Genomic DNA, 1153433 nt, shown 5'->3' with positions numbered 1-1153433 from the left:
AAAACAGGTATTTGGAAATGTTTCCTTTGTTATGCTGTTTGGTTGTTGGTAATGACATATGTGTACAACCCATGGAAAAAATCATATCTTTACACTTAAAAAACAGACAGGAGCTTTGAAATAGAAGTTCCTAACTTGTTAAAAAATCTTCCAGAAACTATCAGTAGTCCACTGAAACCACTTGTAAAAAATATACAAATGCAAGATGTTGTGATTCGTTTGAGAGAACAAGTGATTTGTAACCAGAAATACATAAAGTTTTCAATAGAACTAAAAGAAAAATTCTTGTGAAATTTCAACTAAAATAAATCTTAGTGAATGTAATTTGAAAATGACTCAAGATAAAATATGAGCAACCACTGAAATAATTCTTCCATTTAATGTTTCTATTTTGAGTTATTTTTTCAGCATTGAGAAATATTCAAAAAAGAATTTTTAAAAACTGAAATGAAAATCATTTTTTTTTAAAATAATGAAGCCTAGGGACACCCGGATGACTTAGTCAGTTAAGCGTCCCACTCTTGATTTCAGCTCAGGTCATGATCTTAGGATCATGGGATCAAGCGGGGAATATCCGGCTCCTAGCAGGGTGGGGAGTTGACTTGATCTTCTCTCTCCATCTCCCTCTGCCCTTCCCCCCAACTTGCACTCCCTCTTTCTCTTTCCAAAATAAATAAATAAATCTTTAAAATAAAATAAAATTGGGATGCCTGGGTGGCTCACTCAGTTAAGTGTCTGCCTATAGCTTAGGTCATGATCCCAGCCAGGGTCCTGGGATTGAGTTCTGCCTCTGGCTCCTTGCAAAGCAGGGAGCCTGTTTCTCTCTCTGCCTGCTGCTGCCCTGCTTGCTCAGTCTCCCTCTCTCTGTCTCTTTCTCTGAGAAATAAATAAATATAATCTTTTAAAAAATAATAAAGTAATGAAGCCATTATTTAGAGTGATTCAGCCATTTATTTTATAAATAAATTTATTTATATTTATATTATATTATATTTATATTATGTATATAAATATATATAATTTATATTAAGGAGGCATGTTCTTTTTTTTATAGGAGGCATGTTCTATTTTAAATGTTCCCCATCATTGAAAGACAGACTAATCTTCATAATACTGAGATTATTAAACAAGATTTTTGAAAGAAAGGGCAAATAGGACGGTAGGTTAAGAGAAAGTCCAATTTTAGCAGAGCAGAAACTAAAGCAGAGTCCAAAAGTTCAGTAATTTTAATGAAAATAAACAAATGGAATACAGGTTGAAATTAGAAACTGAATAGAAGAAAGTTTCACAAAAATAGGACATCAATGTTAACTAAAGCCTTGTTTCATTTAATTCTAATGACTCAGTAGCTGTGTAGCCTAATAGCATTATCTCCATGTTACATTTAAGGAAATAGAAGTGTCTAGGGAGCACAGGTAAATTATATAAAACCACCAGGAAAAAAGCTTTCATTAGAAAATTGATGTCCTAGATATGAACATTTTCCCTCAGAAAAATAGTCAATTAACTACATAAGGTTTAAACTTCAATCATTTTATGTAAATAGAACTACACAAAATGTACCACCCAGTAAGCACTCAGTGTTAAATTAAGTGTTAAGATACAAAACTAAATATAATGCCCACTAAATGGGATTAAACATAAATAAATAAAATGAAAAGATAAATTATAAAAGTTAAATAATCTGTTGTGGTCATTTCTGGTATACTCAAGAATTTTTTGAAATATTTTTCTGAAATGTCTGCTAATAACTTTTGTACACATACCTTAGTGAGAATCACTTTAGAGTAAAAATGGCCTGCCCTCTTTTAGTGTCATATTTATTGTTTTTAATACAAAGAAAAACAACATACAAAAGATCTCCACCTTTAGAAATCCATAGTGATTACATTTTATTAATAATTGGTTTCCATACAAATAGACCAAAGAAGTCTAAGATCATTTATTTTTAATTAAAAAGCAAATTGGCAGAACATAATTGAACTTTGAAAATACACTTAAACCTGATTTTGACTAGTGAAATCTTTCTCATCAATAATTTAACTACTAAATTGATAAATCCTAAAGCATTTCTTTAAAAATCTCATTAGCATGCCTACATCTTCTTTCCCCTGTAACTCCTGTTTAATTATAACTAAGTCTTTATGCAGACTCAACCCCAGAGAAAATTTTTAAAAAGTAGTTTCCTAGCAGAGATGAGATCTAACTAAAGGTCACATGAAATTGTACAGGAAGCCTAGGGGATGTTAGCGGTGGCTTAACACAGAGCAGTTGTTGGGGAAGTGGTCCTTCTCAGATTTATGAGTGCACTGAATCCATCATGCTAGTTCAACTTGCATATGCTTGCTTTAGGAAATAATTTGAAGATTAACTGCCAATCAACTAATGCCTTCTTTCCTCATTTACTCTGTCAATTTGCAATTTTAATTGCTTTTTATAATTCATTATATAGAAAAATAATTTACCCTATTGTAGTCTTATACATTTTTCCTAAGGATCATCATTTTTATTAAAACTTTGATACACTTCCTGAAATCTGGTAAGGAAACATTTCAAAGAAAATAAAAGAAACTGTGAGATAAATGCTCCAGCACTTCTTGAGCTCCAACACAACTGTAAATATCAAATCTTTATCTGACACATCTTGGGTCTTCCTGCCATTGACCTCTGTCTTCAAACTTCAGCCTTCTACTTCTTTTCGGAGAAGTAATAGCCTGGTGTCTGATCAGTGAATGCAATCACCTTTATTCTTGGATTTGGTCTTTGTTGAGCTGCTGAGTTGTATATAATCAGCCCAACTTCCCTTATTTTAGTCTGACTAGCCCAGGAACTCTAACGTAATTTGTTAGGCCACTCCTAAATTCTGTCTCTGGGATCCCACATCCCACTGCAACCTAATCTCTGCTCATTTTTTTAAATAAAGTGATTGACTCCTGGCATTAACTCTATATTTTCTTCATTCATATATTAACTTTCTTCATGTCTCCTTGAAAAATATTTACATGTTTTTACATGTAACATTCTGAAAAGTATAATTTCTACATTTATTCACTTTTATCTTATAACTTTACCTACTTTTTCATAGTAAGCAAGGAGTAAAAATTACCTTATAGAAACAGAATTGTTTACTTTTCCTATGACATTTGTTTTTCCAGTGTGATAGTTATCATTTAATGGCTTCAATAGGTTTGCAAAAAAAGCTTATATTCAAATTCACTGCTATATATTCAAACTGTTTCCAATATCTGTCCATTAAAATATTAAAATAAAATAAAATGAAATAAAACAATGACTTAAAGAGTGCTGATTACTTGCTTTGCAGCTCAAATAATTATCAAAGAAAGGAGGTGAAACAATATTAATTAGTATAAACAACATAAAGATGCATGCATTTCAAAATAAAATTCCCAAATGCAATCACTTTTTAAACAAAACTATGTTTCTTTTATTTAAGCTATTGAAATATCACAGGTACAGTCTCCCTTAAACAACTCTTAAATTTCCCTCTGTTGGCCATATTTGGAACAGATTATTTACCTTTATTTCTTGAATTCATACCTTGATATCCTTTTGCTGAAGCAAAAATCCAAATTCATTCTTCTTTTACTGTTGTTAGTGAAGCTGAAGAAACTTTATAAATTCCTTCTTACTGCCAAACCCGTAGATATTGCCTTGTTTTTACATTATATAAGCTAACAAATTCATCATTACCTCTTTTTACAAAGACTGAACTACTCTGAACTTTTTCTTTCTTTTTTTTCCACACAAAGAATAGAATACTGAGTAAAGGTAAATATCAAATTGTTGAAGTATTTCACACTTCAGGTCCTTATATGATGTCTGAGCATGAATTTTCTTAGAAAAATATAGTCTCATATAGAATACATACAAGACAGAATTCTATTATCATTCAGTAATGCCTTGTACAGTAGTACCATGGTATGTCAGAGTATGATCTGAATAAGGGTTTGATGTTTGGTTTTGGTCTAGTATTTTTCTAAAGACCATATTACATTAAAATGCTACATTTCATTCATTGCCTAGTCATAAATCTAAATAGAATAGCAGAATATTAGATGTGGGGAAGACCATGTGGATGGTCTTATACTATTTCCAATGCAAGTAAGATATTATAATGTTTAATGTGATATGATATGATATGATAGTATAATATTCCTTAAGAAGATCTACTCTCTACTTAGGAAACCCAAGTCATTGGGTATAAACGTTTCCAAGAGTAGATAATGACTTTCTGCAAGTTAAAATTATTTGAGAGTGATCTATCTATTGAACAGATAGCATTTCTTTAAAACATTCAAACCTTGGTTCTCTAATCTCTCTGGAAGTGCTTTTTCTACCTGTTTCAACATGTGGTTCAGTCATATACCTTCACAATCTGCACATTTTCTGGGATTCCCTTGAGCTCCTGCTTCACATGATAAAGTCCTTTAACTCATTCTTCAAATTCCAGTGGGTCCAAATATGTAGTCTTTTGCCCAGGACTCCTTCCATGGCCATTTTCTTCAAGGTCCCTAGAATTTCTATGGCATCCATTATTCCTTCTTATTCAGAAATAATAATAAAACAAAAATTGTAGTCTTTAACTACTGAAATGGATCACAACCTAAGAAAATATTTTGTGGGAACATTTATTTCCTGATTTATTAGGTTTTTTCAGGAAGTAGAAAGGAGAATTAGCAAATGGTCTCATATGATTGGTGTTTATTGCAAGGTTAACCAAAAATTTTAGAACAGGAAATCATCTCTACACTTTCTCCATTAGTTAGGCTTCAAAGATATCAAGAGATCTCTTTTTGGAAATTCAGCAATTTTAAGAACTTACGGCAGTTTTTCATACCTTCGGAAGAAGGCATTCTTTGCTTCGTTCTCAAATTCCCCATACTGATGAATTTATTCATCTCTATTTTCTCCTTGCTTTCTATTCCTTCCCAACTTTCTGTGCTTGTTATAGTTAAAAAAAAAAGGAATATGATTGATTTAGTTAATCACTATTGATCTACTCAATATATAGTTCACTGGCAGGCAGAGTTCTCATATCAGGCTACCGAATAAATCACAGCTGTCAATTTTCAGAATGTATATTGTGGTTTTGGAAGGGTCTCAATTCCTGTTTGGGCAACTAGAAGTGAATCATGTGACGCAAAGCTATATACGCAATGATATTGGCAGCTTTCTTCTGGAGAGTGATGGGGTGGTCGTGGCACACCAAGTTTCATGTGCTGTCTAACAAAACTTTTACAACTTTTCTGTTTCTCTTCTGTTATAGACAAAATTAAATAATTATTAACCAATTTAAATTTTTTCCAGCCACCACAGTGGTTACCTTAATTAAACCTTTTAAGATTGGCCATAATTAGTGTAATGGAAGTTTAATATTTAAGACAAAGGCAGAAATAGCCACAATTGCCCATCTCCCCTGTTCTCCATCCTAAGATTCAGAATAAGAGGCTATTCAGTCTTAGTATGCTTACTTTGGATGTATTTGACTACGACATAATAGTAATGGTTCTTTTGATATCTTGGCTCATTATAAGGATGTCCATTCTTCCCCATTGTTCCTAGGCGGGGGAGAAGAAGAATAGAGCTGCATCTCAAGACTTTGTTATGATGGTATGGATATCATGTTAACCACAGTTGTGCCAGTCAGGAGTATAGCAATATTAATACCTACTTCTCTTCTTCAAGGACCAGAAATTGAGTTCTTATATAAATTGGCATTTTTGCCCCCTCATAGCACTAACAACAGAGCAGGGGGTTAACTAAAGTCAGTCTAACAAATTTATCTTACTTGGGGAAACAATTTTTTAAAAAGTGAAAATTTTATTCCATCTAGGTTCTGCTGCTGAAGTAGTCTGATCTTTTGACATATGATTGAGAGACCCAACTATGTAAGGGGAGAAAAACATTAACAGAGAAAACTTGCCTGCACTTCCTTCACTTTTTTCATCTCAGGTGTCAAAATTATTAATCTCACATGGAATTATAAGGTATATACACAATGCTCCATTACTTGATTATGTGCTTTCTCTTCTTAATATTGACATGAGGAAGATAGATTTTTATAGTAGACATTGATTTAGTCACAGGTAACCTCTTGATCATGGTATGTCAATCCATGGTTAATCCCTTCTTTAATTATTCTGCAATCTTTTTGTTGATTCTGGGGTTTGTTTATTTTGCTTTTAATGTTTAATTTGTAAAGGGGTATAGAAAGCAAAAAAACAAAGTGATGGACATAAACACAGTGCATAATGCAAGAAGGTGAACTTTCCTCTCTGCACAAAACCTGTTTATACATCATTATGTCCTCTATTACTGCTATTTGCTGGAAACATGTGATCTTAAGTTTAGTCAGATGGGAAAGTCCATCTCAAGTTTAGTCTAGTTTAAATTCCTCACTCAGTTAATGTGGGAGAATCACATAAAAATTACTATTACCGAAATATGTAATATATCAAAATGACCCATGGAGAATGTCTGGAACAATGCATGTTGTTTCTTGGTTGCCAGGGAAGCATTCCAAAATCAGGAGGAATAAAAATTGCATAAAAGATATTACTCAACACCATCATCTTCATTGTCATTATCATCATGATAATAAAATTTCCTCCCTCTCACAGGCACAGTTTACACAGTAACAAATAATAGTTTGTCCAACTGACATTATGTAATCACCATGGTTTTTAAATGGTAAAAGGGAAAAAAATCACATAAGATAATTGAACAAATAAAGAGAATTTAGAAAATTGTTGGGAGGGGGTATCAAGAAAAGATAATTTTCTGATAATCTCTACCTACTACCTAGAATTTAGGCCAAAGAATGCAGTTTGGAAATCATCAACAAATACTTTATATATAAAATGCCAAAACTTCTTTGATTGACTTTGTTGGTTTGTTTGTTGTTTGTTTGACTTAACTGACAGATTGTGCCATATTTTTTTTTCCTGTCAATTTAATGCACTTGTAAAGAGGCTCTAAATTGGAGAGTGCTTGCCTTGTTGAATTTTTGCTCACTCCTACAAAATGACACAATATGACAGTCTGGCCATAAATATAGTGGTGAATAAATCTAAGAATATATGTGTTCCATATGAACTCAGCTTTAAAAAAACAGATAGTGGGCACTTAAACTCCAACCAGTGCTCATATTAATATTCCTATCAGAGTTCTTTGACTAAATAAAATCTAAAATCTACTTCCACACAATCCCTGAAAGTAAAGTTATTTGTTGACATGCCATAGTCTCTTTATGATGATCTGAATATGAAAATTATTTACTAAAATAAATGAAAATCTGAAAGTACTATAACATTGAATATTCCTCAAAGGCTACATTGTAATTATTATCTAATAACCCTAAGTTTATGGCAGAAAATATTTGAGAACCAGCAAATAGAAGCATAAGTATGAGTTGGTACTGTAGTTAAATTTTTGTAAAGTATTTATTAAGCTAAAACTTGCGGTCATGGTACTTACTTCTGTAGTATGTAATGACAAATGATATATACCCATGCACATAAAATGGAAAAAAAAAACTTTCTGATTTAATAACTCATGAACTTTGCTCAATCAGGTTTTAATTATATATATGATTTTATAAATTAAAGTGGTTACTTCAAAAAATGTTGGACTGAAGTTCCCTTGAGTTTGAAAATTTTTATCTTTAATAATACACATATCAATGTAATAGCTGTAGTTTTAAATACAGACCTAAGTCGAAGGGTAAAATTAATTTAGTTTGTTATGAAATAAAAATGTGAAATTCAATGAATTTCTCTGTTTTAAAGCTGAGAATTCGTTTGTGTAGACATGTAAGTCATTAACTCCTTTGACACTTTCTTCAGGTTCTCTCAAACCACCCACTGACATTAGATAGCTCTGTGCATACAAAATCATGTTAATATAACTTTTGTTAAAAGAATGAGATGCTTTTCTGGAATAATAAATTTTTTCTAAATAAACGGACAGTCATTCCAGGCATGTGGTAATATGACCTTCTTAAGGGGGAAGAAATCCTTCTGGACTCTATAGTGCCTAAGCTTGTGTCATACACTGCCCTGATGATCTCAAAAAGAGAGTTGTGTTTCCGTTTAAAGACACTTTGGGACAAATATCTGGAGTTCTGGTCACATTGCCTTCACCAAAACGCTTGACTTTCTTTCTTTCAATTGCTCATTATGTGCCCTGAGTTTCCTCATCAGCTAATCGGTGTATATTTTGCATGTTTCTAGACTTTAAGAATGTTCTTTGTATGTATGTATTATTAATTTTTTCAATCCATTGAGAATATCTCTGAAGAAGATATTGCATAATTATTTGTTTATCCATTGGAGCAAGTGATAGTCTAGCTTTATGTTTTGTTTGGGTACTGACATAAGAAGGATAAAACCTGCACAAAGATTTTACTAAAATAATACCTTGAACATCTCCATAAAGTACCTCTGATTCTTTCTCATGTAGTTGCTGCTGCTTTTGTAGTTTCTGCTTTTGTTAAAGAATTCCATGATTTCAGAATGCCTGGGTGGCTCACTTGACTAAGTAAGTGTCTGCCTTCAGCTCAGGTCATGATCTCAGAATCCTGGGATCCAGTTGGCCTGGAGGTCCTTTCTCAGCAGGGATCCTGCTTCTCCCTCTGCCTGCAGCTCCCCCTGCTTCTGCTCTCTCTGCAAATAAATAAATAAAATCTTAAAAAAAAAAAGACTTCCATTGATTTCCTTGTATTATGCCTTTCTGTTATTTACCCCAAAATAAATTTAATTGTTGCACATTTTTAAATTAAATTATAATAAATTCTTCAGTATTTTCTTGTAGCATTTATCTTTTGTCTTTAAGAATACACATACATGAGATCCTAAGCAAATGATAAAGCTGATTTTATCATTTTTAAATTTTTATCATATTTTCTATATTGGTTATTAAATAAAACCATATTTTATATCATTAAGCTGAGATTAGTGCTCAATGATCTATGTTTGTGGGATTGGTTGCCAAAATTCTGTTTAAATCAATATTCGTACTTACTGCTCAGAATTTAATAGTGTACCTAAGAGTGAACGCTAAATTTTTCAGTCATGCGCACGAGAACACAGATGTTTCCATCTAAAACTTTGAGAATACTTTTGGTTTACTTGTCTTACTTCATATATAATGTAATGAGATGATCTGATTATTTGTAAACTTCCATTGTGAATTTAATTTATTTCAGTATGAAAGGCATATACTTTAATATTGCTTTTTAATATAATCACTTTTTATTGCATCTTTGAGTCTAAAGAGTATGTGTGTGTGAGAGGTGAATGGGGGCCCAATATGTACGTCACATTTAAGGGACAGGAACTGGACAGGGAGCGCTTATTAATAGATGACTCTTCGTTGGTGGGCTAGAAATTAACAATAAATGTAATAATTCTGGAACTGTTTGCACCTGTAACTCCAGAAGTTCCTTTAGAAACAACCTTGGCCTTGAATAGACCGCGCTCAAGAGGAGAAGCGATGGTGGAGCCACGTACTCCCCTACCAAGTCAACTGTGTTTGGGAGGAGAATGCAGAATCAGTTGTATTGTAGCAAAGCAAGAAGACTTCAGCAATTTTAAATGACACTTGACCTGAATAATAATAATCTTGATGATTTTTTTAAATCTCACAACAGCAACTCCTAAGTTTATTTTTTTTTCTTCTTTTCTTAAACATTCGCCTCTATGGGAGTAGACTGACTTAGTCAACTGAAATATTTCTAACTGTGTAAACATAAGCACTTTATATAAACTGTCTTCTGGTGAATAGTATGCCTAGATCTCTAGCAAGGTGGGGAGAGACAAATGTGTCTGAAAATTGCTATCCTCCTTTATCTCTTGAAACCATATTCTTTATCTGACATAGTATGAAGTCTAAGTCAGATACGACAGCAAAGCTCAATAAATTGAAGAGAATCTGGAGAGTTGAGACAACTTGCTATGGTTGCAGTGCCCTGACAGTATTACCATTGCCTTTTTAGGCATCTACACAAAGAGGAACATCAGAAAAATCATAAAAAATGATGATGAGGTTATAGCATCTGAAGACCGTACAATACATATGCCAATCCTATAAGAGTTGTTTGAGTGGGATGTCATAACCTACAAAATACACTATTTTATTAACAAATAATCAAATTTCTTATGAAAAAATAAGACAGTTATTGTCATAAGTCAGAGCTTGCAATCATCATAATAACTACATGTTAGAGCGTTTGAATTCGATAAAAAGCAAAGACACTTGGAATTTAACTGTTATGTGCAGCTTTATCACAGGCACAGAAAACAATCCAACTGACACTTTATTTATATGTATTTATTTATTTATGTATTTATTTACTTGACAGAGAGCACGAATAGGCAGAGAGAGGGGGAAGCAGGCTCCCTGCTGAGCAGAGAGCCTGATGCGGGGCTCGATCCCAGAACCCTGAGATCATGACTTGAGCTGAAGGCAGAGTCTTTAACCCACTGAGCCACCCAGGCACCCCTCCAATTGACACTTTAATACTGAGTTTTAGGTGACAGTCTTTCATTTGTACTTTTCCAATCTACATTGAGAATTGAGGCCAGAAATTAGGAATTTGGAAGCCACCTTCACAGATGATTACCAATATACATAGTGTTTATTTTTAAGAAGTCATTTTTATTCCTTTCTTCACAACTAAGTAATCAAGCTAGAAAAAAATTTTAATAATCAAAATGATTATATCATGATACACTAATATATTTTAATGGGGTGAGATAAGTTAACATATTTTTGACCTCATGTGTCAAATCTTTGACCAATTATAAACTATGTAATGACCATACCTCTGGAGGTAATTTTAAAAACTAAAGAGAATATTAGTGCATCTTTATACGTTCCAAAAATAAAATTAATATGTAATGTATGCTATAATAAGTCAAGGGTTTTTTTGTTCTACTGCAACATTTTAATTTTCTTGTTATGCTGAATGTGTGAAAGAGGCTATACTTTAGAAATACAAAGTCTCTAAATCTGTCCTTAAATTCCAGTTATAAAATATAGTGTGCACTTTTTCAACTTTAAACACTTCTCTTGTTTTGTTTATTGCAGAAACCTAAATTTCAGCTTATGTTACAGGAATTGCACACATATCACTTCACAAGTGCTTATTGCTAGTCCTCTAAAACAAATTGTAGGTATGATAGATAAGTTGTGGTAACTACTAGTTAATGCTTAATGGTACCCACACCATAAGCCATCTGTATCTAATGGTTTGTATCACTGAATCACTCCTAGCTTACCTAAAGTTAAAATATAACTGATTATATATTAGTATCATACTTTGAGCATCAGAACTACTATTATCATTTTACTAATTTGAAAACATTTATAAAGATACAAGATACTTCTATTTTTATCATTTCATTAATTTGTGAAATATTTACCAAAAATTAATTAAGCACTACTATACTACAATGAAGTTGCATGGACTTAATGATTGGTAATAATGGCGAGGAAATTGCAGTGCAAAGAATTCATGAATAAGCATACAAAAACAGTGGTCACTACTCATTTATGCCTCCCTTATTCCTGATGGAAGCCTGCCAAGACACCCTTCTTCAATATATCTCATGAAGAGTGAGGTATCTACAGGACACAGTTACCAAGAAACTAAGGGTTTTCTTCCTTTTATACTAGATGTTGGCAAACTACAGTCCACAGGTGGAAACTGGCCTACAACCTGTTATTGTAAATAAAGTTTTATTGGAACACGCCATGCCTGTTCATTTCCATATTGTATATGGCTGCTTTCACTTTACAACAACACAGCTTAGCAGATTCAGTAGAGGCCATATGGTCCACACCTAAAATATTTATTATTTAGCTCTTTGAACAAAAAGTTTGCTGACACGTATTTTATATCATTAGACTGAGGAAAGGAATATAATAATGCTTAGTGGTCTACATAATACCATCTAAGAGAAGCACTTACTATGTTACAGTTGCATTACTCTATTTCATTCTCTGTCATCAGGCCCAGAGCATGCTGGGTGATGGCCCCCCAAAATCCATTCCTGTGGTTGGATCATGGGTATCCATCCCTCATTCCTCACCATTTCTGAGTCTCAATGATACATAAAGATGTCACCTTAATGTAGCAACAGCACACCCCCCCCAAAAGAAAACCCTACAAAATGAAAACAGGTGATATTAATTATTATGGCAATCTTGTTTGGGAAAACCAACAAACTTGACTGAGTTTTGCAGCTCTGGAAGCAGTTGAAGAGCTTAATTACTCACTACGTAATTTTAAGACTAGAACTGTGTGACCTGTGCCAGTCAGGCATTTCTCTCATTTTTAATTCAAAATTTCTTCTTTAAATGAAGCTCAGCATCAAGGATGATCCATCTGGATATCTACCAAGTTGAAAAGGGTATAGTGAGTATCAAGACAATGATAGTCTATGTACGATCAAGAACATCATCCTCAGGCAACAGTCTCAGTGCCAGATTGAGCCGAAGAATATGTTTGTAACTTAGATTTCCACCTGGCTATCTGTTATAGCCCCTGTGCCCAGCTTCACTAGTAAACAGAAAAAAGTAGCAAGCAGAGCTTGCCAATAAGATATGATAAACAGAGGCTCAGATACCTCAGTATTGAGCATCTGGGTTATACCAACAGACAAGTCATATGGACCAGCAAATGTTCTCATCACGGGTGAGAGGAATATAGAACGTTGATATAGGAGAGCGGTGATGAGTATCACCTCTGTCCTTGAGATCAACTCCATATCAGCGCTATGGTCTTTCTAAACCTTTCTTTATAAGTTTCCCAGGGTACAAGACCAGTAAGATTCCTGGAGCATCTGTTTCTCAATGGGACAAATTTACATTAAGAAGTAGGTTGGTCTTAGCTACATTCACTATAACAGATAATATGGTGCTATCTCACATCCTCTGCAGAATGCATCTGTATTAGTGTGATAGATACTAGAGCTGGAGCTGGGAAGCAAGGACGCTTAAGCAATTTAAAATACACCAAATATTTAGAACAGCATCTAGCACCTAATAAGCCCTACATACATGTAATTTATGACTGTTATTGAATGGAGGATGAAGTATAAGCAAATACATTAGCTTCATGGAAATGTTGATTTTTACAAAGAGGTTGGGGGAAATGACAATCTTGAAGCAGCAAAGGCAAATGAGAATGCTAACCTATTTTCCCACAATGAGGTATATGATGTGTGAGGAAGTCAATACTTTAAAGGCCTGTAAGTGAGGAAATATGTTCAGCGAGAGTCTCTGAGAAGGTGATATGACAATAGGGAAGCCTGGTGATAATGAAGAGGGCTTAGTAGATATGTTGGGGAGGGTAAAGAGTGGAGAATTGGGAAGAATAGACCATAATCAGGATGATGGTGTGGAAGTGAATTAGGAGCCTGAACACATATACTTAGAAATGATAAGAATAAAAATAGAAATGATAGGTTTAATCCAAATTGTTTCTTTGAGGAGGGAGGCCATGGGCCTCAGGGAGTAGAGCATTTAGGCACACACATGGGTCCATGGAATGGTAGCACCTCCCCTTTGGCTCATTAGGACTGGGATGAGTTGACGTAGCAAGTGATTGCTGTGTCTGTATCCTGATGGCCTCTGGGACTACCAATGCCAGTGACTGCAAATTCTGCACTAAACGGGAAAATTCCCCAGTCATTCACGCAGGGCAAAAATTTAGGTTAAGGATAAGGAAAAGGCCTTTTGGAAAAATGAGAATCTGAATTTTATCTGCCTGTTTTATTTATGGTATTTACAGATCTCTTTTACTTCTTTTGTCTCCACAATCTTTATTTCCTAGAATTACACAATCTTTTCTCCCAATGTAAGAAGAGTAAGAAGGAAGATTTCCCTAATGACAAATGAGAAGGTAGTTGCTTATCTTCTTTGAAATTTCTTAATTTATCAAATTCATAAAATAACAACACTTTGAAAACAATGTACCCAGTGGTTTTCAGAAATGATCCATTCACTTTAAATTGTTACATCACCATGAGTGACAGTGATTAGAACTTTTTATTTTTTTAACACACAAGAAAACTGAGACAAAACACAGTGCAAAATGTCTAATATAACAATGGTTGTTTCTCCCCCCCCCCCCTTGGCTTCCCCTCTTATAAATCCTATATGACACATCAATAATGTTCTCTGGAAAGTTCCATCAACGTTATTTCTCAAATGGCCTTAACCATTGCTATATTATTAACCAGCACTAGTATCTGGATTTCCTGCTAATGTATATCCCATTGCACATTTTTATACTTCAAAAATTCAAAACCCATTTGATCCAACCTCTAACAGTTATCTTATTCTCCCTGAGCTCTTTGTGAGGACAAATTTCAATTCTTTGGACATATTCATTGTCATGTTTCACTTCCAAAATGCTGCATAAGCATACTCCATTTAACTCTTAATAAACTACGTCTTCCAAATCTGATTTTACCTAATATTTAAATATGAGTGGGATGACAATTCCTGCTTTCCCATTTCATTTCCATTCCAGTAATAATTGACTCCCTTACTAGCCTGAAGTCCTTTGTCAACTAATTTATTCTTGGCCTTCTTTTCAAGGCAAGAAATCTAAAGCAAGGCAAATGTACCTTTTGATCCAAAAAATATCACACAGTATTTAAGAATGTAGTCAAATGATCTATACTTGAATTCAAAATTATGTAGCCACTCTGTTTTTGAATTCTCTTATCTATAAAGTGGAGAGATCTACTGCATAAACTTGTGGTAAAAGTGAATAATGAGTGTCAAGCACCTTGGAGAACCCAGTACACATGAACCCCCTTTAAGACTCAAGGACTAAATGAGATAATTCTTATGAAGTAATTTTCCAGTGTTGCCACACAGCATTCAACAAATGCTATAATCAAAATAATAATAATAGTATAGTAATAATAATCTGTCTTAAGGGCACAATAACATTTGTCTTACAAAGAGTTCTCAAGGTTGGTGATAAGTTCTCAGAAGCAGCCATCATGGTGCTTGGTTCCTAGTAGGTGCTCAATAGTTAGCCACCATTATTAGCACCCTGGACTCTCTTGCCTCTAATTATTTTGTTCACTGATCGATATAGTCCTCATACACACACACACACACAAACACATACACCAAAAAAACAAAAAAACACTTCCTTAAGTTTTATTTGGGAATTATAAAAGTGAAAAAAGATACAGAACCCACTCCAAAATAATGTTGTCATAACTTTATTATTTTTATTATTATTTATTTTTTTTTTAAAAGATTGATTTCTTACCCCCCACATCAGGCTCTCTGCTCAGCAGGGAGCCTGCTTCCCCCTCTCTCTCTGCCTACTTGTGATCTCTGTCTGTCAAATAAATAAGTAAAATCTTAAAAAAAAAAAGATTTACTTACTTATTTGACAGACAGAGATCACAAGTAGGCAGAGAGGCAGGCAGGAGTGGGGGAAGCAGGCTCTCCACTGAGCAGACAGCTTGATGCGGAGCTCCATCCCAGGACTCTGAGATCATGACCTGAGCCGAAGGCAGAGGTTTAACCCACTGAGTCACCCAGGCACTCCTGTTGTCATAACTTTAATTGGGGCTTTATTTTAGAATCCTTTTATAAGCCCCAAGACTGAGTCCTTATAATGTTAATGATGATAGCTCCTCAGAAGACTCCTTTCCTTCAAACCCTCACTACTATTTAGCCATGTCTTAAAACACTCAGAGAAATGGCATAAGAAAAGGCACAAAAACAGGAAAGCATCTATATCTTCAGGCGACACATCCATATCTAGTCCCTAAAGTTACAGAAACCAGAAAAAGGAGAAAAGGGACATGTGGAGAAGAAGAACAAACACAAAATCAAAATCAGTTAGAGTTACAAAAAGGAGATTCTACCATGAGATGTCACTGTCTAAATACTTACTGTGTACAAAGCAAGGGATCAAGCTTCCATTTAACCTGGTTATGTGTGTATGTGTGAAATTGGCATAATTAGCTCAAATCAACAAAGAGTCGACAGTCATTACCAGGCTGGCTGTTTTTCCTCTCTGTGACTTCAATATTATTGATTAAAATAACAAATTAAAATGAATGTGAAGAGGAGAGTGAAAGAGGCTCAGCACAGCTGGAAACACGACAGCAATGAGTCATCAGAAGAACAAAACCTTTAAATACTGTTCTTGGAAATATGACTGCATCAAATTATCCTTGGCAATAATTGGTTACTACCAATTGAGAATTGTTAATACCATATAAAATCATCCACCGTTAGTGCGTGATTTGGGAAGTTCTTGTCAGATTTATATAGAACTAGAATAGTATGCGTAAGGATGGATTTCAGTAAAATAAGCAGAGGTTTCTGAGTTAAAGACAAAAAACTCTTGCATCAAATATCAGTCTTCACATGCTGAACGTAAATACGACCTTTCCTCAGACAGAACATGGAAGAAATGTGCTCTGTAAATTCTTACAGAATTTAGTCATACAGAAGTCTTTTTTTAAACACAGGATTTTGAGACCTTTCTAGGCACTGTACAATGTAAGCTAAATAAAGATGTTCTTTACTGTTTGAGAGAGAAGACTTCAGGAAAATAAGCATTAGCTGTAGAACAGTTTACTTCCTTTATTTTCCCAAAAAGTTGACTGGAAATTCATCCCAAGCAAAATTTAAAGAAACATAAAATAGGCAGTTTAATTTCAAGGAATATTAAACCATTAGCAAAGGATTCTGTGCACTTGCATCAGTGACTATAATAATGATTATTTGCATCTCTTTTTTAAAAAGTGGAATTTAAAATAAAAATAAAGAAAATAAAAGGACAATTTGGAAATTGAATAATGAAATTGTTAATAATTGAGTTGTTATTTTTGCATCATCATCATAATTTGTCTATTTTTTTCTGATTAAAATTTACTAATACTAATATTGCTTGATATTTGTAAAATAGGCCTTGAATGCATTCCCATTTATTTTAATATGAAGCCAAAATTCACATGAAGTTATGGTTTTGATGTACACCTATACTTTTCCTAATATATATTAAGGGAACATATGGCTATGAATTTTTTAAAAGTATACAATACCTAAAAATGATCTCCTATACCAAATAGTTGTGAGAGGAGAGGTAAACAATTCTTTAGAAACTGATCATCTTAGCTTGGGCTGCTGAAACAAAATACCACAGATTGGGTGGCGTGAATAGACATTTGTTTCTCATAGTTCTGGAGGCTGGAAAATTCCAGATCAAACTGTTGGCAGATTCGGTTTTTGGTAACAACCCTCTTCCTGGTTTGAAAGACCCAGTGCTGGTCTCCCTTCCTTTTCTTAGAAGAATGTTAATCCCAGCATGAGGGCTCACCCTCTGACCTCTTCTAAACTTAATTATCTTCCAAAGCCCCACCTAAAAATACTATCATATTGGAGGTTAGGGCTTCAATGGGGGATACAAACACTGAGTCCATAACTCTCTCTATGTACTTGAAGAAATGTTCAGTTGAGAGTTTAATTGCAATGAAAACTAGCATTTTCTCATTATAGCATCAAAGATGATGTTATATTGTAATTTTAAAATTTATGCCCAATTCTACCTTATTATTTTTGTGCCAGGTGGGGTTTGGTGTACTACCCAATTTTCCAATTATTTGTGCCTCACCTTTCATTTTAAACTGGGTTTAACATGCTAATCTCTGTCATCACTCAACAGCATAATACTATTGAACTTACAAATGAATCTTAACATTGGGGTGCCTGGGTGGCTCGGAGGGTTAAAGCCTCTGCCTTCAGCTCGGGTCATGATCCCAGGGTCCTGGGATCGAGCCCCACATTGGGATCTCTCCTTGGTGGGGAGCCTGTTTCCTGCCTGCCTCTCTGCCTACTTGTGATCTCTCTCTGTCGAATAAATAAATAAAATCTTTTAAAAAAAAATGAATGTTAACATCTAGTAATGGAATAAAGTCGAAAGGTTCTCCCTGCTTTATGTGATTATCCCAGTAATATTATCAACTGAAAAGTTCTCCCTACGTGGCTCAACTTGTCATTAATGAGTGGTGGTGGAGGGGTGTGAAATGAATCTGCAAAAGTGAATAATATTAAGCTGTGGAAGTGACTGAGAACGAATGATGATCTTTAAACTCTTCATATACAACCAAAAGTGTTTCATAAAATGAAATTTTATTTTCAAGTCATCTTATTTTGATATAATTTGAGCACAATAAAACTGACCCATTTTAAGTGGAGGTTTTATAAGTTCAAACAGATACACGGTAACTGCACCTCCAATCATGAAGTATAACTTTTTACCATCCTGAAGTTGTCCCTTCATCCCTTCTTAGTAAACCTCTTACTCTTTACTCTAGATTCTAGATTTTTTTTTTTGCCTATCCGAGAAGTTCATATAAATGGAATTATATAATATGTACATTTTTATGTCTACTTCTTATTTTCAGCATAATGTTTTTGGTATTCATCCACAGTGCTTTTATAACAGTTCTTTAAAAAAAAATTTATTTATTTGAGAGAAAGAGAGCGAGAGAGAGCATGAGTGGGGAGAAGAGGCAGAAGGAGAAGGAGAAGCAGACTCCCCGCTGAGCAAGGAACTCAACATGGGCTCTATCTCTAGAGCCTGGGACCATGACCTGAGCCGAAGTTAGGTGTTTAAGTGAGTTACCCAGGTGCTCTATCAGTTGTTATTTTTTTTAAATTGATAATTAGCATTCCTTTTTATAAGTAACACAATTTGTTTAAGAATTCACTTTTGGGGGGCACCTGGCTGGGTCAGTTGGTTAAGAATCTGTCTCTTGATTTTGGCTCAGGTCATGATCTTGGGGTCATAGTATTGAGCCCCAAATGGGGCTCCACACTCAATGGGGAGTCTGCTTGAGATGGTTTCCCTCTTCCTCCACCCCTCCCGCTGCTCATCTGCGCACTCTCTCTCTCTCTTTAAAATAGATAAATAAATCTTTAAAAATAAAATTCTTTTTAAAAAGATTTTATTGATTTTTTGATTGATTGATTGTGAGAGAGAGTGAGCAGGGGCAGGGGTGGGTTGAGGGTGGAAGGAGAGGGAGAGAACTGACTTGAGCTGAGTGTGGAGCCCCACATGTGCCTGATCTCATGACCCTGAGATCCTGACCTGAGTCAAAATCAACAGTCCTACTCTTAACTGACGGAGCCAGCCAGGTGCCCCAAGAATTCACTTTTTGTTAGACAGTTTGGACTTTTCCAATTCTGAGCTGTTATGAATAAACCAATTCTGAAGCATCATCCTCAAGTTTTTGTGAGAAGGTATGATTTACTTTCCTTGGAAGAATACCCAGAATGGGATTGGTGACCCATATAATGGTTACACTAAATTTGTAAGAAACTGTCTAACCGTTTTCCAAAGTGTTTGTGCCACATTATGCATCAGCAATGTATGAGACAAAGATCCATTTATATCCTAACCTCACTAATATTTGAAGTCTCTTTTTACAATTTTAACCATTGCAGTAATCGTGTGGTAGTATCTCACTGTAGTATTAATTTACATTTCCTTGATCTCTAATAGTGTTGAACAGCTTTTGAAGAGTTTCCTTCATTTTATCTCCTTAATGTCCTTTGCACACTTTTTATTTTCTTCTTATTGGTTCATAAGAGTTTTTATATATTCCAGATGTAGGTCCTTTTTCAGATACATGAACTGCAGATATTTTTGGTCAATCTTTGTTTTGCATTTTCATTTTGTTAATGAAATGGTGAATTTAGAAGAGCAAAGTATTTTTTTTAATTTTGACAAAGTTTACTTATAAGTTATTTCCTTCAAATTTGTTGCTTTTAAGTGTACTGTTTGAGCCATTTTTGCCTACCCAAACACTTTCTTGTGTTTTCTTCTACAAGTTTTATCATTGTTGCTTTGATTCATTTTGAGTTAATTTTTTTGTATTGCGTGATGTAGGGACTGAGATAAATATATGTAGTATTAAAATCATATCACATTGATTCAAAGTTATTTCTCGAAATGACTATTCTTCCCCTACTTAATTATCTTGGCACCTTTTGGAAAATCAATGCATCATATAGGTGTGGCTGTATTTCTCTAATCTCTAACTTTATGCCCATCCTATTGTCAACACCATAATTTCTTGTTTATTTTGATTTTATGGTAAATTTTAAAACTGAGATATTTAAATTCTTCACTTCTGTCCTTTGCATTTAAAATTCTGTTTGCTGTACTCTCGCACTTTCAAATGCTTACAGATTTTAGAAGAAGCTTATAAATTTCTGCACAAAAATGAAAATAAAAAAGCCTGCAGGGATTTCTCTTAGGATTGTACTGAATCTTTAGATCAATTTGGGAGTAGTGATCATGTTTACAATATTGAGTTTTCCAATTTATCAACATGGTATATGTCTTTCTGTGATGGTTTAAATATATATGTGAACTTGACTAGGCTATAGTACCCAGTTGTTTAGTTAAACTTTAATTTGGATGTTACCATGAAGGTATTTTCAAAATGCTAGTAAAGCAAAATATCCTCTATAATAAGAGTGTAATTTATCTAATCAATTGAAAGTCTTAAGAAAAAAAACCTGAGATCCCCTGAAAAGGAAGTATTCAAGAGTGCCCTCAGACTCAATACTGCAACATTAACTCCTGCCAGAAGTTCCAGTATGCTAGCCTGTCCTGCAAATTTTGGATTTACCAGCCCCCACAAATGAGTGAGCCGGTTCCTTAAAATAAATTTCTCTCTTTATTTACATACATCTATTGGTTCTGTGTTGCTGGAGGACCCTGCCTGATAAATTTTTTTCTTCCCTTTTTTGGGGATTTAATTTTTTTCAGAAATTGTTTAAAAATTTCACCATAAAAATACTGCACATAGGATTCAAAATTTATCCCAAGGCCTCCAAAGTATTATATGTTTTGATTCTACTGTAAATCTGTACTCTTAATTTTGGTTGTTTCTTGCTAGTATAAAGAAATGCAACTAATTTGTGTTATTTTCAAATTGGATTATTCAACTTTTCTAAATTCACTTGTTTCTAGTGAATTCTAGAAAATTCTAGTCCATTTTAGTAGATGATTTAGGATTATCTCTATGTATGATTATTTTTCTACAAAAGAGGACAAATTCCTTTTTTTTTTTTTTTAAGCCTTTACCTGCACCTTTATTTTTCTGCAAGGTATTTCTCCTTCTTACAATTTACCTTCGATAAGTTTCATTGAAATACAGCCACATCCACTTCTTTAAATGTTGTCTATGCCTGCTTTCATTACCACCAGGATGGACTTAACTCCTTGGGACAGAAACTACGTGACCTACACTATTTGCTCATTGGTGCTTTACAAAAAAGTTTGCTACCCCTATTTTACAATGTCTAAGAGTTCTTTTATATGGGTTCCAAGTCACTATTTAAATTCTCCACCTCTTCATTTTGATCATGGACAAATTACTTCTTTATGCCCAGACTGTATACCCTTTATTGCTTTTATTTGTCTAATCCGAAAAGTAAAACAAGCCTTAGAAAAAATTATCAGTTCCTTATTGTGCTGTGAGAAATGACTCATAAGAATTAAAATAGGGTTGATACTGAGAAGAGAGAGAACTGTATTAAAGAAAAACTTATGGCCATATTTGATTCTACAAACAACTCAAACTTTTTCATGTATCTTTGCATACCTAAAATATAATAGATGAATTCAATAAAACATTCTTACAATAATTTCAAACTACCTGATTATATTTTTACATATCTTGAAGATGTATTTTTATTCATATTGGAAATAAAATATTTACCAAATATAGACAGCCATTCAAAAAAGACTGTGTGCTCTTTTAACTTCTGAGAACTTTCTAAAAATAATGTATCAGTTCGATAAAAGGCAGGAAGAAAGCAACATTTTTTCAGGTGTGATTTATTTTCAAAGTCAATCAGTAATCATCATCATGCAAAAAAAAAAAAAAAAAAAGGCAGAATACAGTGACACAAATGGGCCAAGATAAAAAGGAAAGAAATAGTGACTGTACAGCATGATTTATTTTGGTCCAGGTGCTGGGCGGTTTAAGTGTCTTGGCATTGGCCACCTTATCATTGGAGTCAGTATTATGAACCCAGGAATCAAATCTTTAGGTTCACACTCTTTGTTCAGTCTGTGATCACTCTTGATTTCTGTATTTCAGGTTTCTTCATACGTAAAATGGAGATAATTGTTTTAGCAACCTAATAGAGTTCTTATAAGGACTGAAGGACACCTTATTTGTAAATGATTTAGAAGAGTGCCAGATACATACTGAAGTGTGTGTGTGTGTGTGTGTGTGTGTTAAGTATGATTTTAAGTGCATTTTACTTTGGGAAGAAGACATATTATCCATATGCCTTAGGCCAAAAGTATAACAGTTGTCCCAAGAATTATTTCCATTATTATCTCAAGAAGTTATATATTTAATTATAGAAAGATCACAAATTTTACTACACAGAAAAATTTCTTAGTCCATTTTACAGGGTATTAACACAAAGGAAAAAATGTTACTAATATTTTTCATGTATTACCAAAGAGCTAAGATTCTCCATCAGCACCCTGTGTCCCTTCTTCCCCTCACTCTCTCTTCATTACCTCACAATTTCCTGGTCCTCAGACAGCAGCTTGAATGTGATTTCTCAGAGAATTCTCTGACACAGTCTTGATGGATCCTACGTTTTTGCCTTTACCATACTTATCACAACTGTAATTAAGTAATTGTTTTTGTAGTTAATCTTTTTATGTCTTTTTCACAATAGAATTATAAGATGCTCCAATACAGGAATCATTCCTTTTTTTTTTAAGATTTTATTTATTTATTTGACAGAGATCACAAGTAGGCAGAGAGACAGGCAGAGAGAGAGAGAGAGGAGGAAGCAGGCTATCTGCTAAGCAGAGAGCCTGATGCAGAGCTCCATGGGATCATGACCTGAGCCGAAGGCAGAGGCTTTAACCCACTGAGCCACCCAGGCGCCCCCAGGAATCATTCTTTTTCCCAACTCCATCTCCTGTTTCTATGAGTGTCTGACACAAAATATATACAAGTTCCCTGAGAGAATGGATCTAGCATGCGCTTTTTGTCTGTAGCTATTGAGTGTATTAAGGGATGCAATAAATATCTGTTGCATGAATAAAGAACTTATCATAAAAATGAAAAATTATTGTTTTTGATAAATCAAAGATTTTCTGAAAAGTTACAATGTAAATTTTTGGTGCCACTCTTTGAAAACATTGCTTTATTTCTCTGTCTAGTTATATAATTCCAGTCAAGTTCTCTGGCATTTACTTGATGTTTTGAGTATGTGTTTGTATTAAGGACCAAGTGAGAGGCAGATGTTTGTGATAGTTCCCAAGAGTTTGACCTCTAGTGCACATATATGTTCTTCCAGGATCCGATAAAACACTAATCTCGGTGCTGCTATACAGGTGTTTTGCAGATGTAATTAAGATTCCAGATCAGCTGACTTTACAATGGGAAAGCTTTCTACTGAAGGGTTTTGTGACCCTTCAAATCTAGGCCTAGAGGTTGGAGACTGGGGTTAGGGAGAAGTTGTAGAGATATTTGAGCGTGAGAGGAATTCCATGCAGGAGAGATTCTGCATCGCCAGCTTTCAAGAGGGTAAGAGACAAGTGGAAAGGAATATAGGAAGCCTCCAGGAGTTGAGAGTGACTCTCAGCTGACAGCCAGCTAAGAAATAGGAACCTCTGTCTTTCAGCTGCAAGGAACTGTATGTTACCAACAACCTGAATGAGCCGGGCAACAAATTCTTTGCCAGATCCTCAAGAAAACAGGTCAGGCAGAATCTTGAATTTTAGCCGCTGAGACCCTAAGAAAACCCAACTATATTGTTCCCACACTGCTGACCCACAACTTCTGAGCTAAAAAACAGGTGGTCTCTAAAGCTACCAACTTTATAGTACTTTATAATGTAGCAATAGAAAAAGATTGCATCTATTTATAGAAGCAAGTAGATTTGCTACAAATGTAGAGAAAAGTTGCCCAGGGCTCAGATGAATTAAATTTTTCTGACCATAACTTTCTCAGACTCAATTTGAACTGTTTAATAATAAAATTCGAAAATACTCGATTTTAACTGTGTAATAATAACATTTATTTTAATAAATGAATAAAATGAAACTGTTATGGTTGAGTCTTCAAACAGATGAAAGAAGCAGTTTATTAAATTGCTTTGTTACAAACATCTTATAAATTAGCTCCAGTCAACATGACAATGTTAACGGAAATGAAGAAGGGTTTTTAAACAATATTTTAAAAACAAACACTGAGTATTTGGCAGGGATTTTGCTATTTATGCTCTGGTATAAAACACATGCTGACTTCTTTGTATATGCTAGAGAGATAATCCAGATTTACAGATCTCAAAAGTTTGTTTCCTTCAATACCCATTGGCTTTCGTCATTTCTGTTTTATGTGTTTGTTTGAACCCTGGCACTTCATGTGGAAATCACGAAGGACAGAGAACAATTACAACCCCCATTGTGCTCGAAATCAGATCTGTGCCATTTTTTCTGTGTCCTTCTATAGAAGAGGTGACTCTGCAACCTCTAGACCATGAGGACAATAATTCCTCTGTGTAAAAGAAACAATCCATATATTCTGAGTCAGGAAACTGCAGGCGGAAGAATCAAGCAGAAGGGCAAGGTGAAGAGGAACTTCTGATTTTCTTCAGCCTGTGACAGCTGCTACACTAGATTAAGTACAATTCCCAGCCCTTCTTACTTGTTCTTCATCATGTTTTTGGAGAAATACTGAGCATCTCTTGTCTATTTGAGTCCCTAGCATTATTGTCTCATGTTGCTTTATTACCATAATAAGCTTGTGAATCATAGTAACTAACTCAGTAGGGCTCCTATGGTGAATTCATTTTCATAACCTCTTTTGTTGTCACAAATGTGATCCAAAAGGATGCCAAGTCAGCAGTTCCTCGCTGCTTATTAATATAGCACATTACAGAGATTCATTTAAAACTTCAACAGATGTAATATAATGAAATACTCTACTTATAATTATGCTAACACTTAATAATAATTGGGCCTCTGTGCCTATACTTCATTTTGCTCCAAAGACAATTGGATCTTTTCAAAAGTAGCTAACCCGTCAGCAGGTGTTCTGCTTAAAAAGCCTGCATAATTAAGTAAAGAAGGGAAAGTGGTTATGGCATAAGCAATAAGTACGCAACTGAAAGGTAGAAATGAGAGCGAATTGGGGGATCTAAGTTGTTCTTAAAGAGAAAGCTAGGTTGCAAAATGAAAATCAGGAGGCTTAATGACACTATATAAACACATGGAAGTAAGAAGTAGTAAAAATGTGTCTCTTGATTAGCACAGCTTGTTGCCATTAAATTAATACGTAGAATTATATGTCAAGTGTAAACAAGCTCTTCATAAACAGCTCATCCCATCAAACTCTGTTATGAAACCTCAGTAATAGCAGAGACTCTAAGTAGCCATTCTAGCGATGAACATAATACCTATTTTTCAATCATACCCTATTTGCCTCTGCTATAACATCTATCTCCTCTCACAAATAGAGTTGCAATATAGATTAAAACACTGAATACCAAAGAACCACTGCATGCAAATTATCAACAATCTTTTCCAAATGCAAAATATATATTTCGGATCTTTAATGATTCAACAATTCCGTATAATGTGACCTCACTGTGGTATCTCAGTGAAACTTGCCGTTTTAAATGGAATTCACTGTATGATGCTATCACATCCACACGCTTAATTTTAAGTAAATAACTGAATAAATATCACTGAGTTTTAAATTGGTGGTGAAACACAGTGATAAATAAGAAGATATTTATAATCTATGTTTTAGGAAAATGTATTTGTAAGTACCCACAATTATGCTTTAATGACCCAAGCTAAGTGAATGCTCGAATAGCTGCTGGATATCAGACATTCTTCCTTCCTCTGGGGAATTTATAGTCTAGAAAAAGACATCCAGTAAACATAATGATAAATTGTGACAACTGCTGTGATTACAATTAAAGTAGGATTTTGTAAGAGAATAGCCCTACGGATCAGTTTAGAACAGATGATCTAGAATGGGAGTTTTCACAAGGAGTCACTATAACTGAGACAAGGTTGTACAGAGGATAGTTTGGGTTGATGTGAAGGAGAGGAAGTAGTTCCGGACTGAGAATAGGCACCTAAAGCACTGAGAAGCAGCCTCAGCAATCAGACAACAAAAAGAAATTAAAGGCATCCAAATTGGTAAAGAAGAAGTCAAACTATCACTCTTCGCAGATGATATGATACCATATGTGGAAAACCCAAAAGACTCCACTCCAAAACTGCTAGAACTTGTACAGGAATTCAGTAAAATGTCAGGATATAAAATCAATGCACAGAAATCAGTTGCATTTCTGTACACCAACAACAAGACTGAAGAAAGAGAAATTAAGGAGTCAATCCCATTCACAATTGTACCCAAAACTATAAGATACCTAGGAATAAACGTAACCAAAGAGACTAAGAATCTATACACAGAAAATTATAAAGTACTCATGAAAGAAATTGAGGAAGACACAAAAAAATGGAAAAATGTTCCATGCTCCTGGATTGGAAGAATAAATATTGTGAAAATGTCTATGCTACCTAAAGCAATCTACACATTTAATGCAATCCCTATCAAAATACCATCCATTTTTTTCAAAGAAATGGAACAAATAATCCTAAAATTTATATGGAACCAGAAAAGACCTCGAATAGCCAAAGGAATATTGAAGAACAAAGCCAAAGTTGGTGGCATCCCAATTCCGGACTTCAAGCTCTATTACAAAGCTGTCATCATCAAGACAGCATGGTACTGGCACAAAAACAGACACATAGATCAGTGGAACAGAATAGAGAGCCCAGAAATCGACCCTCAACTCTATGGCCAACTCATCTTCGACAAAGCAGGAAAGAATGTCCAATGGAAAAAAGAGAAGCAGATCAAAGTAAATTGTTCCTGGTCTAGGATAGAGTTGGAGATACGGAGTGAGTTTGGTTGATCAAGAATATCTTAGAGCAGGTTGAGGAATTTGGGATTTTATTTTAACTACATTGCAAGGTCATGAAAATATTTTATGCACATAGAAGATGGTGACAAATTAATGTTAATCTTTGAAATCTCACTTTGGATGCTCTGAGGAAAGGTACTATGAGATCAATTCAAAAGCTACTGCAAATAATCTAGGTGAGTGATGCTGGTTTAAATTAAGCATTAGACGTTCGGTCTTTGGGAAGTATAACTATGCCTGAGTCTCTAACGTTTGACAAGATACAAGAAAAATTATCCTGTTAGTGATACAAGATTGTATTTATTTATGTACGTAGGAGTCTTTATTGCCTTGTCTTGTTCTATAAGGTTCTAATGTGTAGTTTTATTAAAGATACTGTTAATTGGGTCCCTGAGTGGCTCAATGAGTAAAGCCTCTGCCTTAGGCTCAGGTCATGACCCAGGGTCCTGGGATCCAGCCCCACTTCAGGCTCTCTGCTCAGCGGGGAGCCTGCTTCCTCCTCTCTCTCTGCCTGTCTCTCTGCCTACTTGTGATCTGTCTGTTAAATAAATAAAATCTTTTTTTTAAATGCTGTTAATTAAAAATAAATGTGTGGCAAATCATGGTGAAGTAAACATCGAGCAAAAAGACAAAAGGTAAAAACCAAAAATGAGGAAAATTGATAAAGTTGTAAGCTATACTATTTTGTATATTAGCTAGAATGAGAGCACAATTTGCTTACAAAATTTCTAGGAACTAATAAAAGTATGAAAACACATTTCTGTTTATGAAATATAAATATTTTGAAAAATCCTAAAAAAATTAAAACTGTTTCTCTGATACAGAATTTCTGATACTGATATTCAATGTGAAATGTTTCCATATGAAATTCTGAAATAAAAATCCTATGTCTAGAGAAAAATGACTGCCACAATTCATAGTACTTATATGGATGTACTATGGCCAGGCTTATTATTTCTTCTCCAGAATTAATCTTGGGCTTGTCCTGGTTGCTGTTTCAAATAAACAGTCTCTAAATCTCAGCACAGACTTAAGTCCAGGGTCTGCGTAAACCATTACAAATTCAAAAGAATGGTCCAATACTGAGGAAAGGTCAGAAAAAGTATGAACAGAATCCTTATTTCTAACAGTGGTCTCCAAGGGGTGCTGAAGAATGTAGGTACTAATCTGTAAGGGAAAAACTCAGTCCAAACCCAGACCTGAATGTCGGGAAGGAGGAACACAGTGGTGAATGGCAGCTGGACAGTAAGGACTGTGCTCTCAAAGGGCCTGGCTTTGCATACTGGCTCTACATTCAGCAATGTTTTAAGCTCTCTGAGCCTCACTTACCTGGTTGTAAAATGCTGATAAGACTGGCTGAACATCGCTGTTGTGAGGATTAGAGATGACGCATTTGCATGATCATTAGAGTGTCTGATGCATGATAAGCACTTAATGCATCGTGACTATTTTTCTATACTTACTTTAAACAAAAAATAAGGCTTATTTAATGTTGCCTCCAAAAACCTAATGCTTGCAAAAATAATGCCAATAAAATTGCTGATCTAATGAAATTGGCAAGTGGCAGCACATTTTGTTTTACTGTAAGACACCAGGGACTAGGGAGGTATTTTATACGGTAAATTACCATAGTATATAAATACACACTGATCATTCCACCAATTTCTGAGAAGTTGCTCTTGAGACGGGAACAATCGTGTTTTTACTACTCAGGGGAAATTTGGCATTATCAGGGTTTTGGGGGATGGTGTGGAAGACTAAAACAGGGAAGTGGTAAGGATGGAACCCAGATATAAAATAATGTACCCACTGTACCATAAAGTACACCCTTAGTTTCGTGTGCTGATCTTTCAGCCAAAGAACAAAGAGAATATTACAAATTCATCTTATGGCTTCTTTTTCTTTCTCTGTGCTATTTTAATATTGGTTCATTAGTTTTAGAAATTTTGTATGCTTATGAAATCACATATTAAACACATGATTAAGCACTGTACAAGAAAACAACCATGTTATCTCAAAAAATATCTTCTGTGCACATTCTCAATGATCTTGGGTCATGTCTGTTTAGTTCTGAAGGACTCAACTGTTTCTGTCCCAAGAGCTGAAGTTCAACTCTGTTTCTACCACCATCTAGAATAACTGACAGCAGATTTTGCAAGTAGTTTTCACCCTTCAGCTACTCTTCAGGATTTATTTATAAATATAAAGACATTAAGGATAATGCAGTATGGAATTCTTAAACTATCTTTCAACATGCTTTCCTGAAATAGCACGAATTTGGAAAATATATAAGCTAGTAGGTATAAGTGCATTTGTGTGCAATGCTCTGCCACTTTTTATCATTCTCTTAGCTATTATGAACATTAAAATATATGTTGCATAATGTTCAGAGGTAAATGTATTCTCAGTTCTTTGGACTCATTTTTCTAGCCACAATGAGTCAGAGAGATATCAAAGGTAATAATAGATCTTTAAAAGTATAAATTGCAATGTTTGTGTTTATAGTAATCTTGTAAGAGAAGACTGGGAGCAAGTGTTTCTAAGTAGACACTGTGATAATAAACGGAGTCTGGCTAGCAATTATTGGTGCAATATTTTGAATTTTTAACAAAATACTCATGGAAAGCCAAAAATAAGAGAGAGTTTGAGTGCAGAACAGTAAAGCTGACAGTCGAATGGTTATGGTGATCTGGGATAAATTTTCACAAAATATAAGAACTGTAGGACTGGATTAAAGAATGTAACTTTGGTCAGAGGTTATTTTGCCTGGTCCCCCATCAGTCCTTTGGTTAAGAAGCACAAAGTGAAAAGTAACCAAGAAATTAGGCATCTCTTCTTTGAGGCAATGGTGGTGCTTTCGTTTGCTCAAATCCTGTTCCAAAATTGTCATTGTCATATACAATCTGCCAGGACACTCCAGTAGTTGGGAAATGATAGAGGTACATTGAATTTGAAAGTTTTCTTTTTCAAAAGTAATCTGTTGTTGGCAGTCAGAGTAAGAGCCTTGTTATATCTACACCAGGATCAAAGGGGCAAGAAAATGGACAGATGGAAGGAATCGCAGTGTATCAGAGTATTATGCATAAAGTTCTCAGATAGACATTAAGCCATATGCTGGGGCACACTGGCCTACTGTCCAAGTCTGGTCCAGAGAAAAGGCTTCAAGAGGCTGAGATCCAGTGAACACCGAACATTCATTTGGTAAATAGTGGATTTTGACAGATGACTCTTCATTCAAGAATCAGTAAGTCAAGGATAATTGAGCGTTGAAAAACAACTCCCCTTTTTCTTCTGCTACATTTCACAGTATCCTGCTGGAAGGAGTCAATATCTTTGCTGTATTGTCACATTCTCACAGTGCCCTCTACTGCCTTTCTGCCAGGCTTGGGGACAACAGGTTGGTTGACAGCTAAAGAATGAGCTTTCAGGTATAAGAGACCAATAAGAAGAAGGAAAAATAATGAGTAGTTGTCCTTTTCACATGTTCTTGATTACTAGGATACATTTTAAAGCCACCCTGGTGCTCATAAGCAGTATTTCTCCAGGGTGAAGCTCCCTCGTGAATCTCTCTCAGAATATTCTATCCAAGTAAATTAAAAAATTATAATTTCATTGGATGATTATTAATTTATTAACTAAAAGTGTTTTTTAACAAGTTAAAATGGCCTTTTAATTGATGATGAGTTAACAATTTGTTGCTTTAAACTCTCAGCTAGGTAAAAATAAAATACTTATACTGCAGATTATGAACCCAAAAAAGCAATATTCCCTTCCACTAATTGTTGGAACTATCATTTTGCAAACCAATAAACGATACTAGAATGCCTTTACTGAGAAAGTCCGATTTGATGTAAGAGATTAAGAATTATCTTATTTAATCCAAATGTTTGGAAAGAGAAGAAATTACACAAAAGAAAACTTCCAGAAAACAGCGAAGACAAATAAAGAGATGAGAAAGGATTTAGAACAAAACTCATAAGGTGGTAGCAGAACTTTCTTATTACTACACTTAACACCTTTAAAACTCAACTGGCAGGTCTTAGGGGAATCTATAACGATTTAGCAAAAACGGTTTAGTGCACAAAATAAAAAAGTTATTCTGCACAAATTAAAAGGGCATAAAGTTTTTAAGTTTATTTCTTTTAAAGAAATTCTATAGTAAGTTAATATGGAGTTTAAAAGATATCAACATGTAAATAAAAAATTGTATCCACAATCACACTCAGTATCACAAGCCAGTTTCATAAAACACAAACACAGACACAGATAGTTTGATTCTGAAGTTTGTTTCTTGTCAAATCACATCTTGGTATTTCTTTTTATAGTAAGTAAATACAAAAACACATGTCAAAATGAAAAATAATGGATTTTATACCTGGTTTGGGTTAATAGTGCAAATTTATCAATGAATATTGAAACTAAAAGTAGGAAAAAAAAACTACAATTTGTTCTCTTTCCAAAACAGAAACAGTAAATCACACAAACACATAATTTGTTCTGTTATATATTATAAAGGTTATGTTTATACTACGAACTGTGTATGAGATTAATGAGTTTTCTCAGCACAGTAAACCTCCTCCACAGAAACAGAAGCTAAATTGCAATAAATCATGGGTTTATGTTCACGTATTTATGGGATGAGAAAGATTTAGAGTTCCTCTGTACAGAAAGCCATCCCAAAGTAAAAGAGAAAATTATGGCGTCCGTAACATAAAGGTAGACAAACCAGGGCAAGCTGAAAGTTGTGCATTCATGCACTTTAAAAATGTCAGTAATTTATTAAAAGTAATTATCATGGCACAGTTTCATGGTTATACTTCACCAGAAGTGACAAAATGCTAGTTCAATATGTTAGTTACCTTCGCATGATTATGCATCAAGACAAATGAAATTAAAGCTGTCATTTTTCTACATTTCCCTTAAAACTAAATACATCTTTTTTTTTCCCAAAAATGTGTCAGCAATATTACAGGTGACATGGTGGGATTCATCCACTATACAACATCTCATATTATTCTTTATGCTGAAAACTCAGTCTCATATCACTTTCTATTGATAAGGCTTTGTTCTTTGCTTATAAGCAAAGAAAAAAAAACTGCTAATCATATTTGGTTATCTGGTAAGAATGTACTCTATGAAATTTATTTACATAGAAAGAAGTTTGGGGAATGAATTTTGTGGACAAACATCTTAAAGGAAATCTAATATCATTTTTAAGTGAATAGTATCTCTGTAATTTGTAGCATACTCCTGGAAAAATTAACTGAAGCAGAGTGCTAAAATACAATTATAGAAATCCTAACATAGATGCCAGGATCCTGGTAAGTTTCACTTTGCCCATATCTCTAAATGAAAGATTCACTATTGGAAACAGTAGAGTGACCTTTCTACTCAATATCTTGAAAAGAAAAAACAAAAACAAAAACAAAAAAACAACAACAGTAGAATCTGATATATTCTGCTTCTGGGAATGTCATTCAATCTGGTTCAAATGTGATACAATGCTAAGAAAAGAGGAAATCATGTTTCAAAATATATTAAGATTATTTCAAGTGAAAGATTGATAAATAACAAAATTCTTAGGAGAGGATCAATAAAATAATTTCAATGTTTCCAGTTAATGATGCAGTAATCAATTTGAATAAAATATTGTAAGGCCTCGAATGTCATATTTTAGACATTTTAAATGGGCTCCTTTTGTCTCATCTGTCTTCAGAAAGAAATCAGACAAAGCACAAAACTAAACTTAGATCTTCTGTTCTCACAAGTGAGTAAATAATCTTTGTTAAAATGTATGCAGCCTTAATTTAATCATGGAATAGGGACTTTCTAATGGAGGAACCAGAAGTTACTCAGATTTGGGGGCAATGTAACTTTTCTAACATAGATTATTTAGGTCTTTTGAGACCTAAATTGAATCAAGTTCAAATATTTCCAAATAATGTATATAATAAACACAACTTCAGAGAGAGCCAAAGTACAAAAATCTATGGTGCACAATACTATGTCTAAAGTGGTGAAAAATCCAAGAGCGAAGATAAAATTTATATAATATGAAAGATTTTGATACTTGCTGAAATGAAAACTTTTTTCTTTAAGCAACATACAATCTCAAAAGAAAGCATACTCTGTATCGATTTCTAGGCAACAATAAATAGCAATTGACGAAAGGTAAACTCTTTCTGATTTGGCACCCTCTGACACCATATTATTAGCCAGCATCTCAGTCTATATTGTACATAAAGTGTTATATGTCACATTGTCACATACTATCTACTTTTACATATTTTTTAATTCTTCTAGTGCATGCTATTTCTTAACAATAATTGGGAAGTGAGATAAGTGCATCATTTTTATTACAGAAACCTTCAAAAGATCCACCTTATTTCCAGCAAAATTGTTCCTTTTCTATCTGAACACAGAAAATGATAAAAAAGTGTTAGTAGCATATTTTAGTAGTGTGTTCACACTTATTCAGCACTTTTATATCGACTTGGTAGGGACCATATTATTAACTAATTATAAAACATCAGACTCAAAAAATAAGCTAATCAGTACACTTATTCTTGTCTTAAAAGTCATACTATAATAAGATGAGGTCAGACATAAGAGCATCTTGGCTTTAGCTCTTTCTTAAAACTCAACTCATTCACAGTCATTTTTATTGAGAAACATTCTATGTCTTCTCATTTCTAAGAACACTATTATGTTAGATTAAAGGCATACAAAATTTAGTTAATAAATTTAATGAATGAAATTTCATAAAAAAGAATAATGTTATGACTACGGGGAAAGAACATCAAATCTTTCCCCCATTTTCACATGACATTACTATGCTTTATTAGGAATTACTTCCAGAACACAAAAGCTAAGATTAATTAAAATGCTGTTAATGAAGATTTGGAGTCCAGTGAAGGAATGTTTCACAGATTCAAGGTGAGTTTGAATCTGCACAACATTCAAAGTAAGTAGTTATAACAAGCTTAAAATAAACAAGCAGATAGACCAAATTAAAGTAGATCTGATGGCAGAGGCATTTATTTTCATTCATTCATTCTCAATTGAATTCAATTCTTCATACAACAAAAACTTTAAGCACAAATAACTTTACTGATGAAATCTATCAAGAAGTAAAGAAGAAACACAATCAAATTTACCCAAATCCTTTTAGGAGGAGAAAGTGGATATATGTCCTAGCTTATTTTCTGATACCTTAATACTTTAATGCCGTAACTTTAATAACAGAACCTAATGAAAAGTTATCAAAAAAGTACAAATACCCATCTTAAGTATAGATGAAAAAATCTTTGAAAATAAAAGAAAGTAAAATTCACCAATATATAATAAAATATAATACAACATGTCCAAGTTATATTTAACCCAAGAAGGCAGAAATGGTTTACTCATAAAAATTAATCAATCATTACATTAACAGAAAAAAATAAACACAATTATATGGTCATCTAATTAGATTTTAAAAATTGAATGACAAAATTAAGCAAATTTTTTGTTTTAAAAAAACTCAGCAAATTAGAAATGAATAACAAAAAATCTTAAAAAATCTATGTCTAGGGCACCTGGGTGGCTCAGTGGGTTAAGCCTCTGCCTTCTGCTCAGGTCATGATCTCAGGGTCCCGGGATAGATTCCCACATTGGGCTCTCTGCTCAGTGGGGAGCCTGCTTCCTCCTCCTCTCTCTCTCTGCCTCCCTCTCTGCCTACTTGTGATCTCTCTCTGTCAAATAAATAAATAAATAAATTCTTTAAAAAAATAAAATCTATGTCTAACATAGTTAATCCTAAAGAATTTAGTGCCTTTCTCCCAAATATCATAATCAAGGAAAGGAAATACTTTCTCAACACTTCTGTTTAAAATTTTACAAGTAAGCACAATAAAAGATGAGAAAAATAAATTTTAATAAATAAAGAGAGTAGAGATTAAAGTGAAAGAAATATAACTGTCTCTATTCACAGGCAAGATAATTTATACCAAATCCAAATACATAAAACCCCAAGAGATCTACAAAACAACAACTAAACTAAAAGCAAATCCTGAAAGTTCATGGGATACAAAATCAATATATGAGAATCAATTTAATTTCTATAATTTAGAGCAGAATAGAAAAATATAACAAAAATAATCTTAAAATAGTGTTAAAAGATAAATATATTAGAAAAGTTAGGCTGTGGATGAACAAGTTTTCTGTATTAAAATCTAGAAAATATTGTTGAGGAATTAAAAAGATCCAAAAAGATGAAGAGATATAACAGGTTCATGGATGAGAGAACTCAAAATGTTTAAAATGTCACTTTCTCCAAATTGGTAAGTCTTGATACTAATATCAATGAGGTTTTTGTGTTTGTTTGATTTAATAGCCAATGACACAGATCCTAAAATTCATACAGAAATATTGAGGATCTAGAAGATACAGATAAATCTTTAAGAATAAGTTTGGAGGACTTGAAATCAAGATTCAATATAAAGCTAAAATAAAACCCAATAAGAACAATGCAATACATAAATGAAACAGAATACAGAGCCCAGAAATAGACTCAACGTTGTTTTTCTACAGTGACACCAAAGCAATTCAGTAAATAAAGGCAAATATTTTTTAACAAATGGGGTAGTAAAAAAAAACTGAGTGTACATATGGCGGAAAAATTCAGACTGCTATCTCATTCCCCACACAAAATTATTTTAATAACATTGCAACCTTGGGTTAAGCAAAGTATTCTTAGATTAGACAGAGAAAAAATAAGAAAAGAAAAAAGAATTAATTAGACCTTACTTCTGTTCGCTAAAAAAAAATACTTTCAAGAAAATAGGCAAACCATAGACTGAGAAACATGGAAAAAATGGAAAGAGTCCCAGCGGTTTGTTAGAAAATTATGTATAAGACATTTGAGAACAGGAAAAACAAATATATTGTGGGAAAAAAATAATGATTATTGTCTTTTGAGGGTGGATAGAAGTGGCCCACTGTGAAGTAGAATGAAAATATTTTAGAGTTAAGGACTTGTTCTTTATCTTGATCTGGACATAAAATACAACACTCTATGCATAGCCTGGATCTAATCATCAGAAAATATCTTTACCTCAGTTGAGGCACACTCTACAAAATCACAGACCTATAGCCTAAAAATGTGAGTATCAGTAAAGACAAAGTCAGCATATGCTCCAGATTTCAAGAGCCTAAAAAAACAGGGCAACTAAATACAATGAATACATCATCTTGAATAGGTTTTTGGAACAGGGTAAATAGTTATAATACATTATTAGAGTGATTGAAATAAATTGAGTATGGATTGGGATAATGTAATAATGACAGCTCTCCAGATTTTGATAATGTCCTGTGGTTATATCAGGGAATTTCTGAGGAAATGTACATTGAAATATTAGAGAAATATTAGAGAAAAAAAGAAAATATTAGAGAAATATTAGAAAAGTTAGTAACATCTCCAGCTTACTTAAATGGTCAAAAAAAATGTGTGTGTATATAAGAGAGAATAATAAAGGATGATTTCTGAATTGCATGAAAGATAGACCATAATTTCTTGTACTACTTCTACAAACTTTCTCTAAATTTAATCAATAAAAATAAAAGTCACAAACACTCAAATCTAGGAGAAATATGAGACAAATTAAAAAAGAGGGTGTTGGAGTGATAGAAAGCTGAGAGATAATACAGTAGAAATTTGGAATTCTCAGCTGTGAGAACACATGATTCCTTTTGTTTGAAAAGATGCAATTGTTATCCAGATGAAGGAGAGTTGAGGCAAGCCTTGGAGAATATAGAGAGGAAAAAATAACTTGCCATCTGGAGGATAACTGTACTTAGAAGAAGGTGCATTTGCTTATGAATGTTATTTAACAGAACCATATCTACTACAAGGGCAAAAACTAAAGAGAATCTCAAAGTTTCAGCTTAGATAGGATTTTCCCTAATGTTACATGACTTGCTCAATATACATTGACCAAGATAGGTATTAGTCCTCAATCTATTAATTAGTAGTTGAATATATAATTTAAATTTTATGTGCATGGATTTTCTTATTTTAAGTAAAGCAACAAGGATATCTGATTCATGAAATCGTTATGAAAATATAGTAATTCATGTAAAAATTATAAAACATTACGCATGTTACTCACTCAGTAACAAATAATTAACAATTAAATACTATATGAGGTATCATCATGCATCTGTATAAATATAAAATTAGAGCATCTTCTGATATTAATAGATACAAATAGGTAATAAATATCATTAGAGTCCACGTTATATGTAAACACTTACAAAAAGTAAACATTAATTTGCTAAAGCAAATTTTTATTTAGAGCTTTTGACATAGGGGTGTCTGGGGACCATAGGGGTGTCTGGGGTTAAGTGGCCAACTCTTGATTTCAGCTCAGGTCATAATCTCACAGTCCTGAGATCCAGCCCTGTGTCAGGCTCCATGCTCTGGCAGGGAGTGTGCTTGAAGATTCTCTCTCTCCCTCTCCCTCTGTCCCTTCCCCTGCTGGCTCTCTCAACCTCTAAATATATAAATAAATAAATAAATCTTCAAAGCTTTTAACATAAAGTATGACCTTTGAATATAACACGCAATCATGAAGACATGTTATCTTAATTTTCCTCCTGCCTTTTAGGGCTATGTTCTGTTTTGAATAATTTGATCTGTGTTCCACTGGCAAACAAAATTTTTAAGACGCAAGCCCCTTTGCAGATGTTTCTCAGTTATAGAATATATTTGAGCTGCTGTCTTGGGATCCAGACCATTTTTTATACAATGAGTTGCTGCATATACTTTAAATGTCAAAACATGTTCTCAAGACTATCTAGGCTTTTCATGAAGTCTAACTTAAAACACTGTCACATTTTTAATTCTACACACTGATTTATGAACAATCACAGTAGATTTTCTTGACACTATTTTCTGAGTTTTGAAGCTTGATGTAGGATTTCTAGTTAGGTACATTTTCTATTGGCTTCTATGGGATGCTAACAGTTCTAAAACTTTAATAAAAATCTCAGTCATTATATATATATATATGCAAAAATCATTCTATGTAAAAATACTAAAATTCAATCGTGACATTGAATATGATAAGCACATCTTTGTATGTATAATTCGACATGCATATATAATGAGATCCACAAATCTCATAAAATTTGGGTGGGTTAAGAAAGTCACATTGAATGCTCCATAAATCAGTGATGACAATATATGTAGTTACAATATGGGAAAGATCTTTGAAATAAATCCCATACATATGTAAGCTATGAAAATATTTATGAAAACAAATGTAATATTCTCTATAATTGTGATAAAAATAGTGAGCTATAATTTCTGGTTTTAAGTAACCTTGTATAACTTAAGAATTTAGGATGTGACTCTATAACAGTCTTTTATATTGTATATTACAATTTCATGGTCTTCTCTTTAGAGCCACAGTGCGTATTGATTTTGGTAGTGAATATGATGATACAACACAAAAATTTACTACAGTTTGTCAAAATTTAAACAGCACATGAAAAATACTTTGACATATTCCTAGAAATTTGTACATCTATCTAATTTTAACGACTAATTAAGTTATTAATCATCCAACCATGACTTTCTCTACTTCCCCTTGTTCAAAAAAACACAGTCAAACAAAGGATAAAAGGCTGATTCCAAATCTATACACTCTGCACACTCTACAGCTTTGCATTACACAGTGTAACATGTTCAAATATAAGAAAGAAAGGTAAGACAAGGAGAAAAGAAGGCACCGAAATTAAAAATCATCAATGATATGGAGAGTGCACGTAAGGGGATGCATAGGATTCCTCACATTTTTACTTGCAGTCCAGGAAGCCACACAGTTATCAGTAATGTGATCCATAATCATCCATCAAATAAATACAAACTATTTGCTTGGCAGACATTTGACTCTTCCTAGTATTTAAACCAGATATCATCATTGTTTTCTGAAGACATTTTAAAAAGAACTTTGTTGTTCTCCAAAGAGGTCAAGCTGCTAGTCTGTGAAGACATGTTAAAAAGAGTCTATCTGTTTGCTCTCTTGCTCCTGGACATTCTCTCTTTCTGCCTGTCAGAGAGATCTTCCTAAGATGTAAATCAAATTCTTTCTTCTCCAAATCCTCCAATGGTATTTTGCTGCATGTGGAATAAAGTCCGACTTCCTCTCTAGGTTCTACAAGGGCCCATATGACCTGGTCCTTGCCTGAGTCTTATGTACCGTCTTAAAGCTGGCATCCGCTCTGTTCCTCTCGCTCGCCTTAAGTGCTGCCCTTCTTTCTGATTTTCAAATAAGCCCAACTCAGTAGAGTTTAGTGTTGTTGCACTTGCCTTCCCCTCTTCACAGAAGGCTTCCTTCCAGATCTTCCGCTGCCCAACTAACCCCGTTAATTTGGGCCACTCTCGGAACATTACCTCCCCTGAGAGAACTTCCTCACTGACCCTGTCCAAAGTGATCCCCTCTGTAGCCCATACCCTCTATTGAAATACCTCATTTTTATTATCTTCACAGAATTTACAGAAATTATAAATGTGATATGTGTATGTGATAATGATTAGTATAATTTTGTTTTTACTTATTTGTTATTTCTCTCCTCTCCTCCCAAATATAATACAGCACAGCCCAAGAAACTGTTGTATCACTGCAGCCCCCAGCACCAAGAATAATGTCTGGCTCAGAGCAGGCATTTAATAATGATTGTTGAGTGATTCAAAGAATAGGAAACTAATATAACATAAGCTGAGTACACAGCTCTCTGACTTCCTGGATAATACAAGAGCAGAAACGAACTTTCTGAAGGAGTAGGTTTCAATCCTCAAAATCAGAGGATTCTGCAAAAGGGCCAAAAGGGTTGATGAATGCCTCTGTGTATGTGGTGGTCCTCAAATGCTTCAAACTGAGCAAAGTCTTAAAAATCTGTTTCATCTCGAGTTCTGTGTAAGATCTCCTTGAAGAATAATAGTTTTGCCTGTTGAAACGACAACTATGACAACAACGCAACAATGTTTAAGAACCAGTGATCTATGCTAAAGGGTGCAATGTTCATAACCTTATCTCAAGCCTCCATCATTTTTTTTTAAGTTTCAACTAAAATTTAATGGCTATTGATCAATATTGGGCTCAATATCCCTGACAAATTCTCTCTTTTTTTGAAGATTTTATTTATTCATTGGAGAGAGAGCTCACACACATAGGGGGAGAGGCAGAGTGAGAGGGAGAAGCAGACTTCCCACTGAGCCGGGAACCTGACATGGGGCTTGATCCCAGGACCTGGAGATCATGACCTGAGCCCAAAGGCAGATAGTCAACCATCTGAGCCAGATGTTTCTTAAAAACAGTTTCTTAAAAACAGTTTTAACCAAGATAAATGAAGGAGGAAAATTTCTTAGTAATTAATAACTATAAAGCTATTAAAAGTTGGGACAGTAGTTTCTTCAAAAAGCATCTTTAACTCCAATATAGACAAATCACATCTTATATATGAAATTTATTAGTAGGAATATTCACTCAATCCAACTGCTATAGTTAAGTGAGTCACAATATTGACATATGGACATGGATATGTACATACAATATTGTTTTTCAGGACAGACAACATAGACATGGTTCTCAGTGTGTTATTTCAAGTCACCAAGAAACACATTAAGAAGGTCATCAGACTCATAAGTATTTATGAAAAAACTCATCAACAGAGAACTCTATAGGATCTCCTTCTCTTGGCAGCAAAGGAGAACATGATTCCAAAAAAGTCAATAGCTGGAGACCCGTACCACATGTATGGCTGTTGAAGGGTGTCTTTATGAATATCTGCTCATAAAAACAGGCTGAAAAAGGTCAGTCTAAAGTGTATTCATGGGGTGCCGGGGCAACAAGGTCAATTAAGTGTTTGCCTTTTCCTCAGGTCATGATTCCAGGGTCCTGGAGTCCAGCCCCACATCAAGCCCCTTATCCAGCACCCTGCTCAGTGGGGAGTCTGCTTCTTTCTCTCCCTCTGCTGCTCCCCCTGTTTGTGCTGCTTCCCTCTCTCTCTCTCAAGTAAGTGAATAAAATATTAAAAAAATAAAATAAAGTGTATTCCTGACCAATCTCTCCTGTTAAATACTAGTTATAAGAGACTCAGGGTTTTCTTAAGACCCTAGGCTACATTTATAAAGACACGGTATCATGAAGAAAATGTGTATTTATAGAATACTTGATAATTCCAGTATAACCAATGCATAAGAAGCATGATAGTGAGTGACATGAGATAAATTGGAAAGGAACCTGGTTGTAAGACAGGTCCAATCATCAATGACATCAGATCAGGAACTCCAGACTGTTTAAGTCTAAACAAGCAAGTAGCATTCCCCTATTGATCAAGCTGCCTATGTTCTGATCTTCATCCAAAGCACTTCTATTCTTTCACAGGTGTGAGCTTCCTAAAATATAGATGTATTAATAACAGGCACATTTACTTTGTATTTTATTACTTTTGGACATAAACCATTCTAAAACTCCTTATCACCCAAGAGACTAGTTAAGTCCCCTTTAGACAGTCCTAAGACACTTCACAAACTGGCTAGGTCAACTTCTCTCACTGATATCTCACTTTTCCTCACACTATACTCTACCCTGAGGGAATTGGCCGTTCTTGTCCGTGTTTCATCTCAGTCCAATTATCACTTCCTCATTTCAACTCTTCCCTGGTGCCTTTTGGTGGTCAGTCAACCCCTCTGTCTGCTCCCAGGAAAAAAGGTAATTGGCTGCCAGCCACAGAGCTTATGGAGTTTATTCCAGTACTGAGACAGATGCTCGATTAAATAACCACAAAGGTCATTTCCAACTTTTTATCACTTGTCTACAGGCTATTATGTTTGCATAAACATTAGCCACATCAATCAACAAGCCCAAACAACTGAAGGTTTTGCATTTACGTTACATGAATAAAATAAAACTATGTCTCACTTCACTGCATTTTTATCTTAGAATTTTTCGTATCTTTCAAAATGATGGCACTATATTTTGTATCAGATAAGTGATATGTATTACTGTAGATATACTAGTATATTAGATAGATACGTTTTCCATATTATGTAGCATAGTATATTAGCTTGCTAAGGCCCTTGTAACAAAGTATCTCACACTGGGTGGCTTAAACAAGAGAAATATATTGTCTCACAGTTCTGGAGGCTAATTGTACAAGATCAAAGTGTCCGCAGTGTTGGTTTCTCCCCAGGGCTGTGAGAGGAAATCTGTTCCATGCTTCTTGTGGTTAATTGGAAATCTTTGGCATTACTTGGCTTGTAGAAACATCACTAATCTCTGTCTTCATCTACACATGGCATTTTCCTTGTGTGCATATTTGGGTGCAAATTCCCTCTTTTTTTTAAGATTTTAGTTATTTATTTGACAGAGAGAGAGGGATCACAAGTAGGCAGAGAGGCAGGCAGAGAGAGAGAGGGAGAAGCAGGCTCCCCACCAAGCAGAGAGCCCAATATGGGGTTCGATTCCAGGACCCTGAGATCATGACCTGAGCGGAAGGCAGAGGCTTAATCCACTGAGCCACCCAGGTGCCCCTCCCATTTTTATAAAGTCACCAGTCATATGAGATTAGGGGCCTATCTTACTCCAATACACTTCATCTTAAATAATTACATCTGCAATGACCCTATTTCCGTACAAGATCACACATAAGATTTAGAATATCAACATATGAATTTTAAGGGGACACAATTCAACCCATAAACCATAATATAAATATATTATTATTAATACAAGAGTATTTATACCATTAATACGTTACTATCTTGGGTAATACCATCTATACAACTACAATGATATATAGATACTGATATAACACATAATATGTATCTATACTACTAGCATATTATATTAGAAAATATATTAGTAAATTTTATAGTTTGTAGGTAGATAATAGATGATTGACAGATGATCTATAAGAAACACATTTAATTGGCCTATCAGCCTATTCAAACATAATCTAAAGCTGACTTATTTATGGGGGTATCCCCAAAAGACTATCCAAAACTATTTTTCCTGCAATTTTCCCTTAATATACTAATTCTTTATAGGAGAAAATGCAAAATATTATTAATAATTGTAAAATATTAATAATGGAGGAAGGTGGAGGGATAGAGTAACTGGGTGATGGACATTGGGGAGGGTGTATATTGTAATGAACACAGGGTATTATATGACTGATGAATCATAGACCTGTACCCCTGAGACAAATAATATATTATGTTAATTAATTGAATTTAAATTGAAAAACAAAAATAAATGAAAATTGGGGGAAAATAGTCTATGTGAATAGCTATAAGAAAATGTACAAATTGGAAACACTTGCTAATACATAGTTAGATTGTGCTCTCTCCTTTTATACTGGTAAAGTGATTAAATTTTTAAAAAAGATTTTTATTTATTTATTTATTTGACAGAGAAAGACAGCCAGAGAGGGAACACAAGCAGTAGGAGTGGTAGAGGGAAAAGTAGTCTCCCGCTGAGCAGAGAGCCCAATGCAGGACTCGATCATGGAACACCAGGATCATGACCTGAGCCAAAGGCAGAGGCTTAACAACTGAGCCACCCAGATGCCCTGCTTAATGTTTTAATGGCAGTTTAAAATACAAGCAACATGAAGTATTTGATCCTGTATATAAATGTGTGTGTGTGTATTTGCCGTTTGCAAATGCAAAACCTATTTTAGTTAGAAGTCCAAAATAACTAGTTACATGGTATTTAGTGAAGTACTTAGCACTATTTAAAACCAATCAAGTGTTACAAAGTGACAATTTTTTTTGTGAACAGTTCTTTTGTTTTCGCTTTTTCATTCAGAGCCTGGCCCACTCCTCTACTAACATACCCAAATTGTCCCTGGGATCCCATTAAGAGTTTAGAGAAGTATCTAAGTGCAGAATCCATGTTGTTTTTAAAATTACTACTTTCATACAAAAACAAAGCCTTAGGTTAGGGTGTTTCATGGACATTTCAATGAGTAGGCATGTTTAATTCAGTGGCTCTAATTCAGGGGATTAATTCAACCTCAACTCCCTCACGTGGGGTGGGGTAGTGGGAATGAACCTTCCAATACTTTAATCACATGATCAATTGCCCTGCTATTCAGCCCCTCCCATCCTAAGAGGCCAACAGTCACTTCATTAACCTAAACTCAGAAGTGGTTCAAAGAGGCTTTTTATAAATGACAAAAGATCCGTCCTTTTATCTTTATCACTCCAGAGCTGGTTTTTTGTTTTGTTTTGTTTTGTTTTTACTCCAGAGCTGTTTTGAGAGCTAAGAACAAAACCCAAATAAGCTCTAAGGAGCTCTTATTACTTATTACTTAGGAAGCTATAAGAATTTTAGGGGGTTTGGCCAAGACCTGGAAAAAAGACTAAAATACATATTTATTATTATATCACAAAATCACACACAACTGTGTGTGTGTGTGTGAATGTACATGCATATGTATGTTATGTATGTATGTATGTATGCCCGTGATCGTATACTTCTGGTAAGGTGGCTTTAATTCAACAAACCTGTAGTTATTTCTATATTCCGGTGCAGCTTCTAAATGGGAGCCATATTATATCTGATTGAATTGTTTCTATTCCTGGTTCTGCTTCTTATTAACTTCTCCATGCCTGTATAATAGGGATAATAATATCATATATTAAAAAATAGAATAGGTATAAAGTAGTCAAATAATCTTTGACATAGTAAGAACTCGGTGAGTCAGTTAAAATCATCATCGTCTTTTTTTGAAAGAATACAAACCGAAATATTCACCAAGTTTATCTTTATATGTTTGAATTAAAACTTATTTTATGTATTTTTAAATATTATCTTTTCCAGGTCTTTAGAAGGATTATGAATTACATTAGCAATACATAAAATAGTGTTTTGAAACAAAATGAAAAGACTCCAATGTATTAATCCAATAATATTAATAAACTAAAATCTTTATTAAATAAACTAATGTAATATTAACTATCTCAAACCGAACTGCATAAAGTAATTATTGAATCCATTAAATATATTTATTGACAACCCTGAGAAACTGAAAGTGACACAAACATTAGTTGCCACTTGTTTTCTTCTATTTGTTGACAATGGCTTAAGGGCCATATAATAGTTTTCAACTGGTATTTCTCTTTGGCTTTTATTTTTGAACAATTTACTCTTCTTGAGAAAATACTTGCAAAGGACTCCCTTCCTCCCTTTTTAAACTATTTACCTTGCATTCTCATTTATCTGAGGTTAACTTAGCTGTACCAGGATTTATGGAATAGCACTTAACTTGTGTATATTTTTTTATCCCTTTATAGTCAATTCTTCTGTGTCCTCTGATTTAGGATTTCTCTAAAAGGAGAATATATCTGAATTTCAGCTTTTACCTGATGAGAGATTTTTTTATCATATAATATGAATTAGGACTTTTAACATTTGTTTCAATTAACTAACAATTTGAACTATTTTGCCCCATTTTCTTTTGACAGGATTTGCTATGCTTTTACTGTCTTCTGACTTTTGTTAGATTCATTAGTTTTGTACTTCCCACACTTTTTATCTTCAGAGTAGCTTATTGTAGATTTCCTTCCTAGTTTTTCCTTTAGTTGTTAACATTTATTTTTAAATCTACATTTTCCCTAATAAATGCTTATTTATTAATGCCTTAATATTAATGTCTTTCAGTCTCCATTAATGCCTTGCTCTTTATCCAGAACAAGGCAGGTTAAATGGCACACTTTAGTTTCTTATGAACTTGTCCCCTCCAAATTCTCATGTCTCTTTTGCACACTTAGTTCAAATATATTAACCATAAAATTCTATTAACCTTATCCTATTTTCTTTGTATTTTCTTTATTTTTTATTATTAGTACTTAGTAAGTATATTACTATGTTTTACCAATATATGTTCTCTTTGATTTCTTGTCTTTTTTTTCCTTCAGCATTCACTTCTTCTTTATTTGCCGAAATGCATCTTTCAGAGTTCTTTTATCAATAGTCTCTGGGAGTAACACTTCTAAGTAATCATATAGTTTTCTTTTCTCAGCTATTATAGTTGAAGAACACTTTGCTGTCCTGATACCATTCTTCTGTAGATAATCAGAGTTTGTCCTCCCTGGTGGACTCTAGGATTTTCTCTCTATCCTGACAAATCAATTTCACTACAATGTGTCTATTCCACACTCAGGGGGCTTTTCCACCTAATGGTTCATACATTTGCTCATTCTGGAATAATCTCAGATTTTATTGTTTCAAACATTTCCTCTCTACCATTCACTTTATTTTTCCTGCTTATTCTTCTTTTAGAAGTATTCTTATTAACTTCTTACTTCTTATAACTTCTTACTTCTTTATAACTTACTTCTTATAACTTAGAAATATGTTACAGAATTACATGATAATCTCTTTTTCTCCCTATTCCTCTTTCCTGTCCACCATCTTTTAACTCTCCATATTGGTTTTTGGGACATTCTTTTGCTCTGTCTTCAAATTCACTAAGTATCTCCACAAAGATTTCAATATCAGTGTTTCCCAGCTTCCATCTCGTCATGGAACTTACAGAAAATACTAATATTGTAAGGCACACTTGAGTAAAAGACAAGTCTGCTCTTTCTAGTAATTTGCTTTAAATATTTAATGTAACAATTGAGAGTCTTTCAGTCTCCAAGATTTATAACTGTTGTTATTCACCAAGCAGAGTCACTAATATCTTAAGGTACTCAAATTGTAGTATAAATATTTTTTGACTTAATAATCAGGTTTTGTGGTTTATACCAATTGATAGGTCATTATTATGAGTATTAATCATGTTCTTCAGAAACTAGACCTTTCTATTTTTCTGTTTTATTAAAATCAAATGTCGATAACTGTCATGCAAGCTAATTAAGAGAATTGTTCTGTAACACGTGTGCCATTTGGACTTCAGTTATTAACTGTAAGACATTACAACTAGTGCTGAAATGAATATTCTTGTGATGCCCTCATAAAAGAAGTTTAAAAAGTTCAAATCTCTTCCTGCCTATGATGGGTTTTTTTGTAGTAATTTACTAGCATAATTACATAAGGCTTGGCACTCTTGCTGGTATAACTACACAATACAAGGCATCATTGCTTCATTTGATCAACTTCCGATAAACCATTTAGCTTGAAAGTGAAAAGAATTAGAGTCACACTGAGATACATTTGTGTATTTTAATTTTTGTTACTTCTTACCTCCCTTTTGCTTCCTTTCTCTCTTCTGTCTCTTTCTTCCTCCTCCCCGGCCCTCTCCTTTCCTCCTTCCTTCCCTCCTTCCCTCTCCTTCCCTGTCTCAATTCTCCCTCTCTCTGTCTCTCCCTTTTTCTTTCTCATTTCTTTGTGTCTTTTTCTTTGATTACTACATTTACTTGTGAATTTGATGATTGAAACTAAAATGTTCATTATGCTTGAAATATAAAGATATGTAAAAATTAAATTGCTTAAATATAAAATACTTCGGTGGAAGAATTTTATCTTCAGAAATCAATTTTTAAAAGATAATGTTTTAAAAAATTAGAAAGAATATGTTGAAAAATCTAGTATAGTTTAAACAAATTTAAAAATATTAAGAGTAATTTTGTTTAATTCAGTAAGTGTAATTTTATAAAATCACAAAAAGGACAGGTATATTTGTATATGACAAAGTACTTAGAAAAATCAATTTTAAGATCATTTTATTTTTTCGACATAGCTAGCCTTAGAAATAAACATTCTTTTCATTCTAAAAAAACAGTTGTGAAATTCTACCAAATATCAAGCTTTGGCTGATTTGTGGCTAATTTTTAGTTTCAAAAATTAAGAATGATAGAGAAGGATCAAATAGAAAACCAGGAAATGAATGTAATTGAGCATGTTCTATTTTGGAATAATTAAGGTCAGATGATAAGAATAATAATTGTTAGAGCAATTCAACAAAAATTCTAGAATAGGAAAAACGTTAGGATTGAAGAATATATGATTTAAAATATAATACAAAAGAAGAAATGCTGGTAATAAAAATTAGAATAAGTAATTATCAAACTAAGTAATATCTGTAATGGGAAGGTAAAGAATGAGACCATGCAGGTTGGCCAATACAGAATACTCTCAAGTGGCAGGGACTGGACACAGAGTCACATGGACAAAAATTTAAACTATGTATTCAAGAATTTTATAGAGGAAGGCACAAACATGTTCTAACATAATTCAGGGTTGTGAAAGTATTTTAAAATTAAAATTTATGATTATTTATATCTCATAGTAAACTATAATTTACTCAGAAAACTGCACTGGTAGGAAACTCTGGGTTTGTTCATTCTTTAACTGTATGTTGATTTTGTTTTTTTAAACTAAAAAAAACTCTGTTTTTAAAAAATAACTCTGCTTTTTATTTCCAGATTTTTACAATGTTTTATGCATGTTCAATGGGAGCTTTCTTATCCCAAAACTCTCTGAAAATTACAAATCACTGCCAGTACCATCAACTTAAAATCTTAGATTCAACAAAAACCTCTGATCATGGGGTCTGGGTATCTCTTATTGTCAAACATTCTGAGAAAGATTAGGGTTGAAAACCACAATTCTTAATACAGACTTTTCAGTCCTTTAATCCTGTTCTGCTTTCTTTAAACTCTGTTGTGAATCTTCCTGAATCTGTGGACAACCTTTCATATAGTAATAGTCCCCATATATTCTATAGTTTTTGTTTGTGAGCTCATCTTCAGCAGTAATCTTTCACTGTGTCTTTGCAGGGAGCTGCTACTATTACATTTTTCCCAGTAAATACTATAACACTGCTTGCAGTTGTTGGTTTACTAAAGGTTTAAATGTCATTATCAGTTTAGTTGCTATCAACTTTAAATTTTATTTCCATTTTGTTCTTTCTAAAACTGACAGCAAGTGAGATTTATGTTTTTCTTCCTTTAGTATTTGATTCTCCTATATTTCAGCCTAGATGGAAAACTGTCTTCACCTGAGATTTTAGGATAGCAGATAGATATGTTCCAGCCCCTATTTATAGGCAGCACAGCACCACTCTGGCTCTGGCTTTATTCAGACCAGTTTTAACCAGGGGTCCCCTCTGGATTTTAAATCTTTTACCTAATATCCATATTTACTCCTTGTCCTCTGTGGACCATGTGATTTTAACTCCCATTCACATTCTGGAAATCCATTTTCTTTCTGGTCACTTAGGGATTTTCTTTTCTTATTTTTGAACATGGTTATCGAGTAAAATTAAACAAATATTTGTTTGAAAGAGAATATTCTGACATATCATTAATCAGTTATCTTGACTGGAAATCTTGAATACTAATTCTTTAAATATAATGACCCTTTGTGTTCTAAAACAATTTTGTTCAGATTAGAAAAATAATTTTCTTGTTTTGTTCTTGAAAGTCATGGTTTTGCTGGACATATAAAATAAGACCCAATGTTATCCTAAAATTGACAAATGATGGTTTTAAAGAAGTTGGCAATAAATTCGCTTAACACATTAGCCTATTCATTCGCTTAAAAATATGTTAATACATTGCTGGAAAATTTAGAACACTATAATATTTTCCTGATGTGATCTAACATTTATCTAAAATCCAAAATATAAAGTCACCATTCACATTTTAAGTGTCACTATTTAGTGGTTTAATAAAGCAATAAAAATTTACTAAGCTTTCAGTACTCTTCTGCATTTAAATATTTAAGTTTATTTTTATAGTACAAATCAGATCCTCAGGTTGTTATAATAATGTTAAACAACAACTACAGATGATATTTTTGAGGTAGGATAACAAAAAAGACTTAATTTGCTCACAATGATTATATTTCCCCCTTTGTGCTGGTTAGAAGTAAAATCCTAACTACCTTATTCTTTTTTAGGAAATATTAGAATATATTTAGTAATTCTAAATTACATATTCCCTAAAGATTATTAAGAAAACCTTATCTATTGGAAATTTTGTTATCAATCTTAATTCCCATTTTCTTATTGCTAAATAATTCTATGTGGTTTAGATACTTGAATTTATAAAAAATATAGAATAGTTTAGTCTGTTATTTGAATGCTTGTGTTTTATATACATTCCTTACAAAAGTTTTTTGATATTAGCTTTTCTTTCAAAAAGAACTATTGTTTGCTAATATGATTGTCCTTAATTTACAAATCATTTTTTTCCATTGCTTAGCCTTGCTTCTTTACCTTCTATATATAAATTTATTACAAAGTTATTATTTTTCTCTAACACTACACCTTACTTCTGCCTTCAGTCTTTTGGATTCCCAATAACAGAAAGCAGACTTTGTGAACAATAAAGCACTAACAATTTTTAAAAGCAAGGGTAGTGGTTCAAAAGCCAACACTTAACTTGAGGAGTTAAAATTTGGCAAGCATGCTTTGTAAGTTCTGATATTCTATCAAATTTTAATAGTTTTAATTGCCTAATTATCTGCTCCAGTGCAATAATAAAGGCTTTTAATATTTCATTTTCTAGTACAGGAAAAGGTATTCCAGTCTGTGCAAGAGAACCTCCTAACCCTCTGTTGAATGTTAAGTTGAAGTTCTTTCGTATAATCTTGCACTTTTGTAAGCCAGCTCCATCTGTCATCTTACTTTTGTCCCCTCCACCTCCCTCCTTACCCAAATGTTACTTGTTTATTCAAGGAACACCTCGTTTTCTTTCCTTTATCTTTGTGTCATTGGCAGTTCTGCTTTTTATATCCATTTTTATACTCTTCAATAAATTCCTCTGTGTGTGTGTGTGTGTGTGTGTGTGTGTGTGTGTTCTTTAATGCTGGCAATAACTTCCTTTCTAAAAGGTCTATGTCTCCCCGTGCCTCTGAAAATTTTGTGCTCAACCCCCTATCTTGCCATAACACTTCTCTTAATCTGCAGGTCTGTGCTGTACTGAATAGTTAGGAGAGAATCAATGCTTTTCTTCAGGCACTGACAGGAAGAAGAAGTGCTTTGAGCACATTCAGCAGAACAAGGGACCATAAGGTCAACAACAATAAGAGGATTTAGAGGCAACTCATCTCGCGGAATCTCTCCTCAGAAAATTCTGTGATCCATTTTGGGTCTCCTTAATTGAACTGATCAATCTATGAGAAATACATAATAATTAAGAAAAATTATTTTATTTACTTACAATCTTGAAAATCTCTTCCTCATATCATAAGTGCACAAGAAATTCCAGAGAAATACTGTCAAGAATTCAAAATATTACTATTTTTGTACCCGAGATCAGTACTCTCATTTTCTATTTCCCACACTGGGATCAGCCGATCAAGTTATTCAGCCTCATTCTTTATTTAGATACTACCTGCTAACTCTAAAATTTTTGACACTTTACAAATGAAAATGAAAATGTTTACTTTCAGTTTCATTATAAGATAGCAAAAGAACTAATCAACAGTAATTAGGGCTTTAAATATTCTTCAGTGATGATGTTCCCATTATAATCAGCTTGAGGAACTATGTAAAAATCATTTTCTTTTCCTGAGAAAAAGGTAATGTTCGATTGAGAAAATTTGTAAGAAACCAAAGCAGTCACATTTTTTTGAAAATCATTTATCTCTAACACTATTTTTTCTTTAGAAAAAAAGCTAATGTATTGCAATTCACAGGGAAATATTAAATCAAGTGAGAGAGTCTTATGAGTAATACAACTACTCACATCATTAAAGCATTTCAATGACACATCTCATTATTAGCTATATTACTATCTCGACTTAGTCAAAATTCCTTTTACGACTTAGGGCAGATGAAAATCAGAGAGTAAGACCCACAACTTAAACCCATAACTGGTCTCAAAATTTCATTTGGTTTTACTTATACTGGGAATAAAAAATAGGGGTTATCTGTCTCTTCATGTAATACACTTTACAAATAAGCAACTGAAGAACCTTCACAAGAAAGGATATTTATATGCTAAAAATACGCTACACCAAGCTTAGCTGTTTTTGCACCATACCTGGATCATTATGTTACACATATGTTGAAAACAACTAAGAATATGTTTCATTTGTTTTTGAAAAAGCCTTTAATGATAATTTTTTGTGACAGGAATGTGAAAATTGCTAGCACAAATGCTCCAGAATGGAACACCAATCAAAGGGATTTGGTTAAAAATTAAAGTACAGCATTTGACAAGAAATTATCACTATTATGGTTTCAGTGATCACAACACTTGTTAATCACATGGAACTCAAGATCTAACAAAATAAAGCATTCACACTACAAAAGAATATATATTTTAGATTATAGCTTATAAAGTGCTTTACATTTTCTTTGAAAATATTTTAAGTCGGTAATCTTAACACAAACAAAATGTTCATCCTTTATTCATTTCCAAACCACCACTCTTCAAAAAAAATCTGAATTAAAATATTTACTTATTTAGCTTGTTTATCAAAGTTTTTAAAAGTCATCTTATATACATCATATTCCTTAAGCTGAACTTCTTTAAAACAGTGAAGATGAGTCTTTTAAAAAAAAAAACAAAACTGTTAAATAAACAAGTTATCCGTTCTAGAATTATGCCTACTTAGCTGCATTAGAAATCAAATTTATAAGAAAGAAAATAGAGCTGATATCTTACAGGAGTTTAACCTGATCAAAGAAGTACCGCATGATTTTTGCAGTTTTGTTGTTTTATATTTGTATATTTGCTTGCATTCCTGTAAGTGTTGCAATAGTTAACTTTACACCTAACACACAGTGTGAGCTGCAGGGTGGAGTGGTCGCTAAGCAACCTAACCAGAAGAACATTAAGTACCAGATTCTCCTCATTTAAATCTGTGTGAGAGCTAGAGAAGTGAGAGATTTTTATGGGCAGAACTTTTCAAGTTGATTTGGCTAAACTAAGCAGCTTGCAATTTGTATGCCTGAAATCTTGTCAGGTTGGCAAAGGCCAAAACAACAGAAATTGCTTTAGAATTATTACTGTGAAGAGACTTTTTCTTTAAAGGATAGACTAAGTTTTATTCTGAAGTAAATATATATATATATTATATATATATATTTATATTTATATATATATAATATATATATATTTTTTTCTTTAAAGATAGACTGTTTTATTCTGAAGTAAATATATATAATATATATATATTTATATATATATTATATATATTTACTTCAGAATAAAACTTAGTCTATCTTTAAAGAAAAAGTCTAATATATATATATAATATATATATATAAAACATATATATATATATATATACTGTAGAAATTTCCTATTTGAGGTATTTTTACTCCTGTACCACTTGATATTCTGAAAATAATTATTTTTTTAAGATTTTTTAATTTTTATTTTTAAGTAATCTCTACACCCAACATGAGACTCAAACTCACAACCCTGAGATCAAGAGTTGCATGCTCTACTGACCAAGTCAGCCAGGTGTCCCTGAAAATAATTCTTTTGAAGGCAATTATTATGCCGTTAAAATTAACCCAAACTGATCTTAGATATAATTAAATGGAAAATCTTTACTCTTTTTTATAGATTTAAGCACAGAAAATATCTATTCTTATTAGGTTCCACACATTAATAACCTAAGTTAAACGGGTGGATAGCTCTTATTTGAAAAATCTCCAAAATATTTTTATTTTTTAATCCCTATATGAGTTTTAAAAAAACAATTACTTCTGGGGTGCCTGAGTGACTCTGTCGATTAAACAACTGCCTTTGGCTCAGGTCATGATCTTTGTCGGTTCCCTGCTCAGAGGGGAGCCTCCCCCTCCCTCCGTCTCTGCTGCTCCCCACTGCTTGTGCATACTCACATGCTCTCTCTCTCTCTGGCAACTAAACACAATCTTTAAAAAGTTGCAATTTTCAGTTTTTCCCTCCCTTGTCTTATAATCCTTTGTACTGTTTCTTATGTTCCACATATGACGGAACCATATAATTGTTTTTCTCTAAAAGACTTATTTCACTTAGCATAATACTCTCTAGTTGCATCCATGTCGATGTAAATGATAAGTGTTCATCCTTTCTGATGATTGAGTAATATTTCACTGTGAATGTATGCCATATCTTCTTTACCCATTCATCTGTCCATGTATATCTCAGCTCCTTCCACAGTTTGGGTATGTGGACATTGCTGCTGCAAACATTGGGGGGCAGGTGCCCTTTCACTTCACTGCATCTGTATCTTCAGGTTAGATACCTAGTAGTGCAATTGCTGGTTCACAAGGTAGCTCTATTTTTAACTTACTGAGGAACTGCCATCCTGTTTTCAAGAGTGGCTGCACCAGTTTGCATTCCCACCAACAGTGTAAGAGGGTTCCCCTTTCTCCACATCCTTGCTAACATTTGTTGTTTCCTGTCTTGTTAATTTTGACTGATGTGAGGTGGTATCTCATTGTGGTTTGGTATGTATTTCCCTGATGCCAAGTGATATGGAGCATTTTTTCATGTGTCTGTTGGCCATTTGCATGTCTTCTCTGGAGAAATGTCTGTTCATATCTTCTGCCCATTTCTTGACTGGTTTATTTGTTTTTTGGGTCTTGAGTTTGGTAAGTTATTTATAGATCCTGGATACTAGCCCTTAATCTGTAGGGTCATTTACAAATATCTCTCCCATTCAGTAATTTCCCTCTTAGTTTTGTTGACTATTTCCTTTGCTGTGCAGAAACTTTTTATCTTGATGAAGTCCCAGTAGTTCATGTTTCCTTTCATTTCCTTTGCCTTTGAAAACATGTCTAGCAAAAATTTGCTGTAGCCAAGCTCAAAGAGGTTGCTGCCTGTGTTCTCCTCTAGGATTTTGATGGATTCCTATCCTACATTTAGGTCTTTCATCCATTTTGAGTTTATCTTTATGTATGGTATAAGAGAATGGTCCAGTTTCATTCTTCTGCATGTGGCTATCCAATTTTCCCAACACCATTTGTTGAAGAGACTGTTCTTATTACCATCAGACTTTTAAAAATATTTTTGCCAGCCTGACAAGTCATCTTCATGACTGATCATAAGAATGTCATTTAATATACTTCTCATTTGTGACCTGCCCCATGAGAGATTATATGAACATTTAAATCTTCTCCATTCTGAAGATGGCGGGGAAGTAGGAGGAGGCACCGTTTCAACCTGTACCCTAAAGTGAGCTGATTACCTATCAAAGAACTCCGACCACCCATGAAATCAGCCTGAGATCAGAATTATAAATCTTCTCCATTCTTACCTGAGTTAGACTTCCCAGTGGTACTCATCCTTGTAGCAGGATTAAAGAGCTCTGTCCTATTGAATTAGAAGTGAACACAGGGGCGCCTGGGTGGCTCAGTGGGTTAGGCCACTGCCTTCGGCTCAGGTCATGATCTCATGGTCCTGGGATCGAGTCCCGCATCGGGCTCTCTGCTCGGCAGGGAGCCTGCTTCCCCCTCTCTCTCTGCCTGCCTCTCTATCTACTTGTGATCTCTCTCTGTCAAATAAATAAATAAAATCTTAAAAAAAAAAAAAAAGAAGTGAACACAGGGTTGGTGAAAACTGTGTGTCACTTCTTTGCCCAGTATTTTAAAAGCCACATGTGATTTCCATAATTTTATTTATCTTCTGTCTTGAGGCCAGTAATATTCTAAATGAGTTTGCTCCAAAAGCAGGGTCCCTAAGTAAGACCGCAGAGGTGGGTCAAAGCCTATCTGAAATGGACATATAGTGTTAAGAAATTAAGGTTTGCTGTTCTAAACCACCAATGATTCTTTGGAGTTTAAAAATGTATATTCTGGACACCAGTCCTTGTTAAATTTAAGCATTGAAAACATTATTTCCCATATTCTTTGTTTTTAATTCTGTGGTGAAAAATAATCTTAAATAGAGTTTTTTGATGAAAAAGTCTTAAATGGAATTTAAGTGAATATATCATTATTTACCCTTCTAGTAAGCCTAGCTTAAAAATCCTTCCCTTTCCTGAGATAATTATATTTTAAAATGATTTATGTTTATCATTCACATACCAGTAAAACCTCCCTGCAAATATATTAAGCCTTGAGGTTTGTTTGTTTGGATTTGCTTGTTTGTTTTGAGAAATGTTTGACTACTATTTTTTTAATGACTATAGAACTGGTTATAGTTTCTACATTTCTTTAAGTTTAAAAGTTCTATTCTTCTGGGAATTTATTAAATTCATTCACATCTTCAAATTTATATGCATAAAGTTTTTCATAATATCATTCAGTTCTTGTGCATGAAATGCCTGTAATGTTCAAATGTATTTTTGCCCTCTAATTTTATATGACTTTAAGTATGTTTTTCACTTTTATTAGATTTTTGTATAACCAACTGTGCTTTGTTAATCTTTTCTTTTGAATGCTTATTTACTTTTAATTAATTTCTGCTTTTATATTATCATGTCCTCCACTTTAAATTTTGTTTCAATTGATATTTTTTCTAATATCTTGAAATGGATGCTAACTCATTAACTTTTCAACTTTCTTCTCTATTTCAGTAGTTAGGTCTCTAATCACAAGTTTTATGAGTAACGTTTTCATTATCATAATGTTCAAAATAAGTTTCATTTTCAACTCTCAGTTCTTTAATTCTTGGGGTATTTAGAGGTGGGTTTAATTTCTAGCATTCTTTTCTTTTCAGTATTATTTTCTAGCTTAACTACATTTGGTCGCAAAATTTGAGACATTTTGTGTGGACAAGTATATGATCAAATTTTATAAACATTCAAAGTGTGCCTAGGTAAGTATTTATTTCATATTTCTGTGCACGGATAATATAGATGGAAAGAGATTTTTGTTAGGTAAATTTTTGTGAGATTTATTTTAGTTTGTTTTATCTTTAAAACTCTTATTTATTTATGACAGAGAGAGAGAGTGAGAGCATGAAAGGTGGGAGGAGCAGAGGGAGCAGGAGAAGAAGCTCCCCCCTGAACAGGAAGCCCAACATGGGGTTCCATCCCAGGACCCTGGGACTATGACCTGAGCTGAAGGCAGACATTTAACTGACTGAACCATTCAGGGGCCCCAATTTTTGTGAAATATCTCTAACCTTTCTGGTATTTTTGCTTGTTTATCAATTTATCAATTACTGATAGTGGTACCCATAGTGCTATAATAAATTTCTAACTATGAATTTCTATTTCTCCTTAAATTTCTCTATGAATTTCTATTTCTCCCTCTATTTTTTTCACTTTTCATTTCACTTATATCATTTTTTAAAAAGATTTTATTTATTTCAGAGAAAGAGAGTGAGCGCAGCAGGAAGGCCAGAGATTGAAAGCAGACTCCCTGCTGAGCAGAGATTCCCAATGTGGTTCTAGATCCCAGGACCCTGAGATTATGACCAGAGCTGAAAGCAGATGCTTAACCATTTGAGCCACCCAGGTCCCCTCATTTCATTTATTTCAAAGCTATGTTATTAGCTATGTGGAATTATAAAGTATTTTATCTTACTGGCTAATTATGCTGTCACTTAATGTTCTGCCTTAAAATAAAAAGTTTTGTCAATATCATGGTCCTAATAAGTTATAAAACAATGAAAATTAGTGTAGCAGCAGACTTACCAACAGTAATGAAATAACATTTCCAAAGTACAAAAGGGTAAAATTATCAACCTAAAATTAAAAGACATGGCAAAATTCTTAAGCATGAATATCAACCCAAAGCTATGAAAATTTACCATGAAGAGACCCTCAATAAAGGAATTATTATGGCTTTAATTCAGGAATTAGGAAAATAATCTGACAAGTTAGATAGTAGGTACAAAAAGTGAATAGGTAATAATAAATAACAAGTGTGTAGACCAACTTTATAAATTAGCAATCTCTATCTAATTCATAAAGTTAAACCACAATACTTTTGTTTAAAGTCCAATTGTTATACATATCCCATGTATTTATTATCTCCTACCAACTCACACATAGTAAGAGATCAAAGACTATTGCCTAAATCTATTCAGTAAGAAGGCAACAAATCATTTTTTTCAGCACAAATTTGCTTGTAATAATAATACTTTGTAAGTCTTGCAAGCTCTTGAAAAAACTATTTTTTACTTGTTTTATCTTTTTAATTTTTTTAATTGCTTATTTTTACTCTTTGTATTCCCTATGACTAGACTTTGCCTAACACATAATATTTTCAATGGCTGCTATTTGAATAAATGAGTGATTTAATAAATGAATTTTATAACCCAATTGATCTTTCAACATCAGACTCCAAACTGTTAGATTCCCTTCTGTTTTCTAGTGAAGTGAGTGACATTTCATGAGTCATACTCATGAAGTGTGACTGTATGCATTGCCTGCCCAAAACTTGCAGTATATTCCCTCCAAAATGTCCTTGTTTATAATATGTTTCCTATAACAACCCAGGTAGCATGAAACAGGGCTAGAACAGAGTAGTGAGGCTGGAAACCAGAGAATTCACATCATTCAAATAGATAGAAGCTGACGGCATAAGATCACCAAGTGTAAGTTCTTGATCATAATAGCATTAGAATCAAGTGTCCCTCCCAAAGAACAAACAATCCAATCAAGAAATGGGCAGAGGGGAGGAGTCAAGATGGTGGAGAAGTAGCACCCTGAGACTACATCAGGTAGCAGGATATCAGCTCGATAGCTTATCTAAACATTGCAAACACCTACAAATCCAATGGGAGATCGAAGAGAAGAACAGCAATTCTAGAAACAGAAAATCAACCACTTTCTGAAAGTTTATCTAAATATATATATATATTCTTTCTTTTTTATGTTTTTTCTTTATTTGTTTTATTTTTTAAATTTTTTCTTTTTTTTTCTGAACCTCTTTTTATCCCCTTTCTCCCCCCCCACAATTTGGGGTCTCTTCTGATTTGGTTACAGCATATTTTTCTGGGGTCTTTGCCACCCTTTTAGTATTTTATTGGATCCTTCATATCCTCTTATCTGGACAAAATGACAAGGTGGAAAAAATCACCACAAACAAAAGAACAAGAGACAGTACTGAAGGCTAGGGACCTAATCAACACTGACATTGGTAATATGTCAGATCAAGTGTTCAGAATGATGATTCTGAACGTTCTAGCTGGGCTCGAAAAAGGCATGGAAGATATTAGAGAAACCCTCTCTGGAGATATAAAAGCCCTTTCTGGAGAAATTAAAGAACTAAAATCTAACCAAGTAGAACTCAAAAAAGCTATTAATGAGGTGCAATCAAAAATGGAGGCTCTCGGGGCGCCTGGGTGGCTCAGTGGATTAAGCCGCTGCCTTCGGCTCAGGTCATGATCTCAGGGTCCTGGGATCGAGTCCCGCATCGGGCTCTCTGCTCCACAGGGAGCCTGCTTCCTCCTCTCTCTCTGCCTGCTTCTCTGCCTACTAGTGATCTCTCTCTGTCAAATAAATAAATAAAATCTTTAAAAAAAAAAAAAAATGGAGGCTCTCACTGCTAGGATAAATGAGGCAGAAGAAAGAATTAGTGATATAGAAGACCAAATGACAGAGATAAAGAAGCCGAACAAAAGAGGGACAAACAGCTACTGGACCATGAGGGGAGAATTCGAGAGATAAGTGACACCATAAGACAAAACAACATTAGAATAATTGGGATTCCAGAAGAAGAAGAAACAGAGAGGGGAGCAGAAGGTCTATTGGAGAGAATTATTGGAGAGAATTTCCCTAATATGGCAAAGGGAACAAGCATCAAAATCCAGGAGATGCAGAGAACCCACTTCAAAGTCAACAAGAATAGGTCCACACCCCGTCACCTAATAGTAAAATTTACAAGTCTTAGTGACAAAGAGAAAATCCTGAAAGCAGCCCGAGAAAAGAAGTCTGTAACATGCAATGGTAAAAATATGAGATTGGCAGCAGACGTCTCCACAGAGACCTGGCAGGCCAGGAAGAGCTAGCATGATATATTCAGAGCAATAAACGAGAAAAACATGCAGCTAAGAATACTCTATCCACCTAGGCTATCATTGAAAATAGAAGGAGAGATAAAAATCTTCCAGGACAAACAAAAACTGAAAGAATTTGCAAACACCAAACCAGCTCTACAGGAAATATTGAAAGGGGTCCTCTAAGCAAAGAGAGAGCCTAAAAGTAGTAGATCAGAAAGGTACAGAGACAATATACAGTAACAGTCATCTTACAGACTAATAATGGCACTAAATTCATATCTCTCAATAGTTACCCTGAATGTTAATGGGCTAAATGCCCCAATCAAAAGACACAGGGTATCAGAATGGATAAAAAAACAAAACCCATCAGTATGTTGCCTACAAGAAACTCATTTTAGACGCGAAGACACCTCCAGATTTAAAGTGAGGGGGTGGAAAAAAATTTACCATGCTAATGGGCATCAGAAGAAAGCTGAGGTGGCAATCTGTATATCAGATCAATTAGATTTTAAGCCAAAGACTATCATAAGAGATGAGGAAGGACACTATATCCTACTCAAAGGGTCTGTCCAACAAGAAGATCTAACAATTTTAAATATCTATGCCCCTAACGTGGGAGCAGCCAACTATATCAACCAATTAATAACAAAATCAAAGAAACACATCAATAATAATACAATAATAGTAGGGGACTTGAACACTCCCCTCACTGAAATGGACAGATCATCCAAGCCAAAGATCAACAAGGAAATAAAGGCCTTAAATGACACACTGGACCAGATGGACATCACAGATATATTCAGAACATTTCATCCCAAAGCAACAGAATACACATTCTTCTCTAGTGCACATGGAACCTTCTCCAGAATAGATCACATCCTGGGTCACAAATCAGGTCTCAACCGGTATCAAAAGATTAGGATCATTCCCTGCATATTTTCAGACCACAATGCTCTGAAGCTAGAACTCAATCACAAGAGGAAAGCTGGAAAGAACCCAAATACATGGAGACTAAACAGCATCCTTCTAAAGAATGAATGGGTCAACCAGGAAATTAAAGAAGAATTGAAAAAATTCATGGAAACAAATGATAATGAAAACACAACAGTTCAAAATCTGTGGGACACAGCAAAGGCAGTCCTGAGAGGAAAATATATAGCGGTACAAGCCTTTCTCAAGAAACAAGAAAGGTCTCAAGTACACAACCTAACCCTACACGTAAAGGAGCTGGAGAAAGAACAAGAAAGAAACCCTAAACCCAGCAGGAGAAGAGAAATCACAAAGATCAGAGCAGAAATCAATGAAATAGAAACCAAAAAAACAATAGAAAAAATCAATGAAACTAGGAGCTGGTTCTTTGAAAGAATCAATAAGATTGATAAACCCCTGGCCAGACTCATCAAAAAGAAAAGAGAAAGGACACAAATAAATAAAATCATGAATGAAAGAGATCACAGCTAACACCAAAGAAATACAGACAATTATAAGAACATACTATGAGCAACTCTACGCCAACAAATTTGACAATCTGGAAGAAATGGATGCATTCCTAGAGACATATAAACTACCACAACTGAACCAGGAAGAAATAGAAAACCTGAACAGGCCCATAACCAGTAAGGAGATTGAAACAGTTATCAAAAATCTCCAAACAAACAAAAGCCCAGGGCCAGACGGCTTCCCAGGGGAATTCTACCAAACATTTAAAGAAGAACTAATTCCTATTCTCCTGAAACTGTTCCAAAAAATAGAAATGGAAGGAAAACTTCCAAACTCATTTTATGAGGCCAGCATCACCTTGATCCCAAAACCAGACAAGGATCCCACCAAAAAAGAGAACTACAGACCAATATCCTTGATGAACACAGACGCAAAAATTCTCGCCAAAATACTAGCCAATAGGATTCAACAGTACATTAAAAGGATTATTCACCACGATCAAGTGGGATTTATTCCAGGGCTGCAGGGTTGGTTCAACATCCGCAAATCAATCAATGTGATAGAACACATTAATAAAAGAAAGAACAAGAACCATATGATACTCTCAATAGATGCTGAAAAAGCATTTGACAAAGTACAGCATCCCTTCCTGATCAAAACTCTTCAAAGTGTAGGGACAGAGGGCACATACCTCAATATTATCAAAGCCATCTATGAAAAACCCACCGCAAATATCATTCTCAATGGAGAAAAACTGAAGCTTTTCCGCTAAGGTCAGGAACACGGCAGGGATGTCCATTATCACCACTGCTATTCAACATAGTACTAGAAGTCCTAGCCTCAGCAATCAGACAACAAAAAGAAATTAAAGGCATCCAAATTGGTAAAGAATAAGTCAAACTATCACTCTTCACAGATGATATGATACTATATGTGGAAAACCCAAAAGACTCCACACCAAAACTGCTAGAACTTGTACATGAATTCAGTAAAGTGTCAGGATATAAAATCAATGCACAGAAATCAGTTGCTTTTCTGTACACCAACAACAAGACAGAAGAAAGAGAAATTAAGGAGTCAATCCCATTTACAATTGCACCCAAAACTATAAGATACCTAGGAATAAACCTAACCAAAGAGGCTATGAATCTATACACAGAAAATTATAAAGTACTCATGAAAGAAATTGAGGAAGACACAAAGAAATGGAAAAATGTTCCATGCTCCTGGATTGGAAGAATAAATATTGTGAAAATGTCCATGCTACCTAAAGCAATCTACACATTTAATGCAATCCCTATCAAAATACCATCCATTTTTTTTCAAAGAAATGGAACAAATAATCCTAAAATTTATATGGAACCAGAAAAGACCTCGAATAGCCAAAGGAATATTGAAAAAGAAAGCCAAAGTTGATGGCATCACAATTCCAGACTTCAAGCTCTATTACAAAACTGTCATCATCAAGACAGCATGGTACTGGCACAAAAACAGACACATAGATCAGTGGAACAGAATAGAGAGCCCAGAAATAGACCCTCAACTCCATGGTCAACTAATCTTCGACAAAGCAGGAAAGAATGTCCAATGGAAAAAAGACAGCCTCTTCAATAAATGGTACTGGGAAAATTGGACAGTCACATGCAGAAAAATGAAATTGGACCATTTCCTTACATCACACATGAAAATAGACTCAAAATGGATGAAGGACCTCAATGTGAGAAAGGAATCCATCAAAATCCTTGAGGAGAACGCAGGCAGCAACCTCTTCGACCTCAGCCGCAGCAACATCTTCCTAGGAACAACGGCAAAGGCAAGGAAGCAAGGGCAAAAATGAACTATTGGGATTTCATCAAGGTCAAAAGCTTTTGCACAGCAAAGGAAACAGTTAACAAAACCAAAAGACAACTGACAGAATGGGAGAAGATATTTGCAAACGACACATCAGATAAAGGGCTAGTATCCAAAATCTGTAAGGAACTTAGCAAACTCAACACCCAAAGAACAAACAATCCAATCAAGAACTGGGCAGAGGACATGAACAGACATTTCTGCAAAGAAGACATCCAGATGGCCAATAGACACATGAAAAAGTGCTCCACTTCACTCGGCATCAGGGAAATACAAATCAAAACCACAATGAGATATCACCTCACACCAGTCAGAATGGCTAAAATTAACAAGTCAGGAAATGACAGATGCTGGCGAGGATGTGGAGAAAGGGGAACCCTCCTCCACCGTTGGTGGGAATGCAAGCTGGTGCAACCACTCTGGAAAACAGCATGGAGGTTCCTCAAAATGTTGAAAATAGAACTACCCTATGACCCAGCAATTGCACTACTGGGTATTTACCCTAAAGATACAAACATAGTGATCTGAAGGTGTACTTGTGTACCCGAATGTTTATAGCAGCAATGTCTACAATAGCCAAACTATGGAAAGAACCTAGATGTCCATCAACAGATGAATGGATAAAGAAGAGGTGGTGTATATACACAATGGAATACTATGCAGCCATCAAAAGAAATGAAATCTTGCCATTTGCGACGACGTGGATGGAACTAGAGGGTATCATGCTTAGTGAAATAAGTCAATCGGAGAAAGACAACTATCATATGATCTCCCTGATATCAGGACATGGAGAAGCAACATGTGGAGTTAGGGGGATAGGAGAAGAATAAATGAAACAAGATGGGATTGGGAGGGAGACAAACCATAAGTGACTCTTAATTGCACAAAACAAACTGGGGATTGCTGGGGGGAGGTAGGATTGGGAGAGGGGGAGGAAGGTTATGGACATTGGGGAGGATATGTGCTATGGTGAGTGCTGTGAAGTGTGTAAACCTGGCGATTCACAGACCTGTACCCCTGGGGATAAAAATACATTATATGTTTATAAAAAATAAGAAATTAAAAAAAAAGTTACTAGTTAAAAAAAAAAATCATGTGTCCCTACTCCCCGAAAAAAGATACAGAATTGGAAAATACTGAGAGAAATGGTAATAGCACTTATCAGTAATTTGTATAATTATTGTCAGGATTAATGATGAATTGAGCTGTAGTAATGGAATTTTCAGCACTGAAGATTTCATTATCATGATATCTTCATAAGAACCTATGTTGGATTATTATTTAGAACATATTTTTCAAAATATGTTAAGTTGTTAATATTAAGAGAGAAGGTCATATTTATTCTCTTCATTTTGGTATGCATCAATCCACTTATCAATAAAGGAATAAAGGAATTTTATTACATAAGTGCAACAAGTGTTTGATACTGCCCCAGAGAAAATAAGCAACAGTTTTAGTGTTCTTGGCTGACAGTTGTTCTGAGTTTTCAGATTCTAGCCTGGAATAAGGTCACATTTTTGCACTAAGTTCCAACATACATTTTTAAAAAGGTGATGAAAATCTGTAATGTTTCCTGAGTAAATATATCCATAGGCAGGAACTTTGCCAGCTACATCCATTTTTACTGTGACTTAATTCTGTAATTCTTTAAAAGTCGTCTAGTCACGCTGGCCAGGAAAAACTAGTTATCTAGTTATCTAAAGTGACCCTTCCAAATGAAGAGTCAAGGCCAAACTTTAGATATGTGCTATGCTAGGTGCACAGTACCCAGCCTTGAAAGTACAATGTGAAAGAACTAAGAATTGGATAGAGGTTGAGACTAGAGTTTGAAAGAAACTGATTACAAAGCAAGAGGTAACAAAGTCTTGAATGTAATTGGTGGTGACTCTTGCCATGGAGATAAAGAAAGGGGTTGGATACCATAGAATGAATCTGAAGATTTCAAAAACTGACCTAAGAAGAGTGGAGAGAAAAGTGCAAAGATATTATCTGTAGTTCAAGTCTAAAGTTCTAAGAAGAAGGGAACTGGAGCATGAAGAAGAAAAATTAGCAGTAGGGAAAGATCATGAGCAGAAAGTGGACATGAGGACACCTGGGTTAAGCTGCTGACTTCGTCTCAGGTCATGATCTCAGGGTCCTGGGATCGAGTCCCGCATCTGGCTCTCTGCTCAGCAGGGAGCCTGCTTCCCTCTCTCTCTCGCTCTCTCTCTCTCCCTACCTCTCTGCCTACTTGTGATCTCTCTCTGTCAAATAAATAAATAAAAATCTTAAAAAAAAAAAATAGTGGACATGAACATTCTTCCTGTTGGCAAAACTCAAGTACATAGAGACTTAATACCTAAAAAAGATCAAAATTTCTTCAGATTGAATGAGAATATGAGAAACAATGAAACTGGAATAAAACCCCTTTTGGTTACAAAATAATGTGTCACTATCCAGTAATAAAAGTAGTCTTTTTTAAAAGTTTTTATTTTATTCCAGTGGGTTAGCATATTGTTATATTAGTTTCAAATGTATAATATAACAATTATATTATACAGTGGGTTAACATATTGTTATATTAGTTTCAAATGTATAATATAACAATTATATTATACAGTGGGTTAACATATTGTTATATTAGTTTCAAATGTATAATATAACAATAGTGATTAACAATTCCGTTAACAATTTCAGTGCTCATCATAAGTGCCATCCTTAATCTCCATCACCTATCTAACCCATCTCCCCACCACATTACCCTCTGGTAACCATCAGTTAGTTTCTCTATAATTAAGATTCTGTTTCTTGATTTGTCTTTCTTTCTCTTTTTTTTCTGCTTTGTTTGTTTTGTTTCTTAAATTCCAAATATGAGTGAAATCATACAGTACCTATCTTACTCTCACTGACTTATTTCCACTTAGAATTGCACCCTCCAGCTCCATCCATGCCATTGCAAATGACAAGGTCTCCTTTTTTTTTAATGGTTGAATAATATAGATACATACCACATCTTCTTTATCCATTCATCTATTGATGGACAAGGGGTGCTTCTATAATTTGGCTATTATAATAATTCTTATATAAATGTAAGGGCACATGTATCCCTTTGAATTAGTGTTTTTATATTCTTTGGGTAAATAACCAGTAGTGTGATTGCTAGATCACAGGGTAGTTCTATTTTTAACTTTTTGTGGAACCTCCATACTGTATTCCAGAGTGGCTGCACCAGTTTGTAGTCCCACCAAGAGTGCACAAATGTTCCTTTTTCTCCACATCCTCACCAGCACCAGTTGTTTCTTGTGTTTTTTTATTTTAGCCATTCTGACAGGTTTGAGGTGATATCTCATAGTTTTGATTTGTATTTCCGTGATGGTAAGTAATGATAAACATCTTTTTAAGTGTCTTTTGGTGAAAACAGTCATCTTGTAAAACATCTGCAATCATTTAGAAGATTAATAAGAAATGTTCCACAAAAGTCTTAACCTTTGATAGTGATACTAAGTAAGTGACAACCTTCCAAAATTATTATTTTGAAGAATTATCATGCAGATGCAGCAGTGGTAGTGTATACATTAGAAAAGTAAACTGATTTTTTTTTTGCCAATCTTCATATACTATATATGTCTGTATATCTTAAAAAAATGGATATTTTTAGGAGCTCCTGGGTGGCTCAGCCGGTTCAGCATCTGACTTTTGATTTAGGCTTGGGTCATGATCTTCACATTGTGAGATCAAGCCATGCATTGGGTTCTGCACTCAGTGTGGAGTCTTCTTAAGATTCTCTTCCTTTATTCCCCCTCATACACACACATGTGCTTGTTCTCTCTCAAAAAAAAAAAAAAAGAGGATATTTTTAAGAGCATTCTCAAACTTTAGTGGGTTTTTTTTAATGACAGTAGATATCACTAAAAGTAATGGTAGTATAATGTTAGAAATAATTCATGAAGTGAAGAGGGAGTAATAGATAAAGAAATATATTTAATTAAATATATTCAATGCTCAAATTTCTCAGATACTACTGGTATACAAATCTCTAGTAAATCTGGGTGCAAACAATTACGTTTGGGAAAATAAATGAAGAGAGCAACAGTGTTTACATTTGGAGAGCAATGTAATCTAGAAGAAGAGAGAGCTAAAAGAAAGCCATGCCCTATCAATGGGTTGTGAAAAGAGGGTTAACCAGACTAGATAAATAAATAGAAGTAACATCATCTTCAAATTCTCAAATAATATTCATCATGAGATAGAAACAGTACACAGCATGGAAAGACCTCCTAGGTTGACTGTTACAGTGAAAACATAAAAGTTTTTCAAAAGCAATTACAGTAATTTCATGCTCACAAAGTGGATCGGGGAAAAAAACAGAAATTCAACCTTCGCACGCTAGCTACACAGGGAAGAGCAAGTTACCCTGTCACCCATGATCGCAGGTTTTACTCTATTACTGCCTGATATATTCGAGCGTACCAAATAGGTATAAAATGATGGTAGATGACCTCCTGTGGGATTCTGTGCACAGAAATTGGAGGATGAATCAGTCTGAATTGAACTGTGTTTCTCTCTCCCACAGATAAATATTGCATACTAAATCAGTTTCAGTGTACTCATGTTGCCTTCCATTTAGCTTAATATATGCAGTGTCAAGTTATTTCAAACTGAATACAGTTTGACTCCATGTACATCGTTTGTCTAAGGTAAAATTTGAAACAGTTAAAACAAAGTATAATGACATTCTTTTCCTACTCCCATAATTTTTCAGGAAGTAGTGAGAAAAATCCTAGAACTGGAAGACCAACTTAACTGGTATTTCTAATACCACTTGAAGGCATGAAAAAAACCATTTTCTTCAAATTCTATGAGAACCCACTATATTATTTCATTCAGAGATTTCTGCAAACTAAGATGTTCTTTAGTGACCGTCTCAGTTGTGATAAATCAAGTTAGGTCATATTTTCCAACAAGAAGTTTTCAATAGGCTACCATATTCCTGAAAATGTTGCCATCCACACCCTTATATCAGAGACACACTTTTTGTGAAAAACTGTTTCCCTCTCTCCAAAGACTTACAGTAGTAAAAATGTGTATGTCCATGTGTGTGTATGTGTGTGCATGTAATAGGTATGCAGTGTAGTTTATAAACAAGTAATGGGTACTAGATATAAAGTTCTCAAACAAACTCTTAGTGAACATATAATACCACCTGCTCTGCTTGTTTTTCTCCAGCAGGTATTTTAACCAACACCTAAAGAAAAGGAGAGGGACAAGCAGGAGGGAAATTGGTGATAACTAATACAAAACTACACAGTCAATTCAACTCACTTGTATTGGTTAGAACATTGTTTGTACTGCTCTAACAGAGACATAGAATAATAATGGTTTAATACAAAACAAAACAGTGGTTTCAGAAAATTGGAGTTTCTTTCTTTTTTAATATAGATAAGGTTGAGAAGGAGACTGTGAGACATGAATTTATCTATGATTGAGGTGTTTTCTCTTTTCTTGTATCATCCCTCTCTGGGTGACCTGACTTTATAGCTTAATACGACTCAACATATGTGTGCAAGCTACATATAGGGATAGGGGAAAGGAGAGAGGTCCTGTATGATACGGTCAAATTTTTTTAAGGGCAAAACCCTAAAGATTAAAAACAAAAACAAAAACAAAACAAAACAAAAAAACCACTTATGTTTGCATCACTTTGGCCAGAAATTAGGCACAGGGCAGAGTTCAAGAATTCTGGGAAGTAAAGTCTTCATTCCAGGTAACCTTTGTGCTTGGCTAAAAACAGTGTTTTATGATTATAGATAAATTGAATACTAAGACTCATAGTAATCAAAGCTATTAATCTAATAAAAAATTCTTATGTCACAGTTTTTTATTGTCCTCATTCTACTAAGACTTATATATCTGATGAGAAGTAATATGATACGATTTTTTAAAAAATCATCTCTGAAAACATATGCCTATAGATTGTATTCTGGTTCTGCTACTTTCTTTTTTTTTTTTTTTTTTAAGATTTTATTTATTTATTTGACAGAGAGATCACAAGTAGGCAGAGAGGCAGGCAGAGAGAGAGGAGGAAGCAGGCTCCCTGCAGAGCAGAGAGCCCGATGCGGGGCTCGATCCCAGGACCCTGAGATCATGACCTGAGCCGAAGGCAGCGGCTTAATCCACTGAGCCACCCAGGCGCCCCTGGTTCTGCTATTTTCTTGCTGAAAGATTTCTTTGTGCCTTAGTTTTCTCATCTCTAAAAAAATGGAAATATAGCTCATTAGGTTACTATCAGTATTAAATGTGTTTTTGGATGTTCATACTTAATTCTGGACCATAAGAACTCAATAAATTCAGCATGTAAAATTATGTACCTGTTTTTCTCTAGAATGTTTTTAGAAAAAAACAAGCTTATCAGTCTTTTATAATTTTTCACTTTTAATGCCTAATTATAGATTTCTATTTTATTTTCTTAAAAAGCATGTTGTTTAATAATGCCAACCATAAAGCCAAATTGAGACTTTAGAATCACGGGTAGTTTTTTTTTTTCTTCTTACGTTGGGGTCAGGGTTTTTATTAACAATTGCTAACAAAGACATTTTATTTTATTTTATTTTAAAGATTTTATTTATTTGACAGAGAGAGAGAAATCACAAGTAGGAAGAGAGGCAGGCAGAGAGAGAGGGGGAAAGCAGGCTTCCCACTGAGCAGAGAGCCTGATGCAGGGCTTGATCCCAGAACCCTGAAATCATGACCTGAGCTGAAGGCAGACGCTTAACCCACTGAGCCACCCAGGCACCCCAACAAAGGCACTTTTAAAAAAAACTTTTTTTTTTAATCCAAATCTATAAATACTGCATTAATGGACAAAATAAGCTTACCAATTAGCTTATTCTTATTTTTAAATGCCTAAAAAATAATATTAACATTACAAAACTCTGATTATGTTTTAAAAAACAAACAGACTCTTAGGCAATGAGAAACTAATAACTCTTTAATCTTCCTTTCCAAACATACGGCAATAATAAAGATTTGTGAGTATTTACCAGAGCGCAACACAGCTTGAGGAATACAGCTCAGAATGCTGAAGCCATCCTGCTGAAAGAGAGTCAGATAAAATTTAAGAAATTATGTGGAGTATAAATTATAAGCAAGTTTTAAACACAACAAACCCGTGGCAAATAGCTGCTGTTCCGCATCAGTGCAGGGTTAGGCTGTGGAATAGAGTGCAGGGTTCGTGGTTGGGCATGTGGATATACTAATAGCAAAGGGAAAAAAGCATTATTGCCCCACTATGGATCAACAGTGACTGAATTTCTTGTGGCAAAATGAAAGAATCAGAGAAAAGATGTACATTGCAAGAGCAAAGAGAAGGAAAAGAAAGAGACAGTGTAAAATGATACAGGTGATGAATCACATTTGATACAAAAATTGTTGCTATGAAGAGCAAAACAGGACTAGAGACAGAAAATCAGAGAAAGGGGTTTCCTGGGTGGCTCAGTCGGTTAAAGGTCTGCCCTTGTTCAGGTCATGATCCCAGGGTTCTGGAATTGAGTCCTGCACCGTGCTCCCTGCTCAGCGGAAAGCCTGCCTCTCCCTCTCCCCCTGCCTCCTGTTTGTGCTTTCTTGCTCTCTCTCAAATAAATAAATAAAATTTAAAAAAGAAAGAAAGAAAGAAAATGGGAGAGAGAAATGGAAAAGAGGACAGACAGAGAGAGAGAGAGAGAACCAGAGAGCCAGAGAAATAAGGTGATGATGTCAACAAGAAAAAGCAAAATAGGAGATCTCACTCTCAAAATTCAGGTCTGAAAACAGAAGCCAGAATGCAAAGCAGATCTCACAGACAGACAACTTACCCTCTGGCTCAGGCCTCGGCGGCCAGTCTAACAGTAAATAGGTCTTTTCGAAGTTCCTTCTCATCTGTCTCTCACAAAGTGAGGTCTATGCCTCTTGCCTCACTTTCCATGCACACATCAGTACTTGCGTGACTACTGCTGCTCGAGAAGCGGATAAACCTTGGGTCATAGCACCTTGGACACATTTGTGTGTCCATGGCAAGCAGATCTAAACTGAAGTGAGGTTACTTCAAAAACATTGGCATCGGTAGTCTAGAACTTCACTGGCATTTATAATGTAGATCTATGCTTTCGAGGATGTCAGCCTCCAGTCACATTTGTCTGTTAACCCCTCATCCAAATTGAGATGTGTTGTAAGTACAAAACACATACTGGACTTAGTACCAAAAATATGTAAAACATTTCATTAATATCTTATATGGATTACATGTTGAAATAATATAGTTTGTTAATATAGGGATTAAAACATTAAAATTCATTTGTTTCTTTTTTTTTAAAGTGTGGGTACTAGAAAATGTTGTTACATATGTAGCTAAAATTATATTTCTATTGGATCGCATTGACCTAGAACTGTACTGACCACAAGGCAAAATTATTTGCCTTTTTATAAACTAAAAAAAGGGGGGTGCAGGCTTTGTCCTAAGTAGCGTTAAAAACCTTGTAAGTGCGCAGGCTAGCACAGGGTCCACAGTGCAATGACACATGGTGGCATTGGCCAAACAGATCACCCGTGCCTCCCCTTTGTCTAAGGACTTAGGATACATGCAACCCAATCTTGTAAAGTCAATTAAACCAATCAGTACTCCTCACACACTTCCAGTCACATTTTACATATTCTTCCTTACCAGTAATAAATAACATAATGGGCAGAAGGGAAATTATAATTTATGCTATATGTATGCTGAGAATCAGAGTAAAGAAATTTTTAAAATATTCATTGAAAACGTTAAATGGTTGACATGTATTGAAATGAGGCATAGGAACTAATGCATCCTCGTCAACATTAAGTATCTGAGAAGCCAGGGCTTGATGGCCATGTCAGTCAGTGGCAGGGAAGTCCTATAGTAGATAAAGTATTACATTTCATCCATTATAACTTACTTTTTTTTTTTCATATTTTAACATCTTTGAAATCAAGATGCATCCTCTGATTGATGGCATCCTATAATTTTTGTCAGGCAGACAGCGTTCACAACAAACTCATCACTGCTGGTGCATGGCACGCATCATTGTTACTTGTGGCATGATAATACAACTCAAATGTCGACATTTTCATCTCCAACTATTTAAGAATCATCTGGGGAAGGAGTTCTGTTTATATTTTGAAAACCTTCCACAGACACATTCTAATAAGATAAATAAAGCAGCAACCACAAGTCTTGATAATATCGGGATCCATAGCTTGTAGAAGAAAATTCCGGAGACCATGCAGAAGAAATTTCCAGAGTCTGGAAAAGCTATCATCAACTATCTTGATGGTCCAGGGGACAAATATTTTTGGAGAAAGAAAAGGGACATTAATAAAGCTGAGATGAACAGTGATTCACACTCTTCATGGAAAGAACTTTGAAAATACTTTAACTAATTTATTGCACTTTTATTTCTCATTCATTTATTCAGCAAGGTGATAGGGGATAAAAATCTATATGTAAGTCTGACAGACCTCTTTCAAAAAGCATAAAATTATAATTCTAAATTATACTTTAATTTATAACTTTTTCTTAAGGTTTTAAAAAATAATGATACTTTTGATTGGTATCACCATAACTTTAATGAAGTAGGGTACCTTAATTGTAAGATTGAAAGGAGGCCATTCTCAGTAATAAAATATCTAAAGTCTTTCTGAGTTCACCAACTTTAACAACTTACATTTTTAGGTCATTTTGTGGTTCTCAAGAAAATACCAAAATATAATGCTTGTATTTCATCTTCTTATTTGATTGTCTTTAGACAGTATTTATTCATTCCCTAACACAAGGAAGGAAAATTTTTTTTTAAAGATTTTGTTTATTTTTATTTATTTGACAGAGAGAGATCACAAGTAGGCAGAGAAGCAGGCAGAAAGAGTGAGAGGGAAGCAGGCTCCCTGCTGAGCAGAGAGCCAGATGCGGGACTCGATCCCAGGACCCTGAGATCATGACCTGAGCCGAAGGCAGCGTCTTAAACCACTGAGCCACCCAGGTGCCCAAGGAAGGAAAATATTAAAGAATTTGTTTGTCTTTTAAAGAATTTCTTTGCTATTAGTCTCCCAGTTTTTGTTAGTGTTCATTAGTTTTCGTCCTTTACTTGAGTATACCTACATAAAGTTAACTCTTGATCTATTAATTAGAGGCAGTTTTTATTGAAACTCCATAACTTGTCTGTTTATTTAGACTCAATAAATAACTCACCTCTCCTCCTATGGCCTCTTTTTTTTTTTTTTTTTTTCCAATTTGAGAAAGAAAGTAGAATGTGCAGGAAAGTTGCAAAGCAGAGGGCGATGGAGAGAATCTTAAGCAGACTGTGCTGATCATGCTGAGCCTGGAGTCCAGAGCAGGACAACTGACTAAGCTACCCAGGTGCCCCTTCCACTGTCTCCTCTTGATTTCTGTTCATTATGTGTTTCTTTTACATTATCCATGTTTACAATATTTACATTCCTAAACTACAATTCAGTTTTCTGTCTTTTATTGATTGAACAAACTAGAAAACAATATACAAAATTGTAATATCATGTTTAAGTAACTGCTTTTTTCTTCAGGATCAAATATGATGAATGAACCCATTTAAGAAAAAAAACATAAAACTGTATCAGTAAAATGTCTGTTGATTGCTTAAAAATCATACTACATTTTTTTCTGCAGGCATAGATGGAAAAGGCTTTTTTTTAAAATAGTTTTTTCTTTTTGTTAGAATTATAGATTAATTTTTCAGCTTGTTTAGAGGGGAAAAAGTGTCCTCATAAAATTTTAACTTTCCTTGAATTGCAGTTCAACAACTTTTTGGAGATTTTTTTTATAGATTTCTCTTATTTCTTGCTACCTCTTTAAATTCAGCACTTTAAAAAATATTTTACTCCTGGGTTTAGTGTACTGTTTCTTTAATTTCATGGCTTCCTGCTTTGGATATATTTTGGATATACTAAAAAAAAGTTTGAACATCTAGATAGATAAATAGATAGATACAAATTCATATACATTATAAATGTATATATATTCAAACTTTTTTTAGTGCATATGCTTATCATTAAGTAATTTTTTTTCTAGAAGAGCCTATGGAAATTTGATTTTATGAGTTTTTTGGTGTGTCAAAATATTTTTAATAATTTTGTCCTTAAACTTAATTTGTTTGGTGTTCCAGAGAGTGTAATTGGCTTATTAACACCCTTTTCCAGTTCCAAGATCCCTTCTTGTCTTCTATTATAAGGCTTAAGAGAATGAAAATCAGTACTCAATTCTCAGCTTCCTGGCAGTGACGGATGGCCAAGAAATAGTTACATTTGGTGAACCTAAGTGAAATCTGGTCAGCAGAGGGACTTATCTAAAAAAAACTGTTGTTTTCTGAAAACACGGAAAAATCCAGCTGATGTGTGACTTCATCCCTTTCCTCCTCATTTTCTTGCTTGCATATAGTTAGGAAGAATGGTCAAGAAGGATGACAATTATCTGGCCAGATAGTCATCATTTATCTGAAATTGAAATTGAGCTAGATGTTCTGTTTGTTTCTGTACTTGCTAAATATGACAACTCTAAGGCCACCCTAAGATTAAACACAAACACACACACATTCACATCTGGAAGAGACATCTAGAGAGAAGAGTACCATTGTGTTCCTGATGCCAACTGGCACTGACAGACAATGCCTTTTAGTCGTGTAAAATTAGAAGGGATGGACTAAGGAGCTGTGAATGTTCATGTCTATGGTGCGTCAGTTCCAAGAAGCTCTTAAATGCTTGAACTTTAGGAGAAACTGAAGAAAGAGTGTGGGTGAAGAGGAATGGAGAGAATCAAATGATCCACTGATATTCAGTCTTTTAGTTCATCAGTGCGTGGTTCAGAAAAGAAGTGAAAGTTCTCCCCAGGTAAACTTTCTGGATTAGAAATACATAATATATCCAAAAGGAAATAATCCCTGTGTCCTACACTTTTTTTCAGGTCCTCAATATAAAGAGAAAGGTTGTTATATGCTTGATAAAATAAGGAACATAGGGAATAGTAGGAATCAGTGATACTGAACACAATGAATAAGAGAATATTCATTTTCCAGAAAAGTAAAAACAAGAACACTAACTCACAAGGTATTTCTGCGCATAGAGAGAAGCCACATCTAGTTCATTAGCCAATCCATTGTTACTGAGTTTGTGAGGTCCAGTCAGAGAAAAGGGAACCATTAAACTAGTCTTTTCCTCCAGCCAGGTTTAGGGTTTTGTGTATGTATGTATGAGGGTGTGTATGGAAGGGTAACATTGTTCCCAAGCACCTGCATGTTTCAGATGGGATAAATGTTTGTTCTATATGGGACAATAAACTATCTGTATATATACACTGTATATGCCCAAATTATAGATACCTTGAGTTAGGGTTTTTAAAGAAAGAAAATTTCATTTAACCATATGTTTATCACTTTAAGCTACAGAATCTTTTCCTCTTCTAAACAACATTTAAAAACCAGTATATATGAAACATCTTCAGAAGAATGACCCTTTGTTTTGCAGTGAAAGAAAATCTTCTGGGTTACCACCCTTGCTGCAAAATATCACAGAGTCTGTGAAATAAGAAAGTCAATATGTATTAGACAAAGAGGAGAAACAAGTGTATAGAGAGTGAACAGGAAACCAGTGATGAGGAAAACAGCAGGGGGCTGCTTGTTGAGCCCAGTGACCTTTTTCTATTCTTAATACCCTGAAGATTGTGTAGATCACACACACACACACACACACACACACACACACACACACACGCACACACACACAAAGATTTCTTTAATTTCTTTAGTTTTCAGTAATGCAGATAAGGATTTTTCTCTTCTATTTTCTATTTAACTTTCCCCCATTGAGGTTATTATGCTTGTTATTTCAATTCAGTGTAAGCTAAATAGGAGAAAATAATAAATATCTTGAAGTTTTTCCCACTACTATTTATAAAACTCTCCAAGAACTAAAAGTATTCTTCCCCTAACACGTAATACTATATTCACCAAGGGAAATGAAACAAAGCTTAGAGTGAATCTTGCAGCCTATTAAACATTTAATAAGTAATAAGAACCCATCAAAGTATGGACTTTTTTTTTTTTTTTTACATTATGACTGCAGACAATCACTTCCCAATTTGATCCGTAGAAGCAAGGAGGAAAGCTATTGTGACGGAAGAATCAAATATAAAGTGACCAAGAATAGTTGATTTATTGTATTTGACATTTGTTAATATGAACTTTCAAGGACTGGGTCATGAATGCAGACAGTTTTGTACCATTGTCTATGTATGTGTCTCTAGCTCAATATCTCAAAATACTGAGATCCTATTTCATTTCCAATGTCTTAATAACCACTTTAATACATTCATTAATCAGATCTCTGGATTGCAATTTGTCTTGTCTTGTGATATCAGAGACTAAAACCAATAGAGGAGACATTAAACATAATTTGATAATTCAGAATGCTTTTCATATTCTGCTTGTCAAGACTGACTAATTTCACTGAACCATAGTAGAATATTTCAGTGATAGCAGGCTTAGAGTCCACTTCTACTGGAAGCCTATCACTTGCTTCTTCATTCCACATTCCAAGTCCAGACTACCTTTATGACCTTCTGAAAGTAAGGCACATTTGTCAACATCCTCTACTGTACAGATCAAATTATCCTCACACGTTGTGACAGGTAGGCAGGATTCTAAGATGGCCCCAAATTCCTACTCCCCCCCAGCTGTCATGCCCTGTATAATTTCTTCTCTTTGAGTGTGGCTGGGACCCATGACCATGATGAACTATCACTGCCGTAATCATGTGATATTTCATGACAGAGATAAAGGGACTTGGTCTAGGTAGGCCTGTCCTAATGAAAGAAGTCTTTAAATGTAGTCTAGATTTCTCCTGATCTCAAGGATTCTTTTCATGACTTTGAAGTAAGCTGCCATGTTGTGAGTGGGCAACATGGTTAAGTATTGATGTGGCCTGTAGTGGCAGAGAGGGATCCTCAGCTGACAACCAGCAAATAAACAGGGAACTCAGAAACACAATCACCAAAAATCTAATTCTGCCAACAACCTGAATGAACTAGGAAGTGGATTCTTCCCTAGTCAAGCTTTCAGATGAGAACATAGCCACTGGGGTGCCTGGGTGGCTCAGTGGGTTAAGCCACTGCCTTCGGCTCAGGTCATGATCTCAGGTCCTGGGATCGAGTCCCGCATTGGGTTCTCTGCTCAGCAGGGAGCCTGCTTCTCTCTCTCTCTCTCTCTCTCTCTCTCTCTCTCTCCCTGCCTCTCTGTCTACTTGTGATCTCGCTCTGTCAAATAAATAAAATAAAAAATCTTTAAAAAAAAAAAAAAAAAAAGAACATAGCCACTGACGTCTTCATTTCTGCCTTGTTAGACTCTGAGCAGAGGACCCAGTGGAGCCATGACCAGATTTCTTACCTACAGAAACTATGAATTAATAAATGGGTGTTGTTTTTAACTGCTAAGTCTGCATCTGTAATACAGAAATAGCAAACTAATGCACATGGCTTCTAGGCTAGGGGCATCATAATATAAACTGAGGTTGGCTGATACTGTTTTAAGGGTTCTAAAAGACTTTGAATGCATGATGGGGTTTATATAAGGTCCTAACCCAGTGCTGAACACATAATACATACTGAATAAAAGTTGTGCATGTTTACTAAACAAATGGTTAACTTATAATAAATACTTTACACTGCAGATTAAAAAGCACTTTGAGATATATTGATTTTTCAATTGATAGAAATGTTAATATTAATACACATTTTAGAAGTGTATTTCACCAAATGTAGTTCACCAAAAGGTGAGGGACTTCACTGATATTAGTAAGTAACAAAATTTTCTATTATAATCTCTCTACCTCTTTTGAACAGAAGTATTGAGAAAATAAGCAGATGGAAACACGTTTGAAAAATAAATAGAATTCTGATTAATTCATGAAAGCAAGTAGAAATAGCATCAAGAAAATCATTATTAGGGCATGTTATCTAAAATCTTTGAGTTTCAATTCCTTCATCTATAAAATGGAATTAAAATAGTACCAGATTCATAGAGGGCAGAGCATTCACATAAGCATGTCTCTTGCAGACTGATAAAAAGAAAATGAAAAATGTGGAGTTTTGACATATAACAGCTTTTATAACCTTGAAACATGTCATCTTTATAGATATCTTCGTATATGTAAAAATAATAAAGAAAATTAAATCTCTTGTGAATATAATTTTTTAAATAAATTTACACACTTAGAAGAAAACAATTTTAGAGGCCGTGGGTTAGATGTTTTCTTTTGTTTTTAAATATTTTAATCAAATGTTTAGTAGGGGGGTTATGTTACTTACAAAAGTGTTTATTAGCTCCAAATTTTTCTATCCACCCCCAAAAAGAACATTAAAAAGTGGGGTTCATTTAGAATGACAGTAAAAGCATAGCACAGTTAGGACTGGGTGATTTCTCAAAAGATCTTTAATTTTCTGAAAGGAGGTCGGATATAACTTTTCATTAAATATTGGAAAGAAAGCCTTTTAGCAAAGGGCTTCTTCCTTAAGAATAAAAGAAAGAACATCATCATATTTGTACCATTTCAAGAAAAATATTAAAATACCTTCACAGAATTTTTCTACCTTTAAATAATTTGATAATTGACAATATAGTTTGAAAATTTACTTATGTTTTCCAAACTGCACATACATTTTCAAAAGCTAGTAATTACTTTTGATAATTCCAAAAGAATCCATTTCAGTTGTTTGCCCGGAATAATTCCACTGGATCTTGAATAGAACTTCCTGACGGATATGCTTAGATACGAAACACCTTGCAACATGACTGACAGATTATATATATACTAGAGCTACAATTAGTATATATCATTTTCTGAAGCTGCAAAAAATTGAGTTTAAAATATCTATTATTAAATTTAACCACCTATTTTCTTTATAATCCCATAAAACTAATAAACTGATATATTGATTCATAAATGACCACTAACATTGCATTCTATTTAGAGGAGAAAAATAAAGGTAAACTTTATTGATGTATGCTTATTGTTTTGTTCCATGAACTGGGAGTATTAATGAAAATTTTTCACTTTTTAAAGCATTTGGGCGTGTCCCTTTTCAGTAACCATGTTCAAAATATAAAATATTTGAAGAGAATTAAAAAATCAAATTCATGTTCTTCTACTATAGTTTTATGATTTATTCTATCTAACTTCTAGCAGTATTTATCTTATATATGAATATAACAAAATGAGTTCTCTACCATCACAGACATTAAATTCTCATGAGATGACTTGACATAAGTTTTCACACAAAGCCATAGTCATTATTCTTCCTATGATTATGGTATCTTCAAACACAAGAAAACTCCTAACTGTACCTACCCTTACTAAATAACAAAGAAATTATTATTTTTATCGCCTATGTTTTTTTATTTGGTAACACAAATATAAAATTAATTATATCAAGAATTAGAGGCAAGGAAATAAAGGCATATATGCAAAGTAGGAAAGCTTTAATTTTCAGAAAAGATTTGGAAAGAGACTGGAAATGAAGAAGCAGCTACATGCTTTCTGTGCCTCCAGACAAAAGAATAGCTATGTGTACTCATGGTGCCTTGAAAATAGTAAGTGTTGACTAGTATATCTTGACAGACAGCAGAGAACTGTAACATTGTTATAAATTACATTAGCAACTATAAGTGATCAATCATGTTTACAGATACATATACATACATCAATAACTAAGCAGACAGCAATAACACAATACTTCAGTATTTTCATTAGGTGGCTTTTTAAATGTTGCTGTAACTGCAACACACAGGTGAAGATTTCCCATAAATAAAGTTCTAGAAACTCAAAAGAATGCGTTTTTATTCTAGCACATGTAAGCATATCATAAAAAAGCAATAGCTATAATAAATATTGCTGAGAAGATGAAACATCAGAAAAAAAACAGAGCCTTCTATATAAAACTAAGATCTATTACTTAAAAAAAAAAAAAAGCAGTTTCCTACAATTAGCAGATCATTTTTACTGACAAATTGTGACTTTTTAAAAATCTTTTTATCTCTGGGAGAAATTCAATTAGGTGTTTGTAAGTCCCCATTGCCTGAAGAGCAGTTTCATACACCTTGTCCCTGTCATAGTGCTTGATATTATCTAGAGGTGAGTGACAGAAAAGTCCAGCACTAACAAAGGCTCACTCTGTTCCTGTCAGCAAGCTCTGGTACATCTTTCTTATTGCAAGTACCCAGGAGCTTTCTTTGCACAAGTGGAGTCCTCCAGTAGGTAATAGCTGTCTCTTGTTTTTAACCATTAATCTTCCTGGATAGAAGCACATCTCTGCCTTTATCATGGAAATGCCTGCCCCCTTTTGGCCAAAAACCAGCAATTTAATTTACATTGAGAAAACACAAACCAGAACATCCTCTCTTCCCCCTATCTGCTTCTGTCTTGAATAACAGAGTGAGCAGTTCTCAGATTAAAGAAGAAACTATCATGATGCAGAATTTGAGTTCAGAGCAGACTCCTATCTTTTGTTGTTTTGCAGTAGCAGTTTGGAAGGAGCACAAGATTTTAGTTTTAGTTTCTGGGTAAAAGAGGAGAAAAGCCTTGTGTGTATAGAAGTTCAAGTTTAAATCTACATGTCTATAGGCATCATATATTTAATACTTTTCCTTGGATTCATATAATTATAATAATAACTAGTAGCTGGAAACATGGATTTCATAAGTTGGCAAGTTGAATGTCAAACTTAAAATGTTTTTTCATTTTAAAACTAATTTTATGTAAAGGCGTCACAAACTACAGCTGCCTAAAAGACAAAGAAAAATACTAAGTTTGTATCAGCTGTTAATTTATTGCTTGATTCTGAAACTGTGATCGGGAATACTGTTTCATGAAAAATATAGTATAGAATGTGAAGAGAAAGAAATACCCAAACACAAAAATAGCTGATTCAATCATGAATGTGAATAATCAAGGAAGTAAAAAGAGCTTAAGTTTTGGAAGAAAAAGAGAAGGATTTAAAGTGTCAGATTGGTCAAAAGTTAACCTTTGATTCTGTGATTAAGAATGAGAATTAGGTTGCAGTTCCTATTGTAGAAAGAAGAATAAACAACTAGCATGTCTTGTTTTTGTACTGGGAAGGTGATTAGTGGTTTTTTTTTGTTTTTTTTTTTTAAAGATTTTATTTATTTTATTTGAGAGAGCGAGCAAGCATGGGGGAGTGCAGAGGGAGAGGGAGAAACAGGCTTGCTGCTGAGCAGGGAGTAATGGACCCTGAGTTCATGACCTGAGCTGAAGTTAAATGCTTAACTGACTAAGCCACCCAGGTGCTCTGAAAGATGATTATTTAATCAAGAATGATGTTGGATTTACTTGCTTCTTTGTGGTATACTCAGTACCTACATTGAGATTGGATGGGATACCATTTCTTTTGGAGACAAAATGAAAAAAGAAATGGTAGGTTTTTCAAAAAGGTTGTTGGAAAAACCCATACCTACTGAAAAAACCGTAATATTTTATTTTTTGTTTAATCAGATGTAGTAAATGTAAAGCAATGCTTCCTGGAATCTCTCAGCATATGAAGAAACTCATCATTTCAATGGCTCCTTGTTTTAATTTGCTGTTATAAACATTCTGATTTGTGTTTATTTGGAAGTAGTGTCCATTAGACCAAAATAACTCTCTCTCTCTCTCACTCTCTCCTCCACACATATACCCTTATACTCAGAAATAGTCTATTTTGTAGGAACATAAACTTGATTCTCTCTCCCTCATTCTACCTTGAAGGAGTGATACTGTTATGAGCTACTCAAGATGGAAAGGTGGCCTTCAGGTTTCTCTCAGTTTGACTAGTCTTTAGACAGGCTTATTCCTGACTCTAGGCCCTGAGCTCCCTTTTCTTAGAACATTTACATTAGAAAACTTGTAATTGTCAATTCTTTATCTTCTTTTTTGAGATGTAAATCTTTTTTAAAGCCTCTTGCAAATTTTACAACCCCAGAATGTTTTTCTTCAGGACTTGGATCGGTAACTTTGAAAAATATTCATCAAAGAAGATGGCTCCCTTATCTCCCAGTTTCTGTAGCAAGGAAGGGCCTAACTTCAGTAGGCAGCCTTACTCCAGGTTGGAAAACTACCTCTTGTCAGGAAGGTAAGAGAAAGTTTGCTTTTCTCCTTTTGATAAGGCCAATAAAAAAATATAGGTGGCCTAGGAGTCCCCGTCAGCTCTTAAACACTTCCCCAGCCTTTGTTTCCATGGAGTCCTCTTTCTGTCTGCCCTGTTAAAACAGTCTGAATGATACTTGTTTAACTTTCAGGCAGTTCAATGTTTGCTTTGTCAAAGCCAAATTCATGGTATTAGGACACAATGTTTCTTTGTGTGATGTGGGATGATACTGCAATCTTTTGTTCAAATTCTGTGTCGACAACCTCTTGCTGAAACCCTCTTTCAAATTGTATCTAGAGATTTTTCTTAATCCCTATCCCTTTTGGGGTTTATTCTCTCACATGACTCGTGTCCCAACATACAGCTGATATGTCTCTTATTTTGAAGGTGTGCAAATTTTCAGAGATTCTTAGGTAAAGGTTATAAAGACCTAAAAAGGAGTAATTAGTTCCGTGCTTCCTTTCACGTTAATCTTTTCTCAGATTAATCTTTCCTTGTCTTTGATCCTTGGCAGTAGCAAGGCCATGAGGACCAAAATTAGGATGTAGGCACAGGACAAGAGTATTGAAATTTCTTGAGATCATGAACCTCTTCAAGGGTCTGGTGAAGCCTACGAACCTTATATTCCATTTACATTCATAAAATAAAATACTTAGAATTAAAATTAAAGCCAATTAGTTTAAAATACAGTTATCAAAATGTTTAAAAAATTGTTATATAGTAATAAAGATGACTTTTCAACACATTAAATAGTAAAATATATAGCTGGTCTATCATCAACCATAAACTTAAAGCGGTGACAAATGGTATTTCAAGATATCCACAACTAGGTAACAAGAAAAAAAAAAAAAGATTTAATTTCATTGGTAAATATCAACAGATTAGCTGATTCTACTGTGTATGTGGGGTCTTTTTCCATCTGTATATTCATAACTGAAGGACGTATCAAATTTCAGCTCATGGTTAGTGAAAAAAAAAAGTTGTATTTTTTTTCCCCCTATTCAACTATATGGATAGCCTGGCTTGCAGTAAGGGCCATGTTTTGCCTCCAAATTAGGACTACAAATGAAAACTTATGGCCATACCAGCCCATTGTGACTTTTTGCTATTAGTGACTATGTGTAGGAGATTGTAGCTGAGTCCCTACAGAACTAAACTATAAATCCCTTCCAAGTATCTTCCTTATAAAACTGAAGCGGTGCTAGAATGAAAATTCAAAAGGTTGGAATTCCAACACAATTTCATCACATCTTATTTTTATTAACCTCTAACTGTGTGAGCGTAAAATGTACTCACTCATCTGACTATGCTAAGTTCCCTGCCTTCGGGACAAGCTGTTCACTTTCAGTGGATATTTTTGTAGTGAGAGATAGGAAAGAACCCTCTGAGAAAGATTTTTTGAGTAATGGCAGAGATAGAGATCATTCACTTAAAGTATTCTTTAACCTTTTAAATACATGGAGTTTTAGAAAAACTCCTCCCATAACAGCTGTATAAAACTGGATTTGTTTAAATATTAGAATGGCATGCATTTCTCTTAAATGCTGGTTTCCTTGCAACTCCCATGTGTGTAGATTTTTGCAATTATAATTTCGAATAGACTTCAAAAAAAAAATAAACAGAAATATAGCTAATGAAATTTGTAAGAAAGAAGTACTATATTTAATAACCACTGCTAGCTGACTGGTTAATACCAATTTATATTTCATTCTGATACCAAGAACTGTGAACCTTATTAAAAGCAAGAGGTCTGGGAATTTTTAAAAAGATTTATTTATTTATTTATTTATTTATTTATTTTGGAGAGAGAGGATGCAAGGGTGGGTAGATGGAGGGAGGAGCAGAAGGAGAGGCAGAGAGGGACTCTCAAGCAGACTTCTAGCTAAGTTTGGAGCCGGATGCAGGGCTCCATCTCACCACCCCGAGATCATGACTTGAGCAGAAACCAAGAGTCAGATGCTTAAACAACTGAGCCACCCAGGTGCCCCTAGGAAATTTTTAAAAAGGATTTTTTAAAAAGAATTCTAGAATCCTCAAACAACTTTAGGATAGAAATGCTAATTCTTGAATAGAGGCTTAATCAATATTAAAGGTAAGGGTGAAATGGCAATTAACATTAAACCTAATACATTTAATCTTATGTGATATAAACTCCGCCAAAATTTACTATTGTGAGACTGAATTATTTTTTCTCTGCAGTATGTTTAGTGTCTCCCTGCTAATTCTTTTGTGTTTTATAAAATGCCAAAGTTTTAAAATTTTCCCTTTGAAATTTAATAAGGAGATATATAGAAACAGAAATAATTCAGTCTGCAATTGTGTTTATCAGAGAAATCAGGTAAGCCCACGCCACTCTTTCCCATCAGATAATACTTAGATTGTTTCCTGAAAATAGAGCCATCCGAAAAAGGAAGACTGTCAAGTTCAGTCATTGATTATTTTCCTGCATCACACCAGCCAACAATAAAAGGGTTTGGCCAACAGACTACCGGTTTGCCATCTCTTGTTGATTTACATAACGCCCACCAGACTTAGAAAGAAAGGAAAATTGAGATGACATTTTTGGTTCTGCATCCAGCTCATTGACATAGAACACTTCAGTCCTTGATGTGGAGAGAGAAAAGACCACTGTGTGCATTTTGATTTGATAGCCTCTCAGATTATCTCTAGACCTAACTCCACTCAATCAAATGCCAGGATGTGAGAGAAAGGGAAGCTGTTATAAAGAAAAAGGCAAATCAAAGCTGCATCACTGTACTTTCTGTAGACAAGAGGCAGTTCCACCTTGTGACTTTAGTACAACAATAAGAGCTTAATAAAGGGGAAATATTTGAGAAGTGACAACAAGACAGATGCACTGCGCAGTATTCTTTTGGTGGAATCATTTACCTGGGTGCAGCATTGGTCAGGTGCTGTCAGCTTCTAAGACACCTGAAGACATCAATCAGAAGCAGATATATTGGCAATATGTAAGCCAGGAAGCCATGTAAAAATAGGAAAAAAAGACAGAGTTGTGAGACCTTCCAGGATTTATCAATTGAGTGAGTAAAAAACATGTAAATAGGTGCCAGTTCCGGCAATATAGCTGGTGAGCAGAAGAGCTGGTGGGAGCTGACAGAGTCCTCTTTTTTTTATGTTGTTTGTCCCTTGATCTGTTATCACCGCCAGGTCACTGGGTTAGGTGAGACCAATTACAACTATGATTAACAGGCCTTTAAGTACTTCTAGTTAAGTGTTCAGCCTCAACAATTTAGATAGACCTAAATAATATATCTTCTGCATGTCAAATTATTTATTCAGAAACTAGCATTCATTTTTTGCTTAAGATATCAGTGTGGCTCACCAGTCCATGGATGGAGCAATTTTTGAGTTAATGGTCTATGCAGTATCCACTAGTAGAACTAGGAATTTTTGAAATATATTAAAACAGTATCTTCCTTCTGAGATATTTAACTTCTGGATATAATAATTGTAATTCCAATGACTTAGAGAGAAAATTAAAACAAAGTATCTATGTTCTTGATCTGAGAGATAAAATGTAATAATTTATCATCAAAGGAAATAAATGAACTTACCATTCAAGGTTAGAAATCTCCTTATTCATGTTGCCCTATTTGCTCAATCAGGAGAAGATGCATGTTTTTCTACCTATCAGCCTCTTGCACAGTGCCTGGAACACAATCTGTCATCACTAATACAATAACAAAAGGGAAAGGTCAACTCTTAACAGATTTTCCTTATCAGAGATACAAGAAGAAAACTAAAATAAACGTATTTGTGATACTCAAATATAACCAGGATAATTAGCATCATATCCCTACAATAGTTTCCTAAATGAAGTGTTTATAAATTAAAATGTACGCTAACAATTTTTTAAGATTTATTTATTTATTTGAGATAGAGCCAGCGGGGGGCAGGGAGACAGAGGGAGAAGGAAAGAGAATCCTCAAGCAGACTCCCCACTGAGTACAGAGCCACACGTGGAGCTCAACCCCAGAACCCTGAGATCATGACCTGAGCCAAAATTGAGAGTCAGATGCTTAACTGACTATACGACCCAAGCATCCCATAAGCTAACAGTTTCTAAATGTATCTCAAAATTTTTCATCGGACAGTGTAGTACCATTTTTCACTCTGAGAAGAAGCTTACTTCTAGCCTTGGACTGTTTTTGTGGTAATGACATTTGTTCAGGTCACTGAAATCTTACTTTAGAGGTATGCTCCAATGCAAAATAAGTAGACTTTTGCCTATTAAGAAACTCAGAAAATTCAATTGATATTATTTGCTGTGGAAAGACAGAAAAAAGAGGAAAAAAAGAAAATAGAGAACTGAGAAAGGCTTCTCATCCAAGTTCATTTGTTTAGTTCAGTGACACTATTAAAACATTAAAATTCTTTAGTGCCATTTTTCAGCTATTGTCTGTCATATACTAACATAGTATTGTTTTCATATTCTTGTGCCTTTTTTCTAACTAAAGCATATTGTCATCCAAAGAGGAAAATATATCTCACATTTTATTTTAAATTACCTATAGCATCTTTCTTACACACGGTATCTAGTTAATAATTATCAACTTAAATGTATGCCAAGTCTTTTATGCCATTGACTGAAATATCTTTCTCCTCCAATCCCAATCCAACCGGAAACCCATCTGGATACACTTCTTTTATCTTTCAGTGTCACATTTGGATAAATATACCATAAAGATACCTTTTTCCCCCACCGTAATCCAAAGACTCTTCTTTTATTTCAATTTTTTTTTTTTTTTTTTTTTTTTTTTAGACCTGGACCTATCTTTGTGCCCAGTGGAAATTGAAAGTTTTGAGAGAGTCTGCAACTCCCCTATCACCAGAGGTGGGGCTGTTTCCAACAAATATTGAGAGCCTTGGGAACTAACTAATCCTTTAGTTCCCTAGTCAAGTTTTGATTCCATTATCCATTGCTGCTTTTTCAAACATGAGCAATCTCTTGAAAACATCCACAGACCTTCCATTTCATGGACAAAATAAAGTGAAGATATCAAAGAGAACTCTCAGCAACTCTTAGCATTTCTTTTTCAAAAAAAAATCTTCCACTGGATCTGCTAGGTCACATCTTTCCGAGACCTTTCTCAATGTCTCTTTCAAAATCCAAAATAATTTCTCTCCAAAATCCACAACATCGAAGGTCTTTTTATTTGTTACTAAGTCATGGACTATAGCTTAGTTCCTACCTTCCTAGAATCTTTGACAGTGATTCTATATTTAATGCTCTCTTCCTTTTGCTCCTGTGACAATGATCTCTTCTTCTTCCTTTCTCTCTCTCTCTCTCTTTTTTTTTAGAGATTTTATTTATTTATTTGACTGAGCGCTATCACAAATAGGCAGAGAGGCAGGCAGAGAGGGGGGAAGCAGGCTCCTGCTGAACAGAGAGTTCGATGCAGGGTTTGATCCCAGGACCCTGAGATCATGACCTGAGCTGAAGGCAGAGTCTTAACCCACTGAGCCAACCTGGTGCCCAGACAATGATCTCTTCTGTTTCTTTTTTTCTCCCATTTCGACTCTTGCTTTTCAGTTTCTATCCATTTCTTTTATTTCATAAACATTGGTTTTCCTCAATCAAAAGAAAAGTGATGAACTGCAAAAATATTCACCACATATTTTCCTTCTAATTAGTAGTCATGCTTAGAACCAATGAGAAGCTCCCACAAGTGGTGAATTCTCAAATTCTATAATTTAATTTATCTGTGTTTTATATGTACCCCCAAAGTTCTCCATCACCATCATCATCAGAATTATTAGCCCAAACTGTCTCCCATCTTACTTGGAATCTTAAGAACTTCCTTTCTATTTTCCCTGGATCCTCTGTGGACACCTCTAATCGATTTTATACACAGAACCCAGAGTGATAGTGGTAAAATACAATCTACATGTACCTTACACACACACACACACACACACATACACACACACACCCAGCACTTCAAATTCTATTTTTCTAAGGATAAAGACCACCATTCTAAACCTGGCCAGCAGAGTGCTATATGGTTTTCTTTAACTTCTGCCACTGCCTCACTTCACACGAGTTCCCTGGCTGCTCTCTGGACTCTAGTTACTAGCCTGCATTCAGCTCCTTTAATGAGCCCAACTTTTTTCCAGTCACTGCGAGATTTGGCAATTACTGTTCTACTTCTAGCTATGTGTTCTCCTCCCCTTTGACCTACTTAATTCTTATTTTTCATTCAAATTTGGCTGACTCATCACTTCTTCAAGGCAGCTCTCCTACCCGGACTTCTGACCAACTTGGATTCCTTTACTTACATTGTTTTAGCACCATCTACCTTTCCTTCATTGCATCATTATAGTTTGTAACCATGATTTAGTTTTATGGCATCATTTACTTTATTTGCTCATGCCAGAAACTGAATATCCAAAAAGCTATTCCTGACTCTTCTGCTCACTTAATTTCCCTCAAAGCTTGCCAATTCTTTCTATGCCTACCATGAAATTTTACCCAGAGTACCTCTACAAATTAGCAAATAGTTACCCTGTTTCCAGTCACAGATCATTTAATCTAATCTCTACTCCAAAATCAAAAATAATCTTTCAAAAACATGATCTGATCTTGTTCCTCTCCTACTTAAATCATTTCAAAGAGCCCCATGTTCTCAGCAATGAAGTGCAAATTGTTTCATGTGGTTTATAAATCCATTGTAGGAGAAGTCCTTTTAATTTGTTCCCTACCTATCACTTGATATCAAATGTGTAAGGGGCTCCCCTGCTCCCCTGCCTCTGATTCCATTCATTCTGTAGCCTTATCTGCCTATCATTAAGGCTGTTCCAAGGGGAATGCCCTCCTTAATTGCATAGGAGTAGTGTAGCCATTCTTAGTCTGATTTCTCATAGAAGCTGAGCTTTGTTGCTTTTAGTTTGATTCCTTATAATACTGGATCTTTTATAGCACATCTGTCTTTCTATGTATCTTTATATCTATGTATCTATCAATCATTTATTTAAACACATATAAGTATGTACATGCATGTGTATGTATACATATGTATGTCTACTTTAAAAAATTAATTTATAGGGGCGCCTGGGTGGCTGAGTGGGTTAAGCTGCTGCCTTCGGCTCAGGTCATGATCTCGGGGTCCTGGGATCGAGTCCCGCATCAGACTCTCTGCTCAGCAGGGAGCCTGCTTCCCTCTCTCTGCCTGCCTCTCTATCTACTTGTGATCTCTCTCTGTCAAATAAATAAATAAAATCTTTTTAAAAAATTAATTTATATAGCTTTCCTACATCCTACAGAGCCATAAACTCCCAGAGGGCAGGGTATACTTTATTCACTTTTGTTTCCCCAGGGCATATATTATGAACTTCTTAGATATTTACTAATATCTAAGTTTTTTAAGATGATAAGATTCTTAAAAATTGAGATTTTAAGATAATAAATCTAAGGGATCTGAACACCCAGTTCTACTGTTTGGTGGGCAGTTTCCCCAAACTACAAAGTAATTTTCAGTTACCAGCTGGATGACCTATAGTTAACTAAGTTTCAACACTAAGATAGTGTTTGATTCCACAGGTTAAAGGCTCATTCCCACAGGGATGTCTGCCCCCTGCCTCAGATGCCAATTGCAAGTTTAGTTTGTGCTTTTGAATGATCAGCTACAGATTTGAAGTTCCCTCAAACCCTTCCTTGGGCTCAACTAATTTGCTAGAATGGCTCATAGAAATCAGCAAAACCTTACTGGATCACCAGTTTATTTTAAAAGTAACAGCCAGAGGGAAGTGATACATAAAGAAAGGTATGGGGAAGGAGTTGGTTTCCCACACCCTCTCTGAGTGTGTTACTCTCCCATTCAGCAACCTGGAAGCTCTCCAAACCCCAAACTTATGGGTTTATGGAGGCTTCATTATGTAGGCATAATTGATGAGATCATTGGTCATTGGAGATTGATTCAACCTCCAGCTCTTCTCCTGTCTCCTGAGATCAGGAGTTTGAACTGAACAGTCCACCTGCGTCATCACATAATTGGTTTTCCTGGCAACCTGCGCAATCTTAGGTGTGGTCCAAAAGTCAGATCGTTAACATAACAAGAGACAGCTTTATCTCTCTCTTGATTTAGGAAATTCCAAGAGTTTTAAATGCTTCCTGCTACAAATGGTGGTGAAGGCCAAGTACCTATCTCTTATTGTAAATCACAATGTCATAAAATTAATGCCTTTTATTGTGATAATGTATATACTTGTCTAACCTTCCATAATGCATTATGAACTTCTTGAAAAATATTGTAATATTAATATTTGTAAACCTTTATCAAATGCAAGAATAATTTCATTTCCAGTATCTCATTTGCATATCAATATCGCTATCCCCATTTTTAGGAATGTATAATTGAGACTCAAAATGATAAAATAACTTTTTCAAGTCCATACTCTATTAAATTGAAAATCCCCATGCAGTCAAAAATCTGTGGATCACTTTAGACTCCCAGAAAACTTAACTACTAATAGACTACTGTTGACCAGAAGCCTTACCCATAACATAACCCAGTCAATAGCACATATTTTATATGTTATATGTATTATATACTGTATTCTTAAAATAAGCTAGCAAAAAGAAAATATTGTTGAAAAATCATCTGGAAGAGAAAATACATTTATAGTACTGAACTCTATTTCTTAAAAAAAATCCCCATATAAGTGGACCCACATGGTTCAAACTCATGTTGTTCAAGGGTCAGCTGTATAAGCTGTTTACATTTGTTGTAACCTTGTTTTTATAGCAGTGGGAGATCACCATAACCTGTCACCCCTGGTGACCAGAAATGCACAGAGCATCATAAAGGGCTCCCCCAACAAAGAGCTTCTCTTCAAACTTAATGAGAGAATAAAAAGGACAATACAATCAACTTTAAACTGTCTCCAGCAACATGACAAGAATTGTTCACTTTAAAGATGAAACCACCATTATTAACACTTATCTGTCTGCATGGTTATTGTTGAAATAAAAAGGAGAAGGATGGGGGGGGAGGGAATAAAGGGGAAGGGGGCGGAAGAAAAGGAGAAGGAGAAGGAAAACAGAACAAACAAAAAAATCGAAGTCTTTCTCATTCTTAAATTATCCGGAGACAGACTCAGTGTAGTCACATTTTTTAAAAAGTAAATGTTCTTGATTCAAATGAAAGGGAGGAAGAAAGAACAACAACAACAAAAGCAAGAATTGCTGTGCGTCATTAGTTTACAAAGACGTCTTAGTCTTTTATTTTAAATTGATTTGGTTTAACAGGATGGGACACTTATTTTAAATGCTTTACCCTACAGATTACATATCTTGGAAAAGCAAAAAACTTCTGATTGTCAGGCATAAGAGTTTTTATTTTGTGCTCTATTATACAAATGTCTTACAGGATTTGTAATAATTATTTAAAATTACATTATTTAATATAATTGAATCTACCTCTCAAGAAGTAAGTATCCATTTTATTAAGCTGTGTACAATGGTTTTCACACAATCAGTTTGAGGACAAGTATATAGGATAAAATGGTTATACATACATAAGCATTTCAAAAGATAGTAACTCTAAAATAAACAGTTAACAATAGCCCTTAAAATATACTCTGAAGACTTGCATCCCATTGCAAAAACTGTAAATGAAAAGCTTTTCATTCTAAGGCTTAAAGTCCATATTGTGCAGAAAAGTTGCAAATTAGTTAACAGTTATAATGTAGCCAAATATACATTAAGTGAGTTTATGAACAGGGGACTCTGGAAACATGCATACACTGTGCTGTTAAATAGTGGAATTTCTATTCCTTTGCTTAGTTCACCCAAGAGGTCACTGAACAGAATTTTTCTTTGTTGTCTATTTCCTGTGGTAAACAAGACCACACGGAGGAAGTATGTAAATATTCCCAAATGCTATCGGTTAATATGTTTGGCTTATTATTCCATTATTTGATGTTAATAACGGGTAACTTTGTAGAGTATTCTATTTCGTGCCTTTAGGAAGTCTACTTCTGCGATAGACTGAACTCTGAAGGATCCACACATTCCTAGTGGGACTGCATCAATTTTATGCCAAGTTAGCTTCTTTATACTGACACCTGTCCCATTATATGTAATGCCTATGTACTGATGATTCTTTGTTTTAACACCAAGCACAATTAAAAATAAAAAAATCAATGATTTGAAAGTTTGTTATCTATAGGTTCCAGTTCAAAAATCCATCCTGTAGGACTCAAGCCTTCTAGACATTCACCCATCAGCCTACATGACAGTCCTAACTTGACTTTGAGTTTACTATTTCTACCTATATTTACTCAAATCATACCTAAGAATCCAATTTATAATATTTACTCATACAATATCTTTTTCTAGTCCTGCAAAGCCAAAATTGTTTGGGCAGGAATACAGTTAAGGATTAACAGGCACTGGGGGCACCTGGGTGGTGTCTGCCTTTGGCTCAGACCATGATCCCAAGGGAATGAAAAGCTTTTCTGGGATTGAGTTTCCCGTGAGGCTCCCTGTTCAGTGAGGAGTCTGCTTCTCCCTTGGCATCCCCCCATCCCACCCCACTCATGCTCTCTCCCTCACTCCTTTCTTTCTCAAATAAATAAATAAAATCTTTTAAAAAAATAGAATTACTAGGCATTAACTATAGTTAAATAGCTAAAAACCTTGGAAAAAATACATACTCTGGTTCACACAGACTTTTGCTAGAGTAAATCCCAGTGGAACAATAATAACTACAAGTGACCCATTATTCCTCTTGACCTGCAGTAATTCATAAATACCACTCTGCATCTTACATATGTAGTTATTCCCAGGTTTGCTGATTATTAACCAACTTACCCTGAACTGGACTTTCTTCACTACTTGCCAAACTACTTGCAACTTTTGGTCAACTATTTAATCTCATTCCCTCTAATTTGTTTCTGGGTTCAAAACTCCTGCTAGACAAAATCACAAGACTCTGCTGAATGGGTCACCTATAATTTTTGCTATCAAACTATAATTGATCCTTTATTTTTCCTCATTAATCATTTTCATTCTTTTTGGGTTCCTTGGAGGCTTATTTATAGTGGCTCTTTTCATGTTTCTAGAATTCCTCCTGTTTTCAATTTTATCCCTGCTTGACTCACTCAGCAGATGATGTTATTATTCATTCTCTAGTAACACTAATATCTTTGAACATAATTTTCACAACATCCTTTCTCTAGACAAAGCCAACAACTATCAACACATACTTATTTGTACCTTAATATATTGTTCTTCTTAGGCCAGAGGTAGTCCTTGACCCCAGACCTCTTCCTTTCTGTTCTAAGAAATATTCTCTCTCTATTCCTCTTCATTCAACAGTAAAAGTATTCTGTGATCCCACATAGGAATTAAAATGTTATATCAAAGAGGGAGCTACAAAGAACTTATTAAGATCATGATTTCTGCTCTGATAACATCTAGTCTAAGATTTTTTCATCATTTAGAGGTCAACATGTACTACAGGTAATCCATTCTGGCATTTCCCATGAACTGCCAAACAAGAATACCTAGCTGGGAAAGTCTGTTACTGAGAATACATAAACTGAAAAAAAAAAAAAAAAATGCATCTTACAATTCAAATTTTGTTGCAAAGGCAAATGTTTGAAGTTCAATTTGCTATAAATGGCTAATTGAATCTATGAATCTTAATAAATGGTTCTTAAGAAGCTCTTATTATGCACTTTTAATTTTGGTAATGCTATTTTTTTTTGAAAAACAGTTACAAATACACTATTACCACTTGAAATTTCCAAGATCTCACTTCTGATTGGATATAAAATTCAGACTTTGCCCTCTCTTCATGTTAACTCTTCATATTAACTCTTAATGTCCTTTATTCTTTGTCCCTATTCTGATAGCAGTTCTTTCCCTCTCCCCAGCCATTATCACAAATTTCTAACATAAATCTAAAGTAATTTTTTATTTTAAACATTCCAAATCCATAATGTATTCAAACTAACAGATATCACCCTCTGAGCATCTTTTATGCACATTTACTAATGGCTAGACCTGAATAAACCCATTATCTCCTTTATTTAATTCTAGCTTTGCTAGAGAAAGTATGGTAATTGCATTAATCGGTCTCTGTACATTTTCAATTTCATTTAGTTCAACAAATACTTATTCATTGCCTGTATTGCTCAGTGCCTATCACATGGTTGGGCACTGGGAAATGAAAGCAAAATGAGACAATTCCTCTTTTTGAGAAACATTCCTTGTGCTAGGTGTTAGAGCATGAGCTCAAGTAGATATCAATAACATTGGACAAATGCTAAGAAAGGAAGGAAAAAACCTGTGCCTGGTCTGATAGGAGCATAGATGAGGACCACTTGAGCCAGCTTGGAGGGGGCATGAGGAGTGCCAGGAGAATAAAAGGGTTCCAGGTAGAAAGACGACTGCAACCAGGAGAAATAAACTAGTGCATTTAAGGAAGTATAAAAACCTTCAACGTAGTGTAAGGGTCCAGGCTGTGCAGGTAAGAAAAAGTTTGGTTTAGGATTTGTCCATATCAATTTAAGGAAAGCAGTAAAGTGTCAACATTCTTGCTCAAGGGAAGGGGAGGGATTGGGACTTAAGCATGAGAGTTTGATTAGAAACTTCCTAAGTAGGTGCAGGGCCTGCAATAAAATATGCAGTTTTAAAACATAGGTAGAAAAAACATATCAGAGAAAGCTTTTATGTAAGTAATAAATGCATGCATGGTTGTAAATGAGATCACTCGTCTGGCAGAGGTGAAATAAGGATAGTTCAAAGATAGAACCCCAAGGAATAGCAGCAGAACGTTTAGGAACAGAATGAGGAGGAGAAATTTTGAAGCATCTTAGCAAAGGGCTTGAGAATAAGAATAAAATCAAAAGCTGATTATGCCACAGAAGGCAAGAATGAGATTTCAAGAAGGCTGTGTAGATGACTTTGTTAAAAAACAGAGAACAAATGACACTGAATATCCATATGATCTCGACATAGAAAGATGTTTTCTAAACATAAAAGAAAGTATGTATATTTCTAAGAAAGATATAAATTTAACTACAAAAAGTTAGAAGAAACATGTACCTCAAAAGAATAAATACATTAACAGTAATCATCAAATCAGGAAAAAAAAATTAGGAACCAATATAGTAGGTTAAAATTATTACTGTATTAGAACTCAATATAAATAAAGGGGGGGGGGGAATCATTCCAGTAGAAAAATAGGCAAAAAGCATGAAGAGAAATTTTGTAGAAGATGAAGTACTAAAATGAAAAGTATACTAAAATGCTCCGAATTACCAATAACCAAATAAATTCAAATTGAACTAGGAATAAGGTAGCATTTTTGCCTATAGAATTTCTTAGACTACTTCGTTACTGGCTAATGTGTGGTACGATAGGAAATCTCAAACATCGATAATGGAGAGCAAATTGATTCAAAAACTTTTTTAAAAAGCCATCTGACAAAATCTGTCAAGAGCATTAAAAATATCCATATCCTCTTATTTATATCAGCTTGTAGGGTCACATAATTCCAAATGGTAATAAACAATTAGGAATAAATACATCCATTTCTGGTTTGATAAAATAAAGATTATAAGTAATATGAAATATAAATTAAATGAAGGAAATATCACTTCATAATGTCATAATCCCACTGGCAATCATAGAGAAATTTCTATATAACCTATTCTATGTTCACTTATTCTGTCTGTGGTTTATTATATATTCACTAGTTCTCTAGGATTTTTGTTGTCTTCCAGAAATAACAGTTTAGAACCCTTCTAAAATGAGAAATACCCATGTTAGAATACTTCTCGGGGTATTGTTATTTATAACTATCTATTCCTGATGAACTTGTACAAAAAGAGTTAAAATGTTGATCCCCAGTGTGCACGGTAGTAGTACTTACTAAATAAGAGTACCATAACAGAAGTTATTATATCAGGATATACTACATATTCATTAAGTGTATCTCCATGTCTTGGGCACCCTCTCAGAGATGTAGTGTTTCTAAAAATGCATAGACATTAAAATGTTATTAGCAAACCACAATAATATGTTTTTATTTAAGCCAACAGATGATTAAAGTTAATAAAAAATATAAATATTTCCTTAGATTAAGAAAATATCTCTCCTCTCTATATAGATCAAAACCAGATTATAAATTACCTCTACATTATGACTACAAGCCTGTCTATATATGGATATGCAGTAGAATTATGAATAGTCTTATTTTCAGTATTATGATAGGTGGAATAGTATGCTATATTCTAATATAATTTCATATTTGATTTATTTAATTACTTCAATTGAATAATGTTAATGGGTTGGTAGATCTTTAAAAAAATCCTAGCTATAGTCAGAAATATTTTTATCAAATACTAAAAATATAAACTGTATAGCATAAGATGTAATTATTTAATAATATTGTCACATGCACCGTTTGGATATGCCCTTATTCATTTTCTTCCAAAGAAGCTCAAGTGAGATTTTCATCTGTTTGCATCATGGATAAGAGATACTGCTTAAACAGAAAAAAATGTGTAAACTGTTTGGAAAAGGAAGATGCTTATGGCAGAAAGGGTAGCATGCATTCTGGGCAGGTGAATGGGTTTGCATATTTAAATATTTATATCATTATTAAAGCCCATAGAGATATAAAAATAATTTCTACTTAATTGGCTATGTATCTCTAAATAAATACTCAGACGTGTTATAATGCCTTCTACCTTACATAAAAAGTTAATCAATATCTTTATACAAAATTGGTTAAATTACTCCCCTGCCTGAAGACCTTTGTATTTTATCTAACATAGCACTTAAATTAACAATCATTAAATCAACAGGAGAATGCACCAAGATTATTGCATTACACCTTTATGTGCTAGGGTACATTGTGGGATATTTCACTGCAAAATCAGCAAATCAACTCAATTCTATTCGGTAAAAATGAATGAACAAGATCACAAAGTTTTCTTCAATACCAATATTCCAAAAGTGTGTGGTTTTTTTGCACTGACAACAGTATATTGTGATGTTAATTACTTAAAAGAAATCAGAGAACAAATAAAAACATTGAATCATTTTAATTCTTACAGAATTCTCATCTTCAATTTCCAGGATGTTATTTATTTATTCATTTGTAACACTCAAATACTCAAATTAATACAAATCATTGCCCAAAGTAATAATTATCATATCCCAATTTCTTTGATACAAATATGTGTATTGCCATGATTCACACCCAGAAGTATTAGAGCTATGGAACCATAATTATAAAATCATAGTGTGTATTACTTATGTCACTGGCTTACTTATCAGCTCACTACCCCTTTCCTCACATCTTCTGAGCTGACTTTTGCATTTTAATAATTGATTTTAGAATAGCTAAAGTTAAAAGGAATAAAGCTAACCAAAAATCCAATGGCAGAATATTGTTGAATAATGTGATTCTTGTGCTTTTTAGCTTTCAGTGTGTCTGCATGATTCCCCTAACTCTGTGTATGAAACAAGGGTTTTCTGTAGTCCAAGCTCTATATATCCTCCCGCATTAGACCCTGCAAGAAGGAGGTTCAGAGAAACATTGAACAGGGCCACAGTCAAAATGCAAGTGTCATACATTAATGCTGGTGTTATTTCCTCCTAGTTGAATAATTATGCCAAAAGAAATTGCAACTGTTTTTCATTTGGCTAATTACAGTTACCTAGGATTTTTTAGAACCAAGTGATGAAGAGAAAAGTAAGAATAAATCATTGTAAATCCAATCAGCACCGAAAAATTATAAATTAGAATTAAATTTTGACCACATGCCTGAAAAGATGGATTTCTACCTCATGTAAAAGTGCTCTTTGACTATCTATTTTCCATTGAAGTCTGCAGTAGCAGAATTGTTAAAGATTCACACAGTGGTCTACTATGTGGTGCTAGGCATGTACCCAATGGGTGTTCAATAAATACTAATTATTGCTGCTATTTCAGTACTCTAAGGCAGCCTCGGAACATTGTATAATCAATGGAAAAAGAGTACAAATTACATTAGTGGGTTTTAAAATTATTATCTGAGGGCAAAGATGGCAAGGAGTAAATAGAGCAGATATCTACTGTCCCGGCATCATTAAGGGGTACTTTCAGGACAGCACGGACAATAGGTCCACCATAGGCTCTAGATATTGCAATCCTTCCCTGCCCAGCTTTGTCAGAAATATTCTTGACCAATCTGCAGGGGGCCTAGGCAAATTCAAGTTCTTATTTTATTTTCTCTGATAACATGCAAGGTAATTAAAATTAAAATAACAATGAATGAAATATGTAATGTTAACTGAAGAGAAAGGAAAAGTTAGATGGATTAAAGGAAGGAAGGAAATGGAGAAGGAGAAAAAAGTGGTTGAAATATCCTTTGGAACCTCAATATCTTTTGGGGAGAGGTCCTCTCCTGGCTGTGGATGAGGGGCAATGGCTTTCACCTGTGGAGAGACTGTTTATGTCCCTGGTTCCCTGTGTTACTATGTAAAACAAAACTGTACGTAAACATTTCCCAATATACCTCGGTGGATGATACCTCCTGGCTTGGGAACCACTGCAGGACTTAATAATTTGTGTGTTTGGGGGTGCCTGGGTGGCTCAGTGGGTTAAGCCTCTGCCTTCGGCTCAGGTCATGGTCTCAGGATCCTGGGATCGAGCCTTTCTGCTCAGCAGGGAGCCTGCTTTCCTCTCTCTCTCTCTGCCTGCCTCTCTGCCTACTTGTGATCTCTGTCTCTCAAATGAATGAATAAAATCTTTAAAAAAAATAATTTGTGTGTTTGTTTGTTTGTTTGTTTTAGAGAGAGAGCACATGTGCGTGCATGGGCGGGGGTGGGGGAGCAGACAGAGAATCTCAAGCAGGATCCATGCTCAACATGGAGTCCCATGCAGGGCTCGATCTCATGACCCTGAGATCATGACCTGATGCCCACCACAAGAGTCAGATGCTCAACACACTGAGCCACCCAGGTGCCCCACCACTGCAAAACTTTGAAACTCATGAAGCTCCTATTAAGGTAAAAATATACCAGCACACTACACCAGTGATTCTCAACTTTGCATAATAGAATCATACAGAGAGTTTTTAAAATTCCCAAAGCCAAGGCCACAATACAGCTCAATTATTTCAGAGTCTGTGGAGGAAGGACTTACACATCAAATAGTTTTTAAACTTCCCCTTCTTCAGGCTAGTGGTTTTAATGTTTTAAATCATTGCAGTGACCCACCCTTCTGCCTAAAACTTTAAAATTGATAAGTTGACTTAATAACCAAGTCAACACCGTAGCACCCTTCCCACCCCTAAGTCTGGGACTAGGATGTTAATGAGTGTCGCAAAAGGCATTAACCATTTACTGATAGCCTACTATGTATCAGAATCCTGCCAACTTCTGTAAAACTTGCATATATATATATAAAAATCTCAGTCCTCCAAACCAATCTGCAAAGCACAAGATATGATTCTGGTTTTGGTTTTTGTTTTTTGTTTGTTTGTTTGTTTTTAAGAGGAAACAAGTTGTGATGATTGACTCACTGAACATCATGTGAGTAAAAGATTCCAGTTACAAACCCAAGGCTGTCTACCTCTTTCTCTTTCAGAACATAACGTGATACTAGGGGAGTATCACATTGAGGGGAGTATCAATTCCACAGGATAGACCCCAGTTGGGGCCACAACCAGAACCTAGGGAGGCTGGGCCCCTAAAGAGAGAGAGGAGGAAAGGAGGTGGCTGGCATAGCCAGCTTCTGTCTTTGGATCAACAATTCCTACAGTTAAACTTGGGTTTGCATAGCCAAATTTCAGCAGTCAAGGACTAATAGCAGGTGAAACATAAAAATAATGGAACATGAACATGAGCTCTACAGAGTTCATGAAAGGCAAAAGTTGGGAGTAGGTAGGGGTAGGGAGAAAGGCAGTATGATCAAAGCGTACAATTTTAATTTTTAGCGCTTTTTGTTTAGATTCGGGGGTATAATATACAAAACATAACTCAAACCCAGAGAGAATTCCTAAATAAATAATCATGAGACTTCTAATTTTCTTATCTCAAAGTGAGAGAGACACTTACAGGATGTAAATGTAATGGGTACAGTGGTCAATAAGACGAGTTGTTAAGGGAATAGCATCACCACAGAAATAAAGTCTCTGGGGAGTGTATAATTCTAAGTACTATAAATATACTTTTCATTTTTTCTTTTCATCCATTTTATTAAAGCAAAAGAGGAAATGATGAACAGAGAGGAGAAATAAAGTCTTGTAACATTCACCTGCATAAAAGAAAGTAAAAATCTGCAGAAAACATTTCATTATAAAACCTCACAAAAGGTAATGTGTTCTGCTTCTTTTAATTATAAGAGAAAATTAATGCCATATTTTGTTTTTTAAATTATATGTGTTCTAGATTTAAAGGTTGTTTTATTTTTTCCAAACTATATATAATAATTATGGTATACCCCCACAAGTGCAGCATATTCATACCAATCTGTTTGGAATTCATGCATTTTAAGAAGAATGTGATTAAAAATTAAAGTTATTCATATTTTCTAAAGCATAAATCAGAAAAATTGTATTTCACTATTTAGCTCCTTTCCTCCTTGTTTTGTTTCCTTTCCTAAAAATTATTTGGAGAGTATTATAAACAAAGTATAAAGAGGAATTATGAGTTTAAAGTTTATTTTTGTAAATAACATTTATTCAGTATTTTCTTTTTATCATATTATGTAAGAGTTGGAGTGATTAAGAGTTTAAAATTTCTAGTTACAAGAGTATTTTTGCTTAAATTAAAATATTTTCAAATATTTTAAACAGTATATTCTAAATATCTACAAAAAGGGACTTGGGAAAATAAATGACCTACAAGAACCAGCTACAGGGTTGGTAATCAAATCCGTAATATCGTGCCTTGAAAAGGAATCATGGGGCTGCATACTAAACACCTGGCATGATTTTTCCTACTCCCAAAGAGAGTATGACTTTCCCCTGCAAAACATTCAAATTGTAGTTTGTATCCAATGCTCTCAGACTTTCAAATTGTTTAAGACTTTAAAATTTAATCAAGGGATTTCTTAATGGAAGCTAGGAAGAGCAACATCAGAAATACATTTGACAAAAGGGTAACAAATTTCTACTTAATTATTTACAATGGCCATATACGGCTACAGAGAGACAGAAAAGTATCAGACTCATGTGCATCAAACTCAGCTGTCTGCAAGAACAAGGGCATCAATTCGTCCTCACACCATGCAAACAGTTTTCAAGATTGCATCTTGTTGATCTTGATGAAATTACAGGACTAGGATCCGAAGCTTCGTGCTGGTAATTTATGGCTACAGGTCACTCGGAATTGAATGTTTTCAGGGTACAGGGAGCCTACTTGTCATTTGCATGCATTTCATTTTGCCACCTAAAACATGTTTTTCATCATTGCTACAAGCCACTACTTTTTAACTTTTTTTCCTTCTCTCTGTTTTTCTCTCCCTTTGTCTTTTTCTCTTTCTCTCTGCCTCTGTCTCTATCGATACCTCTCTTTCTAGAATAAAATAGATATATTCTGCACTGAGTCCAACATTATAATAAACATCCACAAGAAATGATAGATTAAAGCAATTTAATTTAGTAAGTTTAAGTCAGAGATTTTCTTTTGATGCCACTGACTGAGCTATAATCAAAGTGTGAATCAAGTATTTCAGTTGTTTTATTGACAGGGAAACGCTGGGGCTTTCATACTTTGGATTATGCATTTATTAACATTCTCCCACAAATAATTGCCCGAGTTTTCTGTTACTAGGACACATAGATACATTTTCAGACCAATATTTGTTGTCTTTGAAACTTTAGTATGTATTTGTTAGCCTTGACATTTTTAAGTTTGAAGTTATTCATTAGATCTTTTTAAAACTTAATTTAAAAAAATGAAGAAGGGGGGTGCCTGGGTGGCACAGTTGGTTAAACCTCTGACTCAGTTTTGGCTCAGGTCATGATCTCAGGGTCCTGATCTCAGGGTCTTGAGATTGAGCCCTGCTTGGAGCTCAAGGCTCTCAGCATGGAGTCTGCTTAAGACTCTCTTTTCCTCTCCCTCTGCCCCTCCCCACCTCTCTCTCTGCTTCTTTCTAAAATAAATAAATAAATCTTTTAAAAAATGAAGTTGGTTGTTTCTTCAAGGAATGTCATTATAAATAAACCCATAGTGCTCTGAAAAACTCTATTTCTTGAAAAGGAGATATCAACTTAGTTTTTACAATTAAAAGACACAAAGATCAATTAAAAGTATATACATTTCTGAGTTATAGGCTTTATTTGCATGCATTATGTTTTCTGAATGCACAAGTTTTTAGGAATTTATATAAAACCAAATATGTATAATACATCAAACATCCCAGTATATCTTAAAATTTACTTTATTTTTAGCATATGTGAGGGATAAAACTGGAGAGTCTTGCGGCACATTAAATACAAGATGATTCCACTAATAGAATTAATCTAGTCATGTGTAAAATGTAAACTTGCAATTAGATTGTTAGAAAAAAAACCATATAATTAGAAATACTTCTGTGGATTTTTAAAAATTTCTAAAAGTTGTAAAGCCATTGACTCTTAGAGTTATAAGTAATCTTATGAACATAATATGCTGTCTATTGGAAATCCATTTTACAACACCCTGCATAAACATCCAGTCACTTGACTGGATGAGAGACTAAATAGAAAATATAACTTGTATCCATAAATAAACCTCCTTTATTGGATATTATATAGCTTGGATTATTTATAATTTTTAAGAATTTTTATGTGTTTCTTACTAAAGCAAAAGTAAGAGATCTCCCTGGGATCTCTTTATCTCTTGGTTAGGGTATACATGTATATGAAGTAGAAATCTCACATTTCTCACAATTAATCTCAAATATTTTAGTATTTATCTTGGTCCATCATAAGTTTTATACTAGATTCAACATCCTGTGTACAAAGATGTAAATAATAACTTTGTTGACTGAAGTTGACTGCAGTTAGTTCTAATGGCCATGTTGCAATTCTCTTTATCATACCAGCCATCTTAGAAAATTCTATTCTTTGGTTTTAAAGATTTACCATAATAACAAATTTGAAAGAAACTGGTATAAGATAACTGAGAAATGTTCACACTCAGGATAAATTTTTCTCTAGTTCACAAGAATTCCCAAGCCATTCTATGATTGGAGGAACAATCAAGAGATTCCATAAGAATGAGTAGTAGTGTAGACATAGCATTTACCAAGAAATGATGATTAAAAAGAGCATCATTTTATACTCCAGGAACTGTGGCAGATCTAAAGTATTACTTTTGCAAACTAACACATTATTAGCCTACCAATCTTTCATAGATGCTGACAGAAGACATGAGACTCCTGGGTCAGAGATAAAGGGTATTATTACTTTATTACCCACGAATAAGAGATAGTGCACAAGTTCCCCCTACCCCTGTCCCCAGGTTCCACAAAGTTGAAGCAGAGCTGGGCTCAGCTGGATGTTGTACACAGTGTGTTAGTGTCACAGTTAAGGAACCCTGAATTTAGGAAACCCCAATCTCTTAAAAGGAGCCACTGGCAAACTTGTCCACACTTTTCTAGGAAGGAGACATCTTTTTTTAAACTGGTATTCAAACAAACCTGTTTACAACCCTGAAGGGGTACACTATTTCTATCTTCCAAGCCTGTTTGCTGTAGGAACATCCCAAGTTTAGTTCAGGACAAAAGTTGATACATGTGCAGAAGTGTCATGGAGAATTGTCTTCCAACACTGATATGTGACCTCTTCTAAAACACACAGTATACCACTTCATTTTGACTGTGGGATTTCAAAACTTATACAAGCAGCTAAAATTGACAAAATTGTTACCATAATCCTAAGAAACCTAAATATCTCAAATGCATTTGTCACCAAGGGTTGTGAAAGCCTTCCATTGAATTTATCTGAAATTTTGTTATTATAATTTACAATTATTTTTCCTGACTTAATATTCTTGGGACGATAACAGGATCAGCATAATTCTTAGGTAAATATTCTAATTGAAACATTCATCCATTTTGCATGAAATTCAGCCTTGTTATAATTAAATTTGTTCTAACAGTTTTAGAAATTGGTAGACGGTTTTAGTCTTCAAATGCCCCTGTCTTTCTCTCTTTCTTTTACTCTTGAGTGTAATAATTTCTACAATAGTAATATAATATAAATAATTCGAATCCATCTAAAGGGTTTTTCCCCTTCTGCTGAATCTCAGGAATAGTTGCTATAACCTGAAGTTTAGATCTTTGATCTTTGTGTCCTTCCCCATATCCTGTGGTGCTCAAGTGATCACCACAAAGTGAGGACAAGGTCTTTCATAGTCATGTAAGTTAAGCTGTTCAGTAATCTACTGACTTGTGTTGCTTTGAACTGTCAAAGCCTTTCAGGAATTTTAAGGAAAAAAACTTTATTTACTTATTTGTAGTTTATGTGATCAAGACTTCTTATATATATATTTTACTTTTTTTTTCTTTCTTTTCTTTTCTTTTCTTTTCTTCTCTTTATTTTTTTAAGTAAGCTCTGTGTCCAGTGTGGGGTTTGAACTCATGACCCAAGATCAAGAGTTGCATGCTCTTACCAACTTAGCCAGCCAGGCAACCCCTTTCAGGACTTATTTTAAAAGTAAGTGCAGGTACCGTAAAGAAGGAAAATAATAATCCATGAGTTAGGAGAAAGTATTTCCTTCACATCTAATCAACAAAGAATGAGTTGACAGAAAAAAGATACCAAAAACTACTAAGAGAAATACAACCTGATAGAGAAATGGGCAAGAGTTAAAAATAAATACATCATAATACAAATGGTCAATAAATAGTGAAACTATGCTCAACCTTAGGTAACACAAAATTTATAATTCAAACTACAATGAAATTATATCTTGTACCATTAATTTGGCAAGAATTCAGATTTGTGGGAATATGAAATGCTGACATATTAGTGCTTAGAAACTCTCATATACTTATTGCCTGTGGGTCAAAACCATTATAATCACCCTAGAAGATAATTTAGTGACATCTTATGAACAAGTAAACCTTGTATCTTTGTCCCAGGAAGCATGAAAAATAACACCATAGAAGTGTTGTTTTTAACATTGTACAACTGAAAACATTGCATTATAACTATGGGCATCAAAATGTAAAAATAAAAATATATATACATTATGAAAACATTTTATAAGACAAAGCAAAAATTTTAATTTTTTTAAAAATGTGGTACATATATAAATAATAAATACATTACAAAAATAAAGAGCATGATAAAACGAACTAATCTGGGAATTGTGTGTTTCCTTTTTCTGAAATAAAAGCAAAAAGATAGACTGGTAAAAACCCCTAAAAGAATTGGAAATGTTCCCTTTCTTTAAATGATTTCTTTAATGACTTACTATTATACTTCATAATTTACCCATGTATCTAACACTTTTCATTTGCCAACTATTTCATAATAAAAAGTGAGGTGAAAGTCAGCCTGAATATGCAAGGGTAGTAAAGGAAAGAAAGATGTCTGACCTCCACCCCCCAACACACATGCAAGAAAGAGAGAGCAAGCCAGGGGGAGATGAGGTAAAAAGAGACAGAGAGAGAGAGAAAGGGAGAGAGATTTTGGTTTACTTTGGTTTTGGTGATAAGGGTAGGTACATTCCATTTGTTGATGTTGTAAATGTTTAAGCAAATTTTCCATATTTAATCTTTATTCCAAAATCCTATGGGGTTTTTAAGATTAATTTTCCTTGACTTTTGAGTCTTAATTCTCTCAAGACGTATTCCCCCCCATCCTTTTGAAATTAAAACTTAATACTATGAACACTCTTTAGTTTTGTCTGAATTCTAGGGAGAAAAAAATGCAAAATTCAGGTTGGCTTGTGGATTTGAAGATAATTTTTTAGATATTGACTTTAGTGACCATAGAACTACCTTTGAAGCAATTGGCTAGCTGGAAAGTTGGCTTTGATTCCCTCTCCTGTGTGTTTTATTGCATCATTGTATATTTACCAGTTAAAGATGACTTTTTATTTTGGATTTATCACATCTTTCCCTTATTTTTCTCTAAGATGTCTCCATGCTGCATTAAGTTTTAATAAAGAAATAGGAAAATGAGCAGAGAGAACGTAGGTTTCAGAACACATGGGTAAAAGAAGGAGTACTTTACTTATTCTTCCCTTTTCTGTAAAGAAAAAAAAAGGTGGGCGATTAGGTCAAATTTAACTTTTCAAGTAAATTTAATATAGTGTTGATGTTGTTGTGCAATACATCTGTTTTATAGACTAATCAATTATTGATCACTGAATTTTAAAATGACTTGCAAAACTACATTAATATTTCATAAAACTCCTGAATTTTGTGGTATCTAAATACATGTGTTAGACATTCTGTGGGTTCCATTGATGACTGTTTAAAGAAAAACTCCATATGCTCTTGCTTGTATGTATGTTAATATTGGATAATACTACATTAGATAATTTGGGACTTAAGTATTCATGTTAGTGACAATTTTCTAAATTGTGGAATTCAATAAACCATTATTACAGACTTTCTTAAGACCAAGAGAATATGTAAATCTTATCTGTGAAAATGACATTCTCAACATCATGATAAATAATATAAAATACAGAGAATTTTCATTCTGATTTACTCTTTTATCTCCAGTTTTTAAAATAGAGTAAAAAACTAGATTGGTTTTGATGAGACTAGATTTTACATTAACACTATTTTATACAAGTAATTTATGGCTATAGCCTAAATATAAGTCAAAATTATATTTTAAAAGCCATTTGACGAGTAAATATGCATGTGTTTGCCAAAAGTGTATTTAAAGAACCTCATAATGAAAATATTTTTTTTTCTGGTAATAAAATGTGTAACATTTGTATTTTCCAGGTAAAATACATATGTGTGTATTTATTAACGATTCATTAAGTAGTAAAATTGTATTTATTCTCTTTTGCTTTTTTTCCAGAATTGGAAAAACAAGAAGTAAATTTGAGTACAGAAAAAAATCACTGACATTTTTCTTTGTTTTTATTGAAAGATACATATATATTTCACTGAATTTTATCATACATATATAGTGGGTTTTTTTTTTAAGATTTTATTTATTTATTTGTCAGAGAGAGAGAACACAAGCAGAGGGAGAAACAGCCAGAGCAGACAGAGGGAGAAGCAAGCTTCCTGCTGGGCAAGGAGCCCGACGCGGCACTGGACCAAAGACCCTGGGATCATGACCTGAGCCAAAGGCAGCTGCTTAACTGACTGAGCCACCCAAGCATCCCATGTAATATATATAGTGTTTATTGTTTTCGTCTAGCACACTAGACAGTACTTACGATACAAAGAAAATATAAACTGTGTATTTTACACTCAGTATGTGTGTAAATATCTGCATGTTTTGTATGTATGGGCATATATAAATATATGCATAAACATGTATATATGTATGTCTATATGTTTATGTATGTGAATAGATAGTAACATATATGTCAAGGTTTGCATATAATTAACATAATCTAAAGCAGAGATTCCTGAAATAAATTGTTGTTGCATAAAACATGAATATTCTTATAATTAATTAAGCTCACTTTTTAAAAATCCCTGCAAGAGGTTTCACTTATTTGTGGAGCATAACAAATGACATGGAGGACATTGGGAGATGGAGAGGAGAAGGAAGTTGAGGGAAATTGGAAGGGGAGGCAAACCATAAGAGACTATGGACTCTGAAAAACAACCTGAGGGTTTTGAAGGGGCGGGGGGTGGGAGGTTGGGGGAACCAGGTGGTGGGTAATAGGGAGGGCATGTATTGCATGGAGCACTGGGTGTTGTGCAAAAACAATGAATACTGTTATGCTGAAAAAAAAATCAATAATTAAATATAAAAAAAACCTCTTAAAAAAAAAATCCCTGCAAGAATTCTGTAAAGACTACTATCAATAGGAAAATAAACTGTCTTCCATAATCTCTGAAAGACACAAATACAGAGAATAAAGTGTAAAAACATTGACTTTTATTATGTTTCTTTGTAAGGCCAAACACTATTACACTCAAATTTTCCCTCTTTTTCAATTATAGCAAATCCTTTTTAAAGTATAGGAATGGCTTCTTGTATCTCTGCAACAGGACAGAACCCCTCAGTATTAGGCTCCAAGTTTTCCAATGAACCCACTATGGTCCCTAGTCATACATCCTGTAGTCCACAAGTACAACTAGCTCTTTCGTTTAAACAAGATGATCCCAAGGTTTCCTGTAGCTTTAAATTTCCATGGGTCTCTGATACAGTCAATTTAATCATTGTGTTTTCTATCAAGCTTTTATATTACCTATATATTTTGTGCATGATCACTTATTTTCATTCTGAAGACCTATGTGTTTTTTTCAATTTGGATTGGGCCTGCTTTTATATATCAACTAAGTTCATTGTATTATAGAATTGTAAAAATCGTGAAAAGATTCCTCTCTTCACCCCCATGATTACTACAATCCTTCAAGCCCCCGCTTTTTGTTTTCTGAAGTATTAAATGGTCTCTGCCTCCAGTTTCATCATACTGTCACTTAATTGATTTTTTTCTAAAACACGGGTCTGATCATATTAGTCTTCTTAAAATCCTGCAATGGTTCCATTGCCTACAAGCTAATATCCACATATTTCAACATGATTTAAAGGCACTTCATTGATCAGGTACAAACCTCCCTGCACCTTCCTTTCCAATTATTTCCCAATTACACTCTCCACCTCTGAAGTACATTACACCTCTCTACATTTGTTCATGCTGTTCCCTCCGAATAGAACACCTAACCCAATTTGTTCCTCTTATTTCTTCCAAGCTTTAGCTCAAGCATTACTTCTACAAAATAGCTCTCTGACCTACTGAGAGGCAGAAGAGACATCCCCCTTCTTGTTTTTCTCTAAAACCTCAAATTTATAATATCCATTCAGCCACCACTATGCTATGTTTATTTGTTAATTTGTCAAACTTCAATATCCACATTTGTTAAATTATGTGTCTTTATTATTAGATTCAAAATCGCTTTAGGGGAAGTTCTGCATCATAGTATTATCAGACTTAGTACAGGGCTGAAACATGGTAGACTCTCAGTTGATATCTACTGAAAAAAAATGAAGCATCTACACCAAAATAAAATAGTTGGATTATGCAAATGACTTTATACATTTATGTTAATTTACATATACATTTATATGAAAACCAGAGACTGTATAGTGAGTAACAGCAAAATTTTCTGAAGTGCTTATTAAGATACAGATTTCTGGGTCCCGAGAACTAGAAATTTTTATTTCTTAGATCTGTGTGGGACCCAGAAATCTGTGTTTTGGCTAACCCCCAAGTTGATTTTTTTGCATACTAAAGTATGAAAATAAATCCTTATGAAATAGTGCAAGAAAAAGTGGGGTAATTTTTTAATAGACTGGTTGACATGAAGCAAAGTCTCATCTTTGTTTTCATAACGAGCAGAGTTGAATTATGGAATTCTAAATCCCTGTGTTTTGATCATGGACAATTTTCCTCATAAGTCAATTTAGCTGTCTCCAAATATCTCAAGATGACATATATAATATTTTTTCTTACAAAAACAAAGTTGCTTAATACTTTTTGCAGTCATAGTTGCTTGATGATTTAAGCTTTAAATATGCTCAAATGAAATGTCGATTTAAATTAAATCTCTGTTAGCAGAATTTACTGAAGAACAATCAAAAGTTTACATAATATATGCATTTCTCAAATGTATGTGTACAAGTTTATTAATATGTTTCAGTAATCAGAAGATAAGTGATGAAGTTAAAATCTCTCTGAAACTTAAAATATAGTATATGAAACATAGAGTTACTTCTTCAGACATATTTACTGAAATATTTATATCTGATCTGTGTTCTTAAATGCAATTATTATACAATTAATGTAGTAGGATAATATAAACAAGTATTATTTTTTTCTGAATATTTAGACCTTTCTTCTCAGGGACATATATGACTTGCAGAGAAGTTTGTATTTCTGTATGGACACACACACACACACACACACAATAGATTGCCACATACAATCTCTTGTCTTAAGTGCCATATGGTCTCTTTTTAAATCTTTTGTCTTCCAGATTGTATAGAATTTTACTATTGATTTGGCTTATCTAACTCATTTTCAGAAATGAAATGAGTTTTCTGATTAACTTGACTCATTCTTAAATGTATAGATTAAATGCCCCTTAATGTGTTTGCTCACATCTGGTATTCCAGATGTTTGCTATAATAATCATATAAAAATCGACACAGCATTTCCAGGGCCATGAAAAACACTGAAGAATGAATAAAGGCAGAATTGTATCTCTTCCTGTGCATGATTCCCTGGAAATTGGGTATTCTGTACTGCACGACTAAAATCAACTCAAAACCCCAAAACCGAAACAGTTTTAACCCAGACTTGAACAAACTGGAGTCCTAAATAGCATGAAATAAATTTCCCATTCAAAGATTCTTCTGAGTGTGGAAATCTTACCATAATAATACCCTAAAAGGAAGCATCTTGAAATATTTTCTTTATTATGATGAATTAAAAAAAAAAAAGAAAAAAAAAAAGAACTGGTGTTTGGTGGGGTATGGTGCCTTCTGGGCCAGATAGACACAGCTAGGAGTTAGCCACATGGAAGTGAATTTTAAGGGAAGGTTACAGATATTAGGAGAGAAGGTAGGGGCAATAGATATCACTTCAGTGGTGGTGCCATCAGACAATAGGTTGGGACACCAAGGGATTGGGCAACATGAATGTTTCTGGGTAAGTAGCAGTTACATGTTTCAGAATGGGAATGTAGTACAGGGATTCAGAGTGTATCCTGTACTTCAAGAAAGGTAGCTGAGGCACAGAAATTTATCTTCAACTTAACCCAAATTAATAATTAAGATTCCCAATATGAATGCTAGCAAGAATTTCTGAGTTCATACCTCTACACTGGGAGATTTCAATGAATACTGCTAGACAATTTTAAATACTTATTCTTCATTCAATAATGGTCCTTTGCACTAAAGAGTACATAGATAGGTTGAAATTTTTTAATTTAAGTACACTCTGACATACTGAAATGATAGGCATAAATAATCAAGATAAAACGAATAATGAATAATGCATACTTCAATTGTAATTAAAACAATTTCAGGGAGATAAGTATAGAATGGGGAAGGCAAAATCTAGCAAAAATGTCTGTGGAAATAATTCTCTGTCTATACCAACATAATATCATTTCATGTTTCAAATTCTAATGCAATAAATAATCGATTAAAAAAATTTATGGTTTGGGGCACCTGGGTGACTCAGTGAGTTAAAGTCTCTGCCTTCGGCTCATGTCATGATCCCAGGGTCCTGGGATCGAGCCCCACATCAGGCTCTCTGCTCAGCGGGGAGCCTGCTTCCTCCTCTCTCTCCCTCTCTGCCTGCCTCTCTGCCTGCTTGTGATCTCTGTCTGTCAAAAAAAAAAATAAAATCTTTAAAAAAAAAAAGAATCATTTATATTAAAAAAAAATTATGGTTTCTGTGGGCACCTGGATGACTCAGTTGGTTAAGCATCTGCCTTCTGCTCAGGTCTTGATATCAGGGTCCTGGGATGGAGCCCCACGTCATTGGGGCAGGGAGCCTGCTTCTCCTCCCTTTGCCCCCCCCCCACCCATGTGTGCGCACGCACAGGTGTGTGCACACACATTCTCTCTCAAGTAAATAATCTTTTAAAAAATAAAAGAATTACAGCTTTTAGATTAAGTGGAGCAATATTCCACTATGTTCTACATACCTAGTGTTCCATTCTATGCATTTTTGTTACAAAGAACATTAGCAAACAATTACATGTGGAAGAGAGCAGTAAGTTTAATTTCAGTTTATCATGTATCAGCATGTTGATACATTGCCAAACACTTTGCTAGATATTATAGAGGTTTGAGAAAGCATTATAGGAAATATAACTTGTTCAAGTGAGACTATACGTACCTGGAAAAGCAAAGACTTTGTATGAAGTGGAGTGAGGTTAGAAGGAACACATTATATCTCTTTTGAATGTATAGAAGACCCTGTGCCCAGGAAAATGATACTCACTAAAAATAATTTCCTAGAAAGGATACTGAATGGAGTATCTTATAAGGTTCTGATTTTCTTATTGATTTCCATGTTCAAGCAGAAGACTGGTGACAATGTTTAGGTACTCTGAAATAAAGATGGGGTTACCTGTTATATTTAGTGGAAAACTGCTTGCAATTCAAAAATATTTTCCCCCAGATATTGTATGGCATGTGCAGAAACAGAACCTAGGTATACTGTCTTTTATTCTTTTCAATATATTTTGACTTATCTGGGTGATATTCACCAACTTGCCTCATTTCCTTCAGCAAGCAGGTAATTCATCATGGCCACTTCATATCACACACACACAAAAAAAAAAAACGGCTGTGAAATGTTGTTCCAACTATGTATACTATATCCTGGAGAATAGCAATACAATAGCTTGCCTTTTCAAGAAGGATGGAAAATGACATATCTAATGTGTATGAACATGAGGAACTTGGAGAAGGAGGTATTATTTGAAACCTAACTAAAGTAGACATTATTTTATTTGTTATTTTTAAAAAATGTTTATGGTTATTTTGTTTCCGATGTCTTTAGGTATCATAAATTAGATTATACCTCTGTTTTCTTACTTATATTGTACTATAAATGTAATTTATTCTTTTATTCCTACTGTGATGGGAAGACAGTTTGGGATGAGAATTTAATAAAATGTGTATCCTATTTGCTTCTCAATTGGCTTGAGAACAATGCAGGGTATAATAACACAAGCAACTCGTGATATACTTATTTCCTTTTGAATAAAATGGGGGCTTACTATGTGCCAGATAAGATTCATAATACACAATATGTATTTTCTCATTTAAGCAAGCTTCAATCACATAATATGACAGCACTCCCATTGATATTGAAGGAAAAGTTCATTTTCACCTAACATACATACCATACCAAGCTAATTAGCCATGGTTTACAATCCTAGCAATTTGCAAGGTAGTATAGTGTTTCAAAATAACGATTGTTCTTGACACAAGTAGTTTAATATTTTCCCAAGAGACAGATGTTATATCTACAAAGTCGTGTTAACCTTGAAGTATCCTCGAAAGTGACCAAGGTAAAGCAATCTTTTCACTAATTTTCATATAATTACAGAAGACATGGTTTTTGTTTTTGTTTTTTTAACAAATATCTGGATAATAAAAACAATTTTGAATGTGAAATATTTCAACCATACTTGAATGCTGCATTTTCCTTCTACACCAGTTTTCTCTACTTCAGCAGATGTTTTATATGACAGCTTAGCTAACCGGTAAAGTCTTTGTGGAGGAAAGATGTCCTGGCTAGCATCGTTAACTATTTTGTCACAGTACCAAGATGTGAAAATAGCTGCAAAAGAATTCCAAGCAGGTCAAACCTAAGGATACTGTGAAAAGATGCTCATGTAGCAGAAGTAGTTGGAAGGTTCTGTGCCTCTGCCCACTACCCACCACTTAGGGCATAATCAGTTTCGTAAACGGAAATGGCGTACCATACGTGGCACACTGCTAATCTGGACAGTTTTCAAGCAGCTTTTCTTTTCTTCTGAACTAACTACACGTAAGTCGTGGGCTTGGCTCACAGATTATAAAGTGGAAAACTATAGAAACCCAAGCTTAAAAAAGTTAAGATGATCAATGTACAATCAGTTCAAGTCTTGGTGTATGTCATATTTAAAACTAACTTTAAGAAATATTTTTAAAAAATAAAGGCCAAAATCAGCTAATTTATTTTGCTCTAGAATTCATTCTGAAATGGGTAAAAAAAAATATGAAAAAAAAAAAACCTGTTGGTAATTAGCTAAACTGAACTTCAAAGAAGACAGTTTTCATTAGCGATTTTGAATGCTGACCACAATAGGCATTTTAGGAAATAATTCACACTGACTAAACATATGTCCCCAAGTCACATTATGTATTTTTCATTCTTTCTATGAGTAGTATTTGTTAACATATAACAAATTGAAATACACCAACTTTATTAGTTAAGATAATTATAGCATCTTGTCCAACAAGATTACTTAAAAGGTAAGCAAGTCAGAAAGAAAAATATAGAAATACACCTATGATTTAAATATAGTAGAAAGAACATTGAAACTTGGTCAAAGACTGAGTTTTAACCACACAAGCAAGTTAAACATTAGATATTATTACCTTTGTCTGTAATACAGAAAATCAATTATACGTACCATACATAACTCACAATATTATTGCATGTTGAAAAGTGATTATAAAAATGAAGTTGTTAGAAACCATAGGAAAGCATGTAACTAAGTGATTAATAAATGAACAGAGAAAGGTTGATAAGGTTGGTTTGCTTGAAGTTTATATATTTGCAGTTATCTTAGTTCTGTTTGAAGTGGATGTGCTTCTTTTTTTTTTTTTCATTTTATTTATTTTTTCAGTGTAACAGTATTCATTCTTTTTGCACAACACCCAGTGCTCCATGCAAAACGTGCCCTCCCCATTACCCACCACCTGTTCCCCCAACCTCCCACCCCTGACCCTTCAAAACCCTCAGGTTGCCCCAACCTCCCACCCCTGACCCTTCAAAACCCTCAGGTTGTTTTTCAGAGTACATAGTCTCTCATGGTTCGCCTCCCCTCCCCAATGTCCATAGCCCGCTCCCCCTCTCCCAATCCCACCTCCCCCCAGCAACCCCCAGTTTGTTTGTGCTTCTTAAGGGAGGCTGGTTCCCACAAACTGGTGTCCCCTGGCTTTGGCTCATCTGATCAAGTTCTCCAACCTTCTGGTGGCTTCCAAGACCTACCATTCTTCCAAAATGTGTTATTTTCTGCATAAGAGAGTCAGAGTTGGTTTTTCCTGCTTGCAGTCAAAAACCTGATGGTCATGCAATGAATTCGTCAAGTTTGTTCTGATCCATAACATGACTAAGTAATATGATTGATACTCTTTTAGAGATTTAAAATATGATTATTGATTTCAGGAGTTCCTCTTTATTCCTAGAAAATACACTCTTTTTTTTTGAAGTTTTTATTTGAATTCCAGTTAGTTAACATACACTGTAATATTCGTATCAGGTACAATGTAATGATTCAACACTCCCGTGCATCACTTGGTGTTCATCACAAGTGCACTGCTTAATCCCCATCACCCGTTTCACACATTCACTCCACCCATGCCCCCTCTGGAAACTATTAGTTTTGTTCTCTGTAGTTAAGAATCTGTTTCTTGGTTTGCCTCCCTCTTTCTCTTTTCTTCTCTTTCTTTGTTTCTTAAATTCCATATATGGCAAATATTCATTTTTTTCCTAGCTCTCTGATATTTTAGATATCTGAATACAATAATACTATACTTAATATGATAATATGATATATATATTAATATGATAATACTATACTATACTATACTGGATAATAAAATACTATACTATACAGATATCTTATATGATAAGACCTCTTCTATGGTGTCTTATTACCTGAACTGGATATGCATATGGAAACATTCCATATCCCTATCAGAGCTTAAATTATATTATGGTAATTACTATCCTGAAAAGACCCAGTTAGAAGTGGTATATACCAAAATAAGAGGATTGATATATTAGTAATGCATATTTTAGTGTCTATGGTTCTACTTTTCACTGAAATACAGTGTTTCTACCCTTCACTTGTATAATGGAATTGATAGCATATTTCTGAGGACTGATTTATTTGGCCCAGTTTGTATGAATTGATTCATTTTGGAGCATTTGACAGAATAGTTGGTATCAAAATAATGCTGTATACAGAGCACATAAACACATTATTGAATGAAGAATGAACTGAAAGATCGTAAGTTCTCAAATATGATGCTCACAGCAAGAGGATTAAATTGCATAAAAATCAAGTCACTACTCTGAAATACACGGTGTAATAAAAGCTTGAAAGAAAAATGTGAGATGAACTCAATTTCTCAGCCATTGCCATGAGTGTAGATGTGCTTCCTGCTGTTATGTGAACAATTACCATGCCTGGAGGGAACTGAATGAATGCTGGCACCTATTGGTAGACAGTATAAAAGCCTAAGCTTATTCTCCTATCATGAGGCTCACATGCCATATGCTACGAACTAATACATTAACTTGGCATAATGAGGAAGAGAACACATTTTACCATTGCTTGCTTACACTGCAAAATCTGGAACTCCATTATATAAATTGCCTGTAAGTCACTGAATTTCTTTTTTCTTGTGATTCTTAGAAATTTAGAAGAATACAAGTCATGTAGAAAATATTCCAGTTAATGTACTTGGTTAAGAGCATAAGGTACTTGGAACTTTGTCCCAAATAGTATTATTTCCATTTACTCTGGAATCTTCCAAGCTATATATATTATATAGTTAACATTGATTATATATTCCCTATGTATCTTTTTTTATAAAATACAAGAAGGCATAGAAAATACACAGAAATGATACTGAGAATCTTATTTTCATTTGGTGGATTATTCTTATAAATATAATTTAATTGTGTAATTTAATTTAATTGCTTATGTTTCCTGTATATTAGAGATGTAAAATGTCTAGCATAGTTTAGGCTTTGAAGCAAGAGGTCAGTGAATGCTTGACTATTGACTGACAATTGATACATGGAATACTTGAAATTCTGAAATTTGTATAACCAAATATTAATATTTCTGAGTATCAAAGTGAGGAGGATGTATGATGGGAAAATGAGCAATTACCTCAAACAAAGGGGAAACAGGGGCACTTGGGTGGCTCAGTCAGTTAAGTGGTTGGCTCTTAATTTTGGCTCAGGTCATGATCTCGGGGCCATGAGACTGATCCCCGCACAGGGCTATATGCTCAACGCAGAGTCTGCAGATTCTCTCCCTCTCCATCTGCCCTTCTCCCACGACTTGCACTCCCTCTTCCTCTCTAAAATAAATAAATACAGGTTTAAAAAAATAAAGAGAAAACAAATTTAATCCTTCTTTCCAATTATTCCTGAAAGAAACCACATGAATTTCTTTGAACAAACAAACAAAAAAGGCAGCATAAGTTGAAGCTACTAAGAGTGAAGAGGAATAACATACACATTATTATCATGTCCCTAGACCGCTCATCAAATCAGGCAGTCGACAATGTTTTTGCATTTGACCATGCACTGTGGAATATTCAAGGAAGTTAGGACACACTTTTTCTTCTCAGGGATTTCAAATTTCAAATAGTGTACCAACACATACAGAGAAAAAAGGTTAACAATAAATACTCAATAGAGAAAAATATATAACATAAACGGAATAGACCAAACTACTGTAGGACTCCTGAGAAGTTAAAAGTTTAGTGCAGAAGATTGGAGTTGACTGATTTATGAAGGATCTGAAAGGTATGGATAAGTAAGAAAAGGTGTTCGAGAATGCCATAGAAAGACAAGCCAGAATAAGCAAAGCCATTACAGTAGCAAGGAAGTAGCATGTTTTGTCTTTAGGAGAAAGGAGTAGTACTGTTGATGAAATGTCACAGAATAATTTGATATATGTTTGGTTAGGAAGGAGCAGATACCTCATGGAAAATATTGAAGAAGAGCAGATATTTAGCCCCGATCTGCTGGATAATAAGGAAATACTGAAGAAAACACAATTTCACTCAGAACTAATACATATTAATGTAATTCCCAGCTACTGCCTGGCCATTGTGCAGGATGTTATCTTGCTAAAATAATTTCCCTTGCTTTATAGTTTCAAAGGAAGGGGAAGAGTCCAGGAGTTCTAGCATCTAGGATAGCCTCGCTATTATTAATGTCATTTATTGGGTAGGTATTCTAGGTGTATCAGCTAGTATCGGTGTGTGGTTTCTTCATCTTGAAAATGTTTTCTGCCTTACTTAAAAGTTTATTTTTGACTTCAAAAAGAAGAAAAATAAAATATGGAATTTCTGCTTAAGATGACTCTGTACATTGACACGTTTAAACATTGATTTCTCTGATACCCTACCTCCTACATCAAAATGTGTAGCAATGGTATACAAATACATGAAGAGAGATTTTAAAAGCCCAGCAAAATAAGCATTTCCAAGTATCAGATTTAGAATGTAAATGTAAAGCAGTGAGAGAGGTTAAAGCCACGTGCTTCCCGGGTTTGGGGTATCAGTGTAAGCTGGAAAAACCTGAAGTTCCGTCTGTTGAAGTAATAAAAATGGAAACCATTTAACTGGGTGGGGGGTGTCCACAGACAGGCTTATCTCTTGAAATCAGAGCTGAAGAGGATTTCCACTGATAGTGAAAGGAGCCAAAATAAGTTAAGGCCAAATTGAGCCTAAAATTATGGCTTACTAGAAATGACAAATCTGGGAAGTAGAGGAACAAAAAGCCAACTAAAGAGGAGGAAAATAGGCTACTTCTGGTGTGGTGTTTGAATTTACCATATCCCCCGTGTCATTCGAGGATAGGAGCCCCAAAATGACAGTTTCAGAATGGACTCTGGATTATGGGACTTGGGGGTTAATTGGAGGCATTTAAATCCAATATACAGGATGGGTTATGAGGAAAAGATAGAGAAAGATAGGGAAAGAATTACTGCTATAATCACTGCCACATACCACATAAGATGAACCTGAAAAATCAAAATTCTAACAAACACAAAGAATGAAAAGCTAGCAAATTACTCTAAATGAATTTACACTAAATTAAGTAAGAATAATGTGATAATATGTAAAAACTTTTACATACTTTGATTTAATATCATTAAAGAGATAAGTGAGGGATTAAGGCTCAAAAAGGTATTTCTGCAAAAACAGTGCAGAAATGAAACAATATGAGACAACTGTAAAAAGTCCATTGGAAATATTTGAAAAAAATATGAATATTGAAAACAAAAACTCAGGATAAATTCCAGTATGTCTAGAGTTGAGGTCCACCAGGTTAATTGGACCTTGTGGTAGACAAGTATTCTGGATGCTTTGGAGATGAGAGATAAAACCTTTTCGTTTTGGAGTTGAGGTCCACCATGTTAATTGGACCTTGCAGTAGACAAGTATTCTGGATGCTTTGGAGATGAGAGATAAAACCTTCAAAAACTTGGAGGTTGCCACGTCAGTGAAGCACTTAGGGTTTCAGTAATCATTGGTCTGCCAGGATATCCTTGTAAGTCAGTGGTTCTTAAACTTCATTGTTAATTACTATCACCCTCAGAATGTCTGATTAGTAGGTCTGGGTTGGAGCTTAAGAATCTATATATCTAACAAGTTCCCTAGCAATGCAAACTCATGTCATCTACAGCAGGATGCAAGATACTATTTAAGAAGCATATCCTTGTAGTCCATTGGGCACCAGCTGAGGCTAGGTGCCTGACAATGTGACATCAATGAATAGATATTATTATACTCAGAGACTCATAATGTTGAGTGCGTCGGGCAGCAATTCATCATGCAGTAGAAATGGTATACTTAGGATGGAGGCCTTGAATTTCCAAAAAACTTAAATTACAGAAACAGTCCAGACTCTCATGTAACCTACCTCTGTCTTGCTGCTACCTCTCCTTCAGCTTTACACCTATAGTCTCCTAAAGGGTTCCCTGAGGCTCACTGACAAAAGTAGATACTAATCCAGCTCTAATTTACAGGTGAATTGTTACTAGAGGAAAATGGACTCCTTCCAAACCACAATCCCTTTTCCCTTTTCAGGGATGGCCCTAGTGGTCAGTGGGAATAAACATCCTCCCAATGGGAAGAATGGTATGCTGATCACATTGGTCATTTTGGGGGAAAATGGCATTAAGTACAAATATACATTGACTCTTAGGCAAGCATGAGTGGCCTACCAGTTTGCTCCAGATATTTGCAAGACAAATTTGGGAAAATTAAAGTCAAAGAGAGTGATGATGAGTTGGACAGGATATTTTTCGTCTGTGTACTAGTCTCTCTCCTCATTATCTCTAACTCTTGCACAGTGGGTCCAAGAAGAGAGTTCACATGGTAGCACGGCTTTAAACTGTATATGGGCTCAAGGACATATGTTCGCTATCGCCACCTATAAACCTGCCAACAGAAGAAAACAACTCTGAGCCCTTTATCTTATCACCATTCCTCAAAGAGACCTCTGGTGCCAGGTTGAATATATTGGAACCTTTCCACCCTGGGACATGCAGCAATTCATTCTTACTGGTATTGACATCTAGCTCAGATAGAAGTTTGTCTTCCTTGCTTGCTGTAGGGCCTCTGAGAACATTATCATCTTAAGGCAAAGAGAAAACCTGACTTATTGGTGTGGGATCCTGTACCACATTACCTCATACCAAAGGCCCAATTTTATGGCAGAAGAGACTGAACAATGAACTCTTAATCATAGCCCCCACTGCTTCTACAGCATGTTACATCATAGAGACATAACTTGACTAACAGAATAATGGGATGGTCATAAAAGTCACCACTAAGAAACAGCTCAGATTAACATATCTTATAAGTTTGAGTTACAATTTTCCAATTTGTTTTGAACTCCCAGGTTACACAGTGATAGGTCCTCAGAAGCTGGAATGTTTGGATCTAGGAAACATGGCTGGAAGTAGGATCGGCCCCTCACAACATTACTACAGAACACCTAGTTGGGAAACAGAAGGGCAAGAGGAGTGAAGTAGATTTTGAAGAACAAATATGGGAAGACATACTCTACCACGTATTAATGCAGTGTATCATTAGTATAGATTGACAAAATGGAATGACATCTTAGTGACATGTGAAATGACAGATTTGACTTTACAAAAGCAGTAAAGAATGAACTTTCTGTGTAGTGGACTTGGGTGATTGTTTACACAGAAAATATAAATCTGGACTCTTTCCTCCTATCATGTGACAAAAATCCATTCCAGGTAGATTATAATTTAAATGAGAAAAGCAAACTATTCAAATTTTAAAAGAAAATGTAAGAAAACATGACCTTTTTTAGATTCCACATATACATGATATCACACAATACTTGTCTTTCTCTGTCTGACTTATTTCACTTAGAAGTTAATTTATTCATGCATAAGAAGATATGACCTCACAACAGGGAAAGGTATCTTAAAGAAGAAACGAAGAGCACAAAATGTACAGGAAAACATTTATAAATTTGACCATGATTAATTTGCATTTTGTCAAATAGAGACACCAAAAACAAAGTGTAAAGAAAAACTACAATCTGAAATTAGATACTTAACAAGCATACATAAGAAAACAAAAGTTGAGGGGCACCTGGGTGGCTCAGTAGTTAAGCATCTCCCTTTCACTCAGGTCATGATCCAGGGTCCTGGGATGGAACCCTGCATCTGGCTCCCTGCTCAGTGGGAAGCCTGCTTCTCCCTCTCCCAGTCCCCCTGCTTGTGTTTTCCTCTCTCGCTGTCTGTCTCTCTCTTTCTGTCAAATAAATAAAATCTTAAAAAAAAAAAGTTGATTTACTTATTGTTAGGAACTTCCCCAGTAATAGTAAATCAGTAATAAGATGGCAAATAACCCAATAGGAAAATTGACAACAATAAAAATTCTCACAGAAGGAAATCTGAAGGTGCAATGACGCAAAAAATTTAATGCCACTAGAGTCCACAGAAATGAAAATTTAACACAATTTGATGCCACTCTCATCATTATCATACAGGAAAGAAATTCTAAATACTTGATAATGTCAAGAACTATCAGAGATGTGGAAAAATAAAATTGGGAATTGTCTCATATTCCTGACTGAAGTGTCAAGTAACAGCAGCATTTTGAAAAGTAATTTGTCAATATCTAGAAAAGTTTAAGAGGCACTGTGTCATTTAGCGTGATGTTCACTTAGAAGTGACCGTAAACCAGATCACAGTGGTTTAATCAAGGAAGAGGTTTGTCTCAAACATTAAAATAAAAATTATCTGGACAGGCATCCCTGGGCTGGAGCAATGGCTAACAATGCCCTGAAGGAACCAGACCTATTTTGTCACTCTGCTTTGCTTAATGTGTGGCTGCTGCACCTCTGGAGACACCATAGTCCCAGGCAAGGGACAGGATAGAGATGACTGAGTGTGCGCAGGCAACTTAGCCTTATGTTGCATTGGCTGGATCTAGCTGGTAGCATACTGGACCTAGCTGCAATCTAGCTGCAAAAGAGATGGGGGTCCAGAATGCTTTGCTTTTTATAACTCTAAAGGTGAGGTAGCCAAATGTAAAAGGGGTTTGAGTAATGTTGAATGAGCCAGTTTACAATACCCGCTTCATGGGTGTGCACACACACACGTATACATATACAGGATATATATATATAGGATATAGGAATATGTATATATAGAGAGGAGATACATGTATATAAATATATATCCTAGTGCCTTGCTACTCAATGTGTTCTGTTCTATTCTCCATGAACAAGCAGCAGAGGCATCGCTTTGGAATTTGTTAGAAATTTATAATCTCAGGATTCCACCCCGGATCTACTGAATCAGTATATGCATTTTAACAGAAGTCCCAAGTGGATCCACATGCAAATCAACATTTGAGAAGCACCACTCTAGAGAAACCCCTGCCTGTGTAATTGTACACATTGCATCTCACGGGGGGAAGATGGAAATAAACTAAATGCCTATCAATAACAGAATATTGAATATATCTAGAATATAGAATATAAAAACAAATATTGAGCATAAATTTATTTTCAATAGGATAATTTAGAAGGCAGTTGACATGAATAACAAGATTGATTGGTATTAATCTGGACAAATACCAAAAGTGTAGTATCAATTTTAAAAGACAGGATGAAAAATTGAATCAATAGCGTGGTGTAATTTGTGTGTGTGTATGTGCGTGTATGTATATATATACATACATATGTTATATATATTTTTTTAAGATTTTATTTATTTATTTATTTATTTATCAGAGAGAGAGCAAGCACAATAGGGGGAGCAGCAGGCAGAGCAGGCAGAGGGAGAAGCAAACTCCCCTCCCAACTAAGTAGGGAACCCAGTGTGGGACTCGATCCCGGGACCCTGGGATCATGACCTGAGCTGAAGGCAGTATCTTAACTAACTGAGGTACTCAGTATCCTTGTGTATATAGTTTTTAAAGATTTATTCATTCATTTTAGAGAGTGAGAGCAAGCATGAGGGGCAGGGAGAGAAGGAGAGAATTCCAAGCAAACCCCCTATCAAGAGCAGAGTCCTACGTGGGGTTCATTCTCAGGACCCTGAGATCATGACCTAAGCCAAAATCAAGAGTCTGTTGCTCACCAACCGAACTATTCAGGTACTCCATTTTTTAAAGTGTAAAACAATATTTTATATGGATACATTCATAATTATTTAAAATATTTTGAAATGCATGGATACAGTTTGCTTAGCAATTTCATGATCCTGATTAACTTGAGGTAAGGATGGAAGAAATTTTGATTGAAAAAGAGTACAAAGTGGTTTCGATTGAATCTGTTGTTTATTTCTTTAAAAAACTGAAGCAGTTGTTGCAAAATGTTAGAAATGTATGTGTATGCTTGCACTAGTGTCTGCAGAATTAGTCTCTAAACTTTTTTATATGTTGAAAATATTTCATAAAATATTTTTAGGGATAAAATGAATGTGGGTAATTTTTTGAAAGGATAGTAATGGTGTAACTCTTTTCACACTGGCAATTTGTTCTTAAATGATTTAGCAATAGCTGGGTAAAATGAATACATTATTTATGAAGATTAAGTAAGTCAGCATTAGAGCAACATTTTTAACTGATTTTTATGATAGTGAGTCCAGAATATTTCAAGGAATTTGCAGCTCTCTCCTGGTAATAACACAGTTAGGGAACTCAAGACTGTATCTAAATACATGCACACATATTTATAACAAGCATGCTTCAAAACTGCTAAAGATGAATAGGAAGAAAAATGTAGTGAAGTTGAACATTATGCCTGTTTTTGAAAGGAATCTGAATACTCTTGGAACCTATATGCCATTCTCCCAGCCTCTCATAGTCTACCTCTCTACCAAGTGCTTTGACTTTGACAGTGATGTTTATTATATGCTTGTTCTTGTTGAAAGCAATGTATCTGCTTGAAAAATTTGCATCCCAGTTCTTGTCATTATGTTTGCTTCATTTTTAGTACACAACTTCCCCTGTGTTTTTGGTCTTTAACATTAACTCTAGAAATAGCATATTGTTTTACACTGTAGAAACCAATTGCTTTGCACATAATACTCCCAGGTAGAAAGAAGCCTTATTAATAAAAGGATCGTTCACCTAGTTTCTGCCATGTATGCCACTTTCATGTTTATTAACCATAAGTAAAATAAAAGAAACAACACAAGTGACATACCTTGAGGACACACAAAAGAAAGTAAAACGGGCAGAATCTGAAACAATCCCATGCAATTTCCACTCTCTTCTTTCGGAGCCTTTTACTATCTTCCCAATATCCTGAAATTAAAATGCAGAGACTTGTAGCATCCTACTAAAATATAAGATTTTTAATTTATTCTGATGTTGGCCCCGGGTACTTACTATTCCCCATCCTCTCTCCATAGTAGATGTCAAAATAGCTGATTATTATAAGAAGGTGATCCATGGCTACTTGGCCATCCTTACCTGCAAACACAAGTGCCGGAAGCTGGAGCATCCAGAGGGTAATTAGAGAGAGAAAGCTGGCAAACTTTTAAATTGGTGAACAAAGGAGGAAAAAACTAAATTGGCATTAGTTGCACATAATATATTTCTATTCCTGGTAAATGCAAAAGGACCACTTAAAAACTAATAAAACTAATGAGTATTCAGTGAAAATAGCCAGATACAAGGAAACATACCAAAATAATAGCTTTCTCAAATGCCAGCAGTAATCAGTTAGGAACTCACACACACACACACACACACACACACACACACACAATTTAAGAGAAGAAAAACGTCTATTACATACTTAAGGAATCAACTTCAGAAATTAGAGAAAGATTTAAATAAACAAAATAAGAAGTCTTAATTTAAAAGGCCTAATAAAAGGTACTATTTTGCTGGTAAGGGAAAATCAATAATACAAAAATGTCAAGTATCCTAAAATAAACGTGTGATTTCAATGTAATCTCCTTCCAAAATGTAAGAAGTAGATAGAGGCACTGACATGGAAATACATTACATGTATATTATTAGTTGAGAAAAAGCAAGATGTAGATAATATCTGATCCTTTCTCAGTCATCTGAGGTTGTATATATGTAGAATACATAGGATGTGCATGCATTTTTCTTCCTCTCTCTGTCAGCATTTACACAGGACTGGAATAATCCACACCAAACTCTTAATATTGGTGATTGCTGAGAAACGGGAGCCAGAAAACCTTGTGTGTATTCTGTTCTTTTATGTTGCTTGAGATTCGTATGATGACCACACTGTATTTGAAAAAAAAAAAATCAGCAAAGGAACCAAATGGAAATATGTCATATTAAGGGACATAAAGGAATCATTTTTGGATACCTCTGGTTGCTTACAAATCTGTTTCAAGAAAGGCAATAAAGCATGCTGAAATGACTTCCCCAATGATGTCAACATTTGAATCCCTGGAACCTGCAATATATTTCCTCACATAGTAAAAGGGACAGGCAAATGTGATTCATTTTAGGATTTTGAGATGGAAGAGGGGTTATTCTTGAGTATCCAGATGGACCCAGTGTAATCACAATGGCCCATACAAGAAGGAGGCAGAGAAAGTTTTGACTACAGAGAGAAGGCTGTGTGAAGACAGAAGCCATGAGCCAAAGAATGTCAGTAATCTCTAAAAGCTGCAAAAGCCAAGGACACGTTCTCTCTTGGAGGCTCAGAAGGAATTAGCAAGGCCAATATGTTGATTCTAGCCCTATAAGACTTATCTTGAACTTATAGCCTTCAGAACTGATACAATATATTTGTATTGTTTTGAAGCCACTAAGCATGTGGTATTTTGTTATAGCAGTGACAAGAAAATGAATGCAAGAAAACCATGGTACATGGTTTGAGTAACCAGGTAACTTGCATAGCCAAAAACCTATAAAATTGATGAGATTGAGTAAATTTGGCAATGCTGAGCAAGAGGAAAAAAAGAATGAAAATGAGAATCACCATGGTAAGGGTAGAGCCAGCATTTAAATCACAAGCAGAAAAGTTAAATGAAAATCTGGGAAAACACAGTCAAAGTGAAAGACCAAGATGGTTGTCAGGTCAATCAGTCAGTGGATTGACAAACAAATACTGAGTGTGTATTATGCACAAGACTTGGGATGGAAATGTGGTGAGAAATATACTGTGCCTTTATGGAGTTTGCAGTTAGGGAAAGACAAACCACTGAATGATTTTAGACAGATGTGTGATATGATCACTCACTTTGTAGAATGAATACTTTGGCACCATTGAGAGAGACTGGATTGGAAAAACAATATCAACCACAAGAAGAACAGAAGTCTATGCCCCATATGGAAAAGCCTAGACCAGAAGTGGAAAAAATCAGGTCAGAGCATCCGTAGCAGTTAAAGGTTAAGGAATGAACTGTGCCTATCATTTCTTGTCTGGACCCCAGAGGTCTCTCAAGAGATATCCTGAGTTTTGCCCTGGGAACGGAGATCTGGTGTTGCTGGTATACACCAAAAGAACGACACTTTTAGTTTTCTAAATAGAGCATTATACCAAATGAGAGGAAAAAAAACCTCACAAAAATCATACTGAGCGCATCAAAGTCAGACTAGAATTCTCTGGCAAACGAATACCAGTTCACTTGGGATCATTCTCGTAACAGTGTCACTGATCTACTTCTAACCCTCATAACAGAGAGATGAGGAAAATGCACACACGCACACGCATGTACGCTTGTACGCATGTTTGTCTTGTACAATACGAGGTATTCTATTAAGGTTTAAAAAAATATATCTACTTGTTCAAGGTCTACATTTGTTTTTGTCCTGTAATACTGGTTTTAAAATACAAACTTTTGTGATGAGGGTGGTATGGTCTTGTTAATCTGTTCCAAAGCCATTTCAGTGTCAGGCACACTTTATACACTAATTGGATTCCTGATGCATCTTTAAAAGCTAATTTCAAAACACTAAGTAATCAGAGGCTTTGTCTTCAATACAAGACATTGCATCAGCAAAAAGTGTTTATTACTCAGCCACCTGTGTTCTGCACAAAGCAATTTAAGCAGACACAGTCCCTGCCCTGAGGAACTGTCTAAAGCCAGTGCCATTTTAACATTCAAAGACATCAGACAACTATACTAATGACAAACACAAGCTACTAATGTTATAAAATATAAAAGAACCCACTTCATAATGTTATTTGAATCAAAGAATGAGCTAGTGTTTTATTTGGAGAAAAGTGACATGGGAACTTACTAAATACTCAATAAATATTTGTTGAATTAAATAGTGCATACAACAATCTTATTTAGATTCAAGAGATGGAAAAATTAAAATGCAAAATTGTTCCTTGATTAGACCATATTATAAATGGCACAGTCTATATGAAGTAGCTTTTAGATAGTTTATTTATCTGAGAATGCGGTTCTTATATACCTTTCCGCAAATTCTACAAGTTGGTTCAAGATCAAGAAATACTACCATTCATGTTTCAGTTTTCACCATAGTGTCTGGCATACAATATAGACCTTACAGAAATGTGGAGGATGACTAACAATGAACAGCATACAATGATATTGGGTCCAGTTTTCTACAAGCAGAGAAGTTTCTGTTTATTCCTTTCTACTAGCCCTGCTATTTGATACTTGTGGAGGATTAGTAATACCCTTCAATGGATACAATTGTTAGATCACCCTGGCTTTCTTTATAACTTTCCCATAATACAGATTACCCCTCTTTGCTTCATATGTGCCACTATCAGATGTTTTTTCAGTACCAAAAAGAGGGATTAAATGAATTTCCAGTTAAGTTCATTTTGTGAGCCCATCATATATGGACAGACCATACAATTCTAGGGGAACAACATTTACATGGAAAAAGGAATATAATTGGAAATTCTATTCCTGAGTTTCACATCATGGTGACCCTGAGTGAGGGAAGATGCATATATCACTTTCAGTGTAGACAAAGCCTTTTCTCACAATCTGATGTGTGTAGGCATCCTACCCCATTAAAGTAATCTCCTCATTGGAACACTCAATCTCTCTTCCACTCTCCAAGTGTTCTTTCAAAATACAATCCTTTTCCAGGGTAGAAGAAGCAGATTAACAAATAAAAAACAACAATAAATTATTTATGTTATCCTCATGCATCTATTCTAGGGAAAAGGATTTACTTCCATCAAGCCATGGAATAACTTTATTCTACAAAGTTCTGAGGCCAGAACTCATTGAATTAAATTCACTTGCTCTAATCAATTTTAAAATATTGATAATCTATAATTGTATTTTCTCTTTGATACATACAAGGTTTAGAAAAATATCCTGAGCATAGTTTCTACCTTAAAGAGTTTTCTGGGAAAATAAGAATTCAAAGTACACAGAGTAAATTTCATTGTTAGATCTTTCACTATCAAGAGACTTGGGGAAATTCTCATAGGACATGTAAAATAGAATTTTGCATAATCAATTATATCATCTTACATTTATGTCATATATTTTTCAAGTATATTAGAGATATATGAAATAAAGTGATGGATGGATAGGTAGCTAGCTAGATAGATAGAGAGAAAGATAGATAGATAGATAGACTGATCCATACACTTTGCAGAAAGACAGGGAAACAGAATCAATACAACTAACTACAAATAAATAAATCAGAATCAATAAAAGTTTCACTTAACACCTCCTGTAGTATGCTGAATAATCGTTCCCAAAGCTATGGAGTCATAATCCTTAGAACCTGTAAATATTACCTTATTTGGAAAAAGTATCTTTGCAGATGCAATTGAATTAAGGATCTTGAAATGGGGGAGATTATTCTGGCTTATTAGAATGGGATCTAAGTATAATCATATGCATCCTTATAAGAAGAAGACAGAGGGAGAGAGGAATGAGAGGAAAATAGCATGTGAAGGAAAAACAGACACTGGAAGATGCTATGTTGCTAACTTGAAAGATGGCAAAAGAGGCATGAGTCAAGGGGTACAGCCCCAGAAGCTGGAAAAGGCAAGGAAACACATTCTCCCCTAAACTCTCTGGAGGGAGCACCGCCCTGCTGACACCTAGGTTTTTACCTAGTGAAACATAGTTTGGACTTCCAACCAGAAAGATAAGAGATAACAAGTGTTGGTGGGGGTTGTGGAAATTTGGGTGACAGTGAGCAGCCACTATGGAAAATAATATGAAAATTCCTGAAAAAAGTAAAACTAGAACTACCATATGATTCAGCAACCTCACTTCTAGGCATATAGCCAAAGGAAAGGATTTCCTTTGCAACATTATTCACAATGGCCAAGTTATGAAAACAATCCAAGTGCTTGTCAATGGATGAATGGATAAGAAGATGTGGAGGGTATATAACATGGAATATTATTTAGCAATGGGAAAGAAGGAAATCCTGCCATTTGTGAAGACATAGATGAACTTTAAGGGCATTAGATTAGGTGAAATAAACCAGAAAAAGTCAGATACTGTATGATATTCACTTATACATGGGATCTAAAAGAGCTGAACTCACAGAAACAGTACAGTAGTGGCTTTTAGGGGCTGGTGGGTGGGAAAGTAGGAAGATGTGGGTCAAAGCATATAAATTTCTAGTTGAAAGATGAGTAAATTCTAGGGATCTAAGTGCAGCATGATGATTATAGTTAACAATAGTATATTGTATACTTGAGTTGCTAAGAGAGTAGATCTTAAATGTATTCACCACAAAAAAGAAATAGTAATTAAATGAGTGATGGAGATATTAACAACTCTACTGTGATAATTATTTCACAATATATGACTGGATCAAATCATTACATTGTATACCTTAAACTCTCACAATATTATATGTAAATTATATCTAAATAAAGCTGGGGAAAAAATAGAGATTCTAAACAGGTTTGAGTATACTTCCATGTGGGAAGATAAAGATGGTTCCAGTCTCATGAAGACAAAGCTGAAGGAATGAAGAAAAGTAGTGGGTTTTAAGATAAAGATGAGTTAACTTAAAACTTGTGGGCTATTTATGGCAGTTTTAAGGGGTAGGCTGGACTTTTAAGTGTCTCTCTGTTACTCAAATTTAATCACCATAACACCCCTCAAAATCACCAGACACAAACAAATTTCTTATCCTTGCCATGCAATGAATCTTCAAGACCAGTATTCACTCCAAAATGGATGGCCCTTTAAACAATTTCTAAATAGGTTTTCTTGAATTGTCAGTGAAGTTATAATACCTAATAGAATAAGACTACCTGTGTTAATTTTCTCTCCTTACATCCAAGCATTACTTTTAAAGCCACTTTCCCCCCACATTCTAAACTATAATTTCTGGCATTTGTATGTGACTTGAGAAATGTGCCAGATGACAGATTCTGAGATTGAGATTTACCAGCAGTTTAACTGTCTGCCCAGATGCAAACCTAGTAATAGATTTTATCTGTTCATTTTTGTTGTTGTTATTGTTGTTTTGTTTTGTTTTGTCAACCTATTGTTTATTTGCCTGTATGACACAGCAGAGACTTGAGTTTTAACTTACATTCAGATCCCTAAAAATGTTTTTAAAATGATAGCACTAACAATCCAGCATTGGGGGGGAAAAATCATACGTAGAAAATTGCCTGTCACACACCAGGCAATGTAATCAAAGTTGGTAGATATTGCCAAATTTCTCAGTATAGAATAAATCTTTTCAAAATCTGGACTTCACAGGGAATAGATTCATACATATGAAGAACTGTGACACAGATGCCAACAGCTATTAAAAATATGTATTTTGGCAGACGAAGAGAAGGGCTATTTCATTTTCAACAATATATTGGGCACCTGGGTGGCTCCGTGGGTTAAGCCTCTGCCTTTGGTCATGATTCCAGGGTCCTGGGATCGAGCCCCACATTGGGCTCTCTTCTCAGCAGGGAGCCTGCTTCCCCCCTCTCTCTCTGCCTGCCTCTCTGCCTACTTATGATCTCTCTCTGCCTATCAAATAAATAAATAAAAAATCTTCAAAAAATTTTCAACAATATTTAAATTAATTATAATTAAAAAACAAAACAAGAATTTAGTCAAATAGGAAATGCAGACAGAATCATTGCTATTATTTCGTATTATCAGAAATCATGCATTAAAGATTAAGGATACTTATATAATGAGGTTTACAAATTTTATTATTAGTAGAAATTTTGTCACATTTCTATAATGATTGTCAGTTGTCTGAGGTGATTCACAAAAATCTTTGTGCCCTGAAACTGAATTAGGTATAAACACAAATTTTAATTGTGCCATTTAAGAGGGAAAATAGGAATCTGAAAGGATAGCATTATTTATTTTTGATTCATTAAAAATTCTTTTTTCTTTTAAGATTTTATTTATTTATTTGAGAGAGAGAGAAAGAGACTGCAAGAGCAGGAACACAGCAGGGGGAGTGGGAGAGAGAGAAGCAGGCTTTCCACTAAGCAGGAAGCCCGATGCGGCTCGATCCCAGGTTCCTGAGATCATGACCTGAGCTGAAGGCAGACACTTAATGACTGAGCAACCCAGGCACCCCCAAAGTTTTGTCTTTAACATAGTACATTATTCAAAAAAGGACTGTGTGTCTTATAACCTGATGATGTATTGGTTCATTAAAATATGACAGCAAAATCCAGCTAGATCTCATCATTGCTTCGAGGATTTAGGACCCATACCTCATTGGGGTCATTCTAATGTTAGAAAAATTAGTGAAAGCTTGTCAGGAGAATAAAGGTGAAAGGAGTCAGGAGTATGACGTTCAACTATTGCTCTTTATATTGGCAATCTTTAGAAATTAAGTTTTAATTTATTAAAGAATAATGAATTTCCGCTAGAGTTATCAATTGATAGCGGCGGTCTTGTGATTCTGAAGGCTGCCCTCACACCCTGTAGAATATTGAATTTGAGAGTTCCTGGTTTAACTCTTTCAGCATCGTACTTGAAGATAATTCTGTTAGAAAGTTGAGCATATCTACTAAACTATGTACCTTTTCAGAAAATTGTACATTAATGTGGCTTTCCTACTCTAGGCATTGGAAAATTAAACATCGTCCTTAGATTGTATCCATTCTATCTGTTTATTTATGTATCCCAAAAGGAACACTTTTAAACTTTGTATTTTATAAGCACATAAAATATTTAGTTGTGAAAGAATCCACATTATTGCAATGATATCTATTTGGGCCCATCCAAGACTATTTCAAATAATCTGCAGTAGAGGTTTTATATTAGTAACCATTAACTCTTAAATAAAACATTGTTGGAGCATCAAGACAAGTGTGACTAAGAACAAATGATTCAGTTGGTTTTCCATCAGGAAAGAACAGAACATCACCCTTTGTTTGTCTACTTTGTGTCTCATGCTGTTTTATCTTAGCAAGAATGTTTCTTTAAAGCTGAGTATTTAATACTTGCTGTTGTCCAATTTCCCATTATCATCAAAAACAAGTACCCAGGCATGAGGCAACTGAGATAAGCATCAGCATTCACAATCTGTATTCCCAATCTGTAAAACCCAAAGTTCAACTGATGCAAAATATATGGGCAGCTATGCCAGCAGTTCTTTGTTAGGACACAAGAACACTGATCAAATGTCTAGTGTTAGAGTCCAGGCTGGTATTTCTTGTCCATGAGAACCTTGTCATCTCTCCCAGCTCTTCCTCTCCATCCTCTCTATAATAATAACTTCCAAAATCTGTTTTTTCCTAAGTAGCCTGAAAAATATCTATAATCTTCAGCAATCTTATAATCCTGTTTTTATACCCTGTGAAGCTATAGGAGCCTCTTGCTTTCCCTGGCAAATGATTCTTCTACCAAAGACTACCATGTACTACCCTGCAGAGCCCTGGCCTTTTCTTCTTCTTTTTCCTGTTTTTGTAAAAATGTTTTCTTTTTATCAAAGTAGTAAATATCCCATAGGCTTAATAACAGAGATCTAGTAAACCTGTTATAAAAAAACAAATTTGTAGTTCACGTTCCTTATGTCATGCCTGTTCCCTGAGAGGTAGCAATTTCATATTTACTTTTTGTTCACATTTTTTATTTTTTAGTCTTAGATAATATTTACCTAATACCTTAAGATTTTTTTTAGATATCATTATTTATTAAATTCTATCTACAGGTGTTTGGTGTTTTATATCTCTTAAATTCAAACCCCACAATAAAACTCATCCTCTCAATATAAGTATAACAAAAATGTTAGTTATTCTGTTATCTATAATGGCCATTGGCATTATCCTTTAATTGTTGGTTATTATTTATAGCTGAGCTATGTTACTTATTAGTATTATATTTCTTTCTTATATAATTACTTTTTCCTTCATAATTAATAGTATGGTTATTTTTCATCAGTGAGGATTTTTTATACTTTTCCTTGATTCATCCCCAAACTCTCCCAAAGAAATAAATATCTCCTTTAATACAGTCAAACACATCAAAATTTCTGTTCCTTTCCTTTCCTTTTCTCTTTTTTTCATGGAGAAAGTTTCATTGAAATCCTCCTGTGAGTCATTTCCTTTATGCACCTGCTACATGACTGTCATTTTGGGCATTTCATTTGTGCCGGTCTCCACTTCTCAAATTAACAGTTCTCCACAAATATTTCACATCCCTTGACTCTCAGTTCCTATTTAAGACTGGAACACAAATAATTCTATGCTTGGAGGTTCATTAACAGGTGATTGTTACCCTATAATGATCAGGCAAGCGTCCATCAGCCTTGTTGAGGATGTGTCGGTCTTCCTCCTGAGTTTCTAGGTTTTCATTCCTCAGAGAGAAATTACCCACCTCAAAATAACTGCCTTCAGTATGGAAGCAGGTCAAGAAAGAGGCTATGGGGTCCCCTGTTAGGTATGTAGACTTCCACTTAGCCCTCTTTTTACTGTGCACAGTGCTCTGTCCCAACATCTCCAGAGAGGGAATTTACAGAGTTCTCACAGATGTTGCCTGACTTTCAAACAATGGTCTGACTCTGAACCACACAGCAACCCTTTGTTATAACCCACTCTCATTCCTGAGCCTTTACCTGGTGAAAACCACATCATGACTCTCCTCCCGAAAGCTCTGGTGTCTGTTTTCTCATTTCTGCTGAGCTTTATCCATATTCCAGGTTCAAAACTTCGGTTGACGTCTATTATCTTCTTAACTCCATTTCTTGGTAGCTTATGTGTTTATGACTTTTAAAAATCTTTAGTTGTCATATTGCCAGAGTTTCCAGAGAACATGGAAATAAAAGCATGTGCTCAGCACACCAGTTTAACGGGCTCTCTGCTGCTTTTTAAATCAAGTTCTCATTAGTGAAAATTTCCCTTTAACTGTTGTCCTCGGTACATAGCAATGCTCTTCATTTCTTTCTTATTATAAAGCTGTGGAGGATCCATCTCCTAGGAGATGGGCAGCACCTCTGTGCAGTTTCACCACCTTCAGTACCAATCCCTTAGTTGACTGTAGGTAATCAGAGATTAGCAGTGTTTCTGCCTCCAGCCATCAAAACAGGAACTTTAAGTAATGCAGAAATCATCCTTATATGTGCATCCACTAAAAACAATTCTTCCTCTGAGTCTACAATGACTTAAAGTTGAATCTTTAAATATATAGAATTCATAGGCTATTTTTTATGGAACTTCTGCTTGCCTAACCATGCTCTGTTGAGTCTCTGTTGACACTTATGTTCTTTTAGTAGGCACAAATTCGCACCTCTCTTTTTCTATCTGAGAATCCTAAGTGTTGATGCTTTTTAAGAATCAGAAGATACTCATAGTCCTATAGTGAGCTGCTCAAATGTATTAATCAAAAACATGGCATCAGAGTCCCTCCTAGAAAAATAATGATCATTGCTGAGCAAATCACAGTCTTGAAACTATATGGGGAAAGTAGAAATTTCAAGCTCAGGTTGTGGAGAAGACCAAATGCTTGGCTTGAGCCAAAGAGAGGAATTTCTTGGGCACCTGACTAATGAAGGAATTGGAATTATAGAAGATGAGAGGAGTTTGGGGAAGGAGTCAACAAGGTTTTTGTTCTTTTGTATTAACTTGAACATAAAGATCGTGAACTCTATCCCTGCATTCTTTTGGAAGAAAAGCAGAATAAGGAAAAAGTACAAACAGGATTTAAATTCTATCTTTAGTGTTCTATTTTTTAAAAAATATTTTATTTATTTACTTTTTTTTTTTCTCATTTTATTTATTTTTTCAGCGTAACAGTATTCATTCTTTTTGCACAACACCCAGTGCTCCATGCAAAACGTGCCCTCTCCATTACCCACCACCTGTTCCCCCAACCTCCCACCCCTGACCCTTCAAAACCCTCAGGTTGCCCCAACCTCCCACCCCTGACCCTTCAAAACCCTCAGGTTGTTTTTCAGAGTCCATAGTCTCTTATGGTTCGCTTCCCCTCCCCAATGTCCATAGCCCGCTCCCCCTCCCCCAATCCCACCTCCCCGCAGCAACCCCCAGTTTGTTTTGTGAAATTAAGAGTCATTTATGGTTTGTCTCCCTCCCAATCCCATCTTGTTTCATTTATTCTTCTCCTATCTCCTACCCCCCCATGTTGCTTCTCCATGTCCTCATATCAGGGAGATCATATGATAGTTGTCTTTCTCCGATTGACTTATTTATTTACTTTGAGAGAGAGATCGATCACAAGCAGAGGGAAGAGGCTGAGGCAGAAAGAGAAACAGTCTCCTTACTGAGCAAGGGGGCTGATGCGGGACTCAATCCCAGGACATTGGATCATGACCTAAGCCGAAGGCAAAGGCTTAACTGACTGAGCCACCCAGGTGCCCTAGTGTTCTATTTCTTAAGAAGAAATGTGAATTAAATATGGGGAAAGGGTAGGCGATATTCGATTACATGGTAAGCATATAAGGATTCATTATGTGGGTTTTTTTGTGTCTTTCCGTATGCTTGAACTTCCTCATAATTTAAGAAGAGGCAACAACAAAAGAATATGGCTAGTAACCCTGAATTGGTAAATCATACCCATTTTCAACTTAGGGAACCAGACTTGTGGTTGAACGTTTATAAGTATCAGCCTGATCCCGAATTTTCCCAGATCATGAGACCTGGGTCTAGGACCCATTCCAACATCTGTCCAAAATTTGACCTTCTATCTGAAAGTCAAAGTAAGGGGAAAAAGAAATTAGGAAAGTAGAAAAGAAGTAGCAATTATCTTCCATTACAAAATAAAAAACAGCAGAATTATCAAAAGTGAAATAGATATTAAAGGACTAACAAAAAATTGTAATGTTCCTTCCTTTGTGCCCTGTTACTGTATGCAGGCAGATTTCCAGACTCTGCTGCACTTACTCCAGCCCCTACTAGAGGGTCTACTTTTTTGCTGTTTTGTTTTCTATGTCATGCCTTATTTCCTCATCTATTTATTTTTACATGTCTTATTTACTCATTAAGACTATTAAGTTAAAACATTATCATTTATTATCAGTTCTGATGTCTTCCTTAACACAGAATTCTCTATACTTAATTGGGGTTCAAGGACTTTTTATTGTTTTTATTATTTTTTTAAACATGACATCCTTCCCATCATCCCGCAGTTCTTGTATCTCATGGAACACACCTTAAAAATGATGGATTAGATAATTCCCTATGGCACATCCAAGGGCTAATATTAGATGATTCCATCATTTCCTTGAAATATTGCCCCTTCCTGTGCTGATGGTGGATGTTCTGCTGTAGCTTATTAAACAGCAGATGCTTAGGTATCCTGCTGTCATCCAGGGAGCAGGTTTATTTTGTAGCAAGTGACACTTCCAGATGGTGAACTGGATGCAATCTAGCAAGCTGTTGATGAAAAAGCTCAGGAAGTAGTGTAGGGCATTTGTGGGCAGTCCAAATTTCATTCAAAATTAGATATGAACACCATGTTTTACACATTCAAATGGTTTGGAACTTAATGTCAGGGTTTAGCTTTGTCCGTTAAGCTCATAGAGGTCATGCTTCATCATTAAACTCAATCCATTTTCTTCCATTAGTGTATTATCTTAGTAGCAGATTTTGTAAAGAGTTGTCACTTCTGTCTTTGAAATAAAAAATTGCTGTATCTAGTATATTAATAGACATATGACCTTCTCTTTTAGCTTATCCAATACAGCATTTTATCTACTCTGCCAACCAAGTTGAATTTTTTTTTTGCATTTCTTACTTTTATTTTTGTATATTTTCAAGTAAAATGAATTATTGTTTATTAACTTTTTCTCAGCTGATTTTTCATTTTAAAACAATCATTTGAGGATGATCATAGGTCAAGGGCATATTAAATTATATAATTTAGGTGTAAGTGTTAAGTTGTAGGCCTAGAACAATAGAGAACAGCAAAGCATAAAAACTCCTGGTTAAAGGAAACACTGAATAAGTGAGATCAATACATCGTACATGAAAACACATAAGGGCAAATTTTAGAACTTATTTGAGTTATTCTGAAATAAATTCTCTGGCATTAGTATAGTTGGTGTTTTTGTGTGTGTGTGTTGTTTTTGTTGTTGTTTTTTCTTACTTTTTCCCTTCTTGCTTCACAGAAAAAGTATTCTCTAGTTGTCTCATAGAAATAACTTTTCTAAATGATTTATATTGGTTTATGCCCAGTTATATTTTTCTAGCTTTTATAAATCCAACAAGGTCCAGATAAAAGAAAGTAGCTAATCTGATCTGAGGATTTGGCTTAAGAATTTACCTTTGTAATATCATTATCCAGGTATACAGTTAATCCACATGCAAAGTGGCTTAGTTCCAGATAAGTAAGCCATGAAAAATGAGCTCTGAGTCTACACAGAAGTAAGAAAAAAATGTACGAAATTACTAGAACCTCTGTATTAGTTGTATATCATCATATAACAATTTACTTCAAATATAGCTGCTAAGTAACAAATATTTCATTATTTCACAGTTTTTGCTGGTCAGGATTCTGGCCATGGTGTGGCCTTCTGATCTTCTGATCAGAAGTGTGATCTTCTGACTTAGAGTCTTACTAAGCTGAAGTATTACTAGGTTGAGTGACTGCAGCCTCCTCTTAAGGTTCATGTGATTGTTGTCAGAACTTGGTTTCTCTCTATTGAGTTGCCTCCAGACAAGGCAGTTGGCTTCTCCTAGGATTAGTGATCCAAGAGAGAGCAAGAGAGAGTAACCAATAGAAAAACCAGAGGCTTTTTTATAACCTAATCTTGGAAGTGACATCCCATAACTTCAGCCATATTGTGCTCCTTAGAAGAGTCTTCAAATCCTGATGGCACTCAAGAAGAATGGATTACACCAGAGCATGAATACCAAAAAGTAATGGCCATTGAGGGCCACCTTACAGGGTGATTACCATAATACATTTTATATCTTAAATGACTGAAGGAAATACTATTTTTGAGTGACTTTAAGAGTTTTTAATACATAAGGTCAGGAGGATGAAATTGAGGCATACAGGTCTTAAGAACAGGAGTTAATACCCAAGGAAGTCTAAAAAACCAAAAGTCTCTTGGGGTAATTTTTCATTCTTTGAGTAAACAAACCTAACTTTAATGCCAATAAAGAATTAGCTTCACATAATTCTACACTGGGAAGAGTAGATTGTTCTATCTGTGAAGAGATTTACCTGACTCCAAAGGGAAACATTTATGTATATGGACATTATATATGGACATATAACTTTATGGTAAAATATAAAAATCCTATTTGATAAAGTGCCTTTGTAATTGTCCACTACTTTTTTTTTAAAGATTTTATTTATTTATTTATTTGACAGAGAGAGAGAGATCATAAGTAGGCAGAGAGGCAGGCAGAGAGAGAGAGAGGGAAGCAGGCTCTCTGCCGAGCAGAGAGTCCTATGTGGGACTCGATCCCAGGACCCCTGAGATCATGACCTGAGCCGAAGGCAGTGGCTTAACCCACTGAGCCACCCAGGCTCCCAATTGTCCACTACTTTTAATGCACAGAAGCAAAATAAACAGTGTAAGAGGTTAAAGCCTTTTTTTGAACAGATGTTTTATATTTCATTATAGAGTGTATCATTTCTAACAATTTAAAGATGAATATCAGTATTATCTTATTATAATTAATAGTTTCATTTATGGTATAAGAAAATATTTTTGTTCCTATGAACAAGGAATGCGATGAAATAGGGAATTTTAACCTACCTCTGATACATAAAATATCAACAGTAAGCTGACAATCAGAAAGAAGCCTCTCTTTTTCTCCCTTCAATCATATTTTCTCTATTCATTTTAAAATCTACACTGAAAGCATAACTTATATTTTATACTATTCAAAGGGATTAATATAAAGCCATTCACATACAAGAGAAACTGCAGGTCATTTATTAATTATCATACTTCAGTTAATAAACTCTATGCTATGAAAGAATTCAAAATACTAATTCATAAGAAATGCATAGAAAATATTTGTTGCTTTACAAAGTCATTTTCTCCAAAATCAATACAGCCTCCCATATTACATGAGTGACACTCACCCTTTTTCAAATAATCCTAATTACCATCGCATATCTAAACATTGAAAAAGTAACCTATTTCAGATCAATATTTCATGATAGATACTTTTAATGATAACTATCCATATCGCACAGCTTTTGTTTGTTAAGCTGACACAGAAAATTAGCTCTGCTTTTTCTTGCTTATGATTTGCACTTGCACATGAACCAGATGGCAGTAAGAATCAGATAAAGGAATAATAAACTTAAGCTAGAGAAATTGAGATTGTTTGAAACAACATATCATTTCAAAGATATAAAAACCCCGATGGTTAAATCCTTTTCCTTTTGCTCCTTGCATGAGCCATCTAATGCATTTATTTCCATCTACCTTTATTGGAGAATCTGTCCATTAAATTAAACCACGGAAATGCAGGGCAGATGAGTGTTCTTTCGGAGAACTAATAAGCCCACTAAGTCATGAACAGTACATCAGATGAGCTGTAGTTTTTCACCTTTCTTACACACCTGGGAGGCATTATACAATTTTTCCTCTGAAGGGGACTTTTTTCCTTGTCCAGAGGAAATACTTCTCTTACACAGGCTCTAAATAATGAGCCACTTTAAGATAACTCTGTGTGGAGGGACTTACATAGCAGAAGTACATCACAGGATGTGTGCTGTATGAAACCCAAGCTTATTACTTTCGTGTACCAAATGATGCCACAACTCAAAAATTCCTAAAGCTCTATCTGTTTGGCATGCAATGAAGTAAGTGACAAATAAAGATGTTCTAATATAGCCTTGCTGTCTCCATGTCAAGGCCTGCCTGAAACAGAAACCTGCTTCTCATAAAATCATCTTGTGAGATATTTGTATGAATGTGGTTCCTAGTGAGCTTATAAATATGTCTTTACTGCAGGAGAGGTTAGCTTTAATAGCACATTAAATATAGTTAATAAGAAAGCAATTCTGACAGTGGATAAAAAGAATATAATAGGTTGAACTAGTGAAAAAAGAGGAGCAAGAGATGAAAATTTAAGAGAACACCAGTTATTTCAAGTAAAATAATAGTGAAACAAATTGAGATTTCTTTTTCTTAAAGATTGGATTTTTAAGTAATCTCTATACCCAATTTGGGTATTGAAAACTCACAACCCCAAGATCAAGAGTCATGTGTTCTACTGATTGAGCCAGCCAGGTGCCCCAATAAGCAGGGATATTTACATATGTATGATACAACCTATCTATCTGCATTAATCAAATACTCATACAAGAAAAATAGAAAAATTATGCAGAAATCTTTTAAAGTATTGTTTTATTATTTTCAAATTGTTCAAATGTATATTCTGATAAATCACCTATTTCAAATGAAAAAGTCGTCCCACAATTCTGGGAGTCTGAGGCAATGTGTATGTGTGTTAAAGAAATAAACATTTTCAGGAAAGAACTAAGAAATTAGAATTGCTAAAATGTCATTTTCTAACAAAACCTGATTTTTTTGATACTATTTGAATTGATGACATCACATAATTACATGTGAAACACTACTAATATTTTTCAGTAAATTGAAATGAATAAATAAAGCAAGTTGAAATAGCTAAAGGGATAGGATAAGTTATGCATGAATATTTTATAAGCAAGATATTGTTGATATTTTTTGTGTAAATTGTAGGTTAAATCTGACAGACTGGAGAAAGAAAGCCAATAGGAAATTGAACACATGCAAATTCAGTCTCTATATTTTCAACTTCAGATAACATTTCTTATATAATTGACATCTACTTATACTTTTAATAATGATCATTTTAACCTATAAAAAGGTAATATTGATGATATCATCCTGAGCTGAGAGAAAAGGATTGAATTGAGTCAACATACACTTGACAGAATTAAGGATCTATATTTGTCCAAAAGTAATTAGCTTAAAACCAAATTTCAAAATTCTGTTAATGAAAATGGATTAAAAATTGAAATTTGAGAGTGCCTGTGTGGCTCAGTTAGTTAAGCACCTGCCTTAGGCTCGGGTCATGAGCTGATCGAGCACCACACTGGGCTCCCTGCTCTGCAGGGAGCTTGCTTCTCCCTCTCCCTTTGTCCCTGCCCCTGCTCTTGTTCTCTCACTTGCTATCTCAAACAAATAAATAAAATCTTTCTTAAAAAATTGAAATTTGTTCACCAGAAATAAATTGAATTCAATGATCCTTAGGATCCTGAGTTTAGTGCAAAGAAGGTAAAAATAAAAACCTCTGTTATTAATTTTTTAGTGTTTCTGAAAGCACAGTTTTAATAATGAAAATTTTGGAAGTGTCATTTTACCTTCCAGTTTATAAACCAAAATTGGATGGTGTTTGGATTATATTAATAGCTGGCCCAGTCTGACTTAATAATCCATTCACCTTCTGCACTTTCTACATTTTGGTCAATATGACATACAGGTGTAATGTCCTTGGGGGGAAAAAGCACCAAAATGGGGAAGAAGGAACCACCTGAATAGCATTCCAGGTCTTTCAGTAAATTACCACATGCAGAGAAAGAGACTGGTATAGAAGTTTAATCACTGGCTGCTGAAGAGGGAGCCATATATGTACTTATTCACCAATTCTACTTGCAAAGAACATTTGGGGTATGTTTGGGTACATGGATCACCTGTCAGTGTGTCTCAGACAATAGATGGGCTGGTGGGGAGTTATGAATTGAAAGCACAACAAAGAACAGATCTAACCAACTGCTTTCATGGAATTTAAATCTTCTATTTCAATGAAGAGATTTTGAACTTCTTAAAGCTCACAATGTCATTTAAGAGTTTTTGTTTTTCATTTAAAAAAAAAGTGAAGTAGTCACATGGCCATAGGTATAGCCTCAATTTTTAAGGACTCAAGAATGTATCCAATAAGTGAGACAGAGGAATTGATTGTTGATTGTATTTATCGATATTCCAAAATCACTTAGAACAGAGTTTAGCAACTGCAGCAAAGTCGTTCTGAAGTTCAAAACTTCTATACAACTGATATTCCTTTTTCTTCTGATAATGTTTGTATATATTAACTATGTCTAACACATTTCATTGAAAACTACCATATTATTTGGAATTCTTTTGTCACATTGAGAGAAAACAAATCTCTGAACAAAGCTCTCCATTGTTATTTTGTTCTAATAAAAATCATGACAAAGGATGTCCAGTATAAAACCTCTTAGCATCTGAAAAAGTAAAAGACAAATAATAACATTTGTACAAAAATTAAACTGCTAACATCTTAATTGCAGTACAGGCTCAGCTAAAAAAAAATATCAAATTGCAAAATACAAAATACAGTGATATAAATGAAGAGAGTGTATATAGTTTCTCTCTCATCAGTCTAGAGATCAGTGGCAGGTTCAGATGATTCTGCTCCAGGAAGCAAACAGGGTTCCAGTTTCATTTCACATTTTTGCTTTGCCATTGCCAGTGTGTTATTCTCTTCTGCATTGTTGAATGTAAGTCAATGCTCTTCTACACTGTAGCCTCTGGAGAGAGAAAAGGCAATTCAAATAAATCTCATTTAACAAGTGAGTTGGATGTTCATTCATTCTCACATTCTACTGAAGGAAAAATGTCATAACTAACTGCAAGGGAGGTAGGAAAATGCCTCAACAGTCATGTGCTCAGCAAAAATCTACTGTAATGGAAGAATGGATTTGGAGCAGCAGTTAATAAATGGATCCAAAGGCACGGGTCCTTCTTTATTCCCATATGCAGTTCATTCTACAATTTATTGCATCTGGCTCAGCTTAGGATGTCTTAGTGAATTCTAGTGGTCACCATTGAGCTTAAATATGACTCTTTGCAACCTGATAACCTATAAATGAACAATTTTTATGACTGTCACCCAAAATGTAAGCATGATCTATCAGCCCACCATATGCAAATAACTGGCTTTGGTAATTCAGACATCTGGTTTGGTTTCATTAACAATAAAATTCTCTCAAAAAAACTTGAGATTGTCATTTTATTCTAGTCAGTTGTCGTTGTTGTTAAGTAGTCATTCCCAAAGATTTCTTCTAGACATAGACCTCAAGTCTACCAATTCTTATGTTTACTGGTTCCAGGCTAGACTCCCACTCTCCAGTGATATGAAGGCATCTAAATGGAAGATATCTTGAAACAATGCAACTGGATGATAAGGCAAAACCTTCTTCTGAGTTTTACCACAGATTGGATTCCTATTTTGCCTAAAAAGTTTAATTTAGAGGCTGTGGAGATAGGTTTCAAGTGACAATCTCATCTTTTGCAATTTAGGATAAAAAAGCAGTTGGTATTTTAATATTTTTAGGGCCCAAAATAATGCCTGCTCAGTCAATATGATTGCTGATTGTAGGCAGAGATTGCCTCTCTTAGCAGTGCTATATTTTCTTCTATGTAGAATTGCAGAACTTATCATTTCTTGTCTGATCTCAGCTCTCTTTACCAGTAATTTTGCTAAAACAACAAAGAGCAGCCGAACAGATCAGTCATCTGAAATTTTTTAAACAAATTCCAGTAAAGCTACAGACTTGTAAGCATATGGTCTGCCATTGAAATTATCACAGGTGATAACTTTACAAGATTTGCTGTGTCCCAATATAAGTTGTTATCTTTCCAGTCAGAACACTCATGCCATTCCTTTTCACCTTCTTATAGCAATGCCTTGTCACATGATTCGGTTTTCGTTTAAGAGCATCTCACTTCCAGATATCCTTATTGTACTTTGAAGGACAAAGTTGATTACAAATAAACCACAGAATACATTAGTTTGAATAGGAGTTATTGCTCTCACATGTGCAGCCTGGGAGTGGTTTGGACTGAAAAGCATCACGCCTCTGCGAAGTCCTTTTTTAAGGAAATCTAAGTTCTTTCCATTTGTTGCCCTTTCTTCCCCTTCAGAACTGATTTCAACTACGATGTCCAAAAGAAGTTCTTTTTAAGCTATGTTTCACTTCATCGAAATAGGAACAGCTCATTGGGGGCAGGAGACTTCCTTTTGAGCAATACAATTAAATGTTACACTGATTACATCTACTATCCATATTCCATTAGAAAGGACTTGTTCTCTTAGCCACAGTTACCTGCAGAGAACCCTCCAGACAGATTACTTGCCAATGAGGGACTTGTAAAGAGGACTTTTTAGAGTGTTGTCAGCAGATGTATTTCTGCTGTCTGGTTTTTCAAATATTGCCTGTTGCAACGAGTTATTTTGTCTAAGGACAAGTCCCATACAGGATAAGCTATACACAATGACTAGTCCATGTGGGGAGACAGAGTGTGGGTCCTTCACCAAAACTGAAGACAACAACATGGAAAGCTTAGTCAATTTTTAAAGCCATCCATGAGCTCAGGCAAAGCTGGGCTGAAGCATGGCTTCTCTCTCTGCCCACTGTTTTTCCTTCCCTGCTTCCACAGGTATCGATCCTGAGAACCCTCCTCAACAAACACCCTGAGCACTAAACTCCATCTCAGAGTCAGCTTCCTGAGGAACCCAATAATCAACAATCATAAGGTATTTCATTTAGTTAATGACATATATAAATTTGTATTTCTATAATTTAGCTAGCCACACCAAGGCAAATATAATAGATATCCCTATGCATACCTTCCACCTGAATCAAACTTTCCATCAATATGGAAGTTTTTCTAAAAAAAGGAAGTTATCCTCTATCCTTGTCCTTGTGAATACAGTATCAAATGAATAAGGAGAATGAAGAAAATATATTACTTTTATTATTTTAGTGTATATTACCATGGCTTCTAGCAAAGTATTTATTGTATCTGTGCTCAAAAGCTACTACCCGATAGGAATAACTAGACTGTCTCTCATCACTTCATTGCAAATTCAAGTCACTTTAGTAGACAATGGTAATACTCTGACCCTTTCTGCTTCTATTTGTAAGTATTAGTTTTCGTTTAAATGGTTCATGCCAAAGCCAATATATCATATATCACTAGAGACTAAATAAGGAAGCTTTTCGTCAACCTCATAAGTGACGCTTGTAAAAGAACAAAATGCATGCAGTGGAAAGACCATGAGGTCTACAAGGGTTCACAAGACAAGGAGGATTTACCTTGCTCCTCCCCCTTCTTAAGGACAAATGAAGAGGGAAGAACTAGAGAGAGGTTGCCAGTGGGCACAGGAGTGACTCTCCCTTTGACCAGGGGAAGGATGTTCCCAGAGCAAGGGAACAAACAAAGGAGAGTAAATCCCTGTTAGTTGGGAGATAAGACTTCATTCTAAATCGCCTATGCCATATCTATCCTGCCATTACATTTTTTTTTAAGGCAAATGAAGGCCAAAATTTTAATACATTCTACATTACATAAATTACCATAGTGTGTTTTGCTGTTTTGACCTTTTCAGCATTCCTTCTATAATTTGATTGGGCAGCTATTATACTTGCTTTCTGTTTACAACATTTAACCTGAAAGGAAGATAGATATTGAGCCAAACAAGGAAAATACTAAAATAACACAGAGACTTAATTAGAGGTATAATGTGCTACAAGTCAGGGGACCAAAATGCCAGCAAGTCTGGAACTGCCTTGTGAATTTCTTGATTGACAGAGGCACTGAGAGAAGTGAAAGTGATAAGAAAAGTGAGGACAACCAAAACCAATTATTGGTATTATTCAAAGGTCATTTACATTAAAATTTTCTCTAATATAGTAGATGCAATAATAAAAAATGTTTTAAAAATAAATTCACAATTGAGGAACATGGAAAGTGCTGAGTTTACAATACAATACCTTTGGATAAATAAGATTTGGCAGAACAAATCCAATCTGTCAGGTGGTATTTCTTAAGTGCCTAGAATGTATAATGCATTGGGTTAGGAACTGAGCACAAATAAATATAATACATATTTCAAATACCTTACAATCTCTAGCTGAAGTTGCAGACAATGAATGTGTACTGACACAAATCCATACATCTGAGTGATTTTCCCCAAGAGCATTCAGCAACCTGAATGAAGTAGTCACGATGGACATTCGGATTGATTGAGGGTTGAACTTTGCCAGTCAGTGTAACAGAAAGATTAAGGAACAAGGAAGTTGAAGTTGTTTGTAAGATGGTGGTTTTAGTGAGTTCTAGGAGTACAATGAATGGAATACAGCATGTGAAGTAGGGGAAAGGAGACACAGTGGATACTAAGAGAATATACAGTGTTGTAAAAGAGGAGGCAGAGATTAGTTTGGAAATAAGTGTAATAGAAATGCTGTGAAACTATTACCTACATTTCTGATGCTGAAAAGAAAGACAGGGATTTGAAGTATGGTAGCAATAGCTGATTTTTACTTTTGTGAGTATAACAGAGAAAGAATTATGAGAAAAGTAATTACATCAGAGTATGTGAATCTTAATTTTTTGAAAGATAATTTAAATAAACCAATAAAAAAGCTATCTTTAACCCAACCAAAAGCCCTAATTATATTCTATATTTTAATTGGTTAATTTATGCTTTTAATTTATTATAATCCACTAGATGTACAATGCCTGCCATTGTGAAATTACTCTAGAAATAGAAAAATGATTATAAAACTAGTTCCCAAAAATATACCAATGCCCATGTATTCAAACTAATACTAATTTTCAAAGTAGCCTGAATCTATATCCAAAAAAATGGTACATGACTGAGTGACTTTAGATTTCGTTGGTTGATGATGTTTCTAAATCATTGATTAACGATTCTCATACAAATCAATATAGACACATTCTTTAAAAATAAGACATAAACCTAAATAACTAATCTTGTCTAGATTTGCCTGCCAGAAATTTCAATTTTCTAAACTTATAAAAATAATACAAAATATATTTTAGTATTTTATATCATTGCATGCTAGTAGTGCAAATACTCTGGAAAGATTTCTACAAAAACAAAAACACAAAACCCCAAATTTCCAGCTAAAACTTACAGTATCTTGAGCTAGCACGCTTTCAAGAGGATAAAGGCAGTCTCAAATCCTGCTCTTAAAAGAGGGGACATGAGATTCCATTTCTGAGAAGATGGAATAGATATACTTTTCCACATTCCCCTCTCTAATTATATCTAAATTCCTTGACATTGCATATAAAACAAACATAAAGATGTAGCTCCTTGGTGGCTCAGTTGGTTAAGCATCTGACTTTTGATTTTGGCTTCGGTCATGATCTTGGGGTAGTGAGACTGAGCCTCACATGGGGCTCCACACTTAACATGGAGCTCATTTGAGATTCTCTGTCTCTTCCTCTGCCCCTTACCCTGCTCACGTATTCAGTCTCTCTCTATCCCTCAAATAAATAAAAAAATTCATGCAGTAAAGCAAACATAAGGATAATCTGAAAATGTAGAAAGAAAAAGGCAAACTAGAGACCAGGGGACCCAAGGAACAGCAAGGCTGTAAAGTCCTAGGGTTCATTTTTGCCTCATATACCGAGGATTTAGAAGTGAAAGAAACCAGCATCCCAAAATGCCAATAGGTGCAGATAGAAAAAAAAAAAAAGGTTTTTCTTTTTAGCCAAAAGAGTAGGGGAAAAATGCAACATAGCAAGACAATATTGTTAAATATTAACTGTTCTACATCAACTAATACCACAGGAAACACAATAAAACTGTGTTCCCATCCTTAAGAGCAAAGACTTAGGAGTGTAGACTTTCACTTTTGCCAGGAACTAACAAGGCACTAACTTCTTGCCAGGGTGGTGTCAGAGAAAGCTAAGTGGTAGGCCAGAACTTAGTCTTTCTAGTTCTAATTCACCACCTGACCCCACTACTCCATCCCACTTCTACCTCTGTGTGGCAGTGTTAAGGTCTCACTCCTCTTCACTGCTAGGAGAGTCAAATGAGAATTTTAGAGCTAACATATAACATGCAAGATAAACAATGCAATGCATGAACATAACAGCAGAATAGAGATTATAGAGGGAAAATCAGTGAATTTGAAGACAGAAGAGTATAAATTATCCAATCTGAAAAACAGAGAGAAAATGAGAGGGAAAAAAGAAAGAGTATCAGTGACCTGGTACTTATAACAACTTATAATTATATAAGTACTTATAATAGTATAACAAACTATTTAACATTTATGTCATCAGAATTCCAGAAGGCAAGGAGAAGGAAGCTAAAAAGCAGCATTCAGGGCTAAAAAGAAACTTGAAGAAATAATGGCTGAAAAGTTCTCAAATTTGACTAAAGACTTAGACCTACAGATTTAAGAAACTGAGTGAAACACACACACACATGCACACACACACATATCCACACCAAGACACATGGCAATCCAATTTTGAAAATTAAGGATAAAGAAAAATCTTGAAAACAGCAAGAGTGTAGTAATACCTTATCTATAGATGTAAAACAATTAGAATGATATCAGGTTTTTATCAGAAATCATGTAGGTCAGGAGGGGGTGGAGCTACATTTTTCAAGAGATGGTAGAAAAGAAATGTCAACCCAAAATTCTACATCCAGAGAAAATCCTAGAGAATTTATCATCAGACTTACCCTAAAAGACAGGCTAAAGAAGATTCTCTTAATAGAAAAGAAATGAGGGTGCCTGGGTGTCTCAGTGGGTTAAAGCCTCTGGCTCCAGCTCAGGTCATGATCTCAGGGTCCTGGGATCAAGCCCTGCATCAGGCTCTCTGCTCAGCAGGGAGCCTGCTTCCCTCTCTCTCTCTGCCTGCCTCTCTGCCTACTTGTGATCTCTTTCTGTCAAATAAATAAATAAGATCTTTAAAAAAAATAAAAGAAAAGATACATGAACTCTTAGAACATTGGAAAGAAATAGCAGAAAGAATAAAATTGACACAAATGTAATACTTTTGCCTTCTTCTCTTTTGAGTGTTACAAATTTTGCTTGATGGTGAAGCAAAAATTTAATATTGCCTGTTTTGGTTTTAAATATATGTAGGAAAGAAATTTAAGACAATCATGTTATTAACAAGTGAAGCAAAAGAGCAGAACGATAGGTTTCTACATTTCATTCTAGCTGGTAAAATGTCAACATGAATCTACTATGATAGGCTCTGTAGATATTATGGGATACTACTGAGACACACTCAGAGCAATCCCACCAACAGTAGTTGTTTCACATTAGCTCTAGTTGTTTCACATTCTTTTTATCTACTAGTGTATGTCAATCTCTTTAATTTTAGTCATTCTAGTAGGTGTGAAATTGTTCTCATGATTTTAATTTATATTTCTCTAGCAAGTTTACATCTTCTTGCCTTTTTGTTTTCTATATTATATGTCTCAATAAATAGAGATATTTAATTCTGATGAAATTCAATTTATCATTTTACTATTTTTACTATCATTTTTGGCTTTTGGTTCCTTGTAAGAATCATTCACTGCCTGATCCAAGATCACAAAGATATTCTCCTATATTTTCTTCCACAGGCTTTGTAGTTTCAGCTTTTAGATCTATGACTATAAACATATTTGAATTAGTTACATGTGGTGTGAAATAGAGATCAAGATTAATTTTTAATAGATTTTTCAAATTCTTCAAGCAACATTTGTTAAAAAAATCTTTCTTTTCTCCTTTGTATTGTTTGGCTCCTTTGTTCAACACCAATTAAATCTACTCATCAACTTTCTATTCTATTTCCTATATCTATTTTCTCTCCTGTAACAATACTTTATACTTTAAACACCTAATTTTTACAGTAAATTTTGAAATAAGTTAGCATGAGTCTTTCAGCTTCTGTTAAAGTCAATATTGTTTACTTCTCTAACACCTTTACATTTTCATAAATGTCACTTTGCAATTTCTCCAGAGTCTTGTTGGGATCTGATTAAAACTGTATTCATCTATAGAACACTACATCTGAAACTATTGCTGTACTCTATGTTGGCTAACTGATATTAAATAAGAAAAAAGAAAATGTGTTCATTTAAAAGTCATTTTAGATTGAGTTCTCCTCTTAACAATTCAGTGTCTTCCAATCCATGAATATTGTATATTTCTCCATTTACTTAGATATCCTTAATTTCTCAAATTTTTTTGTTTAGTTGATTTTACTTTTTAGCTTTCATTGAGATGATCCTGCACATTTTTTATTTTTTCTCTAATATTTTAAGATTAATGATGCTATTGTGTCTTAGTCAATTATTAATGTAATAACAACATCAACCCAAGAATAATAATAATAATAAAATACTAATAGGTAGTTAGGCATTCAGTTTAGGCATTTGCTATAGAAATATTTTTTGATAATGGATTATGTTATTTTCCCCCTCCATGAGGATAGAGCATATGAAAAAATTGAGAATAAAACATTTCATTTGCAAATAATGCAATTGAATAAACCATGACGAATACTTCTAGGAGAATGTTGCTTTAGGAGAGCAAAAAATAATAAAATGTATAGCAACAGAAAAAAATTGTATTATGAAAAGGAACTGGTCTATTTAATGATCAAAAGGCTAGTGTTCTGGCCTATGATGTTCTACTAATTAGCTATATGACCTTGGGCAATTTATGTAATCTCTCGTCTCTCTCTCTCTCTCTCTCTTTTTTTTCTTTTTTTAGGTTTTTATTTATTTATTTGACAGAGAGAGACACAGTGAGAGAGGGAACACAGCACCAGGAGCAGGAGAGGGAGAAGCAGGATTTCTGCCAAGCAAGGAGCCTGATGTGGGGCTCAATCCCAGGACCCTGGGGTCATGACCTGAGCTGAAGCCACCCAGACACCCCATCTCTTTTGTTTCTTGACTGCAATTTTCCCCATCTGCAAAATAAAAAGCCTAAGATAAATGATCCATGAACTCTTATTAGTTTTAAAGACACTCTCTTTTCAAAGATCACTCAACCAAAAAGTAAATATTGCTATTTAGAAGTTAAGGGAAATTATTGTGTATGTTCCTTCTGTAGAGGTGGAGTGGCATGGTGGAAATATTTATGCTTGGTGACATAGTTTATGGTTTTGGGGGTTTTTTTTTAACATTTTATTTGTTTGTTTGACAGAGATTACAAATAGGCAGAGAGGCAGAGAGAGAGAGAAGGAAGCAGGCCCCCACTGAGCAGAGAGCCCGATGCTGGGCTCGATCCCAGGACCCCGAGATCACGACCTGAGCCGAAGGCAGAGGCTCTTAACCCACTGAGACACCCAGGGGCCCCGACATAGTTTATGGTTTGAATCGTGTTTCCCCATAAAAGACATGTTGAAGTCCTAGCCCCCAGTACCTCAGAATATGACCTTATTTGGAAATAGTGCATTACAGATGTAGTTAGCTTGGTTAAGATGAGATAACACTAGAGTAGGATGGGGCCCTGATCCAATAAGTCTCTTTTCCTTATAAGAAGACGGTCACAGGGAGAATGCCAAGTGATGACCGAGGCAGAGATTGGAATTATGTAGTTGCAAACCAGGGAACATGAAGATCATCAGCAAACCAACAGCTAGGAAGAGGCAAGGAAGAATTCCACTAGAGATTTCAGACAGAGCATAGCCAAACTGGCACAATGATTTTGGACTTTTAGGCTCCAGAACTTCTAGTCTTCAGAACTCTGAGAAAATCAAGCCAACCAGTTTGTGTTAGTTATGGAAGCTCTAGAAAACTAATACAAATGGAATACAGATTTTTATACAAGCTTTTCCCAGTGTATATGACTGTGGTACTTAATCTGTTTGATCTGGTGTAAATTACAGATCGTGAAATCTACTTCACAGTTTTGTCTTGTGAATGAAATTAGAGAACATGTAAAAGTGACTCAAATACTCTCTCACCATAGCAAACATGCAACATTTTCATTTCTTATAATTTATATCACTGGTAAAGTTTTGGATAAGTTTTCTAAAATGTAATTTCTTAGCCCCACCCAATTTTGTGAACTAAAATTTCTGGAAGTGTGTTTCATGACTGTGTATTATTTTAACCTATTTATAACGTGACCATTATCTACTTTAGCCAGCCTACTAGTAGATCTATTTTGGGGAGCCATTTATTTGAATAAGAATGGTTTCATTGCTGATCTAAAAAATGTCTTATATCTATAATATAGAGTTATTCCTTTCAAACTTAAAGCACTCTTCATAGCTAGAATTGGTCTCTGGAATTTATTATTTCTTTAAAAGAAAATCTATCTTCCCTTTAGGAAAGTAGTTTGTATACATATATTGTAAATTTCAAAATTTTTTGTAAATTTAGTTTTCAACCAAAATTCTAAAGTTTGCCTATCAAATCATAACCTAAAAAAAAGTGTTTCAGAGTCTCTAATGGTCTCTCAAGAGAACCACATAGTCTTATTCAAAGACTATGAAGTAATTTTGGTTACATGCTTTTCACAAATTTGAATGTGTAACTTCATTGATATTCTCTCAGAAATATTGTCGTTGTCATAATAATCTTTATATTTTTAAAGGTTTTTATTATACTCTAGATTTTTCTGTGTGTGTCTTATTTAACTTTCATTATAAGATTAGTAACTAGTTCCATCTCAAGTGATGGTGGACAGGGTAAGTTCATCGTGTCTGTTATAAATTGTATTTTTAGAATTTGTATTTTTATTCAATTATGGAAAAGCATGTAACAACATGGACCCAAAAGCAATTTTTGAAAAGATAAAAGTTAGTGATAAAAACAGTCATATAAATATTACAGTCAAGACTTGTCATAAATAAGTAGTGAGAAGGATGCCAATACTGATGTAGATTATGAATCTGTGTGAGCAGGAGAAAATAAAACTGAGTATGATAATTTTATACAAATAGACCAAAATGATTTAAAAGTCATGGGATTGGAAAATGGATTATATGTTACTAGAAACTTATTAACTCAAGTATTCAGTATATCATAATTTATGAAAATTACAAATTTTCAAAGCAATTTTCATTTTGGTAGATAAATCACATTTTTTTTCTAGAATGAATACTCAATATTAATTCCACTGTATTTTCATAAATTTATCATGATTTAGGTACCAAAATTACAGACATATTAAGGTGTTATTCCTGTAGGAAATCATAAATAATCATACTAGAACACATTATTAATATAATTAATAATTATTATATATTATTTTATTATATTGTGTAATTATATATAATTATATTATACAACTAATAATAAACATTATCCTTGGAGAGAACCAGAATGGAGAATTAGCAAAACTCCTTTATCAATGGAAATATAAATGGTAGCAGAAATAGCATTTTACATTTTAATTAGACCACTCCTGTAGGACATGAATCATCTCTTGGCATATATGATTATTAGGTAGAAGTGTTCAAAAATTTATGGTCAATTCTCATTATTCTCAGATCAGATTCTATATTTGTGAATTCATCTACTTCCTAAAGTTTATTTGTAACTTCAAAATTAATACTTGTGGCACTTTCATTTGAGAACATGCTCATGGCATCAAAAAATTTGAGGCACCTGGCATCTACATTCCCGGCTGAGATAATATGAGTAGCAGCTTTTTTTTTTTTTCACTTTTTTAAAATTTCTTTTCACCGTAACAGTATTCATTGTTTTTGCACCACACCCAGTGCTCCATGCAATACGTGCCCTCCCTATTACCCACCACCTGGTTCCCCAATCTCCCACCCCCCCACCCCTCCAAAACCCTCAGGTTGTTTTTCAGAGTTCATAGTCTCTCATGGTTCATCTCTCCTTCCAATTTCCCTCAACTCCCTTCTCCTCTCCATCTCCCCATGTCCTCCATGTTCTTTGTTATGCTCCACAAATAAGTGAAACCATATGATACTTGACTCTCTCTGCTTGACTTATTTCACTCAGCATAATCTCTTCCAGTCCCGTCCATGTTGCTACAAAAAAAATTCATCCTTTCTGATGGAGGCATAATACTCCATCATGTATATGGACCACATCTTCCTTATCCATTCGTCCGTTGAAGGGCATCTTGGTTCTTTCCACAGTTTGGCGACTGTGGTCATTGCTGCTATAAACATTGGGGTACAGATGGCCCTTCTTTTCACTACATCTGTATCTTTGGGGGAAATATCCAGTAGTGCAATTGCAGGGTCATAGGGAACCTCTATTTTTAATTTCTTGAGGAATCTCCACACTGTTCTCCAAAGTGGCTGCATCAACTTGCATTCTCACCAACAGTGTAAGAGGCTTCCCCTTTCTCCACATCTTCTCCAACACACGTTGTTTCCTGTCTTGCTAATTTTGGCCATTCTAACTGGTGTCAGGTGGTATCTCAATGTTGTTTTAATTTGAATCTCTCTGATGCTTAGTGATGATGAGCATTTTTTCATGTGTCTGACAGCCATTTGTATGTCTTCATTGGAGAAGTGTCTGTTCATATCTTCTGCCCATTTTTTGATATGAGTATCTGTTTTATGTGTGTTGAGTTTGAGGAGTTCTTTATAGATCCTGGATATCAACCTTTTGTCTGTACTGTCATTTGCAAATATCTTCTCCCATTCCGTGGGTTGCCTTTTTGTTTTGTTGACTGTTTCCTTTGCTGTGCAGAAGCTTTTGATCTTGATGAAGTCCCAAAAGTTCATTTTTGCTTTTGTTTCCTTTGCCTTTGGAGACATATCGTGAAAGAAGTTGCTGTGGCTAATATCGAAGAGATTACTGCTTATGTTCTCCTCTAGGATTCTGATGGATTCCTGTCTCACATTGAGGTCTTTCATCCATTTTGAGTTTATCTTTGTGTATGGTGTAAGAGAATGGTCGAGTTTCATTCTTCTACATATAGGTGTCCAGTTTTCCCAGCACCATTTATTGAAGAGACTGTCTTTTTTCCACTGTATATTTTTCCCTGTTTTGTCGAAGATTATTTGACCATAGAGTTGAGGGTCCATATCTGGGCTCTCTCCTCTGTTCCCCTGGTCTATGTGTCTGTTTTTATGCCAGTACCATGCTGTCTTTGTGATCACAGCTTTGTAGTAAAGCTTGAAATCAGGTAACGTGATGCTCCCAGTTTTGTTTTTCTTTTTCAACATTTCCTTAGCAATTTGGGGTCTCTTCTGATTCCATACAAATTTTAGGATTATTTGCTCCAGCTCTTTGAAAAATACTGGTGGAATTTTGGTCGGAATGGCATTAAAAGTATAGATTGCTTTAGGCAGTATAGACATTTTAAAATGTTTATTCTTCCAATCCAAGAGAATGGAATGGTCTTCCATCTTATGTGTCTTCTTCAGTTTCTTTCCTGAGTGTTCCGTAGTTCCTCGAGTATAGGTCCTTTACCTCTTTGGTTAGGTTTATTCCCAGGTATCTTATGGTTCTTGGTGCTATAGTAAATGGAATCGCTTCTCTAATTTCCCTTTCTGTATTTTCATTGTTAGTGTATAAGAAAGCCACTGATTTCTGTACATTGACTTTGTATCCTGCCACGTTACTGAATTGCTGTATGAGTTCTAGTAGTTTGGGGGTGGAGTCTTTGGGGTTTTCCATTTAAAGAATCATGTCATCTGCGAAGAAAGAGAGTTTGACTTCTTCATTGCCAATTTCGATACATTTTATTTCTCTTTGTTGTCTGATTGCCATTGCTAGGACTTCTAATACTATGTTGAACAAGAGTGGTGAGAGTGGGCATCCTTGTCATGTTCCTGATCTCAGCGGGAAGGCTGCAAGCTTTTTCCCATTGAGGATGATATTTGGTGTGGGTCTTTCATAGATAGATTTTATGAAGTTCAGGAATGTTCCCTCTATCCCTATACTTTGAAGTGTTTTAACCAGGAACAGATGCTGGATTTTGTCAAATGCTTTTTCTGCATCAATTGAGAGAACCATGTGGTTATTCTCTCTTCTCTTGTTGATTTGTTCTATCACATTGATTGATTTGCGAATGTTGAACCATCCTTGTAACCCAGGGATGAATCCCACCTGGTCATGGTGGATAATCTTTTTAATGTGCTGCTGGTTCCTGTTTGCAAGGACCTTGTTGAGATTCTTAGCATCCATATTCATCAGTGACATTGGTCTGAAATTCTCCTTTTTGGTAGGTTCTTTGTCTGGTTTGTGGATCAGGGTAATGCTGGCTTCATAAAAAGATCTGGAAGTTTTCCTTCTGCTTCAATTTTTTGAAAGAGCTTAGGAGAATTGGTGTTATTTCTTCTTGGAAAGTTTGGTAGAATTCCACAGGGAATCCATCAGGTCCTGGGCTCTTGTTTTTTGGGAGGTTTTTATCACTGCTTCAATCTCGTTACTAGATATCGGTCTATTCAGGTTTTCAATTTCTTCCTGGTTCAATTTTGGGAGTTTATAGTTTTCCAAGAATGCATCCATTTCATCTAGGTTGCTTAGCTTATTTTTATATAACTGTTGGTAATAATTTCTGATGATTGTTTCTATTTCCTTGGCATTAGTTGTGATCTCTCCCTTTTCATTCATAATTTTATTAATTTGGGCTTTCTCTCTTTTCTTTTGTATTAGTGTGGCCAATGGTTTATCGATCTTATTGATTCTTTCAAAAAACCAGCTTCTAGTTTAATTGATACGTTCTACTGTATCTCTGGTTTTTACCTCATTGATCTCTGCTCTAATCTTGCTTATTTCCATTCTTGTGTGTGGAGTTGGTTTGATTTGTTGTTGATTCTCCAGTTCTTTAAGGTGTAGAGATAGCTGGTGCATTCTGGATTTTTCAATTTTTTTGAGGGAGGCTTGGATGGCTATGTATTTCCCCCTTAGAATCGCCTTTGTTATACCCCATAGGTTTTGGACTGAAGTGTCTTCATTCTCATTGGTTTCCATGAATTGTTTAAGTTCTTCTTTGATCTCCTGGTTGACCCAAGCATTCTTAAGCAAGGTGGTCTTTAGCTTCCAGGTGTTTGAGTTCCTTCTGAACTTTTCCTTGTGATTGAGCTCCAGTTTCAAAGCATTGTGATCGGAGAATATGCAGGGAATAATGTCAGTCTTTTGGTATCGGTTGAGTCCTGCTTTGTGACCCAGTATGTGGTCTATTCTGGAGAAGGTTCCATGTGCACTTGAGAAGAATGAGTATTCTGTTGTTTTAGGGTGGAATGTTCTGTATATATCTATGAGGTCCATCTTGTCCAATGTTTCATTCAATGCTCTTATTTCTTTATTGATTTTCTGCTTCAATGATGTGTCTATTACTGAGAGAGACATGTTAAGATCTCCTACTATTAATGTATTCAAATCAATATGACTCTTTATCTTGATTAATAGTTTTCTTATGTAATTGGCTGCTCCCATATTGGGGGCATAGATATTCACAATTGTTAGATCATCTTGGTGGATAGTCCCTTTAACAATTATGTAGTATCCTTCTGTATCTCTGTCTACAGTCTTTAGTTTAAAATCTAATTTATCTGATTTGAAAATCACTACCCCGGCCTTCTTTTGAGGCCCATTGGCATGAAAGATGCTGCTCCATCCCTTCACTTTCATCCTGGGTGTATCTTTAGGTTCAACATGGGTCTCTTGTAGACAACATAAGGATGGGTCCTGTCGTTTTATCCAATCTGCAACCCTGTGTAATTTTATGGGCACATTTAAGCCATTCACATTGAGAGTGATTATTGATAGATACGTTTTTATTGACATCGTGTTACCTTTGAAGTCTTTCTGTCTGTAGATTGTCTCTATATTTCTGTTATAAATATAATATAATAATTTCTGATATTCTTAGGATTTTTCTCTTTTATAGAACCCCCTTAATATTTCCTGCAGTGTCAGCTTGGTGGTTGCATAGTCTTTTAAGCCTTGCTGGTCTTGGAAACTCTTTATCTCTCCATCCACTTTGAATGTCAGTCTTGCTGGGTAAAGTATTCTTGGCTGCATGTTCTTCTCATTTATTGCCCTGAATATATTTTGCCAGCCCTTCCTGGCTTGCCAGGCTCTGTGGACAGGTCTGACGTTATTCTAATGGGCTTTTCTCTGTATGTAAGGAGCTTCTTTGTCCTAGCTGCTTTCAAGAGGGTCTGCCTACAGTTATAATTCTTCATTCTTACTATCAGGTGTCACGAGAACTTTCAAGAATCTATAATCATGGGGGGAAACCGTTCTGCCTCTAGTACATGAACGTTGTTTCCATTCGTGAGATTGGGAAAATTTTCATAGACAACTTGTTCCACTATATCTTCTAGACTTCTTTCTTTCTCCTTCCCTTCAGGGATTCCAATAATTCTGACATTGGAATGTTTCATGGCATCATTTATTTCCCTGATTTTGTTTTCATGGCTTCTGGGCTGTTTGTTCCAGGCTACCTCCTGATCCTTTCTCTCTATCTGTTTGTCCTCCAGATCACTAATTCTATCTTCTGTCTCAGTTACCCTAGCTTTTAGAGAATTTAGATTAGATTGGAACTCATTGAGAGCAGCATTGTGAACATCATCCCTGGTGGCTTTCAGTTCTGCCTTAATCAATTCTGCTTGGTCATCCATGGCCTTCTCCAACCTAGCTATTGCCTGGATAATTGTTAGCCTGAATTCCTTTTCTGACATATTGTCTAAGTCGATAGTCATTAGCTCTGTTGCAGAAGGTCCATCCTCTGCATTTTTCTTCTGTTGGGCATTCCTCCTCCCAGTCATTTTGGTGAGAGATGACTGAACGGATGTAGCTGGATGTATCAACTGTGGTGCAGTCAAGGTGCACCCTGGAACGCTTCTGAGCAATCAGGATTCCCCACCCAAACAAGAGAAAAAAGAAAAGAAAAAGAAAAAGAAAAAAGAGAGAGCGAGAGAGGGAAAAAAAGGGGAAGATAAAAGAGAAGGCTCAGCCCAAATGGGCCCCAAGGTAAGATTTATGAAGTATAAAAACAAAAACAGACAAAGAAAAAGACTGATAAAAGTATATGACAAGAGAAAAAAAAAAATATATATATATATAAAAGCACAAAAAATAAGAACTTCATCAAAAAGAACCCCAAGTATAAGATTTATATACTATCAGGAAAAACACAAATACACAGAAACAGTGGCAGAACAAAAAGATGGGAGAGTTGTTATAAATTCTCAGTGTGGGCGAGGAAGATTATTTTGATTCTTCCTGAATGTATTTTGATATCTTTGTTAAAGGACTCAACTTTCCTAAGATAAAGGGGGATTAAAAATTGGTTTACCTATAGGGGTAGCATTGACTGGGGAAAGGGGATTACCTTGAAATTTAACTCTATATATATATTAGAAAATAAAAATTAAAAAAGAATAAACTAGACTAAACTAAACTAAAATTTAAAAAAATTTTAAATAGAAAAGCAAAAGAAAAACACGGGTGTATGTATCAAAAAGTTCAGGTTAGAAGGTTATTAAGGAATTTGATGTACCGCACATCTCACTGTGATGGTAAATAGGTTAAAAAATTATCTATATGTATAAAAAAAATGAACCATAATAGTGGTAATGAGTTAAAAATAAAAGTTGTATCTATGAAGTAGTGGTGGTTATTCTCTTGTTGTCTTTTTTTTTTTTTTTTCCTTTCCTGGTTGGTTTTCTGGGGAAGGGGCCTGCCACATGGGTTTTCAGTCAATGATGTTCCCTGAGTTAAGTCCTCCCACCCCCCCCCCCAAGGGGGTGGGCTCTGAGGAAACCGTTTTTTTCAGGCTTTTGTTCTCTGGAGGTTTTTATGTTTGTTCATCTGTTTTCTCTCGCCTTGACAGCTTTTGATGGTTTTTGGAGGGTTGGAGGACAGCAAACTGCACCCAGACCTCCCTCTCAGAGAGAAGCCTCAGAATGCTCTGCAGAGCTGCTGGCAGAGTCGGTTCAGAGTCACAGTCCCGGGGGATGCAGGATCTCCTCCTTGTACCCAGAACCACGGCCGTGGTGGCTGTCTGGGCAGCTCCAGACCGCCAGAGAGGTTCCAAGCAGCAATCGCACACTGAGATTTTCCCACTGGCCCGGGCTGGGAGTGCCTGGTTTTTCCGGGTGCCAGAGCTCCCGGCTAGCGCCTGTGAGCACCTCTCCCAGGGGAGGGTGTGGGGCGCGCACATCTCAGGCTCTGGATCCCTCGGCGTGGGTCTAAGAGCGCCAGGCTAATGCCTGCCCGCACCGCTCTCTGGGAGGGTGTGGGGCGCGCACGTCTCAGGAACGCCGTCTGACGAGGCTCCCAGCCCCTCACGGGAGCCGGACCCCACATGTTCTCGGGCGCGCTGGCAGCTCCTGCGTGCTGGCGGCTCAGGGACCAAGACCTGGTTTCTCCGCGGCACTCTCTCTGGCTCAGCACCAGGGGAGGCTGTCCTGGGTCCGGGGACTTAAGCCCCTGTCCCTAACCACCCCGATTCCCACAATTTCCCCCACGATCCTTTGCTCTTTTTTGAGTGCTTTCAACCAGACTCCAAGTTAATGTTGGTCCCCAGACGCAGGGCACTCTCGTATTGGGGTATTACTTTCCAATCGGTTGCCTCTGGTGGCTCCCTCCCCCTTTGGTTTATCTTCTGATATCAGTCTGATGTTCCCCCTCCACTTTACCTGCCCACTGGCGTCTTCTGCTCCTGTAGAGATCCAGACGTGTATAATTCTGATCTCAGGCTGATTTCATGGGTGATCAGAGTTTTTTGGTAGGTAATCAGTTCACTCTAGGGTACAGGTTGAAACGGCACCTCCTCCTACTTCCCCACCATCTTGACTCCCCATGAGTAGCAGCTTTACCTTCTTATTTCATCTGTCATGCAGAGATGACTGGGAAATGGAAACAGTAGCAGGTAGTGAAGTCAAGTGCAAGAAGCTCCAGCTCTGGGATGAGGACTGAATCCTAACTGGCAACTGTTAGTGGGGAAGTCTCAGGCAACTCACTTGCCACTCCTGAACCTCATTTTCTCTTTTATACACACACAAAGAAAAATCAATCAGGAGAGTTGTTTTTGGGGTTCAAGATTATAATTTATATTAATTATGTATATTTATATGTACATATTTCCCCTGGGGAATGGTTCAGTATTTATAAATTCAGCTTTTGGTAACTTTATAGAACATAACTACTGTGCATGATAATAATTAACTGTACATTGTCTCTCACTGCAAGTTGTAAGAAGGGAGAAAAATTTACATACACGCTATTTTATGAACAATTATAAAGATTGTAAAGGTGTGTTATCTGGAGCAAGTATCTTCCAATTTAAATGGAATGTTGAGCACAGGAGTTTCTACTAGTTCCCCAAACACACTAAAATAACAACTAAGAGATAAAATGTAGATACTCGAAGAAAAAGGAGGGAGTAGACAAGTTACATGAACAACTTTTGGGAGACTGAATGTGTATAATTCAAGGTAATGGTTTAGAGACTAGAAAGCTGAAAGTATCCGGAGAAGTAAAGGCAAATGGTCTTCTTCTTCCTTTCAGTAATAAGTCCCTTCTCTTCTCTCAACAAGATAGAGTCCCTGGGCAGCCTCTAGGAGTAAAGTTACTATTCATTTTGGACAATCTTCCAGTTTGCTGGCTGCTATGAAGGACAGGGGAAGAGTTAGCTGAAACTGGTAGTACCTCTAGGTCCTTTTTTCCATTCTGGCAGGACACAGGAAGTTGATTCTCTTGAGAGACTGGATCAAAATTACTCTGAATAGGAGGAAACAGGGTTTAGCTGAGGGCAACAGTAAAACACCACACCAAAATAATAGATATGAACTAAACATCTTAAACTGAAAACTGTAAAATCCTCGTCTTTCCCTAGCTCTGTAGCAGTCTTCCCACCTAAAAAATTGGAAGACTCCTCTCTGAGGAAATGATAAGCCAAAGAGTAATATAGACAAAGATTGATAGGTAGGTGTCCCTTAAAAAGTAAAGTCAAGTCTACAATTTTTTTTTAAAGATTTTATTTGCTTATTTGACAGAGAGAGAGCAAGCACAAGCAGGGCAACCAGCAGGCAGTGGGAGAGGGAGAAATAGGATTCCTACTCAGCAAGAAGCCAGATGTGGGGTAGATTCCAGGACCCTGGGATCAAGACCTGAGCTGAAGGCAGATGCCCAACTGACTGAGCCACCCTACAATTTTATAAGAACCCTGAGAACACAAGCTTTTAGTTAACTTTTTAATATTTTACTCCTAAAAATAAACTGGCAGTCAAGGAAAAAAATGCCCTAAACAGAGGATAACAAAGCAAACAAACAAAATAGGAAGAGGAACTTATAAAATAATAGAAAAATGCATAGAAAAGCAATTTCTTAATCTGAAATTAATAATATCCATATTAGTTATCTAATGATGATTAATAGATTATCTTAAAATTTAGTGGTTCAAAATACAATAAATGAGTGAGAAAATCAAGAGGTACAAACTTCCAGCTATAAGATAAATAAGTCATTGGGACATCATGGCAACTATAGTTAATAATACTATATTACATGTTTGAAAGTTGGTAGAGAGTAAATCTTTAAAGTTCTCACCACAAGAAAAAAAAAATTCTGTAATGAAGCATGAGACAATGTTAACTAAACTTATTGTGATGATCATTTCCCAATATATGTAAATATTAAATCATTATGCTGTACACCTGAAACTAATACAATGGTTTATGTCAACTATATCTCAATTAAAAGATATAGGTTCCAGATGATTTCTAGTTCAAAATGGTAGAAATATCACACATCTGTCCCTACCTTTTCTCCCTAAATACTAATGAAGTAGCTCTCAAAGAGTGTTGAGAACAGGAAGGAATTCTCCAATATAACAGAGAATCTGAAAAAAAAAAATTTGTTATCTCCCACAGTTTTTTTGGACTTAGGAGTTTGGGAGAAATTTAGCAATGTGGTTCTGGCTTAGGATTTCTCATGGTGTAACAGTTAAGATGTCTGAAACTTTTGTCACTCAAAGGTTTGAATGAGGCTGGGGGACTCCTTCACAAGATCAGTAGGTTGGTGTTAATTATTGACAAGAAGCCTCGTTTTCTCCCCTGTAGGCTCTCTCTCAGAGCTACTCCAATGTCCTTATGTCTCTGGTGACTGATGTTGCAAATGATCCAAGAGAAGTCAACACAGCAGCTACAATATCTCTTATGGCATAGCCTCAAAAGTCATAAAGTCACTTTCTCAGTATTCTATTGTCATACTGGCTGATCATTATTCATTGTGGGAAGGGTCTACACAAGGTGTGGAAACCAGAAAACAAGGATCATCAGAGTTCATTTTGGAGAATGTTTATTGCATCATCTGTAAGGAAAGAGTAAGTATTGAGTTGGAGGGAAAAAAAGACAGATATTCCAAAAAGGAACTTTTTAAAAATAAAAATAATCCTTGGAAACTTAAATTTTGATGTCAAATATTAAGGATCCAATGGAAATTTTAAAATAACTTCCAGAAATTGAATTTTTTTTAAAATGTCTAGATGTTAGAGCTGAAAGACAAAGAATCAGAAAATTTAAAAGACATGAGTATTGTGACAAATTGCCTAGAAAGCTGCTTACCAAGAATTCCTCCGATCACTGTATATTCATGAAATTCCTCCTGTCATGTTTTCTACTCATTTTGAATCGAGGCTGGCTCTGGGATTTTCTTTGACAAAGAGAATTGGGAACAGGAAAATTGAACATAGTAAGGAGGGGGTGGAGACCCATTTCCATGCTGGCCACTGATTTTCAATGAATAACATTCAGTTGTTTGTTTACATGAGACAATCTGGAAGATGGTATGAAACTACCACATAGGCATATGAAAACATCCCATGGTGTGCAATATTGGGAAAAGTAAGAGCAAATATTTATCTGCTAACTCCCTTTCACATCCTATATTTCAGGGCCTGAAGTTCACCTCAAAATTATGAACTTTCCTACCATTCAGGGCCTGAAGTTCACCTCAAAAGTATGAACTTTCCTACCATTCTTATTGATGTCAGTGGACATTACTTACTGGGGAACTAATTACCCACCACCAGCACTGCCATTCATGAGAGAAGTTCTTTATTTGACTCTGGAAATGATGAGCTGTGAGAATATCTAGGTGTTCCCTAAGACAAGAGTTGGCTGCTATAGATGCTCTGCTGTTTCCACAGCAGGTGCAGTGGAGGTTAGGTCATCATTTCAAGGATCCCCCAAGACAGCTACTTGTAGGAGATTAGGGGGCAACAGTGACAGCTAAGAACATCCATTGTGTAAGCATCTCAATTTGAGAGTCAAATGGGATTTAACAAATTTGTTGGGAGAGCACATAAATCGGGTTTTGTGTAGTCCATCCCTTGTACTACTCATATTTTGTTCACATTCTCTATTAACAGTATGAAAGTAAGATTTCCACACTACCAAGAATGGAGGTACAAATCCAATCATTCAGTAACTGGTTGCTGAACTCTAAAAAGTATCTCCGAGGTTAGGCAAACCATGCCATAGTCCTATCGCTGCAGCTGCTCCCAAGATGTAGTTGACAGCCCTCTTCCAAATTCTAGATTCATCACCTCCTTCTGCCTTGACCAATATTTCACCTTGCCTAGTGAAGTAATGAAATGACTGAGATCTTCATGTCTGTGAGTTCTGAATGTAGCTTCTCACTCATGTCTGGCTGAATTTGCTGCATATATGCAACTGGCAATGTCATCTTGGAATTCATTCATTCCATACATCTTCCTCCCCACACCTGTTGTGCAGAAGTACCCCCAGCTTCTTTGGATATTCAGGGTTAACTATACTGGTCAATACAGTAATTCTTTCTTTACCTGCTAATCCTAGAATAAGGAACCTAATATGGCCTAGTGTTACTTGAAACTTCCATTTCAGTGGAACTCTTATAGTTTCCTCTGGAGGAAATTACTCCCATAGTAAACAGAACCTCTATTTCAGCAACTGTTACTCTATTTCAGGGAAAGCTTGTACAAATTCTACAAGTTGATCACTGGAAGCTTTGATGAGGCAATCAATTCTATTTCTTCCTGTTGTTGCCTGAAACTTTTGGGAATATAGCTCCTATATCAGCCACTGGATCAGCTCATATGCCATCTCCAATAAGACAATGCATTCAAAGTCATAGTCTCCAAAATGGCCACAATACTATCTTCTATTCCTTATGGTCTTCCACAATGTAACTTTGCCAGGCCCACATCAGAGGTGGGAACCCAACTCCTTCAATTCTATGAAACTGAGCCAGCCTTAGTGAGTGTCAATGGTGTTATTATAGTCTGAATCATAAGAAGTTTTACAGTTCCCACGTGTCCCTTTTAGAACACCTGGTATGAGAATGCTCCCTTCCCAAACCTAGACATCAAGCCCATGCTGCATGGCAAGGCCATGTCTAGATACTGAAGTTAACAGCCCCAGCTGAGCTCCTGACAGTAACTGCTAGTCATGTGAATGAGATAGTAGTCCCATCAAACTTTCTGCAGTCCCAACTACAGATCAGCCCCAGTAATAGAGCTAAGTTTTCTGTAAACATCCAGTGAGCCCATTCCATCTGAGCCTAGTCAATAAATAAAAGACTGAGAGATAATTAATTTTAGCCATTTATTTAAGGGTGATTAGTTGTACAGCAACAGATGACCACAATAGTGCCCCAAACACTTCAAGGTGATAACCCCAAGTTGATACCTTAACATACCTTAAAGACTTGTCATAAGTCATTCCCATTATATAGCCCCTCTTAGAGAGAGGCTGTGTGGGATATCTTGTTATCAGATTAGGCATTCTAAAGGCCATGGTCATCAATGGTGAAGTTGGCAGGAATAGAGAAGGCAAACCCATATCCATGATATGTATCCATTTCAGTGAAAGGAATCTCTGTACCCTCCAAAGTAGAAGGTGTCTGTATAATCTGCCAAAACTAGCTGGTTTCCCTGATAATACTTAGGAGACAGCACTGTTCTTTACTTCAGTGGTTGGATATTCTGCTATAGGTAATTCAGCCTTTGCAATAGGCAACCTACAATTTTTGACAAATACATAGCTTCCAGCCATGCCACCATAGCTATTCTGTTCATAGGGCCATTTTGCAGGTATTGGGATGACTGGGGAAAGAAACTTGCTAACATTGATAGTATAAGTGATATGTTACCCAGTTTTTGAAAGCTTGTTCTTCACTAAACGCACACGGGTAGGTGTGGGTATGAGACAAAAAATTCTCAGACTTTGCACAGTCTTCCGTTGAGTCCATCCATGTAATTCTCCAGACATCCTTACCCTCAGTCTTCAATTCTTATTTCTTTCCAGTCATTATCTACTAAACAGCATTATATGGATCTACACATTAGATGATATCATACAAAATGCATGACTGAGTCTTTTGCTCACAGGTTTGTCTCCTGGCATGATTTAATTTTACCAGTTATCTTTAAGGGCCACCTGTAAATGGGGTTATAACATGGCAGCAGCTTTTTTCCAGGTGGTTATGACATAGTGTGGTGGCTCTTCAGTGAGCCAGGCCTAAATCTTTTCTTCCTCTGTCAATTGGTCAAAGTTATCCTCATAAGACATAGTTGTGAGTAGAAGAATAAACATCAGAAAAACAGAAGTAAGTGACATGGGAGACTGGACCATCTGTTCACTTAATTTACTTGTGCTTTCTGAATCTGCTTCAGCCGACTCTTAAATGTGTCACTTCCATTAAATATTTGATTGCTATAGCACCTGCCTAACCTAGGACTAGCTAAATTCAAAACAAGTTGCTTCATCATGGAAAGTTCTGGTTACATAATCTCTTGGTGTTCTTTGGTCCTGTTCACAGACAACAGTTGCTTAGATAAAAGCAGTTTCCAGCATTTGCAGACAAACTGTGCTTTTCAAGCAGAGAGTAGTTCTCCGCCATGGTGTGTGTGACTTTGGTCCAGGGCCCTTTGTGATTATTCCATACCCAGAAACACAATACAACATCTATATCTATCATGATTCCTCTAGCATAAATTGGTCAGTGGATGACATGGCTACAACAATAGGACAGTCTGCACTGACAACTGGATCTCTGAACCTCATTCACTACTGACAGCATTCAGAATCTCCTGATCAATGGTTTGGAGCTATATTCTCAAATTCTGTGCCTGTTGCATTGATAATGTAAAGAGACATGTCAAGTACAATGGCTCTTTCTTAATGTATGTAGTTCTGTGAGCTGCAGCAACTTGTTTTTAATTTAATGCAGGATATCCTGAATGTCCCAAATCTCTGAACCCCTAAACATTTCCCTAATCTAACATATCTCTGGTTTATATGGGTTTATTTTTACCTCCTGACATTATTTTGCTGTCATGACTCTCACTTGGATGTAAGAAACCTGTTGAAGCTTTAAAAACAAAACCAAAAATTTTCATGCGGTTCTGCCAATCCCATAATTAGATCTTTGGTCTGATTTTCAACAGAGTCTGTGTAAGGACTGCAGAAGATAAAGGTCTTTTTAAAATCTACCACAGAAACTCTTTGGCTTTGACAGCCTAACTTAAGTTGGCTATTTACTTTTTATAAAGTCTGCAAGCCATTAAAAAGGACACACCACATTATTTAATGCTCATTACTGTCTGTGTACCAATCAACTGCTCCTGTCATACAATTATACCTTATATGAAAATATGACTGTGATAAGATTGGGTGCAAAAGCTATCAATATCTCACTAATCACAAGAAGCATGGTCTTATTTTATTCAAGTGTTGGGCCTATAGCCTAAAGTCCCCTCTTGCAGACTGACTTTTTAGGGCAAGTGCCAGTCAATTATTTCAGCCCAAGTTCTTTTGAAACTGTGACTTTAACTAAGGCTTGTGTACTAATGCTTTGTTGGTGGATAAAACCCCAGATAACGAGAGGTAAGTAAAAATGAATATGGGGCAATGATGGGAGAAAGCAAACGCAAGATTTGTTACTAAGCTGGTCTAGTTTCACAAGTTATCCTATGCGGGTGAACCTGGACATCAGAGCTACTCCAGCTCCCACTGCAGTGGAAATAATGGAGACTACCTAGTCCTTAACCCAGAAGAGATATGGGACAGCCAGCAGTGGTTAGAGGTTTAGTGATGAGGCAATGGAGGCTGATACTTGATTGGTTACACAACAGAGAAGGAAAGTAAGAATTAGTGAATATAGGTAGGTATATGAATTGGTCCCAATAACATAAAGTCAAAACATAAATTCTGAACATTGCTCTTGGAATCATATTTTGTTTTTAGATTATTCATGTGGATTAATGTTAGTAATTAGTATCATATTCTTCATGTATTCTATATACCAGACATTTGTAAACATTTTCTTTTAATCTTTTCTGTAAGTATCGTAAAACTCTCTAGTTTAGAGATGCCATAACTGAAACTAAGAGAGATGAAATAATGTCCCATTACCAGATAATTAGTGTTTGTGATTCCAACCTAGTTCTGAATCAAAATCCCACCTTTGTTTTTACTATACCTTGACAACTGTTTGTCTGTTGTTTAATAGCAATAAAATAAATAAATAAAGTCAGGAATATAGATATGTTGTCCCCTTTGAAACTTATAAAATAAGAATGGTATAAATTATTACTCTTATTTTACAATCAAGAAAACCGAAACTCAAAGAAGGTAGACACAGTACCTAAGTTCACATTCCTGGAGAGCACAAGGTTACGGAAATTCTTCTATCACCAATCTGAAAATTCAGTAAACTGCTACAAGGACTCCGGGAAACACAGAAACATTTTTAAAATTCAGCTCAACTTTACATTATGTGTCACATTTGTCAATGCCCATTCCATTCTGCTGCACGCCTGCCTGCTAATTTGGTTATTTTTTCCCTTTGAAAAAGGAAGACAAAATTACGAAGAACTGCCATAATATGGCCTTCACTCAGAAAGCATTTCTACTAATGGAAAAGCACAGAAAAGAACAATAACTCATGTTTGACAAGAGAGAATTTCTGTACATTTTTTGCAGTGATTAGTTTTCTTTTGCTGCATTAATGAAACATTCTAAAAGTGATAGGATGGTCTGCACCAATAATGTAGGTGCTTTTAGGGTTTGTGGTGAAGTTCTGAAGTATGAGTATCTACTGCAGAAGCAGACGGAACTGGGATCTAAAACTTTGTACAGCCTCATGATAACGAGGAGACTTCTGATAGGCAAAATGGAGATTTCTAATTGGTGTGCAATTTCTAATTGAAATGAGCTTCATAGATGCCTCGTTCTGGATGCCTTAATATCTGTCAGCCCTGTGGTGTAACTTCACCACTTTAAATTCCGATTTTTTGTTTATATATTTCAGAAAAGGTAGGGTGTTTATTCATTTTACTATCACTCTTAGTTGGTCCCACAAATTTGGACACTAATGAAGTAAACTCTCAGTTGCTAACTAATTAATCTGAAAATGCTAAATACCCACATGAATTAAATCCTTGCTTTCATGAGTCACTCACTAAAAATGAAGAGCTATTTAAGGTTGTATAAAACACTGATTAATTATCAAAAATAAGAGTTCAGGGATACTTAAATTCTTTGCATTTTAACTGCAGACAGTGTTTGGCTTTTATCACTAAACTAAGTCATTTTGGGATTGAGGATGCAAAAAATGAGCTCTCAACTATGAGAAAGGGGTAACAGGACACAAGAGAATGACCCTATTCCCCATTTTTGTGACAGCATGCAAAGTGTGTTGCTGTGAAGTGAGCAAACAAAATCACATATGGGGAGAGGCAACAGCTGTCTCCATAAAGTCTTTGGCCTCCTGCTGCCCTCCATCCTAGAGGCAGACGAGGTAGTTGATGGCTGCCCACCATGCTATACTTTATTGCTTCATTGACTGTGTTGCAAATGCTGACAACAGTTTACCAGCCGCAAAGAAATTATTTGATTTACTTAAGTTCTTTTGCTACCATTCCAGAGTCTTGCATGTCCTCAGTTAAATGGTGCCCTTGTAAAATTGCAAGGCAAAAATAAACTGTTTTCCCCTTAACCAAATAGATATAGTGCTGTGATGTGAAATTACTGAAAAAAAATGTGATTTGGGGAAATTATAGTTCCTTGTTTAGTATGTATTTTGCATGCCCTACAGCCTTCCCTAACCAGTAGCTCCCAATTTCATTTAAATTGTAATGATTTCCTTTAAGGACAATTAAGTTGCCTAAGAGCATTGCATGCATACTAATGCGGCAGAGGAAAAGCTCAGTGTAGAAGAGAGTAATAACTGTTTATTAATATGATAATTAAGTGTTAATGCTTAGCAACCTAATGATATCTGTTAAATAACTTACATTTTGGAACCAAATCATGGCAAATGGAATTCTATTAAAAAATAACAAAATGCAGTGAATATAAAAATAAATGATGCTAATCTGCCATTAAATCACATATATTTTCTGATTTGCATCTCATATGAGAGAAGTCCCCTATTCTCTCTTTTCTACCAAATATGTGAAACCAGTGTAATTATCCATGCCCATTTTAGAGTTTTTTGGCTTGTGAATGTTTATATATATTCAAAAGGAAGGAGAAATAATAAAAAGTAAGGATGAAGATGAATACCATTTTAGAATATTCCAAACTATCCTCTTAAAAGTATGCATTTAGATTTTTAAGAAATTCCCAAATAAGAAAACGAAACATCCAAAATGTGATATTCAAAATTTTAACACTTCTATGGGTCTTATTTCTCCAGTCTCAAATTATCTTTCATTTTTTCATAGACTATTTCATAAATAATGAATATTTCCAATATCTCCCAGCGTTATCTGAAGTATTTTCTCTTTTTAAAACTCACTTTTAAATTTTAAAATGCCTGTCTTTAATTCTTCATTATCATTACATTACACTTTTAGTGACATACACATTTGAGAGTGTAATTAGTTATCCATTCTTATATTAATAGTTTTAATCAATGTGATATATTGGGAGAACAAGTAGAAATTGCCATTGTACTTGCAAAATGGGTAACAGGGAATATTTGTTCTACAAGTGTAGATCACTCTTCTATATAAATGAAATGAACAAACCTCTTATAAGTTGCTTCGTTTTGGAGATGTCAAACTACTTCCTAGGTAGAAATGAGACACAACGATATCTTACCCATTGAGTGATTTTTGGTCTTTGATCTACAGTCTGAACCCAACAATCAAAGAAGGAAAATATCCCATCCAACAGCACAGTCCTGAAATTCCATTTTTTCTTGCACCTGCCACCCACCCCTGCCCCAAGGTGCACTCTCTTCTTTTCACCTCTGTCCATGAGTTAAAGTATACACCAACTGATGTGTAAGGGCCTTTGAAAGAAGACAAAAAGCCTGGGGCACCTGGGTGGCTCAGTTGGTTAAGCATCTGCGTTTGGCTCAGGTCATCATCTCGGGGTCCTCAGATGGAGTCCCACATGGGGTCCCTGCTTGGTGGGAGTCTGCTGCTCCCTCTCCTCCCCACTTATGCTCTCTCTCACTATCTCTGTCTCTCTCCCTCTCAAATAAATAAATAAAATCTTTAAGAAAAGAAAAAAAGAGAGAGAGAGAAGAAGAAGACGACAAAAAGCCTGGTGAGTTTCTTTCCAAAGAATGACATGTATGAATGTTTAGAGAAGTAAGAAGAAGTCAAATGCTCTAGTGGATCAAATAAAAATGAGAATTAGGAACACTCAGTGGATTTAATCACCAGGAACTCCTTGATGGCCTTTAAAAGGGTAGTAATCTCACAATATTAAGAGCTAGGTCAGACTGCAGTGATCTGAAGTGTGACTGGATTAAATTAAATTGCATAAAAATTAAAACAAAAAACAATTTTCAGATGGTAGCTACACTTGAGGGCTAACATTAATGTATAGAGTTGTCGAATCACTATGTTATACACCTGAAACTAATGTAACACTCTGGCAACTATAGTTCAATTAAAAAATATAGTTTTCACAAAGCGTGGCTATAAAGGGAGGAATATAAAGGACATTAGCTAGAGAAAGAATGTAAAATTGAGGACTATTTTTAAAGATAGAGCATATTTTTAAAGATAGAGCAATGTGTTTAGATGTTAAAGAAATATTCTGGAGAGATTGGTTGAAGATTAACAGGAAAGGAGTAAAAAATAATTTAACAAGTTCCCTGAAAAAATAGGAGGAGATGAGTCTCAGGGCACAAAGTTAGTGGCCTTGAATCCTACCCAGGAGAACCTAGGTCTCTCAAACTGCAAAAAAGGAGGATGAAGTGATTGTATTAGTATTGTGAAGGCAAGAATCTCTTACCAAGTCACCTTGAATTTCTCAGTGAAATAAATTAAAGTGAAAAGCACTGCTATCTAATATTTTCTTTACTACAAGTAGTTTTATGTTTGGAGTATCTCTCTTCACAGTATTAAGCAGTGGAGTTTTCAAAATCCAGACTTTCAAGGCACATCTGTCATTATTTTCCTTTCGTCTGTAAGACCTCTCAACCTCAAAGGTTGTAGTGGATCTAGTTAGTCTTACCTATTTCCAACTCCCAGCTCAAGTTATTGTCTTATGTCTCTCTTTGGTGGGGTAGCGAGGAATTCTTTCCTATCTGGCCCCATGTTTGCTCCTTTGGCTTCTGGTCAAAATTAGACAGGCATACTGTCTACCTCCCTGCAAAGTTGGCTGATAGCCACAATGCTATCAGGAGAGGGCCTCTGTCTCTTGGCTAACTCTTCTATTCAGAGCAGGACTTAAGTTCCACTCTCTCCATTAAAGCATGCTAGATATGCTGTTTTTCTACTTTTTCTGCCTGACTGTGACTATTTGTATCCTATTTTTTGTAAAATATAAAAAAGGAAAAAATACAAACAGAATAAGAAGATTGCTTTTGTTGTGAGCACCAGTCACTATTTATGTTGAGAAGTTTGGACTTTCATTAATATTGCAAGAGCTTGGAGGTCTCTTGTCATGTCTCCTGAGCAACAAGTAAGAGAATAGGATCCACGGCTCTAGAAGAAGAGAGTAATAGTTTGATGAATTTGGAGTTAAAATAACTTCTTATTTGATTTTATGATTTAATAGAGTAGAACTTACATATAAGGGCTAGCCATGTAAAAGTAGCGAAAATTAAACTTACCAATGAACATGTTTCCAAGGAAAGTTGTAGACGGGGGAGGATCAAACTCAGGTCAGGAAAAGCTAGAATATTTAGAGGTCTGAATGGAAATACAGCACATTTCTAAATTTTCTTTGTTAACCTAGTGAACAAATACATGTCAATGGTTTGGGGATAGGTAAATTGGTATCTAACAGTGAGTTTACTAAGACATTCTAAGTGTGCACAAGAAATTTATCCCTTGATGCCAGATGTTTACATTTATTGTATTTTTGCTTGATCAGATTTGTTAATGCAACTGTCAGAGCACTAATAAGAAATCACATGCACTGCCTAGTCCAATAGGTAGAGCTAAACTTATAAAACAGATCCTAAGATTTATTTAGATAGATCTAAAATTATAAAGGAGATCATAAGATAAAAAACCAAAAAGATTCACACTAGTTAAGGCATTATGAATGCTTTATTTTTATGAGAAAAACAAAACAAAACAATAAACTTGATTTCAAGATGTCAAATTGTGCTCATGTATTTATATTTCTTCCCTTCAGGTATAACAGAAATTATCCAGTAAACACAATAAATGTTAAAACGTGGTTAAGAAAAAAAAAAAAAAAAAACAGTGCTATCAATAGACCAAAACTTGGATTAATTTTATAATAGGGGAATCAAATGGAATTGGATTAAGAAAAAAGCCAACTAGCTTCAAAAAGCCTTTGATTAAACATATCAGAAGAGAGACAAACACAAACCAGTGTACTAGTTTCCGCCCTCCAGAAAAATCACCAGTTTGAATTATAGAGTCAGTGTTAGATGTGAGCATACACTTTTCACCTATCTCCATGTGTGTGTGCAGCTGTGTGTGCTTCGTGGTTGGTGGGGAATGAAGGAGTATGAAAACTTCATCAGGACCAAAACTGATCCTGTCTTACAGTTGTAGGGGTCACTTGGTGGCAAGTCAAGTAGATAGTCCAAGATGGAGCATTAGTACAAAAAGTTAGGGAGGGATGCACTTCTCCAAGTGAGCGTTGGATTGAGGCTGCCCCCATAAATACCGAAGACAAAAACCTTCAAACCTGAAGTAGTAAAATCTCCAAATGAGACAAGTTTCCTCATTACCTCCTTCCCTATGTCCTACTCATAACTGCACTTAGATTGAAAGGCATTCTCAACACCTCACAAAAGATGAAAGTCTAGCAGTTGAGTAGTAGATAGAGATTTGATCAAAGATGGAAGGAACCCCTTTAGCCTCCTTCACTGAGAGCGGGCACAGACTGCATGCAGCTCCAGAGGAAGTGCAGACTGAGTTTTGCCCACAGGCTTCCATCATCAGAGGGTTCTGTCCTGCCCTACAACCCATGTGGAGGGGAATTCTCCAAGTATAAGAAGACAATTGAAGTGATGACCAGCCAAAGAATTCACTATATTGCTCATGTTCTTGATATCAAAACCAAAACCAAACAAAACAAGACTTAATATAGTGCCACAATCCAAATTCATAAATGGCACATTTTCTCAGCATAATAAAACTAGAAATTAGCAACAAAAAGCAAACCAAACAGCTTACTAATCAGAAACTTCTTAATAAATCTGGGATCAAAAGCTAATTCAAAATTAAACTGCAGAAGTACTCTACAAGAGGACTACAGCAGAAATGAGAGCTAATCCGCCCTCCCAAATCCGGGAGAGGCACTGAGCTGAAGTCAGCGCCTACCGTGAGGGCTGGAGTAAGAAGCAGTGCTGAAAACCAGAGGTCTAGTTGAAAGTCTATAAAAAGGAACAACTCTGCCCAATGTCTATCACCATCTCACCAATACACAGGCCTACATGCACACACACACACACACACACACACACACAGAGAGAGCATAACTCCTGGCAAAAGGACAAGTGGTTCTGCTATAAAGAAATTGAAATAGTAATAAGGTGAGAAAGATGAGAGCAAAGGTTTTGTTTGTTTGTTTGTTTTGCTTTTAAAGATTTTCTATATTTATTTATTTGAGAGAGGGAGAGAATGGGAGAGAGGAGAGGAGCAGAGGGAGAGGGACAAGCCAGCTTCTTGCTGAGCACTGAGCCCAGTACGGGGTTTGATCTCATGACCTTGACACCATGACCTGAGCCGAAATCAAAAGCTGGAAACTGAACCAACTGAGCCACCCAGGTACCCTGAAAGCAGAGGTTTTTAATGGAGTGTTAAAGTCTCACTGTTCTGGGGACTTGGAGTCCCTGCCTGACGGCCAGCTACTTGTCTGCAACCTAGCACTTGGGAAGGGAAGACTGCCAGTCAACTCCGACATTTCCCCATACATCAGGGTCCCTGCAGACTTGCTAGTCAGGGAAGGTGAGAAATCATTCTGTATATACTATAGAAGAAGAAACCCATACCACCCTCCCAGGACTTAATTACTGAATAAAACGGACAATCAGAAATGACCAGATAGATACATAATGAACACTGGTAGCATGAAAGAAAAAGTAGATTCTCAGAAAAATGTATAATTCAAAAAACATATTTTATATTACTTAGTATATCCAGAGAGATTAAGGGCAAAAATTTACATGTTTAACACAAAAATAGAATGCCAAGGGAGAGAAAAAGGAAAGACCAGGGAACAAACAAAAGCCATTATGAGAATATGGATTTTGTGTGCAAAACATGAGATTTATTATTTTGTCCATTCAACAATTATTTATGGAATGTCTGCCATGTATATATGTCAGGCACTTTATCCCCATGCTCTCACATTTGGAACTTGTTTGGCAGGAGAATCTTGCCAAAAATTCAGGTTTAAAATGCCATTATCACTGAGAAATAAAAGAAAAATTTTTAAATGACCAGTAATACACAAATAAAATAAAGTAAATTTAAAAAAATAAAAATTTTAGATGAGAGAAGCTGGACACTAGAGGGAGTAGACTGGGCAAAATCCTGAGACAAAAATGACAGAAATGAAATAAAAAAAGATACTGGATGTTGAAGAAATTTGCCTACTTGGCTTATGGCAAAGCTGTGAATGATTAGTTGTCTGGCAAGTGAGTAGGTGCTTCTGGTAAATTTCCTCACATCTGGAGAGTGTTCCCTAAATACTGACTCCAGGTCTCCAAGGAGGTTGTACTGAACCAGAATTTCCAGGGGCAGGGCACTGGTAACAATGAGCCTCCAGTGAGGAACTGAGCAAAGGAAAGGAAGCGGAAGTGGATGGGCGGGTTTGCAGGTGCTAGAGACAGACAGATTTTGAGAAGTGAGCTTGCGTCCCTGGGATCTCCGAGGGCTTCAGGCATCATTGCTTCCTCCGTGACATTAGTAGCGTCCTTTGTGTCTGTCCTACTTCTTTTGTCTTGTTTTATAGTATTTCTCTAAAGTTGAATGCAAAGTCTCTGAAAGGAAAGAAATGATTGGTGTGATGGCCAAGTGCTTGGCTTATTTTTCTAACCCTCAGTCTTACTGAAATGGAGACACCAACTCCTATTACACAGAGCTGCCATTAATATTTACTAAAAAGGTCATATAAAGAAGACCTGCCATGATGCATCATGCATACTGAGAACTCACGAAAAGAGAACTGTTAATGTTGGTGAATTTGTAGCTGCTAATGACAAATATTTTCGTTGTTTTCATGCCTTTTCTCCACAAATATTAATCACTTAAATATTTTTCCTGAAAATATTTAAGAATGTGATTATCTGTATAACTGCTACAGCTACTGTTTTTACTATTACTCTTAAAACTCTTCAGACAGTTGTCAGTGTGGCTGAATTTTATAGGACGAAATGCTTAAGATAGTACATAAGTGTAATTGAGGAACTCTTTTTTTAATCTACAGGAGAAACTTTAAGGAAGCGTTGACAAAACCTAGAATGTACCAAAAACCACCAGGAAAATTTGTTAAAGAACACAGGTCCCTCTCTCAAGAGTTTCTGATTTGGGCATTGGAGTAATTTCTGCAGAACCCACAGTTCCCCAATTCAGTACTTGGAAAATCAGTCCTTGCTTATGAATTGTTGAGAAATTAAAATATCTTTCTCTGTCTGAGTCAGCTATTTCTGGTTGAGCCATTTATTACATCTTAAACTATTAATAGAGTTTAATATCCCCATCTTTACTCTTATTTTAATTCAAAAGGAAGAGAGTTCTGCTGTAGGGAAGTCAATTAAACTACTCATTACTATAAATATGATGAAGGTAGAAAAATTTTATATTACCATAATCCTGTAAGGTACTTGCAGGCAGATTTAAGAGAAAGCTTAGCAGAATATTTATGGTGTGTTCAACTTCACAGATGTAAACTGTGAGTAAATCTGTGGTTGGGTGTATTTGATTAGTGCTCCTGCTTTGGCTGTGATGGCTCAATACCCAAAAAATGGGCTAGAATAAATTGAGGTGAGAAAAGAGTTGAATGCAGTCAAATGGCCAGTTCAGGCTCTTGTTTAGGGCTCTCTAAAAACAAAGTTATTTACTTTAAATTTCAGTCAGTTGTTTTTCTATCCAGAAACCATTAGTTCATTTGTTTATGCAATAAATAACTAGTGTAAGTGCCTGCCATGTACCAATGGATATATGAAATTAATTTATCTTATTCTTACAAAAGGGCTTTTAGTGAAAAATCTACAGAGTTCAATACTGTCCTGACCTAAAAGAATAACATTGTTATCAGAAGGCGAAACACTCAGGAAGGACTACTTCCTTCCTTTTAAAACCTATTTGAAATTCTCTTTGAAAGACTGTCTTCCAGGGGAAGCAGGTGAGTAGGACTGGTTCTAGAATTTTGCATTTAGGAACCTCATTCATTTACATTTATATCACCCATTCATCAGCACATAGAGCCACACAGATGACTTCATTCTGTAGTTTGATTTGCTTATCAAAGGATCCACCCCGATTTTAAAGCCTAAGCATTCTTGTAGCCCTCCACAGGTCATTCTTTAGAGGGCTTCACAAAAACTAAATCTCCTCAAACATGTCCATTTTATTACTTACCAAAAGAAAAAAGCATTTCAGAACACTTTGACCTAGGAAATATTTATTTACTCTTTATTTTTCCAAACTATGTCTGGAATTACTAAAATAAGATTTAACTTTGGCAAAAATATGATAACTCAGTATTAAGTAATACATTAAATAAAATTATATATGATTGGTAAGCTTATTCCACTAACACATTTGAAAAGATTTCGTATTCTGATCTTTAAAAATTATTCATACTGGATTAAATATAAAATATATGGACATTTGTTTTAAAAAATTCAGTGGTATGCCTCTGTCAGAAATATTTTACTATTATTTCTGTAGGAAAATCAGGTTTGATTTATATCATTTTTACTTAAACTGCCTTTTATGGGTCTGTAACACACCTTATGTGTCAAGAGTCTTCTTGCCTAGACTCCCCCCCCCAACTTTTGGTAAATCAAATTCAGATTGACATTTCTTTTCCTAAGGATATCAACATCATAAGAACTACATCTGTGGAAAACAAAGGAAACTTGGAAATAACCTGAAAAGATGACAATAGCTGTCTGAATGCAGTGAGGTACAAGTAATCAAGTAATAAGCCTGGTAGAAAGAAATAAAACTGATGGGATATATAGATAGTAATCTGTTAATGAAAAAATAAGCTCAAGGAAGATCTAGGAGAGATGATGGAAAATAGAGTGAATAAGTCTTTCTAGACAGAAAACCATTTTGATGACAGGTTGATTCTAGTAATTAGAAATTTTGGTACTGAAAAAAGCAATCAGATACAAACAAGGAAGTGATGGTGGCTTGAGGGTTAGGACTTGCTTGTGGAGTAAATGCTGTGGTCCCTACAAGATCACCTTCTTGATACAGAATAGTCTAAATAACTACTCCATTTTAGTGAGTCTAGGATTAAAAACATGAAAACGCTCATGGGAAGAATGGGAAGAATATATAAATTTTATAGATAGCCAAATGGGTAAGAACTGTTCCAAGAAGAGAAATTCTCCAAACCAAAAGAATAGATGACAGCAGGGTAAAGGGCATAATAAAAATACTGTAATATGCGCAGCACCTTAGAAAGCTGTACATTATCCAGTCTTTCTTATTTGATCCCCACAGTCACCAAACAGGAGAGATGAAGATAATCTCAAGCAGATGAAAAGTTTTATACTCAGGCTAAATTTTCTAGACCACCTTTGTATTTTTCTCTGATAGAACCCATAACTTCCAGCATCTCTTGTTTCTTTCCTTTGATTTCTTCTCCTATGTCTTTTTTTTTTAAGCTAGGAATTATAACAATAAGTATTATGATCTTATTCTCTAGGATTCTGTTTTGTTTTGTTTTGTCTAGTCTTGTTTTGGGAAGGGAAGGAGGGAAGGAGGGAGGGAGAATGAACAAGTGGGAGGAGGGTCAGAGAGAGAGAGAGGGAGAAGCAGACTGCTGAGCAGGGAGCCTTATGTGGGGCTCTATCCCAGGACCCTGAGATCACTACCTGAGCTAAAGGCAGACACTCAACCAACTGAGCCGCCAGGCACTGCTTATTCTCTGGGATTCTTGTGCTTTTTCTCAGCAGAGGAAAACTGAACGGTATTAGCAGGTCTTGTGTTTTCTTTTTTTTATTATTTTTTTTTATTTTATTTTATTTATTTGACAGAGAGAAATCACAAGTAGGCAGAGAGGAAGGCAGGGAGAGAGGAGGAAGCAGGCTCCCTGTGGAGCAGAGAGCCCGATGCGGGGCTCGATCCCAGGACCCTGGGATCATGACCTGAGTCGAAGGCAGAGGCTTAACCCATTGAGCCACCCAGGCGCCCCGGTCTTGTGTTTTCTAATGACACACGGTGGTGCAGCGGGGCTGTATACTGGTTATGTGCCATATCTTTGTCTGAGCTCCCTTCTAGATTTTTAAAAAAATTTTATTTATTTCATTATTTTCTTTTTCTTACAAGTTTTTGTTTAAATTCAAGTTAGTTAATATATAATATAGTATTGGTTCAGGAGTAGAATTTAGCATTGCATCAGTTGCATATAACACCCAGTGGTCATCCTAACAGATGCCTTCCTTAATGCTCATCACTCATTTAGTCCATTCCCCCATCCACCTCCCCTCTTAAGCAACCCTTAGTTGTTCTCTAGAATGAAGAATCTCTTATGGTTTGCCTCCCTCTCTGTTTTTATCTTTCTTAATTTTTCCTTCCCTTCTTCTGTGTTCCTCTCTTTTGTTTCTTAAATTCCATATATAAGTGAAATCCTGTGGCATTTGTCTTTCTCTGACTTATATCACTTAGCATGATATACTCTAGTTCCATCCACATTGTTGCAAATGGCAAGATTTCATTCTTTTTAATGGCTGAGTAATTCCCTTCTAGATTTTGAGGTGAAGATGTTTTCTCCATTTATATATCTATTGGTCGTTAAGACTGTTAATAAATTACTGCCTCTCCTTCTGCTTCTGCACTAATGAAGAGACCTGAAAGTGTGGTATTCAAAGTGAACAAGCTGTCACGAACAGAAGTGCTGGAGAAAGCAATCAGGGTGAACCCGAGCCACCTGACTCACAGTCCTGGAACAGTCCTCTTGAAACATGAGCTGGTAGAGCAGAAATGTTGTATAATCCACTGCCTGTCTTGGACTGGAGAAGAGGGGAGGAAGGCAGAACTTTCCACTCTGGAACTTCTAGAAAGCTAGATTGATAGAAACAAACTAGAATGGTGGTTATTAGGGGTAGGGGAAAGGGGATGATGCTGGGCAAATCACATAAACTTCCAGTAGAACATAAGTTCTGGAAATCCAATATACAGCATGGTGATTATAGTTAATAGTATATATACTTATAAGTTGCTAAAAGTAAAAAGTAGATTTTAAACATTTTCACACAAAAAAAGAAATGGTACTGATGTGATTGGTTGTTAGCCAATGCCATGGTAGCGATCATTTTGCAATATATGAATCAAATCAGCAGTTGTATGCCCTAAACTCATACCACATTATATGTTAATTAGATCTTGATGAGGCTGGGGCAAAGCTTAGCAAACTTTTTTTTAATATTTTATTTATTTAGAGAGAGAGCAAGTACATCATTTGTGGGTGGGGATGGGCAGAGAAAAGACGAGAACAGAGAGAACCTCAAGCATATTCAGCACTGAGCACAGAGACCAGCACAGGGTTTGATCTTACCACCCTGAGACCATGGCCTGTGCCAAACATCAAGAGTGAGGCGTTTAACCAACTGAGCCATCCAGGCACCCCAAGAAACATTTTGCTTCTATAGCACATACTTGCAAAACTATGGATTATTTCTTTTTCTTTATACAAGTATTTAACATGAACTTTTTCTCAAGAGTGTAGTTCTCTTATTCCTGCCAGTGAAACAAAATATCACCATGTCCATCTCTAGATCTACCACAGACATAGTAATCTGCGTGAATTAGAGCGAGTAGATGCATAAAGGGGAATAGATAGGTGCGGTGGGCGAGAGTGACTTGCTTGCCTTTTAGCCAGTACCTTTTACTGTGGTAACAGCACCTCAATTTTTCCTTCCCCTACTTTCCATTCATAGGATTTAGACTTCTACTCCTGTCCCCCTCCCCCAGATTCCACGAGTGGGAAGGTGACTCAGGACTGGACAGTTGGGAGCAGTTTCATTCCCCCTAGCTGTAGGGATGAGCATGGAGCACGAGACAGATCAATAGAATCCATTCAGAACTATTCAGAAAGCAGTCACGTGTCAGGAGCACAACAGAATCCTGATGGACCTACAGTCAGGACAACCTTGAGGCTGAGACTTTTTGTTAAATAAATTACCTTTCTTTCTTTTTTGACAAAGCCAGTTTGAGTTGATTTTTCTATAATTTTTTCCTTAAACTCTAAGCAAGGTGGAGGTCAGACTGTTGGAATCGTATTTCTTTTACTGTAATCAAACAATAGCATTTGATAGGAATGTGGTACGTAACCTGAGGATGGAGGTAATAATTCTGGTCTCTTAGTATTCGCAGGCTGGTATAATCCCTCCTGAGTGTCGGCTGACCCAGGGACACTCTTATAATGAACAGAAGGCAAGAGTGATGGACTATCTCTCCCAGAATGAACTTATGAAGGTTTTTGTCCTGCATACCCTCCCATAATCTGTATCTTGGCTCCCTTTCTCTGAGACAGACTAGCTGCAGTGTTTGAGCTACTCAAGGGGGAGGTCCAGATGGGGAAAAATGCCTCCCACCCATAGCCAGCAAGGACCTAAGAATCTAGTCACATAAGTGAGCATGGAAGGGGCTCCTCCTGGAGTCCAGCCTTTAGAGGATTATAGTCCCAGCTTGTACCTTGATCTCGGACTTAAGAGACACAATGAGTCCAAGGAGCCAGCTAAACAGCACCGAGATTTCTCAACCTGTGGAACTATCAAGGAACTCTGGTATAACAGATTTTTTTTTAAGATTTTATTTATTTATTTGTCAGAGTGCACAGGCAGGGGGAGCGGCAGGCAGAGGGAGAGGGAGAAACAGACTCCCCACTGAACAGGGAGCCAAAAGTGGGGCTTGATTCCTGGGATCAGACCTGAGCTGAAGGCAGATACTTAACCTACTGAGCCATCCAGAGGTCCCAACACATGTCTTTTTTAAGCTGCTAAATTTGGGAATGATTTGCCATGAAGCAATAGGTAAGTAATAGAATGAAGTTAACCCCCAAATAGATTAATAAAATACCCTTCTGAGGAACTGTAAATAATAATTTATTAGTGGAACCTAAATTATTAAATTTATGTATCCTTTCTGGTATAATATAAATACCTTGAACATATTTTTTTAAAAGAAAGGGAGACTAGATAGGAGAGATAGCCAACAATTTCTACCCCCCTTGCCTTCAACTTCTTGCGCACCAACATGCTTCTACTGGTGGACAGAGTAACATTCATGTAATCATAGCTTTTCCATCTCTGGCCAATAAGTTTCCAACTGTCTCATGAGTGTTTACCCTTAGTTTGAATGCTGGTGTGTTTTGTTTTGTTTTGTTTTTGCTACTTTTACTTTTTATCCCTTTCTTTGTTCTCTTTATTAGGTGTGGAGAATGGAAATGTTATGATACAGTTTATATTTTGTCATTTTTCTGTGTCAGCTTTATTTGATTTATGCTGTTGTACTCAGGGTACTTTCTAGTCTTTGAGGTTAAGCTTCTGCCTTCAGCTCAGGTTATGATCTCAGGGTCCTGGGATGGAGCCCCACATTGGGATCCTTGCTCCCACTCCCCTTGCTTGTGTTCCTGTTCTCACTGTCTCTCTCTGTCAAATAAATAAATAAAATCTTTTAAAAAATATATTATCCTAGCTGTGGTGGAACTTATGAAAAGCACATATCCGGATTACTGTCAGCAGATTGTCAATTAACTTTTAAAGTTCATGTATCTTTTCTCTTACTGGGTTAAAAGCTTCTTGTGGGCAGAGATCATGTATTGTTTTTAAGTTCAGATGTACTTAGCTATATAAATATAAATAATCAAGAATTGAAGAAAAGAGAGATGGGAAAGTGGGTTCAGGTGAAAAGGAGAAAGGAACATGGGTGAATAACTTATTCTAAATTTTATGAAATAGAAATATTTGGTACATAAGAACAGGCTAGACTACCATGGGAAACAATTGAAGGGAAAAAAGGACACTCAGTGTAAAGCATCTACCTTCATTACATGTCAATTCAGTATTATTCAAATATATAAATATGACTAAACATGTAAATTATAGTAAGGTAGATAAGAAAACAAATAGCACATTTTATTAACTTCCATCAGTGATGCATAAAAATAATTGAATAATTATCCTTGTGGATGTTTTCTTTAAATAATTCAACTCCCATACTTTCATGAAAAGAACAAACTAAATGCTAATGAAAATATTATACCTTAACACCAAAAGCTAAACCTCTAGCCAATGTTACTATTTGATACACATTATTTATGATGGATATAGTTTAATTAACTCTAAGGCTCAATGATCAACATTGTGTGGTTTGTTTTACCAAACCAAGCATACCCAAAATAACAAACATAGATTTATCAAAACAAATATTTTATTAATGTTGTCATGACTTCCTTGGGATTGCTTTTTCTCCATAAAACTAAAGATACTAGGAAATTTTAAAAAAAGAGGTATGTTCTTGTCCATCCATTAGTGGTGGATAAGCCAGGAAATGTGTCAGGAAGTTTAAAAACTTCTCCTTGCACCTAACTGAATCATTCAGTAGGGTTATAGTCAACTTTATGGAATAGGACAGAGAATGTTAAATAATTCCTGTGGAAAGTAGTAGCAGGTCAGTGAGTTTTACTGAAACTACTTTCTCCATCTTCTTATTCTAAACTAATGAATTTCTCTTTTCTCTTTACATGAATGTAATTCTCCATCGTTATGTGTTAGGAACTTATATTACTAGCATATTTAAGCGCAACTTGAGAAAGGATAACTGAGATACCATTCTTGGTCTCTAAGATCTTTGCTACGAGGAAGGAGTAATCGTCTACAAAGGCATAGTAAACTTACCACTATTAAACCTTACGAAGTTAGTATGTATGCAAGTGTGTATACATACACAAATACACTCTACACCAAAAAGCAGGTATGTAGCGTTGCACTTTCACTCATTTTTGATACCCCCTACCATACCTACAGTGGAGTTTCCAGAATCCATGAGATAGGCTCTAGTACCTGGGTACATTTTAAATTCTGCTTAGTGAAAACTAGATCCCTTTGTGCTTGAGATTAGGTGAGCTTTTTCAGAATTAGAGTGCTAGGGAAGACGCAAGCAGTGTGATTGGCAGTCTAATAGAAGATACATGTTATAGTCCTTGTTTCATGTTATAGTCCTTGGCATGTTATTAGAAATTCAGGCTTGTGGCTCAATTGTCTTAGTAATGTCAAAACTTTATATAAAATTTTTCTGGTCATAAAATACACTGAAAACTGATATTTGTAAACACTAGTTCCAGATATATATCAAGGCAGACTAGAAACAGGCCATATGATTTGGCCAGATCCATGTGATTTCAGACGATGTTAAGTAATGTTTTCTATGACTGGCAAGTTCAGTATCCCAAGTTCAGACAGAACCCCAGTGCTATAGGATTAAGGGGTAAGAGAGAAGCTTCAACCAGGCAACACACTTCAGGACTGATTATTTCTTGAAATGAAACTAGAATTCTAGGACAAAATCCAGTTATGCTCATAAGCCACCACCACAAAGGAAGTAGAAAACTGACTTGGGAGCAAATTGACCCCTACATGTTCGTTCCTGGGGTTCTAACTAGCTCTGCGGTGGGCCAGGAAGACTAAAGGATCCTTGAGGAATGCTGCAGTCAGACGGCAGAGTCAGAGCAGCACTAGTCCCAGATGAGGGAGTTTTAGGAAGGTATGACCAGAAGAAGCAAGGTTGAAAAGCTGAAAAGTGTGTGTATGTTGGGGATTGGTGGGGGGGGAGACTAATACTTATCATTTGCATTTGCATAGACTAAGGGCAGCCAACATAAAGAGCTGAAAACAAGAGAAATGGAAGTAGTGTACACATTTAATAAAGGCTTAAAGGAAAATATATAGAACAACTATTTTAAATGACTTTCAAATTAAGTCTATGAAACTTGACATGTATTTAAACCAAAAATACATTTAAAATGGAAGGGCCAATGGGACACCTGAGTGGCTCAGTCGTTAAGCATCTGCCTTCCACTCAGGTCATGATCCCAGGGCTCTAGGATCCAGTCCTGCATCGGGTTGCCCCCTGCACAGGAAGCTTGCTTCTCCCTCTCTCATTCCCCCTGCTTGTGTTCCCTCTCTTGCTGGCTGTCTGTTTGTCAAAAAATAAACAAAATCTTAAAAACAAAATAAAATAAAATGGAAGAGCCAAAAATCATAATGTACTTTGTAGTTGTTACAGACTTGGAGAGAATATGCTAATTGTGACTTAGGGGCAGGAACTGGTGATGCACAAGAGGAGACCCTGTGACCTGACAGTGTCAGTGGATTTAGGGCTGCCTCTAACATTTAAGTTGCAGTTAGAAGAAAGATTGATGGAGATTTAACATAGGGATACAAGACTTTTTCGTAAGCAGTAGCTGGCCTAGAACTATTGAGCAACTATAGGTTTTATTCTAATTTTCATTACAAATTAGCCATCTAAATATCTTTTTTCTACCCCAGTAAGAAGGCTAATCTTCAGTATTTATCACTAATACCAGCCTTGCTCATCTTTAGCTATATTCACTTTCTTAAGGAAATCTCAGCTTTGTAGTCATTAGTGATCATTATCCTTAAATGAAAATGTACTGGAAATAACTTTTATATCATTCTTATTGGGTAATTTAGGGGAGAAAATGGGAATATTAATGTCAAAAATGTACAGTATAATAGCTAAAAAGCCTATTGAAGAGAATAACAAGGATTACCAGGAAAGAAGTATCCTTGTCTGATGCTTCACATAAGGTCTCTATTATTTCATTCCATTACCAGAGAAAACGCCTTGCCTTTGGAAGCAAAGAGAAAGAACGCCAGCCACTGCAACCTAACACCAAACTGGTGCTCTTAGCTCCCAATACTTGAAGTACCAGCTTTCTTTCATTGCCAGAATTATTCGTGAAAACCCCAATTCATGCTTTAATTCTCTATCTTAAAAGATCTGATAATATAACTTTTACTTAACCGTATGCTTCCTCTACTTATCAGAGAAAACAAAGTACCCAAAGTTACTCTCCCTTTGTAGTAACTGTGAGACCTGTGCTTGGGATGGGACTCAGCAAGTCTAAGTCCAAACAGTAGTGGAAGACCACTGGCCAGCCCTGAAGATGGGAAGCAGGACAAGGCCCAGGGACAGGGTATATAGTGCACTTAGACTGAGTTTATGCAGCACCTTTTGAGATTATTCCACATGCCAAGGTGGGCTCCCCACATCAGCTCACCGGTACCCTCTGATGTTCCCCTGAATGTCCCTATTCATGGTATACTCCATCCATACCTCTCGTAGTTGCAATTCCTGAAGCTGTATTACCCTTCCACTTACCCATGCCTCTCGTTCTCTTACTCCTGTTCAGCTTTCCACTCTCGTTGCAAAATCCAGCTTCATTGAACTTCAGAAATTCTCTGTAATTATAGTCTCTTTACAAGGCACCTTCCTTATAGGGTGCCTTACTTATAGGGTGGCTCAGTGCGTTAAGCCTCTGCGTTCGGCTCAGGTCATGATCTCAGGGTCCTGGGATGGAGTCTTGCATCCGGTTCTCTGCTCAGGAGGGAGCCTGCGTCTGCCTGTCTCTCTGCCTACTTGTGATCGCTCTCTGTCAAATAAATAAATAAAATCTTTAAAAAAAAAAAAAAGAACCTTACTTATACTTTCCTTCTTAAACTGAAACCTGGATTTCCACTAGAAACTTCTGCTTTTTCTGCAGCCACCATGCATGAAAATCAGTTATTTGCCCTTACCTCATGTTAATTAACTATGAAGCCAGGAAGCAAAGTCCCCATTTTTCGAGACATGCTTTTCCAGGCTTAATTGTTACTCTTTTACCCTCCTAAAGAATCCACTCTTTCAAATTCCTACCCTCTTGCCCTCCTTTTCATTAATCTATTTTGAAGAGTCACTTATCATTCCGGAATTAAGCTGAACCGAAGGCTCTCTGGTCATTGCACCTCTTGCCCCAAGAGTGAGAAATACGCATATAACAATTTGGATATCGATTAGACAACCACATCTCTTTCTTTTCTTCACTCAGTGACCTCTGTTGTCCTTCAATTTCTGTAGCTGACCCCCCAAGAGCATACCTTAAATTTCTAAAAGCTTAATTCTCATCCTAATCTTTCACTACAACTTTCTATTCCTTTCGTAACTTCATTTCTTAAAAATAGAATATGTGATATATAGATCACTTAAAATACTTGACTTTGCAAGGGAGGGAGAAGATGAGAAACCTCTTAAACTTTGAGGATTCTATAAAGGTCAGAGGGAATTTTTAAAGGTATAGAAAATAAAAACAATTTAAATTTTAAAGATTTAATAGAGAAAAAAAGAAATGTCAAAAGTTATTTGTAAAGTTGAATAAAATACAAACACTGAGTTTAAAGAAAAACACACACGGCACAATTAAAAGATAAAATTCCACACTACATTTTTGTAAATAAAGGAGAATGTCCTAAATACCAGCAAATCAAAGTCTTAGATAAATGAGCAATTTCTTAAGTAGTTTATAGAAATGGACTCAAGAAGAAATAGAGAACTTGAAAAGCTTATAATTATAGAAATTGAATTTATAACTGGATTTATGTCCTGCACACAAATACATGAGGCCCAGATACTTACGTTCTTTATCCTCTTGTTGATTTTCAAACTTTTAAGCAAGATTTTCTAAAATAAAATTTTAAGGCTATGTATTTCCCCCTGAATACAGTGTTATCTTCAATGAAAAATGTTTCTGGAAAGGTAAAATCCCCACGTTTCACAAATGAAGAACCTGGAAGCTGGGAAGATGAGCTTTACATGGTCAAAGGGATGTCATTGCCATTAAGTGTTCCAGTTACTATGACTGCAAAAACAAAAACAAAAACAAAACAAAAAATCCCAAAACTAGTCCACCATGCTTGTGTTCCCTCCCTCGCTGTCTCTTTCTTTGTCAAATAAACAAATAAAATCTAAAAAAAAAAAAAAAAAGAAAGAAAAAAGAAAAAAAGAAAGAAAGAAAAAAAACTTTAATTTGGCACATGAATCTACTATCTGGGGGAAATTTCAAAAGAATTTGCAGATCTGTTTTAAAGACATCCCAGTAACTAAGAAGCAGAGTTTTTAAAAGATGGGAGTGGATAGAAGTAAGATGGACACCTAGAACCGATAATGTCTCAAATGACGAGGATCTGAAGAGCTTCAGAACATAGGATTTTCACCCTCAGTGAAGTGGTAGTAGGAAAGACCAACCCACTAGGAGAGAGAACAAAAACATGTCTGTTTGCCAGGATTCTAGAGAGAGCAAGTCCCATTCTCCCCACTTCAAGATTTGAATTAGAGATCCAGCCCTAACCTCAGTTTGGCTCTTGGGGAGCCGAAGATTATAGTGCAACATTGTCAACATATATTGAAAAATATCTGAAATATCTTGAAAGCAAGACTTGCCCCCAAATTTCCAAGAGAATAGTAGAAAAAAATACACCCACCTCATTCATGAGCTTAATATTGCAATGATAAAGCAGCTTTCTCTCCCCCTTCCTATTATGGCTGAAAACCGACTTCTGTGCTTCAGAGCCAAAATACACAAAGCAGAATTTGGGATAAAGAGAAATAATAGCTTTATTGCTTTCCTGGACAGAGGAGGCTGCAGCAGGTTATGGTCTTAAAACTATTGCATGCCTGACCTGAGGAAAGGGCTGGGGGGGTTTCATAGGGAAATACAACATCTGATTTTGACTAGATCATGTCCTTGAAGCCAGACTCCTTTGTCATGTGTTAGGGTACTACTAGGTTCCTGAAACAAAAGGCTAAGAAGGAGAGAAGGGAAGTTTGCAGAAGAGAGAAAAAGTTTACTTTAAAATCCCAGCTTCACCGAAGCATTAGGGCAGCCATTTTGATTTTTCTATTACCAGCAGAAAGCCTGAATTGCTGGAGTGGTGCTGTACCAAGGCAAAGCGATACCCTCCCCAGCTCCTTGTTAGAAGAGGTGTGGGCATGTGACTATTTTGGTCCAAATACGGTTACTGAATCAGGAGTCTGAGAAGACTTTTTAAAAGAGGCCCCAACTCAACTTCACGTCCCCTTTTATTTTTTCATCTCCTACCTGGACTGCATATGTCATGACTCTTGAAGTCATTTCTTAAGCATGAAGATAAGGTTCACAATTACTGTCTGCATTAAAAATCTTTTGTGTCCTCTTTTTAAACAACATGGATTTATTGTCTTCCCCCACCCCTTTCTCCTTGTTCTTCTTTGTGTTTAAAAGTATAGAAGAAACATTGCAAAAGTGATTGATGTTCCTCCTGTAACAGGAGCCCATAACTAGGGCAGCAGCCCTACGATGTCATCAATGCCTCAGGCACCATCTACCTATGGGGCCTGCGGGTTTTGAAAAGTGACTTTTATCCTCAATTGCAACAGGGCTCTGCACTCCCATGCATCACAAAGACATTCCAGAAGATAAAAGAGGAGGCGGAAACTAAAAGTAAAAGGGGAATGACAGCTAAATCTGTTTCATTTAATCCAAGAATAAAGCACTCCCCTTGAGGTTCTGCCCAGTATTATGCCATTTACATTTTATTGGCCAGAAGCATATCCCTTAGACCACACCTAGGTGGGCAGCAGCCTGGAAAATCCTGTATTTAGCTGGAAATATTATTAAACCAAATAGAACTGGGCTTCCATTCCTTTAAATAAAAAAAAAAAAAAGGAGGCGGGATGGGGGGTGCGGGGGGGAAGGAGTGGACAGCAAGTACTGTCTAGTTACATCCTCTTTCTCCTCAACATTCTGATCTTGTTTGATTATATGTAGCAAACCAAAGTCCTGGGGATATCTAATATCTAGCCCAAATTAGACAAATGGATATTTTTCAAGTTACGGAAAAAGTCATAGAATTTCGGTAATGATTTTAACTATTAATACATACAGACCGTTTGTCCAGTCTTTTTAAAGAGATTACATTAGTGTATGTGGTAGCATTCAGATTATTATAGTTGATATTGGCAGTCAGCCCCAATGTATTAAAATAAAAAAAAAAAAAAACTAGGATAACTTTGTCTAACTTCCCAGTGAAAGCTTTTGGATATTATATTCTTAACCCAAATGTCCTTATTATATTTTCCTCAGGCGTTTAGCCATTTTGTTACAACTTACAGCAGCAATAATTCTCTATTCCATAAAAAATGGAATTTTACAAGCAGGACAAACGGTTCCATAAATTAAGAGGAATACCTGCCTGTGCTGGAACAACGCATTTCTTTCTTATTCACACTTTTGTGATGTATTTGTCTTGGAATCACACTCTCATTTTTCTTAAATTTACAACTTCTTTTTATGGGTTGAAAATCCGGTGAAAAATTGGTTGACACCTAGAATATCAAGAAGCAAGGAATTTGTAAGTTAAATGCATATTTCAGATACGAATGTTTTCTCAAAACCTAGCTCTTCCTAGAGCATTCCTGAATGTATTTAGTAAGGCTTTTCTCCCAACCCACTTTCATTAGGTGAGGTGTGTGTAAATGCATTGTACACGTATGTAGTTAGCCATGTAGTTGAGAATTTTTTATTGTTTTTCTAAAGCACAATCTCATTGGTGTATTTTTTCCCTTGGAAATTTATTATTAATCCATATATTTATCTATACATGACAACTGCTAAAGGAAACTAATCCTGTAGAAACGGTAGCACAGCAGCAATGATTTGCATCATGCCTTTCAGTTCATACTGCATTGGATCACTTTCTCACAGGTTACTAGTAAGACTACTTTATCAGAATGGGTAAGCCTTTTCGTATTTTCACATTTGAATTATGCGGTTCTAGATCAAGTTAAGAACATGGAACCCAAGTGCTTTGTGCCAGCCAGACACCTCAAAGCCATGCAAATACGGAAAATAGCATTTATAGAAGTAGGACTTTCCAGCATTGTTACCAGCCCAGTATGTAAGTACCTACTAAATTCCAAGGAAAAAAGTATAAGATGTTAAAAATAACTAAACTTTTTCGAAATATATGAGGCTCAAGAATTTCAACTTAAGGGATGCCTGGGTGGCTCTGTCGGTTAAGCCTTCAGTGCTGGTCATGATCCCAGAGTCTTGGAATCAAGTCCCACATTTTGCTCCTTGCTCAGATACCACACCTTGCTCAGCAGGCAGTCTGCTTCTCCCTCTGACTGCTCTGCCTGCTGCTCCCCCTGCTTGTGCTCTCTTCCGACAAATAAATAAATAAAATCTTTAAAAAAAAAAAGCAGGGGGGATTTCAACCCAGGCAGGGGCACCTGCCTGGCTCAGTCGGTAGAACATGTGACTCCACATCTCAAAGTTGTGAGTTCGAGCCTCACACTAGATGTGGAAATTACTTAATATCTTAAAGAATTTCATCTTAAAGTTTCTGAAATATTTTTCTTCTGATATTCTTAGGATAACTCTTCTTAAGAGTCAATACTAATTTATTTTTTATAGATATATTATATCTCCGAACTCTTACAGATTTTCTGCAGATGGCTCAGACTTCATTCATAAATATGTATTAAGCTATTACTGTATCCCACATCCCGTGCTTTGGGAAAAAAGTTCGTTGATCCATAAACTTGAAAGAAAAAATCCAGGTTTGCCTGGGAGAAAAGTTAAAGTTAAACTTAGTTATGCATTTATACTTCATGTGAGTTTTGAAAAATAAAATGTCTAATGCTTTATTTCTAAGTCAGTTTCAGATTAAATAGATCTAGGATTACAAAGAACTCTTAGCAAGTCATTTCTGTATTGGAGAATCATGAGTCCTCTCCAAGTATTTAAAAATGTCCAGTGGAAACTATGCTAGGTGCTTGAAGCTAAGGCAGGACAAGAATGAACAAGGCACATGCTGTGATCCTCCAACACTTAAAATCTAGCAAGCAAAAAAATAATACTAATACAAGGCAAAATGAAAGGTGGAATGTTACAGGTGTTTAGGAGAGAAGGGAAAGAAGGAGAAAGAGGGAGTGAATGTTCTCTTTGGACTTCAGAAGTGCTTTATGTATTATCCTCAAAAGTAGACATTCCCCATTTTATTGATGAGAAAATGTAAAGAGACAATAACTTGCAGGGTCTGCATCAGTCTGGCTCTCTGAAAGACTTTATAGAACAAAATACTCCCTCTGCTTTCCTCCCCCATCATGCCATATATAGAAATATTTTCATAGTTAACAAGAAATAAATTTCTCTTGGGTTATATCACTTAGATTTGGGGCTGTTTGTTACTGCAATATCACCTATAATGTACTCTAAATGAGAGGCATTCTGGGTAGAGGAAACAGTAAATACAAATGTTTAAAAGAGTACATGAAGAGTGTAAAATGAAAAAAAAAAGTTTAAAATGGTAACAAATTTAGTTTGGCTAGAGTATGTCACCTGTGTAAGGTAATAATGCGGGAGGAGGTCGTGAAGGCCAGTTAGGCCTGTGGTTTGGAAGTCCTCAAGTCGGTAGGTGTGATTCAGTGTTTAGACAGAAGGCTTAATGTGGCCTATGAAGATTGCATCAACATGCAATGCGTAGAATAAAAGTGCTTTCTAAACTAATGAATTTTTATCCTAGATTTTGAATCTGTTCTCTATATTAAGTGGATATAAACAATCCTTCTCTAAAATAGTTTTTATAAAAGCTACACAATAGGATAAACTGAACATAGTCACTTTTGGAATAACATTTAAAATAATCATGTTCGCTCTGTTAGACAATTAATGATGATAATATGAAGAACATAAATATGCTAAGACATAGCATCTATTCAACCAACAGATAACTTGAAGAAATACCAAAAGCTGTTTTGGTAAAGATATGGGTTATTATGGGTTATTCCCCATAGATCATTGCTAGGATTGTTAATATAGGGGGAAAAGGCTTTCCCATAGCATGGATCCAATCAGCAGTGGCTGGTTAGCATCTGCAGTGTAATAGATACTAAATACATCTCTCAAGCTGGAGCAACACATGGTGTAAGTATTGGGCTAGGAGAAATTCACACTACTGCAAATAAAAACTGAAGATGGGAAGCCTGGAGGGGAAAACAAAGATGGTGTCAATGGACTAGTGAATATGTGGGCTGGTAAGGAAATGTTCAAACAGGGGTAGCAAATAGCAATGAGGGCATTTTGAAACTCATGTAGGCCAATAGAGCTCAGCCAGGGGAAAAAAGGTAGCCAGTCCCTGCCCCAGGTCTCCATATTCTGGGATTGTAGACAAAACTAATCAGTTACTAAAAAAGAGAAAATAAAGGTTTCCGGAAATGCTATATAAGTGACCAGAAGAAGACCTTGTGGAAAGAAGATAATAGCAGAACTAGGAAAAGTAGAAGCCAATGCAATGTGTAACCTGTGTTTTCCTTAGCTCTAGCTCCTCCCCTTTGCAAATGAAATAGACAATCTCTTTGCAGATTTGAAGTTCTAGATACGCTATAGATTATTCCAAGACCTCAATAATTAAGATCTTTGTTGAAACAGTCTAAATGATAAAAGATGCATATTTTTAATACTTACAATTGATTTTGTTATAAATGAGGAAGATGAACTGTAAAGCTGATTTTTAAAAAGTGTACTTATCTGCACACTTTCCAAAACTCAATCTTAAGAAACCTTAGGCTCAGAAGATATTAATTTTCTAAGAACAGATCTTTGTTCACATGCTCTTTAGAATTACTAAAGCATTAACTTTTCTCTTGTAGCTTCGTAATTAAGATATCAAAGTTCCCAAGGTGTCCCATAGTAAAGAAACATCTTTTAACTTTGAGTTAAGGAAGGCTATTTCCACAGTAATTTTTTATTTATTTCTATGAAAACAAACCTAGCAATATCCTTTTAGTGCTAGACTAGAGTGCGTAAACTATGATTTCTCAATCTTGGTGCTATTGAAATGTTGGGCCTGTATTTATTTTGTTTTTTATTGTTACACAACAAATGACAAATTAGGCAACTTAAAAACACCCATTTATTAACCCGCAGTTCTGTAGGTCCAAAGCCCAATACAACACGCATGGGTTTTCTACTTGCTTGGGCAGAGTTCTTGTCTGGAGGCTCCACGTCCTTTTCCAAGCTCATTCCTGTTATGGGAAGAATGCAGTTTGCTGTGGTTCTAAGAATGAATACACTGTTGTCTTGCTAGATGTCAGCCAGGAACTGCTTTTAGCTCCGGGAGGCTGCTAGATCCTTGCCCACAGGCACCTGAGTCTCAGCAAAACAAAGAACATCCCCCATGTCTGCTTTCCCCTTTCTGACCATCAGGAGAAAACACTCTGCTTTTAAAGGGTTCATATGATTCCTGTACTTGAATATCTCCCTATCTGAAAGTCCGCTGTGCTATATAACATCACAGGCACAAAATCTCATTATATTCAGAGTTCAGGGTATATGTACTTGGGTGGGACAATAAATCTCAAGGGACATCTTAGGATCCTGCCCATCACAGGGTGGGATAACTTTTTGTTGTGGGTGCTCTTCTGTGCATTGTGGAATATTCACTAGATAAGTTACACCCTTGACCCCATTTTTCTCAATCAAAAATGCCTACAGACCTGCCAAATGTACCCTAGGAGGCAAAATTGTCCCCGGTTACCAACCACTGGCAAAAACCTCATTATGGAATTCAGGGCAAAAATATGCGTAGTCCTATTTTCTTTAAGTCCAGTGAAATACAGATTTTGTTAACACAATGTATTGGTGCTGATTTTTAAGTGCCTTTCCTAGCCAACACCTGTATAATAAGTATTTTCCTCATAGGGAACCACAGCATTTGTTTAGCTATCAGAACCACAACAAACTGGTTTTGAAAACTTAGGCAGACAGAAGGCAGAGCAATGGGAACTTCAAATATTGAGAGAACTCATTAATGAAAGTAATAGCTTAGAGAGTATTGGCTTTCAAGTGCTAGTTTCCCTTTAATCTGATATGAACTTGCCACCTTTGGAAATTTCTCTACCCTCTTCATATTTATTTATATCTTCAACATGGGGCATTTTCAGGGTTTTAAGTTTCACAGTTTTACAACTAACTCTGTAAAATGGAAGTTATCTTTTATTACTTCTAAAAAGTATCTTTTGTGAGTTTCTGGGGACAGCCTCTTCAAATGTTCTCAGATTGCTAAAAACTTTCATGTCCATTCTCTCATAATATTTTGAATTTATGGATTTTATAATATTCCTTCTTGACTTTTATTTCTCCAGGTTGAAGAATTCCAATTTTTCAAAATGTCTACTTACTGAGTACCATTTTTTGGCTCCATAATTCATGAGTCCTCAAGCTTTTGTGAAGAGAGGAGAGGAGAGAAGATAGGTTGCCTTTTTTTTTTTTTTTTTTTTAAGGCTTGCTACTACTGGTAGTATGGAGAGCAGGGTTATGGACTAATACTGCCCAAGCAGATACTAACTCATTGTGTGACTTTAGACTACTTAAATTTGATAAACCTTACTATCCTTCTACTAATCTTGGGAGTTATATTTCTCTAGGATTGTTTATTTTGGATACTAACCTTTTTTTTTCCATTTTATTTATTTTTTCAGCGTAACAGTATTCATTGTTTTTGCACAACACCCAGTGCTCCATGCAAAACGTGCCCTCCCTATTACCCACCACCTGTTCCCCCAACCTCCCACCCCTGACCCTTCAAAACCCTCAGGTTGTTTTTCAGAGTCCATAGTCTCTTATGGTTCGCCTCCCCTTCCAAATTTTTTTTTTTTAATAAACATATAATGTATTTTTATCTCCAGGGGTACAAGTCTGTGAATCGCCAGGTTTACACACTTCACAGCACTCACGATAGCACATACCCTCCCCAATGTCCATAGCCCCCTCCCCCTCTCCCAATCCCACCTCCCCCCAGCAACCCCCAGTTTGTTTTGTGAGATTAAGAGTCATTTATGGTTTGTCTCCCTCCCAATCCCATCTTGTTTCATTTATTCTTCTCCTATCCCCCTAACCCCCCATGTTGCTTCTCCATGTCCTCATATCAGGGAGATCAAATGATAGTTGTCTTTCTCCGATTGACTTATTTCACTAAGCATGATACGCTCTAGTTCCATCCACGTCGTCGCAAATGGCAAGATTTCATTTCTTTTGATGGCTGCATAGTATTCCATTGTGTATATGTACCACCTCTTCTTTATCCATTCATCTGTTGATGGACATCTAGGTTCTTTCCATAGCTTGGCTATTGTAGACATTGCTGCTATAAACATTCGGGTACACGTGCCCCTTCGGATCACTACGTCTGTATCTTTAGGGTAAATACCCAGTAGTGCAATTGCTGGGTCATAGGGTAGTTCTATTTTCAACATTTTGAGGAACCTCCATGCTGTTTTCCAGAGTGGTTGCACCAGCTTGCATTCCCACCAACAGTGGAGGAGGGTTCCCCTTTCTCCGCATCCTCGCCAGCATCTGTCATTTCCTGACTTGTTAATTTTAGCCATTCTGACTGGTGTGAGGTGATATCTCATTGTGGTTTTGATTTGTATTTCCCTGATGCCGAGTGACGTGGAGCACTTTTTCATGTGTCTGTTGGCCATCTGGATGTCTTCTTTGCAGAAATGTCTGTTCATGTCCTCTGCCCATTTCTTGATTGGATTGTTTGTTCTTTGGGTGTTGAGTTTGCTAAGTTCCTTATAGATTTTGGATACTAGCCCTTTATCTGATATGTCGTTTGCAAATATCTTCTCCCATTCTGTCAGTTGTCTTTTGGTTTTGTTAACTGTTTCCTTTGCTGTGCAAAAGCTTTTGATCTTGATGAAATCCCAATAGTTCATTTTTGCCCTTGCTTCCCTTGCCTTTGCCGTTGTTCCTAGGAAGATGTTGCTGCGGCTGAGGTCGAAGAGGTTGCTGCCTGCATTCTCCTCAAGGATTTTGATGGATTCCTTTCTCACATTGAGGTCCTTCATCCATTTTGAATCTATTTTCGTGTGTGGTGTAAGGAAGTGGTCCAATTTCTCTCTAGGATTGTTTAAAAAAACAAAAAAAAACAAAAAAAACCCTGCAACTTATGCAAGTAACTTACTGTTACTTAGTACTTAGCTCATAGAAGTCCCTAATAAACATATTCATTCATTTAAGAAATAATGTGTTGGAATCTAGTTTGTCGTAATCTTGAGTAGGAGTTGAAAACACACACACACACACACACACACACACAAAGTCTGGCCCTGGTCCTCATTGGTCTAGTCAGTTTTATGCTCATATGAAGATGAGAGAAAGAAAGACAAAGATGTTAATTGATGTTCTTGCCCTACTAGTAGGAAAACTGAAATTTTAGAAGCCACCCCACAGGACTAGATACAATGATAATTTCCAAAACTGTCTTTTCAAGGTTTAACAAGAACTAGTAAGCAATTGATGAGTAGTTTATAACCTATGATCATCTTCTGCGGGTGACTTTACAAAATATAGGCATCTAGACCATACCCCAAGATCATATGATCCATTAAATTTCTAGTGTGGAATACCATCTGAATGTCCAGAAAGGATCACAGGTAAGTCTGAAGCGTAATTCAAGTCCGGAAGGTATGACTGTGTGGCCAATGAATTATGGCTGTGGATAGCATCATTCACTGACCAGTTGTGTATCACTGCCTTAATTTTATTACATTATATGGACTTTTCTCACTGTTCTAATTTCTTGCCTGAAGTGGTTTCCAGAAATGCAAATACTATTTCATGTCTGAATGTATCATTATTTTACAGAAGAGTACAATATTATTCTATTTTGTGTTCACCATTGCTCAAAGATTCTCACCTTCCCAGCATGTTGTGCTATCTTCAAGGCAAAGCTCACAGTAATTAATCTTGGAATATGGCTGATTACTGGAGAATCAAATTAAAAATGAAGTAATTTTTTTATATCTAATACTGGTACTATGTACTCTATACTGTGAAATTCATGTTTCTCCTCCCTCTAGTATATAACTTCTCCTGCTCATCTTTCGATTTTGTTATTCATGTGCCATTTCATTCTCCACAATCTTAGTGATATCTACAAATCTAGCAGATTTACTGATTACTTTAGAAATCCTATTAAATGGTTATGGCTGAGTAAGTTATTATGGCCTCAAGCAATTTTTAGAAACTCCTCTATTCACAGCTTTGCATCTATTTTTAATCTATGTTCATTACTTTATGGACAAATAATTTAAAAAATCTATTTCCTCCTTTCCCCAATCCTTTAATTTTCCAACATTGCATTTAACTTTTTCAAAAAAATTTGTATGCTATTGGTCTCCTCTTCCAATTGTAAAAATAATCCAAAATATTCTTCAATTAACCAAAATGATCTTCACTCACAGTTTTGTATCTCTTTCTTAATATATGCAATTCCATAAATATCCCCTAACCTACATTTTATTGTATCCTAAGTAGGAATAAGTACATAATAAATTAGACTAATTGGGCTATAATTCATAGTTACCAGGAGCCCCTCTCAGGAATAAAGTCAACTGGTTTTCTTGAAGGAACTATTTAATTACATGGTACCATACTTTCATAATTTTACCTGACATTTTTTTCTCCAAATTCTTGGTAATTTCTTATTTAATAGTTTATCTCTGTTTCCTTAAAATTCTGGCTTTCAAGTGTTTACCACAGCTGAGAATAGGTAATTATCTATTAGATCTGTTTTACATGGTGACCAAAGAATATCCAGCACAGCGGCTGATGACCAGAGACATCTTCCCAGTCCAGCCTACATACTTCCTTCTAATTTTCTTGGATGGTAGTAGCCCCAGACTGAGATGGCACCCAGTGTGTATAGCGTGTGTGTATGTCATTGAGCTTTTTGCTGGCCTTTGCAGTTGGACATCCAGAAATTGATGGGCATCCAGGATTTGATTTGCTTGGCAAAAGTGAAGAAATGTCACAGTTTTTCCATGTCCAGTGTTCTGGAGCAGTTTATACCCATTGCAGATGTAATTCTTACAGTTTCTTTGCTGCCTTCTAATATTGTTTCATACAAATTCTAAAATTCACCATGTTTTATAGAGACTAGAGATCAGGCTCTATAATTGAACAGAAACTGGTTGTGATTTGAACTTTTGTAGTCTTCTAGAAGAGATGAATGTGATGCCTTCATTATAATGATGGACAGAGTCCTAGAAAGTTAAGAATTCTTAGGTTGGTAAACTTTGCATTTTTTTAAGAAGAGAAGTAAGGCCGTTTGCCTGTGACTATTTGCCAAAGGCACTGAAAATCATTTGTTTTACAAAGGTTATTCAAGGCAAGAATAGTTTAGAATTTTCTCTTTTAAATATACAAAGTATCTGCTATATTTTCTGGGATGATGATGAATCATTTCCAAAAATATATACATTTGAACTGAAATGTATTCTACTTGAAAGAAGCCTAAAGGCAAGTAAAGTTTAGATATTGGAAATTACCAAGTTTCATATGGTAACATATCAACTGATATATATTTTTATATCTATATTTTTATTCATATATATATATGAATGACAGCAAAGATTCTTACTTTTTCATACAGAGGTTCTCTCTGAGCTTCTAGGAATATTGTATTTACTTTGACAGTTAGAATCAGGACTCATAAAATTAAGTTTACTAGCACAGAAGATAAGACTGATAAAATTAATTTGTAGGGATGAGAGTCACAGAAGGTGGAAATGTCACTGTCCAAATATTAAATATTTGAATTCTGTCATTAAGCCAAATATAGTAAAGACTTCAATGTCTTTTTAATTTACTTATGCTATTTCATCACAGGATACCATATTTGAATAGCAGATATAATGAAAACATATTGAGAAAGAACAAAGGGGTCATTAAAATACATGTAAAAATAGGTAGTAGGCTACAAAAATTTATTTAAATATTTATATTCAGAACTGGGAGCTTCTCTTTTATGTAATATCTTGGTCTACACAGCTATTTTTATTTGACCAACTTTTTAAATTCAGAAATGTATATGTCATAGGTATGGTATAGACAGGTTTTGTTTTTTTTTTTTTAGATGGGATAACTAGGAAGTTAAAAATTTAGAGAGGAACTGACTTGTAAAGTAACAAATACAATATATTGAGTTGATTGTTATAGATTTGGAAGGAAATCTGTCTTAAAAGAAATAGCCTGAGCTTTGCAGTGAGAACAAAACAATTTTGAATCCCTGCTCTGCCACCAACATGTGGTATGAACTTGTCATGGCACTTAAACGAGAGTGTTTTGTAACAGATCATTTTTTCTCAAGGTGAAGGAGTGGAAAGGACTATTAAAAAGGCTGTGATCATCATTATGGTGATACCATTCTGATGATAATGTTATATAATGATAAAATACTATTGGAACTTAACCTCAGAGGATGGATTTTGTACGCTGTCTGCCATCAGTAATATTAATTTGCTCTAAAGTTGTATTTGTCCCTGGCCCTTAACTTTTATACAAAGGGGTACAGCATAAAGAAAACAAAAATGTGTCATTATGTTCATTTAAAAATTTTGGTTAAATAATGGATATCAAAATAGGGTAAACCAGAACAGCTTATTCAGAATACAAAGAGTGACACTGAATTAACTACTTTTAACAGATCTAAGTCCTATCAACCTGGAACCTCACAAGCTTTCAGATAAACCAATATTGACTTGGTAAATTTCTAGGGGTCAGGACAATTTCAACTATGTTTAGCAGCTTTCCTGAAAGTATCCCTTGATATATCCAATAAGTTGCCAGAAAGAGATCACAGAGGTTGAAGATAGGAAAATATAGTTGATTTCCAGGTTGAAAATAGGATAGTTGAATGACTTCAGACCTGCCACTTTGAATACCTCCAGTCCTATCAACCCTCTTTCATGCTAGGATTTTATTTTATCCTTTTCCATAATAGAGAGAAACATTTGGAATAAGGATTGTGGTGGTTATTGCTGTTTTTGAGGAGAGGTTGAAAATAGTGAAACTGTGAAGCGCTGAGTATCATAAAATTATGACTAGTTCCTGACGCTTAGTTTCATTTTGTAATATAAGTTTGCTGTGGGAGTACTTGGGTATGTTTACATTATTTACAGTCATTTGTCAAATACATAATAACTAAGTGTCTATTAGATACCCACGACTAAGACAGGAGATACAAAGCAACCAGAAAAATGTGGAATGCTCTCCTCACCTTTAGTAAATTAGTTTATTGGGTCCGAGGAAATGTGTATTATGTATTGATGAATAGGAATAGAGGGCATTCAGTGGAGTGGAAGACCTAAAAATGAGAAGAGCACATGACTAAAAACACTGGTAGGAGCTGGTTCTATAAGGGAAAAAGGGACGTTACTCTGGGAAGGCTGAAGTCTTTCTGGAACAAGAGCTGCCTTAGTTGAGAGTTCTTGCTAGGGACGAGTTAAGGAAATGAAGGGAGAAAATGCAGTCTTAGAGTGGAAGAGTGATAGCTCTGATAGAGAGTTGAACTTTGAACTAAGTAAATATTTAAAATGTACATCCGTAAATAAGGAAAGACAGGTGTTCAATTAGCAACTACCCATCACTATCCAGTATAGAACAGTGGGTGTTAGAAGACTGAGTTTGGATCGAACATAATTTATTCGACTGAAAGTACTGAGTGAATTTGTGCCAGAGACACATCAAATGTAAATGTTGGGCTCCTGCACCTTACACAACCTTTCTGTCGCTCTAGGTAGACAGAGTGATTTCGAGTGTTCTGCATTCTTGGAAAGAGAAGTTTGTCCCCCTGGCATAGTTCAGATGAGCTGAGCAAAGATTCAGACTCAAAAGGCATCAACTCCACTGAACTTTCAGAGGAATATATGCTAATATCAAAGCCAAGTCCTTGCAGGACAGAAGTGGGAAGTACAAGTAATCCTTGGCCACGTGGTTGTGGGTAGAATTCATTCACATAGTGAAAGAGTGGTTATTTGTTGGGTTTCCATGCAACTGCCTGGCACTGATGAGACGTGGTGCTTGATCTCCTGAAACTGGTATAGACTTTTAAATGATTGCCCTGGAACTCTTCTCTCAGATGCCACAGACTTGGAGGACTTAGTTCTCAAACCCAAGCTTTTGGAAGTCAGTTTTTGTTTCTCTCAAATTAATGCCTTTGAGATGAATATCAAGTGTGTTTTGAAATTCAGCAGATACGCATTGTCTTTCTAGTTATCTAAACTTTTCCTTTCCCAGAGGCTATGTGGAAAACCAGAATTTCCCAGACTAGAAGATTATTCAAGTTAATGCTTGTAAGTATAAAAACAAACACTTTTTATTTATGTGTCTAGACACAAATACAAAACATATTTATTTTATATCATAAATACACTACATCTTCTGTTTTCTGAAACAACATTTTTTTTTGTTTAACTTTATTTTTTTAAAGATTTATTTATTTTAGAGAGCATGTTCCTGCGAGTGGTGGGAGAGGCAGAAGGAAAGAACCTTTAAGCAGACTCCACATTGAGTGTGGAGCCCAATCCCACAACCCATGAGATCAGACCTAAGCCAAAACCTTGAGTCTGACACTCAACAGACTGAGCCACTGAGGCACCTTCTGAAATACTATTTTTGATTGCTCCTTTAGAAGTAAAAATGTTCAGTCAATTTAGAAATGCATTATTTCTTTTACTAAGTGATAGCATTTCATATGATAATGTATTTTATGTGGAGCCCTAAAATATATTTAAGTAGAACATTCCAAACTTATTCTCTCATAGAACACATTTTTCTCCAGATCTGTTTTATTTTTTCATCAGGGCTGAGAAACACCTTATAGGAAACGTTGCTGGATGACATAGAAATCAGCTTTTTATGGGAGCCTTTTCTTCTTTCTCCCATTTTCTTACTCTATCTAAGCTCTGAGAGGGCAGACACACTCTTATTCATCCTGTATTCTCAACATCTGACATGTTATATAAATTATAGTTGGGCTCAAACCTGTTTTGTTCAAATTTTCTTCATAAATTGGGTCTTTTTCCTGGTAAATGCATCAACATGCATTCCTTGCTAAGATAGTGTACCAGTTTGAAATTTGGCTTTTCTTGTCATTGCCATGTTATTATAGCTTTCAATAAAGATAAAGAATAATAAAGATAATTTAATTTCAATAAAGATAAAGATAAAGAAAACATGTTTTAAAAGTCTGTAACTGCTTAATACTTTTCATGATCTTGGGATGGGTAAAATTCTTGTAGCTATGATGTAAAACTCAGAATTGAAAAGGAGAACATAACAGATTTAATTACATTTAGACTTAAATTCTCTAATAAAAAATCATAAAATTGAAAGGCAAATAGATAAAAATAATTTGAGAATCTTTTCAAAATGTATTAGCTTCTATATTTCCATAAGAAATATACAATTTGTTAGAAAACAATGGCAAGAACACGGAACTACTAAAAGAAATAAAAACATATATCATGAAAAGTTAATTCATTTTTGCCTATGGGATTATGATCAATCTTGTTCATTTTTATCAATGTTAAAAAGGATTCAGTATATACTACTGGTACATCTTTAAGTTGATAGCTATCAGGAAGGCAATTTGGAAATATTTAGCATTTGCATCTCCTCCGACCCAGCATTCTTAGTTCTAGATATTTATAGGAAGACAAAAGAAACAAGGATATATGTATTGTGATGACCAGTATGGCAATGAGTTTTAGAGAAAAAGTATATGGGAGTGGTTAAATTTCAAGAACCTTCTTACCAATCCTGATAAAAGTGATCTCTGTATTTCCATACCCCCCCAAAAAAAATATTGAATTCCTACTTGTGCGCATGAGTATTGTCGGGGCGAGGGAAAAGCCTGAGAGTCTAGAGTTGTGCACGAATCTGTTGGTAGCTGAAGTGGGAGAGGAGACATTCACATTCTATATCACACTCGTCTTCAAAAATTTCTTTCTCCCTAAGGAGTTTATATAGCATTGTAATTTCAGGAGCTATTTCAACTGAATCATTTTTATATGTGAATGCCACATTTTGGTGGGAGGAGAGTATTAAAAGTAAGATTAAGTTAGGGGCGCCTGGGTGGCTCACCTCTGCCTTCAGCTCAGGTCATGATCCCAGGGTCCTGGGATCGAGCCCCACATCGGGCTCTCTGCTCAGCAGGGAGCCTACTTCTTCCTCTCTCTCTCTGCCTGCCTCTCTGCCTACTTGTGATCTGTCTGTCAAATAGATAAATAAAATCTTTAAAAAAAAAAGTAAGATTAAGTTAAACATGGAATTTAATCACTAATGTGAATAGGTAACCATTCTTTTTGTATCATGCTAAATTAAGTAATCCTGTTACTAACGTGAACTTGTTAAAATGTTTACAACACTTGCTTGTTACATGGGGAAACACTATTTCTCAGCTATTGAAAGCCTTGTAGGAGAGGTTTGAATTTAAATAGATTAATTGTATAAATTTAAGATACAGAGTGGTAAAGACAGTGCAGTTTACAGATTATCAGTATTACAAACAGCAAGTAGAATTCATACTGATATTTAAAATATAAAATATTGTTGAAACAAAAACAATAAAGAAGTTAAATTGGGAAACAGAAAAATCCACGTAATTACTCAGTATATGTGTCTTTTTTTTAAAGAGTAAATGAGAGACTTGATAAAATGTCTATGAATCTCATAAAGTCTTAGTAATAAAGCATTTTAAAAAGATAAGATATTACGTATTTTTTCAGTTCTATGCAATTTTCTGGATTCTTTTTCAAGTCTTTAAAAAGCTATTCAGAGAAAAATAAACCATTTCCATGTTGCATGGTCCAGACCTCATAAAAAATTAACAGAATTCTGGAAACCTGATCAGTGCATGTATTTGTTTCACTGTTGGTAGCTGAGTTTTACTAAGTATGTGATTCTGTTGAAAGAGCTATGTATGCGGCATGCGGCCTTGCTGGCTACTTTATGGCAATGTCACATATGTCTGGAGTTGGGGTTCAACCCAGAAGCCTGAGAAAAATAATCCAGACATTACAGTAGGCAGAGGCTAGTTCTTCATATTGTGAGTAAGTGGTCTATAATGCACTGTGGTATTTTATATTCGTTTAAAGTACAAATGATTATCTTTTTTTTTTTTAACTTATGAAATTACGGGGGTGGGGGGTAAAACCTGACTTAAAGAGAAAACATTCTGAGAAGTATTTCTGCAATAAGTTTAGTTTCCATTCAGATGGAAATGCCCTTGCATTGATTTGAAAACCACTGCAACCCCAATAGAATGTGCGAGGGAGAGAAGAGAAACAGGGGAAGAACAGAGGGAGGGGCAGGGTGTTGAGGCAAGCACCTATGACAGCAGACAACGGGAAGATCCCGTTAGTTCTTAGGTTTAATTTAAGTTGGAGTGCTCCCCATGAAGTACAGAAGGAGGATGGGAATGAAGAAGGTAAGCATTACAAATGTTAATTTCCCAAGACAAATTGATGAATGAGTCCAAAGCGGGTCCATATTTGGTGACCGGAGTCCATACCACAGTGAGGTTCAGAATCCTGCCAGTGACAGTATTTGACTCCTTTGTTGCTCTATGAATTGAGGCCCGTTCCGCACAAGGAGGTGTAGCAATAAGAAGAGACCCCAACACATTAAGAGGAGAGAGTTCAGGATGCCTGCAGGTCAGGACTTTGCACAGGCCTCAGACCTTGTGGGGAATGAAGAGGAGAACTAGGAACACGGCAGGCAGAGGTGGCACCTCAGGGGAGGCTGGGGCTCTAGGGAATTCATGCTCTGGCCTTACATTGTCATTGAGGATTCCTGGTGAACTCTCCAACCGGTGGGAGGCCCCACACATTGGTGGAGTGCTCTCACAGTCTACTCCAGGTAATGCTCTAAGAACATATATATAGATTAATTGTAATATATATTATTATATATATTATTATATAATATATATAATATATATATAATATATAATATAAAATATTATATATTATATATATTTTATATATAATATATAATTATATATAATATAATATATATAATATATAATAAAATATATTGTATAATATAATAATAATATATTATATAATATATATAATATATAATATAATATATATTATATATAATATAATATAATATATATATAATTATATATATATTGTATATTATATTGTATATATTGTATATATACAATATATATTGTATATATATATTGTATATTATATTGTATATTATATATATAGTATATTATATATATATTATATATATATTGTATATATATGTATATTGTATGGTCTTATATATATTAATATATATATTATATATAATATATTATATATATTATATATATTATATTATATATGATATATATTATATTATATATTATATATTATATATATTATATTATATATTATATATATTATATAATATATTATTATTATATTATATAATATATTATATTATATATAAATTATAATATATATAGTTATATATAATATAATATATATATTATATATAAATTATAATATATATAGTTATATATAATATAATATATATATTATATATAATAAATATATTAATATATATAAGACCATACAATATACATATATATATACAATATATATATAATTGTATAAATACAATATAATATATATAAGACCATACAAAAGCCCTGGAAACTAAAATGGCTGAACAGAGATTCTATCTTAAGGCTCTTCCTCAAATGGTTTTGCATATGTAGAAACCTACTTAGCTGTGGATTCATTTGTTCAGTTACCAGTGCTGTTCTTAATGTTTAGTATCTGCTGAATGGTAGAGCAAGGAAAACCATCTTTATACTCAGATAGTGTGACTAAGGACTTATTTTTCTCTACCAAGCAACAAGCTGGATATCCTTCATCCTGGAGAAGTAGCATCCCTGACAGCTAGGAAGAGAGAGCAAGGAGCCATGACAAAGCCATGAGAGGTGACATTTTTAAAGTGTTTTCTCAGGATTATGCATTCTACATGCAAAATGGCAAAAATTAGATGGAATTTATCCTCTTAAAGCAGAAATAATCAGGTGCCTGGAGGTACTCTAATTGCAACCAATATATTTGATTCTGTGTTCACATTAATGGGAATTAACTCATTTCTGGGATGGATTTCTAAATCTAATATATAGTGTATATGTATTTATACATACATCTGTAATAAGTATACATAAATGCATAATTAATATGTAAATATATGTAGTTGGTTTTTTTTCCTAGATACGAGAATGATTGCATGTTTAACTCCTTCAAATAACCTCTCACTGTGACAGTAAAGAAATAAGATGGGGCAAAAGCCACAAGGGTGAAGAGCACAGAAGGTTTTAAGCAGAAATGAAGTTTCAATAAATTTATGGAAGATCAAAAAACAAAGGAAGTACTTGTTCAAAGTGAAGAGACATTTAGTTCAGGAAACAGGAACTTTAGATCTGAACCTAGAAAAATCTCAGCTCACAAGAAGTTTCGAAATAATATAGACTGCTGTGTGACTTTACTTTTTCCTAGGTGATCTGTGAGAGAACCCCGGAATCTCAGTCTTAACCCATTCCTCATTCTTAACCTATTTCAGATTCATTCTTTCATGGGTACTACTGGTCAGGGGTTGGGTCTCCAAGGTCTGAGTCCTGGGTCTTTGCTACTTTTATCTTGGGGCTTGGCCATCTTCACAGTCAAACCCAGAACTCTCAACTACACAGAACAATTGGCAGAAAAACCTGCATTCAGGAGACAAGAACAGGATATTATGAAAAAGGATCTCTCACAGAATGTGGAGCAACGTTGGAGTTTGAAAATATGATTGGGAGTTTTTTTTAAATGGCACTAAAAGACAACAAGAAGGAAAGCTCTTTACTGAAAAATGACATCCAATAAAAGAAGAAAGGATAATAGCATTAGAAAATCTGTTTTGTAACATGTCCTTACTGATTGAGGTAAAGATCATCAGCGCATGCCAGAATCATTTGGTGCCAGTTTGGCTGTCTTTGAATATTTTGTTACTTGAGAGTGTATCATCCCACAGATCATTTATTGATTGAAAAGAGGGAAAAGTTCCCTGCAGTAGAGAGGATTACAGTTACTTCCTATAAAATGACCAAATTTGACATTGTGAAAAATGAAACAGTTTGAAATTGAGTCTCCTGATGTAAGTGAATATGAAGAACACAGGCTCACCTGTGAAATATTGTTGCTCTGAATGCTTGGCTTTAAGACTCTGGTTCTAATCCTATGACCTCCGGTATAGTAGCCACTAGACCTGTGTGGCTATTGGAAACATGAATTGTGCTCTAAATATACAGTGTCCACTGGATTTCATAGATACAGTACTCTAATAGCTAATAAATTTTTTACAAAATTTTATATTGATTACATGGTGAAATGTGTTTTAGATACACTGGGTTGAACAAACTATCTTATTAAAATAATTTTACCTCATTTTTTTCTTAAGGGTGGCTACTAGAATAGTTAAAATTATTTATATATATATATATGGCCCAAATTGTATTTTTATTGGCCAGCACTGTTTAGCTCTAACTCCCAGTTTACAAAAAAATCAGGTCACAGAGAATCAGGTTAATGACCCAAGAGGAAGCAATTAAGAAAATCTGGATTGTGGAATAGTCTATCCTACAACTGTCCTAAACTGTCAAGAAAAAAAAAAAATTAAGAATGCTTTAAGACTAAAGAGCTAGAACAAAGGCATTGCTAAAAAGATTGGATTGGGTCCAGAAAGGAGGACACGTAAACGGCTATAAACTCTCTGAGAATGAGAAGAAAACTTTGAGTATCAACGAGATAATAGATGTTTTGTGATTGTTACTCCTGCAGCATGGTATTGTGGTTTTGTAGGAGATTGTTCTTGGCTGCGTTCTGAATGATTTTGTGGTGATAGGTCTGTATCTTTGGAATGACTGAGCAAATTATGTGATGAAGAGAACAAGGACACTGGATACGGTATTTAAAATTGCCAAATCTAGATAAAGAATTGTATTTCTACATGTAGGTTTTCTTATTAAAAGGCAAGGGTTAGGGTGCCTAGGTGCCTCAGTCCTTGGGTTTCTGCCTTTGGCTCAGGTCATGATCCCGGGGTCCTGCGATTGAGCACCGCATCAGGCTCCCCACTCAGCGGGAGGCCTGCTTCTCCCTCTCCCACTCTACCTGCTTGTGTTCCCTCTCTTGCTATCTCTATCGGTGTCAAATAAATAAAATCTTAAAAAAAAAAAAAAAAAGCAAGGGTCCACAGTTTTAATTGCAAAAGGATGGCCAAAATTTTACATTTTCTATTTCTCTGTCTTACACAGTTTTCCTCCATGTGTATTTCTTAGTGATTAAAAAAAAAAAAATTGCAGGGGTGCCTGGGAGGTACAGGCAATTAAGTGTCCAACTCTTGGTTTGGGCTCAGGTTGTGATCTCAGGATCATGAGATTAAGCCCTGCATCCAGCTCAGCTCCCCACTCTGCATGGAGTCTGCTTGAGAGTCTCTCTCCTGTCTCTCCCACTCATGCTCTCTCCTCTCAAATAAATAAATCTTTAAAAAAATATATAATACGTAACTGTATAATGTCAAATAATATGAAAATATTAGCAGTTTCCACTGTAAAAGTAATCTTCTGTCCATTGATATTGATTCAATTCCTTCCTTTTTCATCAGTGATCATTTATAATTGAAACACCAGATGCAAAATGGTGATGGTTTTACCAGTCAGCATTCCATCACTATCATTAACCCTGTAATTCTTACTCATGTAAATGTAAAATAATAGAATAAAATTGGAATCTACCATGGGTATTAACTGTAATTAAAACATCAAATTATGAAAAGAAAAATTACTTGTATAGTAACTTGTCATAGATTTCTCCTCCAACTAGGCATCTGAACAGCTTTATGGGGACTTTGCAGAACTGCATTTTAATGCTATGTATCTGTCTTGTTTGACTTGATTTGAAATTTATGCTCTCCTTTGTCTTCCTAGTAACAGAATAATCTCTAGCAGTTTACATCCAGATCTAATGTGAAGATACTAAAATAGAATATCAGCCATCTAAAAAATTGTAAATAAGCCTAACATTAATTATAAGTGATACAAAGTAGACTGTTCACAAATCTCATTAATAATCTGAAATTCAAGGAGCATACAAAATGTTTCAGTAACTTTTGTATAATTTTTAATTAAATGCATATATTTGATAGCCATTTAACTTTAAAATGGATGCTATTGGTAAGTTGGAAACATTGTCATAGAAAATACATGTTTTTCTTTTTTTGTTTTTACTATTCACTGATTTTTGATGATGGAAACTTCCCAAGGGTTAAGGTGTTAGTATTTCTGTTTAAATAGGCAACACAGCAAGTTACCTCTCTCTACATCTTTTTAGGTCCTGAGTACCCTTGAGTCTCAGCCACCATTGATTGATGAGTAAGTCCTCAAATAGCAGACTTAGAAATCAGCACATTGTAAATTAGTGAAAAACGTTCATTAAAACACAAAAGAGGAAAGAAAGAACTAACAAGACTAGCACAGGCAATTTTGTTTTTTCTGAAAGAAATTTTGTTTTTCCTGAAACATTTTTTAAAGTACATATATTCATAATTGACATCATTGTATTGCTGTTTTTTCTAGTTCTTGATTCTAATGTATCTTTTATAAGAATCTGACTATAATTCTATTATAATTTATTAAATATCAGAATTAAATTATTATGTGACCAATCTGAATAAACAACTTAAAAACATGATCAATGAAATTCAAAAGAATTTCTTTGACAGTATTGATACTTGAAATCACAGCAAAATTTATCTAATGGTTTAATGTTGCTCTTAATTCATAAGATAAGAATTTTGTTAAATTAATGAAATTTATAAAAATTATAGCATAAATACATATGTTTAATACATTTGGGCATTTTAGTTTTGATATGCATTACCAAAAAATTCCTCTAGATGGCAGTGTTTACCACAGTTAGAAAATATTTTAGCCTACTTTAACTTAAAATTCTTCTCAAATGAGTCAAATTGTGCATAGTGAAAACTTCAGTCTGCTAGTATTCAGAATTTCTCCAGAATTTTTATTTTGCTCTGAGTGAATATTTAACCTAATTCAACAAGAGTTTGCTCATTTATTAGGTTATTATTGCAATTTAATTTGCAAATTTCCAGGAACAGTTATATTGACCCAAAATTTTAAGAATAAACAAATGTGATCTGTATCCTTTAAAGGAATTAAAATGAATTCTTGAGACTATGATAACCAGAATGAAAGAAATTTTAGCAACTTTTTTTTTTTCCTCCAGGCTTGTATATACTCATAGATTTGAATAGAGTTATAGATGCTTTACTGGGAATTATAATCTTATACTTAAGGGAGGTTTTCATCTTCTATTTGAAATAATCATAGTTTAATTTTTTGCCCTGATGAAAACCCAAAGGAGCCAGATATATAACAAAATCTAGGGCAATAATGTTTCGTCAGAGAACTTGTGGGTGGGAGATTTTTTAGAACTATGAAATAATAGAAACGATAATGGCATATAAAATTAAATTATACTAGATATATTATGCACTAGCATAAAGTTAGTAAAAATGCCTCACATATACATGAATCTTAAATTTTCTGAAAACAAGAATGGACAAGAAATGGCCAAGTTCAGGTCATTGGAGTTGAAAGAGATTTCTTCAGATTTCAACTAGAATTTCAGAGCTATAATTTGTAACCTATTTAGGTTATCAAATGAACTCCAGTGCTGTTTTAACCTTTTAATTTTAACTGTTTGAACTTTTGCTCTGGTGATTTAGAAAATGTAAATATAGATTCGATCACAACACATGAAAAACACAAATGCTCTTCATCTAGAAGCATTCTTCCTCAACTTTGGCGCCACTGCCAGATTGGGCCAGGTAGTTTTTTTTTGGGGGGGGGGGGGTAGACAGCGGGTTAGGGAAGTTGGGGAAGCTGGTCTGTACACTAGAGAAGTCAACATCATCCCTGGCCTACTAGATAGCAGTACAAACAGTAACAACCTTTCCCATGAACTCTTTCTTCTCCCACAAACGCTTCTTCCCATGCTCCAGTTGTGATCATTTAAATGTCTCCAGACACAGTCTGAGTTGAAAACCATGGATACAAAGGTTTAATTTTTCTTTTCTCTTCATGTATATTCTCTCACAATTAAAAAATGCCAATCACGTTAGTACAGTTCATTAGTCCTTCAGTGGGCAAGTTAGGAATGGGGTCAAGGGAAATTACCAAGTTGCTATGGTGAATTCTTACATTAGGACTCTTGTTTGCAAGTAATAGTTACCATAAAGGCTACTATTAGGTGTCGCTCTTACACCGTGGAAGGGATATGACTGGAGACCAGCAATGAAGTGGAACCATGTAATTCTCTACCATAGGGGATCCTCATCTCTTGATTCTTTCAAAGCATCATCTTTTTTCTTCTCTCCTTCAAAACTTCCTTTGGTTTTCTGGCCTATGTAATGAAAAACTGTTTCTAATTCCTCCTGTGTACATAGCTCAGAGTGATTACCTCTCAGAATATCACCGTTACAGACTCACGTTCTTTAGTGAAAGGGATTGTGGGTCAGTCTTGAATTTAATATCTTCATAAATCAAGAGTTGGCAGATGGGGTTGGATCCATATACTTCTGGCAGGGCGGGGGAAGTCCACACCATGTGAAGATGGCTGTTTTACTGACCATATAGCTGGAACATGGGGGAAAACATTTCCAAAAAAGGAAGTCTGGGAAGTTTTGAAGATGACCCATAGGTGTGCACACGTGTATTTTATCACCTCCTTGCTGATAGCTTCTAGATGAGCACCTTGGTGCCCTCATATTGCTCAGACAGTGTCTGAGCCCTCCCGTTCTGCCCTGAGAGAATGCCAGACTCTCCGAATTAGCTTCTTTCTCCTACCAGTCCAAAGTAAAATAAAACTTAGCCCAAGATACCGAATCTCTGAGGGGAAAAAACTAAATATGTGTAATGTGTAAATTCTTCAAGTGTCTGAGCATTATTTCCATCAAAAGAATGCTTGGTAACAGAAGTAATCCCTGTGTGGTAAAATGGTAGGTGTAATCTTTTCTCCAAGATTTAATCTTTTCTCCAAGATTTTTTCTCCAAGATTTGTCTCTCTCTTTCTTTTTTTTTTTTCCTGTGGGTCATGACACTTCTTAAGATTCCTCTTAGGTCCTTCCTACTTAAGGTGTGGTCCACACCCCAATATCAGGATCACCTGGAAATTTGGTAGAAATGCACAACTTCAACTCCCACCCCCAAACTAATGTATCAAAAGCTGCATTTTAATTTAACAAGATATATGGGTAATTCATATCCATATTAAAGTTTGAGAACAACAGAGTTTGAATCGAAAACAGAACCTGGTATTACTTGAAACATCATTCTAGTAACTCATTCTATAGTTAAGCCCAATATTTATGTTAGTTATAATTAAGCCTAATATTGGGCTTAAAATAATAAACTCAGTAGGCCTTTTGGACTAATATGAAGATCAAAAACAATTCAATTGCTGATATTTATTTATGAATATTAACAAGAACTTGCTGCCAAGCATTTGAACTGTTGAGATTAATGTCACAAGCAAAATTTTTAAAATCTAAAATATAAAGGAGAGATACTGTGAAGAGTTAGCAAAGTAGAAAGGACTCACAGGCTAGTATGCCTCAGCTGAATTACACTTGAGATAGACATTTGCATATTTCTGTGCTGAGCATATAGGAGGTTTTAAAAAGTATAGTAGATATTCTTTTTATATAGTGTGGTTCTTAAATAGATTTTTGAGTGAGCTAGTAAAGATTAATGGCACTAAGTTTGTCCCATATGAGTTTAATAATTGCACATAATTCTCATTTATATTTTCTTAATTGTGATATTTACTTGAAGTGTCATTTGGCCATTAGGATCTTCTTATCTGTTGTAATATACCAAAAAAGTTCTGTCCAGTTCCATGGTGAGAAACAGACATTACTAAAAAATAGTCCCGTTACACCTCTTCACCATAGCTGTTAAAGACACCTCTATTGGTATTCCCAGAAATTAATAAATAAATTTGCAATTAGGTCAGAGATACACTAACATTGCTCTCAACCATGGTGCTCTTTACTCTCCAAAGTCTCAATACGTTGCTTGAATATTTTTGTGACTCATTAAATGTTTATGATCTTTTTGAAATTATTATAAGAGGGATTTATTGCTTTTTGTTAAATTTTACAAGTGATATTTTTCCAAAGAAAATTTTCCTAATTAGGTTTTCTTATAAATTCCATGTAATGCACCTTGTAACATTTCATTTTTAAAAATAAATCACTTATGATGTGTCCTGGATTACTTTAAAGCAGATCAACTCCTTTCTGTACAGTCAAGAAGTTTCTTTGGTGAATTTTCAACAAGGATTAAAAGAACCTCAATCTTTTATGGCTGGAGCACAGTAAATTCACAGGCGTAAGATTGAAAAGATGATGTGCATTTTAGAACCCTTTGAAGGAGTATATTAGTATACCCTACATAATCCATTTTCATTTAAGAAAAAATTAAAGAATTATGTGTATACACACAATTTTTGTAGGCAGAATGGTATTGACTTAAGTCCCAGTCAAAGCACAGCAGTATCTTTCAAGGGCTGAGCAATCCTTATATCCATTACTTGGGTCTTATCAGTGATACCGCGTTAAGCCAGGGCTGATGGAGTCCATGGAATGTGCATAGTCTCCCTGACTCATCCTAATTCAATTAGAGGGAACGGTGGGTTGAATTCGGTTCCTGAGAGGAGATTATAAGAGAAAAATGAGGCTTATCCATCCTGCCCTATATTAAGTCTATTTATGTGCACATTATGTAACAAATTGGGCTCTTAGAAGAATATCATATGAATTTGTCCTGAAAAAGACAGGAAAAAATTATAGACATGAAGAAGTTTGGGGGAGGGTACAGAATGAGTTACTAGAATGATTTGTCAAGTAATACAAAGTTCTGTTTTCAACAACATACTCTTATTGAGGAAGTACTGAAAGAATAAAAAACTTGCACTATATTTTAACTTGACAAAGTCCTAATATTTAAGAAAATCATTTCTGCATTTATCTCTGGGCAGATGCTATTGTGCTTGAAACATGTTTTTGTCTTGAACATTTTTCTATCTCTATTTTTAAGTGTAAATAGAGGTGCTTCCAAATGTGCATTTTTTTTTTCATCTTTGGACATTTATATAAATATGAATTGAATAGATCATACTTGATATTCTAACAGTTTTTATCCACAAAAATGTCATACACGGGAAAGAAGTTTCATATGTTCTATTTCACTTGGAATAACATGACTTTAAAGTGATCAAATTAGAGTTAAACATATATGTTCTCTTTACAGTCTTAAAACCCATTTTTCATGTTTTCCTGAGTGATTACCTGTACACCACCGATGACAGTTTGCTATGTCTGTATATAACCCTAAGTCTTACATACCCAATAACGAATTTGAAAATTCAATATTTCCTTTATATAGTAATCATGATAAAATAGTTGCACTGGAAAATGTCATTTAATACTGTAATAACGTTAGAGCTACAAACCTGACATCTGTAATCGTTGTCAGTCATAAAAATATAGCAAATTTGGATAAATTTAGTTCAGTCATTCAAACAGACTGAAGCTTCTTGTCACCTGCTTTCCTTTGTGATTTGATTACCTTGGACTAGGTTTTCCTTAAAGAAAAAAAGAAATGTATTCAAAGGAAAGAGCTAATAGTGAAGCAAAGGAATTATTCAAGAAACTTACTACTTTCCCAGTTTGCACAGCCTTAAAAGGTGTTAATTTTCTTTCTGTGGTGTTAAAATTCTGCATTGTCATTTTCTAAACAGTGATAATGCAAATAACCTTTAGCATTCTTCACACAGTTTTCCCCCTAGAAGTATGCTACAGTAGTGTAGCCTCTTTTGTGAAATGGGGACAGTACTACCTGCTGGGACATTAGAGCCCCGGTGATTGATTAACGTCTGTTAGACACAATAAGCTATATGGATTAAAGGAACTTCAGAAGTACAGGGCATGGGAAGTATATTTTTAATTTAGTTTTCAACTTTGATTACAATATAGAACCAGTATAGAAGAGATGAAAATTTTAATCTTGAAATCCTTGAGGTCATTTGATCATTCCAAATACCACAGTCTGTCTCTTATATACAATGTTTCTTAAAAAGCCTTTGCAACCCATGTGAAGAGTAATTTTAAAATGTTGGATGATAACTAGAAAACTCAAATGAAAATCCAATTAAACAGGTCATAATTTAAGTTATTAAATGTTATTACATGGACACTATTGTTCAATACATATAAGCAGAGCAGCATTAAATTTTGGAAATTTAAAAATTTTAACTTGACATCTGTTTCTATAGAAATCTGTAATAGCATTTTAGCTTTCAGTCAGCTGGCTGAAGGTGACTTAGCTTCACAAGTGTCCCATGACTTACATAACACGCAGAAAACACCAAAGGCAATTTGACTACAGCCCAGATGATGTAATTCCTAAAGTCCTAATCAGGTACAACAGAGGTGAGAACATCTTAATTCCTGGCGATAGAACCCCACATGCACTGACAAAGATGAATAAGGGTTAAAGAGATCTAATTAGAAGTCTAGAATACATATTGAAAGCTCTGAATTAAAAGTCATAATTGGAAATCTAATACTTTTTTAAGTTCACTAAGGAAAAATATCTAAAATGCAGAAAAACAACATATTTCCCTAGGAAAACTAAAATTACTGTTTCCCAAATCATAAATCCACAGACCTAACTTTTGAAATAGAGGTGGATTGTGAGCAGCTCTCATTATGAACATGTTCTACATACTGTTTAAGGCAGAAGCCTCAAGTTATTTTTTTCCTGGAATATTAATGAGATCTCTAATCGTAGTTCTCATTCTGTAATTTACAAGTTGGAATATAATAGGGCAAACAATGAGCTTCAGTCGTTCTGGCTTTAAGAGCTGGTACGGTTAAAGAAGCTCAATAATTTAGAAATGCTAAATAAACACAAAATAGGATGCACTGAAGTCAGCTCTATTTCTGTATTCAATTCCTTCGCAAAGAATCTAGAGGTACTTACTTTTGGGGGCTTTGACCTGTAGGTTCCATTAATTGGAGTCTCATGGTCATAAATTTAATCATGAGATGATTTTTTCTCTTCCCTAACCTTCATCTGTGGTCTAAGATTTCATCTATGAGCATAGGATAATAATGGGTTCTGACTACAAGTCAAGCTATCCTTTAGCAAACAGAAACAATTACACTTGGTAATAAGGTTAAACAATTATTGCTAAGCTATGTGTTGCGATTACAACAGAACTTTGAAATGACTACAGTATGATTAGAATAGGAATGTGAGATAGCATGATACTTCTGAATTGAACTGGAAAGTTGCTGTGCTGCTGTGTTTATTATAAATGTATCAGGATGATGGTTCATTTATTTTAAACTAATCCAAAGCATAAAGTAGGTGACGGAACAACGTACTAGCTTTAACTTTAGATTTTGTGAATGGCAAAATCATCATCACCGGTAAGATAAAAGAATTCCTTTAATTCACATTGTATCAGGTATTTTTTTATTTTTAGATGCTTAAGCAGCTCTTTTTATTAAATTTATGTATTCTAATCCTATAAAATACTGTTATATAGGCCATTTAAAAACAATATCAACCTATTTGCAAGAAACCAGTTTTATATTTTACATGTAATGGATCAGTGTATTTTACAGTGAGCTTTTAGGCACTGCACTTTTACTGTGAATATTCACTGGAGAAGTGTGAATAGGAGGAGCTCACATTTTCATAGATGAGGGAAAATTGTAATGCCACACGAGTTGGTGAAAATAAAAGGAATTATATACAACATCTAAGTTTGGTAGGCATAGTGACTGTTTTGTTTTTGTTTGCCTTTTAATATCTAAAAATAAGTTGCTCCTATTGAAAAAAAATTTCACTAAAAAAAGGCACTAAAAAACAAAAGATATACCCTAAATTTGCCATCATAGTACCTAACTATGTGAAGAGCCTTTAATGCATCTATAGCCCAGTACAGAATACAGAACACAGAGGTTTAAAATAAATGCTCTTTACCCTCGTGTAGAGGATAGAGTTAAGAGTTAGAACAAGTTACTCCATCATGCATTAAGACCTTCTCAGACAACCTTTATAGGTCATTCAAAAATACTTTTTGGTGTGTTCCAAGCGAACTGTTATTAATGTCTCAAACTCGGGTATCTGCCATTATGGGTATAGCCCCTTACACAAATTTTCGTGGTTTAGTAATTTTAAAATATCAATAAAAAACAGTGGTTTGGGTTCTAATATTTACAGAACAAAGCTAATCCTTTCGGGAGTCATTCTATTTAGCTCTTGTATGAAAATGAGAAACGTGTGAGGATATGCTACAGAGCAGGTCAGAGAGGCACGGGGAAGACAAATATTACAATTAAAGTTGGAATCAGAAGTGCAAAGGGAAAGGAAATGTTCTACAGTTGAGGGAGCAGCAGGACGAACTCCTAGCAGCCTTTCGCTAGCAAAGTTTGCAGTTAGGTGAGCTGGAAGCGGGTTTTGCTGCCGCCGCCGCGCGCCCGGGCGAGCTCGGGTTCTCTGGCCACCGCGGGAGCCGAAGTGCAAGGACACCTAGGATCGGCCGCGGTGGCCCGCGCTGTTCTCCGAGCTGCGACTTCACACCGAACGCCAGACTGGCCTAGGGCTGATCAAGGGAGTTCCCCGAGGCTGCCACTTTCTCTTCCGCCCCCACCCCCTCCCCCGGCAGCTTCCGTCACCCTGCTTCTAGGAAGTGCTCAAATTAATTTTCTTTCCGGTCTTGATTGAGATTCAAACATCCTGTCCCGACCTTTCGCTGTCTGCCCTCTCTGCCCTTCTTGCCGGCGTTCCTGCCAGCAAAAGCCTCTAGTTGCAGTACTGGGCATGTTGTCTGTTGAACGCTCTCCGGAGAGCTGTTGGCCGGTGCTCCCTCCCGAGGGGGGTGACCGTGCGTATCGTGCCCCGTACCCCGGGTTGACTCTTTCCCTTCTTTGCATTTTGGTCCCTCCATTTAGTAAAGACGAGTGCGAAATGTGCGCCCGGAGATGAGCCCTCTTGGCGTCCTTCGTCCGCCCGCTGCGGTGCGGGAGGCTCCCCGGATCCTTGCCTGCGCCCCCCCGCCAGCCTCCCGCGCCGCCCCGGGCCGTCCCACCACCGGTGCTCCGCCGTCCTCCGCCCAGCGCGGCGCAGAGCAAGCCCTCAGCCCGGTTCGCGCGTCACGAGAGCAGCAACCGCGCCGGCCTGGGGAGCCTGAGCGCTTCCCTCCCGGGCCGGACCCTGCTGGGCATGCTCAGTGCGCCTCCTGGAACCCGGCTCTCCCGGGGCCAGGATCAGTTCTCCGGGTTTTCGCGGCTGCCGAGGGGGCGCTAAGGGGAGGCTGGGAGACAGTCAGTGCCTTGTTCCTCGCCCCCTCCCTCGCGCGGGGCTGCGGCCGCCCGCACCGCAAGATGCGGACCAATCGGGGCTGGGGGCGGGGCTCGGCCAGGCACGCCCTCCCTCTGGGCTTATTGAGAGTTATATCAAGAAATTCAGTTCAGAGAGGAGAGAGGAGAGGGAGAAGGAGAGAGGGGCAGAGGAGAAGGGAGAGAAGGAAAGCATGCAAGACAGGAAGGAGCGCCTTAGAGTCTCTGAAGCACGAAAGAGATAACCGATTAGGAATTATTCAGGCAACTGTCATCCCGGAGAGCAGCCGGAGACTAACCATCACCCCAACTCTGACGTTTCCTACAAGAAGTTAGAGACTTAAGCAGTATTGACATCGGAGAGAAATGGTATGCTTGATGCTGTGGAAAATACCCCAGAGCTGAAGAAGTGCAACTGGATGTTGTGTGTGTGTTAAATACCAGAAGAGCCCAGACCCCGTGGGTAATAGAGACGAAATGTGGAGAGAATGACTAACGACAAATCTGTGAATTTGTTCTCTGGAGTTGCTAATTTGCCAGCCCGAAGCAACACATTTTACAAGGAAGAAACGTTTTGCTGCTTCTGATTTCTCCCCAAACTGGTGCTACCAGATGCATGGCTTTCTATGTGTTGGAACAAATCATTCCTAACTGCAGCATACCGGGAAAGGGGAAAGGTTGAGGCAACTAACGTAAGTGTAAAGTTTCGCATGCACAATTGTAAATTTTGTGTTTAGATATGTCCTCAGTGTGGACGAGGGATGTTTGTAATTGGGTAGATGGTTGGGGCAGAGCTCACCCTCTAAGCTGTATCTGCATCCCTACCTGCATCACTCTGCTGGAACTAATCGCGGGCATCAGCTACCGTGCAGCCTAATGCAGATAAGATTAGAGCCTGGGAACTGACCAGTTCTACTCAAGTAGGTAACTGCCTGGAGGCTTGCGCCCATTTAAATTGCAGTTAGGGGAGCATCTAAGCAGAAGCCTTTTTACCTGTGTTATTGGATTGCAGTATTTATGTGTGGCAGATGTTACTAATATTATAACCAGGGATCAGGGTTAAGAAACTGCATTTTTTCCCCTCTATGCTCAGTAGAAAATATTGTGCTGTTACATGGAAATGTTAGCTGCGTTTCACTTACATCTCGGCACTCTCTTCCACATCTAGGATAAGGAATCCTGTTTTATACATTTTTAAAAGTTTTAGTGTGCTTCTTAATCCAAATGGGGAGAATTTGGCAATATGGAGAAATGAGAGCAAGGTCTGGGCAGGAAATTTGAAGTCTTGGTATTGTGCTTTTAGGCAATAAGGATATGTAGTGGTTGGTGACTATTGCTTCTGATGCTGCAGCAGCATGTCCGGATGCTTGTTTCCCAGTAAGACTGGATTAGAAGGCAGCTGAAGAACTGGGAGGAAAGAAAAAGATAGTCATTTTAGACGAAAGAGATGACTCAGTGTAGCAGAGAAGAAAACATCACATTCGACATGTGACAAAGCAATTAGCAGGAACCATAGCTAAATACTTAGTGTTTTTCACTTGCACCTAAAAAAACTAAGGGAGCTGGGTTAGAAGCCAGGAGGCGGGTAAGACAGGGGGAGGGGAAGAAGAGAACATAGGAATGCATGTTTTGAATTAAACAGTGTCCTGAAAAACAGTCTGGGTGAGTACAGGTAAAAATAGCAGCTGTCCTTAATTCAAAAGTAGATGAATTTCATTTTCTCTGGGCAAACGCAACAAGCAGTGGCTATTTAGTGTTTTCATCCACAGAGTTAACTTGCAAACAGTGGCAGAGCAAACTGCCATGTTTACTAATATACAGTGGAAAATGTGTTGTGATATTTCATGACTGTGTGTTTTTGTTTACTGAAGAATAATATTGTCTATACGATTGTGTTGACAGTGGCTGTCTCCAAATAAGCGATGAGATGTAATGCATCCTCCAGTCCATGCACGCTTCCTCTTGCAAATCGTGCATCATTCCTCAGTGGAAACCTTTAAACCCTAAAATCCGGGAAAAGAAAATAAATACATTATCATGGACCTGAGGGATTTTTACCTGTTGGCTGCTCTGATTGCCTGTTTAAGGCTGGATTCCGCAATAGCTCAAGAACTTATTTACACTATTAGAGAGGAATTGCCTGAAAATGTGCCCATAGGAAACATACCAAAGGATCTGAACATTTCTCACATCAATGCTGCCACAGGGACCAGTGCCAGCCTTGTCTACAGACTGGTTTCTAAAGCTGGGGATGCCCCTTTGGTGAAAGTATCCAGTAGCACTGGGGAGATTTTCACAACCTCCAACAGAATAGACAGAGAAAAACTCTGTGCTGGAGCCTCTTATGCCGAGGAGAATGAGTGTTTCTTTGAACTTGAGGTAGTGATCCTCCCCAATGATTTTTTCAGGCTGATCAAAATAAAAATAATTGTCAAGGATACCAATGATAATGCCCCCATGTTTCCATCTCCTGTCATCAATATTTCCATTCCAGAAAACACTTTGATCAACAGCCGCTTTCCAATTCCATCAGCAACAGATCCTGACACAGGCTTCAATGGTGTTCAGCATTATGAATTGTTAAATGGGCAGAGTGTTTTTGGACTGGATATCGTGGAAACTCCGGAGGGAGAGAAGTGGCCACAATTGATTGTTCAGCAAAACTTGGACAGAGAACAGAAAGACACCTATGTGATGAAAATCAAAGTAGAGGACGGAGGCACTCCACAGAAATCCAGCACGGCCATACTGCAGGTCACAGTAAGTGATGTAAATGACAACAGGCCAGTGTTTAAAGAGGGTCAAGTGGAGGTGCACATTCCAGAGAATGCTCCGGTAGGCACCTCTGTAATTCAGCTCCATGCCACTGATGCAGATATAGGCAGTAATGCTGAAATACGGTACATTTTTGGTGCCCAGGTCGCCCCTGCAACCAAAAGACTCTTTGCTTTAAATAATACTACTGGGCTGATAACAGTTCAGAGGTCCTTAGATCGGGAGGAGACGGCCATTCACAAAGTGACAGTGCTGGCTAGCGATGGCAGCTCCACACCCGCTCGAGCAACGGTTACCATCAATGTCACTGATGTAAATGATAACCCTCCTAACATAGACCTCAGGTACATTATAAGTCCCATCAATGGCACGGTGTATTTATCTGAGAAAGATCCTGTCAATACAAAGATTGCCCTAATTACAGTTTCAGATAAGGACACAGATGTGAATGGCAAAGTGATCTGTTTCATTGAGAGAGAGGTCCCATTTCATTTGAAGGCAGTGTACGACAACCAATATTTGTTAGAGACCTCCTCTTTGTTGGACTATGAGGGCACCAAAGAATTCAGCTTTAAAATTGTTGCCTCTGATTCCGGGAAGCCCAGTTTAAATCAGACTGCCCTGGTAAGGGTTAAGCTTGAGGACGAAAATGACAACCCACCAATTTTCAACCAGCCTGTAATTGAGCTGTCAGTTTCTGAAAACAACCGACGTGGGTTATACTTAACAACTATCAGTGCCACAGATGAAGACAGTGGGAAAAATGCGGACATTGTTTATCAGCTTGGGCCGAATGCCTCCTTCTTTGATCTGGACCGAAAGACAGGAGTTTTGACAGCCTCCAGAGTCTTTGACAGAGAAGAACAAGAACGTTTCATTTTTACAGTAACTGCCAGGGACAATGGGACCCCTCCCCTCCAAAGCCAGGCGGCTGTGATAGTTACTGTTCTGGACGAGAATGACAATAGCCCCAAGTTTACTCATAATCATTTTCAGTTTTTTGTGTCTGAGAATCTGCCAAAGTATAGTACTGTGGGGGTAATCACAGTGACAGATGCAGATGCTGGGGAGAATAAAGCTGTGACTCTTTCCATTCTAAATGACAATGATAATTTTGTGTTGGATCCCTATTCTGGAGTCATAAAGTCAAATGTCTCATTTGATAGAGAGCAGCAGAGTTCCTACACTTTCGATGTCAAAGCCACTGATGGAGGACAACCACCCCGCTCCTCTACTGCAAAAGTCACTATCAATGTCATGGATGTCAATGACAATAGCCCAGTTGTCATTTCTCCACCTTCCAACACTTCTTTTAAGTTGGTGCCCCTCTCGGCCATTCCTGGCTCTGTGGTAGCAGAAGTTTTTGCCGTGGATATTGACACGGGGATGAATGCGGAACTCAAGTATACAATTGTGAGTGGGAACAACAAAGGCTTGTTTCGGATTGATCCAGTAACAGGTAACATTACTCTGGAAGAGAAACCGGCGCCTACTGACGTGGGCTTGCACCGTTTGGTGGTCAACATAAGTGACCTGGGATACCCAAAGTCTTTGCACACACTCGTGCTTGTTTTTCTCTACGTTAATGACACTGCTGGGAATGCCTCCTATATCTATGACTTGATTCGCAGGACTATGGAGACCCCACTGGACAGGAACATAGGGGACAGTAGCCAGCCCTATCAAAACGAGGACTATCTCACCATCATGATCGCCATCGTCGCAGGTGCCATGGTGGTCATAGTTGTGATCTTTGTCACTGTCCTGGTGCGCTGTCGCCATGCATCCAGATTCAAAGCGGCTCAGAGGAGCAAGCAGGGTGCTGAATGGATGTCCCCGAACCAGGAGAACAAACAAAACAAGAAAAAGAAAAGGAAGAAAAGAAAGTCTCCCAAGAGCTCTCTTTTGAACTTTGTTACAATCGAAGAGTCCAAACCCGACGATGCAGTCCACGAACCTATCAACGGGACCATAAGTCTGCCAGCTGAGCTGGAGGAGCAAAGCATAGGAAGGTTTGACTGGGGCCCGGCCCCTCCCACCACCTTCAAGCCTAACAGCCCTGACCTGGCAAAGCACTACAAATCTGCTTCTCCACAGCCTGCTTTCCATCTTAAACCAGACACTCCAGTCTCTGTGAAAAAGCATCATGTGATTCAGGAACTCCCTTTGGACAACACCTTTGTTGGGGGTTGTGACACCCTTTCCAAACGCTCTTCCACTAGTTCAGATCACTTCAGTGCCTCAGAGTGCAGTTCCCAAGGAGGCTTCAAGACAAAGGGCCCCTTACACACCAGACAGGTAAACGAGCACTTTTACTGGTCTATAAGTACTGCATACAAGTGCCCAGTCAACCAGTATTAACGTGCCAGTGTGTCTCTTGTTTTGGTCTAACTTTAGCTTAGTTTGAAAGAGGGAAAAAAAAACTTGACCCCTTTTCTGTTCCTCTGGGGCTGTCAAGAATTTTTAGAACAGCTTTGAAATTTCTGAGTTCTGAGAATTATTTAACCTCCCAGTTTCCTTCAAATGGCAAAAGATGAAAAGAGGAAACGATTCCAAAAATGTCCCAAGATAATGTTTGCTGAAGAAGAAAACCTGTCCTGATATGCCAAATTCTGCTCCTGGGGTTTCCAAATTGACTGCTTCGAGATTTTCCACATTACCTTTTGATCTAAAAAGTCACCTTCAAATCCCAAGTTTTAAATGACGTTTTGAAGGTCTGACCGTAATTATTTTGGAGCTGTGGTTGCTAAAGGGGTTAATTTTTTTTTAGTCTCTAAACAAGATAATAGATTATTAAATGTACATCAGCTGTGAAGCACATGATTGTCGATAGATTGCAACGAAGCCATATAGGAAGCCTTCTCTTTGATTTTAGATGATTTCATTGTAATATAGTAAATTGGGTATTGAATAGAAAGGTTGGCAAATTGTCCATAATGGCCAAAGTACTCTTTCAAGGAAAAAAAAAAAATAGAAGGAATGCTTTCTCCCTGAGATAACCAATTTATACAGAAAAGAATGAATCCATTGTAAATAGTCTCCCATCTTAGTAATGCATAAGTGATCTGTCATAACTCATTTTAAATTGTGAAATATGCCATATGAAGAGGGATTAAGAGGCTGAGAAACTCATATTTCAACCAAATCCAGAATTAGTTTTTCTTAGGTCTAATAACTCCTTGTTAATAAAGATTTAAATGCAGCGCTGTCTAATTTATTTCACTGGTGCTTGTCTGTTGCCATGAAAGTTGAGTGTCAGTAATAGCCTGTAGATGGCACTAGGGTATCATGTCGCTTGTGCTGGCCAGGTGCCAATCCCGCAGTAGCAAGAACGGGGGGTAGGGAAGGATCAAGCTGGTGCTACAGCCAAAGATACCTTTTATTTAATGATAGTTGCTCTGGAGCAGCTAGCATTTAAATTCATTTGCTTGCTCTTTTGCGATCAGCTCTCACCACACCAACTTTCTAGGATTTCGTAATCCAAGTGCTATCCTTGTTGGTATGGAGTCCACCCATGGCGATGGCCCATCTGAGTTTGTTGAAAATAAGGAACATACAGATTTCAGGAAATTCAGGAAAACAAAATAAATTTGCAGGATAGTACTGACAGTTGTTGCCTAGTGTTTGAAAACTTAAGAGTTTTTCCTTTGTTATGTATGTGGGGGTGGGTTGAGATAGAATGTTTTATTGCAACTCTAGTTTCCTCTTACACTCTAGTGTTTATTGCTCTGGAATGACTTTAAGGTTTGATAGTAATAAGATACTTACAAAAACAATTTTGTCAATGAATCACATAGATACTTCCAGAACAGTAAGCATAATGCCTATGGATTATTCAACTATAATCTCCACTTTTCAAAGTGGAAGATTAAATACCTAGAGCATTTTAAAAGTCCACATAGTTGGAGCTTAAATGTACAGAAAGAAAGGAATTAAAATAAGTCCATATAGAAATTTTAGAGAAGAATATGAAGTTTCTCGATAGAAGTTCAAGTTGGAAGGAGGTATTTTTATGTTAACTCCCTCAGCTTTTTAAGAGAGGTTGGTGTTGTAAAATTTAGAAAATTTCAGAGCTTAGTAAAGGTTTATAAAAGTTGGTAAATAGTTAATCATGTAATTTATGAAGCTAAATATGAAGTTGCTATTAAAAGAAAGAAAATGGCTTTTCTAAAGTTTACTTTTAATGTGAAGGTCACTCACAATATACTGAGATTTTATGATTTGCATAATAATCTTGAAAAAAGCTAACATGATGGAAACTTTTCACATAAATTCTGAAATTTGTTTCCCAAAGGAAGAGACTGACATTCTTCCAACATCATCTTTCTTTTGATGCAAACGTGGTGTGCATTAGCACTGACGTACAGGCCCACTTTTTCTGACTTCTCTGCAAGAGTTGAAACTATATGTAGTTCAGAGACATAAATGTTAAGTGCATTTCAGTGAATTATGGAAAAGATACTTTGTTGAGGCTTAGTCATAAGAATATTTGTATGATGTAATCTTTAAAATAGGATGCTGACTAATTCTCTAACTGGAACTAAAGTGCATTTTAGACATTCCTTGAGACCATGTGTCACTGTAGGCATTTTGATGTTCAGACATAGCTATAATTCATGATTATGATAAAGAGCTATTGAAATGGCTTTGGTTTTTACCTTTTAGAAGTTTTCATGCTGAGAAAGAAAAATTGCAGTGTTGGAGAAAAGGAATATTGGAAGTAGGGAGAAGTGATGGTGATAGCAAGATGAATAATTTTAGTATAAAAGAGGCATATTTTCTATGAATGAAGAACACAAATTATATACTATCCTTTAGTTTTCCTTTTTTAACTGAACCACATGAGTGTTATCTGAAGATGTTCTAGTTAAGCTAAAATAAAAATTCTTTTTTTAGCTCCTTCACTTCAACTGGTGGCTTTTATACAAAATGTGCTCCTGAAGCTACATGATCTTGAAAAAGTAGGGTTTATTACAACAAAAGCTTTCAAAGGAATTTATAAACATAGACTCCGTGAAGATTTTTAGTTGAGTGGGCACAGATTGCTGTTAACAGGAATACCTTTTCACTTAATGGTGCTAGGTGATGTGTGAGTAAAATCCAAGACTCTTGAGTAAAGGGTTACCGAATTTAAATATTATTAATTTGTATCATCTATACAATGAGAACATAATGTCTGACTCTTGTACCATGAGTTTGCTTAGAGTGCATTGGTTCTTACTTTGTCTCCTGTTCCCCTGCTGTTTTGCCTTGTGTGACCCTGCAGAGAACATTGGAAACCAGATTCCTCATCCCCTCTCTTTCACTGAGCTTTTGTTTTCTTCAAATATACCAAATCGGCCACTGGATTTTCCATGAATTATTTCACATGAATCTTTGGAGGTATCCTTAGCACTCACAGATTGAGTGAAATGTCCCTTAAAAAAAAAAAAAAAAAAAAAAAGCAAGGTCATGTCTTGATATTTATTCACAAAGAAGCAGAGTTCACTGTTACAGGGTTAAGAGGATGACAACATAATCAATTCCAGTAGGACTTTATGGGATAAAGCTCATTGGTGTATTTTTCTAAAAGGAAAATATATTCTTCGTGGATGTTATTTTTATAATGTGTGATGTTAAGTTTTCAAATTTTAGAGTGTCTCAGAATCTCCTGGAGGGTTTCTTAAAATGCGGGTTAGCGGGGGCCTCTCCCAGAGGTTCTGTGTCAGTGCCATTGGGTTGGCCCCAGTGGCCCTGAAAATTTACACTGCTGGCGAGATACTCGGCCATGTTGGTGCTGCTAGTCCAGGGACGATACTTTGAGAACCACTGCCTCAGCATGCTGAAATCAGACACGTCAGCTCCTTTCCCTTTCAGATGATCATTTCCAGAGTACCTGCTTGTGCACAGCCCAGCTCTCAGTCCGCTTCTTGACAGCCGGTTTATTGTAGCTGGAGGGGCTTTACAGTAAGCTGTTTATTGCTATTTCCCAACCCGGTTGACAGCATTCGGGGAATTAATTTTCTTGGCCCCAGTGTGCTTTTTTTTGGGGGGGGGGGAATGAATGAAAATGTTTTTAGTATTTTGTTTGTTTTTTTTTTTAAGTGACCTATTTACATTTGAAGACTTCTTCCAGCAATAAAACAATCTGTGAGAGTTGTAGTAGAGTTTGGTTCTGGGTAAGCAGTCATGTTTAATTTTCTAAATGAAATGCGTATTTTAGAGTTTAAACATCCTGACTTTAACTGTGCACAATTGAGAGTACTGGCTCGTATATCCATCTGGGTATATATTGAAGAAATTATACATTGGGAATGTGTATGCATGCTATACTCAAGTGTATACATGTACTTGGACGGTGTAAAGGGAGTTGCTGCTATTCCCAATCATTTAGAGATACTATACTACATTTAGGATTACTTTTCATTTTTGAGGAATCCCCCTGCAGCCACTAAATGCTATCTCCTGTAAAATGCGTGAGGCAGTTGTAGAATTGCTCTGGAGGAGCATGAAAAAAAATGCAATTGAGAGTGAAGGGAGCAAATCTTAACTAATGTAAAGTTAGTAAAAAACTTTAAGATACTTTACTAAGTTTTGCAGAATATAGTTGTCCTTTGAACGCAAGAGGCACATGGAGAAAAATTGCTCCCCCAAATGCAAGTTTTTTTTAAAGCGTCAGTTGTGATTTTTATTTCTACTCCTTCCCTTTGGCTGAGTGCCCTATGACCATGAAATCAGTATGAGGCAAAGGACACCCAGAGCCCTTGGATTGACTTAGGAATTTGAAGTGAGGATAGGCCATCTATTCAAACTGGCTACTTTTCCTCTTGGATTTGTGAGACAAATACTTGATTTTTTTTCAGCTTGACACAGCCAAGCTATGAAATTCAAGGTGCATTTTAGTATTCATTGCTAATAACCTTAAGGAGAATAAAAATAAAAGTTGCCACTGTATTAAGCATAGGCGTGTCTTCTGATTACTGAATATGTGTTAACATAGAGAATATAATTTCTGTAGTTAAAATACTATCTCCTAAATATTGCAATTATTTCTATATATAGAAACACTCTAAACTGATGTTCCCTTAGTTTCAGATGAGTCATCCCTATGGTGTCACAGAACATCATTAAAATTACCTTGCAAGTATTGTACTTGTGATAATGTGTTATATTTTTATGGTATATGTGTAGTCTTATTAAATGTTTCAAGCTATAATGCATCTTCTCATAATAGCATAAATTAAAATATATGTGAAATAGTAAGAGAGAATTTAGATTTAACTAAAAACCTCAAACCTAAAATCACATCTCCTCATAACTAATTGTGAATTAGTTTGACTCTTGAACTTTCATTTTTCATGTTGACACACATGAGATGTGTGTAAACTGCGCCCCAAATATTTGAAATGGCCTCTTACTGAATGATTTTTCATATTACATTATCTTATCTGACAGTACTGAGGTATGAAAGTGAGACCTGTAAATTATTTTCTCAGAAGCTCTATTTCCCCAGTTTTACTTTGTTATTCAGATTTTTTGATTTCCAATTGTTTATTGCTTGGGTGGGAATGCAGAAGTCCCCCAGATGCTAAAAACGTCAGTGTTTGTGTTGGGCTAGCGGTACCAGATTAAGCGCTTATAGGATCCAGGGCCATGTCAACTGTACTGCCCTCGTTTAGTACTTCCTCGGTTTGACTCTGTCAGAGTTGAACTCTTAGCTTATGCATTGTTACAGACCAAAACAAAACTGAGTTTGGTGGATTATTTATCACTTTCATTTAAAAATCCCTGCAATAAGTATTCTCTGAGTTTAGAGTGGTGTCTTCTCTGAATTTAGGGTGGTTTTTCTTGATGGAGATCCTTTATACGAACTAGTCTCTCGCTAATATTAACAAATCAGTTACTATCTTGCATAGTCAACATAATTGGGAACTAAGAATTATTTAACACAGATTTTAAAATTTTGTCTTTCTTGATGATTGACTTTATGGTTAATATATTTTCCAGAATTTCACATACCAGGGCCCTAAATTTGCCGGTTTTGTTTTGTTTTGTAGTCACAGGTCAGATGTTTGTGAGAATTTGGGACTGCAAGTCACCGAGATTACTCTGAAGTTTTCAGTATCTCGAGGCATAGGAGTTCAATAGCCAATGTTGCTAAGGTGATACATCCTTCATAATAGTTAGGACCCCCCAAATCTGCATCGGATCACAGAGGAAAATCCAAATCTAGAAAGAAGATCTCTCATGTAAAGACTCTGCTGTTTAAGATTTCATCGGTTATTTCAGATAGCTGTTCAATCTGTCAAACATTTCATTTGGAAAGGAACACATGCTTTTTACCTTTGTTTGATACAAACCTATTGGGCTGTCAGTCATCAGAAACATAGAACAAGAAAGACATATTACTATGATTGACATTTTGGTTTTGATTTATATTCTTTTTTTCCGAAGCCAAGATTGATTAAAATGGAGATTCCTAAGTAAAACAACTAACCTTTCTTAATGGTAAAGAGTGATGGCAGGAACAGGCTGGGAAAACAACCCATATTTAATCTCTCACTCACATGTTTGTCCTCTAGACAGTTTATATTCTATAGTCAAGAACAGTAACAGAATTAGTAGGATGTTCCGAGCCATAATATGACTTTAAGGCGTTCAGAACTTGAAGTCGTTCATTAGGGGTGTGTTTTTACATACTTATCCATTATTTAAATGGCATGTGAAAATATTTCCCCTGATCATTAACAGTCTGATTGATTACAGCGCCATCAGCCCATATCACATTTAAAATGATGGACTTGGGACCACCTGTACAGCTGTGGGTAGTGGAGTTATAAGCACCAACTTTGAGGTGCTTGATTAATTCTTCCTGGTCACTTCATGCTCATTATTCTGGAATCCTTGAGAAAACAAGTGAAATTAACTTACCTTTTCTTAGAAGGAGCCCCCTACAGCCTCACCACTGGTTACTTTATACAGATTCTTAAACTGTGTGTGCTGCAGGAAGATGGAAATTTGGTCAATTTTACCATGCTTGTATAATATCTTATATTTTAACATTCTTCCATTGCTTGTCTTTCTATCTGACCATCTCTGCCTCTTAGTATTACACTGCTTGCGAATATCCAGTCTCTGGCCTTTTTCAGTCTGTTAGCAGTTGATTAAGAAATACTCTAATCCCTTCCAGGATATTGAGAAACTAATGGATTGCAGAGTATTTGGATCTTTAAGCTTCAATTGTAAATGGTATGAAGAATTGTCATTGAGCTGATATTTGCATATATCTCTCCCAGTGCTAGTTACTTTGCCTCCTTTTTGTCCTCCTAATCTTCAGCTTTCATTCTAAGAATATTTATTTTGGTCGGAAATAAGCATGCCAGTGATAGAAATTTGGGATTCACCTCCAAATGAATGCCATCACAGACAGGGAAGTTCTGGCACATTTTGCATAGATCTGTATGAACACAGTGAACCCTTCATAAGCTCTTAGATTGCAGGAAATCAGTGCTGAAAATTAAGTGGGGTTTTAAAGATTTGCAGAGTAGAGAGCTTTGTATAATGCTGGTATTGCAGGTGCCTATTAAATATGAAGTAAAGGCTTTGTAATACAACTAGCTAACACATTTCCCTCCACATTAGAGTGATTTATTGCCCAGAGAATTAGTCTTGCCTATTTTTTTCCCCAAATGCAGAAACATTGGAAGTGTCTGAAAGAATTAAAATCCCAAATGTATGCCTTAGAATAGACAGATTTGCTTTTTGATGAATCTAAGTGATTCCAAGTGGACAGTGCAGGCCTACTCACACTTACCTTTGGGACCTCCAAGGCCCGTGATCTGGCTTGCAACTCTGCCTGAGAAGAAACTCTCAATTGTATGTGTAGATTCTCCTCTAAACGTAAATCAGATTAAAACCCTAGGTATCTATGCAACTATAACATTACCATAATGAAGAGGGCTGGCTACTAAGTGAGTGCTTTGATCCTCATAGGAATTGATATTGAAACATTTCTCAAGCTGTATTTTTAGAATTCATCTTTGTTCCATTTGTAAATAGTGTATATTTGTAGCACAGCATCTCATTCCAGACATATGTGCATTTCAATATATTTACCTTCACGACAGTATTCAGTAAAATGCCTTGCAGTTCTTTAATACTTAATGTCTTTGGCCCTGTTAGCTATAAATCAGTGGAAATAGCCATGCATATTTTTCAAAGACTCTACAAATCCTATATTTTTGCCTACTAGAAAGAGCACATAATCCATGCATAGTCCACTAGGTACAGTGGACTTGCTGAGAATCATCATAGATGATTGATTTTTAAAACAAAACAGTTTTGGTGCAAGACAATAGCAACTGCAATTCAGCAAATGAGGTTTTTTTCCTCATTAAACAAACCTCAATATGGAGAAGAATGGAAACACAGAAGGATGTATAAAATGAAACCATATCTTTTATAGGAAGAAAATGTCTTCTGCTGACAGTAGTTTCATAGTAGATCTTTTCTTTGGGAAAAAAAAATTACTGGTGCTTTTTTGGATTCGTAAGATGCAACCAATCTGTGCCTCTGTGTGATAGCAGCTGCATGCTGAGGGCTTTCAAATACCCAGCTACATAGGATTCTGCAGGAAACTTTTCGTAGAAGGTGCAAGTGACAAATGGAGACAAAATGGAGTGAGTTCTGAGTTGTGAGTTGATGCCCTCCTGTGTCATATATTCATGTCATTGAACCAATTTTCACATTGAGAGCCTAGAATCACAATAGCCTTCCTTCTGTTTGTCAGCTGTGAACACACCTGCACTGGCGACTTTCCTTTGCTCCGTTTCTTGTCATTCACTGGGTGGATTATATTCACTTCTGTTATTTGATATGCATCTGTTTTCTTAAGTTTCTAGATAGATTTCAAAATGACACAAAACTATTTCTGCCTGTCTATTCTGCATGTCTGTATATTTTGCTCAGGAACATCCATAAAGTATCAACACACCCACCATGTGTTCTTTCTTCCTAGAAATAGAAAATCTCTATAGTTTTCCTTTGCAATTTTCTAAATCGAGTTTTTCTTACTGATAACTGTTTTCAAGGTGAAGAAATGATGTCAAGTTTAACTGTATGGATTAATGTTTCAATGTATCCCCAATCTTCAAACTTCCAACACAAAAAAGATGTTAGAATTTTTATAAAAATAAATCCTCTTTTTGCTGCAGAATTGAAATGAGTATCAAAATTACATTAAGTTGTAGTAAAAACAGACACAGTCTTTAGGATATTTTAGTTTGACATGAGCTCATTCTTGGTCTTGACAGCAAAATCTTCTGCCAAGTACTGATGGCAAAATATGTTGAATTCATTGATTGATTTTTAAACATGGTAATAATTAAGCAAAATCATTTTGACACCTCAAGTCTCTGTTTTAGACAATTAAATTCTGCTTTCGCTAAGGTTATTGACTTCTGGATGATACTGGAAGCAACACTCCTTGGGGTTTAAACTATTCCTGTAGGACCATCTGTTATTGGCAAGGCTGTGCATCCTCTCCAGCCAATGCAGTATCAACCCCAGGCACAGGATTGTTCAAAACACGGCCCTGATTCCTCACAGTCCTTCAGTTCCAAGTGGTAACTCAGTTAAGTCAAATACTGGTATATCGTAATTTAAGGCTAAGAATTAGGGTGACTGTAAGAAAGTTCCCTAAAGTAAGAGATTGTGTATTTCCAAGATCAAATCTACAAAAATTCCTAGGAGTGAACTAGTAGGCCTTCAGTAAATGTTGACCGAACTGGAGAGATAAGTTGATATTGGAATCATAACTTTATATATGTGTAACAGTTCCATTGATTGAGTCCCCATAACCATATAAAGAAGATATTCCATTCTTAGTCAGCTAATGTAGAAACTGAGATTCAGAAAATATGTTGTTGTGTTTTTTTTTTTCAAGTCACATGGCTAAAACCAATGGCTTTTATTTCCAGTCTAGAACCTACCTTTACACTGGTATTTCTTCCTTATGTGTGGTCTACTTTTATTTGTAAAACCCTATTTTTAGGCTATATATAAGTTTGAAACATTTTCCTCATTAGGGACATATTTTTGTTGGAAAGGATTGCAACCCATTTATATATTAAAAAATATATATATTACAAGGCAACTCAGTGCACCCACAATTATTTTTCACAAGTTACCTCCCAGTAAGCTAACTTTAGATAGCATTAAAATGTGGTAAGCATATGACACACAAAATCTCATGTGTACCCATTGTCTCTGTGAGAGAGGCAAAAGTGAATACAGTACCTATGGAGAGAGTGAACGTTTGGTTTCAGCTACCATCCGTATTTTCCTCTATAACGGCTGTGGCCTGATGACAGAAGCTCTAATTAGTTTAAAGAATTGTTTGTGGCTGAGGGCTCATCATGCTCTCCAATCTAAGAAATTATGTTCTCTCTGGCACCCCCCCCTTCACATTTCTGGAGGTCTAACTTAACCATCCTATAGATGAACTAGTATGGACTGTCTTAGACTCTGCATCTTACCATTTTGATTTTTTAACAGTGAAGTATAGTTAACACCTTTGTATCATTTATCAGTGTCTTGATTTAGTGGTTCCTGCATGTAGATCAGAGAGAAGCAGAAAATTAGAAAACTGCCAAACTGCTGATTCTCATAGACATAAATACTCTCCTGTCATATAATCAGGTATCTCTGCTTTTCCTCTTCCCGCTAATTTCTTCCACACTGCTATGTCTGTCCATCAAAATACCCTTTTTTTAAAAAATTGGGATATAATGGGAAAAGAAAGGATGAACTAAATAAACAAGATCAGATTTCTTTTTTTGTTTTTTTTTTTTTAAGATTTTGTTCGAGAGAGAGAGAGAGAAAAAACACCCGAGTGGGGGAGGGGCAGAGGAGCAGAGGGAGAAAGAATCTGAGGCAGACTCCACACTGAGTGGGGAGCCCAGTACAGGGCTAGATTCCACCACTGTGAGAACATGACCTGAGACAAAACCAAGAGTTAGACACCTAATGACTGAGCCACCCAGGTGCCCCAGATTCCTTTTAGTCTAAGCCTCCTCATCAAAAATTTTTACTTAAACCTTTAAATACTTGGATTATTGAGTAAGTAAGTCTAAACATAATGATCAATAGATTTACTACTTGGTTACTTGCTGGATAAGCACAGGTGTTTTAGAGGTTAAAAAAAAGAAAAAAAGAAAAAAAAGTTATTACATTAAAGTTCCCTTAATAGACTTTTGAGTCAAACCAGACATCACCCTAGAATCACATATGAATTCTATAAAAAGAAGGAAAATAATAATTGAGTAGTGACTAGAGCAGTGTCTAGCTACTATATTAATTTTAGAAAGATAAATTTGGTATCTAAAAGAACTCACAGAATAGTTTCTCAAGACTCAAATGGGCCTTCGAGACTCTTTGGCCTATTTAATTCTTTTTCCAGATTAAAAAAAAGGAGACCCGAGAAATAATTTGATATTTGGAGTAGGAAAAATGACTCCATGAACTGCTACTAGAAACTGTGACATTGGGCACATCATTTAAATGTATCTGTCCTAGCTTTCCTCGTCTGTAAAATGCATGTAATCATGCCTAGTCCATAATGTTATCATGAGATGGAGACATGGGCCTCTGTAAATGTCTGCCCCATGGTAGGCAGACACTCAAAAACAAAACAAAACACCCCCAAACACAACCTACCTGCCCTTCTCTTTGTTCTGTCCAAGGATGCTGGCTTGCCTCTGACAGAGGGGCCGATGTCACTTAATGCATGTTCTCTTAGTTTTGCTCTTGGTGGTTTTTTGGAATCTGAGTTTTATATCTTTTCAATAAGAACTTATCTCTGTTAATCTGCCTTCGGTTTAAAACTTTTTTTTTTTTTTTGGATGCTTAGGATTTCTGAAAAGTTGACCTTGAAATGGCATCAGAATAGTGCCGACAGGATCTTATGCTTTCTTTTGATGTTAGTCCCTATTGTTTCACATTTATATAATTGCTTCATCTCTCATTTTGAGTATTTCACCATTTTCATTCGCATGTTGTATTTAAAATTATTCTGCTTTTAGCATTTGCTATTAATTTACTTCCCTGTTGATTACCCATAGGAACTCCACCCGTCTGGGGATTTTCACCTTATACATCACTCCTATTACAAAACAACATATAAGAGAGTGAATCTGTTTCACAGTCAGTACTTAACACAGCTGGAGCCATTTGAAACCTGCTGGTTTTTGCTTCCAATTATTCTACAGACTAGAAAGCATCTCTGTTGAAGTAATGACATCCATGGTGTAATCAAACTAGTTAAAATGCCTTGGAGTGTATGGATCATATTTCTGGGATTCATCCTACGTAAGTCAGAAGCATAATAACAATAGGGTTTTTTTTCTATCTTTCTCATTTTAAAGTAATATACATTCACTTATTAGTACTTTTTTAATGTATGAATATGCAAGTTTATAATGTTCAAATATGTGGATGACATAATAACATAAACGGGATCCAACAAATAAAAATACAACATAATATGATAGTATCTGAAAAACACCTTTTCTTAATATCCTGAGGTCAAAATCATTGCCTTATGTTAGACTAGCTGAAGTCATCAAGATAAAGTTATTGATTTGGATTTGGAACAGAATGTAGTGGGGATTTGTTACTAATTCAATTAACTTTATCAACTAAATAAGTAGATTTGGCCAACTTTTAGTTGGCGTCATTGTGACTTGGATTGTAGAAATTAAATTTTTTTTTTTTTTATTTGAGAGAGAGAGAGGGCATGAGAAGAGGAAGGGTCAGGGAGAAGCAGACTCCCCACTGAGCAGGGAGCCTGATGCAGGACTCCAGGACTCCTGGGACTCCAGGATCATGACCCGAGCCAAAGGCAGTTGCCTAACCAACTGAGCCACCCAGGAGTCCCAGAAATTAAAATTTTAACTTCTTATTCACCTTTCCTACCTACTCAGTATGATAAAATTGTTTTTGTATTGGCATTTTGGTTTAGTTCTAATTTTATATATAGACAGTTGCTAAGTAAGAAAAAAGGATTTTAGAACAAAAACAATATGAAAACTTATTCCTTGTGCTCAGGAAATTTGAATCAAATAAATACAACATAGCACATTGGCATGATCTCCTTTTAGACTACTGCTTGTTTTGTGCTAAGACGCCCTATCTTACAGTAGTTGGAAGTGAGCAGAACAGTGACAGACATAGATTACCTTGAGTTCTCAGACTTCATGGAGTTGTAAGGATTATAGCATGGCATTTAGTAGCTGTTCAGTGAATTTTGCTTAATTCCATCACAAGGGCAAACATGGAGATAATCAGAGAAAACGAAGATGTTAAATACAATCTTAAATGCCAAGAATCAGGCTTTAAGTATTTAGATTTTTTTTAAGATTCATTGTTTTTTATAAAAAAAAATTTAGTCTTCTCATGGCATCAATTACAAGTAAATGTCTATGATATATTGCCAAATGTAAGTTAAGACGACCACCATTTTTTGTTGTCCATTTCAATGAAAACTTCTGTTAACTCTTAGAGAAGTGATTGTGCATCCCAGGAAGTATATGTAAATTCCAGTTCAGATGATGACCAAACACTTATTTTATGAAGAGAGTTATATTTCTTATACTGCAATTCTCATAACTCTCCTTCTACGAACATTTTCTCCCATAGAAATGTGAAGGACCTTTACTGCCTATTGAATTCTTATTTGGCCGTAAGCCTGACAACTAGACAATATCCATCCTTATCACTAGACTGCTAAACCATGTTACATTTTCCTTAATGGATACTAAAACTTATTTCAGAATTATATCCTGTAGTTTTAAATGTTTATTCTTTTCTGAGAATATTTTTTTATCTTTTAAAAAATACATAAACTATGATTTTTTTTTCTGCCAAAGACCTGTACTTTGATCTACTGGTATATCATCTACCTATATATGTTGTATATATATGTGTTAATCTTTATTTTTTATGAATTCGGTTATTTAGTAGATATCTATTGAGTAACTGCAGTGATCCAGAAACAGTGTTAGACTGTGGGATTTTTAAGAAAATGAGACACCTGTATTTGCTCTAAAAGATTCCACCGGGTTTTAAACACAATACTTTTTTTCTTGGAATTCCCTTACTTAGAATATGAGTTCTCTCTGTTTTAAATTGATGTCATCATTTCCCTGAAATATATTTTTGAGGTCTTTTTTTTAACTAGAGCTGGAGACTTGATCTTTCAGTAGGGTAATAAAATTCTAAGATCTATTACTCTAATTATAAGAATGCCACACTTAAATTTATCCTTTGGTTAATTTAGAGGGAAATACACTTTTTCATCCTTAAAATCACACTTCTTCTACAGGCAAAGGTGTTAATAAAATATAGTTGCAAGAAAACTTCATTTTTGTAACTGTGAGATTAACATATTTGCTATATTAAAAATCATTTTAAAAACATGGCACACATTGATAATATTGAGTAATAACCCGAGTTGAAGAAGACAGTTTCTCTACAAATGGAGTTTCACTTATGCATGGATCCCTTTTTAAAGGGACATTTTGAATCATGGTATTCTGCAAAACAGCCTTCACCCTTTGAAAAGACATAAGTTTAAATGGAACATAGATGTTAAACTCTGGCTAGAATAAATGTTTGGCTTAATTGGCTTTTACCTCCAGATGGTTATGAGTTGGGCGAGTCCATTTTCTTATGAATATTTATCACAGTATTTCAAGGAATGGATGCAATGAAGTAATGTAGAAAAATAGAGACCTCTATTGTACATATTTTTTTTCTTAAATTGAGAAAAATTCATATCCTGAAAATTTGGTTTCCTTTAATCACAGAAGAAAATGTCATAAGTGAGCTTTACATTTCAGGCAAGACAGACTATGATTTTTTTTTTAACTTTAATCATTTCTAAAACACTAATTTACATATGGATGATGTTTATATGAGCAGGTCATTTCAAAATTTTAACACAGTATTCAAACAGAATTTTTTAAAATAATGCATTTAATGCCTCACCTGTACTTTTCTTGTGCAGACATTTTTTAAGATAAATTTTTACTGCCAGAAAATGTACTATTTTAATTGCAGTTAGGCTTCAGTGATAACCATCAAGCTGGTGCCTAACTCCAAAAAGATCTTTCCAACTGTTCTGTGGATACTCAGGCAACTATCTCTCAGTAATTGCTCTAACGTAAATGAGTTACAAAATTGAAACCTTAGGAATATGTACACCTTAGGAATAAAATGTGTAGTGACATTTAAATACACTGTTTAAAATATAAACAATTTGGGGGGAAGTGATAAACTTATTGATAGGACTAACGACCTAAATAACCTAATCCACTTTTCAGTGTGAATATATGGACAGTTAGGTAAGCTAATTTAGTACCAAGATACAGAATAGATTAAATTTAGTAAAATAGATACATTTAAATAAAGGTTGGATATGGAAATCACATGAATGTTATTCTGTCTGCAGTAACCATTTCTACATACAATCATAACTGTGATTGTTAACTTGGTGTTTTTGTATAGTTTTAATTCTTTGCTTATTATGATTTCTGTAAGTGACTATGCATTGCTTTACCAAAGAGAATGAATCCATAGGGGTTAGTAAAATATATAGATTTTCCAGTTTTTAAAACTTTGGTACTTCTTGCTTTCTAATTTTTGGCAACAGTCCTATCAAAAAATACTTACACTTCACTAAAGTTTCACTTAGCATCTTGAGAATAAATTTTCTCATCTGAAAATTAGATCATGGGGCTCAGCCATTTTTTCATTTCTATTAAAAATTGAACTATGGCTTTAATTAATACTTAGGCATCCTCTTTGGTAGATATCCTCATACCACCCAACATCTGTCTGGCCTACTTCTTTCTATCATTTGATAAATGTTCAAACAGTGCAAATCAGTGTTGACATTGACTCATGAAAAACAATTACAAAATAAACACTATGGTTCAGTCTCCCTGACAATGGACGATTTGCAGTATTCCCATTGTTTGTATGATCTCTGTTTTCACTCTCTTGCCTTAGTGTTGATAACAGAGCATTGCCTTTATTTCTTTGAGGTCTCTGCCTGATTAATTTTTTCCCTTCTGAACTAGAAAATTAACTTTTTTTCCTCCTGCATCAGAAATCACAAAACAGAAGAACTCTAAAATCTCAAGCAGATTATTGGTGTTTATAGATTAATTAGAAAATTATCCACTTAAAACAGAATGTAGCTACCCTATTTTTATCAGTAATACTACTCTGAATTTTGTTTTCTATAATAAAGCATGAAAATGAATTTTAGTATTTTAATTTTTGTGAATATGGAGACACACAGTTTTGGGATAATGTGTAAATAGAATTTTTGAAAAGTCAAAGGGGTCATTTGGATTGATTGTGGTGTTTATGATCAGGGTATGTCTTAGAAAAGCTAATTAAACCTAGTGCTTGTTGATTTTATTGGCAGGCTGTTCATTCAAAGACAAAATTGGGTTAAAATGAAAAAAATAATGTAAATAATCAGAACTGTCAGTCTATTGCTGAAGGAAAATCAAGTTTGGGATTAAAGAGATTGAATTGAAAATTAGCTGACATAGTCCCCAAATATGCCACCTGAGTGTCAGAGGACAAGTGCTGTTTGCTTACAGGACTATACTAGAACTGTGTTTTGCCACAACAGAGCAGCATACCATATTCTCTCCAGAACAGTGCAGAAGCAGGGCCTTTCAGGGTGGTTCTGAAACCTGAAGGCTAGGTAGCCCAGGAATGCTTATGCTCATATCTAATCCCTCAATGATTTCTGGCCCTCAAATATGCTTGCATTTATTCTAACTGCACTGTGTTCTGTCATCTTATAAAAACTTGAGAAAGAGCAGTTATATCAGTGTTTTTGCTGGAGGTATTACAAAAAGACTGTTTTACACTGTAGGTGGGTGTGTTTCTGAGTTGACAAAGATGGAGGAGGTGTAGTTCTAGAAATGCCACATGTTGGCCACAAGACACTTTTTTTTTGTTTTGTTGTTTTGTTTTATATTAAGCAACCTCATCTAATGCTCACATCTTGAATGTGCAGCAGTAGAGATGCCTTTCTTGACCATATGGCTGCATGGACTTGATATTTAATTTATTTTTTTTAAATATTTTATTTATTTATTTGACAGACAGAGATCACAAGTAGGCAGAGAGGCAGGCAGAGAGAGAGGAGGAAGCAGGCTCCCTGCTGAGCAGAGAGCCCGATGTGGGGCTCGATCCCAGGACCCTGGGATCATGACCTGAGCCGAAGGCAGAGGCTTTAACCCACTGAGCCACCCAGGCGCCCCCTTATATTTTAAAATTTTTCTTCCATGGATATAAGATCATTTGAAGGTTATTCAAAATAAAATCCCCATTCTGTTTAGTGTTACTAATCCAGGCAACAACAAATCATAAAGAATCTGAAAGAACCTAAAAGTAATATAAAACAAAACAATAAACCACAAAGATCAGGTGTCAAATGAATACACTATGATTTTTGCCTAAGAGGCATCTTTGCTATTTTGAGCAGGAACTGGTGGAATGAGATGTAAGCAGTTACTGGCAAGGTGAGCAGCTGGACAGGCCAAGTCTTAAAATCCTGAGTTTATGGAGCATTGTCAGTGTGAGCCATTCTGGGGACAATACAGTGAATCACAGCTATATGATTAATCAAATCAGTTCTCTATTGTAAAAGTACAAAGAGAATGATGTCCATTGGCATCTGATTTGGAGTTGGGTATTTGTATATTAATGAGTTTGTGTAGACTGTGCCTTCCAATGTTTTGCCTGGAAAAGAAATTCATTAGGAATTTGGACGAAAGCAATATTAGATAACCATAATAGAGTTAGAGTAGCCTATACAGAGGAAAAGCTAACATTAAGAAGAATAAACTCATTAATTCTAATGGTATGTTATCGAGGTTGAAACTAATTATCGAGTACTTTAACATGATTCGTCATTACTTTATTACTAAAAGATGTAAACATGCTTTAAACATATATAATAGTAACTGGCCAAAATAAACCACAGTAATTTCAGCTAAATAGCAAACAGTTTCACAGGAAAAATGAGGGATATTTGGGGCTCTGAAAGAGAAGATCACAGTATTCACTTTGGCACCATTGTCTCTTTATTTCTAAAACATGGTGAAACTAGATTTCCAACAGCAGATAAGGATGATAGCCAACATTTACTTGAGTGTTCACTGTATGCCTGGCCTTCTCAACCATTTACACGTATTAACTCCTTAAATAGGAACTGTGACCTTGTGAGTCAGGAACTATTATTAATATCCCTCTTTTATATCTGAGAAGAAATTAAATGATTTACTTAAGGTCACAGTTCTTGTAAGGGAAGAGTAGTTCAGGACTCGAACCCTCCCAGTATTCTACCAGAGGCTTTGCTCATGGTTGCTAGGCAATACTGTCTCTTCACTGAACTTTAAGTTAAAAAAGTAAAATAAAATTGTGGTGCATCACCAGGAGTCAGTTGTGCCAAAAATAAATGCTTTGTGTGATGGTATGAAGAAAAGGGGATAAAGTCTAATGTGTTTTGTTTGTGATTCCTTTTGTGCACACGTTCTTCTGGTAAGCACTTGGCACAACGATGCTGCCCTCCCTGAGGCACGTGTGGTTCTTTCCCGTTTACAGAGAACCTTTTTCACAGACAGTATTCAGCAAGAGTAGGAATAGCATTTGTATCTTTTCAGCAGTAGGATTCTGAATAGTTTTCACCAACAGTAGATCTTAGCAGTGAATTTAAAACATTCTGCTAATCTCAAAATAGAACAAGAGTTTTTTGATTATCCTTTTTTTAAACTACTCATATCCGATAAGAAGGGAAATAGAAGAGGGGGAAGGTCAAACTAGAATGATAACAAAAAGATCTCTCTTCTGCCCTAAACTAGAATGATGCTGTCTGACTTTTTAGGCAATTTTTATTCTAATCCCTGTTTCTGAATGGGTCAGCAGTGCCAAGCACCACCCACCTCTGCATAAACTTGCCAGCTCAGATCAGCCTATTTGTAGTGCACAGGGAGAACACATCTTCACGTCTATTAGAAACATGCATATAAGTATTGTTTATTAAATTTTAGCCCTTTACTCGGGTTTTTCAGTTTTATCACCCACAACCACAAAAATTAGCCATTGATTTTATGCAGTTCTATAAATATATCATATGTTATTACTGGCTTAATACCTCCTTGCTTAAAACTCTTCACAGTAGGTGGTAAACACTTGTCAACCACGTGTTCGGCTTTCAATATCCCCCTCCAGTCTGAGAACGGGAGAGAATGATTTCAGCCCCATAGTCAAATAAAATTTCCTTATCATTGATTCTTATAATGGATGCATTATGGTAAAACTTCTAGGTGAGAAAGTTGCAGTTTTGATCTCAGGTACATTTGAACGTTAAAAAGAAATAGCTAGCGGGGCACCTGGGTGGCTCAGTGGGTTAAGCCGCTGCCTTCGGCTCAGGTCATGATCTCAGGGTCCTGGGATCGAGTCCCGCATCGGGTTCTCCACTCAGCAGGGGGCCTGCTTCCCTCTCTCTCTGCCTGCCTCTCTGCCTACTTGTGATCTCTTTCTGTCAAGTAAATAAAATCTTAAAAAAAAAAAAAAGAAATAGCTAGGAGTTATGCACACACAGCGTTCCTTCTCCCATTTGGCAAAGGAGAATGCTTCTTGGAACAACATGCTAAGCTTTCTGTCAATGTGTCTAGTGCATGTGGGTCATTGAATAACTTTCATGAATGCTATTCTTATTTAGAACATAAATTCTGTTGCATTCCTAAACAAACAAACAAAAAAAAAATGGGCCCTTTGAAAAACTTTTCTCTTATAAGACAAGCAGATTGACTTATACTTTTAAAAACTTATAGTTTGGGAGCTAAAGTCACATTTTGATTGTGTGGACTCAGTAATTATTGAAGCTTGGTTTGATTTGGGGGCAGCAGCTTTTTCTTGATGACCCTGACTAATAAGCTTTGATTGGCAGAAAAATTTCAATTATTCTAATTAAAGAGCAGAATTGAACATGTTGACCAAAATAGACTTCTGTTTCCAATTAAACAACAAGAATTTGGTAAGGGCATACTTTTAGATCAACCATTGTTGTAAGAAACCAAAGTTTACCTGTTAATTTATCAGTGAACTAGAGTGGCAAGAGTTCTTTAGTTTAAATTATTAAGGTAAGACTTTAGAAAAGCACAATTCTCAGATATGAGTTCAAAGATATACAGGCAAGTTTACTTTGAACTCAATAACATATGTAAGAATAGAAATCAATTTGTGGTAGGGATCTGAGGAATGATTTTGTATATTTGTTTAAAGAGTCATTTTTAGAGAAGTGATCTTTTTTAAAATTATACTTTTTAAATGTAACTCATGTTTAATGAGACCAAACATAAAAGCAAACATTTTTAGTAATCTCTGTTTATCAGGTTCAGGTAAAAGACTGCCAAACTGTTTTGGTTTTACAATAAGTTATGGTCTTATGATGGAGTCCCCAGTTGGGGTTTGGAAACTAGAACCCTGGCATATATACATGGTAGTTTAACATGATGTGTTCTTCAGATTTCCAGATGACTTAAAATATGGCTGGAGTTCTCCTTTATTTAGAAACTAAACAGATAAGGGGTCGTGAGGAACTAAATTAATTTTGCATCGACGTTCTGGGTGTTGGTGATAATTTGTAGTGACATTATGTCTATTGGTTATGATTGTGATAGGCAAGTTCCATCCAAATGGAAATTACAAGAGCAGATTTAATAGTCTTAGTATTAGAAATTCCTGCCTTGAGGAGAGCATAGGCTCTCCAGCATATACTTTGCTTTCTACCTCCACAATTAGATATTAATATACATCAATTCTTAGAAGTTGAGGAAGGATATGAGAGGATAAATGGAACTGGACATATTAAAGGAGTAGAGTGAAAGTTTTGTGGTGGTTTTTCTGTAAGGATATGGTAGAAAAGGTACACAGACACCAATTTCTGGCCATTGAAATCAAGAAAATGAATTAACTTTCCAGAAAATGAATAAAAAGGGAAGTGGAAAACAGCTATGTAACTTAAGCTGGTACGTTTCTTCTCATCAAATAAATAATCTTTCACAAATATCAAGAATTGATTCAACAAAGAGACCCAATATTGTATGGAGTGTATGATTTTGTCCATTTAATCATAATCACTTTTAGCTCTTAAAAATATTCACAGGAAAGGTATGCTTTGCCTGACCACAATAAGGAAATTAGATACAATGAATATATACAACAAATCTATTCAACTGTATACAAATAGCTGTATGAAATGTCTGAAGTGAAAAGATTTTTCCACACCTTACCAAAAGGTTTAATAAAAATATTTTAATTATGACATAATGAAGCCTTCCTTAATTTCAGATCCTTTTCCTGCTATAAAACTTATCTATAGCAGTAGAATTATGGCAATATACAGTTGACCCTTGAACAACCTGGGTTTGAACTGTGCAGATTCACTTACATGTGGATTTTTTTTTTGTTAAATACAGTACAATACTGTCAACTTACTTTCTCTTACGATTTTCTTAACATTTTCTTTTCTTTGCTTTATTGTAAGAATACAGTGCATAATATATATAACATACAACTTATGTGTGAATCAACTGTTTATGTTATCAGTAAGGCTTCCAGTCAGCAGAAAGCTATCAAGTTTGGGGGGAGTCAAAATTAACACAGATTTTCAACTGTGCCCCTAACTCCCATGTTGTTCAAGCATTAACTCCCTACACCGCCTAAGGCTACGTATTTTTTCAAGTTATCTGAGAACTTTTTAACCATCTTTATTGCAAATTGATAACATTACAGTTTTAAAATTACTCTATTAGTTTGGCAAGCTCCAGAACATGTTTTTACACAGATTTCTGATGGGGGTGCTAATCTTTAGATTTTTGCCCGTATGACTTTTTTGAAAGGATTAATGCAACTGCACAACATTACAGTAGTAGGGTAAAAATTCTATAGTCGTTTCTCTGCAGTGAGGTGATAGAAGAGGCAAATGGACACCCATTCCTAATTTGAAATATCTACTCAGTAGATTATTTCTTTCCCTTGATTGCACACATTTGATTTTTTTTTTTAACCCATAAAATGTATTTGAATGCTGTGCACAGATTGGCAGAAGTGAACTGTAGCAACATGAAAATAACTTAACTTGGTATCACTTTTATGGATCAGGCAGTGGATTCTAGCAATTCATGGTATATATATATATTTTTTTTTTTAAAGATTTTATTTATTTATTTGACAGAGAGATCACAAGTAGGCAGAGAGGCAGGCAGAGGGAGAGATGGGGAAGCAAGCTCCCTGCTGAGCAGAGAGCCTGATGCGGGGCTCCATCCCAGGACCCTGAGATCATGACCTGAGCCAGAAGACAGAGGCTTAACCCAGGCGCCCCTTCATGGTATATTTTAAAGCTTTTAATAATTACCTCTTACAACTGTAATTATTAAAACCGAAAGGGTCAGGAATATGCCAAATATAAGATCATTTGTAAAAAGTAATTCACAAACTTGATAATCATACGACATTTGAGGTGATTGTAGGTGAGTTTTTGACATTCAGAATGGCATTAAAATAGAAGTATAAAGTCAACCATAATGATGGAGTTTTAGACGTAGACAAATAAGGTAATTGTTTTTAAACTTTCAGTAAATTTTTACCTAATTTGTGGAAATTCATAGCTTGCAAACCCTTATTTATTCAACTTAAAAAATTAAGACTTAAATAATATTTGAAGTTATTATTTAGTTTCTCGCATTCTGAGAGAGTGGTCAAGAGAATGGAAATGTCTTCACTTAGTGTGAATGTAGTTAAACGAATCATTGCTATGCTACTCTCCAGGTCTTAAAGGGCAAAATGTTGAGAAGACATAGCAATTTGCCTAATTAACCCCTGTTCATTTTATAGGGCAAGAAATAAGATTACTCTTTGGCAATCACATGTTACTTGAATTATATCTAATTTTTATTAACCTGAAAACATACCAACACACTCACACACACAAAACCCCTAATGCAAATATGGACAGAAGGAATCCCCCACTCATACATCAATGTTTTTCTTTCTTAACATACAACAATATGAAAAAAAAATAGCTCTGATGAAAAAAAAAATATGGTGCCATAGTTAGTACGGCAAAGCTCATGTTTTACAGTTTATGGCCTGATTAAAAGTAGATGAAGTCTGTATTTGTGTGTTTCCTCTACATTGCCTCCCAGATAATATCGACTGACTTCTTGGAGAAAATGTATATGCTTTCCATTCTGACCAATAAAAGGCAACTTGGTGAGTTATAGAGATTGACTGGGTGCTTGACATGTGGTGCTGCTCCATTAAAACGGTGGGCAATTGGTACTGGGGAGGTTTAGGAGAATTTAACTTGCTTGCTTGTTCTTAGCTGTGTTGATATCCTAATACTCTAAAAATATAAAAATGCAAGTTTAGTTCACATACAGTAGGTTTCCTTATATTGCTTTAGTAGTTCATATGTAAAAAAAAGAAAATGCGCTCCTAGTCATTCTATAATTGTGTTCTGATATTACCAGGCAGTTTTTGTAGACATAGTCATTGTTCATTATTTAAATGCAAAATGCATCTTTTCGATCATTATTGCCTAAGTAACTTTCAGAGAATGATCATTGAGTGGTCCCTCCTTCCACTTCACCACTTCAAGATAGGTGGATGTGTTTGATTCCTTTTCCATTCTTTTATTATTAAAAGAACCCTAGGGAAAATAAAACATTTGTTTTCAATTAAAACAACAACAAAAGCACCCTGGTAATTATATTGTTTAACTTCTGCAGGATAGCCACGTTTTTATATACTCCAAATAAATTGTTACATGTAACTATAGGATGAAAACGATGAAATGTGGCTGAAAATAATTTCCCTTGTTGTACTACGATGTATGAATGATTATAGATGTAAACACTTAACGTCACATTTTCCTGTAATACCATTATTCCATAGGTACCATTCACAATACAGTATATTCTAATGCTACTTTGTGAAATGAGTTCTTGAGATTCACAGTAAGGCACTACACAAAGCATTATTATTAAAGAATTACAGGGAAAATTTTCCCAATTGAAAACTGATAACCGAAAGTATTATTTAAAATGAATAAACTGCAGAGTAGATAAGTTCAATGTAGCAATATCTTTCTATTTTGGTTTCAGATTAAGTTTTTATATACACAAAAAAAATTGCCTCAAGAATTAGGTGATATATTTTAGAAGATTTAAAATAACCAAAATAATGTTACAGCGTGTTACATTAGGAATTTATCAATAAAAATTATTACTGTTAATTATTGGTAGAATTTTTTTCTCCCTGTGCTAGTGATTTAAATTGATGGGGATTTAGTAACATGTATAGGGATGCATCTTAATATCTATATTTGCTGAACAGTGTTAAAAATACAAAACTGTCCTCATTAAAATGGACTTTTGTACACTATAATTTGAATTAAGTAATGAATATATAAAGTATTTAAAAAGTTGTATATCCAAATGTATAACATTCCATTTTTGGCTATATTTTGTAAAACATTTTTGGTGTAATCAGTATGACTCTCACATATGTCAAATCAAGTATTTTACTATTTATTTAAACAGATATATACCTAATGTATTTGGAAGCTTATTGCACTCATATAATTGTATATATTGTGGCTTCAAAAGTCTGTACTTATCCTTGCTTTAAAAAAGTAGTATGTGCATTTCTTTCCAATTTATTTTAATTAATTATATTAAGGAAAGCATCCTTTTACTAAATGTATCTTAAAATTCACAATAAAGTTTCAGAAATTGTTTTGTACAATGTTGAGATTTTGTGTTGAATTTGTTTGTGAGCATTTTTCGACATTGGTCTCTGGTTCTCTAATAAGGGTTCCCTGAACTTAACCGTATTGATAAAATGATGAGTGGCAACACGTGGTGTGGTGGCTAGCTAGACCCTGTTGAATTGGGAGGCTATTCTCCAAGTGGTGAAGTGCTAACACCTGTGGAACCTTGGCTAAAAGACACCAAATGGGCTTCCCACTCCAGTTTCTAGTAACTAAACATGTCCAGGGTTCTGCATTGGGATGTCAAGGAATCTGGGCTCTGAGTGCCGTAGAATGCAGAGAAGCAGTTACATGGAGGTAATGTGGAGAAAATACACGCGGGTCTATTTATCCAACTCGTAAATGCTCTATTTACAGAAGTTAAGTAGATATTTAAGAGTTCAAGTTTGGCGTGTTACCTTTGACATCCCATTAAAAAGATAAAGCTAGACCCCAAATATGGTAAATATAAATAAGCATATTTGGTTCAGGTTAGTTGACCGAGGGACAGACTCACTTATTTTGCTAAGAAAATTCAGGTTTCTCAAGTGAGGAAGAGCTCTGCTCCGTTGTGAGTTCACCACAGTATTTTAGGTCACCCTTGAAGCCTGTGGGACACACCCAATCAGCTATTTCCACATGAAACAAATGTTCTTCTATCCTGCTGGAGGGGGATAAATATGTGTTTCATGTTTAGATTTCCTACGATCGGAAGTAGGGGGTGGCGCTAAATTTTCTTAACCACCTTCCCAGTTGCACATTGATTATTTTCCACATACTTGTTAAAGACAAGCAAAAAATCATGGATGTCCTTAAAAGGTCCCAGGATTTTTCATGTGCAAGGATTCCATTTTGTAATGATACTCACTTGAAACAGCAGAGATGAAAACTTACTAATCATAAATACGGAATGTGTATTAGAAAATTGCTGTTGCTCTTAAATTTATGGTTTAGCCCAGAGAGATTTAGCCCATCTGCCCTACTTGCCGGTTTTGTTTGTGCAGATGTTTTCCCCTTAAAATGAGTAAGTTGGTCAGGTCCATTCATCAAATGTAGTTGAATGAAAATATTTTTGCCTGCGCTGAAGTTCTGATGCTACCCCTAAGACAGAACACTTTCTTACTTTCCATTCATGCCATGAAAAATCTTTTGAATACTGAAGTAGTCCAATGTGAGGACCAACAGGAACTGGGCAAGTGGCTTGTTGGCATCTTAAATATTAAACAACCAGGGATAACAGGGTGCTTTTTCCATACAAGAGGTGAAGTGATTCCAAATATGCATTTTCCCTTTCGGATAAGTTCTTTGTAATTATTTCCTCATCTAATGCTATCTAGCAGTTATATCCATTTCTCCTTTTATATTTTTTCATGAGATACAATTTCTTATGAAGATCTTACTTGCTTTTTAATTCATCAATAGTGCAGGTTCTGTTAGTATATTAAAACACATTAATACAGTACATTATCCCAAGCCATTTTCACCACTTAATTTCACCTCAAACATGCATTCTGATATTAACTTGCAGGATTAATTAAGAATTATTGGTCATATTTTAGAAGATGCAAGTCATTTTTCACAAGAATCAGTGGGGAAAAAGGAATGAATATTATTCCTGGCACCAAGACATTCTGATCAACAATACCAGCTAATGTAGTCTATATATTTAAGTATTCAATGGCTAGAAATAAAGTGCTTAATCTTCGAGATGTATATGCATATATGTTCATATATTTTATATAAATAATTTATGCATATATGTGTGGAAGACTATATATCTTTTTATTTATTTTTAAAATTTTTAAAATTTAGCTAGATTGAGGATGATCGGAACATTAATTCTTCTATACTATAAAACCTAATTTTTGTTATTTATTAAATGTTATCAGCTACTTATCTATTATACAATCAGATTTTGATATTTAAACATATTTCATTTAAAAAAGCACAACAGCCACTTAGTTTTTGAAACTATACAAGTCACTGTTTATTCATGAATACATAAATAAGTTCAGAATTCTCCAGTTAGTGTAAATGAATCCTTATTCTAACTTTTTTTTTTTTTGGTGACTTTAAAGTACTATGTCACCAAGGATGATTCCATACTTTATTTACTAAATATCTACTGATCACCTATATGATGGTGTATGCTTTTGCCAAGTGAGTCTTTACGCATAATTTGATGTGTCTCACATGCTGCACTTAACAGCCTTCATTTGTACAGTGACTAGGTTTTGGGGGAGGTGATGGGGATAAAACAGAGTTTTGTATAGCAAGTGGAACTGAATAATATGCTGCAAATTCAAAAGAAATCTGTCAGAGTTCCCGATTTATAGTAGGAACTCAAATACTTTGTGGATAGATGAATGACAGAAGACTCCTAAAGATGGAGTTGTTGTTTTTATTAATGTATATTAGCAATTGTAATTTATACCTTTTTCAAATAAAATTTCAGTTAATCTTGTTAGATAGCAAGATGCATGTTAAGATAATTTTACTTCATTTCTTTTCCCCAATATACTTGAAGATAGAAAAAGTTTTGTTCCCTCTACAGTGGGAAAAATAACTTTTTTGTTTTGTTATACACAGTGCACATCAGTATTTAAAATAAGTATTGTCCTTATAGCCCAGAAAATTATCATCCAACTCTTTTCCATGTTGAATATGTCTATATTTAATTAAGTGGTACTCTATTTTTTTTAAATATTGAAAACAAATACCGGTAAACTTTTGATAAGCATGTGTTATTTGCATTATTACTTCAGGTATTATATAGAAGAAAATGGGTGTTCAAATTAATCCATTTATGAATCATAACTATTAATTGGTACAGTTAAGGGATTATTCTTAAATATATGGATTAAATGCATACATGCGATATTGTGCCTTTTAGCAATTACTTATTTTAGTCATTTCAGAAATATTCAGTAGCCTCAAGCATATAAATGGTTATTAATATAACAAATACATTTGTTACTATAAGTCTTTCATTTTATAACCAGCAGCGCCTAAGCTTTCTGTGTTCTGACTCCACTGAGTATCATTTAAAAGCTGTAGGCTCACTCTCCAGAAAAAGTCATATACTTGCAAATATATATATATATATATATATATTTTTTAATTGCAAATTATTCAGAGTTTCCACAGACCCTGTGAAGCCTATCTATGGAATCTGCCAGGGACCTACGGTCCTGGGTAATAACAAAATACATGTAAATTACTGGGCTCTCTATACAGCTCCTACTAAATATTCTTTGAAAATAGTTTGGAGTATTTCAAATAAAAGAAATTTAATATTCTTTTTTCAGCATTATTTTTTAGAAAATGAACTTTTGGGGGGAACAATTACTCCTATAATAATGGATAGAGCCTAGAAATAGTTTTCCTTCCTTGTACAAAAAAATAAGATTAAACATTAAAAACATACATTTTGCCATAGAATTGAATACATTGATCATATTAATAAAATGCTCTTCATTGCATATATAATTGATGCTGTTAGCAGACATGCAAATAAGCAGCTCAACAGCCAGCAAAATGGAATAGGGCAGCTTTAAGTTCCCTTTGATGTATGCAGTCCTCCCTATTTCTTAAATTTGATTTCTTTTTTATATTTTATCCATTGTCCTTTTGCTGCTGTAAGGTGCACAGAAAATCCCTACAGAGTGACATCACACAGGTGTAATTTCCTGTTCATCCTCACATTTCTAGATTTTGCCTGTCATTTTCTTTCTTCTTATAGAGAGAATAATAAAAACAATACTTTTCTTTGCCTATGGCCATATAAATTTATAATTTCACATAAAATAGTATGTTCGAAACCCACCAAAAATGTGTGAATTTGATTTTTATCCCCATTTCTGAGAAAATTAAAGCTCAGTGTCTGAGTCTTTTTCAAGGCTACACAACTCCTATGTGGCTCAGCTAGGATTTTTTTTTAATCTTTCAACATTCATGCCAAGAATCAGGATTGATTTGAAAAAGAGACAAAAGTATGTTAATGACTGATATGAAACATGGCATAAATATACATCAAAATGTATTTACCCAGAATTTATCTTTGAAAATATGTTCAAAACTTTAAGGAATTTATTATAATATTTTAATAGTATTTGTCACACGTGCAGAGAGACTTTTCACAGTACATTTTCACTGTAGTTTTCTCTAACTCCTGATCAGAGACATTTCAAACTTGAAGTTGTAAAGATTTCTGTCTTCCTCTCTGTGTGTCTTTCTCTGTCCCTCATCCTCCCCTTCTTCCTCCCTTTCTTCCTTCTTTTCTTCCTTGAAGTGTGTCTTCTGCCAGAATTAAGAGATAAATGTAGTTTCTCATCTCTCAGGGGTAAGAGGTCCTGAGTGAGAATTCTAACGAGTACAAATTTACTTCCATGTTCTGAGTACGAATCTTTACTAGTCCGTTTTTCAAGAATGGATTTCTTTCTTTATTCACCTCCTGTTATGATTCCCTTTAGTTTTGGCCAATTGATATTAGTACCAGACCTGCTATATGTAATAATTATTATGCATTAAATACATTCCATTCAGGGATTTTTTTAAACCCTCAAACAGCCCTGTGAAATAAATGTTGCTCATATCCTCATTCCATTGATGAGGAAACTTGAGTCTCATAGGCATTAAGTAATGTATCTAAAAAATTTGTTTCAACTTCATAACAAACTGTCACAAGATTAAATAGTAAATCACTTCAACTTTTCCTTTAAAAGTTAGTGATCCCTTTGTTTACTTTATTGAGGCATATTATACATATTATTCACCATTTATATTGTACAATTCCACAGTTTTTGGTAAATATAGCAACTTGTGCAACCATCACTATAAGTCACTTTTAGAACATTTTTATCGGTCCATCGAAGTCTCTTGTGTCTATTCACTGTTGGTTTCTTCTCCCCAACTCCCAAACCCTGGCCCTAAGTAACCATTAAGTCACTACCTGTCTTTATAGATTTGCCTTATAGATTTGACTCTTCTGGACATTTAGTATACATGAAATAGTATCATATGTGTGATTTTTCTCTTACATTTTGCTTTTTAGTGATGATTTTTGAGACTTTTAAAATAAGTACATCTTTATTACAATTATTAATCCTGTACAAATATAATAACATCTACCTATATTCCCGTGAACATGAATCACTCCCCACAACTGGCCTCAATCCTTATATTTCGCAGAAAGAACTGATAAAATCAAATAACAAATTATCATTATTGCCCCCCAAACTGGTATTTACATCCTTCATTACCTACTAAATAAATAACAGACTACCTATTAAAAAATTCATTAAAGGATCTCAAAATGTATGAAATTAACAATAGCCACGTGAGGCTTTTTTGGGCATTCTTATAAGCATTTTTTGAGTAGTGCTTTGTATGGGGCTCTGCTGACCTCCTGTTCTGGAGATTCCTCAGTTGATACAAAAGATCCACCTTCACTGAAACTGGCGATTCTTCCCTGACACCGATCACAGCATTGTAATGATAGTCGGCTCATGATAGACATTCCCTCTTTTATATTAAATGTGTCTCTTCCTTATGTTTTTGAGACATGTTTGTTTTTACCATATTGCTGCAAGTATTCGAACTGCAGAGTGGTTCCAATGATGCCACTCTTTTAAAAAATTTATAGAACCGTAAAAACTATCAGTTCTCCCTCAGGAAGTTACATGAGTAGAAACAAACAACTTGCTATGTTTTTGCAATTATTTATAGAGATCGTTAGAAGAAAAAACTTCAAATTTAAAGGACAATAAATCTAACAAAATAATAAACAGGAATATTAATATATTTGAGAAGTAATGATAATATTACAAAACAGCAAATAATCTAATTATATGTGTTTTTATCTGAAGATGGCATTCCTGGGTTTTGGTAGCAAATTTAATTCCTCGCTTGTAATTTTTAAGCAAATATTTCAATGATTGTATTCTCAGCAATGATTAAACAGGTGGTAATATGAGGAGATGACCAGAGATAGTCACTAACAGATAAATAGCTCACTGAAGATTCATCATGCCTATGAAGAATGAAGTACATAAAAATAATGGAGAGGAAAGTGAAATTACAAAGCTTACTTTTATCTTCCATGCTCACTACTGAATTTTTGTCTCGGTCCCTTGTTTTAATTTGGAAACAGTGATTTTTGTGAGTGTCTCAAAATTTGTGAAACAGAGAAATATTAAATGTGTTAACATTTCTATAATGCTTATATGAGTGCAATAATCAATAAATTAATATTTGAAAGGCTTAGAAGAGTGCCTGGGACATGGTGAACATCATACAGCACTTAACAAATAATATTGCTAAGAGAAACAAAGCTCCTCTCTATTTAACTTTAACAACTATTTTTGTTTTAACGGTATTCTGTCCAATCAGATTTTTAAAAAAGATTCATCTTGAATCTTGTGGGAGAAAGGAATAAAATAATCTAAATGTATAAAATTTGTAGGTTACATTGTTTCTCATTCCTGTGTGTGTATGTGTAACTTAGGTATCAGTGATACTGGCGTTAAATGCTAACCCTGTCTATATAGTAATATCTGAAACAGAAGTATTTAAAACTAGCTTCACTTCCATATAAATGTGGACAGGATTAGTAGAAAGTTGTTGCTATGGGGATTGTAGGAGACAATCAAATTGAAAAATTAAAAAGCCTCTTTTTGAAACTTCCATAAACTAAGGTATAGGCTTTATCTTTCATCATTACCTGTGATTAATTTTTTTCTTTTCTCACTTATATGGAAGTGAACTGAGAATATATATCCAAGGTGATCTACAGCAATATAGGCTTTGCATGAGAGGTTATTTATCTTTACGATGGATTTCTTTTGAAAAAAATCCCGTTTTGGACTTTAACAGATAAGTAATAGAGTTGGTATTCGTCCTAACTTCATTCAAGGTCAGATCGGATTTGAGATATTGTGATTTTCTGCATTTACTTATATCAAATATAATGAAATGTTAATAGAGGAAAAATTGATAAGTGGCTATGCAAAAGGAGTTATGTGAATGGAAGGAATGAAGTCATAAGGGAAGTGTGACAGAGACTTTCTGTTTTCTTCTGTGTGTGCATGTGTGTGTGTGTGTGTGTGTGCGCACGCGCATGTATTTCATTATCCTGCAGCACACAGCAGTACACCTTATGTATAGTTGACCAAGAACTAAAGCTCCAAGGAAAGGGAAGTTCTTATGATACTAACCACTCTGGTATGGGATTGACTGGTCAGATAGCTCTATTCCACCCCACTGAAGAATTTATCCTAGATACAGTTTGAATCTGACGTGTCACTGGATATATGCTTGATTATAAACAAATGTGAATTTAAGCAAGCATATATGAGTGCAGTAATAATGTCTCCTCTGTAATTCGGTTTCATGTGCATATTTTCAGTTTATCTCTCTAGTTTTTACGAAGTTAAACTGGACGCTAACGAATTAAGAAAAGAACAATAGGAGGAAGGAGCCCACAACAGAACTGGGCAAAGATGGTTCCTGCTAGAGAGTCTGCCCTTCTGGCTATTTGATGGAAGATATTAGAGTTTTGCATAAACTTCCTTACAAACACATGGAAGTCATATATACTTCCAGTAATAAATAATTCAATGATCAAGGTATTTAAATTGAGTGGTTGTAAAAGTCACATCTTAAAAAAAAGTTGCTGCTTTGCACACAAAAGTAGGGTAAGAACTCTCCCTCTTATAGAATATGTTTATGTTATATATGTTATGTTACGTTATATTATGTTATGTTACGTTACGTTACGTTATTTTTATTTTATTTTATTTATTTATTGGTGGTCAGCAAAGCAAAGTTTATTGAGTGATAGTTATTGGACAATAGTACAAAAGTCCCAAAGAGGGAGGGGACCCAATCTGTACTATTTCAAATGGCATCTCCTGGAGAATCTGCTTTCCTCACGATGATGTCTACTTTTCTGAGTTTAGCCATTAATGCTTAGTTTAAGTTTGGCTTTCCATTTCATGAGAAATCCCAGGACCCTTCTGATACATTTCTAACTCTACCCCTCTAGTTTTTAATTCATTTTCATTAAGTCATACTGGGTGTGTTGTTTTCATTTGGAGTCCAAGGATCCTAAAAATATTTTATAAAAGCCCTTATAAATTTATGGATTTTATAAGATTCGGCAATATATATATAGACAAAAGGCTCTATAGCCAACAGGTTCTGAAGTCTCTCAGAAGAGACTGATACTTAAGAAGTTTCTTAAAGTTTAGGTGGGTAGTAACATATTTGTTTGGTTTTTAGTTTTTTCGTATCACTTCAATATTTATTCTCTTGGTTATACTTAATGCATGGGTTTTGGAATGTCAGGTATTTTTTCCTCACATCTTATCATTGACAAAATTCAGGTCTCTTAACATGTGCTAAGAACTATGTTAATCTCTTTTAAGTTTTCCAGCAATCCTTTTAATCATGGTTTGATTTGATCTGATTTTTACTAGTAAGAAATTAAGGAAGTGACTTGCCTAGGGTCTCATGGAAAGTAGACAGTTCAATTCCAGTAAGATCCCTTCTTTCTGATTTGATTCAGATTTTTTTTCTTTTCATATAGTTTTTAGAAGGAGAATTAGCAGAGAAAAAGAGAGAGAGGATACTCTTGGGAGATGCCTGAGGCAGGACCAGTAGAGGAGAGAGAGTGCAGAAGTGTATTAACAGTCTGGGTGTGGGTGCTGCTGATTTGGTCAAGCAGAGATTTGTGCAGAAAGTGGTAGAGGTGCACCTGAAGTAGCAGGCTGGAGTCAAATTATAGGGAGCAGCAGAAACTCTATAGGTGTTTCCAGGGTTTTCAAACTGAAGTGTGGGGATATGCTCCTAACATGTAAAATTAGATATTGTTTTCTTCAAAAACATTGGAAATAGTTTTCGCCGATAGAAAGCAATTCAGGATTGTGAGCAGAAGATGTGGACAGAGGAGTAGACTGTGGAGATGAACTCTTCAAATTCATTCAAACACTTTTAGTATTAATTGAGAGCCCGTTATATGCTCAAATATGAGACAACAAAATGAGTAAGACATCCTCCCTGTGTTCAAGGAATTTCTGTTTCTCAGGAAACATACATTTTCCCAGGAATTTACATTCTAGACAGAGCAATATAGTGGTTGTATAATGTACATATTAGGTATACATAGGTATATGTTTATTTTACTTATGGAATTATGACTTAGCTACTAATACAGATTAAAACCTCCAAGAGTGGATTATTTTCCCAAAAGAAGTGTTTTCAGAACGTTCACCAAGTATTAGTGGTTATTAAAACATCAAAACCTTATTCAGTCTTCAGAGATCACGTATGACTGGAATAGAAGCTAAGGCCTTGAGAACTTCTTGTGCAATCATTTTGCAATATTTTTCAGTAGGATAGAAAATAGAAATTACCAGTGTGGCATTTCTACCCCCCCCCCCCCCAATTTCTTACTTATTTATAAGAAGGCCAAATGAAAAATTAGCTTTCATTTGACATTTTTAAATATTACGGAGAAGAATCAAGAAGTTAAGGGATAGACATCGAATGCTAAAAAAGCAATGTGTATTCTAACTGAAAGAGAAAAATTAAGTTTTCTGCTATGTTTCAAAATACATCATTAAAAATACAGAAATGTTTGAATTATAAATAGTAAAAAACTATTCATATTTTAAAAACTTTGTTGTCAGGTCTATATTAGTTAATGCATTTGAGCACTTCTCCTATCTACAATTACTAATTTTACATGAACAGCTTTTTACTTGATTCTGACCACTCAGTATGCAGGATTGAGCATTTTCAGAGTAGAAATCCAAAGTTCTGTCTGGAAACTAAGTATTCAACTTGTTAGATCATCTTTCTCAGAAAGATACATTAATTACTCAATTTCCTCTAGATATTGAATTCATTATATATACAACAAAATAGAACCTTTTTTCCTGATTTGTTATTAAAGTCTTAATGAACTTACCATAAAGAAATCTAGTAGTTTCAAATTTGGGAAAAGTAAAAATTAGCCCTACTACCATTCATCCATTAACTCATTAGACATTGGTATTTTGTTCACTGGTAGTGTCTCTGCCTGTCTTATTTGCTGCTTATCTAATGTCTGATGTATTAAAAATACCAGGCTTAGCGCCATCATTGTAATAAGCGGAGGTCAAAGGCCCTAGTGACAGGAACAACGTACTATCTCTACTCCTCAGGGTCTTTATCCGTATAATCAGAAGATTCTTTGGTTATTAAAATTCAACGAGGACCTCTCCAAAATAGCGTAAGCCTTTTGAATAGCACAAGCCTTACAAAACAAAACTGGCAAATAAGCTATTTTTTTTTTTTTAAAGATCTTATTTATTTATTTGACACAGAGAGAGAGAGGGAGAGATCACAAGCAGGCAGAGAGGCAGGCAGAGACAGAAGGGGAAGCAGGCTCCCCGAGGAGCAGAGAGCCTGATGCAGGGCTCGATCTCAGGATCCTGAGACCATGACCTGAGCGGAAGGAAGTGGCTCTGGCAAATAAGCTTTTAGTTGATAAATATAAATCTCAAGAATGGCATAAATGTTTGGTGTGCCTTTGTGACAGTATCTAAAGTTGTATCAGTTTTGATCATGTTATTTTAAGAATATTTGTTTCATTCTTATTTTAGGAATATTAATTTCAGTGGATTAGTTTACATCCACTAATTGCATTTATAGAGATAAATTAAAATCTCATGCTTTTCTTTTGAAGCTAAGTTACTTTTTCCTTGCAGTATTAGTGTAGTAACCTCTTTTTCTCTTCGTAAGTTCTTTCTCTCTACCTGAAACTTTTTGTTTCCCCCAGGTCGTCATGTGGCTTTCTCCCTAACTCGGTTCACATCTCTGTTCAGGACTCACCCAATGCTGTCTGTCCTTTAAAATTATTATCTTTCATAACATTGTACATTTTTTTTTAACTGTCTGTATTTTTGTGACTAAGGAGAAATAAGCATTATGAGGCTGGTTTCTTCTTAATAGCAAAGTAATACCCCTATTTGCTTGGATTTGCTTTGTTGTCCAATAAAGTTAAATTATTTAAAAATAAATAATATGAGAAAATTGTTTCCTCAGTCACTGTAGTCACATATCTGCTACTCACTAGTCAGATGTGGCTCATGGCTACAATTCTGGAGAATGTAGATTTAGAACCTTTCCATCAGCCCAGGACTTGTTATGCTCTGCACCACAGTGATTGATATATAAAAGATGCATGATAAATGCATGGTCAAAACCCAAATCTGAAATTTTAATGTTTTGAATTAAAACCTATCATGTTTCGCTGTCTTTAGATGGAATTATTCCTAGGCAGTGAAAGATACTATAAAAGTGAGAAGGTGAAACCTTTATATCCCAGACCCTTGTTTCCCAGCAAAGTCAAGATTTCCAGGCCACTTCACTAGCTTTTTCTCTTCAAGTGTGGTTACAAGTAGTTCATTAAAAGAAAAAATATATATTTCTTTATAGATAAATAACGTGCTAAGATTAGCAGAAAATTAATTTGTTAGAAGAATAGAATTAGTGTTAACAGAAGTGATCATATGAGGAATCATACCTCCCTTGCCAATTAGAAAATACTTTAAATAAAATTATTTATTTTATAAAAACCAGCATTATCAAAATAAAAATCCCCAAACCTTTATCTTTAAAAAACTACATTTACTTGACATTAGTAAGTTTAATAAAGATTTAGACAAAATTAAGATCGGGATGGGAGTGCTGAGTATTTATGACAGCAAATAGCCTCTTTTATAACAATACTAGTATAGGTTTGGTGACATAATAAAGTAATGACTAAAGGCAGTAAATTATTATCAACCAAAATTATTATCACAAAAGCAGTAATCTCACATGGATGCATGGAAATTGGTATGATAAATATAATGCACAGTTTTTTTTTCCAATTCTGTTTAAAATTCAACTTTATTAGTAAATCATAACATATAAACTGGCTTGTTAGTTTTAATACCAAAAATTCCTTACAGCTTTTTACAATGAGATTTTACTCTTTAAATTGACTTGCTCATCTGAAGAACATAGGCTTTGAAATTGCTGAATTGTGGATACAGCTGCATTTTCCCTTAGCTTATATCAATAATATAAAATGGATGTGATTTCAAAATTTTACTATAATTTACAGACATACACATGTGATCACATGATGATGATACGTATTTATATATGAAGTATTATACAAGCTATGATGCAGCTCAACAATGTTTTTGATCAGTTATCCATTAGAAAAACAAAATTTTATAGATATACCATTTAAAGATGTTAGAAGGTTGTCTGCTGGAAGCAGAAACTTTACCTAAGAAAACCCATTATCTAATCTTCACAGGTTATAGCAGACCATACTGTGTAAATCAAATGCATCCGTGGACCCTTTGGTGTACATTTCTATACACTGCCTTTCCTCTATTCCCAGAGGTTCAACAAGATTCGGGGAAAGACAGTTATGATTGTTTTCCGTTACTGAAGGAAGCAGCTTTTATATTTACTGGGAGGATCAGAGAGGCATTGTGCAACCTGGAGAGCTCCCTTGGCTCCAAGTTTTAAGTTGCTGGGGTGTGTTTGTTCTTTTGTTTGTCTTTCAGGGCTGCATGGAACAGCATGACCATCATGTTCAGCTTTGATGCCTGTGGGAGGGATAGGTTAGATATAAAACACAGTACAGAGGAAGACAGATGCTTGCTGCATTTGTATCGAAAAGTTTAGAGGAAAAAATGTTAAAAGCATTTGGGTCCACTAAATTGAAACAAACAAATGAACAAACAAATGTACCTTTAAATTGCTAGTCAAACTATCAGTAGTTCCTCTCTTTTAATTAGAACATATGCTATAGAAAATGGCCTTAATATTTCAGATTTTGCTTTGCAATACCATTTTTTCATGTAGGCTTAAAATCAGCCTGAAAATTTACTGTGTCTGAAGCTGAAAGTGTGTGTTGATTTGGGGGATTGTACCAAACCCATATGGTAAGAAAGAAACAGTACTATATCTAACTATTGTTACACATTAATTAATGTTATTATCCAGTTGATCTTTGACCAGATCTTTCACTTTCCCTTCCTTTTTTTCATTCTACTCTTTTCCCTTTGAGATAGATCATTAAAACTTAACTAATTCTATTTAAGGTCTTGCTACTAAAAATGTAGTCCACCCATGGACCAGAAACATCTGCATTACCTCCGAGCTTGTATGAAATGCAAAATCCCCTTTCCTACTGAACCAGAATCTGCATTTCAGCAGGATTTCCAGATGGTCTGAATGCATATTAAAGTTTGAGAAGCAATACTTAATGTGTACATTATGTTGCAATAGACATTTCCTAATCCCATATAAAGTTTGGATTCCTGAAATGAAGAAATTATGCTTTTCTATTATATAAAATCATCAAGATATGAATTTTTAACTTCACTGTTACTCAACATACTCAAAGGTTAAGTCAACATAAATTATTTTAATAATATACTTATCTGTCAGGATACAGATTCTTAAGTATATGCTTTTAGGATTCAAGAGAGTGTGAAGTATAATTCATTCCAACAGCAGATTATTTCATATCTATTGGTAGCTTAATTATGTTTTTATATACTAGAAAAAATTTTAGCTTTTGAAATACTTATTAAAAATACTTCCAACTAGTTAAAGAATATCAATGGTAGAGTGTCCCCATGATACTAAGAATTTTTTCCAGAAGATTTGAGATCTGTGGTCTCAGTGTCATGTCTTTGAAAAGGCTTAAATATAGTAGATTAAATATCCAAGCCAATAAAATATTTCAAATGATTGATTTTTGGATTATTAAGTGCAGCTTGTTAGCCTCATGTATAAATATTTCTTGGCCTATTGATGAAGTACACTGTTTTAATGTATACTTATTTCATATATTGCAACCACTTTTTTTATACCATATGTTACATATTTATATATTAACATATTTTGCATGGATAGCTATAATCCTGATTCATGACATCATGACTGTCCTCTCACACCCAGGATACAAACTTTGGACCTATATACATCCTCTTCTCTTTGTTCTATTTTAGCCATCTTATAAAATTTAATTGAATAATACTTACTCCTCTCATTTTTAGCTAATTATTTTTTACTTTGAAGTCATTTACACATTCAACTACTTTTAATCTCTGAAAACAGTTTGGAAAGAAATACCATTTTAACTTGTTTATCAAAGACCTCATCATTATTTGTAAAGCATAATGCACTTAATAAACATTTGAGTTTAACAAATCATTTACTTCTTTCTATGCTATATGTCTTCAACTAGAAATCAGAGATATGTTGGATTCTCAGAATACAATATGAAATTGCATAGACATTTTCAGAATGTCATAAAGCTCTTTTTAAAAACTATTCTGTGTGTTATATAAAGTAAAACATAGTTCTATATTTTAAGAACTTAATTATAAGTAGCTTCTAATTATAATAGTAGCTAAACATTAATATAGTTTATTTAGTTATGTGCAAAGTAAAAAAAACCAATTTTTAAGTTGTTATTTTATATTTTTCATATAAAGTTGGTGATAGATTTTCACTATTCCCCACTAAACACATAAAATACACAGAATTAGGCAATGAGGTGAGGCACCTGGGTGGCTCCGTCATTAAGCCTCTGCCTTCCGCTCAGGTCTCATTGAGCCCCTGCATCGGGCTCCTTGCTCAGCTGAGCCTGCTTCCCCCTCTCCTCTTCACTTTCCTTGCTTGTGTTCTCTCTCAAGCCGTCTCCTTCTCTGTCAAATAAATAAATAAAATCTTAAACAAAAATTAGGCAATGAGGGGCGCCTGGGTGGCTCAGTGGGTTGGGTCGCTGCCTTCGGCTTGGGTCATGATCTCAGGGTCCTGGAATCGAGTCCCGCATGGGGCTCTCTGCTCAGCGGGGAGCCTGCTTCCCTCTCTCTCTCTCTCTCTGCCTGCCTCTCTATCTACTTGTGATCTCTGTCAAATAAATAAATAAATAAAAATCCAAAAACAAATTAGGCAATGAGAGTAGAAATCTTTATGGCTAGAAATATCATTAAAGAAAATGTCACAAAATTGTCCTTGGTGGTGGTGGTGGTTGTGGTGTTTCCTTACTGTGTGTGTGTGTGTGTGTGTGTGTGTGTGTGTGTAATGCTAAGGACACTTAACATGAGATCTACTCTCTTATTGTGCATTTTTAAGTGCCAAATACTTTTGTGTTGTGTTCTTTTTAAAAAACAAATTACAAACAATACATTTATTTTAGTTGACATTCTAATAGATCAAGAAATTAGTATAACATTCATTCACTGCCCTCAAGGACATTGGCAGGTACAGGGGATAGAGAAAATGAATGAACAAGTAATTACTGTAAAAGGTAGTATATGACAACCCCAGAAGGGAAGTCTTGATTATGTCATATGGACATTCTGTGGAAGGAGTTATTGCAGTCAGTTGAGAACACCAAAAAGAAATGCATTAGGATAAGGCTTGAAAGATGAATCACCTCTTGACAGGTCAGAAAAGGTCACCCTAAATGAATGGAAAATAGTGAAAAACTGTTCTATTTCTACAATTCATGGTTTTATTTACCAAGGTAATAAAATTACTTTCCCTGATAACACCAGGCATGAATTTTACAGGGTAGAGTTGTCATTTACAATTTACGAACACCCCTCACCCTCCCATGCCTTAGTTTTAAAATCCTGTACCTCCACAAATTCAGAGATCTAAATGGGGATCAAATTAGATTATCACATGAACAAAAGGCATAATTTGTTCAGAATTAGCATAGAATCTATTGCATGAAAAGGACCTCGGCCTCCTCTTCCATTATAACCTTCATCTTTTTTGCTGTTTTGCTGGTAAAGAAGCTATGTGATTTTTATTTCCAGTTTGTTCCCTATGTCGCGGCGTAATAATATGTTCAGACACCAAACACCTGAAGGAAACTTGATCATGCGTTTTCCACGGATCAGGTGGTTGTGAAGTACCGGCTAAAGAAAGAGACACTGTTCTCTTCTTCACTTGAGCATGAAACATAGACGATTTAGCTACACATGCAGATTACATGTTTTTAAAAGAGGCAAATACAGCTCTGGGGCACTCGTTTTCTCACCGGGCATTTAAGTAAGAAAATTATCATTGCATCGTAGAATGATTGGCAAATATACATGAAAAGATTCTGCAGATCTGTATCTTCCATCTTAATTTTAACCACTTAATGTTGCTATTTTTTATGTTACTCAAATTATTATTTTATTTTTTTAAGACTTTATTTATTTATTTGTGAGAGAGAGAGAGAGGGAGCACAAGCAGGCAGAGTGGCAGCCAGAGGCAGAGAGAGAAGCAGGCTCCCTGCTGAGCAAGGAGCCTGATGTAGGACTCCATCCCAGGATCCTGGGATCATGACCTGAGCTGAAGGCAGCGGCTAACCAACTGAACCACCCAGGCATCCCTCAAATTATTATTTTAAAATATAATAATAGCCTTCATTATAATGTTAAAATTAGTCAGACTGCCTAGACTCTCTCTCTTTTACCTCAAACTCAGTCATAACTTTTTTTTCTTTTTGACTTTTGAAAAATAAAATACATAATGTATGGGAAGTTTTGTAATTAAAATTGATTGCCTTTATTCTCTGAGGCACCCTGCTTTAACAATATCCCAAAGACTTAAGAGAAACATAATAAAAATAGCAACTAAGATATTTGGAGTGATGTTTGGATTCTTAAAAAAAAAAAAAAGAAGGAAGAAAGAAGAAGAAGAAAACAGGCTGTGGATGTATCTAGTTCATAGCAAGACTTTTCAAAAATATATTAATCTACAGGGCCCAAAATTTCACCTGACATGCTAACTTTGTATTTTTTTTCTTAGTAATCAGGAATTTAGGCTTAGAGTTCATAGAACTGGATTTCATTCCTGTCAGTTGCTTGCTTTCTGGTTTTAGGCAAAATTTTAGCTCCCCTAGTATTTTCTAAAATGCATTGCAGTAAGGCTCAAATGTACTTAAAAGAGTTAGGCACTCAATACATAGTACTTATTTTTATTATCATTGATTTCGGCTATAGTAGTAGTAACAACAGTTGTCACCATCATTCACATCTGTAGATAAATTAATTGAATACAATTCAACATCTAGCTAAGAAAGCTGCACTGAGGAAGTAGAGACATTCTTTTTGTTCATTTTCCTTTTTCAAGAGATTGAAGGGAGAGTCATTTTAGAATTTAGATCCTTCCTGCAATGGCACCTACCAAATATTCTACAGAAGTTGGGGGTAGTCGTGAGGAGCTTAGGTATGAGGAGAAGACTTCAAAATAAATTTTCTCTATTTTCTCACTTCTCCAGGAAGGACTAATAAACACTTTGACTTCCTTCAACTAATGGTTCTTTAGTCTGAATGGTGAAAACTTTCTCTCCAAGTATTGTGGGATGCTGACAAGTGAGGACTAGGCAGAAATCGGTTCATCTCAGGCCAAACAGCAAAAATTGAGATTGTATTCTGAGTGGGAAGAGGAGTGATTGGACATTTTCAGCTTGATCTGACCCATGATTTTTAAAAAAAATCATTCCAATTGCTATGCAAGAACTGACTTCAGTGGGTAAAGAATGAAAACAAAGCTAGAGATAATGGTAGCTTGGACCTGGGTACACAGCCAAGGAAGTGGTGACGAATGGCAAGATTTGGGATATTTACTACCTAGATAGTAGAGCTGACATGACATGTTGACAGATTAAATATAGAAGTTGGAGGAAAGAGATGATTTGTGTCTAACCTTTTGATTCCTTGGTTTTTGGCCTGAATGAAAGAGGGAATGGGGAATCCTGGCTGACGTAGATTGAGAATGGAAACTAAGAGTCCTGTTTTAGTTAGAAGAAGTTTAAGATGCCTATTTGGCATCTAAATATCAATACCAGGAAGGTAATTTAATTAATGGGTCCTGAAAGGGAGGGTGGTTATATCTAGAGATATACATTGGGAATCCATCATTGTGTAGTTTAATGCTCTGAAATCTAGGTAGCATCTGGGAGAAGAGATTCAAGGGCAGGGCTCTGAGACATTCAGAAGTGGGCGGACATTCAGAAGTGGGAGGAGGGGAGCCACCAAAGTATACAGAGAATAAGGTGAAGGGCAAATCAGAAACAGTGGTGTCCTAGAAACCAAGTACAGAAAGTGTGTCTGGAGAAGAGGGTAATTAACAGGTAAAATTCTGCTATCGGTGCATGAGTGCATTAAAAGACAGAATGGGCCGTTGGAGGAGAGGTGGTGACCTTGAGACGAACAGGTCTATAACCTGTTACGCTGCAGTTTTTTCATGTCTTGCATTTTCCGTCAGTTCCCTTTGATGACTTTAAAAGAAATAGCTCAGTTACAGTATCCCTCCATTTCTCCATGATTGACCCTCATTAGTCTGATTCCACACTCACTTAGAGAGCTGGCACACTCTTACTCTCACCATTTGTAGGCTATTCATGTAGAATGTTTATACTGCCTCCATTACACTATTACCTGCGAAGATTCAAATGCCGTCCCATTTTAACGAGTTAAAAAAATCACCTTAACTGCCAAATGCTTTTCAGTTGTTTTCATATTCATTTTGCAAACATTTTCTGAGAATGCTCTGTATTCTTTTTCGACTATTTCCTCTCTATTCTCTCTCTCTCAAACCTCTTGTGATATGAATTTCCACTACAGCTCTCCTGAAATTACTCTGCTTAATGACACCAATGATTTCTGAAACACTGAAACCAGTGGCTTTTTATGATTGTTCTCTCTATGCAGCTACTTTAAGTAGGAAATTGAAAAAAAAATTATTTGTACTATTTGCAAGTTTGATTTACCATGACTTAAATTTCAACAATAAATCCCCAGGAACTCCGTTTTGACTTTAGCTTTTCATAGACCCTAGTTTGAAAGCCACTGATCTAGAAAACAAGCATTATGCTAATGTCTTTTACAGAGGACAACACCTAAGGTAAAGGCCAAGCTGATTGTCTCTGGGTTCCAACACATCTCCCACGGTTAAATTTCACATTAATTTGAAATTGATTTTTAGTAATTAAAATCACAGTTATATTAGCCTCTTGACACAAATTTAAAATGAAGAGCTTTAACTTTATAAACGATAATGCTTATTGCAGTTGATGGTACTAAAAGGTAACAATAGAACTCTGTAAACACATTTGGAGTTGCTATCCCTGAACATGAGCCAGCATCATAATCTGCTTATCAGTGAGAAATGTTCAGGGAGTGTGAAATTCAACAAGACAAGCCAAAGAAAATTAATTCAGACTTGCCTTAGAAATGCCAATTGACCTAATCTTCTCAATCTATTAATTCTGAAGGTAGAAGGAGCAATAGATGGAAAAGCCTAGGGGGTAATCATAATGACACGAGACCTAGGGGCAGCTCACAGAGTCAGCCCCGCTCCTGAAGACCAACCAGGGAATTTTGAATAGTTACTTTAAATGTGCATAGGCCATTCAGAGTCTTACAGGTCAAAAGCGAAATCCAAAAATCAATAACAAAAAGTGAATTAGGAAACTTGGAGACATAAATAATGTGATGGGGTTGATTTGATACAAGTGACTCTCAGAGTTGAAGGCATCCTGTACTAAGAGCAGTGAGCCATGCAGAAACCCAACAGTGAGCTCCAGAGTGAGCTTCACTAGCAGATTCCTAGATAATGAAAACTTTGTATCATAATACTTACAAAATGGCATAACTACCAAAAAAAAAAAAAAAAAAAAATCCTACGAAGTAGTGCCAGTTACAAAGCATGCACAGTGTGCTTGAGTTAAAGTTAGTAGGTTTGGGGCACCTGGGTGGCTCAGTGGGTTAAAGCCTCTGCCTTCGGCTCAGGTCACGATCTCGGGGTCCTGGGATAGAGCCCCGCATTGGGCTCTCGGCTTGGTAGGGAGCCTGTTTCCTCCTCTCTATCTGCCTGCCTCTCTGCCTACTTGTGATCTCTCTGTCTGTCAAATAAATAAATAAAATCTTAAAAAAAAAAATAAAGTTAGTAGGTTTCACATTCTATAGCCTGGCCATTCTTTAATTTTACATTACAAATAATAAAACAGAAAGCATCTGTAATTAAGAGATGAAACTGATCTTCGAGGAAATATTATAGATTGTTAAAAAGCATCTCAATATATCATACTAAAATCAAATATTCATTACCTGTTTCATCTAAACTCCAAGGAATCAAGTTTTGTAGGAAGAATTTCAAAGAAATAATATCAGTGGGTTGTTTGGAAATTTAGAAGTAATTCTATTCAAAGTGTAGATATAGACCATAACTACATAATAGACCATAACTACACGCACTGACAGATATATTTTGGTTTGGAGTTTTCTTGGATGCCTGAAATATAGCCATGGATTTCTTAGCAAACCATAGTTTTTAAGTCTGCATCGCAATCAATATTTGCTTTCCTGTTCTATTTCTCTTTTCCCTTCCCCTTAACCTTGACTTTGAAATAGATTTTAAAAAGATGATAGAAACAGATTCCCAAGAGAAGTAATGAGAGCACATTTAAGAAACGGGAAGAAATGTTGTAGCCTAGCTTAATTTTTTATCATTTTTCTCCAAAATAACAACTCATGGTTAAAGAAGATCTACGAAATATTTGCTTCATAAATGATGACCTCAAAATAAATTCTGGTGTTTTTTAGCTTTAGTTCTAATAGAGTATGACAGGCATAAAAACTAGATTTCATACTTATTATAATTATTATCAATTAAGTAAACAGCAGTTAACACTAGAAATCTGTTTTTGCTTAACTTGGTTTGTTGGGGTGTAGTCCCTGTAGTTGTTATTTGACCTATAACCTAGTTACTTTAATGGTCCACTTAATCGTCAGCGGTTGTGCACCACACAGGCTTCGTTGCATGGCCTGTGGCTAGACTGCCCTGGGTCTATCACAGCCACTGCCTTAAGCCTCAGCGATCCCCTTACAAGGACTACTTATGCAGATACTTTTTTTTTTCTTTCTTTCTTTTTTTTTTTTCGTGCAAATATTTAAATAAAGAAAATAAAATTTCTATATGAACTTTTGTGTCTGGCAATTTAGAGTGAGTGCTGGCTCTGACAATTACTATGGGCATTTGGCAATGATTGTTTGCCTCCGTTTTCTTTTCCATAGTATAGGGATTTTATTACCTCACTCACAGTAATTAAAGAATGCAAACTCAGGACAGGGCCTGGGATGTAGTGATACGTTCCCTTATGTCTTCACTACTCAACAGTGTTTTTTGTGCATTACTGTGTACCACAGCTCTGTGTGATTGGGGATATGGGCATAAGTGCGTAAGCTGATATTTAAAGTGTCTGTCCTTGTGGACTTCAGAGTAGAACTGGGAAGAAATGTAAGTAATTTTGTAATAATTTTAATAATTTGCCCTGTGTTCTCTGTGGTCAGTATAGAGTACCAGTGGGTTTTATAGCCAGGGGATATCTTCGTCACTCTATTGGAGCTCAGGAAAGTCTTTCTCTGTCACGGGATTGTTTTGAAAAATTTAAAGATGAAATTGCTTGTATAAATCTTTATTCGGCATCTAACATAAAATAAGTACGCAGCCAATGTTACCTGCATTAATATGTTTAAGACGGACCTAACTGGCAAAGACAGAGGGGTGGATGATTCAGGAAGACGCAACAGCAGGTATAGAGACCTGGAGTGAATGGGACTGGAGGTTAGAGGAGGGTAGGTGGGGAGGAAGGCTAACGGCACACAGTAACGAGTTCAGACTAAAAGAGATGAAGTACTCAAGGCTAGAGTCATGAAAAGGCCAATAATAAACTAAGTTAAAAAGTGTAGACGTTAAAGTGTAGTGGAAACTCGTCAAAGTTTTTAATATGAAGAACTGACATAATCAAATATAGACAAAGCAATGATAAGGAACGGTTACTGCATATTAGAATGATGGTGATTACATGCCAAATATATCACTTAATCCTCCCAATATAAGATTCATTATCCTTATTTTACAACTGAAGAGATCAAAACATAATGAAGTAAGTTATTGGCTCAAGATCACACCACGACACTGGTGAACACAGAATTCCCACCTATTTTAGTGTCGCTTTTAACTTCTATGATACATTTTTTCCCATCTTAATCTCTTTCCACGCCAGAGAGGTAAGAGAGGAGTTGGCAGTAGTAAGAATTGAGGAAATAATGTCATGCTGGACTAAGAGAGTAACAGCGAATAAAAAAGGAAAGGACAGGCTTGAGAGATAAAGTCAACAGCATTTGATACCTGAGTGTTTCTATTGTGTTTGAATGAGAAAGAAGACTCAAGGATGAGCTGAAGGTCTGGTTTTGGCACTGGGTTGATATTGCTTCCATTGAGTGAACTAAGGAAAACATGAAGAGGACTGGTTTGAGGAGTGGAGGTTAAACATCGTGGGTTCACCTTTGGACATACTGAGGTTGAATCATCTGGGACATATCCAAGTTGAGAGGTCCACTGGAGTAAAAACATGTCTTCCTATCTGAAGGCTGATACTTGAGGACCATCTCTAGTAAAAGGTAATTAACAGTAGCTGAAGTCTTGCTCTACAAGAGGCTGTAAGAGAGAAGAGGACAAAAGGAGGAAACATCAACACAGGGATAAACACCAATACTTAAGGGTTTTACATAGAGACAAGATTGTGGACTTGTGTTTTCAGACATAGACAGAGGTATGGAGTGGGAGGGGGAGGGCCAAAGAAAGAGGGTCAAGGTGTCAAATGCTGCCAAGATACTAAATGAGATAATGCCTGGGAAATCAACTGGGTTGGATGCAAGAACTCCTCTGAGAAATTTTGACATTGTGGTAAATTCCAGACGGCAGTCAGGCAATTGAGCAAGTGGTGGTGATAAAATGGAGAGGAAATGGAGATAATTTTTTTGTTCAAGAAGTTTGAATCCAAAGAGTGGAGAAAATATAGGAGTTTGGGGCCGTGACAGGTGGCAGAAGATTTTATTTGAAGACAGAGAGTGTTAATTATTTAATAACAATAAATGATTGATACTCTCAATTTTAATTTAAAAAAGCAAACCTAAAAATAAAATTAAAAAGCAAACCTAGGTTTTGAAAGTAGTTTCAATATCTGAAACTTTTATGATTTATAAGTAATAAATCATAATAATTCAAAGGAGTAATAAAATAATACAGCAATAATAAAGGCACTTAATCAAATGCTTGGTATGTACTAGACACAATATTCCTTATTAACAATAGACTTTAATTCTTACATCGGCCTATTAAGAATGTGTTATTCTTGTTCCCATTTTTAGAAATGGAAACACTATGGCTAAGAGAAATTATAGTTAGCAGTCCAAAAATTCCACTGTCTTTCCAATAGCAAATTGGTGTGTCATATTTTTCTTTAATTTTTTTTTTTTTTGCGAAAGGAGCACAGGAATAAGGTCTTATGAGGGTAAAAAAAGGATCTTCACATGCTCTCAAAAAAGGGAATGCCTATGTCACCGCAAAAAAAAAAAAAAAAAAAAGTCCCACAAACGAACTAGGTGTGTAGTGAAGAGACAAAGCTAGATAAAGGATAAAAATAATCTATTCTTTCTTCATGTTGTAATGTATATATATATATATGTATATATATATATATACATATATATATTCATTTTTGCTTAGTCTTAGTCACTTGCAGGAATAAATGAAAAGTGAAGCTGGGTAGCATTGTCAGTTGAAGCCTCTCCTAACAGACTTGTATTTTTGCTTTTTGTTTTTATTTCTGGAAACCATTCAGGAGACACTTTAACAATAGTGCTTTGACGGTAGAGTGATTTTAGTCAAAAACTTTTTAACATTGAATGGAAAGTGCCTTTTAGCTGAAGAGAAAATAAATGAAGAGAGTAGGGCAAGATACATGTGCAAGGATCTAGGCAGATCATCTGGTTAAGCATTGGGGACTGAACCTGAAAAGATTTACAGGACCCTAAGCAATCTGCTTCAGGCTGGTAATAATTGTGACGCGGCTTCCTCCCCATTTCCCTTATTCACTTTCTCTGCATCGCCGCTCTTTTTGAGTCCATCCATCTTAATGAAATATCCATCCTCCGTCTTTCTTTCCTGCTTTACATTTTAGACCTTATGGGGGATTGAAAGTCGTTTTCTCAGCTGGACTCGCTCACTAGCCAGAGGCCAACTTTGCTTCCAAGTAAGACTCCATGCAATTTCCCCCATTAGGCATTTGTTTCATTGTCTACATGAGAGCAATAAAACTTATCAGCTAGCTCAATCAAACACATCAGCTGGAAATGTCTTCTCACTGTGAATGAACAGATCAGTTTAAAAAATTAAAAAAAAAAAAAAGGTTTCCCTGAATTTTGTTGTTAGAACAGTATGGATGTATTATTTGAATATTAGTCATGGTTTCTATGTCTACATATTTGTGCATTTATAAATCCGGTGCTGGTATTTTAAAGTAAGTACTATCATGATTTGCTTTATAATTAGTTAAGAGGTGGGACTAGAGGTATAACTTTTAGGTGAGTTTTGAGAGTTATAGAAATAGGTACTTTATTCTATCTGTAATGAATTTGAACAAATAACCCCCTCCAGCAACAATTAAGTTTCCATTCTCGCTTATAATAAGGGAAAATATATTTATGAGACCTTTTTCACTTATCTAGGATGCTCCCTGAGCTTTGAATGAGACGACCATTGGTGTGGGTGGTAGCAAGTGAGGGCTTAAGGGAAATAGTTGTGGAAGCAGGAAGCTGGGTTTCACCAGAAACAACCGTGTGTGTGTGTGTATGTGTGTGTGTGTGTGTGTAAAAGAGATTTTATTTTCTCACAATAAATATTCTTGTTATTTTAATGAGTGTTTTATCTTGCAACTTCTATGGTCTATGGAATATTGAAATATTGAATATTTATTCTCCCCCCCCCCATTTTGTAGCCTATTTGGTCCAGGCCTTGCATATGGTAGTGTCACAGATACTTAGGGCAGTTTATATGTGAGCGTTCACATCAGATAGCTTATGTATCAAGATGATTTATTTATAATGAATCTTGGGTTGTAGTAAATAGAAACCAACTAAGACCCCTTTATTTCTGGGGTTATGAAAATTACTTGTCTGTAATAGTAATAATTATTCTTCAACATTAAAAATCTAGTTTCTCTGAAGAATATCATTAATGTCTCATGCATAAGCACCATACTGTCCAAGCTGAGAGGATCATTAAAGATGTATTGAGTCAAATAACAAAGGATGTTTGCTTCTACTCATATGTGGATATAGATGCAAAAATGTTCAAAAACAAACTTCCAGGGCACCTGGTGTCTCAGTAGGTTAAGTGCCTGACTTCTGCTCAGGTCATGATTCCTGTGTCCTGGGATAGAGTCCTGCATTGGAGACGCCCAGAGAACTGTCTCCCTCTGCCTGCCACTCCCCCTGCTTGTGCTCTCTCTCTCTGTGTGTCAGATAAATAAATAAAATCTTAAAAAAAAAAAAAAAAAAGCAAACTTCCACTCAACCTTTCAATAAGTGGGCATGCTTCTTTATGAAAAAGAGTATTTACCTTTATTTAAAAGTCGATGAATAAGTATTTTTCTGATATAAGATATGCTTAATTTGTTTTTAAATGTATAGTAATTTATAACACATAAATTTGACATTGACACAAGATAAATAAATGAAAGACCAGTTTAAGATGGAAATAAGAAATCTAGGATGGACACATCAGCTAGTGCCGTGGGATCTTCCTCACACAGACCCAGCCCCTCTTACCTTCTGCTTACCTGAAGGAATGTAGCTTTAGCTATTAATTCAATGAACAGATAAATTTAGTATTAACAATTTTATAATCCATAATAAAAGGGACATTCGTAGCTGGGCTTTCTGCAGGTAGTACCACCATAATAATAAATTTCTTTCCTCCTTCCATACAGTTCATGTATGCATGTATGTACATATGTATGTATGTATTATCTACTGTCTGCAACAGTGGTATATTTCAAAATGAATCTTTTATGTACAAGTACACAAGAACTTATGCAAGTTATACAACTTATATAACTTACACAACTTATACAAGAACACATAGAAGTATAATGTATATTTGGAGTGTGTGCAAGGGTGTGTGTGAAAAAGATATTTAATTTTTCTACAAATATATATTCTTGTTAATCAATGTTTTGTCATGTAGACCATATGGTCTATGGGATATTAAAGATGCTTTTTTCCCTCCACTTTAAAATAGAAAATAAGGGCGCCTGGGTGGCTCAGTGGGTTAAGCCGCTGCCTTTGGCTCAGGTCATGATCTCAGGTTCCTGGGATCGAGTCCCACATAGGGCTCTCTGCTCAGCAGGAAGCCTGCTTCCTCCTCTCTCTCTGCCTGCCTCTCTATCCACTTGTGATCTCTCTCTGTCAAATAAATAAATAAATAAATCTTAAAAAAAAATAAAATAAAATAGAAAATAATATGAATTAATTATAAACTTAAATGTCTATAAATTGTACGGATTATTAACCATTTGTCCTCTTTAATGGATAGTTTCATTTGACAAGGAAAACCTGCCATCTAAGTTGTAGGGATAAAGTTAGCTTTTGTTTCTGTACAAAGTGATTTTTTTTTTAAAGCACAAATAATTCACGCATACAACTCAACAGATCAAGCCTCTTCGGAAGAAGTTTATGGTTTGATAAGAGAGTGGGGGGGTTCTGTTTTATTTTTGTCTTATAGCTGGAGGCATAAAACAGCATTTTCTGGCTGTAAAGAGTACTTAGAATTCAAAATTCAAAACATATCGAGGCGCACACACTTCCTGCTGCCTTGCTAACCTATTTTCCAGGGTCATTTTCTTTCAAGTGCAGTTAAATTTTTTCTCTGTCGAACTGAAGTCTGTACCAGAGGCTCTTGGGATTTGAGTTCACCATTCCAGACTTTTATCTAGAGCAGGTAGCCTAAGTGAATTTTCCATCTTGCGAAACTCCTGCAGTGAGGCCGCGGAGGGGAAAATGGAGCTAAGTACTGACAGATGTGCCACGAGGCCCCAGATTGTGAATCAGGGTTGCAGTTGGAAAAAACATATATAATTTGCTGATCTTACAGGATATATCTTTCAAAGGGCTAAGCTCTTCACCCTTACATTTTCTGCTTTAATATCTTTCACCGGAAGGTTGATTTAGTGCCTACCCTTCTCAGCTGACATAGTTCTCCACCCTCCAGTCCTTTCTCTCCTTGTTTTCATAAGCAAATTGTAAATTCTCTTTATTCAAGAAGAGTGCTGTGGGGGAAATGGGAACTAAAAAAAAAACCCTTCATGCGGATAACTTTCAGTGCTCCCAAACCCTGCTCCAACTTTTTGGTCTCTCTGTATAAGGTAACGACAGTGATCTCAAATTCCTCTCTCTGATTCTTCCTTAAAGATGTTATTATTATTCTTATTTTGAGTGTTTCAAGCTGTAAGAAACAGAGTTTCAGAGAGCTGAGTGCCTCTTTGCTATTTAGATTTTAGCTGCTGTGGCTGCAAAGGTATGAGTTTCTACTTGAGGTCTAAATCCAGCCCATAGATTCATTTTACTCAGTCTTACAAGTGTTCTACATTTGAATTAGCTGCCAATATTTAAGAATTAAGAAACATTAGCTTTCCTTGAATGCTTCCATGAACCAGCAACACCACTCTACTCTTGAATGGCCACAAAACCCTTTAAGAGTTGATCCCCAGCTACCACTTTAGAAAGCACAGCCTGCCTCAGATTTGTGGGTCCTATAGTGCCCATTATTCCCTCTACTTGAGGCCACATCCCTGTCGCCATTTTTCTCTTTCTCTCCATTTTAGCTTCACCTATTTACTTTAACTGCCTGTTCATTGAAGTCATTTGAGTTTTCTGCTCATTCTACCGGGAAGGCAATGATGTTACAAATTTTCTACCAACTCTTATGAATTAGTATGTGCTGGGAGAGATGTATTAAGAATAATTCTGGGACTCTGGCCTAGCAGCAAAGTATGCCTCCCAGAATTACACTACCTGTCAGGGAAAGCCAGGAGAGCAATCACGCCAGACAAAGCTGACACACACTTGAGATGAAGGACAGCAGGGTTGCCTGAAATTGTTCCATTACAGCAACTGGAAGAGAGACTGGCGCTTACTGAACATTTTTCTTCAGACAGACGAACACACAGTCACAGATCTTGGCTGCATAATAATCTTGCTAGGACCAGTTTACAGATGAGAAGCTGAAGTCCAAGGTCTCATCTGATGTGATAAAACCAGTAAGTGGCAGTCTTAAGTTTTTTTTTTTAATGGTAATTTTTTTAAAAGATTTTATTTATTTATTTGACAGACAGAGATTAGGCAGGGGTGGGAGAAGCAGGCTCCCCGCTGAGCAGAGAGCCCGATGTGGGACTCCATCCCAGGACCCTGAGATCATGACCTGAGCTAAAGGCAGAGGCTTAACCACTGAGCCACCCAGGTGCCCCTTAAGTTTTGAATGTACATCTCTGTTTATTATACTCCCTTAGTGTTTGAAAAGTTTAACTTTTTTTTTTTTTACAGCAGCCAATGAATCCCACATACCTGTAAGCAAAGAATTAGATGCTAAGAGTAAGGCTTTTTAGAGAAATCAATTGTACTGTTCTCATTTATTGAGGGCTTATGACGTGTCCATCACGCCACTAGGTACTTTATAAAGGTTATCTCATTTACCTCCACAATTTCTCAGTTTGTAGGAAAGTATAATCATCACTTTATAGAAGAGGAAATGTAGGTTCAGTGGCCTCAGGCAATATATCTAAGATCACAAAACTAGTAAGTCACTGAGGCAGGATTTATATCCGGAGGGATAATTTCTTCAATGCCTAGTTTCTATGCATTATACCATTAAAGGTCTTTGTTGAAATGTATAATAAAATGAGGACATAACTACATTACCAAAGGTAAATCACTGCCATCGCCATTTTGCTCATGTTTAGTCCTTGAGATTTGGGATGAGATCTCAGCAGCTCAGTATCTTGGTTCAAGGTTTTCAGTTTCACTTCTGACAAATAGGGAAGAAGTATGTCAACTTGATACAGGATTGAATGAATAAAGTTAAGTTTTAAATGATTGATGACAATCTCGTACCCACAAAATCTTCTGTTACAATGGGAATAGAACCTCAAGACATACCTTGAGCTAAAAAGTCAACCGTTATCCTCATTTTAAAGTTTTACCGCAATTTGTAAGTATTTATGCTGGCCATTACTTAATGTAGTTGCCCTATCTTCATTTTTATCTTCTAAATATTATTTGGGCTAGAGTGCATACAGATAATTAAAAAAAAATCATTCCCTGTAGAAAAATTTACTTGGCGAAATTAAAAATGACAAAAATCACTTTTTTAAAAATATGGAACCAGTTCATGGTAGATGGATTTGGGTATGCTATATTTAATGTAGGAGAGATAAGTTGCTTGTGCCAGGAGTTGTCAAACTTTATGACATCACTCCTTGATAGCTCCAGGGATATGGTGGCCGTATTTCTCCCTCACCCATGATTATATCTGACTTTTAAATTACCTCCCTGGTTCTCATTTCTTACCTCTGGTAAGTATATTCCAATATGGATCTTCATTGTTATTATAACATTCTAATATTCTAATGTTAGATTGCAAAAGTTTGATTCTTAAGGGAGGACCTCTTATAGAGTTTCCTTTGCTATCTCAAGTCAAAATGGTATTACTCACTTTAGACTTCTTGTCCTTTCTGGACAGCCACTCTCAGTATCTGATATAGAAATAATCCTTTTGCCACAGATTTTACTCAATTTTAAAATAACTTTTAGCAAATGGTTTTTGAAAACACTTATGTGAAATGTAGTCTTCTGTGTTGGAATTATGTTCTCCCTTTATAAGCAAATCGTTATTATGTAGAGCAGTGTTATATGTGTTGCCATTTCTTTCCAGTGGACACTGGGACACATGATCACGTTAGTTTTAAACTTTCTTAATGAAGCATCAAATTCAAATAGGAATACCAGAAAACTTTGCAAAAGAATGTGAATAAAAGTAAGCTGATACTTTTATAATACCATAACACAGATAACTGAATAACATGAAACGATTCTCATCCTTAAAGAATGTAGCATCTAGAAGGAGAGACCAGCCTATAGATAGGCTGATACCTATTATCTAATAAATGATATAAAAGAGGAACAGGATGATAACAGGATGCCCTATAAGCATATAGTGGTGCACCTAATCTAATTCCTGAGATCTGGGGAGCTGGGTGTGTTGCTAGCATTATAATTCAACATAATGAAACACAGCAGAAAATGAAGCAGAGACGCATGTGAGACATTCAGCAATGAACTAACTGGACAAAAATATGTAGAGAGGAAAACAAGTGCTAAAAAGATTAATTTACTCGTTCAAGTGCACTTACATGGTTATTAGAAGTTTTTGTTAATCATAAAAAATGCCATTTTATGTATCTTGTTAGGAAAATACATAGATACTTTGTTTTCGTTTCTCAGTAGCATCGGGTTGCTAAGATTCTGAGTTGACATTGACATGACAGTTTCAACAACTACAGGATAAGTCTAAAGTATCATTTAACTTACAAAATAATCTTAGTCCATTTAGAGCTTTGATGGTGACAATAATTAAAAAACGAACACTTCACAATCTGCTATACGATTCTATTTTAAAGAAGCCAAAAGAAGTGTAAACAGCAATAATGTTATGAGTAAAATCTGTCAGAGCTTTCCTTAACAACAAAAACAACAAAATGGAAGGACTTTTCTATAGTAGAGCATTGGAACACATCAGCGTGTAAGTTTTTAATTTTCTTAATGAAGCAAAGATTTAAATACAAATGCCACAATGAGTATTGCAAAATATATATATAAATAATCGGAACTGATTATTTTAGAATGTTATAGCTTTGATTTCCTTAAAGTGTGAATTTTCAATAGTTGCATAATTTTTGCCTCATATTTACATTCTTGGTTTTTATGTTAAATGCAATAATCTGTGCAAAAATGTAGGGGCACATGGGTAGCTCAGTGGGTTGAACTTCTGCCTTCAGCTCAGTTCATGATCCCAGGGTCCTGGGATTGAGGCCTGCATGGGCTCTCTGCTCAGCAGGGAGCCTGATTCCCTCCCACTCTCTCTCTGCCTGCCTCTCTGTCTACTTGTGATCCCTGTCTGTCAAATAAATAAATAAAATCTTAAAAAAAAAAAAGGAAAATGTAACTATGATTTTCATTTATAAACAAGCATTGATTTTCTACAATAATTCTGATGACAGCAAATGTCAACAATATGAATAGAATAATATCTATATGGTCGAGTTTGCAATGTCTTATGAATGTGTGTGAGGAGTAGAGAGGAATAGATAAAACATATAAGAACCTGCTTAATGAACATTTATTTATTTATTTATTTAAAAGATTTATTTATTTGATAGAGAGAGAAAGGGAGCACAAGTAGGAGGGGTAGGGGTAGAGAAGAATCTCAACCAGACTCTATCCTGAGCACAGAGCCCAATGTGGGGCTCACCTCATGACCCCAAGATCATAACCTGAGCCAAAATCAAGAGTCAGATGCTCAACTGTGCTCCTCCAGGAACATTTATTAAACATCTACTGGAACTAGTGCAGAAATACTAACATGGTCCAGACTTGCTGATGAAAGATGCTCTAAAAGTCATTTTCAAAAGTGTTGTATAGATTCAGGGGAAGTTGAGCTCATTCAAGTTAGAGATAACAAAAGTTTAAGGATTGAGATAGCATTTTATATAAATCTTGACCAATGGTTGACAACTGGTAGTCCTTTTTTAATATTTTTCTTCTGTAGTATTAACACTCATTTTTATAGTCACTGAAGAACTTTTTAGTATTCTTGGTATAGATCTGTTTCTTTCCTCATATTTCCTCCTTTTCCCTGTTTATTTCCCCATGGTTATGAACATTCTGTATCAGCCTTTAGAATCAATGTTCTTGAACTATAGCAATATAAGATGGTGATGTGATGCCAAGACTTAGCTGAGAGATTATATATTGAAATCATTTTCAAATCAGATATTTTACATTAGAAGGCTGCAAGAATAAAGGTTTTGTCACAACTTGTCAGAAATGTGAATACAGATTGCCACCTGCTTTGGATAACAAGTGATTTTCTGGAGGAGTTGTCTACAACATGGCTGCCTTTATCAGTATGTTTTCTTCTCTCCCGGCATTGTATTTGTCATTTTTAATATGGGCTTTTGTTATCTATTGCTGTAAAGCAAACAATTTGTTTCTGCATGAAATAGTAAGGATGTGACCTCAAGTTCCTGAAGACAGCTCTGCCTTTTATTTTTCCTTGGGTGTATTAGAAGAAGCTTCATTTCTGACTATTTCATGTAAATCTAAATCCTTCTATACGTTAATTTTAATACATTTGCTAACAAATTTGATTATGAATATAACTCCAGACAGCTATCTGTTCTAAGTTTGGTCATAGCATAATAACTATTATTATGGCATAGTCATAAAAGGAAAAAAAAAAAGAAATGCCCCACTCTTTTTTTTTCTCTCACATTTTTCAAGTTTTTTTTTTTTTTTTAAGTGATCTCTGCATACAACGTGGGTCTTGAACTCATGACCCCAAGATCAAGGGTCATACACTCTTCTGACTGGGCCAGCCAGGTGCCCCAAAATGGTCCAATATTTACATGGAATAGAGCTTAAAAATATTTAAAAGGCTTTTGAAAATGAATAGGAAACGGATAGATGCCAAAGCTGGGCCTGAGTCTGTTATTTAAAGCAAGTGACTCAAAATGTTGATTTTCCTGCTACAGGGGAACGTCAATGCTTATAAAGAAAAAGATATTGACTTAAAGCATATGAGTTAGAAGGGTACATCAAAAGCTTTTCCATGGTTAAGTTAAAGTTTGATGAAGAGTGGCTTTTCTCCTTATGAAACAGTAAATTTGACTTTATGTACTCTAGAGTTATATGATTCAGTACTTAGCAAACTCTGGTACTGTCCTTATTGTTTTTATATTAACATCTTAAATCCTCACAATCACACTATTAAGTAAATATAGTTATTATCCTTATCATTTTATAAAAGGTGAAATAGAGCCCCAAAGGGCTTAAGTAATTTGCTGAAAGCTATGCGGTTATTAAGTAGTAGAAGCAGATTAAAACTTACATAGTCTGGCCACAGATTCTCTCTGCTCTTAGCCATTTCATTATTCTCTCTAATGATACACATGGTCCTTTTTAAAGTTAAATAACGTAACCTAAATGTTTTATACTTTGGTAGGACAAAGCCTTAAAAAACCATAATGAATTCTTATGGATTTATTATTAGAATAAGGAGTGTATTGTTCTAAGGCAAGAAACTTGTATTAATCACTAATGACACAGTGTTAAGAACCCTTGTTTTTCAGTGACCATTTTATAAAATATGTGATTATTAATGTTATAAGCAAAGATCTTTTCTAGTTAACCAAAGAAGAGATATTTTCCCAATAATGGAAATAAGGGTAAAGTTGTGGTCTCTTGGACAGAAATGTAGTCAGAGATAAACATGGACTTGGAGCACTCATTGCAACAATATGTATTTTTTTATCCTGATAGAGAAAAGGAACTTTATTTCTCCTATTACTATTATAATAAGATAGTACAGAATTAAAAACACAACAAAACAATCAAAACAAAACAAACAAAATCCTTAAAAGTTCTTATTGGGCATACTTCCTATATAAGACTAACAAAATAAATAGACATTTGCCAAAAAATATCAATTATGTTGTGTTACAAAACTTCAGTTTGCTTAAACAATGTACTAACCAAACAATTTATGTAAACTCATTACACTTGTAGTTTAGGTACATACCTGAATAGCTACGTTTTGTATAATAAATAATTAAATTTTCAAAGAGGTTAAGTGACTTGTTCAAGATTATGCAGTAGAGAGAAAGTGGGCTTTCAATTCAAAGGCATGCCATGAATCCTGTGAGTCACTCTTAGCTTCCTGCGCTAGGCAGTCATCTTTCGGATGCCTTATCCCTGTGTATCACAGGTTGGGAGGTACACAGCTAACAAACTAAGACTCTGTACTCATGGCACTTATCTATATCTGATAGAGGAGAAAAATAATTTATTGTAGGTCCTGTGCTCATAAAGATCAAAGGTGAATTAATGAAGTATAAAGGGCCAGGGAGTTATGGCGAATGTGAAAATTATTATACAGAGAGTGTTCAGTAGAGGCTGTGCTGGTAGGAAAATCCAGAGGAAGCCATTTCAAAGCCCTCAATCTTGGGGCACCTGGGTGGCTCAGTGGGTTAAAGCCTCTGCCTTCGGCTCAGGTCATGATCCCAGGGTCCTGGGATAGAGCCCCACATTGGGCTCTCTGCTCAGCAGGGAGCCTGCTTCCTCCTCTCTCTCTGCCTGATTCTCTGCCTACTTGTGATCTCTGTCTCTCTAGTAAATAAATAAAATCTTTAAAAAGAAAAAGTTGAGGTTCAAAGCCCTCAATCTTAACCATTCAGACAAACTGACCCCAACCTACAGCATTTTGCACTTAAGAAGAAACTGATTCAGAGAGCCTAATTAATCATATTGGCGTATGTGTGGTTAAGCCATTACTTACTATATATATATAATATATATTTACATATATTATACATAATATATATTAAGTCTGCAAAATGGGTAGAATTATGGCACTTCTATGAACAGAATGCAATAAGCTGTTAAGAAGTAATCACAAATCAATAAATCAGGCCTTCAAGTAAGATTTATTATACTAATGAAAAAATTCAAATGCCAAAACACCTTGGAGAATCACTCAAATTTACTAAGAAATAAAATTATACTAAAAAGCTAATAATTAATGCCTATCCACTTGCCACAAATACAAAATGAAGTATCCAAAATTGACTTAGGTTCCAAAAAACAGACATTCACCAAAAGAGGTGATGGCAATGTAAATTAGAAAAACTTTCCTTTTTCCTGGAAGGGATGGCTACATGGATGGATGGCTAGATAGATAGATAGATAGACAGATAGATGGAAAAATAGAATAAAATGTTCTCTTTGAACAGGGCTCAATCTCAATTCTACCATTTAATTCTAAGGTAGTCTTGACAATTCATAAAACAGAACAGTATCAGACTTACTGAGAATATAGGTGAAGTAATTAACGTAAGTTTTTTAACCCAGAACATAGTGCAATAAGCACCCATGAAATATTAACTATTACTATTATAAAATACATAATGGTATATTCTATAGCCATAAAATCAGCTATGAATTTATGGCATGCTGAAATATTTATTAATGTATTTGGGTAAATAAAAATTGTAGGTTATAAAATGATATTTAGGGTATGATTTTACTTTGTAAAAATAATTATTTTTATCACGTATGACATTTATGTTTCACTATTTAACTAGACCAAACTGTTTTATTTATTATCATGGTTACCTAATGAAACAAATGGAATGAGAGAAATAAATAATACCAAAAGAATTATCAGAGTTTATTTCTGAGTGATAGAATTTCATGTGATTTTTCTTTTTTTTTTTTCATTTATTCCCTCACATATTGCTTCTCAACTCACATTGTCAAGCACCTACACTTTCGAGGGCTCTGTTTCAGATGCTGTATATCTGTGGTCGGAGGGTCAAGGTCTCTGCCCAATGGGGCTTTCACTGAGGGGGATAGTTGACAGGTAAATAAATTCATTTGTAAGATAATTTTTACAGGGTTAGTGTCACAGGACCATGAAACAGAGTAAGGAGGTAGAAAGTGACTGGGTAGCGTGAGGGAGGCAGAAGTTCTTACGTATAAAGCACGGTAAGAGATCTGAGGAGTTAAGAAATAAACTGAGACAAGTTGAGGAAACGAAGACACAGGTGAAGAGCAATCTGGCCAAGGTCCTGAAGGGGAACAAGGGCCTTTGCCCATGTGACAATGGGACAAAAGGACCTCCAGAGAAGAGGGCCCATCTTGGAGGGTAGTGGAAATTAGACAGCTGGAGTCAAATGCTAGTTCTTCTTAATACTCCTGTTGATTTTAGTATTTTTCTATATAGACATGTTACACATTTCCAGGTATTTTAACTCATAGTATTTAGAGATCTGTGCTGCTGTAAGGAACAGACATAACAAGTATAAAAATGTTATCGACGAAATGAGAATAGCAGAAAATTAACTTGGAGATGTATTATAATTGCATGATGTGCAAATGCACATGCATTTGGGCAATGACTAGAAGATATCAAAGCACATAATTATGTTGGAGTGGATTAATAACTTTTTAAAAACTAAATCCTTTAAGCTTTTAGCTAATTAATTTTTTACAGTAAGGTAAGGGGAAAATCATGTCATTTATTCCCTTCACAAACTTCAGGAACCCCTTTTATCTTTTTACTTCAAAATTCCTGTAGGCTGTCATACTTCTCTTTATTATAATGGCCCGGTTTCAGATTACTAATAAATAAATTTGGACTTATTTATTGATAGTTCTCCTGACTATGTATAAAAAAAAAAATGACAATGTAAGCCCCCGATTATTCCTTAAAGAATTGTATGGTTTGGCTACCTCAATATAAGTGACGATAGGGTGCCTGGGTGGCTCAGTTGGTTAAGCATCTGCCTTTGGCTCAGGTCATGATCGTGGAGTCCCAGGATGGAGTCTTGCATCGGGCCCCTGCTCAGTGGGGAGCCTGTTTCTCCCTCTGCTCTTCACCCCACTCTCTTTTGCTTGTACTCTCTCTCTCTCACAAATAAATAAATAAAATCTAAAAAAAAAAAAATGTGATGATACATCTTTCCAAAATATTATGCAGGGTTTAAATTCAGTTAACTGGACACAGCAAGTTTTGGGATAAAAATAAACTTTTTTGGGTCCTCTTTGACATATTAATAACTAAAACCAGAAATTATAATCACTGCCTGAATATCTTCCTACAAGATAAAATGAAATGTTACATGATTTGAAGTTAGGGAGTTTAATGTTTTCGATGTGACCTTGTTACAGAAAACCTGCACTGAAATTTTAAATGGCTGGAATATAATGACAGAAGCAAATTTAACATAGAAAAGTTAGAGCACACATAGAGGATAATTTTAATAATCGTGTTTGACAAATGAGACTAAAGTACCTGATTTATCTTCTGGAAGCACTAGTCAAAATCCTATATATTACATATTTTTAAAATACGGGTTTTAGATATTTTTAATACACATTATACTTGAGAGTAGCTTGATTCCTATCTGCTGAGGACGATACATTTCTGAACAACTGTCGTATAGAGATTTCTATAACTTTGTGCCTATAGGTAACAGTACTATACTGTACCCTTAAAAATCTGTCAAGAGAGTAGATATGTTAAGTGTTCCTACCACAATCCCATTTTTAAAAAGAATATGGATGGATTTTTATGCTACCATGATACTGAAATAAGAAAAGAGATTGATTCAAAAAAGAAATTATCAGCAATTAATGCAATTTTCATGGAGAGTTGTGGTTGTCCCCATTTTTATTTATCAGGGCTCAGATCTATGTGCGTTTCTTTATATTTGATTCCTTTTGATTCTCATTCATGCACATGGAGTTGCTACAGTAACGAAACATTTGAAAGCTCAGAGTTGGTTACTTCTCTGATTTCATATGCAGGAACTTAAAAGTGTTACTATTTATATATGGTAACTAATTAATTGTCCTGGCTACTGTGCATCATGATCTGAATGTGGAAGAAATGGATGGCAATAAAAGACTGCAAAAATACACATACAGGATCTTTCCTGTATTTCCTCGTTAATTTCTACATTTCCATACTAAATTTAATGACATACTTAAAAAATACTTTCTCTTTTAGTGGCCTCAAACCAGAGTGCCATCTCCTCAGTTTAGAATAGCGCAGGTAGTTGTATATTGGACAGTTACCTTTTTTCCCGAATACATCAGGACCGAATACAGTCATGTCTGGGGGGTGCTTGATCAGTTTTCCTTTCTCTCTGACATGAAAAAAGATGTGAAAGACTGAAGCAACTTATCTTCTCCCCTCACTTGGGAGTTTTAGAAGAGGGCATTGAAGTCTGGCCGATTTTATTTTCTGTTGCAGAGTCCTGCAGGCCAGGAACTAGGTCAAAAACTGCTGACCTTCTGTGAACAATTTCTTCTGGTGATCAGATAGGAAAGGCTTTTGATGCTTGTTCTGTGAGTTAGGAGTCCAGCAAGTGGAAGCTAATGCTGCTTGTGGTCTTTGGCATGTGAACTTGAATAAAAATATTTCACAGAGAAATTCCCGAGAGAATCTATCTGGTCCACTTTAATCAGCCGAAATTTTGAGACTAAAGTTCTGGAGAGAAGCTTTCAGACAGTCAGATGCTTTCAAAGTTAACATGTATTTTGAAATTGTTGTATTTTAGGAGAACTCCAAGATATAATTTAATTTGAGAAAGTGACTGGAGTATCTTTCTACTTTATCAAAAGTAAAAATTTACAAATGTTCATTTTGTGCAAATGCATACGACTGAGGGTAGCCAGTAAGTATTAACAAATGGAAGGAATAGAGCCAAGGAAAATTTAGCCTGAATATGAAAAATTAATAACACTAAAAATTATTGGCTATATAATTGCTTCCCAGAAGATGTGGCAAAATCTCTACTCCTAGGTCATTTAAGAAGGCTGACTTGAACAAAACGCTTACACTGTGGGCTAGGCCAGCTAATAGGTTTTGGCTCTTTCCAATTCCCAAACACTGTTGACTGTACATAGACTATCACAGTTATCGCTTTAGGAAGTCCCAAGAAGGGCAAAACTCTCTGTAATCCTTGGAGGAATTGTGGTGTTGCTATTATTACAACATCTTCTCTAGTTGTGAAACTAATGGAAGAGGCACAAATTACAGACATTTGGCAAGGGGAATAGTTTCATTTTCTATTATTCTTCCCTATTAGCTACCAATTCCCGTTCCCTACTCACATTAACCCTGCCTGACAGTCCCTAGAAATTTAAGTGTTTATTAGGTCCCAGGCTTCTATACACTGTGAGGGGTACTTTCTCCAGTCAACAGTTCCCCACCACAAATAAGAGCCCTGCATGTGGGGCTGTGACCTGTGGAACGTGACTTATTCCTCTTGGAGTTCAGTGGCTCTCTTTGGAGTTTACCCTCAGATAAGCTGCAAAAGCCTTGGGCTCTGTGGATAAATTATATTGAGAACAAGAAGGAAGAAAGAGATGTAGCTATTCAGAGGCTGGAGTCAGCCAGTCCTTAGCCAGGTGTTTCTGTCGCTGAAGAGCTCTGAGCATGGAAATAGCAGCATGGCAGCGAAGCAAGACCTCCTGAATAATTCATCACTGCCCTACGCTCTTTCGAGGCTGTATTCTTATTTATGAACATAGATTATACTGTTATTGATTGCAATCCTCACGGAGGCATTTCATTAACTAGGAGGTCTGTTTGCATATGCTTTGTTTCCAAGAGAGTTTCCTTGTATTCGAACAGAAATTTATAGCTGAAGTAAAATTAAAGAGAATTGTCTAACAATTCTGGTTCATTCTGCAATCAGGAAGGGGATTGGAGATGGTTTCCTCTCAATACCCAGAGTGTTAAATCATTTTATTCCATTAATTGTACTGTGATCTGAAAGTGTGATGAAAAGACCCCCAAAAATTACTCTCTCCAACAATCTCTCTACCTACGTCATTTATTATCTGAAATTTCAAATAAACTTTCCCATGGCATTTGGATTTCAGAAATGCTTAAGATATCTAAGTGACTAGACAAATTGCTGGAATGCTCCACAAACTAGCTCCTAACCACAGTAATTCAAAGGGTGTGAGAATTCAATTGTACTCAGCATGGCATGAATGTTCAGAGGGAATCCAGAATCTGCCTCAGTAGGACAAATTGTTCTCTTAGGTGCCTATGAGCAGAAGCATCCCTTCTTAAGAGGAATCCCGAATGACGCTTGTGGCCCATGATATTGTAGTAGCTGATTAAAGTGAAATGCTCATTTATATCCAATAAAAGTGTGGTAGTGTAAAGGGTGCTACAGCCTGAATTTTGTCTTGAGTCAAGATATTCAAAACATGAACCCCAAGAATAGCATTAGACTATGTGTGACTGAAATCAAAACAGAAATAGGAAGACAATTTTTATTGCAGGAAAGGAAACTTGGGGAAACTTTTGGAGTATTCCAAACATCTCTGTTGCATTTGTTGCTGTCGTGGACGATGATTTGTTTGTTTGAAACCTGTAAGTCTGAAAGGAAATGAACCACAAGAAACTAAGAGGGGTCAGGATTTCTCAGGTGGCAGTGATGCTCATCTGAAGAAGCCCTTCCCACTATCTTTGAGCTGCAGTGCTTTGACAATGGAAGAAATAAGAAAGAAGTTCACATCAGGATTTGATTCACTTGCACAGTTACAGAGAAACTCAAAGTTCTAGCAACTATGCTAAAAATAGGGGAAAAGTAAACAGGCAAAGACTTCTTTCTTACAGAAAGAAAATATTTTGGTTTCATACTTTACTTATGTCTTAAACAATATTATTGGTTATATTTGCACTTTGATACTTTTTTTTTAATGAGGTTTATCTTTTTCTGGAATGAACTTGTTTTTCAAGAGTTCAATTACTGAATGAATTAATTCTCTAAGAGGATATGTTGCCAAGAGTTAGGCCAAAAGTTATTCAGCACCTGTCTCTTTAGTCATTTCTCTAGTTACCTTAAAGGTTTTAAATGGGAATGTTCAAATAAATTGAAAATCTAAAAGAATATTTTATCTTTCAAAAAAAATTTTACCTTCACCTTCTGGGGTGCAGTCTGACCTCCATTCATGAGGTTCAAGAACTCATCCTATCAATTTTCTTTTCGTAAATTCTGTTTGATTTCCGCAAGTGCTAAGAAGGGCCAGTGTGCCAATAGTGTGCCAGATGTGATGGACCACACTGTCTCAAGTTGTGTTATTCCTGTGTTAAAACACTTCAGTGGCAAACCTTTTCTTTTGGAACAAATTCTAAACTCCTAGGCATGGTTTTTATACCCTTATGGAGGTTGCTCTGCTCTCATCCTTTGTCAGTGATAGTGCCCGGTTAGCGCAAAGTCCCACGTCTGCAGGAGTCAGGAAAGATGATCACTCTGCATGGCGACCTGCTTCTCTAACATCCTCCCATTCAAATCCCTTCCTTCCTTCCTTTCAGCAATTTCCAGCTGTATGATCTTGGAGAAATCATTTTATTTTGCTGATCGTTAATCTCTTCATTCACAAGAGAGGAGTAATAATATTTCATTTTTCTTTCTTTTTTTTTTTTTTCTTTTGAAAGGTAAAAGATAGGGTCCCTGGGCTGGTGTTTATCTTATTGTCCATGAATAGAATGATATTTTTTTCCTTTTTCTCTTTTTGACTGTGACATTATTTTGGACTACAGGCAGACGGTTATTTCCTCTTGCTGATAGGAACTAAACTAGTATAATTTCAACATGGCAGTCTGTGTATCTTTTGTCTATATCATTCATTCAGTGCTCCTAAGGTTGGATAGCTGCAATAAAAATACCAGAGAAGGGAAGTCCCACTTATCATGTCTCATAAATGGTAAAAGCTATAATAAAAACTATTTCTTTTTCTTGGTATCCTTGGGGCTTTCATCCTTTGAGATTAAAAAAAAAAAAGCACTAAAAAAGAAATTCAGTGTTTTTCATTCCTGCTATTTGCTACATAAACATTTGAGCCCAGGTTATGGAAATTAATTGACATTTTGTTCTATTAGCTTGTATGGTAGTCCCCTCTTATCCATGTTGGCTATGTTGCAAGACCCCTGGTGGATGCCTGAAACCACAGATAGTACCTAACTCTCTCTCTATATTGTGTTTTTTGTACACATACCTACCTATGATAAAGTTTAATTTATTAAAATAAGCACAGTAAGAGATTAAAACAATCATAATAAAATGGAACAATTTTAACAATCTACTATAATAAAGGCTGTGTGAATGTGGTCTCTTTGTCTCTCAAAACACCGTATTGTACTGGACTCACAGTCCTTGCAATGATGTGAGATGATGAGATGAAGCGAGGAGAACACAGACACTGTGATGTAGCGTTAGGCTGCCATTGACCTTCTGTGGATCTGTCAGAAAGAGGATCATCTGCTCCTGGACTGTGGTTGACTGTCGGTAACTGAAGCCTCACAAAGTGAAACTGCAGATAAGGGGGCACTGCTGAACTGTGTGAAACAAAATGAAGAAGCAGATGCATTTACTTTCTTTGGGCCTAAAATAAGCACTGATACCCTCATCCTTGTAACTTGTCTCTTAGGAACATTAAAAGGTCTAGTGATACCAATTATGCCAATTATAAGAATGTGTATATGATGTACTACAGAAAGACATGGTAATTATCGTTATTTTAGAGGAAAGCTTAAGATTCTGACATTCAGTTACCTTTGTAAGAAGTTTACTTTTAAAATCACTTCATCTCATTTGGCATCTAAACCCATCACAGATGCTTTATGATTTTATGTTTTTAATTAATGTCAACCCCCAGGTTGCAGTGAGAGTTGTCTGATTTCCCTGCCAGAACCCAGGCTGAGAGAATTATGCTGGCAATGAAGAAATGATGATGCCCATTAAGGTTTCAAACTCAAGTCTGAAACTTTAGCAACAATCTGCGCCTGCTTATTGCTACTTTTATGGTTGTCTTCTGCTAAGGGCCCTTCTCTGGTCACTAGAAAGTATCTTGAATAAATATTACCAGTGAAAAACAGATTACCTTCATAATTATATTACTACTTCATTATCTTACGTGGCATGTCTTATCCAATTCTTATTCAATAAAAAATTATTTGGAATTACAAACACTTTCGTATGATTTTACATGGCTTTGAGAGTCAGTAGTGTTTCTTCATGGTGTAGGCTGTGGCAGCATCATATAGGTGTCATCCCAGAGACTTTCAGAAAACTGAACATTCTTTAAGCTGCTGGGAGAAGTAGAAATAAACATTCTTAGACTTGCTGTTAATGTAATTTACATTCATTCATTTAAATAATATTATCTGAGCACTTAGTGGATCTATGTCTTTGAAACATGAATATCTCAACAACAAATAAAAGAAAAGCCAGCTGGCACGAAATTTATAGTTTAATAGAGGAGATTTTTAAATTACATAAATCCAGAGGGTGATAAGTGGCCCAGGTGATTATATCTATCTATCTATCTCTCTATATATAGATATAGATATAGGTATAGTGTCAAGTACAGATAAATATAAAGAGGCATGATGCAGTTAAGATCATTAATGCCCATAAAGGAGTGTGTTTCTTCAATCAATTAATATTCCATATATGTCAGACATTGATGTAGGCACCAAGGATACAGGGGATAACATAAAGGTAAGCAACTTATTTTATAAAGCAAAGAAGGAAATAAATAAAAAAAGAATATCAGATAATATTAAATATTCCAAAGAAATGTGTTAGAGATTGAGAAGAAGGACATATGATACAGACTGGCCTCCTTAATGATGTGGTCTTGGAGCTGAGCCTTGAAGGACAAAATTGGCCAGCCACATGAAAATCAGGGAAGTGGATGTTCCAGGCAGTAAGAACAAGCTCAGAAGCTCTGAAACTGTCACATGTTTGCCTGTTGTATTAGTATTTGAGTTGGATTCTTAGTTATTGATAGAATTCAGACACCTAAAGGCAGATGAGTTTGATATTGCTTTTTTAAATTTCCATAAAACAGCTTCCTTTTGTTGGTTATTTCAGAGTCCAATGTTTTACTCCTCTTTGTACAGTTCTTAGTATTCTGGATATTTCCTTTAGGGTATTTAGCTTCTGTCAACAGTGAGTAATTCCTCAGCAAATACAGAAGGAAAACTGGGACTGCCCCTGGGAAGTAAAAAGAAGATGGCTTAAAAATAAAATCGCCTAATGGAACACATCATGCATCTAGCATATGCTCCATTGTTATAAAAAAAATACAAGAATATTTGCTTTCCATACATTTGGTGATGATGATGAAGATTATAATCCAATTGTAACATAAATAAATTATGTTTTTTACACCTCTGTCTTTCCTATGTGGAAATCTTCCCATGCTTCTGTCATGCTCCGGCCTCTGATACGGTAATATCAAGTAATCACTTAGCCAAAGTCTTATAACAGATTTTAAAATATTAGAAAAGCCTGAAGCATTAAACTGTCTCTGAAAAACTTTGAAAGATTTAAAAGTGATGCTGGAATTACTTGGGCCTGCTGGCCTATTGCTTTCAGGTTCAGACAGTTTTAGTTTGCTCCTGAAAAATAACGGAGATGAGTTTTAAAAGGCAGATTAGAGAGAAACCGTGACATATCCGTTAACTGGGAATGGATGCCAAAACACAAAATTGAAAATCACATGTATAGGAAGCAAAATCCCTTTGACAAAAGACACATTAAGAGAACACAATGAAAATTAGGTAAAAAGAAGTCATTATAGGATAACATTTCTTAATATAGCAGAAGTTACCAAAGCAAGATAGTGTCTCTGGCATATTCTAAACTGGCAGTGGATTATTTTATGCATTTACTTTTCACATCTTCCATGAGAACTTTTTGTCATTTCAAGTTTCTGTTTATTTTTATTCTCTTCCTCCCTACATTTGTTTCAATTCAATGCACCAATTCCTTTTGAATTAGTTGCATAAAACAATATATGCCTTGAGCAAGATGCCAAAGTATATGTGTGTGTTCATTGTGTGTCTTTAATTTTAAGGTCACAACAAGGCCAAATGAGACTGCTATTGCTTTTGTCATTCATACAAAATGATTTCCTTTGGCGATTTAGTTATTTCAGGGTGAACTAAATTTTTCATCAGTGCCTATTATACTGTAAATGTATTTTTTTTCAACAAATGGTAAATCTCCAGTAACTGTAGATAAAAATGTTATAGAAAGAAAAAAAAACCCTGGGTAAGCAAAGGGATAGATAAAGGTGGTTTTTTTTTTGTTTGTTTTTTGTTTTTTTAACTATATGACCTTCATCAGCATCTGTGGAATCCCCTAAATGTGTAAGGTATTTCAAAGTATACAAGGATGAAAATGACCTAGCTTTCATAGGTGAGAAGCTCATACAGCTCACTATTTTGCAATAAACATATTGCAATTTGTAGTATGTTTAAACAAGTAAATATGTTGCGAGAAGTGGTGTTTAATATTGTGGAAAGGGCAACTAGCAATATTAGAGAAGGAGGGTTAGAAAGAAGAGCTCAGCCTGGGTCATAGGGCCGTGAATGTACCCGGGGGCACAAAGGATAAGGGGAGAGGACGGCATGGCCACAAAGTCCCAAGGTGAGAAAGAGGCACAGGGCAGGTCCAGGGGCACTGACTGGGGTTAGTTGCAGAGGTATGTGGAATGCCACACCAAGGTTTGGGGGCCAAGGCGGTAGCTAACCACTTCTCATCCACAGGAAGAGACGGAATCATATATGCATTTTGATAGAACGCACTGCTGCATCGAGATCTAAGCCTCAGTCCTTTAATTAACATCCTAGATTTACTCTTCCTGGGTATTTACAATGTAAAACTCTCTCATTTTCCTCATGCTTATTTCTTGAGTACAGTTTTGAAAGAGGTTCCCTCCAATAAAGTGAGTTTTGCATTAATGATGGCTCCTTTTTCATATTGATTGATAGAAGGCTTTCATCTTGTTGGGGAAAAAAAAAAGTGCTGTTTTTGTTTTAAGAGTATAAAGACAAGACAACATGCCTTTGAACAAAGCTGATATTCCCTTCTTTCCAAAAGGGCATCAATCATTTTGAGGCAGCAGGTATTTTCTTGAGATGCTTAAGCGTGTCATGTATAAGGGAATTTAATCAGAGATTTTGAAGTATTCTGTTATTTACCCAAAGAGATGCTGATTTCAACTGATTTACTGTTGTTGCAACATTGAAGAAATGCTAAGAGATTTAGGTTAGAAAACATACGTTGTTCATAATTCTTTCTTCTTCAATGAGGTAAAATCAGAAGTCTAGCAATGTCATGCTTTTTCTCTGAAAGGTCCAGAGAGGCCTTAGGCACAAGTGGATTTCTGGAAGCAGCAGATTTCATAAATTTGAACTAAATTGTATCAGGCATGGAGTGCTGCCAAATTCTAATTCATTAGTTCACTGTTTGGCAGAGTTCCGCTCCCTATCAACAGTGAAGCATACAGGTTTCTTGTGGGGGTATGGAATGTTCTCACTTCCAAAAGGCGGCGTGTGCTTTTGTTTAATGTAAAATGTGATTCTTAAAACAAGTGCAACACAAAAAGGTCTTGTAAGTTCTCTATGTACAAGAAGATGAAAGTTTGGGGCATTTGTGAAATATTACAATTTCTTTTATGTAATTTGGATGGGTGTTTTAAGAAGCGAAAAAAATATTCTTAAGAATTTTTGACTTCACGTACATCATCTTGGAACCCATTGTACTCTTTAGGCCCAATGACAGGGGAAGCCTGAGTGCATCCAAGCCATGGTGACTTAAAAATGAGTGTGATCCCAAAGTGAGTGGAGATGTTCCCTTCAGCTCTATTCTGGTCATTACTTTCTGAGGTCTTTACAAGGCCTTAAAAGCCTTAAGTCCCTGAGCTTAGTGACATTTTTCTCCTGATTATTATTTGCCTCAGTTTTGATCGACTGAAAAGATAACTTTTTTTCTTCCTCAAAGTATTGAGCAAAAAGCTTTCCCAGCTTCTAAAAGAGCAATATTCCCCATTGTTAGTTGCTGTGTGAAATGAGGTCCTTGGATCAGATGAGGTCTTCCAGTTCTAACGTTATAGGATTTTAGAATGCAGTGCTTCCTCTTAGATTTCCTACCCAGCTCGGAATCATGCCCATTTCTTTCAAACCAATCATGAAAGAAGTTATAGCTATTGATTTGCCAGAAGAAACTAACTCTATTCCCCTTGCACTGCTCAGACACATACACCCACATTCAGCAACCCATAAGGAGAAATGGCAAGGGAGTTAGGAAATATAGTCATGTTCCTTCACTACATTAAATATTAATAGCCTAAAGAAGAAGGAAGAAATGTTATTTTTTTCTTCAAGTATTTTTTTTTTTTTTTTGGTCACCTGCTACATGCAAAGTGCAATGGGAGAATATAAAAATGAAAAAGGATTCTATCTTTCTTGTCAGAAGTTTGTCTCTAGTAGCAGAAGACACAATAAGTGGTCCTATTTCAAGACAGTACAGAGATAAACCCACAAATGTGATTTTAAAAGAAAAAGGAGCCCTAGATATTCATAGAATGAATAATTTTGAATAGAAAGGCCAAAGAGACCATCAAGAAAAGGATGAACCTTTCACTCTAACTTTGAAAAAGTTGAGGACTTTTCTGGGTTAAAATAGGTAAAGGCAGAGGACAAGACCATGTACAGCAGAAGTCATATATGGTGAATGTTGAAACCATTTTTCCATAGATTAAGTTTTGTTTATGGAGTGTACAGTGGAGAGTAATTGGAAGGTTTTGGGAAGGTGAGGGTCACAATTAAAATTGGTGAGACACGGTTAATCTAGTGTAAGGGTGTGGGTTGGATTGCAAAACTCTGTTTGGGAATAATTGTGCAGTGAAAAGATATGGTCTTCCTGGAGTTCTTGTTAGATGAAAGAACAGCACTGAATGCCTATGCTTACAAAGAAAAAGTTCTAGTTGCTCTGTTTTCCAGTGTTTGTTTGTTTGTTTGGTAAGTTAAAAACAAATATTCACTGTAAATGGCTTTCTACTTATTAACAAATCATTATTCTCACTCCTTGATATAAATTACACTTATTTTGGTGTATTGTGGTTAAGAATCACATGACTTAAATAAATCATACTTAAGTGATTTAGCAAAACTAAGGTTAGGGGAGCAACATGGGGCCATGGAAATGAATAAGAAACCAATGATTATATTTTATTGACATTCATTCAAGATATCTTGATTATGCATTCATTTTACTTGCCAAAGCAGTCAAAATATGCCTTAATAAATATAACATAACGGTCTCTATTAGTTATGATCTTTGGGGCTTGTTATAGAAAGCAGTACCTTAGAGTTTTTGTTTTGATTAAAACTAGAATTTTGTTTTACCAATAAAATATGGACTGAAAATATTCCTGCCTACATATAACCCTTATAAGCATTTATTTTCAGAATTTTGGCATTAAAGGTGAATATTAGATATTCCTGCCACTAAGAAGTTCTGTAGCTTTGAGTCTTAGTTTCTTCTTTTGTAAAACAGAGATAAACATACAATCCAGGGTTTTGTAAGGATTAAATACATTAATTTGTGTGAAAGTGTCTAGGTAAATGCAGAGTATTTAAAATTATACCAATGCAATTTTGTTACTATTGCCATTGCCTTGTTTTAAAGTTAATAATCTTAGGTTTTAATAGGAAGTAAAAGCTTTTAGGTTTTCTTTATGAGAGTAGAAATTGTAATTTCTTGGTGATTTTAGGGTAATAAGAAATCATAAAAATATCAAATAAAAACTCATGGCTATTAATATTTATAGTTTGATTTTCCCTTTAGTGCTACTTTGGTTTTTTTGAAAGTGGAGGTTTGTTTCTTTCCTTTCTTGTGAAAATAAGGATGATGACCACAGTAACACAGGCACTGTGTTTGAGCTAAGATATCACACCTGTAGAGTAGGCACTATTGTACACCTTTCATAAATAAAATGAGACTTAGACATATTAAAAATGACATATTTGATACGACAGAACTGGGGGTTGGAGGAGAATTCAGGTGAGGCAATCAGCAGCAGGAGCCCATATCCTTGCTATATTATGTTTGCTGAATCCATACCATACCATGATGGTATGAAGGTAACTTTTGAAGGATCACAAATTCTAGAAGGACAGATCTCTGTCTTAGGACTTTTCCCACATAATTCCTCATGTTAATATTCCCTCAAAAGATCTAGCAACATTGTTGGCACATAGTTGCTCCATAAATACAGTTGCAGGCTTACTGGTATCATACAGTAGATGAGGGCAGATCCATGGGTGCTAAGGTTTGAATACCAGCTTGAGGATGAAAACCATAGTCCTACTTGCGGCATCCTACTTGGAGCCCTATCGTAGATGCTCAATAAAAGTTTGTTTCTTTGGATGATTCCATTCTTAATTAGGACTGATAAGATCATGGGATAGTTTTGTATCCTAGGAATCAAAAACTTAATGTAATATATTTTTGACGATCAAAGGAACTTATCTATTTATTACATTCATCGCTGGATAGTTTTCTGTTGCTGTATTTTTGCAATTTAACATGTAAACTCAAACCTTGAAGAACATGAAACCTCCAGGCCTTGATCAATTTTTTTTAAGACTTTAATGGTAAATAAAAATGTCTTTATGACAAGTGTAAAGAATGTAGAGAAGGACTTCAAAGGACCTGGAAGAAAAATATGACTGAAGCAAGAAATGCCAAGTTTTAAATGCAAATGAATATGTTGATTGATTCAGAAAAGTGGTAATTTTAAAGAGAATGTTGGTTTCCTTTGCCTTAATCTTTTCATTTAAAATTAAAACTTGTACAAGCATTCTAACCAAATGCTGGTTATTGCATATAACAAGGAACAACATAATTACCTTTTTTTTTTCCCTTTTCTGTGTCTTATTGCACATGTGCACGCTGCTGTTACCTAGGAGAGGAAGCAGTGTACATCAGCTGTAAAAATCCAAAGAATAGAGGAAATTCCTATAATTGGTCCCTAACTGTCTGGGGAGGCTGCTTCACACACAGAAATGGTCTTGAACAAATCTTATTCTGTAGTATGTTTCCTTCAAATCACAAAGGGGAAGAAAAAATACAAATTCCAATTAATGTAATTTTACAGGGAAAAAAAAAGACATGGAAGGTATTCTTAACATCCTAGATATGCTTATAAATTCTCAAAGACACTGAGACTTAGTGATTTCTGAGGACTTAAAGTATGTTAAAAAGATAGACCCGCATTTAAATGCTGATCTCAACTTTTCACTGGGGACCACTAAAAAGCCTTTCAGAAGAAAAGGACAGGATCAGCAAAACATGAAATCATTATAGCAGCAGACTTTCTAGATCTGCTTTATATTATACTTTTGAAAAGGACATTTGTTTAAGGATATGATAGTTTTATCCTGCATGTAATGCATGCTCATTTATCGGGGAGGATGGAGCGAGTTGGAGGGGTAGGATGGAATACGAGGACAGTGAGTTTACAGACCAAAAAAGCAAGAGAACTGGCCCAGACCCCAGTTATTTATTTAGCAGTTCATCTGTGAAGGTATTTTTCTAATACCTAATGAGGGCAAAAAAGGAACAGTAGTCTCTGCTTGTAAATGTGTCCCTGAAATATAAAGAAATGATTTTGGCTGTTGAAAAGTTGGCTGTCATGGAAGAGTCCCCAGATGTCCTTGCCTTCTTTCAAAATCACTCCATCTTAGTTGTTATTCCTTTTTGGTTGAAAACAACAACAATAACACTGAATGCGGTACCCTCTTCAATCTCATTAACACAGCTGTGAACATTAGCCCAAGAGGTCACTTTAAGTGAGAGGAGTATGTTCTCCCTCCCACAACAGCACAGAGTGTGGGGTTAGATGGGACCCAACAGCATGTTATTGCTATTCTAATAAATATACATGATGGGCTGGTATGTATGATGCAGACATCTTCTCACTCTCTCCTCTTACTCCATTCCCACCTGTGCTGTTGGAAAAAAAAAAAAAATACCATAAGTAGACTTAAGTAACTGCGAAGATAAACCCATTTTATCTTTCTAAAAATTATCATTTCTCATTCAGAAAATGAAGGACTGACAGAAAGTTTAAGCATACAATTTTCATCTGTTGAAAACAAGAAATTGAATAAAAAAAGAAGGCTAAGTCTAAAAACGGTGGTCTAAGAAGTCTTTTCAGATCAACTGTAATACTTGCAGAGCAGATAAAATGCTGTAGCCTAGGGGAGGGGAGCAGAGAAATGGTCCATTAGAGCATCTTTCCTGCATTGTTTATCTACTCTGTATGTATAAAAAATGCTTCTCTTTACCTCTGGGCACCTATATAAAAAAATTCAGAACCTTGAAAGAATAACTAAATTTAAAAAGAAAGCCAAAATCACAGTTGTTCCTTGCCAAACTAGACTCTCACTTCCTATCAGAAAGAGAGACTGGGGGGTGGGGGGGGGGAGCAGAGAAAAAGCCTGCTTCACTATTTACTTTATGAAGATGTTTAGGAAAAAACTGCTCTTAAGTAGAAGTTTGTTTTGACTGAAGAAGGCTTTTCTGGCAGAGTATGTTTAATAAAAGAGAAAGAAGTTGCCAGTTATCCACAAGCATTGAAAGCATTTCAAAATTGGACCCCTTTCATAAGTCCTTAATGTAACCACTGCCGCTTCTAAATGTGAGCAGTCTCAAAGATTCCTGGAAGGATCTATTTTGGAAAGGGTCATTTGCTGGCTTCCGATGTTCCATGCATATTTTTTGTGCACTTTACAAAATTTACTGAGCAGATGATTTTTCAAGATTTCCATTGACATAAATAGTGGCAGAAAGCCTGAATCAAGATGTCCATCAGAGCAAACCAAGAACAATATTCCAGTTTGTTTGTTTTGTCTTGGTTGGTTTTTTAGGAATTTGGCTTCAAAATTACACTAGAAATTTCATTTGGAGGAAAGAACATATGGCGTGTGTGATACCCTCCATTGTACAAATCATCATAAATCCACATATCAATTTATATGCATTTTATATATGCTTAGTTTTTTGACATCTCAATGAGTCAAGTAAGTTAACATGGGCATGTAGCTGCATTACATAAAATCGTAGGAAAGCCTTTATCAAAGACATGGATTTCTGCTGTTATTCAATATCAAATATAACAGAGACTGTTTAGCATGAGTTTCCTGGAAACATTTGAAGACATTTCAATGTCATTTTATGTTGACTGAAATGGAACGTGGACTATTTCCTCAATTACCTGCCTAAAACATTCAGCAAAAAGAGACCTATTAAATCTGAAGATTAAAGGCAAGCCAGCTTTATAGCAGACAAAATTAATTCTTAAACTCATTGCCTTGCAAGTTAAGAGCAAAAGACTTTCTGATTATAGATATTAAGATCCTATAATGTCATCCTTCAAAAGCACGTGTTAATCTAAAATCCTTATAAAATATGATTTTGGTGTCATTTTATTGACAGATATATCATCTCTTCTGAAGTTTGAGAAATGTCATTGAAATGACTTTCTAAACACTTTAGGGAGACTTTTCATTCATTATACTAGTATATTTTATATGCTATAAAGAATAGTATAATAACCATCATGTAGTAATTTGACTTTGAACTGGACTATTTTGCATTAATGCTTCTCTTAGTCTTTGTCCATAAAAGATTCCCGTTACTTATTTCTGGATTTGAAAAGTTACAACATGCAAATCTGAATATATGACTGAAACTTCAAAAAGTTTTCTTTGTGTAGTCTAGTATTTTATACCATAAAGTCTATAGTATAAGCTGTAGTGTGGATGATAATCTAAAAGGGTAACATATCCTTTCCTACTAGGCATGAAGAATCCCTACTTGTTATTGAGGAATCATATTTTCTCTTAATTAAGACTGTTGAGCTTCTCTGGTAATAAATGAGGTGCCTAAAATCCCTCAACACTCCTATCATGTATGAAAAACGAAGAACAAAAAATATTGAAAAGGTAAAGATAATTCATTCAAAACACTTGAAAGAAACCTAAGAATCATAATAGAGAGTTATTTCATTTATAAGTATCTTGTTCAGACCAAACCATGAGTTCTTGAAGAATTCTAGTTCTTTGGTGTTTGCTACTAATATTTAGACAATCCTTCAAAGAATGCTTTGGGCAGTCATTGATACATGTTGGAGTGGATATTTTTTTTCTTACTATCATCATTACATTGTACTACGGTGTGTAACAGATTTTTCCTTTAAAGTCATTTAGGGAGACTAATGAATGTCTGATTTAACAGAATTTTCATTTTCTGGTTGTTTTTATGTCAAACACCAAAGCTGAGGAATCTGAAAATCTGTGAACACTCCCACCCCCCCCCCCTTAAGTCTATGGATATACCTTTAAAGTAGTGATTAAGTGTCCAGAAGAACTAATTTTTGGAAGTAATGGGGTCAAAGTGATAGGTGGGCTTTAAATAACTGACAAACAGGAGAGGTTTTTAATTTGAAAGAACGTGGTCGTTGAGATAGTGTTTCCTACTTTGTCTCATTTTTGTGTAAGGAAAGTACGTAGTGAATTGCAGAACATTTGCATGTCCTCTTTGCATGTTTTTCTCCCTGATGCATACCATACTCACCTTCTCTCAACAGCTTTAAAATGTAAGTGGAATGAATCACAAGAAACATTGGATCTGATATACAAAGGTATTCTCTGGACACTCTATTAAGCATTCTTTTACAGTGAATGATAAAAGTCGTTCACAATGGGATTTAGGATGGTTGACATTTTTACTCCTTCAATGTCTGTTTGGTATATAGCAAGTGGCTAATGTTTTACGCTTTTAATATGTGTGCTTGTTCCCAGAACTATAGATATTTCCTAGTATGAATATTTTATAGATTGTATGAATATTTCACTAATTAACTGAGGTGGTTCAAGATTAATAGACACTGGTTCTTTATATGGACTGTATTTTCTTTAGTAATGATAACACCAGTAGTAAGATATATACGACAAGGCCCTTCTCACCTGAACAGTTCATGAGGACAAAAACAAGGATTATTGTTCCTAAGAAACTATTAAAATTTTTACAAAGTTGTAGCACCCTTTGTCCTTCATTTTAAAACATTTTCTTCTTGTTTCCTGAAAAAATAAGCCCACTACTTTTAAAAATTGTATTATTTGTTCCGGGGGTAAGGTCTGTGAATCATCAGGCTTACACATTTCACAGCACTCACCATAGCACATACCCTCCCCCGATGTCCATAACCCAGTCACCCTACCCCTACCCTCCCACCCCCCAGCAACTCCATTTTGTGAGATTAAGAGTCTCTTATGGTTTGTCTCCGTCCCGATCCCATCGTGTTTAGCCCACTATTTTTAAAGCAAATTAAACATCTCTTTTGGAAATTGTGTGGCAAAACAGAGGTTGAGAATTATTGCTCTAAAGAGTTCTATTTGCATTTCCTCTTTACACATTTTTCTGTTAGAAAGCTCCTAAAAGGCAACCTTTTTATCTTGCTTAGGCTAAGGGGAGTTCCACTGTGACAGTTACTATTGCCCTACAGGGGAATACGGAACCCGTTTCCTCATGGGTAGAAATGGGAAGTGTGTTCTCTGGCAAGGTTCAGTCTCCCAGAATACACAGGTGCTTAATGCTTAGGACACACCTAAGTATAAGGATGCATTCCTTCTTCAGTTTCCCTTTTCTAGTCTGCCTGAGCGTGTAACAGCCATATCTTTAAATGAGTTTGAATTGTATAGGACTTCGGTTGGAAGCCTCTATCACAGAGGAGGCTACATGTATATGATGATATATCTCTCCCTTTGTATCAGTCCCCCAGAGTTCAGCCTGCTATTCTGTCTGGCCAGCAGAGTGTCCCCTTCTTTCCTTCCCTCCTAGATCTTTTGTGACTTTTCTAAACCTGTAAGCCCAAGACGAAAGGAACACCTTCTTGGAGAGCTCTCCTACTTTTTCCAGTTCAGATACTACAGATGTCTTTTATTTTGTGCTAGAACATTTATGTTAGATATATTTAGATCTTATGCTATAAATAGATTTATATTTTATGTTTATATTTTATTCTATATTAGACATATTTATATTTTATATTTGATAAGCATTAATGAAGTCAGTGTGATGAGAATCATTTTTCCAATAACTAGCAGAAAAGAGCACTACAGAAAACCACAGTCCTGGAGCAGATCAAACTTTACCCACAAGGCCTCCTAATTCTAAACCTTAAATTCCTTAATGTTAAATTCTATGTCTATCTCATAGAATTGTTGGGAAGTTCAATGGAGGATAAAGAGTAAAACTGAGTAAAAATGAGTTCTTAAAGTCTAGTCTTGTTGCTGTCCAAGATACTAATGATGTATTTGATGAAATTATTTGTTTTGATATATTTAATATATATTTAAGGAAAATAAGTCTAATTTTTCAATGCTTGTTTTCTCATTTTATTTACTCTCAAAATCTATCAGTTATTTCTAAATTTTGCAAGGATTTTAATTTCAGAAACCAAATTCAAATATGCTAGTATCTATTTGTACTTATTTATTCTCTTAATATTTTAATTTTACTTTTCTTTAGTATCAACTTGCACTCTCAAAGCTTATCTTTGTTAATTCTGTAACATTTTCTTGAGCATGTGTTACATGCCAAAAACTCTAATTGCTAACTAGAAAGTAGTGAACTAGGCTGCCATCTTTGTTTTCCTTTAAAATTTAAACACCAAACATGAATGGGGCCACTAAAATTGTTGCTGATTTAAAAGTCACAAAATCACAATGGATTATAACCCATATGTATTAAAATGCCAGCTTTTTATTAGAATCAGTTTGAAGCCACTTTTCTGGCCTTTGATGCAGAGCAATTTTATTTCCATATTGAATCAATGTAAGATCTTAGCAGAGGAAATTAATGTTGATAAATGGAACTACATAAAAGTTTATTAAAACTTAAACCATCATACCTCGGAGGTATAGTAGGTTTGGTTCTAGATCATTACAATAAAGCAAATATTGCAATAAAGTGAGTGAAAAAAGTTTTTTGGTTTCCCATTGCATATAAAAGTTATGCTTACATTATACTGTAGCCTATTAAATCTAGCATTATATCTGAAAAATTATATATTCCTTAATTTAAAAATGCATTATCAATAAAAATGCTAACCATCATCCTAGCTGTTAGCAAATCACAATCTTACCTCTGTGCTGATGGCTGCTCACTGATCAGGGTGGTGGTTGTTGAGGACTGGGGTGGCTGTGGTGATTTCTGAAAGTAAGACAACAATGAAGTTTGCTGCATCAATTACCTTTCTCTTTCATGAAGCATGCAATACTGTTTGATAGTGTTTTACCTAAAGTAGAACTTCTTTCAAGATTGGAGTCAGTCCTCTCAAATGCTGCCAGTGATTTATCAATTAAGTTTTTGTAATATTCTAAATCCTTTCTTGTCACTTCAACAATCTTCACAGCCTCTTCACCAGAAGTAGATTCCATCTTGAGAAGCCACTTTCTTTGCTCATCCATAAAAAGCACTTGCTCATCTATTACAATTTTATCATGAGATTGCAGCAATTCAGCCACATCTTCAGGCTCCACTTCTGGTTCTCTTGCTATTTCTACCACATGGGCAGTTACTTCCTCTGCTGAAGTCTTAACCCTCTCAAAGTCATCCATGAGGATTGGAATCAACTTCTTCCAAACTCCTGTTTCTGTTGATATGTTGATCTCTTCCCATGAATCACAGATGTTCCTAATGGCATCTAGAATGGTGAATCCTGTCCAAGAAGTTTTCAACTTACTTTGCTGAGATTCAGCAAAGGAATCACTCTCTATGGCAGCAATAGCCTTATGTGATGTATTTCTTAAATAATAAGATTTGGAAGTTGAAATTATTACATGATCCATGGGCTGCAGAATGCATCACTGGCTGTGTTAGCAGACATGAAAATATTAATCTCATTGTACATCTCTATCAGAGCTCTTAAGTGAGTGACCAGGTACAATGTCAATGAGCAGTAATATTTTGAAAGAAATATGTGTTTCTGGAGAGTAGATTTCAACAGTGGGCTTAAAATATTTAGTAAGCCATGCTGTAAACACATTGGCTCTCATCTAGGCTTTGTTGGTCTATCTATAGAGCACAGGCAGAGCACATTCAGCATAATTCTTAAGGGCCCTAGGATTTTTGAAATGGCCAATGAGCACTGGCTTCAACATCGAGTCACCACCTGCATAAGCCCCTAACAAGACAGTCCGCCTGTCTTTTGCACCTTTGAAGCCAGGCATGGACTTCTCTTTTCTAGCTACGAAAGTACTACATGGCATCTTTTTCCAATAGAAGGCTGTTTCATCCATCTGAAAAACTGTTCTTTAGTGTAGCTTTCGTCATGAATTATCACGGCCAGATCTTCTGGAGGACTTGCTGCATCTTCTACATCGGCACTTGCAGCTTCACCTTGTACTTACTTCTACGTTATCAAGACGGCTTCTTCTTTCCTTAGACCTTGTGACCCAAACTCTGCTAACTTCAAGCTCTCTTCTGCAACCTCCTCACCTCTCTCAGCCTTCACAGAATTGAAGAGAGTTAGGGTCTTGCTCTGGATCAGGCTTTGGCTTAAAGGAATGTTGTGGCTGGTTTGATCTTCTGCCCAGACCACAGAAACTTTCTCCATATCAGCAATAAGGCGGTTTTGCTTTCTTATCATTCATGTGTTCACTGGAGTGGTACTTTTACATTTCCTTGAAGAATTTTTTCTTTTGCATTCACAGCTTCCTAACTGGTGCAAGAGGCAAAGCTTTCAACCTAGCTCAGCTTTCAACATACCTTCCTCACTAAGCTTCATAATTTTAGCTTTTGACTGAAAGTGGGGACATGCGACTCTCACTTCCTCTTGAACACATGGAGACCAATGTAGGGTTATTAAGTGGCTAAATTTCAGTATTGTGTCTCAGGGAATAGGGGAGAAGAGGGAGAGACAAAGGAGGATAGCTGGTTGGTGGAGTATTCAGAATACACAATATTTCTGATTAGTTCTGTTGTCTTATATGGGGACATTAATATTAAATGCCCTAAAGAAATTATAATATTAACATCAAAGATCACTGATCACAGAAAATGAATATGTAATGATAATTAAAAAGTTGGAAATATTGCTAGAATTGCCAAAATATGACAGAGACACAAAGTGAGAAAGTGCTGTGGGAAAAGTGATGCCAACAGATTTGCTCAACATAGAGTTGCCACAGATCTTCAGTTTGTAAAAAAAAGGAAAAAGAAATAATTTCTGCAAAACACAATGAAACAAGGTATGCTTATAAATTTACTAAACCATATGAAAGTTTAATTCTGTTTGATTTTCTTAAAACCTATAGTATCAAAACAATGGGGATGAAATGGAATTAATTGTCCACATTCTGGATTCAAATGAACATGTTCTGACATTTACATGTATCTTCTTAGACTTGCATATCTGTAAAAATTATTGATATTTCATATCAATAAAACTGTTTTATTGATGGTAACATAAAACAGCAGTCACCAATACCACCATAATACTTTCTTACCCAAAGTTCATTTAGGTAGTCGTCTAAAATTGTTTCATATAAAAATGTAAACCCCATATTTATAAGTGGTAAGAGGCAAGTCTTAGACCCACTGAAAATAAAGAATTATTGATGCAGAATGGACTCCAGGTGATGATGTTGTCAGAAACCAAAGAATTCTAGAATTAGTACAATCATTTTCTTGAGACTCAGGATCATGGTTATTCCATGTAATCCAAAACAGGCACACCATTTTGTTTCCCTTCTTCTCTTCTTCCCAATATTCAACTTCCATGCCATCTACTTTCCAATTCTTGTTTCTCCTTTTCCCACTCACTCATAACACTTAGCTCACTGTTCCTATTATATAAGTGCCCTTGTCTCTCTTTTTTAGGTTTTTCATCCTAAAATTTAGGATTTTCAGAATATTATAAACAACAGAGATAGAGCCATTCAAATTTCCTTTAGGACTCCCAGGGCTCTTAATCATATATTTGTGTTATATTTCCTCCATTGTTAGGAATCTAGTTCCTTATCTGTTGTGATGTGCCAAGCTCTTCTCCAACGTTAGCTTCCAATAAAACACAAAACAGCAATTAACAAATATTACAAGTAAATGCAGGGAAAATGCAAAAGAAAGAAAATGTAGCACCCTAAAACTAAACCAGAAAATAATGCATGCCCTGGAAAAGCATGCAGACATGGATTGTTCACAGCTGACTTCACTTTAAGCATTCCAATAGCCAAGACAACAAGAGAATGTATTACATATGATCCTCAGTGTCCAGAGCACTCATTTCTCAAAATAAGAAAGAACTCTTTCTGATCCTAAGAGAAGAGAAACATTTATCCTGATTTTACAACTAGAGATCATTGGAGAAGGCATATTGGAATTCACCAGTGCTTTAAGAAACACATGATAGACCCCACGGTACATCAGTTAAATCAGAATCTTTATGGGAAGGGGGACAATTAATACTTATTTTTTAAAAGCACTGAAGGTAATTATAATGTGCCCTCAGGGTTGAGAACACCTAACATAGAGTAGAGAGGACAGGTTCCTCGACTTGAAGCAGCTACATACCAGATGTGTGTGCTTGACGGTATTATTCCCCAGGGTTTTCTGATTTCTAAATCAAAGAGTTTGAGTTAGACACTTTAAAGGGTCTTTCAAGTTTGCAGTATTTTTCTCCTTATTCTCCACCGGTGGACTTTTACCTCTAATAGTTCTCATGTTGCACATTTTCCAGAAAAAGCTAAGATATACATGGATGGCCACCTGCGGTCATCATAATTAATGGTCAATTCTGGCAACGTGAGCCAGACACTTTGTATGACTAAGTTCTGTACCCAGGAGGTACATTTAGTCTTCCAGACAATAATTGACTAAAAGTGCTTGTCATAAATCAGTGGCCATTGACTCTAGCGAGCATGTTCTTTTATGATTTAACCCTTTCTTAAACCCCACAATATTGTTGTTTTGAAAAATAAGACAATGGGGAGTGAGTACAAAATAGCATTTTTCAGTTGCAAAAGAGAAATAAACTGATAGAATGATATTATGAAGAGCGTACTTCAGATAAAGAGAAATACCCAATCCTGTCATAAAACTAACACCCAAACACCAGGAAAGACCACTTAAAAATAATCCAGATGACTTAATTATTATTTGTTATTTGTGACCAAATATCAGCTGATGGAAATTGTTTTGAGCTTAATGAAAGCATAATTGCTTTATTTCAAGGGTTCATATCCAGAGTCAGATTGCATACTGTAGAGCAGATGCCACGCTATGGTGCAACCTGAGCCTATTACAACGAATTCCTCTCAACTGGATTGGGTAACCAGATGTACAAGTCACATACTTTGAAAAGCAAAACTGCTGATTGTTGGGATGCTTTTAATTTTAAAGTAATAGTAACCTATTTGGGGTATGTTCAAATCCTTAGTGATACTGGATATTAATACCCACTGCAAATTCAAGAAATAGCAGCTTACAAATAGGTCCCTATGATGGTTTCATTTTTATTCACAGAAAAGGGGGAGACAAGGAGATGAAGTTAGAGAATTTTGTATTACCACTCTGTTAGTTTCATTGGTAACTTCTGTGCTGGAATCAAATGGGGAATTTGCTCTGATTGCAATACCCTACTGTGCTGAATCTCGGAGCGATTAAGACTTGTTAATAGCAGTGAAGAGTCAATAAGACTGCTCATGGGTTCAAATGGCAAAGTTGAATAGTTAGAATAAAAACTAACTTATTTTAATAAGCAAATTTGACTGGCACGTAGTGTGACTGCTGAGGCCAGAAGAAAGTCTTCTGTTAATGTTTCAGATGGTTATGTTATCACTGGGGTGATTTGACAAGAATCTACCATGGCTTATGCAAAATAGGACATGGCAGATGTCAGGACAGCAGAAGATACACATGTGATAGTCCCAGCTTGAGTTTTGCCCTTGAGAATTGGGGGGAGTGTCATTTCCTTCCCAATATAGACATCACCTTAATGCTTTGGGTTCTCAAACAGGAGATCCTGAATCACACAGAGGTACACACTGTTGATATTGTTTCATATTATTTTACTTTAAACCATAACTGTTTTATTTTGTTTCCAAGGAGAATTTTGTGTGATTTGATCAAAGTATTTAGTAACTCTAATCTGTACAGGCTATTTTCAAGGATACATTAACAGATTACCATGAATCTAGTAGTTTGGATCAACAGAAGACACAGACTCTATGTAACATATAAAACACAAAACACTGTAACACTGTGTAACAAAACACATGTACATGTTACACTGTAACACTGTGTTACAAAACACATGTAACACTGAACACACAAAAACCATTATAACCATCTCTTAAACATATCATACAATTTACATAACGTGCATAAATCATGCACACACCATGTATTGAGTACCTATGATGTGCCAGACAATGCACTAAATGGTCTGAATAGTCCAGAGCATTTCGTCCTTACAACAACCAGAATATGGCATCTGTTATTTTACACCTTTTTATAGAGGAGGATACTAAGGCTCAATGAGACAAATACTTTGCTCACAGACTCTCAAATAAATAGTGAAGATGGGGATTTAAAGCCACTTCATAGGATAAATTCATGCATTTTCCATGGAGCTAAAGTGTAAATAATGCTATAATGAACACAGTGTGTGTATATCCTTTTGAATTAGTGTTTTTGTTTTCTTTGTATAAATACCTAAAAGTGAAGTTGCTGGATTGTATGGTATTTCGAGTTTCAATTTTTTGATGGAACTTCCACATTGTTTTCCGTAGTGACGGCACCAATTTACATTCCCAATAACGGTCCATTGCTAAATGGCTAAAATGGACATCTCAGTATTTCTCTGTCTCTCTTGCACAGAAAATTTCCTTATTCTTTACTATATTATTTATGCATGGCTTTTTTTTCTTAAAGATTTTTTATTTTTTATTTGACAGAGAGAGATCACAAGTAGGCAGAGAGGCAGGCAGAAAGAGAGAGGAAGGGAAGCAGGCTCCTCACTGAGCAGAGAGCCCAATACAGGGCTCAATCCCAGGACCCTGAGATCATGACCTGAGCCAAAGGCAGAGACTTTAACCCACTGAGCCACCCAGGTGCCCCTATGCATGACTTCTAAAAATAAGACTGGAATGAGATTATTTGTGGGCATTCCTTTCAGCTTCAAAAGAAATTATGATGTGGAACAGAATCTCTCCTTTTTGGACATTTTCAAAGTTGTGCTTTTTAGTAAAAACCACGTATTGATCATGAACAAAGAAAAACAATCCCTGTGGTTGATGACATTTTTAGGCTGAGCAACTTTTTTGAATAGCTGGAAGAGATCACCAGGGAAGAAAGAAGTCCCTTTTGCTTCTGTATATTAATAGCACATAAGTAGCTTTCTCAGAATCTGTAACAACAGCACTACCTCTCACTATTGCAGACATAGCTGAATAAATGCGGATAGGTTAAATGTTCTAAAATGTATTATAAAATTACATGTCACAGCAGCTGAAAGCCAATTTCCATTACAACATGGCTTCACTGTGCAGAAGTTGAGTCATCTCTATTTTGGTAACTGTTCTTTATCACTAAAGATAATTCATGTTATATTTGCATCCTCATGATGGAGGCAAGAGGATCACCCCAAAGTTGTGACCTACAAAATTGCACTTGATAAAGCAAACTAAAGAAATAACGATAGAGACTCTCATGCTTTCATTGAGCTTATGGTTGTAGATTTCAATAAGCAAGATTTGATTTAAGTAGATTATCAGCTAGGCTTCATCCTTACATTATTACCTCAATCTGACTTGTCTTCCACGTTATCAGTTTCTAGCTCCTCATAGGCACAGACAGAATATTTACTGAGTAAAATGAATGAATGAGAAGTTCTTGCTTCTCACATTGCTTCTCATGTTGCCACACAATAACATTCCAGGACACATAAATATAAATAATTTCCATAAATAATTTTATGGAGCCTTCTGTTAATAAACACATTGTGTAAAATTTGTGGAAAGAGAAAATGGAGCCACAGATGTTTTACTGTTCTTTCCTGTTATTAGTACCTACTTTGTAAAATGTCAAATTAAAGTCCAAGTGATCGAATCAGATTGCAACTTTAGTCTCCATTTCAAGAGATTAGACAGTGCTATTCATCTGAAACTACAGCATTACATAGACAGTTTAGTTATCCTTCATTTCCAGTGGGTGCAATTAAATACAGCATTTCCAACTCTCCAGGTATGTACTCAGTACCACCTACTAATCTGCTTGGCTTTGGCAAACTCAGAGGACCAGTGACAAGTCTGGGTTATGATGCCATCTAGAATACAGGTACTCTTCAAGAGGACCAGGTGGCTGCCATGAAGGACTGAGTCATTCTGTACCTCACTGTTTGTAGTTAGAGTTTAAGAATATTCAGTATGGGTGGAGAGGAAGTAATGGCAATTGAGGAGGCACCACAGCAGAGAAGCCCTTTCTTCCTTTTTAGGGACAGGAAATGTTATTGTAATAAGGATGGCATAGCTTCACTCTATCAACACTACCAGATCTCCTACCCTCCCACTGTCCAAGAAGAGAAAAAAAAATATGGCGGGAAAACACTCTCTTCACTTGCAAGTGGACTACAATTGGGAGTGCTCCCACTTGTATTTTTTTGCAAACTTTTTTTTTTTCCTTTTCATTGACCCCTGAAAAGTCAGTTTATTGCATGTGTTTTTAAATTCCTCTTGACTATTGTTATTGTACATCCTCCCCTCAGAGCACTGCTCTTTAGAAACCACGAATTATTCATATCTCCTAAACACTGCCCACCAGTGTTCTTAATGTGAAATTGCCTTGGCTAGTGAAGTACTGGTATTTGGTGAGATGTTCTAACTCATAATTTTAGAAAACCTTAAGCTTTATGTGAATGAAAGTGAGACCGAATGAAAAAGAGGGGGGAGACACAGGAAATGTTCTTTATAAAATGACGTCTATGGGAAGAAAATGGAGGGAGATGTAGAAAATACAAATTGGATACATGCAGCTAGAGATTAGATTATTTTTTCCCAAGCTGGGCTCTGAGGCCGAATATCCAGTTTGAGCTGCCTATGATACCCCCCCCATGCATCTCTGCCCTAACTCATGACATCATAAAACACCAGACACATTAAAAACTAGAAAATATTAATATATTTTAACAATTCACAACAGATGTCTTTATCTGAAATTGTGCTGCATCTTGAATTCTGGTATCTTAAAACTAGTTGATAACATTTTTGGCACATGGAATTGTTGTACACTGTAAAACTGATGGCATCTTGGTCAATGAAATGCATCATTCTTAGCAATAATAGTTAAAAGTAATCTTTCCTACCCAGGAATGATTTTTATAAACCTATGCATATTACACAATGGCCTGGAAATTTATCACTCACATATCATTTCTACCTCATAACTATGTCCTTTTTCCAGTTCCTATGGGTTAATAACCAACCAGTGCAACATATTTTTTTTCCTCTTTAAATAATCAGTTGTTTGACAGAGTTTTAAACATAAATTTGGGTGAAGACTTGAAAAGTTTAAGTTGCCATCTCACCCATGCCAGATGCCACTTTCACATTGGTTTAGAAGCTCCTGGAGTGTCTTTATAGATGACTTGTCTATTCTCATGCATGTTGCTAAGTTTATATATGCTGCAGTCTGGAAGTATGAACATCTTCAGATGAACTGTAGTAGCAAACCCTGCGATTCAGTCTCGATTCCTGAATAATGTGCTTTAAAAAAACAAAACAAAACAAAAAAAACAAAAAGAAAGGCGGAGGGGAAACCACGCTTTAAATAAAGAAGAATACATATGTTAGAGGCAAATGCAGCAAGAGAGGATTGGCTATGGGACCAAGATTTCGGTGACTCTGATTCTCCAGGGTCATCTTACTGCTCTATGAGCAGCAGGGCTAGTGATTCTAGGTTCCCTCGGGGTGGCCACGTATATGAACCATGGTGAATTACAGTGCTGAAAAGAATGGCCTATTCTGGATTATTAAAACAGCTAATTCTGTGATAAAGGGTGATTTATATCATTTATTATAAGTTTGTGTTTTTATCTAAATGAAATGACCTATATCTAAGAACCTCAGGCAGTGTTTTGAATGTTAAATTCTCCGGAATCCTGATCTTTGCTGTTTGAAATGGGAAAAGAAGAAGATACAACTATTGGGCTTTTGTTTCTTAAATTGTGTATTTTGGTCAATATTGGGTTTCATAATTACTCTGAAAATGCTTAGAAGCTGTCCTAGAAGGTTTTATGAGGAAAAATCACTTTTATTGAAGTTAAATTGCTCATCATGAAAATATAATTATTGGACATTAATATTTTAAAATCATTAAAATGTTATTGATGCAAATTTTCAAGTGTGGGAGGCTCCCTGACCTGCTTTAATAAATGTTCACTGCTATCTTTTTTAAGCGACATCTCTGACTGTGAACATTCTCTGGTATCTTTAGGTAGAAGTCTTTCTCATACCACCCTCACCATAGTATGTGTTCTTTTTAAAAGAGCACATGAGACCTCCATGTATTCCTAAATTTAATTAGTCCACAAAACAGGCACCGTTTCTAGCATCGCTTTTGATTAATTTATTGCATGAAGAGTCTAACCTTGACTATTAAGGTATTTTCTTAGTGATGTCTTTTTATAACCTTTCATTTGTGGATGAGCAACACAAGAAGAGGTAAAGCACTCATTTAGATAAAACACAAAATGCCTGCCAGGGAACCTGGGTTTGTTCCAATTCTCCTCTTAGGCAAGTCTTTTATCTCCCTTTGATATAGACCAGGGTTCTATAGAGCACTAAACTAATGAAAAGGGGTTGTCTTTTCTCTAATGTTATGACACAGAATTTTGATTTGATATTATAGAACTTTGAAATTGAAGACATTTTAGTCATGTAATCTAGGTTTTCAAGCAATGTAAGAATTCCGATTCAGAATTCCTTACATGCAATTCTTCCTGGCAAGTGGATCCAGATATATAAAACTCATCATCTTTACAGTAGCCTATTTTTTTATTAATTTATAATGTATTATATGTTTCAGGGGTATAGGTCTGTGAATCATCAGTCTTACACAATTCACATACCCTCCCCAATGTCTATAACCCAGCCACTCTATTCCTCCCAATACCTCAGTGATCCTCAGTTTGTTTCCTGAGATTAAGTCTCTTATTTTTATGGTTTGTCTCCCTCCGCAATCCCATCCTGTTTCATTTTTCCCTCTCTTCCCCCCACGACCTCCCCCACCCCGCCTCTCAAATTTCTCATATCAGAGAGATCATATAACTGTCTTTCTCTGATTGCCTTATTTTGCTTATCATAATATACAGGTAGTCTATTTCACTGTGGGGCTTCAGTTACAAGTCAAGTTAAAATCCACTTTTCTCTTACCTTTATGTGTTGGTCCTCTTTCTACCCTCTGGGAAAAAAAAATGGATAGATCAACTTTTCTCCAACTTAAGGCCCATCAAAATTTTGGAGTAGCTTATTATGGCCCTCTTCTACTGCAGATAGATCAAGATATCACATTCCAAATTTAGTTTATTTTTTATTTTTTAAGATCTTACATTTCTTTTTTGAAAATTTGATATGCAGATTTTATATGGGCACAAGATTACCCACATATGGTCTGACTGTGATAGAGTACTTTTGAAGTGTTGTTCCTCATGATAAGAGTACCCAATCTATGAATGTATCTTTTGAGAAGCATTACTGAAATATCTTACAGGAATATGTCATCTTAAGTTCTGGTACACAAAATGATTATTGTAGAAATTCAGAAAACACATAAAGTACTCAGGATAGATTTCCTAGGTATAATTGCATCTGAGTATGGCCTTAAGGAATGCATAGAGTTTTAACTAGAAAGAAGGATCAGGAGTATTTTCCTTCTATCTGAAAACACTTTGTATTGAATTCCTGAATTTTATTGACCTGTCTGATACATTAAGGACCTCACTTTGTCAGCCATATTTGTAGTTATATATTTGCAGTCACTTATTTTTTTAATGCTACATTCTACACGTGGCATGAATTACTACTAAATTCTCTGTTGTTGATTTTGATCCACTATTACAGCCTGTTAAAATTACTTTGCATTTTTGCCGTTATCTGCTGCTGTTGCTATGATCTATGGGATACTTTCTATCTGACACACATGCTTTCTGTACCTTAATTTAAGTTACTGATTAAACATGGTGAAAATGGAAGATCTTTGCTGCTATAAAAGAAGTTTACATAGGTACCAGAAAGTAAACTCGATTGTGAATCCCTAAGATATTTCTAGCTGGAGAAATCAGGAACAATTTCTGGAAAGGCATAAACTTTTAATTGTGGATTGGAAGATGAGAGGAAAGAACAATGAGGAGTACATTTTAAGTAATTCAGATATATTCCTGGAGGTGAGAAGGTAGGGTAAGATGGTGAAATGAAAGCACTGGTTGCTGATAGGAACGAAATGAAAATTGAGGCTGCAGTAATATCCATTCTTTCCTCGTTTCCCCCGATCAGGAAATCAACTTTAATTTTCTAACTCTCTGATCCCTTATACTTTCATATAACTTACCAGTTGAAATTTAAGTCATATCTATAGGTACAGAAGGCAATCTGGTAGATAATTAAACTGCAGCAAACACTTGCATTTGTAATCCCTGTGAGAAGAGAACACCTCTTACCTGATAACAGCAGCAGAAATTTCAGGTAAGTTTTGATTGATGTGGTGTGAGATCACAGAATCAAACATGTGGATAGGTGAGTGGGCAGTAGCTGAGCTCTCACTGAAAGGTAGCCTTGTATTATCAGAACAAGAGTGGGGTTCCACAGTCCATCACAGGGTCTGTTCTAAGTGTGATCCTGTTTCTCATACCTATGCTTCTTGTCTCAAAGGCACTTGGTCTAGGCAGTACTGTACTGTGTAGCTGACCCCTGAGGCAGGAGCCAAAAGTTGTGTGAAAGTAAGACAAAGTAGTTTGCGCTGAGTTTCTTTGGATTTTATTTATCTTCTAAACTTTTTTTTGAACTTCCCCCAATTTTTCTGCAACACTGCCCCATAATTGTTATTAATGCTTTATTATAGGCAATATTGGGGAAAAAATCATGTCACTGAGATTTTGTGAATGTAATATTTTCTATCCTGGCTTAACCTCAGAAGCAATGAATTGTAGGGACAGCAACCAAGATGTCAACAAGTTTAGTAACGCACACAAAAAAACTAGAAGAGTTTGCCATGTTAAATCATACATGTTAATCCTTTAAGTTTAGGAATAATGACTATAAAGTGTGCCTTCTTCTCCTTTCAAATCCATTCCATTTTCTAGGACCAGTACACCTATCATAGAGAGGCAAAGTCTCTCTGATGATCAGTGGAGATGAATTTATTTAAAATCCATCTCCAAAGAGGTAGGACTCCTGTGATATGGACACTTCCTGGACCCTTTCTACAATCCCCGTTTTGGGATAAATAATACATTGGAGACCACAGGTCCAAATGATAGTTTAAAATATAAGTTGAAATTTCATATTTAATTATAAAATATATCATTAAGCCCAAACTGTAAGTAATGTAAGTAAGCACCAATTTGAATTAAACATCTAAACATCTGAACTTTCTTTTTGTTGTTCACAATTGTTATGTCTACATTGTAACCTGGTAGAATACCTATTTATTTATTTTATTATATTTATTTAGTAAATATCTTAAGTTTTCTCACTGCAAAAGACGTCATAGAATATGAAAACCAATGTAATATCCTGTAAGCAACGTAACCATTTTAGAGTATTAGATCTATAAATTTTAGATATTTCATACATTTAAATAAAACTGATGAATTACTTCACTACTAGAATTAAGGCCTTATATATAATGGTCATCTTATAGTTCTGCTTTTTGTTTTTGTTGTTTGGGTTTTAAACGTTTATTCATCTTTGACGTGTTTTGTTTCTAATAGCAAGATGGTATCACAGATACATTGAAATAATCCTTTCCTGCAGAGCTAAGGGACTACATCTGTCTCCTGTTTCTTTCTTTGTGTGTGCAGAAAGTGAAAATGCCCATTCATAATAAGAAAATGTAAGTCTGGTAGGCACCAAGGTTTTAATATTTAATTTTCCACATTATAAAGCAGACTCTTCTCTGCCTTCCCATAAATGCAGAAATGGATAAGATTAATTAAACATTAAACCATTATTCTTCATAAAAGAAAAGTCCATTGCCAGTCATGTTTGATATACTTTCTTTCCAAGGTGATCTTTCCCAAGTCTTAACTCTCATCTCTTCTTAAAATTTTTAAAATAGTAACAAGGAATGTAGTCATTTTTCTCTTTTATTTTTTTCTTATATTATTGTGACAGACTTTCATATGAATTGTGGACTGATTCCAGAATAGAGAATTTATTTGATATTACCCAATATAGTACTTATCTTGTAGTAGAACTGTCTGGCAGGACAGAAAAACAAATTTCTTTTCTAGATCTTTTAGCTACAGAGAATAAATATGTTATATACTTACATAATCTATATTCATTACATATTACATATACATGTAAATATATAATATATATTGATACTTTGTTATAAACACAAATATATATACATATACATGTATTTTATTTGAGGGAAGAGCAGATATGTGAATACTTAGCAGCCAATCACATTGACACTTGTGATTATAGTCTTTTAACGAGTGACTTATTCCTAATAGATTCATAAGATTAAAAAAAGCCAAGAAATATTAGACCCAAATATACAGTTAAATAAGGCCAGAATATTGGATTGAAACACACGCACACATGCACATTCACATATTTCTCATGCATATAATCTCTATCATGCATTGTTACCTCCTACATCTATAAACATAACTCATAATTGCTTGCGCTCCTTAAAACATGGGCATAATTACCATGAACATAATTATAGCATTTGCCAGATTCTGTATATCATAGAGAAGTTTACTTCCGCTTTCTTCCCTTCTTTTGTTAGGCAAAGTTATTAGCTATTTTCACTGTCAGATGATGATATACTTTCTGTATTTTACAACGATATTGAAGAGAATCCACGGAAACATTCCGCATAAAATATACATATAATGGAACTGCTATTTTTCATGATATGTTACAATTGTTCTCAGAGGATTGTCTTCTATCCTGAGGTGGCATTGAGTTAAAGGAAAAAAAAGTTGCCAGTAGTCAAATGGTTACACTAGGCAGGAGAAAGCCTGCCATTGGAAAGAGACAAAATGGACAGACCGACCAAGATTGAACCAATCTTGGCCATCCCCTTTTTTACTCTTAGAATAGGTAGGGTTTCAGTAAGCCTTCAGACTCATGTACTGGTGAAAATTTTTTGAACAGGATTGTACACTGGCTGTTCCATCCTCATTCCTAGGTAGCACCTCCGATTGGAACATATGGAGGCTCAGTATCTCCTAGGGGAATTCAAGGAATGGAAAGGGATGTAACGCCAGTGTTTATCCATAGAAACCTCACTAGTAACGACACTCTACATCTTTTTTTTTCTAAACAGCAACTGAAGCAAAAGTTTACAACCAATAATACAAACTGGGGGTTAAATGCTAGAGGGAGAGCAGAGGGTGATAATAAACCCACTGAGTGTATGAATTAAATAAATAAACAAAATTAGGGAAGACCTCTCTGGTACCCAACTGCCATAACTTTGATTAACCTCACTGTGTTTCAGCACTGGGTCATGCAAGCCTTTGACACAGTTTCTTTGAGATGTCAGTCACATTTCAATAACTTTTCAGCATGGACTTGTAAGTCCTGTCTCTTCATTGACTTTGAATGAGGCAGGTTGCTTATGAATGCAGCTTGATGTGTCACTCAGAGATACTTGCATTGTGTTATCTTTGATTGGCATGTCTGGGAGTTGTGGAAAAAATTCCAGCATATCCAAATGTGCTTCTCTAAACACTGAATTTCTTTACATAAGTGTGTTCTCCAGGAGACTCCGCTCATACCCTTATGGTGATCATCTGTCACTGAAGTGTTCCCCCTTACTACAGAGGAGGTATATCCTAAAGGGGTAGGTTTATAGGACTTGGGAACTCAGATTGCGTTTGCAATTCTGATCCTACAAGCCTTTGGGGCTACAATTTAACTAATGTATCACATTAACTGCCACATGCAGAGTCTATCTAACAACCTAATTACTTTGATGAGAATACCTGTGTAATATCCTTCTACTTGGCAAAAACAAGTGGAGCTAAAAAGATCCCAAAGCATCTACTTCATCTAGAAAAAAATTATAAAATCATTCCTATCATTAACAAAATGCCAGACATATAAACAACTGATTTGCAAATGATCCTTACAGACAAAGAAGTGCTCTTGTCCCCAGTACTGACTCCCTTGCAACAGATGACACGAACTGTTAGTATCCGCACCAGTGCAGTTAGAGAAACTATGGCTAGACGTGTTATATATACATACATATAACAAAGACAAAAAACCTTGAAATGCATAGGGGAATTGACCTCTAGATGGCTGAAGCAAGGATATGCTCAAAATGGCCTTCCCCACAGCATAAGCCTTTGTTCCGTTGTGGTGCAAAGAGGGCATGCACACACACACACACACACACACACACACACACACACACACACACACACTCTCTAGCACCCAGCAGTTTACTGATATCAAGGAAACAGTCATAACCAATGTCTCCCAAACTCTCATTGTCCCACAGAGACTAGTGCTTAGGCTGGACATAGCTAGACCAAGCACACCAGGGAAAATGCTCTAGGAGGGCTTTACATATTAGAAACGAAGGGACAGAAACATCTGGACAACCATGTACAGGTAAAATTCTAGACTTTCTGGTCAAAAATTAGCCTTGGAAGGTGACGTCTTTTAGAGAATACCACATCTGTCTGTTCTTCCAATTGAGCTCATTGGATCTGTTGAGCAAGCTTTTTATAAAACTACAAGCAGGGGAAAAATTTGCCTCTAGGACCATCTGGGTTGTCTTTCCTCATTTAGAGACCAAATTCAATTAATTTACTATTAATGTTGGTAAGGAGTGTCTTTTTATAATATAAAGATATCTGGTTCCATTATGGGACAGTTGTCATTTATATATTGTTATTCATTTTAAATCCGAACTCCCACCTAACACATAGCAAAGTTCAACTGGTTTAATGAAATAAAAATCTTGATTGCCATGGAAATGAAATGCGACGGACTAAAATAGCTTGAGGACACCAGGGATATTTGGGAAGTACCAAAGCCAGATTTCAACTGTTTTAAATTTTTGTCTGCAGTCAGCCCTACTCCTTTTCAGGAAAGAGAAGAAACTTCTCTATACTCTTCTTTGTCATACCTTTCTCCTTGCTGCCAGGAAACTGGAGCATTAATGCCTTAATTAATGATTAGTTAATTAATAATGGGTTAAGCAGACCTTTATAACTATCCTTGACACCTAACCACTATTTATAATATTGTTTCCATAACTCTAATCCTACTAGTGATCTAATCCTACTAACTGATCTACAAATTAAATCTTCTTAAAAAAATCCACTATGAACTAATATCCTAGCTACATTAATATAATGAGCACTTATTTAACAGAGGCAAAATTTCATTCTATGAGACTTTACTACAGAACAATGTTATTGGTTGATTAAGATGGATAAATGAAAAGTGAAATAGCTTTGGTATGTTAATTAACTTACTGCAGTGTATCAGCAGAAAGCCCGTGCTCAGGAACTACATAGTCTAAATTTGAACCCTGATCACTACTAACTACCATGTCTATAATTTTGTAAACCTTTTTGTATTTAAGTTTTCTGATCTGAAATATAAGGATATTAATAGATCACTAGGAATATTACCTTAGTACAAATAACACACTGAAACAGTAACTGGCACATGAGAAGTTCTCAATAAATGTTAGCTATATTGAATATTAGCAGAGAATTTAGATTATTTTGAATAATTTCAATCAAAAAGTAAATATCATATACTAACATGTTAATAATACTAAGTGAGTAATTAATAGAAGCTAGATATATTTCAATTTAAAAATTAGGCTGTTCATTTTAAACACAATATGTATTTTGCAAATCTCTTATCATATTTCTCAAAACTCTCAACTCTCTGTATGTTAATACATGAAGTAAAATGTAAAAAGAGATGCTTTGAAATTTTTAAAATACAAAGAATGTTGAGGGATAGATTAAGTACTTAAAATGTTCAATCATGTTTCCATTGTTCTCAACTGAGCATTATTATACATATTATACATATTATACATACAGACATACAAACTTTAAGAAGAAACTTTCTTTTTTTTAATTTTAAGGTTCTACTTATTCATTTGATCACAAGTAGGCAGAGAGGCATGCAGAGGAAGAGAGGGGGAAGCAGGCGCCCCGCTGAGCAGAGAGCCTGATGCGGGGCTTGATCCCAGGACCCTGAGATCATGACCTGAGGCGAAGGCAGAGGCTTTAATCCACTGAGCCACCCAGGAGACCCAAGAAGAAACTTTCTTTACTTGAAATATACTTGACATATAACATTGTGTAAGTTTAACGTATACAACATGTTGATTTGGTACATATATATATTGTAATGATTGTCATTATAGCATTTAAAAGAATCTCTTTAAAGGACCCTATATCAGAGTAATTTCTTCTGAAATGATTTTTTAAATTTAAATTCAATTAATTAACATACAATGTATTATTAGTGATGTCATATCCATTTGTATATAATAAGGACAGTTAAAATATTTTCCAATAAATGTCAAAGAATGAAAAAAAAAGGACACTATTAATGGCCAAACTGAAAGGTAGACAATATGAATATGTCTGGTCAATCTGAGGCAAATTATGCAAAAATAAGTGAGACTGTAAGAGACAAGCCCACTGGAATATATGAGAGGTGTTTATAGATCACTTATTCTGCATTTTATTGAGTTTAAAACTAAGAATAAATAAATTTCAAATGCATCATAGACTGGATGATGGCCATATTGATAATGAAAGAAGTAAGTAGAGACATAGGTTTAAAAATTTCTAGAACTTCTTCTTCATGTATTATCATGTCCACAATTATGTTGTAATTTTTCTGTAACTTAATATTTCTGTAACACAGGGGAGAGAAGAGATTCTTCCTTTCTTCCTATGTTTTTGCTGGCCAGGTAAAGCCAAAGAGCTTTTATTTTAAGCCATGCCCTCTACACTACACCAACACAAGGTGTGGGTAAGGGGGAATAAGGATTAAGAATAAAGGGTAATAATTAATTGTTCCCTAGCAAGGTTGTATTATTCTTACATCAGCAATGCTAATATGCATGCACTATGTTTCAGTTGTAGAGTCACTGAGGTACTATAAAATATGACACCATATGTCCAAATCCATGACTGTATAAGGCCCAAAGGCATACACAGAGAGTAGTGAGCTAGGAAGGAAAAGAGGTGAACATCTTATTAGTACCTGCTCTGTGTCAGACACAGACACTTTCTTTCCATTATTCCACTAAATTTTCACACATTTCTGCACATTTCTAATTTTGCAGAGAAGAAAACTGAAGCTCAAAAACTTGCTCAAAGTCAGAAGTTTCATGAGATATGGAATGAGGATTTGCACTCTGCACTGATTACAAGCCCAGGATCCTTCTCTTTCCACACAACTGATTTTTGGTTCCAGGCTTGCCACTGACATAAACACATCACTTTCCTAATGTGTTAATTTAGGTACTTGTACCAGGATCAATCTGGATCTTGGGAATATCTAAATTAGTAAAACCCAATGGGGTGAAACTAAATACATTCATGCCACTGACAGGAATGCATCACACAGAAGGTACACAACAATCTCTCAACAGCAGTGAAAGGTTTTAGCTTCACAGGGATAAAGGTTCCTGAAAATGTATTACTCTCCCAGGTCAGATGAAACCTAATGTAGACAGCAATGACTATGGGCGGGGTGGGGGGCAGGGGTGCCTGGAAGACGAAAAAATCAAAGAAAAACCAAAATCTGTCTTCTATTCCCATTTCTTCTAATTCACTGTGTATTTCAAAAGAAGATTCCTTTTGTTTCCTCCTCCTCCACTTCCTCCTCCAAAATTTAATCAAAACAAGAGAGAATTACTACAGGTGAGGTCAATGATCTACATCAACAAATAATACCACAAGAAAGGTAGGGGTGATACTCTAGTAGATGTTAGGTTATTAAATTTAATAAAGAATAAAGTAGTTTGAAAAGTGCTTTGGGTTTGTCATAAATGAATACTGGGCAGCCAACAATATGTTTATTGTTTTACAGCTAAGAACTGATTAAGAAGTCTCATAGGACCTCTACCTTGTTACAGAATTAATTTTTAACATCCTTTTCTACTTCACAAGATTGAAAAATGCTTGAGGAAAGAGAACAGGTTATTTATATACCCTTATTTTTCATTATGCCTGTAATATTCCCATATACATGTTGGATATTTAGTAAGTGTATATTAAAGTCTTCAAATGAATATATATGCCTACTACATCTGAGACCCTCACTAGTCATTTATCTAGTTGCATTTGCTGTATTTATTTGTCATGAATAACAAAGACCTGAGCATATTTACTAGACAGGCGCTTTAACCAGCTAAGCCACGGCGCCCACTCTGAGCATATTTAAAACTCAGTTTGATCTCTGTCTCCAGTGGATAGCAGTATGGCATACTACAAATGCCATTGCTTTGACAATATTTAGTAGTTATGGAATGCATGCATTTTACTCTTTTGAGACTGTGGATTCATTATTATTTAGTATTTGAAAAAAAAAGTTATGACTCAGAATAATTGTATAAATTACATTAAAAGTAAAGACTTAAATGCAGTCATGGCTAGGCATGAATGCCAGCTAGTTGTTGTTTTTTTTTTTTTAACTCTTTAGATGAAGCATATTTTGAGAATTAAAATAGTGTTTGGGGTGATTCTTTAGGACTGATTGTTTAATCTGAACTAATTTTGAACAGTAGTATATAACATACATATAAATAACAGATGTTTTATAATCTACTGTAACTAGATGTTTTATGAAGGAGAAGTACAGAAACTTGGGTATTTTTTAATAACTTCTTAGAAACTTTTAATTTCTTATTAATATTCAGAGTAAGTTGGTTCTCTAATACCTTATATTTTTCTTTAGATTGAACAAGAATGAGATGACAGATATTAAGTTTAATTGAAGGTACAAACTCTCTCCTACCCATGCTTTCATAATTTAATAATCATACTAACTGAGGATGGGTATCATAAAACTGCTTTAGAAAGAAACTATCTGAATAAAGGAAAATCAAAGTAGGGCTTGAGCTAGTGCTAAAAACAAGAAAGATAGAAACATAGGGAATGAAAGGTTTTCTCTTCAACCAAGTGTATGCTTATAAAGGATGGAGAGAACTATTCTTTGCCTTAAACATGTGAATAGAGGTGTTATGTTGGAGGACAGCCACGTGTTGATTGTTCTAACTGGGGACAGGCTAGGAGAGGAAAGGAGGGAGTTCTGGGTGGTTACATCTCTCAGCATATCTTGCAGGAAATATGCTGCCATATATCCATTTAAAAGTAGGAAACCAGGGGCGCCTGGGTGGCTCAGTGGGTTAAAGCCTCTGCCTTCGGCTCGGGTCATGATCCCAGGGTCCTGGGATCAAGCCCCTCTTCGGGCTCTCTGCTCAGCGGGGAGCCTGCTTCCTCCCCTCTCTCTCTCTCTCTCTGCCTACTTGTGATCTCTCTCTCTGTCAAATAAATAAATAAAATCTTAAAAAAAAATAAAAGTAGGAAACCATGGCAGTCTTGATTTATTTGCTTTCTACTTCTGGGAACTTTCTTCTCTGAGTCAGATAAGAATATAAAGATGGGAAGAAAGAGGTCCTCTACTGCCAGATGTCCATAAACGTGCACAGATTTTGTCTTTCCAAGTTTAAAGGGCAGAATCAAGCTAATTTAAGAACAGTTATATTGATACCTGAATGAACGAATGAATGAGAAAGCCTACAATAAAATTGGGGGAATTTGCATACTAACTTTGATGAGCTCACTTGCATAATTGTTTTTTCAATGTTTGTACCACTAACAAAATAGCAACAGAATTGTTTCTCAGAAAGAATGAAATTAATTTCATGGGTGAACTAATCTATATATTAAAAGCGAGGGCGCCTGGGTGGCTCAGTGGTTTAAGCCTCTGCCTTCGGCTCAGGTCATGATCTCGGGGTCCTGGGATTGAGTCCCACATCCAGCTCTCTGCTCTGCAGGGAGCCTGCTTCCCTCTCATTCTCTCTGCCTGCCTCTCTGCCTACTTATGATCTCTCTCTGTCAAATAAATAAATAAAATCTTTAAAAAAAAAAAGCGATATTATTTGCCTCATCTCCTTGGAAGATTTCTGGAATGGGAAAGTTACATTCAGCTGAGTAGGATCCTTTCCTCCTAACTGTTAATTTCACACTGAGCCTCAACTTTCTCATCTGTAAAATGGTGCTAACATATTCTTCATGCGGTTATTGTTAGTGATAACCTAGAAAGTATATATAATGTGCCAAAAGGTAGACATTTCAGAGATATTCTTGCCTTTTGGCAGGCATCTCTACCATGTTAAAAAAAAATGCTTGATCGTTACAGTTAAATGCCATATTTTATTTATATAGACATTACTTTCCTTTATTACAGTTGGAATTATCATATCTGTAATTCATTTATTCATAAATAAGAAAAACAACCCAGCATAAAAACCCAGTTAGGAATCTAGACCAATTAATGGATGTTGGGAGAGGACTTCTCATACATTCAACTTGGTCATCTTAAGACAGATTCAAGTTCTTAAATGTGTTTAGAGTATATTTATCATGATCAATTAGACCATTAAATGAAAGAACAAATAATCTAGAGCTAGGTGAGAAAACTGAAGCCCAGGGCAACTACAAGAGTTCTGTAAGATTACATACATTGATTTAATGGCAGATCCCAAGTTGTGCCAAGTCTCTTGCACTCTCAAATCCAGACAACTTTCCACTATGTAACAAAAGATTTTTTCTTACAGGAGCAATAGTCATATGATCTTGTATCAAGAGGATTCTCTTCATTGCTGACATACAAGGACTTCTTCTAACTAAAAATTCTGAAAGGGGTATACATTTAAGTGGCATTTTCTTGAGATTGCTGATAGTATATAAAAAAGCTTAGAGAGTAAAATACAAAGTAATATGGAAAAGGGCAGAGAAAAATAATTTTTCTGTATGATGGAAAAAAAATTTAAGATATCACAACGAAGACATTAAAAGTTAACATTGCTCTAGGCAGCAATATGTTGTAATTCTCTGGCAGAACATAGAGCAGATTTCCCCAGTCCCAATACAGTAGCTCATGGGGCCTGCAGGTTCAACACATTTTAAAATAATAACTCATGCTCATTGTTTGCTTGTGGGACAAATAGTTGGAGTTTCTAGGAGAAGCAAGAATAAGAATCTGTATATCTCTGACTACACAGAAGGCCCAGATAAATTACGTTTGCAAATCTTATGATGTCCATTGATTCTGATATTTTATAACAATTCCCACATTTAAAATAAATAAATATTTATATAGGAGTACCTAAAAGAGATGGAGACTATTTTATGATAGTTTTCTATATTTGTCTCACTGCTCAGTTCTAAGTTGTTTTGAGGGACCAACATTGCCATTAATTGGTGTCTTCAGAATCTTGCAGAGTATACGGTAAGAAGTCAGTAGTTGTTAAATAGATTAATAAGTAGATAGATTCTGTTAACAATGGAATGTTCCTTCTCAATGCGAAGTGCCTCTAAGCCAATTTCCTCTGCAGTGGTCCAAGTAATTTCCTCAAAACAAGATGTTCTTAAACTACTCAAACATATGCTGACTCCTTATTACAAAATCTATATTTTTCTGTGTCTTAATACATGAGAAAGTAACTTGAAAACTCTAATATGTTACATAAATAGGAAAAATATAAATTTATTTTAGCAAGGTTTTATAGAGGGCTTATTGCATGACACTGAGGACTGAAATGTTAATGAGACCTAGTATTTGTCATATTGGACCAAGTATTCCTGTGACTAAACACTGATATGATGTAACTGAATTTGTGTAAAGTACTATGTAAGCAATAATGAGAAAGCAATTTGGTTTGTTGGTCCAGGGAAGAGTTAAATTAGAGATAATTTAAACTGGATCTCTAAAACTGAATGGTACAAAGATTAAAGGAGAAAAGGGGAGAAGCAAATGGAGGGTTTTAGGTAGGGAAAACCAAGTTGTTGAGTGGCAGAGAGAGGAATTCAACACTCATTTCTAAGCCCTCATTCTAGATGAGGGTCTTGAGTGAAGACAAGCGAAAATTCACATAGTGAATATCATCAGTATCTATAGGGGTGGCCTGTGTACACAGAAAAAAATCTATATTGTACATTCCATCATGTAATTGTATAGAGACCCAGTGTAGAACAATGACATAAGTATTAATGCCTTTTCTGCCATCAGCCTTCTTTGGGGCCTTTATAAAGATACCTCTCTCTTAATGCATAGGCATGACGTGTCATAGAATTTAGAAGACTTGCTTTTAATTCACATACTACATACAAATATGGGCTTGGGAAAAAAATAGAAAGTCTTCTTAAATTCTTCATATATTTAAATACATTGTTCTGAGAGACAGCATGAGATTATTAAAACAGTGGCATATGAAGTTACAAAGTTAGAGTAAGATGAGTACATAAGCATCGTTTTCTGTACGTAGTTACATATTTTCTTAAAGAAAAAACACAGACAATGAAATATTTGGTGCTATAAAACAAAGGTCATTAAAGTGCGGAATACTATGCAGCCATCAAAAGAAATGAAATCTTGCCATTTGCGATGACGTGGATGGAACTAGAGGGTATCATGCTTAGTGAAATAAGTCAATCGGAGAAAGACAACTATCATATGATCTCCCTGATATGAGGACATGGAGAAGCAACATGGGGGGTTAGGGGGATAGGAGAAGAATAAATGAAACAAGATGGGATTGGGAGGGAGACAAACCATAAATGACTCTTAATCTCACAAAACAAACTGGGGGTTGCTGGGGGGAGGTGGGGTTGGGAGAGGGGGAGGGGGTTATGGACATTGGGGAGGGTATGTGCTATCGTGAGTGCTGTGAAGTGTGTAAACCTGGCGATTCACAGACCTGTACCCCTGGGGATAAAAATACATTATATGTTTATAAAAAAAAAAAAATTGGAAGGGGAGGCGAACCATAAGCGACTATGGACTCTGAAAAACAACCTGAGGGTTTTGAAGGGTCAGGGGTGGGAGGTTGGGGGAACAGGTGGTGGGTAACAGGGAAGGCACGTTTTGCATGGAGCACTGGGTGTTGTGCAAAAATAATGAATACTGTTACGCTGAAAAAATAAATAAATTAAAAAAATAAAAATAAAAAAATAAAAGTGCTTAAAACACAGTGTTCTAAACCAAACACCAGAAACGTAGCTCAGTATCTTCCTAAATAACTTGCATCACTCTTTGAGGGTCCTTATGTTATTTATCTGGCTCACTGCTACATACCCTATCTTAGCCATTATAAATTACTGCTTAAACATTTCTAAAACATGTAGGTTTCCATATCTCAGGGTAGATTACATCTTTTAGTCAGTCAGTGCCTGAGATTAAGTTCTACTCCTGCATCTTAAGGAAACAAATGAACTTCTGTCATTTCCCTATGTAAATTGCTGCAATTCCAGACTGCACAATTTTTTTTTTTTTTGTCTACTTGACCAAATTTTTTTCCATGACTCTTCTCTGCTAGTTTATTGATGAGTGGTGCATTCTGTATTTACCTATCTTACAGTAGAAGTATAAACTAAGAATCTGTTTCAAAGACACTTTAATAGTCACTTTTAATTTTTAAAAAGAAGAAAGATTTATATGGAAATGAACAGTCTTTCCTTATTTACTGATGCAATGGTAGTGTTCAGAAGGAAGTAGAAGGTGTTGTGTTGATCCTAACAATTCTAAAGCTCTCATAGGATTGCTTATAGACAGTACAAGGATACATTATGTATTTTATTCCAGGTTAATATCCAAAAGATACAAACCCAGTTAATTAAATGATAAGGATCATAACAACAACAAAATGAACAACTAAATTCAAAGGAAAACAAACAAACTTGTAAACCTCTTAAGGCTTTTAGGTCCAAAATGGATTTGGATTTAAGTTGTAGCCTTTTATTTTTCCATCCAGCACAACCTTGCTGAAAGGACATTCTGTTTCCTATTTGATATATTCTAAACATGATCTTAACCATTTGTACTTTAATTCGCTGTTATAAACCACCTGCTTCTGCAAAGAAGATGTTTTAAATCCCAAACACAAGTAGATTAATAATCATATGATGTATGCCAGGTCATCTAGCTTTTTTCCGACCAAATAAACGAATTTAAATAAGTTACTTGTCTACATTTAGATGCTGACCCTGGTAAATTGTGATGACATCCAGAAAATTACTTGTTAGGAAAAGGTATTTAGGATAAATAGGTTGCAGTGTGAAGGTGCTGCAATGCCACAGATATAAACATTTAGGAGCTTGATTAAATTTTGAACTTTAGTTCAGGCCAGTCTTCGGTTGAACACTATCATGTTCTATGGCTTCATACTCAGAAAGCTGTGGCCACTTGGAAAGTTAATTTAAGGTGTATGTCTACATTTCACCTTGCCTGGCTTGCGGGGAGTCCCGTTTATAATAGATCTTTCACAAACAAAGAAGAAATGCTGGGAGTTCACTTTAATGAAGCACAGATAAACAAACAAAATCCATTGTGCCATATGGCATTTATGCCATATGATTGAATTTATTACCAAATAAAACTGTTGGCTTATGCATTTCACAGTTTTTATTCTACATATCCAGGGTTTTTTGTTTTTTTGTTTTTTTTTTTTTTAGGTTTTCCGTAGGGTTATTTGCTCAGAATTCAACAACGACAAAAAAACGTGTCTTTGTTGCAGGAAGTATAAGAAAATGAAATCCAACTAGAACAATGAATAAAATTACAGACTAGTTCCCGCCCAGCCTTATTACAAGTGACAAGAGCTATGAAGACATTTAACCTAATGAATGTAACAATTTTGTTTGGTTATGGAGAGGTGTATCCTTGTATCCAGTATCCAGAGCAAAAGTTTCTGTAGCATGTAATCTTCTGCTTCTAAAGAGAAAGTAGATACTTTCTGACCTTAAAATTATTTAACATTGCCCATATGAAGTCTTAACTGCCAATTATTGGGCTGCTAAATTGTATTAAGTTCAGACAAACTCGGTGTTGGAAATTTAATGTCATTTTTCATTTATGTAGTGATGTTACATATATCATACATTTTAGTCCTAATCATCCAGTCAACTTAACGTGAATCCCATAAGGAATACTAGCATGTCCTTTGCTTGGGCAGTAACTGAACAGTTCTTGCGTTTTATGTGAGTTAGCTTCAAATCCTCAAATAAGTTATATTTGAGATATGACATTTTTATGGCTCAAAATCTTTTTTAATTTACACCCTTAATTAGGTCACATTAAGAAAAGTGCTTTTTTTTTTTTAAAACCCAATGTATCCATTCATCTGTGAAAGTGGACATTTATATTATTACTTCAGATAAGATTGCTCTCTGTGGTTCAGAGGCTCTGATGCATTTAACAAGTGTAATTTCATAGCATGCGTACATAGACAATATTATAAATAGCATTCAATGTAACTTTTATTCAGGCTATAAATTTATACTTTATTCTGTTTTCTTTTTCATTCTTCTGTGTTTCTCATTTTTCATTAGGCCACTTTTAAAATAAACTTAAAATGTAATGCTTATGTTTAGAACCCATCACATCCCCCTCTCCCAAGAACAAAGCTGGATGAGAACTCTCCTTACTTCCACTTGGATATGCAGTTTGACTTTCTCAATGAAGTTGGCAGTGATCCTTAAAGCTGAAAGGGAATCCTTCAAGGAGGATAATAGTGCTTTTCTTTGGCAGTAGGAAAAGAAGCAAGAGAACACAATTAATTCCCTACTCTTGCCTTCAATGGTTCAATTCAGCTGGGCCTGTTCATCGGCATTTTCAGTGATTGGCGTGGAAAGGAATACAGAAAAGTGGATCTACAGAAATGCTCCTTAACTAAGACAACTCACTTATCTTTAACCTGTCAAAGTTGCCACCAATTAGTGTCAATATCATAAATTCTTTACAAATTTGTTCAAGATACATTTTTTGTTTTTCTTTTTCTTTTTTAAAGATTGGTTCCATTATCAGAGCATATCCTCAAAGTTCATCCTTCTCCATTATATAAATTTCTTCCCTTTCTTAATGGATAATGTAAAATATGATAAAGTTGTGAATAATATTTGGCCTCGTTCATAGAAATTTCCTGAGAGGCAACATTAATAATGGGTTGGCACAATAAGTTTGTTAGAATGAGTTTGACACCTTGATTGCATTTCTGAGGTTGTATTTGTTGTTCCTTTGGGGGAAGTATGATATTGGTTTCAACAGAGCATAGAATTTTAAATTAACCTCTTATTTTCCTCCTCTTGAACATAATGATTTTAATAGTATCTTCTTTCCTTTTTAAGGTGGGTGGAATGAAGAGAAATGTGTTTGTTTTTATCAATTATCTCTAGCCTTATTTTGTCAGGTCAGCTTAGAGTGAGAAAGTATCAGTGACTGTTCATCCATCTGTTTTGTAGGTCACTTACCTAAGCCTCATTCCCAAGAGGATTTTTTTTTTTTTACCAAGTTGAATTCAACAGTAATTTACTCTAATCAAATCCTAAGGGAGGGAATGATTAGTACTTCATTTTCCAACTGGCCTACCTAATCTCCCTCTCTCATTCCCTGGATAAACTTTTGAAGAATGTGAGGAAGTCACTAGTTGATGTTTGAAACTTATCAAACCTTGTCCAGATCTGCTTTTGAGGTAAACAATAATATTTTTTAATCAGAGATGTAATCAAAAGTAATCTATAAGGATGAAGATAATATAATACTTTCATCTAATTTCCTCTGAGTCTATGTGGCTATGTGTCTAGCATTATCTGGTTGATACCGTGATCTGTATCACAATATCTAGGTTTGGGTAGTTTTCACATATTAAAAGAAATAAGACAATCTCTGGATAAATCTAAGAGAAAGGGGTTGAACAAAAGAATTTATGTGTTTAACGGATTGTATTGAGGCAGGAGAGCTAGGTTCTTGTCTCATGGAGTCAAAGAATGACTCTCTCAGACAAAGGAGAGTGAGCAAAGCAACAGAAGTTTATAATCAAGGATACAGAAAAATCTCTCAGGAGTGAGAGGATTCTGGACAGGGTTGTCACTGAGGGTTTCTAGGGATGGTCTTTTATAGACAGCTAAGCAGGAAACTTAAATCCTTTTAATTACCAGCTTTGTGATTTTGGAAAAGGTACTTAAGTGCTCCAAGTGTCCATTTCAGCAACAGAAAAGGGTTTGCATAATATAACTCTAATATAATAATATGCCTTTGTTTCCTACCAGTGCAACGGGAACACTACTAACTCCTATCTGGTGGGATTTGGGGATGAGTAAATGAGAATATAAGTGCAAGGAATTCAGACTGCCAAATGGCTGGATCTAAATATTAGGGACTACTCGGAGTAGCAATGGGAGCTAGTTAATATCTCTGTTGCTATCACCATAGATAAGGACCAGTGATAACATCTTCAATGGCTTACTTCCTTTTTAGGGTCAGGTAATTTTCTTGGTTACAAGGAGCTGTTACAGCAAGACCCCACCTCTGACACCTAGGACAGGATCTGCTGGCATGTTCCCTTATCTCTGGTTTCCTTTCATCTCCCACATTTTTGAGTTTTGTGAGCCTGATCCCATGGCCCCCTACATGTCTCTCCCTTACCTAGCCCCACCAGTCCCTTACTATCATGTTCCCTGAGGTCATCAAATTAAAACATGTTGGAATAAGGCAGGAAAGAAAAATACAATATTGTGTTAGTTACAAATAAAGAAAGAAGAAATGATAGCAACTCAAATATTGCTACTGCTCCCATTGCTACTCCGAGTAGTCCCTAATATTTAGATCCAGCCATTTGGCAGTCTGAATTCCTTGCACTTATATTCTCATTTACTCATCCCCAAATCCCACCAGATAGGAGTTAGTAGTGTTCCCGTTGCACTGGTAGGAAACAAAGGCATATTATTATATTAGAGTTATATTATGCAAACCCTTTTCTGTTGCTGAAATGGACACTTGGAGCACTTAAGTACCTTTTCCAAAATCACAAAGCTGGTAACGTCTGGATTCTAATCCAGATGGTGGTCTGACTAGTGTCTTTGGTCCTAAAAACTATGCTGTGCTGCCACTCCTTATTGAGTAAATAAAGGATTAAAATGTAAAACAGGATACAATTATTACTGTCATCCAGATATAAAATTAAAACATGCCAAAGATTTTTTAAATCATTAATTGAGGAAGACAGTAAGTTATTACATGTGGTTCAAAGGGGAACCCCAAATTCCACATATTAAAGTCAAATAAAGAATGGTAGAATAAGTGTACAAATGGCGACAAACTGGCCAAACAGGCCAATTACCAGAGGAGCTTCAGAAATTACATTCCACTGGACACAATTTATATTTTTATGGATGAGAATAATTTGTATTACTGTCTCTATTAATTGCACATTCATCCCCTTAATTTTCCCACTGCTGAAAGGACCCACAAGAGTCACTTTATTCTTAAGGGATACCTTATTACAGTTAGAAGATACAAAACAGCAGCAGCAGCGGACGCATTGTGCATTAAATAGGGTCCAGAGATATTAGGTAGAGGGTCTTTTGTCCTCCCACTCCTGGTTAGGTTGCACAGGACTTAAACCATCACTACAGTATACGCAAAGCACTCTCTGCCAGGTATCCCAAAGCCTCCTCATGGTGGGAAGCATGCTGTTTACATAGGCACATCCTAGCTATATGACAGCATTCACCATTAAATCCCCACCCACCAAAACTAGATGCAAATCATAAATCTAACTACTGTTTAACAATGCTAACAGATTGATACATCCTACTCCAAAGCAACAAGTAGACTCATGGTTACAGAATAGCATTTATAGTTAAGAGATTCTATAGCATTGGGTCAGTAGCCATGGGAATTAGTATGTGGTCCATCCAAACCAGCTGAAATGAACTCGTGCATTTTTCTACCATTTAAATTCTATCTGTACAGAGCCATGAAAGTTCCCAAAACCCTAAACAAAAAGAATTAGATAACAATGAAGTAGAGCTATTAAACAGACAGGTGGCAGGGCAAATTTCAGTCTTTCATGACTTCTTCATAGAAAGTATACTAAAAAATAAGACAATTACTATAAAATATCAGTCTAACCAGACAAAAAAAATAAAAAAATCCGGGCACTCTTCCGCTTGAGTTTCTATTTAGAACGGAAGTTTCTGATGCATGGATATACTTGATTTTCTCTTTTGTTCCCGTTTCTCTGCACATCCTCACCCTCCCCATAGAGACTGTAATTTACAAAATTAGAATTCACAGAAAGGGACTGCTGCATAGTTCTGGAGTTTACTTAAAACTTTATTTGTAAATATATAGTTGAAATTTTATATTCAGCAATATCTCGTCTCAAGAAGTAACTGCTATAATAGTGATTAAAAGATGGTTAAAAAATAGTTTCTTTGCTTCTCTTATCTCAATTCTTTCATTTAAAATTCTTTCTACAAAAAGAAACAGAGCAGGTTAAACTATATGAACTGACAAATAAATGCCTCATTGAAATTAAAGTATTATTTTTTATAATTTGAAACTTTGAGCTTTGCATACTTATACATTCTTGATGGGAGATAGAGCTCTCAGGGGTGCTAAAATCAGTTCCTTGAAGAGGATGGTGAAAAAAAAGCCTTACTCTTTGTGTGTAAAAAACAGAGATATACATACATTACAGAAACACTATACCCTTTTATCTGTGACATTAAAATTTCATGGGGTTAACAATTAAGAAAAAAAGATATAAAAGACTACATAGGGGAGAAATGAAAAAAAAAAAAAAAGGTTGACAAACACAACCTCTGTTTAGTTGATGGAAAGTGAATTATAATACAGTCCATAGATGATCTTTGTCTATCTTTTTTTTTTTTTTTTAACATTGAACTGATCAGTTGTTTTGACTTTACGCAGACTGAACTCAGACTTTGCTGGTAAATTATAATTATGCTATGTTATGTTCTTTAATTTGATTCAAAAAAAGTAAATAAATGAAACTTGGGTTACACTGTATAAAGTATTACTCTCTGTGATGTACCAAATTAAACACCTTGACTTTTAATTAGCTCTATCCAGCAAAACAGGAACATTTTATTGCCTACCTCAGTGATTGCATTTCTCAGTGTGATCCAGGTGTTTGATGGGCAAAGTTTTGGCAGTTACTGTATCCGAAGGAAACGTGACTTGGCAATGCACAGACTAACGCAAGTGTTCTTTCTGTTACCGTATGGAACAAAAGCAATTGTTAATGATGGAAGGTAGAGCAATTTTATCACTTACAGTTTGTTCAGAAATAGTCTTCATAGATGACCGTGTTGATGTTGAAGTTATAAGACATGGAACATTGGAAGTCACCTCTGCTAGGAATGTAAACAATATTTCCTTTGCCTTTTTCTAGAGACAAAGGCAGAAGAAATATAGTGACAAATATTTTGTGTGGTTTTTGTTTGGATAAAGTTATATTTACCTAATTAAGATTACAAGCTGATTTAATCTACTTCACTACATCTTAGTGCTATACTTTTACTTAGTGTTACATTGTGGATTCAAAATTAATTCTAATGAAGTTTCAACTTGAGGGCAAAATATTAATAAGGAAATAAGGCCCAAGTGTAGGAAATAAGATCACACTGAGGTCAGTGATATGATTCTAACTGGAAAATTAAGTAATTCCAGTGAAACTGAGCCAACATCAAAAGGCAATGGATGCCCAGATATATAATATCTTGCAGAGGCCTTACACATTTTTGCATTTTAGTCAAATGACAAGAAAATGTTACTCTGTTTTTTAAAAAATGGAAAATTTAGCTTCACTTATTCTTCTAATTCTTTGATAGATACTTAGTGTAGGTACTCTATTAGGAACAGCAGATCAGGGCAAATGAAAATTCCCAACCTGGAGGAGTTGTGTTGCGGAGGGCAAAAAAACAGTGTGCACGGAGAGTTACAGCAGAATGTGTCTGCTGTGGGTGTGTTCTGTCTCAGAATGCAGCAACATGTGGGTCTAAATGTGGATCCTTCACATATTGCCTGTGTGTCCCTTGGAGAGGTGTGTTACCTCACCTATTGAACGACAATCCTGATGACTATCATAAAGCTACTTTTATATGTGTTAAGGCAAATACATATAATGTGACAAACACCCTGCCTAGCACAGAGTAAGTGTTCAAAGAAACTGTATTATTAGGGATAAAGAAAATGATGATGGGAATGATACTAGTAATAATTATATACACAGCCCTGAAAGGTGCACTAAGCAGGGGCATGCTTGGAAGTTGGGGTCAGATGCTACTCTAAGCTGGTTATGTCTTAAATGAAGAAAATGACTCAGAAATAATCTAACTGGCATTATCCTGATGTGAAGTTGCAATACTAAAAATGTATCTAAAACGAATATGCTTGCTCATATGGCAAGAGGAATAGTGGCATGACGTAGCTGATGACTGGATAGACTAGATGCATCTATAATTATGTGTGAATTTCCTGAAATATAGTTGCAGGTTAAGACAGTAGTGCCATACATAAAATTAATAACTTTTTAGTAAATGAATGACAACAGCAGTATGGGAGGCTTAATTAGCATAAAAAGGTGAAAGTTACATATAAGCCACATTTTTGTAGCTATTATGTATCTATAACTATATTTATATATTTAAAAATTCAATATATATTTACATATAGTTATACATATATATGATTTATAAGTTATACATTTATTATCTATATGTTATGTACTTATACATAATATGTAAATACATTAAAATATGATATATTAATAGCTATTTTATAGTGCATAATTAAAGATCAATAATGTGACAGTGAATTTTAAATTTCTCCCATATTCCTTAAAAGAAAAAAAAAACTGTTTCATAGTGTTGACAGGAATTTGCAATTTTCATGATGTTGTACTCTTTGGCTGGTATATATTATTTATTCTTTGCAGCAGGCCATACATATATAGTACAATCTAGGAGTTGCTCTTTTGGCCTAGTGCTCACCTCTCCTGAAATGAAAATGTTTATTTTATGTAAAGCTCTAGCTCCTGGGATCTTTTATCTAAAAGAATAATATGTAAATATCATATATTAATATCTCAGATGATAATAACTGTATCTAAATTCCACATGTTACTAGATTCATTACTTCTCTTACTTGCTACACTGGGTTTATGCATTTACCTATTAGGCTTGTTTTATCATAAAGGACTGGAAAATATGATAGAGACAAAATTAGAATTTTAACTCCCTTTGTTAAAGAAATAAAGAAATGTTGTTCCAGGAACCCATCTGAAAGAATGGCAAGCCAGATAATGAAAGGGGGATGAGATTCAGTTAGTTCAAATTGTTTATTTATTTAGACAGTCAGTCAGTCAGTAAACATGCATTGAGTAGTCAACTGTGTTCTAAATGCTAGGAATACATTAAGTATTGACTTCATGGAAGAAAGAAAATGAAGCAGGGTAGTAGACAAAAATGGATTGGGTGACAGTGCTTTATTGGGGAGTAATATAAAAACAAGCACAGGCCTAGAGTCAGAGAGGTTAAACAGATACATATATCAGTTAAAGCTCAGCCATTTCCTGAATATCTATGTTACTCAGGTTCAGTGAACTTCTCTTTTCTTATAATATAAGAAGGATCACACCAACCTTGCAAAATTGTCATGAGATTACAAATATTATGTGTATAATGCCTGGTGCATTGAAGGTCTTCAGTAACTGTAATCATTAAAAACCATATAATGAAAGCCATAAAGATCTCTCATGTGGTTGTGTCTCATCTATAATGTCCCTTCGACTGGCTTTTTCAAAGGCTTCATAAACTAAATAGTCAGGTATTAATATTGAACTTTTAATTCTCATAGTAAACACAGCATAATTATTCCTTGGTCAGGAGTTTTTACTCCTCTAAAAGGGTGAAGAGGTGATGGTGATATGCTCATCAGGTATTTTGGGAAATTACTGATCTCAGTGAACCTGGTTCAAATGCATCACTACCAGCTTGCATTTCAGGGGCCACCTGGCTTATCATCTGCACAACAGGCACTGTGACATTAAAAGAATCCTTTCCATACTTTAATTTTCTGTAAAGGAACATTTTTGCCTAGTAGTTTTCCATATGAGGAGCTTAAACCTAGATTGCAAGGACTTTTAAAATGTGCGCATGCTTAGATGTTGCTTTGTCTATTTATTATTAAATTCTGTTGTGTGTATGTAAAGCCTCTTCCACTAAATTGTCAAGCCTTTGAGATCAAGGACTCATCTACGTCTTTAAAATAGTATAGAAATGTAGTACACAAAGTAAGTGCTGTGTACATAGTAAGGGTCACTTGTTCTGGTTAAATGTAATTATGTTATATGATGCACTTCAAGAGGCATGTTGTCATTTCACTAGGGATTCATCACAAAAGCTCTGATTTTTCATTTTATAAATAAGAAATCAAAGCTTCAACATGCAAAATAGCCTGTCCTGAAACCAAACAGTGGAGTCTGAAACAGTTTTTTCTCATTATCCCAAAGAGCTATTTTGATCTAAAATAAAATATTTCACTATTTCTAGAAGAGCCTGAAAATCAGTTTAGCATTATGGAAGGATGAGTTTTGAAACAATACTTATCTTATTATGATACTAAATACCAGGATTTTCTAGAGACTTTTATTCAAATGGGTAGTACAAGTATTGATTGTGGGTTAGAAAGTATTAGGCACAAATTTTAGAGACCCTTTTAAAGAATCAGTAATGAAGGTTTATGTATGCTTATGAATAGGGAAGATGTCCAGACTATAAGCATACCAATTAAAGAGAGATGCATTTGAAAAATGAAATATGCCAAACTACATGATTAGGCTACATTATTGGCTTACTTAGAAAAATGAATTTGATCATTTTCATAACACACAACTACCTAAATCCCATTGGCAAAATAGAACTTCAAAATAAATCAAGATTATAGCTGGTAAAATGTTAGGCATGTATTTAAAGTAGGAAGAGGGTGAGGAAGTGAGGAGGAAAGAGAAAAAGTGACAAAATCAGAGAACCTTCTTTCAGTAAGTCAGAGATCAACATTATTTTTTATTCTCAGACATGATTAATCTCCAATACCTCTCTAAAATTTCGGATGTGTGAGACTGCAGTCGCTTAGGTATTATTGTAAGAAAATTTTACAAAATGTACATATTTTTCAATTTGCATAGATGTTTTCTTGACACAGAACTGGGACCACTTATCTCATTTCAAATAGGTCACATGACTTCGACTAACGTTAACTGAACATGGCAATGGTATTGAACCAAACTGCTAAAATTATGCAAAAAATTTTGGTGACCTGATTAAAAGTTTTGTGTGTCCATACTACAGTGTTATTCTTTATGAATTATTAAAATGAAAAAAGGTGCGTATTTCCTCAAATACACATTCACTACTATAAAACTGATATGCTTATTCAAATTTATTAAAATGTTCACTTAGTCTCCACCCAGCTATTTAATATAATGCCCGTTTAATTAAAATTGTGTATTTGATAAAGAAATGGTGATTTTCGTGTTTGTATATACAAATATAATCAGGCCCTGCTGTATTCTTGTATATTCTCTATTCCTGCAATAAATGTTATATTAGGCTACATGCTGCATTGTAGAAATGGTACAAATGGAGATGTGTTCTTCCTCTAAACTAGGAATTTTTTATCGTCCTGAAGTGGGATTTTTCTACCCTGAAATTGACAAAATAAGTTGTTTATCACTTTGGCATGATTGTCCTTTTTGGCACATCTGCCTCATTCCCACTGTCGCAATTTAAAACATGATCCATTGTTTATTATAAATAATCTTAGGTTTCACATAATTATGCTATCAGCTTATTAGTAAGTAATTTGTATGTATCATTTAATTATTTTGAAAGACAATATGCTGAATCTGAACTGCATTACCCTTAATTTACCATATTAAAATTAGAACTGTAATATGGCCAAATTAACTTTCATCATAAAATATGAAATAATCACAACCAATGATTAACCTGCTACTTTCACTTAAAGATGATATAAACATTTGTTACATTAAATACAAAGCAAGTCCAGAAATATAGTTAATGTTTTAAGATAACTTTGATGATCTTACATTTATCTTGTATTTTATATAAAATACTCTTTTAAAATAAAGCACTTAAAATATCTAGCACACAGTAAGTACTTAACATATACATGTTAGATGAGTGAAAAAATGGATAAAAAGCAATTGCATGAAAAGGGCCCCAAAGTTCTCATAAATTATCCAATTTAATCCTCACAGTGACTCTGACATAAGCAAGGGTACTTTTATTGACTGCCTTCCGCATGTGAGGCACTTTATATACTTAATCTTCCTTAATTTTAACAGCATTATCTTCAATTTACTCATAAAGAAACAGATTTGAAAAACTGAGTGATTTGGTCAATGACATCATTATCTTAGTGGTCAAGTGAATATCAATGCAAGTTCTAGCTGACTCAGAAGTCCATCAAAATTTCTTTCCTTATACCACAAACTACTATGTATACTAAACATATATTTTGAGATTGTCAAATTTAGTAATGAATAGAATTACATGTTATGTATCTGATACACTAAATATATTTATCTTGGGTCTATTAGTATATTTTATATTTAAGCAGTTGTGAAAATACAAACTTTAGAGCTTAATAAATATTATTCAATCATGTATAAATTTAATGATGGAAAAGAAAATGAAAAGAACTTATTTTGAAAAGAGAGAAAACGGGTCACCTGTTGGTTAAATGTCTGCCTTCGGCTCAGGTCATGATCCCGGGTAACAGGAGCCCCACATCCAGTTCCTGGCTCAGCAAGAAGCCTGCTTCTCCCTCTCCCTCTGCCTGTGCTCCCCCTCTCTCTGTCAAATAAATGAATAAAATCTTAAAAAAAAAAGAAGAAGAAACAAAAGACAAAAAAGTGGATTTTGTCTCTTAGCTTTTGATGATATCGTATCATCCCTCTTGTCACTCATTTTATTTTTATTATTTATTATTTATTGATTTTTAAATTTTTTTTGAGAGAGAGAAAGAGCAAGAGCACATGAGCTGGGTGGGGGGTTGGGGGGGTGGGCAGAGGAAGAAAGAGAGAGAGAGAATCTCAAGCAAGCTCCTCACTCAGCCCGGAGCCCAACCCAGGGCTCTTTCTCACGACCCTGAGATCATGACCTGAACCGAAATCAGAGTTGGTCCCTTAACCAACTGAGCCACCTAGGTGCTCTGTCATTCATTTCCTGAGGAGGCTGCTTTTATTCTATAAAATTAGATCATTTCTGAACGTACATCAAAAAATCATAATGTCTTTCAAATTTTTATTAAAAAGTACACATTTTTTTCACAGATTGGCAAGTTTCATAATAGTTAATTCATGTGCTCACTTCATCTCTGGGTACACAGAAAATTCGCAGCTAGAATTATTTATTTCAGCACTTCCCTGTCAATGACCCATTCTTTTCCAGTAATCTAGCATGCAGTTCTCAAGACCTGTAGCCAAAGAACAGAGTGTTTTATGGTCTCAAAGAAAGTGTTCTGGTTCTTGTATTGTATTTCCAAAATTTAGAGTTCCTTTGCCCAATAGTATTATTGTAATATACTAAGTTACTGAGAGGTAAAGGAAGATTTTTCCTTTTACCGGATTTTTTTCTTAGACCAAAAGATAATACAATCCTCCATATTTTTCATTTTTTTGCCAAAAAGTGTAGACAATTACACATGATCTTCTTTCCAAATCAGGTTGTGACCCAACTAGAGAAAAGAAATATAAAATACTGAATGAATGGAACAGCAACTCAAAGGCCAGGAGGTTTCAATTTTAGAAGAGTGTTAGTGGAAAGATACGTGACTGCAGATGCAGCAGTGTGTGATGAGAGGAGATCGGAGTCCAACAGTCAGGTTATCTTGTGAAGGAAAGGTTTCAAAAGAACATTCTAGGGAAGAGACCATGGTTCTAATTTCAGTGAAGTTGAACTGATTTAAAGAGTGAGATTAAAAATTCTTTTATAGAAGGTAACCCATGGAATGGGAGAAGATATTTGCAAATGACACTACAGATAAAGGACTGATATCTAAGATGTATAAAGAACTTCTCAAACTCAACACCCATAAAACAAATAATCAAGTCAAAAAATGAGCAGAAGACATAAACAGACACTTCGCCAAAGAAGATACACAAATGACTAATAGACACATGAAAAAAGTTCATCAGCCATCAGGGAAATTCAAATCAAAACCACACTAAGGTACCACCTTATACCAGTTAGAATGGCAAAAACTGACAAGGCAAGAAACAACAAATGTTGGAGAGGATGTGGAGAAAGGGGAACCCTCTTACACTGTTGGTGGAAATGCAAGTTGGTGCAGCCACTTTGGAAAACAGTGTGGCAATTCCTCAAAAGGTAAAAATAGAGCTAGCCTATATAGTGCAATTACACTACTGGGTATTTACTCCAAAGTACAGATATAGTGAAAAGAAGGGCCACATGCACTCCAATGTTCACAGCAGCAATGTCCACAATAGCCAAACTGTGAAAAGAGCTGAGATGCTCTCAACAGATGAATGGATAAAGAATATGTGGTCCATATATTACTCAGCCATCAGAAAGGATGAATACCCAACTTCTGTATCAACATGGATGGAACTGGAAGAGGTTATGCTAAGTGAAATAAGTCAAGCAGAGAAAGTCAATTTTCATATGGTTTTCTTAGTTGTGGAATAATGAATAGCATGGAGGACATTAGGAGAAGGAAAGGGAAAATGAAGGGGGGGAAATCAGAGGGGGAGACGAACCATGAGAGACTATGGACTCCAGGAACCAAACTGAGGGTTTTAGAGGGTAGGGGGTTAAGGGGATGTGTTATCCCAGTGATGAGTGTTAAGGAGGGCACGTATTGCATGGAGAACTGAGTATTATACACAAACAATGAATTATGGAGCACTACATCAAGAACTACTAATGGACTGTATGGTGACTAACATAACATAATTAAAAAAAAAAAACTGTATTCAGTCATATCATTGAAAAAAATTCTCTTATGGAAAGGGGAATATCCTAAAGGTGAAAACCATTTCATTGTATAAGCAGATATGATTTATATGTTTAGTAATCCAAAGGGATCATTTGTAAAGTATCATGCATAGCACATTTGCAACCAGTTTAAAATCTATATTTTAATTGGGAAGGAGGATGGCCCCAAAGGGATGTGGAGGAAATGTGAAAACAGCCCCTGTTATTGACATAACTAGTCTGACACTGCTCTAAATGTCTAACAGCCATTTAAAATTCCATGTGAGTTTATTATTTTTGCCATACAATTCTGAAACATTTGAGTTTCCAGCAGTGCAATGCATAAACAGGCTAGTTCGAAGTAATAAAGATGTGCATTTCTGTAATCCTCACAGTAAAACCTAGCCTAAACTCAACATGATAGGTTTAAACTTTAGGACTCGGATTTTAGATGAGGTACTGTCAGTTGCTTCTTCACATGAACTTCATGCCATGCTTTTCAACAGATAATCTAGAGGGAAACACAGCTTTTCAAGAGATAATATAGAGAGGAACACAAAGCTTAAAATGTTTCTGCATTTCATGACATTTGATAGCAAGGCTTAAATTGAATATCTCATATACAAACTATGTATTATTCAAGTGTATTTGATTATCTTGAAAAGTCTCATGCAACGGTCTTAAGATCACTAAACTCTAACCACACCATCACTACTGTAGTTTGATGTCAGTTGGCCTCTTTGCAACAAGAGTCGAAGTATTTCATTTAAACCTGCACATAACCATCAAATTGACAGTGTGAATTCCCTGCTTAAAGAACTTCAATGGCTCCCCACTGCCTACTCAATGACAGAAATTCCTTAGTCAGGCATTCAAGTCCCTGTGCAATCCACCAGTCTCCTGTGTTTTCTATGAGTGCAAGCTAAATTATCTTCTATGAGTACAAACTAAATTATCCTGTTTCTTGTCCATCATGAATCATTTCTGCTTCAGCATAATTTAAAATATTTCCTCTGGCTGTCTAAGTAATACACATTTATTGTAGATTAGAAAAGTATAGAAAAGGAAGAAAAAAAAAAACACTTGTCCTGCTGCTTGAAGAAAATCAATATTAATTGCTAATATTGTTAGCAAGTTTGAAATTTATTGAATTTAGAGGTTTGCAATACTTGTCTTAAGTAGTTTTCCTTTTTCTAAAATTTTATAATATATACATTTTTGTGAGCATCTTTAATATACTTGTAAATAAATTCTTGAAAGTCGGATTACTGAATTATAAGGTAAAAAGATTTGAAAGCTTTTCAATTTTTATCAGCACCTCTGCCTGCAAAGCAATCACAGTGATTAGTCTCCCAGAAGGCAAGGGTGTGGTGTTCATTTTTCCAAGCCCTCACATAGGTATAGTTAAGGGTTTAAACGTTTGAGTATTTTTTCATGGATGTCATCATTTTCCCAGTACTATTATTGTATTTTTATTGATTTTAAAGATCTAAATATATGTGTAACACTTTGTCATATATCGTGACATTTTCCCCAATTTTTCACTTAAATTCTACTACATTTTATAAACATTTAAAACTATTTGTTCAGTGGAGATTTTTTCTTTTATGGTTGTTTCCTTTGCCATAATGGTTAAAGAATATTTTAGGCAAATCCTTACCTATATTTTTACGTATATATTTTAGTAAGTATCAAAGTGTTATTGCCCTGCTCTATAGGGACCCTGTTTTGCTATGTAATGAGAGGCAGAAATATAACAGTGTCTTTGAAACAAATTTATCAATTGCCCAGTTACTATGTATTTAGTAAACTAATAGTTTCATTGTCAATTAATTATGAATTAAATTCATGCATATACTCGTCCATTTCTCATATTTTTATTTCTCACTTTCATCTGGAAAGTATTCTTTCAGGAGTACAGTGGATTTATCATACATTTTATATCCATTAGTTCAAGTCTAATAATTATTTCTTTGATCTTTCCTGTATGGAAAGTAAAGCCTGAATGTGTTTTTTGTTAACTTTGAGAGGTATGAAGGATAAATAAAGATGGTAAGTAGTTTTAGGCTTTTTTTTTTAAACAGTGTTTCCTTAAGAACTTTGACTTTGAGGGTCGATTTCTGGGCTCTCTATTCTGTTCCACTGATCTATGTGTCAACTAATCTTCGACAAAGCAGGAAAGAATGTCCAATGGAAAAAAGACAGCCTCTTCAATAAATGGTGCTGGGAAAATTGGACAGCCACATGCAGAAAAATGAAATTGGACCACTTCCTTACACCACACACGAAAATAGACTCAAAATGGATGAAGGACCTCAATGTGAGAAAGGAATCCATCAAAATCCTTGAGGAGAATGCAGGCAGCAACCTCTTCGACCTCAGCCGTAGCAACATCTTCCTAGGAACAACGGCAAAGGCAAGGGAAGCAAGGGCAAAAATGAACTATTGGGATTTCATCAAGATCAAAAGCTTTTGCACAGCAAAGGAAACAGTTCACAAAACCAAAAGACAACTGACAGAATGGGAGAAGATATTTGCAAACGACATATCAGATAAAGGGCTAGTATCCAAAATCTATAAGGAACTCAGCAAACTCAACACCCAAAGAACAAACAATCCAATCAAGAAATGGGCAGAGGACATGAACAGACATTTCTGCAAAGAAGACATCCAGATGGCCAACAGACACATGAAAAAGTGCTCCACGTCACTCGGCATCAGGGAAATACAAATCAAAACCACAATGAGATATCACCTCACACCAGTCAGAATGGCTAAAATTAACAAGTCAGGAAATGACAGATGCTGGCGAGGATGTGGAGAAAGGGGAACCCTCCTCCACTGTTGGTGGGAATGCAAGCTGGTGCAACCACTCTGGAAAACAGCATGGAGGTTCCTCAAAATGTTGAAAATAGAACTACCCTATGACCCAGCAATTGCACTACTGGGTATTTACCCTAAAGATACAAACATAGTGATCCGAAGGGGCACGTGTACCCGAATGTTTATAGCAGCAATGTCTACAATAGCCAGACTATGGAAAGAACCTAGATGTCCATCAACAGATGAATGGATAAAGAAGAGGTGGTATATATACACAATGGAATACTATGCAGCCATCAAAAGAAATGAAATCTTGCCATTTGCGACGACGTGGATGGAACTAGAGCGTATCATGCTTAGTGAAATAAGTCAATCGGAGAAAGACAACTATCATATGATCTCCCTGATATGAGGACATGGAGAAGCAACATGGGGGGGTAGGGGGATAGGAGAAGAATAAATGAAACAAGATGGGATTGGGAGGGAGACAAACCATAAATGACTCTTAATCTCACAAAACAAACTGGGGGTTGCTGGAGGGAGGTGGGATTGGGAGAGGAAGAGCGGGCTATGGACATTGGGGAGGGGAGGCGAACCATAAGAGACTATGGACTCTGAAAAACAACCTGAGGGTTTTGAAGGGTCAGGGGTGGGAGGTTGTGGGAACAGGTGGTGGGTAATGGGGAGGGCACGTTTTGCATGGAGCACTGGGTGTTGTGCAAAAAGAATGAATACTGTTACGCTGAAAAAATAAATAAAATGGAAAAAAAAATTAAAAAAAAAAAAAGAACTTTGACTTTGTTTTATATGTAAAAACACAGATGTTAGCTCACACTGCTGGATAATAATATTTTTCAATGCTAGTGTTTTACATTTGTGTGCCATTCCATGTTCAGAATCGTTCACTTGTAGGTGTAGTTTGACTACTTTACAGATGACATCATTAATGGTCAGAAGGATCTCAAGATTGCAAAATCCAAAGAAACTCATGAAGGAACCTTGTTTTGCGTGGGTACCAAGTCTGCACTACTCCGGGTCACAAACGGCTAAGGTCATGCACCTGAAGTCCAATTCTAACAGTTTCACTATGGCACGGTGCAGTCCCTTATGTCTTTCATATCCGGTACATTTTAACTTAAGCTCTGGAAGAGTTAAATTGTTTGATCTTTTTTTTTTTTTTCAGTATTTAAATTTATTTTTTTCAGTGTAACAATATTCATTGTTTTTGCACAACACCCAGTGCTCCATGCAATACGTTCCCTCCCTATTACCCACCACCTGTTCCCCCAACCTCCCACCCCTGACCCTTCAAAACCCTCAGGTTGTTTTTCAGAGTCCATAGTCTCTTATGGTTTGCCTCCCCTCCCCAATGTCCATAGCCCGCTCCCCCTCTCCCAACCCCACCTCCCCCCAGCAACCCCCAGTTTGTTTTGTGAGATTAAGAGTCATTTATGGTTTGTCTCCCTCCCAATCCCATCTTGTTTCATTTACTCTTCTCCTATCCCCCTACCCCCCCGTGTTGCTTCTCCATGTCCTCATATCAGGGAGATCATATGATAGTTGTCTTTCTCCGATTGACTTATTTCACTAAGCATGATACCCTCTAGTTCCATCCACGTCGTCGCAAATGGCAAGATTTCATTTCTTTTGATGGCTGCATAGTATTCCATTGTGTATACATACCACTTCTTCTTTATACATTCATCTGTTGATGGACATCTAGGTTCTTTCCATAGTTTGGCTATTGTAGACATTGCTACTATAAACATTCGGGTGCACGTGCCCCTTCGGATCACTACGTTTGTATCTTTAGGGTAAATACTCAGTAGTGCAATTGCTGGGTCATAGGTAGTTCTATTTTCAACATTTTGAGGAACCTCCATGCTGTTTTCCAGAGTGGTTGCACCAGCTTGCATTCCCACCAACAGTGGAGGAGGGTTTCCCTTTCTCCGCATCCTCGCCAGCATCTGTCATTTCCTGACTTGTTAATTTTAGCCATTCTGACTGGTGTGAGGTGATATCTCATTGTGGTTTTGATTTGTATTTCCCTGATGCTGAGTGACGTGGAGCACTTTTTCATGTGTCTGGTGGCCATCTGGATGTCTTCTTTGCAGAAATGTCTGTTCATGTCCTCTGCCCATTTCTTGATTGGATTGTTTGTTCTTTGGGTGTTGAGTTTGCTGAGTTCCTTATAGATTTTGGATACTAGCCCTTTATCTGATATGTCATTTGCAAATATCTTCTCCCATTCTGTCAGTTGTCTTTTGGTTTTGTTAACTGTTTCCTTTGCTGTGCAAAAGCTTTTGATCTTGATGAAATCCCAATAGTTCATTTTTGCCCTTGCTTCCCTTGTCTTTGCTGATGTTCCTAGGAAGATGTTGCTGCGGCTGAGGTCGAAGAGGTTGCTGCCTGCATTCTCCTCAAGGATTTTGATGGATTCCTTTCTCACATTGAGGTCCTTCATCCATTTTGAGTCTATTTTCATGTGTGGTGTAAGGAAGTGGTCCAATTTCATTTTTCTGCATGTGGCTGTCCAATTTTCCCAGCCCCATTTATTGAGGAGGCTGTCTTTTTTCCATTGGACATTCTTTCCTGCTTTGTTGAAGATTAGTTGACCATAGAGTTGAGGGTCTATTTCTGGGCTCTCTATTCTGTTCCATTGATCTATGTGTCTGTTTTTGTGCCAGTACCATGCTGTTTCTTTTTCAATATTCCTTTGGCTATTCGAGGTCTTTTCTGGTTCCATATAAATTTTAGGATTAATTGTTCCCTTTCTTTGAAAAAAAATGGATGGTATTTTGATAGGGATTGCATTAAATGTGTAGATTGCTTTAGGTAGCATAGACATTTTCACAATATTGATTCTTCCAATCCAGGAGCATGGAACATTTTTCCATTTCTTTGTGTCTTCCTCAATTTCTTTCATGGGTACTTTATAGTTTTCTACATATAGATTCTTAGCCTCTTTGGTTAGGTTTATTCCTAGGTATCTTATAGTTTTGGGTGCATTTATAAATGGGATTGACTCCTTAATTTCTCTTTCTTCTGTCTTGTTGTTGGTGTACAGAAATGCAACTGACTTCTGTGCATTGATTTTATATCCTGACACTTTACTGAATTCCTGTACAAGTTCTAGCAGTTTTGGCGTGGAGTCTTTTGGGTTTTCCACATATAGTATCATATCATCTGCGAAGAGTGATAGTTTGACTTCTTCTTTGCCGATTTGGATGCCTTTAATTTCTTTTTGTTGTCTGATTGCTGAGGCTAGGACTTCTAGTACTATGTTGAATAGCAGTGGTGATAATGGACATCCCTGTCGTGTTCCTGACCTTAGCAGAAAAGCTTTCAGTTTTTCTCCATTGAGAATGATATTTGCGGTGGGTTTTCCATAGATGGCTTTGATAATATTGAGGTATGTGCCCTCTATCCCTACACTTTGAATCATTGTTTGATCTTTTAATGTAGGAGGATGACTTTTGAAAAAAGGACCTCTCTGCCCTTTTATGTTAGAGAAGTCTTATTAAAAGGGACATAAATATCATGGCTACTACAGAAAGAAAGATTCTCACATAGACTCAGTATTGGGACTGAGATATAATGGAGATATGGAAATGTGTGATTATTTAACAGCCTTGGTATTCCATTGAGTCATTCCAATCCATTCCATAACAAGCTTTGGTATATCTTCTTTTTAACAGTCTTTGTTATCCATTGTTTGCTTTTATTCTTTTTTATTACCTTTTTTTTTCCCTTCACTGCCATGCACTGATGTTTACCTTGAAGACTTTTTTATTGTGTTATGTTAGTCACCATACAGTACATCATTAATTTTGATGTAGTGCTCCATTATTCACTGTTTGCGTGTAACACCCAGTGCTCCTTGCAATCTGTTCCCTCCTTAATACCCATCACCAGGCTCACCCATCCTCCTCAAACCCTCCCTTCTAAATCCTTCAGTTTGTTTCCCAGAGTCCAAAGTCTCTCATGGTTCATCTTCCACTCCAATTCCCCCTTCATTTTTCCCTTTTCCTAATGTCCTCCATGCCGTTCCTTATGTTCCACAAATAAGTGAAACCATACAATAATTGAATTTCTCTATTTGACTTATTTCACTCAGCATAATCTCCTCCATTCCCATCCTCGTTGATGCAAAATTTGGGTATTCATCCTTCAAAAGAAGACTAGTGTCATACCTGAAAGTGGTGTAACATAAACCTAGACTTAAAAACTAATAGATTATTCTCTCTGGGGTTAAAATGCTTATTGAGTGATAGACACAAAATGTTATTTGGGATGTGTGCATCAATATGAAAAACAAAAAACAATTCCTTACTGTATTTTGGAGTTACATTATTACATATGGCTGATATTTTCAATTTTGTGGATACACTTATAGGTATGTATGTATTTTAATATTTATAAAAATAATATATGTTATACACATATATACATGAGTGTATATATGTGTATGCACATGTGTATAAACAACATGTATTCAGAGGATATTAAATGGGTGACACTGATTTATATCTTACTTCACTGGCAACCTACTTTTTCTTTCTTTTTTTAAGATTTTATTTATTTATTTGAGAGAAAGAGACAGAGACAGAGAGCACAAGCAGAGGGAGGGTGGAGGGGGAGGGAGAAGCAGACTCCCCCCAAGCATGGAGCCCAACTCAGGCCTCTATCCTAGGACCCTGAGATCATGACTTGAGTGGAAGTCAGATGCGAAACTTGAGTGGAAGTCAGATGCGAAACCAGGTGCCCCTGCTTTCTTAAAATTTCTTAAAGAAATCCTATTTTTTTTAAAGAAAGTGCTTTTACATTGGATTTTGGAAGAAAACCTGAAATACAAAATCTCAGAGTGTCTTCTATTCACACATATAATATACTCCCTTTTCTTCTTTTTTCCCACCTGTACAGAAGCTGATTCAGTGAGTGATGATTAAGTGGCAGTATACATCACAATTACAGTTTTTGTTCTTGCTTCTAACCAGATTGCATTTAAAGCATTTTCTTTCTGAAAGCTTGAGTGAAAAGGTAGGAGTTAGTGTTGGATATTGTGTTTTACATGAAAAATTTCCATTGGTGGGTAGCAGTGGGATAGGTTAAGGGTAAGGAATAGCATGGCTCTGGGGAGCTGACAAGACACTTGATAGCAATGGTTCTGCTTTCTACAGATAGACAGTGCTTTTCCAGTCTGATGGGCATGGTTAAGCACCTGCTGACATCCTTCAGGCATAAATCAGAGATTCTCTGCGCGAGGTACTTGGCATGCTAGAGAAATGTACCCATTCTGTGAGTGATTACATTACTTTCTCAGAATTTTCCCTCTTAACTCTCTTTCTGTACTTTTTTTTTTAAAAAAAGATTTTATTTATTTATTTGACAGACAGAGATCACAAGAAGGCAGAGAGAGGAAGGGAAGCAGGCTCCCTGCCGAGCAGAAAGCCCAATGCGGGGCTCCATCCCAGGACCCTGGGATCATGACCTGAGCCAAAGGCAGAGGCTTTAACCCACTGAGCCACCCAGGCGCCACTCTTTCTGTACTTTTTAATGTGCTACTTCTTTTTCCTACAGCTATCCCATAATCAGCCTAAAGTATAGATATTCAAGCTCAGCTAAATAGGTTGAGAAGGAATAAATTGTTTAGAGGAATTTGTATGCAACCAGGCAAAGAAGGTAGTTCTTTTTTTTTTTTTAAATATTTTATTTATTTGACAGAGAGAAATCACAACTAGGCAGAGAGGCAGGCAGAGAGAGAGGAGGAAGCAGGCTCCCCGCGGAGCAGAGAGCCTGATGTGGGGCTGGATCCCAGGACCCTGGGATCATGACCTGAGCTGAAAGCAGAGGCTTTAACCCACTGAGCCACCCAGGAGCCCCAGAAGGTAGTTCTTAAAGTATCTGCTGATATTAGAAGACAATAAGGAAATGAGTGAGAAAACCCCTGACAGATATCTCTGAGGAAGAAAAATTTTTGGTAAAACTGAGCTAAGATAGAAACTGCAGTGATTACTTTTTTGGTACTTATTCTGTAGTTTCTTAGTATTAATTCTTACATAAAATTAATACCATTCCTTAAATGCATACATAAGATTCAAGATACAAGTATTTCCTGTGTTTCAGCAGGCTTTACTTTAATAAAGATAGTATGAATCAAGACGGAAATAGCTCTAGTTGTGCTTGACATACACATTTAAGGGTAAGTTATTTTGTGCTTTCCAAGTATTTTTGCATTTCAATTAAACAAAATAATACATATAAAACAGTCCCTGGTACATACTGAGTACTCAGTAAATTAGCTCATTATTATTTTTATTTTTACTAAGGGTCTATTATTTCTTGATAATATAACAAGGATTAAAAGAAGCCAATAAAGTTATAATTTAATTAATTAATATGTTACAGGTTAGCTGACCTAAATGCACTAGTGACTTAAGCAATGTCAAGTTCTTTAGGAACTGTGAAGAGGGAGCATTAATGAAGATGTCAACCACTTCAGAGGCAAGGGCAAAAAGCCACAGACTTAGTGACATATCTACTCTAATGTTTTCTTTTATTTTCTTTTAAATGTAGTTCAATGATTTAAAATCACTAGGAAGAGTGTGTTTGAACTTCTAGAGATGTGTAATAGATGTTATACAGTGCCATGGAGCACAGGGACCCATTATTATATTTCATTGTCTCTTTTATTACCTGAGGGTAAGTGCAGGCAATAGAACAAGGTGTCAAACTTACTTTTAACCTTTGCTAGAGGAAGAAGTTAGATGAAGGGTTGAAAGGTATTTCTAAGTTATTATCCTTAGAGACACCTCACTTGCTGTCCCTTTGCAGCTACTGAGCATGAATGTTATCCAGTCTGTATGTCAGCCCCTCATATCAAGTTCTACTTAGTCCTGTTGTGTTCTCCACGGGGCCATTCACCCGAGTGCCTCTGCTTCATCTAATGCATTGTAGATGAGTTAGCTTTTCCCACTGTGCAGTCTAGTTGGATGAATTGTACTTAACAACACAATAAACTCCCTTTCTGAATATGTAGAAAAAGTTACATTTTTACATCATTTCATTTAGGACATTCTGGATAAAATGTTAAATTTACTGACTGTAGTACATTCCCTTAAGTTATATGGTGAGATAATAAAAAGTTAATATTAGAAGCCATTGATATTTACCTCATTTATTTTAACTTTTACAAATTAAACAAAGATTCTTAAAAGCCCATTGACTTGTGACTTAAATGGATGGTTTCACATGGGCCACATTAGTAATCAGATACACAGTATACATAAAAGGATGTAGAGAATATGGCCATTTAGATATGTCAAGCAGACCTATTCAGCAAGTTCTCAGATAATCTTTCCTTTGACCAAAAAAAAAAAGGAAAACTAAAGCATCAAGCTATATCTGACTGATGGCTGCTACCATATTCACAGCATTTCTAGGTTTATAAAAGTTAATTTTAACCTTTGACAACTTTGTTGTTGTTCAGTTGACTTTCAGGATTAGAGTGAGAGAATAATGACGTTATGAATACACAGATTTTCACGTAAAACTCTAGATTCAGAGGACCCAACTTCAGAACATCATTTGCAGAGGATTAACTGGCATGACACAATTAGGGTAAATGCTTTGTGATTTATCCAATATCTGCCTAACTTCTAGAAAAAACTAAACAACTAGTTTACTAACAACCATCACTCACTTTCTAAATTAGGAATCAGCTTTCCTTTTGCTGTTTCATTGCTCTTTTATTTTTGGCATTTTAACTTTGTTATTTATTTGGGTTTATGGATATTTTAACCAACCTTTCCTATCATCACCAATAATAAATCTACTTCATCAAGTAAGAGCAGGTTGTGGGAATACAAATTTTCTCTATCTCATTGTCACTCTTGTTTGTATTACTCTTTTTTAAATTCCTTTTTTTTCTAGTACTTTTGGCAGAAGGTAGCTATGCAAACCATAAAACTTAAAGAAAATTTAAAGAAATTTAATCAGAAACAGGATTTAGACAAAGAATTTAAAAATAATTGTGCACAATAAAATGCATTGTTTATAATCAGAAGATATAAGGAAAAAGGCACTACATTTAGGAGACTTTGAAAAAGTCCATCTTTAATAAAATGATACTAGATTTTTTTATTTCACTTAATTTTAATAGGCATTTCCCCTAAGCATTTAAACATTCTTTAAAATTATATTATGCCTAGTTGTATAGAATTACAGGGCTGGGCAATACTTCAGAGATCACTTAGTCCTATTAAAAAACAAATATGAATGCTTACAGAATGACATGATTTAAAGATGATATAAGTATTTTGACATTCTGCAAAGTTAATATTTATGTATTGCATACTATTCTATAGCTCTATTTGGTTTTTTTTTTCCAGTCATTTGTTCCTCCTGTGTCTTTTGTTGTACTTGTTGCTGCTGCTATCCATGTTGTTTTTAGTCTTGCCAATAATACTGTTTTTAGTTTCTCAGTGATATTCTTCATGATCAGAAATTAACTGTTGTGTGAGTGCTTTGTGTCTATGTGATTGTGTGTGTGTGTGTGTGTGTGTAATTTAATCTGCAAGAGTGGTTTTTGAACTGCTTAACCTTCTGCAATGTTTTTAAAAATATTTTTTATTAATAAATGTGGATAACACTTAATTTCACAAGGATGTTGTCTGGAGTAGCTAATTAAAAACTACTTAGCACATTTATAATAAGTAATCTGAAGTTCTTATCTGATCGTGTTTCCCCACAACAGTGAACTGTTTAGCTCTCAGTTGGTTGTGTTCCTTATTTTCATCACTTCTGGGTGTTTAGCTCTTCTTTATATCAAGAATGTATAAATGCTTTTATCCCATAAATTTGCTGTAGTGAGGGTCCCATGATGCTAAAATTTTAAAAAATTTCCTTTACTGGACAGAGTAACCATAGATCAAATGATCGTGAGAGCAGAAAATTCACTTAATGGTATATTTTAACAACTTTTTACAAAACTCCTGTCCTAAAAGTCCCAGTTACAATTTTAGTATAATGAATCCCTTTTTTTCCTAGTAATATACAGCTTAGCAACTTTTTTATCCAAAAATCCTATTGTTTTACTTTGTATTATATTTGATAGATTTTTTTCAAATTGACTGGTTCCTAAAAATAGATATCATTTATTTTGTAATGCAGGTAAAATTCTTAAATTAAAAAAAAAAAGAAATTAACAAGATAACTTGTAGTTAAATCTGCAGTTATATTTTGAAAATATTTTAAACTTCTTAAAATATTTTTTAAACTCTGCCAGTCACACATTTGATAATAAAAGCAAGGTATAGGAAAATTGTCATTTTAATTTTATATGGTTTTTAAAAAATAGACTTTATTTTTCAGAGTTTTTTTAGGTTTACAGCAAAATTCAGCAGCAAGTACAGAGTTCCCATAGAACCCCCATTTCCACACACGCAGTCTCCCTAGTCCTACCCTGTACCAGTTTTACATACTTTCTACATTGACTTTGAAAAGAGAAAGAAAACAGAGATGGATAAATAATGCATCAACACAAAATACATAGCACTACTGTCAAATGTGGGTCCTATCATATACTGTGCTTATCTTGAGCCAGTTGTGCAAAAGAGAACCTCTGATAAGAGCAGTTAAAGAGGTGTGAAAAGCATCTAAAAATGGTCTTTTAGCCAACCTCATGTAATTGGAATTCTGTTACTTGAGTTGCTGAGGATTCTTGTGCTATTGCTGAGAACTATATCCATCCAGGGGGAAACTACAGAAAGATAAATTTAGTTTGTATACCTCTTAGTTGGTACAATGAAAATATATTCTAGAGAGACAAAATTTAAATAAAATGAATATTTTTTGAAACAAACTCTTCTGAGTCTAGGTAATAGAATATTTTTGAAATGAATTGGTTGAATTTTATGGGTTATGGCTTTGTCGTGGTACTGTATAATAATTTAGGTTAAAACAGTGACAGAAATTCTGTCAACTGATAAGGAAAATGGAATATAGGAAACATTCCCTCAAACACATATACACACATATATCATTTATCATGTAATGCCTCTTTATTAATGGCTCCCCATTGTAGGTATTAAGTAAATTGTGGGTTTTTTTTTTTTTCAAAAATAGGTTAAAACCTGTTTAGTTTCTTAAGAAAATGTTATTCTTTGTCAAACATTAACTATGGTTCAGCAAAAAGAAAACATTAACTATTAGGTGCTAGCTTATTTTTACCAAGATAATGTGCATAATTTTAAAAGTTAGTGTTCTTTTCCTTACTGGCCTGAGTACAGCTTCAGCTTTGGCATAAGAGAATCAGATTTGCCTTTCAGTCGAAGGTATTTAGTTTCTATTTAATTGTGGCTTTTTTGTGAGGATAATGATTCTAACTGCAGTTATTTGGACCAGGTGTTGTTATATAACAACCCCAACAGTTCATGATAAATAGGGTATTGTCTGAGACCTTGTTTTAGATTCATTTAGCCAGGGAAAGGAACTAATCATTTCTTTGGTAAGAAAAACCTCAGTAGGTGACAAGTACTATGATAGATACTTTATATACATTATCTAATTTAATCTTCACAACAAGGAGTCCATTAGAGTGAACGGGAGAGCAGAAAGCTAACAATGCTTCTAAAGTCACATAGCTATGAATGACAAAAGTAGAATTTAGTAAAATGTATTTGTCCTGATGACTAATATGATAATGTTTCATTCTGGTTAAATATGTAGCCTCTCTTCTCTATTAACAGGCTGCCATCCTGAGCTGCACTTTCTCACATTGTTTTTCTTTAGTCTGATTTGCCCCACATGTGCATAAGGACTGACCTTGAGGATCTTAAATGCATTACCTTTTTAAAAAATAGAACATTTAAAACCTTTTCTGAATTTGGTAATAATTTTAAATAATCTATAACTCTGAAGTAATAACCAAGAAGTGTTGGGTCCTCCAATAATGGGTCCGTGGTCAAAGGAGTGAGACTGATACAAAGCGAAGGTCAAGCAAAGCTTTATTTTGCGCCAAGCATCAAGCATCAAGAATCAGGGGCGCCTGGGTGGCTCAGTGGATTGAGCCGCTGCCTTCGGCTCGGGTCATGATCTCAGGGTCCTGGGATCGAGCCCCGCATCGGGCTCTCTGCTCCGCTGGGAGCCTGCTTCCTCCTCTCTCTCTGCCTGCCTCTCTGCCTGCTTGTGATCTCTCTCTCTCTGTCAAATAAATAAATAAAAATCTTTAAAAAAAAAAAAAAGCATCAAGAATCAAACCGACTGTCAAAAAGACCAGTCGGGGCCGCCCCTTACAGAGACACATGTGGCCATGTGGTTGGGCCTGGCCACACACAGGTGGCCAATGAGATTGCAACACACAGAGAAAGCTGCACAGTCATGCTAGGTCACACATAAGTGACCAATTGAATTACAATTTACCCTATAGCAGACATTTGAACTAGCCTATCACCTTGGTCAGAATTGGCACCCAAAAGGTGGGGCCCACACTCCGTGGTAGCTAGGGAGATGGAATGCCTGTTCTACTGATTGGATGTCTCCACCTGACCCAACTCGTCCCTGCATTCGGGCTGTTATCTCCACCTGACCTGACCCACCCTTGTATTTGGGCTTTGTTACCTGGGATGGGTTTCCCAGACTTGCTTTTAAGTAAGTTCCCCTGGGGGGGCAGGGTCAATTTAAGTTTTACTGCATATACAACAAAATGGCTGTTCAACTGAGGTGGGGCCGCTCTGGCTAAATAGGCCCTTACAGAAGCACCTTGGGTCCAAGTCAAAACTGTAATCATTCACATGCAATCCAAGTGAATTCTATACCACAGTACACAGTTTTTAAAGAAAGTCTGAAATACTTCTTGGACACAGCTATATTCCATGCTGTCTGAGTAATTGGAATGCAAGTAACACTCGATTGAATCACACAGTAGCCAAAGACTAATGCCTACTTCTGTATTCATGCTTCAGTGAAGGTGGTAAAAATGAACAAAACAATTTGAAAGAATATTTGTCTGTTGGAAAAAAAACTCTCAAGATTTTAAATCAAAATATATGTCATGGGGGTGGGGGCAAATGTTTCATAGTTTTCCCATCAGCTGAGGGAGACAACTTGATTTTCAACTAAGGGTTGCTTTTTGGTTCTTAAAATATTACTCACTGATTATAGTCTGAGATTTTGGCCAAATTCTGGGCTGAGAAGACAAACTGATAAGACATCTGAAGGGAGGGGTGCCTGGGTGGCTCGTCAGTTAAATGTCTTCAATGCAGCAGATCATGATTGCAGGGTCCTGGGATTGAGCCCCATGTTGGGCTCCTGGCTCAGCAGAAGTCTGCTTCTCCCACTGTACCTTCCCCCAACCCCCACTCATACTCTCTCTCTCACACACAAAAAGAAAAAAAAAAACTAACAAAACAAAAACACCTGAAGAGAATGGACCACTTTTAGTTGGAAGGCAGCAATGGTAAATGGTTGGATTTCCCCAAGAATGAAATTCAGAAAATTCGTAAGATTTGGAAATTGTATAGAAGAAGAGATTCATGAATCAAAGTACTGGTTTGGCATTATTTTAAAAAGAGAAAGAGAGAGAGAGAACTTACACCTGTTTTATTAAGTGTGTTTATGCAGGAAAAAAAAAAAAAAAAGAAACCAAACAGGAATGTCTGAGATCTTTTTTGTAGGCAACACAGCAATGCCAGATAAGTTGCATCTTGGTATTCTTTTTTTTTTCCATTTTATTTATTTTTTCAGCGTAACAGTATTCATTCTTTTTGCACAATACCCAGTGCTCCATGCAAAACGTGCCCTCCCCATTACCCACCACCTGTTCCCCCAACCTCCCACCCCGCCCCTTCAAAACCCTCAGGTTGTTTTTCAGAGTCCATAGTCTCTTATGGTTTGCCTCCCCTTCCAATTTTTTTTTTATAAACATATAATGTATTTTTATCCCCAGGGGTACAGGTCTGTGAATCACCAGGTTTACACACTTCACAGCACTCACGATAGCACATACCCTCCCCAATGTCCATAACCCCCTCCCCCTCTCCCAACCCCACCTCCCCCCAGCAACCCCCAGTTTGTTTTGTGAGATTAAGAGTCATTTATGGTTTGTCTCCCTCCCAATCCCATCTTGTTTCATTTATTCTTCTCCTATCCCCCTAACCCCCCATGTTGCTTCTCCATGTCCTCATATCAGGGAGATCACATGATAGTTGTCTTTCTCCGATTGACTTATTTCACTAAGCATGATACGCTCTAGTTCCATCCACGTCGTCGCAAATGGCAAGATTTCATTTCTTTTGATGGCTGCATAGTATTCCATTGTGTATATATACCACCTCTTCTTTATCCATTCATCTGTTGAAGGACATCTAGGTTCTTTCCATAGTCTGGCTATTGTAGACATTGCTGCTATAAACATTCGGGTACACGTGCCCCTTCGGATCACTACGTTTGTATCTTTAGGGTAAATACCCAGTAGTGCAATTGCTGGGTCATAGGGTAGTTCTATTTTCAACATTTTGAGGAACCTCCATGCTGTTTTCCAGAGTGGTTGCACCAGCTTGCATTCCCACCAACAGTGGAGGAGGGTTCCCCTTTCTCCGCATCCTCGCCAGCATCTGTCATTTCCTGACTTGTTAATTTTAGCCATTCTGACTGGTGTGAGGTGATATCTCATTGTGGTTTTGATTTGTATTTCCCTGATGCCGAGTGACGTGGAGCACTTTTTCATGTGTCTGTTGGCCATCTGGATGTCTTCTTTGCAGAAATGTCTGTTCATGTCCTCTGCCCATTTCTTGATTGGATTGTTTGTTCTTTGGGTGTTGAGTTTGCTGAGTTCCTTATAGATTTTGGATACTAGCCCTTTATCTGATATGTCGTTTGCAAATATCTTCTCCCATTCTGTCAGTTGTCTTTTGGTTTTGTGAACTGTTTCCTTTGCTGTGCAAAAGCTTTTGATCTTGATGAAATCCCAATAGTTCATTTTTGCCCTTGCTTCCCTTGCCTTTGCCGTTGTTCCTAGGAAGATGTTGCTGCGGCTGAGGTCAAAGAGGTTGCTGCCTGCATTCTCCTCAAGGATTTTGATGGATTCCTTTCTCACATTGAGGTCCTTCATCCATTTGGAGTCTATTTTCGTGTGTGGTGTAAGGAAGTGGTCCAATTTCATTTTTCTGCATGTGGCTGTCCAATTTTCCCAGCACCATTTATTGAAGAGGCTGTCTTTTTTCCATTGGACATTCTTGGGATAGAGGGCACATACCTCAATATTATCAAAGCCATCTATGAAAAGCCCACTGCAAATATCATTCTCAATGGAGAAAAACTGAAAGCTTTTCCACTAAGGTCAGGAACACGGCAGGGATGTCCATTATCACCACTGCTATTCAACATAGTACTAGAAGTCCTAGCCTCAGCAATCAGACAACAAAAAGAAATTAAAGGCATCCAAATTGGTAAAGAAGAAGTCAAACTATCACTCTTCGCAGATGATATGATACTATATGTGGAAAACCCAAAAGACTCCACTCCAAAACTGCTAGAACTTGTACAGGAATTCAGTAAAGTGTCAGGATATAAAATCAATGCACAGAAATCAGTTGCATTTCTGTACACCAACAACAAGACTGAAGAAAGAGAAATTAAGGAGTCAATCCCATTTACAATTGTACCCAAAACTATAAGATACCTAGGAATAAACCTAACCAAAGAGGCTAAGAATCTATACATAGAAAATTATAAAGTACTCATGAAAGAAATTGAGGAAGACACAAAGAAATGGAAAAATGTTCCATGCTCCTAGAGTGGAAGAATCAATATTGTGAAAATGTCTATGCTACCTAAAGCAATCTACACATTTAATGCAATCCCTATCAAAATACCATCCATTTTTTTCAAAGAAATGGAACAAATAATCCTAAAATTTATATGGAACCAGAAAAGACCTCGAATAGCCAAAGGAATATTGAAAAAGAAAGCCAAAGTTGGTGGCATCACAATTCCGGACTTCAAGCTCTATTACAAAGCTGTCATCATCAAGACAGCATGGTACTGGCACAAAAACAGACACATCGATCAGTGGAACAGAATAGAGAGCCCAGAAATCGACCCTCAACTCTATGGTCAACTAATCTTCGACAAAGCATCTTGGTATTCTTATGTCACCTTATCTCTTTGGGCAATTTTACTTAATCTTCTTTCCATCATCTATAAAATAAAGAAACACGGAAGAGGAATCAGGGTTAAATGCTACAAAATAGCTAGAGCATAAAAGACATTGAATGCCTTAAAAAAAAAAAAGACATTGAATGCCTTCCACAAATGTCAGTTTCATTCTTTCCTCCCCATATTAACCTTGACCATTAGCCTAGGAGTGGAAATGATGACACCAACAAGAAGGGTTTTGTAAAGTTTGCTAAGTTACAGGAATGGGAAATTAAAAAATGGAAAAGTAGGCTCCCTGCTGAACAAGGAGCCTGATGTGGGACTTGACCCCAGGACCCTGAGATCATGACCTGAGACAAAGGCCGATGCTTAAATAACTGAGCCACAAAGGCATCCCTACTTTTGCTCTCTTAAAGACAAAATAATCAAATCTTATTATTCACTAATAAATAAATTTCCCTAATAGTTACTTCTTTGGGTTTCAAATGGCAACAAGTTCTCTTTCAGGGGTCAAAACATGCCTAGCTCAGATCTTCATTAGTGTGTTACCAAATTGTGTAATTACTTAATTTTGAAGTTACTATAGATGTCATCTCCCTTTACCTAGTGGTCTAGTAATCTAGCATCACTAAATAACTGAAATTCTAGTCAGTAAGTGAATCTAATAGCTGGTTAGGCCCCAGAAATGCTGAAGGCCATATAAGAAACTCATTCACATTGCCCACGTTATTATTTTTCTGTAAGAAACTTAATGATGTTATAAAACTGAACATTACAGTTGGGGAGTAAAAGCTCAGGCTCCTAGGATATTTCTCATTGTGCTTTTTATGGGAAATAAAATGAAGTAACATAGGGGAGAAATCATGTGGTTTAGTGCTGTTGAGGTGACAACTTTAGCAAACAAGGTATGCTACCATCAAGGAAGGCTGGAAAGGCATTAGGCATTATAACTGTCTCTTTAGCTGGGGCATAAACTATGTGGAAGGAGTTACGGCAATGGCAGTAGTTCAAATCTCTGTGGGCCCTTAAATATGAGATTTTTTGCTTTTTTCCCTAGGTTTTTATTTGGATTCCAACAGCTAAACATACATCCAGGTACACTGTTATTGAGTCACTTTCTTTACAACTCGGTACAGGTTTAATGAAGAAATTAATAATAAGCCATATTATTTAAGTTTTGACTTTGCTCCAGATTGAGTACTATTAATCCATAGAGTAAAAAGCAAAATACGTAAAATAAAAATATGCCAGTAAAAACTGGGATCACTTTCCATGTATGTTTCATAAGTTAGATATAGAATAGATCTTTGATGTGAATATTAAGACATAGAAAATAAAATAAGAACCACCCAGGCAAGTGGATAAAGGGCTTTTTGTTACCTTAAAAATAAGATCAGAATGAAAATAAGTTTACTTGAAACTGATAATTTCAGCATACATCTCTGGAACCGTTTTTGACATACATTCAAAATCCTAAATCTTGTTTCTGTGTTTTAGATTTAAGTAAAACATATTCTCTTTAAAAGATTACATTATATCTCAGAAAATAAATATAAAACAATTTGAAAAAGCATGGAACTCAATAAACAATAAATAATACTTAAAGCTATTTTACTGGGAATGAAAGCACATGATTATTTTTATTTATCATGAGTCACTAGTTAACTGATATTCTAAGTGATATCAGGAGAAAAAATGATATGGTGTCTCTGACATACCAGAGGCAATATTAACAGCAAATGTCCCCCACAATTTGAATCAAGCCAGAGAGATAGACTACTGATTTTTACATGTTTTGTAAGCTTAATGTTTATATAAGTATTAGTATCTTCATTATGCAAATGAGGCAATAAAGGGTAATACAGGATCAGCTGTGAGTGACATCAAAGGCAATGATCTCACAGCAACACTACTGTGTGTCCTTGTAGGAGATTCTGAAAGCACAATTGTATTGGTTATAAAAGTAAAGAAAGGATGCTTGCATGTCCGTCTCTATCTGATATAAGCAAGATTTCTAACATGCAGAAAAGATAATCATGGTGTAATGAACAGCAGTGGGATTTTGATTCATAACCCCTGTATTCAGAATACTTCCCTCTAGGCTGTGAGCCTCAGTTTTCTCATCTGTAAAGAAAAGTATTCATATCATCTTCTGGTTGATCCATGATACTCATATAAGATGCTGTACATGTTTTGTCAATTACAGAGCACATGCAGATGCTGATTTTTTTATTATCACAACTATTAATTATCCTAGCAAGGTGGAAATTAGGAAGCAATTTTTTAAAAAATGTGCTCCAGGGGCGCCTGGGTGGCTCAGTGGGTTAAAGCCTCTGCCTTCGGCTCAGGTCATGATCTCAGGGTTCTGGGATCGAGCCCCACATCGGGCTCTCTGCTCAGCGGGGAGCCTGCTTCCTCCTCTTTCTCTGCCTGCCTCTCTGCTCACTTGTGATCTCTGTCTGTCAAATAGATAAATAAAATCTTAAAAAAAAAATGTGCTCCAACCCTGCTGTCTAAACTCCAGTCTATAGTCATTCTATTTATGAAATCGTTTCTTTGGATGATTGAAATGTAGAACATTTGTCTCTAATATCTGAAGAATGTTGGAAGATTAAACATATGACAAACTAAAGTGAATATGAACAAATTCAAAAGTTGTGACTGCCATCACAGATTCTTGGGCATGTAAGCTAAAATCCGTATGTACCAGTAAGAGAAAGACACTGACAGCAAGTCCTACAAGTCATGGCAATCCCCATATTCAATGAAACATGATCATATTTGTAGTTGGAGTTTTATAAACTTCAGCTTTTGTAACTTCAAACAGTGTAGATTTAAACTGGCATAATCTACACCATATTAGCTTCATCTCTTGCATTTTTCATGAGGGTTTTTGTGTAGATAAAACATAGATTTTTGTTTTGAATTTCAGTTTTATGTACTTTTATAATATTTAAGTCATTTAAATAAAGAACATATGTGATTTTAAATTTCACTGCACTGAAGGGATGCAGAATTTATTTAAATTAATACTTGAGTTCAAACATGTTATGAATTTACAAATTCACTGGAGGAGGAACAAAGTGAAACACTGTAGGAAGCATTCAAAGGAGAAAGAAGTTGAAATTGAGTCATTTTATATCCACTGCCACATATAACATCAAGGATTGAGGGAAAGTACAATGAAGTTCTGAAAGTGATAACATACTTTTAGATCTACAGTCTCTCTAATGTTCAGGAAAAATAATTTCAGAGAAGATTATAGAATTACTTTATGTGAATACTGGTTCTACCAGTTCCTAGCTGTGTGACCTAGACCAAGTGATTTAACCTACCTATCTTTCCATTTTTTTCATCTATAAAATAGTACTTGTCTCAGGTTATTCATAAGCGTTAACAAATGTGAGCATCTAACATGTGATTCACCCAAGCCTTTTGTGATTGGAATATGCCCTCGATGTAATAGCATGTTCTTTTTCTCATATTTCTATCAAGCTTAGCAATTTTCCTTCATTTTTCTTCTTCAGCATTTCAGAACTTCACTGTAAAATTACACAACCTTTGCTTTTATAGCTGGTAACAGTTAGTATAGTTAATATTACTGTTTTCTCTTAAAGCTGCACAACATTTTTTTACTCACCCTCCAGTGAATCTATAAATTCCTAACCTTTAAAATGCCTGCCATGTGGTAAGCACATGGTAAGTACCAAATAAGAAACAAATAGCATCATTATTTTTTAAATCCAGTGATAGATTATGCCTTCTAATGGACGTTTAATCCTAGTGCTTACAGCCAAGAAATATGTATTCAAATATGAAATTTTACAGTAGTGCCCCAAATTCCCCCTATTTGAAATGTTAATGAGGACCAGCAACATAAGCGTTACTTGAAAGCATGTTAGAAATACAGACTATCAGGTCCCACACCTCAGAAGTAATGAATCAGATGTATTTTCACAAGTTCCTCGATAATTCACATAAATATTAAAATTTGAGAAAGACTGCCCTAAAATATTCGCATTCAATATTAGTCATTATTTAATCCACCCCTTCAACAGATACTTAGCAAGTGCCTATTTTGGTTTCTTGAAATTTTTCCATTCTAATCATTTGAGGTGATGGTGGATGCAAAGGGGGCAAAGGTTGATTTGGAATGACCATGCTAAGACCTCCTCACACTAATCAGCATCTTAGCTTGAGCTAAGGGAGAGGTCACAGAGGCAATTAAGAAAAATAAGGACAATCCTGTGAATTTGGGATACTAGTAAATCGATCCATGACAGGTGTGGCTGAGTGTACTTGCAGGTATACTAAAAGCTCCAGGAACAAACTGGGTAAAGAAGGGACACCAAATATGGACTTGGTACTTTTTGCCCAGAGACCTCCATGAACACTTGAAAAGGGACCAAAAAATAACGTTAAAATGCAGGTTAATGTGGGGGAGAATATTTATGTTCTAGAGGACTCATTATTTGACCAAAGAGGTTCTTTATAAAACTAGCCTAGTATATTTAGAATAATTTTATTTACAATAAGTGACTAAATAGTTCTATTTCAGGAGTTAATTATTAGTCACAGCATAACTTCTTATAAAAGGAAATTACAAAACTTTCACAAAACTCTATATTGATTGAAGGCAGAATGCAAACTTGCTTATCCTTCATATATTCATGGCCTAGTGCATTACATGGATATGGTGTATGTTCAGAAAAAAATTGTTCAATAAAAATGTATTGAATGGGACTTGATTGAAGCCTTTGGATTCATTCATAAGAGACATAGTTCTTCAGATAAATTACTGCTATCTCATCATTGAAGAAAGGACCACTGAGGTTATCTATCTTGGGTTCTGTAAATAAATAGCAAACTTAGGAAAAGACAAATAAAAATATAATTTATATAAACAAGCAATTATATTTCTGTACTTGTATATAATTAAAGTGAAAAAGAAGACAAGTGATATTTGTATCTTTAATTATACATCCTTCACGACACTGTTCCTTCTTGTTGTTATAATATTCTGCCTCTGAGTGTGGAAATGGGTATTAGGAAATAATGCACATAGAATTAAGGATTTTTACTCTTCCTTCTTTTGGCATATATAACCTGAAACAACCTTAAAACTTCCCTGGGTGAAAAAAAATTTGAATGAAGGCAGTAAATGCACAAAAGAAGATAGAGTATGTCTATTTTATATGGAGTAAATTCTGTCATCTCTCTAGTTATATTGTCTAATTTTATAGCTACTGTTCTTCTTCCATGCCACAAATTAAATATGATTCTGAGGTGTCTGGATGGCTCAGTCAGTATAGAGCATGTGACTCTTGACCTTGGGGTTGTAAGTTCAAGCCCCATGTTGGGTATAGAGATTGCTTAAACATGAACTCTCTTAAAAATTAAATATGATTCTATTATTAATATCAGAAATACTTGAAATATTAATTCAAATGCCAGAGACTTCCATGACAACCACTGACTTCCTTATAGTGTTCTTTTCATTGGAATACAGCTAAAATTGTGTTTCTAAGTGGCTCAGTAATATTTTTTAAACATATGTTTGATAATGCAAATAGTCTCACAGAATTCAGAATGCCTGTTCTCAACTCAAGCACTCTGAACTCCAATATTGTGTTATATTTCAAATTATTAAACACTTTGTTTTTTGCTGGATGAAGTGACAATTATACTCTCTGCAAGACTTTTTAAGACCTCCTAGGACATAGTAATAACTCTCCCTTTTCAGGAGAGAACAAGTGGCTAGTCTGTCAAAAAATTAAACATTATTAGTTGAAAGCATAAATAAGTGAATAAATAGACTTTATTAGTTGAGATACTTAGCTCACCATTAGGGTTTTCTTATGACTTTTCCCAAAATTCTAAATTCTTTTATATCAGCCTTATAAGAAAAAATCAGGAAGAAGATGTAAAAGAGAAAAAAAAAAAAAAACATTTTTTCACTACTGAATTGTCCATGCAAGTTGAATCACTGGTACATAGTTAATAGATGCTTGATAAAATTTGGTGAATGAATGGATGGCCTGCATTCTAATCTTGACGTGGGATGTCATCTGAATTTGTTTGCATACCCATTTCTGGGAGCTGGGTAAAACTGAACTGCAGTCTAAGATGATTTGAGATCCAAGAAACATGGGTTAATATAGTACATTAAATAACACTATGACCTCATCCACAGAACTAGAGATAAATGTCACATCAAGCCATTCAAGCAGAAATTCTTGTTCTTTAGGCAGTAACTCTAGGAGGAAAAAAAAAAACCCAAAATGATGAAATAGACCAAATCCCCTTTCACATTGCAGAGTAGCTGCAATTCCTAATAGTGAGTCTCAGCAGCTTTTGGGCTGATCAGGCTATTTTGGTGCTATATCAAGAGAAAATTTTGACAGTCTTGGCTCGCAATTTAACCTCATTCCAGAACTGTTACAATCTGGTGGGGGAATATCCATGGAATACTAACCATCTATCTTGTTTTAAAACCAGCCATTCTCTCATAAATAATAGCTGTATTTCATGCATGATCCTCTTTTTGTTCTGCTGCTGCAGAGGCAGCCAACTAAGCAACAGAGGAAGCAAAAGTAAACTAACATATTCCCAGTCCTCTTGGCATCACTGATGAAAATGTCTATGATGCTTATGATGATCCAAAAGACATCAGAAGAAAAATCATGTTGGCTTGTGTTGTGTAAGTAAAGTGTGTGTAACAGAAAGACGGAACATGGACAGCCAGTGTTTGCCAGTTGAGAACAAAGCTTGGAGGGAGAATGCGTTACGGTGCCACGATGTGCTGCAGTTCATGGGAATAAGAAATGAACACTAAAAATATTTTTAACACTCAGAACTTGCATTTACTATTTATATTCTAGTAATGGTTGAATTACTTACTATATTAAAATTTATTTCTTAAGGAAGATTAGAAAGTATAAACCTTTCTCTCTGTAAATTAGAATAAAATGGGATTTTCAACATATTTGTAAAATTGGTACTAAGAAGATTTATTCCTATATCCTTTAATCTTTGCTCTCATGGAACATATCAACTACTTTTTTAAGGACTACAACTAAGAATCCTGGTGGAGGGTTTTAGCACAGTAAAGCCCCTTCTTTGAAATACAGGCAGTCCTGGTGTTACACACTGGGGAAGAGCCTTAAAAATGACGATGAGCTGAGGTTCTGCAAACAGGTCTGAATAACTGATGGGAAAAATACAATTGTCCTGTCACTTTTTTCCCCAAACATTGAAAACTCTCTTCTTGATGGCTCTACGGGTATAGGGAAATGAACAAATGGTAAAACTACTATTTATTTAGTGCACTATAATTTAAAACCTCAGAAACATCGAGGATTTAAGTATTTTGTTTCTTTGCAAAAAGAGAAAAACAAAACCAAAAACTTACCAAGAGTAATTTAAATAGTGCTTGCCTTTTTCATCTCATCATAGAACTTGGAGTGCAGAAGCAGCATCTTTTCTATGTCTTAGTGAATTGTCACACTCCTTTCCAAGTCTGGATCAGCTAGCAACATTCTATCCACTGCAGTTTCGATGGTTTAGAGTCTCTGAGAGTTCCATTATTGTGATCTTTTTGCCAGAGTCACTTCTTCTGGGGCATCATCATCCTTTCTGTCACAGCTACTTCTCTCAGTTATGTTAAAATTTTTGCCTTCCCTAAGTTCTTCTAGCCATAGATCTAAAATCTCTTGAACAGTAACAGGATCAACACTCCCACACTCAAGTTATTCCTTCTATAACTCATTTATGTTCTATCCAAATTTTACTTGTAATGCTATCACTTTTTGTTTCTTTGTTGCATTTTCATCTTTGTTGGCCAGTTGCCTCTTTCAGTTACCCATTTCTGTAAAATGTCACATGGGTTTATCACGATGAGACAGAAGGCAACAGAATTCTATGCTTTGCTGTCTGTGGATTTTGAAAGAAGTACCAAGATTGGTTACTGATAAATACATAGTGATTTGTGGACTGAACAGCTAGCAGCAAAGTTTGTACTGTGTAACTTTACAAACTATGTCAGCCACTGTGGTATCTGAAGTTTGAGCCATGCTGTTGGGACACTGGTGTTATTTAAACCATGGTAACTATAATTCATACATATAGGAAATGTATAAATGATCCTGACTGTATAAATGATTTGTTAATAAAGTTACATGATTTTAGATGCTTTATGCCTGTAGAATACCTTCTTTTAGGTTCTTTACCCAAAATAAAAACATTGAACAGTCTATACGGGGTATTGGTTTGCTCTCAGTCATAGGTGTGCCTAAATAGAATTTGTCTGAATAGAGTGTTAACACTTCCCATAGTTATAAAGATGACTAGAAAGAAAACTGTAGGATTATATCCAGCTCGGTCTCACGGGATTGGCTACTAGGCTACTTTGGGTCAAGGAGCATTTTGTTTTGTTTTGTCTTGTTTTCACCTTACAGACAGTGAAACTTCACTTTAACAAATGACCTGTATAAATGATGAGGCTCTGGAGCATTCACTCTTGTTAACTAGGCCAATAAGAAAACACTAATTTACATTGGGAGATCTGTCAACCCCAACTGGTTGTTTGCATTTGGCAATTCCTTTAGACAAACTCATTCAATTAAGAGGTGAATGCATTTATTGGAATATTGTCAATTAGTTACAGAAATAGAATATATTAAGAGGTATATCTCTAAGTATTTTCTGCAATCAAATAAGCATATTCAATAATTTGTCTCTCCATATTTGAGAAATATTTCTCTTTAGATCATGGGTACCACTTAACGAATAAGCACATTATAACCTTGGTGTGAAATGAGTACTGATAGACTTTAAGTTTCCAATGCTTGTTTGTCAACAATGCTTATGAGTGACCAAAATTAATTCATTTTTAACTCTTCCCCTGTAAATACTTGAACTTTACAGTTCATATGGCAATATTCTACATATATTTGAAAACTGCCTACGTACTGCATGTGTATATTGTTTCTTTATCTTTTCTTTTGCTTCCTTTAGTTATTTTTGTGGTTGTTGTTGATAATCTTTCTTTAAGGATGTACAGTATTGCTCCTTGTAGAGAACAGAAAGCTCCTTAGGATTCTCAAGGGCAATATTTACAGAATACTACCTTGATCATTTTTGTACTGGGAAATTTCCATCAGGAAGCCATTTTAAATTGTTGGTGTGTCTTCATTCATAGAATGACTTTTTCCTCTAAAAGGAAAACACAGAAAGTAAAATTTTATAACTTTTGACCACCCACACTCCGTGAGGGTATGTGTTAATATAACATATAACTTCTTATCTGTATATATACTCCCAATTATAAGACTAAATGACAACAATATACCAGGAACTAGTGAGGCATAAATTTGAAATATAGGCCCTACATTTATTTACTTATTTTTTATTTTTTTACATTTTTAAAATTTTTTTTATAAACATATAATGTATTTTTAGCCCCAGGGGTACAGGTGTGTGAATCGCCAGCAGGCCCTACATTTAGATGGGATTTGTATGGGCCAGAAAATTAAAACAGACTAAAATTCTCTTTCAGACTAAATTGTCAACCTGTTTCAAAATGAGTGATCCCAAGACATGGTAATAAATTGATTTGTGTCATGTTTATATTTGGAATCTTATAAGGGCAGGTTTCAAAACAACCTTCTCTGGTGTTACATGGATGTAGAGCTCTCAGAGTGTCTTGTACTAACATGATGTATATGCTGACATGTTCCATTTAAGGAGTCCTTTGTGCTCATTTTTCTGCTGCCCACTTCCTTGTCAACTTTTTTCCTTATTGCTAGATGAACAACACTCTTGATTTAAAAAACAAAACAAAACGAAAACATAGTGGGCTCATGATGTCTCATAAGGACACTTAGTAATGAAAAGTCACAGAACTGATTATTTTCATGTAATTCTCTGCATATACTTTAAACAGTCATAATTTCCTTTTCCCAGTTGTAGGCTGATATTTTAAATTAATATATAGACCCTCTTTTCTTAATAATGCTAGTGACACATTTTTTGTTTCTCTCTCTAATTAGTTATTTAAGGCTGATATAGGAATGCTTCCCACTAGACATCACTAAATGTACCTAACCCAGTTATGTTTCCAGACTGACTTTTGTTATTGTAACATGATTAAAATACCACATTAATTATGCAAAACTTTATAAAATTGAATTCAACAGAGGTAATAAATGCATATTAATAAAACATAAATTATTAATCTGTATATTCTGCTGAATGAGATGCAGAATATATATATATATTCTTTAAAGATATTGTGCTTTATTTGCGAGAGAGAGAGAGAAAGAGAGAGAGCACACAAGCAGAGGAAGCAAGAGACAGAGGGAGAAGCAGCCTCCCCACCAAGCAAGGAGACTGATGTGGGACTAAATCCCAGGACCCTGGGATCACGACCTGAGCTGAAAATAGACGCTTCGCTGACTGAGCCATCCAGGCATGCCTATATTTTCAATTCATAGAGATTAACAGTACTTTTTATACACTTGTTATCTTTAAGTTTATCCAGCTAAAAAAAGAAAACCTTTTTCCTGGTTAACCAGGATTCAAGATCGTTGTCATTAATTTTATTTTAGCTTTATAATCTAATTTGAATAATTACTTGGTACATTGAGAGCTCCAGAGACATTCTTGTATTTTTTTAGACTAAGGTTTTCATTTCGCAAAAGAACAAGTAGCAATCGATGTCTGAAAAGATAGAGTTTTGTAAGTTTCCTGGTAATTTTTACCTAAATATAGCACTGTAAAATTATTTGGCCTGTATATTTAGGGATTTGTAAATGGGTATAGCTCTGAAAACATATATATATATATATATATATATATATATATATATATATATATATATTTTTTTTTTTTTTTTTTTTAAGAAGCAATACAGACCTGGGGATGATAAAAAGTACCATTTGTAAATTTGGCTTTTTAACTAGGTAATTTTTCTCCAAAATCTGAGAAAAACTTTGAAATCTAGAATAAGGAATAGTAGAAGATAAAAAAGATGAAATAATTGGTGAAGTTTTGATTTAAAAATTAAACCACAACTCAGAGAAATATTAAGCAAAATTAAGCAAAATTTGTGAGTGTACTATACCTAAATAATACCTTGTCAGATGCCAAACAGGAACACTGATTAAAAGAAAGTTAACAAAAATCTGATAAAGTAAAATTGTTGAACTCCTAGTCCTAGTCAGTCTCCAGGAAACTATTCAGTACAGTAGAAATGTTACATTTCAGATATTAATAATAAATTTAATACTAAAGTTAGGACAGGATTTTAAGAACAAAAGATTTGCAGTACAGGGAAGTGAATACAGATTACATTACATTTGTTGGGTTTCAACATACCCCAGAAGTAATCATATAAAACAACATCCTGTTCTATGAGACTGTCATTAACCACAGATGGTATTTGTTTAAATGCATGAAAAAAGAACACAAACAAAAGTGATTACATTGCTTAAAGTATTAGCACCACAAATAACTGTTTATTACACATAATTCATTCTTGAATTACCAATGTTCTCTATATCCTTGTCTTTCATTTCTTTGAGTCAGTCTTGCTATTTCCAATATAATAAATTGAACAGTGTTTAAACTCTAGGATGATTAGGTATGGGTATTCCTTTTTTTCAAAATTAAATCAGAGATTTCTTTTATCATCATTACTACCTTATTGTAAGTACACCTCTCATTAAGTTAGATTTATTGACAATGCTTTAATGGTTTGCTAATGAAAAAGTCACTGTACTTTTTGCAAAATAATGAAATTTATTCCATTAGACCTTTATAACAAGGTCACACAGATAATTTCAGGTGTTTATTATGCACACCTAATATAAATAAATATTCATCACAGATGGGTTAATTCATGGGTTATGTTTTTGTTGACACTTCTATTATCCACTCAGCACTGACTATATCTGTTGACTACCACCCTAATAGGCTGTTAACATTGGGCAGTTGATTTTAAGGCAGCTTGCCTAAATATTAAAAATTTGTTTTTATTGGGTGCCTGGGTGGCTCAGCTGGTTAAGCATCTGCCTTTGTCTCAGGTCATGATTCCAGGATCCTGGGATCAAGTCGCATATCAGGCTCCATGCTCAGTGGGAAGTCTGCTTCTCCTTCACCCTCTTTCCTTCTGCCCTGCTCATGCTCTTTCTGTCTCTCAAACAAATAAAATATTTTAAAGAAATTTCCTTTTATTTTCTAAAATAATTAGGTTTATTCCTTCTGAAATCCCAAACTGTTTTACTGATTTTGATTTGCTAATTTCCCTTAATGCAGAAAGTCGTCACCATGAGCCTTCGACTTTGTCCACTACAGTAAAGTGATAGTTTCTTATCTGTGGACCAGATCCAGACTGGCCACTACATAACTGTAGTAGAGATTTACTTTCTGATTTATTGGAATGTTATGAAAAATTTAGATATAAATGTGAAGAGGGCCTCTAGACCGTAAATAGTACTTTATTTTGATACACTAGTCTCACTCTCTCTTAATAAAGAACCTTCAGCAATCTAATTCATCAAATACCTATTGAATTTCTACAACTTCCAAGGTTCTGTGTTTACACTTTATGAAGCTAAATAAGACATGGTTCCTGCCATCAAGAGGCTTGAAGTCCAAAAGGAGGATGACATATTATATAGGAAGAGCTAAAATAAAAGATTTTTTATAAAAGTTCACAAGTTGCACAGAGTATGGTAGGGATATATAGGCACAGTTGAATCCCTGAGTTTGCCACTTTATGGCCAAGTAAGATTTAGGCCTTTCTTTAGAAGGAGAAGGAAGGCATTGTAGGAAGAGCAAAGAGTGGCTGAAATACATTAACACTTTTGATGATCAATGAACAAGTATCTAATTTTGCAAGAGAAGCAGGCAGCAGGATCAGAAGAGATCTATAAGCAATTTATTGAAGGATAAAGAGGGAAGAGCTTGGGGAAGACAGAGAACCTAGAGGTCTCAAATTCAGATCTCAAATCTGAGGTAGGTAAGGGAGGACTGGATAGGAGACTCAGGACTCAGTGCAGGTCTGAGAAAAACTTATCCAGGCTGATGGCACAGCTGGGAGCCAAGACACTGGCACTAGTCCTCCTGCCACTGTTAGCCTTTGGTAGGAAGCAACCCAAGGAACCTTGGCTTCAGTATCAATGGGCAGCTGCTGAAGACTATGCCTAACTGTGGCTCTTATAAAGTCTGAAGGAGATCTGAGTGGCTGATGTCCATTGACATCACAGCCATCTGGAAGAAAGCCATTTTGTTAACTGGAACATACAGAATATAACACAGGTAAGGAGCTTTCTCATGAAGGACCTGAAATGTCATGCTTTGCAATGCGTACTTTATCTAATGGAAAGACATTGAGATGTTTTAGACATTTCTATAGCACTATCATTTAGAAAGAATTAGCATTTGGAACTATATCTAAATTAATATATATATAATGAATATTCATAAGGGGACTGGTTGGCTGCACACTCAGTATCTGTTGTACTAACTGAAAAAATGATGCTCTAAATATTAATATGAAAAGTTAATAGCTGTGAGTGAAATGTAATGTTGACAAAAGAATCAAAGATGCAGGGAGAGATAACAAGTAGGATTAAAGAATGGGAGGGAACAGAAGTGATTCTGAATTTAAAAGCTAAATTTCTCAAAGAATGTTAATGTCATCCATTTACTCTTTCAAAAATATTTACTGAGCATCTACTATGTGCTGAATACTATTTTAGCCACCAAAGATATGGTAGAGAACAAAAGGGGCAAAAATTCCTTTTTAAATGGCGTTTACATTTGAGAGGGATGAGACTGAAAATAAAGGTAAGATTTTTATCAAGTGGTGATAAATGTTAGGAGAAAAATCAAGCAGAGTATAGAAGTATACCAGGGAGGTGAGGAGATTAGTTGCTCTTTAAAAAACAGTGATCAGGGACACCTCATCAAAATGACATTTGAGAAACAAACACAGAAATAGCTGAAGCAGGCAAATAGGTATCCAAGGAAGAGTGAGGAATTGAAGAAAAGTAGCTAGGGGATAGGCCCTGAGGTGAGAGCAATCCTGTCACATTCAGAAAAGGGCAAGGGAGCCAGGGAGATTGGAGAAAAGAGAGTACAGAAAGTAGCAGGAGACAATGCCAGAGAGTGGTGAGTGATGATGATTATGGGGTGGAGGCGGGTCTCTTTTATGACATGACATCAAATTAAAGGTTGTTATTTTTGAACAGAGCAGTGACATAATCTCACTCTGGTCTTCATTCTGCTTATTCTTTTGAGAAGAGACCACAGGAGAGCAATTTCGGAAATAGGACAACCTCATCTGAGGCTCTTCCATTATCAGGCAGGAGATGTTTAGTAATGAATGTGGTGGGAAGAATTCAGATTTTGGATAAATTAATCAGACATGATCAGACCTTAAACACTGGTACCCTGCCACTTTTTACACATTCACTTCTTAGAGGTTGAAGCAATGGCAATAAACATGCCTTAAGTTACTTTGAATAGGACAATTAAACTCTATATTGTGCATACATTGAGCATAGCTGGTGTCAGTCTTGAATAGATGTACTTTTATTTCTCTTCCTTTAGCTTTGGAAAAGTAGCTTCGTTCATAAAGTTTTATGATCAGTTCTATTAACAGTTTTCATAGAAACTAAAGAAGACTTTGTAGATGCAGATTCATTTGTCACAAACACTATTTCCTTTGTTGGTAGTTTTGCTGTTGGTTTAAAAAAAACACTTCAGCTGAGAAGTCTTTACTGACCAAAAGCCCACACTATACCTGTGTTACCACTCGGTATGCCCACAGTCTCTCCATTTTGCCTGCTATAGCACCTATGCTTTGTAGCGCTTGCTGATTTAAACTTGTCTTCCTCTGAGCTGACTAGCCATTTCCATTGAATGAAATACTTTCTTCTGCTTCATTACACAGGTATTTGATTTACCAAAGTATGTTTCTAGTTCTTCACATACAAAAAGGCATAGCTTCTCACAAATGTACTGAATGTTATATATTTCCACAAATCAAATGCTCCACTACGCTAAATCTCTATGTATGGACTCTCTCCAAATAAGCGATTTGCTTTTATTCTTGTCTATAAAAGATCTTTAACTAAAATAATGCAGGTAAAGTACTTAGAGCAGTATTTGATACATGGAATGTGCTCAACATGTTTTTCTCCCTTTACTATAGTAACTATTATCATTTTCTTTTTTGAAATGGTTGGAAGAATAGAAGTTATAAGTGGAGTGCTTTGGGCAATCCACATATTTGCTTATTTTAATTATTTTTTTTCTTCAAACTTTTAATTTAGGTTAAGTCTTTTTGTATGTGAAAATTATATTAATAATACATTCCCATCACTGCCTTGTCAGTATTTTTTGTCAATTATTTCCAAAGCTTTCCAATCTCTAAATTTATAGAATTACATAATGGGACTAGATAGCACTCCACAAAGTAGAGTAGGAGTTTCTTACAGTTTTGACATATCATGCTGCATTGGCATTTTTATTTGTTATTAGCAATGGTCACAGTGTTGTCATTCACTTAATCATTATTTTCTTGAATAAAAAGAACACATTTGAAAAATTCTAACTGAAATATTCAGATGGAGTGTTTTAATTTCTTGTAAGGAAACAATGGATATTGTTAAAAAGATTTAAAATTGGAATCTAAGAGTATTATCAGGCTGTGTGTGAAAAAATTAGAAAGGCACAGAAATAAGTATATACATATGATGAGTTATAGTACAGAAAGGTGGGATGGAATTTCAACTAGATGGGAAAATAGATGGTGAGATTTTAAGAAACATTCTGAAATGTGCCTATGGAAACTATCAGAGAAAACATTAGTGATTGCTCAGTCCCTCCAGGAAGAATGAACTTTTATAGAGAAGCGAGAGCTGGGATCCCAAAGCAAGTTTGAAAAAGAATCCAAGGATCTCTATTCCCTTCCCTTATGAGAACCAGATTTTAAAAATCACATTTTTTCCTTTAAACAATTAACTGAATTAATTCAACTGTTATATTACATAAGAAAGTTGGGATTTAAAAGGAAAGGGGTATAGAAGGGAATGTCCTAGAATCTTCTTGTAACTTACCCAGTGAGCATTAGTAAAAGCTACATCTATCAGATTAGTTTTTGTAGTTGTTGTCGTTTTAACTTTATATTTCCAGAAAATCAAAACATTCCCAATTCCTTTACTCTTCTTTCCCTCTCTCATAACTGACTTCAATAACCTTCCTTTTTGTGCACTCACAAGAAGAACAATAATCTTGTTCCCCAAAGAAAAACAAATGTACTGAATTGACTGAGAAGTTTTGAGCAAAAAAAAAAAACTACTTCAAAAGAGAGAACTAAATGTTGAAAATGATTCATGTAGGAGAATTATACTGTTTGGTGTCCTGAAACACTTTGATCATTTGGCTATCTGCTTTTAAGCATTTGATTTTTTTTTTTCCTAAGTATTTCGTTTTAAACAAAAAGTTGTACTTTTTTTTTTTTTCTTGTCTATCACACTAATACACTAAGGAATTGAAATAGAAGATCCATTTCCCATTGGAACAACATAAGGCACCTAAGAAATGTCTATACTTAGGACAAACAAATCCTGGCTTCAGCTCAGGTTTATAGTGTCTAATCGGGTTCCAGGGAATTCTCTTAGTCTCAAGTGTTAGAATAAACCAATATATACTGAGAACCATAGTTTCTATAAAAGCTTTTTTTTTAAGTTCCAAACAATCTTTTACATATTAATACTAAAATCATATACTCATAATTCCTTTTTACTTAAAGATTATAAATCATATATTAAAGACATATCAGGCTGCAATACACCCTTCAAGTTTTTCTCAATTTCGCTTGACTTTTATTTTTTTACAGTTGAGTAGAACCATTCTCTAGCACTTGTCTTGAGTTTTCTTCCCCTGGATAACCTTATAAATGGAATTACCTGTAGGTGTTTCAGGATATAAATATCCTGTTAGATGATTTTCAAGATATAACACTCTTATATTGAATTTTACTCCATAATATTCACTATTATAGGGAGATAGCTAGGTAGCTAATAGATTTTTCTATTATTTATTATTACATAGCCAAACACATGCTTTTTTGTAGAAATTCTGGAATATTTACCTAACATTGCCACCAAATCTTGGAAGTACATTATGTAAGAAATTCCCTTCCTCCTCCTTGGGTTTCAGTATGCAGAACCCCACCCTCTACTGTCAACAATGTGGGATTGATATCTTCATAAGGTGAGCAATTACTCCTAGTGTGCTCAAAGGTACATCTCTCAATTGTCTGAAATAAGTCTTATGTAAAACTCTTTAGGTTCTACTAGGAACTCAATTACATTAACCATATTGTCACTTGGGGAACTTTACTAAGATTTTTGGGGTAATGGGTCATTGAACCATATGTTTCTTAAGTATTCTCTTACTATTGAACAGTTTAATTTTTTCTTGATACACTTTAAGTAAATGTGTTTTATTTTTCTAGGAAAATTATTTTTAAAATTACTGGATAAAAGATTAGGATGATTTTAGCTTTGATAGATGCTATCATATTACTCTTGCCATTGATTTTGCCAATATAAGAAATAAGTTTTTGAATATTTAAAATTTTGCCAATCTAGGTGTCAAGGATTATATTACATGTAATATCCATTGACTTTTTAAAGTATTTGGTGAGTTTTGCTTTTTATATTTTGTCTTTTGTGATTTGGAGGGTGGTCATTGTTCGTTTTGTTTAAGAAAAATCACTGTGGTAGTTAGGCACGAAACAGGGAAATGGGATTACCAGTCTATTACAACTGATCATTATACTGTCATTTCATAATGTGGTTCTTCCTGTTTTCTCTATTATGCCCAGGTACAGAGGGTTGGGCAGAGAAAGCTGATTTTCCTTAAAGAGAAAAATCCCTGAAGAGAAAGTGCCTTTTGCTTGGGAAATTAGGAGGAATGAATATGTAAATCTGAATGTTCATATTATTGCTTCAATTTGCTTGAATGACATTTTGTCAAATATATGGCAGACTACCCACAGTTTAGGAGCTTGAGGAAAATGCAGATTACTGCTCCAGACCTTTGAATTAGAATCTCTGGAAAGTGTGGGTAAGGAATCCGCATTTTAGCATTGTTCAGATGCAAACTATAATTTGAGTGCCAATGCTGGGAGTGTGGGGGGGGAATGAACCAATTTATATATAATTATTAGATTTTGCATTCAAGAGCTGAACTGAACAAATATTTAGAAATACTTACTAGAGACCACAATGTTTTTTTTTTCCTAAAAAAGATAGCTATAAAGTTGCATAATTTAAGGAGAAAATATATGTTAAGACTCGATATGATTTTCCATGGCCTCTGCATAATTTAATCAGTGGCAATCGCAGTGCTTAGGTGAAGTGTGATAGGCTCAACATAAAACAGTTGTTTTGCTTGTACTATGTAATCACTAAAAACAAGCACAGCAGGTAGATTCCTGAAACAGTTGTGAGCCTGAAGAGGAAAGGTTTAAAAATAGGAAAGGCAACTTTCATGCAAACTGTAAAGTGTTAATACTTCTCATACTTAACAGTGAAAGGCTGTCCAATTCCCCTTACATTCCATGTTAGTGATTTCACAAACCTCCATAATATCTGTTGGCAGATTTAAATGAACTTTTTTTGGAAACTGTGAAGGTAATATAAGCCTCCCTTTTCTTTACAGTAGTTATGCTTAGCAGTACTGAACGCCAGGTGGAAATCTTGTGATTAGTGTCTTTATTTTATTTTAAAGATTTTATTTATTCATCCGAGAGAGAAAATAAGGAGAGGGGCAGAGTGAGAGAAAGGAGAGAATCTCGAGCAGACTCTATGCTGACTGTGGAGCTCAACATGGGGCTCAATCTCTCAGGACCCCGAGTTCATGACCTGAGCTGAAATCAAGAGTCAGACACTCAACTAACTGGGCCACCCAGTTGCTCCTTGTGATTGGTGCCTTTAAACATTTCTTTTCAGAGGACAGAATCAGGGATAAATACTTTTTAATTTATCCCATAATAAAACAAAGTACTAATATGGTAGCTATTAAAAACCCCTACATGGAAAACAATCACATTTTATTTAAAACATATATTTTTGTATTTTGTATTTTGTATTTATAACGTATTCTATCTTGTTTAGTTTTCATATGGTGGCATGTGATTTGCCAATCATTCAGAATGCTCTTGAAGCATTCTGGGTCACAGAATGTCAAGAGACAGAGGAAAGCTTAATGGTCTCTTTCAAAAGAGGTTCTTAGTCTTTTACTTGAAGATGTAACATAAACAATGGATGATATTCACATGCCTAACATTCCTATGAATATACCCTGCTTTTGACAATCCCAGGATTTTTTCAGAGAAGCACAGCAATTAACACCACAGATTTTTTTTTAATCAATTAATCTGCCTAAATCTGTTCCCATTAGTACTGTTTATTCTTAGCCTCCATAAGGATAAAAAAAAAACAAAAAAAAAACAAAAAAAACCCAAGAATTTAATTAGAGGAAATTTCCTCACAGTAAATACATGTAATGTAAAGAAGTTTTGTGGCCTGCAAAAAGCAAATTCAGAAAGAAAGGACCTGCTCTATTATAGGGTGTGAAAAGCACTAGCGAGAGATCAAGCTGCTCATTCTCAGTGTGGACTGGGAAGTAAGAGAAAATCAAGCAAGTTGAAACCAGCCTGATCCTTCTCAGGCAGATTGTAATCCTATGAATCTGATTTTGGTTGAATTTTTTTATAATTAGTAGATTGCTAATCACAAAATATTTGAACTTTATTTTATTTCATTTTTTAAAAAGATTTATTTTAGAGTGAGAGGGAGAGAGCATGTGCACGCATGAGTGAAGGGGAGGGGCAGAGAGAGAGGAAGATAAGCGGGCTCTGTGCTGAGCATGAAGCCCAATGGGGCTCGATCTCACCACCCTGAGATCATGACCTGAGCCGAAATCAAGAGTTGGATGCTTAACCCACTGAGCCAGTCAGGCGACCCTGGATACAATTTTAAAAACAACTGCAAACTGAATAGTACTTCAAAATTTTTTCAGTTAGGTTGCTATTTTCTCCACCACAGAACACCAACACAGAAAATAAGGGTTGCTCTTACTTCAGCTCATTTCTGTTTATTTGGAGTTTTGGAGGAATTGGGGGCAGGGGATGGAGAAAGATACTTCTATCACATATGATGTTCTCTTCATTAACTAATCTTTCTTGAAAGAAAGGATATTTGCAGTTATTTAAGAAATTCATTAGAATATAATTACTGATATAACTGATACAGTAATTATAATGAGTAATAGTAGTTTTATGAAATTGTAAACTAAATGCACTTTATTATATGCTTTAAAAAGTGAGCATTAAAAGTGAATCAAGTGGTTTTATTTGCCTTTCATTTTTACAAAAACATTACTGTAGCAACATCCTCAACTTCAAAATGTTAAGGAAGTTTAGAAATTTAAGAATGGAAGTTTTATATTATTAAAAGATAAACTGGGTATGTAGTTTCATTTGAGTTTAGTGGGACAGGCTGTAAGTCCTATTAGACTCTATCAGGTGCCAAGCTGCCCAACTTCTGGCTACTGAAAAAGAAAAAAAAAACAAAAAACAAAAACCCTTCAAATATCTCGTTAGGTTTCAGCTGGGACAAACAATAAATAGTCCTGGCAGTATTTAACTCCTTGGAAGCAAGAGGCAACTCCAAAAAGGGTGCAAAGGACATTACTCTCTCAAGATCCAGAGCCACTCCCAAAGATAACCAAAAGAAAAAAGCCTTAGTCAATTCCCAAGAATTGGCGGTAGTCAGTAGGACCCTAGCTACAAATAGGTGCAGCCCACATTTCTGTTCAGTCACGTTTTGGGGTTCCCCAACCTGAGAGTTGCCACGTCCAGTTCTCAGGATACAAAAAGGAGACAAACAAGAAGGCAAAAGCTGCTTCTGGGCAAGACAAGATGGGCAACCAATACGTACCTGAGGGGAAAACTCACGAGCCACAGTTGCACATCTAAGTTGTAAACGTTTTCTTGTCAGCCAATCCTAGTCTGGAAAGGAACGAAACCATGAAATTTTACCTTCTGTCCGTCAGCACTACAGCAGAGATCCCGGAGAGCTGACTGTGGTTAAGAATTCTCGCCCTTTGCTCCTTTCTGCCAGTTTCTCCAGGATACTTCTGTAGGTTTCAGAGTGAATGGGCTGTCCCAGTGGGTTTCATCATGGTCACTAGAAACTGTAAAGAAAGAAAAAAATAATTTTTTCTTTTATCCTCAATGAGTGTTTTCTTTAATCCTCAATGAGTGTTTTGCTGTGACCCCTTTATCTCTAGAGCACCTCAGTAAAGGTTTATCTAAAATGGTTGAAAGTTTTCTCCTGTGGCCATTGTAATTTAGGATGATGTTTGGTATGATTAACTTGATTGTTCAGCCTTAAATTTTTTTTTTTTTTTTTTACTCACCTAAGGCCTCACACGGATCTGGTTCACGTTCAGTCAGAACCAGTCCATCCGTGGACCTCGCCTGGTTTCCAAGTCAGTCTCAGTCCAACCAAGCCGGTTTTCTGAATCAGAACTAGTCTGACCCCGGAACGGTTCTGACCCAGCCTGGTTTCTGAGTCGGACCCAGTCCCACCCCGGACCCAGTCCAGCCGGTCCAGTTCCTATGTCAGAACCAGCATGACTCCGGAATCATTCTGACCGTGGACCCACCCGGTTTCTGAGTCGGACCCAGTCCCACGCCGGACCCAGTCCGGTTTCTAAGACACAGCTAGTGACCTCAGAACCATTCTGACCCCGGACCCGGCCCGATATTTTAGTCGGACCCAATCCGATCCCGGACCAAGCCCGGTTTCTAAGTCAGAGCGAGGCTGACCCTGGAGCAGTCCTGTTTTTAAGCCAGACCACGCGAGAAAAAGAAACGCTGAGATAAAGCTTGGAAGCTGATAATGGAAACGCTGCTGAGCCAGGAACTCCCACTACCTCCTGAGGCAGCAGGAAGGCCGTCCGCCCAAGGGGCTCCACAGGTACAGCTCAAGGCAGTCGGTGTTCCTTTGCTCGCTGTCTCTGGGTTTTCGGGGTCTCCTTTGGCTCTCTCCTCTGACACCAGAACTGTTAAATGACACACTGAGGCATACTAAAAACTTTAAGACTTTATCTAGGCAAGAATTGATTCAGATCAGGCAGCATCCAATCTAGCAGACAGGAAGGAGCTCAGGGGAGTTGTGCGAAGTAAGACATAGGCTGAAGGGAGCAGAAGCGAGAGGGAACACTCAGTAAAAGAGCGGATTGGTTATTGTGAGGTTACTTTCCTTCAGGGCATGGCAGGGGTCGGTCAGGCAGATTGCCTCACTAGTGTTGATCAGGTGATTCCTGATTGACTCGTTTAAGATTCCTTTTCTGGGAGAGCTAAACTGTAATGAAGTCTTGGTTTGGTGATAGGGGACTTAATGTAATCAATCCATTTTGGGCCTCTTGCCTCGCTATTAATATTGTGCAACTAAATATAGTTTAGGGCCCTTTCTTTTTTTTTTTTTTTTTTTTTTTTTTTTTTTTTTTTCTCATTTTATTTATTTTTTCAGCGTAACAGTATTCATTCTTTTTGCACAACACCCAGTGCTCCATGCAAAACGTGCCCTCCCCATTACCCACCACCTGTTCCCCCAACCTCCCACCCCTGACCCTTCAAAACCCTCAGGTTGCCCCAACCTCCCACCCCTGACCCTTCAAAACCCTCAGGTTGTTTTTCAGAGTCCATAGTCTCTTATGGTTCGCTTCCCCTCCCCAATGTCCATAGCCCGCTCCCCCTCCCCCAATCCCACCTCCCCGCAGCAACCCCCAGTTTGTTTTGTGAGATTAAGAGTCATTTATGGTTTGTCTCCCTCCCAATCCCATCTTGTTTCATTTATTCTTCTCCTATCTCCTACCCCCCCATGTTGCTTCTCCATGTCCTCATATCAGGGAGATCATATGATAGTTGTCTTTCTCCGATTGACTTATTTCACTAAGCATGATACGCTCTAGTTCCATCCACGTCGTCGCAAATGGCATGATTTCATTTCTTTTGATGGCTGCATAGTATTCCATTGTGTATATATACCACATCTTCTTGATCCATTCATCTGTTGATGGACATCTAGGTTCTTTCCATAGTGTGGCTATTGTAGACATTGCTGCTATAAACATTCGGGTACACGTGCCCCTTCGGATCACTATGTTTGTATCTTTAGGGTAAATACCCAGTAGTGCAATTGCTGGGTCATAGGGTAGTTCTATTTTCAACATTTTGAGGAACCTCCATGCTGTTTTCCAGAGTGGTTGCACCAGCTTGCATTCCCACCAACAGTGGAGGAGGGTTCCCCTTTCTCCACATCCTCGCCAGCATCTGTCATTTCCTGACTTGTTCATTTTAGCCATTCTGACTGGTGTGAGGTGATATCTCATTGTGGTTTTGATTTGTATTTCCCTGATGCCGAGTGACGTGGAGCACCCCCTCATGTGTCTGTCGGCCATCCGGATGTCTTCCCTGCAGAAATGTCTGTTCATGTCCTCTGCCCATTTCTTGATTGGATTGTTTGTTCTTTGGGTGTTGAGTTTGCTAAGTTCCTTATAGATTTTGGATACTAGCCCTTTATCTGATATGTCGTTTGCAAATATCTTCTCCCATTCTGTCAGTTGTCTTTTGGTTTTGTGAACTGTTTCCTTTGCTGTGCAAAAGCTTTTGATCTTGATGAAATCCCAACAGTTCATTTTTGCCCTTGCTTCCCTTGCCTTTGCCGTTGTTCCTAGGAAGATGTTGCTACGGCTGAGGTCGAAGAGGTTGCTGCCTGCATTCTCCTCAAGGATTTTGATGGATTCCTTTCTCACATTGAGGTCCTTCATCCATTTGGAGTCTATTTTTGTGTGTGGTGTAAGGAAGTGGTCCAATTTCATTTTTCTGCATGTGGCTGTCCAATTTTCCCAGCACCATTTATTGAAGAGGCTGTCTTTTTTCCATTGGACATTCTTTCCTGCTTTGTCGAAGATTAGTTGACCATAGAGTTGAGGGTCGATTTCTGGGCTCTCTATTCTGTTCCACTGGTCTATGTGTCTGTTTTTGTGCCAGTACCATGCTGTCTTGATGATGACAGCTTTGTAATAGAGCTTGAAGTCCGGAATTGTGATGCCACCAACTTTGGCTTTCTTTTTCAATATTCCTTTGGCTATTCGAGGTCTTTTCTGGTTCCATATAAATTTTAGGATTATTTGTTCCATTTCTTTGAAAAAAATGGATGGTATTTTGATAGGGATTGCATTAAATGTGTAGATTGCTTTAGGTAGCATAGACATTTTCACAATATTTATTCTTCCAATCCAGGAGCATGGAACATTTTTCCATTTTTTTGTGTCTTCCTCAATTTCTTTCATGAGTACTTTATAATTTTCTGTGTATAGATTCTTAGTCTCTTTGGTTAGGTTTATTCCTAGGTATCTTATAGTTTTGGGTACAATTGTAAATGGGATTGACTCCTTAATTTCTCTTTCTTCAGTCTTGTTGTTGGTGTACAGAAATGCAACTGATTTCTGTGCATTGATTTTATATCCTGACACTTTACTGAATTCCTGAACAAGTTCTAGCAGTTTTGGAGTGGAGTCTTTTGGGTTTTCCACATATAGTATCATATCATCTGCGAAGAGTGATAGTTTGACTTCTTCTTTACCAATTTGGATGCCTTTAATTTCTTTTTGTTGTCTGATTGCTGAGGCTAGGACTTCTAATACTATGTTGAATAGCAGTGGTGATAATGGACATCCCTGCCGTGTTCCTGACCTTAACGGAAAAGCTTTCAGTTTTTCTCCATTGAGAATGATATTTGCGGTGGGTTTTTCATAGATGGCTTTGATAATATTGAGGTATGTGCCCTCTATCCCCACACTTTGAAGAGTTTTGATCAGGAAGGGATGCTGTACTTTGTCAAATGCTTTTTCAGCATCTATTGAGAGTATCATATGGTTCTTGTTCTTTCTTTTATTAATGTGTTCTATCACATTGATTGATTTGCGGATGTTGAACCAACCCTGCAGCTTTAGGGCCCTTTCTAAACAGAATGCAAGTTTTAAATTCAAAGAGATGGCAAGAAAGTAAGATAAACATTCTGATTGGATTAGCCCTTCGTATTTTCACAGGTAGAGAGGATTTAAAATTACATTTAGTGTTCTTAAATGTATAGTTGATGAATTAAGTGTACCACTTTGGCAAGTGTTTGAAAGAAGATCGTTTTTCCTTTATTTTTTTTCTGCTTTCAATCTTTTGCTAGATGATTCTAAACTGTAAGCAATATGCTTTTCAGAAGTGAGTTTGAGGTTTGGGTTCAAATGCACCTGTTCTAATGGAGACTTTGCCATTTACCTGCAGAAACAGGAATAGGCTATTTAATATTTGTTTTAATATTTCTTAAAAAAAAAAGATTTATTTATTTGAGAGAGTCTTGAGCAGACTCTGCACTGAGTGCAGAGCCCTAAGCGGGCTCAATGTCAGGACCCTGAAAATACCCAAGCCAGAAACCAAGATCTGATGCTTGGCCAACTGCACCACCCAGGCACCCCAGCTATTTAATATTTCTGAATTTCAATTTCCTCATGTGTCAAATGTCAACGGTAATATTCAACCTTTAAAGGCATTGTGCTAAATGTAGTAAATACGAAGCTCCTAATTTTGTAAGCACAATAAATAGTCTCTTTACTATAGCTCGATAGAGATCACGTATCAGGCATCTTTGTATATCCAGCTTTTAGTATAATGCATACACCATGTGCATGCAAAACTAATTTTTGTTGATAACTGCTTCTTGAAAAAATAAACTTTTAATGAATATGCTTTACATAAAAAATCATCTTCTAGAATATCCTCTTCTTTAATAGTTGCAGTTAAATTTTTAAAGAAAATTTAAATGAGGTAATATTTACTAAATATATATTGATTTTTATCAGTACTATTGTTTGTGCTGGTACTGTGTAAAATTGGAAAATATTTGGTATTGTTTTCTACTTAGTTTGCTTGTTTTACATTGCTTTCTTGGGTTATTCTGTTGTAAATTAAGTATGTGCAGGAATTGAGAAATTTGCCCAGGAGTTATGAGCTATCAAAACTGAATGCTGTGCCACCACAAGTGGTTCTACTAAAAAAAGAGTAGTAAGGAACTGTGAACTTTGAGTGACCTAGGGATGACAAACCTTTATTGGAAGTAACTGAAAACTTTTCTCACTGAGGATTGTTGCCATTAAATCCTGACCAGATTTACCTAACACACAAAGAGGTAGCTTTTCATCTTTAGCTACCATTAGTATATGTTGCATGAAATCCCCCCTCCTCTTTCATAGAGGCCCAGCACTCAAACCATGGACTTCTCTCCCTAAGTCAGTTATCTATACAGCATACTTCACTGCCAGACATTCCCTTGGAAGTTAATAGACTCAGATTTTAGTTTTAGTTGTTGTTTTGTTTTTTTAACTCTGGTGACTTTGTTTTAGTCTTTAAAAGTGCTCTCCCCCTTGGAGCATCTGAGTGGCTCAGTCATTAAGCATCTACCTTCAGCTCAGGTCAGGATCCCAGGGTCATGGAATTGAGCCCCTGTTCAGCTCTCTGCTCAGTGGGGGGGACCTGCTTTTCCTTTTCCCTCTGCCTGCCGCTCCACCTGCTTGTGTGCTCTCTCTTTCTCTCTCTGTCTCTCTGTCAAATAAATAAATAAAATCCTAAAAAAAAATTAAAAAAAATTTCTCTTCCCCTTCATTCCCCTGCACCCCCCACCCCTGCCAAGGTTAACAGAAATAAAGTCACAGGGCTACAAAGTGACTACTATGGGAAGAGAAATGACCTTTTATATTAGTAAAGACTATGCTGTCTAATAGGGTACTCATGAGCCACATGTAGCAACTGAGCCCTTGAATGTGACTAGTTTAAGTTGAAATATGCTCTAAGGGTAAAAATACACAGTAATTCCAAAGACAGTGCACATACCCATGTAAATTATGAAGATCTCATTAATATTTTAAATTGATTTCCTGTTGAAGAGATGGTATTTTGGATATATTGGGTAAAATAAGAAGCATTATTAAAATTAGTTCCACCTATTTCCTTTTGCTTTTAAGATATGACTATTTGAGGTACTTAAAATTGCATATATGGCTTATGTCTTCTACAGGACAGTCCTGGTTTAGAACTTAACTTGCCAATTCTCTGCTCATTAACAGAAATCTTCTCCCACAATTAAATTGAGGGACAATATAAAGAAGAATGGTTAGAAATAAGAATGAAAAGATTTTGTTTGGAATTCTTGGCTAAAAAAAGAAAAGGAGAAAGAAAAGCATCGAATAACCCTGGCAGGCATGACAGCCCTAAGTGGTTTCCAAGTCTTAGCCATTTATCACTCTGGGAAGCAGAGTTCAACACCGCTAATAGGCAACAATGCCGCTGAGGATATAGACTCATTTACTTAATATGGATATGCTGTGTCTGCTCTTAACTATAACAGTGATAGGTGTAGAAGAAGAAAAAGTTTTCCTCCACCTACCCTCTTAGGATCCCTTGAGGATCTGAAAATTAAACTGGCAAAGACATATTAACAGGATGAAAGCACATGTATTTGTTTAGTTTATGTTTCATGTGACATGGGAGTCTTCATAAGAAAATGAAGACCCAAAGAAACATACCTGAGTATTTTTATGCTAGGTTTCCTGGAAAGTGGACAGTCATGGAGAGATATGATAGGTCAAAGAGTATGAGGTAAATATAGTAAACCAGGAAAACTTAGCGAGGCCTATTTGTTCTCATTCTTTGCAACACTCCTTTGCTTTGAGATAAGGATGTTCTGTTCTTCCACATATGAAGGGAATCTTCTCACATGAGAGTTTTATGACCTATTTCAGAGGAGAAGGCTGGGGTAAGGTCAGATTGAACTTCCTGCTTCTGTTGTTTTCTCAAGCCTCTTCAACTTAAAATATTCATAATGCCAAGGAGACCTATTTTGGAGGTAGCATGTCCTGGACCTCCATCAAGGGACATTATAAGTGCATAATTTTATTATCTGATTAGGGAAATGTTGTATGACTTCAAACAAATTGCAACAAAATAGGGCGTATTGAAATTGGTCACATGTAAAAAATTACTAGGTGTATATTAATGTGGAAAATTAAGAAATAGCTTCTTTTATTTCATGATAACCATATCCATTATCCATTCAGCAAGAAAAACACTGACAAAATCCCTAGAATTGCAAAATATAACAGATATAAAAAACATTTTTCTGTGTGAAAAATCAACTTAAAAAATAAGGAAAAGAAGTCTCCTGCATATGTGGTTTAAGTTAAAGCATACTTTTTCTTTGGGTTTTCAAACTAACTGAAATTTATGATTGCTTTTTAATGACTTCCAGGTATTCCACTGAATCGATAGACTAAAAATGCACAAATATATAATTTCCATTTAAAAAAATGTTGTGAGGAACAACCCTTAACCCTCATATAATAGAAAACACATCTTTTTTTTTTTTTTCACCTTTTTTAAGGGAGGGGTGCCTTGTGAAAGGAAACATATTGTAACGTGATTGTTAGAGCCATAGCTTGTGTCACTGTGTACATTTATAGGCAACATAGGGGAATGACTCTTTTTTAACTATGGCTTCTCTAAATTTTAATCTTTCAAAATATACACTGATTTTTATTTCCCAACTTGATGCCTAAGTATTCAATTTAATATATGCTTTATTTCATAGTCTTAATTTTTTTAAAGTAATCTCTGTGTGCAACATGGGGCTTGAATTCACATTCCCAGGTTCAAGAACCGTGTGCTCTTTTGACTGAGCCAAGCAGGTACCCTTTAATTTCTTTTAATTGTAAAATTAAAGTACCACAAAAGGAGTAACAAGAGCAAAATTCTTTCATATCAAGTGAAAGAATATTGGACTTGTGTGATGAAACCTGTTCTGCCCCCAACAACCATATGACTTTATGATTTTCATATCATCTGAGTCACAGTTTCCTCATTTCCAAAGCAGCAGTGGTGGTAGGTAGTATTTGTCATTGGAATTTTTGAGGTTCCAAACTAAAATTTTGTTTTAAAGTTATATCATGTAAACCATACCGTTATGGAATATTTAATGGAATTTTTAACCCTCACAGTTTCCTGGTGTTTATATAACATGGTTAAGAAGCTTCCAAACTTGGGATGCCTGGGCAACTCAGTTGTTAAGCATCTGCCTTAGGCTCAGGTCATGATCCCAGGACCCTGCACCAGGCTCTCTGCTCAGTGGAAGCCTTCTTCTCCTTTCCCATTCCCCCTGCTTGTGTTCCCTCTCTTGCTGTCTCTCTGCCAAATAAATAAATAAAATCTTTGGTGGGGGGGGAACAAAACTTCCAAACTTAATTCTATCTCACTATTAGGTTGGAATTGGACTTCAGTTAATATCTAAAACAAGAATATAATTTTAAACAACTGAATAAAATCTGTGAAGGCATAATTATATATTTAAATGAAAGTTTACCTTTTCTCGGGTATTATTTTAAAATTAGGTGAATAAAAACTTTTTTGTGGTCCACCTGTGTAGCTCAGTAGGTTAAACATCTGCCTTGGTCCTGGGATCAAGCCCCATGTCAGGCTCTCTGCTCAGTGGGGAGCCTGTTTCTCCTTTCCCTCTGCCTTCTCCCTCCCCCTGCTTGTGATCTCTGTCTCTGTCAAATAAACAAAATCTTAAAAAAACAAAAAACAAATTAAAAAACCCACTTCCCCCCAAAACCCAAACCAAACTAAACAACAGCAACAACAACAACAACAAACCTTTTTTTTCCCTAAATGAACACATCCAAACTCCTGTTCTCCTTTTAAAAAGCTTAAATGTGGCAAGTGGGGACTTGCATGTTTTTCTTTTCATTTTATCTATCACCATTCAGTGGACTTGCAACAAAAGAATGATTAAATACATGATTAACATCATGTAAGCATGCTTCATTCCAGTTTCCTGACAAGATACCAAATCCTCTGAGTTTTATGTGAGAAGTAATCCCAAGATCCAGTGTCAGCGTAATTCCTCCACAACAGCTTAAATATTTATCATTCTTTCTTAAATCAGGTAATCCCTTAGGTCTGTTTGGATTCCATTTCTGCAGATGTACATATCAATATCCATTTGTCTATCAAACATCTATCTCTTTACCCAGGCATATACACACATATACAGAAACATAGACATATATTTTTTCCCTTGGAATACCCTAAAGGATTGTTGAAATGCTTGCCATTTTTTTCTCCTCATAGTACTCTAATGAAATATGTTTTAAAAAATGTGCGTGGTTGACAAATTATATCTTTTGGGGAAAGTCTAAACCTGGAAAAAAACATGAGGGGGAGAGACATTTATTATGATTACTAGACTGGAATCTCAGTAGGCTAGGATTATTGTAAGTAAAATTGATTGTGTCCATGATTTGATTTTAATCTAGTTTTGCAGAATCATATTCTACAAGGAACAGATATTTAATTTAGTACATTATGATGAAAAGACTTCGGTTCAAAGAAGTTCAATGCATTTGATGTGATAAAAACACTAACTGATTATTAAGTTTTTAAAAATAGTTGTTCCTTATTATTTTATCACCATTCAGATAATTTCTTCTGCTCATAATATTTATATTAAATGTGGAAAATATTTTAGGCTCTCATATTGGTACTCAGGCTGATTGTCTCTGTAAAATGCAGCACTTCCTTAGGAAAGAATAAATAGGATTTAAAATTTGCTGCACAGTTGTTTCGTTTTGTTTGATCTGGAGATTTTCAGAGAAACCACTTGCCATAGAATGAGTTGGAGCTGTCTACTTACCAGCTACAGTTGTAAACAAGAGTCTATGGAAACCAATCTCCTGTAATTTTCCAGTCTACTGTTTTCCATTATCAAGGAGTTAGAACACTTGGCAATTTTGAAGATGCTGCTCAACAGAGGTCTCTAGCACTTTAACAGCTGGGACCAGATGGGGCTATTTTCTGAGGTTAAAACCAAGGCCAAGATATCTACTTAAGCAAAGGAAAAGAGACAAAAGGGGAAATTCAGAGGGTAGCATATCATATTTCTTTTTTATTGAATAATTTATGCCCAAACCTTCTTGCTTCCTCTTCATTTTTCCTATAGGCTCTTGATGCTCTATAAATACCATGTCAAATCACCACATTCCCTGAAGCTCCCAACTTATTTGTAGTACAGTGGTCCCCCCTTTATCCATGGTTTCACCTTCTGCAGTCAAATGAGGGTAGCCTGAAAGTAGATAGCCTTCCTTCTGACTTACTGTCAGAAGGTCAGTAGTAGTCTAATGCTACATCACAATGCCTCTATCAGGTGGGCATTTTATCATCCCATGTCATCACAAGCACACTCATGCTATTTATTAGTTTATTGGTATAATTGTTCTGTTGTACTATTAGTTTTTGTCATTCATATCTTACTGTGCGTGATTTATTTATTTTTTCAACGTAACAGTATTCATTGTTTTTGCACAACACCCAGTGCTCCATGCAAGTGCCCTCCCTATTACCCACCACCTGTTCCCCCAACCTCCCACCCCTGACCCTTCAAAACCCTCAGGTTGTTTTTCAGAGTCCATAGTCTCTTATGGTTCACCTCCCCTTCCAATTTTTTTTTTTTTATAAACATATAATGTATTTTTATCCCCAGGGGTACAGGTCTGTGAAATGCCAGGTTTACACAATTCACAGCACTCACGATAGCACATACCCTCCCCAATGTCCATAACCCCCTCCCCCTTTCCCAACCCCACCTCCTCCCAGCAATCCCCAGTTTGTTTTGTGAGATTAAGAGTCATTTATGGTTTGTCTCTCTCCCAATCCCATCTTGTTTCATTTATTCTTCTCCTATCTCCCTTACCCCCCATGTTGCTTCTCCATGTCCTCAAATCAGGGAGATCATATGATAGTTGTCTTTCTCTGATTGACTTATTTCACTAAGCATGATACCCTCTAGTTCCATCCACGTCGTCGCAAATGGCAAGATTTCATTTCTTTTGATGGCTGCATAGTATTCCATTGTGTATATATACCACCTCTTCTTTATCCATTCATCTGTTGATGGACATCTAGGTTCTTTCCATAGTTTGGCTATTGTAGACATAGCTGCTATAAACATTCGGGTACACGGGCCCCTTTGGATCACTATGTTTGTATCTTTAGGGTAAATACCCAGTAGTGCAATTGCTGGGTCATAGGGTAGTTCTATTTTCAACATTTTGAGGAACCTCCATGCTGTTTTCCAGAGTGGTTGCACCAGCTTGCATTCCCACCAACAGTGGAGGAGGGTTCCCCTTTCTCCGCATCCTCGCCAGCATCTGTCATTTCCTGACTTGTTAACTTTAGCCATTCTGACTGGTGTGAGATGATATCTCATTGTGGTTTTGATTTGTATTTGCCTGATGCCGAGTGACGTGGAGCACTTTTTCATGTGTCTGTTGGCCATCTGGATGTCTTCTTTGCAGAAATGTCTGTTCATGTCCTCTGCCCATTTCTTGATTGGATTGTTTGTTCTTTGGGTGTTGAGTTTGCTAAGTTCCTTATAGATTTTGGATACTAGCCCTTTATCTGATAATGTCGTTTGCAAATATCTTCTCCCATTCTGTCAGTTGTCTTTTGGTTTTGTTAACTGTTTCCTTTGCTGTGCAAAAGCTTTTGACCTTGATGAAATCCCAATAGTTCATTTTTGCCCTTGCTTCCCTTGCCTTTGCCGTTGTTCCTAGGAAGATGTTGCTGCGGCTGAGGTCGAAGAGGTTGCTGCCTGCGTTCTCCTCAAGGATTTTGATGGATTCCTTTCTCACATTGAGGTCCTTCATCCATTTGGAGTCTATTTTCGTGTGTGGTGTAAGGAAGTGGTCCAATTTCATTTTTCTGCATGTGGCTGTCCAATTTTCCCAGCACCATTTATTGAAGAGGCTGTCTTTTTTCCATTGGACATTCTTTCCTGCTTTGTTGAAGATTAGTTGACCATAGAGTTGAGGGTCGATTTCTGGGCTCTCTATTCTGTTCCACTGATCTATGTGTCTGTTTTTGTGCCAGTACCATGCTGTCTTGATGATGACAGCTTTGAATAGAGCTTGAAGTCCGGAATTGTGATGCCACCAACTTTGGCTTTCTTTTTCAATATTCCTTTGGCTATTCGAGGTCTTTTCTGGTTCCATATAAATTTTAGGATTATTTGTTCCATTTCTTTGAAAAAAATGGATGGTATTTTGATAGGGATTGCATTAAATGTGTAGATTGCTTTAGGTAGCATAGACATTTTCACAATATTTATTCTTCCAATCCAGGAGCATGGAACATTTTTCCATTTTTTTGTGTCTTCCTCAATTTCTTTCATGAGTACTTTATAATTTTCTGCGTATAGATTCTTAGCCTCTTTGGTTAGGTTTATTCCTAGGTATCTTAAAAGGATTATTCACCACGATCAAGTGGGATTTATTCCAGGGCTGCAGGGTTGGTTCAACATCCGCAAATCAATCAATGTGATACAACACATTAATAAATGAAAGAACAAGAACCATATGATACTCTCAATAGATGCTGAAAAAGCATTTGACAAAGTACAGCATCCCTCCCTGAACAAAACTCTTCGAAGTGTAGGGATAGAGGGCACATACCTCAATATTATCAAAGCCATCTATGAAAAACCCACCGCAAATATCATTCTCAATGGAGAAAAACTGAAAGCTTTTCCGCTAAGGTCAGGAACACGGCAGGGATGTCCATTATCACCACTGCTATTCAACATAGTACTAGAAGTCCTAGCCTCAGCAATCAGACAACAAAAAGAAATTAAAGGCATCCAAATTGGCAAAGAAGAAGTCAAACTATCATTCTTCGCAGATGATATGATCTTATATGTGGAAAACCCAAAAGCCTCCACTCCAAAACTACTAGAGCTTGTACAGGAATTCAGTAAAGTGTCAGGATATAAAATCAATGCACAGAAATCAGTTGCATTTCTGTACACCAACAACAAGACAGAAGAAAGAGAAATTAAGGAGTCAATCCCATTTACAATTGCACCCAAAACTGTGCATGATTTATAAATTAAACTTTTTATAGGTCAATATGTGTTGGAAAAAAACATAGCATATGTAGAGTTCAGTACCACCCACAGTTTTGAGGCATCCACTGAAGGCCTTGGAACATACCCACTGAAGACAGAGGAAGATGGTGATATATTTTTGAGTTGTAATGAGTATGAAGAGTATCCACTTTTTTTTTAAAAAAAAGATTATTTATTTATTTGAGAGAGAGAGTGAGAGAGAGCATGGGAGGGGAGAAGGTCAGAGGGAGAAGCAGACTTCCCATGGAGCTGGGAGGCTGACGTGGGAATCCCGGGAATCCGGGATCATGACCTGAGCGGAAGTCAGTCGCTTAACCAACTGAGCCACCCAGGCACCCTCCACATTTTTTTTAAAGCCAAGGTTGTGCTTTCTTTTCTGTAAATAATTTAAACAAACTTTTAGTTCTATATCATGAATCCCATTACGTTTTGTTATATTAAATTTCAAAGTCACATCAGAATGGCCCTATGCATGCAGCATACACTTTGTTGTTGCTTTAAGGTGAAGAATTAAATAGTACCTGAGACCTAATGGGAGAATCTGCAGTACAGTGTAGAAAAAGGAGGGTGACCATTGTTAGGTAGCAGTAGCTCTTTTGCTTTGGAAAGCTTCTTAAATTCTATGATCCACAGGTTCATTCAGTAAGCTAAATGGAACCTTAGTAGTATCTACCTGCAAGAGTTACTGCATGTATTAAAATTATGTTAATTAATTAAAGCGCCTCCCCAAACTGAGCACTTAGTTGGTCCTTAATAATTGGTGGCTGCTTCTTCTGGTATTTATACTTCCTGACGCCCTTGTGGTTAGATGGTCTCTTGTGAATAGTACACAATGAATTGTGGGCAGGAGTGAGGTTTATTCCTGCTGGGCGGGAGCATGTAATTGCTTGTGTAAGATTGTCCAGAACTCTATATTTCTCTCTACCATGGCAACCAGCAGTGTTACAGGGAGTAGTTGCTCCATCAGCTAAGATCCCAAAGTGAGTAGGACACAGAGCAGGGCCTGTAGCTGATCTGTGGTAGACGTGTAATATGTGTGAAGAATAAATCCTTTTTATTTGCTTTAAACTACTATGTTTTGGGGGCTGTGTACTAAGGCATATCTACCCTATCCTGGTTTACATAATCTTTAGAAAGGTATAGAGTATAATAACATCATACTGGTTTCTTTGAAACTGCTTACTGTCCAGCGAATTCTGACCTGGATTAGGAAACTTTTCATGCTTGCTTTTTAGATTGCTTCTCTTTCAAGAGAAAAGTGATGAATATATCCTTTTGTTCTCAAACACATTAGAAAAGACCAAATCTACATCAAATTAATTAAGCTGAAGCCTGTTTTGCTAGTTTCTCCAAAATTGTTGTAGGACACAAATTCACTCCCAGTACTTCTGATTTCAGAATAATGTTGCAGTTGACTACATTGCTGAATGAAATCTATCTGTATACAATTTTGAAAGTTTTAAAAAAATGTAACAGTTTAAGACCCGCACTCCAGATGTTGTAAGGAACACACAGTTGTTCATAGTTCCTGATGATTATCTTTTTCTTCCCTTTCAACATATATCTGCCTCTGCAAATGTGAGCTTACAGGATACAATGTGCAATATGCAGTCACACAGTGAAATGGCAGGAGATATGCTTGCCTTTTATATTATCTGAGATGGTTAATGTTGTGAAAGAAGTCTTGCGTCCTCTGCAGATTTCTCCCTTACCACTCTTGGTAACTGCAAAGAAGGCTTTTCTTTTGTCAGATGGCTGTAGCATGCTAGCACCCATTCTGATTAACACTGGGAGTTTTTCCTGTAATATGTTGAAGAATTTGGGGTGCAGGTCACACGTTTAAATGTGTTGTGTTTTTTTGTGTTCCTTTTTTTTTTTTTTTTTTTTAAATCTATCTGCCTAATCGCTCCAATTTCTTGTCTGTGTTTCACTATCTGTTTGGGGCAAGTAAGATTGATAGTGCTACCTTAGATTTCTGTCACTTGGTGCCTGGTGAAATGGTGTAAGACACATCACCCACGCTGAAGCAAGGGAGCACTCCTTTGGACTGTCTTATCAGTAATCTTTTGACTTCTACCAGCTGCAACTGCTAGAGTGCTTCACTCAGCCTCCTTTTCCCTCCTCTAGATTCAGAAGTAATGAGAATTCCCCGAGTTCCTGCCTCCAAGTCCTGCACTGAGATTACATCAGTTCATTTAGCTGGAGCTTTTCAGGCACTGGTTGGCAGGAATTGATTTCCTTATTTTGGTCTCTTTGCTTTTGGATTCTGCCCAAAAGACAGATTCAAGGATCTGAATTCTCTCTTCAGAAGGTCTGTTTCAGATAATTACCTGAAAATGTTAGAAAATGTAAGCCAGTAGGGAGGTTGTTTTTCTTCATCTGTAAACCCACTAAGAACGTGTCTATAATGCACTTCTCTTCTTGGGAATTTGTTGAGAGGCAAGAGACAAGAAGGGAAACGAGAAAGTTAATTGATTTGCCTTTCAAATTGTTTCATTAGAAAGTTTCTAAAAGATCAAAGGTTCTGAAATGACAATAAACAAGTAAATTGAAAAAAATATAGCATGTATTTTTAAATCAATCTTTTCTTCATCAGTCATCATGTCATTTCAAATACATTTCCTGCCAGTTTTCAAACCACATCTTCTTTCCATTCAAATACAGCAATTATTGTATGCCTATGCTAGGTGTATATACAAAAATATGATTAATGCATTGTTCCTGCTCTCAAAGACCTGCAACGAATATTAGGGTTTCTGCTCATTTGACTGTCTCCATAACTGACCTGCAAGGTCTCTGGGAAGGCAGTCAAATGAAGAGAAAAATTGGTATCTGTTGTTAACTGCTGGGATTGGAAGGAAGCACTTCCAGACTGCTTAACCTAGGACAATGGAAACAGTAGAGAAATGAGGGGGGGAGGGGGTCCCTGTTTGAAGAGGAGGGAACTGAGGGTTGCAGGAGGGAAGGAGGGTGGAGGGGTGGGGTAACTGGGTGGTGGACATTAAGGAGGGCATATGATGTAATGAGCACTGGGTGTTATCTAAGACTGATGAATAGCTGAACTCTACTTCTGAAACTAATAATACATTATATGTTAAATAATTGAATTTAAATGAACAATTAAAGGGGAAGGTTTTACCTTTTGTTTCTGTTTTTACTGCTACTAGACAATACTAGAAAATGTTTTTTCAAAGTTCGTATGACATAATCTAACTTCATGAGTACAAAAACAGTAATTAAATTAAAAAATCATTTGACTTGTCAGCTATGTGAGGTGTAGCTTTATTTGGTTCTATAACGATGATAATGATGATAGTGATAATAATAATAGTAAAATAGTACAAACCAGATTTTATTTGCCAAACAGGTTGCTCTTCTTCTCCAAAGATTTTATGCAGGAGCTTTCTAGTGTAAATGATCTTACATTTAAGATCTGGTGAATTGTGGAATTCAGAGAAGGGAATTGTGGAGGAAAAATCCAATGCACATCATCTGGGAATTGATTCAAGAATGGATAGAATTGGCCTATGTTATCTTTGATGTTCTGTTGGATTTGAGTCCATGAGTGTTGCTCTCAGAGTAATTTAGAGAAGGTAATTTGGGGATAGAGCAGGAAACGGAAACAAAAAGGCTGATTTGAATATCATCATATTTCTATTATATGGTGATAATTGTTAGAATTGTGGTACTGGTAGTGAGAAAGGAAATGAAGAGATTTATAGAAGAGCCATTTCAAAAAAAAAAACATAAATAATATCCAGGTCTTACAGAGTGATTAGACATGACAGGTGAGAGAAAAGAATGTAAAGCATTTATTATTTGTGAAGTGACATAGCAAACAAATGCAAAATAAAAACAACAAACAAATGGAACCTAAAAAACAAAACAGGTATTTATGGTAGTAAAGGTCCTAGATTTGAAATTTAGCTCTTCACTTCTACTGTGAGAGGTTGGAGATATTCCCTAACTTTTCAGACATTTCATTTCCTCTTGGGTAAATTGGGCTGTTGTAATAATTACATGGAATAAAGCTTGGGAAATACCCACCACCTGTAGTCTCTGTTGCTCCTCTAGAGTGCCACCACCTGTAGTCTCTGTTGCTCCTCTAGAGTGCCAGGCAATGCTCCCGGGTTTTGTGCACCTGACCTCTTGAAATCCTTCCACAGCGGAAAATGCTGAGGAAGTTTTATTCTCATTATGATTTGGAAGAGTGAGGATCTTGTGATGTCAACAACCTGCTCTGTCTTCCTTCCTTCAGGCTGTCATGACAAACCACTGCAGATGGGGTGGTTTACAAACAGAAGAAATTTATTGCTCCCAGTTCTGGAGGCTGGAAGTCTAAAACCAGGGTGCCAGCATGGTCTGGTGATGCCCTCTTCCAAACATAGTTCTTCTTGTATCCTCACATTGGGGGAAGGCAGGCTAGGGGCCTCTGTGGGATATCTTCTATCAGAGCAGGAATCCCTTTCAGGAGAATTCTACCCTCTCCTAACCACCTCCCAATAACCCCACTCTTAATCCCATTGTCTTTAGGGATTAGGATTTCAACATATGAATTTGGGGAAGGATACAGATATTCAGGTTATGGCCTGCCTGGAGTCACACAGATAATGAGTAACACAATTAGAATTTCAATCTAGGTCTCTCTGAATTCAGAGCCACCCTCCCTGTTACACAGCAGGCTTTCAACAATGGCATTTCTCCTCTTTGCAAAGTGTTTGTTACACTTTTTGAACATACAGTAAAAGTGGTGGGCCTTCACCCCAGAGGGAAAAAAAAGAACATGCGTAAATATAATATGTTGGCATTATGGATGCTCTTAAAGCAGTAAAAATCTCTGAGAAGCTGGTACTTTCAAAGTTAATTTTTATAAACCTGAAAATATGTTAATTAGAAAATAAATACAATACTAGAAATATATTTCCTCCTTCAGAATGATTTCTTCTGTTAAGCTTCCTGTGTTATTCTAATTAGGCAAATGTTGAGTAGCTTCAGTGTTGTCTTGAAAGGGCATTTAGACCCACAGATGCCTGGATTCTCTTCCCAAGACTTTCTACAACTACACTCATTCCTCTCATTCGGGTCTCTGCTCAAATGTCAGAGGCTCTCTTTGACCAACTGCGTTATCTACAGTCACCCCACAACAGGCTGCATTCCATATCCAGCTGTATTTTTCTTTTTTGAGAGATTTTATTTATTTACTTATTTGAGAGAGGGAGAGGAGCAGAGGAAAAGGAACAAGCAGACTCTACCCTGAGCGTAGAGCCTAATGTGGGACTCATCTCACAACACTGAGATCACAACCTGAGCCAAAGTCAAGAGTCAGTTGTTTAACCAACTGAACCACCCAGGCACCTCTGTATTTTTCTTTATAACATTTTATAATTACTTGACAGTGTATTATAGTTTTATTAAAAACATTTTTTTTCCTATTTCCCACTGGAATGTAAGATTCATGAGGTCTTGGATTTTGTTTCGCTTGCTTTTTGTACTCAGCACCTAAAACAACTGTGTCAAACAGTAGGCGGTAAATATATACTGTGCACATAAATGGAAGAGTTTCTGGGTAGCAGACAGTTACAGGTGGACAACATCTGTATTGTGCTTAATGTTTTCAAATAACAGGACAGAGCAGGAAGGAAAGAACAGAGTAATTCTGGAACATTTGGTTCAGAGTCCCCAAGACTTTCTTGGGGAGTGTCTGTGTAAGAAGAAAACAGCATGCAGTTGGGTGTAACTGGAATATCCTGACTAATGTGCTTATTTACTAAAATGTCCTTTAGACAGGCACTTTTTACTTAATATATGTTGAAAGACCCCTATTTAAAAATAGGGCTCTCTGCTCAGTGGGAAGTCTGCAGCTTGCTCTTTCTCTCCTCTACCTCTTTCTGCCCCTGCGGTCATACTCTCTCTCCAGCTCTCTCTCAAATAAATAAAGTCTTTTTAAAAAATTATACCTAAAAAGTAGTGTACATGTGTTTACAGTAATTAGAAAAAGCCCTATACTTGCAGGTTAGCTCTGTCCCGTTAGTTTCAGGATGTGGGCTTCCCTGTGCCAGATAATGCCTTCAAGTCTGGCTAAAAGCCCTTTCCAAAGTGTGCTAATGTATAGAAAACTATTAATACAATTATTTGTTACTTTTTGAGGGTCAGAGGTGAGCCACTTACAGTGTTGCCATTTAACATTGATCATGGTCATGCTGTTATTGCTATTTAAGATTCCCCGCACACTTCAATGCATAACAGTCTGTTTGCTTTCATTTATAGTAATACTTCTGTGGTAGGAGGGAAAGTATGTATAGTTATAAGTTCAATTACAGCTCCTGGTTTATCACTAGCAGTGTCCTACACTGGACTGTGGCCCTGACGAGGGCAATGCAGTGAAAAATGAGGATCATGCAGAGTACAATGGAAACTTAAAATGAGATTGGGTTTAAATTCACTGCTGGGACTTGCACACTTGGCACAGAAGAACATGGGGTCACTATAGTAAGATAAGGAGTATTCAATCATAGCCTTCAGGGAAGCTAAGATACTGGTTTTATGGCTGTTGTTTAAATGCCTAAACTTTCTCTTGGATGATGTATATGTTTATATGTGAATGTGTGTGTATACATGCTTAGACACAAACACATAGATATGTATATTTTAAACAAATAAGCTTTATTTGTATCTTGAGAGATTAAAATTGTAAAGTCATAAAAAATGCCTTTTCCAATATTATTTTTTACAATGCTTGAAAACAAAAGAAAATATCAGATAATGTAAATGTAAGATTTTTTAGAAATAATGTTTCTTTATGATTTTAAAAGCTATTTTAAGGGAGTGTTGCTATTTAAATATGATATAAATTCAGTTTTTTAATTTTTATTTATGAATTTATAATTTCAGAGTTTCAGAGAATAAGACTGAGTTGGAAAAAAAAACTACAAAAATTATAAGCAAGAAACAGAGAAAAGAGCACTGCATTTTATTTGTGGGTTTTTTATGAGCCAGGTATATTGATTGGCCATTTCTTTTGGGGGGTGGCAATACTAGTTATGCTCAGAAAATATGGAAGCTAAGTATCATCTCTAATTTTAGGGAAAAGGATACAAAATTAAGACATTCTCTGATTTGACCATTTTTAAATTGGCTGTCATTGGTAGAGCCATAATTTATATTTAGATCTTTCTGAATTCAAAGTGTATATTATTTTTGGGTTTATCTAATTTTTCTCTCTCTTTCCACAAAAATAATGTTAACTTGCTCTTTGCTTACTGTCTGTTTTTCTTAACATGTAATTTAGGGAAGGGCATCACAGAGTAAGCATATTTCAGTGCTGGGATTCCAGTGCATGAAAGTCTCTCAAACACAGCAAATACATGGTTAAGTACATCTCTACTTTTGATGGCCAACTCTTGTGCTGATGATCTATTACCCTGTTGTAAGATGCACACTTTGATTATTTCCAAGTGTTGTCATGCTGAGAATTTCATATCCTCTCAGTTATTTCCCTAGATCAGTTGTCAATGGATAAAAAATTGGTTTGAATCTGAGAAGGAGTGGTTAATTAAAAAACTACTGTGCTTCCCTTTGGCTTTCTGTCATTTATTTATCCATTCAGCAGATACATGATGAATACTTACTTGTGTAGATACTGTGCCAGACCTTGGCCTGATGTTTATAGAGCCCAAGGACCTCTGGAAGGGTTGAGAACACAAATTTTCAGACAGGTAATACAAAGAAGACAAGTAGTGTATAGGGTCCATCTGTAATAACCCCCAAAATACCTGTCTCATGTTAAAGAGTATCATTGTTACTCAACACTTGCTAGTCATTGCTGTGTAATGATATAGCTCAGCATTACCTATAATGTAATTGTGTATTTGTAGAGAATATGTTAAAAATGTTTTCTACCAGTAGATAGTGAGTTTCTAGAAGACTGGGGTTATCTTTGCATTTGTAGAGTTTAGGAGGCAGTATAGGTTAATAATTGCTCAATAAGGTAGAAATACTAATTTAGGAAGCAGTTGGTGATACCCAGTAAGTGGGAAATAAGCCTCTGATCCGGATGGGAAGAAGATAATTATAAGCACCTAATATCATAGGTATATTGAATTGGTAATACCACTTTGTGATCTAAATCAATGTTGTTATTAGAATTATCTGTTTTATAAATGAAGAAGATAACAATTAAATAAGGTAAATGGGGTTTCATACTGCAATAAATGCATGTTTAAAATAACTAGAATCTTGAGTCAAATATACCTGACTTCAATTCTGGTGATTTCAAATTATATTCTTATAAAGCATTGTGTAAGATATTTAAACTCACTAATCATCAATTTTCTGATATATACAAGGGAACATAATAAAAACCTTATTAACACTTCTGTGATATTTATTTGAGATAATATATATGATATTCTTTGAAGAGTGTGTGACATCTAGTTGGTTTTTAATGACTGGTAGATAACATTGTAGCAGTTGTTTTGTGCTTAAAACCTGTGTTCTGTCTGCTATACCTCCAAGGGCAAAGGTTTCCAAACAGTGTATCAGTGGTATTGAATTTTAGGAAAGCAGAGATAGTGGCTTGTTATCTTCCCATATATTTGGTTATTTTTAAGTTGTTATGCTAGTGGGCCCAAAGTCCACCCAGACTATACCCATGCTTCTCTGTAGGTATGGAGTCAACTTTAGCATCTCTCTCCCAAGCTCCAGTGAATCAGATTCAATCTATCCAGTTAATTTCTCTCAGCAACTAAGTAGCCACTCTTCTATGGAAAATATACATTGAATCATTGATTTCAACCTGGAAATCACATTCAGAATTCCTGAGGTAGCTTTCTCTAGTTATTGGTATTCCTAACCCCAATGAGCCATATCCAGTAGCTACACCCTGAGTTGAGAACAGTTGGTTTTCAAAGAGGCCTATAATCAACCAGAAGTGTTAAAAAGATAAGAATACCCATTTCATGGTGATGATTTATATCTTTTTAATTAAATATCTGTATTGTCGTGGATCTGAGAATATATGATGAACAGTGTAGTTATATAGTTATAGACTAAAGAGTCGTTCATCTTTGTATCCCAGATTCCTTGCATGGTATATATAAAATAGGGCCTGTATTATCAGTGCTTGCTTAAAAGCTTCAGTTGAATCTGCTCTTCCTGCTTTTGTCATAGTGTGGATGATGATAATGATGATGGTGGTAATGATGATGATAAAAATAAATCATGCACTCACACTCATGGAGCGCCAGGCCCTATAGTAAGTGCTTTATTTGTAGTATCCCTTAAATCTTCACATTATCCCCATTACTAAGGTGCCATTTTCATCTGCATTTAACAGAGGATGAAATGAATGGATGGGGAGGTTAATTAGTTAAGGTTTACACACTGTTATAGAGCCATGATGTGAACCCAGGCACTGATTCCAGAACATGAGCTCCTAGTTTTATATTTTGTTATCCCCTATGAAGAACAAGGAACTCTTTTTTTTTTTTTTTTTTTTTTTTTTTTTAAGAACAAGGAACTCTTGAGTCTAGGGGTCTTCCTTAAATAATTCCCCTGAGACACACTTGTACCAAGAAAGCTTCTTTATCATCTGTAATATTGGACCTCCATCCCTTTCTTTAGTGAATATAATTAATAATTGACTATGCATCTTATTGGAAGCAGGAAATCAAACACAGAGATACAAAAATTGACATAGAGATACATAGATAGATAGTATCTGGTCACCTAGCTAACTGGAATAGATGTAGCAATCAGATCCAGAAATAATCACATTTTTGTTGATTAGGCTCTCAGGTTTTAGTTAGTTTGTTTGTTTAAGTGCCATCCATTCTCCTAACAAATAAGTACTTATCTCTTAAATAAGTAAATTGCAGCCCTGATCTCATTTAGTACATTAACTGCCTTATGAGAATTGATAAGACCTCTTTAAATATCCTAATATCCTGTGGTTCTCCTTTTAAAGTAATGGTACTTAGTTTTGTAGATTCCACTTGAGTAAATCCTTGAATTTTGCTTTCTAAAATATGCTATTTACTTGTTCCATAACTACTTGCACCGTTTCTGTATAGACGGCTTTTCTTAGAATATGACACCCGCCCCACCAGCCACCCCCATGTCCAGAATACATAATTCCATTTGAATCTGACCCAAAATCCAAGGTAGTACTGAACATTTAAAGACAATGAATATGGATTGGATGACAGCTGATTCTATCCACACAACCTGTTGAGATACACACGTTTATCTTAAAATCTCAACAAATACTGAGAATTTTCAGAAAAATCATTTGATATTTGTAAACCATTTGGAACTTCTCAGAGTTCATTTTGACCAATGCTTTAGCAACTATTAATCTTATATTTAGTGTTTCAACGCACATACAGTAATAATATAAAAAACGCCAAAGCAAATAATAATTTTTAGTAAGTGCAATATTTTCTTCAAAGGACAAAAAAAAAAAAAAAAAAAAGATCAAAATAGTTCAATGACTTTTAACCAGAGATAAAGTATTCCACTAAAGGGAAATTGAGTTTCATAATAGAATCAACACAATGGTGAGAATTTTAAGCAAGAATTTAGCACCTCAAGATACTTTTTGCATCATATAGTTTTTTGATGGTCTCAACAAATGGAATATGCTTATCCTTTTGTTTCCCGAGCAAACATATTCACTTCTTTATCCATGCAAAAAATACATGTTTTTTGAGTATCTACTGGCTACATGTCCCAGTGCCAGATAATATGACAGATGCTATGTAGTAAATGTTCCTGACATTAAGGATTGTGATTTTTCTCAGGGTGAATTTAGTCCTGTTATTTCTACTTTTAACCCTTCAAGCTGTTTTGATTATAACAAGTTTCTTAACATTAAAGCATTGCAAAGTTTTATTTTTTTTAAATTTTGAAGTGTTGAATGTTAACATAATAACTCTGTCAAAAACTTGCATATACCCATAATGCATTTTCTAATATGCATTAGAAAAATATAGCTAGAGGGGCACCTGGGTGGCTCAGTGGGTTAAGCCTCTGCCTTCGGCTCAGGTCATGATCTCAGAGTCCTGGGATCCAGCCCCATATCAGGCTCTCTGCTCAGCAGGGAGCCTGCTTCCCCCTCTCTCTGCCTGCCTCTCTGCCTACTTGTGATCTCTCTGTCAAAAAAATAAAATCTTAAAAAAAAAAAGAGAAAAATATAGCTAGAAAAATTCTGAAATTTTACTAATACTGATTTATTTTACCTCCAGAGCCGCCACATAGGTATTTTAGGGCTCTTAGATGAATTTTTTTTTAAGACAAAATTGGAACATACAACAGAATCCAATAATTAATCCAACATCTTTTGAACCACTATGTACAAAAGCTCACATATTCCCAGACAAAAATAAACAAAGGTCTTTATATGCTTTGTCTGTGGGTGTATGTATATATGGTAGAATATACTTATGCTTTCATTTATGGATTAAAATACATGAAATAGAAATGTTGCAGACTTAAAAGAGCAGAATTTTATTTCCCAATGTATTTCTCTGTTAACTAAGTTATGTGCTTTCAATTAAAATGAACAATTATTGGTATTTTGAAGAGATTTTAGAAGTGATTCTAAATATATGGTCAGAAAGAATAAAAAGAAAACATTAATGTTTTACCCCTCCCCTTCCTTTTTTCCCTTTATTTTCCTAGTCTGTTACAACTAGATTTGCTATTTTTACCCCGAAGTGGGTAGGTGGGTGAGTAGGGGGAATCAACAGTTTGTATCTTCCACTGATGATGATTCAGAGATTCCATAATTTTAGAGCATCTTAGAATAGAGTATTTTCCTTCACTGAAAGGAGTGTGATGATCTCTAGCTCACTGGGTTTTTATGAGGATTCAATGAATCAGTAGCCTATAAGTTGTTTAGAACAATACCTGGCATGTAGTAAGTGCCCATTAAAAGTTGTGTAACTCATGTAATCACAGAACTTGTTTCAAACGTGAGTCTTGATAAATACTATAATAAAAACCTTCAGTGAATCATCTATATTATTAACATATTTAATTTAAATGACAACTCTTCCTGAAAAGCAAATCATGTATGCATGTATGTATGTATGTATGCATATTTACGTTTTTTAACCAGCAGATTATAAAAGTGTTTTGCATTATTTGGTTTGTTTGGGTGCATAAATCACTGTTTTGAGATAGCTTATGGACTGGAGACCATATTTGAAAAGGGAGAGTGAAAGCAAGAGAGACCAAGACCTACTGGCTTTTATGTGTGTTTTAGTCTCTGCCCCCCTTTCAGTATTTTTTATACTGTTTTATGCTGTTAACTGAAATTTCCCACCCCCAGAGTACCACACTTTGTTTCTTCATTCTGTAGCACTTAGCTGTTTCTTGTCCTGTGTGGTGTTTCTTCTGTGCTATTTGTGGCTTCCATATCCCTCTGCTCCTCCTTTCTAATTGTGGACAAAGTTCTGGCATAAATTCTGCCCCCCACCCAACCCCATTTTTAATAATATGGGTCAGTGGGTCAGACAGTCAAGATGAAATTTAAATTCCCAGTTTATTTCATTTGTAAATTGTGCCCAAATGTAAGTTTTACTCCAATGATCTTTATTTCTCTTACCTTGGGATCTCTCCTGCTCCCCTTGGCTTCACTGAAAAAAGATTCTATATTGCACTTGACCTCTCCACCCTTTCTCAGACTAGGGGCTGCTCTCTAGATGCCTGTTCCCTTTCAAATTGATAGGTTTGCTTATTTTTTTTGTTCGTCATGTCCATATGGGCACCACCATATGGATATCTGCAATGCATCAAACTCATCGTTGTCTAAAATGGCACTGTCTATGCTCTGCCTTTGTAGCTTGTTTTAGTAAACAGCATACCATTTCCTCAACCAGAAACCTTGAATACCCCTTCATTCCCTGCCCTATCTCTCCACAAATAAGTCACAAACCTTATTCTTTCCTCCTAATACACATCTCATGAATTTATAAACTTACATATGTGTTTATATATAATTTATAGAAATAGCTCACTTCCTCCCATCCAGGTTCACCGACCACTTCTCCAAGCCTTTTCTCTGAGTGCCTGCACCTCCTTCCTACCTGGTCTTCTTGCATCCACTCTTAAGCCACCTCTACTTGTGCTTTTTTTTTTTTTTAAAGGTGCTGCTGGCGAGATTACAAATATGATTCTGCAAGTAGAACTTCCCATGGATTTTTAGCTATCCTTCAGATAACCTCCCAACTTTTTACAGGACTTACAAGGTGATGTGAATACTAACTCTTCAGCCTCATTTATTTTAGTTCCTAGAGCTCTTCAACCTCCTTTCTCTCCTTGCCTGAGGGTGTGCTTCCCCCACCTACCCAAAGCATCTTCCCTTTCTCAGCTCCCCGCACTCCTTAAAGGGGTAACTTTTGCTGTCACTTCTGTGGCATTTCTCAGTGTATCCCCTTGGTGCTTTCCTACTTGCCCTACTGCTGTGTATGCTGTGCACCCTGTTTGTTTACACTTATCCTGCTGTTGCTCATTGATATCTCCTGGCACGTAAGAACTCCAAGTAATTATTTGGGAAACTGAATTTGGATTCAGAAATGCGAGGACCTAATCCCAATCACATCCCTTGTAGCTGAGTAACTTTATGTATGCCATTTAATTTATCTGGGTTTTATTTCTCCCTTTTATAAAATATGGACTATGATTTCAGTCTTGCATGGTTGCGTTAAGTTTTAGTAATATCACATAGTATCTAACATGGTACCTGGAACACTTAAAACACAGCATGCATGGCAGCTATTATCTGGATATTTCCCAGTGTAAGTTCTTAAGCCTTCTGGTGACTTTAGTTGTATAATCTATTCATCCTGCCTACCAAGACCTAACAAATACTAAGATAGCTTAACATATATTAGGAGAAAGAGAGAAAAGTTGAGAGGCAGATGGTTTTTGCCTGCCAAAGTTGTAAAAAATGACCAGTTTCCCTTAGCTCTTTTCTTATTGGCCCTCACTATTTGATAATGGATTTTTGTGGTGTTTTACCTTTTTATTGTGCTTCTGGCTTTTTAGCCTTAATTAAGAACCACTAATCCTTACTCCAGATCATGCAACCCATCTCCCAGAAAGATGGAGACAGGAGGATGGTTAGCAAGTCAATGCCAATTTTAAACCAGCTAATGTTTTATTTCCCTTTATAAATGTGTTTGCATTTTATAAGCACTTTCAGAGATAAAATTGTTTAACCTAAAGGCTGTAAGAGTAGGTCTTTTCATTGCCAAGGTCAGTCTGGTAGGTAATTATTTTGGAGCAGGTTCTATTTAAGGAATCTTAAAACATTCTCTACTTCATCTGTGCTCTGAGTAGAGCCTGATTCCTAGTGCTCCTGTATCTTCATTTGCAGCCATTAATACAATTCAAAAACCAAGTGAAGGAATAAGATTTCTAATCCCCCAAAGATCTATATATATTGCTTGTTGAGCTTTTAGTTGTATTTTTTATTACTAACTCTTGACATGTTTGTGTATGCTGAAGATTTCAATTAAAACAGACAGCAGGGTGATACTGAATCAATACTTGTTGTTTTGTATCTAGGGAAAAAGAAGCAATATGAAATATGGAAATCTGAAGGAATATAACTGCTCTAGGATCCGCTATGAGATATACCCTCTTGCTTGTCAGATAGACATGATTTTTAGAGCAAAGAATTTGTTGGCTTAACGACAACAACTTTCCGATTTCATTAGTTCCATATCTTACTCTAGACAGAGTCACTGTTCCAGTCATTAAAGTACCAGTCCTAAGCTTCCATTAAGTTTGAGCCAAATGATAGCATCTTTTGGAAGTGCTTTGTACAACAACACTATGCAGCTGAATATGGCTTATAGATGAGTAAGCTTGTGATAACTTCACTATGTACTGGGTTCTGCTCTCTTTTTCATTCCTGATTCAGTCTAATTTTCATGAGCTTGCCAAGAACCTTAGTATTAGTGCTTCTTATAAATACCCCGTGAAGATCACATAGAAAGAGAGTCATTCTTAGAAGAGTGGAAAATTTACAAATATAAACTATCAATATGGTAGGAACTGAGTGGGTGGAATCCCTGATTGATTTTTATTATGGTAAATTTGTGGCTTTTTTACCCTATCTGCTCAGGCCTGTGTGGAGAGGTTGAACAGATTAGATCCAAAGAACAGTGAATTGATTAAACATATTTAAGGAGCTCTTCAGAATAAATGCTATCAGATCATAGGTTTTCTCTTGCGACCAAAATTTGGATGGGAATTCCTAAGAGTGACTCTCTAGTGAAGAAAATAATATATTTTCATTTTTAAAACCAAAGTATTTCATTATTGTGTGCCATACTGTGCACCCCCCATAGCATCAGCTGGCCTGGGATTCAGAGAACCTGCGGGAAATCTTGTGACAAACATTTAAGGTCAACTAGATAACATTTTCATTCTTTGTGATTCCCTCTGAATTTGCTATTGTTCAATCTGAATTCATTGTTCTCCGAAGGCAAGAAGCAGAACAAATACTAACTGTTGGGTATCTTGTCTTGCTGTCTATCTGCAGAATTTTTTGGCTACATGCAGTTTTTTAGAATATGATAGAAATAGTATTTATGTTTATACATTTTGTGTTTTTCTTGAACATATCATTTTCCTACAGATGCATTGAACTTCTTAAACTGCAATGTACAATTTTCCCAAATTGGCAGTTATTTCATAGACAGGCAAGGTAAATATTTCCTTTGTTTGAAAAGTTAAACCTGGAGTAAAGATGAGGATACAGAGTCAGGTGCCATTAAGTGCTTGGTGCCTTATTTAAAAGTACATGACTTCTTTATAGTCATCCACAGACAAAGATTCCTACAAAAGATGTTAATAAGTTCTTAATATATATGTATATATGCCTCTTGGGCTTCTTCACCAACAGTGAAGTAAGAACTATAATAATCGGCCCCTTGAGAAAACTCTTTTCACTGCAGGGAAGAAGAACCTGGTTGCTTTTTTTCATAATATTTGGATCATGTTTCATCCCTATTGTTACAGATGTCCAAGTGTAAAAGAATCTGGTAAATGATTTTCTACAATTGCTCTACTGTGAGCAACATTATCCCTTAATGTGTGCCTGTAAAATAGTTCATCAGGACTCTATGCATCGTATGCTCAAGATTCTTTTTAAAGCAATATGCGAGGCCCATGAAGTAATAGTTCTATATCATTCAAATATTATCATTTTTACATTTATTCACATGTTTTATTTATTTTTAAGATTTTATTTATTTATTTTTTAGAGAGAGAGAGAGAGAGAGCATGAGCAGGGGAAAGGCAAGCAGGGGGAGAAGCAGGCTCCCCTCTGAGCAAAGAGCCCAATACAGGCCTGGATTCCAGGACCCTGGGATCATGACCTGAGCCAAAAGCAGATGCTTAACCAACTGAGCCACCCAGACACCCCTATTCACGTTTTAATAAACATAGCTTAGTATTCAAGAAAGCTATTTTACATTAAAATAGTAATAAAAATACCAATTAAGGAAAGCTAAAAGTTAAAGAGGGTAGATACTTTTGAGTTTTAGACTATTAGAAATATCTGATTACAAGCCCTCACATCTGAAAAGTAATTTACCTTTCAAGGGTGACTAGAATTTTTGGTCTCCTATGGCTGTAAGCACATGTCTCCACTGCAAACCCTGCAGGTATGTCAATATTATAATGTCTTCCACTGGTTTTGCTTTTAATTCAAACTATAACAGGCCCCCATGTTTACCTGTCAGTATAACAGAACTAACCCAGCAGCAAATTCAATTCTACAGACATGATATGAACACCTAGTGTGTACAAAAACTGTGCGATCCACTGAGCAGGACATACCTATGAATAAGGCAGAGGCTCTGCCTATAAACTGCCCTCTATCTAGGGGGAGAGGCATAAGCTTTATTGAGCTATTAATTAAAGCCAAATAGCTTCAGAGTTAGCAGGCTGGGGGAAACTCTATTCAGCATACATTTGTTCTGTCTCCCTCCCACCCATTTACCGTTATCTTTGTTTTCCCATGCAGTCTGATTTCTTTCTTTTGGCGTCCTTCCTTTGAGGCTGAGGATATACATCTGTGTGGGAGTAAATGCCCCTAGTCACTGCACAAGCACATGAAAACAAGCAGAAGGGATAGGCAGCATGTTATGCTTTTAGAAGCATGGCCTTATTCCCCTTCACTCCTGACAGTGTCACTTCAGGCCCTGAGCATATGGGCAAGGGCTTGTCTTCAGAGCCACTCATGGCACATAAATAAAATTTACTTTACCTTCCTGGAAAAATGCAGTGTTTGTGAACCACTTGGGAGAGGGATGGATTTATGCAAGGGAAAAAATACACCCAGTCAAGCTATTAAACACTTGTTTCCATTGCCATTTTCAGTCACTAGGCTATGAAAGAGGAGCTCTCATGTTAGGCTATAAGGTGAGCAAGTGTTTGGATCCTTTTTGAAGTAAATTACTTGTCAAGATTTCTTTTAGGGATCAATTTCACTATATTTTTGGAGTCCTAGGTTTTTGAGGTCAGTTATCGAGGATTAGGGATGAGCAACATATGTAACGACAGAAGTAGCATATTTTTTCTATTACTGAAAAGAAGTGCAATGTCAGAAACAGCCATTTCTCAAGTAATTAATCCTTCTGAATTGATTTTTTCAGAGAAATCTGGTTCATACAGTGTACCATGCTTTTGTTGATTAAGAAAGTGATAATATGTTCTATAGTGCTTTGGGATAAATAATCTTAAAGTTTAATTAATAATCTTAAAGTTAATTAATTAATTAATTATCTTAAAGTTAATCCATGCAGGTCATATATCCATTTCACTATGCATAATTTTAACATTAGGGGAGTTGACTTTTAGTGTAGGTCTGGATTAGAACATAAGATTTGGTGGCATGTGATTGAGATCCTGTTTTACTTGGAATGGCGTTATACATTTTCACTAATATGTTTTATTTTGCTTAAAGGTATTACACTTATTCCTTCCTGTATGTATTTGTGAAGTTGTATCAAGAACTTCTCATGATGAAATGTGACCCCAAATTGATAGGCAGCAAGGCTGGGAAAGGAATAGAGCACTCATAGAGAGGACCTTCTGGATGTCAATTTCCAATGAACAGAAGGAGGGAGGGTCCTTATATGCAACTGTATATTTTGCATTACTTAACCTTTGAAATACTGTGAGATTTATTTATATATATGAAATCAAAAGAAAATGCCATTCTTTTCTATTGCAGATGTCCTTTTGGTTACAGCTATAATTAGAAAAACAACTTGAATATTTAGAAGGTGTTTTGTTTTTAATTGGGTGGGGGTTGAGGAGGAAAGAGAATGGCAAGTGTATTTCTGCAGGTGCTGCTTACTATTCAACTGAAGATTTCATCCCAGTGGAGACGGTGAGTACCATGGCCTTTTGGAGAAGGCATTAGAGTGGGTGTAAGAAACCCGGATTCTAGCTGGTTTTGCCGCTAGTTAATGTAACCAAAAAATCCTCACTAATCTTGTCCCACTGCCTTTCCTGCATTCCCCATTAGCACTTTATATGTTATATGCATATTATCTGAATATGTATATATTATATCATGTATCCTGTGCTTATTATGCAGGTATGGTGATAAGTCCTTAACATGCATTGCTTTATTTGAAATGTCTTTTCAGAATATTTACTAGATTATATTGAAATTATTTTTGCGTGAGTCTAACTTTCCTGTGTGACAGAGACTATAATTTATTGACATACTGGGTGCTTATTAAGGTTTGTTAAGAGGAACTGATCTTTTATGTCCCTCATTTCTCAATTGTTTGGGTTTTTATTTTGTCAAATAAAAATATGATTATATTTTCTTCTCATCAGGGTGAGGAGGGTTTTCTTAGTGTTTTCCATATTGTTGTTATGTTATAGTTTAGCCTTTTTTGGGTATACATTTCCTGTGTTACCATAGATCATTGCTATTTTAATTTTATGTTTATAGCTCAGATGACTCACTCAGACACAGTGAAACATTCTCTCAATAGATTGTTCTGAGTGATAAAATAAGCAAAAACATCATAGATTCTCAGTTCCATGAGACAATAAAAATATGTAGCAAAGCCACAGGGGTTGCCAAAATCTTTGATCTTTACTTTTGATCTTTACATTGATCATTGTGAACTTGACCTTAGGTCTTTTTAAAAAGCTCTGCCTCTTCATATTTTTGTATTTTTGTAATGCAAATATTAATGTATTCACTAAGCTTTATCAGTTTTATCAAACAGAAGAAAAGTTTGTTTGATTCACCAAGATTGTTATTTTGTCCCTGTTAATCTAAAAACATCTTTCAGGAGTTATTTTCTAAAATATTATTAGGGTCTATATCTTAAAAGCTGAGTGTAAAATCCATTAGCAGCCCACACCGAGGGCTAATTGCTGGAGTGTAATCTTGGCAACATTTTTATAACTGCTAGTGAAGCCCACATAGCTAAGAGGGTACATTATCTTATAATAATTATATTCTTGGGGGATTTCGTTCTTAACATACTAAATAGTGTGAATAATAGCATGGGCCTTTGACTGAGGATGGAATTCTGATCTGTTGGGATAAAGATCTCCTACTAATATAAACTATGTTTCAGGTGTTTCAAGTTTATATTTGGGGTGAATGAGTTACATTTAGTTAAATACTCTTCCTTTTTCCCTTTCTTTTTGACCACTAAAATACCCCAGTACCATTCAGGAGGGGAGGGAATAATGAAAAATAAGGATAAAAAAACAAGGAGAAAATGAAAACAAAAACAAAACAGGCCAGAAGTAATCAGGGGACAGCAGTCATCAGAGTTTGATGGGAAGTTTCTTTCCACACTGTTCTGGACAACCAAAATGAGGCAAAGTGTTTCTTCCTTTTGGAAAGGAATACTTAAGTTTCTTATCATATTTAGTTAAGTTTTAGTAGGCATGATAGGGACATTAAAAACATTTATAGGATTTATGTAAGGAAGGGGTGGTACAGAATAAAATAGAAAAGGGAAATTTGAGTCATGTTGTAGAATAACTCAGACTCAACTGAGAACATTTACCACATTAGGCACTAAAGTTGTATTTTAGGCACTAAAATGGTAAGGATGCTAGATAGCGGGCTCTGTTTTTAAGTGGTATTTTGCCCAGATCTTTGCTGCGGCTCTCCCTATCTCTTGGAGATCTGATTTCTGATTTCTGTCTCCCTAATTCCTTAGATCCTGTGAATGTCTCAGTTTCCCCTCCCCGCCCCCATTTGTAAATTCCCTGGGGTGGGCATTTCCATTGTCCATTACATTTGTGCCTGTTGTCTATGCATAGACAATCTCACTTCACCTGATACCCAGATCTCTGATAGGATATCAGAACCAGCATCCTCATTTTTTTCCATTAAAAGAATCCATTTACAACAAGCATTTTACATTTTAAGTAGTTTTGCTGAAGATTTCAGAGGCCATCCCCTGAAGCTGCTTTCTCTTTACCCTCTTTCTCCCATTTCACTGGGAATAATTTCTCCCCCCTTCTCTGGAGCCCTGATACAAACTGACATCCATGCCCTTAAGGGGCTTCCCCGCCACCTTCATGAATTTGCTCATTTTCTTGAATTATTAATGTTCAGTAAGATTTAGTCACAGCCTTTTCCTATCTCTGAAACTATAGTGTAAAGTCAGCAGCCTTTGGAAGATCCCAGGATATACTTTAACATCTGCCATTCCACTTATGATACTCCATTGAAAGCATTAGATTTGTTTTAAAAGGGATGGCCTGGAGCAAGCTTAGGGCATAATTCTCTTGGGGCTAAAGAAATGAGTGAGTTATTGCACTTTTATGTGCATGTGCATATATTGTGCACAAATACACACTTTCATACATGAAAATAACACAGTGAATACTTTTGAAAAGCACTAAGAATTCCACCTGGAATTGGCATTTTAGGTATCATTTTGATAACCATACAAAATGTGATATGAATTTTAATTTCTTCTTTCTATCCATTCCAGTAATGGAATTTTGTTTTAAAATTGTATTTCTATTTTCTGATGCAATGGGTATTTAAGCTTCTCTTTAAAAAATGATACTGCTTTCTTCCATTTTCCCCCTTTGAATGTAGCTTCAGGAAAAAGGAGTTTCAAAAATTGGCCCAGTTTCTTCTTGACCTTTGTGGGCATTTTTGGTTGTCTGCTCAGTATCTGTGACTCCACTTCTCATTCCCAGTAGAACCCTGATTGTGTTTGGGTTTCTTCCTTGATTCCGGCCCTCTTTCCAGGGCTGGAACTTTGTTCAAATGAGCTAATTCTATTAATATTCTTCTTCCCTAGGTTAGGGATGGATTAGTCTAAACCAGTTTAAACTAATTTGAAAAGAGATTTGCAGTGGTCTGCTTAAAGTTTCTATGCATTTATGGGGCACCTAGGTGGCTCAGTGGGTTAAGCCTCTGCCTTTTGCTCTGGTCATGATCTCAGGGTCTTGGGGTCAAGTCCCGAATTGGGCTCTGTGCTCAGTGGGGAGCCTGCTCCACCGCCACCCCCCCAACCGCCGCCTGCCTCTCTGTATACTTGTGATCTCTCTCTCTTTGTCAAAAAATAAATAAATAGATAAAATCTTAAAAAAAAAGTTTCTATGCATTTAAAATAGATAATAGGAAGCTCACACAACTTTCTTACAGGACCTCAACAAAGACACACATGCATAATGATTGTTACACTGGGGGGCCATCCCATGACCATCAGAGATAGCACACTAATGATGAAACAACTACAGACTATAGACGTATAAAGGAGCTGGAAATTGATGGTGGTATTAAACCTCCAGATCAATGAATGCTGACACATGCTCTAACTTTGGATTCTTGTTAGAGGATCCACTACTTTTCCATATACTCTAAGCCATTTCTTCCCTCTTATTAAACCACTGTAGACATTTTCCTGTTACTTGAGTCTATGTTTTCGGTGATAGCATATTTCTGTCTGAATGTCCCATAGGCCCTGCAGTTATGTCGCATTATTTCCATTGTACTATTTCCTGTATGCTTTATCCCTGTATTTGGTACTGCCATTCAGTTTGTCACAGAAAAGAAATCTTAGATTTTTCCCTTCCTCTTCTCCCCCACTTTTCACATCCAACTGATCACTAAGTCTTATTGATTCAAACTTCTGGATAGCTCTTGAATTCATACAGTCCTCTTATGCCTACTTCAACTGGCTTGCTTCAGTCCTTAATCATTCTTTATGTGGATTGCTGCAATAGATGCCAATCACTTTCTTGGCCTTAATATCTCTTCCCCCCGCAATCCAGTCTCCAAAATTACTTCTAGGAAGAGCTTTCTGAAATACAAATTTGGCATGTCATTTTCTTGCATAAATTTGTAAGCAATTTCCTATCCCTTGAGGATAAAGTCGCAAGTCTTTTTCATGATATTTAAGACATGCTATTTTCTCTTTTCCTTTTAGTACATTTCCTAGCTTATTGTTGATAAACCCCTTCTTCCAACTAAACCGAATTTTCCCAGATTCCCTAGATTTGACTTTTTTTCTCACAAGTTGATGGTTTTTCAGATTCACCTCCCTCTAGTTTATAATATTTGTGTATGGTAAGCTCTTTTATCCTCACAAATTGTCAGGGATTAACTTTTATGTAATTGCTACCCTAACACTCCTTAGGAAGCACTGGGTCTTTCTCTACAGGGCTCCTGCCATGTCATTACATACCTCTATTAGAGCACAACAAAGCAAATTTTAATTGTTTCTTTTCTTTTCTATTTCTCTATTAAACCCTGAACTCTTGGAGCTAGGCACCATTTGTCATTGTATTTCTGATATTCTCATTGTGCCTGGCACATAGCAGACAAGCAATGTTTGTTTTCTAATGACTAGGAAGAGAGTTGCTAATGCAAAGACTAAAGACTATCTATATATGATGTCAGCCCATTTGTTAAAAAGGAAAATTTCAGAAAGTTAATTGTTCTTTTTCAGCTATCCTTGTAATAACATGTGACCTGTTTTATATTTGTTTTGGTCATTTCATTTTGTTTTTTACTTAGATACTTGAAGTTACTTTGTAGTTTTGTATTGATTTTTTGCTCTGGAAAGTATTCAGTAACAAGAGATAGGGTGAATTTGTCTGACATGAGAATTTAAGCCATTAATCAGAAAAACAATGGAAATCACATTTTTGACCAAAATTATTAATTACATGTTATTAATTGAATGTATATTCTGTCCAATTTAGGGGTAGACTATAGAACTTAGAGTACATTCAGAAGATGTCTTCTATAGCTTATTGTGGATGAAGACGTTGTAGTCATCAGGATAGGCTAGGTCATGTTGTAGTAAAACTAAATGAAGCATCCCCACACTCCTCCCCAAACCCCAAGAGGCTGAATGCCACAAAACGTCATTTCTCACTTATGCCATAAGCTCCATGCCTGGCAGAGCACCTCCATTCCATGCACTCACTCAGGGACCCAGGCTGACAGAATGTGCCCATCCTGGAGATACACTCTTAGGAACATTGTTCCTCCCTGACAAGGGAGTCTAGGAGCAACTGGGACACCAAGCCTCATTTTGGGAACAAACAGACAAGAATTGTGCAAGGATTTTTTTTTCCCCATCAAAACTTGCAGGTGACACAATTCATTTTAATCACAATTCTGTGGCAAGAACTAGTTATATGGCCTTGTCTAATGCCAAGGGGCTGAAAACCTAAGGGAGCAAATAGCAACTGTGACTGTTAGTGAGTAATTCATTCTACCACAATCTTACGATACCCCTTTCATAGATGGGGCTATAGTAATACAGTTTTGGACAAGTTAGTGAAATTTGTGAGGAGGCAGGGAGAGAAAGGAAAGACCTTTTCTTTCTTTCCAGTAAACAATACTGCTTTTCATTTGAGACTCAGGTTCTCTCTCTCTTTTCCTTCACCCTCTTTATTTATCTGTTTATTTGGATTTGCACTGAATTGCATATAGAGCATTAAATGAAATATAAATAACATATTAAAAGTAATACATCATCCTACTGTTTTTATTAGGATTTCTCATTCTAAGTGTACTTTCCAACTGTGTTTTCATTTTATTTTAATTTTTTAAAATATTAATGTGATCTGTAGATCAAATATGTGAATGGCTGGGGTATCATTTGCCCAACCTTGGAGCAGGGAGGGATGTGTTGGTCAGCTGCATCTGACATTTTTGAACTGATTGTAGGGGAGGGGGATTCCTTGGAGAAGAGGAGGATCCTGGGAAGACAAAAGAGACAGACAAAATGCCTACTCTGCTTGTTATCCAAATAAACATTAGTGTGTTCATTTGGAATTGTCCATATGCATATATGAGGAGTACTGATGAAGTCTCATTTTCTCTGAAAATACAGTATCTATCAATGTTTTTATACATTATTCAAATTATCAGTTATAATGTAAGGAACTATTTCAGAACGAATCGAGGATACATAAATTTTTAAGTCCTGAAGAAGTAGAAATTTTCCTTCTGAAATAAGAATAAGTATTTTATGACTTTAGGAGTTAATTATTTAATGAAACTAGTTTGTTTTATTTGTATAGATGAATTTTTATTGGTTCTTCAAAATACTAAGCTTTTACAGGAAAATTTGTTACATATTTCTTACCTCCAGCACTCCTCTGTGCCCCTATTGTGTGCTGCAGTTTTTAACCTGAGTTAAAAATTTGATAAGCACAGCTCAGGTCGTGATCCCAGGGTCCTGGGATGGAGCCCCGCATGGGGCGCTCTCCTCAGCAGGGAGCCTGCTTCCTCCTCTCTCTCTGCCTGCTTCTCTGCTTATTGTGATCTCTATCTGTCAAATAAATAAATAAAATCTTTAAAAAAATTTGATAAGTAATTGGTTATTGAAAAACATATTTCTAAGTTTTTAATGGAATCTTGTTTATTTTTATAAATAAGTCATATTAATGTGATTATTACTTAAGTGCTTTCTTTTCATGAAGAAGAGTAGATTGAGTGCTTTTAGTATTAGATTTATAATATTATCAGGAAATTGGACAGTTTGATTCAAATCCAATAAATTTAGATTTGGGTATGTGTATGTTTGTTAAGGCAACTAGCTTTATTATTTCTTTATTAGTAGTTACACTAAAAAATTAATACTTTAAATATACCAGACTACATTTTCCTAAAATTCTAAACCTATGTCTGCACATTTAAATTATTGTATTTATCAGTAGTGATTATGTACGTAATTAAATAAACACAATATATATTGTACATTTATTTATAATGATCATAAACATAATCACTGTATTCTTATTCTCTCAGGTCTATGGTGATTTTAAAGTATCCCTGAAAAATGTTTGAAATATGTGACTTCATGATGTAATCCGTATTTAGTATTTTTATTCTAAAAACAGTTCTTTTAAATTAAAATTTAATTTGTTTTATAATATAAACCCCCAAATAATTTCTTAATACTGGTAAGCAATATCAAAGCCTATTTCCTTGGATTCTAGGTGAGTTCTTGACTTCAAGTGGATTTTCATGGAACTTATTTTAAAGTGTTTGTGATTTCCATTTCTGGTGTAAAACAGCTGTTTTCATCATTCCCACATGAGCTGTTATTTATATCTTCATGGTAAGTTTCTAGGAATTTCTCTTCACTGGACTGTCTCATGACATATTCTGAAATTTGCTATTTTCCTCCCATCTCTCTCATTACTACCTCTTTCCATTTCTATTGCAGTGATCTTTTCACTATTTTTATTACCAAAAAATTGTTCTCTATGCCAATATTCCGGTATTCTTATTGCTCAGGAAGACATTTCTCCATTGGCCAAGAATTAAGACTTATGGGATTAAATGGACTACTCCACATTCTCAAGTTGGTCTTCTTTATCAGAAGTTCCCATTACTTTCATCTTGCTGATATACTGAAATATATAGTAGTAATATGCTTTCATTTATGAAGTAGAATATTCCTGAACCATGACCCATATGAGATTTTCCATCTCTTATTCCTGTGATCTATGACAGAAGCTTGGTACCAGAGTGGAACTTTCAGAGTAATTCTGTCATCTGGAAGCTACAATATAGTTCTCACAGGAAGAGCTCTCCTAGTATCAGTCAGATTTATATAGCATAACAACAATAGCATTGTGTACTCAACATAAACCTCAATATTTCTTTAAGATGATCCATATAAATCCAGAATCAAGACCTCATAATTGTGTGTTAATACTTTGGATCATAAGAGGTCACAAAGGTGGCTATAGTCATAGTTAGCAACAACAAGAAAATAACCCTTAAAAATAACACTTTTAGAATTGAAAATTTATAGTGGAAGATTATATCTGTTCAGAGAATACCTACAGTAAAACTGCAAAAAGTTTAAGTATCCCGAGACTCAGGGTTAGGAGTATGTACGAGAGGGAAGAAGCTAAGTCCAAAAACTGCTTCTGTGCAAGCCAAACAAGCAACGTAATGTCATGATTTCATCTTGATAAAGTGAGCATTTTTCTCCCAGTTCCAACACTGCTTAATCTGGATTTTGAAAGGAGTTGAACAAAAATCCACAACTTCTCTTGAACTGACTTAGACTTTTCCTCCCTATGAAACAGCAATCAGAAAAAAGTGTAGGATTTTGTGGGAAGTTGAAAGGGATGTAATCAGGAATTGCGGGGTACTCTGAAGCTGCTTTTAACTAAGTCTGTGGGGTAATCTGAAAACGAGATCCCCCAGTGTCGGTATATGCTAAACCCCAGTTTTAATTTACAGCCCAGAACATAGTGTCCTTGGCAGTGATTCATAAATCCCCATTTCAGCAGACCACTGCTGCATGATAATGGTGCTTTCTCTGGAGCAGCTTCTATCTCTGCTAAGCCTGTGTCTCAGGCCATGAAGGCTTCCGGTTGGAGAATACCTCCCAATGCCAGTCTTAACAAATGCCTAGCCTTATTGAAAATGTGCTGGTGCCTCATATTGTTATGCTGGTTCATGGTCATTAAAATTTTATCATATAAACCCTGCTGTCTGCACAGAAGAGGAATTGAAAATGTTGGCAAGAGATGACCACATATTTTATCAGAATCTCCTAAAAGGGAAAACCAACATGTTTAGAGCAGGAAGGAACCAAAATAACATCGCCTTTAATTTAAATATAACAAAATGTCAAAACCCCTGAAACTGACATTTATCTACTACAGTTCATTTTCATATTTTCCTTGAATGTTTCAGTCTCCCAAAGTTGCCTGACAGTTTGATCCAGTTGCACATGATATGATTTTCATATGTTTCTCTTAGAAAGCTGATATTAATCGAAGGATGCCACTGAGATCCAAAGGCAGCACGCTATTGATTGCAGTGTTGACTTATCAAAGGGCTAAGAGATTAGTGGGCTTAGCACTTTATGTAGGAAGAGAGATTTCAATGGCTGGAAACCTGATTTAGGGAATGTACTTTAGCTTGTGAACACAGATAAAATATGGAACAGTGGGGACAAAACCCAATCTCACAGTATCCACAACATTTTCGTTAAATGCCCATGCATTCTGCTCCCCCGTCCACCCATATTCCTCCATACAGTTGTGTCTGAATACATTTTGTTTATTGTGAGATGTGGCATTTCATGTTACTCATTTTTAGATTTAGAACAGACTGTAACTCTACTAAAATGCTCATGTGCTGTTCCAGTTTTCATCAATGGTATGAGTAATCATTTTAGAAAGAGAAAATCTATCAGAGCTTTGAAATATATGGGAGTTGTTCTTTCCTGTTTGATTTTAACATTTTATTGTTTGTAATAGTTGTAATCATTAATGTCTAAGTTTTCAAGGTTATAATCGGAGTGTATTCAGTTAACTTTTTAGCAGATGAGAAAACCAACCAAGGACAAATGTTGGATTATGTGCTACACTGGTAAACATTTGTATTATTTTGTGTATAGATAATACAGGAGTTCCCATCATTGGTAAGCAGTGTCTGGATAGTAGTATTCTAGATATAATAGATTCACTCTCATTTATCATTTTCTCTTCAGCCTTTTGAGATTATTGTGAAGTTAGATGGGGAGATATCTTGATCCCAAGCAAAGTTAATTAATCTGTGTTGACATTTACCTTAGGTGCCTATCATATTCATTTTTTCTCTAACAAGTCAAAATTTAATGTATAATTTAATTTTAATATGTAGTTTAAATTAATATATAGTTGTATATTTATTTGAGGCAGTCTGTTTTTACTGAAGTCCAGATTCTGAGTTTAGTTTTAAAGGGTTCAAAAGATAAGAGAAGATAAGGTTGTGATGAATAATTGCAAGTATTCGCTTAAGAAATTGAAAACTATGTACAATTCTGTGAACATGATTCTGTCATCCTGGAAATTCTGAGTAAATACAGTGAAGAAATTTAAGTGGGGATTATATCTATTTATGTAATGTATATGCATATAAGTGTTATATTTAGCACATTCATTTAGAATAAAGCTGATCAGGATATTTTGATAAGGGATGTGTGCCTTCTACATGACTGGCATAGGTTGGAGAGTTTATGCCTGCCTACCACTGTACCCTGTAGCATACTCTTGGTCTGCAATCTATTTATGCAACAACAGAGCAAGTTTTTCAGCTCATATTTCATAATGTCATAAAGAAATTAATAATTTCTTGATAATAGTTGAGTCTTCCTTCTTTTTTCTTTAAGCATTATATGACATAGCTATACATATATTCATATATGAATATACATATGTATACATGTGTACATATAGGTACATATATGAACAGACCATAATATTTCAGGACCACTGTATTCATGATGTAACCATACAGTTCTTTTCAGTGGGAATGTAATATTATTCTAGGACTGACTAGCATATTTAAACAAATCAACTAAACTTATAGCAATGAGGTATTCCTGAACTTATGTTTATTAAATCATACTTCAGATAGTTTAATAGTTCAGACGCTTCAGATAGTTTTAAAATTTTAACAGAATATATTTTAAGAAGTGGAAGAACATTCTAGCATAAAAATATAGACCTAAACAATGCCATGGTGTATTTCGCAAAAAACCACAATTGTTTGACATACTTGTTCCTTCAGAGTTGGGTCTGTCATATAGTTCCTTGTGCCCAGGGTGGCATGGGTGGAACATAGGTCTGTATTTTATAGCAAGTTTATGTTTTCTTTTTCTTTTTCTTTAACTAAACATGCTAAAAGATCATCAGTAAAATCCCACTTTACTCATCATGAAGGCTTTGGTATGAATGTCATAGGCAGGATCAGTGTATTGAAAATGTAAAGAATTGGTCTTAGATTATTATACTCATGTTCTGTTGTTTATACTTCAAATAGTATATTAACATGTTTAAGATTATGTCCCTGTCCATTTTATTTACACAAATCAAATAAGGGGCACCGCGGTGGCTCAGTTGGCTAAGCCTCTGACTCTTGGTTAAGGCTCAGTTCATGATCTCAGGGTTGTGAAATTGAGCTCCCTGTCAGGCTCCACACCTGGGGCATAGAGCTTGCTTAACATTCTCCCTCTGCTTCTCTCCCCCCAAATTTTTAAATAAAACACCATCCTTTTGAAACTTGTAAGTTTATTTCCTATAAAATAATTTCGTAGTCTGAATTTCTTCCTAATCCTTACTGTCCTCAGTGGCTAGATGTTTTATCATTACTGATATGAAAAGGACATTAAGTGTTCAAAGGATAGTGAATGTCTTGCTTCATGGGATTATCTCAGAATAATTTCCAGGATAAGAATATTCAGCCAATTGTTCCTTCACCAACAAAGACATTTAATAATTTCATAATCTTACATTACAGAAAGTGGAGAGATAGGCAGTTCTGGGGTCCATTGGCTCAGTGACATAAGGGTAGCTTTCATGAAGGGTAAAATTTTGACAATTCTCTTGGTTTTCCCACGAGACATAAGAAGCCTGCCACAGCACTGATTATGAGGCCCTCGTGCCATTGTTTCAGGCAGGAAGACACCCTAAAACAACATATCCTCATTAGCAAAACCTTTATGTACAATTCCAGCATCTGTAGTCTCACAGATTAACTAACACAATTTTCTTCGTTCAATGTCCCATTTTTTCCCCCTTCAGTCTTTCAGTATCACATCTATGACACAGAAACTCAGCCGCTGTCTGTACAATTACCTTTTCCTTGTTTGTTGGGTGCTATCATTTATATGAACACTGACTTTTCTCTGCAGCCACCTATAGCTCTAACTGTGGAAAATATTTCATTGTCCTGCCTCAACACTTGAGAACAATTAGATGCACTATTTGATAACATAGGACCACAGCAAAGAAAGAGAATTTCTAATTTTCATTGGCATGAGGATAACTATTATAGCCCCTTGTTTTATTTATTTATTTATTTATTTATTTGACAGAGCACAAGCAGGGGGAGCAGCAGGCAGAGGGAGAGGGAGCAGACTCAATGCTGGGCTCAATGGGGAGCTCAGTATGGATCCATCCCTGGACCCTGGGGTCATGACCTGAGTTGAAGGCAGATGCTTAACTGACTGAGTCCCCCATATGCCCCTGTAGCTCCCTTGCCCGTAAACCAGTGTAAGAGGAATGGCAGAAGAAGTGGACAGAAAATCATTTTACAAACTATGAAAACCATTCTGGTAGATCTAGTAGATCTACAAATAAAAGCTGATTCTAATTGTTTCAGAACAAAGCACTTACTTAGGCAAGCTCTTCAAATTGTTACTCAGTAACTTGCATGGAACAGCATCAGTCCTGTTATATGTGAGGAATTATTTTCTTAAACTTGGTGCCCTCTATATAATATAGCTAATGATACTTAATGCATCACAGTTTTAATTCAGACTAAAAAATAGCATGGCCATTTGTCTGAATAGTCATAATAAATCTCATTCAAATTGTGCTAATGACATATAAAAACTTTCTGGATTTACATTTAAACCTTAGGACAGGAGAGATTTTGTTTTAATAGCAGAATTTTTACATAAATACAAGCAATTATTCTCTTTTCCAAATTGGAAATATTTGCTTATTAAAACTGAAATTTTCTTTTCTTCCTTTTTTTTTTTAAACTGAAGTTTTAATTCCAAAAGCCGCTTAGTGATTGCCTTCACCCCTACAATCCATGACTGCTGACTTTAACAACTTCCACTGGAAACTCAGTAGCTAATTACAAAATTCTTGTTTGTATACTTACACCCGTACTCTCTATAGAGTTAGCCTCTTACTAAGGCTTTTTAGAACTTCTGTTTTGAAATTGTTTTTTCCCTGTATTTACCAATGGCAAGTTTCTGTAAAAATCATAGGAAACCCAAGTAAAAGACCAGAAGGGCTGTAACTCCTTGACAGGCAGTTTCCAAAGTTGGTTTCTCTTAATTCTCTAATAATAGTAGGTCAGAAGCAATATAAAACATTTTAAATTTAAAAAGTGCACTAGCAAGATAAGTGTTTCAGACATAAATAATGGAAAAAGCTATCAAAATATCCAACAATGAAAAATTCAGTGTTTTATAGAATTATATCTTAAACATAGGTTAATGGATATTTTGGAGAGATGCAAGTGTTACTTGGATTGGATTTTACAGGTGGGAAAAAAGGGTTAAGAATTCTCATTGAAATTATTACAATGGATTGTAGAAAATGCAGTTTATCCTTCTGTGTGTGTGTGTGTGTATACTGAATAATTTTCTGAAATAACTTTTTTTTTAATCTGCTTGCTCATTACAAAAATTATGGATGCTTTCAACTTTAGACTATTCTGGTTTTGTTATTGGTTCTTTTCTTAACATATGCTTTCAAAGTAGTTTTGACTGGGAAAAAAAGAGACAACATTATAGCTCTCTCAAAGTTTTGCATAAATGGTTTAAATTTTTTCACTCATTTATGTGTTGAATACAAAGTTAGTTTGAATCAGTAACTTTTTTTCATTATTTTACTCTCAAAATATCACTTGTGATACCATAGCATATAGTTATAGGGTTAGGTATTCTAAATTTTCTGTATCAGTGTTTCTAGGACTTCAAATGGGTTACTGTGAATGACTGGTTTAAAATACTAATAAACTTATTTTATGAGTTGAGGATTCTTTAGGTCTTCTTATACCTGCTACATTTTATTTTATTGTCCAAAATTTTAAATTTTGCCTTCTAAGTCATAAGGTAATACCTTATATCAATAATGAGAGAAGAGTGAAGGTAAAGTCTAATATATGGAGTGAGAGACACTTGGGCTTCAAACTAAAGACTCTAAGGTTGGTATGGAGAATATACTGTTCTTTTCAGGAAGAAATAAGTTTACCAGAAAGCACCTGAATTTCTGTAGGAGTATCCTGAATCTCAGTTGAAGGAAAGAGTACTGGCTCTAGAGACTCTTGTGAGCATTCTGAATACTAGAACAATTATCGTCTTTCACTTTGCCTATTGCGCCCATGGGGAGTGTTTTCTTTTCTTTTTTTTTTTTTTTTGAGTTTTATTCTTTTTTTTTTTTTTAGATTTATTTATTTATTTATTTGACAGAGATCACAAGTAGGCAGAGAGGCAGGCAGAGAGAGAGGAAGGGAAGCAGGCTCCCTGCTGAGCAGAGAGCCCCATGTGGGGCTCGATCCCAGGACCCTGGGATCATGACCTGAGCCAAAGGCAGAGGCTTTAACCCACTGGGCCACCCAGGTGCCCCCATGGAGAGTGTTTTCTTACTGGTGTAAAGCTATAGGTGCAGAGCAGGATATGCCTGGGACATTTCTTTTTTACTAACGCACAATAAAATGTAGTCTCTTTCTGATAATGGGATCACCAAGCCAGTAAGAAGAGTGACTGGTTTAGAAATTGTGAAGTTGTGGGTGTCCCAAGACCTTCACTTATTTTTATAGTTATTTTGACAGGAGGATAAAAGGTTCTGCCTTTTTTCCAAATATTTATTAAATTGAGAGACTTAACCTGGAAAGAATGAAAAAATACTAGAAAAACTATAACTTCGAGTTTGGGAGTTGAAAAATGGAGAGTAATGAGAGGTTGCACGAGGTTAGTATTATTATTTATGTTTAAATGTTCTTGGCAAAATTTTGATGTGTTTTCCTGTTTGGAAAAAATGATGAATAAGCATAGTTCCATAATGCATATTGATCATTCAAAAGCACATTGCAAACTAAAAGGCAAACAACTCAGTCAAGGCTCTTAAAACATGCAGGGAATTATGCCAGTAAAGGAAGCTGCTTTCTAGGGAACATAGGGATGTATTAGCTTTCAAATGAAGAGGTTAACCACTAAAGAGGTATTTTAGAAGTGATGGAAAAACAGAGAATATTGAAAAAAAGATAATTCTCCATGATTGGGGAAAGGCCTCCATGTAAGTCTATGCAGGATATTTTCAAGAACTAGATAATTATAGTGAAAACTGTCAAAAGACTACATTAACATTCTTTTAAAGAAGCCATTATATTTTTCTCATGCTTCCCTGTACAACTTTTCACATACAAATCCTATCTAAGGACAAATTTGAGAAAAATATCATCCTCCTTTCTTTCTCCTCTTCCTTTCTGATAAAAAATGATTCGAACAGCTTTTTAAGTATTTTATCAAAATTATTATTCCATCTGTCTCGGGGCGCCTGGGTGGCTCAGTGGGTTAAAGCCTCTGCCTTCGGCTCAGGTCATGATCTCAGGGTCCTGGGATCAAGCCCCGCATCGGGCTCTCTGCTCCGCAGGGGGCCTGCTTCCTCCTCTCTCTCTGCCTGCCTCTCTGCCTGCCTCTCTGCCTGCTTGTGATTTCTGTCTGTCAAATAAATAAAATATTAAAAAAAAAAAAAAAGAGTGGCCCACACAGGCATACTTTAAAAAAAAAAAAAACAAGAAAAAAAAATTATTATTCCATCTGTCTTGCCTTGATATTATTATGAGTTCCATGACAGCAGATCATTTTTTTCTGATTCATTTTTTGCATAATCAGTGTTTAAGTCAAAATATTTATTGAATAAATTAAGAAATTGATAAGAATATATTAAGATTTATTTAAAATTATAGAGTTTGTATAGGCTATTTTTAGAAGCTAATTTGATTTTAGGCCAATATGATTTTGCCAGAATTATCTTTCTGATATAATTCAACTCTAGTAATCTGCCTGAAGTTAAGAAAGAATAAAGGTCTTTGAAGATGCTAAGATATCTCTAACCTCATTTGTAACTAGCCCATTAGAGTCAATGTGTCATTTAATCTAGTCATTGTGTGTGCCGTGAAGCAGATTATTTATTTATTTATTTGACATTTTATTTATTTATTTTACTTTAAAATTTTTTTTACTTTTTAAATTAACATAAAATGTATTATTGGTTTCATAGGTAGAGGTCTGAGATTCATCAGTCTTTACAGTGCTTATTACATCACATGCCCTCCTTAATGTCCATCACCCGGTTACCCCAAGCCTTCCACCTCCTTCCCCTCCAGTAACCCTCAGTTTGTTTCTTGTGATTAAGAGTCTCTTACGGTTTGTCTCCCTCTCTGGTTTTGTCTTGTTTTATTTTTTCCTCTCTTCCCCTCTGATCCTCTGTTTTGTTTCTTAAATCTATGTATCAGTGAGATTGTGTGATAATTGTCTTTCTCTGACTGACTTATTTTGCTTAGTGTAATACCTTCTAGTTTCATCCACATTGTTGCAAATGGCAAGATTTCTTATCTTTGATGGCTGAGTACTCTTCCTTTTTATTAATACAGACACACACACACCCCCACATCAAAGCAGATATTTAAATAGCATGTTTTCAATGAAGAAAAGTAACACAGGTTAGTAAAATACTTAGAAGAAAAAGAAACTTGGAATGCAAGTACAAGAGAGGAAGTTTTAAAGTTTGTAGTCTTATAAGCCTTGGGTTAACTTTTTAATAGTTCAGCATCTTTATCTTTTTCTCTACATTGCACACTTCAAAAATGAATTTATTCCATGTATATAGTGTTGTACTTGCTTAAAAATATAGAACAATTTACATATTTTATACTTTTAAGAACATAATGAAAGAGAAAAAGGCACAAGATCAGCTATACATCTAGCATATAGCATAATACTAGGTTTTATATAGTGTTATATAGTATTATATGGTATTATATGATATAGGTTATATAGTATTAGATATACTATATATAGTTAAAGCATTATTTCTTCATTCTACAAACTTTTGAATGGGTTTATTGAGGTAAATTGACAGGGAATAAAATGCATATTTTAAAAATAGCAATTTTGTAGGTTTTGGCATGTTGTTATACCTGAGAAAACATCATGTTAACCAAAATAGCAGACATCTTCAACACCCACAAAAGATCCTTCAAGCCTTTGTAACTACTCCCTCTTACTCTACCTTAGTAACTTTTAATCTATTGTCTCATGAATGGAATTGCTTTAGCGTATAGTGCATGTTCAACAAATGGAAATTAAGTAAATCAATATTAAGTTCTTGCTCCAAAGCAGTTCTTTTCAGAGAGAATAATTAAGTTAATTTTTGATGCCAATGGCAAAATTGTTATTATATACTTCTGAATTATGTGCCCCTGTAGTCTGGAAAGAAAAAGATAAAGGGGCTTTCCTCAATAGCAATCAATATCTTTGTATATTTAACAGTAAGGAAGCATTCATATTAATTTTTTGGACACCCCATGAATTGTACTTGAAATGACTTGGTTTTGTTATTTTATTACATTTGTCTAGTATCAGATAACCTATAAGAGAGGCCTGGGTTTTCCTAGGAGAATAAAGATAAAATATTCTAGGCCATTTTCTTCTGTGCATTTAGATGAAAAAAAAATAGAGTATAGTACCACAAGTAAGCAATAGGTTCTTCTTCCCTAGCACATGTACACATATGTATGTTCACACGGACTCACACACATTTATTGTACATTTTACCAATATTAAGAATGGGTAGCTCACAATTTATAAATAATGACATATACTCATGATAAATTCCATATAACCAACTGATTCTAACAGAATATTTTTACTAATTGGTGGTAAAGGACAAGCGAGTATAGTTTTGACATGCATGTTGGTTGATATTTTCATTTATGTTATCAAATAAAGCAGAAGTAAAACTAACGGAAGTAAGGCATATTTCAGAATTTCATTCATCAAAAATGTAAGCACTTATTTCATCAGATAATAGTTTTCAAATACAGGAAGAATTATTTCATCACTTTTTTTCTCCTGTATGTAATATAACATCTACAGTTTATTCTGTATTATTAATATTTTTCCATCACTTTCTTAAATCTAGATAATCAACAAAGCAATAAATCAAGCCCTGATATGTAATGTTTGCCAATTTCTATGGTGTAAGTCTTTCCACCACAGCCAATTTCAAGGTACCAACATCTTTCAGAACATAGAGTTGAGAAGGATTACACTAAGCAGGGTCGGGCCTGGTTAGTACTTGGATGGGAGAAGGATGACACATAGCACACCGTTATATAATGTTTTTATCAAAAGTTACAATAGATGGAAAAATCTTGAGAGGATACATAATAGTGAAAGTAAAGCAATGATTTTAATATCATTTATTAAATTATACAATCATATGCATTAATTTTTAATAATTATTGTTTAATAGCTAGCTCAAAAATTCCTGAAAAATATAAGATTTTAACAGCACCAGTACACCATTGCCCATAGAGCACTGCGCCACTAAAAATAGAAACTATGACCAATGGCCATTGAGTGTTACGATAGCTTATTCTGATACAGATTTTTTCTCTTTAGTAATTAATCACTGTTCAGTCACGTGGGAATCTTCACTAAAGTCAACTTAAGTTTGTATCAGATGGTAAAGTTCTGTAACTCTTAATCTAATTAACTCAATGGTTTCCCATCATTCTTTTGCATTAAAATACACCAATTTAGGGCGCCTGGGTGGCTCAGTCCTTAAGGGTCTGCCTTTGGCTCAGGCTTAGGTCATGATTCCAGAGTCCTGGGATCTAGTCCCACATCAGGCTCCCCACTCTGCCGGAAGCCCACTTCTCCCTCTCCCACTCCCCCTGCTTGTGTTCCCTCTCTCGCTGTGTCTCTCTCTGTCAAATAAATAAATAAAATATTTTTAAAAATTAAAAAAATATAAAATACACTGATTTAAAGGTAAAATAGAAAAATTGGTTTGTTGGCCATCTGATAAAATAATTTAGAGTAATACATGACTAATAGTTGCATGCAGGTGTCACTTTTCTGAGGTTCTTGGGCATAGAAAACAAATGGCAGCCAGAGCTGGTACTAGTTTCACCTCCAGATACAATGTCTTATAACATGGGACATCCTTAAAATACAGTCTGATTTCTTATTGATATAATTTAATATATTTTATTCATTTATATTATTTCTGATAGACTCTGTCTTTGCCTAAAAATTGCATTTAAATATGCATTCTTTCCAGTCCAACTTGTTTTTCTTGTGTTTCCCAACTGCCTCTTTCTTAAGTTAGTTTTTTTTTTTTTCTTTTTTTCTTTCCTGTTGGCTGCTTGTAGCCATGGCAACAACCTGGGGTAAGCCATTGTGAGCCTTTCCATCCAGGAGCTTTGCAAAGGCTGGCCAAGTGCCAGGGATATGTGTTGATTCACAACTTTGAAAGGGTCCATTTAGTTGTCCAGTCTTTGATCCAAATTGAGAGTTCTTTGCTCTGTTTGCTTCCCCTTAGGCAAACTATCTTTCATTTACTTGTTTCAGATTCTTGACTTAGCTATTAGGTGTCACTTCAAGTAACTGTTAAAACAAAAAGATTCACTTCAAATATGTCTTATTTGCTTTTCTATTTCCTGGAAGTTGATTATGTTGGCATATAGAAGATGCAGTTTTACTACAGAATTTCTGGTATGTCTTTGAAGTTTTGAAATTGTGTTTCAAAGGATGCTAATGTGATTGCTTTCTTATGAGTGAAGGAAGGGAAATGACAGTTGGTGGAGAAGAGAAAAGAAGTGTAGGACTGGAGTACTAATTTGAAACAGGTGTTGATCATTTCTGCCTAGATTAAATAGAGTAACTATAAGCAAATTGTTTTTTGAAATAAAGGCTCAAAGTTAAAAAGCCTGAAAGAAAGGTTTTCCATGAAAGCTTTCCTAAGCCTCTTCCTGAAACAAAAACGTTACTGTAAAACATAAGTTTCAAAGTTGTTAAGAGTGGTTGGTTGGGAATACAAGCGAAAGAGAAAACTGCATTGCAGTGATTGGTTTGATTTGGTGAATAAATTACTACTTTCAGATTCAATTTGTATCAATAGGTAAAGCTCTGTACACCTGCAGACCCTGTCACAGTCAGTATCAGGGCACTGAAGCAGCTGATCTTAAACAGTCCTTTTCCCTTTCCACCATAATTGTACCCCCATTCTTGAATCCTCAGCCTAGGAGAGGAAACTTTGATGTCTGATTGGCAAGCCAATACTCTTTTCTATTTCGAATGGAAAGAACACCACGATTTAAAATTTAGAGAATATCTAAGAAAATTCTGTCTCCTTGTTGTTTAAAGAGCTGAGGGTGTTGAACTGCTAGAAAGATTCATCTTTATTAAATGTGAACACTGGAAGTGTAAGATACTGTTTCCTGAAAGAAAATAAAGAAATCACAGTTTGGTTATTTACAGTACTCCGTATAGAAGGTTTAGTTAAACAGGTATTCATGAAAGTTGTGCATAGTTCCTGGCTAAGAAGGAAAGCAGTGAAGTAATTTCACAGAATTTTCACCATTAAAGGGTAGGGATTAAGGTGAAATACCTGTCTTCCAAGGCTCTGATGCAGGTCCATAATTAAAGACCATTTCCTTGTCATTTTAGCTCTCAGAAGCTGGAGCATTTTTATTAAATGAAGAAATCTTCCATTTTGAGGTCCTAATGGACACAAAATATATTTTTTAATTAAAAAATTAAAGATTTTATTTCTTTGAGAGAGAGGGCAAAAGGAGAGGGAGAAGCAGACTTCCTGCTGAACAAGGGAGCCCAATGGGGTTTTATCCAAGGACCCTGGGATTACAACCTGAGCTGAAGGCAGATGCTTAACTGACTCGGTGCCCCAATTCATAACAATTTTTTATGACTTTCCACTTGGTGAATATTAACAAAAATGCAGCATTTATGTATGTAGAAAGAAGGAACCAGAAAAGCTTATATTTGAAAATGACATCATAATCAATATAAAAATGCCACTCCACATCCCTTGGTATATTCATAGTAACATATAAACTTTTAAACCCATAGGTATAGGAGGAAAAAAATACGTAAGTTATTTCAATGATACTTTTCTAGTATCAAAAACTTTTCCTGACTTGTTAATTTTAGCCATTCTGACTGGTGTGAGGTGATATCTCATTGTGGTTTTGATTTGTATTTCCCTGATGCCGAGTGACGTGGAGCACTTTTTCATGTGTCTGGTGGCCATCTGGATGTCTTCTTTGCAGAAATGTCTGTTCATGTCCTCTGCCCATTTCTTGATTGGATTGTTTGTTCTTTGGGTGTTGAGTTTGCTAAGTTCCTTATAGATTTTGGATACTAGCCCTTTATCTGATATGTCGTTTGCAAATATCTTCTCCCATTCTGTCAGTTGTCTTTTGGTTTTGTGAACTGTTTCCTTTGCTGTGCAAAAGCTTTTGATCTTGATAAAATCCCAGTAGTTCATTTTTGCCCTTGCTTCCCTTGCCTTTGCCGTTGTTCCTAGGAAGATGTTGCTACGGCTGAGGTCGAAGAGGTTGCTGCCTGCATTCTCCTCAAGGATTTTGATGGATTCTTTTCTCACATTGAGGTCCTTCATCCATTTGGAGTCTATTTTCGTGTGTGGTGTAAGGAAGTGGTCCAATTTCATTTTTCTGCATATGGCTGTCCAATTTTCCCAGCACCATTTATTGAGGAGGCTGTCTTTTTTCCATTGGGCATTCTTTCCTGCTTTGTCGAAGATTAGTTGACCATAGAGTTGAGGGTCGATTTCTGGGCTCTCTATTCTGTTCCACTGATCTATGTGTCTGTTTTTGTGCCAGTACCATGCTGTCTTGATGATGACAGCTTTGTAATAGAGCTTGAAGTCCGGAATTGTGATGCCACCAACTTTGGCTTTCTTTTTCAATATTCCTTTGGCTATTCGAGGTCTTTTCTGGTTCCATATAAATTTTAGGATTATTTGTTAAAAATACATTATATGTTTATTAAAAAAAAAAAAATTGGAAGGGGAGGCGAACCATAAGAGACTATGGACTCTGAAAAACAACCTGAGGGTTTTGAAGGGTCAGGGGTGGGAGGTTGGGGGAACAGGTGGTGGGTAATAGAGAGGGCACATTTTGCATGGAGCACTGGGTGTTGTGCAAAAACAATGAATACTGTTACGCTGAAAAAATAAATAAAATGGGAAAAAAAAAACTTTTATGGGTGCTTGAGTAAAATAAAGCTGTACTACTTGTCATGTATAAGTATGCATTGGGGTATTTAATGATTCTGTTTTTCCTGTTACATTCATTTATTAAATATTTATAGAGTGTCTGGTACTCAGGCATTTTACTAGGTGAGAGATATACAACTGCGAATGGTTCTTGCAGGATTTCACTTAATCTTCTGAAGAGAGCCTATAGGTATAGCAGAATATTCTTCCCTGTCTGCTAGTAGTGGTACAATGTAACAATATAACATAAGCAGTTGTCAGTTTATTTCTTGAGTTTGAAGCTTGAGTAGGTCTGCATTGGGTAACCTAAGAATGAGTTGTACACTGAATGACAAGAAATGTAAAGAGACTGGAATTTTGAAAATGGAATATATTTCTTTTATTTCACATAGACAAGGAAAGAAAATGAGGATATAAATGCCAAATTATAATATGTAGATATCTATATAATGAAAACATTCACATTTAATTGTATACTTTGTTTCAACAAAGTTTTCTCATACTTATTTTCACCAGCGTTTTAACTACTGAAAGAAATTTCATATATTCAGATTTTTGTGTGCTTAAAACATTTCATACACCAAATAAAAAATTTCCATAGTTTCACATGATTTACATTAACAGATGACAGATACATAATCCAGTCAAAACCAAAAACATTGTTAGTGGTATTATTATGATGATTCTATTCCCATAATTCTGCATATGGTATATTGTAACAGGCTGGATTGATTTATTGGACCTCTCCTCAGATATTTGTTTATTAACTAAAATCTACATGGCATTTTTCCCTGTGGGGATTTGGCTAGTATGTAAGAACAACATGTTTTGATTTCTCCAGCTGCTTTCTTGATGGACTGTCTGTTCCTGATTTTTCTTTTTGCTTTGCAAACAGTTTGTGAAGAAAGGAATGCCTACATTTCATCTCCTGATGTGGGTATACTTTTTCAGGGGTTCAATCCTCCTGACCCATACTTTGCCTTCTTAGTAATTCAGACAGATATGGATATTGCTTGGGTTGCTGTGGATTCAACAAAGCTTTACTTGAGCAGTGAATCCAGAAATATTTTTTTTTTGTCAGTGTACTTCAGCTTCTATTTAACTGCAGCTTGTCAATGGCTGGTGGGGAGAAGGCAGGTGGTTGGATGCATTGGCATTAGTCACACATGATATAGCATTGTCAAACTGCGATAAGTGAGTATCACACAACCAAATAAAAGCTTTTTTTGTTGTTGTTTTTCTGTATTTTTTTTCACAGATGGATGCTGCCTATAAGCAGTACTTGACTTTTAGAAAAAAAGAGACATATACCACACACACAGACTAAAAAGGAAAATATAACTTGATACATGTGTATTCTGAAATATAAAATAAAATATAAAATTAAGGGTTTGCTTGCAGAAAATTTATATAAAAAATTATCTTTCTTAACCATAGAAGATTTGTTTATAACTAAAGAATTCTTAGTTTGTAAATGATTGAGAGTATGTCCACTAAAGCAAATTATTGGTTAAAAGCCACCTTATCCACTTACCATCCCTATCCAGGCATCTTTCTCTCCCAATTAATGTCATATGGGCAAAACAGTTTGCTCTTTGTCCCTGGAATGTGCCAGGAATTCCCCTCTCCTGCCCCTAAAGTTTTGCTCTGTCCCCAATAGAAGTCTCTTGCAGCTTTCTCTCTGCCTTCAGATAATCCCTTTATAATCTTTTTTTCTCACGTTTCCCGCATTTTCCCCATCTACCCTAGCTTGAGGTTATCCTTCTTCTCCTTAAGCATTGTCTGAAGACTTAGTATAGTCAAGGTAATGTTCAGGTCTTAGGAACCGTGTCCTCCCTCAAGAGCTTATAGTCTTGTAGGAGTTCTATACAAAGCAGACATCACAATGGAAATACATAGATAGTAAAATTAAAGGAGCTACTGCCTGAAGATACTGGGATAGCCTCGCAGGCAACTATTTGAACTGACATTTTCAAAAGGAGGAGAAAATTCTTATGTGAACTTTGTGAGGGAAGGCATTTTAAGAAGAGGGAAAAAAAAGTATGAGAAAACAATGATGTGAATAATGGGGCTGTTCAAGGAGCTGTAATTAGCTTAGCACTACTTAGGGGAAAGTGAGAAACAGGCAGGGCAGGTGATAATGCTTGTTATGAGACTAGATATTTATGAAGTTATGAGATCACAAATGTTCTTATTTGGCCAAATTAAGTTCGAACTTTATAATGGTTTTGAGTTGGGGGAGCGGGTGACATAATCATATTTAAATGTCAGAAAGAGAATTTAATTATCAGGATTCATTATTGAGTTTAGAGGCAGAGAGACTAGAATGTGAGCACTGCGGTACCTAAGTGATGGCTGTGAGAGGACTGAAGTGTGAAGGAGAGACTAATGCATGGAATGGAGAATGAGAAAAAAACGGTCTAGGAGAAGGATGGCAAATACAGCTGTGAGTGCCACCGCTCCCACTCTTGTACCCATAGGCACAGTACTAACCAACTGGGGTACTCATTGTAGCTAAACCAGAGTATGGCTCAAACTTCTGAAACCCACCCCTAGTCAATCCAAGGGGCCAAGTGAGGGACACGTTTTGTCATTACTCAGATCAGATGATTCTGAGTTTATTGTTTCTTTTTGGGAATCTCATGGAAAAATATGTTCTATTTAGTAACTCACTATTTGGCTGCCCAGTTGTTATGATATGTACTTTATTTATTTGTTTGTTTTTTTTTTTTAAAGATTTTATTTTATTTATTTGACAGAGAGAGATCACAAGTAGGCAGAGAGGCAGGCAGAGAGAGAGGAGGAAGCAGGCTCCCTGTGGAGCAGAGAGCCCGACGCGGGGCTCGATCTCAGGACCCTGAGATCATGACCTGAGCCGAAGGCAGCGGCTTAATCCACTGAGCCACCCAGGCGCCCCTATTTGTTTTTCTTATGAAATGCAAAATGAATCTCACATTTTTAAATATTTTACCCATTTATGACTCTTCTTCTAACTAAATTGCAAGTTCATTTAGAATCCCAATGATGTTATTTACCTAACGTATTTTTTCTTATTCCGAACATAATTTGCACATTATTAGGAATTAATCCATATTTGCTAAGTGAACTTGTGAGCCATATAGGCTATCAAAAGGCAATGTACAAAAAATAGTAACATACAAGAACACATGGCATGTTAGTGATAGGTGAATTTGAAATAAATAAATAAGTAGTAACAACAAAGAGTTGGATTACTACTAAAGAAAGAAAGGTATATAAATGTATTATCTCCAAATACTTGTACTTGAATCCTCCTGAGTTGTAGAGCTATGGAGTATATCAAAGTAGTTATTTTCCCTTACCTACACCATTACTTCTAAATTGATATGTACGTTCTGGAGTATCAGTCTGAGATTATTGGATATATAATTTTATTCTGTGGACAGCAAAAGCTTAACATTTTTTTTCTCTACTTACCACACTGATAAATTCATGTGTACTATAGTTTTAATTACTCATAGACTGTTCACAGCAGTAATTTTGTCAAATCCTGAAGAGTTTGTAATTCTTGTTTTGTAATTCTTTTTTTTTAAGAGTTTTTAAAAAATTTATTTATTTGACAGAGAGAGAGAGAGATCACAAGCAGGGAGAGAGAGAGGAGGAAGCAGGCTCCCCGCTGAGCAGAGAGCCTGATGCGGGGCACGATCCCAGGACCCTGAGATCATGACCTGAGCCGAAGGCAGAGGCTTTAACCCACTAAGCCACCCAGGCGCCCCCTTGTTTTGTGATTCTTGTTAAAAGCAGACATTATTAAAAAAATAAAAACAATCATTATCTTACATTTGGGATGTATTTCAGTTCTAAAAATATAAAAGTAGTTAAAATGTTTTAACTATGATTTAGCCTATTCTTCCTTCATAACTGAAACAAAAATGTCAAAATAGAATTATTTCTTTAGTAAACTTGGGATCATGGGCACATACACAGTAACAGGTGGGCACCTCTCTTTTTCCCCTCATGGTGCCCATCTGCTGGTACCCATCTGCCTTATCTTTGTAAACAGGGATATTTTAAACTGTAAGGGAATATCAATGTCTGTAAATTGCTTAGAGAGCAAGATTTATTTAGATTCCCAAAAGTGACAGTATAATTCACTTACAGTGAAACTTCATTTATAGTAAAACCAAATGAATGTTCAGATATCTAAATGTATTGTGTTGTTTAAATTGCATTTTTGGTTTATATAGAGCCACTTTTCTTGGAGCAGGGTTTACTTATGAAATCAAATTGAATTCTACTCTATTTCTGTTCAACAGATCACGATTCTGCCATAAATGAAATCATTCTGTTTTCTAAACGGTGAAAAACAGGACATGGCTAGCTTTGTCTGGCTGGCATATGATTCGTATTTCCCATGTATCAGAGCTGCTTCTTCATCTTCTATGGCTATTTCAGTGGCATTCACATTGTTAAATTCAGAACCATTGGAGGTTGCAGTGATTGTATTTCCCTTCTGAGAGTGCTAGAAATCCTCTCAGAGGACAAAGAAGTGTCTTGTAGAAAATATCATTGAGCACTTAACGGGTGCCCTTGGGTCCTATGTAGTAGGTGGTATTATTGAAAAAGACTGCAGTGTAAGAAGTACCCTTTTGAAGGCTTATGTGAATTCTTACATAGAACCTACCCATAAATGTAATAATATGAAAGAGAAAATGCTTTTATATAAAATCAATATTGTTATTTGAGATTATTGCTAAAATATTAGCCATGAAACAAGTCAAATATGCTTGTATTCTGATTTTGATGAGCAGTAGCTTTGGTGATGTAATAGGTCAGTGAACTATTTGAAAGAATATGGGAAAAATACAAATAAAATTTACAGAATTGAGACCAAAACTCATTTTCAAGAAGTTCATTTACTGAGCTTTATATAAGACTTGCATGATTGTAAAGCTTGAGGTAAATTGGCAAGATGATTGGAAAAATGACACAGTAACTTCCTCTCTGTAGAGGCTTTGAGCCAATCCACTTATTTGTGAATCCAATTTATCAAATCCATCTCTTAAATTATATAGCCTGCTTTTCCTGAGTAGCTCAAATTGTCTTACAGACATTATCTCATTTGTCCTCATAAAGAGATGGGAAGTTACTATTGAATGAATCCTTCATGGAGTGAATATGTTAATGAATGGAAATTCAAAGTAAGTGTTTTTAATCCTTACTGTATCACCCACTGGCTTTATGACAATGATAAATAACTTAACCTCTATTAGTCTTATTTTCTTTATCTATACCATGGAGAAATATTCATACTTCTCACTTAATATCATGGGGTGTATTGTAGGAAGTCATGCCTATGCTCAAGAAAATTCTTGGACTTTATCTGAAGATAAGGCATGGGCTAAATTTTAATAAACTTTAAGCTATGCTGAATAAAGTATGTTTTGCTATTGAATTAACCTCATCTAAAGGCAGTTCATTCTTATAGTTTTCAGACTGATTTTAATTCATGAAAGTAATGTTTATTTATTTATTTATTTTAGAGAGAGAGAGAGTATGAGCAGAGACAGAGGGAGAGGGAGAGAAATCCTCACAAAGACACCCTCCTGTGTGTGGGGCCTCATGCAGGGCTCCATCCCAGGACCCTGAGATCCTGACCTGAGCCAAAATCAAGAGTCCACTGCTCAATCAACTGAGCCACCCAGGCGCCCCCGCTGAAATTAATTTTTAAAGCATTTACTGAGCCCAAAATATTTATCAGGTGTTGTGCTTGTATAGGTTACAGAGATGAATAATGTGGTTGCTACCTTTCAGGAACTTCTAATCTAACTGGAAGGACAAACATGCTAAGAATTTAATAAAACAGGAGGAATCAAGAGCTTTAACTGTCCCCATGAACACTGAGCCATGGGAGCATAAATGAAATAGAGATTCATTCTGCTTGGGTGAAATAAAGAGAACAATTATAGGAACAGAGATTAGGAGATTAGGACCAAATGTAAAGGAGTTGAATTGTAGATGTAGATTGAATCCTGTTAACAGAAACATCAAAGTTTTTAAGCCTCTTGAATCTGATCAGTATATTTAATCTGGTCTGTGTGTTTGAATGGTAATTGTGACGATAGTGAGAAAAGCAGATTAAAAATGGTTGTGAAGAGGAACAACAACAGAGAGGGTTAAAGCAAACAGGATTTGATGACTTCTAAATTGAATTAACTGGGTATGTAGTGATACCGTTAACCAAATATCAGAAGTAAGGAAGTAAAGCAAAGCTAAACGAAAGGAAGGGATAGCAAAGTATGATCTTTATAAATTAAGTTTGATGGTCCTCTGTATCCTACATTCTGATCTTGACTTAAAAATCCACCCAGGGGTGCCTGGGTGGCTCAGTGGGTTAAATAAAGCCTCTGCCTTCGGCTCAGGTCATGATCTCAGTCCTGGGATCTAGCCCTGCATCTGGCTCTCTGCTCGGTGGGGAGCCTGCTTCCTCCTCTCTCTCTGCTTGCCTCTCTGCCTACTTGTGATCTCTGTCTGTCAAATAAATAAATAAAATCCTTAAAAAAAAAAAAAATCCACCCAAATATCCACCCAAATATATGCAGTTTTGATACTTATCCTTGTTTATGTAACAGTAGAGCCATGGAGGCCACTGTGCCTTTCCAAAGAGAATACAGAGAGAAAGAATACAAGAGTGAGGACCAAACCTAATAACATTTTTTTTTAAGATTTTATTTTATTTATTTGACAGAGAGAGAGATCACAAGTAGGCAGAGAGGCAGGCAGAGAGAGAGGAGGAAGCAGGCTCCCTGCGGAGCAGAGAGCCCGACGCGGGGCTCGATCTCAGGACCCTGAGATCATGACCTGAGCTGAAGGCAGCGGCTTAATCCACTGAGCCACCCAGGCGCCCCCAAACCTAATAACATTTAAAAGGTTGTTCCCAAGGAAGGTGCCCATGCAGAGAGCAGGAAAAAAAAAGTTATAAGTGAAGAGACAGAAGTGAATAATGCAGTGAAAAGCTCTAGAAGAAAATCTCAGTAAGTATCTTATTGTCAAGTCCTCTAGTGATGTCAAAGAAACTTCATTGAGCCCAAAACTCATTTTGTAAGACCTAGAATTGCTCTTTGGAATGAACAATTACAAATCCACTGTGGGGTGAAATGTGATGGTTATATTATAGTAAAAAGAAGATAAGACTAAGTAATTCAAAAAGTTTGGTAACTAAGGAAAGGAAAAAATAGGACATCCTCTTGAAGAGGAACTAGGCTCAAAAGAGATCTTTGTGGAGGATATTTTAACACATCTACAAGCAGAAAAAAAAAGGTAGAAGGAGGCAGTGGAAATTCAGGAGGGAGAATATAGCATTCTTAGAGTACAGCTGTAAGAAGTAGAAGAAGCAGAAGATCAAAAACATAATTCAGAATTAATTAAACCACTTATTCCCAAGGACTGTAGGAAATTCTGCTAGTGGTGGTGTAGAAATAGGTCACTCGCTAAACGGTTACTTACCTGTGTTTGGTGGGGGAGAGATAGGTATTTTGAGTAGGGTAGTTATAACTCAGAGCTTTGTTAAAAGAAGTGGAAAAGGAAGCCAAGTAGATGTGATTAAGTGTGCCTGGTGGCCCTGAGATGAAAGTAGCGATACTAACAAAGGAAATTTAGACTTCAGGTAAGTGGAGCTATAGAATGTTGTGGGGGAAAGACTGAGGATGGGGATTTTCTCTCAGCAAGTGAATAAAAGTTCTAGAGGACACAGTCAACCTAGAAAGCACTTTTTTCAAGGCAAGAGACATGAAAGGGTCCAGCACAGGCCTGTGCCTATGGCAGCCCTGCTTCTACAAACAGCGGAGTCTCTGTTTACACAAAGGACGTCTAGATAAGACAGAACAGCTGTCTGTGGATAATATTCCAGCAAGATGTATATGTTAGAAGTTATAGAAAGTGATCCTTCTTATAGTGGGGATGACCATATTGCCCAGATTTAAGGAAGGGAAAAGAGGTTGTGTGGTTTTGAGTGGCTTCAAGTTGGAACAGGAAAACATATTTTGATCTAGATTTTAAGTCCTTAAGTATAAAGGATATTGAAATGGTTCCAAAGAGCACGTAAACAGAGTTCAAAATGGGTTGATGGCCAGAGCATTGGGTTACACTTTGAGAATGGGAACAAGAACGTGGGACCCAGAGAATGCTTGCCTCAGGATGTAACACTTTTCCTCATAGTGTCTGTCTTCCTCCCTCAGGGCCTTTCCTCTTTTGGGTGCCTTATCTTTTGTCATAGTTAAGGTCAGTAGTCTTATGCTAAACGTGTTTCTTCAATCCAAAATTGCTTTTTTGCTGAACATTTTATTTCTCCTATTTAACCTCATTTTTTTTTTTTAATTCATCAACTATGGGTAGAACTCATTTGAGGACAACCAATCAGGAATGAGTGAGTTTATCATCTGAAGGATGCCAAGTGAACAGGCCCCGTCTATGCACAAATCATAGGTTATGTGGTCAGCCCGTGGATTTGAATGTTATATTTTTAAAAAACATTTTGTCATAATCACTACATATAAAAATCAAAACCTTCATCTATTTCCTGGAGTTTATATCAATGAAAAAAAAATCAGACATATGGAGAAAGAATTATGCATAGAGTTTATCAGAGACAGATATATGGTTAAATGTATATGGTATATCCATTGAATGCAATTACGGTTTTTTACTTAACATTTAATGATACTGGAAAGATGCTTGTAATAACGTTAACTAAAAAAATAGAGTAGAGAAGAATGATCCATATTTTAGAAGGGAGAAATGTGTGTGTGTGTGCATACGTGTGTGTGTGTGTGTGTGTGTATCACAAGAATGTATTTAGAACAAAATCCTGGAAAAAATACAATATGATTCTTTCACTGGCTGTTCCTGAGTAGTAGTTTCATAGATGATTTATGCTTTTCCAATACACTCACCTAGATGGGCTAAATTTTTCGTAGTGGCCATGTATCACTTTTCTAATCATAGAAATGTTACTAATAAAAAAGAATACTTACATGATCACAATTGTAATTTTGTTATGTCACAGTTTTTATGGATATACAGAAGTGTGCATGAACACACACACACACACACACACACACACACACTTTAACACATTGTCTGGATCTTAAATGAGTACAGTGGCTTCACTTAGTAATTGGGCCTAATTATCTCCTGCAGGTCTGGGAAGTGTGTTCTTTTTGCCACAATGTCTAATGCCAGCCAATTTACACTTAGGTCCTCTACAATTGATCTTCTGGGCTTTTCATGATATAATAACACTTTAGAATTTTCTCAACAGCATGACTGGTTAATCTTTTTACATAAAAAAAGAAATATTTGTTTATTATTGAGTGTTTCAGTGTTAACCACTTGATTTAGTTGGAGGCGAGGGGTGTAGAAATCATCCCAATTATGGGGGTAGAAGCTGGATGAATCAGAGGTTGTCTCTGCTGTTCATGAGGTAGAAAACAATGTGATTCACTAACCATTAAATTTATTTGTACTCTTCCTGTTCATTAGTCCATGAATAGCATAAACTGGGTGAAACAATGATTCAGAATTTACTTATCAGTGTTCATTCAGCAGGAGAAATTTTGAGGTCCCACAGTTTGTTTTACTTTTTTTCTTTCCTTCTTGCATCAGTGATGAATTAGAAAAAAGTAATTAAATACTGTTGGTAATAATTTGCTTGTTGTACCTTGAAAGAGAATATGACTCATTACAGAAGACCCGCTGGCTGGGTTTATTCTGATTCTTTCTGTCTTTCTTTCCTTCATACACATGCACACAAATATGCTATCAGATATTTCAACATTGTTTTGCTGATGTGACTACAGCCTAAATCCCACTAAATTTCATAGTCATCAATAATGCAACCATTATTAAAAATACTATTAGAGAAGAGTTGTTGAGCTCTGAATTTGGGCCAGGTGCTATAGAACATGCTACACATGACTCATTCCTTGTTGATGGCTTTCATATTCATTTGCTAGTATTTAAATTAAATATTAATTTACTTATAACTTTATTAAAAGGTTAAATTTATTTAATTTCTTGTAACTTAACAATTAACAATAGAATCATTATTCAAAATTTTGTTAAATCCATTGTTTCAAGATCCAGTGCTTTTTTTTAAAAAAAATTAAGATTTTTAGGGTCACCTGGTTAGCTCAGTCTGGTAAGCATCTGCCTTCAGCTCAGGTCATGATCCCAGGGTCTTGGGATCCAGCCCCACATCAGGGTCCCTGCTAGAGGGGAGTCAGTCTGCTTCTCCCTCTTCCTCTGACCCACCCTCCCCCACCCTGAGCTCATGCTCTCTCTCGTTCTCCCTCTCTCTCTCACTCTCAAATAAATAAATAAAATCTTAAAAAAAATTAAGCTTTTTATTTTAATTCTAGTATAGTTAATATTCAGTGTTATATTAGTTTCAGGTGTACAGTATTATAATTCAACTCTTACATACAGCACCCAGTGTTCATCACAAGTGCACTCGTTAATCCCCATCACCTATTTCCTCCATCCCCGTACCCACCTCCCTTCTGGTAACCATCAGTTAGTTTGCTCTCTATAGTTAAGAGTTTGTTTTTTGGTTTGTCTCTCTCTCTCTCTCTCTTTTTTTTTTCCCTTTGCTTGGGGCTCAATCCCAGGATTCTGGGATCATGACCTGAGTTGAAGGTAGACACTTAACTGACTGAGCCACCCAGGCACCCTGGAATATGAATAATATTCTTGTTTATTGGACTTCAGACTATAAATGGAGGATATGAATACAGACTTCTCTTTCTTCATGGTTATATTGTTCATAACATGTGCCTAATAAAACGAATGACAACTCTGTAAGTACACATTTGATACCATTTTATTGTAAAGTTGGTGCTAATAGCATTACAGTTAAAGGAATGATTAAAAATGATATATGAAGAAGAAATATGGTAATATATTGAGTCAGAAGTTGTTTTTGCTCAGATGTTTTATATATGTCTTAACTTCCTTTTTCTTTAGCTTTATTTTGATACACAGAATTGTATTGGCCACCTTTTTTTCATTTTATTTATTTTTATTTTATTAACATATAATATTTATTTCAGGGGTACAGGTCTGTGAATCATCAGTCTCACACAGTTCACAGCACTCACGATAGCACATACCCTTCCCAGTGTCCATAACCCAGCCACCCTATCCCTCCCCCTTCCACCCCCCAGGAGTCCTCAGTTTTGTTTGCTGAGATTAAGAGTCTCTTATGGTTTGTCTCCCTCCCCAGTCCCATCTTGTTTCATTTTTTTCCCTCCCTTCCCCTCATGACCCCTGCCCTACCTCTCAAATTTCTCATAAACAGAGGAATCACATGATAATTATCTTTCTCTGATTGACTTATTTCCTCAGCATAATACCCTCTAATTCCATCCACGTCATCGCAAATGGCAAGATTTAGGGTTTTTTTTTTGATGGCCGCATAATATTTCATTGCATATATATACCACTTCTTCTTTATCCATTCATCTGGTGATGGTTCTTTCCATAGTTTGGCTATTGTGGACATTGCTGCTGTAAACATTCGGGTGCATGTGCCCCTTCGGATCACTACATTTGTATCTTTAGGATAAATACCCAGTAGTGCAATTGCTGGGTTGTAGGGTATCTCTGTTTAAAACTTTTTGAGGAACCTCCATGCTGCTTTTCATAGTGGCAGCACCAGCTTGCATTCCCACTAACAGTGTAGGAGGGTTCCCCTTTCTCTGCATCCTCTCCAGCATCTTCCGTTTCCTGACTTGTTAATGCTAGCCATTCTGACTGGTGGGAGGTGGTATCTCACTGTGGTTTCGATTTTTATTTCCCTGATACATTGGTCACCTTCCTTCTCGGTCACATGAATATTATGATTAATACCACAATGTTTGTGAATTTCTTTTTTTAATCCATAGGAGGGTAACTGGCAGGAAGTAAGAATTAAGTATTTAATGGAAAAATGGAAGTCAGATACTTCCATATTTGATTTTACCCACTATTTTCTGCCTCCTGCCAAAGGTGACTGATCTGAATTTGAATTACTTTCCTTTACATCGGTAAAGTCCAGTGGAAATGTTAATATGCCCTGAGGTGTAGTATCTTTATCACTGGGACAAGGCATCTTTGCATGAGTTAAGGGTTGTTACAGATTGAGCGGTATATATACAAGTAAGGAAAAAAATATTGCAAAGAGACCAGGATAATCTATTAATATGGAATTCTGAGTCTAATAGAACATTCATCAAAATAATAGCAACTATCCCAATCTGTTAACTAGTATTTTATCAGTCTGAAAGCTGTATCATTTCTGATACTCTTCAGTGTTATTCTTCTGGCTTCCAAATGCATCTGTTCTGTTTGGAGTTGGTGGAGTGCTATTATCTGTGGTGCTATTGTGCTTTAACTAAAGTTACAGTCTTGCCTCGCACGTTTTTGTAGGTAATAGAGAGAAGAAAAGATGATTGAGAAAACCTCCCCACATCCACTGCATCTAAACATAATGGATTACAGTTTCTAGTTTAGCTGATTAAAAGTTAATGTTTTGGAGTTCTATAATTTGGAGTTTGAATCCATACTCTATGTTAGCTGAGGGACTTTGAGGAAGTTATTTAACCTTTCTATGACTCAGTTTTATCTTGCAGCAACAGCAATCATTGCAGTAATAATAATGGTAGCTTATTTTAGGGAAAATGTGAGGTTAGAATGAAATTATATGTGGAAAGCTCTAGCACGGTGCCTGCTGGTTGGTAAGTGTTCAATAAATACTAGCTGCTATTGTTATCGTTATTTTAATTAACATGATTAACTTATTCTTCACATTTCTCTAACATGAATTTGTTAACTGAAGATATGTAGCTTGGTAAGTAACATCCAAAAGGGTTTTTACATATATTCTTTTCAGAGAAAAACACATAAAGAGCTAGTAGCAACACAAAGCAGTTGACAGTTGATTAAAAAAAGTGTGCTAGATTGGTCTAGTAAATAAAGCATTGGTTTTGGTAGTAAACAATGGGTGAATTTGCTGTGAAAAGAAAAGCAAGTGCAGAGTGAGGGCTGAAGGACTTATTAAGCAAAGGGAACAGATCAGATGGGGTTCATAAATGGAAAGAAATTTAACACGCTCATAAATCAGTGAAAGACTCTAGATCCCTAGCAGCAGAGGAGGAACCAGTCTTCGTGTGATTAAAGCATGTGCTTTTTAAAACTCTCTATAAGGAAGAGAATACGCCTTAACCATAAGGCCTTTGAAGAGGCCTGTGCAAGTGAAGGGACTGATGTGTTAACTTTCCTATGAATCCACATCTAAGAGAAGTATTTACTACATGAAATGAAATGAGTAGGGTGGCCTCCAATTATGGACAGCCCTGAAATCCCAAAAGAGGACTTGAGAACTGAGTTAGAGCAGTGATTCCCAAAGTGTAGTTCTAGCACCAGCAGCATCCGCCTCATACGGGAGCTTGTTGGAAAGACATGCTCTAGGGCCTAATCCCAAACCTGATCCAGAAATTCTGAGGCCAATAGTTATGTTTTAACAAGACCTCCTGGTGATTATGATGCATATTCAAGTTTGACAATCACTGTATTGGATGATGGACTCTGGGCTCCCTGTAATGTAAATAGGTTAGGGAATAGCCTGCTCTGAATGAGAGGGGTTTAGGCATGTTCCTAGTGTTCAGCATTGGCTAGATTGGAGGCAGATTGGCAAGTGTTAGTGCTGTTGGGTCGGTAGGTATACAGTGCATATAAGAAGGTATTTAAGAAAAGGGTAACTAGATTTGCAGCCTGTCAAGTATGAAGGAAGTTTAATTCAGGTTGAGTCTGGGTACCAGGTTGCTTTGAACACCAGCAATGAAAGTAAGGACTTATAAGTTGTTTGCTGGAGAGAGTTGATGGGATTAATGGATGATGAGAAGGATAGAAATTCTGTTTTAAATGTAGTTAGAGACCCAGACTAAGCCATGTTCAGTGCACATTGTGAATTCTTTTCATTTCTGTCCTGGAGGTGTCCCTTGAAGTCTCAGATTGACAACAGCATTCATTCAGGGCTGAAATTCTCCGAAATCAGTGTCCCAGGAGGGGACTTTAAGGCTTTAAGGCTTCAGCAGGTGATGTGGAGATGTAAAGGAGGCATGGGCTTAGTCTCATCAGATTCCTAGCATCTTCTCCCCCTCAAACTGGAGATGAGTTTATACCCAGAATTGGCTATCTGAATAAACTGGGAAGAGGGAGGCATGAGCAAAACATAGAACAAACATGAGCAAAACATAGAACCACTTGGCGACATCAGAAAATGAAGTTTGAGATTCTACAACAGCAACAGCACAGATTAATTTTTTCTTAGTCCCTTTCACTATTTATAAGTAACACATAGAATAAAACAAGAGGAATAACAGCTACATTTCCTAGAGTTGTTTAGCATCTTCTGTTCCCCCCAACTTTTATTTCATTTAATAAAAATATATTTTTTATTTCATCACTCCTGTGATATAAATAGGGCCAGAATTATTATTCTTATTTTGAAATGAGTGTGGGGAGGCCTAGAAAGAGGAGTTATCCTCTATTAGGTTTAAAAAAAAAAAAAAAAAAAAGGTCTGTTTTGAACATGGTGACCCTGGAATATCAGTGACATATCGAACTTAAAAGTATCTAGTATGCAATGGGGTGAAAGGAACTGAAGTTAGTTGCAAGGACTGAAAGTATAGAGTTAACATATTTCCTGGATAGTAACATAATGCAAAACAATATATAATAATGTATGCCCCTCACCTACCAAAAAATAAACTAACAATTTTATAGATTGTGCACTAGCTGATTTCTCCTTGCTTGAATTGTTTACATAGAAAAGAAATGTGATACAGTGTTTTTCCCAGTAGGTAGCTGTACCTAAAAAATTCCACTATTGGTTTTAGTGCTTTTTACTTTCCAGTAACTTTGAATAGGCTCTAGTGATTTTAACTGCTAGGAAGACTGTAAACAGAAACAAAGGATTTGTTGAGAGCTTTTCATTATTTTGTCCCATATTATTATGGTTTTGTTTCATTCTTTTATTTCAAAATGTACATAATATATCCAGTGCTGATTGGGAATTATTCTAACTTTAATAAAATCTGCCTGTTTTATGTGTACTTTTACGCTGGGTACATAATACATGTATTTGCATTTCATCATGTATGCTAATATGAATGATGAAGTAAGCTCTGATTAGAAGCCCTCTTTTTGCATGCAATCATACAAGACCAGGAGCATTTCCACATACCAGTTATTTCCAAAAGCAGTGGTATAACTGCATTCTATGTCTTTAATTCTGTAAAATGTTATGCTCGTGACTCTCTCCACCACTCTCAAATTGGCTGTTGTACATGTTAGGAAAGATACCTGAATAAAAATATTAGTGACAGTCACCAGGACTCAAAGGTTTATAGGTCCTAAGTTTGATCAAACAAATTGCTGACCAGCACTAGCCAAAATGAGGAATATGGAAACAAAAGTGGACATCGTCTGCATACACACATCCTCATAGATATTGCTGCTATAAAATGTTTTGGAGAATTGTTCTTTCTACTTTTATAAACATAGGAAGATTTTCCAGGAAAAAAAAATTCAGAATACATTTTCATACTCTTTGGGATATTTCATTGTAATGTATTCATACATTGGAGTATTGTTGAGGCTTGAATATGTATTATAATTATAAATAATATATATTTTAATTATAAATAATATATTCAAGCTTCAATTATATATATATGTGTGTGTGTGTGTGTATATATATATATATATATATATATATATATATATATATAAAACTTTTGTCTTGACATTGGAGGCCAAATTAAGCTTACTTAAAGTTACTTACTTTAAAAAGTATTTCTCCCTAGGAAATTTTATCATTTCCATTTGAAATTGAATTATATTTAAAAATTTGAAAAATATATGGAATTATTTCCCTTTAAAGTTATAAATATAATTATACCTTATTAAAATATATAGTGCCTAGCTATTATATTTAAAAATGAAATATAATATTATATATAGTAATATATACCACAAAATAGAAGCTAAATAAATGAAAATTAAGTTCAAATTAATGGTCCCAAAGAGATGCTTTTTATAGTAAATGACCTTAATGAAACTTATAAAGCTAAAAGAAATCTGTTTTTAAATCTTTCCTTTCACTGATCTTCCATCTTCTAGGTTATTGAGTTCTAAATGGTCCAAGGACCAGTGTGGAAGGGACTATATAAAATCACTAGGGATATGGCTAAAAATACTTATTTCCAGATCTCATCAACCAAATCTTTAGGGGTTGAGACTTGGGAATCAGTGTTTTTAATAAGTTCCCCAGGTAGTTCTGATAATTTCAGATAGGATTCAGAACCAATGACCTAGATTACCAGAGATGCCCACTCCATTTCTATTCCTGTTTTATATTTCTTCCAGTCCATTCTTCATGTTTTAAATAGACCCCATTTTCTAAGGGCTTTGGCTTAGGTATGATATTGCCTGTAATTTTAATCCCATTTTAATTTTGGTCCCATTATTTTACTATTTTAATTTTAATCCCATTATTTAATGATGCCTGCTACTTCTTTTTTAGATTTATCATCTAATCCTTATCTAAAGCCATTCTGGATATAGGGCAGGACAAAATACCTGTGAAATAAGTAGAAATGTATTATTTAAAGGACATTGAAATACCTTATTCATTCTTCACTCTAACTGACAAGGTGCAATTATCACTTACTACCTAGCTAAATTCATTCCTAGTGTTTGGAAATTAGAATGTGTATATTAACTCTGGAAGACATTTCTAAATTTACGTATTAACATTATCATGGACTAAATTAACACGATTGCCAGTACAGGAAGCACAGAGACCTGAAGAGGTATTTGGTGGCAAGGAAACCAAATGACCCACTGGATGTAGGGTGCCACCCACAGACAGGGAGCACACATGGGATATTTGAGGAAAATGGAAGTTTTAAAGTGGGAGTTTGGAGAAAGGTGCGGAGAAGGAGTTCTGAAGTCAAAGTGAGTAGTAGTGCAGACATAGCTACACAGAAAAGCCCATCTAGCTCTGTTTTTGCCTAGGTTTACCACTAGCCAAGCACATTTACCCAAACCCTAAACAAAACAAAACAAAATCCCACAATGATTTAAAGTGACCTCAAATAATAAAAGTCCTCTTACTTCACCAAACCAAATCCCTCCCAACCCCGACCCCAACCCCTCTTGCTACTGTGTTTTTCATAAAGATCTAGCCTGTGATTCCACTTGCCTTAGTTTTTCAAATTCCCTCTATCTCCTGTGTGACATTTTTAAACAGGAAACACTTGCTGCACCATCTCTCCCTCCCGTATCCTCCTCTTTCCAAAGAGGACCTTGTTTAATGTCTGCTAAAGTACAGAGAGGAGAAAAAAGATGCCACAAATAGTTTGGGAAAAGATATTTGTTATGTGGACCACTTCAAGGTACACCTTTTATTTTTCTCTGGATGTTGACCTTCCCAGAGAAAAGTCCCTTGAAGATTGGTTGGACAACTCTAATGCTAATCATCCCTGTCATCATCATCATCATCATCATCATCAACGAACAACAGCAGCAATAACAACAGCTGAAGCATTTAGTTACCTGCTATTATTTGTCAGAAATAACAAGAGCCTTAAATAAAATAGCTCATTTACTTGTTCCCCAAATCCCATGAATCTACTACTTCCCTTCCCACTTTAAAGAAAATTAATGCACGAATAATTCAAGAAACATCTCCAAAATCACACATTTACCAAATGAGAGGAAACTGGATTCTAACCTGCACTGCATAGAAGCCTATAGTCTACTGCTTACTGCCAAAATTTTCAAAATGTATTTGTTTTAAAATATGTTCTATGTGATAAAATACTTAAAACAAAAAACAAGGTATGCATTCCTTCTTTAAGAAACTGGTATTTTCTGTGAATATTTTAAAGGAATCGGATTAGTGTATAGCATTGTGAGAAATTTCTAAATCTATAGTTTCTAAATTTATACTTAAATCCATTTTTAAGTATATGTTTGCACTAAGCAAATAAATATATCAAAGGAAAGCAAAAGTTAATTTTTTTCCTCTGTGACCTAATCCTTTTTATGCAATAAATCAGGACCTTGGTAACACCACACTGCAGAATAGGAGCATTTTTCAAAGGTGTTTTTTCTCTTCTCAGTTTTTCAAAGAACTTCATCAAAACTAATGGGACTGTAGAGAAGATTTATCAGAAATTCAGTCAGGTCTGTTAGATCTCCCCTGCATGTGGGAATGGACACATCCATCTGCCTTCTCTAGAGACTAGTAGGATAGAGAACTCATGACAGATATTATGCCTTTTAAAGAGACTATTTTTTTAAATAAAGGCTCTTTCTTCCTATGCTATTTTCTAATAATGAGTAGCAATCATTAAAATAGTTCTATAAAATGTTATTTAATTTTGTAGTTGTAATGGATAGACTAGAGAGTGAAATATCTTAAGAATGTATCATGGCTGATTTTACAATGGGGACAGGCTCTTTGGCAGTAAATGAAATGAGAATTCCTACTTCATATGATTTTGGTTTCCTTTTAATCTTCATTTAAATAATTAGATGTGATGTTTGTAAGTATATTCCAAGTCCAGTAATATTAGATCTATCTAATGATATGTGTATCTGTCAGGGGACACTTCTGCTGAAGAAAAACATCTTGTGTAGATACCCTCAGAAAGAATAAAAGATTAAAATGCAAAAGTAAACTTCTGTCATTATAGTTCCTTAAAATAATATAGTGGTAATATATGTGAATAATAAACACACTATAGAATGAGGAGATACAGTGATTGAAACTATCCCCCCCCCCATTTTTGAAATTTAAACTGTTGTTCAAAGCCCAGTGTAAGGGGCAGAATTTGAAAGTTTTTGGAATAAGCAACTTTTTAGAAGTCATATTACATACCTATATAATATCTTTGTTGCAAGAAAGTTATTTATAAAGCTGCTTTTATTTCTTTTTTAAAGATTTTATTTATTTGAGAGAGTGAGTAGGGAGACAGTGGGGGCGGGGGAAGGGGCAGAGCCAGAGGACAAGAGAGGATCTCAAGCAGACACCATGCTGAGCATGAAGTCCGATTCAGGGGCTCAGTCCCATGACCCTGAGATCATAACCTGAGCTGAAATCAAGAGTCGATACTTAATTGACAGAGCCATGCAGGTACCCCTGTAAAGCTGCTTTTAAAAATGTAACAGTACTTCCAGTAGTATATTTGCTCTATATAATGGATTTCTCAATCATGTGCACTTATCATATATGTGAATGTGTATATACTTATAATTGGGAGAAAGCTCCATAAATGAACCAGGTCAACATCAGTTTGATAGAGAGATTGTGGAAAACAGATCTGGTAAAGAAGAATATAATGCAGCAGGAGGTTTTATAAACTGATGTGCGACTCTTTTAAAAACATCTCTGTCTCAATACAGTTGTTATATTTAAAGTTAAAACAACAACCAGAAAACAAAACACAGCAACCCCAAACAGGCTTCATTCATGTCCACACAGAAACTACAGAAAGACCCAGAGGTAGATGTCTGAAAATGAAAGCATTAGATACACTGATAATTAACAGATTAGTCAATATGTCCCTTTCTAACGCCATTCATAATATTTTCCTTTAGAGACAAAAAACAGCCTAATAACCTGACAATAAAAGTGTGGTCAGATGGCAAATGAGTAGAAAGAAGGAAATTCATAGAAGATTAAACTCTCTCTTAGGAAAGCTAACTTTGTTTCAGTGAAAGTTAAGTTATGACTAATTAGATTTAGCACCTCATTAGTTCTATTTGGAAACCAAACAGGGATAATCACTGACCTCTAAAACTTAGTAGTTGTTTTTTTAAGTGGGGGAAAAAAATAAGAAATGCAAAAATTGGATATCTTAGAGTCCTGGTTAATTGTTAAGTTCATTTCAAACACTGAATAGTGACTTTTGGGGCTAGCTCCACAAATTAAAAAATTCAGTCTTGAACATATTTTGTTACCATTCTAACTCAGTATAAAGTATGGGTTCAAGTACACACCTAGATGATATCCACTTTGATATAAATTTTGAGAAATGTGCTTTGTCTTTGTTTATTTGAATTAAGTTAGGATTTTGAAGAGCTTATGAATTATTCTTAGCAACTTTAAAATCCTTAATAAAGGGGCGCCTAGGTGGCTCAGTGGTTTAAACCGCTGCCTTTGGCTCAGGTCATGATCTCAGGGTCCTGGGATCGAGCCCTGAATCGGGCTCTCTGCTTGGCAGGGAGCCTGCTTCCCTCTCACTCTCTCTGCCTGCCTCTCTGCCTACTTGTGATCTCTCTCTGTCAAATAAATAAATAAAATCTTTAAAAAAAATAAAAATAAAATAAAATCCTTAATAAAATCTTTTACTGTGAGTTTGTTGATGTAGTAAATTAGATTTTTAATAATAAATATTTATCTTAATGATTGCTATGTTGTCCCTATTTCAGTATTGATAAATTGATGGTTTTACATAAAACTGAATGTTTTGAAGCCTTTACAAATATTTACCCCAAGCAATTCTGAAGATAAAGACATGCTATGAGAAAATTTAACTTGCTTACTTTTTGTATTAAGGTAGTTTGGTTGTAACTGTTTCTGGAGACATTGGAAACAACTTCTTAGCATTATGTCAAATAATAAATATTTATTTTGCAGATGATATAATGCAGGAGAAACCTATTTTGTATGGAAACTTGGAGGTGTAATAATTAAGTTGAAAAGTTTTCCTGATAACAACTGATGCTTCCTACAGGGTACTTACCTTTACTGATAGAAATTAAAACTAGAAGAATAAAAAATAAAAGCTAAAAATGCTTAATATAGCAAATGCATCCATGTTTTTGGTATGGCTATTAGTTGTCTCTGGGAGATTCTCTTGAGCAGGGTTTCTGGGATTCACTGTTATCATGGGGGACTCTCCTGTCCCCTCTGTCCCACTAGGAGAACACGACTCCGTCTGTTCCTCCTAACTTCTTAGATCCCATGTTGCTCTCTCTCTGTCTTTCAGTCACAGCCAAACAACTCCAGTTTTAATTAAACCAAGGGGATTGACATTCTCTCCTAGGTACTTAGAATGCTGTACCAAGAGCATTCTCAGACCATGCCAGGCAGGGAACAGCCACGGCTTTTCCCATTTTGGGATTTCTCTAACCTTGTTTTGTTAGCAGTAAGAAACAAACTAAAACTTGGATTCCCGGCAGCACAGCATAACTCCTGCTCTTGTTCCTTTGTGTCTGGTGAAATGATTTTCAGGGACATAATTCGTAAAATTTTATGGCACAATTTTTCAGTGTTTTACATAGTTTTGAAATGTGGCTAATAGAAACATGATAACTGTGTATTTGAATCTTAGTTCAAACATCAAATCTCCCACTTTTATTTGAGGATGGTGATTTAAAAGAACTAGCTTAGCTCTATAGTTGGAAAATAATCTTTTGATTAAGACAAACTTAGTTGTGTGTTGAATTTATTAGGAAGATAAGATCTTTAGGAAGATATTTTGCCTTTCTAAGTCTTAGTTAATCTTTGTAAAATGTGAGTAATTATAATATAAGCTAGTTTTCATCTATCATTTGGTAAGTGGGTAAAAGGTGTTAAGTACTTAGAAAACTGACGGGCTTATATCAGTAATCAATAAATGCATATCAGTAATAGCAATAAAGATATTATTTTATATAAATATTTTTACCATTTAAAAAGTATCAGCATAAATTAATATCCTCGGTGTTAGGAAAATTTTGATATTTGTTTACTAGCTTAAGATTATTTAAAAATAAAATGAAGTGGTCATGAATTAAGTCTAACACCCACTTCTTAGCATGGATAAAAATTAAGAATGTTATTATTTTCTTCTGTACAAAGAGAACTTGATCCTTTTCCTTGCTAAATTTTATTTTCTCAGAAATATGATTGAAGAATGGAAATGAAGCTAAGTTACATTGTCCTTTAACAGTAACTTTATTTAGTTTAAAAGTCAAAGAGTGCCAAAGAAACATGCAAAGGTAGTGTATACTTGAGAAATACAAATGGGTTTGCTCGTCTCCCTTCACATCTTTTTTTTTAAATGTTTTTCCTTTGCTACTTCCATTTGTTATCAGCATTTCTACTACCTGCTGCTGACTCTCAAACCTGCTTGACATTTCAAGCCGAATTAGTTGATTTTGTGATTAAATGACATATGAACTGGGCCTTGAAGGTTAAGCAGGAGTTTGTCAGACTGAGTACAAAAGGATAAATGCTATATAGCCTGAGCAAAGAGGTGGGGAAGAATCTGCTTTGTTTGGAGAGCACAGCATTCTAAAGGGTGGTTGGTTAGGCACGTGGTTATGAAGGATGAAAAGGAGGCTGGTATAGTTGGCAAAGGATTCCGACTCTTTTTTTTTTTTCTTTTTTTTTTTCCATTTTATTTATTTTTTCAGCGTAACAGTATTCATTCTTTTTGCACAACACCCAGTGCTCCATGCAAAACGACTCTTTCTGAGGTATTGATGATTTATCTTGGTTTGTGTTGTAGTCAATAATGATTGATTGAAGTCTTCACTTTTTGTTTTTGAATTTTAATAATGTGACTTTTTTCAGCTCTCACTGAATGAGTGGGTGAGTTTCTTTTGGGTATGGCCCAGTGTTCAAGTTCCAATGTCATAATCTGAGATGAAGTCTGTGTTATCTCTTTTAAAGAATATTTAAAAACCTATTAATCACCTCTCCTGTCTCCAGTCTAATCTAATGCAGATACCCTTTACAACACAATTCTGTTACCATTCTTTTCTTCTCTTTTCCACGACACCTTGACTCTAGTTAAAAACCAGTAGTTTTCAGTGCTGTACTGAATTTCCTATAAAGTCCTTTATCTTTGAACTTGAAATAAAACTTTGACCTAACTTTTTAGATTTTGCTACAGTGATCCTGCTACAAAGACACCCTTTCCAACTAAATGGGACTGTTCACATTTAGGCAAGTGCACTAGGTAATACTCTAAATTTGCTCATGCCTTTATTCAGTATATTTTTCTGTGCCTGTTATGTGTCAGCCTGTTTAGTACTAGGCTCTTAGGATAAACATAAAAATGAGCTATAATTTTGATGCTATATCCTTCCTTAAAACAGTCTTTCCCACAAGCAAATGCTTATTAAAATTCTTCAAGTTCTTGTTCAAATGTCACTCTCTCAATGAAGCCTATCTCATTCACCCTATTTAAAATTGTAATCACTTATTCCCAGCGTGGGCACTCTGAATCCCCAACTAACCTCTGCTTTTCTTTTTTTCTTAGCATTAATGTTCTAACATGCCATATAACTTACTTTTATTATGACTATTGCAAATAATTTGCCTCCACTCACTGGAATGTTAGCTTTGCAAGGGCAGGAATCTGTGACCGGTCACCAATGTATCCTAACTGCCTGGAACATAGTAATGGTCAATAAACTGTCTAGCTCAAAAGACAGTCTCTTAATGAAATTTCCTCTGAGGACCCAAGCTACAGTTTATTTAATACTTTTCTTGTGCTTCTCAGATAAGACTTAATGTTCTCCCTTGCGGTATCTTCTTACTAAAAAGCTCTGTGAGGCTAGACAGGGTTGTTTACATATTTTTATCTTCCTTAGCATGTAGCCCCTTTGCCCAGTGAGTGGCAAATTAACTGTTTAATGGAAAAAAGATGAATGAGGATTATAAACTGTGAAGCAATATACTGTGAAGATCTGCCTTATCTTTTTTTCAAATATAGTGGCCCAATAATAGTCATCTAAGAGGTCTCAGTAATCATCACTTTGTTCATTCAGGCTCTTTTTATTTGAGTTTAGTATTTCAGAGCATTTTAGATAGCAGTAATATGGATGATCTATTCTCTCTGACCTGGTTGAATATGTTTGATATACACTATTTTCTAATCATTTTACAGAACGAGATTGAGCTCTGCCTGGAAGGAAGAGAGTTCAAGATGCTGCAGTGTTTGCTGCAGGAACACACAATACAACAGATGTTCTGTTCTTCTTTATAGTCATAGAAAACCGTCTTCACTTTGAGAATTAAAGGGTAGAACTGACACAAATATTGAACAATTCTCCTGACTTCTTAACCCAACCCTAAAACTTAGAGTTTGAAAATTGGTTACAGCTGTTCCTTTCTGTTTCTTAGGGTTTCTTTCTTTCGTTTTTTTTTTTTTTTTTTTTCAACCTTAGTGGTGGACACATTTATGCACCAACACTAAAACAGCCTCTGACTGCAGGTGCATTTACCATTTGGGGAGTGTGCCGCCCTTGTTTTGTTAGCCTCAGCATTTTCAAAAACCTCACTTTGCCTGTGGCGCTGGTGGATATATCACTGTCCACCTCTTTTGCCTTTTGTATTTACTGTTGTCTTATGCTTCAGTGTTTCTGATGCCCTTGAGAAGCTGTAACCATACTTTACATTTGAAAGAGTGCCAGCTCATTTAATCAGGAGGAGTTTGAGAGGCATGGATGAATTTATTCTATCTAACATTTAATAAAAAATAAATTAAAAATGTGACTTACGCCATGACAGGCTTAGCATTACCTTTCTAGGTTTAAATTTGAGAGTTGTCAGCACCCTTCCTGGTCTGGAAACTGACATGTTATCAATCTAGTGCGTGGGTGACAAGGCCGCTGATGTCTTCCCAAGGTTCTTGTTTAATAATTAATTTTTCATTGCAGGCATGTTCAATAAATGGATTACAAAACTTAAGCCCATTTAAAAGGTTTTAGAAATTCATTATTAGTTTTAAAAGATGAGTGCACAAATTAACTATCTCATGATAGATGGGGCATACCAAATATAGCCAGATCCTCTGTGGTTTTAGCCTATATTTATATACAGTATAGAATAAGATACGAAGTCAGTACAGTTTTGTAGATAATGCCACTGAATCACTGAGGGAATGATTCTTTTCATAGGAGACTCAAAAAGGGAGATCAGATGACAAAATCATACTTTAAAGATTTTCATCTTTTCGCTTGCTCTCAGAAGTCCTCAACCACCTAGCCTGCGGACATGCTTCATGCTATTTCTGAAGTCAGTACCTTAGCTCCAGTTCTTCCACTGCATGATATTATGATTTAAAATGAAAGGAATCTTATCAGTTATCATATCTTAATTTCCTTTATTAAATGTCGTTGCCAGTTATTAAGCTGTTATCTTCCAGCTCCAGACCTACCAGCTCTGTGATTTCAGGGAACGGGATCTTGGAATTGCGTTTCCCCTCTGCCATCTGGCTTTCCCTTAGGATCTACCAACAGGGAACTCCTGAGGAAAGCTCACTGTCCTGAGAGAGGGGAACATGGCTTCCTTCTTTGCTAGTCATGTCTTTCATTGCCCCTTAGCTACAGTACCTCACCTGGCAGCAGTCCTTTCCTTTTTATGTTACTTTTCTTCTTTTTCTTCATTCCTAGAATCTGTCCCATTGTACCCCCTTGGAGTCACTAGGCAGAGCCAAGCAGTGCTCCTCTTCAAAAGCCCAAGTTCCAGTTCTGTGGGATCCTCTGACAGGCATCCATGTCTAATAACCCCAAACTCTTCCCTTTGTATCCTAAGCTATATAAGTGTTTGATCCTTTCCCCAGGTATTCATAACTATATTATCTCAGTGCCTTTTTTTCATTCCTTTTCTTCTTTCCCTCCTTCCTTTTTCCCTTTCCTTCCTTCCTTTTTCCCTTTCCTTCCTTCCTTTTCTCACTTTTTTATTTGCATCTTTAACTGTCCAACATCTGATTAATAATTCTCTATGTTAAATTTTCTCTGTTAAAACAACTAGTATGCTTTGTGTTTTCCTAACTGGTCCTTGGCTGGTACTAGTGCTGCAGAACATTAAAAAAAAAAAAAAATAGAACCTATTTATCTCTAACCTTCTGAGGGGTTTCATGTAATTGGATGATTAGAGAATTCTGATCTTTTTCATTCTTAGACCATGAAAATGTTTTATATATAGATATTTTTTTAAAAAAATTATAAAATCAGAGTTCTTAACAGGTTATCTCACAAATTATTTACCCATTGATTTTTTTTTCCCCCCCACTCCTCCCAGCTTTTTGGTATGTCTTTTGTATTTTGAGCCAAGGTGTGAAGAAAAAGGGCAATAGTATGACATGGCTACAACTCTGAAATTCGTCCTTATTTACTGTTGTACTAGTGAGGAAGTACGCTATTCAGTCTCTCTGCTCCCTGCCCCTTTAGAGTAAATGAAAGTCTTCAATAGAAAAACAGAGAAGTCATCTTCCTTTCATTAATGTCTTTCATTGACAGTATGCTAACAGTTTTGCTTTCTGAAGTAGCTAGTCTTGCTTCATAGCCATGCCTCAGATTATACTGAACAAAGGTTATGTCCGGACTTGGTCTAACTTAAATCTTTCCCCAAATAAAATAATTAAACTAAAGTGTTTATTTAGAGAAAGTTAGAATTATTGTTGTCTTATTTTTCCATATTTAGTATACAAGTAAATATCAGGTAAATCAGGAAAATTAAAAAAAAACTTTCCTTGTTTAATCATTTTTCCATTTATTATATATTAATTAATTCATTTTTTTCTAATGGATATTTCACAAATGATTACTACCTATTAATACAACATACTAAACACTGAACATTTTTAGTGGCAAATTCTTTGTGGAGTCACTCCTTACAAAATAATAAATAGTGTGAGCAATTCAGAGAAAATTGTTTCATGGAGACTGAAGATTATTTGTTGTCTCTAGTAGAGTTCATTTTATAGTAAATCTAAATTTTAGTGTCTAAACTTTGATGTAGAACATTTTCTTCATATGACAATGGCAGATCTGTTTTCTCCTTTGTTGCTATTTTACTTTTTAGCTGTAGTCCTTTCTGGATTTTTTTTTTTTTTAAATCAAAACTCTAAGTGATCTGAGATTTTTACTCTATAGTTCTGATTTACATTTTCATAAAGACAATTAACAGGCAAAAATAATGACATCCCTTAGCCCTAGGAGATCCTTAATGATGAAATTTCTTGGCCTATTTCTTTGCAGTTCTGTCCTTTGTCTTTTGGAACACACATTTTTATCAGATAGTTTTTTGTTGTGACTAGTCAGAAGTTGTCCAGGGTTTTATGTCTGGATTAAGTCATTAATTAGTCAATGTTTTTGTACCACCCACTCTATTGAACTAAGAATGTCAGGGGGCTGTGAAGGGAAGACAGATACTGGCTCTAAAATTAAAAGAGCTCATCTTCTAACAAGTGTAATGATATTTTAAGAATACATGAATTAATATCACAGAAGAGGTATAATAGTTAAAAGAACATTGCTTAGATGTAGTTAATTTGGTGCACTGGCAAGGAGAACAAGCAACACTTCTGATGGCTTGATGTCATTTCAGGGTGCCTCACTCCACTGGAAAAGACTTTCCTCAATGTCAAGTTAGATCCCTTCCTGTTTTTGAGGCAGCAACAGTGTCTTTCCTTAGTGTACCCCATCTACTAGCACAAAATATGTAGAATGCAGTAGGGCCTCAGAAAGAATTTAATGAGTGAATGTATCAGTAGATGACTAAAGCATTTGTTTTCCTGTGAGGATATTAGTTTCCTTACTTCTCCTGAATCTCAAGTTATAATCTGTTCATTGATAGATCAAAAGACATAAAAGATTTGTTAGAAGACAGTGGTCACTATCTTAATATGTATCTCTAAAAATCTAGAGCTTATGGCACTGCTTTTCACTGTAACATTAGGCAAAAAGAAATTTTACTCTGCCAGTGGAGACTTAAAACTTCCATCAAATGGGAAGGAAGTAATATTAAATAAAAATATACTCTAACATGATCATCTTTCATTTCCCACATTCTGAAATATTAAGGTATGAGAATTCTCCTAATAATCAAGAAGAATGCCCCAATGATTTTTTACATTGCCTCCTTCTCTCATTTCCATTTATATTTTTGCTAGTGAAACTCATTGCTATCCTTCATGAAAACACTTATTTTTCCCCTAAGGAAAATATTTTACTTCTTTCATGAAATTATGTTTTACTTTTACTTGAGCTTAGGTGAAAATGTTAATGGAATTGAAAAACAGTTAAGTGAAATTATAATAAATTAATTAAATTGGAGATAAATTGAAATAATAGCATATGCTAAGTTTCTTAAAGAAGAGTAAATCAAAATTACGCTTTAAAAAAAGTGTGTAGCTGGAGAAAGTAATTTTATTGTGACATCTCCCATGATTCTTAGAAATAATTTTTTTTTTCCTTCCTGGAAAGTACTCTTTGGGTAACATGTACAGGAGACAGTTAATTTTGGTAAAACAGCATGAATCATCCTTGTCCACTGCAGTGGGGGAAAATGTGCTTCATCTATTCTTCCCTATTAATAGTTTTTAGATATGAATGAATTGGTTTTACAAAATTAAGTTTATACCTGCTGGTGCCTTGGAGCTCCATGTTGATTCTGTTATATATACAGATAACTTATGGAGTGTAGACAGGTTAAAAGCACTGACTCACAGAAAAAAGATTAAAAAATTTTATGAACTCTGGTGTTGGCAAACTAGAATCAAGGACACACTAAAAAAAGAATACTAATGTTGAAATCCTTCAGACTGGTCTTCTGGAAAGGAAAATTATCATTAAACAATAACAAGAAAACCAAACTTTATGAAGAGAGAAATGCCAGAACCTATTTTTTTTTCTATTTTCCATAGTGAACTTTTTCCTTTTTTCCCCATTTTATGATTGTAGCTTTTTTGATATGGTAAAATAGTCATAACATGAGATTTCCCTTTTTAACAATTTTAAGTGTACAATTCAGTGGTATTTAGTACATTTTATGGTGCTGTGCAGCCATCACCAAAATGTAGTTCCAGATTCTCATCACCCCAAAAGGAAACTCCTTGTGCATTAAGTAGTCACTTCCACTCTCTCCTCTCAACCCCTGGCAACCTCTAACCTGTTTACTGTCTTTATGAATTTCTTTGATCTAGATATTTCATATAAATGGAATCATACAACATGTGGCCTTTTTGTGACTTTTGTGGCTTCTTTCACTCAGCATAATGTTTTCAGGTTTTATGCATATTGTAACAACTATGGCTATACATCATTCCTTTTTATGGTTGAGTAATGTTCCACCGTGTGGCTATACCACATTTTGTTTATTCGTCAGTTGATAGACATTTGGGTGATGTTCACATTCTGACTGTTTGAATGGTGCTGCCAAAAATATTTGTTTGAATACCCATTTTCAGTTCTCTTGAGTATATACATAGGAGTGGAATTTCTAGGTCACATGGTAATGCTGTGTTTAATTGACTGCGGAACTGCCAAACTGTTTCCCACAATCACTGATTTTATACTCCCATCAGCACTTTTCCAGTTTCTTTACATCTTCACCAACACTTCTTTTTTATTTTGTGTTAGTCTATTCTAGTGTGTCTGAAGTGGTATCTGTTGTGGTTTTGATTTGCATTTCTGTTGTGACTAATGATGTTGAGCATCTTTTCATGTGCCTGTTGGCCATTTTTGTATCTTTTTATGATTTGTGTATTGTAACTTATTTAATAATCTCCCTAACTTTGACTTTGGTTCTTTTCTGTTTTTTGTTTTGTTTTGTTTTTGTTTTTTGTTTTTTTTGGTCATCATAAGTATCATTGCTATGAACATCTCTCTATAAAAATTATGTGCATATCTAGTTATTTCTATAGGATAGCTTCTTTAAGATGGGATTATGGGGTCAAAGCAGATGTTTCTAGGGTATAGATATGAGTGAACTTATTCTTTAGGAAAAAAACACTTCTCTGTTAAGAAAAAATATGGAAAAATTTAATCAAAATTAGTATGAATAGGAATTAGAAGATAGAAATTATGTAAGTTATCCAATGGATAATGAAAACATCAAATATAAGCATAAACCTTAGTATTTTATTAGAAATCAAGTGTGGAGATATCTATGCTCTTCAGAAACGTGAATTTCTTTTGAACATAAATGAGAAGTTGCTATCAATTTTGTTTGCTATTGAATTTATTTATTTTTTAATATTTTATTTATTTATTTGAATTTATTTGAGAGAGAGACAGAGAGAGTATGAGCGAGGAGATGGTCAGAGGGAAAGGAAGACTCCCTGTGGAGCTGAGTCCTGATGCAGGACTCAATCCCAGGATTCCAGATCATGACCTGAGCTGAAGGCAGTCACTTAACCAACTGAGCCACCCAGGCGCCCAGAGAATTTATTTATTTAGTTGACACACAGAGACATGGTGAGAGAGGGAACACAAGCAAGGGGAGTGTGAGAGGGAGAAGCAGGCTTCCCACTGAGCAGAGAGCCCAATGTGGGGCTCAATCCTAGGACCTTAGGATCATGCCCTGAGCCGAAGGCAGACGCTTAATGGCTGAACCACCCAAGCACCCCTTTGAATTTATTTTGGATGTTGATTTGGTTCTGACATTTACTTAACTGTCACAAATGCTGTATTCTTCTAAGGAAAAGGAAGAGGATAGGGAGATAATGGACTGTCCCTTGAGTTTTCACCAGCGCAGGCATAGCTAGTGTTTGGAGTTTATTGCTTATAATTGTTTTTGATAATCTGAGTCTTAAAACTATCCTATTTCACTCCTCAAGATATAAGGCTATACTTGATCATTATTTTAAATCTCATCCAGTTTAGCCTTTAAATTAATAGTCCCATTCACCAGACTATTACCAAATTTGTAAAGGAGTTAGAAAACTGTAAACAATTACAGAAAAATAAAAGAACACAAACAAAAAACCACAAACTTTCTTCCATTGAAAAGAATTACTATCTTTTTTTAGATAAAAAAAAAGTTGCTGATACATTTATTATACTGTTATGGCTTGAAAACTTATTATTTTTCATCAGTCTCTGAAATGTGCTATTATAGAGTGCCTTGTTTCTTCTAAGGAAATGGCCGAGGCATCTAGTAAGATGGTAATTTTGAGTTGTTCTACAATGCAGGTGAAAATGCTGCTGGTCTGAAAAAGTATTACTCCTTGTTCAATTTTTTATTTCCCCGTTGTGCTAATGGCTCACCCTGTTCTTTAGTATTCTGTGAGAGTCTTAGGAAGTGGCTGCTTTATCAAGTGCATAGTCAATTAGACACTCTGTCACATGAAGTGAGGATGTAAATTTTAACAATAATTTAGATATCTAAAATAATTCACAAGTACACAGGATTGTTAGTTCATTATTCATGAATAAAGTGATTTAGAGCTAAAGCTGAGATGAAAGTCTTTCTGGTAGAGAGGTTGAGTAAAAAAAAGACTTAGGAGCAAAGAGTAATTTCATAAAGTGCTATTTCTACAGTCACCAAGTGGCATTTATTACTTGATAAAATTAGTGGAGGAATAAATTTTTGTCTGTTTCTCAAATTATTTTATTTGTAAGATCATAGGAAGTAAACCATTGGAAAGATGAAATTAAATTGTAGACTATTTAATGACTACAGCCTCTATATTAAGGAACTTGCCTGTTCCTGATAGCATTGTGACTGTCTTATTTCATAAGGTCACTTGGGGTATTGGTGGGTCAAATAAGGAGAATATTTCTAGCTAATTTAACATTTCTTGTTAGTTAATAAATTAAATAGATTATTCAAAAACTAATTAGAATGTAATTTTTTTTCAATGATACACATTCTGGTTGCTCCATATTATTTCAGTTGGAGTTACAATCAGTTCATGTTGTAACATATAGTATATTTATACCAGTACTTATTCACTGTATTTGGGAATTAAGCGTAGGTCTTTAATTTCACCCCTCAAAAATCTTTCTCCAAAAGTCACCTACCTTCTGAGTAGTTTCTGTTGCTTAGTGTATATGTCATGCGCCAGCAAAGTTTGCTGCACGTGAGAATCTCTTTACATGTCAACAAATCTGTGCACTGCTTTTTTTTTTTCCCCTTGAATGGCTTCCCATAATCTTCTCTGCAACCGTCATCAGCAACAAAGCTCTGGATAAATAGTTACAAGATCTTTTTGGTGTAGATCACCATTGTGCCCCCTACTAATACTGAATGAAGCTGTGAACAACTCATCTAATGATCATGGGCATTCATTTCCTCATCTGTAAAAAGAAATAGGAATAGGTAATTGCACCTAGCTCCAATATTCTAATGCCTACTAGTTCTTTCCTCCTTTTTTTCATTTGTATTCTTGCCTAGTTCCTTCATTTATATTCCGTATGGGAAATATTGTGTGTGTTCTACTTTCTAAACCATTTTCTAAGCACTCAGAGCACTGTATAGAACAATAATCTCCAATAATGAAAATTCAACAAATATCCCAAAAGTCTATGTCATTCTTTCTGTCATGAAATGTACTACCTTGTCTTATGCTTTTTTTTTTTTTTTTAAGAACACAAAGCTCACAAACTTGCCTTTTGGTGTCTAGTGAGGGAGAAATTGTGTGAGGACTCTTTTAAAAAACCTTTTCTTGGCATTTTGAGGGTGGACTGGAAATGGAGAAACTGGCATCAATGCTTTGTGTGAGATTCTATTGTATAAACATCAGACCACATGTTAAAAAGTTGCCTTCAAGATAGAGCATTATATTTTCATCTTGCATCATAACCAAATTTCTATGGCCTCGATTAACTTGTGTGCATTGTCCAATAAACTTTCATTTCTTGGGCAGCAAAGGATTTTATTCAGGTTTTACAAACAATTATTCCATTAAAAATACTTTTGAATAGATATTTATGGTGTCATAAAGCACATTCTTAATTTACTTGACATTCTTAATAAGAATCTCTATTTAAAGTTTACGTTTTAGAGCCACTTCCCTTGCTTCAGACCATGAATATATTGCCTGGCCCACTCATTAGGTAATTATTATTTAAAAGAAAATTACATTTTAAAAAATGTGGAGCATCTCTTCTAATCATGAGGCTGTAGCATCACGGTTTTGCGATTATGCAGTTCTTTGCAATATAAATTCTGCCTACCGATGATTTAGTTGATTAAAAAAATAATGAGGTGCATATCATATGACTCCTTTTTCATTTTGTAAATTTATTGGTATAATACACATTATGTAGGTTGTTGAATGTTGCGATTCACTAGAAAAGTGCAAAACAAGGTCAAATTGGAATGCAGATGAGGTCATAAACTTTTAAAATAGTCAATAAAGCAATTAATGTATCAACAGCATGTGCTATTAAGCGGCAATGTAATGATGCCAGTGATCACACCAGGGTCCTCTGAGTGTTTATAAACAGGCGAAGAAGCTGGGCTCTATAGATATTTCACATGCATGAAAAATACCAACTTGTAGCCTTGGAATCATTAAATAGGGTTTGATTTCAAATGTTCACAAAAGCTCAGAAATACACATATTACAGAGCATACTTTGAAGTAATAAAATAGAAGCATACAAAATACAAATTACAGCTCCCTTTTTATTGTGACTTTCTTTTAATTGCAAAGCAATCTGCATTCACTGTAATAAATTGAAGTAAAACCAAAGTGTAGAAACTAAAAAATCAAAATCCCTGCCCTTTTTAATACCATTTGTGGAGGTAGGCTTTGTTCATGTTTAGTTTGAAGTATTCCTTTAATTTTCTGCTTGTGATACATATCTATATGTTGATGTAAGTACAGATACTGATATAAAAATAGATATTACCATATGTGTATGCCAATCTATCTACTATATATGCATTGATAGTAAAATAATGGAATCATGCTTTATTGTTTTGCATAGTTACTTTTTCTCTATTCCACTCATTAAGTGATTGTTTTATGTTTGTTTTGAACACTTGAAATATTACTGAGAATGAAGCAGATCTTCTCATGGAACACCATATAGCTCAATATTCTGTACAATTGATAATACTTTGCTGTATATTTTTAGGCATCTCAAACCATCATGGCTTTAGTACCCCTAAAAGTGTATTGGAAATCACTATGAAAATTCACTATAGAAATTGTAATAAGGGGCGCCTGGGTGGTTCAGTGGGTTAAGCCTCTGCCTTCAGCTCAGGTCATGATCTCAGGGTCCTGGATGGAGTCCCGCATTCGGGTCTCTACTCAGTGGGAAGCCTGCTTCCCCTTCACTCTCTGCTTGCTGCTGTGCCTACTTGGGGTCTCTCTCGCTGTCAAATAAATAAAATCTTAAAAAAAAAGAAATTCTAATAAGATGTCAATTAACTTAAATATCAAGGATAAAACAAGCAACTGAAGGTCATTCTTCCTTCTTCAGTTGTATAGATGGATTATCTAGTATTTGGGCTTTATTTCCAATCTACATCTAAAAGGTAGTATCAGGTTAATCTGAATTTTTTGCCCTGTTGCATTTGTTTTGTTAAGTTTATTTATTCATAAGGTGTCAAAGAAAATATAGGAAATGTTTATGTTCCTGTTTTGGCAGATGTGGTGAAGAGACCTTACTAATGAAAAATAGTCTGGGAGTGCCTGGGTGGCTCAGTTGGTTAAGTGTCTGCCTTGGCTTAGGTTATGATCCCAGAGTCTTGAGATGAGCCCTGCACTGGGCTCTGCTCAGTGAGGAGCCTGCTTCTCCCTCTCCCCCTGCTTGCTGCTCCCCCTGCTTGTGCTTTCTCTCAGTCAAATAAGCAAAATCTTCAAAAAGGAAAAGAAAAATAGTCTGTGAATTTCTGAATGTTTAGGTCATGTTTATGGCTAGGGAATGGATATAGTGCCTATTGACAATCTGGGTGTTTAGGGTAGGATTGACTATTATTTTTCTGTACATTTTTCCCCTCCCAGATTGTATAAAAAGCGTGCACCACTGTATTGAAACGCAAGGACACAATACACTCAGCTCCAACATACACATACACACACACACACACACACACACACACACACACACACCCCTAAACATCTATTTTACTAATTTACATGCTTTTGTAGTAGAAAGATGATAAGCCATTATCAGTCAGTCGTCCTGCAGTTATTATTACAGAACTTGAACAGTACAGCAGCTGAACATCATTCAGTGAATAACTAAATTTTATAATCAGTCATGCAAATAAGCTATGTTGATGCCTGGTTGAAATCAAAAGAGAAGTATAGCCTGTGAACTTTGATATAGTTCATGGCTGAAGAAGAAAACAACCCTGGTCTTGTTAACACCTGAAATTTAAAATAAGCTTTAGGAGAAGAAACATAGTATCAGACTTCACTGTATATACAATGCATTTTATTAGGCATAGCTCCTTGTTCATAGGCCTAGTTATGAAAACCACTTAAATATGAAACAATCATAATTTATTAACTGTGAATAAATTAAATTTATATTATGTTAATAATCATTTAGCATTTTAATATATTATGAATGTTCAAATGCACTTTTATATTCCTTCAACAATGGTAGTTTTTATTGCCGGGGACTGATCTTGGCATGGTGGTAGAGAAGACAGAAAAAATGCATATTCTTGTCAAGGCAAAGAAAAAAACAAGCCGATACACAAGCAAGATGATTTCACCTTGTAATAAGCACCCTGAAAAAGATAAACCTGAGAAGTAACAGTAAAGACTACGGTGTTAATAGGCAATAATAGCTAGACAAATCTGGGACTCTTTTCTGAGAATATGAGAGTCGAGCTGAGATCTGAATGGTCTAGGTGAGCAAAGATTTGGAAAAGGGCTTTAGGCAGAAATAAGAAGTGCAAATAACCTGAGGCTGACTTTCTTGGCAAGTTCAAAGAATGGAGAGATAGCCAACAGAGCTGGAACAGGAAGTGAGGTGTAAGGTCTGTTGTATGAGAGACCTTTTCAAATCAACCTTTGACAACCGTGTAGGAAATTACTAAAAACATGCTTATCATTAAAAATAGTGAGGAAATATACAAGTGATATTTTATAAAATAATATTTCAATTGTTTTGGTAAGGGGAAAAGATAATAAAAATTTTGATAGAAATTATTTTGGTAATAAATTTCAATTATAGTTAAAGTAGTCCCTTCATAATTTGTTGTATGTAGATGGATTTTATTTCTGTTGTTTACTTTCTTGAGTGTAACCAATATGTGGTTCCATTTTAGAATTAGAGTGTTGAAAAATATTTTAACTTTTATCAGATCCAACTATATCCTTGCTTCCGTTTTTTACAAATGAGGAAACCCAAGGCTGGATGGTTTCAAGGATTTTTGCTGTCAGTCAAACAGTGGAAGAAAGCATCTAGAAGTAATATCCTGAGCACTCGGAGCAGTGTGTTTTTTCTGCTGCACCACATGTGAATCTTTCTTATGGAAATGCTGAAGAGGTGGGAAAAATGTTGTGGTTTGAAAATGCAGATTATAGATGCCTTAAAAGCATCTGACAATTTTCATGAGCACTTAAATGTCTTATTTAAATAATTCTTAAAGCAATCTTAGATGATGGCAAATATAAAAAAAAAAAATCCAGCCATTAAAAAAATATAGTGAATAATTTCCTTGTTCTCAGTTTTATAATAAATGGAATCTTGAGCTAGTAAAGATGTTTTTTCAACCCTAATCTAACATTTGATAAAGTTACCATTTATTTACATCTGTCTTCATGAAATTTCAAATTTTATAAAACTTAGTATGAGTATTTGCACAGTAGAAATGTATAAAAAGGGTATATAGATTGTAATAAGTTACCTACAGTTATGAGCATTTGTATCATTTATTTAGTTGGTATTAGGATATGTTCAGGATGAGAATTTTACAAAAAATAGCTTTTCAATAGAATGCAATTCTTATTTACATTAGATTACATCAATGAAAATAAGAGTGGATGTATAAAGTAAAAGTTTATGATTTCTGTTGCCAGATCACACATTAAACTCATGTCTTAATTTGAGAATATTTTTAAAGCCATCTGCTGCATCTCTAGTAATTCCAAGAATGCAATCAGTTCCCAATTACCTTCTCAAAAGAAGGATAAAGTAAAGCAGTGAATAATCCAAAACTATTTATGTTTGACTAATTAACTTTCTTTTTTTCTCTCCCAAATTATCTCACACATATGCCTGACCTCTCTCACACACTCACTTTTTCACAAGTTGGAAATGAACATTTTATTTATTTATTCATTCATTTATTCATTTACTTTACTTTTTTTTTTTAAAGTGACTGCTGGATAGTGAAGAGGAGAAGAGTATTCCATCGTAATGCATCATCTGTAAATTTTATTCTTCAAAGTGACATTTTAAAATGTCATAGCTTTTTTCCCCTCTCCTTAAAGGTAGTGAGAACTCAGAAGAATCTTTAGCACCTAAGAACAATTCATAGTCCGTTAAGCAATGGGGTATCGTTTACTTAACATGTGATTTGTGTTTATAAGTATGTATGTATAAAGAAATGCAAATGTACAACTTCAGATATATCTCTGTTAGCAGGATAGCACTACTAACTCCTGCAGAGATCCCATTCAGGTTAACCTGTAGTTCTGCAGCTACTTCTTAATTTTGTAAACACTCAGGAGGTCATAGTAATGTTGTATATATTATGGTAGATCTTGGCTACCAGCAGTAAAACAAAGCAAAGCAAAACAAAACAACTCAAACTGTCTTAAACAAACAAACAAAAAATATGTTGATTCTCCTATATGAAAGGCCAGGATGTACAGGCTTCAGCCGTGGTTTGATCAGGTATTTTGCTCTATAATGCTGCCATTTTCAGAGTTTATCTTTGCTTCGTCATAAGATGTATCATCTTACTGGTTTCTCTTATGGTAGTAAAAAGGCTATAAAAGTTCTTGACCTCACATAGCACATTCTACCTGGAACATCAAACCCAAGTTTTAGGCTTCCCTCTGGTTAGAGCAGTTTAATTCATTGGGTCACCTTGAAATAGTCATTGATGTCTATGGATGGCATATGTGCATTGGCTTCCTCGGGTTGTGTACCTGTTCCTAAACCAACCACCATGTAAGGAATTTAATCCTTCGGATTGGCAAAGCAGTCAGAGGCCATCCCTAAGGCCAGGAGTGGAGTCGTCCTTCCTAAACTCTGATAATGTGTAATGTAAAAAAATACCAAAGCTGTAATTTATGTCATGGAAAGGATGAGAAACAAATAGAAGTACTTTGATAATGAGAATGAATGTAGGGAATTATTTTTGGTTGTTTTGATTAAAATATATAATTTGCTTCACACACATACATACATTACATTTTTTTAAAGTGCTTCAGTTACTATTAATGCTATGTTACAATTTTATAATGAGATAGTGACAGCTATATTGAATTTTCTTCTTCCTCAACAGTAAACATTTATTTTTTAGAAAAAGCATTTTTTTTTAAATTTTCATTTATTTATTTTAAAGAATTTATTTATTTGTCAGAAAGAGCAAGAGAGAGCACAAGCAGGCAGAGTAGCAGTCAGAGCTACAGAGAGAAGCAGGCTCCCAGCTGAGCAAGGAGCTGATGTGGAACTCGAACCCAGGACTCTGGGATCATGACCTGAGGGGAAGGCAGTGGCTTAACTGACTGAGCCACCCAGGCATTCCTATTTTTTTTTTTTTAATATGACAGATCAGAGGGCTGTATTATGCAAGGAAAGCTTCTTATCAATTCTGATTGCTCTTATTAACCTTATAATTGTTATCTTTCCTAGAACACAGTAAAAGTTGGGAAAACTGTTAACTTCCTAATTACAAAAAAAAGTATTTTTAGTTGTAGTTAAATACCTTAAACATAAATATAATAACTATGTAATTGTAACCAACATAAAATAATATGTGGCATATGGTACCTAGCTCATACTTAAAACTAGAAAATAAAGAGGTGCCTGGGTGGCTCACTTGATTGAGCATCTGACCTTGGCTCAGCTCATGATCTGAGCCTGGGATCGGCCACTCATTGGACTCCTTGCTCAGCAGGGAGTCTACTTCTCACTCTGCCTCTGCTTATCCTTGTCCCTCCCATCCCAATTCTCTCAAACAAATAAATAAAATCTTAAATAAAACTAGAAAATAAGATATAGTTATTCAGAGAAAGTTAATAAAATATTATCCATCTGTAGTGTCCTAAAAATACACTCTAATAAAATTATTGTACTGTTATTTAAAGCGACTGTTACAGTCTATGATCTGATTCATCTCAGAAAATATAATCTTTGCAGCAGAGGCAAGAGGAGAACACCATGATGTTCATGCCTGCCCAGACCCAGCTTTAATCAATATAACACAAGTACTTTTTGCCTTCAGAGTTGTGATTACAAAAATGCAATTAATGGTTGGAGGGTTAGGAGATAGATATGAGAGCTCCCATCATTTTGTAAATATACACACACTTATTTTTGTATGAATTATTTTATATATGTATATATGTATACATAATGTGTGTATAGTGTAATAACAGGTTACATGATGGTTTCTCCCTCTCTGAAGTCTTACTGAATATAGAAGTATTTTTCAAATAAGGGAAATTTTTGACATGAATTTTTTTAATTGAAGTTGAAAGAGGTATGTTTTTACTTTGAAAAACTCTAATTAAGCTCTTCAATACTGCATATATGTGCCCAAATAACCTATTAGGTAATTGAGATGCTATTGATGACTAAAGCATTAGGTCTTTCTGAGTGAATTTGTTGGGTCATCATTTTCTTTACTTCGTTGACTGTCACTAATAGACGTTGGGATTGTTTTCTATTTTTTGGATTTTGTTTGTTTTTTCCTAGAGAAATTTTAAATGTTGAGAATAAAACTAACATTTAATTTATATATTATATATATTTAATTCATTACACACACACTCAGCCACAGTAGTCAGTGAGTGTCTATATAGTGTGATTGGTCACATAGTACAAAGTTGCAAGTATGTACTGTATAAAAATATGTCTGAAAACACCTTTTCTGGGAATCACCCATCATTTTTTTTAAATTTTTTTGAAGATTTTACTTATTTATTTGACAGAGAGAGATACAGTGAGAGAGGGAACACAAGTAAGGGCAGAAGGAGAGGGAGAAGCAGGCTCCCCGCTGAGCAGGGAGCCCAAAGCGGGACTCATCTGGGGACCCTGGGATCATGACCTGAGTGGAAGGCAGATGCTTAAAGACTGAGCCACCCAGTCACCCCAAAAATCCCCCCCCCTTTTTTTTTAAAGATTTTATTTATTTATTTGACAGACAAAGATCACAAGTAGGCAGAGAAGCAGGCAGAGAGAAGGGGAGAAGCAGGTTCCCTGCCAAGCAGAGAGCCCGATGCGGGGCTCGATCTCAGGACCCCGAGATCATGACCTGAGCTGAAGGCAGAGGCTTTAACCACTGAGCCACCCAGGCACCCCCAAAAATCCCCCTTTAATACTGATAGATAAACTGAAATGTACTAGATGTTGTGAACAGGTATAAATTCTTCTACTTAAGCATTCAGGCAACTTATCCATGTAAAAAGCTGAAACTGAGGGAGAGAAATGGCATAATGACTACTATATAATAAATACCAAAAAAAATGAGCTCATAATTTTTTAGTGCTTCTAAGATCTCATGCAAACCTTTCAATAACCTGTGAGATAGGTATTATTGCCATTTTAAAAATGAGGGAGCTAGTTAACTTAACCGAAGGATTTTAAACCCAAACCTATTTGACCACAAACTTACTATCTTATACCACCTAATTTGAAAGCGGTTATGTGACAAAGGGAAGTACATCTTTTAGGAAAACTAAAGAGAGATATAGAATTCCTGTCTGATTTGTTAAGTACAAGAAAGAAAGAGGATGATATTTGCCCTATTTCATTTGTCATATGCAAAGAAAACAGTAATGGATCTAGAGATGCTGAGAAAGAATGAGAGAAAAGAATAAAAAGAATAAAATTATTTATTTCCCAGCTTCTACTTCGAGCAAGACTCCTGTATCAGTGGACTGCTCCTTTCTTAGAACTTTTATAGAAATCTTAATTGATAAATACAAATTTTTCTCTTTTTCCATTAAGCTACCTTTTGTTAACTGATAGCTTTTTCAACTTTAGAGTTTTGGTGACAATTTCACTCTTGAAAAAAATGGTACATGCAGTAAATTTAAATGTATGTGAGAACCAAGAGTACACATTGTTAATAAAACCAAAAAGAAATGTTTCTTGAGAGATTGAAGAATCCCAGTGTTTTCTCTTTTCCCAGATTTCTGCTTAAAGCGCACATTCTTACCATTTCTTTTTAAGGCAGCATCAGGAGGAGGTGCTTAGACCAGGCCAGTACTGAAACAGGTGATAGAAATGATCTAAGATATTTCTGAAGAGGAGATAGGTGGGGTGAGCGGGTGATAGTGTTCTTCTTTCAGGAAAATCCAGTACACACTGCAAGACAGTGTTCATGTGTTTAACGAATTCAGCGAAAGCAGAAAAGGCTACTTCCAATCCTTGCCTTTGTAACTATTGAATTATACTGTAGTACTTACTCATCATGTCTACTTTTATATACATCATGTAATTTTGGCTTTTTGGTATATTTTGGAAACACATTCTATGTGTATATTATAGGAATTGATTTAAGGGATTTGTTACTTTATGGTTACTGGCAAATAAGTTACTGTTAGAGTTATTTTCCGTTATAATTCTTACCTGTGTCATACATTTTAGGCCAATTTTCTATGTTAATTTTCAACTTTTACCATTTCAGTTTATTTTAAAATATTTAATGTTTGCAGTTAGCATTATGACAAATCAAGAAAATGGATGTACATGTCTTGCATTCAGTAAGAACAGAGCTTTAATTTATAGGATAGGAAGAATTTCATTAATAAGTTAATCAACCAGGGAAGGTTTTTATTTTTAGTAGAAATTGTATAATTAATGGTATCTTTAATAAGATGTAAGAATTAAGTACATTTAAATTAAGTCAAGTTTTAGATAACTAATTGTATTTGTAATAAAGAAAAATTAAATCTTATTCAAGTATAATTTACTGCTTTTGACTTTTTATGTCTTAGCCTTCTTTTACCCTATTCTGGGAATTTCTTTAAGATCAGTACTTTATATATTCTGTTAATAGATATAACACCTAGCATATAGCATGTGTTTAAAATAGACTGCTAATAGCAAAACACATGGAGCTTACTTTAATAAGCATTGTACAAAGGCTGACTATGATGGAACAAATATAGCTTATAAAACAGCTTGGAACCAGCATGTGTGTTTTTTAATGCATTTTTTGTTTATTTTGTTTTAGATTTATACTGAGTTTCACCCTAATGCTCTTTACTACTTGAAAGGGTTTTGCTAAAATATTTGTTTATTTGGCAAATATTTATTAAGTACCTACTGAGTGCCAAGTATAAAGCAAGGGGTTGGATATAAAGTAGTAAAGAAACATGCATAAATACAATTTTTATGATTCTTTAATATTAGTGATTAGTTTTAAATAAGTAAGCATGCAAAGGAGTATATGATTATAAATTGTGATAAGGCTTGTAATGAAAAAGGTAGAGGGTATGAGAAAGGAAAAGGGGGCTTTCTTTAGATCAAATAAGGAAAATTGTCTTATAGACAGTAATCAAATTGAGATCCGAAGGATGGATAGAAGATTCTGGAGCATTGTGGAGTGGTTGAAGTGGTGAGAAACCATAAGGAAATGTTGGCCAAGATAATAATTCTTTATCTTACTTTAAATTAACAATCATTTTAGGTAGAAAAATACATGATCCCATTATATTTTTATAAGATTATCTTGCTATCCTGTATGATGTGGACTTGCACTTGGTTTGAAATTGATCTGTAGAGATGGAGAGGGTGTGTGTGTGTGTGTGTGTGTGTGTGTGTGTAAGAGAGAAAGAACGAGAGAGAGAGAATAAATATGTGGTGTGATCAGGATCATCTCTTGATGGTCTTTTAAGAACTTTGCGTATGACTGAGAGAATAGAAAACGGATGATATTTTAAGGGAAATGTGGAGCAAAATATAATTGGTTGCGTTTGTTTTAAAGATTTTTTTTTTTTTATTTTTTATTTATTTGACAGAGAGAGAGATCACAAGTAGGCAGAGAGGCAAGCAGAGAGAGAGGAGGTTGCGTTTGTTTTAAAATGAGAGTCACGGGATATTTGTATCTTGTTGGAATGATCCATTAGAAAGGAATGCTAAAGATTCATGAGAAGAAAGTCTGAGAAAGTGTGGTGTGTGGGGGTTCACTCCAGGATAGATGTTGTATTAGCTTTTAATAGAAAAAGGATATTTCCACCATTATTAATGAGGAAGATGATGGGAAAAGATAGATTTAGATTCAGGACCATGTGGATTTTGTAGACTTTTTGGATAAAATATGAAGTTTCTGCTGAACGACTTTTGTTTTTTCAATAAAATGTGGTGCTGGGTCTTGATTTTTCATTGGAATCCATATTAGGGCATTCCGTTACAAAAGTAAAGAAAGGACATAATTACAAGAAAGTTTGCCTAGGATCCAATTTTGCATTTTTGCAATCATTCAGAGCTAATGAGAATTCTAAGTGTATGGTTTTATATTTTGTGTGGCCTTTAACCTCTTTGCTCTGATAAGGATGCTAGTATCAACTTAACACAAACAACATGTAGTTGAGAAAAATTAGTTCATTCTTTGCTAACCAAATACGGATATTGACCATAAAAGTTAAGGATAATTTTATGTAGCTCTTCATAACTACAAATATGTTTATTCTTTATAAATATAAACAGGTATAGTTTTTTGGCTTTGATAATTTAAATAGCTGTATATATGTATACATACATATGTATACATAGGTACATATATGTATACACACACACACACACACACACACATATCCTTATAGAATTTAATAGCCTAAAATAAGAAAGTAGTATATGTGTAGGTCTCTAAACTATGATTCACTTCTATATAGGAAGACTGGATAAATATAAAATAAAAATACAAAAATACAAAGTATTTGTAAAAGTAAAGTCAAGAATACAAGGTATTTTTTGTAAAAACTACAAAGTATTTTTTGTAAAAACTACAAAATATTTTGGAAAAAATACAGAGTAGATATGGAAAGATTAAAATAGGAAACATATGTTAATGTCTGTAATAAATTTCACTTTATGAGCAAATACATACATATAACAGGTAGCTTTCAGAAATTTATAATAAAGCATGCTAGGTAATACTATCATTTTCTCTTGTAATCATGAAGAAATTATAGTACCTTTAATTTTGCAGATGGATAATCCTGAGTAAGAAGAAAATTTGTGTTGTTTTCTTTCCCTATATTTGGTTTGCAGAGTAAATTTACCCTGAATATGTTATAAGCTCTAGCTGAAAAATAGCATTTTTTTTAAAGATTTTATTTATTTATTTGACAGAGAGAAAGAGAGGGAGAGGGAGAGAGGGAGCATAAGCAAGAGGAGCAGCAAGCAAAGGGAGAGGGAGAAAAAGGCTTCCACCTGAGCAGGCAGCCCAAAGTGGGACTGGATCCCAGGGCTCTGAGATCATGACTTGATCCAAAGGCAGATGAATAACTGACTGAGCCACCCAGGTGTCCCTGAAAATGATCACTTAAATGCATTCTTAAATTTCAGCATCTGAAAATGAGTTTCTTGTTCTCTTACGGTTAATAGCAAATACCACTAATAAACATAATTTAAAAACTAGTAAAGATAATACTAGATAAAACATAAATATCAAATAGCTGAATGCATATATCTAAATCATTTATCTCTTTGGTAAATTAATATGTTGTGAGAAAGTTGGATAGTTTAGGGTTTGTTTCCATTTATGTTATGAAAAGGTTTAGAGTATATTGAGTGCTCAACAGATGTGAATAAAGATTAGTTTAGCATATTTTCACTTAACATTGTTATGTTATGCTGTGTGAGTTACGTGCTTCATTCAAATGTTACAGTTTCACTCTTAAAATCAGGATTCTTTTCCTTGCACCTTAGCTATTTTCTTTAGGAATCTGGTGGCCTGGGCCATTTCCACTGAGGAGATCAGATTTCACCAGAAGCACTATTTCCCAGCACTCCTTTCTGGTAGAAGCTGGGTTCCTAGTGGAAATGATGCTGCTATTAGGATGATCTGAAGGACGCTGGAGAGAGACCTTCTGCTCAGTTACTGTTCAAGCTGGAGCCTGCTATGACAGTTGTCAACAGTGCCCTTTCTGATGTCTCCCAGTTGTGTTCCATTTAGAATAAGTACTTAAAGAGACACCTGCTAGGAAAGCCAGAATAGAGAAGCTGCATGATTCTGGCAAACATATGTAGACAATAATATCCCTTCCCTACCTTGGGCAATAACTTAATAAAGCCTTTAAGACAACAGAATCTTAAGTAGTCATCCTTTTTGTTGTTGATGAGAAGGAGGAATATGGATACAAGCATCAAAACTTCCTTTGTGTGCCTACAGCTGTGATCTGGGCACTGCCACACTTTCCTGCTGCTATGACTCTCTAGCCATATGCTGCCGCTTAGAGCACAGGCTATGATTCAGGCTATAGTGCTTGTGAAGTTGGCATATAGGCTGTCATCTTTGTACTCTAAACACCCTGCAAGCAAGATTTGTCTTCTTCCTATGAAAATCAGACAAGATCCCCCGAGTATCAAACATATAGGTGTATATATTCTGAAGATAGAGAGGTATGCTATTCAAGAAGAGTGAAATATTATTTATTAATTATTACCTAGGGGGAAGTATAAAGAGCTCAGAAGTTTATTAATAGAATGAGAACAGAATGATATACCCCAAGCCTATTATAGGTTTCCAGTGAATAAAGGAACAAGATACTGCCAACAAATCATTTAAACACGACAGATTAAGTGTTTGGATCCCTGGGGTTGGGGACCATGGTCTACTCTTGAGAATTTGGAATGGGTTTAAATGGAAAACAGAAATGAAAAATTAGGTTCAAATTTCTGAAAGAGGTATCTTACTTTGTTTTTTCTTTATTCTCAAGAACTATAAAATTTTAAAAAATGATAATGCAGATGCAGCTATTGATAGAAACAAAGGTAATGTAAACTCTCTTCACTCTCCCAGACGTGCTGTTCATCCTTTTACTGTTATTTGATTACAGATAAAATGTAATATCCAGGAGTGGATATAGGTCATATAAATGACAAATGACAGTTTGTGTTTGGTTTTCCCACCTTCCCTGACTTCAGCTTAAAGTACATGTCCCCGACCTTAGCCCTGCCTGTGTTGCCTAAATATTGACTCCTGCTGTCCATACTGGTTCTCAGCTTTGTTAGGTTTTCCTTAATTGCTACTCCCAGTAAAACAGAGTATGCATGGGAATCATGTGTATTTCTAGCCTAGGGGGATCTATTCATGAAGCCAGAAATCATTTGAAACTCAAGGAATTCTTTTACTGGTAAAATTTCAGGCACTGAGAGATGCCATAGAGGAAATGAGTTTTAGCCAAAGGGCCTGTAGAGTCCTCCTCAAATTATGCCCCAAAAAAGAGCTACCTAGTGGAACTTTAAATATATCTCTAGTTTCTGTATCTCTTAGATTGACTGCTTTATAAATAACTACCATGTCTTTTATACATTTTTTCTGTTAAATTTTTAAGATGATTAATCTTTTCTTCCTGCAATACTTAAAACTGAAAAAAAAAGTGGAAAAAATAATTGCTTATAACTGAAATGCAATTTGCTACTTAGGGGATTTTAGGATTGAAGGATATTCATTAGATTGATTAAAGTAGACGGTAGACAATAGTTACTTTGCATATTTTTCCTCAAAGGACAAAGGGAATATTTCTTGTCTCACTTTGTATATGTCCTGTCTTTGAAAAGAAGTATTTTTTCAATGTCTCCTTTTTCTTTCCCAATCTCATTTCCTCATTCTTTTAAAAAAAAAGTAGCAAAAACTCACCTCTAATGGACTGTTTCATGTGATTAACTAAATCGCACTGATTATTGAATTGCTCTTCCACACAGTTTTACTTAAAAATATATTACTTTTCATTCATTGTAAAGTTGCTTTTGGAGGAGGAGGATGTCATAGCCCTTGGTATATTGCTTCTTACTGTATCTTACTGCAGTTATTTCTGTTTCCTTTACTATACTGAGATCTCCCCAAGGTCAAGTACATTATTTTTATATTCCTGGCACCTACTTATCTAGTTCCTGGCACATAGACTACACTTGATAAAGGTTTGCTGAATGAGAACATTAATGAATATAGAAATGCCTATTGAGTGATTCTTCAGTTTCTTTGTCCCCACTTCCACCTACCTTTCTGTATCACTGCTCTAAGTAAAATGTTCAGTATTGACTGGAGTTTTTTGAACGTTGCTAGAGCAGCCTTCAACATCCTAAACAGTAGTTATTTTGTATCAGCAAAGTGGTTTGAAGCTGGATGCCTTTGGGCAAAATACTTACATCTTTGCTTTTGTTTCCCTGCCTATTAAATGGAAGTAATAATACCTATCTACCTTGTGAGATGGTTTTCGGATTAAGTAACTCCATTAATGAAAAACATGTAGGAGATTGTTTAACACATGTTGGTCAATATAGTAATTATTATTAATTCTTATACTAATAAAAACATCCATTGAGATAATTTAACATTAGAACTGATTGTCTGTTCCTCCCCCAAATCATTTGTTTTTTATTCACATCTCTTCAATTGAGAAAACTTTGTGGTATCAGAACTAATTCTGATTATTATAATTCAATAATTTGAGGTAATTTATGTTTACATTCTGTAGCATGGCTGGCCTATCTGTGTCTCTTCTGTTCATTATAAAGTCTAGTTAGATAGAGATACCTTGTAGGCATTTATCATGCTAGTTCATGGCAAAGATACGGACTTTTTTAATGGAAATTTTAAACCCTCAATTTTCTTTTATTAATGTAGCACAATGATTAATATTCTCGAAATAAACAAAGAAGTAAAAGCCTAAGCATCTCTAACATCAGACAGGCTTTTATTAGTGTCATATCAAAAGTCATTTAACTACTATGTGGTTAAAATTGTCTTATTTAAACCAGGTTATGTCATAACACTGTTGCAGATAAGGTGAATAGTTCATATTGTACTGCGTGTTCAGTCGCTCGTAATTAAACTTCACAATCTTAAATTTCACTTCAGACCTGCTTTAGACTTTCAGTTGGTATAAGACCTGGAAATCTCTACATGTGCGGTTTGTCATTTATGAATGGGTTTTGTTTCCAAAATACATGGTTAAGGTCAATTGTTTGCGATTAGGAAGATGTTCTGTTATAGAAACAATAGGTTTTAAGAAGAGGTTAGGTAAACATGCTAGCTCACAAATAATTTGCCCATAAATTACCTCAAGAAAAAGTTCTATAGAATGTTTACTAAATACATGACTGTTATGTGGAAAAATGCTTTCAGAAGTTCAAAATAGGATGTCAAGATTGTCTTTCCCTCAATTCTGGACTTCTAATTTCCCTGATTCTTATCTAAGACAGTTTCTACACAAATGGAGTCAGTTTGTTTCATCTCAAGCCTGTAACTTACAGTAGGAAGTTGAACAAGGTAGGCATCAAAAGCCTCTGAATAAAGGATTGTAACTGGAGAGGGAGGAAGGGAATGGGGTTGACTTAGGGAAAAAAGAAATGAGATTTTCTTTTCTATAGTCATTTATAGCTACTCCTTTATATCAATAGCCTCTAATATGGGAAACACATTTCTCAGAAGGTAATTGATGTGATACATTGTAGTGTAGGGGAAAATATTAGAAATCCAACTTATTTTTTTCCTAAAGAAAATAACATTTAACCTTCTAATATTTAAGATATGAATTGAGACTTAACTCCATCCCCAAGGTCATTGTGGTCATAAACATCTTTGCTAGGTATGCTGAGGAGGAGGAGAACCATAATGTGAAAAGATGAAGAATGGCATCCTTAGTTACTCATCTGCTTTCACTATAATGTATAATGTTTCATGTTTACTCCTGTTAGGTGAAATAACAATTATATTATTCCATTATGCCTTATCCTCAGCAAGTGGGCATGTGTCTGTATTCAAATGGCCAAAGGACATAACTGATAATTGAGCATAATGTGAGTGTAAACAAACATCAACAAAAATCACTTGTCTAGTCCTAGAATAAGCTTTACATCAGATATGCTGTATTTTTAAAACAGATGATTTATCTGATCTAAGAAGTCATAAAAATGGAAACTTAAAGGTATTTGAAGTTAGGTGTTACATCATCTATGTTAATAATGAATTTTACCCTAGGTTTTTATTGTGCCTTAGTAAATTAGTGATGTAAATACATGGCTATAGTTGAAATTGGATAGTTACACAAAGTAGGTCCATGTTTCTATCTTATTTTTAAAATAATTGAAGTATATGATCAGAATAGATTGAAACCACTGGCCTAGAACAGTATCCTGTTGCTTTTTCATTTTTCTTTGAGACTAACATGCATGTTAGTCTGTCCTTTTCTTCTTTTACACCTACACCTTACGGCTCATGAATAGTTTCTCTCCTTTTGTAGTTTTCTGTACAGTACAACCCAATCTCATGTGCAGTTCTCTTAATAAAATAGCCATGGTGTGGTGTCTCATTATTTGGGAGTTTGCTTTTGTTATTGCTCATAACAACTTACATCTTGAGAAGGGGTAAAAAAAAAAAAAGGTGAACCTTTAGATTTCTAAGAGGACTAAAGCAATGTTTCAAAAGATCCCATAGCATTTAGTACATGACTGATGGATTAGGAAAAAGAGGGGAGTATTGAGGAGTTGGATGCTAGGACTATGCCCTGGGAAGCCACAATGAAGAACAAAACACAGAGCTACTCAGAGGGCTAATTCCTCCAATGATACCACAGTACACTGAATACAAAAGAAGTAAAGTAGCACTTTTTGGGCATAGTTGCAGCTAGTAATATTAGATAGAGTGTTGATTAGAAAGGGGATGGACATACTACATAAAAAAATTGGTCAAGAAAGAAATTGCCTAAAACTACTTATCTATTTACTAATACCAGATGAATTTTTAAAAAATATTTAATTTATTTATTAGAGAGAGAGAGCAAGTGAGAGAGCAGGCATGAGCAGGGATGAGGGACAGAGGGAGAGGGAGAAGCAGAATTACCTCTGAGCAAGAGCTCAAAGAGTGGGACTCAGTCCCAGGACCCTGGGATCATGACCTGAGCCAAAGGCAGATGCTCAACCAGCTGAGCCACCTAAGTGCCCCCAGATGAATCGTTATATATAAATCATGGACAAAGAAAAGACAGTGACCAATCTTCAAATTTAGCTTTATTTCCTTGTTTTATTTTACAGTTAAGAAAGGATGGTAGAGGGGCGCCTGGGTGGCTCAGTGGGTTAAGGCCTCTGCCTTCAGCTCAGGTCATGATCTCAGGGTCCTGGGATCGAGCCCTGCATCGGGCTCTCTGGTTCGCGGGGAGCCTGCTTCCTCCTCTCTCTCTGCCTGCCTCTCTGCCTAGTTGTGATTTCTCTCTGTCAAATAAATAAAATATTTTAAAAAAAAGGATGGTAGAACAAGTGTAAGTCATAAAGCTTAAGTTTTTATTAGAACTGTCAGTGACTCAAGTTGATCTTGAAACTTTTTGTTTGCCAAAACCAGATTTGGAATTTCTGTATAAGAGTAATGGAGATTAGAACTGTGTCAAATCATTCTTGTGAAAAGTAAACGAGACAGTAAACCAGGATTTCAGATGGACATTTTTGGAGCATTGATCTCAAGAAGGCCACAAATTAGTGATTTCAGGACTTACTGTAAAATATACTCTAGTATTTTGAGAAAAACTATGGTATTGCACATATGCTTGATGGGGAGAATAGCAGAAACCATTTCTTAAGGAGAGGTAAGGGCAGACATACAGTTGCCTACAGTTGTAAGTCATATCCCTTTCATGACTCAACACAAGGTTATATTTCGAGGTTAGGAAAGGCCCACAAAAAGAAAAAGCATGGCAAGTGGAAAATAGTCTTTTGAAAACAAATTGTTTTCCTGGGTTTAATAGCAGTTGTCTCTCATTCTCCATTATTTGTGTCTGTATTTGGTAGGAAGACATGATCAGTCAGTTTAACATGGAAGAGAATCTAGGTTTGGTTATCTTTCAGCAATTCTATTTCTAAGAACTAGAACAACTACCTTCTATAAGTAATTTGATTTCTTGCATCATGCTCTGTGTGTGTGTGTGTGTATATGTGTGTGTATGCGTATGTTAGCAATACATTCAGGTGGAGTTCCTCATAATTAGTGTGGAATGACATAGGATTAGAAGATAGTCATAATAACCTAACTTAGTTTTCTTCTTTGGTTGTTAAGAACATTTGCCCTCAATGGAGGTTATATACCAAAATTTATATCACATCAGTTGTATTAAGATCATGTTTATAACCTAATGTTATCTTTTAGTATATAGCACATTATTGTTTAAGGGTAGCCAGAAGTCTTAACTGTAATGCAGTTACATTCCTTATAAAATGTAAAAGATATAAGAGCTATTTAGTTTTATTCCTTTCAACTTAAGTATCTTTTGGGATTCTAAGATCTCTTGGATGTATTGTTTGAAAGGACTTTCTCTCATTTTATTATTCTTGTTTTGTTTCCGCTCTTCATCAGGACAAACACATGTTCAAGGACACATCTGAAGGATGGAATTTATGGGCTGCCTGTTCCAGTGTGCATTAGATTTGCAGTCATTGAATAGATTAGTTTAAGCAATTAAAAGAGACACCATATAAACCTTACACAAGCATATAATGATGCCAGGAGGCAGTAATGGCCTTGGGAGAATATAAATCAAATAATCAGAATAAGATTATATTGTGGTTCCTTTTCAAAAACGCAAGAGAGGAAGTATAAACTTTTCCATGCATTCATCCTTGATCTTATTTAATGTTTTTGAAAGGATAGAAAAAATGTGGTTCTAAGAAAGGGATTTTTTAAGGACACATCAGTAAACATTATTCTGGAGGTTTGTGTTTGGTTTTGTTTATGTTCATTTGCATATTATGGACTGATGTTTGCATAATAAGACTACTGTTATTTCTAGTCAGTCCATGGATGATTACACATATGAATAACACAATCGTGTATTCTTTGTGATATACATTATTGTAATCTATAAAAGTATCCTGACAATTCTCTGCACTTGAATCCTGTGAATCATGCTACAGTGTTAGATGACAATTCCACAGTATTGTACTGACATTTAAAAGGAGGAAGATTCTAAAAACACATAGAATTCTTCCAAATGCACTTTAGATCTGCAGTGCTGTGATTAGAAAGCTGATCTCATGCATGGCCAAAGATCTGGACAACTTGGCCCCCCTTTGATCAATATCTATGACTGACAGGATTGCGCAGTGATCTGCATAGATAAGACCACGGAACAATTAGACTGAGTAGCCAGCATTTCTGACACTGATCATTATAGGCTAGACAGAAGAATTCGATATAGGCCAACTTGTTTCTTTTTTTTTTTTTTTTTTTAAAGATGCCCTCAGAGATTTGTAGCCATAATGGAGGAGGGGATGGTATGGGGAATAATGTAAATCTCCCTGCCTGTAACACTCCTGCAACTCTCTGGAAACATTAGGATCAGTCTCATTAGCCAGAAGGGACCCAGAGTAAGAACTCAAGAGTAGTAAGCTGGGCAAGTGTGAGAAACAGGAGTTTTAAGCCTTTTTTTTTTTTTTAACTCCCTAAGTTTTTCATAAGGGTTGCCAAAGAAATGCCCCATTGCTTGTTATTCTCAGTATGCATGTAACTTCACGTAATACTACACATTTCAACAAATTATTTTTTAGGTTCTTCTGCAGTGAAAATTATGTGAGAGTAATAATCATCACACTCTATTTGTTATGCATCTAGATTTTCTGAAATTCTAATCAGTTTCAAGAAGCATCGACCTGGAACAACTTTCATAGGTGTGAGATAAACTCGTTTTCCTTTCCAAGACTATCTAAGGGAGATTCACCTTTCTGTTTTCTCTTCTTTCAGAAAGTATGTATATATAATGACAGAAAAGAGTAAAAGGAGAATTGGATCTAGAATGTTATCGTAATGGCGCACCTATTGCAAATAATAGCACACATATATGCAAATACTTTGGACTTTTGAATGTTACCATAACAGCACACATATTGCAAATAATAGTACACATATATGCAGATACTTTGGACACATAACCAGGAGCTAAAATATTGTTGTTATCAATATTATTATTTTAAGACCTATGATTTTTTTCCAGGAAACACTTTGCAATTAACTTTTACTCTCAAAAAAGTAAAAGATAGCTGATTATGCTTCAAGAGTATGTATATGCTCCATTATATAAGAAGAAAGATCTAATAGCTGATACTCAGAAAAATAGATTTAGCTTCTGTAGTTGATTTGGTATATGTCTGTGAAAATAGAATATGAAAATACCATGTTGATGCTTTAGGTGAACGCACAAATATTTCTGAGATTTTGGGTAATAATTGTTAGAAAATGCATCAATCAATCTTGTTATTGAAAGAAATGGTTTGAAACAGGGTATTTCATTGATGTGAGTGATTCTATTTCCCTGAGAAAGTGTTGGGCAAAAGAGGCAAATTTTGATTTTGATTTCTCAATCATACTATTGAAGTTGAAGAGTATAGTATTCTTTGACCTGACAGGATTATGCTATGAACATAATTGTAAGCACTAGACTGTAGTGATTTCAATTTTTTCGTACTTTATATGCTTCTGGACATAACAATGAGCAATAATATGTTGAAGTAGAAAGTGTCTACATATAAAATTTGCTTTTGGGGGGCTGAATTCAAAAAAAAGTGTTTAATGATATATTTTAAAAAGTAAAGTTTAATGGATTTAACTCCTTTATAGCAAAGTATTGGATAGAAAATTAGGTATGTTGCAAACATTTAGGAAAATAAATAGAATCACTAAGAAGTATTTACAGTAACAAGAATGCCAAACAAAGTTCATTTTTATTTTTGAAGAAATAGATTGGCAGCTTATTGGAATGCTAAAGAAATAAATTAGCAATGTCAGCATAGTTTTTGACAGCTTTTGTTATATTTCAGGGAACAGAATAGATAAATAGGTTCTAGGTATTAGGTCTGAGAGGATCCAGCTATACTTAAGGGGAGTCATTGCGTTGCATGGTAACAGGCAAGTTTTGGAGTGAGAAGATTTCAGTTGGAATTCCAGCTCTGATAGCGTCTAAGAATCTTGATGAAATCATTCACATTTTCCGTTTCTGTCTCTATGTTAAAGAGTTGTTATAAGAGTTAAAGATTGTATACGTGTGGTTCCTAAAATATTGTAAGTGATAAAATATGGTAGTGTGTGAATATTGTCTTAGAAAGAGTTTTCTGGTATTGTGGCATGGGTATTTATTTGTCCTTGGTCTATTGTTATCGGTGACTCTGATGTAAACATATAGGTTATGCTTATCAAATTTACACTCAACTCAAGGCTGAATTGAAAGCTCATGTATTGACTGACATAATCAAGGTTTAGAAAATCCTGACTGATGGAAACAACATTGCCCAAGCCATCAGCATGAGATAAAGCCCTCCCCTCAAATAAAAGAAACCAACTAAAAGAACCAAGGACGAAGGAGTCATGATTTGACAACATCTCATCTTAAAGAATTAGGAACTCAGTTGATTGTAAGTGGACTATGAGTCATCCTATAATGAGAATGCCAAGAAAAGCTAATGGAATCTTGGGCATCATTAATAGAAGTATACTGTAGAGAGCCATGGAGTTAATTCCCACAGTTCTCTGCACTGATCAGAGCAACTGGTAGATAATGCAATGTTCTAGACATTGTACTTCAAGAGATGTAAAATTAGAAGAGAAAAAAGAAGTATCTGGAAATCTTGGTAGGTTAAGTGTTATAGTCACCTGCAAGTGTTTCAAAAGCTTTTACATGGAAAAAGAAATAAACTTCTTCTTTTAAACTTTATCTGCTAAAATCTAGGATTAATGGAAGTTATATAATCAGGTAAATTTGGGTTTTCAGTAATTAAGAAACTTCTTTCTAACTGAACTGTTAAAAATGGAATGCTTTTCCTTATGAGGTGGTAAATCCCTTGCCAATGTAAGTGTTGAAACAGATGCTGAATGATTTCCTGTTAGAACTGGATGAGAGTCTCCCTCGTTCTACAAACAAGTACTGAGTGCATGCTAGGCACTAGGGTTACAAAGATGATAAAGAGAGACTAGTGAATGGTACAGATTTTAAAATGGCAATATGTGCCAGGAGGCATTGAAGGAGAACCTATCCCCACCTCCTGTGAAGACTTCTAATTATCTTGTAAATGTGAAATCCCATAATAAAGTTTAAACGATAAAAATAAAATGAAGTGGGATGCTTGGGTGGCTCAGTCCGTTAAGCATCTGCCTTTGGCTCAGGTCACAATCCCAGGATCCCAGGATTGAGTTCTGCATCAGGCTCGGTGCTCAGCGGAGAGCCTGCTTCTCCCTCTGCCTACTCAGCCTGCTGCTCCCCCTGCTTGTGCTCTCTCTGGCAAATAAATAAATAAAATCTTTAAAATAAAATAAAATGAAATGAAGAAATTAAACCCTTGATATCAAAATATTTAGTTTGATTTAACTTTTGACTTTAGATAGTATTTATTCTGAGAAAAATGGTGCATTTTCTTTGTATTTGTATTCTTTGCTTTTCTTGTTGCAATTAGTAGTATGAGAGTTACATGTTTGGCTTATCTACGATTTTAGACAGCCCGTCGCTTATGAAATATTCATCTGACTATTTGAGAAAACTGTATTACATTAAAACAATACTGTTCAAAAAATTTCCTGCAGTGGTAGAAGTGTTCTGTATCTGTGCTAACCTATAGAGTAGACACATGGTTCTTGAGCAGTTTAAATGTGAGTAGTGTGGTTAAGGACATAATTTTTCAATTTTATTTAATTTTTATTAGCTTAAATTTAAATAGCCACATGTGACTAGTAGCAACTATATTGGACCATGCTGCTTTAAATAATTGGATTAATTTGATTTCAGTAAAAAAAAAAAATAGCACCTGTCAATAAGCATACATATATAGAACTAGAGGAATTATTTATTTTTTTAACATTATGAAGACTTTAATCCATGTTTCTATTTGAAGTGATGCTTTTCCTCTAACATAACTTGGAATCTGTCTCATTTTTGACAAAATTTTGTATACTTGAATCCTTAAACCTTACTTTTTTAATGTCACATCAGAATCTATCTTGGGATGGTCCTCCAGCCTTGTTCCTTTTCTTTCACATTGTTCTGTCAGTTAAGCTTGCATTTGGCATGTTTATTTATTCATATATTTGGGGGTCAGGCTATGGGCCACTTTCAGTTTACCCCTTCAGCTTCATGCCATTGCATTTTATTTGCTGATGTTTCCTGATTCCGAGTTACTAACAACTCTATACAGATTATGTTTCTAGTTTTCTTCTCTTTTTCACATTCTGGTTTTCATTTTCTTACCTCCTCACCATAGAGTTCATTTCTGAACATTCATTCCATTGAATGCACTGCTGCCTCTGTGAATGCTGGCATGCCCTCACGACACTGTAGCAAAAGGTTTAGGGCACTAAAATTACTGTGAATAATTTTTATCTCACTATGAAGTCAGCTTAAAAAAAAACTGTTATCTAAAAATCATAGAGTCATAGAAATTTAGAGAAAACCTGAATTTAAGAAATATTTGAATCTCTCTAGAGTTTTAAAAAAATTTTTTTTTAATTTACATATAATGTATTATTAGCCCCAGGAGTACAGGTCTGTGAATCACCACGTTTACACACTTCACAGCACTCACCATAACACATACCCTCCCCAATGTCCATAACCCCACCACCCACTCCTTACCCGCCTCCCCCTGGCAACCCTTAGTTTGTTTTGTGAGATTAAGAGTCTCTTATGGTTTGTCTCCCTCCTGATCCCATCTTGTTTCATTTATTCTTTTCTTACCCCCAACCCCCCCGTGTTGCATCTCCACTTCCTCATATCAGGGAGATCATATGATAGTTGTCTTTCTCCGATTGACTTATTTCACTAAGCATAATACCCTCTAGTTCCATCCATGCGTCTCAAATGGCAAGATTTCATTTCTTTTGATGGCTACATAGTATTCCATTGTATATATACCACCTCTTCTTTATCCTTTCATCTGTTGATGGACATCTAGGTTCTTTCCATAGTCTGGCTATTGTGGACATTGCTGCTATAAACATTCGGGTGCACGTGCCCCTTTGGATCACTATGTTTGTATCTTTAGGGTAAATACCCAGTAGTGCAATTGCTGGGTCATAGGGTAGTTCTATTTTCAACATTTTGAGGAACCTCCATGCTGTTTTCCAGAGTGGTTGTACCAGCTTGCATTCCCACCAACAGTGTAGGAGGGTTCCCCTTTCTCCACATCCTTGCCAGCATCTGTCATTTCCTGACTTGTTAATTTTAGCCATTCTGACTGATGTGAGGTGGTATCTCATTGTGGTTTTGATTTGTATTTCCCTGATGCCGAGTGATGTGGAGCACTTTTTCATGTGTCTGTTGGCCATCTGGATGTCTTCTTTGCAGAAATGTCTGTTCATGTCCTCTGCCCATTTCTTGATTGGATTGTTTGTTCTTTGGGTGTTGAGTTTGGTAAGTTCTTTATAGATTTTGGATACTAGCCCTTTATCTGATATGTCATTTTAAGACAAAATTGCTTTTATTCTCACTTCATTCTAAGAAAGGTATCTTAGTATTTCCTAACAAATGATTCTATTTTCCTAAGAAAACCATCATTATTAACAGTTCTCACGAGTATATATAATTATAACCACCATAGAGATTAACATACTGAACTATATATACCTTTAAGTATAGTTATTTAGTTATAAAGTTATATATATATGTGTGTGTGTGTGTGTGTGTGTGTGTGTGTGTGTATCAGGACATGAACTGTATGAATTTAACAAAGTATAGCAGTTCTAGGTTCACATTGAGGGGAAGATAAAGAAATTTCCTATATACCCTCTGGCCCCATGCATGCCTCCCCCATTATCAACATTCCTCACCAGAGTAGTACATTTGTTACAATTGTTGGATATACATTGACACATTATGGTCACCCAAAGTCCATCTTCTGCATTAGGGTTCACTCTTGGTGTATATTCTATGGGTTTGGACAAATACATAATGACATATATCCACTATTACAGTATTATGTAAAGTATTTTCATTGCCCTAAAAATTCTCTGTGGTTTGCCTTTTCATCTCTCCCAACACCCAGTCCCTGGCAACTACTGCTCTTGTTACTGTGTCCCATAGTTTTGCCTTTTCCAGAATATCCTGTAGTTGGAACCATTCAGTATGTAGCCTTTTCAGATGGGTTTCTTTACTCAGTAATATGCATTTAAGTTTCCTTAATGTCTTTCATGGTTTAATAGGTCATTTATTTTTAGCACTGAATAATATTTTGGGTTCTGGAAGTACCACAGTTTATTTATCTATTCCCCTAATGAAGGATATCTTGGTCGCTGCCAAGTTTTGGCAATTTAAAATAAAGCTGCCATAAACACATATGTGGAGGTTTTTGTATGCACCTAAGTCTTCAACTCCCTTGGGCAAATACAAAGGAGCACAATTGCTAGATTGCATTAATGTGTTTGGCTCTGTAAGAAACTACCAAACTGCATTCCAGAATGGCTGTACCATCTCTCATTCCCACCAAACAGTGATTGAGAGTTCCTCTTGCTCCAACTCCTCACCAGCATTTGGTGTTGTCAGTGTCCCAGCTTTTGGCCATTCTAATATATGTGCTATAGTATTTTGTTTTAATTCTATTTTATTTTTATAAAAATGTTTTTATGTTATCTCATTTGATACTTGAAACAAGTTAAACAGTGAGTAGGGTAGGCAGCGCAATCATTACTAGCCTTGTTTGCTAAATAAGAGAACAAAAACTCAGACATAAGGGACTTGCCCAAGAGTTTGTGTGTGAGTTACAGAGATGGGAAAAGAATCAGACCTTTTCTTAATGCCCCTAATCCTTATATCAAGAAATAAGAAATATCGTGTGCATATATAATAAATATTTTTAAAATATGGCATATAGTTTAGCTATTTCCTTGTCATGGCATAAATCAGTCATGAGAACATTTTCAAAAGGATTTAGGCGACCTAAATTTAATTCTTAAAAGTCTAAATACTCTTTGACCTCGCATTTTTAGCTCCCCCTCCTTAATTTATAATTTGACACTGACTTGTATATTTTGAAGAAATTTATCTTAATTTTTTATGTAAGAATGTATATATTTATTTTTACATATTTTATCTTCTCTTTACTAGAGCAACTACAGCTGACATTAAAAATAATCAGAGATTATTCTATTAATATGGTAATAGTGTTATCACCTTCTCCATGTTATTAGGGCATAATGAGTTGCTGTGATTAAAAATAATCATTCATTCATAAGCATTGCAATAAATGAATTATGAAACCTACTGCAATTGATTAATGATAAATTTCTGATCAAAGGTGTGATGGCCCTGAGTGGAAAAAAAGAAAGTAGAGCAATTTAATATAAATAGGAAAAATCAAGATTTGTAAAAGGTCACGATTGGAATGTTTGAGCAGGTTGCTTTTTGGAGATACATGGGGGAGGCTGCAGTAGCTTAATGCGTGTAATCTGGAAGGCTTCCTAAGCATATGGAGTGGTGAGAAAAAGTGGCACAGAAATGCTAGTGACGAAAGATGAAAATTGGATAAATCAAGGGAAAAGGCTGGGGGAAGGGAAATGTCTGAGGGAAGATGAGAGATGCAGAGATGGTCAGTTTATTTTTTGACATCATAAGTTTATTTTGAGTGTGCTCTTTAAAAGAATAAACTACTAGAATAATTCAGGGATAGACTACACTGGTTGGAATGATTACAGGAGGTTATACATGATAGCAGTTTCCAGTTTCAGCATATTGATTAAAAAAGAATTTAAAATTAAGAATATCCAGTAATGGGTGAACTACAGTTTTTAAGTTTATGCTTTGCATAGCATCAAACTGACTTGACTTTATAGTGTGTGTTATTTCCCTTCAGAATATAAGGGCATTAACAAGGTATGAAGAATTTTAAACGGTTTATTTTTCCTTTAATACTAAAAAGAAACATTAACATTTTTTGGTCCAAAATGTGCAGAATTTTATTGGTGTGTTCTCATTATTGAATGTGTTATGACTAATAGATGAAAAAATACATATTTAATAGTTTTGAATTTTTATTTGATGATACTTAGGTGTTTAGTTCTCTAATGCCCTTGATTTTACATGTGTCCCAGATCTCTCACTCAAAAAAATTATGATGTTAATTAACCTTGAACACTTTTACTTCAAAAGGATATTTATATATAGATGCTTTTTCCAGATAATTGAAGGAATATTTTTAGAATATACATTTTGTCTGTCATTCTGAAACCGGAAGGAAATTTGCCAAGAAAGGACTTGAGATTAAAAGGAAAAATTTCTTAATTGAAGGTCTGTTAGAATCCTGAAAAATTCTTTTTTTTCCCCAAGAAGTCATCCCATTCCAGTAGAGTGAGCAATAGAAAACATACAGTGGGTCCATGTTGCCTTAAAGCAATCATTTTAAGTCAAAGAGTTGACCTACAGAATTTATTTGACAGTGACATCCTTGGCCAAAGCTAAGGACTGCACTTGCTCCACCTCAGAAGGATACAGTTTATTTGCTGTTCACTGCTAAAGTATGCAGTCATCACAGTCCATTCCCTTTATAGTTTTGGTGTTTACTAATATCATTAGATTCTTTTTTCTGTCTTTATCTGGTATGCCTAACCTTGTCTAAGAAGTCAAATATATAACCATAATGAGAAGTAGTCCATTTAGGCCTAACCCTTAAATACAACTGATAGTATTGAGTTCTCCAGAAAGTTATACAAAATTAGATTTCACTGCATGTCTGTTTAGAACTTCCCCTACTGCCAATAGAGATATCCATATTACCATTAGTTTTGTGAATATAAGCAGCAACAGAGTTTTGGCTATTTATTCATTTCACACCATTATAAAACTCACAAATTATCAACCTAAGAGATAATGTATTATTGTTTTCATTATTAAATCTGTAAACTATTCATAGTATTACTAGTAGTTTCAATATTTATATCACTACAATTTTAATGTGTTACTTAATAGATAGTATGAACATGAATTTTCTCTAATGTCTAACATGTTATACATGTTACCAAAAAAATATGTTGCCTTATTAGAAATTATTATCATGTACAAGATTAGAAACATACAGGATCCTTTTGCTTTTAGATTGGTAAAATGAATCCATCAGTCCATTGTATATTGACTCATTACATTGTGTTTTGTATTGATTTCTCAAAAAAAGAATAATAAACATTTGGAGTTTTCACATGGAGATGCTGCCCTCATCTGTGTCACCTTTGACCAACAAATATGTTTGTAAGATTATTTAAATATTTTTATCCCATCATCTCCACACTATTAAGGGAAGGGGGGGATAAAAAAAAGTGAAGATACCAGTCATAAAAACAAAGCTTTATCAATTTAATTCACTTAGCATGGGAATCAGTAAGAGTAAGTAGTGAATTTTTAAACCTTACTTGGATTCGTCCTAGATTTAAAGTGATCTACAAAATATTCAATTATGAAAACACTTTAAACCAAATAGAAAATATAAAATGCTGGAGATAAAAGATTGTATTTAAAAACCAAACTGAAAACCCACAACTGTATGGTCAGTCATTAACAAAGCAGGACAAAGAATGGGAGTAGGACAAAGAATGACTCTTCAACAAATGGTGTTGGGAAAACTGGATAGCAACATGCAAAATGATGAAACTGGACCACTTTCTTACATCACACTTTAAAAAAAATTAAAATTGGATTAAAGATCTAAATATGAGACCTGAAACCATAAAAATTCTAGAAGAGAACACAGACAGTAACCTCTTTGACATTGACCATGCAACTTCTCTCTAGAAATGTCTCCTGAGGCAAGGGAAACAAAAGTAAAAGCAAACTATTGGGACTTCCTCAAAATAAACAGCTTCTGCGCAGTAAATGAAACAATCAATAAAACTAAATGGCAACCTATGGAACTGGAGAACATATTTGCAAATGATCTATTTGATAAAGGGGTACTATCCAAATATATAAAAAACTTATAAAACCCTAGAGCCAAATACACCAATTAAAAAACAGTCAGAAGACATGAATAGACATTTTTTTCTGAAGAATACTTCATCCAGGTGGCCAACAGACACATGAAAAGATGCTCAATGTCACTGATCGTCAAGGTAATGCAAATCAGAACTATAATGTGATACCACCTCACACCTGTCAGAATGGCTAAAATCAATAGCTCAAGAAACAACAGGGGTTGGCAAGGATGGGAAGAAAAGGGAACCCTCTTGCCTTATTCATGGGAATGCAAACTGGTGCAGCCACTCTGGAATGGAAAACAATATGGAGGTTCCTCAAAAAGTTAAAAATAGAAATACGCTATGATTACAATTGCATTACTGGGTATTTATCCAAAGAATACAAAAATATTAATTTGAAGGGATACATGCGTACTGATGTTTATAGCAACATTATCTGCAATAGCCAAATTATGGAAATAGCCTAAGTGTCCATCGACTGATAAATGGATAGAAGATGTGTGTGTGTGTGTGTGTGTGTGTGTGTGTGTGTGTGTGTGTGTGTGTGGTGTGTGTGTGTAATGAATATTCAGCCATAAAAAAAGAATAAAAGAATGAAATGTTGCCATTTGCAATGACATGGATGGAGCTCAAGAATATTATGCTAAGGGTACCTGGGTGGCTCAGTGGTTTAAGCCTCTGCCTTCGGCTCAGGTCATGATCCCAGAGTCCTGGGATCGAGTCCCGCATCGGGCTCTCTGCTTGGCGGGGAGCCTGCTTCCTCCTCTCTCTCTCTCTCTCTCTGCTTGCCTCTCTGCCTACTTGTGATCTCTCTCTGTCAAATAAATAAATAAAATCTTTAAAAAAAAATATTATGCTAAGCAAAATAAGTCAGTCAGATAAAGGCAATGCCATGTGATTTCACTCATATGTGGAATTTAAGATATGAAACAAAGGAGCAAAGGGGAATAAAAAGAGGGAGGCAAACCAAGAAATGGACTCTTAACTATAGGGAACAAACTGATGGTTACCAGAAGGGAGGTAAGTAGAGGGATGGGTTAAATAAGTGATGGGGATTAAGGAGTACATTTGTTGGAATGAGCACCAAGAATTGTATGGAAGTGTTGAATCTCTGTATTGTGTACCTGAAACTAATAGTACATTGTGTGTTTACTCACTGAAATTTAAACAAAAACTTAAAAAAAAAAACAAAACCCATAAGGTATAAGGTGGGAATTCATATGGCATTTTACTCTTCTGGAATTGAGTCCCTTCCTAGCATAATGATTCAAGCTTTGATTTTTGCTTTAAGTTTTCATTGATTTATATAAAAGAAAAACATCTGCCTATAATCAATGAAATTTTCTTGGTAGTATGTGTAGCATTTGAGAAACTGTTCTGACTCATATCTAGTTTTGCCTATTTCCTTGAATACTTAAAGACAACTACTTATGATCCCTCTCTACTTTTTTTAAAAAAAGATTTTATTTATTTGAGAGAGAGATAATAAGCAGGGGAGCAGTGGTGGGAGGGAGAGAAGCAGGCTCCTGGCCTAGCAGGGAGCCTGATGTGGGGCTTGATCTCAGGACTCGGGGATCATGACCTGAACCAAAGGTAGACGCTAACTGAGTAAGCCACCCAGGCACCCCAATCCCTCTCTAATATGAATCTAGGAGAGTGATCATGTCTTCAGAACATTGAAACTCTAGGTAAGTCTATCACCAAACTATATTCATGAAAGATCTTTCTCATTATCCCTTTCTCCAATGAATCAGTTTTATCTAATGCATTATTAAGTAATTACTTGCCTTACAATTTTTATTAATGAAAGACATCTATAATTTATAATCAAAGTTTTTGGTCAACATAAGCAATCTAATGCTACTTTTCTCAATTGATTCAATTGATTCCTTTCTATCCAAACAAAAATACTTGATGTTTTAGTCCATGCAGACTTACACTGGATAAACATTTAAATTATATTAATTTGGGGTGCCTAGGTGGCTCAGTTGGTTAAGTGTCCCAGGGTCCTGGGATCAAGTCCTTCACTGGGTGCTCTGCTTGGTGGGGAATCTGCTTCTCCCTCTTTCTCTGCCACCCCCCCTCCACTTGTGCTCTGTCTCTTGCTTTCTCTCTCTCAAATAAATAAATAAAATCTTCTAAAAAATAATAAATTGTATTTAAATATTTCTTAAATTTATGGAATTTAAGAAACAGTGCAGAGGATCATAGGGAAAGGAAGGGAAAACTGAATGGGAAGTCATCAGGGAGGGAGAAAAACCTAAACTCTTAACTATAGGAAACAAACTGAGGGTTGCTGGAAGGGAGGTGGGTGGGGGGATGGGGTAACTGGGTGATGGGCATTAAGGAGGGCACATGATGTGATGAGCACTGGGTGTTATATGCAACTGATGAATTATTGAACAACACCGCTGAAACTAGTGATGTACTATGTGTTGGCTAATTTAAATTTTAAAAAATGCTTAAATTTGAAAAGAACATAGACACCTATTACTCCTTTTGAGAACTTCTTAACAATTCCATTCATTTTGTCAGTTTACCTAATAACTATTTAACATCAGGCAATGTATCTATTGGGAACTGTGTTGAAACTAAAGTAACTTGTTTCTTGATCATTGTGCTCAAAGTCTGGTGGACCGGATTTCAGGGATATAATCCCCATGTTACATAAATAAATAATGAACTCTGCTTGTTTTTATAACATCCTTTATAATATGCCAATGGAGTATATGTTTTGTTCTGTTTTGGTTTGGCTTGGTTTCAGGAGTAGAATTTAGTGATTTCATCACTTATGTATAATATCCAGTGCTTATCACAAGTGCTGCCCTTAATCCCCATCACCCATTTAGCTCTTCTGCCGCCCACCTCCACTCCAGCAACTCTCAGTTTGTTCTCTGTAGTTCAGAGACTCTTCTACGGTTTGCCTCCTTCCCCATTTTTTTTTTCTTTCCCCTATGCTCATCTGTTTTTTTTTTTTTTTCCTAAATACCATATCTTAGTGAAATCATCTGGTATTTGTCTTTCTCTGATTGACTTATTTCTCTTAGCATAATACACTCTAACTGCATCCATGTTGACCAAGGGAGTGTTTGATCCCATGCTTTAAAATATATCAGTGTTTCTTTTGCAGTTCTATTTTAAGTTTGTGTGGTTGTTTAAAGAAAAATAGAAATGGTAAAAGTTTTTTGTACTACAGTCGTGTTAAAGTTGGTGCAAATCAGTTGAAGAAATAATAACTAGAAGATATACAGATGTTTTAAATACATATATGTGTATCTGATATATGTGTGTATGTGTATATATCAATTAATTTTCCACAGTTGCAATCTTTTAGACCTGACTAATAAATAAATTGCATTATGTTCTGCTTATCTTACCAACTGATAGTCAATATAATTTAACTTTCCATAGAAACCAAGCCAGCCATGGATAAACATGTATGGTTTTTGAATAATTTGAAAAAATAACCAGCATTACTTTTAGAATTTTACAAGTTAATTGAACATTGTTATTAAGAGTTACATTAGTGATCCTATTTTCTTTGGAAATTTTTTTTTCATTCTCTGTGGTGCATTAAAATTGTAATGAATGCTATTTTCTGTTTTCTTAACTGCCCAATTATAAGTTCTGTTAAAGTAATAATTGTAACATCCATAGCTAGAATATTAGAGCATCTAATCTAATCATATAAAATTCATGTAAAACCCAAGGAAGTAAATAATAATATGAGAGTGACCTTCATTATTTCTTGGGCAAAATTTAATTAACAAGAGATTGTCTCCTTCCATGAACCTACTGTGGCCCTTTGAAATTTTTTGGAGTGATTGAATTCCCATCATAAATTCTTTACAGGACTTTCAAAATTACTGGAGGAAAGTAAATAGATAAAATAAATCTAGATTTTAACTTTGATGATAGTCAAGAAAGCACTCTGATTCACATGGGGTCTGATGATGTGGCATTGGTTGGAAATAGTTATATGTCACTTTTAAAAATTGAAACCATTCTTTTGTTGTTATTTTCTTTTAAATTACCTCTGTAATATGTTTATAAAACACTGACACCTAATTTTGGCTGATGACCAAAAATTCTGTTTGCAATTAAATAGATTTTTTAAGTGAACACTAGGTCACCAGAAGTGTTTTGATTTCAGTTCAGTTACAAAAGTATAAGGACTGATCTTTATTGGCTGTAAGTCAATTCACAAACAAAACTTTCAGGTAATTTTCTGGGACTTTTTGCTTTAGGTTTTTTAGTGTCAAAATCATTCCCTGGTAGGTACTCTGATATGTTAGATGCTGTTTCAGAATACTGAGTCACTTAGGGAATGAAATAAAGGTCTTCAGTAAGTTAAATGGGTTCAGAAACTATGGAAAACTTTTGACATAAAGTCTCAAGCACTTCAGAAAGTCTGTTGATTTCTGTTTCATTGATTGAGATACGGAGCTCTTAGGCCAAAAGAATATCTTATTTAATTTAATTTATTTTTTCTTTTTAAGATATAGTTATGTACTTGTCAGATGTCAGAGAGGGAGAGAGAGCGAGAGCGAGCACAAGCAGGGGGAATGGCAGGCAGAGGGAGAGAGTGAAGCAGGCTTCCCGCTGAGCAGGCTCTCTGCTGAGCAGGGAGCCTGACCCAGTACTTGAACAGGGAATGGGATTGTGACCTGAGCCCAAGGCAGATGTTTAACTGACTGAGCCAACCAGGCATCCCTTATTTAAGTATTTTCTTAATTGATATTTTTGTATGGATGGCTTACAGTTGCCCAAATGTATGACAATTTCTTTCTTATTAAGAGAATGGTTTTGTTATAGCTTATGATTGATAAATACCTTATAGAAAAGAGTGATACAGGATGTTAGTTTTATTTATTTTTTAATTTAAAATCAGGGCACCTGGTTGGCTAAGTCAGTTAAGTGGCTGCCTTCAGCTCAAGTCATGATCTCAGGGTCCTGGGATCAAGCCCCGCATCCAGCTCCCTGCTTAGCTGGGAGTCTGCGTCTCCCTCTGCCCCTCCCCCTGCTTGTGCTGTCTCTGTTTTTCTCTCTAAAATAAATAAATAAAATATTTTAAATAATATTTTAAAATCAGATGTATTTCAATAGGCACCTGCTCTAGTCTTAAGATTTTCAGAAGCTCTATGTGCCAACTCTTTTGTGTGCTCCATGTTATATGAAGAATACTATATTCAAACATGTGGTTTTTTTTTTTATCGTGTCCTTTAAAAAATATCATTTGATTAGTTCCTGAATTTTTTTTCCCCGCCTCCCCGCCCCCACCCCACCCTGAATTTTTTATTTAAGGATGTGAATCTGTTATTTAAAACTATGTTAACCCACATACACTCTCACTTTAAAGTAGGTAGTAACTTGCCACAAATTGGAATATTTGTAATTGATCATTTAATTCAGGTCCTAAAAGTGAAGGAAAAGACCAAGGTTGAGTTTAGGGTAGAAAGAACAGCAAGTTTTCAAAGAAAAACTAGTCAGAAAATAGGATGGGAAATTTGAATGTTTTCATTCCTGAGAAAAATGTCTAAGTATAAAACATAGCATGATGAATCTCTGTGGAGAGAACCACCTACTCGCTTTCGTGAGTACTCCTCTAAGTGACACTTCAATGGAAATGGGGAGATCTCCTATTTATGTTTAACTTAGCTTAAAAACAGCAGTAAAGCTGTGTGCCTAATATAGAAATGCTCTCAGAAGATCTAGTTCATTTCGTGAAAAAATGAAAGAACAAAAACTTTAAAAAAATACATCAATGAATAGAATGTCCTAGTTGCACTTGTAAGGGGAAAAAATGGAGAGGTGGTTTTGTTTGTTTGTTTGTTTTGGTAATGTGATATATGAGAAAACAAATATGGGTCCTTAAATATTAACTGCTATATAGTGCACATTTATAAAATTGAAGTCATTTAAGTCCATGTTACTGACTCATCATCTTTCTCTGTCTCCAGTCTTATACAGTTGAAGGCATGCCATGAAGAAAATGGAAAATTAACCCTCCTGCTATATCAGTGCTATTCCCTGATGGCACTTCTTTCTTTCGTTGATCTTCTTTGCAAGCAGTGAAATTAGTCATAGAATTTCTTGTCTTTATCCAAACTACTTCATAAATCCATCATTCTACATACTACAGTTTTAATACTCCACCTCCAGGATTTTCTTTGCATCATTAGTTTCATTTCAGCCAGTCGCTTTTACAACTATACCATCCCTCCTCATCATCTTCAGTTGTAGTGTTTTCAAAGATTTTATTTCTTCTGTCTTAATACTGGGGGAGATCTCTTAAACATGAATACATCTTCATGTATGATTCTTCCTCTTCTAATCATCAATCACATTTCTCCTTGTTTTTGGAGATGAAATTCTCTTTGGATGATATGTAACAAATACTTCCCTATCTTATTCTTACAAATCTTATAATATTCCATCATCAAATGTGTAATAACTCCTTTCAATCTTATAAATAACTCTCTCTCATTTTACTTTGTCATTTTCATTTACTTTTTTTTAGTCAGCTCCCCCTGCCATAAGTAATACCATAGACTGAGTGTTCTCCAAACAGAAATTAATTTTCTCACATTTCCAAAGGATTAAAGTCTAAGATCAGGGTACCAGTATAGTGTGGTTCTGGTAGGAGCTCTCTTCCTGTCTTGCAGATTGCTTCCTTGTCGCTAAGTCCTCGCAGGGTAGGAAGAAAGGACACCAAACTCTTTAGTGTCTCTTTCTTTATAGAAGACACTCACCCTATCATGAGGATCCTAACCTTCCTCACCTTCCTAACTTCATTTAAACCTAGTCATCTTCCAAAGGCCCCATCTCCAAATATCATCACACTAGGGGGTTAGGGCTTCAACATACAAATTTTGGGGAGACACAGTTCACTTCATAGACACTTTTCTGAAGTATTTAACATCTCTGACTGACCTTTCTTTAGGAGAGGATCAGTTTGTACTTCATGACATCCCACTGATGCATCTTAATTTGCTTTCTCTATAAAAAACTCCAGTTAGGTCGTAGATAGCTAATAGGCATCACATTTGCAGATTATGTGAAATTTGGAGGTGTAGTACTTGGTTACAAGGCTATCTTGTTAAGATGGATAAAAGTAAGGGTGAAAATAGAGTTCAGTGTAGCTGTGGTACTGGTGTGGTTGGAGGATTATGAGGCTTATCAGCACATGTCAGAAAGATGTTGGGATTTTAGTTGCTGGAAGTCTGAATATTAGTCAATAGTGTGATGTGACTGCCAAAGTGCAAATGCAATTTTAAGCTACTTTAGTCAGCATACCGCTTCCAAAATAAGGTAGATAAAAACCTCACTCTATGCTCTAACTACAAAGAACAGTTACATTAAATTCTGGGTGCCACATACTCAGTGATTTATTAGGGTGAGTCAGAATCATGAGTTATGAGTATCCCCCTATGGAAATAGAAGATTCAGTCTAAAAAGACAGCAACTTTGAAGGCAAGGTTTTAAATTCCTCATAAACTGGAACATTTATAATGCTACCCCAAATAAAAATAATCCTGTTTCCCTGGAAAACAAACAATGACCAATTTGAATATATAAACATGTAGGGATATAAGAAATAGTCAGATCTCTACTATAACATTTAAATTACAGCTGTTATAACACATCATCTGCTTTCAAGTTACTAGAGAGATGGTACTTTCTAAGGGTGATGTTCTCACAAGAAATTTCTTATTTCAAATGGTAATCAACCACAGATCCCTTTGTTCCTTTAGTCAGCAAATGCATTTTGAGCACATCCTTGCCTTCAGGCACTGTTGTAGGTAATGGGGATGACTCAGTGCGCAAGAGTAACAAAGCCTAGCCCTTATATTCTTAGATTTGCATAACAAGAAAATCAGTTTTCATTCATCACTTTGGTTTCTTTACCTCATAGCCACACCTGTTACATTTTGTCCCTTGAATTTTTTTTTTATTAGTTTCAGAGGTAGAATTTAGTGATTCATTGGTTGCACCCAATGCTCATTACATCATGTGCCCTCCTTAATGCCCATCACCCAGTTATCCCCTCCTCCCACCTACCTCTCCTCTAGCAACCCTCCCTCAGTCTGTTTCCTTGACCTCTGTAAGTATCCAAAATGGACTGATTCACATTATCTGAGCTGATGCACCTCCTTAAACAGGGCTCATAACATGAAAGAATCCTAAAAATGTTCAGCATAGTGCAGCTTCTTTTGTTTTGAGGGATAGTTTTTGGAAAAAAGATCACCTTACATTCAAGCATGTGTGGTATTTGATGAACCTTAAAAAAGAGATACTGCGGGCGCCTGGGTGGCTCAGTGGGTTAGGCCGCTGCCTTCGGCTCAGGTCATGATCTCTGGATCCTGGGATTGAGTCCTGCATCGGGCTCTCTACTCAGCAGGGAGCCTGCTTCCCTCTCTCTCTCTCTCTCTCTCTCTCTCTCTGCCTGCCTCTCTGTCTACTTGTGATCTCTCTGTCAAATAAATAAAATCTTAAAAAAAAAAAAAAAAAGAGATACTGCAATCTTTCTGGCTCCAAAAGGACCAATGTTTGGGGGCAAATTTCAGCTGATTTTATTTATTTGAATAATATTCCAATAACTAATCTTAAATCTCCCCAAAATGGAACTAACTCATTAGGAGAGCAAGTTTACTATCACTGGAAATCCTAATGTAGAGCTGGGTGACCAGTTTCCTTATTCCCTCCCTCGCTCTTTCTCAAAGTTCTACTAGTGAATCCTCCATTCCTTCTGAATTCTGATTTGTTATATAATTTAATCAGATATTGTTAATTGATGACATGCTCTTGAGCAAAGAAATATAGGTAGCATTCTGAGTTGCGATGTAAGATATTTGATTGGAGGGAGAGAACAGTTGGGGGGGGGGGGCTGGTATAATTGTCTTTGGTCTGTGAGACAGAGAGAGGATGCTGTTGGGATGTTACACTTTGTGCTAGAGCACAGGCTGGATCCATGAGCTGTCCCTGCAGTGATGTACAGCAGGGGAGTTTCCACAAGGAGGCAGTGGGGAAGGGCCCAAGTTCCCTTTGTGGAAACACTCCAGCATCCTTGAAGCATCATAGTGACATGCAAGTTAATGTTGCTCCTGCAACAACCCAGAAACTGCTCTTTCCATCAGCTTCAGCCCATTCAGTATTTAGGTTAATACTTAGTATGAGTCAATGCAGTGAGTGCAGAGTAGTGGGTACAAAGTCATGGACCTAAGTTTGAAGGTAATGCAAGGTGGCTTTGTAAAAAGGACTTAATCTCTCCAAATACCAGTTTTATGAATAAAATGGAGAAAATAGTTTCTGTCTTGCAAGGTTATTGTAAGATTATATATTCACATACATAATTATGTACACATATGATTATACATTTATCCATATAGGGGGAGACTCACAAGTGTCATAAGGCATGGGCTAGCAGCAGTTGGGGACATTTTTTAAAAGTGGATAATTGTGTTGTTTCAAGGTTGCAGTAGCTCCTGATACTTGGCAAATGCTACTGCCTGATCCTACTCCTCTAAACTGTTGGCCCAGAGGTTTCTTCACTTGATATTTTGCCTTGACCAATTATGATAGAGTGTGAGGCATCCTGATTGCCATGCATGTCCCTGAACTTCTAGATGGTTTGCTGAACTGCAGACCTACTATATTCCAGTTGGAAGCCAAAGGGAAACAGAAACTGAAGATCACTGTTATGCCTTCTAGCATCTCTTCGGGAAAGCAAGTATGTTTTTCTTGATTTTTCTATGATTTGATTCCCTTATCCTTCATTTAGTATAGCACACCCAATAGAATTCTGGACCTAAGGAGAAAACTCATATACTAGCCATAGTAGGTAGAATTACTCTGAAGAAAGCTATTTCAAACATATACTGCACAACAGGTTTGTTGGCAAGAGGAGTGGAAATGAGGAGTCATGAGCACGTAACACTAGTGCCCCTCCCATTATTAGTGGGCCAGGATGGAGTATTGCCATGCGACAAGAAAAGAGCAGACAAAAAGGAAGAACAGAGGAGGCACTTGTGCAGTTAGAAATATTTTGTGTAATATTTTTGTAACAATAAGTCTGTACTCTAGATTATTTGCCAAGAAATTTTGGGAATATGTATATAAGTGTATGTATACAACATATATATTAAATTTGGCAGTGAATAACCTTGTGGTTAAGAGATGTAATGGAAGGGGTGCCTGGGTTCCTCAGTTGGTTAAGCTCTGACTCTTGGTTTTGGGAGGTCAAGCCCCATGGCAGGCTCTGTGCTCAGTGCGGAGTCTGCTTCAGATTCTCTTTCCCTCTGCTTCTTCCTCTACCCTGGCTCACACACTCTTTCTCTCAAATAAATAAAAAATCTTAAAAAAAAAAAAGAGAGAGAGAGAGAGAGATAGTGGAATGTTCAGTCACTGATTCAACAATTATTTTTGAGCATGTACTATGTTCCAGGCATTTTAAATACTGGGGGTGCAAGGATGAGCAAATCCTATTAGGTCCATGACATGAAAGACATGAAAGGGTAAATAATTACAACTGTGGCATGTGGCTTCAATATTAGCATTTATGAGTAACATTTTTTTAAAATCATATTATCACCTATTGGTAATTATTTTTTACTGGCAGAACTTTGTAAGCTCTAATGCCTATTGCACATGTTTGTATATATATGTTCATGAATACCCATTCTGGTTTTAGCTTTTCTTTTCTCAAAAATCAGAAATCTGATTATCTGTTTCGGTGCTTCCTGCTTTCACACTGGGGAATGCCATGAATAGTCAAGATAGAGGACAGGTTATAGCATATAATTAGTATCCCTTAAATCTGTGACCTTACATTTAATACTTTACATTTCTTTGGCTTCACATTACTGTTTACCCCCTAGGGCAATGATTTCACTCTGTTATGAAAAGAATTTTATTTTGGATGAAATGAATGAGAAAAAGATAGGATATAAGAGTCAGAAACACATTTCTAGAGCACCTTTGATATGCTAGGTACTTTCATGGACATGGAACAAACTATTAACTTACAGTACTTTTTAAAACATATCTTTGGGGATGTAAAATAACACGGTAGTGGGAAATGTTAGCTTGAATAATTAGGACAATGTTGTTGTAGATGCGGGAGGTTGAACATCACTCGGTAAATACGGGGAAGCAGGACTTGTATCAATTACTGCCCAAGGTGCCTTCCACAATCCACTTGCTTTTGCTGGAGAAGCATTTATACCCAAGAGTGTGCCATCAGCACCCTGCTATTTCATGAAGGAGAAACTAGACTGTGCATAACCATGTGAGCTGTTCATCCATGGGAGTGTAAGTTTAGAAGATACAATGAAATTGAGAGAAATGACTTGCAGTGTTACCAGACCAGTAAAACCAGTTTGCTTACCTGAGCACAGATGCTTCCCTCTACTTGAGTTAAAATCATCTCTAGTAACTGATGAAAGAACTAATTACAACCCACCCCATGTTTATTTTATAAGGAGAGGATTAACATACAAATTCACCTTCTCCTTTGAAATTTTCTTTTAAACAGATAGATCCCTACAGGCACTTAGAAGATGGAAACTGTATCTACATTTAAAAGGGGAATAAGGAAATTAAGGTTGTTATCAAGGAAGTGGAACCCCCAAACTCCCTTCTTTCTAACCAAATGCTATAGAAAGTTCAGTGAGGAAAAGCTAGATAGCACCATCAATTCTGTCTGTTTTTGTTGGGAGACCTAGTTTGGTATTTTGACATCTGTGTCCTTATGGATACTGACTCTGTTAGGAAGTGGAGGCACTGGGAGACCATTTTGCTCAGGCACACTCATCTTTACTTTCTTCCTTCTAGTTCACTCCCCCAGCATTTAAAATGACCACCCAGGTTGCTTATGTGAAAACAGGGTCTTAGATGACAATTTCATTTGTGACTGCTGCTTATTTCTCATTTGAAGTTACAAGTCCAATTATGTCAGCATTCACTCTTTCTGATGTGAAAGAAAACTCCCTGTGGCTGAGCGAAATATATTCAATTTTCCACATCCCCTGAGACACCTTTCAGTCCAGGATGCTTTGGGAGACTTTCACTTGGATGTGTCCCTATATAGCCTCACTTCACTTGTAATACCATTTGCTATCACCATGAGTGAATGGTATGTATTTCTGCTGCTGTGAAAAATAAAAAAAGGAGGGGGGGATAAATTAATACTTAAACCCAAATCCTTCATCATGATGAAGCATTTACTAATAATCTATTTATATGTGATTCTGGACTAGAGGCTTTGCAGAGTAAGTTAAGAGCTCATTGCACTATGCTCTAAGACTTTACCAGTAACCAGCAAACAGGGCAGAATGGAAGACATTTTACCCAGTAAACAGTGAGAAAAATAAATTAATGATAAAATTCAATATTTTTCTTGCTTACAAGCCAAGGGTTAAGTATATCTTATAGAAAATTCACATTCAACCAGCTGTCCTTAGTAATGAGAAAAATAAATGCACAATGGGAAAACCTGTCCCATACCATATGACAGATGGATGGATAGATAGCTTGTGGAAGAAGAGCTATTTGTGGTTAAGTAGACAGTTTTAAGCTCTTCACATGGTTTTAATCATTTAAAAAAGTCCATATGATCACCTGTCTTGAATGTTTATTTTCCTTGTCAAGGTCCTGGCAGTGTGTGTAGATCCTTACTAATGAAGTTTTTTCTGTGTATACATGTCTGTGGTCATCTGTTTTACATTTTTAAATTCTCCCATTTAGTGTTATAAAACAGTAAGATAACAACACTGTTTAACCAAATGTATACAATGACCTAATATACAAAGAGAAAGCAATAATTTTCCTGAACAGAATCTGAAATTTTCATTTAAGTAATAACCCTAAGAGTAAAAAATATCATAAATATCCTTTTCGTGAAAGTACTATGTTCCCCAACTGTAGATACTATACATCAGTTATCTCAAGTTTATTTTTAAAAATCCTGCATGACATAGCATAATGATAGTGATTATACAGATGAGGAAATTAACATTTATAAAGGTTGAACAAAGTGCTAAAAATCTCATAACCATTAAGTGACAAAATCTGGATTCAAACCTTCCTTCTGATTATACAACACTGCTCTAGGATGTCACAGAGATGCAGGAGAGAAAATGCCAACTTCTGAGGGAATTCTGTGTATTAAATTGGAACATACACAACTATCTGAGTTATAGACAAATCTGATTTTCTTTAAATATAGTTATTTTTGTCATTATATACACCATCTAATTTAATATTTATAGAAATCCTATGGTGGGTATTATTATTTTGCTTTTCTTTTATTTTTCTTTAAGATTTTATTTTGACAGAGAGAGAGAGATCACAAGTAGGCAGAGAGGCAGGCAGAGAGCAGGCTCCCCACTGAGCAGAGAGCCCAATGTGGGGTTTGGTCCTGGGATCCTGAGATCATGACCTGAGCCAAAGGTAGAGACTTAACACACTGAGCACCCCTTATTTTGCTTTTCATAACATAATCTTGTTTACCAAGATTACCTAAGTTTCCATAGTCATTTGAAAGTAGGTAGAACCTAGGGCTAGATAGCAAGGTCCAAGGACATTTCTTCTAACCATGAGATTCTTTTGTTAAATATAAATTGTTCAGGGGTGCCTGGATGGCCAAGTGGGTTAAGCCGCTGCCTTCGGCTCAGGTCATGATCTCAGGGTCCTGGGATCGAGTCCCGCATCGGGCTCTCTGCTCAGCAGCGAGCCTGCTTCCCTCTCTCTCTCTCTGCCTGCCTCTCTGTCTACTTGTGATCTCTCTCTGTCAAATAAATAAATAAAATCTTTAAAAAAAAAAAAAAAAGCCTCTGATTCTTGATTTCAGCTCAAGTCATGATCTCAGGGTTGCGAGACTGAGCTCCAGCTCAGGCTCTGTGATAGGTGTGGAGCCTGCTTAAGATTCTCTCTCTCCATCTCCGTCTGCCCCTCCCCCCTAAAAATATATTTTATATATATTCTAAAAATATATATTTAATATATTTATGTATATATACACACACACACATATATATATAAATTGTTCTTTTTTTTAAGATTATTTATTCAAGAGAGAGAGAATGAGAAAAAGAACATGAGAAGGGGGAGGGTCAGAGGGAGACACAGACTCCCCACTGAGTGGGGAGCCCATTGTGGGGCTTGATCCAGGGACTCCAGGATCATGACCTGAGCCGAAGGCAGTCGCGTAACCAACTGAGCCACCCAGGCGTTTTTTGTTTGTTTGTTTGTTTTTTTAGTAGCATTTAAATCTGAGTTTAAAAGATTTTCTGTCTTTTTTCTTTCATATACAGGTACCCAGTTTAACCAGAACTGGTGCCAAGCAAAATTGTGAAGTATAGAAATTTCTATTTCAGGGTCTTCTCACTCCTGCCCATATCCCTGTTTCTTTTATCTTGTTTCTGTATTCATTTTTCCAAAGCTCTATTTTATTTCTTGTTTCATTCCAACTAGTCCACTAAGATAATAGTTGATAAAAGATTAAGGCTCCGCATCTCCCAGGAGTATTTACATTTTAATGGGAGGTCTCTTGCCGATCAAAATGCCTCCTTGATGCAGAGGAATAAATTCTAAAGGTAACAGGCGGGAGAGATATTTTTAGATAGGAGCATCTGGCTTGCCCTTCTAATCACATCCCATAAGCTGCCTACTCCATTTATTTGTAAGACCTTGGCTTTGCTGTTTACGGTGAGAAGATTCTCTGTAATTGCACATGCTTTTTCAAAGGTTTGAATCCTGTCTTGGAGATGGTGTGATACTGGTACCTCAGTGTTTATTCTCTCTCCTAGTTCCGCATTTTTGATGACTGGAACAAATTCTAAAAGGCTTTTTAACGATGATGTAAGGCCTTGAACAAAATGAGAATCTGTTGTTTTAGCATATTTGGAAGAGAATAATTCAGCTGTCACGGGATGAAAGACTTGTCTGGAAATGCCATCTTTCCTCCGATGTGTTATGATGCACAACTAAAAGGGAAATACCGTTTTGTATAAACGTTAGAGTCCTCTTAGATATAAAGAAAAGAATGCATAATAAAGCACCCAGCAAGCTTTTGTCACTTCACCTGCAGAAATCTCTTTAAAGCATATTTAGCCAAACTAGTACACCTACTTATTTTATTAACTGAAAGAACTGAAAAGATTAAGAGAAAATTTTTTCTTCTTTTAAGCATTGATTTAGCATATATGGTAGATTAAATTGGGTGCTCTCACATAGTAATTTTCTATGCAAAAATAGATACCCTACTGGGTAGTTTCAAATCTAAAATGCTGAATAATTTTCAAAAAGGATTAGTAATTAAGTGTGATGATAATGCATTAAAAATGGAAAACAATTAAGGGAGGCTTTCAAACACATTCTTGAAGTGAACAAAGTTGGGGAAACATCCTGAAAAACTTGGCTTTCATTTGGTCAGTTAATTAACATCCTAGTTTTTAACTGCTGAGGACAGCAGTTTTGTTTGACAAAATGTTAACATTTGCCACTCATTTTAAATTTTGAATAAAAATCTCTGGGCATTTACCTGTTTCCTGCTTTATGTTATTCATTTTTCCAAATACTCTGAGGATGCTTTTGTATTCTAGAGCTTACAGTTAAAGCTGTTCAATGCCATACTTTTTTTTTTCCTGTACCACTGTAAATGCTCAAGAAGGAAGCAAAAAGAAAAAGGCATATACATCTGAACCCCAAATACAAATGCAGCATTCCAACTTCTTTCCCAAGAGCAAGATGAATAAGTTTGAGATATAAAAGGGCAAGACATCACTATAATATCTTCATGTAGCAACTGATTTTTTTTTTTTTTCAGAAGTCCCTAATTGTTATTTTGGTTTACCGGTAAGTCATTTAATTACCAGCAATTCCTTAAATGTCTACAGTATGCTAGGACCTGTACCAGTATTAATAGCATCTACTTCTCTCCAAATAAATCTTAACATTTATGCAGTTTGAGGTCTCCAGATAACCTGTTAGTATGTCCTGCAAATGTATGTGGTAAACCAACTATTTCTGCAGAATTCCCAATTTCTGTCAATGGCACCATTGTTTTCTGAATCATACAACTTCAGTTTGTGAAAGTATCTTTAAAAAGTCCATTAGTCTCCATAGTCCCACATTTGTTAATAAGTCTTACCACTTCTACATCTCTACTATCTCTCTCAGCAATTTTCCCCATTAACAAAAAAAAATGCCTACTATATTTTATTTCCCTGTAGTTTAGGTAGTTGTAGTAACTACTTGATTATTTCTTCTTCTTCTTCTTCTTCTTCTTCTTCTTCTTCTTCTTCTTCTTCTTCTTCTTCTTCTTCTTCTTCTTCTTCTTCTTCTTCTACTACTACTTCTACTTCTACTTCTTCTTCTTGTTTTTTAAGATTTTGTTTATTTATTTTGAGAGAGGGAGAGAGTAAGCGTGAATGGAGGTGGGGGCAGACAGAGAGGGAGAAGCAGACTTCCTCCAAGCAGGGAAGCTGGTGTGGGCTCAATCCCTGAGATGGTGACCTGAGCTGAAGGCAGACGCTTAACTAACTGAGCCACCCAGGTACCCCTTGATTTTCCTTTTAATCCAGTGCTTTCTGTTCAATCCAGACAACTCCCTGAAGACAGATATACCTTGTCAAAGAATACCTTTAATATGTCAGCCCTCTAACCCTGCTGTTTCTCCCCCAAAAGTATGAACATATTTGCCTGTCTGTGCATGGTCCTTTACAATTTCACCCCGATCTATCTATTTAAATTTTTCTCACATGTTTTCTCTAAACATAACCTAATTTCAAGCTAAAATGAATTATGTATTCTTCTCTAAAAAAGATCCCATACATTTCCACCTCTAGTTGTATACTCATGCTGATTCTATCCTTCTGTTCCAGTTCTTTAATTGTCATTTAAATCTGTCTCCATGAAGTCTTTTCTCACCAACACCCCTATCTACCATTAAAAGGAAAAAATAAAATGTATCAATATGTTATTTTAAAACTTTAGTTCTTTATCTTCATTTTTCCCGTGGCAATTATATTCTGCTTTGTACTGCAATAATCTGTGTACTTGTCCTAATTCTTATACTGGGGAGTATTTTTTGGAGGCAGAACATATTTTACCAGTTTATTTTTACAGTAAAGTTCATTTTTTATACTAAATTTATGCTAACAGCTACTGTCCCTGACTCCTGGTTTTCTCATCTGTAAAATGGAGATAATCATTTGTTATTGACAGGGATATTTTGGCAGATGAATAAGGTTAACAGTATCTAAAAACCTTTTGCATCATTGTGTTTGTTTTAGCTTTCATTACAGGGTTTTCAGAGAGTGATATGTAAAGTATGAAAATTTCAGACAAGTTGTCTGACCTTAAGTATTCTGGCTATTTTACACTTCCCTGCTGCCATGCCAACCAGCTCGTCACAAAAGAGATGCTTCATGTGAGGACAAGCTCTCAGTTGAGCACAGTTGAATTATATGCCATAAAATCAACCTAGTCAATATTACTTGATTAACATTTTATATCCTTATACTAAAATGTGATTCTGAAGTTATATCTCTTTCTTTTAAAGTTGAGGAGACTGTTTGCATTAAGGATGAAGAATTCATGGCAGAATCAGAGCACATTTATTGAACATATATGTTGTACAAGGCATATGATAGTTTCATTTTATAGAAAAGTGTTATGTTTTTGGAGCTATTTTTGAAAGATTCATATTTACTACATACTATCCCCCTTCAGGCTACTAAAATTCCATGATGTATTATTTCTAAATATACAGTATTTTTGGTAGGTCAGACAGAAATAAAAAAGAAATATTTTTGCTGTAAAATCTATGAACACTTTATAGTTTTGAGAAGACCAGTGACTCCTGGATTCTCCAGTTTTCACAAGATGTTATAATTTAGGATTACATATTTATGGCATTTTTTATGATTTATTTATTCATGTGTTTGTTTACTTTTTACTGTTGCTGTTAAATACTCAGTACCACAGTTAGGTATTCTTCTCACTGGTGTTATATATGACCTTTTACAAAATATTTTTAAGGCAGCAAATGAAATGTAATATGTGTCCATAAATGTAATAGTGTAATATTCTTTGTATTTTCATATGCCTTCAATGTGTTTTAATTGTACCAGTGTTTAATTAGTATCTGTTTTGTACTCAGCATTTCATCACTCTACTTAAGATTCCTTTGCTTAGCATTTATGCTATCAGGATCTCTAAATTTTTCATGTTTTGCAATTAAAGAGGTAGTTCTATTAAAGGAAGAAAGATTTATGAGAATACAGAACATTTATTGATAGAGATTTTGTGTAATAAATATTAGTGGCTTGGTTATTGAAAATTATTGTGGTTTTGAGCAGTTCTTGAATTAATTATAATAACTGCTATTTGAATATTTCTTAATAATTTTCAAAGTGATTTAATAGTCATTGTTTCATTAGATTCCTCACAGAAGCCCTAAGATAAGATAGAATCATTATAATTTTTGAAATCTGCCATTGAGAAGAAGGAATTTCTGAGTTTTCAGGAGACAGACCCAGGGTCCTGCAGTTTGTATTTAGGAAGGCAAAGACTCAAAGCCTAAACAGATTTTCTGGCCCCCTTTGGTGCCATTTCAAAGCAAATTCTTTGCAATCTCCTTTCCCACTTCCCCTTCCTTGCAAATGGCAATTGCTTGAAGTCTTCTCATATTCCTATACTGATAGAAAAATTACACCAAGAGTCACTCTTCTTTGAATACAAAGTGTAATGATAGATATAGAGAAGTACAAGGTCCTTTGAGTGTAGGGATCTATTTTAATCTCTAGGAGTCTCCGGAGAAAGCTATGATGTGACAAGCCTGTAGTTAATTTCAAAGAAAGTTTTCAAAACCTTAGGATAATTGTGTTTGAATCTAATGGAGATAATTTTCATGTAATTTTGAAATTTCTAAGTTAAGTAAACATTTCAAGGAACAAGAATTGTCACTAGGAAAATTATTGGCGGTACTGGAGTGGAGAAATGACATCATTGATTATCTATCTAGATAATTTAAGGTGGAACATTAAAATTATCTTTGTTATTCATTTTCTGTTGTCCTATTTCAAGTAGATGGCTGTGCCTATGACAAAAATAAGCTTTGCAGTTTATCCCATAAGGGCACAGTGGTGAATGGGGGACAGGAAAAGGATGGAGTTCATGGGACGCCTGGGTGGCTCAGTTGGTTAAGCGGCTGCCTTCGGCTCAGGTCATGATCCCAGCGTCTTGGGATCGAGTCCCACATCGGGCTCCTTGCTCGGCAAGGAGCCTGCTTCTCCCTCTGCCTCTGCCTGCCACTCTGTCTGCCTGTGCTTGCTCTCTCTCTCTGTCTCTCTGACAAATAAATAAATAAAATCTTTAAAAAAAAAAAAAGGATGGAGTTCATGACTAGAAAAGGAGCAGAAACATACTATTTGTAATGGAAAGGTAACAACTTACCGTGATGTGTTTGCTTTGCAAGTGCAATAAAAAGCTATGTTATGATAACTACCTTTAATATGAATCAGTACCAGAAAATGATGTTTAAGTCATGCTTAATTTAAGAAAGTCATGACAATGCTTCTCAAACTATTGAGTAGGGTTAATTGTAATCTCTTAGGGTTTGTTTTTCTACTCATAAATTTGATATAATAGTGGGAGGGGTATATCAAATGCTATTCAGAGAAGGCTGTGTGAGGTTATAGGTACTTCTGTTCTTTAAGACTTGCTCTCCAGCTGTTGTTAATCCGTTACCTCACTGGTTAGTTTCTCTAGAGATATTTGGATCCTTGGCCCATACCACTTGAGAATTAAACCAGAAAAATCAGTTCCATCCTTTAAATTAAGAAATTCAGATTTGATACTAGGTCTTCACTAGCTTTCTTTCAGGTCAGAAATTGTGCAATTCTGAATGATTAAACATTCCTATTGAAATAATAAGAATGATTTTTAAAGAAGCTTGAACAAGGTATGTATCATTTGCTAAGGAGGAAAAGGCAGCTAAGGCTCTAGAACATGTTTCTGATCTGAGGGACTTGGTGGAGGCACAGTCCTTATTCCATTTCTTCACCCTCCTCACATAGCCTTGAAATGCACACTTGATTGCATAAACAATACAGGGAGAACATATAGTTTGGATTTAAAATATGGCTTATTCAGCCAGGTCACTCAGAGTAGCTTTAAAAAGACTGGTGCAATACCTCATTATTCCGGAATGATGAAGGAGTGGTCAGATGAAAATTTCCAAAACTGAATTAGATAATATTGCCATATGCAGTGAATTGCAAACTCACCCAATCTCAAAACTTTTATTCTTTTTTGGTAGAGGAGATCAAAATATGTAGGTTTATTGAATAAAAATCAGAGACAGAGGAGCAACTGACTCTTGGTTTCAGTCCAGGTTATGATCTCATGGGTTGTGGGATGGAGCCCTGCATCAGTATCTACACTCAGTACAGAGTCTGCTTGAGGATTCTACTCCCCTCCGAATCATGCTCACGCTCTCTCTCTCTCTCTCAAATAAATAAATTACGATGTAATGCCATTGAATATATCATGTGTTGTAATATAATATTAATAATCCATGTATTGTACATATTCACCCATATTTCCAGTAACTGTTTTGTATATTGAAATGCCAAAATTTCTTCACAAGATCTCTCCATTAATACAGAAAGTCCCTTTTATCAGAACATAAATTGAAAACCACTTTTTTTTTTAAAGATTTTATTTATTTATTTGACAGAGAGAGATCACAAGTAGATAGAGAGGCAGGCAGAGAGAGAGAGGAGGAAGCAGGCTCCCCGCTGAGCAGAGAGCCCGATGTGGAGCTCGATCCCAGAACCCCGAGATCATGACCTGAGCCAAAGACAGAGCTTTAACCCACTGAGCCACCCAGGCGCCCTGAAAACCACTTTTTATTAAGATTTATTTATGTATTTGAGAGAGAGAGAGAGTAGGTGCACATGCTAGTTGGGGGAAGGACATAGAGAGAATACTCAAGCAGACTCTCAGCTGAGTGCAGAGTCTGATGTGGGGCTTGATCCCACAATCCATGAGATCATGACCTGAGCCAAAACCTAGGAATCAGTGGCTTAACTGACTGAACTACCCAAGTGCCCCAAAAACCTCTTATGAAGGAAAGCTCTCATAAAGATATATTTTCCTAAAAGAGAAGTGTCATGAAGATTGTGTTCTTGACCAAAAAGTCAGAGTAAAATATATCAGATAATGGCAAACAGTATATCATAAGGGATAGATACAATATTTATAAACTTTATTATAATTTAGAGTAGAAAAATTATGTTCAAGGCATCAACATGGTTTTAAGGATGCCTAAATACTTCTCCCCCTTCCCCCAAATCCATATTATTATGTGAATGGATTAAAGACTAATGAGATATGAGATTGAGAATTTCTCATGTTTATAATCTAAATAGTCTGTATTTCAGCACAATAGTATATTTGTAGTTTTTATAATATAGTTTTGCTTTGCAGGTGATACCATTTATACTGCTTTTTTCTTTTTTTTAACTTTTAGATCCAATCTCTGCTGATCTCAATTTAAAATGCAGATTAAATTTTCATTAATGAAATGTATCTGGGTTTTATGCAATGATCTCTCCTCCCTTCCAATCCTCATTCTTTATTGATAAATCTTTTATTATTTTCTGTTTTATATTTGAGTTATCTATGTATTTATCTTATCTTTTTTTAAGATTGTTACTTTATTTTGTACACAAATCCATACAAAAAATAAGGGACCTGGGGTTGTACTTTCAAGCATAGCTTCATTAGTGACTTATGGAGGCTTTGATTTGTTTTATTATAATATAGCCTGATTTTATTAAGATTCTGATAACCAGGATTCCTTAATCTACACAACTACATTAATTAAATTAAATTCTAATTAAATTAGAATTCTTGGTATCCTAATTGATTTATTGATAGCTAAAATTCTTCTTTAATGTTTCAGTTATTTTAAATGTATTTGTTTTGCATAATGAAAAGTAGCCAAACATTTACATTTTTTTTCCTCCAAAGAAATCTCTTGAAATCTCTATTGCAATATCAGTCTATTTGCTTAATAAATTTTCTTTGAAAAGATGGGTCCCCTTTTAAATATCTGGATGTTTACTACTCTTTTGCTACTAAGCGGAACACCAAGTGAGTTGTTAATTGGATGAAATGTAGTCATGATGGTAACTGCCTCTCTAATCTACTGATTTAAAAAAAAATTTTTTTGAGCACGATATTACCTTAAACAATTCCAGATTTGATTCAGGGACATATGTTACTAACAAGGAGGAAAAAAAATGTGTTAAAATCATTCTGAATGATTCCATGGATGGGGTACCATATATCATATACAAATGAAAACATTTGTCTCTATTTTAAACTCAAAAAGAAGAAATTAACTGAAATAGTATTGGTAGTGTAGTATTTATTGAATGCCCAATGTCAGTCAATGTTTGAAGTACTTTAAAAATGTTTACATATTAAATATGACTTTATATGATGTAAGTATATCATGAGCCATCAGTTAAATACAGAACAGCTTGAATAAAACCATGGTGCCCAAATGCAAGCAAAATCCATTACCTCACAGTAACTTATTCCATCCCATTCCATTTATGTTGAATACACAAATTTGCCCCTTTTATATGTTTTCTGATATTAGATCTCAATATGAGGAAATAACTGATAGTTCCTTAATTAAGTTGAATAACGTATAAATAAATGTATTTTAAAATAATTCTATTAGAATTTTGCTTGTCATATATTTGCATATACTTGCAAATTAAACTGATTGGACATGTGAAATTTGCAAAGGTAGATACATAAATAGACTTATAATACATTTTACTCTAAAGTATAAGTGATTATATTAATCCAACAAAAATAATTTTCTGGATTTTCCCACTCTTCCAGTGTTGTTATGGTGATGAGTTTAAAGTGAAAGATATAAAAGAACAAAAAGGAAATAGTTTCTTTTTCTTTTATTTAAAAGGATGACATCAATGACAGTAGTTTCTGCATGAAGTTAGGCATTGTGGAAGAGAACACTGGAACAATAAATAACCATCGCATGGAAAGATTGCATTCTGATTTGTGACTGCTGCAGTTTTTACAGGGTTTTCTAGAGTTTATTTCGTGTTCCCAAATTCAGTCAAGATCCTCCATTCAAAAAGAGCCATGACGGGGCGCCTGGGGGCTCAGTGGTTTAAGCCTCTGCCTTCGGCTCAGGTCATGATTTCAGGGTCCTGGGATCGAGCCCCGCATTGGGCTCTCTGCTCAGTGGGGAGCCTGTTTCACCCTCTCTCTCTGCCTGCCTCTCTGCCTACTTGTGACCTCTCTCTCTGTCAAATAAATAAATAAATAAAATATATAAAAAAAAAAGGAGCCATGACTCCCAAGTTTCATAGATGTCCACATCCAAATTACTACAACTAAATTAATTCATTATTATACCTTGCAAGCTTCCCTATATTCTAATTCTATGGCATCAATTTTTAATCAATATTTACTTATTCTTGTCTGTCCTGTAAAGATTATTTCATTTAAATCTCAACTTTGTAACCATGATCATCTTAAATAAGCCCTACTGATATTTTCCTCTTTTATTTTTCCTAATGGTAACTAATTATACCCCTGGTACTTAAGGGCTTCTTGTCAAACCACTAATTACCTCTCAGAAGGTTTGGACTACTGTAGTTTGGAAGACTGAAATGTCTGCTACTGATAGAGAGGTTGATAAAATTTATTTTGAATCATAGGAATGAGATGTACTTTTAGAGTATTGGGGTATGAACCACACATGGTTTTACTCCCTCTGAAAGATTACTTATATATTTGTTCAATAGAGTTCCTGCAAAAACAAAGTTTATGCCAAATTTGAGATAAGAAGTAATGAACAAGCAATGTATTTCCTGCCCTCACCTAGCTTAGGAACAATCTGGAGAGACAGGCAGTAGCAAGAATAAGGAAGTAAGTATTAAACTTCATATAGATTTACAGTTACCCCTTGAACATTAAGGATTTGAACTACTGGGTCCACTTGTATGTGATTTTTGTTTTTTATAAGTATAGTACTATAAATGTATTTTCTCAATGTTTTATTTTCTCTAGCTTACCTTATTATAAGTATACAGTATGTATTACTTTAGCATAGTATATTACTTTATTGTAAGTATACAGTATATAATATATAATATAATATGTAATATATAATATAATATGGGTTAATCAACTGTTTATGTTCCTGGCAAGCCTTGAGGTCAACAGTAGGCTGTTAGTAACTGAGTTTTACAGGAATCAAAAGTTATATGTAGATTTTTTTTTTTTAAAGATTTATTTATTTGTCAGATAGAGATTACAAGTAGGCAGAGAGGCAGGCAGAGAGAGAGGAGGAAGCAGGCTCCCAGCCAAGCAGAGAGCCGGATGCGGGGCTTGATCCCAGGACCCTGGGATCATGACCTGAGCCGAAGGCAGAGGCTTTAACCCGCTGAGCCACCCAGGCGCCCCTATATGTAGATTTTTGACTGTGTAGAAGGTTGGTGCCCCTAATCCTAAGGTTATTCAAGGATCAACTGTGCACTGTGTAAAAAGAGGAAGTTGATACCAATTTTCTATTCTGTATGTAACAATTTCAGATAAGAGTTAAGAGCATACTGTTTAGGGTCAGGCATTCCTGGACGTGAAACCTGATGGCACTGCTCTGCAAATATCTGCAAGTTAAGTAACTTTACTAAAGTTGGGATTCCTTATTTGTACATAGAATAATAAAATTAACCTAATAGAGTACCTATGATTACCAAATAAGATAATTTATATAAAATGCATAGGCAGATATCTAGCACATGATGCCCATTCTAAAATGATTGTAGCAGTACTAATTGTTTTTACATGTTTCTGACAAAAGCAGATGATAAAACTAGAAAAATTATATTGAGAACCATAATGATTGCCACAAATATTTATATTTTTTATCTCATTGCTTAATAAAAAAACTGCATGATCTGAACAGAATTGTTCAGTCTTTCCAGATTGTGTACCACAGAGTTGTGTAAAATGGCTTATACAATCTGATTTATAGGATATTAAGTCTTTGATACAACATATAATAATGAGATAAAAATATGTCAAAGGAATTATTTTTAAATGCCTTTGCTGATACCATTCTGGTTTAGGAAGATTAAAGAACTTGGCTGAGAGCTCACTGTTATTAACTGGTAAAACATTGCTATTCAAACTCACATGTCTTTGAATTGGAAACATTGTGGCTTTTATTATATTATTGATATGTCTTTCTCATTTATTTAGTGGACAGATAATGAAAGAGTCAGGTATAAGTCAGGGTTTCCATTACCATCTATGTGCAGAGACTTCTTCAAGCACTATTTTACTTTACATTAGTTTCAACCTATGATTACTATTTGTCTAGATTTTTTCAGAATTTTAATTATGTTACTCAACATGATGGCATAACTGTCCTTAATTTCCTTTTCCAGACATCTGGTTACATATGCCATTTAAAATATGAAAACCCCTTAAAAATAGTCCTTAATCATTCCCTACATACACCTAGTTTTTGGACCCACATTATTAATTGGAAAACAAAATGGCACAAAACAAAAACTGAAGCTCAGGAAAGTACTGTAAGTTATGTTGTCAAATTGTAAAATTATTAAGAATAGAGTGTATAGATCCCTGATGCAAAACTGTGACATTCATGCCTTCTTAACAAGGGACACTGAGCCTGAAATAACCTGTATGATATATTTAGGAATGACCAGTTATCATTTTTAAGGGACACTGAGCCTGAAATAACCTGTATGATATATTTAGGAATGACCAGTTATCATTTTTAACCCAAATACCCATCTTTTATTACTTTTACAAAGTAGGTTTTTTGTTTCTTCAAAGGATGTTCCATTACTAACATTGAAAACATTGGGATTTTTAAAAACATAACATTTATTTTTGTTTTCTTTATTTCTAGTTAAATGCTCTTATTTTTCTGCTGTTTCTATTAAGGTCTACTTTGTAATCAAAACAATGCACCTCCAGGTGAACAACTGTCACACAGTAATTATCCACAATAAATATTTTACTTCTCATTATTTTACTGGAGTTAATTGTAACTAGTCACCTTGACAGAGCTTATCTCTTCATTTTATTTGTACCATCTGTCACTATATTTCTTTTTGTACAGTGTATACCTAGTTTATTGCACTGTACCAAGTGAAGCAGACACCACTGAGTACAGCTCAGTATCAGCTTAACTTGATAAACTTTAAGTGCTCAATTAGGAAAAAAATAACTGAATGAATTAGTAAAATGTAAAAATACAAATATACTGAAATAGAGTACAAATATCAGAAGGAAATGTTACCCTCATAAAGTATTCACTACAAACTCCACACGTAACTGTTCTGCTTTTTGTTGTATCTGCTTTTTTTCTCTTATGCCTCACTCCGCTTTTACATTTTTCCCAGGTAGTATATGTTTGGGAAGAAAATAGTGTACAAGTCAACTTAGTAAAGTTGCTACAAAGCTATACTATCAAGTCATTCTGGTGAGTCAATGTCGAGGAGAGTTCTAGGATAACAGGGACAAGGGCGGTGCTAGCTGGCTTTAGGTACTTTGGGTTTGTTTGTCAACCATGATTTGCATTTATATAATTTTTGACATTTTAAGATTGATTATTTTGAGTTGGGATCATTATATTGTAAGTGGATCTTCTTCTTTTCTTAGTTCAGTTGAAACCCAGTTCTGTTCTGCCCCAATACTTTCTGCCAAGTTTTATTTTTTATAGAATTACTGGATTCTAAATGTTTCATATAAAAACAAATGCCATGTTTTGAAATGTTTAATTAGAGCTGAGGCAAATTAATACAGATTTTCTAATTAATATTTACAGATTCCAAAACACTTTACAAGATTCTAAGATCTGATTGATGACACTTTTTTTTTTGCCTTGTTTGTCTGACATTCGAATTGCTGAAATCTAAATGAGAACTAAACATTTTTGTCTTGACAGTAAAACAACAACTGCAAATATATCCTACCTTGGGTTGAGGGAAACTACTTTTATAAATCTAATCTGAACCACCAAGGGCGTTCTTATTCCCAATTTAGATACTGGGGTCTAATAAATCTACTCTACTATTATAGCAGTACCAAATCTTGAAAGTGTTTTTCTCAGTGGGTGCCAAATTTGGCTGTGTTATTTGGATTATGAAAGAATATCAACTACAACCACGATAATATATACTGTTGACAAGTCATCTTAATCTTTCCTGTTGAGTTTTACAAGATAGATACTTAGCTTATTCGGCTAAGAAACTGAGAGACTTATTTTCTCTGAACCCATTTTTTAATATTCTCTTTATTAACAATTTAAAAATAAATTGATATCATAGATAAAAGGCCCTTTAGATCACAGATTATTGAGAAAAAAAGTCCTTTATAGAAAGAGAGCATTTGCATTTGGACAAAGACTTCCATACAGTAAGAAATCACACATATCTTAGGACATACAGAGCAGAACCTACAAAGGCAAAAATATACTGTGAAAAACAAATAGTATTGGTTCCCTGGGTGATAGAATATAAAAAATATGCAATATTTCTAAAATTTTTGTTATATTATTCTTATATGACTTAAAGAATAATGTTCTCAGTAACTCAATAAATGTCATTATTTTAACTCTTTCTGTATCAATGCATTATATAATTTATAATACATTTTTATATCAATGCAAAAATTATACTATTTGTATACAACTGTCAATTTTCCAAATGTTTCACATTAGATATTCTAGAAATGGTTTTATGGACATATTTTTCCCCTTAGTTACACTAATATAAATATACTATATTCTGAATTTGTAATATATAATTAAAAAGCATCATAAATCTATTCTAAAAAAATTAGGGTATTTACACATTTGAGCCTGGTCAAAAATGTTTTGTTTTGTTTTTCTTTATCTTTCCAAAGTGAATGAAGTAGCTTTTCTTCTTATGAAGGAAGTAAATAGAGTATTTAGTTAGAATATACTACTCTATGTAGGGAAGTCATTTTTTTCCCTTTCTTTTTTTGTTTTTTTGTTTTGTTTTGCCAATGTGTCTTTTGAATATTCATCTGAGTTTACAGGTATAGCAGAAATATTTTAGAAATCATTTTGGAATCAAATAAAAGTAAAGGGTTTCAAAAGTTAATTTCTTTAAAATGATTTAGTATGGAAAGACAGTTAAAGGGATGTTCTTAGGTAACTTTGATATTATATGGAGGAAGAAACTGAGACGCTGGAAAGCTAAGTGAATTTACTTTAATATTAAACATCTCACAAGTGGCAGAGCCAAGATTTTTACTCAAGGCTTCTACATCCTGCAAATCAAAAGTGCTCTGAAACTCTTTCAGGAAAGAGAGAGATCATGAATTATTCTTTGAGGTCTCCCAAAAGAGAGACTACAATTTCCTTCCTGTTATGATAGCGGATTGTTATGATAGCGGATTCTAATATTTGTGTCCAGTTGACTACTGACTTCCCCTTCACAAATCTTCCATATACTTCATTTCTAGTATGTTAACAGTTTCACTCAAACAAAAGGAAGCAGACTTGTATACCCACCCACCCCCACACACAAACACACACATGCATATATATGTGTTTGCCTGTACTGTCACTCATACGCATCCATCATTGCAAATAGAAATTCTCTCAGGTAACTCCATAGTATTTTGCTATGTAGTCAAACATTTGTGAGGAGAGCAATTCTGGAAAATCTTCGTAAGAATTGAAATTATTAATAGCATTAAATCAGGTGTAATTACTTGGGTGGAATCAATGACTGATGATATCAGGTGTTGAGGACTTGGCAAAGGGAACTTCTCTCTTCTAGGAATATATGTATGAAGTAGAAAATTCATGCCAGCTGTTTGATGCTTCCTACTTTTGAAAGCATTAGGAATATAATGCATTAGAAATCCAACGAGTAATAGTATTTTTCTCTTTGATTTATGAGTGTGTGTGTGTATGTGTGTGTGTATGTAGGTGTGCTTGTCATTCTTCTGAAACATCATTAGTTTCAAACTAAAATTAAATATATTGCATTTTTCTTCTATATCAAACATTCATTTATACTTTTCTGAGGATACAGCCGAATCCTGCTGATTGACCGTGAAATTTTTTTTTCCTCAAGATTCCTCAGCAATATATTTATAAACCACGGAGTGGTTTGGAGGTTGGATACTCATTATTTCTTGTTCTTAATATTTTGTTTGTTATGTAGACCCCATATATTTTGAGACTATTATTACATCTCTTATTTTTTTGCTGCAACATCATTAGCTCATCTTTGGAATATTAAATGAACAAAGAAGAACAAAAACAGAGTAACGTTTATTATTGGAATTTAACTTACAAAGAAAATTTAAATACATAACATTCTATTAATGACTAATACAGTTTTTGCAAAGCTTTAAGCCGATCCCTTTTTTGGAATAAATAAGATGGGATGGGAGTTCAGTGAGCTGCAGTCAACAAAACAGAGCTGGAAAACATTAGTTGATGTGGGCAGAAAAGATAGGTTTCCCTTTTGAAAATTTAAAAACCCTGAGCACATTCAGTGTGTGCTGCCACTTAATGCATTGTCCAAGTATTTCCTGCACATCCAATTTTTATGAGAACCTTAAAAGGTTTCTAGTAGACAGTTTAATCACATTTCCTCTCGCCACTTGTATGTGTGCTTCTTATATGGAGGTTATTGTCATAAAAAACAAAGTTGTTCGGTTTCTCAGTATGCCTTTTCATCCTTTTCATTTTCATTTGGTTTTGGTGGGGAGGGGTCAGAGAGGGATGTGGAGGCTGGATAAATACACCAAAGCAGATAACATTTACAAATGCATGCCCCTGCTTGATTTGTCAAATGAGCTATCATTATCATGTGTAAAACACATATCTGTATGTCTCTAGACTTGACTCTGCCTCCTCCCTGCCCTCCAAAGGAATTAATGACCAGGAACATTAGTAGATGAATGACAGCAGGACAGTTGCTCATAATCCCTATGATATATGTGTAGTCAGATGAAGTAATCTTTTTCAAAATGGCTTCGTAAGATTTTCATGCTCATACTTCTTCAATGGCTTTTACACCAGATATCCTAAATTTACAGATCAAAGGTTATAAGAAATGAAAATAGAGCCCTGAAATGGAAAACCAAGCATTGTCCTCCCCAGGTCTCATTTACCACCTGTAAATTTTCTTTAGTTGAAGTTTTCGCTGCTGCTATCACTGACAGGACATAGGAAAGTACTAAATCAAAATTACTCTTCTTGAGAGAGATTTTATAACAGGAACAATGGAAGAAATAAATTTTGGTCATTTTGTGAAAACTACTCAAAATGATTTTTAAGGTCACAAAATGGTGTTACAGATTTGAATGACTATATCCTTGGAATGAGAGCAGAATGATAAACAGCAAAACTTTTAGGTAAAATAAAAGTGCATATTCTCTTGGTTTGATTGGTAGTTTCAAAGTATGTACAGGCCAGAGCATACCATAGGAAAACAATTTAGATAAAAAGACCACGTCTGGGGCGCCTGGGTGGCTCAGTGGGTTAAGCCGCTGCCTTTGGCTCAGGTCATGATCTCAGGATCCTGGGATCGAGTCCCGAATCGGGCTCTCTGCTCAGCAGGGAGCCTGCTTCCCTCTCTCTCTCTCTGCCTGCCTCTATCTACTTGTGATCTCTCTCTGTCAAATAAATAAATAAAATCTTTAAAAAAAAAGAGAGACCACGTCTACATTTCATCAGAAACAAGGTGAGGGGCACCTGGGTGACTCAGAGGGTTAAAGCCTCTGCCTTCGGTTCAGGCCATGATCCCAGGGTGCTGGGATCAAGCCCCGCATCGGGCTCTCTCCTTGGTGGGGAGCCTGCTTCCTCCTTTCTCTCTCTCTTCCTGCCTCTCTGCCTACTTGTGATCTCTCTCTGTTGAATAAATAGATAAAATCTTAAAAAAAAGAAAAAAGAAAAAAGAAACCAGGTGAATACTGGTTTCGTATTAACATAGGTCATCAGAAAGCAGCAAATAATTTCTCAATTTAACCAGATAACTGCCAATTAATAGTGTGAGAATACAAACTATTCTCTGTCACAGGACTAGATCATGTATCACCTAGGAGCATGGTAGAACACAATACCTCTCTCAAGTTTTCTATTCATTTCATTATCAGGAATTACAAATATTTTTCCATGATATACTTAATGTGAAAATCCTCTGTTTCATTATATCCCTTAGTATATCTAAATATTTTTCTTTCTTTGAAGACTAAATAATACAGAAAGTATACAATGTACTAACTAGCATATTCCAAAAGGTTCACCACTATATTTTATTATATGGATGTGTCCACACCATTATGGTATAGAACAAACTTCAAATTATCAAAAATATTGTTTCTAAAGTTTTAAAATTTCACATAAAAAGTCAAAATAAAAGATCAAGTTAATATGAATTCAATTTAATAAGATATGATTTAATCAGATTATAAGGCTATTAGACATGAAAAATGTCAGTATAACATTAGGTATTGAGAAGCATAGTTTTAAAACTTTGAGGTTTGACCAAAATATTTTGATAGCATGAGTTTTTAAATTTTTTATGTATGGTATTTAAAATGAAAATGATAAATAGCATAACCAGCATTGTTCTTTGGTTAAAAAAATCATTGTTCTTTTGGTTCTGCTTAAAGGTAAATATATTTAAAATATCAGAATCATGTCCTATAATTTGTATTCAATATAGAAGTTATCCTCAGTCCAAAAAAATATTTTTAAACATAGAAGATGGAGTCAAGAGATTTTTTTTTTTTTTTTAAACCTGCACATGACTGTGAAACTGTAGGCATACTTACTGCAGTCTGATATGGAAAGGTGATGAGCCGTGGAACACAAAGTCAATTTATTTCCTGGTTGTGTGACTTTAGAAGATTTCTTTAATATTCTGAGCTTCTATTTCCATATCAGACGAGTAGAAAAATAATGTTTACCTTGTATATTGTGAGAACATTGAATCTTGTACAGAAATGGCCAGAGTAGAACCTTGTACTATGTATCTGGGACCAGATATTATCATCTTCATCATCCTGATCCTACTACCTTGTTGAAATAGATGTCATTAAAATCTCCTTTATCTTGGAAAAAGTTTGAAGTACTTCTCCTCCAGATGTTGTACTTAAAAATTGAGATAATCAGGGCCCTAATAGATGACCCACCAAGGCTACACAGCAAATATATAGCAAACTGAGAAGAAACCCATGACTCATGACTTGCAGTCTAGTATTCTCTCCACATGATTATAAGTAAAGAGAATAAATATAAAATTCTTTTCTCACATTTTTCCTATTTCTGTGTGGCATGTATACATAAAGTTAGGGTGATATGAATTCAAATAGGACTTCAAATTAAAGAATTTGATTGATGGGGATTACTTGGCTATTTATGTCATTTTGTATCCTATAAATGTACATTTACTAGGATTATATGCTGAATCCCCACCCTGCAAATTTTTTGTTGAAGTCCTAACCCTTAGTACCTTAGAATATGACTGTACTTGGAAATAAAGTCTTTAAAGGGGTAATTAAGTTAAAAGGAGGTCATGAGGGTGTGTTTTAATCTAATACTGATGGTGTCCTTATAAGAAGAGGCAATTAGGACATCAGTATACATGGAGGGAAGACAACATGAAGATAGGAATATGATGACTATCTATAAGGCACGGAGAGAGGCCTCAAGAAAAACCAACCCTTTTGGTTGGTTAAGTACCCTTTTGGTACTTTAATTTTGAACTTCTAGCCTCCAGAACTGTTAGAAAACAAATTTCTGTTGTTTAAGCCAGTGAGTTTGTGATACTTTGTTAAATCAGGGCTACCAAACTAATACAGTAGGCACTAGACACTTCTGAAAACTTGATCTACATTGTCATTCAGAGCTAAATTCAAGACTAGTTGTTTCCAAGTCTCATGAAAATGTTAAGACCATTTACCCAAATGAGACTTTATTCTTTTCCTTGAAAAAAAAAAAAAAAATGACCACCTGAGAGTCAAAGGAGAAGGGCAGTTCCCAGAAGTCTGTCATTGGAAAGCCATTTTCATGTTACTGAACACTTTCCTAGTCCAGTCCTATGAATCTACTTGAGCAGTAGACTGTGTGAACTACTCCTAAGAAGAAACTCTTTGTATCATGTTTTACTGCTTCATTGTGTATCTTTCTCTCCTAAAAGAATGTTTGTTAGTTCACATAATACATACTCTATCCCCAAGCACTTAGCACAGAAAATTGTAGTGTGTGGCATATGTAGGTTCTTAATAAATGCTCATGGGATTATACTGAAAAAAATGCTGATCTTAGTACCTATGCTATGTAACTGTTGGCCGTAGTGGTGAATCAGTCTTATAACATGATCTTTTAAATGCCTCAGTAATTAAATTTGCTTGGATCGTCTCCAGGAAAGACTAACTCATGCCAATGTTATTATAGCGAAATTCTAGAATGGTTAATTCTGGTTCTTGGTTGTAGAGATGATCCCTGGTACCTAAAGCTAATTAACATAACATAACATAACATAACAATACAAATCTTAAATCCATGCAGCTTACAAGTGAAAACCCAATTAGAGTGTTGTGATATTAATTAGAAGAAAATAGGAGTTTGGATTGAGAGCATGGTGACACCCAATAGGGTCATGTGCAGAGGGAGGGACTGAAGGGGTCCTATCAATACAGGGCATGACAGCTTCCATTAATCGAGATATTGTGAGTGTTATTTTGAGAGTATTTCAGATGTCTTTTAACTCATCTAAAAAAAAAAAGACTTAACATACAAAAGTGGTGATTTGGTATATGTGCTGCCGAAGCGAGCACCAAAAGTGGTGATTTGGGGTTTTTTTCACAGATACTGTACAGTAGGCAAGAAAGAGAACAGGAAAATTATATTCAGGGAATATCAGTGAAGGAGCACCTACTTCCTCACTGCTCAGGTAGGATGGGAGCCACATGTGATGATAGAGCCATATATGGGTACTGGTTTTTTTTAGGGGAAATTGAGTATGTTGGCTTATAGTGCTTTTCTAGGAAAATAAGGTTTGGAAAGAAAAATCATATTTGGAAATATAATAATGTAATTCAGGTATTGCTATTGCCATGACAGTTTTTTTCAGATGATTGTATATAGATAATAAATAAATGAAGCCCTGCAAAGAATTATTATAGTTAAATTACCATATCCAGTGGCAAAGATTTATTTTAAGAATTAGCACAGAAAATTGTTATGAAAAATATTTTTATGCTATTTATCTATTTATTTTACTACATATTGTTATATGATAATACATTTGTATGCTATAAAGTATATGACAAAGGGAATATAATTTTAAATGCGTCCAAATATGCCATTAATGAAAGAGACATTGAAGATGTTTTAAGAAGAAGAGAGTGTACAAATTGACTTAACTCGTTTAAGTAGATCAACATGCAACAACTGATGACTAAATAATTATGTCAAACTCAAACTCAGAAATGAACAGGGAATTCAAGTTAAAGATTGTTGTTCAGGGAAAAACAAACTTTTAGAATCAGTGAGACTTAGTTAAATCAAATCTGTGCCTTGTGACCCCTCCACATAAGACTCCAAAGGAACACATACACAGTTCTCAAAATATTAAACGATGATGTATTTGAGAAAACATTTTCTGAGGTGCGTTTTAGAGATTTGGTACAGAGACACACAGGTAAATTGAAAGCTTTTATGACCCTGAACATAGAAAATGAGTTATTTTCACCATTGGAAGAAATTTTTGATTTTTAAAATAAAATGGCTTATATAGCGGCACCTGGGTGGCTCAGTCAGTTAAGTGCCAGCCTCTTGATCTCAGCTCATGTCTTGATCTCAGGGTCATGAGTTCAAGCCCTGCATTGGGCTACATGCTGGGTGTGGAGCCTACTTTAAAAAAAAATGGCTTGTAAAAGATATTTAGAAATCAAAACCCTCAGGTTGTTTTTCAGAGTCCATAGTCTCTTATGGTTCGCCTCCCCTCCCCAATGTCCATAGCCCGCTCCCCCTCTCCCAATCCCACCTCCCCCCAGCAACCCCCAGTTTGTTTTGTGAGATTAAGAGTCATTTATGGTTTGTCTCCCTCCCAATCCCATCTTGTTTCATTTATTCTTCTCCTATCCCCCTACCCCCCCATGTTGCTTCTCCATGTCCTCATATCAGGGAGATCATATGATAGTTGTCTTTCTCCGATTGACTTATTTCACTAAGCATGATACGCTCTAGTTCCATCCACCTCGTCGCAAATGGCAAGATTTCATTTCTTTTGATGGCTGCATAGTATTCCATTGTGTATATATACCACATCTTCTTTATCCATTCATCTGTTGATGGACATCTAGGTTTTTTCCATAGTCTGGCTATTGTAGACATTGCTGCTATAAACATTCGGGTACACGTGCCCCTTCGGATCACTATGTTTGTATCCTTAGGGTAAATACCCAGTAGTGCAATTGCTGGGTCATAGGGTAGTTCTATTTTCAACATTTTGAGGAACCTCCATGCTGTTTTCCAGAGTGGTTGCACCAGCTTGCATTCCCACCAACAGTGGAGGAGGGTTCCCCTTTCTCCACATCCTCGCCAGCATCTGTCATTTCCTGACTTGTTAATTTTAGCCATTCTGACTGGTGTGAGGTGATATCTCATTGTGGTTTTGATTTGTATTTCCCTGATGCCGAGTGACGTGGAGCACTTTTTCATGTGTCTGTTGGCCATCTGGATGTCTTCTTTGCAGAAATGTCTGTTCATGTCCTCTGCCCATTTCTTGATTGGATTGTTATCATATTTTAAAAATTGTTGAATGAACAGTCATATATCATAAAATATCTCTCAGTCCATTTTAAATTAGTTGAGAATACAATTTGAGATTTGAATCAAATTGACAAAGAATGGAATTAAAGTTTATTTATAGGCCATTTATTCATTTTAATTTTATGATTTATATACTTCCTATTTCCTCTTTACTTCCTATTTCAGATCATTTGCTGAGATCTTTAATGTCTCTTACAAAAATTTATGTTTATATTTGTGCCATTCATTTATATATTCATCCTACTTTGTGAGTTTTAAAAAGCATCCAGGGTTTATCTGCTGTATCACAGCAGGCCAATTTGCCCTGTGGGATATTCATTCTACTAATCCCAGTCCCTACAGATTTTAATAATAATTTAACTAGATCAGCAAACTTGAAATTCTAAACACTCTGACTCTGAGCAGTGAAATTCTCTAATAGTTATCAAACCTATAGATATTAAAATTTTTTATATGTGCATACTTTGTGTATGTATGCTCATGTATGTACACTTTGCTATTCATATATGTATTAATAACATTTTCAAATATTTATTAGATTGACTAAACACATTTCCAGATGACATATTTATTTGTTTTAATTAGTACATGATGAAGTTACTTTTTTTTTTTAAATGAGGAGCTTTCCTAGTACATTTGAATACTGATAGAATCTCATTTTCAGTCCCATTACTAAGATCATCAAAACTCTTACCTTGTGTTTAGACCTAATTATAAACAGTAGTTGATTGAGAATATGTACAAAGTACAGATGCTGTATTTTTTACATTTTTCTTTTCGCACAAAACCTGTGCTTACCTGTGGAATATATTTAAAAATAATAACATGGTGGGGGAGAATGCATTGCGATGGAAATCTTACTATATTCAAAGTGGTACTATCTGAAAGGGTAAATTTTTTTTTAATCCACCCTGCACTATCTCTCTGTGAGGACTTATCTCTTAGTGTTTTAAATGTAACACCAATAGTTTGATTTGATGAGAGCTAAAAAAAAAGTAGTTTTATAAGTCACATGAGTTTTTAAATGATACACTTTCTTGTTCATGGATTGAATTGAATTCTTACAATTCAATTCAAACATTTGAATTCTTACCCAAGGGAATTTTCCAAGGAATACAAGTTGAAAAACAGTATTGGATAAGAGAATAAGTAAGCAGTGGTCAAATATGTTAAGGATAAAATAAAATTTAAGAATGGCTGTCCTGGGGTGCCTCGGTGGCTCAGTGGGTTAAAACCTCTGCCTTCAGCTCAGGTCCTGATCCCAGGGTCCTGGGATCTAGCCTGGAATCTGGCTCTCTGCTCAGCAGGGAGCTTGCTTCCCTTCTCTCTCTCTACCTGCCTCTCTGTCTACTTGTAATCTCTGTCAAATAAATAAATAAAATCTTAAACAAAAAAAAAAAAAAAGAAGAATGGCTGTCTTTTAGGTTACAGGATTTGAGAGTAGTTGGTGGTCTCTTTATTTCTCTTATGTCACTTTTCTTTTCTGGGCCCTCCTACTTTCTGCTTTAATTCTGTGCCAGAATGACTACATGCTTTCAGAACGTGACCCCCGGTTGAAAGCTCATTGCAGGGACTAGATGAAGCAGGAAGATCCTGTATCTTTAAACCGATTTTAAACATAAAATTATTAAATTGCATTGATATGTTAAATGCTGTATTTATACACCAAACAGACAACAATTTCATGAAATAGGTAGCTAGTAAAATGAAAAGAATTGTTGAGGTGCATTAAAAACATTTTGTTGCTTCTTAGAATCTACTTCACCCTCATTAATAAGCTACCATAGGAGGGTGCAGTTGCCAACATTAGGGCCTCTTGCCATGGCAGAGAACCCAGAAGTGGGCTTTTTAACCATTTGGCTTTGTGACATTGAGCACATTACTTACTCTATGCTTACGTTTCCTTATCTAATAAAAAGAGGATGTAGATTGAATACATTCTATTTGGTGATTTTGAAGATTTACAAAAAGATAATACATTTGAATTACTTGGAACTATATCTAGCACATAGTAATGTTACCTATAATTATAAGCTTTTGATTTTTTATAAGCTTTTAACTTGGATATTAAAATAACCCCAATCATATAGAACTAGATATGTTGATTATCTTGATTAAAATTGAATCTTTATTCAATTTATAAAGTTAAAATATTTGAATACAAAATTTTCAGAAATAACTCTTATGAAACAGAGTTTACATATAATTATGTACACAACTAAAAGGTGTTCTGTGCTTTTCTCATTTCACTTATTCTTCATAGTCAAGATTTGGTGCATATAATTAACGATCAAATGTGCCAATTATACAAATGCTTATGCATATTAACCAGGTGTATCATACCTTAAATATTAATTCTGTGAATCTGGAGAAATTATATGAATGATGCTATCTTCTGCTCTTTAGATAAAGGGCATACAATAATACATCTATTCACCGGTGATTTAATTTTTTCAGTTATGTGTGTTTTAGTTATCTGAATCATGATACATTAATATGTTATTTCCCAGTTTCTGAATTGAGCATAAATATTCTCTTTCATAGTCCAATGGTGCCTGGAGAATATTAGATAAGATATAACTAAAAACTAATAAACACACACTAAAATTAATAAACATACACTAGTTCTGTTTATTTCTAAACAATAAAATAATAAGATTTTTTTTTAAAGATTTTATTTATTTATTTGACAGAGATCACAAGTAGGCAGAGTGGCAGGTAGGGGTCGGGGGAAACAGGCTCCCTGCTGAGCAGAGAGCCTGATGTGGGGCTCCATCCCAGGACCCTGGAATCATGACCTGAGCTGAAGGCAGAGGCTTTAACTCACTGAGCCACTCAGGTGCCCCAATAATAAGGTTTTTTAATATGATGAAAAAATAAATGATTTAGAAAAATATGACCATTGCAATAATAGTTAGTCTTGGGAGGAATTATCCTTTCCTCAAGGAGATTGGAAGGGAGATGTGTTTTGATTGCCTGTATCACCTAAAGAAAGACTAAACTGTGAAACTGAGCAGGACTGTCAAATTCCTTATACCTAATACAAGAGTGGCAAATTAGAGTTATCTGCAGCACTAGCAATAGGAATAGATTGCATTATAAATCATCATATCATTGACAGACAATTACATTCAGAACTTCCCAAGCATGAGATGGTGGCAATATTTGTCCACCAACAAAGTTATTCAAGCCAACAGCTCAGTGAGGATGTGAACATAAGGAAGTTACTTCTGGGTGAGTTGCTGGAATTAATTTCTCCTATTACCTTCCTCGTACACATCTCTAATAGAATCACGAAAATTAAAGATAGAAAATGCCTATTAGTGCTCATTGAGTCTGCTCTCCTGCCCATTCAGAAGCAATTCAAATGCAGTGTCTTTCTTTCTTTCTTAGGTCAGGGGAAAGAAAGGTCTTTGTAAAAAGAAGGCAGAGAGGTAGTTCTTCTGGAATTGAAGAAGAAATGGCTGATTTTTTTTTTTTTTTAAGATTTTCTTTATTCATGGAAGAGAGAGATGGGCAGAGGGAGAAGCAGGCTCCCTGATGTGGGACTCTGTCCCAGGACCTTGGGATCATGACCTGATCTGAAGGCAGATGCTTAACCAACTGAACCATCTAGAAGCTCTGATCATTTTTTTAAATTATAAATGTGACACTTGATATTTGCAATAGATAATATTTATGTATTCAAAACATTTGTGTAATATTAAGTCAATAAGTTTTGATAAGTTGTTGCATCACATTTAATTTCTACACAAGCATTTTATCAGAGCATAATCAACCACATGAGTGAGTGTAGTGAAGTGAAGAAACGACATGGCTTCTCTGTATGAAAGGCAATCAAATCTCGGTATCACTTATGCATGAGACAAGTTAACCCAACTAAGCAAGTTACTTCATGATGTAGTTGACAAAGTTGACCTAAACTTTTTTATTTTCTCAACAATGATGTTCCTCTGACAACATTTTAAATTAATGGTCTTAACTGTTCTACAAATGGATTAATTTATTAAGGCTGCTACCAATAACATGAATAAATTTTAGAAGAGTTTAAATAACTGTTAGAACTATTACTATTAGGATAGTTTTGAATATTTCCCCAGAAGTTTTGCTAATCACCCAACTCAACTCCACTGTATTCATTAGGAAGCATTCAAATAACAATCCACCTCATTTTAAGTCACTTTTTGTACATGTGGTCTTCCCTTGAGGCCTAAGATTCTGAAAGGGAGATGCTCTTAGTTTTAATTCTTCCAGTAGGTTTGGTGAATGTATGCTTTTCTCCTGCTTTAGGTGAAACTCTGCCAGGTCTTCCACTAAAATTGGCTTTGTCTGTATATAACCTCAGTAAAATAAAGAGTACTTACCTACTATGAGAGGACCAGATGCAATAAATATAATCTTTCACCTTAGTTTTATCAACTGGATTAGCCAATAGAACATATTCAAGGTGATTTAGTCCTTTGCCTTATAAAGGGAACTAGTCTGAATCTAATTCTGGTTTTTAGTCTTTAAAAAAAAAAAATCCTATTTCTTACATAAATACAATTTCTGCTTCCATAATTACAATAATTAAATGTAGTTAAGAATATTGAGTTTTAAAATGCTTATCCAATATTCCTAATTTAGTCACTTTGGAAATATACCAATCACCTGAAGTCTTTTAACAATGTTTCCTGGTTTACCAGAGAATTCTCAGACATAACTCTACTATCTGCTCTAGATTATGCTTTTCAGGTAGAGATCTTTGGAAGCTGAGGTAAGATTTTATGTTAGTTTGTTGAGTGTATACTTTATGGTCTTTATGCATAATGAAATTCAGTACAAACATTCATCAATCTTACTCAAAGAGGAAGCCTCCATCATTGAACTCTGAGATTCACTCTTAGTTTTATGTAAATGGTAGTCTTGCAGATTCCAAGAATAACCCTATAATCTGGCTTCACTATAATTGTTGAGGCATTCATATGAAGAGGCATTTTTAAAATACTGATTGAAAATATGCAAACATTCGGGAGGTTATTGTTTTAGGATGTCTTTGATTTTGGAAAGGGGTTATTTTTTGCTCAGAAAATTATGGCTCACTAGAAACAAGAATTCATTCAATAGAATTGATTTGGAACACAAAATGGTACATAATTTTCAATATATCCATGTTACATAAGTGCAGAAGGCTGCATAATTTTACATTACATGGATTGAGGATTGGGATATGTGTTTTGTTTCTACTTCAACAGTTGCCTGTAAAAAAGATGATGAATTGCAAGGTGGTTACAGGCTTTAATTTTTTGATTGAATGAAGGGATTGTGTTTATAGAAGGTCATTCAGCTCCTGAGGGGAAGGTTATTAATATAAGAAATTATGTGCTGAGGTAAACCACCTCAGTCAGACAGTGAAATTCATCATTCACGACTTGTTTAGGGACATGCAAAATACACTGTAAATTGAGTGTCTCCCTTCCAAGGAGATTAATGGGGCAGCTCAGGAATTTTCAGGAAGTTGTGATGAGAGTCCTGAGGTTTAGTGACAACCAGCATACAGCATACATTTCCTTACTTTATCTGGAAACCAAATCCATTTTAGGATACTTCCTTAAATTCTTGTTCTGCTTATCTTGCTTGAAAATAGAAAGGGAAAACTGTTTATTCTTGTCATTCTTGAGTAAAAGTTAAAAACACACATCTTAAGATATGTGGGTTCATTAAGTCTCTTCCAAGGCAAAGAGTGTATAAATAAATGCAAACAGTGTTTGGATATCAAGCTTAAATCCTTCTGAACAATAACATGCAGTGTTTATTCTTTTTTTTTTTTTTTAAGATTTCATTTATTTATTTGACAGAGAGAGATCACAAGTAGGCAGAGAGGCAGGCAGAGAGAGAGGAGGAAGCAGGCCCCCTGTGGAGCAGAGAGCCCGATGCGGGGCTCGATCCCAGGACCCCGAGACCATGACCTGAGCCGAAGGCAGCGGCTTAATCCATGCAGTGTTTATTCTTGGAACAATGTGAGGGTCACAAATAGCATATTATTTAGATTTTTCTAGGATGTGGACACATTATCAGTTATATGAATATACTTAAGAAGGGAAAGAATGTTAAAAACATTGCCCTAATCTGTTATTTTGAGAAATGAACATCAGGCTAGCTTTAAAACTTAATACGGAATAGTTAGGAACATGTTTTATATAATTTAAAGTGTTAATGTTAATTAACAGAACCTGATTTGTATAGCCCCTCATACTTGTCAAATTCTTTCACATCTAATGATCTCATTTAAGCCTCTTAGCCACCTTCCTTGACAGGCAGGAAAGGGGTCATTATCCCCCTAGTGACATAACCATTTGCTCATGGTGTTAAAGCTTTTTCCACTAGAACACTCGGAAGACGTTGCCTGCATGCAACCCACCTGTTTGAACGAAACAATCCCAAATACTCAGTACTTCCAATTAGCTGCAGAAAATCTGTGGGGTCCTGTGACTGCCAATGTATTTTGTGGTTCTAAAGTAGAATTTGAGATTGAAAATACTGAGTTTTTGAATTAAAAAACAGTTTTAAGAATATACTACCTACTAGGCACTGTGAACAGCACTGGAACATCACGGGGAAAACAAGCACGAAACCACATGATTATTTTACAGAGAAATAGATGTTCAGGAAGTTATATTTGGTATGAATGTATAAGGAAAAGAGTAAGGAAAGTGTAAGCCTGTAAGTTGGACTTTGGGGGAGTTGATTTTAAGATGAATGAAGGAATCTTAGATGGAGTACTTAGCAAACATTTAAAAATGCTCAACGAAGCATAGGGAAATAGTTGGTTCTGAAGCAGTGAATTTGAGTGTCCCTTAAAGCTATATAGGAGATAATTAAGGTGTGGAATTACATGAAGTTTCCCAGAGAAATAAGAATATGAGGAGATAAGCTAACCAAGAAAGTAGATTTGTACAACACCAATGTAGAGGGTGCTTCTGGTGAGAAAGGGACAGTCAAAGATAGTGAAATGAAGAGAATTATTGAGGAACAGAGAGATTAGCATTAGGAAAGGAAAGGGAAAGGGAGTGATAGCTTTCTAAGAGTAACTTGTCAGATGTTAAGGAAGCTGAGGCATAATTGAGGAATAAGGAAGTTGAAAATAGAAGGTGCAGCATACTCTTTCCAAAGCACACAACAAGAGAATTATGTGGAAAACAGAGGGTTGAAAATACCAGTGAGGGTTAGATTAGTTACGAGTAAATTCTGTGACAAAGTTGTATCATCATTTAGATTTAAATCCATTTGGCATGTCAAGAGTATTCTGTGGTCTTGTCATGGTAATATAGGAATAGCAGGGCCCCCATCTGATACTTGGGCACATATCTTACTTCTCTGCTTTTTTTTTTTTTTTTTCAAGAAGAGAAATTTAGTGAAAATTAAATTTAGTGAAAATTATTATGATTTTAGTGAAAATCATAAAAACTGTTGAAATGGTAAATTAAGACAGTCTTTTTTCTCTTTGCCTTAGTAAAACTGAGTTTAAAAATCTGTTTCCCGGGGTGCCTGGGTGGCTCAGTGGATTAAGCCGCTGCCTTCGGCTCAGGTCATGATCTCAGGGTCCTGGGATTGAGTCCCGCATCAGGCTCTCTGCTCCATGGGGAGCCTGCTTCCTCCTCTCTCTCTGCCTGCCTCTCTGCCTACTTGTGATCTCTCTCTCTGTCAAATAAATAAATAAAATCTTAAAAAAATAAAAATAAAAATCTGTTTCCCTTTACTTGTTGTACACTCTCCTACAAAAGGAGAGTAACAAAGTGATATAAAGCATGGTTGAAAAAAGTTTTTAAAGTGGTTTAGGCCGCTGCCTTCGGCTCAGGTCATGATCTCAGGGTCCTGGGATCGAGTCCCGCGTCCGGCTCTCTGCTCTGAAGGGAACCTGCTTTCCTCTCACTCTCTCTGCCTGCCTATCTGCCTACTTGTGATCTCTCTCTGTCAAATAAATAAATAAAAATCTTTAAAATAAAAAAATAAAAAAAAAAGTATAATATAGGGGCACGTGGGTGGCTTAGTCAGTTAAGCATCTGCCTTTGGCTAGGGTCAAGATCCTGGAGTCCCAGGATGGAGCCCTGCATCAGAGGAGCCCTGATGCTCTCTCTCCCTCTGTCCTTACCCCTGCTCCTTCTCTCTCTGTCTCTCACTCACCCTCTCAAATAAATAAATAAAATCTTTAAAAAAGTGTAATATATACAATTATAGAAGTTGATGGTGAAGACTCTTATGGCTATAAAAAAAGAGAAATTCATTTACACCAACTAGATTAAAATACAGATCTGGAATCCAGAGAGAGAAAACGAAGAACACTTGGGTTCTTACCTAAAGTGGAAAAGAAAGTGATAAATGAAGGACTTTCTCTGTGTTATCTCTATGTCTCTCACTGTCTGTGTCCCTGTCTCTTCTTTTACACTTGGTGGTTTTTTGTTTCTAGAAACATCTGTTTACTTTCTCTGTACCGTTTTGTCACTCTTACACATGGCTGCTTCTGGGACCTTGTATACTCCAATCCTTGAATTTCAACTTCACTCACCAACTGAGACTTTCTTTTCTCCATCTTGATATCCATTTCCACAAAAGCATTGGGAAAGAACTCGTCATTTTTTTGAACATAGCATATGCAGCAGTTTTGGCATAAGACATGGTCATCTTAGATTTTGCCTCTCTGGGTGTCAAGGCACACCATTTGGCTGCTAATGTGCCACGTTGAAGGGGAGAAGAGATAGGAGAGATGTGATTGTGTCCTGTGTGTTGGGGTGTCTCTTCAGGGGATTTGGGTATAACAGAGGGAGATGTCTTAAGTAGTTTGTAATGTACATAATTTAAAGTGAAAACATAGTACTTTATATTTACGAAATTGTTCATATAAATAAAGAGAATTATGACCCTGGAAATATTTCAGTAAGGAGATATTTATGTATTTTTTTTAACCTTGTAATGAAATTAAAAGGGATCTTCTGGTAAATTCTCCCTTATGAACTTCCTGCTTGTATTGGGTTTTCACACCAAGTATTTGTCACTTCTTTTCTGTAAACTTATTTTACACTGCATCGCAATGAATAACTATCACAAAAACAAATAACATGTCAACACATTTATTGGACCAGAGCCCTCTTGAGATAATGTCTGAATTTTCATCAAGACTATAGTGATTAATGTTTCTGATTATGATAATCAAATAACTCATTAGTGGTTGTTTCAAAGAGGACTCGAAATATAAAATGTATCTAGAATATGGTGAGTCATTTGACTCAGACTACTGGAAGATGGGAAAAGCTGAAAAACATTTTTGGCCCTTAATATTATGCACTTAATATGTGGGGACCCCACTTTTATATGTAACATCTTCCCAAAGGCCTGGGCAGTTCATCTTAAAGTGTACTATTATTTGTGAAAGTGTAGTCTTTGTTTATGAAGAATAAATTGAGCAAGAGATGTTGTCTTGTCCAACTTGACATTAACATAAAGCATCAAAAGATGGGATAAAGTTTTCAACAAGTGAAGTTTATGTTTTATTACTTGCTGCTCAATATATGCACTAGGCAACTGAAGAATGGGAAAGTAGGTTGTTACTTCATTTTTTTCAAAGAAAACTTCGTTTGTACTTAGTTTCAGTTTAATGAGCAGCAAAAAATAAGATTTTTTTTTCTTTCATGTGTACTTTCTATAGCTTATTTAAAAGTTTGTAAATATTTGCTGAATGTGTCCTTTATTGGGTGGGTTTGTGTCTGAATGAGTTTTCCGTTCTTAGGCAAACTTGCCTTGTGTTTAGCTATTTATTTTAATAAGACTGTGGACAAATTTTTATACTTCTCTGTGCTTTAGAAAGCTCACAAGGGAATAAGATTACAAGAATATTCTGTATCTGGAGAAGATACGTATAATGTCAATTAGCTTAAAAGCACAAAATACAAGTTGGTAAGGTTCAGTCAAGCCTTGCTCAGAATCAGCCATTAAAACAAAAGGGTCTAAGCTACATGGATAAATTACATATACAGTTACAATACTTAGACCTATAGTTCTGGCCATATTCAAACACATATTTTTCATAGTATTTGGTTTTAAACTCATGAGACTCTCCTTTTTAGCTGATGTTTCACAATACCTGATTGGCCCTTTTAACTCCCCCAAATCTGAGCATGGGATATTTCAAGTTGAACTGAGAAAGATATGTTTTATGAATACATTTGAATATTGAGTTAAGCAGATGGTTTCTTGAGATTTGGTTATAAGTCCCTTCCAGGGAGAATTTTTTTTTCCTATTAAATTGAATAGCCATCTGGATTGAATGAACTAGAGACTCTAAATTCAGTCTATTGATGGGTCTTTGTTATTAGTCTTTTTCATGAGAGTGATTGGGCAATTTGTGAGAACATTAATGAGCTGGGTTCAGAGGTTCCTTTAAACTCTGTGAGCCTATAATTTAAAATATGGGATTGAGAATATGACTGAATTTCTTTTTGCTTCAATTATATTAAAAGGAATTAAGGTAGTTTCTACTCTATGTCATACGTCATCCAGAACAAAATATGTCACCCATTGGCCTCTGAATATTTGACCTTGGGTCGGTCAGTCTCTATGCCTTAATTTCCTCATTGATAATAGCGTTTAAGAAAAGAATCTTTAACATCCCTTTCAACTCTAAGATTCATTGAGCCTATCAGATATTGAAGTCATCTGAAGGAAGGGAATTGCTACAAATCCTTACTTGCAAGCACAATTTTCAAGCCCAGATTCCAACTCTTAAAAGAGTTTCAGTGCCACTGAGAGGAATAAAAAGAGACCTAATAGAACTTCAAAGGAGCAAAGGCTAAAAGAAAGGCAAACAGGGATTCAGAACTACTGAGCTCAGTGTCAGGAGTATGAATCATATTTACTCTGATTTCCTTTTTCTTTTCATGTTGAGTCTCAAAAGAAACCAGCTATCTTATCTGGTTGCTTCCGTCTGCTTCTCTACAGACACACAAATATGCAGATTCACACACACCCACATATACACACACATACTGCAAACCCCTACCTCTTAGAAGCTGGATGAAAGTTGTATTTTGTTTTTTAAAGTGTCCCATAGCTGTTTGGATTATTTCATGATATTATGGATTGCAAGATTAATTTAAACAATTTCTTGCCACAGTGAGGTTAGAAAATCAACACAAATTAGTGTTGGTGGTCTCATTCTCTTCGTAATCAAAACAGTAGGAAAAAGATAATGTGTAGTCTAGCAGAATCTTCTCTGTTATTTCACTGAAGGAAAGTGAAAAAGTCTACTCATTCTCGTCTGATTCTTACCATCTAAAGTTGAATAAAAAAATCCTTGTAAAAGAGCTTGAATTTGTAATAGAGTGCTTATTCAAGATAACAAAACATCGGTGGTATTGAATCGAGGCAATAATTACATATATATATATATATAAAATGCATGAATAAAAAAGTATTTTTAAGAAGAGAGAATACATATGTGTATATATATATGTATGTATTTTTATATGTACATATGTATTCTTTTTTCCTAAAAATACTTTTTTATTCATGCATTTTCTTAGTTTGGAAGTGTATTTCTGTTATCAGTATTTTTTTAAATATTTTATTTATTTGAGAGAGAGAGAGAGAAAGCATGAGAAGGGAGAGGGCAGAGGGACAAGTACACTCCATACTAAGTTGGAGCCTGCTTTGGGGCTCCATCCCAGGATCCTGAGATCATGAAACCAGGAGTCAGACACTTAACCAACTGAGCCACTCAGGGACCTCTCTGTTATCTGTCATATTAATATGAAGAGAAATGTTTTATAAAATGTTCTTTATTATTTAATCACTGTTAAGTATTGCCCCTCCTCCAACTCATATAAATTATTGTGAACCGAAACATTAATTTAGTTGGAGTATATTTATTGTAATATCATTGTAGGACAAAAGTATATTATTGTTGGTATATTTCTAAAAAAAAAATAAGGAAAAAAACCCTGTAAAAATGCTACCATCTATTCCTAATCTCTTCTAATCTCTCTTTTCCCTTCTATTCTGAGACATGTGTATATATGTTGCTGAACACATTTGTGAATATAGAGTTCATATAAATGACCACATTGAAAATACTGTCAACTCTTTGAGGACAAGGATTATTTCTTAATTGTATTCTTTTAACCAAATCATTAAAAAGTATTTGGCACATAGAAGTTATTAAGAAATATTTGTTGAATAACTGGATGTATTTAATTGGGAGAATTTATGAAGTCATAAAATTTATAACATTTAACATGCTTCTTGAAGAGAATATTGAGTCATGTGTTTTATCAACATTTTCTTGCTCAGAAAACAAATGTTTTCCAGTTATACTTAATATTTATTACTATAAATTTTCAGAATAAATTTTTATGTTGCTGTAATCTATTTCTGTTCATTTTCATACCTCCCTTTACCAAGGGAACAACTTCATAAGGAAAAATCAAAGAAGTGATAGTGTTTTAGAGACTCATCTAAGTGTTAACAGTTCTATGACCTGAGAATTAAAGATAAACAGTTAAGTGGTTTTGCTGAAGTTATATTAGTTTGGAGCTTGGAGATAAAGTAATGTAAAGGTGGACTCTATTAGCAGTGACTACATCTACAGATATTTCCTTATTTGTTAAAATATATTCCTTCAGGGATTCTCAGCACAAACCTGTAAAACGAACTGTTTTTAAGACCTTGAAAGTGAGCATGTTTCTCATGTGACTTGGTTTTGTTCCTTAAAATACATAGAACTTCAATTTTAAAAATAGATTTAAAAAATGCTCTAGCCTTTTAAACATTCACAGCTTGATAGATTCCAGATTTGCTAAAGAGTTTCCATCCAACAGCACTGTGATTAGTTTCTTTAATTTGGCCCTAAATACTCTAAACTATTTCAAAAGTTACCCAATGCACCAATTCTTATCTAGAAAGAAGGTAGAAGTGTAGTCAATAGACTTCAGGCCTTTGACAATGTTTTGTTTTAGTTTTTGTTTTTTTTTTTTCCTCTTTATGAACAAAAAGATGTCTGTGGGACCTGAGAATTCAAGTTTTACTTTGGTTTTAATACAGCCACACACATTTTCAAGGCTATCAGCAAGATGAGAGCAAATGCTTATAATAGAATGAGTGAAAAAGTTTCCACTTTCCTGAAGTTTCCTCTATCAATGAAATTATTTACACCATTTTACGAAGATCTAAATTTAGAGATTTATATTTAGGAGAAAAAAACTTCTTTAAGTTTTGGGTAACATTTCTAATAATGTCTCACATATATACCGCATTTTTTACTTCAAGAGGTAGAGGATTTCTAAACTCTCAACTTCCATTTTATAGACAAAAACAATGAAGCAAAAACACATGGTCAGATAGTGGTGGTGCTGTGGGTCAAATCCAAGACCCCAGGAGCCAGTTGGAACTTTCCATGGTATTCTGGAACATCCTTTTTACTCTAAATCATGAAAGAGTTACGAATTTTCACTAATTTTAGATACTGTACAATTTGCATAAGTGAATTAAATTCAAAATATGAAACACTCAAAATCTTAAAATTATGTATTCAAGGGATAGTGTTTGTTATTAGTATACTACAAAATATCAAAGTGTGTTTGCTCTCTTTTTCTCTTTGTATAGGCTATTAATACTATCAGTTCCAGCTTCAAGGTATGTTTTAGAAAAGTTTCCAGGAAGAGAATTATAATAAACCACTGAACTTATTCAAGAATTTGCCTAGAAAAGATAATGTTCAAATAACTGGTACAGCCTTGAATTTTGAATTCACTTTTAAGCACTCTGGGTGTGAATCTCTAAATTTATTATCCGATTTCTTTGACTCAAGGTTGACTTGAAGGCTGTTGTTAGACTAGCATGCAGATAGTGAAGGCTAATATTATGTTAAATTTTTATTTTTGGAAGACGTTTTTCATGATATAAGGACATAGTCTTACTAATGGAAATTATATTCAGTCCAGATTTTTAAAACTTTCCCTCTGTATCACAGAAATTTCAAAATATAATTCTTGATAGAATTATTTTTCAGACATATTTCACCCTAAACTCCAGATGCATTTGTGTTAGACATTATATGCGTTAATATAATATGTGATTTATTTATAGCACATTTAAAATTTTATAAATAGAGGCACCTGGGTGGCTCAGTGGCTAAGTCAGTTGTGTGTCCACCTTTGGGTCAGGTCATGACACCAGGGTCCCAGGATTGAGTCCCATGGCAGACTCCCTGTTCAGTATAGAGTCTGCTACTCTCTCTCCCTCTGCCTGCTGCTGCCCCTGCTTGTGCTCTCTTTCTCTCTCTTTGTCAAATAAATAAATAAAATCTTTAACAAATGTATGAGTGTATGTGTGTGTGTATATGTGTATATATATATATATATATATACGCATATATATATTAGTTAAGGGTGAAATCTTTTAGAAAAATGTAGTACTTGTACTATTAATTAAAGTAATCCTATGAAATAAGTACTCCTTCATATACAAATATATGCCATCATCTCTATGAAAAAATATATGAATCACCCACACAAAACATGTATTTACAACCATGGTGTGTGTGTCACACATGTAAATGCAGTTCACAAATGGCCACGTCTGTAGGGATGGAAAGCCCATCACTGTGTCCCTGGACTCTGCCACTCTGCACAGGCTCATATAACTTTTCTGTGCATTTTGATAACGAATACTATTGTTTTCTAATAAATTGTTTTTAGCATATGTATTTGGTATTCTTTCAGAACTGCTGTCTCAGGGATTTTAGTACAACAAATAATGGAATAAACTTAAATGAACTACAAAAAACCACAAAACAATTGCCTTGAATAAGAATAGAGCATGAATAATCCTGATCAACCCCAGTGCCAAAAACGTCTGTTATTGTATTACTTGAAATATGTTTGGACAGAAGTTAACTTCTCTCTTAAGTGTATGCAGAGTGGCAAAGGCTTACATTGCCTGCATCATTTATTTAAATGCATAATTAAGTTACAATGTGCAGTGTCGACTGCATTAATAGGTCTTTGCTCAAGCAATATAACATGTAATCGTTTTGTAATTTGAAACCTTTCAATGTAGTATTGCTCTTGTGAAATGGCTTCACAGTAAGGTAATAATAGAAGGAGGGGACCAATGGAGAAATTTTAAAGTACAGAACATTAGTGTTTGAAATATACTTCCTGAGGAATTTTATTTCCATACATACCCATAGCAACTGGCTCAAAAGAGGTATATAAAACTCTAATATAACATCCAGGAAGCATTTAAGAAAAATGTCGCAATGTACACAGAGCAGCTACAATTTGTGTTCCTCATAAATGTGGCTTTGCGTTGCTCCTCCTTCGTGTGTAATGATTTGAAATTGTGTTTAGTTTATCTGTATGAAGTTGGAGAGCTTGGTAGTAATTGCTCATGAAAGAATTTGTAGCCAAATGTGGGAAAATGTATGGGTTTATTTGTGTATTTATTTGTTCAGCAAAATTTTGTTATCCCATGTACCCAGCACCCTAGCACCTTGATTGTTCAGTTCAAGGAGCTCTGCTCGGCTGTTGCACATTTAGAGGGAACCTGCTAAGGAACTATGACATAGGGAGCTGTTGTTTAACTCTTAATTGAATTATGAAAAATTCTACCAGACTTCAAAATTATTTTTCCTTTCTTCCCACTTTCATTATGTATTTTATTGAGAAAAGGGGATAAAATTCAGCCAAATGCAGCCTTTTTGAAAACCAAATGATTATTTTTGGAATCTCTCTCTCTCTCTCTTACCCATATTTCTGCATTTGTGAATAGTCCCTTAGGAAAAACCTTGCAAGGCATTGCAAAAAAGGAAAATCAACTGAAAAAGCATTCTCAGGAAATGGACAATATACAGAGTTGCTAAAAGTTTATAGTAACCAAAGTTATTTATGTCAATAGGTTGTTCTCAAGTATCACTTAAGCAATAATACATTGAAAGAAAGCTATTTCTTGGCACATTACTTGGCACCTATACATTTTATTAAATTGTTAGAATTATTTGAAAAATTTCAGCCAGCCTGTGATAGAGGCCATTAAATTTTGGAATAAGGTATGAGACAGAAATTCCTAAGCAAAGAAAAAATGTCTCATCTGGTGCTTGGGCTAGTACCTCTTACTGAATTTCCTCAGACTTTAATTTCACATTCTTAAGATTTTTTTTTCCAATTTTTTTTATACTTAGTTAAGATTTTTTTCTGCTTACAAAGTATCCCTTGTATCTTGACTGTTTTGGAAAAAAAAAGTGGGTTTCATTTAGTGTATCATAAAGTTGTAAATTGAGGTAAGTTTCTACTAATGCTTTAAACATGACCTACTTGCAATAATAAAATGCACAATAAGAAATACTTTTTTTTAAAAGATTTTATTTATTTGTCAGAGGGAGAGAGAGAGAGAGAGAGAGAGAATACACAAGCAGACAGAGTTGTAGGCAGAGGGAAAAGTAGGCTTCATGCTGCACAAGGAGCCCAGTGTGAGACTTGGATCCCAGAACCCTGGAAGGCAGACGCCCAACCGACTGAGCCACCCAGGTGCCCCAAGAAATACTTTTTTTTTTTCAATTTTAATTTCACTTGATCACAAAGAGCTACAATTGAAGAAACCCAACTGGTCTACTTAATGGACCTGTGCCAAAAGTCTTATACAAAGTAGTAAGTGTGTTGGTCATTTCAGGGAGTCTGAAGCAGATCCTAGTCAACTTGCTTACCAGGTGGTTTGCTGCCCTAGAAAAACCAAAGGTGAACTTGGCAAATTCTCCTGGATAGGACCCGGGCATTGAGCAGGAGCTATTTGTTCGTGTATATAGTAGGTAACTTCAAATTTATGCACTTAGGAATATATTACTGTGAGGAACTTTCTGTCATGAATTGCTAAGGATTCAGTTGGAGAAACAAAGCATGAAGCCTAAAACCACTGCTCTGTTTAATGTTTTAACGACAGGTGCTCTCAATCTATGCTATTAGTGCACCTTATTTTTGTGATAGCATCTATGAGACAAAATGCTAATTTGGAGACACAAATTTCCAATGAATTTGTCTGCTGTGAAACAAAAGGAAAACAAACAAAAACAAACTAAAGAAAACAGCTACAAAGAAATTATCACCCAGAGAGTTAGAAGCCATAACAATCTAGGTGACTATAAATCATTGTAAAGTCTTGCATTTATTCATTTATTCCACTTAAAATTTTCACTTAAAATACTATAAAATACTGAGTAATGCTGAAGGCATTGTATTATATGCCTCTAATAAATTGTCAATAAGAGGGTCATGTTCTTTGTGGAGTGAAAAAAAGCAAAACTATGTTTAAACGAAGTAGAGAAAGAAGACCTTTATGCTATAGCACCATAGAAGGAAGAATTAGCATGTTTTTCACCTGACTTTAGAGAAACATTTCCTTTTCTTTTTTTTTTTTTTTTTTTTTAAGATTTTATTTATTTGAGAGAAAGAGAGTGAGCAGGAGCGGGGGTGGGGTGGTTTCAGAGGGAGAGGGATAAGCTGACTCCTAGCTGGGCAGGGAGCCCAATGTGGGGCTCAATCCCAGGACCTAGAAATCTCTACCTGAGCCCAAGTCAGATGCTCAACCAACTGAACCACCCAGCCAGCCTAGAGAAACATTTTCTACATTTTCTACTGACAAGGGGAGAATCAAAAGGTAATAACATCCACATGGTATCTTTACTTCTGAATGTGCACACTTACAAGATTTTATGCCTTGTAAAACTGTTTTACCACCATTATCAAAAGTCTTGTTGAGGTTTTTAACAAAGCCATGCTAATCCTTTTTCCTGTGTGCTTGTTCATATTTAGGTACTTGAAAAATTTAGAAAAAGTTAAAAAAAAAATAAGGAAAATACCTATGTCCTTCTACCCAGAATTAACATACGCTAACATTTTGTGATATTTCTGTCTCTAATTTTTTAAAGAAAAAATGCAATTTTTTAGAGAAAGAAGCAAAACAAACAATTTAAAAAAATAAATGATTCCTATTTACTAAAGGTATAGTTGACATTCCTTTTTAATCCTTTGATGCTCCACCTTTGTTTTTCATTTTACTTAAGGAATCTCTGCCTTGAAATTGTTACAGTTTCTGGCCATGTGTATTTCTATGATTTGAATAGGTATTTATATGGCATTTGGTTTTAAAATTTATTATAATGCATTTTTTATTTTAAATCAAAGTATCTATTACCCAAGCTGATTAACTTTGTGTTCATCACAGTTTGGTGAACATTTTAACTTTGTTTTCAAATTATATTTAATGATGATAAGGAAATTAAGCCAATTGAGAAGATATAGAGAAGACATTAGAAGGCCGTTGACACAGGCTCCAGGCTTTCCGATATGAAACAAAGTAGATTCCAGGACAGTAAGTGATTGGGAAACATTTTCAGAAATGGTGAGAATCCACACTACAGATCTCTTAAACTATACATTTTCATCAGTTTCTAGAAGTACTCTTAAAATATGTTCTTAAAAGTAAGCATGTTTAGGAATATTCTAAGAGTTCTTCCCTTGTCTGCTTATAAACAAATTCTTGGGCCCCTGGGTGGCTCATTTGGTTAAGCATCTGCTTTCAGCTCAGGTCACGATCCTGGAGTCCTGGGGTCCCCATATTGGGCTCTCTGCTTAGCAAGGAGGCTGCTTCTCCTTCTCCCTCTACTTCTCCCCCTGCTCATTCTCTCTCTCTCTCTAGATAAATAAATAAAAGCTTAAAAAGATAAATAAATAAGAAATTGTTCATTTGTCTAACTGAGGAAGTATTTTAGAATCAGGAACTAATGGAGGACATTGTCAGACAACATACCATCTAAAGAAAGTACTTAGATTTCATTTTCTCTATGCTTTACAGTTTTTGTTTTTGTTTTTAAATAACAATAAAAACATGAACAGTTAAATGGTTCGAGAAAGAGAGCACAGCGGTAAAAAGAAAACCATAAGTGTGTGGTGTCCTAGAAGGCTAGTGACATAAATATGTCCGGAAGAAAAGGAGTTATCAGTTGTGTCAAGTGAGATGAGAACGGAGAATTTCTCGTTGAGTTACTAACGTACAAATCATTGGTGGTTATGACAGAGCAGTTTCAGTGGAATGCTGGTGGTGAAAACCCGACTCACAAGGGTCCTCCAAAGGAATGAATGGAGAAAAGTTCAAGACACCAAGTACACACAGCTCTTTAAATCCTTTTCTGCAAATGGGAATTTCTTATTAAACTTAGAGCTCTTTTTAATCAAAAGTTTTAAGAATATTTTATAGTTCTTCCCAAGAAGAATTTCTTAAAATGGGTAGGGATAACATTTTCGGTGGGAGTTTTTAACAAATGGAATTATTTAATTATTTATTATAAATGATTAATTATTTAATGAAACCTATAGCACAAAAATACAAGGCTACTGCCTCTATAATGATTGCAAGGCTACTGCCTCTACAATGATTAACAGTGCCATTGATTTTTAGCAAACAATCTTGATTTTATAAGAAGGTGGGAAGAGTAGTAGAATAAAAGAACATATTGTTGCTGCTATAGAGTTTGAGTATAGAGAAAATGTAAAGAACCCCCTTTTTAGCAAGAAAACACCTCTGTCTTAGTGATGGTTCTGTGATTTTTCATAAAACTTTTGTTGCTTTTGCCACTGTTGATAGCTTTTCTCTTGATATGGCTATATGGCTATATGGCTATGAACTCCCTTCTTAGAAATTTGTTAAAAATGAAAAGGCTAATATTCCTGACCATGAGGCAAGTTTGAGTAGGTATTTCTTTTCCTTCCTTCCTTCCTTCCTTTCTTTGTAGGTATTTCTGTAAGTAGTGAATGACAATTTCCCAAGAACTACAGTGGGTGTTTTGGGGAAGCAAGATTTACCCACATATTAAAATGGAGACTATTAATCATAGGTAATGAAAAACATCAAATGGATTTTAAAGTATAAAACAAATGTATTTACAGTGATTTCCATTTAATACGATTGTTGTTATTGAGCTCTGGACCTCTCAAGTGATTTGTCTGCAATATGAAATCTGATTTAACAAATTCATCTTAACCATATTCATTATATAGTTATTCATATCAAATTTGGCAAACAGAAAAAAAAAATTGGTGGGTGAAATCTTGAGACATTTATAATAAATCTTTCCATTTCAGGCTACGGCTCTCCCTGAAATAGAAACTTGTTAGAAAGAATTCATAGTGATTAAATTGGTCTTCACTTAAGAACTTGTTTCCTTAAAGTTTTGGCTATTGATAATATTTGATCTCAAAATATTGTTTATAGAGTTACTTTAAATTTTTTTTCCTCACGCTTATAGATTTACATACCAGAAGCTATTTACATTGTCATACTCAAAAATTTTAGAAAGCGAGGAAGGCAAAGTGGGTTAAACTTTTCCTCGGGTGCCATTCGCTGCTTTACAAACAGAGGCTGCCCTGAACTAGGCACAGGAGAGGCTTAGAGTTGAGATCTTGTTGGGATGGGAGGACTTAGGTGTTAACAGTCATATTGCAAACACACCCAGTCTGCTTATATTTCTTTATTGAATTTGGGAAAGAGAGGTAGGTGACGTAGGCCCACCCATGGTACCACCACTGTGAAGCACTTACCCTATTATTTGCTAGTCCTCCCTTATGTTAAGCCCGATTCTGTGACTTCTCATCTTGGATCCACTGTTAAATTTAAAGCTCTAGTAACTTTTCTCTATCCTCAAAGCAGTCCTCACAGGCTTCATGGTTAAAGCACTGTCAAAATCCTTGCAGCTCACAGACCAAGTCACAAGAATTCATGTCTTCTAGCCTTTGCACATGCGGTTTGTTTTGTTGTGAATGTGTGCCAACCATGATTCCCATCTTTCCAGATTCTTCCCACATATCAAATGCAGGAGTCTAGTCATTCTGTCTTCTTTGTCCCTAAGCAACCTGTGCTTACATTTTCATGTGGTATTTTCACATATCATGGTGGTTATTTATTTCTATGTGTGGTTTCACTGCTGAAGTGAATATTATAGATATTAAATCCCATATCTTAATGAACCAATCAAATCCTGACCCATAGCATGCACTCAGTAAATATCTGATGATCAAACAAATGAATAAACAAGCAGAGTAGATATGTGGATGAATGAGCAAATGAACGAACGCCGTAAGGGAGATATGGCAGAGGAGAAATAGCCTGAGTTCTGTCACTTAGGAATGCATTTACTTGGCAAAAATTGTTGCATGAAGGCACTGAATTTATCTGAACCTGTTAAAGAAGGTTTGTTTCTATGTCTCTGCAGAGGTTTCTGGTAGATAATACATAAAATCTTGTATGTAAAGGTATAAAGCATTATACAGTATAGTTTTTTTTTCACATTCAAAGGCATTATGATATAATCCATGAAAAAAACAGCTCCCAACATATGACATTAAATAAGGAGAAGGAAGAACAAATGCTAAAGAGCAAGAGATCAGATCAAAAGAGGAGTGAGGCCAAAATTTGCCTTATTGTCCTGAGCACCAAAGAAATGTTAACCCAGGGATGCTAAACTCAAGCTGCACATTAGAATTACCTGGGTATTTAAACCATATTTTTGCCCGAGTTCTAATTCATCTGGTGTGAGGTAGGGCTCAGTTATTGGTATTTTTTAAAGCTCTCCAGGTGATTCTAATATACAGCCAGGGTGACAGCCACTGTCAGGCCAGAGGTATTGAAATGTTTCTAGGGAGAAACACTGCATAAGACATGAGATGTTTTAAAAAGATTAATCAGGGGCGCCTGGGTGGCTCAGTGGTTTAAGCCTCTGCCTTCGGCTCAGGTCATGATCTCAGGGTCCTGGGATCGAGCCCCGCATCGGGCTCTCGGTTCAGTGAGGAGCCTGTTTCTCCCTCTCTCTCTCTGCCTGCCTCTCTGCCTGCCTCTCTGACTACTTGTGACTTCTCTCTCTCTGTCAAATAAAAAGATTAATCAGCATGAATAGATAAGAGGAGAGGCTAGGAACGAGAATTGCATGATTAAAATGTCTAGGAAACATCATAGATGACAATAACTGTTTTAAGGTCAAAGCTTTTTTCCTTAGGAATCAAAGGCAGCCACTGTGGATAAATACGAAAGATGGTCCTTAATAATTAAGTGACATTGTTCAGACAAACCTAGGCGCATCCCAGGAATTAAACTGGTAAAGCAGCATTTTAGAAACTTCACCTAGAAGTTACTTAGATTACAAGTAGAGGATAAAATGGTTATTGCTATTTGCTTATTTACCCGTGAAAATTCCTAGAGGAGGTAAGTTTTGAACATGGTTGAAATGATAACTATTTGTACAGAGGACAGAAACAATGTATCTTTTTTTTCCTTGCAGAAAGGTTCCTAATAGGGTTTTGAGAGTCATGTTTTCCTAGTCTGTCCTATTGCTTTTTCCCTTAAACTAACAATGAGATAATTGACTGATATTTTTGAAGTATTAATTCTTTTTTGGTGTTTTTGCCCCTTTTCTGTGTTTAAAAGTACTTCAAAACAAGTCTAAAAGAATGTAATGTGTTTAAAAACATAGTTAAATATATAAAATAGTGGCCTTGAGGTGAAAATACACTGAACTTAACACTAGCCTCAAAAATTAATTCACTTTTTTAAAATGTCTTTGATAGTCATTTTCTAACAGATTATTTTTTGGCATGAGGAAAGTAAAATTTCATTGGTTAATTGAAAATGTGCCATACTAGTTTGAAAAAACATTATCTTCTCTACTTATGTCATACAAATCTGTTCATATGAAAGAGTGAAGGTTATATTCCAATGGTGAACCTTTTTCGGAAGCACCTACAATATCTTTCATTAATTAGGAGCCTTAGAAATTCCAACATCATGTGTAATAAAAAACCGCAAATACTCGTAAATATTTCTTGCCCTGAATCTAATTAAGAGATTTAGGAAAGAAGGAAGCAAGGATAACAGGAAGCGAATAATATCTTATTTTTGCATAAAAAAATCTTATGAGGAATATGGAAAACAACCATTTTAGTATTTTCATGGAGAAAGGTCAAGCCATAATTTAATGTCTTACATTATACAATTCACATCCTTTTCCACGTGAATTATTTTAGTTAACCTGTTTCAAAAATACTTGGTATTGGTACAGGAGAAAAGTGAATACTTCAAAACCTTAAACTTTAAGTTTTTCACTTTTGTTTGCTTCAAATGTATCATTTGTAAAGGCTGTGCATGTAGTAGATAAGGCATGAGGTGTACTCCCAGAAACCTGGGCAGGCAGCCCAACCTTGGTAAGAATAGTTTGTATGCCTAGTTTTCCTCACCTGTAAGTGGGGATAATAATAATATTTACGTCAAGTTGTGTATGATATATATCAAGCACTTGGATAATACCTCACACAAATAGTAGCATCATGTAAGATTTAGCTACTAAAATTATAAGCATAATGATGCGGCTTAAAAAAAGACAGGGTAAAAATAAAATAACTACACTTAAGATTTTTTCATTTCACTTAAAACATTCTGACAATTCGTTTATCCTGGGGATATTTTTAATCTTTTTTGGGGGGGGGGAAGTCTCCATATTAATGCATGTTACTATGAGTCTAGACCCTTGCTAGTTCAAATGGTACTCCTTTAATTAGACTCTTAGCAAACAACCATGTCTCTCAGTAGACACTCTAAATGTGGAGTAGTTTGTCACAATTATTTGGTAATCTCTTTCAGTGTAACTCACACAGCAAAAGTGACAATATTCCTGTCACTCCTCAGAAATGTCCCAGCTCTGCGGGTTTCCACATTCAGGAGAATGAAGAAAGCCATTACGAGGTATGCTGTATCTCTATAGAGACCATGTTAGTGCTGAGCAATTTGCATTTTCCTAGTGATTTATATAGTCTGAGTTAACTATAATAAATATTTTCTTTGTCATCCTCTTTTATGTTCATATTTTTATACTAGTACTTTTTTAAACAACATACAGTTTTAGAACAAAAGACAAATAATATTTTTCCTCTTTGATAATAGTCTAGTTATTAATATGCTGTTCTTTTCATTGAATACAAAGTGTTGATTATTACCTAGTTTGGGAGAAAGTAATGAGCAACTTTCTTTTGGAGTTAAAATTCCTAATTGGTTAATTTTTATTAGTTGAGCTCAAAGATACCAACATCTGTTGGTTGAAAGACTGATTTGCTTCATCCCCTATACTTAAGGAAGGTAAAGAAGATAGTGTTGCTCAATATGAGCAGGTTAGCTGGAATTTCCATTAATCTTTTCCCTTTTTCCTGCCTTTTCTCAGCTTGATCTTTTATTTCCTTGTATGTTTGGATTTAAAATAAAAATTACTGTTTTTTTCCTTAATGAGTCCATCCATTGTAAAATGTAGGAGACGCATATTTTATTCTTTATTCTTTTTTTTTTTCTATATTGGGAGGGGTATTCCAGTACCAATTATTCTAACATGGCTGGATGCAAAAATCTGTTACCTTTCTTTTTTTTTTTTAATTTTTATTTTTTAAATTTCTTTTCGGTGTACCAGAATTCATCGTTTATACACCACACCCAGTGCTCCATGTACTATGTGTCCTCCCTATTACCCACCACCAGACTCACCCAACCTCCCACCCACGGCCCCTTCAAAACCCTCAGTTTTTTTTTTCAGAGTTCACAGTCTCTCATGGTTCATCTCGTCCTCCAATTTCCCTCAACTCCCTTCTCCTCTCCATCTCCCCATATCCTCCATGTTATTGCTTATGCTCCACAAATAAGTGAAACCATATGATAATTGACTCTCTCTGATTGACTTATTTCACTCAGCATAATCTCTTCCAGTCCCGTCCATGTTGATACAAAAGTTGGGTATTCATCCTTTTTGATGGAGGCATAATACTCCATAGTGTTACCTTTCTTTTAATTTATTAAAACTGTGGTTTGAAACATAACATAAAATTTACTGTTTTAATCATTTTAAAGTTACAGTTTCAGTAGTGTTAAGTATGTTCACATTGTACAATAAAATATCAATTTTAAGGAATTGTGTTTCAATAGTTAATTCTAACATTAATACATACAAATTTGTTTCATGTATTTCTATAGTCAACATATAGATTGTAGATAGATGATGGAGAGATCAATAATATGAATACGTATATATGTATGTGTGAGTGTTAGTGTGTCCTATGTATTCTATTTTCTCATTGAAGCTAGGTTTTCCCCCCATTTCCTTAAAGGTATTGAAAATATTTTGATTATTATTAGTAGTACTGGATTTTTGCACTTGTTTTTGCCAAGTAAAGGGATCTATCATTCTCAAACCTCCCAGTAGTAATGCAGGTCAGAGAAACTACTTTGATTAATAGAAATTTGATGGAATAAGCACCTTCTTTTCTAACTATTAAATGAGGTGGAAAAAGGATAAAGTGGTGTTTTGGACAGTTTTATCCCTTAATACTTCCTTTACATTTTTCTTTTTCTTTGTGTGGATCTAACTATTCAGAAACATCCTTCTAACCTATAGCACATTTTCTCCTTCCTATTTTGCTTTTATTTGCTCTCTTTCTCCAAAATCTCAATCACTCGATGGTTGAGAGAACTATAATTTAACCTTTGATTTTTCATCATTACTATGTATATTTCAGGTGTGTAGAACATGGAAATTTCTCCCGTGAGTCACCCTGATTTCATCCAATAATAACACAATAACACTTTCTCTATGGCAGAAATAAATAAGTTTTATTCATATATAAAAACTATGTAAATATTTTCAAAGTCCACACAGAATATTCTAAAAGCCATTGAAATCCTGATTATTTCCCAATTTTTTGTAGAGAATTTAAATGAGCTATAATTAAAATAAGTTTCCATGAACCATATTTTTATTCTTCCTTAGGTACTTTATAAGGCCCAAAGCACAAGAACACAGTTTGTACAGGGTTTATTTGTCTAGATAATGTAGATAAGAAAAAAAAATACTTAGAATTATCATGTTGACTTATGAGTCCAGTTATCAATAGTGAAAGAAATCTACTGTGTTATATTGATAAACAAAGGAAAATAAATTATTTTAGAAAATTTTTATTCCACAAATTCTCACTTTATCATCATATTCCAGGCCCTTTACAGTTTCAGTGTTTCCCAGTTAGGTCATCTTTAAGATCCTAGTTCTCTCTAGTGCTCTGTGATACTAAATAAAGATGATATTGACCGATGACACTTTTGTGGCACCTACTCTATGCCAGGGTCTGTGTATATATGTGGCCATCATTTACATTTTGTCCTTCCTGAGTTTAGATTGCTTTTCATCATAATATACCTAATTTAGTAAGTATATGCTTTTTTTTTGTTTTTAATGCGGAGTGAAACTCTCTGATGTTTCTAAGAAAATAAAACTTGGAAATTGAAGTCATGCCAGCTTTGGAGTGCTATAAAGCATTCTGCAAGACAGGGTTTCTATATAAATGCTTAATATCTGTAGACCAATAACAAAGGGGATAGTTGCAATAACCTGTTCCTTAAAAGTTATTAATCTAGTATTAACCATTCTTGAGAATTTATGAGGTGATTATAACCTACAAAGTTGGTTTGTGCTATGCTGTTACATTTTTTTCCCTTTATATTGAATAATGTGGTAAGCCTCATAAATATATTACTGTTTTTTTAATTTTCTCATCATTTATGCTTTCCCTCTTTAATCATCTTGGTAAAGTAAAAATAAGCACATGTTAAGCTTTTAATCATAAAAATATTTAATTAGATAAAACTATACTGTTCAAGTAGAAAGTCATATTTTTTGTTGACTGATATTGATTAATATGAATATAGTTATTAATAAGTTTGTATTATGAATTTAGATACAAAACTGAACAAAGTCTGTATGACTAGCAAGCTTTTTTTTTTGCGTAGATGTCAGTTCTGCCATATTTTCTTGATTTTTTTTTATTTATTTTTTTCAGTGTAACAGTATTCATTGTTTTTGCACAACACCCAGTGCTCCATGCAATACGTGCCCTCCCTATTACCCACCACCTGGTTCCCCCAACCTCCCACTCCCGCACCTTCAAAACCCTCAGGTTGTTTTTCAGAGTCCATAGTCTCTTATGGTTTGCCTCCCCTTCCAATTTTTTTTTTTTAATAAACATATAATGTATTTTTATCCCCAGGGTAACAGGTCTGTGAATCATCAGGTTTACACACTTCACAGCACTTATGATAGCACATACCTTCCCCAATGTCCACAACCCCCCCCAACCCCACCTCTCCCCAGCAACCCCCAGTTTGTTTTGTGAGATTAAGAGTCATTTATGGTTTGTCGACTAGCAAGCTTTTAATCATTCTTAAATTATCAGACTTTACCCATCACACTTAACTTAGATATAACAATTATTGTTTACTTATAGAAAAAATGATAGTATCAGCTATTGGGTAATTTTTGTACCAAACATTACCCCAAGCATTTCATATGTATTACCAAATTTTGTCTAATCTAAGATGTTCAGATGTTACTGTTTAACATCTTAGTGTAACGCATGCTGCAATTTCATTTACCATTGGGGAAAAAAATGCTGGTGATTAAACTCTGGTAAGTGCTTATTTATGGTTTCTTTAATACATTTCCTGCTTCAAGATATGTTAAAATGTAAGAAAACTTACATATTGAATCATTAAAATATATCTCATTTAATTCTAACAATAACCCCATTATTATTATTCCCATTTTACAGATAGGGAAACTGAGGCATATAGTGGTTACATAATTTGCTTGAATTCACACGGGTAGTAATTAATAAAGTTGGAATATAACCAACACAACACAGTTTCAAAAACTACAAGGTTAACTACTCTAAGAAGTATTTAAGTAAAAAAAAAATTCACAGGCTATTTGGCTGTCAGGGACGATAGAGATTATATATTCATACTACTGAAGTGTAACTTGATGACAAGAAAGATGGAGTAACTGCCGTAGGTCACAGAGCTAGCTGGTGATAGCACTAGAATGGGATCCAGGTTTTCTGGATCCTGGAGTGATCTAATGACTTCCTCCAAGCTGCATAAAAAATGTCCAAGCAAATGTTAGAGAAAATAGTTCATATTTGAAATTTTTCTTAAATTAGATTTTAAATAAGGTGTGGAATTTAAATGGAGTATCATATTTAAGTATTCTCTTCCTGGCAGGCCTTCTGTCATTGGATATACAAAGTGCCTTGATGGTTAAAATAGAAGCATGGAATGAATAAGTGCACATTGTTTTCATGCCATAAATGCGTATTACCTCTACTAAGCATCTTTGATCTATAAATTTTATTGCAATTTTCCTTCTATTATGTTCAATTCCCTTTACCCATGAAATAGCATAGAATGCAAGCAGTTAGAGCTTTGAGTGTCTTATATTCTGCAATCTGTAGGAAAATATCTCATAGTTATTGGAATTCACACAAGACTGCATCTCAGTATGAGTAGCTATTCTCTGTCACTGTTTCTGATGCTTGAGCTGAAGTATTTTTACAAAATGGTATAGTGTTCAGTGTATGAATTCTTGAGATAAGACTTTTCCCTTGTAGCAATGAAATCCGAAAATCAATGTCAGATGGAAATCTTAACTCTAAGAGTTAGGGAGATTGGTGGAAGAGTTTTAAAATAAGTATGAATTTTAGCCGCCAGACTTTGGAAATGTGGCAGTTATCACAAGTGTGAAATTCATGGGTGCAGATGGTTGATCAAGATATCCAAGGATGGACTACTACTATAAATCTCCCGACCAAAACTGGGAAAACAGTTTTGATAAGGGAAATATATCTGACCTTTTACATAAATTTGTAACACAGGTTTTGCTGGATTCAGAGATACACAGAAGTTAAATTACCATTGGAATTTCATGAACATTCCAATTGCATCATTTTTTTTTCCCTTTTTATTAATTTTTTCAGCGTAACAGTATTCACTCTTTTTGCACAACACCTAGTGCTCCATGCAAAACGTGCCCTCCCCATCACCCACCACCTGTTCCCCCAACCTCCCACCCCTGACCCTTCAAAACCCTCAGGTTGTTTTTCAGAGTCCATAGTCTCTTATGGTTCGCCTCCCCTCCCCAATGTCCATAGCCCGCTCCCCCTCTCCCAATCGCACCTCCCCCCAGCAACCCCCAGTTTGTTCTGTGAGATTAAGAGTCATTTATGGTTTGTCACCCTCCCAATCCCATCTTGTTTCATTTATTCTTCTCCTATCCCCCTACCTCCCCATGTTGCTTCTCCATGTCCTCATATCAGGGAGATCATATGATAGTTGTCTTTCTCCGATTGACTTATTTCACTAAGCATGATACGCTCTAGTTCCATCCACGTCGTCACAAATGGCAAGATTTCATTTCTTTTGATGGCTGCATAGTATTCCATTGTGTATATATACCACTTCTTCTTGATCCATTCATCTGTTGATGGACATCTAGGTTTTTTCCATAGTCTGGCTATTGTAGACATTGCTGCTATAAACATTCGGGTACACGTGCCCCTTCGGATCACTATGTTTGTATCTTTAGGGTAAATACCCAGTAGTGCAATTGCTGGGTCATAGGGTAGTTCTATTTTCAACATTTTGAGGAACCTCCATGCTGTTTTCCAGAGTGGTTGCACCAGCTTGCATTCCCACCAACAGTGGAGGAGGGTTCCCCTTTCTCCGCATCCTCTCCAGCATCTGTCATTTCCTGACTTGTTAATTTTAGCCATTCTGACTGGTGTGAGGTGATATCTCATTGTGGTTTTGATTTGTATTTCCCTGATGCCGAGTGACGTGGAGCACTTTTTCATGTGTCTGTTGGCCATCTGGATGTCTTCTTTGCAGAAATGTCTGTTCATGTCCTCTGCCCATTTCTTGATTGGATTGTTTGTTCTTTGGGTGTTGAGTTTGCTAAGTTCCTTATAGATTTTGGATACTAGCCCTTTATCTGATATGTCATTTGCAAATATCTTCTCCCATTCTGTCAGTTGTCTTTTGGTTTTGTTAACTGTTTCCTTTGCTGTGCAAAAGCTTTTGATCTTGATGAAATCCCAATAGTTCATTTTTGCCCTTGCTTCCCTTGCCTTTGCTGTTGTTCCTAGGAAGATGTTGCTGCGGCTGAGGTCGAAGAGGTTGCTGCCTGCGTTCTCCTCAAGGATTTTGACGGATTCCTTTCTCACATTGAGGTCCTTCATCCATTTGGAGTCTATTTTCGTGTGTGGTGTAAGGAAGTGGTCCAATTTCATTTTTCTGCATGTGGCTGTCCAATTTTCCCAGCACCATTTATTGAAGAGGCTGTCTTTTTTCCATTGGACATTCTTTCCTGCTTTGTCGAAGATTAGTTGACCATAGAGTTGAGGGTCGATTTCTGGGCTCTCTATTCTGTTCCACTGATCTATGTGTCTGTTTTTGTGCCAGTACCATGCTGTCTTGATGATGACAGCTTTGTAATAGAGCTTGAAGTCCGGAATTGTGATGCCACCAACTTTGGCTTTGTTCTTCAATATTCCTTTGGCTATTCGAGGTCTTTTCTGGTTCCATATAAATTTTAGGATTATTTGTTCCATTTCTTTGAAAAAAATGGATGGTATTTTGATAGGGATTGCATTAAATGTGTAGATTGCTTTAGGTAGCATAGACATTTTCACAATATTTATTCTTCCAATCCAGGAGCATGGAACATTTTTCCATTTTTTTGTGTCTTCCTCAATTTCTTTCATGAGTACTTTATAATTTTCTGTGTATAGATTCTTAGTCTCTTTGGTTAGGTTTATTCCTAGGTATCTTATAGTTTTGGGTACAATTGTAAATGGGATTGACTCCTTAATTTCTCTTTCTTCAGTCTTGTTGTTGGTGTACAGAAATGCAACTGATTTCTGTGCATTGATTTTATATCCTGACACTTTACTGAATTCCTGTACAAGTTCTAGCATTTTTGGAGTGGAGTCTTTTGGGTTTTCCACATATAGTATCATATCATCTGCGAAGAGTGATAGTTTGACTTCTTCTTTACCAATTTGGATGCCTTTAATTTCTTTTTGTTGTCTGATTGCTGAGGCTAGGACTTCTAATACTATGTTGAATAGCAGTGGTGATAATGGACATCCCTGCCGTGTTCCTGACCTTAACGGAAAAGCTTTCAGTTTTTCTCCATTGAGAATGATATTTGCGGTGGGTTTTTCATAGATGGCTTTGATAATATTGAGGTATGTGCCCTCTATCCCCACACTTTGAAGAGTTTTGATCAGGAAGGGATGCTGTACTTTGTCAAATGCTTTTTCAGCATCTATTGAGAGTATCATATGATTCTTGTTCTTTCTTTTATTAATGTGTTCTATCACATTGATTGATTTGCGGATGTTGAACCAACCCTGCAGCCCTGGAATAAATCCCACTTGATCGTGGTGAATAATCCTTTTAATGTACTGTTGAATCCTATTGGCTAGTATTTTGGCGAGAATTTTTGCGTCTGTGTTCATCAAGGATATTGGTCTGTAGTTCTCTTTTTTGGTGGGATCCTTGTCTGGTTTTGGGATCAAGGTGATGCTGGCCTCATAGAATGAGTTTGGAAGTTTTCCTTCCATTTCTATTTTTTGGAACAGTTTCAGGAGAATAGGAATGAGTTCTTCTTTAAATGTTTGGTAGAATTCCCCTGGGAAGCCGTCTGGCCCTGGGCTTTTGTTTGTTTGGAGATTTTTGATGACTGTTTCAATCTCCTTACTGGTTATGGGCCTGTTCAGGTTTTCTATTTCTTCCTGGTTCAGTTGTGGTAGTTTATATGTCTCTAGGAATGCATCCATTTCTTCCAGATTGGCCAATTTGTTGGCGTAGAGTTGCTCATAGTATGTTCTTATAATTGTCTGTATTTCTTTGGTGTTAGTTGTGATCTCTCCTCTTTCATTCATGATTTTATTGATTTGGGTCCTTTCTCTTTTCTTTTTGATGAGTCTGGCCAGGGGTTTATCAATCCTATTGATTCTTTCAAAGAACCAGCTCCTAGTTTCATTGATTTTTTCTATTGTTTTTTTGGTTTCTATTTCATTGATTTCTGCTCTGATCTTTATGATTTCTCTTCTCCTGCTGGGTTTAGGGTTTCTTTCTTGTTCTTTCTCCAGCTCCTTTACGTGTAGGGTTAGGTTGTGTACTTGAGACCTTTCTTGTTTCCTGAGAAAGGCTTGTACCGCTATATATTTTCCTCTCAGGACTGCCTTTGCTGTGTCCCACAGATTTTGAACTGTTGTGTTTTCATTATCATTTGTTTCCATGAATTTTTTCAATTCTTCTTTAATTTCCTGGTTGACCCATTCATTCTTTAGAAGGATGCTGTTTAGTCTCCATGTATTTGGGTTCTTTCCAGCTTTCGTCTTGTGATTGAGTTCTAGCTTCAGAGCATTGTGGTCTGAAAATATGCAGGGAATAATCCTAATCTTTTGATACCGGTTGAGACCTGATTTGTGACCCAGGATGTGATCTATTCTGGAGAAGGTTCCATGTGCACTAGAGAAGAATGTGTATTCTGTTGCTTTGGGATGAAATGTTCTGAATATATCTGTGATGTCCATCTGGTCCAGTTTGTCATTTAAGGCCTTTATTTCCTTGTTGATCTTTTGCTTGGATGATCTGTCCATTTCAGTGAGGGGAGTGTTAAAGTCCCCTACTATTATTGTATTATTATTGATGTGTTTCTTTGATTTTGTTATTAATTGGTTGATATAGTTGGCTGCTCCCACGTTAGGGGCATAGATATTTAAAATTGTTAGATCTTCTTGTTGGACAGACCCTTTGAGTAGGATATAGTGTCCTTCCTCATCTCTTATTATAGTCTTTGGCTTAAAATCTAATTGATCTGATATAAGGATTGCCACCCCAGCTTTCTTCTGATGCCCATTAGCATGGTAAATTGTTTTCCACCCCCTCACTTTAAATCTGGAGGTGTCTTCGCGTCTAAAATGAGTTTCTTGAAGGCAACATACTGATGGGTTTTGTTTTTTTATCCATTCTGATACCCTGTGTCTTTTGATTGGGGCATTTAGCCCTTTAACATTCAGGGTAACTATTGAGAGATATGAATTTAGTGCCATTAGTAGCCTGTAAGGTGACTGTTACTGTATATTGTCTCTGTACCTTTCTGATCTACTACTTTTAGGCTCTCTCTTTGCTTAGAGGACCCCTTTCAATATTTCCTGGAGAGCTGGTTTGGTGTTTGCAAATTCTTTCAGTTTTTGTTTGTCCTGGAAGCTTTTGATCTCTCCTTCTATTTTCAATGATAGCCTAGCTGGATAGAGTATTCTTGGCTGCATGTTTTTCTCGTTGAGTGCTCTAAATATATCATGCCAGCTCTTTCTGGCCTGCCAGGTCTCTGTGGATAAGTCTGCCGCCAATCTAATATTTTTACCATTGTATGTTACTGATTTCTTTTCTCGGGCTGCTTTCAGGATTTTCTCTTTGTCACTAAGACTTGTAAATTTTACTATTAGGTGACGGGGTGTGGACCTATTCTTGTTGACTTTGAGGGGGGTTCTCTGCATCTCCTGGATTTTAATGCTTGTTCCCTTTGCCATATTAGGGAAATTCTCTCCAATGATTCTCTCCAATAGACCCTCTGCTCCCCTCTCTGTTTCTTCTTCTTCTGGAATCCCAATTATTCTAATGTTGTTTCGTCTTATGGTGTCACTTATCTCTCGAATTCTCCCCTCATGGTCCAGTAGCTGTTTGTCCCTCTTTTGCTCGGCTTCCTTATTCTCTGTCATTTGGTCTTCTATATCACTAATTCTTTCTTCTGCCTCATTGATCCTAGCAGTGAGAGCCTCCATTTTTGATTGCACCTCATTAATAGCTTTTTTAATTTCAACTTGGTTAGACCTTAGTTCTTTAATTTCTCCAGAAAGGGCTTTAATATCTCCAGAGAGGGTTTCTCTAATATCTTCCATGCCTTTTTCGAGCCCGGCTAGAATGTTCAGAATCGTCATTCTGAACTCTTGATCTGACATAGTACCAATGTCTGTGTTGATTAGGTCCCTAGCCTTCGGTACTGTCTCTTGTTCTTTTGTTTGTGGTGATTTTTTCCGCCTTGTCATTTTGTCCAGATAAGAGGATATGAAGGAGCAAATAAACTACTAATAGGGTGGCAAAGACCCCGGAAAAATGCGCTGTAACCAAATCAGAAGAGACCCCAAATTGTGGGGGGGGGGGGGAGGGGATAAAAAACAGGTTCTGAAAAAAAAAGAAAAAAAAAAAGAAAAAAATTTAAAAAATAAAACAAATAAAAAAATATAAAAAAGAAAGAAAAAATATATATATTTAGATGAACTAGTCAAAAAACGTTAAAAAAGAAAAGGGTAAAAGTTTTTAAAAAAATTTAGCAGAAGAAGAAAAAAGAAAAAAGAAAAAAAATTGAAAAAAGAAAAAAAAATAAAAAATTGAAAAAAGAAAAAAAAATTGAAGTAGCCGCAAGACTAAAGAATCATGGGGAGAAAGCCATGAGTTCCGTGCTTTGCTTTCTCCTCCTCTGGAATTGCTCTGCTGTCTTAGGAATTGCATCTGCTTTCTCCTTGATAGATGAACTTTGTCCTGGCTGGATATTTTGTTGATCTTCTGGGGGAGGGGCCTGTTGTAGTGACTCTCAAGTGTCTTTGCCCGAGGCGGGATTGCACCGCCCTTACCGGCGGCCGGACTAAGTAATCGGCTCGGGTTCGCTTTTGGGAGCTTCTGTTCCCTGAACTCTTTCCGTAGAGTTCCGGAGGACGGGAATGAAAATGGCGGCCTCCCAGTCTCCGGCCCGGAGGAGCCGAGAGCCTGGGGCCCCACTCCTCAGTGCGCCCCCAGAGGACAGCACCCAATCACTCCCGTATCCCCAGCCTCTAGCCGCGCTCCGAGCTCACCCAGCCCGCGACCAGTTCAAGGTAACCCCGAGCTGAGAGTTCAGTCCTCGGCTCTGTCTTTGCAGCCGGTTTCTCCGTTCTAATACCCGCGAGCTCTCAGACACTCTGACACCCCCGATCCTTCTGTGACCTTGCGGGGCCTGGGGCCACGCTGGCCCCGTGTGGGCTTCACCCCGGTTTAGCCCCTGGAGCAATGTCCCTCAGTGGAACAGACTTTTAAAAGTCCTGATTTTGTGCTCCGTTCCTCCGCCGCTTGCCGGGAGCCGGCCCCTCCCCCCGCGGTCTATCTTCCCGTCGTTTTAGATTCACTTCTCCGCCAGTCCTACCTTTCAGAAAGTGGTTGATTTTCTGTTTCTAGAGTTGCTGTTCTTCTTCTCTTCGCTCTCCCGTTGGATTTGTAGGTGTTTGCTATGTTTAGATAAGCTATCGAGCTGATCTCCTGTTACCTGATGTAGTCTCAGGCTGCTACTTCTCCGCCATCTTGACTCCTCCCAATTGCATCATTTGATGGAAATGTTTAATAGAATAAAAATGTGTCAAATGGAGAGTGAAAGGAGCATGTGGGAAGAGAATAGAACTAAAATGTATTAGAGTGTTAGTATTTTTGTGTGTCTTCCATTTCATACTCATAACCTCATTTAGGACAGTAGTCTTCTGGGTAAGCATAATTTTCTCACATTAAAGATGAAGTTACAGGTACACCTTGAGCTTGAATTCACTGAACCAGGGGCACTCTGAGAACAAGGAAAACAAGGATTCTCCATGTTTGTAACTATAGTTTAGAACCCTCCTGTTTAAATTAATAATACCAAATGGAGTAACAGCAAAATGGTAACATTATCTGTTACTTTCTATGAAAGAGATGTAAAGACAAAGGCCTTTTGCTTTTGTTTTACTTGATCTTGGTCTTTCCTTTCCTTTTCTCTTTTCTTTTCTATACCTATCACAGATTGACCTTAACTAACAGTTTGGATCTAAATACATAGAATTTAACATATGTATATTACACTACATATTTACATTTTCCTGTTTTTGGTGTTTTATACAGTTATGTGATCCAAACACATATAACTTCCAATGAAATAAACATGTTCAGTCCTTAATAGGTATTACAGTTGGTATCAGTTTTTAAATTAAAATAATAGGCAAATCATTTAACAATAAGTCTTTATGTGTTTCAATATTTGAGGGTAATATAGGTAATTTAAATTAATAGATTTTCACTAATAATAATAAATTAATTCACAAGCCAGTTTATTTTAATTTCCTTTCCTCATAAGAACAACCTTTCTAAAACTCCAAAGGTAAAAATATTTAAAATACACACACAGACACAAACACATACTATATCTCTATATCCATGCATGTATATTTGGGGAATAATTCCTAATATATCAAAATATTTAAATTCTTAGTAACATATAGGATTAACCTCTAAAATTAAATGTTAACAAACATTTACATAAAAGCTATGTTACACCTCAGTCACTTACTATGAAACTTTGCATGTTTTATAATCAGTAGAGACAGTATTCTAGATGACAGACTGGCTTACTCACTAGATAAAGATTTATTCCTCTTTCATCCTTTATCATAAAGGAGTCAAATCTGCACTTTGGCAAAATAACAACAACAACAACAACAAATGCATATCATTTACAGATTTATTAGAGTTAAGTTCTTGCTTGTCCACCTGGGAGAAGTCAAAGATCTTTCAGGCCATTTTATGTAAGACTGGACTTGCAAACAGTTTCTAACAAATCCTGAGACACTTGCTAACTATCATTATAAACAGTTGAAAACTTTCCTTGATATGTATTTGTTATATGTAACTTATATATGGATGAATTCTCCCTAAATCTTTAAATTTTTTAATCACTTGTTAGCTACTAAATAAGTATATAGAAATTTGAAATTGAATTTACTAAAAACTCATTTATAGTACAGTAGTACATAGACGCTACATACATTCATGTCTAATGCCTATGTATAATATTTTCTAGAAACATGAATATTGTTTTATTTCATACCATTGAACTTATGTTAGAAAATTGTAGGAGGTATTAGTAATATAGGAAAATATAAAAATACACGCTTTTGACCAACTCGTATACTACAGTCTCTGCCTTCTGATGTGGTTTGATTTAATTTTTAAAATAGAACCATTCCCTAAACCAGATAAACAGGGATTGGGTGCTAGACATTCCTTCCTTTGTTTCTTTCCCATAAATATGATGTTGAGAGACTGTTCTTTGGAGGGGGAACAAATTATCTGTCTTCCCTTTGTTGACCTTTTCCATAATTATGCTGAAGCCAATCTATAAGTCTCACATTAACAATCCCTGTCTGCCTGCCTGCCTTCCACAAATATTCACCCAGCAAATATATCAGAGATGCTGTTATGTGATATGCTAAGTTCATTAGGCTGAGCAGGCACACATGCTTCTTTGTGTCTCAGATATTATAGGGGATACACTCTTAATAGGAAGTTACCATAAAGTGCAAAAGTGCTACCAATATGTTCAAGATTCAAGAGCACATAACAGGAGCCAATTTAACCTGTTAGAGGAAAAACACAATAATGATAATGTATGTCTGGAAGAAGTCTGCCAGGTGAATGATCAGGAGTGTGTGATCACTGTGGTCTTGGGCAAATGAGAATGTTTCTCCAGAAGATTGCATGTGTGAAGGCTGGGTGTTGGGAGAGGTCATCACAGGTTTAAGAAAAGTTCCACTGGTTATTTCTCTTCCCAATTCAGAGCTCTTTCCTGGCTCTATTTTCAAGACCTTGTGCTGTTTCAAAATACAGAATGACAATACCTATCAAACTTGACATTCTTAGTTAATGTGGTATCTGCCTACACTTTTAATTATTAAGAACAATGACTATGTAATGTTTTTCAGTTCGTGTTCAGTATTGTTGGTTTAAAAACTTCCAAGCACTTGGGGTGCCTACGTGGCTCAGTGGGTTAAAGCCTCTGCCTTTGGCTCAGGTCATGATCCAAGGGTCCTGGGATCCAGCCCTGAATCAGGCTCTCTGCTTAGCAGGGAGCCTGCTTCCTCCTCTCTCTCTCTGTCTACTTGTGATCTCTGTCTGTCAAATAAATAAACAAAATCTTTAAAAAGAACAACAACAAAAACCAAAACAAAACAAAAACCTTCCAAACACTTAATTGTGAACTCAGATATGTGTGCTTATAGATGCATTCTTACAGATTTAGACTTTAAATGAATCATATATTATACAAATTGTATGAATATATGTAATAGATGGGGTTTTAAGGTTGTATCCGTATGTGAATTTATAAATCTGATTTTATTTATAATAGTTGACATCCCCCTATAATTAAAGAAAGTGCATGTTAGTGTTTTTCGGAGGCTAAATAAATATAATTGATCATTTAGGAATTGCTCCAATGGAGATTCATGGAGACGTTTTCAGTTTGATTCCCTGTAATCCAGCAAGAGCTGTAAATCAGGTATTGGATTTTCCACTGGTTTAAGATTTGTTTTCAATTACTTAACTCTGTATAAAGGATGGCCATCACCTTTTTTTACTTTTTATTACATATGTTCTGCCAATTTCTTTTTTTACCATAGAACAAGTGGCCTTGGGTTTATTCATAGGAAGAACCACATTTGACAGTTTTTCTGATGGTGTCAGTGCTGGTTGCATGTTTGATGGATAGCACCAAACCTTGCTGTGGCCCAGCTCCTTCTAATTAGTTGTTTGAAGCCACTCTGTGTGCCACAGGTATAGGCTTATCAGTCAGAGACATCTTTGCCATTCCAAATGACAGGTGTGATACAGCTGTTTGTGGAATGAAGTGTACAAAGACAGAGGAGAAGGGCCTTTCAAACAAGTGACAGCCATAGTACTGTTCCCTGAAAGATCCTGAAAATATAACAAAACAACCAAAAGGTAGAATATGAAAAGGTACAAATCAGTATTTGTTACATCAGCATGGAAAACCTACATGAAATGACAATAAGTAATATCAAACTGTGAGAATGAGAGAAAAATATACCTGCCTCACAGTACTTTTTAAATCAACTGAAGTTGTATGTTGTGATCAATACAGGTCAGCCATTTGCTAATGGAATTAACATAGATGTGTAGAGTTTTGAAAAGGCTCTGCATATATCCATGGATGCTAATAGGGAAGTCTGCTGGAAAGCCTTGTATTTGAAGTCCTACAGAATACATGGTCATAAGTAATTTATTGGGACACTAAATATCTCAGGATATTAAAGGAGGAGTAAAGATAATACAAATACATGTGAGAAGAGTATAGAAATAAAAATATAGAGAAATGGAAAATGTTAATATTTTTTTAGAAAATTGAAATGTTGAGGGGTGCCTGGGTGGCTCAGTGGGTTAAACCTCTGCCTTCTGCTTGGGTCATGATCTCCGGGTCTTGAGAACTAGCCCCCCATTGGGCTCTCTGCTCAGCAGGGAGCCTGCTTCCTTCTCTCTCTGCCTGCCTCTCTGCCTACTTGTGATCTCTCTCTCTCTCTTTCTGTCAAATAAATAAATTAATTAATTAATCTTAAAAACTCATCTGACATTCTTAAAAAAAGAAAATTAAAATATTGAAATAATAATAAAATTTTCTTCTACTCTGTGATAATTGTGAACTATGAGATTTTTTTCTAATTACCATTGAAAGGATTTGGAAATTGAATAGAAAGTCAAAAGATTCATTGTTAGAAGTGCACATTGACAAATGAAATATTTTCCACAAAAGCATTTCATGTATAAAATCCTCATTCTGATTTCCAAATATCCACCAAGAATCAATGTTTTTATACATGATATTTAATATTTTATAAAACAATTTTAATTGTACATATACATTATAGGATTTATAAATATGTTTTAAATTTTTATGTAAGCTTAGGAAATTCTGATAATAAGATACTTCAAACTTGAAATGGGTTTTTGGATATTTGCACTGGTTTTATGTATTGATGTAATACAAATATTATTATACTCTATAGACATGTGTAATAATTACTCCAGGGGGCACATGAGATGTCATTGGTTGTATCACCAAATTCTGGGAAGAGTGGAGGTAGCATTACAGCTAGTCTTCTTACCTGTTCTATAGTACATAAAATTGTAGGTATAGATGTAAGAATGTTTTAACTATTTAAAAGGCTTGATGCACACTTGTCTATGCCAGTTAAGAATACAAAAATGTTAGAGTTAAATAAACTACATAATCCCAACTTTGACCTGATTTTAGCTTTTATTTTAATTATATAATTCTGGGTTTAAAAATGCTAAATTTCTAAAGTGGCATAGAATTGCTCTTATTGTTGAAGAATGGTTATCTAGATTTTTTTTTCCCTTTGACTCCTTTGGAACTGCAACAAATAGTAGTGTGTTTTAGACTTTATGTATATGTGTTGCATATATTAAATACAGATGAAATCTTTATTTATTTTTTTTTAAGATTGTATTTATTTATTAGACAGACAGAGATCACAAGTAGGCAGAGAGGCAGGCAGAGAGTGAGAGGGGAAGCAGGCCTCCCACTGAGCAGAGGCTTGATCCCAGGACCCTGAGATCATGACCTGATCTGAAGGCAGAGGCTTAACCCACTGAGCCACCCAGGTGCCCCACAGATGAAATCTTTAAAAGAATAGATTAAGTAGATACCTTCTCTTTAAATTTCATTTATTTCTTCAATTTTGGACTTATTAGAAACCTAGATGGTTTGGTATCTACAGCTTTTTATGTGTGAGAGAGATTCTGGAGCCAAGACCACAAGGAGTTCCATATTAAGCAAGTCAAGAATGGAATCTGAATATGGCTTTTTGAAAATTTTCAAATTTTATGAAGTATCTAGTAACTTTGATATGAAAGGTGGACTGAGGCAGAGTTTCATTAATGACCAGTAGATAGGTCATATAGATAAATGAGTAAGTCTTACAATCTGAGGTTTAGCACTAACTTTTTCATTTTTTTAAATTTTTTTATTTTTATTTATTTGACAGAGGGAGATCACAAGTAGGCAGAGAAGCAGGCAGAGAGAGAGAGGAGGAAGCAGGCTCCTTGCTGAGCAGAGAGTCCGATGCGGGGCTTGATCCCAGGATCCTGAGATCATGACCTGAGCTGAAGGCAGACGCTTTAACCCACTGAGCCACCCAGGCACCCCAGCACTAGCTTTTTCTTAATGGAATAGAAAAGAATAGAGTAGAATAAATTGTATAGACTTTAATAAATGGAACAGAATAGAATGAAGAAAAAAGAGGTTAAGAGAAGTAAATAGAAGAGAATAAATAATATTAAAGTTCATGGTATATGCAGTTGTTAAGAATTATTTTATTTCCCATGTGTATTTTTGTATATATTTGAGTGTTTATACTGTGTTTCTATGTAAAATGAATTGCTTATTGTGGGTCAAGATCGAAAGTTTGGAAGCCATTGATAAAAAATAGCTCACACTTACATACTTCTTACCATTTATCAGTAACTCTTCAAAAACACTCTGATTGTATTAACAGAATTAACTTCTCAGTTATCTTCAATGACTCGTTATAGTTGAATAAAGGAAGATACAGGTCACATAGCAGACAAGGGGCTGTGACAGAATTCAAATCGAGAAAGTCTAGATCTGTGGGCTGTGCTCTTGGTGACTATTCTAATGTTCTGACAAAGCTGGTGGCAGATCTAGGGCTTGAGGTCAGCCTCCTGCCTCACAGTATTACAGAAGTCTCTTTCACTCCACAGTGACCTCTCCTGTTAGCCAAAGTCCAGTCTGAGGGTAGAATTTATAGATGTGTCTCTCATGGATAATTAGGCCTTGTAAAGAGGGTGTCTAAACTGGAAGTGTTTAAGACATTTTCCCCCCCAGTAATTTCTCTTGGTGATTTACAATAGGTTTAAACTTAACGTTAACATTAACTTAAGCTTAACTTAACGTTAACTTTAACTTTACTAAACTTTCTGTTAAGTTAAACTCTAACTTGACTAACTTGCATAGTCAAGTTAAAAGTAAATGAATCTATTTTCAATTGTTCCATCTAGTCCTTAGTAAACTAACTTGACTATAAAATCATATTGAAAAAACACCTATTCATACTATTTTCCATATAAATCATTTTGATAAATAATAGCTGAGACCATGAATGATATTATATGCTAAAATTGATTTAATGATGCAAAAGTCAAGATTCTTGAAATTTAAGTAAAACCTCTGTTTATAAACAAGATGCACATCAGAATTTAAAACAAAAAGGGCAAATAAGCATTCATTCAAAAAGCAGAAGCCCAAATTCTCACTGTTTTTGACATTGTTACCCATTCAAATGTGTCTGTTTTTGTTTTTGTTTTTAAGGAGATGTACATGTCTCATCACAAATATGTCTTCTTTTTTTCCGGTGTTGCTAAGAATTTTTAAAAAATAAGATCAAAATTAAATAAATTTTCTAGTTTTTATCTACTTTACAAAATAATAAGTCCCAAACAGAGTGATATGTTTTAATTATCACACAAACACTGTTATATAGTGAAAAATGACAGAAATAGAGCTACACTTTGGGTGGCAGCCAACTCTAACTTCTTTGTTGGGTAATTTATGGAAGTTTGCATTTTGCATACAATGGACATTTCCTGAATCTGGACACACAACAAATAGCTAAAAATTTTATATTGGTCAAGTACTGTTCATATATATGAAATGTAAGTTATTTCAAATTGGCCATGAACATTAAAGAACTAGCCAATTAAATTTATAGAATAATATGAGAATAGAGGGAAAGTCATTAATTACTTACCACTTTCTTACATATTTTAATTTTTGAGTATGTCACTCTCATGTTTGCATCTTAAAATTGGAATGAAAGTGAGGAGACTGCCACTACATTCAAACATTTTTTTAGGAATCTGTTCTCTAGTTACAGAAGATGGAATTTGCTTGATGCCCAGGAGTCAGAATCTCCAAATAATTCCACTCACTGTCAGTTAAAGATGAAAAAGGCAGCCAAAACTAACTAACTGACTAACTAACCAACAAAATCGCATAACATATGTAGGTTTGATAATGAATTTAGGATAATGAAGTTCATATATTTAAAATACATAAATATGTGTGTTTAGCCTACATCTAACAGTAGGAATTTTCTTTAAAAATATACTTTTAGGGAAGGGGTTTATACTCTTTTCAAATTAGATCTTCTATATAACATTCCTATGCTTTTGGTGTGTTGTTATTCCCAGGTTTTTGGCCAGGAGGCCAAGCAGCTTTAAAATATACTTTCTGGCTGAATTATCTCAATTTTGACTTGAATGGATAATTAGGACATGATATCTGTTTAGAACAAATGAACAGTATAAAATGTCAATGAATTTCATATTGATATTTCATTTTAAGCAATATGTAGATATTCATTTAACCAAAATTTTATAGAAGATTTGGTATTGTTTTTAGGGAGGTCGCTGGATATTTTCTTCACATATTGGCCTAGTTATTATACGAGAAGTTTTCCAGTAGAAACCATGGAAATCCTCCATCCAGCCTGGAAAGGAAAAGCAAGGACCTTTTGGGTGAATCCAATCTTGATTCGAAATGTGTCTAGAAAACACAATACTTAATATATTAAGACAAGTATTGATACAATAAGGAGAGTCTAATTTAAATTCAAAGTATGAATTGAGACCAGATCAGTTGTGGTAGTATACAATGTAACAGTATGCAGCAGTGAAAAGAAGACATCATGGATACTGCAATAACGTGGATGAATATCATGCTAAGTGAAAGGAGAAACGGATATAAAAAAGTAACATATGATTTAGTTTCTGTGACACTTTGGAAAAGGTAAAGCTTCAGAGACAAAACTTAGATCACTAGTTACCAGGAATTGGCACTTGAGGGACTCAGAGGAAGTGTTTAGAGTGATGAAGATGTTCTGTAATTTGACTGTAGTTGTATGTCAAAGAAAAATTGCATGGATGGAGTTAAATAGGCAAAGGAGTTTATTCAGGACTATGGTTAGGAGAGAAATGAACTCAACTCCTTTGAAATCAATGCAGGAGAATTTTTAAGCCTTAGGATGAGCTAGTGGGAAAATATTGGAGGATGTTAAGAAGGAGAGTGGTTAAGAAGAAGAAGAAGAAAGGGGGGGAGATTGGTCAGTGTGGATAGGCTGGCTGTGCTTCCTAATTGTCAATTAGCTAAGTTAGGCTCCTCCCTTCCCACAGAGCGGAGGAGAGGCAGAGACTTTTTTCTTGATGTGTGCATTTTGAAGGGCTAACTACTAGGAGAAAGACATTCCTCAGGTGTGAAACTGGCAAGAGCTGGGAAGAGTTACATCTCAAAAGGGCAGAGACAATTTACAATTGCAAGTTTTGTTTTTGCTTTGAAGTAAGTGCTCTAGAAAAAGAGAGTCCAGTGACCTAGAGTCAGGAAGAAGCCTGCCTCAAATTGAGTCAAGCTGAGGGGAGCATTAAGGGCATCTTAGGTTCCCAGATTGTGTGTTTCAGAACTCATAGAACTTTACTTCTAAGTGGATGGCGTGCAAATTATTCCACGGTACTCTAAAAAAGCCTGATCAAGGGGCGCCTGGGTGGCTCAGTGGTTTAAGCCTCTGCCTTCAGCTCAGGTCATGATCCCAGGGTCCTGGGATCGAGTCCCGCATCGGGCTCTCTGCTCAGCGGGGAGCCTGCTTCCCTCTCTCAATCTGTGCCTGCCTCTCTGCCTACTTGTGATCTCTCTCTGTCGAATAAATAAATAAAATATTAAAAAAAAAAGCCTGATCAAAAACAAATACAGTTAGGAAAAATATCCTCATTGGTATAGACTGAGAGCAGTAGAATCATGATGCCATGGAGAAAGGAAAAAAAAAAAGTGAGATTATAACCCCACGGGGAGTAAGTGTATGGAACATCTAACATCTTTTGTTAGTGATATGATAATTCATAAAACCTAATATATACACCAAACAGCAGGTCTCTGATGAGAAATACAAAATAGAGACCCTAGCTCCTATAGATAAATTACGTTTGCATATCTTTCTGTTTACTGGATTGTTAAGAAAAGCAAGAAGGCCTTACCCAGAGGAGCATATTTGATTAAAATCAATACACTTATATATCCACATGCTATGCCACACTCACTATTCCAACTTCAAAGAACTGAAGCAACTGCACTATTCTTTCCGCAACAACTAATGTACATAGTGATGGTGAAAAGCTTCTCAGCAGGAGTGAACTTTGCTTTTTGTCATGTGCCTCTTTCTCAGAATGCAATAGTCTAGTGGCAGAAAAAGAAAAGAGAGTTTCTATATGTTGACTCCTATACTGCTGAATGCTTTATTTCCAAACCAGAGTGTCTACTCTCCCTAAGGTGGCAATTGGAGAGTAAAGTTCTTGTTTTCACATAGGTGACAAAGGGCTGGGGGCACACGGGGCTAGGATCTCCAGAGGACAGCTTGTTAACAGGATTCACAGGCCTCTCTCCCTCCACCCTTTAGTCACTTCACTGAAAATACAAAAGGCTCATTTAGCAGCACCCTTAGGCATATGCTTCACAGACCCAATCAACACAAAGATTTCCTTCCTGAGGCTCCTCGTGACCTTGAGAAGTGTGACAGAGGACTTAGGGGATTGACTGACAGAAGTTTCATGATAAAACAAAAAAATTGTTCTGCTGCATGATGAAGAGAAATAAAAGGGAGTGAGCTAGATATATGTTTAGTTTAAATAAGGCTCGATAAATTCTGTAACACTTTTGTGCAGCGTTGGCCGTAGATCAGAGGTTCTCAGCCTGCACAGTAATCAGGACTTTCTCAGTAAACCTCAGCCTGTTACGGTTCTTACCACATTTACTTTCTCAATATGATAGTACTTTACAGCTATCTACTCGGTTATGGCCAGAGTTCCTAGCAGTTATTGGGAACCATACCATAGACTTTATATCTCAACCAGCACAGGCAGGAGGAAGGCAATCAGCACAGTGAATTTCCTAACCTGTATCTATCTTCCTGAAACGTGAAGATGATGACTCAGTTCTACAATTGAGCTTGTGATTCTCACTGTGGTGAAACTTCTTATGTCATTTTTATTTTTAGCTCTTTGGCACAGTTATAGAAAATTATTGTAGGAAAATCACAGCTTCCATAAGGAGGAGCCCTGACTGCTTTTAAGGGGTTCTAAATGTTGGGAAAACTCATAAACCCTGTGCAGTGTTTTTCTTGGTGGGGAAATACAGATAGAAATTTGTTTACTAAAAGAATGAAGCAAGATTGCAAGACAGTTTCAGTTTATCTTTTCCAGTCTCTACCCTCTCTTTTTGAACCCTGCTTTGTATTTCCTTTGCCAGGGCTGCTATCAAAAATCCACAGTCTTCTAAGGTTTACCTTTCTTCAAAAATCACCTAAGATTCAAGGGTCCATTCCCTGCATGTGCAGCATAACTAAGTTGTGTGACATGTAGTTGATGAGAATGACAATTTTGAGTAACTACTCTCCCACTTCCCACTCACTGAGATGCAAGTGAGTAAAATGAATTAGTTTATTATAAAGCCAGAGGTGTTCGCAAAAGCTAAATTCAGTAAAACCATGTCATAGTGATTTGATACGTAAGAGTGACTTCAGTACCACAAAATATGGGGCCAAAATTTTGGATTGCAACCTATACACCTTAATGTATGGTTATTATCCATGTTATGTATGTACTCACTCCTTTACCAAAAGTATTTAAGTCTGGAACAATATAATTTTTGATATTCTTATTATGTGAAACAATGATAGATTTTACAATTTGGGTTTTTATTAGTTTTTAGATATATGGGTATGCTTTTACTTCTAAGCCAGTGTCTAATACACTTCAAATACCAGAGGTGATGTGAAATAATGATATGAATGAAAGATGTAGGTAATATTTTATAATACAGCTATTACTTAATGGTCCCTTCTGATGGTTTGTTAGTAATTAGTATATTAGTATTACTGTTACTAGTACTAAAGTAAAGAGGTAGCTAGAACTAAGAGTACTCTTAATGATTTGCTATTATTGTGAATGCATGCTGTTTATGAGGGCACTCTATAGTTATAAATTAGTGCATTCCTTATTTGAAAGTTCCAAGTGCTTTTATTAACATCTTCCTTTTATACAAATATTTTCATGCTTCCTTTTCTACTTTATGTTTGCTAAAAAGTGTCTGCTGTAGAAAATAGGACGTAGCGTTTTTTTTTTTGTTTGTTTGTTTTGTTTTGTTTTTTCCCATGGCAGAATGCATATCTCCGTTTTTAATGCATGAGCAGGCGGTTTGGTTCATTAAGCTCAGTGGCACTGACAGTAAACTAAAGAGGAATGAAAGGAAAAAGAACTGAAATACCGTTGTCCCACTAATGATACTGAAACTACTCAGCTTTATTGGGAGACTGCCCAGACATCCACTAATAGAAGGCATGGTCCAGGATGTGAACTTGGTGCTGGAGTGCCAAAACCACAAATCTAGAGGGAAAAAAAAAAAAAAAAGTATTGCCTAGAAGAATGTCTGGAATAATTTAAGGAATTATCCAAAATTATGGTGTGTGTATGTTACTGTATTTGCTCGTGGGTGGGTTAGAATGAGAGAGAGGGTGGACACACAATAGGATAGAAGAAAAAAATGGAAGTGGGGGATATCCAATTATCTCGAGACTATATTGAATGAGAATAGCAGTTGTATCACAGGGATATATGTATCTCAGGGTGTGTGAATTGGAGAATATCCAGATAGCTTGGCGTCACTTTTCGACTTAAAGAATGTAGCTTCAGAATGTTAAATAATTTCTAGATAAATGCATTTTCTTAAGAAAGAACTAGAAGGCATGGCTCTTCACACATCCATACACTTCCATATCTCAGTATTTACTAACATGGTTATAATAATTAACTATGATTTCTTTTATAAATGAATATTATTGTTCTCAATTCACCCCTATGCATGAGGAAGTATTCAGAAATGTGCCCTTTGAAATGAGGGAAGAAAACAGATTCTCTGTTCAAATTGGGCTTATGCCCAGTGTGAACAGAGAATCACTCAGCTGGGGATGGCAGCTTTCGTGGCCTCTGGCTAACACTAACCCCTCAGTGGCTTTTCACAGCCACTTAGAATCAAGTCCTGGGAGGCTCCAAGTGGAAGCTGCAGCTGTGGACACTGGGGAGTCACCTTTGTGGCCCTCAACACATGCTCACAGGTCCCTTTCTGATTTCAGTCCTGCGTAGGTTTTGTGCAGAAGGTTGGAGGGCACTAGAGAAGGGATATTCCTCTCACCCAGTTTCCCCCTCCTCTTTGATAAGCCCTCAGAGAGAGAGAAACCTTTTGGACATTGGTCAGGTATGCTCTGAAAAACACAGATCAGAGATTGGGCTCAATGACATCTTTGCCCCTCAAAAAGCACAGAACTAAACACAGACGTCCCTTCTTTAATGTTCCACCAAAGGCAAATGAGTCAACAGAACAGAGACAGTAAGAAGGCCAGGGTTGATAATCGTACCTGAGTTCATGCTGAACATTTAAAGGTGGTAGGGGAATCAATCCATAGTTAAAGCTTTTCCTGCTGGAGGACTTCACTGAGAAGCAAATGGTATGTTTTATAATACCAAGAGGATCCCTCCTATAGGGGAAGGACATGGAACATATGGAAGAAATGGAAAAAGTCCAGCAGGATGTCCTTAAATAGAAATGAGTTTTTAGATAAAGAAAAGACTTTCATGAAAAAGAAATACCAGCTCTCTCTGGGTCCCAGGTACTCATAACCCAGCAGAAATCTCCGTTTACTATCACAGACTCTAACTAGTGAAGTTATTACAATTCCTCCCATTTGCTTCCATTTCTATTCCTACACTCTTCGAAGTAACAGAAGATAAATTAAGTATTCTAACCAACCAGGGAACTAAAAGGCCTTGATAAAACTAAAAACGTCATAGAGTTCAGTAACATCAATGGGTGAACTGGAATATTGGCTGGTTTGACAGTACAAAAACACAATCCTGATTTTTACTCGAACCCTCTCTCTCTCACCAGTTTATCTCCATTAAATGTTGAGCCCAGGAACTTCATATTTTAAAAAACTATCCAATAAAAGAAACATCTTGAACCTTAGTGAAAGCAAATTCTTTAAGGCATCATAAGTTTTTGTTCTATAAGATCATGGCTCAAAAGTGAGTAAATGAATTTAATTCAGAATAGCCTGGCTAATTAAGTATGTTCTTTTAATATTCAGTTTAATATACATATGTTAGTATATTTCTTATGTTCAATACTTCGCTGTTTTCCTAGGCACTTCAGGGATAAACACTTTAGCGAGTTCTTAAGTTCTACATCCAAATTTTCTAGAGTTGGGGACAGATCCTGCATACACATTAATAGTGCAGCCTTTGTAACTGTATGCTGTGATGGAGCACATCAGCTGGAAGAAGGCTGGATGGTGAGAAAAGTTCAGGCTGACATATTAAGGAATGCCTCAGGGAAGAAGCAGGGCTTAAGAGAGCATCAGAGAACAGTAGCAGAGGAATCAGGAGATTAGAGTGCTAATCGGAAAGGAGAACTGTGAGTGTTGTGCAGTTTAGACAAATGAGGCAGCAAAGGGGCACAGGATGGGAAATTTTAAGCTTCATCATGGTATAGAGAGTGCACTATAAGAAGGGGTACATTTTTACCCTTGATCCCAGCTGAGAGGCCAAAAATTGGTAGAAGAGATACAGTTTAATCAAATTTATGTTGATATGAATTTGTAAACCAGAACTAATATTATGGCACTCAAGATTTAGTGAGACAGGCAACAATAAAGTTTAAGATTATAAATGTTTTTAAAATGTTTTTGAGAGGAACAGCACATAACCTGTCTTTTTTTTTTTTTAATTCATAAAGCTTCTAGTAAAGGAATGTTTTCCTTTTTTTTTTAAAGTTACCTTTTAAAAAAAAAAAGGATTTTAGTTTATTTATTTGACAGAGAGAGGCAGGCAGAGAGAGGGGAGGGAGGAAGCAGGCTCCCTGCTGAGCAGAGAGACCGATGTTGGGACTCCATCTGAGGACCCTGAAATCATGACCTGAGCTGAAGGCAGAGGCTTAACTTGCTGAGCCACCCAGGAGCCCCAGGAATTTTTTCCTTTTAGGCAGTAATGTTTTGGGAGGTAGGAAAGAAGGGGAAACAGAGAAGAAAAAAAAAATTATTAATAACATTGATGTGGCATATACCCTTTATTTTCATCTCTTCTTCAAAGACATCCCTTCTGTTTGATGACCTAAAAGAATTGTAAACTTGTTTAGTCTACGAAAGTATTTATTTTATAGATGGTTTGGTCAACTATCAACATTATGTTACCTAATAAAATATTACAATGAGGCAAAAGCCAGTTTAGCTTTGGGGTTCTTTTCTTATGCTGTTTCTCCTTTTACCTTCTTCCCCCAAATGAGCACATCCACCACCCACCCACTTCCCAACACACATCCATAGAAAATCGGTCTCATTCCTGAGATCCTTTCAGTATTACATGCATTTTAGATTGCCTGGTAAGTACAGGGCATTACACCCACATAAATTAAGAATGAGGACAAGCATGAAATAAATAACAATGATGTGATAGCTACTCTATTGTAGATGCTGTGAGAACACAAAGAAAGGAGCAATTAGCTTCTGATAGAGGCCAAATGAAAGAACAGTAGAGTGTGATATTTAATATCTAACATCTACCTTTTGGGCTGAAGTCTTTGTTGGTATAAGAGTGTTTTTTCCTGCTGCAGTGCTGGAAGCCCATATAGAAGAAGGGACCAGAAACGCATAGTAGTTTGGAATGCTGAGCCCCCTACACGGAGAGTCGTGGCTCTGGAGAGTCCCACAGTCCTGTGATGGACTTTATGGGAATAAAAAATAAACTTGTTAAACTACTGGAAAAAAAAAAAAAAGGTCTACTCTGAGTGCTGGTTAGGAGTTCACTAGGTGAATGGTTAGGAGCAAAAGCACAGCAGGTGGAGGGGACAGCAGACAGGAAAGGGGAGGAGATTGAGGTGTATGCATATAGTTCTGTTACTGGAGAAGCTGGTCACATCTGCAGAAGCTGGACCAGTACTTCCCATGCTATGTCCCAGGAGATGGGGAAAAGCAAACAAACCAAAAATCATGGTATGAAAACAGCAAATATTTGAACCTCCAGATTTCTTTCCTAAAGGACTTATCTCTTTAATAAGCTAATATGTTTCATTACTCTTCCATAAGACATTTCCATTATTTCAGGAGGCATCTAATGTGACTATGTTTTATGGTCTATAACTTGGGAAAGGCTGACTCAGTAAAATGTGCCTATTTTGTTAGAAGAAGGCAAATGAAAGTATTTAAGATTCACTGGATGCTTGAAACTGGGACAAATTCTTTCAAACAAATACCCACCCTGCCCTCCCCACCCCCACTAGTACTGATTATACATCTGGCAGTATGTCTTTGGCTTCATAAGCATGAGAAAAAATGAGCAAGATAGGGTGTATGTCTCTAAATAGCTGACTGTGTTCAAGTTGTACAAAGGAGTGAAGATCATTTCCAACTGTTGGAACAGGTGAACACTCTTGAAGCAGGTGACATTTCAGCAGTACCTTAGAGCAGATACAGATACATGTGAAGGGCGTTCCAGGTGGAGGCAATAGCAGGAACCAAAGTTCTGTCTTGAGCTCGGGAAGAGTGAGGCACCCTGGCTCAACTAAATGTGCGCAGCTTGTTTTGGGGGAAAAAAAATAAAGAGAAAAATGAGAAAAAGACTTTAATCTTATCTAGATACTAAAGGACACTGAATGTCATATGATAAGGAGTTTGAAAGTCAGTCTCTACATAGTTGTAAATTTGTGAACTCTGACATCATCATAAGAAAGAAACAGAACTTCATGGGGTCAGCATTATTTATCTTTAATTAAGATACTGTGGGCAGTTAGAACTTATGCACTCATATCTTTTTGAAGACAGTTTTGTTTTGTGGGATTTATTTATTTTTAAATTATGTCCTTTAACTGGACAGCTTTCCCATTAATTAGTGTCATAGTAAAAGAGTAGTTTCCATTGCCTTGTATTTAAAACAGTGAACAAATTACCATTGAGTAACTGCTTTCTGGATATGTTTTGAGGGAACACAAAATTGAAAAAATATTTATCAAGTGCTTTTCTGATTGAGGGAAGCCATATCTGCATATGTGACATTTTCTGAGGGCAATTATATTCTAGGTAATATGGAATTGAAATGTAAATGCCTGGCGGAGGACACAGAAAGAGGAATGAAGGTTTCTCTTTAGTAAAAGAAATGAAAATGGGGTGCAGCCTTGATAAATGAGGAAAATTTGGAGAGGTAGAGAGGAAGCATTAGGTTAATGTGGGAGGAGAAAGCATGAGCAAAACTTCCACCATCAAGTCTTGTTGCTGCATGTGCCTGGCATTGAAGAGGAAGAAGCAGCATTCTGAGATGGCAAATAAATACTGTTTGTGGAGTGGAAGTACACTAAGGATATATATGGCAAATTATGACAACCAAGAGATTACTTTTAGATTTCTAAAAATGTTAACCAGAGTTTCTCTGTGGCACATGAGATAAATGTTAGTTTCAGAAATAATTATACTGCCACCAAGATAATTTCTTAGAAACCAATGTTCCATGGAGACAGAAAACTACTTGTTTTTGAATTGGTGACTTGGCTTTCTAGATCAAATAGGCAATATAGCAGGAAAAGCGTAAATTTGCTTTTAAAAGTGGATTGTACTAAAAAAAGGGGGGGATTATAGGACATGCAGATTTAATAGGTTATGCATAAAAGCTACAACAAGTAAATTACTTTTAAATGATTGTTAAGTTTACCTTAGATAAACCTATAGAGCTAGTCTGCTTTACCCAATCCTAACAATGGTGAACTTGCCATATTTCACATATGTGATGATTTCTCTTCCTTTTGCATTATTTCTGTGGTTGTGAGTTCAAGAATATTTACAACCTAAGTATTTATAGAAGACATTGGAAGTAATCTTAGAGTTTTAGGACTAGAATGCTTAAAAATGGATATTTTTTTTACACCTGTTACAGAATCCGTTTTTAAATGTCTGTCATTACTTTCCTTTGTAAAATATTTTCAAACAACATGTTTTGGAATTATATATTGTTATCCCTTACTAATATAAACTGCTTTCCTAATCACAAACCCAAATGGCAAATTATAATAATCTAATTCTTCAGTTAGTTGCAAATAGATATGTGTAGATGACCCAACTACTACTAGTTTATAAGTATTTTTATCTAACATGTCTAAAGTTGAATTATTTCAACTTTATTATTTTATTTTATTTAAAATTTATTTATTTTATTTAAAACTCAATTACTGTCTCCCTTTTTTAGAGAAGACTACTGAGGTGTAAAAAGGTTTAGCAATTTGTCCAAGATCACACACTCATGGTTAGTGTTGGAATTTGAATTGTCGCTCCAGAATCTACTATTTTTGGCACAGTATGAAGCTCAATATCATCAGGAAAGTATAAGCAATAAGCAATTCATTCAGTTAATATATTTAATTTTTACCATTTATGAAGGGAAATAACCAAATACATGATATGACCCCACTGCCTATTACCTGCTTTATATATATATTATGTCAAATAAATACCCTGTTAGTTAATTATTCTTATATTCTTTACAAGAATCTTTTTCTTATATAGAAAAAGGAGAACTTGAAATAGTTTGCAGACAATTAAGATTATTCATATGAGGACTATGAAATATTAAATGCAGTAGAATTACAGAAAGATACCTGAATAAACTTAAATATTTTGTGCTTTAAATTTTTTATTGTTTTCTTACCCAGTAATATAATTATTTGTTTTCCTACTTTTTTTTTTTTTTTTTTTTTTGTAACTTCAAAGTCTTTCTGTTCATGATTGCCAGCTTTCATTACTGAGAGTGGACCATCCCATTTGAGAGGCACATGTCTCATCCCTCATCAGTTTTCCTTTATTTTGGAGTTGTTGCTGTCACAAGTGATAATGTCTGATGTTTGAACTTCATAGGATGATTGTACCCAGAGGCTTTTTAGGCAGCTGTGTTTGGTGTCTCATGGACATTAAAAGGAATGCCCTCACAATAGCTTCCTAACGAAGTACTACTCATATAGTTAGTACGATGAATCCAACCAGTGTTTTATCATTATTCTACTTACTTTGATTTATTCTTTAGTACTTCAGTAGCACAATATAACCAATCTCTTGTTTGTTCTATTCACTGCCACTATGCACTGAGTCAGTGCTTTGTAGCTATTTTTCCTTAAATAATAACATCTCCTTTTTCATTCTGTATCCTGAAGCATTTTTTGGATTTGTCCTTTGGCTCCAGGATTTGTTTGCATTCATTTGTACTAAACTACATTTAAAAAAAAATGGCGAACCATAAGAGACTATGGACTCTGAAAAACAACCTGAGGGTTTTGAAGGGTCAGGGGTGGGAGGTTGGGGGAACAGGTGGTGGGTGATGGGGAGGGCACGTTTTGCATGGAGCACTGGGTGTTGTGCAAAAAGAATGAATACTGTTACGCTGAAAAAATTAATAAAAAGGGAAAAAAATGTAAAAAAAAAAATTTTTTTCTTCAAGCCACTTAAATTATCTGAATGTGTCTTATTTCATTTCCTATTCTGCTTTTTAATTTTACATTATTAGTAATTGTGCAACCTATTGTAAATCTAATTTGAATAATTTTTTGTTCAACTAGATGCTTGATGTGTTATCACACAAATGTGTTTTTGAGATTTCCTTTCATGTTCCTTTCTTATCTCTAGGTCTGGGCAAAATGAGTAGAGCTGCCTTTGTCAAAGATACCTTTTCAGTTGAGGTTATTTTTAAAATGAGCAAGGTGGGAAAATGGACTTCTTACATATTCATGTTATTTACACATAATTAATCTTAAATTATCATTTGATACTGGCAAGTGCATTAGCTTATTTTACAAAGCTATCATGCCATCTGTAGGGTTATGTGTATGTGCATATCTCTCAAAGGAAAAAAAAAAAAGAGAGAGAGAATGGTAGTCAGCCCCTGGGACCAACCATGTTCATTCTGTTGGGCTCCCTCAGTTTTAGCCATCTTGATATTTAGCCATCTCTTTTCAATATAAGAATACAATTTAGAGTAAAGGCTGGCCTATGACTGTTGGCAAGGCATTTATGTAGCCAGCTGTAAAATTTGCTTAAGATTTGTACTTGTTTGTTTTTCCACCACCCTAGAGAATGGTTTTGATAGTGGAAATTCCCACTATTAACAGGATAAAATTCAAAGTAGGAGAAATGTAATTATTAATCATGCATTAGTATTTTTTTCATTTGACTTGAGAAGAATCACTGTTCTCTACTCTTTTAAAATTAGCTCACAGCAAATCTGCTAAGTGTCTGTTTTCCAAAGTGACTGTCTTCTCCACGGGAGAGGCATAGCTTTTCACAAACAACAGCTTTACTGTTTCTATAGTGATGCCTCCTCCTCGCTACACTGAATGACAGTGTGCCATCGTCTTAGGTTAGGTTATTCACACTCACTCATGGATTCCTTGGTTTAATCGTCTTCTAGGCACATGATGCCCTATCCAATTTGGAAGCAGAAAGAAAAAGGAAAAACATTGAACATTCTAGCCTTCTTGCTTGTCATCTTACTCTGTTCTTCGCCTTCTGTTCTCTGGTGTATTACGCATTAAAACCACCAAAACTGCTTCTTAATCTCAAATACCCAATGATTCTCCTTCCTTGTAAATATCTTATTTACAAATAGATTTTCCTTTTTATACCTTTATTATTTGGTTTCGATTGCAAAATGTATAACTTGCCACTATTCCTCATTTCACATTCAGGATCACAGAGGCTAAAACCTAGTTGTTTGTTTTGCCTTTCCACCATGATAACCAGCATCACACTCCATAGAGATGAAGATAGGCTTTCAAGGTCCATAGATGAAAAATGTTTTCATTTCATTTCTGTTTAAATCAGTAGCCCTGCTCTTGCATTTAGCCTCTGCGAGTTTGATTGCCCTAACTCATCTCCCTTTTTTCACCCTCTGCATCTCCTACTTTCTCCTTTATGATCTAGTCCTTATTTTGGTATCTGTCATTATCAGTGAAGTTTTTTTTTTTTTTTTAAGATTTTATTTATTTGCGAGCAAGTGGCACCCTGTATGACTCAGTTGGTCTGCTTGTGCTCTTTCTCTCTCTCAAATAAATAAGTAAAATCTTTTAAAAAATATGTATCTGAGAGAGAATGAGAGCGAGCATGAGCAGAGGGAGGGCAGAGAGAGAGAGAAAAAGGGAGAAGCAGGCTCTCCACTGAGCAGGGAGCCTGCTGCAGGGCTTGATCCCAGAGTCCTGGGACCATGACCTGAGCTGAAGGCTGATATGTGAAGCTATTTCTGACGGTATTTAAACATCTCTTGGGTTGAAGACTGGTATCAAATGCTAATGAAGGGAGTATTGGATGAGAAGTTTGCCCGTGATCAGCAGGCCAAATGATAAGTGTCCATTTAGGTGAAAGGACTTGTGGGAGTCAGTGAACCATGTTAGTGTTCCCTATTCCTACTGAGTTTAGAGACCTACAGTTCCAGATAAGATATATTTGAATTCACAGGAGCTACCCGCCAGAGAAAAAGAAAAATGTAGGTTCTAAGGAGTTGAAGAATAATCTTTTTTTCCTCTATGAACATCAAACATTGTGTACTTGAAAGGTGCCCTCCAATGAAGATGTTGTTTCGTGACTAAGGTGGTGGTTTAAACATAAAACTAACCATATGATGCCTGGAGGGAGAAACTGGAGCGAAAATGATCTGAGTGTTTTCACAAGTATCTGAAGCCTGGAAGGGGCAGAATGCAGATATATTTTCCCAGGGGAAACACCTGAAAATCTGTTAACTGAAACTGATGGCTTATAAATTCATATGCTCTAGTTCATTGACCACTTCTGATTTGGGATTCTCCTTGAATTTGAAACCACTTTGGGAAGATTGCAGAGGTTTAGGTGCAAAGCAGAAACTGCCAGGAGAGAAACTAATCCAATGGTGCTCAAATTTACTTGTCTTTGACTCTTGCTTCCTATTAATTCTAATACTATTATTTATTTCTAGATTTATGAGACATTCCATATTTTCCCCTTAGGTAAATTGTGGACGTTTGGGTAATTATTTTAGAATACAGTGTTGTTTTGAACAGAAATCTATTTTTATGGTCAAAAGGACATATGTGATTTTCTTGCCTTTCAACTAGTGTGTTTCTTTTCTTTTTTCTTTTTTTTGTTTCAACTTTCTATTTAAATTCTAGTTAGTTCAAAAAATAGTATAATATATAATTAGATGTATTTATATATAGTACACAAATATATATAATTCTAGTTAAAATATAGTATAATATTGGTAAAATTGGTAGTGGAATTGAGTGATTCATCACTTACATATAACACCCTGTGCTCATCGCAAGTACTATTCTTAATACCCATCACCCACTTAGTCCACTCATGTTCAGTTTGCAGTTTGGCTAAGATTAATTAAATACCAAGCATTACTGGGAGCCTTCATATACATTGTCTTATTTAATCTTCTCAATTAAATCTGTGAGGTAGATATTATTATTTTAATATTTAGATTATAAAACTATTTCATTGTCAAAAAGGAATCTAATACCAAACGATAAAAGCAGTCTAAATGGCAGGGCAGTGTTCCAAAGATACACAACTTTGAGAAATCAGAAAATATCATATTAAATAAAAATAGAATATGTGAAACCATCAGATTTTTCTTTTTCTTTCAAGTCATGCTTTGCCTGTGACATTTAAAACATTTTGATCTTTAGAAGTCTCTTTTCTCTACTTACTTCAAAAATAATTTCTCTTCGTTTGTAATAACATCTTCTTATTATTCGTTTTTGTTTCACTGCTAATTAGGCTATACAAACCATGACTTGAGTTCATCATCGTTGATGGCCAAGTCTATAAACAAAAACAAAAATCAAGTAATATCAAAAACTAGAGAAACTGAATTTCTCCTAATTCATTCCTTTAAAAATTAAGTTCGTTAGTTTCTTTGTTGACATGCTGAAGAGCAGAGAAATGCATTTGAATTTGAATTAACAGTAAGAAACTTGATGTTTTGTAATTTTCTTTCTCTTTTTTTTACTTCATTCCTTCTAAGGCGAGTTGTAGCGCTGAGCTTTCTTCCTTAATCATCAGCAACTGAATAGCTGATGTGTTGTCATGCTCTCATTTTTTTAAAGATTTTATTTATTTATTTGACAGAGAGAGGTCACAAGTAGACAGAGAAGCAGGCAGAGAGAGAGAGAGAGGGAAGCACGCTCACTGCTGAGCAGAGAGCCCGATGTGGGACTCGATCCCAGGACCCTGAGATTATGACCTGAGCCGAAGGCAGCGGCTTAACCCACTGAGCCACCCAGGTGCCCCAATGCTCTCATTTTTTACTAAGAAAGATAGATGCACAATAATTGAATAATCTATTTTTTTAATTTCCTTACTCTCTGATTCTTGATGTACAATATTCACTTTAATTCACAGTACAAAGTCTAATCAGTTCTTGTCATTGGTTTAAGTAAGTTCTGGCAATATTTTAGTGAATAATTTTATCAACTACTAAACAATGAGAATTCATACTCTTGCTATGAATTTATAGCTGTGTTTACAAATTCTGAGGGGACAGTGAGCCCTTTCATATTTATTTACACTTGAACTTATAAGTTGTTAGAGTTAGTGATATAATGTGAGGAGGCTTGGAATATATATTTTCATTCTCCCTGTGTACTATAAACACACATGTTAGGCAGCATACCAGGTCCTAAAGTCATATCTTTCTCTTGAAAGAAACCCAGTTCTATCTAATAGAAGTCTGTTTGTTATAAAGGCTGACTGGATTTTGAATATAGATACTGCTGACCACCAAGACAATTCATCAAGGCATTAAATACTGTCATTGTAAATTCTACTTTCCTGTCTTCTCACCATATGAATCATAATGAATTGATTAATGTCTAGTAAACTTCAGCAGTGAACTATAAATAAATTAGGGACAGATTACTTTTTGGAATGTAGATAACAAACATACAGGATTATATAGAAAAGACAGGGTAAGATGTGATTTTTATGATAAGTGAAAACTTTTCCCTGCTTGACATTTAAAAATACATAGTGCAGTTCTTTTTACCAAAATAGATGCTGGAATGGAAACTGCCCACACTCTCTCCCATAGAAAAGTAGGAAAATGTTTCCAGCAGTCACTCACCCCTTGCTTTGTATGCTCTGTGTATCTGGCATCATGTGCACTCAGTGAGAATCCAAATGTGTTGATGTTTACTAAACAGCATGGTGCACAATTTCCTACCACAGTGCATTAGGAAAAAAAGCAGAACATATGCTTGAATATTCCAAATAACTTGTTAGAAGATGCATGTGGATCTATATCTAATATGAAATTAATTTTTCACACACACGTGGAGCTTTGTAACCAGATTTTTACACAGTGGGTTGTGATACTGTAATCCCTCATTCATGAGCTGTGTGTTTGAATCACACTACTTGAATTATCAAAGTCATCTTGCTGTTTGAATGCCACTGGCATCATATTTGAAAAAATTTTATAATCAAGTCTAGCTCCTTGAGGGGAGATGTTGATACTGCCCCTGTAGGTGGTGCAATAGATGTTAGTTAGTGGCTTGAAGCTAATTTTTCTATTTCATATATTTATGAAACATTGTTTTTCCAAAAGATACCAGAGCTCTGGTAGGCCCTTCATTTTCCTCTCTCACACACACAAACACATGTGCACACTTTTGCATACAGAATCTGTTACTTTCCTCATCTATAAAACTCCAGTAAAAAGATAATTCAATGGACTTTTAAATGTTTGAAAAATTTCAACAATTTCACAGAGGACTGGATACTTACAGAAGTCTTCAAACCTCCAGATACCCAGTTAAATGAGTCTTAAGCAGTGAAATGAATCTTATTTAGTGTTTTGGCCTCAGAAGGATCATACCAAGTATATTTTACTGAACACCTATTCTAAGTCAAATATTTCCCTAGGCATTCTCATTTATCTCTCTTCCTTGTGACAGCTTCATAATGTTATAATTATTTCCATGTGAGAGCTATGTAAAGCTGTAGGAGTTCCATATATTGTTATGCAACACTGTGCTGCTTCTGATCCTATTTTAGTCTGGCCTTACTTTATTACTGACTTTGATAAAGATCCAGAAAATATGTTCATCATATCTAGACGTTGTATGAAGTAAAATCTACAAGGTAGATGACAGAATCAAAATGAAGAAAATTTCTAAGTGATTGGAATAACAAAGACAAAAATTTTTTAACTGTTTAATGTGTGATACTCCATATGCATTAGAGCTGAGGAGGAATATAATTAGAAAATGCACTTGACCTAGCTTTGCAATGAATCAAGTGCTGAGATTTGGATTATTAAATTCATTATAACTCATTGTAATTTAGCAGGTTTACATTGTTTCTGAAAAGTGATACTATTTTCTTGGACCAGATTAAGAAATATTCTGGGTCTATGTAATGACTGTAATGGTTTGAATTTATATTGGGATAGGTGAATCCTATCTAGAGTTTTACATTCAACTCTGGGTACCACATTTTCAAAGGTACATTGCTATATTGGAAAGTATATACATGAGGTAAACTTGGATAGTTGTGATCTGGACTCCCTTTCCTGTTTCAACCAAGGCTGATATATCTGGAAAACCAGAAACTTGAGGAGCTGAGACAGAGGGTGGGAGGGTGAACTGCGTATGTTCTATGTATCTTCATTTTTTAAAAAGATTGTATATATTTATTTATTTGAGAAAGAGAGTGTGCGTGTGCATGCATGCACATGAGCAAGGGGTGAGGTGAAGGTGGAGGGCATAGGGGGACAGAGAGGCATTGGGGGAGGGGGAGGTAGAAGGACAAGCCCACTCCAGCTCTGCACTGAGCAGAGCCCAAGGTGTGGTTTTATCTCACTACCCTGAAATCATGACCTGAGCCAAAACCAAGAGTCAGGTGCTTAATCGACTGAACCATTCAGGCACCTCTTTGTGTATCTTCAAATATTAAAAAAATTATCTTGGTAAGTGGAATGAACTGAATCTAAGGCATTCAGTGGACCAGTGTATGGAGATGAGGAGAAAAGTCTGCCACATTAAAAGGAAAATTATAGCAAGGAAAAATTTCCCACAATAGGACAGTTTATAATGAGCTTCTTTTCTTTGGAAATGCATTTCTCATATTAAAAGGTAAATTGGACTGTTTGGCAATCACTGTTCCTTCCATTTTAAATGCTTAAGACTTTATACTTAAAATGTAGAATGAAGTAATGAGAGAAAATAGCTTATGCATATTTTCAATATATAAAAATGGCATTTCTCTTACTTTTTAAAAATGTTTTTATAGATATTATGGTGACATTTCATAGCAGGCCATAATAATACAAAATGGCATAAGTAGACTGACTCATGAAAGTTGTTTACAAAAAAATCCTATTCAGACACAGGTTAAGTTGACTTGACTTTTTTTTTTTTTTCCTAACCAAGAAAATAGAAATAATAATAAAATAAATAGAAAAAATAAATAAGTAGAAAAAAAGAAATGCTTTGTACTATCTATATTTAATGGTAACTTTAAAAATCTGTCTACATACACATAAATAATTAGATGTTCATATTCAAGATTTACACTTATAAATTTCAAAATGATAAACTACCTCCTTCCTACAATCATCCATAGAAAATGACATGATATATGTCTATATTTATTAAGTCTCTGTCATCTTCCTTTCAACTACTTTATACCAAGGTTTGCAGATATTATTGCAAAAAATATATTTTTTACTTCATAAGAGCACATTCTTAAAGTAGATTGTAACTCAAGAAAGGAGTAGAAGAAATACCATTGACTAATATATTTGAGCGTATCTATTTAATTTTAAAGACTTGCAAGTTGAATCCCATAGAATTTGATCCATAATCATGCTTACATAACATTTGGCTTTCATTCATGCTTTTCATTTGGCCTCACTGAAGAATGTGATATAAAGAACGTAAGAAGTAGTACTTTTAAAAGTATTAATATAGGTAAAAGGTTTGGTTTAAAAACTTATTTTATTAAACTCCTCTTCCTACTATTTGTGGACTTTTTAGTTTGCCACCCTTATCTTTATTCTAAGACTAATGATTTTAAGAAGAATTACTAGACAGTTAAAGCTCTTCCAAACAATATAGCCAAGCTAGATATATACTGGGGACATAGGTATAGCTAGATATGGTAAAATTATTTCAGCTCTATTCATCACTGCTAAGAGCAGGTCAACCTTCTAGAGAAAAATGCAAACTTATGATTCTGTATGAACTGATTCACTAAAGAGATGAATATAATTAATTGTATTTTATTTGTCCAGATCAGATAATAAAATAGTTGTGCCACAGAGTGAAAGGTGTATTTCATTCTCTTGAAATCAAAGACTTATAATAGATCAGCAATATCATTAATTTTGATAATTTCCTCAGATTTGGTTCATTCTTTCATCATATGTCCTTTATTGAGAATCCTTAGTATCTGGCACTTTTAAGATAATTTGATAAGAATTTGAAGTGTGGTAGTAGATAGACATGTTAAAATAATCAAAACACTGTTTTAGAAATATGCTAGACATATGTGTAGAAAGAATTGTCACTCATTCTGATTAGGAGGTTTGAAGAAGTCATTTAAAGGAGATAACGTTTGACTTGTGTCTGGAAGGATGAGACGTTTGCCATGTAGTAAAGGTAGGGCAGTCTATTTCAGACAAAGAAAGTAAGAAATGTAGGAAGGAAAAAGAGAGAGATAAAATAACATCGACATTAAAAGCTTTGGTTTTGTATGAGTGCCAGGAATTAGGTCTTGAAATTTGTACTAGGGCAGATCAAGATATGACCAATATTGATAATCAATATAGATAGCATGATAAATGTAAATAATAAGAAATTTGAGCTAGTAGTGACTTGGGTATACAGGTATGGCAGATGACACTCTGGACACAGTATGGGCAGAGGAATTAGAGTATGTCACATTGTGATTCAGAAAGATGAATTAGAAGATTATCACAAAGGGTGCCTGGGTGCATCAGTTGGTTAAGTGTCTGCTTTGGGCTCAGGTCATGATCCCAGGGTCCTGGGATTGAGCCTTATGTCCTGTGTCAGGCTCCCTGCTCAGCAGGGAGTCTGCTTCTCCCTCTTCCTCTCCCTACTCCAGCCCCTCTCCCTGCTGCCTGCTTATGCTCTCTCAAATCTTTTCTTTTCTTTTTTTAAAGAAGACTGTCACTAAAATCCAATTCTGAAGCAAAGAGAAACAGTGACAATCAGCAGTAGACCATGATGATTAATTTATCTTTCTTATACTCTGTTCTCACAGAAGAATTAAAGAGAATTGTGTTTTAACTAGAGTTCATTCTCCTCTATAGACCTAACTCCCCCTTCTTTCCATCCAAAAGTATTTTTGAGTCCATAGTCTATCTTCAATCTTCTAGTTACTAGAGAAACAGTAGTGAACAAAGTAAGGAAGGAGTGACAAGAATGTGTTTAAGTTTGTGTGTATGTGCGTGTGTGTGCGTGTGTGTGTGTGTGTGTGTGTGTGTGTGTGTGTTTGCAGGGTGGCAGCTAAGTAAGTTTTGGAAGTTCAAGAGAAATGAACAAATACTTGACCAACAACAAACCATCTGTCAAGTATATAACATGTCTTCTATAAAAATGAAACATGGGTGTATGCAGAATAAATTCTCAGTTCCCTGCAACAGTATTATTATTGTTCAAAATATTTGTATTAGAGCATGGCATCTGAGCATGACGGATGGGAAAGTAGACCAGATGGAAATGGAAAATTTCACCCGTTATAGTCCCAAGAAATCTGTGTTCAAATCCCATCTCTATTGCTTTCTAGCAGTAAAACTTTAAGCAGTTTATTTCCCCTCGCCAAGCTTCAGGACTTTTTCCTCATGAAAGGTGGCAAAACAAAACAAATAATGTATTCAGTGTCTGGCTCATTGAAAGCCTTCAATAAATGTTAGTTTACTGAAAATGATAATGATTAAGACTCTTTTAGGATGAGGATATTATTAAAACTTCTCTTTATTGTTACTGCTCTAATTGTTTAACTCAGTATTAATTTTGTTATCTTCAGATTGCTTCTTAAATGCTCCATGTCTTAAATGCTTAAGAGAGCATAAATTCTGATGAAGGACATCTTATGGTGGGCAGCTTTGCTAAATGAAAATCTCGTGTGGCTTGAATGAATCTAAAATTTAGTTGAATTAGACCTATTTAATTAGACCTATTTAATCAGAATGTTTTTAAGTTCTTTGAGAAAATCCGTTTTTTTCCTGGTGTTGTTGAACTCTGCACTTCTTAGCACAGTGCCTGGCACAAAGTAGGTATGTAATAAATACTTGTTCGCTAAATCAGGGGGGAACTTAATTTTTTTCCTGAAGTGAACAGAAGTTATCTTCTCCTTGAAGTGAACAGAAGTTATCACCTGCAGTCAGTCAACTTCTGCCATACTCTTATTCCACGTGACTTCTAATCATTGTATGTAACAGCAGGTTTATTTCATAAGCAGACTGCAAATGTCCACTATCCATCTTTGACCCTCATTCACTCTGAATTCATGTCTGTGATATTTCTTCCTCATACCATGACAGAGAGATAGTGCAAATACTATGTATAGAACACTCAACACATTTTTGTTCCTACAGTTCTTAATTTTTTTTTCTTGCTCATGTTTGATATTCCTCAAATATTTGTTAAAAAGATGTAAAAGGAAGGTATGTTCATATATTTGGATATATTTTTCTATAAGAGAATATGCAGACCTCAACCAATAATTCTAAATGATTGTAGTATTTCGTGTAATTGTATATTATCTTCTATAAAATTTTTGACAATGAATTGAAAACGAGTTAGTATTATTGAAATTTCCCATGTAAATAAATGTAATTATAAAACTAATTATAGTATTTTGTTGTGGTAAAATTACCTAATTTACCCAGTTGTACTGTTATCTTCATAAACTAATATTGAATTTAGCCATGCTAAATTTGTACTGCATATTACATTCTAGCAGTAGTTTCAGGAACCCATTATTAACTGTCAGATGTCATATTATATCAGTGAAATTTGAATCACTCATTACATTTTGGCATTTATATTATGACAGTAATTCAGTCTAGGAAACCTATTTAGAGAGTGATTTTAACTTCAGTTAATTTATTTTTTAAATAATACATATTTTCACTATCTATCAATTATGCTTATTTGGCTACATACTATAAAGTAAACTTCCAATTGATCAGAATCAAATTAATTGAACTCCACATTTACTTATTAAGTGATTCACAGAAGTAACTGCAGACTTCTAATATTTGATTTTAAAAGGAAAAATGAAAGAATAAAATCTAGTATTTGGATTTTTTCATAAGGTTGCTTAAACCGTCAGAAAATATTCATTTCCATGATCTTTACTTGACCCCTACAGGTTTACATTATCCATGGTTGTGAAAGGCCTACTTTTTGACAATAGCAAGATCCGATTCATCCAAGAAAGATGATAGCTTGATATACATCTACGATAATACATTATGGGTGGTTTTTGCATAGCATGGCTTAACAAACTATTTTTCCTGCAACTTTAAATTATTCAGCAACTTTCAATTATTCAGCACATTTCATGTTTCTAAGCTTTTTTAAAATTGTAGCTCCTCATCACATATCCATGCCTCTGTTTTGTCTTTTGCACTTTATGATTCATATAAAAATACTAAATCATATACTATTCAGTAATTCAGCATTGTACTCCACAGGTTCTCTAAAGGGAGAAAATATTACCTAAAGATAGCAATTAGGTATTTAAAATATTTAGATACTTAAGTATCATTCTATAGTCTTAGTCTCTCTTATTGAGACAAATTATTCCCTGGTTCTGCATTCATAAACATCACCAGAAAGAACATTAATAATCATTAGGTATGTGCCTCAATAGAAATTGGGAAAGAGTTTAATGGGATTTTAACTTAAATCAAGACCAACCATGAGTAACACTTACTTTATGATGGATCCTCAGGGTCTGAAAGATAACCACTAACAAGAAAATGATCAGTTATCTTTCAGTTTGCTCTTTCTTCCTGCCTAAGTTCCAGAATAAAAGGCTTAAAAAGTAAGACCAGGATAACAATTCAGTCCTAATTAATGTTGAATATAAAAATGCAGCATAAGAAACTGATACGATCATTACCATAAACAGTTTGAGAACCATACAGATCTAGTTTTTGGATTTCTAATATTAATATCATTGTCTTAGAATAACTGTGTTTTGCTTCAGGCTTGCTGGATTTCAAAAATGTCAGAAATTTAGTTTATCTCCCTACTGTGAAGTGATGGTGTTCATATACATGTGGGCAAGTTTTTTCCCCAAGATAACTATTTCCCCCACATAGTGATACCTATAGAAATGATAAAATAGAAACAGATTCTCACAAAACAAAAATTCCGGGTATATCTCATGTAACACTTATCTTGCCTTTTCTTCTTTCAGTGTTCTTTGTTCTCTTTCCTTCATCATAACAAAGCAATCTGCTCCACACCGTCTATCCTTAATATTTTTTTACTTACTAATGGAAACAAAAGCCCACTTTTAAGTAAAAATTTGTAGTTAATGAATGAATTTAGAACAATACAATTTAGGGATAGTTTTTAATTCTTTTTTTTTTTTTTTTGAAAAATTTTATTTATTTATTTATTTGACAGAGAGAGCACGAGCAGGCAGAGGGGCAGGCAGAAGCGAAGAGAGAAGCAGACTCCCTGCCAAGCAAGGAGCCCAATGCAGTACTTGATCCCAGGACCCTGGGATCATGACCTGAACCGAAGGCAGACGCTTAACTGACTGAGCCACCCAGGCATCCCTAGTTTTTAAATCTTAATTAGACTATATAAATTTCTGACTCAAACAATTTTCTGAAAACAAATAGGGGTACGCATTTAAAAGGATATATTTTTAAAAACTCAGCTAGTTAATATTGCTACGTATCACTCCTGGATATAACCATCATAATTCAAGAATTTACTTTAGAAGTAACTTGAAAAAGCATAATGGAAACATAATCTCTGCCACACTGCAAAGCATGTATAATAATAGCATTTTGAGGAGGAAACGGACACTCCCCCATTCTATATTCTTCTCTGCAATGTTCATCAGGCATCCCTAAGTGATCAGGAAGATAAGATACACTGTGGTGTGTCTTAGCAGAGACCCAGTGAAAATGGTCTAATCTATGTTGATTGATGCTTCTAACCTATGAAAAAATCAAAGAATTAAAACTTTCCCTACAAAATAAAAGTTAATGAGTATCAAAAGACATCATTTTTCCAATAAGTTCTAATCACTCAAAACCATTGAGTCATTTTGATAATAGAAATCATAGCAATTTGTAATAGCACATAAAGAAATGTTTAAAACTACAAAGGAAAAAATTTGACTACATACAAAAATAGAGAATACATCATTCTGGGATTGAAAGCTCTATTAATATATTATTTGTATGCTTTTGTGAGGTAAATGCACCCATATACTTAAAGTGATCGTTAATGAGCATAATAAGCACAGAAGATTATAATGTGTCTGTAACATGCTCAAGGGTAAATTATTTTAATTATATTTTAAAATTAACCTTAAAGTCCTTTACCATGTTCTGAAACTAGACAATATTTTTTTAGGAAAAGAGTAAAGGTAAAGAAATAAAAATGCATGGAGATTCTGTTTCAGTGATATACACTTTTCAATTTTTGACATATTTGTAAAACTCAGTTGGAAGCAAGGATTTGCTTTCAAGATCTTGGCTCATTCCTTTCTCTTGTATTTGTTCTTGTTCTTGTCCTTTCTCCAACCTTCTACCATGACAAAGTGATTGAGAGTATGTGCTGGGTTTTCTTCCCTAGTACTTTGTTCAGCAAGTGTTCTTTTTTCATACTTTCCACGCAATTGGTCCGCTTTCAAGTTTATTTGCATTTTTAAGACAACACGCAAAATAAAACACTCTCGGATCTGATTAATGCTCACAGTTTAACTTCTGAAACACAAACAAACAAGCAGTACAGGCCAGCCACCTGCAAAATACTAATGGGGCTTCATGATTATTGGGAGAAAGAGCATTGCATGAGAAATTTTGCAGACAGGAAAAAGTATTCAGGGTTGATTCTAGAGAAAATGAGTTTGCTCACCAATTTTGGATAGAGTTAAATATAAATAAAGGAAATATTTTAAATGTGCTTTTGTAGTAATATGAAGGGATATTGAGAGTAAATCATCTATAATCACTTTTTTTTAATTAAGTGACTTCAACTATGACAACAACAACAACAGAAAACCACATAGAATTTAGAATAAAGCTGATCTTCTTTCAAAGTACCTAATACTTGCTTTTCTGTCCTCCCAATCCCGCTTTTGGAGGGAGGAAGGTGCACCAGTGAGCCTCAGAAATTGATCGCTCAGTGACCAAAGAACATTAGAAATGTTCCTGTTGTTACCATGAAAATGAAGGATAAAAATACAGAATGTCTGCACTATAATTTCCCATAATACTATAAAGCATTTTTTATATTATAATTTCCCATAATGCCCTATACTGATAAGGTTCCCAAGAAATGTTATATGTCACATAGTTTATACAGTGGCTTTTTTGTTATTATTATTATAATTATTAGGTATTATTCCAATAAGTCAGTTTTAGAATGTGTTCAATCATATGTTTTGTTTTGAAAAAGCAGAACTATGTAAATTGATTTCTGAGAATTTGTCTCAGTGATCATTTATTATTTGCTAGTCAGTATGCTAGGTGGTTATCCCCCTCATTCTCGGTTAATCCTCAAAACCAAATTCTAAGGTGTTTATTATTTTACCACTATTTTACAGTTGAGCAAACTGAAGCCTAGACAGGTTAAGTAACTTTTCTAAGGGTGATGTGACCAGAGAGGACAGAGACAGAATTGGAATTTAAGCAGTCTATTTTCAGACCTTGTTTTTTTTTAATATACTCCAGCCCTATGAGACAACTAAATTAACCTCTGAGTAGGTGTATTTACATATTTGAATGATATTAACTACTTTTAAGAAAACAGGATATTGAGACTTCAAAAATGTGACTTTCAACATTCCACTGTTGAGACAAACTATTGTAGGGGTAAGAATTTTTTTTTTTTTTTTTTTTTTAAATTTGTGGTGAGCTGCTAAAAACAGTTTTGGGGAAGTTATATCTTCCTAAATGTCTAAAAATATGCAGTTAATTTTCTCAATGTTTAGCTTTTATTTCATAATTATTTCTCAAAATGTCTTGCTTGCTACCCTTTTTCTACTAGGGTGTGCTGGAGGATGACAAAATAGTGAGTAGCAAATACATATTAACGAGAACCGTGGACACAGCAACGATACAAGTCATAGGGGATTCTTTCTTGAGGGTGTTCATTTCATCAATCTAGATAGCTCATGTCATGTGATATAGTAATAATTTTTTGTTGGCAAATTATTCCATCTTTCATATTAAAAATTACTGGCTTTAAGGGACTTACAGAGTAGTTTGGAAGAGAAAGTATGGGTAGATCATTATAACGCAAAGTGACAAATGTAGTGAAAGCTACAGGCAGGGAGGCTATCCTGCACACAATACTGGAGGATTATCTGAAGAGGTATTTTGAGAAGGAAAATCCTAAACTGAAACTTCACGGACTAGGGAAACAAAAGTTGACTTCATTTCCTTAACAATTTATATTTCAGATAGTTTAAAACAGATAATAGAAAGAATAAACAGCTAATGTTCTTCAATGTACTATAATAAATACTAGCAAAAGCTAAAGACACCTCTCAATACTAACTCCCAGTAAAAGATCTATATTTAGCAGCCGTTTGGGTGCAGGCTGTCCATACAGCAGAGAAATATGGGAGTCGCAAAGCAGGCAATAATATAGAGAATTTAAGTCCTTTATTTCTCTTTAACAGGAAAAGTTAACAGCAGAGGTTTTTCTTCTCAAAATCACTAGACTTTGTATGCTTTACAACCCTACACCTACTCGCCAGAAACACACATCACTGAATAGACTTTTTCCTGGCGTAAAATCAAAGTTTTTTTTCCAAGTGCTTCTTTTTGCATGCACTCCTTTTTCAGTTAATAGAACACCTGCAAGATATGACCAAAAAAAAAAAAAAAAAAAAAGATGCTTAGACACACACTACCCCTTTCTCTAAAGATTGTTAGGTATTAGTTAATTGAGGTTTGAGAACATAGTATTTAAGTGGCTACAAAGCTAATGTAAAGACAATAGAGCAATACTGTTAATGCCATTTAGAGAAATATTGGTATGACTAATAGTGTATTGCTATAAAGTTGAATGCAAAACAAATAATAGGTGAAAATGATAGAGTCTATGATTGGTTGTGGAATTCATTTGTTTCACTTTTACAATCCTCCTTTTATAAAATGAGAAGTTGCAGTTCTTAAAAATCAATGACACTTGTTAATGATGCTAAGGCAGACTTTATTCAGGACCATGGCAGTAGGCATAGAGACCACTGCAATGGCATTTTATAGTGGGAGAGAGAGAGATTAGACTCAACTCTGAATACAGCATGAGCAAGTAGGAATTTATAGCCAAGGAGTAGAGTTGGGGTCAGTGGGTGGAACCCAGAGAAAACGTCGGTGGTTGAGTGGGGTTCTGGCAACCAGCCTAATAGGATTATTGCTGAAGACAGTCCCAGGTGATCAGTTATCACCTAGGGGTGGAGGAGGATGAGGAAACTGATCAGATAGTCAGGATCAGATAACTTGGAATTTGCAAGAAAGTGCACAGATGAGCCTAGAAGAAGGTTCAGTAGCCTGACTAAAGTTTGGTCAAGCAAAGAATCTTTTTCTGAAGACAGAAAGGAGAAGATATAATAGTTTACAAGGATTATTTCTCACAAGTTCTTTAAATCCTTCAAATCCCATATAGATTTCAGTTTCTTTCCTTGTTCTCTGATTTCGTTGATAGTGTATAAAGTATAATGTCAGCACTATTTCAGTTATATAAAAGCAAGCCATTTTATTTATTTATAGTTAAGTAAAGCTCTGGAAATATTAAAATATTTTTCTAAGAGATGAAAATAATGGGCGAATTGTATGTAATGGAAACAACATGGCTCACTAGAGGCATTTAGTGTCCAGAATGGAATAGCCTTTGACTGATTAAGTGGGCAGACTTTATTGACTACATTATTAAATATGAAATCTATTAAACTTAAGTACAACCTTTCCCCCCTTCAAATGTTAACATCAGTGCCAGTGGGAGAGTAAAACTCGTGACATTTAGAAAGGAGAGAGAATCAGATGAGATTTACCAGAAAGAGGATGTATAAATAATTGAATAGGAATGTCTGTAACAATGCAGCTCTTTTAGATAATGTGTGACAAAATATTTCTCTATTTTCTAATAGGGAAAAGTTTCTAATAGAGGACTCAATCAGTTGTTCCTAAGGTGCTGCAATCAGGGTAATTTTGGAGGCTTCCTTCCAAGTTCTGATTTATCACCCCAGTATCCCAAGGGCCCTCCATGTGATTGCCTTGGCACTGATATTTATGCTGGATGAACTCAAAGTGCCACACTTAACTCGATATTATCCTTCTTTGGGTCACGAGAGTACTATCTTTCAAGTACATTTGGGTGATTTTCACACCGCCCCTATCTCACCAACACTAGAGGTATCTCTTCTTTGAAACTTAGAAGGAGTCTGCTAGACCCGTAAATAAAATTCAGCAAGTCTCAGTAAATATTTCTTTTCCCAGCTGGGATGCCAGTTCACAGAAGAGGAAAGTCGATGCACTGAAGTGGGATAAATTAGTGCATTGGCTCCTAGTACCAGCTTCGCAGCTGTGTCATGATTTCCTTTAGGGGTCTAGGAAAATGTAGCTTTTTGTGACTGATATTCTTTCTATTATTGTTATCTGTATCCTCTTTAGAGGTGTAAAGAAATGACCTTTCCCCTGGAAATGCCAAACTGATTCTTTCGGAGAGACTGCTGTTGCTTCTAAAGCGACAGCCCTCTGTTTTGCTCTTTTGAAGAATCTGCCATTGCAATCACAGGTAAAGTACTTATTAGGAAGAAGACAGTGCCAGGAGTCTCCAAGGTAGGCCTGCTCTCACCACGGGGCATGGGGTTGGCCACTGCCTTGATGCATTCAAGCTGCCAGAGTGCTTCTTGCATGCTGATAGCTTTAGATGGGAAGACCTTCACCGTCCTTGTTTACATTCTTAAAGTGAGGCTTTCTTTCTGCTCCAAGTTTGCAAGCTGACAGCTTTGGAATGTGAATTTTCCTGTGTCTTTTCAGATCAAGTAGCACTGACAGGATCTTCCCACACTGCCTCAAGTTGGTTTTCTACAAAACTTGTGTGGAGACTGGTGTCAGCTCTGCTGTCCAGCTAGCTGGAAGTCGGGCCAAAGGCAGAGCGCCTTCCCTAGCCCAACAAGGTGCTCAAGTGGCATTGTACCACAGTCTGCTCCTAATGCCCATACAATTTTTTATATGGTGAGGTCTTACAAAGAGTGGGTTCACTGATATAAGTCAGGGGTGAAAATGTTCTCCTTTTTGATACTTTGCTAAAAATAGATGCCACGTAGGATATATATCGTTAGAATGGTTTAGACATTGACATTGTTAGGAAATGGAAATTCTTTACTCTGGGAACCTTGACATTATCACTCTCATCATTTGCATAATGTTAACTGATTGGCCAACTCTTGATTTCCATATATACCTCTTTGTAATCCAACCTATCTTTTACTGAAATAGACTGAGGACCTAAAACATATCAGGCCATAATAAAAACTACACGGTAGATGTTCGTAAATTTTTAAAATTCAAAGATTCATGAAATTCAAACGACCGTGTGCACTTTAAGTTATAAGAAAAGCAAATGTTGTATTAGTAGAATTGCATTTCCATAAAGCCAAAGGGTTACAAAGCAATCAGCAATTATCTGGCAATAACACCAGAATGTATCTCTCTATGTACTTTCTTCTTGGATTATATAATTATTCTTATACTGTATTGTCTTAAAATAATTTTGAAAATTCTGTTTTAGAGATGCCTTCACAATCAGGCTGGTAATTAACATAAGATGAAATTACTTTATTTGATTGTTTTATATTATTTCACCAAAAATAATATTACATACAAGTTTCATCACCAAATTTTTTCTCTGCACTTGCACTCAGATGATTTTTGTGCCTGAAAATGTGCAGCTTTCTATTCCTGAGAGCATTTAAAAACTGACTATAAAACTTAAAGATAGTTTTTATGAGATATTGCATAAAACTAATCTACTTCATCTAAACTTTATCCTTTAGCTGTATTTTAAGCTGCCATGTTGGTTAAATGTTGGGCTTAGAAAACCCCTTTTCATTCAAATGAAGATATGCAGATATTAACAGAAATTAATATGAAGAAATGCCAACCAAAGAAACAGTGAATGAGAGTCCTTTTTTTACACCAAAAAGGAAAGGTTAACAATGGTGGAATAGAGTTCTGAGTGCCCTACAAACAGAAAGTTTTCTGAATAATGAAATGTAATTAAAATATGGATATCTATTTAGTAATTTGGGTAAAGAAAAGTTTTATGTGTAATTTCTACTTTTAAGTGCATAAACTAGCCAAATAGCCCTTTGTTGTTCTTTCTAAAAATTGTGATTTAATAAGGTCACATATTCAGGAAGGTCACATTGAAAGCATACACAAATGCTTTTGTTTTGAAAGATATTTCCAAATATCTGATATTCAGAGCACTGAACAGTAAACTCCCCAAAGTTCATTTTCACCAGTGATTGCTATGAAATATTAAATAATGCTGTGCAGTGATTATGTAGACATAATAAAATGTTAGAGGAACTAGGAGAGAGAATGAGAAGGGTCTTATGAAGCATTAAGTGTCTACTCTAAGTCAGCCAGGCTCCTAAATGCTGTGAAGCAAGAATCAGTGGAGGTGTGAGGAGTTGTTACCTAATCAAGGAGGAGACACATAAACAAATGATTACCACATATGAGAATTATTAAAATAGAAGACCACAGCTCTGAGAACATCCAGAAAAACATGGGAAACGCTATTCTATGGAGTTTGGTAATCTGAAGGTGGCAGGGCAGGGATAACTTCAAAAGTGTGTTGAAATTTGAGCTGATTCTTAAAATGTAGGAGCCAGGCAAAGAAAAGGAAAAGAATTCCAGACAAAAGGGAAAGTAGGCAGCTGTGGGCTTAATATAAATATAAGTTAATTAATGTGGCAGGGCCCAGTGGTATTGTGTGTGGATATAGCAAAATATGGATTTGGAAAGACAAGAATACAAGGCATGTGCAACTTTCCTGTCTTACTCAAACAGGGGCACCCTTTACCTGTAACAAAGGAATACAATGACGTATCTTAAGCACATTTTATTAGGATCAAATTTGATTTCTAGAAAAAAAAAATCACTCAAGGAAGTGTTTGAAAGTTAATAATTGTATCATTTGTTCAGGTTAATGGAGCTGATTAATTAACAGAATACCCTCCCAAATAGAATCTCCTTTAAGAACCAAAAGATAAAACAAATCAAGTGAAAAATGAATAAATTTACCATGTTTAAACTTTACAGTGAGTCTGAGGTGATCTTAATAATTTAATTATGTGGGGCTCAGTAGGTTAAGTGTCTGCCTTTGGCTCAGGTCATGATTTCCAGTCCTGGAAAAGTTTAAACTAAAGTTTAATCCTCATATGTAGTCCAGCATCATCAGTCTTTCTGCTCCTCAGGGAGCCTGCTTTTCCACCTCCCCTGCCCCCTGCAAGCTGCTCCCCCTGCTTGTGCTTGCTCTCTCTCTCAGATGAATAAATAAAATCTTTTAAAAAATAATTTGATTCTGCTATTCATCTTAGTAAGAATATTATTTTAAAGAATCAATTAATTAAGTTGAAAGAAAGATTCCATACATTTTTGTCAACCCAAGACTTTGATAGTATTACACTTCTTGGGTTATTAGGTACAAGAAAAAAGATAAGCATCTTTTTTGCTGTTTTTTTGCTGTTATTTTCTTTGACACGCAGTTCAAGGTTCTAGGACTGTTGTGATCAAGGCAGATATTACCAGTCTGTCTAGGAGTTTGGAGGTGTTATTATACCTTCAGTGTGGATCATATTTCCAAAGATATAACCACAGGAGAAAATGATCTGTTAAGCTTTAATATTTGCTACATTTATTTTCCTGATCAAATAATAATATGTTACCTGAAATCTCTTATCTAGTTGGAATTGGATGAGTATATGTAAACGAAGAGGAGGAGAAAGGAAAGAAGAAATGAACATATAGACCAAAGTAAAGAAGGAATGTGTTTAAATTCTTGATGCCTAATCTGTGTTTTGTATTAGGGTATAAACAAAGCAATATGAATAAAGATCTGTATTTCCTCCCTAGTTATTCCAGAGTTGCTGCTTTTAATCGTGCAGTTTTCTGCAGCGTTCAAGTAAAGCAGCAGCTTTTCAACAGGCATCTTTCTGGTTACTTAACATCCTTTTCCCTCATCTCTTCTACCCCCACCTCCACATAATCTTTTGCTAATCAGTAAAACAAACAAACAAACAAAATCTTGACTGCTCATTTATTTTCTAAAGGATTTCAGTAAACCAAATGTACCAATGAAATAAGGCTCATTTGCCCCAAAGCAAAAAAGTCATTTGAACTTCAAAAGTCAAATGTAGATTGAATTTGTGGTAAAGCACAAGACTCTTAATACCCTCTGACCTCTTCAAAGACTTTGCTGTAAAATATTTTTAACACTCTGAGATGTCAGAATTTAAGACGTGGAGAATTTAGCGTGTAGGATAGATGAACTTAATTGGTATGATTAAATTCTTTTTTTTTTTTTTTTTTTTTTTGGTATGATTAAATTCTTGAGTAACAGTAGCTTAACATTAGAAAAATTTAAGACTAAATACTATGGAATTATGTTAAAGGGAAAAGATTGAAAGTTTAAGAGATTTAATGTTATGTAGGGACTGGTAAATTCTTTATAATCAGTTATGTGAAGTTTTTAAAAGGAAACACCTTATTAGGGTTTTTTATTAAAAAAAAAAAAGAAAGAAAGAAAGAAAGAAAGATAGATCTACTCCAAGGTAAATTCTTCCCCTACAAAGGTAAGAGTTCATGCGCCTGGGTTTTAGGGAAAATTGTGATTTTAGAAATACCTTTTTGGTGGGTACGTGAAGGTTTAGAGGAGAGCAGGTAATGAGTATCTTACTTCTGGAATAAACATTGCTGACATATATGTCAAGATATTTACCAAATATCCATATTTACAGTGGACCTACTTCTCCCATAATCTCATCTCCAGCTTACATCACTTACTAATTTGGGTGCCTGTCACAGCAGTCCTGAATCAAAGGGGCAGGATTGATAGACCTGTAATGAAAATTTTAAGGGAGATTCATAATGTTCCAGAGGAAGTGCTGTGGGGTTGTGTACATATTATCGTCTCTCTAAAAACGATAAAACAAAAACAAGACAACAAAACAAAAACAACAACAACAACAAAAACTTTGTTTTTGGGGGTTTATGATTTCATCTCTTTGTTTTATTTTTGGAGTAATTTACAGACTTCCTAATGCTTCACCATTTCAGTAGATCTTATCCATGATATGTCTCACTTTTTCTCAAGTAGATAAGTTAATATGTGTTTATGTTTATACATATATAAGTACACATAAAATTGTATTCCCTGTGAAGAAAACAGAAGAGTCCTATGACTTAGTGCTTAATAAGAAATGAAGTTCATAGAGAAGGTTACCAAAGGATCTTTACATACTTATGGAAAAATAAACAGAATCAGCATTTAGAGAGCCCAGAAGAAAAAACTCTACACAACATTTGAGTACACAATTAGAAGATAAGAGCAAGAAGTTGCCATCTTTTGGAAAGAAGTATTAAGAATTTGGCCTGGGAGAACTTACCCTTCTCAGCCACAATGATCAAGAGAAGAAAATGAAAGATAATCCATAGAAATCTTTCCTGTTCATACCTTTTCCTTGTCTTCCATCACTGGTAATTTGGTCATCAAATGCATTGACTTGATTAGATTTAAGCAGAAAATGAAGACAGAAATTAAGTTTGGAGGATTGGCAGTGCTTATGACAAGAGATTGAGAAGGAAAGGAAGATTAATTTACTTTTTGACTACCAAGTCATATTGTTGGGTGACACATTCTGGAAAGATGTCCCTCTATTACTGGATGAGCAACATTATCATCATCATTATCATATAATAGCCATCATCATGCATTGTTACCATTTATTTGTAATTGAGGACTGAATGCTGTGGACTTAATTTTGTTCCCCCAAATTTATATGTTTACCCTAAGCATTCAGTGTGATTGTATTTGGAAATTTGGCTTATATAGAAGTAATTAAGGTTAAGTCAGGTTATAAGCTTAGAGCCCTGATCTGATAGGATTAGTCTTTATAAGAAGAGGAGGAGAGACCAGAGCGATCTCTCTCTCCTCCTCCCCACCCCGGAAAGGTCATTTTACAGACAGAAATAGTTGGCCATCTGCAAGCCAGGAGGAGAGCTCTCACCATAAACTGCCCCAGCCAGCACCTTGGTCTTGGACTCCCTAGCCTGCAGAACTATGAGAAATAAATTTCTGTTGTTAAGCTGTTCAGTCCATGGTACTTTTTTATGACAGCCCAAACAAATGTATTTGTTCTTGTTAAAGACAAGAACCTTAATACATTCTCATTTAGTTGTCCTAGGAATTTGAAAATAACTAGTATGATCCATTTTAGTCAAAGAGCCCAAGTCTAGAGAAGTGAGGTACTTGTTAAAGGGTAAAAATTGTGTGTGTTTGAGGGTGTTAGGTGTTTCCCAGTCTAACACCAGAACTTAAAAACCTAGTGATAGATAAAACCATGCATATTTTTCATAGATGGTTACAATTTGACTTTTGTTTTTTTTTATTATGAGTTTATAATTTGAATATTATATTTTTCTGTTAAAATCACTTTTCATCTTAAGTTATTTATTTGATAAGAGAGAAAGCAATTAATCATTGTATAAACTTACTGGTGTATGTTGAATAGATTCTTTGTCAATAAATTTTTATTATTTCTGTTATAAAGGATTTCAGATTCTGTATGATACAGTCAGAAATTTTGCAATCTCTTCAGAGGAGGGTTTTTTACCCCCCAATAGGTAGAATATTTCTAGACACTAAAGCTTTGTGGCAGACTTCAAAGGAAAGTTGTCTAAGGGCAGCATGTATTTTAGAAGAGTTTCTCAAATGCTTTCTTGTTCTTTGTTACACTTTGTATTTTTAAATTCTTTGAAAGTAGGTATAGTGCCTCATATTCAAAAGATGTTAGAAGAACCTAAACTAGATTTCTATTGGTTTAATTCAACATTTCTTTGAAAACATGCAAGTTGGCAGAGATAGAAGTTCCTCAAGGTACAGAATTTCAGTTCAGAAAAGACTGGTTGTCCGTAGACACACTGTTTCAAAGCATTTAACACGGTGATGTAACTTGAGAAGAGCACAGGGCCCCACATAGGATATCTGAAAGATCAGCTGGGCGTATTTTCAAACAGAAGAATTTTCTATTAAGGTTAACTCCCTTGCTTGAATTAAAAGTTTCTAATGTTTCAACTCGATGTACAATGATAAAAGAATTTGCAATCATTGTAAGTGAAAAAACCAACAAATATGTTGGCTAACCATTGGGATATAATTTCACTTACGGAGAAGGAACCATAGGTGTTATCTTCAAATTAAGCTTGAATAGATTTTGAAGTAATTAATTTTATTATTTTAAATAACTTCCTTAACAAAGGAAATAGGCTTCTCTGGGTGGCTCAGTCAGTCAAATGTCCGACACTTGATTTCAGCTCAGGGTGTGATCTCCAGGTGGTGGCATCCTGCTCCATGTCAGTCTCCACACTTAGCGTGGAGTCTGCTTGAGATTTTCTCTGTCTTCCTCTCTCCCTGCCCCTGCCCCCACTCATGAGTGTGTGCTCTCTCAATTTCTCTGTAAATTGTTTTTAAAAAAGGACATAACTCTCGATGTTTGTCTTCTTCCTTTACTTTGCTGTTTTAACTTACATTCTGATAGTACCAAAAAATAGAAACAACAACAACAAATCTAAGCTTTTGCAGTGGTGTCACTCTAACATTCTGAGCAATCGATCACGATTTCTGCACTTCCAGTTCTGTTTCCATGTTTAGTGGCACTGAGTTATTGTTTTTCCCTGATTGGTGGTAAAATGGAAAGAATAGCAATTTTTAGGAGGAAGGAACCCTGAGATATTAAGTGACCATCTCTTTCCTGAAGAGTGACTCAATGCTGAAAGAGAACAGGTGCTCCCAGGCATCACACAGCCTGGTCTGACATTCCCTTTATGCTAATGTGGCAGCACCGTGGTCAGCGGCAGTTCTCAGCAGTTTCCGTTCCCCTTGTCTCTGGTAGCACTTCCTGAAGACTTGCAGATGCTAAAAGCAGCATCACCTGGTGGCTCCTTATGTTACCAGATTTCTTCCTATCTCATTTCTTGTTGGCAGTAAGTCCTAGTCATAATTACATAGCTCTTTGCCTCCTCCAACGGATTCAATCACATGCTTTTCCCTAAGGCTAGATACATATTCAGTGACTCTCAGAATCCATTACCTTAAAGTAGCACAGCTCCCCCATTCCACTCATGCCTGAAGGGCATTGTTGCCAGAGAAGTCTTGCAATCTCTGTCATCTCTCTCTATCATCATCTGTCTAGATATGATATAATCCCTAAATATCACATAGGTCCCCTTGAAAAGTTATATATATACTAAGCAAGTGCAAAACCATTTATTAAATACAGTGTACCCAAAAGAAGGCTGTCTTGCAAGTGATTTTTTTTAAAAGATTTTATTTATCTATTTGACAGACAGAGATCACAAGTGAGCAGAGAGGCAGGCAGAGAGAGAGGAGGAAGCAGGCTCCCCGCTGAGCAGACAGCCAGATGTGGGGCTCGATCCCAGAACCCTGGGATCATGACCTGAGCTGAAGGCAGAGGCTTTAACCCACTGAGCCACCCAGGCACCCCTTGCAAGTGATATTTTAACAGAACCACTATTACTGGCACACAGTGCCAATATGAAGTATACCATCACACTGACTTGAACAAACAAGCGTCACTGTATTGCTATATCTTATTTAGTGGCAGTGGTGTTAGTGATATTGGTCAACTCATAATATATTAACAAAATATTATCATGGGAGAAAAAAATGAGTAATACTAAATCCTTATATAGCCAATTATCATTACCTGAATAGTTTGTGAAAGTGGTTACAAATGTATAATATATCAAAAATGCAGGTGCATTAGAATTTCCAACCTAAAGGGTCATAAGTAGAAGAATAATTGGTAATGAAGTTACTGGGAGGTTTTTATAACAAATGAAAGGAAGTTAATTTTCTCTCCCCTTACACATTCTAGAAATTATGTCCCCAAATTATGTAGAATTATCTAAACTGCATACGTAGGAAAGGATTTAGCTATAGAGCAGTGTTTATATTTAGCAGTTAGTGACAGAGCATGAACATTTATTAATACTCCCACATTAAGCTAATTTAAATTATACATCCTGAGACCTGCTATTATTGCTTTTTAAGGGTAAATGTTTGACCAATGATGTCCTAGCCGGTAAATTAAAATGACAGTATTTTGTCCTTTGGTGATGTAGGACAGCAATAAAATGTGATTGGCCACTTGAAGATCTCTTGCCAGGTTTCAGTGTAAGCAAAGCTGAAAATTAAATTATGGAATTTAAAAAGTATATTGGCAATTTTAAAATTTTAAGTGTTCTGTTATTCCAAGTATAGCTTATTTTTAGTATGCTTAGTAATTTTAATATCAATTTAAAATATAGCCAAAAAAGGGGAAACAGATTCTTTTTTTAAAGAACAGATTCTTTATAGTAATACATCTTTTTATTCAAATATGACTTGCTTTTTAGGCCCTAAATTTTGTTGATATGCCAAAATACTGACAGGAGATTTGAGTACCTGGAAAACCATGGATGATAAGATATCAGAGATTCTGGGCAATCAAACGCAAACACAAGCATGGCCACAAACACATAAACATACAGAATAATCAAGTTAAATACAAGTAGAAATAAACTTTATACAAATATGTAGACATGAAATAGTAAATTACTTTAAAAAGTCCTATAATAATAGTTGAAAGAGAAAATGATGTATTATGAAATCACTTCTGTTATAGAAAAAGTACTTGAATGCTTTAAAGGAATATTTGAGTGTATGAAAATAATTTTACATAAACCTGTTTTGGACACAACACCAATGTACAATTTTTTCTAAAGGCAAGAACCACTTAATAGCTTTAATGGATCAAATTTAGAAAATGTATCATTTAGACTTACTTTTATTTTTGTATGTGTAGTTCCTATTATTTATTTATCAGTTCAAAAGAAGTGGGAGAAATGATTCACGAGTGTTTTGAAATCTGCTCTTTAAAAAATTGTCTTGTTTATCAGGTAACAACGGGTGTGTATGTGTGTGTGTGTGTATAAGGGATAGAGATAGAGATGGCTGGTATGCCTAGAAAAAGATCTTGTTCTTTCTCACATCTCTTACTATTAGAGTATTTACACAGAAAGTCAAGGAGAAGGAAGATATACCTTAAACATTTTTTGGTTATTTTATTACTCACTGCTTAAAAATTCTGCTCTACTGTCAGTAATATCCATATTTTTTCAAAGGTAGAAATTAATTTGATGTAAAGGGACTATAGCTGAGTATATTGCCCAATAATTTGATCTGTGAAAAGAAAGAGAAAAAAAAGCAAAGATCAACAAAATAGGAAAGAAGACAAAAAGAAGGAAAAGGAATGTAACAGCTCTCAAGGTCTATCAATATGAATCATGTTTCTAAAAAATATAGTTAAGAAAATATCCACTTAATTTAGGTGATAGAATTATCTTCTGTTTCTAGTATTTTTGATGGGTAATAAAACAGGAGGCTTAATATGTTAGTGAAAAAAGGCATGCATATATTCTCTCATTCAGCAAGATTGGAATCTGCTTAATTATTAAGCAAAATATGTTAATCAACAATAACCCACATTTGAGAGTTCCTTTTATATTTAGAGGACACGAAATTAAATTTTTCTATTGAAAATGTATTTACGTATTTAGTGATACATTTCCAAAGTTCTTCATAAATTATTTTCTAAATATATACGCAGTGTCCTGTATTTTGTTCCCAGGAAGCTTTTATACAAGCTGATTTTTGCTTCCCCTCCCTGGGCCCCCACATTATCTATATGTGTTTACATGTTTCACTATAATGGCCCCAGAGGAAGTATTATGGTCCATCTCGTCGATAATCCATGTTTTAAATTCTCTAACTACATGGATGGCATTATCAGCTATCACTGTACTGCTCTCCATTTTAAGAAGTACCTAAATACATATTTACCAGCTTAATCTGTATCTTGAAAGTTCCCTAAGTGTGTATTTATATGACAAAGTGTACTGACACAATGCAAACTGACCTTTTATGCACTGTTTTTTAATTATTAAAATAAAACAAAGCTGTAGGGTACATTTAAAGCACATGTTTAGTTGCACAACTTTTTTCTTTTGGAAAAATGGCAGAAGTATGTAAATGGCTTTTGGCCGCTAACTTTTATAAGTGTCCCAGAATCAAAAAACTTTGAACAAATTACCAGAGAGTCAATACAATATAAGAAATGCTTAGAGTATTTTCTTTTTCTTCCCCCCACCTCTTTTTTTCCTGCATGGGCAAGGATATATGTGGCAGGACAAAGTATCTGTTTCCAAAAATAGAAACCTTCATTGATTATAAAATATGATATTTATTTATTTATTTATTTATTTATTTATTTATTTGACAGAGAGACAGAGAACACAAGTAGGCAGAGAGGCAGGCAGGTGGGGAGGGAGAAACAGGCTCCCCATTAAGCAGAGACCTTATGGGGGGCTCAATCCCAGGACCCTGGGATTATGACCTGTGCCAAAGGCAGATGCTTAACCGACAGAGCCTCTTGGGTGCCTCTAAAATGTAATTTTTAGATATGCCCCATTACCCAAAGAATTCCTACAGAATGGATCCTCTTAATTTGCATGTTACTTAGGTTGTGTGATTTTTAGGGGCTTTATTTGATTTAGAGTGGAATACTTTCTTTAGTTTTATATGTTTAAAACTTTATCTACTGATTCAAACTAGAAACCAAACTTGTGCATAATGTTGAATATGAGGTATTCAGAAAACATACATGTACAGAATTAAATAGTAATATGTATATTTATGTGGGTTTTTTTCCCCTAAATTAACTAGACTGAAATCTCTCATAAGGCAGTCACAGATCTTCACTCACCCCATGACTCTCCTTGTCAGTTGTGTCTCAGAAATGTGTTCTTGAAAACATGAATTGAAAAGTCTACTACTGCTGTATATTTGAGTCAGGTTTGTTAGTTGCACAATACATTGGGCACAACTGAAGTAAATTTGGAGATTTAAGCCACAAATGCACATATACAAGACACCTTCACAAAAGAGCAATTCTCAGGGCATTTCCTGACTTGTACCTGGATTGTACCTTCATTTAAAATCCAAGCAATGGTATTAGCTTCTGTCTCACAATCCCATTCCTCTTTGTGACCTTTTGCAGATCCTCTTTGTGACCCCAGCAGCAGGCCCAACTCATGTGTTTCAAGCTTGTCCAGGTGTTCCTACAGTAGATTTACTATTCTCCCTATCTCACCAAGGATTCTGGACCATGCTCCTGTCTCTGAACAAGCATCTGTGTCTGGGAAGATAGAGGTGCTGTTTAGAATAGTCTTTGCTTCTGCCCTCAGACTCAGGGATTGAAAGTGAAGAAAAAGTCTGTGTAGAACAAGTTTGGGCTGCGATTGCCAAAAGAAAAGAAGGTAGATTCTAGTCTGAAAATAAGGACAAATATCCAATACATGTGACTCTAAAATTTTAATAGGTCTAGATGCTAGTGTGTTCACCAGAGAATATTGGGGTGGGGTGTGTGTGTGTGTGTGTGTATGTGTGTGTGCAAGCGTGTATTTGTGTCTGTGTTTCTAATAGACCTGATCTTCTAGAAGTTCAGCTCCATCAGGCAGATAATTTTGTTGGTGCGGTTAGGTGGTTTATAATATTTGGGTTTTTCCATCCGTCTCTGTCTACATTTAAAATACAACCATTTACAATCTCAAAGCAGTGAATGCAGTAGCACTTCTACTTAATGAAGGCTTAGTCAGAATTATCTTTGCTGAGGGCACACACCTGCGTGTAGCTGGCATCTCAAACCTGGGTCTACCTGATGTTCACTGCCGATAATAATTGATTTCCTTCCTTCAGTCAACTTAACATAGATCAAGAGTGAAGTGGTGCTTGGCTACATACACAATCTCAGCAGCTGCAATTTTGCTGTTGCCTGTCAGAGTCCGTCTTTTACGGTTTCCATAGAGGCTGGGCATGTTACTGAATTTAATTTTGAAGCGCTGACTGATTCCTCCCTATGCATCTGAGTTAGACATCCCACACCCATAGATCTGAAAAGAAAATCATCTCCTTTATCATCATTAAATTTGTACCTTTCCCTCTTTATTAAGTACTTACAATAATTTTATAATATTTCATCCTCATTACCCAAACATTGACAGATGACATTTTATTCTCATGCCCCAAACATCAAGATTAATAAATAGGTAATACCAAACAAGGTATATACAAAATCCGTCCTATGTTGTTTTATGCTCAAATTGGAAGTAGTTTTATGCCATCCTCAGTTTAGAAAAGAGATGATGTTTCCTTATTTCTATAATTTGAGGAAAATAATGTATAGTCTTGGGGGCTGCATGTTCAGTGGGACACTTACTGTTCCTTTCGGAGGCATCATTCAAAGCCTGAAAAAAGTGATGGAGAAAAGAGTAGGGACGAGGGGAAGGGACCATGAATTGCTCTTCCCTCTTCAATGCATGTAGCTTTAAAGAACTGGGATTTGAATCACCTTAGAATTAATTTGCTATGCATACATTGGGAAAAGGAGTGAGGAAAATAAATTTTCTTTTTCCAGGATAATGTTTAAAATAAGACCAGGTCATTGGTAAGTTACTTTACAGCTGATACTGCTCTCATACATGATGGTAGCTATGTGAGGATTTATTGGTTTTCAACAAAACCTTATATATAATCTCATATAGAAAAAAAAAGATAAAGGATAATTTTAAACTATGAACTTAAATGAAGCTACGTTTGATGTTAGTGAAGTATGGCATTGTATGCCTAGAGGAATCCATGGCAATATTCCCATCTGGTTTTCCTCCAGTGTTCTCCACTCCTAGTTTCCTATACTGGGAATCAGAGTTATCCTACTCTGTCCTTTCCCTCATCTCACCCTTGATTGTTCTCTGATATCTAATTCCTACCTTTAGAATGTCATATTTCCCCCACACTGTCCTAATTGAGCCCCTAATTGTCTTATCTGAATTAATATGATGATTTTCTACCTTTCCATATAAATTTCTACTGAGAAAAATAAAGCAATAAAGAGATTTACCTTGGGGGGACTCCAGACAAAACTGCAGATCCATGTTCAGTTCCCCAACTTGGACGTCAGGGTTGTGTGAGCTACAGGGTAAATCTTAGAGTGTCTCCACTAATATTTACCAAAAAAAAAATGGATAATAATTGTTGCTATTATTTTCCTAAACCCATTTATGTGAATTTCCCAAGTGTTATAGATGGGGCAATTCAAATACGGCATGATTCTAAAGTCATTTTTATTGTGTTTTTTTTTTTTTCATTAATGTTATGAAATATGTTGATAATGAAAACCGAGAAAACGTGCTGTACTATAGAGCTCTAACATTTTATAACCTGTGGCTAATTCTTAACTGTATTGCTAGATTCTAACTACGTTAAAAAATACTTAATTTATTTTCAATAGCATATTATGCTGTTTTAATTTGCACTGCTTATAGCTCATTTAATTAAACATAAGAAAAACAGGCATATAGGGGGAAAATCACATAATTGTCATGCAGTGTACGTAGTAGAAGGATTCCTTATTTTTTCCTAAGAATAAGATGTTTGTCAAGAAGACTTTTATATATGCCTATATTTATGCATTCCCTATTTAGGGAGCTGCAGGCTACTGTAAAACTCATTATCATAATTTTCTTTTTTTTTTCACTTTGCTACCTCTTAAAGATAGATACCCTGTCTTTTAAACATATTTGGATCTAATCTAAATGCCCAGATTTAATCACATTGGATTTTAAAAAATAAGTTATCTTTGAAAAAGTAAGATATTTTTATGCTAGAGTTTTCTTTTAAGCTGCTCATGAGGCAACAATTACATGAGAATTCAGACTGAGACAAGCCACTGAAGTGCTGTTTTCAGTACCCAAATGGGCTCCACGAAACAGAGCATCGAGGGGTATATTTTCTTTTAACTTGACTTCATTTCTCTCTAATTAGTAGTGTGCAATGTACCATTGTGATGCTGCTTCACCCCCTTGGTTCTTGCACCTCCCCTTGGGGATTTCCCAGCTGTTTTGCTCTCCTGTTGTAATTGAAATCTTACTTGTTCTAGCCTGTAACTGATAGTGAACCCAACCATTTTATGTTTGTCATGCAACAGATGTACAACAGAAACTCTCAAAGTGGCATATGGAAAAACTGCCCTACTAGAGTGAAATCAGATCCACCTCTATGTCACAATTCCATTCTCTCAACACTTTGTGATTTTTCTCTTCCTTGAAAGGGCTTTGTTGCTGCAAAGTCAATGTAAAATTATAATACTCATTCACTATATGATGAGTCTTTAGCCTTGTTTCATGATTCTATATCTATAATAAGGGCCTCACAGAATAATGTAGATGATTTAACAAATATAATAGGGCTCTCTACACACTTTCATCAAGTCTGGTCACCTCTGTTAAAGTAAAATAATTAAGCTTCCATGAACTTGTCTTGTTCACAAATAAATCGAGTGATATTTGAATTAGTTAACTATATTTCTTAAATTAAAAAAATAACTTGGCAAAATGAACCTCCAAATCAATTAATTCCAATTATAAATACACCTGTAATTTAATAACCATTTGCTTAAAAAGAAATACTATGTTTCTGGGTGCCTGGGTGGCTCAGTCGGTTAAGTGTCTGTCTTCATCTCAGATCATGATCCCAGGGTCCTGAGATTGAGCCCTGGTGTCAGGCACCCTATTCAATGGGGAGCCTGCTTCATCCTCTCCCTCCATCACTCTCTCCACTTATGCTCTCTTGTGCTCTGTCTGTCAAATAGATAATTTGAAAAACAAAATATTATCTTTCCAATATAACATGAAGGATCTTCGTAATTGATTCCAGATTATAGAATATATTATATTTTCAACAAGTAGTGTTGGATGCTTTGTAGATTGTTTGGTAGGCTTTTTTGAGGATATGTTAGGCCCTGAGTAGCTTAACTAGTGTGGAAAGAGACAGGGTGGGCAGCTGGGTGACTCAGTAGTTTAAGCGTCTGCCTTCAGCTCAGGTCAATATCCCAGGGTCCTGGGATAGAGTCCAGTATCAGGCTCCCACCCAGTGGGGTGTCTGTTTCTCCCTCTGCCCTGCCCCCTGCCATGTTCTTGGGCTTGCTGTCTCTCTCTCTCTCTCAAAAATAAATTTAAAAAAACTTAAAAAAAAAAAAGAAGAAGAAGAAGAGTGAGAGTTTGACTTCTTCTTTACCAATTTGGATGCCTTTAATTTCTTTTTGTTGTCTGATTGCTGAGGCTAGGACTTCTAGTACTATGTTGAATAGCAGTGGTGATAATGGACATCCCTGCCGTGTTCCTTGACCTTAGCGGAAAAGCTTTCAGTTTTTCTCCATTGAGAATGATATTTGCGGTGGGTTTTTCATAGATGGCTTTGATAATATTGAGGTATGTGCCCTCTATCCCTACACTTTGAAGAGTTTTGATCAGGAAGGGATGCTGTACTTTGTCAAATGCTTTTTCAGCATCTATTGAGAGTATCATATGGTTCTTGTTCTTTCTTTTATTAATGTGTTGTATCACATTGATTGATTTGCGGATGTTGAACCAACCCTGCAGCCCTGGAATAAATCCCACTTGATCGTGATGAATAATCCTTTTAATGTACTGTTGAATCCTATTGGCTAGTATTTTGGCGAGAATTTTTGCGTCTGTGTTCATCAAGGATATTGGTCTGTAGTTCTCTTTTTTGGCGGGATCCTTGTCTGGTTTTGGGATCAAGGTGATGCTGGCCTCATAAAATGAGTTTGGAAGTTTTCCTTCTATTTCTATTTTTTGGAACAGTTTCAGGAGAATAGGAATTAGTTCTTCTTTAAATGTTTGGTAGAATTCCCTTGGGAAGCCGTCTGGCCCTGGGCTTTTGTTTGTTTGGAGATTTTTGATGACTGTTTCAATCTCCTTACTGGTTATGGGCCTGTTCAGGTTTTCTATTTCTTCCTGGTTCAGTTGTGGTAGTTTATATGTCTCTAGGAATGCATCCATTTCTTCCAGATTGTCCAATTTGTTGGCGTAGAGTTGCTCATAGTATGTTCTTGTAATTGTCTGTATTTCTTTGGTGTTAGTTGTGATCTCTCCTCTTTCATTCATGATTTTATTGATTTGGGTCCTTTCTCTTTTCTTTTTGATGAGTCTGGCCAGGGGTTTATCAATCTTATTGATTCTTTCAAAGAACCAGCTCCTAGTTTCATTGATTTTTTCTATTGTTTTTTGGTTTCTATTTCATTGTTTTCTGCTCTGATCTTTATGATTTCTCTTCTCCTGCTGGGTTTAGGGTTTCTTTCTTGTTCTTTCTCCAGCTCCTTTACGTGTAGGGTTAGGTTGTGTACTTGAGACCTTTCTTGTTTCTTGAGAAAGGCTTGCACCACTATATATTTTCCTCTCAGGACTGCCTTTGCTGTGTCCCACAGATTTTGAACTGTTGTGTTTTCATTATCATTTGTTTCCATGAATTTTTTCAATTCTTCTTTAATTTCCTAGTTGACCCATTCATTCTTTAGAAGGATGCTGTTTAGTCTCCATGTATTTGGGTTCTTTCCAGCTTTCCTCTTGTGATTGAGTTCTAGCTTCAGAGCATTGTGGTCTGAAAATATGCAGGGAATGATCCCAATCTTTTGATACCGGTTGAGACCTGATTTGTGACCCAGGATGTGATCTATTCTGGAGAAGGTTCCATGTGCACTAGAGAAGAATGTGTATTCTGTTGCTTTGGGATGAAATGTTCTGAATATATCTGTGATGTCCATCTGGTCCAGTGTGTCATTTAAGGCCTTTATTTCCTTGTTGATCTTTTGCTTGGATGATCTGTCCATTTCAGTGAGGGGAGTGTTTAAGTCCCTACTATTATTGTATTATTATTGGTGTGTTTCTTTGATTTTGTTATTAATTGGTTGATATAGTTGGCTGCTCCCACGTTAGGGGCATAGATATTTAAAATTGTTAGATCTTCTTGTTGGACAGACCCTTTGAGTAGGATATAGTGTCCTTCCTCATCTCTTATTATAGTCTTTGGCTTAAAATCTAATTGATCTGATATAAGGATTGCCACCCCAGCTTTCTTCTGATGCCCATTAGCATGGTAAATTGTTTTCCACCCCCTCACTTTAAATCTGGAGGTGTCTTCGCGTCTAAAATGAGTTTCTTGTAGGCAACATACTGATGAGTTTTGTTTTTTTATCCATTCTCATACCCTGTGTCTTTTGATTGGGGCATTTAGCCCATTAACATTCAGGGTAACTATTGAGAGATATGAATTTAGTGCCATTATTAGTCTGTAAGGTGACTGTTACTGTATATTGTCTCTGTAACTTTCTGATACTATATGTGGAAAACCCAAAAGACTCCACTCCAAAACTGCTAGAACTTGTCCAGGAATTCAGTAAAGTGTCAGGATATAAAATCAGTGCACAGAAATCAGTTGCATTTCTGTACACCAACAACAAGACAGAAGAAAGAGAAATTAAGGAGTCAATCCCATTTACAATTGTACCCAAAACTATAAGATACCTAGGAATAAACCTAACCAAAGAGGCTAAGAATCTATACACAGAAAATTATAAAGTACTCATGAAAGAAATTGAGGAAGACACAAAGAAATGGAAAAATGTTCCATGCTCCTGGATTGGAAGAATAAATATTGTGAAAATGTCCATGCTACCTAAAGCAATCTACATATTTAATGCAATCCCTATCAAAATACCATCCATTTTTTTCAAAGAAATGGAACAAATAATCCTCAAATTTATATGGAACCAGAAAAGACCTCGCATAGCCAAAAGAATATTGAAAAAGAAAGCCAAAGTTGGTGGCATCACAATTCCGGACTTCAAGCTCTATTACAAAGCTGTCATCATCAAGACAACATGGTACTGGCACAAAAACAGACACATAGATCAGTGGAACAGAATAGAGAGCCCAGAAATCGACCCTCAACTCTATGGTCAACTAATCTTCGACAAAGCAGGAAAGAATGTCCAATGGAAAAAAGACAGCCTCTTCAATAAATGGTGCTGGGAAAATTGGACAGCCACATGCAGAAAAATGAAATTGGACCACTTCCTTACACCACACACGAAAATAGACTCCAAATGGATGAAGGACCTCAATGTGAGAAAGGAATCCATCAAAATCCTTGAGGAGAATGCAGGCAGCAACCTCTTCGACCTCAGCCGTAGCAACATCTTCCTAGGAACAACGGCAAAGGCAAGGGAAGCAAGGGCAAAAATGAACTATTGGGACTTCATCAAGATCAAAAGCTTTTGCACAGCAAAGGAAACAGTTAACAAAACCAAAAGACAACTGACAAAATGGGAGAAGATATTTGCAAACGACATATCAGATAAAGGGCTAGTATCCAAAATCTATAAGGAACTCAGCAAACTCAACACCCAAAGAACAAACAATCCAATCAAGAAATGGGCAGAGGATATGAACAGACATTTCTGCAAGGAAGACATCCAGATGGCCAACAGACACATGAAAAAGTGCTCCACGTCACTCGGCATCAGGGAAATACAAATCAAAACCACAATGAGATATCACCTCACACCAGTCAGAATGGCTAAAATTAACAAGTCAGGAAATGACAGATGCTGGCGAGGATGCGGAGAAAGGGGAACCCTCCTCCACTGTTGGTGGGAATGCAGGCTGGTGCAACCACTCTGGAAAACAGCATGGAGGTTCCTCAAAATGTTGAAAATAGAACTACCCTATGACCCAGCAATTGCACTACTGGGTATTTACCCTAAAGATAAAAACATAGTGATCCGAAGGGGCACGTGTACCCGAATGTTTATAGCAGCAATGTCTACAATAGCCAAACTATGGAAAGAACCTAGATGTCCATCAACAGATGAATGGATAAAGAAGAGGTGGTATATATACACAATGGAATACTATGCAGCCATCAAAAGAAATGAAATCTTGCCATTTGCGACGACGTGGATGGAACTAGAGCGTATCATGCTTAGTGAAATAAGTCAATCGGAGAAAGACAACTATCATATGATCTCCCTGATATGAGGACATGGAGAAGCAACATGGGGGGTTAGGGGGATAGGAGAAGAATAAATGAAACAAGATGGGATTGGGAGGGAGACAAACCATAAATGACTCTTAATCTCACAAAAGAAACTGGGGGTTGCTGGGGGGAGGTGGGATTGGGAGAGGGGGAGGGGGTTATGGACACTGGGGAGGGGAGGCGAACCATAAGAGACTATGGACTCTGAAAAACAACCTGAGGGTTTTGGAGGGTCAGGGGTGGGAGGTTGGGGGAACAGGTGGTGGGTAATATGGAGGGCACGTTTTGCATGGAGCTCTGGGTGTTGTGCAAAAACAATGAATACTGTTACGCTGAAAAAAATAAATAAAATGAAAAAAAAAAAAAAAGAAGAAGAAGAAATAGTCAGGGCCTGGACTGAGCAGGACTGTCTAGGGTAACTGGCTATTTCTTAGGATGGAAAACCCTTTGCAGGTGAAATGGGATATCCAATTGCCCTAGGATTTTTAATCCTTAATACCTTAATAACTCTTAATACCCATTGCCCTAGGATTTTTAAAGTAAGTTATCTAACAAAATTAAATCCAGAAGGAAAAATCTGGAAGTAAAATATTTGGGTAGTGGGGAATCAGGAAATAAAATGAACAGCAACTTCATTCTGCAAGTATTCTTTTTCATTTTTAGCAGAATCTCATTCAGTCTCTGAAAACGTGAGGACCAAGGTAGGAGGAAAAAATAATTGACAAGTTTTTTAGGGGAGTACTAGGGTACCAATCAATGGTCTTAGAATCCAAGTCAAAGCTCTGAGCCCCAGTGGAGACCACAAGGGCTCATTAGCTAAGTGAGGCAGAAGCCTGAAGGACTGATGGTATTAGAGATGTATTTTTGAAAAAAAAGATTGGTGATACTGTAGCCATCGGGTTTGAGATTAGATAAGTGGGGGATGGAGATGAGTTAAAGGGCTACTAAAATATCCAGATAAGATACCAGAATTGAACAGAGGACCTGGGGAGTGCCCATGGCATAAGATATTTCAGATGTTTAAGTGGCATGACACTCCATGAAATGTGAAGCAAGGAAAGTGTGGCAAGTGGCCCAGATATCTATAGGCTGACTGACTGGAAACTGTTGCAATATTGATAAAAGGTGGGAGTAGGGGAATACTGAAGGCAAAACAGATCTGGGAGATAAAGTAAATAAATTAGGCACCTACTACCTTGGAAATTCTTTTGAAATATCTAGACACATTATAAAGTAATTATTTAGAAGCAAGAATTGGGAGGAAAATCAGATTAGATATACAGTAAAAGGTAATAATTGCATATTAACCAGTTATATGATATTTAAATATGTTTCAGAATCTTCTGTAAGAGGTCATTTTTGAATATAAATATATTGAAAAGTTAATATAATATTAAAAACTTTAAATAATTTTAATACCATTTTTTCTTTGAAATAACTTATGTTTATACAAAATATGTTAGCTAGGAAAATGGTTAAAATCTCATTATTATATTTTGCTGTTTACAAAAGCAGATTGGATTATCATTAGAGAAGTTAATTTTCTTACACCAGTTCAAAATTTACTTGCGGTGCCTTTTTCTTTGTTCTGAATTATTCAAATAGTTGACGTTATTTTTAAAGTGATCACTTCTCCCTTTTGAATAAAAGTCTGTTACTAGAGATTAGTGCCTCATACATTATAAACAGAACAGAGAAATGAGCTCCACTAAATAATTCTAGTATATCATGTTCGCCTTTTAAGTGAAAAAAGAATAGAAATATGGCACTTATATTTAGCTATGTTTGTAATAAGATGTGGCTATAAACTCATACATTTTATTTCAACTGTAATATTAAAACGCAAACATTCACATGGGTTTTTATGTACTATAGTTTTTCATGCTAGTAAGAAAGATTGTGTTAATATTAGTTCAATTTTAATGAAGTAGAACAAAAGGTTGTAAAATATATCAAATACATTTTAGCTATTAATATCAGAACAAGTTTTCTCCATTGAAAGCCTGGCTGAATTTTACATGATTCTTAAAGTATATATGAGTATGTAAAAATTTACTTTATTTATGATAATAGTTTACATTTTTTCAAATCATTAACACATGAACAGCTTGCTTTTTTTAAAAAAAGTGAATTCTTTTGAAGGTTAAATTAAATAAAATACTTTTGTAGACATACAATTTAAGGTCCGTGGTACTGCTGAGTTGCTTTTACTAGTCTCTGTATCTCAGATGGCTGAAGTACACCTAGAGAATGTCTTTAAAGGAGAAAAAGTAAATGGCTTTCTGGTTAGACTCTGGTGAGTTGTCGAGACTCACAGAAGACTGAAAGATGAGAAAAGATAATGGGGAATGAAATATATGTTCTGTAACATGAATATATATTTAGAAACCTGGAAGTAATGGTGAAGAGTATAAAACTGGAAAATTTGGCATAGTGGATTAATCTCATTTTTAATTTTTTATGCCTTAATTTTAATTTTTGATGTTTCATTTTTTCTTTTATATTTCCTTGAAAATCCAGATTCCAGTTTCATTCACACCATCTTCCTATTGTTTTTTCGCTTTCTGGCACTGATTAAAATGGGAGAGGAAGAAGCTCTTGGTGTGAATTCCCATGGGTGTGTGTTTGGCAGTCTTGTAGTGTAACTATCTGTTCCCTGGGGATTGCCTTTATCTTCCTTGAAGCTTATTTGATGAAAATATTACCAAACTACATGGCTACACAAAAATGGCTTGGAAGATGGCTATTTATAGACAAAGTCATTTCAGCATAAAAATGTGAGATGCACAATACTTTGGATGCATTTTTCATAGGCTTTGGAGCAGGGCAGAATTTGGAGCAAGGGAGAGAAAAAAAGAAAGATTTCTGTTCACTATGTAGTTTGTTCCCCTTCTTCCCTTCCCCACTACTTGATTTGGAAAAAGGATGCAAACAGGAGGCAGGACAAGAAACAAAGGAAGGAGGCAGAAACAGGCTTAAAAATGGCAGGTGTTCCAAAGGGAGTCCAGCTTGATGAGGGGCAGAGGGATGCAATGGTTCTTCTGAGAATGATCTTTGGAGCCGCTTATTTTTTGCCTCATTTTGTTCAGATCTGTTAAGTTCCCTACCCCTCACTTTCTGTCTCTATAAAATGAAGCCCCTAACAGTATGTTAGTTAGTTCATGAGAACTGGGTGAGTTAATATACATAAAGTGTTTGAAATGGACCTGGTGTATTGAAAGTGCTGGGTGAGCATTTGTTGAATACAAAATAAAAGGACACTCAAAAGTGTACTCCCTTTTGAGAAATTTTGGGATTAAGACAGACAAAAAATTAAAACATGTCACTTAACAGTACCTCAGAAGTTGACCGTCATAACTTTGGTGTATTTTGTGACATAGCGATTCCATCCATGGGTATATACGCCAAGGAAATCTTCACAGTTTCCATGCAGGTGCCTCCGTGTCGTCAGTGGGGATGCTGATTGTTAGCGTTTACTTGAGTACTTAGTATGTGCGGAGCTATACATGTAGTAAGCAGTTTTTGTACATTAACACATTTACCTCTCAGGCTAACTACATGAGTAGGCTATTTTATAGGTGAAATATTGAGGCCCAAATGAATGACATGCCAAAGGTTACAAACCTAGTCCATCAGGGATCTGAAATTCAAGTCCAAACCATCTGACATGGAATCTTGATTTTACCTATCAGTCATACCAAATGAAAGTCAGGCACAGGGAAAGCTGCTGATAGATTGATTCAGAAGCATTTCTCGACATCCACAGAGGGCCAGAAACTGTTTTAGATATGCCAATGAAGCAAAAGTGGGGCCTTGGGGAGAATGGTGTTCCCAGTCTCAAACAGTTTGGCTTTTCTTGATTAAGACAGATATATCTGCAAAAATTACTGTGTACTGAAATAGGTTGTAAAGGTGCATGCAAAATAGAGTTAACTACTGTGTTTCTATGTGTGGGATTCAGGTGAAGACATAGTAGAGAAAGGAAACTGTGAATGAAATCACTAAGAAGGTCAAGAAGAGGTTTGATAGGTACCAAGATGCCTTTCCAAACAAATAGGACATCTTTAAAAAATCATATGGCAATGATATTTAAGTGTGAAAGGAATATGATAAAAGAAGGACAATTTATAAAATTTGCATATCATAAAAATTACTGATACTCCAGTCATCAAATTGAAGTAATCAGTTGGGAAAAAGATTTTGCATCAGATTTTCATTCTTTTTTATTCCTAAGAAATGTAGAGCCAATAAATTAGGGGCCAAAGGTATAAGAGAAATGGCTTTTATTTTGAACTTTGAGGTTTACTGGTGTGGACAATATCAAATTCAGACAAATATCGTTTCTTTCATCTGTTTCCCCATGTGACTAAGTGTACTGTCACTTTTATTCCTCTCTATTCTGTACACAGATGCTGTTTACTTTGTTTCTGATGTTTCAACTCACTCAACATTACTTTCATGCTCAAATCTCAGTATTTCTTATACCTGGAAAAAGAAATGCTGGTTCTTTTATATTTTAAATTCATAGCACTTTTGATTTGCAACTTTTATCTCCAATTAGATATTTATGGTCATATTTAAGCTTTTTTTCTCCTTTTTGTCATTTGAGTGAATACCTTTTTTTTCTCCTTAAAAATCTGTTAATAAGTATATATTAAATGAGTTGGGAGAGAAAGCCTGGGTGGCTCAGTGGGTTAAGCCTCTGCTTTCACCTCAGGTCATAATCTCAGGGTCCTGGATCGAGCCCCATGTCTGGCTCTCTGCTCAGCAGAAAGCCTGCATCTCCCTCTCCCGCTGCCTGCCTCTCTGCCTACTTGTGCTCTCTCTCTGTCAAATAAATAAATAAAATCTTTTAAAAAGAGTAAAAAATGAGTTGGGGGAGGATGACCCCTTTCAAAAATAAAATATATTATTTTCTTCTAATATTTTCTGTTCAAAAGAAATAAAGTACACTGATTTTAAATTCATTATTTAAATGTACATAGGCTAAAATTCTAATGCAAAAAATACTTGTCATGATGGCTGGGTGGTTAGGAGGAAAACAAGTTTTGTAGCATCATAATAAACCCTCAAAGAAAAGTGAACCCAGCGTCTCCCCCAGATTTGGTGGGAAGAAAAGAACTGCAGATCATTCATCACTTTGGTGTCATGACCTTGCTGAATCCACTAGCAAAGTCTGTGTTACTGAATCACAATGACAGAGCCAAATACAAATGTCACGACTTTGCTGTGTTCCCTGGGTCTTGCCACATCACCATCACCATTTTCTATTCCCTTCCTGGGGACACTTTGGAAGATTTAAAGGCTTTCAGCCTAATCTGACTGGCTCCACACAAACACCTGGAGCTTTGCCAAGGAGCCGAACCCGATTATGTCAACAAGACGGCTTCGTCCACAGGGGAGCTCCAGACGGGTATACAGGAGCTCTGGGAACTGCCATGAATTAGCTTTATATGCTCTGAGAGGCAATTTCCTATAAAAACAAACTTCAGAAGCTGCCAGAGGAAATTGTTTCCCATTGGAACGGGGCGTAGCTACCGATTGTCTTTAACAACTGTGTCACTTTGGTAGCCCGTCCTCAGGACATACCATGTCCTGCATTTGGACCTCAGTTTCAAGACAGAAAACCAAAGCCCAGTTAACACTGCAATGTCAAAACACTTCTGTAAGAATCCTGGAGCTACTGTTCAGCGCCCCATTATTTAAGTTATTGTTTTTAAGTTTCAAAGTTAGCTAGCTAAATAGATATTTTCTGATCTCAACTTAAAGAGGGTAGGTCCTATGACTTCAAGGAGGTCATTCTGTGAAACATAGCATTCAGATTATGGGAAGCACAAAGCACTCCTCAGTTCATTAGCCTTTTGCTAAAGTGTTAAATGGAATAGTAGGAAGCTTCACTTATAGGTGTATTTAAATATTAGTGGCATTTAAATAAGCCTTATGCATTTTGACTAACTCTGTTCTATTCTTTCCAAAGTGTGTTCCAGCTGAAAGACCAGGGGGAAGGTTAACTCTTAGCTTCCCCAGTATACTCTAAATTTGGTATCTTAAACAGCAATCAGTTGGTGTACAGTAGCTACATATACGATCAGTGCAATATAATGACTTTCTTTTTACGACCTATAAAGGAAATACCTAGAGTTTGTGATGATTCTAGTGTTCTTCTGGGCTTTTACAAAATTTAAAAATATCTGTAAATTGTAATTTTGGGTATGGTTTTATATATACATTCAAAAGTGCATAAACATTTAGATCATTAGGCATATAGAAATTATATTCGGGCTAGTAACTTGGTAAATGTATATTGAGGGGACATCAGAATATAAAGACTACGAGGATATAAAGAATGTCATTTTAATGGAAAGGAATGAATTTGTAAGAGTTGAGGTTTTTTCACTCTACTGGAAGGTAGAATAGGTGTTCTTTTCTTTCACAGGAACAGATATTTTGGTGGTGCTTTCACTGAACTTAAGTATTTGTCAGTTAATTGTCAGCTATGTAAACAGTACCAAGTAAAACTAGTCATGGTCAGGGCATCTCTGTTACTAATCACCTGCTATCCATATTTTCCTACACAACCAAGAAAGAATTCGTTCAAATCTCAAGTTTATGAAAAACAGTTTTCTTTATAAACGCCTAATCTGCAAACATTATATAATGTCAATTCCCTTATGCAACTGTAATTTCTTTTCTATGTGAAATTGCAAACTTAAACTAAAAGCTATATGTAGGTAGAAATAGGTAGAAATGTCATAATCATTTATTCATTTACCTGCTAAAAATCATTAATCATGTACCCTAGTTAAAATAATCTTCCTGGCAGGGTGCCTAGGTGACTCAGTCCGTTAAGCATAGGACTTTTGATTTCAGCTCTGTCTCTCCCTCGGCCCTTCCAACCCACCGCCCCCCCCCAAAAAAAGTAATTAAAAAATAATCTTCCTGGCTTTTTGAAGAATACAAAGATAAGAAACAGTGCCTACCCTCAGTGTGGTTGTACTCCCTAAATAGGAAGGGCAGGCATACAGTTGGTAAAGAAAGAAAACAAGACAATAAAAAATAGATTCTGATGCTGGACACAAGGACGAACAGAGTGTATAAGGAAGATGAGATTGTAATTCCCATGGCCTTGGGATGGAGAGAGGATCAGCTAGGATGCTATGGAGGAGTTGACATTTCAGACAGTGAATTTAAACCTGTAGAAATAAGAGTAAAGGAAGGAGAAAAGACAACAGGACTAGTATGACCAAGGCAAGACCTGGGTTTCAGGAGGGAGTTTCAGTTTAGTTCCGTTAGAAGGAAGAAAGAAGGAAATAAGATGGGGCACATCCCCTGAATGTTACTTCGAGGAGTCAGTAAAGATGGTGGAGCAGGGAGGTGAGAGCATCACAGCTGTCTTTGGGGTACATTGACCAGGTGTTAATGTGCAGGACTGTGGGGGGAAGGGAGAGATTTATTGGCTGGGAGATTACATGTTCAAGTGTTTGATTTAAGATAGGGGCAATGAGAGTGAAAACAAAGGGACACGTTGAAATGCTGAAAGACTTGATAACTGATTCTTTTGTGGTGTGGTGAGACAGGGTTTAAGATCTTGAGCCAGAGTGACTCTGAGCCTGTCCCTGCTATCAGCAAAGCACCGGTTGCAGAAGGATACTGATGGCCGTAGCTCTAAACTCTGCTGTGTATTGTTAGTGTAGCACTGATGTTATCATCCAGTGGCTTAAAGACCTTGGGAAAGGCTCCAAGACCAGGGAAACAGTGGGTGATCATCTGACTTGAGCTAAGGTCTCTGAATTAATATTAACAGCAATTTTTTAAGACAATAATCATGGGAAAACACATTTTTAATTTTATTTGACTAAATATTTGGGAAAGGCATTATAACCTAAATAAGTTATAACCTAAATAGGATCACCCTATATATAGAAAAATAGAGATTGAGAAATGGATAACCATAAGTGATATCTATCTATATATATATATATATATACACACTCATATATATATATATATATATATAGATAGATATTGCATAATGGTACATTCTCAATATATGTAAAAATATTTCTATAGATTTGATTTTGCATAAATGTCTATGAAACATATTAATAATTTAACTTATCATTAGAGGTAAAACTTGGGGAAAAACATAGTGAGTTATAGTGTTTAAATTTCTGTGAGATGTTTTAAATACTTTATTGAATCCAAGAATATTCGAATTCTGCTTTAATTATTAGTCACCCTTTTTTTTTTTTAAGATTATTTATTTATTTATTTGGCACAGAGAGAGAGACAGTGAGAGGGAACACAAGCAGAGGGAGCGGGAGAGGGAGGAGCAGGCTCCCCACCAAGCAGGGAGCTCAATGTGGGGCTTGATCCTAAGACCCTGGGATGATGACCTGAGCAGAGGGCAGACACGCAACAGACTGAGCCACCCAGGTGGCCCAGTTATTAGTCACCTTTAAGTATGTTAAATTCTATATAAATTTTATATGCTCTAAGTTTATTTTCTTGAGTATGATCAGACAATACAAATTTTATTCATAATCTTTTAAAAAATGATTTGTATCTTGGGTTAGATTATGTTCTTCTCAGCTAGCTGTGCTCTTGTACCCTTTCTGTACTGTTATTATATCAAAAAGAATTTTTTTTTTGAGGTTGTTGACTAATTACTATTATCCTTTAACTCTGTGAAAGTTGAGGGGCGTCCTCTGGTTAGGTGTGAGTCCGATAGCATATTTAAGCAACTGTGTGAAGAGAAATCAAATGTATTTGATACATTTTCCCATAATTTTATGTCCTATGAAAAGGTAACATACAAGGAATTATATGGCCTTTTTTTTTTTTTTCGCTATTTACTTCTTTTATTTTCTTTTTTTTTTTTCCATTTTATTTATTTTTTCAGCGTAACAGTATTCATTCTTTTTGCACAACACCCAGTGCTCCATGCAAAACGTGCCCTCCCCATTACCCACCACCTGTTCCCCCAACCTCCCACCCCTGACCCTTCAAAACCCTCAGGTTCTTTTTCAGAGTCCATAGTCTCTTATGGTTCGCCTCCCCTCCCCAAATGAAACAAGATGGGATTGGGAGGGAGACAAACCATAAATGACTCTTAATCTCACAAAACAAACTGGGGGTTGCTGGGGGGAGGTGGGATTGGGAGAGGGGGAGCGGGCTATATGGCCTTTTTTGAGCTTTTGTTTTTTCCACTGAGGTTTTCATTATATTACTCAATTGATAGGCATCTAACTCTATTAACAGTGTTATCCCAGAAGTTGAGAGGCATGTGCATGCCCAGGTAAAATCTATTCTTCAATTTCCCCCACAAATTGTAACCCAGTATACCAACAGTGATCTACAAATCTGAAGCTGAAAGCCAGACACTCATCATGACAACAATTACTTTGGACACATCTTAATACACAGGCCCATTTCTCAGTCTCAGATTTAATTTGGTGCTTCAGATGAAATCCTATTTGTGAAAATCAAATAGAGGTTAACTGAAGATTAGGCTTTTCTGCCGTTTAAATGTCCTCAGCTTTGATGTGACACCAGTGTGACATGTAGGTTTTATTTCCGTGTCCCTATCGGTTCTACCTCTGTGTCTCAGAGATCATTTCCTCCTGCCAGTTAACAAACACAAGTGGCGCACAAGAATTAGTATGCTTGTCACGGCTCCTATCATTTTGGAATTCCCTTGTAACAACTCAGAATATAAAAGGCAAGGAAAACATCGCCTGCTTAGTGCAGCTTAATCTCTAGAAGACTGGTGTTGGGAAGTCACACCTCATGCTTTATACTGTCAATTTAAAAAAAGACTTTTAGGCTTGAAACAAAAAGAGGTCGAAAGTGTTGTGTTTTTTTTTTTTTAAGATTTTATGTATTTGTTTGACAGAGAGAGAGATCACAAGTAGGCAGAGACCAGAGACAGAGAGAGGAGGGAAGCAGGCTCCCCGCTGAGCAGAGAGCCTGATGTGGGATTCGATCCCAAGACCCTGAGATCATGACCTGAGCCGAAGGCAGAGGCTTAACCCACTGAGCCACCCAGGTGCCCCATGAAAGTTGTCTTTAAAAAATGTAAAATGCGGGGAGCCTGGGTGGCTCAGCGGGTTAAAGCCTCTGCCTTCGGCTCAGGTCATGATCCTGGGGTGCTGGGATCGAGCCCCGCATCGGGCTCTCTGCTTAGCTGGGAGCCTGCTTCCTCCTCTCTCTCTGCCTGCCTCTCTGCCTACTTGTAATCTCTATCTGTCAAATAAATAAATCTTAAAAAAAAAATGTAGGGGCGCCTGGGTGGCTCAGTGGTTTAAGCCGCTGCCTTCGGCTCGGGTCATGATCTCAGCGTCCTGGGATCGAGTCCCGCATCGGGCTGTCTGCTCGGCAGGGAGCCTGCTTCCCTCTCACTCTCTCTGCCTGCCTCTCTGCCTACTTGTATCTCTCTGTCAAATAAATGAATGGAATCTTTAAAAAAAAAAAAAATGTAAAATGCTGCACAGCAGTCAATACAAATAATACTACACATTTTGAGTCAACAACCTTGTATGCACCAAAGATCTGTATGACAGACAAGAGACCCCACTGCTGAGGGACAACGCCTCCTCTGTAGTGTGCATCCACCCAGAGAGCCTGACTCCATGGAACTCACAGTCCTCTTTGGGCTCACAGAGGCTGTTTGTAACAGCCTTGTAACTGTCTGTGTATTGACCCACCTGAGAGACCTTATTTTTGTAATAGCTGCAGCTGTTGTGTTAGTTCCATCTAATGTGTTTTCTATTAGCATTTTTTGCTTGAGTATTTGTGCCCCAGGCACAAAGTTTGTGAAAGGTAAAATTTGCAAAGGTGAAATTTAATAAAAAATATATCTAGCTCTAATGTTTGTATGTACTAATCATCTTGAATTTATTCTCTTCTTCCTAGAAAAAAAGTATTTAAAAGCTGTTTATGTAATTGTGAAAACTAATCAACTCTTTATTTAAGATACTTTGGGTTGGTTTACACATTTATTGGCCAGGGATAAATTAAAGTATTGAAAATGTATACATTTTGAATTTCATAGAAGTGATCTAATAATTTTACTATAGGTATTGACACCTACAACTAGGGTATAGGACCTTAATTAAATACCAATGTCTCATAACTCAGCACTTAATCTCTTGGGCTTTTTTCATAATATAATTGTAAATAATACCTTTGATTATATATTATATGTATTTATGGATGTACACATATTAACATTTTGTCTTTGGTTCATATTATATTTAATTAGAATGTATTTATGACCTAACTTTAAGAACCTGGAGTTGTTCATTTGTGGATATATATTTAATATAACCTGCTCTTTTTTAGAGAAGTTGAGAATAAGGGGGGGTTAATGACTGCTGGCAAACCAACCAAATAGCCTTTTAAAGAATCAAGTTGAAATTTGAGCAGTCATAAAATCACTTGTTGAACCAGAAGTCTTCAGTTTCCTTCCTATCTGTAGTCCTATCTCTATTTAAAAAATCATATCCTAGTGTACACTGGGAGTCATTGAGAAGCAAAGTACATGTTATATATTTTGTCTGTTGTTCCAAGGACTTGCTCTGACTTTATTCACAGCAAGGTTTCAGTGATGTTTTTTAATATTTATAACTCAGCTTGGCCAATTTGTTGGTGCTTTGTTTTCCTCTCAACAAACTCAAAACCAAAGTAATAAAAAGTTGAAGCAGTTTCTCTTTCTTTTATATAATTTTTATATGTTTTAGCCTTAGGGTCATATGTAAATGAGTTTTTTTAATATAAACTTCAGATTTTTTAATAAAGATGTGATAAGTTAAAAATGGGCTGCAAATTTGTGATTTTGAAAAAATTATAGAACCCAGAATTCTAAAACAAAATCTATAGCTTTTTAAATATGATTCTATCTATCTATCTATCTGTCATCTATCTGTATCTGAGAGAGAGAGATCATGCATGTGCAAGTGAGCAAAAGGGCAAGCTGGGGTGGGGGGAGGGAGAAAGGGTAGAGGGGAGGAGAAGCAGGACAAGTTGACTCCTCACTTAGCATAGAGCCTAGTGTGGAGCTTGATCTCAGGATCCTGAGATCATGACCTGAACCAAATCAAGAGTCAGATGTTCAACTGGCTGAGCCATCTAGGTGCCCCCTAAATCTGTAGTTTTTTTAAACAATTTCAAAGGGATATCTTTTTATTTCACTTTTTAAAGTAAGGTTAACTGAGGAGTAATTTCACACAGTAAAACTTCTTTCAGTATACAGTTGCTGTGTGTTTGACAAATGGACACAGTTCTATAACTACAAACACAGTCAAGGTATGGAACATTCTGTCATCCCTAGCATTCCCCTGCCCCTTATGGTAGACTCCTCCCCCAAACCCAGCTTTTGATAACCTCTCCTCCGTTTTCTGGTCCCAGATTTTTGCCTTTTCCAGAATGTCACATAAATAGAATCTTCCATTGTGTAATCTTTGAGTCTGGTTTTTTACTTGTCTTTCATTTTAATAATGCCATTATTAATTCCCTTTTATGCCTGTTTATAACATTTAATAGAGACAAACATCCTTATCAAATGTGGGTGTGGTAGGAGGTAAAATTTTTAACTCAACCTATGTAAGCGATGAACATGTTTATTCTCCTCAAATTATTATAATAATTTTGACAAATGGCTTACCATAAAATTTAAAGAGCAATTACTGTGGATCTCCAGAAGACATTTAAGTTACTCAAATTTCTTTAAAAAATTCTTTCTTTATTCTGTACGTTCTCCCTGATCCCCTGCTCATTGTCACTTTTTCTTTTCTTTTTTCAGATTGTATTTCTTTATTTGAGAGAGAGAGTGCGCACACATGTGTGAGAGAGAGCAGTTTGCAGGAGTATGGGGTAGAGAGAGGGGGAGAAGCAGACTCTCCAGTGAGCAGGGAGACAGATGCAGGGCTCAATCCCAGAACCCATGACCTGAGCCAAAGGCAGACACTTAAGTAACTGAGTTACTAAAGTGCCTGTCACATTTTCTTAATATACTATATTAGTATTTACTAACACAAATGAGTGATAGAAGGATATTTAAATTATTTTAATGTTTTCCTACTACTCTAAAACATTGTATACTATTTGATAGACTTTTTAAAAATAATGATTTTCTTAGATGATTATTGATACGCAGCACTATTTATAGATGTCCCTGGTTTTACCTCAAACAAGCCAATCAAATAATTAAAAGAGATATACATGTTGGAGGAAAAGTATGCACTATTAACAATGGGGACAACCGGGGCACCTGGGTGGCTCAGTGGGTTAAAGCCTCTGCCTTCGGCTCAGGTCATGATCTCAGGGTCCTGGGATCGAGCCCCGCATCGGGCTCTCTGCTCCTTGGGGAGCCTGCTTCCTCCTCTCTCTCTGCCTGCCTCTCTGCCTAGTTGTGATTTCTCTCTGTCAAATAAATAAAATAATAAAAAAAAAAACAACAATGGGGACAAGCTTAGTATTTTTAAAAATTTAATTTTGGTGTGCTGTATTTATATTTCTTTTCCAAAATGGTTATGTTAGAGGAATTTAGGAATTATTTTGTATTTAGGATAAAACTGATTATCACATAAGGCTTTGAAGTCCCAAACTGTGCCTTGATTTACCTCTAGAAACTATAAGGTTACTCATTTTCATTTATGTTTTCATTTATCTTTCCATCAGTCTTATAAATAAGTTATTAGTACTTTCATGTTTTAAACTTAGTATTCTATGTTTTTTCTTTTATTCTGTCTGCCAGTATTTTCCTCAGACATTGTTCAACACTGGCTTGAATTTAATTAGTAAGTGGGTATGTTTGCAATTTTACCTGTAAGAAAGTGGATAGAGAGAAGAGATGAGATCTATATTTATATTCAGTAATAAAATTTTTTAAATGGTTGGTTTTATTGTTTAATTACTAGTTATTGATAACATATGTGATCCCTGGGGAAGTCTTGTGTGTGTGTGTGTGTGTGTGTGTCTGTCTGTCTGTCTGTCTGTCTGTCTGTGTGTTTTAACGATGTCCTCTGTCTGGTTGGAGATGAGAGCATAGGGGCGACTATCATCCTCATTGTCCCTGGTCATTCTTTTTAGCTGAATCTCTTTGTTACCCATTAGTTAAAATTTAAAACAACTCCACTGCTTCAACTAGAATGTGAATAACATATGAACTCTCATTTCCTTTTCTGCCATTTTCTACCAATGATGTGCAGGCTTAATGGTCTCTTATAAATGGTGTAACAATCAGCCAGTTGCTCCAGGGTTTTGGATGACCTCAGTCCACTTATTCTAACCATTAGCAAGTACCGTCAATACCACCTTCAAAATATAGCCCATACTTGAGTCCTTTCTCTGTCTCAAGCACCACCACAACCCAGGTCCAAGTTACCATCATCTGATGCTTAAAATATTCTTTTCTATTACTGTTGTACAAATGACCACAAGCCTAGTAGCTTAAAGCAACACAAAGCTGCCTACAGAAATTCTGCATCAGTTTCACTGGACTACAACCAAAATGTCAGCAGGCTTGTTCCTTTCTGAAACTTAAAGAGAAGAATCTGTTTGCTTGGCTTTCTTGCTTCCTGCTTCCTGACCTGTTCTTTCCATCACTCCAGCCTCTTGGGTCTCCTATTACTCCTCTGTAGTCAGTTCTCCTTTTGCCTCCATTTTATAAAAACACATGTAATTAGTGGTAATCTAGGATAATCGTCCCATCTCAAGTATCTTCATTACATCTTCAAAGTCCCATTCGTCATATAAGGCAGCATTTACAGTTTGCAAGGATGAGGATTTGCATATCTTTGGGAATCATTACTCAACTTACCACCCTTAAATTGCTTTGCTGAAAACAAAGCTGCTTTCTTAAGTCAACTTTTTATAGCTGAGCTTTTTTGCTTCCTGTTCTTTCTGTTGAGAATATGGCCTCTTTTGATTATTTAGGTCCCTGCTCAAAAGCCATTTCTTCAAAGAGATCTTCCCATTCACTCTTTAGTTCTGCATTATTCTCTTCACAGCCCTTATAAATCTGCTATCATTTTATTTGTTTACTATCTAATTGACTCCATCATCATAGGTCAGGGTTTTTGTCTTGTTCACTGATGCATTCCCTGGATTAACCATATTGGCAAGAACGTAGTAATCTCTTAAATACATATTGAGTAAACATTGTATTACTCCAGTTATAAAATGGAGCAAAAGCTGAGACTCACAGGTGTTAATTGTTTAAGATCACAGAACTAGGAGTAGCAGAACTGAAATTTCATCTCAGATTTGTCTAACTTCAAAATCCACATTCTTTATATTACCTCTTTCTCTTTAATGTAATTTAATAATGATGACCTTTAGTATGCATCTACATTAGCCACAACAAGAAGAACCAAACCCAGAACAGACATCATTTGCATTTTTTCAGGGAATCCTGGAGAGTAATATGCTAATAAGTGCTATTGTCAGTGTTTTCCTGACATTGTGCCATTTTGGAATCCATTCCATGACCATGTGGTGAATTCAAGCTCAGGGAATGATTTATGTAAGTCCTTGAATATGTTATACAATATGGTCTTTAACATGCAAGTTATCTTTCTATCATCTAAAAATGGTTCTGGAATGTTAAATGCTCTTACTCTTTGGGTAGTTTTATTGAAATCCTTAAGGAGTCTCTAGGTTTTAATTCAATATTAGAAATTTAGTTTTATATATGTAATGCTTTTTTTACTTACTATTTCTTTAAAGATAAATATTAATGCCTTACCAAATCAATGATTATAGTCAATATGCAAAAACTTACTATATTACTTTTTTAAAAATGAGAATAGTTTCCTTCTACAGTGCCATGTAGTTTTGTGATTTCTTTTGGCACCATTTATTTTATCAGGCTGGTTGTCTATCAGCCAGATTCTTGAATCATGGCATTCATGTGGAGTAGTTGCTTGTGTGTGTGAGAAAACAGGAATTTCATCATGTTGATTTTGTTTTGAAACCCTTCAATTTTTATCACTACTTTGGCAATTTTGATTTAGCTAAACAGATAACCTAACAAATTTGCATTAAGTTTTTTTAAAGCTTTTGAATCACTCTGCTTAATGTTACTTATAGATAATACAGTAAATTTTAGTACCATCCCTAAATGCTCCTCAAATATGGTATAAAAAAAATACAATGTGTCCAAAAGAAGGAAGTACATTTGCACTCATTCCTGTGTCATTTTGTGACAGGTCAAATGGAATGAAAACATTCTAGAACAACCTTTCTTTTTCAGATGATTAGAAAATGCTAGTAAGTTAAAATTAAAGAATGCCATGTCATTGATTTAAACAGCATGAACATGGATATCTTAAACGTATGGAACTGTTTTATTCCTAAAGAGTTTAGCCTTTCCTCTTAATTCATTGATTCTGCTGGTAATAGAAGCATCCTAACAGCTTGAGATATTAAGCAATGGGACATAAAGACATCTACAAAAACCCATCCTTTTGTGTGGGTATAATCTTTTGAGCAGATTTTAAACTTTCACTTGATCATTTTTTCATTGGAAAATCAAATATAATAATCTTATATCCAATTGGACTTAACATTTTTTGAACATTTAGCTGTATACATACTATTTCAAGCAAAGGAAGGTAGAATTAAAAATTTAGCCCAAACTACCTTTGGCAAGTCAAAGAATAAATTTTGTTGAAAATTTCTTAAATATTAAGACTAGTTTTTGTTTGTTGGTTGGTTGGTTTTAAAGATTTTATTTATTTATTTGACAGACAGAGATCACAAGTAGGCAGAGAGGCAGGCAGAGAAAGAGGAGGAAACAGGCTCCCCGCCGAGAAGAGAGCCCGATGCTGGCCTCAGTCCCAGGACCCTGAGTACATGACCTGAGCCGAAGGCAGAGGCTTTAACCCACTGAGCCACCCAGGCGCCCCAAGACAAGTTTTTAAAAAATAGATTTAAAATAGTTAAATAGGTTTAATGGATTCCACTTTTGTATTAATAAGTAAAACATCTTTGGGGTGCCTGGGTGGCTCAGTCAGTTAAGCGTCTGGCTTCAGCTTATGTCATGATCCCAGGGTCCTGGAATGGAACCCTGTGTCTTGCTCCCTGCTCTATGGGTAATCTGTTTCTCCTTTTCCTCTGCTGCCCACACCCCCCAGCTTGTGCTCTCTCTGACAAATAAATAAATGAAATCTTTAAAAAAAATAAGTAAAACATTTTTAATGACCTAAATTGAACAAATTAATTTTGACTACCTTATAAATCATGAAAGGAGTTATTGGATACAAAAACAACTAGTGCTCTGTAAAAAATAGTTGCTCAGGTATCCTTCATCTTTGGAGTCCACATAGAGCCCTCTTAGGAAGATGCTTTATAAATATTATAGGTTTTGTAAGTTTAGGTTGACTGGGTGAACACATGAGATGAGATAATACATAGAAAAAGGAATCAGAAAACTTGACTTTTTTTAAAAAAAATGATTTATTTTTTTATTTGACAGAGAGAGATCACAAGTAGGCAGAACAGCAGGTGGAGAGGGGAGGAAGTAGGCTTCTCACTGAGCAGAGAGCCTGATGTGGGGCTCTATCCCAGGACTCCAAGATCAAGACCTGAGCTGAAGGCAGAACCTTAACCCACTGAGCCACCCAGGTGCCCCAAACCTGACACTTTAGATAACTGATATAATATAGTGTCAGAAAATCAGTTTTGTTCACTAAAGCAACTTTTTTGTGGTCTGAGTCTAAAAATACCACAAATATCTTGGACCATCTTATGAGTTCTGTCTAAAATTACTTAGAATAAGGGGCACAGTCCTGGGATCGAGCCCCGCATGGGGTTCTCTGCTCAGCAGGGAGCCTGCTTCCTCCTCTCTCTCTCTGCCTGCCTCTCTGCCTACTTGAAATCTCTGTCTGTCAAATAAATAAATAAAATCTTTTAAAAAAAATAAAATAAAATTACTTAGAATGTTTAATATTTAATATTAGGGCACAGTTGCTGAGATGAACCAAAATGTACTTTTAGAATAGGGTGAGATTTTAAATATACCTCAATAACTAGTCTGAGTTCCTGAAAGATCGATACTTTGTCATTTGCAATTAAAATTATATTAAGATGTCTTATGAAAATTCATTATTAAAGGAAGTCTTTGACTAACTCATTGATATAAAGAAGCAACTTGCAAAATTATACTTTCATTCTATACTATAAAATCTCTACTTTTAATTATTTAACCTAGGTTTTTTGCTGTAGATTTATGGCTTATTTATTAAGGTCTGACTCTAACTGATGAAATTTTTTTAAAGACATGTATTTATTTAAGAGAGAGAGAGAGAGAGATAGCATTGAGAAGAGGGGCAGAGGGGGAGAGAAACTCAAGCAGGCACCATGCTGAGCACGGAGCCCTAAACAGGGCTCTATCTCACAATGCTGAGATCATGATCTACACTGAAACCAGGAGTTGGAAGTTTAACTGACTGGGCGACCCAGGCGCACCCCCCCCCCAAGAAATATTTTGAAGTGATTTTCTTTATAAATTATTTTTTATATTTTTTGCATAAAATTGGGCATTATGTATTTAACGTTCCTTTTTTAAATGGAACGTGACTCAGTATGCTGCCTTTATTAGATACATTGTGTGAAAATACTGTGATATAAAATGACTTAATTTTTATATTTTAATATTTATGGAAAACTAATAACCTATAAACATGTATTGAAAGTAGATCCACTTTTTCTGTTTAGCATATAAAAATAATTAAAATTCTTTGATACACATAATTTTTAATATTGTTAAATTTATAATCTAATGGAGAATATGACATAGAATGGATTTCTATTTCTCAATAATTTACATTTTTTAATGTTTTATAATGCCTTATTAAACATATAGGTAATTATGTATTATAGTCTCTAAAAACTCATTAACTGTTTAAAATACATGTTAAAATTTCACAATACAGCTCTCTATATAAATATATTAATAATACCTATATGTTGCTTATATACTAGCTTATATCCATCCAGAATTTAGGGAAATCATTTATTTTATAACAGAATTGTTGTTTTTTTTTAAATATTTTATTTATTTGACAGAGAGAAATGACAACTAGGCAGAGAGGCAGGCAGAGAGAGAGGAGGAAGCAGGCTCCCTGCAGAGCAGAGAGCCCAATGTGGGGCTCGATCCCAGGACCCTGGGATCATGACCTGAGCCGAAGGCAGAGGCTTTAACCCACTGAGCCACCCAGGCGCCCCGGGAAATCATTTATTTAATACATAACTTTTTAAAGTAATAGTGAAAACCAATAACAGGTTTAAAAAATCTAAAGTATCACAAACTCAGACTAATTTGTTGTATAATATAGTTGTAGCACTGCATAATAAAAACTTCTACTCATAATTATGTTTCATAAAAAAATATCAAGAATTGAAAGTAAGATATGCTTGATATGATGCAGGTTCTAAATCTTTGAATATTGGTCATCCATTAACCATATACATTTTAACTTTCAACTAACTTAATCAGAGATGTCCATTCCTTAGCAGTTATGGATAAATTTGAAATTACTGAGCATGCTAAAGCTCAAGATCTGCATGCCAAGACAAAAGTAAGTACATGAAGTAAATAAGTCATACATATGTTGGTGGGTGTAAATAAAAAATTCTAATACTTATGTATACAGTATATGTGAATATTTATGTATTAAATGAAACTCCTTACACTTGACTTTTGAACAACATGGGTTTGAACTGAGTGGGTCCACTTTCACATGGATTTTTTTTTTTTAGTAAATACAGTACAATACTGTGAATGTATTTTGTCTCCCTCATAATTTTCTTATTAAAATTTTCTCTAGTTTACATTTTTATAAGAATACAGCATATAATACGTAAAACATACAAAATCTGTGTTTAATTAGCTGTTTATGTCATCTGTAAGGGTTCCAGTCAATAATAGACTATTAGTAGTTCAGTTTTTGGAGAGTCAAAAGTTATACACAGATTTTCCACTGCATGGGAGGTGGTTAGTGTCCCTCCCTCTCACCCATGTTGTTAAGGGTCAACTGTATGTAGTTAGTATCTGGAGGGCATTATGCCAAGTGAAATAAAAAAGAAAGAAAGATAAATACTGTAGGGTATCACTTACATGTGGAATAATTTTTTAAAAAGGCCAATTTCACATAAACACAGAATAGAATGGTGGTTACTAGGGACTGAGAAGGGAAACAGTGCTGTAGATCAAAGGGTACACACTTTAAGTTATAAGAAGTGTCAAGTTCTAAGGAGTTAATGAACAGCGTGGACTATAATTAGTAATATGGTATTGCATACTTGAAAGTTGCTGAGACTGGATCTTAAGCATTCTCACCAGAAACACACACAAAAGTTACTTATGCTAACTATGGGAAGTGATGAATGTATTCATTATCTTGATCTTGGTAATCATTCAACAATATATATGTATATCAAATTATCACATTGTACACTTTAAATATATACAATTATATTTGTCAATTATTCCTCAACAAAGGGGGAAAAAAAGAATGAAAAGCCAAGGGAGTAATGATCTGATTCATGCTGCTTTGTACTGACATATTCAAAATATTGATATAGGTTGAGGCATAAAATTCAATCATAAAGAAAAACTCTCAACATTTTCTGAAAGCCGTGTTCATATGGTCTGCGATTTTACAAGTAGTCAGTTGACATAAAATCATATAGACAAACTCAGAAAGAAATCTGTGAAAATAAATGTGCAGGATAAAAGAACTATCTCCAGGCCAAATTAATATGTTTCTTAGCTAAATCTTCTAGACATGTTGCTAATTATTTCCAGTTATGATATTAAGGCACATTGGGAATTGAATGTACCACAAAAATCCTCACATAAGGATAACAATTTCATACAGGAACAATTAACAGATGTTTTTATTTTTAAGTTGGGGATTCTGGTCACAGAGTTTGTAGAACTGCTATGAAATTAGGATGACTTAATAAAAAAAGTTCCTGCATCATTTACCACTCCAAATTTATTTCCTCCAGAAAATAAATGGTCTGGCTTACTCTCTTAAGGATGCCATTTAAAATACTGCCTTTTTCTGTGAAAACTGACTAAGTACTTGGTAGAAGATATGTTGTGCCATTGCTAGTGAAGTATGACTCTTATGAGTTTGGCTTCCAGAAAGTCTCAGAGGGATATAAAATGGTCCGTTTAGCTTATGTTTATATAAACCCTATTACTCTGTAAGGTTCAAAAAGGAATAGCTACTGTATTTCTGTGATTCAATTTTCCTCTTGTTGCCTATTTCTTTTTGATCCTCTGAAGTATCTTCATTTTTTCCTAATCCAGAGATCTAAGAGAGATCTGAGTAGGAAAACATGATTGTACTTATTTATCTAGTGTAAAATACTGCTTTTAGCGGAACATAAAAATAAAGAAATAACTGAATATAAAAAAAAATTTCCCCCTTTAACTTATAATTGTACAACAAAGAATTCAAGGTCACTAGAGATATAAAAGGTTTAGAAATATAAATAACTAAAGACATAGAGTTCAATTTGAATTTTTATTATAATCAGAACCAGGTAAGCATAGTTTATGAATATATTTTTATTAGAGAAGGAATCCTTTTAATACTTAATGAGTTGAACAGAGTCTAGGAAGTTAGAAATATTGACAGAAGAAAACAAACCTACCAGAAATAGAACAGGTAAGAAATTAAATATGTTAAAAATGGTTAAAACAAATTAGGTGATATAAAATGAACTTAATTTAACATCTCATGGAATGGACAGTCTTATTTTGGAGAACTGCAAAATGGTCCAGAAGGCAGAAAGCTTTAATAGGATAGAGAATAAAGAACAACAAAGAGGAAAATAGAAAAATCTCATTGCTGGGGCCACATAGTCCACTTTGTTTGGGGTGAGAAGGAATAAGAAAATGAGTATAAAGCCCATTTGCTTAGTATTTGGAGATTGGCTGCCTGGATGTATTCTGTTCTGGCCAAGAAGGGCATTTATGGGAGTTTGTCTAAGTTTTAGCTTTCTAACATGTTACCCCCTGGCAGAAGTGGCTTCATCGTAGGTCTAGAAACTTATTTCAGCAGTTCCCTCTTTTGGTTATCCTCTTGATCATTTAGGAGGTTTGATTGAAAGTATCAGTCGTGGGGCACTTGGGTGGTAGAGTTGATTAAGTGTCTGCCTTTGGCTCAGGTCATGATCTCGGGGTCCCACATTGGGCTCCCTGCTCACTAGGGAGTCATCTTCTCCCTCTCCTTCTGCTCCTCTTCCACCCCACAACTTGTGCTCTCTCCCTGTTCTTTCAAATAAATAAAATCTTTAAAAAAAAAGTATCTGTCATAGTGTGATTCTTAGTTACCACTGCCTCTTCAGGTGTCAATGTAGCATATACAAGAGACCATGTTAAGAGTGTATTCTTACACATGGTTACATTCTTTTGTTCTTCTGACATGGCCTATTAGAGAGACAATAATAATTATTAGCAACAAAACGATGTCTGTGGTTTGGAGAATGCTCCTGAGCCAGAGTTCCCGTGACCCAAACCAACTAGAATCAAGTAAGTCAAGAAATGGTCCCAACTCAGAGAGGGATACTTCTATAAGCCAGTTGGCCTCTTTATGCATTTCTTAGAGCTGTGTCTCTACTTCCCAGAAGTGTTTACTCAGCAAGGCTCTTTGAGAGAAACTGAGACATTGGAAAACAGAGTCCATGCTTTGGTTATGGGCTCCTAGGAAGGGTGCATGGGGGAGGCCCAGGTGTTTTAGATCTCTGGTCTTGGAGCTATTGTCATTGTAAGCCCACTAATTTGGTGGGCTTTGTTTGTAGGCTTGTGGTCACTTCAGAGTAGAAAGGTAATTTGGATAGAAGATAAGTAGACTGTGAGTACTCAGATAAAGGAGATTAGAGGAGAGTAGTAGAAATCATGTCAGTCTTACAGCTTTTTGTTTAAAGCATGTCTTTAATTTTTCACTGGCCTTTGCAATGAATAATCCAGTGAAGCTACTTTGGAATTTTGCAGCCTTTTGAAGGCTTCTGCATGCCAGTTGAAATAGGTATTTCATTCTGTTTGATTTGGGGACTCTTTCTTTCAAGCACTCCTGTGGATGTAAATGATCTTATATAATTAGAACATTCCTCATAATGGTCATTGTAATTTTAGGCTATCCTAGTAGATTTTGCCGTTTTTGTTGGTATCTACAGTTTCCAAGACCATAGTTCCTAGACGGAAAATAAGCAGGCATGTGGAAAGGTGGCATGCTCAATTCTTTGAAACGTGAGGATCCCTTTCTTTAGCTAAGCTCTGGGTCTCTCAGAACCACTTTAATATCTAAGAGGGGTGTGCTTCTGGGTTGGGGATTTTACACTGTACCTCCCTGCACAGAAATTTTCTTGAGGTTGGCGGGATGATTTAGTGTCAATCTAACCCATTGAGTCAGATGGTGAGCTAACAGCTTTAGAACACTCTACCCCACATCCACCAATTTTGCGGCTTTGGCTTCTGAGATTGCCTTAAGAAACTCATCTATTTACTCCTTTCAAAAGAAGATTTCCTTACAGTGCTGGACACCCTAATGTATTTCAATAGTGGCATTTGTGCCTGCTTAGATTTTGATTTTGATTAATTTCTTGTTTTCATTTATATTCCCATGTCCCCTATTGTTTATACTGTGGATTTACCTTGGGGCTTTGTGAATCCCTAAGAGCTACCACCCATTGTGGACCTGTAGGATAGCTCTCCTGGAATCTTTCCAGAGACCCAGAACCTCTCCGAAAGTTTTAATAAATCCAAGAATCTTTTCAGGTGCTCAGGACCTTTCTGAGATCAATTGCTTGGTAGATCGAACGACCTATCTATTTACCTACCTACCTACCTATCTATGAAGGCTGCACCCACAGGAGCAGAGTTCAATTTCAAGAGTGACGTACTCACAGCCCTCATTCACTATGACAGAAACCTTGAACTCAAAGCATTCAGGGGGCATGTGAATCTCATCCTCCCACAGGTTGTTAGTAGTAAGCTTCTGATCTCATTCCTTTAAAATGAGAAACTTTAAAAATCATATGAAAGAGAAACAATTAGGTGATGCAAACATCTATTTAACACTATATGAAGTGGATAGCCTCCTTTTAGAGAACTGCAAAATGGGTCAGAAGACAGAAAACCTTTAAAGAATAAAGAATAGAGAACAAGGAAGAGAAAAACAGAAAAACATCTGATTGACTGGGGCCACATAGTTCTTCTTGTTTGGGGTGAGAAGGCTGAGAGTTGGATTGACATTTGGGGATCAGCTGCCTGGAAATACTGCTGTTTCTGTTCAAGTGGAGAATTTACAGGGACACAAAGGTTATTCAAGTGTTGGTTCGCTGATGTGGTACCTGGATAGGAGTGGCTCCATTTTGAGCCTAGAAATTTATTTCACCAAACATAAATCATCTTTTTATCTTACAGTAGTATCTATTACTATGACTAGCACATAAAGTAGATTATGTTTTCGGTTTGTATTTGAAAGACTAAATTTATTGTCACTGAAAAATAGGTAAGCATTTTAATCTAAATGTTTACAAAATACCTTATTGGCACTAGATAAATATTAAAATTTACTCATTATAGGGGCACCTGGGTGACTCAGTGGGTTAAGCCTCTGCCTTTGGCTCAGGTCATGATCTCAGAGTCCTGGGATCAAGGCCCTCACTGGCTCTCTGCTCACCAGGGAGCCTGCTTCCCCCTCTCTCCCAGCCTGCCTCTCTGCCTACTTGTGATCTCTGTCAAATAAATAAATAAAATCTTTAAAAAAAAAATTTGCTCCTTCTAATATCCTACCTCCTCTAAAAATTACTTGCTTGGAATTATTTTCTGTTGAAACTTATATTTGTCCTTTAGAATTAATAAGATTGAAGAGAATATTTAAAAAAATATAACAGTTATTCTCCAAAACATACTCATATTTTAGGGATTCTATGAAAGCCTAACAGAGGTATTGACTTTCAATCAAGTAGGTTTCAATATTATTATCATAATATTAATATAATAATATATTAATAATGATATAATAATATCAATATTATTGTCATAATAAATACTAACTTGAACCAATGTGCACTACACAATGGGTAAATAACAGAATGTAGGTCTTTCTCTATAGTCCTTTCAGAATTGTTCATTTTATTAAAGATTTTATTTATTTATTTGACAGAGAGAGAGAGAGAGATCATAAGTAGGCAGGGGGTGGGGTGGGGAGGAAGCAGGCTCCCTGCTGAGCAGAGAGCCCAATTCGGGGCTCTGTCCCAGGACCCTGAAATCATGACCTGAGCCAAAGGCAGAGGCTTAACCCACTGAGCTGCCCAAGCACCCTCAAAATTGTTCATTTAATTTTTTTTTTTTTAAGATTTTATTTATTTACTTGACAGAGAGGTCACAAGTAGGCAGAGAGACTGAGCAGAGGGCCCACTGCAGGCCTTGATCCCAGGATCCTGAGATTATGACCTGAGCCTAAGGCAGTGGCTTAACCCACTGAACCACCCACTGAGCCACCAGTGTCTTCCAAATCGTTCATTTTAACAAAGAACGAAGCAAAACTACTTTTTCAAAGGTTTTTTTTTTTTCTTTTTTTCTTTTTCTCATCAACTACTTTGGGAGAAAGCAAATGTAAAGTTTTATGATGGAAAAAAATAAATATATAAATCAATGCTTGAGTAAGCAGCTCTGTTAAGATTTGAAAATCCAAATTTGGCAAACTAGTGGTTCAGGTAGCTTTCTCTTTTATTTGTTTAAAATATGGACTGCACAGCCAAGCACTTTATCTTTCTTATGCTCAATTGAAGGGAGTGATGAGCTGGAACACATCTGTTGGTTTTGGCTGCCCTGACAAACCCCTTCTTTGTAGCTTTCTTTGCCGTAGTCATGCATATTGACACCCATTTTAAGCTTTGCTTGAAACCCTGTGGCTTTTCATTTGAAATAAATTATCACACCTTTTCAACAGAGAACATGGATTCTTTTCCCCACAGCTTGTTTCTGGCCTTGTCAGCATTTGTAACATGGAAGGGGAGAGTACTATGAGTTATTAATTAGTCTATTGATTTGATATAGTCTCAGCGTAGTTTTTTTTTTTTTTTTTCATTTTTTGTTTCTGCTGCTACTGTGCTACAGCACGAGAGTTTAGACATAGGCATTTTCTGTGCTTTTCAGGATAAATGAATTTATTTAAAAAGTTAGATACTGATTGAAATTCAAGGTGAGGTACATCCTCCTCTCCTGAGAAACACTATCAAATATTTTTTAAAAATTATAACAGTAAACAACAACAGAACTTAAACACCAATTAAGGGTAGCAATAGAACTATAAAAGATAATTTAAGACTTGCTTTTTTGGTACACATTTTAATTAAAGTGTATGTTTTATCATTTGCTCAACAAGTGAATCTGCTCATGGCTAGGAGGAAAGGGCAACAACATATACCTGAATTTATGAAGACTGCTCCTTACCACAGCAATATTCTGAAACCAGTCAAGATTTCAAATCTTGGGGCGCCTGGGTGGCTCAGTGGATTAAGCCGCTGCCTTCAGCTCGGGTCGTGATCTCAGGGTCCTGGGATCGAGCCCCGCATCGGGCTCTCTGCTCCGCAGGGAGCCTGCTTCCTCCTCTCTCTCTGCCTGCCTCTCTGCCAACTTGTGATCTCTCTCTCTCTGTCAAATAAATAAATAAAATCTTAAAAAAAAAAAAAGATTTCAAATCTTGATAGTAGATATATATTCTCAAAATGCTATCAAAGAAGAAACTAGATGAGACTCTGTTCTTTAAGCCGGACAGCTCTGTATATTTTATATTCAGCAGCAGTGATTTATTTGGATATATTTATTTTGGTTCCTAGAAAAGTAGTTCCCTGGAGTGTTAAAAAATAATTCTTGGGATCAATTATTTATCTCTGTAAAATGGCAAATCTAAATGCATAATTTCATTGGCATGAAATTTTTTAAGTGATTTTACTCCAACATATCAATAGTATAATAATATTATAATGAGGGGCAACTGGGTGGCTCAGTGGGTTAAAGCCTCTGCCTTCCGCTCAGGTCAAGATCTCAGGGTCCTGGGATTGAGTCCCTCATTGGGGGGGGGGGTGTCTCTGCTCAGCAGGGAGCCTGCTTCTCCATCTCTCTTTGCCTGCCTCTCTGCCTACTTGTGATCTCTATCTGTCAAATAAATAAATAAAATCTTAAAAAAATATAATATTATAATGACATTCTGCTAAAATGAGAACTAAACTAAAAATGCTAAGATGTTTAATGTACTCATTTAGCTTCTATCCATTAGGTAGTTTTTAAAAACACAATGTGGATTTTTGCAAATGGTTCAGTAATTGTTTCAGTGTAGTCAACAATAGGTACCAATCACATAGATGTGAAAGAGATATATAGGTATGTGTGTGAGAGAGAAACACATTTTATAAAAATAAAAATTCCTAAACAAAATGGTATTCTGTATGGTATTAGCTTTCTGCAGACTCCCTTTCCCAGCCCAAATTTAGGAAGAGGGAGCAGGTATATGCAACATTCATCATTAAAAGAATCAATAAGCCTGTACAACTTTGTGATCCCAAAATGTTAATAATGCAAATAGTTGTTAATATCCAGTCAGCTGAGTTCATAGTCTAACCATATGATATCACCAGCACATCAAGATTCACAAAAATATGGTTTGTTTCACCAAAAAAGTTATGTTTCTCTAATAACCCACTGAGATTGAGAAGACTTATGAAAGTATACCTAACTTTTTGGAATTCCTACAGAGAAATTTCTCCTCCTATTCTGTCCAGGCTGTCCACAAACCTGAAAAGGAACATTAATGCTAAGTTAGGTAAGGTCAAAGAAATTCAGTTTAAAGGTATTGTGATTATGAGTGTGTGTGTGTGTGTGTGTGTGTGCTGGGAAGATTGCGCACCAGCACCCTACTCTTGGGTTTTAACTCTGGCTGTATTGGCACTTGATCACAATCCTACTGATCTAGAACTGGTTTAGTTTTAGTTTGTTGGTTTCTTAGAGACCTTTACCGTCTTATCTAGGTCCAGACCCAGGTGTTCTGGGAAGAGTGTGCAGTTGGTCCTCCAGTGTACATGCTGCATTCTGCACACCTAAGACTATGGAGAATTTGAGGTAGTCACTTCATTTCTTCACATCTTAGTCTTCCAATTTGTGAGAAGGAATTATAATCTCCAACTTTTAAATGTGTTCCAAGGAGCATATAAGATACTTGTAAAGCACCTGCCATAATAAATAGCAGTACTAAATAAACTTTACCCTAAACTTTGAAATATCATGGAAAATAATTGCATTTCTATTAGAATCATGTTATGTAATGAGGAAGAGCAGTCCAGTATAATATTTGCTTTTAATTTAAAAATTCAATTAATAGAACTAGTGCATTTGAAGCTGATTATTTCATTGGGAGCCAAATAATGGATGTTTGGATATGTGTACCCAGACAGTTAATTTTTTTTTTTTTTCTGTGCATCAAACCAGTATTGTTCCAGGCATTGGTTACTAACAGACTTGCATTATTACCTAATCTGATAAGTATTTATTTCTATGTAAATGTAACGCTTTAATAACGTAAACATTCAATAAATTGCATTTATATGAATAAGCACACTTTGGATTGGTTAGAAATTGTGCATCTTGTCTCATAACGATCATTGATTAATAACAGTTTACTAAATTTATTCTAGGGAAAATTGTAAGTAAAAAAGAAGAAATGATTAAGCTACAAAGAAGTTAGACTAGTTAAGTCTTAAATTTCTATGATGATTATTTACAATTTGTCTGTGACATTATCGAATACATCTGAACAAGCCTATTTAGTTGGAGGACACTTCCTTAATTTTTTTTAAGATTTTATTTATTTATTTAACAGAGAGAGCAAGAGATCACAAGTAGGCAGAGCAGGAGGCAGAGAGAGAGGGAGAAGCCTGCTCCCTGCCAAGCAGAGAGCCAGATGCGGGGCTCGATCCCAGGACCCTGGGATCATGACCTGAGCTGAAGACAGAGGCTTAACCCACTGAGCCACCCAGGCGCCCCACTTTCTTAATTTTTTTTTAAAGATTTATTTATTTATTTGAGGGGGAGAGGTGGGAAGGGACAGAGGGGGAGGGAGAGAGAGTAAAGCCAGGTTCCATCTCACAACCCTGACATCACGACCTGAGGCAAAACCAAGAGTCTGTTGCTCCAAGGACTCCGCCACCCAGGCGTCCCTACTTTCTTAATGTTACAACATTTTTTATCTTGTAACTAAAAGAAATCTTAAATTCTTCCATTAAATGCTATATTTTTTAAAGATTCTATGTATTTATTTGACAGAGAGAGAGAGCATAAGCAGGGGAGCAGCAGACAGAGGAAGAGGGAGAAGCAGGCTCTATGTTGATTTTTTTTTAGAAGGTGTTAGGCCTGTTGTCCATTTTTCCCTGTCACCACTGGGTAAAGTAAGCATTTGTGGCATTTGCCTGTTTTATTTCAGTAGTGAATTTACACATTAACGATTCTGTTTTACTAATTAGTCCTAAACTCCTGGTAACTTGTTTGTAAATGGCTCCAGTCCTTCCTGCTAGTATTTAAAAAAGCCTGAGTTTTGGTAGTAACATTCACTGTTTTTCAGCTTTGACTTTTTTTTTTTTTTTTAAGAACATTTCTTTAAAGAGGCTAGATTATTTTTGAACCTGAATTTCACATATGGCATATAAAACACTTGTCCTTGTTCTCTTTTTAAAGAACAATTGAAGGTTAACTTGTCAGGTGGGCTAGCATGGTTAACAACAAAAAAATCTGCTCTACTTAATAAAGAACAGAATAATGGGCAAATTATTCTCAGTACTATCTGAAAAACCACTATGAAATCAATACAATTTCCAAAGATATTTTTGTTTTTGTCTTTAAGGTTTTTATTTATAAATGTTAGGTAAATAATGCTCAGCTTTATTTTGATATGTTTCTTCCTTTCTTCCTTTCTTTCCATATTTCCTTCCATCCTTCCTCCCTTCTTTCCTTCCTTTCCTTTTCATTTATACATTTCAGCAAATATTTATTATCAACTATGTACCAGGAGTTATTTGGCAATAATCCTTGTAATTTTTTAATGTATTCTGCTTAAAGAATAGAATGAGTCTACTTAACTTTAATGCATGCCTTCTTTGCTTATGATCAAATTAGATACTGTTTTTATTGCTTTAGGAATTGCTTTAGGAATTCTGAGAGTTAGAATGCCTCGAGGCGGTCATCTCTATTCTATTAATTCCACATGCATCAGCCCATGGTAGCGATCTTCTCATTTTTTGACAAGTGAAAAGAGTTGGTGCTTATGAAAAATCAATTTCCACAACCAGCACTGACTCCATTCATCATTCTCCTGCCAGAAAAGGGGAAAGTGAACAGTTCCATGTGAACAATTTGCATTTACGCGTGTGAGGAATTACACTGATTGTCTATTGATTGCTTATCCTCATTTAGGCGGCTCCAGAATGACTAGCAGATATGAGCACATATAACCACAGGACTGGGACTGGGGTCTATGATGGTTGCCATTGGATCTATAAAGGGTAGTGAGTGGTGTTACCACTTGACCTTTATAGAAAGCAATGTTTAAGCCAAAGAAAAATAACAGAACTGATACATCTGTTCTTAATAATTTCCTCAAATATTATTTTTAATCCTGTAACAACTAAACTGTGGTCACCTAGTCATAAGATTAATGCTTTTTTTATGTGTTACTGCTTATGGAAATAACATTCCACAGTTAGATGTCATGCTCTGCACTATTCTGTTTTATGGCACTTCGATGCTCTTTTTCTTCCACATACTACTTTAAATCCCCCAGGCTCCATCAGTGCCTTAGGCTGTGAAATCAGAATAGAAAATGAGTTGCTCCTAGACAAATCAGTTACATTTTATATGCAAATAATTTCCTCCTCAGTATCATCAGAGTACAATAATTTGGTGTTTGACATAGTGATTTTTCAGTGTCTATCTAATATGTCTTTTTTTTTTAAAGATTTTATTTATTTATTTGACAGAGAGAGATCACAAGTAGGCAGAGAGGCAGGCAGAGAGAGTGAGAGGGAAGCAGGCTCCCTGCCGAGCAGAGAGCCCGATGCGGGACTCGATCCCAGGACCCTGAGATCATGACCTGAGCTGAAGGCAGCGGCTTAAACCACTGAGCCACCCAGGTGCCCCTAATATGTCTTTTAAATATTAGAGTTCTCCTGCCCCAACAGGATTTGATTGGAGTAGTAACTAAACTTTCCAAGTTTTTCTTTTCTTCTCTTCCACTTTTCCTTAGATATCTAGTTTAGAATTACCTGATTCTTATAAGATTTATTATATAATGATATTAGGGATTTTATATTTCATCAGCTTATATATTTTACACCTCTACCTTCCAAACTTTTTTTTTAATCCTTATAGGTATTATTGAGTATCCTGGAAGTCTACCCATAAGACAATATTGAAAGATAAGGCTCAATCCAGAAGCAATTTTATGAAAACTTTTTGTTTCATGATTTTCTACATACAACCTTATGAGGATATTTTGGGCTGCAAACTGTAATCAAGTAAAAGAAAGAATGAGAGAAAAAAAAAGAGAGAGGGAGGGAGGAATGAGTCTGAAGAATATTGGAATTGACTGCCAGGGAGCAAAAATATTTCAAATATGAGCTATTAATTTGATGAATTATTTTAAGCATAGCAAAAATAACATTAATATGAAGGTGAGTGAGAGCATTCCTTAAAATATCTTTATTAGTTATTCCCCTCATGATTACAAAATCTTTGACAATCACACACCTGGTATAGTGCAAGATGCTTAATACAGGATTCTTTTTTTTTTTTTTTTTTTTTTTTTTTTTTTAATATTTTATTTATTTGACAGAGAGAAATCACAAGTAGGCAGAGAGGCAGGCAGAGAGAGAGGAGGAAGCAGGCTCCCCACAGAGCAGAGAGCCCAATGTGGGGCTCGATCCCAGGACCCTGGGATCATGACCTGAGCCGAAGGCAGAGGCTTTAACCCACTGAGCCACCCAGGTGCCCCAATACAGGATTCTTTAATTCAACTGTTTTGCCCCCTTTGTCAATTAAAATTTCTTTGTAAAATAGCAAGAATATCTCTTTCCACTTGTTTTCCCCTGGTGGACAAAAGACCCATGAGACTATAAACTAATAATTGAAATCACCATTTATAGTATCTAGATATTCCCTGTTTTAATAAGTTTTTGGTTTTTTACTGAACTAAAATACAACTTTATTTGTAAACAAATTTGGGGCAAAATTTGTAGTAGCATGACTTCTTTTTGACACAAAAATGCCTGTTTTAAAATAACATTACAATTAAGTCTCAAAAAGTGCGATGAGAAGTTCTATTTCATTATCAGTGTCCGTTAAGATGATCACCAGTGATAAGTATGACAAAAAGTGTATTTATATTAGCTAACATGGAATTGTATATACATTGTTCACTCATCTATAAAAGAAGATAGCAATACATATCTTGCAGTGTTTTGGGCAATACCGTAGAAAAACTCCCAATCAGCTTCCATAATGATGTTTATTTTTCCTAAGCTGGAAATATTTTCACCAAAGTAATATTTGCTACGTAAAAATGTTTCACTTTCTGGTATATTCAAATTTCTTTTGGTGTCTTTTAGATACAGATTTAGAGCTTAATACACCTCTCTTAATAGAAACAAAATGTATTAGTGTTAGAAACTTAATTTAAGCTTGTGTCATCGTGTATCTAAGTGCTCACTCTGCTTTATATGAAGTGGCAAAAATAACCGCAGCTATTGCTTATTGAGCAACTACCTGCCCTAGTACTTTACATTCATTATATTCCCAGTAACATTGAAAACTGTATATTTTACCTAGTTTTTAACAGATGAGGAATTTAGGACTCTGAGAAGTTAAATAACTTATCCATTGTCATATAACTAATAAATGACAAATCTAAACTTAAATTTGAGTGGCTTTGTTGGGCTATAAAGCTCCTATTTTCCATTAAAATTTCCATTCTAAATTTTCCATACTGATTAGTTTTGAGTTATAAATTATTAAAAGTACGATGTAGGCAGAAGGTCACTTAAAGGAAAGAAATCTATACTAATCCTTTGCTTCCAAAAGAGAATTTTAAGTCCATTTATTATTTGGACTTATTATTCCAAACCCACACTAAAAACCTTTTTGTAAAGGTAACAGAATGCTCAATGATTTGTGTCTCCATGGTTTTATGATAGCAAATAACAGTAGAAAAACACAATTTTGTATCCTGTTGTCCTTTTTGGCTAGCATTTTCCACAGATATTCTTCTCCCCGCCCCCCAGATATTCTTCTTGCCTAATTGTCTTTCCCTTGGTATTTCATGCCTCTTTCTTACTATTATATCTTGTGTATTTTTCAATAATAGATTTATTTTTATTTATGATAATTATTATTTTAATAACATTGCTTTCTCTAGTCACAACAGTCAAGGAAAAATATGGAATATTCTTATAAAATTTTTGAAAGCTCTGATCATATTGACTTTATTGAATATATTTTCAGTGGTATTCTCACATAGTCATTGAGCATCTTTTTGTTGTTGTTGTTGTTGTTAAAGACTAAAATAGATAACTAGAGTTATAAAAGCTAATCAAACATGATCCCTACTTTCATGAATCCATAAATACTGCAAGATACAAGTATAAACAAAGAAATATACTGAAATTAGAAGGCAGTGAGCTGGAAGTATATACAGATTGGTGCTAAATTGTTGTAATCATGAACATTTGCAGGAAACATACAAAAAAGTGTCATTTCAATAATGATACTGACCCTTAGGGACAGAGAGACTTGTTACCATATTTAGTGCCTTTGTAGAATTTACTGATTTTATCTACTTTGGCTGCACAATTGGTAATAATTTAAACATTCCTGTTTATTGCAGAACAATTACCAGAAAAACTAGATTCCAGAAAGATCTTATCACCTTTATCATCTTGCCTGTTTTCTGTTATAGTGAAGCTAGACAAAATGTTCTATAAATCTTAAAATGTATTCGGTATATTATCTACTTAGCACCTAGATTCCAGGTGCTCTCCTTTGTTGTTGTTGTTGTTGTTGTTGTTGTTAAATGATTGTTTTAGTTTTTAAATCATAGGAATAACTTTAGTGCAGTTTCTCAAAATGTAATATGCATACAGTTCCCTTGGAGATCTTGTTAAAATGCAGGTATGCATTTAGTAATCCTGGGTTGAGGCCCGAGATTCTGTATTTCTAATAAGCTTTTCAGTTTTGTTGATGCAGCAGGTTTAGGGTCTATAGTTGAAGAGGAGCCAGAGTAGTCATGACTAATCTGCATTCTGTAAGGCTGATAGCATATTTCACCTCTGTGGTCAATTAGCCTAGTAGTGCTTTAAGGGGAAGCAGAAATAGAAATACTCTCAATGAACTTGAATTTAATCAGATTGGATTTGAAAGACCTATGAGGCAAGTATCAGCAATTGGGTCACATTACCTGCTCTTAAGTCTAGGAACACTTAGTTAAATCTTTTTTTTTTTTTACTTTAGCAGTAAAATAATCTGAGGTTAAGTTATTCTATTACTGTATAATTGTTTAAAAGATGCTTTTATAAATATAAAAACCATAGATCATATATTTGCTAAAAGGAGAAAACACATATTGTCTATATTGACATATCTGGTCCATGTTATTCATGGCATATTGATGATAGATCATTGGATGATGGAACTTGATTAAAATCAAATTTAACCTACCCTGTTTTACTTTAATATCAGAGAGAAAGAAATTCACATTCCCAAATACAATCTGAGTCCTTATATTTGTCAAGATTTGCTTTCTTCATTAGGATGGACTTGGGGGTTCTGCGTGTTCTACATATTTTTATTTGATACTACTGTCTAGCTTTTTCCTACAGGTCTGGCCATTTGCATAACTCTGGCTGCAAATTTGAGAGGAAACTACCCACAATACTCTTAAATAAAGAAAGTTTGTCCTCTGATCTGGTCTTTTATAGCAAAGTTTCCGAAATGTTCTTCCATTCACCCCTACCTACCACACACGCCACTATTCCTCCATATCCAGCCCTCCCAGGATATATCTAGAGAATGGAAACCAACTGGAAAGCTATCCTTCTTCCTCCCTTTATCTTTTTCTTTTTAATATTATTTTATTTGATTTCTTTTCAGTGTTCCAGAATTCATTATTTATGTACCACACCCAGTACTCCGTGCAGTACGTGTCCATAATACCCACCACCAGGCTCACTCAACCTTCCATTCCCCTCCCCTCCAAAACCGTCAGTTTGTTTCTCAGAGTCCACAGTCTCTCATGGTTTGTCTCCCCCTCCAATTTCCCCCAACTCACTTATCCTTTCTATCTCCCCATGTCCTCCATGTTATTCCTTATGTTCCACAAGTAAGTGAAACCACATGATTATTGACTCTCTGTGGTTGACTTATTGCACTCAGCATAATCTCTTCCAGTCCTGTCCATGTTGATACAAAAGTTGTGTATTCATCCTTTCTGATGGAGACATAATACTCCATTGTATATATGGACCATATTTTCTTTACCCATTCATCTGTTGAAGGGCATCTTGGTTCTTTCCACAGTTTGGTGACTGTAGTCATTGCTGCTATGAACATTGGGGTACATATGGCCCTTCTTTTCACTACATCAGTATCTTTGGGGTAAATACCCAGTAATGCAATTGCAGGGTCATAGGGAAGCTCTGTTTTTAATTTCTTAAAGAATCTCCACACTGTTTTCCAAAGTGGCTGCACCAGCTTGTATTCAAATTGGCAATGAAGAAGTCAAACTCTCTCTACAGATGACATGATACTTTATATGGAAAACCCAAAAGACTCCCCAACTCATACAGCAATTCAGTAATGTGGCAGGATATAAAATCAATGTACAGAAATCAGTTACTTTCTTATACACTAACAATGAAAATACAGAAAGGGAAATTAGAAAATTGATTCCATTTACCATAGCACCAAGAACCATAAGATATCTGGGAATAAACCTAACCAAAGAGGTAAAGCATCTGTACTCGAAGAACTACAGAACACACTTATGAGAGAAACTGGAGAAGACACAAAAAGATGGAAGACAATTCCATATTCATAGATCAGAAGAATAAACATTGTTAAAATGTCTGTACTGCCTAGAGCCATCCATACTTTGAATGCTATCCTGACCAAAATTCCACTGGCATTTTTCTTTTTTTTTTCTTTTTTATTATTATTATTATTTTTAATTTATTTGACAGAGAGATCACAAGTAGACAGAGAGGCAGGCAGAGGGAGAGAAGAAAGCAGGCTCCCTGAGCAGAGAGCCTGATGTGGGGCTTGATCCCAGGACCCTGAGACCATGACCTGAGCTGAGGGCAGAGGCTTAACCCACTGAGCCACCCAGGTGCCCCTCCACTGTCATTTTTCAAAGAGCTGGAACAAACAATCCTAAAATTTGTATGGAACCAGAAGAGACCCTGAGTTGCTAAGGAAATGTTGAAAAAGAAAAACAAAACTGGAGCATCATGTTGCCTGATTTCAGGCTTTACTACAAAGTTGTGATCACCAGGACAGCAAGGTACTGGCACAAAAACGACACATAAACCAGTGGAACAGAGTAGAGAGCCCAGATATGGACACTTAACTCTATGATCAAATAATCTTCGACAAAGCAGGAAAAAATACACAGTGGAAAAAAGGTAGTCTCTTCAATAAATGATTCTGGGAAGATTAGACAGCTATGTGTAGAAGAATGAAACTCAACCATTCTCTTACACCACACACAAAGATAAACTTGAAATGGGTAAAAGACCTCAACGTGAGGCAGTAATCTATCATAATAATAGAAGAGAACATAGACAGTAACCTCTTCGACATTGGCCACAGCAACTTCTTTCAAGATATGTCTCCAAAGGGAAAGGAAAGAAAAGCAAAAATGAACTTTTGGGATTTCATCAAGATCAAAAGCTTCTACACAGCAAAGGAAACTGTCAAGAAAACAAAGAGGCATCCCACAGAATGGGAAAAGATGTTCGCAAATGACCGTACAGACAAAGGGCTGATATCCAAGATCTATAAAGAACTCCTCAAATTCAACACACACAAAACAGATAATCACATCAAAAAAATGGGCAGAAGAAATGAACGGACACTTCTCCAAAGAAGACATGCAAATGGCTGACAGACACATGAGAAAATGTTCATCATCATTAGCCATTAGGGAGATTTAAATCAAAACCACACTGAAATACCACCTTACACCAGTTAGAATGGCCAAAATCAACAAGACAATAAACAACATGTGTTGGGGAGGATGTGGAGAAATGGGAACCCTCTTATACTCCTTTTATCTTTTACCATTAAAGAGTTGAGAAAAGTTAATAGACTTTTTACAATTATGAACACTTCTGAAGAGTAGAGAACAATTAAGATGTTTAATATTTATTTAGACTTATGTATTGCTTTGAATGATACAAAGGATTCAAAATTCTAGGACCTGAAAATATCACATTATTTATTAAAAATAATACATTTCTTTGCCTAATAATTTATACCTTGAAAGCATTTAAAATTATGTTAGTAATCACAAATATTTATTTCATGTTTTTTGCTGTGCACTATGTAAAATTCTTCACATACATGATCTCATTATAGCTCATTAAAACTCTAGTTATCATTCCCATTTCAGAGAAGGGAATTGATGCCTGAAAAAGAAGTTAATTGACTCACACATCTGCTGAAGGACAGAAATGCCTAGAAAGTTTTCAAATCCCAGCCCCAGGTTCTTTTATACCACCCTACAATAATTGTTTATATTTAAACAATAAGGTAGACCAGAGTTTAATGATTTCCTAATTTTTCAGTTTGAAGCATTTGAAAAATAGTGTGTTTAAGAGTGTTACCCAAATCCATATATAGCTGTTTGGCAGTCATTTAAAGTTTTAAGCAATACAACAATTTTTTTATTAGATTTTGAAATCTAAAAGCTAGAACAAAGCATGTTTTTGATGAAAAAAATGGAATGATAGGGAATGGTAAAGCTGTAACTTTTAAACTATAATATAAAATAATCCTGGAAGTTAGTATATATTTGCATTTGTTTTTCTCATTAGGTGAAAAAACTGGTTGTGGATGGTCTGATTTCATACTGATAAAAATATGCCATAAATATGAGATTTAATTATGGACCAAACTTGAGGTTTGAGTATGATAGTAGAGTTTATATTTATATTGTTAAGGGAAATGTAAAAGTAAAGTGCCAGCTATGGTAATTTTCTAACTTAATTTTTAGGTACCTTGGATGGAAAGGGAGGTGTGACAGAAGATAGAATTAGATTGTTTTATTACAAATGGGTACAAATGGCCCTGGTTTTCTTTTGCAAAATGTGCAGTAATTGCTACTGTTATGCACATGCTAGTTGCCAGTATGTGAAAATTAAATGGATTGATGGATGAAAGCTTACATGTAGACATAATGTGAAGCACTGTACTAACTTATCTCACCAAATACAGCACAATATTATCCGAAGTTTATCCCAAGTTTATATTATTATTATCCCAACTTTATATACAGAATTTAGATGGAGTCCTGTACTTTAGATTGCATTGCAAGAAATTATAAACAGCAAAGTCAGACTACAAATCCAGAAACAGTCCTGGTCTTTATAGTAGTTATTTAATTATGCTAATAAGTATATGTGGGTTGTGAAACTGTTTGTAGAATAGATGACTAGCTGTTTGCTTCCATAACAACAATGACAAAGGTAATCATACATAGCCAAGATTACACTGGGCAAAAGTGTTCAGCAGATGGGCCTGTTCTAATATAGTAACTAATAGTCTGATTCATGTTGGATATTGGCTTGGAAACAAATTTCTAGCAAGAGGGGGTTATATATTCTTCCAGCATCTTCTAAACTATGAGTTACTCAACATTAGATCATACCACCTGGGGCTACTCTGAATTACCAGAGCTCCAAACAGCTGCTAGTCAACACTGAACTAATGGTACCAAGCCTCAAAAAGGAAAAATTAAATTGAATTGTATTTGGGACTTAAAATAAAATTTAACATGAGTATCTTTAGCAGGAATGTTTATACATAGATGAATATGCATCTATGTGTGTGTGTAGATAGATAGATATACATCTGTTTGCACCTGCATACACCAGTGTCTAAAATTTGACATTTTCCCCCTGGATTTGAACTATTAAAAATATATTTTGCATTCATAAAAGACATGCTGTCAGCAGCTAGAGCTTCATTGGCAACCCATAGAAGAAGTCATGCTTTTTTTCTTTTTTTTTTTTCCTAGAATTGATTGATGGTTTACTGAGGAAAAGAACATTGGGCTTTGGGAAAAAAAATGTCATAAAACACAGAAAATAAATATGAACTACTGTGGTATTTGGCAACCTTTTATCAACTCTGCTAAGTCAAAAGGGCAGTCTGCCAAATATTGTATCCAGAATGGATAAAAATACTGTAGCAAAATAAATAAGGAAAAACCCATGGTATCATCTTAATCTGAAGAAAATATAAGGGAATTGGAATATTGACTACTTTTTATACTAACAAACCTATCAATTTTTTTCTTTCATAAAATGTATAGTGGAGAGAAGGATAGCTTATGGCCCGAGTGGGCAAGTGCCTGGTCAGCTGAGTTTGTGCCTCTTATTTAACTTCAGTGATCTTTTGTCTGCCTGTGTACCATAAGGGGACTAAAATATATCACCACTCATCTCCTTCCAGCAATAAAAATCCATGTTTCTAATTTTATAGATTAATATAAAAGTTTATTTTTATTTATTTTAGTTAAAAGATTGCATCTTTCTTGAACTTCTCTGTGGATACAGACTCGTCACCCTTAGATTCTCTTAAAATGTCCTCAAGCCTTAAATTTTTGTCTTTGGACCAGTGCTATTGAGTATACTGAATAAGTTTGACTATAGAATTAATTCCCTTGTTTGGCAATTAAAACATAAAAATATTCTCTAGAGATCTGGTATATATCCTGTAGGATTTCTGTAATATGTATACTTTAGGAAACATTGCAAAATTGAATTTTTAAAACTTAACAACTATTTACTTACTGTAAACTGAACAAAAATGGTGTATGATATCATCAAATCAAGTGTTTAAGCACCTATAGGAAAATAAGTAAACAGTGGCTCACAAAATATTTATTAGGTGTCCATGAGATGAAGAGAAGAGTAGCATAGGATACATTCTGGCCAAGGTATCCCTTCCATGGAACCCCTGTGGTCAGTAAGCTTAGTAAATGTCCTTAGAACCTCCAAAAACATTGCTTAGAGGTAGGTTGACCATATATCCCAATTTGTCCTGGATCATGTTGGTTGTCTTCATGCAATTATTAACAGCAGTCTCCTTGACTCTCAAAAGTGATTTAATTTGAGTAATTAAATTGTTTATCATTCTACGTAGGAAGCATAAGAAGTCTCTAGCAACTTTCTAGAGTTGACCTTTGGGTCTTCATAACTTTTCCCCCCATACTCCTGGAGAAACTTAGGATGTATCAAGTATATTCCCAACTTTCCTGAAAAATAAATAATTTTCATTTAGGAAAATTATGTGAGCTATGGCTAAGAACTAACTTGACTCTTAAAAGAATAATTCCAGTTAGTTAACAGATCTTTTGAGCAGTAAGAGGACAAAGGAGGCACTCTGTATGTTCAGTTCTATGTATTAATTTGTTTGTTAATACTGCTTCTTTTGCAGCTCTAATGGAGAGAGCTAAAAGACAGCTGGCCATTGTCCTGCAGTGCTTGTGAAGCCATGTACCCTTTACAGTCTTTATCTTTAACCCACCCAAGAGACTTTGCTGAAATAATTTAAATTTTACCAGAAGTTAAGCAATTTAGGAATCATGCAAAATGTCATAAAATGTATCTATGCGTTTTGGTTATACCAAGTACCAGCCTCTTCTGTTCTTTATATGTGTGGTATACATTCTTTTAGGATCTAAATATTTACTAATCTTTAGGAAAATGAAGTACTGACAAGGCTCTTAACCCAGACATCAGTTTTACAGCTGATTTACTTGAATGGTTTGTCCAAAACGAAATGTAGAAAAGCGTGACATGCTACAGGGGTTGGGGTGGAGGGTAGGGTGGAGAATTAGATACAAATAGTAAATTAGATAGGAAGGCTTCTGATTGATAGCAGTGGAGTCACATGCCCAAATGCTGCTATTACAGCAGGATTTCATTGATATCAACCAGGATAATGGCTGCCTGTATCAAATCACATTGTGGTCACTCAACAGTCTCTGTTGGGCTCAAGGCTGAGCTGTTCAAGTCACCCCTGGCACCCAGTGAGCCAGAGACAACTGGTTATTACACTAGGCTAATCACACAGATCACTTAACAGCATGTCTGTCTCAGTCTGTTGGAAAGCACCTTCCTATTTTGTGGACTATTCTGCAAGCCAATACAGTTATGCCACACATATTTCCAGATACTGTTTAAAATACTTTACTAAGCAAAAGAATATAGCTGACAGTTCCTTCTCATGGGTCAAGTTAACTGTAACATTATCCAAACATTTTTTACAAAGAGCAGGCTCTAAACCTGTTTGCCATATGCATATGAAATGAATCATTATTATAATGAAATTCCAAACACCCTAGAGTACTGGAGAGGAAAGGGAAAATAAAATAAAAACCTGCTGCCCTGGTATTGAAGACTGCCAAAGAAAGGGAATTGCTTCAGTGAGCATGTGGTTTGTGATTTCAGAGAGTCGCTGCAGGCTGGTGCAGCCGGTAGTAGGGGGCAGGTGGTCCCTCCAGGATACTCCATAGTAAACATTAAATGCATAGTGAGGGTCACTTAGGCTTTGCTGTCTAGAGTATTATGAAATGGTAGTGTTTGAAATTAGAAGTGGTTGAAAGTGGGCACTTGTTTCATTCAGCTCCAAAGTTTTACCTTTTGACCTAGTTACTGCCATATGGGTTTCCTCAAAAGCAATGCATTCTTCATCCCTGCATTTGATAGCTTTTTATTCCAGCCATTTGTTGCAACGGGAATTGCATGTTTATAGAAAGCAAGAAGAGAAAAAGCGTACTTGTTTTATGGCATAGGGCTGAGAACAACTCAGATTCCTGAGTACCTCAAGGGACAGGATACCCAGTCTGGAGAGGCTGACATCATAATTAATTACACACATTTGTTTCATAGGAATTCAGTCTTGACTCTACTGTGTACAGAGAGTTGATCCCATTTGTAAGACTGTATACCACACTTTAATAACTTGAACTCTAGAAATATATCATTAAATTAGTAACGTCTTCCATGCTTTATGACTTGATTGCTAAGTTACAGACTACTCAACACCTGGTTGAATTTGGAAGAAAAAAAGTCCCTTATAATTATCTCTTAGTACTAATGACTCCACCGTCTCTCCGTTTAATTAGCAAACCACTTATGACTTTGAAAAAATTGAAAAATAATGAAATGAAAGGAAATAGTAAGAAATTGATTTACTTCAAGGGGTTTTTGTTGGTCCCAGTTGTTTTTATAATACTACAGAAACAAATTACTTTGTAAACCATATGTTAATATCTTTTATTGTTTGGGTGAATTTTTAAAAGTTTAATGACTCTTGTGAGAGAAAACTTAATAAAACTTTACAATGACCCATAGTAGTGGACATTCTTTATAACAGATTAAATAACAATGAAATGGATAACACCTGCCATCTTCTTCAGTTGATTGAAATTCTCCATTGTCTTTAAGAAGTAGGCCATAGAAAATATGTTATTGTAATGATAGTTATTACATCTCTGATTTCAAAATATTCCTAAGGTAAAATATGTGAATAATCTCAATTTTTACTTATTGAGTAAAGTTATGCCTAATATCTATTTTTTTTTTTATTTATTTGACAGAGAGAAATCACAACTAGGCAGAGAGGCAATGCCTAATATCTATTAATTAACATTTTCATTGCTTTAAATATTCTATAAGAATAAATGGCCTTGTGTGTGCCAGACTCAGAGGTTCATAGTATTTTATATTGCAGAGATAGTATGTTAAAAAGGAATTCACCTGGGGCGCCTGGGTGGCTCAGTGGGTTAAAGCCTCTGCCTTCGGCTCAGGTCATGATCCCAGGGTCCTGGGATCGAGCCCCGCATCGGGCTCTCTGCTCCACAGGTAGCCTGCTTCCTCCTCTCTCTCTGCCTGCTTCTCTGCCTAGTTGTGATTTCTCTCTGTCAAATAAATAAAATATTAAAAAAAAAAAAAAGGAATTCACCTTTCTGAGAAGTTTTGTCTTGAAAAAGATTCTTTACCTGACCAAACTTTAGTCAGGCTCCTGAACCTTCTCTAAGGGTCATCTGTGCACTTCCTTAAAAATTTCAATTTTATCAAGAATTGTGCTAAGTCAGCTTAACCAGAACCCCTACCCTTGGTATTTGATCATCCTCCATATCTGTCCAGATTCCTGGTCTTCCACCATTTCCCAGGTGATGTCTCATTACCTGGGCCTGTCCTGTTAGATTGGTTTAGCCAGAATCCCCATTACTTCTGATGTTTCCTCTTAGTAATTTTTCCATGCACTGACCCCCATTCTTCTCCTTGGCTAAAAATTACCACTTGCACACGCTGTATTTGGAATTGAGTCCAATCTCTCTCCCACACTGTAAAATCCCATAGCAGTGGACCCTGTGCCTTTTGCAATAGTCCTGAATAAAGTCTACCTTTGCATCCTTAACAAGTGTACTGAGTATTTTTCTCTTTGACAGTATCTGTGATCACTTAAGACTAAGTCGGTTATTAGAACTATATTTTGGAAGTTTTGATAAATACTGATTGGAATTAATTTTTAAGAGCAGACTAAAGCAAATAATAAATAGCTCTACATGGAAAAGAGAACTGATCCATGGATTGTGTGCAACTGGTTTAGAAGTGTTATTATCATTTTGTTATATTTTCTCCCAGAAACTTATATATTAAAAAATCCCATAGTCCACACATTATAAAAATTAAGAATTCAGTGTACATATAAATATATACATATTTTAAAATCCTGATTTGGGGTCTGATGAATTCTTTGGAAATAAGCTGTTTAAATTATTTTCTGAAGTTAATATAGTCAGTTTAAATAATTTGTAGAGAAATAGGATGTGTGGATTTTTGCTTAAAAACTGTTCAATAGAATTTTAAAACCCATAGGGCTATACTCTATTTGCTTAATAATATATCTTAACTTTTCTGCAATTTGAACTACATATGTGAATTAATATGTGTTTTTAAAAATAACCAAATAAATAAATAGTAAAAATAACCAAAAACTGGCATGACAGTTTTGAACATTCAGGAATTATATAACATTTCCTTGCTTGTATTCATATGGTAGTTTGTAGAGATAGCTGCTTGATGTTTAAAAGCATTTTCTCCTTTAATCCTCAACCAAATAAAATGATAAATTCTGACACTCTGGCAATTTGCATAACAATTGGCCACAAAGAGTAATTCATTAATATTCAATGAAGTTCTAATTTGCACAATGCCTGCAGCAATATGTAAACTTCATTTTGCTTTAAGATGGAAATTTGTTATAGTGCAAATATCATAAGTATAATTTTATTAATCAGTCCCAATGAGCATTTGATTCTGTGACCTTGACAATGTCTATACTTTTTTCCTAGAACACACAGACAAATGGAAATTAAGGTCACTGTATTTTCTTCTGGTTCCTACTTAGTTACAAATAGTTCTAGATAAACACACTACAGTGCAAGAAACCCTCATTATTCAAAAGAAAACTAATGTCATTGGTTAACCTTCTCCCCAACCCTAAAAATCAGGCTTATTTTCAGTCACTTCATTAATTTAATTAAGTAGCATTTGTTGACTCTCTGTTATTTTCCAGGCAACTTATGAGATACTGGAGATACAAACCTGCTTTGGTCTTCTAGAGTTTTCAGACTACACATTTTGAATCAAGAAGGATGCATTTGCTGTGAAATAGGAATGGAGATGATGTAAATGTATTTTGAACTAAGTAATAATAATGAGTCAGTATTTATTGAGTGCTTATAAAGTACCAACCACTATTCTAAGTGCTTGACATGTGTTATAAATAACACTATTTTAAGTGCTTGACATATATTATAAATAAATAGTTTGTATGTATTATAAATAAATAGTTTGTTTATTTATAAATAGTTTGTTTAATTTTCACAACCACCTCGGGAAGTGCATATCATTATTATCCCCATTTTAAGTAAGAAAAATAGGGAATAGTGAGGTTGTTAAATATGTTTATACAAAGAGCAGTTTGACCTACATTACGATTTAAAGTCAAAGTTTAATTTCTACCAAGATTGTCTGGTTAGATTTAAACGTACCAAGAAATTTAATAAAAATTAATATGCATGGAGAACATGGGGAGATGGAGAGGAGAAAGGAGTTGAGGGAAATTGAAAGGGGAGGTGAACCATGAGAGACTATCTCTGAAAAACAATCTGAGGGTTTTGTATGGGCGAGGGGGTGGGAGGTTGGGGGGACCAGGTGGTGGGTAATAGGGAGGGCACGTATTGCATGGAGCACTGGGTGTGGTGCAAAAACCATGAATACTGCTACGCTGAAAAGAAATAAAAAAAAAATTAATATGCAGGTAATGCATCTTACTGACTGAAACTTTATTGTCAAAATCTTTAGATCAGAAAAGTACTTTTCATTTATTCATTTGAAATGCATCTTTACACTGTCCTGTCTACGCACTGAAGATTTATTGGTCAGTAAAACAAATAAACCTTATAGTTAAGGTGCTTATATGAGGGTGTTGGAGATAAATGATAAACAAGTAAATATATGCATAATATACACTCAGGAAGTGGTAAGAAGAGCAAAGCAGAGACCCCTTAGTGGCACAGTCAGTTAAGCACGTGGACTCTTGGTTTCGGCTCAGGTCATGATCTGTGGTCTTGAAATGGAGTGGCCTGGTTGGGCTCCAAGCTCAGTGGAGAGTCTGCTGGAGTTTCTCTCTCTCTCTCTCTCTCCCTCTGCCTGTCCCTGCATGCGCACACTCTTGCTCTCAAATAAATAAATAAAAATTAAAAACAAAACAAAACAAAAAACACAAAATAGTACAGGTGATTGACAGCGTGGGTTGAATAAGGTTAAGTTGTAGTTTGAGTAGTTAGGGATTGCGTAGTTGAACAATGACTTGAATGACAGATAAATGAGGATAAATTCAACAATGTGGAGGAAAGTACTTCAGGAAGAAGGAATAGACCCTAGGGAAAACAAAGGAGATTGGTTTTATGGAGGAAAAGATCAAAGGGTTGAACTGAGTATATTATAGTGTCAGAGACTGCAACTGCTGAACAACATTGTAACTCAGTGGCCATGGAAAATAGTTTGGATTTTATTTTAAATATAATAAGAAACCAATGGAGATTTTGAGGAAGGAAATCAAGTGCTATGGATTATGATTTTAAAAGATGCCTCTGACTTCTGTATAGAAAACAGGCTATAAGGCAGCTGGAAGGGAAGCAGCTAAGTTAGATAAGTTAGAAGTTCCCGTTCCAATCCAGGTGACTGGGGCCAGGATGGTACAGAAGCAGTGGGACATGGTCAGATTCAGGGAAGATTTAAATGACTGAGCCAACAAAACTTTATGATGGGCAGGAGTTTTAAAGCTGTCACTGAGATTGATAAATGTCCAAATTTCAGGCAGACTCATAAGTGTTCCATTTTTTGAGCTGGTTTCTTTCTTTTTTTTTTTTTTAAGATTTTATTTATCTATTTGACAGAGAGAGAGACAGTGAGAGGGAAACAGGCAGGGGGAGTGGAAGAGGGAGAACCAGGCTTCCCACTGAGCAGGGAACCCGATGTAGGGCTAGATCCCAGGACCCCGAGATCATGACCTGAGCCAAAGGCAGCCGCTTAACGTGTGAGCCACCCAGGCTCCCCTGGTTTCTGGTATAGTGAATTGACATTTAAAAGAAGGTAGAGTTTTGGGGTACTTGTGTGGTGCAGTTGATTAAGCAGCCAACTCTTGCTTTCAGCTCAGGACATGATCTCAGAGTCGTGAGATCAAGCCCCATGTGAGGCTCCACACTGAGTAAGGAGTCTGCTTGAGATTCTCTCTGCCTCTCCCTCTGCCCCTCCTGCTAGTGCTCTCTTTCTCAAAAATAAAATAAATACATCTTTTAAAAAATGAAAGAAGATAGGTTTTTTTTTATTATTATGTTCAGTTAGCCAACATGAGTACATTATTAGTTTTTGACATAGAGTTTAACGGTTCATGAGTTGCATATAACACCCAGTGGTCATCACAGTATATGCCCTCCTTAATATCCCCACCCCCCACGTGCCCCTTCTGTAACCCTCAGTCTGTTTCTCAGAGTCCAAGTCTCTCATGGTTTGTCTCCCTCTCTGATTTCTTCCTATCAGTTTTCCCTCCTATCCCCTGTGGTCCTCTGCACTATTCCTCATGTTCCACATAAGAGTGAAACCATATGATAATTATCTTTCTCTGCTTGACTTATTTCACTTAGCATGATCCCCTCCAGTCCCATCCATGTCAATGGAAATGATGAGTATTCATCCTTTCTGATGGCTAAGTTATATTCAATTGCATATATGTACCACATCTTCTTTATCCATTCATCTGTTGAAGGACACCTCGGCTCCTTCCACAGTTTGACTATTGTGGACACTACTATATGAACTATAGTTATATATATATAGTTATATATATATATTCAACTATGAACGTTGGGGTACATGTGCCCCTTCTTTTCACTACATCTGTATCTTTGGGATAAATATCTAGTAGTGAAGTTGCTGGGTTGTAGGGTAGCTCTATTTTTAATGTTTTGAGGAACCTCCATAGCGTTTCCAGAGTGGCTACATCAGCTTGTATTCCCACCAACAGTGTAAATAGGGTTCCCTCTTCTCCACATTCTCTCCAACATTAGTCACTTCCTGTCTTGGTGATTTTTGCCATTCTAACTGGTAGGATTTTAATGAAAGTTATGAGGAAAGATAATAAAATCATTGATTGTTCCTCATCATAAGTCAGTGGTTGTATTAAAAGAAAATTAGGAGCAGGCAAAATATTATTACCTGAGAATAAATTATAAGTGATATAAATACTGGTCTTTATATTTCTCAACTGATAATTACTGAATATTGCTATATATTAAGGGAAAATAATTTTATTACATATTGAACACCTTCCTAGTAAAGTCAATGATATGTTCATAGGTAACTCCTCAGGGTTATAAGTTTTTGGTGATAATATATACTCCAATGCAGCAAGATTCCACCCCCAGCTTTATTGAGGTGTAATAGACAAATAAAATTGTAATATTTTTAAAATGTATAAGGTAATGAGGTATATACATATACACTCTGAAAGGTTTCCCACAATCATGTTAACGTATCCATCACCTCAAATATTATCTCTTTTTTAGTGAGAACTCTTAAGATCCATTCTCTTAGCAAATTTCAATTCTATAATACAGTACTATCAATTTATAGTCACCAGGTGTGCTATACATTAGACCCTTAGAATCTATTCATCTTAAAATTGAAAATTTTTACCCTTTTACCAGCCTCTCCTCATTTTCTCCACCTCCTAGCCCCTCACAACCACCACCCTACTCTGTTTTATGATTTGGACTGTTTTAGATTCCACATATAAGTAGGGTCACATATACAGTATTTGGCTGTCAGACTTACTTCATTTAACATAATGCCCTCCAGGTTGACTCATCTTGTTGCAAATTTTCTTCATTTTAAGGCTGAACTACACACACACACACACACACACACACACACACACACACACACACACCCTCTCTTTCTGTGTAAAAATAATCATATTTTCTTTATTCACTCCTTTATTGACAGATACTTAAGTCGTTTCCATGTGCTAGCTATTGTAAATAATGTTTCAATGAACAGAGTGGTGAAAGTATCTCTTCAAAATCATGATTTCAACTTCTTTGGGCATACCTTGGGGGGATTACTAAATAATATAGTAGCTCTGTTTTTAAATTTTAAATTTTGAGTACATAGTGACTGCACCAATATACATTCCCACCAACAGTGTACACAAGGGTTCCCTTTCCTTCACATCCTCACTATCATTTGTTATCACATATCTTTTTGTGAATAGCTAGTCTAACAGATATGAGATGATATCTCATTGTAGTTTTGATCTGAAATGCAGTAAGATTTCTTAAGTAATTTTAATAGTGCCCAGTCTCCACTTTGCAAACCATATGCCCTTGACATGTTGTGTGTAATGACGGGCTCTCCATAGTAGGCTAACTGCTGGTCTTTATGCAGTCAGTGTGCTTACCTTTTTGACCATTTGATTGTGTAGATGATCTCTTGTACTTTCCACCTTGGACAAGAGCAGTATGTGGATGTATATCCAGGGATTCAAGATAAGAAAGGAGTTTAAAGTACGTAGTAAAATGTGGTTGTGATTGTATAAGAGAAAGCATGGTAAAGTATTCTCTTTAAAAATAAAAAGGGGACACCTGGGTGGCTCAGTCAGTTAAGGATCTGCTGTTGGTTTCGGATCATGATCTTGGGATCTTGGGATATAGCCCCACTCCTGCTCAGCGGAGGTGGGGTTTACCTCTCTTCTTATGCCCTTTTCCCCTCTCATGCTCTCGCTTTTTCAAATAAATTAAATCCAAACAAAAAAAAATAAATAAAGAGGAACAGGAATACAGATCATATAGTAAAATAATTCAAATAATTTGGAAATTTTTTTTTTTTTTTTTTTTGCATCTTTACTGCTCCCTATACCAGTCATTTCTGGTTGAAAGCACCTTCTTTGGAAAGAAAATACTATGGGTCAGAGATTGTGTTTGCTCTTAGGAAGTTGACTGAATGATTGAATGAAACAGCCCTGAGGTCTGAGGTTCCTTTTCAGCAGTCAACCAGAACAGGTTCTATTAGGTAAAACTCTTCTTCAGAATAACTGCCTCTGTTGGCAAGAGATCATTTCAGCTATGTCCGCCTTTATACAAATCCAGAGGAAATCAAACTTTCTCCTTCTAATTTTGATGGGCAAACTGTAGTCCTTTCTGTGAACACTTATGCCTGCTATTAGAAATGCTTACCACTTCAGAGGAGAAAGGAAGACGAAAGGAAGAGAAGATGGGTAGAGACTTTCCTAAAGGAGCATTTGGCTCTAGAGATTTACTGACCAGGAAAAAGTAATCGTTTTAATTATTAAATCAAAAAGTAATAGAATATTAGAATAGAATATTGTGGTTATGTCATATTTAGAACATACTTCGAAGAGATGGTCATACATTTCATAGAACTGCATTTGTGTTAGTAAAGAATTTAATGAATATCTGATTTAACACTAGCAAATGGAAAAATAAGAAAAAAAGACTTATTTCCAAGAATTACTTCCTTCTTCCTCTTCCTGTTCATTCTCCTCCTCCTCCTCGTTTTTTTCTCTCCTCCCTTCTTTTCTCCTCCTTCCTTTCATCCCATAAACAAAACAAAACATTGAATGATCTCTGTGTGTATGGGCTGAGAACACCACATTGTAACCAGCTCAGATTGGTAGATGAGGCTACAGAGAAAGATTCCAGCTGAACTGGGAAAAGACATTAATAACCCAGCTGAGAGTAACAATCTTCTGTTCCTGTCTATATACAATGATCCTCCTTATTTTAAAAAAATACCATTTGTGTTTATTTTAGCGTGTGTATTCTTAAAATACAATCATGTGGGGGAATTACATATAAAAGGAAGGAAGTCATGTCATATGGAGAGGGTTCAATGTTATGTTATTTTGTTAGAAATAATCGTATGTGTTTTATTCACATTGACATATGTACCCACTTGGCAATGTCTTCATTTACCATGTGTGCAAAATTGTTTTTGAAAATTATGATTTGCATCGTCTACTTAGAGTTTTCATTAGTAGAGGACTAATATTTTATATTCTGCCATTACTTTATTCTTTAATAAATTTGAAGTAGCCAAAGATTATCTTTTATAATTCAGAAAGCCATGTCACTATGGCCAAGGGCTAAATTCTTTTTTTTTTTTTCAAGATTTTATTTATTTATTTGACAGAGAGACAGAGATCACAAATAGGCAGAGATGCAGGCAGAGAGAGAGGGGGAAGCAGGCTCCCTGCTGAGCAGGGAGCCCGATGTGGGGCTTGATCCCAGGACCCTGGGATCCTGACCCGAGGGGAAGGCAGAGGCTTTTCACTTAGCCACCCAGGCGCCCCCAAGGGCTAAATTCTAATTCAAAACTTATGCACATTTGGATTATGGGCTAAAAATTCATTTTAAATAAATATGTATCATTATCATCTTGCATTTTTCATAACTCCTTACACCACTTTCCCCAAGAAATCCAAATATGGGTAGGTTGAATGTCTTTAAATCAATACAGTGGGTGCCTGGGTGAATCAGTGGGTTAGGCCTCTGCCTTCGGCTCAGGTAAAAATCTCAGGGTCCTGGGATCGAGTCCTGCATCAGGCTCTCTGCTCGGCAAGGAGCCTGCTTCCTCCTCTCTCTCTGCCTGCCTCTCTGCCTACTTGCGCGCTTTCTCTCTCTGTCAAATAAATAAATAAAATCTTAAAAAAAATAAATAAACCAATGTAACACAATAGCCTAGGACACTAGAAAAATTGAAGCAGTGCTTATTTTGAGAGTAAAATCCCAATCAACAGATCCCTTAACCTATGCAATAGAGTCTTAATTACTTTATGTAGCATAGAATTACACCCTCAATTATTCTTTGTTTACATCCCTGGCTATTTCTATCTCAACATATGAATTAGCTATACAGAATTTCTTGAAATTCCTTTATGAAACCATATTATTTCATCACTTTAAGTCTTTGCACTTCTTACATTCTTTGGACAGAGTTTTATTCTCCACTACCTGCCTTTTAAAGTCTTGCTCTGGCACAAAAATGAAAAATTTCCTTCTCTTTATAGCTTTGCCTAACATTCTCCTACTTATCCTACTGTGCCAATTATTCTCTCTCTCTCTCTCTTTTTTAAAGATTCATTTACTTATTTTGGGGGGAGCAGAGGGAGAGAGTTTTCAAGCAGGCTTCCTCCTGAGCATGGAGACTAATGGGGGACTCGATCCTGGGACCCAAGAGATCAAGACCTGTCCTGAAACCAAGATTTGGATGCCCATCTGACCAAGCCACCCAGGCACCTCTATTCTCTTCTTGACTCTTAATGTACTTTGATTGGCTTTTATTCTATCAGTAATAAAAATGTAGTATGATTATGTATCCATATGTCTGTCTCCCTAGACTTTGTGCTTCTTGAAGCCAAGAACTATTTTATTCATCATTTTTATAAAGTATGTAGTAGAAGCTCCATAAATATTTGTTGAATGAATTAATTCCCTTGAACAAAATCATATTCTCAGTAATACTATTCATTTGCTCAGTGTATTATTTATGTCTACTTTCTATAAGGATCACCGAATTATATTTGCCTTATATTATTGTCACCCAGAACTAAAAAATGGTTTTACCTTCTTTTTCAAACTAGAGAAGGAGAGTAGTTTGAGAAAGCTGCCACTGTCTGCAGTAGACTGGGCTACTGCTTAAGTGATTGTCACTAATTGAAGAAAGGAGACTAATGGTTACAAGCAATACCACTGCAATAATGAGAACATTACATTGACATTATCATGTTGTGCCTTGGTAGGCTCACATGTTTTGCATACAAGGGGCTGCAACATTATTCTTCTCCAGCTTCTTTGCACATTAAAAAAATGCCACAATGCTGTAGTAAATGTGGAGCTGGCTGAAGAAATAAGCTTCCTTCACGCATATTCAAAGGGATCAGAGTAGTCAACAATATATAAGTGCTTGCCAACTGCAGATGAAAGCCAGAAGTTCCCCATAAGCCAAGGGCTAGAAATAAGTGGTAGAAAAATGCCCCAAAAGAATCACCCTAATTGTCATAGAAATATCATATTGCAGTGAAAGCCTAAACTCTTTGTTTTGTTGAATAAATCACTGCTTAACCTGTTAAAGGGAGGGGGGGAAGAGTTTGCAGACAGCGATTCTAGACATTCCTGGGCAACAGTTACTGCTTCCCAGAGGAGAAAAGAGCCGAATCTTTCCAAAAACAATGAGCAAGCACACAAACAAATCAGTGGGGGAAAGCAAGAGGATACAGCAGAATTCACTGTTTGTAGTATAGTAACAAAGGGATGCTGTTTTATAGCCACAGTAAAAGTTCAGTTGTAGAACAAAATGAGCACAAACATTCCTCCTTGTAATGAACTGCTTTAAATTGACAGCATTATCATGTTTTACCATCTTTGCAAAAACATTTTTATTAGCTTGATTGGTAATGAATAAACAGATCCCACTTCCTTTTCCCTATCATTTGAATATGAAGAATGCCTTATCTAGAAATAATGACAGGCGTAAAATTACAGGGGGCATAAAAACACCACTTCTAAGGTGGAAACACTTCATACTACCAGTAAGGAAAGAGAGTAAATGAAGAAAGAATGGGAAAATATCACATTGCAATATTTTCCTCTAGTCAATATTGAATAGAATTGTTTAACTGAAGTTATTTATAAATTATTTGTAGGGAAGCACTTCTCCTGAAAGTGTAGGCAATAAATATTTGTTAATCATCTTATATACTTATACACAGTGTTATTTATTTTAGACTACGAAGAGAAAAATGATTGATACCATATTAAATAAGCCATTCAGAAACTTGATTATCATGTGTTGGTTAACTTTTAACACAGTACTATCCTTTTTTCTTATTTCAGTCTGTGTGTGTGTGTGTGTGTGTGTGTGTGTGTGTGTGTGTGTGTTGGAGTTAATTCCATTTGTGAAACTACCTGATTAGTGTCCCTAGAACTGAAATCCAATTAGGATTCATTTACTTTAAATGTATTTATTAAAATACTTAGCGGTACCCTTTGAGTGTTTTAGGAAAGTGGAAGCAGAAAAAGGACCAAAAATGCTAATAATAGTGCCAAGGCTTTTATACAGTTTCATTGCTTAATCAAGAACTTTACAGTGCAGTATACACACAGGATGAAAAAGCAAGTTAACAGGCTGCGATACAGTATTGACAGCAGGAGAGTTAAGGTCAAGCAAAGTTGAATGGCAACATTACCGCTAGCCATTCTTCCTTGTAGATCTGAACTTTAATCCACAGAGATTGTTAAAGCCTCAGGTGGAGGCTGGGTGATAATGGTGGCTGTTATCCTAAGAACAGATGGTAGAGTGAGTGACACCTATAAATGTGCAGGCTGTGTTGCTTCAGTGACAAGATGCTAAACCCTTCTGGCACTGAAGTAAAAAGACAGGTGTCTTGACACAAAACGAGGTATTGAAACTATGCCTCTAGCCATGTATAACAGTGGAGCCAATTCTTCAAGCCTAAGTAACTGAAAATCTAAATTGGGGTGTATTAGTATGGGAAGATTGCTCTTGGATCTTTCCCGTTAATGTTTCTTCCTTCTTTCCTTCTTCCTGCCCTCCCTCCCTTGCCCGCCCCTTCCTCCCTTCCTCCTTTCCTTCTTTCCTTCCTTCCTTCCTTCCTTCCTTTGAGACTCATTACCTTTCATCCAATAGTAAGGTAGGAAGTAATAATTGCACTCTGAATTTCTGATTTTAATGGGTTCATGCGTTTATGTGAATAGCCTTTATTTCTTATTTACAAGACAAATAAAATAGCAAACACAGTTTTTCTTTCTTAGGATTATACATGACAGTGGAATTTTTCAGTTACCTCTGTGTCTCCTTTAAGTGTAGTGTGAAGTTAATCACGTATACATATACAGTTTATTATAATTGTAATTAGCAATGCCAGGTTTAGAGATTCATGTGGCCAACAGGGAAACCACAATAGTATAAAAACCAATTTAATGAATGTGCTTACTTTAAATTCCATTATCACTTCAACAGATTACTTGTTTTAAAAGGTATTAAAGCTAATAACATTTAATCTACTTGCTTGAATGTAGCAGGACTTTTTGGGAGAAGCCAATGAAAATAAAGCTTCAATAATCAAGTACAACAGATGTTAAAGTTTTCAACACAATTCTTTCTTAAAGAAATTAGGTTCTAATAGCCAACTTGTTATACCCTCTTTTTCTTCCCTTGGATTTTAAATGATATAGTCATATATTTTTCTACAAAGAGAGATAAATCTGACGGAACAATAAATCATTTCATAATGCTCCAATTAAGTGTTTTGGCACTAGTAATAAATAAATAAAGACATTACAAATGTTGAAAGACAACATGAGGATTGTTTAGATATATTTCAGTGAGGTGGTAATATGAGTTAACGGTATCACTAGATTCAATGTAGTAGTGGTATTTAAAATTAATTACATCTTGGGCCCTACTTTTTCTCACCTGCAAAATCAATGACTTATCTAGAATAGCATTAAAATTCTTTTCTGGCTCTGTTATTCTAAACCGTATCTTAAAAGAAATTTTCTTTTCATCTATCCACAGCAAAGTTAATTCACTACACCCACTTTTGCAGTAAACCTAATATTTGATGAAAGATTATAGGTAAATGTATATCACTCTAGGCTTGAGACATGCATACAATCATGGTTAATTAACAGTAAATCAGTAGAGTCCGAGTTCTCTGAAGATGATTACCTGGTACATGATAGAGATTCACAGACTATATGTAGGGCCAGGTTCCAGGTCTTCAGACTGTCATATGACAATGTATTTTAAGATACCATGTCTTGTTTATTTATTTTACATAATACATATGCAATATTATAAAATTGTTAAATAGGTAGCAAAAGCCAATTTTAACTTTTTTCGTTTATTTTTTTGTTTCACAAACATGATAATGAAATCCACCATGATAATGAAATCCAACCAAGAGGAAATATTATTTTTTGATCACTGTTGAAATTATTTTTCACTATTTTAGTGATTCTTTTTAACATTTTAGATACCAATATACTCTATGTAACTATCTTAAGTATTCTAATTTAGTGTTTGATTTGCTTTGTCATTCTACTCTTAAGTGCAAAATCCACGAACATATTATTGAAAAAAATTTCAATCACAAAATTAAGTTTATTCATGTTTATAAATATTACATTTAGGAAATATGTGTATATAAATATATGTGGCACATATACGACATGTATACAACACAGATAATGTGACCTATATATGCATACACACACATATACATGTATATGTACGATGTGTGTGTTTTGTGTGTGTGTGTATATATATATATATGTGTGTGTGTGTGTGTGCATTGAGTCAATTTAATGGTTGGAAGTTTTCAAAGTTAACCTATTATAATGCAATAAATTATCATGGGCTTTGGTTTTACAATGAACCACATGTACATGGTCTGTTTCCTCTTAACTGCATGGAACTAATTTGTATACACGTGTTAATATGTTTAATAAAAGCTTAGGTTCACATAATTTGAACTGGCATGTCCTTGTAATAATGTATCCCCAGCTATATACATTAATACAGTCAGTTTCCTACTATTGAGAAATTCTTCATGACCCTGGAATAAATCCTGAAGGTGATAGACTGACCAGTAAGAAAAAAATATTTTCAGTGACTGCATTATATAAAACCATACAAATATGCCTTTTATAGACCCTTGGAGTTTTGTGAAGTGAAATTTGCAAAGTGCTCTGGTGTAGCAAAGTAAGCATTCTAAATAAGAAATTATTGATTTCCATTGTAAAATTCATAACCTGGGTCTTTAAGAGTCTTAGAATCAGTATCTATTGACTTTGGGTCAACAAAGATTTTGGGGGACATAACTTAATATATTTGGGTGGTAATTGATACCCTATAATATTTATATTGTAGGAAAGTCCACATGTTAGGGGAAGAGTAAAGATAGTGTGGTTTATATATGTTTAGAAAGCTATTACAGCAAAATATTATTGTATGAAGTGCATGTTAATCTCAAAATCTTTACAGTCCTGCAGAGTTAGTCATTTTAACATTGCCAACAGCCTAAATTTATTTCACTGAAGGGTTTACCAGCGTAGCATTGTAATGAGCTCTCTTTTAAACATATACTTAATTATTTTTATAGAACAGTGCCCAAGTTATAATATATTGACTACTGCTTCACAAATTCAAAACATGTAATAATTGTCAAGCATTAAATTCTCTGTGTGTTATGACTCACCAACCTTGATTTTGCTGTACTTATTTAAGATGTATTAATTTCCCAATGTGTTTATGTGCAAAGACTTGCTCTCACATTATTGCAGATTAACAGAGCTACAACAGAAAGTGAAGTCATTCCACCTACTCTGGCAATAAATCCGCTGCGTGGTGAAAGATGACAGCTAACCTTACACAATAGGGTCTATCTTGCTACAGGCTCAGAGCTAAGAATTTGCATAGTGATAGTAAATTGCCTGTTTAGAAATTGTCTCACATTTGAGCATTAACTTTCCTGCATTATGTTTGATTGATTATTTATTGAAATGTAACTCCCACAGAGAACTTACATTGACTGGCTAAGATAAAATACAATTTTAAAAACAGCTTAGGTGATTAGATTCCTGAATGACATGAGATTTCTTCTTTAATCCTATATAAAGTTTCAGAGATTAAAAATATGGCTGAAGGTTTCTGGCTGTATGGAGGAATACTGTTTGAAGCTGTATATGAGATTGGGCCTCAAATAGGAAATAGTGATATTTGACACATGAGACAGGTGGCATTGCATACTGTTTGGTTAGGAATAGAAATTTTCAATAGATATTGATAGGAGAGTTGGTTATTCATTTGAATAAAAACATTAAATAGTTCCCTGGCTCACACTATACACAAAGATCAATCCCAGATGCATTAAAGAACCAAATATGTAAGGAAAAATAAGTGAACTTTTAAAAGTCAATATAGAAATATATCTCTGCATGCAGTAATCTCTTTTAAAACAGACAAAAGATTATATACCATGCAGAAAAAGGCTAATCAACTCAAGTACAATTAATAAGAAACTCTTCGTGAAGTTACCAAAAAAATGAATGAAATCAAACCATTAACTGGGACATATTTTCCACTTATTTAATCTATGAAACCTATGAGTGATTACTATGCATGGTATATAATGAACTCTCATGAATCAGTAAGGAAAAAAAGGCAATAATCCATGGAGAAACAATTGGCAAAATAATTTTGTGGAAGAGAAAGAATTGAAATGATATATGTATGAGATGATATTTCACCTTGTTAACTATGAGGGAAATGCTAATAAACCTATAGTGAAATATCATTTCACACCTCTCAGATTGTAAAAAAAAAAATTAAAAGTCTCAAAATACCAAGTTGTCTGCATGTGACTTCAGTGGAATTCCTACTCATTATGGAAACAAAAATTGGAAGAGCCACTTTAATGACAGATTAACATTACCTAGTAAATATCCTGCAATCCAGCTATTTTGCTACAAAATAGGCTCCCTGGAAATAATCTTGGATGATAAAGTATTCTAGACTTCAGTATTACTCAAAATTAACAGAATTCTTTACTAAAGAATAGACACATCTGTCTGTTGTTCACTTTTTTATTTATTAATTTAACAAATATTTATTAAACACATATTATATGCTAGATGTTGTTCTAGATGTGGAGGATATAGCAGCAAACAACACCGACAAAAATTCTGTCCTCATGGAGGTTGTGTTTTATGAGGAAGAGCCAGATAATAAACAAAAGAAGCAAATAAATTATATTCATATGGTATACTAGAAGATGGTAACTGTTAGCAAGACCAATAAAACCGAAAAGAGGGCTAGAGTGCTGGCAGGAAGTTGCAATCGTTTTGTTGTTGTTGTTGTTGTTTGTTTTAATTTATTTGAGAGAAACAGAGCAGGAGTCAGAGAGAGAGAGAACACAGGGGTTCATGATGGGGGCGGGGTGGAACAGACTCCCCTTTGAGAAGGGAGCCAGATGCAGGACTTGATCCTAGGACCTCAGGTTCATGACCTGAAGCAAAGGCAGTTGCTTAACCAATGGAGCCACCCAGGTGCCCCAGGAAGTTGCACTCTTATATTTTGCTTTACTAATAAACAATATAGAGCTAGGGAAAACATGTAATCCATTTTGGATTCTGGAAGTAGCTTCGGTTGGTCTGGAAGTAGATGCTAGGTTGGGAGCAAAAAACTTCCTAACTGAAAAAGAATCACTGTGGGTAAATTAATGCCTTACTATGTGGAGACTGTTTTGCCCTTTGATAAGTTGAAGGTAAAAATTTAAGTTTGCCCAATTGCCAAGGAAGAATCATTTCAGTATGCCTTGAACAGCAGGCACTGGTTGAAATAGAAATTCTTGTAATGTTAATGGCCTGGCTAATAGGAACCATAAGCCACCTAAGAGATTGCCTTGAGTTGGAAGACTGCTGGTTAAGAGTCTGGACTACTGAATCAGATAAACGTTTATACACATCTCAGCTTTGCCAGATGTTATCCACCTGAAATGAGCAAGTTCTTCAGGGTTGGAATTACCCATGATCCATAGGGACTTTATAAGGATTAAATTGGACAACGTCTATCAATGTCTCACTTCAGACCCCTGACACATGGAAAGCACTCCTAAATGGGAGGTGTTTGTTGTTGTAATTGTTGCTTGGGTGTTTAGGATTGCTTAGTCTTCCTGGTGAAGGCCAGGAAACGAAGAAGAACAGCAATTTTTAAAGCCCAATGGATTTGTAAAGAACCAAGGGAATTCTGGATGCGCTACTCAGAGTGGAAGTCTTATCTCTCAAAAACTCTGCCTGTATTCTATGATGGCAGGAAACAGAGAAGACCAAACAGGGAGGACAGAATACAATAAATACAGTTTGCTGGGGTTTTTTGCTTTACTTGTTTTGATTTTTCCCTTAGAGCCTTTAAGATAATGACTTAAAGCCTAGGGAGAAACAAACACTGTTTCTTTTTGTACCCTGTGAGAAAATAGACTGAAATTTCAGCCTGAAATTCAGAGTGGGAAGTCTGTGAGCCAACAAGCAATTCCAAAACTTAATATTAGAACAACAGGGAGACGCTAAATGTGCCAGGCATTATTAAATGACTTTACAAATGCTATTCAATTTAATAGTCATATTCTATGACATATATATTATTATTATTATTACAGATGAGGAAGGCAGCAGTCAAATAAATCATATAATTTACCCAAGGTTGCCAAGCAGTAACATTGTAAACAGGGATTTAAACCAAGTGTAGGTGTCTCTTTCCCATGCCATCTCCCTGACTGCTTCAGACAGGAGTTGACATGAAAAACGAACAAACAAAAAACAAAACCAAAAAAAGACACAAGAAACCAAGATTGATTTTTTCCAAGGTCTGTATCTTTAAATTTTGAAGAATCTCTCTTTTTAAAAAGTGGGTTAATTTCCCTAACGTGTTTTCTTATCAAAGACTTTAATATGGTGCATTGGTAATATAGAAGGCATGTGTTGCCCTTTGGCAGTAAGGTGTTACAGCACTGGGTCCCTAAATGACTGGGGAAAAAGTTCTCCTCAGGTGATTCTAAAGGCTAGCCAGGTGTGAGAAACACTGGGTTACAGTTCAAAAGCTTTATTTAAAATAAATAAAGCAGTAATTACAAATTTAGCATTTTCTCAACATTTACCTTTTAACAGACTTGACTTTGGAAAAATTTAGTAATACAAGTACCACATATAAAATATTCTGTGTTCTTTACTGAGTGTCTGCTGCTCCAACCTTGTATGTCAAAGATACTAGTTTAAGAGACAAGAATTACACCAAACAACACTGAATGTAGTTGAGTTGTGCAACTGACTACACACACACACACACACACACACACACACACACATTCACATGCACAAAAGGGACAGACCTTATCACTTTGATGGTACAGTATTGTTGACTAGAAACCTGTAATTTATTTTACTTGCCACCTAAATTTAGTTTAAACATGGTTTAGGAAGTTAGATAAATATTATTTTTATTTGCTTTTTCGTTTTGTTTTGTTTGGTTTTTGTTTTGTTTGGCTTGGTTTTATTTGCTTTTGAGAATCTGTTGCCATCATCTGTGTTGTCTTCTTTATCCTTCTTAATATATTGCTTAGACATCTCATGGAACAGACCACTGGTTGTGTTTTTTTTTTTTTTTTTCCTCTCTCCTTTATATACATGTCAAAGTCTTTCCCTTATGTTTCATCTTGGAAAAAATTAATCAAGGTTAAATTTTCTCCACATGAAGAACTTTATTGTTTGTTTACTGTCTTAATTGTCAGTCAGGGTTTCCAATTTGAATCATTTAGCTATTTGCTACCTTTAAATCATATGTTTACCCAAATGGGATTTTCCCTAAATAACACTAGCCCTACTTTCTGGAAGGATAGGACAGTTGAAGGAGGTTGGTTGTTGTCTCTGGTAGTCCACAGAAATAAACTGGATGATTTAGGATGCAAGTAATCGAACCCCTGGTCCAAATGGAACTTTTTTAAAAAATAAGAGAATGTGTACTTCTCTTAAATATCTGGATACAGTCAGATTAATGACTTAATAATGTCAGGGAGAAATCCAGAACTTCTGCATTCTGCTGTCTAGCCTCAGGGTCATTCTAGTTCTCATGTTTACAAGATGATGCAAGTGGCAGTTTGAACAGTTTGCAGGAGTCCATAAAGTCTCTGCCCCAAATGTGAAACCTTCTCCTTTGATCCTGTTGACCAGTTTATAAAATGGTTCTAATCCTTGGTCAGGAGTGGTCACCAGGACAGCACCACATGGCTGGTTCTCATGATTATTTACTTTCTGGAGCTTGGCATGTGCCCAGCTGTTCTTGATGCATGTGGCTGTACGTAGCAGAGGTAGACACCTCAAAGGATACCAACGTTCTATAATTAGTGGAGAGAAAGAAATGGCTATTGACCATTCAGTCAACTTACCAACTGGGGCTAATTAGCTGTGTGACTGGGAAAACATTGATTAAGAGCAATATGAATATAGAGATTAAACCTATTTCATAAGGAACTAACAAATTAAATAAGATAACATGGCATGAAGTAATAATATAATACCTGGGCAATTCTCTGTTGTCAAAACTGTTACATAGTTGTATTATAACAATATTATGTTCATATTACTGTTGTAAAATGTGAAAATTGATCATTGCTGTCTCCCCTTAATTTCTATGAACTAGATAAATAACATTCTCAAGTAGTTAATTTTTTTTTCTTTGTAAGGAACTGTGGAACCTCAACAGTACATCAGTGAGCTAAAGTCATGACGCAGCATGACTCACACATTTGCTGTTTAGTGATGTCCCTCAATTGAGGAAAATGGTGAAATAGTGAATTAATAGTCCATTTTGCCAGAAACCTTATGTTGGGTGACAGAATAAGAGGATGTAGATCAGAATGATAGACATGCAGATATGTCACCTTGATGTTACTGAGGTCCTGTCAATTATCAATAGAAAGTAATTTTCTGAAGCAGAAGAAAACTAATGACACCATTCCTGCCTTGATAGATAGGTTTCCTGAGGTAAATGGTTCCTGAAAAACCCTACCTCTCCCATATTAAAAACTAAGAGAATCAAATAAGTGCAAATTAAATCAAAAGTATTATCAGTAAAATGAAAAAAATAAGTTATCTATTTGGGCAAAGTCTCAGTGAAAGAGACTAAAATGATGTAGCCTTCCAAGAGATCAATTTCAAGATATTCATCACAATAATATTAAAAATACTCATGCTTTTGGATTCAGAGTTATACTCACCAGTTTTCCAAAGGCACAATTGATGCAGATGGACTTATTAACTTGTTATCATGCTGTATTTTAGTAAAGCATTAAACAAACCTAACAATATCCAATGATAGATATTTAATGTCATGGCTAATAGAGTCATTTATAAAATAAAATAACAATATGCAATGATAGATATTTAATGTCATGGCTAATAAAGCCATTTATAAAATAAAAGAACAATATCCAATGATAGCTATTTAACATCATGGCTAATAAAGTTAAGTGAACAAAACAAATATAAAAAAATGCAGTTAACGTCATCCCATGTGTCATCTCTTAAGGAAAAAATACAATAATAATTAGTATTTTATTGCATTTTAGAAGTTTAAGTTTCAATAATAGTGGAATTACTAAACCAGAGTTTCAACATTGAGAGTAAAGGAAAAGATAGTTTTCAGAAGATCCCTTCTAAAGTTTAGAAAAACTATTAAGATAGATGCTCATTACTTAGAGATTACATATAGTTTATGGAAGTATAGACATCATAATTATGATTTTCCTTTTGGAAATAGTATTATAATGTATTGACATCAGAAATATGTTTCAACTGTCCTTTGTATATAAAGATGCTATTGGTAATCTAAATGTTTTACATTGCAAAGTATATGTTAGACTTTTATTTTTTAATACAACATTTATAGAGATACTGATAGAAGAGTTTTAAACTTATAAGTTTTGGGAAAAATTTCCAGGTGAGTTAAAATAAGAACATGACTTTTACATTAGTAAAGCTCTATCAGTAAGGTTTAGTTTCAGTTGCTTGTCATAGAAAAACACAGAATGTATTAAGTTTATTTATCTGCATATAAATTAGGTCTGGAAATGGGTGGTCCTAGGTTTCTGGATTGCTTGCTGGTGTGCTCAGAGACCCGCCACAACATCCTGGCATCTGGCTGTTCATCAAGATCCTAGAAGGTTAGGGCTGCATTTCTTCATTCCAGGTAACTGGAAGGACAAAGGGAAGAATCTAATCTCTTTTACAGAAGATTTCCCACATGTCTCACACATTTCTGCTCATATCCCATTGGCTCAAATTTACCTGCTGGGTAGTATATGGATGCAAGGGGCACTGGCAGATTTTTTTTTTTTTTTACTGTGTGGTGGCACTGTGCTTGCTAAACATTACAATACTACTACTAAGGTGGAAGAGAAGAATAACCCTTGGCGTAGGCATTCAGCAGCTTTTTCTGCATAATTAAGTTTCTACTATCAATGGTTGTGATACCTCTGTCCTTTCCTTAATGAAATTTCTATTTAATCTAAACTGTTTATGAAATTCTTCTCAATTATATAATCCCAATTTACCATCTTGAAATCAGAGATTTATCCTGTTATGTGTCAGCCCTTAGATGAAATTAAATCATATTCATCGATACAGCAATCATTAAAAATGAATTTAAAAAGAATAACTATGCAATCTTGCATGCGGTTTAATAATACTCAAGATATTTCAATTCTGCTGTGTTGTACCTAAAGTAAGTCAGAAAATATATAGGGATAAAAGGACTGATAATTTTTAGGGGAAAGAATGTAGTATGTCTAATGAAAACATTACACATTACTAAGAAACATAGCACTATGATTATCTCCTTCATTTTGTTTCTTCATTCAGTAATGTGCTTTTTGGGGGGCATTATGTTTTCTATTTCTTTTTTTAAATATATTAGAATGAATTAAAATAGTAACTGTTACAAACTATGCATGTTTTTGGTAAACATACAGTTTCTATTTTGGTACTAGGCATTGTTTATTAGTTTCACTTAGATTTATTCCGTTCTTTCACTGTGTTTGACATTGTTCATGATAGATCTGCCTTAGTATGGCACTTTTGAAAGAAACTGCTATGCTCATGTTCTGGACAAAAGTAGAATCTGTGTGTTGTGTTTGTTTTTGTTTTGTTTTGTTTTTGCCAAGTGACCTTGTCCCTGATAGTTGCAGCATCTAGAGTTTAGCCAGTAACCTTTGAGCTATGGCAGAGAATGACAAGATGAGCAAGGACAACCAGATTCCCTCTCTAAGAAATGTGTGTTATAAAATAAAGAGAGAATAGACTGAGACCCTGGGAACAAACGCAAAAAAAAAAAAAAAAAATCACAATCAGAGAGAGGCTGGAGGACAGCCCTCTGGAATCAGGTAATGGCCAAAGCTGAGGGAGACAAGGAATAAAGCAGGGCAGGAGTGGAGAAAACATGGGCTAGAGAGAAAAGCCAGAGTTAGCATGCAGAGAAAAATAGAAACCCATGGAGTGATTATGACCATGTATGTATCTCTTCAGAGAGTTAATGACCTTTGGAGCTGCTTTGATTCTAGTCTAGACCAGCCCTGCAGCTTTAGGAAAAGTTTCTGTTCTTGCAATGGGAAGAACAAAGCTAAAACACATAAATGTGAAATTGTTTAGATTAATTTACGTTAAATGAGCCATAGCTATATAGTGGGTCATTAATTTAAAAATATTAATAATATCCATTATGATTTGACAGAGAAGAAAGCTTATTTATCTGACTGAAGTTATGTGTAATTACCTCTTGCAGGACACGCTCCCCTATTTAAGATATTGTCTCTGAGTAAATTCTGGAGTACTGCTGTCTAATAGAAATATAATGTGAGCCACCAATACAAGCCACACATGCAACTTAAAATTTTCTAGTAGCTGTATTAGCAAACATAAAAAGAAATGGGGGAAATGAACTTTAATTCATTAACTGAATAATTAATATTAACGATATGTTTCATTTAATCCCATATATCTAAAACATTCTCACTTCAACATGAAATCAGTGTGAAAAAATCAATCCAATGCATTGTATTTCTTTTTAAAGATAATGTGTATTTTACATTTCAAGCACATCTCTGTTTGAACTAATCACATTTCTCACATTTCAGCTACTCAATAGCCACATGGGGGTGACTGGCTACTGTATTGGGCAGCCAGATTCTAGAGATTACCGTGACTGATTTCACTGGCCTCTAGTCCCCTTCAAAATGAATAAATCAGCTGGCTGACAGCCATCTCTCATAAACTCTTCTTGTTTTTTCTAGTTCTTTTATTAACTAGGAAATAATTTGTAATCTGTGCTTATGCCAATATAATTATTTCTAGTTCCTAATTCACAGGAGATAGGAATTTTCCATTTCATAAATAGAATATATAGCCTTAAGAACATTTGCAGTAGATAGTGGGGGGGGGTGGAGAATAGGAATAGGAGGGAAGAGGAACACCCAAAGCAAGATGTTGTAAGGTTACGAATGTGAGATGTAATGATGAGTCTGTGAGATACAATGTAGTGCAAGATGTTAATTCTTAGAAAATGGCAAAGGATTAAAATACCAAGTTCTGAATACAGAAAGTTTAATATATTGAGATTTACTTGAACGGAAGAATGAAAATATCATATCTCTTTCCTGGTTCTTTTCCACAAAGGGAAGAAGCTCATAATAAAGAAGTACAGGTGTTTGTGGCAAATTATCAGATTGTGTGCAGATGCTGTTGGTTGTTTGAGACCTAGATGCAGCCATTTCATCTAAAACTCATTATTGTGTAACTTATTTTATTGAAATAGCTTAACATATCACTAAAATAAGTTCATAACTTATATACTAGTTTCATGATTAAAGTATTGCTTTTATAATTATATTCCAGATCAGGTGGAATTTTAAAAATCCAAACCCCTGAAACACTCTTTAAAATACACGAATTCATATGTTTTGCTGGTTTGGCATGTGACTGAAACAACTTGGTCCTTCCTGGGCCAAAAAATATCTCATATGAAACCTGAGAATATGTTAACCTAGTGTGTACTTTTATATTTTTCTTCCCAAATATGTTTCTTTTCCTGCCAAGGACAAAATATATGTGCTGAGCTAATCCAATCTTGAGAGATCAAGCCCCTACTAATTATAATTTCCTATGCTGATTTTTAATTCCTTTGTAATATCAGTAACAGTTTTAACACCTTGTCAGGCATTCAGGAACTTCCATCTGTGCAGTATAGTGTATTCATGAAATAAACCCATCTGTACAGCTGATTAAAAGCTGGATTAAATCCATGTTTTGACTTTGCCCTGGAAGAGGTGAATCCTAGTGCAGTTGTTGCTGTTAAGGGCAGAATGTGGAATGACTGAATGTATAGAGGTAGTAGAACCAAAAGTCATTTTCTGTTTGTTTATTAGTTAATTTTAATATTACCCAAATTTAAATAAAATCATATAATACTTCAAGTAAGTGTGCTAATTTGACTGAATGAGAAATAGCATATTTCTTGTCATGATTCCTTTGTAGTCAAAAACATATCTATAACAAGACCTACCCAATTTCATGCTACTTAATATGCGCTACATCATACGAGCTATTTTGGGGAAATTATACTTACAAATTATATTATTATTATGAATATTATGTTATTATTATACGATATTTCAATAATAAATTCTCTTGAAATGCCTAGCTTTCTGTCATTCTTTAGCACGAACTGAAATTCCAACATTATGGCTTCATGCCATTACCTCAGTTAATGTTTTATTGTTCTTTTAAACTGCATGTGTTATGGTAAAAAGTAAAAGAAATTTTTAATTTATTCAGTCAGTCAAAAAATATTTTGAGTACTTAAGATATGGTAGGTATTGTTTTAGGCACTGAAAATAAAGCACTGAGCTGAACAAAAATCATTTGTTTTCCTAGGACTTATATTCTATTGTGAGCAGACCTAAGAAATAAATAAGTTTTATATAGGTTATATATAATATATATATATACATATATATATATATAGTGTTATATATATATATTATATATATATAGTGTTAAATATATTGACAAGTATGTAGAGGGTGTGGGGAATCAGTTTTAAATAGAATGGTTTTAAATATCACTGAAAAAAGATCTGTTCATTGAGGATCCTGAGAAAGAGAGCAAGCTGGCCATGTGGGTATCTAGTCAGAGGAAATATCCCAGTTCCTAAGTCAGGAGAGCACCTGGTGTGCTTGAGGAACAGCAGAAGGCATGCAGTCAGGATTTGAGCCTGGGGATTGGCAACCAGAGTGTACTCTCTTCCATACTCTGCATGGCCTCACATGGTTGTGTTTAAAGTAGAAAGACACAGATGCTGTTCCTACTGAAATATAAAATTGTATCTTTAGGAAATACAATTTTAAAAATAAAATGTAAAACAAAGGAGAGATTTGCTTTTATGCACAAGCTTTCTAAATCGAAATATTGCTCAAGGTGAAGGGAAATGTAAAAACAGAATTACACTGTACAATTATGAATAAACCAAGTGAGTGATCAGCAGAAAAGTGAGTGCATCATAGGGAGCTCTCTAACAAACTAATACTCTGATACTATGAAATATTTATGGAATAAACTGGAAGTGAACCAAAGATAAATAAAAAAGAATAACATAATTTGTAAAAATGATGTTCTTACGCTCAATATGTGGAAATGTCAAGGAATTTAGAAGTGATCTAACCTATGTTGTAAATAAGATAAACAAGGTTTACCACCTAAGGTTAATGTTAACAGAAGAGAGCACACAAGGAATAATAGAGTATTGCTGGTTATATTACTGCATTAAACACACACACACACACACACACACACACACACACACACACACACACAGTGTGACAGGACTGAGTTTGAATCCCAGTTTGGTCAGTTAGTAGTTCTATGACTCAAGACATAATATTTAAGTTTTCGAATCTCAGCTTCCTCATTGACTTGTAAGATATGTGTGATTTAGAATTATGTGAAATAATATTTCAGAGTACTTATCACAGTTCTGGGCACATAGACAATAACTGTAGGGTAATTCCTGTGTAATTACCTCTTCAGTAATCTGTTTAATCAACTCAGTAAACATTATGTAGAAGTCCACTGTGACAGGCATCATGGCAAGTCAAACATAGAAGAGGCACCATTCCTGCCATCTGGGAAGAATGGAATATAACTAATTATCTGCAGTATGAAGGAACATATTTTAAAATTTGAGGTAAAATATACAGTCTAAACCTGGAAGCCAGAGTAAATACTTCCACAGCTGTTACTGGAGATGATATTGAAGAGTTAAAAAAGCCTTGGTCTGGTCTGCTATACCCAAACTACTGTCGATTGGTGGGCGTATACCTAACAACCTTTTGTTTCTCAAAGTTCCAGAGTCTGGAAGTCCAAGAACAAGGTGCCAGTCAATTCAGTGTCTGGTGAGAGCCCATCTCCTGGTTCATAGACAGCAATTTTCTCACCCTGTCTTCACATAGTGGAAGGGACAAGGGAGCTCTCTGGTTCTCTTTTATAAGGACACTAATACCATTCATGAGAGCTCCACCTCCAAATACCATCATGTTGAGGCTTAGGTTTCAACACATGAATTCTGGGGGGACAGAAACATTCAGCCTATAACCAAAGACTCATGGGAAGAATTTTGAAATGGAATTTGGTCATGAAATTTCAGAGAATAAGAACAGAAAAATCTTAAACAACATTGAGTGTGCAGCAAGACTTGAGATAAAAACAGAACCATTAACAGGGGCCTTCAATTGGGTAGATTAAGGGAAACTCAGGCCTGACTTTAGGGAAGGCTTGGTTTACTGTATTACCAAGGATTCATTTCCACTGAAGGAGAATTCCTGTGAAGTATCCAAGCATCCTTAAATCCAGGGTCACTATGTCCTGGTTTACCCCATATACAGCCGCTTGCTTAATTATTTACATAGCCTGATTTCATTCTCAGAAATGTTCCATTCTGGGATGATAAATTATATGGACACTCTATCCAAGTCTGAGAGCTAACATTAGGCATTTTGCAAAGGTGAAGTGATTTAATTTTACCACATACATACCCTGCTTCCTGAGACACTGATAAATTTCTTTGTTCCACTTCTTAGTCTTCAAAAGTGATCCTTTTTGAAAAGCAAACAAATGTCAGGTCACTTTTGAAAGAAACACTGCATTAGTTCATAATCCATAAATCAAAGCTGCTCATGTAAAAGGATCTTCCTTTTATAAAGCATTAGCAGTAATCAGCATAAAAAATGGTAACTTAATCATATATACAGAATTTGATAATTATAAAGGATTTCAATGTCATGTACTTAGAAAATTATACCAAAATTAAATCAAGTGAGGAAAGGTAATAAGCTAGTTGATGGTAAAAAGGAAAATTTTCCAAGCTAGCCAAGTACCCAAACTCGAGCAGATAAAACAAAGCTGTCTGTTTGAAGATGAGTGGATATGAACATTGGCTGAAAGTTAGGAGGACATGGATAATTGTAATTATACACAATAGAATTATTACCCACTGAGTACTGATTTTGCTTGAATGTAGGCCACTTTAATGCTTAGATGATAATAACAATACGTCATTTAGAGTATTGTAAATCACCTCAAGGGATCAGTATGAAAACTCTAGGGTGAACAATGCCCAAGTGTTGGTACCTTGATGAAGCAGAATAAATACATCAGTTTCTTTTATAGAATAAGCAGGACTAAAATATAAGCAGAGTGCGTTATGTTTGGCATGACATCCTCAATCTGTCCATTTTATATGCCTTGGAAATATGTTAAATATCTTTTTAAAAATTTGCTGATGAGTTCTCCCCAGAGTGAAAAAGCTAGTGGATGAGCAGGGGAAAAAAAAATGACTCCATCACTTTGCCCATCTTTCTGCACAGTGAAAACCATCTGTTTGGGAGCTGCCTTCTTCCTCTCATCACAGAAGCAGACGGTAATTCACGCAGGGACAGTGCAAGCATGTTAGGTTTGCAAGGTGGCTTTTGATTCCCCGAGGTAAAGATGGGGTGAGTCAGACGTTGCCTCTCATAATAGCAAGTCTGTCTCTTGTGATCTTCAGTCCCTTACGAATATAACTAAGGAGACTCAGGAAGATTCGTGTTCTTCACCTTGAAGCAGATTATTATTATGTTTGGACAAATTTCTCTTGTTTCTAGATGCTGATGTTAAAAAAAATGCATAAATAGATGCAGGATGCAGGGACACTAATTCAGACCATCCTCTGCTGTCCAATATGGTAGCCAACAGCTACATGTGGCTGTTGAGATTTAAATTAATTAAAATTCAATAAAATAAAAAATTCAGGCCTTTATTCACAGTAGACACATTTCAAGGGATCAATAGCCACATGTGGCTTGAGGCTACCATATTGGACAGCTCAGATATAGAACATTTCCGTGACTGAAGAAAGTTCTATTGGAAAGCACTGACTAAGCATGTAAGTTCCTCTTCCTTTTGTACTTGATGTCATGGGAGCAGTCGTAAATGCGTGACACACAGCTGGCTCACTTAGAATCAGTCATGTGGTTGAATGGATACTTCATATTACCATAAGAAGTGAAATTCCACAACTTATACATTTAGTTTAATTTATACTGTTCATGTCTAATCAACTAAACTTAAGAGGGTTGCTGGCATCCTTTGTAATCACCTAAATTTAAATGACTAAAACTATTTTCATGAGAGCTTTTTTTCCTGGCTTACTTTCCACCAAATATGAATCTATGCACAGAGAGTAGAGAAATAATAATGACTAATATGTTAGGCATATGTATTGATAGTCCTGTGACATTGGTATAGCTTTGTAATGCTATGCTAAACCATTATATAATTTGATATTCGACAGTGAACAATAAAAAATAGTATTTTTTAACTTACAGGGCAGACATCAAGTTTTTATGGTATTATTTTTTATTATTCTCATTTTATTAACATCTTTTATACCATGCTGACCCCCACTTTGTGAAATTTAGAGATATTATGTAAACCAAGAGGAACAGCATGGATGGAGTTATTTATATGTAAGTTTACATGGTATGAAATAAAATTAAAAGACAATAGTGTTTCTGATTGGCATAATTTTCTCGGAGACAATTCAAACAATTCAATAACAGAGTCTATAATAAAATACAAAGCTTTTACTTGCTTACATTTCTCAAATATATATTTTATGTATATAAAATATATAAAATATATATATTTGAGAAATGTAAGCAAATAAAAGCTTTGTATTTTATATATATATAATATATATAAACCCTTCCAAAAGTAAGTTTATAAAAGGGGTAAGAATAAGCTAGAAATTTTGAACACTTGCATGTAAGCAAGGCCTACCACTGATGAAGAGGTATGACTTTTAACTTTGGATTGCTCAAATCCAAATGAATACTCAGAAGAGGCCACCAAGGATGGGAGGGTTGTTTTTTTTTTTTTTTAATTTAATTTTTTTATTTGACACAGAGAGAGAGAGATCATAAGTAGGCAGAGAGGCAGGCAGAGAGAGAGGGGGAAGCAGGCTCTCTGCTGAGCAAAGAGCCTGATGCAGGGCTCGATCCCAGGACCCTGAGATCATGACCTAAGCTGAAGGCAGAGGCTTAAACCACTGAGCCACTCAGGCACCCAAGGATGGGAGTTTTAAGAATGTATAGAAACATGATTTTTTTCTCCTACTGCAGGTGTCTTGAGGCATACAGGATGATTGCTAGAGCAAATCTGATCAGATTTATGCATGAAACATACTGTATTAATAAAGCTGTTTTATTGCATTTGCCAGGTGGCTTCTTGTACATAAAGCTATATTTCTGAAGCTCATATAATGTGGTTTGTTGTTTTTTTTTGTGTGTGTGGTTTTTTTTTCAAATTCCTTATGCCACAATGTTGGCTACCTTATGCCTTGTGATTAAAATTCAATTGTTCCATGTTTTTGTGAAATTTTAATTATGGTTAATTTAAATTGTGATAGCCTCCTAAAAATAGAAAGGATATAGACTACTTTTAATTATGTTTTCCTTTTCTTACAAATTTACATACATAGACCAAGATATCTTTGTTTTTCTAGAAATACTACCTTAATGCTACCTCTATACATCTATCACATTTTCTTCTCAGGGATTTATATAACTTTTTCTTATTTGATGTTTACACTTATTTCCATAGGGATGATTTTCTAAGTCCTATATATAATTAAGAAACAGAGAATTAGGGAGGTAAGTCAATTTGCCTACTGCCATAGGTAAGAAAAGGTAGAGTCCAAAATCTGAATCCAGTTAGAACTGACAACACCACCAATGTTCTTTTTTTTTTTTTTTTTTACATTTTTTATTGATTTGACAGACAGAAATCACAAGTAGGCAGAGAGGCAGGCAGAGAGAGAGGAGGAAGCAGGCTCCCTGCGGAGCAGAGAGCCCGATGCGGGGCTCGATCCCAGGACGCTGAGATCATGACCTGAGCCGAAGGCAGAGGCTTTAACCCACTGAGCCACCCAGGCGCCCCACCACCAATGTTCTTTATCAAAACTCTACACTGCATCCTTGCCTTATGGCAGGTCTATTATCTGCCAGTTTCTGTTGGTTCTGATGTTAATGTAGTAAAGATGGTATATGACCTTAAACGTTGTCCTCTTAACACTTATCATGATTATAATTAAATGATTAGTATTTCAGTTAATGGTTTAATTCTGCCTTCCCTGTCAAAATGTAACATCCAGGCGGGTGAATCAGGTGAAGATGAGGTCTTGCTAAATATTTATGAAAAGAGCAAACTGAAAGATCAAGACTGAATGATAAAGACTAAAGACATGAATGAAGGAAAGAAGGGAGAGAGGTGGGAGGAGGAAAGAAGAAAAAACAGTCCATATTCTCCTGTAAGCCAAAAGCTAATTAAACAAATCATTCACATTCATATAGCTACTAAGAGGAAGTGCAGGAACACATAGGGATGGCAACCTGGTTAGCATGGGACATTTAGGTTGAGTCCTGAAGGATAAATAGGAGGTGATTCAGGTGAAATTGGGCTGTTAGGGAGTAGCCAGGACCTACTGTGTTTTCTAACTCAGATTAATAATTTAGGATTTATCAATGACATATTTATATTTTTGAAATGTAAATATAATGTAAATATATAACTATAATATAAAATATAAATATATTTTTCTTTGCCTTCAGTGTTAAAACAGACTTAAGGGAGCTAAATGTAGATTTTTTTTTTTTTTTTCCTGAAGGGCCCCAAAAGGGAAGAATTTTCCAGGATGAGAGAGAGAGAACTGTTGTTTTCTAATAGGAGAAGCTCTTTGGCAAAGCTGTGACTTCTCTTGGAGGGACACAAGAAAGACTTTTCATAAGGGATCCCTGGGAATAATCACCCAGACTTGTATCTCTCCCTACCATCCAATCCCCTACTGAACCCAACAAGAAGACAAAGGACACAAGGATCCTGTTATTGAGTGACTATAGGGGTCGGCCTTCTGGGCCCAGAGCAGGTAGAAAAGGCAAAATATCCAGCACAGTTAGAAATTAGTCATCTTGAAAGAGATTAGTCCTCTTGAATGAATTGATCTAAGACTTTTGGGCATGCCATAACTGAGCCAATGTGAGTTCACTCCTTGGTGAGTCACAGATAGAATCTATACCAAATGGAGTTGTTGTACAAAGTAAACTTTATTTGCAGCAAATAAAGAGATCATGGAAATAACTTCCAAAGCCATGACTCCCTAAGCAAGAGTGAATGTTTGTTTTTGTGTTTGCATTTGTTTTGTTTTGTTTGTTTTAGGGTTAGGATGAATTTTTGGATAGGGAAGCATTGTCATCCTCTGTAGATGCAGGCATAAGGACACATGTGCACTTGAAGAAAACATGCCTATACGTATATTGTATGTTATGTAAATAAAGCTTGTGCTCCTCCTTGGGCAGATATTTTAGTATTATAATGAGGTAAAGATAACTGGTTGGTTAACTGGTCACTGCATGGTCCATCTGTGCCAGTGTGTGTCTAGAGTTAAGCCCAAACTGGTCTGGGTGGTCTGGGCTAGCTGCAACTCTTGTCTGAGAACTCTTTGCCATGATTGCTTGAGGGCTAGTTTGGTTTCCATCATGGGATACTTTGTCCCTCCAGTCTTTTGCTGTAGTTGAGAGACAAGCTGGAAGGAAGAGCTTAAGGAAAAGTATGGCACAAAGGTCAGTAAGTACAAGCAGGTGAGCAGGAAAGGTTAGGTCTTAGGGTCTAGCTGGTGACAGTGCTACTATAAAACCTACAGAGGCTAGATCCTACTAAAACTTTTTTTTTAAATTTATTTATTTTTTCAGCATAACAGTATTCATTGTTTTTGCACAATACCCAGTGCTCCATGCAAAACGTGCCCTCCCCATTACCCACCACCTGTTCCCCCAACCTCCCACCCCTGACCCTTCAAAACCCTCAGGTTGTTTTTCAGAGTCCATAGTCTCTTATGGTTCACCTCCCCTTCAAATTTTTTTTTTTTTATAAACATATAATGTATTTTTATCCCCAGGGGTACAGGTCTGTGTAAACCTGGCGATTCATAAAACTTTTTTTTTTAACTGACCTATTTGCTTATGTAGGTATTCTACTCTTTCTATTGATTGTAAGAATTGAATATTGTTTCTTCTTTTTTACCTAACAAAATTGAATAACTTTTCATTATTAAAGGGTACGTGTAACTCCATTTCCCAGTGCTAATTGAGTGATTCTCTCTTTGCTACCTCTAATAGTTTGCCACCCTTAATAGTAGCTTTTAAAACATTATAGAATCACACACTATTGAGGTCTATGCAAACGACTACTTTTTCTCAGGGATTTATTTTTCTAAAGGAAACACTCTTCCCTGACCAAATGAACCCTCACACGTCCTGGCCCCCAACAGAGACCTGGAATTTTTCTAGAACTTTCAATCATTTGTTTTCATGAATTCCCTTCAACTGTAAAAGCAGGGTGTTTGATCAGATAAATGATCAATGAGGTTCCCTGAGACTACAGTTTTGTGGTTCTGTTTCCTGGAAGATCATCTAATTGAAAGTCAGTGTTTGTTGCAGTGAACATTTAAGGACATCATCTTCAGAAAAGCAGCCCATTTTAACTTCAATCACAGAGTGATGCGATCTTGTTGAATTTCTAATTGCAAAGCAACTACATGTGGTCTGTAGGTCAACTTTTAATAGCACAAGTATATTTTGGTTGATAAAATTGTAACCACACTGTTATCAAAGTGGCTCCAAGAAACCTAGAGAATTGCATCTTTGAAAAAAAATTAAAAAGCTATTAATGATGCTAGAGAACTTCAGGAGATTGCCTTCCCAAATATTAATTTTTCTATATTATTCCTACTTTTATTATAGTGTTACACCCAATTAAAGCATCAAGCACTTAACCTATACTTGTGAAAAAAGCAGTTTATGATGGGTGTAATCATATTCCCATAGGTCCAATTATCTCAGTTGGCTCCCAATTAATCCATGGAGTTGTTAGGGACTCCTTTTAATTAGATCTCTTCCTTTTAAAGAACAGTCTTTTTTTTTTTTTTTCATATTTCACTTTATTATTTCCTTTACTGGAACCCTGCAGGGTGGGGATACTACTTTGAAATGTAGTTGTTTGTTTGATAACTAGTTGAGATTTAATAAAGATGATATTTTTAACCAGAGTCTTTCTGAGTAGAGATAGAAATGCAAGTCCTTCTCTATGAAAATTAAATGCAAATATGTACAAAGCGAGATGAGGCTTTTCTTGTATATTTTAAGTTTAACATTTTTCTTATTAAATCACATTGATTTTTTGCATTATCTTCCTGAATGTGAAAATTGGCATAGAATTAACTGCTTTTTTTTTTTTTAACACTATCTGATCTACCTGTTAACTTTATTACCTTTAAGGACATTAATTTATGTTTTAAATTAAGATATAATAAAGTGAGCTCTAGAAGGAAGACATTTGATCCACACTGACATTTTGCCTGTTAAATCTCCTCTAGGCCATAGATAAAATACGAAGGATAAAAGGTTGCTTTGTCAGCAAGGGGTTTCTTTTATATTTGCTTTCTGGTAGCTGGTATACGCTTGCTTTCTTTTTAGAGTTCATCAAGAAAACTCTTTGAAATTGTATATTAAAATCTAAAATTGTGTCATTCTTGTCCAACTTTCTAAGCTGTTAAAAATATTGTTTTATATACGAGTAAAACCTTCTCCTTGAATCCAGAATTGATACAACTTTATAGGAGTACGATTCCCTTTGTCATATCCCACATACCCTATTCACTGGCACAGACTGCATTTCCCTGGTGGGAAAGAAAGTAAACCATTTCATCTTTAAATTTACTGACATTACAGGAATTTAGGAAGTTAGCCTTCATGCGGACTGAATTACCTCAGAAACTTTGTTATATATACTCAACCTAATATAAATAAGTATAAATTTAAACTTTTATTTAGAAGATCTGGCTAACTACATGAGATATAAATTTAGCCCAGTTTCCTTTATTATTTATGCCTTAGATTGTGTCTACTATGGCCATCATGGAAAAAAATTGAAACATTTAATTGGGAGTCCATATTTATCTGGGATGTCAATGAACAATGAAAGCCACAAATAAACAAAAATCACTCAAAGATATACTATTTGTAGTAAAATAAATCTTTATTGACTGGGAACTTTTAGAATGATAAACTAAGACCTTGACTCCAGAATTTTCTCAATTCTAGTCTTTTCCACTGATGAGTTGGTTTTTTCAACCCATATATTTCTTCCTTGTAGCAACTATCAGACTTTGTTGCTATTATTACTTTTCAAGTCTTTCCACTCTGCTAGATTAAGTAAATGTAGGAATCAGCCTTAGGATTCTCTGCAGTGGCAGAGATTTTTGTATTGCCTGGAGTATTCACAGGGCTTTCAATAAATGTTTATGGAAGGAAGGGAGAAGAGGAAGAAGGATCGCTTTTAATATCCATGTGGTGGGCCTGTTCTGTAGACAAGATCGACGACTACACACATTCTTTTAGTACTTAAGGAATAGACATCTATACCCAACACAGTTCAATAGAATTCTCCTCACCTTGCATCCCACCTTTGGCTGTCAGGCTGTTCAACATAATTAACTCTTTCTCTGAAAGGGACGTGCTTTGTACATTAATAGAAGTTCTAAAGGATTGATGAATATATTGCTATTGGGGTGGGCGTCAATTTTAGTCTCCATTTGGCATGAACTAACAAAAATGTATGTATACCAGAGCCTCCAGGTATTAAATGAAAATGAAGAATACTTGAACAAACATTAAATCGGGAACAGTTCAGATTATCTTGACTCACAGTTTTTCTCAGGTGGGAAATGGAAAGGGAAGTAAATTGCCAGACTATCATTTAGTGGTGTAAGAAATCCAATGGTGGGATCTTTAAAGGAATTAGGCTGAGATTGCCTTAAAGTTAATACATCTACACTTTGCAGATAAAACCTCCCCTTTGGTCTTACGGAAGATTTTTTTCCCCAGCACAGTGCCTGGAAGTTACTGCTAATGTGTTTCAGTGACTCCTTTTCCTTGCCTGCTTTGTCAGCCATACCCCCTTCAGATGGGCACAGTTTTCCTTTACATATGTGTTTACTTCGGTTATGATTTTAGACTCTAGATCAAACCTGGGACTCAGTTTATATAAAGAGATTTTAAACATCTCCTTTCAGACCATTAGATTTGATTACATGGTTTAACTTGTTTGAAATCAGTGTTACTTCACTTTTTGTGTGTATAGAACCCTACTGTAGCTTCAAGTGACAAGTATATTAGATGTTCAAAAAGCTTATTGAAAGAAACCACTATGTGGTACTCTAATACCATGTTACAATAGCTGGTATCAGTGGTGAGACATATTTATTGAGGAAGCTAAAATCTCAATTTGCATTTGGGCTTGCTGTTTTACATAGTAACCTCCAGTCATCTAGCACCATTGATCACTGACTTATCCCAATAATTAGCTTTCCCGAATACATGGGATTTAGAATGTTAGAATGTTTAATGCTGTCAAGACCAACCAGAACTATTTTTAGTATTCTCCCTCTCCTCCTTCCCTTTCTCCTCTCCTCTTCCCCCTTCTCCTTTCCCTCCCCAACTCTTTTTCCCCTCCTCTCCTCTTTTGTCCCTCCTCCTCTAATTCCTTCTCTTTCTTACTCTCATTCTTTGTTTTCTTCTTATTCTTTTCCTCTCTGACATACAAAATACTTTTCTAGCTCAGATCTGTAGATTCCCACTGTGCTATTCCTCATTAGAATCATCTGCACAAATCCAAAAATGTCTGTAGGGATTGTGTTTTGATATATCTTGGATTACATTACTTTTCTTTTTAATGTCCAGTTATATTTGGAAATGATTATGTCCTATATTTGTGCATCAGGTCTTTGAGAGAGCTCCTTGGCACCTCTCTTTCCTAAGCAATAGCCTCTTCTATGGGCCATGGGCTGGTAGATCTCTCTTGGTTACTGAGTCTCGACAGCTGCCAATACTGATCATTGCCATCTGGCCCTGTCACAATCTCCAAAGTCCCTTCAGAGCGGCTGCCACTTGTACATCCCTGTACTTTTCTTAACTCTGCTTTTCCTCTCTTTTCTCCTCTCTCTCTGTGGTGGTGAGTTACATCTCTTGTGCCATCACAACCTGAAAAGTAGTCCCAGTTTATGACAAGCAAATAAAATTACTATTATTTTATACTATGCATGAATTAGTCCATTACAGTACATGCGGTGTGATCATTAGGGTCTTAATTCATTGTTGCTGCTCAGGGGCTGGGCTTTTTCTAGATTTAACACTAAAGGATCCTGACAGATCCTTCTCAAAGTAATGGAAATTAAATTGTAATTGCTATTAGACAAGTTACACGACCATCATTACCTAATATTTGTGGGTGGAATACTCTGTACCAAGCCCTGTTCTACGTAATTCACAGCCATGATTTGTTAGGAGATTTCTTGTCACTTTCTTTGAACTATTTAACCTTTAGTTTAATAGATGTGTAACTTAATGATCTATGGTTATTTCAAGGTCTGAAATTGGAACATCTCATATAATCTGTAGAGAAAGTTTTATATGCAAATGCTAAGGGCTGTAACCCAAAGGAATTTAAATAAGTTAAGTCCTTTCTGAGTTATAGGCTTCTTGTTGCCTGGGTCATATATTTTAATTGACCTTGACTTTGTTTAATTTAAGTAAAATCTTCTCAAAAATAAAGACAGAATGAGATTTAAGGCTTTTTGTTTGTTTTGGCGCACCCATGCATGTTTGTATGTGTGTGCGATTGAATATTGTGTTATTATTTTTACTATATTGACTTCTCCATATTCCACTTCTTAAGAAATATAATATAAAAGGCCCTACCTATAATTGCCTAGTTTTAACTATCAAAGAGAATACGTTCTTCCTACCTGCCATAGAATAAATGAGTTCTAGGTTGGACAGACTTCACATGGGACTCCATGGAAACGTGGACTGAGTCATCTGGTTGTCTTGCTCATGGCATCCCTCTAGGCAGCTTGACGCTATCTCACCTCTCCTACTAAATGCTACACTTGTAATAAGGATGACTTTCCATCCCTCTTTACTTTGTGTGATAAAATAATTTCTTCCTCTCTTCTGGAAGTCTCTTTGGGCATCTCTAGGAAAATGGAGTGGGAAAGCGTCACGGGTATGAACTATTTGGCTCTAGCTATATTTTAAATATGGAATTAAAGTTCTGTTAGCCTTAGTGGAATCATCTTTATCTTAATCCAGCCTCATTGTCTTTTCTCTTGTGCTTACATACTTCAAACACTTGCTGCTAAATATTGCCTCTTATTTGGTTCTGGTTTTATCTTTCAATACAACTGCTACTTAGTTAATTATAGCTTGTTTTTGTTTGCCTATTGCCCTGTCTGAATTCTGTTTACTTTCTATTTTTATATGTATTTATTGTTTTCCTTTACTCATGTGTATAGTTTATAGAGAAAATGTATGTGCTACTTTATAAAATTTATATACACACATAAAATATATACACAAAAAACTAAGTACTCTTGTAATTCTAGAAAACGACTTACTAGACTTTTGTTTTAAATGCTGAACTCTGAACTTAAATCTGACTGGTTCATAGAGTTTTTTATTAAATTTCTTTTTCAGTTCTCAAGAGTTCTATGCTAACAAATATGTATATTCATATGGTATGGACTGATCCAATGACTTATCATAATTAATCTTTCATAACGTCAAATGTATAAATTTTAAGATACATACCTTAGAAGCAATCTGTTTACTTTGCATAGTCCTTGTCTTTAGTATCATGCCAATAACATGTAATAATGTTGGATGTACTTAAGAGATAATTATTGACATTTTAAATTTCAAATCCTTTTAAGAACACATTAAGAAATTCTGACTAAGGAACTTTGAGCTATTTCAGTTCCTTAATAATAGAAAATTGGAAGATCTTTCTCTATAATCCATGTGATTAGAGTTTGGTAATATCTTATTTTCTGTACTTCTTTACTCTTTCATCTACACAAAACATTTTAGTTTGATTGGTACTGAGATACTTGACTCTAGCTGTTGCATATGAGGATGTTGAATAATTACTATTGGATATTTTCTTTCCAGAGTAGTTAGATATTTTCCCTTTTTTGGATAAGATGAGGTAATATCTTCCTTCATATGTGATATATAAGTTAGACTCTGTAATTTACATGTTATCTTTGAGTTCTACTCCTATACCCTGAAAGGTAAACTCTAGTTTATTTTCCATCATATCGAGGAACTTTTCGTTCTAGGAATTTTTCTTTTTTTTAATAAGGATACATAGAAATTAATTGAGTGAATAAATGAATAAAACAACCAAATGATAAACTTAAGTAAACCTGCATTTTAACTTTCAGAACTATATTGTAGTAGTTAATTTGACTAAGCCTTTAGGAAGGGCCCCCAAATAATTCAGTGACTTAATGACTACAAAAATTAAGAATAAAGTAAAACAAAAAAAATTATTTTAATGGTTTAAGTTAGCTATTCCAGTCAATGAATGGTTGTATTCCATGAAGTCATTGAGCTAAGGGCAGCTGTGTCATCTTTAACTCGTGCTCTCCAAAGTCATTCTAGAAAACGGGGTGGAAGAAAAGCACTGAGGATCTAACATGCAGGTTCGTCCAGAAATCAACCATATGACTCTACCTAGCTGCAGGGATTGCTGGAAAATACAGTCCCTCAATGGTCAATAACTCCCATCTACAACTCTATTATTATAAAATAAATAAAGGACAAAATCTGGTGTATATTTACCAATATTCACCATAATCCCCTTGACACATAAAAATATTTTTTTAAAAGACTATAAATTTCAGACAGAAATCTCAGAAACTTGGGAATTAGAATTGCCATGCCTATGATATGCAGCCTTGGATTTATACTGGTATTGCATCAAAGATTATTCTATGAAAGATGTTATTGACCTCACTGACATGAACATCATAAATGATTGATTTTCTTGCTAGTATCTCCTTGTTATCTTTAATAATGTACAGTGGTGCATCATCTAATACAATTCCTAAAACTATTTACATATTCACACTTATAGCCTCATATGATAATTAGTTTAATGAGTTAACTTGTGGTTCACAAAACATCCATTTATCTTAATCTTACCTTATTCAAGATTCTTTGATTTTTCATTGTTCTGATATGCTAGGATTTATGGTAAATACATTCATATTCATCTTATATACCTCATAAGTTTTAAAATGTGTTTATTTAGAATGTACAATTTTTTTCCTTAAATACCCAAATACACTATTTTACCCACAAAAACCATTTAATTATGAGTTTGTAGATCTAAATCTCATTTTAGACTTTTAAAGAGGCCATGTCTTCCCTCCCCTAAGTAATGTATGTTGACTCTGGACCTTCTGCAGGTCCATGGTACCAAGATATGACCATATTTCCCAGGCACTTGTTATTACTAAGGCACCTTATTGAGAGCCCTAAGGGATGCAAAAGTTTTTGACATGCCCATGGAGCCACTTAAGGACAGAAACCTCATGGTCCATAGCCATCAGGACACATGATCTAGGATTCAAAGCACACTCTGGAGAAATTCTCTTTCTCCAGAAATTTCTTATTCCTTGGAATTTTCTTCTTGTAATCTTCTGCTGTTTTGTTCATCCTTGTTTGCCGGGACAATGTTTCAAAATCCAGGACATGTATTTCTTATTTCCTTAATTTTATGGGATTCCTCTGTCTCCATCCCCTAACACCTTAGGCTCCCAATTTCAGTTACTTTGATGTTTTGGGGGTTGTTTGGAGGGGGATATAGTTACTATGTATTTTAAAGAAAGTTAGGCAAGAGGGATTTGCAATGTAGTGTACAATATTTTGTGAAAAAAAAGTTCTTTATTCTATAGTGTTATATAACACAGTTAAAAGATGGTGAGTTTAAAAAAAAAAAGATGGTGAGTTTTCATGCTAAAAAAATACTCAATTTTTATTTCTAGTTCCAATACTTTTTTTTTATTTGTTTATTTTTAGCGTAACATTGTTCATTGTTTTTGCACCACACCCAGTGCTTTTGCACACCACCTGGTTCCTCAACCTCCCACCCCCCCCGCCCCTTCAAAACCCTCTGGTTGTTTTTCAGAGTCCATAGTCTCTCATGGTTCATCTCCCCTTCCAGTTTCCCTCAACTCCCTCTCCTCTCCATGTCCCTATGTCCACTGTGTTCTTTGTTATGCTCCACAAATAAGTGAGACCATATGATACTTGACTCTCTCTACTTGACTTATTTCGCTCAGCATAATCTCTTCCAGTCCCGTCCATGTTGCTACAAAAGTAGGGTATTCATCCTTTCTGATGGAGGCATAATATTGTGTATATGTACCACATCTTCCTTATCCATTCATCCGTTGAAGGGCATCTTGGTTCTTTCCACAGTTTGGCGACCGTGGCCATTGCTGCAATAAACATTGGGGTACAGATGGCTCTTCTTTTCACTACATCTGTATCTTTGGGGTAAATACCCAGCAGTGCAATTGCAGGGTCATAGGGAAGCTCTAATCTTAATTTCTTGAGGAATCTCCACACTGTTCTCCAAAGTGGCTGCACCAACTTGCATTCCCACCAACAGTGTAAGAGGGTTCCCCTTTCTCCACATCCTCTCCAACACACGTTGTTTCCTGTCTTGCTAATTTTGGCCATTCTAACTGGTGTCAGGTGGTATCTCAATGTGGTTTTAATTTGAATCTCCCTGATGGCTAGTGATGGTGATCTACTTCCAATACTTTATTTCAACTGCATTGAATGCATTTGTATGATATGTCAGTCACTCTCCTAACTATACATTGTAGGTTCAGAAAAGAATAAGACAGTTATGACCCTCAAAAGTATTTATAGTCTTCTAACTGTGTGATATAAACAATTTAGTTCATATTTGTAGGTGCCAGTTTCCTTCTCTGTGGAAACGGAGTAAGATCTGCCTCATAAGAATATTATGAGAAATTAAATGATTTTCTTTAATTCCTGTTACTATAATGAATATGAACTTTCATGTTTCTACTCTGGGATCAGCAATTTTTTCCTTCTATGGATTAAAGTAATTTAAAAATGTTAACATTACAGTTTTAGGAATTGTTTGAATATTGACTTTATATAGAAGAAGCAAAAAGTAAATATCCCTAAAGTATATTACAAGCTAGTGATAAACAATTTATTACAAATTGTTTCCACATTTTTATAATTCATATAATTCATTTTTCATTGGTGGTTTCTTCACATAAAAATAAATCCTAGTGGTGCCTGGCTGGCTCAGTCAGTTGAGCAACTGCCTTCGGCTCATGTCATGATCCCAGGGTCCTGGGATCGAGTCCCACATCAAGCTCCTCCTGCTCTGCGAGGAGCCTGCCTCTCCCTCTGCCTGCCACTCTCCCTTCTTGTGCTGTCTCTGTCTCTGTCAAATAAATAAATAAAATCTTAAAAAAAATAAATCTCAGAGATATATTCATTTCATATGAACTTGAACCTGCTTTAGAATATTAATACATTAGAATATTAATACATTTGAATTACATATATATACATATACATGTATTTATAAATATGTATATGTAATTTCTTCCTTGGTTAATACTTTTTACAAATAAGAGGAATCAATCAATTAGCAATATTATTTATAATTTTGATATAGGAAGAGCCAGACTTTCCATTTCAGTTTCTAATATAAATGCTTGATGTATTTCTACTTATATTAGTTTCATCTGGTTAACATACTTATTACATAATTATGAAAGTCAGAAATTAACGCTTCTTTATGGAATTCTCAAGGAATCAGAATTCCTAAACCCTGTGTAGATTAAGTATGTTATAATATATTTTTAAAAATCTTTTGTGCAATGTTTCTTCACAACTCTGGACTACAAGATTTGCTTCAGAAGGTCAGTTTATCCCTTCCCTACCCCAGAATCAAAACACACACAGCTCTTCTAACAAAGAGAATGAAAGATAAGTTAAGAAGCCATTTAGTTGAGAAAGATATGTTCACGAAGAAATGGATGACAACACTACCAGAAATTATAAGAAAAAAATAATGATTAAGTTTACTTATTGATAATGAGTGAATTTCTTATACTAACAGAAATATGAAGATTCCATATTAACATTACTACAAGAAAGTTTATGTTCACAATATTTATTTGTCTCCATGCATCTTTTGACAGTTTTGGTTGTCTGGATGCCATGTTTTAAAAAACTGTGGCATATTTTGTGACTTTTTGCCATTCTGCTAAGAGAGGGACTATGGTATCATTTATCTAGAATGATTAAACAGTGTTGAGGTTTGGGACAATGCACTGAAACTTTTTATAGGTGGAGCCAATATGAGAGTGGGACTGTAGTCACAACTAGGGAAATAGAGATAGTAAAATAGACAGCCTACTCTGTTTACCTTACTCCCCCCTTCAGAAACCACTAAGCCAGTTTTCTTGACTGGATGATATTTCCCCATTCATTTTTTATTTGAAATGGAAAATTCCCAGGGGGCCTGGGTGGCTCAGTGAGTTAAGCCTCTCAACCTTCAGCGCACGTCATGATCTCCGTGTCCTGGGATTGAGCCCCACATCGGGCTCTCTGCTCAGCGGGGAACCTGCTTCCCCCTCTCTCTCTGCCTGCCTCTCTGCCTACTTGTGATCTCTATCTGCCAAATAAATAAAATCTTAAAAAAAAAAAAAAAGGAAAATTTGCTTAAAAATTGTATTAACAACTTACTAAAAATTTTTTGGAAATACAAATATGAATGTGTGTCATACTTTTCTTCATATCAGCTCCCATTTGAATCTCTTCATCCTTAGTCCTTTAATTTTTCTTTGTCGCCAGCACTAACTCATAAATCTAGGACTGGTTTCACTTTTCACTGCACACCTGCCTACTGGATCCCCAGCTGTGAGTACAGTGGAACTGTGGTGTCCAATGTAGTAGCCAATAGACACATGTGGCCTTTACAGTTTAATGAATTAAAAATTAAATAAAATTAAGTTTAGTCCCTCAGTGGTACCTGCCACATTTCAATTGTGCAATAAGCACATGAGGCTAGTGGCTATCCTATTAGACAGGGTGGGGAATATGTCCATGACTTCACTGAAAAAAGAATAGTGCTGCTTTAGAATGAGTAACAGTTTAGTGGCTTGCTTTTGAGAGATTTCTACATTGTTCTTCTGAGACAATTGTTAATATAACATAAATATGTAAAAATCATACATTATTGGTACATGGACTTAGTGAAATTTTATCTTCTGTAATAAGTCAAGGAGATTTTAATAGTGGCTGGTTTTTAAACTTGTTTACTTGTTTTGTTTTTGTTGCCTTTTTTAAAAAATTAGTTTTTAACTAAAGCAAATTATTGTTATTTAGTGTCTTGACATGAAAAGAAACTTCAGTTTATATATTACAAACCTTGCTCACTTCCTTCACAGAAGACTTTTCTTTGAAGTCATTGGGAGATCCAACCAAGAATAGGAGATAGAAGAATTGTGCCAGGGGCCAAAATGCTGTTTCTTTTCATGTATCTATAAAATGAAATAAAATATGTTTGATGAATTGCCAGTCTATTTGCTCTGCTTCAAAACTTGCAAGGTACCTATGTTATTATGAAATATAGATGGTAAGGAAAACTGGAGTGACTGAAGAGGGAGTGAAAGTGTTAGAAGGGTAGTGAGGAACTTTGTAAGATACAAAGCAGAAGAATTAGAATGCCTGGGTCTATGGTTAGCTGTTTGCTGTGTGCTCGTGTTTCACATAGCCTGAAAGTGCCCTCTGTGTGTCTGATATTGCATGACTAAGGAATCCATTCTCATGAATGTATCTCACTAAGTCTTAAACAAATGCTATGCATAATGTTTATAAATGTAAGTAAAACACATCATCGGGCCTCAAAAAGTTTTAAATATTAGTTGGATATGAATATAGCTGTACCTGCTTCCCCTTTCTAATGTTGAATGATTGTAGCTATGCTTATTTCTTTTTATATTTATTTGGAAATTTTATTTTTAAGCCTCCTTGTGTCTATTTTAGGCAAAATCTATTTAGATTAAAAAAGTCAACCCAAGATACATGTTTTATTTTAATGGATTAATTTAGTTGATTATATTCGTCATATTTTGTTAGAGTAGTTAAGTTTTCATTTGGCATTCTAATTTATGCTCTTATGATTTATCTTTTTTGGTTTTTTTTTGGTACAAAAGTGGATGGAGGCACAGTTTTGTTTTGTCACAAAAGTCAAGGCACCGTCAGTGACATGAAGGTGTAGAAGAGAAACAGAGTTGCACTCTAGAGTTAACGCCTCTTTCAAACAAGGAGATGCCTTCTCTCCCCTGCCACACCTTGAATTGGCAGTAACAAGGCAGTAGCCCTACTCTGTTCCCCTAGTTCCAGCTTGGGAATTGTATCCCGTGTCGGGAAGTTCTCATTGTAACTGCAGGAACATAGGTCCAGTGTTGCTATCTCTCCCCACCCCACCATATGTGCACACCCACATCGGTATGAAAGTGTGCCCTGCATTTAAAAAGCTCTCTCTCTCTCTCTCTCTCTAAGAGAACGGGGGTCGGGTGTGGGGGACTCACTTGATTGCAAAGGGAATGTGCTTTAGGACTGTGAAGAAGAAATACGCAGTGTTTTGTCTCAGTGCCTGGCTGGTAAATGACTTAACCTCAAGGTGAGCAAGCCTCCCCACTTCTCTTCTTAAACCTTTTTAGGCAGATTTCAACCCCAATGACAGGACACAGAAGAGGCCACAGTGAGGATGACTGTCCCTGGGGAGAAGGGGTCCAAGAGCACCTCGTTCCCAAGTCCCAAACAGACCAGGCTCGGCCACTCGCCGCTGACAAAATCCGAAGGCAGAGAGAGTAGTGGTCGTGAAACAAGAAAGGAATTTATTTCAAAGAGGCCCATACTGGGAAAACAGGGGACTAGTGTTCTAAAAGCTGTCTCCAAAGTGCTGAAAATACTTCCTGGCTTATATTAGGGAAAGTGTGGGGCAAAGGTTGGTGGGTGCATGCAGGTGGGCAGTAAAGGTCAGGTTGATCATTGTCTTGGGGTCCATCATGCGAGGTCTTTATTGCTCGAGGTGGTAGTTTCTGTTCCCATCACAGGATATTTTGCCCTCTGCGTCTTTTGCCTGAGTTAGAAGATAAACTGGAAAGGAGAACTTAATCAGTTAGAAAGCACAGACTGAGGTCAAAATGGAGGAAGTTGAAGTCTTCTTCCGTGATTGCTTTCACCCTGGCTCCAAGAGGCTTGGAGTTGGGGCCCACCCACAGGCAGTGCCCTGCTTTTGAAGGTTGTGGGGAAGAATACCTCAGCTCTACCAGACCCAGAAGTTGTTGGGGAATGCAGGGCTGAAGAATAAGGGGGGACAGGAGAGTGACATCCTTTTGCCTTCCTAAACCACACACACACACACACACACACACACACACACACACACACAAACACACACACACAGGTGTTCTGTTGTTAAGGCTCTAAAGGATCTCAGTGATGTGGTGGGACCCTGCTGCTGCCCCAGAGTACCAAGACCCGAGTGGGTGTGTCTATCCCCACCCTGGGGTAAGAGGCAAAGTTTGCTTGGAGAGGCAGAATAGCCACAGATAAAAAAATCCCGAATGAGGACAGAAGAGGAGCCCATGTGAGAGATTCACTCTTGTTCATCATATTTTTTCTAATACAGCATCTATTTAAAATATTGGTTGAGTAATATTTCTAACTTATTTTCTTTTGCTTCCCTGATCAATGTTTTAGTAAATTGGTGAATTAGTTTCAGGACTGGCTCCTTGACTTTGGCCCACAGAAAGGTCCTGCCCTTGTTTTAATGTTCTACCGTTGCCATCTTGGAATTCTTAAGTTTTGAACAAAAGGCCTCACATTTTGTACTGGGCTCTGCAAATGACACAGCCAATCCTGATTTATTTACCAGTAGCAATATTAACTAGGTTAGTTTTAGAGGTATCTCTTATTTCTCTGTCTACTTCCACACTTCATCATCAAGTGTTATCTATTACATCTTTTCTTTACCCCGTAAATCCACTTTTCTTCATTTCTGTTGCCACTTCCTTATTTCAGGATAAGATAATTTCTCACCTTGACCGTTGTAGTAATGGCAGGATCTTTCTGTTCTGTCTTTATAATTCAGCCTTCACATGTCTGTAAGAGCTATCATCTTAAGGCAAAGATATCACCCAGATTGCCACTTACTTAGGAGTTTGTTACTACTCATGACAAACTGCTTTTTGTAAAATTATTTTTCTATTCTACGTATGTTTCTAGAGTGTTTTTTGTATTTAGTGTTTCTCTTCTTGTTTAACAGTAATGGTGTTTTCCCTCTGTATCTAAGATTAGATGATACCATTTTTTAAAAGATTTATTTACTTATTTTAGGGAGAGAGACAGCATGAGCAGGGGGAGGGGTGGAGGGAGAGGAAGAAAGAGAATCTTCAAGCAGATTCCCCACTGAGCATGTAGCCTGAACCAGGGCTCTATCCCTGGACCCTGAGACCATGACCTGAGCCCAAATCAAGAGTCAGCCACTTAACCAGCTGAGCCACCCAGGCCCCCCATGATACCTGCTTATTAAGAGTTATTCAGTATCTTACCTCTGATTGTGTGTGTGTGTGTTTGTGTGACAGAGAGAGAGAGAGAGAGAGAGAGAGAAGGAGGGAGGGAGGGATTGACCAAAACTTTCTCTTTGTACCTACACTGTTTTTGTGCTTATTCTTACAGAAGTTTTCTGTTACAGAATTTAGAGCTAGTATAAAAGAGCTGGTCAATGTCAGGTCTCTGATTATGAAGTAGATTTTGTCTTCTGGTTCACTCTACTCCTGAAGCAAAGCTTAAACCAGAGGGTTAAACCAGAAGGGTAGGTGTTCAACTTCTAGTACAGACATTTACCCTGACTTTAGGAACTGTGCATTTTCATTTTTAAATATTTTGGACTCCTTCAAAAATCTGGTTTGAGCTACTGGTAGAAATAGTTCTTGTGTTAAGATAATGGATTTTGGAATTAAATTGAATTCCAATTATACCAACCTTTCTTAATATGATTATATCTTCAGTTTCTAAACTATGGTTTTCTCATGGGAAAAATCAAATTGTAATGCTTATGTCATAGCATTGTTCTGAGGATAAAAAGAGGTAATTGCCTGTCAACAATCACAAATGATTGTTGTTTGTCATGTAATATTTGTTTTTATTGCTCCTGGGGTGGGTGCAAGAAGGTGCAGATGGATTGTGATCATCCTGTCCTTTTAGCTCTTGATACTGGCAGAGTTTAAAATGGGTTCAGCCGCTGTTACCTATTACAGATATTGCTGGAATGCTCCCCTTACACACATCATATTACTGGTGGAAATGACATTTAAAAAGATAAAATTCTTTGTGCCAGTAAAGAGTCAATAATCTAGATGAGTGATTCATATATCTGTATATACATGTGTATCCTTCACAAATATTATGTTTTGATAATGGTGACTATAAATGGGAGAAAATCAAAAATAATTGTACAATCATTACTGTGGTTTCTTCCTGAGTCACCATGAGCAACTTTCAAATGAGTGGCATAGGGAGTGTGCTCTGCTGATACTGTGTGTCAAGAAGAGACAAGTGGCCAAAATTTCAAGCACAGCTATGGAGAATGATCAGGATCAGAGCAAATCACATCAGCTTTTGAAAATAATGGCCACTTCTAGAGAATTATCTTAGTGATACTTGAATGGCCTGGAGCATTGCAGAATGGGAAAAAGTCTTGAAACACCTTTTGTGATTTATTATCATTTAACTATTCTGGACTCATTCACTTTAGGAATGAATCTGACTTTTGACAACTATATAAATCAGGCAATATGTATGTAAAATAAAATTTATCTCACTAAAGTCTAAACAATATACAACATAATTCTAAAAGAATCTATATTTACCCATTACCATGGATTTAATTCTCTATAGTCCTAACAGGTATTTAAATCATTACCATAGCCTTGTCAATGTATAATCAGTACTCTAAGGCTAACCTACCTTTCAAATGTACAATATGCTTTGGGATGTATCAGCAGTTCCAGTTTTTCTGCTTGAATGTGCATGTTCAGTAGCACTGAACCCAAAATATGAAGGTCTAATGAATTGGCTTTAATGGTTTCCTTGCCTCCTTAAATGTTTTTGTTTTAATTGGTTATACCACACTATATCCTGAACTACACTGAAAAGTTCACAGCATTGATGCTAATGGTCTCTTTTTAATTACTGCATAATGAACAAGGTCTGACAGTGCAGTTTTAGAGGTTAGACACCACACTTAGTGATTATCTTCATATTTTTAGGAAGTAGAAATCTAAGCCTTCCATTATACTGTAGAAATTATATATGTACACACATGCTTCAGTGTATATACAGTTGTGTATGTGTGTGTCTGCTTTAGGTAGATGTCTGGCAAAATGTACATTTAGGATATTTTATTTTTAGCTTATCTGCATGAGTATGTATGCATATGTAAACTTACACACATACATTGGAGAAAAAAAAATACTATATAATAATCAAATTCTCAATTTATTTACCAAAAGCTTTATTTCCAGTTTGACATATTCTTTCATAAATGTGTCCAGTACTTAGGGAACATCTCTCTCTTACTTGCTCTCTCCCTCTTTCTTTGGTCTGGTGTTGTGCCCGAGTTTTCGCATCTGAGAGACCACCAAGGAGCCAAGCACCAATGCAATCACATGAGGGTTTATTTGACAAGCTTAAGTTTGGGCCCAAGTATACCCGATGCAGCGATGCAGTGGAGTAGGGACTTGGACCCCGAGCTTAGTTAAGGCAGGGGTATATATGGGTTCCTATTACTAAAGCAGGGTGGGGCTTCCTGGAACTAAAGCAGGGTGGGGGTCTCTGGAACTAAAGTAAAGTAAGGGAAGTTCAGCCCTTGGGCACAGGGGTCTGAGATGGCTGTACTTATGCTAAGGCTAAACCTGAGGTGGGATGGCCTTGATTTTTCTCGGCCTCCACACTGGAATTTGAATGAAATATTCATATTGGTCACAATTAAAATGCTCTGATGAAAAGCATTAGGATCATGCCATGTGCGTAACAGATTTAAGCATCTTGTTTTCATTATAAATATATGCCTCTGCATAAAATCTTTATGAATTGTTGTTACACTTTGATAATTTAGGGGGCAATAAGAGCAAGAAATCAAACAAATTGTGAAAGTTGGGGAGGAACAGCCACATTAGGAATCCAAGATCCTTGGTACACAAAATGTGCCAAACATTATTAGACTTACCACATCTAGCATTGGTTTTCCAAGACACTATATATATATTTTTTTTTTCAAAGGTGGTGAGAAAATTTTCATCTCATTTTGGCTATGCACATTTTATTTTGATTTGCCTTTACAGAGTGAAAATATTACTTCTTAATTTGAAAGAAGTTTGATGCCACATTACCTACCAAAAGAGCAATAGATGTTGTTTTAACTTTTTAGAAAAAAGACCTCTAAATATTTTTACACCAATTAAATTGTACATACTTTTATTGATTTTTATGAGAAAGAATTTCAATTGAATTTTTGTGCATATTTGTTTTAGAGATTTTTATGGGTAATGACTTTCAATCTTCTTTTGATTCCTACACCATTATTCCTTTCTTTGTTCTATTTAATATTCTGTATTCTATTTATCATTATTCCTTAAATTAAGCTTAGGTAAAGCATGCTTTCATATCTGAAAATTCTATTTATTCCCTTTGTTAGCATTGCAACACTTTCAGGTCTTTTAAGCAAAGTACACTGCAGGGAAAAATTACTATTATATTGTTTAAAATAATACACAAATTAAATGTATGTGACAACATACATATAAGGCCAAATGAGTGGAAAGAGAATGATATAAGAAAAATGATTTAAATGAGTATATCAATGTGTTGAGTAAAATGAACAGAAATGAGTCAGTTAGCAGCATTTCTGAGAGGAGAAAAGCTCAATACAGAAGTAGAGGAAACATTTAAATTTTAAACAGGAGGCAATTGGGAACCAGTGAAAGGATCTAAGGGGGTAATAATGTGTTTGAGCAAAGTAAAAATGTTCTCCATGTTGGCAAATCTTAATCATTTCTTGCTGTGATAATTAATCAGACAGCCAAGCACTAGCCACTCACCTGCTTCAAAACATAAATTTTACTTTATGTACACAACAAATTACCCTTTCATGCACACATAAAAAATATACAAATTCTCTATGGGATGGAGGAGATGTTCGATATCTGCCTTTGGTGGAAATAATTATTATTAATTTAAGATTACCATACTCTAGACAGACTGTTAGCATTCTCATTTTATCTAAACACAGCCATGTGAGGGGCTCAGGGCTGTCGATGTATTGGTGGAAGCTCTCCCACTGTTCCCAACAGCTGCTGAAGTCACAAACATTTCAATCCTGTTAATTCAACATGAAAAAATCATTAGCATTGTACTGAGGTGTTGGAACCGGCTCATTCCTGCTTGGTTGATCTCTCAAGTCAAATTAGGAAACCTCCTGCTCAGGAGCAATTTACTTTTTGTTGAATAAAGCCTATTATTCTGGTCACATTTTAAGATGGTGCTCCTTTTGCTTGTCTTATAAGCAATGACGAATTTAACTCAAGAAGGAAATTGAGTATTAGGATTTTGAGGGGTAGGACTTTTCTGTCTCTTATGAGTCTCTTCAAGTATAATACTTAGAAAAAAATCCATAAAATATTTAAATGAATAAGGCATCATCATCATTGTCATCACTGTCATCAGCAAAATAACAGTTAACATTTATTTAATCTTCATTAAATGTGGGGCATTCTGCTAATTGCTGGGCATGTGTTAACCCTTTTGATCCTCACAACATCTTTATGAGTCAGGTTCTATTATTCTCATTCTCCAGATGAGGAAACTGAGATGCAGAGAGAAAAAGTAAATCATTCATAGTTCTAAAGCTAGTAAGTCATGGATTCTGAATTTGAGTCCAGACAGTCTGACCCTGGACTATAGGCTCATTGTATACAGTTGAATGTAGAAATAAAATAAAATAGAGAAAGTGAAAGGAAACAAGAAATTTTTCTAAGGTACTTAGAGGCAGTCTTTTTATTTCTATATGTGAGGGAGTAGCTAGAACTAATATATTCCAGAACTAATATAATAAATGCCAGAACGAATATAAATTTGAAATATAAGATTTATGAAAATCAGTATGTCAGTTGTCCAACTGAGACTAGAAGCCATATTTCCTTTCCATCTAAAACTCTGTCTAGGGGGCACCTAGATGGCTCAGTTGTTAAGTGTCTGTTTGGCTCAGGTCATGATCCCGGGGTCCTGGGATCGAGCCCTTTATCGGGCTCCCTGTTCAGTGGGGAGGGGTGCAGGCATGTGGTGGGTGTGGGGGGAGCCTGCTTCTCCCTCTCCTACCCCCCCTGCTTGTGTTCCCTCTCTCGCTGTGTCTCTGTCAAATAAATAAATAAAATCTTCAAAAATAAATGAATAAATAAATAAAGAAACTCTCTCTATATCTTGCTTGGAAGAATAACACTGAACACAGCATGATTCTTTATGTCTGGATTTCTTTCTTGTGTTTGTGTTGGGTATATTATGGGGTCTGGAGGGGACAATCTAATAAGGATTTGTTTCATTACATAACGTTTGTTTACTATACGAGGTAAAATAATGGCACACTCGACTTCATGTGTAATTAACCAGGTTTGGGAAGTGTATTTTCTTTTTTAAGATTTTACTTATTTTTGAGAGAGAGAGCGCGTGTACCAGCACATGAGTAGGGGAGAGGGGCAGAGGGAGAAGCAGACTCCTTATTGAACAGGAGTTCCCATGCAGGACTCAGTCCCAGGACCCCAGGATCATGACCTAAGCCAAAGGCAGATGCTTAACCGACTGGGCCACCCAGGCACCCAGGAAGTGTATTTTCTTGTATGAACATGTATTGGATGTGATGGATATTGAAAGACTAACACAATTATAATGCTTACCTAGGACAGTGGTTTTATGCCTTTCATTTAGTTTTGGGCTTCTCTAAAAACAGCAATTCAATGATATTCCTGATTTACCTTTATGTCAAAGTCATGCTTTAGATTCCATCTTCATAGCTTTGGGTATTTGATCCAAGTAAGTAAGTTGCTTAGCTTTTTTTGTAAAGAGAATAAGAATTTTTGCCCTGTCATACCCATTTAGTCTTCAGAGAGTCATAAAGTATCTCTTTTTCAGGAAATGTAAGTGAGTAAGTGTTAAAATGATGATAATATGTCCTAAGAATTGATAACTATTTAAAAAATGGTTTACAGTTTAGGAATTTCAGGCACAAGCATCAGAATTCCATTATCCAGAGTTGTTGGGCTCTCTGCTTCTGGTCAGTACTGAGAGAGGATTACAAAGGAACAGGGGTAAAGCACTCATCTTGTTCAACACCTTTGGGCTGGCTATTTGTGAACTTAGTACCTTATATTTCTTTCCTCTTTTGGATCTTTGTGGTGTTTGTTGTTGTTGTTGTTGTTGTTTTTTGTAGCCATGTCTATTTTGCCAGGTAGACTTGAAGCTACTTTAAAAGCAGGCACTACATCTTACACGAGTTTAAGATGTATCTTGTGATTTCACTTGGGTATTTTTGTTGCCTTACAGAAGATTTAAAAAAAAAATTCAATAAAAGTAAAATAAAATAACCTGTTTCGTTAATGCAATGAAATGATATTTATTAGATTAGCTAATAGCAAGAGATGTCTTGTTGTGACTTTTGCAAATTTCTGGGTGCTCTTTTAAGTTATTTCTGCACCCCCCTGAAGGCTTTGTATGCCTAGTGCAAGTCTCAAGCAGTTAGTATACTTTCATTAAATGGAACCTTAATGGTTCTCACATATCTCATTCCTACATGAAACTAGTGAACTCCATGGCAATAGCCTATTAATCGCTATAACATAAGTGTGTTTAAGGTTCATAGACATGAATTTTGGGCAATCTGTGAAATTCTGGCATTATCGCAAAAGTGTCTGTATGTGTGGGCATGTGTGTCTCAGTTTGGGGTAAGAAGACCTATAGCTCTTGATCAGATTCTGAAAGAGCTATCTGACAAATAAAGCTTCAAGAACCACTGATTTAATTGTAAGGACTAGACAACTAGGTGTAGCCTAAATTTATCCACCTTGAATCACTATGCTAATGACATAACAGGAAACTAGACCAAACCAAAATGTGAGCAGTTGTGTGTTTTTATATGGCAAAGTGAAATAAGGAGAAAATGAGCAAGAATATTTTTAAAATTTGTTAGTGCAACCTGTTTAAAATGCTATTATCTGATAAATGAATATTTTATTAAAATTATCCATTAATTTAGCATCTTTTTCATGCTTATTAGTTTATGGAATGCACTATCCTGTGTCTTGTATAAAATACCAAAAATATATGCTCCTGTGCCTTCTTCCTCTCAGGAAATTACGTTTTATATTGCTTTATAAGTAAAGCTAATGGTCCTGAAGGGTTACCAGATAAAAAATATACTAGGTAAGGGTCAATTCAGGGGAAAGATCTCTGGGGACTGAATCATTAGTTACGTCTTTAGGGAGAGAGCTAGTTTCTGCATGACAGATTAGATTCAGATAGATGTAAAGGACGTGTACGTTTCAGAAATGGGAACTCCATCATGAGTACACATAAAAGCGAGACTCTCGTTAAATATCTTCAAGGTAAATAGGGTAGAGCCACCTACTTGTATTATGTGATTCATGCTTGGGTGCATTCAAAACTATTGTAGTAGTGACCAGTTTTCAATGTCAGAATGAGCATTTGTACTTCCAATTAAATGTTACCCTGAAAACTGTTTTATATTAAAGGGTGTATTAGTTTACTAGGGCTGCCATAACAAAATCCCACCATAACAAAATACTAAACAAGATTAGATGGCTTAAATAAAAGAAACTTATTTTCTCACTGTTCTGGAGGTTAGGAGTGCAAAATCAAGGTGTCCCCTGGTTTGGTGTCTTCTGAAGCTTCTCTCCTTGGTTTGCAGATCATTGCCTACTTATGGTGTCTTTAAATAGTCTCTTCTTTGTGGGTGCACATCCCTCTCTCTGTGTGTGTCCAAATTTCCTTTTCTTATAAGGACCTCAGTTAAACTGGGTTAGAGTCTACCCTGTCAGCATCATTTTAACATAATTATCTCTTAAAGACCCTGCTTTCAAATACAGTGATATTCTGATGTACTGTGTATTAGGATCCCAATGTATGATTTGGGGAGAATATAATTCATTCCATAACAAATCCCAAAGTTCTGGCTGTAAAAAATAAATATTATAAACATATTACACTACAATAGTTTATTTAATTAATAATATAAGAGTGAATCAAAATTTCAATATCCTCTACTAAATTTTATTGAATAACTATAATGTTTCAACATATATAAGGAACATTTTTTAATATGTTATGTTTCATTAAATTCTTATAATTACTGCATGAGAAGATGAATAAAATCATACAGTGACAAACCTCAGATTAAAATTCATGAAATTCTGACTCCGAATTTATTGCTTTTTCTATGAGTTTCTGTCATGCCTATATAGTTCCTATATGTGCCTGGACTAGAAGATTTGTGATTATCTTTGATTTAGTTTGCATAAGTTCTAGGGGTTTCTATGCATATACAGTTCCATACATATCTAAATGTTTGTAAATATATGTGGTACCAGATAGCCTTGAATTTGTGCACAAAGTACACCCAATTTTTAGTTTATGAGCCATTTTCTGATATCTCATAAATCTCTCCCTATTTTAATAGTCAGAAACTTCTCCAGCCTTCATAGAATGAGCTTTAGTTACATAAGATTTTGCAAGTGTTTGATAGTTAAACTTTACATTATATTTGGGAGCATCTTGGCAGCATGTTGTGTCAAATGAAAGTAGTAAAATCAGTCTGAGATTTCACAGCTGCCCTAATTAGCTGATAACTCTTGAAACTTTGAGAAGTCAGTAGCACAATCTGTTGTAGATATAATTTTGCAATGAACAATTATATATTTTGGGTTCACCAAAAGTGTCCAGCACTATATTTATGTGTCTAAACCAGCTATTCCTTGTATATTTGCTAATCATGTTAATCAAAATTGCATATGCTTTTAGCCTTAAGATATTTCAGACTTAATCAACTCAGCCTTAAAATAGGTTTGGGAGCTGTGTTAACAAGGAGAGGCTGAAAAAAAAAAAAAACAAAAAAAAAACAAGGAGAGGCTGCATTTGATAGTCATTCTGAGTGTGGTATTTGAAATGGAGCTGGTTTTGAATTCTGACTTTGCCACACATTAGGTGTTGAATCTCAGACAAGTTATTTATTTCTCTTCCTCTCTGGAAACAGATGTAACAATATCTATTTCGCGGACTGATAAGATAAACCAAGCATTTAATACATGTACAGAACCTACCATATAGTTAGCACTCAATAGTTAGCACTCAATACATAAAGCTGCTATTTATTTTACTAGATACATATTTTAATTATTTTTCAAAAATTTGCAACTAAGCAGAGGTAGAATTTAATTAATATTGGTGTCTAGTATAGACTAGTAGTATGCTAGAAGGTTGAAAAACTGAACTGCAAAGGCTGAAGGCACAGTCCCCAAGACCACCTTCACTTCTGACACCACTTGCAAATTTGGGGGTTCATAAAACCACTCTCAGATATAATAATTTATTGGAGAACTTACAGAACTCAATGAAAGCTATTATACTCATGGTTACAGTTTATTATAAGAAAAGGATGAATATTAAATCAGAGAAAGAAAGAGACTCATAGGGTCAAGTCTGGGAAGGTTCCAAATGCAAAGTTTCCAGTGTCCTCAGAATGTGTTATCTTCTTGTCATTAATGTTTGACAATATTCAGGGAGTACTGCCGACCTGGGAAACTCACCTGAAAGCTCTGATATCCAGAGTTTTTATTGAGGGATCATAACATAGGCCTGGCCTGATTGACTGATTGACTGATTGGCCACATGGTTGAACTCAGTCACCACGTTAACTGATACAATGCGACATCCTAAATCACATGGTTGGTCTGTTGGTCTTTTCTAGCATGGCCAATCCACTTTGTGAGATAGTTGGGGGGTGGCTAGCATCACTAAAATATTTGATGTGGCCAGTCTGTTCCCTGAATAAAGTCACTCATGTCAGATATGACATGGATTACCTTCCAGAAGCTGAGAGAAAAGCCTCTCATTGGGCAAGGCTAAATAGTGGACTACCCAGTTACATTGTCCGAATTATAGAAGTAAGTTGATTTGTTATATGTTTGTTGAACTGTTATTTTATAAGAACGCAGTAAGGTGATGAGTGAAATAATATGGAATATGAGCACAAACACATAATGTTGCAATTGTTATGAACATTTTCAAAGGATAATCTCCAACAGTTAATATTATAATGATGTTTTTAATGTTGTAACACGCCTACAAGATGGACTGACAGCTGTATGGCCTACAGAGTGTTAATGCTATAATAAAAAGTCCACTTTGATACCTTTTTCTGCATGTAAAAATGTCATTAATCTTAATATATATCTAAAATATTAGAACACATATACCTATAAATATTTTCCACAGAAATTTGTTGAGATCTGAATAGGGAATTGAACTATCTGCCTTGATTGTTAATTTGTAGTATATGAGCACATATTCAATAACTTATACCTGCTATTTGGGGAATGAATTCTTGGCACCAGTTTTGTAGTTTGTATGTTTTCATTTACAAGATTAATAAATATATCCATCAAAATTGATTAGTCTGGAGGAAGGTGATCTAAACAATTAAATAAAGGTGATTGAGTAGCACTTTCTAAATTTAAAAATGTGAAAGGAATAATTTGTGGTACACCCGATAGAACTGTAAGGAGGAGTTCTAAGTTTCTATCCTGTTGATGTCATAGGTAAAGGGACATTGTGAGAGATGGAAATATCCTCAATAGGATAATTATGTAAATGAAAACACTCCCTGATGACTAAGTTTATAAAATTATATGCAGAGGATTTTCAAGGTTAGATTCAAAGTTGTAGAGCCAGGTCTCAAATCTCTCTAGAGATCATGGTCTACATCATGACCTATAAGGCTTTATTTGTGTTATTGATGATGTAACCAACTCCTGTTTCTATTAGAATATTTAATTTAGTAAAGTAAATGAATATGTGTTTCCATTTTAGTATCAGAGATAGTAAATATTACACATGTCCATGTTGATGTGAAGTGAAGTGAGCGGAAGTGAGGTGATGTGAGCTACAAGAACTAAGTAGGTAAAATATGAACAATTAATACTTATCACAAAGTTTCTCTCATAAATTACATTTCTTGGAAAATTTTGAAATTGTGGGTAAATCTTAATTAAAACTAATTAAGATTATTCTTAATCAAAATTAATTAAGATTATTCTTAATCTTAGGCTAATTTTCATATATTTATCCTTACAAATAAAAATGCCAGTTTTCAAGTGAACCTGTCTAAATTCAAGAACTCTGTTAGTCTTATATTAACACAATTTGGAAATATAAGAAATTTAGCAGAAATAAAATATCATTCCTACTTAGGTCTAAATGGAAACAAAATAATGAAAGTATCTGGCAGGTATTTTGGATTTAGAAATTCAGCTTTAATGACTTTGGAAAATAATTTTTTTAAAGTTTTTATTTGTTAAAGTAATCTCTATACCAACATGGGGCTCGAACTCTCATGACCCCATGATCAAGAGGCACATGCTCCTCTTACTGAGCCAGCCAGGTGCCCTGAAAAATAGTTTTTTAAAGGTTAAATTAGTTTTGCCTTTGGGGTGGTGAAATTTTGTCTCTTACCTCTAATAGAAGCTAATCATTGAATAATTTTAAATTATTTTTGCAAAGTTGGCCTATATGAATACATCTAGATATTATTTAAGCCAGATCAAGGTAAACAGTAAATTTTATATTACATCACAGATGATAGTAGCAGGTTGACTTCTTAAAATATTATTGCCTAAAGAAGTTAAAGATTGCATTTTATTTTCAAATCAAAAGAATATCTTAAATGTAAGAAATAAAATGAAAAAAAATTTTTTCCAAATACTTTTTGACTTTTCAAGGGAAATGTACTAGCGTTTATAGCCTTTCATATATGGTGACATTCTTATTGTTCACCAAAGATAATAAAGCAACATCAAATGTTTTATGAAATATGCAGCCTATTTTTTTATGCAGTCTATTTTTAATGATGTAAAAATACACTTTTCTTGAATATTGATATAAGACATTTTAAATTGTGTTTTCAAAAAAGTTGTGGAAGAGAAATCTATTGATAAGTAGGGCATATAATTTAATATCATGATAATACTAGTTTGGATTTGGGCTATGGCATTTATAATATATCTCCTTTGACTGACTTTGGGTTTTACTACTTGTGAATTATTGAAACTTGATTCACTTATGAGCTATGTTTATCTCAATTCAGTTCAAAGTGAATTTCCTTTTCCTTTCCATGCAAGAACTCATATTGAATGTTCAGTGGGACTATAATCCATCATGTTGTGTCTTGGAAAACACATTTATAAACTTAATATTGTACAGATAGTTTACATTTCTATTGCATAAGAAACACAAAGTTTTATTTTATTAGGCTAATGAAATAATACAGAGTATTATCTGAGCATACAATTCAAGAATTTCATAATCATAAGTAAAATAAAGTGGATTCAAAATCTAAAGGCTAAAAATAACCCTAAAAAGCTATCTTCTCTGTTTTTACTAGAACCATATTCAGACACAAATTGGATACAAACTGTCTGACTTCAACAGCAATCCTATATATAACTATGATGCTTGTACAGAAGAAATTCCATAAACTTCCCTAGCAGGTTATTTCAGTATCTAATAGCTTTTCTTTGGAAATAAATTAAAACCTCTAATGAAGGTTTATTCCTTTGATTACTACCATTTCTTCCTGCTTAGATTTGAGAAATAACTGGCTATTTTCTCCTCTCTTTTTAAAAGATTTTATTTATTTATTTTTCAGAAAGAGAGAGAAAGTATGAGCTGGGTGGGGAGAGGCAGAGGGAAAAGCAGACTTCCTGCTGAGTAGGGAGCCCAATGCTGTACTCCATCTGGGATCATGACCTGAGCCCAAGGCAGATGCTTAAACAACTGAGCCACCCAGGCACTGCTGGCTATTCTATTGGAAATCTCCTTTTCTAAGCCTAAGGTTTTTATTGAATCACATTTGACTACCCTCTTTGGAGTTATATTTATTCATTCTGTGTGTGTGTGTGTGTGTGTGTGTGTGTGTATATATATATATATACACACATATATATATGAATATATAAAATATTGTCGGTAGAATTAAATGTTAAATGTTTGAATTTATAGAATATACTGAATTTGTAGAATATACTATAGAAAATGCACAGTGGAGCAACAGGTTCACTGTAATTGGTGAAATGTGTTTAAAAATGAAAGAAACACAAAGCAATGGCTTGACCACCATTCAGAAAACTTTCCCCTAAACATATGTATTCTATAGTCTTTGAGGTTATAGGGACTAAAATGAATAAGATGCTGTGTTTTGAGTTCTTAAATAATCCATAGTCTACTTGGCAAATTAGACAAGTGGAAAGTCTTGCTTATTTTTTAGCACATTGTGGTCAGTTCTAAAATCTTAACACAAAGGACAATCAGTGTGTAAATAGTCAGAAACTCTCAAGGCAGTCTTCATGGCAGAGTTCAACATTGAAGGAAGAATTGGAGGTAGCCAGGCAAAATTGGTCTAGTAGATCGTTGAAAGCAGTTTTCTCAAGCAGAAGGAGTGACAATAGCAATGTAAGTTGGTAACTAGAATAAATAGCAATTTGTTCAGTGGCAGGAAGAAAAGTGTTCAGACTTTAGAAGTAATGGCGGTCAAAAATAAAGACTGAAACTATCATCAGAAGCATGGCATAATATTCTAAAAACTTTGGACTTTCTAATGAAGCTAAGGGGAAGGTTTGAAGATTGTTAAATAGGGGAGTACCACAAAGTGATTTGCATTTTATGGAAATGTTTCTGGAAGCAGAAGAATAGTGAATTTTTTAAAATACATGCTCGATAGTACACACACACACAGGAATAAAAACAAGGAGTGCACTTGATTGTCTATTGTGCTAACACTGGAGTGAAATGATAAGAGCCTGATCCAAGGGGAATTTGTGATGAATTTTGAGGCATAGAGAAATGGAGGACTAAAGATATCCAGCAGGGATCCCATTTGGGAATCATATTACTGGGAAGGATGTGATACTATCTTATTTCACTCATCAAAGGAACACAAGAAGAACAACAGTTTTGGGAATGAGATGTTGAGTCTACTTTTAGATATGTTGGTTATTAGAGATTTCTAGGATGTTCAAGTAAATATTACATAGACAATGCTATGAAAAGTCGAGTTTATAGGCTGAAAGCTCAGAAGAAATATCTAGACTGATGATACAACACAAATCATCAATAAATAAGTGGTAATTGATGATGGTGTCATCTGTAAACAAAGATAGTTTTATTTGTTCCTTTCTAATGTGTATACCTTTATTATCTCGTCTTGTCTTGTTGGATTAGCAAGGGCTTCCAGCATGACATTGCAAAGGAGTGGTGAGAGGGGACATTCTTATCTTGTACCTGATCATAGTGAGAAAGGTTTTGAGTTTCTCACCATTAAGTATGATGTTAGCTGTAGGTGTTTAATAGATAGTCTTTGCCAAGTGGAAGCAGGTCCTCTCAAATGATACTTAGTACAAAGATTGACAATTTTTATATTTAAGGAATCAAACTTAAAAGAAATCTTAGTAAGATAAATGTAAATTAACAAATCTAAATCAAAGAATCAATTGCACAAATTAAGAGTGGGCAAGATCTAGTTTGAAGAATATCACTCCTGGAGAATTAAATGAACTATTATCTCCTAAGGGATAGCAATATAATATGATGATGAGATAGATGGAGACAGAAGGAGAAAATACTAAAATTAAAAACAAACAAAAATTCTCTAATGAAGCTTCTAGGTTTTATTGGCATATCTCCAAATTTTGCAGGCCCCACAGAGATGAGAATATGGTTTAAGAACAGTTATTTGTAAACTCTAGTGTACAAAAGAATTGAGCAGACTAGTATTGTTGCCTTAAGTTAAAAGTAATGCTGAAAAAAGTAGGATTATCGAACAGTACAATTAAAATAGGGAATTATATGTACATCATACAGTCTGAAGGATAGTTAACTGAACTGAGATGCTTTAGGAAGGGTATAACAATTCTTCTAAATTTAAAGATTTATCATATGAAAGAAAATTGTTTATATTTTATTATTTTTAATGACCAAGTAGGAATTATAGGAAACTATATTTTGAAGTAGTGTGCAATAATAAATTTACTCATAGTTGTTAGTACATGAAATGTCTGCCTATCAAAATAATGAGTTCTTTGACACTTTGACAATTCCAGAAGTGTTTTTAAAAAACAACCACTAGTGGTTTTATAGTCTTTTGGATTATATAGGCCTTAAAATTCTTTAAACTTAATTACAAAGTGATGTTCCTGATATCGATACCCCATTGGAGAAATGAACCGTAGGAATGTTTTTTCTTTTGTACCCAGCTTACATTAATTTTCTACATCAATCACATTTTTGGAAGAAGAGGAAAAAATAAAGATGAAGGAAAGGAGAAAGAGGAAGGAAATAATTTGGCTCTACCTCTCATGGTTTTACCTATTCGTTTCCATATCTATGTCCTTAACATGCACACAAAGTGGAATATTACCTGCAAAAGTATAATCTATTTTTATTTGACTTTCCTTTATTCTTGGTTAAAACTCAAAATTTTGTAATACATTCTACTGGGAATCTTTTACTCTGTTAGTGTAATAATTTCAGCACATCTCTTTACGGTTTTGTTTTTTGAGAAATAGAGCATAGAGGAAAAATAGATAATGAACAACAGATGCTTAAATTTCATTATTAGGCAGTTGACTAAAGAAAACGCTGAACCATCCTCTTTTACCATATTTGAAAGAGTTGTAAATTTAATGTGTCAATAATCAAGTTATTGAACATTTTGGATTAAAATAGTCAATATATGTAAAAATAGGTAAGAAATGAGGTGAGCAAGAGGCTAATATGTGCATAGCTACTTTTTGCTCTTAGTGAATGCACTTGAGATTCACAGTCTCTAAAATCCAGCGTGGCTAACTTAGAGAAATCTGGTTACATTAGTTTAAGTCACTTTACTTCTCTAAGTATTTATATAACACATACTACACCCCAAGTGTGGCAGAAATCAAATACCAATTTGAATAGTGCTGTATTTGGAGTCTTTGGTATGTGGGGGGGGGGGGGGAAGGCTAATTCAAGCTACCTCAAGTGTTGCAAGATTATTTTGAGGTAATTTGGGGAGTAAGTAGAACAGGAATCCCACCAAAGCCTTGGAACAACTGGACTTGACAGAGGTAGGAGTGTGTTCTCACAACTAGGAGAGACACAGTACTCCAGTGGACTTGTAGGAACCAGAGTGGCAAGCATTCTTGCATCTTCATCCTAAAGTGCTTTAAAGAGATTCATTCCTTCTCCATTTTTCTTGCTCTCTATGTATGTATGCTTCTTTTATCATCTAATTGCTTTCTCTTTTACTTTCCATCATGCAAATTTTCACTACCTGAAAATTTTTATGAAGCCTCTTTTGGTCCACCTCTACTTCTTCCCTGTTTTATCTCAGAATCTATTTCCCGAGTTCTCACAGTGTATCTTACCATCTTCAGTCTGCTTTCCACATTGCGTTTTTCAAGTGTTAAAGAAAAAAAACTTCAATGCCCCTCCCCTGATGCACATTCTTTCTCCTAGATTCTCCTCCCCTCCCCTTCCCTCTCCCTGTTTCCCTTCCCTCTACTCTCCTTCCCCTCTACTCCCCCTTCTTCCCTTCCCCTTCCTTCTCAATTTCTTTCTTTTGCAAATAAAAGTTTTAAAACACTTTTAGATTTAAAAAAAGAAAGAAAAAAGAAGAGACTAAGAGACTAAAAGACTAAGTTCTGTCTAGCTCACTCATGTGAATTTCTTGTTGGACTATTTTAAAACTCTAGGGGTTGCAGAAAAGTGATGATAATGGAAATGATCCTTATACATAGAAAATTGATTGTTCCTTTGGATAATTCTGGTCTCTTTCTATTTGTAAATTCATTTCAGAATTGCTGTTCTCTGTATGTGTCTCTGCTTTTTTGATTCTCCTTTAAACAAGTTGTAACATCTTATTGGTTCCCTCATTAATTAAGAAGGTAAATAAATTATTTGGCAGATGTTCATGTTATATTTGTGTAAGATTTATGATTACATTCTCTCTTTTTTATTTTTAAAGATTTTATTTATTTATTTGATACAGAGAGAGCGAGAACACAAGCAGAGGGAAGCAGGAGAGAGAGATGCAGGCTCCCCACTGAGCGGGGAGCCCAATGCGGGGCTCTATCCCAGGACCCCAAGATCATGACCTGAGCCGAAGGCAAACAATCCCCTGAGCCACCCAGGCGCCCCCTCTTTTTATTTTTATTTTTTAAAAGACTTATTTGAGAGAGAGAATGCAAGAGCAGGTGAGCAGGGCTGGGGGAGGCTTGTGGTGGGTAGAGGGAAAGGGAGAGAGAATCTCCAACAGACTCCCTGCTCAACATTGAGCCTGAAGTAGGGTGCCATCTCACAACTCTGAGGTCATGACCTGACTGAGTCACTCAGGAGCCCCTGCATTCTGACTTTAAAATGTGTCCTTTAACACTGTTTGTTTGTTTGTTGGTTGGTTGGTTTGTTTATAGCAGACTCTATCAAAGGTCATTGTGCAGCTTTTGACAGGTAACTATCACAGTCCAAATAGCTGTACCTGGGAGGGAACTGGGGGAAAAAAGATGTTGGTAAGGAGATTATGTAAGACCTTGTAGATAATTTTACAACTTTAACAATTATTCTGAGTGAGAAAGGGAGCAGAGAAGTGCCAAATTGATTGACACTTTAAAAGGACTACTGTGGATGTGGTTTTGATAGGAAACAGGAGGTCAAGGCTATAAGCAAGGAAATCAATTAAAAGGTTGTTACAGTTATCTGGATGAAGGGTGATGATAGCTTGGACAAACAACTAAGTAGGCCATGGCAAAATGTTACAACTTAACCATGTTATGGATATCTTTTGAGCAAACAGAATTTGCTATTGAATTAGGTACAAGGCAAATGAGAATGAGAGAAATCATGAGCTATGGTCAAGACATTAGACTTCGGAAATTGGAATGGTAGAGCATTTAGGGAATGTGCACCGTGTGGGTATTTTTGGGCATGTTAAGTTTAACAAACTCATTAAATTTCCATGTATAGATATTGTGGAGGGAGCCAGACATTTAGGAGAAGTCTGGGCTGGAAATATAATATTGGGAATCATTAGCATCCATATGCTACTTTAATCCCAAGCATTTGTGGAAATATACAAAGACCACCCAAACAAGAACAGAGAGAGGCTACTAACTAAGGGCTTATTATGTCAAGGGAGTCAGCCATCACTTGTGTTTGGCATCTTTCATGATGGGTGGGGGAGTAGGAAAGCTTTACAGTAAGGGAAAAAGAAAGGAAGATTTCAGATATGTTCTGATAGGAGGTTATTGGCACAGAGAAGCTGGAGGTGGGGTAATAAAAAGTGGGGCTTTTGACTGAGTGGTTCAAGAAGATGATTTGGCTTTCCTTTTAGTCTCACTTGAGCTGTAAAGGGAAAGGGCGGTAGTAAAATAGCATTTGATGACAGAGTACTAACTGTCCTAGAATAGTGGCTGCAGAGATTGTGGTTTGGCTTAATGGACACCTTACGTAGGTCAGAGTGCTATTGTCATAGTTGTCTGGTCATTGTCTACAGAGTCAGTCTCTCACACCAGAAGTAAATTAGGAGAAAAGATAAGAGTGGAAAGAGGAAGATTTACATCCATACCAATGTGTCTAGAATTTCATTGCTACATTGGATGAGGCATGACTCCTAGTGGCAATTTTAAGCCCTCTGCTTTTGTGTATTTCCAAAAGTGCTTTTGATCCAAGTTCAGCTTATCTCGGCAAGGACACAGCTAACTGAAATATTGTTGTTGCCTTGTTTAAATTACACCTGTAGTAAAAAATAATCAAATGAATTGTGTGGAAATTCTAAGTATTAAATTGATATGGGGAGATACCTTAGCTATGAGTCAAGGTCATTTGGAAAGAACCAGGAGGTTTTCTAAAGGAAGAAAAAAATTCTGGGCACTGGCAACATCAGAATTGATTAGCCCTGCTGTTATTGTAATTTTGCCCACTTTTGTCTTTCACCTCTTTTCTTCTTTCATTGCATTCTGATGTCAAGTTTTTCTTTCCTAAACCTGTGGCCTTCGTTCAAAGAAGGACTTCCAATTAAGGAAAGCCATGTACTTTAAATTTTAAAGCACTCTCTGTGGGGCGAGACCCACTACAAGCCCTCTGGCACAATGCTACATTTAAAAACTGTCCAACTGTTGTGTGGCCTTTTACTATTGCTCCTTAGCTCTATGCTCTCTGGTCCTGCAGCTTCTCATTAGAATTCTGGGCATGTTACATCATGTTGGCATCCCTATCCTTCCCTTTATTACTATGCCCTTCCTTTTACCCCCTTCTCTTTTGCTTCTGCCTGGATCTTTTGTTATCCAGCTTCTTTTACCCTCCTTGCCTTGCTTCCTTGTCCTTTGTCTTCTTCTGTTATGATTTATGATCATGCCCTGCTCCTTCCTTCTTCAGGCCATCTGCTTCCAAGCAAACTCCCTACCTTAAACCACAATCAGTACTTTGTGTATCTACTTGACTATTTGCAACTGACTTTTTAAATAGAGCACTGAGATAACTTTCCTTTTTATAGTTATGTTAAAAACACACAAATCCTTTAGTATAATTTTCTTACACCATTTCACTGAATTTGTCAAACCTAATGCTATTCCCTTTTTCAACACTTTATTCCAGAAATTTCAATTATAAATGATTGTGATTTTATCAGGGATGGTTCCTTTTCTGCAAGATACTATATGTAGATCCTTCTCTGTTATATAGGTCCAGAAAGGAGGGGCCTACATAACTAACTAACTAACTTTCTTTCTTTCTTTCTTTTCTTTCTTTCTTTTTCTTTCTCTCCATCTCTCCCTTTCTCTTTCTCTTTCTTTCTTTCTCTCTCCCTCCCTCTCCCTCCCTCTTTCTTCCTTCCTTTCTTTCTTTCTACCTTCCTTCCTTCCTCTCTCTCTCTCTCTCTCTGTCTGTCTCCCTCCCTCCCTCCTTTCCTCTCTCTCTTGCCCATAAGGAGAAGGAGACCTAAAGGAAAGGCAGCATAATAGGACAAAGAATCATGCAGACACAGAATATTAGAAATAGAACTATTTGGTTGCATATAATAGAAAGCAATGCCAAATTGTGTAAGTCAGAAATGGAATTGTGTGGCAATTTATTATACCTAGGAATCTTTCATTGTTTCTCATCACATTCGTTTTATTCTTCTCCCTTTCACTTGTCTTTCTCCATGAGGAGGAAAATGGCTGCCCCACAAATTATACATTTAAAAAATTAGCTGACCCTGAGACAGGAATGTCTCCCACAGGAGAATTTGAGAGGGAAGGTATTCTGCTTGGCCTGTCTACAGCAGCTTAGTCCAATTAATAATTGTTGCAGTAGAAGAAGGGTGACACGGTGCAATTAATCATGGCTTCCAGGGAAGTCTGTCTTCCACACTCCCTAATTGTTTAACTTAGAAAAATGAGCTCAGTCTCTGAGAGATTTAGTGTACTCATTTGTGAAATGGGGATAATAGTACTTACCGCATTAAGAACAACAATACTTGCTAGCTGTTATTATTGCCAAAAACAGAACATTAAGGGTATCATATTCTAACTATATAATTATTGTGGAGCACATTCTAATTTGGTATATTCATGCACCTGATATATAGCCTTAGTTTTAAGAAAATGCAAGAAGCACTTACCCCTTAATATTGAGGCCATTTGCACATGGATGACAGTTCTGACAAGTGTCCATTATATCTAGGTCACCCTAAGTATTGCAGAAAGTAATGAGAGTATTTAGTCTTCCTTTGAGCAAGTATATTTAGACAATGGCTGAAGATAAATGACGCCCAATAGAAGGAAACAGAGTCGGAAATCTCTTGCAGGTCTGTGTTCATAAATTTATCCCCTCAGAAAATGATTAGAAACCATAGTAAGGTTATAAGCTGGAGTTTCATATTGATGGAAGTTTGGGGAGATAAGAGGAATTTCTAGTACTTGAGGTAGAATGAGAGCAGCAGTATAGAAGACTGTGGCAGGCCAAAGGAAAGATACGGACTTCAGTGTTTTTTAAAAAAATATTGGAGGATTTACATACTGACTAGGCGTGAGTGATACTGGTTATCAGAGATCTAGCTGTGGTGTGAGGGTTCCTGATTTCACATCTGGGATAGCTGCGAATGCTTCAGGAGAATATTGTTGATGAAATGACAGAGAGTATTTTAAAAATATAAATCCCCTCTCTAAATTTCAGGTGTTTTGTTTATCTGAATCAGCATATGGCTATAGGGGAATATGAGTTCTGTCCAGTTCTGTCTCTGTCTTTATAAGAAAGAGCACCAAAATATCCAAGACCTAATATATTGAGAGAACTTTTATAATTTAGATCAGCACTTCCTAAAGCATATTGTACATTCCTTAAATGTTAATAGGTGATAACAAAACACACTATATTAAACAAAGATAAATAGCTATCTTTAGTGCAGGACTTCACAGAGACTTTAGTACATCAAACGTGCATTTTAGTCCAAGAAAGGACATGTAATATGCAAATTTCCAAGATAATATTTGATCTCAGTGCATTTTTGGTATTCTGAGGACCTGGCTTGAGGAAACATAACTTTGTTGCATTGTCTCTCCATATTTCATTATATTATTCCCAAATTAGTAAAATATAATGTGCACAGCCTATATAATAGCAGGATGGTTTTATACATACTGCGTTAAAAGCACTTGCATTTCCTATGAACAAATACATTGTATTAAATTAATAATAGTGGTCATGAGCCCATAACATTTAGAAACTATTGCATAAATAGAAATTTTTATGTGTATTACAGTGACTCTTACACTATGACATAGTTGTATTCAGTGTAGTGCACAGATATTATGGACTCAGTTAATGCTATTTATCTTCATTTGACCATACAAAATTTTTTACTATGTACACCGACTATTCCATCTGGATTTGGGGACCTAGAATGTGCAGTCATCAAGTTACTATTATAGTCTCTGATTATTCTCGTTATCATAACTTTCTCTTTTGTACTTTGTTATGTGTCAGGAGTGCTATCCTAATTTTGTTTAATGTGTTGAGGGTTTTCTTGTTGCTGTTGTCTTACTGACTGGCATCTAAATATTAAAAATTATTCCATAGTTTGTATTTAATATTTTGGTTTCCTTCCAGATATGGCTCCTAAACTTTATTAATTTTGTATTTTGTAGCAGAATTGTGTGTGGTATGTATGGCACTTAGTGAGAATTAGAGTGGTTCTGGGAAAAAAAATTGTTTGGTTCTTCTCAGTTTTTTAAAACTACTGGTGCTGTATCGCCATATAAATTTTTTTCCTTATGTTTTTATCATCTAATGTAAATACCTTTTTTTAAAAGATTTTATTTATTTATTTGAGAGACCAAGACAGAGTGAGAGAGAACACAAAGGGTGGTGAGGGAGAGAGAAGCAGGTCCCCTGCTAAGCAGAGAGCCCTAGGCAGGGCTCAATCCCAGGACCCCGAGATCATGTCCTGAGTTGAAGGCAGATGCTTAGCCGCTTAACTACTGAGCCACCCAGACACCCCTAATATAAATACTTTTTCATGTAATAAGGGAATTGGTAACATTTAACACTGATTCCGCACATTCCTGTCTTAGGCTACGTAAGAGCTCAGACAGGTGGCTAGGCGATCAAGAATTAACTTGATACTTGGGTCCAACAAAGGAGGGGCAGGATTCAGTTATAATTTTAGGTCCACAGATGCTTCCTTCTTGTCTTGAACTGCCATCTTATTTTCACTTAAGCCATTGGTGTTTTCATCAGTCTGTCCCCTTATTTGTTATTAATTATGTCCTGGCTGAATAGCTTCATCATAGTCACTTAGTATAAGATGTGAAATCATTTTCAAGTTATTATGTTGTTTGTATTCTGATGCCAGAGGATTCACTATGGTTGTTTAGTAAAAGGTCTAGAATCTTCATCACATTATTCATTTAAACAAAAGTAATATGGATGTTTAGCTACCTTCATCATTACTATCATCACTTTATACTGAGTATTAATCATGTTTCATGTTCATATTTAATCTATAATGTTAGCACATTCGTGGAAATGAGAGGGATTATTTTTAAGGAAATGAGATATTAAAGACTTCTCTAAGACCACTTAGCTACAGAGTACCAGAGCTGGGATGGAAGCCCAGGTATAGCTACCTCCAAGACCAAATTCAGTCTATTAAATCACCCTTACTTCTATAACATCTGAAAAATGCAGTCTTGAGATTTTCCTTAGATAAAAATGGGTTCCTGTTTGAGACAAGAAATAAAAAGTTAAGCCATATTTGAGCACCAGCATGGCTCAGTCTGTTAAGTGTCTGCCTTCAGCTGAGGTCACGATCCCAGGCTTCTGGGATGGAGACCCATATCTGGCTCCCTTCTCAGCAGGGAGTCTGCTTCTCCCTCTCCCACTGCCCCTCCCCCTGGCTTACTGGCTCTCTCATTATTCCTCTCCCAAATAAATACATAAAATCTTTTTAAAAAGTTAAGCCATATTAACTAAGTTTTGTAAATTTAGATTAAAAACTAAATCTGTAGGCAAGAAATACTTCAACAAGCTTCTTTTTCACCAACTCATAGGCTTCAAGTTTGTCTTAGCTAATATCTAGGCTGACCCCCGGAACAGTCCTGCGTCATTCTAAGGCAGCTAGCTGCCCCAGGCTTCCAGCCAGGTACTACCAAGCTTTGGGGGAGATGAAAATAAATCTGTTCAAGGAAATATTAGATTCTTCTCTTACGGGCCATGCTTAAACTCAGAACTACCATGTGGCATCCTTGAATCTGGTGTTTATTTGGGGAGCCAATACTATTTTTTAGGTGCTTTTGTCTCATTGTAAAGTTTGAATCATCAAAACCATTTGTTGTTGTTCCCTCCCCAATTGATTATAATTCTCATGACAACTTAATTATAAGCTTTCTAGAAATTACAATCTGATGATAACTTTTATGCCTTTTTTTTGCCTCTTAGTACTTAGCAATTTTAAGATGAATGGCAGTAGAATATTTTATAACTTTTTAATTCTATTATAGTTTGAAGGTATACACATAAACAGGAGTCATTTTTCTAGCAGCATACTATAGTGGATTCTTGAATCAGATTCAAATACACCTGAAGTCCTCAGTTAGAGTCCCTCCTGAATAAGCTATAGTAGGAGTATTTTTAAATGCATTTAACCCCTCCGAACCTCAGTTTGTACACCTATAAAAAATGTGACACAACAGAATTGTTGTGAGGGATAAATAACACAACATAAATGAAAATACAAAGTGTTAACACATAATACCTTCCCTCTTAGTTTGAATAGATCTTAAGGTGAGTAAGCTAAATATGAATTCTAGTCCTCATACTTACCTTTTAATTTTGCTAAGGATATGAGCCCCAATTTGCTCATCTACAAAATATAATTAAAATAATTGTTTCCAGGGTATTTTGGCCATGAACATATTTTAAATAGGCACAATGGTTAAAAGACAATTACTTTTCTCTCATCCCATCACTGTACCATCATCCAAATCTATTTGATGTGCCCTTCTTCGGTTGGTGGTTTTCTTTTACAGTGCAAGAGAAAACATAGTTCCTGAAATTTTTAAAGTACAAAAGGACAATGGTTTGTGTTATAATGATCTTGATTAATTTGACCATTATCAAGAATACTAAAATGATCTCTATCTTGGTCTATTTGGGAAACATGGGACTATATAAATAAATAGATTACCTACTTATTAATTACATAGGACATCTCAATAAGAAACAGATGAGACATTTAGGAAGTTTTGCTCCAAAAATAGACATTAACATTAGTACCTGCTTAGAAAATATCACACTAAAGAATATTTAAGAGGTTGGAAGTAAAAGAATGGCACAAAGACCCAGTGCAACTTTGCGGGACATGTTTAAAATGGCCTGCAAATATTAAGGCTGTTTAAACAACAGGCAGTAAATAAATTGAGACTGACGAAGTTGCACTCATCTGTCAGACATATCCTTTACAGCTTAAATTTTGGCTTCATTTTATTTTAAAGTTGCCATGTGGTGTGAGTAGGTGGAAACCACCTTGAAGATTCCCTAAGATGTTAAAAACAAAGATAAAATGATTCCCTAAGATGTTAAAAACAAAGATAAGGTAATTTTATGAAACTTACACTTTAAGATCAGAATATGCACATGAAGAATCACGATGATGTGACACAGTGGCTCCCAGACTAGGACTATAGTGTTTAACCATAACCAAGAATGAATTCAGGTTTTGTACGGACCAGAGATTATCTTGGAAGAAATTTGAGACACAAATACCTTCCTTGTGCAGAATATATTATAAAAATATATTACCACGTGAACTTTTGCTCTGGCTTTGGAAGAGACTTGTTCAACCGAAGACCTTAAGCTTCTTTAGCTTCAGGGTTAGTCTACCAGCGAGTAAAGCTATTTAATGGATGAGCATATGTGAAGGAAGAACATGTCAATAAGAAAGAAGTACGTCAGCCAGGAAATGGTACAATCAGGAGAATCCCTGAGGTAACAACTGATATTTTAAAGCCAAGGTTGGATCAGTTCCGACCTAAAACTTACCGCTGCTCTTCTCCTTCCCCTCCACTATCTCTCCATGCTGATATCCCTATAAAGGAAGAGAATGAAAAGGCAAGATGATTCCACCTCTCTGGTCTTTTCTGCACTTCTTCTTATAAATTAATACTGATGATACATATAAATTTATCCAAGCCTAAACATTACTTAATTATCTCTCTAAAGGTATTTGGTAGAGCGCGCACATGTTGACTCAGTAACTCAGATTCTGCTTTCGTGAAGCAAACAGAACTATTTTTCTGTAGCACTCTTTATATTAGTGGAGATTTTACTAATCTTCTAGAAAAAAACAAATTCTCAAGTAAATTAAGAGCTCATCATTTGGAATTTGAAAAATAGCAATTAGAAATCAGAGCTATAAACCTATTCTCAATGCTTTGCAGCCACGCTCTTAGTTCCCTCTGATAAGATCAACCATGAAATGCATTAGTTCTATTTTATACTAAAACAGTGGCTCTATTCTTAGAGCTGTTTCTATAACTATTGCAGATAGGGATAATCTATTATTTCTGTTTTTCTTTATGAAATGTTTTGAAGGTTCCAAGTGCTCCTTTATACTAGTATATCTAGGAAAGCAGATGTTGAAAGAAGGAAGAAGGCAAGGCATGCATGTGAAATGGAGCTTTTCTTTAAGTTAAACCACCTTTGAAATGCAGACACTAATGCACATTCATATTGATCTATTGGTTCATAGTATCTGTTTATTGTTGCATTTATTTGTCTCTGCATTATTTATTGACAACCTTATACTCAGAGGAATTAGATAAAGACTAGACTTTTTATTATGGGGAAGTAGAATGTTGTAGAAACATAGCACATTACGCACAAGGACATGCACAATGATGAATTAGATATGTATATCATCTGTACTCTAACATCTTTCAGTGCCATGTAAATAATTGAGTTAATTTATTGAGTTGAAACCCGATTATAAGTTATATATGGCTCAAGCATACTATAAATACAACATGCTGACTGCTGTATTATGGATCCTCTTATTTTCAGATAAACAAATGTCTCATTATTACATGTTCTTTTTATTAATCACCTCATTTTTAAGTCAAATCTCTGGAAGTCAGGCAAACCCATGATTAGCATTAGTGAAACACCAACAAAACCTGTAACTTTGAGAAGGGAACTATTGATCACTTTGGTGAGGTAGTTGAACAACTCAGATCTGAAAGAAAAATAGGTTCAGATAGCAGAAAATGTAAATAGCAGATGCAATTTGATAGGAAGTAATTTGGAATTTTGACCATATACGTACTAAAAACTTGGAGCAGTAGGGACCTCTATAGGCTTAGAGCAACAAAAACATGCCGAAGGACTGATGATTTAGGGCTGAAATTCGAAGTGCCTTGCTATGATCGCTGTGTAATTGTCATTTTCTTCTCCGAAGATACTCAGTTTTTTGTTCTTCTATCTAGGTAATTCTGTAAGACCACAAATATCTTATTCTTGCTTTCTCCAGTAGGGACAATATGACCACTGCTTTTAGACAAATTCACAATCAGTTGCTGATACCTGACTTCGTCATGTTAGGCCATAAAATTATTGTGCTGGGGTTGGGAAGAGGGAGAAACAATGAGTTAATGGAATTTAAATAATTTAAAATATTTGATTTTCTGATGATCATTGGTCCTCAAGAAAAGGTAATACTATTTTAAGTTTCAAGGAAAACTTACTTACAAGGAAAATGGGAGATTTTAGCTAAAAGCTTGAATTAACTATTCAAGACACAAAAAATGGCAAAATCATACTTCTATTATAAGCATTCAGTATATAGTCATTAATATAACCCCAGTTGAGGTGGTGGTGTGATATAAATGGAAACAATTTGCAAGAACACCTAAGTAACCAGATTAGATAGATAGAAATGTAGTCATGTGCCATTTATTTACTGATCTAATTAGTATTTTCATTTCCACTACTTAATGCATTGTTGGACTCTGAAATCGTTCTCCACACTTACAAAATAACATGTAATGTTTTCTTTAAAACAACATTGACAAGCAATACTCTATATATACTCTATGCCCTAATATAAAGTTATATATTTATTTATATTATATAGCATTGACATATGCATAGTTATCCACTTGCCAAGAAATCTGAAGTAACCTTAAAAAACATAAGAATTTTATCACCCTTAGAATAAATTATATAATGAGGAAACAGTAATCAAACTAAAGGATCAATCATTCACAAGTAATAAGTAGAGATCAAATGATTAGGAGCGAAAATAACACTTAGCAGGCTTCATTCTCTATGACCTTGCATTACAGGAGATATCAAGGGCTATAAGGGCTTCAACAAGTTCCATGAACCTCTTACTTCTCAGAGGTTTAATTTATTCCACTGCAGTTTGATTGACGTTATTAATTGGTTATGGGTATCAAAACAAAACTGTGCACATAAATGAAAGGAAAACAGTTAAAGAAAAATAAAAGTAAAATTCAGTTTTGTTTTAAATTCACACAGGATCATTCAGGTAACTTTAAATCCACCCATTCTTAAAAATCACAATGGTACCATCCATTTGTTCACCAGATCTCAAAAATGTATTAAGTAGTAGAGATACCAAGAGAGCATGCACAGTTTCCTTTCTTCTTCCCATTTATAAGAATTTACATTTGCATACTTATTTGACAATATTTTTAATTTCGGTCTTTTTGCCTAGGCAATAACTCAGAGTAGGATAAAATAATTTTTGAGAATAAGGTAATATAGGAACCAGAGCAAAACATCAGGGGAGGGAGAGAATTCCTGTTAGAAAAGGACATTTGAACATAAATTTGGAGACCAAATAGTTGTTAACTGGGTAAGAGAGAGAGGTATATATTCTTCTCCATGTGTTCCTTATTATTGAAGAGGAGCAGGCCTATAATCTAAGCAAATGGGGATAGATGGATCTACTCACTTATAGGTATGATTTAGCTATACTATGATAGATATAGGTCAGATACATGAAACATATATATACATTATATGTCAGAAATATTTAAAAGAAGTGAACCATTGCAAAGATAATCTGAAAGAAGGATAATTAATCCAAATATTCAAATATTGGAATTTACATGTGGCTTATAATGGTGGACCCTCATCATTACTTTTTTAAACTAATTTGGACAATGATTTTTAATTTCTTTCAAAGGTATTAAACCATGGTGACCTCATAAGGGAATTTTATAAAAAAAAAACACTGATGAAAAGGAAATACATTCAAGAATAGTAAACATAACAAAAAACTAAATTCAATGTGAACCTTTTCCTGGTAATAACAGAAAAATAATATATATATTATCTATTCTCAAGTTATTGAGCATCAATTTTACAAAATTTGGATATTATCCTAATATCTTTGGTTGCATAACCAATAAGGAGGTAAAAGGCAACAGATCATTGTCGACCCTTATTTTCACAGAAAACATCAGTTTCATTTCTTTTGGAATATTTTATTTTTGGTCTCTATATATTTCCTTAGATTTGCAGTAGTTATAAAAGATAAACAAAATAATTAATAGAAAATGCATGGTTTATCTAAACATCAAAAATTTTAAACATTTTCAGGTATCATTATACTCTTGTTATGGCTCCATAGGGTGATACCTTGAATTGTATTTACAAATTGATCTTATTTGGCTACTATTTTTGACTATTGTAAGGTCAACTGGGACTTGTAATAGCCAGCAAATGATGTTGGTGAAACTTACAGTTTAATTAGAATGCATAGTTGGACTCTTGTATATTTCAGTTTGTGCTCCTTTGTAAGTCATTTATAACCCCCCAAAAATGTTCTTGTAGAGTAGATGTAATGAATGGTCGATAGTGTCCCAGGCTGGATTGTGAAACTCATTTACTCATTTACTCTTTTATTTATTGAGTTTTTATTACATGTTACCTCAGTAAGACCTTCCCTTGGCACCCAATCTAAAAATGTCAAACTCTGCACCAAATATTTCATATTTCTTTTTTTTTTCTTTGCTTTATTTTCCCTTCTGCTTATCACTGTATAGTGGCTACCTATTTTTACATATTTATTGAGTCTATTGTCTCTCTTCCCCAGTAAAAGATAAGAGTCACTTTTGCCAGCTTTTTTTTTTTTTTTCTAACTACTCTTTTTCTAGGACTAGGAAAAGGCACACAGTTGATGCTCAAAAAATAAATGATAGTGGTGATTCTTTGTGTTCTTAAAGAAATGAAGTACAACTATACAGTAGAAGCCCCAGACTTAATCACAGTTCTGAGCATTTTGTCTTTTATACTGAGGCAGAATCCATTGGTTAGAGTATCATTTAACTGCCATCATTAAAATGAGCACATTGAGACAACTAATACGTACTATCTCTCACCCTCCAAAACAGCTTTGCCTAGTGAGAAGGAAACTGATGCTCAAATATTTTTATTTTATTTCATTTTATTTTTTAAGATTTTATTTTTTCATTTGAGACAGACAGACACAGCAGAGAGCATGAGCAGGGGGAAAGGCAGAGGGAGAGGGAAAAGTCAACTCGCCGCAGAGCTGGATCCCCAGTGACATGGGGCTCAGTCCCAGGACTTGGATATCATGACCTGAGCCAAAGGCAAACGCTTAATCATCTGAGCCACCCAGATACTCCAGACTCAGAGATTTTAGGTAAAGAACTTGTATTCACACAGCTACAGAAAGAGGGACTATTGGGTTACCTTTCTTTTGTTCCCCTCCAGATTTCACATTCTTACCAACAAAAACAAATAAAACAGAAACCTTTCTTTTAATTCTTTATTCCCGCTGTTACTCTTCTCTAGTAGTGCTAATGCTTTAGTATGGCAAAGTAATCTAGATTATTGGGAGAGAGAGAGAGAGAAGGTTTAAGGGAGCAGGGAATGGAAAGGAAAAAGAGAACAAAATCCCAAGAGGGATAGCTGGCAGAGTTCTATCTTTGTTGCTATCTCTGTTTTTCTTTCTCTCTCTCTCTGTCTCTGTCTCTATATATAATGTGTGTGTGTGTGTATATATATATATATTTCTGAAGTAAGGAGAGTAGAGAAATCAAGCTTATTTGAAAACAGTTTACGATCAGGCAGTTAAAAGTTTGTGATCTTCTTGATCTGTCAATCATTCCTGTTTGTAGCTTTATTAGACAGTGAAGTCTGATTCCATTGATTTAATGTTTCTTTTTTATTTTATGAAATGCAGCATACAGATTTTTCTTTTTAAATCTCGCGAATACAACCCTGCATCAAGAAGCAATAGAATCTCCTTTACCTGATCTCCAATAGGAATATAAGAAATATTATGATTGGTCCTGTATTTCTATTTTGGATATTGAAGACTTTTATTATATGAAAATCCATGACTTATTGCAGTGTTAGTATCATATGATGAAAAAACATAACCATATGGTGCGAATAGTGTCCTGGTGGAAGCACAAATGCCACTCATTCGTTTATTCTTGACCTTTATCATGTCCCTTTGAAGTTTGAATGACCCAGGTTTGCTTAGATTATTCATGCTAAAGAAACATATAATGTTTAAGACCTCATAAAAATAAATTATCTGAGCATTTTTCTTCTAGTATTAACCCGCTGAAATTAAATCCAGTTTTTTAAAAGTTAATTTTTACTGCCCCTAATATAAAACATTTCTCATGACACAAAATGGTAGTCTTAAGTTGTAATTTACTTAACCATGCATAAGTAAGGATTTATATTTGAAGCTCTTCATGGTAATAATTTTATTAACTACCATCTTGCCTCACTTTTTTCTTACCCACTAGAAACATTATTACAAAAAGAGGCTAAGATATGTAATTTTAATATATTATTTAATTTATACCTATTTAAATAAATTTTCATGCAATACATAGTTTTTGTTCTATCTGATTAGACAGAGGAGATTGTGATGCAGCCTTCAAAAACCCAGACAGGAACTCATACTTTTCCATAATATTTAATATGATTTAATTGTTTGCTGAATGAGATATCTTCTACTTTACATGGGTTAGCAAAACACCTTTATATTTGCATTGGGAATAATTTCTTAAGGGAAATACCTTCAGAAAATATTTTTTGGATGAATGTTATTATAAAAATAACTTATTGGAGAAGTGGCGTGTGAGTTGTCCTTTTCATTCAGGAATGGCACCTGCCTTTCTATATTAGAGAAGAGGTAAAAGAATCGAATGGAAATTTCAATTCCCAGGAACTCCCTGCTCATTTGAAAAAAAAAAATGCATTTAGATATCCCTCTTGAGATTATGTAAAATACTTTGTTAAACAGCTGGCTCAATATCCAGTATTTATTTATATTTATGTGTTTATATTTATATTATATTTCTATTTATATGTTTTCCTTTAAAAGCTGGACTGAGGGCACCTTCTACCTAGGGCCCTCCCTCTTCCCATCCCCCTGCTCATGCTCTCTCTTTTTCTCTCAAATAAATAAATAAAATCCTTAAAAGAAATAAAAGCTGGACCCTATTATTTTGTACATTATTATGAGTGAGCTCAAAACAATATAAACCAAGTAGCAGTATCTGGTTTTCATTGATACACAACCATGCATATACACACACATAGAGACACATACCTGGATACACTCCATGTTTTAGATCTTTCAGTTAGTTTTGACTTGAATAACTTTCTCAGAAGGATTTTTCTACATCAAAAGTAAATATGACTCAAGTTTTTGTTGTGTCTCACTTTCTGTGTATTTGAGTTATTTAAGTCCAGTTCCTTTATTTTAAAGAATGACTTTATTGAAAACCAAATCTTGGGGAAAATGATAACCAGATTTAGTAAACACCATCAGGAATTAAAAAAAAAGAGAGAAAGAAAGAAAAAAAGAGCAGAGATATTTATAGTTTATTATTATTAAAATATTAGCTTATAATAAATATAGTTTATTATCATTAAAATAGCCAGAAATTTTCCAAAGAAATTTAGACAAAGTATAATGACTCACAGTTTAGCTCATATTTCTTTTTTTCCCTAAGAGAGCCACTATTTTTAATCAGAACAGTATGACAATGACATGAGGCACACAACACAAGCTTTATTATTGTTTTCTTATTTCTATTTTTTTGAGAACATTTGTAAGGTTATGATATTTTAAGACTATTCTTAACTTCCTTTCTGAACCCCAAAAAGCTCTATAGTCAGGATTTGAAGAATGACCAGTTCAGCCCCCACCCAACTCAAAATAAACAAACAAACAAGTAAATAAACAAAAACAAAAACATGAAGAACAACAAAAGCAACAAAAAAACTAGCTCATACTGTCTAAAAAAATTGCTGTACCATTTGGAAACATACTGATGTTGAATTGCTAACACAGTCACTGAAATAAAATAAATGTTAGAAGATTTATTGGCAAATAAAATCAGAATTCAAGACTAATATCATCTAAGATGATATTTTAATTTTCCTCTTACTTTTGCACGTACATTTGCCATTGAGGACTGAATTTGACCATTTGCTCTATGTATATATTTAATATATGCTTTCTAGCTTATGTAGAAAAAACCAATCCAAAAGCTTCAATTTTGTTACAATGTACTAGAAAATGTGATGTCTCTGCAACATCAATGGCTCCACAATTCTACCTTCAAAATTAATAACAATAAAAAAATAATTAAACAGTCATTTGTAGGTAAGACTGCTAATATGGAACAACAGAAAATGTTACCCAAATGACTTCTGCTTTCAAAGCTTGGCAGTGTCCATTCTCCTCTTAAAAGGAAATCTTATTTTAAAATTTTAATAGGAAATTCTTCTACATTCAAATGAATTAGCTTTTCATTTCCTTGTGCCCATTACAGTATTTATTCTCATATTTAAATGAATGAAAATCATCATATTTGTGTGAAGGCTATTTTGTGGAAAATCAGAACTCTAAATTGAGACTTGAGTTTTAACAAGCATTATTAACATGACCCTATCATATTGAAGCTGAGTAACAAATACGTAAGTGCTTTTGTTATTGTTATTTTGTTACGTTTTGATTCATTCTCCTTTTGACTATCAATTTGGTAGAATAATAACTCTTTTTGTTCACTGTAATCTAATAAATGTGCCGCATCATATAATTTTAACTACATGCACAATGTCTCTGATAAAGTCAAAAGAAAAATATTCCTAGAAATACTAAAATATGAAAAAAACCTTGATTTATTTCAGAAGTAGTTCTGAATCTCAACAATGCCAATGAAATATTCCCTCTTTTAATTTTCCAAATACCTATCTATGTAAGTTTTAAAAATTCAGATTCACAAGTACATATACTCTTGCTCTATAACCCATGAAGGAGGAACATAATGAAGGAGAGAGGGGGGAAAAAAAAACAAACTTTATGAGCTGGAAAGGGATCATGCAATGTCATAAACCTGGGATTTGGGAAACAGAGACATAAAATAAAAGTGAAGTTGCTGTTTTGCGAGTTTGAATAAAATCTCAGCAGTATGTTGCTGTCCAGAGTAGAAGCCAACAAGGGCTAAAAAATCAACTGAAACTATTGCAGCAGATGTTCCTTGAAACACTGAGCATACAGCAGGCTCCAAAAAGCTCAAGACTAAGAGTATAAATGATTCAGATAATGTGACCATGGATGATAAGAGGGATAAGTAATCTATGGTAAAGAATAAACAGATTTCAAATGTAATTTTAACTCCAATTTTCATTATTTCCAAAATTGCTGACATATCTACCAGTCTTGGATTTTATAATCTCTTGTGTAAAACATGAAAATTAAATAGCACTTCTTTTTAAGTAAAATACTGCCGTATTTCTTATTTTTGGCACTGATAATGCTCAATAATAAGGCTAAAAATATATATATACTCTGAACATCAGTCTCTATGTGACCTTTAATAAAACCACCTATAATACACAAGTTGCTGCAACTCAGGTTAACTTGCTTTACAATTTTCTTCTTCCTCAATACATAAAGATTCCTTCCTATAAAAAGTCAATATATAGAGTTGGATCTGAACATGGTAGGTCTGAATCCACGGATCCAACTGTCTCAACAAACATACTTGAGACCACCTTGCTTTTTGTATTTAATATATATTGTTATCATATTTCTGTGCCACTATATATGTGGCTGCCATGTTCTTTGTAATAGGCATGTAATGTTGCATTGCATATATGTCTCAAAATTTTCTTAGTCAATTCTCTGTTAATGAGTAGTTTCCAATTTAATGTGAATTTAGAAAATATTTTATATGTTTATTTGTACAGTAGAAATAATACCCCCTTTTCCCCAAACGCCATATCCTCATCCCCAGAGTCTGACTGTATCATCTTGCATGACTAAGTGAACTTCAATGTGTAAATAAACTAAGGAATTTGAAACAGGGAAATTTTTTTTTGTTTGTTTTTTTAAAAATATTTATTTATTAGCCAGGGAGAGAGAGAGAGAGAACGAGCACACAAGCAGGGGGAGCAGCAGGCTCCCTGAGCCCAATGTGGGACTCATCCCAGGACCCTGGGATCATGACCTAAGCTGAAGGCAGACATGTCCTATGGAGACACTCAGGCATCCCTGAGACAGGGAGATTATTGTAGGTAGACAGGGAGATGATTGTAGCTTAACAGGGCCATCCCAACGTAATCACAATGTCTTTAAAAGTGGAAGAGAGAAGGAGAATAAGAGAGTTAGAGGGAGATGTGACCATGGAAGACCGATCAGAGAGATGCAACATTGCTAGCTTTGAAGACGGAGAAAGAGTTGTGAGCCCAGAAATGCAAGTGAACTTTGGAGAGCAGAAAAGGCAAGGGATTTAGCCTGAAGAGGAATGTAGCCCACCATGGCCTTGATATTAGCCCCATGAGAACTGAATCAGACTTTCAGCCTACAGAAAAGAAAGATAAACCTGGATTGTTTAAGCCACTATATTTGTAGTAATTTGTTACAGCAGCAAGAGAGAACGAATACATTATGCTTGTATTAACATTTCTGTAGATAGCCATTTCTTGAGACAGAGTTACTATAATACAGAAAACCACATGCTTTAAGTGTTTCAAGAGAGGTAGAAAGGTTGCCAAATCAAAAAACATATATATTTTACAGTAAAATCAAATCTTATACCAACAAAGGGCATCATTCTCTTGTCATCATATATGCTTTTCTCTTTTAAGAGGTGAATGGTTAGGTATTACTGTTTATGGTACCAGAATAATGCAATACACTTTGTGTTCAGGAGCTCAAAGTGAAATCAAATTAAGGCATACTTTAATTTGCATTAATATTGCTACACCATAGCAGTAAATAATAGAAGACCTAAAACATTCTAGTAAAATGTGCAAAGAAAGTTACATATTAATTTTCAGTAAGAAAATAAGTATTCTAGTTACTGTTATGTGTTGAACAGGACAGATTTCATTCCACAGGTATCATCCCGGACTATGTGTAGTAATGTATATAATGCCAAATCAGTTGGTGGTTGCATTTGTTAAACATGTCTTAATGGTTGACCATTGAGTAATTTTTAACTCACATATTTTAAAGATTTTATTTATTTACTTTAGGGAGAGATAGAGAGAAAATACAAGTAGGAGGACAGGCAGAGGGAGAGGGAAAGAATCAAGTGGGGCTTGATCTCACCACCCTGAGATCATGACCTGAGCTGAAATCAAGAGTTGGACGCTTAACCAACTGAGACACCCAAGTGCCCCAAACCCGCAGATTTTAAAAACATAGAGAAATTCATTCATATTTTTAAATCATTGTGATAAATTTGATTTTAAGTGAGGAGATATTTTCTTTTCTGATGGCATTTAAATTATTTGATATTTCATTTTCTGACAGTATTTAAATATTTTACTTATTTATATATTCAGGTATGCATGCATGTATTGAGTGATTGATCATCTCAACCCAAATCTTTGGTCAGGATTAGCCTTAGAAAATATAACGAAGGGGCGCCTGGGTGGCTCAGTGGGTTAAAGCCTCTGCCTTCAGCTCAGGTCACGATCCCAGGATGCTGGGATTGAGCCCCGCATCGGGCTCTCTGCTCTGCGGGGAGCCTGCTTCCTCCTCTCTCTCTGCCTGCGTCTCTGCCTAGTTGTGATTTCTCTCTGTCAAATAAATAAAATATTAAAAAAAAAAAAAAGAAAATATAACGAAGACACTAATATTTTTCTTTGACGTCCTGTTAACTTGTCTGCTACAGCATTCTTCTAAAATGCATTTGTCTCCTTAGAAGAAGGGACATCTCAAATTTGCATTTGCCCTGACTCTGTCAATAATATATTTCCTCTTCCACAACTTCTATCACCCTATCAAAACATGCATGTTCTGTATCACAGCACTGGGGCTCTTTGCTAGAATACAAATTGAATTAGCCATTGGCAGTTATTTTTAATATATTATTAATGTGTTGCAAACATACTCATTTTAATATCAATATTCAAAGGCCAGTGTCTTGACTCGAAACAATGTATTTGACAGTGAAATATTCAGGCACCTGAGAGGGAATTGTTGTTTGTTTGCTTCTTTATTTTGTTTTGTTAGTAAAGCAACCTGTTGGTAGCTCACTAATCAAGCTTCTGTTCTCTGATATGTGTTAACTCGTATGCTTACTTAGAGAAGGGGACTTGAAATTTGGCTTTAGAAAAAAAAATCTCAAGATGATTACATAAGGTCATGGAGTGTACCATGTAACCTGCTCTGGGTAAACTGAAACTGGAAACAAAAGTAAATAAGTGTATCTTCTTTGGTACAGTTGTATTTAGTTATTGTTGGGACTAGGAAACCTTTTAAAATAGTGTAAATCATATTCATGAATATAGTTTATTTTTGGAGTAAAATAATCAGTTTCAATGTGTAGTCTCTTGCTGTCCTTCACAGTGCCACGATTCCCTAAGTCTGTAAATGTTAATAACAGCAGTATAGAAAATATTATGTTATTTTCCAATGGATTGGAAAAACCTCCTTCCAGGAAGTTGTGCAGTAAATCAATTGTCAAGTCGTGTTTTCTACCAGCACATCTTGCTGTATCCTACAAATGAAAAAGCCTGAAGACTATCTGATGGCTAAAGCTTTCAATCTCAATTCTGATCTTGTCCCTGCACCAAGGGCTTACTTAGAAATGGTATGTTTCCCAAAGATATATCAGAGCACACCATAACCACTGTGACACTTTTGGGTGATATAATCATCTCTCTAAAACCAAACCTCTGAAAATTTGGTTGGGGGCAGAATAAGAGATCTCTATCAGAACAGCAGCTGAATGTCATGGATTTTGCTCTTGGGTGTTATTTTTGAAGCCGGAAATTGTTTTATCAACACTCTTCTTTTGAGCTACAGGGTCTTGGGTTTAATTGCAAATTTGATTCTCCTCTCACTGAACACAATGTCTGTTATTTGGGTCACACACTTAGACTGAGGAAGACATGTATTTTCAATATATCTGTATGTTTTTGATGTGGAAAATGATTCTGTGATAGGGTACATTCACAGTCCTTTCTTACACCGCAAACTGAAATATGGATTCCACTTATTGTCACTAAGAGACATTTATGTATCAGGCTGTAGTTTTCCACAGCTATTAATTTTTCTAAAAATGATATTATGCCTGAGGAAATAGTGTTTTATGGAGTACCTCCCAGAACTGCAGTTGTTGCCCAGCTGTTTCAAACTAGACCCGACACAAAGAAAAAATCTTGAACTAAATCACCACGTACATTTCTATGTTTAAAAGAAGAATGGGGGCGCCTGGGTGACTCAGCTTGTTAAGCATCTGACTCTTGATCTCAGTTCAGATCTTGATCTCAGGGTTGTGAGTTCAAACCCCACGTTGGGCTCTATGCTGGTTGTGGAACCTACTTAAAAAAAAAAAAAAAAAGGAATAAGAATTAAAAATAAAGGGGTTTCTCTGTGTTTAATTTCAATATTTCCTTGAAAATAAACAAAGAAACACAGATGAAAAGAGAAAATTCTACTGTGAGTTGGTGTGAAGATTGGTGTCAGGAAATTGGTGTAAACACAAGAAATTAGTAAATAAGCAGAATAATTTTCCAGGAAGAACAAGAGGTGCTTATCATGGCATATCAAGGAAAGCATATTAAATCTTACAAATATTTTTACTAGTAAATTGTTATTACATTGTTTGACAATTCAATACAGAGTGAGATATTCATGAAGTATTCAATAAATGTTAATTGATGGTGATTAGATAAAATCCTGCCAAACAATCCCTTGCATACAATCAAATGAGTGACCTGAGCAAAGAGAGGAGCGTGTTGTTTTTCCATTACTACTAATTTGTCATCCTTGAAATCTTGATAATCTTTATGGGTTATTTTCATTGATGAGCTAATTAATTAATGTTTATTATCTGAGTTTAGTAAGAGAGCCTCTGTAATCTCATTTATCTTTATGCTGATCGGTACTAACAAATAAATGTGATGAGCATTTCCCTCCAAGTGTAGAGTGAATTAAGTGCTGCCTCAGCTAAAGTAAGTTCATTTTAAATTGCCAGTATGTGAGGGTTACTGTAGCTTACTATATGAGTTTACAAGCTGCTTTTGGAATCTATCACTTATTTTTTCTAAATACCTCTTCATCATTGTATCTTCTTATTCAGGGCTGTGAAATAAGTCAACAGCACAAATATTTAGAGTAAGAGACCCAGTCACAGATACTCTGTAGTGCTTGAAATGGCAAAATGAAGTTGAAATTATCAACCTGATCCTGTCTTAAATGGCAACTGCTTAGCTTCCAGGACCACGTTCCAGCTATGTGTTATGGTTGAGGACCAAGTATTATCATGCTAAGTTCAGGTCTTTCACATCAATGCTATGTTCCATATCTGGGGCAGTGAGGAGGGTGGCTAAAATTAAAATACTTGTTGGGGGAAAACTTGAACGGAACATCAGCACATACTAGTTTGAAAGATTACTTACTCAGATCTGTGCTTACCTTTGGCTCAAAGCTTTGACCCTCCCCTGCGATCTCTCAACTGTGTTTTTACAGTCTTAGAATGCTGAGCCCAACATCCGGGGACTAATGCCTTCCTAACACTAAAATAAAGGATCCTCAATGACTGAGTTAGATCTCCCCTGAAAACCCATTGTCTTGACTTGATGGGCAGTACCTGTGAGCCACTGGATAAGTGAATATTTTTAGTCCTAGCCCTAACAGCTAAATGCCTTGCTTCTTAAGTCTTTCTGTCTCAGTTCTGGTTTCCAGAGTTTTCATATGGTAAAGAATAAAAGTAATGACTAGCCTCTTACCTTCATAGTCTTCCAGCCTTAATCTTGTCAGTCACAGTTTCTCATATTTTTACTGTCTAAAACGTAGTTTGGCACTTGACATTTGCTTTATGCCTTGGGTATATAGATTTTTTTTGTTAATAACGAATGAATATTACTGACATTACCACTATGGCAGTTATTAGTGTTTTAAAGTTGGTTGAGCATGTTATAATTACCACGTATTTCACTAATCGCTTTATGTATCTCAGTTGATGCAATCCTAACCCCCCCAAAAAAAATTAAAAAAAAAAACAACTGTGATCTAAGTGTTTCTTTACTCTGTATTATTAAAGAAATAGTTTCAAAGGAGTTAAGGAACTTATCCAAATTTGTGCATCTGGTAAGTGATAGAGTATGAATTTGAACCAATGTTGGGCTGCTGAAAGAACTTTGAAGAAAGGGTTTCTGAATCTAACCCAGTCTCTGTATCTCTTGTCACCCGGCACAGCCCATTATACCTGAAGGTGCTCTTAAAGTTGATGATGATGGTGCCAAAGATTCATGGTCTTGATTTCACTCCCAGGTTTCTAAGCATTTCCAAGTTAAATTATTTCTTCTAACGAGTATTTCTCCTGTTCAAATACATACTCTACTCCTCATGTTTTGGCTCAGCTATTATTAATAACTCTTCATTTACATAATGTTAGCTGTCTTTTGGCCCCAAGTGTGCTTTTTATTCTTCCCTAACCAAAGTATTTCATTACAGACACTTGGGCTGTGATCAATAGCTGATGAATAACTTCAAAGGAAATTGTCTAAAATCAGATGCCTACAGGGCCAAGGGAAAGTAGCCATGAGATGAAGGACTTTTAAATAATGAACAATCGAATATATTTATTACTTGTAGAATCGAGTTTTTTATAGTCCTGTTATGTTTATGATTATTTATATGCTTTCTTGAATTAAATCCTTTCTTAAATACCATCCTGTCTTATGATGTATTATTTTCTGTCATTAGCATATGTACATCTCATGTGATTCTATATTTCTATATGTGTGTAGAAAAGAGTGAAAGCTGCATATTAGTTTTTGTTCCTTTGTATAACATTTTTTCACACACAAAAGGGGTTTGTTTGCAAAGGTTTAATATATATGGGATATGAATTTATTGATAAAAAATGCTATACATTCCACCAGTTCAGAGGCACTTTCAGGCTTCTCATTCTAAGATAGATGAGGTGAACTTTATTTAGGTGTGATGGGGGATTGGGCGATTTGTTGTTTTCCTCTAGCTAACTGTATAATTTAAAAGGAAGTCAACATAAGCAAGAAACATGTTGAATCAAAATACAGTTAAGCTTGGAGAAATGTGCTAGCATCCAAATTTGATTAATGCCAGTATGGAGAATAATCTTTCCCATGTCTCCTATAAACATTATTACAATAGTAGCAGTTTATATGCTACATATTTGCCTTTGTTCTTCACTTTAGAAAATGATGTCCTGGTATGTACATGTGTTATGTGTAATATTCCTATAATGTAAAATTATCCCAAGAAACCTTATATATTTTCATGAATAGAAGGAACTGAGTTACCTATTGCATAAAATCTTTATTGTATAAACCATCACTATAAATTTAACCCTTTGTAAGCATTTATAGAAAAACTGACTTTTGATTAGAGAAATGTATATATTTTACAGCTTCAGGTTTAATGGGATATTAAAAGTTACAAAGTGAAATCTGCAAACTTAACTAAATTTTTGTATTTTAGCATTCATGAACACAAATTGCTATAAACTATAAAATAATAGTTAAGTGTTTAGCATTGGCAATAGGTTTCAGTGAACTAATATTTCAATACCAACGTAGTATTTGCCCAAATGAAGAAAAGTACATTTTAAGAAACTCAAAATAGAATACAAATGAACAGATTAGGTGCTTTTTTTTTTAATATTTCTTTGTTGGGGTACCTCGATGGCTCAGTCGATTAAGCATCTGACTCTTGATTTCCACTCAGGTCAGGATTTCAGGTTGTGGGATCCAGCCCTTCATGGGGCTCTGTGCTCAGTGTGGAGTCAGCTTGTCCCTCTCCCTCAGCTGCTCCCCAACCCCTGAAATAAATAAATAAAATCTTTTAAAAATATATTTATTTATTTATTTGAGAAAGAGAGAAAGAGACAGCACAGGTGGAGGGAAGGGCAGAGGGAGAAGGAGAGAGAGGCTCTCAAGCCGACTCCCCACTGAGCACAGAACCTGACTTGGGACTGGATCTCAGGGTTGTAAGATCATGACCTGAGCAAAAACCAAGAATCAGATGCCCAACCAACTGAGACAGTCAAGCACCCCAGATTAGGTGCTTTATATCACTTGCATTCTTTCTTTCTTTCTTTCTTAGCCACACCTTTGAGGCCTGATTGACATGCAAAAAACTGCACACACTTTATGTACGCAACTTGATGAACTTTAGGATCAAGTATGGACCCGTGAAACCATCACCATAATCTATACCATAAACATATCTGTCACCAGCCAGTGCAGCATGATACCACTTATAGGAGGAACCTAAAATAGTTAAACTCCTAGAAGCAGAGAGTAAAATGCTGGTTTCCAGGGACTGGGAAAAAGGAGGAATGGGGAGATACTAGTCACAGTGTATAAGGTTTCAATCATAAAATATGAATAGGTCCTAGAGATCTACTGTACAACATGGAGTCACTTGCATTTTCTAAATTAGCATGTAGAGAATTGTTTCTCTAGAATATGTTTTCATACAGTATCTATTATAATGGAAATGTGATTTTATTGTCCTTTACTGAAAGTTATACTTAGTCTCTGTCTTTCATGACATCATTCCCATCATCTTCATTCTCTCTTGGTTTATAATAATAATTTATTATAATTTAAAAATGAATTGGAAATCTTCTTCCCCCTTCCCAGCTACCTTGTTCATTTTCTTTAGTTTTTTCAAATTCCAGAAGCTTACTTTATTGTCATTTTTACATTTTACATTTAGGAAAGGGTAAATCAAACTAAACTTGCTTTTATTTAGACTCTTAATAAAGCATGAATTATCTGTGTAAGGCAGAAATGCTACAGAAAGAAAACAGCCCTAAGAAATGTCTAGTCTTCTGGCTTATATCAGCTTAGCCTCAGGCAACTAAACTGCCTGTCACATATAAGACATCGGTTTATGCTTTAACTATAGTGAAGACATGTTACAAAATTGAAGCTATCATTTTTTCCTAAATGTATAGAAGTTTTATTTTATTCATAAATGAATATATCAAATTTCATTTCATGAACAAGGTGTTTTAATCAGAACTAAGCATCTACTCAAAGTTGTGTTTTTGGATGTCTTACATACCTGAGTATACAAAAATATTCTGAAGAAATAATTTTTAAACTGTGCACCATGAGTGTAATGAACTGTAATGAAGCATTTTTAGTGTTGTTAAAAGAAAAAATAATTAGGGCAGATATATTTCATCACTTTCTATTCTTTGTGGACTGAATCAACATCAATGAATAAGAATTTATGGCTATAAATATTTTGCTAAATGGAAAAATCTTTAATTTTAATTAGTGGATTTGTCTATCACATGCATATAGAATATCTTGAAAAAGCAAATAATTTCTTAATTTTACCTCTGGATCCAAAGGTGAGCAACACTAAGAAAGTTGAATATGATTGTTTGAGGTCCTTAACACAAAGCTTGATCTGTCTTGGCATATAACTTGTTCATTAGCCCAATTATTCAAATCCTAGCACTCTGCTCAATTAATTATATAAACAAAGCAATATAATCCATTATATTAATGCAGAGTCAAAGCCAGAGAGTTATTTGTGGTATTGCTTGTGTGAACAAGAGAGGGAAGGGCAGTTCCTAGAAGGAAGTAATTGGGTCAAGTGTAAGCATTGAATAGAATTATATACACTTAACAAAAATATAATAATAATATAATGTATTGCATGATAGTAGTAAACTGAAATATTAAAATTCTAGGCAATCTCTACTGGTATTTATTTTAGGACATTTTTCTAGCAATAATAACTTAATTGTGTTAATATTTATTCAATGTATAATTTCATTGTTTATTCCAAATTTGTCATGAAAAACCCACACTCACACATGTCCATAATATTTATACATACATGCAATTATGTATACATACATATATACCTACACATATATGTTATAGTTTGGCATTATATTTTTCAAAATTGACTCATTTTTCTATCACTGGGAGTCTCATTCAATTGTGATAGTGCTGATATTGGAGGTTGAAATATTCAAATAAAACTCACATGACATATATTTCAAATTTATGTTTTTCTTTGGAACACTCCAAGCCTCATCATTATCAGTTTGAATGTTCTGATTCATCTGTCCTTTATTAACAGTACATTAGTATACCTGTTTTCTAAAACTTAAAATCTGTGCTCTGAAAGGCTTATTTTTTAGTTTCCTTTTAAATACCTTTGGATATGTTAGTGCTAAAATATAATTTAAGTATCTTCAGTGCATCATAATTTTCAAATGTTCCCTCTTGTAAAGTTTTTTTTTAATATGAGTTCATTTCTTGAATTACATATTCAAGTAAATCAGGAAAATTAAACTTCATATCATCACACTCTGCATGAGTCAGTGTCCCTTATGTTGCTATTTGAAATGAAACATAATATAAGTGAAAAAAGAGTAGAAATGAGTAGGTTCTCTGGACAGCAAGTGTTTCTAATTAAGGCCATGTGCTTCAGAATTAGATCTCTGTACCTGTGCTTTTCCTAGACTCCTGACTTTGGGCAAGTTACTCATTTTGTTAGACTTCAATTTCTTCACTCGAAAAAAAGCAAATAACAATGTCTGTATCACAGGAATGGACATTATCAGGATTAAATTAGAAAACCTGCATAGGATTTGAATAATTGGCCTAATGGACAACAGTTTTATGCCAAGATAGATCAAGCTTTGTGTTAAAGGCCTCAAACAACCATACACTTATATATGGTTAACATATAGTTAACCAGTGCTAAATGAAAACTTTGCTATTTTCTTTACTATACTTTTAATTCTTATTATGCCTCAATGTAGAATATCAGATGAATGAAATTCAGCTTACAAAAGTCTAAAAAATTATCTTGTTAGTGGTAAAGTAGATAAATGAAACCAACAACAAGAATAAATTCAGTTATTGATGAAGGCTTCTGAACCTGCCCTTTAAAAAATGTGGTTTTATTCCACACATAAATAAATATCAGGTCAAGCAAAAAGACAATCATGATAATTAGGAATTTTATGGTTTCTTAATTTTCTGCTGAATTAATCTCAAGCTTTGGGTAGTCTGAGCCTCAACAAAATGTAGAAACACACACACACACAAACATATGTATGTATATATGTAAATGTATATATGCATACACAGAAATATTGGCATAGAGAGAGAGAGAGATGGACATACAGTACTTTTGTTCACAGCAGCCATGTCACAGAAGCATGATCAGAGAGAAAGCATGAGGCATAATTCTATCTGAAGAAGTCTCACTGCCTGAGTCTGATGTTGTTCCTCATTTCAAGATATCCGAAGCCTTCACATAAACATATCAGTCTGATGCAAGTTAGGGAATGAAAATATCTCTACGTTTTACTTTTCGTTAGGGTGTATGTTTATTCCAGACCAAAACTAACAAGAATTAGAATTCTACAAAAAGTTTAAGATATATAGGTAGAGGAAATGGGGAATCTAATTTAATTCCTTATGCCTAAGAAAAGGAAAAGAAATATGTATGTAGTGGAATTTATAGAAAGAAGATTTCAAAGCATGGAGAGGATAAAAAATAATTTGTCAGAGTGTCAGAATTATTTCCATTGACACGTATTTTTAAATGATTATTTTTTTTAAAGATTGTATTTATTTATTTGATAGATAGAGATCACAAGTAGGCCAGAGGCAGGCAGAGAGAGAGAGAGGAGGAACCAGGCTCCCTGCCAAGCAGAGAGCCCGATGTGGGGCTCGATTCCAGGACCCTGGGATCATGACCTGAGCCGAAGGCAGTGGCTTTAACCCACTGAGCCACCCAGGCGCCCCATAAATGATTATATGTGAATCTTCCTGTATATAAGAAAACAACTTAATTGTTGGAGTAGGTCAGCACATTTTGCCCATTCAGCACATGTTTGACAGAAGAAATAACTTTGCTTTTGAAAGTCTCGTCCTCATTTATAAAGAGCACTTAATTTGTTTCCTTCTGTTGAACTTGAGATGAATCCACCCACTATTTTCCAGCTGGCCTTTGGGTGTTCTTCCCCGTTTTCCCCTCAACTGTAATTACTTACTAGGAATTCTTATGTTCTTTTAGAGCTTGCAGTGTGACAACTCAAGTTGTGAATAATGGGTTCAGACTGCAATTGCGTTCCAGCCCATCCTTTCATAACCTTTTGGAAACCTTAGAATCCCTTGTTTTATCAGTGGCTTGTATTAGTTTTAATCTCAGCTATGTCCTGAGAAACCTTTGTAAAATTAAAGGAAGACGGGAAAGGAATGACACCGGGTTGTTGGTTTTTTTTTGTTTTGTTTTGTTTTTTCTGCAGGACCTCTTGTAGGCTTCTGTCTCATTATGTTAACAATCTGCCAAGAGAATGGAGTCAGATCTCAAGAGCAGACTAGATTGATTTACTTTACAGGCCTTTCCACCCAGCCTAATTATTGCATTACAAATAGCGATTCTTTCACCCCATGAAGGAGCACTTTGATTAGTGCTTGCGATACAGGTGCCAGGGTCTGCTGCAGTACGTGCATGTTAACTAGCTTCCTGTATCACAGTCAAACGGCCCTAACAGCCCAGAACGGGGGCAGGCACCTTCTCTCACATATTTCTGTCTCTAGATGAACGTGTTTAGGACCGTCGTAGACAATACACTATGATGCTTTTATTGTTGGGTCAAAATAGACACACAATATAGCAGCATCCCTTAAAAGAATAGCCCAGCACAATTTCTCCTATCAACATTAGGCTTGAGATGTGGTTACATATTTGAAATCTTGTTTTATTTATTTACTTTTAATTCTTTATTTTATTTTCTTTGTTTTCCTCACCGTAGCACATACCCTCCCCAATGTCCATCACCCAGCCACCCTATCTCTTGCTTTAGAAAAGAGTGAGGATAGTGTTTCTAATTGCAAATTGTAACTGCCTTTTGTATTAGCTTTCTGTGACTGCTCTCACAAATTGCCAAAAGTCGGGTGGCTTCAATAACAGAAATTTATTCTCTCACAATTCCGAAGTCAGAAGTCTAAATTCAAGGTGTTGGCAAGACCGCATGCTCTCCGGAGGCTCTAGACGGTCATCCCTTCCATGACCTTCTCCTGGTTTCTGGTGGCTACAGCCACACTTGGCATCCTTTGGATTGTGGTGGCATCCATTCCCATCTCAGCCTCTGTCATCACATTGACCTCCTCCCTCTGTGACCTAAGGACACTTGTCACTGCATTTAGGGCCCCCTGGGATAGATCTCATCTAAAGATCTTTACCTCAGTTTTATGTACCCTTTTTTTCTAAATTCACATTCACTGGTTCCAGGGATTATGACATTGACACAGAGTTTTGGGGACCACCATTCAACCCACTACATATCAGACATGCCATTCGGCCAGGGTGTTCAATGATGTGTCATATATTTGCTAGTCTTTAGACAATTATTTTCTGTTTAAATGAAAGACTCATTTAAAAATAGAGACTGTTTCTAACCAAAAATGGGCTTGTAAGAAAAGTAATATCAATCAGTTAAAATAGGAGAAAATGGTTTCCTTTTAAGACAGGAATTTGAAATATGGAAGAACACTAGCATTATGTGAAATAAAATGATTGCTTAAAGATTAAAGAAACATAAATACAAATTATGTTTTTTAACAAGGTGGTACCCAAACATTGCTGATTTTGTCCCTGCCGCCCACCCCCTAGGGAACGTTTGACGATGTCTCGACACATTTCTTTTCAGTGTGGCAAAACATACATAACATCAGGTTTACCATTGTAAGCATACAGTCCAGTGACACCAAGTATCTGCAGTTCACAACTATCACCACCATTTATCCCCAGCGTTTTTTCATCTTTCCGAGTGAAAACTGTGTACCCATTTAACAATAACGTCCCATTCCTCCCTCCCACAGACCCTGGCAACCACCATTCTATCTTCTGTTTCTATGAATTTGACTACTCTAGGTACTTCGTATCAGTGAAATCACAAAATTTGTCCTTCAGCATCTATCCTCTTTCACTTAGCATAATGTTTTCAGTGTTCATCCATGCTGTAGTATGCATTAGAGTTTCATTCCTTTTTTTTTTTTTTTTTGTGAACATAATTTAATTTATGCATCATACATCATCATGCACTTACACGATAGTTTACTTAACCAGAATATTATTGTTGGGTTAATACAACCAACACCCTATTTTTTTTATTTCAATAATGATTCCACAATATTAATGCAACACACTGGTTTGTAATTCAGATTATTCCCTTAGGAGAGATTTCCTTGAATGTGAATTATCTCTCTGGGCACCTGGGTGGCTCAGTTGGTTGAGCATCTGGCTTTTTTTTTTCATTCCTTTTTGAGATTAAATGATACTCTGTTGCAGGTTTATACCACATCTGGACATTTTTGTTGCTTCCACCTTTTGGCTATTGCAAATAATGTTGCTATGTACATTGGTTTATAAATATCTACTTGAGTCTCTGCTTTCAGTTACTTGGGGATGCATACCCAGAAATGGAATTTTATTGGATCATTTGATAATCCTGTGTTCCGTTTTTGTTGAGAAGCCATCATACTACAGAAATGTTTCCTATTGTCTAGACCAGAGGTGACAGTACCACTGGCACCTAGTGGATAGAAGCCAGAGATACTGATAAACAGCCCACCATATACAAGATAGCACCCTTCCCCATCAGCAAAGCATTAACTGGTCCAGAATGTCAATAATGTCCCTGTTGAGAAAGCTTGTTTAAAAAAAAAAAAAAAAATCTTAAATTAAGAATGATCCTCATTCTCCTACCTTAATTCTTCCACATATCATCAGAGAGATATGGAATATTGTGGTATATAGTTCTATAAATAATGCTCCAACCGTGAATCTTTGTATACTACAATTTCTCTTTACCTATTAGAGAGCCCCTTCCCTCTCTTCTGCTGTGGCTCTGCTCTCTAATATTGGTTTCCATGGTGGGCAGTGAAGAGGACTACTGTTTAACTGTATTCTTTCCTCAGTTTGAGGGTCTTTGGGGAGTAACTTTTAGAAAATAATTTATGAAATCATGCATGAGGACTACTAATATTAGTGTCTTCTAATTTTATTACATAATTTGTGATTTCCAAGAAGAATAGCTTAAAAACTTAGAATTTCCCCTGTTTAATGAACGTATTTTTTTTTTAATTTTATTTATTTATTTGACAGAGAGAGAGATCACAAGTAGGCAGAGAGGCAGACAGAGAGAGAGAGAGAGAGGGAAGCAGGCTCCCTGCTGAGCAGAGAGCCCGATGCGGGACTCGATCCCAGCACCCTGGGATCATGACCTGAGCCGAAGGCAGCGGCTTAACCCACTGAGCCACCCAGGCGCCCATAATGAACGTATTTTTAAAAGAGAAATACGCTAGACCTCTTGAAAACCTTGCAGGACAAATTTAACAACCAATGATTAGAAGAGAAGCTATAGAAAAGAAATAATTTAACTCCTCTAGTGGTTATAGATTTAGAGCTAGAAGAAATTTCAGATTGTAAGGGCCTGTATGTAAATGGAACTGTATAACTATTACTACAATGAATCCACAATACCTATTTCGTTGATAAAGAAAATGACACTCAAGGAAGTTAAATAATTTCTTCAAAACTACCCAGCTAATGAGTAGTAGATCCCAGAGTCAATCTCTTCTCTGTTGGCTCTAATGAAGCCACTCCCGATTTTCTTGAGTCAATCTTTCTTTCACAAATGAAGAACCTGAGACGGGAAGAGTTTTGACTTGGCCAGAGTCACCAAACAAAGACCAAACCTAGCTTTCAGACTTGTGCATTGTCTTATTACAGCTTTTATTCAGTCCATGAATCTTCAGCCTCTTCCACCCATGGCTAGATCCTAGCTATCTGGCAGCTCTTAGACCAGCAGGTCCTACCTGCATAGACAACAAGGGAAGTGTCTCCTTCAAAGTCAGAAAAGGAGGATTCCAGTAGATATTGGTCCACATATTAGAGGCAAATAAATAAATAAATAAATAAAATATGACTGCAAACATTTGACTCCACAAAAGTGAAGTTACATAGCATACCATTAATCGAAACTTCTTCCCAAATGATCCAGTTGTGCTGTCCCTAAGTCAGTTACATCACTCAACAAGAGTGATGGTTTGTGTAGACATAAACTAAGATATATATTGTAGAACAACCAGTGAATAGCATGAAGAATACTTCTTTACAGAAAAGTAAGAGAATAGTTATTTTGCCTGCCATGGCTATGAATATGGAAATTACTGTAAGATCTCTTTTCTAAAATAGTCGATGGCACAAAGCAAAAGGACAGATTAATATTTCAGTTATCTTTTCTATAAAATGATTAAAAATTATCAGAAAAGCACATCAATGTTTACTGAAATATTGTATTGTTGTAACATAAGCAAATTTTCAGCAATCATTAATTTAGTACAAGTGAAAATTATTTCTCCTTTTTTAGTTTGATATTGTCACAGAAAATGATTTTTAAAAGCCACCAGATTCACATGTCACTTGTAGCATAATTCTAATTACCAGTGAGTTTTAATCCATGCATAATTTTCTGCTTTTTAATCACCATACAAACATAATTCATGAGTTTGTATAATTTTCAATATAATAAATATTTGTCATATTTTCAATGTGATAAAGATATAAAAAATCCAAGATGGATAACTAGTTAAATTTATTGTTTACTCATTATGTCCATATTTTCTGAGATAAATGCAAAGATAATGCATGATAATACAAAGAAAATTATGTTCTAATTGCTTTTTAATATAGATTCACAAATGTAAATTTAAATATTATTTAATCACTTACTGAAAATTTTGAGATGGCTATACAATATAATAACAAATATAATCTCCTCATAATTAAACTAATATGTAAACTGCATTTAATTTCACACTGAAGCTCAGAGATTTAAAACTGACACACATATTTTTGTGTTTACAATGCAATCAGTTCATTAATAAAAGATTTTTATGAGGCCAAGACTTTAAAAAAATGCACTTATATGGCACATGGGTGGCTGAGTCAGTTAAGTGTCTGACTCTTGGTCACTGCTCAGGTCATGACCTCATGGGTCATAGGATGGAGCCCCGCGTCCTTCAGCTTCATGCTGAGAGCGTCTGCTTGGGATTCTCTTGCCCTCTCCTTTTGCCCCAACCCCTGCTCTCTTTCTTTCTCTCAAGTAAATAAATTATATATATATAATGTATTTATGTAATTATAAATATTATAATATGTAATTATATTATATATATAATATAACATATATGCGTGTGTGCGTGTGTATACATATATATTATATATGTGTATATATATAATATACTTGTGTTGGGGCTCAACTGAGTGGCTCAGTTGCTTAAGCTGCCTTCGGCTCAGGTCAGGAACTCAAGGTCCTGGGATTGAGTTGCTCCCTGCTTAGTGGGTAGTCTGGTTCTATCCCTCTCCCTCTGCTGCCCCCCCCCCCCACTGTGCTCTCTCACTTGCACTCTCTCTCAAATAAATAAATAAATAAAATCTGAAAAAAAAAGAAAATTTATTTAAAATAAATAAAGTGCTTGTGTCAGCGGGATAAAGTTAGGAAAACAGAAATTCTGTTGTTTATTTCAATAGAGAGTTTTTAATTTAGGCAAAAGGTTAAAGAGATATTGGAAGACTAAAATGACAAAGTGGACACACTGAAGGGAAATTGAAATAGTAACTGTTGGAAATAGTTAACATCCTTAGGACAGAGGAGCAAAGGGAAGGGGGTGTTTTTGGAAAGTAGGAACTTGGAGCAGGTACCCTATCTTACTGGGACCAGATCTTTGAGCAGAAGGACCTATCTGGCTAGTGCTGATCTCTCAAGGGCTTACGAATCAAGATCAAGTTCCATAAGATAGAATCCAGACCCCAGTAGCTCAGCTGATGCACCTGTGGAATTTGGGTTCTAGAAAGGTGGCACTAGTGGTACATCTTCTATGTCATGACAGGTCTGGCCTTCTGGAAAGGAGCTAGAATCGGAAATGAATTGCAACTTGGAACTAGTGCCACAACCTGGATAATGTACCATTGCTTCGGTTGTGCTATCAGGAACTGACAGGAACTGTCTCTCCTAAAATGTATGGGTTGTATATTCGATGGGGGCCCTCCTGCATACACCAGCCTGTCCGTGGTTCCTCCTTCCACTCAGCTAGTGCCCCATCCTGGCAGAACCTACCAGGGAGCCAGGTGGCAGAAAAGTAATGCAGTTTGCAGAGTTCAGCTTCTGTCTCATAGAGACTAGAGGAGAAGATTTGGTTGGAAAGACAATTGCTTAATAACCAGCACAGTGTCCAAAAGCTGGTTTCAAAACCTGTCATATAGGGGCACCTCGGTGGCCCAGTCCATTGAATGTCTGTCTTTGCCTCAGGATGTGATCCAAGGGTCCTGAGGATGTGATCCAAGGGTCCTGAGTTCCCTGCTCAGCGGGAAGCCTGCTTGTCCCTCTCCCTCTCCTGCTGCTCCTCTTGTTTGTGCTCTCTCTCTGTCAGATAAATCAAATCTTAAAAAAATCTGTCTTATATAATAATATATGTTACATTTATTTCTAGCATAGCAGATTACCATCAACCTACTAGTACTTACTGGTGTACCTAAAATAATTACTGAAGGAAAAGCATGATTGTGGTATATGTGCTCAAGTCATATCATGTGAATCATGGCTATTGAGATTTGTTTTTAAATATCCTCCTGACTTGGGGACATTAGACTCAGATTTCATTGAGTCAGTTGCTAGAAGAATCTAGATTAAAAATAGGTTATATTATAGGACTTAAGTCTCAGATTTAGTGACAGCAACCAGAACCCACATATTTTGATCCTCGGTTCTGAACTGGTGTTAATATAACACAATTAGTGATTAAAATATTTTCCTAAATGATGAATGTGTATTTTTTAAGAAATGTTCATATATTTAATTCAGCAAATATTTATTGACCACCTACAGTGTGCCTGGTATTGTTTAAATTGCTAGATATGCAAAAATGAATGGAGAAAAAAAAACCCTTTAAAATAGAGAAGTTTATAAAATCTATGATATAATATGTATTACATTTGGCTATTTCAGTCTGATATTGTCTATAAAATGTGTTTAAAATAACCAGTTAACATACAACAACTACAAATTTTTACAATGATGTTTTTCCCTATATGGGCCATATTTTTTAACCTCCTGGTGCATTTGTGTGAGAATAACCACAAATTAATGCCTGATATCACCTGAGGGGGTCCCTGATGCAATTAATATAAACCAAAATACTCTCCTGAGAAGTAAATGCAACTTTAGTTGTGTGATAATGTCTTTCCCTTAACTGACCTTATAAATTAACTTGCCTGAAACCCACACAGTTGTTTTCTGATATTTTGGTTTATGTTGATCATCTGACAGCCCCTTAGGCCAATGCGTGCACAACCACTATTAGCAAGGTGTTTATGCTTTGGTAATGCATTTCTTGAAATCACATTATGTACAGGTTTTTATTACAGACATCCGTTATAGGAATTCAGATAAGATCCTTCCAGCTTTGGGTTACAATGTCACCCATAGATGACTTTTTGCATTTATAGAATATTTTCAATTGATGGTATAAAAACATTTTTAAAACAACAGGACATTAACTGGATTTCTCAGCTGGGATGTCCATATGGCAGTGTCCTATACTCTAAACCAGCAAGGCTGCCAAAAGCCACCTGCAAATTTCACTTTCATTTCCTTTTTATTTCTTGTGTATTTCACAATAATTGTGAGGTAATGTGTGATTGGGGACATGTCATTGTGTTTTACTCTCTCTTACAAAACTGTTAACTGGAATACTGCCATTTGCCATGGGAAAACATCTCACAGATGGAAGCTGAATATCTTACCTACCACTCCGCTTCATGCTACTGATATTCAGACTAATTAACTAGATCTACCTAATGACATATTTGTCATTTTTCATGTAGCTTTATAACATATTTCTGTTTAAGAGAACACAGTTTGATCAATCTATATACAATTTGGAAAAATATAAAGCCTGCCAAAACAAATTTGTTACTGGGAAAACAGCTGACAAATTCTAGAGCATTTGGATATGGAAACAATTGGCAAATTGTCCATAAGAAGTAATCTCGGGAAACATACTGATGTTTCTAACTTAAAAAAATAAAGATTTAATAAAATCATGAGTTATAAATAAGTAATAGATAATTTTGTCACCAAGTATTTATTGGTGGTTACTATGCTCAACACCTAATGATATATGGCTCCTTATAAATTCCTTGTACTTTCTGTTCTTGTCTGGGGGTTCTATAAGAATCTTAGACAAACTCTTTTTTCTTAAAATAATAATTTTAAAGTTTACTGAAAAAGATAACAGAATCTAAGAAATGACTTTATAATCAATTTGCATTTGAGGTTTGACAATTTCAAACTATTCAAAGTTTATGAAAATAAGTATAATGCCATAACTCCGTGATACAAGCAAAAAATGTTACTCCAATTACATATGAGAAAATTAATGTTTACAAAGAGTAAAACATTTTGACAAGATGGCATAGTTAATGGTAGAGCCTGAATTAGAATTTATGCTTCCTGCTATCTAGATGAATGCACAGGATGACACCTATTCTAAAAATTCTCTAAATCTTAAGTAATTCCGCCACAGAAAGCTTGTTTGTTTTTTTTTAAGTCTCATAATATGTACTGTTAGTGTATACTCATACTAAGCTCACTGTTTTATAGTTAGATCCTTGTACTATAGGCATATTTTATGCTTCTCATTAAAGTATAATTGATTTCTTATTCGTATCCCCTACTTTGCCAAGCACAGTACCAAGTTGATGACTCTCTAGTAATAGATTATTATACAAAATGTTATTCTTTTTGATTAGAAATTATGTATAATTATTCCACCAATGAATCTCTACACAATGCAATGTTTGGATAATTCACAGCAAAAATTAAAGATAGTTCTAAATGTAATTGAAATGACTAATACTTAAATTATATTGTTATACCGTAACCAAGAGTACTTGTGTAAAAAATACTGTATGATATCTTACACTGAATCAAAACATAATGTATAAATAGATGGTTATGGATTAGTATGGGTTTCTGTGGATGCTCTCAAATACCTTGGCTACCTTGGGATTAGAACTAAATATCTTAGAAAACAGAAATAAGGAATGCCTGGGTGGCACAGTTGGTTAAGCATCTGCCTTTGGCTCAGGTCGTGATCCCGTGGTCCTGGGATAGAGCCCCACTATCAGGCTCCCTGCTCAGTAGGAAGCCTGCTTCCCCCTTTGCCTGCTGCTCCCCCTGCCTGTGTGCTCTCTCTCTCTCTCTCTTTAACAAATAAATAAATAAAATCTTTTTAAAAATAGAAATAAAATCTAAGAATATTGTTTTTCTTAATGCCTAACATATGGACTTTAATCAATACTTGTGGAGTGAACGTAATTATATTATTATATCTCAACACTTCTTTTTGAATATCTTACTGGAGGTGAAGGACACTGAATTATGTAAAGATCTTCAAAGCTGAATGTGATTCCTCCAAAATTAAGAAGTTTTCCTTTATTTTTTAACAATTTATATATTATGATCAAGGCAATGTTTTCTCTCTGAGATTCTATGTTAAATATTGATGAGAAATCCATAGTTCTAAGCTTCTGTCAAGACTGATTTCTTATTCAGAATTATAATTTAGAAGGTGAATTGAAGATTGATAAAATTACTCTTTGCCATAAGGAGGCTTCTATCAAAGAAACTTTGCATGGGCATCATCTAATCTACTTGTCATTGATTTCTACATTGAGGGTGAGGTTCTATTTTATTTTATTTTTTTTCAAAATGTTATTTTATTATGTACTATTATTATTATTATTATTATTATTATGTTCAGTTAGTAAGGTTTTAAATAGAAATTCAAAAGTCCAATGCTCCAAGACTCAAGATGGCCTAGCTAGAGCTTTGGATGAATGATAGAATCTAGATTTTTAAAAATTAATTTTCTATGTGTATCAAACATTGCCCGGTTGTTTTTTTTTTAATTTTTTTTTTCTTTTTTACAGATTGAGAGAGAGAGAGAGAGATTACAAGTAGGCAGAGCAGCAGCCAGAGAGGGGAGGAAGCAGGCTCCCCGCCAAGTAGAGAGCCCGATACGGGGCTCGATCCCAGGACCCTGAGATCATGACCTGAGCTGAAGGCAGAGGCTTAACCCACTGAGCCACCCAGGCGCCCCATATTGCCTGGTTTTAAGCAGGTAGCACACCATCCTTCCTTCCCTGACTTCACAGGTGAAAATGCTTACTCTTATTCTAAAATATGCCAATGAAACTAAAGATAACAAACATTTGGAGATCAGAAATAAAGATATTGGCCATTATTTCAAATATTATGACTTTAATAAGAAATTTGAAAACATACCATTATCATATTTTTAGCATTTTACGACACAGAACACATTTTTACTAATATAATATGTGTTATCTTTTTCATATTCTTGTTATTTTCTATGGAACTCTAATTTCAATGAGTATAGGATATGTGGGTTTATTTTCCCACTGGTGATTATAGTGATTAAGTTTATTTTTCCCCTGAGATATCAAGACAGATATTACAGTAATTTTCAGATGCAAAAGCATCTATGTTTAAATAAATTTATATTGCTTATCACGTAAAAAGTTAAAATAATCAGGAAACATCATGTATAGTTTTGTTTTGTTTTTTAATCCTACAACAACAAAACACAAGAGGACAGGTGTTTTGACAATACACTGGACCAGGTGTTAATTCTTAGCACGCTTTAAGCATCCCATAATGACAGGAATTCAGTGTTCAGTTATTCTAGTTAAATCAGTAATTACACAGCAGTTGAAAAGTATTAAAATTTGTGTAAAATCAGTTGTTTAAAACTTTAGAAGAGTGTTAATAATTTTAAAAAACCTTGGTACAATATGTCTCAGGACGAAATCCCTGAGATTCCCGAGACAGTTCATGAGGTTCATGGTTGAGCAGATGCTTTGCTTGTGTGCCGGCATCTATTATTAGACTGTTATTCACTAGGACTCTGTAATTCATTCTGAGAGATACTAATATATACTTCACCTAGAAACATGTTTTGTTGTTGAAAGAATTCAGGAAGGAAAACAGGGAAAGCTCGTTTCTGACCCTGATTTTGACACCTATCAGCCGTGATGTTTTGCCAAGTCAGTTTCCACTTCTGGAAAATAATGAAATTTTCCTAGGTGACCTTAAAACTCCAACTTAACTGACTTTTTAAATTGCCTTTCTGATATACCACAGTACTTATGGTTAGAGTTTTCCTCTCCATTTCCACAGCCCCCTACACTGTCCTAAAGCTTTTGATGTGTCGGTTATATACTGTAACTGTAAAATTCTTGAAAGCAGGAGATGGTTTAGATGATTCTTTAATCCTTAACACCAGCCAAATGTAACCATTCACATGAGTTACGTTTGTGTTTGAAAGAATAAATGAATAAATTGAAAGAATAAATGAATGATTCCTAATGTCTCTTCTAACTCTAAAAATCTATCAGGGGTGCCTGGGTGGCTCAGTTGGTTGAGCAACTGCCTTCGGCTCAGGTCATAATCCTGGAGTCCCGGGAGCGAGTCCCACATCGGGCTCCCTGCTCAGCAGGGAGTCTGCTTCTCCTGCTGACCTCTCTACTCTCATGCTTTCTTTCTCTCAAATAAATAAATAAAATCTTAAAAAAATAGAAAATAAAAATCTATCAGATTTTGTCTGGATTATCACCAAAGTTCTTTCCAACTTTAAAATTAGTTCTGTAATCATCTATTCCATACTTAGATTTTCTTAAGAAACTGTCATCTACCTTCAATAATGTGATGTTGGAGTATTTGACTAAAAAAAAACCACAGAAAATATTGTTTAAATAATAAATGTTAAATAACTTAGTGTGTTATGTTCTTAATTCCCATTAAGAAGGGATTGATACACAGAGCCTATTTCTACACTATCATTTCTTATATTACATTGTCTCTCCATGTACTTGAATTGCTTTTCACTGGCATGTATCTCTATTTTTATTTATGGAGGTTTTATGTGTTCTAATTCTGTAACTAAGATAATGCTCATCAAATTTTGAAGCTGTTTTTAATTTTCAAAGGATAGGTTTATTTTAATTGAAAATATAATACTTAGGATATATCTTGAGGCATAATCCTTAAAACAAAATTAAAAAAAAAAAAAAGGAAAGAAACATTCAATAAAACTTGCCTGCACCCTGCTTTTTCTCAAGTGGATAGTACTGTTTTGTCAATAGCTCCATCTGCAGACCAGGGACAGCTTGTGAATCTTGCTTAGTGATCAGTTTATAAAGAATGAGCTCTCAGCTCACAGTTGTCTATTAAAATTTGATTTGAAAGACAACACCCGAAGACACCTTTTTGAGGTTAATTTTTCAGCAGTGTCAGGTTTTATATGATTTCTGAGAGGATAGCTGTAGGCTCTGTCGATGGGAATTCACTGGGACAGAGGGAGAGAAGGAAAAGCAAGCAATGCCCATTGCTGACGGCCTGCAATCAAGCATAATAAACTCTTCAGTCAGCTGTTTAAAGAAGTACACAGCAAATTAATTTTTTCCTTTTTTTTTCCTGCAGAAAATTGATTTATCTGAACATTTTCCCCCATGAAGGCGGTTTCTTAGCTGTCATGTACTCAGCGCTCTTTGCCTACCGATGTGAGAACAGTTCAGTTCCCACTGCCAACGCTATAATTTCAGTAGTTTAAATAATATGTGCTCCTAGCAGTGGTATTGTCAGCAGTGATTCTGCATTAAAGGAAGTGGGTGAGGGGATGAGTTTTGCCATGTTTGAATGTATTTTCTGCTGGGGGTCTCTAGCTTCGGAACACTAGAGGGCTGTATAAGTCTTTTCTTTAGTAACCTGTAATGGTCTTGGAATCCCTGAGAAGATGGGGTTCACATTATATGTTAAAATCAAATCTCAGTCTTTGAAAATGCAAACAAAATATCAGCAGAATTCAAAAGGATAGTGTATACTCGTGGCTAGATACATACATGGCACCTCCCTTTATGTAGTGTCTTTTGAAGCATTAATTACTAGAATTGAGAAAACCTGCTTATTGAATGTATTGGTCTTCAACGCAACCGTACCTTAATTTTTAAATGGCCATAGATTTTTTCCCATAGAGGCATCAGAGGCAATATGTTTTCTTACATAATTAATATGTTTGTAATAGAGCGCATTAATGTAGGATGAGAAACGCATGTAGTTACAATGAATTTGTTACTATGTGTGCCATATTCGTATTAGCAGGGTCGTCATGAGGCTGAGATGAGGCAATGGCTGAGAAAATGCTTTGAAGATAGGCAAGTGCTATCTAAGTATAAGGTGGCTATACTTATTGTTGTTAATCAGTAAGTTTCCATGGTGTAATGGTTTTCAGACAGTGGTTTCTGGAACGTAACAGACTGACTTAGATTAGGGAAAATTGCATTCTTGGTGAAGCAGTTTATTCAAAACCACATCACAAAGAAAGATAATTATCTCATACTTTTTGTTGTTGTTGTTTTGGCTTAAATGCTTATATAGATCAACTTTTAGTTTCAAGCTAATATGATCCTTCTGCTTCTACTTTTATGCTGAATAAATAGCAAGACTTTGTGCACGTCTGTTCTTAAATACTCTTTTTGAAGAGTAGAAAGCACCTTTACTCAAGACGCCTACACGCATGGTCTCTATTCATCAGTTAAAAACTGAGGAAGAGTGGGAGACAGATCAATCTATGTAAACAAATAGAGGGAGTGTGTGGTCTAAATAGTCTATTTATTACAAAGTTGAGATAACAACAGATGTATGAAGTGTAACAAACGTAAGAGGGATGAACACAGTGCACTTTAGGCATTTGTGACAGAAAAAAATTAGGCAAACGTTATTGAGTCAGGTGTAAAAAGTAGGTACACAAATAGTCATGGAAAAAAGGCAGACTATGATAAAGGTCTCAGAAGAAGAAAACATTAAGAGAAGAGAATGGTATATGTAGATATAAGTGTAGAAAACCCTTCATAAACAAGGCAGCCTTTGAAAGAGAGGCTTGGGATCTGGTAATACACTGAGAAGTACAAATGAAGAAAATCTTTTTAAGGAGAAAGAAAAGCATGGACACAGTTTCTCAGGAACAAAAGAGGAAAACTTAATTCCACAACATAAACTGTAATTCAAACTAAAGAATTTTAAACTTTATCCTCTAGGACCTATAGTGTAGGCAGTGGGAATGAGAAAATGCCACGGTCTCTTGAAGAAAGTCATCTTATTGCACAAAGTGAAAGCTATGTAAAAGGAATACTTAAGGGCACTTTGCAACCTTATTTCACATTTAAGGTTTGAAATAGATGAGGTCAGTAGATACGGGTGGGAATGAATTCGGGAAAATTAAGGAATAGAGGCAAAAATGTGCATGACTTTGTGTATCTATTAATTCATCCAAAATCAGTGCCAGATACTGGAGTTCTAGAAACCAATAGAATATATAGTTGTAGTATCCAGGAAGTAACAAATTCAAGTATAGAACTTGTAAAAAGAAGTCTAAGTGTGTGGAATTGGGAGAAATCTACATAGAGTAATGATCAAACTAGAGTAGATGTGAAGCCTAAGAGCAGTAAAGACAAAATGATGGAAGAAAGCCCCAGGAAATGCATTGTTGAGGATCTGGAAGAAAATTAGTATGACATTAAGTAAAGGAATAAGTGAAACAATGTAGAAAAAAGTACGAAGAAATAGACATCAGTAATGCAGAATTTTAAAGAATGGCTACTTAACAGTTTGAAATTCTGGAGAATGGAAATCCTTATCTCAAAAAAAGAGAGTAACTCGGACATCTGGGTGGCTCAATCAGTTAAGCAGCTGACTCTTGGTTTCAGAACAGGTAGGTCATTCTCCTGATCATGAAATTGAGTCTTACACTGGGCCCTGTGCTCAGCATGGAGTCTGCTTCAGATTCTCTCTCCTTCTCTCCCTTTTCTTCCAGCTCACTCTCTTTCTGTCTCAAATAAATAAATAAAATACTTTAAGAAGAGAGAGAGAGCAACTCATGGATTTACTATCTGTTCCTTTCCTAGAATTTCTATGTTTGAATAAAGCAAATTGGTCCTGGAATCAGTTTGATCCTAGAAAAACTTCTCAGCTTATCGGATTTGTGATCAACTCAGAAGAATAACTTCTATGTCTCCCATAATCACCTTTGTCTCATGGGTCACCTGCAGTTTACTTTGCAGCTAGCCCAACTGTATCTGGTTCTACTTTATGTCTTTGGGCATGATTAGGACCCAGGGCTTTTGTTCTGAATAGTCTTTTCTAAAAGTTCCACTTGTCTATATTCAACCTCCTCAGATTTAAGTTTAGGACTTAAACAAAATTAAAATTTTCTGTACTTCTATTTTCTGAACCGAATAATGCTCATTTTGCTAGTCCTGTATTCTGCCTGGGAATGCCACCTCTGAAGGAAAGGGTGAGGCCTTTATTCAAAATCTTACTAGTGAATTACTCACTTACTAGCAAATGTTATAAAATGGTAACAAGTAAGAAATGATTACACTACCACCTGCAACTGTAGTCACAGACATATTAGATAAGATCAATGTGTATTTTCTAGAGAATAAATAATTTTTACTTTCTTCTATGGTTTTTTTTTTGTGACACATGGAAAAATTGGGATTGATGTGTTCTTTTATTTTTTTAAAAGATTTATTTATTTATTTTGGTTGAGGAGGAGCAGAGGGAGAGGAGAAAATGTCAAGCAGACTTCCCACTGAGTGCAGAGCCCTATGTGGGGCTAACTCACACAACCCATGAGATCACAACCTGAGCGAAACCAGGAGTTGGAGGCTTGACTGACTGAGTCACCCAGGTGCCCCTAATTTGTTCTTTTAATTGCAAACATTTAATTGAGACTACGGGCTGACTATGTAGGTTGACCTCTCCAAGAGATATGAAATAGTCCTACATTGATGGTGGGCCCTTAAAGGATTGACTAATTTTGGCTATTGATTTAGAAGATTCTAATAAATTTCCCAGAAGTAAATTGAAAGAAATAAAATAAACTTCTACTAATAAACAAGGTATACTTCAAGCTCTAAGAATGAGTGCCATCACAACTAATACTTTATTTCTTTTTTTTTAAGATTTTATTTATTTATTTGTCAGAGAGAGAGACAGAGAGAAAAAGATCACAAGGAGGCAGAGAGGTAGGCAGAGGCAGAGGGAGAAGCAGGCTCCCTGCCGAGCAAGGAGCCCGATATGGGACTTGATCCCAGGACGCTGGGATCATGACCTGAGCCAAAGGCAGCTGCTTAACCAACTGAGCCACTCAGGCGTCCCTAATACTTTATTTCTTAGACATGAAATGCAAAACAATTACTTTCTTCATACATGCATAATCAATGATATGATTTTAAAGGGAATATACTCACGTGGAGTATAAACTATATGTAACAGAGCATGAGAAAAATCCTTTTCTCTTCCTTTTATATTGCTTTTTAGTAAAGATCATGATTATTCAAGCCAAGATTTTACACTCAATCACAAAATATAATATCCATTTCATAAACAAAGTAGGAATTCATAGACAAAGCTTATAAATCAATTCCTTTTAAATTTGTATGCAGGGACACCTGATGGGTTCAGTCAGCTAGACGTGTGACTCTTGATTTCATCTCAGGTCATGATTTCAGGGTCCTGAGATCAAGCCCCTCACAGAGCTCTGTGCTGAGTGTGGAGCCTGCTAGAGATTCTCTCTCTCCCTCCCCCTTCTCTGCCCACCCCCCCAGCTTGTGCAGTTGCACATTTACATGCATGTGCGCTCTCTCAAGAAATAAAAAAACAAATTTGTATAGAGATGTTGTAAATTTCCAAGTTCAAGAATTTCCATTTGTAATAATTTAATTATAATTGTCTCCTCAAAATACCAATCATTGACAAGAATAGATAATGAAAAAATGTATATTGTCAGGCTATCCTTATTAATGACTGAGTGTGAACATTTTAGGTGAATACTTCGTGGTGTTACATTTTATTTTCTTGCCATAATTTATCAAAACTACCTTGAAAAAAGTGGTAATGTGTAGTGATGATGATGATTTATTACGGTAGTATTTCCTATAACGATTAGGATTAGGATAGAGTGTTCCGTAAACAGTTAAGTGATGTGTATGTAGGATATATTTTAGCTGATTTACAAATGAGAAATTAAGAGTTGGGAAAATTAGATTATTTGTCAAGGGATAAAACCACTTAATATAACTGTATCTTCCAGCTTCAACTTCTGTTATTTCCTATTTTGGATCCTAGGTTGCCATAAAACTTTTATTATTTTTTTATTTTTAAAAATAATTCACTTCCTTATTTGAGAGAGAGAGGGAGAGAGAGTTGGGGGAGGGCAGAGGGAGAGTGAGAGAGGGGCAGAGGGAGAGGGAGAGAGAGAATCTCAAGCTGACTCCATGCTGAGCCCCAAGCAGATCTCAGGACCCTGAGACCATGACCTGAGCTGAAATCAGGACCTGGACCCTGAGACCAGGACACTGAGCTTTACTGACTGAGCCACATAGGTGCCCCAACCATAAAAGTTTTTAAAGTCTGGTTTCCTATCATTACTATTAGATAGCCATTATTATTATTTCCTAAAGAGTCATCATTTTCATGCCAGTGCTTTTGATCAATGTCACTGGCAGCATGATCTGATCTCTGTCTCTTTCTCTCTCTCTCTATATATATATGTAATATACACATAATCATGTATGTACATATATATTACATATGTAATCATTATGTATGTGGGTATATATATCTTTTTTTCCCATTTGGAAAACAAGAAAGAAACCAATAAGCAAACTTCTGAGGGACAAATGCAATAATAATTTTGTGTGCCCGGGAGCTAAAGACCACTTAATTTACTAGGTCAATAGCTAATTGGTTGCTGCTGGAGACTCTTCTGCTGCTTTTCATACTTATATGTCTGCCCTTCAGATTTGACTTACAATAATTAGGAGCTTTCCAAGAGATTCTATAATTTGTGCAAAGAATTTCAAGTATTTATTTATGTATTGGTACATTAGAGTATAGCAATAGGTAGACTAAATCAGAGAAATGACCAATTATACAGAATAACCAAGGGGCACAATTGTAATTAAAATGCACGACTCTTTAATTGACTATTCTGTAGGAGTCAAGTAAAAGATGGGAGAAGCTGCCATTTGTTTTCTTGGACTATATGGTAACTCCAGACATTTCCCAGCTATTGCTAAATAAAAGGATTTTTTTTTTTTTTTTGCAATTTCATACTATGTACAAGGCATTGTGCTACTCATTATAAAAACATACTGGAAGTATCAGAAATAGTTCCTTCCCCTGAGACCTTCTGACCTATTCAGAAGGCTCTCAGGCATAATCTTGAAAAGTTAAACAGTAATGCATAAAATGATATTCATAAGGAATTATTTTATAAATGGATTATATGAGTTCCTACACTTAAAATCTCACTATGAACTGCATTTCTTTAGAGAGATATAGAGTAGGAAAAGGGCTTGGGTTTGAATTTGAAAGATGGCAAAAATTGGGGTGCTTGTGATGAGGAGGAAATACAATTGGCTTTGTTTCATGAGACTGAACGAGGAGATGCAGTTCAGCATAAAGAGGAAGCCTGTGGGTTCTGTGTGCATACCCTCAGATTTTAAATCTATGATCTGTGCTTTCCTGGCTGTTTCCTCATCTGTAAAAACAGAATGATAATAACAGCTCTCTCCTGTGGCTGGCGTGAGGATCATTGAAGCGGAACACTTAAACGCACTGCCTGCTGACAGAGCGAGAGCCAGCTGGTGTTATCAAGGTTGGGGCTGGGAATACATCCATGGGACCGCAGCAGAGGGTTCGAGACAGAAGCAAAATGAGATATTACAATGCCCGTGGTTAGTGTAGGGAAGGGGAATTGCGAACATTTGGAGACTCCTCTAAATTTTGCTGTAACTAATGCCTGCTTGTTTTTGAAGTCAGTGTGGTATTGGATGACTCCATTGAGGGCAGCAACTAATGACTTGTGACAAGCATGACTTGTCAGTTAAACCATGTAAATTGACAGTGTGTCTGGACTAACCTAGTGTTAAGCAGATAGTTTGTGAGTGCCTGCTGGGCAAAAGGGGGGGGGGGGAGCGACAAATAGAAAGTGTCTTTTAGATTTGGCATCATCAATGAAGCTTCCTTGATTGTGGGCTTTTACCTGCCACCTACCTTCTGTGTCATAACAAGTTGTAACATTGTATTTAAATGACAACCACTGCTGTAAGTAGATTTAACAAGGTGGTGGTCCCTAGAGGCATCGTAAAATGTTCCCAGCAAACCCCTGCCATTTGTTTCTAACCATGCTGTGGACTAATAAAAGCCAGAAAAAGCAAGAAATAGGGCTGCAATCCCATTCTCTCTGCAGCTGCTCATGTAAGACCACGGTTTTCCCGCACCTGAGATGTTTGCTTGTAGAGAGTTATTTTTCAAGCTGCCTGTGGAAACTGAACAGATCCTAATGCCACCAATAGCTTTTTAAAGCTTCAACTCTGATACAGCTTTGAAAGTAATTAGATAAAGAAAATTAATTCCAGTTGGGAACACATAAAACATTTCATTTGGAAACTGACATGAATAAAATTATAACTATGGTAAATATAAAATATGAAAATCTAAAATTACAATACGTTCTGACTTTAATATTTCCATACAAATTACTGTTTTGTTAACACTCAATAAAGTACATAGTAGCCAGGAGACCAACACAACAATCAGAGAGGATGCTCTTTTTGTGCAGAACCTCTGGGATGACCCAAACTCTGAGATTGAGCTGGAAGCAGGAAAAGATTCTGCAAAGCACAACTGAAGCAATACATCAAAGAGTGCTCAATTGGACATTTTCTCTCTCCTTCTCTTTCTCCCTCCCTCTCTCTCCCTCCTTTTCTTTTCTAGCTAAAAAGAAAAACAAAACAAAACAGAACAAAAACATGATAGATATAAACAGAGACAGACAGACAGACATAAAGATAGACGATACATTCTCAACAGGGCAATATCACTCTAGGGAGTGAAAATTCATTTTGGGGAGCAAAAAAGATCTTAGATGTTGTAATGATTATAGACCCTTCAAAGAAAGGGCCACAGTACCTAAAGAGGTATAGTGTGTGTGTGTGTGTGTGTGTGTGTGTGTGATATTGAAGCTTCACAGGGAATGGGTGATTAAGGACAAAAATGTCTAGTAATAGCAGTGAGATAATGTAAAAATACTGGGACGCACAGCTGTAGTTATATATGGACTTCGGGTGGTGGGTACCTTCCATCACGCCCTCTGATTATACAGAGAAGGCTCACAGGATAGCAGCATCATGGAAACTAAAACCGAAACAAATAAAACAAAACCCATCAACTCTTATGTGCATATATTTATGCTGATAGGTACAATATCAGATAAACATATACTTCACTTCTGCTGAGCTTTGTGGATATTTATGAAGTGCCTACTGTATGCTATGCATTGTACTTCTGGTAGAATAGAGCAGTGACTGTGCTCATTATGGAGTGTATGAGCTGGATGAAAGCAGACATCAAACCATCATTAGCAGAGAGGATGTTGGGAGGAAGAAGGAAGTTCCTCCTCAAAGCTCTCCACTTTGAGAGTGCATCCAGAGGAGTCCTTGGAAGGGGATTTTTAATGAGACTTGGGTGACGAATAGAAGGCAGCTGGGCAAAGTTCACAGAAGAAAGATGTTCCAAGAAAAGCTACCAGCATGATCAAAGGCCAGAGGTCAGAGGCAGTGTGATGTGTTCAGTGGCATCCAGAAGGCTGAGATTTGCAGGCAAGAAGAGGCCGGTGAAAGACAATGAGGCTAAAGATGGAGCTCAGAGGTGGATGGGAGCCACATAGGTCATGTTAAGCATTTTGGAATATATCCCAAAAGGAAAGGGACACTGTTGTATAATTTTAAGAATGAGAGTGATTCATCAAAATTGTGTGACTAAAAAACTGAACTAGGTCAAGTTAGATTTCCAATGTATATGAATACCTAACAACAGATTTCCTTCCAAGTACTAGTAAATACTCTTATAAGCAAATCAGGCTCTTGATTAACATAAAAACTTTGAATGTTGGAAATCTTGCTTGGCAATATACTGTCTGGAAATTGGAGAAAAGAATGCAGGGTCTTGTTTAGCTAAACACAGTATGCACAGTTTCACTTTGTGTAGTTTCAATTCCCTGCGGTCAACCCTGGTCTGGAAGCAGATGATCTTCCTGACCTATGTCCGAAGGTAAATAGCAGCCAAATGCTAGTACACGATGCCTACGTCATTCCCTTCACTCATCTTCTCATGTAGGACTTTTATTATCTCACACCAACACAAGAAGAATGGTGAGTGCAGCGCAATAAGATAGTTTGAGAGAGAGAGCACACTCACATTGCTTATTTCTGTGTATTGTTATAATTGTTCTATTTTGTTATTAGGTACCATTCTCTTTTAGTGTGTCTGGTGTATAAATTAACTTTTATCATAAGTATGTTTTTATAGGACAAAACATAGCATATGTACAGTTTGGTACTATCTGCGGTTTCATACTGGGGTCTTGGAATGTGTCTCCTGTGGATGAGGGGACTGTATATAGAATGTACTTGTAGGGGGTAAAGCTATTGTGACAAATTTTTACAGGGCATGTGGGACACTTTGAAATAAGATGCCTGTGACATCTGTCATGCATTTGTGCAGTTAATGGGGCAGTCCATGCCGATGAAATGACTCAAGACAGAATTTGAATAGAGTTAGGAGTGTAATTGAGCTGGTTTTCCTGACTTGGCAACATAGGGATCATATATGATGCCTATGGATTGGCTGGGGCCAGTCTAGCCCTGGTAATGGGAAGCCAAATACCCTCTGTGAGCTGTAGGCAAGAAATCTTTTGGAACAATGATTATTTTTTCCTAGAGTTTAAAAGGAGTAGAAGATTTTAAGCCATTTTTAAAATAAGGATACACTGTTGGGCTGCGTAGGTGGCTCAGTGGATTAAGCAGCTGCCCTCGGCTCAGGTCAAGATCCCGTGGTCCTGGATTGAGTCCTACATCAGGCTCCTTGCTCAGTGGGGAGCCTGCTGCTCCCTCTGCCTGCTGCTCCTGTTGCTTATGCCTGCTCTCTCTCTCTGACAAATAAATAAATCTTTAAAAAAAAAATAAGGCTACACAATCCATTAAATTATTCCACCAGACTATCACTGCTTTTCATTCATTCACAATATAAATTGTAAATATAAAACAAAAGTTTACCTCAAAATATTTTCTATAAAAACAGGTGACAAACTGTAAGAATTTAATAATCAAAGCTTTTGTAGGATGTAAATAGTTTACATATGAACATAAACATACACTGCAGTAAAGGCATAAAAATAAAAAAATCTATTGTCTGTTTTGTTTTGTACCAGTACATAGTTATTATGAATATATGTATAATATTTATTTTTGGTAAGTTCATTTTGTTGTTTTCTCCTTTTTTGAATTATATTTGGCTGCAAGAGTATAAGACATTACATTTAAATTCATATTTCCTTGAAGTGGATTGCTTTTGTAGTTCTGTTTTCAATTTCTGTTTAGGGGAGTTTATTTTGGTACTGTGTATTGTGTACAAGTTCTCATTGGTAGTAGCTCCTGAGTTCACTTATAAAGCTACAGGGCTTTTGAAATGCCATTAATAAAAATGGGAAATTATAAATGACAATGCAATTTTATTTTATGGCAATAACCTGTGGATGAAAGTAAGATCTGAAAAAGACCATAAGCTTGTCTAAAAACACATTGTGAAATAATGACTCCTAGAAAGCAGAGTATTATAGAGTGAATGGATGTGACTATTGCCTTTAAATTCAAAATACTAAAAAAAAAAAGACTAATCCAACTAAAACAACCCAGGTTATCTAGAGAATAAACTGTATATTAAGCATAATGGACTGCAAAGTTGACTGATTGGCTGCATTCTAAACTGGCAAGATCCAACTAATCTGTACTCTTATCAATGAAAAGAAACTTTGCAAATTACCTGTAACTAAGAGGATCATTGTTAGAAGGTGAGGAAGCATCGAATCAATGTCTATATTTTTGTGTATTATTTCTGTTGCCATTTGATGTAGATCAGTTTTACAAATGTCCAGGATGATGCAGTATAAAACTGAAATGCTGTTTGGTGACAGCATGCATACATCATCCATGCTGTTGTCAGTTTCTAAAGTGCCTCAGACATAGTTGATCTTCCATATGTATTTGCCAAAGAAATTGGGGAGTTGAAATTGTGACTCTAAACTCTTAAACACGTTCTGACTCTCACTAGAAGTAACAAGAACGAAGAAGATGTGAAAACCCTAGCTAGGTTATCAGAGTTCTTTAGTCACATTAAAGAATTTTTAAAAAGCAATTTAATTGGGTGGTTTATCCCATGAATCATCTGCCTCTTTTTAAATAGAATTTTCAAAAGATCATCTAATTAAAGATGCATTCAGGACCTTGCCATGTATCAGGTGAGCTAATTTTCAAAAGCATTTGCATATAAAAATTATATAAATTGTTCTTTTCAGCATTGGAAATCTATGCATATTATATCACTGAAAGCAATTATGTCTCTATATTCTTAGATAACATATTTAAATAATCTATTGGGGATTTGCTTTTCAAATTAAATTACTGTAACATTAACACTGCTATATTCTTACAAAAATGAAGGTTTCAGATACATTAATTCCAATTTAAACCTTTTCTTCTTTTCATCTTTCAGAGCATTGCAATAATAATTGGGAACAAAAAAAAATTAAACACACATGAGAAGGTTATGTTGAGTTGGGATCTTTAGTCTACAAGCTTCAAAAGGCCCATTATTGGGTCTAGTGCTTTTACCTGTGTGGTTATGCGCTGGTGAATGCATGTGTTATTACAATGTGTAAAATACAATTGAGTTCAATCATTTTAAGGTTTCAATTCCATCAAGCTGTCATTATAATTATGTTGATATTTATATTATGGCACAATGAGAATTATTTGTTGAAGTTTTACAATTAATAAGAAATTATTAAGGGATTATACCTCCAAATTTTTAAGGATGCAATTGCTTTTTCAGAATACTAGTTGTGTGTACAAAATGTTCAAGAACTTGACAGTCACTGCAATTAAATGATTTGAGGGGAAAAATGCTGGAAAAGGACAATTAGCTTAATTAAAGTTTCATTTGAACACATATTATGTATTTATACAATGTATTCGTGCATCCAAAGTGATCATGGTGAATAGATTAAATATAATAAATATATACCTAGAAAGACATATTTTGCCTCAGAACATGTAGAGGCCAAGGCCCTTCTTTGAATGTTGACTGGACTCTACCCCTTCTTTCTTGGAAAAGCAAAGCAAAAAAAGTGCATTAACCATGAATCCTAGGTTTGTTTTCAAGAGCCAGTGTGAGAGTCATTAGAGATTTTTTGACTCTCTACTTTTTCTGCAACTGCTCTCACCCATCTAAACAAAACTTTTTTTTTTTTTTAAAGATTTATTTATTTATTTGACAGAGATCGCAAGCAGGCAGAGAGGCAGGCAGAGAGAAAGGGGGAAGCAGGCCTCCTGCTGAGCAGAGAGCCTGACGTGGGGCTCGATCCCAGGACTCTGGGATCATGACCCGAGCCGAAGGCAGAGGCTTTAACCCACTGAGCCACCCAGGTGCTCCTAAACGGAACTTTTTAACAACTTCATCAAAGTTTACCTAAATACTCAACTCCATTTCCATAGAAACAATATTTCTTTTCTGCAAGTTCATATTATTTCATAACATGTAATTAGTTTATATAATACCAATAAAATTATTAGTGAAGTCAACAGATTGGGAGCAAAAAAACTTGATGTGGTAAATGCCTCATCCCACCAGTGGATATTGACATGCACATGCCAAGCCAGCTGCAGAGTGTCCTGTGAGCTCTGAGTCTCCACACTGCTCTGGGCATCAGTCAGTGTGGTTATCAAGTACAATGCAGTATGGCTTATCAACTATTCAAGGAACAGTAAACAGTAATCCATTTATTGCAAGGCAGTTTGGAGAGATTATTTTACTATACTCAAATTGTGACCTGGAAATTTTTGATTAATAATCTGACCTCTTTGCAAAACCCACAAAGATTCACATAATATGCAGCTCCTAGAGAAATTTCTCTCTCCCTCTTCCTCTTTCTCTCTCTCTTCTTTTTCTCTCTCTTCTCCCCCTCTTCCTGCCATATAGCTATATATTTATATTTATGATTATGTTTATTATTTTTTTAAGGTTTTTCTTATTTATCTGTCAGAGACAGAGAGAGAGAAAGCACAAGCAGGGGGAGTGGCAGACAATGGGAGAAGCAGGCTCCCTGCTGAGCAAGGAGCCTGATGAGGGAGGGGTCCAGTCCAGTATCCTGGCATCAGGACCTGAGCCGAGGGCAGACACTTAACCACCTGGCGTTCCATGTTTATTAGTTATATGTTGAAATATCATGTTTGTGACCAGCCCAAAGACCTCTGCACTGGAGTGCAAATATAGTTAAACAGCCCACATTTTCCATTTCCTGATCCAGTTCTTTTTCCTACTTTTTTCTAAGAAAATTCTCTTTCTCTGGTTAAATGTTCCTTCCAGTATAAAGGAAAAATCACTATGGCTGATAATATGCAGAACATATGCTTTGTATTGACAAACCCCGTTTCCAATCTTGGCTTTGTAATAACTATTTGGCTTTGTACATGAATAAATTATTAGGTATATGTGATAAGCTTAGACTAGTGCCTGGCCCACAGTAAGTGTTATGTATATTAACTATTACTAAGTTACTCAATCACTCAGAGACTTAGTTTCTAGGCCATTAAATGGGCATTTCATAAAATAATGTATATTAAGAACCTAAGTGATTCATTTCTATACTACATATAAGGATTTGTGTTCAGCTGTGGTTCACTCATTTTAAATTAGCTACAAAATTTTGAGGAGTTTTCCAGGTTTAGATGTAAGATCTAAATGCTATACGTCTATGTATTCATTACTTTATTTATGCTAATTTATATATACATTCAAAAGCACATGACTTACCATGACAACAATTGACTCTAATATTTGTTACAGTTATTAATGAACTTCAGAAATAAATCTCTAGTGAAAAATAAAAGTAAGGATAGAGGGAACCAAGACAGCAAGCTAAAGCCAATCAGGAGTAGGTGGGAGGAGCATTAGGAGTAGGTGGGAGGGAAAATGAAAACCACAAGTGTAGGAACTTTATAAAATAATTATAAATTTTCATAATTTATAGAATAACTTACAATAATATGATAAATGTCTCTTTAGAATATTCTGTTCATGATTTTTAAATTATAGTTAAAAAAGAAATTATTATTTCCAATTTTTAAGTAAAAGTGAAATTTTTTTAAACAAATATTCAAATACAAAGCAAGTATTTTAAAAGGAATCCAAACTGTCACTGAAGCAGGATATTGACCAAAAAATATTTTTAAGAAATTTCTTCAATACCACATGTGCTATTTACTTTAAAACACTTCAAAAATGTTTCTATATATCTCAAGCCAACTTATTTACTATTGTAGAGCTAAAATGAATGGAATTCATATTTATACAACTTCGAGAAATAATAAAAACATTGTTGACAAGTGGCTTTTTATAAGTTCAAGGCACTTAAAATGAAATTTCACATTGATTATATAGCATTTAAAAAAAAATTCTATTATCTTAAAACTGCTGTCTGGGCATTGTGTTTATGGTTTTTTAAATTGCTTTATAAAGAAGTTAAGAGGACTGGTACCGTGATGGCTGTACACCCTTTAATGATTTTCTAACTATGGTCAATCCATTAACCTTTAAGACATTCATGTATCACTATCTTTATATTCTTGAGTTTGAGGCTGAAAGAAATTTTAATCCACATACCTACTTTGAGTAGTTGGAAATGAATCAATATTGACATGTAAATAGATCTCCTTGTTTTAATAGTATAAGGGAAAACAAATATTACAGATTAGGATTGCTAAGTGCAATGAACATTTTACAGAAAAAGATGTTTCTGTACACCCAAGGGTCTACAGTTTCATGATTTTAACAGTTAGGATTTGCATGATCTGCTCTCCAAAACATAAATGCCAGTCAGTTATAGAATGAGACCACCTTTGCACATTTAAATTCAGAATTGCTTTTTTTTTTTTTTTTAGTTAGATTTTGGATTCACCAAGAGATAGATGATAGGTACCCATCATGAATCCTTAGCAATATGTTAGTTTTTAAGAGAGTGACCTAATAAATGAAAACAGCCTTGGTGCCTGGAGTAACAGACCTAGATAAAGATCTTAGCTTCACCAATAACTTGTCATGAGAACTTTAGGAAGTTTATAACCTATCCACAACTTTACAAGTTTTAAGCATATATTTTAGGTCACCTGAGGATATGGGCAGGTATATTTAATTTTTTCCTTTATACTCTTGCATTGTTTCAGCCAATTTTTTGTACCGATTAAGAATAATTAATGTTTAAGCTTGGTCTGAGGGAATAGGATTTGATTACTGATATTATGTGATATGTCTCCATTGGACTGCAATGATTCTAATGATCTCTTTTGTAGAGGATGAGTAATTCAGTGCATGATATTAAAATATGAAGCAAATACTTTCTCGCTATTTTTTAAAAGTAACAGTGCTGAGGTAAGAGTTTACTTGGGATGCCAAAGCTAACTGGCATGAAATGAAATCCTGAAATTGTGGTTCTTCATGCTGTGAGGATTGAGATAGAATACATGAAAAAAAAAAAAAAAAGCACAGAAACTGACAAGTGATGGATACCCTTAACAAACTTTGGACCTAAAAACAATTTTTTTAAAAAGCACCTATTCATGAATGTTAAAATTGTCTAGATGTAATATTAAGTTGTTACACAAGGTTGGGGGAAGAGGGGAGGAGAATTGAGCAATCTGCTTGTTTCATATTCATGTAATGCTTGAATATAGAGCAGAACAATAAAAGTAGGGATGAAAAGATCTAAAAAGGAAAGGGAAAAGATTTCAGATGTTAGACCCCTCTTTCTGCAAACAAGAAAACTGGCACAGTGTGCTTAACTGCCTGCATGTGAACAGGACCTTCTTGGTGACAGGGCTATGAAAGCCAGCGTTGCCGGTACCTGCTCTTAGCATTCTATGGAAAGATGAAGGAAGGGTCAGGCAAGGAAGTAGTATTTGCTAGGTGCCAGTTAGGGATTCTGTACTATGCATTTTAACACTATGTACTTAGTCATCCCAAGTGTAGACATCATTATGATCACTTTAGGGAGGACACCTGAAACTCAATTTCGTTAAGTTACTTGTTCCTTTCACAAGTGAGTAACTCCAAATAATGGATGAAAGGTTTAATCCTCTGTCAGCTTGGGTATTGACTGTAGACCCTGTTCTAAAGTGAACATTTTTTACTACTTTGTAGGAGATAGCAGCATTTATAACCAGAAACATTCACAGAACAATTACCATTCTCTGCAAAATCTGTCAAGACTTTTTAACTTTGAAAACCAGATATATTTGTATTTCTTTTGGCCATTTAAAATATTATTCAAAATTGCAAGAAAGTGATATTTATGATTTCAAAAAAGAGCACTTGGAGACAAATCAAACCATAGGTAAAGGCACAGGCAACAGGCTTCTAAAAAGAACACACCGGTGTTTGTAATTTTGTTTATTGAATTTTATTCTTTAGCTTCAAAACTGAAACTCTACAAAAAATCTACAAAATGCAAACGTAGGATTTTATCTGAAAATCTTCAGTCTATTTTTATACATAAGGAATATGAGGCATCAGGGGTTTAAATTTCTTGTTTCCACAAAATTCCTGTTTAGTTTTCTAGTGACATTAAACAAACCTCACAAAAATTTAAGATTGGAGTAGTAAATGGAAATACAAATCATGACAAGAGTTAAATGCAAAGCTTATCAGGACAGATTTAGAATTAAATACACTATGGAATGCCTGGGTGGCTCAGTCAGTTAACCGACCAACTTTGGTTCGGGTCATGATCCTGGGGTCCTGGGATTGAGCCCTACATGGGTCTCCACACACAAGGAGGGAGTCTGCTTCAGGATTTTCTCTCTCTCTGCCTCTCCCCCCATTCACTCTTTCTTTCTCTCTCAAATAAATAAGTCTTAAAAAAAAAAAAAAAGAAATTAAATACACTTTAAAAAAAAAAAGAATTAAATACACTGTGAGATGTTTTAGAATCATAATTTAATGGTAGTTCCCCTTACTCCATTGGAAGCATCAGTTAACTTCCCCTTACTCCATTGGAAGCATCAGTTAACTACACTCTTACACCTGAACTCAGTGTAGGTTTTCATGTCTGTAGGAAAATTTTTGTTGAGTTTTTTTTTTTTTTCTATAAGGTTTAGAGCATTTTAGGGACTTGAAATAAATATTAATTAAATTAAAGTGAATTCCATTAAAGGCAAACATTTATTTTACAGATAATTGACTCAAACTCACATACCCACAGTTGTGGTGCAGTTTTTTTAATAAGCACAAAAGAAATGTAGTTATTACTTTTTCTAACCCTTACTGTTGATTACATTCCTTTGATACCCTAATATTTAATGAAAAACTTCATTATTCAATTTTACAGTATGTAGAAAGAAAACTAAAAATGGCTGTTTCTTTGTAGGTTATACAATTCCAAAGTATAACACAAGTTAACATAATGGTTTGCCCACAGAGCCCATTTATATTAATATTAAACTATATTACTGTTTATCCATCTGTATTCAATCATTTTTTAATCAATAAGATATAAAATGGAAATCCTTTCTACATATGTAAGGGTTGTCAATACATTATTGATAGTTCTTTTTAGTTTATACTAGAATCAAGCAAATGTGACTTGTCAGGGTTAAAACAAAATGTGATAATTCCTTTGGCAATTTTATCAGACAAGGTTTATTTTAGAATATTCATTTATTGTGGATATAAATAAAGATTTGTAAATCACGTTCATAAAATTAACACCACAGATTTTAAAATGTTACATTAATTGTATTCTTAATATTTAACATTTTGTTTGATGGTGGGAAAAATCTCTTGTCTGATATTTGAAGAAGATACAAAAGTTATAAATTAACTCCCCATATGTTTATGTGAAAATTGTTCAATATTTAATTTTATATACTCTATAAATAAAATTCAAAATAATATCTCCTAATTTTAGGCCTTGTGATCATTCCCTAAATGTGTTGATGGCAACAGAATGATACCATAATCTAATTTCAGAGCCAAAGAAAAACACAAAGAAGACAAATTAATTGAAACAATGTAATTATTTAAATAAATTATTAAATTAAATGTTATTAAATAATGTAAATTATTTAAATGAGTGCCATGGAACATAATATGTTAATTGAGCCTGTATCTAGGTATCTAGATATTGGGTTTATGTAGTGACATAACCACTGAAATTGAGAGTGGATTATGTGTTAGTTTACAGGGCTGCTTTAACAAAATACCCAAGCTGGGTGTCTTGAACAAAAGAAATTTATTTTCTCACAGCCCTGAAAGGTAGAAGTCTGAAATCAAAATGGTCACAGGTTTGGTTTCTTCCAGGAGCTTTGAATGAGGATCTATTCCAGGCTCCTCGCCTAGGTTCTGGTAACCTCAGGATTTCCTTGGCTTGATGGTGTTGTTCTGGTATCTTCATTATCCTCCCTCTGTGTGTGTCTCTCTGTGTCTATCACTGTTCAGATTCCTCCTTTTGATAAGGACATGGTCCTATTCCATGAAGGCCCACCCTAATGACCTTATTTTAACTTGATCATCTGCAGGGACTCTATTTCCAAAAAAGGTCACAATCATAGTTATTACAGATTAGGATTTCAGCTTTTGGGGGATGTATTACAATTCACAACATTTGAACCTTATATAAATTCACTATATGACCAAGGTTTTCCAGAAATGGTGATTGTTGCATATGAATGTAAGGAAATATATTTGTTTCATTTAGTATCACACAATTTCTCTCTGTCCTTGAATATTGCTCACTTTTCTCACTTAACTGAGTGCCTACTGTCTTCTGGGAGATATGTCAAAATATATTCATGCCATCAGGTTGGTTAAGGTTCTGTTGTTTTAAATATGCTGCCCTAAATGTTTGGATCCTGAGCTAGAACTAAGATAATATTGTTTTTGTAGCCTTTATCTCAAATCTCCATTCTTTTCTTCTTTCCACATACATTTATTAGATACCTACTATGTGCCATACTTTTTATTAGGGATATCTCTTTATGAATTACTTCAGTCAAATGACCAGATTACTTAAATTATTCTTTTTAATTTCACACTTCTATTTCTTTTATCTTTTAGCAAATATTTATTAATACCTACCATATCCTACTATTCTGTTAGGTGCTGGTGAAACAAGACAAATAAAGGCACTCCCTTTATGGAACTTAAATTCTCATAATGGAACTTAAATTCTTTTTTCTTTTTGGGGGGGTTAAGATTTTATTGGGGTGCCTGGGTGGCTCAGTGGGTTAAAACCTCTGCCTTCAGCTCAGGTCATGATCCCAGGATCCTGGGATTGATCCCCACATTGGGCTCGCTGCTCAGCGGGGGAGCCTGCTTCCCCCTCTTGCTCTCTGCCTGCCTCTCTGCCTATTTGTGATGTCTCTCTGTCAAATAAATAAATAAAATCTTAAAAAAAAAAAAAAGCTGTACAACAACAACAACAAAAAACTTCTCTAAGATTTTATTAATTTATTCAACAGAGAGAGAGACTATGAAAGAGGAAACACAAACAGAGGGAATGGGAGAGGGAGAAGCAGCCTTCCCACCGAGCAGAGAGCCCATGTGGGGCTCAATCCCAGGACCCTGGGATCATGACTTAAGCCAAAGGCAGACACTTAACCAACTGAGCTACCCAGGTGCCCCCGAACTTAAATTCAAATAATATAGCAGATAACTTAAAAAATCCAAATGAAAAATTTCAAATAGGAGTGTTAATAGAAGGGAAATAACAGGACAGTGGGAGAGTCATGTTAGGGAGACATTTATGCATGGGGCTACTTTATATACAATCAAGGAAGTCTTCTTGGAGGAAGTGCACTTTGGTTGTTTATAAGAGAAATGAAGTAAAACCTTTTGAAAAGATACGATTACTTATGTTTAGTGTTCTCATTTACACATTACATGTATAAAGTAAAAATTTTGTGAAAGTTTTTTTTTTTCCCCAGTGTGTAGTTAAGAAGAGTGATCCTTGTTAACACATTCCTGATGGTTCAAAGGCCCGTCACTATCTTTGTTCTTTTCGTGTAATTGTGTCATCTCGGATAGCTACTAGTTAACTCCAAGTGTGTGTCTTCTTATACTTTTGTAGTCTTCTTGCTTTTCTCCTAACTTCCACTTTCTTATCCTCCATTTCTTTTTGGTTTCCTGAGGTGTTAGAGGGAGGCTCTGGCTGGTTGTTAGGAAATACGGCTGCAACACCTCTGAGAACGTTGGCTCTGTTTCTGTCAACCTAGCACAATTTACATATCTTCAATTCACTTCATTATTTATTGTTTTGTAGAACAGTGACAGGATACTTGGCTGGGGGGAAAAAAAAAAGATGGAAGGCCTCCTTCTGCCCCAAGGACATGCAATTTAAGTTAGACAATTCAGACATAAAACACAATGGCTGAGAAACTGTTCTGTTTTCAGAGTGAAAACAACCCAAGTTTCCATTCTTGTTTGCGGAGGTAGCAAATTTACCATAGGACACATTTTCTTAAAGAAGAAAAAGATGTGGAGAGATAGACAATGCTGTCTTTACATTTTATTCTTTATGTTTCAGACTAACTACTAGCCAGATTTTCATCCCTCTAGTGAACTACTAGAAACCATTCCATGATGTAGGCTCGGATCCGTAAGCATGCATGTAGATATTTCATTAGCTTATAGGATGAAAAACAAATGCAGTAGATTCAATGAGGTGAATTCAAATTCAAAATCAGATGCAAAATGAGATTATCTTAATCAATTATTACCAAAAAATGTAGGTGAAATATTTCCCTAAAGAGTCTGAAAATGTTCTGTCTAGCAACTCAGTGATCTGAAAGCAGGGGGACAGAAATTATTGAAAACGAGTATGAAATAATAATGCTACAATGAAACAGTAAAATCTGTTAAATACACTAGATTAAAAAATCTGAGCAAAAATTACTATTGTCTCTTCGTTAACAGTGAACTGACTTAGATGTAGTGGGTGCTCAACAAATGTTCGGGAAGGAAGGGAGCAAGAAAGTCTTCAGAAAATTACTGATTTGCAATAGTAAGTTGCTTTCAAAATTCTGGTCTGTGAAAGTCGGTTGTTCTGGAAATGCTTAGAGGGTGCCATATTACATATACATTTCCCCAAGAAATTCGTATCTTACTATGAATTGCTTAAGAAGAACAAGCGGGCCACTTAGATTGTATATTTATAAGAGAATGAATAAAGCTTGGATGACAGTAATCAAAGAAATACTAGTATTTCTGAGTTCGGGTCCCTTCAGTATGGAGTAGTTGTGGGTAGGATGCCACCACATATGTGAGATTGATCTGCAAGAAGAAACATTTAGGATTTCGGATCCTGGAGGAAAAGAGAGATGAGCAGAAAGGGAGGTTAGACAAACTCTTAGAAAAACAAATCATTATGTACCAGTTGTGTTGAAGGCCAACTATAGCCATGTATGCCACCAAAAAATGTTGTATCTTTAGTTATAAAATATGGTTGCCAGTGTTTTGTTTATATGTTTTCCTTAAAGATTTTATTTATTTATTTGTCAGAGAGAAAGAGAGAGCACACAAGCAGGAGGAGTATCAGGCAGAGGGATAGGCAGGGTCCCCACTGAGCAAGGAGCTGGATGTGGAACTCAATCCCAGGACCCCAGGATCACGACCTGAGCTGAAGGCAGATGCTTAACCACAGACTGAACCACCCAGGTGTCCCTTGTTTATATTTTTTCACTCACCTTTTCAAACTGTTCTAAAAGAAGAGGCAGAGAAAAATAATCACCCTAATCTGCCTTACTGAATATAGGCTGCTAGGAATTACAACTATAGAATCTACAGACACAGGGAAACAAGTAAGTAAGTTAATTCCCAACCTCCTGAATATGATAACTTTTCAAATCATTCAGTGGATTTTATTCATTTTGCTTATTCCACTGTAAAATTAGATGTACAAAGAAATACACAATTCTTTTATTTGCTACTGGTTATAAATCTTTAGAACAAGCTTAGGCTACAGTTATTTAAAACTATGTATCACGACCACGTTTGCAGGTTTTTTTCCAATATTTAGTTAATACTACATAGACAGATACTTATTAAGATTCATTTATTTGTGAAGCTAAATATAGCTTGCTTTCAAATTATATTGGTGAGATATAATGATATATAATACAACACTGTGCATAGTACAAGATAGGTACACTATTTTCAGGAATACATTATGTAGTTAGGGAAATATGACAGTGACTCTGTATGGCAACAAGAATGAATTCATATATGCCCATTTGTAAGTATAAACAGACCCCAGATTTTAGTAATTCAGAAGGATTTATTAAAGCCATTAAGCAATAAAATGTTTTAAATTTGGAGTTCTTAACCTGTGATTCATGAACTCTGCTAGCTCCATGGACATGGGTTCAATAGTTCAGGGTTCCTGCAAACCCCAATATGTATGGTACTTGCATTTGGCTGGAGAGATTTTATTCGATTTTCAAAAGGCACTGAGAAAAATCACAGAAACAAATGAAATTTAAAATCAGGGTAAACAATCATTTTGTAAAATTCTATTTCAGTATATTTATGTTTCCATTGCTATAGGTGTTTTATAAGACATCCAAATGTTTGGGAATAACAAACTTATAAATAATAAACATGACATTTGTGAGTGCTTTAGTATTTGCAAAGACCTTTCACTTGGGTGACATGCTCCCAAGTTCCTCCATCTCTCCCTTTCCCTCCTTCTTTCTTACATAGTCATCAAGCCAGGCACTGTGTTAGGCATGGGCACCTTGTGTCCACTGTTAAATCCATTCTGACAGGTTTTTTTCTCTCCCTTTCTTTTCTCAGCTTAGTCTGCTCACTTCTTTAGATGAAATGTGCTGACAGCCACCCTACTAATTCTAAAGCTTGATGTCCTAAATAGATGATTTATATTTTGAACCTAAGTCTGGCATTATAGCTTCCTTCTATATATCATAGTTGCTCTTTTTATTTGGTTCACAAGTATATTGAAGTTTCACTTTCCTTAACTATAGAAGAGGAAGAGAGTAATAATAGCCCATCTCATAGTTTTGTATGAAAAATAAAGCTGAGTATAAATTTCATATGCTGGAATATTTTTGCTAATAGCTGGAATATAGCAAGTCAAAACAAATATCAATAATTGCCAGCCATTACTAGGAAGTAAAATTGTGAAAAGCTCTTGATTCTCACAGTCTGTTGTAAATAGGAAACTCTTACCATGATTATTAATAACAATAAAAATAGGTGGTTTTCCTGTGGAGAATCTGCACATTATAGAGCAATTCTTCTGGAAGCTCATCCTGGAATCTGCCTGGCTAGCATGGTGAAAATTCCTGAACTCTTTTATTAGAGTACAGAAAGGTATACTGTATCTATCTTTCTAGGTAGTTAAAAAGGAAAAGCTATCCTTTAATTTACTTCTGGCATTTTCTACAAATGGGGTCACCTTATAGAGCTTCTGGCAAAATAGATTTAGGAGGTTTCTTCAAGAGCAACCAAAAGATAGAAAACCATAGAATGTCAGAAGCCAGTTGGAAGAATCTGTGCCTGAGGAGCAAATGGGACCCGGAGCCAGCTGGAGCCGAGAGCAGACATCCAGCAGAATTCCATCTGGACCCACACAGAAACTACCCTTGGAGCCCGAGCAGCGTGGAGCATTGCCTGGCTTTGACCTCGTCTGGTTCTCCAGCCGTCACCTCTCTGCTCTGACCAGCAGCCTGTTCCACATTTGACCTGCTCTGTTTTTCAGCACTGACTTCTGGATGTGCCCCTGTTGCCATGACGACCAGTCTTGGTTTTGACTCAGCCTGGCTTCTGGTCACAACTTCTGCACTCATGCACAACTGGCTGCTCAGTTCCTAGCTTTGGTTTAATTTGCAACCTTATTTGTACACTTGCTTCAGGCCTCTAATTCAACAGTAACCTCTTTGGTTTCACTCACTGAATTGAGGTCCAGACCCAAGGTCCCAAAAATGGGCCCGAAGGAGAAAACTTCAGTTTGATTATTTGATGTTATTTGGGTCCTGTCCATGTCGCTCTTTAGTGGATGGCTTTGAAACAGCACTTCATTACTCACTCCTAGTGGGGAATGCTTCCCTACCCTAATCTAATCTCTCTTGAAGCCATAAGTAAATCAATCCTGCCAGCATGCATTTACTCTTCTATGAATGGTGCAAGTGTTAACTTGCATGAATTTATATCAATAATTCAATTTAAAATTATAGTGAGCACAGACAAAGGGAAAGCATGTGTAGAGGACAACACTGGGCAGGGAATCGCCACATAAATAATAACCAGGCTATGCCAAGTACCTCACAGGTGCATTAAAAAATAATAACAATGACAAGAAAAACAGAGCAAAGGGAGTACATTCATAGGAGGCAGAAATGATGTATATTGGAGACACCATGGAAGTCTTTGTCCTGGAGGTAAAATTTGATATGGATCTTAACAAATGAGCAGGATTTGGGCAGAAGTTGCACAATATATGCAGACCTAGCAGGATGAGAAAACAGTGAGGGAGAAAATATGGAATTGGTAAAACATGGAACATCATCAGAAAAATGGTTACCTGTCTGTTTTGGTAAGAGGACAATGTTGGTACAAGAAAATAATCCAAGAACAAAGTCGACTGGTTGGCTAGAATTTTCCATAGAGAGCTTCAAAGCTTGTGTGAGAAGCATACATTTTCTTATATAGGTACTGGTAAGATGTCATATATCTTACTTAAATGTTAGGAAGATTATTGTTTAAGTTGTATGGGAGAAAGACTAGGGGTGGAGTTGCAGGGATAGGGAGAAGCCTCAGAAATATTCCAGGCAAACGTGTAGAAGTGCTGAAACAAAGACAGTAAAAGAGAATATAGAAGTAACAGTGGATAGGAGATACATGGCATAGAGTAGACATGAGAAAGCTACATTGTTTATCACCGTATCTGTACTTCTAAGCAAATTATTTTCCATGGGGATTATAGATCATAGTTTAAACAAGAAATGAGTCACATTCTTTTTTTAGAAAGAAAACTTTAAAAATGGATTATTTTTTAACTTCATAGGTTACAGAAGCTACAATAGCATCTAGGACAGTGGTCCCTAAACTTGGCAGTGTATCAGAATCACTTGAATAACTTGTTACGTTTTTAAAATTTAGTAGGTATTAGGTAAGATGTTTGAACCTTTATTTTGAAAGAAGCAAGTAGCTATTTGGGAAGGAATCTGAAAATTGCTGATGGCAAGACACGAGTATCTGTGTTCAACCTCCAGCTTTCCCCGAAGTCATTACAAACTACCACTAATGCTCTCTTGACCTGATGGCATCGTTACAAGTTATTTTAATGGCAGCTCAATAAAATGAGTTTCTTATTTGTCCTTATCCCAAATAGATAAAAGTATACAGACCGTAAATGGCATAATTATGTATTCATGCAGACAAATTATTCAGAAGAGAATTTCAATAAAATAAATCTTGAAGCTGTTTAGAAACACTTTTCTCATTTTTTAATGGGAATGACTATTGGCCAATTAGACAAGATTGTATTTTTTATGTAGCTAAGGGGCTAGTGAACTTCTCCCTCACTGGTCTAGTTGGATGGATTCAGTGTGCCCTGCTAGTATAGTAGAATTACAGTTGAAAGTCTGTAGTTCTTTTTTTTTTTTTTTTTTAATCTTGCTCCAAGCTCCATGGTGCTCAGCCAAGCAAGAAGCTCCTATTGCCTTCAAAGATGGTTCTTCACTCGAATGAGCACTGTGGGGTGCAGAGCAAGAGGAGAGTCTGGCCTTGTGTAAGAAGCTTTAACATATGCCTCGTTTTAGATCAGACTGTACCTAACGAGGACTTTATGGAAACCACAAGGCATGTACGCATCTGCATTTCACAACAGGAAATTACGAATTGCAGAATAAACCAGATTAACCTGTATGTTTGAGAGAGATTTAGGACGTTAGGATAAAAAATGTACAAATTAGTGAATTTTCTTGTCTGGATTCTTTCCATGCATCTAGTTCATGCGTTAGGAGAGATAGTAATAATTTATTGGTCAGTGGTACAGATAAGGTGTATGTAGGTAGATGTATGTGTATGTCTTTTACTTCTGTGAAAAAATTTTATATTTTGGAATATAGGGCACTTTTCTATGTTTGTGAAGATACTTGCATAGTTAAGAAAACTTTCATTTTTATTTCTCAAATCTCTTTTCATCACTAACTACCAAAGATGATAATATATGCTCTGTTCCCCCAGGTCTTCTCAGACAGTGTTAATTCAGTAGCATTTTTCTCTCATGCTGTCAGGTTCTGCCCAGATTTTCTTTTTCTTCCCCCTGACATTTGGAAGGATCCTGTTGCCCTTAATGCTGTGAAATAATAGTAATGGTTACAGAGTATTCCAGTTTTGTTTTCTTTGGATGAATATACACCTTAAATATCCCAGGAAAATAATCTCCTAGGTAATATAAGGAAGAAATCTGCCAAAATATTTATGAAATATCCTAAGCCAAACATATTAATAGGTGCTACAACCTAGCTAAGAACAGGACAAATTTACCGTGTCTGTGTGTAGGTCTGTTTACCTCCCTTCACATCGTTTCAGCTATGGTTGTTAAGATTCTCCCACTGAGACCAGTTTGTCAAAAAGATGCAGAAAAAAGAAGATACTGAATGGTGTCACTTGACATTAAATATATAACATTGTTCCTTATTTTGTAAAACGTAAGAGAACTCTTGATGTCCCACAGTCTTAGAAGATAATGACCTCTGAAATCTAAACTAGAAGGGTTTCAATTCAAAATTAGTTATAAGTCTTAGCCACTAATTCTGTCTCTCATAGTTTTCCTTACCAATTTTAACATATTACCTGTTACCAATTCTGTTGTGAAACAGAATTATTTAGGTCTTACTCTCTCTGTCTTCTCCTATTTGCATTTGACTGGTATTGAGCTGGAAAAGAACCGGCCAGAGCCCTCTCCCACCTCCTTCCTTTATCCACTGATCCTTCATCTCCCATTCATCTTTTCCCACTTACCTCTCCACACATATCTGGGGACTTGCTCCACGCCAGTCCCTTGCTGGGTACTGAACATACAAGATTCAGTATAATAAGTTAGACAGTCCGTCTAACTTGGAAGAATTGTGTGGTTTTTTGACATTTCAGTTCATTTTCCACATTGTCTTGTACTTTTTTAAAGATTCTATTTGAGAGAGAGAAATCAAGAGAGAGAACATGAGCAGGGGGAAGGGCAGAGAGACAAGCAGATTCCCCATTGAGCTTGAAGCCTGATGAGGGTTCCATCCCAGGACCCTGAGATCATGACCTGAGCTGGAGTCAGACACTTAACCGACTGAGCCACCCAGGCACCCCCACATTGTCTTTGAATCATTTACTTTACTAGTTCTTTTGGGTCTCATCTTTAATATACTTGAGAATTTTTTTCTCAAAGTTGTTAGCTGCACTGAAGGGATTAAAGTTTTTGGAAGCCTTGCTGTCCCTATTTCCAGCGTGCATGCGCACACACACACACACACGTGCGCGTGCATGCACATGCATTTGGAAAGTATATATACACTCATCATAATTTTCCAATATGTAGTAGCATTAACCTACTGGTGGAAAGTAAGCCTGAGCTATTTTATTGGTTGGCTTTGAGTTATTATATCCTAAAGAGTATATGTGTCAATTAAGGTCGGAGGACTGTGCTGTTAGAACTCCAAAACTATATGGTTAGAAGTATAAATCAGGGATTCCTGAATGGCTCAGTCCACTAAGTGGCTGCCTTCAGCTCAGGTCATGATCCCAGGTTCCTGGGATCTCCCACATAGGGCTCTTTCCTCAGCGGGGAGCCTGCTTCTTCCTCTGTGTCTGCATGCCGCTCCCCTGCTGAACTCTCTCTCCGACAAATAAATTAAGTCTTAAAAAAAAAAAAAAAAAAGTATAAATCAACCAGAAAATGTAGTTTGTTCAAAGTCCAGCCTTCCCCCTTGCATATCCGGAAGTTACTCAAATAGCGCCGCTGGTCCACAGGTAGGGTTTGGCTTCTGGCATTAGTTTGTATACCAGTGGACACATATATCTGGTTTATGATGAACCTAGTTGTATTTGTACATGGATAAAATTGTAAGCCAATTTTACCAATTTATTTTCAACTTTTTCATTTGAATTATGCCACAAATTATGCTCCCAGGGTTGATTCAACCATGATTTCATGGCCTAACCCAGATAAATAAGGGTAAACCTCAGGGGACCTCTCAGTGGTAAAGTGATTTTAATTAGTAGAAGATCCTGAAACTGCACATTCAAACAGCCAGTCTTGTTCAGTAGACAATCTTGGTGCCATCAGTCAGAGTTCTCATTCACCGCTTGTGAAAGGCAGGGAGCTTTGGGGAAGAGCTGGTGAGGGGTAATGAGAAGTGTCATTTAAAGTTACTTCCTGGAAGTAAAGATCAAAGTGAAGGACACTCATCCTCCTGGCACTGGAATTCATATCAAAGTGTCAGGCTTGAGTTATCTCAATTCTGCAGTTACAGCCAAGAAAGGAAATGTTCAGTTAACTTTCTGTAAGAAATAAGGTTCTTCATCTTGAAATTCTAAGTTCCTAATTTTTATTTCCTTATTAAAGGAAACAGGAAATGGTAACATAATTATGGCTATAGCTAAACCAACATGTCACCAAATCAAAATCTTTACCTCAAAAAGGGGGTGGGGGGTGGGTAAAGATTCATGCGTGTGCTTGGTTTTTCACTATTTTGTTTATAAATGCCAAATTGTTTAATTTTGCTTTTTTTTTTTAACTGATATCCTCACTTGTATTTTCAAGAATTATTTCTTTTAATACTCTGTAGGAATTGTTTTAGACTTCAGTTATTCGTACTAAAAGGCTAATAATATATTGTGATTAATAAATTGCTAGATGTATTTCTAGAAAGCATCACTAAAATATTTGTACTGTTTAACCTTAGAACTATCACTGCAGTTTAAATTGAGTATTACAGAGAAAATTAAAAAAAAAACTAGGTTTGATTTTACTCTAAAAATCTTTTACATGTAAATTTATTAGGCATTTGGAGTCATATATGAGTACATAGGTCCTTATTATAAGTTGGGAAAGTCAGTAATCGATATTGGAACACACCTTTCATAATCTCAGGCTATCTTGTCTAAACACAACCTATTGCTCAGACAATTGAATGACTAATTAGTAAGACCAATGAAAACAAAAAAGGAAACTCAATGAAGAAAAGGGTGAAGAAATGAAGACTTCAAGACTGTAGTGCAGGTAGCCAGGATAGCTCTTGCTTCTCCAGGTGCCTGAAGTGATGCTAATTAACGGGTGCTAATGGGCTAATCCAACTTTCCCAAGGAGCTCTTACCAGCCTGGAAAGTTTCTCTTCCGGTATTCTTCCATATCCCAAGCCCCAATAAGGATTTGCTTAGCTGTGTGGTGTTATGTTAACATTTTCAACTCACAAGAAAGAAAACAGAGCAAGAGAGCAAGAAAGAGGGAAAGAATGAGATTTTAGGCATTTGTATGGATCTGAATGTTTGAAAGATTTAAATACTTATCCCTTCTCAGGTAGTGAGACCACATTTTTAATAGTTCCATGGTGGAGTTAAGATGAGAACAAGAGAAGAAATAGAGAAAGAAGGGACCAAAACAGGGAAGGGGGGAGTGGATGGAGGAGGGGGAAAGAAGCAACGATGGGAAAGAAATGTTTAAAAGTCTCTCTGGAAAAATGCAGCAGGATGCATGTACTTTAAAATTGGAGAAGAAAATTAAAACCTGCTAATGAAAAAGCAAACACTCTTTATTCTGCTTCTTCTGTCAAACCCACAAAACATATATCCTAAGTGGAGGGATAAACCACATTAAACTGCATCTGGTTTCAAATGCTCCAAGGTCTGTTTTAGCAGAGTTATTTTTCCATAAGTCATTTTGGAATTACTTGCCTTACTGGTTTTCCCCAAGGATGTAAAACTTAGAGACTAATTAAGTCTATGATTCTGATGGTGTTAGACCTCTTTTTGGATAAATAGGGAATGCATGAAATCAGCCTTCATTCATGACTGAAATTTTATGACTCTTGTCAATACTTACAGAACACTGCTGTAAGGCTAGGGATATATTTGACAGTAAAACAAACATGACCCTATCTTCATGGCCTTTATACACTAGTGGAAAAGTAAGCTAGTTTATCATTGCACTGGTTATTTTCTCTATATATATACTGTTTAAAGTTTTTATTCATTCATTTGACAGAGAGAGAGAGCAAGCCAGCACAAGGAGGGGGAGCTGCAGGCAGAGGGAGAGCAGGAAGCAGGCTCCTCACTGAGCAGGGAGTCCAACACAGAGCTCAAGCCCAGTCCCCCAGTACCATGACCTGAGCTGAAGGCAGACAATTAACTGACTGAGCCACCCCAGCACTCCTATTATTTTCTATATTATTATCATTTTAAATATTGTAGTTACTTTTCCCATCATAGGAGACAATTTAGATTTTCCTTTGCTTTTCTTGTGTTTATTTTGTTTGTACAAATGGAGAGAGTTCATGCAAATAACATGCAAGGGACTTGACCCTGACAATTGCACTTAAAAATATGACCTGGAGCAAGTTAGTTACTGAACCTCTTTAAGTCTGTTTCCTCCTTTGCAAAAAGAAGATACTAGTTCATGAGTCAGAGTTTGTTGAATATTATCATTAGTCTAAAGCACCTAATTTAATGACCAGAAAATAATAGACGCTAAAAAAATGTTAGTTCCACTTTTTTTTTTCTTCTCCTAGCTATTAACATAGTCTTTCATCAGTTCTGAGAAGCCAGAGATTGCAAAGTGCAGAGTATCATCATTTTATGTACCGTTAAGAAGATAATGCTGACAAATTACAATATAATACCTCCTTAGCACATTGATTATATGACACATCTAGAATGCATGTATGCATTGTAAGAAATGGGTGTTTAAATTGTCCTCCCGAGACATAATGGTGGTGGTGTTTTAGGTTTTAAGATAACTCATGTTAATGGGTATAGAGAAAAGATAAAATTGATAACTCTATGTACATACATTCATGTGTGTATTGAGAAAGGACATGGAAATAAAAAGTACATTAATCAGTAAAGGATTATGGGTAAACATTACCCTTAAGAATTGTTTATTCTGTAGTTTAAGCAATGGACTGGAACAAATGAATAAATAATCTTTAAAAACTAGAGGTACCTCTTAAACTAAAATATATCTGTTTTATTTCTCCTTGGGAAATTAGAATAGATGCAAGAATACTCAAAAACCAAATATAATTTATGGTGATAGTATTTCTTACTATATTCATTATTTTTTTTAAGATTTTTATTTATTAGAGAGAGAAAGAGTGAGTGAGAGAGAGCATGAGAGGGAAGAAGGTCAGAGGGAGAAGCAGATACCCTGCTGAAGAGAGACCCCAATGTGGGGGCTCCATACCAGGACTCCAGGGTCAAGGCTTGAGTGGAGGGCAGTTGCTTAACAAGCTGAGCCACCCAGGCACTCTGTATTCATTATTTTTTAAGTGGAAAAAGTTTTATTTCTGAATATAATGAATGACACTGGCATTATTCAACCAACTTATCCAGTAATGTTTTTTCCCCAAAACAAATTTGATTGTTATAAAGAACTTGAGAAAACTCAAACCACTCAGTGGAAAATATCAAAGTCTAACAAAGACAAGGTTTTCCTGATAGATTTCTTTGACGTGAAAACACTGGAAGACTAACATTAGGCTTATAATAGACATCATGACAGACAGCTAATCCATGTAAGTGATGGCACTTCGCACTCACAAATGAGCCCGGGGTTTTGGGATGCTTTGTCATGCTCCACTGGCAGGAGGAGATATTATGGAATGTCCTTCTCTGAATTCTTGGAATGAAATACGTAAACACACGTGCACACACACACACACACACACACACACACACACACACACACCCATTCAGATCTACTGGATTTCAAAGGATCACTTCTATACTGGATATCAGATTGCTATGAAATGCTGCAAAGAGAATGAAAATTTTGTTTAAAGTCATATTTGGAGTTAGAAAGTGCATAGTTGTTAATCAGGCAGAAGCCATTTTTGTGAGGTAACCTGAACCTCGAAGGGGCTCCTTGCCTGCTAGTCTCTTTATTCTCCTCCTCCCTCCTGAGCTGCTCAGATTCATACTTGTGTGAAAGTCTGTATGGTTAAGGAACTTCATGTGCAGGTGGACTGATGGCAAGTGCCTTTCTTTCATTTGTATTAGCCGCTCACCTAGAAACAGCAGATGCTACTGTGACTCAGTGAGAGCTGTTTACAGAAGAGGATGAAGAAGTGCTTGCTCATGGGCAGTTAAGTGATCCACACAAATGAGCTGAGACTTCCATAACTTGTATGAAGCTGGAGTGGAAACTCATGTAAATGCCTGTCAGTTTTTAGATCCACTGATCTCTACATGCTGAGACATCCTAACAGATTTCTAATGTAGCCAGGCACACACATGTAATTAAAATGCACAAAGAACTTTGTTTTAAGAAGCTCCTTTCTGCTGTTTTCTTTTTCTTATCCTCCACCCCCCCCACACACACACACAAAAAAAACAAACAAACCCAAAACAAACAAACTCTGACTTGCTCTTCTGGGGCAAGAGGTAGTTCTGCTTTATACTCTTCTTTAAATGTTCTTTTGGGGGATACAAGAAAGCAATAGCAAATGTCTGGGAATTCACCAAGTAAATGGCCAGTTCTGCCATTTGTTTTCCTCTCTCTGTGTAAAGGGAGATCTGCAGTGTACCTAACCATTATAAGAGATTTCAGACTTCGAATTTTATAAATATTTGTCTGCTTCTTGTCAGATTATTATGTGAGTGGAAAGGACAGAAGCATTAGTTCTTAGAGGCTCCCCTTTCAAGGGATTCCGGAGGAGGGATTTTTTTTTTTTTAAACGTCCCCCACCCTGCAGTATTCTCAGGCAAGGCATGCACCTTTAAATGTGTGCGACATGCCTAAAAGGAGTTACTTTCACAGTAGGAGAATGACACTTATTAAAGAAAGAAAAAGAAAAATGTCATTAGCTTTGGAGGAAAACTGTAGATTTTTTTTTTTGTCTTTTAAGAGAGAACAAAGTACCTAACCAAATTTGTTTTTCAAAGAGTAGCCTGGATGCAAAGAAGAGGGAACTTTTCTAATTAGAATGTAATTCCAGAAACCTCTGATGGTGTCTCAACTCTACTGAATATGGAAATTTCAAGCCTTCTCTGTTAATTAACTCAATTCACTAATATTGAGATGGACTGGGCTCCTGGCTGCTAAGCTTTAGTATTACCCTCTGAAAGCAGTAGGTCAGTGGGGCTTCTACGACCATGCTTGCATGCACAACTGGCTTTGTTCCGTAACAGTCTGAGCCAAGTAAATGGCCTGCTGACAAGCATTTTGCTTTGGTTTTGCTTTTTTTTTTCCTTTTTTCCTTTTCCTTTTAAAATCTTTCATTTGTTTTGCCAACATGCTTGCTTTTCTGGCACACCTGCTTTCCTCCTTAGATAGTCTTAGTTCTCTCAGAATCAATTGTGAGCAGCTTGCAACCAAATGCCTGATTAAAAAGTTAGCAGACCTTGAGTGCAATTACTTCAGCTCTATAGCACTCAGGCATTAAACCCGGTGTTAATTGTTTCCCATTTTTGTAACGATCCTTATAATAGGATAAAAACAGAAAAGATCATTTCTTGTAGTTAAAACAGCAGAAAATAAAGTTATTCACTCTGATTAATCATCACAATGAAATTAAACTCTATTGGGAGTAAATACATTCTAAGATATTTTTTGACTCCAGCAAAGTCACATTCTTTCTGTGTCAAAACATATCTGCCAATTGCCACTGAGACAAATTATTCACCTAAGTAAAAGATCTATGTAATAAATACATTTCAATGGAATTATTTGAGGATTTTATGTTGTATCTGAGCATTATTTGCTTTAAGTATGTTTATCATAAATACATATTTCCTTGATAAATCATTTTATGGACATGGTGGCTAATTATATTTTCTTGCACTGTAATTTTTAAAACATCAAAACTAAATATTTTTAAAGGATTGACTTTCCATAAAGAGAAGACACAGTAAGAAGGTTGCTTGAAAAAAATTCTAGCCAACATTTTCTATTTCATCATTTCATAGCATTGAAAATATTCTTTAAAATTTAGAATTTTATTATTGAACACACCTAACATTTTAAATGTCTCCTGCACGTGAGAATAAGGAAACACTTGACGGCCTCTTTTCCATTTCTTAATCTATGTAGCTCTTCAAAAAAAAATTTTTTTAACCTGATATCAAGAACTGGACATCATTTTTCAGGGGGGTATTTAATGTTTTGTTGTTGTTGTTTTTTTAAGATTTTATTTATTTATTTGACAGAGAGATCACAAGCAGGCAGAGAGGGGGTGGGGGAAGTAGGCTTCCTACTGAGAAGAGAGCCCCATGCAGGGCTTAATCCCAGGACCTTCAGATAATGACCAGAGCAGAAGGCAGAGCCTTAACCCACTGAGCCACCCAGGCGCCCTTACTTAAAGGGTTTAAGTGATGGTTTTAATTGTTGAGATCCAGACTGTGATTCTGTTTCTTTCATGATCCAAGGGGCCATCCTCGGCAGAGTCCCTTACAGTTCCCAGAGAAGAAGACATTGTAGGCAGGGATACGACTTGTTGAATGACTTTCAGAATTAAAATGGTGGAAAAATCCATTGAGACATTCGGCACTCCTGTAGAGTCTATTCACTTGCATTTGTATATACTTTTTTAATTATTAAAAGAAATGCAGAGCTTATCTCCTCTTTTCTCCATCTGTCAAATCAGGTAATTTTTTAGCATTATTTTTGAACAGATAATTACTTTCTTTTTGTGTTTAGAGGAAAAGTCAAGCTAGGTCTTTTATTTTGACACTCTTAAGGAAAATAAATCTTTGTGGTTATTTAGATTTTCATATATTTTCACTCAATACATATTTGGAGTGCCTACCAGATATTAAGGGCTATACTAGGTGCTAGGTATTTCAAGTCAAAGAATATATGGTTCCTCCCTTTTAGTAATTCCTACTTCTGGTACTTATTGGTCATAATTTCTTCATGTATGATTTTGATCATAATTTCCAATAATAAGCTGATAATTTATTTCAGTTGTCTAAAGAAATCCTGAGAGAAACAATGGAGGCTGTTTCAGAACACCATTATTAAGTATGCAGCATTACTGGGACCTAATAATTTAAACTCAAAAAGATAAATGTTACTACATTCTTGTACTTATTAAGGCATTTAGGTGGACTCAGTAAAAAAAAGAGATCCTCATACACATTGGGTAATATGCTTCAGTAGCAACTAGAATTTGTAATGTTCTTTTTATTTAGGAGTTAGAGTGTGTATTCTACCAAGGAAAGCAAAAAACAAAACAAAACAAGAAATAGTTAATCCTGGAAAGTTTTTATATGAATTGTAGCCGCCCAGTGTCTTACAAATGGCCATGCATGCTCTGGAATACCCTGTATTGGAAGACTTCCCTGCATGGTTGGACCTTTCTCTTACGTACATCTCTTGGACCCTAAATTTCTCCTTTATAATAATCTAACACATTTTTAATTCCTTATTCCAGTCTATTTTACTTACTAGACTATAAGTAAGACTTGGGAATGGAAAGACTATGCCATTCTTGATTATCAAGTTCCCCCAGTATCTAAGAAAACTTGATACAAAGTAGGTGATTCACAGTGTTTTTTGAAGAGCTAAGTACAACTCTCTTGGGAATTTCTTAAATCTTAAACCATTCTGTCTTAGGATGTATTCTCCAGGTTTATGAATTCTTCAAATGGTATAGTTTCAGAGGTGTCCAGTTTATGAGGACCCACAATTTAGGTAGTTTTCCTTTTACTCTGTTTTTCTAATATGCATATCTCCTGCATGAAGTTTGAAGCATAGTAATGACATTAGTGAATAGATTGAGTTGGAAAATTTTTAATATGTATTTATATATAAATATATTTACTTCTTATAGATATATTTAGCATCTATCTAACATATACTGCTAAAATAAATTTAAATCTCAAATTGTTTTTTAATTCCCTCTTTCACCAGAAACATGATGATTGCACTTTTTAATCTAATGATATTACCCTACAGACCTTAGGAGAGATTACACATATATGGGAGTCAAACGATCATGCCCTTGCACTGAAAGAACTTTTTTCCAACAGAGTTTTCCGGAAACTGAAATTGGTTAGCTGCCATGTTTGATCAGTTATCACTCAAACTCTATGTCTGATGAAAATCTGCTAGATTTTCATATCTAGGAAAAGTTAGAGATCAAAAAAGATATCTGGGCTGCATTCTGTATGCAGTTTGTCAGTCTATGAAATCGAAGATAAAATTCCTTCTATGGACACTAAATTCCATGATCTATTCCAGGATAGGTAATTCCTTAATTCCCCAAATACCATCATCTATTTTCTTTCATCTGTCAGGCTAGGACATGGACTAGATCAGGATTATTTTCCGATATGAGGAACATTTCATTTCATCCTCATGAAGTTCACACTGAAATATGTTCCTAGAGGTGTCAAGATTGGTTTATATCATTATAAAATATGAATTAAAATGTATATTTAATGGAATACCTTTAAAAGTATATGGTGTTTCAAATATTTTTAAGTGAAGAAAGTATAGTTTTAGACAATAAAATTGTGTGCATATAAAAATATTCCTTTTTCAATGTAGGTAATTATATAAATTTGAATCTTTACTTATGACTTAAAATTTGTATTATAATACAAATACCTAAGTATTTGTATCTCCAACACACACTCAATAGAATTTAAATTCAACATAATATAGAATAGTGATACCATTTAAAGTCCTTGAAGTTGGCTTGATGCCCCTTCACTATCACTATAGAAATCCTTGCCTACATCCTCTCCCTAATTTTTGTTTGTCTTAAATAGAGCATCTTTAGTGGGGCTTTGGGTTTTTCAAAATACTGTGCACAAAGAACGCAGACTTTCCATATATCGTCAATTCCTAAACAGTTTCTCCTATTAATGTCCTGCATTAGTCTTCTACACCTGTTACAATGGACAAACAATATTAATATGTTATTAACTAAAGTCCATAGTTTATATGTTAGCTCTTTGTGTTCAAATCTTTTAAAATATATCCTAGATAAAATTTTCTTTCAAATATTTAATTGTCCTTTTCCCCCATTTTAAGCATACATATAAATAATTGTTGACTACAGTAGTTCTTTGGAAAAAATGTATTCTAGGGGCATCTGGGTGGCTCAGTCATTAAGCGTCTGCCTTTGACTCAGGTCATGATCCCAGGGTCCTGGAATGGAGCCCCGTATCTGGCTCCCTGCTCAGCAGGAAACCTCCTTCTCTCTCTGCCACTCCCCCTGCTTGTGTTCCCTCTTGCTGTCTTTCTCTGTCAAAGAAATAAATAAAATCTTTTAAAAAAAAATGTGTTCTAAAAAAAAATGTGTTCTAGACTAGCAATTTTTTCATCATTTTTAACATTTTGTGAACAGGATAATATATTTCTGAATTTCAAGGTCCTGAATATAAACTTCAGGAGATGTAATACATTTTTTTCAAATTTCAAGCTGTCTTACTGTTCTCAAATTTTTAGTGCACGGGCTAAATTGTACTATATAGCAAGTTACCCCTGGTGCGGAAATCCTGTAAAGTTTCATTCTGAGACTGTCTTCTCCTCTCTGCCCCAGACAAAAGTTAGAAGGCATTCCTGTGCACCTGTGAGTCAAGTGGACTTAAAATGTTTACTTTCTTCTCTTCAAAAAATATTGCTCAGATTTTCAGATCTTTACCTTCTGGATTGCTGCATTCACATTTGGAACATATTTGAGAGCTTTGTCTCTTCAAAAGCAGCCATCCTTTTCTGAGTACACAATACTTTATAGATGCTACCTAAAACTACAGAAGCTTTTGACATACAGAAGTTCCTGACCTGTGTTTGAATTATATATTTGTATTCAGGGAAAACAAATGATCCCCAATACACACATAACCGAGATTGATGACTCAGTAATGTTTCAAAAGAAAGACTAAGAGCCACAGGGCAAGTGCGATTATCAATGAGATATAGGAGTGATTTTTGTTTCAAATATCAGGCTCAAAGTCACAGTGACTGTCGGCAATAATAGGTGGATATATTTTTTAAATACAGTCCAGCCAATTTGACTTCAGAACAAAGGCTTCTTCTACCCAGGAGAAAAGTGACAAAATCTTGCTCATGTTTATTCCAACTGGGTTAGTTTCTCTGTTTTCTTAAGATCATTGTAAGGCTCTGATTCTTGTAGAGTAGAGGCGGTAGTTACGTTTTACATTTTTCAAAGCAATAGAGGCTTAAAACATTTTCCTCCAGCTTATCAGGACATCAGTGCTTTTCCCTCTACAGAATAAAGCTTATTTATTCTTTTAAAAATATTTTGGTATGATTTCTATATCCAAATGGGACTGCTTTGTACGTATGCAGCAAAATTGTTTTGAAAACATATTCTCAGATTTCTGTGATTCAAAGCCCCTATGAAGTCCATCACATTCATCTCATTCTCTCATACTATGCCACCTTCACTATACTTTCTAAATTTATGATCCAAAAAGAACATTCCTCTACATTAAGCTGAGAATAAAGTCAAGACTGATCTTTATCCCAAGGAACAGAAATTATGCATTTAGATGAGTGTTGTCCTTCAAACTTCCCTTCTTTTTTACCTACTGCACTTAATATTACCCTTTCTCAAAATATTTTGGAACTCCTCTTTCATAACAGTCCTCAAAGAGTTTTGAAGCCATTGAAGAAAATGTGCTTATCATTTTAGTCTCTCCTTCTTGAAATGCTCTTGTTCACTGCTACAGATGGCTTTTAGATATTTCAGAAAGTAAAATCAGATCATAAAAGGCAGAGCTGACACCTTGAGACTGTACAATGTAGTGTTGTGCTCTCATAACAGTTCAAAACTGGGCACTGCAAAATATGTAAAAATATTTTCCTATCACTTCAGTAACTAGATTATTAAGTAGCTCCTCTCTGAAAGATTAAAAAAGTTGTTTTATACAATTTTTATTTATTTAATAAATGTTTTCCTCATCTTATACGATGAATTCTATCCTAAATGAAATATCCTTGCTGAACAAGTAAGTTTTTGTCACCAAGCAAGGCCGTGTATTATATGGCACTAAATATAACCACAAAGAGACTATTTCTAGTATGTACTTTATGGTATCAGAAAATACCTAGGTTAATTCAGGTTTTCTTAGATTCAATTAATAAAGTTTGGATTTCATTTTCAAAATTAACAAATAAAGTACAGATCCTATGTATAATTGACAATTTCCTTGTCTAAGAATAGGGACATTTCATGATCTAAGACATCAGTCTGCAGTGGAGTTTATGCGTAAATTTTGTATCACATATGCATATGTAAATACACAGACACAAATTTATATCTATGTTGTATTATGTTCTTAAACATTACCCTTATTTTCATTGTAACTTACTCTGAAAAAAATATAACTTTGGATATCACACATTCTTTTTTTTTTTTTTTTAAAGATTTTATTTATTTATTTGACAGAGAGAGATCACAAGTAGACAGAGAGGCAGGCAGAGAGAGAGAGAGGGAAGCAGGCTTGCCGCTGAGCAGAGAGCCCGATGTGGGACTCGATCCCAGGACCCTGAGATCACGACCTGAGCCGAACGCAGCGGCTTAACCCACTGAGCCACCCAGGCGCCCGGATATCACACATTCTTAATAAAAATTTTTCTTTTGATGCAAACAGTATTTTCATTGAACTGTTTGAGACAACCAAAAGAAGGCAAAGTTAGAAAATGCTTGTCTTTCACAAAGCAAGTGTTTTTCATGTTACAATTACAAAGGATATATGAAGTTAATTTTTTAAAAATTTGATATCAATACACACAGTGTTTAGAAGATAGTCATCCCAGATCAATACATCTACCAATGTATCACCTGTTGGATGATTTGCTAATGAGTCCAGGATTTCAGTGGAACTTCCAGGGATGCTTGTTTATTTTTTGTGTGCTCTATATGGCCAAAGACAGCTCTTTCCTTATTTGTACTGTTTTTGCCTTCCCCACTTTGGGGAAATGCTTCTCAAATATGTGTCATGTTTATGGGAAAGCCTAGAAGAGAGACTTCAATAGTTGGTCTGTAGCATCATCGTCGTGTTCTATGCCTGTACCCACAATTTCATGTCTTTGAAGTATCACATGGATATTTACCTAAGTTTTGTGAACTGTGTTCCACTATCTACTTTCTCCATACAACTCAGCCCTCCTCCATTAACTTGTCTATGGGGATCATATTCTTTGTCATGACTGACTGTTTTGGTGACTCCTGTGCTGATTAATAATTATACAACCAACTCCATTTTTTAATCATATAATCATAGACTAGAAAGAGGCTCCTCCTCTTCCTGGGGTATCATTCCCATTGCCATTTTCCTTTATTATTATTATTATTATTTTTTGTGTGAAGAAGATATGATTGATGGCTCAAAATTAATTATAATCCAGGAACTGCCAGTGATAGATATCTGTGACATGTGTTAGGACTACTTCAAGAACCTTTTTTTCTTTTTTTTTTTTTTTTTGAGAGAGAGTGAGCATGTGTGAGGGGGAGGAGGCAGAGTGAGAGAGAGAGAGAGAGAGAGAGAGAGAGACAAGCTCCATGCTCAGCTCAGAGTCAGAGGGGACCTTGATCTCGCAATCTGAGACCATCACCTAAGCTGAAATCAAGATTTGGCTGCTTAACTGACTGAGCCCACCCAGGTACCCCCGTCAAAGAAATTTTTACTCCTTCACTCCTTCTAAAGAGATTTAACATTCTTCCTTATTATACTACAAAAATAAGACCAAAAAATTGAATAAATAAAATCAAACTGCCATGTGCAACACAGGATCCATTGAAATAAGTTATACCACATTTTAGGCGTACATTAATAATCCTTCTTGAGGACTTTTGAATGACCTTATTGTATCGTGATAGTATTTCTTGAGGATTTATACAGATGGCTTCCTCTGCCCCTCTATTTCGTCTCACATAGAATAACATGAACTGTCCTCTAAAGCCTTGAATTACTAGTTTTTATTCTTACTAGATAATTATGATCTTGTGCCTGTTCAGCAGTATGCAAGAGGAAATTTGAAGCATACGTGTCTGTGTTTATGTGTCTGGGGGGGCATGGGTATGGGTATGGTAGCATGCTTAAACTTTTCTGAGTCAAATGCCCATGGTCTGAGGTTAATTAAAAAATTAGGGCTACCTCCTAAAAAGATACTACTTACTTCAAGTAAATATGGCCTACTTTGGTTTCCCAAGTCTTATTTTGTATTGAGAATTATTAACAGAAATGCTAGGCAGATGCCCATTATCTCTCTGCTCATTCTGCTAAAATTTCCGGAGATAAATTCTTGAATTCTAGACACTAAATCAGACTCTATTTCTATTATCAATACATACAGATTTGACACATTATTTTTCAGTGATTTTTTTTTTTATTATTCCCAGAGAGACTCACTTTTTGTAAAAGACCAATGCTGCGTCAATGGGTTCTATATTTTTACTTAATAACAGCAATAGCTTCATGTAATTTCTAATTAAAATGCTGTAATGATTATGTATGCTGATTTTGTAAATATGATAAGGGTAACTTACTTTGTCACATGGGTTTGTTTATACTAGAAAACTAAATTGGAAAGGACTCTTGCTGAGTCGTTTCTTCCCTATTTCTGTACATATAATTTATAGATGCAAAAATTCTGCTTGCAGATTCAGGAGCAGCTGCTCCTGTTTAATATAGTCATTTTATATTTTGTATGCTCAGATAAAGTGCTGCCTTCCTACTGGGCAACATTTAACTGTGAGAAATAGGTTGAGGTTGTTTCTGATAGCAGGAACTAAATAAGAATATAAGAAGCAAAATAGCCAACAACGCTGACAATTCTTAATCCTCTCTACTTTCCGGGGACCCCAGAAGAAATTTAAGGGTGGGGTCACATCACCAAGACAAAGAAGAAAGTTGATTCAAACCATTTTGATGTAGGGAGGTGATTCTTGATTTATGTTTTTTCCCAGTATTAAAGTTCAAGCACCACGTTTACACCCAAAAAGAGTACAAAGAATTTACTTTTATTCTTGAAGCTATCAATTGTTTTTGTGCAGAAAGAGAAATGCGACCTACCTTTCTCACAAATCATACTGAGATCAAAAGGAAATGAAAATAAAACCATATTAAAAATTTCACCACATGTTATATTAATATGAGTCTTCCAGCCCATAGGCACTGCTAAGAGGTGTTCAATCCACTGTATTTATAAAGCACAAAAACACATAGGTCCTCACTTTGAGGGTCATTTCATAATAAGGTTACAAACTGAATGGGCTAAGATTACGTTAATATGGGTTTCCCACGCAAGCTGAAACAAGTTTCCGCCTTTAAATTTCCAGTTGAGTAGTGAAGGTCAAACAGAAGTTGACAGATCTGCCCTGAAATGAAACAGTGGCTTGGCTGCCAGTAGCCAACTAGTTGATGAGCAGTAGGTAGAGTATAGATGACCACTCACCATTGCCCCTGAAAATGCTTCTCAAGTTCATATGGTCAGTAATCATCCACACCCTAGTCCTATCTATAGATAACATAGATATCACTTAGAATATAAAATCATTTTAAAGTTGCTGACACCTTTACATTCATCACATATGGTCAGGGAAGTTGTTATACATCTTTCTCAAACATGAGTGGAAACTTCCCATTTGTCTCCAACGACTCTAAGATGTTAAAACATTGAAAGTAGAAAGAAGGAAAAGACTGCCCGTTAATAGATTGTTATCATGTTTCATTTTGCTACTTTTAAAATAAGGCAGTAACCTTCTTGCTGGGGAGACAGAGAACTTTTCCCATGGGAAATCACCTTTGGAGGATGAACCATGATACTTCATTTCTACTCCATCCTCTTTAGATTTCCTCGTTCAATTCTGGGTAAATCATCTTCATCCAGTAAATATTCATTATAAGCTCATGAAATGTCAAGTGTATATGTTCCTCAGAAAAACTCAATGGTTTTGATTTCATCAATTCTTATTTGAGATTGTTAACATTTCTTTATCTACTTGGAGACAAAAAGAGTTGTTCAAGGATATGCAAAGTTAACAATGATTCTGTATTTGAGTCAGGAATAGCCTTTTCTAACAGTCTCAGTTACTCTTTTATCCTTTTTATTTTTTATTTTCACAAACTGGCAATAAATTCCAATCCAAGGATGGCAACAGATCTAGGAATTGTTGTGGCAAAAACTCAGAAAGCACTCCCTTCCTTCTTTTCTTTTTCCCTTGGCTATTTTTAATGAATGAAGGTCTCCCACTCATGCACTGACCTTGCCTAAGTCTGCAGAGTTTGCAAGAATTAGAAGGAGATCACATTTTATTTATTTTTTTTAAAAGATTTATTTATTTGACAGATAGAGATTACAAGTAGGCAGAGAGGCAGGCAGAGAGAGAGGAGGAAGCAGGCTCCCAGCTAAGCAGAGAGCCCGATGCGGGGCTCGATCCCAGCACCCCGGGATCATGACCTGAGCTGAAGGCAGAGGCTTTAACCCGCTGAGCCACCCAGGCGCCCCAGGAGATCACATTTTAAAAGCTGCTAGCCAAAAACATCAGAAACTAGCTTAATAAAATTTGACTTCTTAGGAATTTGTGGACTATAGTTTTTGTCTTGTTCACCATTTTATTCTCAGTAGCTAGAATGGTGTCTAGCATAGAGTGGGTGCTCAACAATTATTACATAGAAGGATGAAGGAATGAGCAGTGCTTCCTGTTGAAAATCAGAAAATAAGAGTTCTAGTTTCCACTGCAACCTATATAGACAAGTCACTTTACCTTATTTCCTCATCTGAAAAAAAAGTAACATTAAGATAGATGGAAAATCTCTAAGTAATTGGCAGCTAAGATAAGTAAAGTCTACATTAGCAGAACTGTTTTATCATATGTACTTCCAATAAACAGGAGAGGAGAATGACTCAATTTGTCAGGTACAAATCATAAAATGACTCATTATAAAATAATTCTGTACTCAAAACATTTCATTTATCGTGCATCAAAAAAGTTCCTTGTGATTTTGTCCTTCAAAACTGTTCTTTGTTTTTGATAATGGGCTCATTTTACTCATTAAATCCAGAAATCTTTTCTTGATTTACCACTTTGGATCTCATCTCTCAAATATGAATGAAAAAGAACATGTGTGTGTTAATCTTAGTGTCCCTTAGTTGAGCCTACAAGTTTTGAGCAATAGCAAATTAAACTTACAGCGACGGATTGCTTTTGGGGCCCTTTTTACCTTATTTTCTAACTTACCCGGACTCTCATTCATTTCTGGATTTTACTGAAGATAAAGGTGCATTGATTTTAGATGGCAAGAAGCTGTTGAGGAAATTCCTATTGAATCAAATTAGTAGTTTTAGTTGAAAATGTGTTCTTTTGTCATTGTGTAGCCGCATCCCAGGGGACTCAAAGTGAAGGGTGGGTGATGGCCTGGCAAGGCTGAAGAAAAGACCCAGAGGTAGCAATTAAGACATAGGTTTATTGGGGGAACTTACAGGCAGGGAGTCCAGGAGCAGCAGACAGGACAAAGCGTACCCTGTTAATATCTATATGCAACAATCTTTTATAATGTAGCAACTAGCCTAGCAAGTATCTGTAGCCACTCCTTCCTTGCATGGCCAGAACATTCCAAGGATATTAGACCTACCATCCGGACATTCTTTGTTACAAAAGGAGAAGCTCTACGTTGGTGACCTTTGCCCCCCAGACCTCATTCTCAGAGCTTGCAACTTAAAACTATCCCCATAACTGTTATTTCTTAAATCTCAATCTCTTAAATCTCTTAAAATCTCTTAAGTCCCTTAAAAATAAGAAAGGTCCAAATGGTTCCAATTAATATTATTAGAAATGTTTGTATTAAACTTCAGTTTCCAGTCTCTAGTTTTCTTTTTAACCCTCTTTGGGGTAGATTCCTTTGCTACTTTGAGAAGAGGTATATAAGAAAATATTATTTCATGTAAATAAATAGCATATATTCATTGGAATTAATGCTGGGGTAAGGAAAAAACAAGTTCACATGTGGAACTTTAGGTTCATTTTTGTTTTTTACTTCATCATAAGTAATTTCTGACAGTTTGTGTTTGTGTGTGTACGTATACTATTTAGGGATTAGATAGATGAATGATACATCAATATTTCTTAAATAGGGTTTAAAGAACTAAATCAGAGTTAGGAATATTTCCTTGAAAAGATATTTAAGGAATTCTGCACAAATGAAACCATATTTAAACAATTCTAAAGCACTTTTTTTCCTACTTCCACAATATCGAAGTATACTTTTAGAGAGAATAATTATTTTAAGTATCAGTTATTAACTAGTGAATTTGTTTATTTGTCTTGCAATAATTGGCTTAGTGTGCCAAATTCGTGTTGTTATTTTGATTTGAGGAGAAGATAAGAATTTTTTAAAAGATTTTATTTATTTGACAGACAGAGATCACAAGTAGGCAGAGAGGCAGGCAGAGAGAGGGGGAAGCAGGCTCCCTGCTGAGCAGAGAGCCCTATGATGTGGGTGGGGCTGGATCCCAGGACCCTGAGATCATGACCTGAGCTGAAGGCAGAGACTTAACCCACTGAGCCACCCAGGTGCCCCAGATGATAAGAATTTTTAACTGCAATCATTAAAAATCTTAGGTAGAGAAAGAATAGAAGTTAGAATAGCAGAGCAGGGATAGTAAGCTTCTTTGGCATTCCTTAGCTCAAAGAAAGCCCACCTCCTATCTACTAGACTTTTTCTGTTCTTTTTTTCACTGTAAGTGATGAAGGGGAATACATAAATATTAGGATGTGTTTTACGATTGCCAAGATAATCCCTACAAATTTTAGTGTGGTCAAAATAATGAAATTTTAAAATACCATATTCTGTGACCAGACAATAGTACTTTAAACAGTGTGCCCATAGCCAGATCTTAGCTTATGCACATTCATACCCCAAAACACCTTAATGAAATGTAATTCAACTAAGCAAAATCCTTACTAACCTGATTTTCACACTTAAAAATAGATTATATTTTCAACATCAATAAACATTACTAAAATGTTTTGTTTTTTAAGTGAGTGGCCTATTAAAAAGTCTGTAGTTTCAGTGCTTACAGCATCTTTGGTATTACCTCTGGAGGAATACCTCAGGTGAGTAAAAAGTAGTCAAATATAAGTGAAAGACAATCCTTTTAAAAGTATTGTGATTTGTTCAATTGTATGATATATAATTTATTTATTAAATATCTATTTGTATTAGGCATGTCACTCATTTCTGTGTTTTTGCTATTTCATGCAAAGACACAATGAACTTGACCATCAAATCTTTGCACGTAGAAATCCCAGGAGGTTAGTGGGACTGGGATTATAGACTTGAATGTGAGTCATTCATTGGTGAATAATATTCTGTACCAGTAAGAAACACACAAAGGAAGCATTCAGGCAATGATTGAGATTTCCTAGGTGACTCAGAGTTCTTTTAGTGACTCTTGAAGAACAGAGCCCAATACAGGAACATGTGTACCTTCCCCGAGCTTCTTGAATTTCCCCTCTCTTTCCTTTCTACTAACATGCAAAAAATAATATTGTAAAAGTGTTTGGTGATATTTCTTAAATTAAACCAGTGTGGCATCTCCCGACTTGCAGCATCCTGAACCTATATTTGTATGCATGGCCTTTTATGCTTGTGTAGAGTACAGAATTTCTGATGAAGGTTTTGCATGGTTAGAATTCATATCAGCAGCCCTGAGATAAAATAACATGAATCAACCTTAGTAGTTACTGGTTCCCATCTTATTCCTTCTCAGGGCAGCCAGGGACCTAGAGCTAACTTGTTAGTGATAAATCAGATAAATAAATGTGACATTCAAACCGTTAACAAGCATAGCCGATAATAATAATAATGTTTACCATGGGAGAAAATGGAATGGGTAAGAGAGAGGTTTTTGGAAAACAAAAGTGCAAAGGCTTTGGAAAGTCTGAAGTAGTCTCATGATAACATATGTTGTCCCAGTTCAGTCAGGCAGGGCTTGACTGTATTTATAACACAAATTGGGTATATTTCCATGGGGATAACCGAAGAGCAACATTCCCAGAGGCAGTAAGAAAGCTTACCCCTTTTTCTCTCTTCAGATATGCAAACAATTATAGGTTTCTGAAAGGATAATGGGAAAACCTTCACTTTCTTAGAGAAGAAATCATGTATTCTAAACTGTCCATCTTCATCTGCTGCTCCCACCAAAATCAGCTTCCCCTCACAAAGACTCTGAGCTAACATGATCTACATCCACTTTGGGAGACATGCTAAGATTATGGGGTCTAAGCAGTTGCCTTACAAAATAACAATGTATATTTTTTTCTGTTGTGAAGGAATCACATCTTTTTTTTTTTTAATTTTTATTTATTTATTTGAGAGAGTGTGAGAGCAAGAGAGATCACAGAGGGAGAAGGAGAAGCAGGCTCCCTGCTGAGCAGGACCCTGAGATCATGACCTGAGCTGAAGGCAGATGCTGAAAGGACTGGGCCACCCAGGCACCCCAGGAATCACAGCCTTAAAACTAGCTAAACATTGATAGCTCTGGAGGTTAAAAGAATATGCAGCAGTAAATTTAAAGAATTGATAAGTACTTTTACTGAGTATCTACTATGTGTTATATATTATGCACCAACGATGCTTCTTATTTTATCTGCTTGAGCCTTACAACTCTTCTTCAGGGAAGGCACTATCTTCTCCATTTTACAAAGCCAGGAACTCATTCAAAGAGATAGTCACTTGCCCTGGACCAGTCTCTGCAGAGCAAGGGCTCCTAGCCAAGAGGTCTGGTTCTGGCTTTCTCAGCTGGTGTCCTTCAGCGACATCTCAGCAAGTCTGTCGAGTCCTTGCTGTCACCTGCACCTCTTATTTCGTAACACTTCATGGATCCTTGTTTTCCTGCATTTCAGTTTCTTCAGATTCTTTCCTTAGATCTACCTTGATATTTCAGACATTATTTTACTTGCATCAGTCATTACAATGATAAATTATAGTTTGATTTGCTTGATCAGTTTGCTTCATACCATAATATCCATGTTCTAATTCTTAGTCCATATGCCACCTCCCACCCCAAACTCCCATTAGACTGATAAACTGTACAGGTTTGCCACTTAAAACTTAACATCTTTGAGTCAAATTAATTAGAAATAGTTCCATAAGTCACCATAGTTTAAGTATTGTACCACTCTAATTTACATAGTCCTATTGCAAATAAATTACTATCTACTATACCACTGCAAAGAGATTTCTATATTTGCTTATTCTCACTTACAAAGTAGCAAAGGAAGATCATAGTGTAATATATGTGAGATGGAATTTAATTGGTTATATTTGAAACAGTTTTGAAAAGAATATTTTTCTTCTCAGTGAAATCATAGTGCCAGGCTGTATACCAGTGGGTACATGTACTAGAGGGTAAATGCTCATTCTAATGGCTGTTGTGTGAGAACTGCTGGATTCAAGTGTTACTGGGGCTGCAGATTCACATTTCTCAGGGGGAAAAGCATAAAGTAATTAAAACAATTTTAATTACGCTTAGAAAAATATCATACATGGAGATTTTCCTTTTTACTTCTGCCTGTGGAACGTATACTTTATAATGGCTTATGGACCTCTGGAAATGCTTTAGAAAGACTGAAGAATAATCTGTCCCATTGTCTTTCACTTATATTTGACTACTTTTTTACTCACCTGAGGTGTTCCTCCAGAGGTAATACCAAAGATGCTGTAATCACTGAAACTACAGACTTTTTAATAGGCCACTCACTTAAAAAGCTATGTTTGACTGTCCTGTATAATGGGCAGCCTGGTCATCGACCTTAATGCTGTGTTTATCACCAAAGGATACTGATGAAACAAGGGCATATTGAAACATAAATAAAAAAATACATTACTGGTTTTCTCTAAAGGGTTAAATTCACACAAGAGAGGAAACACTATAGTAAATGGTAGCATTTTCCTTCCTATCCAAGATATTAATATTCAAGTTTGGCTTGCATATTGTGGAGCACTCACCTAGGCACGTTTTAAAAATACATTGAGGGGGCGCCTGGGTGGCTCAGTGGTTTGGGTCTCTGCCTTCGGCTCAGGTCATGATCTCAGGGTCCTGGAATCGAGCCCCGCATCGGGCTCTCTGCTCAGTGGGGAGCCTGTTTCTCCCTCTCTCTCTGCCTGCCTCTCTGCCTACTTGTGACCTCTCTCTCTGTCAAATAAATAAATTAAATATTTTAAAAAAATAAATAAAAAAAATAAAAATACATTGAGGGGTGAATGAGATAGTTGTGCATGAAGGTGAAATGTGCTACAATAGACTCAATTAGCACCGTTTATGATTATAGTTTATGTGATGTTGGCATCAGTTCATTAAAAATGTACTGAACTATCAAATCATTTCATACAGGTCATTGAACAGCAATAAAGTGGTATCAGCTCTTCTCCATTATGACTCTGAGCTGGATTTGAACCAGTGACTCATAGGAAATAGGCTATGTCCTACTGTTGTCTATAAAAATGCATTTATAGAGTGGCAGTATATCTATCTATAGCATTTTGTGTCTAATTGCATTCTTTTTTTCTTTGGAATGGATACAGTCTATAAATTGCCTCTCTGCAAAACACACAAATTTTAGGTATTATGAAGTGATTATACATTACGCTTTTGTATTTTATATACTTTATTATTTATACATTCATAATTTTGTTAAACATGAGTAAAAGTGGTCACATGTGACATGATATTGAAAGGTCTTCTGACTATTAAAGCAGAATGAAGATTAGGTGCAGCCAGACATACAGCGCAAATTTACTACTCTCCTATAATTCCATAAGTCATAAATCTCCACCCAACACAGCTGTAAATATTCTCCTATCTCATGGATTACATCACCTAAAAGAACATTTACCAAGAGTCCTAAGCAGCAATCTGTGCTGAAATGCACACTTTTATTTTATTAAAACACGAAAATTTATTGAAGTACCCATGCACATATTTTAGGTCACTTCTGATAGTGACATTGTAGAAATAGTTGTCAAAATAATACTCTAAGCATCTTTCTACTGGGATGTTCTATAACCAGTGAGTGGTAGTAATATCTGAGCCAATGGGCAATAATGACTTCTTTGCAAAAACTACCTTAAAATCATTAAATAAAGAAAATGCCTGTTTCATTCAAAAGAAACTGAATGTTACATTGTCTATGTATTTATTCAGATCTTTGGAACAAATATTTGCATATTTCTGCTTATTTCAAGTTTTTTTTTTTTAACGTTGAAAACTGGTATATTCCTTTTTTGCTTTTCTTGCTATAATTTTCAGCGGTTTACTATTAGTGCCTTTTTTGTCCTTCAGTTGAACAAAACCGTAATTCTTTCTTGTATTTTGCGAGTTAGACATGATACAGTAAATAGCAAGTGCTAAATTTCGTTCCTAGCTTTGTTCCAAGTTTTATCTGTTTTGCTTTTACATTGTATCATGTGTTGAAAGTTGTTTTGATTTTGTGTTCCGCCGCGCCCCTTTTCTCTGGGAGGATTGTTAATCCGCGTGTCCTGTGGTCTTCTTTGTAGTCGCAGCGCCGGGTTACGTTTCACCTCCCCGATGGCTCCCAGGAAAGCTGCAGTGACAGTGGTCTAGGAGACCACGAGCCGGTGGGTAGTGGCACCCTGATCTCACACCCTCTTCCTCTGGTTCAGCCACAGGACGAATTCTACGACCAGGCCTCTCCGGACAAGAGGACCGAAGCAGATGGCAACTCTGACCCCAACTCTGGTGAGTCCCCTTAAAAACTGTGATGGCTTGGAGTTCTGGCTTTTTGTTGTATGCGCTTGAGTTCTAACAGTGATTTGGGGGAGCAAATAAATGGACATTCGGTTGGTTTTGCTGGCTTTCTTGTTGCCATATTCAAAATAAATCAAGACTACTATGTTTGTTGTTTGGTGGAATGATGTTTTCCAGTGAAGACTTAAAAAAAAAAAAAAAAGATAAAATCGTTGATTAAAACAAGTGCAAAGGGATGATTTACTTTTTTTGTCTTTTTAAATTTTGTCTGTTTAAATTTTGGATATGTTTTAACCAGTGCATTGAATGAGTGGAATGAGTGAGATGGAATTAGCCAAGATGTTAATTCTGCACACCTTAGAAATCATTGCCCATTCAGAGTAAGCCCTGTGAGGGTGCTTTTTTCTTTGCCTTTGGAGGAAATTTTGGGCAAGCACTCTACCTCTTCTGGTGATTCTCTCTGTTTTTTTCCACTGACTAATTCACTTTTATTAAAAAGTTCAAAGTCTAATTCAGTAATAATGTCCAGTCCACAGTAATGACCATGATTTCTACTTGATTTGAATTAAAACTGTTTTCCAACTCATTTTGAACCTGCATCACACTGGTCGCCTACAGGGAGAAATGGGGACAGGATGAGTTTCCCCAGTTTTCTAAACTACTTCTTTTCTGCTGCTGTAGACATACATGTGCTTCTGGCAATTCTGTGGTTGAAGTAGAATACCAAGAGGAGGTAAAAAGCTTGTCCTATTGTGAGAATCCAGAATTGGTGTTCTCTGATTTCTAGGATTTTAGAATTTGAATTTTGGAATTTGCCTCTCTTTGTATCCAGGTCTGTGGTCCGGGATATTACATATTACATATTACATATTACTCCTTCCTCTCCCTCAAGCTGGCACCCATTTCTGCATGTATCTTTGATAAATGTCTTTCTTCTCATTGGCATGTATGGTTACATCGGTATCTTCTTTCTGCTGAGGTTTCTCCCTGCTCCAGCCAGTCTTTTAGGAAGAGCTAAGTAAATTGCACACCAGCTCTGATTCTTGATCTTTCTGTCTCGTTCTGTATCTTCGGGTCATAAGGGAAATATAAGTGCATTTTTTTTACTTCACATATCCAGAAGGGCAGGCCATATGCAAAGAGGGGAATTCTCATTACACAACATTTAGGAGAGCTGGCCAACTGTCCTCCTTAGATTTCTTGGTTTTGATTAAACATCATTGAACCTAAGTGGTTCTACTGAATCATCCTTTCCTGGACTTCTGTGAAGAGGTCAGACACGTAAGATAGCTTTTTCTAAACTGATTTCCTGGTTTTCAGCTTCCCCCTCTCCAATTTTAAAACATCTCTTTCGCCATTAAGCTGAAGGTACCAAACTGGTTCTTGGCTTCCTCTTCTGCTTATGGGAATGGTTGGTTTCTCTTGTCTTTGGACTTCGGCTAAGACCAAGACAGAAAGACTCCCATTTTAAGAAAATAGTTTTAGGTCGTGTCTATTCAGTTCTCCAAAGGTGTTTTTTTGTTTTTTTTTTGTTTGTTTGTTTTTTACAGAAGTAAAAGAAAAGAAGGGGGAAAAAGTATACATAAGTATGGTTAACATAAGTTACCTTAAGCCAGAACTTCACCCAAAATATATAGCTATTCCCCCAATGCCATCCTAGACCAGGGAAGTAGCTGAGTGAGCTGCCTAATGGGGGAAGTTAGAAGAGATTCTAAAACAAACAAACAAACAAACAAATAAACATAGGGCCTTTTCAGAATAGCTTCAAGAGGTCCCTGGGGTTTTACCAATCTAGTCACAAGGAAAAAGGGACCCAAGGGATGACACACCCTCGCACACTCCAACATTCAGCCCAATGCAGTGACTTCACCCAGGAGAATCATGGTCAATAAAATGTGTTAAACTGATCCTTGGTGGAGGCAACATCCTTATTCATCATTAAGAAAGAAGGAAAATCGGGAGATAAGGAAAAGAGGCACTGTGAGGGGCCCTGGAGGCCAACTATACTTTCCACATTTAATGGGACTTAAAATTTTAACCTCCTCTGTAAATGTCTAGAACAGAATTAATTAGAATAGCCTAGAAATATTAAGAGATTCATAACCAAATGGTAATTCATATTAGGATAGTATTATGATATATTATCTTAAAATTCCATAGTCGCATTTTTGTAATTAACTTTGAGGAATTTGTGAAGTGAGGTATAGCATAATTGAAGCAGTAATCTTCAATAGTAATAATCTTGCTATTCAGATCTAGATTGTATCCTTTGTCTTCATTGGGGCTTTCTGTCTGTGGTGTGATAATTCTTGAGGAGCCAAGATTTTAAAGTAACCATGCTATCCTCATAGAAATCATGAATGTTAGTATTATCTGTACAGTTATTAAGTATTCAATTTGTATGGATTCCTATTTTTATAGGAATATTTTAAAAATATTATGCTTCTCAATTAAAAAAAAAAAACCTTTGAAGATTAGTAGTAATTCCATAGTAACTCTTTTCGTTATACTTTTTAAAAAAATATTATTTATTTATTTATTTGACAGACAGAGATCACAAGTAGGCAGAGCGGCAGGCAGAGAGAGAGGAGGAAGCAGGCTCCCTACTGAGCAAAGAGCCTGATGCGGGGGCTTGATCCCAGGATCCTGGGATCATGACCTGAGCCAAAGGCAGAGGCTTTAACCCACTGAACCACCCAGGCACCCCTTTTCATTATCCTTTTTAAAGAAAAACTAATAAAAGAAGTATCTTCTGGAGGAGTTTTTGGAAATATTAGGCTTTCTTCTGTACACAAACACACACACACAGTGACATTTAGCTACAATATTCTTCTTTACTTCCAAGTTTATACTTCTAGGTTGTTGACATCATAAATTTTATATTCTATCAAACACATGAATTTTGAAAAAAAATTAGGAAAGTATGAAGGCTTTTACATGCAATCTCAAAAATAAAGTTTGTAAATTATGTTATAATTGATGGTTTTTGTAAATAATACCATGTAAAATCTACAGTAGTCTTTATTGTATCAGATGTGACTCATGCCAATAATTTAGATGTGCTGGACATACAACTTTCTTTTTTTCTTTCATTTAGAAAAAGACTTGAATTCCCATTTTACTAGTGTGATGGAAACTTCACTTTTCTCCCCCCTCAATTTCACATTGTCTATGTCATGCCAAAAAGAATTGAAACATTCTGGTCCCTTGGTCATCTGCGCACTTACATGTCCACGGAGATGCCCCTTGTTTCACTGGAGCCTCACGTGTCTCAGATTATATTGCCTTCATCCCAGCCCTCCTGGCCCTTTCGTAACTACTCCTAATCCCTTCAGACCACTGGTGGGCAAAGGAGTTTGTGCATGGCTATGGTGCCTAGATGCTTGGTGAGTTTATCACTCCAGGATCTTCCTGCTTCCCTGGACTCTGCCGTGGAATCTAGCCTCAGGACTCTGTAATCCCAAGCCGCTGGGTTTCTCTGAGTTCTGCCCAACAAGCACCATGTAGTCTCTACCTCTCTTTCTTTCTTTCATCCCTTTCCTTTCCAGCAGGACTGCATAAATGCTTTTAATGTCTGGGGTTGGAGATCCCCACTGCATCTCTTGATAGATTTCCACAAAGACATAATCCCTCCAACATTTTTTTTTTTCTCTAGTAGCAATTGAAAAAAAAAAATCTGTGTAGTAGGTTCAGAACTTTGAAAAATAACAGAATGCTTTTTAACCATTCTCTATCCTGTCTCATCCTCATATATGCAATGATTATAAAGCCAGTACCTGTTTGAAAAGGCTGGGGTAGGTAAAGGGATATATACAAGTAGAAAAAAATATATATATATGTATTTATATATAAATATATATTTTAACACTCCAAAATTATTTTCATAAATATATAAAATTATATTTGTGTTTATTGCTAAAATAATTACAGAGCATGCTATTAAATTATACAGTGAGTGGATATAAAAGTAATAAACAAAAGAAATTATTTCTTTTTAATGAAGTAGTTTTAAAAATCTTATGATGAAGAACTTCAACCCACTAGTCATTGATTACTACATGAAATCAAGTTCACACAGGAAATCCAAGACACACACTTGCTTGGTATATTAATTTATAAAATGAACTGGTGCCCTAGGAACTTCCAGTGGTGACCAGCAAGTTTGTTTCTTTTTTCAGTATCATAAAAATTTTTAAGAAAATTGTGGATATATGAGTATGTGTTGCATTTTAAATGATATTAATAATAACTTATTTTGTTAGATGTGATAATGATATTATAGCTTTATTAAGAGAAAATCCTTTATTGGTAGGGATGGATCGTGGAGAATTTATAGAAGAAACAAAATAATGTCTAGAATTTGTTTTAATGATACCCAAACAAAATACTACTAATGATGATGACAGTGATGGGAATAAATTAAACAATGAAATGTTAGTGGTTGTTGAGGTTGGATAATGGATGTATAGAGTCTTATTATACTGTTGTTTCCTAATTTTATACTGTTTTAAAATTCTCAAAATGCAAAGTTTATTTTAAGTATATAGTGGGAGACTGATATAAAACTGAGAATCAATGTATGAAATATCCATGTTCTTCCTTTTTCTATTAATTGTTTTGAACCAAAGATATGGTTTATTGTACGAAAGTATAGCCAGATGGTTATGTATACATTGAAGTGTATTTCAAATGGTGAAATTGCAATTAAACAGAGATTTTTCAGTAATTACATTTGTATTTAGAAGACTAGAATGTAAATTGGTATTTTCCTCCAATTAAGATCTTTTGAGTGAAATAGAGTCTTTGAAAAGTCCTTTTTGGAATTTAGCAATAAAATCATTAAGCAGAAACTTCAGCCCTTCTCTGTATGACACCAGGGGAATTTAAGGACAGGGCATGAGGAGTATCCTTCGGCAACCAAGTAGATAGTGTCTCTGTGTTCTAGGCACATCTGAGTCTTAGAGCATCCTTAGTCAGCTGCACCGCAAATAACACGTGCAAAATGCCTTGCACTGAGTTTTGTCACCTTTTCTGCATATCAAGACTTGGACTATTCTTGAATAGCAGATAAATCATATTTCTTTAAGAAGTTAGCTCGTTAATGTGATCATACACTTCATGTATAATTCAATAAAATCATTACATCTAAGAACATACTAAGGGGATTTTCAGTAGGAGTTTTCTATTTTTAATAACTGTAACTAGACTGATGAAAGACTTTCCCCAACTTAAAAGCAAACAAAAACAATTATGTGATCAGATCAGGAACAGCTTATTACCACTAATTCAGAATTAAGGCTTAATCTTGTCCCATTGAGAATCATGAATAGAGTTATTTTTATATCTGGCATTTTTTTAAAATGTCATTTTAAAGGATTTTCTGCTGTTTAATCATGTGCAAAATTGCAGATTGTATTTACTTTATTAAAGCCCTATCTATTCCTATGCTTCTGCCTCTACCTGGACTTTATGTGAATCAGTTGGCAAACTTCTCACTAAGGATAATTTTGATACCTGAGGATATGGATGTGTATTTATTCAGGTGTACGTATGAGTCAGGAATGCTAGTAAATGTTTTAATATACTGTTTATGATTCCACACAATAATACAAGTTAGACAGTATTCTAAGTCACCTGAATTTCAGAAAATGACAGTTATCTTTCTGAAACTACTTAACAGATAGCTGAGGCAAAATAGGAACTTAAGAGTACCTGACTCCACAGCAATACTCTTACTATTTAGAGAAGCACCTTCACTGTCCATATGTTTTGTGGCAGTGTCATCACTGGCACTGACGTGTGAATTCCAAGACCCGTTATATGTTGTGTGTGTGTGTGTGTGTGTGTGTGTGTGTGTGTGTGTGTGCATATGTATATGTATACAGATAGATATTATTTCCAGCTGCCCCAAGCAGCTTCTTCTGGTGTGCCTGGGTGGCTCAGTAGGATGTCTGACTCGATTTCCTCTCAGGTCTTGATCTCATGCATTGTGAAATCGAGACCCACATCAGGCTCTGTCCTGGGTTGGAGGCTGCTTAAGATTCTCTCTCTCCCTCTGCCCCTCCCCTGCCCCCCTCCACATATAAATTGCTCCTTCTCAGGCTGTTGGAGAAAACTCTGTATGCTTCTGGATGGACTTTAGGATCTGGTTCACGTGGAAGTGGGCTCACCTTTCAGCTCTCATAGCGGAGTTCTTGTCAACACTAATCTTATTTTTTTTAAAGAAAATTTGAGAAATTGAATTTTAAGAAGATGAGTTGGTTGAACGGTCTGCTAGTAAGAGGAACAATTTGGGAAAGATCTGCTCCTGCAGTTTTTTGTTTGTTTGTTTGGTTTGGTTTGGTTTTTGGCCTTAGGTTACTGGCAATTGTGTCCTTAGTTCAACCCTGCAGACCATACCATATAAAGTATTTTTATACAGAGGCATTAAAAGGGAAGGCGTTGCTTATAGTTACATAGTTTGTGAGTCAAGAATAAAACTCATATATACCACCTCTTGCTTAGTGCTCTTTTCAGTGGAATAAATTTTCCTTTTTATTACCATTGTACCTTTTCTTATTTTTTTTTACATTTTTTCCTCAAAGAAAACCTGTATGATATTTTTGATTAACAATTGTCTCTCCCGTTATCAGTAAGAACTGTTTGCTCACCTTTCTGTTCTCTGTGCATGACAGCACCTGGCATAGAGTAGGCCAGCAACATGTATTTGTGACTGAATGAATAAATCAATATTTCAAAAACTCATGAAGCACAATCAGATGAATTAAAAGTGTTCTATCAAGATAACAATGGATGAACAATCAAACAAAATCTACTGAGAAGTACACCATGTTAACTGTAGCTATCTTCAGTTTGAAACATTGATTTCACCTTTTTAATTGTCTATATTCCCACAATTTTAATAACAAATTCAAAATTATATTTTCATTTGGTGATGAGGTGATATAAATGGAAAGCACCTGATATAGAGCTGGGAAAAAATCATTCTTAATATTATAAAATTTGCATTAAAATATTCTTTCTGTCAGTTGTGCATGCTAAGAAATACTGAGAATTTAAAATATTTGGTCATGAGAGACAGACTGTCGTTTTGGGAAGAAAAAAAACCTAATTAAATAAAAAGGACTTCAATAAATTCAGAAAAAATATATAAATCCAAGTTTCAATTGTAAGAATTTGTGCTAATACTAACCTGCAGCAAAAACAAACAAACAAAAAAACAATCATTAACCATAGTATGCTTTGAAAATTAAACATGGGCACCTGGGTGGCTCAGTGTGTTAAAGCCCCTGCCTTCGGCTCAGGTCATGATCCCAGAGTCCTGGGTTCGAGTCCCACATCGGGCTCTCTGCTCTGTGGGGAGCCTGCTTTCTCAAACTCTCTCTTTGTCTGCCTTCCTCTCTGCCTACTTGTGATCTCTGTCTGTCAAATAAATAAAATCTTAAAAAAAAAAAAGAAAATTAAACATGAGTTTGATTTTTTGGCACAGTATAGTATTAAATAATACAGACTCAACGAAAATTATTCAGAAATTTTATATTGTCACCTGCTGTGTTCATTTCCCCGTGGGATTTTCATAATCAGTTCATGGTGATCCTACAGTAGTGGACCCTGAGTTGGTGAATGCAGAGTTCTTTAAAGAATAGTATAGAGAAAGACAAATCAATCCTACTGTGATTTCAGTTTAAACGGGTAAGAAGGTGCCAAAAACCCAGCAACTAAAATAATAATAATAATAATAATTTGATTACCCTTTTTATCCTAGGAGAGTTTGATTTTCTTCTTTACTAAGCATATTTTTGTAAATCTAACTTCAAAACTTATCTATTGTTATCTATTTTTACCTCAAAATCAGAGAAGGCGGAAGTTTTCTGGAATGCAATCATCTAGATTATAAAGCAAATACGTATCTCCCCATCTCCCCTCTATCTACTTTCCATCTATGTTCTGTTGCTAATTATAATACTTAGTGCCTTTTAAGAGCACACATTCATAATCTCACACTACCTTTAAGTCAGGAGTCTGAACAAGGTTTGTCTGTGTTCTCTGTGCAGGGTCTCAAAGCTGGCAATCGAGGTGTCAGCTAGGTTGCATTCTCATCTGCAGGCAAACTGTGGAAGAATTTACTAAGATTTTTCATACTATTAACAGAATTTTTTTTTAGTTTTTTAATTTATTATTTATTTGAGAGAGAGAGAGAGTGAATGAGAGAGAGAGCATGAGAAGGTGGGTAGGGGCAGAAGGAGAAGCAGACTCCCCACCGAGCAGGGAGCCTGATTTGGGCTTGATCCAGGAACCCTGTGATCATGATCTGAGCCGAAGGCAGGTGCTCAACAGACTGAGCCACCCAGGCATCCCCTGTTAGCAGAATTTATTTCCTTGCATTGGTAGGATTGAGCACCCCAGCATCTTTCTGGTCATCAGCTGGAGACTGCTCACAGCATCTAGAGGCCACATTCAGCTTTTAGCTACACATGCCTCCCAACGTATCCACTTCTTTAAAGTCATTTAGAGAGACAGAGTCTCTCTCTAAACTCTAGTGAGTTTGTAGCAGCATAACGTTTTATAGAACCTAATCACGAAAGTGACATCTCTCACCATTGCCATATTCTGTTGGTTAGAAGCAAGCTTCAGGTCCTGTCCACACTCAAGGGAAGGAGATACACATAGTTGTGAATACCAGGAGGTGGGAACTATGAGGGTCACCCTAAAGCATCTCTGCCACAATCTATATAAGTCTTAGCTATCTTGATATAACTTCGTATTCAGGAGTTTTTGCTTAAGACTCTTTATTCACTTGACTTTTCCATGATTTACTTTTATCCATGATTTTCCATGATTTTTTATCCATGATTTTCCATGATTTATTCATTTATCTATTTATTCTGTAGATACTCACAATGAGGCTACTGTGGTGCCAAGTACTATGCTAGGTTCTAGGAATAGACGTTAAAACTAAGACTTCCTAAACTTTCAAAAACTCTGCTACCAAACTGGGAAAGCAAGAGTTTTTTTTGTTTTTGTTTTTTTAAATTTATTTTTATTAGCGAGACAGAGTTCACAAGTAGGCAGAGAGGCAGGAAGGGAAGCAGGCTTCCTGCTGAGCAGAGAGCCTGCTGCGGGGCTCGATCCCAGGACCCTGAGATCATGACCTGAGCTGAAGGCAGAGGCTTAACCCACTGAGCCACCCCGGCACCCCAAAAGCAAGAGTTCTTAATCTAGAGTTCCTCAGTCAGAGAAGGAGAAGAAGCTTATGAGTAGATTTTGGGGAATCTATGAAGTTCCAGAAATTGTTTTGCAATTTTCTTTTCTATAAGGGGTGTGATATGAGCATTTTATAGACTGTAAGAGGAAGATAGAAGAAGAAGAAAAGGAAAAGAAACACTGATTTTTTAGAAGATACTGGATACCAGTAACATTAGTGAGCTATGATAAATGCTAATGGTAAGTGTATAAAAAAGTGGGTTTTAGGATTGAATAAGTCTTAAGTAATAAAGATTCTTTTGGTAAAAATGATACTTTATTATTTTTTAAAATTTCATTTTAGATGCTGTGTACCTTTTTTTTTTTTTTTTTTTTTAATCTTAGAGCGAGCGAGACAGAAAGTATGCACATGTGCAGAACAGGGAGGAGGAGCAGAAGGAGAGGGAGAGAGAATTTTAAGCAGATTCCATGCCGAGCATGAAGCCCCATATGGGGCTCAGTCACAGGACCCTGAGATAGGAGCTGAGCCAAAACCAGGAGTTGGACACTCAACCAGCTCCACCACCCAGGAGCCCAGACAAAGTGATACTTTCAAGAAGTGACATTGGATGAAAAGAAATTGTCTAAGTAAATAAAATGTTTGTGCATGGTGGTGTGTGCATGTGTGCTAACAGTCGCATGAGTTGGGGTTTCTTGGTGTTATGAAAGGTCATGATGCTATGAAAGGTTCATGCTTGGGCAAGCAGTGAATACTTCATTATCTTTAGAGCACATGCAAATGTGATTAGCTCTACTACTTGGGCTTAGATTCCTAACCTCAAAAATGGGAATATTAATAATCTTTAAAAATATGGTCATAAAAATTATGGTTATTTGATAAAGCTATTCATCCCAGCACAGAACCTGAAACATAGTAGATACTCAATAAATGGTTGATATTACATTATTCAAGTATGTGACAATAAATGAAACTGGATTGAGAAATAAGTTGGGACCAAATTTTGAAGGATAGGATAGAGCAGATAAAAAAAAAAAAGACAGAATTTTGAGGGTCTTTTCAAGATTTTGGTTTGTGAGACATTGGAGAATTGTGCATTTAAATAAATTAGAAAACATAAGAGAAAAACTCAGATTAGGAATTAATAATTTTTTCTTTAATTTTAAACGTTGAGGTGCTGGACAAGATAATCTAGGAAGTAGGAATACAATTCTGCAGTGGACATTGTAAACTAATAAAATAGAAGGTGAATGAAATTCTTTGAGCAAATGAGATAATTATGAGGAGAGAGAGGAAACCCAACAAGAAATCATGACAAACCTTAACGTTCAAGGCAGGCAAAAGTGAAGGTGGAGTGGAGTAAAGATATTCGAAAGCCTGGGGAGATTTGAGTCCATGCATAGTTAATGACTTTTTTGGGGAAGCAATGCAGAATTGTTATTAAGAACAAAGACTGTGGGGGCTCCTGGGTGGCTCAGTGGGTTAAACCTCTGCCTTCAGCTCAGGTCATGATCCCAGGGTCCTGGGATAGAGCCCCGCATCAGCCTCTCTGCTCAGCGGGGAGCCTGCTTCCTCCCCTCTCTCTCTCTGCCTGCCTCTCTGCCTACTTATGATCTGCATCTGTCAAATAAGTAAATAAAATCTTAAACAAACAAGCAAACAAAAAAGAACAAAGACTGTGGAATCAAAATAATCTATGACCTAACTCACTGACTTTGCAGCCACAGGGCTATTGGCACTTAACACGGGCTCAGTTTATAGGTATCATTATATTTTTTTGCTGCTGTTATTATCAGTAGGTAGTAAAAAAAAAGTGTAGGACGAAACATGTATCTGATTATTTAGCAAAGTTTCCTATCAAGTTTTTAAAATTACCATAGTGAATTTTGAAATGTAAAATTATTACACATTTGAAGACAGAAATAAAATTCTAAAAAAACCCCACATTAGTTTCAAATTGTAAAATTTTATACTTTAAATTCTTGTCATTTTACTTTTTCATATGATAATATCTGATAATCTCTGATCTCAAAACATCACTATTTGCTAAAGACTGATAAAAATTATAAAGCATATTTATGTTCTGATATCTGCACTGTTTTACTTTAAACTACTTAAGTTCACTTAATTATTTTAAAGTATTTACTATTAATTACTCACAATATATTTTCTTTTTTATTACCTTTTTTTATAGAAAGGTACAGTGAAATGACTTTTTAAAATATTACCTAACATGTAGTTAAAAGATGGCTGTAAAATAGGCAAGGGCACAAGCTTTCTCTGCTGGAAAGTTTTAGATCTCATCAATTTAAAGTATGACTTTAAATCCCCAAAATAATTAGCTTTGAGGACTCATTTATTATAAATACTTAAAAGGTTTTAGTAATACTCTCTTGTATTTGAGTTCATTAAACCAGGTCACAAAGTGTTTAGTATGATAATAGAAAAAAATCTGTAGTAACAATATGCCTCCTAGTGTAAAGTCAGGGTAATGTCAACTTTCATTGGTGTGGGGATGGAATCCATTTGCATAGCTGTATGCTGTCATGTGCTTCATTCTTTTTTTTTTTTTTTAAGATTTTATTTATTTATTTGACAGAGAGAGATCACAAGTAGGCAGAGAGGCAGGCAGAGAGAGAGGAGGAAGCAGGCTCCCTGCGGAGCAGAGAGCCCGATGCGGGGCTCGATCCCAGGACCCTGAGATCATGACCTGAGCCGAAGGCAGCGACCCAATCCACCCAGGCGCCCCCATGTGCTTCATTCTTTAAGGATCCATAAGAAGAAATACTGTACTTAATACCAGTCATGTGGTATGCCTTATAGGTGAAATGACTATTGTATGTCTGTGTTTATAATAATTTGAGAGTAGTAGAAGTGATAGATAAATAGATAAGCAAATCAATAGTCATATCTAAAAATAAGAAGTTACTGATTTCAGTAACTCTTAAAAGCATAAAATTAAGTTTTTTTAAGCTCAAAATAAAACTATTGCACAGGAAAACTTGGAAATAATTACGAATTATAAAGGACATATACTCATAAAATCAGAATAATATCTTATTCTATCTTAATGTATAAAAATAAATAAAGAAAAATGAAGTTTTAAAGCAATTTGAAATTTTTGACGAACTTATGTTTGTCTGAAATGTCCCCAATTTACCTTAACACTATTGACACACATTTTTCCAATGGAATTATTCTGATTAGTGTGACTAACAAATACATAAAGGCCCAAATTTTAATAACCTTAACCCTAAAGTAAGTTTGCCAAATAAAATATAGGATGACCAGTTAAATTTGAATTTCATATAAACAATGACGTTAGGGGTCTATGTATGTCTGAAATATAGCAAATATTGTAATGTACCTTGTAATATTGAGGACTTACATAGACTAAAAGAATATTTATTGTTTATCTAATGTTCAAATTTATTTTTTAATTTTTTTTCTCAATCTGGTGACTTTACCATAATGATACACTGTTTTAATAAAATGGCATTGAATGAATTAAATCATAAAATTCAAATATTTTGAGGAAATCTATCCCTGCTGTATATTTAATTGTAAGTAAAATTTAGTGTAGTGACTAGTTGACTTCACATTAGAATTAGACATTAACACTGCCCCATGAAAAACATTTCTTTTTTTTATTCCTAAGATTTTATTTATTTATTTGACAGACAGAGATCACAAGTAGGCAGAGAGGCAGGCAGAGAGAGGAAGGGAAGCAGGATCCCTGCTGAGCAGAGAGCCTGATGTGGGGCTCGATCTCAGGACTCTGAGATCATGACCTAAGTCTAAGGCAGAGGCTTAACTCACTGAGCCACCCAGGTGCCCAAAACATTTCTTTACTTAAAAAAAAAAAAAAAAAAAGACACATCAGTTTCTGGTATAGTTATTTCTGTATCCAGAAAATCATATCTCAACATTAGAAGTTCAGCTTGTACTTATTATATTCAACACTATAAATGTATTGTTCAGTCATTGAATGATGATTTCTCTGTTATTCTTTTACTGTTGTTGCAAACAGAAATTCTGGTTAAACTTTTTTTTTCATTTTTTTTTAATTTCTTTATTTTCAGCATAACAGTGTTCATTGTTTTTGCACCACACCCAGTGCTCCATGCAGTACGTGCCCTCCCTATTACCCACCACCTGGTTCCTCAACCTCCCACCCCACCCCCCGCCCCTTCAAAACCCTCTGGTTGTTTTTCAGAGTCCATAGTCTCTCATGGTTCATCTCCCCTTCCAGTTTCCCTCAACTCCCTCTCCTCTCCATCTCCCCATGTCCACCGTGTTCTTTGTTATGCTCCACAAATAAGTGAGACCATATGATACTTGACTTTCTCTGCTTGACTTAGTTCACTCAGCATAATCTCTTCCAGTCCCGTCCATGTTGCTACAAAAGTTGGGAGCCATCTGTACCCCAATGTTTATTGCAGCAATGGCCACGGTCGCCAAACTGTGGAAAGAACCAAGATGCCCTTCAACAGACAAATGGATAAGGAAGATGTGGTACATATACACAATGGAGTATTATGCCTCCATCAGAAAGGATGAATACCCAACTTTTGTAGCAACATGGACGGGACTGTTTAAACTTTTTAATTCTTTTTTTTTTTTTTTTGGTTTGATGTTTCTTTTGATACATCAGATTTTAGAATTCTTTATGTTTTCATTGACTTTCACATGCCTTTTTTTTTTTTTTTTTTTTTTTTTTCTGTCAGTTTCTGATCTATAGATTCTAGGATCTCACCACTTCCAAGAGAGAACCTTTGGAGTTCTCTCCAACATAGGAGGAGGAGGTAGAAATAGAGGGAGAAGGAGAGGGACAGTTTGTTTCTCGGAGAAATTTGTTTCTGGAATTTTAAGGCTTTGTTTATATATCCTAGAAAATATATCCATCTAGAAAACACAAAATACTTCCCAAAGACCTCAAAAGAAAGACACTGAGAGAAAATTGTGTACTGGTTAATTGCTGTGGAGCTAGACAGACTGAGCACAAGCAGGCCTCTTCCATTTGCCAGCCAGAAGACCTTGGCAGGTTACTCTGCCCCAGTGACATCTGTCACCTGGGATGAGCACCAGACTACTTCCTGATAGACTTACTGTACAGACTGCAATGGGTTAATCATGTAACTCACTTAAAATGTAGCTTCATAGTAAGTTTTCAATTATGTTAGCTGTCAGTGTAAGAATTAGAGTCAAACTTAAACATTTATGTAAGCAAACTCTTTGGCTTCAACTTTGTCCTCACAACTAATACACAAGAAAAGGAACATGAGACCCATCTTCCCTAAATTCCAATTTCATGCTGACCAGTTGAGGAAAGATAGGTATTGGTTTTTTAGTGTATCTCGAATTATCAATATAATATCAATCAATATAATTATCAATATAATTTGGTCTTAGCTTTGCATTTTCACATATATAGAAAATTTTGTGTTTAAAAATTGTGATTTAGCACCAGTTTGAAATGTTAAATAGATTTAATAAAAAAGAGAGAAGGAGAGTGAGAGAGAGAGCTTTGAATAATAACGTGGAGGGAATCTGGTATTTCTGATCATCAACCCAAACATCTATAAATAGATTAACTGGTAAACACTTAGTTATATATGAGGAATATTAATGAAAATCTTATGATATTCCAGAATCCTTATCTTTACTTGAATTTTGGACCTTTACAGATTTATTCTTTTTTTTTTTTTTTTTAAGATTTTATTCATTCACTTGACAGAGAAAAATCACAAGTAGGCAGAGAGGCAGGCAGAGAGAAAGGAAGGGAAGCAGGCTCCCTGCTGAGCAGAGAGCCCGATGCGGGACTCGATCCCAGGACCCTGAGATCATGACCTGAGCCAAAGGCAGCGGCCCAACCCACTGAGCCACCCAGGCGCCCCTACAGATTTATTCTTAATTGGCCAGAAATCTCTTTATTTCTTTGCAATTAGTAATAAGCTAACTCACAGTCAGATATGCGAACTGGGAGTATACTGTACTTTGGACAAGTTTGCCATTTAATCTCTGCAAATCAACAGTGCAGTTAAAAATAACACAATAACAATTTCAGTTTAAATGCTCATTGGAAGGAAGGAATTAAACCATAAACTTCCTAAAGTGCAGGCACTGGTTTCACTGATATTTTTTCCCATGTTTTTGTGTTTTGATAAGAACAGCTATTTTATCATTTCTCAGTATTCAGATGAAAAACCTTTCCACACTGGCATAAAATAAGAAAACTTGAACTGGTTTTTAAAATATTCCATGAAAGAAAGAAGAAATTACTTTAGTTAAAGAAGAGTGTACATTATATTGTATTTTTTTTAAAATGCTAAGCACTCTGTGAGAATTATGAATCTGTATCTCGGGGCCAAGAGTAGAAGGAAGGGCCCCACAAAACAACACATTGAGTCTTAGGGAAGGTGCCGTCCTATCATAGGAAGAGTGGTGCCTCACTGGAATATTTTCTCAAGGCCTCTGTTTATTTGGGAAATGTATTTTTTAAAAGATGAAAAAGAGGTTCTTCATTCAGAAGAGGATGTTAAGTTCTGATTTAAGCTTCTTAAGAAATAGCTATAGAATATCTAACAGTAACTCCTTAGTAATCTCTCTCCTAAGTCAGAACTATTGTGCGGCAGATGATGTTTTAAAATAAGAAGTGCAGGTATTTTGAGCCAGAAATACCAATACTCCACATGCACTAAAGTCTTGACATAAGCGACAAGCAGCATAAGAGGGAAGAGAAATTGGTCTATAGTCTATCAATTTTACATGATGCTAGCACAGTTGGAAGGCTTTTTAGTGCTTTAGTTTGTTTGTTGTTCAAAAAAGGTATCGAGTGGAAAGGTATTTTATGATCTTCAGGGCTCTAGGAACATGTGCTTTGGAATAAGGAAAATTGAGGTTGACACTCACCCTTTCTTCCTAGTGATGCTGTGAAGTCTCAGTGTCTCTCTCTTTCTCTCTCCCCTTCCTCTTTTTCCGTCTCATTCTCTTGCCCTTTACCTTCTCTTGTTCTTTCAGTCTTGCTCTCTTGCTCTCTGTCTCTTAAGATACCAATGTAACTATTAAAGTATTAGAAATAATTTAAGCCAAGTGTCCTGAATAAGGTCTGGCATATATAATAAGAGCTCAAAAATGTCAGTAATATTGTTAATAAGTGAGAAATGCTCTCTGTCTTCACACCTAGTCGTAACAATATGATGTTTCTAATCAAATTTGAGTTAATAAACTGAAGAGATAATTTGAGTGAATAAATGAGGAAAAACCTGTGGGATATTTCCATGAATCATGTGTTGTGTGCCAGCATTTTTATGAACACAGGGAACTGTATTTTGACTGTTCAGACGTTTTTATCTACTTCATAGTTTTCAAGAAGAATTATTATTTTTTCAAATATAAAATCAGAGGAAAGGAAATATGCAAAATTTTGATATCTTAGGTGGTTACTGCATAGTTTTAAAATTCTCAAACGGTCAACTATTCAAAAATAGTCTGCCAAATGTATATGGAAAGTATACATTTTCTTTTTTTTTTAAGATTTTATTTATTTATTTATATCAGCGAGAGAGAGAGAGAGAGAGAACAAGCAGGCATTGTGGCAGGCAGAGTCAGAGAGAGAAGCAGGCTCCCTGCTGAGCAAGGAGCCCGATGTAGGACTCCATCCCAGGCCCTGGGATCATGACCTGAGCGGAAGGCAGCAGCTTAACTGACTGAGCCACCCAGGCATCCCAAGTATACATTTTCATAAAGAGTTTTTTAACTGAAAACCCACTCTGTCTTCTTTCATTTTGATCTTCACACAATAAAAATACACAAGTTACTGATTTAGGTCTCACTAGTAGATATTTGAGTTAGTAGTAGTAACTGATAGTGAAATAAAATTTCTGTGGAGGAGATAAGGACAAAATAAAACATGCTTTTATGATATATATTTTTATGTTAACGAAAATGATATATTGGTAATAATTTATGTAATATACTAAAAATGCTATAGATACAGAAATCAAATTTTCTATTTCATTTGGAGTGTGTTTCTATTTTCCTTCTATCTTCAAATTGCTTATTTATTTGGACCCCTAATGAATTGGGGGCAGGCATTCTGATTCATTGTTAGAAAGCCTGATACATGGCATGGATTTTCTTCTTTTCCCTGAATTGTATGAGCACCTGGAATAGTGTTTCCTTTCTCCATAGCTAAGTATTCCCTTCCTCTTTGATATTAGATACAATGTGATCACACACTTGCAACATTTCTGACACACACCCAGAGATCTCACTTAGTACACACAACACCAAGTTGGAGGTCTCCATGGAGGGAAAAGTAAAGCCAGACCTTGAGAGGTCTATTAGTAAATTCCTTTGCTACTGTTTAAGGATATAGTCTATAGAGATGATCTTCTCTCTGTTTTCCTTACTGGCAGTTACATTTTTCCTCCTCTCGCAATTCAAGATGCTAATTTTGCCCTACAACATTTTAACCTATTTCCCACTATTTTAGGAACTGTTACTTCCTTTCTTGTCCTACGGTGACGTGAAGGTCAAATGGAGCAGCATGCCTAAAGAGTCCCTAGGTTTGATTCTGGGCCTGAGTGTAGCTTAGGGTATCTCCTGCATGCATGGAGCAGTTTGACAGAACTTTCTTCTATTAGCCTTTAGGGTGAGGTTCAAACTCTGTCTATTCCCTTCGCCTCTTTCCTAGCACTATTAGTTTGGGGAATTTGAGGTTTGAGTGAACAATGTGACTTGTCCTCTTATTGCAAGCAGCTGGAACAAAACGTTAACTATAATGCTGCGTCTTTGTGCTAGTAAAGCAAAATGAAGGGCCTTTTTAAATATTAAAATTGTTAAAATTGTTTTCCCCCCTCCAATGTTTATTCAGAAGAAATGTGTAAGATCGTAAATATGTGAGACTTTGTAATTATTAAAAAGTCAGTATGGTGTCCTTGAAGTTTTAGACTTTAGCTTGGTTTCCCCAGGCAGTAAGAGCAGCTTATGGAAATTACACAATAAATTAAAAGTTTAATCTTAAACTTAATGATACTTTGTAAACTCTATAATCAGTTATCATGGACATCTAACTTGTCATTTTGCTGAAATTTTTTATTAGCTCTTATCTATCTTTGTTTTGAAGGACAAATATACCACAAAGTATCACAAAATATGCAATACCCTCTGATCCAGATTGTTCCCAAAGAAGCAAATTTCTTCCCTTTACACCTTATTCATTGGTTTTTCTTTTGTTCAAACATTTTTCATTTATTTCAAAAATTATTTATTATAAAAATTTCATTTTTTATTTATTCACACAGTTGCTAGATTTTTACTCAATATCTATTTCTGTTGCAGGATGTTTGAAGAAGCACATTTTAAAAATGTGCTATAGTTTATTTGCTTTTGTTGACTTGAGTGATGCCCATTTTATTCACACTTTCTATGAAAAAGAATTATGTATAAAATATGTAGTCACATAATAATTAAATAAATTATGAAACACTCTTAAACCTGAAGATTTCCCCAGTCATTTTAATTATGAGTAGGTGAATATCAAGAAATCTTGCTATCCAATATCTGGGTCACCATTACAATGAAAGCAGAAGGAAGACCTTTTGCTTCAGCCTCTTTCCTATAGGGGCAAGCAGATCTTACTCCAGAATTCCAGTGTTCTTTCCCTCAGTATATTTTGCTGAGCACTTGTTGCCATCTAACTTATTTATGAGCTTGTATTAGAATGGAAATACCATGAGAAGTTTTGTTTAGTGCTGTATCCCCAGAGCCTAGAAAGATACCTACCACACAGGGGGTACTTAATCTGTTAAAAATGCAATCAATGAATACAAAAAGTGCTCACTGTAGTTGTATTGGGTATTCGACATATAGTGACGAGGGAAATGTGTAAATTTTTCTTACCATTGATAGAAACACAAAAAAATGTTGCAGTGACCCTCTGTGCCAGAGGCAGTGAACCAGCCATTTGTTCTCACTGCCTGTCTTCCTAATTCTGATTATGTGTGGGAAAAATAAGTGAGTGGGTGAGCCTTGTTCTTCTGTAAACTCTAATCCCAAGGACCATTGATAGATGAAAGGGCTGCCTGCAGCTTAAAGAGCTGCATGAATGCTGAAGGCAGCCTTTTGATTTCCATTTCACTCCACCAAACTGCATTTTAGATCCTGCAAATCTTGGCAGACCCTCAAGGAGGTGGATGCCCCTGTTATCCAGAATAATAAATTGTACTTGAAAAAGTGAACTCAGCCAATGTTGCTATTGGAAAAAGAAAATGGCTCTAGCACATGATAAATGAACATTTCTACCCCACACTGAGAATTCTAGAAGAAAAAAATGCATTCGTTTGAGACACACATGTCATTGTGTAATATTGTTTTTGTATCAAGTCTATTAAGATAATGTATGGAAAACATGTTTATTCATCTAAACTGATAAATAAATAAGAACTGTTAAATAAGTAATCAGAGTGCCAGTTCTGCTGAATAGTCTGTCATGTGGACACTTCATTTACTGTTTAGCTGAAGGCTGAACAGGACAGACCAGGAGCCAAGTAGACAATAACTTTTAAATATAGATGAGGCTTTATTATTAAGCCTACAGTTCAATATTTGTAAGAGCTGCTTGTAAGAGTCACGTATTGTCCTCTGGTATTTTCTCCTTTGTTCTTTTGTGTCTTTTCTTTCAGAACTTTAATTTTTAACCTTTGGATTCAACGATGTAAAATGTAGGGAGTACATACAAGGAGTCCCAGATACCACAAAGTTACACATGTGTTCCTTGCTGATTTTTGCTCCTACTAAAATGCAGTTTCTGCATAAATCCAGTGATTTTTTTTTCCTCAGATAGCATAATTTGGGTCAGCTCTAGTACAAATATGATTTTGCTCAAGTATTTGGTCTAATATGTAGAAAATATAGATGACTCTACTACAGCTCCAGCTTATAGATATGTGTATATGCCAGTTGTGGTAAATTTGGATAGAAGATATATTTGATATGCCATAAATATTCTAGAAATTAATATTGCACTCATATAGGAAATTTCAGATATAATAGTATGCTAAAATGTAACTCTCAAGGATTCTTATGCCTCCCTTATCATCCAACACCAGGTATCTAGTAAATATTATAGTTTGATCAGTATGTGATTACCTCATCTAGTTGGAACTTTTTAGCCTTACTTAAAGCGAGTAATAAATCAGAAGGAGATACCATAGAAAGTGATGCAGTTGTTGTTCTCCCAGCAGAGATACCTTTGGGGAAAACTACATAGAAAATACTTGATAGTATCCATTAAATGATGAGATTGAGAAGTAATTTTTCATTTCTTCTATTTTTCTGAGTATATTAATTTTGTATTTCAGGCCTATGTTCATTTTTCATCAAGGAAAATAGCTCTTATTAATAATTTTTTAAATTATTTTTGGTAACCATGTTAGGATAAATCAATTACATATCTGGCCATTAGCACTTTGTTAGGTTCATATTAATTAAGAGAGATATGCTTATTTTAGATAGAATTAATGTATATTAGTAATACATAATAATTTCCCTGAAATAATAGAGGTTGATTTTTAATATTTAGTTCAGCAAAAAAAAATATTTAGGTTGAATAAATACTATTACTTGTCCCATTATTACAATGAATTGATGAAAATAAATGTGTGCATATATAACTTTTATCTGTCTATACACACATTTAAATTCTTTTTAGAATATTATATTCTGCAAAGAAAGATTACAGTATGAAAAATCATCTGTTGAGTCAGGTGCATTGGAAAAACATTGATTTCAACCTGAAAAACAATCTCTTTGAAGCAAGCAGAAGAACTCAGAGCTGCTGAGAGAGTTGCTGACACAGTCAAAGAAAGCATAAAATAACAAAGTACCAGAGATGGGGAAGTCAGAGAGGGAAAACTGGGGCCCAACGTTGAGTGCTCACTTTGAGGAACTATATTTTGAAATATAAATCTCACAACCTAAAATATAAATTATAAAAAATAGTATATATATTTACAAAAAGGAGTCAAAATATCTATCACAAATGAAAAGGAAATGCATTATTACAGCCATATTTAAAGAGAGTTTACTAGAGAAAATTAGTAAATGAAAAACTACACCAAAGTTCAATTGAACAGGTGTGTACTACAATTTTATGTTCTTGTACTTGTGATTTGTTTGGTAATATCATATTTTCAATTGATTTTTTTAAGATTTATTTATTTATTTATTTGAGAGGGAGAGAGAGAGAGCACAAGTCCCCAGGGTGCAGAGAAAGGGGCAGAGGGAGAGGGAGAAGAAGACTCCCCCTGCTAAGCAGGGAGCCTGACTTGGAGCTCCATCCCAGGATTCTGGGATCATGACCTGAGCCTAAGGCAGATGCTTAACCGGCTGAGCTACCCAAGTACCCCTCATTGATTTTTAACTACTTAAATTAAATAACAAAGTTTTAAATAATGGGAGGAATTCTGTAACTAAAATGTAAAATTTTTCAAAAGATAGTTGGGACACCAGAAATATGTCATACTTTTTTTTAAACCCCACACTTACGTGAGTGGGTGTCACACCTAAACATAGAATATGAAAGTGATAAAAAAAACCATTTATAATAAAGAAAACACATTGATTATAGCTCAACTATTTCTAATGTTCTATGTTTGAATTTCAGTGTATAACTTACAAATGCACATTCAGTCACATATTTCTATGAAACTTCTGGGATGTAAATTAAATACATTGAACAATTTCTCAATGACTAATGTATCACTACTTTGTACATGGAAGACATCTCTTTGATAGTATATGCGAGAATATTTAGAATTTTGGAAAAATTATGCTGAGTACTTGCAAGAAATTATGCTTTCTTAAATTCAAATTAATTTTCTGTAGAAAAACTCATTATATTTATCATAGCCACATTTTCTAGGTTAAAAGGCAATTAATTTCTCTCTAAATGATCTATGCTGTATTGGATTTCTACATATTTAATAGTTAATCTCTGCATGGTCATTGATAGCATGTAAGTATTGATCTTAAGAAAACTTTTTAACTCTACTTACCTTTCTGAACTCATATAATTTCTTTTTTGAATATGCTCTTAGAATATTTCTGTAAATACAGCCTTTTGATAAAATGTCAATACAAATAACATGTTTTATATATTGAGCTATTTGACTTGATTTACTTGTGGTACTGATGATGACAATCATGAGAGAGGATGTACTATCACAATTAAGTCAATTACAGTTTTAATAAGTTGGTGACCTGATTATTTAACTCTTTCTTCACTCTCACCAAATAAAATAAAGCCAATTTCACAGTTACCTAGTGAAACTAATATCTGTTTTTAATATGCACCTTAATCAAAATAACTAACAAATTAATTGTTCTTGTACTATATGTAAGTGATCAATATCATTCTCTAGCAAAAATTGTCCTGAGTGGTGTGTGTGTGTTTATGTGCATGTGTGTGGGGTATCAATGTTTTAAATAATAGACCAAAATACACTTTAAGACGTAAGACATTGAGAAAAGTTACCTATTTTTTAAAGACAGACAAAAGACACCCATACCTTTTGCAAGGGATACCTCTCAAAACTCTTATCAGTTGTAAATAAAATCCAGAATTTGTAAGACCCAGCCCAGAGTTACCAACTAAAGAGTATGATTCTCGGGGCGCCTGGGTGGCTCAGTGGGTTAAAGCCTCTGCCTTCAGCTCAGGTCATGATCTCAGGGTCCTGGGATCAAGCCCCACATCGGGCTCTCTGCTCTGCAGGGAGCTTGCTTCCTCATCTCTCTCTGCCTGCCTCTCTGCCTAGTTGTGATTTCTCTCTGTCAAATAAATAAAATATTAAAAAAAAAGAGTATGATTCTCTATGTGACATACATGTTTTATGAACAAAGTAGTGTAACCTGAGTTAAAAAGACACTTCAAGGGGCGCCTGGGTGGCTCAGTGGATTGGGCCGCTGCCTTCGGCTCGGGTCATGGTCTCAGGGTCCTGGGATTGGGCCCCGCATCGGGCTCTCTGCTCCGCGGGGAGCCTGCTTCCTCCTCTCTCTCTGCCTGCCTCTCTGCCTACTTGTGATCTCTCTCTCTGTCAAATAAATAAATAAAATTTAAAAAAAAAAAAGACACTTCAAATATAAAGCAGTATTTTTTGTTGTTGTTGTTGTTCACAATCTTATAAAGCAGTATTTTCTTACAATGTGAGTACATAGAAGTGTACAAATGAATCCCGGGTAGGTCCCTGGGAAGGATTTGTTTAATTTATTTATGAAAACCACTGGAAATGGGATTACATGCATTCTCTCTCTCTCTCTCTCCTTGGAATTTTATAGTAATTAAAAAAAGAAATATGAAAAAAAAATCTTAAGGCTGTTTTCAAGTAAATTACAGTGCTCCCTGCAACTTGTGTATAATTTCAGTCTTATTTCATAAATCTAGAGAGAGAAAAAAATTATAACGTGGTATAAAGTTAGCTCTTTTAAACACACACACACACACACACACACACACTTTTACTTTGTCTAAAATATTATACTTGCATCTTCTTGAAAAGATAAGGAGTTCAGACATAAAATCCAATGTTAATGTCTATACCAATATCCATAATTAGTATTCATAAAATGCAAAGCACAAAACACATATGACAATATAATATTCTACTTCCGAATATGTAACAGGACCAACTGCTAATTGCTAGTATAGGCCAATTAAGTATTTTATCATGCACTTACACAAAATGTTAGAAGAAAAATGTGTAATTACAGAATTGCTTGAAGTGCTTTTAGTTTGTATTTATCTTTTGTCAGCTTATTAGAAACATAAGGAAACCAGTCACAAGAAATAATATCAGCAGAACAAAATAATGATTTTTTGTTTTTTACAAAAAGCATAATTGACAATCAATAATATCAACTGCTAGACAATTCCTTAGTAAACTCTGTGGTGCTAAAATATTTCATCTTTGAATTAACTCAAATGAATTCTAAAGCCATGGTTGGTTCTAATCATGCATTTTTACAGTTGATGTGTGCATTCTGGAATTCAAATCACTTTGGAAACATGAACAGTATATTTATTAGTTCTTTGGAAACATGAACAGTATATTTATTAGTTCTTTCTTGGGCTATCGGTCTAATATACTCATTGAATGTACTTAGATGGAGGGGATCTAGTTTCATTCCATTTCTGGAATGCATATTCCAGTCATTTATTTGTGCTTTCATTAATTTAAAATTTACTGGGGGTTTATATGTAACTGGCAAAAGAAGTATAAATGAGATATGGTCTCAATTTGAAAGCCACTATAATTGAGGTAAAGGGGCATTTGTAAGTATCACGTCCTATTAGTCAGAAAGTTTATCATTGTTAAATATTGAAATTGAAACCCAATTCTGAAACCTGTCTTTAATAAAATTTTGAGAAAATTATATTAGGAACAAAATTGATCACAGAAAAAATTGAAGTAATAAAGTTTAACTCTGGTATTGTTTTTCTTTTATATATGCAGAATATCTTCATAATTAAATTGATAGCATTAAAATAATTAAAATGATTGTGCATGTGATGGAAATTGTTAATAATATGTAGTATAATTGTTTTTTAAGAAGTAAAAGCAGTTGCATACATAAACAAAATTTTAACATTTAATTTAATAACTTATCTGGAAAACACTAGAAAAGTAACCCACTGAGTAATATATTAAGACCTTAGGTGTTTTAAATATTTCTAAATAGGGATTTTAAATATTTATGGTTTTTTAAAATTAAAAAAACCCTCAATCAAAACAAGTACATATTGAATTCCCAGAAGAAAAAGAAAAGTTTTTTTTTTAAGGATTTCATAAATTTATCAAGTAGTAGAATATAGAGCCCAATTTATATTATGGACAATTCATGGAAATATTGCTAAATGAAAAAGTTAAAAGAACTACCCTCTGATCCAGCAATTGCACTAGTAGGTATTTACCCAAAGAATACAAAAATAGTAATTCAAGGGGATATATGCACCTTGATGTTCATAGCATCATTATCTGCAATAGCCAAATTATAGAAACAGCCTAAGTGTCCATCGACTAATGAATTATATAGATATAGATATTACTCAGCCATAAAAATGAATAAGATCTTGCCATTTGCAATGACATGGATAGAACAAAGAATATTATGCTAGGTGAAGTCGGTCAGTCAGAGAAAGACAGATATCATATGATTTCAGTCTTGTGAAATCAGGTGGAACTTAAACAGAACAATCAGGCAAGGGGTAAAAAAGAGAGAGAGAAGCAAACCAAGAAGCTGATTCTTTCTTTCTTTTATTTTATATTATTATTTTTTTTTATTAACCTATAATGTATTTTTTGTTTCACGGGTACAGGTCTGTTATTCATCAGTCTTACATAATTCACAGTGCTCACCATAGCACAAGAAAGCAGATTCTTAACTATAGGGGAAAACTGATGGTTACCAGAGGGGAGGTGCATTGGAGAATGGGTGAAATAGGGGATGGAGATTAAGGGGTACACTTGTGATGAGCACAGGGTGTTGTATGAAAATGCTGAATCACTCTATTGTACATCTGAAATTAATATTACACTGTGCGTTAACGAACTGGAATTTAAGTAAGAAGTTAAAAAACATGAAAAAACCCAAATAAACAAGGAAAACAGGTATTTTGACTACCCTAATTATCATTTCATCATCTCTTTTATACTTATCATTATGTCTGAGAAAATTTTTTCTACCACTTACAGCAAAACAACAACAGCAACAACAATATATATCACTACATGTCAAAACAACTTGAAATTTAAATGTTTTTAAATTATCAAAAAGATGGTTTTGGCAAAAGAAACCATTTTAAAGTTCTAGATTTAACAAGAAAAATAAATTACATGATTTAAAATTGTTCACTTGAAGTAATTGTTACAAAAGGGAAGCTCTAAAGAAAGCTAGTATTCTAATTATATTCTACTTTGATTATCACTGTCTTTCCTTTAGAGCAGTTTTATAGATACACTGTACTAATCAAAGCTGTTTCAGTTTAGCAATATAAGGTAAATAATTACAAGGCCAAATATATGAACTCATTCCCTCAAGTTCCTGATATAGTTCTTATGAGGCGTTTATGTAAGATCTGGTAATTGTCCCTTTTCCCCTAAAACACTTTTAAAATTTATGAATACACCCTTAGTTTTTAATCTCCATTAATGTGTCATGTGCTAAACAAATTTAAGCAAGCACAAAATTTTGCATGTTTAGATTAATTAAATCATTAAACCAGTAGTTGCTATGCTGCAAATATCCATTTGGCCCTGTTGAATTTATTATCTAATATCTGTGGGCACTGATTAGCAGTTTTGCTCATTATTAAACTGAACTTGTTGCATAAATCAAGGCCCTAAAACATTTACTTAGCATGGCTGTTCCCTGAGCCATTTTTAACCTTTCTGGCTCAAATACTTCATTAGTTTAAAAAAGACAAATATGTATTAATTTCTTGAGCATAATTTTGAATACAAATCATTAGAGTATTTGAAAAATTTTCTCTCAACTTGTATATTGTTTCTATATATCCTCTATATTTAATTTTTAATTTAATGTAAAGATAACTAAAGGAATAAAAAACAACAAAAATTTAGTTTATTTTGGATAGTGATGTTCTGCTCCAGTACAGTCTCCAGCCTTATATTTTGAATTGTTCCCACCTGCCTTTTTTTTTTTTTTTTGAGTTTTATAGAAGTGGTTACTTGGCAAAGAAAAAAAAATGAATCAAAGTAAAATATTTTTTTCTCATAGAGTAATGAACCATATATTGGAGTTCTGTCAAACAGATTCCAAGTATTTCTGTTGAGTTTTTAATCATTTGATAGACTATAGTAAAGGCAAACCAATGAACCAGTGAGAGAGAACATTACTTCCACGTTCTCATGAAGTCTTTGACTCATCTGCTTATTTAGCATGTCATGTGTCAAATTCCTAAAAGGAAGATTGCAAATAACAAATATCTACAGGTATTACATATAGAAGAAATGGAAATACAATTTATCTGTCTCGCATTTACATATATGTGGATGTATACATCTGTAGTTATCTATAAACTTATACATTTGTGTGAACGGGCATTTATAAATCTAGGCATATACGTAGATAATATGCCTAAAACCATCTTCATCTTTGCACTTTATTTTTCAATTACAGAATTTTTCTAGAAAAAAAATGGACAGTGTTCATTTGTTAATGTTATGCATTAAAGAATCATTTGTTGGGAAAGGGGACAGAGAGTTGGTAAGTTTAATGAAGGCTTAGTATAACAGTTTTTCCCCTGCCTAAATAGGGGCTATGTAGTAGTAGTAGTCGTTTTTTTTGTTTTGTTTTGTTTTGTTTTCTTGTGTGTGAAATAAAAGGAATCTGCACCATGTGGAGTTAAAATTTGTATTTCCCAGATACCTTCAATATTGGGTCAAAACATTGTGACCTTCATTTGAATCATGGGAATACAATATATTTATTTTGTTTGTAATAAATTATTGCATATCGTTGTTACATGATCTTATTGATTAAAAATAATTGTTTTTTAATGTTTGTCAGCACAGCCTATGACCTTGTGCATTTAATATGCTATCCAAGCCAATGCATTTTTAAAAACCTATTCTGCTGGAGGATTATGCCAGATTTTACTTTTACCTTGTAAGTTCAGTTTTTCTTGTTCGCTTAATTAACAATGGTGTTCATGTGCTAAGAGAAGAGTCTCACACTCTTTAAAGAGTTTCTTCATCATTACTGAAAAAGGAAATAATTCCTCGATGCGAGTACATTATATTTAGAAAATATGCTTATCAATAACTGTGCATAAACTTGTTCTAATTTATGTCCCTGATACTAAAACGTTGACATATATTTTCTCTGTGGTGCAAATATCCTGAATTCTTTGTTTCTGGCTAATTTTTGCCATCATTGGGCAATTATAATTAAAAACAAAAATTTCTATAAACCCAGAAATCCTTTCTACAAATGTAGGAGAGAGAGAAATCAGTTTCATTATTGCATAAGTGATGAACCAGAGAGTGCTGAGCATCACAGGCAGCCCTGAGAGATTGCAAAGACAGCAAGGTATCTCACCTCCTTGTATGGAGAAGCGGATACAGCCCATTACGGACATATATTCAAGATAAACAGTAATCAGTCCTCAAGTAACAGGACTTCATAGCACTAATTGTCACATACAGTGCAATCAGCTTTACCTGGTTATAGGGGTGACCATCTGTATTTGTTCATCGGTGTCTCAAATCTTTTATGACTACAGGTAATTTTGCAGCCTGTAGCAAAAGGCTCCTATACTTCCACAGAAGTGAGGAGATAGAGGTGCTATCTACCTTTACATGTAAGATTCTGAGAGATGGCTCCCAGGTTCTTGAGAAATATTCCTGGATTCTACAATGACAAAAGGCCTCTCTGGTTTTCAGAAAGATTTATATGTATTTCAGACAGATGAGAACAATTTTTTTTCCATTTTATTTATTTTTTCAGCGTAACAGTATTCATTCTTTTTGCACAACACCCAGTGCTCCATGCAAAACGTGCCCTCCCCATTACCCACCACTTGTTCCCCCAACCTCCCACCCCTGACCCTTCAAAACCCTCAGGTTGTTTTTCAGAGTCCATAGTCTCTTATGGTTCGCCTCCCCTGATGAGAACAATTTTTAAGTTTTATAAAGTAAATGCTTTAAGAAAAAAAGAAGGGGTGGTAATCCCTTCCTTTATTATCAACCGAGAGAATTAAACCTTTTATTTTTATCTTTCCTTTGTACTTATACCATTAAAACTGTAATTGTTTAAACTAATCTGATATCTTAATCTTGGCTATCTCGACTAGTCATGTGGTCTGTGTTCAACAATATTGTTCCTTTCAAGAATTTTGTTTGTTTTCCTTAAAATAAGAAATTGATATGGTAGCTGCACATTGCTTTCACATAAATTATCATGTGGATGTTTTTCTCAGAGAACCAGGGTTGGAGGATTTTTGTTCCTAGTCTTTGATTCAGAGGATTATACTCAGATGTTGTGACATGCTAAGTAGAATACTGTTCATGAAAATGTAATGGGCATATTGTTTCTCTCTTCCCTCATATCACACATCTCTTAGTCATATTAATCTGACTTCAGAAAATATTTTGCCTTGATTCATTACTTCTAAATTAACTTAAATTTAGTGAAGCCCTGTTTCCAAGTGGATGTTTTGTGTAGTTCCACAGTATGTTACATTAATAAAACATAATTGCTTCAGTTATGTCATACCATCTGTTGCCCCAAACACTAATATCCTTGAAAAAATTCATGCTTAAAAACTCTGTAAAAATATTTTATATATAATAATATTAATCCCACCATGTTCCAAAGCCTGATGAGCAGCATACTGATGTATAGAAGAATTTGATGTCATTAAAATAAAATTACTTTTAAAGAGTGTAGGGAAAGAAAAATAATTTTCTCCCTACCCTTCTGAATTTTTGGCTGAGACTCCTTAATAAAAAACAGATTATTATGAGAGGAAAAAAAAAAAAAAAGAACACAACAGAGGTTTATTAGCATTTTGTATCTCATGTGCCCATGTGAGATGCCCAGGGAAAAATGAGTAACTTCCCAAGGTGCTATCCTTGAGAGTAGAACAAATTACAAATCTATTTCATCCTTGGAAAGAGTATTCTTTTTGCTTTGTTTTCAAATCAAAACTTGGAGTTAAAAAAAGAGAATTCCAGCCATGGTTATTTATAATTAGACTATTGACTAATGCTTTTAGGGTATTAAAAATCATTTTTCTGGCTCTATAACCATTGTCAAGTAAGGAAACCACAATGTATTTTTAATGTTTTCTGCGTTATAAATGATTTTTTATATGCACAGAATAAAACAAATTTGGTCAAAAAGCAATATCCCTTACAGATATCGTACCATCCTTGTTCACTGTTGTAGAACCACTTTCTAGGGGAGGAATACATTTCTTAAGAATACTATCCCATATCCTCTTTTCCTGAATTTGTTTTTCACAGCTTCGTAAATTAATATACTGCATTCCATATCTTCCCGGGGTATCATTAGAATCTCTTTCTGCTACATCACATGAAAATCTAGCTCTAGTTAATACAATATCCTTAAAATTATCTTTTACAATGACAAGAAGAAATGCCCTAAGACAATGGTCTTTAATGTCAAATCTACATGTACACACTGAATGAATGTAAGCACTCAATCTAATAAGACACCAAAAATGACCCATATAATTTTAATAGTTCTTGATAAATTCTTCCAAATATAGAAAAGATCTCGGAACGAGTTTTAAAGAGTCAGTCTGTTGTAATCTTGAAATGATATCTTTCCCTGGGCCTTTGTTAATGCTGCCATAACCTTTAACCTTAAGGTACAGTGGGAAATACATGTCCAAGTAATTTTTTTTTAAGTAAAATAATAGGAAGCTGACTACATTGAAATACTGGGTTTTTTTCTATCCTCATTTTTATTTTTCCTCTCTCTTATATTATTATAACTATCCATGTGTTCGTATAAAGTAGTCTTAACCCTTTAATAATCAACTATTATTGTAACATATTGTAGCATTTTATTCTGGTCATTATCTCCTCGTTTTCTTAGTCGTTTTCCTAAAACAACATTATAAAGTTAAGCTATTTTTGCCTCACTACGGACAAAACAAAAATGAGAAAAAATGTAAACAAACCAGTTACAATAAAAATATATATAACTGGAATAAAGCAATATACAATCTTCAATTCACTGGAACATTTTTTTCTACATTTGACTTTAGGAGGGAGAGGAAAATCACAGAAAACAAAGGGAAATTGCAGTGTTTTTGAAAAGCACCATATGTTCCTGGTATCAGTGCAGATTTAGTTAGTTTCTTTTACTTTTAGTATCTTGAGCCACTGGTACATCATATTTCAATAGCACTGCATTCTGAAAAGGTCTGAACTATCCATTAACTATTAAGTACTGAGGTAGGAAAGCATTACATAGACTATTTTAAATTCTTCCTTCCCTCTCTCCCCCCTTCTTTCTTATTAAAAGCTAAGACTGATCTCTGAATTAACAAGTACATTAGATGCATCATGATTCATGCCCATTGTTCTAGTTAACTGGGGCCATGTTCTACTTTCCTGTGTTGTGGAACATACAGCACTCTTTGGTTGATTAACAGTTGGCTTTTCTTAGAGGTGAGTTTGGTCCAGTCACACTCAGGATATAAATAAAGTCTCTCCCTTATTGTGCTTTTTTGTATCATATGTATTGAGAGTCACTGCTGCAAAGAGGCTCACACCAAACTGGTACTCTCTGAAAGTCTCTCTGGAAAATGTACAATTCACTAAATAGTTGACCTTTTCAGAGGTGTCAGTCATTTTCAGTTTTCTCTTTTTATTGTATTTTCAGTGGGTACTTTTTTTTTTTTCCATTTTATTTATTTTTTCAGCGTAACAGTATTCATTCTTTTTGCACAACACCCAGTGCTCCATGCAAAACATGCCCTCCCCATTACCCACCACCTGTTCCCCCAACCTCCCACCCCTGACCCTTCAAAACCCTCAGGTTGTTTTTCAGAGTCCATAGTCTCTTATGGTTCGCCTCCCCTTCCAAATTTTTTTTTTTAATAAACATATAATGTATTTTTTAATCAAGATTGCCATGAAAAGACATTTTGTTTATTTGTAATGTTACTATTTAATGTTTAAAATAGTACAGATATTTTCTTCAATATTTAAAATTATTTTATCATTTTATTTTCCTTCCAGTGTGTCTTTCCCCCCATTACTTTTCATTAAGAAAATCAAATCATCAAAATTTTATTCTATTTCACTATTATCAAGGCTATAACCATTGCAGATCTTTTTTTCTGGCTTACTCAGAATTCATTGTTGTTAGATAATTACAAATTAAAATATGTTCTAAGCCTCTTGTAATTCTGAGTCAACTCTTCTTCCCTTGAAGCTTAAATCATAGCTGATCATTACTTGTTACATGCTAATTGATTTCTGTTTAATTTGGCTTCTTTCTTTATTGCAGTAGATCAAACTACTTGACAAGATTCCAAAAGTAGGATTTTGCTTTTAGTTTTTCTTTTAAGATAGTTACCATCTGTGGGTATAAGTTTGGCTTATATTGGCTTAGTTTTCTTACTACCATTTTTCTTAATGTGATTCATCTTAAGGTAAATGCGATATTAGCAAAATCTAGATTTAAATGAGAAATATGTTTTAGGCCAAATACATTATTTACAAAATATTTACATAAAAGAACTGCATAAAGCATATTATATGCTGGAAAAACCAACATATCACAGTTGCTTTATTTTAGATGCAAAACAACAGACTAAATCTAATATCAAAATAAATAGGAAACAGAGAAATGACTGATGAGTTGATGTCAATGCCTTCTGTGGGACATTAACATAGAATTCCTATAGAATTTTTTTATATAAAATAAATATAGAAAACAAATTTTTGTTTATCATAGATTAACATTAACCTATAATATTAAATAATAAAGAGCAACTAAGGTACTTGTTACTTTTTTAACATCAAATAAAGATTACCTGTAGTAATTAATGTAATTTTGTATTTTAAAAACTCATGGTTTGACAGAGTCTGATACAGATTTGTTGGTTAACTTGGTACCTACATTTTAAAAAAAAATGTCCTTATGTTAAATTGTATATGTTACTATATTTAGGTTATATATTAAGTGAAAAGAGATGATGCAGCAATATAAGGAAAGAATTAAAAATATAAAAGTAAAGGGGCATCTGGGTGGCCTAGTTGGTTAAGCGGCTGCCTTCAGCTCAGGTCATGATCTCAGTGTTCCAGAATGGAGAGCCCCACATCTGGCTCCCTGCTCAATGGGGAGTCTGCCTTTCTCTCTTCCTCTCACCCCTGTTCGTGCTTGTGCTCTCTCTCTCTCTCTCAAATAAATACATACAATCTTTAAAAAAAGATATAGAACTATATTTAAAGAAAATATTTTAATCTAGAGAGTTAAAGTAAACATCAACTTTTAGATTTAGTTCTAGAATTTTTTTTTTTTTTTTTTTTTAAAGTAGGCTCTATCCCCAGTGTGGAACCCACTGAGGGGCTTGAACTTACAACTCTGAGGTCAGGATTTGAGCTGAGATCAAGAATTGGATACTTAACCATCTGAGCCACCCAGGCACCCCAGGCTTTGGGATTTCTGAGTATGAGTGGGAATAGTAAATTTTAAGAAAGAGTGTTTTCAACCTACACTGCAGCTTTGCAACAAAAAACAAAAGCAAACACTGAGGACAGCTTTCACTGAATACCTGTATGTTTCAAATGACAACTTCTAATCATTTTCTGAAGATGATAGATGGAGATCAGATGGAGATCTCCTTAAGAGATTCTCATTCCCTGTGTGTGTTCATTTCCTGTCCCCAGAGCTTTATTATTTCACACTCTAAAGCTATGTCTCACTTAGTCAAATAGTCAACTAATTCATAATTTAACATACATGTAGATAATTTTGAAAGACTTTGTCTCATATTTATTAACTTTTGAAAAAGTAAGTTGAAGGAAATTTTTTGTTTGTTTTCTCTTGCCAGCTACATAGATTTTTCAACTATTTTGAGGGCTGGATTGCTGGTGTTTATGGACTCTCTGATGTTCAGAACAACGATAAAAGACTTAAAATATCTGTGCAACTATTGTTAATTTTTGTATATTTAGAAGTTTTAGGGTTTATGCAATAAGATACCACCTCACAACTGTCAGAATGGCTAAAATTAACAGCACAGGAAGCAACAGATGTTGGTGAGGGTGCAGGGAAAGGGGGAACCCTCTTGCACTGTTGGTGGGGATGCAGACTGGTGCAACCACTCTGGAAAACAGTATGGAGGTTCTTCAGAAAGTTCGAAATAGAGCTACCTTATGATCAGAAATTTCACTACAAGGTATTTATCCAAATGATACAAAAATGCTGATTCAAAAGCATTTACATGCACCCTGATGTTTAAGCAGCATTATCAACAGTAGCCAAATTATGGAAAGAGCCCAAATGTCCATCAACTGGTGAATGGATAAAGGAGTTGTGGTGTATATATATTTGTACAATGGATTATTACTCAGTGATCAAAAAGAATGGAATCTTGGCATTTGCAACAGCCTGGCTAGAACTAGATTGTATTTTGCTAAACAAAATAAGTAAGTCAGAGAAAGATGAACATATCATCTGATTTCACTCATATGTGGAATTTAAGAAACAAAACAGATGAATATAGGAAAAATAAAATAAGTTAAAAACAGAGAGGGAGTGAAACCATAAGAGTCTCCAAAATATAGAGAACCAACTGAGGGCTGATGAAGGGGAGGTGGATGGGGGGATGGGCTAAATAAGTGACGGGTATTCAGGAAGGCACTTGTGATGAGTACTGGCTATTATATGTAAGTGATGAATCACTGAATTCTAACCTGAATTTAAATTAAATAAACACATTTGAAAATTTGGGGGGAAAAAAGGAAGTTTTGGGTTTAAAAAATTTGTTCTTAGGAGTTTGGGGTCAGGAGGTCTTTTGGAGTTCCAAATACCTTTTCCACTGAGCCACCCAGGCGCCCCTCCAAATACCTTTTCATTAATGTTTTCTTAACTACATCTTTAGAACATTAGTCAGAGATAATAATCATATTAATAACTTTTTTAAAATGCAAGAATTTATTAAGGCTCAGATTTGAAAATTACCACATTTGTTAAATAATCACTGTGGAATACAAATGTAGTAAATTTTATTGACTGTTTTGAGACTATAAGCTTGTATAAATGTGTAAAAAATAAGAAACCTTGAGCAACACTACACAGACTTATAAGACATCTATCAAAAATGATCATTTATTTTTCTTGTAGAGTTCTTTCTACATTTCCCATTTGATTAGGCATATCTCTATGTAAAAAAAAATCAATGAAACTCTGCTTTTAACTGACCCAGAAAGCGTGCCAATCATTGCTTGACATGGCATAATATATCTACTTCTGATTTCTTAAATAGCTCTGTGAAATTACTGCAGTCACATAATCTCCCCAGATGTAAGATTATTAAATTTGACTCTAATAGGTATTCTCAAACTGTTTTTCATTCAATTATAAAACTTTTCAATCACATGCAGTATTATTTGTAATATCAAATGGCTGTTGTAGTTGAAGATAAACAGCACAGAGCACAGCCTGTTAGCTTCCCAGGAACCACCCCAGCTTCCACAATGATGACCACCTCCCCAAGGGACCCTCGGGTGCCTTTGAGCTTGTAGGGATCTACTGAGCACCACTCTCAAATCATGCATCCTACATGACTATCCCATACAGTTACTTTAAAATTAACCTTTCAGTATGTTCATGATTCCACTCTACAGTTTTGTTATAACTGACAGAATTAATCGGAGTTTATTTCAAGTACACTGGCCCCACATAATCTGTATATATCGATAAGATTAAAGACAGCGAGGCACAGACTAACTTTATTTACAAAATTATTCAGTGTTCAATTAGATTTAAAGAATAAAACATACTCAAACCTTTTTTGGAACTAGGTAAGCAATAGCTAACCACTAATACAGCTTTTTTTTTTTTTTTTTTTTGGTTTAGGCAAAAGCAAACATTTAATGTAACATCCATATTAAAGGAGAACAAAAGCAAAAAAAGAAGTATGGGAGACCTTTCAGAAGTATTGATTATTAAGTAATTTAAAAGTTACTTTTAGAAACTTTGTTTCTGTTCTCTACTTATGAAACAGTGGAAAGTTTAAAAAAAAAAAGTTTTTATAATAAAAGATTTATAATTTCCCTGGAAAAATAGTGAGGTTTTTTGGTTATTTCTCCATTTCAGGGTACTGTCTGCATTAGAACCCCAAACCATATAATTAAATAAAATGTATTCTTCTGTCAGCTTACTGAGTTTCCATGAATTATATTCAAGAAAATACCGAGTTTCATCAGGTTTAAGTATAATCCTCAGGGATTTTATCCTGTATTTCTCTCTCCTGTGGACATAGAAATGAAGGACAAAGTATGATAGATTTTAGGTCAAGAAATTTATTTAGAAATTTTCATGTGCATAGTTTTAATTTTCTTTAAAATTTCAACAGTTTAATAAACATGAAACACATGAATATATCTGTGTGTGCATGTATATACACACACACACAGACACACACATAAACACATACACATGTAATAAAGGTTCTCTCCTTTGAGTGAAAAATAAAATAAAAAGTAATAACAGTAAAAAGCCGATGGGCAAAAATTGATTCATAAATGAGATGGTGGCATTCATCTCAACGCTCTTATTGGAAACCTAAATCTCAGTAAATTTGTAGCCTAAGGATACAATGGGCTTAAAGGATTTCTGTCTCTGAAGAAAAATTAGAAGGCCTTTGAGGTAAGGTAAATGGAAAAGGTTGTTTGGGCAAATGTGGAGCTCTAGCACTATTAAATGTTAAGCACCATCAGGGGGTATCTCAGTCATTAACAAGAGTGGCATGTGGGAAATTGTTTCAAGCAGGAGAAAAATTATAGATGGCTGTGTGAAGGTGGCCCAATGCCATAGGGAAATTCTGTCAAGCAAGAAATGATTTTTTTTACAAAGTTATTGTAGAGAAAAAGTGAAGAGGTTTTGACCATTTCTTCCCATTTTCTGCCCATTCTCCCAGAGTATGGGAGAACAAGATAGTTGTAAGAGAGGGGAGAGAGAAAGAAAGATTTTGGAGGTGAGTGGATCTCTCAGTGGCATTCAACTAAAAACATGAGGGCAAGTAAAGGTGTAAAATTGAGGAATTGGCAGTGTTTTATTTGGTTTGAAAGTTAGTTTTCTGGATGGTTAAAAAAAAAAATCCCCAAGACTGTTTCTTTCCTCTGCTGTATTGCTGCTACACGCTTTTGCTTGAGAAGGTATTGAGAACTAATTCAGAAATTCTATCTCTAACCCTCTTAGAAACCTAAGCACTACATACACACACAGAGGACTGGATTTTGACACAGCTGTTTTCGCACAGCACCAGGCCACCCACTTGCCAACTCTGAGAAATATCCTCAGATTCAGAGCTCTAGGAGAAGACATGGTATACTCCCAGCTGGAAGTGTGTAGTGATGACAGCAGTTCCATGAATTTCACCAGTACCGGGGTGGTGGGTTTACTTTTAGAGTGCTAACTCAACATGACACTTAGATTTTCCTGAAATAGCCCCCAGATTGGGAGCCAGTAGAGATGGTATCTGTAATCATTTTTTAGATCTAATATGGTGCTCATTTTGTCTGCATGTTTGTATTTTTTGTTCATATGTTTGTAACTCATCATGATTCATATTGTATTCTAAGCACTAGTACTTTAATTCTATTTTCAATTTTTCTTTAAGTTATGTTGATGCCATCAGAGAATTAATAATAATATACTTCAATTATTATGATCAGTATACTTTAAAAATGGGAAAAATGTTAATGCGGTGAGATGAGTTTTTTTTTCTTTTAATCCTTTTTGTAAATAACAAATTATGCTAGCCCCAAACTTTGAATTTATTTTGAGATTTGGCACTTAAAAGTTCTAGCCCTGAGCATATTGTGTATTAATTTTATGGTAGATTTTCTCTAAAAAGCCATGTTATTTTGCAACTCTTCCCATAAAGAGGTGGGAAAGTGTAGGCTTGGAGTTTGCTGTGTTTTGCCACTAGGAACCCTGAGACTTGCAGACAGACATGCTTGGGCCAGCCTCCCAGCTGAGCCCAGACCCCAGCCGGTCTGCTGGAGGATTTGCTACAAAGGCTAACAGCTACACATTTAGGTCTGCTTTCCTCAGAAATGTTTACAGTATCGTGGTGATTACTTTCTTTTATTTTTAAAATAAAATCTTAAGAAAGAGAGAGAGAGCACAGCAGGGGGAGCAGCAGAGGGAGAGGGAGAGGGGCTCCTGGGTGGCTCAGTTGGTTAAGGGTCTGTCTTAGACTTAGGTCATGATCCCAGGATCCTGGAATCAAGTCCCAAAATCAAGCTCCTTGCTCAGCAGGGAGCCTCCTTCTCCTTCTCCCACTCTCCCTGCTTGTGTTCCCTCTCTCGCTGTGTATCTCTCTGTCAAATAAATAACTAAAATCTTTGGGGGGGGGGAGGGGAAACAAAAAGAGGGAGAAGCAGGCTTCCTGAAGAGCAGGGAGCCCAATGCGGAACTTGGTCTCAGGACTTGGGGATCATAACCTGAGCTGAAGGCAGACACCCAAGCGACTGAGCCACCCAAGCATCTCGTGATTATTTTCTTTAAAAAGACATTGCTTGAATTGAAAATTAGAATCAGTTAAAAAAAATCTGAAATTTAATCTCTGAATTTTACCTAATGTGTTTCTTTTTCGTGTCTGTGACATACTATTATTTTGGCCCTCTGATGGTTTTCATTTTTTAAAAATGTACTGGCATAGATCTGCCTAAAGTCTAATCTGTCGTTCTGCTAGTACTTTAACTACTTTTAGTTCACTTATGTTTCTCTCTCCTGGAATCTGCTAGACAATCTAAATGATCAGTGCATGATCTCCAGTACGTTTAACAGGTGTATGAGCCGAAGCTCAGATGCAGATGCTCTCTCTGGATCCTTCCTATCCCACAGATGGACTTTCATAATGAGAGGTCTATGTTTGATGTGGTTTGAAACAGAGCAAGCGTGCATCACACAGGTAGAGTGTGCTAACCCAGCAGAGCTGACCCGGTACACATCACTCATTTCACAGTCTCAGCTTGAAACACTAGAGTGTACAGAACACCTCTTTTAGTTTCTTTGTCTTAGGTCAAAATTGAAACTGAATTTGTTGGTCATATATTCATGTTACAGAATCATTGGTTCACCTCTACGCACTGCAATACTGTTCAAAGTAATTGTCAGTCCTTCAAAAGTAAAAAAGAGAAAAAGAGGGGATGCTGGTGGCATGACAGGCCACTCTGGAGATCCCCTGATAGAATGTGTGAGGTCTTCAAGTCTGCTGCCTAGTGCCAGTCACTAGTGCTTTGTTTTCATGACACATGCAATTAATTTTTAAGAGAAAATAATGAATAACGGGGAGTATTTTAAAGGATTTGATTTCTGAAATATCTTTTACTACTTTTCATTCCATAACAGAGTTTTACTTATCCTTAATTTAAATACTCGGGACACCTGGGTGGGTCAGTTGGTTAAGCATCTGCCTTCAGCTTGGGTCATGGTCTCAGGGTCCTGGGATCAAGTCCCACATCGGGCTCCCTGCTCAGCAGGGAGCCTGCTTCTCCCTCTCCCTCTGCTGCTCCACCTGCTTGTGCGCTCACTCTCTGTCCCTGACAAATAAATAAATAAATAAATAAAATCTTTATAAATAAATAAACAATAAATAAATAATTCTGGGCAGCTGGGTGGCTCAGTTGTTAAGTGTCTGCCTTTGGCTGAGGTCATGATCCCAGGTCTTGGGATCCTGCCCTGCATTGGGCTCCTTGCTCAGTAGGAAGCCTGCTTCTCCCTCTCCCACTCCCCCTGCTTGTGTTCCCTCTCTCACTGTCTCTCTGTCAAACAAATAAATAAAATCTTTAAAAAAAAATAATTTGGGGCGCCTGGGTGGCTCAGTGGATTGAGCCGCTGCCTTCGGCTCGGGTCGTGATCTCAGGGTCCTGGGATCGAGCCCCGCATCGGGCTCTCTGCTCCACAGGGAGCCTGCTTCCTCCTCTCTCTCTGCCTGCCTCTCTGCCTACTTGTGATCTCTCTCTGTCAAATAAATAAATAAAATCTTTTAAAAAAAAATAAAAAAAATAAAAAAAATAATTTAAATACTACCTTCTCTTTGAAATGCTTTTAGCTTATTTCTAGTTGGAATTAAACAGTTTCCCACATTTTCTTAAGTGTTACAACTTTTAGCATTTATAAAATTGTCTAATACTTCAGTTATGAGCCTCGAGAAGTCAAGGACAATTGTTTCATTCCTCCCTTTATCAGCTGTCATGTGTTGTACATATTTGGAGTTAAGTGAATGCTGTTTGAGCTGAATTTAATGATACTTTCTTAGACGTATCTTGAAATAATGAATATAATTAGGAAAAATGTTCAGGATTGTCTTTGTGGAGTTAGAGATGGTATAGAGTTAAAGAAAGTATAGGGGTTAAAATGAATATTATATTTGCATCATTTGAATCACGTGAGTCCAAAGTAAATGAAACTTTTATCATTCATTTAAGAATTGCACGGTCATAGTTGCCAGTGATTCTCCACTTTGATCAATGATTGGTAACTTGAATCTTGCAGTAACCAAATGGAATTGCACGTTGTTTGGAGCAATAATATTTGGTTGCAATCTAGGATTTCACTTGAATGTAGAAATCATCATTAATTTTCTACTTTCTACTCAAAATAATCTTGTTGATTCTAATGTTGACACTTGAACAATGTGGAGGTTAGGAGCACCAATCCCCACACAACAAAAATGTGTGTGTTAACCTTTGACTCCTCAAAAGTATAACTGCTAACAGCCTACTGTTGACCTGAAGCCTTACCAATAACATAAACAATCTATGGACACATATTTTATGTGTTATTTTTATTATATACTGTATTCTTACCATAAAGTTAGTTCAAAAAATGATGTTACTAAGAAAATCATAAGGAAGAAAAAAATTATAGTATAAAAAAATCTACTTATAAGTAAACCCACACAATTAAAACTGGTATTGTTCAAGGATCAAGTGTATATTTTACTGGGATTTCTTTGAGAAGCAGCTTTCTTAGGCTTTTCTATGAAATAACATAGTTTCTTTCTTGACATATAAAGTGATTAAATAGAGCACAGGATGATAAACTCGTTTGAAAAGTTTTAATTCTAAATATTGAGTAAGTAATCAGGTGGTAAGAAAATACTCTCAAGTAAATAAAAATAATCCAGGTATCATAGGCTTGTACATATATGCATTTGTTTTTCCTGGAGAGGATATCCATTTCTTTAATCAGACTGTTAAAGTGATTCATGACACCAAAATGAACCACTAAAAGAAAAATACATATGCACATATACTCAATTTTGCATATAATTTCAAGCATAGTCTTAAACTCATGTGTGGATCTTGTTTAGCAGAGTATAAAAATGAGACTGAAGAAGGGAAAGACAAATTTAAAAAAGCAGTCTAATATAATGAAAATAAGGGCTTATAAAACACTAAACTTGGTGCCCAGAGGGATGAAAACTAGATGAGGTGTTTTTTTTTTTGTTTTGTTTGTTTTTTTTTTAAAGATTTTATTTATTTATTTGACAGAGAGAGAGATCACAAGTAGGCAGAGAGGCAAGCAGAGAGAGAGAGGAGGAAGCAGGCTCCCTGCGGAGCAGGGAGCCCAATGTGGGGCTCGATCCCAGGACCTTGAGATCATGACCTGATCTGAAGGCAGCAGCTTAATCCACTGAGCCACCCAGGCACCCCTCATGAGGTGTTTTGGTAGAAAGTATATGGAGAATTTGTGTTTGGAGCACAAAGAGAGCTTGAGAGATCTAAAGAAATATTAACAAGAATTGATGGTAGATCCCTGTCCTCAGAAGAGTATTAAGATGGAACCAAACTTTTGCTTCAGCCTTTGTATATTTCTTGTGCTTACTGAGAAATAGATTTTATAATAGTTCCCACTAGTGGTAAACAAGGGCTTAGCGAGGACAAAATTATGATCCCAAATCCAGTTGTCTGTTTATGCCTCTGTACTAGTTAGGTAGTTTTGACCACAGAGTAGTAGTTTTGCAGTTTATTGGACTTAATAGTATTATCGGCATTAGAAATTTTTATGAAATACACTTTTAGGTGATTGTACTAAATGTGAGAAATTATATAAGTCACGTGTCTTAGTGCATTAAGAAATGTTAAAAGAACAAGCCTCTCTAGAAGTAACAATTATCAATCAATTTAATATTTTATCCTTAATATGAGATAGTTTTCCTAAGATGAGTGAACTATCAGGATGATTACTGAAATGGCTTAATAGCATTTTAATTTATACAGATTGGTTTTAGAACAATCTAAATTCTTCATCTTCATCTAGATGAAGAAATCTGTAACTGTGAAATTGCAAAGGTAAGCCAACTTTTTCAAAGAGAACAGAACCCAATGCTCTGTACTTCTATAAAAAATAAGAGTAGTTTCTATCTCTCAGTAGATTAGGTGTGTAGTGATATATTCTTTGGTCTCAACACGTTACCCAGAGCATAAGATTCTCACTGGCTTTCAAGAGGAAGATATAAGTTTGAGACTGTCTGATAAAGGGCGTGAAGAGAAATGGATTAGTCGATGATCTATTGCATATCCATATGAACAGTTAATATGCTGACTACATGAGGTACATTTTTTCAAGATCCAAACAGGATGAGTGGTGGATGGTGTAAATTTTGTATTATTATGTAGATCTCTAAGGCAGAGCTTCAGGCCTTAGGCCTTTGAAATGAAGAAGAGACTGAAGCAAAAATGTGGGGAGGCCATTGAGTGGCTGGTTTTCATAGCAGCACCTGGCACTCTTCACTTTTTTGGGCATACATAGACTATAATTGAATTTCTGTGAATGATTGAGGAAATGTTAGAGTAATTAAATGATCCTGCCTCACGAAGGGAACATTTTGTTTTCAAGTTCGTAGTAGTGTACTTCCTTTTAGTGGTCTTATTTGCATGTTTCCTTCCTGTGTAAGTTTGTTGTCATGAGGAGTAGGAATAAATGCTACAATTAAAAGCATCTCTGAGAACATTGTACTTCAGGGAATTCACTTTTGCTCTGCATCTTCTTTGAGACAGAAAACCCACAACAGATGGTGTATTTAATGTTAATCTCCTTATTATTCACCACCCAGTATTGCAGGAAACCTTCACATAGCAAAGTATAGCCTGGCTTAATAATCATGCCATCTCGATGCTTATTTTATCCCATCCACGGAATGATACTGACTTGCCAGTGGCAATAAAGTCTTAAGACTTTGATTTGCGTTTTGAAATTTGTTCTAGAAAGCAAAACCATTTTCCAGACATAATCTATTTACAAATTTTCACTGTCTGGAATTCAAAAATTACGACTTCATGGTTTCTATTTGCAGCAAATATGAGGCATTACATATTTTATGGTAAAGTTTAGTAGCTCTCATAGCATTTTTAAAAATGGCAATAAAGGGATTTAATCTAAGAATTAGGGCTTCATAAATGTAGGAATATCTGTGGAACTGAAAAATAGCAAGGTTGCAGCCAAGAGATCACCCTCACTGACCACCTCTCTGTGGTCAGAGCTCTGTCCATGGTCAGTACTAATTGAGCAAACTCCCACTTTCTGTAATCCTCTCCCATTTCCACTTATGTCCTCTCATCCTGTTCTGATTCCTCTCAATTACTTTCAGCATCAGCTTGAGGATATGGAAGAAAAATTGTCAAAATTGACATGACAATTATTGAGCTCATTGTATTTTAACAGCTATATTGAGCTACCATTTGCATACTACAAAATGCACTCATGTAAAATGTACATTTCTGTGGTTTTTAGTATAGTCACAGAGTCGTGTTTATCATCACCCCTCTCACTTATAGGATATTTTCATCACCCCAAAAAGAAACCTGTATCCATTAGCAGTCACTACCTACCACCTCCACCCTGCATGCCTTATTAGTATTTGACAATATTTAGCACTTCACGAGAGGCTTAATGACCTTTCCCACATGTGCATTATGGTGATATCAGAGATATACTTGTTTAACAAGAATTTTATTGAGTATCTCCCAGGTGTCAGACAGCATGGTAAGCAGGAAGGAAGGATGATGGTAACACCAGATCCAGGCCGCAAGCAGCCTGGTAAGCAAGTAATCTAGTAAGAAATAAAATCATATATGCCCATATTCCTAGAAAAATGAGAGAAATATTTCAACAAAGATGTTTTAAGTTGATATATAATCTCAGAGGAATATTTGGTTATAGTTTATTGGAGATGGAGAAAATACAAAGTTTATACACATATACTACAGAAAATTATTGCTTTTTAATTAAACATTCATTTCATATGATACTGACTGGACATCCTTTATGACAAGACTGAATCCATTATCTTTTGAGATCCATAGGTTCTGTTAATACTGGAAAATTGGAAGTTCAAAGAAAGATATTTGAAAATTCCTCTTTTTCCCTTCTTTTTCTTTTTCTCTTTCTTTCTTTCTTTCTTTCTTTCTTTTTTTTTTTTAATGGTTTAGGTCTAATTTTGACTCTGGAGATAGTACCTGGGTATTTAATTATGTCCACTATCACTCACTTAATGTGCTCCGATGAGGTCTCTTTGAAGATTTTTTTTCTAAGTTCATAGTTGAGAACACCAGTGTTGTCAGATCTGAAATAAATTCTACCTTTAGCACTGTTTATTTTTCTTCTTTCTACCTTCTTTTTCACTTCAGATATTTTAGATATTTTAGTATTTATGTGCCATGTACTATTTTGCTTTAGTGTTTGGCAGTCAGCTACTTCTAACCGTTTTTTAAATCAAGTGGGTAAAAACAAGTCCACTCTAACTGATTGCAAGGCTCGATCCCAGGACCAGGAGATTATGACCTGAGCCAGAAACAAGAGTCAGCTGCTTCACTGACTGAGCCACCCAGGCGCCCCTCACCATACTGTGACTGTAAAAACATTGTTGCTTGGTAACTTTCTCTTACCTCCTATCCCCCATCACATTAAGACGTCAGATGTCCAGGTTCATGGCAAAATTTTCTGAAAAAGAGAATCTGTTTTCCATCCGTGGTCTACATATCTCATAACAGCCATTTTCTCATTCATGTTTTTGACCTTCAGTAAATGAATGTGGCAATATTTTGTTTGGTGGTGATTTAACACTGCTTGTCCCTGTTGCAATATTTTTCCGGTTCGAAGTTTAGCATTTTGGCTGCTGATATACTTCGGTATATTTATATGAAGCCATTTTATGTAGTAGATTTTATGATCTCCATTATGGAACACTTATTATGATTTATATATTTAAATTTTAGTTGTGGTTAATGGCTATTGCAGAATGAAACTAATAGGAGCATCAATTTCAGAAGAAAGAGTTCCCTATTTATTATGCATGCCAAAACTACAGACAAAGCAATTAAGAGACCATGTACCTGTAGAATGGAGAGGATTCTATTAAATATGCAGTTTCCGTGGTTATAAAAAATGGGAGGAAGCTTATTCTAGGGGCCCCAGCCCCTAATGGTTGATCACTGAGTCTTAACCTACACAGGCAGGAAGACAAAGACCCATATTGAGTGTCTCCAGTGGGGATCAATGATAGAAACAAGTTGCCTTGTGTTGCAGAGATAGTTAAGCAGTACTCAGGTCTGTAAAGATTAGAGGAGCTTAAAGACTGACTGGAAATTCAAGGGAGAAGGGGTCTGTGGCTAGTTGGCAGAGAACAGTATGAACTCCACTGATACTCTCAATGTTTACTGAATTTATTGTGTTGCCTCATATTATGTGTTATTATGGTATTATCATTGCCATGGTTTTAGTATTATTTTTAGAGATTAAATGCAGGAAATGGGTTTTCAATGGATCATTCAAACACTTCCCTTTCTTCTACTTAATTGATGGACTCTTGGAAATTCAAAGGTGGCTTCTAGTTCTGGATGTTTGTTTCTTTCTTGCGAAATGTGTTTGTCTAAGATCAGGTTTTTAGAAGTTGGATAGTGTGGGGCACCTGGGTGGCTCCATCGGTTGAGTGTCTGCCTTCAGCTCAGGTCATGATCTCGGGGTCCTGGGATCCACCACCATGTCGGGCTCCCTGCTCAGCGGGGGAGTCTGCTTCTTCCTCTGCTCCTCCCCAACTCCCATGCTCTCTTACTTCCTCTCACTCTATCTCAAATAAATAAGTAAAATCTTAAAAAAAAAAAAAAGTTGGATATTGTGAGCAAGCTTTCTAGTTGTTCTGTCCCCATGAAGCAAACCTGTAACCACTCAGTAGACAGACTGAGCACTTATCCAGGCCCTATAGCAGACTAACGACAGGCATTTTTTCCCTCATCACCCTGCAGAGTGAATACTTCTTATCTCACTTTAAAGATAAAGAATCTGTAGCTCATTAAACTTATGCTTATGTAATTTGTTCAAAGTCAGACAACTAAAACCATTCAATTCTCAATTCAAAGTCAGGTTGAGGAGCCTCACTACAGATACTCCTCTCCGAGTAGAGAAACCCCACATTCAGACAAAATGTGACTGCGGGTAGTATGATGTTTTCTTTGAAGGTAAAAAATATTTTAACAAATTATCTCAAAGAGTACATGTTTATATGAATTTTAGTAATTGTTTCTGAACTTGCTTCCAGTGTCTTTATGGGGCAAATTAATACATTAGGAAAATTTTAAAATATCGCACTTTTAGATAATTTATATAGTCTTCTAGATAGATATACAGTACACCTTTTACACAGAGACAAATATTAACTTTGATCTTAACCTAATTGCCAGGTGTGGTAAGAGAAAAGTGCCAGAAATGAGTTTGTGATCACAGCTTTCCCACCTTTACCTTGGTATCAGCACTTTAAGAAAAAATAACTCAGTGGCAGAAGTTTATCAGCTGAGCTTACAGTTGTTTGTCCTATTTTTCAACTTTTCATGCATCTGTCATATTCTAGGTTTTAGCCAGGTTTGCTGAGCATCAGAATCCTCAGTCAACAAAGTGCTAAAATCCATAGCTCTGAAAACCCTCTTTAACCAATAAGGAATACTCTTCAACTCAAGTGGAACTGAAAAACTTAAGAAAATCTGAAAGCAATCCCCTATCAGTGAACCAAGCTGCTTCTATTTCAATTTCTTTGAGTATACAAAAGTAGTAAAAATATAGATAGGAACGATACATCCCCTGCAGTCTATTTCAGGGCTGCCAACCAGGGAAAAGGACTAAATTCTGACATAGGTGTCCGAGCATACCAAGTTTTCTGGCAGTATAAATATTTTGCACTCCAAATGTAGAAATTATTTGATAATATTGATATAATATTGATTGATATATAATATTGATAATATACATTATTGATATATATTGATTGATATTGATGTATAATATTGATAATATACATATTATTTCAAAATGTCATTAGTGAAACAAATGTAAATTTAAAAAATGCTTCCATTATCCATTTTTGGTTCTATTATTTACCTGGTAATTCCTGTTCCTAAAATCCAGGATAGTTTGGTTACTGCAAATAATAATTCTACCCCTAGGATGAATTAATTCTGAAAAGAATTTTTTTAATGTAAAGATCCATCTTGATTTGTATACTATTGGCAAAGACTATACATGATATTTCTAACTTTAATTGACTATATATATATATATATATATATATATATATATACATATTTGTTAGTAGACTGGTTCATAGAAGAAATCAATACCAGTAATTCTGATCTTCTATAACAGTTGCAAGGATTTTTGAAATTAATTTAAATTATATGATGTTGCTTCTCAGTGAAATAGCTTGTCAGTTACTTGTTCCATGAAATTATGTGCTGCTTTTTTTTCTTTTTTTATTCAGGCATCTCTAAAGTCGTACATGTAATGTTATACATAATATAATTATATAATACATATTATTTTCTTTAATGTCAACTTACATGGAAAAAAATACACCGTGCTGATAGAAATGCATGCCTCTGAATAAATTCACTGATGAGTTATATACTTATTCTTATTTTAATTACCCATAGTAGCTATTTCTCAATCCCATGGCATAGTACTGTATCCAGTTTTTCTATAGCTTCTTTTCTCATAGGATTTCATTCCACGCAAGAGTGGAAAATTGAAAAGGAGTGAGATTGTGGCAAAATAATTGATGTCCCTTTAGGTTTTCCCCATGAGACTGCTCCCATAATAGCTTAAATTCCCCTGATTTAGGTCTCACAGTTTAACTTGTCAATATGTAATTATGATTCCAAAACAAAACAGATTACTTTGCAGTTATGGTGTGGATGCTGTCATGCTGAATAAAAAAGAAGCATTGGTTAGAAGAAGGGAATGTCTCATTAGTAGTTTCTTATTTAATGATCTACCAAGGTTAGGATTCTAACTGTGAATGCTATCTTTAACAATCTTAAGCAGGATTCCTCCAGAGGCTCTGTAATAGCTGTAAAGGTTTGAGTTTACAACTTTAAATTTGACTGCTATGATTATGGCCGTTATAAAGAAATACATGTACACGTAGCAATATGCATGTATCTGTGTGTGTAAAGAAACTTATGTATTAACATATAACACCTAATCATATAGAATTACACACTTCATTTACAATGGACATTTTTGGATTACATATTAACTTGGAAGTTCTAAAGGAATGAAACTATCAAAGCAATAAAATATTTATATTTAAATTTGATTAGTTCTAACCTCTTGTTGATTATAAAAGCAAAGGTTACTTGTTTTGAACTGTTAAAGAATTTTCTTTGGTTTTTGTTTTTTTTTTTTTCCCCTCTGTTATGATGTTTTATGCTAATTGCTATTTTTATTTAGGTTAAAAATAATCCAAGGTGTTTAGCTTACATCCTCCAATCTGATTATATTTTGTGCTATACCCATGTGTTAATTTTAAGTACAAAAAGTGTAATTAATGTATTTACTCAGCAGCTACCATTTACAAGGCCATGCTAAGTACTGGGTATAATATATATATATATTTATTTATATTTATATATGTATATATAAATATATATTTATATTATTATTATAATACCTATGTTATAATTTTATATCACATGTTAATATATATTATATCTGTATTATACTATTATATATTGTATAAATCATGGCTATATTATCAGCTATGATCTATATTCGTATCTATGTATATTATTTCTTCTCTCATTAAGCTTGTCTAGTGAGGAAACAACAAATAATTACTTGGGAGCACCTGAGTGACTCAGTCTAAGTCGCCAACTCTTCATTTTGGCTCAGGTCAGGATCTCAGGGTCCTGGGATCTAGCCCTGTGTCAGGCTTCACCCTCCATGGGGAGTCAGCTTGAGGATTCTCTCTGTCCCTATCCCTCTGCCCCCCCTTAAATAAATAAATAGATAGATAGATAAATGAATAAATCTTTTAAAAACTCCCAAAAGAAAAACAAAAATTAATTTGTAGAAACTATAATAAATTCAGGAAAATTACAGAGTGTTTTGCCAGTTAATTAAAGAGAAACTTGATATAAATGGGTGGAAATGGTCAAGGAATGTCTCTGAAGAAATGACATCTCAGCTAAGACCTACAGAATGGAAAGATGTGGTTGGATGAGGGGGATAACCACGTAGTGAGAATAAGGAACGCTTAAGACCTGGAGGGAATTAAGAACAAGTCATATACCTTTAAGGAATGGAATAATTATATAATCCACATTATTTCTCTTTAATGTAAATTTACATGGAAAAAATACATTGTACTGATAAAAATGTATGCCTCTGAATAAATTCACTGATGAATTATACACTTTTTCTTACTTTAATTGCCCATAGAAGCTATGTCTATGGTTTTGGAGCATACCCATCATTGAAAAAGAGAGTGGTAGACAAAGGGACATCATACAAAGGCTTGTGAACCATGTAAAGCTTTTCAACATTATCCCTAAAGCAATGCAGAGCTAATGCCAGATCCTAAATAAATGCTGCTGGGACTGGATGTGAAGAGAAGTCAAAGGAGGTATCAGTAAAGACACTCAAATTTCTGGCTCCAGCAACCAGCTGGAATATGGTGCTATGTCCTGAAGTATGAACCCGCCACGGGACAAATGATGAATGTTTGTGAGAAACACAACTGGATATTTTTGTGAGGAACCAGGAAAGAGCTAAGGCAACTATGTAAACCTAGGTGTTTTCACACATAAATATCTGCCTTGTTGCTACACCACTCCTTATTTCTCCTCCTATGGCATTTAGTCATAATGGAATCATCTCTAATCAGTAGATTGGAGCCAGGCCAGCTTCTATGAAACAGTCATGGGCAGAAGCTGTCACTGAAGTTTGTTGAAGAGTGAAGATTCACAGGTTGGAAATGGTGAAGGATGTGACTTTTTCAGGAATCTTTGGGGGAGAGGAAGAAATCTAAAGTGGTAGCTAGACACATTGGCTTGAGGAAATTATTTCTGAAGATAAATATGATTTAATCTATTTGAAAGACCCATAAAATAGTAGGACCTTGAAGATACAAAAGAAATGGATTTAACATCAGTGAAGTATGGCGAAGGCTAGAGAGATTGGGATATAGAACCCAGAAGTAAAAATTAATTAACAGACATTGCATTTTAAAAGAAGCATGTAAAAAGAGGATCTGCTGGTAGCCTGTGCATCACCTATTTAAAGTTATTCTCATATGAAGACTTCTGTGTTTTCTCTTTATCAGTAAGTAGATCATTTGTATGGGAGTTAAGGCTCGTTCAGGAAAGAAAAGGAGAGAGAGAAAGGAGACAGTGGAAGGAGCAAGGCAGAACATATGTTTGAGGAGATCAAAACTGGCTGGAAAAAGTGATCATGGAGAGTACTATGGATTGCCCAGAGAACCGACCCTATTGTTGCTACGCAAAGTTCAGCTTTCCCCAATGGCTGGTGATCACAAATACATTGCTGAATCATCCTGGTTTTTCTCCTGCAGTGGTTAACAACTTGGGTATAGAGGTGGAAGAAACCTGCTGGGAATGGCCAGCAATCCCTGTATCACCTGATGGAAAATGACTCCAAACTTTGCTGTGTAAGAGAGGAGAAGGCAAGGAGGTCAATGCTCAGAGACAAAGACCCTTTGCTCTTCTCTGATCCCGCTTTTCTTGATCCTTCAGCATAATCACAAATCTTTATCACTATTTTTCAAACATTGATGTGTGTCAAGGGGTCTTACTGGAACTAGGAGGATCTGTTTACAGGAAAGATAGGATATGCCAATCTGTGTGTTCCATGAGTTCTGCTAAACATATGCATACATCTCTTAGATCACAGGGTGCCTGTTTGGGCTAAGAAATCTTTGGGAAGGCAAATCCCCAGGACATTCCTACCACAGAAGGGTCACACAGGCCTCTGCCCTTCTCTAAAACCTTCCTTTGCCCCCAGCAGCCTCTGTGTTACATTTTAGCAAGCCAGGTATTATAGCTGATTTCACGCTCTACATTAGCCCCAACAGAAAGCAGAAATGAATTTACAGAGAATCAGTGTTTTCCTCAGTGGTTTTGCCTGGAGCCACAGGGCAGGTAGGCTATTGAGTAGAGGGATTTCATGAACAGATTATAGAATTTTAAAATGAAAAGCAGGGGCGCCTGGGTGGCTCAGTGGGTTAAGCCGCTGCCTTCGGCTCGGGTCATGATCTCAGGGTCCTGGGATCAAGTCCCGCATCGGGCTCTCTGCTCAGCAGGGAGCCTGCTTCCCTCTCTCTCTCTGCCTGCCTCTCTGTCTACTTGTGATCTCTCTCTGTCAAATAAATAAATAAAATCTTTAAAAAAAATAAAAATAAAATAAAATGAAAAGCAGGGGAGAAAATTAAATCTGGAATAAACTAATTGAGAGAAGGAAAGCAAAGGAGATGAACCAGAGCGTAATTATAAAGTAAAAGAAACTGTAGTGGAATTGTCCAGGATGTCTGCCCTTACGCAAGTCATGTTGAATGATTAGTTGCATTGTATTTCAGTTGGTTTTGTACCACCCCACAAAAAAATCGCTGCTCAACTAAATACCCTGAATTGTGTGACTACCATTTGATAGCACTAATTATCAAGATGCAAGTCCATAAATCACTTTTCAGTTCATAAAGCATTGAACATATATTATCTCAACCTGCTACTTCAAGGTAATATCTGCTCAGCCACTGTGCTAGAATCCAGTGATACAAGGTGAATGAGATGTGATCCTTGCCTTCAAGAAACTCATATAAGGCAGTGGGGAATTCTATTTAGGAGAGTCATACAAAATTACAGAAAGACAATGATAATTGAATTGGATCCTAATTGAGAATAGGCAGATTCAGAGGGTTTAAGAGATTTACCCAAATTTATATGATCAAAAAGTCAGAAGTTGAAGTAGAATCCAACCATTCTGAATCTAAATCCTATTACTTTGTTTTCTGCATTTGGACACACTGTCTGCAAAATCACATGTATTTAAAACTTGATGTCATGATCAATTTCCTTCAAGAGCAACTAGAGCGAATTGTAGATTTTTAATATGTAATCAGACTTTATTATTAAATCAGGCATATGCAATGACATACTTGTTTCCAAGACCCAGCCGAGATAGCCAGGAACAAAGTGTCAGATTAAGAGACTAGAAAGAGGGGAAAAATTATTTTTATACTCAAACATTTGACTATTCTATAACCTCAGCAGAATTATTTGCCCATTCACTGTTGAGCTTTCTCATTTGTAACTGCATATGCAATAGACTTATCAGTCTGTTTCACGAGCTTTTTATGAAAAATGGCTAATAAGAATAATTATATAAAAACAGCAATCTTTTAGCAGTTGAACTGTCAAATGATAATGAGGATGTTAACTGGGAGTATGACTGGTATGTAGGGCAGAAGAGGACAATTATTTCTCATGGCAACAAGGTAAAAAAGAACATCAGTGCCATTTAATTGCTATTTTTAGCCTAAATAGCGCCTGCTAAGACTTTGATAATGCCCTTGTATTTATCCGTAACACTCCATCTCTGGCTATTATAATTTTTTGTATACAGTTAGGTGAGCAAATCATTCTGATAGATCTACAAATAACAAGGCAAGGGTCAATGTTTTTAAATTACATGTATTTATTGCTTATGAAGAGGCTCCCAAATGTATTGAACCATCATTTGAATTAAGCCATCACAATTCACAGGAAATGCCTGGGAAGACCAGAAATAGAACAGAGTATATGGTACTATATGTGAGTATCTTATTTAGGTAGGATAACTTACCATAATACACTGAATGTATTCTCATAGGCATATTCTTTGATAAAGCAAAAGCTCTTGAAAGTTACCTCAAACCTGTGGTAAAATTTGATTCTTTTGTGCCTGGTGATGTTAAAAATTTTGTTTATAATATAAAACATGATATGTTTCCATTATTGAAGAGTTTATTAATATAGTTGTTAATACATTTGGTCAATTTCACCATTTTTGGATACACAATGTTCAGTTATGTAAGTACTGAAATTGTTATAAAATGTGTATTTTAGACTTACTAATTTTCCTCCATTTATTTAAATGTATCTTTATCTTGATACATTTAATCTTAAATGTATCTTTAATTCACAAATGAAATAAATATCTTCTTATTTTATGTCTTATAACTGTCATATATGAATTCTGTAGTCTTCAACCTTTACAATTCTGTATTTAAAATACATTGCCTAAATCTAACCACGTTGTGAAACTAACCATTTCCATTTCTAAAATCTCATTTGTTCTTACTCTTTTCCACTATGAATCTTCTTCTCCACTTAATTTTTTTTTTACAAAAATGTTGATTGAGATAATTGATTCACTTGCTGCTTTAAGAAATAATACAGAGAAATCCAGAGCCTGCTTTGCCCAGGTTATCAAATGGTAACACTTTGCAAAACTGTAGTACAAAATCACAATCAGGGCATTGACATTTGTATAGTCTACCCATCTTACCCAAATTTCACCAATTTTACTGATATTCATTTGTGTGTGTGTGTGTGTGTGTGTGTGTTGTAATTACTTATATACAATTTTAACTCTGAGGTAGGTTCATATATCTACCACAATAGTTCCGACACTAAAAATATCTCTCCTATTGCTCTTTCATAACCATACATACCTTCTTCCCACCATCCTATCCTCCCCTAACCCATCCCTAACCACTAATCTGTCCTCCCTCCCTCCTTCCTTCTTTCCCTATTCCTTCCTCCCTCCCCTCCCCTCCCCTCCCCTCTCCTTCCCTCTCCTTCCTTCCTTCCTTCCTTTCTTCTTTTCTTCCTTCCTAAGAGTTCATTTATTTATTTGAGAAGGAGAGAGAAGACAAGCTAGGGGTGGGAGAAGCAGAGGGAGAGGGAGAAACAGACTTCCTCTAAGCAGGGAACTGGACTTGGGGCTCCATTCCAGAATGCAGAGACCATGACCAGAACAGAAGGCAAACACTTAACCAACTAAGCCACCCAGGTGCCCCTGTCCTCCATTTCTTAAGTTTTGTCAATTCACAAATGTTATATCAATGAAATCATATAGTATGTCACCTTTTGCTATCAGCAGGTTTTTTTCAACATAGTTTCCTGGAGATTTGTCCAAGTAGTTGCATGTATCATTACTTAGATCTTTTTTTTTTCTTTTTTCCCTGAGTACTATTCCATGATAAAATCAGTGTGGTGAATCATTCATTAATTCAAGGATATCTGGGATATAGCTGCAACTGAGGGTATGTTGTACAGGTTTTTGTGTAAACATAAATTTCTATTTCTATGTGATAAGTGATCAAAAATTCTGTCGTATAGTAATTACAGATTTGATTCCTAAGACTTGGTAAGTCTTAGTTTCCAGAAAGACTGTACCATCTTACATTCTTACAAAAATGCATCTGGTTGTGAATCCAGTGTGATCCACTGTCTCCACACCCTCACTGACATTTGGTGTTGTCTTCAATTAAGTTTTGATCACTATATCTTTTGCCAAATAACCTTTAAAAGTCTCTGATGTTCTTCATAAATACAAGCATCCCCCAACCAGTAAACAAACAAAAAGCCTATAGATGGTGATTTGACTACACAAAATTTTTAGTATGAGTGGACTTTGTGGTAACCTTAAAAATAATGTATGGGGGGTACCTGGGTGGCTCAGTGGGTTAAAGCCTCTGCCTTCGCTCAGATCATGATCTCAGGGTCCTGGGATCGAGCCCCGCATCAGGTTCTCTGCTCAGCAGGGAGCCTGCTTCCTCCTCTCTCTCTGCCTGCCTCTCTGCCTACTTGTGGTCTCTCTCTCTCTCTGTCAAGTAAATAAAATCTTAAAAAAAAAAAGAAAAATGTATGGATAGGGGTACCTAGATGGCTCAGTCAGTGGAGTGTGCAACTCTTGATCTTTGGAGGTTGTAAGTTCTGGCCCCATGTTGAGTGTAGAGATTACTTAAAAATAAAATCTTTTAAAAAGATAATATATCTATAGAGTGTCAATGGTATATAATGACATTGAAAAGCAAACATAATATTAAATGGAAAAAACTTACATTATTATATATATTGTACATTATATATGGAGAAAATCAAAATGTTTTATTATGTTTAATTTTGAGTAGTAGCATTATAGGTGACACTGTAATTTATTTTTGTTTATCTGCAACTTCTATTTTTTAAAAAAATTTAATTTATAGAGAAAAGAAATAGTTAATAAAAACTCCAAACATATCAACCCTTCATGATACATATTACTTAGTATTTATACAGTAAGACCCATCTCTCATATCCAAGTGCTGTAAAGAAACCCTCTCCTTTTCAGAAGTTCCATTAATTTTCACCTTCCATTTGCAAACTTATTTCTCTCTTTACCTTTAGAATGTTGCTATGGATATCCCTGGGTAGTTTCATGGATATATTTTGCAGTTGTCCTCTGACTGCCATTAAATGGTAAAGGGACATTTGGATTTCTCTTGTCACTTCTCCCTAATATACTTTACATGTTCCCTATAAACCTTATAAACTATGTGTGTGTGTGTGTGTGTGTGTGTGTGTACGTGCGCATGCACATGTGTATAAATATCCCAAGCCTTAATCAGGCAGTGTCTTAGTCTGCTTGGGTTTTCATCACAAATTAACGCAGACTGGGTAGCTTAAGCAACAGAAATTCATTTTCTCATAGCTCTGGAGACTGAGAAATACCAAATCAGGCTGCCACCCAATTCAGTTCCTGGTGAGAAGTCTCTCCCTGTCTTGTGGATGGCCAGTTTCTCAATGTGTTCCCCCATGGTGGAAAAGACACAAAGCTCCTGTGTCTTTGCTTCTTCTTCCTTTTTTTTCCTTTTTTTTTTTTTAAAGATTTTATTTATTTATTTGACAGACTGAGATCACAAGTAGGCAGAGATACAGAGAAAGAGAGAGGGGGAAGCAGGCTCCCTGCTGAGCAGAGAGCCTGATGTGGGACTGGATCCCAGGACCCTGGAATCATGACCTGAGCCGAAGTCAGAGGCTTTAACCCACCGAGCCATCCAGGCGCCCCTCTTTGCTTCTTCTTATGAGGGCACCGGCCCTTTTATTTTAGAGCCCCGCCCTTATGAGCACATCTAAACTTTATCACTTCCTCCTAGGCCCTATCTCTAAATACAGTCACATTGGGGGTTAGAGCTTCCTTATATGAATTTTTGGGGAGGAGGGAAACACATTCAATCCATATCACACAGAATAACACACAGTCGGTTTGCTTATTAAGCAATCCCTTAGGCTTTGGCTGTAAATCAACAGAAAAACATATTTTTCAACTAAAATGTAGTTCTGAATTAGGTTAGCATGGATGTAATCGTGTGTGCTTTATGTAATAAGAATTAAAATTTCACACCAGAAATTCTAAAAACACTGCAATTTTCTGAGTTTATAAGGATAATTTCTTACTGCTAAAATAATTTGATAGTGAAAAGTCACTGTAATGTCAGTTACATTTGCTTTTGTATTTTAAAATGGTACTTCTGACAGTTTTAAAGAAAACTTTCTGTTGAGTTGTTGATATTGGTGGTAAGTTGTGTTTCACTAAATATTGCTCCAAACATGTCCTCTCGACCTATTCTGCAAAAGAAAGAAGCATAAGGGCTTAAGAGGTTTCGCATTTCTTTTGTTGGGATCATGTATTTACATTGTAATATCATTTGTTGAGGTCAAGATTATGGATTTATTAGCTGGAGGATGGATTTATTCAGTGTTGTAAAAATGAAAGAAATTGAAATAGTAATTGAAGGTCAGTCAATGATTGGCATTTTGGTGTAATGGGTGGGAAAGGGAGAAAGAAGACTTCTGTCAGAGGAAAGGGGACAGATTAAAAACAATGTAATAACCCTTAAAACGACATCACCCATGCTATGCATTTTTATTCAGATCTAGTCTGGTAGTGTCATCTATGTAAACGTTTCCTCCATAACTAGGAAGGGATCTCCTTGAGAAAAAAGCAGAGCTGTAGCTTCCATCATATCCTGGGTATCATCAGCACAGTGCTCTTCCCAGAGAAACACTTAATGCACTTTCTGAATGGAATTGAGTTAAACTGAACAACACTGAATTGATCAGACTTTCCCCTTAGGAGTGGTTGAAGGTCCAGGAAGCAATCGAATCCTAAAGGTTTTTTGTTTGTTTGTTTGTTTGCTTGTTTGTTTGTTTTAAACATAAGGTTGGGGATTTTCCCTTCTTTATTTTTTTCCACTTATGTACCATTTTTATTTTACCTACATTTCTGACATAATCCCAGTGGATTTTCTGTGATCCCATCATCCCCTTCCACAGTTTGCTAAATGCAGTTTGTGTAACTCTGATATGTCAAAATAGTCTCCATTAACATTTAAGACACTATGTTTTACTCTTGGTATATAATTAAATGAATGCATCAAAAATTTGAGCATGATTTTTTATAAGATGCTGTCTAACAAAATTATAACTAGATGTTAAAATTATGACCTGACTGTTGAGACTAGCCATTAATTTGGTTTCTAAGGCATGAAAGACAACTCCACTTCAGAACAACTAATAACAGACCAAATCACTTTGATATATCAAGTATTATAACCCTGACAAGCAATCGTACTGTTAATAAAATAAATGCATGTAATATAAAGCACTTTTGGTAGAGTCATTGTACTTTCTTTGAGTTTTACGTCATATACCCTCTTACCTTTTTACTGACTAGTTGTTTGGAATGAAGAAAGGAATAGGCAATCTATTCAGACCTTGTTGCTACTTCTTTATTAGATAAGGCACATACATATAGAAAAGAGAAGTCATCTAAAGACACCCTGCTTCTTGATATGGAGGTAAAAATGGATCATTGTTAACCCTGCTTACCTTGTGGAAATCCAAAGCTCCCTTTATATTTTATGGATATCTACACTGGGCTTACTTCCCTATGGCTGGTTTACCTCCAGAAGTTTTCTTCTTTATCTGCATTCTGCCACCCCAAATATGAAGTAGTGGACCTTTTTTTCTTAATATTCTAAAATTCAGGGACATCTGATGAGTTACATCAAAGATCAAATAACTTCAAATTTAAGATTAAGCTTTCATGTTTTTAAAAATCCTTTGAGGGACTCTGCCACCTTGAATGTCTCCAAAGCCCAGCTCCACTCTGAAGCCAGATTCTCATACTCTTTCCTTGTCTCTTCTCCAAATCCCCTCCTCTTCTGCTGTTCTGCCTCTCTCCTCCCTCCTGGAACAACAAAACAACTAACATAAAAACCAAGAATTTCTTTTTCCAAGCAGGCAGAAGAGGGATTCTCCATGTTTGATTAGGCTCTTGCTACCATATTTTGAAGTCTTAGAGTTTCTCCTAAGCGGAGGAAATATAGCGCCAGATGTTAAAACAATGAACAGATTACCACTTTATATTTATTTTCTGATAGACCAGTGTTCTAGAAGGAATGCATTTAAATATACAAACTGTATGTGAATGCCTCTATATTTTCTTGCTTTCATAAAATAGCATTTTTAGCACAAAAAGAAATCTTATAATTGAGTATGAAAATGTTCAATGATAAAAAAGCCTAAGGATGATATCACTAACCACATGAGAGGTGTAAAGCAGCGCATGAAATCTAAGATAGAGATAAATTTGAAGCTTTCTCTGGACTAGCATTAGCAGCTGTTCTTTCAAAATCTGCCACTCTCCCCAGTTGCTGTGAACCCAGGACTGAGAAAGTTCATTTCAGGAATTTGTTTCACTACACTTTCTAGGCTTCCCATGTAGCTTTTCTTCATTATATCCTGTGAATCTTGAGGGCATATCCATTCATGAAAATAAAAAAACAATCTTTATCACAAAACTAGATAATTATTCTTTTGCACTTAAGTTGTTATCACTGTTTATTTATTTGCATGCTGTGATGTTCTCGATACAAGAGTGAAAACTTTGTATATCAGCATTAGGATCAATTTGAGGTTACAATTTCAAGACAAAGCAATTTACCAACAAAAGTGATTTACATAGCATTTTAGCACCGATCAAACATGAGTGAGTATATGGTATTCAAAATGTACATTTATTGATATGAAACAGTTATAAGAATATGTATACATTTTATGATATTGTATTATACTTGTATAGCTTCCTAAGGGAAAAATATTCTCCACATGATGTCTATCAGAGAGAAAAGAGGTTACATCTGTGTGGATGCGTATAACCCTTCCATTGATTTATGAACAACAAGAAAAAATCCTCAGGGTATCAAAATTTAAAAAAAACAACCTACATTATGTGCATGATGTATCTGAGTGAGTTTAATTTTTATTTGCATTTCTGAGGTGGATGAAGATGTAGAAAAAAATTGTGAGAAAAAATTCCCTATTGATTGTGCGTCAGGAAAAAAGTAAAACATGTTGGCATTTCAGCAACTAGATGGAATATTTTTATGACTAATATACTACTTTCTGAGAGGAGAATTCAAAGAAGAAGAAAAAGAAGGAGGAGGAGGGAGAGGGGGAGGCAAAGACACATAGTTCTCCCTGTTTTAAAATGGTCTTGCATTTTCAGATGTTGTCATTTTAGTGACATCACATGTAGTGATCCACTTCTCCTCCATCAATCTTTTTTGCCATATTTAAAAATCATTTTTAAAATCTTTGCCAAGCCATTGATAGGAGATTATCAAAATTTCTCATAAAAAATATTGAAACAGGATGTCAATGTCAGTGTTCCTTTGGGGTTTTCCAGCTTTTAAGATTGCATCCTTCTGGTCTATTGTCAGCAACAAAGCACTTGCATTCCTGTCTAACACTTGTTTTCTTAAGCATGGACTGCATGGCAGATACATTTTAGCCCCTGGGAATATAATGGGCAATGACAGTCAGTGGCTTTTATAAAGGGCTGTGGTGAGGGAGGGTAGAACTAATAAATTAAAAAAGAAAGTATAATATTTTGGTTGCAAAAAGTGCTTTGATGAAAATAAAAGTGGATAATGTGTTTCAAAAAGGTGGGTGGGTGGGCAGTTAGGCTTCTAATCTGGCATGGCTAGATAAGGACTCACTGTCTAAGTGACATTTAAAGCCAGACTTGAAAACAGAAAGATTTCAAGGTGGGACAGTGGTTTTGGCAAAGAGGGCCATGTAAAGGTCTTGAGGATTCAATCAGCTTTTCTCTTAAAAAAACAGAAGACCACTGAAGGTGGAGCCTCGTAAGTAAGGTTGAGTGTGGTGTGATGACAGCAACAGGCAATAGTCAGATCACACAACACCTAATTCTGAAAATGAGTTCAGGTTTTATTTTAAGCCCAAGGAGAAGACAATGTGATGTTTAAAGCAGGGGATTAAGGAGCTCTCATTTGTAGTTTTGCTGAATTGCCCTGGCTTGAGTGTCCATGTGGATTTTCAGGAGCACCCTAGAGAGACACGGAGAACATCTGGAGTGTGCAGCAGATGCCCAGGAAAGAGGTGGTGGTTTTGGCTAAAGCAGTAGGGGTCAAGAGATAGACTCCAAATGTGTGCATAGGATCTACTCTGAAAGCACAGCCCATAGGACTCGCTAATAGATTGGATTTATCTGTGGAAGGGAGAAGGAAGGATGGCTCCTGGGTTTTCCACATCATGGCTGGGTAGACAGTGATGCTGTTATGAGAACTGGCATGTGGAAATGGGGCAAGAACAGGTTTATACAGTGGAGGAAGAGGAAGGGGAAGAACCGCCAGGATTCTGCTTAGATTCATAAAGATAGGGGAACATAGAAGACAGCGATATGGGCACACCTGTCTCTGATACCTAATTCCCCAAGCCAGAGCGATGTCCAGCCAAACCCATGAATGTTAAATAAGCCCCACACAATTCAATGAATTCAACCAGGGAAGAATGATGTTTGAGGACATGTTAAGCTGAATACCCTTTAGAGTATTACTATACACAGTGTATACGCAGGCGCACATAGAGGCAGTGTGTGTATACTTCAGATACACGGATCCACAGACCCATAAACCCATATTTTTAATATGATCGAAGAGCATGACTGTGATCTGCTACTGGTACTTTATTCCACCCCATCTAGGTGGCTCTGGGAGCTCTTGTGACTGGGTTTCACAACTCTCCATTGCCTTGCTCAGGGGAGACGGCTTTGCTTTGATCACTCATGCACTTAGTTTATCTGCTTTACTGAGATCTATTTGTGTCCCAGACTAGGAGCTTTTTAAAGGTTTAATGTTGTGTAAAACACAGTAGCCACATGCTGGGCACAGAACAAAATATATCAGGGTGATGATGTCATCGGCGATAATAGATTTACACTTTGCTGTGTTTGAATATTTCCATTTTTTTTTTCCTTTTAAATACATTTTTATATGGAAGTTGTGCTCCATATAGTTCAAGAAATTCTACATCTGCACCATCCCCGGCTTCCGGGCTCGTATTGGATCACATTTCCATAGGTAAATGTAGAGGAGACGGAGCAGTGGCAGGAGTGGCAGAGGGCATGGGAGGATGCAGACCAAGTACAAGTTAGCTAAGGTAGCTTTAAATCAAAAAGATATTTTAAGTTATGGCCCAGAGACAAAGATGTCTCGAGTTAAATCTTCCATTTCAACTCTGCAATTCAAGAGTAGCTTGGAGCCAATTTTGTTAATTGACCATTTATTTGAATTCTCATAATTACCTACTATGACTTCCAGAGCTGAGTGTTTTCACCATTCACTGGGAGGCCAGGCTGTGCCATCAAGATTACAAGGCAGATAAGTGCCACTCAGGGAAGAGGCCAGATTATGAGTCACTGTTGCTAAGAACAGAAAACATACCCACCAGGCTCAAGAGGTGAGACCTTTACTTAGACCAAGAAAGGAGATAATGCAGAAGACCCAGGCATCAAAAGGGTGCAGCTCCTCCCTGCAGCCTGGGCCCGCAATGGAGCTGCAGTGGAGGGACCCCACCCCCTCCGCCGTGGGGTCCGAATACAAAAAGTGTGCCTGAGGACCATTGCCTCATGTGGTTAAACAGAATAAAGCCTAGAACAGAGAAGGCTATTCCCAAGTGAGGTCAGCACAGACGGAGGGCTCTTTAGACTCCAGGCTTGTTCTTGTGTACTCCAGTAAGAGTTGAAAGATTATGCACGAGGCTTCCTTTCCTGGCAGCAAGAAACAATTATTTTGAGACTCAATAAACTCCATGTCTCTATTTTTGAATTTCTATTGCTCTTCTATGTGTACAAATATGATGCTCCTAGCTCTGCAAACTAAAGCACCTGAAGATTCATCTTGGTGATGTAAGAAAGAGTGGGCTTGGCCTCACATTGACCTCTACTTGAATCCCTAGCCACCCTTTCAGTTAGTTACTTAACTTCTAGGAAGTCCACTTTCATAATATTAAAGTAGAGATACTGTCTGCCTTGAGAGATTTGTCAGGTTAAATGAAACCACGTATGATAAAATAGTGTTCAGATAGCAAGCACACCGTGTCTTCTTAAAAAAAAATGTCAGAAGGCAAACTTTCCTGTTTGTGGGAATAGAAAAGAAGGGGTTTAAGAAATATGGGTTCTTAGTAGCTGATGTGTTTACACAAATCTGTTCAAGATCACCGAGATTACCAGGTACTAGGAAAGGAACAATCAATAGTCTGAGCAGGATGTAAAGTAGTCAGACGATGAGATGTTTTCCTTTACTCTCCTGACAATTCTCGTCCGGTTGTGATCAGAGGTAAACCTGACAGAAACAACAGGTTTCAGATTCACTGCACAGAAAAACTAAGTGCAGAGTTTCCACCCTTAGCCTTTTAATGATTCCTTCTGACCCCACTTCTCAAATCTTCAAAACTCTGTGCCTGTCAGCTTTGTCATTGAAGCACAAATTAAGAACTTCCCACTACCACCAGGTAATCATGTCTCACTTCATTGACAAAGTCTTCCATTTGGCTTACAGAATTTCAGTCCCCTTAATTACAACCAAAAACAATCCTAGGAACAACTTATAGAATAAGCCATTTGAACCTTTGCCCTAAGGAGTCTTGAGAACCGAATTTCAGCTTCTGGCTGAGTGCGTCCAGAGTGGTCTGAAGGGAATCCAGCATTTTCCAGACTAAGCCCATACTTTGCATCACTGACTTCTTTTACTGTTAGCGCCTGCCCTCTCTGCTTGAGGTGCTGACTCCGGCAATTGCTCCAGAGGAACTCACAGTATACTAGGGCACTTTCTTAAAGTTTCAGGGAGGGAAGAAAGATTTTTTTTTTTTTTTTTTCCCTGTCAGTGCCAAAGAGGGCTTTGGGGTATTTTCTTCCTCAGCAACTCTTTAACTCTCCCCTTGTGAAACATCTTTCTGTGTACTTTGCAGAGAATGGAATCTCACCAGAGGCCCTCTGAAATGACTGCAGCAAAGCACAGACAGGAGTCTAGCGCAGTCATAGACTCCCGTTGTCTCCCCCAGACCACCTCACAGGGCAGCTGCAGGACAGGACTTTCCACCTCTCTTTTGACTATGCTAAAATCATCATGGCATAAGAGGCTTTTTTCAAGTCCGAATTTGTGTGATGCTATGTAAAGCGATTTCCAAAAGCAGAGTCTTTTTACTTAAAATAGACTTGCATGTGTTAACGGAGCTATTTAGTAATAAAAGAAATAGTGGTATGGCTGACTTACTATTGTTCTCTTCTGTTCTTTGTCAATAATTTGGCCATACTTCTGATACTGACCTTGGTACAAAATTCTACATATCTTAGTCCGGATGTGTACTCGTCATCTCGTCATATAGCTTCATACACACACATACACATACACACACACACACACACACACACACACACACGATGCTTTTCTTTGAATATCTTCTCTATCACATACTGATAATACTCTTCACTTAGAATGTAATAGAACTTTATAAACTTCTGAACATTTATCATATTGTAACAGACTAGATTTTTTGCTTTAACTTTTCCTTCTGTTTTTAGAAATGCTTATCAGATTTATCAGGGAATTCTATTATAATTAGTGCAGAGTGAAATCATGGTTCCTGTACAAAAAGAGAAAGCAATATGAATCATTATATAACTGTGTACATGGTGATATCTGTATTTATTAGCAGATGAGAAGCATAATGTTTCTCTGAAGTTGTCTAATTTTCTGTGAAATCTCCTTAATAATAAAATAGTTCTAAAATCTACGTTTGTAAAACAGACTGCACTCAGTATTACATATTCAAAGTCTCAATGAATATATTGTTTTTCACTGATAATTTTGTATATTTAAGAAATTTGCAGTCACATTTTTGGATTAACCAAGGGGATTCTTCTAAGCTTCTAACCAAGTCTTTATGATAAATAATTATCAGCTTCTTTTACAATGTAATTATGTCCGTAAGATTTTTGCATGGTTTATGCACAAACAAAACATACATTCTTTTTCCATTACTGCTGGCAATTTTTTCCCTTTATGTTTTTCTCTAATCCATTTGAACTTGAAAGGATGGACTACTTCCTCAGCAGTATTTGGGTGTCTCTCGTCCATAATCTTATTGATGGGCTCCTTTGTAATTTGTAAAGCAAAATTAAAATCGACCTGTAATCTGTTAAAACAGTGCTAAGCATTCACATCAACCATTAGCTCTGATAACTCCTTTATCTTTGTGAAGAAGGAAAGGCTCTTAAGTATTGATTTTAAATAACAAAACATAGCTGCTGATCTAGTTTTCCCTGTCACACATGCAGGTTCATGGGTTTTGTTCTTTCTTACCTAATGGTTGCTCTTTTTGTTATAAAATAACATCCTCCTCTATTTCGAAGGAGTATTGTAGACTTGTTTCTTTCCTGACAGACAACTGTAGTTTGAGTGTTTGCCACAATAGAGACCTAAGTAAAGCGATGTAAAATTATAATTGAGGATGTTTTCCTACAAAATATTCATGATTAAATTATGTGCTTCAGACAAACATTATAAAAATAATTTATTAGCACAATTTGATCACATATGAAACTATCATTCACAACACATAGACTATTGATTTTTTGTGGTGGAAAGAGTCACCTTCTCCAGAAATAGACTATCTGCTTCCCTGTACTTCACAACTCCTTTGCAGCTAAGCAGATTCATCTGCCTTGGGTCCACCGATGGGATGAAGTCTATCATTTCCCGGCTAATGAAGAGCCCAGCTCTCGAGTCCCTCTTTTTCAGCCGAGTTGACCTAGAAGGCTCCATGTTTCTGATGAGAATGGAGTGTCAGTTAGTCTGGTCTTTGAGTGGCTCCATAAAGAAACTCCAGCAAAGGTGATGTAACATAAGCAAGAAATAAACTTTTGTTTTATGATAGCAGATATCCACAGTTACTTTGCTACTATATCATAATGTAGCCTATCCTGGATAATAGAATTATCATGAGCAGAAATTATCATGTTATCACCTACCATGATATGTCCCGCAAAGTCTTCTTATAATAGTATTCTCTATGTTAAATTGAGGAGTTTCTTATTATTCTATTCAGCCTCTTACATATCAAGGATACGAGTGAGTGAAAAACCAGAAAAGAGTGAAATTGTTCTTCAACAGAAAGAATTGTGCTTGCTATAATTCATCTTACCAGAGAAGATGCAAGGGCAGAATGTCTCTGGAGTTTTGGGAGACATTATAGGCCAGTTCCTCGAAGAAGACAGTTTTTAATTTACTTAAAAGTCCTACTAGATTATTTTTACGTTACTTTCTCAGGTTCAGCTGTCAGATACCAAAATGTGATTTGTTTCCAGTGAACTATATGTAATTTGCATCTAACTTTCTCAAGCTCAAATTTTACATTAAAAAGCACCTTGGAATCTACTAACTGTTGATGTTTTATTTTCATAGAAATTCATATACAATGTGATAAAGCTTTTGATCTTATCACATTGATTTATCTAAGAATCTAATTCTGCTTTTAAAGTTCTGAAATGTTTAACTACCAGTGAAGAAAAGATTGAGTTTCTTCTGTTTTTTGAATGCTATGACATATTCCATGTATGGAAACAGAAATTACCTGTTTGTTTCTTTGAAGAAAATCCACTCAAAAGTAAATCACCTTTTTACATACAGGGAAATAGAGTTTACACCTTAATGCTTGAGCGGCAAACTATTTATAGTATAGTAGCCAGTTTTCCCAGTACCCACATCTTGTATTCAGGCTTTAGCAGAAACACAGCTATATATATATAGTGTATATAATATATAATATAAATTATATTATATACATAATATACATAAGATTATATTATATACATATACAAAGTTGAAGTCTCCATTACCTACAAAATTTTTAAAAATTTAACAATGTATTTTAAGACTCTATCTCTTGTTAATTAAACTGCTACTATGGGATTCTGCACAATTTAGAATCTGTTTCATACTGCATTTAGAGCTTACCATTGGTAGTCTGTGCTCAGAATAAGAGGCTGAAACTAATTTTATTCCACTCATATACTGTTTTAGATGATAGAGGCTAAAGAAATGAATACGTCAGGGACCTTTACCCTCTAGATTTACCAGTGTAATGGAGAACATCAATGTGTAAATGGAAAACTTCAAATACAAGTTGATTATTATAACTGTTACAATAGTATGACTAATTGAGTACTTTAATATGCAAAAGAACCTCAGATAGTTTCAGGAGAGAAGATTAAAAGAAATAATGCAAATGTGAAATGGGCAGTAACAACGGTAAAAAAATAAAATGAAAAGTATGTTTTGCAGATAATTTTTTTTCCTGAATTTGGCTAGCATTTGGATGATAAAAGGAAAAAAAGAGGTTTAAAATTGCTACCAAGGTTTCTAGTATAAATAACCCCATAATTCCATTGATTATATTAGAGAATCGACCATCATTAATTTTAACCATTAATTTGCTAGTGTGTTGTTTGTTTTTCTTCCAAATTTCTTATTAATCTTTACTAGCTGCTCTAGATTTTCCTAGTTTTGTATTAACCTTGCTAATGATGATGTCCTGTGCCTATTCAATAAAATCTGACACCTAAGCAGTTTTTCTGCATGTCAACAACAAAAAAAGTCAAACTGCGTATTTATTTGTCACTCTTCACCTTTTGGATATAAACTACATGGATTTTAGCTATTTATTGAAGTTCAGAAGAAATACTTAAGAGTATGTTTATATATCTAGCTATCCATTTAATATCTATATGCCCTTATTCAGTAAAGTTTTGAGGTTGTTACTGCCTTACTATTTCAAAAAGTTATAACTTTGACAACTGCCTTCTTAATCAGAAATGTTATTTCTGAAAATGGTCCTACTACAAGGTTGCAACAGAAAACATTATAAATACCAAAACTCAAGTTACAGCTACATATTTAATGTCTAGAAAATAAATGTGTGGCATTCTGAAAACTCACTTCTAGGGGTTAAAGAGTACTTTTTAGGTGGTTAGAAAAAAAGTAATTACTATTGATTAACAATTGGCTCAGATTCTGTAGAAGGGTTATTAAGGTCTTAAAATACAGAACAGAGTGTTATAAACAATACTGTGTTCTCCCCAGTCTGTCTTGGACTAACCATTTCTTTGTCTGAAATGTCCTTTTGACATAGCTTATACATCTCAGGAGCTTTGATATAAGGAGCACTTTAGAACTAAATACTATTTCAGCACTTAAAAGGGAGATTGCTCGGAAACCACCATAGAAGCAGTATAAACTCTGAGTGAATGGAATGGAATAATTCTAGCACCTATCAATAATCACTCACTGTGTATAAATTGCTATATGAAGCTAAGATTAATTCCTCTAGATTTATAGGATTATAATGAAAATAGAAATGGCTCCAAAATGTGTAAAAATGGGGATATTATCAAATGACAGAGGAAATAAAATGTCTCTATTATGTATGTATTTTCTATATACAGGAGAAACTTTATATTATTAAGAGATACCTCTTGAAATCTAAGTTAATTTTCAAATGGTTGGACACAGAATTGTTTGTGTATGTGCCTGGCATTCGCCCAAATGACATTTCTATTGTGAGTCAGGTCTTTTTTTCCCCTTGCATACCTCCTCAACACAAGTAACCAACTTAGCTCTTCAGTCTTCCACAGGAGTCTTCTCTCTCCTTTTGGGCAGTTTTTGTCCTGACTGAAGTAATGTATAAAGCCACACTAAAATCAGCTTTACATGTTACAATGTAGTACAAATGGCATGTATATTTGAGTTATAGCTGACATCAGTGAGAATTTCACATTAATCTATTTAACTTATACAAGTTTAATTTGCAGTAAGAATAATCATTTATTCATCCCATCAGTAATCCACTCAACAACTGTTTAGTGCATTTTTACAATATACTAGACTATATGTTGGGCATTGGGAATAGAAGGATACACAAGGAACATTCTGCTATTATGTCAGTCCTTTCCTCAGTCTTCTTCCAAATTAGTGGGATGATTTTGTTTTAGAACTAGACATCCTTTTGACCAGTACAGATGCCCATTTTTCTTTTTTTAGCTATTTCATATTGTTAAATCTCTGGACCAATCATCAACATAGTGAACACATTACGTTGATTTTTATATGTATGATTTTCCCGAAGATACAATCAATATCTTATTAATTTTAATCCAGTGCCTGGAACTCTGCAGGTTCTGAACATTGTTTGTAGAACTGAATTAACCATAAGACTGACTATCTCAGTAACACAAAGGGAGTTGGGATATGCCTCAAGCTCTGGCACTGGGCTCAGTAAATATGTCAGAAGTTATTGGGATTAGGCCCAGCTGATAGCTGAGAGGTAATGACACCGTCCACATTTTGGTCTTATACACATCTGTACTGAAAGTCCAAAGTGGAATTTAATGATGCCCAAAGAAAGATGCCCTAGCATTAAGGAAGTGAAGAAGAAAGTAAACATTCAGACAGGCAAATATTGAGCCTAGGGGATATAGGAAAATAGCTCAGAGAATCTCTGGCCAGAGAAACTCTTGGCTGTAGTCGTATAGGCTGTGATGGGGAAAATAATCTAGAATCTAGAAATCAGCATCAGGAAATTTCAACAAAGAACAGATGTTTAGGAATGTATGGATAATAATCTGCCTTGAACCAGATTAGGGTGAAAAGTGAACAGGGATAACATGTGTAGTAAACAAAGGCACCTGTGGTCTCATCTTTGGTGGACTGGAGAAAGAACTTTGTTGGGGACTGACCATTATAAGACAGTTTGCCTTAGTATTCTTTGTGTTTGGCTTGTTTATAAATGGGTTCATTTTACGTTTAAAATTTGACAATAGGTAATAGAAAAAGCAGGCACTTCCCTCATTAGCATAAAATCCCCACACAAAATGTATTTTTTTTCCATAAAAACTGAATAAAGCAACTGTAGGTTATTTGGCTGAAATTGCATCCTATATTGTATGATACATGTTTCTGCTCCACTTTTTAAGGTAGAGAATGGTTCCACACTGTTTTCAGTGCAAAAAATGAAAAATGTACATCAATAGTTAATCATAACCTTGGGGTTTATATTAACCAAACTTTGTTTTTGCACAACACCAAGCTTTACTAGAACGTCATTGATAGGGTGTCATTGTTTATGCTATACTCTCAGGTAGGTATCAGAGTGCGTGGAGAATTTTTAAAAATTAGTTAGCTGTCGTGGTGAGTTTGCCTTAGATTTGACATGACTTCTAGACCTCTTTCATTTCCTTTTACCTCCTCCCTCCCAGTTTTCTTGCGTGTTGCCACTGTCTTTGTAATTCTTTCTAATTTAATTCTTTCCAATAGAGAAAAAGCCAAGGAACAGCAGAAGGGCATGTGATTCCAGGTGCTTTTCCCAAAGTTGGTGAGCTATCAATGCTATGAATCCTATGCCGCTGTGATGCTATTAATCATATTCTCTATCTTTTCTGCAGTGAGATACATTGTGCTTCAAGTCTGTCTGTCGTTGTAAAAAATAACCAGTTAGTCTCCTTTTGGCAGAGAGGGCTTAAATTGAATATGGTCCTATGGGCTCTTAGTTCCAAGGTCATTTTAGGGAGGTTTCACATCAAATCAAGGAAAAGACACTGTTGGCCAACTTATGGGAAGGATTTGTTGCTAGAAAAGTTCTGCTTCTCTTAGAAAATGAGAAATTAAAAAAAAAAAAAATTAACTGCCGAGTCACCCTGAGCTTGAAACCCCAGCTGACAAGCTTGTGAAAGTAGATTAGCCAAATTTCTGAAAATGTCATGAATTACTTTTGCTTTCCCTCAATTGAGAAGAGTGTCAAGGGGTTAATCAAACAAGTTGTAGTAGAGAAATCAGGGATATTAGTCTAGAGTATCATTTGTAATGTCGTAAACATGCAGTATGTAACGTCTCTCTTGTGTGTTCGTGAATCACTTAAAAGGTAAAGAATGACTGTTCTTTGATAAAAATGCCAGGCTGTTTAGTCGGCGTCATCCCTCTTCCTTCCAACAATTCTGTGTTAGTTAAGATGCAGTTTAGCTGTAAGTGACACAAAACTCAAACTTCCATGCGACATTAACAAAATAGTAATCTACTTTTTGCTTATATACAAGTTTAAGGCTGGGATGGGGCTTTGAGCCCTCAGGGACACAGCTTCTTTGTACTGTTTGGTTTGCCATGTATTGCCTCTAACTGAAGACAGCAGCTGTAAAACCTAGGCAGGAGGATGGAAATGGTGGAGGGGATGAAGAAGAGGCTTAAAAAAATATCCTCTAGATACCTGTTTATAATCATTGCCCAGTACTTAGCATCAAGGCAGGCTGGAAAATATATTGTGGTGGCCGCGTGCCCATCCAAAATATACATTTCTGTGGAACAAGGGAGGAATAGATGTTGAAGGAAAGCCAGACATCTGTGCACCTCATTTGTTTCAGAGATGTCTTATAAAATATTAATATTCTTGTACTGTAATTTTCTTGAAGAAACACCAATTGGATTTTAGATCCTCTGACTTACAAAGACTTTTGTAAACCTAGCATGACATTCTCTTACTTGAATGTATCCATTAAACTTCAATCATTATACAATTATATATGTATAATTATACAATTATAAAATAACAAATGCAAGGGCGCCTGGGTGGCTCAGTGGGTTGGGCTGCTGCCTTTGGCTTGGGTCATGATCTCGGGGTCCTGGGATCGAGTCCCGCGTCGGGCTCTCTGCTCAGCGGGGAGCCTGCTTCACTCTCTCTCTCTCTCTCTGCCTGCCTTTCTGCCTACTTGTGATCTCTCTCTGTCAAATAAATAAATAAAATCTTTAAAAAATAATAAAATAAAATAACAAATGCAAAACAGCAGCAAGCAGATGAGAATATGGGATTGTATGTATCAATAACTCAAAATCATCTCTTTTGTGTCATACTTAAAAATGTTTTAAAGCTATAGATTTTCTTTTTCTTTTTTTTAAGTTATGGCTGCTTTTTGCTAAATATAGAAGGCAAACTTTTAAATGACAATTTGTTTTTTTCTTTCAATTAATGTTATTATAATTTGTTTTCTACTCACGAATTTCAAGAAAAAAATAGTATCATTGTATCCATGCCTCTGAAGTGGCATTTCTCATAGACTCCTATATTATTTCATTTAATTAGCCCATATAACCAAGAAAAATAGCTTTACAGTTACCCCAAGATTTTAGAACATGTCTTTGATTGTCAAACCTCTACAAAATTCATTTGACTTGTCAACCATCTTTGAAACCTTTCATGATAAAGTAGCTTTTGGACCAATGTTTCCAAGGTATTAGGTTCCCTATAAAACTAGTTTAGTATATGCATTTGCACTGATGCATATGCATCAGCCAGACAGAGTTGTCTTTATGTATGTGTTGATTGATTTTACTGGTTTATAACAGTGCATTTAATTCCATAATCATATATTTGAGCAAGTTTGGAGATACTAGGTTTAACAAAATTTGGCAGAATTCTATAATGGAACATTGAAGATCTTCTAATATGTTATTCTTCACTGAACCTCTTCTAGAGAGGTGTGTGATATGTAAACATATTTGACCACGTATCCTCTATTCTAAAATCAATCAATTATCCTCATAGAACTAGGATTCTATGGGAAACATTTTAAGAAATGATGAAAATCAGGTACCTGGGTGGCTCAGTTGGTTAAGCAACTGCCTGCAGCTCAGGTCGTGATCCTGGGGTCCCAGGACTGAGTCCTGCATCAGGCTCCCTGCTCAGCGGGAGTCTGCTTCTCCCTCTGACCCTCTCCCCTCTCATGCTCTCTCTCCCACTCTCCCTCTCTCAAGTAAATAAATAAAATCTTAAAAAAAAAGAAATAATGAAAATCATTGACTGATGTACAAATGATTATTTCGTATATTTATTAAAATCTAATTATAAATTCAGCATATAACCTGCATTACCATAACCCTGGAGAAAGAGTCTTCATAGAAAGAGGGTAGGTACCAATGGTGGTCATCTCAGGAGCATTGGGCATATCTTAACTGGAAAATTCAATTTTATAAAAATTCTCTAATTTTGCTGAGTTAGTATTTTTTTAAATCCAATTGTATTTTGAATACTAATCCTATAGCATATAATAATGTATTCATTGTTTTGTTTCATTTATCTAGACTGTATCTGTAACAAGAAATTCTTTTGAATGACTTTGTTCACTGCTGTCCTTCATAGACATCATTTATTTGCTGCCTTTATTCCATCTCACTAATAACAGAGTAAAAACAAAAATGAAAGGAAAACATTTATTATTGAAAACTTATCATGTAGCAGGGATGATACTTAGCACTGGAAATACAAAATTAAGGTAACCATGGACTATAATTTTAAATATGGAAGAGAGACAAAAATTGATGCCTATCCAGAACATTACTTAAAATCCTATAAAACGCTTTAGAATTGTCTAGAACAATTGAACAATTGTCTAGGACAAAGAAAAATATCCGTATCATCAAACTTCTAATCAACTTTAAGAAAACCAACAGCATGTTTGTTAGTTGTTACAAAGACCAAAAAGATATTTGCATGTAAACCAAGTAATTTTAAATTAATTAATCTTGAGTGACAGTAAATATATATAAATTCTGAAAGCAGGAATTGTGAGTCTGGGTTTCTGACTATAGGGTATGATAATTAGATGTTAGTAACAAGATTAAATGACCCCAACATGGAAGATGCATTTAACACTAAAATGGTAAGGTGTTTTGAAAATTAGAAAAATTAGGAAAAAATTAGAAAAATTTAAACTAATGTAACAAAACACACACACATACACACACATGAATGTATGTATGTGTGTGTATATGTATATGTGTGTTATATGTGCTATAAACATATTTAAAAGTCAATTCACAGGCCTCGATCCTTAAATTATTGAACTAATAAGTAAAAGAGAAAATAACTTTTTATTTAACAAGGAAGAGTAATCAAATCCAAATAATTGAGAGTAAATTAATAATTAAAGGGGCTCTGACATGGGAGATAGAAAAATGATAAGATAGATAAATGCATATAAGAGCTGGAAAGTTGGGGCACCTGGATGGCTCAGTGGGTTAAGCCTCTGCTTTCGACTCAGGTCACAATCTCAGGATCCTGGGATCGAGCCCCGTGTCAGGCTCTCTGCTTGGTGGGGAGCCGGCTTCTCCCTCTCTCCCTGCCTGCCTCTCTGCTTACTTGTGATCTCTCTCTGTCAAATAAATTTAAAAAAAAAAATTAATTAGTAAGAAAGGGGGAAAAATCATAAAGGAGTGGGAATAAGAAATAGGATCTAAACAAAATAATGGAAAAAAAATTAAATTAGTACAATTTAAGGATTTCTTTTTTTTGCCTGTGAATTAAGGTAATCTTTAAATTATCAAAAAATAAAGCAAAAACAAAAATAAAAACTCACATAAGAAGAGTGAAAGGTTGAAACTATCTGAAAGGTTATACATACTTGTGATCAGAGCCTTGTGATTGCAGCCTCTGGAATCAGAATATCTGGTTCCAGAACCTAGCTCTGCTGAATATCTGTTGTGTAATCGTGGGCAAATATGGGACCTCCTAAGCGCATTATTTCTCTCTTCTGTAAAATGGTGATAATAAAACCTATTCAATAATATTGTTTTAAGAATTAAATAACAGAATATATAAAGCACCTAGTATTATTTAAGCATTCTAACAATTGTTTGCCAAACCTAAAATTGCCCCTCTTTTCTATTTTAATCTCCATTATATAAATCACCCTTCTTAAAACAAAAAGTGAACATACTGCCTTTTTTTCTACGTAATATTTTGCATTCCTACTTGTTGTTTAATTTTATCCTCATTATAAGCTACAAACGATTGTCTAACGTAATGAGAGGGCATATATCAGTAACCAAAAACTTTTGAAAAATACATCTACAAATATAAAAACCATTCTAAAAATGTTTTATTTTCATGTAGAGAAAAAAAAAAACTTCATTTGTAAGTGGAAAAATATTCCCATGCAAATTCATACAGTTTATTCTTCTCCATCTAGCTCTTTCACACACACACACACACACACACACACACACACGCATATTTCAAAAGCTATTTAGAAGTACGTGTTGGAAGAAAAAAATGTCTTGCAAATAGGGTAAGACTAATTGCAGTAAGTTGAGGAAAATTTAACTCTTTTTTTTTATTTGTAGTGATATATTTTCTTTAACTATCCAAACCAAAGGACATTTTAAAATTTTTTCCTGATTTTTATTTATTTTTTAAATTTTTAATTCTAACATGGTTAACATACAGTGTTATATTAGCTGCAGGTGTACAATATAGTAACTCAACAATTTTGTGCATCACCCAGTACTCATCTTAACAAGTGTACACCTTAACCTCCATCACCTAATTTACCCATCCTCTAGCAACCTTCCCTTTGATAACCATCAGTTTGTTCTTTATACTTAAGACTCTGTTTTTTGTTTGTCCCCCTCTTTTTTCCCCTTTGCTCCCTTTTTGTTTCTTAAATTCCACATATGAGTGAAATCATGCATTATTTGTCTTTCTCTGACTTATTTCACTTAGCATAATACTCTCTAGCTCTATCCATGTCATTGCAAATGGCAAGATTTAATCTTTTTTTTAATGCCCGAGTAATATTCCATTGTATATGTATACACCACATCATCTTTATCCATTTATCTATTGGTGGACACTTGGGCTGCTTCCTTAATTTGGCTATTGTAAATAATGCTGCTATAAACATAGGGATACATGTGTGCTTTTGAATTAGTATTTTTGTATCTTGGGGGGTAAATACCCATGTAGTGTGATTACTGGGTTGTAGGATAGCTCTGTTTTTAACTTTCTGAGGAACTTCCATACTGTTTTCCATGGTGGCTTCTCTGGTTTACATTCACACCACCAACAATACAAGAAGGTTCCTTTTTCTCCACATCCTCACCAACACTTGTTTCTTGTGCTTTTGATTTTAACCACTCTGATAGTGATAGGTGTTAGTTGATATCTCATTGTGGTTTTGGTTTGCATTTTCCTGCTGATGAGTGATGTTGAGCATCTTTTCATGTGTCTGTTGGTTCTTCTGTATGTCTTCTTTGGAGAAATATCTGTTCATGTCTTCAACCCACTTTTAATTGGATTATTTGGTTTTAAGGTGACAAGTTTATTAAGTTCTTTATAGATTTTGGATACTGTCCCTTTATTGAATATGTTGTTTGGAAATTCCTTCTCCCATTAAGTAGACTGCCTTTTAGTTTCCTTGATTATTTCCTTTGCTGGGCAGAAGCTTTTTATTTGGGCGTATCTTAATAGTTTATTTTTGCTTTTATTTCCCTGCCCTCAAAAGACTTATCTAGAAAAGTGTTGCTATGGCCAATGTCAGAGACATTACTGCCTGTGCTCTCTTCTAGGATTTTTATGGATTCAGGTCTCACATTCAGGTGTTTTATCAGTTTTGAGTTTATTTTTGTGTGTGTGTGGTGTGTGATCCAGTTTCATTCTTTAGCATGTAGCTGTCCAGTTTTCCCAACACCATTTGTTGAAGAGACTGTCTTTTTATTATTGGGTGTTCTCTCCTGATTTGTTGAAGATTAATTGACTATATAAGTGTGGGCTTATTTCTGGGTTTTATGTTCTATTGGTCTATGTGTCTATTTTTGTTCCAGTACCACACTGTTTTGATGACTACAGCTTTGTAAGATCGCCTGAAGTCTGGAACTGTGATACCTCCAGCTTTGCTTTTCTTTTCCAAAATTACTTTGGTTTCTTCGGGTATTCTGTGGTTTCATAGACATTTTAGGATTGATTGTTCTAGCGCTATGAAAAATGCTGGTGGCATTTTGATAGAGATTGCATTAAATCTGTGGTTTGCTTTGTGTAGTATAGATATTTTAACAATATTTATTCTTCCAATCCATGAGCATGGAATTCTTTCCATTTCTTTGTGTCATAGTTTATAGAAAATTACTAAAATAAAATTTAAAAAAGAATAAAACTAGCATTTATAATTTTCATATGAATAGATCTTTAAAAAATTGAGTAATGTTTTGATTATAAAGCTCTAATATTGCCAAGCTAAAAATGTCTATTTAAAAGGCATTACTGTTCTGTTTTAGTACACCTCATCTCATTACACAATAAAGAAGGTATAATTGTTCTTCTCAACATGCAGACAATGAAAAAACAGGCACTAAAACACACACACACACACACACACACACACACACACACACGCGCCATAAAGCTTCCTACAAGTTATAGTGTCTTTAAAGTCATTATTTTATAATGAAATATTATTTAAATTTAAGTAGTTACACAAGTCATTTATATATTGGCATATCTTTGACTGTTTAGATTATTTAAAAATGTGCATTCTATATTACAGGCTTAAGAGTTTTGCTTTATTTGGAGGGGAAAATAGGAATACCACTTTTTTAAATGATACCTCTAAGAAAATTTCCTTCCACAAGTTACTAAAGATAAGTACCAGTATGGCAGTCGTTCTTTGTTATCCTTCTGTAAAATTAGGGGAGCGATGTGCAGGGACACCTTATGTTCATCAGGATTAAGGAAAAAGATGACAACCCAAGCAAATATAGGAGGGATGTGCGAAGGTTTTTGCCAATACTGGAAGTAATTCAGAATGCAGTCAGTCACCTTTATGCCCATAAGAAAATGTACTGTATGGTTCAGTGGATGAGAATGGCAATGGTTTGTAGAAAGTCAATTTAATTAACCTACTCTCCCAACAACAGCCTTGTATACTCTGTTTATTTGAATATTCGGTTATCAAATGGAGAATGTAAAGACACTGGTTTTGCTTTTTTTTTTTTTTTTTTTTCCTTTTTGGCTAAGAGTATACAAATCATAGCTTAATTTAAATAGTGGTTAAAATAAAATGCTTTTTAGCAATTGCTGCTTACATGGGAAATAATAACTGATTAATTTAAGAGTTATCAATGGAATTTCATTTCTATAAAGTTGATGTTATGAGTAACTGGGATGGAGGCTGAAGTAATTATAGGGTAATGAACCTATATAATTTGTCAAGTTGTTAAAACCTAATTTTATCCAATACAGAAGTATACCATCATCGAATTAAAACAAGCTCGATTTTTATTACATTTCTTGAAATCTTTTATTTACTAATTTGATATGTTTCTATCTTACATCTTTTTAACCTAGAGAATGAAAACCTAGGGATGGGTAAATCAATAGCAGAATGTTCTGTTCTGGCTCACCAAGGGAAAAACAAATTTGAAGATTTCTCAGTGAAAATGACTACTGTTCTCTTTGTCGTGATTCTAAGTGACAATAAAACAAACAAAATTAGACTGAGCATACAAATCAAGGAAAGGAAATTAAATGTACTTCATGTTCTTCTTATTCAGTGTATTCATATAATCTTAGGATAACAAATGATGTGTCCCAATTCTGTTTCACTCCCTGTGTTGCTACACAGAGGGTAGTTTGGGTCTAGATGATTTTCAATTAGAGACAGAATTCTTATAGCGGGACACCACTATATTTCATTTCTATATGTTATTTGGATTATTTGTTTATAATACATATTGTTTGAAAGAAAAAAATTGGAAATATCTTTTTGAAAATGTATAATTCAACTGACTTTTCTCTTTTCCCTCTTTAATCACTTTACAGTGCACTTAATGAGTTTATGGGACAAATACTCATTTCTCAGATTGAGAAGAATTATACCACCTGGCCAGATAACATATTCATGTTTGAGGCGTGAATTACATATGCTGCTTATTATTTTGTTCTATTTTCTAGTGATAGGAAAGAATAATGTGCCTGTGATATTCAGTCTAATGTGCAGTTGACTTAAAATTATTTTATTCTCTTCCTCAAGAACACCATTATGTTAATGAGTATGTAGAAAGAATAAAAAAGGAAAAAAAATAAAATTATTGTAAAGAAAAGATATTCCAGAGACGCCTGGGTGGCTCAGTTGGTTAAGCGTCTGCCTTTGGCTCAGGGTCCTGGGATCAAGCCCTGCATTTGGCTCCTTGTTCAGTGGGGAACCTGTTTCCTCTTCTCTCTCCTGCTCATGCTCTAGCTCTCATTATCTCTCCCATGCTCAAATTAATAAAATCTTTAAAAAAAAAAAGAAAGTAAAGATATTTGGATCAATGCTCAATTGTAATAATCTTTATATATGTTTCTCCTAAGTTGGAGGTATATTTTATGACTATATAACTTTCAATACATATATGTTAATCTGAAAATTATAAATATTGTAAATTTCTCTGTACCGATGACTATGTAACTCACTCTTTTTATTTGTAGGAATTCTCCTGAGAAACAGAATCAGTAGTATGAATATGTAAAATTTTAAATGTAAATGTAAATGTAAAATACATGCAAACATAAAGGGATTTATTTTTAAGAAATTGGCTCCCATGTTTGTGCAGACTGGCAAGTCCAGACTTCATAGGGTGGGATGACAAGCTGGAAAAGGCAGGGGTCAGTGTTGCTGTCTTGAAACAGAATTTCTCCTTGCCCAGGAAACCTCAATTTTTTCTCTTAAGTCCCTCAATTAGTTGAATGAAGCTCATTCATATCATGTAGGGTAATGTTCTTATATTCAAATGATTATAGATGTGAACCACAATATAAAGTACTTTCACAACCACACCAAGATTGAAATTTGATTGCATAACTTGGTGCTATGGCTTAGTCTAGTTGATATATAGAACTAACCTTCCACTCATTATTAGTAAAATCTGCTGGTCAAATTTAATTTATTTTTATAGCCTGGTGTCATTAGCGGAAATAGTCTGATACTTCACATAGACTTTAACAAAGCAAGTATAAATGAAATAATGTATGGTGAAGATGATTACTTATCTAAGCCCACCAAAACCTTTCACATCACTTCATTCAATGGCTTCTCATCTACTACTTCCTACAGGAGCTTTCTCAGTAAGTCTCCTTAACTCACTTTACCTATATGTTCAAGTCTTTAAAATGCAAACAAACATTGCAGGAAGTAAAAAACTAGAAGGGCATGTGTAATTCAAGTCTGTTATTTTACAGATATATAAAACTTCAGTGAACATCTTTGATTCTCTGGGTCACAGAGATGTATGAACACATTTTTCTAGTTCTTTCTGTGTTTTGCCTATGATTGAGTATATAATGTGACTTTTTTTTGGAAATAGTTTCTTTGCTGATATAATTGGTTAAGAAGTCATACTGGATTAAGGTCCTAAATCCAACGATTGGTGTACTTATGAAAAGAAAGAAAGGAAGGAAGGAAGGAAGAGGAAAAATCATGTGAAGATACAGAACCTAAGACTAAGAGAAGATGGCCCTATAAAGACAGAGGCAGATTGGAGTTAGATTGCCAGAAGCCAGGGAACACCAGAAACCACCAGAAATTGGAAAGGGCAAGAAAAAGTTTCCCCAGTGCCTTAAGAGGGAGCATAGCCCTACTGATACCTTGATTCTGGACTCCAGCTTCAGCTCTAAGAGAAAAAAAGTTCTGTTGTTATAAGCCACCCAATTTGTGGTAATTTAGTATGACAGTCCTAAGACACGAATACACTCTCATTGCAGTTAACCCTTGGATCTTTTCTACTTTCCTTACATTACTTTTGAAAGGAATAAAGAGTCTTAACTCTTACATGACTTGTATTAAATCTAAGAGATTCTTGGGACTTTGTATATGGAGGGAATGCCCATTTTGGCACTCCTTTTTAGAGTCTTTCATGGTAGAAAAAGTAGTGGAATGAATTCGGCTGCCATTTACACTGACAAGGAAGAAGTGTTTCTTCTTCAGTGAATATGTTTAAAATGCCACATTAGTTGAATTGAATTGAATTGTCAAAATTATTTTCCTCATCCAATTTATTCTTACCCAGAGATTTACCTGACCAAATCTGTGGTGTGTAGAATATAATAAGTTACTTCCATGATCATAAGAAAGAGCAGCCAAGACTATCAAAGACATCATCTTTTGAGGTGTGTTGCTCAGTTTAGAGCCATGCTGCAACCAAAGACTCATTAAGCTCATCTAATTAAATAAAAACAATAACCCAAATAATTTAGGACAAAGTCATGACCTTTAATGATCCCTTAGCTTATCACTGTTAGAAAATGACTTTTAATTACCATTAATGGTCTATGTATATGTAAGGTATGACACAGCAGTTATAATCTACCCAAAGGGAGTCCTCCATTCCTTTTGCACAAGAGGTACCCATTTGGGAATGGTTATTAATTACTCATACACAGAAATAAATGTGCATTACGTTCTCAAGACATTTTCTGACAACCGTCATAAAATTTTAATTGTATCCTGGGTGGCTTCTAATATAAAATTATCCTTGAGAGCTTTTAGGAGAACTTTAAACTTTAGTTACCATGTAAAGAAAGCTTAATATCTAATTTTCTGTTTATGTTCAGGCAGCATAAGTTACATTTAGTTTACATGAATAGAACTGACAGTTTGATATGTGGTTCAGATCAAATTTAATTTCCTACTAAAATTACTAAATTTGCAAAACCAGCACTACAATGTACTGTGTTTATATGAACCTACAATTTGTTTTTCAGTAGTTTCTTTTTAAATATGTGTGAATAAATAGCTCCCCCCCCCAATTCAATGTATCATTGCTTACTTTTATTTAGAAGGCTATTCAGCGGTCAGTTGTTCATATTCTAAATTATGAGTCACAACATAGGAGATTTTGGGAATCTCTTAGAAATGAATTTTGGAGAGATAGTAAGGTAAAAAAGAAGTAGTAAATGTTAAACTTTTAGTGTTTATAAGAAATAACCTACAGGTGTATATTAATTATCTGTTACTGTATAAAACCAAACTAAATCAAACAAACAAACACCCCTAAAATTGCATGATTTAATGTAGTGACCATTTGTTTAGCTTAAATTCTGTGGGTCTGAGGCTGAGCTCAGCTGGGTGTTTTCTCTAATTGTTGGCTGGGTCCTTTGACCATATTCAGCTGCTGGTCATATGGCAGATTGGGTAGGGGATGCGTGGTCTAAGATGGTCTCACTCACATCTCTGGTGATTAATGCCCTGTTGGTCTAGGTGAAGGGCAATTAGGCCACATGTTTCCATCATCCTGCAGGCTAGCATAAGCTTATTCTCAAGGAAAGCTTTACAGTGTCTTGGTGATGGAAGTTGCACTGGGAAAGATCTCCTGAGTCCTAAGCTTAGAACTGGCACAGTTCCATTGATTCCAGCCCATCAAGATACAAGGCATACATAAATAGACTCGACATAATCAGTGGGAGAAGCTGCCAAGTCATAGTGCAAAAATAATGTGATTGTAGGGTAGAATGGGGATTTGTGATCTCTTTTGCAGCCTATCACAAGATGCTTGTCAAGCATGAATGGTTCCATACAAAGATTCTAATTTAGTTGGTCTAGAAACTACTTCAATAGCATTTAGAGTGGAAATAGCCCATAGTGACACTCAAAGTACCTATGGTTCTCATAAAGTTGGGGTCAGTCATAATTTTGTTAAGTGTTAGGTTCTCCACCAATGAAATAACAAGTTAGTGTTGATAATTCTACGTGCCCACTCAAGTCTACAAGTCTTGCCATCTAACTTCACTTATCTAGGAAAGCATTTCACATTCAGTATAACATTATTAAATATTGTATTACCCACAGATGTTTAAAACAATATTCCTATTTACATAACTTATACCAATTATTTTTAAATCTTAGTCCAGTCCACTATTTTATATTTATAAATTAATGGATCAATTAAAAAAACTGATATCCTTGTCTGATATCTTTTCAAGTTTCAAAACAACAGTACTTTTTACTATAGGGCTCTTAGGTTGTCTGGATTATAAACTTTTTAAATTCAGGGAATATCTTTCTTTATGCTTCTGTGTTTTGAAGTAGTGCTTATTTCAGTGTCTATATGCTTTATATGGAGTGTCATACAATACAAAAGAGAGTACAAGTTCATGGTTGAGATATGTCAGAATTTTTATTTCTTTATTTCATTCAACAAGAGGAAGAAACATAAAATACCTCAGTGTGTGACTCTTAGGAAGAATTTCCAGGGAAGACCTATTTGAACTAAATCTTACTGATGAGGATGAGATGTCAGATCTATGGTTAGGGAGGGTGAAGGAAGTAGTAAGGCAGAAAAGAAGGAAATGTCCCAGTTTGCACAAAGATGTCATGTAGTATTCATTGTGTAGTACAAAAGCAGAAGAGAGGTAAGGCTGACTCTGGTCCACAAGGCCTGGGACATCAAGTAAAGAACTTGAATATAACACAAAAGTTATCTGAAAGTTTCAGGAGATAAAAAGTAAATTTTCCCAAATTATAGACATTTCAGATCAGTCTAAGTGAATGATACTGACTCTGGAATTTGTGTAGAGGGAGGAGAGACTCTACAAAATCCTGGGATGATTAGAAAATAGCCTGTAAAGGAAACAAAGAAGATCGTAGACTTTCAGAAGGTAATGTTGAGTGTGAAGAACAAAAAGGTTCTACAATTAATAAGACAAAAATGCCCATTAGCTGTGAAGAGGTCAATGGCGGTGGCTTCAGTGAAAGTGGCTTCAGTAGACTGTAGGAAGGTCTTGAGTGATGTTAAAGACAGGAAGGTGGTGGATGTAGACCATCCTTCTGAACAGTTTGGAAGTAAAGGAAGAAAGACTTTAAAAAAATCTTCTTATGAGCAGACACAAAAATATTTAAATGTCTTTATAGATAATAAACAATACATATATAGTTTAAAGTTTTACTTCCATTTTACTTAATGACTTAGAATCATGAGATACTATATTGATAATTACACTTCTCACTGAAGAATAAGCTTTTGCCAAAGGTTCTATTGAGACAAACTTTTCACACTCCCCAGAGAGAATCTTTTCACTCCAGACCTGTAGTGTACTTCATCCCATGCATGATGGTTAATTTTATGTGTCAAGTTATTTACATCACAATACTCAGATACTTGATCAAACATTGTTCTGCATGTCATTGTGAAGTTATTTTTACATGAAATTAACATTTACATTAGCAGACTGAGTAAAGCAGATTATCCTCTGTAATTGTGGTGGGCCTTGTCCAATCATTTGAAGGCCTTAATAGAAAAAACCATAAATAAATAAGTGGCTTTCCCAGAGAAGAGGGTATTTGCCCGCAGACATCCTTTGGACTCAAACTGCAACTCTTCCCCGGTTCTCCAGCCCACCAATAGCATACTCTGTAGGTTTTGTACTTGAGAGATTCCACAGTTGTGTAAGACAGTTCCTTAAACTAAATCTCATTCTCTCTCTATACACACACACACACACACACACACACACACACACACACAAACACTTTGCCATTCTGGCAAAATAATTTCTCTGAACTTTTTAATTGTGGATGGTGTTTGCTGAACATTTGTATATATTAAAGTATTAAATCATTACCTTCTAGTAATATATGCTCTTTGGAGATGTTTCCCCCACTCCTAATTGCTTTCCATATTCATATTTTAATTGTTATCCCATTACCTTTCATTCTGTCTCTGTGAATAATATGCAGAAATGAAGAACATAAAGCACTAATTAATGAAAATATAAGTGAAACATTTATATTGTCTGAACACTATTAGCATGAAGGACTTTCTAAGAGTATTTTTGTCACTGAATTAGACAACCAAGGTAACTCTAATGAGAAGTACAGAAAAAAATTTCTTACCTTCTTGTATTCCTATATTGCATTTTTGATTTTCTAGTGGCCTTGTCAAAGAGAAAAGCACATTCGTTTTTGCACAGGGAGAATTCACAATGATTAACTTGGAGGGTCCTTTCAGTGTTTAATGAAAATTTTACCCGGTAGCTTTTAACAGGAACTTGTGAAAAAAAATGTTTACCTCACTTCGGTCACTGAATACCCAAAGCCTAGAGGACTTCCTGTTCAGTGACTAAGTTATTCAGTGACCAAATGTGCCCTGGATAAAAGATTTATTTTAATTAGAATAACTGTTTGAATGACTTCTGTGTTAATCTTTACAGAGTAAACACTAAAGACTTTTCAATAGTCTGCAAGGCTCTACAGAATCTGGCCGCTGGCTGTCTCCTTGACCTCATCTCTCCACACATCTCCCTTATTTTTCTCAGTGTCAGCACTACAGGCCTGCGTTTACTCTGCAGACATGCAAAGCTAATTCTTCCTATAATGCTCTCCACCCAGGTATCTTCAAACTCCTTCACTTCTTTGAAATTTTCTGTTTAAATGTCACATTCTCAGTAGGCCTTTTATGCTCTATAAAATGTCAGCCGATCCTGTCTTCTTACCTGTTTGTTACGTAGATCAAAAAACTGTCTGTTAATTATATAATTAGTTAAGTAGTTAATTCGACACATAGATAGGTTTCGGGTTCACTCCAATCCAGACTCTGTATCGACCAAGAGTGATGCCAGTGCTCAGCACTCGCTGAACATAATGCATCATTAGCTGACTAATGAGCCATGAAAACTCAAGGGTGCTCATAACCAGGGTGCTCATGATCGCTGTGTGCAATGCAACTAGTGGTTCTCATCTAGGCAGATAATTAGAAATACCTGAGCACACTCCCAGCGCTCCCACGAAACACATGCCAGCTATATATTATCTCCATCCTTTCCCCCTACCTCTCAGGTGGAGGTGTGTTCTTCAGAACAATAGTGTTGAGAGCCAAAGAATTTGATTCATTTAGAGCTGCGACTTAAAAAATTTTATGTTGTGGGGCGCCTGGGTGGCTCAGTGGGTTAAAGCCTCTGCCTTCAGCTCAGGTCATGGTCCCAGGGTCCTGGGATCGAGCCCCGCATCGGGCTCTCTGCTCCGCGGGGAGCCTGCTTCCTCCTCTCTCTCTGCCTGCCTCTCTGCCTACTTGTGATTTCTCTCTGTCAAATAAATAAAATATTAAAAAAAAAATTTATGTTGTACCCCCAAAATCCTTCCAAGAGATATGTGAGAGTTTTTAACTACTAAAATTCAGCAGCAGAAACCACATTAATAATAGGAAAACGAGGCTTCCTTTTGAGTCTTGCTTTCCCATCAGACAGGTGAGAATGAAATGTGACAATATATGGGAAGAATTGAGAAGACCATAAAAGGAGAGCACAACAAAATTTTTGTAAAAACCAAAGAAATAAGTTTATTTTTATAGTCAAAGAAATTGTGCTAAATGATTAAACTTATTCCTGTTATTAAATAATATTTTGGTTCAGTTGCACCTTTCCTTGTACAAAAGGAAGGGAGGCACTAGGAAGGGGAAGGTAAGGCACAGAGGAAGGGATGCTAGGTGAAGATTCAGAAGACCTGTGTTGGGGCTTCAGCTACCTTAGTCCCTAAGGCGTATGACATTGAATAAGTCACATAATGCAATCAAATTGCTTATTATCTAAAAAATGCCAGTAACGCTTTTCCTAAAACTATATGGACAATGAGGATAATCGAGTGAAATAATACTTGAAAAATTGCTTTCTAAACTTAATGGGTCAAAAAGATATGTATGTGTATGCCCATGTGCATGTACAAGTGTGGTTTTTAAGATACCATTGGAGGGGCACCTGGGTGGCTCAGTGGGTTAAGCTTTTGCCTTCAGCTCAGATCATGATCTCAGAGTCCTGGGATAGAGTCCCACATAGGCTTCCTGCTCAGTAGGGAGCCTGCTTCCCCCTCTGCCCCTCCCTCCACCCATGTGCATTCTCTCTCTCTCTCTCAAATAAATAAAATAGAAAAAAAATTACGTTTGATAACTGATTATTTCATCTCATTGATATTATTATAAAAAAGCTAGGATTCTTTACAAAAACACTTCAGGGTGGACGTTTTGGAGTTAAACTTTCAAACTTTCTTCTGGTAACTAACGTAATCCTGAGAGGAACTGTTCGCTCACACTACTGTTCCCGCACTGTGAATTATGACGGGGCTGCCAGTGATGGTGTCATTGGCTCTTAGAAAACCGGAGAGAAGGTTCCTAATTAGTCTCCATCAGAGCCCTTCCTGAGCATGATTTTAATTAGAAAACATAGACTTTTCCAGAATTCACTGGCAGTTATAGTATCTGTTTTCTAGATAGCCAGGGGTAGCTTTTCACCACTTACATTTCTGAATTAACCAAGTTTGGTATGAAATTCTGGTGCACCATAACTTAAGTCAAAATGAAACTTTATCAACAAAGTGGCATAAATTTTTGTATTTGAGGTTATTCCAGCTATTGTTCTTCTCACATCTAGGTTATTTAGTCTAGGGCTGGGGAGAAAAAATGCTAGTATGTACAGCAAACCTAATATCTTGTTGTTCTAAGAGTTTCAGCAAAATATGTGTGATAATAGTATAGTGTTTTGGACTTAAAGGAGTCGCAAAAATGTTCTCTGTGTGGGTGTGCGTGTGTGTCTAAAGGGAGCCTCTTACTCTGTAACTCAGGGCCTCGTGGTGAGTTGCTGCAGAAGAAACCAGGCACATCAAGAAAATGTTTTCCGTTTTGCTAACAGTTTTTTATGTGCCCTCCACACAGTTTATCATTTCTACTCTTACTAAATACTGAAGTGGCTCTATTCTGATTTTCCAGTGTTGCATGTTCTGAAAAATATTATTTAAATATTATTCTGTTATCATCTTTCAGTAATCAGAATGCCAGAAAACTTTAGTGGGTCACTGGTTTGGGGTCCATTATGCCATGTAAACGTAAAGAAAGAGCGTTGGATCACAGGACTCAATAACACTTCTCCATTACAGAGTCTTCATACACTTTGGGGCCAAATGCATTTTTATATAGTAAATTGAGAGAAACCAAAAGGTGAGCCACTGTTTTATAATAAAATCTGCCTGCCAGGTATTAATAACTGTAGCTTTTGTCACACTTGACAAGAGCTATTTTTGAATTTGTTACGAATTTCAGAATCTCTAACAACAGATTATGCTGCCAGTATTCATAAGGGTACTAAAAAGACTGTCAGCCTTGATGTATGCTGCATTCATGAGACAGTTACAGTGAGTGAAGAGTCATGATTTAGTATAACTCTTGTAGGAATGCCTGCAACTAAGGCCAATATAAAGAGAAAGTGTATATGAGAAAGAATGGGAAGGAAACATGCAATAACATTTTAATTAAGGCATCCTTTAAAAATATCTGTTCATCTTTATAAAACTAGAGTTTTCAGATTCTCCTGACTTTTCTCCAAAAATTGCCCTCACTCTTCTGAATTATATAGCTTTGTCAAAATGACATCATAGAGTTGGGGCCAGTTGAATTTTAAATCCTGAATTCATCTGGTTCATTCTTTGAAGTTGAAATATCGACACGCATTAATGAAAGTAGCATTGCTAAAAGCAAGAGTAAGGAAGACAATTGAGTCAAAACAACATGTCTGTGCTGCCATGATAACCATTTCATAATGTTCTTTTCAGTCATACTTGCAAATTGTCTAATTGGATGGATTTTCATCCTTCATGAATGTGTGGCTCCTACAGAGCTCCAGAAGTCAACCAGTGAACCCAAATTAGATTTGATTAAATAAAATTAGTTCCAGTGGAGTTTTTATTGTTGTTGTTGTTCATTTTGTTTTTGTTTTTGTGATTTTGATTTTTCTTTCTGCACCCTCATGCTTAGTTGCATTTCAATCAAAACATGTTCTTAGGGGCACCTGGGTGGCTCAGTGGGTTAAAGCCTCTGCCTTCGGCTCAGGTCATGATCCCAGGGTCCTGGGATCGAGCCCCACATCGGGCTCTCTGCTCCGCAGGGAGCCTGCTTCCTCCTCTCTCTCTGCCTGCCTCTCTGCCTAGTTGTGATTTCTCTCTGTCAAATAAATAAAATATTAAAAAAAATATTCTTAGATTGTATAGTCAATTAATAAATAGTTGAATAGCTATGGAAAATTCTTGTTGACCTTTCTCTAAGCTTATGTTTCTATAAAATAATAGCATAAACAAATTAAGATAATATCGTGGTTAAATAAGGGTTTCTTGCAATGAATAAGTAATGATATTTTGTCTATTTAAATTCAGTGACATGAGGAAAAATGCCTAAATGCAGATGTTTTCATCAGTGAGTGTGTAAAATTGGGATATGATACTTTTAAAGTGAAGTAGATTTTAGAAGTATTTTGATTGTTAAATTGCTGAAGACTGAAATATGGATGCTTAAACTTTGAATAATTCACTGCTCTTTGCTTAATTATCATACATTGATACTTGCTATACATGGGAAACTACATGAATAAGGTTTAGAGGAATTTTCAGGAAAAATCTTCGCTTTTGGTGTATTTTAACTTCAATGTGGTATATTTTACTTCACTTTATGATGATGATTTTTGTTTTCTTAAAATTTCATGTTTTTAAAATAAGATTTTCTTGCTTTAGTTTTGCTTCTAATGGAAGCATATGTGTCTTCAAAGTTAAATACTGCTAAACAAACTGTTAGGATCAATACGGACATTAAAACTAATTTTTTAAAAGCACATGGATCCTTTCAGTAGAATGTGTTCATGTCAATTTCTTTCTTTTTTTTTTTAGATTTTATTTATTTATTTGACAGAGATCACAAGTAGGCAGAGAGGCAAGCAGAGAGAGAAGAAGGGAAGCAGGCTCCCTGCTGAGCAGAGAGCCTGATGCGGGCCTTGATCCCAGAACCCTGAGATCATGACCTGAGCCGAAGGCAGAGGCTTAACCCACTGAGCCACCCAGGTGACCCTCATGTCAATTTCTTAAACATCATACAGGATATTGATTAAAAAAAAAAATAGTGTTTACTCATCAAAAATGAGAGATGCATACCTAGACCCTCTTCATGTATTTTGTAAACTTAATCTATATACTCAGTACTTTCACTGTTATTGTACTATTTGTCCCAGTATGTAAGTGCACATACTTTTATTACTGTCTTTTTTATATCTGTGCTTTTCATTTCTTTTTTAGTTATTTAACTACTAGAACCTTTATGTAAGTAAAACTTAAAACTTAGAGGTCTATATGTAACTTATAGACCTCTCTATATAACAATTTTAGAAGCATAATGTACTTTATCATGGCTTAGAAAATAGTTTATAACTTAATTCAACTCAGTGGTTATCTTATATTTCATGTTCAACTAAATAATAAAACCACTGCAGATATTTCTTTTATTCTCATTGTCTTCCTACATTCTTTAAAAGGAGTTTTATTATAGGGGTGGCTCAGTTGGTTAAGCCTCTGCCTTTGGTTCAAGTCATGATCTCAGGGTCTTGGGATCAGTCCCTGCACCAGGCTCTCTGCTCAGCAGGGAGCCTGCTTCCCCTTCTCTCTCTCCTTCTCTCTCTGCCTGCCTCTCTGCCTACTTGTGATCTCTCTGTCAGATAAATAAATAAAATCATTTTTTTAAAAAAGTAGTTTTACTATAAAAAGCATTTTTTATAAAAATCTTTTTGAAAAAAGAAAAAAGTTAAATACTATAGATATGTAAAAATATAGATAGTAAAAATTTCCATAAGCTCCTGTCTCCCACTTTAGTCTTGTGTATGTTTTCAAGATCTATAAATAGATGTAGGTATAAATATAAAAGGAATCAAACTCATCATGTTGTTGGTAAGTCTCTCTTTCTTTTTTTGAACAATATATTTCAGAAAACTTTCACATCCTGTCTATTCTGCTGACTTCTACCACTAAGTTGATTATCTACACCTAAATTAATTGACTAACATTTCAGGATCCAGCTAAAAAAGGATCTTAGGATCCAGAGAACAATGATTTATTAAAAAATAAAATAAAATAAAATAAATCTTTTCTCAAAATAATTATTATACTCAAAGGCAAAGGGAATTTGATAATTAATTTATGAAGAACTAATTAGTTTTGTACTTTCTGTTTATTTTTACATATTCTCAATATTTGACCTTAAGAAAAGTATCAGCCATGAGATGTAGAAAGGGGTTCAGTGGTCATTATGAGAAAATAGAAAGTGAGTTAAAATTTTAAAAAGGAATAGATTAATAGTCTGGAACATATCCACAATTATCTGGAAACAGCTGGTGCCCTTTCACCATTGCTTCAAGTAGAGGCTCTGGTTTTATGCCTCTCTGCCAGAAATAATATCAGTCCAGAAGCCCTGAATCCCAGCAGCCGGGAACTGCCAGAACTGGAGGGTCTAGGAGTGCACAAGTGACTTGCTCAGTCTGCATGAAGCTGTGTTGCTAAGATCATGAGATAACCCTTAACCTTTTAACTTTTTCATAGATGCTTTGAGTTATGCATATCTTTAAGCTGTTACATCTTACCTGTAGTTAAACCATTTTCTAAAAACTATCATTGGTTCTCATATTGTCACTTAGTTTGAAATAGTGTATTGCACTCTGCAAAATTATTGTAATAGCCAAATGCTAGTAACAGGTAGAAAGAAAAGTGAAAGCCAAGGAGAATGGCTATTATGATAAGGGGGTGAGCAATAAAAGATAAAATCAATCAAATATTTACATATTTGGAACAGAAAATAACACTACAATTAATTGCTAAGAATGTAAAAAAAAACATTTAAATTTGTTTCTCCATTTAGAACTCATTTTCAGTGTCATAAATATTAAAACTCACCAGTCTAATCGTAAATCTCTTCTAACTCTTATTTGGACACCTGATATGCTGACTTATAGGACATGTTTAAGCATAGAGATCTCCAACTTATTAAGTAGACACACAAATAAAATATCTGGGGATAGAAGAAATAGAGCAATAAGAGATGTGTAGACATTTTCATCCTCTTATAGAGAAGAAAATTTTATAACCCAGAGAATTTAAGTTATTGGGAGTCTATACCCTAAGTCTCTAAGTTCCATTTTGTTATTGATTAATAATCGCATGATGGGAGTCTAACTTAAAATTTCATAAACATGTTTGTTTTAATGCTTCATTAATTAGAATGCATAAACAGTATTTTTAAGTGAATACTATTTAAAGCCTCAAATAAAAATCTGTTCTCCTTGTTTGTCCAGGAGGTTTCTTATATTTTACAGGTGTAGGGAGTAGACCACCACCCCAAATGAATCTGAAAACATGATTGATATTTCTTAGAAGAGCTGCTAAAATTTGGATGAGACTTTCTTTCTTTAGTACAGATTCTTGATTGTAAGAAATCTCAAGTGAATGAAAAAAGATTCATACCATAACAAGAAGATTGCTTCTTGAGATGCTCAAGACATACTATCCTTTTATTTTAACTTTATGTCTTGTTGGTCACGGTGCTTTCCACTGCCAGGTTGAAAACAATGATTTTTAATCAACTCTCCATATATAACTTTTAATGAGTACATCACAGCAATCCATTGAGATTAAATGGGGATAAAGACTGTTGTTTTCCTGTACTTGATAGGTATAAAGTGCAGCATCCTCCCAGTCTGAAAATAAATGCAAAAGTGGAGCTATCTATTATCAGCAAGTTCTCATTTGTCTTTTGTTCCTTAGACCAGAGTTCTTATCACCATCAGAGTCTGATAGAACTAATATTACCAAGAAAGCAGGGGACAAAAGGGAAAAAGATGGGGGACAAAGGAAACAAACACACATACAAAAGGTTTCAAAAACAAAACAGGGATTTTTTATTTTACCTCTAACACTTTTTAATCATTTAAAGTTATTTTTAAAGTCCTATTTCTTAAGGCACTCCAGTACTTCATGATAATAAGCATGGGAAAAACAATGGAAGATTAAAACAAACAAACAAACAAAAACCACCCACAGACTTTTTAACATCAAGCACCAAGCATCATGACCTGGCCTGAGGAAATAGTGGTAGAAGTCAGGGAGCTGCAGGTAAAGGTAGATAAACACTTTGGTTAGTTAAGTATTTCAGAAGTCAGTGTTCTCTGCAAAGTTCGTTCTCAGAATGATAATGCAACAAACACCAGCAAAGGATTTACTTGTGCTATAATTGGCTAAAATCTCTTATTCCCTCACCTTCAACTTATTTGCTGGTAAAAAGAGGGGTAAGGGAAGACTGTGTGGGTGATGTTAACTATATTTTTATGTTTTCATTGGATCAGAAGGCACATGGACATAGGCATTACTAACTGTATATGGAGGAGTCTGCTAATTTCTAAATAGCATTTCTTTTAGCATGAATGTGATACTAGATTAATAAACAATGGAGAATTCTTTTTCTTATTAACATCATAGTTTACTTAAAAAAAAAAAAAAAAAAAGATACCACAAAGGCACTTAACACAGGGATAAGAACCCCCCGAATAGGGATATGACTATGAAAACAACTTGCCTCGATTAATAGATACCCAATACTCAAAGCCCTGCAGTAAGAAAGAAGTGAAATGTTACTAAGTCAGCATTAAGTTTTCATCTCATTTGAGATGGTTTCAGGAGATAAACCACACACTGTCTAAAAATAATGAAGTCTGAAAGGTTGGCCACTGGGAATCCTTGTCACAAACACATATCTTCCCATGCTCTGACAGTATTAATAATTTCTTTTCATAGACAAAAAACCTTCAAAACCAGAGGCCATATCAGAAGGAAGTAGAAGCTTAAAAAGGCATTAAAATTAAAACCTGTACTTAAATTTGATATTGTAAGCAGAGAAGTTATTGCTTATTCCACCAGTAATGATTGACAATAAAAATACCAGCATAACTTAATTACATTGCAAGGAGATATAAGTGTGTGTGTGTGTGCGTGCGTGCGTGCGCGTGCGTGCTCATGGTGTATTGTGTGAATGCACTCTGTGTGTATTTATGACTCTTATAAAAATTGTAGATCATTAAATTCCTGCAAAAAGAGATTTTTTTTTTTCTGAAATGAGTAAAGTCCTCCCCCGCCCCAGTATGGTAATATAATTTCTTTGTAGAATGCAGTACTATCTGGTGTTTATATGGTATTGATCTGTATAAGGAGGCTTTTGCTTCATATCTTTGTTCTGTAACAGTGGTGTATATCGTGTTTTTATGTCACAGATGTATACTTCCTACCATGTAAGACAGATACAAGAAGAAAAAAAAACAAAACAAATCAGTTTGATCTATCAGATACTTTTGCAAACAGGAAAAAAAAAACTTTAAAATAGACTTCTTCTGATAAAAAGAGATTGCATAATATTCAGTTCCCGTGCAGTTTTATTGAGTATTTGAGAGACAATCAGATTTCGTTACATCTCAACAAACAGTGTAGTTATTAGTTTTTGGAGCAAATTTGACTCTACTGATGTGCAAACAAAAAGAAAAAGACACCGACCTTTTTGTTGCTCAGAAAACTTCATACAAATGGTAATAAAAGGTAGTTACTTCTTCCCTGAAATAGTTCACTTTAGTGCAATAGGTTCTATTTTTTCAGCTGTCAGTACTATTATTGGCGTAAAGACTGGGTGTATAGCTAGAATTTTCCAATTCCCTTAAGTGGGGATTCTGTGTCTGAAGAAATGGTGCATTTCAAGTCCTTTTCAACCTGTCAGTATTTGAAAGTTATTAACTTCAACTTCCTTTCTGCCTTTTGAAATCTGACACTGATTTGTCCCATATTTCCCAGAGGTCTCTGTGTGCAATTAGCCATTGGATTCACTGAGTAATTACTTCATTTTTCATGTAAAATGCTCTTGATTTATTATATACTTGGGAAGCAATGGCAGAGATAGGTCAACAGCAGTTAGAGGAGATTAAAGTAGATATTCTGTTTAACTGTGGAAGCAATCAATCCCCATAAGTCTGTGAGCGAAGAGTTAAGAAGGGTGCCACTCAAAGTTTAACAGTGGTTTTCTAGATGAATTCGCCACTGCTTTGAAATTTCACTGAGTAATGGGAGGGCATTTTGAAAAATCCTACCTCACGAACTTATCTAAGTTAGTAGTGGAATGACATATCACTTACAACAAATTCAAGAAAAAAATGTTTTTAATTCTCAGCAAGAGTTTTACAGGTCTTATATACTGCGTAGATCAGTGCAGTTGCGCTGTTTAAAAGGAAAAAAGGAGGCCATTGTTAGCCCCTTCCTGCTATCCTTTGAGGAGAACTTTGCTAGCAATTGCTGTGTTAATGTAATACTTTTCTAAATGGATTTCCCCTGTCTATGGATAGGTTACTCTGACTTAAATAAATGAGACTTTGCAGGGTAATACAAAAGGTAGGACTGGCTTAGAATGAAGAACGATTGTTTCCTTTTGACTAGGTACTCACATTTTATGTGCAGTTTTGTAGTTGATACTGTAAAGCTGAAAATTACACTTCACTTGCTTGGGAAAACACATTTTAGCAAGATGCCAGTACTTTGTTTCTGTTTGTACAATTGCACCATCACTAGGAGCTTCCTCAGTAGAGTAGTTTCCTTCGGTGGGTCTGGCATCTGAGAGAGGATAATTGAGTGACCTTGTATCATTGGGGAGGAATGCCAAGTCCGAAATGGAAGACTCCCCTGTGAAGGGAACTGCTGAGAGTTTTCATTGCACAAAATAACAAAGCAGGGGTGGATCTTTTAAAAATTATAAAGCTAGCTCCAAAGGCACTAGACTGTCTTTTCCTATGCCATTTCTGTGTTTATATTTCTAATTCTAGTCACTGAGAGACAGTGAAATTGCAGGAAGGGAAAAAAGGGAAAAAGCTGTTCCTTCAGGGTTATCGCCATTTACTTCAACAATATATTAGTTATTGTTAGTGTTCTTTACCCCTCTTACTTTGGAGACTAAGGCATAATAACTCACCAATGGAGCTACTGTGATTTGATTCTTTTTAGGAACCAAGATGTGTGTCTTTGGACATTTGACCAGTGTATGCGTAATGAGTGTGTTCGATAATTTATCTCTAATAATGATCCATTATTTTCTATTTTCTTTTATCTTCAACTTTCTTACACATATTGGGCCATTACATCGAGGCAAGTTTAAAAACATCAATGGGAAGCAGGTTTCCTTAGGCAGTTTTAACCATATGGAACCTCATCAGCACAAAGAGTCCTGAGTCTGTGAAATAAGAAGTCCAGAACACTAAACTTTCTACTGTGACGTATCAGCACCATGTCCGTGTAAGCTCCTTAATACTGTTACCTGTGTTACAGAAATTAAAAGACAGGGGCAGAGATAAATGCAGAAAAAAGAGAAACCAGTCATCTATAGGTCAAAGCAGTAGGGAAGATTTAATCTAACATACTAAGTGATGAATTCAGAGAGAGAATTCTATCTTTTAATTAAAAGAAATGACATGACAATATTTACTGGTTTGGAATTCTTTTTTAGCAGCATGAATAAAGCAAGGTCGCCAGCTATATTTCACCCTGACACTTATAGTAATTTGGGCATGATCACAACATGGAAAAATGGACAAAACTAACGATGTAAGTTTTACATAGTCGGATATTTTCTGCAGGGAGCGTCCCTCAAGAGTGATGATGTTTTCTGAAAAGCTTGTGTAGAGGATTAGTGCTACTTCATTTTTAGTGTCCTAAAACAAAGCTGGCCAAAGAATGAGGAAATCCCAAAAATACTCATATTCAAATCCCACAGCCACTACACAGCTCAAATGTACCTCAAGCAAGCACGAATGGCTTTTTCCTGCCACCTTGGCAGTTGAGGACATTTGGGGCGAGGCTAATAGTACTTTGGAGTACTTTTGCTTGCACAAAAAGTAATTGATAACATTTATAAGTAATCCAAAAGATAGACAGATTCTCTTATTCACAGAGATTTTGTTAAAAACAAAAGTAATCCTAACATTTCAAAAGTGTATGACTTTGAGGTACTCTTGCTGGGGATGTGTTAAGTCTGTTTCAAACTTCCATTCACATGAAATTTGACGTTATTATGTTTCACATATTCATTTCAGATATTTGTTCCAGATATTAGGTTTCAGATATTCAGAGAAAAACTGTATCAAAAACATCTTGGATATTAACTCCCAACGCAATGAGAATTGATCTCTCTCTAAGTAGTCATAAAATACAAGGACAAATTATGCCAAATTAACAAATACTAGTGGCTTTGGGGCAGTGGGGGGAGGTTTCAAAGCGTTGCATAAGCTAAAAAATACATGGAATTTAAGACTATCATGATTGTTAGGCATTTTAGCTTGGCAGAATTTCTGAGCTTTGAGCCATACAGACTTTCCCCTTCTGGGGGATCTTCATTCTGACAAAATTATTAATCAAAATATTTGTACAAGACACAGTACTTTTATTTTTATCTTTTATTAGCACCACAGGATCACAGTCACTTTGTATAACATTTGTAACTCAAACCTCAGGTGTTCTTTCCTTATGCTTGTTCAGTTCATAATTAAAATAAATAGCATTATCCCTTCTCTAAAGCGCTTACAATAGAGAACCTCCAGTTAGTGGAAGTTTTCTGCCCTTCTTGATAGTGGCTTTACACTTATAGCTATTATTTATTTTTATTGAGCACTAATTATGTCCCAGCCTGGTGCTCAGTCCTAGGAATGTATAAGGAATAACACTGTTATATCCCCTTCTACTGGGGGAATCAGACCAACATCCAATTAAGTAGCGCACCTAAGTGCTTTGAAAGGGAAGAGCTGTGCAGTGGAGATGGAACTAAATGGAAGGATTTAAATGCTTTGTAGGAGCTAACATCGAAGGGTTAAGTTGGGTTGATTCAGGAGAGGGCTAAGTCAAGAAAGAACCTTCATAGCCCTTGCCTTGGCAATAAAGTGAAAGCTGCAGACTTTCAAAGGGAGGATTTGAAAAGATGAGAGGCCTCGTATTGGACATGCTGATTTTGAAGTACATTTGGAGAAGATGAACAGAAATGTCCGAGATGCAATTGAGTGTATGTTGTGGGCAGAGGCCAAATGAGAGAACCTTGAAACACAAATGGGTAGTAAAAAGTCAGAGACATTCAATGTAGAGAAATGTGTTTAAAGGGATTTGGCTTAACACAGCAAGAATGAGTCAATGGATTAAAGAGAACTTTTTTTTTTTTTTTTTTGGCTTTGTTTTAAGAATGGAAAGATTCGGACATATGTAAATGCTGAGGTGCTGAGTGCCAGAAAAGAAGGAAACATTGAAGGCGAGGTAGAAGAGTCAAAATCGATAACATTTAGTTCCATGGACAGGGAGGAAACTGGATGCAGAGAGCACATAGAGGGGCTGGGATGTGAGAGCGTATGGGCCAGTGTTAATTTTAAACTCATGAAAGCAGAAAAGAGAAGTGAGAAATAAGGAAGGATTGTAAAGAGATAGCAAACTGGGGGATTTTCCTGCTGATGACGTCTGTTTCCAAGAATTGATATGGCCTTTTCTGAGGCCAAGGGAAATTGGTGGAGATGAGAGGTTATAGAGAGCAAGGGAGATGGAAAATGCTGTTGCAAAGGAGGGGAATGAAAGGGAAAGAGAGAACTAGAAGAAGTGCCTAGCAATATTAAGGAATACATGGCTGAAGTTAGACCCACAAATGAATAGTGACAAGCTCCTATGAAAGTCTGAGATTTTCCTCCTGAGGCATACCTGTGTGTGTGTGCACAACACACACACGCACATCAGGTATTTAATAGCAACTTTCCCCTTAAAGTTGCCAGCTGTTAAAACAAGAGCAAAAGTTGGCAATTTTTTCAAGATACCTAGGTTATCTACATATTTTGGTTTAACAATAATATTCTCTATTTTAAGAATGAATATTCTCTACATTTTTATTTCCCAATTTATGTCATTGTAAACTGCCTCACACTGGCTTCTGTTGGCCTTACTAGGAAGCTCATATACCCACTTTAGCTCTTTTGCATTTCTCAGCAGAGGTTGAGTTAACATTTGGAGGGATGGGGTGAGATAACCAAACATTCTCACTTCTGTCCCTCTCCCTTTGGGTTGCCCTTTTGATAGCTCTGAATTTCTAGATTTCTCCATGACATTTTGCAAATCCAAATTATGGTACCATCGACACTCCCCTTTTGCTGAACAGACGAGAGTTCTTAACAGATCTTAAAATTTGTCAAATTTGCCTGTACCCTCTTTAGAAATTCTTGAACAGAAAAGGATGCTGATTATTTGTTCTGGAATTATATATAAAAGTTCAAGACATGCAAGAGTGACAAAACTAAAATGCCAGTCTTCTGTGGCAGAATAAACACAATTAAAGAAAAAAAATCTGATACTTCTGATATAAATGGAATTCATTCTCCAAAGGAAATTGATAACCATTTATATGATTATAAAGCTATGAAGATTTTAGACATAAGATACTTTTAAAATATTTTTATTACTTTCAATTTGTTTGATTTCAACAGAAGTATTCTTATAATTAAATTGTGATAAAGATTTTGATAGCTTATCTTGGCAAAACCATGAACTCATTAAAGTACCTTCCCACTTCATTTTTTTCCCTCTCACTTCTCCACCTGAATTCCAGGTGATTAAGCACATTAATCATTATTTAACATCGCTTCATAATGGGCTACACTGACCTTTCTGTGTATCAATGGAGGTTTCATTGGTGTACACTAAATCTACAGTATATAACCCAATTCAAAACTTTCTGATTGTGTTTTTAGGTAACTCATTTTCTATTTAAATGTCTTTCAAAGTTGAAATTTCTAAAAACCATAGGAAGTCGAAGTCCCCCGACCCCACCCCAGATACTGATTTTTTTCTTCTGTGCCAGCAGAGAAATTCAGGTTATGAGAGTGAGTCTATGGGTGCTGTCACTTGATCCAATCATTTTCTTAGTGATAATGATGATGATGATGATGATAAAAAGCATCTTTAACCTAAACTCTTCCCGCTGCTTGCTCACTTTACCCCTTTCCTGACTCTAACTCCCCCACACTCCTGTGGAGCACCCTGTATGCACATCCTTCTCTTGAGTCATGGTGCATCTCCTCTTATCCTTACATGTAAGTTCAGTTCATCTGAACCATAGTTTGGGGAGTGATCCCCGCTTAGAAGACTCACATCATCTGTTACTTGAACAAATGCATTCTTGTCATTACCTATAAGAGTGTTACTACTTGGCAGTTGCTTTTCCTCATGTCAACTCTTTTTTCTTTACTTCACTTTTGGGCAATGACTCAAGCTCTGTTTTTCAGTTCCTCATCTGTAAAATCCTGCATAAAGCAAGTGCTATGTAATTGTATGTGATGACCATGATGGCAATGGGGAGGAGGATGATGGGGGCATTTCACAGAAAGGCAATGATGCAGGAAAGGCAAATGCGAGAGTGAGTTCACTTTCAAGAATGCTGACGATTCTTCCCTGAACGCATTGCTATGATTTCACCTCATATCACCCTTGCTTTGAGGTTATTTTGTGGAAACATCCTGCAAGTAAGCAGAACACGCAGTGTATTCTTTTCTGAGCTTATAATTTCAATCCAGTGAAGGAAATTAAGGTTATTCTTCTATCTACAATTATGCTATCTACTGAGAGTTCAAATAAGAATAAGAGGTTTTAATCATTTGTTGTAGCTGCTATAACAAATTACCACAGACTTGGTTACCTAAAAACCAGAAATTTCTTCTCTCCTATTTCTGGAGGCCAGAGGTCAGAAATCAAGGTGTCAGTGACTGCACTCCCTCTGCAGGTTTTAGAGGAGTTCTTACTCCTTAAAGCTTCAGTTACTACTAGAAGTCACATATTCCTTGGCTTGTGACTGCATTATGTTAGTCTCTACCTCCATGGTCACGTTGCTTCCTCTTCTTATTTCTATGTTTCTGTTGTCTGTGTTTCCATTCTAAGGACATTTATCATTGGCTGTTGGTCCCATCAGAAAAATCCAGGATGGGGGCGCCTGGATGGCTCAGTGGATTAAGCCGCTGCCTTTGGCTCAGGTCATGATCTCAGGGTCCTGGGATCGAGTCCTGCATCGGGCTCTCTGCTCCGCAGGGAGCCTGCTTCCTCCTCTCTCTCTGCCTGCCTCTCTGCCTACTTGTGATCTCTCTGTCAGATAAATAAATAAAATCTTTAAAAAAAAAAAAAAAGAAAAATCCAGGATGATCTCATATCTAGATCCTTAATTCCATTTACAGAGACCTTTTTTCCAAATGAGATCGCATTCACAATTCCAGAGATTTGGATATGAACTTACCTTTTTGGAGCCACAATTCAACCTCCTAGAGATATACTTAAGTTATATGAAGCTATGTTTCTAAATAACTGTGAAATTATCCTTCTTAATCAAAATTAAAGTTACTTAATCTTTTTCCTTAGTTCTAAAAACTACCCCCATCCTTTGATGTCCTAGACAAACCTTTTCCACAAGATCTTCTCTGGCCACTCACATTCATATCAGACTCTCATTTTCCATATGTCAATAGCACATATTGTCTGTGTTGCTTGTTTTAGTTCCTGCTTACGTATTATTGTAAGATTTGAGGCATTTAGAAAAAATTCCATGCCTTGATCCTGTCCCTTGATACTTTGATTCATAAAAATCCCTAAATATATGGGTGAAGTTTGTGAATTGTTTCCTCTATCAAGTTTTTTTAAAGCAGGCCCCACCAATCAAGTTAATTCATTTTGGACCACTTTTGAATCTTGAGGATTCAGTCAGATTGTGGCTTAAACAGAGCCTCTCTGTTTATAAAAATGTCTCATAATAGCATCCCATGACCGTCCGGAGGCCTGAGCGATATAGTGGGCTCTTCCCTATTTTTACTCATGATAACAGTATCAGTGCTCCTGCGGAAAAGGTAGTTTCTTTTGACAGTTTTTATATAATTGAAATTCTATGTTAGCCACCTATGATAGGATCTGTGATGTTCATAAAAGCAGTTTTCTTATTCTGTCTTCAAAGAGGTGACTGTGTTTTGAGTGACTGACAGAGAGCAAGATTCTACATCATGTGGCAGAAACTACTGACCTCATCATGGCCCATTTCCTTTCAAATTGTGCAGGAAAATAAATGATGAAAAAATGTGAAGGAAATGTTTCAGAAACAATCTTTCATGTTTCTAACCACATTACACAACACATGGAAAGGCTAATACTGTATTTTATCTCAGTTAGTGTAACTCATAGTCATGCTTTCAACAGAGGAAAAAAAAGATTTAAATGCAGGTCTTGGTTTAATTTAGAACTGATTGCTCATTAATCTTTGGAATAGGTATGCAAGCTGTCTTCCAAATGAAGGGGAGGCTGTTGGCTGAGTACCCTAAACCCTACTGTGCTGTTTTCAATTTGTTTTTCCATATGATATTTAGTCTTTCATTCAGTGTTTAATACTAAACATTAATGGGGAAAATATTGCTTAATGAGCTGTTGTGTTGGGCAGAATGCAGTGAAACACGCCTCCTTTGCAAGAGCTCGCCAGCTTGTGCCAGTATTTAGATAGTGTCATTAATCATGAAGCATTTCATTCTCCTCTATCCTGGAAGACAAGGGTTTCCTGATGTCATGGAAACAAGCCCTTTTAAAACTGGTTTTGAATTAAGATATAGGCTACCTAATACAAGACATCACATGGTTCAATTACTGTGAGGCAAATACCCCATGTAGGGTTCATAGGTGCTTCTGTTGTGGATTTTATTAGCTCTAAAGAGTAAAAAGTCCATAGTTAAGAATCCATCCTGCCAATACACAGAACTTGAAGATTATGCCATCAGAAAAGATTGCCTAAATAATCAGATACCTGATGGATCAACTCTTAAGGCAATGAGCGTTGAAATAAGCTTGTCTGGTCCCAGGGAGACTGCTTTGCCTCATAGGTTTTGTGTGGCTTCAGACCTGCAAGGTGACCCATGGGACAACCGCAGAAACAGTGCAGTGGTCCGTGATACCCAGCCATTTCTGTCCCGATATTATCTCCCACACAGGGTATGACCAAGAAATAAAATAAAATAAAATAAAACAAAATATAGATATATTTATTTCAGGTTCAGATTACTGATTTCTTTTATTCGCAGAAGAGAAGGCCTAAGGAGTTTCAGGACAATTATAAATTCCAAATTAAATGAGAGAGAGAGAAAAAAGGTCATTATATGCACATGTAATACAAATTCAGGGAAGTCCACTGTCACTGACATTTTGTTACATAGTATTTATCAGTTTAAGACGTTAAAGGGACAAGATGCCAACATAAATAATAGTCTTGAGGGCAAGGAAAGGACATAAAGAGGACTGAAGCCACAAATATCCCATAGCCCCACCTGCTGGGAGGCACATTGCTCTCTCTCATCATTGATGATGGGAGAGGACAAGACCTCCTCATTTTTGTGGTTGTGAACCTATTTGGGTTGCTGCTTTGGCAGCAGAGGACGAGCTGAGTAATAGGAACTATGTGTCAGTCAAAAAAGTTTTATTGAGTATAATCTCTTGTCAGTAAAATGTGAAAGTGTAGACTCTGCCTTAATAGGAGTGCCACAGTTCTCTCCCAAGCAGGAGCTTGAAAGCTGTGAATGCTCGTCATCTTGACTCTGCACAGACTTTGCCAGTGGCCTCAAACTGCTTTGGTCTGCAGAATCTGAGGGATACTTAACAAAGTTTATATAATTGAGAACGTTATTGTGTTGTGCAAGTGTGGATTAAAAAGCTCTTTAGTCATAGCAGCATCAGAACCTCCGGTAGGGAAGGGAACTGGCTTGTGTTTTGTCTGTTTCTTTCATAATGTGTAGCAAAGATCTGAAAATGTGATACTCATTAAGAGGATTCATAGACTAATAAAATCTTTGGGCCAAAAGGACCTTAGGGATGCTCTAGACTAACTCATTTTTTATCTTTCAGCTATGGAAATTGAGACTCAAAGCTCTGAGTGGTTTACTCAAGGACATACTGCTAATTAGAAACAAGCCTGAGATTATAAAAAGTATCCCTGACTCCTCCACTGATGGTCGGTTTGATCATCACAAAGCTTTTGCCCATTTTTCTGTCACCAGTTACATATATAACCCAATTAATGGTGAACCCACCTTGACATGTATGGCCAGTTGGACTGATTGGCTATAATAATAAGCAATCTCTCATGTAGGACTTATTAGGTACCTGAATTTTTAGACATTTTACATATATGAACTCATTTAATCTTTACAGAACCCTGAGAGGAAGACACTGTTACCGCCATCTTCTTTCAGAATAGGATATGAAAGTGCTGACAGCAGAAATAACCCATCCAAGGTCCCAGAGCTCGGGTGCTCACTCAGCTTTCCCAAGACACAATGTTAGTGGCAAGTGACTGGGTCCACAGAGGTTTTTCCAGCCTCAAACACATACATTTCTCCACAAACTCTGAGAAGAGTTTTTGTTGTTATGTCTGGGTCATCAAACAAAATTTCTTATATTTAAAGCAGTTTTACTTCAGAAATTTTGTTGCCCTATTTGCCTTTAGGAATCTGTTGGACCACTGGGTTCTAATAAACAAACAAACAAACAAACAGACAAACAAAAACTGGCCCTGATTTCAAACAATGGGTTAGGGTTCTGGTTCTTCCCACTCTAAAAGTTTTACAATCCGTTGTAAAAACAGATTGACCTTCCTTTGGATCCTCTTTCCCCCCTCCCACCAACCCAACAACATTATAGAGCAAGGGTTTTGGAATATGGCAAGTCAAAAGTTTTGTCCCCCTCCCAGCCAACCCACACACATTCAAGTAAATGCATAACCCTCCTACATTTACAGCCTTTAGGTATTTCTTCATAAGGCAAATGTCTGCTTTGACATGACTAACTTGTCACCCCTGATGTAAATAGACTAACATAAGTTTTAAATCCCCCAACCTGTACCCTTTTAATCCCTGCTTAACGGTCCCAATCTTGCACAGAGGTCTGTTTCCATAACATTTAATTATTATTTAATATTAGATTAGGTAACATTTTAGATAGATTAGGTAATATTAGATTAGATTAATATTTAAATCTAGTTTTCATTTGGGAAAGGCATTTTCCTAACTTTGGGTCAGGAATCAGCTATTATTTCTGAATTTCACTATTTGAAACTTTTCCAGTATTGTTCTATTGTGACCTTTTTGATGAGATAGGAAAATAGGGTTGGATAGAACATGCCAGTTTTTTTGTTGGGAATAATGAATGCCATACTCTGCAATGTATTATTTATTAGTTCCTTCCTTCATTTATTTATGCATGCATTCATTCATCATTTTTTGTTATGCATACTTCCAGAATGATTATATTGTACATATTTTTTTAAATATAAAATCATTAAAAAGAAGAAAAATAAAAATTATGTATTAAATGAGTGAAGTGCAGAATTGTGGAGGGAGATGTAAGATTAGCTACTAAAATTGAGCTGTAATATTAGCTCTGGGTTTCCAGAAGGCCAATTTTAAAAGGAAGGACAGTGGATTGGGTAGCTGTCATTGTAGAATAAAGGGAAACACACACTTTCCTTTAATGTTGAATCCTGGGAAGATTTTCAACATGAGCTTTTAAGAGAAACTTTGAAGAACACAATGGATGTTGTCCTTGATGGCAATTTATTATTATTATTATTATTACTATTATTTTAAATTACAGAGAATTCTAAGAATGCCTGTTTCATTGGAAAAGCTAAAAGTATAATTATTGTCAAAGGTACTCAAAGCTATCTTTAATCCTACAGTTATGCAGTCCAGTTATGTAGTACTCTGGTGATCTCACTAGATAAAGGTATCAAGTTTAGAGGAAATGTGGTTTATACCATAATTGGATTTCTTGCTCCACAATGATTTAATAAATCAATTAGGTATCAAGTGTTCAATATGTCCTTTGAACTGCATGAGGCGCTTTGAGGTCATACTCAAAATATAAGTTTTAAAAAAATGATTCTTAATCTCAAGTATATTATATTTTACTTAGAAAAATAAACTTACTCAAAGGATACTGGAAATATGCAGTTAAATTATATTTGTTATGTTCTATTCTGTATCAAATCATCCACCAGGGATTAGCAAACTTTCTGTTAAGGTCTAGATGGGAAATGTTTTAGGCTTTCCTGGTCATAAAAGGCTTCATTGGCAGCTACTCAGTCCTGCCATTGTAGTGGGAAAGCCACCATAGACTATACCAAGCAAATGGCAGGGCTGGATCTGGTCTGCTGGCAGTGGTTTGCAAACCCCTACTAGAGCAAATAGCACTTAACATAATTCTAAACCACAGGACTCTGACTACAGATGCATTATGAATTTAAGGGAAAAGAGACCTTAAGTAAGGAGATAGTTGCTGCTGATGAGGACGATGAATTAGAACATGTCCTGATAAAATGACCAGTACATGCACAGAGTGTATGTATGTGTTTGTTGGTAATTGGTAGTTTTAGGAGGGTGGCAGCTTGTCACCTCTAGGTACATAGCCAAATGGCTAAAGACAAGGAATCAAATAGTCTCTAACAATAACTAAATCCATTAATCAAAATATTGAATCGCTCAGGGATCCTGGGTGGCTCAGTCAGTTGAGCAACTACTTTTGGTTTCAACTCAAGTTAGGATCTCAGAGTCCTGGGATCTAGTCCCAGATCAGGCTACCCGCGCAGCATGGAGTCTACTTGTCCCTGTCCCTTTATTCCTCCCCCAGCTCATGCTCTATCTCTAAAATAAGTGAATAAAATCTTTAAAAAATACTGAATTGCTCACAAAATATATATGGAAAAATGACAAACCATCTTTTAATGTCTTTCTACTCAAGCTTTATAAATATTTTCTCCCTAGAACTTTTCTAATTTGGAATTATATTTAAATTATAAACTTTAACTAATAAATATTGGGAAATATGAAAGGCTTAGAATATCATGTTGGCTTTTTTGCCTTTACAGAGCATTATAGAACAACAGAGGAGAAGCATACCTTCTAGGATCATGATTGATAATATTAGAGGTATTCATTTGGTAGTTCTCTTGCCTTTACTTGAAGGACTTAAAGGACTTGAAACCATGAAACCATCTTGAACTACTGTATACATATATCTTTATCTGAATATTTTAGCAAATTGTGTCTATTGAATACTGTATGTATTTTGTAGACTCTTGCTTTATAAAGTTAATGCATGTTTTATGTACTTAGGATCTACTTTCATGTACTTAGGAAAATTAAATTATATTGGGCTATTATACTATTTTCATGTTGATGAGAGTTAAAAAAGAAAGTAATGTTATATGGGCCAATTTTTTTTTCTGAAATGGAAGTTATTTCAAATGATATTCAGAAAAATTCTTTAAAAAATACTTTGTTTTCAAAAGGAGTAAAACCAAAAACTAGTGTTTATGGGAGGAAGATATTACATTGTAAACTTGGAAATGTAATAGTCATCCTTCTTTATAGGAAAACACACAGAAAAACAATGTGGATTCCTCAAAAGTGTAACTGATTTTTTTTTATTTTATTTTTTTATTTTATTTTTTTTAATTTGTTTATTTACAGCATAACAGTGTTCATTGTTTTGGCATCACACCCCGTGCTCCATGCAGTACGTGCCCTCCCTATTACCCACCACCTTGTTCCTCAACCTCCCACCCCACCCGCCCCTTCAAAACCCTCTGGTTGTTTTTCAGAGTCCATAGTCTCTCATGGTTCATCTCCCCTTCCAGTTTCCCTCAACTCCCTCTCCTCTCCATCTCCCCATGTCCTCCATGTTATTTGTTATGCTCCACAAATAAGTGAGACCATATGATACTTGACTTTCTCTGCTTGACTTATTTCGCTCAGCATAATTTCTTCCAGTCCTGTCCATGTTGCTACAAAAGTTGGGTATTCATCCTTTCTGATGGAGGCATAATACTCCATTGTGTATATGGACCACATCTTCCTTATCCATTCATCCGTTGAAGGGCATCTTGGTTCTTTCCACAGTTTGGCGACCGTGGCCATTGCTGCAATAAACATTGGGGTACAGATGGCTCTTCTTTTCACTACATCTGTATCTTTGGGGTAAATACCCAGCAGTGCAATTGCAGGGTCATAGGGAAGCTCTATTCTTAATTTCTTGAGGAATCTCCACACTGTTCTCCAAAGTGGCTGCACCAACTTGCATTCCCACCAACAGTGTAAGAGGGTTCCCCTTTCTCCACATCCTCTCCAACACACGTTGTTTCCTGTCTTGCTAATTTTGGCCATTCTAACTGGTGTCAGGTGGTATCTCAATGTGGTTTTAATTTGAATCTCCCTGATGGCTAGTGATGATGAACATTTTTTCATGTGTCTGATAGCCATTTGTATGTCTCCATTGGAGAAGTATCTGTTCATATCTTCTGCCCATTTTTTGATATGATTATCTGTTTTGTGTGTGTTGAGTTTGAGAAGTTCTTTATAGATCCTGGATATCAACCTTTTGTCTGTAAAAAGTGTAACTGATTTTTAAGGCTAAACCCATAATAGTGAGACACACTCTGTATGTTTAATTTATATGAATTTATTCCTATACACACAGAAAAGGAAACTCTTTTGTATTCTAATTTTATATTCTCAAAGAAACTTTTATTGTTTATAAATCTGAAATTCATTATAGGGGGATTCTAAATTTGCTTTATGAAGAATTAGAGAAAATAACAAGCAACAAATTTGCTTTTGTGCAAAACTTGCGTATAACACCTCTACATGATCCATATTCTTCTACCAATTTTACTACTCATTCATGTTTTTGCTAAATAATATTTTTAATTTTTCCTTTTTTGATTATGAAAGATTTCCAATATAAAGAAAAAATGAAATGCTTATGTACTTTCTTTGCTTCTGCTTGCTTAATTTTTTATGAAAGACATAAAATATACAGAAACAACATTCTCTCTCTTTCCATCCCCACATGTCTTTCCATGTATGTATGGTTTTTCTAAATAGGTGTGTATTCCCCAAGCCATATATGATAATTCTTTTCTTATTTTAAATTTTACCTAGATGATATCATATATTTATCCCTTTACAGCTTTTATTTTAAAAATCAGATTATCTTAACATTTTAATGACAAGAAATTTGATTAGCTGAAGTTTATAAAATATAGTCAGTAAATGTATTAGTAACTTGGAGGAGTCAAGATGGCGGAGAAGTAGCAGCCTGAGACTACATCAGGTAGCAGGAGATCAGCTCGATAGCTTATCTAAACATTGCAAACACCTACAAATCCAACGGGAGAGCGAAGAGAAGAAGAACAGCAACTCTAGAAACAGAAAATCAACCACTTTCTGAAAGGTAGGACTGGTGGAGAAGTGAATCTAAAACGACGGGAAGATAGACCGTGGGGGGAGGGGCCGGTTCCCGGCAAGCGGCGGAGGAACGGAGCACAAAATCAGGACTTTTAAAAGTCTGTTCCACTGAGGGACATTGCTCCAGAGGCTAAACCAGGGTGAAGCCCACACGGGGCCAGCGTGGCCCCAGGCCCCGCAGGGTCACAGAAGGATCGGGGGTGTCGGAGTGTCGGAGAGCTCGCAGGTATTAGAACAGAGAAGCCGGCTGCAGAGACAGAGCCGAGGACTGAACTCTCAGCTAGGGGTTACCTTGAACTGGTCGCGGGCTGGCTGAGCTCGGAGCGTGGCTAGAGGCTGGGGATACGGGAGTGATTGGGTGCTGTCCTCTGGGGGCGCACTGAGGAGTGGGGCCCCAGGCTCTCGGCTCCTCCGGGCCGGAGACTGGGAGGCCGCCATTTTCATTCCCGTCCTCCGGAACTCTACGGAAAGCATTCAGGGAACAGAAGCTCCCAAAAGCGAACCCGAGCCGATTACTTAGTCCGGCCGCTGGTAAGGGCGGTGCAATCCCGCCTCGGGCAAAGACACTTGAGAGTCACTACAACAGGCCCCTCCCCCAGAAGATCAACAAAATATCCAGCCAGGACGAAGTTCATCTATCAAGGAGAAAGCAGATTCAATCCCTAAGACAGCAGAGCAATTCCAGAGGAGGAGAAAGCAAAGCACGGAACTCATGGCTTTCTCCCCATGATTCTTTAGTCTTGCGGCTACTTCAATTTTTTTTTTCTTTTTTCAATTTTTTTTTCTTTTTTCTTTTTTCTTCTTCTGCTAAATTTTTTTTTAAACTTTTACCCTTTTCTTTTTTAACATTTTTTGACTAGTTCATCTAAATATATATATTTTTTCTTTCTTTTTTATATTTTTTATTTGTTTTATTTTTTAAATTTTTTTCTTTCTTTTTTTTTTTTCTTTTTTTTCAGAAGCTGTTTTTAACCCCTTTCTCCCCCCCACAATTTGAGGTCTCTTCGGATTTGGTTACAGCGCATTTTTCCAGGGTCTTTGCCACCCTTTTAGTAGTTTATTTGCTCCTTCATATTCTCTTATCTGGACAAAATGACAAGGCGGAAAAAATCACCACAAACAAAACAACAAGAGACAGTACCGAAGGCTAGGGACCTAATCAACACAGACATGGGTAATATGTCAGATCAAGAGTTCAGAATGACGATTCTGAACATTCTAGCCGGGCTTGAAAAAGGCATGGAAGATATTAGAGAAACCCTCTCTGGAGATATTAAAGCCCTTTCTGGAGAAATTAAAGAACTAAAATCTAACCAAGTTGAAATCAAAAAAGCTATTAATGAGGTGCAATCAAAAATGGAGGCTCTCACTGCTAGGATCAATGAGGCAGAAGAAAGAATTAGTGATATAGAAGACCAAATGACAGAGAATAAGGAAGCCGAGCCAAAGAGGGACAAACAGCTACTGGACCATGAGGGGAGAATTCGAGAGATAAGTGACACCATAAGACGAAACAACATTAGAATAATTGGGATTCCAGAAGAAGAAGAAACAGAGAGGGGAGCAGAAGGTCTATTGGAGAGAATCATTGGAGAGAATTTCCCTAACATGGCAAAGGGAACAAGCATCAAAATCCAGGAGATGCAGAGAACCCCCCTCAAAATCAACAAGAATAGGTCCACACCCCGTCACCTAATAGTAAAATTTACAAGTCTTAGTGACAAAGAGAAAATCCTGAAAGCAGCCCGAGAAAAGAAGTCTGTAACATACAATGGTAAAAATATTAGATTGGCGGCAGACTTATCCACAGAGACCTGGCAGGCCAGAAAGAGCTGGCATGATATATTCAGAGCACTAAACGAGAAAAACATGCAGCCAAGAATACTCTATCCAGCTAGGCTATCATTGAAAATAGAAGGAGAGATCAAAAGCTTCCAGGACAAACAAAAACTGAAAGAATTTGCAAACACCAAACCAGCTCTACAGGAAATATTGAAAGGGGTCCTCTAAGCAAAGAGAGAGCCTAAAAGTAGTAGATCAGAAAGGTACAGAGACAATATACAGTAACAGTCACCTTACAGGCTAATAATGGCACTAAATTCATATCTCTCAATAGTTACCCTGAATGTTAATGGGCTAAATGCCCCAATCAAAAGACACAGGGTATCAGAATGGATAAAAAAACAAAACCCATCAGTATGTTGCCTTCAAGAAACTCATTTTAGACGCGAAGACACCTCCAGATTTAAAGTGAGGGGGTGGAAAACAATTTACCATGCTAATGGGCATCAGAAGAAAGCTGGGGTGGCAATCCTTATATCAGATCAATTAGATTTTAAGCCAAAGACTATAATAAGAGATGAGGAAGGACACTATATCCTACTCAAAGGGTCTGTCCAACAAGAAGATCTAACAATTTTAAATATCTATGCCCCTAACGTGGGAGCAGCCAACTATATCAACCAATTAATAACAAAATCAAAGAAACACATCAATAATAATACAATAATAGTAGGGGACTTTAACACTCCCCTCACTGAAATGGACAGATCATCCAAGCAAAAGATCAACAAGGAAATAAAGGCCTTAAATGACAAACTGGACCAGATGGACATCACAGATATATTCAGAACATTTCATCCCAAAGCAACAGAATACACATTCTTCTCTAGTGCACATGGAACCTTCTCCAGAATAGATCACATCCTGGGTCACAAATCAGGTCTCAACCAGTATCAAAAGATTAGGATCATTCCCTGCATATTTTCAGACCACAATGCTCTGAAGCTAGAACTCAATCACAAGACGAAAGCTGGAAAGAACCCAAATACATGGAGACTAAACAGCATCCTTCTAAAGAATGAATGGGTTAACCAGGAAATTAAAGAAGAATTGAAAAAATTCATGGAAACAAATGATAATGAAAACACAACAGTTCAAAATCTGTGGGACACAGCAAAGGCAGTCCTGAGAGGAAAATATATAGCAGTACAAGCCTTTCTCAAGAAACAAGAAAGGTCTCAAGTACACAACCTAACCCTACACGTAAAGGAGCTGGAGAAAGAACAAGAAAGAAACCCTAAACCCAGCAGGAGAAGAGAAATCATAAAGATCAGAGCAGAAATCAATGAAATAGAAACCAAAAAAACAATAGAAAAAATCAATGAAACTAGGAGCTGGTTCTTTGAAAGAATCAATAAGATTGATAAACCCCTGGCCAGACTCATCAAAAAGAAAAGAGAAAGGACCCAAATCAATAAAATCATGAATGAAAGAGGAGAGATCACAACTAACACCAAAGAAATACAGACAATTATAAGAACATACTATGAGCAACTCTACGCCAACAAATTGGACAATCTGGAAGAAATGGATGCATTCCTAGAGACATATAAACTACCACAACTGAACCAGGAAGAAATAGAAAACCTGAACAGGCCCATAACCAGTAAGGAGATTGAAACAGTCATCAAAAATCTCCAAACAAACAAAAGCCCAGGGCCAGACGGCTTCCCAGGGGAATTCTACCAAACATTTAAAGAAGAACTCATTCCTATTCTCTTGAAACTGTTCCAAAAAATAGAAACGGAAGGAAAACTTCCAAACTCATTTTATGAGGCCAGCATCACCTTGATCCCAAAACCAGACAAGGATCCCACCAAAAAAGAGAACTACAGACCAATATCCTTGATGAACACAGATGCAAAAATTCTCGCCAAAATACTAGCCAATAGGATTCAACAGTACATTAAAAGGATTATTCACCACGATCAAGTGGGATTTATTCCAGGGCTGCAGGGTTGGTTCAACATCCGCAAATCAATCAATGTGATAGAACACATTAATAAAAGAAAGAACAAGAACCATATGATACTCTCAATAGATGCTGAAAAAGCATTTGACAAAGTACAGCATCCCTTCCTGATCAAAACTCTTCAAAGTGTGGGGATAGAGGGCACATACCTCAATATTATCAAAGCCATCTATGAAAAACCCACCGCAAATATCATTCTCAATGGAGAAAAACTGAAAGCTTTTCCGTTAAGGTCAGGAACACGGCAGGGATGTCCATTATCACCACTGCTATTCAACATAGTACTAGAAGTCCTAGCCTCAGCAATCAGATAACAAAAAGAAATTAAAGGCATCCAAATTGGTAAAGAAGAAGTCAAACTATCACTCTTCGCAGATGATATGATACTATATGTGGAAAACCCAAAAGACTCCACTCCAAAACTGCTAGAACTTGTACAGGAATTCAGTAAAGTGTCAGGATATAAAATCAATGCACAGAAATCAGTTGCATTTCTGTACACCAACAACAAGACTGAAGAAAGAGAAATTAAGGAGTCAATCCCATTTACAATTGTACCCAAAACTATAAGATACCTAGGAATAAACCTAACCAAAGAGACTAAGAATCTATACACAGAAAATTATAAAGTACTCATGAAAGAAATTGAGGAAGACACGAAAAAATGGAAAAATGTTCCATGCTCCTGGATTGGAAGAATAAATATTGTGAAAATGTCTATGCTACCTAAAGCAATCTACACATTTAATGCAATCCCTATCAAAATACCATCCATTTTTTTCAAAGAAATGGAACAAATAATCCTAAAATTTATATGGAACCAGAAAAGACCTCGAATAGCCAAAGGAATATTGAAGAACAAAGCCAAAGTTGGTGGCATCACAATTCCGGACTTCAAGCTCTATTACAAAGCTGTCATCATCAAGACAGCATGGTACTGGCACAAAAACAGACACATAGATCAGTGGAACAGAATAGAGAGCCCCGAAATCAACCCTCAACTCTATGGTCAACTAATCTTCGACAAAGCAGGAAAGAATGTCCAATGGAAAAAAGACAGCCTCTTCAATAAATGGTGCTGGGAAAATTGGACAGCCACATGCAGAAAAATGAAATTGGACCACTTCCTTACACCACACACGAAAATAGACTCCAAATGGATGAAGGACCTCAATGTGAGAAAGGAATCCATCAAAATCCTTGAGGAGAATGCAGGCAGCAACCTCTTCGACCTCAGCCGTAGCAACATCTTCCTAGGAACAACGGCAAAGGCAAGGGAAGCAAGGGCAAAAATGAACTATTGGGATCTCATCAAGATCAAAAGCTTTTGCACAGCAAAGGAAACAGTTAACAAAACCAAAAGACAACTGACAGAATGGGAGAAGATATTTGCAAACGACATATCAGATAAAGGGCTAGTATCCAAAATCTATAAGGAACTTAGCAAACTCAACACCCAAAGAACAAACAATCCAATCAAGAAATGGGCAGAGGACATGAACAGACATTTCTGCAAAGAAGACATCCAGATGGCCAACAGACACATGAAAAAGTGCTCCACGTCACTCGGCATCAGGGAAATACAAATCAAAACCACAATGAGATATCACCTCACACCAGTCAGAATGGCTAAAATTAACAAGTCAGGAAATGACAGATGCTGGCGAGGATGCGGAGAAAGGGGAACCCTCCTCCACTGTTGGTGGGAATGCAAGCTTGTGCAACCACTCTGGAAAACAGCATGGAGGTTCCTCAAAATGTTGAAAATAGAACTACCCTATGACCCAGCAATTGCACTACTGGGTATTTACCCTAAAGATACAAACATAGTGATCCGAAGGGGCACGTGTACCCGAATGTTTATAGCAGCAATGTCTACAATAGCCAAGCTATGGAAAGAACCTAGATGTCCATCAACAGATGAATGGATAAAGAAGAGGTGGTATATATACACAATGGAATACTATGCAGCCATCAAAAGAAATGAAATCTTGCCATTTGCGACGACGTGGATGGAACTAGAGCGTATCATGCTTAGTGAAATAAGTCAATCGGAGAAAGACAACTATCATATGATCTCCCTGATATGAGGACATGGAGAAGCAACATGGGGGGGGTAGGGGGATAGGAGAAGAATAAATGAAACAAGATGGGATTGGGAGGGAGATAAACCATAAATGACTCTTAATCTCACAAAACAAACTGGGGGTTGCTGGGGGGAGGTGGGATTGGGAGAGGGGGAGCGGGCTATGGACATTGGGGAGGGGAGGCGAACCATAAGAGACTATGGACTCTGAAAAACAACCTGAGGGTTTTGAAGGGTCAGGGGTGGGAGGTTGGGGCAACCTGAGGGTTTTGAAGGGTCAGGGGTGGGAGGTTGGGGGAACAGGTGGTGGGTAATGGGGAGGGCACGTTTTGCATGGAGCACTGGGTGTTGTGCAAAAAGAATGAATACTGTTACGCTGAAAAAATAAATAAAATGGAAAAAAAAAGTAAAAAAAATGTATTAGTAACTCTTTCTAATTGGTTGAAAATAATAAACTTGAATTTGTTCAACCATCAATCATATTTTGATTTCCTATTCAAATATAATATATTGTGTTCCTGTGAATAAAGCAAGGTTAATATGAATACCCTGGTAATACAAATAAATATATTTATTTATACAAAACTGGACATCATGCATTATCCAGAGGGAAACTCTCCATAAATTCTTTCTGACTCTTCTGCCCTTTTTTCAGTGACTGTGTTATTCATTGTAGAGCAGGGATGTTAAAGAACCAGGAATGAGATTGGTAGCTCTCTCCCAGAACTTGCAGAATTCCAGGTATAACCAGGAAGCGTTATGATGATGAAAACACTGTACTTATAAAACAGAATGAAAATAAGTAGATATTTGGGCCCTGAATTTAAACTGAGACAAATGTCTCTGTATGAAATGGACTATTACAGGTTTATCTTCAATTCATTTCAGAAATACACTACAGTAGACCAGTGGACCAGATAATCACATATAGTTGAAAGTGTGAACAATGCAGTGTAGCCATTCATTGCTTTTACATTATGTAGCTGGCAGAAAATTGGTAAGAATTCAAAATGCCTGTAAATAGCAACCTCTTCTGAATAGAGATTTTCAGAGTGCTTACTAAATAAGACAATGGAAGCTTGCTAAATCAACTGGTTTTCTCATGTCAGCTGCAAAAGCGCACCTGAAGAATAAATTTTCTACGTTGAGTTTCTGAATTCTATATAATATACTTAAGAAAACCTTAATGTAAACTGTTGCCTAAGTCATCTCCTTCCCACATTCAGCAACCCATTTTGCACGTCTCTCTTCTTTGTGTTTCTACTTCATTTTCCCATTCATTAATTTTTACACTCAAACAATTAATTTTTTCGGCACACTGTCATTCTCTGTCTACGTATAAAGAAATGCCCCCCACACCATGTCTCTGTCCCACTACTGAATGAATTTTATACTATATAAACTGGGTATAGATCTTTGAACAAGGTGAATGTCCCAATAAGGGTGGCTAATTCAAATCCAAAAAATAGATTTTATTGAATTACATTTAAGGACTTGGGTTATGCCAGGCAGCAATGTCCTAGCAAAATCAATTTGAGAACTTTGATTAAGTATACAGTACGGTGTATGCCTAATCAAACTTTATTTTACTCAGACCTATTTAACCAGGTTTGCAAATATAGAGTCCATATTTTTAAAGAGATAAATCTCCACTCAGTCCGAATCTACCTAGTGATTACGAGCTGCTTATTTTACTTCCTAATATGTGGATGTGGGCTTGGGGGTCACAGAACGGAATTTACCCAAGAGCTGTTGATTCAGCTAAAACAAAAATGCCATGTCAAACCTCCCTCTGCAGTTACTGCTAGTTACTGCCAGGAAATAGCTTTCTGAAAAGGAGTTCTTAAATTTAATCTCCACTTGATTGAATTAAACACACATATCTGAAAAGAGAGTAAGAGAAGGAAAAAAAAAGGAAAGAAAAAAGAAAAAATCATTTCATTGCCAAACTGTTAAAGAAAAGAATGGCTAGACCTTTTGAGACAAAGATATTTTGAATTCAAGTTATTTTCAAGGACATAGTCAGGGTGGGTTTTTTTTCTTTTTCTTTTTTTTTAAGTTAAGAAAGGTGACACATTTGTATTCTGTCAGCCATTCTATTGTTTTCATTAAAGACTGAAGAATGAAAGACCATGAGAATATTCAGCTGTACCTGATAAGATTTTTTTTTTCTTTAAAGATGACCCCAACCTGTGGAAGATGATTTATGAAATCATGGTTTTCATTATTGGACTTGGTGCTGACTGTGTTGTTTTTGATTGATGGGCCTGGAGTTTTCGTCTTCTTTTGTCTTCAGTAGAGAACAAGGGCATAAGAACACTGCTGGCAAATGGATGAAATTATGGAAGAGGTAGCACTATTTAGGGATGGGTCATTTTAAGGAAATGTAGAGGAAAGCGTTTTAATACATCAGGCACATAATGAAATGTGAGACTATTTTAATTTTAAAACAGATTATTGTTTTTTAAAGAATATACATAAGCCATGGAAGACAATTTGTCAAAGTTTTCATTTGCTGTTGATGAAAATAATACTAAAATGCAAGAAAAGGGACATTTCATTCACCCTGGCATATAAAATGTTCTGACAGAGAGGAACAGCTGCTGTTTTATAGACAAACAAAATAGATGTGTCTGTGTTTATAGTATATATAGGAACGTGTGGGGATTTTTGTTTTTGTTTTTGTTTGCTAGAGTTAATATTCCTACAGCTTAAATTTCAGGGGATTTCTCATCACATAAACAATATCCAATATGAAATAATCTTTTTCTTATTTTTTGTAAATCTAAAGACTGTATGTGTGTGTGTATGTGCATCTATGTGTATGTGTTCTTTAAAACTTCTCAAAATAAAACAGGCAAGCCTGTAAATGGATGAGGATAGACTTTCACAGCAAAACATTGGCACACAGCATCTGTGGGTATTGTGGAGGACCGGCTAGGACCACAGACTGTTGAGAAACGTCTTCATTCCCCTCCATTGAAATACTGTCTAGTTATTCTCAGAACCTCTTCTCCCTTAATATTTTGTGCATTTTGTTTTCTCAAAGGAACTTTAAGAGATATTATTTAAATGCCACATATATGTTATCAAAGGCAAGTCTATAGATGATTGATATAATCCATTTATTAATGAATACTGCCTCTTTTCTATTAAGCATTCTCATTATATGCATCGAATTCTTAATGTATCCATATATACATTTTTGTTGGATAAATGAACTTGTTTTCTGTGTTCCCCTAAAAATTCAGTAAAAAAAGTAGGCAGGCATGGATCCAGTCCCAAATATTATAAAAGTTCTGGGACCCTCTTTAAGGAAAAAATATAAAATTATAAATGTGGACCTTGCATAAGGAAGTAAATATATGAATAGGAAGAGATCTGTACAAATGAGAATGCCTGAAAGTTAAGCTTCATTAACTTCATGATAAACTTGTCTCTGCATCTCTTTTCAAAATAGATTGGATTTAAAGAGTCATCCAACATAGGTAAAATCCACCAGTTACGATGACTTGCCCAATCTATACCCACTATGGCCACCACCACTGCTGCTAACTGAGTGGTTAACAACATGGCAGGCACTATGCAAGGACTCTGCATTAAATATCTCATGTAAGTCCCATAAGAAGGCTATGAGGCATATGTGATCTTCTCTGCATTTTAGAGATGATATGGTTAATCCTCAAGGAGGTCAAATAATATTCCCCGGGCATGCAGCTAGTCCATGGAGGAATAAAAATTCCAATTCAAGTTTATAGGGATTTCAAGTCAATGAAATTAAATAGGAGGCTCAATTGTATAGATACAATGAAAAACAGCAACTGTAATGCAAAACTGATGTGGACATTTTTGTCTAGAACAGGACTCAAATTGACAGTGATTGTATGTTTCATAAATACTTTAGGAATTTTAATGCAACAGATTTAATATCAGAAACTTTCTGGATATCAATCCTGGGAGGAAAACTGGAACGTTCGAAGCTCATCACAATTTCAGGCCTCATTGACACCATTTATCCTGCATGTTTATTGGAAAGAGTGATTTTCTTTAGTAAGCAAAGGAAGCATCACCACAACAAATCCTTGGTTTCCGAATTTCACCTAGTTGTTTATAGCTAACAAAAATTTAACAGCACTTTGATGAGAAATTTCAGGGGTCATCTGAAAGGTCTATTTTTGCATACATTTTATCCTTGTAAAAATTCAAACACAGGTACTCTGTAAGTAGAGAATTCATGTAAAGATGTTAAAAATATGTTTTTCAAATCAAAATACAAGATTCAAGACTTAGACTGCTTTAAAAGTGGAAAACCAAAACAAGAATTATTAAATCCCTGAACAGCAAGGCAATGCATATATATATATTTTTTAAAGATTTAGCAATGCATATATTTTTAAAATGAGGTGCATTAAAATGCAAAACACTCAATCGTTTGATTAAGCAAAAGTGTTTTTATATTAGATATAGAAATAATGACATAGATTAATAACTCATAGTTCAGTGTAGCTGTTGGGTCCTGGCTCTACCAGTTGAAACCAGAGAGATACCTTGAGACAGAGCTTTTCACAATTTTCTGGTGTAATTTTCTCAGGGGAAGTGTGAACATCAGTAAACAAGGGGAACCTGTAAGTTCAGACCAAATTCATCCGTCTTTATTTGGAAATACACCTCATAAGTACATACGAACATTGAATTCTCCATAACACACATATGTTGGTTTTCATAGAAAAATGTTTTAAGTGTCCAGGTAAATTACATTTTTCTTTGAAATCTTCATGTAACAATGTGAGTGCCAGGAAGAGATCAGTGGGCTCTGTGTGAACTGTCAACGCAAATATTGCACCAGCTAAAATTAAACAGGCAAGGAAGACTTTATTCAAAACTATTGCAACAGAAGGGAGAGACTGGAGCTCCAAAATGAAAGGTGAGAGGATTTTTAAGCACTGAGATGAGCCACGGAAAAGTTCTGGAGGCATTGAAGGCAGGGGTTGATCCCTGGGCCGTGTCAAGCTAATTTAGTTATTTGTGAGCATGTAGATGTTTTTTTCTTTGACTAAACCATTTTTGTTTGCTAATTGCCACCCATCTAAGAAGTTAGGGGTTAGGGTCCAAAGCTCTCACAGAGACTGGGAGATAGGGGTGCTCGCTCCTTTTTCAAAGTTAAATTTTAAAGGGATGTTTCCCAGGTCTTTGAGAAAGACATTTCCTGGCTTGTAAAACTGACAAGAGCCTGGAAGATTTGTAAACATGTCACAGAGGCAGAAAAAGAATTCACAATTTCCAGTTTTCAAAAAGTAAGTGCTCTACAAATGGGGAGTTCATGGGCCTAGCTTCAGGAAGAAACATGTCTAAAGTTTACTCAAGTGCAGGGGGGATGAGGGGAGAGACTTGGTCAGAGCTTAGTCTCAGTGTCTATATATAATCTGACTTGAGAGTCTACTGGTTTCTTTTGTTATGCCCCAATAATGGGTCCGTGATTAAAGGAGCGAGACTGATATAAAGCGAAGGTCAAGCAAAGCTTTATTTCGCACCAAGCATCAAGAATCTAATGGAATGTTCAGGGCCGCACCTGTTACAAGAGAGGGCGACCCTCTCTGTTTCACAAACTAGCTTTTAAGGGCAAAGGCCATGCGGTTGGGCCTGGCCACGCACAGGTGGCCAATGAAATTGTAACACACACAGGAAACTCCACAGTGATGCTAGGTGACCAATTGAATTATAATTTACCCTAGTAGACATTAGAACCAGCCTATTACACCTTGATTAGGATTGGCACCAAAAAGGCTCCCAGAGGGTGGGGGTCCCTACTCCTTGGTAACTAGGGAGACAGTATGCAAACCCCCACTGATGGGTCTCCACCTGGCCTGACCCACCCTTGTATCTGGAGCTGGTTTCCGGGACTTGTCTCCAAGTAAATCCCCTGGGGGAACGGGAGCAGGGACAGTTTCTAAATAGGTCCTTAAACTTTTTGTCTACTACAACATGCTCTACCTCCTTTACAGCTAAAATTATATAATAACCTTTTACAACAGGCACATTTATAAATATTTATCATATGCCATGCAGAATTCAACATTATGTTCCTGATCTCCTTCAGTCCTCACAACATTCTGAGAAGTTGTTTTTTGTTTGTTTGTTTGTTTGTTTGTTTCAATGTCAAAATTTACCTAGGAGGGAAGAGAAGCTTTAGAAGGCCAATAAATGGAGGGGTTGGGAGGGGTTTGAATCAAGGTCTGTCTGACTTCCAGTAGTAGTTATACGGTATACCTCCCCAGGAGTTTTTCAAAAGAAAGTAGCTCCCGTTTCTTCATTACAAACATAAACATGCTTTCATAAAATAGATTGGACATCACAATGTCTGTTACTCACTCTTGCCATATGGGGCGCAATAGTGGGAATGAAGAGGTTGATTGGCTAACAGGACGGATGGTTCCGAGTAATGATATTTGGTGTGGGCTCTTCGTGAATAGCTCTGGGATGCCGAGATTCCCTGTCTCTTGAAGGGCATGCTTGTTAAAAATGGATTAATTGAGTATAAGTTCTTGCTGTTATTTGTACTTGCTTGATATCTGTATTTCAAAGTACGCATTCATTCTTCCATATTATGATTACTAGTGAGAAACACAAAAGTGAAGAATTCAATGTTATCTGATTAGCATACTTTCAATGAACTGTTGTGTTAGAGAAGAAGCACATGGATAAGAGAAAACAGGAATATGCTCTTGAGAGGAATGCAGATCAATACTTTGGAAATGTCCCTCCAGGCCCACAGCCTGCAGGTGGTATACAGATCTCCTCTCAGCATGTGGCTGAGACCAGGATGGTGTGGGGTAACTCATTTGGTTCCTGAGAGTAAGAGGTAAAATCTGGTCCTCTAAAAAGATTTTTACTGCTTTCTTTTTGAGGATAATAGCATATGTTTTCAGAAAGAAGGGTAAAGAAGGTACTTCCGTATATCCATAACTCAGATTACGGTAGATTCTCACTCTATACCAAAGAGTCATAATTCTGTTCTAAATTATCTGAGGACCTTTTAAAGATACAGCTACGTAGGTGCCTCTCTAGAAATTTTTATTCATTTGGGCTGGGTGGTGTTTGGGCTTCAATAACCCTGGAAATCCTCCCAGGTGACTCTAATATTAGCCAGAATTGAGATCCCTTGCTCTGTATCCCCATAGTTTATGATAAAACAAACAAACACACCCACACACATTCCCACATCTATCTCAGGTCAGGGATGTAAAGATGTAGCTAACAACTTGTCATTTCTGTGTGAAACTCAAAGTCTTGCAGACAGTCCAGGTTTTGTCAAAAGAAGCCATCTCTTGAATATTATCTTCCATCTTAGAAACGGGGAATAATTTAGGCAATATTTACTCCTTCTGGAAAGCTGTGTGGTATAAGGGAAAGAGCATTAGACTAGATGTTTAAAGAGGAGTGTTCTTATTCCAGATCTACCACAAAATGTCCTTGAGGACTTGTATCAGCCATTTAACACACTAAGCCTCAGTTTTCCCCTTAAATATGATCTTCCCTTTTAGCTCATTTACTAATGTTTTATACATCTAATCTCTATCTTACAACACTTCAAATTAAGTATTGTTAACCACATTTTGTAAATGACTAAATTACAATAAAAAATCATCTTGACAATGTACCCAGGTTCATATCTTTAAGAATCAGAGATAAGAATTCCATCCAAGTCCCTTTGGCTTTAATGTTGAAAAGGTTAAGTTTCATTTGCAAATAAAACTCCTTTAACTTACCTAAACAGAAAGGCAGCTTACAAATTCAGTGAATGAACTGGAGGGGCAGGCTCTAGGCTCAGCTTCCAATAGTGATTACCAGCGCCCTTCCCCCCACCATACCTCATCCTGGATTGGAAAAACTCTTGCTGACTTTGTAAGGAGCCATTGAATTATGAAGCTGTTAAGAAAGAAAGACGCTGTTGGAATCCACACCAGCAAAATTGATTCATGGCACTTTGCCTGTCCTTCACTTAACTCAGTTCTGAATATAAACGTAATGTAAGTTCATCTGATTGGTGAAAGTCTAAATTTAATCAAGCCCAGGTTGCAAAGCCATTTGGGAAATGCCATTTTACCCTTTGACCTTCTGCTGTGCAGGGAGGTACAGAAGGAGGAGGTAGAATGATCTTGAACACCCAACATACAACATTTTTGCCCCAAATTTATATGCAAGTTTTACTGTTTCTGACTATTACTATGTGTTTGTTCTGATCCTGAAATGCGATAATGTGTGAGAAGTCTCTAAAATGTCAGGTCTTTTTCAAATGCAAATTGTGTCTTCATGAAGGGTCCACATAATAGGTAATACTCCGTTAGAGCAACATTTACTTAGAAGGTACCAAGTCCCAAGTCCTATTTTAAATGCTTTATGTCAAGTAATTCATTTGATCTGTTGGCAACCTTGTAGACAAATCGAGGTGAAGCGGTTAAACAGCAATCTCGGCTACCATGAAATAAGCCAGGTTTGTATACATTTAGTCTGCACACCCAGGACTGGGGAATCCTATGTTTCTGTGGCAGATGTAGACATAACTATGCTTTCATTGAATCCATGGATGCTTTAACTTGATTAATGCTAGAACATGACAAATACAAAAAAAAAAAAAAAAAAAGCAGACAATAAACAACACCCATGAATACATACATGCAGTTTTTCTGACAAAGGAGACAAATGGGTTAGGCCAGAAACAGTAAAGAGGTTGCATAAGGAAGAAGGAAAGCCCAACCAACCCTCTTGCCACGTAAAGTTCAAAATAAATTATTATTTTGCAATTTGTCCACCCATGATACCCATTCTGAATTTTTTCTGCATAAAAATGAAGAAAAAATGTGTTTCAACTTAAATACATTTTGCCTTAAGGAGCTTCAGACAGTTTGAACTTGAAATGCAGCCTGTGAATGAATATTTAATTTCACTTTCCTTATAAGTGAAGTTGAATCACTTTTGCAAGTCTGAGGGTGACAGTTTCAAATTTTAGCTCAGGCAGGCAATCAACAGAGAATAATATTACGGCAGGGTAAAAAGTTGGTGATGCAGTAATGACATTTTAATGTTACAGAACAGAGTATTGGTATAGAAATTTGCAATCCCTTGTGATAGCTTTCTGTTGACTTAACAATCAATACCATCATAACAATAAAAATATGCAAGTCTCTAGCTATGGGCAATGCCTGAGAATGAGAACTTGTCCATCATTTGTTACAGCCTTCCAGCTTTTCCTACACAACAAAGAATTTTCCTTGTATTTAATCTGGTATTATAAAGCAAGGCATAGACATTTAAAGATATTGAAAAAGTATTTCTTCCTTTTGGCTATTATTTACTAAAGCATAGGTAGTTTCACAGAACACTTTTTTAAAGTTAGCTTCTAAAGCTCATTTGCATTTTTATTTTAAATTCAAATAGCTTTGGATGCAATAGATAGTATCTTATCCTCATTAAGCATTTATTAAGCTTCCTTGTTGCGTGGCGCCATAATCAGGATTTAAAACAGACACGGTCTCTGTCCATTAGAACAGAGCGGCCTATAACCTACTATAACCACAGAATGGACTTCAGACCACTCACTGTCTTTACTTAGTGAGTTAAAGAATGTTGACTGCAACAGCGTGGTTTTTTCTAGTAATGATGCTTATAAATTGATCTTCTTTCTTATTATGATCCACGAGCATTTTCTCATTTTTGACATGTTTTTCTGTTTCCAGGGAACCTTGAAATAGACTGTTATTATGTCCATCTTCCAGGGTGGGAGCAAAGAATGAAACATACCGAGAGTTTATAGCTTTTTAAGTTTTGAGTTAGGGAAACAGGATCATAGAAATTTCCCAGCCTTGTTTTGTGGGGTTATTCAACTCTATCCATAAACAAACTATGTGTAAGCTTGTAGACCCGCAAAAGACAAGGTGGTATAGGATCACTCTCCCCCACCAAATACTTCTAGGCCTTATTTGTTCACTTCACAACTGTTCATGGTGAATATCTATCTGCCAAAGATAAGGAAGACAGTGAGGTATGAGGTCTACCCTCAAGAAACATGTAATCTTGAAAGAGACAAAAGTCAGAAGGTTTTGAAATTTACTGAAGGAAATGTGCTCTACATGTGTGCAAGAAGTATTCAGGGTACAGATTACTCTCCCGCCTTAGTGCATCTCATGAGACATGGAACTAGAAATAGGCTTTGAATGATGAGTAGAGGCAGCCCAGGCTCAGAGAGGTAGAGAGGGTACTCTCAAGAGACAAAAAAGCATTAAGAGAGGTTCATCAACCTCAAAACTCAAAGTATGTCTGGAAGTGGTACACAATCTGATATGGAGAGAGTGTCGGATGTGTAAGGATGGAATTTCTGAAGGTAAGTGTGGAAGAGAATACAAGTGCCAGCTTTTGAAGGATCATGTTTGCTCTGCTAAGGAGTTTGCATTTATCCTGATAAAATTAACACCCATTGAAGGAGAGTGATTTGTTAAGACCATTTAAGGAAAGATAACGAAGGGAATAAATGTTTACTTGGAGAGTGTTTTACCTTATAAGCATTACTTATCCTGTCTCAGATCCTGTGTGGAGTGTCCCTGATACCTTTCCTAGCAGGCAAAAATTTGTCAGTCCACCCTTCTATCCAGCCACCTCTTTCCACAGGCATTTTTAAACACCCATTATTCCAGCCATAGTTCTTGGCCCTGTGGACACAGGGATAACCAATGCTGACATTCTCCACGCTCAAAGAAATTCCATTTCTTGAGGGTGTATGAATTCATTATTTATAAACGAACCACCCAAACCGTGACCGTTTTCTTTCTCAAAATTCTGTGGGTTAACCTGGTAATACTCTCTTCGTCTAATCCAGGGTTACTCTCGGGGCTGCATGCAGCAGAAGTTAGCTGGTCGGGACATAGTGGTCCATAATTGTCTTACTCACGTGACCAGTCCAGATCAAAGGGTAGATAAATAGACTCCATCCTTTGAAGGGAGAAGCTGAAGAGAAGTTTGGGCTTCTATGACCAAACTTTATATGACCATAGCAGGAGTTATAATTAAATACATAAATACACAAATATCAAGACATGCTTTGAAGGAAATAGACCTAGTCATGAGATAGGCATAAATCCAGCAGATCATTTTAGAAGAAAGGATCAGCCAAGGCCATTCTAAGAAGGTTGTATTAATCTACAACCTGAAAAACAAAATGAGTCATTAAGTACAATGGCTTATCTTGCAGAGGCAGGAAGGGATATTTGAGGAGCAGAGAAGAGATCAGTGTGTCTGAGGAATAGTGAACTCTAAGGGCCAAGTGGCTTGAAATGAAGTTGGATTTGTAGTTAAGATCATTCTGCTTAGTGAATTTTGTGGATGATGGTAAGAATTTTTAAACTTCTGTTTTGGGGGGCACCTAGATGGCTCAGTGGGTTAAAGCCTCTACCTTGGGCTCAGGTCATGATCTCAGGGTCCTGGAATGGAGCCCCGCTTCAGGCTCTCTGCTCGGCAGGGAGCCTGCTTCCCCCTCTCTCTCTGCCTGCCTCTGTGCCTACTTGTGATCTCTCTCTCTCTGTCAAATAAATAAATAAAATCTTTTTAAAAAATTAAAAAATAAAATAAAAAAATAAACCTCTGTTTTGGCACACCTCACACATCATCTGTCTTTTGTTGACTTTACAGATTTATAGGGATGTGATGGTATCTTATATATCCCTTCATTTAACAAGGTTCTACCTATTTTGCATGTAAAGGGTGGTCAGTAAATGTGATCTAAATGAAAGAGGTAGGAGATTAGATAACAAATATAATTTGAAAGTGTTACGATTTAAATCTGTCGTTGAAAGGTATGCATATTTTAAAGAGGGATATTGTTTTATGATCTTTTGGATCTTACAATAAGATGGGATCGATATGATTATTATCCCTCCTGTAAAGATAAGAAAAATGAAGTTTGAATAAATCAGATTGCTTGCTCATATTCTCTCAGAAATTATCAGTGGATCTAATTACCCTTAACCAGTACACTATATCTCCTTTCATGCTTTCATTTTCACAAAAGAATAAAAAAGGATATATCAGTAAAGGAAAAAAAATTACACACTAGTATTTTCTTACAATAATTCTAAAGTATCATTTAGGTTTACCATGAAAGAGAATCATCCTTTGTGTTTGGTTAAATGTAGATTTTAACTAAATCAAACAGTCCCCATGGAAACTCTGGAAATACATATATTTAATCTCTTCCCTGAAACACTGATATATCTACACTGTATTTTGGAAAACAGGGTCTTCATGTTTCTTCACATGTTGAAGACATTTGTTCTGAAAACTTTTGACAAATGAGTTATTCCATTGCTTAAGAATTATGTGACAAAGGGGTGCCTGGGTGGCTCAGTTGGTTAAGTGTCTGCCTTCAGCTCAGGTCATAATCCCAGGGTCCTGGGATCAAGCCCCACATTGAGCCCTACGTTGAGCCTCACATTGGGCTCCCTGTTCAAGGGGAATCTGCTTTTCCCTCTTGTCTGCCCCTCCCCTTGCTTGTGTTCTCCTGCTCTCCCAAGTAAATAAAATCTTTAAAAAAGAAAAGAATTATGTGATTAAAAAAAGAATTGTGTGATGTTGGAGATTAAGCATACATTTATGTAGATAAATTAATAGTAAGATATAGTGCAATTCCAAATTGCAGATAATGAGCATTTTTGTTGAAGGAATTGACAGGCTCTTAAGGGAACATTTTATAGTGGGATTTTTACTTTACAAATATTTCAACAAACTGCCTTGAGTGTTTACTTCTATTTTATTAAAAGTTTTATTCTTCATTAAGTTAACTTCTGTTAAGATATCTAGACATGACTCATATGCATGTACTTTTGTATTCTTCTCATCCTTTTGCAATACAAGGGGAAAATTGTTTAAAGGTTTTGGTGGATAAAATTGCTAACCTCAGGAGAGCATTATTTTTCTTAATGTGTTTTTATATAATTTTAATTTTTATAAAAGAATAAATCACTTCTGTATTTAAAAACCTAATAAACTTTAAGAAAAATATTTTCATCATATAAAAGATCATATTTTTTCATAGAGCAGCCCTGTAGAATAGAAGTATGTGAGCCAAATAGGAAATTCTAAACTTTCTAGTAGCTGTGTTAAAAATAAAGGTAAAAAGCATACGTGTACTACAGTAATACCTTATATGATGTGACAGCTAACGTGAAATGAAGTTTTACTAGAACAGTAGTCTGTTTAACAGAAAAATATTTTACTTCAGTTTGTAGAGTTAAAATATAATTAATTAAATTTAGCCCCTAGGCGTATTTCCAATGCTCAGTAGCTGCATGCGAATAGTAGCCAGCTTATTGGACGGCGCACAGAAAGATTATCAAAGCTAGCCATCGGCAGAATTGTAAAAAACTGCTGCTCTCACCTATATATTAATTAAGTTTTATATCACTTTCCGGATGCCTAACGCACAACCTCAGACCAGAAAGCGCTGAAAGGTTCTCAGACTTTATGGACTGTTTTATAACTCTACCTTCCGTTAGGTGACAGTGCTCTGTCAGAAGTTACTTTGACTCTGCTTGCTTTGTGCTTGCTGGAGAGCTTAATGCTTTTAAGTAAAATGCACCACCTTATTTAAAGGTCCTTGAAGGTGAATGTGACTGATGGAGGGGAGATTTTGGGGTCAGTTTGATGTTTCACTTCTTCAGGATGCTATTTACTACAATAATGAATGCTTCTTGGGATTCTCATTTATCATAATTGTTTAATATGCCTGCATATTTGAACCCATTAGAGTTTACTAGTATGGTTATTTTGTTGACTATTGAGAAAGGGACTTTTTAATTCTAGGTATATCTTTCTTAAATATATAAATGGGCCATTGGGGTAGAAGCATTTGGATGAGGAAAACACGATTTTTAGTTGGTGGGAGAAAACAGGATGGAGTGAACGATAACCCTCATAATGAACGCAGAGGAGGAAAATTTCTTAAAACCACCCCCTTTTTTTTCTGTGTTGTTTAATGAAATTCTTTATGACAAAGGAAAATATATTTGCCTTTTGAGTGTCAGCAAAATGTTTAATAATGATATACCACATATCGAAATACCTTGGAGTCTAAGGCTGCTTTACCCCTGATGGAGAAATGGTATGTAAAACACTCAAGTTCTTGGGGTGCCAGGGTGGTACAGTCAGTTAAGTGTCTGACTCTTGGTTTCAGCTCAGGTCATGATCTTCCTGTGGTGGGATCAAGCCCATGTTGGGCTCCAGGCTCAGTACAGTCTGCTTCAGATTCTTTCTCCGTGCCCCCCCCTTCAATCTCTCTCTTTGTCTCAAATAAATAACTAAAATCCTTAAAAAAATTTAAAAAAAAAAAGCGCTCAAATTCTTGAGTCTCCCCATCAAGAAGGAGATGGCTCTCTCATAGGGAAGCTAGGTACAAACCTTACAAGTAACACGTGTATTAATTTCAGACTTCTTAGTTTGGAATACTGTTTACAATGTGCATTTTGCATTTTAAATTAAAAGGGATTTTATTTTCAGCAGTTCTTTTTTTTTCTTTTTCTTTTTTTTTTTTAAGATTTTATTTATTTATTTGACATACTGAGATCACAAGTAGGCAGAGAGGCAGGCAGAGAGAGAGGAGGAAGCAGGCTCCCTGCTGAGCAGAGAGCAGAGAGCCCAATGTGGGGCTTGATCCCAGGATCCTGGGATCATGACCTGAGCTGAAGGCAAAGGCTTTAACCCACTGAGCCTTCCAGGTGCCCCATCAGCAGTTCTTTAAATTTGGTCCTGTTTACCAAGAAGCCAGATATCTCTAGAACTTATAGCCTTGATTGGAAAGACTGGGGTGATGTGGAATGGGAGATACCCAAGAGTCTGGTGACGCCATCAACGGCAGGACTAAATGGAGACTGATTATGGCCACCTCTGCAACCCTAGTTTCAGATTGTATTTTGGGGAGTACCCCTTTACCCAGGAAAGTATCTTGGATGTTTAGATGAGCATATTCCCACAGGCTGGAGAGCCCTGGGATCCCATTGCCAGTTGTACTACATTCCTGATTCAGAATGTCAGGGTCCAGTCCCCTTCTGACCATGTGCTGGGAAGAAACACAGGGCCTCTGTGTGACTCAGGTTCCCAGGTGTCTCTCATCAGCAGATTCCCTGGTGACACAGGGGTGGATAGGTGAGAGTTCCTGTGAGATCCGAGGTATGTTGTGTATGTGTATAAAATTCTCTTCAGATATATACCCAATACTAGGATTGCCGGATCATATGGTAATTCTGTTTATCCTTTTTTTTTTTTTTAAGATTTTATTTATTTATTTGACAGAGATCACAAGTAGGCAGAGAGGCAGGCAGAGAGAAAGGAGGAAGCAGGCTCCCTGCTGAGCAGAGAGCCCGATGTAGGGCTCCATCCCAGGACCCTGAGATCATGACCTGAGCCGAAGGCAGAGGCTTTAACCCACTGAGCCACACAGGCGCCCTGCCCTCTGTTTATTCTTTTTAAAGGGAATCTTCATACTGTTTTCCATAGTAGCTATACCAATTTAAATTCTTACCAGCTATGTATAAAAGATTTCTTATGTTTTGCATTAAATTTGAAAGTTTCTGATGATTCCTTTCCCATAGAAATACTTCCTGTGGAAATAACAACTAATCAGTTAACTCAGCTATTAGAAATATAATTAACCCTAACAATGTTATGGAAATGTGAATTATTGTATTTTAGGTATTAGCTTTTTCAAGTGATTTTGTTATTGTTAATCTCAACCAAATGGAAAATGCTATGTAGAAAGAAGAAAAAAGAGCAAGTAATTTTCATGTCATACAAGGAATATATCTCATTTATAATGAAAATGGTGATATTAGAACATTAGTTTAGGAATTACTGGAATGCATTCTACAGAGAAAAAGTAGAAAATAAGAGTAGGAAACATACAGGAAAACCTGGACACCAAGAGTGTAATGTAGTCTTTCAAATGGCTTAACATTTTTTTGAAACTTACTAGTTTTATCAACAATCAAATATGCTAAAGTTGTAATTTTTGTGATGTAAAAATCTTGATATTTCAGACTTTGTATAGTATTAATAAAAATAACAATTACCAGCTCTTCCTAAGAGCCAGTTACCCTAATAAATGTTTTATACGTACTCTATTACAAATTTACCCTGGTTGGAAATTTTATTCTTCCTATCTTAAATTAAAGAAAAAAAGGAAATAAAAAGAAACCCTGAGACATACCCTGGACTTACAAACTGGATTACAATTACTGTAACAATGAAGTTACTCTCTTTTATGTCATATACTTAATAATTTATTAATTCTACACAACAGAATCAGGAGAGATTGTTAGTAGGTTGCCTACTGTTTATGTGTTTATGTGTTTATGGTATTCACATAGTTGGCATATTTCTCCCAGTGCTATTGCACTCAATGACTTTTGGAGGAAATGATTAATAATTGTTCTGATTCATCACCCACCCCCTGGCTATGTGGTTTGAACTGGGTTTTGATATATACCAACAACACTGCCTCCATCAGCACCAACTTGAGAATTATGACTTCTAGCTGAGTCATGGAGATGTTCAGATCATATAGTTAGTTAACTGGAACTACAGCGTTCCTTACACCCTGCCTTACTGTTTTGAACACTTTTTTTTTAAATGAATTACTGTGTATTATTATATTCTTTCATCATTATTCAAATATATATATCACAGAAATCGATTTTTTCATATATGGGCATTTTTGAAATGAAAAAAATATCTGTTTCAAAGATTTAGTGTGAAGGAAAGAGTAAATAAGATAAATCACTTACACATTACTCTTTCCCTTTTTCACTCACATATTACCTTTCTTTTCATTTCAAGTTGTAGAATTTTTATATTTTAAACATAATACTAGGATACAATATATATGGTATAAATATTCTTCTAGCTTATCTCTGTAAACTTTTATTTTGTCTCTCTCTTACACATTTGCCTTTGGGTGTTTAGGTCTAACACATCCATTGGAATATAAGTAAACAAGAATGCAAAATAAAATATTTCTTTAATACTTCATTGTATTTGCTATTCTTTTTTTTTTTTTAAGATTTTTTTTTTTTTTAATTTAACAGAGAGAAATCACAAGAGAGGCAGGCAGAGAGAGAGGAAGGGAAGCAGGCTCTCTGCTGAGCAGAGAGCCCGATGTGGGACTCGATCCCAGGACCCTGAGATCATGACCTGAGCCGAAGACAGCGGCTTAACCCACTGAGCCACCCAGGCGCCCCATATTTGCTGTTCTTTAAGTGAACTATGACCATGTGACATTTGAGAATGATATCCTTTATTTTTAGATCTAAAAATTCCTCTGGTCTTGTATTTTGATTCTGTTGATGGAAATCAACTTTTGGTATAGCTGCCAATGGACCTAAGAGCCAAACTCAAGGCTCAACTGTAAGAATGAATTTATCCAAAGGCAAGATGAAAACTACTTCTCTGTTCTTTTTGCTCTTCTCTTTCCCCACATCATGTGGAAACAATGTCTGCATTTTGCTTTATTCTTTTTTTTTAGTGTTTTCAAGAGTCAGGATCTTAGTTTTAGAATATACATTTAATATTGCAGTGCTATTTCTTTGATTTAACCCATAGCATGTTCTATGTGAAAATAAGAAAACTTGTGGGGGTTGGGAATGAGATATGACAATATATAATTATATGTAGGGAACAAGTTCCAACAAAAGTTATGTTTCTTTTCAGACCGTAAGAAGTGTGTAGGTTTGTATTTAATGCAAAGACTGTTGCCTAAGGACCCTGTGTTCTTGCCTGTGTTCTTCCAGCTTGAGAGAGGGAACATTAGACTAGGAATGCTAGGTTGCAATTTGGGGAGAGGAGAGTGTCAAAAACAAAGAGAGTGTAGGGGTGCCTGGTTGGCGCAGTCGGTTAAGCATCTGACTCTTGGTTTCAACTCAGGTCATGATCTCAGAGCCCTGGAATCAAGTCCCCTGTCAGCTCCATGCTCAGCAGGGAGTCTGCCGGAGGATTTTCTCTCTCTCCCTCTGCCCTTCCCCCTGCTTGCCCACACAGGATCTCTCTCTTGGTAATAAATAAATCTTAAAAAACAAAACAAAAAAAAAGAGAGATAGAGTGTCTGTAGCAATTTTTCTTAGTCACTTTCTTAGCTTTTGGTCCCTCATGAGGAGGGAATTGGTGCTGTGTAAGGAACACCTGCTTATAAGTCAGGGAACCGGGATGATCAGCTGCTCTTACTACCAGCTAGCGATGCTAAAAATGTCTCCTAACCTCTTTTGGTCTCAAATTCCTGTTAATGTGTGGCATTTGAAATGTGATCTCTAACATCCCTCTCAGTTACAAACATGACAGCTTGAGAAAGAGAGGAAGAGAGATGGTTGGCTTTTGAGGATAAACTCAGATTTATATTGACTATTAGACTTTTAGACAAGTGAAGAATTCGCTTAAAGTTAAAACAAACTAGGCATGGTAAATAAGTAAAACAAAGCCTAGCTTGTTAAATATAGATGTTTTATGAGTAACTCTCTTCTTTTATATTGTTTTTTATTTTATTTTTTTTAGAGAGAGAACGTGCACATGCAAGTGGTGGGGAGAGGGGTGGGGGTGGGGGGAGAGAATCTCAAGCATGCTCGATACCCAACATGCAGCCTGATGTGGGGCTTCATCTCAGGACCCTGATATCGTGACCTGAGCCAAAACCAACAGTCTGACACTTAACCAGCTGAGCCGCCCAGGTGACCCAGGAGAGATGCCGGGGATCAAACCTGGGGCCTCATCCATGCAAAGCGCATGCTCCACCACTGACCTACGTTCCTGAGTACTATTCTTGATATGGTTCTAATATTATTGAAAATAATTAGACATTTCAAAACATTCTTCACAAATGTCACAGTGTTGAGGAAAAAAAAACGGCTTGTGGTTGCTAGGTGTCAAGAGAAGGAAAATCAAAGATTGTACATGAATTATGTGTCCTTATGAATGCGGATAACTAATCACAGCCAGCAATGGATATAAGAGCCTTAATAGGATATAGGTAAATAATCCCACACTGCCTTGGGATTTTAATAAGAACAAAAAGGAAACTTTTTTTTTTTGCTTGCATTTGGTCTTGCCACTAATTGCACTATTAAAAACTTAATTGCTTGTGATATGAGGCCATGTTCACTATTAAATAAGGGACAAGTAGTTAATTGTTGATATAAGTATGTGATTGTATCTCACTGAGGAATTATTGACATTATGTTCCCTGTTCCAAATTGCCAACTTGTGTAAACCTGTATAGGCCATCTTAAGACAGATATTCAAAGTATGTAATTGGCATAGATAACATTTATTCAGTGTGTGTGTGTGTGTGTGTGTGTGTGTGTGTAAAACTGGGGGCTCAATGTTAGCAATGAGGGGAGGAAATGAATGTACCAGTGCAAGAAATCCTTAAAGAATGGAAGAGTGGAAGAATGGAATAGTAGGATAATTGTTATCTAGAAGAGAGTGAACTTTGGGATTCGGGGAACAGAAAATGAAAAAAAAAAAAAAAAAAAAAAGGACCGGGAATACATAATATAGAAGACATGAAGATATTTGGCAATAGTGGACAAGGATTAAAATTGGTTAGAGTTAATGGATTCACTTAGTTTACTGGAGAAATACTGAGTTTTCAAAACATGTGATCTAGTTTGAGTAGCAGAGAAAAGTACTGTTTTGAATATGGGCCAACTCACAGGGACTAACCAAGTTAACAGTTTTCCTAGTCAGGGAAGAATGAATGAAGACAGTACTGAAGATAGATATTTGAGTGTTAATATCATGAAGAATAATTACAATAGTAAATATCAAACTTCTCTTATTGTGGGTCAGGCACAATCTTCAGCACTTTAAACATATATGTCATATAATTCCCTTAGCAAAGCCATGTGTGTGGGTATCACTAGTACATCTATATATTCATAGAGAGGAAATTGAGTCCCAGGAAAGAGAAGTCAAGCAATCTGTTCAAAGACACTAAATAAGTGTCGTCAGGATTTAAACCCAGGCAGTCTGATTGCAGAGTATATGCTCTCAGTTATTAGCAATGAGTAGTTCCTAATGAATCCTGCAGAGATCAAGGACTGAACCTTGAGTGGCATACATATTCTGGGTTTAGGAGGTAGAAATGCAGCCAGTAGGGGAAGAAAAAGAGTCATCATTATGATCGCTAGCTAGTGCTAAATTCAACAACTCTGTCATTTTATGATGTTCCATTTCAAGAAGGAAGGTTTTAGGATGATCACCTATGGGCCCGGAGTTTTCCTCAACAAGGAATCATTAATTGAATGCCAGCTGTTTCCAAAGTACGATGTTAAATCAGAAACATCACCTTAGTGCTTAACAGGGAAGAACTGGATCCTGACTGACCAGGGATAACTCCTGCCAATCCCCACCTGGCCACGAAGGGGGTGCCTTTAAATAAAGTAACAGCTGAAAGTGCTTAGCAGTTCTTTATGTTTTATTCCAGAGAGAGCCAGTCTGATTTTCTTTAGTGTTTCGCCAAGTGTCATCTGCTGACCACCTGCATTAGAAGTACCTGGTATGTCTTTAAAATACAGGTTTCTGGGCCCAAACACACATTAGAAGTCAGAACCTGACAGGGAATACATAAGAATCTCCAATTGTTTGCCAGAAACTTTTTCTTTGCTTCTTTTGATTTTGAAAAATTTTAGCCATAGGTTTAAAGAACTTCTGTCTACCCATCTACTAAGCTCAACAATTATAAAAATTGAAATTTTGCCATACTTTTCCACTCCTCTCTTCCTCCCTTTCTTCCTTCTTTGTTGTCTTTCACCGAAGTACTTTAAAGCAAATCCTAGACATCATGTAATTTCATCTTACATAGTCTGATGTGCGTAGTGAAAAATGTAGATGTTTTCTTTTTTATTAAGATTTTATTTATTTATTTCACAGAGAGAGAGCACAAGTAGGCAGAGAGGCAAGCAGAGGGAGAGGGAGAAGCAGACTCCCCACTGAGCAGGGAGCCCAATGCAGTGCTCGATCCCAGGACTCAGGGATCATGACCTAAGCTGAAGGCAGCCACTTAACTGAGCCACCCAGGCACCCCTAGATGTTTTCTTATATAACCAATGACATCATCATACCAAATGAAATGTGCAATACCTCTTCACTATCATTCATATTGAAATGTTCACAACTGTCTGAAGAGGAGTATTTGTACGCTTATTTTTTCTAACCAAGGACCAAACCAAATTCAGACATTGCCTTTGGTTGTTATGCCTAATAAGTATAACGTATAATAAGTCTCTTCAAATTTAAAGGAATCCCCCCACCCATTTTAAATCAGTTTTTCATGTAATGAATATGTTGAAGAAACCAAGTCAACTCTTCTTTGAAATCTCCCACAATCTGGATATGCTCTTAATTCTGAAAACTTATATAAGCATTTTGAATGTAATATCCCTTAAAACCTACCAACCCCACAGTTTTTGTTTTCTGGCTTAATTGTTGGCCAAAGTAGAGAATGATGGAAAAGAATGGTCTATAGATAGAGGATAGGTGGGTAGATGGATAGACAGATAGGCAAACACACATATACATATTTAATATACTTAGGTAATTCTTAGGTATAGTCAGGATATATATATATATATATATATATATATATATATATATACATCCTCAAACCTATGGCAAATTCGAGACAGCTGTTTCAATCATCTAATGGTTTATTTACAAAATCAAAAACCACCTCCGCTAGATCTGCATTTCATTGTTTGTCAGGCTTGGTGGATTGTTGTCCATGTCAGCATCATCTGGTCCTAATATTTCATGCTATGATGGAATATATCAGCATTTTGACTATTATCAGTTAGTAAAATTTCATGCCTTGAAAGCTGAGAGCCTGGTGTTTACTGAATGTCTGCCATCCTAAAAGCATGTAAGTCTCTGCATAGAAAATTCACTGGATAAGTACCTCTGTTGACCTTGTTCTTTAGCCACCCAGATTCATTTTCTAGTAATGTTTCACATCTCTGGATTCTCATCAACAGAAAGTTTACTTCCATTTCCTTTCACTTGTTACAATTTCTTTCCTTATCTATAAATTAACAAAATTCTTTTTAACTCCCAGGGCTTACAAATGTGATTCACCAATTACTCAGTGATCATGGCTATCATTGCCATTGTTATTTATTAGTGACACATTATATCATCATAAATATTTCCTGTTTTATTGAAAAATGTTATTAAGCCTTTTTAATCATTGCAATTATCATTAATAATTATAAGTTTCATCATGTGGTATACCATAATGTGAATTTTTATGAAAGGCAAGTGTATTGACAAAATGAGCTGTTTTTATAAATCAGCCAATCTGTCAAATTCCTTCATCAGTAGCTGGTAGAGAGTAGGAGATTAATAAACATTTGCTGAAGGAGTGAGTGTATTGTTTCGATAATGCAACGGTGTTTAAAATATAAATTATGGCATTGTCTTTGGTGTGGTAGTTCCTTGGTGACTGTGGATACTTAGGCATTAAAGTTATTTGCATTTGAGAAATCTGGAATTAAGTTGCTTTTTTTGACCATTCACACTTAAGGGTTTAAAATACTTTTTATGCTAATCAGTTAAATTACCAGGATTGTATGAAACATGAACAGACAATGTTCCTTGTTTAAAAATGAAACTGGATTATTGTTATTTGCTCAAGTTTGCTGAATAATATATACATGTGTGCTAAATTTACTAATGAAACTACTGTAACAGAAGACTTAATTATTAGAAGAGGGACAAAGAGAACAATCTGCAGTAGCTTTAGAAGTTGAAGTTAGGGGGGCGCCTGGGGGCTCAGTGGGTAAGGCCTCTGCCTTCTGCTCAGGTCATGATCCCAGGATCCTGGGATCCAGCCTCACATCTGGTTCCCTGCTCAGCGGGGAGCCTGCTTCCTCCTCTCTCTCTCTCTCTGCCTGTCTCTCTGCCTACTTGTGATCTCTGTCTGTCAAATAAATAAATAAAATCTTAAAAAAAAAAAGAAGAAGGAGAAGTTGAAGTTAGGAGTGTAATTTGTTGCTTTGTCTTGCAAAGGAAGACTTGCTGGCTAGTGTTCAAATTTCACAGGGGGATATAGCTCAGGGGTAGAGCATTTGACTGCAAATTTCACAGGAATATATTTGCCAAACTGCTAGAAAGTACAATTGAACTTTTCCTCTAAATACCAAATATGAGATTTACTAAAAATCTGCAAAAAGATATAAATGTAAGAATTTCTATACATGATTTTCCTCTGGATATTTTGCTTGAATGTGGAATATTCTCTAACAAGTTTACACTTTGGAAACCTGTTATTTAATTTATTTATTGTATAGTATTCTAGTCCAGATTGTAGTTTAGGGTTATTCCATAGGTGGTGAGAAATCACTCTTAGGATATTTTTAATGAGGCAGGATTTTCACTTCATTAATAAAACATCCAGTAGGACTAAGTTCCAGGATCACACTTAGCTCTAGCCTGTTCACCTTTTCTTTGCAATAATGTCTCTAATTTGTTGTATTAATTTGTATATATTTCATGTATTCACCAGAGAAATTCATTTAATTTGATCATGACCTTATTATTCAAAGCTTAAATGTGAAACATAGCCTTTTCTCCTCAAGTGGTGTCACAAAAGGTTGCATCTTAGTCCTGCAGCCGATCAATGACTGTCATGCAAAATGAGGCTTCCATCAGCTCTGAGTGGCACCTGGTGGTTATTTATAGCATGGCCAGCAAAGCCATCTATCTTTTCTGACAGCTTGTAGTGTTACTCACCCAGCATCATGTTTTCCTCTAGTGCTACTTGCAAAACAGCCACCCATCTCTTCATCATTCATTTGTTCAACCTGGTTTTAAACAAATACATATTGAAGATTTAATGCCAAGGATAGAATGGTCAACAAGATACCTCCCTACCTTCAGGAAGCTTTAATTTTCTCTTTACTGATTAGAGAAAATTGGGTGTTATACAGATATATGCATATTCAAGACCAGGCTCCTAGACTCAAGGACCCTACTGTCTTATAAGGAAGTACAACCATGAGAGCAAATAACTACAAATTAGGGAAGCTAAGAATAAATACCACCAGAAAGTGATAATACAACAGAGAACATGGAAAATGTCCTTTCTATGTATCCCTCCAGGATATTTCTCTTAAGGGAGCGTCTTCCTTTTTTTTTCCCCCAAGGATTTTATTTATTTGTTTGACAGAGAAGAGAGAACAAGAAGGTAGAGTGGCAGGCAAAGGGAGGGGGAGAAGCAGGCTCCCCACTGAGCGGAGAGCCTGACTCATGGACAATAAAACTTGTCTTCAAAAAGGGGGAGAGGGAATCTAATCAACAACTGTCAAATTACTGTAATAAAAATTTACCTTGCCTTATGAAGAAAAAATACCATTATAAAAAAAAAAAAACAGATACATCATGTTACAATTATCTGAGCAGATGATATTTTGACAAAAGTAATTATATGATATAGGAGTTAAGTCCTCAAATATCTACACAGTAAATGGAATGCTTTAAAAACAATGCCAGTTCCTCAAGAGGAACCAGATTCTTTTTGGTATCCTTTATTAAAAGGGTAGCAACAAAAGAAACAGACAACTTTCCAAGAATTGAACGTGGAAACCGACATGTTATTTCACTCACTAATGTTGTATGTTTGGGAGCCCTTAGTTGTTATTAGATCAAAAAATGTTTGTATTCTCTATTGGATCATAGTAGGTCCTCACTAAATGTTTTCTGACTGAACACACACACACACACACACACACACACACACACACACGTTTGTCCAAAATCTGTTTAGTTCTAGGCAGCAAAATTTACCTGAAAATTTCAATGAAAGCTAGCTTCTCATAAAATTTCCCTATTTGTGTTTTAAGCCAAATGATCCTTAACCATTGTCTAAAAAGAAGAACTATGGACTCATTAAATGCAATCCAGATAGCTGGGTCCTATCCAAATGTGTTTTTATTAAACAAAGAAACAAAAAGGCAAAGGAAGCATCCGTTTTGTTAGGAAGAGCGGAAGTGTTTAGTGAGGTTTAGTTTCAGTTTAAAATCGATGTTGAGGAGAAGCTGAGAAGAAGGCTGTAAAACTAATACCCCAAAGTGAGAGGATATCTTATTTCTGTAAACCGAAGTCTTAATTAGCTGAAAGAAAAGGTAGTTCACTTCCAGACCAGCTGTGATTCTCTATAGGGTAGCCTGAAGCAGGGACAGACATGCTGGGCAGAGAAAAGCCAAGGAAAGTTCTGACCAAAGAAATACATTTTATACATGTTTAACTTTTATCTAGAAGAGAAAAGCTTATTTGGATCAGGTGCCAGGAAGATAATTGCCCTAGCTTTGCTCAGAGTTCTTTATGTCAGGAAACTGTTTTGTGTTTTATGTGCTCTCATTTGTCTATTACCAAATAGTTAAGCAAGTTATAGATTTATACAGTTGACAATTTCCTTGATTGAAACACTCTTTTAGGTCAGCAGCCCATCCATTAAAATAGTTTAACATCACAAGCTGACCAAAAAAATCCCCCCCCAACAAAAACAAAAACATAAACCACAGAAATGTAATAGTTGTAAAACAAATACACACATCTAAAACCTGTGCTACAGCTCAGGAATGACACCCACAGAAGTTCTGTCCACATGCTTACCAGCTCGGTTACCTGCTTTTTTTTTTTTTTTTTAATTTTTTATTTATTTCTTATTTTTTTATAACCATATAATGTATTTTTATCCCCAGGGGTACAGCTCTGTGAATTGCCAGGTTTACACACTTCACAGCACTCTCCATAGCAATACCCTCCCCAATGTCCATAACCCCCCTCCCCCTCTTCCAATCCCCCCATCCCCCTAACCCCCCTGTTACCTGCTTTTAATGTGAGCAGTGATTGAAGGAGCAGAGAGACCCAGAGCAGCACCAGGAAGTTCCGCCCCCCCCCCCCCACCATGATGGTGTTGCAGGACCCAGCTCCTCTCCAGAGAAAACACTCACACAAGCTTAAAAAAATACCATTTAGGACTTTTGGCAAAAAGGCAAAAACCGTGCAAAACTCATGAGGCCTCCATGGCCTTGGTGTCCTTCAGCAGAGGACAGGCGTTTCTATTGCTAATAGTAACACTGGGGTAAGCATTATTTTCAACACAGTCTTCTTAAGAAGTCAGGGTGCAAGCTTTAAGAACTATTTCAGCCAGGTACTTGAGTTTTTGTGTTTAGATGGGGATCAGGAAATCACTAGCTCACTCTGTTGCTGAGAGTTCATAATTGAAATGCTTTTCCTGTTTGAGGACAGTAAAAAACTGAAATTTTTTTGACCGTACCTCTCTGAGTTTTGATCATAACAAAAACTGGTTTTACTTGAAGCTAGTAATAATGTGTGTAATTGATGAGTATCCTTCACTGGCTTTCTCTGTATGTATGTGTTCAGTGGGATCAACAAAATTACACAAAGCAATGGGCTTCCAAAGATAGAATTTTCCAGAAGGGATCTGCAGTGGACTACATCGATATATACACAGTATGTATATAATTGTGTACTAAAAAATACTGAGGGAATTTTGGAATAAGAAAAAGGAGCAGAACCCTCGGTGTGGGATGGGCTCCTTTGGAAATAGATATTAAAATGTTTTTTTCAATGCAATCACAGAGTAATATGTAGTATACAGCATCAGCTGTCAATCATGCCACACTTAGGAAGAAGAATCATGACTGATTCAAAAGAACAAAATATAAAATTAAAATGATTTATATTTAGTCTAAAAGGAATCTACCTATAGGATGACTCTGTAGATTAAAAATTTTTCAAATTGTAAGATTATAAAATCTCTAACAAAGAATTTGCAATGCAATGAAAATGCAACTGTGTCTGTGTGTATATATACATACACACACTTTATTTATTTTACATTTTGTATATTCTGGTACACTCACCTATGGAAACTAATTACTAAACCAATTAATAAACTGTTTTTATTGTTTAGTTTTATTTAAGTGACTAATTCATCTGAAATACATTTTTATGTAATGCAATATAGAGATTCAATTTTATTTTCCTCAAGATAGATTAGCAGCACTTTTTATTTCAGCAACTTCTATTAAATAATTGATCCCACTCACACAGAACTGAATTATCACCGGTATCATACATTAAACTCTCACAAATGTATAAATTCTCATATGAATGTATATATATGTATATGTTCTGTTTTATTGCTATAAATTATTCATCAACCAATACAACATTAATTTTATTACAGTGAGTCTATAGAATTTTATGGTATCTGTTAAAGCAACTCCATTCATTTCTCTTCCTACTCTTGGCTATTTTGGATGTTCAGTTTTCTATATAAATGGCTGAGTTTTTATATTTGTGCTACACAATTACTCCTAAAAGTCTCTTATCCTTTCACCATGATTTATCACGGTTTCACCGTGATTATTTATTTTTAGAAGTAATTTTTTAATCTCTGCTTTATGCTATCTCTTGCATTTGTTCTCTAAGGCCCTCATTTGGTCCTGGCCAGTGACTGTCCCTTTATCAGTTCACACACGCTGTTGTTAACTGGGAAATCAGGTTAGTGAGTGCCAGAATTCGCTCCAGAAATTCGTATTGTATTTGAATCTCTATAGGTTCCCTCCCCACTCTGTGCAGTTCTTTTCCACTGCGTCTGCTGGTGTTTCTCTGGGCCGATCTCCCTCCTGATAGTTAGAACATAAGCCTGATTTTGACTGCGCAGTGTTGGCGTCTTCTAGTTCAGAAGTGGTGGCTGGCGTTCCCTAGTGTTGACAGTCGGTTGCTGTATAAAGCATCTTCAGTGGTTTTAAAACAAATGTCAGCTCTCAGTCGTGAATCCTGTTGGAGCCTGTGGTCGTGCTTCCGGGCTGGGCAGCTGAGGCTCTCCTTTACTTGCCTCCTCCACTTGAGCACACAGCTGACGCTGAACTTCCTGCCACACAGGTTTCTGCTCACCATGATCTTCTCAGGAAGTGACACTATTGGGTAATCACCAGTGGTTCTCCTGATCCCAGCCAAGCAGCTTGTCTAGTCGACTTCCCTCCATAGAACCTTAGTCCTCATTGCATCTGGCTGGCCTGTCTATCAGTTTGACTCAGGAGAGGCAAAATTGGAGCTGGTAGTAGAAGGGAAATGAGACTTTTACAGGTATGTTCTTAGAATTCACCCAGTAACTGTCCTTAATATACATTTGAAATAGCTCATTTCTCATGGAGAGAGAATATTTTTGATTATTCATACAACAACAAGCCATTTCCCTCTTTATATACATTCCCCCCCCCCTTTTTTTTTAAGATTTTATTTGACAGAAAGAGATCACAAGTAGGCAGAGAGGCAGACAGAGAGCGCGGGGTAGCAGGTTCCCTGCTGAGCAGAGAGCCTGATGCAGGGTTGGATCCCAGGACCCTGAGATCATGACCTGAGCAGAAGGCAGAGGCTTAACCCATTGAGCCACCCAGGTGTTTATACATAACATACACGTTCCTAAACAGTGTATGAGTACTGACCAAGTAAGTTTGGCAAAGGATGGAAAAACATGTTACCTTATCGATACTATAAATATGCAGGCTGTATTGACTTTATAGGTACAATTTCTTAAAAATGAAAACATCCATAAGAAGGAAATTTAGAGAGAGACACATATGTATTTTTAGTAACTCAAAAACTATAAACTGCACCTTTCTACATAAATGGAAATTATTCCTTTTTTTCCTAGATAATATAAAATCAAATGTGTGCATAATTAGACAATGCTTTCAACAATTATTGCATCTCACAAGTATTTCTTGGTAAACTGTAGTTTATATAGTTATGTTGATCATATACTTAGCTCATATATTGAAAGCCTAAAATTATTTTCTGAACATTGACAGTCCAGTTTGATTTACAAAGAACATCTCTGGCACTGCATCCTAGCAAGACAAAGGAAAAATTGTCAAAAGCCTTGCAAATGTGTATATTTAGTGTTAACAGGATATAGTACAATTAAAAATATGATAATATGTTCAGTGTTCCTTTTAAAAATACATATATCACAGACACCTTGCTGGCTCAGTCAGTAGAGCATGAGACCTTTGATCTTGGCGTTGTAAGTTCAAGCCCCATGCTGAGTATAGAGATTACTTAAAAAAATAAAATCTTTTAAAAAATACATATATCAGGAAAATGAAGTTTAATCAATTTTTAAACTCATAAGTCTTATGAAAATTTTTTATGTATATGTATACCATTAATGCTTCCACAGAATTTTTTTTAATAATGTGCAGTTAATGGCATGTATGCACTTTCTAGATCACTTCTGAAATTTCACTACTAGCTAATAATCGGTGGTTTATTATGAGCCACACACAGATGATGCCAGTGCCAGCCTTATTTGATTGACATAAACCTCTCGCAAGCAAGTTTGTTAGGTTTGAAAAATATCTAAAATAAAATAAAATATCTAAAATAAATTAGAATTATCTAAAATAAAATAGAAAAATATCTATTTTTCTATGTGCACACACATATAACAAATATATACTTATATTCATATGCATATACATATAATATATACACACATATTCATTCACACACTGCTCCTTTCCCCATTTGTCCCTTAAATATAGGAACTCCTGAGTGCAAAGATCATGTCTTACTGATGTTAAATATGAATTCAGAACTCATTGGCTAATATATGTACATGGTAGAAACACAGGAAATGTTTCCCAAATGAAGAAATTTACTTTAAATCGTCTAGCATATTATTTTATAAATCTAATAATTCATATTCTCAAAATACATCATTATCGCTTAAGAATTATTATAAACATCAAGAGTAAGCCTTTAAAAGTGAATTTTAGAGTGACTAGTACATAAAGAAATTATGTGGAGAATTAGCCTTGACAAGGTTATTCCAAATGTTAGACTTGTTTCCATGGCACAACATTTTATTTTTTTAAAGAAACAGAAAACAAAAGTAGTTTCAAATTTTCCCCAAGCTATACTTCAAATTTCCAAGAATACTATTTAACTGTCAGAGCTGAACATCTTAGAATTTATCATCCACCTTTCTACTTCACTTTCTTGCAGAATGGGATAAAAAAGTGACAGATATCAGTGTTTTAAAATTGATTTTGTGAACACCTAAATAATCCAAATTGCAGGTACATTTTATTTTTTAATACCAGAACAAAACTTTAAAGGGTACATGTGTATGTCTATACATCCTTTATTCAATGCATAACAAATATTTTTAGAGCTCCTCTCATCTTACAAAGCACTAGTACATGTTTTATTCTACTTGATTTTTACAAGTCAATGAAATATTCACATAATTATTGTTGTTTTACAGTTAAGGGAAAAAAGTCTCAGAGGAGTTAAGTGACATTCCCATGGGTAGAATTTGAATCCAAATCCATGTCTGAATTCAGATCACACTTTTCCTGTAATGCGGTACTAGTGCTCTGTCACTGTACATGCATATTAGTGTCCTATAAAGTTTCCTGGCAATGAGTAACTATGCTATAGAGGTGTCCACATGAGAATTTCTCAGTATCATTGGCAAGAAAACTGGGGAATAATTGTAATTTAATCATAAACCTATTTAAATTATATGTCACCAAATACTGCCCAGAAATAGACTCTTCTAGAAATTTCTGTTTCATTTTAATTTAGGGTACATTATAAGGAGACTACTGGTTAAGAATAACTTACTGTAATGCCCTTTCCTGTTAGAAATGTAGATACCAAAGTACTTTTAGAAAAGTAATTTTTCCATCTTTATTGAGATATAATTGACAGACGACCTTGTGTAAGTTTAAGGTGTATAATCCAGTGATTTTATATATAAATATAAATTTACACACACACACATATATATATATGTATATATATATATATAAAATGATTACCCCAATAAGGTTTCCATTTTGTGTGTGTGTGTATGTAGTGAGAACATTTAAGATCTACCCTCTTAGTTACATTCAAGTTTACCATATAGTGTTGTTCATTATAATTACCATACTATACATCAGATCCTCAGAACTTACTCATCTTACAACTGGAAGTTTGTATACTTTGATCAACATTTGCTCATTTCCTCCACCCCTTAGCCCCTGACAACCTCTAATCTACATTCTGTTTCTTGAGTTTGACTTTTTTAGATTCCACATATGAGTGAGACCATGGATTAGTTGTCTTTTTCTGACAGTTTTTACTTAGCATACAATGCCCTCAACATCGATATATTTTGTCACAAATAGCAGGATTTCCTTACTTTATATGGCTGAAAAATATTCCATTCTATATATATTTATTTTCAAGGCATGGAAACAAACTATCTAGTCACAGGTGAATATTTATCACATTTTCCTTATCCATTCATCTGTCAGTAGACACTTAGGCTGTCTTCATGTTTTGGCTATTGTGAATAATGCTGGAGTGAACCCGAGAGTGCAGATCTCTCTCCCAGAGAGTGATGTCATTTCCTTTAGATATATGCCCAGAAGTGGAATTGCTGGATCATATGTTTGTTCAATTTTTGAATGAATTTTTTTAATAAAATGAGTTTTTCCTTCCTTTGGTATGTATGCATGAACATTACATAAGTACCGGTGAAGATAGTTTTCTTATTTTGGAGGTGGCAGAACAGGAGCTCTCTTCACTTTCTTCACTTTTCATGAGATTGTTATAGTGACAGAGTTATGGTAATGATAAATTTGACTTTCGGTCTACCTACCTTAGTTGTCCTTTTAAATAAAGATACTGACACAGCTGTCTCCTTCTCTGGCCATAATATGTTGAGTCTATAATTCCTATGGGGTATATACTTGTTTTCTGAAAGACATAATTAAGTCAGAAAGTGACAGTATAGCATAGTTTTGAGTGTGTTCTCTAATCAGAGGCTCATAATTACTTTCAAGCGGACATTAAAGATGTTTGAGGGCAAGCATTCAGATGTAACTACACATCTTTCTTTGGAACATTTCAAATGAATTAACAATTTCCAAATAGACTGTAGACTCTTTAGAACACGAGTCACAAAGAACAGTTTTTCTATCTTCAGTCATCTGGTTGACATTCTTCTTTATAGCAGAAACTCTCTGCTTTGTCCATGTGTTTTATAGTGAAACACAGTGGAGCTTTAGTATGTGTGGAAAGGTACCAATAGCTAGGGGAAGTGAGGGAGCCAGAAAATAAATAAATAACAGAACCATTTATTCTCTTAACATCATAAAATTATACTTCAAGATTATTTCATATTGTTCACCTCTGCAATGCAGGCTGGCTATTGAGGTTGACTTTGTCGTAAGATTAATTTTTTGCCTAAGAGTGTTGGAAAATTCTCAGAATTAACCGAGCATTTGAAGAGATCAAAGTGGAAGAAAAATAAGAGGGAAATAAATCATGTCACAGTAATGCAAATGCTACTGCTGCTGATGTTGAAATAGCTGCTTATTGTGGATGCTTATAGTTGCCAACCAATATCCATCTCACTGGTAACTTTCTTCCTTGCTTTCAGAGCGTGACTCTGTTTGGGGTAGCAACATACCCAGAATTATGTCCTAAATCATGATTTGTTTAAGCCTATCATGAAAATTTGATTTCATTTTGTCAGGTACTTAACCTCTTAGTCTTGCTGTATTTAGGCATGGTAAGGTGACCCACTTCTGATCAGTAAGGAAAGAGGAGAAGACTAGTAGGAATGGGCAGCAGTGGCTGGGGCCGCTTTCAGATGTTATTCGTGGAGCTGAAGTAGCTATATTGGGAGACTGAAATGACAAACATTGGGTCAAAAGACCAACTGCCAAAAATGGCAGAGAGAAAAGTAGAAAGGGACTGGCCCTTGCAGACATTGTTGAGCTGCTGCTCTGTCATTCGTCTTGTTACCACCAGCCATCTTGTTCTGTGGGATATTGATGCCTTTTTTGCTCAGGCCACAGTTCGAGGCTTTGTTACTGTTGCTTGAAGCTGAGAGCGTTCCAGTCTAATAATCTCCCCCTATTATCTGCAAGTAGATGAAAAGTTTACATCAATAGAGTTTATAGATCTTGGTTTATACACGGAGTTGATTCATTTATGAACTTTTTATTTGTGTTCCATTTTGCGTGTGTGTGTGTTTCTCTGAATTTTTCAATATTTCCTGAAGTGTCTTTGTTAATGACTTTTGCTCTGGATATCTTTCAGCTCTTGAAAGGAGTAGAGATTTTGGATTTTGCTTAATTTAAGGTAGAGGGTAGGAAGAGATAGATTATAGTTGTTGATTACATTTTCAAAGACAGACATTTATAATTGGATCCACATTTAACTTTGAATAATTCAATGTTGTGTTGTGCTCTTTAAATTGATTTCACAAACCAGATGTTTTAACTAACAATAAATAGTTTCTCATAATAACCTCTTTATAGTTTCATGGTCATGATAGGTCATGCTGAAAAGAATTATGAGTTTATGTAAAATAAGTCACATTTTTATAATGCAAGATGATGGATAGAGTGTAATTTTTTTGGTCATTTTATCTTTTTTATGCTAATTATATAAATATGTATGTATAAATATATATGTATATATACACATACACACATACATATATATATACATATATTTGTCTGGAGGAAAGTGATTCATGTATGGTTTGCATTAGATTTGTATTAATAATCAACTTTTATAGAAAACTTATATGCCAGGTGCTGTAATAAATGTTTTACACGGTAATTCTTTTAGTCTTCACAAATAGGCTCAGATGCGTACTATTATTATCCCTGCCTTTCAAATGAGGGAACCAAGGCACAGAGAGATAAAGCAGTTTGCCAAATGCCTTATAGCCAGTACCAGTAGAGATAATCCAAACTCAGGATGTCTGCTAGATAGCTCTTTTTTGATGTCTGTAACTTGCCCATAATCCATCTCAAATTTCAGGTAATTTAGGTAAGCATCAAACCACATTTAATTTAGGTAAGCATAAATTCCCATAAATCAGATCATAATCCTAACTAGTCACGTCATTGACAATTATGAAATATATACTGTGAAGTGCTTGAGTGTTATGATCTCATTTACTTCTCACACTAATCCTCTTAATTAGGTATTGTTATCATTTAGTTTTATAGTTGAGAAAATAGGTTCAGAGAGTAAGTTATCTAAGCCATATAGCTTATAAGTAGGTGACATATTGAATGTCACTCAGCCTATTTGCTGGGCTTCAGTGGCATTCACATATCAGAAATACTATACATTGAATCCATATTCCATTGGATTGGATTGAATCTAATCTAATCTAATATGTTGAATGCAACAGAGATGTTATTGCAGTCTTTTAAAAATACTGGAAATGTAACCCATCTCCTCTATTAAGAAGGTACACTTACTTCATTTTAAAAATATTTATGATAAATGTTTTTACTTGATCTGGTAATAGTTTAATATAGTTATAACTAATTAGGATTGCAGATCATCAAATATAATAACAAGATTGGAACATCTCACTGAATACATGTAACAGTAATTCTATTGACAATTCTCTTTATAATAGTGTTTTATCTATCTTTATATAACAAAGCCTAAAAATGTGTGTAATATTAATGCTATGTAGTTTTACTGATTAAAAAAAATGCAACTCTCCTGTTGAGGAAGGAGATTTCAGGTAATATAGTGATAATATTTTGTATGTATACGTTACAGTGGTCAGACACAAATTCCCTGGGGCATCAAGAATACTTGAGCAAAGACCAGTTTACTGGCTTCATGACGGTCTGTGAGTGTTGTAAGTGAGGCCACAGTAAAATGCTAGGGCATTTGTCTTAAAAATTTTTTTGAGAATATTTCTAAAGCAAGAAAGAAAACCCAGTTCTCAGCAAGTGAGGGACTCAGTGAAGAAGGCTGTCGACTGAGATGGAAAAACAAAAGCAAAACAACAAAACACACAAACAAAAACGACATTACACCTAAAAGGGCAGAATACTTGAAGAGTTAACTCAAAGAGAGTAAGAGATAAAGAACAAGGGAGGAGTCAGGAGACAAGGCTCAGTCAGACAGGGAAGAGAATTGGAGAGGAACTGAGGTACTTGGATTTAGAGAGACAGAAAAGAGTGGAAGACCATCTGGTGCTAATGCTTTGTCGTAATATTCACGTTGAACAAATGTTTACAGTTCATTGTGTCTAAGTGAGCCTTAAAGCTCCCTTTCTGGGCATGCGGCTATTAGGACTTCAGTGGTGACCTGAGGATTTTTCTCTTCCTGACAGAAGACCGTTTTGAGGGCACATTACTAAGTAGCGCTCATATCAAATATGCGCTTATTGTGTTCTCTTTCATCTACCTTGTGTGGATATAGGAAGACAAAGGTAAGAATATACAAGTGAAAGGGAAGAGGGGAGAAGACAAGGGGAGAAAAGGAATATAATCATGCAGGAAAAATTGGAAACCTGCAAAAAATAGTCTGCTGGCTCCAAATGGTTCATCTCAGGATGGATGAATTTAGGCATCTATGAGAATATAGAAGTTTTAAAACTTATTGTTTAGGAATTGAATAGAATGTAGTAAAATATCATGATAAAAAAGCCCTTATAAGGAAACATATTTTCTGCAAACCTATTTTCGAGTCACAGTGACAGCAGGGGTGTAAGAAGGTGATTAACATATTCTGCGCATCTACTATGTGCCAACAAGTGTGCTTTATACATATGGTCTCTTTTAGCAAAACTGGCAGATATTTGCTAATCTTGTATCTAGATAGTCTCCACAACCAACAACAAATGCGTTTTTTTTTATGCTATAAGCATATAACATTTGTATAATGAAAAAGCATCTTGTTATACTCAGCAGTCTCTTTTCCTTAGAAATTTTATGGAATTCATCTTTTCTACCAGTCTCGGAGTCTTCACACATCACCTAATTTGATAGGCTATATTTTCCACCTATCTGTTGTGACATAGTGTTGTTTCAGGATGATATTTATCCATAGGAAAAAATTGTAGATGTAGACACAGTTTCAATTATTCTTTGGGATGGCCATGAAATTCATTCCAGGAGACTCTACGTAAACTTCCTCTGTTCTGCCTCAGAATTCATTAGTACTGAGAATAGGAACTATAGGGACAAACTATTAAGAACTCTAGAATTTCAACTCTGGATAAAATGATAGAGGATTCGTTCACTCTGATAACTACCCGTCTAAGAATCACATGTTGATTCAGTGATGCACAGTGATGAGCCAAGAAATTTCAATCCCATTTCCATTTCAACTCCAGTCATCTAAATAATTTTATTAAAGTAAATTTTCTGCATACTAAGCCTAAGTTTATGATACATTTTAATCCTATTCAGTAACCATTATTCATATATGCATGTTTTGGTATATTTTATACTATAATTTTTATGATTTTTAATTTACTTAATATTTTCTTCTATGACTAGTAAAGGCCCTTATAACCAAATATTGACTACATATACGTTTCAAAATTTCAGTTCAGCAAATATTTATTGGATGCTTAATATAAATGATACTGTTAGCTATGGTTCAGTCTATTGTATATAGTTTAATAAATAGTACATCAGTTGGTAGAAGTGGCTCTCTCAGTTTTTCTGTGGTTTTCTCATTTTATCTGTTGAAATCATGTCTTCAAAACAGCTGACATCTGTATGAACTCAGAGAAATAAGAGCCATCTTTTTCACTGGTGACTGTCTTTATGTTCTGTGTGCCCTGGAGCTGTGTTCCCTGAGTCATACTATGGTTTGCCCATACAGGTGGATAAGCCAGAATGAGAAATGGATGCAGACTTGCAGTTTTACTGAATTTGGTCATGATCATAAAAATATCCATAGGTTACCTACGCCTTGCTTTATATTAATATATTGAATAGATTGATTGTCGTAGCCAATTTTCTTAAATGTTGGTGTTAAGTAAAGCTAAATACATGGTAATTTAATTTTGCTTTTTTGAGATTTGATGGACATTAAAAGTTGTGATTGGAATATGCACATCGAGATTAAAGAGTTAAAGATTTTTATATCTTTTATTAAGACAACTGTGTATGACAATGCTTGTTAATGGAAAACTTAGGTAACATAGAGAGTCTATGTATCCATAGGAGATAAAGAGCCAGATCTGTTTCTTTTATGGATACTATATGAATGAAAATTTGCCTTTCTCTTTGCAGCATTATAGAAGAAGCTCTACTAGTCCCCAGGGAAAAGTCAAAATCTGCATTTAAATAAAGATATTAATAACTTGAACTGGGTTCTCTTTAGAAAGCTAAGTGGTTTGAGATATTTTGTATAGGTAAGAATGTGACGTGAATTGCTAATGACATATACAGAATGATTTCGAAGGGCTCATCTTTTGTCATTTATCACATTGTATGCAGTAAATTACTAGTTACATTATAACATGAATTCTAAAATGTATTATTCAAGACTTATTGATAGAATTTTAATAGAGATATACAAGTTTAGTTTCAGTCGGCATTTTATTAGTAGTATGCATTATAATAATTTTAACAGGTTTCAAAGTGGCTTCTGTCTCTCTATATATGCCAATAGAAATTTTAAAGAACATGTAATATCTTCATTATTATTAATTTATCATTCATATTTATATTAGGTTATTAAAAGTAAGACTGGCAAATATTAATACTGTAGTTCTTTTTGCCTGCTATTTTTTTTCAATTTATGCTATGCATCTCCTTTATTATCTTTTTGTTACAATCTCTACCAACATAACCTTCCAAAATTGCCATATAGATAATAACCATAAAATATATAATTTCTTCTGTAAGAATTAGCATCTCTGGGGTGCCTGCGTGGCTCAGTGGTTAAAGCCTCTGCCTTCAGCTCAGGTCATGATCTCAGGGTCCTGAGATCAAGCCCTGCATTGGGCTCTCTGCTTGGCAGGGAGCCTGCTTCCCCCCTCTCTCTCTGCCTGCTTCTCTGCCTACTTGTGATCTTTGTCTGTCAAATAAATAAATAAAATCTTTAAAAAAAAAAAAGAAAGAATTAGCATCTCTGTAAAATCCAGAGGAAACTTAAGTAAGCTGCTGTGGTTTAAGATCTTAGACTAGATATAAAACTACAATTGTCTGTTGGAAGTTCCTCAACTGTATAAAATATACTAAGAAAATTTTGTAAATTCATGATCACATATTAGTATTTACATGGAATAAATACAACTAGAAATAATAAAGTTTCAAATGTCATAATTAACAATAACGTGCTGATGCTGTGAGAATGAGTAGTTACACTTACACAGTGTTTTAAAATCAATGGGAAAGTGCAACCAAAATGGGTTCAGAATGGCTCAGCTTCATAGAACCACAAGACAAAGTTATGAGGGAAATGGTTAATACCACCATGGAAAGGAAGGTTCCCTGGCCCCCTTCTCTTGTCCTTTCAGAAACTATTCAGTGTTACCAACCGTCACGATATATATTTTTTTAAATATAGAGTGCATTGAATACTTGGCTCTCAAATTCTTTCCTCCCATCTAGTGCTTTCTGAGTTTGAGATGATTCTAATAATAAGATAGGCTTGGATGCTTAAACTCAAAAACTCAGAAGGTTCTTACATAGAAAAAAAGATTTTTAAAGATGAGGGTTCTGGAATCATTTTCAATATTGAGACATGGCCACAGATGTCCAAGTAGGAAAATCACCGAAGCCAAATTATAGTACAGATTCCTTTTTCTTTCTGACAAAGAACTGTATTGCTGTATTTCTATTTTAAATCAGTAAAAATGTTATATTAAGAAATATAATCTTGGGGAACAACAAAATAACCCAGATCTTGCCCCAACACACCTTCTCTTTTTCTTGTTTTGCATAGTCTCCTGATAATAGCAGCAAGGTCATGCAGATATGGGTGGAGCTAGATACCAGGGTTCAAATTCCAACTCTCCTTTAGTTGCTATGTAAATTTGGGCAAACTACTTAAATTCTGTTGCCCCAGTTTTCTCACCTGTGAAAGGGGCCAATAATAGGATTTTCTTCATAGGGCTTTTATAAAGATTAAATGTGTTCATCATAAGGAAATTGTTTTACATTGTGTCTGAGAATATAGCATAAGTGTTAGCTGCTACAATGTTCAACTAAAACTGTGTCTGTGTTTCAGTCACATCAAACAATTACACATCCACAAGGGGATCAAGTTGAGATGCATTTTGATGGAATTAAAATTATTGCTAACTTTTATTTCTGCAGATACCTTTAGTAAATCTACAGTAGTTATCTTTTTTTACCGGTATCTCCATGAGATCAATTACATGGAATTGACTGTTTTTAGCTAAACTAGTATGAGCTGAGTAACTGCTAAGAATGTCATTTTGCTTATTTCACAATTGGCTCTTTTTATTAAGGTAACAATTTAAAAATCACCTTTCTCACTGCCTCCTTCCTGAAAAAAGGCATGTACTGACTGATCAGTCCTTTTGAAACTGCAGTTAAAATATGAAGTAGAAAACACATAGATTTTATGAGCAAGTAACAGTTTCTTTTAAGTGCTAGGCAAGAGTTCTATGGTGGTCTGTTTGACTGGATAAGGAATCATTTCCCCTAGGTTCTTTATATTTTCAGTATGAAGTAGTTTCTTCATACCAGATATTAATAGTTGAACAGCATTAATAAAGACTGCCTTTTATCAAATACTTAATATTTTCCACAGTGTTTTGTGCACTTCATCTGTATTCATTTTAAAAATTAATCTTTCTAAATCACCTAAGGGTCAAATATTATGTCTCATGTTACAGCCGTGAAAGTATAGATTTGGAGAGACAAAACCGTTGTCCAAGTCTGTACAGAGAGAAGTAGAACTGGTTGAACTTGAACCCAGTCATGTTTCTACATAGTCTTTAATGTTAATTTCTACATGAGCTTCCAAAAGTATTTTTGGATTTCAAGGCTCGTGTCTGTACATAACCACATGACCCACCTCCTCCCTTGGCTTTTTCATCTAGATATTTATAAGATTTCGCATTTTTAGCATTTTGTACCTCACAATAGAAGCTAGGGATGTGTTTGTATATGTTATTGAGTGTGGCCCTGCTGAGGTGAGCTTTTCTTCACAGTTAAACTGACCCAGATTCCAGTAAGTCACCAAATACTCTTCAGGAATATTGCACTTTTCAAAGATGCATTAACACTTTCAGATTTGCAGATATTTTAGTGACTAGCGGTAATGTACTTAGGGAATTGAGTTAATGCATCTTATATAAATGCCTGAATTTTAGGAAGTAGGCACTGGATAAATATGGCAAGCCATGTGTTGGGCGTGCACATGTACTAAAATTCAACAGAAGGATATATATATAATTTCTAAGTATAAAAGTGCCTTAAGTCACACTGTTTCTTTTTGGATTTTATTTTCTTGTTATCCCTTCAATTCTCATCTGTAAGTATATATACATACCTACAGATGTCACAACAAACTAGCAAGGAAGGGTCTGTCATATTCTTTTAATTATGGAAGCAATTATACTAATATAGAAGTGGCATTAATCAGGGCTTGCCTGATCACTTAGAGAGAATAGAAACATTTCCTATGAAACACAAAAACGGAGAGGAGAGGGAGGAAAATGTAGAACTTGTGTATCTCAGGGCTTCACCAGAGACTGCTGCAGAAAGTAGACAACTTCCAGAAAGACAGGCATACAGTGGAATTCACATGATCACCCCTTTGCCATTCACTTTGAAGGACAATTATAGTGCCCCTGTCAATAACATCCTCTGACTTTATCCGTTACAGACATGACAGATAAAATGTCCATGCTAGAAGGAGAAAAGACAGATGGGGTGCAGATAAAGGGGGAGAGAGAAAGCGAGACATTAGGGAATGAGAAGCCTGCAGAATGTTGTGATGAGAAAAGTAGCTCTGTGTACAAACAGGAAGTCCTCTGAGATACGACATTTTTCATATTTCTAGTGTACTATCACCACACCTTAAAGGGATATTTAATAATATTAAATGTAAAGTATAATAAATATGTCCAGTGGCACAGAAGGAATTGTATCAGTATCTGCTTAGTTATAGAGAGCTTGTGAAAAAAAAAGAGAGAAAATGGATCGTGTTTGAAGTGTTTGGTTACACGTTGAGCAGTTCTGTTGTTCTTTCCTTCCTTCCTTCCTTTCTTCCATCCCTCCCTCTTGCTTCATCTTCCCTTCCCTCTCTTCCTTCCTTCCTCTCTCCTTCCTTCTGCTCTTCCTAGCTTTCTATCAGTGATTTTTTTTGTAAATCAATACTAAATATTAAATATACTATTTATACTAAATATACTACAAATATTTAAGTAGGTATCTGAGAAGACAGCATAATGTGGTTTTGTCACAGCAAAGTGTTTCTTTTTGTGTAAACAGGAATGTTACTGTCCTCACTAAAACAAATTAAACTGTCAACTGTAACTACCTATCTAATTATTAAATTTTATAAGCAGCTTTGGAGCAATATGAAAAGAAATAATAGGTAGAAATTAAAAAAAAACAGTTCAGTCTCAAATTGATAAGGGGCATAAGGAAGACATTGACTGGTCATTAATTAGGCAATAGGGATATTTTTGACCCAGTTTCTTTTTAGATCCTATAAACGTACACAAACACATATACTGCACAGCACAGGCACCACACGTACATGCACAGCACACTCACAAACATGCGTAAATTAATCCTTTATAAAGCATTCTTACTGGGGTGCCTGGATGGCTCAGTCCATTAAGTGTCTTCCTTCAGCTCAGGTCATGATCCAAGAGTCCTGGTATTAAGCCCTACATCATGCTCCACAGGGAGTCTGGTCCTCCCTCTCACTCTCCCTCTCTCACCTCTCTCTCAAATAAATAAATAAATCTTAAAAAAATTAGAAAGGATCCTTACTTACATTATGTTTTTGGAATAATGCTTTTGCATATGTTTTTCCCAATTTTATTCCTTAACCCTGTCTCCTTGGATGCAGAATCACCATATTGGGGTGGGCATGCTTGTAACTTTAGGTATTTAAACTTCTTTGGGACACACAGAAGAAGGCTCAGAAACTTTCCTTCTGGAAGGAGTATACTTACAGCTTTATTCAACTCATTACCAATGTAAAGTACTTGTAGATATGGAAGGAAGGTAAGTAACCTAATTGTTAATATGAAACAATTTGGGTGCACAAAACATTGAGCAAAGGATCATTTTGTCATCCACACTTTATCCATGAATAAACTGGGACACTAGTCAAAAATATATATAACTGGTAAAAAAAAAAAAATATATATATATATATAACTGGTAATAGGCCTTGTATTTGAGAGATGGTTAATAGAGAGTATTACCATTATCCCTGTATTGCAAGCAGAGTGTGTGTATTGTCCTGAAGTGTAAGGGATGATGAATCTTCTTTTCAAGAAATTAGGGTGTGAAAAAAATGGAAAAAAAAAAAAAGAAATTAGGGTGTGAAAGTGGTTAATAAAAAGTGAACGGCACTAAGAAATTCAATATGAGATAATTAAGAGAAATGACAGTTACCTACCTTACATTTTTTTAAAGATTTTATTTACTTATTTGACAGAGAGAGAGATCACAAGTAGGCAGAGATGCAGGCAGAGGGAGAGGGAGAAGCAGATTCCCCACTGAGCAGAGAGCCCTATGTGAGGCTTGATCCCAGGTCCCTGAGATCGTGACCTGAGCCGAAGGCAGAGGCTTAACCCACTGAGCCACCCAGGTGCCCCCTTACCTTACATTTTTAAAAGGCTCATTCTGGATTCTATATTAATAATATAACATTAGAGAAGTGTCTGCGATGATGGTAGTTTGGATCAGCATTATGGCAATGGAGGTACAAAAGAAATAGATGGATTCTCAAATTATTTTTGAAGTATGGCATTTGCTGACAGAGGTAATGTGTGAGAAAAGCTAAGGGTGATCTAAAGGTTTCTGGAATTTGTATATGGAAAAAACATGGTGATACCATTTCCTAGGATGAAAAAGAGTGCAGCATAGACAAGTTGATTCTTGTGGAAGGAGATAATAGACTGGTTTTGGATATGGTAAATTAACAACAACAACAAACTATTAGCATTCACTTGCAGGTATGGTGGAGACAGTTGGACAGACAAACAAACCAAGAGAGGACAGAGAGCAGTATAGATAAAAATTTCAGAGAGGAGAGGCAGAGGAGAAAGTGTGATAAGGACTTGAAATTTCTATAGGGTTTAGTTACAGGAAGATCACTGTTGACATACATAAGCGAAGTTTCAGTGATGAGAAATGAGCATGAAACCTATTGGAAGGGGTTCATGAGATAAAGGTAAACTGGAGAAAATAGTGTAATCAACTTGGGAATTTTTGCTATAAATAAGAAAAGAAAAATGGAATGGAATGGGATGAGGGATCAGATAGATTTTTGGTTTGTTTTAGTTTTTTTCTTTTTCTAATTGATGTGATCCATTCATAAGAAAACATAAATGATGCTAGAGAGATAACTGTTGGAATAATATCCTTGAATCAGCAACAAGGGATAGTTATCTAGAACACAGGTGATGGTATCCCAAGCACAGGGATGCCAGGGCAATGGGCAAATCAATCAGAATCATGAAGAAAAACTGAGGATATGGACTCAGATGTAAGTTGACTGGTAGATGTTGGGTGCTTCTGCTTTCTCAGTGAAATAGATAGCAAAGTCATCATCTAAGAATGAGGTTGAGGGAGAAGGCATTGGAAGCTTAAGAAGAAAGAGGATAAACAACTCCTAGTGAGCAGACTTGGGTAGTCCATGGAGGAACTCTACAAAAATCCATAAGAACAGGAACAGTGGTTGTCTTTGTGGTAGAGGTCTGATGAAACTGAAGGTTGGGGTTGAGGGGAAACAGGGTTAGTAACACATAGTGATGGAGTGAGTGAGGGGGAGCATTTGTGGAACTAGGTGTGTCTTTAGGTCATCTCAAGTACGTCAAATTTAAATCAAATTGTGAATAATTTCAGGTGCTCTTATTCATATGCTGTACCTCTCCTTCTGAAGCAGACTGTGTTTCCCAAACACCTATATTAGAATCCTCTGAGATGCATGTTAAAACACAGTTTGCTGTCACTCCAAGTGTGCTAAGTCATCATCTCCTTCAACACAAAAGTTTGAAAATCACATTTCTACTTCCTAGAAAGTCATTAAAGGGAAAATAATGGTGATCAGAAATCATTTTAGGAAGATTTCCCTTGAAGTAACATGTAGAATAAACTCACTCCGTGAAAGTGGGTCTTCAGAAGCTGCACTGCCTGTCTTAGTGTGCGGTCTTGAACCAAGTCAGTGAGAATAGAAAGCACAAATAAGATCTGAAACATACTTAAGAGGTCTTAGACTCTGTAGAACATGAGGATCAGCAGGTGTTTGGTGGGTGATGCACTGGAAGGCTTGGAAGAGTCTCAGTTACTGCCTTTGAAGGAATGCTGATCGCAAAAATGAAGATCAGGGTTCATGATAAAAAGTAGAGTTTTGGCGAGATGGTGGAAGTGAGAGGTGTAGAGGGCATTAAAACTTAGGAATGGATTTGTTACACTAGAAATAGTATATCAGTGGCTAGAACAAGATAAATATTTCTAATGTGAAGATTTCTTCTTCCTCTCCTGTCCATGGTTGGGGAGGTGGTAGAAAGGAGGAAGAAGAGTGGAGAAAAGTGAATCATATAAGTTTGTACTGAATTAAAGAGTCTGTGAAGAGATTTAGTTTCCTTTCTTTGTGTAAAATAATTCACCAATATTCGAAAAAAAGTAATTTCAGAATCCAGGTTATGTATCTTTCATGGTGAGAGTTCTTTATTTCTCTTGGTGTACGCGGCACTTTCTAGAGAACATATTTAGTGCATTAACATTTGATTAAGGTGGCCTTTCTTTACTTACCAAATTATAAGGATTTTGCGTAAGAGGCTAGTACTATTTCTTTTCTTCTTTAGCTTAGGTTGAATTTACCATATTAATACATTTTAATAAACCATTGTATTGGCTAACACGGAGGAACTTACCCTTAAAAACATATATGTTTAATTTATTAAAATAACTGTCAACATGTAATTTCTGTGGGATTATTTAGACAATAAAAGCAAATGCTGTCCTTATAACAATTTAACAAATGAGCCAGCTGAGGCACAATGATACGAAACGGCATTTCAAAGATTAGCACGGGTTGGAAGAGCCCCTTCATTGCTCATTCTTCTATAATGCTTTGATTGGTTTAAGCTCACCAAAGCATGAGAAAGATTTTTGATGTGAACAAAACTAGACGGTGTACTGCCTACCTTAATAGTATAATTATTTTGAAGTATATAAATCATACTAATTGAGCTGTCACATATACTTACATTTTACTAAAATTAATTTTATATGTGTTTAACTGGCAATTTAGTTATAATCCAAAGCTAAACTACTCAGTCTGAGTCATTATAAATACCATTACATCCAGGTTCTGACAAGATTTAAATGATTTTGAATGTGTTTGGGGGATCATCAGAATTTCTGTATTATATTTCAGGATCTGTTCAGAAATATTTTGGTCCCCTATAAAATGTTTTTTATCATTTGAATTCTGGCATCATCAAGATTATGTTAAGATCCTGCAAGGTTTTAAACAGAAAAAAATAAAAAGAAAAAAAAAAGGAAAAGATCCTGCAAGGTTACAATCTTGATACTGTCGATTTCCACAAGCTGTTGTTGTGTTGGTGCTGCGGTGTAAATCAGGGCTTCTTCTTGCTATTAAATCACTCAAGTCACATTTCCCCCAAGATGGTACAGATGTATAAATTGCTACTGCTGAAACTTCACTTTCCACCAGATGTTCAAGAAAGGCTAAAACGCTTTCACCCTAAATACAGCTCAGTTGTTTCCTTTCTATAGAAAAGTTTGTGTTAGAAAAAGTAAGACGGGATCCTTAATGAAGGTGAAATTTGGTGTGGCCAAGTAGAGAGGATGGGAAAGTAGTGGCAGTAAATTAAATGGAGCCTTTGTAGCTGTTTTGTATGAAATAGAAATTGGAACCTTTGAACATGAGAACCACATTTCCAGGAGACACACCAAGGTGAAGATACTTAAACTTGTCCCTTTCCAGATCCTCTTTTTCTTAAGAGTGCCACCCCAGTCTAGGAAGCTGTGCCCTAGCACTTTCCTACAAATCAACCACTATCGGTCTCCTGTCTGGACTAAATGGAAGAGTAACAGATTTATTCCGTTAAGCATGCCCAACCTTTGATTACTTCTACTACTGCACAGTCCCTGTATCTGGCTATTAAATTGTGCAATTTTCCATCATCATAGACTCGGGCTGCTTCAGTTTGAGCATACTGTACTCTGTCTTCTAATTCCAGTAAAGTCAATTATATAAAATCTTTTGCTTTTACAAAATGCTCTTTAGCACACTGGCTCACTCATAGCAGGCAGAGCCAAGCAAAAGAGAATTGTGGAACCTTTTCAGGTATAACTGTGTTCTGCTCAGCGGGTACATTTATTACTAATGGGTAAAATAGTCTCCCTTTTTAGCTACATAATGCTTCTGAAGCCTTCCGTTTTCTGGTTTTGATAGACATTCCAGTTACACTGAGAGAGGAAGGTGAATGCCATTGATCACACTATGAAGCTGCCACAGGAGCACTTTTTTTTTTTTTTTTTTAATCATTCGCTTTGCTTCAGGAGCCAGTGACTGCACTTGTCTTAATGGGCTGATTTGCATTGTATACTGGGGTCCTCCCTGGCTTAAATGCTTGAATCTGCTTGCTGGTCTGTGCAAATACTTATAAGGAGAGGAGACCTCAAATCTTTGGTTTCATATTTTCAAAATAAATGATTGAACAGAAAGGATGCCATATATCACGTTGGTGCATGTAGTATAAAACAGACATGCTCTGTAATTCTGGCATGCGTTAAATTTAAATTCTTCATGCTGATAGATTGTTTTGCCTGCCCCCCACAACCAGACATCTACTTATATATGAATAAATAATACAAAATCATATGTAGATTCATGGTTAGCTGCTAGGTTTAGCCAATACTGGATAAAACATTCTTTGCTAATAATGACTAATTGTCCCTTTGAGGAAAGCATGGTGATTAGGCAGGGGGCTGGAGGAATATAGTCTGTCCTCCTGTGTATTATGATAATCTGCATCTGAGTGCAGTATTTCCATGAACCTCGGGGGTGTAATGGGAATGAATCTAATGGATCCAATAAACTTTTCATTCTGGGCATCTACCATCCTGCTATTCCAAGTGAGGGGCATGTACCAGTACACTTGAACAACAGCAGCTTTCCCTGGGAACTTGGTGAAAATGGAGACTTTTGAGTCCCAAACCTGGATTCTGAGTTGGAGTCTGTGGAGACTTTTAAGTCCCAAACCTGGATTCTGAGTTGGAGTCTGTGTATCATACACACTGAGTTACAGAAATCCTTGCTTTGCAGACCTGTCTCTGTCCTCTCCCTGGCTTGTTGTTTGTTGCACTTCTTGAATTCAACCAGTAGAATCAAGCTGATTGTTTATGATATTAACAAAGTCTCAATTATAATATTAACATTATGATATTAACGAAGGAGACCATATGCCTAAGGAGGCGGTTCTCTGCCTTACAAAATATCCTTTAGGAAGTGGCTGAGCTACTTCTTCCACCAAAATTACAAAAAAATATTTAAGGTATTATACTTGGTGGGTTAGACACGTGTTATGCAAGGTATAAGACATTTTATTTTGGATAGCTTGTGTAAGTGGTGACATCACATTTTAGTTTATACCAAGAACAACTAACTTCTTTCTCACGATTCCCTGACTACCAACTGTTAAAGTGTGGGGGTAGTGAAAAGCCACTGAATTCATTTAACTGAACTCTTCTTATGTGGTTGAAAATAGGAGTGCTTTTACCTTAGCTCTGAGTAATGGCAGTAACTAGCATGCTTTGAGGGATGGACCTGAAAGGCCCTAAAGCTTGTGATGTCTCCATTTCTCTCTGTGTTTCAGGAACTGAAGGCATTAAAAGACTTTTACATGTTGGAATCATAGAACCAAACATGTCTGCACGTGAGAATCACTTGGCATCTTTAAAGCTTTCCAAAACTCAGACCATATTCCAGACCAAGTAAGCCATAGTCTCTGGGAGTCGTATATACAGACATCAGTATTTTTGAGATTCTCAGCTGATTTTAATGTTCAGACAATTTGGGGAACTAGTGGCATACCCAAAAATGGGATCATGGATGATTTGAACTCTCACATTTAGCTCCCCTCATGTTTCCGCTGAATTTCCTCTTTAGGCAGACAACTCAAGTCCCAAGCAAACTTCCCAAATGAATGTCCTTCCTGAATTCTGTATTTCTGATAATGGCACTTTCATTCTCCAAAACCATAAAAGTGTAAGCTGTCCTAATTAGCTTTTTTCTCTTTTCAGTTTTAAGCTCCATCTCTCCGAGTTGATCTCTTCAAATAAGTATGTTAAGAACTGGAGCTGGGGTTTAGGGATTATTTTTTGCCCCTGTAGCACTCTTGCACAGATTTTTTTTTTCCCTAAATAGTTAGTGGTGTAATAGTAAAGAGGCTAGAAAGAGGCATAATTTGTACTATTTGCCACTTCCTGTAGTGCAAATTCTCACATCCTGGCAGTGATGGCTTGCAAGAGTCATAATATTTAACAATCAGCTCTTGCAAGCCGGCCTGAGCTGACTCCCGAATACCACTGCATCAGGTATTAAAAAAATACAGGTGTTGAGCAGGATCACTGAGTAAGGAGTGGGAATACTAGGGCAAGGGCTCTGATCACACATGAGTTTTGACATTAACATCTGTTCACTTGTATGCTAAATTGTTTGACTTTATGTTCTCATATACTCATGTATTTAATAATTAAAGAAAAATTAGCATTTGGTACTCTCATATTTTTCTTCAGAACTTACCTCAAAATTTCACATTGTTTAATGCAATTGATGTATCTAAAGTAAGTATATATTAATTCTTAAGGCGCTGTATGGCATTTCTTTGAAACAAAAAGAAACATACATGCCCATAAAACAATAAACTAAAATTGTAGGCCTCACATTTTGTGCATATTGCTTTAATGTCATGATGTCTCCTGCAAGGAAGACAAAATCAGAATCCTTGTTAAGTATAATATTATATATTTTTGCATAGCTGATTTTATGGACACTCAGTTTTTTTTAATGGATTAGAAGGTGTATGCATTTGAATTGTAAGTCATTTAAACTAAAACCTTTGTTTTGCTGATTTTTTTTTCAAGATCAATATTACTTCTAAACATTTTCTTTTCCATTCAACACAAAACACTAATTTTAATTCAGTGAAGTCTGAGAATAGAAATGTACAGTATCCCAGAGGAACTTGAAGATTAAAAGGTATTTTTGGCTAAAGATGTTTTCTTTAGTTTTGATATAACTGAAACTACGCAACAGGAATTTTCTAAAATGTAACGAATGTGATTTGTAGTCTTAAATTCCACATGAGTGAATAATCAAAGGAGGTTGTGAGTCAGGCATAATCTTTTAAGAAGGCTTAATATGGTAGTGATATCTTAGGAACTGACTCCCAATTAATGTATTTTAGCATTCTGAAGACAGTTTCTTGAGGCATTCCTCAGTGGTAGGCAGGCAGCAGATATGCAGTCTAAATTGTTGACCAGCATTAGCTTTCCTTGTTTTAGCATCTAATAATTTGAGCAGATAGGAAGAACCTTTGGGGAATTTCTCTTGTGGTATTCGCCCCATGAGTGTTAGTCATCTAAACAGTATTATTTTTAAAAATGAAGAAACGACCTGAGTGTAGGTAGAAGCTTCCAGTATTGTCATATCTGCTGAGATTCTGTAATGATTAAGATGGTGTCACCAGTTAAGGGCTTACGTGCTGGAGTCGTTGAGGCAGTTTTGCAGGTGTTGAATGAGAGAAGCATCTACAGTGCCTGCTGTCTCTGTCACTCAGCAGCTATACCTGTCTCTCCCACTGACTCATCTATGTGACCTTGGAAAGAGTCACTTAAAACCCCAGGTATCTTTCTTCCCATATCTTTAAAACAGGAAGTTGGTTTAAATTTAACCATCTCATAGTAGCATTGGTACAACACCCATTCAGTGCTTTGCAGTCCCCGTGAGATAAGGCCAAGGCTTTTTATACTTTTTTTGTTATCTGTTATTTATGTCCTTACTTTTGAAAGCTGAATTTCCCCTCACCTGGCAGAGTTCCTGAATATCCACCATTTCTCTCCACAATTATTGACATCCTACTGTCACCTTAGATACAGAACATTGCTGTTAAGTAAGCCGTATTGGGCCGGCACAGAGTTCATTCCCCCACGGTTTCCCATTTCTTGTTAAAGTAGCTTCAGGCTGATAAAGCTCTTCAAATTGGGAGAGGCAGCAGTCCTACATATAGCTATTTACATTACATTTCTAAATTATAAACTGCTTTCCTGTTTCTCTTATCTCTCCTATTATCTGAGTCTATAATTCAGTATATTTTACTTGATAGTGTCATTGATTTTCTGTCATGCTCATTTGAATTGTATTTTTAAACAATATAAACAATATTTATATTTTATAACTCTTTATAGCAAAATCTGAAAAAATATATATACAATAAAAATACTAAAATAGTGCTATTGATTTGACAAATGAGCCAGTACAAATGTTATGTGAGTCCTCTTGTTGGTGTTGCTCCTCATTTCTTTTATCTAGAATATGGATGCTCTTTAACTAAACAAACTGTGGCTGTAAACTGGAGGTGGGCTTTTGATAATGTTATTCTGCATGAGCAAAACAGTTACACACCTCCTCACCATATTTTCCAGGGCTGTGTATGATTTACATAATTTGTATAAATGTTAAAGGATTCAAAAGCAAGCCCAGAGCTAACTCTGAATCTGGAATCCAATTTGATATGCAGATATTTATTAGATGCTGTAACATTAAACATTAACGCATAGCTTTAAGCACAATGATATATTTTGTCTTCAAGTTCATTAGGAATACGGGGTAAACTGCCCAAACTGCCAGAGCAGTTGGGTATTGAAGCGGCAGTCTTCTAACCACCTCTCTCCTACTCCTGTAAGAACAGGCTATCTTTTTCTATTACTGTTTTTTGGTCATTGTCATCTACGGTTTTATATTTTTAAGCCCTCCAGAAATTTACATCAATGAATGCACCTTCAATATAGTAACTCAAACTCAAAAGCTATAAAAATCCAAGTGAGGTTTTTTTTTTTTTTTTTTTTTTTTAATTAGGAAGTAAAACCTCATGTCATTTCAATCAATAGCAACCACATGAAAGGCAGAAATAAACATCTTCCTGATTTTCATTCCAACATGACACCAGTGTCCTAAATGCTATCAATTCTCTGTTCCTCTGCACTGGGTGACAGTTGAGGTTAGGAACTGGACCCCTTAATGCTGTAAACAACCCTGAAGCAGAGCCCCATAAAGACACATGCTTCTGTGACCCAGCTGCTTGTATTCTTGTCCTGTGGGTCTGCCTCCCCACAGGCCATGACTTACTGCAGGCTTAGTATCTTCCACCTGGAATATCAGGCCCCTGAAAGTAGTATTCCCTACAGTTTCAAGTGAAAACAGACAAGATCGAATCACAGGTTATTATTTTCAAGAGCCAGAAGAAGCATACTTGGGTCCTTTTGGAGTTCAAGTCCCCCTATCCCTCCTCTCCAAAAACCACGTTGCTTTGATTTCTGTTAATGACCATAGTATATTTGTCACTAGCTTTGGATTTTCCTACCACATAAACATTACTGCCTCCTGCAGAATGTCATCTTAGTGGAGAGCAACATGCAACTGACACAATTTAGTTACTATTTAAACTAAATGGCTAGACCTGATGTATTATAATAATCTTTTCTCATGGGAATATTTCGGTATGTAGTGACTATAATGCACAGTAAGTTTGTAGTGTTTGAATGTGACCATGTGTCCTCTCAGTAGATAATTCAAACTGTCTTAAATAAGATTTTGTATACGATCAAGGCACTTTTCCGACTTTACTGGCGATGCACAGGACCTGATTACATTCCACCACATTTCAATTACGTTGAGTGTAGACAAGTTAACAAGTTTATATTACCTTTGGAAGTGATGGAGAAAACCAGAGAGAAATTGAGAAAGTGAGGAGAGCAAGAGAAATCAGCAAACTGTAGGACAACAGAAGAAGTTGTGTTCCCTTTGTCCCTTAGCTTCAGCAGGGGTGTGTGGCTTCCTACATTTAGGTTGAATTCAATACATTAATTTCTTTGTACTGAAAATAATTCTGTTAAAATAATAAAATATTTTTGGAGCATACATTGTTGGTTCTAAATCTGAATACTATATAGTTTCTGTTTAATTCAGATGTGATTATATTTAAATAAATATGAATAAAATTGTGATCTGAAAGAAGCTAAGTAAAAAACTATTGAAATGATTTAAACTATTTCTGACTGCATTAAATGGGTAAAGTTGAAAAAAAACAAAGTCTACAATAAAAAGAGCTGATGTAATGTGTGATTTAAGATACTCTGTACAAGATTTTAGAGTTATAATTTTTATTCTGTGCAAGATAGTCATTATCAGAAAAAACACCATTTGTTTTTCTGCATGTACCAGTTTGTTATGTACTATATCGAGCTAATTCACTAACTTATTTCCAAATCTTTAGGACCTTAAGATGTACAATTGATAACAATATAAATATATATAAAGGACTTAAAAACAACAGAGAGCAAAACTGAAAGCAGGATGAACTAAGCCAATTTAAGGTATTTCATTCAGAGACTACAGGTGCTTTTAGGGGTAACGTGTAAAGAAATTGAGCCAAAAAACAAAAAAACAAAAAACAAAAAACAAGCAAAACAAAACAAAAATGACACTTTCTCAGGGAAAACTTCCTAGGGTAGAGGAAGGTGATAGAAGTTAGTCAGTGTGCTTGGAGCTATAAGGGAAGTACTGAAATTTCAATACTTTAAATTAAAAATGGCTCAGCATAACTCTCTGGTTGCCAACTTTGTCATATTTTGCAATTACCTGGGGATCTTTTAAAAATACTAATACTTGGCTTTCACTTCCAGAGATTCTGATTTGATTACTATGGGGTGTGAGCTAGGCATTGGGATTTTCAAAAGCTCCCTAGCTTACTTTAATGTATAGCAAAGTTTGGAGATCACTGGCATGAATGTGATACCCTTTAAAAAATAAAATATAACAGAAAACGTTTCTTCTTTCTCTAATGAGCAATAACTTTCTGTATTTATAGCTTTTAATTGTATTTAAATGTAAATATAACTTTTATTTTAAAATTAGAAGGCTCTCTAAAAACTTGGTTTCAAAAAACAATGCGGGTTTTTTGGGTTGTCAACAGAAGGCAGACACATTTAATGAAATACCACTTAATGCTAAAAATGGACATATTGATACCTTACATATTAATGAGGGTAAATATCAAAATAATAAACTTTTTTGGATAGGGGAAACTCAAGAAGCATTCACACAGTGTGATAACATTTATATAAAGTATAAAAAGATGTAAAATAATTGCTTTTGTTTATGAGTATGTATTAAACATAAAACACATGAATAAGCTAAGAATCACTAAATTTAGGATAGTGATTACTTCTGGGAAAAGTGGGAACAATTAGAATGACGAAGGGGTAACCAGTTATTATCTTTAATTTCTTTAAGTAATATCCCAATCAAATACAGCAAAATGATAAGATTTGTCAAAGTTGATGGTAATACACAGGTGTTTGTTAAAAATTTTTTTCAGTTTTCTCTGTACTTAACATATTCCGTAAGTTTAACAAATGATGTTGGGAAAACTGGCCAGACACATACAAAAGAATGAAATTGAATGTTTTCTTGCACTGTATACAAAAATAAACTCATAAAGGATTAAAGAGACACCAGGGTGGCTCAGTCAGTTAAGCATCTGCCTTAGGCTGAGGTCATGATCCCAGGGTCCTGGGATCAAGCCCCACATCAGGTTCCCTGCTCAGTGGAGAGCCTGCTTCTCTCTCTCCCTCTGCTTGCTGCTCCCCTTACTTCAGCTCTCCCTCTCTAATAAAGAAATAAACTCTCTCTCTTTTTTTAAAGGATTAAAGACTTAAACATTAGACCTGAACCCAATGAAACTCATAGAAAAAACATAGGGGAAAAGTTGCCTTCACATTGGCTTTGGCAAGGAATTTTCGGAATGACACTGAAAGTACGGGCTACAAAAGCAGAGATAAGCAGGGTTACATCAATCTAAAAAGCTTCTGCACAGCAATGGAAACAATTGACGAAAGGAAGAGGCAGTCCACAGAATGTTAGATAATACTTAAAAACCATCTATTTGATAAAGGGTTCATATCTAAAATGTATAAGGAACTCCTAAACCTCAACAGCAAAACCCCCCAAATAATTCAATTAAAAAATGGGTAAAGGGCCTAAACAGACATTTTTCCAAAGAAGATATACAAATGGCCAGTAGAGATATGAAAATGTACTCAACATCGCTTATCATCAAGGAAATGCAACTCAAAACCACAATGATGTATCACCTCACACCTGTAGGGATGGGTATTATAAAAAAAAAAAATCAAAAGATAGAAGTTTTGATATGAATTATGAAAGGGAACCCTTGTGCACTCTTGGTGATAATGTAAATTAGTACAGCTACTCTGTAAAACAGCATGAAGGTTCATCAAGAAATTAAAAATAGAACTACCATACCATCCAGTAATCCCATTTCTGGGTATATACCCACTATCTCAGAGAGATGTCTGTACCCCCTAGTTCACTTGCAACATTTTTCACAATGATCAAGAAATGGAAATAGCCTAAGTATCTATCTACAGATGAATGATATAGGTCACATTTTCTTTATCCATTCATACACACATAATAGAATATTACTGAGCCTTCAAAAAGAGGGAAATACTGCCATTAATGACAACATGGATGAACTTGGAGTACAGTATGCTAAGTGAAACAAGTTAGTTACCCAAAGACAAATATCCCATGGTTTCACTTACATGTGTAATTAAACAGAAATAGTTCAAATTCCTAGTAACAGAGAGTAGAACAATGGTTACCAGAGTTTGGGGATGGAGGAAAGGGGGAGATATGATTAAAGGATATAGACCTTCAGTTTTGTTTTTTTTTTTTTTTTTGGTGGAAAGCATTAAGTGACGAATTTATTTGATAGAGAGAGAGATCACAAGTAGGCAGAGAGGCAGGCAGAGAGAGAGGAGGAAGCAGGCTCTCTGCGGAGCAGAGAGCCCGATGCGGGGCTCGATCCCAGGACCCTGAGATCATGACCTGAGCTGAAGGCAGTGGCTTAATCCACTGAGCCACCCAGGCACCCCTAGACCTTCAGTTTTAAAACAAGTTACAGACATCAAATGTAAACCATGGAGACTATAATTAATAAAATGTAGTGTATAGTTGAAATTTGGTAAGATCTGAACTGTTCTCACGACACATGCACAAAGGATCACTATGGGAAGTGATAGATATGTTAATTAATTAGTTTGTGTGATTATTTCACAATGTATACATAAATAAAAATATCAAAGTGTATACCTTAAATATATGTACTTTTTTTGTCAAACATAAGCAAATTTAAAAGAACATATTCCATAGCTAAAGTGAAAGATTCCTTCCAATTTTATTATTATTCAGACTATACAAGATGGAATTAGCTTTTGATAGTTGGAAGAAAAAAAGGAAAAAAATTCCAAACTGAATAGGTTATAACGTATTTTTCACAATTTAGCACAAGCTGAGAAAATGCAAGAATTGGGATGCTGCCATCTTATTACAGAGGATCTGAGACTCAGAGTTGGGTTTTAGTAACATAAAACTAAACCAAGAGGAAATTCAATAGAGGTCATGGAGCTCTGGATTTATCTAGTTCTTTATTACCAGAATGTGAGTTTTAAAATTTTTGGTTTGATTTTTCTGGATAATTTTATTAAATTTTTCTTTTTAAAAATATGTAACTGTCAGAAAGAAAGCATTTTATTTTTGTTTTCAGATTATTCAAATATATTAGAATGTGTTCTTTATAAACTTTCCATCATATTTTCTAAAAGAGTTCTAAACTCTCTTTGTTTCAAGATTTCAATGGTATTTGAAGATCAGTGGACCCTCAATACAGAAAAATGGATATAGATATATGTATCAACATCCTTCATACAATTTTATAGCCTCTGTAGACCTCTCTACTGTTTCTACATGGACTCTGAGCTGAGTGTCTTATCTTTAGACTAAAATAACAGTGAAAATAGTCTTTGTTTTCTTTTTCTTTCTTTCTTTCTCTCTTTCTTTCTAGCATATGAAAATTTAACATAGGTCATTATACTGACTGGAATTTTCACTTAAGATGAATAATAAGTAAAAAGGTAAATATTACTTTCCTAGTTTGGGATATTCTATTTTTATAGTGAAACAATATTAGAAATTAAATATTATAAGTGAAGAGAAACTATCTTTAGCATCCCATGGTTTCTTTTTTGCTCTAAAAATACAAACGTGGAGGGGCACCTGAGTGGCTCAGATGGTTAAGCCTCTGCCTGCAGCTCAGGTCATGATTTCCAGGTCCTGGGATTGCTAAGCAGAGAGCCTGTCCCCTCTCCCCTTCAGCCTCTCCCAGGGTTTGTGCTCTTTCTGTCTCTTTCTCTCTCAAATGAATAAATAAAATCTTAAAAAAATATTTAAATGTGGTAAATATGAATAGTCACAGTGAACAATTTAAAATAGAAGAAGTCCAAATTGGAAGAATTGTCCAATTGAAATTAACCAGAATTCATTCATTTATTTTTTAGTACTCTCATTCTTAAAACTTCATTGGGAATCTAGTAAGTGCCTCATCTTGGGCCAAAAAAGCATAATAGTTTGCCCTTGGATTCTGGCATACTATGGGAACAACAAAGAGTATTTGTCATAGAATTTTATGTTTTTATTGCAAAAATATTAAAAACTATTGTGAAAATGTTATGAGTGGGAAAAAATGACCACTTCTATGTGCAGGGAGAATAATTTGTGCAAAAAACAATTCTATGTTGTATAACATTTTAGTTTATAAAGTATGGAATATATGAATGAGAAGGCAAGGGATATATGGTCAGTGTTGATCAGTTTCAACACGAGAATAACACCTTAGGCTGGGGTTATTAACAGAATTGAAATGAATAAATATAAACAGAAAAAAATATAGTATTGTACAATTATGAGACTGACGCGCTGCCTACTGCGCTAAGGAGGCACCTAGTATTGTACAATTAAATCATTAAACCCAAAATTGAATTAGGTAGGTGATGATCTTATCTTGACTTTTTTGTATAACTGCAGAAATATGTGAAAAGAAAATTGGCAAACATTTCTAAAAGACATAAACATATCAGAGAAAATTAACACAAATAATTGCTATACTAAAATACTTATCTAATTAGAAAAAAAATTCTCATGTTCCTTAAATGAATTTCCTCATATTAAGGTACAAACTTGGTAATTTTTCCAATCATACATTCAACAGGATCAACTAATAAGTGTTTAGGACAAATATATATCTCAGAATTCACTTTCCCTATGTTTGCCAAAAAATGATATGCAAAGATCATGTTTTCCAGGAAGAAAGAAAACGTTACCAGTAATCCTCTGACATTTTTTTTTTTTCGCTACTTCTTCTATAAGAGAAGACATAGTCTGGGTCTCTTTTCTTCAAGTCCTCTGTGACTTTAGGTAATGCATCATTAAGGAAGAAAGCCCAGCCTCCCATATAATGGGAATAATGGGAATAATACACATTCCCATTGAGCGGAAGAGAGCGAATGGTTCCTACCTCAACACTGCTTCCTTTTGCCCATCATACATCATCGGGGAGGTCAAATTTTATTTATGTTTAGGATAGACAAAGATGAAAGAGATCCCCATGACTTTTTCATTACTGTTCTATGACTCATATATTTAGTACATCTATGAATGCTCTTAAATATTATAGGTGCTAATTAAAAATGTGATAGTGAGGAAATTCAAGTTTGCTATTTTTTCCTCCTATATTGTAGCTCATTATATTTTATTTGCTCAGATATAAACTTTTATGTGGCTGTAAGAATTTTTTTTAAACTACCTCATAAACTACATATTATTTTTAGAAAGTAAATGCATTCCTTTAAAGAAGCAAGTCTTTGGAGACTTTTTCCCTAGACTTGTGGATATATTTTAGTTTGGACTGAAATTATGATATATGCTCATTAGAAAAGATAAACAAAAAAGAGGGCCTTGTAAAGTTTAGTTTCAGGACTATACATTTATCTATAAAAAAGTGATTGTGCTGTAAAAAATTATAGTTATTATTCCAAAGACAGATATCATATTTTCCTCTAATTAAAAAATGTTATGAATACTTTTTGGATTGATTATTGACATTAAAGTGAATGGGATGGAAAGATTGATTTTGTTTATTTTTATTCCTGAATTATTACTAATGTGGTATGGGAATATATTAGTAATAATTCAAAAATTAAAAATTCAGGATATTTTTAATAATTCAGGAATTAAAAAACAAGACATCTTTGACCAATGTAGAATCCATTGATGTCCTAATTTCAGATTCTCAAAAGAAATCTTATTTAACCCAGCTTGGGTCCAGTACCACAGTGAAAACATGGCTACTGGTTGCCTCCAGAATGACATTTCTACAGATGTCCCCACGGGTGTCCACAGTGGCTAGAGGGTTACTGGGAAGAAGAACTGATTTAATTAACTTCAAGAGTGTTTGTGTTAGCACTGTTAAAAGTAATTCATCATTATTATAGGTACTGGGGCAACAAAGAAAGGGAGCCAGTCTGCTTTTGAGGAAGCTAGTGATTTTCTGGGGATAGATTATAGTTCTGGGACTTGCAAAAAGGAAATCTTAGGGAACAATATGACATAGAATCTTACTATGTTGAGTCTGTTTGACATCTAGTGGAGTAGCTTTCTAAGTCAGCTTACATTTTTGAGGACAGCTTTATGTACAAAGTTAGACTTGAGATTTTCTTCTTTTCTTTTTTTCTTTTAAGATTTTATTTATTTATTTATTTAAGACGGAGATCACAAGTAGGCAGAGAAACAGGCAGAGAGAGAGGAGGAAGCAGGCTTCCCGCTGAGCATAGAGCTGATGTGGAGCTCCATCCCAGGACCCAGGGATCATGACCTGAGCGGAAGGCAGAGGCTTTAACCCACTGAACCACCCAGGTGTTCAGACTTGAGATTTTCATTGAAAGAAATGGAGTTCACTGTTTTTTGTTTGTTTGTTTGTTTGTTTGTTTATTTGTTTAAGCAGGGATTTTATACGGATAGAGGTAAGAAAGAAATTTCTAAGATTTCGTTTAGGTTTCACTTTCTTTTCCTGATTTTTGAAAGCTGAGTTAAAAGCCCTTTCAACTTTTCCCATAATCCATGCCTTACTTGTAGTATGCACTGCCATGTAATTAGGGAATTTTGATCTCCCAACTTGACTGGGAACATCCTGAGAACAGACCAATGTATTAGTCTGTATTTCTAACATCTAGCACAGTGTGGGAACCTTGGTATGCTTTTTGACTGCCTGGCTGGCTAGATGGGCAGACTGACAGATGGGATGGGATGGGATGGGATGGGATGGGATGGGATGGGATGGGATGGGATGGGATGGGTAGATATATTTTAACTGAAAAGACTGGCTTAGTCAAAGTCATGTAAGAAGGGATCCCTAGGGAGTGATGATAATAGTGAAGGAAATATCCTGTCTGAAACAGTGTATGTTTAGGTAAAATAATATATTTGGTTGTATAGACAAGGTAAAATCTATGTATGGTGCTTCTCAGAGGCCATCAAGGTAAGTCTGCACCTGATCACACTTTGAGAAGGTTGCTGAGAATTCTTGCAAGAGTAGCATCACGAAAGTAGCAATTTGAGGAGACTGAAAGACTAGAGACCAGGAGCCTATTGCAGTAATCTCGGCATAGAGAAGTGGGGTCTTGGACTAGAAGAGTAGCACTGAGAACGTAGCAGTTCAGGCAAATCCTAGAACACTCCAAAGATTGGATTTCCAAGAAATGTACATATATTACAAGTGATGGTGATGAAGAGGGAACAGTAAGAAATCCATCCAAAATTTTGAGTTTGGCTATAGGAAAAATGGTAAAACATTGACAGAACTGATAACTTGGCAAAGGATAGTGTGCTTGAGGTAGGTGGCTAATATGCTATGCTTTGGACCTATCAAACATAATATACAATTCATTTTAAATAATATGATTTAATAATAGTTACAAAAACAGATTACAGCCACACTAGTAGAATAATTAAGATGCCATTTTTCCCTCCCCAGAAAGCATCATTTTCTCCCAGTGCAACCTATATGTAGCAATTTTGCACTCTTCCTGTCGGCTACAATATCAAGATATTTTTCTCTTGGATATTAGCTGATAAAGTTGTCATCCATTATAGTGATATGTTCACATCCTTCAGAGGATTATTGAAGACCTAAGAGTCATCAAGCCTCAAAAGACTTTTTAGAATTTAGGGGGCCCATGACAGGCAAGATCTTTGCTCAAGCTTAAAAACAAACAACCAAACAGAAATACTGAAGAAAATCTTGTCAGCATTATCAAAATTCTGTAAAAGATAGTAATTGTCATTATTATCTTTGAACTCTAATAGTATGTAAATTTATTCTAAGTTCCGAAATAGTCTACTGAACAGAGAATATCACAGGATCTCCAATTTATAGCTCTAGATGAATTTTCCACATATTAATAATATACTTGGACTTTTATGTATTCATTTTTATTTATTTATTTTTATTTATTTATTTTTAAAGATTTTATTTATTTACTTGAGAGAGAGAGAGAGAGAGAGAGCCTGAGGAGGAAAAGGTCAGAGGGAGAAGCAGATTCCCTGAGGAGCTGGGAGCCCCATGCAGTACTCAGTCCTGGCTCTCTGGGATCATGACCTGAGCGGGGCAGTGGCTTAAACAATTGTATTCATTTTTAGTAGAGCATTTTCTAGATAGCTAAATCCCCAAGGCACTTGATTTTTAGTCATTCATTTCTCACTTGCTAGCTTTGTGACCTTGATGCGGTCTTTCTAAATCTTAGATTCTTCATTTGTGAACAGGTTTGTGAATGTGCAGAAATACTGAATGTAAAATGCACAGAGTATGAACAATTGCTATCATTATTTTCTATAAATATTATTTTAAAGTTTATTTTGTTAAACTAATTAAAATAGCTTTTCAAATATTTACAAAATAATAGTTTAGTAGATAAAGGTATATTGAAATTCATCAAAGTTGTTCTAATGCTCAGATTTATATAAAAATGTCACCATAGCACATGCTTGGGACATTATAATTTGAAAGAATGGAGCCTACTTAAACTATTTTGCAAAGCCAGGTTAGGTAAATTATATCAAAGCACATTCTGCAAAATAGAGGGAACTCTGTGAAATATAAAGAAAAGACAGTAGTAATGAATTAGATTTATACATTTTCCAAATTTTATTCTAGAAAAGTATTTTCCTTCATTTATTTTGTGCAGAATAGATCTGGCTTTAGAAATATAGGTTTTTGAGTGAATTTTAATACCCATTACTTTACTAAACTATCAACAATTTTGGCATAAAAATTACATAAAATATAGATTACAATTTGATAACATTAGCAATGTCACAATTCTGCTTGAAAATGCTATCGGTCACCAATATTATTCAAACATGCTCTTGTATGTCCCAAAGCTTGCTTGTTCTTCCTCTCTGCTACTTCCCAATATCTTCCAGTTGAAATATGACAGATCTTTCTACATCCTTCTAAATGCTTAGTCTTCTTTAAAAGCCTCTGCAGTCTTCCAGCCAACAGGAAAGTGTTTTCTCTTCTTTGACTCATCATTGCACTTTAGTCAGAATTCTCTGAAAAGTATCCTATCCTATCATTCATTATCGTTATTTAATCTCTTATTTTCTCATATTTGTAGGAATGAAAGCTTCTTGGAGACAGGGACTCTTTGTTACTGATCTCTGAATCTTATTACATATTGTATAATAGCATATATCTAGTAGGAGTTCATTGACTATGTTTTGTTAAATTATCCCAAAATGACAATTTGTTTAGGGTGCTATCAGTTTCACAAAATCTAGATGTTGTATAATTTTGAAATAGTGTGAATAAAATCAACTGCTGGCTACTGAAATTTTCTTGGATCAAATTTGGTTGTCTGTATTTTTCATTCTTTGAAAAAATAATTTCCTTCAAAGTGAATGTTTGGAAGAAGTATTGAAGTCTAACCTTCTACTGCCTTCTTTATATTTTATGTGGCAGTTTTCAAACCAATATTCCTGCCTATTGTGTAGAGAAGGTGGTAGAATATTCAACTGTTTTATGTTTTAGAAGTTGCAAATATTGCTCATGTACAATTAATATAATTAGTACATGTAGGAAAACTTTTTCTAACCCTTAGAAAGAATCATATATGGATGCCTGATAATCACTTTGTTAAGGCAATGTTGTAAGTAATATGCCTACACTAAAGTAAAATTGGGGTATAGAAGTTTGATAAAATTCTAGAAATACATTATGCATAAATTTAAATATATGTTTTGATATTTCATTTCAAAAACCCTGCCAAACAGGTCTTGGTATTTATTTATTAATAAAAGTTCTATTTAACTTTACACTTTAATTGTAAGATATGATTTTCTTCACAATCATGTGAGGTGTTCATGACGTTATTCATATCTCCATTATAGTGGAAGATGATAAAGATCAGGTGACAAGACTGTAGTCCCAAAGCTAAGAGTGGCAGAACAAAATATCAAGTCCAGATCATTGCCTTCTCTCAAAACAAAACAAAACAAAAAGCAACAACAACAAAAAAGCCTGTATTCTAAACCAAATACAGAAGAAATAGGAGGGAAGAAGGCAGATAGGAAGACATAATAATGAGAAATAAAAAGATGGAATAATCACTTTGAAGTTATATCTTGTCATTGCATGACATATTTAAGCATGAAATGATGTTAAATTTTACTCTTGTTAATTTTCCTGTTTGTCTGAAACATTCTGAAGGCCTTTTCCTGGTTATATGTTTAAATACTAGTGGCTAATTGGGTATTTAATATTGAAGTACCTTAAGATAATAGAGTTTTTTTCTTTTTTTTCACTCCACTCAGTGTTTCATAAAAGACTGTATAAGCTCAGTAAGAGGAGCAGATGATTTTATCCCTTTGTCTCTTGCTGAGCCGCATTAAGAGGACTGTCTGCACTATTAAATTTCTTTATATCAAAGGCTTCTCACCTCTGCTGGGGGCTGAAAGGTTGATTGAAACTAAGAAAGAATTGGACAGCTAAAATGGCCAAAAGCACCAAAATGTGGCTGATAAGTTTCCATGATAGATATATTCTCAGCTAGAATTTCATGTTTCAAAGAAGATCTTGCAGCATAACTTAATTTCCTTGAAACAAATCTACTCACTTGATTATATGGCTGAAAAAATTATTTAAAAAGTCAACAGTAGTGGGGAGGAAATGTCTTCTTTCTTTCCATTATAAACCAATAAATGGTCCTCTCAGTTGTATTTCCAAGTATTTTCCCTTCATTAATATATGGTACTTTTAACATATGGTCTAATTTACCTTTGCTAGCCCACAATTAAATCTCTGTCCCAGTTTCTTTGATGTGGTATTATCAAAACTGCATGTGCTCTTATGCACACCACCACCACCAAGGTAGGTCAGTACATGGAATTTCAAAGATTCTCTTTTCACACTAAGATTTTTAACCTGTCCTCATAACTCAGTCTCTTTAATCCTAGGATTAACCTAGCTACAATTCTAGGAATCTTTTCTTTAAAGTGTTGCAGTGTCTCTTTGCTACATAGTGAAAAGAACTAACGCAGGACTCCAATTAGGGCCTGACCCTTACAATGTGAAATGCAGCTTTTGCTCAGTTTATCTCACACTTACACGTGGACTGTGCATACACATTCATGGCTCACAATGTACGCCTGTGTCTCTGGGGATGTAATTGGAGTTCTGTGGGTCTGAGCCATCAAAAATATACTTCTAGAGCCGCTTCTCACAAAACTATGTGAATTTCTGACTTTGGGTCATCCATAAATACTACATGACATAGATTTTCCCAGCTGAAAGCCACCCTTTTCTGGGACTTGAATTTGTGTCTATTTTGGTCTGAGAAATTCCTTTCTAAAGAGCCAATAACTAAATTTCCCACTAGCTTTTGATCTTTTTTACTAGCTAACAAGAGAAAAGAAAAAGGAGCCAATTCAGCCAAATAGGACCTAATTACAGTATGATGACGAGATGATTAAGGCATTAATGACTATGGTCAAGTTCAAATAATGAGGAAGAGGTAGAATTTTTGTAGTTCTCTAACCTGATGGAAAATAGATACAATGTCATTACATGGTATTTTTTCCATACTTGAATGTTGAGCTGAATTAGCGATTTGGTAAAGATGCAAGATCAGGATCTAATCATGTTTTATGTTGTCCTTGCAACATCAAATGGAATTTGTTAAATACTCAGCTTTTAAAAATTATAAGATAACCTTTACTCACTTTCAATTATTTCAATTATCGTTTTTTCAAGTAATTCTAATAACAGATTAGTTGTATTCCAGGTAACTATACTTTCTGTTTTTATTTTATTGTTTTGTGACCTTTATGTACCTGGCATTTTTTAAGAACAATAAGTGCCAAACTGATAAAAAGGAACCAAGTTCTGATTACCTCATAGAGATTTAATTGGGGACAGAATATTAAAACATTAAGTAGAAAGGAATGTGAAATGATTTTTTTTTTTTGCAGGAAGAAAAAAGTCACAAGTAAATTTCCTGGGAAAAGTTGCATTAGTATGGGCAGATTCCTCTGACATAGACTCATAATATGTGGTAATTATTCCCAGTTATATTTCTTAAGCATTAGCAGTTTATTATGAACACAGTGCAATTTATAAGCCTAATATTAGACTCAAGTATCCCAGGCTGTTAGTTATGTTAACTCTGAATACACATGTTCAAACAGAAATGTGTTGCAAATATCACAAAATGAGGGCTTAATTGATAAAAGAAATCTGTTTTGCAACCTAAAAACTGTATTTTAGACTTTCCAACTATTTTTATAGAGCCCAGAGAAGTAACACCGCATAGATTTCATTAAATATTTATGACTGTAAATAGATGATGAATATAAAGTTTGTATTCCTATATTTGTAGAAAAATTTTGCTATCGAAATGAAGAGAAAAATGCTTTAAAAATTGCATGATCGTTTCTATGTCTGTAAACTTATAAACAAACAAAATATTTAGAAGGAAAATGTTAACTTTCTAATTTACAGCCCAAATTTTAGGGAATCTTTTGTTTTGTTTATCCCTACCGATTTATGTATAGGATATGTTGTTTACAAATGCATTTTTATGTTGATTTATTTAAAAAATAATTATATGTCAGAAAGAGTAAAAATTAAGGGTTTCCATTTTTCAGAGTCCACAATTTTACTTTTCACTAGATAAATGGGTCCTACATTTAACAGAATCTACAATTTTAAGATATCTGAATATGATAGACAACATAAACATCCATCCATTTAATATGAACATATTATTTCTTGATCTTGATTCTTTGCCCAAGGGAATCAAAATGAAATTTCATTCACCTGCTTCATCTTAAATATAAAATGTGCTTTATCCTACAGAACAGAAAACTAGCAACATCGTTTTCATATGTAGCATGGATATTTTGATATTCTGTATGTCTTTATAAGAACTTTTGACAATTCTTGTTTTTTCCAGGTAAACCTCACTTTGGATTCTCTTTTTCCTACCCACCCTTCAGAAATTCCAATAACGCTATTTTAACTGAGTCTCTATACATTGGAATAAAATCACAAATCTATAGTGTGTTTCTTTGATGTTGCAATCTCCAGTTGTCTTTTACTTTTTTTTTTACTTCCAAGTGTTGATTTTGATTTTTCTTAGCATTTTTTTAATGTCTGTTATCTAAAAGTCTGTGTTTATAAGATTAACTCTTAGCAACAATATGGGTTAACAATATAAGAAGTTTGAAACATTCCCTATAAATAGTCATTGGTATATCTTTAGCATTTTTAAATTGAGATATAACTGCTATATAACATGTCAGTTTCAGGTATGCATCATAGTGATTTGATACTTGTATACACAATGACTTGATCATTCATTACAAGACGTCTAGTTTCTGTCATCACCATATAAAGTTATATAATATGTAATATATTATTGACTAGAGTCACCAAGATGTACATTAAATCCCATTGACTTCTGTATCTTATGACTAGAAGTTTGTGCTTCTCAACACCCTTCTCACATTATCCTCAACCCCCCACCACTTCTGACAACCACCAATTTGTTCTCTCCATCTATGAATTTTATTTTGTTTTGTTTTGTATTTTAGATTGTGGATATAAGTGAAGTCATGTGGTTCTTTCTTTGTCTGAATTATCTCACCTAGCACAATATTCTCTATGCCCAGCAAATCACATACTCAACAAGAGGTTAATACACAGAATACATAAAGAACCCTTCCAATTCAATACAACAAAAATTCAATTTAAAATGAGCAGAGGACTTGAATAGACATTTTTCCAAAAACATACAGATGGTCAATAAGTGCATGAAAAGATGCTCAACATCACTAATCATGAAGGAAATGCAAATCAAAACCACAATGAGATATCATCTCACACTTATCAGAATGATTATTATAAAGAAATATAAGAAATAAGTTTCGGCAATGATGTGGAGGAAAGGAAACCCTCCTGCACTGTTGGTAGGAATGTAAATGGGTGCAGCCATTATGGAAAACAGTGTGGATATTCTTCAAAAATCTAAAAATAGGGGCGCCTGGGTTGCTCAGTGGGTTAAAGCCTCTGCCTTTCGCTCAGGTCATGATCCCAGGGTACTGGGATCGAGCCCCACATCGGGCTCTCTGCTTGGCAGGGAGCCTGCTTCCTCCTCTCTCTCTCTCTGCCTGCCTCTCTCCCTACTTGTGATCTCTATCTATCAAATAAATAAATAAAATCTTTTAAAAAAAATCTAAAAATAGGCATACTATATGATCCAGAAATTCCACTTCTAAGTAGTATATAAAGAAAATAACAACACCAATTTAAAAAGTTATATACACCTCTATATTCACTGCAGCATTATTCTCTTAGCCAAGGTATGGAAACAACCAAAGTGCCTATGAAAGAGTGAATAGATAAAGAAGATGTGGGATATATATGTGGGATACACACACACACACACACACACACACACACGTGTGTGTGTGTGTGTGTGTATCTATGTGTGTATATATATATATATATATATATATATATATATGAATCCTATCCTATGTCATATGGGTTAAAGACAAATATATTTCTTTGTCTTACCTAGTTGTTTTGGCTAGAATTTCCAATACTATGTTGAATAAAAGTGGTAACAGTGGGGGGCGCCTGGGTGGCTCAGTTGGTTAAGCCGCTGCCTTTGGCTCAGGTCATGATCCCAGGGTCGTGGGATCGAGTCCCGCATCAGACTCCTTGCTCAGTGGGGAGCCTGCTTCTCTCTGCTTCTGCCTGCCTCTCTGCTTGCTTGTGCTCTCTCTCTCTCTCTGATAAATAAATAAATAAAATCTTAAAAAAAAAAAAAGTGGTAACAGTGGGCACCCTTGTCTTATACCTGATCTTAGAGGAAAAACTTTCAGCTTTTCACTATTCAATATGATATTAGCTGTAGGCTTATCATATATGTCTCTTATTATGTTGAGGAATAGAAAAAAGAAGTCCCTTTAGCATTTTCTTTAAGACCAGTTTAATAGTGGCCTTCAAATAGTGAAATGTAAAAGATAGTAGAGTGCTAATACACTTCAGGCAAGTTAATCTTTCATCCACAGTTGCCTTATCAGCAAAGCAGAGAAAATCTTATCTATTATTATAGAGTTATTATAAAGGTTGAGTTTTATATTTAAATATCTCAACTGGGTAGATGCTGAGTGATTGAATTAATGAGATATCTGGTGTTAATTGCTTGTATCTTTCCCAGATATTCTTCCTTCCTTTTCAAAAATTAATTTGTTAAATTCAGCTCTTAAAGAACTTGAAGAAGTCCCTTTAGCATTTTCTATAAGGCCAGTTTAATAGTGGTGAACTTTTTTAGTCTTTGTTTATTTGGAAAATTCTATCTGTCCTTCAATTCTGAATGATGACCTTGGTAGATAGAGCATTTTTAGTGGGAAGTTTTTGTTGTCAGGACTTTGAGTATGTCATGCCACTTTTTTCTGGCCTCCAAAGTTTCTGATGAAAAATCTGCTCTTGGTCTTATGGGAGTTCCCTTGTATGTAACAATTTGTTTTTCTCTTGCTGCCTTTAAGAATCATCTTTAATTTTTGATATATTTTTTAAAGATTTTATTTATTTATTTGGCAGACAGGTCACAAGTAGGCAGAGAGGCAGGCAGAGAGGAAGGGAAGCAGGCTCCTTGCTGAGCAGAGAGCCTGATGTGGGGCTCAATCCCAGAACCCTGGGATCATGACCTGAGCCGAAGGCAGAGGCTTTAACCCACTGAGCCACCCAGGCACCCCATTAACTTTTGAAATTTAATTATAATGTGTCTCGGTGTGGATTTTCTTGGGTTTATCTTTTTTGGAAATTTTTGGGCCTTCTGGATCTGGATGTCTCTTTCCTTTTCTAGGTTAGGGAGATTTTCAGCCATTACTTCTTCAAATAAGCTTTCTTTTCCTTTTTCTCTCTCTCTTCTCCTTCTGGTACTCCTATTATATGACCATTGTTATGCTTGATGTTTTTCTCATAAGTCCCTTAAGCTATCTTCATTTTTTAAAATTTATTATTATTTTTTTTTCTTTTTGTTGCACTGTTTGGATGAGTTCCACTGCCCTGTCTTCCAGATCATTGACCCTTTCTTCTGCTTCCTCTCATTTACCATTGAACACTTCTAGTGTATTTTTCAGTTCAGTTATTGTATTCTTCAGCTCTGTGACTTCTGTTTGGTACTTGTTTATATTTTCTGTCTCTCTGTTGAAGTTCTTTTTATATATATCCATTCTTCTGAGATTGGTGAATATCTTTATGACCATTACTTTGAACTCTTCCTCACTTAATTTATTTATCTCTATTTCATTACCACTTTTTTTCCTGGTGTTTTATATTATTATTTCATTTGATGCATATTCCTCTGTTTCCTCATTTTGATTGACTCTCTGTGTTTGTTTCTCTGAATTAGGTGACTATAGCTATCTCTCCAATCTTCACAGGAAGACTGGGGGGTGTGTTTTAATCTACTGTCTGTGAAGTGCCCTGGAGGTGGTAGCCTGCCAAGAATTGTCTCTTCAATTGTTTCAATTTTTTAAGACCCAGAAACACAAGGCCCCATGGCCACTAGAGCCAAGCATTCAAGGAGTGTCTCCTGTGAGGAGTGTGTGCACTCACTTTCTTTGGTGGGACAGTGGGGGATTAACAGGCTGGGATAATTCCACCTGCCAGGTTTAGTGGGGCAGGGCCACAGGAGAGTGCTGATTTTAGCATATTGAGGCTGGGAGGGAGTGCCAGTCCAGGCAAGTCCAGCTGCTAGAATTAGTGAAGCAAGAACATAGAGGCAGAGCAAGCAGTGCTATCAAGGCATAAAGAGAATGCAAAAATGGTGTCTACCAGCACCTCTGTCCCCAGAGAATTTCAACAGACCCTTGACCTTCAAGCAGAGACTCTAAAGTTAACCAGTGAATCTCCTTCATATATGATATAGGCACTCTTCAACCTGCTTCTTTTGTGCTACCAAAGAAGAGTGAGTGAGTGTGTGTGTGAGCTTTTTAAGAACAGAGTCTCAGTTTCCGACTGCCCTCCTGTTCTCCTGGACACAAGCCCCTTTGATTTTCAAAACCAGATGACTTGGGTGCTAATCTCTCCAGTGCAGATCCCAAGAGCTCAGGTGCCTAGTAGGGGTTCAAACCCCTTGCTCCACAGGTATATGCTCCCTAGTTGTGAGATCCTTCCTGCAGGATGGTCACTGCATGGTAGGGGAAGTGGGTTTTGACTAGACTCCATCTTTGTCTCTCCTGCACGTCTTGATGTGGCTTTTTTATCCTTTGTGGTAGAGGAGTTGTTCTGCTACTTTTCAGGTCTTTTTCACAAAGAATTGTTTTATATGTAGTTTTAGATTTGGTGTACCTATAGAAGAGCTGAGTTCAGGGTCTTCTTATATTGCCCTTTTAAACTGTCCTCTTGATTTTGCCTTAAATATAGAAAATAAGTGCCGAGCTAGCTTATCAAATGTTTTCTACTCGTTTCCTAGGGTTACTAGCTGGACACTGGAATAAAACCCTAATAGACTTCTTGTTTCAAACATTTAACCTGCAACAAACACAGAGAAACATACTTACATAATACACACACACACACTCTGAGCTTTTAAAATATCTGTTAGTTTGGATATCACAATTATTTCTAATGTGCTAATATTTTCCAAAATATAAGCTCTCTAAGATTATAAATTATTTTTCTATTAGCACAACAAACTTTCAGTGAAATTCTCATTATAGGTATTCTACTCTTGGCTCCATTTCTTATAAAAATTCTTTTCAAAATATCTTTCTAATGCATAATATTTTTGGCTGGAGAAAAAAAAAAGTCTTATTAGGAAGAAGCAAAATAATATCTTTCCTTGTGGAAGCTTTCTAATAGTTAAAACTCATAACTTCATTTCCTCTGCCTCTAAGCTACACTATGTAGAAGTCACTCCTGGTAAGTTATAATTAGACATGTAGGATAATTCTAATGATGTCTTACAACTGATGAAATCAGTTTCAGCGCTGTCTACTACCTGATTACCATGGAAACCATTGCTGGCCAACCAAGTAATTCTGATCAAAAGGAATTATTATTAATCCTCCTAGTATATGTTGGATAGGGATTTGCACAGCTTTTGTTAAAGTTTCTTGTGGAGGCTGAAAGGTCCAGTAAGGGTAAATATTAATTCTTAATGTGCTGGAGAGCAAGAATGGCTTAGTCTCTATGGGGCACAACTGGCTCTTGGTAAATCAGATATTAACAGATTATAGGATCAGCCCTGTGCTATCCAGGGATTAGAGATAAACAGGTGAATTTGTAGAGGAGGAAAATAATTTCCAAAGCTGACTTAACCAAGTCATTGCCTTGTCAAGTTGGAATTTAAACAAGAAAAACAAAATGAGCAAGAAATTAGAAATTTGTTAAATAATATTTTTGGTAATTCCCAAGAAATCGGATGATAATGCTGAACAATTATTCTCCTTCTTTGCATAAGTATAGGTATGAAATGATGTGGAGGGTGATGACTAAATGTCTGTGATGAGAGGCACAGTGTTGCTTAGGGACCTTCTTTACATATCTTTATCTAGATATTTACCATACTATATTGTGCACGTAAAAAAACAGATAAAAGAGTAGATCTCATGTTAAGGAAGTACTCTTAACTCATTAAAAATGCAAATCCAAAATGAAATAAAATTTGAAGATTATGAAATCAAACTTGACATAACAAATACTGCCAAGAACTGAAAACAAGCTCTTGATTAACAGAATCATCATGCAAACTCATGTCATGTAAAGTTGTGAAAAAACGATGTGTTTCCCAAACTTTCAGTTCATATTCCAAGACTAACAAAAGAAAAAAACGTGAAAATCAGGACTATTAGTTATATTAGTATTTTGTCACTGTTAATCATAAACATTTAAAAACTCTTTTGTCTTGGTAGTTTTTTGGTATTTTAATGAGTGTATAGAAGCTCAAGATTAATTGCAACATGGAAACTAATTCATTCAGGCCAATGGAAGCTTATAGCCTTGAAAAATCTCACAGGTTTCAAGATAATGTCAGAATTAGAAAGCTATACATTCTTCAACCAATTAAAATCCATTATCAATGCCAACTAAGAAATGTTTCAACCTGTTGGCCAAGGGACGAATGAGTTTGTTTTGAAGTGCTCATTAAGTATGTGGCTTTGTCTTAAATCCGTTTGTTTTGTGTAAGGAAAGATAAAAGCAAGCCAGTGTTTTCTGAATTATTTCTTGGCTACTCTGACCTTGCATGCTACTTAATATATTTCATGTCTGATTTAGTTTTCTGGTGTGTGTAGTTAGGGCCTTGCTTTTCCCTTGTTTTGGCATTCAGAAGGAGTCAGAGAGTTGAATTGGCATTTGTGCCATGTATTTTTGGCGTGCCCTGATGAAATGTGTTAATTTCTGCAGCTGTGTAAACTGAAAAAGAAAATACCATGTAGATATGCCTGGAATGAGGAGCTACCATTTACATATTTTGCTAACTTAATAACGTTAATCATGAAGGTAAATTGTGTATATTTAATATGTATTTTTTTTTAGGTCAGTGGTTAAATCTTGAAAACCTTAAAAGAAATGATATTATGGTAGAGCAAAGATGCCACTGTATGATATGGGAATCCAAACATTTCAAAACTGAGTAATCATTTATTACTAAACTAATATTTTACACTAATAATACCTCTAATGTTCATGAAAAATGATTTATGTTAGATAAGACTGATAAACAAAAAACTAAAGGTGAATTTATTCTTTTAGGCAATTAGTCTGAAATCTAGAATTTACTTATTTGAATAATTTAAATATTTTATATATTCAGTAATTTATCCATCCTTCAGAGGAGATCATCCCTTTGTCACCATAGATTTACTTCCTTATATGCTTTTTCAATGAAGAGAATGCTGGTCCATAACCTAATGAACAAGGAGGAAAAATCTTTTCAGACTTCTCTCCAACTAATTAATTAAAGACCTGACTTAACGGTAATCTTTGTCTCAAAACCTCTGTAGTTTTATGTGAGGAAGAATTTGTGTCTTCTCTTTGAAAGACTAGAGTATGCTCTTTTATCCCTACTTTTCTCTCATTTTCTTAAGAGTGCATTTAAATACTCTGGATGTTCCCCAGGGACCTTTGTGGTGATCTCTCACCTTTTGTGTACATACTTTTTCAGGCAGCCATTGCAAAGTACTCATAGAAGAATCAACAACAATTGCTGTATGTAACAGTCAGTGCTGACAGAGTCATGCTTTGTCAATAGACAAGAAAGCTTGTAGAAGTAGAAGGTAGAATCCTTCCCCATAACTTTGTGTTGTTGGAAAACATAACAGTAAATTTATGCTGTAGGCACAATCAGATACGTTCGTCTAACTTTCAGTTTGGATTAAGAACGGAACTAGATTATACTTCTGAAATAACATTTTCAAATTTGGTATTTGCATACATAACATAGCAGTTGTGTGTAATCTGAGGGTATATAAAGAAATGGTTTTAAGATTTATAATGTAGCAACCTAGAAACTCTACAGTATAAAAGAAATGTAGTACTGAGAAGTCATAAAACAAACACTGCTTCTATCCTGTTTTTTAGATACTTTCAGTGGTTTTCATTATTCACCAATGAATACTCTTTTCCTCTTTTAATTCATTAAAATAAAAGCCCTAATGAATTTAATAAAAATATAAAGTAATAAAATAGAAAAGGACGTGTAATGATGGTTTTTGTTCTGAAATCATTATTGTAAAGATAGTTTATTAACTTTGGAAACTGTCCTTGCATTTAGTAATTTCAAAACAAGCCCCTGAGGTTAAAACACACACACACACACACACACACACACGCCTATATATATATATTTGGGAATATCATTTAACAATTATTTAAGAGAAACCAATTCTGTTAGAGTGGAAGAATTTATTTAATACTTATCTTGGTTTGCAAAGTAAATCCTAAAATTAGAAAACAACTTTTGGGGGCGCCTGGGTGGCTCAGTGGGTTAAAGCCTCTGCCTTTGGCTCAGGTCATGGTCCCAGGGTCCTGGGAGGGATCGAGCCCCACATTGGGCTCTCTGCTTGGCAGGGAGCCTGCTTCCCTTCCTTTCTCTCTGCCTGTCTCTCTGCCTGCTTGTCAAGTAAATAAATGAAATCTTTAAAAAAAAAGAAAACAACTTTTGCTTCAATGTATTTTTAGGTGGTTGTCCTAATAATTTACCTCCCTTCATTAGGACACAAAAAAATGAAAAACAAAATACCTATCCCAGTGTCTTACATTTTCATTGCTTTCAGAATGCAAAAGTTGTCTCTAGCTTTCGTATAGATACTTGTGAAAACACTGGTGATATTCAGACTTGTTAATGTAGCTTGTCTGCCCACACCCTTACAGGAAGCGCTCCCCATCCGTCAGAGCTCTTACAAATAACACACTTCGCTTGCTGATGAAGTCACATCCAAAGAGTGATTTTAATGTTCTAGAGATGTAAATGGAGTGTATGGTAGAATGGCAATAAAAAAGCAATTTCATTTAGGAAAACTCATTTCTTAGTGTATATCCTGTGAAGGGATATTGTTTGATTAAAATAAAAGACATTAAAATTCAATAAAGACAGAAAGATCATGGCTGAAGAAAGTTGAGTCATTTTAAAGTTAATTATGCTTGCAGTTGATCTTGTGGCTGATATATGTGATGTAAAATCTGTATGTTTCTATGAAATCATATTGTATCTCCATGTTGGACGCATGGAGGAACATGCTGGCAAGGAGGAAAATAAAAAGAGGCACAGGAAAGAAGAAGAAGAATATGAAAGTTTCCTTACAAAAAACAAGGTTTGAGGATAATGTTCTGTTAGATATATTTGTCACACGTTTGCAGTAGTGAAAGAAGTTCAACAGAGCTGGGCGCCTGGGTGGCTCAGTGGGTTAAAGCCTCTGCCTTCTGCTCGGGTAGTGATCCCAGGGTGCTAGGATCCAGTTCCACATTGGTCTTTCTCCTCAACAGGGAGCCTGCTTTCTCCTCTCTCTCTGCCTGCTTCTCTGCCTACTTGTGATCTGTTTGTCAAATAAATAAATAAAATCTTAAAAAAAAAAAATGTTCAACAGAGCTTATTAGGATGTAGAAGACCTTTTCTTGAGCCCCTCCCTACTCCTTCCATTTGTTACCTATGTGACTTTAGACTTGACTTCAACCTTTCTAAATCCATTTTTTCATCAATAAATTGGAGATAATGCTATCAGTTCTATATTTCATATTGCAAAGAATACAAAAAATTACATACATTGTAAAATTAACATATTTGAAAATATCCTTATTACTATAGCATTTACAAATGTAATATTCATTACAGTAACTTATTTAACTCTTGAATCTCCACCAAAATCTAACAGTTGTTTCTAGACATCAAACACAGGTTGATAATAAATTAAGCAATGGCCTAATTTCTTTCAGCAATGGTTTAGGTGGTTTCTCCTTTAAATCAATGTGGCAAGTGACATCAACATTGGCATACATGCCTCCTGGATCAAAAAACAAATAAACACATGGGGGAAATTCTGAGACTTTTTTTTTTTTAATGATAAAACTGAAAATTTTGCCAATATAGTCATCACTGCATTGGCTTAAGTTGGCCTGCTTACAGCACATGAAAGCATACATATATACCAACTGTTTGATGGAATAATTCACATTATGTGGAGAGAAATACGTTCAATATAAAGAACTACTCATCGCTTGTGCCATGTGTTTAAGAATCTTAATGATTTGGGGTTTTTTTTCCTCAATATGATGAGGTGTATTACCTTGTGTGATGCTTGTTTAGCTCGAGGTAAACTTTCATTTACTCAACAAATGTATACTTGAGAAATTAAGGATAAAATATAAGCTTACTTACAAACTAAAATGGGTTGTGGAGTTGAATTCAAAAATAAATTCTTCTAACCCTTTATTAGTTAGCTGTAGTATCTATTTTGGGGCACAGAACCCACTTAAACCTCCTGAAAACCATGAACAGCTTCAGAGAATGTAGTGAGAAACTAAAAAGGGATGTATATACAAAATTTTGTATAACTTATAAAATGCCCTGAGACCTACCTCTATGAATAAATTGTGTGAATCAATAGCATGAACAACAAACTCTATTTTTTTAAGATAGATTTATTTATTTATTATTAATTAATTTATTTTTTAAAGATTTTATTTATTGATTTGACAGACAGAGATCACAAGTAGGTAGAGAGGCAGGCAGAGAGAGGGAGGAGGAAACAGGCTCTCCGCTGAACAGAGAGCCCAATGCGGGGCTCTATCTCAGGACCCTGAGATCATGACCTGAGCCGAAGGCAGAGGCTTAACCCACTGAGCCACCCAAGCACCCAAGATTTATATATTTTAGAGAGAGAGAAAGAGAGCATATGAGTAGGGGGAGGGGCAGAGGAAGAGAATCTTCAAGTCGACTCCCCGCTGAGCACGGAGCCAACTGCAGGGCTCAGTGCCAGACCTGATCTCAGAAGCCACCAGATCATGACCTGTGCCAAAACAGAGTTGGATGCTTTACTAACTTATCCACTCAGGCACTCCAGAAAGCTCTATTTTGAAGGATAAACCCTAACTAGGATTTCTCAGTTAAAAACAAGCAAGGAACGGTAATGGCTGTGGCAGCCACATTTATTAACTGTCCCCTTCATGAGAAGTGGCATATATTTCATGTATTTATTATCTAATGAACTAAACAAAGACTATCATCTTATTAATCACATTTCAAGATGAGATAAGTGATATCTGTTTTAGTCAATTCAATTTCAATTCAGATTCAGTTCAATTTCATCCAAGTCTGTGCAGATAAGAAGTGATTATTTTATATAAAACTCAGGTGAACTTTGGGAAATGACTTAAAACAAGTCCTGTTTTGAAGATACAAGGTTGTGCCTGAAGTGAATAGTGATGTTCCTAAGGAAAATGGCAACTACATACTCAAAATCTAAGAAGGAATGGGTGTTTCAGCCTAGGCTGAGGCACAGTGTTTGTTCAGAATTTTCTGTATAAGTGATTCTTCTTGACCTTGGGCTTCATCCAGAGCCACTTACTTTTGTTTAGGATCAGACTGTCCAGATTATAAGCATGATGGGATATATTGGACCACATGTTTCAGTATCGAGGAGAACTATTCTTTCTCAGCCTCTGTGACTATTTCTAGCTACCTTTGCTTACTGAAGTGCTTTTAGTGCTAGTAATAGGGTATGCTTGCTGTCTTAATAACCTCAAATCTTAATGACTAAACACAATACCATTTGTTTATTCTTTTTTTAATTTTTTTTTCATTTTATTTCTTTTCAGTGTTCCAGCATTCATTGTTTATACCCCACACCCAGTGCTCCATGCAATACATGCCCTCCTTAACACCCACCACCATGCTCACCCAACCCTCCACACTTCTCCCCTCCAAAACCCTCAGTTTGTTTCTCAGAGTCCACAGTCTCTCATGGTTTGTCTCCCCCTCCAATTTCCCCCAACTCACTTCTCCTCTCCTAATGCTCCACAAGTAAGTAAGTAAATGAGACCATATAATAATTCACTTATTTCACTCAGCATAATCTCTTCCATTTGTTTATTCTTTATATCACGATCCAGACGAGGTCTGAGATGAGATTTTTGTTATATGATTGGCTAGGTCTTAGACTCCTCTAGCAGTTCTTTGACTCTTTTAAACAAGTAGAGAGATATGGAGGAGAACTGTGTGGCGTTTTATGGGAGGAGCCTGCAGGTGATGAATAACACTCACGCACACATTGTGTTGGTCATATCAGTCACATACCTGCTATCCACCAACAGGAAAGAATAGGAAATATTTCCCTAATGAGTGCCGAGGAGAAAAAGATGAATAGTTTTGTAAATAATTAACCAGCCTGCCATTCTGCCCTAGAACTGTTTACTGATTGAAATAAGCTATCAACAATTATTTAGCATGCCTTCCATTAGTAGTACCTAAATGTATAGGATGCTCTGTTTGTTCAAATAAAAAAATTTGCTTCTGATGTCAAAGAGTGGCCAAGATGCTTTTTTTTAAATAAACTTTTTTTGTTAAAGTATAATATAGTTAGATTAAAAAATATATATATGTATGTGTATCATAAGTGTATTTGTACAAACTGAAAACAACCATATAAGTAGTGCCCCAATCAAGAAACAGAACATAACCTAAATCCAGAATTCCTTTAAGGAGTCCCTTCCAATTCCTCCATTTAAGTAGTGTCCCAATCAAGAAGCAGAACATAACCTAAATCCAGAATTCCTTTAAGGAGTCCCTTCCAATTCCTTTTAGTACATGTCTTGTGGCAAACATATGTGTGGAATTATTTTAGGTATAGACATAGGAATGGAATTATGGGGCATAAGACATGTATTTTTTTCAGCGTTAGCACATACTGCCAAGCCAAGCAGTATTCCAAAGTTGGCATGCCAATTTACATTCCCACCCACAGTGCATGAGACTTCTGGGTGTACTGTGTTCTCTCCTCGTTGGTATTTTATTTCTCTTTCATTTTATCCATTCTGTTGGCATACAGACTATTTTATTACCATTTTATTCTTATGTCCTGGATGGCTAATGTTATTAAGCCTCTTTTCATTCTCAGATTTTCTGATTTATGTGATGAGAATCCCACTCCTATTTGTTATTATTTTTTTTTTTTCTGTTTCATTTCAAATTATGACTTGAAAATTTAGAAATGGCCTTTGGTTTTTTTCCCGTTGTTTTCAACAAGATAAGCATGCAGGAGTTGTCTGTAGAGTGAGATCTGCACCTTAGATTGTTGTTTTCTTATCACGGAGTAAAGTGAGAACAGGAACGGGGTACATTTGAGCATAATTCCTTTACTCCAAAGAGAGTCACCTATTGTCTATTCTCACCTGAACTTGGCAGGAAAATGCTTTGTTATGACTATTTTGCCATTCATAAAATTTTTAGTTTCTGAAAACAATGTTCATTTTGAAGGAATCAGTTAAGAAAAATCTAGCACAATCTTGAATGGAAATTGCTTATAAGCTTTCTTTCATAATTTTTCTTTGACTTCAAAAAATATTACAAGCGTATGTTATATATGAATTTAAGCAATTTAAAGGTATGGAACTTAGGCCTGTATTATCTTTATGTCAGGAATTTTAACAATTTAGGGGACCTGGGTGGCTCAGACAGTTAAGTGCCAGACTCTTGGTTTCAACTCAGGTCATGATGTCAGGGTCCTGAGACACAGCCCTGCACTGGGCTCTGTGCTCAGCGGAGTCTGCTTCCCCTCTTTCTCTCTCTCTGCCTGCCCCCCACCCCAACCTGCTCATGCACTCTCATAAGTAAGTAAGTAAATAAATAAATATAAAAAAAAGAATTATGACAATTTAATTGAAATTAAGGCACAGTTTAGGTTTCCATATTCAATTGAATATAAAGGAATGACCTCAGAGGTGAAGTTAGTATACCATGGTGTGTTTAAAAAGACAGTTCAGGATGTAGAAGTAGAACTGAAGAATACAGCAACAATTCTGGGAGATCTAAAATTATTTTTGGAACCAAAGATGGATGCAGTTTCCAACAATACAGAGATTGTGGCGACTCTCCCCATGTTTAATTTTAATTAAAATAACACTAAGCCATAAAACAAATATAAGAAAATTTAGCATAATGAGGCTTATTATTGTGGTTACTAGGTAGTGATTTTTTGGTGTGCCAAATGATTTTGAAAAATAATGTCCTTGGTTTTCTGACAGTCCTAATATTGCCAGGTATGTGAACCATTAGAATAAAGAGTGACTGACTGATACTTAGGGTCCTACAATAATACTAAAAAGTTAGAGCACTAGAGAAAATCATTTCCTCTCCTGGGAGCTGAGTTCCATTAGAACCTTCCAGCCAGCCTGTGCCTTCAACCATGGACTTGTAATATGGGATTTCTTTTCTTAGCCCTTCAGCTTTTTGTGAGTTTCTGTGGATGATTAAAAGAGAAACACCTTATAGTTCATCCATTATTCTCAGGCACTATATAACATCTCTAGTGTCTTCTTTGTCTTAATGAATTCCATTTTAATGAATATTATGTGAAAGTACTTTGCTATATATAATATTAAAGCTTTAGCGTTTGAATGAACATGAAATGGGTTAATCTTAGTAAAGTTATTAATACATCTTAAAGTATTATCACTGCTTTAACATATTAGTGACTTCCATACCCCAAATTGGCTCATGTGATAAGAAAGCAATTAGCATACTACCAATACAAATATTATGATAAGAGTTTTATATTGAATTACCAGCTTTGATAAAACTCTGGTAGTTCCATTTAATAATTGATTTATGTGCTCAGATAATGTACTAATACCCACTGTGGACATGAAATTTAGGGAATCATATATCCTGTTTTTCTTTTTCCCAAATGTATTTCCACTTAAAAGGAACTGGATATAGATTGAGTTACTTGTTAAAGTCACAGTAATTTACTGTTTTACTTAATTCTTCAATTACAAATAATGATTAATTTTACCAGCTATGTCTCCAGACTTATTTGCTGTCATTCCTCTCCCAACATATCCTGAAATACAACTTACTGAAAAAAAAAAAAAAATGAGCAGTTTTACCAGCCCATATGATGAATTCCTTTAAACCTTTGTCATAATCCCAGAGTGACCTTCTTTTTTTTTTTAAATTTTGATTTTACTTGTTTATTTAGCAGAGAGAGAGATTACAAGTAGGCAGAGAGGTAGGCAGAGAGAGAGAGGGAAGCAGGCTCCCTGCTGAGCAGAGAACCTGATGTCGAACTCGATCCCAGGACCCTGAGATCATGACCTGAGCCCAAGGCAGAGGCTTAATGCATTGAGCCACCCAGGTGCCCCTCGAGTGACCTTCTTGACTTGTGATGTCCACACTTCGATTTCCCGTTTCAGTCTTAAGTCAAACCTCACTTTCAGTGCAGCCTCTACTGATTTCTAGATGTCAGACATTTCCTTTTTTGGGCTCTCCTAACAGTTTTTTTAATATTATAGCATGTTTTACATTAATACTGAATTATTTTTATACATCATTCTCCTTTTAATAGATCCAGAATATGATTCATAGACTCCTAGTATTATGGCTAGCATATCATAGAAGCATTCACAAATGTTTTTATGAATGGATAGATGAATGAATGAAAGAGTGAATGAATTATAGGTTAGCTTTAGAAGATAACTTACATATAAAGTTAAAATGTTTGAATATTATTTTCAGTTTATATCCATGCTGTTTTAAAACCTACATATATTCTAAATTCATAGGACTTTTTAAAAAAAGTGATGACAGTTTTTACTACTGTATTTCAATTTTCTTGGCCTTATTCATCCTTTTATCTAGTTGACAAGCATTGATCACACATTATGTGCTCCACACTGAATTCTACTAATGATGCAACAGTGAACAAAACAGAGAAATTTTCCACTTTAATGTACCTTACTTTAGAGTCAAGGAAAGCAGAACACAAACAAATGAATATGTGACATATAATATCACCCAAGAAATGCACAGCTCCTTTGGTTAACTTTAAAAGACAATTCATTTGAACTTACCTTCTAAATACTGAAATTCAACTGAGAATAAGAACAAGAATGATCTGATATGTTGTGTTTTCTATGTAAAATCAGGAATGCTTATAGATGTTAAAATACCTCAGGTATTTGTCAGTTTAAAGAGAATTCGAGGGATCCATGTGAAGAACATGTCATAAAAATGAATTGGTATCATGTAAGATCAAAATGGCTTCATTGCAGATTTTGATAGAATTCTTGAAATCTCCAGCCATTTTCACAGACTATCTTGATAAGTTTGTATTTTATATATTTCTATTTCTCATATATACTTAAAGTGAAACTAGATCCAACTCTATAAAAAACAATACTATACACTTAGGTCTAAAAAATTAATTATTGCCTCTTGACCATTGATAATATCTATCTGATCATGATGTTGGTTTCAACCAAGATTATCCAAACAAAAAGTTAGTTAACATCATTGAAAAAAATATCCAATCATGCAAGTCTAAATAACCCTCTTTCTTCAATTTTTACCTGGGGAAAAATCCTTATTTGATTCGCTCTGTAGTTTAATATTACATTTACCAAAAAAAACCCCCAAAACACAAAAAAACAAAACAAAACAAAAATACTTCTAATTTCAGAGTATATGAAAACAACAGAATAACAATTGACCTAATTTAAATATGCACAAACTTGAGTGGAACAAATGTTTAAACGGCATTTTAACACCTGGCCTATTAATATATAAAATATGATACTTTGTAGAGGTAATAAGTATTATGGTAAAACATTAGAATCTGTTGTAGCTCAGGTTCTCAACTCTTTTAAGCCAATTAAGAGATACACTTTAATATGAATGCATACATGTGTTTAAATGAATGGCAAAAAAAGAAGTCATTTATGTAGCATATGAATTGTTCATATGAGCATGCATGCATCATTCTCCGATATCTAGATTTGTTTATGAAATAGATAAATAGCTTGAAAAATGAGGTTTTCATTAATTTTCAATTACATGTTAATTAAGATAATTTTATGAGAGCATTTTTGTATGTTAAGTTAGGTTTAAAAAACTGACAAAAGTGAGAGAAGATTAATTGCTTAGTAAATCATAAATATAAAAATGTGAAAACTCCAAAGGCACTAAAATTAAACTAATAGTTAACATTTATTCTTTTAATTAACATTTGGCAAACTTGCTATTGCAAGTTAGTGTGATATAATTTAGTTGATGAAAATTATAATTGACATTTAATAAGTGTGTTGATTAAAATATATGTTGTTTTGTCTTCCATTCCAAATGACAATTACCTGCTTAAGCATCCCTTTCATTTCACAGATTAATAAGAACAATAGAATTTTAATATTCCTCTGGCCCCCAGACTGTTTTTTATATGATTTATACTACAGAGGATTTTCCCAGAACAGAATTTACTACCTTGTAGTAAATTAGGCATCTTCCTAAGGGCATTGAGCCGTATTTTCCTGATGTGCACAATCTATGCCCTGGGAGCAATTGAAGCACAGTGGGAGCTGTGTGAACTCGAGCAGGCCAGTGGGGTGCTATTTAGTAAATAACTACTTAGACTAGATGGTATCCACCATTTCTTCCTCATTCTAAACCAATCATTTTATTTTCTAATTGCTGTCTACAATTTTGCCTCCTTGCTTTCTCTCAGGTCTTCAGTCTCATGGTCACCTGTGGCAGGAACACGCGGTGGTCCCTAAAGTGCTAGTCATGAGGGTGGGTCCAGCCAGCTGAGAAGGGCAGGATCCAGTCTAGGAATTTCTACTCTATCTTTTCATCTCCTTCAAATTGACCTTTCTCTGTACAGGACCTTTCCCTCTTCTCTGGTTTTCTATGAGGGATGATAAAAAATTAGTTTTCCTACCAATTCATTAGTGTTTTTTTGTTGTTGTTGTTGGGTTTGTTTGTTTTCCTCTCCGTGGTCTCCATTTTTCTTCCTGCTGCACCTGGGTCCTTAAAGAGGTCTCTGTCCAACTTACTTTTCATGACAAGATATTAAGTCCTCTAATTTCACTAAATATTACATATTTTAAAATTCTAAACAATAGGGACACCTGGGTGGCTCAGTCAGTTAAGCGTCTGCCTTTGGCTCAGTCATGATCCCAGGATCCTGGGATCAAACCCCACATCAGGTTCCCTGCTCAGCAGAGAGCCTGCTTCTCCCTCTCCCTTTACCTTCCTCTCCTCCTGCTCATGCTCTCTCTCTCTCTGACCCCCCCCCCAAAAAAAATCTTAAAAAAATTTCTAAATAATAGCTTTCATGAAAAGGGAATATTATTTAAGGGTATCAAGAGGGTTATTATACTTACAGTAAAAAATTGTGGAGAATTGATGGCTATTGCTTTGAAAGTTCCCATGCTCTACTTGCCTCAGGTCAGTTATCTCCAGCCTTAAGTATGATGTTGTCATAAATTCCCAGAGGCAGCCTGAAGCAGCCTTCTTGTCCCGTATTTTATTGGACCTGTTAGCTTGTTATACACATTGGGCATTTTTAGACCTGGCAAAGCCATAATATTCCATTTGATTGGAGACCTCTCTATAGCTAGGGCTTCCCTAAGTATAAACATTTGGATAATAAATATTATCTACTTTATTTCCTAATGTCTTCTTACACTATAACAAGCAAGCAAAAAGAACTCGCTTAAATAAATCATTTTTACTTACATATAAGAGAAAGTTTACACAGAAGAAAAATTTATACCATCAATATCATTAAAAACAACCAATAGAAAAAAAATCTTGCCATTTAAAGCATATTCCCAGAAACTATTTGGAAATACTGATGGAATAAAATAAGTAGTATTATTAATAATCGAAATTGACAATGTTAGAAATCTGCCCATTGACTGAATTGTCTTATTATTCACTTGTCTTGTTTCCATAGTCTATGAAACCATACCGGAGAGAATGATGAGATACAAACCTTTATAGATCTCAGATGTCATTAAAATGCAATCGCCCATGTTTTTGCAAGGCTTTTCTTTTTAATACCTCTTTCCATATCACCAGTGCTTTTTAAGTAATCAGTGTGCCTGTGGGTATCTTGGTTTCAAAATATAAGACATTGAAATGAAATACTTTCAGTTCTACTTTGATTTTGATAAAGGCTGACCTGGCATGTATGGTTAAACCGTCGTATGTCCCTGTTATACAGGAGAAAACTACTCTGTGGCTAGCAACATAGTTAGATTCTTAAGAAGATCTGTTAATATTCTGTAGGATGCACATCCTTTATGGACTTAACAGTTCTAACAAACTATATTGTTGACAATTCAGCATAAACTCTGGACAGTCTGAATAGGACCATGCAGCATAGTGGAATAAACACAGATGCTTTGGGTTTGGGTCTCACCTCTACCATTTGCCAGCTTTGTGGCTTGATCCATCTGCCTGTTTGTGTATAGTTTCCTATTTTATAAAATTTAGATGTTAATACTTACCTCATAGCACTCGTGTACAAATTAATACAGAGAGAGTGTTTTATATAGTTCCTTACATATAGAAGGTACTAAATACATTTCAACTCTTCTTGTTAATTTGAATCAAAAATAATCTCAAATTTTGCTCCTTTGAACAAGAATGGGTAGTAATAGGACTTGATGAACTATTATAGACACAGATTTGAGTTAAATGGAAAATTATTCTTCCCTTTTCCTCAGACCCCCCCCCCACACACACAAACACACTATCACCAAATTGGTAAAATGCACAAATACTGCAGTTTTATTTAAACATGGTGTTCAAGCTGTTATCCAAGGCACACCTTATAGGTTGACTATAGATTTACAAATTTATTTATTAATTTATGAATTGCCACATCCAGTCTCTTTATGATTTGGGAATTAACAGTTCAGATGTCTCTCCAACTTTGAGAGAAGGCTCTTTTATGCCTATCCCCGCACTCCCAGAACTTCTGGGCCTATGCTGTACTTTGGGTTGTTCCCCATTGCAGTACTTACCACCCCACATTTTAGATGACTGTTTATGGGGCTCCCATGTGGCTCAATTGATTGGGCATCTGCCTGTGGCTCAGGTCATGGTCGTGGGGTCCTGGGATTGAGTCCCGCACTGTGCTCTCTGCTCAGCGGGGAGTCTGCTTTTCCCTCTCACTCTCCCTCTGGGTTCTGTCTCTCTCTCAAAAAAAATCAATAAAATCTTAAAAATAAATAAATAAATGACTATTTACATGTATAGCTCCCTTCAGTTCATTTAGCAACATTCCAAGACTCTGCTATATGTTAATGATAAAATGAATCCAAAATGTTTGCTGCTCTCCCAGAAGCAATAGCAGGGTGAGGAATCAGGAAGCAACCCTTGATGGCACCATGTTGGTGTTGCCTAGCTACTAACAGATGGCCAGTTTCTGGTTGCCACTCAGTACATGTTTGCTGAGTGAATAAATGAATATACTATGTTATTCCGTCACTGGAAGGATTCAGCAACATCTTTAAAAATGCATCTTCCACTCTCCCTTGAAGAGAAGACTGTGTGGAGCCAAGATTTGCAGCTGTGAGGAAAATAGAGGACTAGTTTCTCTCATTTTCCTCTACTTTCTGCTTAGCCTATTCTTTTTTTTTTTTTTTTTAAGATTTTATTTATTTATTTGACAGAGAGAGAGATTACAAGTAGGCAGAGAGGCAGACAGAGAGAGGAGGAAGCAGGCTCCCTGCGGAGCAGAGAGCCCGATGCGGGGCTTGATCCCAGGACCCTGAGATCATGACCTGAGCCGAAGGCAGCAGCCCAATCCACTGAGCCACCCAGGCGCCCCTGCTTAGCCTATTCTTATTCTGACCCACATTTGTCTTATTTATTGATGTAGAAATATGCCCTTGATATATTAAGTAAAAGAATTAGGTTAAAATAAGATGTGTAGCATGATCCCATTTTTTAAAAACCTTATGAGTTTGTCTCTCATTAGTATAAGAGAATATTTATAGTGGCTGTCATTGTGTGGTTGAATTAAGAGTAATCTTTAGTTCTCTAAATGTTTGTAAATAAGCATGTATAATTTTATAAATAGAAAAAAAATAAGCTATTTTAGAAACAGAGAAGTAACTTGGATTAGAAACAATGTAAAATGGCCAAAGGGTCTGGATTTGTGCTCATCTACATACAAGAGGGCCCTTTGGCTACTTAAAGTATGGTTTCTAAGAACTTGATTTACCCCTTTAGACATTTACCTCAGGGAGAAGGGGATGAGTCCGTGAAGGTATATTCACTTTGTCTCTCTAGCATTTGCATTCCCTTTAATAAGCCCTGGAATGCCAAGCATGATATGGATTCTAACACGCTAACCTCACCAAGGGTGCTGATACCTTTGACAATATGCCCTTGACTATCAACAGCAATCATTGCTGTGCGCCTGTCTGCTAGTGATTCAAAACAGTTGACTTAAGTCTTAAGAACTTTTAAAATAACCAGCAAATTTTTTTCCCTTCTCTTTCGCTATAGGCCATTGTTCTGTGTCCTTCTATCTTTTGACATATGAATGATGTCCTTCCCTTAGTCACACCGTTACCTTGAAGATATTTATAGGCCAAGTTCAGCTCCCTCTGAGGGAGGTCTTCAGTTTGCACTCTTCAGCCTCAGTGTTTCGTATCCTCCAGACCTCCTTTGTAACATATGTATTCTGGCACAAATGTTCTGTATTAGGGAACTTTTTTTTTGTATATTTTTCTTACCCACTGTAGGTGCAAAACAAACAAACAAAAAATGTAAAAAAGAAATGAAAAAAGAAAAAAAAATCAAGTCACACCAGGAAATTTACATGGTTCACATAGTCCTCAATGCATATTATAAAATTTCTCCTATCCCCCTCCTTTTTGTATTGCTTCTTCTTCAGGAAATGACATTGGCTTGTTCCTCCTATGCACCAGATTCTTCTCTCTACATTCTTATTAATGCCTTTTGCTTTCTCAGACATGTCATCCTTTAAATGCTTTATTTATCTATAGTCTGAGAGTAATCTTATATTGTGCTCAATTGCAGGCATATCAGAGTAAATTTTACTGTAAAAACATATTTTGCCACAAAGCAAATAGGACACGGTGTGCATTCTTTCTTATTTCAGGTCACTATTGTAAAACTGCACGTGGTAGAACTAATTTAATCACATATGCATGCTACAATAAGTTCTTTACCCTCTCTTCAACTCTTGATTTTAAACTAAGATCCTATTGTACACCCTGAAAATGACTGTTATTCCACCAAATGTTTAGTTATTTGATTATATATAGATTTATATTATTTTTAGCAAATTTATCTTTTTTAAATGTTGAGGCCTATCTTAAAAAGATTGGTATGTTTATTACTGCAAGATCTGAACCAATACTCCATTTTTATTGATTGAAATGATTGGCAAACCAGGAACTAAGTTTAATAAATCCAGTTTTTGAAAAGGAAAGAAGAATATTTGGGAAAGATACAAGCCCATTAACCCTAGATATCTCATACATTTATTCAGTCACTCAACATCTACCCAGTTGAGATATAAAAATATAAAATTGAACCTTTGTATAACTCTATAATAATAGATATGTTTTTCTCTGCTTTTCTGATAAGGCAGCTCTGGATGAAAAGATCAACTTGCCTGAAGTGTGTATTAGCACTCTACTATCTTTTACATTTCACTATTTGCTGATTAATATTTGTCAATAAAAAGATGACACAGTTGCAAAGACTGTCCCAAGGGAGTTCAGAATACTACAGTCTTACATGCATTCTGTACTATCCCTTGCCAGGACCTTAATCTCGTTTCATGGGGCTATAAGTCAAGTTTACAGTAAAAAATTCAGCATCCTTTGCATAAAGGTTGTGCAAGAACACATATTGTTTCTTTAGGCCTTTGTTAATATAGCCAATATAGTCTTTATTAATCAAAGGTAAATTTTTCTGACATTTATGGATTCATTGATCGTGATTTTCCCCCTATTCTTTATGCATTGGGTTATATAGAATGAAATCAGATATTTAAAAAAGATTGTAGAGAAATTTCAAAATATCAGCAAAAACAGGATAGGCAAAATGCTACTACTTACCTCAAAATATATAATGTTAGTTCTCCAGTTGTATTTTTTATATCTATTGGCATTTTTATTGAGCTTGGTTAATTTTCTTTCATTAGTATCAACATGAAACATTTACTGAAAGTGATCACCCTTGGTAATGACTGAGCTTACCATGATAAACATATGTGAGGTAGAATACTTAATGCTAAAGACTCCCAAACTTGGTTGATGGGCTTCTTCATAAATGGCTAGAAAAATTATATTCTATGTCCTGAAAATTTTTGTAGGTAAGGGAAGCCGTTCTGTGAGGTTGCAATTCCAATGGAAATGGGGCAGTTGCCCAGATTTTATGCCTGGTCTCCTGCCTGCCACTTTACAACTATGACAAAAGCAAACATATCTGGAATTAATGCAAAATATGAATCTAAGTGAACCAGTGAGCTGCTTATTTCCCACACGTGAGATTACATGGATTTGAAAAGACTTTCATTCATAGAAGAATAAGTGCAAACAATGGAAAAAAATGGAGAGATAGCATATCAAATAAGTCAAGTAACCAAACAGGTTTCATATTGCCAGTGAATGTGCAGACAAGTTGTACTATAGCTCATCAAGGCTCATATAATTAGGACTTAACTGTTATGGTAGTAATATAGCTTTGTAATCAGAAGTATTTACCATATATATTAAACAATTGTTTTTCACAGGTTCATGACATACATTAGTAATTGGTACCGTTAAAGATTTTGAGTTTTATTTTATTCACATAAAAGCATTTTGTTAATCTTTTCAAAGCAGCAGTGTTGAATTTCCTGGTGGCACTGTCACTAAAACCTATTTCTTTTTTCGTTTTTCCCTATGTTTGTATGCCATGAAAATGACAGCATATAGCTCATTGATTTAAAATTCAATATATAAAATCAGAATTTATAAAACAGATAAATTAGACAGTAATTATTCTCTGTGAGATTCTATGACAAAGTGCTCTAATTGTAAGTTACGTTCAAGAATTGTAGTTAATGTAAAATTCCGCTAGCAAGAAGGATATCCATTCTAGTAATTTTTAAAGGGGTGATTAATAGTAAAATATACATGGTTTCTTTAAATGTGGTAAACTTTAAAAAATTATTTATTTATTTATTATAAGCGGGGGTGGGGGGAGGCAGGGGAGAGGGAGAAGTAGGCTCCCTGCTGAGCAAGAACCACCCCCCCCCATGATGTAGGACTCAATCCTAGGACCCAGGATTATGACCTGAACTGAAATGAGATGCTTAACTGACTAAGCCACACAGGCACCCTAAATGTGCTAAACTTTTATTAAGATGATGGTAAAAAAAAAAAAGGTAGAAAGTTACTCAGTACAACATTGGTCTTTAATAGTAACTACCAGATTCTTTCAGTTCAACAAATTAAAGGTCTTTTTTTTTTCAGTCTGTATCATGAATTTCCAGGCAACTAGAGACTCAGTTATGTTTAGTTTCCACATATTTATTCATCATCATCATCATCACAATAATAATAAATAGTGATTTCTGTGAATGAGTTTTAACATCACATGGTATACTTCTCCCCATATTTACAAGTAGTATCAAAGGAAACCTAAATGTGTACTGTTCAAAGATCAGGGAGTAGTCTGGAAAATATAATATAGTAAAATAGATGCTCCAGTAGACTGAAGGACTATTTAAAATACTAACCAATTCAATGGAGGTTTTCTCTCTAGATGTGCTTTAAATTCAGAGAATATACTAATGGTTCACATATTCTCCTGAATATTCTATGGTTGAGGAAAGATAAATAGAACTATGGTGTCTACTGCTCTCATTAGACTTCATTAACATGCAGAATCCCAATTTCTGGTTCTGGCAGGGCATTATTTTTCCGTTTTCATTAATAAGATGAGTTGAATAGAAAGAATCATTGCCCTGCTACTTACCAGATAGACTAAAATGTCCATGTGGCCAGTTTTATCACTTTTTTCTATAATCAGTATTTAGTACAAACCAGAAAACTGTTTTATTCCTACCTCTCCATTTACTGTCATGGCTATCAGTCCCGATCAGCTTCCTGTCATTACAACATTACATTATGATGGACATGTTTATAATTAATTAGACTATAACTTAGCTTTAGTTAATTACATTTTGGATGGATGTCTTCATTTCTTGCTGCTGATGAGATTTAATGGGGATTAGAATTCTTAATGAACTTCAGAAGTCACCCTCGTCTGTTCAACCAAGAGCATGTTTACCAAACTTTTATTAGGACACCTTTTTTCCTTTGATATACCATCCATGGATGCCCGAATTCATCTAATTTACGATAAACACTAGTTATTCTAACCAGGAGGATTTTGTATAAAAATATTCTCCCACAAGTTTGGCCTGTACATTTCACACAAGTGAAATGCTATGCTAGATAATCCTGGTGACCTGAACATGCATATCCAGTTCCTTCCTCCATTCCTAAGACATAGTTTATGCCTTTGGAGAATTTTTTAAGAGCGCTCCTATAAAACAAAGGCACATTCACAGACAAATCTTTTTTCTCCTCCTCCTCCTCCTCCTCTTCCTCCTCCCCCTCCTCCCCCTCCTTTCCCTCCCCCCTCTTTTCCTGTTTTCTGAAAACAGGATGAACTCTGTAGCCATAGGGATAGATTGTCTTCCCAAATAAATGGACAAAAAGGTCTTTAATGAGACAGGAAAATTAAAAAGTAAACCTGTAATTTATTAGCTGTGTTTTCCTTGGATTCTTGCTTTTATTATTGATAAACCATGGGAAACTGACTTACACACTTAGTGTGATAGGAAGTCACTGAGATTGTCCAAATTGTATGTCTACTGCACCGTTAAATTTTATAATTTCAGAAAGCATTGGAAACAAAAAGTTCACTGTGACCAAAATTGTCAAACTTTAATAGTCTTTATCTGTAATGTCCTTCCCAAAGCTCTTTAGGCAGGAAGAGAGACAAAATGTTATTGGTTTGATGGTGGAATATATTCAAACAAGATACATAGTGCAATAGTCATTATTCTTTTGTGTCCAATAGCAAATACCATAAAATAATGACTGTACTAGAACTTCAGATTTTGGCAAAAACAATAAATACTATTACACTGAAAAAATAAATTTAAAAACTGAAAAAAACTTCAGATTTTGGATTTTTCATTCAAATTATGCAAAAACAGTTGTGCACTAAAATATTAGTGCACTCTTACTTTTTAAAATATAGATATGTATTTGTTTTGCTAGTATAAACTTATGGGCAGTGTACAAGGTATGTGTAATAGCACTTCTTCAGAATGATTGTGAACACTTGTACGCAAATTGGTGAATAACCAGCATTGCCATCCAGTGGTACTTAATTCATGTTAGGTTTATGTTTTCTAGTCTCTGGGCTTTATAAATGACAGTCTCAGGATTGGAAGAAACCATCTGTACAGGTCGCCTGAAACTTAGATTCTTTCTTCACTACTTCCAAATGGTCTTCCACACAATGTTTATCTGTCTCCAAGGAAAGGAACTCATCCTTCCTCTGAAGAAATTCAATTTTCTTAGGCTTGCTTAGATTAAAAGTTTTGTTTTTTTCAAGAATGGAACAAAAATTCATCTTATAATCACATACTTATCCTACTCACGATCATACAGAAAGAGGCTAATATTTTATTCACATTATAATACTTGATATATTTGATGACATTTCCTTTCTTATGATGCACATCTTTGATGTTGGTCTAAGTTCCTACACCATTCAAATTGTTTTCCCAGAATTATATTTATATGTAATGTATGTATATATTACGTATAATTTATATAATTCCCAAAATTTTATCTCCTGACACCTAAGTTGACATCTAAGTTCCTATACCATTCAAATTTCTTTCCCAGAATTATATTTATATATATTACATATAATTTATTTAATTCCCAAAATTTTATCTCCTGACACCATCTCTGTTTTTTCCTTCTCATTCAGAGCAGAACACAATAATCCTAGTGTCCCTGGCCAACACAGAAAAGAAGCCAGACTATCAACTTCATTGCTGTAGATAAAATTCTAAGAGTGAAGCCTTACAGCTTTTTTAACGCATGATATGTCTGCTATTCAGGCCACATTCCCTTTGGCCTTCCTGTATGCCTGAACTTTAACTAAGTCTACACTCATGATAACTCCCTGCTGCAAAGTTCAGCTTGCCAAATTTGGTAAACTAATACACATTTAGAGCAATGGGCATTGTAACTGCAACTTCTGAAACTAGCGGTATCCTATTTTAGGGCTTTGGTTACTCTGATTTTAGGAAAATATTAAATTAGATATTTGAAAGAAGGTAGGGATAAAATCACAGCTGGAGAATCGATTGCCCAATTGGTAGACTGTTGGAGTCTTGGATATGATCTGAAAGAGAGTTTTTAGGAATTTTTGTGATTTTTTTCAAAATTCACAATTTCACAATTCTTGGGGTTTTCCCCCCCTTTTAAAAATCTTTTTGGGCTGGTAATATGCACTGTGGGCCAAGAGCACATAAACTGCCAACAGTACCAAGATGTTATCTCCTTTCAACTTTTTTTTTTTTTAAGATTTTATTTATTTATTTGACAGAGAGAGATCACAAGTAGGCAGAGAGGCAAGCAGAGAGAGTGAGAGGGAAGCAGGCTCCCTGCCAAGCAGAGAGCCCGATGCGGGACTTGATCCCAGGACCCCGACTTGATCCCAGGACCCCGAGATCATGACCCGAGCCGAAGGCAGTGGCCTAAACCACTGAGCCACCCAGGCACCCCTTTGACTCACACCGTTGAAGAAGAAGATGATTTCAGAATTCTCAGGTCCTTTTGCTTTCAGAGTGCCCAGAAAAACAGATAAACAAAAATATAAGAAAGTTGTATTCCATATGCCATTGTCATTTATTTAAAAAAAAAGTTCCTTCCCTCCACCCCAACAAAATAGCAGTATCTATTAAAACAGCTTGGAATTCACTGAAGCAACAACACTTAGAATTTAGTAATGAGGCATTCCTCTGGCTTCACATCTGTTAAAATTTTTGCTGTAGACTAAATTTTGAAGGGAAGGGAACTAATAAAAATTCCTGACAGTGATCAGGAAATATTCTGAAACAATTACACATTAGAAGTCCATTCTCATAACATTTGTTTTTTTTAAAGTGAAGTACTATCCGATCTCCTATGCACCTATGAATTAACTTATAGCCTCCTTGTATATTCAGACAACAATCGTATTTATACTGCATTTACATTATTTGTTTTTTGGAATCAAAAGGTAAGGTATAAGGCTGATGCTTTTGTCACTTCCCTTAGTTTTTCCTATTATCTTGCATCTCTTTGATTTTTCAAGTGTCTATTTTTTTTTTTTTTTAGCATTCTTATCTATCTCTTTTTGAGATGATAATGTCTTTCATTCTTTGACATTGAATGAGGGTAGAAGGAAACTGGGAAGTGGCTTCTGGAGACAGAGAAGGATAAGGGAATGCAAGATAGCAGCATTCAGCAAATGGTAGAGCATTCTGTAGCAAAACAGTCTGACAGTTGTTACACATTGGCCACTTCCTAGCCAGTTATAGTAGAACTTATTTGTGGCGGAAAATTATATGCAGTGGATTCTACCCCAGACGAGATGACATTTATCATAATGTGGACAGAATTGGAAGTGTGGCAATGTAGAGTAAGTGGTCAAGGAATCTGAACTGTTTTCTGTAACAGATGGATTTGGGGGAGACATTGCAGAAGATACTGTTTCCATTATAAATGCTCTCCTGAACTTTTACTTCATAGCACAGCTTTTTTCATTTAAATAAGAAAGGCATAATAATGGGATAAAAGGTGAGAGGTGGAAGGTAAAAATAATGTTGGAGTTAGAGCTAAGTTTTGGTTGATATTAAGGATGTCTTTAATCACATTCTTTTTTAAAAAGTAACTTATAGAATTTATTCAGCCTATTTATTTTAGAAACTTAATCCCAGATACTACATTTGGCACTACCCAATCTCATCGATTTCTCTCATTCACATTTTTAGCATCAAAATTTTCATCTATTAATACCATAGGGATGGCTGAGAAGTTCTGAGCATCTTCCTCTAAGCGATGCTAGTTCTTTTAGCAGTGTAGTATTTTTATGCCTTCAGAAGTCATATTTGGCCCATTTTCACAAATCTATCCTTTCACAAAGAAAAACGGATATGATATGCATTGGGTTTTGTTTGTGCATCCATAACATTTTTACCATTTTGAAATTCCATTTATTCTCCGGGGGTCAAACTAAAAAAGCATGATATCATGGTTTTCATATTGAAATAGTACACTTCCAAAGCTGACAACAAATTATAGTGAGAAGGATTGTACTAGTAATTTGATCACATGGACAAGTCTGATCTCTCAGAAATAACTTATGTTCCACATTTTCAGCAATTTTTAGTGGCATCGTGCAAAAACTCCAAGCCTCAAAACTTCTTTAACTCCTGGCCTTTATTAACACCTCTCATGGACCATTCAGAGATCAAGTACACCAAGCAAATGTATTTATGCTCCTATAAAGTTAAAACAAAAAGATCTACCTCAGGATCATGATAGAATATATACCCCTTGCAAGTTTTTATCATGCCAAATGTTCTTCATCCAGGAAGGAAACAGTGGTGGAGAACTACTCTCCTTTCTATCCAGAAGGTGCTTTATTAATGTAAGGAACCTGAGGCCAGCTTCAGAGTTTCATGTAAAGTTTGCATAACCACAGCCCTCCTTAATTTCGTAAGAGCCTTGCAATGTAGCATATGCCAAAGTCGTAACTGTTGTCGCTAAGTCAGCATCTCCGCAAGTTTGTAGAAAACCAAGCCCATTTGTTTATTTTCATTGCAGTTGAAAAACACTGACACATGAAAGCAAGTTGATCAAATCTGTTCCAAATTGCCGAGTGAAATTTAAAGTGTTAGGAAAGAGATGAAAATAAATGAACTGCATAAAATACATGTTTAGTCTTTGAATTTTTTAAATGTAATCTTTTTAATCTTTTAAGATAAAAAATGTAATTTTTTTCTTTCAATTTTTAAGTGCTTGAATAAAGGACCCTTCTCTGTTAATCTAAATGAGAATTTTATATGCAAAAGAAACAAAGAAACCACGTTAGGTACCTATGGGGAAAGTTTAAAACCTGAACTTCAGAACATGAAACTGCATTAGGAGATACGTTGGTGATGTTTTGAGGGACATTTGTCTTTTGCTAGTTTGCCGCATATCACGTCAGTAAACAGTTTGTATATACAAATTACAGGGCTTTTTCCTCCTCAACTTATTATAGCTCAATTTGAACAAAGATTCTTTTAAATAAAAAAGTAGTCAATAGTCTAAGAATTCTTGGAAAAGACAATTTCAAAGGAATGTCTGTATCCTTTCAGTTTCTTCTATATTAAATTTGTGGCATATAGGTACGTGGGTGTTCCTAGAATATATCGCTAAGTGATTATGAGCCTATTAAAGTTGCAATGATTTCAGAGTGTTAAGTACAATTTAAATATTTAAAAGTCAAGAGCTATATCCTTGAGCCCATAAGTAAATGGGCATACAGAAAGATGGTAAGGTATGAAGAGATGGGGAATGAATTATAAGCACTTGCATTTTTTCCCTTGTAAGATTTTTTGTCTTGTGACAGTTCTACTCAAACATGTAGGTGTCAGCTTGCAGAACAATGTACTTGGAATTAGGCACATGATGCTTGTTAACAGTAACAAGGCTTGTTAATCTAAATCTCTGCAGACTCCACTGAAAATATCCTTTCCTGCATAGGTGTAGCAAATAATGAACATATTCCCTGTGTGTTTGTTTAGCTCAACCAGTGCCTTCAGCTTTCCCTATAAAACAGTTCAGACATCTAGGGCACTTTACCACATCCGGCCTCCAGTTCACTCAGCATCTTGCCGGATTATTTTTACTCAGTTAACAGAAGGACAAAAATGGGGCAGGGGCCAAAGGGAAGCAACTGAAATACAAAAACCAAGTACAAATTTGGACACCAGGACGGTTACAGAAAGTTTTTTAGCCTGACTGGGAAAAAAGGTAACTTAATAGCATCATTCAGTTACCTGACTGACTGTATCATATGTTGAGGATACCAAATTATCTATCTCTACTGAAGGGAAAAAAATAATGCTTAAAATTGTAGATGATTTAATTTATACATAAATAAAGAATAGCTATACTAATTGTATAATGAATGTGGTGACAAAATAAATGAGATCTTCTTTCCAAAGAATGGTGCGTTATAGAAAAATCCATCTGCTTTGCCTGGCCTACATTGATGCTAATAAGCAAATGGCCTGTTGGTGATATCCCTCTGATTAGACTGTAACTCTGAGTTTTGGATGTAACTTGAACAGGGTCCCAACCACTGATACCTGCTACCAGACTGGCCCTGAGGGTTCTCAAGTATTCTAAGTTCCCCCAGGAAAAGTTCAACAGCAGGGAATTATTTGATATATGTTCTTGTGGTACCTAGGTAGATTATGGAATTTATTATTTTTAAATAAGGAGTACTATTTGAAAAATCTGCAGGGTGATACTTCTATTCCTCTGGGAGCAGCCCTCCATTCTGGTGAATGATACTGGATTTTTGTGTCCATTGCCACATCCTAAGTACCTGTCTAGATCGATAGTGAAATAAATCAATTTGGAAAAGGTTGACCTCACATGAGTAAAAATTGTACACATTTCAGAAGAGAATCCATTTCTTGTATGTGCACAATGTAAATTTCTCTTCCTCCCTGCCTCCAGGGTATTTAGTTTAGGATCTCTCTCGATCTGTGTATGAGTCTTTCCATCATTTATGTACCTACCTATCCACCTGTCTATCTTTCTTCACTGATCAGAGCCAAGCATGTAGCTAGCCAGATTTTCAAAATTGTAATGCGTTTCAGGAATTTTTCTGTAACGTTTTAGGCAAAGATAAATGATATTTCTTTAAATCACTGCACCAAGAAGTGATTATCCAGTTCTTCCAGTTTAAGGAATGATTGGCTGTCATCCTCTGTGTAGAAGAACTTTCTTGTCATTAAGAAGGTCAAAGTATTTCTTCCCAGTACCATGACTAAAGAATACCAATCACATGATAATACAAGTTTGGGACATTTAAAAAGCAAAATCAAAAATAAACTACTTATGAGTATTATTTCTTTTAAGTTTTACTTAAAGGACTAACAGAGCTAGTATTAAATTTGCTTGGAGAACTCTGTCACAAGTAGGTATTTCATTTTTGGGGGGCAAACTTGTGGGTTTTAGACCATCTGAGTATTCATATAGCCCATCACTTGGTCAACAGTTTTTACAGATGTTTGGCAATAGAAGCAGGAAAAAAAATTAAATTACTAAAATCTTTCATCATGTTTAGGAAAAAAAAAATAGCATTTTGTCTTCCATTAAGGCCACTGATACTGAGCCTATGGGCCACAATGAGTTGTATGTCATAATCTATTCAGAAGGCACCATGCAAGGAGTGATACTCAGCTTCTCCCTTCTCTGCTTACCTCCCCATGCTCAGCAACATTTCTGTCCTAAGGAACTACACTTCTTACCAAGAGGTGTAGGTATGACTGCAGTGGCTGGCAAGTTTCCAAATTTCTGGATCGTTCACTTTTCTGGAACGCCAGAAGTCATTCGTTGTGAATAGTAACATCTGGCCTTGTAAGTGGCCATAACAACTAAGGAGAATAATCAGAAAGTGACATTAACACAAGTTATAATTTCCAGTGACCACTGAGGAATATTCAGCATTACTTATGGGATTATATCTAATTTCCTATTCTACACTGTCCCCAAAGGTATGAACACCCTGTGGTTTGAACATTGTAAAACTACATTAAACCTCCTGTGGAGAACACATTTCTACATTGTAGCCTTCCTAAAAATGTCACTCTTTTAATGCCATTGAGCTTTTTCCTTTTTTTAAAAGAATGAAATTATTTCAGAAATATGATTTTATTTTTTATATTTCCATTATTATCATTACAGATAAAAGTAAATGCAGAGGCTACTTTTCTCATATTTGGCAGTTGTAGTTTATTACTTGATATCCAAGTTAAAAAATCTAAAATTGATTTCCCATGTGAAGCGAGTTTTAGCCAACCATCTGCTTAGGAGAGGGGAAAGGCAAACAAAGCTCATTCTTTCCTGCTGCTGCTTCTCACTGCTGTTAGATGACTACTGGGAACCCTAAAATAGGATTGCCAGGTTTAACTTTTCAGAATATGGAGTAGGCATATGTGTCTACCAGGGATTTGGGGTAGGGTAGGTTGTACTTAGACCAATGGGACTAACTCACTTACTAGATACTGACGTTGCTGAATGCCATACATAGATGGAAGCACAGATGGCCCAACCATGTCCTGCTTCCCATCTCACACTCATGATTCAGCAGTAAAAATGGGGTGATCTTGAATATATGGATCACTTGGGAACCTTGGTCTAGACTTCAGTGTTATTACAATACCTGGATTGCTTATTCTAGTGGATGGCAATTTTCAGGATGCATATATCAAAGAAAACTAGCTTTCATGCTGGCTACAAATTAAAGGAACATCTATGAAGAAATAGAAATTCTGGAGCCAAAGAATTTGTCGTGATGTTCAAATGTAGAACATGCTGGAAACTTTACTGTTCAGGGTATGCCCAACTGTGGAATAGAATTCCTAGCATTATAGTGTTTGCCATCGCAGAATGTGCCTTGATAGAAAAAAAAGGGTGAAAATAATTAAAGCAATGTACCTAAGTACTTAAATCTGATATATGAAGCTAGATTTTGAAATGTAGCAAATCCGGAATCATATTTTTAAAGACCATGGAATTCATAGAAAGGCAACATAATGTTAAAGATGTTTTCTGTTGAAATATATAAAAATTATTATAAACCCTGTATTTATGTTCTCATATTTATGGTATTTTCTTGGCTTCCTGGCTTCTTTTCTTCATTTATCAAAGTCTGTGTGGTATTCAAGCATTAAATCTCTCTGCTCCTACATGTGCTCATCCTCATTTTAATCTCTTCCCCTCTCTCCCTCACCTCCCATCCTATTCCTGCCTGTCTTTCTTCCATTCTATTACCTAATCCTTACATATAAAGAATTTCTATACTGTCTGCTTTACTTCACAGAATCTCTCAAATATGTTTCTATAAATTTCAAAGTAGGAAGATTTTCTTCCTTACGTGTCAGTACATATTTTTTTTCCCACAGAAAACCTCAAAGGCTAAAATTTATCAACTGAAACAGAAATAGTCATGTTGAAGCAGGAAAAAGTTTGCTACTTAATGCCATTTAACCTGAACCTATTTGATGATTTAGTATGAATGACCTCCATAATTGCTATTTGAAAAACAGAGAAAAGGAAGAAGAAAGGAAAGAGGAAATAATAATGAGGTTGGGAGGGAGGAGGGAAAGAAGAAAAATGTATGCATTTGTATGTGGCTATTCAAGACTCAGAGCAAGTAGACATTCACAAGGACATATCCAGATGTTTCAAGTAGGTTCTACTATTTAGTTAAAGTATAAGAAATTAAAACCAAGAGTCACAATTATGCTTTTCCCTTTCCAGAGTTTTAAAGAACATAAGCCAAAACTGTATCCATGTGTTTTCCTGTTATTCTCTTATTTCTCCCATGTTTGCTAATGTATATCCAGAAAAAAATAATTGTTTTTGTTCTATATGCCAACATTTTAAATTCTGTAGTCCCTGTCAAGAAAATGGCAAATACAGACAATTCATAATTAGCCATACCCTGGTTCTTGCTGATTCTTTGACCTTCAAAAGTGACCTTTGCCAATAAAGGATCCATTTCAGTTCTGGATATTTTCACTTGAACTTTGTTTAAAGTCTGAATTTGTCTTTCTCAGTTATATAATCCACTGTGGTATAGTGAACTTGACTTTATTTTATTTAACAATATTTAAAATACTGCAATAGGATAGACGACTGAGATAAAATTTCACTAAGTAGGTATATCGAATTTAAGAACATTTAAGGGGCCATCTAAGGGACTTTTGTTTCAGTGGCTACAAATGGATGTTTTATTTTAAACTGTCAAGAATCTCCAGAATACCAAAACTGACAGATTGCAGCTTTTCATTTTAAATGCTTACGGCATAGTAAGCTTTCATGTTAAAAAATTGGTGTTGACCACAGGTTGTATTTCTAATCCTTTGGAGTGAGATCAAATGAAAACCATTTTCCCATGAATGTTGTAGGTGCTACAATGAAATATTTAAGATATGATTTGTTGAAATGTTCTAAATTATGTTTTACTACACAGAAAGCCCACTTAAAGCAGCAGCATTAAAAAAAAGAAAAAAAATCCCTCCATGGTTCCAAGTTAGATAAATGCTGCCCAAGGGCAGGACACATGATCAAGCCCCCCACTCTGTACAGTGTCCTAGAATAAATACGTTTGGGGTAATAAAGCACATCTATTAGTGAGTCCAAACCCGCGTCCTTTATTAGACACAGTGTTTAGCATGCGAGAGAGAACATAGATTAGAAGGAAGAGATTCTGTCGGGCAGAATTCCTAAGCTGCTTCTTGCGTTGTTTTTCTCTCTCAGATATATTTACACTCAAGCATATTTATGGCTGCTTTTTCCCCTTGCTTTGTTAGTATACTAGCACTTTAAACTTTGAGAATTTTCCCATCTCTGAGGAGAAATGATGGCAGTCTTTAACGGGAGGACAGTGCTCCAGTGGAAAGGTTTACCCTCTAATGCTTTTTAAGTGGGTCTTTTGGGCTCTAAGTGAGATCTGTGCCTTGTTTCTGAGAGGAGCATATAAACTCTGCTTTGGTAAGGCATGGCTTTTTCTTTAGTCGTCTCTTGGGTGCTTCTTTCTAAACCACTGTACATGGTTTTGCTGAATCATGGAAAATAGAGATGTTCCTCTGTAGCTCAAATCTCGTACATATTTTAAACTGAAAATTGGTAATATTAGATGAAAATGTAAGAATCTACAACTCTGTAGCATTTGTAGATATTATATCCATGTATTTGACTGTCGTTAGTGCTGATGTGGTTGGTTTTTATTTGTTGGTTCTGTTTTGGTTTTGTTTTTGCACTGTACCAGACACCGATGCTACACAGTGGTGAATAAAACCATAGAGTCCACCTGAAAGGATGTAAATTCTAAGTAATTCAAAGATTAAGGATATAACTTTGGATTTTAAGAGACTTAAACTGTGATCTTAACTTTGCCAATTATTAGTCCTGTGAAGATGGAAATGTGTTGGAAATTCTCTGAGTCTTGATGTGCTCTTGGATAAATAATAATTACTTTTGGGGGGGTTATGTAACATAATAAAAGCGAAGAGCCTAAGACACGCCTTAACTTTCAGGAAGTGTAAAATAAATATTAGTTACCAGTAGTGTTTGATGTGTGCTAAGATTCTTTTTTTTTTTTTTTTAAGATTTTATTTATTTATTTGACAGACAGAGATCACAAATAAATGGAGAGGCAGGCAGAGAGAGGGAGAAGCAGGCTCCCTGCTGAGCAGAGAGCCTGATGCGGGGCTCAATCTCAGGACCCTGGGATCATGATCTGAGCTGAAGGCAGAGGCTTTAACCCACTGAGCCACCCAGGTGCCCCATGTGCTAAGATTCTAATAATAATAGCAGTTTGTACATTGACTGTGTCGGTCACAAATATTGTCGGCAAACTTTGCAGCCAACCCGCAAGGGGTATATGGTTATTCTGTTTTATAGCTGAAGAATTTGGGGCATAAGGCAAGAGTCTGAGAGAAAGTCGCCCAAGTCTCATAGCTGCCGCTTTGAACAAAGACGTGAACCACGTTCACGGGATGCCAAAACCCATGTGTTTTCTACTGCATTCATCCAGTCCTTAATCTGAGGTTTGCACTGGTTGGAACAGCCATCCTTCCCTTTTTTCCTGTTTGGAAGAGAAATGAATTATACCTTTGCCTATCTTCAAGCCTGTATTCTGAAAGCAGCAAAGCAGTCTGCAAACCTCCTCATAAAAACAGCACTCTGGCTGTAGAACTGTGGAGCAGATTTTGGCCATCTACCATTAAAATAATCTCTTTCTAGAATCACCTCTTTTCTAACTTACTCCATTCCAGATCTGTGCCCAAATACATGAGGCCTCCACATAGTTTATCTCCCCAAATGGGACATTTTGGAGATTATGCAGGCACACTAGTGGTAATTACTCTGGGCTAACAGTTGTACACCAGCCCCATCCTGGAGATGCTAAGATGTATGGTCATTCTATTTACAAGAGTCCAAGGTTCAGATTTTCTGTTAGATTAGGAAAATGCTGAGCATAAAAGGCAGAAATATTCTTTGCGCCGATAAGCAGACACATAAACATTTCCCCTGTAAGGCCAGAGTAACGTCCCTCCTCTATCACTGCAGCTCAGCTGGTACTCAGCCCCCTGCTATGCTGTGTGATAGCGATTTCCACCTTTCTTGCTCTTTCAGAACAGAGGGAGAGGAGTAACTGGCACCTTCTTATAACATTTAAATTATCTATTTTCTGTTCAGGGGACCTTTGGATAAAAACACTTTTTTTTTTTTTTTTCCTCCTGCAAGTCCTTTGGTCAGTGCCCAAATACACACCCCATGTATTTGGGAGGAAATGTGCTGTGTAAATGGTTTGTTGAATCGTAGCTAAGTATCCCTGCAAAGGCAGAGGTATCTGTAAACTGTAATGCAAATTTTGCTATCACAGCAACCACCAGTTATTTGAAGCAGTTTCTTATTGCAACTGACATCTTAGAAGTTGACTGCTAGGTTAAATCCTTTATAGAGGAGTAATGAAGAGAAGTGTAGAGATAAACGGAGTGTTCAGTAGGTGACTGAACCCAGGGATGGGGAGAGAGAAAGGAAAGAAATAGAGCAAATCGAAAGGTAACATGGTATAGTTATTACGATTTCCCTCAGATTTACTGAGTTTTAGGGTCAGTTTAGAATCAGAGAATTTGCTGAAATTGGCTGTCCATCTTTACCAGGTATTTCTGATACCGGTGATAGGTGATGTCTTTTAAAATAATATTTTTGTTACAGATGCAGCATTTAAATAAAAAGCAAACTATAAATAAAGGGAAAGAGAGTGGATTATACATCTGGTTTTGTAGTATTGCAGTTATAAGCAGGAATGTTTCAATAATTTGCTTAAAATTCACCTAAAAGTCATAATGGATAGAAAATATATCTTAATCTGATAGCAATTTAAATCAAAGTAGAAAGGCAGGAAAAGGTTATTTACATGCAAGTAAGAATATCTAAAAATTCTTTAATCCCTCCCCCCAAAAAATCCTTATTAAAACAGTGTAGGCCAATTATAAAGCTTACAATTACGTTGTGAATTTCAAGGATGTATATAAGTTGAATGAGTCTTGCCCTCACCCATAATTCTATTTACTCTCTTTTCCTTCCCTCTACTCCCCCCCCCCTTTTTTTTTGCTTGCTTCATTCATTATTTCATTTTCTTTATTCACAGTTCTGAGATAACCAATTTATTTCTGAACCTGATTTCCTTAGAAGACTCTTACTCCCTTCTTCTTTATTAGCTTTCTATATAGTTACACTACTACAGTTCCATTTTTAGGCTCCCCCCTCACTTCTTATTAGTTCTACTTTTCAGAAGTTCTGGCAATAAAATCCTAAGCATCTTTTCATAGAAGTGTTGGACTCTGCTCATCTAAAATTCCTGCCTGACTATAGCTCCTTTTCTTTATTATTTAAAATATGAGCAGTTCATGTCTTCTGAGGATTCCTATCACTTACACATAAACAAGCACCAATTTTTCCTTATTTATCCGAATTAAGCCAAGAGGAAGCGGTGCCTCTATTTATTTCTACTTTCTGTGAGATAAAATTGACTTCAAGGCAAGTCTTAAATTTTATCAGATATTCTACTTTTAGATAGTGGAGCCGTCTAGCAGTTTTCATGATAGTTAATGTACCCATAAACACTGCCAGCTACACACTGAATTGGAAAAAGCATTTTCCATGTTGCAGGCTTTGCAGTAAACTATCTGCATTTATTTTTCTTCCTTCAATCAATTGTTCTTTTTGAATCCTTGCTTGAAGAACAGAGTTGTACCTCCCAGCAGCTTTGGTCTATTTGTTTTGCTCCAATTTTTCCTCCTGTTACCATAGGCCAGTGGTTATCAGAGTAAGGGCTGGGGACTCCCAGGTTTCTGAAAGATCAGGACTGTTTGTCAGGACAGTCTGCCTTTTCCACCATCACTCTCTCACATGGTGAGGAGGTTGCCAAAGATTTTATTTCGTGTGTGATGGCTTTATTGCTCTGATCACTAATGGAGTGCGTGCTTGGTATTCCTATGTTTTGAATGTTTCTAATTTCTAATACGGTAAATATTGATAGTATACCTCACAGAAACAGAAGCTCATTAGGGTCCTCAGTACCATTTAAGAGCGTACGGATCTCCTGAGACCAAATGATTTGAGAAGGAACCAATCAGTCTAATCAGGGGTAGTGATTTACCCAGTCACAATGACAACTGTAAAGATACAAATAATTTGTGTAATGCTGGGAGTATGTTTTGCTTACTTCTCATACTTGGTGAAATTGTAATTGTACACCTTAAGGTGAAGTGGTCTTATCAGCCTTTTCTGTGATAGTTTCTGTTAAGAGTTACCAGTTTTTCTCCAGCATTTTTCTGTGGTTTTGTTTTCTAATATACTTGCTATATCTCTAGAAGTCTTTTAGCCCAAGGACAGTGTGCTTTATTTGTTAAACGATATTTAGAGAAGAGACATTCATATTTATTTCATGAAGTGGTATTCGTAGTAAGTATGTACGTAGTAAGTATGATTTTAGTCAGCTGCTATCACCTTTTGATGAGAATAAATAACTGGCATTTGGAAAGACGATTTAAGACACATAAGGGCATAATGTAGGTTAACTTTTCCTTATTATCTCTGACCTTATCGTACCCATATGACAAATAACTTTTATTTTTCATTGTTTACCATTATGTTGAGTACATTTTGCATGACTAAGTTAAGGGTCGGTATTATTTCAGTTTTGCTGAGAAACAGAGGTTTTCAGCAGAGGTAAATTTAACGTATTACACATTTAAATGGCATGTCAGCATTAATAAGAATTTGAATTTATAACAAAATTAATAGTGACATCTCTGCTGCATCCATTAAGATGATTTAATAAATCAAAGATCCAGGTCAATCAACAATCAGATTGTGATCATTATGGCTTCAAAGTCTTAAATTAGGAAGATGGATGTAAATCTTTAAACTATATTGGCATTTACTTTATGTAAACAGTAATAATATAATGATAATAACATAGATATTGGGTATGTTAATGAACTAGTTTTTACATAAGTTCTTAAATAAAGTGTTTCTCTTGGTCAAGAAATATATGCAAATAAAATAAATCAGATTTTTCTGAACCATAAAGATGTTTCTTGTTTACTTAATAAGACTTCGGTTATACTCAGTTTCTAAGTTGGCTTAATGGCAGTTTAATGATGTCACCAAGACCTGAATGTTTTCTATTCCTCTACTATGTCACCTTTTTTTTTTCCTTTCGTTGGTTTCAATATGGTTGTACTAGATTCAAATTTCACATATTAACTCTGTCTTCTAAGGCAGGAAGCAGTCTGTGCTAAAGATTTGACTTATTTATTAGTTAATTTTTAAAACAAAAAGGATAGATTTTCTCAGAAATCCTCCAAGAGACTTCTCTTAATGTGTTCCTGCCCAGGACAGTGTCATACGGCCATCCCCTAGGGAAAGCAAAGGTTGGAAAGTCAGGTGGAAACTAACATTTGAATGATTGGTTTATGTCGCTCAGTCACATTCTAGGCTGGGTGTACTGACATTCTGAGAAATATGCGAGTTCTCTTAGGAATGGAGGGAGTTATTCTCTTTGAATAGGAAACTAACAGCTTTTGCCACAATTGATAGGTGATAAAAAAAAAAACCAGAATTTGCACAGGATGCTCAGAAATCCAGAGGGTCAGGAAGCCCTGTGTTGGTAGCTGGGGGGACACACTGGGAGTGTGGATTAAGTGATCCAAATCTAGAAGGCATAGTAAGAGTTGGCCAGATAAAGTCATGTGGAAATTCAAATGGAATGATATTATCCAAGGCTTTAAGTGTTATGAAAAATATGAAGTGATCTTGATAATTCTACAAATTATATTTGTTAGAAGGCATTGCTGTCCATGTCTCCTCACCCTTTCATGGGTATGTTTCAAGACACAAGCAGTGCTAGGGTTAAACCAGGAGGGTGCGTGGCTACATAGTCATAGCATTGCTCTAGATCAGTGAGGTACTCTCATACACCCATGATTTCCCTACATATTTAAAGTGGTGTGAGGAAGCCAGGTTTTTTTTTGCTTGTTTGTTTTGTTTTTTTTCTGTTAGTCCTTCAAAGAATTCCCTGTTGCATTCAGTCCTCCACTGGAATTCCTTATTACAGTCTGTTAGATTACATTAACAGTCCCTTGTGAGGTCTTCTTAACTGCTAAAGCACAAAAGAATTGAAATCACTGAGCAAAGAGGCCTGGGACCCATTGGCTTGGCTTTTTTTTGTTTTTTCTCTAATGCTATACTCTCAAGCTGAGCAGCTGAAATCAGACACCTACTTTTTATGGTATTTGCTTTATAATGATTGTTAACACTGTGATTTTTCCATACAAATTTACTTGAGATTCAGTCAATTATCTGCCAAGTCCTTCAGCACTCTTATAGTCCCATTTGATTATGGGTTTACCTGGAGAATAGATATTCCATAAATTTGCTTCCAGGGCAGGTGGAAGCCCGATAATTGTGACTGCGCTGTTTCTGTCACTCTTGCTAGTCATTATTGCAAATACAGATTTATAACTTGTCTGGATATAGAATGACTCTTTTCAATAAGGACAGCCATAACTAGAGAGCGACTACTATGAACAACTGATGGCCATACGTTTTTGCCTTTAGGAATTTATTGTATAGAAGTGATCTGTTATTTACACATTACCTTGGATTAAGATTTACTTGTAAAGATTTTTTTTAAGATTTTATTTATTATTTGTCAGAAAGAAAGAGCGAGCACAAGCAGAGAGAGTGGCAGGAAGAGGGAGATGGCAGGCTCCCCACTGAGCAAGGGTTCGATGTGGAACTTGATTCCAGGACCCTGGGAACATGACCTGAGCCAAAGGCAGAGGCTTAACCAACTGAGTCACCCAGACATCCCAATTTACTTGTAAAGATTTTAAAAGTATCTTTTTTTTACTGTTTGACTAATAAATAGTGCCTCCTTGCCTAGGACTTATGCTCATTGTATATAGCAGGAAGTTCCATCCTGGCATTGGTAAGCAAACCTATACCTTGAGAGACATGTATTTTTATCTGATTATTAGAAATAAAGTGGATAGACTTCATGCCAAAACATGAAGATAGGATAATACTTTCTAAATCCAGTTTTTGTTTAGATGACCTATGACAGTGGGTACTTCCTCCAGTGATAGGGTAGGAACAGGCTGCATTGACCTGAAGTGATTTCAGGGTGTGAGTGAGTACAAGCCCTTGAGCTGTTAGAGGATTAGCCATGATGCTGGACTGCCTTTGGAATAATTTTGCTTAATGAACCCCAGCTTTTTTCTCTAAAATTGAACTGGAAAGTCAGAAAACTTAAAAAAGACAAATTACAACCAAGGGCCTAATGCCCACTTTTTTTCATTTAAACAAATTAATTTGTGTATATGATAATCAAATGTGTTTTCCTGTTTACTTACACTGACCCTCTCATCCCGACACCAAAGAAATATCAGTAACATCACCAAATCTCGTTTCCCAGCTTCCTCTTTTAAGCATTACCAAAAGAAAAGGAGAGAAATCTTTACTCTTGTCTAAACCACTTGAACATCAAAAATAAGCTTCTGACAAGAGAGAGAAAGATGCAGGCCTACCCCTGTAATACACACCTTTCAGAAGTTTGTTTCTAGCACAGAAAGTGGCATAGTCTCACCTTGGTTGAGCTTATGGTTATGCCCAGCTCAGATCAGTGGAAGACCGTAAGTAGAAACCTAGGCTGATTAATCAGGAGAGAGAAATAATTGAACATGCATGGTGTCAGGCTGTATTCTCAGAGCCTTCAAGTGCATGTTCATTTATACTCCACTATAGCTCTATAGGATGGGGATTTTAATTCTCACTATTCATAAATGAAAAAAAAAAAAAAGTGAAGCTCTGAATAGAATAATAACTTATCCAGGGTCCCTTATTTGCATATGGTAGTACCAGGATTCAATTACAGGTGTGCCTAATTCCATGTTTTTCCCACTGTATAGCTCAGTAAAAAGCTACTGTCTTAATGAGTGGTGAGATGAGTACTGCCTTATCCCTTGGCAGCATAATCAATAAATCTCACAGCATGCAATTAAAAATTATTTTGTCCAGGTGGATGGTGTCTGCAAACTACATGTCACTTTCATTATTTGTTTTGTTTTGTTTTTGTAAGTTTTTGTGTTTAGTGGATGGAAATCACATTCTCATTTGCTATAAAAATTATTCTCAAATATTTCAATAAATATTAGCTGTGGTTTGGTGATTAATATATGCTTTGGTCTTAGTTTTTAAACTTTCTTAGTAGGTACTAAAATGTTATTTTCTTATATATTTAAAATTTTCTGTAACCAGAATTCAATTTAAAAATCACTTAAATGCGATCTATAAACTTTCCTATTTTCTTCTTTCACATTCAATGAGGATACCTCAGTTTTACACATTTGTGAAAATCAACAAAAGAGAAAGGAAAAATCTAATGCAGATTTAGATGTTTTTAAATAGAAAGACCAAGTCCAAAGTAAATCGAAATACTTTTGAGTATACAAGTTCTTTTGTGCTCTTCACTTATATAAACCTAAGCCCAAGGATCTTTTACTTATAAAATGAAGTCATAATCATTCCAGCAGTAGAATTTGCAAGTGCATTTATTGAGTGCACTTAAAATAATTTAAGAAATATCGACCAAAACCATTCTGTACTTTCTACTGAGAGTTTATCCTTAATTTATACATTTCATCTAATCTTACAGAGTTACTTTCTTACTGCTTATACTCCTCACTCTAGATTTTTATTTAAAGCATGGGATATGGCATGTGGTGGCCTCATTTCTTCCAATCCTAATTCTGCCTATTTTGTATTCTATAAGGTTGGGAAAATCATAACTTTTTGGACTGTCAGTGTTCTATTTTATAAAATAAAGCTCAGAGTATTTTTCAGTTTTGAATAACTGGGATTGTGTGATATTAAATATGCATTACTATTATTAATTTTTATACCTTGATTTTATCTCATTTTTCTTTTCTAAAAAATTGATTATTTCACAAATTTATTATTTAACTATACAAAGCTTGCTATAAGCTGTAACAGTTATTTTACACTAGCAAATTTTGTTATGAGGCATTCATATTGAGAAGCTTGGTATCAGTATCTTCCTCTTACATAGAGAATAAAAGAAGATGCTTAGAAAAGGAAAATTAGTTCAATAATTAGTACAGAACTGTTCAGCCAGTCAGGGATAACAAGGAAGCATATGGAGCACAGCTTCACAAAGATATTTTTTAAAAATTAGTAACAATCTATTAATGCTTTGCTATTACTGTGTTTAGAAACAGGACTCGATACTCCTTTAATATACTTCAGTCAATGATTACATGGTATCAACCCCTGTTACCTTCTTGGAGTTGAGACATTTCCTAAATTAAAAGTGTGTTTATGATTCAAGAGGCATGAGCATACATTTTGTTCATATGCTTAAATCATTGATCCACCAAATGATTTTGGATTTCTTTTCAGGCAAACAGAAGATCCTGCTGTACAATGCTCCCTGCTATCAGTAACATTTACCTTTTTAAACGGAAACAGTAATGCTTATTCTAGAATGATACTAAAATGTGTTCTTCATGACCTACCCCTCTCTTCTTTCTCCCATCCCAGTGTATTAATATTTCTTCCTCATTTCTTTTTCTCAGGCTTGGGCCTGAAATAAACATTTATTTATGTTCCTTTGTTGACTTCCAAATTCAGAGTTTACAGTCATCTACTCAACTGAAAGCTATTATGTGCCAAGCCCATGGTGCCCATGGTGAACATTTTCTTCCTCCCTTCCTTCCTTCCTTCCTTCCGTCCTTTCTTTCTTTCTTCCTACTTTTAAGATTTTATTTATTTATTAGAGAGAGAGATAGAGAGCACAAGTGGAGGAGGAGGGATGGGCAGAGGGAGAAGGAGAAGCAGACTCCCCACCAAGTAGGGAGCCCAGTGCAGGCCCATTCCCAGGATCTGGAGATCATAACCTGAGCTGAAGGCAGATGCTTAACTGAGCCACCCAGGTACCCCCATGATGAACATTTTCATACACATGATTTTACTTATGACTTATAACAGTTATTATGAATAAAAATATCCCTATCCATGTCTATGGATTTAGTATGTGACAAGGCAAGAAGTTAAACTGAGATTCTTTCAGTTCAGTCTAGTGTCCTTCCATGATAGCAGAGCTGCCTCCAGACCCACAGATACTTATTTGTTTATTTCTTTGTTCATTCATTCATTCATTTAGGATCATGGATAGGAAACAGACATTACAGATTGTAATGACTGGTGCTGATGAGTATTTATGACATTTGTGATCATTGTTAGGGTCACAGTGAATGATAGTTAAATTTTGTGTAAAGTAAGCCTTAACTCAGATCTGCAGCACGGGTTCATCACATGTTCTGTCAAGCCAGTTCATCACATGTCCTAAAGAAGCATTAGGCTCTTGGGAATAAATATGTGAATAAGACAGAATTCCTGTCTTTGAAGTACTTACTTTTTAGTAAACTGATTATCTGTGAAGGGGGAGTTCTCCCTGGATGGCCCCTGTAATATTGTGATATTCTATGAGAGACAGGAAGTACTTGGCATGTGACTTTGCTCAAGTTCTCAGGGTAATTCTGATACTTAACATTCCTTACCTTAACCGCTCCTCTCCCTTGTACTAGTTTTATACCCTTAAACATGTTAAGTGCATACTATACACAAACTTAACCCCTACCCATACTTTCTTCAAATATTTTTGTTTATATATGGCCTCCTCAATAGATTTAAATCTTCTTTGAGAAAAGAAATTATATTTATTTTTGTCCTCATTTCACAATGTGGACTTGAGCCAGACTATACTAGAAGAATGTTTTTCACTTGGTAGAAAATTTTTTAAATATTTGGCAGATAAAAAGCTCATAGTGTAATGAGATTCTAGAGTTAGCATAAATACATCATGGAAAATATAAAAGTATTTCTTTTAGTGTACAAACTTTTACCTCATATTTTCTTCCATAATGATCAAGTGCCTAATGACTTTTTGGTGTAAGGAGGAGAGTATTTTGCTAATATAGAATAGTTTTCTCATTATGTGACTATCTTCTCTGGATACTATATAAGTTCAGTCCTATTTATTTCTAACTTTCTATAGATTTACTTTTAGAGTCACTCTATAGGGGAACATTAGATTCTTAAAAATAACCACCAACAACCAACAAGAATATCCATCAAGGTGTTCTGAATGGAAAGACTAATAAAATATCCTTAACCTGTCCCCATCTGTTAAGCCCTAACACTGAGATTTAGAGTTTTATTCATTCAGTTTCATTAGATTTGAAGTTTTTCTCATATATGAGCATTACTATCATGTTTAGATCTTTTAAGATGTAAAACTGTACAAATAAACAAATGCACGGAAAGAACATTGTGTATGGCCAACATTGTTTTGCAAGGATATTCCCCTGAACCCTGCCACTTTTGGAATTCCTCTCTTATTAAGAGACCAGCAGAGTTACTTAAATATATATGCCCATGCTTTGACCATTGACATACATTACAATAATTCAACTTTATTCCGTATATTTTATTCAGTATAGAATAGTCTCCTTTCATCTTCTTACTGTCAGACAGCTACATTTATTTAAAAGTAACTGTTCTGTGTCCTCTGCTATATGTAATTGTCCTTTTTATTCATTTAAAAAGTAGTATGTATTCATTAAGGAAACATCATCATCTGTTCCACTCCTTTTTCTGCTTCATTTCTCAAACTTGTATATTAATTAGAACATTTTGTATTTAAATCAAACATCAAGTTAGAAAAAGGGCAGTTGACATTGTAAAGATGATGGCCCCTTAATGTATTTTAAATGAGATAGAGGTTTAAAAAATTCTCAGTCTTTTTCTTAGTCTGCAAAGAAGATGTGAATGCAAATATGCCCAAGCCACCAATAAATAAGCATACTTAATTCTGCTATGGGCAAATGGTTATGTTGTTGTAGTTTTTTATGTAATTGATTATGGCGGACCATTAAGGAAAAGACCACCAAACATGGAAATATTTATTAGTCCCAGTCTTTAAGTGAGGCTTTCTCCTCCTCCCCATCCCAAGCAAATAGGTAGACCTATAAGTAAGCACCATATAAATAAACACTAACTGCTTTCTGGAAGCAATAGGAGTTGTAAATTCTAATGGAAGGAAATAAGGGTGCTGATGGTTCTTAAAGTAACTTCCCATACACATCACCAAAAAAGATTTGTTTCACTGCAGTGCTATAGAAGGTAAACTTTCCAGTTTATTATTTAGGGCAATGGTCCGTGAAAACCTAGGAGAGTTTGCCACCGCCGTCAGGTATCAGATCTTCATCCTCCTGCCTCGATTATCACAAGAGTTTCCTTACTAGACTCTCTCCCACTGAGTCCCAGCCCACGGCATCACCTTTCTACCAGAAGAAAAGTGCAAGTGTTTTATTTTTCAGCTTCAAGTCCTTGTATTTCTCCTATCATCCACAGGATAATATCAAATGTCTTAGCATTGTACCGGTTATTCCCTTAACAATCTCCAGATTTGTCTCTTGCCTCTTATTCAGCTAATGTTTCCTAACTACCCAGTAGACACAGGGATAAATGGACCTCAGTCCTTTCTTCAATAATTTACAGTGTACTCATCATTTAAAAGTTAACTCCAGAGTCACCTCTGGAAACACATCTTACCTTCTTCAGTTAACCTGGATCCTTCTCCACAACACCTACCCACAGTTTTGTAGTTCTAGAATAATTTATGCATACTTGTTTTGCATATTTATTCATGTGACTTATGCATGATATACCTTTAAAGCTATTCACTCATTTAATGAATATTTATTCAGCATAAAATATGTGTAAATGACTGGTCATTGCCAAAAGCCACTTTGGATTCCTGCCCTCCTTCTCGAGTGGCATGAATCTCTCATGCTTGTCAATGTGTCCATACTTTACACTATTTTCAATGTTGATGGGTTTCTGTTCCCCAGCCAGACATTAGCTCCGTCTTCCTCTGTGACAGCTCCTCTCCCTGCAGAGTTTCGAAGACACTGTGCCAACTCAGCTCTTTGCATAAAAGGAGTTAGTGATGGTGTTGTGTCCATGGTTGTATTTACAAGTCGTCTTTTTCTCCCATTCTTACAACATAAATCATTACTTGTCTGAGTGGACTTGTGACTATTTGCAAACATGAAGTGCCATCTACATTTTAACTTTTCTATTGTTGGTGTGCAGATACTTTTTTAGAAGAAGAAAATTTTAGATTTAGTATTTTAAACACCAACAAATGAGAATTACATCATTTTAAGACTGGAAGGAAATGTACACTTGGAACAATCAAGCCCAAACTGTCCAACAGCTCAGCTCAAGGTCCTGCAACAAGTCAGATGAGGCATACAGAAAACAATAAAAGGGAAAGTATAGAGCAGTGTTTCGGTTTGCATCGAAAGAATATCCAAGATTCAAATAACTTATCAGTATTATAAATGTTGCTTACATAAGAAATGAATCAATTACTCCTCATCCTGTGGGTTTTTGAAGTCCGGCTTTAGGAAAGAAGCAATGCCCATATTTTTCCCCTACTCTGCTCCTTTGAAAAGAACAGTATGTTGCCTGTGGAGATAGGAAGGCGTCTCCTAGCTCCCTCATTGGAGGGGCAATTCAGAAACAGAGATCAACCTTCAGAGCATTTTTTAATGCAACTTAATCTGAAGTAAGTGTTGGCTAATTTTATCACCATAAAATATGAAAGTATGCAGTTCAAACCCAGAAGTGTAGACTGTCAAGGACAATATGTTTAACCCACTGACCCATCTTTGCTTCACTTTGTCCTCTGCAGACTTTAAAGTTTTCATTTCCAAAGGCAAACAACTCTGTTTTAAATGTAAAGAATAACAGAAAATTGCACTGCAAACAGACTGAGAGTAACAGCTTAAGGAATAAAGAATTTGTTGTGAGAGAAAACAATACATGATATTATTACTACTTTTAATTTAGTGAGTGCTAAAATGCTTTTGGGATTTATTATAAAATATCTGGCCTGAATTATATATCCAACCATATAAAAATTTCTGAAATTAATTTAATAAACATGTAAAAAATGATGAGATACCTGAGTAATTATACCTGAGTATAATTCAATTATGAATTATAATCCTGTTGTGTTATAACTTTTTCATCCATCACTGAAATATACATATTTAATACTCTTAGGTATATGTCTTAATTGACTTAGTAAATTATTTCCTCAAATATTAGCTGAAATAATTGTGCTAACCATGGAAAAATATATTTTCTCCAGTGACTTCCAAATCTTAATATTTACAATTAAGTCTCATTTGACAAATTTATTTATTTATTTATTTTTGTTTCCATGTGGCAGATTTATTTATTTATTTTTTCATTTGACTAATTTGTATTTGATACCCACAGTATGTCATGTAATACTGAGGTTATGCAAACTAGCAAGGCAAAATTCCCTGTTCTCAATTATTCAAAATCTGTCTCTAATTCCTAGCTTTATAGAGCAGTAGGTTTTGAAAAGGTTGCAAGTGTGTCACTTGCTATATAGTTTCCCCCTAACAGAAATTACCATGTAAACTAAAAAGGAAAAAAAAAAAAACACCTTACGTATGTGTATATATGTGTGACTGTGTGTGTGTGTGTGTGTGTGTGTGTGTGTGTATGTATATATAAAGAGTTTGAGGTATATTTTTACTATAAATTATACATCAGATTTATTTTGAGCAACATGATTACATCTCAGGATAGACTGGACATAGATCGTTTTCATGGCTGTCATAAACTGAACCCTCTAACTGAATACATGATAAATTCCTTCTCTAAGAGTCCTACAATATGAGCTACCTTTGAGTTGTTCATTCATTTATGAAAGTTTAGGTTTGGTTCTCTGAATTGGGGGAAAAATTGCAATTCATGATACCAAGAAATGAGCATAGACTTCTTGCCATGCAACATTGAATTTGTGAATCTAACCTGAATATATAATGTGAGTTTCCTAAATTCGTTGGCAAGTTCCTCTTTTATGAAATCACTGAAGCTCAAGGCTCTATTAGATACACTTGTTGACACTTCGGTGCCTTAAAAATGTACCTGTTCACTGAAGAAAATGATAAAACTGACAAAGCATTTGTAGAGTTTAACAGTGTTTGGAGCCTCCGAGTTACATTGTACAACTTTCATTAGGAACTTTCAAGACATTGACATGAAGAATATCTTTATAATTGCATAGCTTGTCAGCAGACAGTACATACACAGGACCTAAAACCTTAAATAGATTCTGATCACTGACTGTAGAACAACTCTTGCTCGTAAAATTGTTGATTGTTTTGGATTATTTTTTTGAAATTTTACTGATGACAGTTTATTTTGTATTACAACATTCTCCTGATATAAGATAAAAAGTAATGAATGAATTATGGATCAGTGTTAAAATAAGGGATGATACTGGTAATTTTACATATTATACACTGCTTTCCAATGACTGTGTTAGTAAAACACAAAGATGTCATTTGAGTTATTTTCTCAAAGAGCTGTAAATTAAAAACTGTGGTTCCTCATAATAGCATGCTGGATTGAGATAGAGGGCAGAGATAAGAGAAATACCCTGGTGTTCTTTACTCTCCACTTAACTGAGATGAACACTAGTTTAAGTTTAAGCAACAGTATGAGAAACTTTGAAAGGAAAACCGAAGAAGAGCAGCTCTAGGTATAAGGTAAATGGAAGTGTGAAAGGTTGATGACCTTGGAAACTAGTCCCACTTCTCCATAATAATAGTTTCGTGCTCATCATATAGAGTCCGTCCATTTCCTAGCATGTGACAGTGGGATGCTAGAAAATAAAAATTGTAGTAAAGAAAGCAATGTTGTGCATGGGATGGTCTTGCCCAGATTTTTAGACAACAAACAGATCTCCCATTTTGTTTCTGGTTGTTGTCTCCCCAGGAATTATTATTCACTCAGGAGATCTGCTGGAGGAAGCAATCTAATCATAAGGTCACAGGGTGACTTCTATTTTTGAGTCAGAATGAAAAAAAAAAAGATACAGGGTCAAAGATAAATCAATGGCCCCAATTGATTTCTCATATCAGAGATAACACAGATGTAGTCTATCATGTTTGCACTTGTCCACAGTTTAAGAGCAGAGGGGATTAACTCATATCGTTTGGGTAAATATATTCTCCTTTGAATCAACATTTCAAAACATAGATAAGTGCATTTTAGAGATTGTTTATCAACCAGGTTTTCTTTCTAATGGAAAATTATGTAAATATTGTTATTTAGATGTGGTTCAGAGCCCAGATGTTATATCTTTATCTGTTTGTCCCTATTTTTGTCTCTCTGTCTCTCTGTCTCTCTCTCTCTGATTATGAAACATATGTGACTGGAAAGAAAAATGTGTGTGTGTGTCAGCATGTGGGGGGGGGGCGGGGGGAGAAGCACTTTATTCCACCAAAGACAACATTAAGGTGATAGCATTTTCATTAAAATAGACATGTATATCTGTATAAAATGCTACGCAAACATTATTAAAAAACTTATTTTAGTTAAGGTAAAGATCAGTATCTGGAAAGAACTTTCATGACTAAAGTCATTGACTACATTTTTGAGTCTGCATGAAACTGGAAGATTAACTTCTAATAGGCAAAAAAAAAAAAAAATCAATATGGCTCTGCTTATCTGATATTACATTTAATCCCCTCTAACTAGTCAAGGGAATTGAAGTCTCTTTACCAGCTAACTTTGAGCCATCTGAGAGCCCATACAGACATCAAGCTTTTAAGCCTCTTTGGCACCTGTTTTCATTGACAGAGAAGAAGCTGTTGAAATGAATTTATATACCATTAGAATTTATGTTTAAATCTCAAAGCCATTTGGTACAAATTCTGTCTTTGAAGGCCCTAGAAAATTAAACAACCTTTTGAGAACTGTTATAATTTCAAATGGTCATCCTTAATCTTTAACTCAGAACTTGATTTATGTGTAATGGCAGAACATATTGGTTTATGTGTTTTTAGAAATCACTTGTCTTTGAACCAATTCCTGTGTGCATCCAACATAGAGAAAAGGTCACATTTCTTTAATGATCTTTCACATTGGATTCAACCATTTTTGGGAAACAGAGTTTGAAAAATGGGAAGAAGCTGAATGTCGAGAGATAGAAGATGGTAAATGGGCCCTGGGATGGTACTTTATTTTATTTTATTTTTTTTTTTTAAAGATTTTATTTATTTATTTGACAGAGAGAGAGCACAAGTAGACAGAGAGGCAGGCAGAGAGAGAGAGGAAAGCAGGCTCCCCGCTGAGCAGAGAGCCTGATGCGGGACTCGATCCCAGGACCCTGAGATCATGACCTGAGCTGAAGGCAGCGGCTTAACCCACTGAGCCACCCAGGCGCCCGATGGTACTTTAAAATACATTACATAATTAAATATTAGGTGCTGGAATTTGAAGTGGCTAACTTCTTAATCCAGTGATTTTATTGATAAAATAAGGAGAGTTCCCTTCTTGCATGATTTTCTGTTACTATAATTTTTTACAAACGCATGTTGTAAGAGTGTGAAGAAACGGCATGAGAACATAGGACAGACAAAATGAGATTGCACATGCAATGTAAAGGAAAATGGAGCATTGTCATCCAATGACATAAATAGAAAACATAAAACACATAAATATAAATAAATAAACATAAATAAAACATAAATAAAACACGTCTAATTCAGAATAATTATATTAGTTGTTACTAATTTCATTTCTTAGAAATGTGATCTGCATATACATGTAGGCTTTACTCTCTGAGAAGCTACATCATTACATATTTATGAAGATTGGCATTTTTTCCAAGATACTTACTTGTTTGTGAAAATATATATTAGTTAGCAGGATTTTGAAACAAGTGTTTGTGATATTCACCAGCATAAATAGCAGTATCATATAGAAAGGAATTATCTGCTCACAGTTTACAATGAACATTTAAAACTATTTTTAATTTATTTTTATAAATATTCAATCACAAGTCGTGGATAAAAGGCATGAACATTTTTCTTTTAATTCTTAAAAAAAAATTGCCAACAGTAAATGATGGGAACTTCTCACAGTCAAAAATAAAAACCTTCAAATCTTCCAAAGCACCACATATAATCAATTAAACATTACTGAAAAATCCTATAAAGTGGTCGTAGTGGGGAGTAGAAGGAAAAAAAAAACTTGATAAAATCATAAATACTACATTGACTGAACCTTGGTAACAGTCCCTGTGAAATCTATTTTAATCCATTAATGAAAAAGCTAAAATTGGTTCACTGAAGGTGAAATCATTATCCAATATAGACTAATTCCATTTCCAGTGAGTAGGGAGTATAATTCTTATGAGTGTAAATATAGTCATATCATCTCATAGTTTCATAAATATAAATGATATATCTACCATTCCTTTTGGTCTAGAAGAGTTCATTCTGTTGGCAAGCACAATTATTTAAAGGAAATAAATATTTACTTTGAGTGGTCATGGATAAAAATTGAGACAACTATAAATTAATGATATTCTGACAGAAGGCTCTTTGAAAATATGTTTACAATCACCACCCTCTCCTTAGACATGTATTCCAGGGAATTGGACTGGTATCCAGATAATAGCAGACTGATTTGTAAAAACTGCCCAATATCAGCTTGAGGGAAAGAGCCCTCTTTATATCTATTTAATTCATTCAATTATTTTTTAATTTGTCAAATAATTGTTACAGCCATGCACCATGCACGTATTAGGATCTGGAGTCAGACATAAATGAAGCAGAAGGCTACATTTGAGAAACTTCCAGTGAAAATTACAGAGTAATAATTGCAGAAAAGGAGGTTTTGTCAGTAAACCTATCCAGAGAGCTCAGGGGAGGAGGCAGCAAGCTCTTTGTAATGTTACAGGAAATTTCACACTAGAAATAACTTTTGAGAATCATTTGAAGGATGAGTAGAAATCAATCGAAAGGTGGGGACTTTCATTGCTTAATTGGTTGGCTGGAGAAGAAAGTCTTGTAATTGGTAATAGTGTACAGCCAGGAGGGGGGGAAAAATGGTACAACAATGCTTTGTATCTGAGGGGTTTTTGCTTGTTTATGTGTGTGTGTGTGTGTGTGTGTGTGTTTTAAGAATATGTCCGTGAGGACCATTTCTCCAAGATAGTGTGTTATGTTCAAAGTTTAGAATGATAAATGGTAATTTCAATACTGAGTATTAATTACAGAGTTGATTTTTGTGTCTCAGGGGACTATTAAATTGACAAGTTATGATTTTCTTGGAGAATGTAAAGCATTCAAGAATTATTAAAACTGCAAATATAACTATCCTGCCATTACTATGTGAGTTAAAGAACAGAGAAACTGTGACATCATGTAGCAAAGCTGATGTTCAGTGATAGAGCTTAATGACTTGGCCTACTTGACATATCTCTGTCTGGTGTTTTGTTCCCAATAAATTAATGTTAATATGAATAGATAATGTTGCCATGTAAGATGTTCCTGCTAGTGTTGGAGACTACTCAATTTTGTCATTAATTCAGAATTAAGTGGCTCTCCACTTCTGCCAGTCACCACTAGCATATTTCTGTGACACCATAATTTCTGGAACTCATTTGCATAGTAGAGGCTGTAGTCTAATTCACAGACTAATCTGACTGATAAATAATTACAAATAATTTTACTACCATTAATAGAGCTTGCTGGGTGAGTACAATGAAATAAATCACCATGTTTTTAAGTACATTTGGTAAGCCCTTCCTTTATCCTTTGATGGTATAAAACATTTATCCAGCTAAAAATACATCACTTCACCCCAAAACACTAAGGCATATTCATTATATGTTCTTTGGGGACTTCATGGGGTGGAGTGGAGTGGGAATATGAAGAAGTTAAAGATACAATATTTGACTTCCAAACAAATAAGATTAAAAAAAACTTTCATAATGGAGAGGGGAATACATTTCACTAGATTTTCTGTTGAGAAGGAAGATTTAATGTCAGTTTCATAAAATTGTAGAAAGTTATAATGTTCAGAGAAAAATGTATAATGGAATAGTATTATTCCTTTAACAGTGCAGACACAGTGCTGTTTTGGAGTAATGGATAATGTGCAACATTGTTGCAAAATATATATAATTTGTATATGTATTAGAGAAGAATCTTATGGGCCATTTAACTGAACCAACATTTTTGACTCTAGTTAAAGATACCTTTTCTTCCCTTTCTTTGTCAGACATGTTTCTTACAACAAAATAGAAAGAAAATACAGTTGTAACAGTCTTTCATTTGCTGTATTAAACACAGTTAAGTGCCTGTCCACCATAGACTCACATCTCATGCTTTCTCTCAAGATTGACATATTATTCCCCAAAGTTCTTAACTGGATTTTTTTTATATTAAACCCTATCAGACAGGTAATATCTGAAGCCATTGTTCAAATTAAAATGTAACTGAACCCACTTAACTCTTATTGCAATGATATCTGACTGCCCTCTTAACATCTTACTGTTAGAATCCTCCAAAAATCCATACAAATTTTACTATAAGCTTTACATTTAAATTATAAGTAAAGATAATGAAGAAGACAGAAGCTTGAAAAGCTGTTGATCATATCATGTTAAATCTGGTTAATCACTTCCATGACTTCATCAACACCTTATTTAGATAACTTGAGACCCTTCTGGTTACTTTGTGGGACTGGAATGGGAAAAAAGGAGCATTCCTATGCCAAGTCAATAGTTGGATTAGTGATTTTGAAGCACTGTTATGGGGAGGGCACGGAGGGAGGTAAGGGGTCAGAGTGGAGATAGGCATGAGAAAAATTACACACTGGATTCCATTTATATTTTATTTAATTTTTAAAAAAAGATTTTATTTATTTGAGAGAGAGAGAGAGAAGGAGCAGAGGGAGGGACAGAAGGAGAAGCAGACTCCCTGCTAAGCAGGGAGCCAGATGGGCTCCATTCCAGGACTCTGGGATCATGCCCTGAGCAGAAGGTAGATGCTTAATCAACTGAGCCACCCAGGTGCCCCTATTTTATTTATTTTTTACCTTTCCTGAAAACTGATGTAAATATCCTTCATGTTTTCTTACCTAAAAATGACTCAACTCTCTTTCTTTGCACTATCAATAGACTTACACAGATAACATTAGATCTTACAAACTTTAAGACAGGATGTTTAACTAGTAATCAAAATAAGGATATAAATACATTAAAACCAAAGATTGTCTATTGATAATACCTCTAGCTGGAGTGCCCACATATAAAAGTGTTCATATATATGTTAATTGTTCCTATAAGTTTCATGTTGTCAAAATACCATGTATACTCTGATCAAAGGTTTTTTTCCTGGAAAATAATGATTTAGTTTAAATTCCCTGTTTGAAAGCTAAGTCCTGAAAAACATAAGGATAGTTAAAGGAAAAAACAAAACAAAACAAAAGGCAGGTATATTTAAGAGTGGTTATTAATCTCCTGTAAATAATGAATATAAATAAACAGCACATTTCAGTAAATATTATGTCTTTGAACTGTTATTGCTCATTTGTTAGAAGATCGTCTTCCTAAGGAAATTTTGTTTCAATTATTTTTAGTTAGAAACCTTTTAGAGCATTTGTATTGATCTTCATATAGTGTTGCTTACGGGGAAAATGAGAATTTGGAAAATCAGAGTGGTTGTTGAAAATTCCCAGAAAGTGAAAAGACTGATATTAGGTCATAAATGGAACATTGGCACAAACAAGACTTATATATTAGCCTCTTTATATCAAAGATCATGAAAACACCATATTTTTGTTATTTTTGCTGAAATCTGGATATCAAATGATCAGTTTTGCTTCCCTTGGAATTGCTGCTGGACTAACTAGGTAGCATTCATAGTTCTTGAAGAACAACTAAAACCAATTAGCAAATTGACTTTGACGTGTACCATCCTTGAAAATGGCATTGCATTTCCCCTGAGGAGATACAGTATTTCTGAGCATTGCAGATGAAACATGAACACCAAGAACTCACATTTCTTTAGAAGAAAGGCAGTGGGATACGGTGGTTTTAAACCAACCTTATGAGTGTAGGAAATGCAATGAACTAAGAGTCAAAAGATCCTTCTCTTATTGTGATGAAGTACTGATACAGAAGCAGGCCCCTTTTTTGTGTTCTTTGTGTCTGGTTTGCCTCATCAGATAAAGGCTCATATTGTAATCTTCCTTCTTTTGTGATGGTCTCATTGATCAGCAGAAATTAAGCCTAATAACATTTAATGTGAACTATATTATGCTTTGTAAAGATAAGGTACATTTTCCCTCATATAGGGAATAATTAAAGATATTTTACTATCCTTATATTGTAATTGAAGACTGTCTCTTAGTGATAGAAAAATCACAAATCCCATCCCCTGGACAGCAGTTTCTCATAAGTGTTCAGTTCTTCTCCTGACAGTTTTGTTCCTAAAACAAACAAACAAAAAGCAGTTGATTAAATGACCAAGTGAGTAAATTCACAAGAAATTATTATAACACTTTTATAATTGAAACAGCAGAAATGTCATATGTATTTGCTTGTATTTTAAATGTTTTAGGAGTGAGGGAAAGAGAGTTGTCTCAAAGTGTACAGTTTTCTGGTTTGGGGTTTTTTTTTTGTTTGTTTGTTTTGCTTTTTTCACTCAGCTTAGCAACTGTATTGCTTCTGTATCTGCCAGTTCTGCCAATCTTGACATTAATATCAACCCCTTTTCTGGGTCTTATCAGATAGCTTTCCTTGGCCATGGGCTAGGTGGCCTATTCTTGCTAATTAGATTCATTTCAAAGAATTTGACCTATGGGTATCCTTTGCATTTGAAATGGGGTCATTTTTAAGAAGTACATTTGTTTTCACAGTGTATTTATAAGATGAAAAGTTTAACGATTGATTTCCTGGGTGAAAGTTCACTTTTAATTTAAAGGAAAGGTTGAGATATTTTTCCTCTATTCACCTACCCTTTCTGATCCTCATATAATAACTTCTTTTTAGAAGAAATTATTGGAGCACCTAACCTGCACTCTTTACACAGGCATCGATGCCAAGTCACAGGTTTTCTTTCTTTTTTCCGTTTTTCCTTTTAATAATTCAACTCTTATGCACCCCTTATTACATTGAATTTGCCCTTGGTATGGATGGCAAAGCTCTAAGTGAGGGTTTAATTATAGCCATTTAGAGACAACTTAAAAACTCCTCTGGTCTAATTTACTGCAGTTCTAAAGTAGACTCTGGATAAGAGTATGAAAGTTTTAAAACTACTAATAGATAACATGCTTACAGCATGGTTTGTACAGTTTAAAATTTTTTCAAGGAGAAATGAAAGAATCAAGAGACTTTTTCATAATAAAGTCACATGACCAGATCTAGCTTAAAATTTTAACTCCTTTACTTGTGCCTTAGAATGTAATGGCTTCAATGACTAGCTTTGTGCTATATTGCCTCAGATGACCTTCTAAGAACCTTTTTCTGTACTTCTAATTTTAGGACTTCTTTGATGTGTTTTGTTTTTTTCCAAGAAAACTTTAAATCATAAAAACTTGGTATTGTTTAGTTTGGTGCTAAGACTCACAAGGTCTGACAAGAGGAAAATCACCTTGAGTTATTTTTAACTCACATAGATATATGTGATAATTTTATGTGGCCAAGTTTTCTCTATTATTTCTCTTATCATACTTTAATCAAATATTTTATGTCACTGTAAAACAAAGAAATACGTGCTCCAAATACTTATCCTGTATGTTTTCTTTACTGTCGAATGCTAAAGCTCTTCCCATAATGAATTTCCCAAATGAATTCTAATCCTTTATAAAGTCCCATAATGAATTCTAATCCTTTATAAATTATGAGATGTAGGTTTGTCTCCTAAAGAATAGAAAGTGAAAGGAGTTAAGGAATGAAAACACTATCCGTAAGAGAGAAGCTATTGCCAAGGCAATGTCTTCAGAAGGAGAAATATTTTAACTGCTATTTTAAAAGTATAGTTTCAAATTCCATTCTTCAAAGAAATAAGATTTCTTTTTACATGTATACAGTGTTGCAAGTACTGTGTACACTGATAGAAACAGTGTGTTGTCAACTCATGGTTGACACGAATGTTTTTTCCTCTACTTTGAATGAGGATTACACTTCTGGGTCCCAAAAAAGGAAAACAGATAGTATCATATTTTATAGACCATGGAAGAAAATGGGATTTTCTCCCTTAAAGCAACCACAATCCCTTCACCATCTTTTCTCCCCAGCAATATGTGGCATCCACTGTATGATTACAATGCCAGTTCCTTATGGAGGTTTGTATTGCTTATGTCTTATCACTTCCCAAGCTTCTCCACTTGCTTACTTACAGTTGTTTCAGTGTGTGGTTTAATGAAATCCCTGAAATAGGAAAGTAATATGAAATATCTTCAGAGGATATTGGAATGGATAAGAGTTTTGAAGTTTTTGTCTTGAACTTCTAAAGATAGAACTATCATTTTATCTAGTGGAGCTCTTATTATCTCAGTATTAGAAAGCTACTTCATATAGGCCCATTAATTCATGAAACCCAATATATTCCTCAGGATTAAACTCTTTATGGCTTCGTCTAAATTGTTTATGACTAAAGAGCCAATTTAGAAAGAAGTTAGTGCTTTTTTCTCTATGCTACGTATGAATAAATCCCTGATCTCAACTGTGTATTTGGATGACTTTGAACTTCACTAGACCCATATATATTCTAAGTGTAATCCTTCTTGACTGATTCTTTTTTCTCTACCTGGGAAACAATAACTTAATCTTTGTGTTTTGTTCATTGTTTGTCCAGTTATTCTGAACCTCTATCAAACAGCCAAGAGTAGTTTTTCCTTTTTTGTTTCTTAAGATTTTATTTATGTATTTGAGAGAGAGAGAGAGAAAGTGCATGAACAGGGGGAACAGCAGGCAGAGTGAGAAGCAGGCTCCCACTGAGCAAGGAGCCAGATGCAGGCTCAATCCCAGGACTCCAGGATCACGACCTGAGACGACTAAGTTACCCAGTCATCCAGTTTTTCCTTTTTAAGAAATAACTCCGGAAAGTTAATTGTCTTCATCAGCTTTATATGTACATGCACAAATATAATGCACAGAGATTTTAAACTTTTTGTGCTCCATTTCTCCAAGTAGGTTTTCCTGTCCTCCTTTTCCTTTTCTTCCCCCTTTCTTTTTCTGTGCCTACTTTTCCTCTCCCCATCTCCCTCCTCCTCTTCCTCCTCTTCTTCCAGGAGGTCACCCACAGCAAGGTCAGTTTGTGCGCTGCCCTTACATATAGCCCCTTCATCCCCAGGCATGAATCTCTGTTGCACCAAGACCTATGTCAGCATACCCTAGTCACCCCTGTCACCCTAAGCCTGCCTCTGCATGCCAGTGAAATGATTCTGTCCTTGTAATCATTCAACAAAGATTGATTCATCCAGTTCAGCCTGCCAGGAGCAGAATTACTTTTATCCTACATTTAGGTTTTGAAAGTAATGATTAGTTAATGTAACACCTGAACTGTGCTAAAATATTACACTGACGGGTGCGTGGGTGGCTTAGTCAGTTAAGCATCTGCCTTTGGCTCAGGCCATAATCTCGGGGTCCTGGGATAGAGCCCCACACCGGGCTCTCCACTCAGCGGGGAGTCTGCCTTTCCCTCTTCCCTCTCTCTCTTTGCTCTCTCTCCTTCTCTTGCTGTCTCTCAAATAAATAAATAAAATCTTTAAAAAAATATTGCACTGAGTTCTGACCTGCTGTCAGCACTAATATCCGGGTGATCCAACTGTATAGCTACCATGCTTCTTTGGCTCGGGACTTCGTCAGCATGAACTTGATCCGTGATAGCCTGCAGCAGCCCCTCTCAACCTGTGTTTCATCTGTGTGGGTGTCAGACACGAGAAAGTGCCACGTACAATTCCTGCACGGCAGCTCTAGCCATGCGTCTTTCCCTGCCACTCAGAATGAACGTTAGAATGCAGCAAAGGAGAGGAAAGGATACTGTTTATTTAAAAAAACATATATAATAGTTAAAGCCTTGGGTCCTTGAAGTAATGTTAGCAGCACATCCCTTGCCGTGTTACTAAAAACTCTTACACGCCAGCGTCACCCTGCTGTTGGAAGCCATCATTAGTCGTTCTGGAAAAGTCCTCTGTAAGCTGTGCTCAGCTGTCCACTCTCCCCACATCCTCTTGTGATGTGGAGCCCACACGGTAGGACAGATGGCCAGAGAGGGGGTGTATCCGTGCTCGTGCAGCAGTTTCTCCGCGCATCTTTACCATTAGCATCTGATTATTCTGCCCTTGTTTTCTTCATATGATAGTGATAAGTGAGGTAGTCACATCTGCTGTACAGATTGTTGGGGTCGTTGCTGCGAAACAATTAGGTAGGGATTGCCTATACAGTGGAAAATTCTAAGTGTCTGTTTCTGCCTGGTTTCCCTTGAGAGGCAAAGATCATCTGTTGGCAGTTTGAAGGTGACTTGCCTGGTGAACTTTTGTCATCCTCCGAATTCAGCAGCAAACTGCACGTTCACACAACGGGATGGCCTCAAAATCTTTTCTTTACCTTACGACCTCTAAAATGCCTAACCGTACATATTAGTCTTGACTATAAATGAGAGTATAAGACTTAAGACTAGTCCTCTTACGTAGAAACATTTGACTGATTAATGAACAGAAAGTTGTAGCAAGTTCTAAAAGTCACCAAAATAGTAGTCTTCTTACATTTTTCCACTTTAATAGTTAATAAATACATTGTTTGGAACAATGAATAAAAGAAGGATATAAAACACATCTCTTAACCTCAAAAGGTCTCAAGTCTAGTTGAAGACATGAAAACTCATAGTTTCTTTGAAGTACATACTGTGCTTGAGAGGGAGGGATAGGTGGGAATGGCTGTGTTTTGACTTATCTGTGACTTATCTTTGACTTATCTGTGAAAGACAAAACTGTTATATTACGCTTGTAAGATATGGTGCTTGAGGGTAATTCTGTGCATTTTGATATTTTTGTATTTCAGATTATATGACATTCAAAGTGAATTAGGTTTTAATGTCATACTGTAGTTGCATTCAGTGGTCGCATTAGAAATACATGGCATTTACTCAATATTCTATTGAAAACTCAGTTTTAATTTTAACTATTTTCTATTTAATAAATGTAATATCAAAATTTAGGGTTTTTTTACTGTGTCTGTTTAGAAGCCTAAAGCTGTGCTCATTTTCATTTATTTTCTGTATATAGATAGAAGCAATGTTCACATGGCCACTTCGTTCTTGGAGCATATAAAAGCAGTTCTGTATAAAAAGGGCACATCCCTTATTATAGCAAAAGATAGTTACCTTCTAGCTCTTTAGTGCAGCCCCTAAAAACAGAGCTTCATATTATTTTCAGGTTTCTCCTTTAGCTTCGAAAAAATATGCACCCCAACCTCATGAATTAATGACACTTTCTGATGGAGTCAATGTGAAAATGGATAGTTTTAAACCCACCCCCCCCACACACACATACACACACAATGGTTAACTTATTGTCCCAGTCTCAAAGTGCTATTTTACAGAGAGCATAACTTCAAATACAAAGCAAGCACTTACCCATCTATAGTTTAAGAGCTAACAACTGTAAAATGAACTTGGGATGGATTACTTCTCACAAAAACCAGAGCCAGGCAAGGTGGTGTAAAAAAATTATTACATCTTTGAAACGTTGAACGAAAATAATTCCAGCAGAGTCCATGTGATTAAATCTGTTTTCATTTAACCACACAATTTGCACTTCTCTTCATCCTCAGGGCTTTTTAGCAAAGTTATTTGTATAATCAATCCTTTAAAGAGGAAAAGAAAATGTAACCTTGAGTATCTCTTTGAGGATTTTCCTTTCTCTCCACAATTTGAATTTCTTCAATAAACTTTTTCCAAATAGATTCTAATCTATTATACTGATGACCAGAATTGTATCTTTAGGACCAGCTTGTGACACAATCAGAGCTATTGCTGAGATATTGACTTTAAAAACCTCATTTGTGATAGTGACTACACCTAAGTGCACACCTAGTAACAAAGAAACATTAGGAAGAGAAACAAGAATATCGGGCAGAAAAGGTAAGATGAAGGAAAGATAGGCATAGATATGAGAAGAGTGATAGTAAGCATCTTCTCAGTTCTCTCAAATTGCATAGTCAAATTTAAAAAGGGGGGCATATGATTCTATCAGCTATTTTTTAGCACATGCTAAGGCACATTTGTTTGTTCGTACAAGTATTCAATTACCCTTTCTTAGGAAAGAGATTTTCTGGCTAATTCCCTTAAAATCTTTTTTTTTTTTCCATTTTATTTATTTTTTCAGCATAACAGTATTCATTCTTTTTGCACAACACCCAGTGCTCCATGCAAAACGTGCCCTCCCCATTACCCACCACCTGTTCCCCCAACCTCCCACCCTTGACCCTTCAAAACCCTCAGGTTGCCCCAGCCTCCCACCCCTGACCCTTCAGAACCCTCAGGTTGTTTTTCAGAGTCCATAGTCTCTTATGGTTCGCCTCCCCTCCCCAATGTCCATAGCCCGCTCCCCCTCTCCCAATCCCACCTCCCCCCAGGAACCCCCAGTTTGTTTTGTGAGATTAAGAGTCATTTATGGTTTGTCTCCCTCCCAATCCCATTTGTTTCATTTATTCTTCTCCTATCCCCCTACCCCCCCATGTTGCTTCTCCATGTCCTCATATCAGGGAGATCATATGATAGTTGTCTTTCTCCGATTGACTTATTTCCCTTAAAATCTTTTATAGCATGAGCTCTAGACAACTCTGGATGCATCAGTGGACAACCAATTGGTTAACATATATTAAACTGTGTATATGCCTTGCCTTTTGCATGTCTTCTTGGCTGATGTCAGGTTTTTTTTGATTGTGGAATTTTCTTTTTTTTTTAAGTTTTTAATTCCAGTTAATTAACAGTATTACATTGGTTTTTAGGTGTACAGTACATCGCCCTGTGCTCATCAGGACAAGTGCTACAACATTTTCTAGGATAAAAGTATTTTGTTTGTTTTTTAACATCCTGAACGATTTCCTAAAATAGTTCCTTTTTTGCTTCCTAAAATGTGGTCTCTGGGCCAATGGGAGCAGTATCACCTGGAAACTCACTTGAAATGTAATCCTGGAGCCCCATCCCAGGCCTCTTAAATCAGAATCTCAAGGGGTGGAGCTCAGCAGTCTGTTGGTGGGGGGATGGGAGTGGCGGGAGGAGAGGGGGGAGTGGGGAGGTTGGAACAAGCCCTCCAGGTGATTTTAGTCTCTCTACTTTGAGAACCAGTGCCCTAAAGCATGCGTCACCCAGTGAGCTGAATAGACCAAGTGTCCACTAAAAATAACATGACTGTTCGTCCCACTTCAGTCCATGTGAACAGAAGACTAACAATTCAGACTCAATTATATTTTGTTCATAGGCAGGCATGATTGCCTATAGATGACAGAATAACCATAGCAAAGCACAACATCCTTTAAACCTATTACATTCTGGGGGTGCCTGGGTGGCTCAGTGAATTAAGTCTCTGCCTTCGACTCAGGTCATGATCTCAGGGTCCTGGGATCGAGCCCCGCATCAGGCTCTCTGCTCAGCGGGGAGCCTGCTTTCCCTCTCTCTCTCTCTCTGCCTACTTGTGATCTCTGTCAAATAAATAAATTAAAAAATATATAAAACAAAAAACAAAAACCTATTACATTCTGGGAAGGAACCTTGATTAAACTGGTTGCTAGTGTTGTTTTCAGCACAACTATTTTTTTTAAATTTTTTTCTACTATTAATAATTACATATACGTATGATACTGATGCTGTTGGCCTAGGTAGATTATTGATTATTCAAATGTGTTGATGAAAGTAGGAATACCAAAAACATTTTAATTTAAAACCTGTAAATGTATAACCATTTGCTAATTAGTTTTATGTAATGCCAGGGCTATTTTTTGGTTAGTCTCCTTAAGGAACTTGTAATTTTCCTCTGATTAACCCATACCGCAATTCATCCATTTTTGTGATATTTAAGTACAAAATTGTCTAGAATTTAAAATACAAGTAAAGAGGGGCACCTGGGTGGCTCAGTCAGTTAAGCGACCAGCTCCTGGGCTCAGCTCAGATCATGATCTCAGAGTCCTGAGATTGCCCCGAGTTGGGATCAGCACTTGGTATGGAGTCTCTCCTTTACTCTTTACTCTTCCCTTCCCCCCACTTGCACATGCTCTCTCTCCTGAAATAAATAAATCAATCTTAAAAAAAAAAAAAAAAAACAAAAACAAGAAAGACTTTTGATACAGAGCTTTTCCAGATTTTTATGACATTTCCCTCCCAACTTTCCTACATTTTACCCACATGTAATTCAGAACTTTTTGTTTTCATTTCTTTTTTTTTCTTTTTCTTTCTTTTTTTTTTGATAACTCTTTCATTTTGTCTTTCAAGAGAGATCACAGTAGATTTCATGACAAAAAAAAAATACAATTTGACACCTAAATTATGATACATAAAATATTTCTTTAAAGATTTTATTTATTTATTTTTGACAGACAGAGATCACAAGTAGGCAGAGAGGCAGGCAGAGAGAGAGGAGGAAGCAGGCTCCCTGCTGAGCAGAGAGCCCGATGTGGGGCTCGATCCCAGGACCCTGAGATCATGATCTGAGCTGAAGGCAGAGGCTTTAACCCACTGAGCCACCCAGGTGCCCCCATAAAATATTTAATTAAGCTATATATTCATAAGAACAAGTGCAGTAAAAAGATCATGTTAATTAAATTTTATTATTAAAAAAGCAATGAAGATATTAAGATCAAATTTGAGAATGATCCACAGTGACTTTTGGAAAGCAAGCAGCCCAGTGGGTGAAAGGTGAAATATAGGAGCCAGCGAACTAGAGCAGCCTTCATTGCTCCCATCTTTAGGTTTCAGACAACAGAGGTCCTTTTAACCAGCGAGTGGGCTAGAAGTGATCCTCTCCTGTATTAGGATAAGGGCTACTGTGCTAGGTTCTCTTGACTCAACCTTGTTTTTTCTGTTTTAGGTGTTGGTAAATTTAAGGGCATTGATCTTTTTTTTTTTCCCCCTTCTTTTGTGCATGTATGTTCTAATCTTTAAGGAAATTTTGAGTGGTCTGACTCCATGGGAAGTCAGTTTAGAGGATGTTCTGACTTTGCTTTTCGATAGTGTGTAAAGGGAACATCCGTTTCTCCTCAGATGCACAGCACTCACAAAGGAGAACTGAAGCATGGTTTTTGTATTTTTTGTTTTGTTTTGTTTTGTTTAAGTATCTCATGCAGGACTTTGACCCTAAAGGAGGCTCAATTTATTCTTTGGGCTATACAAGTAGTGGTTAGTGGTAGTGGTGGTGGGGTGCATTCCTGGGTCTGGAAATAATGATTTAAAAGCCAATGTACTACATTTACATTTATTCAATCATATTTCATCTTAAGTAATAGTTCCACTATTATGAACTATTCTTCTTAATTTTTGTTACCTGCAGTTTCTTAATATTACATTACAGCTTAATGAATGTTTTCAAGCATGGTTATATTCACTTACAAGTCTATAAGAAATAAAGCAAGATGAACTTTAAAGTCCTATAAGTCACACTAAGTATTGAGGAAGCATAGTTCTCTTACTTGTCCTGATGTTTCTTATTAAAATCATATTAAAGTATACAGGTTATTACCTGTAATGAAAAAGAATGAAAAGGCAAACATACTTCCTCTTTTTTTTTTTTTTTCCTGCCCTGTAGATCAAAACAAAGCCACAGTTTAGTATTAGGGACTAAGAAAAAGAGGATGAAATTAATAGGCAGCAATGATAACAGGAAACACCTGTTTCACCAAGAGTGGAACTACCGATTTTACTGATTACAGGTAATAGTATGGAGTTATTTCCAAGACTTTTGGTAATCGAGTTAAGAAAGAATATCACTTACTAGTAAGCACCTGAGTCATAATATGCAATTACAAAAAAAGTAGACTAACTCCATCTGGCAAATACTGACAACTTTTCATAAAGTAACTTTGCCATTGGCAATGAAATTTCTGTTATCTTTTAGTAACAAATTCAGGGTTTTTAATGGAGTTAATCACATATCAGACAGTACTCTATTAATCCCTGAATGGCTTTAGAATATTGATAAGTAATACTTAGCAACTTAAATGTGCGCCTGAAACTGGCTGTGTCTTGTGAAACAGCAGCATAATATACGGGAAGAGTATCATCAGCTGGTCAAGTGCATTTGAACAAATTCTTTTCTTTCTCTGGGTCTAATTGTCCTCGATGAGAACATTAGCTGTGGTGATCTCTGAGCATTCTTTCAGCTCTAAACTACTCTGACCTGTCTGTTCTCACGGAAGAAATACATTTTGTTGTTCACCAAAGGAATATACTCTGTTTTATAGACATATGCCCTCCAGTTAGAGATGGTTCAGATTTAGAAGATGAAATGCCATGGAGGCTGTGATCTTTCTGGCAAACCACCCGAGTGCATTTTGAGAAGTGGAAGTTTGGTCAAACGGTAGTGTAGAAAATGCCTGTGCACAGGTGCTAGAGAGAACTGGCTAGAAACTCACCCACCATTTACTACTGGTGTGCTTTGGGGCAAAGTACTTACAGTGCCCCCATCTAAAAAATGAGGATAAAAGTCTATCTGGTAGAATTTTTGTGAAAATTGAATATAATAAAATGCGTAAAGTGCTGAGCTCAGTGGTGGAAACTGCTGTTCCCTCTCTCCCCAGCTTCCTGTCTGTTGCAATCAAAATGAATGAGAATTCCCTAATCAAATTTCTAAAAGTAGTATTATCCCATCACTTTTAGTTCCTCCTTGATGCTCATTTTTCCTCTTGCCTTTTCATATTCTGTCAAATTCACAGAAGCTGCCTGTTCCCTTTCCATCCATTCCTCTCTTACTGCAAAGTAGAGAATTTACCTGAAAGATCTATAATTATTAACAAAATATAACAATTAACAAACTATAGCAAGGAGGAAAGGAGTGCTGGGTGTTAAAGTAAATTATATTAGTGCAAGTATAAAGACCTGGTAAATGAGTCCAAACTTTTGAGTCTAAATGATCTAGTTTGTTCTCAGCGCTGACCTCAATGCCCCGTGTGATGTTCATAGCTAATAATGGTCTCGGCCCGCCCTTGACAGTCTGGCAATACTCTCTGCAGCAATTAACCTAGAAATTGCTATCATTGTTTATACAAAACCCATCAAGGAGGTCAGCAGATAATAATAACATTTGCCTTTCTTGTATACCGAGCACTAATAAATGCATTATTTGAATCTCATAATAATCCCATGAGATAAGCAGGTATTATTGTTTATGAATTGTTTGTTTTAATTGAGTCATTAAGTAACTTTTCCAAGGTCTTATAAATAGAAAGTGTCAGAAGCTAGGACTGGAAGTTAGGCCTCTTGTTATATCATCCTCATACTTTCACAGTGGGGACTCTTTGAAAACCTTTGACAGGTTCCAAAAATTAATTTCATCCACCTGTTACAATAGAACCCTTACATAAACCAAGTATATCTGCCTTGTTCATGTTGCTCTTAAATAGATAACTGGTAAATTTTAAAGGCCATCTCTGTTTGGTCCTTCTCCTTCTTTTTTTTCTTTTTTCTTCTTTTTGTTTCTCTAGTAAAATTTTAAAAAATAATAATAAGTAACAATAAATAATAATAATAAAATAAATAATAAATAATAATAAAAAATAATTTTGATTAAGACAAAATGCATGTGACACACAATTAAAAATCTTTCTCATTACCATCATGAGAAAGATTTTTACTTGTACAGTTCAGCATTGTTAATTTATAATCATACTGTTGTACAACTTATATTCAGAACTTTCTCATCTTGCAAAAACTCTATAGCCATTAATAACAACTCCACATCTCTCTTTCCCCCAAGCATGTGGCAACTACCATTCAACTTTCAAAATTATCAAGTTTGACCACTCTCAATACCTCATATAAGTGAAATCAAATGATATGTGTCTTTTTGTAACTAGCCTATTTCACTTAGCATAGCAGCCTTAAGGTTTATCCACATTTTCTCATATGTCATAATTTCCTTCTTTTTTTATGACTGGATAATTGTCTATTATACATATATGCCACGTTTTGTTTCCATTCATCCATCAATGGGTATTTGGGTCATTTTCACTTCTTGGATATTGAACTAATAATATTGCTGTGATTGTGAGTGTACTCTCTGTGAGACCATTCTTTCACTTCTTTGGGATACACATTTGGAAGTAATATTGCTAGATTATATGAAAATTCTAATTTTTAATTTCTGAAGAGCCACCATACCGTTTTCCATAGCAGTTTTGCCAGACATCAATAGTAAAGGACCTAGGAACCAGGTGAAGTTAGAATTATCTGGGACTTTCTGTCTGCACTCTGCCTTTTCTTCACATCGAATCACTGGTCATGTTTTACAGATTCTGCTTCTTCATCATATCCTGATGCTTCCATGTTTATAGACCACATTGCCTCATACCCAGATAATTATAATTATGTCCTTAGGGACTTGTCTTGCCAATGCTCATTTTCTCCCTCCAATATGTTTTTAAACTCCTGCCAAATACAATTTTTTAAAAGATTTTTAAAAATTAATTTATTTGACAGAGAGAGAGACCATGTGCAGGTAGGCAGAGCATCACACAGAGGGAGAGGGAGAATGTCCCTTCTGAGCAAGGAGCCTGACGTGGGGCTCAAGCCCAGGACCTTGGGTCATGACCGGAGCAGAAGCAGACACTTAACTGACTGAGCCACCCAGCTGCCCTGCCAAATATGCTTTTCATATTAGAGCTCTGATACTGTCCTTCCTTTGACACTTAAATGCCTCCCCATTTATTGGCTACTATATAAAATCAAAACTGCTTAGTTTTGTGATCCAGATTTGTTATAGTTTCGTCTTTTCCAGTCTAGCTTCCACTGTTTCCCTTTCCCAAGCTTGGGTTCTAGCCAGGTTGAATTATGTACAGACATGTTTTCTATACTTTTTATTTTTTGATCTTGCCTGTTTATATGTTGTTCACCATCTAGAATGTTTTAAACATATTCTGCTTCTCATCCAAATCCTTCATGTCCTTTAAAACCAGCTATAATTCTGAAACCGTCCCAGATTTCACAGTTTTATATAACCTCTCCAAACCCAGGCCCCGATAACACTTTATTGATTGTTATTCTGTGGCATTTATCACTTTCTTTCTTGTACAGTAGTTATTTATGTACCTTACATTTCATACAAGATTTAGCTTCCAAACTGCATCGTGAGGACAGATGTGTGTGTGTGTGTGTGTGTGTGTGTGTGTGTGTGAGTGTTTCCACATAATTAACAATCAGTATGTATGTTTTGAGGGAAGGAATCAACACATAAATTAAGTATTATGAAATGGGACAGACACAACTTACTTAGATTCTTGAAGTTGGAGAAAATTTTATATTTGCTGAGATGAAGCAAGAGAACTGTATTGAAATAGGACTAGCATGTGAACCCACAAGTTCTTTTAAAGAAACTACTTACAACTTTTCTGGAGCATTGAGGCGGTGTTAACAGAGCCTGGACTGGGTCCTAGTCAAAATACCAAGTGGCGCTGGGAGACCTTGGAGGAGCTTATGGTTTACTTAATGCCAGCAAGCTCAGAGGAGAGTAATCTCCCAAGGTCTGAGCCCTGAGCACAAACAAAGGGGGTAGTTTATACATTTTTACTTTGGTATCTGTGCCATTCTTGCTCTTGGGGTGGGCAGGCATGGGGAGGAGGGAGGAGAAACCCAGACTGGCCCTGGAGCTGGACTGGGATTCCCCTGCTGCTTTGGTTGGCCACCTTAGAACACAGATTTTCCTTATCAAAGGTATTTGAGGAAACAAATAAACCAAAATATTTGGCTTCTAAAATATGTGTTTGAGAAAAAATTGTAAGTAGTGGCAGTAGGATTTTCCTAGTCAATGAGAAGGAGTATTTTATTTGGTAGTTAACATCCTGTTTTTTTTTTAATTATTTTGTTATTTTTCCATACACTAGCCTGAATGTTAAGAACTAGCTTGATTTAAAATTAATTTAAGAGTCACTTTAATGTGTTAGGTACACCAAGTTCTACCTCCATTTTATTTCAAGTGTATTAAAACATTGAAGAAAAAATATTTTAAGGAGTTTTATTGTAGCTAAATAGGTACAAAAGGATACATAATTTTGAACACACTTAAATTTTGCCTTAGAACATTACAAAATACATCTTAGTACCCATCCCTTCTATAAAGGGCAACAGTTTAATTAAGAAACAAAAATATTTCTTTTGAAATATAAGTAAAATTTTCCACATGGGCAGGGATGTTTGAGTAATAAGAATAGGTGACCCCAAGTATCCAATAAAATCTCATATCATGTTATTATTACAAGTTAACAGAAAAGTTAGTAAACTAATTTCCTCATGTTCCTCCTGTTGATTGACTTCATTTGTGGGAATGCTTCTTTATAATTAATAATTCAGAAAAAAATTAGAAAAATATGATTCATGGAAGACTTTATAAAATATAGAGAACAATTGTATCACCCTTGTAACATTTTTGAATTCATAGTATTACTTTAAAAATTATCTTATATCATTAGGAATGATGGTCTTATAATTAAAAGAGAACATTTATAATTTTTTCCAAACCTCATTAAGCTAAACCTACTAAGTCTGTGTCATTATCACTTCTATATATTTCTTATAAATTCAGCGAAATATAATTTTATGAATTTACCAATGCCTGGAAGTTTCAAAGATATAACTGGCTAATATGGTTCTAATTCACAAAATCCAAAGAAATAGTGACAGCAGTTAAAGAAAAATTGTACCAGGTACTTGTTAAAAATAGCAAGGGAGATTTTATTCAAGACTATTGCAATGGGGGAGAATATTGAACTCACTTTGCTGAAACAAAAGAGAGGTAAGGGAACAGTAAAGTACTTTAAGGAAGAGGTTAGTCTAAATGATTAAGTTATTTGTGTTTCTTAATTGTTCCCTTATTCAGGTTCATCTCCTACCCTCCCACAGGGACTGGAAGTAGGGGTCTGATTTTTTTCTTCATGATTACATTTCAAAGGGATGGCTTCCAGGTGTTGGAGAAAGACATTCCTAGATGATAGAAGATCTCGATCTCAAAGGGGCAAAGGAAATTTATCATCCAAGTTTTCTAGAATAGATGCTTTAAGAAAAAGAAGTCAGGGAACTGGAATCAAGAAGAAACATTTCTGAAGTTGAGTCAAACTGAGGAAATGTTCTGGCCTTCTTGGTCACAGCAGGTATTTGCTTTATAGGAGTGTTAGGTACTTAGCAAAATTTTTGAATTTGTTCTTTGTTACACTTTTCACTGGAGCTCTTCTGACCCAGTACATGACAGGAATTCTTCTCAAAGGAGGTACTTCACTGCTCTCTGGGGAAGTTAATTTCCAATATTTTTGACAAATAAAATGTCATAGCCAGAGGAGTAAAAATAAACAATTTTTAGGCTTTTCTGTCAATAATATCCAAATATCAGTCTTTCTATCAAAAGTATTTCCTGCTGGATCATCCTCAGTCCAGCCCCACCATATGCCTTGCTTCCTTACTTGCTAATTCAGGATGAACTGACAACTACTGTTATTTCTAAGTGCCTAAGTTCGTATTCTGTGACTAAAGAGTTTTCCTATATACTTTCATCCATGTGAGAATTATATATATAATTTTAAAAAGTGAAATTAAGTAACTTTCTTTTTCAAAAACAAGGGGCATTGTACTTTCCTTCATAGCATGTTATTTTAAAGCCAAAGTGATTATCAAAGAGTGGGAGAAAAAAGGGAACTCTGTTCTATACCTCAAGAAACTACTATTTTACTAAAGAAAAGGGAAATGGAAGAGATCTTAAGTTTTCTTCTCATCAACTCAAAATCCCAATTAAAAAAATTATTTGATTCTAATTTTACCTTCTATACTAATTATAGAAAATAGAAGACTGTTCAGTATAAAGTGGTATGTCAAAGTTGTACACATAAACCTTTAAATATTCCTGATTTATACTAAATAAAGTGAATTAGCAAGTAAGTACAGTGTACAAATTTAACCACATATTCTTCTCAGATAACCGTCAAAGTATCTACATAGTTGCAGAAAAGGGCACAGATGTTCACCCTAAAAAAACCTGTAATTAAGACACATTTATGCTCTGCAGATGCAGCCATTTCTAAAGACTACCAAGCACTCTTGTAAACACACCCAAACCAAAGAAAAATCTGTTTGAACTTTCTTAGTTTTATTTTAACAAGAAATCAAAACAAGAATCCTATTCATACAAATGTGGCAGCTTAATTAATGTAACATTTGCTCTCTAGCCATATATATTTTACAGGATGTGTTGAACTTAAATTAATAATATTTAATGTTTTTAATCCCAGACACTGTTTCCGAAACGTACCAGGAAGATTTATGTCATACGTCATGGGTAATATAAAATCAGAGATATCACGATTTTGGTAAACCCAATATATATCAGTATTTGAACACTGTAAGGAACTAACAAATGCCTATTGAAGAAAAGAGATTATCTTAAAATTTTGTTTTGATAATATATTCCATATTTTGGTCACATTTTATTTAATCTTGAAACTACTAGAAAGTAATACTGGATATATTTCATCCTTCAGTGAAAGGAGAACAAACTTACATGCTTTCAAATTCATTTTTGCAGTAACATTTTAATGCTTCTAGTAGTGTTGACAAAAGCATCAAAAAGGAGTTCACTGTCTCTTCTGGTAATGTCAAATTTAATTGTTCTCCTTACAATGAAGTCCATTGTTTTTTCTTTCTTTTTTTAAAACTGAATTTTGTATACTTAATCCGTTTTTACTTCAAATATTTGTCACTTAAATTTCTTAATTTAAATATTCTGTGTTTCAAAAATATATTTACATCTTGACATCTTGATTATACTTTAAGAGATGTAGAGATTTAATATAACCTGTAAGGGCTGCATTGACGTTGTACAAAAATAGATTTTATTTCTTGGGTTATATCCTGGAGACATTTTTCCGTCTTTCCTAGGCATTACAGTGTTCCTGGAGTTACCTTTCTAAAACTAATTTTATTACACGTCGTCAAAAATATTTTAATGGTTTCTCCTCAGCATCATAAAGAAGTTCAAACTCCTGAGCAAGATATAAAACCCCTTCATGGGTAGCCCTTTATTTCACTTCCCCAGTTCTCTACATCCTCTCCGCCACCCTTCAACTTCAGGGACTCTGCTGTGCAGTACCCCAGACTCCTCATTTTCTTTCTAGAGGGGTACATGAAGCTTCTTCCATTCACTGGTCACCTTTGAACCCCTCATTTTCTAATCTTGATATTAAATTGCAATTAACCTGTTAAGAATACTTTGTATAAGGGCTTCCTTGAGGGGCGCCTGGGTGGCTCCACTGGTTAAGCCGCCAACTTCTGATTTCTGCTCAGATCATGATCCTGGAGTCCTGGGATCAAGCCCTGTGTGGAGCCATTTTAGGCCCCCTATTCAGCAGAAAGTCTGCTCCAGGATTCTTTCTCTCCCTCCACCCTTCCTCCCAACTCTCTCTCTGTCTCTCTCAAATAAATAAATAAATAAATAAATCTTAAAAATGAATAAATAGATAAATAAATAAATGGCTTCCTTGGAAAGTGACATTTGAATTTTAAGAACTACCCAAGTCACTATTTTTGTTATCACAAAATGGACCTCTACAGATTGAGAAAGTTTATTTCCTGATTATAATTATTTTTTAGTTCTATTTATGTATCACCTAATGCCGACAGAGTATATCCATGAAATCAGCATGTTATCTAAAATTACTGACAAAATAATCTTTTTTCAAGAGAGAAAATATCAATGGTTGTTGAGAAAAGATTAGTTTAGGAGAAATACATTTTTGACATGAACTTGTGGAATTTGAAAGGACCTTGTAAATAACCCATGTTGAATCTAAAATCCAAGGAAGAAATAATAGGTTCTCTTTGCTTTTATTTTACCTCTTCATTTTGATATGGTGAATCCTAATATGAATATACCTTGATAGAAAATTTTACTAAATGTACATGTTATTTTGAAAGTATTGTAATAAATTTGTGGTAAATAAATTTTGTAATAAATAAAGTTTTGTAATAAAATATTTTTAAAGATAAATTTAAAAAGTGATACTTTTTAAAATGTGCAAAAATAGCTCTATACTAACATCTGATTACACCTATAGGAATTCTATGTATAAATTACATAATTTATATATCATTACTCAATAAACATTTATTGGACCCTTGTAATATATTAAGAGTTGTACTAGGCGGTAGCTACTCAAAGATCAACAAAATTTGTTAATGTGAAGAGATAAATCACAGGCCACTTGAGATGGAATCTGAGTGATTTGTACATGTCATTCACATACCAAACAACAACCAAAAAGGACTACTTTATTATTTTTCTCTATCTTGTAATTTAATAAGGCCCATTTTCTCCTTCATCTCTGTCAAGCAAGAAAGACAAAGGAAATAAAAGCATAAACCTAACCGATTATCAGTTAACACAATAGTCACACCTTCAAAGGAATAAAAATAATGCCTCTTCTAAAGAGGTCTGTTTCTGTTTCTAGCACTATAATTCTTCCTTGAGTTGGAAGTTGCAGTTTTCACAGCTACTCAGATTTTTCCTGATTTCATGTAGCTGGTGACAATGTTCCAGTTAAAACATCATCTGCACATGTTGACAAGTGCCTAAGGAAGAGAATCAAGTGTTTGAAATACACCAAGATGACTCAGAAATAACTGTCAGACAGCTGTGTTCTTCAGAGGTGGCATATCACTTGGACTACAAGAGCCATTAGATGACATTTCTCCAAGAGAGAACCTTGTCATTCTGCTCCCTGCCTGCTGTTGGGGCTTCACTCTTGCAATGTGATGAGCCAGAAAATCGAGTAAAGGAAGGTCCGGGGCAGTTGTGGGAGGGAGTCACTCCAATTCTGGTACTATCGAATGAAAGAAGGCAAGTTCATCTGTGTTACTCCCTTTTAGGACAAGGGAAGGGCTGATCCTTAAAAAAGGACAGTCATGGGGCGCCTGGGTGGCTCAGTGGATTAAGCCGCTGCCTTCAGCTCGGGTCATGATCTCAGGGTCCTGGGATGGAGCCCCGCATCGGGCTCTCTGCTCCGCAGGAGCCTGCTTCCTCCTCTCTCTCTGCCTGCCTCTCTGCCTACTTGTGATCTCTCTCTCTGTCAAATAAATAAATAAAATCTTAAAAAAAAAGACAGTCATGATCAAACAAACAAACAAACATACAAAAAAAAAAAAAAACATGTCTGGAGATGCATCCTTCCTTTCTGAAATGCAGAGCTAGGGAGTTAAAAGGTTGGAAGAGTTCGTGAGAAATACCTCCTGAGCCTTTCCCAGTTTTGAATTTGTTAGCATCAGAGCCTCTATTCAACTTGAGTCCTCAATTCACATTGGCAGTTGTACAATTATGTTCTCTCCTGTTTTCGGCATAATCTTTGCATCTACTTTGCAGAATGCGAGAAAATCACTCTCTGACTCACATAGTTGAGGGATGTAGCAGTATCTAGCTATTTCTTCTCTCCAAGGTTTTCTTTCTCATATAGAAATCATTTTTTCCTTTCCTTAATCTGCATGGGGTTTCACTCTCTATTTCATTCCATTTTCTGTATACTCCGGTAATGTATTTCTAGCTGTCAGAAAATTAGGCAATTTAATGCAGTGGGTAGAAAGAAGATATTCCTAATCATTTCCCCATATATCCTAAGTATATTAGTTCTGCAAAGAAGACTTTAAAAAAAAAATAAACTTACTGCTGGGTAAGATCATGCTTCAGACAGCTGTTGGAATGAAATCATCATCTTTTCAGTATAAACATCTTAAATGTTTACCAATTAAAATAAGTATTACACTCCCAGTGATAAAGGACCTGCTGAAGATTTAGACTGATCAAATCATCACCCATGATGGAAGATTTAGGACCTCCAGCTCCATGGCTAAAGGAATCTGTGTATTTGTAGACAGTCAAGTCAAGGAGAATTTACCAAACCTGCTCCAGTGGATGAATATGTGTTTAAATAAAATAATGTAAAAGTGAAATCAAAAAATAAACTTTGTTTCTTTAGAAACTGCAAAAGTAGTAGGCCCAACATCATTATTCCAAGCCTCAATGTGTGTTCATGGAAATATGTACACACTGACATGCGGAAAAGAATGCATAATGCATGAAGAGAATATGCTCACATGTACCAATATAGTTGCTCATATTTAAGTACATTTTCTCATGAAAGTCAATAAAAATTGAACTCTGCCATCTGGCTTTTACATATTTTGGTTATAGAATTTACTATGGAGTCTGTCTTGAATCTATAAAATAAGCAAGGAGGACCTGGAATGATCTTCATAATTTTCTCTCACATTTTGAAGGTATATCTTTTGGAGTGAACTCCCGAAGGTAGTATTTCAATACCACACTTCTATCTTATGATTTTCTTTATTCTAATTTCGTGATTTATCTTTTTATTTCCATCAAACCTAATATGTATACTTCTCAACTATTTTCTGGCTAATGCTTCAGCTGGATATTCCAGTAGACAACCTTAATCTTGACCATTTTTTAAATAAAAATATACTGTATTTTTAATTTTACCAATGGAGAAAAATCAAAAGATCTGATAAGATGGTGATAAGTGAAATAAATCTAAAGGGCATTTGGATTGTTTAGTCATACAAGAATCACAAAAAAAAAAATAAGGATCTTGACATAATCATCTCTTTTTATAGGTGAAGGGAGAAAGAAGCTAGATAAAACATATAAGTTGTTTAAGATATTGCTCATAGTTAGCAGTTAGAACTATACTGAACACAAGAGCTACAATTAGAATGTGATATGGGTGTTCCTTTCTTACACTTTGTGCCTCAGTTGTTTGGACTTGATATATTACAAGATTATATATGTGCACACACACATATACACATCCCTCAGCCACATTCATGGCCAAATCGATACAAAGAGAGAGAGGGAAAGAGAGACAGAGAGACAGAGAAGAAAGAGATGCAGAGAAACATGCATACATATATTGGTCATCTCTAGGAACGTATAGGATTGTAATCATTTTATTTCAGACAAAGAAAATGTAGGAAGGACATGTTCATGGATAGAGTCTTCTCACAATGGATAGAAGGTTTCACCCCCGGAATCTCAGTTGAATCCATACAATTTTGGGATCGTCCTGTGATAATGACTTTGGGAATAGCTCCCTGATGGGAGGGACCAAACTTTTGCTAATGCCTAAATTCAGTATTCCTGAAATGTAGCTCTCATGCAGGAGTACTGTATGAAACAACAATTTTGACTAAAAGATAGATATCCATTACGTTTACTCTCATCAGGAAATTATTTCCTTTAAGTTGATAGACTGAGTTTTAACTTCTCATGAAAGATTTTAAATGACTGTTTAAACAAGTTGGTACTCTATCCATTTTAAAATGTTATTGATGGATTTTATTGAAAAATAACAGAGGAAATGCAGATCACATTTAAAGTGCATTCTAACGACAGTACTCCATAGCAAGTCTAATGGAGATGGGTTCAAATTTCCAAAATGTCAGACAAAGAAGATAATTCCAGTATCTTGACCAGGGACTTAAAATAGAACTCTGCCTAACTTAATAAAAATATTTTCAATTTAAGAATCTGACATTACAAAATTAAGAGATTTTTTTTCTTATAAATTTAAAAGCATTAACTTTAACATAAGCCAATAAATGGTATCACATTACACAGCTAAAGAAAGGATCTTGAATAATTGCTCAAACACTAATGGAGCCAGTGGTTAACACTGCACATAAGCTTACACATTTCTTTTTTTTTTTTTTAATATTTTATTTATTCATTTGACAGAGAGAGAGGTCACAAGTAGGCAGAGAGGCAGGCAGAGAGAGAGGGAGAAATAGGCTCCCCACTGAGCAGAGAGCCTGATGCGGGGCTGGATCCCAGGACCCTGAGATCATGACCTGAGCCAAAGGCAGAGGCTTAAACCACTGAGCCACCCAGGCGCCCCAGCTTACACATTTCTTAATGAGCTTGTCCTATGGCATATGCCTTCAAAAAAAAAAAAAGAATCCAGTACTTTCAGTACTTTGGGGTGCCAGAGTGGCTCAGTCATTTAAGCCTCTGACATTGTTTCAGGTCATCATCTTGGGATTCTGGGATAAAGCCATAAAGCCCCTCATCATCAAGCAGGGAGACTGCTTCTCCCCTCCCTCTGCCCATTCCGCACCCTCACCCCCTGCTAGTGCTCTGTCTCTCAAATTAAAAACAAAAAACAAAAAAAAAACAAAAACAAAAACAAAAGGAATCCAGTACTTTGAGTCATTTTAAGATCAAACTTTATTTTACCTTAAAATGTATATTCTGGGCATCAGTGGGTAAAACAAATTGAATTCATGTGGTATGTATTTGTTGTTTACTCCTTTTTTGTGCACAGAAAACAGCTTTATATATATGCTTTAAACACATGCCTTAAAACTATTCACCGAATTCAATTTTGAAATCTCATTTTAACCATGATTTTTGCTGACACTGGAGATAACAAATAAATGAATCTTAAGAAGAATGCTATTTCGACAAGAAAAACTAATGGCATGAAAGACTAATGTATTTATTGCTTTCTAAATAAATCATATTTTCACCTATTTTTCACTCCATGTAAACACTACTGTGTATTATTTATATATATTTGCATTAAAATTTATCAATTTGAATTAGTAATTATTTACACACATTTAGCCCACAGAGCATACACACAAATAATTAGAGCTATGCATTTTAACTCAATTTAACTTAATTAGAATTATACTTGGAATGATACTTTACTGCCAACAGACAAAATGTGAACTGAGTGGAGGAGTAAAGAGGTGTAATTATGAGCTTAGCACACAGTTCTTCCTGTCAAATGAGTAAAGATATTGTGGGTCTGTAGATCCAGTCCACTTCATAGTGGCACTTTGGTATATATTCAGTGCTTCATTGACTTAATGGAAACACACTAGGGCCATGTTATTATGCAGATTACCTCATCAGCCATCCAACCCAGGGCTATGTAAGAGCTCTTGAGGACACACAGTGGCAACCCCACTTTATTTGCTCTGAGTGACCTATTGTTCTCAATGTGTTCCATCAAAAATTAGCTCAGCTGGGAAAAGGATAGGTTTAGGCGATTATTAGGTACTCACACAAATACCGTATCTAGTGCTAGATAATTGCTTCAGATTTGGTTACTGTTAGTTATACCTCAAACTCAGAATTCTCAATATATTAGAAGGGTATTGATGAGGTTAAAAAGAACCTTCATTTAACCTTTATTTCAGTTCACCTTGAATTCACTACTGCTTTAATGCAATCAATCATCAAGACTCTGGAACATGAATTATGGCAATTTTCAGTGATTTTTCAAAGAACCTAATATTACTTTCAATTTTTAATGTACAATTGACTCAAGCCACATTCATTACTTACAGGTAGAAAATTTGAATAACAGCATAAAAGGAAAGCAACTTTCAAATATTGTCAAATAAAGACTAAATAGTTGCAAACTAGCCAATGTCTCTTTTAATTAACATTCATAAACACATAAGAAAGTAAACCTCTGAGTTTTAAATTTAAATTAAAAGTCAAGCTGTTTTAAGAGAGGGTAGACATATTGCACACCAAAACATCCTTTGAGAATTACAGTTAAGGTTTAATAAACACTCTCCCCATTTCTGCTGTGTGGTGTGAGTTTCATTTTGCATATGCTGACCTTGGCTCAGGATATGGGAAGTTTGTTATTAAACTTACAACCTGCCATCAACGTGGGCATCAGCTTTTGCAAAACAAACCCTATCCGTATATTTCCCTTTTTAACAACATGTCTTTTCAGCTACCACAGGAATATCCAGGGCATCAAACAAGGACATATGCAAAACAAGATTCTTGGTTTCCCTGCAGATGAGTCTCTGTGTGGTGGATTTGCTCTGCAGAGCTCTGTGGGATCCTCCCCAACATTCCCTACCAGCTGCCAACATCTCCCACATAGCCTAAATGTCCTTTTACCCGAGACAAAAGCACCTTTTTTTAGACCTAGCCAAATAAACCTCAGACTTGTTTTCTCATCACACCTAAAGATAGTTGAAAGAGATATAAATAACTATCATCCCCTCAACTCATATTCAGCTCTTATATTTTAAAAGTACATGTACTTATGCCACTTAACACATGTAATTATACCCTGGTGTTCATGAGCTCAGAGCTAACACAGAGTTTCTGAAAACCAAATAGCCCAAATAATGGCCAGATGAACGAATTGAATGGTTAAAGAGAGAATTTCTATAGATGGTCCTGTGTCACCATTTAATTCATACCGCCTTGTTCCATCAACCTTCAGCTTAAGACGTAGAAGTAGTTTTGTGCTTTGTCCTCACTGTAGATTTGCCACTATGCTACCAGACAGTCCCAATGTTTCTCCTAGAATGTAATTCATCTTCATTGTTTCTGTGCCGACAGGATGGAACCTGCTTACAAATTTTACAGCTAGCAATACTTTTTATTGTTGTTCTGAAAGGACTCCTGAGGGCTTTCTATTTTATTTTTAGGAACATTCTGAATTTTTTTTCCCCTTTATGCTATACTTTTCACTATTATGAGTGATGACCCTGGTATACTAGGGAGGAAAAAACAACCAACACCCACCAAACTCTGTAACTGTCATAAGTTTTAATGCAATCTTCCAATACTTTGATTTATTGCAGATGCTAGATTTTAACTATGTTACAGCTAATGAAGAATAGCAACAGCCTTTGTGGAATGCTGACATTCCTTCGAACTAAAAAACCTTCAGCATGGCTCAAATGACTTTCAGACGAAAAATGATACAATAAGGGGTGTAATGCTTTTCTTGTGCTTTTAGGTACTGAATTAGAACTTTAGGCATCTGAAATGTAGTCAATTTTATGAAGAAACTGTGAAATAAGATCATTCAGTGTCAACTGTGTTACTTCAAATGTTTTACTTTATTTCTGTGATATCCATCAGGTTTGATTATACTTGAGAGTAGCCAAAAAGAGGCCCAAGAAGTCAGTGTAGTATGAAATCACCATTAGCAATTGTCTTTTGCCTGAAATTAAAACTAATTTACATGACTTCAGAGAAAAAATTATTTACCAAACAGCAGTGGGGAGAGAAGCCTTGTGAAAACAAAAACAAAGTTTGTAACATTTAAAATGAAACTAAAAATAAATGTGACATTTTGTACGGTAACATTTTGCCCACCCCTATTTATAAATGACTTTGCAAGAGGTCAGTTATCCCCATGAAAAACAACACAGGCAGACAAAGAAACATTCTGAAACTAAAAAGATAGAGGTAGTCTATAATGTACTATATACTTATTTTGTTGTAGAAGAGAAAGATTTGTTCTCCTATGCTCTTGCAAAATCAAGTTTCATACTAATGGTGAAATACAATTGCCAACTAACTGTTTTGTAATCATTTATAAAACAGAGTAAATTCGATCCAAGTCAACATTCAAAAAAAAAAAAAAAATCAATGGGCATCCTTAAAAAAGAAAAAAAAAGTTTTCCATATGTATTGGTTACTTTATTAAAATGGGAGTTTATAATTTTTCTGTCTTAGAAAGGTGAGTTTGCTCCTTTGAAAGTCATCTTTGAATTTATGAAGGAACTTTTATAAACAATATATATTAATACAATAAGAATTTTGTCTTATTTTTATTTAACAATAGCTGTATGAAATCTGGTAAATTCATTCTAACATTTTAAATACTTTATTTCTAGACAAAGACTAATAAAAATGCTGAAAATAATTAAACTCCTGCCAAAGGTGTCCTATTGATAACAGAAATGACTATGTCATTAACATTTGATAAAATCAGTATTTTCCTTTAATTAGTAGTTTTGCTTAAGTTGAAATGATTAATAATTTACTGTTTGTTGTATTAGGGAGATTATAAAATTCTGTCAAAGTATTATCATTACATAATCATCAACTTAAACTTAATTTTTATAAGCAATTTAATTATACTGCTTACATTGTATCAAATTTAATTTTAGTTGGAATGACAAGTCATATTGCATTGCTCAGAGTGTATCACTGATGAGTATTTCTATGCTAGTTATAGAAGCAATACATTAATCCAGTTACTATGACAATAAAAAATCTTATGAGCTTTCTGCATTGATAAAATTACTGAATAATATCAGGAAATAATCTTAAAGTGTATGACTTAGATTATATTTGAGGGGGCATTTGTGTTAATAGCCAAAGGTGTGTGTCCAATGCAGATACTGTTTATAGTCAACTAAGTTTTGTTTTCTCATTTGTAAGGAAATTGTTGTGAGAACACACAAATGAGTTTTAATCAAAGTATACCTCAGTGATCTAGTAAACATTGATCATGAGATAATTCTTATCCTGTGCGGTCTTACAATGTAAGGAATAGACATTTGAGAGGAAGTAATCATGTGAAGCTGAATCTTTGCATGCAGTTTAGCAGCTGGGAGTTTAAACACCTGTTGTCAAATGTATACCTATGTTGATGATCTGTCATATTCCCTGAAGAGTCTGAAGTTGGCTGTAAAGGATTTGAGAACCTGCTGGTTTAAATTACCTAAAGAATTAATTGATAAATTGTTTCATTCATTTTGGCATCTGTAGCTAATCTTTGTTAGAGTAAACAATATACCCTCTACCTTCACCTGGAAAACATCAGTTTTCCTAATAACTTGCCCTTCAAGGTTTATCTCCCTAACATTGCCCTGAAGAAATCCTGTTTCAGAAAAACTGATTTCACCCATGTCCTCATTCAAACCTTGTACTTCTCCATTTGTATATTGCAATTCTCACCACTTCTCTTGATAGAAATATTTTACTGTCCACATTTCTCTTTACCCACGCAAATCTTGCCTACTTATCAAAGCTCATCTTGATGCAACCTTGTTTATGACAGTTTGGGTGGGTTCTCTGAATTTATTTGTCTGGCTTAATTCATCTCAAATCTTGATCATCTTGTGACTTGTGACACCCTGTACTCCTTTTCTCCTGTGAGAGAAGCTGCAAATTCCATAGTGAAGGGATATACCTCTCTTAACTTATGTTTTTCTTCCTCCTTCCTTCCTTCCTTCCTTCCTTCCTTCCTTCCTTCCTTTCTTTTTTTTCCTGCTCATCACAGCAAAATGGAAAAGTGGGACCTTGGAGCTCATTGCCAGACTTGCTTTCTACTTCTGCTGTGTACTAATTCTGACCTTGAACAAGTTACCTAAGCATTATGTATCATCTCATATGACAGACCTATCAACAAAGAAGTGTTGTAAGAATTAAGTAAGTTATTTAATTCAGGCATGAAGCTTCATCTCACTTAGTAGGTGCTGAACATATATTTGTTCAGTGGTTAATTGATTTGGCTCTCATAATAGGATTTCCTTTTGCTCTTAATAGTCCTTAGTTTACTCTATTTATACTGAATACAGTCACTGTTACAGTTCTGATGTATCATCTTTGTTTTTGTACTTTGTCTCAATTGCCTTTTGTAAAGAAGTTACATTACTGTCTTTCATACAGTGATGAATTTTAAATCTTTTTTTTTTTAAAGCAAAATGGACCTACCAAAAGAGAAACTATCGGTGAGAAAGATAAATACAGAGTATTATATTTGAAGAACAAGACCTATGAACCTGTTAAGGGGTTTGCGGAGGAGATTTGAAGAAAACAGATTTTGGTTTATCACAGACAGGAGTTGAAGGAGGAAGTATATTGTAAAACCAGATGACCTTGTCAAATGCCTAAACTGGAAGATTCTTTCAAAAGAGTGGTTTTGGACTAATCTTTAAAATGCAAAGCTTCTGTAAAGCTTCAGTGATTCTGTAAAAGCTTAATCTTTCATTTAATAAACTATTTTTTACTGCTTAAAATAGTTTAGAAATATCTGGCTTGAAAGTCAGAGTGGACACTTAAAAAGGAATATTATAGTCAAAAGGGACATCAATTTGGAGTCTTTGTTCCCACTGAAATTTTCTTCTGAGATTAGTACAGAAGGCATAGTCAATTCTTGTTATTTGCAGGAGTTTTGTTCTATAAAGTCACCATGAACACTAAATTAGCCAACACCGAATCATTGCTCTTTGAGGAAGTTCAGGGTTAGGTTTCTATGAGCATCTGATCACAATATTTTCATCAAACAATCAATATATAAACTTGTTTTATGCTTGTTGCTATTTAAAGGCACTTTAATATATATCATTGCTTCATTAACCTTGAACTCATGGCCAACAGCATCATAACTCATGCCTGAACAAAGCTTATCTAACTAATATAGGCACTTTTTCTGAAAGGTACATCACAGCTTTTTTGAGCTTAAGAACCCTAGGCAGCACGTCTTGCCTTATGCTTGGGGTCATTTTAGACAGTGAAATCACCAACAAAAAAAAAAAAAAAAAAAAAAAAAGCACAAAAATGCAACAAAATGTGGCAGTAAATAGACCTCAAAAAGGACATTTGATTACAATGTAAGAATTGAACCAAGAAGGCAGAAAGTCACCTTGCGAACTTCAGCAGTGAACGGGGACATCAGACAACTCAAATTTTCCACAGCTCTGTGCATATGCATTACTGACGGCAAAATCATGGTCATTGATTTCTGTGATTACAAATACGTTTTGGCAAGTAGGCAAATTTGTAAATATAGAATGTGTGAATAAGGGATATTGACTGTTCTTGTTTCTTGATCAAGCTGGAGGGAAAAAATAAAAAATCTTCACTCAGTTTAAGTTGTTGGGAATGTAAGAAACCACTATGCACAATCAAACAATGAGTCCTCTGTAGATGTGCCATTAGACGGTGTTGGGAAACTCACCTTCATCTTGTACTCTGGTCACGTTACCCCAGTGTGGCCATGACCCTGCAGCAGAGGCATCACCTGAGAACTTGTTAAAAATGCAGACTTTCAGGCCCCACCCCAGACTTACTGAATAAGAACATGTATCAATAGCAATTTTTATGCATATTAACGTTGGAACAGTATGAGTCATGGGATGGAATGAGGCCAGTTTATATGAAAATTCTAGGTAGCTATTTTTTTTATTTTTTTTAAATTTTTTTATAAACATATAATGTATTTTTATCCCCAGGGGTACAGGTCTGTGAATCGCCAGGTTTACACACCTCACAGCACTCACCAAAGCACATACTGTCCCCAATGTCCATAACCCACCCCCCTCTCCTGACCCCCCTCCCCCCAGCAACCCTTAGTTTGTTTTGTGAGATTAAGAGTCACTTATGGTTTGTCTCCTCCCAATCCCATCTTGTTTCATTTATTCTTTTTTTTTTTTTAAGATTTTATCTATTTATTTGACAGAGAGACAGAGGTCACAAGTAGACAGAGAGCCAGACAGAGAGAGAGGGAGAAGCAGACTCCCCGCTAAGCAGAGAGCCTGATGTGGGGCTCAGTCCCAGGACGCTGAGATCATGACCTGAGCCAAAGGCAGAGGCTTAACCTGCTGAGCTACCCAGGCGCCCCTGTTTCATTTATTCTTTTCCTACTCCCCAAAACCCACATGTTGTATATCCACTTTCTCATATCAGGGAGATCATATGATAGATGTCTTTCTCTGATTGACTTATTTTGCTCAGCATAATACCCTCTAGTTCCATCCACGTTGTTGCAAATGACAAGATTTCATTTCTTTTGATGGCTGCATAGTATTCCATTGCATATATATACCACCTCTTCTTTATCCATTCATCTGTTGATGGACATCTAGGTTCTTTCCATAGTTTGGCTATTGTGGACATTGCTGCAATAAACATTCGGGTGCACATGGCCCTTTGGATCACTACGTTTATATCTTTAGGGTAAATACCCAGTAGTGCAATTGCTGGGCCATAGGGCAGCTCTATTTTTTTTTTTTTTTAGCATAGCTTAACTTCTTTGGTCAAAATGAAAGCGTTTCCACATTTCATCTTGTTTTATAAGTATGATGTTCTTAAACTCCATTTTTTTTTTTTAAGCAGGCACGGCTCTTTTCATTTTCTTCTTACTTTTATTTCTGTTCTAAAATGTTTTTCACTTTGTACTCTTACTTTAATTGCATTTCAAAAAAAAAAAAAGAAGTGTTAGTTTTTTCTAAGTAGAGCCTTTGCAATAGGCAGGAAATTAGACTTTTAAAATGCCATTCTCGAGATTTTTGCCCATATAATTTTTCTCATTAAAAAGAAATGCAAACAAACAGAAACAACTCACATTCACCTTAAAATCAAGAGGTAGGCATGTGAGAGTTTAATGGGTTGCTGTACTGTTAAATACTGTCATATTTTATTTCTGCTTCTTTGAGTTAATGATTAAGAAAGTATCTTTCTTTTAAAAATAATTTGTCAAAGAGATTTCCAACTACAGAATAAATCTGGAAAATCAGAGGGAACCTGATGTTTAATCATATATCTTTCTGCTTCTCTTTGGGTAATGTTAAAAAAAGAAAAAAAAAAAAGAAAGAAAAGAAAACCCACTCAAACCAAGTTAAAATTCATGTGGTTGCAAAGAAAGCAAAAGAGAGGAATCAACATGAAAAAGAGTGTTGTTTCCATTAAAACATTATCAGAGCTCCTCAGCACAAATTTTTGTTTCCAACACATGGAACACTGTGCACTTCTGTCTTCTAACAAGGGGATTTTCCTTCTTGCCAGTTGTTTCCATTCACAATATTTAGCCATCTAGTGACTGATTTGTGCCAGGTGGAATTTTTCCAAGCATGCAATATTTACAATTCTCTGTTTACTAGTTCTGGAGACAGTTAGATAAAAATACAGCAGCAAATAGTTCTATCTCCAGATAGAGGAATATACGTATATTAAGTATCTGAGACTCGAATGCAGACAGAGCTCTGAAATGCATTTGTTCCACTTACAGAACACCATTTTATTACGTTTTTATGAAGATGAAAACATCATTATATTAAGTAAGCACAGAAGACATGACTGTAGATTATAACATCTAAAAAGGTTATCAGCAGTGTGGAGAGGTGTCAGTAAAAACCAAAAGTGGTTTTTACTTTATTCTGGGTTTACTTTGTTCTGGTTTTTACTCTATTTACTTTATTCTGTAATAAATAGTAAATTACAGAATAAATAGTAATAAAGAATAAAATAAAGAGTAAAAATGTATACCAAGGAAAGAGTAAAATGTATACAGAATTTGCCGTGTAAGTACCAAGAGCAGTTTCAAGAAATAATCTGAAATTGTGCCAAAAATCAGAGTTGAATAAAGAGTGATACTTAAACACATTATTAATAGTATCCTTATGTTGTTTTATTTTCAATACTCACTGATACACCGGAGGGAGTTCTTCCTCTAAATTGATTTATGAACTACCTACCTCCTGCTAGCAATGGGCATGTCTTAAATTCCACTTCTTAAGTATGCTCTTGAAGTTTAGGCATTAATATTTTTATTTTTCAACCTTTTCATGCCTTCAAGGTTTTATAACACTATTGATTTAGGTGCCAGTGAATCATTGTGTTTTTTGAGGACCACTCACTTTCTACCAGTATGGAAGTGCAGCTGTTATAAAAATGTATTTTAAAGAAACCATACTTAGATCACAAGAAAAATCAAAAGAGGGGAAAGTAAAGGAAGGGATTTCATTGAATCTTGAATCAATAGTATTTGACCTTATCCAGTGTTTAATTGATTGGCTCTTCAAATCTGTAAAATGGAGGATTACCCTCCCTGGTTAGAGAGGCTGTTTTACGGCCACGGTGTATATATGTATTGATCACGCCTCTGCATTAGGTCATGGTTATCATTTAATGGATAGATCAGAATGGGAGAATCCATTTAAGTGCTCTACAGCATTCCGATCCATCTGCAAATGGCCTGATGTTTGTGACACTTGGTGTCAACAAGCAGGTTTATTTTGGTATCATGACCTTCTGGAAGCACTTTCAGCTCTTGTTTATAAAATACGTGTATAGGACCAGCAACAAGATGGATTGTTGTTATACACTGAATATTTGTGTGCCTCCAAAATTCAGATGCGAATCCCTGACCCCTGTGTAGCTGTATTTGGAAATGGGGTTTCTAAAGAAGTAATTCAAGTTAACCAAGGATATAAGCATGAGGCACTAACTGATAGGGTTGGTGTCCTTAGATGATGAGACACCAGAGAGCTCACACTTTTGCTCTCTCCATGAGAGCACAGAGAAGAGGTATTCTGAGTGCACAGAGAGATGGTTGGCACCCATCTGCCATGAGAGGAGTCCTCAGAATGAAACCTACCTTATTGGTGCCTTGACTTTGGACTTTCCCCTCTCCAAAACTGAGAAATAAATTTCTGGCGTTTCAGCACCCCAGCCTGTGGTATTTTGTTATGGCAGCCCAAGCAGACTAATGCTGTTATATAGGGCATAGAAAAGAAAAAGAACATGTACGAGCATGGATGATTTCCAAGAAACCCCTGAATTAGATGACTTATAAATAAAGGCACAGAGTAAGTTATCTTTGATTGCTATCTATTTATTTGTGATTAAAGTTAAGAAGCTCTCTTGAGAACATTTCCATGTATAGCATCAACTATAATTTTGAGGAGAAAGGATGTAACATAAGCATGGAATGTATAGGGTGATGCCAGTTTGTTTTTTATTTCATTTCAGTGAGGAATTAAACAGGCCAAAATCAAGAAGATAGAGGTTGGAATATATTGATTCAGTCAACCTTGTGCTTTATGGTCCTGAACATGTCAGCTAATCTCTTTCAAATGCAGTTTCTTCATGTGTGAAATCTAGATAATACCCTGTGTGGTTAATGTGAAGATTAAATGAGGTAATATGAAATAACTTAGCTCACTATGTGATACCTAATAGCACTTAAATATATTTGAGGATTTGGAATGCTGTTCCTGTTTTCCATTATTTCATTAACATTGACCTTGATTAAAGAAAATACAGTTAACCCTTGAACTACATGGGTTTGAACTACATGGGCAGTTATACTTAAACATGGATTTTTTTTTCCAGTGGATACAGTACAGGACTGTAAATGTATTTTCTCTTTCTTATGATTTTCTTAACATTTTCTTTTCTCCAGCTTATTTTATTATAAGAATACGGTATCTAATACATTAAATATACAGAATATGTGTTAATCAACTGTTTGTGTTATCAATAAGGCTTCCTGGTCAACATTAGCCTCTTAGCAGTTAAGTTTTAGGGAAGCAGAAGTTATACACACCTTTTCAACTGCACGGGAGTCCGTTTGCCACCCCCTGCATTGCTCAGGGGTCACCTGCGATTGTGTTTTTCCTTTAAGATAACTATACATCAAACATACATCTTTTTTCTTTTACCACTTCCCTACTTTTTTTTTTTCAATATTTATTTATTTATTTTAGAGAAAGAGAGAGAAAGTGAGAGAATGGGGGAGGGACAGAGGAAGAGAAAGAATCTTGAAGCAGATTCCCTGCTGAGTGTGGAGTTCAATACAGGGCTTGATCACAGGACCCTGTGATTATGACCTGAGCCAAAATCAAGTCAGTTGGCTCAACCGACTGAGCCGACCAGGTGCCCCACCACCTCCCCACTTTAAATATACAATATACAATCAGTTTCTTAGAAAGAACAGAAGTAGCATCATTACTGGTAGCTTTTGGTATTGTTAGCAGTAGGAGACTCCTTTCATGAAGACGTAATGTGGTTCAAATTACTCTTTCATTATTGGTCCCTGGCATAATCCCATTATCTTGTAGTACTCTTTAAATGAACTTGCCCAAGATTTGGCTGGCCAAACTGAGCTCATCTGTCAAAACTTGGCTACTCTGCCAAAGAAGGATAATTTTAATAACTAAGTTATAGAATCATAGAGGAGATTAAATGAGAGAATACAAGTGAAGTGTTTAGTATTGTGTCTGGCTTGGAGTAAGTTCTTCATAAATGATTATTGCTGATATAATTCCTTTTTATAAGATTTATTCATTTATTTTCGAGGAAGAGAGAGAGCACATGTGCAGATGCACACCCAAGTGGGGGAGGGGCAGAGGGAGAAAGAGAGAGAGAATCTTCAAAAAGACTCCCCACTAAGTGGGGAGCCCAATGCAGTGTTCAGTCCCAGGACTGTGAGATTATGACCTGAGCCAAAATCAAGAATCAGAGGCTTAATTTACTGAGCCATTCAGGCACCCCAATTCTTTTTAATTTCTATGATTATTACTATTACAGTGGTTTCCTATGAGTCATACAGGCCATCTTCTTGGTTATGTATAGTTGGTCATGTATTCCTTGGAACAATGTACATTAGAAAAGATTAGCCAAGTTTGGTGGGAAGGCAAATAGCATTTTGGTCTACAATATTATTTCAGAGGTTATTAAGTAACAAACACATTGGCCAATGATCCAGTGATTAAAGTGAGGTGGAAGGTACAGGAGAGTCGTGAAGAGAAAAATGCCACACTCTGACATTAATGTCAAGAGATTTGTGCTAATTGGTTAGAAAAATAGATGTAGAAATAAGAAGTAAGAAGACTAGTTAGGAAGTTACTATAATATTGAAGCAGAAAATGGTGGTGATTGGACAAAGGTGCTAGGCATGGCCAGAAGCAACAGATTCTAGATTACTTATGAAGATCCACAGAACATGACTGTGCATTGAACACGGGGTGAAGTAGAAGATAGTTATATGGAATAAGTATAAGATTTTCATCTTGAGACACCAGCAGAATTGAGTTTTCATTGCCTGAGAGATGACAAGAGAAAACAGACTAGATGAGATTCCATCTGCCATGAATGCTGGTAGGGAAGTAAAGAGGTGTGAGGACTAAGACTGCGCTCTGTACAATACTCCAGCACTTAGGAGTCCTCACACAGCACTGGAGAAGGAGTGGACCGTGACATCAGGGAAAAACTCCCAAGAGAGTGTTTGCTGGAAGACAGATGAAGCAAGGACAATATTTCGAGAAAGAGGAGGTGATTAACTGTGTGCTGTGCCATCGTAAAGAGGGGTGGAATTGCTTGAAGATTTTATGCCTCTTTCATCGGGAATATTATGTTGCTTTTAATTATGCCTTGAGGGTTAGAAAGAAGAAATTTGGGGCAAAAAGCAATGAATTTACTTTAGGATAAGTCGATTCATAGTATGGTTGAGACACCCAGTTAGATATATTTGAATAAAATATGAATCTGGAGGTCAGGTCAGAGCTGGGTCAGGTCTGGAATTTATACGTCGAGTATCATATGAGTAGAGATTATGTTGAAGCTGTGGGATTCGATACCAGTGAGTGTATAGAGTGTGAAGTGACCAAAGGAAGTATCTTGGGAATGCCTAACTTGAAGAGTCTGATTTAAAAAAAAAAAAGATTCAGAAGAGGAGAGAGGGTCAGTGGTGAGAGCAAAATGTATAGGACTCGGACTGTGTAATATTTTTAAAGTCAAGGATTTCTTTTGACTGCACACATCTATAGCTAAAAATATAATTATGTTGGGAGTAAGAACCAGTGCTTCCTTAGCATTTATCCTTCCAACCTTGTCAGACACGCAGCTTCCACAGGATCCATTCCCTCAGCGTGGAACTGGCGTCCAGCATTTTCATTCTTCAGCCCTCTTCTGTTTATCCAGTCGGCAGAGCTTCCAGCCCCCAGCAGGTCAGGTAAAGGTAGCACCACCGTTGTTGGGCTGACTACTGTTCATACTATCTCCTGTTGCTCCAAAGCCCCTGATGCCCTCATCAGCTGCTGCTGAAGATGTTGGTACTTGGTGCCCCTGGCACGTTGGATGCTAGGAGACCTGCCAGGGCTGTGGGCACTGCTGCTGTGCAAAGAGTCCTGGATATGCCAAAGCGATGGCGCATTTTCTGTCTCCTCCAAACCACAGTGCCACACTCTAATGCAAAGAAGGAGGAAATCCTTTCTCATGTTCTCTGTATTGATCACAATAATTTCTTTTTTGGGTCCTAAGTATCAAATAGCAATAACTTGTCACCCATGAGTCAATGGGAACTAAGTAGAAAAGAAAGAGTGAAAGCAGAGGATTGTACTTCAAATCATCGCTTCTCTGTCACAGCCAAGGAAGTCATTCATAAATTTATTTCTTCAGCAAACCTTTCCTGAGAGCCCAGTATGCACCGACGTCCTTCTTCCAGCAAACACCGCATGCTGGTTATTGTATGAGGAGGTGTTTTCCTCAGCCCAGGAACTCTCTGGATCCATGTTGACAAACTCTCATCACAGTCGCACCACTATAGTTTCTGATTCATGAGGTGTGGTGTGAGTCTGGGGATCCGTTTTCCACCTTGGTTTGATGCATACATGTGTCTGGTCATCATTGTTTCGTCATCCCATTTATATCTGAATCATACATGTACACAAGCTTTAAATCCTAGGCTGACGCTCCTAATGCACAAGGAAGGAACAGGTTTAGAGGTGTGATGAGCTGTGTGGGTGCTGAGACAGGGAAAAGAACATGGCTGTCGGGAAATGAAATGTAATTGGCTGACATGGAAGTCAACTGTGACCTTGAAAAAATTATTTTAGTCGGGGGGAGGGTGCTGTTTTCAAGGACTTGAAAGGTCATGTGGAAGTGGAATCTATTAGGCCTTAGGCTATTAATCATTAGAGAAACTTAGTAGCAAAGAAGAAAGGTAAATTACAACACTGAAAGCACCTGAGATAGAGAAGCAAGGTTAAGGGAAAGTGGTTTTTGTTGTCGAATTTTGTTTCTTATTGTTTGGCAGTGGGGCAGACGGGGTAGTTATTTCTATGGTGGAAGGAGTCTGCAGATGAGGGAAACTGAATAGAACTGCGTCTTGTGTGGTTGGGACGGGGGTGAACATTTACAGATCAAGACCCAGTGGTGTGCTGGTCAACCAGCAAGCCCCCTGGGATGTGACAGTGAAAGAGATAAAACAAAAGAGGTGAAAGATTGGGGTGAAGCAGGAGAGAGGTTCTTTCTCTGAGAGACTAATGAAGGAAAGGAATGAGTGTAAAGGCAGAGAGATAAAATTAGGGCTTCAGTAGTCTCAGTTAGATGACAGATGGGGTCATTTGCCAAGAATAAAGTGTTTAGGCCTGAACTGAGGCCTGAGGAAAAGCTACCATGTTGAATTCTCCCGCAAGTCAATAAGCGATCATTACAGGAACTGCTGAACACCAGGGAGGGTCGAGTTGAGGTTGAACAGCACAGATTTGTAGAAGAGCCTGTCAACACCAGTTTTGGAGTGGCTCCAGCAATAGCTGGCAGCTCAGGAGAGAAGCAAAGAAAGCAGAGGAATGAGGTTCTGGCAGGGTAAAGAATTAGCAAGGAGGGCAGAACTGCAGGTCAGAAGAGCAAGGCTTTCTAAAGCCCCTGTGGGAGCATCTAAAATGGCTGCCCCTGGCGGGGAAAGGCTGGGCAGAGGGCAGGTGAGGCCAGGAAGGAGTTAATAAACGTGGTAGCAGAAAGTGCACAGAGTACCCTAGGTCTCAAATAGGATGAAGAATGCATTCAGTAGGCACAAGAAAGAAGATGAGATGGATTTTGTGTGTGGATCATTTTAGAAGTCAAGTTTTTTGGGAATGTGGTACACTGCTGAGTGGCACAATCATTTTTGTCTCTTTTGACATTTGTTTTGGTTTCTGATTTGCCATTTCAACCATAGCCTAAGGCCTGACACACTTATACATTTTAAGTACACTGGATGATAAGGGGATTGTCACTGTTAAAGATCTTTTTTTTCCCATCTAAACAGAGCGACTCACTGAAACTATTAAAATTCAAGATGTAAATGCAAAATACTATTGCATTCTATTTGTGTATTACATATGTTCAGAAACATGAATACATTAAAATACACTTGGTATGCAGTTGAACAGGAGCTTTAATATATTTTTCTTTAGAGACATTCTTAAATTTCCTGTGCCAGGTACATTTTATATCAGTGTATAAAATTTATATAGCTAGCTGTAACTTATAATTATTATACGTAGTGCATTTTTAGTTGTAAAATTGTGTTGTTTTGACACAAACCCCCTCAAGGCCTGAAAGAGTTAATGTGCCCTCATAATCCTAAATTTAATATAATGAAATGACTCAGTTTGGGGGAAGTCAGCGTTTTTCTTTTGCCTATTATTGCTTGCTTTTGTTATGAGCCTTCCTGACTTCTACACATTCATTTAGAATTAATAAAAACACTTCTTTGGGTGTTTGTGATTCAGAGATTCCAAGAGCTGGGAGATGCCCTGTGCACTTGTGTGTTCCTCATTTTAAGGATGTGTTAAGCCATCCCAATGCAGACTACTGGGTTAAGTGACATGACTTATAGCTCGGTGGGGAAAGAGCTGGGACTAGGAGCCAGGGCACCTGGTCGGTATTTTCTGAACTCTACAGATCATGCATTCTCTGTCATTGAGGAACAGAGTTTAGAAGTAACACTCTCATTCCTGCATTTCCTTAAGTACCCGGGCTGCCCCCAGCGACAGGACGGACCACGTTGGGAGGTGTTGCTGTAATGGCTGCCTCATGATGGATGGTTTATATACTAGCGTCAACCCCCGGTATTGATTCAGAAGGTTTCACCTCTCACAAAATAACTCTTCACCTTGCCTTCAAAACTAGGGAGGGAAATGGCAAAATTTTATTGCAAAAGGATATTTCAAGAACCACATAGTCTAAGCTCTTGGAGCTCCCACACTCGGTGCATATAGTGGATGTGTGTCTATATGCACAAAAATCCCTGGTCCAGAATCAGTCTTCCCGTGGTGCGTGCTCATCCTGGAAGATAACCTAAGATCCAGAGGCTTCTTGCTGTTTGGGTTGGGGATGTTTGAGAGCAATCAAGAATGGCTCACTGCTTCATTCCTACTTCAAGAACAGGAAAATACTCCATATTAATTGAATGCAATTGGCTCAGTAGTATAAGTGTGACAAATAGAGATGTGCCAAACTGCCTGAAAATAATTTGGGTCATGTGCAAATCGCTGTGCCTGCCAGTCTGCAACATTTCCTAGTCCTTGTGGTCTGTCACATTATTTTCCATTAGCTATTTACCATCTGACGAGTGAAAGAGTACACTAAGGGCGCCCGGGTGGCTCAGTGGGTTAAGCCGCTGCCTTCGGCTCAGGTCATGATCTCAGGGTCCTGGGATCGAGTCCCGCATCGGGCTCTCTGCTCAGCAGGGAGCCTGCTTCCCTCTCTCTCTCTCTGCCTGCCTCTCTGTCTACTTGTGATCGCTCTCTGTCAAATAAATAAAAATAAAAATCTTAAAAAAAAAGAGTACACTAATTTATTTTTTGAAAAAGAAATATCCTGTTTTATTGATTGATTTTTTTTTTCTTGGCCCCTCTGAGCTTATTGTGTGGTATAAACTCTAGTACCTTTGCAAGTGCTCACTGGAGTCTCTCCCCAACAAGGGGGGTGTTAAAGTTAAAAATATATATATATATAAAAAATTCAGTCTGCCTGCTGTGCTCGATCATCTGAACTGACAGGTTTTTTTAGATTGGCTCATACTTGGGATATGCTTTAAGACCTTAAGGAGTATTTATGACGGTGGCCATAGCACATCTCTGTGGATTGGACAGCAGGCACCGTTCTTGCTCTGCGACTGAGGTCCAAATCAGCCTTATGTTTCTGAGTTTACAGGAAATTCGGGGTAAACCTTTTATTTACAAACAGGGAGTCCTTGCCAAGATGGAATAAAAAAGCCACTGATTAATCAGCATGCAACCTTCATCTTGAAGGGCCTCACTGCCAGGCCCTTTTCAACATTCAGGAGATTGGCCCTGTGTGAGAGGGATGTAGTGTGGAAATGCCTTTGATAGCTCGGTGATTGAGTCCATCATGCTTTGGAAAGGGACAGGACTAGGTTTAAACAACCCTGCCTGATAGAACACAGAGTGTGCATGGCTGGAAAAAAAATTACCTCATTATAGCTCAGTGCTGTTGCCCTTTGGAGTAAAATGAGAGAAAAGCTTGCTCTGGTACTTCTGCTGATAAAATTCACTTTCTGGAACACAACCAAATCCCAGCATATATCATCGGAGAGAAATAAAGCAGTCAAAAAATTGTATTCCTAAATAGGCCCAGAACATCTTGGCAACTGCTAAAGCAACACAAATAAGGAACAGTGCCCTACTAGCTCGACCCTTAAATTATGCAGCTGTTCATTACCCGAATTATACATCTCAGGCTGCCCTTTGGAAAAAGGCATGGAGCACGGAGCTGGAACAATCCCTGAATTATAGTACAATAAGAAAGACCTCCTAAAGTGTCACATGCATGTAGTGGAAGATAAGAAAGGCCAGCTTAAGTTCTTGGCATTTTAAAGAAGGCAATCAAGAAAGCCTTTGAATTCCTTAGTTTTCTTTCTCAGCAATTCATTTGCATTTTTGTGTTGGTTAGACAAAGCATCCCATTCATGTGTCAGCAGTCCTGTGTCAGTCTTCTGCAGCGGAGACGTGCATGTGTGTTTTGGTTCAGGCTGCACGCTATTTACAGATGGGGCCGTTAGAAACATTAATAACCACAGTAGCAAGCCTGGCGTATTTGGAGAATTAGGAATGACAGTATTTAGTATCTCAGAGAATAAAGACATCATAAAAATAAAGCTATCATAGAGCTTAAGGGCAGGACTCCAAAATTCATTTTGCCCCCTGTAATGGATTTTACATTTGTGTGGATGTGAAACTTAGCACACTAGTTAGCTTGAGACTTTTGAGAAGCACTCATGTTTTATTTTGATGTAAGAAGATTCATATTTCTTCACCAGAGCTTGCTAGTAATATTTATATTTGCATGCACTTTGGTTGTGTTAATAATATGTAGATATACTCTTGAACTGCCATGAGGTTAAAACTTGAAAGATTTTACTTTCTCATCCAGTTTATAATTTTTTGGACAAAAGTTAATGAGGAGACCGATGCTTCGTATCATTTTTTTAAATTTAAATTACATGGGAAAATTAAGTTTTTACAATTCCCTCTTCGATGAATATTTGGTATGAAGACATTGTCTTGCATAAAGCAAATAATGAAAGATTATATGTGAGAATTGGACATTATATTAGGCAAAAGTAGGTGGTTGCAGAGTTTATTTTTATCCCCCAGTTAAGTTCTCTGGGCTCCCTAACCATCCTTCACTTCTTCCAGACCCACTGTCATAGGCAGAATGTCTCCTCCCCCAAAATGTCCTTGCCCTAACCCCTGGGACCTGTGAATATGGCACTTTGTATGGCGAAAGGGATTTTGTGCATTGTAACTTCAACTATGGACCTTAATATATGGAGATTTTCCTTGGTTACCTAGGTGGACCCAGTCTAATCACATAAAGCCTTAAAAGCATGCAGCTTGGGGCACCTGGGTGGCTCAGTGGATTAAGCCGCTGCCTTCGGCTCAGGTCATGATCTCAGGGATCATGCTCCACGTCGGGCTCTCTGCTCCGCAGGGAGCCTGCTTCCTCCTCTCTCTCTGCCTGCCTCTCTGCCTACTTGTGATCTCTCTGTCAAATAAATAAATAAATAATATATTAAAAAAAAAAAAAAAAAAGCATGCAGCTTTCTCTGGCCAGAGCCCAAAGGCATAAGGTCAAAGGAGAACATGGAGGGATTTAAAGTTGAAGAAGGTCTCAAAGGCTGTTGCTGACTTAAAGATGGGAGGGGACAATGGAGTAAGGGATGCAGGAGACCTTAGGATGGCTCCCTGCTGACAGCTATCAAGGTAACGTGTCCTCTACCCAACAGCCACAGGAAACTGAAGCTGGCCAGCAGTGCTGAGGGAGTGGGGAAGCTGATAATTCCTCCCCAGAACCTCCAGAGGGGACAGCGGTGCTACCCGGACCTCTGTGTTGCAGAGGGCCTAGCTCTGTCATCTGTACCCAGACTTCTGACCTGTAGAACTGCGGGATTATAAATGGATTTTGTTAAGCTGTTAATTCAGGGTATTTGTTATATGAGCAATATAAAATTAGTACACCTGTCCTCTGGTGTTCTTTTCTTAAAGATTATTTATTTATTTGAGAGAGGGGGAGCACGAGATGGGGAGGAGGGACAGAGGGAGAGGGAGAAGCAGGCCCCCCCGTTGAGCAGGGAGCCTGATGGGGGTTCAATCCTAGAACCCTGAGATCATGACCTGAGTTGAAGGCAGGCGCTTAAAGGATGCAGCCACCCAGGTGTGTGGCTGGTATTCTTTCAGAAGTTTACTCTTCCCAGGAATATATTCAGTTTAACCATTATTTTTCCTTGTGGACCTTAATACTAATTACTAGCTGTACCAATGACAGATGCTAGAGACATTGTCATGAGTTGTTTATTGCTTGCTTTCTTGCTTCTTTGGGGAGAATGAAGAGTGCCTTCTGATCACCAAAACTGTAACAAGTCAGAAGGTAGGAGAGCATAATATTTGGTTACATGGACTCTGGAGATGGGCTGGAAGGGTTTGAATCCTGACTCAATCACTTGCTGGCTTTGTGACCTCAAGGAAGTTACTTAACCTCTCTCAGGTGTTTTTGTTTGTTTGTTTGTTTTTTGTTTTGTTTTGTTTGTTTGTTTTTGGCTTTGTTTTTTTATCTACAGAAGAGAATAATAATAACACCAATCCTGTTATGCAGAGATGATCTGATGATTGTTACAATTGTCCATCCATCTTTATCGTTGTAAAAAGTGCATTTAGCTATTTCAATAGAAACTCTTTATTTAAAATAGGAATCATGTTTTATTAATTTTCTAGCACGTTTCAAATATAGTAGTAGCAGTCCTTGAGTGTAACATTTTGAAATAGAATTGATATATATATTTTTTGAAATTGAAACGTGTTCTTAAATGGTATTGAGGCAACCTTGATGTGAGACTTATCCCATAAAACGGGTATTTAACAATATGTATGTTCAAAGTCATATTAATCCCAGTGAGTTATGGGTTAACAGTTTTAATAAGAGTCCTTTCCTTGGCAGAAGTAATGATGTCAAGTGTCTTCCTTTGAAGTTATGAAGACATTAGGAAGGGGCCCGCTGTCCCCACCCAGCCCACCCAGAAGGAGCAAGAGTCCTCTTTTTTATTTTCTCAGTTTTCCTGAGACCCAGATCTCCCCGAGGTGGGCGCTTGCAGCCCACGCAGCTGCTAGCAAAATGTATGTAAACACACACTTGCAGTGTGCAGATTTATGTCTCCCATGAGTGCAGTGGGGCCACAAGCTCTCTTCCATTCTGCCTCTGTTCTGCCCTGACCGTGCCCTCATTCTGGAGATTTACGAGCATCACTACACAAAAGTCCTGTGCCTGTTAGCGCAGGACTCATTCTAGCAAACCAGCTCAGTTCAAGCGTCCACCGTGTACCCTGGGACGCGCGCAGATAGAAGATGTTTGTTTTCTCTTTGGGTCACTTGTACAACCCAAAACCAACAGAGTCATTAATTAGATCAGCGTGTCTCAAGCTCCAGAGTGCCTTGGAATCATCCGTGGGTTTGTTGGAACGCAGACGCAGATTCAGATGATCTGAGGTGGGGCTGAGTCAGCCTTCCTTTACAGCCTCCAGGGGATGCCCTGCTCCCAGTAGCTCCCTTCACGGAGCAAGAAATCCGAACACCTTGTAAACTTAGTAATTATGTTCTTTTGAAACAGATCATTGTCACCTTCTGAGTAAGTGCCAATATCTTTGAATAGGCGCTCCAATTCTTAATCATTGCCAAGTATTCCATTTTGCTATGAGGATATGGATTTGGTATTGGCCCTTATGTAAGGACTGCTGTAATCAGGAGAAAGGCCTCTGAATTAAACTTAAATAATTTCCCTTGAAGTGAAAGTATAAACCCCACTGATCTGATATTTGTACTTCAGCACTAATACATGCAGAAAACCAAGCATAAATACTTCAGTAATTCACATTTTGGAAAAGAATAAATGTTGGCTTACCTATGAGCTGCTTGTAGCAAGTGGTCTTGAGCAGGTCAGCCAACCTCTTTGTGTAATGGGGGGATATAGTTGGCCCTGTGGCTAGAGTTTTTAGGCAAGAATTAAATGAACTAACTATGTCAGTAACTTAGGAAAAATGCCCAAATTGAAGGAAGAACCCTTTCCAAGATATTCAGCAGGTATGAAAAGGTGCATATATGCAGATCCTTACTGAGAAACTTCCATCCTTTAAGAGAAAAGTTTAGCTCCTGCTGTGGAATTACCATTCTATGGGCATCGCTAAAATGTGCAAGGAACTGTTTGATGTGTCCTTAAAACTTTAGCTCTAGCCTTGCCCGTGTTCCGTATCATTTACATTTATTCTAAGCTCATTGGCTGGAGGCAAAAACAAAAACAAAAACAAACAAGCCACAGAGTAGAAAAGTATCACCATAAAACCATTCCCTAAAGAAAAAAATACAGAATCTTTCATATCTCCTAATTCTGAATTTCTCCTAGCTGAGCAAATGTGCTAGGATCAAACTAGTTGGGGACAAAATGAAAAGATCCCTCAGGACTTTGAAACCATTAGGTGATTCTTACCAAATGAATTTTGGTTTCATGTATAAGAAGTTTAATTTGAAATACTTGGAAATAATATGACTTTATCATATTATTCATTGACTCAGTGACTGGATGTTTATATTACTCTGGAGTTTCTAATTGAGGAAATCATGTCTAGTAAGCTTTGGTCTAAGTAAGTTTCTCTCTCTTCATCTTTTTCCTCAAGGAGAGTTTCGCAGGGACTGTGAAGAAGGAAGCTTATGTCAAAGGTTACTGAGCCTAAGGAACAATAGATTTTTAAGAGGTAGTGAGAGAGTCTGCTTCAAAGAGAATGAAAATTATGTGCCAGGAGAAACAAAAAATTGAATAAAGAGCATTTTTGATATGATGGAAGGGCTGGAAAAAAGCAGACAAGTGAACCAGAAGAAGCTACAGGTTGCTATAAGAGTCCCCTTTTAAAAAAATACCTCCAAGGTGTGGCTAGAACTCTCTGTCCTCACTCTGCTATTTAAGTCAGTCACAACTGCACATTCAAAAAATTAAAAATAGAGGAAAATTAATGCATGTGTTTTGTTTACTCCCTAATTTATGAAAATAAAGCAATGCATACACTTAACAGCAAAAAAATACAATTGCGATACGGTGCCTTTGCTTAACATCCTTATTCTGAATGTCTCCTTGTACCTTAGGTATATTATCTCAATAATTTTTAATAAAATATCTGTGATGTAAGAGGCAAGTAAAAATATCTCTTCAGAAAAATCTAATCATTAATGCAGTCGGAAAGCTAGAGACTGAGGTCATCTCAGAGACTTAGAATAAGCAAAGAAATGTCGTGAGAGTTCTCTTAGAATCACCCTTGTGCTTTTTCTTGCTGTTCTCATTGCTGTATGGTATAGAAAATTGAAATCAGCACCTTCCTGGGTCTGCTTTAGCTGTGGTCATAAAGGCTAGAACTGCAGCCATGCTGAGTTGAAGTTGTGTTTTCTCTTTTCTGGTCTAATTCACTTTTAGACTCTTGCTTATGTGAAAAGCTCAAGTCCCCTGAAACAAAGAGATGTGCATGTTTGTGGTGAAAGTTTTCATTAATAATTTCAAATCATACACTGCCAGGGATCTGCCACTGTTTCAAGTTATGGCTATTTGGAGTTCTCGTGTTTTTCTGCCAATGTGAAAATTGGTTTTGCGGGATTGTTTATTGCTGCTTCTTTACTGCTTTTTTTTTTTTTTTCCTCTCCTTCCACCAAGAGAATACTTGTGTTTTGCAGAAACAATGGAAGCCTAAGAAGACAGAATGTTTTCACGTCAGAAAAATTAAAGTCATAAAGGAGATAGATTTCCAGAATTAAATTAGAATTGAACAAGTCAGTTATGTGTACATCCATCAGCCCAGTGGTCAGGATCTCATTTCCACGGAAGCAAACTTAGCTAGAGGGCAGATAGAATTTCTATACAGAGAACCCCCCCCCCATCTTTCACAGCAAATTATGCTGAGAAGAGAATGCACTCACCTACCAGTGAGTATAGTGTATTAAAAGGCATTTTCCTATTTCAGAACAACTGTGAATTAAGTTTACAAAATATTCTAAATAAGTATGGGATGAAACCAAATATTAGAAAGAAATTCCAGATAGATTTACTGACTGTCATGCCCAGAATACAACATTGATATGCTTACATGTCCATTTCTTATCATGTTCAAGTTAGTAAAACTCTTTATTCTGAATATTAGTCTTTTAAAATTATCAAATTAACATTCACTAGTGATACTAGGTAATATTTACACTAAATAGCATTTTTAATATGTCAGGTGTATATTCTCACTTTTATGATTCAGGAAGGACCGTTACAATTTTGTCCTTCAACTGAGTAACACAAAAAGTTAAATGTCACGGAGGCAGAAAAGGAGAAAGAGTAGATGCATTTTAATTGAGTACCTACTATGTCCTGTGTATTATACCACTTGATTTTATTTATGTCTTTTAACAAACTTCACAATGATTTTCAGAGGTAGCCATTACCATCCCAGACTTCACAAAGTTGAAAACTAAAGTTCTGGCTGCCTAATTAGTTTACCCAAAGTCACAATATTCACACTGGATATGTAGTTTGTCTGAAGACAGGTCTGAATCCAATGCAGAGAAGAAAAATTGTTCACCAATTATGGGCATTCCCTCTAGCCACCTTCATCATGTGAGATATGTATATATATATATCTCAATATATATATGTATATATGTATCTCAATATATATGTATATATGTATGTATGTGTGTATATATGTATATGTATATATGTATATACACATATATGTATATATCTCAATATATATATAATTGTATATATGTATATATGTATGTATATGTATATACATGTTATGTATATGTATATGTATGTATATGTATATATCTCAATATATATAATTATATTTACACATATAAAAATTATATTTACACATATAAAAATTACACATACATATATATAAAACTCTTTTTTTTTTTTTTTCGAGAGAAGGAGAACACATGCTTGTGAGCTGGGGTGGGGGAGGGGGAGTCTCCAGGCCCAGCCCCAGCCCAGAGCCCTAAGGAAGGACTCAGTCTCACAACCCTAAGATCATGACCTGAGCTGAAATCAAGAGTCAGACCAGACACTTAACTAACTAAGCCACCCAGGCACCAGTACATGCTAATTCTTTTTTTTCTTTTTTCCTTTTTATTAATTTGACAGAGAGAAATCACAACTAGGCAGAGAGGCAGGCAGAGAGAGAGGAGGAAGCAGGCTCCCTGTGGAGCAGAGAGCCTGATGCGGGGCTCCATCCCAGGACACTGGGATCATGACCTGAGCCGAAGGCAGAGGCTTTAACCCACTGAGTCACCCAGGCGCCCCCATGCTAATTCTTATTCTATATTTGTAATGGCATATTGACTTTCTAACATCAGGAGCACAGATTAAGGTTATTCTGTAGATTTATTTAATTAAATTACTTTTCATTTTAAATAAATGTTCCTCAAATAGAGATCCAGTACCCTTTTATTTACTTTGGATGATTGTATGTAATGTAATGCCTGGTATTCTATGTTATGTTATGTTATATGGTTTAACATGTTGGTTTATATTTAAGGGTGTTTTTTTTTAACCTTTTGGAAAGTTAAGAAAGATTTTGAGGTTGGTGACTCAAAATTTAAAATGTCCTGAAGGGACTTGAACAGTCCTTGGCTTAGATTCAGAGATTCAAGGCGTTAACAGGCATTATAGTACCACTAGACTAGTGGTATATTTTTATTTTCGTTTTTTCACAAGTACCCCCCAGATGAGTTTACATCCAGTGCAGACAGTTGGAAATACTGAACCGCAATCTTAGTCTTAAGATACACCAGATTTTAAGAGGGGTGCAACCATTCCAAAGCCAGATATGTAGCCTCATAAGTCAGTCACCAAGGGCCTTCTGAGATGGAAGATTCCTAACTTTAGACAAGTCAGCACTGGTCCCTTTAATGAAATCCCCTTGTTTTTCCAGGATTAGTTAATCTTTTTTGTATTGCGTTTCTCTCCAGAGACTAAATCAAATATCAGGAGATAAATTTTCAGAACAATCTGAAGTTTCAGAATCTATGAAAATTGAAAGAAAATTGTAATTCTTGAGCCTAATTTTGACTTTGTATTTTCAGCATTTTTTATAAAGTGCTTTTTACATTGGATATTGAAAGACACCAAATGTTACTTTATTGTTATTACATTCTGTGATTTTGTGTATGCAGTCATTAAACCCCCCGTTTAGTATTTGGTGTTGATTTATATTCAAATGATCTTCAAGCTTAATTTTTTTCTTATTGCCTAAGAAATCAGCCTAATAAGAAGAAAATTGTTGAATTATTGCACAGTATGTTCTATAGTTGCAAAGGAAAATTTTATTACATATAATTCCTCTAATTTAATTTTTTAATTTTTATTTTTAGATAGTTTGCATATAGTATAATTTACTTAATCAAAACTGCCTATATTTAGTTGCCAAGAGACTTGGAGCATTTGGAATTAGGAAGAAATTGATTCCTATGAGACACAAGCAACATTACCCTGGGCTGAGGTTGACAAAACAATTTTTAAGAGTAGAATTTTTTCTTACTCTATTTAAAAAAAAAAAAAAAAAAGGAATGATGTTCAGGAGCCATAAATTACCAGGATGCATTTTATCATTTGCAACTTAGGAAATATATGCATTTTAAAATTTAACTTCACCCAACTTGTGTGCAAATAATAAAGCTCATTTATTTTCCTTTTGTAAAAGACTACAAGTACATTAAACTATTTTTCTCTGTTCAGTTCCCACCAAAGGTTATTCAGCATTTTTAAAAGCATCTACAGGCTATTTTATGTTAGCATATTTCTCATTTTATTAATTTATATTAAACTATTTTTTTCAGTGATGTCTATTATTAAAATAATTGAGATAGCTTTGGGTTTCCCAGAGTATTACATCATCCCTCTAACTTACCTGACCTGGTCTGAAGTGAGTAACATAGGCCATATCAGGGCTAGACTGTGATTTTGCACTTGCACACCCACTGCTAACAGTCCAAAAATGTGTTCCCAGTTGGTAAGTACTGTGAACTTTGTAATCAAACACCCTGCAACTTGAAGCCTTTGGGTAGGGTACTAGAATATAAGATCAGTTACTTGTTTCCTGTATATATATTTTTAAATGACACTTTATTTTTTTTTTAATTTTTAAAAGATTTTATTTATTTATTTGAGAGAGAAAGAGAGAGGACAAGCAAAAGGAGAGGGAGAAACAGACTCTTCACTGAGCAGGGAGCCTGATACAGGGCTTGATCCCAGCACCCTGAGATGTGACCTGAGCCAAAGGCAGATGCTTAACCGACTGAGCCACCCAGGCGCCCCTAAATGACACTTTAAATTGATAACTTTAATAGGATCTCAAGTAGTGCTCTTCTGCTCTGAGTAGGGAGTGGATTCCTATAGGAATCCTTTTTCTAGGGCCTTTCATTTCTGTTTGTGTTTGGGAGAATTCTCTTTCTCTCATGTGCCTGTAGAATTAGACAACTTTTCCCTTCTTCCCTTCTCGGTTCTTTGACTAGTCTAATTGTTAAATTGGCATATGACAGATTCACAGGAGAAGAACACATTGTATGTGTATGGAGCTTCATAAAAATAGGAGACTCCCTGGGTGTCAGGTAATTGAAGCTTATGTACTGTCTTGAGCTAAGGGGAAGGGGTGTGGGGCGGTGAAGGGAAAGAAGACAATTCACAGGAAAATGAGAACAAATGTTAGTAGACAAATGTTTGTCATAACGTGCAGATAAGTCTTTCTGATTTAAAAAAAAAAAAAAAAGTGCTTTCTGTGCTATTCCTTATGCTCCACAAGTAACACGGAGGACATTGGGAGATGATGAGGAGAAGTGAGTTGGGGGACATTGGAGGGTGGACTCTGAGAAACAAACTGAGGGTTTTGGAGGGTAGATGGGTGGGGGTTGGGTGAGCTGGTGGTGGGTATTAAGGAGGCCATGTATTGCATGGAGTACTGGGTGTGGTGCATAAACAGTGAATGCTAGAACACTGAAAAGAAATAAAATAAAATGAAAAAAAAAAAGAGAAAAAAAAAGTTGTTTCTGGAATAGCTTTCTTTCTGGTACAGACCCCCATCTAAATTCTTTTAGGCAGTTCAGGGGGAGGTAAGAAGTTTTCCTAAGTCTGCAGGTCCCTGATTATCTTAATCCACAGGCCAAAGAGGCACCTTCTGTGCTAGTGCATTCTGCTTATACTCATGCGCATTACCATACAGGATTGCTTATCTCTAGAAGGGGCTGCAGGGCAGAGAACATTGGGGGATATAGTGGGACAATTATTCTCATAGGGTTTTCCAGTGTGTGCCCTGCCGAAGGCCGGTCATTGCTGCATGGCTCTCATGCAGCAAACCTTGCCTAAAAGTGGTAAAATAGGCATCAAGAAGCTGTGTTTTCAATTTCAGAAGAAGCCCCTTATACTTCTTACTAATATTTTACTGGGTTACAAAGAGAGGACTCATTTTGTCTTGTTTATTGTTAAAAATCATTAAAAACTGTCAAGAAGAGAGGTTGCAGGGTTAAACCACATTTCACAATAAGGAAATATTTCATCCTATTTACCACTGTGGCCAAAAGCATGTTTTGTAGTCAGACAACCCTTGGTTTAAATCCTGGTTTGGCCACTTTTGAGCTCAGCTATTTTGTGCAAGTTAATGTCTCTGACTTTGTGTTTCTTCTATGACAACATGAAAAGAAAAAGACCCGCTTCACAAGGTCATTAAGAATTTTACAAAATAATGCATATCAGATACTTGGCCTGGTGCCTGGTACATAAGTATGCAAAAATGTTAACTTTTTCTTCTTTATTTAATTTGGCTTATGTTGGTGTTGGTTATTATTGTTGTTAATGTTATCATCTAACAAGCTAGGAAATACATAACTATTAAGTGGATCAAGCACATACATAAAGGTCAGAGCAGGCTCTCTGTTAAAAAGAGTTAAGTAAAAGATGCAAAAATTCTCATATATCAAATGAAGAGGAAGCAATCGAGATCAAGAAATTTAATGCTTTGAAGTAAGGAGAAGTGAGGTGTCCACCTCATGCTTTCTTCTACATGTTCCTACTGGACTAACATATAAAAGCAGCGTGAAGCAGATGGTTAGGATCATCATAGTGTCTGTTTTTGACTTGGGCAGTGGTGATGTGATGGAAAACAAAGGCTTTCCTTTGATAGTCTTAACTCTGTTGCACCTTATTTTAGTCTTGAGATGAGTTGAGGACACCTTGATATGCTCCCTGGGTATGACTCTTGGCTCCAATTTTTGGGTCTGATACAGGACTTGTACCCAGAAAATGCCCCCCGCCTCGTTTTCTTTCTTCACTGGTGAAGGTTTGGGCAGGACTCATCCTCATTTATCATTTGTTGGATAAATGTAAAAATACCTGGATCTTGGGAATGAATATAAGTGTGCTGCAAAAATTAAACAGTATATTTGGGGGAGTTGCTAGATTACAGGCACATCCTTAGAGTGTGTATTTACATATTTAAGTATGAAGGGCCATACCATTATATTTATAAAGTATGAATCCACAGAGACTTTTTTTTGTAAGGAGTTTGTGCCCCTATCACTATCATTCCATTAAGTGAACATTGAAAGCAAATCATAAAGAAAAATGAGATATATAATTAGGCAAGGAAGAATTTTTTGTTAATAGAGAAGAATTACTTGCCATGAGGGTTTGTATTTGTCAGAGTTCTCCAGAGAAATAGAATGATTTGTGTGTGTGTGTGTGTGTGTGTGTGTGTGTGCGTGTTAGAGGGAGAGACTGACAGGGAGAAAGAGAGAGACAGAGAGAGAAAGAGAAAGGCTTATTTCAAGGCATTGGCTCACATGATTGTGGAGGCAGGTAAGTCTGAAATTCTCAGGGTAGGATGACAAACTAGAGACCCAGACGTTTCAGTCTGGAGGCAGAATCCCTTCTTCTTGGGGGAAGTCTGTCTTTTTTCTCTTAACAAAGCTGATTGGATGAGGCCCATCCACCCACATTATAGAGCTAATTTGCTTTACTCTAAGTCTGCTGATTTAAGTGTTAATGTCATCTTAAAAATATCTTCACAGTGACATCTAGACTGGTGTTTGCACAAATATCTGGGTATTTTGACCCAACCAAGTTGACACAGAAAATTAATTATCACAGGGTTGTATCATTTTTTTTTCAGAATTGGATTTTTTAAAGATTTTTAAAATTTATTTATTAGTACAGGCAAGGGTAGGGCAGAGGGAGAGGGAGAAGCAGACTCCTTGTGGAGCAGGAAGCCCAAAGTGATGCTCGATCCCAGGACCCTGAGATCATGACCTGAGCTGAAGGTAGAGACTTAACCGAATGAATCACCTAGGTGCCCCTCAGAATTAAATTTAAATTATTTTGTTATTGACTGATTTTATATTACTAATAAGTACTCCAAGCACCAGGAGCAATCATCATACAACAAAATAATCCTTCAAAATCTATTTCTGAATGAAATATTTTTTATTTAGGTAACTTCTTCTGATTTTAAAATCTGCAATTTGTATAACAACAACAACAACAGAAAATCAGAAATAAAGATCTTTGTTCTTAGGTCATCCCATTTTAAAATTTCCATCCAGAGTAATTTTGCTCCTTCAGAGGAGTAGCCAGTCCTCAGGGACCCCACTGTTTACTTCAAGCCAGAGGAGAAAGAGCATTGCAAGGGGACAAGTTGCTCATGGCTGTATTGTGAAGAACATGGCTCCCCTGCTGGTCGTGCCTTCATGGGGGGTGCCGAGCCCATCATTTTTACCTCAGTGCTATATTTGTGTACAAAGAGCATTGCAGGTTTCTGATGTCTCCTGTAGTTAACGTCTGGGACCAGGTTAAAAATAAAATCTCCATCTTATCCTTTGACAAACATTCTGAGACCATTATACTATTCTGTTTCCTGAAAATCTATACACGCTGTATACTTATTTCTCTTACCTAAGAAAAGAGTTCCCGATTCTTTTCTTTTTCAGTTTACCTTGCAGTGGGTGTTTTTAATGGAAATGTGTGCTGGTAAGAAAGTCTTCCCTATAATGGGAGTCCTGTATGTTTTCAATTCTATCATAATTAAGAGTCTTTGCAGTCGTAAATGCCACCTTTAGGTTAAATATAAACCAAGCATCTGTCAGCATCAATGTAAGAAAGCAAATAATGCCATAAATGCGAGGAGAGTAAAACTCTAACTGCATTGAAATGAGCTTGTCATCCATCTCAATGAGCAGTGACAAACAAATCCCTGTTTAGTTCAGTAAAAGAGCAGAATTAATAAGTACATATATTTTCACAGATAGTGACATATATGATATAAACCTTTCCTTAGAGTGGTGTCAAAAAGCATAAGTAGTTTTTCTGGGTCATGCTGCCCTGTGTCCTTCTACTCTGGCTCCCCTTCCCCAAAATGCCTTTTCCATGGAACTGGTTGCAGGAGCCAGCTCCTCCTGGAAGCTTTCCCTGACCTCCCCTCCCCCGAGAGGCCAGACCTCAGTGCTCTGAAGCACACATTTGTCTTTGTATTTGCCACCTTACCTGTTGACTTGTGTGTTTTACCCATGACACTGTGTGTTCCTTGAACTTCTTTGTTTCCCAGCACCCAGTGCTGGGGACTTCACAATGACGATTTGTCAGGTGAATGAATTAACATAAAGTAATACATCGGTACACAACTGGTGAGTTTTATTGATTCAGGAATTATGATAGAAGTCTGAAGATTGTGTTATGAAAGGGCTTGGCAACTTTTTTTTTTTTTTTTTTTTTTTTTTGACGAAACAGATAATCTTGGACAAGCCATGGCATTTCAAGAGTTAATTAAAGGGCCTCTTTCTAACCTGGTGTACTCTGCCTCTCATACAACTTTGTTCTCTTTGCTTCAAATCCCCTCCATCTCCCCTGAATGGGGCACAGCAGTATCACTTCTTAATGGAGAGTTACTTAGCATTGCTGAATGCCTCAGCAATTTGCAAGGCACTCCTCTCCTAGGTGAGCCCAGGAGGCGTGGAGAGTTCTTTGAATCCTCTTCCTAGTGGGACCATGGAGAGCAGTCTTCTCTTCTCTTTTCAGAGAATACCTGCTGGCAACTTTGATTCTCTGTTATTCTCTCTCACTGCCCACCCTTCCTTTGCTTTACAGCATTTATCACCACCTATAATTATTTTTAAGTGTTTGGTTATTGTACTGCAGGGCCAAAAAAGCAATATGGAATCCACCTTCTGCATCTCCTCTCCATTTTCACATCCCCGCACTAAAGCTTCCACTGCTCCAAGTAAAACATAGAAATCGAATAAATATATTGTTTCTCAGGTGAGAAGTACCTTGCTTGCTTGCCAAGGATCTTGCTGCTGCTGTGTTCTCATTTAGACAAAGTCTGGCTTGTTTACTGGTTTAGTGCAACTCAAGTGCTGTCCTAATGGGGATAAGCCTTCTTGTTCTAGTTGGTTGTGGCCCCTGTTCCTAGCAATGTCGGAAACAACGAGGGGGGGACTGAAGGCTTGCTGAGTAATAATCCTTCTGCTAACTCATTGGGTTTGATCACCAGTTTAAATAAGTTGGTCACAAAAGTCATGAAACATTTTATACCATTTTATGCTACTTTTAAACTTCATCAAACCCTCAGGGAATTGTGGATCACTTACATGATTGTCTCTTAATTCACACAGAGATACCTCATGGTAAATTGCACCAAACACTAAACCAAATCAAGAGATTTATCATAACCATCACTTTTGCTCTGGTTTTCATGGAGTTTGGGGTCAGAGTGCTTCCATAATAGCATTTTAATATGTGTTGCTCAAACTTCATCTGTTTCATGAATGGATTTGCCAAGATTCAACTCTTCCCAGTGACAATCAGATATGATTCTACTTTAATTCAGAAGTTCTCCCGAGTTGTCTGGAAATCACGAGGACTTGTTTACCCTAGATTTAGCATTTAGTATAAATGCTTCCCCCCACCCTGAGATTTATTTAGTTGTAAGAGAGGAAGAGAAAGAGAGAGCACAGGCAGGGAGTGGCAGGCAAGGAGAAGCAGACCCCTCTCTGAGCAAGGAGCTGAAGGCAGATGCTTAACCTACTGAGCCAGCCAGCCAGCCCTATAAATGCTTATTGTAAGCATTTATACTTAGGATATTCCAAGACATACATATATCCATGCAAGCATGCACAAACACAGAAACTCACTCTTCTGAGCAGAGTGTAATGTTTGTGTCCATAATTTTCTGGGACTGACTCAACCAATTTCTAATCAGGATCCTTCTAATTATACATTTTTTTAAAAAATGGATACGTGCTTTTGGGAGACATTATCTCAGACATAAATAAAATATCCCACAACACATTTACTCCCGAAAAACTACCGAGCCTGTTTTTATCCAAGCAGTATCCTCTTTGCTTAAAATGTAGGAGTCAGTTCAGGAACTATCTTAATGCTAAGGCTGGATGTGATGAACGTTGGCCATTTGAACTTGAAACAAAAGCGTTTGTTTCATACAGAATTGTATGCTTATGTGCAGGGGTTTCCCACCCCCTGCTCCCCTACCTGCACTGCCAGATGAAAAATAAGGCTTAAAGCCTTTGAGATCTATACCTGTATTCTGCCAGAAGAATCCTAAAGAATTTTTTTTTTCTGGAAGTTATTTTGTCCCCGATCTATTCTTTTAAGTAACAGTTTTGTTTATCATATTTCTCTCTTCTTGCCTTGCAAGGGAGTAGGGTGGAAAAACAGAGCGAGCCCTGGCAACAGATCTGTCCAGTGGACTACAGTTGAGCACAGTAGGTGTTGGCAGAAAGGATGAGAGTCTGAAACATGGTAAATATACAGCCTGGGCAAGTGCTTCTGGTGCTGAATTTTGCCGCAGGACATGCTGAGGCAGACACTTGTATAGACAACTGCTTCTAAATATGCCACTCTATCAGCAGGAAACAGAAGATCTCCCCACTTCTATTTTTCAATTCTGAAAATGGGTCCCTCTGAGTAATTACGTGGTGAATTAGCAAGCATCCTGAATAAGCAACCGGTGCCAAGGCGTTGGACAAGAGGATTTTAAAGAGCAAAGAAAAACAGGAAAAAACCTTCAAAATAAGCATTGAGCAGACTTCCATATGATTCATACCATGTGCAAGTGGCGTGTAAGGGAAGAAGCCAGGGAGTGTCAGGTTTCTCAGGCAGTCCTGCTATCAAGCACTTACAAAGTGTTTTTAATCCTCTAATTGGGTTAAATTCATTTAATTAGCACTGAAAAGATGCAGTTTAAGTGTTTAATAAAACGTTTTACATTCAGAACAGCTACCAGATGTTTTTCATTGTAGATGTGAAGTTATGCATGGTTTTCTTCTAGAAAACCATCCAGCACTTTCATAAAATGAGAGAAACCTGTTTTGCTTCAATAGATGGTGGCTGAGAAAAGAAAGTTCACGTTCATGATGTTGCCTTTGTCATTTCAGAAAGATCTTTGTTTTTATACTCTCCGTTCAGTCTACCTGTGTACACTTCTGTTCACACACATTCTGCACAAAGTGCACACACACCTACACCGTGTGTCAGGAGCTGAGCAGGGCAGGATTTTCTTTGGTTGACAAGGGTTAAAAAGGGATCCCTGGACATTTTATTAAAAGCCCATACCATGTATTAGCCCCAGGGAGAGACGCTAGACAGCATGATGAATCTGGCGTCCTTCATCAGCTGGAAACATTCTCCTCAGAGTGTGACTCCCTCTCAAGCAAAAAGTTGCTGGGAAAACATTGAACATAGATTCCTTTGGGCAACAGTGCTGGGGGATGGGGTGGTGAGGGAAAGTGAAATAATAAGTTGAAATTATATACTGGAATTGAATCTTCACATTCAGTGACTGAGCAACTCCCAGAATCCGTAGATGTAATTTTTTTTTTCTCTGTTTAATACAGCTTTTCTACACTGTAGTACAAATCAGAATAATTGTGAAGCATTCAGAGTCTACCAATCACCCAGTCACACAGGCAACTATGCCTGAGGGCTTTGACTCCAAGTTACAGGTACAAAAGTACTGAAATTACAGAGATTTAGTTTCTAGAAAACCTATCTTGATTAAATGATACATGCTTTCCGACATGACTTAGTATTCTCTATCTTCTTCTGCTATCATTTTATAGATTTCCTAAACCCCTAGAGTTAACATAAAGAAAAAGTGCAGAATTATCTCCAAAGGGGAATTCTTGGTAAGCTTACTTTCTCAAAAATGAAAAAAAGAAAACACTAAGAGGAAGTGTGGCTAGAAAATGACATCTTCGAATGATTAACTGAAAGCTCACATATTGAAATAGTAGCTAATCTTTTAAAGCGAGGTTTAAGAACTCCTTAAGTTATGTTCTGGTTTCAAAAAGAACATTCAACTTTTAGGGCCAGTCTCCAAGAAAATGTGCTTTGATACTTCTTTGAAGTTCAATTCAATATCTTTGTCTAAGGGAGGAAAAAAAATCACATCTTGACTGTAGAAATCATATTGAAACACTGAAGTGCTTACTGGTGTTGCTGCTGTCAGTCATACTCGTCACACTCGGTGACTGTCCTCAATCCAGGCAGAAAACCCATTCTCAGTTAACATGGATCAATTGGAAAGAATATAAACCACTCCACTGCCCTTAAGACATATAGACGTCAACTCTCACACAGGTTATTTGAGGCTCAGTAGGAATGGTGAGCAGCCTAGGAGGGTTCTTGATACATAGAGAGGTTTGACTATAATACCACGTTGTGAATTTTCCATATGTTGTAAGAAAAATAAAAAAGTACTTGAAAATCACATATTAATGGTATACCTTATCTATTGCCTTATTACTGTAAATGACAACAGCCCACTTCTGAGTTACTTCTTAGTTTCATTGTGTTTTCTTCAGATGCTGCCAGAGTGACCTGGGCCAGTATTATTTATGCATGAAAAATATCCTTAGTTTAGTTTCTGTTATTATAAAACCAGAGGATAAAAGTAATAAATGATAGTAATTTGGTAAAGCATTTTGTTCGATGCCTCAAAACTATTTGGGGGGAGAAAATATTTCTCACTTTGATAAAAGTAAACCTGAGGAGATTAAAAACCGGCTGATGAATTTAGTGTAACAAGTAATTGTTAAGTATCCTACGTTCATTTTTGATACCTAATGGGATGTTTGAAGGGTCAGTGATATTTTATTTATGTTTTCAACATAGATCTTTAATGAGTAACTGAAGGCTTATTAATTAGATGCTACAGGATGCCAAATCAGCTCCAAGAATTCTGGAAAAAAAACAGTTTCACAGAGATTAAAGACACCTGAAGGAATAAACAAAATTAAGTTAATTCTAGGTTTAATAGCTGAAGAATGTAGAGTACAAGATTTTGTATTCATTGCCTGCATGTCTTTCATTTTACTTTTATTTTGATTGTGTACCACTGTTACCTGATATATTTTTCCAGTTGATTTTGATGCTCACAATAACCTCCTAGTGGATCAGGTATTGTAGGCTTTAATTTTAGAGATGACTTTAAGGTATAGAGACATTAGAAAAGGCCCTAACTACCTATGATGACACAGATATTTGAACCTTGGTGTCCAAAAGGGAGCTCAGAGCTCTTTGTCTGCACTTTGCTATCTCTCATGAGACTATGGTTTACATATTTGCATCTTTTTTTTTTTTTTTTGGTTACTCCTAGGTTAATATTTTTAAAGTAAATAACATAGTACCTTTAGGAAGGAGGGAAGACTTGTGAAGAATATATGTCAGGGCAAATAATTTCTTTTAATTCTCAAAGCTCTGTACCAGGTGGTCTCACCTTCTCCTAGAGGTGAGCTCTCCCAAACCAAAGTAAAGAAAAGCAAACTTAAAGGGACTGGTTGTCTGTTGCTCTCCCTTCCAACAAATATAAAATAACATACTGTCGCTTTATGGTCACCTGGGACCATAAAAAGTGAGGGATTTAGGTTTTCCAAAATTTCTGACATCATAAGTTTAAGGCATATCAGTCTGCTGGGCAGGTTTTTAAGCAAATTATTTTTAATTTTTAAAAATATTTTAAAGCAAAATATTTCAGAATTTGGTTAGGCAATTCTTAAGGCTATTCTTAAGGCTTTGTGTACAAGAGTGTCCGAATCATTTGTAAGATAAATACATGAAGAATGATGATTGCAACTCCTTGAATAGAAAAAAAAATCTAAAAGAAAGAAAGTATCTTTATGGCAATAGGGAGTCCAGACTAAGGTACTGCGTTTGTCCAAGTGAGAAATGGCAATGTTTAACCTAAGACAGTGCGCTTATCTTGGATGGGGGAGAGGAGGCATTGGATTTGTAATTTTAGTAGCTTATTTTTACTTAAATTCAATTTATATTTTTAAGATTTTATTCATTTATTCGAGAGACAGAGAGTGCACGCTCTCTGCAGGAGTGGGGGGAGGGGCAGAGAGAGAGGGACAAGCAGATTTCCTGCTGAGCAGGGAACCAGACTCAGTGCTGGACTCCAGGATCAGAGGCTTAACCCACTGAGCCACCCACAAACCCCTCAATACATGTATTTTTATCTATAAAGTTTAAAATAGGATAAAATTTCATGATGTCATTGTCATTAAGTTCACCCACAGGAATATAGTTATGAGTTAAAGTGCATTATGTAGCTAGGGAATTGCTCTGGTATCTATGGGTGTTTGTAAAATAATGTTTATCAAATAATGGTCAGCTTAAAGGACTTAGAATTGGGAAATGGGAAAGACAGGGACTACCTAGCCAAGAGTGTGACATACATATAAGTAGCAAAGGGTCAGTAATTACGTGTTTCAATTCCTAATCCGTCTATCCCTGATTAAAATGATAGGAAGATGTAATCAAGGTCACACAAGAGGAGTATCATTTTGTTGTCATGGTATTTAGAGCAGACTTGCCAACAGTGCGAGAAGCAGGAGACCAGTGCAAACAAGGCTATTAGGGTGTTAAGAATGTGAGACAAGCAGCCACTGGACAGAGGTTTGGTAGAGTAATGAGAGGAGTAATGCGGCTGAGACGTATTACAAGGGAAATGTAAGCCACAGTTCCTGTCAGATTTCTGAATAAGAGGTGGGAATGATCTGCCAATTTTGCTTCATGATGTTAGTAATGAACTTCTGCTTCAAAGCTGTTTCATTCTCATTCAGTCCAACTCCATGGACACAAAATCACATTCTTAATCTAATTCCATGACTTCTTCCCTCAGTATCTTCCCCAAATACATGTATTCATTAGCAGCAACCAAAAGCATTAGCTTTAATGATTGTGAATCAAACCAGGGTGACTTCCCACAGATGTATGCTTGGATAAAATACGTGTAACAGGAACAGTGCCACTACAGAAAATGCATACAGTATGTAAATGCAGGTGCACGATGATGATTCTTAAGTACCACTTTTCTAAGTAAATTCTGGTATAAGAAAAAGAGAGTCATTCTTGTATTTCTCTGAATGCTGGCCTATTCAGTAAAAGAAAATCAGAAATTTAAACTTGTCAGCTCCGATTGTACAATAAACTGACATAGTTTAACTTGACACAAATGTTATCTCTGTCCTTAACATTTTTCTGGCCTTCTGGAAACTTTTTTTGTTCAATTTCCTTGGCAAAAACAACTCATCACAAGCCCCAGAGACATCATAAGTGCGTTTAAAGCTTAACCCTTGAAAAGAGGAAAGCACTCTGTCACAAACCTGAAGATCAGCGCTCACCCTTCTAGTCTTCATAGATTAGCTTTCTGAGTAATGATTCTCTCTTAGCAAAGGCCACAAAATCCACCTCCAGAATGGAATGGCAAATATTTCTTATACAGACTTAAAAGTAGCTACGGGACGTATTATGAAAATGTCCATGAAGTTTGCACTACAGATTTTCTATCTGTCCAGAATTTTCTCTCCAGAATTTCAGTAATGTAGATTTCTAGTGAAAGGTATTGTTTCTAATGTGTCATTGAATTTTTTTTTTATAAGTCACAATACTTGTGACTTGTTAGTTCAAGTGGAGGTATTGATGTCTAGTTTCCCAGAATGGGAGTGAAAGATAGTCGATGCTCTCAGTTTGTGTATGTGTTCAGATTTGCTTATTTGCCACACAAGGAGATTTTCCAGGTTCTGAAACCAGAAACACTGGTGACAGGTAGCAAAGCCGTCACTTCCCGTTGCTTGGTGAATTATATCAATCTGAGTGTTCTGAATAATTCCGGTTTACAGGCTGCATATTTCTGTGCTTATGAAGTTACCTTGTTCTGTTTGCTTAGGAAACTTGACTCTTAGTAAGACTTTGCCTTGGAATCGATTTTTCGGTGCCGTCTTTCACTGACCATTATTCTCTTTGCTGAAGTGTTTTCATCCCATAGAAGGGCCTTATGGTTGCATCTGCACTTTAGACCATTCTAATTGACATATACAGTTTTACTTTATTTTGTTATGTTCATTTTAAATACCAGTATTAATCTAAAGTTGATGTCCTCTGTCAACAACAGAGAAGCAGCAACATGCAGAACTGTCTTTTGGAATTAGAAGCTCTAAATGACGGCCTCATTCTAAAGAACTGTGTGGCTTTTGGGAAATCACTTTACCTCTCAGAACCCATCTTACCTAATGAAAATGACGGGGCTGAGGGAAATGCTCTCTACTATCTCTGCCCAACATTTCCAAAACATCTAGTCTTATCTGCTGTATTCACCAATGTATCTGCCTTTTTCCATCTTGTGAAGGGAAGAACTTGGCAGAATAGTGGAGCGTGGTGGTGCATGTCATCGCCACTGAGGTCTTCTCTAAGACCCAGAAAGGAACACCTGGCTCACTGCTTCCTGTGGTCCTTCACACTTCTTCTGGAGAGCACTCTGCTTGAGTCTCTCTCTCTCTCTCTCTCTTTTTTTTTTTTTTTTTTTTTTGGCTCCTTTACAGTCCTTCTGTAGGAAAAACAGAAAGAAAGGGGAGAGGAGCTAGGAAAGAATTGCAATCCAAGTCAGCACTATTTAGAGAGCGAAGTCCCATACTATGTATTCATGTGCATTTCAATGCTACAACTTCAGCTACACTTGCTGGACCAAGATCGAGAAACAGCAAGGAGAGACACATAGTTAAAATAGCCCAGGTATTTCTGCTAGTCCTTCCGCTCAGGACTGCTATGGGTGATGTGAATGTTTATTCCTTCGGGACCCTCGTGTTCCTTTTAATTCAAGCAACTTGACCTGCTGAGTGGGCTTCAAGGGTCATTCTGCCTACCCCTGAATTTGCCTTAAGCACTCACTTTAAAACCTGCTGATGATGTGATGCCACTGTAGGCTCCATATATGTAAGTCCCAAAGCCAAACAAAGTCAATAAAAAGATTTAAAATACAGATCAGCTTATCACAAAAGAATCTCCGCATTGCCCATAAAATCTGTTGTTTAGAAGCGATGATTCAAATTACAAAACCAAAGAAACAAACTCTTGACCTCCTTAAAATGAAACCAAGCACGTCTTTTGTTTCTTCAGTGACACAGTGATTTCTTTTTATTTTATTATACTTGTTGTTATTATTATATTTTTAGTATTTGGGATATCTCATTGCATGCACACACTCATGCACACAGGCACACAAACACACACACTTAACAGCTATTGCCTTTAAACTGCTTACTGCACCGGACTTGTTTCTGGATAATTGAATCCACCAAGTGGAAGGGTAGGCAGCTGGGTGAGGTACAACTGCAGACTCTCTCAAAGAAAATTTTATAATCATTCCAGTTTTTGAGGTTAAGCCAGTGTTCTGGAAATGTATTTGAGGGAGATGATAGTCTCAGGTAATAGCAGTTAGGAGTCCACTTCCTTATTTCCTTACCTAAGCCAGTCATCAAGCCTGACAAGGACCAGAAGGCACAAAGACCAAAGATTTTAGGTGTCTTGATGCGTCATTCCTGTGTAGCCCAATTAACGGCTGCCCTGCTATTCCTGTCAAGAAAGGGAAACACTGAATATGTTAATATTTGGGAACGCAGCAAGTCTTTTACTCCTGATCCCACATAATTGTTCTCTTAAAACTGTATTTTGCTTTTAAAAGGTGGAAACGCATAAAATACTATAATTCACAGTAGAGGAATTTTCCTGTTAAGTATGATTGGATGATTTCAAAGAACGGAGAAAGAAAAATAGCCAAAGAACTTTACTAGCCCATCGTTTTTGTAATCCATTTGCACATGAAATGTATAAGGATTTCTCATACATCGAGTTTTGTTAGCCAAGCATAAGAATGAACATATGTGCATATGCAAATGAAGCTAAAATGTACACTAAATACTAATTATGAAATCATTGCCTCTACTTCAGATTTGATCTTATAGGTTCCTAGAGTATATAATTTCCAGCATCCATATAGCACTCTCCCCTATCTGAAAATTCAAGTTCTTGAATTAATAAGGCTGGTATGCATGCAGTCACTAACAAGTATGCTGTTAAATAAACAGGAAATGTGGTCTATGCCTTGTTCTCTAATGATATGAAGGCAGCAGATGGTTCGAAAAAAGATGTGTCGGTACACGGTGGTAAATCATAAACAGGGATAGATTGCCAGCTCACCTCAAATCTAGCCTTTTTTCCCAGTCCCTACAGCTCACTAAGTGCTGCCACTCAAGTTAAACTTAACTGTGTCAGATTTTTGATTCATGCCTTTAAACACTTAAGCAGTATCTAATGTCACAAACTGAGTTGTGGCCATTTTCACAATCGATTCTGATCGTCTCAGCCAAAATGATCATAGGTTAATATACATCTGTCACTGAGATAACTAGAGGGAATGGAATGGCTTGGCTTCTCTCCATTCATTTGGTACATTTTGTTAGGTACTCAAATACTGTGATCCAGGAATGTATTCTTACAGAAAGAAACAACAACAACAACAACAAAATCAGCATATCCTTCAGAAAAAAAACAGCAAAAATAATGTGACACCAATTTAGCAGCAATTCCAAATAACAATAACAATCACACAATTGGCCTGTTAATGTAATTTGGGCATTTTGTCAGTCTCACTAGTAATTTAGACTTAATAATTTAGACTTAGTAATTTAGGCCTGTGGTGTAACATCACAGGCCTAGATAGCTCTAGTCCACTGGCACTGTAGCTATGTACTAAAGACACAGGTGTTGGGGGCACCTGGGTGGCTCAGTGGGTTAAGCCACTGCCTTCCGCTCGGGTCATGATCTCAGGGTCCTGGGATCGAGCCCCACATCGGGCTCTCTGCTCAGTGGGGAGCCTGCTTCCCCCTGCCTCTCTGCCTACTTGTGATCTCTCTCTCTCTCTGACAAATAAATAAATAAAATCTTTAAAAAAAAAAAAAGACACAGGTGAGACAGTGAAAAAAACAAAGAATCGCAAGAAGAAAAAAGTGGACTACAGTGAGATACGGTGAAGAAACTTTGAGCAGCCCAGAAGGAGAAAACAATAAATAGTAATTTCAAGTCTTACAGGAATTTAGAAAACACTCATAGAGATTGCTTATCTTGTCATGTAGTAATTGGAAAGAGTAAGTTTTTTTTAAAGCTGTATATGTTTACAAACACAATCTGTTCACTTATAATGATCATTTTAATTAAATGAAAACAGCTTTGAATTCATGTATTAACCTGACCATCTTAGGGATCCGAAGGGCTTTGGGATAGGCAGACAAGCAAATAACACACTTTCAAACAGCATTAGCTCCTAAAATAATAGTGATGGTCATTAACCAAAAAATGATTAATATAATTAATATAATATATAATATATTTATATAATATAAATGATTAATATAAATACAAATCAAGTCTTCAGTGTCACCTTGACCTTCATCCCTACTCATCCACCTGGATACCAACTTTCAAGGTGAATTTTTATGTAAGGAAAATATGGTTTATAGTTGTCATTTCTTGTTCTCTTTGTAGAATTAATTAGATATCAACTCCTCACCCCCTGGAAAGAAGCCTATTTTTAAAAAGCCTTTGAATCTTTATTTTGTTGCAAGGAAAAAAAAATTCTCATGACAAATTAACATCCTGCATTTGAGGAAGATCTTTGTATCCTGGTTCATGACTTTGGCTTTCTTCAACTTTATGTCAAAGAATTTGAAGGACAGATTGTAACCATTAGTATATATTCATAGTTTGTTTCTGGAGCCAATTAGGCATGATCATTTAGAAACATAAACGATACTTCTTTAGCTCTGCATAAGGTTTTTGTAGCATATTCACCTGAGAGGAGATACATTTTGGTGGCTGTAAGAGTAATTACCAAGAAGCAATGCTTTTCGTTCAGTGAGAAACTCTCTGAAAGAGAAAGAAATTTGTGCCAGTTGTATTGCTTAAAGGGAGGATGCTGAAGCAATATGTGATCTTCAATAGTCTATTTAATCCAATAACACCATTTTATCTTCTCTCATCTGGGTCATCTCTTAGCAAAATGAAGCTTGGCGAATATAATTAAGACCTACATAGTCTAGTTATATTAGCAAAATTAATGCTACTGTCAGTTTGGTAACTTGAAGATCTCAACCTGATGGATGAATAGATGGATAGATATATTCCCCAAGTAGCATCTCCAAGCAATTTATTAGTTTTAGCATGGTGGCAAAATATGCTTTCATTGTTCTATTTACATTCCATGCTGACAGAGAGAACATTTTGGGGGCATTTCAGCCAGATCCACAATACTCATAGTGATTGATTTTGAACCAAAGCCATACCAATTGTTCTAGATGACAACTTAACTTTATAAATCTTGCCAAAGGTTCACAGATCTCAGGACCTTTGACTGTTGTCTAGATTAAAAAGTAAAGGTTCACTGTGCAGGTCACTTCTATTAGAGAGAAACTAACTGACATCCTAAGCAGTACTGATAATGTTTGGCAAGGGCCAGCTGTCTCGTGATTTTATAGATGTGATAGACTGAGGCACAGACTGTGAGGCACAACTCAAGAACTCGAAACAAGAATCAAGTGCTTTAACTGTATTTTCCTGCATATAGTCAGAAAGGCACAGAAACTATGACTTATGAATTTACAATAATTTTTATTTTCAATGACTGTATACTAGCTAAGTTATTTTTGTTATGATTTACATATACAAAGAGTGTGATTTTTGGTGGGTATATGAAATGCAACATTTCAAGAGTTTTTACTAAAATATTAAGAAGAAATGGTGCATTTCATTCATTCTTACTGGCTCTCTTTTTAATAACTCACATGGCTACTCTAAATTTTTTAATATTTATTATGAGTTGTTATCCTTAAAATTGGCTTATATAACATATACAGTTAATAGGAAGCATTATTGTAAACTGGTCACACTTGGATTTGTGGTAGATGACCATAAAGGATTTTGAAACTGGCTTTAGACCTGTCAGGCCTTTGTGACTGGATATTTATTGGTTTTGTGTCTAGTGATTTACAAAAACAAAAACAAAAAACGGAAACAAAAACTTTCCCACACTTGCTCTTATCTTTTATATCATAATTTATCTTGTCTGTTCACTCTTTGGTTTCCTGAGTGTATTCTTCCAAATCTTCCATAGTTCTTTCTAGATTTCAAGCCTATCCCACCCTCCCTCTTCCTTACCCCTTTAGGTATGGGAATGGTAATAACTTCATACTTTTCCAGGTCCTTGCCTCTCTCCTTACTTTTTATTAGTGCACTTTCTTCACCCCACATTCCACAGAGTTCCTTCATTAAATTCCTCATTAATCCTTTTGAGTGCCCTCTCTTCCATGCCAGGACATTGAAAGATATGCTAGTTACATGAGCTTGTGGAGAGGCATATTTTCACACTGAGATTTGTTGGATGCCTCAAAGTCTTCTCTATCTTGAAATCCCAATTCTTCTGCCATCATGCCTCAAGTCTTCATGTGTATGAGTTAAAATGGCTTTCTATGGCTCTCACTGAGGTGTATATATTCTTCCAAAGGATAACACTTAGCATTTTAGTCAATAACATTATAAGGCTAATGAGTTTGTCAGAGTAACCAACCACCAATTATGCCCAAGAGATGGGTCATTTTGAAGAGACATATAGGAAGATAATAAAACATTTCATTGCAGAGGGACAGAAGACCTAGATAGGAAGCAGACATGATTAGCCATAACACCTCCAAAGAAATCATTGAAATAACCCAGAGGAAGAAAAAAGAAGACCCCTCAGAATAGAAGGTCAAATTTTGCTTACCAAGATTTTTTTCTCCTGGATACAGAATTAATGGCAGCTCTATCCCCTCTTTTGTTTTCCTACTTCACTCTGAAACTCCATCCTGAGAATAATGCTGGTTGCCTTAAATTTTGCATGTAAATATAAGCTTAATCTTGAGAAATTTGTAAATATTTTTGTTTAGATGGTAAAGTACATTGATGTTGCAATGAAGTTTTTTCTGTATCAGAAAAAGGGTAATGATTTACATCTCATAAAATCGTAATGACAAAGAGTTTTTGGTGAAAAGTATGGCCACATTGTGTCTCTTGAATAGTTGGGAGTTAGGGTCAACTACCAATAACATCAAATTATTAAAGAGATGTTTTCTAGTATCAGAAAACTATGGTCTCTGATTGGCAATAGGCAGAGCAGAAAATAATGCAGGAATCTCAGCTGAATTTGTATAGATGTTAGAAAATTCCCATGTAACACTTATTATTTTAAGAGAGAAATTTATCTTTCAAGGACCGATATTAATGAAGTAATTTCTCTGGATTTGCAAGGTGCATTCAGAGATAAACATACATTTTAGATTGGAATGGGTAATTCTATGCATCACCCTGAGAGGGCAAGATTTCTCTTCACAATAGTCTATTATACAGGCCATTTTCAATAATGAAGTAATGCCATTTTCAACAGTTCCCTTAAGAGATTCTTTCAAAATATAACGTTAAACTTCTCATTTTTTAGAGTAGTTTTCTTTTTGTACAACTGAATTTAAGCAGTGAAGTTTACCATGATATTTTATGTGTACTCTAATGTGACATATTAGCTTCTTTTAAAATCACCTTTTCCCCTAAAATTCATGAAAAATAATTTCATCCCTTAGAGTTTTAAGCCAGTGTATTTAGAGAGTCTAAACTATATTTGAGTTTTCAATACATTCCCTAATCAACTTCATTTTTTCTAAATGTCTTCCCACTTACCTGAACATTCCTATACTGAAGAGCTAAATCTTATATAATTATCTGCATCTCATTAGGTTCTGCTTTACAATAGTGGCTAATAATTACTTTGGTGTCTTCAGGCTCTAAAGAATTATTTTGTCATGGATCCTGTGAATCTGGACTTTGGAGGACATCTAAAGATCTCTGATGGTTAAAGGAGTGATAAACTTTCTGACATGATCAAATAGTTTGATAAGACATAGGAAGCAACCTAATTGTGTTTCATTTTGGGACATTCCACTTGCTTCATCTCCAAAGTAGGGTAGTGTGTAAGTGCTTTTAAATGCAGCTGTTTTGCATTAATTAATTCTATCTAGATATTCCAAGTATTATCCTAGTAAAGTTTTATGCTGTGAACTCTTAGCAATGTTTCTTATGCACAGGTAAAAACTATTTGATTACAATTTTCTAAATGTAAATTAGTTGTGACATAACGTTTTGTGTACAGTTTTTATGTTAACTCACTGATCCGAGGGCTCAGAACAAACTTCACTTATTCATTTGTTTTGAAACACATCCAGTAATTATCTACAATGTCCCACTCCCTGGTAACACATGCAGTTATCAAAAAACAAACTACCTGGCTTTGTGGTGCTTACATTCTACTGTGAGAGCTAGATCATTAACAGATAAATATATTGTGGCAGGTAGCAATGAGAGCTATCAAGAAGAAATCATCTGGGTAAGGAAATAGAGTGACTGGGTAGAGGATATTTTGTTTTTATAAAGTGCTCAGTAAATGCCTCTATGATTGAATTTGAGGAAACCTCTAAATGCAGTGAGTGAGTTTCTTTAAGGCCAATGAAAAGACAGCCCAGACAGAAATAATAGCAAATCTGAGGACCTCATTAATCTTGGTGTATTTGAGGTACAGCAAGAAAGTCAGTGGAGCAGAGTAAGGTGGGGTTAAGGAGAGCAGGTGGGAGATATGAGTTCAGAGAGTTAGACAGAAGCCAGATCATTTGAAACTTTTTGGACCATAGAAAGGAGCATGTCTATTACTCTGATGTGATGGGAGGCAAAGGAGTGATGCATTCTGCTCTAAATATTATGTTAGGCTGAGTTGCCCCCAAATAGATTCACATCCTAGTCCCTAGACCATGTGACAATGTTATCTTCCATGGCAAAAAGGACTTTGCAGTTGTGATTAAATTTCAGGTTTTGAGATGAGAAGATTATCCTGGATTAGCCACCTAGGCATTATGTAATCATAAGGTCTTTATAAGAAGGATTCAGGAGTTTGAGGAAGTCTATGATAAAAGCAGGGGAGATAGACGTGCTTTGTAAATGGAGGAAGTACCTGGAAGTCAAGGAATGTGGATGGCCTCTAGAAGCTCAAAGAAGGAAAGGGAATTGAGTGTCCCTCCACAGAGTTTCCAGAAGGAAGCAGTGCAGTTGACATGGTGACTTTAGTTTCATGAAATTGATTTCAGACTTTTGACCTCCAGAACTGTAAGAGAATAAACTTATGTTGTTTTAAGCCACTAAGTTTGTGGTAATTTGTTACAGCAGTAATAGGATACAAATATAAGTGCATAGTTACATATTTGTAACTCCAGTTGAGTCTTGAACAACATGGGTTTGAACTGCATGGGTCCACTTAGACATGAATTTTATTTTATTTTTTTTTATGAATACAGTACAGTACTACAAATGTATCTTCTTTATGCTTTTCTTAATAACATTTTCTTTTCTCTAGCTTACTTTATTATAAGAACATAACATATAATACCTACAACATACAGAATGTGTGTTCATCGACTGTTTATGTTATCAGTAAGACTTATGGTCAACTGTAGGCTATTAGTAGTTAAATTTGGGAGGAATCAAAAGTGTGCAGATTTTCAACAGCATGGGGGTCAGTGCTCCTAACCTCCTTGTTGTCCAAGGGTCATCTATATCTTTATATATCAATTGATTGAAATGGATAGATAGAGGCCTCTAGTTAGACATTGGAATGTCAGAAGAGTGGAGGAAAACTCAGTCAGTAGAGCATGAAACTCTTGATCTTGGGGTTATGATGTCAAACCCCACATTGGGGCTCCAGCTTTAAAAAAGTGGAAGAGGGGAGTTCTGTTAGGAAGTAACAGTGGCTTGAGCTGGTGGGTTTTCAGGGAAGTAGGCAGACTAAAGAACTTCGGCTGTGTGTCTTGAGTAAATGACAGATGTTATATTAGTTTTCTGTTGCTGAGTCACAAATTACACAGTTTAGCTGGGTATAGCATTACAAATATATTCTCTCAGCTTCCATCCATTTATTATCCCAAGAGTCTAAGTGGACTCAACATGCCTAGGGTCTCACAAAGGTGAACTCAGGGTAACAGCTGGACTGAATCATTCTCTGGAGGCTTTAAGGAAGAATCCATTTTTTAGCTAACTTTGAATATTAGCAGAATCCTGTTCCTTATGGTTGTGGACTGAGATCCTTGTTGTCCTAATGGCTACCCAGTTAGCTGCCCAGTTGGAGTTGTTCTCTGCCACTAGAGGCTGCTCTCAGATCTTTTCTGTGTGTTCTTTTCTATTTTGAAAGCCACCAATGGCACATTGAATCATACTGTGCTTTGAATATGAGCTTCCTTCTGCCTCCTACTAGAGAAAACTCCCTGCTTTTCAAGGGCTCACATAATGATATTAGGCCTGCTGGATAATCTCTCTTTTATTTAACTAAAAGTCAACCTCATTTGTTAATAAATGACTTTATTATGTCTGCAATGTCCCTTTTGCCATTGTCTTCATCTGTTTGGGCTGCTGTACCAGAATCCCATAGCCTGAGTGTCTTAAACAATAACCATTTATTTTTCACAGTTCTGGAGCCTGGGAGGTCCAACATCAAGATGCAGGCAAAATTTGTATGTGGTGAGATCCCTCTTCCTGGTTTATAGACAGCCATCTTCTTGCTATATCCTCACTGGACTGAGAAGTGGCGGGGGGGGGGGGAGGAAGAGAAGGGGAGGACGAGGTAGAGGAGAGGGAAAGGGGAACTGTGATTGAGGGAGCTAGCTTTTTAGTCTCTTCTTTATCCTATTGTTGAGGTTTTCATGACTCATTTAAATGTCATCTAACCCCAAAGGTCCCACATCCAAATACCACCACACTGGGTGATAGGGCTTCAGCATATGAACTGGGGGGACAGAAACCTTCAGGTTATAGCCATATAATGTAACACAATCACTTGTGTGATATCTTATCATATTCATGGTCCCAGGGATAGTTTAGAGAAGATTGAGAGGAGAGGCATTTTAGGTTTATGCCCAACAGGTGCCAAGGCTTTTTCCTTTCTTTTTCTTTTTGTCTGAATTGAGCAAGCAGTGTGCCTTATATAAGAATGGCAAATGCAGACAGAGTAACAGTTTTGCAGAAAGGAAAAATAGCAAGAATTATGTTACTTGGAACGGCCAATTAGAAATTGAAATGATGTCGAGGAGCTGATGATCAGATATGCTGATGTGACCCCAGGAGAACAAACTGGGACTGGAAATGTAAATATATATAAATATATGACATGTGAATCCACACCATCATGTGAGCTCACCTGGAATGAATCGAGATAAGGAGCACTGGGCAGTCCAACAGTTAGAAGTCTGGAAAAGGAAGCAGAAACAGTGAGGCTAGTGATGGACTGGAGAAATCAGGAAAAAAGTGATAGCACCAAGGAACTTGTTAAAATTGAAAATTTGGGGGTTTCACCTCAAGCCTACAGAATCAACATTCCTGGATGGGGTCAAGCATATATATGCACTAAAAAGTCCTCCAGCTAACTCTGGTACATGCGAAAGTTTGAGAGCTTTAGTTGTTTGGACCACAGGGACAGCACAGAATGGAAGAGGATAAGTCCTCAGTGTCCTCGAATCTCAAAGTCAAGTCCTTGAACGTGAGCAGCAACGGGGTTTGTGAGATTGTTAGCAGTGAGGGAACTGAAGACCCAGAATGCTTAAAATAAACTGGGACAAGTCTCTATGCCCTCTGAAGACCATGAGAAGAATCTGTAGCTCAGACTAGGGAGGAATAAGGCTGCAGTTACAAGCGTCCCAGGTAAAGATCATCAGAGTCCACTGTGAAAATGAAAGTTAAGTTCACCAGTTTATGTTTCCCTTGCCCATTCTGTAATATGGGAACCAGTGGAGATTGTATAAAGGCAGATTACTTCACAATATTGTGTACTACTGACCTAGTTTTAGATAAGCAACTGAGAATTTTTTTTAAGGGGGCAGAAGATTACATAGCTTGTTTCTTCGTTTTTAATTTGGAACTCAGCCTAAAATTAATCTGTAAAAACTTACTTTATTTCTTAACACCTTAGATTGGCTCCTTAAAATGTGTTGCACATCAAATAAGATTTACTACATTTTTTTGAGAAATAATGCAAATTGCGAGTAATGGAGAATAATTCAGCTAAATATTAATATGTGAATGAGACTTGAAATGAAAGTTATTAAATATAATCAAAAGAAATGGTAAACTATAAAAGAAAGTAAATGTGATCTGCAATTACATAAATAAGGTGTTTCACATCATACAATTTGGTCAAAATTTGGTCATTTATTTAAAGAATCAATAACCATAGACCTTTCCCGTTCAACTGATTGCAACATCAAGGACCGATAATGGCTAAGAAAAAATTATCAAAGATAATTTTCTTTGCAACAGTTAGCTTTTGCAGGTGAGAAAAAGGCAGCGGATATTTATGCCATGCTGAAGAAAGCTAAAGACTTTTAAGGAAGTGCTCTCCATTCTTTGTGAGCTATAACGTTTGTCCTTTGTCCAAATAGCAATATCCTCTCCCGCAGAGAATCTGCTGCTTGGGCTGGCCATGTGTTATTGTATTTGGACTGTCTCCATCTGCAAATGTTGACTTTTCATCTGTGACAAAGGAAAAAAATCTGTATGAGGAATGTGTAAAACATTTAATCCTTGTTTACTTGTTAACCAAAGGTTTTGTCAAATCCTGCTGGTGTGGGTTTTTGCATTTGCTTCTCAAGGTGACTTGTAGGGTCAGCCACAATGGAGGATTTAAATCTGAGCTATAAGCTAAAAACTCTGCCCAAATCATTAGGTTTTTACTTAGATTTAGAAATCTAAATACTTGTTCTAAATATAGTTTTACATTCGAAAACCTAAATGTGACCTAAATAATACAGTAGTCGATAAGAAAAATTGATTTATAATTCCTTTGTTCTGTCTGGGGCTTCTCATTACTAAAACGAATATAACACTGAAAAGTTTGATTATCTATGGCAAACCACAATGGAATTTGATAAGGAAATAAGAAAACGGTAGAGGTCATTCATCAAAATCTAGTCTCTTACTCTCAAGTTATAGATGAGAAACTGGGAGCTGAAATCTCTTAGGAATCTAAAATTACTTTCACAAAGTCCCTATTAATTCATTGTTTTATTGTGTTTCAAATTTGTTTCTGTTTGCCCTGGCTATCTATGATGATGATGTGATCTGAGATTTCTAGACTGGTTCTGATTTTTGATGTTCTATGCAGCAATCTCTTGAAACTAAAACAGGTTTTTTTGTTTTGTTTTGTTTTTTTGTTTGAGATCAAGCAAAACCTGTTGAGTGAATGAATGAAAAATATTTTTCCCATAAATATACTCAAATATGCCAGATCTATTTTTGGATTTAGACCATCAACATAACTGTGCCATACTACATCGTATACCAATTTCAGTTCATGGCCATGGAATTTATTTTAGCTTTTGATTATTTTTCTATGCAAGAGTGGAGTAATAGCTGATATTTATTCCCATGTGACATTGATTTGAAAGTTTTGATTTGGCATTGTGTAATGTGATCTGAATAGAATGATGTATCAAAAGGGAATGTGGGCAATGCTCAATAACTTCCTCTGTTTTTCATGCCAACTCTCATACTTGAAATTAATTTTTCCCATATTTAGATTGGAAGCAAATTAACTGATTTGATTTTTAACAGCAACTGTTCAATAAAGGTAGTGATGATGGAATAGTAGATAGGAGGGGTACCTAGCGAATGAATTTATTGGACTTTTTTTCAGGGCCCTCTGTATTTACATAAGCATTTAGCTTTGGTTTTCCATTCAAGGTGATCCACAACAATGATAGGAAATTGTTCCACTGTTACAGCTTGCCTCAAAAAATAAAAAAAATAAAAAAAAATAAAAAAAATAAAGGAAAAAAAGAAAAAAGAAAGAAAGATAAGGGAAAAAAGGAAAGAAAAAGTTAAAGAAAAAACAGAATAAGCTAAAAATATGGTGAAAATGAGCTAGTAAAAATACTAATATTTTTGGATTGGTTTCTTAGAGTGCTAAAATTAACTTCAAATGTAGTGAGTGAAAATATTTGTTTCCCTGAAATTTTATTATAGGAAAATTGATTTGGGCAAGGAATAAGTATGAAAAGTAAGATTTTTCTCAGTATATTAATAACAGCAAGTGTGAAGTAACATTATAGAATAAAAGCCTACATAAAGTGGAAATTTCTTTAGAACAAGTGAAGAAGTTTCATTGTTGTGCCTAGAGATCTGGGAAACTGCTTCAGCAAATCCAAATCTGTGGCTGCATCCTTCACTCCAAGGTGTTTAGGGATGCATGACTCTGCATATTCCATTCCTGCTACTGTAAAACTTGGGAAATCAGCAAAATTGGAACTTAAGAACAAATGTTTTGCATAAAAATGGTGATATGTTCTTATCATAAAAATGCCATTACAACATGAGGATCAGGTGTGTTCTGCATGGAAGAGGTATTTTCCTATAATAAAAATTGAGCAAAATGAAAAATTGAGTGAGAAGGGATGAGTTTGATCACAAATGATATAAAAATGACTTATCTCTTTTACAATTCAACTCTGGCAGTCTGTTTAATCTTATTTTACTTAACAGTAAAAATTCTAAAGAAAATTCATTCACATAAAAGGCCAAATCTTCTATAGTATGAAACCTAACCAGAAATAGGAAAGGTCTCATGATTTTTTTTTTTTTTTAATATCAGTTTCAAGCTTTGGAATTAAAAGGTTTTAAAGTCATCAGGTTGAAAAGTATGTGGAGGACAGGCCATAAGGTACTTGTTAATTATGGCAGTGAGTTAATCAATGAAGTAACAGTTCTTCTTCTGGGTATAACAAAATGTGATCAAGACCCATTCAACTATCCTACCATTCAGAGATTGCTGGAGATCCATTAATTTGGATAGTTTCACATTGTAAACTCACATCTTTAAAAGTCAGCAATTCAAGCAGCTTTCTGACAGCTGTTCATACCTAACAGAAAAAGTGTTTTGTTGGGTTTTGAGTGAGGTGAGCTGTACAAAGGTGGAGAGGGAAATATACTGACACCTGATATAAATATTAACTGAGACAACGTTCAAGCTTTCAGTTACGTGCTTTTGTATTTGCTTTCAACATTTAAATGCAGAGACAGATGGCTTGTATAGTTTTACCAACCCTTGTGTCTTTACACATTCAGAAACCTGGAATGAAAACCAAGCTCATAGATTGCAGATTTTGAAAGGGAACAAATAATTTAGGTTTTTAAGAAAAATCAGTAAAAGCTTCAGTGTTAGAAAAATCATGATGGTGGATTTTAAATATTTTTGAAGAGAAGGGAAACCAATTGCATCATGCTGAAATTGTAAAAAGTATTGGTAAGAAGTTTGGATTCCTGACCTGGGTTCTAAATAGATACTGTGTGATGTTGCACAAGTAGGACAAGAAAGTAAATAAAAAATTGGAGAAACAGGGAAAACGTGTGTGGATGCACACATGTAAAAATTTTCAGACATTGGGGCGCCTGGGTGGCTCAGTGGGTTGAGGCCTCTGCCTTCGGCTCGGGTCGTGATCCCAGGGTCCTGGGATCGAGCCCCTCATCGGGCTCTCTGCTCCGCGAGGAGCCTGCTTCCTCCTCTTTCTCTCTCTGCCTGCCTCTCTGCCTACTTGTGATCTCTGTCTGTCAAGTAAATAAATAAAATCTTAAAAAAAAAAAAAAAGATTTTTCAGACATTTATTAAGAATCCAGCACAGTATCTGATGTATGTGGTACATGACAGATATTCAGTAAACACTTTCTGAGGGAGCTTATGAATGGAAAATAAATATAATTAATCATCAATTAAAATAATTACTTATAGTGATAGCATTAAAAATAATCATGGTCAAAGATAAAGAGCAATATTTTAATGTGTATACTTTCTGCAATATTATCAAACTTTCCTGATATTTCAAGTGCCCTGTATTTGATGGAGAATGAATGATTATTTTTAATTATATTTTAGAAAGCGACAGTTTTCCATATCAGTGCTTTAGAAAGAATGTTTTTCTCCTTTCAAAAAGTATAAAACAACTCAGTCACTGTTTCTAAAAACAAAAGAAATGAGTTGGAAACTCTTCCATGTTCCGCATGCTTCCGATTATAAACTTCTAAAGAGCAGGGACTGTCGGGACTTTTTAATTTAAAAGGTGAGTTTTGTTTTTGTTTTTTTTTTTTTTTCTTTTTACCCATTCATGACAACTTGGAAGCATTGTTATTTCCCAAAATAAAACCCTTGGATTTTGTGGGGTTTTTTTGTTTTGTTTTGTTTTTGGTGGTTTTTTTTTTTTTTAGTATCAGGGCAACTGCCGGTGATTATATAAAGACCCAAATAAAAAAAAGAAAAAATTTCCCTATTTAATGTCATGTCCCAAAATAAAAACTTTGCAAAGCATAAAGCAAGTATATTTTCCCATAGTGCAGCTCAAGCATATAAGGACACTGGTACAATATACTTTAATATAGATTTTTAATATAGGTTTTTTGTTTTGTTTTGTTTTGTTTTTTTTCTTTAATGCAGTCTTAATTCAGTTCTGAGGCCCTGGCTAGAGTTCCCCTTCTTGAATAAGCCCAGACCACACACTACTCCCCTTCTAGAGCTCTCAGGATCCTAGATCATTATGCAACCTCCCTAAGTGCCACAGCTCTTAGGTACCAGATAACTGGGGACAGCCCCATGCCCTAGATTTTCAGGAATTATTCAACTATTAGTCAATCCATGGAGAGCCCAGGAAACATCCCACCCTATTTGCCATGCATAAACTGCCCCCTGAAATCCCAGTTTCTTTTTAACCTATTCCTTGTTGTAGTTCTCTGTGTGGCCCCTGCCCAGAGGCATTTTCTCCTTCAGAGCTCTAAGTAACAAAAACTTTGGGCTTTCATCCCAGTGTAGTGTTGTCTTCCACATTGTGGTGGATCTTTAAATCTTATACAGCCGTCGGGTACCTGAAAGACTTACCTAAGAACATACAAAATGTCTGTAAATTTACTTATGTATTTTATCAAAGGCTTTCAAATTTATTCATAAATATAAATCATTAAGTACAATTCTCAGAGAGCGATTAATATTGTTTAATGGAAAGAAACTAATTTTCTCTCAAGTCAAAGATTTTGTTTAGTACACATAAATTTTGACTGTAGATGTCTTCAATTGTCAATTGTCTGTAAGAGGACTTTCAGAAAAAGGTAGAAATGACATAACAGGGAACAAAGTCCATCTTTCACCTTGTAAAGAGACAAGCCTTTTTAAGTCAGCTAACTGGTAATGACACCTCTTCATTCCGAAGGACAGCTTTTGCTCCCTTCTTTGTTCACTGCTTTTAAAATAATTGTTTCCCAAGATAACCTGAAAACTCTATGAGGACAGGGTTGACATTGATTTTGTTCACTGATGTATTCTTGGTGCCTGTCACAGTGTCAGCATATAGTACATGCTCAGTAAATATTTATGGAATAAATAAATGTTACTAGTTCTGAAAAAATATGCTCTTTGGTAAAGTGTGTCACTCACTGCTGAAGACTAGGGATTCACATATACTCACACACATACACACTTTCTCAATCTCTGGATAATATTCTTAATTTAACGAGAGGCAATGAATGTTGGATAAAGCTATTTTAAAAATAATCTTGCATATTCTCCCTTTTTTATGTGCTCAATAAAAACCTGATTTTATTGCTATTTCTGAGGTAGCTGATTATTTGTTTTCCTTTGGAGGTATTAACAACAAGAAAAACTTAATGGTTCTAGAAAGGTAAAAACGAAAGGTTGGTGTCTAGTCCTCAAGCTAGATTATACATCAAACTGGTGATTACTTTACCTCCATTGATGTCTTGAAAGGAGTGAATATGTTTAATGGAAAAGTTAAATAATTCATTTATTAGCTGTCACAAAGTATTGCTAGGCAAAGAGATGTGTTGTTGAGGAAGCTTTTGGTGTGATGTTTGTTAAATCAGCATCTTCTATTATAACTACTTAAGGTCTGCCTTTAAGCAGAGGATATTTTTTATTATTTCTCAGAACATTTTCAACCCTATAAAATTTTAATTAACAATTAACATTGTTCATAGATCATCACTATTGCTTAGCACTATGAGAAATCAGAAGACTTGAGAAGTCATTTTTTTTTTTCCATTAATGGATTTTAAATCTAGTTGGGATAAAACAAAAATAAAGTGATCCTCAGGAATGTACAGAACCTCCTCCAAAAGATGAAAGTATCATTAAGGCAAGAATTGAGGGAGCTCAGTTAGGACATTTGTCATTCACAAGAGATCTGTCTTCAAGGTGCATATGAGCTATGAATTGTTGTAGTTATGGAAGTTAGCGGTGCTACTTGGGAAGCAAGCTGACCTTGAAAGAATAAGTAATTAAATAAAAGAAAATAGAAGAGGCAAAAAGCACCTTCTAAACTTGTGGTCTCAATGTATGGAACATGGTTTGGTTTAAGCAAAATGTGTTAGCTTTGTGGATATAGAGTCCTTGAGCACACCTCCATGAACCTAAAAGGGAGAAATTAGTTTGAACTTTTGAAGCATGGACAGAATTCAGAGGACAAAGAAAGGCCCATAGAGAAGTTTAAGTTAAATATACTAGGAAGTTAGTAATCACTGGAGATTGGTGAGAGAAATACTTTTGAGTAAAGAACATGTGTTTAAACAAAATAAAACTTTTCTCTTTTGAGGGGATGAGAATACAGGTCAAATGAGAAAGAATTTTAAAGTTATTCTAAAGAGAAGATTTTGGGTTTTAAAAATGACTAAAATTTGAGCTTGTAGGAAACGGTAAATTTTAGCCATGTTGTTTTCACATCTGGTGTCCGTTGCGATGTTGCTTGTGTTTTGGGGTCTCGAGTATTGGCCATCAACTTTTACCTATTTCGGAAGGTATTTTTCCATATGCAAGGAATATTAGTAAGCCAAACAGATGTTAATATTAAAAAAAAAAAAACACACAAAAAACACAATTATGGGGCACGTAAGTGCCAGTAGTGCTAATTTGGGTTTTAGCAAAGACACAAATTCCAGTTGTTAGGTGTTTTAATCATTGTTGAGGCAATCATGCAGATGTTTTCTTCATTTTCTTCTATATTTTTACTCTGATAACTCTCTAGTCTTGCCTCTCCAGGTAACCTCATTCCTAAAATCAATTCTTAATTTCCAGCCTATCACTTATCACTTGACTGTTTAATCAAGGGGAAAAGAACAAAGCAAAACAAATTTTTCCTAAATCATTTGGCTGTTGTTTTTCAGTAAAAGGTTAATTTCCTCTTTACAGAATCAGAAAAGAGTTTACTTTTGAAATCTGGTTAAAATTTATGTTCTAGACTGGGGCGCCTGGGTGGCTCAGTGGATTAAGCCACTGCCTTCGGCTCAGGTCATGATCTCGGGGTCCTGGGATCGAGCCCCGCATCGGGCTCTCTGCTCTGCAGGGAGCCTGCTTCCTCCTCTCTCTCTGCCTGCCTCTCTGCCTACTTGTGATCTCTCTCTCTGCCAAGTAAATAAAAAAAAAAAAAAAAAATTTATGTTCTAGACTGCCTGCTAGTAAAAACAAACAAAAAAACCCACAAACTAATAGATAAATATCTATGATGGCTTTTTCCCTTGAATATTGGACTTCATGTGATTCAATTTGCAACTTAGCTAGACTTTCCTTCTAGGGAAATCCGGTTTATTTAATACACGTAGAAATACAGAAAATAGTTTAAGCTTGGAAGGAGCAAAATGCTGTCTTTAGATGCAAATGACTTTTTATTTATTTGGATTTCAGAATGTTTGCAGCAGACTAGGTGTTGCTTTAATAATATACACATTAATTAAAATATTCTTTTAATTATTTTTGATTTTTTAAAATGTGCAGTTATTTTCATGTGATTTCATATAAATTAACATGCGCTTATATGGAAGAATGGTATTTTATGTAACCATTTAGAGTATTTACTTTTATTTATATATATATTTTTTTTAAGATTTTATTTATTTATTTATTTATTTATTTATTTATTTATTTGACACAGAGAGGGAGGGAGAGACATCACAAGTAGGCAGAGAGGCAGGAGTGGAGAGGGGGGGAAGCAGGCTCCCTTCTGAGCAGAGAGCCGGGTGCAGGCCTCGATCCCAGGACCCTGGGATCATGACCTGAGTCCAAGGCAGAGTCTTAACCCACTGAGCCACCCAGGTGCCCTAGAGTACACTTTTAATATTATATTTCAAGCAGTACTTTTGCATTTTATTTTTATGGAGTTGTACATTCACACATTTTTCAACATCGCACATACAATTTTTCTATTTTTCATGATTTCTCATAAATAAGAGCTTTTTAGTTGAGGATTAGAAGATAAATCAGTAATAATACATATGCCATGGAAAGGGTGGATCTGAAATGATATATCTGTTTACTCTTGTCTGTTTCTAGCTGTAAGTGAAGGCCTAAGGAAAGAGATAATTCTTATTTTTACAGCAAGGAATTTGATTCCTTCTTGAAAGCATTTGAATTCTTTGAACTGTTTAAGTTATGCTTTTCATGAGAAAATGAGATCACTGATGCACTTTTTGTCTAAGGAGACAATTTTACATTAAAATTCTAACCACTTTCTTTTCTTATTCTCTCTGTCTCTTGCCCTCTGTAGATGGGCCTTTGGGTCCCCGAGGATTAGCTGAAGCTACAGAGATGTGTACTCAAGAGTGCTTGGTTTTGGGTCACTCTGATAATTGCTGGATGCCTCCTGGCTTGGGTCCATATCAACACCCTAAATCTCCTCTCTCAACCTTTGCACCCCAGAAAGAATGGGTCAAGAAGGACAAGCTTGTGAATGGGCACACCCTTACCAGATCCTGGAAAGAAGATAGCAACAGGAACCAGTTCAATGACCGTAAGCAGTATGGCTCCAATGAAGGCCATTTCAACAATGGCAGCCACATGACAGACATTCCTCTGGCAAATCTGAAGTCTTATAAGCAAGCGGGAGGTACTATTGAAAGTCCGAAGGAGCACCAACTCTAAAAAAAAAAAAAAAAAAAAAAAAAAAAAAGCTATATGGGACCTAATAACTTTAATCTAAATAGACATGCTAATACCCTGTGTGTCAGAGCTTTATGTATTCAATAGATCTCTATAACTATGCCCCTTTATAGCAGGGATATCCATAACTTTGTGTTAGCACCATGGAGGATACAATATTTTACAACATAAAAGAGAAGATAGTTCTACTAGCCATGTGATCTTGTTTACTAGAATTGATTAAACTCTCCGGAGATCACTCCATTGTGCAAATATCCTTTTTTGTTTTTGTTTTTGTTTTTGTTTTGTTTTTGTTGTTGTTGTTTTTTAATTGAATTTTACTTTTGACCCTGGACTGCTGCTATGAACAATAGAATATGCATTTGGAGAGTAAGAAAGTTCCATGGATTAGAGTGACTGACAAACATATCCAGTTAGAAACTTGTGCTCTTTTTGTCATTGATTTGTGCTGGGACTGCTATACTTGACATTATACTTCAAGCAAAACTTAAAAAGATAAGCATTAAACCTATCGTGCTGTTAACAACGTTAGTGGATACTTGTAAGTCAATCAGTGTTAAAGTATTTGTAAATAGAAGCAAGTTATTATTAACAATTTTTGTGTACTTACGATGTTCACCTAAAAACTGTTGTAGCATAACTCTGTGTTTTATGGTTGCTTCTTCCTTCTTCTTAATTTGCCTCTTTGTTGTTATTTTTGTTGTTTCTTTTAGTGAGGTGTTTCTGCGTTAGTAGTCTGTCTTGACACACATTGTTCAAAGGATCTCAAATACTTGTGTTTAAAAAAAGGTTCTGGAATCTTGCTTCTTCAGTGACCGCTTATGATGCTAGGATTCTGTAAAAAATGAAGATAAGACGAAAAGTTTATATAAAAACAGGACTTCTGCAAAAGCTTGGAAATTCAGAACCTATTTTCTTGACATCCTTGTTTTCAAAGTAGGCGAAGCAAAATCACTTAATTAGTAGCATTAAGTGAGAGAGTAATGGGAAAGTGTTAGCCTTCAGAAAGTAATATAATATCCTGTACTTGTCACTCATACAAAACTAATGTATCAAAATTAGCAGATATCGAAGAAAAATTACTATTCAAAAATAGTTTCAACTGGGCAAATGTGTGTCTACAACTTTGTTAAAATGGCAGAGTTTGTGTCGATCCTCATATACGATAATGTTGTTGTAACACAAGTGTTAGACCATAGCCACAAAATATTTAATGTGTTGTGCCTTCATGATGTAACAGAACATTCTCCAGGTAGGCTAGTTGGGGGAAATAAAGGGATAAATCTCTAATTATTGCTGTTTAACTGTTTGTTATCATAGTCGGTCAATGCCTGGCAGGTACCAGCATCTTGTCACTTAGGTCAAACCAGCAGAGTGACAACTAATGTTAATAAGATCTCAGTTGCACGTGCAAACAAATCCAAATTCGAACATTCTTAGGAGGTTTTTGTTAAGGCATGACAGATGATTTAAACAAATAAATAGCATGCAACAAAATGTCTTTATTGAAAGAAGTGAAAGTTATCTTAATGCCACGGTTCAACATCAGTTTAAAAGTAAAAAAAATAAATAAATAAAAAATAAAAAAAAGGTTTGCTAATCTGATAGTTAATTTGTTCTTACCAAAAATAAAATTACTTTGTAAATAGCAATTCACGTTTTTCCACAGTATAATGGAAAATAATGGGTAGGGGTGCATTGCTTATTGCAGTACATTTTTGTCGGTTTGTGAGGGGTGTTTGATGACTTTGACAGAATAAATATCTAAACAATTATCCTTGTTACTGCTTTGCCAGTTCTACGTTATTTACAACTATTCAGCTCTTGCAATAAATGTTCTGAATTCCTGATCGTAGTGTGTTAATTCTTGGTCAACATCCAAAGCGATGATTTCTACTCTAATTGTCGTATAAATATATGTTGATAAAACAGCTCTTAATTAGAAATCAAGGCAGACTCATTAGGGGCTTACTACCTGTGTTCTGAAAATAGGTTTCAAGTTTTAGTTACACTCCCTTAATGGTCTATGCAATCATTTTCTAGGGAAATTCGTGGAGAAAGTTGGTGCACTTTCTAGGCATGATACATGGGAGTTTCATCCAAGTGGAATCCCGTGTCAGGAAGCTGGCAGGGGGCACTAGTTAGTGCAATTACCTTCTTGACTCTCAGTCTCTTCAGCAAGATTGCATGAAACAAACTCTCATATATTTTATTGTTGGCTAAGCAGAAGAAGATTATTCTAGTACTAAGGCCTTGAAACAAGGACGAAAACTTCATCTGTATTTATTTCAGATTAGGAAAATAGGTACAGAAAGCTGTCAAGGATCTTAAGACATGCTCACACATATGCCAGGTGCTTATATTCTCCAGAGGGCAGCTGAGTCCCTTTTCACTCATGTTGGGGTCTGAGGGTAGGTAATCTGGCCTGACTCTTCCTCTAGAGCTTTCTGAAGCCCTAAGATAGTAGGACTCAGGAGTTACAGACATGGAGATAAAGATACTCGCTTGCACTGTGACTGGGTTTGAAACCATATCCGATCACCTCTGAGTAAGCCCGACTTACCGGTTACTCAGGCACACCCAAAGGGGCGCAGCCTGCCCCAGGGCACAGAGAGTGAAGGAAGGCTACTCTGGAAAAGGTAAAAGAAAATAAAATTCATGCCTGCACAGTCTTTCTTTAGGTTTTACCAATCAGATAAGTCATTACCAATCAGATAAGTCATTCCCCTCTGCCTTTTAGAGTGAAGGGTGAGAGGAAGTAAAACAATTTCTCTTATATTTTTCTTTCCCCTAAAGAGTGGAAATATACTCAAATTTTTTTAAAAAAATTAAAAATAGGGGGAAAAAAAGAGAGAGAGAACAAACTACAATTTTGGGAAAGAAGCTCCCCATCCCTACCATACCATATTTCTTTGAATAAATACAATATAACAATATCTACTCTTTTTTTTCTTTTCCTTTTTTTATACAATATCTATTCTTTTCAAGGCATTCAAGTTATATGCTCTGAAATTTCATTTATTTATTTATTTGCTCCGTGAAATTTTAGCGTTGATAAAATTGGTTCATCAAACCAAGATGAAGAACGCATAAATAAACTAGTATATTCATAATGACTATTCCTTCAGTATTATCCACATTGTTTGATTGTGTAGACATTGAATATTATGAATCATTATTTACCAGGAAACTAAAGCCATTTACATTTCCTAGAAAAGCACACCTATATGAAAGGTACAAAGATAATAACTTTCAGAGTAACTAGCAGACGTTATGATGCTATATATTAACGTTTTTAAGGCAGGTATAGAAATAATCTTTATAAAGCTGAATATGACCTATTTGAATGAGTATTTCTACACATACTATAACATAAAATATATTTTTAAATAATGGTCATTCATTAATAGGTCATTCATGAGTAGTCCTTTTGCTGCACTATTCAGCAGATCTCCTTTGGCATACACTGATGCTCCCTGCCCTGATCATTCCTTAGTTAATGCTAGAAATACAGCTGAGGCTCCGAAAGCCCTTCTAGTATTTATTAAACTCTCTTGGCTAGAAGCCAGGAATGGCTAATTATTATTAGTGAGGAGTTTTGGCAGCCAGGGATGAAAGGGATGCCTTGTCAGTTTCAATTCTAATGTGGATGCCAGGGTGTTGCTTTGTAAGAGGGCAAACCAAACTATGAGAAGGAGGAGCTGGTGTTGCCAGTTTAAAAATGCTTCATTGTTCTGCTTTGTTTTAAACAGAGCTGATCTTCTCTCCCTCAAGGAAGGTCCTTCATTGGTGCTTTTGGGAGAGATTGCTTTCAGATTCTCCCAGTGTTCTTAAAGGCACAGACATCACATAATGAGTACTCTATATACTGTTCCTTCTTGTTCACAACTATTGATCTAAATTTTAGTAGATGTCAACCAGGCTTTTCACCATTGAAAAAATGCAAAATTGTCCTCTTAGGATTGGAATATCTTTGTAAGATAAATACCATTAAAGCATGACCATCATAATAATTTTGCATTCACGTTTAGTTCACTCAAAGTATAAAGTAATGAGTATCTCAAAATACCAATTTTCTGTTATCTTGATGCTATCATCATCTGTTTTAAAACATTAAATAAGGACTTTATTTTCCACTTCTATAAGTGCATCTTATTTTCTTATGTCTTAAAATTCTTAGTGTCCTGCACATGAAAATGAATTCTGTGCATGTTTTTGTTTTTCTAACATATTACATTTTTCTTGAAGCTTTATAGTAAAAATCTCTTTTGAAATAGTCTTTCATTTTTTATCCTCATATTTTCTCTTTAAAGTCCTATCGTTGAGGCACACCTGGGTGGTTCAGTTGTTAAGTGTCTGCCTTCAGCTCAGGTCATGATCCCATGGTCCTGGGATAGAGCCCTGCATTGGACTCCCTGTTCAGTGGGGAGCCTGCTTCTCCCTCTCCCACTCCCCCTGCTTGGGTTAGTGTTTCCTCTCTCTTTGTATCTCTCTGTCAATTAAATAAATAAAATCTTTTAAAAAAATAAAAAATAAAGTCCTATTGTTGTAGTCTTATTAGCTTATATACAACACAATTATTATTGGACTTATTCAATGCCAGCTAATCTAGAATTCATATATTTGCAAATATGTTCAACTGCAGTGATTTTTCAAAGAGTATCACAGTTCCACTGTGTCTTTTCTAGATTTTTGTTGTTCTTTTTAAAATTTGTTTATTGAGCTATAACTGACATATAATGTTACATTAGTTTCAGGTATACAATATGATTTGCTATTTGTATATATTGCAAAATGATCACCATAACACATCTGGTTAACATTTATCACTGTCCATTATTATAATTTTTTTTTCTTGTGACAAGAACTTTTAAGATTTTCTCTCTTAGCAACTTTCAATTATATAGTACACTATTATTAACTATAGTCACCCTGCTGAACATTATCTTTGTGGTTCTTCTAATAGAAGTTTATTATTTCACTTCCAAATTCATCATTAGTTATGACATCATTGACATCATCCTGAATAATGATCCTTAATTATAATAAGAAAAATCTTCACCTTGGAACTCTAACACAATTAAGGTGTATTGTGATACAGTATTAGGTGATTCCACATGAAATTACGCTGTTTTATATTTCATGACATCACATCTATTTTCTTGTAACGAACTGTTCACGTAAGCAGTTGTGGTCCATATTATTTTGTAGATAAAGTGTTTTCACTTTGTCGAAGACAAAAATCATGAAAAGATTTAAGGTAACATGTGTGCATTCACCAATAAATCCATACATTGTAAACATACTTCGATGTCAATATAACAACTTGGCCTCAGTGGCAGGTCCTCAAACCTCTTACTGATAGACACATGATAAGACACTCCTCCTCCAGGAAACATTTCCTTGTCCTAGTTTCTTGGATACTACAACCTCTTCATGTCCTCTTACATCACAAGCCCTGTCTTCTCAGATCTCTTTTTTTTTTTTCCCAACGTATTTGTTTACATCTGTAAGTTTCACACTGCCTTCACTTCACCCCATCAGTTTGCTATATTCTATTTTAAAATTTTCTTAAAGATTTTATTTATTTGTCAGAGAGAGAGAGAGGGAGGGAGAGCGAGCACAAGTAGGGGGAGCAGCAGGCAGAGGAAGAAGCAGGCTCCCAGCTGAGCAAGGAGCCTGATGCAGGACTCAGTCCCAGGACCCTGAGATCATGACATAAGCTGAAGGCAGCCACTTAACCAAAGGTGCCCCTGTATTTTCATTTTTATTCAACCATAAGTATTTTCTGGTTTCCCTGGTGATTTCTCCTTTGACATATTGGTTGTTTAAGAGTGTATTGTTTAACTCACAAACATATATTTGTGAGTTTCCCAGCTGTCCTTCTATTATTGATTTCCAGCTTCATCCTAGTGTAGTCAGAACATTTTATAATTCCAAACTTCTAAAATTTACTGAGACTCGTTTTGTGGAATAACATATCTGCCGATTCCCTTTTAAAATTGAAATGTCTCCCTGGGCATTCGCAATCCTATTTTCAATCTGTGCTACCTCACCACACCCATGGCACTAAGCCCTTTCTAACTATAAGCTATAATTTACTTCTTTCCAGAGCTTAGGGATCATTGTCTGTCTCCCCTCGCTAGAAGATAAACTCCACAAATATTTTGGGCAAATATTTTGAACTCTTGTTCACTGATGTATCCATTACTCTTGGAGTGGTGCCTGGGACCAAGTAGATGCTCAACATATATTTGATGAGTGAATGAGTGAACTATCACCCATCTCTCCGCCTTTCCATTTCTATAGGTTTTATACATGCGATAGGGAGAAATTGATTTTACTTGATCAACATCTCAGTTTTCACATGTATAACAAGGTCCTTAAATTTAAATTTAAACTAGGAGACTTTGGAGTTATGTAATTAGGAAATTACAACGAAGTGCATTATTTGCAAGAGACTGGAGCACTCCATTCTCAACATTTTTCCTCTTCTATTCCTTCCAGTCTACTCATTGAATTTGTCTATTTTTCCTTAAGGAAATGATAGGGTTTGTTTCAGTAAGTTTCAAGTAAAAAATTATATTTCTAGGAATTTGCTGGTTTGGAAGAAACTACTTGTAAAGCAAATCAGCAATTTTTCTTCATGGAATCTATTTTCCCTTCTACACTTCTTGAAGTCTGCATGCTCCAATGCCTGGTGAACGTGATCACTATTTTTATAGGTTTTTTGTTTCTTCCCTGATGCTTCATGACTCAAGGTTCTAATATAAGCCTCCTCACTCTCTGGGGCATTCACTGTACATACTCCTCCAGTGCTTTCCACCCCCACCAAGGAGATGCTGTCTGTGGCCATCAGCCTTATGGAAAAGGCTAAGATGGTAACAGCTCTCATTTTTAAACCATATCTTATTTCTACCAGAAACAAGTTTTGGATTGTTTTTCTCCCCCCAAAACCCATACATCAGAGGAAAATAAGAATAACAAAAGAATTACCAAAACAAAAAACAAAAGAAACAAACAAAAAAATACAAAAAAGAATGAGTCAAGGAGTATGTGTGTCTGTCTATTTTATGTGTGTGTGTATATATATATTCATAATTTTTTTTTAAAGATTTTATTTATTTATTTGACAGATAGAGATCACAAGTAGGGAGAGAGGCAGGCAGAGAGAGAGAGAGGAGGAAGCAGGCTCCCTGCCAAGCAGAGAGCCCGATGAGGAGCTCGATCCCAGGACCCTGGGATCATGACCTGAGCGAAAGGCAGAGACTTTAACCCACTGAGCCACCCAGGTGCCCTATATATTCATAATTTTATGTCACTAATTCTGTATATGTTCTAGAACTGGGCCATACATTTGTCTCTGATGTTATTGGAGCCAAGGCAAAACAAATGAACAGAAGCACACCACTTATCAGTAAAATAGGTTTTTAAATTTCAGAGGATCATATTCTATCTTTGTAGTCTTCTTCACAGTCCGATAACAAATGGGCCATTAGCAACAATATTTTTACATAGACACATATTTTCAAAGTGGAGCATATCTTAATTAATAGTTTGTGTAAATTATGAACATTGCTATCTAAACGATACAATATTTTATGTAAATATATTTTTTACTTCACTTGTAATAATATTTTTAAATGTTCAGTTGCACATCACCTAAGTAATCTTGCCTGTGGTTCCGCCCTTTGGAAGACATCATAATAATGGCAACGCTGCTGGTCCCAGACCACTCATTTCCTGTCGCTATCTAATTCTCTTCCTTGCATTATGGGAAGGATTGCTTCCCTCAGGAAAGCCTAAAGTTTCAAAAGGAGGAAATAATTTCCTTGCCAACTATAGCCAGGAGGACCTTGATCCTTGTAAAAAATATATATTTACTTGACTTCAGTAACGTGTTCTCATTCCTCTGCCTTTGGTTAAAGCATCCCTAATAACATTGTGTTTGGGATCTAACTGAAGGACCACTGTCCTTGGATATGGCAGAGGTTACAAGAGACTTAAAAATCCTTACTGCCCAGTGCTGATGGGTTAGAAGGCCTTTAGTTGTTTCATAATATGACAACTGATGTAGAGTCTTTTTTTAAATCAGGGTTTTATTTATCTTTGGTTGGAATTGTCCCAAAGAGCAGTGGGGGCTTTAATCAGGGCTCAGTAATCATCTTTAATCTTTAATCATCTTCAGAGTGATTGACACACATCACGAGACAG

At 35.5% G+C, this 1153433-nt stretch overlaps 1 protein-coding gene across 5 annotated transcripts; it reads left to right on the top strand.

Moving 5' to 3' along the window:
- Positions 1–220850: 220850 nt before the first annotated feature.
- On the top strand, positions 220851–1145255 carry PCDH9 (protocadherin 9). Of its 5 annotated transcripts, none has more exons than XM_045977981.1 (5): positions 220851–221392; positions 222603–225773; positions 559614–559670; positions 826042–826243; positions 1144828–1145255. In XM_045977981.1, the coding sequence occupies exons 2-5, from the start codon at positions 222738–222740 to the stop codon at positions 1145199–1145201; spliced, it is 3669 nt and encodes a 1222-aa protein (XP_045833937.1). In that variant the 5' UTR covers positions 220851–221392; positions 222603–222737; the 3' UTR covers positions 1145202–1145255. The 5 variants fall into 5 exon arrangements, with proteins under 5 accessions (XP_045833937.1, XP_045833939.1, XP_045833936.1 ...); XM_045977983.1 differs by having other exon boundaries at positions 559569–559670; positions 826168–826243; XM_045977980.1 differs by having other exon boundaries at positions 559569–559670.
- The last annotated feature ends 8178 nt before the right edge of the window (positions 1145256–1153433 follow it).

The sequence above is a fragment of the Meles meles genome, chromosome 14, assembly GCF_922984935.1.
Source record: "Meles meles chromosome 14, mMelMel3.1 paternal haplotype, whole genome shotgun sequence".
Lineage (NCBI taxonomy): Eukaryota > Metazoa > Chordata > Mammalia > Carnivora > Mustelidae > Meles > Meles meles.
This window is presented reverse-complemented; position numbering and strand designations above follow the sequence as displayed.

What these genes read in the sequence shown, in the direction of transcription:
- PCDH9 (XM_045977980.1), top strand. Translation starts at nt 222,738, where the DNA reads ATGGACCTGAGGGATTTTTACCTGTTGGCTGCTCTGATTGCCTGTTTA. An exon ending in GCCCCTTACACACCAGACAG is followed by an intron (nt 225,774 to 559,568) that starts GTAAACGAGCAC and finishes AATCTCTTTCAG; the next exon opens with TGTAACTCACACAGCAAAAG. An exon ending in CAACTCTGACCCCAACTCTG is followed by an intron (nt 826,244 to 1,144,827) that starts GTGAGTCCCCTT and finishes TGCCCTCTGTAG; the next exon opens with ATGGGCCTTTGGGTCCCCGA.